Here is a 1,153,433-nt window from a genome sequence, read left to right on the forward strand (position 1 = left end):
TTCACTTTCAAGATCTACTTCATGTTCATCTTCATCATCTCCCAAACACATCTTGCAGGTGGGATCTGTCTGCCTTGTCATACTCTGATGTGTGCACATCACTTTTTGTCCCTTATGCCATGAAGAGATGAGTTTCCTCTTCATCAAAGCTGCAACAACTGACTGATCTGCTATCAATATTTCCACATGTGTCTATATTGTTGTCTTTCATGCTTCCACAATCAGATTCAGTAGTGCATGACTCATTTCCATAAAGCCTCTTTAGTCTAACTTATAGACTCTTTGTTGTTTTGCATCTATCCACCTATGAGGAGACATCGCCGGTGAACCCACTGAATATAGCCTTCATGGCTTCTTCATTACATATACATCTTCTTTCTTCTTCAGTGCCGATGGGGGGACATACATTCCTAGGGATACCATTAGAAACTGCCATCTAGACATCATAACCTAGGGAGGACAGGTAGACTTCCATTCTACAAGTCCAAAAAGCATAGTTTGAACCATCAAACATTGGAGCAAGGATTGACACCAAACAAACCATTATTTCCTTAAGCCAGAATCTACCCAAGCTAGAGAAACCTTGTCTAACTAAGAACCTAGGCTCTGATACCAATTGTTAGACACAATGCACCACTAAGAGGGGGGTGAATCAATGGTTCTCAAACCTTTTCCCTTTAGCTATCCTAGGTGTGTATACCAGTTATGAGACCTAACACAATGCAAAATTATCAGTTAGTGGGGAGGCCAACACAAATGCAAACACACATAGAGGGCATCTCATAACACCAGTATGTACGAGGAACACCCAAGATGGGAAAAACCTCAGTGAGAAATGCTACTGGAGTCTACTGCTCCAATCCAGACTCACAAATAAAAACTTTGTTACAATGTTTAGGGCACCAACCCAAGGAGCACCAACCCCTGATTTAGGGCACTAACCCAAGGACCACCAATCCCTCACTGATTTATGCACAACAACCCAAAGGAGCTACAACTCAGTGATCACAATGATAACTTCAAATAAAAAAGTAGTTGTCTTGTTACAAGTGAATCTTGCAACCATTTCATATACCTTACTCTCCTGGTGAGATACCTTCTCTACTACACTGACTCACTCTTCTGCTACTTAACTGTCGGTAAAATCTATCGGTACACCTCTTTCTCTTCTTCTTCTCTGCTGGATCTTCTCCTCACTTCTCTTCTCTTTACTGGTGCAACTCTTTACCGGTTTTCTGTCTCCCTTCTCTACAGCTTCCTTCACTTTTTCTCTACCAGTATGGACACTACTAGTTCTAATCTACTACCGGTAGAACGCTTCAACCTGATTCTTACTCACTCTCCCTCTCTTCTCAAATACTTGTTGAGCACTTGGCTTATTTTCTCTTACATGCAGAAGTAATACTTAATCACTTCGCAGCAGCACACTCTTCTTCCATTTAGTAACACCTAACAATGTCTTTTTCTTGCACATTTATAGCCCAGACTTCTCGCCAAAATCCTATTCAAAATATAGGCGGTTAGGGTTTCCTCATCATCCTCAAGGCAAACCAAATCCAATCAGATCATGCCCGATCTGATTTCCTTGAAATTCAATTGTACACTTTCACCATTAACGCGCCTTCTTGATCACACCTTCCATCTTTGGTAATCTGCAATCAGTCAGTTGACACACCTCAATCAATCACCATAAATGGCCTAGCTGTTTTCTTTGCCTACTTTGATCTGCACAATCAATCTGTCCTGGATCTCGATCCACACAACTCTACCTCGTGCCTTGCAATCACCATTAATTTCGGATGAATCACAACTACCTCACCGACCTGTGCATGTTTCATCTGCCATTTCATGCACGTTTGCCTCTTCATCTTCATGCAACATCACTGTCGGTATCCACCTCATCACATTGTTCTGTCAGTTCATGCCTAGTCACCGACCACACATATAATCAGTTTCATCTACCGGTTAACAAACCCTACTGGCATATAACACCTTGCCAGTAAACCTTCATGCCTACACCAGCTTAATCTTGTTTATGTAGTACATCAACCAGGCATCAACCATGTCGGTCCTCAGCAGCTATCAAGAGTAACACAACATGTGTAACACCATCAGGTGAAGGTCTTCCACTCTTTCTCATTTTTCTCACTCAGTTGTATGCTGGTATCCTTGTCAAGTGGCAATTACCTAGATGACTCGATGTCATCATCCTCCATTTGATCTGCACTGGTGGTAACTCAACACACCTCCTTCAAATGCTTATCAGGTGTGTATCTCTGATCACACTCTCCTTAACCTTTAGTTTGTTGTACTCCTCTTATTCGAGTGAGAACCTTATCTTCCTTGTTTCTTCTCTAATGATTCACCAGTTGACATAACATGTCAATTAGTGGACAACATACTTTCCTTTTGCCAATGAGACACATTGATGACACCAAGTCATCAAACTCAAACTATGATGTACTATCCTTCATCTGCATTCCGATATCACCATGTATATTCTTGCAAACTCACTAGTATCCTTCTCCATCAGATCGGTTCTCCACTCATCTGGTTTGTCAAGATGACAAACACACCATTTCAACATATTAGTCTTCCTTCAATGTCTCGATGGCACACCTTGTTTTCACTTGCTTATTCAGTGAGCATTCAATGACTTGTGTATCTCAGGGAATCATTCTACTGGTGCAAGTGTGAATTTATGGAGGGGAGGATATATCTTCAACATGACATATGTCCTGGTGATTTTCCATATGTCATCATGCACACAGAGGCAACATACTCTTTCAACCTATCGCCTAGCCTATGATAGCTTCTTCATCCTGTGGGAGTCCTGCTAGTTATACTTACACTAGCAATTTGGTGGCCTGCTCATACTTCTCCTCTGGTGTTGATGTGAACCAAATAGCATTCTGCCACTTCAGCACAATCAATGCCCATCTTGTAATCTCTTCATTTTGGTTGTATGCAACACCATATCAATAACCCTTTTACAAAGTGGTCACTTTACCACCCCTCTAGCATATCGGTACACACCGGTTCTACCTTCTGCATGAACATGGTCACCTGGCTATCAATAATGACAACACAACAACACTTCTCCCATACCGGTCCAACTTCTATTCCGATTGACATGAAACTCTAATGCCAACAACCTCTTGTTTACTAGTTGACATCAATGTCAGTGATACCGCTAACATTCTATACCAGTTGACATCAATGACAACACAATGCCAACATATCATTGCTAGGATAATTAGCTAATCTTATCATCATCTTTGTGCTAGCTAGGATAATTAGCTAATCTTATCATCATCTTTATGCTATCTTAATCACCATAGTTTCAATATCATACATTTCTAGGAATGCATTCATGCATAATAATCAATCACTCGTTCTTGGAGTTGTCATTCCTAAGTCACTTTGCTCAGTGATCTAAGAGAAAAGGCATTGACTTTAGGGATTCTGTGAGATAGAGAACAATGGGACACCCCTTGGGAAGTTGAGCTACTTCAATATAGTTCCTCTAACTTGTACTAAGAGTCTCATTGGTGTGTGGGTCTTTTGAAACTAGACTTTTCCATTTCTGTCGCCCTCATTTCCCACACACACTAAGATTTGGGGCTTAGTTCCTTGAAATTAGCAATGTCTTATACTCCTTGTGATAGTACTCCTAATTTATCCTCACTTTCAACTCTTCATCTACTTTACCATGAATATTTGCATAGGCTCACACTCCTATTAAAGTGGGGGCTAAATGTAGCATTGTAAATTATCATCGGGCCAATTTACACCTCATGTTTGTGCTCCTTCTTTAGAGTGTCCCCTCCTCATCACCTATCTAGGTCCGTTTTGTGCCCAAAATCTAGTTCTGATGTCATGTACACCCACTAATGAACTTCCTAAAGGGGTGTCCTTCTCCCTAGGTCTTAATTATGGTCACTTTCTGAGAAGGACCATAGAACCTAGCACCTTGGTCCTAAACCAAGGTGCCCAACGGCTTGGTCCCTCTTAGTTAGATCCAATTTTGAAATGGGGCAACAATCCTATCTCTGTAGTCGGAATTCAATTTTGCGACTCCACTTGACTGTTGTAGATTAGCCTAATCAGTAAATGACCTAGATACCCCTATATAAAGACATGTAATCAACCTAATTTCATCCATACATCCTAAGACTCCAAACACTTAATTCCTAGCATCCTTGCATTCGTGAAACATTCATTATCAAGCATTTTTCAGAAATCTTTAAGGTGCATATTCTTCATTCAACCATTGTTGAGCAAAATTACATCGTTCCTATGGAAGAATGTGTGTGTGATTAGGGTTTTGTCATGTTCATGCCATTTTATACAACATATGTGATTACATTCAAGAAGCAAAGCATCATCATCAATAATTGGGGATCTGAGATATATCTTTCCATTATTTATTTTAGTATTTGAATTATTTCATTCAAGGTTAATTCCTAAACCAGAGTTTGACTTAGGAAAGCCCCTATTTCCAACAATATCCCCTTTATTTTTGTGTGCAAGAAATAAGTAAAATAAGTATAGAGCTATAATTTTAAGGATTGACATTATTACATCATTCATGTATGGAAGAATGTGTGTGTGATTAGGGTTCTCTTATGTTTATGCCATTTAATACAACATATGTGATTACATTCAAGAAGCAAAGCATCATCATCAATAATTGCGAAACTGAGGTATATCTTTCCATTATTTATTTTAGTATTTGCATTATTTCATTCAAGGTTAATTCCTAAACTAGAGTTTGACTTAGGCAAGCCCCTATTCCCAACAATGTCCCCTTTCTTTTTGTGTGCAGGAAATAGGTATAGAGCTATAATTTTAAGGATTGACATTATTCACAGAGACAAATAGGTTCCTTTTTTGATGGAAAAAAGTTCAAAGGACCAGAGCGACTAGCACTCCAGTCCTGACAATTTAGGTCAACCTTTTGGGAACATATTTGTTCACTCACATATTGCTCAGATCTAGGTTCATGATTCAGTTTGATAATTGTAGCTCACTGTTTATGCAGAATTGCTTCAATTTACACACATCTAACCTAATTTCAACATCTTCAACAAATTTAAAACAAATCAACTCAAGGGAAAGAAGAGGCACACCTAAAACCCCTAGAATTTTATCAAAATATAGATCTATTAGCTTTAGATCGATCAAATTCCTATCTTTCCCTAATGTAATTTGTCCTTAAGAAAAATTAGTGGTTTTACTACATCTAGTGGTGGAAATGATAGTTTTGATACTTGAAGATAAGTAAAGATGCCAAGATAATAAGATGAGAGGGGGGGGGTGAATCATACAAACTTAATCTTTCATAAAACATCAGATTCAACCTCGGTAACATATACTTGAGTAATATAACCAAAACTGCTAAACATGCAAACTCAAAAGCATATAAACATCATAACACTCATAACATCAGATTTAACGTGGAAACCCAAATAGGGAAAAACCACTGTGGGATTTCGGACCCACTAAGAAATATACTCTTCTAGAGTATGCTCGGTTAAAAGCAAATCCTGTTAAAGATTACAAACACATTGCTAGATGTGACCTGGTTAAGGGATTTCCCTCAGATCTGTTAGGATCTTCACCTTGTTAGAAGTGACCTTGTTAAAGGATTTCAAACACTCAATCAGAATGTCACCTTGCTAGAGGGTTTTACAAATAAGACTGTTAAGTCCACTCGGTTAAGAGATTTTCTGTCACTTTACTAAATAATAGTAATAAAAATCTATCTGCAACTTCACATCTAAAATGTTAAAGCAGATTCTTATTTGCTAAATACAATATAGACATAGAACTAATCTTGTCCATCTACTGGGCTCTATACTCTGTTATTCAAAATAGGTCTTCAAGCTTCTGTGCTCGGTAATCACTATGTAGCATCCCTGTGCATACACTTGCCTACATACATTGTTTATCAATAGTTCCCTATTTATAAATAATTCACCAACCACTTAATCTCCTTGATCACATTTCCCATGATCAATCATAGCCATCAGATCTTCAAACTTTGTCTAGGTTCAATGTATCCTTCGATCTGAAAATGTTTTACCCTGCCTTGGAACTTGCATACATTTCTTGGAACTTGTGCTAGGGTATTGCGGTTCAATCTAAGCTGTAGATCTTCCTGCTGATTTTCCTTTGCCATAAGTTCTTTAACAAACCTCATTCACGACATACCAATCATTTAATCATAGCCAACTCATCAACTTCCTTCATTAAATAATGCATGTAATCATTTAATGCATTATGTTATTACTCGGTTGCAACTCGGTAAATACTAAACTTCACTACTTCACTCGGTAGACATTCTACCTTTATTAATTGATAGCGATAACCTTAGGGTTTACCGACTAGGTTCTTTGCTCGATAACATAGTATAGTATTAACCTTTCAATCAATAACATATGTAGGATATCAAAACAATCTAATCATCATGATCTCATCATTGTCTAACTCGGTAATAGTTGCCCATTGAATAACTTATTTCTCCCCTTATTCATCATATTCTTTTTGTGTCTTTTACCAACATCTTTATACTCATCAAATCATACTTCTCAAGATATGGCAACATCATACTGAATTAGAAAATCAATTTCTTGACATCAATGAAAAAATAATAATATTAAGACAGTAAACATCCTTAATCAGTTATATCCATAATCATCAACAACCTTCTCAATATCCTTATTGAAATGCCAACAATCTCCCTTGTCTATTATAATGCCAAATACCAACAGGAAACCCTAATTTTAACCACATTACAAAAATCACCAAAACAAGGGGGTTGACTAAGGAAAACCCCTATATAGCCATAATCCTACCATTTTATTTTCCTAGTACATGTACAGGTATCCGTCAGAGCAAGAAAATTTTGGGAGATCTCAAGAAACAAGTATAGGTTTACTTTTAGAAGTTTAGCCTAGTTTTCTAGGACTAGGGTTCCCAATGCCCTTGTCCTAAGACCAAGGCACCCCCACGTCCTGTTCCTCTCAGTCCAGTCTCAATTTTTTGGGTTTTAGCTCAATCTACCTCAGGATTCAAACCGTCAAATCATAGCTTAGTAGACCTAGGCACCCAATTCCCGGGTCCTATCAATTCTGCTCCATATTTTGATCAAAGGTGCACACTCAATTTCTTCTACCAGTTTTGTGCTTGTTGTCTTAGTTTTGTTATTTGTCAATCTATTGTAGTACCTTTACATTTACTTTTCTTTGTACCTTCATCATAGTTTTACATTCTCTTATACTTTGTAAATCCATTTCCATAGCAAAAAAGGAATAGAAACCCTAGAAGTATCCCTTGAATTTTTTTCACAAGAGTTAGTTAAGAAATATCAATCCTTTAGGTTCTTTTGTATTCCAATGTTTGTATGAAACTAGTTTTAGGTCCAAATTCTACCTGATTCCATTTTCACCATTACAACATATTCCTTTTAAATATCCTATTCTTTCAACCCTTACCATGTTTTGAACAATAGGTTTGATTTTTATTACCAAAGACTTAGCAACAATTTTATAAAAAGTGTTCAAAAAATTAAGTGGCTGCCAAACAACAATCATATCCTCATTTCGTCCTTTAGGAATAAGCTTAATTATGCCTTTATTAATGTCTAAACCTAAGGATCCACTTTGAAAATCCTATGTATAGCATATATGAGTCATCTTTAATATGAATCCACACAATTTAGTATAATTTAGCTAAAAGACCATCAGAGTGAGTACTTTTATAAGATTTCATGGAGAAAAGAGCATATTCAATTTCTTTCAAAGAGAGAACACAATCTAAAAAGATGTTGTAACCTAGATCAATCGTGTTAGGGATTTATTTTTTGATGCCTTCTTCTAGAATTTATTGAATATCAAATCAACTACCTTCTGTTGGCATATGGACACTCCAATGAGACATTGTGTGTGATTGAAGGTTTTGTCATTGATGGCAACCTTGCAATCCTATGGCACCAGCAAGACATTATACCGGTAAAGCATTACTCAAACAAGATAGTGCACCGGCATCAGCAAGATCAATCTACACCGGCACAGAAAAGAACATGTATACCGACACTGAGGCCGATAGGATTTTTGATATGTAATATTTTGTTTATTATTGTAAGCCGACTTGGCAAATTGTAAAATGACTCTTGTATATAAAAGAGATCATTGTAGGCATTTATAGGATATGGATAGGAAGCATAATAAATTATAAGGTAGACCTAATCTGGGAATTATACGTCAAGGGTATATGTAAAGAACAGAGCAAGAACCGGTATTGAATCTAGCATTGAAGATGCTATTGTAAAGCAGTACATAATATTGGATTTGTGTAAATCCTCATTGTAAGTCAGTGTGACTTCTTATTGAGTAGTGAGCTCTAGGCAGTTGGCCTTCCTGCATGTGCAGGCCCCTATTGTAAGTAATATTCTCTTATTGGCCAATAAGTGAATATTGTGGGTCACAAATCCCACCGAGGTTTTTCCCACACCGGGTTTCCTCGTTAAACATCTTGTGTTATGGTGTTCTTTTCATGTGGATGTTTTTGATTCTATTATTTACATTAATTCTTGCATACCAGTATACTGTTACTTTATGTTCTGCATATTCGGTTTCAAGAAAATTTCATTACCGGTCAGATACTGATTCATCCCCCCCTCTCAGTATTTGTGGGAACCCTAACAATTGGTATCAGAGCCTGGTCCTCTATTTTCAGAAGCCTAACAGCTTGAGGAAGATCTTGACACCGGTAAAGATGGAAAATCTGATGAAGCAACTTGAAGGAGCTCTTACTGACTATGATGCAGAGAAGTTGAAAAATATCAAGTTAGAAGATGATTTAAAAGCAGCTCAGGACATTATTCAGGCACTTCAAGAAAATCTTACTGTTACAAGGAATAAGAGAAGAGAACTTTGTGAAAAATTGCAAAATGAGAATGATGAAAAGGAATCACTAAATGATATGATAAGCAAATTGAAACAAGAGATCATGACAACAAAAAATCAAATGCAAGATATGACTATGAGATTTTGCAAAGAGATTGAGGATAGAAAGAAGAATGAAGAAGAATTGACCAGAAGACTAAGTGATGCAGCAAATGAGAACACAAGACTTAGCTATGAAAATGACATGTTGAAGACAGATCTGATGCATACTCAGAATGACTCAAATGAACTAATGAGACAAAAAGAAATCTTGGAAAGGGAATTGGAAACTGCAAATCAACACAAAGAAAAATTCAAAAAAAGCTCAGAAGAACTTGGTACCTTATTGAAGAATCAAAAACCCAAAGGTGAGACTTCTAGAATTGGATTTGAAGTTGGAGAAAGCTCTGGTACTGCAAATACCCAGGATCAAAGAAAACCAGTAAGACCCTCTAATACTTACAAATTCAATGGAAAATGCTTTAACTGTAATAAATATGGTCATAGGGCGAATGAATGTAGATCTAGGAATTATCAAAACATCAATCCTCCCACCGGTCAATGCACCAAATGCAACAAAATTGGTCATAACTCTGAAAATTGCAGAATGAATGTAAGATGTTATGTTTGTGGAAGATTTGGTCATTTATCAAATAAATGCAGAACACAAACCATCATAAGTTATGGGAAAGCTATTCAGAAAAATAATGTAACTTGTTATGCATGTAACAAGATTGGTCATATTGCTAAATTTTGTAGAAGTAAAGGTACACCGGTAGATAACAGAAGTACTAGCTTGAAAGGTAAAGAAAAGGTTGAAGAGGTTAAGCAAGAATTTTCAAAACAATGGATTAGAAAAGGTGATCTAAATATTGGGGTTACTCCTCCACTGGTAGAACCAACAAATGGTTCACTGACTGGACTATATGATGCTCCACTGGCAGGATAGAGCAATGCTCCATCGGCAGGATGTTCTTCATCAAATTGAAGAAAATTATCTTGAGGGTTTGGCAATCAAATGACACATGTGCTATTATTCCCTCGGTTAGAGAAAAGAAGTTGAAAATCTTTCATTACCGGCAAATAAAGTTGAGCTAATACATTATCGGCAAGCAATTAATGTGGTAGGTAGCAGAAAAGACTTTATAAAATAAGGTTTCTGGCTCCATTTCATTTCACCGTGAATTCAAACTTTCAAAGAGCGCGAAGATTTCCAAGCTAAGGCATTCCGAGCAAAGAGGCAAAGCACTTCAGCAATCAATCCATCCAAAGGCAGAAAAAGGTATTTATCATCATGGCATCCTCCTCTGCACCTGAATTCATAGAAAACCCTATAGTAGTCGAGGTTATAAAACACCTAGGCCCATGTTTCAGCTAGTTCCTGAGGTAGCTAAGAAAGATGACAACACAGGTGCTTTTTCAAAAATTCCAAAAGGTGTTGTTTATGCAGAAGACCTTAGAATGTATATTCATTGCAACATAGAGGAATTAGGTGATGAAGAAATCAAAAACATGTATAAGTCTGTTATATGTGACAACTCCGGGAATGTGAAACTTGAACATAAAATTGTTGAAACCCTAGGATTCACTGAAATCCTCTACGTTCCTGAATTTCCCAAGGAAGTGGTTAGGATAGTTCTGAGTAGGGTACATGGTTCATTCTTTTGGCTTGACTTAGTGCATAAAATTACAAAGGAAGCTGTGAAAGCAGTAACAGGGTTACCTTCCACCGGTAACAGACCTGACAAAACCAAGAAGGTCTCCAATGACTTGGTAACAAACTTAACTGGTGCAACATCCGACAAGAGATCATTGAGGGTTAATGATCTGACCGATACAAATGTTAGATTTGTTAGCATGATTCTAGGTTACAAAGCAACTCATGCAAATAGGCTTAACTCTATTTCCAGTTTATGCATAAAGAGTGCTTATGACATGGTTAAGGACAATGTGAAAATTGATATCTGTGAATGGTTAAAAGATGAGTTAATTGACAATTTAGCAAAAATCAAGAAGGATAAAAAGGAACCTTTAGATTTGGAAATTTACTTGTATGCTTAATACTACATATAACCAAACAGGCTCCCGGTATAGGCAACAAGGATTTTGGATTTGACCTACCGGTAGGAAAACAATTGTCTGACTTATTCAGCAACATGGGTGAAAACAGAGAAAAGAATATCAATGAGTATTTTCAAGCACTAAAGGTCAGAATGAATAAAAGAATTAGACTATCACAAGAAATTCTCAACAAATACAAGGATGATATATGGTTTGTGATAAAAAAGGATGAGATCTGGATGGAAGCAATCATCCCAAGGATAGTCTGGGTTACAGAGATGGGGTATGAAACAGATGACCACATAGTGGAAACTTATGCCAAAGCACTTCTGGAAGCCCCCAATGAACCAAAGGAAGAAGTATTTGGTAGTACTGAGACCATTGAAAGTCAAATTCAATCTAAAAAGAGAGTAAAGAAAGTTGAGGCATTTGTGAGGAAAGGAGCCAGACAAGCAAAAGCCATAAAGGAAGATGTATTAAAGAAAACCGGCATAATAGAAGATGAGTTGGCAGCCCAACAACCTAAAACTCATCTATCACCGGTAGATACTTCCTCAGAAGGAGATATGCCAGCAACTTTCAAAAAAGTTGTTAGGAAAAGAGACCCCTCCCCGGTATCCACTCCTTCACCTAGAAGGACAAGACAGAAGCAACAAGCTGTGAGGTCTCCGGTCAAGAAAGCCACACCTAAGAAGAAGCTGACCCCCAAAAAGAAGAAGAAGACAAACACTGACTTTGCCCCTCTTGACATACTACTGAATGAGATCACAGAGGAAGGTAAATTGAAAAACATAGGGAAAATCTATGACACCCTATCAGATGATGAGAAAGGACAAGTCGAGGAGAGTGTTATATTACACATGGACATGTATAAAAAGTTTTTGATGCAAGTCCTAAATGAAATTCCTGATGAACTATATAAAAGACTTGAGGCTGGAATGCAAGGAATAATTGAGTTGGATAAGAAAATAAAAATAGAGAAATTACTTGTAGTATACCCGGTCAACTCACCTAAGGAAATTGATGATCTGATAGCTCAGGCCAACCAGATAGTTTTTTCCACTACACACCGACAAATATCACTAATGGCAGGTAGAGTTATTGAAGTCTCAGAGGAAACAGAAAATGGTTGGGATACATTCTTGGTTGAAAAAGAAAAACAAGAAGAATATAGGAATCCCAAGCCCATTCTGGTATATCAAAAGGACAAAGGGAAAGGTAAAGTTGGTGGACCACCAAGTATCAAGATTAGAGACAACTTACCCCCACCTCCTTTAAATACTCCACAGGTAAAAACAACAACTGCAGAAGATCAATCGATAGTTGAGAGCATAGACACAGAGGATAATAATCCTAATCCTGAAGTCCTATATACTATGAATGTTGATACTTAGAAAATCAACATAGTGGTAGATAAGGATACAACAGATAATTCAGGAAACAAAGAGCAACCGGCAACAGGAAACAAAGAGTAACCGACAACAAATTCAGAGAAAAAGATGGAATCTGGAACACAAATAGAGAAACCAACAGTGCTAAAGGCTCCAGAATAGATGCCATAGGTAAGAAATGATGCAGGAAAACCAGTGCTTAAAGAGATGGAGACACAAACAGACCTACCAGAGGTCAATACTAGCATGGTCACTTCCACCGGCACTCAGTTTGTTGGGTCACCATCAAATGTAACAGAGGTATTGCTGGAATCTATCAAGAAAATAACTGATTATAGCTCACAAGCCTATAAAGCGATAGATGATTCAATTCCAATTTTGAAATCAATAGCTCCCAATTGTAATATAGCCAACAAAGATTCTTTAGGCCAGTTGGATACACTTTGTAAATATATTTCTGGAAATTTTGAGCAAACAAAGGTAGAAACTGTAAAGGAAAGTGTAGAAAAAGAGAAACAAAAATTCTTTGAGGAAGGAATAAAGAAGTGCAATAGGGAATTTGACACACTTCTACTGGAACTGTGCAATTTATTAAAAGAGTACAAAACTCTGTACAAAGACACCTGTAAGATAAACTTTTTAACCATAGATGTAGACAAAAAGATGAGCAAGGTACAAGAAGAGATAAATAAACTTGCTGATAATTTTGTTAACTCACCCGATACATTATCAGTTTTTGAGGAAAAGATAACAAATTTTGAGGAAGAATTGCTCAAATTAGAAAGAGAAAATAATAAACAAGGAAAAATTCTTGAGATCTAAACTAGGTCCAATATTGGACTATTTAGTATCTCTGCGAAAGGAAATCTCAAAGGCACTAACACAGGGTAGCAAAACACTGGCAGAGCACTTGCAGCATCTCATCGGTACAATATACAGAATTGAGATACCAATAAAGGAGAGCAAGAAGTTTATGGATGGCATAAACTTAATTTTGCGAGATATTCTTCAAATAATAACCACCCAACTACAAGGTTGAGGTTATGAGTTGGTACAACTACAAAATCTACTAACCTTTGTCATTGATGCCAAAGGGGGAGTAGTAGATGAGGAAATTCAAAACATAGGGATCACATGCTCAGGGGGAGCTCTCACATTTTTGGTAACATTTTTGGTCTACACATTTTTTGATATCTTTTTGAAATTTCTCATGAGTGTTGCCATCAATGCCAAAGGGGGAGATTGTTGGCATATGGACACTCCAATGAGACATTATGTGTGATTGAAGGTTTTGTCATTGATGGCAACCTTGCAATCCTATGGCACCGGCAAGACATTATACTGGTAAAGAATTACTCAAACAAGACAGTGCACCGACATCAGCAAGATCAATCTACACCGACACCAGCAGAGAAGATGTACACCGGCACAGAAAAGAACATGTATACCGGCACTGAGGCCGACAGGATTTTTGATATGTAATATTTTGTTTATTATTGTAAGCCAACTTGGCAAATTGTAAAATGACTCTTGTATATAAAAGAGATCATTGTAGGCATTTATAGGATATGGATAGGAAGCATAATAAATTATAAGGCAGACCTAATGTGCGAATTATAGGTCAAGGGTATATGTAAAGAACAGAGCAAGAACTGGTACTAAATCTGGCATTGAAGATGCTATTGTAAAGCAGTACAAAATATTAGATTTGTGCAAATCCTCATTGTAAGTCAGTGTGACTTCTTATTGAGCAGTGAGCTCTAGGCAGTTGGCCTTCCTGCATGTGCAGGCCCCTATTGTAAGTAATATTCTCTTATTGGCCAGTAAGTGAATATTGTGGGTCACAAATCCCACCGAGGTTTTTCCCACACTGGGTTTCCTCGTTAAACATCTTGTGTTATGGTGTTCTTTTCATGTGGATGTTTTTTATTCTATTATTTACATTAATTCTTGCATACCGGTATACTGTTACTTTATGTTCTGCATATTCAGTTTCAAGAAAATTTCATTACCGGTCAGATACTGATTCACCGCCCCCTCTCAGTATCATACTTTGTGATCTATTATTAGGATGATGATGGATCATAGAGTGTGATCCAAACTATTGATACAAGAATTATGTACACAATTTAATCCAAAATAATTTTTCTATCTACTATCTTCTTTAAACAACTTTTCATACAAAATTCTGAAACAAACTAATAAGTTTAGTGGGATTTATCTCATAACCGTTTTCATCTACTATAGAGATAGTTCTCTCTTTTTTATTTATATAATTAAGATAATTAAAGAAGAACTTAGTGTAGACGTTTAAAATTAATTAAATTAATATTTAATTAATTTAAGCCTTCCCACATAATTAATTAATTTAATTGTGTTGATCCCCTTCCTCTTAAAGTTAATTAAATTGAATTTAATTAATCTTATCAATATAGTCCTATAATTAATTTATCAAAATTAATTATTCCCCATTCTTCTAAAGTCACCTTCATCATTTTATTTCTTCTAAACCTCTATTAGTCAATTAATTTTAATGAATTAACCCAACTATGTGATTCCTATAAATCACTTTCTCTAATCTTCATCTAGCCTAAATAATTCTTCCTTAATCATGCTTATCATTATTCTCTAAATTTATATTCCTCCACTCATTCTCTCTCCTCATGTCACATCCTCCTAACTTTCCCACATGTATTCTAATCCCCTATTAAGCAACCTAATCAATGTCCTTAATAATTTGCACATTCCTAATCATCGGTCAACACTTTGCCATAAATGGTTTTCCCATATCATCCTCCAACCTTAAATGCTACCCACTTTGGCTCATTCATGGAAATTCCAATTTCCAAGCCTCCTCTTCTGAAGGAATTTTTAATTCCTTTTTCCATTTAGTCTTTCCACACATATCTTATTTTGGAATTTTTAATTCTTCCTCCCTTCTCCCAAGGAATTTTATATTCATTTTTCTCTTCCCAATGTACTTGGGAGCTCTTCCGCATGTACTTGAGAAGTGTGGAGACAATAAATTCCTTCGTGAAAAATCTCTTGGTTCTCCCACTTTGTCCTCTCAATCCTCTCCCACTTTCTTTCAATCCTAGCCCTCCATTTAAAATTGGTCTTGGCCCTTCATTTGGACCTCCTCCAATCTATAAATTGGAGTCTCCTCTCCTCATAAATCATCCACTTCCATCATATTCTTGTGTTGTCCATTTTATCCTATATCCATTTTTCATACAATCTTATGTTGTCCATTTAAGCCCCAAAATCATCCCTCATAATGCCCAGATATTGCCTCATCTAAGAAAATCCATCTCATCCATATTCATCATCAAATCCCATCCAATCTTGTTGTGTAGTGGATACCAATCGATAATCCCTTATTCAAGGAGAAAATCAAGTGCAGCAATAGGGTGCCTCTACTTCATCAAGCTCAATCGGAGGAAGAAGTGAGAAAGGAAGGTATAATGGGTTAAATGTGTATTTGAATGCATTGTTTATGTTTTATTTGGTTTATACATTAACCATTAGGGCCAAATTTTTCCCTTCACTTAGATCCTTTATTTATTTCCTTAATCCACTAGAGTTTGGATTTAATTTTCATATCCTTCTCTTTGTAGTGATCTAATTTTCATAGACGAGTTTCAATAATAGTAATTGAATTATGAAATTTTCGATATGAGGATAAATATTAAAATGTTTTCTATAATGTTTTAGTTGTCCTTGAAGTTCTTTTCTTTTCTTTTGCATATCTAAGCCATTATCTTACCAAAAGATTGAAGAATTTTGATACATAGAGATAAGGTTGAACATCACCATGCAATCCATGATTCACCTTCTTGACGTTTAGGGATAGAATTATAAATTCCTACTTAATAAATAATACTAATTTTTCTTGTGATAATAAATATTGATCTTGAAAGGGAGATGAGAAGGAGAAGCTCCTATTTGAGACAAATAAATATAGAGAAAATAATAGGAAATTGATTAGATAGAGTAGTAGAATAAGCGACCTGAACATAACAACCAGAGGGAGAATTTTCTACATGGATGTTATGAGAAAAATAAATTCAATACAATCTACTCAATTTCCTATCAATACCTTCTCTGGAGTTGGTCCAAGAGAGCAAATTATTGCTATGACTGGAGAATTTGTTATGAATTGGCTCAATATCTCCAATTAAATTTAGGCAATATATCCATCTTGTAAATTTATCATGGTTGAGCTTGAAATAATTAAACTAGTTGTAGTATTCATGATGTTTAACCATATTAAAATCCCCTCTCGACACCCAATCAACATTGGAGATGCTCCTAAACAGTAAGCCCCAAAGAGAAGAACTCTCTTTTGGTATGTTAGGAGCATAAATAGAACATAAACTAATAGGTTGGCCATTAGAAAAAGAGAGGACCTAGACACAATAACGAGAAAGATGCTCTCCTTTATCAATGACATGGTTGGATGTCCAAGGGAATAGAGAAAGTATGACCCCACCACTTCTAGCATCATGAGATGTATTTAAGAGGAAAACATCTTTCCAAAGATTGAATAGAGTTGCATCTAGATATTCCCTATTGATTTAAATGTCTTGTAGGAATAACACATTCACTAAATCCATTTCAATAATGTATCCTTCACATTAATGTTTCTATGAGGGTGAGACAACCCTCTATCATTTCATGATAAAATCTTGAAATTTATGAGGAACCAATAGGGTAACCTCATCTTCTTGTGGTAAGACTCCAAATCAATTAGCAAGGGGCACATCATGTTCATTGTTTCATCTATCATTTGATGCTGAAGGTGGATAAATTGATCTTTGTCAAGGATTAGCACAAGGATATTCATTGCCGCATCTATCATTTGAGACTACAGATGGAGACCTTGATCTTTATTCAGGATTAGGAGGAGAAATAGATTTGTCAAGAGATTTCGCCAAGACTTGAGAGTGAATGTTGGTAGGCTCTTTAGTTGTAGTGTAAATAAAAGAAGAGGAAGAGGGTTTCTTCCTCTTCCTCCATTTTACATTTATAATAGAATATAAATAAGAGGGTTGACCCAAAAGATAAGTCTTAAAAGAAAAAGATCCATTAGAAGATGGAGGATTGTTAGATTGAGAGTGCAACAGAGGAGTTGTATATTTTAAAGGCGATTTATGTGATAGTATAAAGATAGGGTTAACTAGCATAGAGGGAGAGTGAGCAGACATAGACTTATTTTTTCTTACAGGACAATCTCAAATAAAGTAGACTTCTTGTCGTTAGAAGAAGCAAGCATTCAACTTATTCAAATAAGCTATTGACTAGTCTAGTTCAAATCTAGGGCCAAAAAAGTCTAATATTCTCTAACAGGGGTTTGTTCAAATCAACTTGCACACACACTCTTAGGTGGAATCTTAAACTAGAGAATTTATCATAACTCTATTTGCACAAGGTAACCTTCTAAATCTAAGCCACAATCCCTTTACGATAAGGCCTAAAGGCTAGATTTAATAAGGGCAATTCTAGCCACATAGGATAACAGGGCCGAGAAACCCTTTCAAGATGAAAGTCAAAAGTCCAAACTTCCAAATAACAAACCTGGCCACATATAAACCACATGGCATACTATAATATTACTTGTGCATGTTTTAAAATTCTAAACATGTAGGAAACATAACCTATACCCAATCCCTTTACCATTTTAAATTCTCGCCCTTCATTTTACTAATTTATTTCAGCCCATTTAAGAAAAACTCCTTTAGTAGGAACTGTTAGTGTAGGTTTTTTATTTTCCTTATGTTAGGGAGTATTTATTTTTCCTACACATATTATTTAAGCTTGCTTAGGTTATTAAGAGTGGTTAGTATGAGGATACATGGCAAAATACTTCAGCTACATGTGTAACTCTCCACATCACATGGGTAGTTGAGTTACACACCCTCTTTTGGCTTGTTGTGCTACCTCTCATAACCACTATTTTGTCATTTCCTAAGTGGGTTATGGGATAGTTGGGTTTCTCACCCTCTTTGGACTTTATATGCCAACTTTCTCGACTCCTTTCCGGTCTTCATGTAAGGAGGTTATGCCACATGTTTCAACATTTACCAAGAAGGTAAAACCTCCCACTTTTTATTCGGAATGGCAGTTAATGCACCCCTTGGATGTATATGCTATTATTTTTCTATATAATAAGCACTATACTCTCACCTTCACTAGTTCAGTGATAGCTCGATGAGAGTCTTCTCAAAATTCTCTTCTTTGTGATGAGTTAGCATTGAAATGAAGATGAGATCGTGTTTCCACGTCAGCCTTGTGCGCGTGAAGAATATTCTTGAGGATCTTGCATTAAGAAGATTGATTCTATCCATCTCAAAAATGTACAAAATCTCACTAAACGGTGGAGAACGCATGATGGGTTATCAGCTTCTAGAAGCGGTGGAGAACGGATGATGGAGAACGTCTTGAGATCTGTTCAAGACTGTTTTTCTTTATGCAATATGTTTGAATGGTCAAGATTGGACCGACTGTATTGTTAACCTAGATGCTTAGGGTTTTAGGTTTTGGCTACCGACCTAATTGTTGTCTATAAGGTTGATGATGGTTTTCATTTGAAGTTGTTGGCAAATGTTATGTGTGTATCCAAGTGAAGAGATACTTGATTCTTGCCAGACTGGAGCAGTGAAGTAGAGATCTCTAGAATGTGATTGCAGATGTAAAGGAACTGAAGTGGATCTACCTTGGCATTAAGTGTTGTTATCAGATCAGTGTATTACCTATTGACTTCTAACCATTTCAGCAGTTGGAAAATCCCTTTACTAGGTAGCTTTAACAGGCTTTTTGTAAATTCTTTAACAGGGTGACTCAAAATCATTGAGTTCTTCAAATCCTCTTGCGAGGTAACCTTTAACAGCGTTTTAACCTTTAACCGGGTATTTAGCCATCCCTTAACCGGGTGATCCCTAGTAGAACCTGTTGTAAAGTCTTTAACCGAACTAGGCTCTTAACAGAGCAGACTTTAGAAGAGTTCAAGAACAACTTGTGGGTATTCATTCCCACCGTGGTTTTTCCTAGTTGGGTTTCCATGTGAAAAATCACTGTGTCATGTGTGATGCTTTTTCATGTGATGTTTTAGTTTTTTATGTTAAGTGTAATGCATGTTGATCTAGTGGTCATTATATTTCTGATGTATTACTTGTTTAAGCATATGGGTGAAGTGGAAATGAGATATTAGGTTCTAAGAATATGGGTGAAGTGGAAATAAGATATTAGGTTTTGTGAAAATCTAAGTGTTACTGGTTTATGACTTTCACAGTCACTGTGTCTTACCGGTATTGCCTTGATTTAGATCGGTGATGCTGCTCACCGGTTAGTGCAGTCTTTGTTGTTTAAGTTGTTAAAGAAGTTTTTGTCTATAATTATTCACGCCCCCTCTCAGTATTTGTTGAGTATTTACTATTCATCATTATTCATCAATTGGTATCAAAGCAGTCCTCCAGGTCCTCTGTGTTATAAGCTTAACCGTTTAAGGAAAAGATCATATTCTAATGATGAAGAGGGAAGGTCCTAAGTTCCATAGAGATAACTTTAAGATATGGAAGGACACAATGAAGATATACATTAAAAGCATGGGTGCTCAACACTGGAACTATTTTGAGAATATTTATGTTGTCCCTACCAGTACTCTCATTGATGATCAAAGAAGGGAAATTTAGGAGAATGGGCAAGTCATGGAAACTCTTATGGGCAGTCTATCTGATATTGAGTTTATAGATGTTCAAGACAAAGACAATCCCAAAGATGTATGGGATACTCTAGAGTCTATCTATGGTGGTGATGAGCATGTGAAGCAAGCTAAGGAAGAAAGCCTTAGAGGAAAGTTTGAACACATGCAGATGGTTGAAGGAGAGACAATTTAACAATATGGGATAAGGATTAAAACTATTGTTGGAGACATCAAGAGTGTAGGAGGTACAATGGATGATTCCACCATTGTTAGCAAAGTTTTGAGAACCTTATTACCGGTCTATGCAATAAGGGTTGCCGCTATTCAGGAGTTGAGATCTATTGACAAGACAAAGGTATCCATTGATTCTATTATTGCTAAGTTTACCGCATATGAGCTAAACAGTTATGATGGTAGTGTTCAAAAGACTGATTCAACCTTTAGAGCATCTGCTGCACTATCTAGAAAGGGTAAAGAAGCTAGTACCAGTTGTGAACCTAGAAAAAGCAGAGATATGGATGATGAGGAGATCCTGATGGAATTTGAAGCTAATCTGGCCAAGAGACTTCCTAAGGGAATTGGAAAATACAGAGGTAAGCTCCCTTTGAAATTTTTTTCTTGTAATAGGATAGGGCACATTGCTATCAACTGTCCCAATAGTGATAATAAGGACAAACCAGAGAAGTTCAAAAAGTTCAAAGGAGGAAATAGGAGAAATCATCTTGTTGCAGTTGATGAATGTGTCACTGATGATGAATCAGAAAATGAAGAAAGCAAAGACATAGTATTTGTAGCTGTTAAGGAAGATGTGTCAGACAAGAAGGCTCTTGTCTCCCGCTTTGATAATTCTAATGAGTGGATTATTGATAGTGGTTGTTCTTACCACATGACTGGTGATCAGAGAAAGTTTCTGTCTCTGGAAGAGTATGATGGAGGTGTAGTCCGATTTGGTTATGGTAAAAGGAAAAGGGTCCATCTCTCTAAATGGAAAAAGCAGTGTTGATAATGTGTATTGGGTAGAAGGTCTCAGGCATAACCTTTTGATTGTTGCCCAGCTGAATGATAAAGGACTCACTCAGGAATTCAAAGATGGAGTATGCAAAATAAAAGGAAAGAGTGGTGAACTAATGGCCACTAGTATGCAGACCAAAGGTAACTTATTTTAGTTGAATACAAATATCAGTCAATGTTTAATGGCTAAGTTTTATGACAATTGGATATGGCATAGGAGACTCTGCTATGTAAATTTTGATAATATTGTGAAGGCTAGTAAGATCAAGGCAGTTAGAGGATTGCCTATGCTGAACAAACTAGAGAATCCTTTGTGCAGAGAATGTAACTAGGGAAAATGTCTTCCTCGACCTTCAAAGGTAAATCTTTCACAATAGATAATTTACTTGATCTTGTACATACTGATTTGTGTGGTCCTATGAAAATTAGGAGTGTTCAGGGAGACATGTACTTTATGATTCTTACCAATTATTTCTCAAGAATGATGTGGGTCACATTCTTGAAAGACAAGTCTGAAGCTTTTGGAAAGTTTAAATCCTTCAGAGCACTAGTTTAAAAGAAAAGCGGTAAGAGAATCAAATGCCTTAGAACTGACCAAGGAGGTGAGTTCACTTATGGAGAATTCAATAAGTACTATGAAGAGAACAACATCAAGAGGCAACTATCTACCCCCCGGACTCCACAACAGAATGGCCTAGCAAAAAGGAACAACCAGACTGTAGTTGAAGCAGCCAGAATGATGTTGATTCAAGGGAAGGTTGCTCACACTTTTTGGAGAGAAGCGGTGAGCACTGCAGTCTACACTATGAACCGGGTACTCATCAAGAAAGGTAAGGATAAAACTCCTTATGAGTATTGGACTGGTAAAACTCTAGTAGTAAGATACTTTAGAGTGTTTGGTAGCAAGTGTTATATCAAGAGAAGTGAATACCATAGCAAGTTTGATGCAAAATGTGATGAGGGAATATTCCTAGGGTATTCCACCAAGAGCAAAGCTCTCAAGTGTTTTAGCAATAGGACTCAGAAAATTGTTGAAAGTATCAATGTTAGAGTTGATGAAACCTCTGAGAAACCTGAGGAAATCGGCAATGAGTGAGCAGTAGATGAACCGGTTGTAACCTTCTGGGAATCGGTTGCAAAACAACCAAGTACAAGTAACAGTGCAACTACACCAGTAGATGCTGATGTAGATGAAGATGAAGATGAAGATGAGGATGAAGAGGAAAAGAAAGAGGAATCAACCAAGATCATTCCTACGTATGTAAAGTTGCATCATGATCCAAAGAAGATCATAGGGGATAAGGATGCAAGAATACTTACAAGAAGAAAGGTCAGAGAAAATTCTTGCATGATTTTTGAATTTGAGCCCAAAACATTTAAAGAGGCCCACAAAGATGAAGACTGGATTAAGGCTATGGAAGAGGAACTTGACCAGATAGAAAAGAATGGTACATGGTCTTTGCTACCTAGACCCGAGCACAAAAATTTTATTGGCACCAAATAAGTTTTTAGAAACAAGCTGAATGAAGATGGCACAGTGGTAAGAAACAAAGCAAGACTAGTATGTAAGGGATATGCTCAAGAAGAAGGAGAAGACTATGGAGAAACCTTTGTTCTAGTAGCTATATTGGAAGGAGTTCGAATGCTTCTTGCATATGCAACCTTCAAGGGATTTGAAGTGTATTAGATGGATGTAAAATCTACATTCCTGAATGGAATACTTGAAGATGAAGTGCAAATAGAGCAACCAGATGGGTTTGCCCTATCAAAAGACAATGATATGGTGTGTAGGCTACATAAAACCTTGTATGGATTGAAGCAAGCACCTAGAGAATGGTATGAACGTTTACACTCCCATCTTGTGAAGATTGGATTTAAAAGAACAATTGAAGACAACAATATCTATCTGAAGTCAGAAGGAGATCAGATTCTGATCTGTGAAGTGTTTGTTGATGACATAATTTTTGGTGGAAATGACAAGGTGAGCCTTGCGTTTGTAGATGAGATGAAGAAGGAATTTGAGATGTCACTAATCAGAGAGATTAAGTTCTTCATTGGACTACAGATTCAATAGATGAAAGATGGTATCTTTATCACTCAGTCCAAGTATGTCAAAGAGGTGTTGAAGACCTTTGGCATGGAAGATAGCAAACCGGTTGGTACACCTATGATGACCATTTGGACATTGCACATGCAGTGGGCATTGCTACACATTTCTAGTAAAGTCCAAGAGAGTCCCACTTGGTAGCATTCAAGTGGATTCTTAGATACTGAAGGGAACTATAGATTATGGATTGTGGTATCCATACAGTAATGATTTCAATCTCAAAGTGTTTACCGATGCCGATTGGGCTGGTAATGTGGACGAACGGAAGAGCACAACCAGTGGTGCATTCTTCCTTGATGGTAGACTAGTCTCATGGATGAGAAAAAAGTAGAGTTGTATCTCTCAGTCCATAGCAGAAGCAGAATATGTAGCAGCATTTATGAACTGCACTCAGACAATTTGGATGAAGCATGTATTAAGTGGTTTCAAAGTCCCTATATCTGAACCGGTGAGTATATTTTGTGATAACACCAGTGCAATTAATATTTCCAAGAATCCGGTATTGCATGCTAGAACCAAGCACTTCGAGCTCAAGTATCATTTCTTGAGGGAGAAAGTTCAGAACAAAGAGGTTGTATTGGAACATGTTTCTAGTAAAGAGCAGTTAGCATACATATTCACTAAGCCTCTACCAAAGGCTACATTTACCTATTTAAGAGGTGAATTAAGGGTGATTCCCCTTCAACAGGTCAACTAAAGGTATGTGCTCCACATCAGTCAGGTATTGCATTGACGAATCTTTTCAGGATTGACGTGTTGAAGGATGCTACTCCTTAGGGGGAGTAGCATAGTAGATCATGGATGTTTATGCCTCCACTTTGACATTGTTGTCAAAGGGGGAGAAGATGTGAAGCAGAGAAGATATCTGTAGTATTAAAGACATATAGTATGGAAGAGATTGGGGAGAAGATGTGAAGCAGAGAGATATCTTTGTATATTACCATCAATGCCAAAGTGGGAGATTGTTGGCATATGTGCAGAGTTTGATGACATGATGGTGTATGTTGTCACTGATGTCAATATGCTGAAGTATGAACTGGTATATTGAAGTAAGCAAACTGGCAAGTGAATCAGTATGATGGTATGAACTGGTATATATGACAAGGTGAACCGGTATGTTGGAATGTGAATCAGTATATGCAAAGTTTGTATCGAGGTTTCATTTGATATGACTACCGATTGGTAGTCTCAGCTTCAGGGTTCTGGTTGATGCATTTCAAGTCTGTGCAATTGGACCGATGACATCCTATGATGAGTTAGTGTTGAAATGAAGATGAGATCATGTTGCCATGTCAGCCTTGTGCGCATGAAGAATCTTCTTGAAGATCTTGCATGAAGAAGATTGATTCTATCCACCATGGGAATGTGTAAAATCTTAGTAAAAGGTGGAGAGCGCGTGATGGGTTATCAGCTTCCAAAAGCAGTGAAGAATGGACAATGGAGACCGTCTTGAGATCTGTTCAAGACTATTTTTCTCTATGCAATATGTTTGAACAATCAAGATTGGACTGACTGTATTGTTAACCTAGATGCTTAGGGTTTTAGGTTTTGGCTACCGACCTAATTGTTGTCTATAAGGTCAATGATGGTTTTCATTTGAAGTTGCTGGAAAATTTTATGTGTGTATCCAAGTGAAGAGATACTTGATTCTTGCCAGACTAGAGTAGTGAAGTAGAGATATGTAGAATGTGATTGCAGATGTAAAGGAACTGAGGTGGATCTTCCTTAGAATTAAGTGTTGTTATCATATCAGTGTATTACCTATTGACTTCTAACCATTTCAGTAGTTGGAAAATCCCTTTATCGGGTAGCTTTAACAGGGTGACTCAAAATCATTGAGTTCTTCAAATCCTCTTGTGAGGTAACCTTTAACAGGGTATTAACCTTTAATCGGGTATTTAGCCATCCCTTTACCGGGTGAACCCTAGCAGGATCGGTTCCTAGCAGAACCTGTTGTAAAGTCTTTAACCAAACTAGGCTCCTAACAGAGCAAACTTCAGAAGAGTTCAAGAACAACTTGTGGGTATTCATCCCCACCGTGGTTTTTCCCAGTTGGGTTTCCATGTGAAAAATTAGTGTGTCATGTGTGATGCTTTTTCATGTGATGTTTTAGTGTTTTCTGTTAAGTGGTAATGCATGCTGATCCAGTGGTCATAATATTTCTGATGTATTACTAGTTTAAGCATATGGGTGAAGTGGAAATGAGATATTAGGTTCTAAGCATATGGGTGAAGTGGAAATAAGATATTAGGTTTTGTGAAGATCTAAGTGTTACCGGTTTATGACTTTCACAGTCACTGTGTCTTACCAGTATTGCCTTGATTTAGATTGGTGATGTTGTTCACCGGTTAGTGCAGTCTTTGTTGTTTAAGTTGGTAAAGAAGTTTTTGTCTATATTGATTCACCCCCCCTCTTAGTATCTGTTGAGTATTTACTATTCATCATTATTCATCAATATATGCTATTATTTTTCTATATAATAAGCACTATACTCTCACCTTCACTAGTTCAGTGATAGCTCGATGAGAGTCTTCTCAAAATTCTCTTCTTTGTCTTTATATTTCTCTCATAATAGGTTGATCTTCATTCAACTATTTGATCTTCGATCATTCGTAGCTTGGGGGGTTGCATGTGATGTATGACGGACATCAGATCCTGGCTCGGTTCTCGCTTCTTGCAAAATCTAACATGGTATCAAAGTTGTGTTGTCTATTATAGCTCATTGTTTTTCTAATTTATTTGAGATATTTGAGACTATTGGACAGCTAATATTTTCCTTAAAAACCAAGTATGCCCTTCTCATGCATTCTCGTGTGACCTGGAGAATTAGAACAACTTAAAGGAAAATAAGCTTCTAGATTAATCTGGTTTATTATATATATGTTCCTTGAGATCTGGGTGAATGCAGCATTTTGGTAATATTGGAGGCTTCTTTAGCATTTTAAGCGTGTCCAAAAAGCTAGAGAAAGTCAAAAGTGACTTTTATTTCACCAAAATTAGAGTTTGGAGGACACAGTAAAAATATCACAGAAATATTTTTACTAGAGCTATCTTCATTTTGTCTTTAGTGTTCCAACTTCCATTCATTTCCAGGAAAAACAATTTCTGGGTTTTCTTCCCAACATCAAATTCTTTTTGGGTGTTTGATGGTGTTCCCAAAAAATTAACACTTTTTACATAAATCAAGTTTGAACAAGGCCTAAGCCATTTTTCTAGCAAATAAATTCAACAACCTTTCTTAAAAGTTGCATAACTTTTTCCTTGGGTGTTGGATGTTTGCAAACAAATACTTGACGAAAAGATGGAAATGAGAACTTTCCATTATTGTAGGTCTCATTAAAATATTATGCCTTTTTTTATCAGATGTTGTAGGTTGAATCAGATGCATGTTGTTTACTTGAAGAGGTCATATCTTGCACCTCACAACTTGGAAAGGCATTGAGATGAATTGATCAGCTATAAAGTTATTTTTTTCAGACCTTGTATCAAATTTACTTGTATTAAAAAATTCTATTTTTGGCCATTGGAGTCTTAGGGAGCATTATAATTTGATAAAAAGCCTTGTAAACACAGTAACTATAAAGTGCCAACCTTGTAATATTTGGGAGGGTGATTTTTGAGACTAGTGGAAAGGGGGGGTGTCTCTTGTGTCTTTTTTCTTGAACTTTTCCTAATTATTTTCAATCTTCTTTTATGCTATCATGGATGCATCTACAATTCCACTTTTAACACCATATAATCACTTTGAATGGAAATATAAGATGATAATATATCTTAAAAGACATGGATATTATCGTGTTACTATGAGACTTGAAACTGAACATCAAGATGCTACATAAAAGATTAAATGATTTAATAAATGTGATGAAGATTTTGGTACTCTATATATGTCAGTCTATCCTGGCCTTCTTTTTCACATTGAATCTGCCACTATACCGAATATAGTGTGGACCACTTTGGAAAACCTCTTTCGTAAGTAGGATGAGATAAGAGGTCGTTAGTTGGAGAATGAACTCATAGGGTTGAATCCAACCAATTTTGATACTATACAAGACTTCTTCACTAAAATTAAGTCTGTAAGATTGTAGTTGGAAGAGTGTGGAACTAAGAAAGATGATAAGCAATTGATCTTGAGTATTCTTTCTAAGTTTGGTCCTAATTATTCAGTGTATGTTTCTACATTCTATGCTACAAAATGTGCCCTAGGTACTACATTCAAAATGCGTTCTCTAGATGAATTTGTTGCAAAATTCACTAGGGAGCAACACAAATTGGTTCAAATGGGTACAATAAAACCCCCTAAGTCACATGCCTTAGCTATAAATAAAGGCAAAAAAGAAAAGAAAGGGTCTAGCAAGAAAGATAAGAAACAAAAGAACCAAGGAGAGAAGAAGAAAGATAAAAAATTTGCTACTTCAAAAGAAGATAATCAGACCTCTTCATCAAAAGGTGAACAACCTAAGAAGGAGAAGGTCAAGTGTTCTTATCGTAAGAGGCATGTTCATGATGAACATAAGTGTTTAAGGAAATAAATTGATCATCTTTCACATATTCTTGAAAAGAATAATATGAAGATGTTTGATTCATTCAAATAGAGTTCATCGGGAGGATCTTCTAAGGACACATATAAGAGTAAGGGGAAAGGAAAGGGTAAGGGTCTAGTTGATATTGCTTCACAACCCAATTCTTGGATAATTGACTCGGGTGCTTCACACCATATGGCTTCTTCAGAAGATGATTTCACCTCTTTAGAGCCATGTTCTATGCCTACCATACTAATGGGTGATGACACTCTTGTTGAAGTTCATGGGAGAGGGTTTGTTGATGTGGGCAAAGGAAAATTTCAAGATGTCCATTGTGTTCCATCTTTATCAACTAATCTCCTCTTTTTTTATCAAATCACTCACATTAGTTCTAGAAAGAGAGTTGAGTTCACACAAGATACAGTGATAATCAATGAAATGCATAATGGGTCTACTATTGTTGTGAGAAAGAAAATCATCATTCTAGAATATATCAATTTTCTCACTTTGTTCCTGAGTCTCCTTTGATAGTTTTACTCACTCATGCAGATGAGGTGAGTGGTCTGTGGCATCAATGTTTTGACCACTTGAACTACCGTTGCTTGCAACAACTGAGTCAATAGGACATGGTTATAGGGTTCCCTTCTATTTGATTTTCTGATGGATTTTTCTAGGGATACATTCTTGGTAAGAATCCTAAAGAAAGTATGATAAAGGCAAAGCATGTAGAGCTACACAACTATTGGAGTTGGTACATAGTGACTTGGAAGGACCATTTCCACAACCATCTTCCAAAAAGGCTAGATATGTCTTGACATTTATTGATGACTTTCTAGATAAAAATGGGTTTACTCTCTCAAACAGAAGTTAGAAGTCTTTGAGAATTTTCTATATTTCAAAGCTTTCACAGAGAAACAATCTAGGAAGTTCATCAAGATTCTGCATACAAATAATGGGGGTGAATATGTTACTAATCAGTTTGAACAATTTTGTGCTTCAAAAGGTATCAACATGCATCACATAGTTCCATACAATCCTGAGTAGAACGATGTCGTAGAATGCAAGAATAGGTCTTTGAAGGAGATGGCCAATTGTAGGATTCACTCCAAGTCTTTGGCACCTCAATACTGAGTAGAGGCTATCAACTGCGTGTGTTACATCCAAAACCAAGTTCGTCACAAAGGTATGAAGGGGTTAACTCCTTTTCAAGCTTGAACTGGTAAAAAACCCACAATTAAGAATTTTAGAGTGTTTGGTTCTCTTGCTTGGGCCCACATTCCAGTAGAGAATCACAAGGCTATCAATCCACAAAGCCAACCTTGTATATTTGTTGGATATCCAGATGATGTCAACGGGTATAGAATTCTCCATCCCTCTACTCATGAGTTGTTCATTGAAAGGAGTGTTCATTTTGGGGAGAGTTCTTCTAGTTCTTCTCATACCACTTTTTCATCCACTATCACATTGGAGACATTGCATCATGATGACAGTTTTTAGAGGATCTTAATCCTCCTAATCTTGATGAGGAATCTTCTTCCTCCACCTTCGATGGTGACAATGATGATGAGGATTCGTATTCTTCTCATAGTCAACATTTAGAGGTTGATGATTCTCCCCCAGACTCTCCAGCCTCAGTAACTCTTTGGGCTCAACAAACATTTGAGTAAATGGGATATTGGCTTGGTGATCCATCACATACTAGAAGAATAAAGTCAAAATTTTAGTAGGCTCCACATCTCTTCATTTCTTCAGCTTCTGATCCACAATCTTTTCGAAAAGCTTAAGGTGTTCCTGAGTGGGATGCTGCAATGCAAGAAGCATTTAATTCCTTGGAAAGGAATCAGACATGGGATTTAGTTCCTCTTCCTAAGGGAAGTAAACTTGTTCAATGCAAGTGGATCTATCGAACAAAATTTGTAGCAGATGGGTTGGTTGATAAGTATAAGGCTCGCTTGGTAGAAAAATGGTTTTTCCCAAGTTCCAAGGGTTGATTACTTTGAGAAGTTTTTGCCAATTGCTAAGATGAATTCCATCTGACTTGTCCTTTCTATAGTTGCAATCCATCATTGGGAATTTCATCAGATGGATGTGAAGAGTACATTTCTTCATGGCGACCTTCAGGAGGAAATTTACATGGAGCAGCCACAGGGGTTTGTTAAGGATCCTTCACTTGTGTGTCGACTTCGAAAGTCTCTCTATGGCCTCAAACAAGCTTCTCAAGCTTGGTATGCCAAGATGGACTCATTTCTTCTGATAGTTGGTTTCACTCAATTCCATTCTAATCCAAACATATAAATTCTATAGCAGGATGAAACTCCTCACATTTCTAGTTCTCTATGTGGATGACTTGTTGATCACAGGGAGTCACTCATCTACCATCAAGGTAGTGAAAAATGCTCTACATGATAGATTTCTGATGTCAGACTTGAGTCTTTTGTATTTATTCTTAGCGATTGAGATCACTTAGTCTTCTTTCGGTATCTTCCTTGGACAACCCAAGTATGCACTTGATATGCTCTCTGGATTTGGCATGGTTGAATATAAGCCTACACCTACTCCATTTTTGTCAGGGGTCAAACTTGAGGCTAAGTGCTCTTCACCCTTGTTTGATGGCACTTTATACCAACATCTTGTTGGGAGCCTCATCTACTTGACTCATATGAGACTCGACATTTCATATGCAATGGGCATGGTCTATAGATTCATGCAAGAGCCACATGAGTTGCATTGGAAAGAAACTAAGTGAATTCTCCACTACATTCAGGGTACTCACATTTATGGAATTCAGTATGCATTAGTCATGGATATTTATTTGGTAGGATATATAGATTCAGATTGGGCAAGTGATTCTCAATATCACAATTCCACTTCAAGGTATTTCTTCTCACTTGGTTCTGGCCCAGATTGTTGGTTGAGCAAGAAGCAGTCTATAATTTCTCTTTCATCGACAAACGCTGAGTATCGAGGGGCATTCAATGCCATCACTTAGGCTATTTGGCTTCAAAATATCCTCATTGAATTTGGTATTCCCATCATAAAACCTACCATCATCTTTTGTAATAATCAAAGTGCTATACAAATCTCAAGAAATCCAATTCATCACCAGAGGGAAAAACACATTGAGATACATATGCACTACATTTGTGAGTTGATTCAGGAAGGCATCATTTATCTTAAGTATTATGATACATCAGAGCAGTCTGCGGACATCTTCAAAAAACCCTTCACCAAAAGCAAGTCCCTTCATTTGCGAGCTTTGCTTGGGATACATCAGGTGTCTACTTCAGGAGAGGCTTCTTAGTACTTCATTCTTTCTCTCTCTATTTAACGAGGGAGCTATTCCTTTTATGGGGTGGCTTCTTGTTTTGGGGGGGATATCTATGTACATGGGTACCTCACATGGCCTCATTTGTCGAGACCCATCTTTTCACCAACCTAAGCTACGCTTAAGGGGGGTGTTAGTGTAGGTTTTTTATTTTCCTTATGTTAGGGAGTATTTATTTTTCCTACACATATTATTTAAGCTTTCTTAGGTTATTAGGAGTCGTTAGTATGAGGATACATGGCAAAATACTTTAGCTACATGTGTAACTCTCCACCTCACATGAGTAGTTGAGTTACACACCCTCTTTTGGCTTGTTGTACCACCTCACATAACCACTATTTTGTCATTTCCTAAGTGGGTTATGGGGAGTTGGGTTTCTCACCCTCTTTTGGCCTTATGTGCCAACTTTCTCAACTCCTTTCTTTTCTTCATGTAAGGAGGCTATGCCACATGTTTTGGCATTTACCAGGAAGATAAAACCTTCTATTTTTATGGGGAATAGGAGTTAATGCACCACTTGGATGTATATGCTATTATTTTTCTATATAATAAGCACTATACTCTCACCTTTACTAGTTCAGTGATAGCTCGGTGAGAGTCTTCTCAAAATTCTCTTCTTTGTCTCTATTTTTCTCTCATATCAGATTGATCTTCATTCAGCTATTTTGATCTTCGATAATTCATTGCTTCGAGAGTTGTATGTGATCTTTGACAGACATCAGATCCTAGCTCGGTTCTCGCTTCTTGTAGAATCTAACAAGAACCCCTCTCAAAAATACAAAATAACATTTATGGCCTGGTTTTCTAAAATGCATTCTACGATCTCATCAAGAAATTGAAATTCTAATGTTTTACCTTGACAAACTATTGTAAGATCTTCTTTTTTTCCTTCCTTTCCATCATTAGGGATGTGGGTATTCTTCTTTCTCATTGTCTTTTTCAGACATTCCTTCTAGAGTATATTCGTTAGCTATTGTTGCCAATTCTTGATAGGGTTCCACCATCAAATCCTTCTTTTCTATCCTAGCTTCATATTCAAGTTGCATTTCAGGTTGAAAACTTTTTCCTTTGACCGACATGTTTTCAAATTCAACTATGATTTGTGTTTCCTCTAAGAGGGTAGGCCTTGTAAGGGGATTCGTATGTTAGAGAAAAACCTCAATATCCCTAGTTTGTAGCTCTAGATCTAAAGTGAAAACTACCACAACTAGCCACAAGAAGATCTATTGCAACAACCATAGCTAGGGTTTACAACTCTAGAAACTTTGTTTTGTTCACCTCTTTCCACTCCTTCATTTTGTGCACCTCTTTTCTGGACCCTATATATTCTCTTTTTGTACTTCCTCAACATAATTATTACAACTACAACTTCTAACATTGTTTGAGAATTCATTTCATTGCTCCATACACTTAAATAACAACTTTGTTGCTCCATACACTCATATAATAATTTCATTGCATACCATATCTACCTATTTACAATGATTTTGATTGTTGACTAAGGTTTTTAATTTTTATTAGACTTGTGATATAAGTGAAATAATTCCCTTAATATATATATATATATATATATATATATATATATATATATATATATATATATATATATATATATATATATATATATTAAATGATTTATTTACGATGAGTAAGTTAGATTATTATTTTAAAACTAAGTTAATTATTTTTTTAAATATATTTATTTTTTTAAATTATATTAAAAAGCATAGTATAATAATAATAAATGAAAATCAATATATTTAAAAAATTGTAATAAGAAAATTAAACTTTAAAAACTAATATGTAAATTATTATAATATTTACAACACTTTACAAAGTAAAAATAAAATAACTCTTAAGTAACTATTTAACTAAAAACAACTTTAATATAATAAAAAAAAATATATATCTTAAATAAATTTGTTACAAGCCTTAAGAGAACAAAACTAATTATTTAAATAAAAATAAACATTATAAATCAAATTAAATATTTTAAACTATTTTTTAGGTAGATGTATTTAAGTTATCATTTATTATACTTTTCAAAGTAAAAATTAAACATAAACAATACTACTCTAATATGGTTTTTGTCTTGGCTTTGTTAGTGTTAGTTTGTGTTTTCCTTATGCCATACTAAATATTGAACTAAAGTTTGGTATTGCTTTTGTATTTATCGTTACATATTTTAGGGTACCATGCCTATAAGAATTTTTTCCCATTATAAGAAGACTTAACATTTTGTAACTCCATAGTAGTTGTTAAAGTTGAAGGTTTTATATTTCATAACAATGGGTCCTTAACTAAAGCCTTTTTTGAATCTTGTATCTAATTTTTTTGATGAGGTACATCAATTATCACACACAATGGGTTATTCTCATTCTAGACTTTTATCATGCACATTATTGAATAGAAAATTTTACTCTAATAGGGTATTTTTTTTGTGGTGGGGCATATGTACTTCCTAAAAGCATGTTCAATGAATGGGTGGTGAACACTTGCATCATGAATGATATTTTCCTTGATGTCATGCAATACATTAACAACAATTTTTGATTTATTTTTTTGTTCAAGATATCTTTGTATCTAGACTATCCTAAAGCGTGGTATTTGTTATGTCCATACAATTGTTACTCTTCCTAGGTAACATCATTTCAACATGGAAAATTTCTTGGTTCAACCCTAGAAGAGGATCTATGTTGAAATTGACCTCTCCAAGGATGTAAATGGAATTATTGATAAATTGCAAACTTAAATTAAACATGTTGTACTTGGATTTTTTAAAACTTGACTAATAATTACTATCATTATAAATAATTTGAACATAAGATCTGGGAGTTCCCTTTGGTTAGCCTAAGTCGTAACAAAGTTGAAACTCAAATATGTATTGATAACCTACCTCCTAGGAAAGGAGAAAGAGTGGATAATTATGGTTAGTTGCAAAACAAAAACTAATAGTAAAAAAGGGGCTACATGTAAGGTATTCACTTGTATTGTTGGCTAGATAGCATAAAATCAAGAAGGTACGTTTCAAACCCTCAAGACCTAGGAAAATAAATTGTACTCAATATTGCGAGGTGACATCTAAGGAGTTGTATAAGATAAAATAACTAGATAATTACTAGGGTTGTCATCTTTATCATCTCAATAAAATACAACTACCCACTCCCTTCACAATTCTTGATGGTGTAGAAAAGGTTATGCAACCCACCCATGAATTTGGAAGAATGTGAAATGTTGTAAAGAATAGATGGGATTATATTCCTCTCATTTACATACGTAGTTAGTGTGAGTGGGGTGTTTCCCCCAAATGTTTCATTACCTAGGTCATATTTACACTAGTTACTTAAGTTTACTTAAGGTACACATAACATACTTATCACTTTATGTATCAAATGATATGATTAAGACAAATATCAAAATAATATATAAACCTATATATCTCATTTTGGTCTATATAACCAAGAGATTCTTTGTGTATTTTTTATCTATTTTAATGTATCATTTGTATCCTTTACTAGAATAATATTATTCTCTCATATTTGATCTCTCTTATGCTTTCACTGAAGCTTCTAGATCTTGGGTGGCTACATCTTTATCTAAATATTTCATGGTATATAATTTTTTTATATAAACTCCTGTACGGTACAAGAGATTATTGGATAACTTTTTATTAGCCTTGATTGCAAAGATATAGTTTACAAACCTTTAAAAAAATTGGAAAGTTGATTTTGTTGTTCTCTTAATGGAGGAATAGACAATCTTAATAGAAATACTAGATATTGGGGGTTCCTCTTTGGTATTCATATTATATGTTTACATTAGAGCATGTTGGTGTGAATTTGAGCACACCATTAAGTTCAAGGTATTAAAAAAAATTAATTTAGACTTTTCATTTATCCAAATTTGGTATTTGAGGATAGATCTACATGGGATTAAAATAGAGAATTGTTTGTTACACCTAATAGGTAGCTACAAATTAAGAGTATTTTGGGTCAAATTTGACCATACCACTATGTTTAAAAGACCTAATAACCTTTATATTGAGTGTTTATTTATTAAAATGTAAGCACTATAAAAAAAAATCCTTCCCTGACTATATGGATCACAAAGAATATTTCCTATGTAGTTGAAAGATTTATTAGTATTACAAAAGCTCATTAATGAGTATAGGTCGAGTATGGTTTTCTATTTAAAAAATATTTTTTAATTTTTAAAACTAAAAATTAAAATTATAGGATTCCATAGAGACCGTACACAAACTTTCACAATACCCATAATATGATGGGCAACACTAGAGCTATGTAGCTCATGGCTAATACTACTATATCCTTGCTACGCCTTTGGTAGCTTATAAATAGATAGTAGTGGAAACCTCAAAATTAAAAAAATATTCATGTGAAGGTAGTTTGCCACCTCCAAAGAATAGTATTGACAATGAAATAATGATATTTACAAAATCAAGAGCAGTTTCGAGATCAAGGGAATACTTTAGTGAGGGGCATATTTCGTTGTAATGGTAAAGATGTCAACATGATTTTATCAATTTACCTCACCTTTTCATGCAACTCTGATTCTAAAAGTTAATTTTTAGGAACTCATAAACCAATCATCCAACCTTTTTTTTTTGTGTGGATTGATAGAACATTTTTGTGTGGATACAACAAATATTAATTTTCATCCACCTAAACTTCAACCTACAAGTAGCAAAACTCTTTGGTCACTGCTCATAGAGTGCTAATTCCAATCTAAATACCCACTATCTATAAGGAAATGTCTACCTTGGTAAAAATATATATTCCTCATTATTATTAGGTGTAGATCCTTAGTCAAGATAAGCTTTGTGATTAAAGGATTAAAAGATTCACAAATGTTCTACATATCATAGGGTTGGAACATAAATTTTTATGTATGAGAAAGATGTTCATGAAATGTGTTTGTGGGAAGCCTTTAACAAAAAAGGGTGCAAAATATTTCATGGGTTATGGTTCTTATAAAGGGAGACTATATGGAGACTTTTTTACACTTTGATACAAATGCATATATTTAGTGTAGTATTTTTTTATTCCTACAAAAAAGAGATCTACATTAAATTTACCTTTTTAAGAACCTATATCAAAGATAGTTATTTGCATGAATCACCTAGTTAAGTTGTGTGGGTTCTTGAGATTGATCTTAACTCAAAGAAAAATTAAAATATAATGATAAAAATTGATCCTCAGTTCAATGACTAATATAAAAGTGACATGCTTCAATATAATCTTATTTATATAACCTAAACCTCACCTAATTTCACCTACATAAATCCCCAGGATCACCCTAATTCTCATCACATCTATTCATTATCTCAAGTCAAATTTGTGAAAAAAAACTTAAACCAAGTTAGCTCCTGTATGATTTCGAACCAGTTAAACAATGATGATTTTCAACACAGTATTTGTAAAGGTTGTCTACAAATCTACAAGAGTATTCAAGTAATACTCTGATAGTTCTGATACTAATTGTTAAGTAGAGATGCCAAGCTAACAAGATGAGAGGTGGGGGGGGGGGGGGTGGGGTGGATCATACAAACTTAATCTTCAATATATTCAACAGATTCAACCTCGGTAACTTATACTTCAGCAATATCACCAAAAATGCTAAACATGCAAACTTAATAACACATAATCATAACAACACTCATAACACCAGATTTAATGTGGAAACCCAAATAGGGAAAAACCACTGTGGGATTTCGGACCCACTAAGAAATATACTCTTCTAGAGTATGCTCGGTTAAAAGCAAATCTTGTTAAAGATTACAAACACATTGCTAGATGTGACCCAGTTAAGGGATTTCCCTCAGATCTATTAGGATCTTCACCTTGTTAGAAGTGACCTTGTTAAAGGGTTTTAAACACTCAATCAAAATGTCACCTTGCTAGAGGGTTTTACAAATAAGACTGTTATGTCCACTCAGTTAAGAAAATTTCTGTCACTTTACAAAATAATAGTAATAAAATATATTTGCAACTTCACATCAAAAATGCTAAAGCAAATTCTTACTTGCTCAATACAATCTAGTCATAGGACTTATCTTGTCCCTCTGCTGGGCTCTATACTCTGTTAATCAAACAGGTCTTCAAGCTTCTGTGCTCAGTGATCTATATGTAGCATCCCTATGCTTACACTTGCCCACATACATTGTTTAGCAATAGTTCCTTATTTATAAACATTTGCTAAACGCTTAATCTCCTTGATCACATATCCCATGATCAATCATAACCATCAGATCTTTAAACTTGACTAGGTTCAATGTATCCTTCAATCTGAAAACATTTTACCTCGCCTTGGAACTTGCATACATTTTTTTGAACTTGTGCTAAGGTATTGCGGTTCAATCTGAGCTGTAGATCTTTCTGCCGATATTCTATTGCCATAGATTCTTTAACAAACTTCATGCATGGCATACCAATCATTTAATCTATTCTAGCTTATCATCTTCCTTCATTAAATAACGCATTTAATCATTTAATGCATTCTGTTACAGCTCGGTTGCAACTCGGTATATACTAAACTTCACTTGGTAGACCTTTCACCTTCATTAACCAATAGCGATAACTTTAGGGTTTACCGACTAGGTTCTTTGCTCAGTAACATAGTATAGTATTAACCTTACAAAAAATAGCATATGTAGGATATCAAAAAAATCTAAACATCATGATCTCATCATTGTCTAACTCAGTAATAGCTACCCATTGAAGAACTTATTTCTCCCCTTATTCATTACAATCTTTCTATGTCTTTTACCGACATCTTTATACTCATCAAATCATACTTCTTAAGATATGGCAACATCATACTGAATTAGAAAATCAATTTCTTAACATTAATGACAAAATAATAATATTAAGACAGTAAACATCCTTAATCAGTTATATCCATAATCATCAATAACCTTCTCAATATCCTAATTGAAATGCCAACAATCTCTTATTGTCTGTTATAATGCCAACAATCTCCCCCTTTGGCATTGATGGCAAAACCAATTGATTTGATCTAATTTATTTGGATTCAGATTGCTGTGAGATTCTGAAATGCTCTTCCCCTGTCATCAGACTTCTCCCCCATACAATAGTCTTCTCCCCCTTTGACAACAATGCCAAAAAGTAAAAAAGCTAAAATATGATTTCTTCCACTGAGAAGTGAATTCCTTGTTGTTATGTGTCAACTCAGTCTTGGTAGGAGCATTATGTCGTCAATTCATGTTCCCTGTATTTGTTTCCTGCACACCTTTAGAAAACATCCTAAAGTGTGTATATAAGCATCAATCCACACATAATATTTTGTAGATTCATCAAATTGACGCTTTCACCGAACTCGGTCAGTGAGTATAAGATAGGGGTAGGACCCCTAACTTGCTTATGAGATACTCAAAAGTGTCCCTTGGCAATGGCTTTGTGAAGATATCTGTGATTTGTTCCTTTGTGCTAACATACTCCAACACCACTTTCTTCTCTTGAGCTTCTTCTCTAAGATAATGATATTTGATAGAGATGTGCTTTGTCTTAGAGTGCATAACAGGATTCTTTGAAATGTTAATGGCACTAGTATTGTCACAGAATATAGTTACTGGCTCGGTAACTTTCTCATTTATACCTTCCAACAATTGTTTGGTCCATGCTATGTTGGTACAATTCAATGCTGCAGCAACATATTCAGCTTTTGCTATTGACTGTGAAACACATCCTTGTTTCTTGCTAAGCCAACTCACTAGTGTTTCTCCTAAAAAGAAAGCTCCTCCACTTGTGTGTTTTCTGTCATCAATGTTGCCTGCCCAATCAGCATCAGTATAAACTTTTAAATCAAAGTCATTTCCTTTCTGATATACTAAGCCATAATCCTCAGTACCTTTCAAGTATCTGAAAATTCTGTTGATTGCTTTCATGTGTGTTTGCTTGGGATCTACAGAAAATCTTGCAACTATACCTACTGCATGTGCTATGTCTGGTCTGTTGTGAACAACATATTGTAGCTTTCCAATCATGGATTGGTAAAGTGTCTCATCAACAGATGCAGATTCATCATTCTTTGATAATTTACAGTTGGTAGTCATAGGAGTACTTACTGGTTTTGAATCCTCCATTCCAAATTTCTTCAAGATTTCCTTTATGTACTTGGATTGAGTAATGAAAATCTCATCTTTCATTTGCAGTATCTGTAAACCTATAAAATACTAAATCTCACCGATTAATGACATCTCAAATTCTTTGCACATTTCATTACCAAAGTTTTTGCATAAAGAGTCATTTCCACAAAAGATAATATCATCAACAAATATGGCTGAGATCATTATTCCATTTTCATCATTCTTCATGTACATATTGTTGTTTTCACTTGTTCTTATAAAACCAATCTTGATTAAGTAAGAGTGCAATCTCTCATACCATGCTCTAGGTGCTTGTTTCAAACAATATAATGCTTTGTTTAATTTACATACCTGATCTTTATTCTTGTCTTCAACAAATCCTTCAGGTTGTTCAATATAAACTTCTTCTAATATACCATTCAGAAATGCAGATTTGACATCCATTTGATATACCTTGAAATTTTTGTAAGCAGCGTATGCCAACAATGTTCTTACTCCTTCAAGTCTTGCCACAGGTGAAAAAGTCTCACCATAATCAATTCCCTCTTCTTGAGCATATCCTTTGCAAACTAGTCTTGCTTTATTTCGAATGACCTCACCTTTTTCATTCAACTTGTTTCTGAAAATCGACTTTGTACTAATTACATTTTTGTCCTTCGGTCTTGGGACCAGTGTCCATGTGTCATTCTTCTTGATTTGATCAATCTCTTCTGTCATAGCATTTACCCAATCTTCACTATTAAATGCCTCTTTCACTATCCTTGGTTCAAATTCAGATATCAGACATGTGTTTTGTCTCAGTTTGTTTCTTGTCATCACTGGATCATCCGTATCTCCTATAATCTGACTTGATGCATGATTCCTTCTGACATACTTGGCTAATACAGGCTCGGTAGATTCTGTATGATCTTCTTCATCACTCGGTAACTGGACATTATCTTCATTTCCTTCAGTAGCTTTCTCAGTAGGACTTCTCGGTTGAACATATACAAATCCTTCATCATTTCTTTCTACAAATTCATCAATTTTCACATTTGTACTTTCTACTATTTTGTTAGATGATTTGATCAGACATTTAAATGCTTTACTTCTAGAAGAATAACCAAGAAATGTTCCTTCTTCACTTTTCTGATCAAACTTTCCATTTCTATCATCTTTGTGTACATAGCATCTACTTCCAAAGATTTTGAAGTAACTTACTTTAGGTTTCTTGTCATACCAGATTTCATATGGTGTATTCAAAGTTCCTTTCTTCAATTGTACTCGGTTCAAGGTGTAAACTATTGTGCTTATTGGTTCTCTCCAAAATGTTTGTGGCACTTTCTTTTCAATCATCAGGGTTCTAGCACAATCCACAATAGATCTGTTTCTTCTCTTAGCTATCCCATTTTGTTGTGGAGTTCTTGGTGCAGAGACTTGTCTTTTTATACCATGATCATTGCAGAATAAGTTGAACTCATTAGAAGTGAATTCTCCTTCTCTATCAGATCTAAGACATTTCAGTTGTCTTCCTATTTCATTTTCAACTCTTGCCTTGCACCATTTAAACATTTGAAAAGCTTCTGATTTTTCTTTTAAAAACATAATTGACATCATCCTTGAATAATCATCCACAAATAATGTGAAATATTTATCACCATAATAACTTTGAACTTTCATAGGACCACAAAGATCAATGTGCACAAGATCTAAAACTCCCTTAGAAGTGTAGGACTTACTTGTAAATCTTGATCTTGTCATATTACCCATCTAGCATCCTCGGCACATAGCATTCTCAGGTTTTTCTAGACTCGGTAGACCTCTTACTCGGTTCTTCTTACTTATTTTGATCAGATTATCAAAATTTACATGACAAAACCTTTTATGCCATAACTAGGTATCATCTATCTTTGCATAAAGACAATTATTCCAAGTTGATTCAAGGTGAAATGTGTTACCTTTTGTTTGAGTCTCGGTAGTAGCTAACTTTCCATGCTTGTCATGAACTTTGACAATTCCTTTCTGAAATTCTATTTGGTAACCTGTGTTATTTAGCTATGCTACACTCAACAAATTATATTTCAAACCTTCAACCCAATAAACATCATTACATTTAGCATTGTCAAGAAGTGTTATGGATCCTTTACCTTTTACCAGACATGGTGCATCATTACCAAATCTTACATAACCTCCATCATAATCTTCTAACATAAAAAACTTGTGTTTATCACCTGTCATGTGATGTGAGCATCCACTATCTATGATCCATGAATCATTAGTTTTTAAGTGAGATATTAGGGCTTTTTCTTCATACCTTTCTTCATCTGATCCATCTTTGATAGCCACATAAACTAATTCCTCTGTATCAGTTTCATCTGTTTTATCATAATTGGATTCCTCATCAATTATTAGGCTTGACTTTCTATCTCTTCTTCTGAAGTCTCGGTGTCCTCTTTAATGATTATTTTTCTGTCTGTCATCTCGGTAATCTCTCTTTTCACTGGATTCTTTGTTAGGGCAATTAGAAGCCATATGTCCTATTCTATCACAATTAAAACATTTCAAAGGCAACTTTCCTTTGTACTTACCTTTTCCTCTCTGTAGCCTTCTGGCTAATAGTGCTTCAAACTCTTCTTGCTTTCTGATTTCTTCAGAAAGTTTGTGTACCTCCTCCATGTTTTTGCGAAATCTTTCACTTGCTCAACTGTGATTCCCTTCAGAGTACTTATACTTTCTATCATTGTAATTATCAGATTCATCAAGATGAAAAGAACTAAATGCAGACTCAATTTTATTTACCGAAGACCCACTGTTATCAAAGCTACTTAACTCAAATGCATGTAGCTTACCAATAGTAGCATCCAAAGAAACTGGCATATTGGGTAGAGACCTTAATTCATTGATTGTAGAGACTCAGATTGCATAAGCAGGTAGAAGGGTTCTCAATAACTTACTTGTGACATCCTTTTCTTCACTGGTTCCTCCTGCTCCTTTGATTTGATTGACAATCTCCTTTAACCTTGTACTGTATTGGGTTATGTTGTCACCTTCATTCATTCTCATGGATTCAAGTTGTCCTCTTAGACTGTCCACTTTTGCTCTTTGAACATGTTCATCACCACCATACACAAATATGAGCTTGTCCCACATTTCCTTGGCATAATTGCAGCCTTCTAGATCATTAAACTCTGAGTCGGTCAATGCAGATGTTATTTCAATCATTGCTTGAATATGTTCTTGATTTTCCTTTATCTCTTCCATTGTCAATGGATAGGTGCTAGGTGTAACGAAATCATTCTCCAGATAATATACAGCATATTCTCCAACTCTTGATAGGTGCAACTTCATCCTTTTCTTCCATGTAGAGAAACTAGACTTGTTCAGCTTCGGTGCATCCCTCTTATACATCTTTGGATCTTTTCCTCAAGTACCTTTAAACTTTTTCTTCCAGAGTCTAAAGCTCTGATACCAATTGATAGTTTTGATACTAATTGTTAAGTACAGATGCAAAGATAACAAGATCAGAGGGGGGGGTGAAACATACAAACTTAATCTTCAATATATTCAATAGATTCAACCTCGGTAACTTATACTTCAGTAATATAACCAAAACTGCTAAACATGCAACCTTAAGAACACATAATCATAACAACACTCATAACACCAGATTTAATGTGGAAACCCAAATAGGGAAAAATCACTGTGGGATTTCGGACCCACTAAGAAATATACTCTTCTAGAGTATGCTTGGTTAAAATAAAATCATGTTCAAGATTACAAACACATTGCTAGATATGACCTGGTTAAGGGATTTCCCTCAGATCTGTTAGGATCTTCACCTTGTTAGAAGTGACCTTGTTAAAGGGTTTCAAACACTCAATTAGAATGTCACCTTGCTAGAGGGTTTTACAAATAAGATTGTTAAGTCCACTCGGTTAAGATATTTTCTGTCACTTTACAAAATAACAGTAATAAAATATATCTGCAACTTCACATCAAAAATGCTAAAGTAGATTCTTGTTTGCTCAATACAATCTAGTCATGGGAATTATCTTGTCCCTCTGCTGGGCTCTATACTCTGTTAATCAAACAGGTCTTCAAGCTTCTATGCTCGGTAATCACTATGTAGCATCCATGTGCTTACACTTGCCCGCATATATTGTTTATCAACAGTTCCTTTCTTATAAACAATTGCTAACCGCTTAATCTCCTTGATCACATATCCCATGATCAATCATAGCCATCAGATCTTTAAACTTGACCAGGTTCAATGTATCCTTCGATCTGAAAATGTTTTACCTCGCCTTGGAACTTGAATACATTTCTTGGAACTTGTGCTAAGGTATTGTGGTTCAATCTGAGCTGTAGATCTTTCTGCCAATCTTCTATTGCCATAGATTTTTTAACAAACTGCATGCATGGCATACCAATCATTTAATATATTCCAGCTCATCAGCTTCCTTCATTAAATAACACATTTAATCATTTAATGCATTCTATTACAGCTCGATTGCAACTCGGTAAATACTAAACTTCACTCTGTAGACCTTCCACCTTCATTAACCAATAGCGATAACCTTAGGGTTTACCAACTAGGTTCCTTAGGGTTTACCGACTAGGTTCTTTGCTCGGTAACATAGTATAGTATTAACCTTACAAACAATAGCATATGTAGGATATCAAAACAATCTAAACATCATGATCTCATCATTGTCTAACTCGGTAATAGTTGCCCATTGAATAACTTAATTCTCCCCTTATTCATCACAATCTTTCTGTGTCTTTTACCGACATCTTTATACTCATCAAATCATACTTCTTAAGATATGGCAACATCATATTGAATTAGAAAATCAATTTCTTGACATCAATGACAAAATAATAATATTAAGACAGTAAACATCCCTAATATCCTAAATGAAATGCCAACAATCTCTTATTGTCTGTTATAATGCCAACATACTCATGCACTTTGCTTCTACAAATATTACATTTGTGGCTGCTACAAACTTGGAAACATCTATCATCCTCAGCCTCTTGAATTTTGGCACTCAAATTCCATCTTCTACAAATGCAAAATCTTATCGATGATTGCTCCTTTGACAGGCTCTAATCTCCAATCAAGCACGTCATCTCCTCCATTATTTGTTGTCTATTCATTACACAAAACCCCAATCTACCTTTCCCGTGACCATTATTTGTTGTATATTTATTACACAAAACCCGAATTTACCTCACCTTTTCATGCCTCTTTGATTCTAAAAGTTAATTTTTATAAACTCATAAACCAATCATCCAACCCTCTTTTTGCAAAAAAAAATTTATTTGGGATAGAATTTCATGATCTTTGTAATTATGGAAATGTTTCATAATTTTGATGTATAAGTTTTTTTTTTGAAGTATAGATTTTATAGGTGTTTCTAAGAATATCTTATTTTGAGAACTTCTAGAGTCGCAATTAAGCTCATTATAATAACATTTTTTGGTGGCATTTTAAAAAAATAATAATTTTTTTATAATTTATAGTGATGTGATTAAAATTGATCTTATTTTGTCAAAAAAATGTATATCCAATTTTTTTGGCTAAAGGTAGTATTTACATATATGGTCACTTCACAATTTTCTTAAGGTGGTATTTCTAATTGCACTAAGTATATTGTGCCAAGATTATATATATTGTCTTGGTAGTAATCCTTTATTGGTAATTGATATTCATTTTATTTTAATGGAGAAAACTAAAATTGAACTCCTAACTGCATATAATTGTTCTTCATTAAGACAATAAGTATGGAACTAGATAATGGGAAAATGTTATTTGGGATATTTAAGATATTATATTCCATAACCTACTTATACTAGTGCAATGGAAATCTAGGAGATCAATCATGAAAAAATAATTATATATATTTATTCATAGTTATACTCTTTTGATTTATAGTTTTATCTTGAATCAACAAACCGCTATAGGAGTTTCGAAAGACTTTTGAGAAATTACATGATAAAAATTGAAAAATAGGAGACATTAGAATGATAATAATTTGATAAATCTTGATCCTCAATAATTTGACCACGTCTAAGACTACATCTCTAATATTATGTAGCTAATCTAACAAAACTAGAAGATTGTAAGATATTAAGGATGATTTACAATTAATTTTAAATATCTTATACAAGCTTAGTCTTGAGTTTCTTTATTTATGATTGCATCTAATAACCATAGGATTTATATTGGAGTTGCATGCGATTTGTTGGAAATTGTTGGAAGTATGCTGCAAATATGTTCTTGAGAGATATCTGAGAGGTGTGTTTTCATTGATGTCAACATATTTCTTTGTCTATGAAAGTGATGTGGTGAAGTTCAGTGAGTTAGTTTGTTCAGCGTACTCAGCATGATGAAGATCAAAGTCTGTGGATTAAAGGGTTTGTAGAGGATTCTTTATAATTGATTTTAGTTCAGGTTTTAGAGATCCGCATGAAGATTTGACTAAGTTATGAATATTTGTGTTGTGACTAGTTTTTCAATTGTTCAGTGATGACAAAATATCAGTATTTTGATCTGCATTGTAAAATCTTGATCTGTGGATTTGGAGGAATGTTTGGAACATTGATGTGTATCTTCAATTGAAGTGGCTCATGATTTGGAGCTTTGCAAGTGATTTTTCAAGGTTGACAATCAATGAAGTTAGTTTTTTTAAGGTTCGGTATAATGATAATGTAATTCTAGTAATTTGAGTTGGTGCGGATGTTGTTATGGTAATTCATGATGCTTGTGGATGTTTCTAGATCATGTGCCTTTTTTTTGTTGGTGGTCCATGTTGGCATTTGGCATTATAACAAACAATGGGAGATTGTTGGCATTTCAATAGCGACATTGAGAAGGTTGTTGATGATTATGGATATAACTAATTAAGGATGTTTACTGTCTTGATATTATTATTTTGTCATTGATGTCAAGAAATTGATTTTCTAATTCAGTATGATGTTGCCATATCTTGAGAAGTATGATTTTAATAGTATAAAGATGTCGGTAAAAGACACAGAAAGAATATGATGAATAAGGGGATGAATAAGGTATTCAATGGGCAACTATTACCGAGCCAGACAATGATGAGATCATGATATTTAGATTGGTTTAACATCATACATATGTTGTAAATTGTAAGGTTAATACTATACTATGTTACCAAGCACAAAACCTAGTCGGTAAACCCTATGGTTATCACTATCGATTAATGAAGGCAGAATGTCTACTGAGTGAAGTTTAGTATTTACCGAGTTGTTACGGAGTTGTAACTGAGCTGTAATAGAGTACATTAAATGGTTACATGCGCTATTTAATGAAGGAAGCTAATGAGCTGGAACTAATTAAATGATTGGTATGTCGTGCACGAAGTTTGTTAAAGAATCTATGGCAAAGGAAAATCGGCATGAAGATCTACAGCTTAGATTGAACCGCAATACCCTAGCACAAGTTCCAAGAAATGTATGCAAGTTCCTAGGCAGGGTAAAACATTTTCAGATCGAAGGATACATTGAAACTGGTCAAAGTTTGAAGATCTGATGGCTATGATTGATCATGGGAAATGTGATCAAGGATATTAAGCGGTTGGTGAATTGTTTATAAATAGGGAACTATTGATAAACAATGTATGCGAGCAAATGTATGCACAGGGATACTACATAGTGATTACCGAGCATAGAAGCTTGAAGACCTGTTTGAATAATAGAGTATAGAAGCCCAGCAGATGGACAAGATTAGTTCTATGTCTAGATTGTATTGAGCAAATAAGATTCTGCTTTAGCATTTTAGATGTGAAGTTGCAGATAGATTTTTATTACTGTTATTTCGTGAAAGTGACAGAAAATCTCTTAACCGAGTGGACTTAACAATCTTATTTGTAAAACCCTCTAGCAAGGTAACATTCTGATTGAGTGTTTGAAATCCTTTAGCAAGGTCACCTCTAACAAGGTGAAGATCCTAATAGATCTGAGGGAAATCCCTTAACCGGGTCACATCTAGCAATGTGTTTGTAATCTTTAACAGGATTTGCTTTTAACCGAGCATACTCTAGAAGAGTATATTTCTTAGTGGATCTGAAATCCCACAGTGGTTTTTCCCTATTTGGGTTTCCACGTTAAATCTGGTGTTATGACGTTTATGATGTTTATATGCTTTTGAGTTTGCATGTTTAGCATTTTTGGTTATATTACTGAAGTATATGTTACCGAGGTTGAATCTGATGTTTTTATGGAAGATTAAGTTTGTATGATTCACCTGCCCCCCCCTCTCATCTTGTTGGCTATTGGATCTGTACTTACATTAAGTATCGGAACTATCGATTGGTATCAGAGCTTTGGACTCCGGAAGAAAAGTTTAAAGGTACTTGAGGAAAAGATCCAAAGATGTATAAGAGGGATGCACCGAAGCTGAACAAGACAAGTTTCTCTACATGGCAGAAAAGGATGAAGCTGCGCCTATCATGAGTTGGAGAATATGTTGTATATTATCTGGAGAATGATTTCATCACACCGAGCACCTATCCATTGACAATGGAAGAGATAAAGGCAAATCAAGAACATATCCAAGCAATGATTGAAATAACATCTGCATTGACCGATTCAAAGTTTAATGATCTAGAAGGCTGCAATGATGCAAAGGCTATGTGGGATAAGCTCAGATTAGTATATGGAGGAGATGACAATGTCCAAAGAGAAAAAGTAGATAATCTAAGAGGACAAATTTAATCTATGAGGATGAATGAAGGTGAGAACATAACTCAGTACAGTACAAGACTAAAGGAGATTGTCAATCAAATTAAAGGAGCAGGTGGAATTATTGAAGAAAAGGATATAACAAGTAAGTTGTTAGGAACCCTTCTACCGGCTTATGCAATCCGAGTCTCTACAATCAATGAATTGAGGTCTATACCTAATATGCCAGTTTCTTTAGATGCTACTATTGGTAAGCTACATGCATTTGAGTTAAGTAACTTTGATAATAGTGGATCTTCAGTAAATAAAGTTGAATCTGCATTTAGTTCTTTTCATCTTGATGAATCTAATGATTACAATGAAAGAAAGTATAAGTACTCTGAAGGAGATCACAGTGGAGCAAGTGAAAGATTTCATAAGAACATGGAAGAAGTACACAAACTGTATGAGGAAATCAGAAAGTAGGAAGAGTTTGAAGCACTATTAGCCAGAAGGTTACCGAGAGGCAAAGGTAAGTATAAAGGAAAACTACCTTTGAAATGTTTCAATTGTGATAAAATAGGACATATGGCTTCTAACTGTCCTGACAAAGATTCTACTGAAAAGAGAGATTACCGAGATGACTAACAGAAAGACAATCATTACAGAGGACACCGAGACTTCGAAAGAAGAGATAGAAAGACATGCTTAATAGCTTATGAGGAATCCAATGATGATAAATCAGATGAAACTGATACAAAGGAAGTAGTCTATGTGGCTATCAAAGATGGATCAGATGAAGAAAGGTATGAAGAAAAGGCCCTAATATCTCACATAAATACTAATGATTCTTGGATCATAGATAGTGGATGGTCACATCATATGACAGTAGATAAACACAAGTTTGTTATGTTAGAAGATTATGATGGAGGCTATGTAAGATTTGGTAATGATGCACCATGTCCGGTGAAAGGTAAAGGATCTATAACACTTCTTGACAATGCAAGATGCAATGATGTTTATTGGGTTAAAGGTTTTAAATACAATTTGTTGAGTGTAGCACAGCTAAACAATACAGGTTACCGAATAGAATTTCAGAAGGGAATTGTCAAAGTTCATGACAAGAATGGAAAGTTAGCTACTACTGGGACACAAACTAAAGGTAACACATTTCACCTTGACTCAACTCGAAACAAGTGTATGCATGCAAAGATAGATGATACCTAGTTATGGCATAAAATATTTTGTCATGTTAATTTTGATAATCTGATCAAAATAAGTAAGAAGCACCGAGTAAGAGGTCTACCAAGTCTTGAAAAACCTAAGAATGCGATGTGCCGAGGATGCCAGATGGGTTAGATGACAAGATCAAGCTTTACAAGTAATTCTTACACTTCTAAGGGAATTTTAGATCTTGTGCACACCGATCTTTGTGGTCCTATGAAAGTTCAAAGTTATTATGGTGATAAATATTTCATATTATTTGTGGATGACTATTCAAGGATGATGTTAGTAATGTTTTTAAAAGAAAAATTAGAAGCTTTTCAAATGTTTAAATGGTACAAGGTAAGAGTTGAAAATGAAACAAGAAGACAACAGAAATGTCTTAGATCAGATAGAGGAGGAGAGTTCACATCTGATGAGTTCAACTTATTCTGCAATGATCATGGTATTAAAAGAACAGTCTCTGCACCGAGAACTCCACAGCAAAATGGAATCACTGAGAGAAGAAACAGATCTATTGTGGATTGTGCTAGAACCTTGATGATTGAAAAGAAAGTGCCACAAACATTTTGGAGAGAAGCAATAAGCACTGCAGTTTACACCCTGAACCGAGTACAACTGAAGAAAGGTACTTTGAAGACACCATATGAAATCTGGTATGAAAAGAAACCTAATGTAAGTTATTTTAAAATCTTTAGAAGTAAATGCTATGTAGACAAAGATGATAGAAATGGCAAGTTTGATCAGAAAAGTGAAGAAGGAACATTTCTTGGTTATTCTTCTAGAAGCAAAGCATTTAAATGTCTGATCAAATTATCTAACAAAATAGTAGAAAGTGCAAATGTGAAAATTGAAGAATTTGCAGAAAGAAATGATGAAGGAAATTCCAAAGAACCAAAAGATTATGATGAATTTGTCTATGTTCAACCGACAAGTCCTACCGAGAAAACTATTGAAGAAAATGAAGAAAATATCTAGTTACCGAGTGATGAAGAAGATCATACAGAACCTACCAAGCCTGTATTAACTAGGTATGTCAGAAGACACCATGCACCAAGTCAGATTATAGGAGATAAGGATGATCCAGTGATGACAAGGAATAAACTGAGATAGAACACATGTCTGATATCTGAATTGGAACCGAGAATAGTGAAAGAGGTACTTAATAGTGAAGATTGGATAAATGCTATGACAGAAGAGATTGATCAAATCAAGAAGAATGACACATGGATCGAAGGACAAAAATATAATCGGTACAAAGTGGATTTTCAGAAACAAACTAAATGAAAAAGGAGAGGTCATTCGAAATAAAGCAAGACTAGTTTGCAAAGGTTATGCTCAAGAAGAAGGAACTGATTATGGTGAAACTTTTGCACCTGTGGCTAGACTTGAAGGAGTAAGAACATTTTTGGCATATGCTGCTTTCAAAAACTTCAAGGTATATCAAATGGATGTCAAATCTGCATTTCTGAATGGAATATTAGAAGAAGAAGTTTTTATTGAACAACCTGAAGGATTTGTTGAAGACAATAATAAAGATCAGGTATGTAAATTGAACAAAGCATTATATGGTCTGAAACAAGCACCTAGAGCTTGGTATGAAAGATTGCACTCTTATTTGATTATGATTGGTTTTATAAGGACAAGTGAGAACAACAATATGTACATGAAGAATGATGAAAATGGAATACTGATCTCAACCATATTTGTTGATGATATTATATTTTGTGGAAATGACTCTTTATGTAAGAACTTTGGAAATGAAATGAGCAAAGAATTTGAGATGTCATTAATCGATGAGACAAAGTATTTTATAGGTTTACAGATACTGCAAATGAAAAATGAGATTTTCATTACTCAATCCAAGTACATAAAGGAAAATCTTGAAGAAATTTGGAATGGAGGATTCAAAACCAGTAAGTACTCCTATGACTACCAACTGTAAATTATCAAAGAATGAATCTGCATCTGTCGATGAGACAATTTACCGATCCATGGTTGGAAAGTTACAATATGTTGTTCACAGCAAACCAGACATAGCACATGTAGTAGGTATAGTTGCAAGATTCTCTGTAGATCCTAAGGAAACACACATGATAGCAATCAAAAGAATTTTTAGACACTTGAAAGGCACAAAGGATTATGGCTTAGTATATCAGAAAGGAAATGGTTTTTATTTAAAAGTTTATACTGATGCTGATTGGGAAAGCAACATTGATTACAGGAAAAGCACAAGTGGAGGAGCTTTCTTTTTGGGAGAAAGACTAGTGAGTTGGCTTAGCAAGAAACAAGGATGTGTTTCACAGTCAACAACGGAAGCTGAATACGTTGCTACAACATTGAATTATATCAACATTGCATGGATCAAACAACTATTGGAAGGAATAAATGAGAAATTTACCGAGCTAGTAACTATATTCTGTGACAATACTAGTGCCATTAACATTTCAAAGAATCATGTTATTCACTCTAAGACAAAGCACATCTCTATCAAATATCATTATCTTAGAGAAGAAGCTCAAGAGAAGAAAGTGGTGTTAGAATATGCTGGCAGAAAGGAACAAATAGCAGATATCTTTACCAAGCCACTACCAAGGGACACTTTTGAATATCTTAGAAGTAAGTTAGGGGTCCTACTCCTATCTTCTATTCACTGACCGATTTCGGTGAAAGCATCAATTCAATGACTCTATCGAATATCTTTTAGGAGTTGATGCTGATTTACACACTTTAGGATGTTTTCTAAAGGTGTACAAGAAATAATGTAGGATACAATACAGGGAACAGGAATTGAAGACAAATGCTCTGACCGAGACTAAGTTGACACATTATAAAAGGAATTCACTTCATACAGGAAGAAATTATGTTTTAGTTCTTTACTTTTTGGCATTGTTGTCAAAGGGGGAGAAGACTGGAGAAAAGAGGAGAAGTCTAATGTATGGGGGAGAATTCTGATGACAGCAAGAGAGCATTTCATCATTTCAGAATCACAGCAACCTGAATCTTTTTAAGGTCAAATCAATTGGTTTTGCCATCAATGCCAAAGGGGGAGATTGTTGGCATTTGGCATTATAACAAACAATGGGAGATTGTTGGCATTTCAATAAGGATATTGAGAAGGTTGTTGATGATTATGGATATAACTGATTAAGGATGTTTACTATCTTGATATTATTATTTTGTCATTGATGTCAAGAAATTGATTTTCTAATTCAGTATGATGTTGCCATATCTTGAGAAGTATGATTTGAAGAGTATAAAGATGTCGGTAAAAGACACAGAAAGAATATTATGAATAAGGGGATGAATAAGGTATTCAATGGGCAACTATTACCGAGTCAAACAATGATGAGATCATGATGTTTAGATTGTTTTAACATCAAACATATGTTGTAAATTGTAAGGTTAATACTATACTATGTTACCGAGCAAAGAACCTAGTCGGTAAACCCTAAGGAATCTAGTCAGTAAACCCTAAGGTTATTGCTATCGGTTAATGAAGGAAGAATGTCTACCGAGTGAAGTTTAGTATTTACCAAGTTGTTACCAAGTTGTAACCGAGCTATAACAGAATACATTAAATGGTTACATGCGTTATTTAATGAAGGAAGCTGATGAGTTGGAACTGATTAAATCATTGGTATGTCATGCACGAAGTTTGTTAATGAATCTATGGCAAAGGAAAATCGGCATGAAGATCTACAACTTAGATTGAACCACAATACCCTAGCACAAGTTCCAAGAAATGTATGCAAGTTCCTAGGCAAGGTAAAATGTTTTTAGATCGAAGGATACATTGAACTTGGTCAAAGTTTGAAGATCTGATGGCTATGATTGATCATGGGAAATGTGATCAAGGAGATTAAGTGGTTGGCGAATTGTTTATAAATAGGGAACTATTGATAAACAATGTATGCGGGAAAATGTATGCACAAGGATGCTACATAGTGATGACCGAGCACAGAAGCTTGAAGACCTATTTGAATAACAAAGTATAGAAGCCCAGCAGATGGACAAGATTAGTTCTATGTCTAGATTGTATTGAGCAAATAAGAATCTGCTTTAGCATTTTAGATGTGAAGTTGCAGATAGATTTTTATTACTGTTATTTCGTGAAAGTGACAAAAAATCTCTTAACCGAGTGGACTTAACAGTCTTATTTGTAAAACCCTCTAGCAAGGTGACATTCTGATTGAGTGTTTGAAATACTTTAACAAGGTCAGTTCTAACAAGGTGAAGATCCTAACAGATCTGAGGGAAATCCCTTAATCAGGTCACATCTAGCAATGTGTTTGTAATCTTTAATAGGATTTTCTTTTAACCGAGCATACTCTAGAAGAGTATATTTCTTAGTGGGTCTGAAATCCCATAGTGGTTTTTCCCTATTTGGGTTTCCACGTTAAATCTGTTGTTATGAGGTTTATGATATTTATATGCTTTTGAGTTTGCATGTTTAGCAGTTATGGTTATATTACTGAAGCATATGTTACCGAGGTTGAATATGATGTTTTTATGGAAGATTAAGTTTGTATGATTCACCCCCCCCCTCTCATCTTGTTGGCTATTGGATCTGTACTTACATTAAGTATCAGAACTATCAGTCCATATTGATCATTGAGCTTGTGATTGATGATTTTTCTCTGGTGTGTTAGTGTTCTTCATGTTTTTGGCTGACCAAATGCTTGTAGCATGTTGTGGATGTTTGATGCATAATTCTTGAAGGTGTTTCGTATTCGAGGTGGAATATTTGGGGTCATGCTATGTCTTGGCCAACATTTCTTGGTCCGCATGTGATATTGTGTTGTTTTTGGTTATATTTTTGTAATTAGGTGGTTAGTATTGAGCCAACCTTATTGATCTTTCCAAGGTTGATGTCATGTATAAATAGATGTAATATCTTTGTATTTGTATGGTGTTGTGGATGAGAGTTTGTATATGTGCGAATAATGTATTGATCTTTTGGAGGTAGAGAAGATCTGTGAAGAAGGAAATGAAAGTTGTTATGTGCCTAACCATAACTGTAACCAGGCATTAAGGAGATGCTATTTTCTAGTTCATTACTTCTCGATGTCATCTGAATCTGTTTGTAAGGCAGTAAGCCTTCCCTAGGTTGTAGCCCTTTTTGTTTTTGAGTAGTGAGCTCTAGGCAATGTGCCTAAATGCATGTGCATTCTCCATTGTAAGATACTTTTAATAGAGTATACTCATATTGTGGATGTGTTCCCAGCGTCTTTTTTCCCTTGACCAATTTTTCCACATCAAAAATCATGGTGTTATGTTTTTTCTTGATGTGTTTCTAATTTATGCTTAATTATCATATCTAAGAATAAGTTTAAGTTGTATAAGTTTTTTTGAGACAACTGATTAACCCCCCCTCTCAGTTGTCTTCCCTATTTCCATCAATTGGTATCAGAGCAAGTTCCTTCGAAGAAGCTTAACCACTTGAGGTGATATGAGATGGCAACTTACAAGAAGGATAGTTTGAGATTTGATGGTACCAACTACTCTCTTTGGAAGAATCGCATGGAGTGTCCTCTGAGATGCATTTATGAATCTTATTAGACAATTACCAAAAATAAGTATACCATTCCTAAAACTGGTCCTTCTACTCCACATGAGATAAAGGAATGTGAATGCAATATTAGGGCTAAGGAAGCATTGTTGAGTGCTCTGACTGACTCTGAGATGGCAAATATTATGGAATTGCAGATTGCTCATGAGCTCTGGAAGAAGTTAGAAACCTTGTATGAAGGTGACAGCTATGTGAATATTGCTAAGTTGTAGAGCCTAAAAGGAAAGTATGAGATGTTTAGGATGGGCGAAGATGAGAACATCACTTATTTCATGCAGAAGGTGAATCAACTTGTGTGGAATATGAGATGTGTCGATGGAAAGTTGGAAGAATCAAATATTGTTGCTAAGGTGCTCAGATCTTTACCTGCATCCTATTAATATAAAGTTGCTACTATTGAGGAGATCTGAACTGTGACTGATGTAACTAGAGACATGTTGATTGGTAATCTCTCAACCTTTGAGTTGAATGAGTTTTGTGATTCTCTTCCTAAGGTAGAATCTGCATTAAAAACTACTATTTTCAGAAGATACAAGAATAGATATGATCTGGGAGAAAAAATTTCAAGGTGGATGTCCAGATATGAGAAGGAGAGAAAGTAAATTGAAGAAGCAAAGAGAGATTTTGAGGAGCATGAAACACTGATTTCTAAGAGATTACCAAAAGGATTCAGTAAGTATGAAGAAAAAGTACCTCTTAAATGCTTTTCTTGCAATAAGATAGGTCATTTTGCCTCAAGGTGTCCTGAAAGAGTTCCTAGAAAATATTTCAAGCCTAAATTTTAGAAGAGATGTTATTATGTTATTGATGAAGGTGTGGCCGATGATGAATCAAATAAAGGAGGTTCAAGTGATAATGAATGGGTGTTTATTTCTATCAAGGAAGATGATCCAAAGCCTACTGATTCTGCTAGTTGCATGAATGTGGAAAGAGATTTAGCTGCACAAGTTGAAGAGAAAGATGAATGGGTTAATGATAGCAGATGCCCTCATCATATGACTGTTGATAAGAGTAAGTTTGTGATCTTGGAAAAGTATGAAGGTGGAGTTGTGAAGTTTGGTGATGACAAAGCTGATATAATCCATGGTAGAGGTTCCATTTCTCTTGATGGTAAGAACAATACTGATGATGTCTTGTATGTAGAAGGTCTAAAGCATAATCTTTTGAGTGTTGGATAGATGGTTGACAAGGGTTATGATCTTCAATTAAAGAATGGCAAGTGTAAAATATTGGTTAGCTTTGAAATTGAGATTGCATCAGGTACAAAGACTAAAGGAAACATCTTTCACTTAAATAGTGTCAGTAAAAGATGTTTGATTTCTCATGTTGATGAAAGTTGGTTGTGGCATAGAAGAATGTGTCATGTAAACTTTGATAATGTTATTAAGATAAGTTATACTCGGACTATGAGAGATCTTCCTAAGTTTATGAAACCTATTAACCCTATGTGAAAGGAATATCAGTTAGGGAAACAAATCAGAGTTACTTTCAAGAGTAAGAAGCATTTTTCAAATGGATTATTGGATCTTGTGCATACCGATTTGTGTGGACCTTCTAGAGTTAGAAGCTTGCAAGGAGACAAACATTTCATGTTGTTGATTGATGATTATTCTCGGATGATCTAGGTTACTTTCTTAAGGGAGAAATCTGAAGCTCTAGACAAATTCAAGATTTTCAATGCTATGGTTGAGACTATGACAAGTTTGAAGCTAAAGTTTCTGAGATCTGAAAGAGGTGGTGAATTCAATTCTGGTGAGTTTAATGGAATTTATGAAGACCATGGGATAAGAAGACAGTTGTCTGCTCCAAGAAGCCCTCAACAAAATAGAGTTGTGGAAAGGAAGAAAATAACCATTCAAGAAGCTACTAGAACAATGGTGTTGGAAGGAAATGTACTGCATGTCTATTGGAGATAAGTTGTGAGTACTATTGTTTACACTCTTAACCGGGTGCATATCAAAGGTGATATCGGTAAGACTCCTTATGAATTATGGTTTAGTCATGCTCCTACTATTATTTCTTTTTGAATTTTTGGAAGTAAATGTTATATCAAGAGGAATGAAGATCTAGGGAAGTTTGATGCTAGATGTGATGAAGGAATATTTCTTGGTTATTCTACCAAAAGCAAGGCCTACCGGTTCTATAATAAGAGATTGAGAAAGATAGTTGAGAGTGCAAATGTCAGGGTTGATGAAAGCAATGAGAGATAGTACATATCTTGTGGATATGATTCAGATGATCAGAGTGACTGTGCAAACAAAGGAAAGCAACTTCAAACCTAGAATCAAGTTCAAATCATTCCAATGAATCCAGTAACTCGGGTAGAAGGAACTAGTGAAATTGCTGAAGAAATAACACAAGAGTGTGAAACTCAAGAAAATCCTAACACTCCCAGTTATGTAAGATTGAATCATTTTGAAAATCAGATTATAGGAGATAGAAATAAATGTGTTCAAATAAGAAGAAGAATTGTTGAAGATCAAGTTGAGTATTATTTTATTTCAAAGATTGAACCTAACGATGTGAATGAAGCATGTAAGGATGAACATTGGGTAAAAGCAATGGAAGAAGAATTGATGTAGATTGAAAAGAACAATACATGGATTCTTGTTCCCAAACCTAAGAACAAAAATGTAATTACAACTAAATAGGTCTTCCAAAACAAATTGAATGAGAAAGGTGAAGTTGTTAGGAACAAAGCAAGACTTGTTTTCAAAGGATATTCACAAATGGAAGGAATTGATTTTGAAGAAAAATTTTCTCTTGTGGCAAGGATTGGATCTATTAGATTGTTTCTTTCTTATGCTTCTTACAAAAAATTTGAATTCTATCAGATGGATGTCAAGTCAACATTCATAAATGCTGAATTGGAAGAAGAGGTGTACTTTGAGCAACCAGATGGAATTCTATTGGTTGATCAAGGAGATATGATTTGGCAATTGAACAAAGCTTTGTATGGATTGAAGCAAGCACCAAGAGCATGGTATGCCAGATTGGATAAGTATTTGTTGAAGCTAGATTTAACAAAGGTACTGCTGATAGTAATCTCTATTTCAAGATTGATCATGATAACATTGTGATTGTTGAAGTTTTTATTGATGATATTATTTTTGAAGGGAATGATAGTTTGGGCAAAGAGTTTTCTAATGAAATGGAGAATGAATTTTAGATGTCTATGATTGGAGAGATGAAATTCTTTTTGGTTTGGCAAATCACATAGTCAGAAAAATGAATTTTTATATCTCAGTCCAAGTATGTGAAAGAGTTGTTGAAGAGTTTGGTTTGGAAGATTCAAATCCAGTTGGTACTCCTATGGTGATCGAATGTAAGTTGACTAAGGATGATGATTCCCCTAAATAAAATCAGACCAGATACAGATTCATGATTGGTGGATTGCTTTATTTGACCTAGACAAGACCTGATATCATGGATGTCATTTATCTTGTTGCTAGATTTCAAGTTGATCCTAAGGATTCTCATGTTATAACCATTTAAAATAATTTTCAGATATTTGAAAGGAACTATTTATTTTGGTCTATGGTATCCTAAAGATGACTATTTTACGTTTAGTGCTTTTACTGATGCTGATTGGGCATGAGATGTGGATGATAGGAAGAGTACTAGTGGTGGTGCATTTTTCTTGGGAAAAAGATTGGTTTCATGGTTGAGAAAAAAATAGAACTCTATTTGTCTATCTACTACAGAGGCATAACATATTGTTGTTGCTAACAATTGTACTCAGGTGGTATGGATGAAGAAGTTGTTGAAAGATATTAGAGTATTGTATGATAACCCTATTGGTATCTACTATGAAAATTCAAGTGCAATTAACATTTATAATAATCCAGTATTGCATTCAAAGACTAAGCTTATATCAATCAAGTTTCATGTTATGAGAGATAAGGTAAATAAGAAGGAAGTCAAATTGGAGTATGTAACTAGAAAGGAATAGATTGCAGACATTTTTATGAAGCCTTTGCCTAAGGATACTTTTGAGTATCTCAGAGGGAAGTTAGGGGTGATTGCCCCTTCTGATCGAAACTAAGATACATTTGGTAGGCATTAGTCCAATGCATTTCACAGTCATATCTTGTGATCTAGATTGATTCAAGTCGAGCTTGTTATTCAGGGGGAGTAGTTAGTGAATCAATTTTGAGGTTTGATTGCAAATATGTACCTTTATCATTGATGTCAAAGGGAGAGAGATTCATGTGAAAAACTGTGTTGGGAGAGAGTCATTTGAAAGGAAGAGAGAATAGTATGCAAGGTCTAAGAGAGAGAGCTTTGACTTATTTGTCATTGATTATTTTCCACATTGCATGTTGCCATCAATGCCAAAGGGGGAGATTATTGTAAATTGTTGGAAGTATGCTGCAAATATGTGCTTGAGCGATATCTGACAGATATGTTGTCATTGATGTCAATGTATTTCTTTGTATGTGGAAGCAATGCAATGAAGTTCAGTGAGTTAGTTTGTTCAATGTAGTCAACCTGATGAAGATCAGAGTTTGTGGATTAAAGGGTTTGTAGAGGATTGTTTATAGTTGATTTAGTTCAGGTTTCAGAGGTCCGCGTGAAGATTTGAGTAAGTTATTGATATATGTGTTGTGACTGATTTTTTCAATTGTTCAATGGTGACATAATGTTAGTGATTCTCTGCAAAAAGGATGTTAGAATATGTTTAGGAAGACAAAAACAAACACACAAGAAATATTCCAAGTGTTAGTGTTAGAAATCACAAATCAAAGACTATCATAAGCAAAAACTAACAAAACTAAGGAATGCAATAAAACATCTCCAAATACCTTCCACCATGTTTGTAGTTACTCCTCCCTTGTTCCTCTCCTCTCCAAGTTCAAAATGAGTGTAGCTCTCAATAGTTTTCTGCACTATACTGGATGTCTTATGGAGATTCAAGATTGAGATGATTAATTATGCCAATGCAAGTGTAAAACAAACTAAATATGAGATGTTATTTAATTAACTTGTGTTAATTTTAGCCAGAAGACAATATGGATTATGCTAAAATGCTCTCTAAAATTCACTATAACTTAGATGCATACAAGATTTCTGGATCTGGATTATGAAGAAATGAGCTCTATTTATAGGTAAAATGGAGAAATGAAGGGTTGAGATTGAGTAATCTCAACAAGGGTCATGATTGATGGGTTTATGATCCATGTAGGGGATTTCAATCCCAGAATGACAAATGTCATCATGAGATGGGTTGAGAGGAGAGGGAAGAAGCATTAAATGCTTGACATGACTTGAAGGTTAACTTGGGAAGTAAGGTTAATGTTGAGTTGAATGAATAAAGCCATTATCCAATAAATAATGCCTTTATTTAATGGATAAACTCTTGTGCAAGAGTTAGTAAGGATAACCATGGTCAAAGCAATAAATGCTTGAAGAGACCCATGAGTCAAATGGAGGTTGAGTTAAAGGGAAAGTCTCTAACCATGTGGGTGAGTTGATTTAACCATAAATGGTTATGTAAGAGCCATTAATGGTCATGTAAGAGCCTTTAGTGGTTTGGAAGACTTTAGGGGTTAGCTTGTTGAGGCTTTGAGAAGTGACTTCAAGTTTCTTAAAAATGTGACAATATTAAGGAGATGGATTAGGCTAATTAGGAGTGATTAGAATAATTTACAAAGTGGTTAGAAGAGTCTAGAAGGGGATTTAGGATTGCAAGTGGGTTTGGTGGGTGAGGGAAAATAGGATTTTAATTAAAATGAAATTAATTTATTTCAATTGTGATTGCAACTTGCATTTGTAGGAGAATGCAAGTGGGGGAGGTAGTTTAGGGATTTAAATAAATGTTTTAATTATTTATTTAAAAAGAGGAAAGCTGGTTGAATTAAATAAATATTATTTATTCATTTAATTGATTTTGAGTGTGGCTAAATGAATTTATTTAATTAATAGGAGAAGGGTTTGAGGATGAATTAATTAAATATCCATTTAATTAACTGGTTATTGATGGTTAGATAATGAAATAAAAAGTAAATATTCATTTAATTAAGTGGACAAATTTATGTGACTACATTTGTCCCTCTTTGAGACGGTGTGGTTTACCGCGTCGTTTCAAAGAAAAAAAATAGGCGTGAAGAAATATGCCCCATAAATGTCAATTTAATGGGTGGTATGCCCCCTTGAGAGATGGGCCGAAATTTTTAAAAAAATCGGGCAATCTCTTGAAAAAGAAGAAGTGGAGGGGAGGTAGAATAGAAGAAATTAGCAATAATGGTGAAAGAATTGAATAAATTGGAGTTAAAATGGAGAATTGAGAAACATTGGAAGTTCACGGGGACCACGACGGTGAGCGGGGTGAAATTGGTTTAGGGTTGGAGGGGTATATATGGACGGGAAGGGGTAAAACAATCTCATTTGCACCTATCTCCCTTGCAACTCTGAGCTCTGATAGTGACCTTTTGTGAAGGAGTGAGCAACAATCATCATGCTGGTACCCATAGCGAATCATTAGCTAGAGCGCATCCGTCGAATCGAACGGCCAAATGACTATGGACCAACGGTACACAAATCATGAATTTTAAGTTTTGTGCATTTTTTATGTGTTTTTGCAAGCATCAAAGTCCAACCAAGATAATAGCGCTAGGACTATGTTTTAGCACTTTTGTCAGCCTAAACAACGCTTTTGTGCCACTGTGGCGCTATTGGGTAGTAGTTTTAGCATGATTGTTAGGGTTAGCACATTTCCATAGTAGTAATAGCGCAGTCGTTATTTTAGCATAGTGTTAGCATAGTCGTTATAGTGCATGTGTGTCCTAGTTGTAGCATTGTTGGATACATGTTGTAGCGCTATTGTTGTTTTAGTGCTTTTATACACAAATTGTAGCGCTATTGTTAGCTGAATAGTGCGTATTGTGATAAAAATACCCCAGTGTTAGGAAAAATTATCTCTAGATGCCTGTGTTCTGTGGATGGATGGATGAGTTGTTTTGAATCATAGCAGCCTTGTTGAGACTAAGTCATTATGATAAATTCCTATTGTAGTCTAGGTTTGCCATGCTCACTTACCTGTTGAGACCCAAAGATACTTGATCAAAGTATCTGTTGATAGTCTAGGTTTAAACTTAAGAAAGTTTGAAACAAAACAGAAGATGATGATGTTGATGTGTGTATGCGTAGGAGGATCTTCCCATTCTACAGATATAGGAGCGACATCTTGCCACAAAGCAATTGCAAGAGCAGTTGACTGAGGCTGAGATCGATTGTGTCGCAGTGACTGGTTTGTATGACAAGATGTATATGCTCGTGATTCAGACGAATCGCGGACTATTGACAACATTAGCTGAGTGTTGGCATAGCGAGACCTGCACTTTCTATCTGGCTATGGGAGAGATGACCATGACACTGGAGGATTGTGGCGGATAATACACATCCCTATCCAAGGGGATCTGGTGACTTATGACCGAGGTTTGGGGACAACACCTGTGCAGCGGATGTTTGCCAAGGACATATATATTCATGATGGCTCGATCGCATGGGAGGAGATAGCAGCCTTATAAGAGCCATTATTAGCTATATTATCAGGCATTGTTGAGGTTTTTCTTTGCCCCAATCGATGATCACATGGACTGGTCGTGGGTTGGGGCCAAGTTATTGAGCACATGGTGATGGACAGGACCCACTATGCATGGGGACCATGCTTGTTTTCACACTTTTATAGGGAGTTGCATGAGGTGGTATACCGCGAGACGAATTCTCAGGGGGTCAGGATTACTTTGCTACATATCTGGGCATGGGAGTAGCTGCCAGTTAGACGGTCGGTTTGTTTGAGATTTAGGCCAGCAGATCAGCCCTATGTGTACATATATGGAGGTATGATGAGTCACCCCCACTTGGGGAATTTTGAGTGGTGGCGGCGGGCATTGGATGATTTGGATACAGTGATATGGAGGCCATATATTGAGTGTGATCCTTGGGAGGATGATGCAGAGGCCTTGCCGTATGTATTTATTACACGGTTTTTTACTGGTAGGATATCCTACAATGTAGAGAGACAGGTACCAGGTAGAGTGATGAGACAGTTTGGTCAGGGGCAGGGGTTGCCGAGGGGATGAGGGGAGTATGCATGGGCGGTACGGGAGAGATTCCAGTGGGGGCCAGTGTTACTGTATGATTAGGCCCTAGTTGAGTTCCAGACCTTACAGGCGAAACCATGGCATACGAGGCCTAGGATTGTGGATGCAGGGGTGACAGAGGAGTACATGCAGTATCATACTGTGCATCCTATTCCACACATTTTAGATCCAGCCAAGCCGATACCATCTTTTGAGGATGATAGGAGAGAATGATGGAGGAAGAGAGGAGTCTGAGGAGTAGAAAGAGGAGATGGAGGTGTTGGAGGAGGAGGGGGAGGTGGAGGTGATGGAGGGGGTGGAGGAAGTTTTGGAGGAGCGGGAGGAGGTGGAGGGGGTGGGGCTAGTGGATTTGGGGGTGGGGGTGGATTTGGAGGTGGAGGTGGTGGAGGAGGACGGTTTTAGAGGAGAGGGAGAGGTGGCCAGTCGTTGTGACTGTCCTAGGGTCCTTTGACACAGGGAGCAGCCAGAATAGAAGGCAGGGATATCGGGGAGGGAGAGGCACCTATGGAGATGGGAGAGGGAGATATAGGTGGAAGAGAGGATCCTATGGGGATGGGAGGGGGAGACCTCCGGGAGCATATGATAGGATATTTACAGACTTGACTTACAACAGCTGAGGCACGGGTGGAGGATAGTGAGGCAGATATTGCAACTAGAGATGTTCAACTATTTGCACGAGAGTCAATAGTAGTGAGGCGAGAACGGGATGATGTTGTTGATAGGGTGATCCAGCCGCAGGAGAGAGTTCCGGCCTTGGAGGGAGTACACGAACAGGGTCCATCGATTGATTCATTGGTGAGGGAGTTACGATGGGCAGATGGAGAGGTTGAATATTGGCGAGGTTTATATGAGCAGGCGGTGCCATCCAGTCAGCCAGAACTGAGTTATTCGCAGATGCGTCAGGCGAGATCAGAGTAATCTCAGAGGATGCAGAGCAGTGGTGGTGTTATGGGTCCTCCACGATGAGATAGTGCGGGTGGAGCAGGGATTAGCTGTGGAGTAGGTGGTGATGGTGGTGCAACATCTAGCCAGAGTTCTATTTGAGAGAGATTTATGTACTTGTTACATTGTTATTTTGGACTATGACTTGGATGGCTCTTGGTAGCCGATTTTTTGTAGACATCATTGTACTATGATACATTTATGCTTTTGTGAGATGATATATGATATTATATATGAGGAGATCCCATATTTTTGTGATGACATGCATATTGATGATATGTATGGGTGTATGCAGGAGGATAATTATGATTTATGCTTAGATGGATGCTATGGATGATTTTGATTTCTATGTGTATGGTTATGATTTTATGATTTCTATATGCATTTTATGGATGTGGTGCTAACATGTGGATACAGGTTAGTACATGTATGATGCTTTGTTGTAATGCTTTATGAATGTGATGCCATGATGACTATGTATGCATAATGATGAATGAATGATGATGACCATGGGATAAATAAGACTTGTTTTTATGTTGATGATATGATGATATGAGTAAATGATGTATGTTGTTTAGTATGAACCTTAATGAATCGAATGGTTATGCAAATGATTATAGATGGTTCTAAAAATGAATACAAAATGGATAAACAAATGTAAATACGAGTGTTTATGTGATGATTATAAATGAATGCACTTTAAAATGTATAAACAAATGTTGAGATAAATGTTTATGTTTATGATTCTAAATGACTTAAAATAAAATGGGACTAAGTAATAAATGAAAGTGAAATGATAATGCAAATAAATGCAACTAAGGGATAATGAATAAATGCACCTTAATGCAAGTAAAAGGATAATGAATAAATGCACCTTAATGCAATTAAAAGGATAATGAATAACTGCACCTTAATGCAATTAAAAGGATAATGAATAACTACACCTTAATGCAATTAAAAGGATAATGAATAACTACATTGTAATGCAATTAACATGAAAGGAATGCCTAAGGAATGTTGTGAAAATGAATGTACTATATGAATGAATGAATGTTCTTGATAATAAAATGCACTTGAATGAAATGCAAGTAAATGATAATAAATGCATCTGATATGTTAAATGCCTTAATGGGATGAACCAATCAATGTACGTAACTGAATATCTAAATGAATCTAAAATGCAAGTAAATGATAATGAACTAGATGCATTTACATGCAACTAAAATGTAATGGAATGATAATGTCATGTGTTCATGATATATGAATGCAAGTTGGTGAGAAATTGCATGATGCAATGATGATGTATCAGAGAACTTTGTCATGATTGTATCCAAGACAATTCATATTAAAGAACCTCTCATATTTTAACTTGTTTACACTTGCATACAAACCATAAATATGAATAATGAACGATCAAATAGATGGGTGATATGCAACAAAATGCAATATAAATAGATGAGATGAAATGATGGTCCATAGTGATTTATTTTTCATCATTGAGCATGGTAGTATCAATCATGGACGAGGCAGTAGGAGCCAAGTTTGGAGCATTGTACTTGTAAGCAAGCAGTATAGAAAAAATAATATGGACCCTCCATTCTGGATCATGTGTAGATGGTCGAGGTATATGTTATAGTCAGTAAGCCATAGTGATCCATGACTAGATTTTTGCATATGATCATGTAGCCTAGTGAACTATTCACGTCGACACCATTAGTACATGCCCAAGAACTTCATTGGAACAATTCGCAGACAATAAACAAAACGATACCCAAAAACCATCCCGACTACTCTAATCACTTGTGGATATCCCGGAGTAGCATAGGAACCTGATATAAATGAATAAATAAATTTAACAAACCGACCAAGTACTTGATAGCTTAAACAAAATTTTCTTGTCAAAGAAAATGTGGTTATGTCTTTGTTTTGGTAAGGAATGATACATCCTTGTTAAGACAGTTATGTACACTTGTGTTGATTATTTTGGTTGATTTAATAAGTGGTAATTGTTTGAGTAGTTCAAAATGTTTGTTTGATATCTATTTGCAATGTGTATGTACAAAGGATTTTTATGCTTTGCCATGTTTTTGATTGATTTTTTTTGTTTTATGATGTTTTTGATTTTGTGAGTGTTTTTGAATGTTTTTTTTTTTGGATTTTGTGAGTCATTTTTTAATGAAGAACTCAATGAATCACAAGTAATGTATAATCTACTTCCATCAATAGGTTAAGAGCCTTGCCCCCAGTTTAGATATTTACTATGAAAAAGAAGGATGCAACACGCATGAAGTGCTATCCTTGATTGCAGATCAATAATAAGCCATGGTTTGAATGATGAATGGATGGATGCAATGAATGTGATTGCAACAAGTCTGAAAGACAATGGTACCATAGCCTTTACAAATGGCACCTGTTTTCCAGGTTTTCACCATCATACTTACCCAAGGTGCCACCACAGTGGTTGCTCACTATTTGGATGCAAAATATTTCTTTACTATTTTGATTTTTTTGTATTTTCTTCAGGACTTTTATCTGCATGTTTTTGGTATTTTTCTGGTATGTATTGGAGCCTGATGCTCTGTATATATTATGTATGAAACCATTTGAGGTGCATGTTGTTGATCAGATCTGCTAGCAGTTCTCCTTTTGAAGTAGCCAACTGATATGCCCTAGACCCAAATACAACAATGATAATTTGATTTGAAGTTTCCTTGATGTTCTCTATTTGGTTGGTTACGAGGATTCTCCCTGAGAACAAGATCACCTACCTCAAATGTATGAGGTTTAACCCGATGATTATAGCTTTTGCTCATGCGCTGCTGATAGGCCTTGAGGTGGTTGTATGCATCTTGTCGCCTTTCATCAAGTAGTTACAAGTCTTGAAGATGGGAGACTCGGTATGCTTCATCATCTATCAGATTATGCAAAGAAACCCATAGAGATGATATCTCAACCTCAATAGGAAGGATGGCTTCTACGTCATAGACCAGTGAGTATGGAGTTGTGCCTATAGGGGTTTGAATGCTAGTTCGATACGCCCATAGTGCTGGATTTAATTAAACGTGCCAATCATAGCCAACATCATTTACTGTCTTTTTGAGGATTCTCAATATATTTTAATTTGATGCTTCAGCCTAACCATTGCCTTATGGGTAATAGGGAGTGGAAAAGCGGTGCTGGATGTGAAACTTCTCACAGAGCTCACGGACATCCTGATTTTAAAAAGGAAGTTTGTTATCTATGATGATGGACATGTGTACACCATATCGAAAGATGATGTAATTAAGGATGAATGAGGTGATCTGCTTGTCGGTGACTTGGGTAAGTGCAACAAATTTGATCCACTTTGTGAAGTATTTGGTGGCAGTAATGATAAATTTGTGGTTGTTGGATGAATTTTACCCAAAACGTCAAGTCCCCATTGACAAAAGGGCCATGGTGTTGTAATTGGTTGCAATTCCTATGCTTGTGCATGTATCAGGTCTCTGTGAACTTGGCATTTCTTGCATTTTCTGACAAAATAGTAGGAATATTTTTCCATGGACGGCCAATAGTATCCAATGCGTAGGATCTTCTTTGCTAAGAAAGGACCGCTTGAGTGACTCCCACAAATTCCTTCATGTACTTCTTCCAGGGCCTTTGTTATCTCGTCTTGTTCCAGACATCAAAGGAGAGTACCATCAAGATGTCATCGATATAGGGTTTCAGAAATGATGGTGTATTGAGCGGTTTGACGAATGAAGGTTTTACGTTGGTTATTGGATTGGTTAGGAGGGAGTGTGTGATCGCGTAGGTAGGTGTAGAACTCACTATGCCATGAGGATTCTGAACCGGTAAGGCGACATATCATCTTGAATTCAGGGATATCATAAGATGGAATCCAAAGTTGTTCTACAAGAACTTGTAGCCTGTTGAATTATGTGGAAGATCTAGGAGAGATGCAATTATCGGAATTGCGTTAGGAGCTCGATTCTGATCTCTAGGTATCTTCTCGAAGGTGATAGTTGTAAATGATGCTTTTAAACTATCCACCATTTGTTTGTACGGCATAAGCCTATCACCCTTGGTCTGATATTTGTCTATGACTTGTCGGATGACTAGCTGGGAGTCACCATATACCTGTAGCTCTTTTAGTTTCCATTTTATGGCTATTCTGAGTCCTGTGATCAAGGCCTCATATTCTGCTATGTTGTTTGTACATAAAAAAGTTAGCCTATAAGACTTCGGGATGTTGTCAACTTGAGGTGTGATAAATAGAATGCTTGCCCCCGAGCCATGTCTAGTATATGAGCAATCAAAGTAGATCTTCCATGGTTACTCCAAAGACACATTTCTTTGGATTGAGTCGAACATGATATTGTTCTATTTTGTCAAATATTTTATCTAATATGGCAATTTATGTTGATTTTCTGGAGCGATCTTTATCTGGTTGTACCCTGAAAAGCCATCCATAAGAAAAAGCATGGCATGTCCTATTGTTAGGTCCACGATCATGTTGATGTTTGGTAGGGGGAAGTCATCCTTAGGACATGCCTTGTTTAGATCTCTGAAATCTATAAAGATATAGATGCCCCCATTTGGTTTACTGATAGGTACAATGTTGGAGATCCAATCGGCATAATCGATTGGTTGGATGAAACCAACATCTAAGAGATTTTTGAGTTCTGCTTTGACAAGCACAACAATCTGCGGGTGCATCTTGCTGAGCTTTATTTTTATAGGTTTAGCTCCTTCTGCCGCGGTGAGGTGATGCATGACCAAATCAGGATCTAGACCAGACATGTCTGTATAAGACCATGCAAAGTTGATTTCATGCTTCTGGAAGAATTCTACAAATTTTGGTTGTTCCTCTGGAGTGAGTAGAGATGCCAAATGTATTTGGTGAGGAGTCTCAGGGTCCCCACATTGAATTCTTTTGTTTCCACAATTAGGATTGTTAATCTCTCCTGATTTGTACTAGAGGGGAGGATGTCAAACCTTTCATCCTCAGGTGACTCAGAGAGGTTTTCACCATTAGATACGCTCTTTCTTTTTTACTTTTTTGGGATCAAACAGTGCCACAATGTGGTTTTCACTGGAAGATCCATGTTTTATTGTGATATTTTTGCAGCTAAAAGCTTTGGCATCCTCTCCAAAGTATGTTGCGCTATTAAGTTCTATGGTGAATCCATCTTTGTGATATCCCTGCTTGGTATGTTATCCTGTAGTTCCAAAAAGTCAATGATCGCCTCATCATTTTGGAATTGGTCAAGGCATGGGGGATTAGGTTGGTTCCATTCGATGAGTTCAAGATGGATAATGGGCATTACCTCATTGATTAGGTTAAGTTCATGGGATGTGTTAGTGAGGGTTAAGACACCGTGGTGAAGGTTGTTGATGGTACTCTCCTTGTTAGAATCAGGCATAGGATGTGACGTAGGGTGTGTGGAAGGTGTTTCCAGTTCAAAAACCCAAGAGGTTTTAATCTGTGCCTCTCCATAAATAAGGATTTCTTTGTGAGGTGGAGGTGGTGATGCATCTTCCTCGTCTGAAGTATTGATAAGTACGAAATCAAATTCCCAGTCATATGAGTCAGTCTCTGAGTCACTTTCTAGTATCCGATTACTATATGAAACTGAGATATCTTTTGAGTTGAACACTGCAGTTGTGATCGGCTGATGTGTTGTTGGTGATGGAATTGTTGGTACTATGGGTGCCACTAATGTTTCTGATGGGTTTACCAGTTTTGTCGATGGTGCTGGGGGTACAGATACTACTGATGGTTTTGTTGATGCGGTTGTTGCTGCTAATGGGGTTGTTGGTTTGATTGGTGGGATGATTGGTGTTGTAGGTAGGATTATTAGTGTTGTAGGTAATATTATTGGTGCTGCTAGTTGGATTATGGGTTTTGTAGGTATTTTTAGTGGTGTGAGTGGTGTCATGGATGCTACTAATGGGATTCTCAGCCTTGTTGGGAAAGTTGGTGTTGTTCTTGGTGTTGCCAATATAATCAAGGGTGGCCTCTTTAGAGTAACTGTTTGCTACATGGGTTTGTTGGGTTTACCTTTGAATCTGAGCTTGGGAAGAGCTTCTTTTTAAAATCCTAATCCAATGTTATCTTTTGGTTTCAACTCAGGCTGCAATGGCTCATGTTGTCCTTGTTTGCAAGATCCCAAAGTACTCTGACCATCATAGCCTGATCTTTGCATAATGATATGGCCTTTTCCATATTTATCAGTAGGAATCTTAGCATGTGGCATTTTTGTGGTGATAGGGTCTTTATAGATGCATTCTGCTAAGTCCTCATCTCTAGTTTCCTCTTCCTCACTTTTACCAAGGATAAAAGGCACCAAAGTGCATGCTTTCTTAGCCGATAGCATTTGAATCAACTTTTGAGGCTTGCCATGAGTTCTAGGGGAAGTGGGTAATTGTCTAACACAAAAGAGTTGTCTTAGATTATATTCCCTAGGACCTTCCTCTGCCATTTTCATTTTTAGCTTCTCTTTCTTTGGTATAGGGGTGTTTGAGCTGGAAAGAGAGGCTAGACTAACATATGAGGTGGACAGGATAGCTTCTCTGTTGTTAGGAACGACAATCTTTGGCTGATGGTTAATGTTGTTGCAATATGGAAATGGATTTGCATTGCCTAGGATTGTGATTTCTACACCGTTATGGGGAAACTTTATACACCGATGATAGGTGCATGGAACAACTTGCATGGTGTGTATCTAAGGTCTTCCTAACAACAAATTATATCGCAGAGGAAGGTCTAGAACTTGACAGCTGATGTGTTTAACCATTGGGCCCACTCAGATCGGTAACACAACTGCTCCTATTGAAGAACACTCTGCATCATCATAGGGTTTTATGGTTATCTTTTTGCGGGGGTCCATTGATTCTATTGCATATCCCAATGTTGTGACCAACTGTAATGTACATATATTCAGACCGACACCATTTTCAATCAAGAATCCCTTGATCCTGTGTTGGTTCACAAATCCTTCAATATGGAGTGAGGCGGTATGAGGTTGTTGGAAGGATGTGTTGTTATTTTCAAAGAAAGTGAGACATGGTGTTGACCTCAGATTACCAACCATAGGCTGAAATTGATCTGTATTAAGGTTGGTAGGGACTGACACTTCTTGGAGAGCTTGGTCCAAGATATTGTTATGGGATGGAGATAGGCATAAGAGCTCTAGTATGGAGATGAGTGCGAGCATTTTGTCCAATTGTTCCACAAGGTTATATTGTTTGGGGATGGATGTTGTTCCTTGTGGAGTTGCTTTAATAGTGATCTTGCTACGACGTGTAACAACATTGCAGGTAGGGTTTGGATATTTGATGGTGAGGGTTTCAATTTGTTCATTGACATCATAGAGGAGATTCATAGTGTAATTATAGGTAGCTCGCATATAATTAGTTGTATCTTTGTTTCACCTTGAGGTGGAAGGACCCCTTTGATCTTGTGATGGAAGCGGATTCTTGAACATGAGATGATCATTATTTGAGGTTTTTGGGTTGTTTCCTTCAATTTCAATTTCTCCTCGGTCAATAAGATCTTGAACAAGATATTTAAGTCTATGGAAGTTACTTGTTTTATGCCCTTTCCCTTGGTGGAATTCGTAATGTTCATTATCTCTCCACCATGGCAGTTTGACCAGAGGTTCATAGTTAGATGTCTTTGGTAAGGTCACCAGATTTGAAGAGACCAGTTGATGCAATACCATTTCGATGGGTTCTCCTAAGGGCATGTATGTACGTTCTTGTTTATAATTTTGTTGTCGTTGTCTTGGTTCCTCTTGTGGTGCATTGCGACCTTGATTTTGTGGAGGAGCAATGGTGTTGTTTTGAGGAGGGGGATTTTTCCCCTCAAATCCGACCATAGGTTGTGCACTTCTATGGTCCTTGCATCTACGACCCCATCATTGATGATGTTTTTGTTCTTATTCCAGAAGTTAGGTTTATCACTATTAAAACATGGGCAAGGGCCATCTTTTGGTTTATTGTATATCTTGATAAGTCCCTTTTTGATAAGGGCCCGTTCACATTTTAATCCCTTGGTGATCATGTCTTCAAAGGACTCTATACCCTTCATGTCTAGGTGGAATTCCATTTCATCGTTCAAGTTGGAAATAAATATTTCCACTGGCTCTCGTTCAAGTAAATGAAGAGAACGTCTACTAGAAAGTTGCCTCCACCGTTGTAGGAAAGTTAAAAACAGCTCCCCTGACTTTTGTTTGGTATTGCACAAATCTGCCATGGTAACATCACGTTCTTTGTTGCGTGAATAATGCACGGTGAACTTTTAGACTAGTTCTCTGAATGTCCTAATGCAGCCTGGTAATTAGGAAAATCATTGTGTGGTTCTTTCCCCCAAAATTTGAGGAAAAAGGCACATTAGATATGTGTCTTCATATGCAACTTCTAGGAATGCTGAGTGAAATTCCCTGACATGATCTCTATGGTCTCCTTTTCCCCAATACTTTTCAAACTTAGGTGTTTCAAACCCTTGTGGAAAAGGTGGCATATGTAGGTTCCTATCAAAGGGATAGGGACAAATATCATTAAGTGAAAACCAGGTAGTCTTCACACCACTGTGGAGTTGTTGGGTGAGATTATCAACTTGTTGCCTCAACATGTCTATTTCGTTAGGAGGAGGAGGTGGGGGGTTTCCTTGATTAATGTCATATCTAAAGTAATCTCTACCTCTTCCACCCTCGTTACAGCTATGGTTTTATGATGTTTTCCATATTTGTGCAGTGTCAAAATGAGAGGGTAGTTTAGCTCCCTCTTGAGAAAGTCTCAAAAAATGAACATCTGTGTTGTTTTTAAGGATTTTATTGAAAAGTCAATTGAAGAGGGGGTTGTGTTGTGCTCTTTCTATTGCTTCAGGAGTGGGAGTACTAGGACTTTCATCATTTGTACCTCCTCCAATGGCTTCTTGAAAGTCATTGAGATTTTTTCGTCCTCCTCTTATTCGATCTCTATTTGTCTATTTTTTGATCTGGTGTGAGCCATTTTGTTTGAAAGTTGTTTTTGAAGTTTGGTGAAAGTGATTATGAGTTGGTGATGGAATGAGAGATAAATGTTTTGTGAAGTGTTTAGAAGATAGATCTCTTACACTGAAGGTTTGATGTGACCAAATTTCTTTGATGAATTGATATTTGTGTTGTCACCAATGTTGATGTGATAAGGTATAGCAAGGTTTGAGATGTGTTACAAATCAGGCTACCTAGTAATGAGAGGATGCACTCATAGACTAGTTTTAACCTGCGTAGAAATGCTTCTTAGGATGATTTATCTTAGATGTAGAAACACTCTAAAAAGTGATGTGTTGTTTTGATTTAAGCAATATCTAGAAAGAACTTAGGACAATACCTTATTATGTTTAGAGAGTTGAATGGATTGATGATGTATGAATGTGAGAGTGGATAGAATGTGAACCTCAATAAAAACTTTGTGTCACAAATGGTACAAATTCTTCCTCTTCTCTCTCGAGGGTTAGTGGTTCTTCCCGACCTATGTTATATGTAATGCAAATGTTTGGAAAGAAAGTAGGGTTGATTTTGCCTCCTTTGTTTTTATGATAACTCAAAGCTCTATACTGAGTAAAGGCTTTGTTGTTCAAAGGCTCTTTATTGAACTCGTTGGATTTTCCTTGAAGATATAGACGCATATGATGCAAGAAGGCTCTGTGAGATAAAAATTTGTCTATTTAGATAGAAAAATTTCCTTCTTTTGATAAAAGCCTTTGAACTCAATGGTCTTCTCTTCAAATTGACTTGTTGTTGAAGATTCACCTTTCTCAAGATTTGAAGGATGGTCATATAATTTGATATCTTGTTTGCACTTTGTTTGATGTTTGTTGGTCAAATGTTGGATGGAAATTTGTGTTGGATGAATATTTGTTTTGAATTGGTTTTGAATTTCTTCGACAAGAAAATAGAGCAAGCACACAAGCACAAAAAAGTTGCCTAAAAAGGCACAAATAGGTGTGGGTCTAAATCAACCCAATATTTGAACTTTTTGACCCCTTTTCAAATGTTTTTGTATGTTTTTTTCAAAAGCTTGAAGTTGGCTCAATTTACCACTGGTTTGAGACAAAATGAAGACACTTCAAACACACTTTATCCCTAAGGTCAAATGGCTAGTTGTGATAATTTTAGCCCACGTCTTGATATTTCTTCAACTTTGATACTACATACCTTATGAATCCCATCATAGCAGGTAAGGATGTGATATACTAAGTCTTGAACGAGAATAATAGATAGATGATCCCTATGATGGGGGAGTCACCACTTTTATCAAGCTACAAGTAGCCTTTCAAAAAGACCTATTTCTACTCAAGGAAATATGAATGGTGAGTATCTTGGGAGCAAAACCATCTATGCTCTTGCACTGAACTTCTCACAAATATCCTCAATCAATAGAACGGGTGGGTTTCTATATAAAAAGGTGTCTAGTAGATGTTTTTGGACATAAGTTCATTCTGCAGTGACTCACTTAAGAGCCTTGTAACTTGTGGTGGGGCCCATATGTCATTTTGGTAAGTTACACTGTAGGAACAACTATACCCAAGGCTACAACTTTCGTTCACACCTAATTTTTATAGCGGCTCAAAGAATTTACCGCGCAAGGTCGTTCCCAAGAGTGATGTGTCTCTTGGCAGACCTCTCTTAAAAAGATAAAATTTTGAGTGTTACTAACACTTTTCTCTTGCACCTAGGACCACGAAAGCCAAGGGAGAGGATAGTGTGTGTTAGAAGTAGGACCACTCGACAAAATTTTCACAAGTGTGCCAATTACCAAAAACACTTGTTCTTTTTAACCAAATTATAGCAATGTGATCTAACTATTTGGAGATGTTTCTCCAAAAAAAATGGTGTTCTTTTTAACTTCAAGGCAAAATGTTATGTAATCTAGGAACTTAAAATCCTGGTCAACTGAATTTGAAACACATTTTGCTTTGAAGTAAATTGCTTTGAAAACAAAAACTTTGACAAGATGGGGGTTCTTTTTAACTTGCACAAATGAAGTGTTGATTGTGAATTTTAGTTTGATGCAAGAAATAAAATTTCTTTTGTCTTGTTTTAAAACCCAAAATGAAATAAATCCTAACTTACAAAAAAACAAATTTGTTGGGTTTGAGTTTGTGGTTCTTTTTATTTTGACAAGTGAGAATATTTTTCAACCCAAATTTAAAAGATGTGATTCATTTAAGCCAAAATGAAATATGAAGTTAATTTTTTTAAGGCAAAATAGAAAGTGAATTCATTTTAAACCCAACTTTAAAAACAAAGTTAGCAAAAAAAAAACAAATTTACTTCCTAATCTAACTCTTAAAAATCCTGCAAAGGGGGTTAGTCAAAAACCTACACAAAACGTAAACAGTTAGTAAAACAAGAATTTTTGGTGGACTTCTACAAGCCTAATTTTTATTTTTTTTCGGTTACAAATTTTTTTTTACAACTCTCTGTTACAATAGTGCTACTCTGTGTGAAAACAGGAGCACTATTTAACACGAAAGCGCTAAACTAACTACAACCACGCTACAAGAATGACAACCGTGCTAAAAGACTGTGTTAAACAGAATAAATTTTGTCTAACAAAGAGTGCAAAAGCACTAAAAAGGACACAATGGTAATGGTCAATAGCGCTATAAGAAGGATGATAGCGCCAAATGGAAGACAATAGCACTATTATGGTGAACAATAGCGCTAAATCATTAACTTTAGAAGGCGCTAGAGCGTGATCAATGACGCTAAAGCCCGACTTGTGTATCAATTAAAACAAGCAAAAATGTTAGTAGTTTCAAAGATTTGATCAGAAGGCTACGTGTTCGATTCGCATTGGGTTCACCAAATGATGCTCTGCAAAAAGGATGTTAGAATATGTTTAGGAAGAAAAACACAAACACACAAGAAACAATCCAAGTGTTAGTGTTAGAAATCACAAATCAAAGACTATCCTAAGAAAGCATATCAAGAGAGATACCAAACACAAAATAAAAAGCTTAACAAAACTAAGGAATGCAATAAAACATCTCCAAATGCCCTCCACCGTGTTTGTAGTTACTCCTCCCTTGGTCCTCTCCTCTCCAAGTTCCAAATGAGTGTAGCTTTCAGTAGCTTTTTGCACTATTCTGGATGTCTTATGGAGATTCAAGATTGAGATGATTAATTATGCCAATGCAAGTGTAAAACAAACTAAATATGAGATGTTATTTAATTAACTAATGTTAATTTTAGCTAAAAGACAATATGGATTATGCTTAAATGCTCTCTAAAATTCACTATAACTTAGATGCACACAAGATTTTTGGATCTGGATTATGAAGAAATGAGCTCTATTTTTAGGTAAAATGGAGCAATGGAGGGTTGAGATTGAGTAATCTCAACAAGGGTCAAGATTCATGGGTTAATGATCTATGTAGGGGATTTCAACCCAATCCCTGAATAATAAATGTCATCATGAGATGGGTTGAGAGGAGAGGGAAGAAGCATTAAATGCTTGACATGACTTGAAGGTTAACTTGGGAGGTAAGGTTAATGTTGATTTGAATGAATAAAGCCATTATCCAATAAATAATGCCTTTATCTAATGGATAAACTCTTGTGCAAGAGTTAGTGAGGATAACACTAGTCAAAGAAATAAGTGCTTCAAGAGACCCATGAGTCAAATGGAGGTTGAGTTAGAGGCAAAGTCTCTAACGATTTGGGTGAGTTGAGTTAACCATAATGGCTATGTAAGAGCCATTAATGGTCATGTAAGAGCCATTAGTGGTTTGGAAGACTTTAGGGGTTAGCTTGTTGAACACATAAAGCATTAAATGCTTTTCAAAGACTTTGAGGCTTTGAGAAGTGACTTCAAATTGCTTAGGAATGTAACAATATTTAGGAGATGGATTAGGCTAATTAGGAGTGATTAGAAGAATTTAGAAAGTGGTTAGAAGAGTCTAGAAGGGGATTTAGGATTGCAAGTGGGTTTCGTGGGTGAGGGAAAATAGGATTTTAATTAAAATGAAATTAATTTATTTCAATTGTGGTTGCAACTTGCATTTGTACGAGAATGCAAGTGGGGGATAGTTTAGGGATTTAAATAAATGTTTTAATTATTTATTTAAAAAGAGGAAAGGGGGGTTGAATTAAATAAATATGATTTATTCATTTAATTGATTTTGACTGTGGCTAAATGAATTAATTTAAATAAATTAAATAATTTATTTAATTAATAGGAGAAGGGTTTGAGGATGAATTAATTAAATATCAATTTAATTAACTGGTTATTGATGGTTATATAATCAAATAAATAGTAAATATTCATTTAATTAAGTGGACAAATTAATGTGACTACAGTTAGTATTTTGATTTGCATTACTTCACATTGTAATATCTTGATCTGTAGATTTGGAGGAATGTTGGTATTGATGATATGATGAATCAATAATGATCTGATTAACTATTGAGAGTAGGGGTGAATCATTAGATAGAAAACAAACTATACTTTCACCAAACTTAATCACAACTCATAAACAACTTCTTAGACTACCGGTTTAGATATTGTACCATAAACTGTAACTACACTATCAAGTTTACCGGTTGACTAAAATACTAATATAACAGTGTAACATGTCTATAACTTAGATTCCTTTTATCCAAAACATTAAAACACTTTACTAACATTAGTAATAGCTCATTTCAGATCACTTCCAGTCATCTAAACATGTCTTAGTGGTTTTACCAGTTAAGCATATTAACCATATCAAAAATATACACAAAATCATTCACCACTTGACACAATGATTTTTGACGTGTAAACCCAAATGGGAAAAACCACGGTGGGGATGAATACCCACAAGCATTCTGAACTCTTCTAAATTTTGCCCTATTAGGAGCCAAGCCTTGTTAGAAGCTTTACAAAAATGTCCTGTTAAGAACAGATCCGATTAAGGACCACCCAGTTAAGAGATTGACTAAGATACCCTGTTAAGAGAAATATATTGTTAAGAGTAACCTCAGTAGAGGATTTAAAATCCAAGATAATGGATCACCTGGTTAGAGGATTTCGATAGCACCAAGCCTATTAAAGCTTACCGGGTTAGGGGATTTAACTGTTGTAGTTGGTAAAGAACAACAGGGTCTTGTTGATCTGGTAATAGCACTGCTCTTCTTAATCGGTTCCATTTATGCTCCCATCTGCCTTCAAAACATTCTGTAGATACTCCTTCTAGTTCGGCAACAATAACACTACCACACTTAACCAAAATTGCCAGCACTATTACAAAACAACTCATCAACCTTATAAGCAAATACAATAGGTCGATAACCCATAACACATCACAAAACCTAAGATCTCATAGAGATTACAAGATTAGTTCAAACATGACCATTGGATTACATAGTAATCATCTAGACAACCTCAATGGCTCCTGGATCACCGCACATCGAATCTTGTAACTCATCACGCGGTTTACACTTCATGTTATGCACTTGCTCTTTCCCAAGATAAACAGTTATCTTCACGTGCTAAAATCACTTTGAAAATCATCATGTGCAACATGCATACATGGCATAATCATCTTTGATTACCATTCGATCATAGATCATCATAATCGATTCTCCAAGCTCTATTGGTTAGGTTTTTGCTTATCAACGGGTTAGGGTTACCGGTTGATCACTCTGCTTCAAATACTAATATCAGTATCCAACACTGCTTCACTACCGGTTGTAATACAACTCTGTTACCGGTTACTATTGACATTAATGACAATATTATACTCCATCAATGCAATCTTCATGCAATGCCAATAAATATGTATCTTCAATTCAAGTGGTTTGTGGTTTGGAGCTCCGCAAGTTATTTTTCAAGGTTGACAATCATTATAGTTAGTGTTTTTGAGGTTCGGTATAATGATGATGTGATTCTAGCAATTTGAGTTGGTGCGAATATTGCTATGGTAATTCATGATGCTTGTGGATATTTCTAGATCATGTGCCTTTTGTGTTGGTGGTCCGCATTGATTGTTGAGCTTGTGATTGATGATTTTTCTCTAGTGTGTTAGTGTTCTTCATGTTTTTGGCTGACCGGATGCTTGTAGTGTGTTACGGATGTTTGATGCATAATTATTGTTGGTGTTTTGTATTCGAGGCAAAATATTTGGGTCTATCCTATGTCTTGGCTGACATTGCTTGGTCCGCATGTGATATTGTGTTGTGTGGTTATATTTTTGTAATTATGTGGTTAGTGTTGAGCCGACCTTGTTGATCTTTCCAAGGTTGATGTCATGCATAAATAAATGTAATATCTTTGTATTTGTGTGGTGTTGTGGATGTGAGTGAGCATATGTGCAAATAATGTATTGATCTTTCGGAGGCAGAGAAGAAGTGTGAAGAAGTAAATGAAATTTGTTATGTGCTTAACCAAAACTGTAACCAGGCATTAAGGAGATACTATTTTTTATTCATTACTTTCAGATCTGATCTGAATCTGTTTGTAGGGCAGTGCTCCTTCCCTGGGTTGTATCCCTTTTTGTTTTTGACTAGTGAGCTCTAGGAAGTGGGCCTAAATCCATGTGCATTTTCCATTGAAATACTTCTATACTTCTAACAGAGTATACTAATATTATGGGTGTGTTCCCACTGTGGTTTTTCCCTTGATCAGGTTTTCCACATCAAAAATCTTGGTGTTATGTGTGTTCTTGATGTGTTGTTGATTTATGCTTTCATGCTTAATTATCAGATCTGAGAATAAGTCTAAGTTGTATAATTTTTTGAGACAACTGATTCACCAACTCCTCAGAGTTGTCTTCCCTATTTCCATCAGTGTTTATCCTATTTTTTTTTAAATATAAAAAATTCTAATTCGAAAGAAATAAAATTTAATTCAAATAGATCTTTTCAAGTCTTCTAAACCACAATAATTGGTGGCTAGCAAGCCCAAGGTACAAAAAGAAACAAGGAATCATGGAAAGAAACAAAAGAAAAAAGAACAAATTGCATAACGACTTTAAATCGTATTTATTTTAAGAGAAATTATCTAAGAAGATGCATCATTTAAAAAATAATCATATTAATTTACCTTCAACAATTTCATGGGATGCATCTTCTCCTTATTAAAAGTCAAAGAAATAGAAGGTTTAATCAATTTTTATTTTTTTTTGATTAAAAAATATGGATACTTAGTTGTATAGTTTCTCGTCATATGGATTCATCACAGAGTATGTTCTACTTATTTGATAATTAATCATCACCACACATCTTTATGGATATCCATAAATATATGTGTGTTTTTTGGAAAGGATCTAATGAAATAGATGAAGGATATTGTAATGATTTTCTTTGTGTTCCATCATTGTCAACCAATATTCTTTCTATGTGTTAAATTACTCATGGTGGAACGGAAAAGTGTTGAGTTCATAATATATTCTAGCAACATTTGAAATATGCATAGAAAGGATATTTTTACAATCAGGGGGTTGACCATCAATATCAAGTTCACCTTAAATTTAATCACCAGCTTTCCTTTCACTAATGTACATAACTAAAATACATGTTTATGGTTTCTCTTGGGTTCATCCAACTCAAACCAAATTGCATGTTTATGGGTGCTCTTGGGTTCATCCAACTCAAATGAAAGAGAGAAGAGCATTTTCCAGGGTAAATTCGAAGGAGGGATGGACAAAAATTGATGCTCTGCAAAAAGGGAAGGTTAGTCAATGATAACTAAACACAAACAAGAAGAAAAGCCAAATTGTTAGTGTCAGAAATCATAACCAAAATACTTTCCTACACAAGCATATCAAAAGAGATACCAAAAGCATGACAGAATATCTAACTAGGAGGGTAAATATGATGAGGCATCTCCAAATGCCTCCTAACATGCTCTTGGCTTCTTCTCCTTTGTTCCTCTCCTCACCAAGTTCTAAAATAGTGTAGCTCTCAGTAGCTTTTTGCACTATGGATGCTTATGGAGGTTTGAGATTGAAGTATTTGCTCTAAATGTGAATAAAAAGCTAATACTATGCTATTGATACTAAAATGATTTATTTTAACCAAAATGACAAGATATTAGTTGATTATGCTAAAATGCTCTCTCAAAATGCCTATAGCTTAAATGCATACAAGTTTTCAGGATCTGGATTATGAAGAAATGGGCTCTATTTATAGGAAAAATGGAGCAATGGCTGGTTGAGATTGAGTAATCTCAACAAGGGTCAGGATTGAATGATTTGAGATCCATGTGAGGGCTTTCAACCCAATCCCAAGATGACAAGTGTCAATGTGAGATAGGTTGAGAGGAGAGGGAATAAGCATTAAATGCTTGACATGACCTTGGGAGTTAAGGTCAAGGTTAGTTGAATGAATAAACTCTTTATTCAAAGAATAAAGCTTTTATCCAATGGATAAACATGGTCAAAGCAATAAATGCTTGAGAAGACACATGAGTGCAAGTTGAAATAACCATAAATGGTTATGTAAGAGCCATTAATGGTCATGTAAGAGCCATTAGTGGTTTTGGAAGACTTTGAAGGTTAAATTGTTTGAACACACAAAGCATTAAATGCTTTTCAAAGACTTTGAAGTCTTTGAGAAGTGACTCCAAGTTGCTTAGGAATCTGACAATAATTAGAGAATGGATTAGGCTAATTAGGAAGGGTTTAGAAGAATCTAGAAGGGGGCTTAGGAATCAAGTGGATTTGGTGGGTGAGGGAAAATAGGATTTTATTAAAATAAAATTCATTTATTTCAATAAATGTGTGCAAGTTGCATGTGTAGGAAAATACAAGTGGGGGGGATTAATGATTTAAATAAATGTTTGATTTAATTTATTTAAAAGAGGAATAGGGGATTAAGTGAAATAAATATGATTTATTCATTTAATTGATTTGTGAATTTTGGTATAATGAATTAATTAAAATAAATTGAATAATTTATTTAATTAATAGGAGAATATTTGAAGATGAATTAATTAAATGTTTAATTTAATTAACTGATGGCTAGTGGATTTTTAATCAAATAAATAGGAAATATTCATTTAATTAAACTAGACAGATTTATATGACTACATTTGCCCCTCTTTGAGACAGTGCGGTTTATCGCATCGTTTCAAAGAAAGAAAAATGGGTGTGAAGAATATGCCCCATAAATGTTAATTTAGTGGGTTGTATGCCCCCTCGAGAGATGGGCCGAAAAATCGAATGATCTCTCAAAAAAGAATGAGAAGTGGAGGGGAGGTAGAATAGAAGAAATTAGCAATAACAGGGAAAGAATGGGAGTAAATGGAGTGAAACAGAGAAACAACAAGCCAGTGAGTACCTTTAGGTCATGCAAGAGATATAGAGTAGATGTAGTGTGTGGTTTTCGAGTGATGCTATATAAGTGATCAAAATTGGTTGGACAATCTGGTGCAATTGGTTTAATTGCCCTGGGTGAGTCAAAGCATGACAGTTGATGTCAGTTGGTCACTTGGATAGGATAAAGTCTGAGTAAGTGAATCAAAGTGACTTGATGGTGACTTAGACAATTGAAGTAATTGTCCAATGAAGTCAAGGTATATGAAGCAAAATACTCGTTGAGACTTAGACAATTGATGTAATTGTCCGTTGGATTGTGTTTGATTGGTTGATCAATTGTTAGTGTGTGCATGGGATGGATGGTTGTGGAGAATCATGGCAGCCCCGTTGAGACTAGGTCATTATGATAAAGGCCTGATGTAGTCTAGGATTACCCTGATCGATTACCTGTTGAGACCCGAAGATACTTGATCAGAGTATCTATTGAGAGTCTAGGTGTGTGTGAGTTGATGTACCCGTGCAGACAGAGTAACTTGCTTGGCTTATAGGATGTCTTAGGATAGGAAACATAATCCCTCCTATTTAGAGATGGATGGTGAGGAACGTGGCTTGATTGATTTGATGGGGCACGATGTAGGGTATGTGATGTTTGATTATCGAGATGGGGAGGGTGGGGGGGGGGTTCGATGTTAGATAGAAGAAATGGAGGACCTATGACTCATTCCTATGGAAGAAGAGGAAAATAGAGTATGCATTGTTATGACTATGTATGCATGACATGCAGCTATTATGAATGTATGGATGGGTGGAATGCAACGGAATGCAATATATACAAATGAGATGGAATGATGATCCATAGTTCTTTATTTGTCATCATTGAGCTTTAAAATGTTGTAAGAAAATACAAGCAACTTGACATAATGGTTCAAGATGACCTGAGTATTCCTTACATGGATTTTGATATAGCAAGTTAATACAAGCAACTTGATATAATGGATCAAGTTGACCTAAGTATTGCTTGCGGAACAGACAAGGATCACCTCTATTCATGCATGACTTGGATCATCCTCCTTGATCTTGGGCTGATCATATCCAGAGACAAGTTCATACCTTAATAAGAGACAAAAACCTTTATCCAAATTGGATGAGGAGGAACCAAAGAAGGAGCATTGTTCTTGTAAGCAAACAGTATGTACAAATAGAATAAAGAATATGGATCCTTGGTAATGGTTCATGCTCATATGGTTGAGGTATACGCTGTAGTCAGCAAGCCGTAGTGATCTATGACTGCATTTTGTATAAGATCATGTAGCTTAGTGAACTTCCCACGTAGACACCATTAGGACATGCCCCAAAACTTCATCGGAATAATGCGCAGATGATACACAAACAATGTTGTAGGAACCTGATAGATATAAATGAATGAATTTCTCACAAATCAACCAAGTATTTTGATAGCTTAACACATAATTTTCTTGTCAAAGAAAACATCATTTTGTCTTTGTTTTGGTAAGGAAGGATGCATCCTTATTGAAGACAGTTTTTGATTGTTGATGTTGATTGTTTGGTTGATTTTGAGATGGGATCATCGTGTGAGTATTTTTCAATGCTTGTTTGGTATCTGCTCGGATGAGTATGTACAATTTGTTTCGATGTTTTTGTTTTGATTTTTTGATATTTTCTAATGTTTTTGGAGTTTGTGATGATTGTTTTGAATGTTTTTGGATTTTGTGATGATAGTTTTGAATGAAGAACCAATGAATCACAAGACAATGTAGAATCCACTTCCATCAATAGGTTAAGGGAATTTCCCCCAGTTTAGACATGACTTTGATAAAGTGGGATGCAAGATGCATGAAGTACTTTCTTGATTGCAGATTAATAACAAGCCATGGTTTGGATGGATGGATGTGTGTATGTAGTAGCTATGATCGCAACAAACCTGAAAGATAATGGAGCAATAGCTTTTACGAGTGGCACTTGTTTGCCAGGTTTTCACCATTGCACTTACCCAAGGTGCCACCGGAGTGGTTGTTCACCGTTTCGATGCATGATTTTTCTCTTTACTCTTTTGATGTTTTTGTATTTTCTTTAGGACATTTATCTAAATGTTTTTGGATTGATTTTCTGGTATGTATGAGAGCCTGATGCTCTAAATATCTTTTTAGGTGTAAAACTGTTTGTGGTGCATGCTGTTGATCGGATCTGCTAGCAGTTCTCCTTCTGAAGTAGCCAACTGATATGCCCCAGACCCAAATACAGCAGTGACAACATATGGACCCATCCAATTTGATTCAAACTTTCCTTGATGTTCTCGGTTGGGCTGGTTACAAGGATTTTATCGAAGAACAAGATCACCTACCTCGAATGTATGAGGCTTAACTCGATGATTATAACTTCTGCTCATGCGCTGCTGATAGGCCTTAAGGTGATTGTATGCAGCTTGTCACTTTTCATCAAGTAGCTCTAAGTCTTGAAGATGGGATACTCTGTATGCTTCATCATCGATGAGATTGTGTAAGGAAACCCGTAGTGATGGGATCTCTACCTCAATAGGTAAAATAGCTTCTGCACCATAGACCAATGAGTATGGAGTTGTGCCTGTAGGGGTTCGAATGCTAGTTCGATATGCCCATAGTGCTGGATTCAATTGAACATGCCAATCATGACCGACATCATTGACTGTCTTCTTTAGGATCCTCAGTATGTTTTTGTTTGATGCTTCGGCCTGACCATTGCCTTGTGGGTAATAGGGAGTGGAAAAGCGATGTTGGATGTGAAATTTCTCGCAGAGTTCACGCACATCTTGATTCTTGAAAGGAAGACCATTATCTGTGATGATGGACATGGGTACACCATACCGACAAATGATGTAATTAAGGATGAATGAGGCGATCTGCTTGCCGGTAACTTGGGTAAGTGGAAAATCTTGGATCCACTTTGTGAAATATTCGGTGGCGGTAATAATGAATTTATGGCCATTGGATGAAGATGGATGGATTTTACCCACAAGGTCAAGGCCCCATTGACAAAAAGGCCATGGTGGTGTGATTGGTTGCAATTCTTGTGCCGCTGCATGTATTAGGTCTCCATGAATTTGGCATTTTTTGCACTTTTTGACAAAGTAAGAGTCTTTTTCCATAGATGGCCAATAGTATCCATTGCGCAGGAGTTTCTTGAATAGTGACAGATCGCTTGCATGAGTTCCACAAATGCCTTCATGTACTTCTTCAAAGGCCTTTGTTATATCATCTTGTTCTAGTCATCGAAGGAGAGTACCATCAAGACTGCGTTGGTATAGGGTTTCGGCAATAATGGTATATCGAGTAGTTTGGCGAATGAAGGTTTTATGTTGGTTATTCGATTGGTTAGGAGGAAGGGTGTGATCATGGAGATAGGTGTAGAACTCACCATACCATGGGGATTCAGAACCGATAAGGTGACATATCATCTTGGATTCGGGGATATCATAAGCAGGGATCCAAAGTTGTTCTACCAAGAACTCGTAGCGTGTTGAATTCTGTGGAAGATCTAGGAGAGATGCGATGGTAGCCATAGCGTCAGCAGATCAATTCTGATCTCTGGGTATCTTCTCAAAGGTAATTGGAGTAAATAATTCCTTTATACTATCCACCATTTGCATGTATGGCATGAGTTTATCATCCTTGGTCTGATATTCATCTATTGCTTGTTGAATGACCAGTTGTGAGTCACCATATACTTGTAGTTCTTGTAATTTCCATTGTACGGCTAGCCTGAGTCCTGTGATCAAGGCCTCATATTCTGCTATGTTGTTTGTGCATGGAAATGTGAGCCTATAAGACTTCGGGATGCTGTCACCTTGAGTTGTGATAAATAGAATGCCTACCCCCGAGCCATGCCTAGTGTATGAACCATCAAAGTATAGTTTCCATGGTTGTGTTGTTGTGATCATGAATATCTCTTCATCTGGAAAATTGGAAATGAGAGGATGATCGCCTATGAGTAGTGCATCGACCAACTGATCTGCAATAACTTGCCCTTTGATAGCTTTACGGTCCACATACTCGATGTTAAATTCACTTAGAATCATCACCCATTTGGCCAAGCGGCCTGTCAATGCTGCTTTGCTGAGTAAATAGTTGAGTGGATCAATCTTTGCAATGATCTGTACCTTATGTGTTAACAGATAGTGCCTTAGTTTAGTGGCTGTCAGGAAAACTGCTAGGCAAGCTCGCTCAATAGGTGTGTAATTGAGTTCATAGCCCACCAGTGTACGAGAGATGTAGTAAACAGCGCACTCTTTTCGTTCTATATTATGTTGTGCCAATAGTACACCCAATGTTGTACTTGTTGTTGATATATAGAGTAACAGAGCTCTACTTGGATATGGTGGGATCAACAATGGTGTATTCATGAGATAATATTTAAGCATCTGGAATGCTTGTTGGCATCTTGCATCCCTTTGAAAGCAGATGTTTTTGTGTAGCAGATGTGTAAAGGGATGACATTTATCTGCCAGTTGTGCAATGAATCTTCGGATGGATTGTAGTCGTCCTTGTAATATTCTTAGCTGACTGATGTTCTTAGGAGGTGGCATGTCCATGATTGCTTTTACCTTTGCTGGATCGACTTCAATACCTTTTCTTGAGACAATGTATCCTAGAAGCTTCCCGGAGGTTACTCCAAAGACACATTTCTTTGGGTTGAGTCGAACATGATATTGTTCCAGTCTATCAAACATTTTATCTAGTATGTCAAGATGACCTTCTCTGGTGAGTGATTTTGCTAGTAAGTCATCAACATAATCTTCCATCATTGTATGCATCATTTCATGGAAGATGGTGGTCATTGCTCATTGATAGGTCGCTCCTGCATTCTTTAGACTGAAAGGCATTACATTCTAGTAGTATGTGCCCCATGGACATGTGAAGGTTGTCTTATGTTGATCCTCTGGTGCGATCTTTATCTGATTGCATCTTGAAAAGCCATCCATGAGTGAAAGCATGGCATGTACTCCTGTTAGGTCCACTATGATGTCAATATTTGGGAGGGGGAAGTCATCCTTAGGACATGCCTTGTTTAGATCTCTAAAGTCAGTACAAATGCGAATGCCCCCATTTGGTTTGTCGACAGGCACAATATTGGAAATCCACTCTACATAATCAATGGGTCTAATGAAACCAACATCTAGGAGTTTCTTGAGTTTTGTTTTGACTAGTACTGTGATCTGAGGATGCATCTTACGAAGCTTTTGCTTGACAGGCTTGGCTCTATCCACTACAGTGAGGTGATGCATGACTAAATCAGGATCAAGCCTAGGCATGTTTGCATATGACCATGTGAAAGTTATCTGGTGCTTCTGAAAGAACTCTATGAATTTAGGCTATTCCTCTGGAGTTAAAAGAGATGCCAAATGTATGAGGTGAGGAGTTTCAGGAGTCCCAACATTGTATTCTTTGGTTTCCTTGATAAGAATCGTTGATCGTTCTTGTTGTGTGCTGCAGGGAAGGATGTCAAACCTTTCATCCTCAGGCGCCTCAGAGAGGTTTTCACCATTGGATACGCTCTTTCTTTTTACTTTTGTTGAATCAAATAGTGCCACGGTGTGGTTTTCACTGGAAGATCCATGTTTTATTGTTATATTTTTGCAGCTGAAAGGTTTGGCATCTGCCCTGAAGTATGCTGTGCTATTAAGTTCTATGGCGAATCTAGCTTTGTGATCCCCACTTGGCAGGTTATCCCTTAATTCCAAAAAGTCAATGATGGCCTCATCATTTTGGAAGAGGTCAAGACATGGGGGATTTGGTTGGTTCCATTCAATGAGTTCAGGATGGATAATGGGCATTACTTCATCGATTAGGTTAAGTTCGTTAGATGTATCAGTGAGGGTTAAGATTTTATGGTGAAGGTCGTTGATGGTACTCTCCCTGTCAGAATCAGGCGTAGGATGTGACGTAGGGTCTGTGGAAGAAGCTTCCAGTTCAGGAACCCAAGAAGTCTTTATATGTGCTTCTCCGTAAACAGGGATGTCTTTGCGGGGTGGAGGTGGTGAAGTGTCTTCCTCATCTGAAGTGTTAAGCTAGATGGAATCAAATTCCCATTCATGTGAGTCGGTCTCTGAATCAATTTCCAGTATCCGATTACTATACCATACTGAGATGTCCTTTGTGTTAAACACTACAGGTGTGATCAGTTGATGTACCTTCGTAGATGAAATGATCGGTGTTGCAGGAAGGATGATGGGGATCAATGAATCCGATACGGGGAGTATCGGTAGTGTTGACTCAGTTGCTTCTGCTAGAACTTCTGGTGTTGTAGATGTTACTACTAATGGTGCTATTGATGTTATTGCTACTGCTGATGGGTTTACTGGTTTGTTTGGTGGGATGATTGGCATTGTAGATGGTTGTGTTGGGATTTTGAGCCTCGGTGGGGCAGTTGCGATGGTGTTTGATGTTGCTTTGATAATGAAAGGTGTCCTCTTTGCAATAGGCTGATATAGTGGTTTGTTGGGTTTTCCTTTGAATCTGAGCTTAGGAAAGATCGTCTTTTTAAAGCCTAGGCCTGTATTATCTTTGGGCTTTAATTCTGGCAGCAGTGGTTCATGTCTTCCTTGTTTGCAAGATCCCAAAGCACTCTAACCATCATAACCCATTCTTTGCATAATGAGGAGGCCTTTGCCATACTGATCTATGGGAAGTGTAGCTTGTGGCATATTAGTGGTGATGGGATCTTTATAGATCCATTCCGCTAAGTCTTCATATTTGGTTTCTTGACTTTTCCCAAGGATGAAAGGCATCAAAGCACATGTTGGCGTGATCAGTGGCTGCTGAAGTAACTGTTGTGGTTTTCCATGTGTTCTAGGAGAAGTGGGCATTTGTCCCACACAAAAGAGTTGACTTAAGTTTTATTCCCTAGGACCTTCCTCTACTATTTTCATCTTAAGCTTTTCTTGCTTGGGTATAGGGGTGTTTGAACTGGTAAGAGAGGCTGGACTTATATATGATGTGGAGGAAATGGCTTCTCTATTGTTAGGAACGGTAATCTCTGGTTGATGATTGATATTATGACAATATGCAAAGGGATTGGCATCACCCAGGATTGTGATCTCTGCACCGTTATGTGGGAATTTGATACATTGATGGTAGGTAGATGGAACGGCTTGCATGGCATGTATCCAAGGTCTTCCTAACAATAGATTGTATGGTAGAGGAAGGGCCAGAACTTGACAGATGATGTGTTTTACCACAGGGCACACTTAGATTGCTAGTACCACAGCTCCTTTGGATGAACACTCTGCATCATCATAGGCTTTGATTGTGATCTTCTTACGGGGATCCACTGATTCTATTGCATATCCCAATGTTGTGACCAGCTGCAGTGTACAAATATTTAAGCCTGCTCCATTGTTGACCAAGACTTGCTTGATCCTATGTTGTTTGATAAAGCCTTCAATGTGTAGTGAAGTGTTATGAGGTTGCTAGAAGGAAGAGTTGTCACTTTTGGAAAAAGTGAGTCAAGGTGATGACTTTAGATTTCCAACCATGGCTTGAAATTGGTCTGTATTCAGGTTTACAGGGACTGACGCCTCTTGGAGAGCTTGATCCAAGATTGTTTTATGAGATGGAGATAGGCGGAATAGCTCTAAAATGGATATAAGCGCAGGCGTTTTGTCTAATTGTTCCACAAGATTGTACTGCTTTGGTATGGAGGTGGTGCCTTGTGGAGCTGCCTTTATGGTAACCTTGCCGCATCGTGTAACAACATTGCAATTGGGGCTGGGATTTTTGATAGTTATAGTTGCAATTTGTTCACTGGCATCGTACAGGTGATTTACAATATAATTATACGCAGCCTGCGTATAATCAGTGGTACCAGTGCCTCTCCTGGAAGTGGAAGGACCCCTTTGATCTTGTGATGGAAGTGGATTTTTGAACATCAGATGATCATTGTTTGTTGTTTTTGGGTCATGCCCTTTGATTTCAATTTCACCTCGGTCAATAAGATCCTGAATAACATCTTTCAATCTATGACAATTACTCATCTTGTGTCCTCTCCCTTGATGGAAATCACAATGTTCAGTATCCCTCCACCATGCAGGTTTGACTTGAGGTTCATAGTTTGATGTTTTAGGTAGAGTTACCAAATTTTGAGAAACCAGTTGTCGCAACACTGCTTCGATGGGTTCCCCTAAAGGAGTATATGTTCGTTTTTGTTTTTGTTGATGAGGTCTGGAGATGTGATGCGGCTTTGATTTGAAGGAACAATTGTGTTAGTCTGAGGTGGGGGATTCTGTCCTGCAAATCGAACCATAGGTTGTGCACTTTTGATAGTTCTGGCATCCACCACCCCATCATTGACGATATTTTTGTTCTTGTTCCAAAAGCTTCGTTTGTCACTATTGAAGCGTGGGTGAGGACCATCCTTTGGTTCATTATAGATTTGTATAAGTCCTTTCTTGATGAGAGCCTGCTCACATTTTAAACCCTTGGTGATCATGTCATTAAAGGAGTCTGTGTCTTTGACATCTAGGTGAAATTCCATTTCTTCGTTTAAGTTGGAAATAAATATTTCCACTAGTTCTTGTTCAGGTAACTGAAGAGAACATCTGCTAGACATTTGACGCCATCATTGCAGGAATACTGAGAATAGTTCACCTGGTTTTTGTTTAGTGTTACACAGATCAGCCATGGTGATGTCGCATTCAATGTTATGAGAGTAATGTGCCAAGAACTTCTGAATTAGCTCTTCAAAGGTCCTAATGCCACCTGGTAGCCAGGAAAACCATGATGTGCTTGTTCCTCCCAAGCTTTGGGGGAAAAGTCACATTAGGTATGTGTCCTCATATGCCACTTCGAGGCAAGCTGAATGAAATTCTCTGACATGATCGCAAGGATCTCCCTTTCCTCTATATTTTTCAAATTTTGGTGTTTCGAATCCTCATGGAAAAGGTGGCATATAAAGATTCCTATCAAAGGGATAGGGACAGATGTCATTGAGTGAGAATTGGTTAGTTTTTACACCACTATGAAGTTGTTGGGCGAGATTTTCAACTTGTTGCCGCAACATCTCCATTTCATTTGGAGGAGGAGGTGGTGGGTTACCTCGAGGAATGTTATATCTGATGGGATCTCTACCTCTTTCTTCTTCATGGCGACATTGTCGTTCTGATGCTTTTCTTAATTGGGCAAGATCAAAGTCAAAGGGGAGCTTGGCTCCTTCTTGAGCGAGCTTTAAAAAGTGAGCATCTGCATTGCTCCTGAGTATTTCATCAAAAAGTTTGTTAAAGAGAGGGTTTTGCTGGGCCCTTTCTATTGTTGTAGGAGTAGGAGTACTTGGGTTTTCGTCATTCACATTTCCTCCAAGAGCTTCTTGGAATTCATTGATGTTTTCCTCCTCTTCTTCCTCAATTTCCATTTGTCTAGTTCTTAATCTAGTATGAGCCATTTTGTTCACAACTTTTTGTTGAAGTTGAGTGAAAATGATGATGAGTTGTTGATGAAATGAGAGATTGATGATTGGTTAATTGTGTTGCATGTGGATCTCTAGCACTTTTAAAGGTAGATGTAACCAAAATTCCTTTTTTGAATTGCTTGTTTGTTTGATAAGGTTTGATGTGATAAGGTGTAGAGAAATCTGAGATGTATTACAGATTTAACTACCTAGTAATGAGAGGATTCACTCATAAACTATTTTTAACCTGTGTAGATATGTCTCTTAGGATGAGCTTATGCTAGATGTAGAAACAATCTAAAAAGTGATGTGATGTGTTTGATTCAAGCAATATCTAAAAGAAAACTTAGGACAAGAACATCTTAATGTTTTGAGAGTTGGAACGGATTGATGATGAAGAGAGGATGTATGAGTGAGATAATGGATGAAACGTTTTAACTTCAATAAAAGCTTTGTGTCACAAATGGAACAAATTCTACCTCTTCCCTTTCGGACGTTGGTGGCGTTTCTTGAGTTATGTTGTATGTGATACAAACATTTGGGAAGAAGTTGGGATTAATCTTGCCTCCTTGGTTTTTGTGATAACTCAAAGCTCTATATTGCATAAAAGCTCTACAGTTTAATGATTCTGAATCAAATTCGTTTGTTTTGCCTTTGAAGATAGAGACGTATGTGACGTAGAAAAACTCTATGAGAGACAAAGATTTGTCTATTGAGATAGAAGAATTTCCTCCTTTTGATCAAAGCCTTTGAGCTCAATGGTCTTCTTTTCAAGTTGATGTTCTGATGACGATTCTTCTTTCGCAAGATGTGAAGAATGGTCATAAAGTTTGATACTTTTCTTTGTTTTTGATCTTTTTGGTTGTTTTAAAAAATGTTTGGTTGGATGAATACTTGTTTTGGAATTGATTTTTGATTCTTCTTTGACAAGAAAGCAAAGAAAGCACACTAACACAAGAATGTTGCCTTAAAAGGCACAAATGAGTATGGGTCTAGATCAACCCAATCCTTGGACTTTTTATGACCCTTTCCTTTAAGTGTATTTTAGGTGCTTTTCTTTCCAAAGCCTGAAGTCGGCTCAATTTGTACTTGGTCTTGACTAAAATGAAGACACCTCAAACACTTTATATACCTAAGGTCAAATGGCCAGTTGTGATAAATTCAGCCCACATCTTGATATTTCTTCGACTTTGGTACTACATACCTTATGAATCCTGTTGTGGCATGTAAGGATGTGATATACTAAGTCTTGCACGAGTATAACAAATAGATGATCCCTATGATGGGGGAGTCACCACTTTTATCAAGCCACAAGTGACTTTTCAAAAAGCTATGTTTCTACTCAAGGAAATATGTATGGTGAGTATGTTGGGAGCAAAACCATCTATGCTCTTGCACTGAATTATATCTCAAATATTTTCAATCAATAGAACGGGTGGGCTACTACTTAAAGGTATTTAGTCATTTTTTATGTCTTTGGACATAAGTTCATTCTGCAATGACTAACTTAAGAGCCTTGTAACTTGTGGTGGGGCCCATTTGTCCTTTCAGCAAGTTACACTATAAAAACAGCTATACCCAAGGCTACAGCTTTCACTCTCACCTGATTTCTATAGCGGCTCGAAGGATTTACCGCGTGAGGTCGTTCCCAAGAGTGATGTGTCTCTTGGCAGGCCTCTCTTAAAAAGATAAAAATTTTGAGTGTTACTAACACTTTTCTCTTGCACCTAGGACCACGAAAGCCAAGGGAGAGGATAGTGTGTGCTAGAAGTAGGACCACTTGATCAACTTTTTTTTGCACAAGTGTGCCAAACACGGAATGCACTTGTTCTTTTTAACTTGCCATCACAATGTGTTTTAACTATTTGGAGATGTTGCTCCAACAATCATGGTGTTCTTTTTAACTTCAAATGCAAAATTTTGAGTAAACTAGAACTTTGAAAATCCTGGTCAACTTAATTTGAAGCACGTATGAAGGATAAATCGCTTTGCAAAATTTTTGAAAGAAGTTGATTGTGAGTTTTATTTGCACCAAAAATTGAAGTGTGGATTGTAAATTTTTGCTTAAGTTTGATGCTAGAAATAAATTTGTCTTTTGGATTTTAAGCACCAAATGAAAAGTTAAGCCTAAACTTGCAATAAACAAAGTTGTTTTGTTCAATTCTAGAGCACCAAAATACAAAATTTGATCCTAAGCTTGCAAGAAAGCAAATTTTGTTTTGTTCAATTTTAAAACACCAAAAATAAGTTTTTGATTTTTAAGGAGGTTGGTTTTTAGACCTGCACAAGAAACAAATAGTTAGTAAAAACCGAACCTATGGTGGGCTTCTACAAGCCTAAGAATTTTCACTTTTTCGGTTACAGGGTCTTTTTTACAACGTTCTGTTACAATAGCGCTACTCTATGTTTAAACAGAAGCGCTATTTAACACAAATGTGCTAAAAGAAAAAAAAAATGACAGTGACGGCAAAAAGCGCTAAAACATGCTCAATAGCGCCAAAACAAGTTCAAAAGCACTCAAACAAGGTCAATAGCGCTAAACTTGATTCAATAGTGCTATTGTAAGAACAATAGCGCTAGAACAACAAGTTGCAATAACGCTACAATGTGATCAAAAGCGCTGAAGCGCAACCTGTGTGTCAAATTCAACATTCAAACATGTTAGTTGTCAAAAAAGAAATTGTTGTTTAAGTGTTTGGATTCACGTCGGGTTCACCAAATGATGCTCTGCAAAAAAGGAAGGTTAGTCAATGATAACTAAACACAAACAAGAAGAAAAGCCAAATTGTTAGTGTCAGAAATCATAAACAAAATACTTTCCTACACAAGCATATCAAAAGAGATACCAGAAGCATGATAGAATATATAACTAGGAAGGTAAATATGATGAGGCATCTCCAAATGCCTCCTAACATGCTCTTGGCTTCTTCTCCTTTGTTCCTCTCCTCTCCAAGTTCCAAAATAGTGTAGCTTTCAACAGCTTTTTGCACTATGGATGCTTATGGAGGTTTGAGATTGAAGTATTTGCTCTAAATGTGAATAAAAAGCTAATACTATGCTATTGATACTAAAATGATTTATTTTAACCAAAATGACAAGATATTAGTTGATTATGCTAAAATGCTCTCTCAAAATGCCTATAGCTTAAATGCATACAAGTTTTCAGGATCTGGATTATGAAGAAATGGGCTATATTTATAGGAAAAATGGAGCAATGGATGGTTGAGATTGAGTAATCTCAACAAGGGTCAGGATTGAATGATTTGAGATCCATGTGAGGGTTTTCAACACAATCCCAGGATGACAAGTGTCAATGTGAGATAGGTTGAGAGGAGAGGGAATAAACATTAAATACTTGACATGACCTTGGGAGTTAAGGTCAAGGTTAGTTGAATGAATAAACTCTTTATTCAAAGAATAAAGCTTTTATCCAATGGATAAACTCTTGTGCAAAGGCAAAAGGGATAAACATGGTCAAAGCAATAAATGCTTGAGGAGACACATGAGTGCAAGTTGAAATAACCATAAATGGTTATGTAAGAGCCATTAATGGTCATGTAAGAGCCATTAGTGGTTTTGGAAGACTTTGAAGGTTAAATTGTTTGGACACACAAAGCATTAAATGCTTTTCAAAGACTTTGAAGTCCTTGAGAAGTGACTCCAAGTTGCTTAGGAATGTGACAATAATTAGGGAATGGATTAGGCTAATTAGGAAGGGTTTAGAAGAATCTAGAAGGGGGTTTAGGAATGCAAGTGAATTTGGTGGGTGAGGGAAAATAGGATTTTATTAAAATAAAATTCATTTATTTCAATAAATGTGTGCAAGTTGCATGTGTGGGAAAATACAAGTGGGGGGGATTAATGATTTAAATAAATGTTTGATTTAATTTATTTAAAAGAGGAATAGGGGATTAAATGAAATAAATATGATTTATTCATTTAATTGATTTGTAAATTTTGGTATAATAAAAAAATTAAAATAAATTGAATAATTTATTTAATTAATAGGAGAATATTTGAAGATGAATTAATTAAATGTTTAATTTAATTAACTGATGGCTAGTGGATTTTTAATCAAATAAATATGAAATATTCATTTAATTAAACTGGACAGATTTATGTGACTACAAAAATAAACTTCAATGGAGCTTCAAAAGGTAATATGTGTCCCTTTGGAGGTGGATGTGTAGCACACAATTCATCAGGTAATATAACATATGGCTCTAGGTGCATCGAAGCTCGAAGATAGATTGAATAATGAAGTTGGAGTCAAGGTGGCCGTGCTTGTCACAGACTTGGCGAGCAAGTTGACAACAAAGCAACTACAACTAGAAGGCGATTCACAAATTATAATAAATGCAATCACAAATGTGAAAGCTCAAGATTGGAAAATCAATAAGTTATTAAAATTATTAGAAATAAATTAAACACCTTAATTTTTTTTGGAATTACCCACACTTTTTTTGTTGTATTGATAGAATGGAAAAAAATTACATAAATAAGACAACCATAGGACTATCAAAGAGAGAACTGACATAGAAAAAATAGAACAACAACCTTGCATGAGTACACACAAAGACTTGAAGAGAATAGCATCAACTAGACATAAGCCAATACAAAGCAACTGATGTTGATATAAGTAGCAACTAGTGCAATTATAAGCAACAACCAACAATAAATCAAATCTTCTAGTTCATATTTACATACAAAATACAAAGAAACCAGTGGTGATATAAGAACCAACCAACAGTAAATCAAATCTTCTAATACATATTTCCAACAAAGACATTAAACAAGACCAGACGAAGTAACCATCAATTCCCAAAAGAAGAACTTAGACCGTATGGCATGAAAACATTTCTCTTTTTGAGCAGCACCTTAACATGTAATTTGATTTGCTGAATCTAGAAGTCAATCTTTAAATTCTTCTCAGCATTTTCCTATAGTTGAGAGAAAAGGGACGTTAGACAATAAAAAATGTTTGAGTAAAGAACTATAAATGCAATTTCCTGATGAGAATTAAGATTATTAAAAATAGCTTTACACCTGCATCTCCATGTATGAGACAAACTAACATGTTTGACTCCATCAACAATATGATTAAATCATGAAGTCCCAAACCAAGAAGAGCTTCTTTCCAAGATAATTTGTGTTAAAAAATTGTTGGCAAGTCATTAAAAACTAAACTCCACTATTTTTTAACACAATGGCATCCCCAAAAGATATGCTTTATATTTCCTTGCCTGTGGGAGAAAGGGCAATTAACTGGTTGGATCATCATACATTTTAGCTTGTCCACAATGGGCAATTCTCAATGTAAAATCCTCCAAGAAATTAATTATGCATCTGCATTGGATTTAGACTTCCAAATCTGGGCATAGAGATTTGACCAAAAAAATTCATCAAACCTGCATTTTCACTTGGAATTCAAGCGGTGTCTTAAAGGAAAACTTGGAAGAACTTGTAAATAAACCTTCTTTTAGGGACAAAACATAAAAGGATATCTTGAAATCCATAACTAGTCTTTGAAAAAGTTGCAGTGGATAGGAGTTCACAATTTAATAGACAATTCCAAAGGACCCAAAGAATGCACAAAATATAGAAAAACCATGTATTTAATATTTAAATTGAATTGGCCTTTAACAGAATGCCATGGCAGCCAATTCATGGTGTGAAAATCCCAAATATCTCCAACATTATGAACTCCTTTGTTCAAGTGGGCATACAATTGACTGGGAAAACTTAATGCAAGGGGTTGATCTTGATAGAGAATGTGCTTATTCCACCATGTAGATGAAGTGGAGAAGCTGAAGCCATGTTGAAGTGAATTAAATCTCCATTTTAAAATAGAACATTTAAGTTTCCAAGTCTTTCATATGAAATGCAAGGAAGGAGAAGCCTTATTTGAAAAAAAGAGGCATGAAGAATTTTGTCTAACAATCCCACTTGTTTTCATTTACCCTTGGCATTGACAAGATTAATGCGGTTCCGTATGAGAATCTTCCATGGTTCATTCCCATGGACATCTCTAATAATCCATTTGGAGGAAAAATAAATTCCTTGCCTTCTTGGACCAATAAGCCCCAAGCCATGTTTGCAATTAGGTTGGACTCAATGGGTCCATGACATAGAAATAAAACCTCTACTATCATCCCATTTAGCCCAAATAAATTGATGGATGATCTTAATTAAATCCTCATACCCCTTTTTTGAGGGCATCCAACATGAATAATAGTATACATGGGTTGCAAGAAAGACCCTATTAACAACTTGAATCTTCCCAGCTAGGGATAGAAATTTATTTCCCCAATTGAAGAGCTTGTCCCTAATTCTATTAAGATACTAATTCTACATATCTGAGAGAGAGACCCAAAAACCAAATTCAATTCCAAGGTATCTCATAATTTCCCCGTGTTTGATTTGTTTCCACTCTAAAGGAATCCAATGAGGAGAAAGGCCACTTTGAACCATACGAAATTATGTTTTGTTATGTGCAAGTTTGGACACTAAAACAACACAATACAACTCCAAAATATCCATCGCATTTGAAATACACTTGTCAAAATTTTATAAAAATAACAAGCTATCATTAACATAGTGGGAATTCATGACAACCATGTTATCGGGGATAAAAGTTCCTGAGATTAGCTTCATATTATTAGTACTTTGAAATAAATATCCCAAAGCATAAGTTTTAAGAACATATAGATATGGTGCAAAGGGGAAACCTTGTTGAATAGATATTTGTAAAGAAAATGGTTCTATCACCACGTTGTTGATAATAATCCGAGCATTAGCATCCTGAAAAATCATTTGAACATAAGCCTTATACAAATCTCCAACAAATTTTATCATAAGCCTTATCAAAATCAAGTTTGATTAAAATGGTATTTTGACCTATTTGTTGTCCCCATTCACTAGTCTCCCAAGCCAACATTAGATTATCAAGAATAAATATACTAGCAATAAAACATGTTTGTTTAGCTCTGACAATACCTTGCACCATTGGCTTGATCCTAATGGCCAAGGCTTTTTCTATAATTTAATAGCAAGTGTTGAGCAAGGTTATAGGATGCCAACCAAAGATGGAGTCTTCCTGCTTACCTTTAGGAAGAAGTTTTATTATACCACTATTGATGATAGGACCGAATGATCCAATTTTATAAGTCTCCATGTATAAATAATAGAAATCCTCCTTCATGTGTTGCCACATCTCTCGTTAGAATTCCATGGTAAAACCATCATCTCCAAGCCTTTTGTAAGGGCCCAGAGAAAAAAGAGCCTTTTCTAGCTCATCCAAACATGAAATTCTATCCAAATATTGATTGTACTTAGAATATATCCTGTTAGGAATGTAAGTTTCAACCATATCTTCGAGAGATTGTTGAATATCTTGTCATTGATCATCTTTTGATTCTTTCCTTTTTATGTTTGTAATTAAGGTAATTAAAAAAATACTTAGTCCATTTGTTTCCCTCTTAAATATAGTGAAGTCTAGATCTGACTTTAGCCCCTTGTCCTTTATTATTCTTGATTTTACGTAATTGAGCTTCTGTTACAACAATTGAAGTTTGAATTTTAATGTTTTTGATTAAGGAAAAAAACGAGTTTTAGAGGGACCCAAAACCACAGAGTTTACAAGCGAGATAAAATATTCAAATTAAGTTCACTAAGAAAGGAAAACAACAATGAGCTAGATGTCAGAAAAAATACAAAACTAGAAAAACAAAGCTAACCTAAGGACTTTAAGTTATCAGCAATTTCAGCTTCAAGGTTATTCATATTCTGAGCCACCTTCTTCAACTCTTGGATCTCCTGAGGCGCAAAATCCACTTTTATCTTTAGGTTGCCTCTAGTCCTCTTCCAAGGGCTGAAATCCTCTTTCTAGCTTTTGCCTTTCTCATCTTTCAAGTCCACAAAGAGGGTCCCCTATGGGGTTTTTTCTATCTTATCCCCGAAGGTGCTCATTGTAGTAGCAGAATTCTTCACAATTATGTGGCTTTGCTTCATGATGGAGTTCATAGATCCCCGGATTTTTTCAATGTCCCCTTCGAGATGCTTAATCTTTTTCTTGTTTTCCTTCTTCATCTTATCCATAATCTTGACTTTTCTTTGAAGGCATTCGACCATCGACGTCTTTTCTTCCTTAGTCCACAAAGCCCAAAAACCTTCTTATGCACCCCTTTGGCTTCCATTTCATCCATCTTACTAGAGACAACCTTGTTCTTTATGCTAAGGTCCTTTATCTCATGAAAATCCCACTTAATAATCCTGATGTAATCAACCACCCCATTTCTTGCTATTGCTAGAATATCATGAGTAAACTCTCGGTCAAGCTTGAAGTAGTGGTCTTTAGGTTCGAGATCACCAAGGAATCTGCACCTATTTTCTCTGTCAGTGAGAGTGTAAGAGGTATGGGAGCCATCAATGGAATCTGGGGCCACAAAAAAATCCATGCGAGAATACTCAGAATAAGAAACCAACTATTTCTTTGGGGAGCTTTGTCTTTGTTTTTAGTTTTTTGAGAAGTGCTAGTGAGGGTTTTCACAGAGGTGACTTTTTTATCTGAGGGCTTGCTCTGTGAGGTTTTATTCAATACATTCTTGGGGGGGGGGGGGGGGGGGGGGGGGTGCAGGGGGGACTCTTCCTCTTCCTAATAAATATCTTGTTGAAATTTTTACTCATACATACTAATATCAGTATTATATACTTCTGAGGCCAAAGCTGAAATGGGGTTAGACACGGTCGACATATTTTCAAAATGCTCATGGATTAACTGAATAAGGCTACCATGCAGGATATGATACTTCCTAGGGATTTTATGGTGTTTCTTAATACTATGTTTCAAAGAGTAAAATAATTAGTAAGGAAATGAAATCCTCACCTTGTGTCGAAAATGATTGAGGAGGGCAAAATGGTAGTTGTAGACTCTGGTAAATCTGCCATCCACTATGATGTATTCCATGATAACTCTAAGCACCTCCCTCCATAGCTTCTTTACCTTCCCAACATCAGAATAACTGTTAGAAATTTTGACCAGTGCCTCCCTTTCCTCATTAGTTTTGGGAAATTTCATGACCGCTTCATCTGAAAACTTTATGTCACGAAAGAACTTCACCCCCTTTGTGGAGAGCCCAATAATTTCCCCAATGAGATTCTCATCTATCTTTACCTTCCTCCAAGAGATAACAATTCCTTAATCCTTCCAATTTTTAGTAAAATACTCTTTAAGTTTTTGGTTAGCACCATGGAGCTTCTCCAGGAAAGGACTCAGCCCCCCCTCTCAATATGCCTCCAAACATTCAAATTTTTCTTGTGCTTCTCACAATTGTTCGGCTCAACCCCCTTTCTGCTTCCCCCCATTTTCTCATAGATAATTCTTATGTTGATCGCATAGAAAATGAATTGAATAGAGAGCCAAAAACAAAACCAAAGCACCCACAATACATGCCAGCCCTCACCGCCTGTAGAGATAATTATGGCACCACCACCATAATGAATAATGAAACATTACCAATTTCTGCAATTCTTAATCATTATTAAAAATGACAACTTTCCCATGAGTGATATCATAGTCTATTAAGGCTCTAATGTCAACTCCCAAATCACTATAGGCTTTCCACATCCATCAGCCAATGTGCTTGACCCCTTCATTGGCGAAGTAGTCGACCACCTTATTAGATTCCCCAAAAGGAATAGGAAATTCTAACCTTATCGAAGTTGGATAAGATAGATTTATCTTATTCTATCCCACTTTTTATAGTCCATTAAGGGGGCGGATTTTCCAAGAAGGCACTCAATAATGTTATTTGAATCACCTTCAATCAAAATGTTTTTAAAGTTCATTTTATTTGCAAGATCGATTACCTAGAAAGCTCCTATGGCTTTAGCTATGTGATTGGACTGTGAGCCTAGTTTCAATTTTAATGTTAGAAGGATCATCATTAAGAAGTTTTCTAGCATGAACAAGTTTGCCTTGAAGGAATCTATCCTTATGTTTATGTTGCCAAGACATCTTTTTTCCAAATGAATGTAAGAAATTAGTACATTGGGTGATGGCAACACACAACCAATCAATCCAATCCTCCCCTTCCCTTGGATTAGGTAAAGAATTCCAAATCCTCTCAAGAGAAGCTAAACAAGTAGGATTTTTTAAATGGGAAACATTGAGCTTGAATGGAAGAGAGTATTCAGTGCAATGAATTAGGGGTGAGCTTATATTGCAGAAAATAGAGAAAGTGTAGCAAAAAAATCCACTTGAACACACAAGCCTTTTGAATCTTGAACCAGTGATAAAAGAGGGGCAATGTAAAATTTGTCCCGCCTACTCAACTTTCTTTCTACTCCCATTCTATAATTGGACCAAGTAAACCAATATTTTGATTGAATGGTAAATTTGTCATAGATGGGATCCACTACTCCCAAGGAGTTACGACACAATAACCAACTATCAGATTCTTCACAGCTGAGATTATGTTGTTTAGACTAGGTATGAACATGAGAATTCTCAACTATATTGAAATCCCCCCTAGAATCCAATCAACATTGGGGAGGTTACTAGCCATCTAGTTCCATAATTTAGTACAATTCTTAGCAATATTTGGGGCATAAATTGAGAAAAAGCCTATGAGTTAATCATTAATAAGGGTCCAAACACAACTATGAGAAGGGTCCTCACCTTTATTGATGATATTCGTGGAAATCCACAAAGAAAAGACAATAATAGCCCCACATCTACCATCATTGTGAGAAGTATGCAAAAAACTAGCATCCCTTCAAATATTGCATAAAGAAACATCAAGCTTGAAGTTACAAGTTTTAACTTCTTGGAGGAAGAGCACATTTGGCTTCCATTTAATAGCAATGTCTTTAACTGTGTACTTATGAGGATGGAGTGAAATCCCTCGAACATTTTAAGGAAGGACCTGATAGATCATGATGAAGATTGTGAGGGGGTCCTCAACTCCTCAACCTGAGAAAACACACTCAATATAAACTACACATATTCAATTTTGGGTCTTGGGTTTGATGGTCTTTCAAAGAGGAAGGAGGGGATCTAGAGTGATGATGAACACTAGAAGGAGGAGGGGAAGAATCATGAGAACAAGAGTGAGGGGAAGGGGAATGGGGAGAATTAGGATGTGGCTGAGAGGAAGAGGGAAGGGGAAAAGGAGAAGAATATTGAACCTTGGAGGAAGGGGGACAAGGAGAGTCACAAACCTTAGTAGAAGTGGAAGGAAGGGGAGCAAAACAAATGGGTGGCTTTTTCCACTTCCTAATTGGGGTCCACCCTTCTGACATGGAAATAACTTTAAATGAAGGGGAAAAAGTCTCAAGAGCGGTGGGAGAAATGATAGGGGGAGAACAAGAAATAGGAGATTTCTCAAGGATAGGTGAAGGCTAAGAAGAAGAGATAGAACGAGGGGGCTACATGGCCACTGGAAGGGGAAAAATTTGAGGAAGGCTGAGAAGACTTATTCTTCCTAAAAGGACATTCATGGATCAAGTGACCTTCCTTTCAAAAATAAAAACATGTATTTGGCTTATTGAAATAGACCAATGGTTGATTCAATTTGAAACCTGCACGAAAAAGTTTAAAATGAACTCAAAAACTTGATAATTTATCAGCACTACGTTTGCACTAGATAACTCTCCCAAACTAAGCCACAATATCTTTTAGAAATGGTCTGAAAGCTAGGTTGAGGAATGGTAGTTCAATCCACATGGGACAATGTGAATGAGAGTGGCCTTTAAGAAGAAAATTAAAGGTTCAGGCTTGCAAATAACAAATTTGCCAACAAATGACCCAAGTGTCGTATTGCAAGACAACTTGAGGATGAGTTGAACATTTGAACATACATGACACATACCCTTTTTTTAGACCTCAAAGGGTTTCAATCTCCCATCACTTACTTTCCAAGTTTTATTGAGCTCATTTGTAAAAAAACAAATTTCAAAAGGGACTCCTCTTAGAAAAAATAAAATAGCAATTTTTCTTTGATATTCAGAAATGATCTCAACAATATCATCAGGAAGTTCAATTTCTAGGGTTTTACCTGAATGATTAGCCAACATTGTTTCATCTGAATCAACACAAATGACAACATTTTTGGTCTCCATGACTGAATCAGCAGGAGTACTAGGGTCAGGATCAACAGTCTGTCTTACATTCAGAGGCATTTAGATGGGAACCAGTCTTACATCATTGCATATTTAAATCTTATGCATTCTCCCTATGTTATACTACAAGGGCCTATTTTGGTGTGAATGAGGTGTTTACCTTATTAGTTTATTACTAAGGACCTATTAAAACTATTTACTGAAGTTTACTTAGGGTGAACATAAGATACACGTATCACTTCATATTTTAAGTCATAATACTAAGACACGTATTTTAATCTTGTCACACCTTTGCCTATATAATAAAGAAGTGTGTTGGCAACTATTCAACAAACTTAAAGGGGGGGTGAATCAGTTTTCTAACAAACTTTACTTAACTCAAACACAATTTCAGATCTGATAATAAACAGTGAAAGCATAAATCAACATCACATCAATAACACACATAACACCAAGATTCTTGATGTGGAAAACCCAGTTAAGGGAAAAACAATGATGGGAACCTACCCACAATGAGATGATACCCTATTAGAAGTATATGAAATATTACAATGGGGAATGCACATGCATTCAGGTACACTGTCTAGATATCACTGTTCAAAAAACATAACAAGAAGGGCTACAACCCTGAGGAAGACTCACTATCTTACAAAAACATTTGAATTACATCCGAAAGATCATGAACTGATAGAATAGCACCTCGTCATGCCTGGTTACAGTTCTGGTCAAGCACACAATCTGATCTGCTCTGCCATTCTTATTCACACTTTCGAAAGATCAAAACATTTGTTTGCACACTTATCCAATCACACACATTCGGATACACTCGCAAATACCACACAGATACATCTCTCATATGATTATTACATATATTTATACAAATCATCAACCTATCTTTCAAGGTCGGCTCAAAATGTTGTCTTGATGATAATTGTAATCTATTCATCACACACATATGATTACATTGACTACCGACATAACTTCAATTGGTTTTTACTACCAACCGGTACTTTGTGTCAACCGGTATGTGCCTAAAAGATAACCCATGGTAACACTAAGTCAGCATCAAAGTGAAGATGAACTTGAAAGTGAAGATCAAGTGGAAGACTCCTGGACAATGATTCACTAGTTTTATTCAAACCGATATTGACTGCTCTAACCGGTATTTGATTTTGTGATGCATTACCACCACCGTTTGTTTGGAGGACATTTTTGTGATGAGTTATGTTTAAATGTCTAGATACACTGCACCTAGGAAATTGTGTTCCTATGACCAACATAAGGTTTGAATGCCTATTTAAAGACATCTAACTGAAGCATTTCATGCGCGAGATGAAAAAGAGAGAACAGATATAGCTGAGGTGATCTATGCGAATACTTTTGTTGAAGAGTGATAAGTGTTTGGATGGAAAGTAGTGTTCAATGTACTTAGAATGATCTTATCAAGCAATTTTGTGCTACTCAAAACAAATCAAATCTTTCTTGTTGTTTTCTAATCATTACAACAGAACTAAATCCCCTAACTGGGTAAGCTCTAACAAGCTTCATTGTACAAATCCTCTAACAAGGTGATCCATTAGTTTGGATTCTAAAATCCTCCGGCAAGGTTACTCTTAATAGGGTATAAGCTTCTAATCAAGCTTGGGATCTCTAACAAGTTTCGCTCCTAGCAGAGCTCTTTGTAAGACCTTAACCGGTCAGTTTTCTATTACTGTAGATAGTTAACTTGTGAGTTCCATCTCACCATGGTTTTTACCTATTTAGTTTTTCCACGTATAAACACTTGTGTTATGGTGGATGTTATACTCTATGTGGATGTTGTTATTTCATTTTGGATAGCATGTATTTTCTTTAACTGCTTGGTTAAGTCCATCTACCGGTTAGTGTTTAAAGTAGTGTGTGTTTTGGTGTCACTGACTCACCCCCTCTTTTAGTGCTTTTCAAGTCCATCAATTGGTATCAGAGCCTAACATCTTTGAAGCCTAACCACTTAGAAGGGAATCTTGAAACTACCATGGGGGACAAAAGCTACTTCGAGATGGCTAGAGAGATAGAAGCTAGTAGAAATAAAGGTGAATCCCTTAGGGGAAAACTGAAAGCTTCTCAAGTCAAGAGGAGAGAGCTATCTGAAAAACTGTTAGAAATATCTGACAATAGTTCTTCAGATGAAGCTAATATTGATGTTTTATCAGATGAAGTTGAAAAGTTGCAGGGTGAGAAACTAAATTTAAGAAGAGAGCTGGAAGGTCTTACTATCCGCATGAGTCAGGAACTGGAAGCTAGAAGAGCTGCTAAAGATCTTATCAAGGTAAGAGATCAGGAAATCATAAAGATCAAACGGGAAAAAGATACGATGCATGAGGACTTAATTGCTGAAATAGAAGAAAAGGAAAACCTAAAGCTAGATCTTGAGTTGGCATCATCTCTGCAAGAGAAGCTGTCTAAGCATAATGAAGATCTCGTCAAAAAGCTTACTAAAGCCAATGAGAAATTAGAGAAGTTCGTTAAAAGTTCTACCATGCTGGAAGAACAAATTCAATAACAGAGAATGAAGGGTTATATCTCTGGACTTGGTTTTCATACAACTGAAAAAGGTGAATCCTCTAGCACAAAGAGTAACAATCCAAAGAACAAAACTGCTTCTAAAGTCATTAAGACTACTGGCAAGAAGGCTTTTAAACCTGTCTGATTTGTTTTCCACAAGCCTGTTCATGCTGCAAATGTTTGTAGGAACAAACCTAACAAGAATGCAAGTTACAATATTAATGCTAGGTATGTGTCTAGAAATTTTAAAGGACATTGCTACACTTGTGGAATGTATGGACATAAACATATTGAGTGCAGATATGGATAAAACAATCATGTACCACACATGCATCCTAGACCATATGGTGACCGGACAAGGAATTTTGATAACCGGGTAAACAGGAACTGACAAAGATCCTATGGCAACCGGTTTAGTCCATTCGAAATGGAAAAGGGAACAAATGTTGTTTGTAAATTTTGTAATAACCTTGGCCATGTGGCTATGAACTGCACAAAAAGAACCAAGAAGAGGAAATGCAAGACCCTGGAGATCATCTGGTATGGTTTGTTACCACTGCAACAAATTGGGGCACCTGGCAAAGTTTTGCAGATCAAGGAACAATAAACCAGTCAACTCTTTCAAGGATCAGAAAGGCAAACAGAAAATTGATGTTGAGGAAACAAGAGAAGATATGAACTGGAATTGGAAGAAGAAAAGCGAAGAATTTCCTATAGAGGAAATCATTCCTTCACCCAGTGAACAGAATCCAACACCAGTGACTTAAGCCTGTCTAATACAGCTAAGGGGAGCGTAACGGTAAAACATTTCCGAACCCCTTTTGTAAAATAAGCGGGAATTTTTTTATTTATTTTTAATGTTGGTGATTTTTGTTGACATGTTATCAACCGGTATTTCACTTAAGTGGTGAAATTAGGGTTTGTAACCTAAAAGTATGAGCATTTATTGCGGTTGGTAAAAAGGATAAAAACAAGTTTTACCTTATCATTCTTACCCTAACTCCTTCGGAAAAAGAAATTGAAGCGATTGCAGAGAAGAGCAAGATTGTCTTGGTGCGAATTGATGAATTGATTTGTGATTAAGAGAAATTAAGTTGAATCAGAAGATGAAGAGAAGCGAACAGGAGTGCATTTGAACAGTCCAACTAGGAAATGAAGCGACGTGCAAAATTCTAGGTATTTCTTTGTATACTGCCTCAAAAATTGTGTATGTAGAATGGTATCTACTTATAAGTCTGTAGGGAGGTTGATGATCATTGTTGAGCTTCAGGAAGCTCTAAAGGCAAATGAAATTATGTCTTATAATGCATTGTCGCAAGTCTCGAGTGGTGTCATGGTCAAAGGTGATTTGTCCAGCTATTTAGATTGCAAAATTGAAGATTTGGGAACTCTTCACATCTATACTTAGCTGAAATAACTCTGTAATAAGGATGGAAAGATTGAAGCTAAATATGCTAGGGTTTCCTAATGCCGCCTACTTTCTTGAAGACTTTGAGGATGAACACATAAGGATAATTTTGAGTCGAGTCCACGGTGAAAATATGTATCTAGAGAGGACTCACACAATAACCAAGGAGGCTATTAGGGTTGTAACGGGTTATTGCTCAACCAGTAAAGTTCCTGAGTTGAGGAGAATTTCAAAAGATATTGTCTTCAAGTTAACTGGTTCTACATCTGATAGGCGTGCTTTTTCTATCAACAATATTAGGGACCCTGCGGTGAAAATTGCAGCAATGGTGATAGGCTACCGAGTGTTCTACTCCAATAGAGTTAACAGTGTTCCATCCATAGCAATTCATACAGCACATGGAATGATAATTGAAAATACAGACTATGATATTTGTGAAGCTATCAGACTCCAGCTATTTCAAAATTCGAAATCCATTAAGAAGGACAATACTTGGAAGTTTAAATTTGGTCAGCTGTTAGCTGGGTTATTTTTCTACTTTCAAAACTTTCTACCTGGTATAGGTGACATTGAATGGTCCAAAGAACAACCGATCAATGCACAGATCAAAAACAACATTAAGGCTATGAAGAATACCTTTTCAACTGCCACAAATAGGTACTTTAATGAATTCCATAAGAATATGAGCTTCAGAATGAGGTTACCTGAAGATGTGGTAAAACACTTTGAAAAAGACATAATCTTCATGGTTACCACTGAATTTTGCTTGATGCAAGCAATTGAACCAAGGGAGGAAGAGATGGAAGATATGAGCTACGAGGTCAATCATGTCTTATTGGTTGGCTATGCTAATACTCTGTTAGCATCACCCAAAGACAAAAAGAAGGCAAAATTGGACATCTTAGTAGTCCAAGTTGCACCAACTGAAACCGGTACTGCACCTGTAGCAAAAGAAAAAGGAAAGAAAAAGAAATGTGATGAAAAATCTCTTGTGAAGAAGACTACTAGGGTGACTCAAAGTGTCCTAACCAAGAAGGAACCAGGACCTAAAATTTTTGAGAAGAAGGAGAATGTACCAAAGAAGAGGAACAAGAAACTAGTTTTGCAACCAGAGCATGAGGGTACAGATTCTAAAGAAGAACCTAGAAAGGAGAAGGCAACCGGAAGAACACCTAAGAAGGTAAAGATAGTGTTGAAGGCAACTACACTATAGACATTGCCACCTACAAACCTGACATGACATTTGAAAGAACAATGAAGTCATTGGGAAGAAACAGGTTTGACAATGTCAAAGAACATTACGATTCTTTTACTAAAGATGAGCAGAAGCAAGTACTTCAATAGGTATTAACCTACTTGAGTCATTACAGTAGATCTCCACATGATTTGGAGAAAGATATTTCAGTCTCTTTGTATAATACTTTGTTAGATAAATGGGAAGAAGCCATTCAAATAGAAAAGAAGATTTTTGATGAAGTATTTGTACAGTATTTTCCCAATCTATCATCAAATGGAATTAATGCTTTAACTGAGGAATACAAAGCAAATTTTGATTTTAAAGTAAGAAGACTGAAACTTCTAAATGGAAAAAGGTCAGTTGTTGGGTATGAGACACATCAGCTAGCCTGTATAATCAAAAAGAGGGAAGATGTCATCCAATCAAGCAATAAGGATGATACCACAGAAGATGTTCCTCAACCAGAAATGGATGAAGAGGAAATTGTTCAAGCTAACGTTTTCTATCCAACCAAGAAGAAGGATGATTCCATTATTCATGTTGATGAAGATATTCAAGACATAGTAGACCTATCTGGAGACATAACTGCACTAGATATGGATCCTCCTACAATCACAGAAGTACATGTTACATCAGGTGATCAACCAGGAAATCAACTTAAAGAGGTCAGTGAACCGGCAACTGAAGAACTAGAGAAACCCCAATCTCCACCGGTCATTGAGACTACTCAAAAGGAGTCTACTAAGGAAGTTATTACTAAGCAAACAAAAGATGCAATAGAGAAGAACACAGAAAGAGTCATCATTAAGAGTACACCCCCTGAACCGGCAAAGCGAGAACTACTTGATGATGATGATGAAGACTCTTTAAGTATTTCAGGACCTATTGACATGAATACCTTGAGTGCATATGAAATGATGAAGATTGCTAATGTTATGAAATCTCATGCACACAAGAAGAGGTTGAAAGAGCAAATAATTGAGGCAGAGACAATCCAGAATGTTGTAGAAATTTTGTCTGGATTACTACCGGAAACCTCTGTCGCACATCTTCCTACTCCTATTAGCAAACTTGGTCAGTTAGTTGCAAATGCATCTGATCAAATCAAATTGCTTGAAGATGCTGCTCAAATATCTGTTGAGAAGAGCCACAAGAAGGAATATGGAGATAAATTGGCTAAGCACATTGAAAATAGCAAAATGACTTTATCTCATAATGGCAGTCTGTTAAAGAAAGCTATTGAATCTGGAGGAAAGTATCTTTCCTCTATCTCCAATATTACTTTCTTTTATTCTGATATTTCTAAGAATCAAGTTGAGACTAAGCAAGGAATAGAAAGGTTATGCAAGGGATATGTCCCAATCCAAGACTCTATTCATGCCTTTAACTGGTCTATAGATGAACTGCATGACAAACTGAATAGGTATGATAATGAGAGAGCTAGGAGATTCCAATCTCTAAGAGAGCTCAAGAGTCAGGTCAACTCATAGATTGACATTCTTCAGAGAGCCTACTCCAGTGCAGAAGCTATTCTTGCTACTCCTAAAACCTGCATGCTAGATTAAATGGAAGAATTCTATTCTCAACTACTATCTACCTCTGAGTATACGAATAACATATTGGAATCATGGAAGAATGCTCTATCCCAGATGGAGCAGAATTTCAATAATATTTTCATGAGAATATCCAATGCATGAACTTGTTTACAATTGTAATATATGATGAACACTTTGATACAAATTTTCTATATATATGTATATATTTTAATTTATCATTTTGGCATTGTTGTCAAAGGGGGAGTAATAATATGTATGTGTGTTTTTGAAAATTTTGTATTTATGCATGCATTAAGAGGGAGAATTGCATTAAAAGGGGAATATGAGTAAATATGTAAATATGTTGTGTGTGCACACTTAGTGGTATTGTATTACTTTAAAAATTTCTAAGTGTTGCCATCAAAGCCAAAAGGGGGAGATTGTTGGCTTGATGATAATTGTAATGTATTCATCACTTGTTGTCATTGATGAAACACTCTCACACACATATATGATTACATTGACTACCGGTATAACTTCAATTGGTTTTTACTACCAACTGGTATGTTCAAGGTCTATCTCTAACCAGTACTTTATGTCAACCGGTATGTGCCTAAAAGATAACTTGTGGTAACAGTAAGTCAGCTTCAAATTGAAGATGAAGTTGAAGGTGAAGATCAAGTGGAAGACTCCTGGACAACGATTCACTAGTTTTATTCCAACCAGTATTGACTGCTCTAACCGGTATCTGATTTTGTGATGTGTAACCAACACCATTTGTTTGGCGGTCATTTTTGTGATGAGTTATGTTTAAATGTCTAGATACACTGTACCTAGAAAATTGTGTTCCTATGGCCGACATAAGGTTTGAATGCCTATTTAAAGATATCTAAGTGAAGAATTTCATGTACGAGATGAAAAAGAGAGAACATATATAGTACAGGTGATCTATGCGAATACTTTTGTTGAAGAGCGATAATTGTTTGGATGGAAAGAAGTGTTGAATGTACTTAGAATGATTTGATCAAGCAAGTTTCTGCTACTCAGAATAGATCAAATCTTTCTTGTTGGTTTCTAATCATTACAACAGAACTAAATCCCCTAACCGGGTAAGCTCTAACAAGCTTCATTGTACAAATCCTCTAATAAGGTGATCCATTAGTTTGGATTCTAAAATCCTCCAGCAAGGTTACTCTTAACAGGGTATAAGCTTCTAATCAAGCTTGGGATCTCTAACAAGATTCACTTCTAGCAGAGCTCTTTGTAAGACCTTAACCAGTCAGTTTTCTATTACTGCAGATAGTTAACTTGTGAGTTCCATCTCACCGTGGTTTTTACCTATTTGGGTTTTCCACGTATAAACACTTGTGTTATGGTGGATGTTGTTATTTTATTTTGGATAGCATGTATTTTGTTTAACTTCTTGGTTAAGTCCATCTACCGGTTAGTGTTTAAAGTAGTGTGTTTTTGGGTGTCATTGATTCACCCCCCATATCAGTGCTTTTCAAGTCCATCACAACATACATCATAAATTACAAAGCTATAACCATACATGCTACAACATTACATGTGGACCAAAACAATGTCGGCTAAGACATAGTATGGACCTAAATCAACACCTAAAAAAAGAAACAACTCCAAGAATTAAGCCATGAACATCTGCAACATGCTACAATCATCCGGTTGGCCAAGAACATCGCTTGACACAAACATACCAAGGAAATCATCAACAATATGCACAACGATCAATGTGGACCATCAGCACGGATAAAGAACGACCTAGAAACATCCACAAGCATCATGAATTACCACATAAACAACTGCAACATCACTACTTACTATAATCTCCATCACCATTATACGGAACCTCAAGAACACTAAATGAACTGACTGTCAAACTGAAAGATTCACTTGTGAACATCCAAATCATGAACCATCTGAACTGAGGACACATATGAACATCCCAAACACTCTGTGAAATCCACAAACAAAGATATTGCAGCGTGGAGCAATGCATAGAAAAATCCAAAGCACTGATCAACACCAAACAAAAGAGAAACCAACCACTATATCGGATCTCATATCTCAATCAAATCTCCATGTGGATCACTATAACTTTAGCTAAATCAACTAGAGATACTTATCTTAAAACCCTTTAATCCATAACAATTCATCTGCAATACAATAGTCAAACCAACTCATTTAATCTGACTACAACACTAGAACATCGAGGAATATATTGACATCAATGACAACACTCCACTGCAGCAAACTTCTCAACAATATCCAAAAAATATCTCCTTTTGGCATTTATGGAAACATATGAATGTGAAAAACAATCAATGTAAAGAAAGAATTCAACTACCAATAATGTCCCCAGAACTCTCAACAATCTCCTCTTGAGATCTAGCACATGATATGGCAGTTTTTCACATTATTCTCTCTTCCCCTTGACATCAATGCAAAAGGCACATATGCAAATCATGATTGTCTCCCCCTTAGAACTAACTCAAAAATATGAACATCTGAAACACACACTGACTACTCCCCGTGAGTAGAAGCCATCACCATGTTGGTATTTTTTCTTGGTTATCTTATGTATTGGAATATTAATCTTATTTAGTGTCTGAAATTCTAAACAAAATTTCCAAAAGTTGAAAGAAGCATTGCCATCAATGTGAGTGTTGGAAACACTTTTCTTTTTAAAATTGTGCGAGGTTGTTTGACATATTAGAATACTAATATTATTCAAAACTTGAAATTCTAAATAAAGTCTCCAAAAGTTGAAGAAGCATTTTAATCAATGTCATTTCTAAAAGAACTGTACTTTTTAAAACTGTTGTGATTGAGTGTGATTCTTCTAGCTTTAGAGATGGAGTAATTATTACTCAGTAGGCTTAGTAAGTCATAAATAAAAAACCTATGGAAAATTAATGTCCATTCATTATTAAAAAAGGCTTCCCATAATGAGTTTTACAAATGAAAAGTGAAATTGATTCATCTCACACTTGGAACAAGAAAAAGCAATTGCATTTGAGTGTGTTTGGATTATAATAAGAAAAATTAAATTTTCAACAAATAAACTAGCTATATGGATATAAAATATGATAGGACCAAATATGTAATTAGTTAAGGTATAGCCGACACAAAATTACATCTGCACCATAGCCATAGCAAAAATAACAACTACTATGTTAGCAGAGTCATCACTATGTTAAGGTTAGCCATCACTAAGATTAGTTGTCTCACAAGGCCTTGTACCATGGCCATAACAAAAAATAAACAATCTCTTCTATTTTATTCTAAGCTAATAAGAAGGTGATATTCTTAGGACCAAACATTACAAACAATTCTTTTATTTGTAGCTTAATGACCTTTGACATTTTAAAAACTCACAGAAATAATTATAAATAACATGCAACATAATATCTAGCCCAAAACTACAATAGCTTGGTATGTGGTTTCATGACAAACAATAGAAAGTAAATTTCCTAAGAACTACCAAAACCAATGTGCAAATGATACAAAGTGGTGCAGGAGCACCTAGCTATGGAGATGTATCATGAGGTCAAATTGCATTTGTCTTTCTTTGTAATTTTTTATGAATTATTTGTAAGGTCTTAAGGACCATTGGTATCCAAATAATTCACTTTGTAAGGCTTGATGAGCCAATTTGTTCCAAGAGACCTAAAAGGTCCTAATAGGGTCAATTGTGGTCAAAGGGTGAAGAGTATCCAAAAAAGGTTTCAAATATTGTAATTGGTCAAATTTAATCTATTATAACTTGTTAGGGGTGTCCATGAATGCTAAGGTTAAATTTAGTAGTAATTTGTAAAAAAATGCAAAAGTTGCAAAAGTTGCCATATAGCAACTTTGCAAAAAAGTGCAAAATGATGCAAGAATGAGATCCATCGGTTCCAAAGGTGGTTAGGAAGTTGTAGAAGGTTGAAAAAGGTCTATAAAACCTTTTTTGGTTGATATGAAGAGGAGAGAATAGTTTGGAGGGGTTTTGTAAAGGTGTATTCATCAAACCCTCAAACTATCCAATAGTTTTGAGTGGTCTGTAACAGTTACAAGGTTATGAAGGCTCATTTTTTAATGTAATTTTACCATTTAGACATTTGTGAATGATAGTTTAATGAATTTTATTTCCAATGAATCCTTTTGTAGTCAATTCCATGAAGTTTTGTGAGAGTTACAATGGTTTTTCTAAAAACTCTCTGGAACCCTACCAAGGGTTACCCATTTTGGTAAAACCCTCATAACTGTTGTTTTAACTGTTGGATCAGGCTATAAATTGGATAAAAATTTTGTAACTAGGTAATATAATATTTAAGTGGAGTGATTATATTAATGATTGATTTTGTCAGGTTTATGAATGATTATTTTTCTGCATTTCATGGTGAAAATCATACTGTCAATGAATGTGTATGATAGGTTTTAATCAAATAATTCTCACATCGAACCATTAAATTCTGATCTATCAGATAGGGAAGTGATTTGAAATTGTTTCAAAGAGTTTATAGAACTTGTCATAGTGTTTGGATGTATATAAGAGTGAAGTTTTGCATCTTTTATGATCACTATTTTGTCACAGAAGTTTATGACTGTCATCATTAAGGAAATTTGACTAACAAGTGACCTTGTGTTCCAAGTAGTGTCACATGGAAAAACCTTTTGTTATTGTGAACGTGTTGTAATGGACATATATGAATCTTTATTGAAGCCTTAAGAGTTATTAAAAACATCTAATGTTATGGGAAAGAGTGTTGTTGTTGTTGTTGTTGGACATTGTGCATCCTAGTGATCAGGAAATCATGAGTTTCAAATCAGAATATGATCAGTCAACAAATGCAAGGTATGGATAATCCTATTGAGAGTTTGGTGTGAATCAGTTCATGAATATTTCTAACTATGTTGGAAGATACATTGGGAGATAAACAAGTGTTCATTGGATTGAGATTTGTTTGCACTTCGTGGTTGTGATCAAATTTGTTTGGATAAGGGCTAGTTCTTGAAAATCAGAGTTGTTAATCTTGTTTGAAGGCATTGCACAAAACAATAGTTTTCCTTTCATATTATGCTTTTTAAATCAGTATGAGGTGGTCATTATTCCATTTGGCTTGGAGATTTGGTGTGTCTTGAGTTTGTGATCAGACTTGTTAGGCAAGGCTTAATAGTCTTGGGACCCATTTTGTGATTATCCTAAGGTACATTTGAAACTGATTTCTGTATCAAATATAACAGTGAAGGAATTTCTAATTTCTTGGAAGTTGAGGGAGTTGTGTTAAGGTACATTTGTAGTCATTTGGGTCAGATGTGTGTGTTGAACCTTATGAACAAATGAAGTTCCTAGTTATATTGATGGTGATTGTCAAGTCAAGAAGATAAATTAATCGTGTTAGATTTCATATGAATCAAGTTGAAGGTCTTGTATTAGTTTTAGGTCAGTAGTACCCTTGATGATTTCTGGTTAGTGATAGATGCTCTATATCAGAAAGGCAAGTTATGTTGAAGTTGAAATAACTTTACAGCTATATAAAGAGGCCTCTAAAAAGAATCTAAATGCATAGAGCATAATCCATGCATTTAAAGGCACAAAAGCAATCAAGAAAAATAAATAAACCTGCAAGGCAACAAAAATTAGAACTGTATCTGAGCCAGGGATGATTCTTGTAAAAGGAGACACAGTTTGACATTCAATATTACTCAAATTAATTACAATCTTGCAACATGGCATATGAAGAAAAGTTAACAAAAAATTAACAAAAGATGAGAACAGGTCACTATCAACAAAACATGTTTCAAATTCTAATATGCAAGACTTTTTTTAAACAATATAGTTTTTTTAATAACTAGGAATGAAGACTGTGGTTTGTTTTGATTTGGACTCCTTCCTCAACTTGTAACTAACAAAAAAATCTAAAACATGTCAATAACAATAACTAATTGAATTAGATAGTTAAAATATAATTAAACAAATTGGTTGCAGAAAGCAATATTTTGGAATTAAGTTTGACTCGGTCCTTTCTAGAGTGAAAAAAAAAATAGAAAATTGATATTGAGAAACAAACTGAAATCTACAGAGATGTCTAAATCAAATATAGAAGGAAAATGGTGAGTGCCCAAAGAAAAAATAAACACACTATCATTAAGAACTAGGAAATGACAAGAACAACTAAGAATATCTTAATATATAGAGGTTAATTTTTGCTTAACTGGACATTATCAATGAAATCTTAAAACAACAACTATGTTAGCATTTTTTCTTGGTTATCTTATGTATTGGAATATTAATCTTATTCACAGTCTGAAATTCTAAGCTTGCTATAAGGTTTTTGGTTTATCAATTATAATTTAATAATATTCATTTTAAAACTATAATTAACAAAATATAAATATTTATCATATAATATATGAATTTTTTTATGGTGATATTAAACATTGAATCTATGTAATTTAATACATAATATATTTTTTTCTAATGTTTTAAAATTACCAAAATAATCTCAATACTTTTATTAATTAAATAGAAACTTTCATACAAATGCAATTAAGAGTGGTAGTTTAACAAAAAATGAAGGTGTAGAAAAGGGTATAAAAAACATTTGAACAATAACAAATAAGGAGATGTAATACTAGATTACCACGTACACATACAAACATTCATACTAAAGAATAAAAGTTAAAAGGCCTAAATGATTTCTATCAATATTTTTATTCATAAAAGCAATGTGTGAATCATTTTGTTGGATGAGATTAATCTAACATCATCCTAGATCTAACCTATAATTACTTGATTTAGGGTTGTCATTGATAGCAACTCTTCTTGGAGATTTGACCTGGTGGTCATGATTCCTCTTATCTGGAAGCAGGAGTTAACCAGTAAATCAGGGTTATTCCAGTGCAGTTTTGGTCCGGAAAGATTTTTGGTGATTGCGGTGATTGTGGTGACTAAGTTCGAGGTGTAAATGATGAGGCCAACTTTGGTGAAGCATTTCGGAAAATTGTTTTGATCTGGTGCTATGTCTTGTTTGAAGCCAACTTGCAGCTACACATTACACTTTTGATAGACGACTTGGAGGAGATTATTTTTTTTATGACTAGATATATAAGTTTGAATTGGTGATTGGATTTCGGCATGTTACTATTGTGGTCATCCATTTTGGTGCGATTGAGCACAGTTTCACATGTGCATTTGATTCCCAGGTGATTTGGTAGCCGACTGAGATAGAAATAGAGCATATTGCAAAGCGAGTACAGTCAGAGATCTTGTTCTTAACTGGGACTCATTCTTGCATTGTTAGATGCTATTTCAGAGTTCTTTAACTATATTTTCTTATTGTAATTAAATTGTAATTCAGTGAGACTTCCCTGAAGGTTGTAGCCTTCTGATATATGTAATTTAGCAGTGAGCTCTAGGAAGTGAGTCGGAATGCAAGTGCATTCCCCATCTAGGTAATATTCATGTACTCTTGGCCATGGTATATGAATATTGTGGGCTTTATCCCCACCGTAGTTTTTCCCCTTCCGAGTTTCCACGTAAAATTTTTGGTGTTGTGGATCTGTGGTTTATTTATTGCTTGCTCATGGTCTTTATTGTTATAAATTTCTAATCAGTGGATAAAGAATAAGTTTGTGAATTTGATTACTGACAGATCATTAATTTACCCCCTCTATCAGTGATCCCTAATTCTAACAATTGGTATCAGAGCATATTTCCTCTGATGAAGCTTAACTGCTTGAGGAAGATTCAGGAGATTGATTCAAGGGATTCTAGTTTTCAGAGACAAGTCAATGTGGCACTTGAGGATCTTGATGCAACTAGAAATGAGATCTGTACCTTAAAAAAGAACCTGAATGATGTTGATGATTTCATTAATGACATGAAGGATCAAGCTAACATCTCTAGAGAGAAGAGGAATGAATTCATGAACAAGCTAAAGGAGAAACAAGATCAGATCATCGAGTACCAGGATAAAGATGATGAAGTTGACAAGCTTGAGAGAGAGAATGTTTCTTTGAAGAATGAGATGCAATCCATTGTGATGAGGTCGAATAAGGAGATTGAGGACTGGAAGAAGAATGAAGAAAATTTGGCACAATCATTGAAGGAAAGAGCTGATGAATGCTTCAAGATTACCTATGAGAATGATCAGTTGAAGATTGAGTTGACACAGTCAAGGAATAATAGTCAAGAACTTGAGAGACAAATTGCTACCTTGAGGGATGAACTTGCTACTGCTAATGAGTACAAAGAAAAATTCAAAGCTGGCTCAGCAAGGCTTGATGAGATGTTGGAAAGTCAGAGACATGGTAAGGACAGGCGAGGACTTGGATTTTAGAAAGGTGAATCCTCCAAATCTGGACAAGGCAATTCAAAACCTAATCAAAAGAAGAGAAAGAATCCTCCGGTAAGACAACCTAATGCTCACAAATTCAATGGTAAATGCTTTGCTTGCAATAAGTTTGGTTATATGGCAATTCAATGCAGAAGTAGGATGAATAATAGAATGAACAACATGAATAATGTTCCTACCTTTATCGGTCAGTGTTTCCTATGCAATAATTTTGGACACAAGCCAAATATGTGTAGAGCAGTAATGAATAACTTCCAAAACAAAAGATGCTATGCTTGTGGAATGTTTGGACATATCTCTAATTACTGTAGGAAAAGACCAAATCAGATGAACCTCAAACCTATGCAGAATAATGTAGTTTGTCATGCATGTAACAAAACCGGTCACATTGCAAAGTACTACAGAAGAAAGAATAGTGCTTTGATAGACAAGAACAAATTAGATGAGAAGGAAAAAGAGAAAGTAGAAGAGATTAGAGATAAGCATGAGAAGATGTGGGTGAGAAAATATGAATCCAAGGTAGATGGTGGATCTATACCTGAATCCGATGTAGAATCCTCATCCAGTAACTAGGGATTTTAGCCTTAGGGGGAGGAAAATTCATGCAAATCTTGGAATACTCCTTGATGAGATTTGTAGTCAATGGATTACAGATGGCAGGAACTAAATTTCAGTTGATATCCAAAATTCTGATGGCCGATTTTGGCATCCGGAAGCTAAATAGTTCATTGGTATATGTTTGATCCAGTTAAGTCATTGTATGGTTTAACCTATTGAACATATATCTAAGATTCGATAGATCTAATGTGCGTATCTAGCGGTGTAGGCTTGTGTGCAGGAGTGTGGGGTAGGTTGAGTCATGTTCTATACCTGAAAGAGAAATCTCAAGTATGACGCGACTGGTTTGTTAGTTAAGTATTGCCTAAATCAGAATTCATTATATTATAGTGTGTATTACCCTAATATTTTAGTAATGTAGTAATATGTGGTTGTTTAGAAAAAAAAATTGTTGCTACTTCTTAGTGATGTTCACTTGTATTAATGTGGGCACTACACTCACTCTTCATCACACTTGATGTGTAGGTCACTATAGTCATGAGGATGTCCAAGAAAAAGTTTGAAAGGCTCCTAGAGGATGCGACAACTAGAGTCGTTACCTCAAACAATTCCCATGGTTACACGTGAAGCAGATTCAATATGGAGAGAATCCCATTTGTGAATGTCCTGGAGAGTATCAATCTTAGCTCGTAGCTAGTGGAGCAGTTCCAGGCAATAGCAACAAGACAGTTATCTAGATGGAAGGTCGCCTTGGGTGGATGACTTGGGTGGATCAACGAACTTTGGTCGTGCAATATACTCTAAGTAGTAGAAAGTAATTGGAATTATCAGTATATATATCATGTATATGTGTCACTTTAAAGTATGAATACTTGGTGTGTATATGGTCTATTAGTTCAGTATTGATATGTGCAGTTGCTCATAATACACTTTGGCCTTTTATTAGGACTAGTTTGATATTTTGACAATATATCCTTATTCTAATCTTATGTGAAGTTTTTCTCTCTATACTTAATATAAAAAAAAATTACATCAACCCAAAAAATGTGGGATAAATAACACTTAACCTCTATCTCAATCATGTATCCCACATCCTTCCTAATATTGGGATCACCCATGAGGATACCCATAAATAAATTTCCTCCCCTCTATTTTGAGTCTCTCTCACTTCTTGAAACTTGGACGTCATAATGTTATTTTGATATCATTTTGCATACTCAGTTAGCTCTCAAGTTTCAAATTGTTTGTCATTTTAGTTAATTCTCATGTTTCAAATTGTTTGACATTAAATCGACCATATCAATTCTCCATAACTTCTTGTGCATTGTGTTTTTGAGATCACCAAAATATTATTTGCAAGATGCTGGTTGATAAGAGGGCAATGGAGTGAGATTTTCATTTGGATGCATTTGTTTGTTTACTTAATATTTATTTTTACATTTGTGTTCATTGGAAGAACTACTTTGGCATGATGTTGGATTAAATCTTGGATCTTTGGCTTATAGTTGGGCTTTTGAGATTCAAGAAATGGTTTTCCAATTTCAGTATCATCACTCCCAAATTGTTGTTTGGGAGTTGTCTCATGGTTTTGTGGCCTCCTGATCCTTAGCATTTTACAGGGTTCTACTAACTATTTTGGCCTTTATTTGGCTTGGTTGTATTGGGTGTCATATGTTCCTCTTTGCCTTTAGGTTCTTTATGGTGGTATTTCCCCCTTTTGTTGAGGGATTTATTTTCCTTTGCACAAGTTTGATGCGTAGGCTCCCATAGAGTTTCGACAGGGTGCTATGGACTTGGTAGTTTTTGTTGTTTTGTTTCCTTTGCATTGGGGTTAGTTGTCTTTGCTACCCCTGCTCTTTATGGGTGCCATTGTGGTGGGGTTTCTTTTGTCATGATGGGTGATGCTACTACTACATTCCAAGGTAGTTTGGGTTAGAAAGCGGCAAGGGGATCGATGTTTGGGCTGAGAATTTTGTTGTTTCCATTCTTTGTCATCTAGGAGATAGGATTTCATCCCCTGAGCTCTTTGTTTTTGGCGTGTGGGTGTGGGATTTAGTGACTACATATTTATGTGGAAGGCAATATTTCTTTTGGATTCAAATCTTAGTTGGCGGTTGTGAGTTGGTATAGGATGTGTGTACCGGTAACCCTACAAGGATTTAACTAGAGAGGGCTTTGCATCCTTTTTTCCTTCTTCTATGGTGGTCTCTGGCTTCTCTTGTTTATTTTTGTCTTCTTCTTGGATATGTAGGTTTGCCTCTTTCTCCCCCATCCTCTAGGAAGTTCTCTTGTGGGGAAGATCTTTATGTTTTCCCTTTAGTAATAAGAAATTTTTTTTTTAGACCTCAATTTTTGGAGGAGGCTTATTCCCTTGTGTTTTCTCCTATAGATTTTTTGGTTCTTTGTGGTATTCAAGTCAATGGACTTATTGAGGAGGTTCATGATTCTTTGTTTGCAAAGATTGAAAGTTTTCTACCTGTATAAGGTTTAGGGATGCCTTTAAAACCCTTTGGTCTTTTTTGTGCTAATCTATTCCCTGGTAAATTTTTTTAATGATTGTTTGGAATGTCTAGGTGATGCAACCATCACAAGTTTTCTAGGTGCCTCCAAATCTCTGTGGTTTTTTGTAGAGAAATCCCTTCGAGGTGATCCTTTAGGTAAAAGTTTGCGAGAAGCCTCTCAAAATATGTTGTTTATTATTTTCTCCCTTGGCTACTTTGGATCTGATGCAAATATTTTTTTCAAGAAGATGGTTTGAGGTTCTTTCCTAAATTCATCCATTTTGATTATGTGATTTTATAGGGTCAAGACCCTTGTTCCTGTTAGTTTGTTGCTCTTGTAAAAAGATTCTTATCAAAAAAAGGTTTGTCCTTTTTTGGTTTTTGTGGTCTTGGAGGTCTCACTTCTTATTAGTTCATCCCTTTTGCACTCTTGCATGGCAGTTTTGTAATGGTTTGGGCATTCCCTAGTTTTATCTAATCAGAACATTAAAATACAAGTCATTTGAGATTTTGATCAATTTACAACAATTAATTAAATTGATTAAGCTCAAAATATAATAATCTATTTTAGCTAGTAGATAAATAATTGGCTATTATTTGATCTATCTAATCATATTGACACAGTATTAGTTATTGCACTAAGACAAGTTATTTGATAGATAAGAATTATTGTTACTTTTTAGAATACCATATACATGGGGCCTTCACTTAGTGAATGTAGGTTATATCACGTGCATTCATGGCATACTAAATAATCCCCCTATTTTCAAAAAATATTGCTATAAACTGCTTTTTTGTCAACCCCTCCCAATATACAACTCGAATCAAAAGCCCCCCTATTTTCACCAGATATTGAATTTTTTCATAGCTCGAATTTAAAAACCCCCTATTTTTACCTATAGGCAATATATTGTACCCTCATTTTTGGGATAGTAAACCCCCCAATATGAACTCACGTGATATAATATTGCCTAGCTAGTGAAGCCCTAGTGACCATATATAATAAATTTAAAATTATAACCTATAATATTCTTATGTATTGTTTAATCTTTGTAAGAAATGGCTCATATTAACCCTTGTCATAGATTAATACTTGGGATGTCCAATATTAGCACTTAACTAATAAAAGAGGCTTTAAAGTTTTTACTTCCCTAAGCATAAGAGAAAAAGCTACATTGGTATAATTTCAATATGAAGCAATTTAACACACATAGAAATGGGTCTTTTCATCAAATAAGATACAATTCTCATGGTCATACTCATACTTGTCCTTCCAAATGTAACAATAGGTTAGTGGACATTTGAGTCTAGTAGTTCAACCACTTCAAGGTAAATATTCACTCTTTAAATACTTATGGTATTATTTGAAAGCCCCCTCTTATTCAACCTCCCTTGAATTGTATGAGCTACCTAATGGTTAATTGCATTTAATAAATCTTTTTTGTTCCCTCATGCTTTCCTTATTGAAGTAATAAGGGTAACATAAATGTATGCTTGAAATAGTGGTATAAATTTTGAGAAAGGAATAGCTTGTTCCTTGATGGTTATAATTGGGTAACTAGACAAGTGAAAACAATAATCAATAAATTTAAGTCGCGAGCATTAAAAACCACTTGCAATATTGTTTTTTCCTTCTCCTTGCGTCCCCTAATTAAATTATATGTAAAAGGATGTTGAGTACATACTTGTGAGTAGTGTAACCCTTTAAAGTATAGTATATTAAATTAAAAAAATGGTTCAACTATATTTATGCCCATCCACATGTGTCTGCACAAGTGAGCATGACAAGTGGTGTAGATGGCTTCATAACAAAATTTAAGATTAATTTTATTTTGAAAAACAAAAAACATTATAAATATACATTAACAAAGAGTAATATTTGACATATGTAGAGATATATTTCAAATAATAACTATAGTTTTAGTGGTTATATTTGTAGATAGCTATACTCTTACATAACAAGTGAGTTTAATTTGAATTATATATTTTAATACACGTATCGATTTATTTATGCTTTCTACATAAGCTTTATATTTATACTACAAATTATTATAATAAACTATTGAAAGGGTATCATTTCTAAGTAGTGATACTTTGTAATATTGTTTTAGTATATCTTGTTAAAATTTATAGTAAGAAGGAATACATGACACATTATCCCACATTTTTAGATAATTATTCAAGACAACATTTTTTCAATGTAGTAATGTAAAATCCATAAAGAAAACAATATTCAAAATTATTTTATTTTGAGATAGTGATTGTAAATGAGAGCACAATGGAGATAGACTATGTGAGAATAGATATATTTTCATGAAGCAAACTAAAGTTAGTGTACATATATAAGAATATTTATCAATTCACATGTGGTTCTATAAATGCAATATAATTTAAATTATAGAATATTGTGAAAGAAAAAATCTTTTAGATTTATATCAATTAGTTAAAGAATAAAACATGCCATGACACAATTGTGAGATTGATAAATTAATATTTATTTAATATTCACAAGTTATGTTAATTTGCAATATAATTTATCTTATATGATATTGTGAAAGAACAATTTTTTTAGATTTATTACCATGAAACGATTGTAAGATTGATAAATTAATATTTATTTAAGAGTTCACAAGTAAGCACATAGATTATGTGTTAGTTTTGTATTGGAGGCAAGTGATAAAATTGTGGTGAAAAATGATAAAAAAAAAATTTGTTTGGATCAATGTGTTGAGTAAAACATAAATTTTTATATGCTCGAGTGTATGATTATAACTCTTGAATATCTCATAGCTTTTGTGGTTATAATTAGTACTCACTATAAAATATTAACATGAAAGAATGATTTTCACATACTTACATATTATCAAACATATAAAATTATTAGAATTAACTATTAGACTCAAACATTCTTGTGAAATATGATAGTTCATGTTCGAGCACTAATTTTATTTATGACATGTTATAATGTACTAGCTTTAAAATTAGAGTCTTAAAGGGATTGCACTTATTTTATAGATATAAGGAAATAGATAGGAAATAAACATTTTTTAATTTTCTATTTATTTTTCAAGTGGGTTATTTATCTATATTAGATAATTTATATTATGGGACTTTTTCTCGTGGAATAGAGTTATAATAAATAATATTAAATAAATATAATTATGGACATAATAATTGTTATGAAGGGTTATGACTTTTGTTACCACCTTTGAGACATCATTTAAAACCTATGAATCAATAAAGAAGGACACATAGGGAGAAAATAGTAGAGGAAAAAGGAAATTGAAAAAAGAAAAAGAGAGAGGATAGTTAAGGTCTGGTGGTTGGGCATTGGGCATTGGAGAAGGGGCATACAGTGTGTGTCCAACTCGGGGTACAACGTACACCTGGGAGTGGCCTAGCCAAGGCTGTGTTTATTTCATGTCGTGAAGGCATGTGGGGTTCTGTGTAAGAACCGTGTTTATTTCATGTCGTGAAGGCATGTGGGGTTCTGTGTAAGAACCGTATCCTCCTGGAGTGCTCCCTTGCCTGGAAACCCTACACCTATAACTAATCCCTTGCGTGCAGGAAAGCAGCCTCTCTGTGATTTACAGATATGTATTAATCATTTTCATTGCCCTAATGTTTCACCATTGCAAATCATTATCTCAATGTTTTATATATTCTGAGTAATTAGTTTATCATTACTTGAATAAATTACTTTGATACTTAATTAAAATATTGTGTAAACACTTAATAATAAATAGTGAATTTAACACCTTAATATTAAATTATCTATCTTAGGTAAAAGGTTAATCCACTACTGATACTTAATAAATCATAAGGGAAAAAGTATCATTACAATTTAAGACATAAAATAGTTTTTTAGACTCCATCTTCTTCTATCTAAGATATATATTACTATTTACATTTTAATTATTTCAATTTTTATCTTACAATAAATATTTAAGCTACACATTCTTCTACTTAAGAAGTATATTACAATTTATGTTCATATTATTTAATGGAACAATCATATGTTGTAACTAAAGATTAAGACTATATATATAGATAAACTGCAAAATATAGAGGTATTAACATGTTGAAATAAGTAAGAATTGAGATTCAATAATTTGACCTTCTCATGTAACCTTAAATTAATAATGGACAATGAAATCTTGAAAGATGAAAAAAGTTTGAAAAAGTTATGTTGTGAAAAGACATTAAGGGAAGCATACTAATAGCTATTATAGCTAACTTTGGACATGTAATTTAACCGCTTATAGCTATTGTTTTGGGTAGTAATGATGAACATTGTGTGATATATTATGCATGCAAGGGACAAAAAGTACACATTTCAAAAGTGTCATCCGATACCTACTTAAAGATGCCCCAATAATTGTGCACTTAAAATTGCCAATACTTATGCAGAAATGACCTAGTAGTTGTGCATAAATGCCCAATAGTGTACAAATGGACCAATTATGAAAAAAAAAAGTAAGCGGCTATTGATACATGTTAAATTTATTAATGAGATTTTAGTTATTATTATTTTTATTTCTTTAAAGTTAGTAAGTGGAGGGTTGAATTTCCAAGGTGGGAGTGAAGGTTTCATAGGTAAAAGATATCAAAAAAGAGAGTGCAAAAATAAAATAAGATGCAAAAATAAATGTATCCAAAATTCAATGTAATGTATACATGGAATATGCTCCCACTGAAGACAAACTTTGACACAATGCAAACTATTTTTCATTTAATATGGAATAGAAGTAACATATGAGGCCATCTGTATTTCATTTAATCAAGTTGCACTTGATAGTTGTGCAATTTTGAATTTAATAAGTTAGCAAATTAGAGATGCGAGTGTAAGAACGTAGTGGAACGTTCAAAGAAAGTTTTTTAATTCTCTTTTAACATTATTAAACAAAATTAAAATAATTTATCTATATTAGTTTAAGAAAAGAGAGACAGACAGCAGAAATAGTGATAGATATGGGCTGCCTCTTATATGCTGCGGTTTCTTCCATGATCGCCATTATCAGAATCTGATGCAACTCAATACAATTTAATGCACGGGAGGAAAGCTGTAAAGCATTTGGACTCCAATGATATAACCTACGAGAACATGCAACTGTTTCCTTGCTCATTCAATGGCGTCCTTTATAAAGTGCACGACAAGACTTCTGACTAAATACTACTTTTTTTTAAATGTTAAAAATATAATTTCAGCAAACAGGATGCAGGAGTGTACCAGAGGAGAAAAAATATAATTTCGTGGGGAAGCACAAGATTTTGGAGAATTCAATTTTGTACTAATTTCTCCCTAAGATGGGAACCCACTCGGATCAGTACCTTGTTCGTTCAAGGCATTATTTCAGGAAACGTAAGCGTGTGTAACGAGTGTATCTGGATAGAAAAAATAAAATCAGGGGAAACACAAGATTTCGTAGAATCCAATTTCGATCTTGGTATTTGGTGAGATTTTGTAATGAGTATAAAATGGAGATGCAGTAAGCGCATCTCTGCCGTAGGAGAACTGTCAAGTTGATGAGCTATTCGGGGATAGTGAAGGTACATGCATATCAGCGTTAAAATAAGAGGTTGCCAAGGTAGGTACACACCTGCATATAAGATTTAAAATAGGAGTTGCTATATTTAGCTTTGTCTATAAATAGAGCTTATTCCTTCTTCAAACAATCTAACAATCTTGTGCATCCAAATTATAGTTAATTTGCAGGTTAAGGAGCTCATTTTGCCATCTTCAAGCATTCAAGCATTAGCATCAAGCATCCATCTCATAGCATTTAGATTCATTTTAGCTCATCTTTTAGCTTTATTCCACATCTTTTCTAGCATTGCATACTCACATAGCTTAATTAACTCATATAGCATCATCTTAACTTTCAATTTGGAACTCATCTAGCATCTTCTTCATCTCATCTTAGCATTTCACTGGGATCTTAGTTGCATCCATTTTGATCCTAGAATCATTCTCATAAATATCGTTCCCTAGGTTGTCATCCAAGAGATCAAGTGCTCTTCCAAGTGAGGGCCACCTTGAATCTTAAGGATCTTGAGAGATAGAGGAACATGGGACATGCTTAGAGTATAGTTTTTCAAGCTAACTTCTTGGTTTTGAATTTTGATTTCTAACCTCTAACATAATGTTTCATGTGTATGTTTGAGATGTTTTCCCCTCTTGCAGGTTGATACCACATTTTTGGCATACAATAATATTCTAATAAAAAATAATATGTAATAACCCAACAATGTTTCTTTAATAATGATCATCAATTGAGGATAGACACAAAAAAAATCTTCAAATTATAGATCAACACCATTCACATGCAAATAAATGAATGAATGAATGAAATCTCTCTACATATAATTTTTTTTTTTTAAATGTACCTTGATGCTATCAGTGTTATGAACAAAAAATAAAGTAACGTGTGGATTTTTTATGATAAGCTAGAAAAAATCCACTCCTAGATAAATCACTTATAACATTTGTGTAAAATTTCCTACAAATTTGAGGGTTAGCTTTAAAAAAGGTATAACAACAATCATCAACTTGATTAATATGTTAAGGCCAACAAAAAGATAAAACCCTTCACATGACTCATTCTCATTTAATATTCCCCTAGAAAAAATCACCCGAGGATGAATATGTTCATAACTATCAACCCTTCAAAAGGAGGCATCAATAAAAGTTATGGTTTATAATGTAAAATAAAATGACTATATGGATAAGTTGTTACATTTTTTGTCACTTTTTATTTTCTTATGTATTTGGGTTGTAGGATTTGATTTGCCTTATAAGAGATTTACACATGCCAACGGTTCACCAAGCTGAGATTACGCCCCCAGATTATTAAATGCCTTTGATTTGCAAGATAGTAAATATCATGAAAAAATGCAAAGCACCCCCTTGAAGATCCAAATTATGGTCTACAACATCTTATAAATTAAATAAGATCAAATCCAATCTCTACACAACTTGCAACATCACCCTACAATGCACTTTGTTGGTTGTATGGAATCAACCTCCCAAAAAGATCATTTCCCTCAGTCGTGCTTTCTCCCTTTAGATCACCCCTTGAACAACCTTTAATAAAGAACTCACAACAACCCCAAGATTTTCTGAAATAATATTTAAAAATAAAACTCAAGAAGTAATATTGAACTAACAAAATAAAATAAAAAATTGGTTTGATACCTTGTGAGATTAGCAAACATCTTTGAACTAATTACTATTATCAATGATCCATACAAGTCAAGAAAGTGCATGCTCTAGCTGACAAATTAATTAAAGAATGTAAAATAGTGATTGATGAAGAGGATGATGGTCATGATACACACACTCGATATCTATTTCTCTCTCTCTCTCTCCTCCACTCTCTTCCCTATATCCTTTGTGATCGACTGTACCTAGTCTTGACCCTCCTCTCTATTTCTATCCTCATCATCCCCATCCTCCTCTAAGTCACTTATTTGATGAGTATATGACCTAGGATCACCAGTGGGATGATCTATGAGAAATATGAGCACTGGATGAGTAGATCTCCACCATCTATTATATCCTTGAGATGCACCTAAATCATCCTTGTTAGAAACAATAAATGCATCACATTCCTCATCATAAAGATCTGTGAAGAAAACATCCAATGTGGTAGGTCTGGGTTTGGCTTCGAGTCTCATTGTGTTGCAAGATAAGATCATGCATGTAATTTTATGGTGCATGGAAAGCTCAATGTATCTAACTAAACTATCATGTCACTTGATCATTGTACAATGGAATTATGAAGTAATCATATTGATTAATGAATATTTGATAACAGTGCATCTACTCTAAATATTGTGTGATGTTTTCCCACGCTCTCATAGTCTTTTTCAATCTCCATATGATATCTATAGACTGCAGTATATCAAATACAAATCTCTAATATAATAGATCTTCTCTCTTCATGGTCTTAGTGTATAGGCATGTGCTTTTGGTCTCTTTCACTTAATCTCGATCAAATACTCCATTGGCCTCTTTCATAATATGCTCTAATGCCCACACTAGGAGAGGTGTACATGTCATTAAACAATGCTCTTCATAGTAAACATATCGCTCAAGGTCATAATATAGATACACCAACATACTCTATCCCTATGCAAATATGGTCCTATGCTCCTCCATATCCCAAATAGATGTACAAATCCCCCATGTAGGTGTGTTCCTCATCCATCTGATTTTACCACAAGAGAGATATTAGTGATAGGTTATCATTGTAGGATAGTAATGTCCTTGATACTCTATAGAATCCAACTTGTATAAATGCAACATCTATAATCCTCTATATGACTCAACCAATGTAGTACATCTAACCCTCGTTGATGATGCTAAGTGATCATGGTCCAGCTAGACTTATTTTCCTACCTCACACTAGAATCCATAGTATCCTATGTGCGTCCTATAGGATGACATTTATTTCCCCCATTAGAAGATGGAATGTGGAGGTATTTGTGTCTGACTAATCCATGAGAGCCATCACCATCATGCACATCATAAAACCTCATATTTGACATGGTGTAGACCCATCATAAGATGATATATTGAAGATGTATTATGTCCTATAGTGATATAGAATATGAGTAGTCTCGTTGCAGTTGATACATGTGACCTATCGCATACATTCTTGCATCACCAATGGAACTTGTGCAAGCATCAGAGAGGTTTCACAATTATTTTTCATCAAATTGGCATATTGTCATTATATTTACCAAGTTTCAAGAAAAATCCCATGGAAACTTGTTTGAACTATGGCACCCAAGGTAGACCTATGTGCCCAAATAGGACCTAGGTTCCTAGATTGGACTCAAGAACCCAATCTAGACTCTAGCAACCATGATGGACTTTGAAACCAAAAAAGGGTAACAAAGCCCTAAAAAAGGGTTATTTTTCCTACTTAAAGATAAAAATAAAATAAAATTGAAACCAAAGCAAAGTCATTATGGCCTACTTTATGAGTCTATATACACTCAGTGATGTGATCCCTCTACATCTAGAGTCTAGGTAGCTGATACACTCATGTATATGGCATACATGCTCTCACGCTTTTGTGGGCCCCTCTATAGTAATCAAAGAATGAATAAGAAGAAATAAATAGTAGAAAAGTAAACGAAATCACTATTTATGGTAAGATTTCTCTAAACCCTAATTTTACTTGTTTCAATCATTTCATCATTACATGAGCTTGATAACACTAATTTTTGTGTTATTTTTGCAATGAGATTGTGATTCCACTAGTATTCTTTCCATGTGTTCCTTGATGTGATTTTACTCTGATAAATAACCCTACCAAAAACATTTTTCATCATTCCTTTTAATATTTAATAATTTAATGTGGTATACATGATACCTTGTTTCTACATCCATAAGAAGAAAGAAAAAATAATTGGCATATATCTACACTCAAATTTCATCACTCTTAGAAATATTCAAGAGATGAATTTTACTTTTCTAATGTTGTATTGTAATTATCACTACATTAGGAGCTTTATTCAATATCCTTTTGAGTATATTTTTTCATTAATATTTACTTTTATGTAGTTTAGCTGGCATATTCATACTATCATCTTACCGCTACAGTTGGGGTTCAATGTATTGTAATAAATTGTAGTCCTCAATTGTGAGCCCATTTTCACACTCTCCTTAGCACTTGTTTTAGTTTACAATCATGTAGACTATTTTTTCATCATTTCTAGCCTTGAATTTACCCCCCGAAGAAGATGTGTACTATCTGTAGTCACATAAATCTGTCCATTTTAATTAAATGAATATTTCGTATTTTTTTGATTAAAAATCCACTAGCCATCAATTAATTAAATTAATATTTAATTAATTCATCTTCAAACATTCTCCTATTAATTAAATAAATTATTCAATTTATTTTAATTAATTCATTAAAATAAATTCACAATCAATTAAATGAATAAATCATATTTATTTCATTTAAACCCCTTTTCCTTTTTTAAATAAATGAAATAAAACATTTATTTAAATCATTTATCCCTCCACTTGCATTTTCCTACAAATGCAACTTGCACACATTTATTGAAATAAATTAATTTTATTTTAATTAAAAATCCTATTTTCCCTCACCCACCAAATCCACTTGCATTCCTAAACCCCCTTCTAGATTCTTCTAACCCCTTCCTAATTAACCTAATCCATCCCCTAATTATTGTCACATTCCTAAGCAACTTGGAGTCACTTCTCAAAAACTTCAAAGTCTCTGAAAAACATTTAATGCTTTGTGTGTTCAACAATCTAATCTCTAAACTCTTCCAAAACCACTAATGGCTCTTACATGACCATTAATGGATCTTACATAACCATTTATGGTTAATTCAACTTGCATTCGTGTGTCTCCTCAAGCATTTATTGCTTTGACCATGGTTATCCCTTTTGCCTTTGTACAAGAGTTTATCCATTGGATAAAATCTTTATTCTTTGAATAAAGAATTTATTCATTCAACCTAACCTTGACCTTAACTCCTAAGTTAACTCTTAGGTCATGTCAAGCATTTAATGCTTATTCCCTCTCCTCTCAACCTATCTCACATTGACACTTGTCATCCTGGGACTGGGTTGAAAGCCTTCACATGGATTGGATATCATTCAATCCTGACCCTTGTTGAGATTACTCAATCTCAACCATCCATTGCTCCATTTTTCCTATAAATAGAGCCCATTTCTTCATAATCCAGATCCTGAAAACTTGTATGCATCTAAGTTATAGAGAATTTTAGAGAGCATTTAGCATAAATCACTAATATCTTGTTATTTTGGCCTAAAATAAATCATTTTAGCATCATAGCATCCAATATTAGCTTTTATTCAAATTTGCATAGCATTTTAGAGTAAAACATTTCAATCTTGAACCTCCATAAGCATCCATAGTGGAAACAGTTGTTGAGAGCTACACTAGTTTGGAACCTGGAGAGGAGAGGAACAAAGGAGAAAGAGTTAAGAGAATGTTAGGAGGCATTTGGAGATGTCTCATTATATTTACTTTCCTAATTAAAAATTCTTTCATGTTTTTGGTGTCTCTTTTGATATGCCTGCTTAGATTAGTTTTTGGTTGATTAACATTAATAGTTTCTTGGTTTTGTGTGTTATTCCACCATAGGTTCTAGTCATTTGGTGAACCCGACGTGAATCCAAACATCCAAAAACAATTTTTTTTAAAAAAAAGTAACTTGTTTGAATGTTTAGCTTGACACATAGGTCACGCTCTAGTGCTTTTGATCGCATTTTAGCGCTATTGCAATTTGATATTCTAGCGCTATTTTATTCACAATAGTGCTATTGTCTCAAACTTAGCGCTATCGTCTCGAACTTAACGCTATCGCCCATCTTTTAGCGCTTTCAAGGCTTAAGTAGCGCATTTGAACATGTTTTAGTGCTTTTGTTTTTGCTATTAAAATTTTGCTTTTAACGTTTTTGTCTTCTTTTTAGCGCGTTTGTGTTAAATAGCGCTTCTGTTTGCACACAAAGTAGCGCTATTGTAACAGAACGTTGTAAAAAAAGGCCATGTAACTGAAAAAGTAAATTTTCTTAGGCTTGTAGAAGCCCACCATAGGTTTGGATTTTCCTAACTATTTGTTTCTTGTGTAGGTTTAAACTAACTCCTTTTTGTTGTTTAAAAGTTAAAATTTTTCATTGAATGCTCTAAAACTAAACAACAAAATTTTCATTTCTTTCAAGTTAGGATGAATTTTGTTTTGGTGCTCTAAAACTGAACAACACAAATTTTCTTTCATTGCAAGTTAGGATACACTCTCTTTTTGGTGCTTAAAACAAGACAAGACAAATTTCATTTTATTGCATCAAACTTAAGCAAAACTCACAATCAACACTTCAAAATTTTGGTGCAAGTAAAAAGAACAATCAACTTGTCTTATTTTGCAAAATGATTTACTTCATGCATACGTGTTTTAATTTCAGTTGACCGGGATTTCAAATTCTAGTTTGCTCAAACACATTGATTTTGAAGTTAAAAAGAACATCATGGTTGTTGGAGCAACATCTCCAAATAGTTAGATCACACTGCAATAAAAATCAGTTAAAAAGAACAAGTGCTTTTTGTGATTGGCACACTTGTGCAAAGTTTGTCGAGTGGTCCTACTTCTAACACACACTATCCTCTCCCTTGGCTTTCGTGGTCCTAGGTGCAAGAGAAAAGTGTTATTAACACTCATATTTTATATTTTTAAGAGAGGTTACCAAGAGACACATCACTCTTGGGAACGACCTCGTGCGATAAATTCTTCGACCCGCTATAGAAATCAGGTGAGAGTGAAAGCTATAGCCTTGGGTATAATTGTTCCTACAGTGTAACTTGTCGAAAGGACAAATGGGCCCCACCACAAGTTACAAGTCTCTTAATTGAGTCACTGCAGAATGAACTTATGTCCAAAAACATCAAACATTACTAAACACCTTTAAGTAGTAGCCCACCCATTCTATTGATTGAGGATATTTGTGATACAATTCAATGCAAGAGCATAGATGGTTTTGCTCCCAAGATACTCACCATACATATTTCCTTGAGTAGAAACATAGCTTTTTGAAAAGTCACTTGTGGCTTGATGAAAGTGACGATTCCCCCATAATAGGGATCATCTATTTGTTATTCTCGTGCAAGACTTAGTATATCACATCCTTACCTACCACGACGAGATTCATAAGGTATGTAGTACCAAAGTCGAAGAAATATCAAGATGTGGGCTGAATTTATTGCAACTGGCCATTTGACCTTAGGGATAAAGAGTGTTTGAAGTGTTTTCATTTTTGAGTCAAGGCTAGTGCAAATTGAGCCGACTTCAGGGTTTGGAAAACACCTAAAAATAAACTTAAAGGAAAGGGTCATAAAAAGTCTAAGGATTGGGTTGATCTAGACCCATACTTATTGGTGCCTGTTGAGGCAACATTCTTGTGTTTGTGTGCTTGCTTTGTTTTCTAGTCAAAGAAAGAATCAAAAATCAAATTCCAAGAACAAGTATTCATCCACCATAAAAATTTCCAAACACCAACAAAAGATCAAAAACAAAGAGCAAGAGTATCAAACTATATGACCATTCTTCACATCTTGAGAAAGAAGAATCTTCATCAAAACATCAAAATGAAGAAAAGACCATTGAGCTCAAAGACTCTTATCAAAAGGAGGAAATTCATCTATCTTAATAGACAAATCTTCGTCTCTCATAGAGCCTTCTTACGTCACATGCGTCTTTATCTTCAAGGGAAATCAAACGAATTTGATCCAAAGTCATTAAACCACATAGCTTTTACACAATATCAAGCTTTGAGTTATCACAAAAACAAAGGAGGCAAGATCAATCCGGACTTCTTTCTAGACATTTGCATCACATATAACGTAGCTCGGGAAGAACCACCAACTCCCGAAAGAGAAGAGGAAGAATTTGTCCCATACATGACACAAAGATTTTATTGAAGTTAAACATTTCATCCATTATCATATCCATATCTCATCAAATCTATTCCAACTCTCAACACACCCAGAGGTTTTTGTCTGAAGTTCTATTCTAATATTGCTTGAATCAAACACAAAACATCACTTTTTAGAGTGTCTCCACATCTAGGATAAACTTGTCCTAAGAGACATTTCTACGCAGGTTAAAGCTAGTCTATGAGTGAATCCTCTCATTGCTAGGTAGTTGAGTCCGTAACACATCTCAGATTCCTCTAAACTTTATCACGTCAAACCTTATCAAAAACCAACAAGCAAATCAAGAAGAAAACTTTGGTCACATCTACCTTTACAGTGCTAGAGATCCATATGCAACACACCACACCAACCATAAATCTATCATTTGCATCAACAACTCATCATCATTTTCACCCAACTTCAACAAAAACTTATAAACAAAATGGCTCATACCAGATCATGATCTAGACAACAAGAAATTGAAGAAGAAGAGGAAGAAAATATCAATGAGTTCCAAGAAGCCCTTGGAGGAAATGTAAATGATGAAAATCCAGGCACTCCTACTCCTCCGGCAATAGAAAGGGCGCAACACAACCCTCTCTTCAATAGGCTTTTTGATGAGATACTCAACAGTAATGTTGATGCTCACTTTTTAAAACTTGCTCAAGAAGGAGCTAAACTCCCCTCTGACTTTGATCTTGCACAACTAAGACAAGCATCAGAATGCCAAAGCTGTAATGAGGATGAAAGAGGTCGAGAACACATTAGATACAACTTTCACCAAGGTAATCCCCCTCCTCCTCCTCCTCCAAATGAAATAGACATGTTGCGGGAACGAGTCAAAAATATCGCCCAACAACTTCGTAGTGGTGTAAAAACAAATCAATTTTCACTCAATGACATCTGTCCCTATCCCTTTGATAGGAATCTTCATGTGCCACCTTTTTTGCGAGGGTTTGAAACACCCAAGTTCAAAAAGTATAGAGGAAAAGGAGATCCTCGTGCTCATGTTAGAGAATTCCATTCAGCTTGCCTAGAAGTGGCATACGAGGATACATACCTAATGTGCCTTTTTCCCCAAAGCTTGGGAGGAACAACCACATCATGGTTTTCTCAATTACCACGTGGCATTAGGACATTCAAAGAGTTAGTCCATAAATTCTTGGCACATTACTCTCACAACATTGAACGTGATATCACCATGGCTGATCTATGTAACACTAAACAAAAACCGGGTGAGCTATTTTCAGTCTTTCTGCAACGATGGCGTCAAATGTCTAGAAAACGTCCTCTTCAGTTACCTGAACAAGAACTAGTGGAAATATTTATTTCCAGCTTAAATGACGAAATGGAATTTCACCTCGATGTAAAAGACACAGACTCTTTCAATGACATGATCACCAAAGGCTTAAAATGTGAGCGGGCTCTCATCAAAAAAGGGCTTATCAAGATATATAATGAGCCAAAGGACGGCCCTTGCCCACACTTCAATAGTGACAAGCCTAACTTCTGGAACAAAAACAAAAACATCGTCAACAACGAGGTTGTGGATGCAAGAACTATCAGAAGTGCACAACTTGTAGTTCGATTTGCAGGATAGAATCCCCCATCTAAGACTAACACAGTTGCTCCTCCAAATCAAGGTCGCATTACATCTCAAGATGAACCCAGACAGTGTCAACAAAAACAAAAGCGAACATACACTCCCTTAGGGGAACCCATCGAAATAGTATTACGTCAGTTGGTTTCTCAAAATCTGGTAACCTTACCCAAAAGATCAAATTATGAACCTCAAGTCAAACCTTCATGGTGGAGGGATACTGAACATTGCGATTTCCATCAAGGGAAAGGACATAAGACAAGCAATTGTCATAGATTGAAAGATCTTATTCAGGATCTTATTGACCGAGGTGAAATCGAGATCGAAGGACATGACCCAAAGACAACAAACAATGATCATCTCATGTTTAAAAATCCACTTCCATCACAAGATCAAAGGGGTCCTTCCACTTCAGGCAGAAACATAGATACCACCAATTATACGCAAGCCACATATAATTATACTGTGAATCACCTATACGACGCCAGTGAACAAATTGCAACTATAACCATCAAAAATCCCAGCTCCACTTGCAATGTTGTTACACGTCGCAGCAAGATTACCATAAAAGCAACTCCACAAGGCACCCCATCTATCCCAAAGCAGTATAACATTGTGGAACAGTTAGACAAAACGCCTGCACTGATATCTATCTTAGAGCTATTGCGCCTATCTCCATCCCATAAAACAATCTTGGATCAAGCTCTCCAAGAGGCGTCAGTCCCTGCAAACCTAAATACAGATCAATTCCAAGCCATGGTCAGAAATATAAAATCATCACCTTGTCTCACTTTCTCGAAAAGTGACAACTGCTCCTTCCAGCAACCTCATAATGCCTCACTCCATATTGAAGGGTTTATCAACCAGCATAGGATCAAGCGAGTATTGATCGACAATGGAGTAGGCCTGAATATCTATACTCTACAATTAGTCACTGCTTTGGGATATGCAATTGAATCAGTGGATCCCCACAAGAAGATCACAATCAAAGCCTATGATGATGCAAAGTGTTCATCCAAAGGCGTTGTAGTGCTACCAATCTGAGTGGGCCTTGTGGTGAAACACATCATCTGTCAAGTTTCGGACCTTCCTCTGCCATACACTTTACTGTTAGGAAGACCTTGGATACACACCATGCAAGCTGTTCCATCCACCTACCATCAGTGTATCAAGTTCCCGCATAATGGTGTAGAGATCACAATCCTGGGCGATGCAAACCCCTTTGCATATTGTCATAATATTAGTCATCAACCAGGGATTACCATTCCTAACAATAGAGAATCCATCTCCTCTACATCATACATAAGTCCAGCCTCTCTTGCCAGTTCAAACACCACTATACCTAAGCAAGAAAAGCTCAAGATGAAAATAGCAGAGGAAGGTCCTGGGGAATACAATTTGAGCCAACTCTTTTGTGTTGGACAAATGCCTACTTCTCCTAGAATACATGGTAAACCTCAACGGTTACTTCAAACACCACTGATCAAGCCAGCATGTACTTTGACACCTTTCATCCTTGGAAAGAGTCAAGAAGAAGAAACCAGAGATGAGGACTTAGCAAAATGGATCTATAAAGATCCCATCACCACCAATACTCCGCAAGCTAAGCTTCCCACAGATCAGTATGGCAAAGGCCTTCTCATTATGAAAAGAATGGGGTATGATGGTCAGAGTGCTTTGGGACCTTGCAAGCAAGGAAGACATAAACCGCTACAGCCGGAATTAAAACCCAAGGATAATATAGGACTAGGCTTTCAAAAGGAGATCTTTCCTAAGCTCAGATTCAAAGGAAAATCCAACCAACCTCTATACCAGCCTATTACAAAGAGGTCACCTTTGATTATAAAAGCAGCATCAAATACCATCCCAACAAAACCATCTACAACACCCATCATCCGACCAATTAGACCAGCGATCCCATCAGCAGCAGCAATAACATCAATAGCACCATTAGTAGTAGCAACTGTATCAGAACCCACCACAGTATCTACGACACCAGAAATTCTAGCAGAAGCAGCAGAGTCAACGCTACCAATACACCCCGTATCAGATTCATTGATCCCCATAATCCTTCCTGGAGCATCGATTATTTCATCTACAATAATACATCAGCTAATCACATTTGCAGTATTTAACTCAAAGGACATCCTAGTACGGTATAGTAATCAGATAGTAGAAAGCGACTCAGAGACCGACTCACATGAATGGGAATTTGATTCCATCCAGTTCAATACTTCAGATGAGGAAGGCACGTCACTACCTCCACCTCGCAAAGACATCCCTGTTTACGAAGAAGCATAGATAAAGACCTCTTGGGTTCCTAAGCTGGAAACATCTTCCATAGACCCTACGTCACATCCTACACTTGATTCTGACAGGGAGAGTACCATCAATGACCTTCACCACAACGTCTTGACCCTCACTGACACGTCTAACAAACTTAACCTAATCGATGAAGTAATGCCCATTATCCATCCTGAACTCATCGAATGGAACCAACCTAATCCCCCATGTCTTGACCTTTTCCAAGACGATGAGGCGATCATCGACTTTTTGGAACTACGGGATAACATACCAAGCGGGGATCATAAAGTTGGATTCGCCATTGAACTTAATAGTGTAGCATACTTTGGGGCAGATGCCAAACCTTTCAGCTGCAAAAAAAAATATAACAATAAAACATGGATCTTCCAGTGAAAACCACACTGTGGCACTGTTTGATCCCACAAAAGTAAAAAGAAAGAGTGTATCCAATGGTGAAAACCTCTCCGAGGTGCTGGAGGATGAAAGGTTTGGCATTCTCCATGCTAGTACATAGCAGGAATGGTCGACAATTCTCATTGAAGAGATAGAAGAATACAACGTGGGGACTCCTGAAATGCCTCATCACATACATCTGGCATCTGTTTTAACGCCACAGGAACAACCTAAGTTTGTAGAGTTATTCCAGAAGCATCAGATCAACTTCACATGGTCATATGCAGACATGCCTGGGCTTGATCCTGATTTAGTCATACATCACCTCACCATAGCAGAAGGGGCCAAACCTGTCAAGCAGAAGCTTCGCAAGATGCATCCTCAGATTGCAGTACTAGTCAAAGCAGAACTTAAGAAGCTCCTAGATGTTGGTTTTATTAGACCAATTGATTATGCAGATTGGATATCCAATATTGTGCCTATCGGCAAACCAAATGGGGGCATCCACATCTATACTGACTTTAGAGATTTAAACAAAGCATGTCCTAAGGATGACTTCCCCCTAGCAAACATTGACATAATAGTAGACCTAACAACAGGACATGCCATGCTTTCACTCATGGATGGCTTTTCAGGATGCAATCAAATAAAGATCGCACAAGAAGATCAACATAAGACAGCCTTCACATGTCCATGGAGCACATACTGCTGGAATGTAATGCCTTTCGGTCTCAAGAATGCAGGAGGGACCTATCAACAAGCAATGACCACCATCTTCCATGACATGATGCATACCATAATGGAAGATTATGTTGATGACTTACTAGAAAAATCACTCACAAGAGAAGGTCATCTACACATATTGGCAAAAATCTTTGACAGACTAGAACAATATCATGTTCGGCTCAACCCAAAGAAATGTGTCTTTGGAGTAACCTTAGGGAAGCTTCTAGGATACATCGTCTCAAGCAAAGGTATTGAGGTCGATCCAACAAAGGTCAAAGCAATCATGGACATGCCACCTCCAAAGAACATCAGTCAGCTACAGACATTACAAGGACGACTTCAATCTATCCGAAGATTCATTGCACAACTGGCAGATAAGTATCACCCTTTTACACACCTATTACATAAGAACATTCGATTTCAATGGGATACCAGATGCTAGCAAGCATTCCAAATGCTTAAAGACTATCTTATGAATACACCATTCCTAACTGCACTGGATCCAAGTAGGCCTTTACTACTCTATATATCAGCAACAAATACAACATTGGGTGTACTATTGGCACAACACAATGCAGAAGGGAAAGAGTGTGTTGTTTACTACATCTCTTGCACACTAGTTGGCTATGAACTCAATTACACACCTATTGAGCGAGCTTGCTTAGCAGTAATCTTGGCAGCCACTAAACTAAGGCACTATCTGTTAACACACAAAGAATGGCTAATTGCAAAGATTGATCCACTCAAGTACTTACTCAGCAAAGCAGCATTGACAGGCCGCTTGGCCAAATGGGTGATGATTCTAAGTGAATTTGACATTCAGTATGTGGACCGTAAAGCTATCAAAGGTCAAGTTATTGCAGATCAGTTGGTCGATGCACCACTCATAGGCGATCATCCCCTCATTTCCAATTTTCCAGGTGAAGAGATATTCATGATCACAGCATCACAACCATGGAACCTGTACTTTGATGGTTCATACACTAGGCATGGCTTAGGGGCAGGCATTTTGTTTATCACACCTCAAGGTGACAGCATCCCGAAATCTTACAGACTCACATTTGCATGCACCAACAACATAGCAGAGTATGAGGCCTTGATCACAGGACTCAGGCTAGCCATACAATGGAAGTTAAAAGAACTACAAGTATATGGCGACTCCCAACTGGTTATTTGACAAGCAACTGATGAATATCAGACTAAAGATGACAAACTCATGCCATACAAACAAATGGTGGACAAATTAAAAGCATCATTTACTACTATCACCTTTGAGAAGATACCTAGAGATCATAATCGAGCTGTTGACTCTATGTCTACCATTGCATCTCTCCTAGATCTTCGACAGAATTCAACACACTACGAGTTCTTGGTAGAACAGCTTTGGATTCCCGCTTATGATATCCCTGAATCCAAGATGATATGTCGCCTTATCGGTTTTAAATCCCCATGGTACGATGAGTTCTATACCTACCTCCGTGATCACACACTTCCTCCTAACCAATCGAATAACCAACATAAAACCTTCATTCGCCAAACCGCTCGGTATACCATTATTGCTTAAACCCTATACCGATGTAGTCTTGATGGTACTCTCCTTCGATGTCTGGAACATAATGAGATAAAAAAAGGCCTTGGAAGAGGTACATGAAGGAATTTGTGGAACGCATGCAAGTTGCCCGTCACTAGCCAAGAAGATTATGCGCACTTGATACTATTGGCCATCTATGGAAAAAGACTCCTACTACTTTGTCAGAAAGTGCAAGAAATGCCAAGTTCATAGAGACCTTATACATGCACCGGCACAAAAATTGTAACCAATCACAATACCATGGCCTTTTTGTCAATGGGGCCTTGACCTTGTGGGTAAAATTCATCCATCTTCATCCAACGGCCACAAATTCATTATCACTGCCACCGAATACTTCACAAAGTGGATCGAAGTTGTTCCACTTACCCAAGTCACCAGCAAGCAGATCGCCTCATTCATCCTCAATTACATCATCTGCCAGTATGGTGTACCCATGTCCATCATCACAGATAATGGTCTTCCTTTCAAAAATCAGGATGTCCATGAGCACTGTGAGAAATTTCACATCCAACACTGCTTTTCCACACCCTATTACCCACAAGGCAATGGTCAGGCTGAAGCATCAAATAAAAACATATTAAGAATCCTCAAGAAGACAGTCAATGATGCCAGTCGTGATTGGCACATTCAATTGATTCCAGCACTATGGGCATAACGAACTAGCATTCGAACCCCTATAGGAGCAACTCCCTACTCATTAGTTTATGGCGCAGAAGCTATCTTACCTATTGAGGTCGAGATACCATCACTACGGGTTTCCTTGCACAATCTTATCGATGACGAAGCATATAGAGTATCATGTCTTCGGGACTTAGAGCTACTTGATGAGAAGCAACAAGCTACATACAATCACCTCAACACCTATCAACAATGCATGAGGAGAAGCTATAATCATCATGTTAGACCTCGTACATTCAAGGTAGGTGATCTTGTTCTTCAAGAGAATCCTCGTAACCAACCAAACCGCAAACATCAGGGAAAGTTTGAATCAAATTGGCTAGGTCCATATGTTATCACTGCTGCATTTAGGTCTGGGGCATATCAGTTGGCTACTTCCGAAGGAGAACCGCTAGCAGTTCCGATCAATAGCATGCACCTCAAATGGTTGTATACATAAGCTGCACAGAGCATCAGGATCCCATACATACCGACAAAAACATCAAAAAACATTCAGATAAATATCCTGAAGAAAATACAACAAAAAAAATCAAAATAGTAAAGAGTAAAATCATGCATCCAAATGGTGAACAAACCACTCCGGTGGCACCTTAGGTAAGTGCGATGGTAAAAACTTGGCAAATAGGCGCCACTCGTAAAGGCTATGGCTCCATTGTCTTTTAGACTTGTTGTGATCGCATTCATTTCATCCATTCCTCCATCCGTCCAAACCATGGCTCGTTATTGATCTGCAATTCAGGATAGTACTTCATGCATCTTGCATCCCGGCTTTTCATAGTCATATCTAAACCGAGGGCAATGCCCATAACCTATTGATGGAAGTGGATTCTACATTGTTTTGTGATTCACTGAGTTCTTCATTTCAAAACTATCTCACCAAATCCAAACATCAGAAAACATCAAAACAAACAAACACATGGCAAACACCTTGTACATACGTTTTTTAAACACAGATACCAAACAAACACTGTGAAATACTCCAAACGATGACCACTTATCACATTTTACCAAACAATCAACATCAACATGTTCACATTATGTGAACCAGCATGATGACAAAATGATATTGTATGTTGTCATTGATGTCAATATGAGACATGGTGAGAACCGACACATGTGATAGGTGAAGAGAGAGGAACCGATGTATATATGAACCAGTTTATATGCCAAAGTGAAGCGGCATATTTGTTCAAGGTGAACCGGCATGTAGTTATGAGAACTGGCACATGGAACCATTGTATGACTACCAGTTGGTAGGCAGCTTCCACTTCAGGGTTTCTGGTCTGTGTGACTCAATCGGTGATCTTTGTGTGATGAGTTAGCAATATGATGGAGGACAGATCATGTTGCCACATAAGCTCTGTGCGTGTGAAGGATCTTGCATGAAGAAGACTATTCCTATCTACCTCGGGAATGTGTGAAGTCTGTCAAACAGTGATAACGCGTGATGGGTCATCTGCCGCCATGAAAACAGTGGATAATGGATGATGGAGAATGTCTTGAGATCGATTCAAGATTGTTTCATTTAATGCAGTATGATTCAACGGTCAGAATCAAACCATTTGAATTGCTTAACCTAACAGGTTTAGGGTTTAGGGTTTTTGCTACCGACCTGTATGTTTCCTATAAGGTCGTTGTTGTGTTTCTTTCTGAAGTTGTTGGAAAAAGTTGTGAGTGTGTATCCAAGGGAAGTGATACGTGATTCTTGCCAGACCAAAGGAGAGAAGAGATATCTACAAAGTGAATGTGCAAAAGGTGAAGAGGTGCGAAAATGGATCTGCATTAGCATTGAGTGTTGTTAACAGATCATTGTAATACATGTTGATCTCTAACCACTTCAACAGTTGTAAAATCCCCTAACAGTGTAGCCTTAACTGGCTTGATTCAAAATCCCTTAAATCGGGTGGTCTTAACCGGCTTGTTTCAAATCCCTTAATCGGGTAACTCGAGGCTAATGAGTTCTGAGAAGCTAGAGAAGCTTAGGAGATCCTTTCAGCTATTGAGTTCTTAAAATCCTCTAACAAGGTGACCCTACCAGGTTTAACCCTTAACCGGGTATCCCTTAATTGGGTGATCCCTAACTGGATCCATTCCTACCAGAACCAATTGTAATGTCCTTAACCGGATAAGGCTCCTAACAGAGCGGACTTCCAAAGAGTTCAAAAAGTAGCTTGTGGGTATTCATCCCCACCATGGTTTTTCCCACTTGGGTTTCCACGTGAAAATATGTGTGTCATGTGAAATGCTTTTGTCTTGTGATGCTTTATTTTATCTATTAAGCACATGAAGGTTCTATGTTTTATGCCTGTCTATAAAACATATTGAACTCACTGTTGTGAAGATCTGATGGTTAAGGTTTCTTGTTTATGCATGAGAATATAATGATATTGTGGTATTGAGCTAAGATGAAAGCTTATTAAGTGACCGGTTCATGACTAATTGAGCTATACTGGATGTTACCAGTTGCCCTTTGTTTTACCGATATCCCTGTATATCAGTCATTTGGAGTATTTGTTGTCAAACTAGTTTTGGAATAATATTTGTGTTTGTACTGATTCACCCCCCCCTCTCAGTACCGGTCTGGTACTAGTGGTTCATCATTGAGTTATCAATTGGTATCAGAGCTCTCTAGGTCCTCTGTGTTGTAAGCTTAACTGCTTGAGGAAAAGATCCTAGTCAAATGATGAAGAGGGAAGGTCCAAAGTTTAACAGGGAAAATTTTGGTATATGGAAAGACAGCATGAAGATATTCATCAAAAGCATGGGTGTTCAACACTGGAGTTATGTTGAAAACGTATATGTTGTTCCTAAACCGATGACCAAAAGAGAGAGATACAAGAAAATGGGCAAGTCATGGAAGCCCTCATCAGTAGCCTATCTGACATTGAATTTATTAATGTTCAGGACAAGGCAAATCCCAAAGAGGTATCGGATGCTCTTGAAAATATCTATGGTGGTGATGAGCATGTAAAATAGGCCAAGGAAGAGAGCTTGAGAGGAAAGTTTGAAGACATGTGGATGGTTGAAGGAGAGACCATTCAGCAGTATGGAATAAAAGTCAAAATAGTTGTTGGAGAAATAAAGAGTGTAGGTGGCAAAATAGAAGATTCCACTATGGTAAGTAAAGTCCATAGATCCTTGTTGCCAGTCTATGCAATAAGGGTTGCTGCTATTCAGGAGCTGAGATCAATAGACAAGTCTAAGGCGTCCTTGGACTCCATCATAGCCAAGTTGACAGCCTATGAGCTGAATAGTTTTGATGGTAGTGTTCAAAAGACAGAATCAGCTTTTAAAGCCTCTGCTATACCATCCAGAAAAGGAAAAGAGGCTAGCACTAGTGGGGAACTTAATCAGAATAGAGAAATGAAGGATGAAGAGTTTCTGATGGAGTTTGAAGCTCTTCTTGCCAGGAGATTTCCAAAAGGAACCGGTAAATACAAAGGTAAGCTTCCTTTAAAATGTTTCTCCTGTAACCGGATAGAACATATTGCTATGAACTGTCCTAATAGTGACAACAAGGATAAACCGGAAAGGTTCAGGAAATTCAGAGGAAATCAGAGAAATTGTTTTGTGGCAGTTGATGAAGGTGTCATGGATGAGGAATCAGAAGATGAAGAGAATGAAGACATTGTGTTTGTTGTTGTAAAGGAAGATGTGGCAGACAAGAAGGCTCTTGTCTCCCGGTTTGATGATTCCAATGAGTGGATCATTGACAGTGGCTGTTCTCACCATATGACTAGTGACCGGAGCAAGTTTCTATCCTTAGAAGAGTATGATGGTGGTGTGGTTCGCTTTGGCAATGATGCACCATGCATGGTCAAAGGCAAAGGGTCCATCTCTTTGAATGGAAAGAGTAGTGCTGACAATGTGAACTGGGTTGATGGTCTCAGACACAACCTTCTAAGTGTTGCCCAGCTAAATGACAGTGGTCTCGCTCTACAATTCAAGAATGGAATTTGCAGAATCAAAGGTAAAGATGGTAAATTGGTAGCCACCAGCATGCAAACTAAAGGTAACCTATTTCATCTGAATGCAAATATAAGTACATGTCTTATGGCTAAGATTGATGATAGTTGGATATGGCATAGGAGATTCTGCCATGTGAACTTTGACAACATTGTGAAGGCTAGTAAGATCAAGGCAGTTAGAGGGTTGCTGGTGCTGAGCAAACTGGATAATACCTTGTGTAGAGAATGTCAATTGGGGAAAATGTCTTCCTCAACCTTTAAAGGTAAATCTTTTACTGCTGACAACTTGCTTGATCTTGTGCATACTGATTTATGTGGTCCTATGAAAACTAGAAGTGTGCAAGGTGATAGGTACTTCATGATTCTCACTGATGACTACTCAAGAATGATGTGGGTCACATTCTTGAAAGACAAGTCTGAAGCTTTTGGGAAATTCAAAGCTTTTAGAGCATTGGTGGAGAAGGAAAGTGGTAAAAGGATCAAATGTCTCAGAACTGATCAAGGAGGGGAATTCACTTCCAGTGAATTCAACAAGTATTGTGAAGAATTTGGCATCAAGAGACAGCTGTCTGCCCCCCGGACTCCACAGCAGAATGGCCTAGCCGAGAGGAATAACCGGATTGTGGTTGAAGCAGCTAGAACTATGTTGATCCAGGGAAAGGTTGCTCACACCTTTTGGAGAGAAGCGGTGAGCACTACAGTTTACACTATGAACCGGGTACTCATCAAAAAGGGTAAGGACAAAACTCCTTATGAGTATTGGATCGGTAAGACACCTGTGGTAAACTACTTTAAGGTATTTGGTAGCAAATGTTACATCAAGAGGAGTGAACATCAAGGCAAATTTGAAGCTAAATGTGATGAAGGAATATTTCTAGGATATTCCACCAAGAGTAAAGCTTTCAAGTGCTACAACAATAGGACTCAGAGAATTATGGAAAGCATCAATGTAAGAGTTGATGAATCCTCTGAGAAGATTGAGAAAACTGGCAGTGAGCAAGTTGTAAATGAACCGGTTGTTAGTCAACCTAGTACCAATAACAGTGTTCCTGAACCGATGAATGCTAATACTGATGAAGATGAGGATGAAGAAGAAAAGCAAAAAGAACCAGTTAAGACCATTCCTCGGTATGTCAAGTTGAATCATGATCCCAAGCAGATCATAGGTGATAAGGATGCAAGAATCCTTACAAGAAGAAAGATCAGAGAAAACTCATGTATGATCTCTGAATTTGAGCCTAAGTCATTCAAAGAGGCTCATAAAGATGAAGACTGGATCAAGGCAATGGAAGAAGAACTTGACCAGATAGAGAAAAATGGTACATGGTCCTTGGTACCGAGACCAGAGCATAAAAATGTCATTGGCACCAAATGGGTGTTCAGATATAAGCTGAATGAGGATGGCACAGTGATTAGGAATAAAGCCAGACTGGTATGCAAAGGATATGCTCAAGAAGAAGGTGAAGACAATGGGGAAACCTTTTCTCCTGTAGCGAGACTGGAAGGAGTTCGTATGCTTCTTGCATATGCAGCTTTTAAGAGATTCAAGGTATATCAAATGGATGTAAAATCTGCATTTCTAAATGGTGTACTTGAAGAGGAGGTGTATATTGAGCAACTAGATGGGTTTGCACTATTTGAAGACAGTGACATGGTATGTAGGCTACATAAAGAATTATATGGTCTAAAGCAAGCACCTAGGGCATGGTATGAGCACCTACATTCCCATCTTGTGAAGATTGGATTTGAGAGAACAAGTGAAGACAGCAATATCTACTTGAAATCTGAAGGAGATCAGATCCTAATCTGTGAAGTTTTTTTTGATGACATCATCTTTGGTGGAGATGATAAGATGAGTCATGAGTTTGCTGATGAGATGAAGAAAGAGTTTGAGATGTCACTCATAGGGGAGATTAAGTTCTTCATTGGACTGCAGATCCAGCAGATGAAAGATGGAATCTTCATCACTCAGTCCAAATATGTCAAAGAGGTGTTGAAGACTTTTGGCATGGAAGATAGCAAACTGGCTGGTACATTGATGGTGAGTGGTTGCAAATTGACAAAGGAAGATGATTCTGCACTGGTTGATGAGAAGGAATACTGATCAATGATTGGTAAGTTGCATTATGTAGTGCATAGTAGACCGGATATTGCACATGCAGTTGGCATCACTGCAAGGTTCCAGAAGAGTCCAAGAGAATCTCACTTAAGTGCAGTCAAGTGGATTCTTAGGTATCTGAAGGGAACAATTGACTATGGATTGTGGTACCCATACAACAATAATTTCAATCTGAAAGTATTCACAGATGCTGATTGGGCCGGTAATGTGGATGACCGGAAGAGCACAACCGGTGGTGCATTCTTTCTCGGTGGTAGACTGGTCTCATGGATGAGTAAAAAACAGAGTTGCATCTCTTAGTCTACAGCGGAAGCGGAGTATGTTGTAGCTTTCATGAACTGCACTCAGACAATCTGGATGAAGCATGTACTGGAAGGCTTCAAGATCCCTGTATTTGAACTGGTAAGTATATTCTGTGATAACACAAGTGCTATCAATATATCAAAGAATCCGGTTTTACATTCTAGAACCAATAATTTTGAGCTTAAGTATCATTTCTTGAGGGAAAAGGTTCGGAATAAAGAGATTGCACTAGAGCATGTGTCCAGTAAGGAGCAGTTAGCAGACATATTCACCAAGCCTCTCCCAAAAACAACATTTGTGCATTTGAGAGGTGAATTAGGGGTATTGCCCCTTCAAGAGGTGAACTAAAAGTGATTGTTCCACATTAGTCAGGTACTGGAAAGACAAAGTTTTGGTTGATTGGTGCGTTGAAGGATGCTACTCCTTAGGGGGAGCAGCATGATGAAACAGAAATGTTTGTACCTCCACTTTGGCATTGTTGTCAAAGGGGGAGGAGTGAAGCAAAAAGATATCTGCAGCAAATGGGGAGAAGATGTGAAGCAGAGAAGATATCTTTTGTATATTGCCATCAATGCCAAAGGGGGAGATTGTTGGCATTATGTGAATCGGCATGATGACAAAATGATATTGTATGTTGTCATTGATGTCAATATGAGACATGGTGAGAACTGACACATGTGACAGGTGAAGAGAGAGGAACCGACATACATATGAACCGGTTTATATGCCAAAGTGAAGTGGCATATTTGTTCAAGGTGAACCGGCATGTAGTTATGAGAACCGGCACATGGAAGCATTGTATGACTACCAGTTGGTAGGCAGCTTCCACTTCGGAGTTTCTGGTCTATGTGACTCAATCGGTGATCTTTGTGTGATGAGTTAGCAATATGATGGAGGACAGATCATGTTGCCACGTAAGCTCTGTGCGCGTGAAGGATCTTGCATGAAGAAGACTATTACTATCTACCTTGGGAATGTGTGAGGTCTGTCAAACGGTGATAACGTGTGATGGGTCATCTACCGCCATGAAAATAGTGGATAATGGATGATGGAGAATGTCTTGAGATCAATTCAAGATTGTTGCATTTAATGCAGTATGATTCAACAGTCAGAATTGAACCGTTTGAATTGCTTAACCTAACAGGTTTAGGGTTTAGGGTTTTTGCTACCGACCTATATGTTTCCTATAAGGTCGATGTTGTGTTTCTTTCTGAAGTTGCTGGCAAAAGTTGTGAGTGTGTATCCAAGGGAAGTGATATGTGATTCTTGCCAGACCAAAGGAGAAAAGAGATATCTGCAAAGTGAATGTGTAGAAGGTGAAGAGGTGCAAAAACGGATCTGCATTAGCATTGAGTGATGTTAACAGATCATTGTAATACCTATTGATCTCTAACCACTTCAACAGTTGTAAAATCCCCTAACAGGGTAGCCTTAACTGGCTTGATTCAAAATCTCTTAAATCGGCTGGTCTTCACTGGCTTGTTTCAAATCCCTTAACCGGGTAACTCGAGGCTCATGAGTTCTGAGAAGCTAGAGAAGCTTAGGAGATCCTTTCAGATATTGAGTTCTTAAAATCCTCTAACAAGGTGACCCTACCGGGTTTAACCCTTAACTGGGTATCCCTTAATTGGGTGATCCCTAACAGGATCGGTTCCTACCAGAATCAATTGTAATGTCCTTAACCAGATAAGGCTCCTAACATAGCAGACTTCCAAAGAGTTCAAAAAGCAGCTTGTGGGTATTCATCCCCACCATGGTTTTTCCCAGTTGGGTTTCCACGTGAAAAATATGTGTGTCATGTGAAATGCTTTTGTCTTGTGATGCTTTATTTTATCTATTAAGCACATGAAGGTTCTATGTTTTATGCCTGTCTATAAAACATATTGAACTCACTGTTGTGAAGATTTGATGGTTAATTTTTCTTGTTTATGCATGAGAATATAATGATATTGTGGTATTGAGCTAAGAGGAAAGCTTATTGAGTGACCGATTCATGACTGATTGAGCTATACTGGATGTTACCGGCTGCCCTCTGTTTTACTGGTATCCTTGTTTATCAGTCATTTGGAGTATTTGCTATCAAACCGGTTTTGGAGGTTCATCATTGAGTTATCACAACACTCAAACTATCTTTAACAAGGATGCATCCTTACCAAAACAAAGACAAAATGACATTTTCTTTGACAAGAAAATTTTGTTTAAGCTATCAAATACTTGGTTGATTTGTGGGTTATTTATTCATATCAGGTTGCTACAGCATTGTTTGTCTATCTTCGACGCATTATTTCGATGAAGTTCTGGGGCATGTACTAATAGTATCTACGTGGGAAGTTCACTAAGCTACATGATCATAGGCAAAATACAGTCATAGATCACTATGACTTGCTGACTACAACGTATACCTTGACCATATGAGCATGAACCATTACCAAGGATCCATATTCTTTATTCTTTATGTATGTTGTTTACTTACTGGTACAATGCTCTTTCTTTGGTTTCTCCTACCTCATCCAAATTGGATAAAGGTTTTTATCTCTTATTACGGTATGAACTTGTCTCAGGATATGATCAGCCCAAGATCAAGGAGGATGATCCTTGTCTGTTCTGCAAGAAATACTTAGGTCAACTTGACCCATTATATCAAGTTGTTTGTATTAACTTGCTATATAAAAATCCATGCAAGCAATACTCAGGTCAACTTGACCCATTATATCAAGTTGTTTGTATTAACTTGCTATATCAAAATCCATGTAAGGAATACTCAGGTCATCTTGAATCATTATGTCAAGATGCTTGTATTTTCTTACAACATTTTAAAGCTCGATGATGAAAAATAAAGCACTATGGATCGTCCTTTCATCTCATCTATTTATATTGCATTCCGTTGCATACCATCCGTCCATTTACTTATTCATATACATGATTTTGCATGCAAGTGTGAACAAAGTTAAATATGAGTAGTTATGCAAAAATTGAGCCGGTTTTGGATACAATCGCAACAGAGTACTCTGATACATCATCATGTGCATCATGCAAAGTCTAAAACAACCTTGCATTCATCTATCATCATCCCATCATCATTTCATTACATTTTAGTTGCATTTTCATTATTCTTTAGCCATTCATTAGCGTGCATTTAATATCATTTAGTTGCACTTACCACATATAGTTCATTCTCATTTACTTGCATTAGTATCATTATATCATTTCATTATTACACTCATGACATTTAGATTCACTTACATAAATAATTGTGCTTATTTGCATTTCCTACCATGATTACTCATTACTATACATTCATTTTAACATCCATTAGTGATCATCATTTATCATCATTTCTACACTTATGTATCATACATTTGTTTAGGTTTTTATAATTACATACATTCATTTATCTATTCATTAGTTAAAGTGCATTCATTCATCCATTTTATCTCACTTAGCATTCATTAGATTGCATTCATTATCCCTCTTAATTGCATTAAGGTGCAGTTATTCATTAAGCATGGGTTGCATTATAATCACATTATCATTTTACTTCCTCATATTTTGACATTTAGAAATCATCATTTAAACATTTGTACTTTACATTTTGTTTATCCACATATACATTCATTTTTAAACCATCTAGATGCATAAACATAAATAACTCATTCATACAAAAGCATTTGCATTAACATCATTACATATCATTATCCCATCCTTGTGTTAATATAAAGAATAAACTACTATCTATACCATCATAAATTATCATTTTATTATGTATACATAAACATCATGGCATTGCATACATCCGGCATTCTGTCCCAAAACATCATGGCATTGCACACATATATCACCCTGCATCCACATGTTAGCATCCAACATCATACAACAAGCATATAGACATCATGTAAGAATAAATCATCATTAAACATGCATATAGGAATCATCTCATAAACACATACATATAGCAAAGAACAAGTATCCATCTAAGCATAAACTCCATACATATCGAAATGCATATCATCACAAAAATATGGGATCTCCTCATATATATCATCTCATGTATCAGAGTACAATGAAGTCTACAAAATCAGCTACCAAGAGCCATCCAAGACATAGTCCAAAATGATAATATAAATACATGCATGCAAAATGCTCTCTCAGATGCCACTCTGACCAAATGCCGCACCACCATCACCACCTGTTGCCCCACTAGTCCCTGCACCATCCAATCTATCTCTCCGTGGAGGCCCCATCAAACCCCCACTAGCTCCTGCGCCACCTGACCTATCTCTCCGTAGAGGACCCATCACACGCCCATTGCTCTGCATCCTCTAAGACCACTCTGATTTGGCCTGTCGCATCTGTGAATAGCTCAGTGCTTGCTGACTAGCTGGAACCACCTACTCATATAAACCCTGCCAATACTCTATCTCAGCCTGTGCTCATCGGACCTCCCTCACCAAAGCCTCCATAGCTAGCCCCTGTCCTGGTACTCCCTCCAAGTCTCGCACTCTCTCCTGCAACTAAATCACTCTCTCCACCGCACCATCCCTCTCCTGCAGCACTACAGTTAGCTCTAACTCTTGTGCAAATAGATGCACATCTCTAGCTGCAATGTCTGCCTCCAGATCCTCCACCTATGTCTCAGCTGTTGTAAGTCAAGTTTGCAACTATAATATCATTTGGTCTCGAGGATCTCCAGTGACTCCCTCCCTTGTATCCATAGGTGCCTCATTTGTAGCTCCCTCTCCAGTGGCTCCCTCCCCTCTATCCATCAGTACCTCCCTCTCTCCCATACCTCTCCCACCCAATCTAACTCCTCTCTACATCAGAGGTCCCTGTGATATCCGTAATGGAAAACCGCCTCTCCCTCTCTGCTGAACTCGACCACCATCGCCATCTCCACCTCTGAATCCACCACCTCCACCATCCCCCCCTCCTCCTCCTCCATCACCACCATCCCCTCTCCCTCCTCCATCTACTATAGGTCCTCGACCTCCTCTCCTCCTCTGTCTTTGTCCCCTCTCCTCCTCAAAATTCAGAATGAGCTTTGTCAGATTTGATATTCGAGGAATCGGATGAGCCGCCATATACTACGTATACTCCTCCACCACCCCTGCATCTACCATCCTCGGTCGTATATCCCATGGTCTCGCCTGTAGCATCTGAAACTCTGCTAAAGCCTGATCATAAGGTAGTACTGGCCCCCATGCGTACCTCTCCCTGACCACCCTAGAATACTCCCCCGATCCCCTAGGCAACCCCTACCACCGTCCAAACTATCTCAAAACTCTGCCAGGCAACTGTCTCTCCACATGGTAGGTTGTCCTCCCAATGAGGAATCGGGTCATAAATACATACAACAATGCCTCCGCATCATCCTCCCAGGGCTCACACTCAATATAGGGTCTCCAGATCACTGCATCCAGATCATCCAGTGCCCGCCGCCACCACTCTAACTTCCCTAGGTGGGGCTGACTCATCATACCGCTATACATATACATATATGGCTAGTCGACTGCCCGAAATCTCAGACTAACTGGTCAGGTAACTAGTAGGTGCTCCCACGCCAAATATGCAGCAACATAACTCCCACCGCCAATGAGCCCCTCCCTAGGTATACTACCTCATGCAGCTCCTGATATAAGTGCGCTAACACGCACGGTCCCCAAGAAAATCGGGTCCCCTTTGTCATCATCTACTTGATCACCTACCCCAGCCAACCACAAGTCCATGTGATCACCGATCTAGGCACAGTAGTCCCCCCACGATCCCTGACAAAACTGTTGGTAATGGCTCATACAATACAACGATATCTTCCCAGGGTATTGAAACATCATCAATATAAACATCCTCATCAAAGAATCTCTGCACTGATAGGGTTCCCCATGCTCTATCATATGTCACCAGCTCACCTTGAATGGGAATATGCAGGATGCGCCATACATCCTCTAGTGTCAAAGTCATCTCCCCCTGCGCCAAGTGAAACGTGCAGGTCTCATTATGTCAGCGCTCTGTCAATGCTGTCATCAAGTTGTGATTCATCTGAATCACGGGCATATGCATCATATCATACAGCCCAGTTGTTGCAATGGAATCCACCTCGGCCTCTGTTAGCCGATCACACAGCCCCTGTGTGGCAGGATGTCTCTCGCGCAACTGTAAGACGTGCAGATCCTCCTACACAAGCGTATCAACCATCATTATTAGTTGTTTTGTTTCAAACTTTCTTAAGTTTAAACCTAGACTATCAAGAGATACTTTGATCAAGTATCTTCGGGTCTCAATAGGTAAGCAATCATATCACACCTACACTTCAACAAACATTTATCCTAATGACCTAAGTCTCATCAGGGCTGCTATGGTTCGAAAAAACTCTCACTTCACATCTTCATCCATCCATCATTCGCATCCGAAAATTATTTGTTCAAACATTGGGGCATCTATTTTTCTTCACAAAAGTGCTATTTTGCACACAAAAGCGCTATCTCCTAACAATATCGCCACTACCCTAACAAAAGCGCTTAATAAACTCTGCAAAAGTGCACAAACTACAACAGCGCTACAGTAACTATGCAATAGTGCTGCTTCACATCAATAGCACTAAACCAACAATAACGCTCAAACAACTATACAATAGCGCCACTATTTTCAAAAGCACTCAAACGACTACACTATAGCGTCATTGCGACACAAAAGCGCTAATTAAATCGACAAAAGCGCAAAAACACAGTTTCAGTGCTATTGTCTCGATTCAACTTGGACCTAGCTAAAAACACATCACAAATGCGAAAAATTCAAAAACTCAAATTCACATACCGCTAGTTCGTAGTCATCTGGCCGTTGAAATCGTCAGACTCGCTCTAATTGATGTTCTGCTACGGGTACCGGCATCCTGACTGCTCCTTGCTCTTCCAAAAAGTCACTATTAGAGCTATACTTTCACTATGGTGCAGATGCAAATGAGCCTATTTTCACCCCCTTCTCCCCATATAAACCCTTCGTTGTACCCCTAATTTTTCCCCGCTCACCACCGTGGTCCCCGTGAACTTCCCGAGCCTCCTATTTCTCCATTTTATCTCTGATTTCTTCTATTTTTCACTAGCATGACTAACTTCTTCTCTTCTATCACCCTGCCAATTTTCATTCTTTTTCGAGAGATCGCCCGATTTTTCGAAATTCTTCGGTCTATCTCTCGAGGGGGCATACCACCCATTAAATTAACATCTTATGGGGCATTTCTTCACACCTATTTTTCTTTCTTTGAAACGACGCGATAAACCGCACCGTCTCAAAAAGGGGCAAATGTAGTCACATAAATTTGTCCATTTTAATTAAATGAATATTTTGTATTTATTTGATTAAAAATCCACTAGCCATCAGTTAATTAAATTAATATTTAATTAATTCATCTTCAAACATTCTCCTATTAATTAAATAAATTATTCAATTTATTTAATTTAATTCATTAAACCAAATTCACAATCAATTAAATAAATAAATCATATTTATTTCATTTAATCCACTTTTCCTCTTTTAAATAAATTAAATAAAACATTTATTTAAATCATTTTTTTCCCCCACTTGCATTTTCCTACAAATGCAACTTGCACACATTTATTGAAATAAATTAATTTTATTTTAATTTAAAATCCTATTTTCCCTCACCCACCAAATCCACTTGCATTCCTAAACCCCCTTCTAGATTCTTCTAACCCCTTCCTAATTAACCTAATCCATCCCCTAATTATTGTCACATTCCTAAGCAACTTGGAGTCACTTCTCAAAGACTTCAAAGTCTTTGAAAAACATTTAATGTTTTCTGTGTTCAAAAATCTAACCTCTAAAGTCTTCCAAAACCACTAATGGCTCTTACATGACCATTAATGGCTCTTACATAACCATTTATGGTTAATTCAACTTGCACTCATGTGTCTCCTCAAGCATTTATTGCTTTGACCATGGTTATCCCTTTTGCCTTTGTACAAGAGTTTATCCATTGGATAAAATCTTTATTCTTTGAATAAAGAATTGATTCATTCAACCTAACCTTGACCTTAACTCCTAAGTTAATTCTCAGGTCATGTCAAGCATTTAATGGTTATTCCCTCTCCTCTCAACCTATCTCACATTGACACTTGTCATCCTAGGATTGGGTTGAAAGCCTTCACATGGATTGGATATCATTCAATCCCGACCCTTGTTGAGATTACTCAATCTCAACCATCCATTGCTCCATTTTTCCTATAAATAGAGCCCATTTCTTCATAATCCAGATCCTGAAAACTTATGTGCATCTAAGTTATAGAGAATTTTAGAGAGCATTTAGCATAAATCACTAATATCTTGTTATTTTGGCCTAAAATAAATCATTTTAGCATCATAGCATCCAATATTAGCTTTTATTCACATTTGCATAGCATTTTAGAGTAAGAAATTTCAATGTTGAACCTCCATAAGCATCCATAGTGCAAAAAGCTACAGAGAGCTACACTAGTTTGGAACTTGGAGAGGAGAGGAACAAAGGAGAAGGAGCTAAGAGCATGTTAGGAGGCATTTGGAGATGTCTCATTATATTTACTTTCCTAGTTAAAAATTCTTTCATGTTTTTGGTGTCTCTTTTGACTGCTTAGATTAGTTTTTGGTTGATTAACATTAACAGTTTCTTGGTTTTGTGTGTTATTCCACCACAGGTTCTAGTCTAATCTTCCCCCATTTTGCAGAGCATCACTATCCTATTTTAAATCCTAATTATCTTATTCTTCATTTCAATATTGTTAAAAAACCAAAATTATGACTAGATCTAACTTCATAGGAATACATTCTTGCATATCCCTTTTAGATAGCCTATTTTGGTGGTATCTAGGCACCCAACATACGTGTCCCACCAAATTCTTTTAAAATTTAAAATATTTTGAGTGTCAGCATTGATAATTTAGAATCTAATTTCAATTTTTCTTTATGATCATTTTATATCATCTATTTATCAAAAATCAACCTTATGACCCATATAAAAGCTATTAGCTTTCCTCATATATACAATCTTCATGATAGTGAAGGTTTTCCAAGTTGGTCACACAAGCCTTCAAATATGAAGTATAATCTACAACATCAACTTTTCAACATTGTTTACTTACCATTATTGCAAAGATGTTTGAAGCTTCAAGGAATGTTGGAGGGTGATAGATATTACTGAAGTTATTAAGATCATCTTGCACATATCGTCTCAAGTGTTTGGTATGATCTTATGTTGTTCAAGATCACATTTTTGAGTTTGAATCTTAAGATTTGATATTTATCATTTATTTTTTGTTATTTGCATATTTATGCACTCTTGAGTTGGTTTGTATACCACCTTTTGATTGATTCATCTAGGACTCACTCTAACATACTTGTGTAAGGTTTCCTTTTATGTTTATGCATATCATTTCTCACCATAATTTAAGACACACTTAAAGTTTAGAGAGCACACACACACTATTTCAAATCCAATTTGGCTATTTGTGGAGGTAGGAATACTAAAATAGGGGGTTGACTATGGAAAGCTCCTATATATCCATAAGAATTTTTCCTCTCCTTGTGCTTGCGTAAGTGTAGATTCAAAATTTTATGATGGTTTGAAGGTGCAAGAAAATTGAGTTGATAGAGTCAGAGATAGTCAGCATAATATTAGGATAAAATGATTTGATAGGAGCACCCGATACCCTTCTCCTACATGTTTGGGAAATATTTTTATGGAACATGAGTTATATGTCTACTAATGTTAGCTCTAGGTAGTTATTGAAATTTGGAAAACCTCAAGACTAGGGCACCGAACACACTAGGATGACACTTAAATGCTCTAATTTTAGTCACATGTCCACCCCTGTATCTCTATTCCATTTTTGTAGCTTTCAATTATTTTTTACCAATGTATAATTCTATTTTATCAATTTCGTATTATCATTTAGCATGCTTTTAAACCTAATTAGACGAACATTTAGATAAATAAATTTTCATTTTCTATGCAACAAATTAATAAAACTAATGTAGTTTTGTTAGAATCAGGGATCACTGAGAGGGGGGGGTGAATCAGTGATCTTCCGGTAACCTAATTCACAAACTTATTATTTATCCACTGGTTAGCAATGTATAACAGTAAAGAACATAAGCAAGCTATAAATAAACCACAGATCCACAACGCCAATTTTTTTATGTGGAAACCTAGAAAGGGAAAAACCACAGCGGGGATGGAACCCACAATATTCATATACTATGGCCAAGAGTACATAAATATTACATAGATGGGGAATGCACTTGCATTCAGGCTCACTGCTCAATTACAATGACCCGAAAGGCTACAACCTCCAGGGAAGTCTCATTGACTTACAATTTAATTAAAATGAGGAAATACAGTTAAAGAACTCTGAAATAGCATATAATAATGCCAGAATGAGTTCTGGTTAAGCATAAGATCTCTGACTGTACTCATTCTGCAATATTCTCTGCTTCTGTCTCAGGTGACTACTGGATCACCTGTGAATCAACTGCGCATGTGAAACTATGCTCAATCGCACAAAAATGGATCACCACAATAGTAACACGCTAAAAATCAATCACCAATTCAATCTTATATATTCGGTCATATAAAAAATAATCTTCTCCAAGTCTGCTATCAAAAGTGTAACGTGTAGCTTCAAGTCAGCATCAATATCTAACAAGACATAGCACCAGATCAAAAAAAATTCCAAAATGCTTCACCAAAGTTGGCCTCATCATTTACACCTCGAACTTAGTCACCAAAATCACTGTAATCACCAGAAATTCTTCTGGACAAAAACTGCACTGGAATAATCATGATTTAATGATTAATTGGCTACCGATTAACTCCTGCTTCTGGATAAGAGGAATCACGACCACCAGATCGAATCTCCAAGAAGAGTTTCCATCAATGACAACCCTAAATCATGAATCAAGCATTGGAAATCATCAGATGAGTGTCAATTGACAACAATCTTCCCCGTTGGCATTGATGGCAACACCCGTGAAAAATGGCCAAGTGTTGAAACCTGTGAAACCTGTACACCAGATCAAGAAGCAAAGAATTATAAGGCTCCCCCTAAGATCAACAACCAAAACCGTACGCTCCATACATAATCAGCCTATACATTTTTCACCTTATCTCCACGCCTTTGACAACAATGCCAATGATAGGGTGCAAAGAAAAATATATATACACACCAGATGACTAGATCTATACATACTTAAGTACATCTTCATATGTAGAATTAAGAAATCTAATATAGGTATTCCAACATGCCTGCAATTTCTCCAAAATTGAGACAAAACCGTTAAAAACATAAGCATGGAATTCTATTGCATGCAACTCAGTTTGTGTCTCTTGAGTCATATTCTAAATACAGTCCATCTTATGAAATACCAAGGTGTCTAACCCAGGACCAATTAGCTTTTGAAATTCACCTTCCCTTCTCCGCATCTTGTCATTCTCCAGATTACTAATATGTCCCATGAGAGTCAAAATTTGACCTTAAACATTTCCGGTCAAGTTTACCGTGGGATCATATGCTTGAGAAATTTGGGCTAACTGACCTCTGCAATTATCTATCTTGTTGTCTATTTTAGTGGTAAAATTTGTCAAAATTAGACAAGAATTGTAAATATTACCACCTTCCATTAAGGCCTCATCTATTAATTTCAATTCTTTGTCAAGCTAGGCCTTATAATTTCCAATCATTTGCAAAAATGTTTGTCTTTTTGCATCTTTGAATTTCTCCATTTCCTGTCGAGTTGATGCCTTGGTCAAAGAATCAAACTGAGTAGATATATGATCTACCAAGTGCTAGAGCTTACTAGATGAACCAGTATCAGCATCAAGTTGTAATTCTGATACCATCTGTTCTAAAACTTTAACTATTTTATCAATAAGATTCTTCTCTTCGGACTCAGATTGTGCTAACTCCTGACTAGCTTGAGCTTGAAGAGAAGCAACAACTATCATTCTCTCAACCAGAGACATTTGATTAAATGGCTTGTCAAAATTGATGTTAAATTAAGGAAACATCCCTTAGCCTTGAATTTTGGAAGTATCAATTGCCATAAATATTGGAGTTTTTGTCACTTTTATTTTCCCCTTGTCCTTAATATCTTGCTTCTCCTCTTCCTTTTTCTCTGCCTCATCATGAACGGTTTTGCCTTTATCCTCAATGGGTACCTTATGTGCACCGATGACATGGATGGTTGAGATTGAGTAATCTCAACAAGGGCTAGGATTGAAAGTTATCAATCCATGGGAGAGATTCAATCCAATACCAAGTTGACAAATGTCACCTTGAGAGGGCTTGAGAGGATGCTAAACAAGTATTAGATGTTAAGCAAGCAATTAGGGATAACCTCAAAGAGTGATATCATTGGATAATGTCATTAATGAGGAAGGCATGCTATTACCGAAGAGGTAAACTCTTGTGCAACATGGGAAAATGGTTAAAGGGACAACCATCATGGCTAAGGGGTGTGGGCTCATTGGTTTATGTAAGAGCCTTACATGTTTGGAAGACTTAGCAAGTTAACTTGTTGAAATAGATAAAGTCTTAAATGCATTTTGAAGACTTTCTTCCAAATTTGGAGAAGTGACTCACACAAATCTAGGGAAAGGACATGATTAGGATGGGATTAGAGGGCTTCTAGAAGAAATTAGGATGCAAGTTGGAGATGTAGGAGAATGCAAGTGGGGGGACTATTTACAAATAAATAATGATTTATTTATTTTCAAAAGATATTTTTAATTAAATGTGAATTTAATCAAAAGGGGGAAAAGGGATTTTATTCAAGTAAATAAGATTTATTCTATCAAATGGATAAGGGTACTTAATCAAACCTTAGTTTAATTAATAGGTTAGGCTAGAAGAAGGAGATTTAGTCAAAATCTTTAATTTGATTAAAAGGTCAATTAGAAGAATAGGGATATTAATTAAATCTTAATTTAATTAATTGGAAGAATTAGGGATAATTAAATGAATAAGATTCACTTAATTCATTGTGCAACTTTTAGGTGTCTACATTTTGCCCCTCTTTGAGTCAACGTGTGACCATGTGTTGATTCAAAGAAAAATGCTCAATTTGTCGTAGAATTTATTTGATATAATATTGTCGCCATAATTGTCGATATAATTCCCTGGATATGAAAAATTTATTTCGATATGATATGTTGATGTGATTATGTCAATTTGAAGTTGATGTGAGACTGATAGAATTTCGATATGATACGTTGATATGGAATTGATTGGTCGATATCGAGCTGATATGAGACTAATATGGAGATTTGATATGATAATGCCCCCTCGGGAGATCCTTTGTGCACTAAAGGCATGAATGATCTCTCGAAAGAAGAAGAATGTTATTTGAAAGATAGAAGAGTGGATAGTTGATGACAGCATGGGTATGATAAAATGGATCAAATGGATTGGATTAATAAGATTGATCAGATTGAGAAGAATGAGATGAAGTTTGGTTTCAGGAATGACACCTCTGATATATTTTATATAAGACCTGATCAAAATGTCTGGTTTCAGGAACAATATATCCTATGTAAGACCTGATCAAAACGTCTAGTTTCAGGAAAGATACATCCTGTATAAGACATGATAGAATGGATCAGATGAAAAGGATTGATAGAATTGATAAGATTGAAATCAAGTCTCGTTTTAGGAATGAAACCTCCTGTATAAGACAAAGATGATCAAAACATCTGGTTTCAGGAATGATATATCATGTATAAGACCTGATCAAAACATCTGGTTTTAGGAAATATATATCTTGTATAAGACATGATAGAATGGATCAGATGAAATGGATTGATAGAATTGATAGGATTGAGATCAAGTCTGGTTTCAGGAATGACACCTCTTATATAAGACAAAGATGATCAAAACATCTGGTTTAAAGAATGATATATCTTTAATAAGACCTAATCAAAATGTCTGATTTTAGGAAAGATACATCTTGTATAAGTCATGATAGATGAGAGTTGGATGAATGATGAAGATATGAAAGTGAAGAAAGATTTTATGATGATGTGATAGATATGCATGTGATGGATGTAATGATGAATGTGACTAGATGATGATGATGATGATGATGATGATGATGATGATGATGATGATGATGATGATGATGATGATGATGATGATGATGATGATGATGATGATGATGATGATGATATGTAACTAAATTCCATGATATGATAATGAAACTAAATGCACATTTTAATATGATATGGTAATGATAGTGATAATGATAATAATACTAATGCAAGATTAAAATGATATAAAACCTAATGCAAGATTAAGATGATAATGATAATGAAATTATACTAATGCATTCTCATTCCCAAATGTTTCCATCTATGTTGATCAAAGTGCCAGTGCTTCCTTTGTTTTCATCATCGAGCCTTGATTTGTTGAAAGTTGATACAAGCATCATGGTATAATTAAACCATAATGACCTGAGTATAACTTACATGTATTTGGATATTGCAAGATGACACAAGCATCAAGGTATAATTGAACCAAGATGACCTAAGTGTTGCTTGTGTAAAACAGACCAGATTCAACCTTAGTCCCATACAAATTCAAAATGTCTTCAATGATATGTTATCTGATCACGTCGTACGATAAATTTTCATAGTAGAAGGATTTACTCCCAAACAATAGACAAAGAGAACATCACATTCCTTCCTTGCTTCTCTAGTCGTTGAGACATCCTTGAGTCACTTAGGAGATATGATAAGAAAAAATCCACAACCAAAAGTAAGCATGTATGCTCTCTGAAATGTATTCTTGCCAAGTAAAACATCTTGCAAATAGATATTTTGTTCAATTTAATTCCTTGATGTCTAGCCTCTTGTATCATTGTTGTCATTGTTGGTTGTTCTGATACTTGTTGTCTTGCTACATGTTTGGTCTGATGTCTAAAAACCCCAAGGTTAAATGCTCCCAGCGAGGTCAAGATTTTGCCCCTTGTTGTTGATACAACTTCGATATGGATATTTACACTAATTATTGGTCAATCCATGGTGGGATATGAGTCGAATAACTACTTTAGATAATCAAGGACAGTGACTATGCAAAGTATGTCCGGGATAATGTTGTGTGTATGTAAGTGTTTTGTGATGGCTATTGGCTTAGATCAGATGGAACCAAAGATATGATGCGAGTACTGATACATAGAGGAGTTGCTCGGTCACAAATGGCACCCATTGCCAAGTTTTCACCAAATGTTTTTATTGCACTTTTTGATTTGTTTTCAATTTTTGAAAGATGAAACATGTAGTGCCATCAATTTGATAAAGATAAGGCTAACTAGAACAAAATCTAGCAGTCATACTAATCTATGCCATTGTTTTGATTACTCGATGATTGATGGGAGTGTTTGGTTTCAAAGAGTGAGTACCTCGTATAAGACTGATCTGTCTGATTTCGAGTGTACCTATCCATGTATAAGACATGTTGATGTTGATAGATTTCCAGTGATGAACTGATTAACAAGACTCAATGATTGATAGGAATGTCTGGTTTCAAAGAGTGAGTACCCTGTATAAGACTGATCTGTCTAGTTTTGAGTGTACCTATCCATGTATAAGACATGTTGATGTTGATAGATTTTGAGTGATGAATTGATTAGCAAGACATCTGATCAGTTTGATTGAAGACTTCGAGAGTTTTCCTTTTTTTGATCTGATTTGATGGATGATCCATGTTGTCATGCTTTGATTTTTATTTTTTTTATTTTTAGTATTTATTTTAGACATTTATGATTTTTGGAGCTTTTTGGATTAGAAGAAAGATGTATTTGGTTTCCCCAATGTATAGCAAGACAAGGAATATTATGAATGGATGACTGAACCGTTGAGGTGGAAATGGATAGGAGAAAGACAAAGGTATCTTATCAAGAGACATGTCAAGAGCTTTTTGAAATCATGTTTTTCTCTTTAGTTTTGATCAAGATCAAGGATGGAAAAGGGGATATGGATGGAGATAGGATATGGATAGGAGAAACAATATCATAGATAGTGATAGATAATGGAATAAAGGAATAGTTAGGATAGATGGTATGGATAAAAGGTTAGTGCAAGAAGATGAGTCCATTTTTTGGCAAAAAAGTGGAAGTGTTTTCCTTGTTTTTCAAATTTTGTCTCATTTGAGCTTAAATTTTGAAACAGTTAGAGATTGAATCTTGGAAAAAGTCAGTACTATAAAAGATAGCCCTCTGAGTGTACTTTTCAAATATGTAATTTATTTTAATACCCACATAATAAAAAATAACTTTTTTAATGGAGTTCTAAAAACTATGTTTTAAAAATGCCTGTTTCAGGACCATACCATGCATGTGTACGACCCACACTTTTTGACACAATTAAAATTATTTTCTCAAACCATTTTGGGAAATGGTTTGTTACACATTGAATATTGATGAGCATTATTTTTTGTATTTTTTTTTCTAATATTTTTTTTTTAATTAATTTTTTAATGGCCGTCATTATCTTTTAAAAATTTGATGTGTACGACCCACATAATTTGACGTAAACTTAGCATTTTTTGAAAAAAAAAAATTTAAATAGAAAATAATTTTGTGTAGATTGATGACATAATTTTTTTTTCAAAATTCGTTAAAATAAAAAAGTTATTAAATTAAGAAAATTAGTTAATATTTCAAATTTATGAACCTAATTTAGTATAAATTAAATGAAAAATAGTTAAAATAATCAATTTTTAAATAAATTTACATATTTAGAATCTAGACAGTATAATCTGAAATGGGTTTTAATTTCGTATAAAAATTCTTTGATGAGAGGCACGTAAACTATTTCAAAAGTTCATATTTGTGCTTTCATTCATGGAGCTTTGAATTTGTAGGTTCATGTCTCAGGTGTGGCCATCCCAGGCCTATCCCATGCCTAATCCCAAGGCAAGTGGCGGGTTGTGGATTCAAATTTTACAGAACGGGGGCCCGTTATTTAAATAACGGGCTCTCGTTTCTAAAACGGGGACCCATTGTTTAAATAATGGGCCCCCGTTTCTAAATAACAGTTACTGTAAAAAAAAAGATAGATTGCATCGATTTACCACACTATCATTGAAATCCATACTGACAAAGATTTTTTACATCATTTGGCAGTACTTTTTAATATTTTTTACATGATTTTTTGAAGAACTCAGTTAAAATATATTATTTTTTGAAGAGGAGTTTGTAAAGATGGGTTCTAAGCAACATCAAAAGAAAAAAAAGAGGACAATGACAACGGACGAAATTCAAGCACAAAGAGAGAAGGATGCAAAATGCCAAAGAGATCAAAGATCACAACAACAACAATTGAATAACACTTCTGAAGTATCTAGTTCAGTGCCTGTTGTAGATGAGACCATTGAAGACATCATAATGGATGCAAGAAATGTAGAACCACACACGGTTATGACTGTTGATGCAAATGTTCATGTGGATGCGAATCCTGGTATGGTTTTAAATCCCGATGACTATGATGCCAATCAAATTGCTGATTTAAATGAAGTTGGATATAAATTTCATACACCAATATGAAAAGAAATAAAAATTTAAAATATTACACCACCCTCTCTGAAAGAAAATGAATGTAATTAGTTTACTATTGATAGCAATGTGCTAGATAATCTTAATGGATTAGTTTCTTGGAGACAAATCAGAACACATGCGAACAGATTATATAAACAATTTTTCTATAATAAAAAGCTAGGATTTCAATGTCAATTAATGTTACAATTAATAAAAATGTTAAAAATGCGTAAAGTCATGAAAAAAATAGGTATTTATGCAAAACCAAAAAGAAAAGATGAATCATATAAGCAAGTTGTATCTACTGTTGCCAATGCCATTGATTCTATCAGAAAAACAAGTCGATCCAAAGATAAGAATGTAGCACGTAGAGTTATAACGACTGCTATAGTTGACAAAATGATTGTTAGTAAAAGAATGTTAAGTGATATAAGTGGCTATTTGAACTTACATCGTAGAACCTTGTCAAGGGCGGCCAAAAGAAGAGGCGCAATTGAAATTGATCCACTAAACCATTGTTGGAGTTTTAGTGGTAGACTTCAAAGGTCGGACATGAAATTAAATGATGAAACTAAACAATTAATTGCAAAATTTTGGCATGATAACACTAGAGTTTGATCAAATGCTAGAGATGTTTTAAAGTTAAGGGTGGGATCAAAAATTCGTGATCCTCATCCAAAACATCTTCTTGACATGACTCAAACTGAATTCTTAAAAAAATTTAGTGATGAATCTGTGTTAATGAATTTACGAATTAGTCAAAGATCATTTGAAAAATCCAAACCCTAGTATGTTAAAGTCAATAAACAAAGAATATCTTGTTGTTGTAAAACTCATGTTCAGTTTCGTTACTATTATGATGTTTTTCGATATATACGTTGTATGTTGCATGGTAATGATCTTGTGCTGGATTGTGGTGATTATGTTCCGCTTGAAACTATAAAAGATTTTATTGGAAGTTTATTTTGTAAACCACCTAGTGAACAATTATTTCTTTCCAGTTCATGCATTTATGGCCTTTGCAATTTATTTGGGAACTATTCTTCGATAGGTGAATGTTTGCATGAACATGTTTCATCTGAGTTTGGACAAAAAGTGGTTGATGTTAGGAGATTTAAAAATATAGAATACCCTCTAAAGGATGGAAAGATGGGGAAACGTTTAGAATTGATTACAGAACAGAATAGTGTGAATGCATTTATTAGTGAGTTTAAAACTCATATTGTTCCAAAATATGTGAAACATTCCCAACATGCCCGATGGCTTGATGGACAGTTTCGCATATGCAAGAACACATTTCCACTTGGAACAATAGTATCAGTTGTGGATTTTGCAGAAAATTATACCCTAAAACCACAAGAGGAAACTCAATCACAATACTACAACTCAGTGCAAGTGGCCATATTTGTGCACATTATATATAGACATGACCATGACAGTATAGAAGATAACAGAAATTTTTTGAGGGAGTATCATTTCTATGTTAGCGATAATCGATTACACTCTTCAAAGTTTGTTCAACATTGCTTCAAGGTATTTTATGATAATCTTAAGGAAAGAGAAATTGACATGAAACAACATATGATATGGTCAGATAACTGCACTGGACAATTCAAAAATGTAAGAATGTTTTATTGGCTATGCAAAGTTCACAAGATAACCAATGTCCAACATTTATGGAGTTTTTTTGAAGCAGGACATGGTAAAGGGGAACACGATGGAGTCAGTGCCTGTATATAAAGAGCTATTGCTAGAGAACAATTGAAATTCAAGGATGCAGTGAAATTCAGAGATGCTCGTGCAGTTGTAGATTGGTGCAATTCAAATTTGTCAAAAGGATCAACTGAAAACTCTGCAATTCGATATTTCTTATGGTTGATAGAGGAAGATAGTATTCCTATTCGGCATGATTGTAATACCTTCATTGGATCAGATAAATGGCATTCATTTAAGAGTTCTAATTCAAACACATGGACTATATTCACAAGGCAACTTGCTTGCTTTTATCAGTTTTGTGTTTTCGAAGATTGGGAATTTTGTGAGAATAAAGAATGGGTTGAAGAATGGCAACAAAGATCATTGACACCCATAGATGTAAATGATCCGCATGAAATAACTGATGAAGATATGGATCAAATGTTTGCATCAAATGACTATGATCGCATTTCAGATCTTATACAACAAGGTAAAATTGTTTTTGAAATATGTTCTGATTTATTAAATAGTACATATTTATGAAATCTTACAGTGTATATTTTTGTTTTTATTTCTCATTAAATATTTAAATAAAATTGTTTTCTGCACAGGACATGTCTATGTTGTTGTTGCACAAGAGGACAATGAAGAGGGGACAGAGTATTGGTTGGCTCGATGTGTAGAGCCAAAACATAGGCTAACCACTCCTCGAGTAGATGATGATGGTTATGACTATCCAACGGGATCTGTGGTTGTTGTTGGCACTTGGCTACGCAAATATCTAACAAGAAAGAATGGATTGCCCACATTTGAAGATTATGAATTAGAGAAGAATATTATACATTACTCGCATTTGGTAGTGGCAACTAATATAAAATTGGATAGATATAGTGGCAGGCCTGCTAATAAACAATTATGGACTCTCTCTATGGAAGAGCACGAGAAAATTATAGATGCTTTGCAAAAGAGAGAGGATGCAGATGGTATAACAGAATGAATATCAAGTAAGTTATAATTTAAACCCTTAATCCACCTCCCTTTTAAAAGTCATGATGCATATTATATATAGCATTTTAAATCATGCATCATAATTATAAAATCTAATCTAGTAAAATTTTGTTTTAGGTCTACCACAAGTAGAAGGCATCAATGAAAACAAAGTTATTTGTGCATATGTTATGTTTCATTTTGAATAATTACAAGTAAGTTAAATTTTTGTACCCTTAAGGCAAATCCCTTTGTATTTTAAATTCAATGCATCCTGATTATAAAAATTAATCATATGTATTAATTTTTTCCAGGTCTCTCAGAGTAGACTTGGCCTTAATGACTACTATTGTTTGTGCATACTTTATGTTGTATTTTGAGAGATATAAAGAATTATTATTATAATTTAAATAGACTGTTTATTTTATTTTAGATATGTCTTCTTGATTACATTTTGTGTAATATACATAAATGAGAGACTATTGGTCAAATTTATGAATGAGATAATTATTTTTTAATCAAGTTCTATTCATTATATTTGTTTTGATACTTTTTAATTTAGAATATGTTATAATTATAAGATATGTTTCGATACTTAGTTCATGATGTATGTACCTTTAGTTTATCTAATCACAAGAACTATTTAAATGAAATTCCAAAAATAAAATTACAAGTCCACATAATCCCTATAAAGTTGTTTAAGCACAACTTCCATAAATAAAATTTCAAGTTCACATAATATATAAAGTATGCACAAAATATATATGATCTAATGTGCACAAAATATAATTTCACATAATTTCAAGTCCACATAATATCTAATGGGCACAATGCACATAAAGTATGCACATAATATATATGATCTAATCCTATTATGCAACTATCCATATATATAAAGTATGTGTGCACGTGCAAACAAATATGTAAAGTCCATAAAATAGTACATATCAGAGCCAAATAAACAGCAAAATTTCAAGTCCACATAATCCATATAATATCTAATCCATATATATATCTGGATGGTAACATAATGAACTCCACATAATATCTAATGTGCACAAAATATATAAAGTATGTACAAAATATATATGATCTAATCCTATTATGCAACTATCCATATATATAAAGTATGTGCACGTGTAAACAAATGTGTAAAGTCCATAAAAAAGTACATATCGGAGATAAACAGTAAAATCTAAGTGCTATCATCAATAACATCCCGTGGCCTCTTGTCCCCGAGACGTGGTCCAGATCCACCTGTCTCATGTTGTACAAGAAAAAAATAATATTAAAATATTACTTGAAATTAACTATTAAAAGAATCATTTATCAAATATAGTAGAATTCATAAATTAAGTTACAAACTTACCATATGCTCATCAGATCCTGTAGCAGTATCTCTCTTGTCCCTGGGACGTGGTCCAGATCCACCCGTCTCATGTTGTACAATTAAAAAAAAAAATTAAAATATTACTTGAAATTAACTGTTAAAAGAATCATTTATCAAATATAGTAGAATTCATAAATTAAGTTACAAACTTACCATATGCTCATCAGATCCTCTAGCAGTATCTTGTGCAGTATCAACACCAAATGTAGTGCTAGCTAACTCCTGTACAAGGTCAAATTCAAAGTGTCCAATTAAATCTTAAATTAAGAGTCAAAATAAGATCAAATTAAGTATTACATATTAATACCTCAAAGGATGTCGATGTGCATTCAAATTGGCTCTAGTCAAAATTATGAGGATAACCTATCCTAATGGTAGTGTCCACCTGCATACATGCATTTAATGAAATCATATTTAGTGAACATATATATGTGTACTAAATAATTTCAAGTTAAGTTACAATGTTGTAAGAGTTCATATTTAATTTAAGAATTATAAGATACATACCATAGATGGTGTCACAATAGTCAAACCCTCCTCTCGATGTGATGTAGAGGGTCCCTCATGACCTAAATCCTGGAGAAAGAAGCATTCAATGTATCAACATGAAAATTTAGATAGTATACGATGATAACATATTAACTTAAAAAGATAGTACAATGTCTAGATAGAAATTTATACTATACCCCATAACATGTGCCAAGTTGTGTTCCAGTAGATGCAATATTGACTCTAATATTAGGTGTAGTCCTTATCTACATAAACAAAATTTATTTAATGAAGTATTTGTTAGGGTTCCCACAGATACTGAGAGGGGGGGGTGAATCAGTATCTGACCGGTAATGTAATTTTCTTAAAACTGAATATGCAGAACATAAAGTAACAGTATACCGGTATGCAAGAATTAATGCAAATAACAGAATCAAAAACATCCACATGAAAAGAACACCATAACACAAGATGTTTAACGAGGAAACCCGGTGTGGGAAAAACCTCGGTGGGATTTGTGACCCACAATATTCACTTACTGGCCAATCAGAGAATATTACTTACAATAGGGGCCTGCACATGCAAGAAGGCCAACTGCCTAGAGCTCATTACTCAATAAGAAGTCACACTGACTTACAATGAGGATTATGCAAATCCAATAATCTAAACTGCTTTACAATAGCATCTTTAATGCCAGATTCAGTACCGGTTCTTGCTCTGTTCTTTACATATACCCTTGACTTACAATTCGCACATTAGGTCTGCCTTACAATTTATTATGCTTCCTATCCATATCCCACAAATGACTACAATGATCTCTTTTATATACAAGAGTCATTTTACAATTTGCCAAGTTGGCTTACAATAATAAACAAAATATTACATATCAAAAATCCTGTCGGCCTCAGTGTCGGTGTACATCTTTTGTGCTGGTGCCGGTGTAGATTGATCTTGCTGATGCCGGTGCACTATCTTGTTTTGAATAATATTTTGCTAATAGAATGTCTTGTTGGTGCCATAAGATTGCAAGGTTGCCTGTGTTAATGCTTTGCCGGTGCCATATGATTGCAAGGTTGCCATCAATGACAAAACCTTCAATCACACACAATGTCTCATTGGAGTGTCCATATGCCAATAGTATTAGATTGTATAAAAAAAAGAGATGCACTTAGTTTATACCTATATTTAATGAAGTATTAAAAGATTGACATGTACATGTATATATATCTATACCTGGTCAAGATGAACATCCGAGCAAAGAAAATCCATATAAGATGTCATCATACTATCATCTATTGCATCATGCTAAGCTGGAACTGAAGTAGATGCTGCAGCAGCAGTAGGACCTACACATGTCTCATGACAACTCGAACACATATGTGGCATCCATCGAGGAGCAGATGCCATGTGAGTAGATTGTTCACTTAGGTTACCTGTGAGGGAAGTCAAAGCATCTAATGTCGAAATGAATGATGTATTTTGGACATCTGCAGGAATCGATGGAGCAACAAGTGGAACTATGGGTGGATCTAGTAGGGGATTATTACTCCGTGCCCCTAATCTATGTTGTGGCATTCCATGAACAACACCCTGGAATGACTTAATGTCAAAATAATTTGGTTTTTAGTTCATTACAAACTCACAGTATAATTTCTTCAAAAAATAAAAAGGGACCTCATAATTATGATGTGGTGGATAATCAAAAACCATCCACCATCTATTCCAAAAGTATGTAGCCATATCTAGATGCACACACCACCTAATTGAAATTCTTTTCTGGTTAGGTTGCATTGGTTCTCTTGTTTTTTGGGTTAGTAAAATATGGACATAAATGAGCTTTGGTTATTTTCAAATCAGTGATTTGCCTATAAGTTAAACCATTGGCATAAAAATCACGCAACTCTTGTCATCGTCTATGAAATTGATCTAATTGAGAATCAACAGATCTAACTGACTCGACAACAATTTGCATTGATTTTGCAAACTCTACAAGATGGGGTGGCGTGATTGGCTCATTTTGGATAGCAGCAATGTTTTGTTCAATCACTTGTAGGTTTTCATTAATTTGTTCTCTTAAACGAATTTCATCCAATCTAGGGGGTGGAGGTGGAGGTGGTGCTAGTGCTGGTGCTGGTGCTGGTGCTGGTGCTGGTGCTGGTGCTCGTGCTCGTGCTGGTGCTGGTGCTGGTGCTGGAGGTGGAGGAGGAGGAGGAGGAGGAGAGGGTTGTGATGGGGGATTTTCACCTAATAGTTCATCTATGTCAAAGACATCCATGATAACAAAGAGCTCCTGCATATATAAAGATATACATGAATTATATACAACTCTGTGTCAAAGAAGAATCTATTTTACTAAACGAAAAAAAACTTTTATAAATAGTAACATTTCTATGTTGTTGAATGAGATACACATGAAATATATAATATAATATTGAACTTAAAAAAATATACATGTACATACTATTGAATCTTTAAATATAAAATTTGCGCACAAAACTTAATAAAAACTTTCAATGAAACATCATAAATCTAATATATATTCAATTTAATAAATTTATTTCTTGTAAAATGCATCAACTATTAAAATCAATATAAAATATTTCATACATAAGATCAATAAAGAAGTGAGAAATAAGATGATCCTCCTTCTAGTGTAGGAATATATAAGGATTGATGATAAGTGCTTAAAGTAAGATATTGAAATGTAAGATCATTACACTCTATAAACCAAGATATGATCATAAGATCATCATGTGAGGCACAATCATATGATATTAAGATGCAAAAATGCGTGATCAAATAGTGATAATCTATTATATTCTCTATAATAATAGGCCAATGTATGAACATAAGATAATACTTTAAGAAGATAGATTAACCAATATATAAACATAAGATAATGCTTTAATAAGATTAAAAAAACACTATATGAACATGCATGTGAAGCAAATAGTCTTGAAGATCATAAGCTAGAACAAATATTAAAGTATAAGATATCAATCATTATGGGAAATTAGTAGTTACTAATAAAGATTATATTTAATGTAAAAATAGGAGATAAAACACATGAAGTAAAAGTACGATTAAAAAAGGAAATCAAGTGAGAAAATATTAAACATGCCCTACAAGTGAGGTAATGGAATATGAAGTAAACATAAAATATTAAATCATGTGATATCTAGTGGTTTCTCTTTTATGTTATGTGTCACCTCAATGTGTACATTCACTTTGTTGGTGCATCATTATTTTCTTGCATTTACCTAACTATTGTATTGCATATTTGCACCTACAGGATAGGATAAGATTACTTGGGTAGATATCTACCTAGGTAGGCATCGCATGTTCAACTCATAATCCCTACTTTGGTAGAGATGTGGATATATGTTACTCATCTTCTCAATTTTTTTGTAACAGTCTTTGTAAATAGGATTTTATATATTAGAATTTTCCTAAAACATGTCTCAAAATGATTAAAACACTTGAATCAAGGTCAAAAACTAGGAATGTGAGATACATGATATGGATGATGACAAGGATGGTTGAGAATAAAGAGAATTTGAATGGATTATGGTATACTCCTAAGTGTAGGGTACTTTTTAAAAAAATTATACATGATGCCAAGGTACTTGTCCAAGGTGTCATAAGAATGGTTTTCACCCATGAATAAAAAAATTATGTTTACTTTTCTCTCTTTTTTAATTTTTATGCAAAACCAAATCCTTTAGGTGTGGATATGTTAAATGATACACATGATATTTATAAGTTTTTAAAAATCTAATAATAGGACCAACTATGGACCTATTATGCCATCATGGCATAATAGGTCCATAATTGGTCCTATCATACTAAGTAAACATGTCGAATTAGCATAGTTTCAGTGTTGGAGATGAATTAGATGATGAAGTTGGCAATTTTCGAGAAAATCATGTCATGTTTTGGCTTAGTGGGTCCTATTATGGCATAATAGGTGGACTATTATGCAATGTCATGGCATAATAGGACCTATTATGCCATGATGGCATAATAGGTCCTATTATGCCATGACATGACATAATAGGACCAACTATGGATCCATTATGCAATGTCATGGCATAATAGGACATATTATGCCATCATGGCATAATAGGTCCATAATTGGTCCTATCATACTAAGTAAACATGTTGAATTAGCATAGTTTCAGTGTTGGAGATGATTTAGATGATGAAGTTCGCAATTTTTGAGAAAATCGTGTCATGTTGTGGCTTAATAGGTCCTATTATGGACCTGTTATGCCATGATGGCATAATAGGTGGAATATTATGCAATGTCATGGCATAATAGGACCTATTATGCCATGATGGCATAATAGGTCCTATTATGCCATGACATGATATAATAGGACCAACTATGAACCCATTATGCAATGTCATGGTATAATAGGACATATTATGCCATCATGGCATAATGTGTCCTATTATGCCATGACATGACATAATGTGTCCATAATTTATCCTTTTATACCATCACATGACATAATAGGACCAGAATAGGACCTTTATGCCATGACATGGCATAAACCTAAGCCTAAACTTTGATATCTAAAATTTGAAGAGTAATGTTAATTACTTTTAAGGTTATACTAATTTAGTGGTAACTTTTGTATTGCCTAACGAGGATTAAGAACAATCTAGGTACATATATTCGGTTTTATTTTGATTTCCTTTTCGAACAGTTTTTTTTTGTTTCGATTTCATTTTCGTTTTTTTTTTGTTTAGATTTCATTTTCGTTTTTGTTTTTGTTTTGATTTTGTTTTCATTTTTGTTTTTTTTTGTTTTTGTTTTGATTTTGTTTTCATTTTTTTTTTGTTTCGATTTCATTTTCAATTTTGTTTTTGTTTCAATTTTGTTTTCATTTTTGTTTTTGTTTCGATTTCATTTTTGTTTTTGTTTCAATCTCATTTTCATTATGATGTTTCTGAGATATCTAATTTGATATTTTGTTTTGTTAATTATCTAGGTTTGGTTTTGATTTCTAAATTTGTTGATTAGGGTTTAGGGTTAACTGTTGAAGAATATTTCAAATCAAAATCAAGAATTTACAAATATAAAAACTAGTCTATTTATAGGCTACTTTAAAAAAAAACTAAAATAATACAAAAAAACTAAATAATACACAAAAAAACAAGAAAAATATACAAGAAAATTATGAAATGTGAAAATAGATGACTAAATGTGTACCTGGGATAGTGGTGGAGGCTTGAAATGGAAACCACAGCACGGGGGCCCTTTTTTTATCTCCTCTTGTCAATTTACTGTCATGGTGAAAATGAAAAATTCGCCCAAAAAACCGGTAAAAATACAATTTAAAAACAGGCCCTTGTTTTTTTTACAAATGGGGGCCCATTTTGTAACAAAATAGGAGCCCGTTTAATTTAGCTTCGGCCCCCTGTCAGCTTTCGGCTCGGGAGCACGTTTTCCAACGTGCAGACTTCCGCAAATTTGTGACTCATTAGCTTGCACATACCCTAAAGTGAAGCAAGATCATAGATAGCACTGGATGAATTTAGATAGGTAATGGATATTGGAGGAAGGATAATGGGAGATGTGGTATGAAGAATAGAGTGGATGAAATTTGCCCCCAAGAATAGAGGTTTCCATTTGCAAAAAGACAATATGTAATATTGTCACAACATCTAGCACCACCCAAATAAGTGTTCTTTAACTTTTCAAAGATAGAGACCCAACCCACACTTAGAACCTCCGGAAAATTCCCCCAAACATTTATAGCGCCTAGGAAGCATACTCAAAAGGGAAGAAGAATCCCAAACTAGATCAAGGTACTTAGTCTTTGATTACCCATGTGTGTGTAAGTGGGTTCATTTTGGCTCATATGATCATTGTAAACTTTAAAATCCAATGTGGCTAGCTACATGAGTTGCCCTGACTTCAAAAGCATCTTGGATAGAGCCGCGTTGCCAGCGAATGTCCATAGCTCTGACGAGGTTATCATTGTAATCTCACAAATATTGCTCCATTGTCAGCCAGGTGTCCATAACTCTGATGGAGTTATTTGCATGTTCCCATAGCCAAGCATTTAGATATTGCATTTGTTTTCTTTTCTTGATATTTATTTTCTTGATCATGCTTTTGATATTTTGATATTGTCTTTTTGCTCTTTATTTTTCTTGCATTGGCTTGTAAGTGATGAAACTTACATGGGTCTGATAATTACAGTGGTGCTAAAGAAATACTCTAGAATTTTCACTAGCCATGTCTTCGACTAAGAGATCTCAATGATTTAGAGCAATTGATTAAGTGTATGAGATATTGTAATCAAAAGATGTTGGTACCAAGATACGATAAGTGGTTCTTTTTTGGATTGAGTGTGTATCCCAACCAAAAGAAAATGTTAAAGAGGAACAACCTTGGATTCTGAAGTATTTCATGAATTGATATCTAGGAAAAGGACTGAACATGATATTCGAGCATGGGAAAGCATGTGACAAAATGACACAAATGCCTATCTCACAGATGAAGGATTTATGCAAAGGATTGAATGAAATGGATGGAAGGATAGAAAAGGCGTGTTGGATAATAGATAGAATGGTTGAAGATTTGTGCAAGGATAGATGGCAATGTATTCAAGATGATGTTGGTAAACAACTTGAAAAGTGATGAAGACATGGAGGGAAATTTAATTTTTAGACATAAGGACCCAAAATAGATGTTTAGATAGATAGTTGAAAGAAGTTCAAAGATGTGTGCCTTTTTTATCTTTCTAATGGATCATTTGAGGTGATGGATTGGTGGATAGAGGGAGGTAAGGACCCAAGATGGATGGAAGGGATGGAGAGTTTGACTTTGGAATGACAGGACCTTAAATGGATTTGGAGGATGAAGAGTTTGACTTTGGAATGAAAGGACCTAAAATGGATTTGGAGGATGAAAATTTTGACTTTGGAATGAAAGGACCTAAAATGGATTTGGAGGATGAAAGGATTCCTTGATCTTGATCTTGACTTGGAGTAGGATCATGTGACTTTGTGCTTTTCTCATGATTTTGAATTAGATTAGTGAAGGAGATGGAAGGAATATCATGCACTTTCTTAGGAGGTAGATGTTATATGTGAATCTGCTCTTCAAATAAAAGGGGATCATCGGGGATGGAATACCAAAATCTTAGGGGATCATCATAAAATTCTTGATAGGTGGGATCTTGATAAAAAAATGGGATTAAATTGGAGAGCCATGATGTCTTGATCTTGATTTAGGCTAGGACTCATTTCCTTTGAATAAGCCTCATCTTTTTCAAGTGACAAGGGATGATCACATGAGTGATCAAAGTTTCAGTTTGGATAGGTTGATGTTGTTTACTTGATGGATACTTCATTTTGGATACTCAAGCTTACTAAGTCAAATACAGGGTTTGTTTGATAGGCCCCTTACCCCTATGAAAAAGTGCATCAAATGATATGGATAAAGTCTCCCGATATGGAAACTTGATTTGACTAACTTGAATACCTAGCTAGGTATTGTTGTTGAGATAGTTGGATGATAAACTCTTGATCACTTGGTTTGATACTCCCCTAATCTTGTTGGATGAAAGTATTGCCTAAAGATAGTTGAAAAGTTAATAACCACCTCAAAAGGTGCTTTGTTGGATTTGAAATTTTCCTCACTTATGATCTCTCTTTGTTTGAACTTGATTTTTGAGTTTTATTTTTGGATATTTTTGCAAGATAATTTAGCATTTATGACAAATATACATAGCACACATGAAGACAATGGCTATCCTAATGCTAAACATTTAGTGTATGTTATTTTGAGGATGTGTTCAAATACTCGATGTTTTCACTAGTTTGGATACAAATAAGACACGCCAAGTAGACTCTTTATTAATAGGTCATTGACATTATCATTCCCCACTAGTCTCGATACTCCGTCAGCTCAAACAGCCTTGTCACACCCTAGAGGGCGCTCATTTTTTTGACTTTTTCCAGAAATTAACCTAAAGTGAACTACTTCACAATTGGGTAGTTATCATGGGAGATATATGCTGACTAATCTTGGGGGAAGATTCTTCCCCACCCTTGCACTATGATATTGCCAATGTATGGCAATTGACTCGGCTCAAAGCTTCTACTTCTATGGTTCATAATAAGGATTTTGTTCAATGCATCAAATGATAAACTCAATTAAGAGGCTTCCCAACCCTTAGGACACAAGCTTTTTGTATCACAAAGATACTAGGCGAAGGCTATCAAATACACACTTCCATTGGAGGGGATTTGTTTCAACCTCCACATTTGATTATAGTGGGTCGTAAACTTGGTGATAAAGTTGTTGCCCACTTGGGTCGTACCCTTCTCACTAGCCCCCTCAAGGCTTCAAGAAGGCAGACCCTCTAAGGGATTTAATTTCCTTTATAGTAAAGAAATCATGAAAAAGAGTGGGTTTGGCTTTCTGGTCACCCAATTAAGGGGAGAGCATATACCTACCACTTTCGAGACACAAAATACAAGTGTTGTTTTTACCCTTTCATAGCAATGTGATCTATCCTCTATTTGGAGATGTTGCTCCAACAAGCATGGTGTTTATTTTAGTCCCACATGGCAATTCATTTTCTAACTATAAAATGGAAATACTGGTCAACAAAATGAAAGCACGTTGCTTGAAAGTAAACCGCTCTGCAAAAAGGGACAAATTAATTGTTCTTTTTAATCTTGCAAGAAAATGTGGATTGTGTTAGATAGATCTGATACCAGGAGTAAACTAAGAGGGGGGGTGAATCAGTTTACCATAAAAAATTAGAACTAATGCATACCAAAACCATTAAACCAGACCATAAAGAAACCAACACAGTGAAGGATGGAATATGAAATCACAGTACACACAGCACCAATATTTTGATGTGGAAAACCCGGTAAAGGGAAAAGTGAATGATGGAGAGATCAAGAGGAAAGCTTTTCTTCCCTCCGAGGAGAGATGAAAGTTTCATTGTGTATTTCCCTTCAAACACTTTATCCACATTACATTAAAAGAGGGGGAAAATTCACTAGATCCAATCTCTTAGGGAAGAGATTGAATACTAAATGAATTAATAATGAGATAGAAATGACAAGATAACCCCTCTTTTACAATGGAAAATGGTTGAATTATGTGTTGTGAGACTAAGTTTAGAAGTAGAAAATAACTAATTATAACTCGAGATAGAAGCGTTGGATGAAGCTGGGCACCTAGATCTGGCTATAATATGTCGAGACAAAGCCACCCTACAAATTTGAGGAAAAGTTGCGAAGATCGTGTTGAAAGTGCACACGATCCTCCGAAAAATCCGCAAAACAAAAAGGGTTTTTCCCCCTCTACAAATGGAGTCTGAATCTACAAACACAACTGCACACCTGCAACCTACACACATAAAAGAGAGGAAAAGGGGTTTGGATTGGGGATTTGCCTTCAAGTGAAACCCCAGTTTTGAAATTAACCAGATGATGAAGGAAAGTACTTGTAAGTAAATGTAAATGAAAGACTGAAATGTAATTCACCTCAAGGCAGGTTGTAGATAGAATTGCTTGTCTGAAATTGAATGTTGAAAGGGATCTCCTCTTCAATGGTTAAATCCTTGACTTGAATGCAACACCTAGCCTTGAAGAGAGACTTCAGAATACTCAATGCTGGAAACGCATGCTTGAATACTTGAATGCTCTTGAATGCTTGATTGCTTGAACTTATGCCCACTCTTCTCTTACCCAACTTATCACTTATTGAACTTCTGCGAATGAGAGTACAAATACAACTTATATACTCATCAATTAGGGTTAATTGACTAATTTTTTGTCACATGTCAACATAGGGAGAGTTTTCCCGCTATATGTAAAGTCTAATGCAAAGATAGGATAGAGGGGGGCCCAAAATAGGACAGGGACAGGGGCACCACACCCCTGTCCTTCCCTTGTCTCAAGACATGAAGTAGGTCAAAGCAGTGCAGAGGGCATAAAAAGTGCAGTTTCCGGGGATGAGCAAGTCTCGGATCTCCGATCAGGCTTGGGGATTCAAATCGCCAACGTGAAGACCCTAATGTGGTTGCAAATTGCAAGGGTCACAATTTTATGACACTAAATTTATCCCCCACTTTAGCGGGAGTATAAGTGTACGCCAATACTATCGGTAAAGTACAAAGAAACAAGATTGAAGGACTTTTATCACTTCAAAGAGAAAAGATGCACCAAACCCCCAGTGGACTAAGAATCTTACGACATTGATTGACAAACTAAAAGGGATTATCAAGAAGGGAAAACCATGATTGCAAGTAGCAAGGTTCGCCTCACTATGAGTCACAAAAAAGATACCAAAATTATAAAGCAAAGCCGAGTTCACTAAATAACTTTAAGTATCAAGAAGGAAAATATGAGCGGAGTGTATGCTCCCACATTAAAGCGATCATGCACGCCTTATCGGGAGTCATTTGTTTAAGGTAGGATACACCTGTAATACCTTAAAAATGGTCATCTAAACCATGGGCCCCTAATCTCGACAACGTCACCAAGGTCCTAATCAAAGGAAATTAAAGTAAATCTTGAGCACACAATTAATTATTTAATAATCAAATCTCACATGGCAAATTAATCAACCGATATTAATTAAATATTTATTTAATTAATTGATCATTCCAAGTAAATCTAATTTAAAACAATTATTTTATTTATTTTAATTAAATATCCTAGCATATTTAATTAAATAAATCAATTTGCCATCATATCTTCAAAAAAAGGAATTAATTGACCAAAAAAAGAATTAAAATTTTGATAAAAGAAATCAATTGGAGACAACCTTGAAAAACAAATTAAAAATTGATGAATAATCTCAAAGAAAGAAATTAAGACAATTAAATATTAAAATTGAATGAAATAGAGCATAAATCAATTTTTTCTGATTTTATCTTAATTTTAGTTCAATTTCCTTTATAACTGAGAAAAGTATCCAATCACATCAATTCACCTGGATTGTGCTTCCTCTTGGAAAATCTTGACCGCTCATCATCATTTGATCTCAGCCTTTGCTTTCTTTCTGAATTTTCTATAAGTTCAGGCTCTCATCTCTCATTCGAAAATCCTGGAGAATATATTGTTATCATGTTGTTTTTGCTCTAGGTTCATTAATATTTGTGCATTTAGATATTCACATATTAGTTATTTCATATTGTTTAGATCACTTAGCTCATTTATTTCTTAAATCATGTTAGATTAATCTTGCATTCATCTAGCTTAAATCCATGCTCGTATAGATTAAAACTCCTTCGTTTAGGTGTTGTCTAGTCACTGGATAGCTTAGCAATCTGAGAGCAATCTAAAATCGCATCTACTAGAAGGCAATGGGTCACTTTCTAATGGTTTATTATTCATTGATTATTGATTTACTAACCATGCATCTAATGACTTAATTGAAGTGTTGTGTATTCCAAATACAGATACAAGTCCACTTTTCACACACACATTTTTGGCACCCACTGTGGGGCAGGAAACTAATTTTTCGGCCTCAAAATCATTTTTTTCATCCTGCAGGTTTTGTGTGTACAATCTTTGTGAAATATCGTACAAGTAGTATCACTACATTGTACAACATTATATTGAAGTCTGTTATTTGTCGTACAAATCAAAAAATGGTGTCATACGACATACTGTTCTGATTATCTGATTTTATCTTCTGTCATCCCATGCTTAGTTCTGAGTCGTACGATAAAAGCCTTTTGTCATTTCATTCTATACTAATTGTCGTACGACTCTGTATTATGTTGGGTTAAAGCAAGTTTCACTTTTCAGGTCTAATGTCAAATTTTGATGATACTGACACTAACCCTGAATCGTCTTCTAGCTACCTGATATTTTCATAGCTTAACTAGTTTCTTGCAGGACGCTTGTCAAAGAATTTATCAATCAAACATACGCCTGTCAAAAAATAAAAACAACATGACTACGAATACATTGTTTTTGCAGGTTGCCTAAAGACAATCAACCAAACATCGTGTATTCTTTAAATTTTTTTTTTAGGCACCTAACTTGCTATCTAGTTAAAGAACAAATCTGTATTTTGTGTTTTTAAGTAAATTCCAAGAGGTAGGAGAGTATGCTCTTGTCTTTTTAGACAATCAAAAATCCAAACCCTTGAGGCGTTTTCTTTGTTTGAGATTTGTACATCTTTAGCAGGCTTGCCCTCCCAAGGAGCTTAAAAACTCTTAAAGTCATTTTGGCCGGTGTGAGGGGAACGACCTAAGTGGGAATGGCTAAACGCCAAGTACTCCAACCCACTATAAAATAAACGTGATTTGATGAAAATCAAGTCAACGACAGTGCTCGAGAATAGCTCTCCTCAATACCTTTGGGTATATTGAACCTTGGTTTTCAAGGCTAGGAGACCTCTTAATTGAGTTTATATCTCGACGCGTCGAACAAAACCCTTACTAGGTCTAATTAAAATTAGAAGCTACTCGATTCACCTCCGAAAGGTTTATAATCTTTGTGCAAGAGAGATAGTAACTCTCCCAAGACACTTGCCATATCGTGCCCCCATTAGCGTTTGGAGTCGGCTAATACGGCATTGAGAATCCATTGCATGAGACTCAACGGTCATTTTCTGATTAGCTATTGGGTGTGTACCTAAGTCAGCAAGCAAAGGTTTTCTTCTCAAAGCCAACTTCCATAGGGTTTGCATGTTGTGATTGGAATTACTATTCATACTGCATGTTTTCTATGTTTTCATCCCTGAAACTAAAATTGGAATACTAAAACTGGAGAAAACAAATCAAACAACTTAGTGATAAACTCTGTCCATGTCAAAACTAGTCTACCCTAAGTCAAAATTATGTCCAAAACTACTCTATGCTGGTCAAAAATCAGTCCATCTCAGAATTGGTCATACTCAGTTGTCATACTCAACTATTGAAAAACTCAGAATTTTTGTCTCTGTCTTGTTAACAGTCGTACGAACCTGATTATTTATTGTCCTGAACCATATCCTGTGAGGTACGAGTCTGCTAATTTGTCGTCCGAGCTCAATCCTCTATTGTATGAAACCAGAAGTCTGTCGTCCTCAGTTAAATCCTGTGTCATATGAAATAGAACTGCACTGAATCCTTTGTCATTCGGGACATACCCATTTGTCGTATGGTACTAGGCAGCAACTCATACGAAATAGAACTGTTATTTTCCTAAAGTTGTTATATTGTCATACGGTCTTAGAAATCCTATCGTACGAGTCTCTGATTTTGTCAGTCTAGAATAGTCAAACCTGCCCAGATCAGTCTACAATGAACATAAAATTGGTCATCATCCCCCTGAGCATAAACAACCTTGATAGTGTACCCCTGCCATTGTGTTGCAGGATTTTGTCGATCATCTTTTAGCTAGTTCAAACAAACATCTTATCAAACCTAAGTTAACTTAGATAACGTCTTACACAGGATAGATCATTCCTGAAACCAGACTAGATCTTAGTTACTTCACTCAATCACTACGTTAAACGAATAACTCTACAATTTGATCTTGACTTCTACAACACATCTAGCTCTCGGTCCCGTCGGTTGTAAATGCCTGTTCAAACCAGAGGCTCTTCTAAAAAAAATTTGACAAAAGTAAGAATCTCATGGATACCTTAGCTCCAATTCCTATGGCTACCTTGGCTCAAAAGCTTCAAGATATTAAGGAAGAAATATATGACATGAAAATCCAACAAAATAAATCAATGACTCCATTTGAAAAACAAATGCATGATATCAAGAGAGAAACTTCAAGGAATGCTAAAACGATTATGTGATTTGACAACTGAATACCAACAAATAATTGACAATCAAAGACCAAATATCATACAAGATCACAAAACACCTTCACCAAGACAAAAAGACATCTATTCCCTAGATAGACAGTTTACACCTTTGGGGAAATCTATTGAGTCAGCTTTGAAAGAGATTCTTGAGCATAATATTATCATATTGCCTAAAAAGACCACACGGGGATGTGAAGTTTTGAGTAGTTACTGTGCATATCATCGGCATAACAAACATAAGACTTCAATGTGTATGGAATTAGAACATAAGATTCAAGATCTCATTGATAATGGTGTCATTGATATTGAAGATCCTAATGACTCACCTAAAGAAAAAGAAGGAACTACTTCTAATCATGATGAAAATCATGAACCTATGTCTAGCAAGGCTCCATATGTGGCCTCCATCCCTTCCATGATGCTTCCATCTCCTAAAAATTCTCAGAAATAATTCATACCATCTCCTTCAAATAATGAACTTCTCATGTTTACCTTCAAGGGCTATCTCCTATGGAAATCCAAGTTAATGGCAATATTGATACAAGTTCCTCTAAAGATTTAAAAATCCTAGATCCTATGCCATCAAGCACTCCAATTCCAATCATACCCACTCTAGAAGGCCCTTTCCAAAATTCTTCCCCATCATACCAAAATATGAACACCTTCCAAGAATCCTCCATGCATATAAAAAACACTACCTCTTCCTTAGAAATGGCTTTATGTCAAGAAGATAATCTGGAAAATGAAAGAATAAGTCCTACCATAAATCAAGATCAAGACACGAAAACTCCTCAATCCCATCAAATGATTGAAAAAGATCCTATTTCACTAGAATCCAATGATGATCCCCCTATACCTTTCCATTTCTTCCAAGATGAACGCCTTCCATCTCAAGAGAAAAGCATCCTTCCAAATCCCATTTTTAATCTACTTCCTAAGCAACATCATGATGCCTCTTCCACCTTTTCAAACGATTCTATTCAAAATGAAGAGTCAAACACCCTTCCTACTCTATCCAATGGTCCTCTTCCATGTCAAGATCAAAGTATCCCTTCATCTCCTTGTCATAATCCTCCATGTTCACTTCATGATCCTATCATACCTTGCAAGCAACCTTCACCTCAAAATGGACTTGCCTCTAGCATTAAAAGTAAGAAGAAACCCTTTGTTAAAAAGATCTTTCAAAGCATGCATTATCAAAGAAAAGGGTTAGACATTCATGAACAGGGTATATTAGAACCCCCTTCTATAAAACAAAATCTTGATTATAATGGCTACGTTTCTCACTCTCAAAATGTTGGTATCCCTCATAAATCCTACATTTCTCTAGTTAAATCCAAATATACGCTTTCCCCATCATCACTTTGTTGGTATTTTGGTATGGTTTTGTCATTTATGTCAACACCTACTAAAACACTAGCACTTTGGAGATCCAGCAACATTCACCGGCAAGCAAGTAACTATTGCACAGTTTCTGGTATATGGTTCACTGAAAGGATATAATGATCACCGGCACTTGGAATGATATGGAAGACACTCGGTAATATCGAAGACATCGTGTGGACACTTTGTTTTGAAGAATTAATCATTGGTATAATCATATTTGCATATTTGCTTTTATTGGCAAATAGGTCCAGGGTTACCTAGGGTTACATCGGCAGGTTTATCTTTTCCAGATCAGCATGGCATGCTATGGAGATGATTTATTATTGTTCTAAATGCATTAAGCCGACATGTTTAATCGGTTATTGCATTGGATATTATATTGTTTGTAAAATGTTTTTATTGTAATATCTTGTAGAGCTGACCTACTAAAATTGGTCCTAGGTTATGGTATAAATGTAAGATCTTATTTGTAAGATCGAATGTGGAATGCGAAAAAGAATTAAGAGAAGGTATATGCGAGATTAAGCAGAGCTATACACAAAAACATCATTTGAAGGTGAAGCTAGGTTTTTGTGAAAGCATATCAGCATTACACCAGTACTCAATCCATCATATGAAGATGCTATTTTGTGCAGTACACTATTATTGGAATTACCCATCCAATTGTAGTCAGTGTGACTCCCATTTTGTGGTTGAGCAGTGAGCTCTAGGCTGTTGGCCTTTTTGCATGTGCAGACCCCATTTATGTACACTTACTATCTGCAGTAGTATCATCTGATTGTGGGTAAGGTTTCCCACCGTGGTTTTTCCCCTTACAGGGTTTCCACATACAAATATTGGTGTTATGTGTTGTGGATGAGTTTGTGTTTATGTTTCATGCATTAATCTTTACCGGTATAGAAATTAACTATTAACACTGTCTACCTGCATACTTAACTGGTTTACCGATATTAAGCATTAAGTTGGTTGAGTTGTTTTTGGTTTGAATTTATTTGACAACTGATTCACCCCCCCCTCTCAGTTGTCTCCAGGACCTAACAATTGGTATCAGAGCTTAGTCCTCTTTTGCAGAAGTTTAACAACTTGAGGAGATCCAATGACTACTAATTATTTCAGGAAGGACAGTCCTAAACTTGATGGAACCAACTATGGGATATGGAAGATTAGAATGGAGACACATCTAAATTGCATTGGTAAAGACATTTGGGAAGTTACAAAGAATGGCTATACTATTGTTGTAGCTCGTCAGACTACTCCAACTACCTTAGCTAAAGATGAGGAGAATGATTGAAAAGCAAGAGAAGCACTTTTGAGCACTTTATCAAATCAACAAATCATGGGATTATCAAATAGGTCTACTGCTAAAGCTATTTGGGATCATTTAGAAACATTGAATGAAGGAGATTCCACAGTCAAGATTGCAAAACTTGAAAGCTTCCGAGTCAGGTATGAACATCTGAAAATGGAAGAAGATGAAAGGATTTCTGCTTTTATGGAAAGAGTAAATGAAATTGTTTTGGGTATTAAATGTTGTGGAGGTTTAGTAAGATTTGGAGATGACAAAGCCTGTTCAATCAAAGGTAAGGGTACAATATCTCTTGATGGTAAGCATAACACTGACAATGTCTACTATGTTGAAGGATTAAAGCATAATCTTTTAAGTGTTGGTCAATTAGTTGAGAAAGGATTTCAGTTACAATTTAAAAATGGAAAATGCAAAATCATGAATAGAACTGGTTTAGAAATTGCAACCGGTAATCAGACTAGAGGTAATATCTTTCATTAGAATAACAGTGAAAAGGCATGCTTGATTGCACATATAGATGAAAGTTGGTTATGGCATAAGAGACTGTGTCATGTAAACTTTGATTGCATGGTGAGATCAGTACTTCTAAGGTAGTTAGAGATCTACCTAAAATTGTGAAACCTCAGAATACAATATGTGAGGAATGTCAATTTGGAAAACAAGTTAGAGATAGTTTCAAAAGTATTCCAGAAAAATCCAATAATGCTCTTGATTTGATTCACAGTGATTTATGTGGTCCAGCTAGAACTAAAAGCTTACAAGCTGATAGATATTTCATGCTAATTATTGATGATTATTCTAGAATGTGTTGGGTTACTTTTCTCAGAGAAAAATCAGAAGCACTTGGAAAGTTCAAACTATTCAAAGAAATGGTTGAAAAAGAAACCGGTAAGAAAATCAAATGTTTAAGACTAGATCGAGGAGAATTCACATCTAAGGACTTTAATACATTCTGTGAAGTAAATGGAATCAAAAGACAGTTATCAGCACCTCGGTCACCACAGCAGAATGGAGTTGTTGAAAGGAAAAATAGAACTATCTTGGATGCAGCAAGAAGTATGTTATCTGAAGCAAATTTACCACATGTATATTGGAGAGAAGCAGTTAGCACAGCGGTCTATACATTCAACAAAGTTCACATCAAAGGTGAAACCGGTAAGACCCCTCATGAACTATGGTTTGGTAATACTCCTACTCTTAAGTATTTCAAAAATTTTGGAAGTAAATGTTATATTAGAAGAGATGAGTATATTGGCAAATTTGATCCTAGAAGTGATGAAGGAATATTTCCTGGTTATTCATCTAAGAGCAAGGCATATAGAAGTTTTAATAAGAGATTGTAGAAAATTGTTGAGGGTACAAATGTAAAGATTGACGAACAATTCAGAGGAACTTCAAGGTATATAGACTCTGAACCGGCAATAGAAATTGTGACAAATGAACCTACACTAAATCCACCGGTACAGAATGAAGATCCAGTTACCCCGGTACCATCAGAGGATTCCATAGTAATTGAAGAACAACAACAAACTAAGACACCCCGGTATGTAAAATTGAATCATTCTGAAGATCAAATAATTGGAAGCAAATTTAAAGGAGTTATGAGAAGAGGAAGATTACCAAATGAAGAGGTATGTCTTATTTCTCATATTGAACCATCATCTGTTAATGAGGCATGTGAAGATAAATTTTGGATTAAAGCTATGGAAGAAGAATTAGAACAAATTGAGAAAAATAATACTTGGACATTAGTTCCCCGACCTAAAGATAAAAATATAATTGGAATGAAATGGGTATTTAGAAACAAACTTAATGAAGATGGTAAGGTTGTCAGAAATAAAGCAAGACTAGTGTGTAAGGGATATTCTCAGAAAGAAGGAGTTGATTAGAATGAAACCTTTGCACCAGTAGCTAGAATTGAGGAAGTCAGATTATTCTTGGCTTTTGCAGCTCACAAGAACTACAAAGTTTATCAAATGGATATTAAATGTGCATTATTGAATTGAGATCTTGAAGAGGAAGTCTATATTGAACAACCTGATGGATTTTCTTTGACAGATGACAATGATATGGTGTGCAGGTTAAGAAAAGATCTGTATGGATTGAAACAAGCCCCAAGAGCTTGGTATGCAAGATTGGTTTTACTAAAGGAAATGTTGATAGCAATTTATATTACAAAATAACTAATGATGATATCTTGATTATAGAAGTATTCATTGATGATATAATCTTTGGAGGAGAAGATGGATTATGTAAAGAATTTTCTATTAAAATACAGCAAGAATTTGAAATGTCTATGATTGGAGAAATAAAATTATTTTTAGGATTGCAGATTTCACAAACTGACAAAGGTATATTTTTTAGTCAATCCAAGTACTTGAAAGAGTTACTAAAGAAATTTGGGATGGAGAATTCTAAACCGGTAAGCACACCTATGACTACAAATGACAAATTATCTCAAAGGGATGAATCTACACCTGTTAATCCAACTAGATACAAGTCTATGATAGGAGGTTTACTGTATTTGACACAAACCAAACCTGATATTATGAATGCAGTATGTACTATTTCTATATTTCAAAATAATCCTAGAGAAAATCATGAATCAGCAATAAAAAGGATTTTACGGTACTTACAAGGCACTGCAAATCTTGGATTATGGTATCCTAGAGATGAAAATTTTGATCTATATGCATACACAGATGCAAATTGGGCAGGAGATGTGGATGATAGAAAAAGCACCACTGGCGGAGCATTCTTTCTTGGAAAGAGATTAGTTTCTTGGTTGAGTAAGAAACAGAGTTGTACATCTTTATCAACAGCAGAATCAGAATATGTTGCAGCAGTAACTAACTGTACACAGGTACTATGGCTTAAGCAAATGTTGAAAGACATAAAGGTAAAATGCAAGGAATCTATTACTATATATTGTGATAACACTGCAGCAATTGATATATCTAAGAATCCAGTATTACATTCTAAAACAAAACATGTTTCTATCAAACTGAATTTTCTAAGGGTAAAAGTTGAAGAAAAGGAGATAAAACTGGTTTATGTGAACACTAAAGAATAACTTGCAGATATTTTCACAAAACCTTTGCCTAAGGAGACTTTTGAATATCTCAGAGATTAGCTTGGAGTCATACCACCACCGGTAGAGACTTAGATAGTTGATGATTGTCATCAACCGATAGAATTAAAAGACAAATCTTTTACTCCAGTCTTTGATGAGGAAGCTACTTCTCAGGGGGAGTAGTTGGTATATTGAATTGATTGGTATTTTGTATATAAACTTGGTTTTATTATTATAACTTTGGCATTTGATGTCAAAGGGGGAGAGATATCTATGGAAAAAGACATTATCTTTTAAGAGAACTTTGGATAACACATGTTGCTCCCAGGGGGAGAGATTATTGTTTGAGAGAGACTATTACTCTTTGTATTCTAGTTATGATCTTTTTGGAGAGATTGTTGGTTTTTGGTTTTTGGCATTTCTGTTTTGGCACTTTGATGGTTTTTCCATCTTGTGTTGCCATCAATGCCAAAGGGGGAGATTGTTGGTATTTTGGTATGGTTTTGTCATTGATGTCAACACCAACTAAAACACTAGCACTTTGGAGATCCAATAGCATTCACCAGCAAGCAACTATTGCACAGTTACTGGTATATGGTTCACCAACAGGATATAATGATCACCGACACTTGGAATGATATTGAAGACACTTGGTAATGTCGAATACATCATGTGGACACTTTGTTTTGAAGAATTAATCATTGGTATAAAAATATTTGCATATTTGCTTTTACCGGCAAATAGGTCCAGGGTTACCTAGGGTTACATCGACAGGTTTATCTTTTCCAGATCAGCATGGCATGCTATGGAGATGATTTATTATTGTTGTAAATGCATTAAGCCAACATGTTTAATCTGTTATTGCATCGAATATTATATTGTTTGTAAAATATTTTTATTGTAATACCTTGTAGAGTCGACCTACTAAAATTGGTCTTAGGTTATGGTATAAATGTAAGATCTTATTTGTAAGATCGAATGTGGAATGCGAAAAAGAATTAAGAGAAGGTATATGCAAGATTAAGCAGAGCTATACATGAAGACATCATTTGAAGGTGAAGCTAGGTTTTTGTGAGAGCATATCAGCATTACACCGGTATTGAATCCAGCATATGAAGATGCTATTTTGTGCAGTACACTATTATTGGATTTAGCCATCCAACTGTAGTCAGTGTGACTCCCATTTTGTGGTTGAGCAGTGAGCTCTAGGCTCTTGGCCTTTCTGCATGTGTAGACCCCATTTATGTACACTTACTATCTGCAGTAGTATCATCTGATTGTGGGTAAGGTTTCCCACCGTGGTTTTTCCCCTTATAGGGTTTCCATGTACAAATATTGGTGTTATGTGTTGTGGATGAGTTTGTGTTTATGTTTCATACATTAATCTTTACCAGTATAGCAATTAATTGTTAACACTGTCTACCGGCATACTTAACTGGTTCACCGGTATTAACCATTAAGTTGGTTGAGTTGTTTCTGGTTTGAATTTATTTGACAACTTATTCACACCCCGCCCCCCTCTCAGTTGTCTTCAGGACCTAACACACTTCCATCCGTTCTAGGTCCCTATATCCCTCCATCCTTTATGAAGGATCAATAAAGGCACACATCTTTGAGTACCTTCCATCCATCTAAAAGACCTCCATATCATTCCTATCTATCCACGCATCTTCCTCCAAGCAATTTGGATGCCAATCGTAAAAGTCATAAATCACACAATCCACATGTATTCAAGGATCAACATGTCCCATCTAATCGACATGTCAAAACAAAGAAAAATATGATCCAAAAAGAAAAAGAAAAATACAAAACGCCACAGAGGCCCACAAAGAAAGAATAAAATTCAAAAGTTATATGGGTTCCTAAGGCACTTGTACAAGCAATGCGCTCTAAGGAAGTACAAAAGGATGAAAAATCAAAAACCATGTGGATCCCTAAGTGGGTGCTTGAAGCACAACATTCTAAAGAAGAATCAAAATTAGCATCCAAAATTGTTGTTCTTCCATCCAAACCTTCCGAATCTATTCCTCCATCACCTCCTTCATCCATTTTGGGTTCTTATGCCGCAAAATTTGTAACCTTGCCTCCATCCAAATCTCAAAATCTGAGATTCACTTCTCCTCAATATGTCCACCATCCTTGAAGGCGTGTGCCAATGTTGATATTTCCAACATTTCCATCTATCCATAGACAATTCTTCCAGCATACCATCCATTATCCAATACCTCTTTTTCACCCTTCTATCCCTCTTATCCAATCCTTTGCATAAATCCTTGCCCTAGTTTCATTTCATTATCTTGCCAACATCTTTGAGCATACCTTCATAGCCATGGTCTACTGCAACTCATATTCTAAGGGTACCATCCAAAGCAGCAAGACATTGGGGTACTTCTTCCATCCCCTATCATGCCTCCATTATCTTCCAAAAGAAAAAAAAATGATGAAAAAGTGAAAAAAAAAAATCAGAAAAAAAAAGTAAAGAGAAAAATATTCGTCCTTGTGTGAAAAACACTTCATGTGGCACCTTGAGCAAGTACCATTATGAAAACCCGGAAAACATGCATCATGCATAATCCATTATCCTTTTGCACTTTACACTGGAGGCAAGTTCCATCCATGTACATCCATCTATTATCCTTCATCCTCCATTATCACTCATCCGCTCTATCTACGCTCATATCCCTTTTCCACCTTTGATCTTGACAAGGTTAAGGATCTTTATAGGCTTCATGTGTCCTATCTATTACACTTGATCTAGACCCTTTATCTCCTCTCCATTCCTCGCTTATATCCTTCATTACTCCCTTTTGATCTTGCTTATCATATCTGCCTCCTATCCAAATCTATCTAGATCATGATCAGCACTATGGACAAAATGCAAAAACATGTTTTCCACAAACCTCTTGACATGGCCACTTCTTTGGACCATATGGCTTCGTTACGCTATATCCTTGCTTCGTTGCGCTATATCTTTGCTTTACATCGCTAAAATCATTGCTTTACATTGCTATATCTAGACCCCGTGCTTGGATTAATGTTGTGAGATAGTCCTTGAAAGCGTCCACCATCATTCGCTTATCCATTCATGTACTCGAAATCTCTTTTGCCTTGCTAGACACTAGGGGCAAACATTAAAAAATCATAAAAATCATAAAAAGTCCTGAAAAAATCTAAAAATCATAAAAAGTCCTAAAAAAATACTAAAAATAAAAAAAAGTCCTGAAAAAATCCTAAAAATCAGAAAAAGTCCTGAAGAAATCCTAAAAATCAGAAAAAGTCCTCAAAAAATCCTAAAAATCAGAAAAAGTCCTGAAGAAATTCAAAAAAAAAAAAAAAGAAGGAAAAGGAGAGAAAATGCCTTGGTGAAAACCTGGTAAACAAGCACCTTGGTAAAAAAAAATGAACCTCTGCCAAGCAGGTGAAAACTGGGCAAACAAGTGCCTCTTGTACTCAAGCACTCCATCTATCAACGCAACGTTGGCATTCCCGCTTTCATGCATCTTTGCTTTCGCCCGTACATATTTTAGTCACCCTCATGGCTTGAAACCGATCATTGTCCTAGTCTTAGGTTAATCGACAGAGCACTTTACATGTCCTAAGCAGTATCAACCAAGTCATCTTTACGTCAGTGATACCCGGTCATCCACTCTGAGTCAGTCACCTATCTCCTGATTACTGAAGAGTTTTATCACTGAGTAAACAAGCAAAACAACATAACTAATAACAATTACTGAACAGTTTGAGCTATGCATGAAAATTTTCTTTGTGTGATGTATTTTATTAAATTTTGATTATTATCCCTCTGAGTAACTTGAGGAAGTCTATCTTGACTAAGAGGAGAAAGGATTGGGGGCGTAATATTTTTGTTGTTTTCTGCTTGTAGGAATGATTTCGATTATCTAAAAACATCTAATCAGCTGGGTGTCTGTGATAAAGGCCTTCACATTAAGGTGAAATTGAAACACATACCTCAACTCCGCTTATTTGAATGCTACCGGGAGGTTCCCATCATTTCTTTGTTTGTTTTGAGGGAATTTGTTTATTGTGCAATCCGGGTCCATGCGTAATCTGTCCAAGGATATGAACAAAAAAAGGGTCATTGCGGACAAGATAATTAATATTGCACATGAAAAGCAAGGAACTCTAAATCTATCTGTTGTGGTTGTAAAATGCTCAATGATGAAAATTAAGCTTTTCAAAATCCAGTGACTAGGTTTTGGTTACATTTTGAATATCATTTTGCATTTCATTCTGCATTTTGTGAATTTAGAATGATTTCGGTATGGTAACAATGATCTCTTTATCTTCTGCATGAGAGTTGGAAGCATCATCATTTCTTAGCTAAGTGGTCTCTTTTCATCATTTCTCTGATCGAATACTTGTGTATTGAGATGTTAGCTACATACATAAGCATTTTATATAGATTCATACATTTCATTATTACTCATTTGCATTCATCTTATTGGATAGAAAAATGAAAAATTTGCATTACTCATTACTCATTCACATTCATTTATTTGCATATGAAAAGAAAGAAAAATAGATATCCATAATCATTTGTATTACATACATCCATAATAAATCAAAAATGCATACATATAGATTAAAGTATTTAGAAAACATCTCATAATCAAATCAGCACAAGTACAATGAAGTCAAATCGATCTTGTATATATATATATATATAGTATAAAGTCTCAGAGTACAAAATGATGTCAAATGACATATACAAACTCCCATCGGAGCAAGAATCGTATAGGCTACAAAAAATGGGTATGTCTACAAAAAATAGCAGAGCTACAACAAAGACTATTTAGCTCTCAACCTCTCCCTCATCGCCTAGTGGAGGAGGTGGATCCTGCTAATCGTGATCCTGATGAGGTACTCGAGCTCCCTCTGACCGTGCCATATACTGTGAGTAGGGGACAACCTGCTGCGCAACTGGAACTGCTACATTGTACGCGGCAACATAGTATGTTGCCCTACTCGTCTAGTGAAGGACCTCCTGCCGAAAAGCCTCTGTCTCTGCTCTCATCTCTGCGACTTGACGGTCGCGCTCAGACCTAAGCTCTGCTAGCTATCAGTCATGCTCCGCCAACTGCGTCTGAGCCACTATCAACTGTGATTGCACCTCTGCAAGACGTTCTCTCATTGACCGTCTCGTGTCAGTCCCCTGCTCTCTCGCAGGCTCTCCACCCCCATCTCCACCTCCAACTCCACCCTTTTCCTCCCTCCGTTGTTGGACCTATCTCAACATTTCTCTCTCCTCCTCAGCTCTGCCCTGCCTCATGCCTATACTCCCTAGGGATTCGGCCTCACCCCTCTGTTTTCCAACCCTAGCTGGAACCCTGCTACTACTCACACCAGAATTGCCACCTGCCCACCTCGAAGCCTCAACTCATTGTCCCTATCCCTGTGCGGGGGCATCATCCTCAATCTCCTTAATACGAGGAGCCCGCTCAGCTAGATCTGTGAAACTGGGGAATGGATGCTGCTGGAACCAATCCCTATACTGGGGAAATACCCCCGCATCCACAACATCATCCATGTAATCCCATCTAAGATGTTGTAAACCAGTCAGCTCCTGCATAGTCAAGGCATAGGATAACCTCGATGACCATCCCTTCCTCTCCTCATCAGCATATCTTGATGTTGTGTACTCCTGCGAGATCCCCTGAGGCTTGCCATATTGCCTCATCACTTGAGAAACTACAAATCGCTCCACTATAGTCTACGATCTGCCAATAAGTGGGCGCGTAACAAAAAGATCCATGTGTACTAGCCGCCAGTCATCCCATGGTTCTAGGCCCCTATAAGGTCTCTATATCACGGCTATAAGGTCATCTAGCTGTCATCGCCAAAAATCGGTCTTCCCCAGATGGAGCTACGTAGCATAACCTACATACCTATATACAATCGGCTTCCTAGGCTCTCTACTATCATCTACAATCGGCCGACAAACTGGGAGGTGCTCCCAAGCCCAAACCTATAAAATCAACACACCTACAGCCATGCTATTGCCCTCCCTATACACAATCTCATGCATCTTGTGATACATGTGGGCTAATATGCAAGAACCTCAGCCAAGCCTCTGAGGGGTCTCCGTCAATCTCTCTATCATCCTACCCCATCCACACTGGAATGCCTGGTGTCCTCTATCCGGCATCAGAAAACCACTGATAAACCTTGCTAGAACACAAGCCAGAGGAAACTCCTCACTGTACCTTCTCATCATGATGTCCCAACTGATGGAACGTGTCAATATATCAGGATCCCTGAAGACATGTCTGGCCACCTGTAATCCAGGAAGTTGCGCTGCATCATAATCTACCTTACCCCCAACAAAAGGGATACGGAGGATCCTATATACATCCTCGGGAGTGATAGTCATCTCCCCAACTAGCAAATGGAAGGTATTATGCTTTGAATGGAATCACTCAACCAATGTTGTGAGCATTATGTGATTCACATAGATGTCTTGTAAACCAAGAAGGTGTGTCAAGCCGCACAAATACATATGAGCCTGATCAACCTCTGATAACTGTTGCACTAATGTCATGGTAGGAGGATAAACACATCTAAAGAGTACATGAGGCAATCGAACCTGCAAAAATCAAAACAACGAAGCATCAAAAAACATTCCAAATAGGCCTACAAGAGAAGTAAAACATCACATAAATCCAACTACATCAATTGCAAAATCAAAATTTCAAGTTTAGACCTTAAAAATTACTCATTGTTTCCCAAACGACGAAACACATAAGGACAACAACTCGTACAAGTCAGGATTGGGCTTCGTATGACAAAAAAGCCCCATATGACAAACTATTAGACCTTGGACGACAAAATGGTCTTTTATGCATGTTGTCGTATGACATAAGGGTGGGATTAGAACGAAAAATCTAATGGCCTAAAATGACAAAACAAACTTCAACAGTTTGTCGTACGAGACAGGATCCTGTCTCACACGACAAAACGAGAAGGGCCGACTTCAAACGTGCTAAAACTTGAAAATGAACCAAAAAAAATTCAAAATTGAGAACATAAAGAGGCTTAAGATTGATCACTTACTGTTGGCTCATAGTGTCGAGGTCGATTATGTCATCTCTGGTGCTCAAATCGATGCTCACGACTAGGGACCACCATTTTCTTCGCAGAAGGCTTTTTGAATTTTCAAACTTGGACGATTATAATGAATTGAAAATGACACTTTTACCACTTATATAGCCAAAACCCTAATTTTTCAATTTTCTCCAATGGACATGAAAATCGTACCCTTAGCTAATTCGCCCGTTCTGATTCCATTTTCGAGATCGAAATCAAAATTCAAGATCATTTTCCTAGTCAATTTCAAAATTTGGACAACTTAGCGCTTTTCATCAAATGCTCTTTTTTTTTTTCAAATTGTGCTCAATTTCTCATGAATCAATGCTTAATCTCAATTTAATTTCTACAAATCAACTTTGCGCTCAATTTTTTAACAATCAATGCAAAATTTTCAAAAATTCCTCTGAATCAATCTGTGCTCAAACAACTTATCATCGCTCCAAATTGCATATCATCATGTACCCTTGCTATCTTTCAATTTCGCTCTCGAGGGGGCGTACTGATGACCTCATGACCTACATCCTCAAAGTCGAGAATTTCTTTCAAAATCTTCATCGAAAGTCAAGCAAAAGTCTTTTTCAACTAAAGAAAATCAATCAAATTCTTATCACTAGGGGCATCTCAACTTCATCGCTTTATATCAACTTGAGATTTCTCGATCATCTGAATCAAATCAATCTCTAGGGGCATATCAGTTTCATCACTTCATATTAAGCTGATATTTGTCTTCATCTGAATTAATCTCTTAATGTTAATCAATTTCATCACTTTTCATGAAGCTAATTATTCATTTAAACTTAGTCAAGGGTTTAAAGAGTATCTTCGATCACACACTCAACCTAAGTAGGTGTTCAATTTTATCACATAGAATCAAGCTAGATAGTTTATTTTTCACTCATCGTATCTTGATCAATCAAGTTCAAGATCGATTTTTATCTTCACTCACTGTGTCTAGTTCAATCAAGTTCTAGATCAGTAAGATCTGCTTCTTGATCAATCAAGTTCAAGTTTGGCATCTTTGCTCTCTATCATTCCTAGTTCAATCAAGTTCGAGATCGGTATCGCTTTAATCAACTCTGTTCAGTTTCATCACTTCAAAACAAGCTGAATACCTTGCTCTTCATCTAGTTCCTGATCAATCAAGTTCAAAACTGGTATCTCCTAGACATCATATATTCTTTGAACCAACGTGCTACTCGCACATTATTTCAAAGAGGGGCAGATGTAATACCCTAAAAATGGTCATTTAAACCATGGCCCCTAATCTCGACAACATCACCAAGGTCCTAACCAAAGGCAATTAAAATAAATCTTGAGCACACAATTAATTCTTTAATCATCAAATCTCACATGGAAAATTAATCAACCAATATTAATTAAATATTTATTTAATTAATTGATCATTCCAAGTAAATCTATTTGAAAATAATTATCTTATTTTTTTTAATTAAATATCCTCGCATATTTAATTAAATAAATCAATTTGCCATCAAATCTTCAAAAAAGGAAATAAATCAAAAAAAGGAATTAATTGACCAAAAAAAGAATTAAAAATTTGAGAAAAGAAATCAATTGGAGACAATCTTGAAAAACAAATTAAAAATTGATGAATAATCTCAAAGAAGGCAATTAAAACAATTAAATATTCAAATTGAATGAAATAGAGAATAAATCAGTTTTTTTTTATTTTAGTTCAATTTCCTTTAAAACTGAGAAAAGCATCCAATCACATCAATTCACCTTGATTGTGCTTCCTCTTGGAAAATCTTGACCGCTCATCATCATTTGATCTCAGCCTTTGGTTTCTTTCTAAATTTTCTATAAATTCAGGGTCTCATCTCTCATTCAAAAATCCCAAAGAATATATTGTTATCATGTTGTTTTTGCTCTAGGTTCATTGATATTTGTGCATTTAGATATTCACATATTAGTTATTTCATATTGTTTAGATCACTTAGCTCATTTATTTCTTAAATCATGTTAGATTAATCTTGCACTCATCTAGCTTAAATCCATGCTCATATAGATTAAAAATCCTTCGTTTAGGTGTTGTCTAGTCACTGGATAGCTTAGCAATCTGAGAGTAATCTAAACTCGCATCTACTAGAAGGCAATGGGTCGCTTTGTAATGGTTTATTATTTATTGATTATTGATTTACTAACCATGCATCTAATGACTTAATTGAAGTGTTGTGTATTCCAGATACAAATACAGGTCCACTTTTTGCACACAACACCCAAGAGAGAGAAAAGAGAGGGAGCACGTTATCACAAGGATTTAGCCCCCAATCGAGGAATAAACCCAATGATAATGAACACAAAACACAAGGTAGTTTCTCTTTCATCGGGGTCAGTATGTTGTATGATAACTCATGTATATCATATATGTATGTGTGCATATAATGATCGTCGTTCCGCAAGGAAAGGACACTACCTTGGAAGAAAGGGAATAGAGGATGTCATTTGAGTCAACATGAAAAGTGACCAAAGGAAATATCAATGCTTTGCATCGTCCTCAAGTAGATATTAAGGGAAAAATAGAAGAATAGGGATACACATATAATAGTAGTCACAAAGAGCAAGAAAGGAGAGAGGGGGAAATCTATAGTGCTAATAATGCTAATCTATCACAACATCCACCTCCTGATCTTGTTGATCACTATTTCGGGAAGGCGAGAAATACGCCAGAGGAGCGACATCAAGCACAGCAGATGGAGCTAACACAAGATCCAAACAAGGACTATTCTCATGGGCTAAGTCACTTTGTTCGATTCTAGGAGCTAGGATTAGGGTTATAAAAAATTCAGTTGATAAATGCTTGTCCACATAAACATATTCATAGTCACTATTAGAAGCATTAGGAGTTGTATTGCCATCATGAATAACATTTTCACTTATTTCTTCATCAAGATTTATAGAAAGAGGAGCGCAAACACGAATAGGAGTAAAACCATCAAATATTTTTTTGCAATTTATGATTTGGAGATGTAGGCTCAACATTTTCTTAGGAGAAAAGGGAATCATATCAACCATTAGAGTCTTGGGAGATTGAATGGTTTGAGGAACAACTTCATGAGCACGAGCATGACGGCTTCGTTGGCGGTCTCTCGTGCAATGATTTCGTTGAGTCTTAGCGAAAGGCTAGGAAGAAGGAAAAACTATTGTTGAAGGAGGAATAGTCTCCTCTTTGATATTTGAAGGTTTAGGTTGAGGTCTTTTAGGTTGGACAAGAAGAGAGGTAGGTTTCTTCTCTCTATAAGAGAAAGGAGGTGGAATTGTGCCATATAAAGGAGGAATATTAGGTGTAGGAAGGATACCGGGTCCATCATGGGAAGGTGGTACAGGTCTAACTTTAGAAGAAATATTTTTGTTCTTTTGAGGAGAAGGCATAGTCACATCCATAGGAATAGGTTGAGGAAGATTAGTCCTATCCGTTAGGGGAAGGATTTCATCTTCAAGAAGGATGGGAATGTCAATTGTTGGGGATCTAGGTTGACTTACGGACAATATCATATCTTTCTTCCATTTTTTATAAGATTGGAAAAGAGAATCGCTCTTTTGTGGAAGAGATTGAAATTGCTTAGGCCAAAACAAATCAATAGGAACACCTGGGCTTCTTTTGGATGGTCTAAATAAGATATGGTTAACAGTTATGATTTCCCCATTGCTGGGAAATTTTAAAACACTTATGAATTGGAGAAGCAATAACCTTCATGGAAGATAGCCAAGGGTAGCCCAACTTCACATGGAATTTCTCGAAAGAAGGAATGATAACAAAGTTGACATTCATAGATTTAGTGTGAACTTCAACAGGAAGGGTGATAGAACCAATGGTAGGATAAGAGAATCAATTAAATAACTTCACAACCACATTAGTATCATCATAGATCAGTTTATGCAATCGTAAAGTGAAAATATACTCCTCGGTGATTACATTAACCATGAAAGAGGGACCAACAAGAACACCACGGCAAGGTATGTCCTTAACCTTCACAACTATGTATAAAGGGCCATCACGTGCTTTAATGGTCTCACTAGGGTCAAATATAATACAAGGGTCCTTAGGTATCGCTTGTTTCTCTACCATATTCACTAAATTCAGAGCTTTGGTAGTAAGATCAAAAGGAGAGAAAGAGGTATGTTGAGTCTCAATCATATTAGAGGTATGAGAAGGCAAAGGATCAGTAAAAATATTAAGATTTTGATTAGGAAGAGCTACTGGTTTGTTTCCCTTATCATTCACACCTGCCACAGACATAATATTATTATCAATCAAATCTTGAATCTTACTTTTCAATGCAAAACATTTCTCAGTATCATGACCAGGATGACGATGAAATTGACAAAAAGAATTGCTATCAAAATAAGGGGATGCAAGCTTACATGGGTCAACTGGTTTGATAGGAGGCAGTTTGATAACATTCATTTGTAACAACTGAGACATGATACTATGTAAAAAATCATTCAAAGGAGTAAATTGTCTTTGTCTTTTAAAGAATTTAGAAATAGGAGGCACACCAGTTGTAGCATTCACATTGTTGTTGATGATTGTATCATTGAAATTGATGAAGCTTTTTGTTGGTTTGAACTTGGAAAATGGTTGTTGAACACCCTCCCCCTTATCACTCGGAGCCATAGGAGTAGATTGCTCCATTTGACTCACAACCAGTTGATAATTAAGGAGTGTTACGCACAACTGCAGAAAGGAAGTAAACTCAGACAAAAGAAGTTTTTCCCTGATATCTTTTTGTAAATTAGAAATGAAAATTCTTTGAATATCATTATCAAGTATAGGAAAAGAAATTTGAGCACACAAATTCTTATATCTACCAATGAAATTAGTCACTTTTTCTTTAACACCTTGTTTACAATGCATTAAATCAGTCAAAGTGATTGTAGGACCAATGTTGTTTTGAAATTATTGAATGAAAGCATTTGCTAATTGTTGAACAGAAATGATAGAATAAGAAGGCAAAGAACAATACCATTGTAAAGCCTTATCTCTTAGTGTTCTTTTAAATAGTTTTGCAAGCAGTCTTTGATCATAAGCAAAATCAGCACACAAGGTGTGAAAAGTTTTGACATGCATAAGAGGATCACCTTTTCCATTATAGAGTTCCAATTGAGGGACCTCAACATGCTTAGGTTGGATAGCTTTAACATTACCAAGAGAAAGTGGGCTCGCAACATCAAATGTGGGCACACTAAACTTGGATTGACTCATAGAAGCAATTTGTTGTTGCAAGGAAGACATGGTTTGAGATATATTGTTAATGGTCGCTTCGATAGAAGAACTGATGTTAAACATGGTTGATTCAAAAGGTGGTGTGGTGTTATTGAAGGAAGGCATGGATTGAGAATAAGGTGGTGGGATATTATGACAAGTAGGCATAGGTGATGATTGAGTAGGAAAAGGGACACTCAAAGGAGGAATAAAATTGTTAAATGAATTGCCCCATTGTGTCACATTGATCAGTTGAGGGATAATAGGAATACTTAAGGAAGATATAGGTAAAGATGGAGGATTAAATGAAGAAGAGGGATTTCCCACATGACTAATGGTTGTAGGAATGGTATTTTGAGTTGAAGTAGCCATGATGTTTGAGGTAAAAGTAGGAATACTAGCCATTGGAGTGGTCAAAGGAATGGAAGAATTGACTTGATTTGAAGGTTGTGAATAACCTAAGTTCTCAGCACAACTCTTTATAGGCACGACATTAGAATCAACAATATGAGAAATTCCACGCAATATATCAATTCCATTCTTATCACTTTGAATCATGTGTTTCAGGCCTTCAATTAATGGAAGAGCCTCACTATTAAGGTACTCTTGGGACATCCATTGTTGAAAGTTATCAAATTGATTGTCCAATTTTGAAAGTTTATCTATGGAAAATCTAGTCAAAGCTTCTTCATGTTCATCATGGGATTCATCAATGGGATAGATAGGGACACGATGAGGATGGGAATAATTAGCATTATCCTCATTAAAAAAGTCACCCAAACTATGCTCCATCTCCTCGGTAATTAAACCTTGGGAAGACTTAATTCTAATGCTTCATCTAACGAGGATAGTGTAGGTAGGACTAATAGTGGTGAAACTCATGCACTAGAGGGAAAATTTGAAATTTGAAATTTGAATTTTGAATTATACGAACAATGTGCACAAAAATTGAATAATGTAAAATTTGGGAAAATAATGATTAAACAATTTGAACTTTGTTGAAAGAAGAAAATGACACAATTTCCAAAAATAATTTTATGATAAATGAAAGGAAATTGGAATTTAAAATTAGGGCCAATGGGATACCTCTTAATTTTAAAATTGACAAAATCAGAAATTTTAAAATCAGGGCAAATTATAATTAACCACTTAACTTCGAAAATTTTCTTGAAATTTGAAATGTTGAATTTTGAAGGTATTTCTGATTTTAGAGGGATCAAAAATTGACAAAATCAGCCAATTTTATGGATTTAAGCCATTAAATACGGTCATAATAGTTTCCTGAAATTTCAGGAAAAAAGCCAGGGACCATGTTGAAAATGCACATGGTCCGACCAACTTTTTTCAAACTTTTTAGGGATGAAAGTTACGATGATTTTAAAGCTAGCCAGAAAAAATTGGTGGATTTTACGATCTCTAGATAGGCGAAATGAAGGTTTGAATGCAAAAATAGGACCCTATTAGGGTTTTGAAAAAAAATGAGTAATTGAATTGCAATTTTGAAAAGGGTCAAACCTAATGGATAGGGACACCTTAGAAAAATGTTTAGAAAACTGAAATTTATTGAAACTGATTGAAATTTACACAAAATCCAATTAAATTTTAAAATTAGTGTTTAAGGACCTAACCACTTAATTTTTGAAATTTTCAATTTTGAGAAAGGAGGGAAATTGAAAATTTGATTTTTAGGACAGAAGATAAGTTTGAAAACAGTCACAAATCTCAAAATTAAATGGATATTCAATTTTTCCACAATTTCAAGATGATTTCTGAAAATTAGGGTTTTGACAATTAACCTCTTAATTTTGTGAATTTAATTTGCAAATTGATTTGGACAATGAAGAAATTGAATATGACAAACAAAACAATTTTTAGATCCAAGACAATAGCAAGCAAGTTTTACAAAACACATGTTCAATTTTAAAAACTAGGGTTTTGAATGAATTAACCAGTAAGTTTGCAAAAAAAGTAGACTTGTAAATGAAAAATATGCAATGATTTTAAGAAAAAAGCATGTAAGACATCAAGTTCACCAAAATGTGATTTGGGGAAAAGTGAATGATGGAGAGATCAAGTGGAAAACTTTTCTTCCCTTTGAGGAGAGATGAAAGTTTCACTGCAGATTTGTCTTCAAACACTTTATCCACATTACATTAAAAGAGGGGGGAAATTCACTAGATCCAATCTCTTAGGGAAGAGATTGAATACTAAATGAATTGATAATGAGATAGAAATGGCAAGCTAACCCCTCTTTTAGAATGGAAAATGGTCGAATTATGTGTTGTGAGACTAAGTGTAAAAGTAGCAAAGAACTAATTATAACTCGAGATAGAAGTGTGGGATGAAGTCGTGCACCTGGATCTAGCTATAATATGTTGAGAAAAAGCCGCCCTGCGAATTTGAGGATAGTTTGTTGGGACCATGCTGAAAGTGCACATGGTCCTCCGAAAAATCTGCGAAACGAAAAGGGTTTTTCCGCCTCTGCAAATGGAGTTTGAATCTGCAAACACAACTGCACACCTACGGCCTGCACATAGAAAAGAGAGGAAAAGGGGTTGGGATTGGGGGTTTGCCTTCAAGTCAAACTTGAGTTTTGGAATTAACCAAATGATGAAAGAAAGTACTTGCAACTAAATGTAAATGAAAGACTGAAATGTAATTCACCTCAAGGGAGGTTGTAGATAGAATTGCTTGTGTGAAATTGAATGTTGAAAGGGATCTCCTCTTCAATGGTTTAATCCTTGAGTTGAATGCAACACCTAGCCTTGAAGGGAGACTTGAGAATGCTCAATGCTAGAAAGGAATGCTTGAATGCTTGATTTCTTGAACCTATGCCCACTCTTCGCTTATCTAACTTATCGCTTATTGAACTTTTGCAAATGAGATGACAACTGTGACTTATATACTCGTCATTTAGGGTTAATTGACTGATTTTTTGTCACAGGACGACATAGGGAAAATTTTATCGCTATATGAAAAGTCCAATGCAAAGATAGGATAGAGGGGCCCCAAAATAGGGTAGGGACAAGGGCGCCATAACTCTTTCTTGCACTTGTCTCAGGATAGGAAGCAGATCTAGGCAGTGCGGAGGGAAGAAAAATTGCAATTTTCAGGATGAGCAAGTCTCGGGTCTCTAATCAGGCTTGGGGATTCAAATCGGCAACTTGAATACCCTAATGTGGTCACCAATTGTAGGGATCACAATTTTATGACACTAAATGTGGGAAAGCTTACCCACAATCACATAATACTTTTGTAGCAATATGTGAAATTACAATGGGATTGCACTTGCAATCAAGCCAACCGCCTAGAGCTCACTTCTCATCATAAAAATAAGTCTCAATGACTTACAAAAACATCGTACTACAATCCGCAAAGACTGAACTATGAAAGTAGCATCTCCTAATGCTTGATATAGTTCCACTTAAGCATAGATGTCTACCCTAAAATACAAAAACCTTCACCGAATGATATATCACTTGTTCACACATAACCCTTCCTCAAATAATGCAAACATAACCATCAATCCCACCATCCATCGATATTCAAATTACATGAATAAATCACCTATAAATACAAATCATCAACCTTATTGACAAGGTCGGCTAAACCCTAAACACATAAACCTATAATAACAAAAATTACATTACACAGTATTAAAGGACCAATATTATGATTTACATTACTGTAACGTCATAAATTGTACGTACTTGCTAAAGCAGTACAATTTCACGCCTAGTTTAGCACCCGCCTTGGCGCAGTTGCATTTTGCATTGCATTTCCCCTTTAGCACTTAATTAATCAAATTAATTAGGTCTAAAGGTTCTATTTCATCATCTTCCACATCATAAGGTCGGGCCCTTTCATTAAAGCGTGCCCCGTTCATTTTATTCCTCCAATACATCACTTAATCAAAAACCCTAATTAGGCCCTATTCTGAGCTTGGGGGCTTGATTTCGAGGGTCAAAACATCTCAAAATCACCTGTAACTTCGGGATTCACTCTAAAATCATCATATCCGACGGCCCTAAAAATTTGGTGAAAAATTGTCGGGACCGTGGTGCCCGGAGTGCACACGGTCCCGGACATTTTTCCCAAAATTTTAGGAGCGCGATCCAATCATAAAATAAAGCTTAACCCCAAGAAATTGGTGGGATATTCAATCTCTAGCTCGGCCAAAAGTTGGAATTAAGACCTAGGGTTTCATACATAAGAGCTCTCTTTCTTCATTTGAAAGGATCCAAATTTTGTTTTGAGGAACCTCATATGCAGCGAAAGAATAGATCTATGAAGACTTCAACAACTCTCAACATTCATCCTCCAAGCATTCATCAAATCCATTCATTCACTTAGGGCTTTGAAGGCATTGAAGAGCAATAAGGGATCACCGACTGAAGATTGGCTTGTACCCCTCCCTTGGGGTTGGGTATGATTTCATGTTGTTTTCATGTCTTGGCATAAGCCTCATTATATCACTTACATTCATGCTTTAGATCACTTGGCATCTTGATTTGGAGCATTTACATTATCATTTACAAGCAATTAGGGTTTACTTTCTAGGTTGCTCTAGTTTGCTTACTTGCATTTTAGATCTTGCACACACATTACTTTTACAATACAACTTGGCTATTCGTGGAGGTGGAAATCACCGAAGCGGGGGTTTGACTAAGGCAAAACCCTATATAGCCGCCCAAACACCTTTTTCAGATATAAGTGCAAATTTTGGGATTCAGACGACGCTGCAAGTTACAGATCCGAAAGAAGCAGACGGAGACGGAACCACACACCAAGTTTCAGAGCAGAAGACTAGGACAGGGGCATGGGGTGCCCTGGTCCTGCCAGGATAGGGGCGCTAGGTGCCCTGGTCTCTGGGACAGGGGCGCTGGGCGCCCTGGTCCTCCGGACAGACAGCATTTTCGACAGTTTTCCAGAGTGCAAAACAGCAGTTTCAGGTGTAGAATCAGGACAGTGGCGCCCGCGCCCCCGTCTCGAACATTTCCACTCAGATTTTGACTCCGGGTACGCATTTGCATTCTTTTCTTATCTTTGTATTTATAGCTTTCCATAGTTTAAGTTCAATTCTGCAATCTTGTTATTAGTTCATACTTGCACTTTGGGGTTAGGGATTGAACTTGCATCATTTTATCTTTCAATTACAACAAAGGAATAGAAACCCTAATAGGTAGCCCGTGGCTCTCTCTTTCACAAAAAGAAGTAGCCAATTGTGTGATACCTCTAGGCTCTTTCGTATTCCGTAATGTGTGACAAAAGGTAGGATTAGGACATGTTAGCCTAGTCTCGCTTTTTCCCCCACACATTTTGGTGAACCCGACGTGAACTATCATTGCTTCCTCTTGCATTGCATTTGTTAGATCTAGATCTAGATTTAGTGTGTTTCATTTAAGTTTCATTTCATAAAAAGAAAAAGAAAAAAAAAGAAAGGAGTGTGTTTCTTGTTTCTTTGCATTGTGTGTCTAAGTTTTATGCAACTTTTATTTCAAAATGTCATATTTCTATTTGCAAGATGTTCATGTTTATGATGATGTATGCAATTATGTTGATTATGAGTATAGCCAAGATGAATTAGATGAAGCTTTAGATGAGTTTTTGAATCCTAAAGAGGCCAAACCTTCATTTTACCAAAAACTCATAAACCTTGTTACTATGCCATTTCGTTGTGATGAGAAAGATAAGTTGAATGATTCCTCTCAAGGGTACATTCCTATCAACTCTTCCACTGAATCTAGTAACATGGTTGTTTTCAATAATCCCCTCTATGAGCAGATGTCTCCTTTTGAATCAAAAGATAAACCTTTTAATAGATATGATCATGCTTTGTTGGATGATTCTCTTGATGACTTTGTAGCTTTATTGAAATCTCTAAACAAGAACAAAACTTCTAAATTGGTTAACATGATAAACTTGAATGAGCATAATAAGCCTCTCTTTGAAGTCCAAGGTGCTTGTCCTTCTCCCACCTTTCAAGTTCCTAAATCACCTCTCCTTACTGTCCAAGGAGGGTATGATCATGATTCCTTTCATACTCTGAATAAACCTATCATCACTGTGCAAGGAAGAAAACCTATAAGTCCTTATAATTATGCCAAGCAATTAACTAGAGAGAGTTATCATGCGGTTGCTCATACTTATCATACTAGAAATAATAGGCAACCTAATCCTCCTCCGGTTATTCCAGCTCCTCTTCCTAATCCTCAACCAACTCTTCCGCAAGCTCCGCGTATTTCACAAGTTCTTGGCAAGGAATATGATCTCATAGAACAACTTAAGGCTACCCCTGCTAAGATATCCCTTTGGGATTTGATTCAAACTTCTTCTGCTCATCATGGAATGTTACAAGATGCTTTGAAAGATTTGAATGTTCCTCCACCGAATACATCTAGTAATATAGTGTCTTTGGTTAACTCTGTGATGAATCCTAAAGCTCATATTGTGTTTACTCAAGATGAGTTGCCCACTAGTGAAATTCAACATCAATATGATCCTTTGATGATTGTGGTTATCATAAATGATACTGCTATAAGACGAACACTAGTAGATAATGGCTCTGGTCCTAATGTGTGTAGCATTAACCTCTCGCATAAGATGAATGTGGATACATCCTTAATTGAGCCTGACTCTCATCCTATTCGAGGATTTGATAATGTGGCTAAAACTTCATTAGGTATTATCACCTTACCCGTCACACTGGGGCCTATTACTTTGCCTACTCCTATCCATGTTATGTTGGGAAATCTAACATACAACTTGCTATTAGGGAGACCTTGGATTCATAGTATGCAAGCCGTCCCCTCTATGTTGCATAGACAAGTTAAATTTATTTATAGCAATAAGACATATACCTTGATAGGTGATACTAATTTCCAAGCCTGTTTACAAACATCTACTTCCAAAGGGGGTTCTTCTAAGCCGTCCTCGTTTAGTGATGACTCTTTAAACAAAATACCTATCGATGAATCCTCGCTCTCTGATGATCAAAATTCTTTGGATGAGTCTGGAGCTCTTGAAGAAGACTCTTCTCGATTTGAAACTACACATAAGAAGGATTTTGATCCTAGCAAGGTTCTCACAGAAGACGATTGGGGATCTCTTGATTTTAATCCTACCTTTGTAGGTGAATATAAGGTTCCTTCTAGAGAGCTTAAAGCTGAAAAGAAGGAAGAAGCTAAAAATCAATCAACACTACCTGAACCTATGAGTAATAACTTCGTGGCCGCTTCTCAAACTTCTTCTCCTCGCACTTCCAATTCTGAAGGGTTTGATTCTTTGTCTTATGAAAAACCACCTTCTCTTTCTGAAATGGCTGATCGTTATGGTCGTGGTTTTCGCATTTTTGCTAAGCATGGGTATCATGGAAATGGTTGTGGCGCTCACGAACAAGGGATAAAGGTTCCTCTAGAGAATAATCTTCACAATTATGCCTTTGGACTTGGTTATAATCCCTGCAAGCGCACTAAAGCTTCTAGAAGACCATGTATTAGTGTTAATACTATTTCTACATCTCTATCAATGCAACACCCTGAGTATATTGATGAGGATCCTTCGTGTGCCTGTGCTTTGGATGTTTTTCCTACCGATGATGCCTTAGCTGAGTTTTTAGGAGCATATGATACTCTTCCTCGTTATCATCACAATAGGGGACTCCCTTATTGTTTGAACACTGAAGCCTATTTTGGAAAAGAGATTGATAATGATGAGATTGTGAAAGAATTCCCTCAGTTAAAGGATACTCCTCAACAAAGTAATCTTCTCATAAGCGACACCACTGATGTTAAGATGGATCCTTGCAATGAAGAAAAAGTTATTAAAATTGGAAAATGTCTGGATGAAGAGGAACAAAAACAATATGATGATTTATTGCGTGAATTCCCTGAGATCTTTGCTTGGACATATTCTGACATGCCTGGTATAGATCCTAAGATTGTCACTCATAATATTGTCTTAGTTCCTGATGCTAAGCCCGTGAAACAAAAGATTCAAAAAATGAATCCTAAGGTGGCTTTACTTGTTAAGGCTGAGATTGAAAAATTATTGGAGGCTGGATTTATCCGCCCTATTGATTATTCCCCATGGATTTCAAATATTGTCGCTGTGGCTAAACCAGATAACAAAATAAGAATGTGTACCGACTTTCGAGATTTAAATAAAGCTTCTTTAAAAGATGATTTTCCCCTCCCAAACATTGACATGATAGTTGATTCTACAGCAGGACATGCTTTATTATCCTTCATGGATGGTTTTTCAGGATACAATCAAATTTTCATTAACCCTCAAGATCAATTCAAAACCGCTTTCACCACTCCTTGGGGTACGTTTTGTTGGATAATGATGCCTTTCGGACTTAAAAATGCTGGCGCAACTTATCAACGAGCGATGACCCTTATCTTTCACGATTACATGCATAAGATTTTAGAAGATTATGTTGATGATGTTTTAGCCAAATCCATTCTCCGCATAGATCACATTAAGATCCTTCGTCAAATCTTTGAAAGGATTCGTAAATATCACATGCGCTTGAACCCCCGAAAATGTGTTTTTGGTGTGGATAGTGGAAAACTATTAGGATTCATAGTTTCGCATCGTGGGATTGAGGTGGATACTAAGAAAATAGATGTTATTGTCATCATGCCACCTCCTAGAAATGTGTCTCAACTCAAAAGCTTACAAGGAAAGATTCAAGCTATTCATAGGTTTGTATCTCAACTTGCGTATCGTACTTTCCCTTTTACTCAACTTCTCAAAAAGAATATCACTTTTCAATGAAATGAAGATTGTCAGCAAGCATTTGAAGATTTAAAAGTGTATTTGGCTAATCCTCCTATCCTTCGACCGGCCGAACCTTCTAAACCCTTCCTTCTTTATACAGCTGCTTCCTCTCATGCTCTTGCAGCATTATTGGCACAACATGATAAAGATGGTAAGGAGTGTCCGGTTTATTATATAAGTCGTACCTTACTCGATTATGAGACCCGATATTCTGCGATAGAAAGACAATGCTTGGCCTTGGTGTTTGCGACTCAGAAATTGAGACATTATCTCTTAAATTCAGAAGTCCACGTCATGGTAAAGTTTGATCCGTTGAAGCATCTTTTCTCTAAAACTAATTTATCAGGACGCCTAGCTAAGTGGGTTATGATGTTAACTGAATTTGACCTTAAATTTGTTTCACAAAGGGCAATTATTAAATTTGTTTCACAAAGGGCAATTAAAGGGCAAGCGTTGACCGATCACTTGGTTGAGGCCCCTTCACCTTTCTCCTTCCCTAACCCTGAGTCTTTTCCTGACGACTTCATTCTTTGTACAGAGAAAGATGAAACTTGGGAGTTATACTTTGATGGCTCTAAGTGTCGTACGGGATCGGGGGCAGGTGTAGTTCTGATTTCTCCTACAAAGAAATCCATTCCCTTATCTTACCGTCTCAATTTCTTATGTACCAATAACATTGCTGAGTATGAGGCTCTTATAGCAGGAATAAAGGCAGCCTTGGCTTTGAATATAAAACACATACATATTTTTGGAGATTCTCAACTGATTATAAGACAAGTAACAGGACTGTATCAAGCGAAACAAGACAAATTATCACAATATAAAGACCTTGCTATCTCTTTGTTACAAAAATTTGATTCTTACACCATAGAACCTGTTCCTCGAAAAGATAATCGACATGCGGACGCAATGGCATGTGTGGCTTCTCTTGTATCTTTAGAGGACCCTGTGGTTGATCTTAAATTTGTTATTCACAACCTTATTTCTCCAGCTATTGTAGATGATTCCAGCCTGGTGACATGTTGCGACTTCATAGACTCAGATGAATGGTACTCGCATATCGTAAGGTACTTGACCGATGGTACTTTTCCTGATTCCGCCAATAGGAACACCAGGGCTAGAGTTCGCAAGTTGTCTGCTAGATATATCATTCTTTCTAATGTTCTTTACCGAAGGGGTTATAACGGTCTTCTCCTTCGCTGTCTTAACAAATCGGAAATCCCTATTGCTCTTGAAGAGGCGCATTCAGGTGCCTGTGGGGGGCATTTTGGAGGTAAATCCTTGGTTCAAAGGTTGCTCCGTATGGGATATTATTGGCAAACTATGCAGCAGGATTCTTTTTCATTTGTTAAGAAATGTCATCAATGTCAACAACACAATAATTTGATTCATGCTCCTGCCCAAGAACTCCGTTCTCAGGTAGCCTCTTGGCCTTTCTCTGCATGGTGGTTGGATCTCATCGGTAAAATCTCTCCTCCTTCATCTCAAGGACATACTTTCATTATAACCGCAATAGATTACTTTACAAAGTGGGTAGAAGCTGTTCCTCTTCGCTCTACTACTGCTGAAGTGATTTGTCGATTTCTTCTAGAAAACATTATTTCTCGATTCGGGATACCTTCCACTATAATCTCTGATAATGGGACATCATTTAAGAACAAGGATGTGAAGAAATTCCTCGAGAAGTATCATATCAAACATCGATTTTCTACACCATACTATCCTCAATCAAATGGTCAAGCCGAATCATCCAATAAAATAATTGAACAAATTCTTCGCAAAACCGTGAATAAGCATGGTAAGGATTGGAGTACTCAACTAATCTATGCTCTTTGGGCCTACCGAACGAGTGTACAAATTGCTACAGGAACTACCCCTTATAATCTTGTTTATGGTGCTGATGCTATTATGCCTTTAGAATTAGAGATTCCATCACTTAGAGTTTCTCTCAAAGGTATAGTAGATGATGACTCTTATAGAGAACAAAGGCTTCATCAACTTGAGATGCTTGATGAACAGCGTATAAATGCTCTTGAGCATATTCAAGCGTATCACAAAACTCTACAACGAAGCTATAATGATAAGGTTATTCAACATTCCTTCTCAGTAGGTAACTTAGTCCTCTATGAGAATCAGCACAATGTGAATGCCTTACCTGAAGAAAAGGGAAAATTCAGTCCTAATTGGCTTGGACCGTATATTGTTATTGAAGATTATGGATCAGGTGCTTACAAAATAGCGGATGTAGATGGTACGCCTCTTAAAGACCCTATAAACGCTATGCACTTGCATAGATACTATGCTTAATTCCTCATTCCTTATCATTTATCTATTTCCTTCCTCACTTCTTCAAAATTGGATAATATGTTAACATATCTTTGTTAGAGAAAATAGAATTAAATGATGTTTTGTTTAATCTATATTGCTTCATTCCTGAAAAGCATGTTTCTTTACTTTATGGTTTGTCTTGAATTCATTTATGTAAATTGCAAAAGATTTACATTTTTCATTATGTAGACATATTATACAATGTTTTTATGTGTTAAGTTGAATCATGTCATGTTGTGTTTAAATTCAAATTAAATCACATTAGTTATATGATTCGTAGGCTTAATACATACTTTCTTCCCTATCATCAATGTAGTACTTGATCAAATATTTTAATTATGTCACACATGTATCAATTTAATCATGGAGCATTGAGAAATCAATCACATGGAAATTAGATTCAGAACATACATGTACATCTACCAAATGTATTAATTTTAATCAAAATACACATTGTTTTAGACATTAAAGATAACACGTTTGAGACAAAGAAGCATGTATATATATATGTGTGTGTGTGTGTGTGTGTGTGTGTGTGTGTGTGTGTGTGTGTGTGTGTGTGTGTGTGTGGATCAATATACAAAGGTAGGTCACTATACATCCAAAATGTGACCTACCCTACATCATAAGATCATCTCCTATCCCTAGGGCTGGTGGCTGGAGAGTGACGATTAGATGCTCCCTCCTGATCTGGTCGTGCAGGTGGACCCATAGGGGTATACCGTGATATAAATCGTGAATGGCTCCGAGAGGAACTCCTATGATCCCTATCCATAAAGATCGCGCGATACGAGGTAGCCTCGGCCTGAGCTGCTGCTAGATCACGTTGTGCCCGCTGAAGGTCCTCTGATAGAGCCCGCTCTCTCTCCCTCCATATCTCTACCTGTACTCGAAATGGGGAAAACAAATCATCATGCCGACCCGCGTTCCCTTGAGGTCTATAAGCAACCTGTGAGGAACTAGGGATCTGCGCTGTTGTGGAGATATCTGTCACTGCTTGCTGGATCAAGGAATGCCACTCCTGCACATTAGCTATAGCAGTAGAACAAATTTTGTGTTAGTACCATTTTATATCATCAAAACATTAATCAATCAATATATACCTACTATACCTGGATCTCCCTCACGCCAGTAGGGATCGTGATATGGAAGCATCTGTGACTGGGAACTACTAGGCTCCCCACACTCGAACGATCTGTGCGTGATAGGTACAGGTCTCCGTATCGCCTCGTGTTCCCCCTTTTGGGGAATAACAGGAGGATCTAAGGCTATGGTATCATCTCTTGAATGGTCAGGAGCTACATTTGACTCCTCCTCATCATCTCTATCCTCATCCTCATTTGCATCCTCGTTCTCCTCATCATCATCTCTCTCCTCCTCATCGTCATCCTCGTCCTCCTCCTCCTCGACACTAGGCTGATCTCCTATAGGTGGATCAGGACCTCCTGTCTCCTCATGACCCTCTCCCTCCTCTGGCTCCTCCGATCTGGATCCCTGATCCTCATCTCGATCTCCATGCCTCCATGGACCTGGATGGCCTATCGGGTGATCTGGTGTAAAGATAGGCCCTGGGTATGATCTCATAAACCATGAGAGATACCTACGTTGTGCCCCGGGGTCTGCAGCATAATCAGTGACCACATCCTGGTCGGACCCCTCTATATCTGTGATCTCGATATCGTCTATCGTCGGTCTCGCTACTGCTCTGGGTCTGGGAAGGACTCGTGAGTGTCGAGTGTAGATGGGCATATCGGCTGGAACACACTGCTCTAGCCCAAACTGCCTCCGTACTCGGTCAAAGTAGAATGGGACTATGATATGTGGATATCGTCCTCTCAGTAGGTGGTTCCTCTGTAAGCATGCTAACTATCTCTCCATCCCATCCCATCTGTGCATCTGCGGATATGGTCTCCACACAGTCACCTCAGCTGTCAATCTGTCAAAGGTCACTCTCCAATACAATAGATCTCCAAATCTCCACTCGTTGGTAAGTGGATAAGCAAATACCCTAGGTCGCTCGCTAGCCGCACTCATCGGATAGCCGACAGGCCTGGTGCATGTAAAGTGCTCAAATATCCACACTTGCAGAAGTGTGCATGTCATCAAGCTGCAACCCTGTCTGAAAACATACTCCTCAAGGTCGTGATAGAGATGTGCAAGCATACTCCGACCCTAGGCGTATACTCTCCTATGTCTCTCCATAGCCTTGATGCACCATGTGAGACCCCCATGCATGTGTGTACCTCGCCCATTAGGGCAGACAGCTAGTGCAATGATGGCTATCATAAGACGTCTCATGAGGGCACCTCTCCTGTAGGATGTAAGAGCCAGCTGACCATGATACGACCTCTCGTCTCACTCGGCATGACTCTCCCTATGTAATATACCTGCTCCCTCTGATGATCCTCTACTGACCGATCGGTCGCATATGTCACGGTAGCTCCTCTGATCGGTAGGCGAAGAATGTGGTACACATCCTCAAGTGTCACCGTCATCTCTCCTACTGGAAGCTGGAACGTGCATGTGTCAAGATCCCATCTCTCCATGAGTGCCATCAGCATCGTAGGATGAAATCGAATGGCCGGCATAAGAATCATAGACCACAAACCTACTATCGACAATGTGTCTCTCTCTGCCTGAGTCAGTCGGGGAATCTGATCACGCAAACTGCAAAGAATCTGCCCCGCCATGTGCTCTCTCATGTACGGGAGACCCTGCATCACAAAAACATAACTATAATCAGTACTCAATCATCAAAATCATCCATGCAAACTGTCGAACATCGTATGCTAACCCTGACATCTCTCGCCAAGTCCTGATTGGGACCATGGCGCCCTGTCAGGGACCATGGCGCCCTGAAGGGACCATGGCGCCCTGGGTGGGACCCAGGGTCAGGTTTCAGGGCCCGCAAATGATCACAGAAAGTCAAATGCAGAAAATCAAAAGTCAACGTTCAGTCAACTCACCTCGTCCAGTGGCTCGTCATCGATCACGGCCTGTCGCATGATCTCAATCCTCGCGAGACGCTCTAGTCGTCGTGAAGGCATGATGATGGCTATGTGGGCTCCGCTGTAATGAACAGTACTCAGAATCAACAAAGTGACAAATGCAAATGTCACTTTCAAGGTATATACTTTCATTCCTTTACCTTTACTTTCAAAACCCTAATTTTCCTCTATCACTCATTTCATCATAACTTGAGTTTGGGAGATGCGATTTTTGAACCGTTTGTTGCGTAGGAATCGTATTTTCATTCCCCTACTCTCGGGATGTTCCAAAAAGTGCTCTGATGAAGCCTTTTCAGTGAACATCCCTCATCAATACTCTCTTACACAATTTGTCGTAAGTAAACATGTTACCCTGTTTCACCTCCCTAATATGCAAGTCGAAACAGGGGGGGCATATAGCTACTCACAAATTTCATCACCTTCCTTAGTAAGCATTAGGTGATTTTGTGATCTAACATGTGTTTTGTAGGGTGCGGTTCCTAACTGTGTACTGCAAATACCGTTGGGGGCTTCGTTCGACAGACTTATGGATATATCCTTTTTCAAATAATGTTTTCTTTTTTGTACTTTAGCTTGCATATGCACGTAGTACTCATATGACCTCTAAAGTGGGGGCTAAATGTAACGTCATAAATTGTACACACTTGCTAAAGTAGTACAATTTCACGCCTAGTTTAGCACCCGCCTTGGCGCAGTTGCATTTTGCATTGCATTTCCCCTTTAGCACTTAATTAATCAAATTAATTAGGTCTAAAGGTTCTATTTCATCATCTTCCACATCATAAGGTCGGGCCCTTTCATTAAAGCGTGCCCCGTTCATTTTATTCCTCCAATACATCACTTAATCAAAAACCCTAATTAGGCCCTATTCTGAGCTTGGGGGCTTGATTTCGAGGGTCAAAACATCTCAAAATCACCTATAACTTCGGGATTCGCTCTAAAATCATCATATCCGACGGCCCTAAAAATTTGGTGAAAAATTGTCAGGACCGTGGCGCTCGGAGTGCACACGGTCCCGGACATTTTTCCCGAAATTTTAAGAGCACGATCCAATCATAAAATAAATCTTAACCCCAAGAAATTGGCGGGATATTCAATCTCTAGCTCGGCCAAAAGTTGGAATTAAGACCTAGGGTTTCATACATAAGAGCTCTCTTTCTTCATTTGAAAGGATCCGAATTTTGTGTTGAGGAACCTCATATGCAGCGAAAGAACAGATCTTTGAAGACTTCAACAACTCTCAACATTCATCCTCCAAGCATTCATCAAATCCATTCATTCACTTAGGGCTTTGAAGGCATTGAAGAGCAATAAGGGATCACCGACTGAAGATTGGCTTGTACCCCTCCCTTGGGGTTGGGTATGATTTCATGTTGTTTTCATGTCTTGGCATAAGCCTCATTATATCACTTACATTCATGCTTTAGATCACTTGGCATCTTGATTTGGAGCATTTACATTGTCATTTACAAGCAATTAGGGTTTACTTTCTAGGTTGCTCTAGTTTGCTTACTTGCATTTTAGATCTTGCACACACACAAGGTCTGCACACACATTACTTTTACAATACAACTTGGCTATTCGTCGAGGTGGAAATCACCGAAGTGGGGGTTTGACTAAGGCAAAACCCTATATAACCGCCCAAACACCTTTTTCAGATATAAGTGCAGATTTCGGGATTCAGACGATGCTGCAAGTTACAGATCCGAAAGAAGCAGACGGAGACGGAACCACACACCAAGTTTCGGAGCAGAAGACCAGGACAGGGGCGTGGGGCGCCCTGGTCCTGCCAGGACAAGGGCGCTAGGCGCCCTGGTCCCTGGGACAGGGGCGCTGGGCGCCCTGGTCCTCCAGACAGACAGCATTTTCGACAGTTTTCCAGAGTGCAAAACAGCAGTTTCAGGTGCAGAATCAGGACAGTGGCGCCCGCGCCCCCGTCTCGAACATTTCCACTCAGATTTTGACTCTGGGTACGCATTTGCATTCTTGTCTTATCTTTGTATTTACAGCTTTCCATAGTTTAAGTTCAATTCTGCAATCTTGTTATTAGTTCATACTTGCACTTTGGGGTTAGGGATTGAACTTGCATCATTTTATCTTTCAATTACAACAAAGGAATAGAAACCCTAATAGGTAGCCTGTGACTCTCTCTTTCACAAAAAGAAGTAGCCAATTGTGTGATACCTCTAGGCTCTTTCGTATTCCGTAATGTGTGACAAAAGGTAGGATTAGGACATGTTAGCTTAGTCTCGCTTTTTCCCCCACACAATTAGATAGCATGGACCTAAATCAAGTAACCAAACAATTCCATCCACCGAAAATTCACCAACCGGTAGTAACGCTTCACCAATCAGTAGAAACCCTTAGTGAAGTAATAGAGAAAGTCTAACTGGATCCAAATAGGACCACTATAACAGAACGTCGGCCAAATAAAAGTCATCAAACACTCAGAATATGATCAAGAAGCACCTTCAACATGATAGAAACTGATTCCATAAGTTGGACCAAAATCACCTGACCAAAGCACCAAGTATCACTTATCGGTAAAGCTAACCAATATCGGGAAATACCAACCGGGAACATAAGCGATAGTTATCAGAGCACCAAAATATTAACCAACAGAATATGGCAAACAAATAACCATCCAAAAACGATTCCAGAGATCTGATCCTATCGGATCAGAATCGTAGCCAAAACCAAGATGATCACAAAAACTAACCGGGATAGGTCCAACCAGGATAGCCTCCAACCAGATACAATGTTGACATCAATAAAAATACTTAACCAAATCCAACATATTGCCAATAGATTATTCTTTTTACCTTTTGCAAGAAAATTCAAAAATTGTTTGTTCTTTTTAAGCACCAAAATGAGGTGTTTTCCCCTAATCTTGCAAGAAAACAAAGTGTTTGATTTGTTGTTCTTTTTACCATGAAGTGAGATTCTTCTTAAGCCTAAAGGAAAATTTAGTTGATTTTAAGACCAAAAGAAAGATGAAGTTATTTTTAATCTAAACGACAAATGAGTTCTTTGTATCCAACTTTTTAAAACTAGAAAGAAATCACAAATCCTAATTCTAACTCCTCCAACCTGCAAGAAACTGTTAAAACTTGCAAGGAAAAAAGTTAGTGAAAAATCAAAACCTTTTGTGGGCTTACACAAGCCTAAATTCAAAATTTGGTTACAAATTCGCCACTCTGTCTCATATGCGTGAAAATAGAGATCAGATGCACTAAAAGACATGTTAAATGCGCTACAAAATCTAGCATATGCACTAAAAGAGCTACCAGATGCATGACAAAATTGATCAAATGCACTGAAAGAAGTTGCATATGCACCAAAATATTTGTTGTATGCACCACATAATTGGTCATATGCATTGAAAGAGAGGTTAAATGCGCTAAAAAAACTGTTATATGCATTGGAAAAACTGTCAAATGTGCTAAACTGTGGTCAAAATTTATGGGCATGAACCTACAAATAAATGTTATAAATTTTGAGATTTTAGGGGTCAAGCCCCATAGTGGGCGCCAATTAATGTATGCCAGAAACGTGGTATCAACCTGCAAGAGGGGAAAACATCTCAAACATACACATGAAACATTATGTTAGAGGTTAGAAATCACAATTCAAAACCAAGAAGTTAGCTTGAAAAACTAAACTCTAAGCACGTCCCATGTTCCTCTATCTCTAAAGATCCTTAAGATTTAAGGTGGCCCTCACTTGGAAGAACACTTGATCTCTTGGATGAAAACCTAGAGAATGAGATTTATGAGAATAATTCTAGGTTCAAAATGGATGCAACTAAGATCCTAGTGAAATGCTAAGATGAGATAATGAAGATGAAATAAAAAACTAGATGATTAAGATGCTAGATGAGTTCCAAATTGAAAGTTAAGATGTTGCTAGATGAGTTAAATAAGCTATGTGAGTATTCAATGCTAGAAAATATGTAGAATTAAGCTAAAAGATGGGCTAAAATAAATCTAAATGCTATGAGATGGATGCTTGATGCTAATGCTTGGATGCTTGAAGATGACTTGGATGCTTGAATATGGCCAAATGAGCTCCTTAACCTGAAAATTGACTATAATTTGGATGCACAAGATTGTTAGATTATTTGAATAAGGAATGGGCTCTATTTATAGGCAAAATAGAGAAATGGATTGTTAAGATTAAGTAATATCAACAAGGGCTAGCATTGAAAGTTATCAATCCATGGGAAAGATTCAATCTAATCCCAAGTTGACAAATGTCACCTTGAGAGGGCTTGAGAGGATGCTAAACAAGTATTAGATGCTAAGTAATCAATTAGGGATAACCTCAAGGAGTGACATCATTGGATAATGTCATTAACTAGGGAGGCATGTTATTACCCAAAGGTAAACTCTTGTGTAACATGGGAAAATGGTTAAAGGGACAACCATCATGGCTGAGGGGTTTGGGCTTGTAAGAGGCATTAAATTCCTTTTGAAGACATTGGAGGCTAACTTTCTCAAAGAGGAAAACCACTAGTGGTTTATGTAAGAGCCTTACATGTTTGGAAGACTCAAAAGGTTAACTTGTTGAAATAGATAAATTCTTAAATGCATTTTGAAGACTTTCTTCCAAATTTGGAGAAGTGACTCCCCCAAATTTAGGGAAAGGGCGTGATTAGGATTGGATGAGAAGGCTTGTAGAAGAAATTAGGATGCAAGTGGGAGATGTAGGGGAATGCAAGTGGGGGGACTATTCACAAATAAATAATGATTTATTTATTTGCAAAGGGGATTTTTAATTAAATGTGAATTTAATCAAAAGGGGGAAAAGGGATTTTAATCAAGTAAATAAGATTTATTCAATCAAATGGCTAAAGGTACTTAATCAAATGTTAGTTTAATTAATAGGTTAGGCTAGAAGAAGGAGATTTAATCAAATGTTTAATTTGATTAAATGATCAATTAGAAGAATAGGGATATTAATTAAATTTTAATTTTATTAATTGGAAGAATTGGGGATAATTAAATGGATAAGATTCACTTAATTCATTGTGCAACTTTTAGGTGTCTACAATTATAAATAAAGGTTAGTATATATTTAAGTTAATAAATAAATGTGTTTTTTAAAAAGTTATTGCCATAGGTAGTTTGCATGAGAAACCAATAGTTGTAAATAAAAATAAAATTTAATGTAAAGGTTGTCCTAGTGAATCCAATAATCAATATCTCATTGTATGCCTTTTATTCTATTAAGTAGTGGTTTAGTTTTTCTAATATAGTATGTGTTATTTGTTGCAACTGATTGCCCAAGAAATCCTATGAATTAACTATGTTCAGTGTTCAGATTCTTGGGTCAGTGTCCAATGAACAGGATTCAATCAAACGATTGATGTCTTCTACACTTTTGGCTCTACAAGACCAAGGTGGGTTTTTCTTGACAATATCTATGATGTAGCCTATTATGTGTAATTATTGTGAAAATGCAAATATTTTTTTAATAAAAATACAACAAGGAAATCCATTATTTGAATAAGATTGGCTTCATCCTTTGGTACCAAATATTTGTAGCTTGGTGAGATTCCTACTCCTAAAACAATAAAGAAAAGTATATGAAATAACATGATTGTTTAATTTAAGCCTTGGTTCATTCCATGGTTTTTACAAATAACAATCCTAGACTAATGTATTATCCATTCATAGAGTCAAGATGAAATAATCCAAATGACAGTAGCATGAACACAAAACTAGCGACCATTCAATCATTATCACCTTACAAAAATGAGGCCTCTTATGGACATACTAGTAATCTACTTACAAATTGTGGACATAATACAATATATCCAATAATTAAATGAAAGCATATTTAACTTATTCGAACAAGAACCATCAACCAAATATTTACTATAACAAATGTGTAGCAAAAACCATTACAATTCGTAATTGCTTTGATTCAAAAGATACTAGATACATTACAAGGAGACATTATAATATGACATGTTTCATCCTCCATGGGAAATTTATTTTCTTGCCATTATCAAAATCAAAATAAAGACTATAAGACCTAAATTTGAAACTTAAAGAATAGCCTAAAACTTAGCAAATAACCCTATACAAAATTAAATAAAAGATTTGGAAGTTGGGGATACAACCATCAAAAAAAGCATCCCCTTGAGAATGATTCCAAACCCTTATAAATTACCTTGAGATCTCATTTTATAGAATAAGAGTGCAACAAGCATCAAGAAATTTATAAATCAATAGCTAGCAAGCCATTATTTGAAGGTACATAAGAGAAGAAAACCTAGAAGCTAGACATATAAGAGAAGAAAACCTAGAAGTTGGACATATAGGAAAAAACCGCTCCTTGTTTGTACATATCAAGAGGTGGTTGAGGCACTTATCACATTCATTGACTTGTACACTAGATCAAATATGATCTGATTCTCCACAATAGCAACCGCAACACATCAATTTAGAAACCTTTGCTCATCCATTGATTACATATTTATAGGAAGTCTTACCCATTGAATTCTAATTGTGACACCCAAATGAAGACCAGTGCCTTTGGTCAATCAGATAAGATTATAATTTTCTTCACTTTTCACTCCATCACTATCTCATCCATGGAAGCACCATTGTGTCCTCACATCTTCAATCTACATAGCGCAGTGGCTCACACACCTTTCACGCAAGCATCATTATAGCTTAAACATTCAATTGGCATACAAAGAAGCCATGTAGGTTTATTTGCAACAAATTGTAAGTTTAAAATTTTACACTTGAAAACAATGTGCATGTTTGTAAATTCAAAAAAAGGGCCTACTAAGGTTAATCGTGTAAGCCATACAACCATTCAACACTGGGCAGTTGGACATCTACTTGGTTCTGGAAATTTTGTCAAACTCCAAAAAAGGTTTTAGAACCTCTTCTGAACTCCACCATTAAGCCTTTACACCTTTCTCTCTTTGCCTTCAAAAAGTCAATAGATTTCAAAAACCAAGTGAGAACACAACAAGGGTTTCAAAACCAATCACTTGTTTAGCCTTTACTCTATGCCTTCACCCACTCTTTTTCTTGTATTCCTTAGAAATGATGTTAGACTTTGATAAGGTTATGAAAACTTTTTTGGCATTCGAAGCTAGTCTATGAGCCAATTTCTATTGCCCAGACTTTGACTTAAATCTCTTCCTTTCTTCTCTTTTTTTTTTTATAAAATAAACCAATTTTGAGAACCACGATCAGAACTCGACGTTGGTTTCAAAATCAATCTCTAACTCCATCCTTTATCTTTAATTCTTTTTATTCCTCAATGCACTTTCTTTTTGTCCCCAAATAAATTGGTTCTAAGAACTACATAAAAACTAGATGATGATTTTGAAACCACAATTAAATACCAAAACTTGAAGCCATTAAGTGAAAAAGTTGAAATTGAGACCAAGCAAGTTGTGAGAACCTTATTCAAATTCGATGAAAGTTTTGAAACTAACTCAAAAGTCTAGCAAACTAAAGAATGACTAAGTGTTTAAGCCTTTTAGGAACTTTTTAAGGGCGAAGAGAACCTTTTTGATTGTAAGGCTCTAAAAAATGCACAAGGTCAAACCCTAATGGCAATATGGCAAATTTGGAACTAGAGTTGGGAACAAAGGCATATGAAAAACAATTCAAATTTGTAAAATTTATGGTGCTAATAGTATTTTCTCTACCACTTTGTAATATGGTATCAAAGGATGTCTTAAAAGAGGTCTCTCTAAATTGTATTCCACTTGTAATTTATTTATCAAGTTGATTAAGGAAGTGGTTTAGTGGATACTAAGGACATCTACGACCTCGCTGCTTTTTTATTTCCATCTATTTGTTGTAAAGTCAAGCCTTAAAAATGAAAGACTAGTGGATACCACACGACTTGCATAAAATATGGAGTTTATATCATCCACTCTTCTTGCATATTTATCAGTGGTACTAGAAGATACCACATACCTCACACTAAACCCATTAACATTCACTGTTAATGTGCACAATATTTCTCTTCTATTGTGTACATTCTTGCTAAGATCTTTTCTTCCATAATTTTCATTCTCTCCATATTCAAAGTTGTAAAGATCTATGGTATTTGAGAAGAAGTTTATTATCTTTTAGTTATGAGAGTTTGTTTAAATTTTAATATTGGTACATGGATTTATTATCCTTTTCCTTTATGAATATTTAGTTTGTGCAAGGGGGAATCATGTTCTCATTAGGAGCCATTTTATTTTTAATATATTATTTTGATTTTAAAATTATAGTTTAACATAGTCTCCACTAAAACTATGATATATTTATTATATATTAACAACACTCAAAAAAAAAAAAAAATTAAAGCTACCAAGAAATTAAAAAATAAAAATCCATTTGAGAATATTAATCATATTTATTTTGTAGTCTAATAAAATAAATAGGTATTTGAATTATCAATTTTATCTATATTTATGGAGCCATAAGGGTGTAACAGGTTTTGTATTTGCACATTGTAATTGGATACAATCTTTGTAGAAACTAACATCGAAATATTTTTTTCATTAAAGGGAGGTAATTTGAGGCAAGCCAATTGTTGGTATTGCAACACAAAAATAAAGTATCAATGTTAGCACTATAGAGCAATGTTAGGAATTGTAGTACATGACATAGAATAAAAGTGAAAAGTAATAAATTAACATGACAAGATAATTTATTGGATATTAATTTTTAGTTAATTATTAGTTATTGGTTAATTTTTAGTTAAAGGTTTAAGAAGTTGCTAAGTTGAATGTCTTTATAAAGCCATAAAATGAAATCATTTATGTGTTGTTTTTTATAAGGAAAAAACAATGCTGCTCAAAGATACTAACAATTAAACATAGCAGCCAAAATCCAACAAAATGGGCTAACACCAGTAGAACATGAGTGCAACCACTAACAGAAAGAGTCAGCCAAACAATCAACAGGTAATCATTACAAATCAAGATGGAACCACCAACACTACTATAACAACAAACTATAGCACATAAGAGAAGAGATCGAGGGTTTGACAGGCACCTTCAACCAACTAGGAGATATTTTTCGGGTTCCCTTAACCTGAGACAAAATTTTCGAGCTGCTCAAATCTATCCTGGACCTTAACCAAAAACAACCATAGTCCATACCGGGCCCTTGAAAACTGTCAACAACCAGCCAGACAAGAAGCCACAGAGTAAAAATTATAAATATTAAGAATCGAACATAGGCATGGGGTTTTTGAAAGGCTCCCTTAACCTTCAAGTTGGTTTTATAATGGCACCCAAAACCACCAGAAAGAATCCAACCACCTCAAAGCATTTGAAAATCACACCTCTAACAGCATCACACGTCTCCACCTCTATAGGATAGGGACCCACCTCAATAGGGGCTAAAAGGAAGGAGACCTTCAACAGAGAGAACCAAGCTTCTAACCACGAAAAAAAGTTTGACAACTGAGAGATAAAACCACTAAGCTTTACATGACAATTGGGTTTTGAAAAGGCTCCCGAAACCTTGCACTTAGAAAGAGGCCTGATCCAAACACGTACCTTGTAGACAACTCCATCACAGTCTCCATCTCTATAGGAAATAAGAGAAAGAAGACTAGCAACAAGGAGAAAGTATCATTCAATATTTCAACCTCAAGAAATTGGGCATCCAACAACCCCAACAAGATCCATCCCCCCAATCTTAGCCATCAACTCTTCTCCTCTATAGAATAATGGTCCACCTCTATAGGAACAGCTGAGAAAGGATGAATAAAGAGACCCTGAGCAGAACCAGGGTCAAGTAGACCCCTTGAATAGAAAACCCCTACAACAACACGACATGCATTAAGGGTTGAAGATGGTCGTTCGAAGCACAGTCTGAGAGGAGAGATAAACCACCAAAAAACCTAAAGAATGGGGAAGAAAGAACAAGGTTGTCCAAAAAAACCCTTAGATATATCAGTGAAAAGAGCACCCAATTCGGGCTTGAAATGCTTTCACACAACCCTCTAAAAAAAAAGGGACAAGGGAAAATCCAAAATAAGATAACCACAAACCCTTCAAAACCACCCAAAATATAGGTAAAACCACAAACCCATAGAAGATCCAACAAAATCCTCTATCAATCAGCACACCCAAAAACACCAGAGGCCTAGGTGAGTAGCAACAGAAGGCATCTGTCAAATAAAATCCCTACCCAAAATAGGGGCGCAGAACAGCATCACCAAAATAAATGATACAGCGTAGGGCGAAACCATCGTAGCACTCCAAACATCATCTACCACCAACCACCAAAACACTAGCCGACAAGGCACGTATGGAGGGATCCACGACCATGCCACAGAGAGTGAACCATAATGAAGGGAAGCACGGGAAGACAACGCCTCCCCACACACACCCCTGCAAGCCAAGATGCACTGAGCCATGCCAAAACAAGCCCAAACCACCAGCGATGTTCAGTATCTGGAACCAACGAACATCCTTGTCCAACCATCCCCGTCTAGATCATCTTCGTCACCACCATTATTGTCTTTGCCTCCAAAAACCCTAACGCCGCTCCTCGCTCTGTGCTCCATCATTCTTTAGTATTGATGTTATTTTCTTTAATGTTCCTTGTTGATTTATAATCATTTATGTGTTGTTGGTGTATATGGTGAAAATGGATAGCAATAAACAACAATATTGAAAGACTAAAATGGATTCAACCACCAAACCCTAGCCTAACAATGAACAAAGATCCACCATAACATATGAAGATAACCTAAGACAATGCAAATAACTCAAAATCACAAAGATTATACCATCACATGTCCACTAGGGTTTTGATCTCCATTCTTCCTATCTCCATTGATCTTGTTTGATATGCTTGCTCTCAGATTTTTGTATGCACAAGAGCTCAACAAAGAACGGAATGTGGTTGCAAGTAGAATCGTAGTGTAGCCAAGCTGCATGAAAGATCATTAGCATGAGTCATTAGGGTTCTTCCTTAGAATGCTTCATTAGGGTTTGACAATGAAGAAAGCATCTCCTTAAATAGAAGACACAATAAGAAATGGAGGGTTAAGATTGAGAGGTGTAAAAAGAGAGGTCGGCTAGGATTAGAGGGTAGGTATAAGAAATACCAAAATAATGAAAGAGGTAGGTAGTGTAGGAATTAAGAGATGAGTGACATGTGTCATGTGTAGAAAAAGATAATGAACTAATTAAATAAATAAAGATTTATTTAATTAATAGAAGAAGTAGGACAATTAAATAAATAAAGTATTTATTTAATTTAGGAAAGGGAAAATTTAAATAAATAAATGTATTTATTTAAATGAGAAATAAGGCTAGAAGAGGATAAATGAATTAATTAAATAAATAAGGATTTATTTAATTAATAGAAGAATTAGGCTTAGATAATTAAATAAATAAAATATTTATTTAATTAGACATGACAATTTTGGGTGTCTACATTTTGCCCCTCTTTGAGACAATGCGGCTTGTCGCGTTGTTTCAAAGAAGATAAGATGATTTGATACAGAGTTGCCCCAGAATAAGGAATTATATGCCCCCTCGAGAGATTGGATGAAAAAGTCTGGAAAGAGTGCAGACAATCTCTCGATAAGAAAGATGGGATAGAATGGGTTGACTGGATAGAGTGACAAAGTCACAGGACTAAAGAATACTGACTCGGGAAATGAAGGGCAGGGCTAGGGTAGGCTATAAGATAGACCACGGGCAAAAGACATCCTCATTGTCATCCACACCCTTAGAAGATCACAGTGCAGAGCGAGAAAAGAGCAGCAGCAGTCAGCAGCGATGGCATTCGTTCATAGATTCGACCGTGTCCGCCGATTCCAGCGACCAGCCGATGCAGGAGAGCCGGTAAGTACCCGAAAACCTCCTCGTACTTTCACGCATTTCAAGTTTTGTCATTAATGCATGCTAGGTAGCAATAAATGCGCTAGGAATAGGATAGTTAAAAAATGCAAAAACGCGCAACCGCGTCTGTGTCAGTGCCAGGCACGTCTGTGTCCAACAAGCGCGTCTGTGTCGGATCCAGGCGCGTCTGTGCCTGGAACCGCGTTTGTGTTGATTGTGGACGCGTTTGTGAAATGCAGAAGCGTCTGTGATTTGTAGGAGCGTTTATGTCATGCAGGGACGTCTGTGTTCCCTGGCCGCGTTTGTGTCTGGCATAGGCACGTTTGTGTTCATAAAACGCGTCTGTGTTGCAGAGGCACGTTTATGCAGTCTATAAGCGCGTTTAGGAGTTAAAAGCGCGTTTGTGTGGTAAAAGTGCGTTTATGTTTAAATGCATGGTTTTAGTCCTTTAGGTCAAATCGGCAGTTCTGTGATGAACATACGCTGTCGATTGGATAAGCTGCTGAGAGGATACACTCAAGCAGGTCCTCTAGGAAGATTAGGATAGATTAAGGCACTTTGTGATGAACAGGGAGCACCAGGATAGGCAGCACTTTGTGATGAACAGGGAGTGCGAATGTGAGTGACACTTTGTGATGAACAGGGAATGTCATACACGTAGTACTTTGTGATGAACAGGGAGCACTACTAGGATAGATAGCAACACTTTGTGATGAACAGTGAGTGTCACTAGGTTAAATAACCATATGCATTTAGGTAGCAAGTAGCATTTTGTGATAAACAGTGAATGTCACGATAACTGACAAGATTGATTGTGTGACTGCAGGAGTATTTGCCGATGTTGGAGTCACGGGAGAGATTCCCGTCGACTCAGAGACTGCGACCAGAGTTGTCTATCCAGGACATGATTTCCGTTGAGGAGATGGGCCTCACACATATGCTCTATGTGCCCGAGTTTCGGGCAAACATGGGGTTGCTGACTGCGTTGGCCGAGAGATGGCACTCAGAGACATGCACGTTTCACCTGCCGATGGGTGAGATGACAGTGACATTGGAGGATGTATACAGGATATTACATGTTCCCATTGATGGAGAGTTGATCCCTTATGACCGTGACGGTGACAGAGAGGCCTTGAGACGGGTTTTTCAGGATCCTGAGTTGGAGATGCGAGCAGGGCACGTAGCCTGGGACACCATGACTGCCACAGGATTAGCATTGCCGGCAGTTGTTGGGGGAGTCATCAGTGGATATCTGTGTCCAGACAGGGCCACACGAGGATTGGCAGTGGGCTGGGGAGGGGCCTTGGAGACGCTGATGGCAGAGCACACTAGGTATGCATGGGGGCCATGTGTCCTAGCACATTTGTATTATGAGCTGCATCAGTTTGTATACCACGGATCAGTGGGGCTGGGCTGCAGTGTGACTCTATTGCAGGTTTGGGCCTATGAGCACCTTCCAGTGACGAGGCCGATTCATTTCAGAGGCAGAGGACAGGGACAGAGTTTTGTTCATTTGTATGCCATGATTACATCCCAGCCTCGGATTGGGAGATTGGAGCACTGGAGGAGAGTCATTGATGACATTGACATGGTGATCTGGAGGCCGTACCTGGGGTGCGAGGAGTGGGAGGACGATGCATTGGAGCTGCCCTACACCTTCCGGAGCAGGTACCTGATTGGGCGGATGCCCTATATATTAGAGAGACAGCTGGTGGACCGGGTATGCAGGCAGTATGGCAGGATTCAGAGGATGCCACGAGGCTCGGGCATGTATGCCCGTACGGTCAGAGATCAGGTGCAGTTTGGCCCACTGCTATCATATGATCAGGCAGTTATACAGCTAGTGGAGATGATGCCGATGCCATGGGACATGTGGCCAAAGGTAGATGATGCAGGGATGGATGCAAAGTACTCTGCGTACTGGGCAGAGCATCCATTTCCTAGATTGACAGATCCAGCAGAGCCAGTGGATGGAGAGGGTGGAGGAGATGATGATGATGGAGGAGGGGATGGAGGTAGGGGCCGGCGGAGGCGGAGGGGAGTGGTGGGAGAGAGACGGGTAGCACCTCGGAGGGAGGGAGGACAGGAGAGAGCAGCTCCAGTGGTTAGAGGACGGGGTGGACTGCCCCTACAGGTGCCAGCAGCACAGGGTCCCAGAGAGGGACAGAGACAGGTGCAGCCAGAGGGACAGAGACAGGTACAGCCACAGGTACCTATACAGGCACAGGGACAGGTGCAGGCAGAGGCACAGGGACAGGCACCTGTAGAGGAGGAGCCACAGGCAGGGACGGAGAGCGGAGACTCTGAGGAGGATGAGGTGGTGAGGCTGCGGGAGATCTGCCAAGGCCAGGCAGATGAGATTGAGGATTTGGTTCGAGAGAGGAACCACCTCAGGATCAGGGTCCGAGATACAGAGCGGGAGAGGGATCAGGCCATCCAGAGATATACCGAGGCCGAGACAGCTCTGAGGGCAGGTAGGCGGGCAGCAGAGGATGCAGGGGCAGGCTACGCATATGTTTTGCGAGCCGGAGAGGAGATCGCCTATTGGAGGGATCTATATTATGCAGCCGTGCCAGCAGAGCAGCGGGCTAGGAGCTTCCAGAGATCGTCGCGCACAGCGACGGCTACGGGAGGGAGCCGCATGAGACAGGCATCCAGCGGTGGAGTCATGGGGCCTCCACCACCACCAGAGAGACAGGGGGATCCAGGGGCAGGGCCATCTACAGCTCAGACTCCGTCGAGGCGAGGCGGCTCCGAGGGAGGGAGTTCCTCATAGCTATAGTGGGCTCCCATTGTATCAGTAGATGTATCATTGTTGTATTGTAGACACCTGCGGGTGATTCTTTTGTAGCCATATGATTCTTTTGACATCATTGTATCATGACACATTTGATTATATATATGAGATGATTCATCTTTGCGGCAGCTATATGCATGTGTACGTATGTGATGAAATGTTCTTATGTGATGCTTATGATATGGATGCTTATATGATGCAATGCAATATATTTTTGTTCTTTTATGTTGTATATGTGATGCATGATGCAAATGTGAATGTAAGTAATGCAAATGAATATGATAATGCAAATGATCATTTACATAATGAAAATGTGAGATGTGCTAACATGTGTTGTATGCAGGATGCGATGCAATTGTGATATCTATATATGTATGTATGAAATGCTTATATGTGGTGATGTAGGTGTAACTATATGAAATGCAAATGTTTTTGGTGTGTCATTATACTCAGTCATGTGATAGCGGGCTACGCAGACTCGAGAAGGACAATGGAAGTCAATCAAGAAAGGGGGATGGAAGACAGAAGATATGAACGTGAAAGAGCTTCTTGTGCGTTATCATCATTGAGCTTTATTATGGCAGAATAGGTTATGACAATCGAGGCATTTGTTCGGCCGAGAAAGTCAGTGTACCTGTTTTGCATGGAGATAAGACAGTCACAAACAAGGAATGCCCCAGTTCATACTAGACTCACAGTGTCCTCATATCCTTGGACAAGTCATAGCATTACTAAGAGACAATCCACAGACAGCAAATGCAAATAGGTGACGATACCCCATCCTCGCCTTTCTAGTCAAAGACATCCTGGAGATAGAATCTCTAGTCAAAGACATCCTGGAAAAGCTAAAAGACATGTCACCAAAAGATAAAATCAAAAAGAAAACCAAGACTCGACACCAACATCCATTGTAGTCTTCAAGTTTAGTGTCTCTTGTCACTTGTATAAGTCGAATTTTGATTGTGGTCACAATGTTTACTTTCACAAAAAGGATAGATAGCACTGAACCATATGTTGTCTGAGTCTGTTAAAAGATTTGATTTTGTTGAAGCCCATTGTTGCTGCTGTGTCTCATCTGAAACTGACTGAATCCATGAAACTGATACTTTATTGCGGAGAAGATGAAACTTTATTGCGGATTTGTGATGCAAATGTTGCTTTATTGCGGATTGTGTGCGGATAGACTGAAGAAAGCTGAAAGAAACTGTACTCCTCGAAGCATGTGATGTTCTCAGTTCCACACCCATTACTAGACGTAGGATTTGGCCGTAGTCACAGATAGGATCTGATTTATTATGGATGGAAAAGGGGGTGAAAGGGGAGGGTTATGGATGGCTAACCAATCTTAGGTAGATCAATAACAAGCCATGATGGGAATGGGTAATTTTATTGTGAGTGAATAAGTTGTGAGTGTGTGCAAAGTGAAAGGATGAAAGTGAATCCTGAAGGAGGGAGGAGCAAAGTCCCTACGCATGGCGCTGGTGACCCAGTTTTCACCATGGTACTTGCCCAGGGCGCCACCGAAGTGGTTTTCACCATTGGACGAAATTATTTCTCTTTACTTTTCTCGATTTTTCAATTTTTTTGTTGTCACAAGGCACCTGTTTGCCAGGTTTTCACCAAGTAACGATTTTTTGCGTTTTATAATTTTTTTGTATTTTTTGAAATTTTTTGATTTTTTTGTATTTTTTGAAATTTTTTGATTTTTTTGTATTTTTTGAAATTTTTTGATTTTTTTGTATTTTTTGAAATTAGGATACTCAAAAAGAGCTTATGTGTAGAACCTGCGAAGGTGCATGCTGTTGATAGGATCCTCCAAGGGTTCACCTTCTGTAGTTGAGAGCTGATATGCCCCAGATCCATATGCTGCTGTGATAATGTAAGGACCAAGCCAGTTGGGTTCAAATTTGCCCTTCTTTTCTCTATCTTGCTGATTCTTGGGGTTCTCTCTGAGGACTAAGTCACCTACCTCAAATGTGCGAGGCTTGACCTTGTGATTGTAACTGCGACTCATTCGTTGTTGGTAAGCCTTGAGATGATTAAAAGCAGTGTGTCGTCGTTCCTCCAGGAGTTCTAGTTCTTGTAAGCGAGAGACCCTGTAGTCTTCATCGTCGACTATGTTTCTCAAGGAGACCCGTAAAGAAGGTAACTCGACCTCAATAGGCAAGATGGCTTCAGCGCCGTAGACAAGTGAGTAAGGGGTAGCTCCTGTAGGTGTGCGGACACTGGTACGATAGGCCCAAAGTGCGGGATTGAGTTGGACATGCCAGTTACTGCCAGCGTCGTCGACTGTCTTTTTAAGGATTTTGAGAATTGTTTTGTTAGACGCCTCAGCTTGGCCATTACCTTGGGGGTAGTATGGTGTGGAGAAACGATGAAAGATATGGAAGCGCTCACAGAGTTCACGAACATCCTGGTTCTTGAAAGGACGCCCGTTGTCAGTGATAATGGAAGTAGGAATCCCGTATCGGCAAATGATGTAGTTCAGGATTAAAGTAGCGATTTGTTTCCCAGTAACTTGCGTGAGAGGCACGGCTTCAATCCACTTTGTGAAATACTCTGTGGCTGTGATAATGAATTTATGTCCATTGGAAGAAGGAGGGTGAATCTTGCCTATGAGATCGAGTCCCCACTGACAAAAGGGCCAAGGAGATGCAAGTGGCTGTAGTTCTTGTGCTGGTGCATGTATAAGGTCTCCATGAATTTGACACTGCTTACACCTCTTGACAAACTGATATGCATCTTTTTCCATAGTAAGCCAGTAGTATCCAGTCCTGATGAGTTTCTTAGCCAAGGTAGGACCACTAGTATGCGGACCACATATCCCTTCGTGTACTTCTCGTAACGCAATCTGAGCTTCGTCACTCTCTAAACATCTAAGGAGGGTGCCATCTAGACCTCGTCGGTATAGGATATCAGCTAAGATAACGTATCGGGAGGATTGGCGAATGAAAGTGCGGCGTTGGTTGTTCGATAGATCGGGAGGTAAGATATTGTCGCGAAGGTATGTGAATATGGAACCATATAACTGGGATTCAGGACCAACAACACATATCATTTCCGTAGGAGTGATCTCATATGATGGAATCAGCAAGTTGTCAACCAGGAACTCATAACGAGTCTCATTTTGCGGTAAATCAATGAGCGAAGCAATTGTAGCCATGGCATCAGCAGCACGATTCTGTTCTCTTGGTATCTGCTCAAACTCTATCTTTGCAAAGTGCTGTTTCAGATCATCTACCAGTTGTTTGTAAGGCATTAGCTTTTCATCCTTTGTTTGATAATCATCAGTTGCTTGACGGATGACAAGTTGAGAATCGCCAAAAACACGAAGTTCCTAGATCTTCCACTGAACTGCAATTCTTAGCCCCGTTGTTAATGCCTCGTATTCCGCTATATTGTTGGTGCAAGGAAATGATAAGCGGTATGACTTTGGTATAGAATCGCCTTGGGGAGTTATAAAGAGTATACCCGCTCCTGCCCCGTGCTGTGTGTATGAGCCATCAAAGTAGAGTTGCCATGGCTTTGCAGGTGATATTGTTAGAATGGACTCATCTGGAAATTCTGACTGTAGAGGAACATCATCTATCATGGGAGCATCTGCCAATTGATCTGCGATGGCTTGTCCTTTGATTGCTTTTCTGTCCACGTATTCAATGTCGAATTCACTCAAAATCATTACCCACTTGGCCAGCCGCCCGATAAGTGTAGCTTTGTTGAGAAGATATTTTAGTGGATCAATTCTGGCAATCAACTTAGTCTTGTGAGTAAGCATATAATGTCGTAATTTTTGTGAAGCGAAGACCACAGCGAGACATGCACGCTCAATTGGTGTGTAGTTTAGCTCATATCCCACCAATGTGCGACTGATATAGTAGACTGCTTTTTCCTTTCCGTCAGGTATTTGCTGTGCTAGGAGTGCCCCCAGTGCTGTTGGAGTAGCTGATATGTAAAGTAGCAATGGTTGATCTTGAATTGGTGGCATCAAAACTGGCGGGTTCAAAAGATAGTCCTTAAGTGCCTGAAAAGCCTGTTGACAGTTCTCATCCCATTTGAACTTAATGTTTTTGTGTAGCAGGTGCTGGAAAGGGTTACACTTATCTGCAAGTTGTGCTATGAATCTTCGTATGGACTGGAGTCTCCCTTGTAAAGACCGAAGTTGACTGATATTCTTGGGTGGTGGCATGTCCAAGATAGCCTTGACTTTTGCTGGATCAGCTTCTATTCCTCTTTTAGACACAATGAATCCTAGGAGCTTCCCGGAGGTTACTCCAAAGACACATTTCTTTGGGTTTAATCTTACCTTGTATTTTTCCAGCCTATCAAAAGCAACTGAAAGTATGTCCAAGTGTGTATTTCTGTCTATTGATTTAACCAAAAGGTCGTCAACATAATCTTCCACTGTTACATGCATGAGATCATGGAAGATAGTAGTCATGGCTCGTTGATACGTGGCACCTGCATTTTTCAGCCCAAAGGGCATGACATTCCAGCAGAAGGTTCCCCATGGACAAGTGAATGATGTTTTATGTTGGTCTTCAGGTGCAATCCTGATCTGATTATATCCGGAAAATCCGTCCATTAAAGATAACATCTCATGGCCTGCTGTGAGATCAACAATTAAATCAATGTTTGGAAATGGGAAATCGTCCTTCGGACAAGCCTTGTTGATATCCCTGAAGTCTGTACATATTCGGATGCTGCGATCTGGTTTGCTGACAGGTACTAAATTGGAGATCCATTCAGGATAATCAATTGGGCGTATGAATCCGACATCTAGTAATTTCTCCAGCTCTGCCTTGACTAGCAATGCCACCTGTGGATGCATTTTCCTCAATTTCTGCTTTACTGGTTTTGCCCCCGGTTTAACTGTTAAATGATGCATTACTAAATTGGGGTCTAGTCCAGGCATATCAGCATAAGACCATGCGAAGTTGACTTGTCGTTCCTTAAAGAAGCTTATGAATTTTTCTCTCTCGGTCTCTGTCAATGATTGAGCCAAAAATATGTTGTGTGGAACCTCTGCTGTACCAATGTTTGTCTTTATAGTCTCCTCTACCAACATGGATGATTTTTCCTCGTATGATGCTGGGAGAATGTCAAGCCTTCCATCTTCGGGCGCCTCAGAGAGGTTTTCACCCTCAGATACGTCCTTTCTTTTTACTTTTTTAGAGTCAGATAGTGCCACAGTGTGGTTTTCGCCATAAGACCCTTGTTTTGTTTTTATTTTCACATTTTTGCGACTAGAAGGCCCGACACCCTCACCAAAGTATGTCGTGTTATTAAGCTCTATGGCGTATCCTGCTTTATGGTCTCCAAGAGGAAGATCATCGCGAATGCCAAGATAATCAACAATAGCTTCGTCATTTTGAAATGTATCAATCTGTGGTGGTCCATCCTGATCCCAGTCAATGAGTTGGGGGTGAACGAGGGGAAGGTCTTGAGTGTTTTTAGAGTCCGCAAGGCTAATAGTGAAGATGTGGTTATATTCAGGTATGTCAAGATAGTCATCGAGGTCGTCAATGGCACTCTCCTCATCAGTGTCGATCGTGAGTGAGTCCAAATTATCATCACTAGTAGCACCCTCAGGGACAGGTGTCCTCATCCTATGTGATCCTGACCTAGAGCCTTGAAACGAAGCTTGTGCGGGATCCTTATGGGTCAGTTCTTGACCGACTCTGAATTTCTTGTAAAACTCCTCCTCCTCTGTAGGTTCATCTGGCTCTCTAAATGTCTCATTGAGCTCATAGTCGCTGGAGGATTTGTCTGAACCCCATTCCCACTCATTGGAGTCTGTGGAATAATTATCTTCTTGTTGAACTTCAGCCACTTTGACTCGCCATATCTGTTTTGTTCTCTTATTTTGAATCTTGGGATTTAGAAAACCAAGCCCCTTAGAGCGTTCCCTTCTTGTAGTTAGCTCAGGTTGTAGAGGCTCCACGACACCTTCTTTGCGTAGTCCGAGAGGACTCTTTCCATCATACCCAAATCTTTGTAGAATTTTGAAACCTTTGCCATAGTTCTCACAGGGTATTATAATTTGATCATGTGCATCATCTTCAGCGTCCTTGTATAGCATTTTATATAAATTTTCTTCCTCTAGTTCGCCCCATTTTTGAAAGATAGTAGGATCCCATTTGAGTAGCATGATGGAGATTTGCTTATTAGGATGTGGCCTCCCATATTCCTTGGGGGAGTTCATGACTTGTCGTAAGAACATTGTTTGATTCAGAGTGTATTCTCCCATGCCTTTGTCTTGAAACTTGGCTCTAAGTTCACCTTGTTTGGATGTCGAGGGCTTTAATGACTCAGGATCAATATATGCTGAAGAAGGAGTAGCCTCACGATTGCTGGGAATGATAGTCTCACTATGTGATCTCAAGTTATTGCAATATATGAATGGATTTGGATCACCATTGACCGTTACCTCGACTCCATTATGAGGAAACTTTATGCACTGATGGTATGTTGATGGGACTGCCCTCATTTCATGAATCCATGGGCGTCCTAGCAATATGTTATACGTGAGGTCTAGATCCAGGACTTGACAAATCACGTCCTTTGTGACTGGCCCTATTCTGAGTGGTAAGATGACCGTGCCCTTGGACGAACGCTCTTCATCATCATAAGCCTTAATGGTGATTTGGTTTGTAGCATTCACAGCTTTGTCAGAATATCCCAATTGTCTGATGGTGCTCAATGTACAAATATTAAGACCTACTCCTCCATCTATCAGGACTCGTTTTATTCGGTGTTTATGTATGAAGGCCTCAATGTGTAGAGGTGCATTGTGAGGCTGAATTATGGAGGCGTCATCGGCTTCTGTGAATGTGAGGGAGTGTGGAACGGATAAGTATCCCACCATGGCTTGAAACTGGTCCACGTTTAGATCGATAGGGACAGCGGTATCTCTCAAGGTTTTGTCAAGGACAGCTTTATGTGCAGGAGATATACATAAGAGCTCAAGAATAGAGATGAGTGCGGGTGTTTTCCCTAATTGCTCTACAAGATCGTACTCAGGCTTAGTTGACGGAAGATTGGTATTCTTAGTAGCGGTACCTGGCAACGTGATCTTACCTCGACGGGTTGTAACATGACATTCAGAGGTAGATGCGGACGAAGATCCCACACCTTTTAGGACAATTTTGGGTCGCTGAGGAGGATTCTCAGGATTTTTATTTTTGATAGTAATGGTAGAAATATGATTGTCCATTGAGATGTGATTAATAGTGGAATCATAATTGTAAGATGTTCTGGTGTAATTGGCTTGATCATCTGTGACTTTGCCTTTTCCCTTGTCATGTTTTGGGAATGGTTCCTTAAACACCTCATGCTCTTGGTTAGATGAATGTCCCTCAATCTCAATATCTCCTCTGTCAATGAGATCTTGTACAATATTTTTCAATCGATGGCAATTACTTGTCTTGTGACCCTTGCTCTTATGAAACTCGCAATATTCATCATCATTCCACCAATTCGGTTTTACCTTTGGTTCATATGGAGGAAAGTCTGGGACCGTGATCACTTTGTTTGCTACAAGCTTTTTGAATACTGATTCAAGTGGTTCTCCCAATGGAGTATATTTCCTTCGTGGTTTAGCAGCCGTTTGATTGTTCACTTGATTGTTGGTAGAACTTGATCCAGAAAAGACGAACTTTGGTCTCACTGTGTTGGCATCAACAACACCATCATTAACTGTGTTCTTGTTCTTGTTCCAAAATTTTGGTTTGTCCTTTCCCTTAAAGTCCTCTTTGTTTTCTTTGAATAGTTTGATAACTCCTTGTTCAATTAAGACCTTTTCTGTTGCTAGGCCCTTTTCAATGACATCCTTAAATGTAGACAAACAAGCTTTTCTGAGATCATAGCCAATAGCCTTGTTAACATTTTGTGTGAACATTTCCACCATTTGTTTTTGCGGGATCTCACAAGAGCATCTGCTAGCTAAGTTTCTCCATCTTTGCAAAAATGACGCAAAGGATTCTCCTTCTTTTTGTTTCGTATTGCACAAGGTAGTAACTGAGACATCTGTTTCAATGTTGTAAGAGAAATGTTGAATGAATGCCTCTGCCAAGTCGCCCCATGACTTAATACCGGGAGGTAATTGAGAAAACCATTCCATCGCTTGATCTCCTAAGCTCTGTGGGAACAACCTCATTAAGTATGTTTCTTCTGCAGCTACCTCAATGCAAGCTGTGAAGAATTGTCTTATATGTGCCTTGGGGTCTCCTCTCCCTCTATATTTGTCAAATTTTGGCGTTGTAAAGTGCGGAGGAAACGGAGGCATTGGAATGCTCTTATCAAATGGATAAGGGCATATATCTCTCATAGTATATGTGGGTTTTGATGTGCCCATGTCTTCCACTTTCTTTTGTAGATCTCTAATTTGTTGCTCCAAATTATTTTTGGGAGGAGATGGATTTCTTGTAGCATATCCCATGTTTGAAACACCCATTTGAGGAGGAGCTTGTTGCATATATGGATGATACTGATCGTAGACATGTCCATATGGAGGTCTATATTGTTGCGACATGTATGGAGCACTTGGTATAACTTCTTGTTGAGGGACCCCATATCTGTTTTGTGTATATAAACCATATTCAATAGGCCTTTCATTTTCCATTGTGTTGCCCCCAATTTTGGCATGAGGTCTCCTTGTGTCAAAATTTTGAGGAAGTCCTTGAGTATCCATTTGTCTTGGTTGACCCATATCTTGAGCATGTGTTTGAACATAAGGCCTCCATGATGGTCTTTGAGTGTAAGTATCATGCATTTGAGCTTGTGTATGTGGGATTGCTGGTTTCTGAAGCAAAACTGATGGTGACTCCGGCATCATATTATTTAGTCCTCCACCATTTGGTTGAGTTTGTTGTGAAGGTCTACTTTCCATAAGTTGAGATAAGTCAAAATCATGTGGTATTTTAGCTCCACTTTGTGCCATCATGTTTAGGAAATATTGACGATCTCTCCTCATTATCTCTTCAACCAATCTATTGAATTGAGGATCCATTATAGATTCTTGTATGTCTGCTGATAGTATTGAAGAATTGTCCACATTATCATTGTGTGTAGCGTTGTGTATAGCGTTTGCGCTTTCCATATTTGGATTGTGTCTATAAACATTCATGTCTGGTAATGTAGTGTGCTCAGGATTGTAGAAGACATCATTGTCATACTCATAAGAACTCATGTTTACGGACCCTTGAGCTTCTTTAGCTTTTCTCCTAGATTTTTGAAGACGGGTTTCAACCATGAACTAGGTGTTTAGCAATATGTGAGAGACTAGACGAAAATGACAAGAGTATGTAAGACCAAGAGTTGTATGGAATGTAAATGAATCTGAAGTTTACTTGCAATATCCAAAGTGTAAGACCAAATATGTATGTAGTAGAGTAGGTGTGACTTCCAAAGAGAGGATAGTTTCTCTTGATGAGGTAAGCTGACCTTGACTCTAAGTAAGACCAAATGAGACCCAAAGGTAAGAAACCTTGATGAGGGACCACTTAGCAAAGTGTTGTTGTATGTAGTGTGTTGACAAAGTATAGTGAGGACAAGCAAGTGACCTTTTGACTCAAGTTTAGACAAGTATGAATGTAAAATGAGATGTGAAGCAATGATGGACTGTGTAAGACCTTAGAACAGGCTGAATGCTAGATGAAACCTGAAGAAACAACCTAGGAAGCTCAAGTATGCCGAAACTGATTTCTTTGTTTGCTTGGCTGTTAAACTTTTCAAATCCTGACACAGACGCCTCTGTATACTTCACAGACGCGGTTTTAAGACACAGACGCGGTTTTAAGACACAGACGCTATTCTGTTGGACGCAGACGCGAGTCTGAGATATTCTTGTTGATGTTTGCCGGGACTGTAATAGTTTTTTGCAATTGTGGACACAGACGCGCCTGTATACTTCACAGACACGATTTCCAGACACAGACGTGTCTCTGTTCGACACAGACGCTATTCTGTACTTCACAGACGCGTTTATCAGACACAGACGCGGTTTTAACCGACACAGACGCGTTTCTGTAACCTTAGTGCAATCTTTCCTATCTGTGAATTTGTTTTGTTGTGACCAAATCTGATTTTTCGACTGTTTTTCGTGACAAGAGGACACAGTGTTGATGACCCAATGTTTGCAGACTGTTTAGACTCCAAAAAGTATGTTGTTTGATGTAAAAAGTTTTTTGCATACACTTGAAGACACAAAAGACACAATGTTTTGCTGTTTTGTCTTGATTGTTTGAATGTTTATCATAAGTCAAGCACAATTCTTATGGCTGGCCAGGACAATAATTGTTGATCCCACATGGGGTTTTACCCCCGAGGCTACGCTATTCAGAGCGGATACTTAGATGCTTGACCTCACTGGCTCCACCCTCGGCACTCACTTCTCGGGTCAGCCAAGCATCAGTCCCCATGAAAACTCCCCATGGCGAACTTTGTATCTCTACTAAGAACCGTATGTGTGTGGGCCGCTACCAGAGGTCCGACCTCCTGCCTCAACAACTAGAAGGATTTGGGCATCTAAAACAATGAGGTGCTAGTAAGGGCATCCGCTCGTGTGGCCATACATGCGGCACTTTCAGCTCTGTAAATACAGAAGGCTCCCAGCCGGTAGGGGTTACGCCCTACAAATGATCAAATAAATTTGATCAAACGGGTTTATGGGGAGACATAGTGTCGGTATGAACTAATCAGCACACGTTATTCATAGTTTTCACCATGAATACATTTGATTATAGTGGCTTGGAAGAAGATGGCTTTTCTTTTGCTACCACTTGGGTCGTTCTCTTCTCACTAGTAGTCCTAATGACCACACGAGAAGACAGGCCCTCTAAAGAGTAAACAAAAAGAGCCTATTGCTCAAGACACAAAAGACAATGGTTCAATTTTAGTGCACCAATTGAAGTGTTTGCTAAGCTATGAAAACAAGGCACACAAATAAAATTACAAAACCCTAGCCAAGGCCCTGCAACAAAATTGTTAGTAGTTTGGGTTGTTTCAAATGATAACCCCTTCCTGCAAGCACACAAGTTAGGTAAATTTTAGAAAACCCAAAAAGACTTTGTGAAAAGGGGCCTTCAACAAAAACGTATTTGCCTCCAAAGCAAGCTGCACAAACCAGGTTAGCTAGATCTGCAAAGGTTAGCCGAAAATAACCAGATCTGAAACCCTAAGTACAAAAATCCGAAAACCCGAATCGAAAAACTTGAAAAATTTGCAAAACAAAATGCATAGACGCTGTTATACCAGACACAGACGCGTCTGTCCGACACAGACGCGGTTCTGTGAGTCTCAGACGTGATTTAAGAACACAGACGCCTCTTTACTCTGCAGACGCGATCAGATGGTTCACAGACGCGATTCGGAATCACAAACGCGACTTTCGGAAACCTGCAAAAAATAAAAATGACAGAAACACAGACGCGATCCCAGATATCACAGACGCCTCTGAAATACAGAAACGCGATCCGAACACTCGCAGACACGGAAAAACCCTAAAATGTCATCGAAATCGTCCGATCTGCAACTTCAAAAATGCAAAATCTGCAACAAAAATGTTAAATGCAAAGGGACAAGAGTCCCACCGGGCGTGCCAAAATGTATATGGTGAAAATGGATAGCAATAAACAACAATATTGAAAGACTAAAATGGATTCAACCACAAAACCCTAGCCTAACAATGAACAAAGATCCACCATAACATATGAAGATAACCTAAGACAATGCAAATAACTCAAAATCACAAAGATTATACCATCACATGTCCACTAGGGTTTTGATCTCCATTCTTCCTATCTCCATTGATCTTGTTTGATATGCTTGCTCTCAGATTTTTGTATGCACAAGAGCTCAACAAAGAACGGAATGTGGTTGCAAGTAGAATCGTAGTGTAGCCAAGCTGCATGAAAGATCATTAGCATGAGTCATTAGGGTTCTTCCTTAGAATGCTTCATTAGGGTTTGACAATGAAGAAAGCATCTCCTTAAATAGAAGACACAATAAGAAATGGAGGGTTAAGATTGAGAGGTGTAAAAAGAGAGGTCGGCTAGGATTAGAGGGTAGGTATAAGAAATACCAAAATAATGAAAGAGGTAGGTAGTGTAGGAATTAAGAGATGAGTGACATGTGTCATGTGTAGAAAAAGATAATGAACTAATTAAATAAATAAAGATTTATTTAATTAATAGAAGAAGTAGGACAATTAAATAAATAAAGTATTTATTTAATTTAGGAAAGGGAAAATTTAAATAAATAAATGTATTTATTTAAATGAGAAATAAGGCTAGAAGAGGATAAATGAATTAATTAAATAAATAAGGATTTATTTAATTAATAGAAGAATTAGGCTTAGATAATTAAATAAATAAAATATTTATTTAATTAGACATGACAATTTTGGGTGTCTACAGTTGGTTATTAAGAATTTATGGGTTTGTTCCTTCGACTCTCTCTTGTCACCGTTTCAATACCATGAAGGTAACAATATGTGAACAATTCTTCTAATGTTGTATTTTATCACTTTGAAAACCACAAGAACTTTATGTCCAATAATTTTCTCTCAATTTTAATTTAAAATGTCATGCATAGGTCGTTGATGTGATCTTGGTGGGAGACTAGATGCTATTCTCAGTCCTTGAAGAGTCTTTCCTATAGATGTTCCTATTGGAATCCAAGAACACTGAGAGGGGGAGGGGTGTAAATCAATGATCTACCAGTATAAGAATTTTTGAATTTATTGTTGATCAAGCGGATGACAAAATATAAAATTAAAGTGCATAAACAAATCAACACATAAGGCATTACCATAAAACCAGTATTTATACATGGAAAACATTGTAAAGGGAAAAACCACGGTGGGGAAGGTACCCACAATATCTATATACTTGATCAATGTATACAAATATTATATAGAGGGGTATGCACATGCATACAAGCTTACCGCCTAGAGTTCACTACTCAAATACACATATATGGAAGTCTCACTAACTTACAGATAATTATAAAATTATTTATAACAAAATTGAACTTAAATGATGCATCTGACCATGCTGGATAAGTTTTGGTTGTATCTCTAAGATCCTCAACTGAACTAGTGATACTAATACTTTGTTCTACTACCGGTTAGGATTGCGCACGTGCAATTGTGCACATGTACTATCAATCGCTCATCAATTTGCACGCTATCAATCTCTGACTCATTCGCATCTCAAATTAAATCATGTGAATTCATATGATCCATCGCCAAGTGATCTCTCTTAAATACCCTTATAACTTGTAAATTGTTCATCATGTCAGCCTTCACAATAAAAGTAAACCTGTTGGTTTCCTCCAGGATCATAAAGTATATTACAAATTATCCCGATGATCTTATTTGATGTCGTCCTTGCACACTACCTTCAATTCCTCAAATGACATTACTGGATCCCATAATATTAATTACTAGTACCAAGAATAACCAGTTAAGAAATGTAAACCATAGGGTGTATACCGGTTGGCCTTATCTTGACAAAATGATAAAGTGATGAATCCAGATGAATAAATACCATCTCCTGAAGATGAGTTGCCATCAATGACAACCCAAAATGCAATTCACCTCAGAAGGTGACTATTGAATGAGTGTCAATTGCAAACAATTCCTTCCCAAAACCTCAACTGAGAGGATAAATAAGACATGGAAAAGAGGGTCACCCATATGTTAAGACCCTTCAATTTTTTTAAAAACCCTTGAAGCATTAAATTAATGAGAGTGGTAAATTTGGAGGTGGAGACATGTATATGTATATATATGCACACACACACACCTCTGTGTGTGTGTGTGTGTGTGTGTGTGTATAAATATACATATATATGTATATATAAATATATATGTACATATATATATATATATACACACATATATATACACACACACATATATATATGTGTATATATACATATATTTACATGTGTGTGTTTTTATATATATGTATACGTGTGTGCACACACACACACACACACACACACACACACACACATATATATATATACACATACAAACATATATACATACATTTGTTATAAGTATAGTAAACATAATGAATAAAACATATCTCATATAATAATATTACACTTGAGTTAGAAATCATTAATTCATTAAAATAGTGTTGTGTTTACTATATTGCAATTATAGATGTTACTAGGATATGTTACTAGATAAATCAATGTAAGTACAAAATATAAAAATTAATGACTTAGCAACTTTTGTGTAAAATTATTTGTGATAGGTATACTTGTTAGTCTTTCATATAACTCTTACTTACAAAAAGTTAAATGTAAAGTTTAATTTTATAATTTTGAGTACCTTTCTATACATAATCTCTCTACATATTCAATATCTATTTTCAATCATTTAAACCCCTTTTAAATATAAAATAACGTGAAAAATATATTTTTTTATTTATAAAAAAAATAATTAAAGGTAATGCAAACTTAAAATTGTCATTTAATTTTTATTTTAATAAATGATTAATTTCAAATTCCAAATTTACAAGGAATTTAAATAAGATAATATTCTCATATATAAAAATTACAATAAATGAATAGACCAAAAGTCTATATCTCACATTGGGCAAGTGCAAGGTAATGAGTCTCAAATTCACGGAAGTTCGCGCGTTGGAAAATGTACTCTTATAAACGGGGGCCCATTTATGCTTCAGGCTCCCGAACTGAAAGGTAACGGGGGCCCAAAGCAAAAATAAATGAGCCACCATTTTGTTCTAAAACGGGGGCCCACTTTTAAATAAAACGAGGGCCCATTTTTTAAAAATGGGCCCCCGTTTCTAAATCGTATTTTTCTTTTTTTTCCACATGCTACCCTTGTTTGAAAACGAAGGCCCATTCTGTGGAAGTTGATTCCACAACCCACCACTTGGCTCAAGATTAAACACAGGATAGGTCTGAGATGCCCACACCTAACACATGGACCTGCAAATCCAAATCTCCATGAATGAAAGCACAAATATGATCTTCTGAAATAATTTGTGTGTCTATAATTAGAGAATTTTTATACGAAATTAAAACTCATTTCAGATTATACTGTTTAAATTCTAACTATGTAAATTTATTTAAAAATTGATTATTTTAGCTATTTTCATTTAATTTATACTAAATCGAGACCATAAACTTTAAATATTAACTAATTTTGTTAATTTAATAATTTTTTTATTTTAATGAATTTTGAAAAAAAAATTATATTTCGTCAATCTACACAAAATTCTTTTCTATTTAAAAACTGTTAAGTTTACGTCAAATTATATGGACGTACACGTCAAATTTTTAAAACATAGTTTTTAGAACTACATTCCAAAAGTTATTTTTCATTCCAAAAGTTATTTTTTATTATGTAGGTATTAAAATAAATTACATATTTGAAAAGTACACTTAGAGGGCTATCTTTTATAGTACTGACTTTTTCCAAAATTCAATCTCCAAGTGTTTCAAAATTTAAGCTCAAATGAGACAAAATCTGAAAACCAAAAAAAACACTTCCACTTTTTTGACCAAAAAGTGGACTCAAATATTTTAACAAGTTGTAAGAAATTTAACAATTTTAAAAAGAATTATCAATATTCTTGACACATTCATCAACAACCAAAAGAGATTTAAAAGCACCAAGATATGTTATTTTGAGCTCCAACAAAATATGAAGTTTTTATAAAGCCACTTAAACCACGAACAAATTACCAGGTTTCCATAGAGGCACTTCAAACTATAGGATACAATTCTCCTGGAATATCATCCAAATAATTATCATTTTATTGAACTTCAACATGAAGAACCAACATAATCCAAAGCTTCTATAGTTGTCGTTCAAGCTAAAGGATAGACTTTTTTTTGTATTTACTCTTGTAAAATCATCCAAATAACGATTACTTAGAAAAGTATAAACTTGTAATAAAAAATAATATATTGTGTAGAAGAAACATATACCTAATCTAGAATTATATGTTTTTTTGAGCTGCAAAATGAAGCTCCAACATGATTCCAAGCTTCCATAATGATTAGTTAGAAATTTATAATCTTATAATAAAAAAATATCATATTGTGTAAAAGAAACATATGTACCCCATATACGATTATCTTCTTTTTTGTGGTTCAGCATGAAGCACCAACATAATGCCAAGCTTTTACAAAGACAGTTTAAGCTAAAGGATTATTTTTTTCTATAATGACTCATGTAACATCATCCAACAATTAAATTTTTTTTTGAGCTTTAACATTAACCACCAACATAATTACAAATAATGATTATATAGACATGTATAATTTAATATAAAAAAATATTAAGTTGTATACATAAACAAAAAGGAGGGCATTTCAAGCTAAAGGATTTCTTTTTTCAATACCATCCAAATAATGATTACTTAAAAATGTATAATTTTATAATAAAAATGTGTTATGTTGTGTAGAAAGAACATATACCTAATCTACAATTATATGTTTTTTTGAGCTTCAACATGAAGCACCAACATAATATCAAGTTCCCATAAATACATGTGAAACTAAGGGATAAATGTTTCTCTATACAATATCATCCAGCTAATGATTACTTAAAAATGTATAATATTCTTATAAAAAGTACTATAATGTAGAGAAAATATATACCTAATCAATAATTATATGTTTTTTCAAATCCAATATAATACAAAGTTTCTATAGAACCAATTCATATTAAAAAGAACCAATACAATACCAAGTTTCCATGATAACACTTGTTGAAGCTAAATACCACCATAATCAAAATTATAATTCTCTGAAACATAAAAACAAATGCCAACAAAAATTATAATTCTTGAAAACATAAGACTAAATGTCATTAAATATAAGTATTTAAAAATTCAACCAAACACAACTTGTATGTAACTAAATTATAGATCGAGAAATTTTTATAGAATATTAGAGAGAAGCTAACAAATCCCACGATCAATGCACCTCATCAAATATTTGAGAATCAGAAAAGAAAAACTTAAAAAATGAGATACTTGTACTTGTGTTGAAGGCCAAAGAAAAAATCTCATATAATTGATATTTTGATCATATGGATTACACTTAAAATTGATTACATTTGAATTATTTAATCCATTTAAATGTTAGACTATTATTATCAATTGTTTATTTATTACATAAATTACAATAAGATTTCAATCCATTTAAATTTTGACTATATATCAATTTTTCATTTATTAAATAAATTATAGTAAGATTTCAAGTAACCTTAAATTAATTCGAAGCACTTAATTTCTGCATGATATTTGTAAATCTCTTTATAAATTATATTAGAAAATTTTAATAATCTTAACATATTTTTGTAGCATCTCACTAAAGATTATATATAAATTATATTAAAAAATTATAAAAATCTTAAACATATTTTTGTCCATCTTCTTTTAATATTCTTCACTTCCATAATTTTGAAATCTTTTCCACTCTTCATTTGTTATGTCACAAACAATCTCCATGTCTTCATTTTCCTTATATTTCTTTATAATGTCTTTATATTATAAAATATTATCTCAAAACTTTATTCATATTAATTTTGTATACATATAGCCATCTAACAAAAAACAAAATTTATTATTACTTATAAAAAATAAAACATAAATTTTAAATTATATTAAATAATTAATTAAATCAAAAAACATATTATTAAAATGCTAAATGCAGTCATTAATTACTTTTATATCACCCTCAATTTCAGATATAATATTTTTAATAAAACCATAAACTATAGAAAACTTATTTTATTATATAAAATTATATAAATCTTTAGTGTTAGAAATATCTCGGTGCCGTACACCCTGCAATAAAAATACAAAAATACATTTAACCCTAAATCGGCAGAAAACAAAAAGTAATGTCATGCTTTGAAAAAACATGCCGCCTCCATAACAAGCTTGACCTGCTTTCAGCACCTGCCATTTCCTGCCACACAAGGAACACAATGACATATACACAGACAATATAAAGAAACAGCGCAGAACAGATATGCAAATAACAGTAAAGCAAAAAGCTACGATTTATACGAACTTGAAACCTATTTTGTGCAGGATTAAAGGAGAAAACTAGAAGCCTGCCGAATTCTCTACCAAAACAACATTAAAAAGACTCACAACACACAGAACAGAGAGTGTTTTTTTGTTATGAAAAGTAAAGTAATGTAATGCTTAGAACAAACATCAAAAACGGCTGTGAGAAGTAAAATCCATAACAAGCTCCTCCACTTTCACGGCCTGCCATTTCCTGTGCCACAAGGAAAACCTGCACAAAACACAGACAATACAAACAGCTCTTCGAAACACTCTTAAAATGCACACTTCATTAAAGGCCCCTTCGAGGATGCCCAGAAAATGCACAGTAACTTGTAAGCCTACGCAGAATGTGCAGAACATAAACACATGAGATATGCAAATACCAGAATGCAAAGGCTACATTTTATACAAACTTGTAAGCCTATTTTGTGCAGAATCAAAGGAGAATCAACACAAGACACACACAATATGAAGAAACACCGCAGAACAGATGTGCAAATAGAAATATGCAAAGGCTACGCTTTATACATACTTGTAAGCCTATTTTGTTCATAAAAGGGCGGCAGGTGTAATAGCAGTAGCAGTCATGGAAAATAAGGATGAAAGCAGAAAACTAAAACCCTACTTAATACTCTACCAAAACAACATTAAAATACTCACAACACAGAAAGTGTTTTTTTTGTTATGAAAAGTGGAGTGGTGGGAGTGGGTTTATATAGGAAGGAGAGTAGAGTAAACTCTACCTGGGCTGACTGTCACTGGAAGGAACCTCCCCTGGGCTTCACCTTCACTGTTAAGCATGCAAATAATTTCTACTTTCCTAACCTCACTGTACCCACGACTAGATTTTTTAGATATGCAATCTTTTGGTGGTATGTACTTGGGGACAGCAATCTGCATTCAGATTTCATATATCTAAATATTTCGACATGGCATGTCATATGCTGGACAGCACAATTTTATTGCAGTACATACTAAACAATTAAATTAAAATATCTTTAACGATGTTGCTTTCCAATTTTTGGGGGGCACTTCTGATAAAAGGCTTTAAGCCAGCAATCCCGCAGCCGTTGAGAGGCAAGTAAATGAGAGCCCGCGAATGTATAAATTTTCAAATAGAGTTAATTCTTTACATATAATTTTTTTATAATAAATTATATGTTAAAATTTTCTAAATAATAGTAATATGTAAATTTAATTTGTTTTACTTCTTTTAAATAATATAATAAAGATTATTATTTTTAAATTTTTATCATATATGTTATAATATAATAATTATTAAAATAGATAAGAATTAAAATTAAAAATGTATATATAATTTATTATTATAAAATTATATATAATTAAAAAAATAGTTATATTTATTAAAAACTTAGTGTTATTCATTTATATCTATTTTTATTAAAAGTTAAATAACATTTTTTTTTATTATTGATAACAGGTTTAAGTTTTATATTGCTTGAAAGGAAAATATACATCCCTTCAATTGCTCTGCAGCGTTCCACAAAATGGGGTCTCGCCCCTACAATAACAAAAAGAATCCGAAACACAGAAACCACGGCAACAAAGATATTGCTTGAAAGGAAAATATGCATGCCTTCAGCTGCTCTGCAGCATTCCACAAAATGGGGTCTCGCCCCTACAATAACAAAAAGAACCCGAGACAGAAACCACACCAACAAAGCCTACCATTCAGGATACATTCCTTACAACAAGGAATCCCCACCCAAAAAACCGACGACCTACAGGAAACCAACCTACCGGAACTACCCAAGGGCTTCCTCCCTGGAGAAGTTGGGGATGGCCTGATTGGGTCCTGCCTCAGGCAACGCCATCCCAACACATGTCGTGGTTCCCGGTCGTCCGCCTCACAGCTCACTATGTTCCACGACCTTCACACTCTTCCGTGGGATTTGGTGACGCACCAGCGGCCACCCATCTTCACCAATCGGAGCCTGCGACTTCATTGAGGTCTGCTTGCCACACAATTTCGCTCTCTCCATTGATCCCAACATCCGCACAAAGTCTAAAATTTCCCGCCACCCCTTCCTTGCATCCTCCAGCTGGGATTCCATCAAGCGAGAAGACGACCACACCACTAGAGGCTGCACTACATCATTCCCGCCACCTAAACGCCTCCACGACCCTTGCTCCATTCTCAGTCCCATTCCAATCTTCGTGCATGCCGCCACCTTGCCAGGTCGCCCGACCATTTTGGTCTCAGCACTAGGGACGCCACCCACAACACCTCCTCCTTTGAAATTCCCACCATCAAAGCCAAAGCCACGAACAAGGACGAAACATCCAAATTTATTCGCGGGCGATAGTCAGTGTCCAGGAATTCATCCCCAAACATCAGGCGAACAGCCCTAAAAAAATTCTTCAGGCGGTTGCTTGAAATTGTGCGTCGAAATGCAGGCATTTGGCCCTATGTAAGCAGCGAAAAATTTGCTTCCATCCTTCCCCTATCACATACCCAAAACACAACACATCCAAGAGCAAATGCAGTCCTCTGCGTAGTGCCAAAAAGAAAACGAGGACCTAAAATAATCTGCAACCACCCTATCCATTTATTTCATCACACGCACCACCTCATACCACACATCACCAGCAAATCAAAATTTCATACACTGGCATCATTGCACCTGTGTCGCCATTACGCAGCTTGCTGCCATTGCGATGAACACGAACCACGTGAGCCATCCCCACCCCTCAGTCATGCGTATCTAAAACGGTTCATGCAAATCTCAACACCACGTCTTGGGTTCCCCTTTCAAACTCAAAGCACCTTCATCCAAAATCCAAGGGAACAAATCCTTTAAGTCTTCAAAGAAATTAAAATGTTCAGCCAAGGAACCATTTGCACCTACGTTCGATAGCATATCAGCTTCAGCATTCGCTTCCCTTAGAAAATGCGATACTTTAAAATCCTCGAACCCATTCAGAAGGTTATTCATTCTTCTGATATGTTTATCCAGGTGCCAAGCCTCCATCCTACCCCTAGGAATGTCAGTCACCACTAGCTAGGAGTCCCCTTCAAGATGTAGTTTTTTCACCTCCAATTTTTTCGCCAAAAGAATTGCTTCAATTGCCACCTGACACTCAACTTCGTTGTTAGTACCATCCACCAATATCTTTGGTCCAAGAGCAAGAATACTACCTTTCTCATCTCGAGCTATGACCCCTGCACTAGAGATCCCGAGATTCCCCCTTTATGCCCCGTCAAAGTTGATCTTGGTCCATCCCCTGTCTGGTGGAATCCACACATGACTTTTATCACCAACCCTAGGAGGATAAGCCCTCAAAATCCCATTAGCAGGCCAAACTTAAATAACATTATTATTAAAATAATTATATATTATATATCATAAAATCACTTAATTATATATCATGTATGTAATAATATAATTAGTTTTAAATTAAATAAATAAAATAAAAAATTAAACATATAATTGTATTTGATATTTTACTAATATAACTTTAAAGAAAGGAATAAAAATAGCATATAAGAAATTCAAAAGATAGAGCTCAAAATAAATTATTTTATTTTATTATTATAAAGAAAACTAATAAATAAGATTAAATTATATGTTTAAATTTATTCTCTCCTCAATATAATTATAAATAAACTGGTAGAGCCTCTCACAAGTTCAAAAAAAAAAAAAATTGTAAGGGGCGAAAAGAGGGGGCCGAAACTAGAGAGCCTCTCATAAATTCTAGGGATAGATAGCTGAACTTTTTTTTATCTTTTTCTACATTTTAAGGAAAATTTCTAATGTAGTCATTAATGATTACCTCACTCTCGATGCCATTATTAAGCAATCTTGATGAAATTATTGTCATGTTTTTTACTTTTCATGTTAATGACTAAAAATCTAAGGTGGTAAATATTATTCAATCTCTTTAATATTTATGTTTAGTAATTGTGATTTTATCTATGTACATGAATAGGTGTCACCAAACATGGGTAAATAATGTCAACATACAATTGTGTCTCTTAGTCAATTGCATTGCAAAAATATTTATTTATCATTTCAAATGTGACAAAAAATAAACTATTTCAAGTGTCCCATTCAATAACCTAATTTTTGTTTGATTACCAGTTTACTTCAATAGTTAGTTCCACTTTACCTTTGAGTAACTTTTTTATTTATAAATTCATCTATTCAATCACATTTTTGGAATCCCTTTTCTTTCTTTTCTTGAAGTGAAAAGAAGAATAAATGAGGTATAACTTATTTCGAGTGACTTAGATTCAATAATAATTTTCACAAATGCATATAGATCCATAAAAGATAGAAAAGTATAATCTCTTAATAAACATATTTTATAATTTAATACAATATATAAACAGATCAATAATATTACTAAATTACTAATCTCTTATTTGATCACTTTACACTTAATTTAAATAGATCAATAATATTACTAAATTATCTATTAAATTGATAATACTATCCTAAGCATAAATATTGATGAGTTTGAATAAAATTTACCACTTATATTTTTAGTCAAAAACATGTCAATAATTTGATTAAGGTTGCTTCATGAAGGCATTGAGGGTAGATAATCATGAATGACTATATTATAAATATTAAAAAAAAGAAAGAAAAGTTAAGCTATCTTTCCCTAGGGTTTGTGAGAGGCTGTATCAATTTTTGCTTCCTTATAATTAAATTGAGGAAAAAATAAATTTAAGCTTATAATTTAAAGTTATTTATTATTTTTGTTTATTAAAATAATTTATTCAAAACTCTTTCTTTTAAATTTTTTATATACTATTTATATATTTTTTAGAGATTTTATTAGTAAAATATTAAATATAATTATATGTTTAATTTATGAAAATTTTCATTTTTTTTATTTATTTGAAAAATAATTATATTATTACATATATCATATATATTAAATAAAAAGTTTAGCAATACTATTATATAAGTTTTAAAAATACATATAAGCAAAAAAATATTTTTTTAATAAATATAATTATTTTAAAATTATATATATATAATTTTAATAATAGATTATATTTTTTATATTTGTATTCTTATTCTTATTTATTTTAATAATAGTTAAGTTATAACATATGTAACAAATGTTTTGAGCTCTCTTAGGGTTTTAATGGTCCTACTTGTTGCTTCGTTTGTTGCACTATGTTGGATGGGAACAATAGGGGGGGCATTGTGGGAGTCCCCTACTTCACGGGGTTTGCAGTCATGTGACCTTTATGGATTATTGACTGCATAGTTAGAAAGATAACTCTTCAGTCAAGGTTAATATCTTGCCTTCGTCCTCACCCGAATACCATCTTCATTTCTTTTTTGCGGATGAGGAACCTGCCATATTTGTTGATAAATTATTAGGGGTAAGCCCCCCTAAAATGGGCAAAAATCAAGAGCAACTACCTCCTGCAGTGGGTTGTATCATGAAAGACCAACAAGGTGAGGTTTCATAATGTGCTGCTAAATATGGCTATTGTTGAGCTAAATCTCTCTCTTATTGGTAGGTTTTTGGCTTTTCAACCTTCTATTGAATCAGGTCAGGAAATGGACAAACGCTAGGTGGAAACTTAAAGGTAGTGTATCGATTAATGTTATGACAAATGGTTTTCTTGTTCAATTTTGTTAACGAAGAGGATACAGTTTTAAGATTCTCCCTGAAGGCTTGTGGACTTATGGGAGTAATTTCCAAAACTTCTTATCCCTATGAAAATGGAAACCGAGTCTAGACCCTTGGAAATATTTGGGGGCTTTGGCGCCAACTTGGATCCATCTTCCTAGGTTGCCCCTTGAGTATTAGAATCTGGGTGTGTTTAAAGGGATTGTTAAGTCCTTTGGTAAATTCATAGTTGTGGATAGGATCACACAATCAAAATCTAGACTCTTGTTTGCCAGAATCTGTCAATGTGGCTATTAACACTATTTTTTTCAGTCCAGGTCACACTCCTTTCTAGGATTATCTCTTCGGTTCAACCCATAGAATATGAAAAATGCTAAGGTGTCAATTTTGCAAAAGGTATGGTCATTTTAGTTATGAATGTAAAAAACAGTCTGCCAAAAAATAGCTAATGCTAGATGCTCCTCCTACCCAACTAGATTTGCGAGGGGTGAACCAAGTGTCCCAATCGGATGGTGTCTCTAAATCCTTGGCTACTCCCTCGGTGGAGGAGATTGAAAAGTCTAATGGAAGATAAGAAAAAATAGATTGATGACCTGATGACTTCTTCCTCTAGGATAGAGCAGAGTTTGATCTCGAGATTAAAACACCAGTCAAGTTTGGATGATCCTCTACAAATCAGCCAAAAAGATAATATAGAGAAAGAGGTTAATAATGAAGTGGATATGGTAGTGGATTTGAACCATAACTCTATTAAAATACCTTAATAGAGTCCCCCTATGCTCAACTCATGAGACACATAATTGGAGAATGCCATAAGATCCTCAAATCCAAACAACGAGAATATAAACCTTGACGTTGTGGATAGGATTTTGAAGGGGAAACTTGAGGTAGGTTTTGTTAACTTAAAATAAAAATTGCATATCATGGGGTTCTCTTCAACCCCTCCCCCAAGCAAGTCAAGGAAAATATTTCATTAAGAAGAAGACGACGACTTAGATTGGACTCAAGTAGGTGCTAAAAACAAAAAGAAAAAAAAAATGATGCAGGGGTGATAATAAAGTTGGTAGACTGTCTCAGAAAGACACTAGAAGCAGCAATGTAGCAAGAGATATTGCTTGGAGAAAATAGAGGACCTTAGATGATCTCTTGGAACCTAAGAAAAAGAAAAAGTAATTTGTATGTCCCTCTAAGGAGGGTTGTTTGAACTACTTAGGGTTGAGTAGTTCCTTAGTTTTTGGTTTTGATGAAGATCTTATCTTGGAATGTGAGGGGCTTGAATAGCCTTATGAACCAACATATGCTAAAGTATATGATGCTTGAGAAAAAAGGTTGATATTCTCATGTTATAGGAAAAAAAAAAGAGATAGGAAATTTTTTTTAAATCGCCAAGTTTTTCTAGCCCTTCGTTGAGTTCCTTGTTCGCAATGTTGATGGTGCGTCAGGTGGCATCGCTACTCCATGGAATTTGACTTCTTTTATTGGTAGATTGATTCACTCTACCAAAAATTATCTTATTGTTATGTTGAAGAGTGTACAAACTAGCTTTGATTGGATCTTCATAAATATATATGTGCTCCTAATACAAGATCACATCGTGTTGTCTTGTGGTTTTCTCTATCATCCTTTCTTACTATCTCTTTGGGTGACTTGTGGATGTTGGCTGGAGATTTCAACTCCCCCTATATCCTTCTGAGAAGTTTGGGGGCCTTGTCGATTACTTTGACAATATGAATGATCTTGTAGACTTTATTTCCTTAGTGGGTCTTATGGATATTAACTTAAAGGGATCTAAATTCACTTGGTCCAACAGGAGATTAGGTCAAAACCTTACTCAAGTTAGACTAGACAGATTCTTTGTTTCAAGCAATTAGAGAGATATTGACTACATATCCCTTTGCTCCCTCACAAAGTCAAGACCATATCATAATTCTATTGTTCTTTTGTGGGAAGATGGTTTTAGAAAATGGGCCTACCTATTTAGATATGAGATCATGTGGACTCTCAATCCATAATTTAGAGATTTGTTTAAACAATGATGGAATGTTCAGATAAATGGTACTCCCATGTTTCGTGTGGTTCAAAAGCCGAAATTGTTGAGAAATAATTATGGTTCATAACATCTTTGAACAAAAAAATCAATTTAAGCAAATCTAAAGACCATACAAGATAATATTGAATGTAATTTTGCATCCCAAGAGGAATGCTTAGAGGAGATTACGCCGAGGGAGCAATGGTTCAAACTAAACAAAAAAGAAGAGGTCTTCTAGAAACAAAAATTTAGGATTCAATGTTTACGGGAGGAGACAAAAATACCAATTTTTTTCACCAATCGACAATGAAACACAAAAGCACGAATAAGATAAGGTATCTTTAGAAAGAGGACGAATCCATTACAGAAAATGAGGTGGAGATTGCTGAGCTAGTTGTTGCTTTCTTTGAAAATCAAAACCACACTGGTCAAGGGAGTTTTAGGGACTCAGATGGAATGTTGGAGGTTATTGTTGAGGTTATCACAGATGAGGATTTATACTTTCTTAATTTTGTAGTCTCATTTGAGGAGGTGAAGGAGGTTGCTTTCTCCTTTGGAGCTTATAAGGCCCCGAGGCTGGATGGGTTCCCCCTAGCTTTCTTCCAGGAATTCTGGGATATTATTGGTATGGATTTCTTCAATGTAGCTAAGTAACTCTTTAGGTGTGATAAACTCCTTAAACAAGTCATATCTACATTTATTTCTTTGATCCATAAAACTGATAATGCTACTTCTATTAAGGATTTTAGACCTATTAACCTATTTTCTAAAGTCATTGTTAATAGGCTCAAAAAAGTGCTAGATAAAATGATCTTTGTTAATCAGAAGGGATTTGTCAAAGGGAGACATATTATGGATGTTGTTATTACAACCCACGAATTGGTCCATTGCATGGAACATAGCAAAAAATCTAGTATGACTTTTAAATTGGATATTTCAAAAGCCTATGATAGGGTGTCCTAGGACTTCCTATTTCAAGTGCTTAAGAAGTTTGGTTTCAAAGATAAATTCCTAAAGATGATTGTTGAATGCGTTACTACTCTGATGTTCATTTTGCTACTAAATGGCTCGCCTGAAGGTTATTTCTCTTGTGGTCATGGCCTTCATGAAGGGGTGTCAAAGATTATTTTCTCTGGATCTTATCACTCGTCAGCAGTTTATGGATGACACTATAATTTTTGGAGAAACATACATCTTAGAAGCTAAGGATGGAAAGAGATCATTGATAATTATGCCAAGATTACTGGCCAACACATTAACTATGATAAAAGTAAAATCTATTTTCTAAATGTCCATTCTAATTTTCAATCCAAAATCAAAAGTATTATAGCCTGCAATGCTTCTTCCTTTCCAGATTCCTATCTGGGTCTACCTCTTATTTCAAAAAACCCCACGAATCACTTTTGAAATGGAATTATTGAAAGGTTTCAGAAAAAGCTTTCTGGATGGAAAGGGAAACTCCTAAGTCTAGCGAGCAAAGTTCAATTGGTGAAGTCTTGTTTCCAGAGCATCCTATTTCCTACCAATCCCTATTTAAGATGCTTGGATGTGCGGTAGACAAAATTAAAAAAAAATCTTTTGGATAGGTATGGAAGAAAAAAATCACAAGTCTTTGGTTGCCTGGGAGAAAGTTTGCAAATCCAAAAAGGAGGGGGGACGTGGGAATAGAAAACATAGACCTTTCAATAGGGCCTTAATTTCTAAAATTGGATGGTAGTTGATTGAAAATTTGAAAGAGCGGGTAAAAATCTTTGTTGTCACAAAAGTATGCACCCTTGATGAACTCTTCAGCTCATAAACCCTGTGACACATTGAAACAGCCTCCAAGTGTGGGACCTTGATAAATGCAAGGTCGAGTCTTCAAAGAAGGTTGACTTCCTTATCAATCTGATGTAGGTGTTGGACCAAACCAACACATATAATCTATTGGTCTAAGGGTGAAAAGGGGAAGAAGCAATGCTTGAAAGGGGTAATGAGGTTTTCATCTAGATTGAAATGTGATCTTCCCTACCTATAATTGCACAAGACATCAAGAAAACTACCCCAGATATGCAAAAATTTCTATCCCGATTAGCTGATAGTCCTGATACTTAATATAAGTACAGATGCAATAACCAACAAGATGAGAGGGGGGGGGGGGGGGGTGAATCATACAAACTTATTCTTGCATAAAAACATCAGATTCAACCTCGGTAACATATATTTCAGTAATATAACCAAAATTGTTAAACATGCAAACTCAAAAACATATAAACATCATAAACCTCATAACACCAGATTTAACATGGAAACCCAAATAGGGAAAAGCCACTATGGGATTTCGGACCCACTAAGAAATATACTCTTCTAGAGTATGCTCGGTTAAAAGCAAATCCTATTAAAGATTACAAACACATTGCTAGATGTGACCCGGTCAAGGGATTTCCCTCAGATCTGTTAGGATCTTCACCTTGTTAGAAGTGACCTTGTTAAAGGATTTCAAACACTCAATCAGAATGTCACCTTGCTAGAGGGTTTTACAAATAAGACTGTTAAGTCCACTCGGTTAAGAGATTTTTTGTCACTTTCACAAAATAACAATAATAAAAATCTATCTGCAACTTCACATCTAAAATGCTAAAGCAGATTCCTATTTGTTCAATACAATCTAGACATAGAACTAATCTTGTCTATCTGTTGGGCTTCTATACTCTGTTATTCTAACAGGTCTTCAAGCTTCTGTGCTCGATAATCACTATGTAGCATCCCTGTGCTTACACTTGCCCGCATACATTGTTTATCAATAGTTTCCTATTTATAAACAATTAGGTAACTGCATAATCTCCTTGATCACATTTCCCATGATCAATCATAGCCATCAGATCTTCAATCTTGTCCAGGTTCAATGCATCTTTCAATCTAAAAACATTTTACCCCACCTTGTAACTTGCATACATTTCTTGGAACTTGTGCTAGGGTATTGCGGTTCAATCTGTGCTATAGATCTTCATGCCGACTTTCCATTGCCTTAGATTCATTAACAAACTTCATGCACGACATGCCAATCATTTAATCAGTTCCAGCTCATCAGCTTCCTTCATTAAATACCGCATGTAAACATTTAATGCATTCTGTTATAGCTCGATTACAACTCGGTAACAACTCGGTGAATACTAAACTTCACTCAGTAGACATTCCGCCTTCATTAACTGATAGCAATAACCTTAGGGTTTACCAACTAGGTTCCTTAGGGTTTACCGACTAGGTTCTTTGCTTGATAACATAGTATAGTATTAACCTTTACAATTTACAACATATGTATGATGTTAAAACAATCTAAAACATCATGATCTCATCATTGTCTGACTCGGTACTAGTTACCCATTGAATACCTTATTCATCCCCTTATTCATCATGTTCTTTCCTGTGTCTTTTACCGACATCTATATACTCTTCAAATCATACTTCTCAAGATATGGCAATGTCATACTGAATTAGAAAATCAATTTCTTGACATCAATGACAAAATAATAATATCAAGACAATAAACATCCTTAATCAGTTATATCCATAATCATCAACAACCTTCTCAATATCCTTATGAAATGCCAACAATCTTTCATTGTCTGTTATAATGCAATATTTCCAACAATCTCCCCCTTTGGCATTGATGGCAAAACCAATTGATTTGACCTTAAAAGATTTAGATTGTTGTGATTCTGAAATGCTAAAATGCTCTACCCCATACATTAGACTTCTCAGTCTTCTTTTAGTCTTCTCCCCCTTATAGTAGTCTTCTCCCCCTTTGACAACAATGCCAAAAAGTAAAGAACTAAAACATAATTTCTTCCTGTATGAAGTGATTTCCTGTTGTTTGTGTATCAACTGAGTCTTGGTCAAAGCATTTTGCCTTCAATTCTTGTTCCCTGTAATATTTCCTATAATAATTTCTGTACACCTTTAGAAAACATCCTAAAGTGTATAAATCAGCATCAACTCCCAAAAGATATTCGATAGAGTCATCAGATTGATGCTTTCACCGAACTCGGTCAGTGAGTAGAAGATAGGGGTAGGACCCCTAACTTACTTCTGAGATATTCAAAAGTGTCCCTTAGTAGTGGCTTGGTGAAGATATCTACTATTTGTTCCTTTGTGCTAACATACTCCAGCACCACTTTCTTCTCTTGAGCTTCTTCTCTAAGATAATGATATTTGATAGAGATGTGCTTTGTCTTAGAGTTCATAAAAAGATTTTTTGAAATATTAATGGCACTAGTATTGTCACAGAATATAGTTACTGGCTCAGTAACTTTCTTATTTATACCTTCCAACAGTTGTTTGATCCATGCAATGTTGGTACAATTCAATGCTGCAGCAACGTATTCAGCTTCTCCTGTTGACTGTGAAACACATCCTTGTTTCTTGCTAAGCCAACTCACTAGTCTTTCTCCTAAAAAGAAAGCTCCTCCACTTGTGCTTTTTCTGTCATCAATGTTGCCTACCCAATCAACATTAGTATAAACTTTTAAATCAAAATCATTTCCTTTCTGATATACTAAGCCATAATCCTCTATGCCTTTCAAGTATCTAAAAATTCTTTTGATTGTTGTCATGTGTGTTTCCTTAAGATCTGCAGAGAATCTTGCAACAATACCTACTGCATGTGCTATGTCTGGTCTGCTGTGAACAACATATTGTAGCTTTCCAATCATGGATCGGTAAAGTGTCTCATCAACAGATGCAGATTCATCATTCTTTGACAATTTACAGTTGGTAGTCATAGGAGTACTTATTGGTTTTGAATCCTCCATTCCAAATTTCTTCAAGATTTCCTTTATGTACTTGGATTGAGTAATGAAAATCTCATTTTTCATTTGCAGTATCTGTAAACCTATAAAATACTTTATCTCACCGATTAATGACATCTCAAATTCTTTGCTCATTTCATTTCCAAAGTTCTTGCATAAAGAGTCATTGCCACAAAATATAATATCATCAACAAATATGGCTGAGATCAGTATTCCATTTTCATCATTCTTCATGTACATATTGTTGTTCTCACTTGTCCTTATAAAACCAATCTTAATCAAATAAGAGTGCAATCTTTCATACCATGCTCTAGGTGCTTGTTTCAAACCATATAAAGCTTTGTTCAATTTACACACTTGATCTTTATTATTGTCTTCAACAAATCCTTCAAGTTGTTCAATGAAAACTTCTTCTTCTAATATTCCATTTAGAAATGCAGATTTGACATCCATTTGATATACCTTGAAATTTTTGAAAGTAGCATAGGCCAACAATGTTCTTACTCCTTCAAGTCTAGCAACAGGTGCAAAAGTTTCACCATAATCAATTCCTTCTTCTTGAGCATAACCTTTGCAAACTAGTCTTGCCTTGTTTCGAATGACCTCTCCTTTTTCATTTAGTTTGTTTCTGAAAATCCACTTTGTACCGATTACATTTTTGTCCTTCGATCTTGGGATTAGTGTCCATGTGTCATTCTTCTTGACTTGATCAATCTCTTCTGTCATAGCATTTATCCAATCTTCACTGTTAAATGCCTCTTTCACTATTCTAGGTTCAAATTCAGATATCAAACATGTGTTTTGTCTCAGTTTGTTCCTTGTCATCATTGGATCATCCTTATCTCCTATAATCTGACTTGGTGCATGATGTCTTCTGACATACTTGGCTAATACAGGCTCGGTAGGCTCTGTATGATCTTCTTCATCACTCGGTAACTGGATATTTTCTTCATTTTCTTCAATAGTTTTCTTGGTAAGACTTGTCGGTTGAACATAGACAAATTCATCATAGTCTTCTGGTTCCTTGGAATTTCCTTCAACATTTCTTTCTGCAAATTCATCAATTTTCACATTTGCACTTTCTACTATTTTGTTAGATGATTTGATCAGACATTTAAATGCTTTGCTTCTAGAAGAATAACCTAGAAATGTTCCTTCTTCACTTTTCTGATCAAACTTGCCATTTCTATCATCTTTATGAACATAGCATCTACTTCCAAAGATTTTAAAATAGCTGACATTAGGTTTCTTATCATACCAGATTTCATATGGTGTCTTCAAAGTACCTTTCTTCAATTGTACTCGATTCAAGGTGTAAACTGCTATGCTTATTGCTTCTCTCCAAAATGTTTGTGGCACCTTCTTTTCAATCATCAGTGTTCTAGCACAATCCACAATAGATCTGTTTCTTCTTTCAGCTATTCCATTCTGCTATGGAGTTCTCGGTGCAGAGACTTGTCTTTTAATACCATGATCATTGCAAAATAGGTTGAACTCATCAGATGTGAACTCTCCTCCTCTATCTGATCTAAGACATTTCAGTTGTCTTCCTATTTCATTTTCAACTCTTGCCTTGTACCATTTAAATATTTGAAAAGCTTCTGATTTTTCTTTTAAAAACATTATTGACATCATCCTTGAATAGTCATCCACAAATAATATGAAATATTTATCACCATAATAACTTTGAACTTTCATAGGACCACAAAAATCATTGTGCACAAGATCTAAAATTCCCTTAGAAGTGTAAGACTTACTTGTAAATCTTGATCTCGTCATCTTAACCATCTGGCATCCTCAACACATAGCATTCTTAGGTTTTTCAAGACTCGGTAGACCTCTTACTCGGTGCTTCTTACTTATTTTGACTAGATTATCAAAATTTACATGACAAAACCTTTTATGCCATAACCAGGTATCATCTATCTTTGCATACAAACACTTATTATGAGTTGAGTCAAGGTGAAATGTGTTACCTTTTGTTTGTGTCCCTATAGCAGCTAACTTTCCATTCTTGTCATGAACTTTGACAATTCCCTTCTGAAATTCTATTTGGTAACCTATGTTGTTTAGCTATGCTGCACTCAACAAATTGTATTTCAAACCTTCAACCCAATAAACATCATTGCATCTTGCATTATAAGGAAGTGTTATAGATCCTTTACCTTTTACCGGACATGGTGCATCATTACCAAATCTAACATAGCCTCCATCATAATCTTCTAATGTAACAAACTTGTGTTTATCTCCTGTCATATGATGTGAGCATCCACTATCTATAATCCAAGAATCATTAGTGTTTATGTGAGATATTAGGGATTTTTCTTCATACCTTTCTTCATCTGATCCATATTTGATAGCCACATAAACTACTTCCTTTGTATCAGTATCATCTGATTTATCATCATTGGATTCTTCATTAGCTATTAGGCATGTCTTTCTATCTGTTCTTCTGAAGTCTCGGTGTCCTCTGTAATGACTATCTTTCTGTATGTCATCTCGGTAATCTCTCTTTTCAATAGAATCTTTGTCAGGACAGTTAGAAGCCATATGTCCTATCTTATCACAATTGAAACATTTCAAAGGTAGTTTTCCTTTATACTTATCTTTGCCTCTCGGTAACCTTCTGGCTAATAGTGCTTCAAACTCTTCTTGCTTTCTGATTTCCTCATACAGTTTGTGTACTTCTTCCATGTTCTTACGAAATCTTTCACTTGCTCCACTGTGATCTCCTTCAGACTACTTATACTTTCTTTCATTGAAATCATTAGATTCATCAAGATGAAAAGAACTAAATGCAGATTCAACTTTATATACCGAAGATGCACTGTTATCAAAGTTACTTAACTCAAATGCATGTAGCTTACCAACAGTAGCATCTAAAGAAACTGACATATTAGGTACAGACCTCAACTCATTGATTGCAGAGACTCATATTGCATAAGCTGGTAGAAGGGTTGTTAACAACTTACTTGTTATATCCTTTTCTTCAATAGTTCCACCGGCTCCTTTGATTTGATTGAGAATCTCCTTTAGTCTTGTACTATACTGAGTTATGTTCTCAGCTTCATTCATCCTCTTAGACTATCTACTTTTTCTCTTTGAACATGTTCATCTCCTCCATATACTGATATGAGCTTATCCCACATTGCCTTTGCATCATTGCAGCCTTCTAGATCATTAAACTCTAAATCGGTCAATGCAGATGTTATTTCAATCATTGCTTGAATATGTTCTTGCTTTGCCTTTATCTCTTCCATGGTCAATGGATAGGTGCTTGGTGTGACAAAAACATTCTCCAGTTGGTATACAGTATATTCTCCAACTCCTGATAGATGCAGCTTCATTCTTTTCTGCCACGTAGAGAAACTCGACTTGTTCAGCTTCGGTGCATCCCTCTTATACATCTTTGGATCTTTAACTCAAGTGCCTTTAAACTTTTCTTCTGGAGTCCAAAGCTCTGATACCAATTGATAGTTCTGATACTTAATATAAGTACAGATCCAATAATCAACAAGATGAGAGGGGGGCAGTGAATCATACAAACTTATTCTTGCATAAAAACATCAGATTCAACCTCGGTAACATATATTTCAGTAATATAACCAAAACTGCTAAACACGCAAACTCAAAAGCATATAAACATCATAAACCTCATAACACCAGAATTTAATGTGGAAACCCAAATAGGGAAAAACCATTGTGGGATTTTGGACCCACTAAGAAATATACTCTTCTAGAGTATGCTCGGTTAAAAGAAAATCCTATTAAAGATTACAAACACATTGCTAGATGTGACCCGGTTAAGGGATTTTCCTCAGATCTATTAGGATCTTCACCTTGTTAGAAGTGACCTTGTTAAAGGATATCAAGCACTCAATCAGAATGTCACCTTGCTAGAGGGTTTTACAAATAAGGCTGTTAACTCCACTCGGTTAAGAGATTTTCTGTCACTTTCACAAAATAACAGTAATAAAAATCTATCTGCAACTTCACATCTAAAATGCTAAAGCAGATTCCTATTTGTTCAATACAATCTAGACATAGAACTAATCTTGTCTATCTGTTGGGCTTCTATACTCTATTATTCTAACAGGTTTTCAAGCTTCTATGCTTGGTAATCACTATGTAGCATCCCTGTGCATACACTTGCCTGCATACATTGTTTATCAATAGTTTCCTATTTATAAACAATTAGGTAACTGCATAATCTCCTTGATCACATTTCCCATGATTAATCATAGCCATCAGATCTTCAATCTTGTCCAGGTTCAATGCATCTTTTGATCTGAAAATGTTTTACCCCGCCTTGGAACTTGCATACATTTCTTGGAACTTGTGCTAGGGTATTGCGGTTCAATCTGCGTTGTAGATCTTCATGCCGACTTTCCATTGCCTTAGATTCATTAACAAACTTCATGCACTGCATACCAATCATTTAATCAGTTCCAGCTCATCAACTTCCTTCATTAAATACCGCATGTAAATATTTAATGCATTTTGTTATAGCTCGGTTACAACTCGGTGAATACTAAACTTCACTCGGTAGACATTCTGCCTTCATTAACCGATAGCGATAACCTTAGGGTTTACCGACTAGGTTCCTTAGGGTTTACCAACTAGGTTCTTTGCTTGATAACATAGTATAGTATTAACCTTTACAATTTACAACATATGTATGATGTTAAAACAATCTAAAACATCATGATCTCATCATTGTCTGACTCGGTACTAGTTACCCGTTGAATACCTTATTCATCCCCTTATTCATCATATTCTTTCCTGTGTCTTTTACCGACATCTATATACTCTTCAAATCATACTTCTCAAGATATGGCAACATCATACTGAATTAGAAAATCAATTTCTTGACATCAATGACAAAATAATAATATCAAGACAGTAAACATCCTTAATCAGTTATATCCATAATCATCAACAACCTTCTCAATATCCTTATGAAATGCCAACAATCTTTCATTGTCTGTTATATCCATTGTATGAAAAGGGGAAGAAGCAATGCTTGAAAGGGGAAATGAGGTTTTCATCTAGATTGAAATGTGATCTTCCCTACCTATAATTGCACAAGACATCAAGAAAACTACCCTAGATATGCAAAAAATTCTATCCCGATTAGCTTCCTAACTAGAGAGTGAAAGTTGGAATTCTTATACGATGGCAAGAGGGACTGAAATTAGTCCACAGGTGACATCCAAAGAGGGATCAACTCAGTCACTTACACTACAAAAAATAAAAAAGAATACATTCAAACAAAGAGGTAAAAGCATTACAAAAGTTGTAAGAACTAAATGAAGGCAAAAGGTAAATTTTATTCATGCAAAGGAAAAGCAAATTTACAAATATAGAGAAACGTAAGTTTTTTGTAGAAGAAAGAAAGAAGATCCTGAGACAGGCTATAAAATTCCCTTTGTAGTCCAAGCATAACTCTGATTGAATTAGAGTTAAGAAAGCCTAACCCTGCGTAGGGTTAGGTTACAAAAATATCAGAAAATAAGATCAATCAACAAGTTAATTTGATCTTCTTTTATTGTAGTCTAAAAATGTTTCTGCAACTTGGGAAAAGCAAAATATCCCTACAGCTGAAGAGAAATCCCTATGCATGATGCACCTGAGTAAATTTGTAGGGAAAAAAGTCTTCATACCACATTGAATAGTCGTAGGTGGCATTTGGAAATGGTCTAAAGAGTCATTTTGGAGTTATGGAAAAAAATCACTGGTGGTTGGATTAAAAAATTGATTAGATTTGGGGTGATGTCTGCATCAAGAATTGATTTCGACTGACTAATCGGCACTAATCAGCAACCACCTTGTGCGAAGAATTTAAATTTTACCTTTTTGTCAAGTTTGAATCTGGGCCACCAGATCATCCTTATCATGTGTAGATGAACACCTTTGATTTCGCAATGAAGCCCTCCAAAGGACTCAATAAAACTTTAAAACATTGTCGTTCAATCTAGACTTTATGAAAATCTAACAATTGTCATTGTGGCACGTAGTGGGCTTGACCCACTATCTTTATCACTCCTTCACAGTGCTTGAACAGTCCTTGTTTTATAACCCTACGAAATGGGGAAAAGGTTTCACCATTTCACAAGTTGAAGAAACCCTTTGTATCTCATTGTTGTGAAATGATGATGTCATTTCACTAAATCACAGGGTCAAGCGTGATGGACTTGAAAAGCATTGAGAGGGGGGGGTGAATCAATGACACCAAAAATAAAACTCCTTCAAACACTAACCGGTAGATGAACTTAACAAAACTTTTAAACACAATGCATGTAATCCAAAATGATATAACAACATCCACCATAACACAAGTGTTTGTACGTGGAAAACTCAAATAGGTAAAAACCATGATGAGATGTAACTCAAAAGTTAAATATCTGCAGTAATAGATAACTGATCGGTTAAGGTCTACAAAGTGCTCTGCTAGGAGCAAATATTTTTAGAGATCCCAAAGCTTTATTAAAAGCTTATACCCTGTGAAAGGTAGTACCCAGTTAGGAGTAACCTCAGTAGAGGATTTTTGAATCCAAACTAATGGATCACCCTATTAGAGAATTTGAACAATGAAGCTTGTTAGAGCTTGCCCGATTAGGGGATTTGAATTCTGTTGTGATTGTTAGAAAAAAATAGGATTGGTTTGATCTGTCTGAGTAGCACAATACTTGCTTGATCAAAACCTTCTAAACATATTCAACACTGCTCTTCTCTATACTCTACAACTTAACTCTTTTGACTTTCGCACACAACATATCGCTTTTACTCATTTGAAAATAATTCATTGTGATGTCAATATATATACATTTAGATTTCATGTCAGCCTCAAGAAATCATAACACAATTATCTAGGTGTGGTGTATCTGGTCAAGTGATCATAATTCATCACAAAAATACCGCCAATAATTATCGGTGGGATAAATCATCACGATTTGTGATAACTCATCACACAATCAATGAATACTGGTCAGAACAATCAATACTGATTGGAGTTAAATATATGAACCGTTATCCTTGAATCTCCTGATATAATCTTCGCTTGATCTTTATGTTGATGTCGATTAATGTGTATCCACTGGTTGTTTTCTATGCATATACCGGTTGTCACAAAGTACCGGTTAGAGATAAACCTCTTAGTATACTGGTTGTAGTGTAAACAACTTTGAAGTTACACTGGTAGACAATATAGACATATGTGTGTGTATGTGTTTCATCAATGGCAACATATGATGAATTCATGACAATCATCATCAAGCCAACTATCTCCCCCTTTGGCATTGATGGCAACACTTAGAAAATTTCACAGTAATACTGCTAAGTGTGCATACAAAACAAAATTTACACATATACACATGCTCCCCCTTAATGCATACATTATCCAAAATTTTCAAAAACACACATACATATTTCTACTCCTCCTTTGACAACAATGCCAAATTGAAAAAGTAATATATATATATATATATATATATATATATATATATATATATCAAAGTGTTCAGCATATACAACAACAACTTGAAAAACTGAATCGAGATTTATGCAGAAGCTAGTCGCATGAAAATATCATTAAATTTCTTCTTCAACTGTGATATGGTATTTTTCCATGTCTTTAGCACGTTCTCAGTGTACTCAAATGTAGACATAATCTGTGAATTGAACTCTTTCATGGAATCTAGTGAGCAGGTTTCTGGGGTAGACATAAACTTGTGTTGTAAGTTGACCCTTCAATTCCTTTAGTGACCAAAGTAACTTTGCTTTCTCATGATCATAAGTATCCAACATATTGTGCAAATCATATACAGATTTGCTAAAAGCAAATATAGAGTCCTGAAGTGGGACATATGCATTGCATATCATTTCTAGCTCTTGCCTTGTTTCTGTTTGCCTTTTTGTGATATCAGGATAATAGAATGAAACATTAGAGGTAGATGTTAGAGTATTCGGGTATTTACTTGATTAATTAAACAATATCTGTTTAATTATTTAAGTTCCCTTTATCTCTTTTACACTTAAGCTAACTTTAGGTGCATATAATTAATTGTTTTAATTAATTATTATGTGCAAACCTAGGTTTTCCCTTTTAGGGTTTCTTGACCTTTTAAAGGTTGAGTTCTTTCTTTTCATTATATGAAGAAGGATTATTATTGACAATACATTTTGGAGAATATTTTTCCTGTGTATTCTTTCCTTCTGTGATTTGCTTCATTGCTTCTCCTTGTAACAGGTTTTTCAGCTTGCAGAGATTATTTGGGCTCCTATGGTGTTGTATTTTCTCAACTCCTATATGGTATCAGAAAGCTGGTTCCGAGGCCGACCTCATGGTGTTGGTAATTTTTTTCCAATTTTGCTGTTTGACTGTGTTTTTTTGCAGTCAAAGTGAGGTCTCTTTTTTGCACTCCGGGAGACATAGAATGAGCATCCGAACTCCGTTTTTCAAAAACTTTATATTTTCCATATTCTGCTCCATGCATATTTTATTCAGTTTTTTGCTTTTTAGCACTCTGGTGGATATCGTGGTTGTTTTAGGTCCTAGGATCTCTTCTCTGAGTAGGATGTCTCTATTTTGGTTCACGTTTCTATTTCCAGTCTTCTTATCATTGTAGCTTGTAATTATGCAAAAGCACTGAGATAAAGTGCCATCATGCATTGTTTACTTGGAATCTTGCATATCTTGTGTCTTGTTGTACATGCACTATTGATCAAGTGCCATGAGGGGGTTGAGGTTTTCCTGTTGTTTGCCATCTTCCTTTGTCTAGTGAGTGTTCCTTCCATGAAATTCATCTCATGATGATGTGTCTTAGCACCTTTGATATTCTTGGTTCTTCGTCATGCAGTTGTTTTTGGCTGTCCTTTTCAGTGTTACTGTCCCTCTCCCACTTCCGCATTATGGGGAGGTTTATCCTACTGGTTCTACTGCTTCCGTGGTTTGATTGATCAGCTCTTCAGGCTTTGGTTTCTCATGCCATTTGTATCATCGATTTCAGTTGTTTTTGCCTTGTTTGCCTCCTGATTCGAGTAGTGTCATTTGAGGGCACTCATGCAGATTATAGTCTTCTCTACCTCGTCATGTTCTAGTTCAGTGGATTTTCTTCAAATCAGCAGTTATTCTTCGACAGAGTTTGTAGGTTCTTCATGCTTCATTGATATTCTTTTCCATCTCTTTTTGGAGTAGAGTTTTGTTCCCACGTGGTTTTCTCTATTTCTAGAGTTCATAGAAATTTCATTGTATTTGGGTACCTGATCAAGCCTTGTTGCCAGGACCCATCTTTATTGCTTTTAGTAGTTGTTCTAGGTTTTAGCTTCTCCCTAAATCTAGCTTAAGGGGGGGTGTTAGAGTATTCGAGTATTTACTTGATTAATTAAACAATATCTGTTTAATTATTTAAGTTCCCTTTATCTCTTTTACACTTAAGCTAACTTTAGGTGCATATAATTAATTGTTTTAATTAATTATTATGTGCAAACCTAGGTTTTTTCTTTTAGGGTTTCTTGACCTTTTAAAGGTTGAGTTCTTTCTTTTCATTGTATGAAGAAGGATTATTATTGACAATACATTTTGGAGCATATTTTTCTTGTGTATTCTTTCCTTCTGTGATTTGCTTCATTGCTTCTCCTTGTAACAGGTTTTTCAGCTTGCAGAGATTATTTGGGCTCCTGCGGTGTTGTATTTTCTCAACTCCTATAGTACAAGCAAGATATTTTCCTCCCATTTCAATAGCTTTTCCCAATAAAGCTTTATTATATGATAGAGCCAGTTTGTTGGTACCAAGTAATAGCTTTTCTACATATGCATGGGTTGATTCTTCAAGTGATGTGAGTTGGTTAGATGCATCAGTGACTAACTGACCAAGCTTTCTAATAGGCGAAGACGGATGTCCGGTAGAATTTTTCGGTAGCAGATTTGTCAAAATGTCTACTGCTTTCTAAATAGTTTTTGCTTTAATCCTTTGCTCTTTAAGTCTCTTTTTGTGCGCTCTAGATTGCATAACATTTGCAATCTTCATCATTTCAGATGCGCTCATGTTGTCAACATTGATGGGCCCTAAGATGCCTAATGAATCATCATCATCATCAATCTACTGAGTGACTAATGTTTTTGCCAGTTCAGAAGATGTTACCTTCAAGATTTCTTTCTCTTGGTTTTTCTCTAATTCCTGTCCAGAAGTCTGTGTGACAACATTCTCATTAGATTCCTTTTGAGTATCTTGTAAGATCGATGGGGATTGGGGTTTCTCAGATTGATCTTTTGCAGGTGGAATATCTATTTCTTGTTGAGTGGTCGGTTCGTCAACTATAGTAATCTGTAAATCAGTGATTTTAGGTGGCTCCATATCTGGTGCAGTGTTGTCTCTAGATAGATCAACTGTATCCTGAACATCAACAACATGAATAATGATCTCATCCTTCTTCTTGATAGGATAGACCTCATCAGCTTGTACAATCTCTTCTTCATCCATTTAAGGTCAATTAGCAATATCTTTCTCATTTTTAGAGGATTGGATGAGCTCTTCCATCTGTTTGATTTCACATGCTATTTGATGTGTCTTAGTCTCAATAATTGCCCTCTTTCCACTAAGAAGCTTCAATCTCCTTGCTTTGAAGGCAAATTGAATTTTGTACTGATCAACTAAATCACTTATTTCATCCTTAGACAATTTGGAAAAATATTGTATAAATATCTCATCAATAATTTCTTTTTCCAATTTTATAGCTTCCTCCCATTTATTTAATAAAATAGTGTACAAAGAATTTGAGATATACTTTTCAAGATCATGTGGAAATCTATTGTAATGACACAAATGAGTGATTACCTATTGAATAGTTTGATTCTTCTCATCTTCAGTGAAGGAATCAAAATGTTCTTTGACATTGTCAAATATGTTCCTCCCTAATGTCTTCACTGTTCTTTCAAAACGGGTATTAAGCTTGAAAGTTGAGATATCAATAGGCATAGTTGCCTTTGGCACTTCCTTTACTGACTTTGCCACTCTACCAGTAGCTTTCATCTTCTTAGGTTCTTGTTCAGTGTTAGTACCCTCAGATTCTTCTTGGAGAATTAGTTTTCGACTTCTCTTCTTTGACACATTCTCCTTCTTTGTATAGACTTTAGGTGTCAGTTCCTTTTTGGTTTGGATACTCTGAGTCACCCTTGTATTCTTCATCACCGAACGTGCTTCATCAATTTTATTTTTCTTTCCTTTCTCACTTGTGGCAGGCGCAATATTGGTTTTGGCTTGAGCATCTTGGACTACCAAAATATCCAGTTTTACCTTCTTTTTATCTTTAGGAGATGCTAATAGGTTATTAGCATAACCAACCAGTAAGTCATAGTTCACCTCATAACTCATATCTTCCATTTCTTCTTTTCTCGGCTCAATTGCTTGCATCGAACAAAAATCAATGGTAACTGTGAAAACAATGTCTTTTGCAAAATGTCTTACCACATCTTCAGGCAATCTCATTCTCATGCTCATCCTCTTTTGAAACTCATTGAAATACTTATTCATAGGAGCATGAAAAATATTCTTTACAGCCTTGATGTTGTTCTTGATCTGTGCGGATACCGGTAGGTCCTTTGACCATTCAATATCACCTATTCCTGATAGAAAATTTTGAAAATAAAAGAATAAACCGACCAATAGTTGTCCATACTTGAACTTTAGACTGTTGTCCTTCTTGATAGATTGCATATTTAGAAATAATTATCTCCTAATAGCCTCACAAAGATCATAATCTGCATTTTCAGCTATCATCCTGTAAGCTGTGTGTACTGCTGCTGATGGAACACTAATTAGTCTACTAGAGTAAAATACCCAGTAGCCTATAGCCATAGCTGCCAATTTCACTGCTGGGTCCCTGATATTGTTAACAAAAAAAGCACATTTATCAAATGTTGAACCGGTTAGAGAGTATACCGTCTCTTTTGAAATTCGCTTCAACTTAGGTACTTCACAGGTTGAATAATAACTAGTTACCGCCTGAATGGCTTCCTTGGTTATTATGTGATTTCTCTCTAAGTACATGTTCTCACCATGAACTCGACTCAAGATAATTCTAATATGCTCTTCTTCAAAATCTTCAAGGAAGTAAGCGGTGTTATGAAAACCTTTATCGAAAACCCTAGCATAATTTGTTTGAATCTTTTCATTCTCATCACAGAGGGATTTTAACTGAGTGTAGATATACAGTGATCCTAGATCCTCAATCTCGCAATCAATATAGCTCGATAAATCCCCTTTTACTAAAACTCTACTAGGAACTTGGGATAATGCATTATACGATACAATTTGTTCTACCTCTACAACTTCCATTGGCTTAGATGTAATCATTAACCTTTGTACAGAATTTGAAGATGATTCTATTTCATATGAACAAGATTCGAAGAAGGATTTTCAAAGAAATACCTTATTTTACGCACGCTGCCTCATTTACCGGTTGAATTCCCAAGTGCACACCAGTTTGATCTTCTGCAACCTTCAAATCAACTTGATTACAAATCACACTACAACTTTGACAATTATCAGCCAACAATCTTTCTTATCTTAGCAAGCGCTCCAAATTTATTTTTTGAATGCGTTAGGGTAAAAATAACAAAGTAAAAACTCACTTTATCCTTTTTACCTACTGCATTAAATGCTCGCCTATTAGGGTTACAAACCCCAATTTCACCGCTCAAGGAGAAAACCGGTTGATAACATATTGACAAAAGGTTATCAAAATTCCATGCTTCAAAATTATCTTACTGCTCATTCATCTCAAAGGGGTCCATAGGTTGATTTACCATTAAGCTCCCCTTAGCCATATTAAAAAGGCTTAATTCACTGGTGCAGGTTTCTCTTCGCTGGGTGAAGGAACAATTTCTTCTCTAGGTGAGTCATCACTCTTCTTCTTCCATATCCGATTCATTTCCTCTCTAGTTTCTTCAACATTAACTTTTTGCTTTCATTTTTTATCCTTAAAAGAACTGATTGGTTTGATATTTCTGGATCTACAAAAAATTTCTAAGTTCCTCGGTTCGTTACAGTGATAACAAGCCATACCATATGATTTCCAAGCTCCTGCATTTCCTCTCCCAGTTCTTCTTCTGCAGTTCATAGCCACATGACCAAAGTTATTACAGATGGTGCAAATGACATTTGTTACCTTTTCCATCTCAAATGGACTAAACCAGTTGTCATAGGGTCTTTGTCAGTTCATGTTGACCCGGTTGTCAAAATTCCTCATCCGGTTACCATTTAGTCTTGGATGCATATGCAGTACATGATTATTTGCTCCATATCTGCACTCACCTGATCTATGTCCATACATTCCACATGTGAAGCAATGACCTTCAAATTTCTTAGACACATACCTAGCATTAGTATTGTAACTTGCATTTCTGTTAGGTTTGTCTTTACAAACATTTGCAGTGTGATTAGGTTTATGGAAAACAAAACAAATAGGTTTACAAACCTTCTTACCAGTAGGTTTCTTGATCTTAGGAGCAGATTTGTTCTTAAGAGTGATGCTCTTTGTACTGGAGGTTTCACCTTTTTCATATGTGTGAAAACCAAGTCCAGAGGTATCACCTTTTATTCTTTGTGATTGAATTTGTTCTTCCAACAAGATTGAACTTTTGATGAACTTGTCCAATTTCCCATTTACTTCAGTAAGTTGTTTGGTGAGATCTTCATTATGCTTTGATAGGTTCTCTCTCAGAGATGATGCTAATTCAAGATCTAGCTGTAAGTTCTCTTTCTCTTCTCTCTCAGCATTCAAATGCTCATGCAAGGTATCGTTTTCTCGCTTGATCTTAGCAATATCATGATCTATTTCCTTGATAAGATCTTCAACAGCTCTTCTGGATTCCAATTCCTGACTCATGTGGATAGTAATACTTTCCAGCTCTCTCCTCATATTTAGTTTTTCACCATTTAAGTTTTCAACCTCCTTGGCTAAAGCATCAATATTGGCCTCATCTGAAGAACTATTATCAGATATCTCTAACAGTTGTTCAATTAGCTCTCTCCTTTTGACTTGTGAAGCTTTCAGTTTGACCCTAAGGGTTTCAAGCTCATTTCTACTATCTTCAAGCTCTCTAGCCATCTCAAAGTAGCTCATTTCCCCCATGGTGGTTTCAAGGCTCCCTTCTAAGAGATTAGGGTTCAAATAAGTTAGACTCTGATACCAATTGATGGACTTGAAAAGCACTAAGAGGGGGGGGGGGGGTGAATGAGTCACACCAAAAATAAAACTACTTCAAACACTAATCGGTAGATGAACTTAACAAAACATTTAAACACAATGCATGTAATCCAAAATGATATAACAACATCCACAATAAGTAAAAAATCCACCATAACACAAGTGTTTTTACTTGGAAAACCCAAATAGGTAAAAACCAAGGTGAGATGTAACTCACAAGTTAACTATCTGTAGTAATAGATAACTGACCGGTTAAGGTCTACAAAGTGCTCTACTAGGAGCAAATCTTGTTAGAGATCCCAAAGCCTGATTAAAAGCTTATACCCTCTGAAAGGTAGTACCCTGTTAGGAGTAACCTCGGTAGAGGATTTCTGAATCCAAACTAATGGATCACCCTGTTAGAGGATTTGAACAATGAAGCTTGTTAGAGCTTACCCAGTTAGGGGATTGGAATTCTGTTTTGATTTTTAGAAAACAATAGGATTGGTTTGATCTATCTGAGTAGCACAATACTTGCTTGATCAGATCCTTCTAAACATATTCAACACTACTCTTCTACATACTCGGCAACTTAACTCTTTTGAATTTCGCACACAACATATCACTTTTACTCATTTGAAAATAATTCATTATGATGTCAATATATAGAAATTTAGATTTCATGTCGGCCTCAAGAAATCATAAAACAACTACCTAGGTGCAGTGTATCTGGTCAAGTGATCATAACTCATCACAAAAATACCACCAAAAATTGTCAATGGGATAACTCATCACGATTTGTGATAACTCATCACACAATCAACAAATACCGGTTGGAGTTAAGTATATGAACCGTTATCCTTGAATCTCGTGATATAATCTTCGCTTGATCTTTATGTTTATGTCGATTAATGTGTATCCACTCATTGTCTTCTATGCATATACCGGTTGTCACAAAGTACTAGTTAGAGATAAACCTCTTAGTATACCGGTTGTAGTGTAAACAACTTTGAAGTTACACCGATAGACAATATAAACATATGTGTGTGTATGTGTTTCATTAATGACAACATATGATGAATTCATTACAATCATCATCAAGACAACAAAGTGACGGTTTCGTGGGGAGGGACCCACCTTCTTTAATTGTCTTTGTGAAATCACGAAGTTCCTTTAACCCTAGCATTTCCTGCCTTTAGCCCTCGTATCATTGTTACATGAAGGGGGCACCACCATGGGCTTCCCTCGTGGCAAAACAAAAAAATCATTTTATACTTAGTGACCAAGGTCTATGTCGCGGGATCGCGGGGTGGACCCAAAAAAAGGTTTTAACCCTTGCGACCTATCAAAAACGTTTATTCATTTAGTCTTCATTTTGTTGTTTCGCAAGGAAGGGTGGAATATTCCTTGATGCTCTTGGAAAACAGCGAAACGCTTTAGCCTTTTTGCCATTTTCCAGGGGGAACAAAATAATAAGTCCCTCGCTCTACAAAATGGTGAAAGCCATGAAGCCTTTCTTGTTGTTAACAAGAAAGACAGAAATTGGCCTTGCAATGTTTGAAGACCCTCTAATCGCTAATCCTTAAGTGATTTGACTGGTTAGAGCTGGTCAACATAAAATTAGAAATTAAAGCCTAAATAGATTGTAAAGGTGTAAAAGTCTTAGGGTTTAGGGTTTTAGGGATTTTTAGGAGGTTTTTCTTAGGGTTTAAACAATGTTTTCTTAACCAGCTAGGTTTTATGAGATCGGTTATTTTCAGGAAAAAGGTTAACATGAATTTAGTCAACATTTTTGGCAACTTGAAGTGGTGACAAGCCTTCTTGGAAAATAAGACCAAAGCCCTTAAATATTCATTGGGTATAGAGTTGATATGTGGGAAAAATGAAGATTTTTGCCCTTGTTACCTTATAAGATGTCAAAAATTTCTGTTATTCTGGAAAGAACAGCCTGTGCACGTGCACTTATTGAAAGGAAATTGGAAAATATTTATAGATATTTACAAAAAACCTAAAACTAATAAACTTTGTGCCAAAGCACTTGGGGTAATGAAAATCTAATCTATTGTACTCTAACTAATCAATCCTTAAACCTTCAAACAAACCCATTAATTGATCGGTTAAAGTAGCTTCCTTCTCTGAACAAGGAAATGCATTCAATGCATGATCCTGAAACATTGAAAAGAGCTGCAAAACGATCAACAATATTATGAATTGTTGCAATTTCTTTTGTGAATCACATACCCTTAGATTTTGACCAAGCACACTACTAGCTTGGAGTGCATATGTAGGTTGGATCTACTGCTATGCAACTATAACCTCATGCTTGGAGTCCACCTTGGATAGATACCTGATTGGGCATCCTCTTGAAATGACTAAATTTGAACTCTCCCTGCTAGATTGCTCATATCCAACCATATCATTCACCATAATATGACCATGTTGATCAAGAACTCTCTCACTTAATGGCACCAAACTTTCATCAAGTTTGGGACAAGAAATATTAATGATAGTTGAGAACTTATGATCATCTAGACCATCATCAATCTTTTCATCTATGATATGTTCTACCTCAACCTCGTAATCTTGAATATCAGAGATACAGTCTTTTTTACTTTTATCAATAAACTTTGATCCTTGCTCTTGTTTATTCAGACCAACATCCTCCTACAATTCATTACTCTCCTTGGTGAGATTGGGGATAGGGGTGTCTTCTTCATGGATGCAATATCTTCTTCATGGATATAATAGGTCCCAAATCTTGTATCATTTACCTCATCAATTGGGTCAAATTGTTTTCCACTCATCAAGTAGGCAATAAGGATCTTCTTCCAATCGAGTTGCAGGCTCCCTAACTGATACATCCTCATTCTCCTAATAGAAGGAGCAATTCATCTCTATGGGGCTTGGGATGTAGGGATTGCTAGCCTGTTGTCTCTTCATTATAGTCAATTCATTTCCAAATCCCTACATTTGTCCCTCCAAAGGGCTAATCATTTTCTGCATTGAGGTCTCAAGAAAGGTCTACAACTACTTAAACTCTAAGGATAATGGAGTAGGTGCAGGTGTGAGCAATTGACTTGTAGATGTCATTAGTATAGGCACCAAAGTAGGCTGTTGTGCAAGAGCCTCTAGGAATAAGGGCATTGGAGGTCTAGGAGCTAACTTCCCTGCCTATTTTAAACAATTTGTTGCCTTTACAACAATGTCATAGGCCTATGGTAAGTTATCTAATCCCATTGATTGTATCATAGTGGCAATGTCAAAATCAAAAGTATTGAGTTAATATAAGAAAGAACCATTTGAAGATGGCTTGACCAACGCTAGGATCCTATCTTAGGTATTCTGAAACCTATAATTAAAGTTTGGCATGAACTCATGGGGTGCTCTCTTAATGGTTGATAGATGCTCCATAAGTGACAGATTGTCAGTCTTATCTTCGAAGTGTTTGCATAGCTTCTCTCCTAACTCATCCCAATTGTGGATTGAGTTGGAGGCTAACCCTGTATACCATTGTAGGGCTTTTCCTTTAAATGAAGAGGCAAGAATCCTCATTTCTATATTATTGTCTATCACATCAAACACATTGCAGATGCTACTGATATCTTGGATGTGTTCCTTTGGGGTGACAAAGGTTTCTCCAGTAAAGAATGGTATGGCCTTTAGGGATGCAACTGGGATATCATCCTATTGGACTAAAACCAAAGGACTGCCACCATTAAAGGTTGCGAATGTATGTTCTTTAGGGACCGCCATAGAAAACAATGGTCTATTGATATTAATGGCAAGACCTTTAGGCTGCGATAATCTTGTAAATGGAGGGGTAGAAAGGGATCTTAGGGGTGTGGATGCTTCTACTTGAGTTCCCGTAACAGGTGACAAAGAAGGCCTACCTCCTCTTCTTCTAGAATTTGAATATGAAAGACGAATTGTAGAGGTGGAAATTTGTTGCCTCTAAGATGAGAAATCTTAGAGAACAAACTATCTACCGCTACCTCACTTAAACTAGCGCTAAGGGTGAGCCAAGGGATACAAGATATAGAACCAAGCTAATACATGACATACCAACCTTCTAGATAGTTCAGGTAGCTCTCTGTGACTAGGACAAACGTGTAGAACTAAGACTCCAGTGCGATGCACTACTATCCTGTATAGACATAAACAAAGAACCGTAAATAGAAGGGAGTGATGGTCATAAGAAGAAATGAAAGAAGTACGATAATATGAAAATATAGACTAGGAAATAAAGTGAAATAAGAGAAAAGGGAAGAAAATAGATGAACAATAGGTCCATGCTATGAAGCCTCCGGCCAAATAAATCTTCTTTAATGCAACCTGCACACAAGCAAGAAAGGAAAAATGTTTGAGGGTCCTTGGGGATTTGCCTCAATCAAATCCTTGTTTTGGTGTTTTCACCTCCATAGAAAGCTAGATAGATAGATAAATAAATAAAATAAATCCAATATAAGGTAAATGATAAATGATTTGATGTATAAGGGATGTGATGAATCACAAGATGCTCAAAGATAGGATAAATAGATAGATATTACCAAATAGGCTTGACAAAAGCCAAGTTAGATGCAAAGAGATTACTGTGAGATCTTTAGAACGTTGTAACAAATGAAAGATTGTTGTAACTAGTGCATGAGGATAAGAGAAAGTTGTAAGAGACAAGAGAATCAAAGAGATAGTGCTAGAGAGCCATAGAGAGACACAAAGAACTTGTAAGAGAGCCTGAGAGAGAAAGATAGATTGTATGGAAGAACTAGACAAATTGAAAGGATAGAAAAGATAGATTTATAGGAAAGAAGATGAGGGAAAGAGAGGGTCATGAGATGTTTGAAATATTTGGGGGTTTTTCCATCAACATGTGCAGGTGACAAGTGGAAAGGCGTGTTCAAAAATTACATTTGAACTTTGAGATTTTGCAAGACGAATGCGCAACGCGCAGACATCTGTACAATGCACTAATGTCCAAATGAATCATGCTCAAAAACAGCAAGAGACAAGGGAGACACACGACTAACAAGACTTACGCCACAAGGGAGCTACCACAAAGGGGGGTCTCGAGCATCCTCAGAGGGAAAAGGCTGTTGCAAGGGCTGAAGTGGGCCTGCTCAGGTGCTAGGAGAATGGACACTAAAGTGGTTACAAAAGATGTAGGTCAAATTACAAAAGGGTATGCAACTTTTGACACTACATGAAAATATTGGAAATTATTTCCAAAAGATTCTCTGGTTTGAGCTCTTGGCATGAAAGCGACAGCTGGTCATCACCAAGAGATTGAATTTGTTCCTCAGTATTGCCAAGTGTTGAATGTGATTGCTTCGAAAGGCTAGATTGCTAAGAGTAGCACTCAATTCTTTGCATGATTGTTGAAATGTGTGTCCCAACAGGAATGCCAAAAACTATGGTATGATTGGTGGCTTAAAGTGGAACTGTCTGGTGAATGAATATTTCTTAAAATGCTTTACAAACTGGTCCCACTAGGAGTGCTAGAAACGGTTGTCACAAAAATTTGCACCCTTGATTAACTCTTGAGCTCATCAACCCTATGACACATTGAAACAACCTCCAAGTGTGGGACCTTGCTAAATGTGAGGTTGAGTCTCTAGAGAAGGTTGACTTCCTTATCAATCTGATGTAGGTGTTCGACCAACCCAACATATATAAATCCTAATATATTGATCTGAGGGAGAAATGCGGAAGAAGGAATTCTTGAAAGGGGAAATGAGGTTTGCACCTAGATTGAAATGTGATCTTCCTTGTCTATAAGTACATAGAACATCAAGAAAACTACCCCAGATATGCACAAAATTCTGTCTTGATTAGCTTCCTAATTGGAGAGTGAAGGTTGGAATTCTTATAAGATAGCAAGAGGGACTGAAATTAGTCCAAAGGTGACATCCAAAGAGAGATCAACATAATCACTTACACAACTGAAAAAAAAAAAAAGAATGCGTTCAAACAAAGAAGTAAAAGCACTACACAGGTTGTAAGAATTGAATGAAGGCAAAAGGTAAATTCTATTCATGCAAAGGCAAAGAAAATTTAGAAATACAAAGAAATGTAAATTTTTTGTAGAAGAAAGAAAGAAGATCCTAAGATAGGCTACAAAATTTCCTGTGTAGTTCAGGCATAACTTTGATTGAATTACAGTTAAGAAACCCTAATCCTACCTAGGGTTAGGTTACAAAAATATTAGAAAGAGGATCAGTCAACAAGTTGATTTGATCTGTGTTTATTACAGTCTAAAAATGTCTCTATAACTAGGGAAAAGCAAAATATCCCTACAGATGAAGAGAAATCCCTACGCATGATGTGTCTAAATACACTTGCAAGACACAAAAGTCTTCATACTGCATTGAATAGCCATAGGTGGCATCTGGAAATGATTTGTGGAGTCATTATGGGGTTATGGAAAAAAAACCTCGGTGGTTGGATAAAAAATCTAATTGGATTTGGGGTGCCAACTAGGTCAAGAGTTGATTTTGATCAACCATTCGACAACCACCTTGTGTAGAGAATTTAAATTTTACCTCTTTGTCAAGTTTGAATCTCGACCATTGCATCATCTTTATCGCACATAGATGGACACCTCTGATTTCGTGATGAAGCCCTCAAAAGGGCTCAATAAAACTTTAAAACATTGTCATTTGATTTGGACTTTATGAAAATATGACAGCTATCATTGTGCCACATAGTGAGTTGGACTCACTATCTTTATCGCTATTTTAGAGTGCTTCAAAACTCTTTGTTTTATAACCTTGCAAAATGGCGAAAAAGGTTTCGCCATTTTGTAGGCTAAAGAAACCCTTTGTATCTCATTGTTGCGAAAGAGCAATGCCATTTGGCTAAATTGCAGGGTTAAGCAACGATTTTGTGGAGAGGGCCCCACCTTCTTTATTTGTCTTCACAAAACAATGAAGTCCATTTAATCCTAGCATTTCCTGCCTTTAGCCCTCCTATTGTTGTTTCACATAGGGGGGCCCACCATGGGCTTCCCTTTTGGCAAAATAGTGAAATTATTTTATACTTAGCCACTAGGGGCTATTTCACAGGATTGCGAGATGGACCCCACCAAAGGTTTTAACCCCCGCGACCCAACGAAAAATCTTTATTCATTTAGTCTTCGCTTCACTATTTCGCAAGGAAGGGTGGAATATTCCTTTATGCTCTTACAAAACACTGAAATGCTTTAGCCTTTTTTTCATTTCACAGGGGGAACAAAATAATAAGTTCCCCTCCCCACAAAATGGCATAAGTCATGAAGCCTTGCTTTCTGATAACAGGAAAGATAGAAACCGGCCCCGCCATGTCCGAAGACCCTCTAACCAGTAATACTTAAGCGATTTGACCGGTTAGAGATGGTTAACGTAAAATTATAAAGTAAGGCCCAAATATATTGTAAAGGCATAAAAGCCTTAGGGTTTAGGGTTCTACAACTTTTTAGGAGGTTTTTCTTAGAGTTTAAACAAGGTTTTCTTAGCCATCAGGTTTTTCTCATATCGATAATTTTCATGGCTAAGGTAGACTTGAATTTAGTCAACAATCTTCAAAGCCAAATATCTAAATAATGCAAATAGTAGCATTCTTCTTCTGGATAATGAGTTACCATTTGGTTCTTTTATATAAAATAATATTTCCAAAATAAGGACAATTTTATGGAAGGCAGGGGAAAAAATGGTTGAAAATGGAAGACATACTAAGTTCTGGGATGATATATGATTAAAAGATAAAGCTCTTGCTAATCAAAACCAATTCAAATTGGTAAAAAATGTCCTTGTCCAATGTTGTGGCACCCTTGTGCAAGGATACTATTGTGCCAAGAAGACTAGGTCAGATGGAAAAACTTTGTGGATCAAATTAGGAAAAGTAAAAACATCTCTGATTCCAACAAAAGACAAATGATGAAGGAGGCTCAACATTTATGTTCTACCTTGGACGATTGCTTCTTTTTTTCCCCTCATTGAAAGGATGAATTGATATGGTGTCATAACCCCTCTAGAACCTTCTATGTTAAATCTACCTACAATGCAATTGAGGTTGATTCAAGGGAGAAACTCAATTGGAATCTCATACGGGTTAAAGGTTTTATTCCAAAAATTCTTGTTTTTGGTGGGTTACTGCCCATGGTAAAATTTTGACAATTGACAACTTGAACAAAAGAGGCTTCTCTCTAGTTAAAGGGCACACTCTGTGTTGCAAGGATCTTGATAGTATAGATCACATCTTCCTACATTGCTAATTTGGAAAAGAAATCTGGGAGGAGATGCTTGTTGATATTAAAATAATGTGGACCTTCCTGGGTAATATGAGAGAAATGATGGATCAGTGGAATCATAGTCCTTCTACACATCCAATTATAATAAACCTATGGCTACAAATCCCCCCTTTCATTGTGTGGAACATTTGGAAGGAGCGTAACAACAGGATATTTAGAGAGGAGGCTAAAACAATAAGGTATTGTTTCACATCATTATACAACAGATTAAAGAGAACTTGAATTTTGCTTCATTTAGTCCTTCTAAGGTTATACTGAGTTTGATGTATCTAAGAATTAAACAATGCTAGAGCATAACTCATAATCTCCTGAATTTAAATTGGAACAATTTGATATTAAGAAAAGTTTGTCATTGGACCCCTCTTGATGATGGGTGGATTAAATGCAACTTTGACAACTTCTCTAAGGGCAATATGGGGCTACCGGGAGTAGGGGGTATTATAAAAAATAGCAGGGGACACTTGATAGAAGGGTACTATATAAATTTGGGTAGGGGTTCCAATAATAGGACGAAGGTTATTGCTACCTAGCAAGGGCTTAGATGACTTTATCTTTTAAATTTCCAAAATGTTATCTTGGAAGGGGACTCCAAAATTATAGTGGATTGCGTAAATGGAAAGATGAATACTCCTTGGGAAATAACAAATGTGATGGAAGAAAGCAAAAGGTTGATTGCCTTCTTTCCCAAAATCAAAATTTAGGATATTTTCCAGGAGGGTAATAGTGTGCCCAATAAAGTGCCCAATCAAGGATTAAATCACAAAGATTGGATTTTTTTCAATTTTATGCAAAGCCTTACCGGCCTTAAATTTTTTTGGCTAAGGAAAGGAGTAAGTCTTACTTGATGAAATCAATCTCCTATACTGGTATTAACGAGAAGTGATAAAGTGGTTTTTTTTCCTAAAGTTAAGAGAATGGGTGCCAATTTTTTTCAAATTCAAAATACGAAGATGAGCTAGTTGTTGACTTGGCTGTTAATGTGGATGTCATGTTGGTATCATATTAGGACTTATAGAGGCACAAGAGCAATTAATATTATTCATGCTGCAAGTGTTATGCAACAATTTTTTTGCCACTTGGTCTTATTTGCTAAGGATGGGGAAAGAATTAGATGGAAAGTTGACAATTGTATCTCTCATTTTGGTAAGTTTTTACATGATGTGGGATGTCTTTTCACATGTGTGGTAAGCATTGATGATCATTTTAAAAATTGCCTTTTTGGTAGTAGTTCCTTATTTGGTGGGGTTAGTCATACGAATTATGGGTATTCTCTGTCACTTTCAAATCTCTTTCCAAGATACTGTGTTTTAGATTTTTTATATGCATAGCCATTTGAAGAGGTCAAATCCAAAAACTTTCAAAGAAATTAAAAAAATGAAGAAGTGTGGGACCTTTTCCAGAGAGCTGGGATGAAACCATTTTTCTTTGTCAGGAAAGGTTATAATATAGGACTCTGTTAGAGTAATTGGGTCTTTACTTGATTAATTAAACAATATTTATTTAATTCTTTAAGTTCCCTATTATCTTTTTACACTTAAAGCTAACATTAGGTGCATAATAATTAATTCTTTTATTAATTATTATGTGCAAGCCTAGGGTTTCCCTTTTCAGGGTTTCTTGACCTATTAGAGGTTAATTTGCTTTTCATTGTATTGTGATATTTGGTGAATATTGAGCTCTCAACTTTTGAGCATATTTTCCTGTGTTTTTTGTTCTTCAAATTATTTTGCTTCTTTGCTTCTCCTTGTAATAGATTATTCATCTTGCAGAAGATCTTCAGGCTCCCATGGGGTTGTATTTCTCAACTCTCACATGGTATTAGAGCACAGATCTGCAGCTATCTGTTCTTGTTTTTGAGAAATTTTGCATTGGAAGCAGATCTGGGGTTTCGGAAAGTTTTTTTTTGTAATTAGGGATAGGCCTCTTTTTCTGAGCACTTTGGGCTTAAATGGACCTCACCATCGTGCTTCGAAGGCCCAAAAACCCTTATAGTCATATAAAACTTGCCTAGTTTTGACTCCTGAGCATCTGGGGTGATTTTTTCTCCAAAACCAGGCCTCATGACTCTAGCACGCAAATTGAGAAAAAAATAAAAAAATTTGCCTTTTTATGGCATGCAAGCCAAATTTTTTATTTTTATAAAAAAAATCAAAAATAAAAAAAAGGCATAAAAAAAAAGGCAAGGGTTTCAAGAAAAATATTTAGGGATTTGTTTGCGTAGGGTACCGTAGCCCTAACAGTCCGGCCGTCGTACGACAACCAACACTGTCAGTCCGGCCTCATCGGGTCGGCCCTGGTCACCCTTGGCCCCTGGCGGCACACCCTCTGGCTCTTGCCGGCCAGGCCCCCAGCCAGCCCTCCGACCTCCCACCGACCCCTATCGGCCCTCCGATCACCGCCACCGACACAACCCGCAACCACCGCCGCCGCCCGACCCAACAACCTCTGCTATCGCCTGTACACCATTGCCGCCGTTCGGCCACCTCCACCTGGCTCCTCCACCAGACCACCACCCTCTTCCCTTTTTGAGGGGGGGTTTGTTTTTTGGTCATATCTTGGGAAAACGGACTTCGATTTTCGAAAACAAATAGGTGTCGGAAAGTTGATTCTAAGCCGGACCTCGTGGTGTTGGATTTTTTTTTCCATATCTACTATTTGACTATGCTTTTTTCCAGTCAAAGTCGGGACTCTTTTTTGAACCTCCGGGGCCATAGAATGGGCAAACGAACTCCGTTTTTCGAAAATGAATAGGCGTTGGAAAGCTCTCAGAAAGATCTATTCATATTTGTGATCTTTTTTCTTAGAATTTTCATCAGGTACATGAGATATAAGTTTGAATTTTTTTTTCTTATGCACTACTTCCTTCTCATCAGTATGTACTAGGGTTTGAGTTTATCTATTGTGGGGGGGTGTTTTTTTCTCGCTTTCTGTCATTTATATCAAAAATCAAGAACACAAAAACTCTCAAAAACAAACAAACCCTTTTGCATCTTCTGTCTATTCTGAAAGATCACATAATAAAAAAAACCAACAAGCAGGTGCAGCTACAAAGTTTTGTTCTCATGGCAGATCCCTCAATTGAGTTGTTGAATTCACACAACTATCACACCTAGAAGCCCCGCATCACGACGCTTCTCCAGGCATGGGGGTTGTGGTCTTGTTTGGATGAGGTTCAGCCTATATTGCAGCATCCTTATGAGCTTCTTCAACACAGGAACAAGATGGATGAGGCCATGGGTTTGCTCTCCTTGCATGTCTCTGACAGTCTTTTGTTTCGCCTTGATGAGTTTCTGACTCCTCGGGCTGTGTGGTTGAAGTTTGAGACTCTCTTCTGGAGGGTCAATGAAATTCAGGCATTGCAGATTGAGGCAGATTTGGTTTCCTTGTCAGCCGATTCCTTTCCCACCATTGAGGATTTTTTAACAAGTTCAAGACTACCAGATCTGTTCTTCAGGGATGTGGCAAGATCAAGACAGACACAGAGTGTATTCACTTGATTCTTTCGAAGCTTTGGGGTCATTTTCAGTTTTCTGCATCTACTTTCTACTCCACCATGGATGGCTTGGGTGCTCGTTTCAACATGCCTACCTTTGATGTCTTTTGTGAGCGTTTGTCTCGTGAGTAGTCTCATCTTTCTCAGCTGGATAAGCTCTTAGGATCCAAGAACAAACCATTGGTTGCTCAGTCCTCTAAGGAAAAGCAAAAGCAGAAACCAAAGCCCAAGAAGAATTTTGCAGGTAGTGAGTCTTCCTCCAAGCCACCTCATAAGTCTAATTCTAAACCTCCATTTCCTCCAAAACAAGGGAAATCTTCACAGTCTCGTGAGTTTTCCTCCAAGACTAAGAAGAAATCAAGAGACACTTGTAGTTTTTGTGGCAAGGAAGGACATCCAGTTTCCAGGTGTTGGAAATGATTAAAGGCTTTAGAGGAAGCCATGCAGCAGCATCACATCTCCTCACATAGGCGTCTTCTCCTTCCACAGGGAAAGGTCATGCTCTCACTGCTCGAGCTTCGACCTATGGGTCCACATGGATACTAGATTCTGGTGCTTCTCACCATATAACTCACACTCAACAGTTGGTTACTTCTCTTGCCTCTTGTTGTACTTCACAGATTGCAGTGGGTGACTCGGTTAAGCTTTTAGTCTTGGGTTTAGAATCTGTCTCATTAGATGGGGGTACTTTGCAGGATGTTCTGGTTGTCCCTGACATCTCGACGAACCTCCTGTCCATTTATCAGATTTGCCACTCTGGCTCTGGTAAGACAATTGAGTTCTCACCACATGATGTGGTTATTCGGGACCTCCATGACTCTAATTTAGTTATTGCTACTGAGAGTGTTGATACTGAATCTCGTCTATGTAGATTTGATGGATTTCAGCCCTCTGAGAGTGCAGATTCCTCTCTTATAGCACATGTAGATTCTGTGAGTAAGCTTTGGCATGAGCACCTGGGCCATGTCAATTACAGATATCTTCAGCAAATGAGTACGCAGGCACTTGTTCTTGGGCTCCCACAAATTTCCTGCACTGATGGTGTTTGTCATGGTTGTGTGCTTGGCAAGCATCACAGAGATCCCTTTCTGAAGGGAAGAGCCTCTCATGCTTTGGCACCCTTGGAGTTGATTCACAGTGATCTCATGTCATTTTTAGCTCCTTTTTCTGGGGCTAAGTATGTACTCACTTTTATTGATGACTTCTCCAGACGCACATGGGTGTACTTTCTTAAGTACAAGTCTGATGTCTTTGATTCATTTCAAATCTTCAAGACATTTATACAGAAATAGTTTGGCTGTTCTATTTGGCAGATACGTACAGATAATGGGGGGGAGTATGTGAATTAGACTTTCACCAATTTTTGCACTGAGCATGGTTTACAACATCAGTTTACTGTTCCCTACACCCCTCAGCAGAATAGTATCACTAAACGCAAGAACAAAACTTTATGAGAGATGGCAAATTGTATGATTCAGTCCACGTTCATGGATTCATCTTTTTGGGCTGAGGCAGTCAATTGTGCCAACTATATTCAGAATCGGATACCTCACAAGGCTATTCGACATATGACTCCTGAGGAGGCTTGGTCTCATGACAAGCCTGATGTTTCCTTTTTCTGAGTGTTTGGTAGTGAGGCATGGGATTTTATTCCTGATGCTCAGAGGAAATCCATGGAGTGGAAGAGCCAACCACTCATTTTTGTTGGCTATTGTGAGGATGTTAAGGCGTACAGGTTGTTTGATCGTGATTCCAAAAAGGTCCTGTTTCGACGGGATGTTCAATTTGATGAGCGCCTTCCCACAGTGGATACCCCAACTCCAGTGTCTAATCCTCTTCCTACTCCTTTCAGTTTATTGTTCCCTATACCCCTCAGCAGAATGGTGTCATTGAACGCAAGAACAAAACTTTACGGGAGATGGCAAATTGTATGATTCAGTCCAGGTCGATGGATTCGTCTTTTTGGGTTGAGGCAGTCAATTGTGCCAACTATATTCAGAATCGGATGCCTCACAAGGCTATTCGACATATGAATCCTGAGGAGGCTTGGTCTCATGACAAGCCTAATGTTTCCTTTTTCCGAGTGTTTGGTAGGGATGAGCTTTTATTCCTAATTCTCAGAGGAAATCCATGGAGCGTAAGAGCCGACCACTCATTTTTGTTGGCTACTGTGAGGATGTTAAGACATACAGGTTGTTTGATCCTGATTCCAGAAAGGTCCTGTTTTGACAGGATGTTCAGTTTGATGAGCGCCTTCCCACATTGGATACCCTGACTCCAGTGTCTAGTCCTTTGCCTACTCCTTCCACTGCATCTCTTCAAGATCTTTTTGAAGATGATTCTGATGGTGGTTCTGATGATCCGCCATCCCCACCTCCACCTGCTCCACCTCAGATGCCCAAGTGGGCTCGCCTTACTATTGAGGCGGTAGGTCCTATGGCCAGTGATCTTTTAGATACTCATCACACCCGTTCTCATACTGTGGGTTCTAGTCTTTTGAGTCATGCAATTTCAGATGATCCTCAGAAGTTTTTAGAGGCTACAAGACACCCTGAGTGGGATTGTTCTATGGAGGAGGAGTATTTTTCTTTGATGAGGAATCATACTTGGGATCTTTGTCCTCTTCCTAAGGGCAGAAAGATGGTTAGGTGTCGCTAGTTGTATCACACTAAGTATGTTGTTGATGGTTCCATTGACAAGTACAAAGAACGTCTTGTTGCGAAGGGTTTTTCACAGGTTGAGGGTATTGATTACTCTGAGACCTTTGCCCCTGTCGCCAAGATGAACTCCATTCGCTTTGTACTCTCTTGTAGCTTCTTGAGGATGGCCTGTTTTTCAGATGGATGTGAAGAGTGCCTTCTTACATGGAGACCTACAGGAGGAAATCTACATGGAGCAGCCTCAGGGATTTGTGTAGGATAGTTCTTTGGTTTGCAGACTTTGGCGTTCATTGTATGGTCTCAAATAGGCTCCTCAGGCTTGGTATGAGAAGATGGATTCTTTCTTGCTCTCCACTAGTTTCATCCGCAGTCATTCTGATCACACTGTGTATATTCAACTTCTTGAGGGTGACATATTTATTCTTGTGCTATATGTTGATGATATCCTCATCATAGGTATCTCATCCTCTATGATTCGGCATATTCAGCGAGCCTTGATGAACCAGCTTGAGATGACAGATCTCGGTCTTCTGCACTATTTCCTTGGTCTTTAGGTGATTCAGTCTTCTGATGGGATCTATATTTACCAGCAGAAGTATGCTCTTGAAATGCTTCAACGCTTTGGGATGCTTGATTTCAAGCCTACTCCCAGTCCTTTTCAGTCAGGGGTTGTTTTGATTATTGCTTGTCCCACTCCTTTAGTAGATTCTACACTTTACAAGAAGTTGGTTGGTAGTTTGTTGTACCTGACTCACACTCGTCTTGATATTTCCTTTGTGGTTGGCCTTGTCTCTCGATTCTCCCATGATCCTCATGAGAGTCATTGGCAAGCTACCAAACATATTTTGCGGTACATTCAGGGCTCTAGTTCTCATGGCACTTACTACACATCAGGCGACCCTCACATTGTTGGCTACACTGACTCAGATTGGGCTGGTGATGTCACTGATCGAAAGTCTACTTCTGGCTTTGTTTTCTACCTTGGCGCTGGTCCCATCACATGGTCTTGCAAGAAGTAGACTGCTCATGCATTATTATCTACAGAGGCTGAGTACCAAGTTGTTGTGCTCGCCAGTCAGGAGATCTTATGGCTTCGATAGTTGATGACTGAGTTTGGTTTTCCTCCTGATAGTCCCACTATTCTTTGGTGTGACAATTAGAGTGCTATTCATATTTCCCGCAACCCGGTAGAGCATCAACAGACGAAGCACATTGAGCTTCACATGCATTTCATACGCCAGTTGATTTAGGATGGTTCTCTCATTCTGGAGTACATTCCCATTGCCGAGCAGGTTGCAGACATCTTCACAAAACATTTTGCATCGCCGCACTATCTTCAGTTGTGCTCTATGCTTGGGGTGAAGGAAGTTGTCCTTGGGGGGTCTTTATGAGGCCTTCCTTCCTTCTGCTTCTTTCAGCACATTCTTTTATCTCTTTTTGTAGAAGAGTTTTTCCCACTGAGTTTTCTAATTTTTTCTCCGTTTCATAGAGATTCCATTGTATTTGGGTACCTGATCAAGCCTTGTTGCCGGGACCCATCTTTCCTACTTTGAGTAGTTGTTCTAGGTTTTAGCTTCTCCCTAAGTCTAGCTTAAGAGGGGATGTTAGAGTAATTGGGTCTTTACTTGATTAATTAAACAATATTTGTTTAATTCTTAAGGTTCCCTATTATCTTTTTACACTTAAGCTAACATTAGGTGCATAATAATCAATTCTTTTATAAATTATTATGTGCAAGCCTAGGGTTTCCCTTTTTAGGGTTTCTTGACCTATTAGAGGTTAATTTGTTTTTCATTGTATTATTATCACTGATGCTCTGCAAAAAGGATTAGAAAATCTGTTTGATGGCAACACAAACAGGAGCACAAGAAACAAACATTAGTGTTAGCAACAAAAGATTATCCTAAACAGGCATATCAAGAGAGATATTAAGCATGAAATAGAAATCATATAAACATAGAATAGATAAACTATACTCCTCCAAATGCTAATCAAGATACTCATAGTTGCTCCTCCCTTGTTCCTCTCCTCTCCAAGTTCCACATGAGTGTAGCTCTTAGCTTTTAGCACTAGCCATGGATGCCATATGGAGATTCAAGATGGTTGAAAATGATAAATAAATGCTATGCAAGTGTAGATAGTGATGCTATGAAAAAGCTCTATGCTAATACCAGTATAGCAACAATACTCAAATGCTTCCTTCTTTGCTTGAGGAGAAGGGTTCTATTTATAGAAGAAATGGGGAAATGAAGGGTTAATATTGAGTAATCTTAACAAGGGTTAGGATTGAAAGATATTCAATCCATGTGAGACTTTCAACCCAATCCCATATTGACAAGTGTCACCATGAGGAGGCTTGAGAGGAGAGATAAGGAGCATTAAATGCTTGAGGAGACATGATGGTTACCCTAGTCAAATAAATAAATGCTTTGAAGAGACACATGGGTTACATGAGGGTTAAGTTAGGGGTCAAAGTCCTTAACCATGGGTGCAAGTGGAATTAACCATTAATGGTCATGTAAGAGCCATAAGTGGTTTGGAAGACTTTAGAGGTTAATTTGTTGAACACACAAAGCATTAATGGTCTTTGAGAAGTGACTCCAATTTGCTTAGGAATGTGACAATATTTAGGGGATGGATTAGGTTAATTAGGAAGGGTTTAGAAGAATCTAGAAGGGGTTTAGGCATACAAGTGGATTTTGTAGGAAAATGCAAGTGGGAGGAATTTTGGTATTTTCAATTAAAATAAAATCATTTATTTCAATTAAATGGTCTAATTTGCATTTGGGTAAATATTCAAATAAATATTAATTTATTTAAATGAGAAAAAGGAAGATAAATCATTAAATGCTTGAAGACTTTAAGGGAAACCATTAAAGGTTTGAGAAGACTCTAGAAGGAAGCCATTAAATTTGAAGACTTTAAGGGAAACCATTAAAGTCTTAAGAAGACTTTAAAGGAAGCCATTAAGTTTGAAGACTTTAAGGGAAACCATTAAAGGTTTGAGAAGACTCTAGAAGGAAGCTATTAAGTTTGAAGACTTTAAGGGAAACCATTAAAGGTTTGAGAAGACTCTAGAAGGAAGCCATTAAGTTTGAAGACTTTAAGGGAAACCATTAAAGGTTTCAAGTGGGTGAGGATAAATAGGATTTAAATAAATTATTTATTTAAAATAGTTGTGCAACTTGCATTTGTAGAAGTGGGTGGAGGATAAAGGTGATTTAAATAAATGATTTATTTAAAATAGTTGTGCAACTTGCATTTGCAGGAAAATACAAGTGGGTGAAGGATAAAGGTGATTTAAATAAATGTTAATCTATTTAAATGTTGTGCAACTTGCATTTCTAGGAAAATACAAGTGGGTGGAGGATAAAGGTGATTTAAATAAATGTTAATTTATTTAAATGTGAGAGGTGGGATTTTGGGGGATTTAAATAAATATTAATTTATTTAAATGTGAAAGAATATTTAATTAAATAAATATGATTTATTTATTTAATTAATGGTTTGAATTTGTTAAGTGAATTAAATCAAATAAATTGAATAATTTATTTAATTAATAGGAGAAGAGGGTTAAGATGAATTAATTAAATATATTACTTTAACTAATTATTAATTGATGGTTAAATAATCAGATAAATATTAAATATTCATTTAATTAAGTGGACATATTTATGTGACTACAATCACAATACTTTTATTTTGGTGAATATTGAGCTCTCAACTTTTGAGCATATTTTCCTGTGTTTTTTGTTCTTCAGATTATTTTGCTTCCTTGCTTCTCCTTGTAACAAATTATTCAGCTTGCAGAAGATCTTCAGGCTCCTGTGGGGTTGTATTTCTCAACTCTCACACACTCTTGTCGATATTTTGCAACTCTTGGCAAAATGGTGAGGTCTCTATGAGTAGAATTTCCTTTGATGTCTCATAGGAGTTAATTGCGGCGGTGAATGGCTTAAGAAATAAGGAGAAAAAGGTTGAGAAAAGAAGCCTTAGAGACTACAAGAGCTACTTGAAGAAACTTTTTGAGAAAAGCGAATAGTCGGTGGTGGTGCAGACTGGGTATGATCACTCGGTCCTCCCTAAACCCTATGCAATCATTAGTTATTTTGTTATGAAATACTTTACTTTAGAGAGATGCTACACTATTGTGCATAGCCACCATTTCCCTAAACGCGATCACATAAGGCATGGAGATAGAGTTAATCTATCGTATTACCTTTTAACCTCGTTGTCTGCTAGTATTTCAAAGGGTTCTACCTTGCCACTCCACCAAAGGCTTATTTATGCCCTTTACAAATATGCATTTGATCACTGTCCTCATCAAAGCCATTTTCTAACCCTACTTAGAAATTTTGAACCAAGAGATGAGGCCCCTCACTCTTTCGTGAGAATTGAGCTCATTGAAAATAATCCCCTATCATCAAATGAGCATATCCCTATCTCCAAAACTAAATACAAAAAACCCAAGGTTGAGTCATCTTTTGAATCCCTTGAGGTTGCCTTGCTCAAGACTAACCCTGAAAAAAGGAAAGCTACAACCCCTAAAAACAACCCGACTAAGGCTAGAAAGACTAAAAAAGATTTTAATACGAAGCAGATAATAATTGACTTAGACCTGCATGATTCTGAAGTGAAAGATCATGAAGACCTGCATGATAAGGAGTAACTTGAAGTTATGGGGAAAGGAGATATGCCCACCTTCTTGCCCAAAGACAAGAAAGAGAAAATTGAAACCAAAGAGGAATCCCTTGAACTGGTGGATGTTTTTACCCTCGATGATGATGGCTCCTCTAGTGAAGTCTTAGAGGATGAGGAATTCCAAATAGAAGAGGAGGAACAAGGGGATGATAGTAAAGAGGATTCAAAGGTCTTGAGTGATTATTAAGAGGACAAGATTGATTTGGAATAGAACTCCCTGCCTCAAACTAACTTTGGGGATGTGGATATGGTGCCCTACTCTCAAGACTCTCCTACTATTAAGGAAAAATTTAGTGCCAAAAAGAAGGACAACCAGATAATTGACCTTCAGGTTAAGGTCATGAACCTCGAAGAAAAAATGGAGGAATACAAGTAGGGGTATTGGGTGATGGGGGATGTCATAAATACCCTTTGTGCTATCACTAATGGGGTCATGTGGAAAGTATCCATGGGGTTTGTGTCGGGATAGAGCATGATGAAGAAAAAAGCAAAAAAGTTGAAGGGAACAAGAGGAGCAGAAAGAGGATATGTTGTGCCTTGAGGTCTGGCAGGAGCAGATGCAGCATCTTGTGTGGAACTATAATATCATCAAGGATGATTATTTTACTGCTAGGTTGGTGCTTTTTTTGGACTATTTTAAATTCGACTGTTGTTAATGATAGTTTTTGTTATAGTCTCTATAAGTTTTATGTTTTGCCTTATCACTATGGACATATGTCTAATTAGGCCTGCGAACTTTATATTGGATGTTAATTCTCGGACCAAGTATTTTGATACTATTATGAAATCTTTATAGTTATATGCTAATAGTAGTAATATCGATAGAAGGAAGCTGAACAGGGTTATCATGATTAGCTATGTGGTATGGTAGTTTTTTATTACATTTGAGAGTTATTTCTGTGATTTTTGGGTGCCTGACTATTTGATGCTAGTGATTGTTTGGTTGCTCTCTAGTTTTGTTGTTTTGTAAGGGTTCAAGCCCCCCTCCCTGAAAAAATAGCCAAAAATTTAAAGATTACTATTACTTAAAAAATTGAACATATAATTTATGATCAAAAAATTATATTTAAAATGTATACATTAAAATAAAGGACTTTAATCTTACAACCCTACAAACTCTAGTTTTCTTGCATCTCAACGGTTGCGAGATTGTCGACTTAAAGCCTTTTATTTTTAATATAATTCATAATTATCCTTTAAAAACTGGAAATGAACATCGTTAAAGATATTTAATTTAATTTGTTAAATAAGGTTGATTTTGCCAAAATCGGTACTGAATGTTGAAACAAACACCCTGACAAAATTTTGATAGCATGTGTGTATTAGGTACATCAGCATTCTATGCATCTTAGTAGCCACTGGCTATTCTCCACACAAAATGACATGACCATTGCATCATAACATATCATGACATAGCATGGCCCTGTGGCATCGAGAAGGCACGAGTTAACAAGATTGTTGGTAGGTGGTGGGAAGGTGATGCCAGAGGCTAATGAAAATTAAAAATATTGTTTCTAAAAATTCCATAGACTAGAATGAACTATTGAAATGGGAATAATAATTTGGAATCCATGAACGTCCTAAACAAAAGACATAAACAAAAGGGCATGATGAAAAACGTGATGCGTCTTGTTGCATGTTCTCCACCTGTAGGAGCGGTAAGGAAAGCTATATATAGTTGTGGGTTGTTGGAGGTGCCATAGCTTTTTTTAAAGTCATCACGATCTTTTGCAGAGCCTTGGTAATTATTTGTAGAGACACATGATAAGTGGACATAATTTGAAAAAATAAAAATTGTTTCATGGCCATTAACTTAAACGTTTATTAAAAAATATGGTTTTTCTTCGCCATTCGCTTTATGTAATATTATTTTTATTAATTCTACAGAGTAGTTCATGACGTACATAGTTTTATGGCTAGTGAGGTTTTGGAGTTGTGGAGATTTTATGCGCAAGGGTGACATCCTCTTGACATGTATGTTGTTGGAAGTATGTGTTGTTGTGGTTGGCAATGATGTCAAACTTGTTGTTTTGGATTGGCATTGGTCTGGAATGTCTGTGATGCACACATATATTTTTGTGTTGGTGTTGCAGGTGTTCTTTGGTTGTTCTGGAAGTGGTTGGGTCCGAAAAGTGTTGTTGAAGTTCCTTATTATGGCTATCTTTGTTGGATATAATTTTGATATCATGGATATGATTGTTTTGTGGTTTGGAAATATCTTTTTGTTCTCTGAGTGTTGTAGTATTGTTCATTGCTGGTTGTGATATTCTATGCTAGACCTATCCTTAGGACCGAATATTATTTGTGGGAGATTGTTTGATGTGCTATTGGTCTCACCATAACATGTAGAGATCCGGAGTGAGTTGCTTGCATTGGAGAATATGTTTTGACTATTAATTGCTTATATAGATGCTTAGCATGTGGATATATTATTGTTTATGTTTCAGTGATTGTGGTTAGGTGAATTGATCTTTGGGAGATGTGTTTTGGTCCCTCTTTCTCTTAGAGTAGATCAACATGTGTATTTTTGGTCTGGAAAGTATATTTTGGTTTAGGATACCTGGTTCAATCTTTGATGATCTATCTTCTATATAAGGAATGTGTATGATTGAGTTTTGAGTAAGAGAGAAGAGTGTATATGTATGATGCAAAGATAATCAGTGAGGTTTGGTGAAAAGAAAAGAACAAGAGTTGTGTTCGAATATTATGCAAGTTGTGTTGAGACTGTGATAAAGATATGAGATAAAGTGTCGGTAGTTGAGGTCTGAGTTGTGTGTGTTTTTATGTTGGTCGCTTGATACAAAATTCAAGGTTGGCCTCATGATCAAGAGATCCTTCTTTTCATATCATTTTTGTATCTTTCCTTGTTGTAGTTATCTTCAAGTTTTGCAAGTCCCAATTTGTATATTTCCCCATGAGTAGTTAGCCTTGGTCTGCAAGTTCAGAGCAATGAGTTATTTTCTTTGCAATCTGATATACATAGTGGATATATTTTTGTGGGTAGGTTCTCACCGTTCTTTTTCCCTATTTTGGTTTTCCACATAGAAAATCTTGGTGTTCATGTGTATGATGTGTGTTGATGTTTACTTGTTTATGTGCTACATTAATTTTTATTTTGGACTGATTCACCCCTCCCCCCTCTCAGTCTTGCCTTGGGTTCAACAATTGGTATTAGAGGAACATTCCTCTTGAGTAAGATTAATCTCTTGAGTTAGACCTAGTATGGCACAGGACGTGCATTACAAAGTTCTGATCTTTGATGGTACCAATTTTTTATACTAGAAAGAGATAATAGAGTCACATTTGTAGACATTGCAGAATGGAATCTGGGAAATCATTCAGATAAGATATACACCTCCGTTGGGTGGTGCTTAGACTCTGGATGAGATAAAGTTGAGGGAGACTAATGTGAAGGCTAGAGCTATAATTTTCAGTTGTATAAGTGATTCAGTGTTGAGAAAGGTAAAAGGATTGAAGGAAGGAAAAGCTCACAATTATTTTCTTGTATAAGTGATTCAGTGTTTGGACGAGCAATTGCTTTTCTACACAATTATTTTCTTGCTCTAAATATTGAGAAAAAGAAAGCTCACAAAAAATTAGAATCATCAAGGTATAAATTTACAAAAAAAATAGCAAGTGTAACGCTTTTTGGAAAACTACATATACTAAGTTATAATATATCAATTTTCTCATAGGGAGAAGTGTTATGAGGACATAGCCATAAAAAGAGAAAACATTAGCAGCCATAGAGGAGGATGTGTGAAGGAAACTCCCTTAGAGGGGTCATGTTGAATAGTTGCATTTATTGCTCACATAAATAGGGTATGAATCTAGCCAAAACACCTATGTCGGAAAAAGGTGTAAATTTTTCAAAACTTGATGAATTTATCTATGTTTAAATTGGAAGGAAAAAATAATATTGACAATTTGATTTGGAAAAATCTAGGGTTTTGATTACCCATTTTCTTATTGTGGAAGTAACTATATAGTTTATAAAATCTATGTGAATGGATATTGTTGGGGAATGTTAAAGATTTGGATGAAGTTGATATTCCTCTTGTTATTAGAAATAAAGTTTTTGAAGGGACAAGATATAAGGGGTTTGTTTGGAAGTTGGTTGCTAATTTTCCTGAGTTGTCCTGATGGTTTTTATAAGTTCAAATCTTATGATTCTTTTAAAAAAAATGCTACTTCTATTATGGAGGGATGGAGTGTGCTACCAAGTACAAGATGTTGATATACATGACAGATTATAGGTCAATAAAGACTATTATCATTGTCACCATTAGATTTTGTGAAAAATATCATTGGTATTCAAATGAAAAGTTGTTGAAAAATGTCAATCAATTCTCATACATAAATAATGATATAGGAAATATTGTAAAGTATGGTAGAAGATGCTTATTATCTAGTATTAATATTTCCCTTGCCTCAAGGCATCATGAAAATAATGGCATCTAAACAATTACATAGCTTTAGTGGAACCTTTGAATTTGGACCTATTGATGGAGTGATTAATCAAAAGTCTATTGGGCATTTTAACCTCCTCTACCAAATATTTCAACACTTCTTCTACTGCTACTTTTGGAGGGTGAGGACTAACAATTATGATAGTGGGGATTGGTGGAACTAGAGGATGGAGGAATATCCATCATCTCAAGTTAGCTTTTCACTTTGAGATGATGATTTCTAATAAAGATTTAGTGTTGACATGTACATGAGATTTAGATTTAGTTTAATTTTGGGATACATGTATGAGATTTGTGTTGAGCTCAATATTATACCCTTTCAAGGGTCATCAAACAACTTGATGGAGCTCTGTTGTAGCTCTATATTGATTGTTGTCAAATAATTCAGGAAGTAGTGATTTGAGAGTTGAGGACCGAGATCTTGAGAATTTAGATTGAATCAACACCCTTTTGAGGATCATGAGACAACTTGACAAAGCTCTACATAATTCGGTAATTGTTTCTTCAAAGAAAGATCTTCTAATAAATATGTATTTATTTTATGCAATCAACAAGTTTTGTGATGTAATCCTTAAGGGTGTTCCCTTGACAATGTGATTTTAATATTTTGTAAGTACATTTGCAAGAAGAACGTAATAAGGGAGGAACGCTAGTGTATCTTCTATTACATTGCTAATATCAGTATTTATGATGACTTTATACTTAGCAATCGTGGTAGTTAACACTATTGTCTTTCTACTTCTTTTTAAATATGAGATCTTTTATCAAAGAATGGAAATTTAATACATTTTACCTTGTTTCTTGCCTTCAAGACATTCATGAATTTATCTATTTTATTCTCTGACGTGGGTGCGGATCCCTTAATTTTTTCATATTTAACATGGCTAAGGATCTTTATGTCACTTCTTTTGTTTAGTTTTTCTAATGCCATCAAGTTTCTCTTAATATTATTGTAGAAATTTTGTCGGCATCTCTTAAGGTTTGAGGATCTTTATCTCTCAACAGATAACCCATTGTTGCACCATAAGCATTATAATACTACACTAGACACACATATTTATTGGGTCTCACGTATAGATGAATTCTATTAATAGCTTTAGCAAAGTTGACATTGAAATTCAAAAGACACTCATTAGATCTTTTACTAATATTATTGAACTCATTAATAATGAATCTAGGACCAATTGTATCTCCATACTATTCTTTCAAAATCCTTTTGAATTATCACAAGAGCCTATATGTGCATCGAGCAAGCTCTTGTACCAAACTCTTTCTTCATCAATCAATGATTAAAAAGTAAGTTTCAAGAAGATGATTTCATCCTCAATTTCAAAGTTATTTGTTAAATTTACAAAAGAATATAAATTCTCTTCGCTAGACAGTTTTTACTAAGGTAGTTCTTACCTTAATTGCAATGAATGCGGCTAAACTGGCTCCAAAACCGCGATGTCGTACGATGCAAAACCCTTGTGTTATGCTTACAGAAAAAATGTTGAATAGGTTCAAAATGGTTGTGGGGCTCGACAGAGCATTGCGACCGCTTTCCCCCTGTGTATAACATGAAGTTTATTCGCGGTGTACGACAATGTAGTTGGGAACTTTTTGGAGCCAGTTTAGCCGCAACCAAATTGCCTTGAGTAGCCTATAATACTAGTAAAATCCATTTTCTTAAGATTTAGAGGTGGCCTAGTAGGAACATGAGCAAGAGGTTGTTTAGTAGAAACATGAGCATGACCTCCGCAACCCACATGTGTATTATTCATGTGTATTATTCTTCTGTCTAGCAAGAAAAAATCTTATAACATTACCATTCACCCATTTTTGTGGGGTTAATCTTAAAATATTAACAATTGTAAAAATGACGACCTAAAATCTGTATAATTACTAAATCGATCTAGAGCATAAATTCTCTTTTTGAAATCTTCCCTTATTTTCTTAGCTTGGATCATATCCAATTCCCCTTTGATCTCATAGAAAATAAGACCAAGATCGTACTACACCTGTTAAATATGATGGATTAAATAACCTCACTAACACTAATAGCTTGAACCGACCCGAGACACCGACAATTTAAGATTATTTTGCAACTTGTCAACTGAGAAAAGCCTATATATTAGATGGTACGAAAGCTGAGATCAACTGAGAAAAGCCTATATATTTCGGAATAGACATTACTGAGCGAAGCAGAGGCTATCGTACATGTTTTTCTACATATGTTCATATCAATGTACGGTACACATACCAAATGTGAGTTGTTCAAGAATTTAAATTTCTCGTGGTCCCCAATGGGGTACACATGTATCTCATCCATATCGATTTACAGTCAAAAAAGAGATTCGACGTGTCGAGTCATGTACAGCTCTGTGCGACTGGAAAATTGCACACAATTATAGCCTATCCGCCTCTCTGAGTTGCTAAGATTAGCTTAGTAATCTGTTCAATTGAATGAATTTCCAGCTGCGCGATTCCTATTTACCGCCCAAAGTTCTACAAAGCACCGTTCCCACTCGCAAGAATATTTCACTCCTCATAAACTTCTTTTTGCGAGGTCTAATTTGCTTTAGATTTCAAAATCTTACTCTCAATAAGTCAAGATCAGGTAGCATTTTTTTTTCTACTACTTGCCCTAATGCGATTCTAATGCTTGGCATACTGGCTTATGGTTTTCACGCTATCCTTTCTTTTCTAAACTGTGTTGATGGTTTTAACGCTATCCTCCAGTTTAACAGATCTAATGATTGATGGTTCAATAATAGGATGCTTCATTGGTCGACAAGTGCAGGTCACTTGATTTTTTTTTCTTATATATTAGAATTGTATTGCCGTATTGTAACAATTTCCATTAAGTTTTGCTTCCTTTTCTTCTTTGTCTACACCTGATGCATATTTTGCTGCTCTTATAGGTTTGGGGCTGAACTCAAGGACATCAAGGACGTGCAGAGGTTAACTCTACTCCCTCGGTGATAGCTTTATGATATTTTATTATGCAGGTGGTTTGAAGGGATATTCCGTTATGTTGAGTTTTACTTATTTAGCATTATGGCTTGTAAACCCTAATGTTGGTGATGTATAATGTTTAGATTCTATTTCCCTTTTTTCTTTTAATTTTTCTATGGAAACATAGAGGGTATTATAATAAATTAATTATGCCATTGTTGGCACAGACCAAGAGAAGTTTTCAGACATCCATGCAATTCAAGTGTAGCTCACCTTTTGCCGTCCACGCAGCTTCTCAGCTTCTCTCACCTGTCCGCCATAAATAACTGACCTAAGTTTTCGTTTGCTGTGACAAAATCCTTTTGTAGTTTTTGTAAGCTTTTATTTTCCTTTCTCTCTTGTTGCAGGTAGATCAGTGAAGGGAAGATTGGTGAGCACCAGCCGACAAGTGAGTTTTTCAGGGAGCTGTATGCAGTTAGTATTACTGTGTAAACAAGACGGTGGGTTTCGAACGAAGCAAGAAGAAAAGAGTATATGTCAGTCAGTTCTGCTCTATTTTACCGCTCTTGATCAAGGAGATTGTGGAACAAAAGAATCACACAACGTTTGCTGTCTTTCTAAATGAATCATTGTTTCTAGCTGTACAGCGAGTCATAAAGAATAATCATACATTTTGATAACATTTTTTTGAAGTACAAGTTTCACTAGAAGTTAAGTCTTTGTGGCCACCCTAAATACTGAATCAATGTCAATGTTATGAACATTTTCTTTTTTAATTGTTATAAATTTGAGATTATTGTTTATCTCAATAAAAAATGATGGTTAACTTCATAATTCAAATAATATTTGTATTTTGGATATGTATTGTGGTTATGATTGTAATTCAAATAATATTTGTATTTTGGATATGTATTGTGTTTATGATTGTAGTTCTGTAAGTATAGTTCTTAGTATTAAATATCTATAACTCTTTCTTACTTAAAATTTTGTGTTTCAATTTTGAGTTTTGTCATTTGTTGTTTATGTTTATTTTAATATTTTAGCCTAAAGATTATTTATAAAGGCATAGATATTTAGGAAGGTATTAGATTGGTTAATTCAATGATGGGAAAGTGTACATTCATATAGAGATGAATATAGTTACTTGTTTATAGTTGTCATAACAAACAATGATAACCACATGAATAGACAATGCAATAAACATATGGTAGACAAATCTTATGCTTACATTGTTCGCTTATTACATTGTCTCTACAAATATACCCATAAAAGATCAACTTTCATCTAGCCAAAGGATCCACCCTTATCCTCATAAAGGTTTTTCCTCAAGCTAAATTCTAAAGCTCTCTAACCCACCCTTATCCTCATAATTTTTTTTCTTCAAGCTAAATTATTTGACAACAATACACATTGAGCTCCACACATACAAATCCATCATGTTGTCTTTGAACCTCATAAGCTTAATCATTCTTGATCACCATCTTGTTAAATCCTTAGGCAACTATCTATAATGAGTTCAAGACCAAACCCGTTAGTTGCCTTTGAAAATAAAACTTCATAATATATGTATTCTTTATATCTGTCAGCACCAACAATGAAAGATAAAAATAAACCAAGAAAGTAAAACAAAAAACGCTTTCATGTGAAAAACCATCTTAAAGTGAGATGATAGAATGGAGTGAACAAGAGAATGCAACAGACCTAGGGTTTCATCTACCGATGACTCTAGCCAGGGAGATGACGATGGTGAAGTAGACGATGTGGCTGCGGGAGACTTCTCCTTGGGTTGTGGTTATTTTATGTGTGAAGAGCCTTGCGCAGGCGATGATGGGGTTGTCTCCAAATCTCCCTCCCTTGGTCTATGTGCGATGGTCACATCCCCAACGACTGGCTTTCTATGTGATGCTTGGCCGGTTCTGGGTCATGGGATGCTTGGCGAGTGCGGTGGGGTGTGCAGTAGGGTTGGAGGTCTTTCTCTAAGCCCTGCTGGAGATATTGTTGTTGACTGGTTCGATGGTCCTGGCCCTTAGTCTTTGGGGCTTTTGGGTCTTGTCTCAGATGGGTGTGAGAGTCCTCTTTTCAGTTTGGTTGATGGGCGTTTTGCCTTTGGCTGCATCTTTCTCTCAATCTGGAGAATCCGTACCAAGGCTTTCTGCAATGTTGTTGGTGTTGGTGTGGCTAGGGTTTGGTGTTTCTGTTTTGGCCCTTGGCTCGGCCTGATGGTTACCACTCTTGTGGAGATGCTCGTGGTTGAGGTTGAAGGTGTTGTGAAAGGGTTCGCTCTTGCCCTCCTGCTCCTGTTTTTGTCACTTTTTTCTCAACCATTTGGTTTATTTTCAATACTTCCTCTTGAGGTGGCCCCATCTCTTATTGAGGTTGAGATGATGGGTTTTGGAAATACGCAGTTTCCTATTGAGGTGGAGAGGGTGGTTGTGATTCTTTTTGGCAGAAGTTGGAGGAAGACCTTGGAGCTCCAAACTCCTGTTTGGTTTGGATCTGAGTGTGGGATCATTGTTTTCTTCACCCCTTAGCTCCTTATTGAGGTAGTGATGTTGGGGGACAATGATTTCTGAGATCCTAGTGTTCCCTCTTTAGTTTTGGAGGGTCTTTCTCTTGAGGCAGGTGATTTTCTGGTTGTTGGATCTCTGCTTTCAAACTCTTTCATGTCTTCTCCTATAGAGGTGGAGAGCATGGTGATGCTTGTTTGTATGGATACTATCTTATTTAGGCCTTTGTTTCAGCTCTTGAGGTGGTTGAGGGTACCACTTCAAAACCCTTTGATGTGGTTCTGGGAGCCATTTCAAAACCCAGTTTTAAGGTTGGGGAAGCCTTTCAAAATCCCTTTGTGCTTTTGGGAGCCATTGTAAAACCCAATGCGAAGGTTAGGGGAGCCTTTCAAAACCCTCTTCCTTATCTTTGGTTGGATGTTGACAATTTTGAAGGGCCCATCTTAGTTTGTGTTTGTTTTTGGTTAAGGGACGGGCTAGCCTTTTGCTACCTGATCTTTTTTTTATATGGGTAGGGGATCCCGAAAAATCCTTGATGCTTGGACAGGTTGTGGGATCTTGGTTAAAACCCTCTTGTGTGGTTGTGGGTGCCAGTCAAAACCCTTAGTGTGTTTCAGGTTGACGAAGCCTATTTAAAACCCTCTTCTATGGTTGTGGGTGCCAGTCAAAACCCTCAAAGTCTTGTTGTGGACTAGCCTGATTTGTAATGTTCTCTGTTGTCCACTGGTTGGTGTTTCACTGGTGGTTGACGGTATGGATTCATTGTATATCTTTTGATCAGCTGTTTCTTGTTGGGAGATGGATGCTAGTTCATCCAGAAGGTTTCGGGGCCCCTTAAAACTCGTCGTGCGAGGTTTTGGGTCCCCTCAAAACTTGCTTTTCCCTTATTCAAAATATTGAGATGATAGAAAAGTTTTTCATTTGATGGCTTGTGGAGGAGAAGGAGGTGTTAGAGTTTCTAGTGGTGGTGATGAGACAAGAAAGGATGAGGATGCAAAGGCAAATGAAGAGGGGTTTGTGCTTGGTCTCTCGTTCCTCTCTCATGGCCCTTCGGTTGAGAAGTTTGTGGCCTTTTTAGGCTTGTTTGGTTGGATGATATGCTCATTGATGCCATGCCTTTTTGGGGGGGTTTTGGCAAATATCTGGTGTTCTTGCTTGCAAGTTTCACCAGGGGACTAGTTATGTCTTGGGAACTTTCTTCCTTAGTTCATGGGTTTTCCTCTGTTCGCCCTTTTGTAGAGCATACCAGCTATTTTTGGTCCTACCCCTGTTGTGGCTAGTGGACTCTTCTCTGCATCAATGTTTTTCCTAATGTTGGAGTCAGTTTCGATGACCTTGTGGTTTATCCTTTCATGGGTGCCTCTACTTCTCTCCAACTTAGGATCCACTTGGGCCTCCCTATCCCTTACTACTCTATTTGTCATGCTGGTTGTTTTTGTATGGGTACCTTTGGATTTTGTGGTTGTGTTGGTCCATGATGGATGGAATTATTTTAGGGTTTGGTTGGGGGTCACTAGTTGGTTGGGTTTGACCCCCTCACACTTCATGTTTCGTGTGGATGTGATCTGCTTGGTCCTTACTTGGATGGGTTCTGAGTTGGATGCTCTTCTTTAGCAACCTACCTTTGCTTTTGCCTTTGGGGATTTTCTTTCCCAGCCCTCACTTTTTCTCACTCTATTATCTTGGTGGAGGCTGACTGTTCTGAGTGGGAATTTGTGTTACCCCTTGTTTTGCTCTCCTTCTGGGTTGGTCATGCTTCTTTACTTTGGTGGAATGATTTTATGGGTTACTTTGGCTAAGCATGATTTAGGGATTGATGGCACCCTTTCTGGTATGGGCTTTTTTACTATGTTTGTTGATGTTGTCGATTATGGACTAATAGAGGTGGTCAATGATGCTATGTCTACTACTAACAATGAGCCTATTGAGGTTACCTTGGTGCCTGTGTCCGTAGGGATTATTTTGGTTTATAGTTTTGCTACTAGTGGGCCTTTGCCAATGGACCTATGGCGGTAGTTACTAGGTCTATTTCTGATTGGAACTTCTAAGGTGAGTGTCCCTATTCTCTATTTGATGGATCTTGTTTGGTTTATAGGTTTGTGGTGCCATCTCCACCTTCGCTGGACTTCTGGGTGTTTTTACCAATCCTCCCATTGGAGACTCTTTTCGAGGTGGAGGCTCCTCTCTTGGAAGTTGGTTATAACTTTAGAGTTTTAGGGTTTGAGCATTTTCTAGTGGAGGAAGAATTCACTATTAAAGTTTGATATTTGCTACCTATGGTGGGTTGTAGGTGGTTGCGCATTGAGGGATGGTTAACCTACGGGTGATTAATCAGAGAGGGGTTTTCTCACCTCATTCCTGCTCTTGTGATGGGTTCTGACTTCATTTAGTGGATTCCTTTGTCCTATTGGGAATATGCTTGTCTTTATTGCCTCTCATACTTTGGTGTATCCCCTTGAGGGATGCTTTACTGTGTCTTATTTCACAAAAAAATTGGATGTGGCCAACTCATTTCTAGGTGCTACTAAATCATTGTGGTCTTTGTTGAAGAATATCCTTCAGTGTTATCCACCTAGTAAAAGGTTGTAGAGAGCCATTCAAAATCCATTATTTTTTTTGTTCCCTTAGCTACTCTCGTTCTAGTGCAAGGGGTTATTTCAAGAAGATGGTTTGGGATTCCTTCCTAAACCCTTTGTTTGGATTAGGTATTCTTGTTGCGTTGAGACCTTTGTTTCCGCTAGTTATTGTTTTCGTCAAAAGACTATTCAAAAAATGATCTATCCTTTTTGTTTTTTCTGGTTTAGTGGTCCTACGACTTGTGAGTACCTCCCTTGTGTGCGCCTGTATGACAATGTAATAGTTTGGGCCTCTCCCAGTTTTATCTAATCAGAACTTGAGATGATAGAAATTCCTCAATCCTTCGATGTGACCAACCTCCAATTATGACTTTGTTATAGCTTATCCATTTGATATCACATTAATCTCTTTGATAACATAATAATGTGACTCTTTGAAGGCCCATATTATGTGTAACAAATATGGCCCTGAAAGAACAAGTATTGTTTGAGATATATTTAGCTATAAAAATGTTGATTTCAACCAATGATGGACCCATTGATTTGATATCATGGGATCGAAATGGGAGCAAATTGATATCACTAGGACATGTTTTGGGATGAATTGATGTCATAGGATCAGAATGAGGATGAAATGACATCAATGGGATAGATTTTGGGATGAATTGACATCATATAATCGAAATTGGGATGAATTGATATCAATGAGACAGTAAATGGGACAGAAGTGATTGAGATAGGATCAACAAATAGCATGATATGTTAAAAATAGGAGACGTAGGTGTTGACTATTTTTTAGTGTCTATAGTAAGATTTATTTTGGTCTATTGAAAGTGATCACTTGTTGGGAAGATTGTATATTTAAACTTGATCCCTATAGAGGATGGTTATATAACCCCTACTTATTCTAATCCAATTGATTATTTCTCTATTGAGGATGTTGGAAATGCAACTTATGCCGATTATGATCCTTACTAATGCCTTCAAAATCTTTGAGGATATGGAAATTGTTATATTGCATTTTGTTAATTTGATAAGGTAGATTAGGCTCATATTTCATGCACTTGAATTATAAGTTTAAAACTTGAAATGGTAGCTTACACAATCTTTTCATTAAAGTTTAAAATCTAAAATGACGACTCAATGGAGATAGTTGAATTAAAGGAAACTCCTGATAAAATTCCACAAGGGTATTATTGAGTTGGTGCCTAATTGCTTACTTCTTTAAAAAATGTCTTTCCGATTCAAGGATATGGCTTTATTTTGTTTTCTTTCTCTATTAGGGACCCTCGTTGGCGTTCTCTTCCCTTATTTTCCAAGGGGATCATGTGTGTATGATAAATATAAGTGAATACCTTAAAAAGATAAACATAATTATGATTTCCTCCAAGAAAGAGGGGTATGTGTCAAGAAGGTGCTAAGTGGCTCACAAGTTATCCTGAGGGAATAAATAAAGAATAAAATGCTTTGGCCAAAGCTAGAGTCACTTCATGAGTAAAAGGACATTGGATAGAAATTGTTCTAGGAAGAATAAAATAAGTTGCAAGTGTTAATTACTTCATGATAGCACAAATTTCCCACATGTTGTGATGAGATGGACACATGTTTCGAGTCACATGTGAGTAGGAATTAATGATGAGATGAATATATTGTCTAGGGCACGTAATTGATGAGATGAAAATATTTATTCATTGACTCTTCAAGTCACATGTGAGTAGTTATAAAATATTTAGATTTTTGCATACCTTTCACTCACATATTAAATTTTGTCGATGTTTAACTTAAATCAAAATTACCTCTATGCTTGACTTCACCTTTTGAATATTAAATTATAAGAAATTAATTTATAGAATATGCATGTATTTAAATCTATGCTAAAAAATCATTTAAAAATAGATATGAATGTTTCTCTACTAAAACTTGCACTTTAAATTGGACTTCGTTTATTTTTGCATACTATGCCCTGTGTTTTTCACCTACTTTTTAGTATCAATAAGAAATAAAAATAACAATTTTTAAAAAAATGAATGCCTAATTAATTCTTCTTCATACATAATTCCTTCAAACTTCCATCCACACATTCCTTAAAAACACTTTTAACAAGAATGCTTCAACTACTCCAACTTCTACCCAAGTGCTACTAAAATTAGCCTACGACATAGCCACACCTCGGGAGACACCAAACTACCTTGTATAAATCTCCATGTCAGTGTCATTGTCAGTCTATCATGCGAATCCCTTCCTTACAATGGCCATCAGTTTGGTTTTCTTCCTACATAATCCATATGGAATCTCATGCACCCTTTTCCTCTTCAAAAACATTTTAAATATCTCAATTCACACTTTCACATATGCGACATAAAGTTCCTACGTTTCATGTTCATATTTATTTTTATCACAAATAGATGAATAATATGAGTAGAGGTTTGCTTGTTAATTGTTTTACATGGTACATAAATTATGAGTTGGTTTTCTTTCTACTTCATGGAGTATTAATTTTTGTCTATAATTATTGATTAACCAATAAAATGCTCTAAAAAGTGACATGTGTGATAACTAAATGCCTCTAAATCTAAAAAATAACATGTAATAGTAATAGTAATGAAAAGTTGTTGAAAAATGTCAATCAATTCTTATACATAAATAATGATATAGGAAATATTGTAAAGTTGGGTAGAAGATGCTTATTATCTAGTATCAATATTTCTCTTGTCTCAATGCATCATGAAAATAATGGTAGTTGTACAGTTACATATCTTTAGTGGAATCTTTGGAATTTGGGCTTATTGATGGAGTGATTAATCAAGAGTCTATTGGACCTTTTAACCTCCTCTACCAAAGATTTCAACACTTCTTCTAGTGCTACTTTAGGAGGGTGAGGACTAACAACCACGATAGTGGAGATTGGTGGAACTAGAGGATGGAGGAATATCCATCATCTCAAGTTAGCTTTTCACTTTGAGATGATGCTTTGTATGAAAGTCTTAGTGTTGACATGTATGAGATTTAGTGTTCACCTCAATATTATACCCTTTCAAGGACCATCAAATAACTCGATGGAGTTCTATTGTAGCTCTATATTGCTTGTTGTCAAATAATCTGGGAAGTAGTTATTTGAGAGTTGAGGACTGAGGACTTGAGAGTTTAGTTCAAATCAACACCCTTTTGAGGGTCATGAGACAACTTGACAGGGCTATACTTAATTTTATAATTGTTTCTTCAAAGAAAGATCTTCTGAAAAAATATGCATTTATTTTATGCAAACAACAAGTTTTGTGATGTAATCCTTAAGGAGGTGATAGGGTTCACCTAGTTTGCTCACACTTCACCTAGTTGGTGTTGCTCAATTCCACCAACCTCATTAGGTCTAGCTATGCTTCAAGACCTCCAAGTCCTTCTCAACCTCTGCTAGGACTCTCTCTTTGCCAATATTAAGGTGTTTGCAACAAGTGATTTGACTAGGAACTCTACCAATTCAATATGCTTCTCATATACTCAATCTTGCATCCTTGACAACAACTTGTCAACTTCTCACTTTTCACCCCCATACTGTTATGAGACATTGCAGAGGTGTGGAGGTGGTATTTACCATGAAATGAGTTCAACTAGGTCCATTTGGGGTTTTGCAATCTTCAATTCCTCTACTGATTTCATAAAATTACTAGAAATAGGGCTACAAGGATGAGCCCTAATTAGGCCTCTGAAATCCAGTTTCTAAGGTTTTTTGGTCTTACGATCCAAAAGACCCTACAAAGAGTTTTATTTTTCTTCAATCACTCATTGAACCCCAAGAGATTTGGTTGGTTTTAGACCCCCAAGTGTCTGTACCATGCCCTAACCCAAAAATGAGGTTTTGATAGGGTTTCAATGGCTTCTAGGACTGTGACTGTCCAACTTTGTGAAAAGGGCATCAAATGGACTTGTCTAGGCTTCTCCTTACAACTGCAACTCTGCATGGACCTCATGAACAATTCCAAATGATTAGGCTAAGGTTTTGGTTTCACCCCTGCATTCTTTTGTCATTTCTCCACCTTGTCTTCCTAGTCGGGTTGCCACAGGAATTGCCTAGAACAAGGTGGAAACAATGGTAATATTCACTTCCAAAACTCCTCCCTACATATTTACAATGTACATAGGGTTGCCTTCCATGTACCAATAGGCCATGATGGTAGCATGGAGGGATTTTATGGGGCAACCATTTCTCACTAAAAAGCTATTTAAAAGCCAAAACTTTCTATTTGAAAACAAAACAGTAAAAGAACTACCAAAATGTATTTACAAAGCATGAAATGGATTGATTGGCCCTAGAACACACCAAACAACGACTATCCAAGATTGGATCAATGGATTTAATCCATTTGTATTCACTTTTTATGTAAAATAAGACAAAAACAATGATAACAGTACGAAAATGAGTGGTTCAGATTGTCATTCACAAAAATCAATGCTTCCAACCTTGGTATCTGTGCAAGAGAGGGTTTAAATAGTCTTCCCCACGTGTGGAGGCATCTTAGGTCAATATTTTAACCCTAACTCCACCGCCAATCTCTTTTAGGACCAAATTTGTCATGACAGCTTGAAAAGTTGTCATGACAACTTTTACAATTTTCCACATTTTGCCTTTCCCACTTAGGCAACCTATTACAAGTAATCATTCATGTCTTTTTCAACATTCCTAAGACTATTCTAAACCTCTCTAATTCTCTCACCAAGTTATGCCTCTTTTGACCATTAAGAAGGCAATTTTAACTACTCAACCTAGCACCTACTCACAAAGTGCACACCTAGAAAGAAAACTAACTCAACTAGGCCTACACTTGACTCAAACCAAATATTACACACATACTTTGGACCCTCCTGGAGTCCTTATTAGAAACCTGACTTTGCTAAGGTCAGTACAAGCCAAAATTGAAGAAGGATTATGAGCCCAAGTCCTAGGTGCTCCTGCACCAGGAGGGTCCCTTGACAATGTGAGTTTTATAATTTTTAGGTATATTTGCAAGAAGAATGTACTAAGGGCAGAATGTTAGTGTATCTTCTATTACATTGCTAAGATCAATATTCGTAATGACTTTATGCTTAGCATTGGTGGTAGTTCAGACAACTATCTTTCTACTTCTTTTTATATGTAGGCTCTTTTATCAAAGAATAGAAATATAATGCATTTTCCCTTGTCTCATACCTTACAGACATTCATGATTTTATCTATTTTATTCTCTGATGTGGGTGTGGATCCCTTATTTTTTTTCATATTTAACATGGCTAAGGTTCTTTATGTCACTTATTTTGTGTAGTTTTTCTAATGCCCTCAAGTTTCTCTTAATATGATCGTAGCAATTTTGTAGGCATCTCTTAAGGTTTGAGGATCTTTATCTCTCAACAGATAACCCATTATGGCACCATAAGCATTATAATACTATACTAGGGACATAGATTTATTGGGTGTCATGTATAGATGAATTCTATTCATAGCTTTAGCAAATTTGACATTGAAATTTAAAAGACACTCATTATATCCTTTACTAATATTATTGAACTCATTAATAATGAATCTAGGACAAACTCTATCTCCATACTATTATTTCAAGATCCTTTTGAATTTATCACAAGAGCCTATACATGCATCGAGCAAGCTCTTGTACCAGACTCTTTCTTCATGAGTCAATGATTAAAAAATAAGTTTCATGAGGATAAATTTATCCTCAATTTCAAAGCCATTAGTTAAATTTACAAAAGAATTTAAATGCTCTTCACTAGACAGTTTTTACTAAGGTAGTTCTTACCTCAATTGCAATATGGCTCGAGTAGTCTATAATACTAGTAAAATCCACTCTTTGTAAAATCCACTCTTTGTACCTCTTAAGATTTAGAGGTGGTCTACTAGGAACATGAGCATGACCTCCACAATCATTCTTTGTATAGGAAGAAAACATCTTATAATATTACCATTCACTCATTTTCGTGAGGTTAGTCTTAAACCATTAAGAATTGTAGAAATTACCTACAATTTGTAGAATTACTAAATCAATCTATATTTATCAAAGCATAAATTCTCTTTTTGAGATCCTCCCTTATTTTCTTAGCTTGGATCATATCGAATTCCCCTTTAAGATTATTTTGCAACTTGTCAACTAAGAAAAGCCTATATATTAGATGGTACGAAAGCTGAGATCACATGTATATTGTTCGGAAGAGACACTAGTGAGCGAAGCAGAGACTATCGCACATGATTTTCTACATATGTTCATATCAATGCACGGTACACATACCAAATGTGAGTTGTTCAGGAAATTTCAAGCTCTCGTGATCCCCAATGGCGTACATGCACATGTATCTCGTCCATATCTATTTACAGTCAAAAAAAGAGATTCGGCGTGCCGAGTCATGTACGGCTCTGTGCGACTGGAAAATTGCACACAATTATAGCCGATCCGCCTTTCTGAGTTGCTAAGATTAGCTTAGTAATTTGGTCAATTGCATAAATTTTCAGGTCCGTGATTCCTATTTACCGTCAAAAAGTTCTACAAAACACCGTTCCCACCGCAAGAATATTTCACTCATCATCTTCTTTTGGCGAGGTCTAATTTGCTATAGATTTCGCAATCCTACTCTCAATAAGTTAAGATCACGTAGCATTTTTTTTACTACTGCTTGCCCTAAAGCGATCCTAATGCTTGACATACTGGTTTATGTTTTCACGCTATCCTTTCTTTTCTAAACTGTGCTGATGGTTTCAACGCTATCCTCTTTTTTCTTCTTAGATTACTCACCAAGTTTCATGATAGGTGACTGCAGGGGGGTTTAGACGCAGCAGTTTTAAGGAGTGTGGCTTTCGACACAATTATCGTCCTGTTTTCTCTTGTTTCTTCTCCCGTTTAACAGATCTAATGATGGATGGTTCAATAATAGGATGCTTGATTGGTCGACAAGTGCAGGTCACTTGATTTTTTTTCTTATATATTCTATTGCAATGCCGTATTGTAACAGTTTCCATGGAGTTTTGCTTCCATTTCTTCTTTGCCTACACCTGATGCGTATTTTGCCGCACTTATAGGTTTGGGGCTATATGATATTTTATTATGCAGGTGGTTTGAAGGGATATTCCGTTATGTTGAGTTTTACTTATTTTGTATTATGGTTTGTAAACCCTAATGTTGGTTGCTGTGATTAGGTCAGTGAAGGGAAGATTGGTGAGCGCCAGCCTACAAGTGAGTTTGTCAGGGAGCTGTATGCTGTTAGTGTTACTGTGTAAATAAGACTGGGTTCAAATGGCGACCAAAGTTTTTTTTTAAAGATTATTGATTATCTCAAAAAAAAAATTATGGTTGATTTCATAATTCAAATAATAATAATATTTGCATATATATTTCAAATACTTATTGATTCTTACAATGAGACCTAAATTAAAATTTAGTTTTTCAATTTTGAGTAGCTTTTATATATACTCTCCTTACCTATTCAAAAATTTATTTTTATAATATTATATATAAATCTTAATGTTTATCAATTAAATATTTTTTAGTTTTTTATTTTAAAATATAAAAAATAAAATGAAAGATAATGTAAATTTAAAATTATTAATATTAATTATCCAAAAATATGATTAATTCAAAATTTCAGATTTAGAAGAGATTGAAAGAAATTATCATTCTTAAGTACTACAATAAATGAATAGAGCAAAATTCGATATCTCACATCTTAAAATACATGATAAAATTTTAAAAGTTGTAAGATATTTACAATAAATGAATAGAGTAAAATTGTATATCTCCCATTGTTAAATACATGATGAATTTATAAGAAATTGTAAGATATTTACAATTTTAAAAAGAATTATCAATATTCTTCATGTGGTCATCAACAACAACAAGAGCTTTGAAAATATTAAGATATGTTGTTTTGAGCTCCAACATAACATGAAATTTCTATAAATCCACTTCGAGCTAAGAACCATGGACATAATACCAAGTTTTAGTAGATGAACTTCAAGATAAGGGATAAATTTTTTCTTTAATATCATCCAAGAAAAATTTTAGTTGGAGACATACAATATTTAAATTATTATTTTTTATTGTTGTAATATATATAGAAACCATATATGTCAATTATAATACTATGTTCTTTTGATAACCAACTTAATAGAAAGTTTCTATAGATCCACTTCAAGCTAAGAACCATTAACATGATACCAAGTTTTCTTAAGGCACCTCCTATAATATCATCAAAATAATGATCATTAGAAATGCACAATCTTATTAAAAAAAATGATTGTATTGTGTAGAAAAATATATATTTGATGTATAATGATATATTATTGTGAGGTTTAGCATAATACATAATTTCTATAGAGCCATTTTAAACTACGAAACTCTCACATAATACCAAGTTTCTATAGAGATATTTCAAAATGATCGATAAATTTTTTCCTATAATATCATCCATATAATGATCTATTATTTATTATACTGTAATATATATATATATATATATATATATATATATAAAGAATTTGTAAAACAAAATAGATGACCACCATCATAATTCTTGTGCTCATTACCTATATCCTACCATTACAAAAATAGTACTTTTTAATATTGAATCAAAGTGTCAAAATTATGCTTCCAAACATAAGAGTAAATGCCAAAAAAGAATAAGAAAATAATTTATAAAATTAACAAATCCCATTATCAAATGCACCTCTTATCAAATATTAAAAATTACATATCTAATATGCCCCTAAATGATAATAAGTCTACTATGCATGCAAGTACCAAATTTTACAATTAAATATTTAAAGATTTGTTGTGCTATTAAAAATTACATTGTTTGTTCAAATTTTGAGATTAAGATAATGATTTAGTGGAGCAATGGGAGCGGGGTGTAACCTCCCTTGGGCTTAACCTCCATTCTCCACTCTCCAAGTTGGGCTTTATGGACATGAATCTGCACCTTACACATCTCATAGAGTAGATTTTTAGGACTTCATCGTATGTAGATGGGGACAAAAAGGCTGAATATTGCAGGACAGAAATCTGCATTCAGATATCATCTATATATATATAATAGAGTTGATTTTACCTAATATTAAGTTTGTTAATATTATAATAATGGTTGCTATAAGTGTTATTAATTTTTCCACAATTGTTCATATTATTAAGCAAATTCTTTGTGTTTACAATTTGTTTTAGAAGCATTATTGTAAATTTTCTATACTTATTATAAATAGGTAAGAAGAGTTGAGACATTTTTTTGTGTTTCAATAGCATTAGAATTATAAAAATTTATATGAAGACACTTTTGAAGTAGTTAATTGTTTGATAGAAATTGTATTTGACATTGTTTTAAAATTATAAAAATACAAGTTGCTGCATTCAACATAGCATCATTGATTCTATGAATAAGTTTCTTATAAGCATATGTTGATGAAATGAGTAGTTGAAAGAAAGACAAAAAGATAGCTACTTTTATAAGCTTCGTGAATGAAGACTTTTTTTATAGTCCACAATGTAGCGTGATTTGTATTTGGGTCTATAGATGGATTACATCAATATTGGCCCACCTCATACTCCTTGGAAGAGATCCTTAACCATGTTCACCATTGTGGGATAACTATTCAGCATGCTCTGCCCAGTAAATTTCACAACATTTTTATATTGTCTCTACGTTTTTGTTGACATAATTATTTGAATGCATTCAAATGGTGCAAATCAATGATATTATTATTGACATTCTATTAGAAATGTTGAAAAAGAATTAATATGCAACTACTAGCATGTTTTGTGTCATTCTTGTAGCTCATTTAACTATTGACTATAAAATTTATTGTATAGTTATCTACATAATACACATGCATCATGTCTACAACTTGTTGCAATTTATATTTTATTTTATTCTCCATGTTATTCTTATTTAAATTTTTAACTCTTTTTCCCCTTCTTCAAATCAAATGAATATTTTCTATAAATTCAAATAAAATATATATACGAGATATTTGTAACTAATTTTCATATTTATAAAAAATTATTTTGTTTGTAACATCACACCATAACAATAATGTACACATAGATATAAGGTACTTAAATATCTATTTTACTATAACAATATATATAAAGATATATCATACTACAAAATATAATCATAAATTTATATCTAATAATTTTCTTCATATTTATTACCAATTTTATGTGTTTATATGTATAATCTATTTTATATGTTATGATTTTTGGGTTTCTTTAAAGTTAATAATTGGGGTTTGGGTGCACAAGGCATGAATAGTTATTGGATCTATAATGGCTATTGATGTTCTTCCCCTATTTATATTCGTATAAAGATAGATATTCTAGTTTATACATCATCATTATATATAAATGAATGTATTATCAATTTAAATTGAATATTTAACATTTTGTATTCTATATAATTCCTATGGCAATGGGGGAGGAATGAAAAAATGATTAATAAGTGAGGATATAGAAACCCTATAAATGTTAATATCACCCATTATATTCTAGCTTGGTATTTCCTTGACACAATTACTACATCTATGACTTTTCATATAGTTTGAGAATTCATTTCATTGCTTCATACACAAATTTTAATTCAATTGAATACCATACATTGTTGGATGTGAAGTCCAACTGTTCATTTCATATTCCCTTTTGCTTCTCTTCATCTTCTCTTAAAGTCTATTGTATATATATGAGGGAAATGCTTTATGCATGTAATCTCCAATATGTAATACAGTTCCCTATGGATGTAACCAAATTGGTGAATCACATTAATTGGTAAAAGTACAAATTTGTGTCACACTTTTATAAATGAAATGGAGAACACCAATTCAACTTTTTTAATTGAATCAATAGAAAGTGACATATATGTTTTAAATTTTAAAATGATGTAAACTAATAAAATGTATATTTTTTAGTGTATTTTATATTTATATATTTTTTAAAATTTAGAAAATTATTTGAATATAGGTGTTTTTAAAGTAAACGCTAAAATTTGGCTACTGATAAAATGTTGAAATTGAAGTTACACAAGGCCCCATGCTTTGTATAGTAAATTTTATCTTTTTTTTCTTCAATTTTTTTGTGTATTGATAACTTGAAACTTTAATGCATGGATATATTTTTCACTTTTTTTTATAAATATATATATTTTTAAATAAATTTGAAAAGTTGCATGTGCTGAAATAAAACTCTTTCCATTTGGCACCACCTTTTGTCATAATTATTTATCTAGAATAGAAAAGAATTATATCATCTCGATATAGTTTTTTTTTTCGATAAAAGTGGAATAGCCACTAATTTTTTTATTAATAATAATATGAAAATTACAAAGTAGCAACAAAACTCAATCCTGCATAAACAAGAGAGACCAAGACCCAAGTCTGTTTATAAAATCCCCAAGCCAAAAAGACCCATAGATGAGTCACAAAATGGGGGCTCAACATAATATACATTTATAGCCGACGAGGAAGAAAATAAAAATACCCAATTATATGGCCGTCTGATTACAACAATCACTAGTCCCCACATTCGGGGGTTCACAAGGACTAGAATTATCACCACCCATCACAGGAAGGACCACATGCAAGGGCGTGACTGCACTAGGGTCACTTCTAACCGCAGCCAAGGTGTCCAATAGAGAGTGGATTCCATTGAATACATCCAAAGGAACAACCAAAATGCAATGAGCCATGTGATCAATTAGAGCCTCAAAACTAACAAAGTGTCATTGTACTTGTCACCAATAAGACCACCCCTGGCTACACACAATAATTCTCCTTACCAACCATTAGCAAGAAGCTCAGAAAGAGACAAGAAACCACCATAAGGAAACATGCCATTATCAAAGTGGCAATAAGACAAAGCATAATCCACATCAGTAGAAGAATAGAGGGAGGGAAGGAGAAATGTATCTAAAATAGCCTGCACCAAAGAAGAGTCCAAAAGAAGATCCATACACAGTGAGAAAACAAGAAGCAACTTAAAAAATGAATGAATTTGGAATTTCCACCAGCCAAAGCTTACCAACAACCTTTCTAATAGCATATGCAACATCCAGAGTGAGAAAATTCAAAAGCCTTCCAAGCTTCCCATCATCAAATGTATGTGAATCCTGAAAATCCAAAAATGTAGATGACAAAGAAACCTTGTACCACACAATTTCATCTTTCGATGACATGAATAAAGATAATTACCAACTAATAGTTTCAAATACAAATATATAATAAAAAGAAACATCATGAAAAATTCATCATTAATATCAATATCCTCATATGTGTTGGCTCATGTATTCACACAGGGGAATAGAAATGTTAGTTAACCAAAATGGCGGTCAAGCATCAATCTAAATGTAAGTCAAGAAGGATCATTCCTAATCCAATGGCATTATAAATGCAACCTTACAAAGTTGGGTACTTATCTAATAATAACCCTATATTTAACCTCAAGAATGATGCCGCCATAGTCCATTTCAAAAATCAAACATAACTATTAATTATTTATAAATGATTGGAGGTAGAGAAGATCTTGCCACCTATTCATAAGCCGCATTATCATTAATTGCCTTATTGCCAAGAAAATCTGCAATAGAATTGGCTTCCTTTAAACAATAAGTAACATTAAAAGACTTAACATGATTAAGCAACTGCAAGATATTGTCCAAAAGGTACTGAAAATGCCAAGAATGTGACCTTTTATTAAAAAAGGAATAAATAACTAGTATGGAATCACCCTCAATAATAATATTCTCGATTTTAAAAGAGATAGCCAATTCAAGACCAAGGCTCAGAGCTTCAAGTTTTTCCTTATTATTGGTCTAGGGCAAGACCATTTTACATGCAAATAAAAAAATGTCTCCAAAAGGATTAGATAAAACTATTCCAACACCAAACACCCTAGGATTTCCCCTAGAAGTTCCATCATAATTAATTTTAAATCTCCCAATAGGTGGAGAAGACCACCTAGCTTGGGCCCTCGAAACCTTGCTCGATTCAGCTTTAACCGAGCTCGATTGAGGCAAAGGACAAAGAAAATTCCACTTAGAAGAATTTTATCATCCCAAGAAGAGAAATATTTTAGACGAGAGGGATGCTTAAATAGATAGCTCCTAACCATAACAACCTCAACAAAGGAGAATTTATGTTGAAAATTCTGGAATTTATTGCAAGCCACAAATTCCACACCACCAAAGAAGGGCTTGCATCCCATAGGCCTGCCAACATGGAATCAATATATAAAGAAGGCTAAACCATAAATTGTGAGCAAAGAGGCACAAACAAAAGCAAACCATCCCAGCATAGCAAAAAGCCAATACCAACAATCCATTGCAAATGGAAAAAGGGTAAAAAGGGGATTAGAAGATTCCATGAAGTAACCACAAAACACACAAGGGAATACAACAATAATGCCTAATCTATCCAGGCGAGAGCCAGTTAACACTATATCTTTCTATGCCAGCCAAGCAAAGGCTCCCTATTTAGGAAGACAAGTAGCTCCCCAGAAGAACCTAACAGGAAACTTAGGAAGGGAAGAAGTGTCTACTAATGAAGCATAACTATCCTTAACAAAATAATTACCATTCTTAGACTTGATCCAATTCAATTCATCCTCCCTTTTAGTGAGAACAACCACTCTTTTCTAAATCTCTTTATGATAAACATTCTTAACATTTTGGGAACAGGGAAGGAAATCAATTGATTTCCTTTTAACTATAGCAATAGGACCCAAAAAATTCTATCAAGAGATAATCAACGAAAAAAATACCCATGAAGCTTTTAGTCTCTCTTGCAGACCCTCCCAATCCCTAATTCAACCTAAAGGAGAGTGACCATTCTAGGCATCATCCCAAAACTTTTCCTTATGCCCATTATGAATTAATCAAGAAAGATGAGGCAGAATCACATCTTTTCAAGATGTCAAGAAGTTCCAAATCTAAGGATCCTAAGGAAGGGACAAGGTAGTAAAAATCCTCTCCCTATCACGTCCATTTAAATACTTAGCCATCATTAACTTCCCCCATTTAGAATTAGGGTTCGGATATAATTTCCAATAAAGTTTTGCCCCCAAAGATTTGTTTTGTAGATTTATATCTCAAATACCCACTCCCCCCAAAATTTTTGACAAACAGACCTTATTCCAAGCTAAGAGTAGAATCCTATCTTTGCAAGTCATATTGTCATCCCAGAAAAAAGACCTTAAAATATTTAAGAGAGAATTAGAAAATCTCCTTGGAATCTTCAAAACATACATAATATAGGTGGGGATGGAACTAAGTACCGCTTTGATCATCAAAATCTTAATTGTAAAGGACAACAACTTGTGCTTCCAAATCAAAATTTTGTTGCTAATCGTTGATAATATGTTTTCCCCAAAAATATGCTTCTCGAATCCAGAGAAAAAATGAATACCTAAATACTTGCAAGAGAAAGAAATAATGGAAATACACCAAAACCTTACCAACATATGTTGCACAAGAGGGGAAACATTCACGAAGATTATTTTTTTACTTATCCATGTTCACTAATTGACCAAATGCACTTACATAATCATCAATGACCACTTTGATAACTCTCAATTCTCTGATAGAGGCTTAACCAAATAACAATGTATCATTAGCAAATAAGAATTGAGTACGCGGAAAGTCAATATTAGTGATCCTTATCCTTGCCCAATTGCCTGATAAGGAAGCTACCCTAATTGCTTGACTAAGACCCTCAACCATCAGAATAAATAAAAAGGTAGAGAGGGGATCTCCTTGCCTCACACCCCTAGTGGACTAAAAAAAGCCACATGGAGATCCATTAAGAAGAAATGAGAACCAGTTAGTGGAAATACAAGAAAACACCCATTTGACCCATTTTGAAGAGAAACCAAATTTCTTAAGAATGTCAACCAGAAACCCCAATTCATGCTATCGTAAAACTTCATCATATCCAACTTTAAAATAACAGAAGAGGCTCTATGAGTCATAACAAAATACAACACTTCATGAGCAAGGATAGAAGCTTTAGGAGTTTCTCTACCAGGCACAAAGCCTTGTTGCTCATCGAACACTACTTTAGGAATAAGTAATGCTAGCCTTCTCGATAGAGCCCTTGTAAAAATCTTATAAATAGTATTACACAACAAGATTGGCCTAAACTGAGCAAAGGACTAAGGATTAACCACCTTGGGGATGAGAGAAATAGAGGTGTTATTAAATTCCCTAAGGATGGTTCCATTTCTTCTAGATTCCTCTAAGGCTAAAAGAATGTCTCAACCTAAGAAATCCCTTCACTTTTGATAAAATAGGGTCGTAAAACTATCTGGCCTAGGTGCTTTGTTAGGTGCCATAGAGAAAACTACCTCCTTTAACTCATTCATAGTAAATTCCCCCATCAAAAGATTATTATCTTCCTTGGTCTCACAAGACGGAATTGAGTCTAATGCTATTACTTGATACAATGGGCTCAACAAATAAGTGTTTCTTAAAGAAATTAATTGCTTCAAGGCTAATAACATCTTTGCCATCCAAAATTATACCATTAGCATCCTTAATTGAAGTAATCTAATTCATCTGATGCCTCTTTGTAGAAGAAGCATGGAAAAATCTAGTGTTCCTATCACCCTCCTTCAACCAAACCTCCCTAGACTTGAATTTCCAATAAATTAATTCCTAATACAATACGTGTTCAGGTTGGGAAGAAATAATTTTTACCATGTGAAAAGAACTAGAAGCCATGCCCTGCAAAATAATGTTCTCATTTAGAACCACCAAATCATTTTATAATCTAATTTTTTTGTTGAAGATATTCTTAAAATTTAACTTATTCCACTCCTTGATCTTTGATTTCAAAAATTGAAGTTTTTTAGCCAATTGAACCATTCTAGAACCCAAAATGAACGAGGCACTTTCCCACCAAAACTTAAGCATAGGGATGAAAGAGGTTTTGTGAAAACACATTGTCTCAATCCTAAAAGACGTCTTCATAGGGGCCCTATCTTCAAGAATTGTAAGTTGGATAGGAAAGTGGTCTGAGCCTAAGTTAGGAAGAATAGAAGTGAAAAAATCCAGATCCCCAGATGACCAATTATCCGAAAGTAAGAACCTGTCTAAACTTTTAGCAATTTGGTGGAAACCTAATCTCTTATTAGTCCAAGTGAAAGACCCCTATTTTGGAATACAATAAATGAGGCTATTCGATTACACACAAGAAATAAAATCCTCAATCACCTTTTTAGGAGGAATGATACCCCCCATTTCCTAAGACGAATTAAGGATTGCATTAAAATCACGTCCAAAAATCCTCCATTCATATTTCAATGGAAGAGAGACCAAAGACAAAGGATCCCACAATCTCCTTTTATAAAGAGAACTTACTAGACCATACACATTAAAAAGCCAAAACTTACAATCTGAGACCCTTCCTTTAGCAAACACAAGCATCCAATTACTTGCTGATAATATTAAATGAGCATCAATGATTGTATATGCAGTGTCCTATAATTTTACCACTTACAATTTTGACCACATTTTGGGCCATCCCCATGCTTGATCGAGACCTGTTTATGCCTCCCCTATGTAATCAAGATTCATTTTTCTACTTTGCACCTTGCATAGCCCTTTGACCCTGTTCTAAATTAGGGTAGGACTAGGGCACCACGCCTTGGTCCTCCCTAATCATGACCCATTTTGGCCCCTAGGCCCTATCTCAAATTTGATCAGGAATTAAATCGCGCATGTCAGCCTATGTCAGAAAATTAAACAATTAATGATATGCAAGTATATAAGGAGGTATTCCCCTCTCCTTTGGCATAACATGCAAGCAATAAGGTGATAGCATGGCAAGGTGGAGAAGGAAAGGAGACTACACTCAAGGATCAAGCATTCAAACATTCATCATCTAGCATTCATCAAGGCTGCATATTCTTCCTCTATCAATTGGAGCAACATTACATCATTCATTTGCAAGCATGTGTGTCTGTTATGGTTTTATCATGTTCATGCCATTTGATACAACATATGTGATTACATCTAAGAAGCAAAGCATCATCATCATCTATTGCATATATCAACGTATACCTTTCCATCATTTATTTCAAGAATTTAGATTATTTCTTTCAAGGTTGATTCCAACTAGGGTTTGACTCAAGCAAACCCCTATTCACAACCCCCTTTTTCTTCTTTTTGTGTGTAGGAAGTAGGTGTGGAGTTGTACTTCTGGAATTAAGCTTTATTTGCAGAGACAAAAAAACCCTTTTCAATGCGCGAAAAGTTCAGAGGATCGATAGGAGGGCGACTTGGTCCGGACACATGATCCTCGAATTTTTGGCATATTTCATAGAGCAGCTCCGAATTATCTCAAACTTCTCAGATCCAGGTGCACGACGAAATATCGAATCTGTAGCTCACTGTTTCTACTTACTTTGTCTTCAATTTCAACACTTTACTTATTCAACTTACAAAAGAGGGTCAAACACATTTCAAACACAATCAATCTACTTAGTATTCATTCCTTGTATCATTTAGAATTGGATCTAGTAGATTCATCCCCTCTTTTGAATGTAAAGTTCTCTAAGTGAAAATCGGCTTAGTGATTTCCCCCTTCCATGTGGTGAATTTGCTAAGCCCTGAATTTTCCACTTTATATTTTGGTGAACTCGACTCCTTACACCATTAATTTTGATTTTTTGTTTTCAGATCTGAGTGTATGCAATTTAAAATTTAAGTTTCCATTTACCAGTTTGAGTGTATGCAATTTAAAATTCAAATTTCCATTTACAAATTTTAAAAATTTAGAGGTTAATTTCATTAAAACCCTAATTTTTAATTTCAAAATTGAGCTAGTGAATTGCTTGATTTGGATTAATTATCTCAGATCTGAACATTCATTCAATTTTCAAATTTAAATTTTCATCTACAAGTCAAATTTAACAATTAATTTTTAAAATTAATTTGTTAATTTCAAAAACCCTAATTTTTTAATTTTTAAATTGAGCTTGTGGGTTGTTTAAATTTTGAATTTCTCTTTTCAAATTTGGTTTCTAAATTAAATTTAAAATTCAAAATTGCAACCTTGGATCAAATTTCAATTCCAAATTTCAATTTTAAAATTAACTGGTTGATTAAACAAACCCTAATTTCTAAATTTAAATTAGATTTTAAATTAAGTGGTTCTTTCTACAAGACCCTAATTTTAAATTTAATTGTCTTGTTGACCATTTCAAATTTAACTTGTAAAATTAAATGTTATTTAACAAAGACCTAATTTTAAAATTGAGTTTTTATTGGATAAATTTAAATCTTCTAGTGGGTAATTTTAAAATTTCAATTAAGAGGATATTTTCAAGGCCCTAAGTATAAATTTAAATTTCCTAGAAGATTGCATAATTTTTCAAAAATATTGAATTATTTAAATTCCAATTTGCAAATCTCAACTTTCAAATTCTCATTTTCAAATTTTCATTTCAAAATTGTCAAAATAAAAATAAAATAAAAAAATTCATCAATTTAAATAAATTAAGTGGTTTTATTTATAAAATCCTAATTTATTTTCAAATGATTTGCTTGAACTTAAATTTCAGTATTAATCATGGCAATTAATGGACTTGATCTATTTTCTATTTCACATATGATTACATTGCTACTTACATACATTTATTATAATCATGTGTTGGATAATGGCTTCTTTCACTTCATGTTACTTAATTTCATTTATAGCACTTGGACATATTGCATTTTATGGATTTCCAAGTTGATTCCTTTTCATAGATTAGATCTCAAAGCTTTCATTTTTTATATATGTTGTTCTATGGTGATATTTTTGGGCAAATGCATTTCATACGTAGATCACCTAAAATCTTTTGTAGATCATAATCCTAGAGATGACAATGAGTAGGGTATCCAATGTGAATGGAGAAAGATCTAATAGTCCTATAAATGATGTCTCTAATGGAGAGAAAGCATTGAAGAGCAACATGGCCCCATCTTCTTCTCATACACATATCCTTACACAAGGGGGGCAAGAGAAAAATATTGGTGTTTCCATCTCTCTAGATCCTCCTTATTCTCCTAGAACCTATCTTAAACCTCAAAACATTTTTAGAGAAGATGATGTCATGCATTTTATTCCTTATCGCTCTCTCCATATAACATTAAGCAAAGATGAGGCCTTAGATGATAAGTATCTTCCTTCCCAATCTACCAAAGAGGATATGCATGATGAAAGAAATGAAAGTCCTTCTCCACAAGATATTCCTTCTTCATCTACTAATCCTTTCATTCCTTCTCAACATCCTTACACTACAAATTTTAAAGAAATTTATTATAATGTTCCCTCGCCTTCTGAATTAAAGGATTCTTATAGGAGCGGCTTCAAAATAATATCAAAACAAGGTTTTAGAGGACAAGGACTTGGAAAATTTGAACAAGGAATTCGAGTCCCTATAAACTCTCCCAAATGAATCACCACAGAAGGCCTAGGAAATTATAATAAATCTCCTATGGGTGATCCCCTTAGGATTAAATACTTCAAAAACCATCTTTCAAGACAAAGGATGCGTCAAGAGGATAAAAGTGCTTGTTCTTCAAAAACTCCTTTTTGTTCATTTCATCACTCATGATCGTGATACTAGTGATTGTCTAGATTTTCAAGAAGGCATACAAAAGTTAGTTGCTAATGGAACTATAAAACTCATAGATGAAAATCCTTCCTCTTTTAATAACAACTCTTGTCCTCAATCTCAAAAGAGCAAACCTACATCTATTAATGATAAAGAAAAATTAATAACTAGAATCTTTTGGAAATTGAAGTATGATAAGAATGTTGTCTTTCCTTTTGTGAAGTTTAGCAATAAACATAAAGAAGGAAATGGATATTTTATTTTTCATCATGGTGGTTCTCATTCTCTTGGAAAGTGCAAAGCATTTAAGGAATTTGTTCAATAAAAATACTGTTGTGCTCGAATATGTCCTTCAACAAATCTTGCTCTCTTTATAGGTGAAAATGTAGTGCCTTAGCACTCCTTTCATCCTCATGTGCTCCTCATCCTATGGCATAAGAAGTTAACGTAATTGGGGGCTCTTTGTAATTAGTGGTGATGCTTCTTCAATTTCAAATATCTTGGGGTAGCAACATGATTCCCCCTCTTTCTCTCCTTTCTCTAAGGTTTCACTATTTTCTTTGTGATTGCATTATTCATAACTTGATGTCCTTTCTTGCATGGAATTATCCTTCATGCGAGAACATATTTGTTCCTTAGACATGACCCATTCCTTGCTTGAAACAACGCATCTATTATGAATAATCTCTCCTTGGAGAACTTTTGTAAACCTTCTTCTTCCTCTTCCTTTCTCATTAAAAATTACATCTTTTTTTTCTGTAATGTTATTCATTGCAAGCACATGTTTCTTCCGTGGTTAGGACCTATTCTTTGTTTGAAATAGCACATCTCTTATGAATAACATCTCTTTAGAAGATGTGTAATTTTCCTCTTTGTCCTCTTTCTTGGGGGAAAGGATGACTTTTTCTCCCTCTCTCTTTCTATCTAATGTGTCACTATTCCCTTTAGGGGTTGCATTTTTCATGTGTTGATATTATTTTTTCCAATGGTATATCTCATATGAATAATCACTCCTTAGGGGAATATGTGATCTCTCTCTCTCTCTCTTTGAAGGTTACCACTTCTTTTAAGATGTATTTTACATAAACTAATATCTTTTCTTGCATTGGATATTCATTCATGTGAGTTTATTGTTAATTTCCTTATGCCTAATCTCTCCTTAGAAGATTATGTAATTCTTCTCATTGTCCTTACACTTGGGGGAAATGATTGATTTCTCCTCTCTCTCTCTCTCTCTCTCTCTCTCTCTCTCTCTCTCTCTCTCTCTCTCTCTCTCTCTCTCTATGTATCTACTTTTCCTTTGTGGAGTGGTGTTTGTTCATGATTTGGTGTCATTCCTTGTGTGAAGTAATTGTTTGCTCAAGGATTCTCTCTTATACAAGAGGTGTAAGTCCTTAGTTACAACTTTTTCTTCACTTGAAAATGTATATCTGTCATAAAATTACCCCTCACATTGGGTCAAAAGTGTGTCATCCTTCATCAATAATCCCTTTAACCTAGAAATAGGAGGAAGGTATGATTTCTTGTTCTCCTTCCTTTCTATTAGTAGAAGATGTTATGTTTGTTCAAGATAGCTCCTCTTGGAGGTAGATGCATTTTGAGAAAAATCTCTTATCCTCTAAGGATATCCTTTACACATGTTGCAAGATATATCCTTTTGAACTATCTTACCCTTGCTTGAAGAGTATTCCCTCTCTAGCTTGGATTTATGACATTGTTACCTAAAGGATATCTCCTTAGTGTTGAAGGTAAGGTATCCTTGTCTCTATCTTCCTTAAAGACATCAAAAAAAAAATGTTGACATATTAAGGGGGGGGCACCCACATTGGTCCCCTTTTACCATATTGTACTATGCTCTTGCATATCATTTTGCATGTCTTAAATGAGGTGTTCATTCTCGGAACCAGAGTAAAAATTCTTAGAGAGAGATGCTTCAGACTCAAAAATAGATACAACATTTGATATATGTCTTAGACAGGGTTACACATCATCATAAATAAAAAAGTGTTAAACAGGATGGCCTTGAAACCAGGTATGTATCTTCGCCAATTGGCATTTACACATTTGCACACACAATCGACCCTTGGTACTCACATTTAAATTACATGTCTTAAATAGGTTGAAGCACACTAAAAAACAGAGCAACGACTCTTACATGGGGTGCTATACACTTGAAACTAGACATCACTTGCACACACGCACGAGGATGGGTGGAACTAGCTAAAAACAAATAGACTATTCTTAGTCTCCTCCCCACATGGATCACCTAGATAAAAATGTGTAGGGGTGAGTTGTCCATTTCCTTTTCTCAGCATGGATCACCTAGATAAAAAAATCCAGGGGCGAGTAGTCCATTCCCTTTCTCATCATTCTTCTCATGGATCACTTGGATAAACACATCTAGCGTGTATTCATGCTCTCTCTTCTTCCTCTCATGAACTCATAATTTTTTTATTGATAGTTCATTGATGATGCTTTCTTTTCTCTTTTATGTGATCACTTGTGTTAGTGAGATGGCATTTTTTCAAGAATTATATTAGTGTTACCTATTTTCACTACAAGCTCAATTAGGTAGAGCTGTGATGTTTTACAAATGAAAGAAAGGTACATGCATTTTATCTCTGTTTTATCACATTCATGAACATTATAAGAGAAAGAAAAATAATATTTCACGATCATATTTCCTTATGCAAATGCATATGATATATAGAAAAGTACACAATTTTTGAAGAAAATAATCTTTTATTGATTAATGTACAATGTCTCACAGAAGTCGTGAGACTAATTGATATGGTGCGAATAAGGAATATACTATATGTTTGCAGATGCAAAAAAGAGATAAATGTAAATGCACAAAAATAAGGGTGATTCGTCATTTCCTGAATGACCGGTCCTTTCTGATTGGCTCTGAGTTGCCTAGCTTGCATCTAGTGTGTTGCCTCCTCACTGCCCCTGAGTACCTGCATTTGAGAAAATGCATTAGAGAAATGAAAAGTCATCATTCTTTATATGCGCATGCACCTAAAAACATACAATCTACCCCTCATGTGCATCAGAACAACTAGTGTCTCATTAGGCTCAAGAAATAGATATCAGATCAAATCAACAAATAAGAAATCAGATATGCATTGTTTTGTCTAATTTGTTTGCTTCGTGTGCAGATGCAGGAAAGTAACATGGTGGTTTACTATCTGATTATGAGTGGTGTAAAATGTTGCTACCACAAGGGTTGAGCCCAGCTCATAAAGGTTTTTGGTCAGTAATGTCCCAAAGAGGTATCAAGATTTTGTCTTAGAACAAAGAGTTATCTAGAGTAATCATAATGCTCTGATAACCATCATGTTCCAAGCAAAACCTTGATACCTCAATCAAAGAAAACCACTTCTCAGTATGCCTATATTGTAGATATAGTCAACACTACTGGTACACTCAGACAAAAAGGGAAGTGTAAAATAAAGGCTCAAGACAGTGATATGTAAGGTGTGACAGTCTGAATCAAAGGGGCATGAAACAATATTCACTGGATACAAATGCCAGATTTGGTAATGGATGAGTAGATGCTTTTAAAGCAGTTTGACATTATATATGAGTTATATGGGGAGATACAGTTGTTGTGACAAAAGAATCATAAGATATTTGTGAGATAGAGGAATCTTTGTTTGTGCCTTGACAAATCAATTGACATGATTTGATAAAATATTATAGGACAGTCATATTGAGAAATAGTGAGCACTTGAACGAAAGATGAAAACACATAGAACAATCTAATGGATTAGAGAATATTAATCATATTGTGAGGAAAAAACATACACTACGGTAGTTTAAGAACAATTTGATTAATGGAAAGTGACAATCATATAGTGTAGCAGTCCCTTTGATATTCCTAAAAGATATGAATCAACCCTTTAAAGCATAATGATCAGTACAAGGCAACATTACCAAACCATTGATTAAGTTGTCAATTCATTATGAGAACCAACTTTCATGAATACATATAGCTCACAAGATATCCCCAGGAACCAAACAATGACACATAAAAGAAGAATCAAGGAAATCATATGGATATTCAACAGGAAATTTGCTTTGCAAAATTAAGATACAGTGCTTGGTGTTTATGGGCGAGCTTCACAAAGTAGTGAACCAAAAGGGTCCTGAGACTTTTGGCATTCATTACAATGGAAGGATAAAGAGAATGTTGTCATGGACTTAGAAGAAATAAAAGAATAAATTGCAGCTATAAATGGAGGACTGATAGTCCAACTAATATCTTTGCTGAAGTAAAATCATTTACAATCCAGGAATTACAACAGTTAAGGTAGGGATAGCCAAAAACCTCATTAAGACATGATAGAAGTGTTTTAAGACATTGGTAGCACTCCTATTAAAGAATAACAAGTAATCTTGATTATCAAATGTAATCACATTCATAATGAACTTAGACAGTAATCACAAAGAGATAAACTATGGTGAATTAATAGTAACTATAACAAATATGAGGGTTCCCATGCAAAAAGCATCAACTTGAGGGTTTGACTGTTGGATGGCAGAGATAGAAATAAGATCATGGATAGTATCTTTGACAGCCTAGTGGTATACAAAACATCATGAATGAAACCATTGCAAGATCAAGAACCTCACCAAAAGCATGCATCATAATATGTGCAGTGAGCGGCCATATCAATCATAATAGCAACCTTTTCTCAGTCATAGAAAAGCATTAAGAATATGTTTTAGACCTTGAAGCATGATAGAAGTAAAGATCTTAAATGATGGCTATAATCATTTTCATAACATGTTGAGGATAGCCCTCTTACAAAAGTCACATACCTATCAAAACAACAAGATCATGTTATGGGTCAGTGCAAGAAGATGAGTCCACTTTTTGGCCAAAAAGTGGAAGTGTTTTCCCCGTTTTTCAGATTTTGTCTCATTTGAGCTTAAATTTTGAAACACTTAGAGATTGAATCTTGGAAAAAGTCAGGAATATAAAAGACAGCTTTCTGAGTGTACTTTTCAAATATGTAATTTATTTTAATACCCACATAATAAAAAATTACTTTTTGAATGGAGTTCTAAAAACTATGTTTTAAAAATGCCTGTTTCAGGATGATACCATGCATGTGTACGACCCACACTTTTTGACACAATTAAAATTATTTTCTCAAACCATTTTGGGAAATGGTTTGTAACACACTGAAGATTGATGAGCATATTTTTCTATATTTGTTTTTCCAATATTTTTTTTTTTAATTAATTTTTTAATGGCTGTAATTATCTTTTTAAAAATTTGACGTGTATGACCCACATAATTTGACGTAAACTTAGCATTTTTTGATTTTTTTTTTTAAATAGAAAAGAATTTTGTGTAGATTGATGACATATAATTTTTTTTTCAAAATTCATTAAAATAAAAAAGTTATTAAATTAAGAAAATTAGTTAATATTTCAAATTTATGGACCTGATTTAGTATAAATTAAATGAAAAATAGTTAAAATAATCAATTTTTAAATTAATTTACATATTTAGAATCTAGACAGTATAATCTGAAATGGGTTTCAATTTCGTATAAAAATTCTCTGATTAGAGGCACATAAACTATTTCATTTCATCATATTTGTGCTTTCATTCATGGAGCTTTGAATTTGCAGGTTCATGTCTCAAGTGTGGCCATCCCAGGCCTATCCCGGGCCTAATCCCGAGGCAAGTGGCAGGTTGTGAATTGAAATTTTACATAACGGGGGCCCATTCCATTTTTTGCCCATTGGATTTAAATAACGGGCCCTCGTTTCTAAATAACCGTTATTGTAAAAAAAAAGATAGATTGCATAAATTTACCACACTATCATTGAAATCCGTATTGACAAAGATTTTTTACATCATTTGGCAGTACTTTTTAATATTTTTTACACGATTTTTTGAAGAACTCAGTAAAAAGATATTATTTTTTGAAGACGAGTTTGTAAAAATGGGTTCTAAGCAACGTCAAAAGAAAAAAAAGAGGACAATGACAGCGGACAAAATTCAAGCACAAAGAGAGAAGGAGGCAAAACGCCAAAGAGATCGAAGATCACAACAACGATAATTGAATAACACTTCTGAAGCATCTAGTTCAGTGCCCATTGTAGATGAGACCATTGAAGACACCATGATGGATGCAAGAAATGTAGAACCACACACAGGTATGACTGTTGATGCAAATGTTGATGTGGATGCGAATCCTGGTATGTTTTTAAATCCCAATGACTATGATGCCAATCAAATTGCTGATTGAAATGAAGCTGGATATAAATTTCATACACCAATACAAAAAGAAATAAAAATTGAAAATATTACACCACCCTTTTTGAAAGAAAATGAATGTAATTTGTTTACTATTGATAGCAATGTGCTAGATAATCTTAATGGGTTAGTTTCTTGGAGACAAATTAGAACACATGCGAACAAATTATATAAACAATTTTTCTATAATAAAAAGTTAGGATTCCAATGTCAATTAATGCTACGATTAATAAAAATGTTAAAAATGTGTAAAGTCATGAAAAAAATAGGTATTTATGCAAAACCAAAAAGAAAAGATGAATCATATAAGCAAGTTGTATCTACTGTTGCCAGTGCCATCGATTCTATAGGAAAAACAAGTTGATCTAAAGATAAGAATGCAGCACGTAGAGTTATAATGACTGCTATAGTTGACAAAATGATTGTTAGTAAAAGAATGTTAAGTGATAAGTGGCTATTTGAACTTACATCGTAGAACCTTGTCAAGAGCGGCCAAAAGAAGAGACACAATTGAAATTGATCCACTAAACCATTGTTGGAGTTTTAGTGGTAGACTTCAAAGGTCGGACATGAAATTAAATGATGAAACTAAACAATTAATTGCAAAATTTTGGCATGATAACACTAGAGTTTCATCAAATGCTAGAGATGTTTTAAAGTTAAGGGTGGGATCAAATATTTGTGATCCTCATCCAAAACATCTTCTTGACATGACTCAAACTGAATTCTTTAAAAAATTTAGTGATGAATCTGTGTTAGTGAATTTACGAATTAGTCAAAGATCATTTGAAAAATGCAAACCCTGGTATGTTAAAATCAATAAACAAAGAATATCTTGTTGTTTTAAAACTCATGTTCAGTTTCGTTACTATTATGATGTTTTTCGATATATACATTGTATGTTGCATGGTAATGATCTTGTGCAGGATTGTGGTGTTTATGTTCCACCTGAAACTATAAAACATTTTATTTGAAGTTTATTTTGTAAACCACCTAATGAACAATTATTTCTTTCCAGTTCATGCATTTATGGCCTTTGCAATTTATGTGGGAACTATTCTTCGATAGGTGAATGTTTGCATGAACATGTTTCAGCTGAGTTTGGACAAAAAATGGTTGATGTTAGGAGATTTAAAAATATAGATGTAGATGTATAAAAATGACCACATTCCTAAATGAATATTTTATGTTCATTTCTCTATTTGATTAAATCCAATTTAATTAAATTATCCACCTTCCTCTATTTAATTAAGTAAATTACTCAATTTATTTAAATTAAATTCATTATACCATTTAATGAATAAATCATTTTATTCAATTAAATCCCCCCTATCCACTTTTAATTAAATTCAAATTTAATTAAATAGTTATCCTAAAATTGAATAAATCTAATTTATTTAATTTCCCCAAATTGCAACCAAATTGAATTAAATTATTTCAATTAAATCCTATTATCCCTCCATCCACTTGCAAAATCCCAAACCCCTTTCTAATCCCTTCTAGAATCTTCTAATCGCTTCTAATTAACCTAACCCCTCCTCTAAACTTTGTCACATCCCTAAACAAAGGGAAGTCACTTCTCAAAACCTCAAAGTCTTTGATAACCATTAAAGGTTTTCAACCTTCAACCACTAAATGGCTCAAAGTCTTTGAAAACCATTGAAGGCTTCCAACCTTCAACCACTTAATCCTTAAAGTCTCCAATAACCATTAATGGTTAATTCAAACCCTCCTACATGGTTAAAACATTTGTTTTGACTCAACCTCTACCCAACCCAAAGGTCTCATCAGGCCTTTAATGCTTTGACCATGATTATCTCTTAATCATTTGCACAAAGGTTTATCCTTGGATTAACTCCTAATCTAGTGGGTAATCCTAACTTAGACCTGACCCTTAGCCTCTAGATAACCATGAGGTCTTCTCAGGCATTCAATGCCTCGAACCCCTTCTTTCAACCCAACCCTATGTTGACACTTGTCACCATTTCATTGGTGCCAATTGTGCACATGGATCCCCAACTTTCAAACTCAACCCCTGATTAAACCATTCAATCTTGACCATCCATTGCCCTGTTTGTGCTATAAATAGAGCTCTCATTCCTCCATTTTAAACAATCATATTTCAAATTTGAAGCATTACACTTATACTCAAATTCTTTCAAGCTTTCTCATTTCATATATGCTCCTCATTTAGCCTCTTCTAGATCAGGAATTAGACTAATATGCATGTTTAGAATAATTTCTTTATCATTTTAGCTCAATCATAGACTAAATATAGTATGCTAGGATAGTATTCATACTAATCTTGTCATCTTATCATCTAGTTTATTGCATTTCTAAGATCATACATAGCTTAACATCCATTTCATACTAAAATATATCAAACCATCCCTCGTTCTTACATTTGCCATCCCTAAACCATTTTGCTCAGTGATCTGAGAGCAAAAACATTGGTTTGAGGGACATTGTGAGATAGAGAACCATGGGACCCTCCTTGGGAAGCTGAGTAATACGTTATTACTCTATAGCTTGCACCAAGAAGTCCTGTGTGTGTGTGTGGACTAGTTTCTAACAATATTTTCACATATTAGTTTTATTCACCCACTTTTCCCGCATACATTTCTGGCACCCACCGTGGGGCCCGACCCCAAATAACAAATCGGTTTTTCAAATTAATCACTTTTGCAGGTCTGCGGGAAACAGGAATCAGCGCATGGGAAACATTCCCTAGGGCATCTGATTGACAGTCTAGTGCATCCCGCCTACTGTTTAGCGCGTGGGGTCTACACTCTAGCGCGTGAAGTCCTTTCTTCAGCGCATGACCCCTCTAACATTTTCCTGTAGGTCTCAACGCGGGCGAAACACAGAGTAGCGCATTCAATAAACAGAATAGCACATACGATCCACAGTTCAGCGCTTATACTCCATCATCCAGCACGTGCAACTCAAACGTTAGTGCATCGAATTTTTAATTTTCCTGCAGGTCTCAGCGTGGGAAAGAAAAAAAAAACAGAGTAGCGCTTCCAACTCAGAGAGTAGCGCATCCTGGCAACAGTATAGCGCAGAAGAACATCAGTTTAGCGCATCTAGTTTTTATTGTAGCATGTGCAGTCCATTCTGTAGCACATCACAGACAGAGAATTTTTTTATTTTTTTTTATTGTAACCAAACTAAAATTTTAGACTTGTGGAAGTCCCCCAAATTCTTTAACATTTTCCTTTTCTAGTTTTCTTGCAGGACTCTAACAAATTTCTTGCAGGTGGAGCGGACGCCATTTCTTTTAACCGATTTCTTTTGTTGACCGCAAAATCAAAAATTTGCTTTGTTGACCATTTCCTTTTCATAGATCAGAAAATCATTCTTTTAAGGTAAAATGAACACTTTGTTTTTGTGGAGCAACATCTCCACATAGATTTTAGCAAATCACTGATTTGAAAGGATAAAATAAACCCAATTGATTGCTTTGTCTCGAAAGTGGAAGGAATATGCTCTCCCCTTAACTGGGTGATCAAAAATCCAGCCCACTCTTACAGCTTTCTTTAAATTCAAGCATTTACATCCTTTAGCAGACCTGCCTTTCCGAGGAGTTGCAATCAACTTTTAAAGCCATTTATGGCTGGTGTGAAGGGAACGACCTAAGTGGGGAACGACTTTGATGCCAAGAATTCCAACCCACTGTAATCAAATGTGGAAAGTGACGAAAGTCCTTTTCAACGGTTACGCGCAGTGATTAGCCTTCCCCCAGTATCCTCGAGATACGTAAAGCCTTTGTTCTAAAGGTTGGGAAGCCTCCTGAGGGAGTTTATCACTGACCGCCGAACGGGAAGCCTGATTACGAACCATAGAAATAGAAACTTTGAGCCGAGTCAGTAACCAGACATTTATAACATTATAGTGCAAGGGTGGGGAAGAATCCGCCCCCAAGATTACTCACCATATATCTCTCAAGATAACTACTCAATTGTGAAGCAATTCACTTTGGGTTAATTTCTGGCAAAAGGCAAAAAAACGGGCACCCTCTAGGGGGTGACACGGCTGTTTGAGCTGACGGAGTATCGAGACTAGTAGGCTATGATGTTATTTATGACCCTTGACTAAAGAGTCTTTCTGAAGTGTATTACTTGTATCCAAACCTGTTATAACATCGAGGACTTGAACACATCCTCGTAAGAACATACATTTTTTGTTAGATTAGGCAAAATGGTTGTACTTTTTGTGCTGTGCTTGCATTTATTATTTCAGAAAATCATCCATCACACTTGAAAATTTCTCAACAAAATTCAAAATCCTCAAGAAATCAACCAAAAGGAAAAATCAACGCTGTTTAGCGCATAAGAGCAACCTCTTAGCGCGTGGAATACTTCTGTTAGCGCATCCAAACCTCAAATTAGCGTGTAGGGTCAACACAGTAGCGTTTTCATTATAGGACAAAACAGTGTAAAGTCCTTTAGCGCATCCCAACAATAGTCTAGCACGTGGAAGCAACATCTCAGCGCGTAGGAACCAAGAATTAGCGCATAAAGTCTAAAAGTTAGCACGTGACAGGCCCAGTATAGCGCGTAGCTTTTTCAAAAAAATTTGACAATAATTTTCAACATTCCGAACTTTAGCGCGTGGAAGAAACAACTTAGCGCATGGCGTAGAAACATTAGCGCATAAGGTCAAACAGTTAGCGCGTCGAAAACATAGGATAGCGCATAAACTTTTCAACTGTTAGACCGCCATTTTCAGAGAGTCCAAACTTTAGCGCGTGTCTAAGGGCAGCTTAGCGCGTGTGATAATTCTTTTAGCGCATCAAGTAAATTCAGTAGCGCATGTAGACTCTGTTCTAGTGCGTGATCCAAAGCCAAAAAACAGAGAGCAAAACCGAGAAATTTTTTGAAATTTCAAAAACATTTTTAGAAGCCTTTTTCATTAAACATCATTTTTCATCAAAACAGAGTGACAAAAAACAAACCATTAAAACTTTTCTCAAGCTAAATCTGTGTCAAACAAAGTTGTCAGAATCCTAAACGAATCGCACAATAAAGGATGTCTCTCCTATCATAATCCAGAAAATTTCATCATCAGTATCAACAGAATCCTTTACCATCTTACAGATTTTTATCTCAAACACACTTGTTTAAAATTTTCAAATTGTCGAATCCAGTTTCCAGATCAGGAAGCTTTTATCCATATCATTTGACACGCTTTGTCGTGAAGAGGCATCTAAATCTTCACTCTGATAAAGTAAGATTTGAAATTTTCAAAAACAAGAATCAACTAAATCCAAAAAAATCAAAGGAAACCATTGATCACTCATGCATGACTAATCCCCTTATTCTGAGAAGAAAGAACCTCTATCGTAACATCACGTTGAAGAAACAACAACCTAGTTTTTCCAAATTCATCAAGAGAAATAAGTTTTTATACATCAATCGTCAACTCTTCAAATCTCATCGAGTATTCCTTCATCACGTCAAAAAGTATATCCAAAACAAATCTAGCGAATTTGACAAAGAACCCTTGAAGACAAGAGCACACTGTCAAAAGTCTGCTTTTAATCAAACCATAAACCGCAGCGGAAAAATCAATCCAGCATTCTTACCCGACGAGTGCATCACATTTAACATACCTCGACCAGAACCACCAACCCCCCGAGCAACACATCGAAGAGACTTTTGTTCCTTTCATCACTGAAAGTTTCTATTAAAATGCCTGTCACTCGCTCTCAACGAGACAAACAAAGCGAGACACACGCAGAATCAAGTATGAATCGCAGATTATCAAATCCTTTTGAAGTTCCACCCGTAGAAGAAACTGAAATTACTGAAGCACTTCTTCGGGAATGTCAGGAAAACCCTTCCTTCCAAAAACTTGTAGAAAAGCTCATGGAAAATGACAAAGAAAAGTATCTGCTCATGCTTACAAGTAAAGGCGGTAAACTTCCTAAAGATTTCGATACAAACATTTTTCAAAATGGGTGTCGACAATATACATATCAAGAACAACAAAGAGAAGAAGAAACTCACATACCTGAACAACACATTCCAGAACAACGCATACCAGAAATGCGTATACCTGAGCTCGAAACTCCAGAACAAAACATACCGTTTACCACACCTTTTCAGCTAAGAACAAATACGAGAGAAGAACTCTTCCCTCGGCAAGATAATGTGCCTTTGATTTCTCTTACTCAACAAATGCAAATGTTGCAAAGACAAATACAAGATATGCAACAAGGGACAACAGTACGGTACTCTTTAAACGAAATCTGTCCTTATCCATTTGACAGAAGATTGAACATGGTGCCTTTTCCTCCAAACTCGGACGTTCCCAAATTTGATAAATACGATGGGAAAAGTGATCCCCGAGATCATGTGCAAGAATTTTGCACACTGAGCCTTGAATTTGCTCATGATGACACCTATTTAATGAGGTTATTCCCCAGGAGCCTAGGAGGGCAAACCATGGAATGGTTATCCAAAATTTCGCCACCTGTTAGATCATTTGATAAATTGGTTAACAAATTCATCACCCACTATTCCTACAACATCCAACATGCCATAACCATGCTAGATGTTTGCAAAACCAAACAAAAGAACAATGAAACATTCATGGTGTTCCTTCAATGCTGGCGACACATGGTATCCAGATATCCTCGAGATATTCCTGAAAAGGAGAAAATGGAAATCTTCATCGATAACTTGAATGGCGAAATGAGTTACAAACTAAAAATTCAATGCATACCATCTTTCGTTAAATTGATTGAAAATGGCATTCAAGTAGAAGAAGCATGTGTCAAAAAGGGAACACTCAAATTCTACAAGGAAGGAACAAATTCATCAAATTACAATAATCAGAAAAACACCAACCTTGAGAAATCTTGATTTTGGACTCGAAACAAAAACGAAGGCAACAATGAATCATATGATCTCAAATCTAAGCAACCCGTGCTTGCATTATCTGGAAATCCTCAAAATCCTCAAAATCCTAAAAATGCTACCCCCAGTGCTAACACATATGCACCAAACAATGATCATGGACAACTCAACACGAACAACACCAATGATTCTCAAAGCAAAAACATGAATCCAGGACCTAACAACAATCCACGCAACAACACGAACAATTTCCAAAAGCGTATCTTCACACCACTGGGACAATCATTAGAATCCGCATTCAGAGAACTTTTGGCAAATAAGATTTTTTATTTGCCTCCAATCAACAACTATGAACCCCCAATCAAACCACCTTGGTGGAATGATTCGCACTATTGTGATTTCCATCGCAATAAGGGTCATAGAACAAATGAGTGCATGAGATTGAAACACATAGTGCAGGACATGATTGATCGAGGCGACTTAACGGTGGATGGTCTCAAAACAAATGGTGATCACGGAGCCTTCAAAAATCCTCTCCCAAATTACAACAAAGATGGAGCATCAACTTCAGATGATACACGCGAAGCTCGTATTAATCACATCTACAACAACACCATCAACCACATATCAGCTGAAGATCATCAAGTCAATGTCATCACCATTCGAGATCAGCATGATCACGAATCTATCAATGTAACAACCCGAACTCAGAAATATGTCTTGAAGGGACATACTGCACCTACAAATATCGCACCAAAAATCCACTATGACTTGGTTAGCCAACTACGCAAGACTCCAGCTCAGATATCTATCATTGAATTATTGAAACTATCACCAAGGCACAAAGACATATTGGAGCAAGCGCTACTGGAAACAAATGTACCTCAAAATCTGGATACAGACAGATTTCAAGCCATGGTCGCCCATATGACAGGACCTCATAACCTCACCTTCTCAGAGCATGATAATACTTCATTGAGTCATCCACATAATACTCCTCTCCATATTGAAGTCATTGTTTGCAAACATTGAGTAAAAAGAGTCTTAATAGATGGAGGAGCCGGACTTAATATATGTACTTTAAAGCTTATCCGTGCATTAGGCTTCTCAGAAGAATCTATTGATCCTTGCAAGAAAAATACCATAAAGGCATATGATGATGAGGAAAGGTCCTATAAAGGAATAGTGATATTACCTATTCAAGTAGGACCAGTACAAAAGGATACTATATGTCAGGTCTTAGATATTGATCTCACCTACAATATCTTGTTAGGACGACCCTGGATACATGAAATGCAAGCAGTACCTTCTACGTATCACCAGTGTGTCAAGTTCCCTTATCATGGACAAGAAATCTCCATATCAGCTGATCATAGTCCATTTCAACATTGCAACGCAATGGGGGCAGCCCAAGACAGTTTGGTTCCTCATAATAAAGAAAAGCAGGGATCCGTGACATCAGATCTACAAACAGCAAAGCCCAACTCCTTATGGGGAGACTTCAAACAGAAAATACAAATCAAAGACCAAGGCATGGGCGAATATTCTCTGGAGCCTTTATGTTTGGCCAAATTACCAACATCACCTAGATCGCATGGTTTGCCTACTACATCAACACAACTGGCTACTCAGCCCATCACTAAATTTGATGGCACCTTCATCCAATTGGGTACTCTAGCACATGAAACATAAGACAAGGACATTCTTAGCTGGTTATACAAAGATGAGGAAGAAGATCATAGAGCAGCCGCTCTGGACATTGTTCTACCAACACACCTATATGGAAAGGGCTACTTAATCATGAAGCAAATGGGATATGGCAGTAAAGGACCTATTGGGAAATGCAAAGAAGGAGTCACTGAACCTATAGATCTTCCTTCAAAACCTAGTAGAAACAAAGCGGGATTGGGTTCTAAACTCACGTTCCTATTGAAACGGCCGACACACACAACTGCAAAACCTCAATGGAAGGAAAAGAAGAAGTACAAAGAAGAATCCTGGCAGGAAGCACTTTTTGAATCAGCAGAAACAATCCGCAAGGCACGGGAACGTCAAGATCAGAAGTTACATCAGGAAAAGCTTCTAAGTCATAAGAAGGCCCTATCTACAGCAGTAGCTCATATTCAAACACCAATATCTCAAGAACAAATCATGTCATCTCCAGATACCATTATTCCTTCCCGAGGAAGCACAGTCTATGAGCAAATCCAACAAGTAGAAGACGGATCTGATACAGAATCAACAAAAACCATCAAAATGGTATCAATCATCAAAGATTTGTTTTCACCATACAACACACCTGTTTGCAGCACAGATAGAATCTAGGATGATGCCTATGAGACAGATTCCAATGAATATGAATGGGGTACCTGCTCCAATGCTACTACTGATATCCTGGATGATACTGATTCTATATCCCTTTCTCAAGAAGAACATAATGCAGAAGATAGACCTCTTGAATTTGGACCACAAAATATCTATGACACCCAGGAAAGCGAACAGAAACATTATGAACAAGTCTATGTGGAGAATGATACCATCGAGGACCTCGACGAAATCGTGGACTTCTTTAAAACCAAAAGCCAGCACGATGACAACTCTATCCTAACACTTACAGTAGCCGAACTTGATCCACCCAACGATTCCTTACCACTTGTCTTTCCTGACCTCATCGACTGGGATGAACCTGAAATCCATGATATACCAATTTTCCCAGATGATGCATCTATTATCCATTACCTATTTACCGTAAATCCGAAAACAGGCTCTACCAGTGAACAAAATAGCGATATCTGTCAATCAGGGAGTGCCAAGTCTCTCAGTCGCAAAAATACAACAAATAAAGGATCTGATGCTGAAAACCAGTCAATGGCATCTCTAGATCATAAAAAAGTAAAAATAAAGGACGCATTTGAGGGTGAAAACCTTTTTAAGGCACCTAACGATGGGAGACTTGACACTCTTCCTGAGCACTTTCATGAGCGATCACCCATTTTGATTGAGCCCACTCAATCAATTAACATTGGTACCGCAGAAGCAACCAGAAACATACACCTTGCAGAATCTCTAACAGAGGAAGAAAGATCGGCATTCATCATCTTCTTTAAAGAGCAGCAAATTAACTTTGCTTGGTCATATGCTGATATGCCTGGAGTAGATCCACACTTAATCATGCATCACTTGTCCATTTCTACAAGACTTAAGTTAGTCAAGCAAAAGCTACGAAAGATGAATCCATAGGTGGCACTCATGGTCAAAACTGAATTAAAGAAACTATTAGATGTCGGATTCATCCGACCCATTGACTATGCAGAGTGGATTTCCAACATCGTTCCAGTATCAAAACCAGACGGTAGTATCAGAATCTGCACTGAATTCAGAGACGTCAACAAAGCTTGTCCAAAAGATGACTTTCCTTTGCCAAGTATCGACATAATTGTAGATCTCACAGCAGGCCATGCAATGCTCTCATTAATGGATGGTTTCTCAGGCTACAATCAAATCAAAATAGCTCCAGAAGATCAAGATAAAACAACGTTCACCTGTCCTTGGGGAAAGTATTGTTGGAATGTTATGCCTTTTGGCTTAAAGAATGCAAGGGCCACTTATCAAAGAGCAATGACCACAATATTCCATGACATGATGCACACATTTATGGAAGACTATGTGGATGATTTACTAGCTAAATCCTTCACTAGAGCTGAACATCTTGGCATCCTAACAAAATTTTTTTGATCGATTGGAGAAATTCCAAGTCAGGCTTAACCCTAAGAAGTGTGTCTTCGGGGTTACATCAGGCAAGTTACTAGGCTACATTGTCTCAGCTAAAGGTATTGAAGTAGATCCAGCAAAGGTACAAGCCATTATGGACATGCCACCACCAAGGAATATTAGTCAACTCAGATCTCTACAGGGACGACTTCAATCAATCAGATGATTCATCGCTCAGCTAGCAGATAAAAGTCTACCATTTAAGCATTTACTACACAAAAATGTACCATTCAAATGGGAGGCCAAGTGTGCAGAATCTTTTTACCAAATCAAACAGTACCTGATGAACCCACCAGTTCTAGTACCACCAGTCGCAGGAAAGCCACTTATCCTATATATCTCAACAATCAATATATCACTGGGGGCATTATTGGCACAAGAAGATCAACAAGGAAAGGAACGTGCCATATATTACATCAGTAGGACATTGAATGGCTATGAACTCAAGTATACATTCATTGAAAAGGCTTGCCTAACAGTGGTCTTCGCATCTCAGAAGTTCCGACATTACATGCTAGCAAACACTATAAATCTAGTGGCAAAAATTGATCCTCTCAAATATCTACTCAGCAAGGCCGCTCTTATAGGTCGATTGGCTAAATGGGTCATGATTCTCAGTGAATTCGACATCCAATACATAGAAAGACAAGCCATCAAAGGACAAGCAATTGCAAATAAACTGGCTGAAGCACCGCTACCAGGAAAACAAACCATGGAGGTTGAATTTCCAGACAGAGATGTTCTTGCTCTTTCTACCAAACACTGGACCCTATACTTTGATGGATCTTATACACAACATGGTTCAGGGGCCGGCATTCTATTCATCACTCCTGAAGGACACACCATACCAAGATCATATAGGCTTATGTTTCCATGCACAAATAATATGGCTGAATATGAAGCATTGGTCATAGGCATCAAAATGGCCCTCGAATGGAAAATCACAGAGTTAAAAGTCTATGGAGACTCACAACTGGTCATCAATCAAATCAATAACAACTATCAGACAAAGGATGATAAGCTACTACCCTACAAACAAATGGTGGATGACTTCAAACAGTATTTTGTGCACATCACCTTCGAGCAAATACCAAGGTTGAATAACAAAGCAGCCGATGCAATGGCTACAATCGCTTCACTACTACAAATTCTAGAGCAATAGAGTCGTTACGAGTTTCTGGTAGAGCAACTGTTCTCCCCCGCCTATGACCACTCTGAATCCCATGTTATCTATGCCTTGACTAGTTCAGATTCTTCGTTATATGGACCAATATACGACTATCTCAAGCATAATATCTTACCCATTGACCAATCTCGTAACCAAAAACGTAATTGTATCCGACAAGCTGCCCATTATACCCTTACTGCCGATACTTTGTATCGTCGAGGTCTCGATGGTACTCTTCTTCATTGCCTTGATCGTAATGATTCCGATTCTTGTTTACACGAACTTCACGAAGGTATTTGTGGCACACATTCAAGTGGCACTACTCTTGCTAAAAAACTTCTAAGGATGGGATACTACTGGCCTACAATGGAGAAAGACTCATATCATTTCACCAAGAAATATCCTAAATGCCAGATCCATGGTAATTTGATACATGCACCAGCACAAGAACTACAGCCGTTTACAACATCCTGGCCCTTTTGTCAGTGGGGACTGGACCTAGTTGGCAAAATTCATCCTTCATCATCAAATGGACACAAGTTCATTATAACAGCAACATAATACTTTACCAAATGGATAGAAGCAGTTCCCATGACCATAGTGACTGGAAAACAAATTGCCTCTTTTATCCTTAATTATCTGATCTGCAGATATGGTATTCCAAGTTCCATTATCATAGATAATGGACGACCCTTCAAGAATCAAGATGTCCAAGAACTATGTGAGAAATTCAAAATCCAACATAGGTTCTCTACACCATATTACCCGCAGGGAAATGGTCAGGCAGAAGCATCTAACAAGACAATACTGAAAATCCTCAAGAAAACAGTGAAAGATGCAGGCAAAGATTGGCACGTACAACTCAATCCAGCACTTTGGGCATACCGAACTAGCATCCGCACACCTACAGGCACAACACCATACTCATTGGTATATGGATCATAAGCCATTTTGCCCCTGGAGGTAGAGATCCCATCTCTCAGAGTCTCTTTGAAAGGCTTAATCCCAGATGAAGAGTATCAAGTTAACCGACTGCAAGAACTTGAGCTATTAGATGAAAGATGCCAAGATGATTATACTCATCTCAAAGCATATCAACAACGCATGTGCAGGAGCTACAATCACAAGGTTGGTGACCTAGTCCTCAAAGAAAATCCAAGAAATCAGCAAGATCGAGAAAAGAAAGGGAAATTTGAACCTAACTGGTTGGGTCCCTATGTCATCATATCAGTCTATGGATCAGGTGCTTATCAGCTAACAACTTCAGACGAAGATGTGCTCGACAACCCAACTAATAGCATTCATCTGAAGAAGTACTATACTTAAAGTAGCCTAGTGCACGGAAAAAGCCAAAAACAAACAAAAAAATAAAAAATCCAGAAAAAGCAAAAAAAAACAAACACAAAGTACAATAAAAACAAATGATGAAAACTTGGTAAACAGGCGCCCTTGTGAAAGAACGACTTCTCTATCTATCTCCATGCCATTTTATCCATCAAAACACTATCGGCCATTGCCCGATACTTAGCATATATTCATTCAGGATATACTTAACGTAGTCACTATCCTGAGTTATCCATCTATATCTATTCTCTTACCACAGTCCACCATGGCTTGGAAATCACTGTACATGATCATATCAAGAGGCACACTCAGTTAGGGGCATTAGTTGGTTCAAAAACTTGCAAACATTCACGACATCACAAAATATCGCAAAAATCAGAAGCATGACATCCAACAAACAACACTACACTTCATCGCGAAAACCAAAACATAACAATTCACACAAATACCAAGGATGGATGATTTTCTGAAGTACTACATGTTGCATTCTTGCATAAAGTCTTGACTAGTTTTGCATTTTGAACTTTTTGAATTATTGGATTCTCTTCTTTGTCTCACTAAATGCTTCACAGCTAGAGGTCAAGAGGAATTTCCAATATTTTCTTAGTCTTCTGTCTGGGAGGCGATCACTCGTACTATGTGAATGCATGCCTCGAGACGTGATACGTCAAATATCACTAAAGGCTTGATTCCACTTCACGCATACAGATGATCAAATCTTGTCTGTTTACGCAATACGCACTCAGGTCATCCTGGTTCAATTATACCTTGACGCTTGTGCTATCTTGCAAAATCAAAAATCATGTAAATTTTTCTCAGGTCATTATGGTTTAATTATACCATTATGCTTGTATAAATTTTCAACATATCCAAAAATCAATAAATGCTCAATGATGATATCTACAAAGAAAGCAAACAAATGGTTATATCGGATGGCAAATACAGAATGAGGATGCTACCAAAAACATAGTTGCATATCATTTTACAATTAGCTGCATATCATTTTTTTTAGCTACATATCCTATCATTTTACATGTTTGCATATCATTTAAACATCATGGCATATCATATTACATTCAGTTGCATATCAAATCATACATCTCATTTTCAAGATACATCTCACAGCATATAAAAGCATACATCTGCATCATACATTACATCATATATTTAAGCATTACATCATCACATAAAATAAATGCATCCATATCAACACATCACATGATAAAAAATGGTGCCATATATATATATATATATATATATATATATATATCTCAAAATTGATCAAAATCTACAAAATGTGTCCAAACACTGTGTCTAGTACAACGAATAACAAATGCTCAAAAATACAACGGAGACCATGTCTCTCAAGTATGACTATCCCCTGACGGAGATGGTCTCGCTCCAGATGCACCCACCCCTGGATCTCTAGGAGGGTCCTGTCTCAATGGCCCCGTCACACCTCGGCTCTTAGATCGCGACCCGGTAGCTCGAGATCGGCTGGATCTCGACTACGTGAAGCTCTCTACTAGCCGGTCCCTAGGTACTACAGCCTCGTAGTGTCGCCTGTAATACTCTGCCTCCTGGGCTCTTAGTGCCAGCTCTCTCAGGGTGTCTCTCATGGGACCACCCGCCGCTGCTCTCTGCATGATCGCCACCACCTCCTCCGCTCATCCTCGCTGCTCTATCTCGGTATCTCGCTCAGTGGTCAACTGAGAAATCTACCGCTGATAGGTCAAAATCTGTGCTTGCAGTTTTTGCATAGTAATTTGCAAGGTCCGTATCTGCGCATCCTCCATATGACCTGGAACTCGCACTCGTAGCGGTACCTGTGCTGGCGAAACCCCTCCCACTCGGCCTGTCCTCGGTACTGGAGGTGGGAGTACATCTGTCCTCCTCCTCTGTGCTGGTCGACTAGGCTCATCATCACCCCCCACTGCAGCTAGCACCTCCCCCACTGTCCCCTCTCTACCGACTCTGATAGCCAATCCACCTCTCCCCCTCTCTATCCTCACCTGTCTCACTACCCTCTCCACACCTCTCTCTCCCCGCCTCCCTCTACTTCCTCTCCCTTGTTCTCCTCTTCCATCCTCCCCATCATCTCCATCATCTCCCCCATCTCCCTCCTCCTCATCTGAGTCAAATGCTGGCCTCATCTCCTCCGGATCCGAGATCCTAGCCACCGCCCGTGCAGCAAACAATCGAGCGAACTCGTCTGTCATCCCCGCATCCTGGATCTCTGGGGCATAATCCCAGATCTACCTGGCCAACCCCACAAACTCCTCCACTGCCACGACACTATCAATAGTCAGCCCCCAATCGGCCACATCCTGCTGCCGCTGTGCATAAAGGCACGCTCCTTGAGGAATACCCTGCTAGCGCCCGAACTGCCTCAAAAATCGAGTCACCACAAACTGCTCAATCACGAACGAGGTCCTCCCAATCAGGTATCTGGTCATAAAAACAAAGGGCATCTCCAGCCCATCCTCTGCCCATACCTCGCATCTTGTGTACGGTTGCTAGGTGACCATATCTATATCGTCAAAAACCCTCCTCCAATGCTCTAGTTTGCCTAGCTTACGCTGGACAACTAGACCTTTGTATCCGTAGGCATATGCTGCACCTATGGGCCTGTCCCTATCTGCTAATGGCCTCGCTGCTAGAATATGCTCCCAGCACCATACCTGTAACAAAGTCACGCCAGCTGACAAACTGCCGTAACCGAGGTATACTACCTCATGCAGACTCCTGTATAAATGAGCCAGCATAGCTGACCCCCATGTGAATCTCCGCCCCTGTGTAATTATCTCCTCCAACACTAATCCCCATCCCACTGAGAATCCCTTTGACTTGCGATCAGGACAAAGGAATCCCCCAATAAACCCTGCTAGAACGGATGGCAATGGTTCATAGTCCAAGTCCAAAAACTCCTGCCAGGGGATCTCATAGCCGCAGACGGTATCATCATGAAAAATCCGGCGCAGTGCCTCTGTGCTACCCTCCTCCGACTACTCGTATGGTAGTAGTGCACCTACCACAGGAATGCGCAAAATCCGGTAACAGTCCTCAGGTGTGACTGTCATCTCTCCCGTAGCAAAATGGAAGGTGTTGGTGTCACTATGCCACCTCTCTGCCAAAGCTATCAAAAACCCTCGGTTCACAGTGAACCGATGCATATCCAGAAGAGACGTCAATCCACATCTCTCGATAATGTCCAGGTCGGCCTGTCACAACCGCGGTATCAATGTCCACGGTCTGAGAAATCTCTCCCTTGACTGTACCACGCCCAATCGCTCTTGTCAACATGCAAAACAAATCCAATATCAATTTCCACATCAAAACAAAGATATCAAAATCAAACTTACATCAACAACATGAAACAATTTGCTCATCTACATCAAAGTTCACAATCTTATCATTTCATATCAACTTGTAAAACAACTCAAGTTATCAAAAACCATATCAAAACTTGTAAAACAACTCAAGTCTCCACAATCACATAAACTTGTAAAACAACTCAAGTTTTCTACCCATATCAGCTTGTAATACAACTCAAGTTTCCAACCCATATCGACTTGTAATACAACTCAGGCTTCACACACATTGAACTTGAAACAAAACACGCAAATATATCATATTCTGATTAACACAACACGTTGATATCTATACATAACTTGGAAAATCGCAAATTAAAACAAGTTATACAAACACTCATATTGGATAAATTCATCAAAACACGACAGGCAAACAAAACAAATTTTCAAATCGGCCAATTTTGCAAAATTTTTTTTCAGATGTGCTAAAACAGTTATTTAATGTGCTAAAAACCTCCCATGCACTAGGCTGTCTCTCCTACGCGCTAATCTATTTGTCCTATGCGCTAGACTGGATCTACGTGCTAATCTTTTCTCCCCATGCGCCACCTAACCTACCCTATGCGCTAGACTTTGTCTACGCGCTAATCTATCCCCCCTAGGCGCTACCTGTTTGGCCCTATGCTCTAGGTTAGTCCTACGCGCTAAACCCCCTTACCTATGCGAACCCCTGCGACCCTTATGCGCTAGGTCACCCCTACGCGCTAACCTGCTGAATGGACGCGCTACCCGACACTTTCTATGCGCTATTCTACATGCACGTGCTAACCTAATAATTTTATGCGCTAGCCTATCTTTTTCGGACGCGACCCCTAAATTTGAACTCGATGCGCTACTTCACACTTCGTATGCACTACTCTAGACCCTAGACATGCTATAACATTAAACCCAAACTTTGAAAATCAAAAAACGACTAAAAAATGACAAAATAAAAAGTCCAAAAGGGGTCAAAAAACGTTGACTTACTGGTGGTCCACGCGCTATAGGTCTCCGGTACCTCCGAACGCGCTCGAATCGGTGTCTATGATAAGGAATAGGCATTTTCTCTCCAGAGCAAATTCTCTTTCTCCAAGGTCAACAAAGCACAAATGAATCTAAATCAAGCCCTTTTCCCCTTTTATAGGAGGAAAATGAAATTAGGGTTAGCCAAATGGACCTGTAATATGGTCGCGGTCTCCCCTATACCATAACATTTGTAACTTATCGAGAGATGAATCAATTTGCACACTTTTCACATGCACGAAATCATACACATCATACGCAACTCATCAAATTAAATCAATTTTTTTTTTCAAAAATATTGATTCATCTCCCGAGGGGGCATCACCATCAAATATCGAATCTGGGGCATCACACATCAAATCAAATCTTGGGCACGACTGACAAATCAAAAGAGCGACAAAACAAAAATTGAATTTGATCATAAATCATGATAAAGCATCATTTTATTTGAAATAACATGTGCACACACGTCACTTCAAAGAGGGGCAAAATGTAGACGTATAAAAATGACCACATTCCTAAATGAATATTTTATGTTCATTTCTCTATTTGATTAAATCCAATTTAATTAAATTATCCACCTTCCTCTATTTAATTAAGTAAATTACTCAATTTATTTAAATTAAATTCATTATACCATTTAATGAATAAATCATTTTATTCAATTAAATCCCCCTTATCCACTTTTAATTAAATTCAAATTTAATTAAATAGTTATCCTAAAATTGAATAAATCTAATTTATTTAATTTCCCCAAATTGCAACTAAATTGAATTAAATTATTTCAATTAAATCCTATTATCCCTCCATCCACTTGCAAAATCCCAAACCTCTTTCTAATCCCTTCTAGAATCTTCTAATCGCTTCTAATTAACCTAACCCCTCCTCTAAACTTTGTCACATCCCTAAACAAAGGGAAGTCACTTCTCAAAACCTCAAAGTCTTTGATAACCATTAAAGGTTTTCAACCTTCAACCACTAAATGGCTCAAAGTCTTTGAAAACCATTGAAGGCTTCCAACCTTCAACCACTTAATCCCCAAAGTCTCCAATAACCATTAATGGTTAATTCAAACCCTCCTACATGGTTAAAACATTTTTTTTGACTCAACCTCTACCCAACCCAAAGGTCTCATCAGGCCTTTAATGCTTTGACCATGATTATCTCTTAATCATTTGCACAAAGGTTTATCCTTGGATTAACTCCTAATCCAGTGGATAATCCTAACTTAGACTTGACCCTTAGCCTCTAGATAACCATAAGGTCTTCTCAGGCATTCAATGCCTCCAACCCCTTCTTTCAACCCAACCCTATGTTGACACTTGTCACCATTTCATTGGTGCCAATTGTGCACATGGATCCCCAACTTTCAAACTCAACCCCTGATTAAACCATTCAATATTGACCATCCATTGCCCTGTTTGTGCTATAAATAGAGCTCTCATTCCTCCATTTTAAACAATCATCTTTCAAATTTGAAGCATTACACTTATTCTCAAATTCTTTCAAGCTTTCTCATTTCATATATGCTCTTCATTTAGCCTCTTCTAGATCAGGAATTAGACTAATATGCATGTTTAGAATAATTTCTTTATCATTTTAGCTCAATCATAGACTAAATATAGTATGCTAGGATAGTATTCATACCAATCTTTTCATCTTATCATCTAGTTTATTGCATTTCTAAGATCATACATAGCTTAACATCCATTTCATACTAAAATATATCAAAGCATCCCTCGTTCTTACATTTGCCATCCCTAAACAATTTTGCTCAGTGATCTGAGAGCAAAAACATTGGTTTGAGGGACATTGTGAGATAGAGAACCATGGGACCCTCCTTGGGAAGCTGAGTAATACGTTATTACTCTATAGCTTGCACCAAGAAGTCCTCTGTGTGTGTGTGGACTAGTTTCTAACAATATTTTCACATATTAAGTTTTATTCACCCACTTTTCCCGCATACATTTCTGGCGCCCACCGTGGGGCCCGACCCCAAATAACAAATCGATTTTTCAAATTAATCACTTTTGCAGGTCCGCGGGAAAGAGGAATCAGTGTGTGGGAAACATTCCCTAGCGCATCTGATTGACAGTCTAGCGCATCCCGCCTACTGTTTAGCGTGTGGGGTTTACACTCTAGCACGTGAAGTCCTTTCTTCAGCACATGACCCCTCTAACATTTTCCTGTAGGTTTCGACGTGGGCGAAACACAGAGTAGCACATTCAATAAACAGAATAGCGCATATGATCCACAGTTCAGCGCTTATTGTCCATCATCCAGCGCGTGCAACTCAAACGTTAGCACATCGAATTTTTAATTTTCCTGCAGGTCTCAGCGTGGGAAAGAAAAAAAAAACAGAGTAGCGCTTCCAACTCACAGAGTAGCGCATCCTGGCAACAGTATAGCGCAGAAGAACATCAGTTTAGCACATCTAGTTTTTATTGTAGCGCATCACAGACAGAGAAAAAATAAATAAATTTATTGTAACCAAATTGAAATTTTAGACTTGTGGAAGTCCCCCAAATTCTTTAACATTTTCCTTTTCTGGTTTGCTTGCAGGACTCTAACAAATTTCTTGCAGGTGGAGCGGACGCCATTTCTTTTAACCGATTTCTTTTGTTGACCGAAAATCGAAAATTTGCTTTGTTGACCATTTCCTTTTCATAGATCAGAAAATCATTCTTTTAAGGTAAAATGAACACCATGTTTTTGTGGAGCAACATCTCCGCATAGATTTTAGCAAATCACTAATTTGAAAGGATAAAATAAACCCAATTCATTGCTTTGTCTCGAAAGTGGAAGGAATATGCTCTCCCCTTAACTGGATGATCAAAAATCCAGCCCACTCTTACAACTTTCTTTAAATTCAAACATTTACATCCTTTAGCAGACCTGCCTTCCCGAGGAGTTGCAATCAACTCTTAAAGCCGTTTATGGCCGGTGTGAAGGGAATGACCTAAGTGGGGAACGACTTTGATGCCAAGAATTCCAACCCACTCTAATCAAATGTGGAAAGTGATGAAAGTCCTTTTCAACGGTTGCGCACAGTGATTAGCCTTCCCCCAGTATCCTTGAGATATGTAAAGCCTTTGTTCTAAAGGTTGGAAATCCTCCTGAAGGAGTTTATCACTTACGACCGAACGAGAAGCCTGATTACGAACCATAGAAATAGAAACTTTGAGCCGAGTTAGTAACCAGACATTTATAACATCATAGTGCAAGGGTGGGGAAGAATCTGCCCCCAAGATTACTCACCATATATCTCCCAAGATAACTACTCAACTGTGAAGCAATTCACTTTGGGTTAATTTCTGGCAAAAGGCAAAAAAACGGGCGCCCTCTAGGGGGTGACACGACTGTTTGAGCTGATGGAGTATCGAGACTAGTGGGCTATGATGTTATTTATGACCCTTGACTAAAGAGTCTTTCTGAAGTGTATTACTTGTATCCAAACCTGTTATAACATCGAGGATTTGAACACATCCTCGCAAAAACATACACTTTTTGTTAGATTAGGCAAAATGGTTGTACTTTTTGTGTTGTGCTTGCATTTATTATTTCAGAAAATCATCCATCACACTTGAAAATTTCTCAACAAAATTCAAAATCCTCAAGAAATCAACCAAAAGGAAAAATCAGCGTTGTTTAGCGCATAAGAGCAACCTCTTAGGGCATGGAATACTTCTGTTAGCGCATCCAAACCTCAAATTAGCGCGTACGGTCAACACAGTAGCATTTTCATCATAGGACAAAACAGTGTAAAGTCCTTTAGTGCATCCCAACAACAGTCTAGCACGTGGAAGCAACATCTCAGCGCGTAGGAACCAAGAATTAGCGCATAAAGTCTAAAAGTTAGCGCGTGACAGGCCCACTATAGTGCATAGCTTTTTCAAAAAAATTCGACAACAATTTTCAACAGTCTGAACTTTAGCACGTGGCATAGAAACATTAGCGCATAAGGTCAAACAGTTAGCGCGTCGAAAACCCAGGATAGCGCATAAACTTTTCAACTGTTAGACCGCCATTTTCAGAAAGTCCAAACTTTAGCGCGTTTCTAGGGGCAGCTTAGCGCGTGTGATCATTCTTTTAGCGCATCAAGTAAATTCAGAAGCGCATGTAGACTCTGTTCTTGCGCGTGATCCAAAGCCGGAAAACAAAGAGCAAAACCGAGAAAAAATTTGAAATTTCAAAAACATTTTTAGAAGCCTTTTTCATTAAACATCATTTTCCATCAAAACAGAGTGACAAAAAACAAACCATTAAAACTTTTCTCAAGCTAAATCTGTGTCAAACAAAGTTGTCAGAATCCTAAACGAATCGCACAATAAAGGATGTCTCTCCTATCATAATCCGGAAAATTTCATCATCAGTATCAACAGAATCCTTTACCATCTTACAGATTTTTATCTCAAACACACTTGTTTAAAATTTTCAAATTGTCGAATCTAGTTTCCAGATCAGGAAGCTTTTATCCATATCATTTGACATGCTTTGTTGTGAAGGGGCATCTAAACCTTCACTCTGATAAAGTAAGATTTGAAATTTTCAAAAACAAGAATCAACTAAATCCATACAAATCAAAGGAAACCATTGATCACTCATGCATGACTAATCCCCTTATTCTGAGAAGAAAGAACCTCTATCGTAACATCACGTTGAAGAAACAACAACCTAGTTTTTCCAAATTCATCAAGAGAAATAAGTTTTTATACATCAATCGTCAACTCTTCAAATCTCATCGGGTATTCCTTCATCACGTCAAAAAGTATATCCAAAACAAATCTAGCGAATTTGACAAAGAACCCTTGAAGACAAGAGCATACTGTCAAAAGTCTGCTTTTAATCAAACCATAAACCGTGGCGGAAAAATCAATCCAGCATTCTTACCCGACGAGTGCATCACATATAACACACCTCGACCAGAACCACCAACCCCCGAGCAACACATCAAAGAGACTTTTGTTCCTTTCATCACTGAAAGTTTCTACTAAAATGCCTATCACTCACTCTCAACGAGACAAACAAAGCGAGACACACGCAGAATCAAGTATGAATCACAGATTATCAAATCCTTTTGAAGTTCCACCCGTAGAAGAAACTGAAATTACTGAAGCACTTCTTCGGGAATGTCAGGAAAACCTTTCCTTCCAAAAACTTGTAGAAAAGCTCATAGAAAATGACAAAGAAAAGTATCTGCTCATGCTTACAAGTAAAGGCGTTAAACTTCCTAAAGATTTCGATGCAAACATTTTTCAAACTGGGTCTCGACAATATACATATCAAGAACAACAAAGAGAAGAAGAAACTCACATACCTGAACAACACATTCCAGAACAACGCATACCAGAAATGCGTATACCTGAGCTCGAAACTCCAGAACAAAACATACCGTTTACCACACCTTTTCAGCTAAGAACAAATACGAGAGAAGAACTCTTCCCTTGGCAAGATAATGCGCCTTTGATTTCTCTTACTCAACAAATGCAAATGTTGCAAAGACAAATACAAGATATGCAACAAGGGATAACAGTACGGTACTCTTTAAACAAAATTTGTCCTGATCCATTTGATAGAAGATTGAACATGGTTCCTTTTCCTCCAAACTCGGACGTTCCGAAATTTGATAAATACGATGGGAAAAGTGATCCCCGAGATCATGTGTGAGAATTTTGCACACTGAGCCTTGAATTTGCTCATGATGACACCTATTTAATGAGGTTATTCCCCAGGAGCCTGGGAGGGCAAACCATGGATCAAATGTTTGCATCAAATGACTATGATCGCATTTCAGATCTTATACAACAAGGTAAAATTATTTTTGAAATTTGTTTTGATTTAATAAATAGTACATATTTATGAAATCTTACAGTGTATATTTTTGTTTTTATTTCTCATTAAATATTAAAATAAAATTGTTTTGTGCACAGGACATGTCTATGCTGTTGTTGCACCAGAGGACAATGAAGAGGGGACATAGTATTGGTTGGCTCGATGTGTAGAGCCAAAACATAAGCTAACCACTCCTCGAGTAGATGATGATGGTTATGACTATCCAACATGATCTGTGGTTGTTATTGGCACTTGGCTACGTAAGTATCTAACAAGAAAGAATGGATTGCCCGCATTTGAAGATTATGAATTAGAGAAGAAGATTATACATTACTCGCATTTGGTAGTGGCAACTAATATAAAATTGGATAGATATCGTGGCAGGCCTACTAATAAACAATTATGGACTCTCTATGGAAGAGCACGAGACAATTATAGATGCTTTGCAAAAGAGAGAGGATGCAGATGGTATAACGGAATGAATATCAAGTAAGTTATAATTTAAACCCTTAATCCACCTCCCTTTTAAAAGTCATGATGCATATTATATATAGCATTTTATATCATGCATCATAATTATAAAATCTAATCTAGTAAAATTTTGTTTCAGGTCTACCACAAGTAGAAGGCATCAATGAAAACAAAGTTATTTGTGCATACTTTATGTTTCATTTTGAATAATTACAAGTAAGTTAAATTTTGGTAACCTTAAGGCAAATCCCTTTGTATTTTAAATTCAGTGCATCCTGATTATAAAAGTTAATCATATGTATTTATTTTTTCCAGGTCTCTCAGAGTAGACTTGGCCTTAATGACTACTATTGTTTGTGCATACTTTATGTTGTATTTTGAGAGATATAAATACTTATTATTATAAATTAAATAGACTGTTTATTTTATTTTAGATATGTCTTCTTGATTACATTTTGTGTACAATATACATAAATGAGAGACTATTGGTCAAATTTATGAATGAGATAATTATGTTTTAATCAAGTTCTATTCATTATATTTGTTAAATGATACTTTTTAATTTAGAATATGTTATAATTATAAGATATGTTTCGATACTTAGTTCATGATGTATGCACCTTTAGTTTATCTAATCACAATAACTATTTAAATGAAATTCCAAAAATAAAATTACAAGTCCACATAATGCCTATAAAGTTGTTTAAGCACAACTTCCATAATTAAAATTTCAAGTTCACATAATATATAAAGTATGCACATAATTTCAAGTCCACATAATTTCAAGTCAATATATATATGATCTAATGTGCACATAATATCTAATGGGCACAATACACATAAAGTATGCACATAATATATATGATCTAATCCTATTATGAAACTATCCATATATATAAAGTATGTGTGCACATGTAAACAAATATGTAAAGCCCATAAAATAGTACATATCAGAGCCAAATAGAGTAAAATTTCAAGTCCACATAATCCATATAATATCTAATCCATATATATATCTAGATCGTAACATGATGTTCACTCCACATAATATCTAATGTGCACAAAATATATAAAGTATGCACAAAATATATATGATCTAATCCTATTATGCAACTCTCCATATACATAAAGTTTGTGTGCACGTGTAAACAACTATGTAAAGCCCATAAAATAGTACATATCAGAGCCAAATAAACAGTAAAATTTCAAGTCCACATAATCCATATAATATCTAATCCGTATATATATCTAGATGGTAACATGATGTTCACTCCACATAATATCTAGTGTGCACAAAATATATAAAGTATGCACAAAATATATATGATCTAATCCTATTATGCAACTATCCATATATATAAAGTATGTGCACGTGTAAACAAATGTGTAAAGTCCATAAAAAAGTACATATCAAAGCCAAATAAACAGTAAAATCTAAGTGCTATCATCAATAACATCTCATGGTCTCTTGTCCCCGGGACGTGGTCCAGATCCACCTGTCTCATGCTGTACAAGAAAAAAATAATATTAAAATATTACTTGAAATTAACTATTAAAAGAATCATTTATCAAATATAGTAGATTTCATAAATTAAGCTACAAACTTACCATATGCTCATCAGATCCTCTTGTAGTATCTCTCTTGTCCCCAGGACATGGTCTAGATCCACCTATCTCATGCTATACAATAAAAAAATAATATTAAAATATTACTTGAAATTAACTATTAAAAGAATCATTTATCAAATATAGTAGAATTCATAAATTAAGTTACAAACTTACCATATGCTCTTCAGATCCTCTAGCAGTATCTCTTCTAGCAGTATCTTGTGCAATATCAACACCAAATGTAGTGCTAGCTAACTCCTGTACAAGGTCAAATTCAAAGTGTCCAATTAAATCTTAAATTAAGAGTCAAAATAAGATGAAATTAAGTATTACATATTAATACCTCAAAGGATGTCGATGTGCGTTCAAATTGGCTCTGATCAAAATTATGAGGATAACCTATCCTAATGGTAGTGTCCACCTACATACATGCATTTAATGAAATCATATTTAGTGAACATATATATGTGTACTAAATAATTTCAAGTTAAGTTACAATATTGTAAGAGTTCATATTTAATTTAAGAATTATAAGATACATACCATAGATGGTGTCACAGTAGTCAGACCCTCTTCTTGATGTGATGTAGAGGGTCCCTCATGACCTGAATCATGGAGAAAGAAGCATTCAATGTATCAACATGAAAATTTATATAGTATACGATGATAACATATTAACTTAAAAAGATAGTACAATGTCTAGATAGAAATTTATACTATACCCCATAAGGTGTGCCGAGTTGTTTTCCAGTAGATGCAATATTGACTCTAATATTAGGTGTAGTCCTTATCTACATAAACAAAATTTATTTAATGAAGTATTAGATTGTATAAAAAAAATAGATGCACTTAGTTTATACCTATATTTAATGAAGTATAAAAAGATTGACATGTACATGTATATATATATCTATACTTGGTCAAGATGAAAATCCGAGCAAAGAAAATCCATATAAGATGTCATCATACTATCATCTGCTGCATCATGCTCAGCTGGAACTAAAGTAGATCCTGCAGCAGCAGTAGGACCTACACACGTCTCATGACAACTCGAACACATATGTGGCATCCATCAAGGAGCAGATGCCATGTGAGCAGCTTGCTCACTCAGGTTACCTGTGAGGGAAATCAAAGCATCTAATGTCAAAATGAATGATGTATTTTGGACATCTGCAGGAATCGATGGAGCAACAAGTGGAACTATGGGTTGGTAAAATATGGACATAAATGAGCTTTGGTTATTTTCAAATCAGTGATTTGCCTATAAGTTAAACCATCAGCATAAAAATCACGCAACTCTTGTCGTCGTCTATGAAATTGATCTAATTGAGAATCAACAGATCTAACTGACTCGACAACAGTTTGCATTGATTTTGCAAACTCTACAAGATGGGGTGGCGTGATTTGCTCATTTTGGATAGCAGCAATGTTTTGTTCAACCACTTGTAGGTTTTCATTAATTCATTCTCTTAAACAAATTTCATCCAATCTAGGGGGTAGAGGTGGAGGTGGTGGTGGTGGTGGTGGTGGTGGTGGAGGTGGAGGAGGAGGGGGTTGTGGTGGGGGATTTTCACCTAATAGTTCATCTATGTCAAAGACATCCATGATAACAAAGAACTCCTGCATATATAAAGATATACATGAATTATATACAACTCTATGCCAAAGAAGAATCTATTTTACTAAATTAAAAAAAAACATTTATAAATAGTAACATTTCTATGTTGTTGAATGAGATACACATGAAATATATAATATAATATTGAACTTAAAAAAATATACATGTACATACTATTGAATCTTTAAATATAAAATTTGCGCACAAAACTTAATAAAAACTTTCAATGAAACATCATAAATCTATTATATATTCAATTTAATAAATTCATTTCTTGTAAAATGCATCAACTATTAAAATCAATATAAAATATTTCATACATAAGATCAATAAAGAAGTGAGAAATAAGATGATCCTCCTTCTAGTGTAAGAATATATAAGGATTGATGATAAGTGCTTAAAATAAGATATTGAAATGTAAGATCATTACGCTCTATAAACCAAGATATGATCATAAGATCGTCATGTGAGGCACAATCATATGATATTAAGATGCAAAAATGCGTGATCAAATAGTGATAATCTATTATATTCTCTATAATAATAGGCCAATGTATGAACATAAGATAATACTTTAAGAAGATAGATTAACCAATATACAAACATAAGATAATGCTTTAATAAGATTAAAAAAAGACTATATGAACATACATGTGAAGCAAATAGTCTTGAAGATCATAAGCTAGAACAAAGATTAAAGTATAAGACATCAATCATCATGGGAAATTAGTAGTTACTAATAAAGATTAGATTTAATGTAAAAATAGGAGATAAAACACATGAAGTAAACATAAAATATTAAATCATGTGATATCTAGTGGTTTCTCTTTTATGTTATGTGTCACCTCAATGTGTACATTCACTTTGTTTGTGCATCATTATTTTCTTGCATTTACCTAACTATTGTATTGCATATTTGCACCTACAGGATAGGATAAGATTACTTGGGTAGATATCTACCTAGGTAGGCATCACATGTTCAACTCATACTCCCTACTTTGGTAGAGATGTGGATATATGTTACTCATCTTCTCAATTTTTTTGTAACAATTCTCTGTAAATAGGATTCTATATATTAGAATTTTCCTAAAACATGTCTCAAAATGATTAAAAGACTTGAATCAAGGTCAAAAACTAGGAATGTGAGATACATGATATGGATGATGACAAGGATGGTTGAGAATAAAGAGAATTTGAATGGATTGTGGTATGCTCCAAGTGTAGGGTACTTTTAAAAAAAATTATACATGATGCCAAGGTACTTGTCCAAGGTGTCATACGAATGGTTTTCACCCATGAATAAAAAAATTATGTTTACTTTTCTCTCTTTTTTAATTTTTATGCAAAACCAAATCCTTTAGGTGTGGATATGTTAAATGATACATAGGATATTTGTAAGTTTTTAAAAATCTAATAATAGGACCAACTATGGACCTATTATGCAATGTCATGGCATAATAGGACCTATTATGCCATCATGGCATAATAGGCCCATAATTGGTCCTATCATACTAAGTAAACATGTTGAATTAGCATAGTTTCAATGTTGGAGATGAATTAGATGATGAAGTTGGCAATTTTTGAGAAAATCATGTCATGTTGTGGCTTAGTAGGTCCTATTATGGCATAATAGGTGGACTATTATGCAATGTCATGGCATAATAGGACCTATAATGCCATGATGGCATAATAGGTCCTATTATGCCATGACATGACATAATAGGACCAACTATGGATCCATTATGCAATGTCATGGCATAATAGGACATATTATGCCATCATGGCATAATAGGTCCATAATTGGTCCTATCATACTAAGTAAACATGTCGAATTAGCATAGTTTCAGTGTTGGAGATGAATTAAATGATGAAGTTGGCAATTTTTTAGAAAATCATGTCTTGTTGTGGCTTAATAGGTCCTATTATGGACTTGTTATGCCATGATGGCATAATAGGTGGACTATTATGCAATGTCATGGCATAATAGGACCTATTATGCCATGACATGATATAATAGGACCAACTATGAACCCATTATGCAATGTCACGGCATAATAGGACATATTATGCCATCATGTCATAATGTGTCCTATTATGCCATAATAGCATAATGTGTCCTATTATGCCATGACATGACATAATGTGTCCATAATTGATCCTTTCATACTATCACAGGACATAATAGGACCATAATAGGACCTTTATGCCATGACATGGCATAAACCTAAGCCTAAACTTTGATATCTAAAATTTGAAGAGTAATGTTAATTACTTTTAAGGTGAAACTAATTTAGTGGTAACTTTTGTATTGCCTAATGAGGATTAAGAACAATTTAGGTACATATGTTCGGTTTTATTTCAATTTCATTTTCGAACATTTTTTTTTTTGTTTCCATTTCATTTTTCATTTTTTTGTTTGTGTCGATTTCGTTTTGTTAATTCTCTAGGTTTGGTTTTGATTTCTAAATTTGTTGATTATGGTTTAGGGTTAACTGTTCAAAAATATTTTAGATCAAAATCAAGAATTTACAAATATAAAAAATAATTTATTTATAGGCTACTATAAAAAAAAACTAAAATGATACAAAAAAAACTAAATAATACACAAAAAAAAGAGAAAAATATACAAGAAAATTATGAAATGTGAAAATAGATGTGTGAATGTGTACCTGGGATAGTGGTGGAGGCTTGAAATGGAAACCACAGCATGAGGGCCCATTTTTGATCTCCTCTTGTCAATTCACTATCATGGTGAAAATTAAAAATTTGCCCAAAAAAACGGTAAAAATAAAATTTTAAAACGGGCCCCCATTTTGTTTAGAAACACGGGCCCGTTTTATTTAGCTTCGGCCCCCCATCACCTTTCGGCTCGGGAGGCCAAACCATTAACGGGCCCCTGATTTTTTAGAATGGGCCAAAACGGGGGCCCATTTTGTGGAGCGCGTTTTCCAACGCGTAGACTTCCACGAATTTGTTTCTCATTAGCTTGCACATACCCTTATGGTTGACCTTTTGTTAGGCTGTGGGAGCTTTGTTGAACCCTCATTCAAGGTTGAGGGAGCCTAGAAAAACCCTACGTTTTTTGCTTGTTGCAGGGAAAGGTTGGTTGTTAGTAGTTTTCAAGGGCCCACTGGTTGTGAGAGACGCATAAAACCTTTTTCAAGTTGTGGGAGCCTCTTAAAACGCACTCTCTTGGTTAAGGGAACCTAGAAAAACCCTTGGTATTTTGATTTTATCATGGATAGGCTGGATGTTGGTAGTTTTCAAGGGCCCAGTTTGGCCAGTGTGTGTTTTTTGATTGGATATGCTCTTGCTGTTAGTGAGCTGGAGACTCTGTTACTGGTTAAGGGAACCTGAGAAAACCCTATTTTTTGGTTGGGGGTGCCAGATAAATCCTTGTGTTTTGTTTCTCAGATCTATAAGATGGTTTAGATCTGTTGTCATTGCCAGCCTGGTTTGTTTTGTCTCTCTTTTGTGTGTGGCTGGCAGTTTTTTCATTTTGGCAGTTGTGTCTTGCAGCCTCTTGTGCCTCTACACTTTGGTTGATTGTGGCTTTTCTGTTGTTTAGTTTTGTTGTTCCTTTTTGTAATGTCCCTTGTTGGTTTCGGATCCGTGAAAAATCTTAGGGTTTCAGGTCCCTTCAAAACATGTTGTATGGGGTTTCTGGTCCCCTCAAAACCTATTTATCCTAATAAAAAACAAAATCATGCTATGGTTACAACAATACAATGACAAAACATTGATCTTAATGTAACTACAGGAGTCTGAGAACTCAAGTCATGGATGTGTAAAGGAGGCTGGAATGAAATAGTGACAGTCACACTAGGACATATAAATGCTAACAACTTCAATTCAATGAGCAGATTTATAGAGGTTTGTTTCTTAGCTCCATGCGAAGGAACAAAAATGATGAGGGTATCATTAAAAATTGCAATCATAGAAAGAGAAGTGAATACGACTTCAATCTATAACCCCATAACACAAATCCATCAGTAGTAGCACTTCATGCTAGAGCACAGTTATATAATATCAATCCAATGCTTTGTAGAGGTGGGGTGAACTTATACATTGAGGATGTGATAGTCAAAGAAAGCAATATACATACTTTAATATCAGTAAGATGCTGTCACAAGACACATATACAATCAAGCATGTATATCATCAAATCAAAAGATAGATCTTCAATCATTTTGAGCCAATACATCAACAAACTACAAGATAGTTGAGTAAGATCAAGGACAGAACCAGGAAGCTTGAAAGCCTCAAGAATATGAAAGCTATATGAGTCACAGTCTATCAGACAAGCATGAAGAGCATTGTTGTAAAATAAAGGCAATAAATATGTTTCAGATCTATGATCATAGTCATCAATCAAGCTACTGTAGAAATCACAAAGATTTTCACACCTCACAGTAGTCTTATTTATTAACATTTGAATGACAGAGATATAGTATAAGAGTAGACTGTATCAAATGATATAGTTCATATTATAAAGCATGAAAAATATTGTCTAAAGTATGATGGGCTAGAATGAGAAGTCTAGAAAATATACCAGCACATGAACATCTTATCAATGTCAAGCAAAGATCATGACGAGCCAAGGGAGTTGGTCTCAAACCACAGTAAGACAGAGCTCTAGTGTAACAGTGATTTCAAAGGGTGTAGCCACACTATACAGTAGAAATGCATAGTAAAGAGATGCAAGGGAGATCATGACTATGGTTGGTCTAGTGACAATACATTCATAGCAACCTGATTAAGTACCGTGGTTGTAAACAAGGAATAGAAGTAGTGGTAGGAGAACACAGTGCCATCCCAAGATAATCCATCTGTCATGATGGACGGTTTAAGTTGCGGTCATAGGACATTCTGGCAGATCTGTGTAATGAACAATGGTCAAACCAATCCCTAGAACAACATTATCATGACAATAAAAGTTCACAATGCCCAATGTCAAGCCAGAAGGAGAGGCCATAAATTTTGTAGAGTCAATGCTAGGGTATGAAGGAGAAAGTTACCCAGTTCACAATCCATTATTGTAGCAGTATATCGTAGAGAAAAATATCAATACTTGATCATGGTGTGAAAGAGAATATTATATAGAGAAAGTAACCTTTCAAAATATTAGAAAACCACATAATATCCAGTAATATGAACAAATTTGTAGATCAAAAGAAAAGAAAAATGCACAGTATCATCTTACAGACCCTCAACACACATTTGAAGAGATAATGTAAGTATGAATATCTATTTTAAAAAATATGAAAGAATAGTTTCCCAATACACCGTCCATATAGTGTGAAAGAGGTAGAGTCAAGGCATCCATAACCTGTGAGAATACCCATATCGTGAGCAAAAAATCAACACATCTCTTTTGAGAAACCATGTTAAAGGAACAACCCTGGAGTTTAGGGTTTGAATATACTTGTTACATGAAAGATACAGTGAAAGCTACCACACATGAAAACACAATAAGCATTATAATAAGTAATTCTCCAAAGTTTGCAAAGCACACAAAGTAAAGCCCATTCAACGAATGCAAAACCATCAGTAGCAATATGCCCAGAATGTCAAGAATGACCAAAGGAAAAGACCATATCTGCACAGGAAGGGGACATACCTCATCTCTCTGAAGAAATACCCTACCCAATGGGAGCCTTCAGAAAATCTCCATGGGTTCGAAGCTCAAACACTAGTCCTTATTACGACAGTATGTTTAGAAAAGAAAAAGAAGATGCAAATTGTAGACACATAAATTCCTCCATCTGCACAAATAATGAAGAAGATGAAGTTCTTTCATCTTTTTTACTTGTGATTTAGGATTAAAACCCTAAAAGACTCGATAAGAATAAATTTTGCTTTGTTACATTTTCAAAATGAAGTTGTATTTCATTTTTTATGCCGTGGCCTCTCCTTTTTGTGATGCCTCAAGTGTTTAATAACACTTATGTTAATAGGCCTTTTAAGATTTTATAGGGTTTTATGAAGCTCTTCATTTTTCATCTTAGTCTTTAAAATTGTAAAATATTTATTTGAATGATGATTATTAATCATTTTAAATAAATGTTATCTTTCAAATGCAAAATAAAGTGAAAGTGTTGGAGGGTTAGTTATCTAGGAGATTTTTGGGTAATTTGGAGACAAATGGAGATGAAATAGGTGATTTGTCACCAAACTATGAGTCTCGCCTCAGTTACAGAGTCCTAATTGATAAAGGATCAGTCAAGGAGTATTTCGAAACACTTTACTCCTTGATTCTTTCAGTTCCACCCCTAATTTTTAGGGACTTTCATTTGTATTTGCCCAAGCAGATTTTTTTCATTTTGACAACTCCTTGAGCAGTTTGAGGGGAGTTTTCTTTCAGTTAGGTCTTTGATTTGAGGAAGAGACTTGGAGGTTGTTGACAACTTATCAGTTTGGAGCCAAAATTTAAATTCGAATTTTGGGAGGCATTTTTGTATAAGTGACTGTTTGTCACTCATTATTCTTCAGTTCTGGCATTTGTACCTGTTCAGCATCATCAATCTTGGCTCTTGTAACTCATTACTTATGAGTATTTTCATATTTTCATGAGCATTATTCAGATTTTGTAATGAGAAATACTCCTTATTTTCAATTAACAACTGGTTCCTTCTCTTGTTTTCTGTGTTCTAAATGTTGTTGTGAATGTTTTGGATGAATTAGTTGTGATTATTATCAAATAATCCTACATTTTATCTCTTTTCCTTCAATGTCCAATTCATGGTTAAGAATGCTATAGTGCAAATTAGTGATTGAGTTATACCATTTGGTAAATGGAGTTGTGAATACTTTTTTTGTTTTTCCTTCATACAAATATTAGAAAGATTGAACCTTTCATACGAGGTGTTTATGCAAAGTATGCAGTCTTCAGTTGTGAGCATTTAGTTTCATTATTGGATTCATGTGAGTTATTTGTCATAGAAAAGTCATTTTCGTCATTGGTGGATCACCTTTTTTAGGAGTAGTTTCATTTTATGCATATCCTTATTTGCTTTTCTCATAAATTCAATTAAGTTTTAGGTGATCAAATAGGAAGTCGACCTATAATCTGAATATCTGCTCTCATAATAGGATACTCACAGCCTAAGAGTAGTCTAATGTGTCATGGGATTGCAGGAAATTCAAGCTTACGTCAGGTGCAAATCGCAGTGACAACAGTTAGTTGTTGAGACATTTTGTTGTTGAGGCCTCTTCGACTATTTGAATTAGGGTCTTGGTTTTGGTCTTTAGCTTTTGGGTCTTGTGTGCCTTTGTGTCTTTGCCTTTGTTTGTCTTTTTGTCTTTATTTATCTTTTTGTATTTGTCTTGTTTTTTGTTCCCTTGTATATGTTTGAGTGAGTTAAGATCCTGAGATTAGGGGCTTAGTTCCTTGAAATTAGTGATATCTTATACTCCTTGTGATTTTGCTCTGCATTCCTCATCATCTTCTACTTTGCTGTGAGTATTTGCATAAGCTTATACTCTTACTAAAGTGGGGACTAAATGTAGCATCCTAAAATTGAACCCCTTGCAATTTTGATCGCATTTTGGGCCCTCACCTTGCCGATCTCATCCCTATGCTTGATCAGGATCTATTTATGCCTCCCCTATGCAAACAAGCTTCATTTTCCCACTTTTCACCTTGCATAGCCCTTTGTCCATGGCCTAAATTAAGGCAAGACCAAGGCACCACACCCTAGTCCCCACTAGGACTAGGGCACCACACCCTGGTCCTCCCTAATCAGGACATATTTTGGCCCCTAGGCCCTATCTCAAATTTGAGCGAGAATTAAATCTCCCATGTCGACCTATGTTAGAAATTAAACAATTGACGACAAGCAAGTATATAAGGAGGTCTTCCCATCTCATTTGACATAACATACCAGCAATAAGATGATAGCATGACAAGGTAAAGAAGGCAAGAAGACTACATTCAAGCATCAATCAATCTACTCAATATTCAGTCTTTGTATCATTTAGGATTGGATCTTATAGATTCATTCCCTCTTTTGAATATAAAGTTCTCCAAGTTAAATTGTCTTAGTGATTTCCCCCTCCCATGTGGTGAATTTTCTAAGCCCTGAATTTTCCACTTTACACTATCATTCCAAAGAATCGTGAGACCACCAAATGCCCCATCTAAGGGCAAGGAATGAAATTTTCACACCTTCCAAGACACAAACAACTCAATAAACACACTTGAAGACAACATAGTTTTCTCAAGCAAAGCTATATCAAACCCTAACACCTCTAATTTATGCTTAATTAAGCATCGTTTGTTAGTGGCGTTTAAGCCCCTAACATTCCACAATATGACCTTCATTTTCCCCGAGGAGAGGCCTCACATCCTCTCTCTAAATGAGTTTTATTTTGGGATGAAGGACACCCTGTAGTAAACTCCACCTGCAAATCACGCTTTGAAGCAACATATATAGTCAATGGAGTCCACTACACTGAAACTTCTTCTTATTATTAGCAGATCCTCTAGATGAGAATAAAGTAGTTTGTATGCCGACAACAATCTTCTGCTGATTTTTGAATGATTTAGGTTTTCTACCCCTCTTCGAAGGGGAAACCAAAGGAGACAATAGAGACAACGTGGTCTATGAAATAGGACAATCCACCCCCTCTCCCCCTTGAGATCAAGCTTAACATTGTTTGGTTCAGGATCTTCTGAAGATAAAGCAACAAATGAGTTCTTAGAAGGATGAATGGTCATATTATTATCCAATCCTAGATCAACCTGCTCAAAGGTATGAATAACGTTTTCTTGAAAGTCATCCAAGAAAACCCCCTTCAGATCTCCATCCATTTGTTGAACTTTGGTAACCAATTGGGATTTCCTATTACTTCCCAAGAAACCCATCCCAAAAGGAGATTTCTTCTGGACATCCAAAGAGGAATCAAAATCATCCTCAAAATTAGCAAAACCATCACTCAGAGTCTTCTCAGCTAAATTATGAACTAGAGCATATCCAAAAAGAGTAATCAAAGCTTCTATATCTAGAAAAGATTTCTCAATATTCAAAGGAATTGACTTGGACCTCATCACCAGAGAGATCACCTCATGGATTGGGGAGGGAGTTTTATCCTGAGAATCAGGTGAGTTTTGCTTTTGATCAAGAGCCATTTTTTGCACAAGAGAATCCTAGCCACTATGTGAAGTATTAGAGCCCTTATTTTTAAAACAAAAAAACAAATCCGAATCAAGCACAATCTCAATTCGGAAGCCAAATATTTAACAATAGATTGTCTCCAAAGCCCATTCTTAGAAATAATTTTAAAAGAATGTGATAAAGTCTTCCTTGACTCAGCCAAAACACAGATCTTAACAAGAAAAACCCCATCCACAAAAAAACCATCAGAGATCAAGTAGGATCCAAACGAACTACCTAAAAGCTTAAGGATATCCAGATTTAAAAATTCATAAGCCAAATTAGGCAGGGAGAACCAAATTGGTGTTTTTTCCAACAAATTTTACGAGAGGAGAAAAAAAGGATGCTATGGAAAAACAAAGACCAGATTATACTTAAACCAGGAAAAAGAATGCTCTAAAACCTGTAATTTGGCCTCCTTCAAATCAAACACAAGAACAAAAGTATTGGAAGATCGAACCTAATAAAAATGGGAAAGAACCCAATTCGATCAAATTTGTAGATGAAGTTGCGATAATGAGATCGAGTCTCCTCAAATCTGAAAAATAATCGCATGAGATTGTAAATCCCAAGATTTGCGTCCTAAATGCTCTCCTTCAACATTAATCGATAGGATGAAAACCCAAATCTAGGAAGGATTTGCATTTTTCGCTTCGCTCTAAGGCGGGCTAGGGTTTGCATTTTTTTCCAAGGCCTCTTTCAAATCTATATTTTCCCCCTACCTCCCATTCCCTCTAGATTGAGAACCTTGAACCCGTGATCTTTGTTTCCTTTGACACCTCCTTTTTTGAAATAAACTAGATGATCTGCAAAACACATGAAAAAAATTCAAGCGAGGGTCGTCCAAGCCAGGATAATCCAGCCTCCGGAGCACGATCTACCTAACACGCATTTAAAAAAACCCATTGTGGGATGTGATGTGCCAAATGGGTTGATAGGTGGAGGGGGATGTCTCACTACAATTTCACTTGATCTATCACTTCTACGAATGCCAAAATTTTCCATATGCAATGAAATTAGTATAATGAATAACTACCTAATCTTCCTCCATCTTCAAGGATTGGATTAAACCTAGAATTCATACGCTTGTAAGTTTTGTTCCATATTCTATTTCTCCTTCAACCTACACAATATATATATATATATATATATATATATATATATATATATATATATATATATATATATATATCTATATATATATATATATATTAAAAGATATATATTTTAGAAAATTAACTTTTAAATCTACAAAAAAATATTTTAATATTTAATTTTTTCTAAAATTTATAAGAGTAGGAATTGTTCAAACATCGAGTTTTTATAAAAAAAAATGTCTTTGGTAATTGGACTCAAAGTGTTATAAAATATACATTTAGTAGACACTTCCAATTAGAAAAGTTGTGGCCCATATATAATTAAGTTATAATGAATCTATATAGATCATATGTTTGAATAAAATAAAATTTTAGATAGAAATACTTAAATTCATTTGTGTTGATAAGTTGTCTTAAAACGTGCCAGAGTTTTGTACTTCCAAATGTCTATGTATAGCTTATGGGTTCCCAATTTGTCTAATTATTTTAATAGTTGGTATCAGCGCTTGTGAAATCTAGCGAAAACATGAAGGTGAAGGACTAGGGCTTCATAAGTTTCTATCTTTGTCACTTCTCTACACAAAATTCTTATTTTTTCTCTCTATTATAATTTGTTGCGAAAATGCTAGTTTTTTTGTTCTATGAGGAGAACTTGTCATTATTGGAAAAGAAAGTGCCTAAAATGATGACTATTAATGCTTGTTTAATGGAGTCATGTGGGAGAATGGGCATGTAGAAGAATAACTTGGGTTTCTAAATTTAAATGTTTATTGGACGTTTGCATTGAATTTGATGATGTGCACTTATCCTTTTTGGTGATATTAAAAGAATAATGATTTTCATAGAGAAATAAAAAAATGGTGGAGGTCCTAAAAAAAGGTGGGCCTCTTCCAAAGGTAATGGTGGAACTAGAGAAAGTTAATACTATTGATGTCGTAGAAAGAATTGATATGAGATCTCAGTTGGAAGTTGTAAAGAAAGGAGTTCATATTATTATAACCACGCTTGGCCGAATGAAGGATATGCTATCAAAGTAGAAAATGGATCTTGATAGTTGTAGGTAGACTTGGTGCAATAAAATTGGATAATATATAGGAAGTGGATTATGTTAAACAAGAGGCAAAGATTGTTTATCTATCAGAATGTTTGCATATGACTCCATCCCCAATTCTCATCTTCTGTGAAAATAAGGCAAACTATAATAAAACATGTAGAGAATAAATTAAGAGAAGGGCTATAGTATTTTATAGCTATTACAATAGACCAGTCGGAGCTCCTCAAACCCTATGGGGAGATGTTGCATTTGGTCTAATTTTGCAAGGTATGGAGCAATTGTAGTTATAAGTTTTAATCACTAAAAACAGAGTTAGTGGTATTATTTTATAGATTTTTCTTATGATGTCTATGACCATGGAGTAATTGTAGTTATAAGTTTTAATCACTAAACACAGATTTAGTGGTATTATTTTATAGATTTTTCTTATGATGTCTATGAACATGGTTAATCATTGTAGATTGGAAAAGCATATATAAGATGGATTTAGTGTTTGATTCTTTTTGTCTACAAATTATTCAGATGGATAATTAGGGTGTCTTTGTTGGACCTGTAGCATGTGTACCATGATATGATGAACAACCCTATGTCACACTAAAGTGGGAGTTTTTTGTAGTGAGATTTATGTTGTCACAAGATGGTTGTCTTCATGTGATTGGAGATGTTTACAAGATATTTTTTATTATTCAGTGGTGGATTCTTGATTCCAAATTAGAGAATTGGCATGGTACAGTTTCTCCTGATAGGTTATTCTCTCTAGAGCATGTGGTTGTGGTTTGTAGACCTTTATGATTTGATTATTGCTACACCATTTATGTAAGTGTCGATTAGTAGACTCGACTTGTTCAGGTTGGCATTGCTCATGCAACATGTGTATGTTTTTCATTAGATTGCACTATAAGTGTCTTTAGAATTTTTTGCACATCAATGGTTTTTTAGTGTGTTTTGTATCCTAGAAGATGGTATTTTTTAGTAGGATAGTGGATTATACAATGATGAGAGTTATTATATGGGTTGAATATGTTGGGATGAATTTACTTATGTTGTATGGTTACCTGGATATGATTATCAATTAGCTATGGTTGCTACTCCAACTATGATTATTGATTCTTGGCCTATTTATTACCATGTTATTTGGTGATTCTGTTTGAGATAAAGGCCATAGAAAGTAGACTACAAGTGGGAGGTTGTTTTGATGTGAAGTTGCAACATGAATCTAACTTCAAGTGGGAGATTGTTGGATGTGAATTTTAGCTATTCATTTTATATTCCCTTATGTGTCTCTTTGTTTTCTCTTGAATACTATTGTATATATATGAGATAAATACTCTATGCATGTAAGCTACAATAAGTAATTAAGTTTAATGTCATTCTTCCATATGGAAGTAACCAGATTGGTTAGCCATGTAAAATACTTTTGTTTATGTATAATTTATGGGTTCCTAATTTGTCTATTTTTTTAAACATACATAATTATGCATAATAAATGTTACTATTGATTAAGGTTTTCAATTTTTATTCAACTTGTGATATAAGTGAAATATTTGTCTTAAAAGTAATCTTTTGATAATTTTATAAAATATTTTTCTTAGATGAGTAAATTAGATTATTATTTTTAAAATAAATTATTGTTTTATGTTTAAAATTATGTTTATTTTTTACAATTGTGTTTAAAAATTATTATAATTGTAGTAAATACAAATCAAAATATAGTATTAAATATTTAAAAAAAATATAATATTGAAATTAAACTTTTAAAGAACTAATATGTAATTTTCTTAAATTACACGCACACCTACCTTACTCTTAAGAAAATAAAAATAAACAATGTGAAGAAAATAAAATATTTTAAAATATTTTTAAGTAGATGTATTTAATATATTATTTATTATACTTTTCAAAGTAAAAATAAAATAAAAGCAATACTATTTCAATATGGTTTTTGTCTTCCTTTGTTAGTGATAGTTTGTGTTTTCTTTATGTCACACTACATATCAAAATAAGGTTTAGTATTTATTTTGTATTTATGGTTGCATATTGTAGGGTGCCATACATATAAGACTCATTTGTTGTTAGAGTTGAAGGTTTTGTCGTTCATGATAATGACTCCTTCACTCGAGTATTTTTTGAAATTTGTATCTTATTTGTTCCATGTGGTACATCAACTAAGACACTCATGGATGCATTTCTTCTCATTCTAGAATTTGACAATGCATCATTGAATAGAAAATTTTACTCCATCATGGTATTTTTTTGTAGGTGGTACCTCCCAAAAGCATTCCTAATGAATGGGTGATGAGCACTTGTATCATGCATGAGATTTTCCTTGATTTATGCAATAATTTTTTTTTCTTTATTATTTTGTTGAAGATATCCATGTAGATACTATAATAAAGCATGGCATTTGGTATTTCAATGCATCATTGTTACTCTTCCCTAGGTAACATCATTTGTGTTGAACTTGACAAGTTCTTTGTTGAACCCTAGAAGAGGGTCTATGTCGAAATTGACCTCTCCAAGGATGTAAATGGGATTCTTGTATATTGAGCACTTAAGTTAAACATTCTCTACATGCTTTTTTTATTTGTTAGCTAGATAGAAAAAAATAAAGAAGGTATGGTTTTGAACAAACCATAAATACCTATGGAAATATAGTATACTTAGTATCACGTGGAGACATATAAGGTGATGATTAAGACAATGTCACTAGAGAATTTCTATTGGTGTCATATTTATGTTTTCAATAAAATAGAACTACCTAGTCCTCTCCAAAAATATTGCTTGTCTAATAGAAGTTGTGCAACCCACCAAAAAATTTGCAAGCATGTGAATATGTGCTACAGAAGTGAAGGGATAAGAAAGCATTCATTTGCATAGTTAGTTTGTGTGAATGAGACGTTTCACCAAATTTTTTCATCACCTAGGTAATATTCATAGTAGTTACTTAGGGTAACATAGGGTACACATAATATACTTATCACTTTATGAATTGAATCATAGGATTAACACAAACATCATAAGCTTATCTAATCCTATTTCTTGTCTTGGTCTATATAACCAAGGAATTCTTTGTGTATTCTTGTTCTATTTTAAAATATCATTTTTATTCTTTACTAGAATAATATTATTCTCTCATATTTGATCTCTCTAATTCTTTTGTTGAAGCTCCTATATCTCAGGTTGCTACATCTTTATCCAAAGATTGCATGGTATAGAATTTTTTAAACCAACTCTTACATGGTACTAGAGATTATGGGATTGCTTCTTATTAGTATGCATTGAAAGATATAGTTTATAGATCTTAGTAGATCTTGAAAAGTTGAGTATATATTTATATTGCATCAAATGATAACATGGATGATTATTATAACTTAATAGAAATACTAGATTCTAGGGGTTCCTCTTTTGTCTTTGTATTATATGTTCACATTAGTGGATGTTGTTGTAAATTAAATCTCATCATTAATTTCATTGTATTTAAAAAAATTAATTTAGACACTTGATTTATCAAAATTTGGCATTTGAGGATAGATATACAAGGGATTGAAGCTGAGAAATTTTTACTAGATCTAGAAGGTAGCTACAAATTAACAGTATTTTCGATCAAACTTGACCATGCTAGTATATTTAAATATGCCCAAGAACCTACATATTGATTGTTAATTTATCAAAATTGAAGCTTTTTTTCTTCAATTATAAAAAAAATTCCTCCTTTATCATATGAATCATAAAGAATATTTCCAATGTCGATGAAAGAATTAGTAGTATTGTAAAAGCATTAATGAGAATATGTAGAGTATGGTTTTTAATTTACAAAATGATTTTAAATTAATGCTATCAATACGAAGGTAATAATTAGTAAAAGATGATTTATTTAAGGAAGTAAAATCATATGATAGATGTATTTATAAAATAACTATGGTTACGATAACAAGTAATCAAACAAAGAAGAATAAAAAGATCAAATAATTTAAGGTGATCAGTCAAGTCCACAATAAGGTACTCCATAACAAAATTCTCAACAAGATAATTCAAAGACTAGAGAATGCCAAGGAAATTTGAACAAGGTGAATCATTTATCTATGCTCATCCTAACACATAAGAAAGTGATGAATATAATCTTTCACTTGCCTTGTTAACATCAATAATTAAAGGTAAAAAAAAATCTAGAAGTTTGCAAAATATTCATGATTAAGAAAAAATATATATTTACATTCATTTTTTTATAATCCTATATATTCTATGGATAAAATGAAGTAATAATATGAGGTTAAGACCATGCACATGAAGAGATTTATTCTAAAGAAAAGAATAACACATAGGAGTTAGTAAATTTACTTAAAGGTAAAGAAAAAATAGGAGTAAAATATTATAAAATTATGTTTAGGGCAATTGGTGAAGTTGAAAAGCATAAGTCACTATTAGGAGCTGAAGGATTTACACAATATGGACTTGATTCCAATGAAACATTTGCACCTATAAAAAGGATTCAAACATTTAGAACATTCTTAGTGATTATAGCTCAAAATAATAGGAAGGTTTATCAAACGAATTTTAAATTAATAATGTTGAACGGTTTTATAAAATAACGAGTCTATAAATAACAACCACCATGATATCAAGAAAGTAGACATAAGGAAAATCTATGCAAATTAAACAATTCTCTTTTTGGACTCAAATGAGCACCTAGAGAATGGTACAACCAAATAGATTTATACAAGATGATTATTTGATTCACTATAAGTTGTAGTGAATCTAGAATACCCACTTTTTATCCAAGTGGACATAACACAACACTAGCAATTTTTTTGTCAACTTAAAACGCAATTGACATAATATTTCAATTGAAATGAAATGACTAAAGTGTATACACTAAAGAGACATACCAAAATATTAGTAAACTACACCAACTTTATTATTTTGTAATTATTATTTTTTAATCACAGCATAATGCATTTGTAAAATTGCAGGTAGTAGTAAAAAATATCAAGTTTCCATTTCAACCAATTCTAAATGTTAAACCATTAACTTAATACTTTTTTCAGTTTACAACATAATGTACCTCCTTCTGACCCAATTTGACCTCGTAATTCCATCACAATGTATTTACCTTTCCTCCCACACCCGCACTTCAAGATTTCTACATGTCTCTAGATGTTCAATACAAGGTCAAAGAATAATTAGATACATGATAATTATAATAAATCGTATCATTATTTTTACCTAGATCCATCAATACAGTAGTCACCTACTAAATTTGCAAAGATAGACAAGGAATTCTTAAGGTTGGGATGGAGTGGCAAGATCAATCAAAACTCAAAATGAAAATACCTAATGGCCAGACCTAAGGTTTCAGGGGCTCATCACATATAGCTTTGCCTATGTGAAAGCGCATAAACTTCATAGTTTGACTTTTCCATAAAACCATTAGGTATGAGATTATAAGAGTGGGTATGCAACACTTTCTAGGGTCCCTCGGATAGTTTCCTCCTTGGCTACCACCAACATGGGTGATATAGAGATGAAATCATAGAGCTAGCTTGGTTATAGAGATCAATCATACTTAGGTATTTCCACCAAGTTACTCAAAACTACTAGATATGGTTTCCCAATCAAATAGAATCATAATTCTAATATAAAACAAAAAAGTTACTCTTGAACATTTATGTAAAGTGCCAATCCTAAACTAAATCATACACTATGCACTAGATCAATGCAATGGGAGATTTATCTAACTCTACTTAATAACTCTTATAACCATCTCTTATATAAGGTACAAATAGTCAAATAAGGAATGTTGTTGCGAGCTCAACATAACTTTAAAACACAAATATAAAGAAAGTAGAGCCTCCATGACCAATACACATACATAGTTCATGGCTTACGTCATATTATCTTAATCTTATGCTACCATTAGGTACAAGGTAATCAAAAAACTTATCTCATCCAAGTTGTAGTTTCCACACACCTATACTCAAGAAAATTCATCTTTGAGGGTACTCTAGTGTCATAAATTGTAATCGCTTACAACTTTGTCCTCACTTAGACCTCACTTTGGAATTTTGTCCTCCAAGGGTTGATTGCAATAAAGATTCTACTCACACCACTCATCTACCTCACATTTTCACCAATTTTCTACCTTAATCAATAGTTTGAAAACCTGATTTTCAGGATGAGGATGTACCACACCCCGGTTCCAAATTGAAACCAGGACGTCTGATGCCCTATTCCTAGATCAAGACCAATGTGTATACACCCTAGAACTGCTAATTAGGCCCCAAATTGGCCCCCTCTAACAGTCACCTTTGATGAGAGGGAAATCTAGCCCTATGTCGGCCTGTTGTAGAAATTCAATTGGATTGTTGACAAGCAAGTATAAAAGGAGGTCTTCCTCTCTCATTTTAAACCTAACAAAATTCATCCAAGATATCAATTACGCTCTAGTGAATTCAAGTGAGAAAGCAATCAGTCTTCTGTCAAGCATTGGAGAAGAAGTAAAGTCAAGATTCAAGCATTGGAGATGAAATTCATGTTCTATGTTTAATAAAGACAACCTACATGAAACCTTAATTCCTTTGTGGATACAAACAAAACTTCATTAAGGTATATCATTAGTGTTTCATTCATTTTCAGCCTTTCCCTCAAAAGAAAAGTATTTTACTACAGTCTTTCATTTACATTTTTAATTCAATTTCATGGTTAATTCTAGGTCAAACCATAATTTTCAACATATTTCCCCTTTTTACTATGTACAGGAACAAATTCAGAGCTGTAATTAGGAGGATCGATAGGATTTAGAGAGATGAAAATTTTTAGCTTTCAATGGCGACGAATTTGGAGGACCATGGTAAATTGATACTACTTGGTCCCGAAAAATCAAACCAAACTTCTAGGAACAAATTCAAAATATATTATTTTGCTCAGATCAAATTTGGTGACTCCGTATGGCATCTGTAGCTCACTATTTATGTCAGATTGCTTCAATAGTTCATTATCTTGCCCCGATCTTCAACAATTCAATTCAAGGATGAGAAAGCCCTATTCCAAGAGGCTGAAATTTGATTAAAATCATGATCTATCAAGGATAGATCTATTAGATTCCTCTCCTCCCTAATGTGATAGTTAATTAGGTCATTTAGTGGTTTTATTATCTTAATTTAACTCTAACCCTAATTTCCACCATTACATTTCGGTGAACCCGACTTCTTGCACCTTAATTTCTGATTTTTGTTCTCAGATCTGATTTTTAAATATGTATTTTCAAATTAAAATTTGAATTCATAATTATTTTCAATTGAATTACATAAATTTAGTTCACAAAAACCCTAATTTATAATTCTAAATATAAACTTGTGGGTTTCATATTTTTTATTTATTATCTTAGATCTTATTGTTTATGCATGTTAAAATTCAAAATTACGCTCATAGATCTCATTTTCAATTGAATTACATAAATATAGAGGTTAAATTCACAAAAAAAATCCCAATTTATGATTCTAAAATTAACTTGTTGGTTGCATAATTTTTCAAATCGATTTTTAGATTTGATCTTTATGACATGTCATGCTATGATTTAGATGAACTAATCTTTCAAATTCACAATTTAAATTGCTTAGTTAATTGATTAATCAATCATTCTAATAAAATTTTAAAATGTCTAATCATAATTTTCAATTTGTGCATTCGAATGTCCCTCCTTTCTGCATGAGTTTTGTTGCCATTAGTCATACCTACAATATTCTTGTAAGAAGAAGTTGTAGAATTAAGGATTTAGAAGGTTTAATTACTAAGGATATGAAGCCAAATTTGGATAGCTTATTTCATGAGAAAGTCAGTTCTTCCTCCAACCCAACAAATGGTATCATGTATCCCCATTATCTTCATAATTCATATTATGAGGATGACTCACTAACTAGGGTTACCATTGACCAATTGGACAAGATTGACAATGAATTTGAAAATCTTCAACAATCGATGAGTCAAGAATACCCAAAAAGTCAGGCAATCCCATTGATTGACTAATTAAAAAGAATGGTGCAGAGTGATAAAATTGGTGTTGTTTTGTTGTGTGGCCTTGATTGAATATTGCTGACATTAATATCATGCCAATCAAAAGTTGTGCCAAAGTCCTTGGTTACTCTCAATCCACTAGTTAAGTTAATCATTACATTCCTATGCCTACATCCTTACCTAGAGTGCCTACATTTACATCTTCCATCATGACTACTTCCACACAAAATGTTAATCTTACACATATCAGTCATGTGGAAAATCGCGTTAATGAATATTCTTATATACCTCCTTTTGTGAGTCTTCCATTTGTATCCCAAACATCTCTCATACTCACATATCATAGTGTTCCACCTCATTACTCTCAACTTCAACCTACAGACAACAATGTTACTCCTCTATCACAATCCAATATGTTTAATTTCAATCGATCCACTGAAGCAACCATCAATAACTTAGCCCAAACTGTTACATTTGTACAACGACAATTGGCTTCCATTACCCCATCTAAGTTTAATGTGCCCAGATTTGATGTAGCAAGCCCATTATTCGATGATATTGTATATGTTGTCCCTCTTAAACATATGAAAGTCCTTCAATTGTATTGTACAATGGAAAAGGTGATAGCATGACTCATGTGAAAACATTTCAAACTTTGTGTAGTGATTTTGCTCATGACCAAAGACTTATGGCTAATTTTTTTACTCAAACCTTTAGGGATAAAGTTTTACAATGGCATTGTTCTTTGTCTCCTTATTCTATTACATCATTTCAATAATTAGCTAATTCTTTCATTCAACAATTTCACAATAATATTAGTCATAAAATTACTTTGAGTGATTTGATTCATTGTAAGCAAGGATTAAAAAAGAAAGTGATTGATTTTATTGGTAGATATAAACATTTGTATTCTCAAATTGCTTATCGTATGCGTGATCAACATTTGCAAAGAATTTTTATTGCTAATTTACAAAAGACATTAGGGATAAGCTTCTATTTTCCAATTTTACTTCCTTTACATAATTATGTGCATTGCTTCATAATTATTAGCTTCAAGTGATTCAATGTGAATAATCTCCTTCAATGACTATGATTGATAAAAAGGAGAGTGCTCAACAATATTTGGTGAAGTTTAAGACGAACAAAGGATGCATCAAGATAAATGACAACATCAATACTCAAGTGGAAACCACGACATCGAGTGTGGACCCTTTATCTAAATACTTTAGAAAATAATTTACTCCTCTTTTTGAGTCTTTGTTTAGTATAATGCCAAGATTGATATTTTACTAATGTGTTGAAACTGCCTCCCATCAAGCCAATCGATACCTCATAATCTTTTTCATCTTATCATGATCCAAAATCCTTTTCCCTATATCACCATTAACCTAGTCATGATACATATAAGTGTTATACTTTGAGTAAGATTCAAGATTTCATTGATAATAATGCCATATTCATAGCTAGTGTGAATGGCAAGGAAACAAATCCGTAGGTCCTCCTACTCAAAATATCCAAACCTTCACTAATCATTTACCTTCCCACTCTAATAGTTTTGTTGAGTCTAAGTCTCTTTCCTTTTTTCCTGATGACCTTGGTATTGAGTCTAATAATATTGTGAATCTTGTTTTCAAATGTACACCTCCTAAGGACCTATATATTACCTTTGATCCTAGTGAGACTATTGTTGCATCTGATAGCTCATTGTATATCACTGCGAAGATCAAAGATAAACTCTCATCTTGTGTTCTCATTGATCTAGTGTGTACGGTGAACGTGATCGCTAAAGAATCTTTATATTTTACAATTCCATCAAGTAAAATATGATAAATCTAATGTTATGGTATAGGTGTATCATGATTTCTCCTACCCTACTACTGGTTCTATTACTCTCCCTATTGAGGTTGGTACTAAGTTCTTAGATGTGACTTTTACTATCATTCCTACATTGAATCGATTTCGTGTGAAGTTTGGACATCCTTTTATGTCTTCGATGAAAGCTATCCCTTCTCATAAATTTTTGAAATTCCCTCATAATAGAACTATCATAAAAAACAATCATAGCCTTTACCAACCCACGACAAAGAGTGACAATTTCACCCTTGATTACTTCTGGCCTAAACAACTTGTGCTTCTCATGCCTCAAAATGATCTCCTTTTTCTATCTTATCAAAAGTGGAAGAATGAGATGATAATATCATTTAGTAAGCGTAGAGACCTTAGATCTATTTATCATCCTCATGATGGACCTAGTATCCATCCCACACTTTCTATTCCTCCCATATATGTCATAGTCCTGCCTCCTACGTCTTACAAAAGAAAGTGCTTGGCATATTCTATGCCCCAACCTAATGTGTCTTCTCTCATTCCTCCTCCTTTGAAGGAAGAAAAGAAGGCTATGTCCATTGATCTACAACCTTCACGATCTTCAGCTAAAACTTAAAGAAACCATTATGCGAGAGAATGCCAATGAAGACTTCGTGCTAAGGCTCACGAACTTGCTTGTCAAACCATTTCCTCCCCGAAGACACCAAGTGTTGACTTGGTCCCATTTGTCCAGCCTTCACCTAACCCTAAAGAGGAAGTTCAACCTAAATTACCAAGATTAAAAATTGTTAAGAAAAATCATGGTTCATGCTATTTTCATGTTAGAGACCCTATTTTTATTAATCTAGACAATGAAATGGATGATGATGTTGTTCATGCATTGATTCTAATGATTTTGATGATAAGTATGAGCTTGTTGATATTAATCATGATTTATTTTCACAGTTTTTCAAAGCATTAACCATTGCTCCTAGTGACAAACAAAGTGACTCATCATTAGAGTATGGTCTTTGTTTGCAACATAAGTTGTTTTTTTAAAAATCCAATATTATTTGTTTAACATCAGATAGACTTTGTTTTACTTGACACCATTTCTTAATCCCGCAAGCTAGTAGCTTTTTCATTAATAGAAATTCATCACTAAGACCAACAATCATAGGCAAGAGAGCTTGGATGAAACTCTAGAATTTTCTCATCTCTAATATTACTATAAACAAATCCTTAGAGAACTAATATTTTATGAAGTGTCATAGGCAAATTTTACAAACTTAATCGGATGAAAAATTTCAATATTCAGTGGGTGTGCTACTCAAGTAATTTTTAATGGTTATCTCATTGAGCTACTAAATACATATTGAAATCTGGATTAACAAGAACCATTGAAAATGAATGAAAACCATGGGCGCCCACTTTATCTAATTTGGAAGAATACTATGAATGAGATTCAATAATTTGATAGCAAAGAATGTCACTGTAGATTTAGCATGATGCCAACCCCTTTCCATAATTGAATATTTTGATAGTGATCTTAACTAAGGTGGGCTTGTATATAATTTCATACTTAACATCCATGAGCAGTCGAATCTACCACTTTTGATGAAATTCCTCTTTTTTCTTTTATGCATTGTTAGATGTCCAAGCATCTTTCTAACACTTTCCCATTTTGCATGTTAGTTTGGTAGCTCGGACAACTATCATCTTTATTCCCAAGAATTAGTAAATAATTATTTTTCTGGAAATGCTATAAGAGTCCAAACAATTATTTAATTAAATAATTGACTCTTTTAGGGACTTCTAGTTACCAATTAGTTCAGGGTTGTTGGAGTCTAATTAATCTTAACCATTGATTGAAATTAAATCACGACCATTGGTTTTTCAATGAGATTAGTATAAAAGGGGATCAATGGGCATTTAGAGAACACACACTTGAGAAGCATTTGTAGTGATAGCAACTGAATTTGCAGTCTTAGAAAATAGTTTTGTAGTAATAACAAGGGCACAGTGATAGAATTGGAGGCAACATGAGTGGAATTTTAGCAAGAAAAATTGGGAGAAAAATTTCAGGGGGAGAACAGTACCGGAGTTCTACCAGTAAGAGGCAAGCAATTTATGTATCTCTTGATTTGCTGAAGTTTAATAAAATTCCTCATCTGCAGTACTGGCTTTCCCTTCGGGGTTTTTCCAGGGACAATTTGTCCAAAAATATCGTGTTCATTGTGTAGCATATTTTCTTTCTATAATTTTATTTGTGAAGTTGCAATTGTGTTATTTTTCAATATTTGCTATGAATTTATTTTCGGTAGTCAAATAATCCATATAAGATAGGGAATTAATAATCAGTAGTTGTAATAGAATTTTCACATGGTATCAGAGTTGGTCTAAGTGTAGAAAAGACTTAGTATAGGCACATGAAGAAAAATTGAGGGTTTATTAAACCCAGTTCGACCTCTTCAAAATTATTATTATTACTACTTTATTTTTGAGATTGCCTCAATAGGTTTAGGAGATAATGACAGATTAGATGGAGCCTCAAATTTTGGTGTCTGGAAAGCCAAAATTTCTTTATTGCTAGAAGAGAATGGTAACAAGGAATATGTGACCAATGTTGTAGTTGTACGTTCAGATCCAACACATCTCTTAGCATATAAGAAGGAATATGCCAAGGCGAGAAGGGTGATTCTTGACAATTTCAAGGATCATATTTTTCCGCATATTGCAGAGTTAGACACAGTGAAGAAACATGTGGTATGCCATTTTGAATATGTACCAGATTGCTACCACTAACCGAAAGCTAATTCTTAGAGAAAAGTTAAGGAATACTTGGATGAACAAGGGAGAAGACATTACAAGTTACCTCACCAAGCTTAGACTTTTCAAGGGCGAGTTGCAATTGTTGTAGATAAACCTAATGATGACAAACTAGTATGAATAGCCCTAAATGGGTTTACTAAGTAGTGGGATCTCTATGTTCAAGTTATTAATGGATGAGATACCTTGCCGATTTGGGATCGACTATGGAGAGACTTCACTTAGGAGGAGCTTAGACTAAGTCTTGTTAGTGGGACCAGTAGAAAAAGTCAGAAAAGTGAGGCAGAATAGGAAAACATTGCCCTAGAAGGAAAATGGAAAGTGAAGAAGGGGTTTAGCAAAGGATCAAATCCTCAAAGTTAGAAGAAGAAGGACTTATCTAAGATCAAGTGTTATGGCTATCACGAGTTTGGCCACTATGTCATTTATTTCCTGCAAAGGAAGAAGAATGACAAGAAAGGGAAGAAGCAGATGGCAGCTCCAACAAGTGCAAATGAGCTTTCCAGTAGAATGGAGGATGAGCTTGCACTCATAGCTTGTATGGTTATCTCAACCTCACAAACTGTTTAGTATATAGATAATGGGCATCATTTCATATGATAGGAGTTAGAGAGTAATTTTCTAATTATGAGGAGGACATCATAATCCAAATTTCTATGGGGAACACGTCCAGACTCAATCCAATTGGAAAAGAGGTTGTTCAATTTCAGAGGGAGAATAACAAGCCGATTCCCATTCATGATGTGTTGCACGTTCTAAGATTAGGTATGAATCTGATTTCTATATCTGTTCTTCAGGATAAAGGCTACAATGCACTCCTTAGAGGGACACATGTGTCGATCAAGCATAAGGATTGGAAATCACCTATAGCTATTGGAGTTAGGAGCGGTTGACTTTATAGGTTAAAGTTTGATACTCCCAAGGCACTCATGAGAAACTCTAGTCTTAGAGATCGAGGAGTGCTATGGCATAGGAGGATGCGCCATATACATCATGGAGCACTTAAATTGCTTCATGAGACAGTGACAAGTGTTCCAAAGGTGAGCACAGAGCATGATGATGTATGTAAGGGATGTGTGTTGGGGAAGTTTTCGAAAGCAAATTTTCTGAGGAGTGACACCATATCCAAGGGTGTTCTTGATATAGTACATTCAGATATATGTGGACCAATGTCGACGAAGTCCCTCAGAGGATACAAGTACTTTGTTACTTTTATTGATGATTTCTCAAGGAAGACCTAGATATACTTCTTGAAGACCAAGGATGAGGTCTTCAGTCACTTCCAAGAGTTCAAAGGTCTTGTGGAGAATTTGATAGGTAGGAAGATAAAGGTTCTTCGGTCTGACAATGGAGGTGAGTACAAAGGGAAATAGTTCCAAGATTTTTGTACCACAGAAGGAATCAAGAGAGAGGGGACCGTTCCTTACAACCCACAATATAATGGGGTTATTGAGAGGAAGAAGCTTTCTATATTTGAGGCAGTAAGGGATATGCTACATGACCAAGACATGCCACATTAGTTATGGGTAGAGGCATGCAATACGACAATATAAATACATAAGAGGGTTCGACATAAGGTACTGGGGAAGATCACACTAGAGGAAGCTTTCACAAGGAAGAAGCCAGATGTTGGTCACTTCAGGATATTTGGAAGTTTGGCGTATTGTCATATTTCAGGGGCTACATGTTCCAAATTATATCAGACTGTAGAGAGGGGGTACTTTGGGGGGTACAATGAAACCTCAAAGGCATATTGGATATTTATTCCAGGGACCAAGAGGATTATAATTAGACGTGATGTCAAATTCTTGGAGGACAAGGCATTTAGGAGGTCCAGAGATTTGCCAACGGATGAACAGAGTGAGAAGCCAATAGAAGCTCCAAGAATCTCTCAACCAAATCTGGGACAACAAATTTCAAGTACAATTACTAGCACAAGCATAGGCTCAAGTGTTGAGAGTTTGCATAATATGGAGCAACAGATGCGGCAAGTCCAAGAGATACATCAAGAATACATGGAGGTTGATGTTTCATCCTCTATAGTTGGTAGCATGAACCGTGAGGTTCAACAAATACATAGGGATACTCAGGAGTTTGTGGGAGCTCCTAGGGTGAGTAATAGACAACAGAGACAACCAACCAAGTTTAATGACTATGTGGCATTAGTTAGTCAGTCAGTGGATAGCGATATTTCTAGCTATTAGGATTCCGCACAACAATAGGTGTGGCGAGATGCGATGGTTGAGGAGTATACCTCAATAGTGTAGAACGATGTGTGGGAGATTGTGCCTAGACCAACAGATAGGGCAGTGGTTGGATGACATTGGATCTATAAGATTAAACATGGTGCTGATGGTAGCATCAAGAAATACAAGGCAACGTTTGTGGACAAGGGGTTCTCTCAGTAGGAGGGAATAGACTATGAGGAAACATTCGGTCCAATGGATAGGTATACTTCTATACAAGTTGTGATCTTACTTGCAGCACAAATGGGATGGTAGATCCATCAAATGGACGTCGAGGTGTTTCTTAATGGTGAATTGAAAGAGGAGGTATACATAGAATAAACAGAGTGCTTTGTAGTACACAACATCAAAACCCACATGTGCAGATTGAAGAGAGCCTTGTATGGACTCAAGCAGGCTCCCAAAGAATGGCATGAGCGCATTGATAGATACTTTCAAGGAATGGGCTTCGTGAAGAGTGAGGCAGATGCTAACCTCTACTACTTGGTGGTTGGGGGTGAGGTTCTCATTCTTGTTCTATATGTGGACGACTTGTTTCTAACCAGTTCACTGGGGCTTATAGAGGAGTGCAAAAGGGACCTTGCGATAGAGTTTGAGATGAAGGATTTGGGGCTTATGCACTACTTTCTAGGCATGGAGGTAAGACAGACAAATGGAGAGATTTTCCTAGGACAAGGGAAATACTGCATTGAAATCTTGAGGAGGTTCTGGATGGAGGATTGTAGAGCCATGTCTACACCTATGATCATGAATTGGAAGAAAGTAGACTCATCCAAGGAGAAGGATTTATACCCCACCTTATATAAGTAGTAGATTGGATCTCTCATGTATTTGGTCAACACTAGGCCAAATATATCCTTTGTAGTAAACTCTCTTAGTTAGTTCATGGCTGAGCCAGAGAGAGTGTACTGGACAGCATCAAAGCATTTGTTGTAGTATTTGTGTGGTAAAATTGAGTATGGGATTAGATATGCTCGAGGTGATGGTATTAGGTTGATAGGCTATACTGATGCAGATTGGGGAGGCATTACAATGGACAGGAAAAACACTTCAGAGTGTTGATTTAGCTTGGGATTAGGAGTTGTCTCTTGGTATAGTAGAAAGAACAAGTCTGTAGCTATGAGTTCTGTAGAGGTAAAATACATAGAAGCTAGCATGGTGACGTGTGAGGCGATATGGCTTCGAAAGTTGCTAGTAGCCTTGTTTGGTCAGAGGGTTGAGACTACTGTGATACACTGCGACAATTAGAGTTGTATCAAGTTGTCTGAGACTTTGGTATTTCATGATAGGTCTAAGCATATAGACATCAGGTATCATTTCATTAGGGATTGTATACAACAAGTAGCAGACATCTTGACAAAGGAATTGGGGAAGGCAAAATTCATCTTATTCAAAGATAAGTTGGGTGTCATGCAGAACACCTTCCTTGCTAAGAGGGAGTGTTAGTTTGGTAGCTCAGACAACTGTCATCTCCATTCCCAAGAATTAGTAAATAATTATTTTTTTGGAGATGTTGTTAGAGTCCAGACAATTATTTAATTAATTAATTGACTCTTTTAGGGACTTCTAGTTACCGATTAGTTTAGGGTTGTTGGAGTCTAATTAATCTTAGCCATTGATTGAAATTAAATCATGGCCATTGGATTTTCAATGAGAGTAGTATAACAGGGGATGAATGGGCATTGTGAGAACACACACTTGAGAAGCATTTGAAGTGATAGTAAATGAATTTGCAGTCTTAGCAAATAGTTTTGCAGTAATAAAAAGGGCGCAATGATAGCATTGGAGTCCAGCAAGAGTGGAATTTCAGCAAGAGAAATCGGGAGAAGAATTCTCGGAGGAGAACAACACCGAATTCTGCCAGTAAGAGGCAAGCAATTTATATATTGATTTGCTGAAGTTTAATAAATTCCTCATCTGTAGTACTGGTTTTCCCTTTGGGGTTTTTCTAGGACAATTTGTCCAAAAATATCGTGTTCATTGAGTAGCATTATTTTTTTCTCTGATTTTATTTGTGAAGTTGCAATTGTATTATTTTTCAATATTTGTTGTGAACTAATTTTCGACAGTCAAATAATCGATATAAGGTAGGGGATTGATAGTCAGTAGCTGTAATAGAATTTTCACATTGCATAGGCCAAAAGTAAGTGAAAATTTGGATTTTTTTGAGTCCCGTAGAAAGGGCAAGCACAAGGCCAGAGAAGGATATTGACGTATAGTCTTCAGCGGATACACTTATTGTAGCATACAGATGACCTAGGTGCTTTCTCCACCTATCATGGTTGCAAGATTCAAAGAAAATAGATTTGTTTAAAAGACTTTAGAAAGTTTCAAGAAAATGAAAATGGCAATCGTAAAGCTCAAATTCTTTTCTAGTTTTATCTTGGCCTCTGTCAAAATGGAAGTTGAAATGCTTTCATAGAATCCCTCAATAAGATGTCATCGTATAGAATGTAATGATTGCAATTTAATGGAAAAAAAATAAAAATAGATTTGATCAAAAGGTCCTAGAATCTTTTAAGAAAAAATCAAACAGTTGGCGAGTGTAATTCCATAATGCTCCCCCCAACATATGCCCCCCATGGTTTTGTTAAGAAAAACTTTTAAAAACTCTGCAGAAATGTGTTGGGGCCTGTGTAAAGCACAAATAACTCCTCTTCTCCCTTCCGTAAACAACCCCTCCCCCCCAGATCAAGGATGCCATACCTCAATAGATACATTCCAGTCCTATAAATCAGTGATGCCATACCTCAACAAACACATTACAGTCTCATGAATGTGCATTCCCTTACGAGTAACTATGTATTCATTCTGTATCCTTGACTACCTCCTCCAAAGTTTGCAATAATAAATTCTCCCACTAATTTGTTGCATCCCTTCATTAAATGCCCACACGGGTTCATACGTAATCCCGACATTTTCTGATATTTCCTTTTTCTTCTTTTGTTTCCCATGTTCCTATCTCAATATCTTGAATATGACATAGATTTTAAGTTTAATATGTTTTTAATGAAATATAGTTAAATCAATTAAATGCTATCTAATAATTTAATAAACATTATCTACATATTCACTTAAATTTACATTTTACATTTTCATCCCTTAAATTTTAAGAGTTTTCACAAAATATGCCTATCATATTTACAGTTTTTTCTTATAGAGTGAGAATATCATATTATCATTAAAAATGTGTATCTATATGTTTACTTGTAATGATAAATCATAGATATATATATATCACAAACTTTAAATGTCTTATCTAAAATCTATTTTTAAATAATTTTAATATAAATGTATTACTTTTATGACAAATATGGTGGAGACATGTGATCCTTTCTAAATATAATTTAAAAATTTCATTAAAAATTAACCATCATTAATATTAAATTTACAGTTCCCATATAAAAATTAAAATTAAAAGTAGAATATTATAACTTATACTATAACATCATTTATGAATGATAATATTAAAATAATTTAGCTAATCATGCACAGTTGTAATCATCCCTCATTTTATACGCCATGGATCACTAAATGATTGTTCTACTAACTTGTCAGTGATGGCTTCCGAGCTATAAAGCCTATCTAGTTTTGTTGCTAACTAAAGATCTTGTTACGTGAACTAGTAAAGAGAATACACACCTCACTTATAGCTTCCATCCATTGGTCTAACCTTTTGATAAATATATCTCCTTTCCTTATGAGTATTATTTTCTCCCTCATGATTCCTTTAAGATTACGCTTCCATCAAAATCAAGTGCATTAATTAGTACATTGTAGAAAACAAAACTGAAGAAACATGGATTTATTCATACTCCACATACCATAAAATAAATAAATTATTTGAACCGTAATTCATAGAGGACCACTTTTTACATCATTCAATTTATTTAACTCCTATTCAAGATTTATCACTCACATGCATGATTTCACCTATGTAGATGTTCCTAAACTAAAATTCATTTTCTCAAATCAATTGATAATTTAGCCATTAGAATCTTTCACCTTTCCTCTAGCTATGTATGATTTAAAATAATTCACATTATAGGCAATATCACATGATTTTGAATTAACATTGTCATACTCATCTTCGTGTCGATTAACGAAAGGTATAATTTAGATAAAGCGCAACTTGATCAAATCTCATTCACTATAATATCAATTTACCACATTACCTTGTCATAGCTGAAAAGTACTCATCAGTTACTATACCCTTTCATATCATGAAAGCGTGAATCTATGCTTACAAGATCTTTTATCATTATGTAGGTAAAATCTCCATATTTCAGCTATTTAAAAATATTTGTTCGCTCTAGGTTATTATCACATATCCACTAGGATGTATTGCAATTTCAATCTTCCCTTAAATATGTATAACTCTAGAAACATATTAAAACTATTACATCCATGCAACATAATTTTTAATCAAGATCAAATCATAAAATCAATGTCTTTGTCATTAAAATCCAATAAAGTATCTCAAAGTAGCATTAAAATATCAATACTCATGTTTAAACAATATAGGTTGGGCCTCACATAATCTAAATTATTCATGAAGATTAATAAGAAATGTTAAATTTTGAATATTTATTTATATGCCAATGATTTAATTTTTACCAAAGATTTACATGTAGGCATGTTTAAATTACTTAGAATTGATGAGATACTTCCTAGGATTTGGAGTGGTATAATTTGATAGAGGTATTTTTATTTATCAATATAAGTAAGTTAATGATATTTTAAGGATATTTATAATATTTAATTGTAATCCAACGAGGATACTTTAATTGAAAGAGGAACCAAACTTAGAAGACAAGATTAAGGACACAATGTTGATGGAACCATATTCAAAATACTCATTGGAAGTTTGGCATGTCATAGCAACAAACCAAATATTTTATATAGAGTTACTCTAATTTATAGGCTCATGGAGTCACCAAAGGATAAACATTGACAACTTGGGAAATGGATATTGAGATATTATCAAGGACAATAAGCTATGGAAAATTATATTCCACAATTAATGATTTTATTTGATTTTTTGTATTGGCAATGATTTTGCAAGTAGCATGAATGATAGAACGAGTAATTAAAGATACTTATTTCATTTTGGATCAAATGTATTTGTATGGGCATTAAAGAAGCAACCTATAGTAACAACTTTATTAGAAAAATTGCAGTATACAATGGAAACATTTGGAACATGTTAAGCATTTTGGATTAGATAAATATTAACAAGTTCAATGCATGATCAGGAAGATCTAATACCAATCTATTGTGATTAAAAATTAGCAGTTACAATATTAAAGATTCATGTTTCTCATAAAGGAATTAAGTACATTGATATTGTAATAGTAAAAAATTAGGGTTTCCACTCCAAAAATGATGAAAATAACTAATTTTTTGGCTTAGGGACCATTACATTAAAAAGAGGGCTGAATCTAGTAGATTTAGTCACAAACCAGCAAAGATAAGGACTGAAAACACTTATTGCATTCAAGGGGTGAATGTTTTTGCCCTCTTTTGTGAGTTGAATTACTAAAATTATGGTAAAGTGCGGAAATTGAAGGTAAAAACATAGATAGAAAGCTACAGTCATTGGATTGAGTCATACACCTGGATTTGAAAAATATAAATAGATTTAGATCTGGTCCTCGAAAAAGCTACAAAAATGTCAAGACCATGGTGAAATTCGCTCTAGTCCTTCGAACTTTTCGCATATCAAAAGGAGTTGATTTGTCTCTGTAAATAATATTGATGATGAAGATCACAACTCCATACCTGTCTCCTACACACAAAACGAAAGGGAAATATGTTGGGAATAGGGGCTTTCCTAAGTCAAACCCCAGTTTAGGAATTAACCTTGATTGCCATATTACAAATACTAAAATAAATAATGGAAGAATATACTTTAGATCTGCAATGATTGATAATGATGCTTTTCTTCTTGAATGTAATCACATGTTGTATGAAATGGCATGCACATGACAAAATCCTAATCACACACAAATGCTGGCATATGATTGATGTAATATTGCTCCATAATTGATGAATGAAGAATGTAGCCTTAAAGACCTCTAGAAATGCTTGATGATGAATACTTCAATGCTTGATGATTATAGTTTTGCCCTTCTCTGCTTTCCTCATTGTCATCGCATCTCCAAATGAGGGGGAAAAGCCTCCTTATATACTTGCTTGTCAAAAAACATGTTAATATTCCAACATAGGCCGACATAGAGAGGGGTTTACTGCTCAAATTTGATAATTCCAAAGGGTTTAAAATGGGGCCCAAATGAGGAGGACAATAGCATGGTTCCATGGTCCCAATGAGGACCAAAGTGTCATGCCTTGGTCCTACCCTATTTTAGGCCCAAACTAAGGGTGTTGTAGTTGAGAAAATACAACACCACAGGAGCCCAAATGATCTCTGCAATCTGAAAAACTTGTTACAAGGAGAAGCAAGGAAGAAAATCACAAAAGAAAGAAATACATAGAAAATATGCTAAAAAAGAGAGAGCTCAATATTCACAAAATATAATGAAATAATCCTCCTTCTTCATACAAAGAATAGAGAGAACTTAACCTTTAATAGGTCAAGAAGCCCTAAAATGGAAAACCTAGGTTTGTAAATAATAATTAATAAAAGAATTAATTATTATGCACCTAAAGTTAGCTTAAGTGTAAAAGAGATAAAGGGAACTTAAATAATTAAACAAATATTGTTTAATTAATCAATTAAATACCCGAATACTCTAACAAAGGGGCCATGTGGTGTATAAAGTGAAAATAAATCCATATTTGCATGATGCAAGCATAATCAGGTCTTAATTAAGCATTGGGAGACAAAGACTAAGGTGAGGTCCCAAAATATGGACTAAGTTGTAAGGGAGTACAATTTAGGATGCTATAGATATAAAGAATCATTTCATTTAAGAGACGCTGAACTAAGAAAAATAAATTTAGAGTTTTCCAAATATGAAGATCAATTGAGATATATTTACAAAGGTATTAGCAAGCAAACAAATTAAATATCTAAGATAAATTGTGTGTTGTAGATGTTCTTAATTACTTTAGTAGGAAAAGGGCCATGAACCCTCACAAGAATCGACACAAAACAAAAAAAAATAGTAGACATAGTACAACTTCTGGCTTCACATAGTCAGGAACCTAGACAAAACACTAGAAGCTAACTCTCAGAAGTAACCAAAAGCTCAATCATAATGCTATAACTATCCTACCAAATAGACCAATAGATAAAATAACTAGACTAACAATAAACCTAAAATAGTAATTAAAAGCATTAACAAAAATTCTCATTACCAAATTAAAAATAGTCTTAAGCGGCATGCAGAGCATATAAACCAAATTGTTCACAAAAATTAACCCATAACTATTAAAAATAAAAAACCTCTCCTTAAGAAAAAAACTAACACTACTTGAAATATTTAAAATTATAATCATGGGAAAAGAAGCAACAACACCATAACCTAAACAACAGCCTAATTATTGTTGAGCGTGTCACAATTTATGACCAATCTCCTCATCTATTCATGCCAAGCCTCCTGACCAAGCTCTTCCTTGTTTGGCTCACCCTCCTATAGATTATTTGTACCTTGTTGTTTCTTGTCTTGTTTCTTCAATTTTCTTTGAACAGAGACTAATCTCATAGTTGCCTTGTGCATTATTGTGTTAGTGATAACACGGATATAATTGAAGGCCTCGCCCATTTTTCTATAACCCTGTCTATACTCCTCCACTTTGGACTCAAAGTTAATAACTTTAACTGAGAGGTCAATAGTCTGGTCTTTCAAATTAGTGGTGTTGACATCCTCTTTTACCACTAGAGAATCTGGAGAACGCAGCTCCGTCTCATCAACTTCATAATCTTCAGGGGAAGGGGACCTTTGATCATAATTTTCATTTTATTCCTTAAGCTCTTTTGTCCCCTTCGAATCATTCCCAATATCTGCCTCATGTTCCTCTTTGACCTCCTAGAAGTCTTCATCCTTGAAGTCTTCTATATAGGATTCATCATCATCATCACTTGTGTAAAACTTCAACCAATTCAAGGGAGGCCTCCTTCATTTCAAATTTTCCTTTCTTGTCCTTCACAATAAGGCAGGAAGAGTGTCTCTCCCCTGAACTTTACTCATGTTTATCATGCTCCTATTTAGCAGCATCGTCTTATTTAGACTCTTGTACTTCCAAATCAACAGTAATTTTATTTTTTTGGGATTCTTTTTCCATATTTTTTGGCTTTAACAGTATTATTTTTGGGAGTGACCACCTTGCATTTTTTAAGAGTAGTTATCAAAAGAGCCACCTTAATGGCTTTTGTGACTGGCTCACCTTTGAGTTTTTTTCCCTTCATTTTGGAAGCAAAAATGGGCTCATCTATAAGTAAAGGGTTTGACTCAATTAATTCATTAGGAACCCACGAGTGAGGAGCCTCTTCTATTACATCAAGGTTCCCAATGAGGGTAAACAAATGACTACAATGAGGAAATGGTCATTTGAGGCATACTAGTAAAGGGAATAGTTTATCCCTTAGTGAATGGAGAAGAAACCCATTTCAAAATACTTGCAAACAATGAGGTAAACAGGTAGTAGGCTAAATCCAATTTTTTTCTATCTAATGTGGTTTAATATTGAAAAGTGGTCCCTGTGCACAGTGGAGTAGCAACCTTCAAAAGTGAAATATTTCGTCACATAATAAATTACCATGGCATAAGGCATAAGTAGGACAGAGCAGTCATACCTATTTTGCATGATCACCGACTTCTCACCTTTCTTGAAGAATTTTTTAGGTAGCTCTTATAATCAACAAAGCTCTTCTTTTCTTCCTTATTCCCGACATTTTTCAAACTAGACACGTCCATAATGACTTATGGAGTGCCAACAAAGGTAATGCTACCAATAGTAACCTTGCCTTTCTGCCAAGAATTATAGAATCTTAACAAGAGGGCACTATTGTATCCATTCATAGAAAAAAAAGAAAGGTGACATCCCTACCTTATAAAAAAGGTCCCACACCTGGCCATTCTTCTAAATCTCTTTACAATCTCTAGGCTATAACCTTTTCAATGGTCCCCCCATTTCTCAATTTGGCTTAATAGTCATCTGGCAAGGTAAACATGCACAAAATGGAGTAGACCCATAAAGCTTGTTGCGGACCCGACAAAAGGAGAGTCAGTTGTAATTAAGACGCGTATTAATATTAAGAATATATATCTCATTCACACAAGTGAATTGACATTTTCTTGAATGATTTTTTCTTACGAGATAGTGATATGACTCATTTGTATCGTACAATACTTTATAATAATTTATTTCCCCCATGCCAAGAGGATTTGTAAATATCGGCCAACTCAACCTACACCCCAAGGCCCACATCAACATCAAACTCGGCAACCAGTTTTGAATTTGAGTTTTTTTTGTGCCTTTTCGCATTTTCTTTTTAAATTTATATTAATAAGCATTGCAATGATTAATAGTAAAGGAAACATAATCTTTTAAATAATACTTGATCCATTCTAGAGATAAAATTTCTCTAAGTATTGGAGGGCATTGGGTGAAATTAAGGAGTGTCCACTCTTCAAAGTTAAGGCCATAATTGGCCACTTCAGCAGTTGCCCTGTTGCCTTCCCAAAATACATGTTGAACTTTAATATTAGTAAAGTGTCTCATAAAAACTTTTCCTTCTTCCAAAACACTTTTAATCTCTTAAGGGATACCCATTTTGCCATTTAAACAATCTGTGATCAGCTTGGAGTCTCCTTCAAGGATGATCTTTTGATAGTTCATCTGACTTAGTCTTTTAAGTCCTTTCCACTCAGAAGAGCTTTTGTTATGTTATTAGAACCCCTACCCATGTTCACACAGTATCCCTCAATTAAGATTCCCCCGCTATCTCTAATAATTCCTCAAGCACCAGAGATCCCCAGGATGCCTTTAGAACAACCATCAAAATTGTATTTAATACATCCAACCTTCAAAGGGGAGTATTTACACTCCCTTCTTAAAATTAATTTATTCTATTTGATCCTCATAAGATTGTGTTTAGTTCCCCAAATCTGCTTGAGTTTGAGGTCTTGAAAATTAGGCATGGTTTTAGACAAACTATAAGAGACATCATTTACATTTTCCTTAATCTGTTATTTAATGACATGGAATAGCGTCTTACTATTTCTTCCCTCTTCCCTACAAAATTCTATTGTTTCGTTCCTTCCATAGATTCCAGACCACAAAAGGAGGGATTTGAGACCATAATTTTTTATAATAGAATGACCAAAGGGACACTTACTCCACTGCTCCATGAAACCTCTTATATCCTTAGGGAGGGGTTAGGAGATTAGAAAGGAAACAAAAACCTCCAACCACACCTCAAAATAATAATGATATTGCAAGAAGATATGATCAATACTTTCTAGATCATTGCAGCAAAGGATGCATCTATTAATGCAAGAGAATCCCCTTTTATTCAGATTGTCAATGGTCAATATATTATTATGAGTCACTACCCACTAGAAGAAATTAATTTTGGGGATAAGGTTATTTACCTAGATGTTATTCCAGTTGAACTACTAACTAGTTGCATCCTCCATCACCCTATAACATGATTTTCTTGAGAAAGCCCCTAGATTTGAAATTTCCAAATCCAAACATTTTCCATAAAAGGAGAAAAGTAGGAGTGATTCCCTAGAAAGGAATTCAATAATGTAGCCTCCTCTCTCATCTTTATCCTATCAGAAGCTAGAATTGGATCTTTTTCCCCTATCTGGTCCTTAAAGTTTTTCCATCTCCCCTAACCATCTTGCCATGAAAGGTAACCTTGTAACATAATACCATTTTTTTGAATGAGGAAGTTTTTAATCAAATTCAAGTAGTTAGTATCAGACAGGGATTTATCCTTAAACCATAGCTCATCCCAAAATTTGGTGTATCTTCCATCACCAAAAATCTTCTTTCCTTTCTTCTTCAAAACATTACTAATTTGAAGAATATTATTCAAAATCCAAGAACTCAAAGGTAAGTCTCTATCATATAAAAAGTTGTTACTAGGGGCATTATTGAGGTATTTGGCCTGAAAGATTCTAACCCAATCTTTTTCCCCTTCAATTATTTGCCACCTGATTTTGGCTAAAAGGGCTCTTTTGAAAGTTCTAATTTTCCTTATTCCCAACCCACTTGACATTTTGGATTTACACACTCTATCCTTAGGCACCAGAGCTATGTGAGTCTTTTCTTCAGTACTTGTAAACATTAACCTTCTTTGAATTTTTTCATTTTTGTCTGCAACACCACTAGACATTTTGAAAAGGTACAGATAGTAAACTAGTATATTCTACAACCAAGATTTAACCAATTACACTGTACTAGCAAGGCTTAAAAGTTTCCCTTTCCATCCTGAGAGCTTTTTTTGAAACCTCTTAATAATTTCATTCCAGAAGTTGATAGGAGGGTTTTTCAAGATAAAGGAAAGACCTGGTAGATAGGAATCAAAGAAGGAGGTTACACTACAACCTAGAATTTTAGTAATTTTATCTTGTAGGGCAAGGGGAACATTAAAAAATAAAATTTAACTCTTTATGTAATCAATATGTTGACCTAATATCTTAGCATATTTATCCAAGTTCTATTTCCACCCTTTAGCTTTAGAGATAAGATTCCCCAAAAATTATAGTGTCATCAATAAAATATTGGTGGCTAATAGGGGTCAAATCAGAAGCATCTTTAATTATAGTGTCGTTAGTTTATTGACCCAAAAACTATAGTGTGATCCTTGACTTCCCGAAATGGGGCTTTAGATGTGGAATTATGTAGGTCCAAATCTATGATCACCTTAGGTATATCCTCCAGCATATCATCTGATTCTCCATGACTGTTCAATCCATTGCTATGTTGATTCTCAAAAAATGACACTGGGGTGAACTGACAATAGTGGGTTACACTTTTTTGCCAACTTTGACACTGCAATATTCATTTTGAGAAAAAACTTCACATTCAAACACTTATTACTACTAAACCATAAGGAATTTTTAGATGAAGTGAACTAGTGATTTGTGGAATTTTGTGTGAAGATTCTATTATTATTTTTTTCCATTTTTCTATCTCCCTCGAAAACTAGTTTTTTACAAAAAACAACATTATTAAAGAGTGATGCTCATTTGGTATGACAAATTTTTTTTAATAAAATAGATATGAATGTGATTCTTTCGAATTTAGCTTTGTAACCTCCATATCTAATGTTTACAATTGGTTTCATAACATTATCTTTAATATTTCAAATTTTATGAAGTTCTGAATTCGAGTTAACTATAATTTTGACATATGTTCATTTGGTTGCTCATAGCTTGTTGTGTATGTATCGAAATTATTTTTCTTTTTTTTTGTTGGAAAGAGGACTTCAATACCTATTGCATATATATATTTACAAATTTTTTTCACTTGTTAACTATTTTTCCATAAGCATTAAACTCACAAATTAATGTTTGGTGTGAAACCTATGTTTAGTTAATCTAAAAAATCATAATAAACTCAATATATATTAAAATAATAATCATTGGAAATCTCTCTTTGAGTAAGAATATCATGCATTTGGGTTTGTCAAAATTCATCCTTTTCATCCCCCAATTTGAGCTTCGAAGGCCAAAAATTTGCCTTGATATAAATTTTGTATTGAAGTATTTTTTGGATTCGATTGAAAGGTGATTTCGATCGAATGCATTTTTTGCATTCAATCAAAAGGGGGCTATGATAGAACGTGGTAAAAATTGAGTTTTGGACAAAAGAGTCAATTTATTTCGTCCAAAAAAGTGTAAGCCACTATTGTTGGTCCATCCACTGTCATCCTAGCTATCTCAATATCATCCTTAGTAAGGTACCTGTCCTCTTTGAAGGTATCTTATCTTTTTTTTTTCTCCTATACATTTCATAGCTGACTGATGAAAGCATTTAGTGTTCTTTTCACCCTTAGTAAGCCACTGAACCCAATATTTTTGTTTCTAAAAGACTTCTTCTTGTTTATTCAATCTAACCCACTGGTCCCATAGGGATTTCTCTTCCAAGTTGTCTTCATGATAATCTTGATCCATCAATAATCTTTCTTAGATAGATTTAAATTTTAAAGAAATAGTTTTCTTGTTGTCAAAGATATTGCCAAAAGAGAATTTGTTTCAACCTTTCACCCGATCTCTAAATAATTTTAACTTTTGCACCACTCGAAACATAGGGGTCCCATGCACCTAAGCGTTCCACCATTATCCCACCAAATATCTATATTCTAGATGTTGAGTCCACATAATCTCATACTTGAAAGGAAATGGGGCTTTCATTTAACCATATTTTCAAGATAGGACGACAATATTATGGCCTGATCCAATTTTGGGAAAAGAATTGAGAGAGAGATTGTCAACATTCATCAAATTGCAAGAAACCAAAAACCTGTCTAATTTGAGTTTAATTAAATGGTGGTCTTTCCTCCTATTATACATGTTGTCATGAAGAATTGCACCTGAATGTTAAGTGTAAAATCCAACAATCCTGTGAGACATGGGAATACTTTCAAGCTTGTGGGTTACCTATATTGAAAGTAGACCTCCGGAGATCAGGTCGGCTTCTTGTTTGATGAATCTGATAACTCAAATGATGAACGGACAGTACCAAACCAGTACTGAGAGGGGGCGGGGGGGGGGGGGGGGTGGGGGTGAATTAGTATAGACAAAAAACACACTCTTAAACTGGCTTGTCTGCAGACACTATGCATTGACAAACAAATAGTAACATCGATCCTTAGACAAAGTACAACTGGCAAAACCCAGAATAGCTGAGACAAGCATAAACCGGTTGACACTTATCTTCTCATACAATCTAACACTTCATTTCATTTCACCCTAATGCATGAACAGGTAATCTACCATCAAAGATATACATATAAACAACTAGATCAACATGATTCACCGCTTGACAGAAAACAACATAACATCACAAAAAAAATATCACACATGACACACATATTTTTCACGTGGAAACCCAACTGGGAAAAACCATGGTGAGGATGAATACCCACAAGCTTATTTTTGAACTCTTTAGAAGTTCGCTCTGTTAGGAGCCTAGTCCGGTTAAAGACCGATATAATAGGTTCTGTTAGGAACCGATTCTATTAGGGATCACCCGGTTAAAGGATGACTAGAATACCCGGTTAAGAGTTAAACCCTGTTAAAGGTTACCTTGTTAGAGGATTTTAAGAACTCAATGGATTTGAGTCACCCTGTTAAAGGATTTACAGCAAGTTGGTTAAAGCTACCCTGTTAAGGGATTTTCCAATTGTTGAGGTGGTTAGAGATCAACAGGTATTACAATGATATGGTAACAACACTCTATGCCAACACAGATCCTCTTAAGGTCCTCTTCACCTTTTGCACTTACACTCTGCAGGTATCACTTTTCTCCTCTGGTCTGGCAAGAATCACGTATCCCTTCTCATGGATACCCACACACAACATCGACCTTATAGGAAAACAGATAGGTCGGTAGCATAAACCCTAAACCCTAAACCTATTAGCTTAAGGAATTCAAACGGTTCAATCCTGACCATTCAAAATACTGCATTAATCTCCATCATTCGTTTTCTACCAATTTCATGGCGGCTGATAACCCAGCACGCGTTATCACCATTTACAGACTTTGCACATTCCCAAGGTAGATAGGGACAATCTCCTTCATGCAAGATCCTTCACGCGCACAAGGCTGACATGGCAACACGATCCATTCTTCGTTATCATGATAACTCATCACACAAAGTCACCAGTTTAGCCACACAGGCTTGAAGCACTTCAACCGGAAACCTTGAAGTTGAGACTACCAACTGGTAGTCATACAACACTTCTATGTGCTGATTCCTGTAACCATATATCGGTTCACCTTGATCAAACACACCGCTTCACTTTGGAACAAATGCCGGTTCACAGTGTTATATCGGTTCTCACATATGCTGGTTCTCACCTCTTCAACATATTGACATCAATGACAACACACAATGTCATTATGTCCTCATACCGGTTCACATAATGCCAACAATCTCCTTGTTTGGCATTGATGGCAATATTCAAAGATATCTCTCCGCTTCACATCTTCTCCCCCAATTTCTGTAGATATCTTCTCCGCTTCACATCTTCTCGCCCTTTAACAATAATGTGAAATTGGAGGCACAAGCTTCCCTATTCCATTATGCTACTCCCCCTGAGGAGTAGCATCCTTCATCACATCAATCCTGAAGAAAAATTTGACTATGCAATACCTGACTAATGTGGAGCATATACCTTTAGTTTACCTCCTAAAGGGGCAACACCCCTAATTCACCTCTTAAGTACATAAATGTAGCCTTTGGGAGAGGCTTGGTGAATATGTTTGCTAACTACTCCTAACTGGAAACATGTTCCAGTGCAATCTCTTTGTTTTGAACCTTTTCCCTCAAGAAATGATACTTAAGCTCAAAGTGCTTGGTTCTAGAATGTAAAACCAGATTCTTGGAGATGTTAATTGCACTAGTATTGTCACAAAATATACTTACCAGTTCAAATATAGGAACATTGAAGCCATTTAATACATGCTTCATCTAAATAGTCTATGTGCAGTTCATGAAAGCTGCAACATACTCTGCTTCAGCTGTAGACTGAGAGATACAACTCTGCTTCTTACTCATCCATGAGACTAGTCTACCACCGAGAAAGAATGCACCACTAGTTGTGCTTTTCTGGTCATCTATATTGCCTGCCCAATCAGCATCTGTGTAGACTTTCAAGTTGAAATCCTTGTTATATGGATACCACAATCCATAGTCAACAGTTCCCTTCAGATACCTAAGAATCCACCTGACTGCAACCAAGTGGGATTGTCTTGGGCTTTTCTGGAATCTTGTAGTAATGCCAACTGCATGTGAAATATTTGGTCTGCTATGCACTACATAATGCAACTTACCAATCATTGATCGGTATTCCTTCTTATCAACCAATGCTGAGTCATCTTCTTTGGATAGTTTACAACTGGTCACCATCGGAGTACCAATCGGTTTGCTATCTAAGGTCTTCAACACCTCTTTGACATAATTAGACTGAGTGATAAAGATTCCTTCTTTCATCTGCTGGATCTGCTGTGCAATGAAGAATTTAATCTCCCCTATGAGTGACATTTCAAAATCTTTCTTCACCTCATTTGCAAACTCATGACTCATCTTGTCATCTCCACCAAAGATAATTTCATCAACAAATACCTCACAGATCAGGATCTGATCTCCTTCAGACTTCAAGTAGATATTGCTATCTTCACTTGTTCTCTCAAATCTAATCTTCACAAGATGGGAATGCAGACGTTCATACCATGCTCTAGGTGCCTGCTTTAGACCATATAGGGCTTTATGTAGCCTACATACCATGTCTCTGTTTTCAGATAGGGAAAACCCATCTGGTTGCTCAATATACACCTCCTCTTCAAGTAAACCATTTACAAATGCATATTTTACATCCATTTGATATACTTTGAAACCTTTAAAAGCTGCATATGCAAGAAGCATACAGACTCCTTCCAATCTGGCTATAGGAGCAAAGGTTTCTCCACAGTCTTCTCCTTCTTCTTGAGCATATCCTTTGCACACCAATCTAGCTTTGTTCCTAATCACTATGCCATCCTCATTTAGCTTATTTCTGAAAACCCATTTGGTACCAATGACATTTTTATGCTCTGGTCTGGGTACCATGGATCATGTACAATTTTTCTCTATCTGGTCAAGTTCCTCTTCCATTGCCTTGATCTAGTCTTCATCTTTATGGACCTCTTTGAATGATTTAGGCTCAAGTTCAGAGATCATACATGAGTTTTCTCTGACCTTTCTTCTTGTAAGGATTCTTGCATCCTTATCTCCTATGATCTTCTTAGGATCATGATTCAGCTTAACATACTGAGGAATTGTCTTAATGGATTCCTCTTGCTTTTCTTCTTCATCCTCATCTCCATTAGTATCAACATCTACATCTACCAGTGTAGGAACACTATTACTGGTACTTGGCTGACTGACAACCGGTTCCCAAAAGGTTACAACCGGTTCATTTACCGCTTGCACACTATTGGTTTCCTCAGTTTTCTCAGAGGTTTCATCAACTCTTACATTGATTCTTTCCATAATTCTCTGAGTCCTATTGTTGAAACACTTGAGAGCTTTGCTCTTGGTGGAATATACTAGGAATATTCCCTCATCACATTTCATATCAAATTTGCTCTGGTGTTCACTCCTCTTGACGTAACATTTGCTACCAAACACTCTAAAGTAGCTAACCACAGGTGTCTTACCAGTCCAATACTCATAAGGAGTTTTATCCTTACCTTTCTTAATGAGTATCCGGTTCATTGTGTAGACTTCAGTGCTCACCACTTCTCTCCAAAAGGTGTGAGCTACCTTTCCTTGAATCAACATGGTTCTAGCTGCTTCAACCACGGTCCGGTTATTCCTCTCTACTAGGCCATTCTACTGTGGAGTCTGGGGGGCAGATAGTTGCCTCTTGATGCCATGTTCTTTGCAGTACTTTTTGAATTCACTGGAAGTGCATTCCCCTCCTTGATCAATTCTCAAGCACTTGATCATTTTACCGCTTTCCTTCTCCACTAATGCTCTGAAAGCCTTGAATTTTACAAAGGCTTCAGACTTGCCTTTCAAGAATGTGACCCACATCATTCTTGAGCAGTCATCAGTGAGAATCATGAAATACCTATCACCTTGCATACTTAGTTTTCATAGGACCACACAAATCAGCATGCACAAGATAAAGCAAATTGTCAGCAGTGAAATATTTACCTTTAAAGGTTGAGGAAGACATTTTCCCTAATTGACACTCTCTGCACAAGGTATTATCCAGTTTTCTTAGCACCGACAACCCTCTAACTGCCTTGATCTTACTGGCCTTCACAATGTTATCAAAGTTTACATGGCAGAGTCTCTTATGCCATATCCAGCTATCATCAAATTTAGCCATTAGACATGTACTTATACTTGCATTCAGCTGAAATAGGTTACCTTTGGTCTGCATGCCGGTGGCCACCAATTCACCATTCTTTCCTTTGATTCCGCAAACTCCATTCTTGAATTCCAAAGTGAGGCCACTATCACTCAGCTGGGCAACACTCAGAAGGTTGTGTCTGAGACCATCAACCCAATACACATTGTCAGCACTACTCTTTCGATTCAGAGAGATAGACCCTCTGCCTTTGACCATGCATGGTGCATCATTGCCAAAGCGAACCACACCACCATCATACTCTTCCAAGGATAGAAACTTGTTCCGGTCACCAGTCATGTGGTGAGAACAACCACTATCAATGATCTACTTATTGGAATTATCAAACCGGGAGACAAGAGCCTTCTTGTCTGACACATCTTCCTTGACAGCAACAAATACAAAATCTTCATTTTCTTCATCTTCTGATTCCTCATCTGTGACACCTTCATCAACTACCACAAAACAGTTTCTCCGGTTTCCTCCTTTGAATTTCTTGAACCTTTTCGGTTTTTCTTTTTTGTCGCCATTAGGACAGTTTACAACAATATGTCCTATCCGGTTGCAAGAAAAGCATTTCAAAGGTAGCTCACCTTTGTATTTGCCAGTTCCTTTAGGAAGTTTCTTGGCAAGGAGAGCTTCAAATGCCATCAGAATCTCCTCATCATCCATTTCTTTTCTCTATCTTGATTCACCACTAGTGCTAGCTTCTTTTCCTTTTTTGGATGGTACAACAGAAGCTTTAAAAGCTGATTCAGTCCTTTGAACACTGCCATCAAAATAATTTAGCTCATAGGCTGTCAACTTTGCAATGATGGAGTCTAGGAATACCTTAGTCTTGTCTATTGATCTCAGCTCCTGAATAGCAACAACCCTTATTGCATAGACCGGCAATAGGGATCTCAGGACTTTGCTTACCACAGTGGAATCTTCTATTTTACCACCTACACTCTTGATATCTCCAACAACAGTTATGATTCTTATTCCATACTGTTGAATGGTCTCACCTTCAATCATCTGCATATCTTCAAACTTCCTTCTAAGGCTTTCTTCCTTAGCTTGTTTTACATGCTCATCACCGTCATAGATATTTTCAAGAGTATCCCATACCTCTTTGGGATTTACCTTATCTTGGACATCAATAAACTCAATGTCAGATAAACTACTAATTAGGGCTTCCATGACTTGCCCATTCTCCTGCATCTCTGTCTTTTGGTCATCGGTGAGAGTACCGATAGGGGAAATATACGCATTCTCAACATAGCTCCAGTGTTGAGCACCCCTACTTCTGATGTATATCTTCATTCTGTCTTTCCATATACTGAAATTTTCTCTGTTAAACTTTGGACCTTCCCTCTTCACCATTAGACTGGGATCTTTACCTCAAGCGGTTAAGCTTATAGCATAGAGGACATAGAGGATGCTCTGATACCAATTAGTAACTCAAATGATGAATGGATAGTACCAAACCGGTACTGAGAGGGGGGGGTGAATCAGTATAGACAAAAAACACACTCTTAAACCGGTTTGTCTGCAGACACTATGCATTGACAAACAAATAGTAACATCGGTCCTTAAACAGAGTACAACCGGCAAAACCCAGAATAGTTGAGACAAGCATAAACCGGTTGACACTTATCTTCTCATACAATCTAACACTTCATTTCATTTCACCCTAATGCATGAATAGGTAATCTACCATCAAAGATATACATATAAACAACTAGATCAACATGATTCACTGCTTGACAGAAAACAACATAGCATCACAAAAAAAACATCACACATGACACACATATTTTTCACATGGAAAGCCAACTGGGAAAAACCATGGTGGGTATGAATACCCACAAGCTTGTTTTTGAACTCTTTAGAAGTTTGCTCTATTAGGAGCCTAGTCCAGTTAAAGACTGATACAATAGGTTCTGTTAGGAACCGATCCTGTTAGGGATCACCTGGTTAAGGGATGGCTAGAATATCCAGTTAAGAGTTAAACCCTGTTAAAGATTACCTTTTTAGAGGATTTTAAGAACTTAATGGATTTGAGTCACCCTGTTAAAGGATTTACAACAAGTTGGTTAATGCTACCCTTTTAAGGGATTTTCCAACTGTTGAGGTGGTTAGAGATCAACAGGTATTACAATGATTTGGTAACAACACTCTATGCCAATGCAGATCTGCTTAAGCTCCTCTTCACCTTCTGCACTTACACTTCGCAGGTATCACTTCTCTCCTCTGGTCTGGCAAGAATCACGTATCCATTCTCATGGATACCCACACACAACTTTTGCCAACAACTTCAGAAAGAAACACAACATCGACCTTATAGGAAAATAGACAGGTTGGTAGCATAAACCCTAAACCCTAAACCTATTAGCTTAAGGAATTCAAATGGTTCAATCTTGACCATTCAACATACTGCATTAATCTCCATTGTTCATTTTCCACCAATTTCATGGCTGCTGATAACCCATCACACATTATCACCATTTACAAAATTCGCACATTCCCAAGGTAGATAGGGATAATCTCCTTCATGCAAGATCCTTCACGCGGACAAGGCTGACGTGGCAACATGATCCATTCTTTGTTATCATGCTAACTCATCACACAAAGTGACCAGTTGAGCCACACAGGTTTGAAGCACTTCAACCAGAAACCCTGAAGTTGAGACTACCAACCGGTAGTCATACAATGCTTCTATGTGTCGGTTCCCATAACCATATACCGGTTCACCTTGATCAAACACACTGCTTCACTTTGGCACAAATGCTGGTTCACAGTGTTATACCGATTCTCGCATATGTCAGTTCTCACCTCTTTAGTATATTGACATCAATGACAACATACAATGTCATTATGTCCTCATACCGGTTCACATAATGCCAACATAATCTCCTACAATTAACTTCTTCAGAGAAAAGGGATAGAAGGAATGCTAAAGTTAAACCTATCCTGTGAGGTGATGCACCAAATGTTGCTTCTGAGACCTTGCAACTTCTTAACTCTCAAAAAGCTTCACCAAATAACTTCAATTACTTACAACTCAAATAAACATGCAAATGCATCAGTATTTCATAGAAAGGATTGAATTTAGAATTTGGTTGAAGGAGAACAAATTGTTCTAACAACTACAAATCACTGAAAATTAGCTTTCACAATCTACAACCTGCACCTATCACGCAAATACTCACATTAAATTTTGATTGAATGAGACAAATTAAAGGATCATAAGATAAATCACAATAAATCATCATCACACTCATTCATAACACAACATAAGAAGTATTGAGAAGGAAAACACTTCTATTTTAGTAAAAATATAGGAACTTGTTGTTAGAATCTCAGAAAATTGAGCTATAATCTTGTCCTTGAGCATGAAAGGATCTGAAAATAGTCCACAGTCATGCTGAGGAAAGAAAAAGAACTCCTTAAAAATGAAGAAGAGACAAGTATATAGAGAAGATAACTAAAATCTGAACTGAAAGTCTGCATTAAGAAACCCTAGGCAAATTTGCCTAAAATAGCGTGTGAAGCACATGCAAAATTTTGCCAAAAATAGTTCCTGCTGCTAAAAATAGCCCCTCAACTGAAACTGTATGCATGTGAAACTCAAACTATTGTAGAAGGCTAAAAATAGCCCCTATGAAAAACACTATTTCCTTTGTAAAAACTGCATGACCCGGTTGCCAAAAATAGCTAGAAAAGGTAAACCCCCTCCTCTAAAACCTGCATGCAGCAATGCCTAATATAGTAGAAAAAAAAGCACCTCTCCCTTTGAAAGTCTGCCAGGAGGGATATATTTCTTCTATTTGCCTTTTAAATAGTTTTATTTTAATATTAATTTTTTTTTTTATTAAAATATAATACTTACTTTCTTTTAGATATTTCTATTATAAATTAATACAATTCCATTTAAGATTTTAATGAAATAAATCTTAAATGGAATTATATTATTTTATAAATTATGCAAAGTATAAGATAAGAGGGACTTTGTGCATGAGGGCATATTGTATATTGCCTGTATCAAAAATATCCTGAGGCCTTTTACATGTATTACTTTGTTTCTTTAAAATAAAATGAAAGAAAACTCTAATTCTAGGGTCTGCAGACAAAAAGCACACACACACCCTTAGAAGACCATTACTTTGGATTTGTGTATCTTCTTGTCTTTCTCTGAGAGAAACTATCTGTTATGGCCATGTATGAACTCATTTCTTGAACGAGACTTGGGCATCTAAGGCTTTAATTACATTTGAAGGGTTCTCTACATGGAGGCTTCACGGTATGTACATATTTCCCACACTTTTTCCCATGCTTTTTATCTTTGAAAGAAAGGAGAACCACAAGATCCTTGCTTTTTTGCGTGCCTCATATTAGGGTTTCAGTCTGATGAAATCTCTCATATACATCTATTCTGATGCTAATATATTTTGGCAAAGAAATCCATCATTGGAGTTTTCCTTTTATTTATACATGTATTTAAGGTTTTAATTGAAACCCTTTATATATGTATGAATAAAAGCCATAATGCGACTATTTTTTGTGCTTTTTGTGTATGATGATGAATGTTTAAATACTGTTATTTTTGGGTCCATGAAGACTATGATTGTTTGACTGCATTCACTCCTCTGACCACTTGGTTTATTCTCTAATTTGATTGCTCTAGACCTTCATTAATTATTGTTGCTTGCATGAGGATATCTTTGCTTGAGCTATGATTGAAGTGTTCTTTCTCACTAGATTGAGGTATTTGGTCACTTATGAAGTTTGCACATGGAGAATTAATGCTTATACTTTTCTTCTATTCTCTAGTGTTGATATCCCTCATACTGCACACTCTGATTGGAGTGGGTTAAGGATTTTTTTACTGCTATTAGTTATGCTTTTGAGATTGTCATGTTGCATGTCATTGTTCTTTCATGAATAAGGCTGAAAATCTCATTAATTATTCACTGTCTTTTTATCTTGGGAGAGCATGTGATTACTTTCTTCAAGTCCCTAGATGGCCAACTCTTTAACTTCTATTATTGGACTACAAATAATTCCCTAGGGTCGCTTTCTTTTGATGAATTGACTGCTCGTGTAGCATTTGTAGACGTATAAAAATGACCATATTCCTAAATGAATATTTTATGTTCATTCCTCTATTTAGTTAAATCTAATTTAATTAAATTACCTACATTCTTCTATTTTTATTAAGTAAATTATTCAATTTACTTAGTTAAATTCACTTATGTCATTTAATTGAATAAATCATTTTATTCAATTAAACCCCTTCTCTCTATTTTTAATTAAATTTATATTTAATTAATAGTTTACCCCAAATTGAATAAATCTAATTTATTCAATTTCCTAAATTACAACTAAATTGAAATAAAGAATTTTATTTTAATTAAATCCTTTTATTCCTCATCCACTTGCAAAATCCTACATCTCCCACTTGCCTCCTAAACCCCCTTCTAGACTTTTCTAATCACTTCTAAATTAGCCTAACCCATCTCCTAAATATTGTCACATCCCTAAGCAAGGGGAAGTCACTTCTCAAACCCTCAAAGTCTTTGAAAAACATTAAAGGCTTCAACAACTTAACTTTGAAAGTCTCCCAAACCATTAATGGTTAACTCAACCCTCCAACATGATTAGAGACTTTCTCTAAACTCAACCCACATCTAACCCAGGGGTCTCATCAAGAATTCATTGCTTTGACCATGGTTATCCCTTTAACCCTTGCACAAGAGTTTATCCTTTGGGTAAAAGCTTTATCCATTGAATAATCCTAACCTAACCTTAACCCTTAACTCCTAAGGTAACCTTCATGTCTTCTCAAGCATTTAATGCTTCTTACATCTCCTCTCAACCAGTCTTATGTTGACGATTGTCACCATTTCATTGGTGAGAATTGTAAACATGGATTGATAACTTTCAATCCTGACCCTTGATAAGATCATCCAATCTTGACCATCCATTGCCCTATTTTTCCTATAAATAAAGCTCAATTTTGGCACATCTACTCTCTCTTTGAAATAGAAATTAATCTAATAAATATCATAGAATAATTCCTTTATCATTAGCTTAAATCATACAACTAATATAGCATGTTAGGATAGTATTTATACTAATCTTGTCATCTTATAGTCTAGTTTGTTGCATTTATAGAATCATACATAGATAGGATGCATTCTCATGATAAAATCAACCAAATCATCCCTCGTTCTTGCATTTGTCATCCCTAAACCACTTTGCTCTGTAATCTGAGAGAAAAGACATTGATTTGAGGGACCTTGTGAGATAGAGAACCATGGAACCAACCTTGGGAAGTTTAGTCATCCTTCATGACTCCATAGCTTGCACCAAGAAGTCTTGTGGGTGTGTGGATAAGTCCCTTTGAGCTTCATTTTTCACATTTTAAGTTTCATTGAACCACTTTTCCCGCATACATTTCTGGCGCCCACCGTGGGGCTCAACCACATTAATGAAATCGGTTTTCAAAAATATACACTTTTGTAGGTACGCGGGAAAAAGGAATTAGCGCGTGGAGAATATTATTTAGCGCATCTCGCTAATATTATAGCGCATACCGTACACTGTTTAGTGCATTGGGTTTATACTCTAGCACGTGAAGTTCTTAGATTAGCGCATCATCTTTACTAACTTTTCCTGTAGGTCTCAGCGCAGAAGGAAAACAGAGCAGCGCATCCGGAAAACAGAGTTGCGCATCGGGTCTGTCCGATAGCACATCATAGTCATCCTGTAGCATGTACAGTCTATTTTGTAGCACATTACAGACAGAAAACAAAAAGAAAACTGCAACCAAACTTAAATTTAGACTTGTAGAAGTCCACCAAAACCCAAATTTTTCTAACTATTTGATTGGAATTTGTGCAGGACTCTGACAATTTCTTGTAGGTAGAGCTGGATTTTATTTGTAGAATTACAAATAGTTTTAGATTTTTGCTAGCTTAGTTAAGTTAGTTAAATTTTTGAGTCATTTTAATTCTTGTTGGATAAAATTGAACTCACCTTCCTTTGGGCTGTAAAATGAACCACAACAACAATTTTTTCTTGCTTTTCTAGGAGAAAAATTCTCAATTTGGGTTCTAAAAGGAACAAACCAATCTTTATTTTTGCAAGCAAGGGCTAAAAAGAATCTCACCATCCTTTGGTTCTTAAAAGGATCAATTTTACATTTTGTAAGAAAAAGGAACCTCACTTAAAATTTTATTTTACAATCAAAGAGGGAAGTCCTTCCCCTTTTGTCGATTTCTTTTGTTGACCACCAAGATCAAAATTTTGCTTTGTTGACCAAATTATTTTCCTAGATTAGAAAATCATCGCTTTGAAGAAAATAAAAAGAACATGTTTTCATGGAGCAACATCTCCATATAGATCTTAGAAAATCATCGACTTGAAAGGTAGAAAGAACCTTGTTTGCCTTATCTCGAAAGTAGAAGGCATATGCTCTCCCCTTAACTAGGTGATCAAAAAGTAGCCTACTCTTACACTTTTAGTCATACTACATTTACATCCTTTAGCAGGCCTGCCTTCCCGAGGGGTTGAAAAACTCTTAAAGCCATTCGTGGCCGGTGTGAAGGGAGTGACCTAAGTGGGAAACAACTTTGACGCCAAGTGTTCCAACCCACTATAATCAAATGTGGAAAGTCACGAAAGTCCTTTTCAATGGTTGTGCATAGCGATTAGCCTTCCCCCAGTATCCTTGAGATATGTAAAGCCTTTGTTCTAAAGGTTGGGAAGCCTCCTGAGAGATTTTATCACTGACGGTCGAACAAGAAGCTTGATTATGAACTTTGGTATTAGAAACCTTGAGCTAAGTCAGTAACCAGACATTTGTAATATCATAGTGCAAGGGTGAGGATGAATCCGCCCCCAAGATCGCTCACCATATATCTCCCAAGATAACTACTCAATTGTGAAGCAATTCACTTTGAGTTAATATCTGGTAAAAGGCAAAAAAAGGGCACCCTCTAGGGGTTGAGACGACTGTTTGAGCTGACAGAGTATCGAGACTAGTGGGCTATGGTATTACTTATGACCCTTGAATAAAGAGTCTTTTTGAAGTGTATTCTTTGTAACCAAACCTGTTGAAACATTGACGATTTAAATACATCCTCGCAGAAAACACACTTACTGTCTAGATTAGGCAAAAATTGTTATATATTTGGTGTTGTGTCTTCATTTGTTACTTTAGAAAATCATCCATCAGCATTAAAAGCTTAAGGCAAAACACCAAAATCGTAAAAAACAATCAAGTCAGGGTAGTTTAGCGCGTAAGAGCAACATCTTAGCGCGTATCAACCATAACTTAGCGCATCACATCTTATCATTAGCGCTTAAAGTATTCACAATAGCGCTTCACCAAAATTTAAAAACAAGCAGTTACATTTAGCACATTCTGAAAATAGTGTAGCACGTGGAAGCATCAGCTTAGCACGTCGAAGTTAAGCTTTAGCGCGTGGGGTATAAACAGTAGCGCTTCGGTGGCTCATATTAGCGCATGATATTTTGAAATTAGATCTGAAACAAAATTTATTATTAGAAATAGTTAGCACGTAGACCGGGGCAGCGTAGCGCATGGGGTCTTTCCCTTAGCACTTTGAGAAACTTTTGTAGCGCATAGGGTCTCTACTTTAGCGCGTGGTGAAAACCAAAAAAACAAGGGGCAAAACAAAGGTAAATTTAGAAAATTTTGAAAACATTTTTGGCAACCTCTTTTCATCAACTTAAACTTCATCAGATCAAAATATCAAGAATAGACCTAGAAAGCTATTTCTAAAGCAAATTTCGTATCAAACAAAAGTTGTCCAAACATCTAAAATTGGTCGCATGATAAACATATCTATCCTATCAAAATTAGGAGACATCATCACACATAGCAAATAGGTCCTTTTTTATCACACGAATTTTATCCCAAACACACTTGTTTAAAACTCCAAGTTGTCAAATCAAGTTTCCATATCGGGAGACTTTTTCCATATCATTTGACGCACTTTGTCGTGAGGGGGCATCGAAACCTTCACTTGGATAAAGTAAAACTTGAATTTCCAAAACAAGATAAACTGAATCCAAACCAACTCAAAAGGAACTATTGATCTCTTGTGCATGACTCATCCTCATATTCTGAGAAGAAATAATATTTATCGTAATACTAAGTTAAAGAAATAGCAACCAAGTCCTTCGAAATTTGCCAAAAGAAATAAATTTGTATACATCAATCGCCAACTCTTCAAATCTAATCGAACATTTCTTCATCATGTGCGACTCTATATTCAAAACAAATCCAACGAATTTGACAAATAACCTTTGAAGACTAGAGCATTCTACCAAAAATCCGCATTCAGTCAACAAATCAATTGTGGAGGAAAGATCAATCCTACATTCTTTCCCGATGAGTGCATCACTTACAACATACCCTGATTTGAACCACCAACCCCTGAGCAACACATCGAAGAGAATTTTATCCCCTTTCTCACAGAAAGATTCTACTAAATGCTTGTTGTTACTTGCTCAACAAAAAAAACAAAGCAAAATGCAATCAGAATCCAGCATGAATCAGAGATTATCAAATCCTTTCGAGCATCCAAATCTAGAGGACGCTGAAATTTCTGAGGAACTTCTTCAAGAATGTCAAGAAAGTGCTTCATTTCAAAAACTTGTGGAAAGACTCATGGAAAACGACAAAGAAAAATATCTGCTCATGCTCACAACCAAAGGAGTTAAACTTCCTGAGGACTTTGACACTGACATTTTCAGAACAAAGTCCCAACATTATGACTTTCAAGAACGACAATGAGAAGGAGAAGCATGTGACCCTGAGCAAGATATTCCTCAACAAAACATACCTGAACAAAATACCCTAGGGCAAAACATCCCTGACCAACACATCCCCGAGCAAAACATGTCGTTCCATACACCATTTCAACCTAGGATTAATGCAAGGGAATAAATCTTCCCTCGGCAAAATAATGCACCTTTGATTGCCCTTACTCAAAAAATGCAAATTTTACAAAGACAAATGCAAGACATGCAACAAGGGACAATATTACGGTACTAATTAAATGAAATTTGTCCTTATCCGTTTGACAGAAGATTGAATATGGTACCTTTTCCTCTGAACTCAGACGTTCCCAAATTTGATAAGTACGATGGGAAAAGAAATCCCCGTGATCATGTTCGAGAATTCTTCACCATGAGTCTTGAATTTGCTCATGATGACACCTATTTGATGAGGTTATTCCCAAGAAGCTTGGGAGGACAAACAATGGAATGGTTATCCAAAATCACACATCCTGTCAGATCATTTGATGAACTCATCAACAAATTCATAACTCAATATTCCTATAACATTCAACATGCTATCACCATGCTAGATTTCTGTAACACCAAACAAAAAAACAATGAAACACTCATGGTATTCCTTCAATGTTGGTGGCGTATGGTTTCACGATATCCTCGAGATATCCCTGAAAAAGAGAAAATGGAAATCTTCATCAATAACTTGAATGGTGAGATGAGTTACAAGCTCAAACTCCAATGCATACCATCTTTTGCTAAATTGATTGAGAATGGCATTCAAGTAGAAGAAGCATGTGTCAAGAAGGGAACACTAAAATTCTTCAAAGAAGGAACAAGTTCATCAAACTACAACAATCAGAACACCAACAACCTAGACAAATCCAGATTCTAGACCAGAAACAAAAACAATGGAAACAAAGGAGGCAACGAATCACATGATCCAAAATCCAAGCAACCTGTGCTTGAATTATCAGTAAATCCTCAAGCTACAAAGAATCCCAAAGGTGCTAACCCAGACACTAACACTTGCACACCAAGTACCAATCAAGGTCAATCCAACACCAACAATCACACAAATCGAGGACCTAATAACAATTCATGAGGTAACACCAACAATTTTCAAAAACATGTCTACACACCACTGGGACAATCACTAGAGTCAGCATTCAGAGAACTCCTAGCAAACAAAATTATCTCTTTACCAACAATCAGCAACTATGAACCACAAATCAAACCACCTTAGTGGAATGACTCGCACTTTTGTGATTTTCATCGCAACAAAGGTCATCAGACAAATGATTGTATGAGACTGAAAAACATTGTTCAGGACATGATTGATAGAGGTGATTTAACGGTGGATTATCTCAAGATAAATGGTGACCGTGGAGCCTTTAAAAATCCTCTTCCAAACTACAACAAAGATGGAGCTTCAACCTCAAACGATACATGTGAGGCTCATATCAATCACATCTACAATAACACAATCAATCATATATCAGTTGTAGACAGTCAAGTAAACGTCATCACAATCCGAGATAAGCTTTATCATGAATCTGTCAACGTAACAACCTGAGCTCAAAAATATGTCTTGAAGGGACATATGTCAACAACGAACACTGTATCCAAAATTCAATATGACCTAGTCAGCCAACTGCGCAAAAATCATGCTCAAATATCTATACTGGAGTTGCTGAAACTTTCGCCAAAACACAAAGACATATTAGAACACGTGCTATTAGAAACGAATGTACCTCAAGATCTGGATGCTGACAAATTCCAGGCCATGGTCGCTCATATGACAGGGCCTCATAATCTCACTTTTTCAGAGCACGATAATATCTCATTGAGCCATCCACATAATACTCCTCTCCATATTGAAGTCATAGTCTATAAACATTGAGTAAAACGAGTATTAATAGATGGAGGATCTGGACTTAATATATGTACCTTAAAAACTATCTGTGCATTAGGCTTCTCGGAGGAGTCTATTGATCCATGCAAAAATATTACTATAAAGGCATATGATGATGAGGAAAGATCCTCTAAAGGAATAGTGGTGTTGCTGATTCAAGTCGGACCGATACAAAGAGATACTATGTGCCAGGTCTTAGACATAGACCTCACATACAATATCTTATTAGGTCGACCCTGGATACATGAAATGCAAGCAGTGCCTTCTACCTATCACCAGTGTGTCAAATTGCCCTATAATGGGCAGGAGGTTTCTATATCTACTAATCACAATCCATTTCAACATTGTAATGCAATGGGGGCAGCCCAGGATAGTTTGGTTCCACATAATAGAGAGAAACAGAATTCCTCAGCACCAGATCTTCAACAAGTCTAAATCATTACTTAGAGATTTCAAGCAAAAAATGAAAATCAAAGAACAAGGTATGGGGGAATACTCTTTGGAACCCATGTGTTTGGCTAACGGACCCACATCACCTAGATCTCATGGATTACCTACAACATCAACACATCAAGAAACTCAGCCCATCACCAAGTTCAATGGTACATTCATTCAACTCGGCACTTTAGCACACGAATCCGAGGAAAATGATATCCTCAGTTGGTTATACAAGGATGAAGAGGAAAATAACAGAGGAGCTGCTATGGAAGTGGTTATACCAACACACATGTATGGAAAAGGATACTTAATCATGCAACAAATAGGATATAATGGTAACGGACCTATTGGTAAACATCAGGAAGGCGTCACAGAACCATTGGATCCTCCTTCACAATTCAGTAAAGACAAAAAGGGATTGGGATTTGAACTCACTCTACTACCAAAGAAGGTACCACACAAATATCAAAAACATCAGTGGAAAGAAAAGAAGAAGTACAAAGAAGAATCCTGGCAAGAAGCACTATTTGAGTCAGCAGAGACAATCTGTAAGGAATGTGAATATCAAGAAAGGAAACAATATCAAGGGGAGCCCATCATTCACAAGAAGACAACATCTATAGAAGTCTATCATATTCAAGAACCAATATCCAACAAAGCAACATCATTTCCAGATAACATCATTCCTCCCCAAGGAGGGACAATATATGAACAAATACAAAAGGTAGAAGCGGGATCTGACACAGAATCAGAGAAAACTATCAAACTTGTATCAATCATAAAGACCTATTCTCACCATATAACATACCAGTTCATAGCACTATTAGAATATGGGATGATACCTCTGGGACTGATTCCAATGAATATGAATGGGGTAGCTATTCTAATATTACTGAAGATGTTGCTGAAAATAGGAGTCATACACCCATTTCTCAACAAGAACATAGCACATAAATTAGACTACTTGAATTTAGACCACAAAATATCTATGATGCCAAGGACAATGAGCAACGTTATTATGAACAAGTCTATACAGAAGATGATACCATCGAAGACCTTGACAGAATCCTTGACTTCTTTAGCACCCAAACCAATCAGGATGAAACCTCTATCTTGACACTTACAGCAACAAAACTTGATCTGCCAATCGATTCCTTACCACTTATCTTTCCGGACCTCATAGACTGGGGCGAACCTAAAATATGTGATGTACCAATTTTCCCAAATGATGAATCCATTATCCATTACTTGTGTACTGTTAACCTAGAAACAGACTCCACCAGTAAACAAAGTAACGACATCTACAATCCTGGGAGTGCCAGGTTTCTCAGTCGCAAAAATGAATCAAATAACGGATCTATTGCTGAAAACCAGTCAATGGCAGCTATGGATCACAAAAAAGTAAAGATAAAGGACGCATCTGAGGGTGAAAACCTTTTTAAGGTGCCCAAAGATGGGAGACTTGACACTCTTCCATAACATTATCATAAGCCATCACCTATATTGATTGAGCCTACTCAATCAATCATAATTGGTACTACAGAAGCAGCCAAAAACATACACCTGGTAGAATCTCTGACAAAGGAAGAAAGATCAACATTTATCATTTTTTTGAAGAAAAGCAAATCAACTTTTCTTAGTCATACGCAGATATGCCCGGGATTGATCCATAATTAATCATGCATTACTTGTCCATTACTGTAGGAGCTAAGCCAGTTAAGCAAAAACTGCGAAAGATGAATCCCCATGTGGCACTCATGATTAAATTTGAACTAAAGAAACTATTAGATGTCGGATTCATTTGACCTATTGACTATGCAGAATGGATTTCCAACATCATTCCAATATCAAAACTAGATGGTAGTATCAAGATATGCACTGATTTTAGAGATGTCAACAAAACCTGTCCAAAGGATGACTTTCCTTTGCCTAGTATTGACATAATTGTAGACCTCACAGCAGACCATGTAATGTTATCACTAATGGACGGTTTTTCAGGCTATAATCAAATCAATATAGCCCCCGAAGATCAAGATAGAACAACATTTACCTGTCCTTGGGGAACGTACTGTTGGAATGTTATGCCTTTTGGCCTAAAGAATGCAGGCGCAACTTATCAATGAGCAATGACAATAATCTTTCATAACATGATGCATACCTTCATGGAAGACTACGTGGATGATTTACTAGCTAAATCCTTCATAAGAGCATAACACCTAAGCATCTTAGCAAAGATTTTTGATCAATTAGAGAAATTCCAAGTCAGACTCAACCCTAAGAAGTGTGTCTTCGGGGTTACATCAGGAAAATTACTTGGTTACATAGTTTCAGCTAAAGGTATTGAAGTGGATCCAGCAAAGGTACAAGCCATTATGAAGATGCCACCACCAAAGAATATTAGCCAGCTCAGGTCACTACAAGGATGACTCCAATCAATCAGGTGATTCATTGCTCAACTAGTAGATAAAAGTTTCCCATTTAACCATTTACTACATAAAAATGTACCATTCAGATGGGAAGCCAAATGTGCAGAACCTTTCTATCAAATCATACAGTATCTGATGAACCCACCAGTTCTAGTGCCACCAAAAGTAGGGAAGCCACTCCTTCTCTACATTTCCACAATAGATATATCACTAGGGGTATTATTAGCACAAGAAGGTCAACAAGGCAAGGAACGAGCTATATACTACATCAGCATGACTTTGAATGGACATGAATTAAACTATACATTCATTGAGAAGGCTTGTCTAACAATAGTATTTGCCTCTCAAAAATTACGACATTACATGCTAGTGCACACAATTAAGCTAGTTGCAAAAATTGATCCTCTCAAATATCTACTCAGCAAGGTAGCTCTTACAGGTAGATTGGCTAGATGGGTCATGATTCTCAGTGAATTTGATATCCACTACATAGAAAAAAGAGCTATAAAAGGAAAAGCAATTGCAGATCAGTTGGCTGAAGCACCTCTACTAGGAAAACAAACTATAGAGGTTGAATTTCTAGATAGGGATGTTCTTGCCATTTCTACCAAACAATGGACCCTATACTTTGATGGATCCTACACACAACATGGCTCAGGTGCCGACATTCTATTCATCACTCCTGAAGGACACACTATACCAAGATCATAACAGCTCATGTTTCCATGCACAAATAACGTGGCTGAATATGAGGCATTGGTTATAGGCATCAAAATGGCCGTAGAATGGAGAATCACAGAGTTAAAGGTCTACGGAGACTCACAACTAGTCATCAATCAAATCAACAACAACTATCAGACAAAGGATTACAAGCTTCTACCCTACAAGTGAATGGTGGATGACTTCATGCCATATTTTATACACATCACCTTCGAGCAAATACCAAGGTTGGACAACAAAGCAGCCGATGCAATGGCTACTATCACTTCATTACTACAAATTCTAGAGCAACAAAGTCATTATGAGTTTCTGGTAGAGCAATTATTCTCCCCAGCCTATGAGCACTCTAAATCCCATGTTATCTATGCCTTGACCGGATCGGATTCTCTGTTATATGGACCGATATACAACTGCCTTAAGAACAATATCTTACCCATTGACCTATCCCAAAACCAAAAAATTAACTTTATCCGGGAAGCCACCCATTATACCCTCGTTACTGATACTTTATACCATCGAGGTCTAGATGGTACTCTTCTTCATTGCCTTGATCATAGTGAATCTGACTCCGCTTTACACGAGCTTCATGAAGGTATCTGTGGCACACATTCAAGTGGTACTACTCCTGCTAAAAAGCTTCTGAGAATGGGATATTACTAGCCAACAATGGAAAAAGACTCTTATCACTTTGCAAAGAAGTGTCCTAAATGCCAGATCCATGGCAATCTAATACATGCACCAGCACAGGAACTGCAACCATTCACGACATACTGGCTCTTTTGTCAGTAGGGACTAGACTTGGTCGGCAAAATTCATCCCTCATCTTCAAATGGACACAAGTTCATTATAATTGCAACAGAATACTTTACCAAGTGGATAGAAGCAGTCCCCATGACCACAGTGACTAGGAAACAAATTGCCTCTTTTATCCTTAATTATCTGATCTCCAGATATTGTATTCCAAGTTCCATCATCACAGATAATGGACGACCTTTAAAAAACCAAGATGTTCGAGAACTATGTGAAAAATTCAAAATACAACATCGTTTCTCTACACCATACTACCCACAGGGGAATGGTCAAGCAGAAGCATCCAACAAGACAATATTGAAAATCCTAAAGAAAACAGTGAATGATGCAGGCAAAGATTGGCACGTACAACTCAATCCAGCACTTTGGGCATACAGAACTAGCATCTGCACACCTACAGGGGCAACACCATACTCATTGGTATATAGATCAGAAGCTATTTTACCCCTGGAGGTATAAATTCCATCTCTCAGAGTCTCTCTAAAAAGCTTAATCCTAGATGAAGAGTATCGAGTAAACCAACTGCAAGAACTTGAACTATTAGATGAAAGATGCCAGCATGCTTACACTCATCTCAAAGCATATCAACAACACATGTGCCGAAGCTACAACCACAAAGTCATTCCTCGAATTTTTTAAGTTGGTGATCTAGTACTCAAAGAAAATACTAGAAATCAACAGGATCGGGAAAAGAAAGGGAAGATTGAACCTAACTGGTTGGGTCCCTATGTCATTATAGCAACCTATGGATCAAGCTCCTATCAACTAACTACCTTAGAAGGAGATGTGCTCGATGAACCCACCAACAATATCCATTTGAAGAAATACTACACTTGAGTAGTCTAAATGCACGGAAAAGGTAAAAATACAAAAAATTAGAAAAAGCAAAGAAAAGGATGCAATAAAAACAAATGGTGAAAACTTGGCAACAGGCACTATTGTGAGAGAATAGATCCTCTATCTATATCCATACCATTCTATCCATATCCTTAAAAACACTATCGGCCGTCGCCCGATATTTTTATCATCATATCCATTCAGGACATACTTCACGTAGTCACTATCCTGGTTTATCCAGATATTCCTTCATCACATCTTACCATGGCTTGGTAATCACTGTACATATCCACATCAAGAGGCACCCTTAGCTAGGGGTAATATTCGTCAAAACTTGCAACACGTTCAAGCCATCAAAAACTACAAGAAAACTCAGAACATCACATCTAGTAAACAAACCTCACACAATCACAAACCAAACCATTGATCGCAGAGTAAAATTCACAAAGAACTAATGGATGATTTTATGAAGTATCAAATGAAGCATCTTGCATAAAGTTTTGACTATTTTGCACTTGAACTTTTTGAATTATTGGATCTTCTGAAATTTTCTCCACAATGCTTCAAAGCTAGAGAACATCAGGAGACTCCAATATTTTTTTTTAGTTTTTTGTCTATGAGGCGATCATCTGTACTGTGTAAATACTTGTCTCGAGACATGATTCACAACATATCACTGAAGACATGAATCCACTTTACGCATACAAATGGTTTAATCTTGTTTGTTTATACGCAATCCGCACTCGAGTCGTCCTGGTTCAATTATACCTTGACACTTGTGCTATCTTGCAAAATCAAAAACCATGTAAATTTTTCTCAGGTCATTATGGTTCAATTATACCATTATGCTTGTATAAATTTTCAACATATCCCAAAATAAATCAATTCTCAAATGATGATACATATATCGAAAGCAAACAAAATGTGGCTATACAGGGATGACAACTACAGAATGAGGATACTCATTTTACAATTAGTTGCATATCATTTTACGATTAGTTGCATATCATAACATACATCTCATTTTCAAGATACATCTCACAACATATCATATCATACATCTCATTTTTCAAGATATATCTCACAGCATCATGCATTATCATATCATATCCATCACATCACATGCATCTATCTAAGTATTACATCATCATAGAATAACCCAAAGCATATAGAATGCATAATCCATAACACATCACATGAGGATCAAAGAAAATGGTGTCATCTATATATCTCAAATGGTCAATATACAAAATATGTCATACAATACAATGATCAAAATATAATAGAGACAACATCTCTCAGGTATGACTATATCTTGAAGGAGACAGTCTCGCAACAGATGTCCCAGCCCCTGGATCTCCAGGTGGATCATGTCTAGCAGGCCCTGTCATGCCTCTGCTCTCTGACCGCGACCCAATCTCTCGGGATTGACTAGATCTCGATTATGTGAAACTCTACACTCGGCGCTCCCTCGACACCGCCTCCTCAGAATGCCTCCTATAATACTCCACCTCCCTGACTCTCAAAGCCAGCTCTCTAAAGGTGTCTCTCATCAGGCCACCTGTCGCCGCTCTCTCCAAAACCTCAACTCAAGCCTCAACTCAACCCAACCGCTCCAAAGCAGTATCTTGCAATATAGTCAACTGTGTAATCTGACGTTGCTGCGCCAACATCTGGGTCTGCACATGCTGCACTGACAACTGTAGTGATCTAATCTATGCGTCCTCTGCATGTGTAGGAATTCATATCTGCATGGGTACCTGTGAAGGGGTACCCCCTATCCCTCTACCTGTCCTCGGTGCTGGTGGAGGTAACACATATGACCTCCTCCTTTGAGTCGGTCACTACACGTCCTCATACCCTCCAACTGCTGCTATCACCTCCTCAACCTGCTCCTCCTCTCCAACTTTGATCACTAAACCCCCTCTCCCTCTATTCACTACCACCCGCCACACAACTCTCTCTGCCCATATCACTCTCCCACCACCATCTCCACCCCTATCTCCTCTCCTCCTCAACTCCAATCTCCCTCTAACTGCTCGCCGACCTCTCTCACCTCCTCTATCATCTCCTCCATCCCCTCCTCCTCCATCACCCCCCTCTCATCTACCTCCTCATCATCATCGTATGTTGGAAACATCTCAGTTGGATCAGATATCCTAGCTACTACCCGTGTTGCGAAGAGTTCTCCAAACTCATCAGTCATCCCTGTATCCACGATCTCAGGGGCATAATCCTAAATCTGGTCGGCTAACTGAAAGAACTCCTCTACCGTTGTCGTGTTGTAAATTGTAGGACCCCAGTCTGGGATATCCTCTCTTCGTCAAGCATATAGACATACTCCCTGTGGTATGCCCTGTTGTCGCCCATACTGCTGTAGCACCCGACTATGCAAAAATATCTCTATAACAAAGGGCGTCTGCCCTATTAGATACCTGGACATGAAGACATGTGGCATCTCCATCCCATCCTTAGCCCATATCTTGCACCTTGTATATGGTTGCCAAATGACCATATCAATATCATCCAGCACTCTCCTCCAATGCTCTAGTTTGCCCAACTTGCGCTGGACAACTATCCCTCTGTACCCATATGCGTAAGAACATCCAACAGGCCTATCTCTATCTGCCAATGACCTCGATGCGGGGATATGCTCGCATGCCCATACCTGAAGCAATGTCACACCAGCTGATAAACTATCGTAACCCAGGTACACTACCTCATGCAGATCCCTGTATAAATGGGCCAGTATAGTTGATCCCCATGCAAAACGATGACCCTGCATCACCATGTCCTCCAGCACTAATCCCTATCCAGCGGACAGTCCCTACAACCTATGATCGGGATATAGAAAACCACTAATAAAACCTGCTAAAATTGATGACAGAGGAGCGTAATCCAAATCCAAAAACTCCTGCCATGGGATCTCGTACCCACAAATAGTATCATCCTGGAATATCCAGCGCAGTGCCTTGGTCCCACCCTCCTTCGTCTTCTCATAAGGTAGCAGTGCACCTACTACAAGAATCCCCAGAATGCGGTAGCAATCCTCGGGTGTCACTGTCATCTCGCCTGTAGCCAAATGAAAGGTGCTCTTGTCATTATGCCACCTCTCTGCGAACGCTGTCAATAAACCCCAGTTTACGATAAACCAAGGCATCTCTAGCAAAGAGGTCAAACCACACCTATCAATAATATCCCTGTCTCCCCGTGTCAATCATGGTATCAATGACCACGGTCTCGTAAATCGCTCATGTGACTGTGTTGGCAACATAGCTTTATAACAGACAATGAAAGATTGTTGGCATTTCAATAAGGATATTGAGAAGGTTGTTGATGATTATGGATATAAATGATTAAAGATGTTCACTGTCTTGATATTATTATTTTATCATTGATGTCAAGAAATTGATTTTCTAATTCAGTATGATGTTGCCATATCTAGAGAAGTATGATATGAAGATTATAAAGATGTCGGTAAAAGACACAGGAATGAATATGATGAATAAGGGGAAGAATAAGGAATTCAATGGGCAACTAATACTGAGTCAAACAATGATAAGAGCATGATGTTTTAGATTGTTTTAACATCATACATATGTTGTAAAATGTAAAGGTTAATACTATACTATGTTATCAAGCAAAGAACCTAGTCGACAAACCCTAAGGAACCTAGTCAGTAAACCCTAAGGTTATCACTATCGGTTAATGAAGATGAAATGTCTACCGAGTGAAGTTTAGTATTCACCGAGTTGTATTTGAGCTATAACAAAATGCATTAAATGTTTACATGTGGTATTTAATGAAGGAAGTTGATGAGCTGGAACTGATCAATGATTGGTGAGCCCTGAGTGAAGTTTGTTATGGAATCTAAGGCAATGAAAAGTCGGGATGAAGATCTACAACTCAGATTGAACCGCAATACCCTGGCACAAGTTCCAAGACTATTATGCAAGTTCCAAGGTGGGGTAAAACATTTTCAGATCGGAAGATGCATTGAACCTGGACAAGATTCAAGATCTGATGGCTATGCTTTATCATGGGAAATGTGATCAAGGAGATTAAGCAGTTACCTGATTGTTTATAAATAGGAAACTGTTGATAAACAATGTATGTGGGCAAGTGTATGCACAGGGATGTTACATAGTGATTACCGAGCACAGAAGCTTGAAGACCTGTTTGAATAACAGAGTATAGAACCCCAGTAGATAGACAAGATTAGTTCTATGTCTAGATTGTATTAAACAAATAGGAATCTGCTTTAGCATTTTAGATGTGAAGTTGCAGATAGATTTTATTACTGTTATTTTGTGAAAGTGACAGAAAATCTCTTAACCGAGTGGACTTAACAATATTATTTGTAAAACCGTCTAACAAGGTGACATTCTAATTGAGTGTTTGAAATCCTTTAACAAGGTCACTTCTAACAAAGTGAAGATCCTAACAGATCTGAGGGAAATCCCTTAACCGGGTCACATCTAGCAATGTGTTTGTAATCTTTAACAGGATTTGCTTTTAACCGAGCATACTCTAGAAGAGTATATTTCTTAGTGGGTCTGAAATCCCACAGTGGTTTTTCCCTATTTGGGTTTCCATGTTAAATCTGGTGTTATGAGGTTTATGATGTTCATATGCTTTTGAGTTTGCATGTTTAACAGTTTTGGTTATATTACTGATATACATGTTACCGAGGTTGAATCTAATGTTTTTATGGATGATTAAGTTTGTATGATTCACCCCCCCTCTCATCTTGTTGGCTATTGGATCTATACTTATATTAAGTATCAGAACTATCAATTGGTATCAGAGCTTTGGACTTCAGAAGGAAAGTTTAAAGGCACTTGAGTTAAAGATCCAAAATGTACAAGAGGGATGCACCAAAGCTAAACAAGTCAAGTTTCTCTACATGGCAGAAAAGGATGAAGCTACATCTATCAGGAGATGGAGAATATGTTGTATACTATCTGGAGAATGATTTTGTCACTCCGAGCACATATCCATTGACTATGGAAGAGATAAAGACAAAGCAAGAACATATTCAAGCAATGATTGAAATAACATCTGCATTGACCGATTCAAAGTTTAATGATCTAGAAGGCTGCAATGATGCAAAGGCAATGTGGGATAAGCTCATATCAGTATATGGAGGAGATGAACATGTTCAAAGAGCAAAAGTAGATATTATAAGAGGACAACTTGAATCTATGAGGATGAATGAAGGTGAGAACATAACTCAGTACAGTACAAGACTAAAGGAGATTGTCAATCAAATCAAAGGAGCAGGTGGAACTATTGAAGAAAAGGATATAACAAGTAAGTTGTTAAGAACCCTCTACCAGCTTATGCAATTTGAGTATCTGCAATTAATGAATTGAGGTCTGTACCTAATATGCCAGTTTCTTTAGATGCTACTATTGGTAAGCTACATGCATTTGAGTTAAGTAATTTTGATAACAGTGGATCTTCGGTAAATAAAGTTGAATCTGCATTTAGTTCTTTTCATCTTGATGAATCTAATGATTTCAATGAAAGAAAGTATAAGTACTCTAAAGGAGATCACAGTGGAGCAAGTGAAAGATTTCGTAAGAACATGGAGGCAGTACACAAACTGTATGAGGAAATCAGAAAGCAAGAAGAGTTTGAAGCACTATTAGCCAAAAGGTTACCGAGAGGAAAAGGTAAGTATAAAGGAAAACTACCTTTGAAATGTTTCAATTGTGATAAGATAGGACATATGGCTTCTAACTGTCCTGACAAAGATTCTACTGAAAAGAGAGATTACCGAGATGACAGACAGAAAGATAACTATCACAGAGGACACCGAGACTTCAGAAGAAGAGATAGAAAGACATGCCTAATAGCTGATGAGGAATCCAACAATGATAAATCAGGTGATACTGATACAGAGGAAGTAGTTTATGTGGCTATCAAGGATGGATCAGATGAAGAAAAGTATGAAGAAAAAGCCCTAATATCTCACTTAAACACTAATGATTCTTGGATTATAGATAGTGGATGCTCACATCATATGACAAGAGATAAACACAAGTTTGTTATGATAGAGGATTATGATGGAGGCTATGTTAGATTTGGTAATGATGTACCATGTCCAATGAGAGGTAAAGGATCTATAACACTTCTTGATAGTGCAAGATGCAATGATGTTTATTGGGTTGAAGGTTTGAAATACAATTTGTTGAGTGTAGCGCAACTAAACAACACAGGTTACCGAATAGAATTTCAGAAGGGAATTGTCAAAGTTCATGACAAGAATGGAAAGTTAGCTGCTACTGGGACACAAACAAAAGGTAACACATTTCACCTTGACTCAACTCGGAATAAGTGTTTGCATGCAAAGTTAGATGATACCTGGTTATGGCATAAAAGGTTTTGTCATGTCAATTTTGATAATCTGATCAAAATAAGTAAGAAGCACAGAGTAAGAGGTCTATCGAGTCTTGAAAAACCTGAGAATGCTATGTGCCGAGGATGCCAGATGGGTAAGATGAAAAGATCAAGCTTTACAAGTAAGTCTTACACTTCTAAGGGAATTCTAGATCTAGTGCACATTGATCTTTGTGGTCCTATGAAAGTTCAAAGTTATTATGGTGATAAATATTTCATATTATTTGTGGATGACTATTCAAGGATGATGTCAGTAATGTTTTTAAAAGAAAAATCAGAAGCTTTTCAAATGTTTAAATGGTACAAGGCAAGAGTTGAAAATGAAATAGGAAGACAACTGAAATGTCTTAAATCATATAGAGGAGGAGAGTTCACATCAGATGAGTTGAACTTATTTTGCAATGATCATGGTATTAAAAGACAAGTCTCTGCACCGAGAACTCCACAACGGAATGTAATAGCTGAGAGAAGAAACAAATCTATTGTGGATTGTGCTAGAACACTGATGATTGAAAAGAAGGTGCCACAAACATTCTGGAGAGAAGCAATAAGCATAGCAGTTTACACCTTGAACCGAGTTCAATTGAAGAAAGGTACTTTGAAGACACCATATGAAATCTGGTATGATAAGAAACCTAATGTAAGTTATTTTAAAATCTTTGGAAGTAGATGCTATGTTCATAAAGATGATAGAAATGGCAAATTTGATCAGAAAAGTGAAGAAGGAATGTTTCTAGGTTATTCTTCTAGAAGAAAAGCATTTAAATGTCTGATCAAATCATCTAACAAAATAGTAGAAAGTGCAAATGTGAAAATTGATGAATTTGCAGAAAGAAATGATGAAGGAAATTCCAAGGAACCAGAAGACTATGATGAATTTGTCTATGTTCAATAGAGAAGTCCTACCGAGAAGACTATTGAAGAAAATGAAGAGAATATCCAGTTACCGAGTGATGAAGAAGATCATACAGAGCCTACCGAGCCTGTATTAGCCAAGTATGTCAGAAGACATCATGCACCAAGTCAGATTATAGGAGATATGGATGATCCACTGATGACAAGGAACAAACTGAGACAGAAAACATGTTTGATATCTGAATTTGAACCGAGAATAGTGAAAGAGGCATTTAACAGTGAAAATTGGATAAATGCTATGATAGAAGAGATTGATCAAATCAAGAAGAATGACACATGGACACTAATCTCAAGACCAAAGGACAAAAATGTAATCGGTACAAAGTGGATTTTCAAAAACAAGCTAAATGAAAAAGGAGAGGTCATTCAGAACAAAGCAAGACTAGTCTGCAAAGGTTATGCTCAAGAAGAAGGAATTGATTATGGTGAAACTTTTGCACCTGTTGCTAGACTTGAAGGAGTAAGAACATTGTTGGCCTATGCTGCTTTCAAAAATTTCAAGATATATCAAATGGATGTCAAATCTGCATTTCTGAATGGAATATTAGAAGAAGAAGTTTTCATTGAACAACCTGAAGGATTTGTTGAAGACAAGAATAAAGATCGAGTATGTAAATTGACCAAAGCTTTATATGGTTTGAAACAAGCACCAAGAGAATGGTATGAAAGATTGCACTCTTATTTGATTAAGATTGGTTTTATAAGGACAAGTGAGAACAACAACATGTACATGAAGAATGATGAAAATGGAATACTGATCTCAGCCATATTTGTTGATGATATTATATTTTGTGGAAATGACTCTTTATGCAAGAACTTTGGAAATGAAATGAGCAAAGAATTTGAGATGTCATTAATCGGTGAGATAAAGTATTTTATAGGTTTACAAATACTACAACTGAAAAATGACATTTTCATTACTCAATCCAAGTACATAAAGGAAATCTTGAAGAAATTTGGAATGGAGGATTCAAAACCAGTAAGTACTCCTATGACTACCAACTGTAAATTATCAAAGAATGATGAATCTATATCTGTTGAATACACACTTTATCGATCCATGATTAGAAAGCTACAATATGTTGTTCACAACAGACCAGATATAGTACATGCACTAGGTATAGTTGCAAGATTCTCTGCAGATGCTAAGGAAACACACATGACAACAATCAAAAGAATTTTTAGATACTTGAAAGGCACAAAGGATTATGGCTTAGTATATCAGAAAGGAAATGATTTTGATTTAAAAGTTTATACTAATGCTGATTGGGCAGGCAACATTGATGACATAAAAAGCACAAGTGGAGGAACTTTCTTTTTAGGAGAAAGACTAGTGAGTTGGCTTAGCAAGAAACAAGGATGTGTTTCACAGTCAACAGCAGAAGCTGAATACGTTGCTGCAGCATTGAATTGTACCAACATTGCATGGATCAAACAATTGTTGGAAGGTATAAATGAGAAAGTTACCGAGCCAGTAACTATATTCTTTGACAATACTAGTGCCATTATTATTTCAAAGAATCCTGTTATGCACTCTAAGACAAAGCACATATTTATCAAATATCATTATCATAGAGAAGAAGCTCAAGAGAAGAAAGTGGTGTTGGAGTATGTAAGCACTAAGGAACAAATAGTAGATATCTTCACCAAACCACTACCAAGGGACACTTTTGAATATCTCAGAAGTAAGTTAGGGGTCCTACCCCTATCTTCTACTCACTGACCGAGTTCAGTGAAAGTATCAATTCGATGACTCTAATGAATATCTTTTGGGAGTTGATGCTGATTTATACACTTTAAGATGTTTTGTAAAGGTGTACAGGAAATATTACAGGGAACAGGAATTGAAAACAAATGCTCTGACCAAGACTCAGTTGATACACAAGAGCAGGAAATAACTTCTTACAGAAAGAAATTATGTTTTAGTTCTTTACTTTTTGGCATTGTTGTCAAAGGGGGAGAAGACTACTATAGAGGGGAGAAGAATACTATAAAGAGGAAGAACACCTATTAGGGGAAAACACTAAAAGAAAACTGAGTAGACTACAGATTGGAAAGAAGACTGAAAATAGGAGAAGTCTAATGTATGGGGGAGAGCATTTCAACATTTTAGAATCACAGCAATCCGAATCTTTTAAGGTCAAATCAATTTGTTTTGCCATCAATGCCAAAGGGGGAGATTGTTGGCAACATAGCTTTATAACAGACAATGAAAGATTATTGGCATTTCAATAAGGATATTGAGAGGGTTGTTGATGATTATGGATATAACTGATTAAAGATGTTTACTATCTTGATATTATTATTTTGTCATTGATGTCAATAAATTGATTTTCTAATTCAATATGATGTTGCCATATCTTGAGAAGTATGATATGAAGATTATAAAGATGTCGGTAAAAGACACAGGAATGAATATGATGAATAAGGGGAAGAATAAGGTATTCAATGGGCAACTAATACCGAGTCAGACAATGATGAGATCATGATATTTTAGATTGTTTTAACATCATACATATGTTGTAAAATGTAAAGGTTAATACTATACTATGTTATCAAGCAAAGAACCTAGTCGGTAAACCCTAAGGTTATCGCTATCGGTTAATGAAGATGGAATGTCTACCGAGTGAAGTTTAGTACTCACCGAGTTGTTACTGAGTTGTAACCGAGCTATAATAGAATGCATTAAATGTTTACATGCAGTATTTAATGAAGGAAGCTGATGAGCTAGAACTGATCAATGATTGGTGAGCTGTGAGTGAAGTTTGTTATCGAATCTAAGGCAATGAAAAGTCGGCATGAAGATCTACAACTCAGATTGAACCGCAATATCTTGGCACAAGTTCCAAGACTATTATGCAAGTTCCAAGGGGAGGTAAAACATTTTCAGATTGGAAGATGCATTGAACCTGGACAAGATTCAAGATCTGATGGCTATGATTGATCATGGGAAATGTGATCAAGGAGATTAAGCGGTTACCTGATTGTTTATAAATAGGAAACTGTTGATAAATAATGTATGCAGGCAAGTGTATGCACAAGGATGCTACATAGTGATTACCGAGCACAAAAGCTTGAAGACCTGTTTGAATAATAGAGTATAGAAGCCCAACAGATAGACAAGATTAGTTCTATGTCTAGATTGTATTGAACAAATAAGAATCTGCTTTATCATTTTAGATGTGAAGTTTTAGATAGATTTTATTATTGTTATTTTGTGAAAGTGACAGAAAATCTCTTAACCGAGTGGACTTAATAGTCTTATTTGTAAAACCCTCTAGCAAGGTGACATTCTGATTGAGTGTTTGAAATCCTTTAACAAGGTCACTTCTAACAAAGTGAAGATCGTAACAGATCTGAGGGAAATCCCTTAACCGGGTCACATCTAGCAATGTGTTTGTAATCTTTAACAGGATTTTCTTTTAACCGAGCATACTCTAGAAGAGTATATTTCTTAGAGGGTCTGAAATCCCACAGTGGTTTTTCCCTATTTGGGTTTCCATGTTAAATCTGGTGTTATGAGGTTTATGATGTTCATATGATTTTGAGTTTGCATGTTTAACAGTTTTGGTTATATTACTGATATACATGTTACCGAGGTTGAATCTGATGTTTTTTTATGGATGATTAAGTTTGTATGATTCACCCCCCCTCTCATCTTGTTGGCTATTGGATCTATACTTATATTAAGTATCAGAACTATCAGACTGTACTACTCCAAGACGCTCCTGTCAAAAACAACACAAGTCCAATATCAGTTCCCTCATCAAACACATGGATATCAAAATCAAAATCATCTCAAAAACTTGAAAACTTTGAACAAATCTAAATCAAGTTTTACATCATATCACTCCATCAAATCATATCAACTTGTAATACAACTCAAGTTTCACAAACGTATCAACTTGTAACACAACTCAAGTTCCATATCAGCTTGTAACACAACTCAAGTTCCATATCAGCTTGTAACACAACTCAAGCTCCATTAATTCATATCAATCACATTCATATCCAAAAAAAATTGCAAAACTTTGAACAAATTTAAATCACGTTCCACAACATATCCAAAATCACATCCAAATCTATATCAACTTGCAACATTGCAAAACAAATCAAGTTGTATCAAAACTCATATTGGACACACTTATCACATCAATAAAAATAGACACAAAGACTGACAACAATTCACTTATCCCAGCGAACTTGACATCAACCTACAAAATTTTCTCATTCACAAATCCCACTTTCCCATCAAATTTTTTCTATATGCGTTAACCTATCCTATCTAAGCGCCAAACTGCATCTCACACGCTAACCTATTTTGTCTACACGCCACCCGACCAACCCTGTGCGCTAAACAAACGCTATGCGCTATCCTTTTCTTCGAAAGCATCCTCTAAAAAACCCAATGCGCTAAGACCCTCTATGCGCTATTCTATCCCCTCCATGCGCTATGCATTTAACCCTATGCTCTAGGTTACACCTACGAGCTATCTAACCCTACCCGTACGACCTCCTAGAAGCTCTATGCGCTAGGTTTACCCTACACGCTACCCGTTTTACCCTCTGCGCTAGCCTATACAACCAGTGCACTAACTTAACCCGACGCGCTACCCTAACCTAACTATGCACAAGCCTAAAAATTTCGGACGCTACCCTATTCGTTAAAACCCTACGCACTACAAATTTTTTTGTATGCACTACGCTTTCAATGAGACACGCTAAAACGTAAAATCCGCACGAAAAATTCAAAAAAAAGTACCAAAAATGACAAAATCAAATATCCCAAAAGGGTCAAAAGGTTGACTTACCAGTGGTCCATATGCAGCGGGCCTCCGATACCTTCGTACGCGCTTGAATCGATGAGTAGGATACGGAATCGACATGTTGACTCTTCTCCAAATATCACTATCTCCAAAGTCAACTAGCACAAATGAGAAAAAACAATGCACTTTTCCCCTTTTATAGGGTGAATTGAAATTAGGGTTTCGAGATGGGGCATGTATCTTGCTCACGGTCTCCGTCTAACCCCAGCAAACATTATTATCGAGAGATGAATCAACTTTTCACATTCCACATTGACAAAATTTTAAAATGCAAGCAAAATTATCAAATTAAATCAAATTTTCCAAATTTTGATTCATCTCCCGAGGGGGCATTATCAAACATCACTTATCATATCTGGGGCACGACATGAAAATCTTAAAATGACATAAAAATTGATCATAATCAAATTTTAACGACACATAATTTTCTTTGAATTAACATGTGCACACACGTCACTTCAAAGAGGGGCAAAATGTAGACTTATAAAAATGACCATATTCCTAAATGAATATTTTATGTTCATTCCTCTATTTAGTTAAATCTAATTTAATTAAATTACCTACATTCTTCTATTTTTATTAAGTAAATTATTCAATTTACTTAGTTAAATTCACTTATGTCATTTAATTGAATAAATCATTTTATTCAATTAAACCCCTTCTCTCTACTTTTAATTAAATTTATATTTAATTAATAGTTTACCCTAAATTGAATAAATCTAATTTATTCAGTTTCCCAAATTACAACTAAATTGAAATAAATAATTTTATTTTAATTAAATCCTTTTATTCCTCATCCACTTGCAAAATCCTACATCTCCCACTTGCCTCCTAAACCCCCTTCTAGACTCTTCTAATCACTTCTAAATTAGCCTAACCCATCTCCTAAATATTGTCACATCCCTTAGCAAGGGGAAGTCACTTCTCAAACCTTCAAAGTCTTTGAAAACCATTAAAGGCTTCAACAACTTAACTTTGAAAGTCTTCCAAACCATTAATGGTTAACTCAACCCTCCAGCATGATTAAAGACTTTCTCTAAACACAACCCACATCTAACCCAGGGGTCTCATCAAGCATTCATTTATTTGACCATGGTTATCCCTTTAACCCTTGCACAAGAGTTTATCCTTTGGGTAAAAGCTTTATCCATTAGATAATCCTAACCTAACCTTAACCCTTACCTCCTAAGGTAACCTTCATGTCTTCTCAAGCATTTAATGCTTCTTACATCTCCTCTTAACTAGTCTTATGTTGACAATTGTCACCATTTCATTGGTGAGAATTGTAAACATGGATTGATAACTTTCAATCCTGACCCTTGATAAGATCATCCAATCTTGACCATCCATTGCCCTATTTTCCCTATAAATAGAGCTCTCATTCTTCCATTTTGGACACACAAGCTTTTAGTATCATACTTATGCTCAATTTTAGCAAATCTACTCTCTCTTTGCAATAGAAATTAACCTAATAAACATCTTAGAATAATTCCTTTATCATTAGCTTAAATCATACAACTAATATAGCATGTTAGGATAGTATTTATACTAATATTGTCATCTTATAATCTAGTTTGTTGCATTTATAGAATCATACATATATAGGATGCATTCTCATGATAAAATCAAGCAAAGCATCCCTCGTTCTTGCATTTGTCATCCCTAAACCACTTTGCTCAGTAATCTAAGTGCAAAGACATTAGTTTGAGGGACCTTGTGAGATAGATAACCATGGAACGAACCTTGGGAAATTGACTCATCCTTCATGACTCCATAGCTTGCACCAAGAAGTCCTGTGGGTGTATGGATAAGTCCCTTTGAGCTTCATTTTTCACATTTTAAGTTTCATTGACCCGCTTTTCCCACATACAACATTTACTATGGTATAGAACCTTGGATAGCCATGTGCATTCACTGTTGTTTTGCTCTCTATACTGTAAAACATAAGAAGATTAGAATATATTTTCTCTAAAGGATCTATGCATGGGTTCTGGACATTACTTCATAGATTGTCTTGAATCCCTGCCTTTCATGTTGATCCAGTGGTAAATTTGCAAGCAATGGGTGGAAGGGTCTCTTTGAATATTACTATTATCTAGTATCTTTTTTACGTTGTGCACTTCATATAGGGTAGCTTCTTAACTATTGCTTGTCCACTATTTTTACCAGAATCAAGGATGAATGCTTTCATGTTTTCATCAAATTCCTTTGACCGTATACTCTTTCTGATGTGTTCATTGTCAAGGATTGGGCCTTCTAATTTGTAATGTTTGTTATGATGTTATTAGTGCAACCACTTTTATTATATTAACTGATCTTTAAAGGATTCAGGTATTTGATCTATCTTGTCACTATATGCTATCCTTCTATATGACTGCACTTCGATATAACCTATGACTTAGGGCTTCTTCTGTAGAAAATAAAACCAAACAAAGATAAAACTTCCTTATGATTGTGTAGGATGTTCTTTGGTATTGTGCTCTTATTCTCTACTCTATCATCACTCTATTCAACTTGTACATTCCCATCCTCTGCCCTTATTTGGGATTGCATACGATGTGGCTCACAAATCAAACATGATTCTTCTTCAGGGATGTCTTATTGAAGACTCATTTGATTGTTTGTGGTCTTTTATGACTGCTCATATATTTGAATGAATGCAAAATCCATGGTGCATTTTACCTTGATGACTGATATTTTTTCTTTTTGCTAACTATGTTTTGACAATGGCACATGATTGTCAATCTTCTCCATTCACTGCCTATTATGACTTATGGGCTTTGTGACTGATCATGGTTATGAATGGCTGCAATAATGATAAGATATTCTTGAATCTGTGTATCCTTATCAGATTGTGTGCAATGATCATTGGTTGTCCATTGACTATGAAGAACTGATATGCTTTTGGACTATGATTGTTTGGCTTCTTTGTGCTCCTTGTGTGTGAAAGTTCCATTATCCTCATTTCTCTAACATATTTTTTTAAATCTCTTACAGCAACTGATGGGATGGGAGTGAGAGAAATCAAAGATGGACAAGTAGATGAAGATCCAACCACCCCTTCAAGCTCGGGCTCGTCATTCCAAGCAATGACGGGTCACCTTACTGTCATTCTCATTATTTTGTTTGTTTATATAGTTTAGTTATGTAGTTGTATGAGAATATATGTCTATAGCTTACTCAGCTATTCTCACAGGTTGTGTGGGACACCTTACACATTTCTTTTAATACAAAAGTTATTTCTATGCAATCTTTTTGTGTTATTTTCTTGAAATGCTTGCATGTGTGAAATAACTTCAACTTTTAAAACATGATGTGCATAATGAAGAAAATTTTGAAAAAAAATGTGTACCTTTCTTCAAATGCAATGTGTAAGGCCTATAATAGGCCACCAAATTTAGCTGTAGCAAAATTTGGTAACAATACGAAGTGAATTCAGACCCTTGTAGGCTTATATCTATGAGACCAACAACTGAGATAAAGTAAGCTAAATAATTCATTCTTTTAGAATAGTCCTTCGAGCCTCCTAAATTATCTGAAGGATATAAAGGAGAGTTGAATTCACCTCCCAACATCCACATATCAACAAAACATATTTGGATAAGGGAAGCCAGGGAGTTCTAAAGAGAAACCCTTGGAGATCTAACATTAGGGGCATAGATGTTAATAAGGTTCTACCTCTATCACATCTTCAAATTCTGTATTCTAACAATTAGACTATTTTAAGAAAAGTGGATCAGAGTTCCAATGAAATAGGTTGGGTTCTAAAAAGTAGCAATGTCACCCAAATCTCCTTCTGCATCACTAACAAATAACTCAACCAAAGGCTAAAAATGCTTCACGATATTCTTAAAAGCCTCAAAAAAAATTTCGTCTCTTGTAACAAAAGGATATCAATCCTCTACCCAAGTAAGAAGCATTTGAGCATATGATGCTTTACTCACCTATTTAAGCCCCTCATATTCCATGAAAAAATATTCTCCCTAAACTTACAATAGAAGGAACTACTCATCCTTGAGAAGCCCAAAGGAACCACTCATTAGAGCGGTCTGACAACTCACTGCTTCTTCTTCTTTGATTTTGAGAGGCCATCAAGAGTCCTTTTCTTTCCGCTAGCAATCTCTTTAGATGCGTCTCTACTTCTTGTGTCCCTCTGAGAAGGTCTTCCAAGCTTTAATTCACCTCCTACATCTGCCTTCTTTTTCTTCTTCTTTTTCGCTCCAACCTACAACCAATCCATATCAAAGTCTTCTTCATTCAATGTTTTTCTTGATTTTCTTGGGGGCAGGGGTTCAAGAAAACCCCAGAAGGTGCAGGTTATCTTTTAGATTCATGAAACTTGCCTTAAATTTTCCATTAACAACACTTGGAACTTTATCTAGGTCAATATTCTCTTTAAATATGTGGGCTTTAGATCTTCACATTAATCACCTTCTCATTAGGTGTACTAGGAACAAATCCCACCCTCACCTCAAGAATCTTGGTTTGAGGTAACACACAAGGAGTTTGGAAGATTTGACCTTGTTGGTTCGACCCAACAACATGAGGAGCTAGATCAACCACCACGTTTCAGATCCATTCCCATTATCCATAGTAGAAACCATCAAAGCTTGAACAGGAATGCAACCAACACCTATCTAAGACACTTGATGATGGATGGTCTGATCAATAATCGTAGAAGAATATCCTCTTTGTGTTTCTATTTAGCCCCCTTCATCAAAGGGATAACATGGCTTTTTAAACCTTCCATAGTAGAAACCTTTGCATTTAAAGATCCATTGTTCATGTCGTTAGACAAAGAGATAGGATTCTTAGAGGCGTGATGCTTTTTCTTGAGCTGGTTTTTGCATTCATTATTGAAATGCCCTTATTTTTAATAGTTTTGATAGAAAGCCTTTACTTTATCATTTTCAATGGGTTGGACCCAAGAAGCAAAATGAGAGCGAAGAGTAACTTGGGCGGGAAGAACATAGTTGATAACCACATTAACACAAACTATAGCAAAAAAGAGCGTAAATTTGGTTTGGGTTATTTTGTCCATCGTAAAAAATTTACCAAAAGATTCCACACCAAGGTTCCAATATTCTAGAGGTAGCCCAAGAAGGCAGATCCGCGTAGGAGCCACCACCTCAAGATCCTTCCTAGGATCCAACCATGGTTTCCATTTGCACAAGGAAATGAAGTTTTGAAAGGTGCTTCCATAGTTCCAGGGAACTTTCGTAAGAACCTTAACAATATCTTGTTGGTTAACAAAGCTAAAATATAATATCCCATTTGTCATAACACTTATAAAAACACTGCCTTTTAACTTCCAATGAGATTCAACCCATTTCCTAACCTAATCAATATTAGGTCGAAAGGGTAAGAACTTACCAACTAGAGAGAGGCTAAGCTTAGAAATAGTAACATTCCAAAACACATCAGGACTTTGCACGACACCGAAGGGTTAGGTAGTGCATTGCCTTACCCATTTTAGGAAAAATTTCTCCTAGTAGTGTGTCCACAAAGCTTAAATATTCCTCATCAACAAAAAAGGAATCAACATTATATTGAGGTGAGGACGGTTGAGGTGTGTTTTAAACAACTTCGACTCTAGAGTCATCTTTCTAAATCATAGCAACAAAATCAACAGGGGTCACATGGCTATCAATCCTAGAAGGTGGAGACACCTATGGGGGGGTCCCTTAGCCATTTTCATCAAGAAACAACACAAAGTAGGAGAACAAGCAGTCAGATCAGCTCAAACCCTAGCAGAGCAAAAAAACGATATTCAAACCCATAGGAAGAATGGTAACCAAACATGCATGGCTAAAATTTTAATGCCCTAGCAATTAGCGACACAAATTAAGGGGGTACCATTGGAATATTCTAATTTTTTCTCCTACAAACTCAAAATAGTAAATGCTTGAAATTTCATGATAAAGTTTCTAGTTTTGACTAATGAAGTATGTTGGCCTATTTTATAGAAACTATTCTTTTGTTTATATATAATATAATTTGCCAGATTTTTTAATCCATATCAAATTTCACTATTACAAAATTATATAAAAAATAATAATAATTTCAATGATTGAACATAAGTTTTCATCAAATTTTATCTTTGCACACGTTGTAGTCTTACATATGCTAGAATATACAAAATCCAAGCTGCTTCTAATTAAATATAAATTCAAATATATGAAGCTAAACATAGTAACTTTTATTTTAAAGCTAATATGCATATACCTTCACTATCCCCAAATAGCTTGTCAAGTTGACAATCATCCTACGCCTTATATGCACTTACTCATTGCAAATCGCACCAAATTCCAAGATTACCTATCTTAGGGAGACATTAGTACAAAATTGAATTCTAAAAAATCTTGTGCTCCCCCCAAATAATTTACCTCTTTTATTCAGGTACTAGTTTTGTGTACACTCTTGCATCCTACACACACTCACATATCCTGAAATTACACTTTTAACATTAAAAAATAATAGTTTAGTTTCTAAAGGATACTAAGAATAGTGATTTGAATAGCTTCGCAGGTTTGCAATATTTCTATTCCACTCTATTTTGTGCTTAAATGGTCGATGCCTGCACTCACAATGTAAAACAAACATGGAGATTTTTAGGCAACGACACCATGCCTGCAACTCGAAGAAGTCCAAAGTAATTCCTCTTCATAACCCAAAAATAAAATGTTAACATACTCCTATATGAAAATGTTTCTAAAGACATGTGAATCTCTTTAAAGAAGAATAGTGAAGAGTGTGCCATGAATCTATCACTATTTCTACTCTCTATCTTTTCTTTTTTAAATAATATAAAAAAAAAAATTTAGTTTTGTGTAATAACGTTAAAAGAGAATGGAAAACTTTGTTCGAAAGTTCCACTTAACATGTCCTTCAGTAACATTTCTAATTTTTTAACAATTGAATTCAAAATTGCATATAGGGGACGTGTACCAGTAGCCGTTATGGCTAATTTTACGCTATTTCTATTCAACTCTATGTTGTGTTCGAAATGTGAAAGACATAGAGATTTTCAAGCAATAACACAATGCCTACAACTTGATGAAATCCAAAGTAATTATTGTTCATAACCCACAAGGAGAATGCTAAAATACTCCTATATGAAAATATTATTAAAGACATGCGACTCTCTTTAAAAAAGAGTAGTGAAGGGTATACCATGATTCTATCACTATTTCTACTCTCTATCTCTTTGTTTCTAATGAATATAAATAAATTGTTTTCATTTTGTGTAATATAGTTAAAAGAGAACAAAAACTTTGTTTGCAAGTTCCACTTAACATGTACTTTTAGTAACATCTCTAATTTGCTAACTTATTAAATTCAAAATTATACATATGTAAAGTGTAATTTGATTAAATGAAATACATATAGTTGTCAAATGCTATTTCTCTTTCATAATATTGTCAAGCTTCACCAAGATTAATATTCCAATCCAATCACTTTGTTTTTTATTAAGGTAAGCAAGGAAAGGGCCCTAACCCGTACAATGAAAACTAAAAGAGAAAGATTTTTAAAGGGCCCTAAACCCTTGTACAAAGAACAAATGCAATTAGCCCGAAAAGACAGAACACATCCTAGACATGAGTTTTGAGAAGGACCCAAAACATTCATGGGTTTTCAAAACGACCCAAAACCTTCAACTCTAGAAAATAACTATCTAGAAGGAAAAAGAAGGGATATCAAAAGATCATCCATCAAAAAAACCTCCTAGACCACTAGGAGCATAAGGAGGGGGATTTTTTCAAGGTTCCCCTAACCTTCAATCTGTGAATCGCACAACAACATCGAACCTGGGGCCACCACCAATGAATTACCTTCTCTCCAACATAACTCCTCTCAACCTCAATAGAAGAGGATCCCACCTCAATAGCAGCCATAGAGAAGAGGACAAGCAGAGGAGTGAGCTAGACAGGATACAAACTAGCATCCGTGCAATACCCATTAAGAGAAAACCATATAGAGTAGCCTCCAACCTCCTTCAAAGAGAAGATCCCCACCTCAACAAGAGATGTCCCCATCTTAGTAGGGAACAAGAAAGAGAGCCACAAGAGAAAAATATGCCTTTCCAATAATAGAGCCACCAACAAAAACCCCTCAAGGGTATTTTTTATTTCCATAGAAGACATATTGGTATGGACCCATCCAAAAGCAACTTAGGTCCAACTGAAAGAGAAAGGGATAAACATGCCCCTCGCAAAATCATAACTTAGCCAAAGATAGACTAAGGCCAAAACGGGTCGTTGAAAATTGCTAGATACCGTCTGGTCGACACGAAGACTAGCATCAATAGTACACTATAAAATAAAAGGACAAGGAGAACTAGACCTACTGAAACCCACACAAATATAGAAAAATCAATGACAAAAAGAGCATTTTACATCCCTCACAAACATATCAAAGAACAAAAGCAACGCGACCCATAACGGCAAAAAAATATCTCATCTCCACTCCCATTGCAAGGGGAACTACCAAATAGAAGCTTCTTAATATTACACAACCAAACAAGTCCACCTTCCACTCCTACACCACCAAGGCCGACAGGGATAAACCCAAACAAAATCCACCCCACAAACATAGACCTAGTAGGGAACACCTCACTATAAGCACAAGACAACATCCATAAACTCAAAACCAAGAAACAAGGGCATAGAAACTTCCAAACCTCACCATGAAGGATAGGGGAAGCACCAAAAGCAAATGTGCCAAAACACCCTACCCCAACCCAATCCTCTTGGAGGACCAGTTGCCGAAGCAGGGCCATCTCACAACCCAAAGCACGGAGGGAAAACACAGAGTGAAAACAAAGAGGGTAAGAACCACATTGATCTCCCACCAAAAAGAAGAAGGAACCCTGGCGGCTGGCACCAACACCTTTCACAATTCCAAAGAGACTCTACAGTAGCGCCACAACACCCACATCCCCGAATCCAACAAACACCGAGAAGTAGTGAAAAGAGGAGATCCCAATAAGACAAAGATGGCTCAGGGCCATCGAGGAGCCTCTCCTTGTCATCATCTTCATCTTTCGTGCCCTCTACATCACTCCCTTTGCCATAAAACCTATCGCTTATGCTCCCGCTCTCCCATCTCTATTACATGCTTAGGATAATCCAATCACTTCGTTGCATGTATAGGTTATTTTTCCTTTCCACTTATTAATCCCTATAAACATACATTCTTATTCATTAGTTACTTTTGAAATTTCACTATTCAAGTATGAAAATTGAATCTAGAATTCTTGTATAACAAAATCTCCATGACTATTACTAGCCTTAGTAAAATTTATGATCTGGATGAGGAGGAAGACTCAAAGGACAATTCTGAGGACAAAGATGCCCGGGTGGAGGAAGAGGATCTGACTGAAAGCCCCAATGAGGACTCGAAAGAAGAAGAGGAAAGAGGAGAAGAGAACAACAAGTCGAAAAGCAAGCATGAGTCTCCTTTCAAAAACCTCAATAGCCCTAACACCTCTGAGGATGAGGAAATGGTGTCGTGTTCGCCTATGAGGCTGGTCTAGGAGACTAACAACAACTTGGAGGAGCAATTGAATGAAATGAAGAAAAAAGTGGCCATGCTGGAGAAAAACTATGAGGAACGGGATAGGAAGGTGAAACATTTATGCGATGCTTTCAATGCCCTTTGTGCTATCATGGATGGGGTAATGAAGAATGTTGTCCTGGGCATAGTTTCTGGTCAAGGCCGACTGAAGAAAATCAGGAAGAAAAAGGCCAAGAAGGGTGAATGGGAGATGACTGAGTTGGAGGAAGAAGATCAGCAGGAGACTTGGATGCAAAATTTAGGCAAACTTAAGCGGGACTAGAACCTGATCAAGAAGGAGTAATGGTATGTTTGCTTCCTCTGTTTTTTCCCTTTTTGTTATATTTTACAACTGGTGGCATTTTGAAGCCTGCATGCCCACTTTGAAAAACTTAATGTCAGTCAATTCTGAATGTTTAACATTTTTACGTTAAAAAGTCAAAACAATATATGTGATTTAAGCCGTCTAATCATGAATCAACACCAAAACTTCTCCAAAAAAAACTCACACCCTTTCTTTGCCTTCTGCAATGATGGGATATTTGTGATTCTAATGTAGAACAAGTTGGCAAGAATGTGACCTCGTTCATGAACTATAACCTTATTTATATCTTCTCTTCTTGTACCATCACACAACAAAAGTAATCGCCTTCTCTGTGGGGACACCATTTCTGTCGAAACAGTAATCTTCCCCAAAGCTATCTGCTCAAAACCAATAATATCTCCATGGTCTTGCTGTTGTGATAAATATATGAAGGAGAGAAAAAGAAAAAGAAAAGAAAATTTTAATTTTATTCTTTGATGAAAAAGTACATATATAACAGTTTTGGTGAAGTAGTTTCTTCTTACTGCATAATTGCCACTGCTTCTAACCATATCAACAAAATTAATAATGTAATAGAAATTACGCCAACAGTTTTGTTATCATTATTCAACATATTCTATTTTTTCACAAGCTTCCCACTTAGCTCCAATACAAAACTAAAACATAATCCATGTGCTTAGTTGTGAACTCATAAATAAATATCATTTTATCAATTTCAGGCTATCTCACAATCAAGTCACGGTTGCATGTTTTCTTTTTTTTTTTTAAACTCTAAAAAATGTATGCTTTCACATTATCCTACAAATAAAATTGTATTACATCATAGAATAACATATGAATCTATAAATATCCCTACATATACATAAATTTTATTTGTTTCACACATAGTCTAGATGCATCATACTCTCATTTACCATCTCTATCTCAAAAGAAAATCTACATATTGAACACTATTTTCTAACGATTTTGTACAGATTCCATGGAATTCAAAAGAAATTCACTACAAGGTATATGAGGTATATGACACAAGAAGAAAGTGAACATGAAGAAAATGTATGTGTCTTAAAGAAGGCTATTTATGGGCTCAAACAAGTACCTAAAGCATGGTATAGTCAAATAGATTTACACAAGATGAGTACCTATTAAGTATGGAGGGTAGAGGAGAAAACTATGTTCGGCTGACTCTTTTGGTATGGATTGTTCCTTGGTCGCATTTTTGGAATATTATGGGTGTCTTTCTCCTTATCTTCTTTTGGTTTTCGGAGATTGCTAGTTGGTCTTTCTCTATTTTACTTTCTTTAGTTTTTGGTAAGTTGTTGGCCAATTTACGAACGAAAATCCATGTGCAATTATCTTTTTTTGGGGCACAGACATCTTGCTTGGCACTATCTGGTTTCGTGTATGGTTTCATGTATTTATATGTTGTATTTATGGGATATCACCTTGGTTGATGAGTACCTCAGTTTTCATTGGTTTCATTGGGGATCGACTTGGTATCGTATCTCATGCAAATCATTAGTTTTCGTGGATGGTTTCGTTACACTTCATTGATTATGATCTTTTTCTTTTTTGATCATTTTTCTTTGCGGTTGGCTATGGGCATCTTTGCATTGAGCCTTCGCTTCACATTATGTGAATGTGGTCCTTCTGTTGAATCATCACGCCTTGTGCTTGCTCTGTGGAAAGTTACCTTAATGATTGGTTCTATAGGATGGCATGAGGAAATTTCACCTTTTTGTTTAAGATTTCTTGCTCAGCATTTTTTATGATGATAAGGTAATCATGTAGCGGTTATCCTTTCCCTCATTAAATTCAGGGTGGTGAGTAGGTATGATATTCATTCTTGGTTTGTGTTTTTTCTAAATTCATGATGCTCTGCTTTATTTGGAGACTCCTTGGAAAAATTGATAGCTATTGGCTTCTTCTGAGGAATTGGAAGGTGCAGTTAATTTGGTGGTGTCGATGGCTCCTTATCTTGCTGCTATTTCTATGGCTTTTACTATGGACTTTTTTGTGGATCAACCTCATTCTTATTCCTGGGGGTTTTCTGCATCCTTCTCTACTCTTTATATGGATGGGCATTTGTTTGTTAACCATTCTCATGCTAACAAGATTGCTTCTACTTGGTTCCCTTCTGGCTCTATGTTTTGTTATCTGCAAGGCCTTGGTTACATGTGGTACATAGTTAGATTAGTCCTTGGGTGTTGGCATTGTTCTTTTTGGTCAGGATATGACGGTTTCTTTTTTGGGATGTTGTCATCTTCACTGGTTCCTATAAGCTTCTCTCAAGCTTCCTTTATATCTAATGCGATTGATGTATTCTGGGGTTTTTTGTGGACTGTCTTTGGGCTATTGTAATGGGTAGATAGGCTTCTGTTCTTTTGAGCCAAACTGAAGGGTTTTCTTACTGGTTATTTCCCTTCAGTGCTCATTGAACCAAAAAAATGGATTCACTATAAGTTTTAGTAAATCTAAATTATACATGAATATAAATAAGAAAGATTAAATTTTGATAATTTATTTATATGTTAATTTTATTCAATAGTTTTTTATAGACATGTTTAAATTAGTTGTAAATAAAAAAAAAGAAACAATAGACTTACTATTGATGAGATTGTTTCTAGGCATTGGAGTTGTACAATCTGATAGATGCGTATTTTATTTATCAATCTAAATAATTTAAGGATCAATTGAGGAGATTTATAATATTAGATTGTAATCCCACACCTAATTTAATAGCAATAAGAACCAAACTTCGAGGAAAAGATAAAAGACATAATGTTATCATCCAACTATATTCAAGAGAATCATTGGAAGTTTGGTATATTCACATTGACAACTAATGATTTTTATTTGATTGGTTGCATTGACAATGATTTTGCAGCTAGCATGGATGATAGGACATACTTCAAGATACGTATTTTATTTTGCATCTAGCATATTTGAATGGGCACTAAAAAGCAACATATAGTAATAAATTTATTAGAAAGAATGGAGTACACAACAAAAATATTTGCAACATGTTATAAGCATTTTGGATTTGAAAATTATTACCAAATTAAATCAACAATCGAGAGGATAGAACACCTATCTAGTATCCTTCCGTGCAGAAGTTGTATTGGCTTGCATCAGATTGTGATAATGGGGATCTTTACTAAATGATCGGCATCACTGTCCTTAACGAGGCAAAAATGACTAGAGATTTAATAAAGCTTTCCTTTTATACATCACCTAAAGCGGTGACGTTATATCATTAATGTTTCACATTTTGCTTTGTATTTTAGAAACATGTCCTTGAGTTACATCTCTAATTTGCTAACTTATTAGATTCAGAATTACTCGAGGAAACTTGATTAAACGAAATACATATGGTTTTCAATACATGAGAAACTATATTTACAGTCAGAAGTTATACATAAAGATAATTATATAAGGTTATAATTTTTTAAATTTATTAATGTAAGATTCATAAAGAAAACAATGGTCAACATGTTGATTTTGTTTTGAATTAGGAATTATAAATGAGAGTATGATTTTTTATTTAAAAAATTAATTTTTAATTTTTTATTTAAAAGAAATTGAAATAAGATACCATTATTATATATAAAAAACTAAAATAAATGAATGAATAGACTAAAAGTTTATAATTCACTTAGTAAGATAAATGACAATATTCTAACAAGATGTAAGAAAGTTAACAATTTTTTAAAAAATGATAAATATTATTGACATATTCATCAACAACCAAAAAAGCTCTCAAAGCATTAAATCTATGTTCCTTTGAGCTCCAAAAAAATTTGAAGTTTCTATAGAGTCACTTCAAGCTAAAAAGTACTGACATAATGCCATGATGTTTTCATAGAGGCATTTCAAGCTAAGGGTTAAACATCTCCTTCAAGATCATACAAAGAATTATTTATTATTTTAGCTTTAACATAAAGCACCAACATGATTCCAATCTTCCATAGAGGCCGTTCAAGCAAAAGGATAAACCTTTTTGTAATAAGTCCTGTAGGATCATTCAATAATGATTACTTAGAAATGTATAAAATTATAATAAAAAACATTATATTGTGGAGAAGAAACATATACCTGATCTACAATAATATGCACTTTTGAGATTCAACATGAAGCACCAACATAATTCCAAACTTCCATAGAGACAATCCAAGCTAAAGGATAAACTTTTTCTATAATAACTCCTGTAATTTCATAAAAAAATGACTACTTAGAAATGCATAATCTTATAATAAATAATAACTGTTGTGTAGAAAAAATATATACCTCATCTAAAATTATATTATTTTTTGAGCTTCAACAAGAAGCACCAACATAATACGAAGTTTCCATAGGGGCACCAACATAATACAAAGTTTTCGTAGGGGCACTTAAAGTTGAGGGATAAAATTTTCATGTACAAATATATAATCTTCTAAAAAAATAATTAGTGAAGAAAACATACATACTTGATCTTTAATTATACGCTTTTTTAAATTCCAACATAATATGAAGTTTCTATGATGTCAATTCAAACTAAGAAGCACCAACATAATGTCAAGTTTACATAAAGACACTTCAAACTAAGAAACACATTTTTATTCAATAAATATATTTATAAATTACACTGGACAACTGAATTATTATATTAATACAATAATTCTAACACATTTTGTAGTATTTCATTTATATTGTATTTTTTTTTTATCATGATAGCTAATTAAAAGAATATTAATATCAAATGTCAATTATCAACTATAACATATGGTATTTTAGCATGTAATTTACTGTGAAAAAACTAATGAAAATATTGATCATAATTTATCAACTTAAAAATCAAATAAATAAAAATTATTAGTAACAAAAAATATTAAATTTTTGTTAGATAACTATAATGTATACAAAATCAATATAATCAAAATTTCAAGAAAAATATTACATAATATAAAGACATTATGAAAGAAATTAAAAAAAATGTTTATAGAAGATTTAAAAATTCTCATCTTCTTCAATTCTCTTTGCTTCCATAATTTTGAAATCTTTCCATATCTTGGTTCCATCTCTTTGTCATTTATTCTGCCTCAAACAATCTTCTATCTCCATTTTCTTTATGTTTCTTTATAATGTCTTTATATCATATAACATTATCTCAAAACTTGATTCATATTAAGTTTGTATACATATAGCCATCTAACTAAAATTAAAATTTATTATTACTAAATAAAAAATAAAACATAGATTTTAAATTATTTTTAATTTTCATAAATAAAATTCATAATTAAATGTCACTTGTAATAGTAAATTATAAATTTATTAAATATTTAAAAATTAAAACACTAAATTTAGTCAAATCAATTTCTCCTATCCCACCCTCAAAACAACTTTCAAATATAATATTCTCTAATAAGACAACAAACTATAAAAGACAATTTATAATATAAAATCATAAATTGTTAGAAGTATCTGCAGTGCACCCTGCAATAAAAAAACAAAAATACGTTTAACCATAATTGGCCAAACCCTAGAAAACAAAAAGTAATGTAATGAAACCTTAAAAAAAAAGAAAGGGTAATGTTATGCTTTGAACAAACATACGGCATCCATCTACATCAAAACCGATCGAGCTGTTAGAGCAGAGGTAAACAACATAACAAAAAACAGCAAGGATAAACTCCATAACCAGCTCAATCGCCATTTCCTGCTTCACAAGAAAAAATCAACAGAAAACGCAGACAACACACATTATAAATAATCTTATCACAAACAGTAATGTAATGCTTTGAACAAAAATGATGCCTCCCTCACCTACATCAAAAACGGCTGTGAGAGGTAAATTCTATAACATGGAAAATCAACACAATACTCAAACAATATAAACTCCCTGAAAGTGCAGACTGCAACACAAAACTCAGACAATATAAACTCAACAAGACAAGCCCAAAACTAAAAGACTCGAACCAAAAGACTCATAGTAGCATTCATGGAAAATAAAAATGAAGGAAGAAAATTAAAATCCTAACAAGACAAGCCCAAAACCAAAAGACTCGCAACAAACATTGTTGTTTGTTATGAGTTTAGTAGAGCGGTGGGAGAGGGTTTATATAGGAAGGAACGCAGTGTTTAACCTCCCGAGTGTAACCTTCAATGTCAACTCTATCCAACACTAAAACTGCACGACGCCTGCAAAGCATTGCACTGACCGTCTCACAGCTGTCCAAGTTACACGTGTTTGAAGTTGTACACAGGACTAGATTCTTTGACACATCGAAATCTTTTGGTGGGGACACAAGAGGGTGACTAATCTGACAATCAAATTGAAATGCGCGACAGAAATCTGCATTCAGATCTCATCTATCCATATAGCCTATTATTCAAATCACAGTAGATATCTACTAGCAATTGCATCTTGGTAAGTAAAAAAATTGTTCACTATTTTTTTAATGCATGAGATTATTTGGTATGTCCAAGAGATTTAATAAGTAAAAAAATTGTTCACTATTTTTTTAATGCATGAGATTATTTGGTAGATCATTTAACAAATGATGTAGATAGGTGACGGAGGGAAAGAGAAAGGGCTAGATGGAGGCAGGAAAATAGATAGAAAGAGATAGAGCAATAGAGAGGGAGATAAATATATAAATAGTTAAAGAGGGAAAGAAGGGGAGAAAGAGAAATAAAGAGGGGAGAGAGGAGATGTAGAGAGATATGGTAAGAGGGAGTGATAGGGAGAGAGGGGGATATAGAGAAAATGAAATATAGAGAGGGAGGGAGAGATGAGAAGATAGTGATAGAGGGGGCAAGAGCAAGAGATAAAGGAGACACTATAGTTTATGGATAGGGTGTAATATGGTTTAGGTTTAATTTTTGCCTATGATTTAGAAGTGTCTATTTTCTCATCTTGTTTGCTTAATTAAGTTATATTAAGGTTAGAGTTCTTTTATTTTAGTCATAGGATTAATTTTTAATTTTGTTTAATGTTCAATTAAATAAAATTTTAAGTTTCAATTTGGCTTAGTTTTAGGGTTAAGGCTTGGTTTGGTTTAGTTTTAGGGTTAAAGTTCATTTTGGTGAAAGTTTTGGGTTGAATTTAGTATAGGGTTAGTGTTAATGTTAGGGCTATGGTTAAGGTTAGGGTTTGGGTTAAATATGGTATAGGGTTAGAGTTCAATTTGGTTTATGATTTAATTAGGATTATAGTTGGCATTTAATTTGGTTTAGTGTTAGGGTTCAATACGATTTAAAGATAAGATTTATTTTTGTTTAGTATTATGTTTATAGTTCAATTTGGTTAGGGTTAAATTTGGTTCATGATTTGGGTTTAATTTAATTTAGGATTAGGGTTGTGTTTGGTATAGGGTTAAGGTTCAAATTGTCTTAGTGTTAGGGTTAAATTTGATATATCTTTAGGGTTCAATTAGGTTTATAGTTATCATGTAATTTGGTTTACTATTAGGATTAGATTCTAATCATTCAATGTTATTGTTACAATTCATTTTGGGTTGGGGTTAAGGTTTGAAATTTGATTTAGTGTTAGAATTAGAATTCAATATTGTTTAGGTCTTGGGTTAAATTTGCTTTAGGGTTAAGGTTATTAGGGTTAGGGTTAAATTAGGGTGGAGGTTAGTGCTCAATTTGATTTAAAGTTCAATTATGTTAAAAGTTAGGATTCAATTATGTGTAATGTTAGGGTCACAATTCAAGTTGGCTTAGCATTAGGGTTTAATTTGGTTAAGGGTTAGGATTAAGGTTCAACTTGGTTTAATGTTTAGTTAGGTTTAGGGAGAAATTTAATATGGTTTAGGGTTATGGTTGTAACCCTTACACAAATCCGAAAATAACCCTAACCCTAACCATACTTAAACCATTTTATTATAATCATCATTGATCCTTTGTTGTGGCATAAAATCTAACCATTTTGGTACTCCAAGCCTAGTCGCAATTTTATCATAGATTCTTTTTTGCAACCCTAATATAACCCTAACATTAAACATAAACCCTAATTCAATAATAATTAAAGTTGAAGGTTGTGGTTGTAAATTTTGTATAGGGTTGGAATTCAATTTGGTTTACAATAAAATTATTTTTATAGTTGTCATTTAATCAGTTTAGTGGTATGGTTCAATACGATTTAAATTTAGGGTTTATTTTGGATTAATGTATGGATTATAGTTCAATACGGTAAGGGTTAAATTTATTTGAGGATTTGGCTTTAATTTAATTTAGGATTAGGGTTGAGTTTGAGATAAAGTAAATGTTCAAATTGACTTAATTTTAAGGTTAAATTTGATATATCATTAGGGGTCAATGGGGTTTAAGTTTTAATTAGGTTTATAGTTATCATGTAATTTGGTTTAACATTAACATTAAATTTGGTTAAGGGTTATAATTAAGGTTGAGTTTGGTTTAGGAATAAGTTTTAATATGGTTAAGGGTTATGGTTTAGATTTTAATAAAGTTTGTTATTCAATTAGGTTTAGGGATAGGGATTACTTTAGTTTAAGGTTTTCTTTCAATTTTTTTAACATTTGGTTAGGGTTCAATTTGAGCTGCAATAGTAATCCTAACCATAAAAGTAACCCTTACACAAATCCAAAAATAACCCTAACCCTAACCATACTTAAACCCATTATTATAATCCTCAAATGTGATCCTTTGTTGTAGCATAAAATCTAACCATTTTGGTACTGGAACCTAGTCACAATTTTTATGATAGATTATTTTTTGTAACCCTAATATAACCCTAACATAAAACATAAACCCGAATTCAATAATAGTTAAAGTTGAAGTGTATGGTTGTAAATTTTGTATAGGGTTGGAATTCAATTTGGTTTACGATAAAATTATTTTAATAGTTGTCATTTAATCTAGTTCAGTGGTACAATTCAATATGATTTAAAGTTAGGGTTTATTTCGGTTTAATGTACGGTTTATAGTTCAATATGGTAAGGGTTAAATTTACTTCAAGATTTGGCTTTAATTTTAAAATTTAGGATTAGGGTTGAGTTTGATATAAACTTAAGGTTCAAATTTTCTTAGAATTAGGGTTAAATTTAATACACCTTTAGGGGTCAATTGGATTTAAGGTTCAATTAGGTTTATAGTTATCATGTATTTTTTTTTTATCCGTATAGTTATCATGTAATTTGGTTTATTATAAGGGATAGATTTTAATTTCATTCAATATTATTGTTATAGTTCAATTTGGTTTAGTGTTAAAATTATAATTCAATATGGTTTATGCCTTGGGTTAAATTTGGTTTAGGGTTAATTGATTATTAGGGCTAGGGTTAGGATTAGGATTTTATTAGTGTAATGGTTCAATAATTTTTAGAATTTTTCCTATTGTTAAGAGTTCAATTATGATTAGGATTAGGTTTAAATTCAATAGTGATTAATGTAAATAATGGTTAAGTTTAGGCTTCATATAATTAGACTTCAATTTTATATTTAGGTTTATGGTTGAATTTGCTATAGGGTTAGGGTTCAATTGGTTAAGAGTTAATTTAGGTTTATAATTTGCATACAATAAGGTTGACTATAGGGTTAAATCCAGTTTAAGGCTAGTGTTTATTTTATTTTAGTGCTAGTGGTATATTTAAATTTGGTTTATGGTAGAATTAGGTTTAGGGGGTTCAATTTGGTTCAGGGTTCAATTAGGTTTACATTTAGCATTCATTTTGGTTTATTATTGGGGTTCAATTTGGTTTATGATTAGGGTTTATTTTATTTAGGGTTAGATTATAATTTTGTTTACAAGTAGGGTTAGGTTTAGTTGTTAATTTTCTTTATGATTTAGATTCCATTTGGTTTAGGGTTTGGGTTCACTTTGGTTTAGATTTTAGGGTTAGGACTCAATTTGGATTAATTTGTTCCAGGTAGGGGTTCATTTGGTTTAGGGTTAGGGTTTAATTAGGTTTATTATATATATTAGGGTACGATTTAATTTATAATTTTGGTAAAGTTTAAATTTTGTTTAGTATTATGGCTAGGGTTCAATGTGGTTAAAGATTAAGGTTCAGTTAGGTTTAGTTTAGAGTTTAATATAGTTCAGTATTTAATTAGGTTTAGAGTTAGGGATCACTTTGGTTTAAGGTTTGAGTTCAATTGTGTTAAGGGTTAGGGTTCAATCTCATTTACTATTCAATTAGTGTTCATTTGGGTTAGGGCTAGGTTTTAAGTTGCTTTAGGATTTGGGTTTAGCTTGGTTTAGAGAGTTATTATTTTGAATTAATTGATTTGCAATAGCAATCCATAACACTAACCATTACCATCATAACCATACTAAAAACCTATTTTTATAACCTTAATTGATCCTTTGTTGTAGCATAGAATCTAACCATTTTGGTATTCCAAACCTAATCGCAATTTTATCATAGATTCATATTTGTAATTCTAATATAACCCTAACATTAAAGATAAACCATAAAATACTAACCATATAGAATTACATGTAGAATTAGACATAGGGTTGGCATTAGAAGACTAACCATAAAACAATAAGGGTTAGGATTCAATTTGGTTTAGTTTTTTATTAGGTTTAAGATTAGGATTCAATTTGGTTTAATGTTCAAATAGATTTAGGGATAGGGTTCAATTTGGTTTAATGTAGTTATGCTATAAAGTTCAAATTTTTACAATAAATAATGGTAAAAAATTAGTGACTCTTAATGGGAAAAAAATATGGATTTATGAGCTATTTTCACTATTAAGAAGCATTTTTTAACATTATTTTTTATGTGAATAAGCTTTGCACAATTATTTTTTAACATACACATACACATACACATACACATACACATACACATACACATACACATACACATACACATACACATACACATACACATACACATACACATACACATACACATACATACATATACACATACACATACACATACACATACACATACACATACACATACACATACACATACACATACATACATACATACATACATACATACATATATAGATATATGATCCATAATATTTTTGGTTCTAAACAAAGATTTTAAAATATAAGTCAAATTCTTATTTTAAAAATAAGTTTATTATTTTATTTATAAAAAATATAATAATTTTTATAATTATATTAAAATTAAATTATAATAGTAATAAATAAATATCATAAATATTTTTTATTTTTTTATTTTTATTGGTCATGGTGTGGTAAAGGATGGAAAAGTCAAATTTGAAAATAAAATTATAGAAGTAAACTCTAGCACTGAAGACTGTGAGAATGTAGAATTTGATATCGATCTCTCTAAAAAAAAAATATTTTATTAGCGAATCTTTTTCTTTTGCGTGAAATGTTTTCAAAAATTAAGGCGAATATTTCACTATTTTGGGGGGAAAATAATGATTACATTGGCGATTTTGTTCATATTGTATGAAAAATGTGGAAAAATTAAGGCGAATCATTCATTATTTTTTGGGGAAAATAATAATTAAGGCTAATCTTCCATTACTCATTGGAGAAAAAAACTAATATAGCAAACACATCACATCTTAGCTATAAGTGTTTTGCATATCCGTATGAAATCTTGATCGAGGATTCTTTGTTATCCTTTTGCATAGAAAAATTAAAACACTACGTGTGTCAAAGGAAGAAAAATACTGAGGATAACACATTTAATATCCAATGAGAAGCTATTAGAATCTATGTTAAGGTCTGTGAGTCATGTACAGGTGTCAGGACTATTGGAATGAAATCTTTCTTGTGGGATGAGAGAAAAGTACATCCCACATAGATTAATACAGTATGTGGAATAATCCAAAGTATAGACCTAGCAGTCAATTACCGCCACTACTCAAATAGAGAAATAGGTTCATTATTCGTATGTTGCATTTTATAATGTAGAAGATAGACATTTTCTAGAGATAAGTTATTAGGAAGTGTTGTTGCCTTGCATGAAGAGATTTTAAAATGAAGTGCATAGAATGTGCAGCTAAATTTTGGCATAAGGAGATATAGCTGAAGGTTTGCCGATGCCATGAAGTAAAGAAAATTGACGACTTACCTTGTAGCCAGAGGCTTATTCAAATAGCCAAAAGATAACCAGAGGGTTGTTAAAAAGCTTGAGTGCAACTGCACGATTCAGCTACAGTTGCAAATATTCTTGATCTCTCTAGCAATCGCTATGTCCCCCTTATAATGGATAGAATGCAGAGAGAAAGCTGGGTAAAGACATAGGAGATGCAGTTTTGGAGTCAAGCATCCTTGCTTGATCAAAACTCTCAAAGTTATCTCCTACCAGGAAATGCAAAGAGAATCTTGTATCCTGGTATTCTCTGCATCAATAACCACAAATGTGCGATAGTGGCATGAATCATAAGGTACTTCACATTCATGGAAGCTTTCTTTGTCTCTAAACCAAATCTTTCATGAATACTGGCCTTGAAGTTTTACGACATTGAATTGTTGCAATACATGTTACACATTCTTGTAAAAGATCGGTAGCTTGTTGCATTCCTATAATTATAAAAGGAAATCAAGGCCGTAAAGAAGGATTCTGTAATTTTCTCATATCTGGGGAGAGTAGAACTAGAAACGGGGCTTTGTCTTGTCTAGTGTGTAGGATGGTTTCATGGTGAAAAAATGTACACTTTCTTTCAGTAGTTTTTCAATTAGCTCATGAATGAACTACTATATTTACTATTGTTGCTAACATTGTCTTCATTTGTAGCTCATTTGTGAATCTTTCACAATTTTTTTGGAAAATAACCCATATAGAAAGTGTATTACATATCCATTGGAATTAGAAACGTACTTTTTAACACGCATGAAATCTTCATCTCAAATTCTAAGCGATCTTTTCACATAGAAAACACTCCTCCTGTCAGAGGACTTTATGCTTGCCATTTTGATGAAGAGTTGCATGGGTACGGAGGTTAGCTTGTTCTTGAAGGAAATATTGAATTGGCGGTTAAATGATTATATTAGATTGATGAGGTTTGATCCTTTCATTAGGTGGCATGAATATTTGCATGCCATCATGGAGAGTTCTAATTCTTTGGAAAGGCAAAAAAGTGAAAAGGAAATTGGAATATTTAGAACCTCTAAATTTAGAGCTTCGAGGTTTTTCATAAATTGGTAGCAGTTGAGTTGATCAAGGAGTATTATAAATATTTAACTCTACACTTTTTCAAGAATAGTATGAGAAATGGAATGCCCATATGTAGATGTTTCCTGTGTGTTCATAAGCTATAGGTTTAATGACACCGAGTGGAGAATACTTCAGGAAGGCTGTGTTTATAGAAGCACAATAGATTGTTTTGTAGCTAAAGGGACTTTCAAATTAGAGAAGGTATCTAAAGGGATTTTCAAAGGCCATATGTAGTTGCAGATGGCCTTTCCCTGGCTGCCTACATTTTCCCCCTCATCTCCTGAAGCCTAAGAGCGAGAGGGAGCGGGGAGGAGAATAATGAGGACAGGGAAGAGTTAGCTCTAGCAAAGAGCTTGTTTAGTTAAAATTGATAACTAAAGCTGAACCCCTCTTCTAATTACAATACCCATCATTGGAGCTCATCCATTAGGTTTTGTGGAGCTCATCCACTAGTTTTTATAGCTAGAATTTTGCATCTATAAAACAACTCCTCTAGTTTTTATAGTTAGAATCTTGCATCTATAAAGTTATCAACAATGCAATGGTGGTGCGGCTCAAGCAGTTGAATTTCAACAGTATTTTATTCTTCACCGTGGTGAATGATAGTTTCATGATAGTTTTAGTCATATGGTTTGATAAGTTATCCTATTCTATTTTAGGTTTCATATTCGGAATATATCATTTCCATGCGTATAAAAGAAACATATGTCAAATGAGAACATGACAGTTGGAAACAACCTAAAGCTTGTTGCATTCCTTACTCTTATAAAATGGATTCCAAGGTTGTATAATTAAGAGAATTTTTTGGAAGGAATCTTGGTCTCTTTAGAAAAGGGTATAGTAGTAGTGCCTAAGTTAGAATGTGGAGTCTTCCACAGTTAAGAATGTATATACTCCTTCAACAATATTAATTAGTTTATAATCTATCGTGACAATTACTACAGATATAGTATGTAGAATGTACTTCTTGATCTCACATGAATAATAATATCAATGGTTTTGTTATTTGTCTTTGCAAATCTCTTGTGAAAGTGAAATTTTGTTTGTGGGTTTGTGTACTTCTATAAAAAATTAGAAAAAAAGAAGATATATATACTATAAATATATATCGCGCAAGGAAACTTCTGGTAAGTGTGCATTTATTTAGACATTTATGTTGAAGCTGGTCGAATGCCTTTAAACTGGGCATTGGGGTATTACCATATTTTCACATTACATGTTCAAGCTGGAAACATTGAGGTGGGAGTGATGGACATGCTAATTATGTTTAGGGCAACAAAACCACATACAACGTTTGTAGGTGAAGTCACAGATAAACAATTAGGGGGAGTCTTGGTAAATGGCCACCCGTACATAATGCATGCGGTCAAGATAGTGCTAGGGTTGAAGTTTCTGATCACGTATCACAAGCATAGGGTTAGTTCAGACATTTCGGCCTTTTTTCTTTGCCATGTTGTTATATGTCAAGGTTTCCAAGGAGTGGGCGAAAAAACTCACCCATATGGTGTTCGAGCATGCATATTTGCGTGACATTGATGTGGTCATCAACAATGTGGATGAGAACCTCCTCATTCCCCTCCCACAAAAATATTACATTCGAAGGGTTTTTAAATTTTTGTTTGTGCAAACACAAGATGCGTAGTTGTTGCAGGCACAAAGGAGTGATATACTATGCAGTATCAATTTCTTCATGATGTAGCCAAAATCAAGGAACCCGAAGAGGATGATTGGCATTGGGTCTCTCTGACCAATGAAGGGTTGGTAGATGAAGATGAAATTGATGAGAAGGATACGACTGAGATTGTAGGGGCGCTAGAGCTGGGGAGTGGAGAGGAATGGATTGAGGATGACAGACGTGGTGTGGAGGAAATTCCAACTGGTGAAGCTCATGCTAACTGCAAATAGGATTGCCTGCTCATCTTACAAGCCAAGAAAGTCAAGGAGGAATGTGAAGCTGCTAAGGCAACAAGGTGGACTGGGAATGTCCCCTAGCCCTGAAGTATGGTGTAGATGCTTTGTTTTGTTTTGATGCTTGAATTTTGAATTGTGGGTTATGGGTTGTTATGGGTGATCATTGGAAATGCTACCAGGAATATATTTATGGCTACAAGCCAAATACTGTTGTATCTTTTTTTTAAATCTTAATATAATGGGTGTTGGCCCTACCTAGCTATTCACTTATCAAAAAAAATTGTTCAAATGATTTATTTTGGTGAATCTTTCATTATTTTGGGGGAACTGAAATATATTATAATGGGTGTTGGCCTTGCGCAACTATTTACTGTTAGGGTTTACCAGATTGTTTCTTTTCTGGACCTACCGGTATGTAATATGATATTTAATTGATTTAAAGCTTCAAAAAAGATTACAAAAAGATTGGAGTCATCAAATAACCTCCATCCAATCCATCCATCTATACCCGCCACCACCGAAGTCAACTCTGAAACAAACCCTAATACCCACCTCCCATCCTCTTCTTGTGAGCTCTCTACATCTCGCCTTCAAGTCATCCTCTTGCTATTGAACAAAGGATAGTGGGTTTGCAGGCTCCACCGACCCTTCAGAAATGATGAAACCCACTCCTGGAACAACCCACTCCCAAATTGAATCCATCCCTCTTAGGTATTCTGCAGCAATTAAATTTTGCAAGGCCCTCTTCACCTTGTCTGCATCCTCTTCAAATTCTAATCCCCATGCTCTTTTATCAATGTGTTGTCTAAGATTTGTTCTACAATCAATCCGCATGATTCGACATTAATTCCACCTCTATAAGTGCGAATGAGGAACTTTTTGATTTTAAATTTATTCATTACTTGGATTTAAATACTAGATTAATTTATTTACTTGTAATATTAAACTACATTAACTTTTATCTCTAATTTTGTTTCAGTTATCCATACAATGAGCTACAAGTGCTAGTTAACTATAAGTCTGTAATTAATTAATCAGTCAACTTAATGACCATTGGATGATCGTAGATCAACGACATAAGCTCTATTTCGACCCGAAGTTTTGAAGGACAAAGGTTTCTTAAAAAAGTCACCCGAATAGAGATAGGTCTGAGCATTGTCTAATTAACTATTATAAATTATATACTTAATTAACGAGGAGGATAGATTGGGCCAACCCTTTCCGACGTGTCCTTTGACCTCCAGCATGCATAATCTTAATGGTCCACTTAAGAAGAGCTTGACATCAGCAAGGCCCATGTGCCATGTGTGCAGCGAAGCTGCGGAGTTAAGGTGAAAGAGCAACTTGATCTAAATGTGCAGTCGCGCGGAGATCTGGACCGTTGATATCAAAGGAAGTGCACGACGAGGTAATATATGAAAGTCATTAGTTTTGATTTTTATTATATTTATATTGTGAGTGTGATTCTTATCATGGTTTTTCCCACACTAGGTTTTTCAGGTTAAAATTATGGTTTTCATGTGTTTGGTGTTTATTTGTTTCATCTTACATTGATGTTTGATTTTTTAATGATGATTTATAAGTACCTGTGATTAAATAAGTTTAGGATTTGGTTTAGACTAATTCACCCCCCTCTCAATCTTGTGGCGTTTTCAAAATAAAGGTTAGGTCATAATCCATAACATCATATTCACAAGAATATGGATAAAAATTATTACATATAGGCATCATAAATACATCCATAATCATCTATAACATCATAGTATAAAAATGTATATATATATGTAACTATCACATAATAGGTACATACATCTATGTATGCTAAAAATTGACCTATTTGTAAACCCTAAAGATCCAACCACTAACTCTAGATCTACAAACGAATTCAACAATTAATCAATAGAGAACTAAAAATACATGCAAATAAAATGAAATAAACAAAGTATAAATTTATTAATTACTTAGATTTAAATATTAAATTAATCAATCAACTTAATCACCGTTGGATGATCATAGATCAATGACATAAGCTCTATTTCGGCTCGAAGTTCAGAAGGACAAAGGTTTCTTCAAAACATCGCTGAAATAGAGACATGTTTGAGCATTGTCTAATAATTACTTAACTATTATAAATTGTATACTTAATTAACTCTAACTCTATACTTAATTAATTTTAATCGATGGCATAAGCTCTATTCCGGAACGAAGTTGTGAAGGACACATGTTTCTTCAAAAACTAGAAATAAAAAGAAACAAATTTTAACCATGGTTTTTCCCTTTTAGGAAGATATTGAAATCAAGGGAGATAGGTGTCATAGAGGGTGGAAATTTATCTCCACTTCCAAGGCAGGGGATTGGTTAGCATCAACCATCCATAGTTATTTTCCTCGGAGGATATGCTCTGGTTCAGACTTGATATATCATGTGGAAATGAGAGGATAGTCTGGAGAATAGGATTGGTGGAAGTCGGGCAAAGATGATCGAGCATGCATAGGAGTTGGACAGGGGACTTAGTCAGATAAGGAATATTAGTACTACTGTGGCCCTTTTTGGTTTTGACAGTTATATCACAAAGTTGATTATGGGCAATTTGGAAGGGATGAATCTAGATTTTTGGTGCAAGAAAGTCGTTTCAAATTCAAATTTTTGGGTAAGTACCTGAGAGAAATACAAAATGAACTCAACAATGCAAACATATAGAGATGAATTCAGAATAATATTATAACACTTCAAAAATATGATCACTTACCTTTAGGTCACTAGCAGTTGCCAATGCAGTCAACAAGAATGGTTGTTCCGGGTCTGAAACTTCGCTAGTGATCCGAATCGAGAGCTCAAAATAGACCAAATTGTGTAGAGATAAATATGATCTTTGACTATATTTATACCAATCCTTATTTGGTGATTTCGGCATGACTTTTATATGGTATACAAATATTTGGCAAATCACACTTAACAATAACACGTCTTATGTAATTTTCAAGGCAGTTATGGGTCGTCTAATTAATTGGCAATTATAATAGAGTTGGAAAAAATTGGGGTGAATTGAGACACGCTTCCGCAAAATTCTAGGCGAATTGGTTCCTCCTGGCTAATAAATCTTTATATGGATATTGGCGAATTATGGTCATCTATTAAGACAACCTCGGAAAGTGTAGGCAAAAATATTGAATTTAGAGTGTGGAAAACGTAGATTCTATTAGCGAAATCTTGATAGAGATACAATTAATTACATAAAAAAATGGGCAATTGGGTCATGCATTTAATGGATATTTATAAAGTCCAGGCGACATGGCCACCCCCGATCGATACAATATATTCGCCATTTTCAAGGTCACCGACATGAAATATTTGCCATTAAAGTAAACTTTTTTGTTCAGGATGCACTTATACAATCTTCCTTTTGAATTTTGGAGTGAAGATTGTTTGAAGAAGATTACCAATAACTTAGGGAAAACCCTATAATTAGACATGGGAGATGGTGATCAAATCCTATATGTATGAATTAAGATGTTGACAATATTCCCTATCCAAAGTACTTAGATTAAATTGATGACTTTTATGAGTAGTTGGATGCAAAAAGATGTAAAGGAAGATGAAAATTTCTTCTACCCCAGATGTCGAAGAAGCAACCACAATGTTGAGGATTGTAGAATAATGACCAAGAAGGTTTGGAAAAAAAATATAATTGGGGAAGAATACCAAGAACTAAATAATCCCACAATAAAACTAAACATTGCCAAAGAGATAGAGGTTAGCAAGTACAAGGTCAGAAGACCAATTGATCAAAACAAAGAATGAGAGGAAGGAGATGTTGGTAATTGACACTCATCCGGTGATCTTCGATGCTTGATTTATGGTCTAGGGTTGTCATTAATGGGAACTCTTCTTGGAGATTCAATCCAGCGGTCATGATTCATCTTATCTGGAAGCTAGAGTTAACCGGTATAACAAGGTATCTCAGTAATGTTTTGGTTCAAAATAATTTTTGATGATTGCGGTAATTTTGGTGGTTGATTTTTAATGTTCTTGATGAATGGTAAGATCCTTAGGAAGCATGTGAATACACTCTTTTGGTCTGGTGCTATGTTTTGTTTGAGATTGAAGCCGACTTGGAGCTACACATTATACTTCTTGAAGCCGACTTGAAGGAGATTGCTTTTGTGATAAGACTGGATATATAAGATCAAATTGATGATTAATTTTTGGTGTAATAGTGGTGTGGTGATCCATTTTGGTGTGATTGAGCGCAGTTTCACGTGCGCACTTTTCTTTCAAACAATTTGGTAGCTGACTGAGACAGAAACAGAGTATTTAGCAGAGCGAAGACAGTCAGAGATTCAGTGCTTAACCAGAACTCGTTCTTGCATATTAGTCAGATGTTACTTGAGTGTTCATTTCATTGTATTTCCTCATTGTAATCAAATTGTAAGTCAATGAGACTTCCTTGAAGGTTGTAGCCTTCCGGGCAGCTATATTCGAGTAGTGAGCTCTAGGAAGTGATCCTAAATGCAAGTACATTCCCCATCTATGTAATATTTATGTACTCTTGGCCATACTATATAAATATTGTGGGTTCCAGCCCCACCATGGTTTTTCCCTTTTTGGGTTTCCACGTAAAAATTCTGGTGTTGTGGATTTGTGTATTATTTGTTGCATGTGTTATGTTCTTTTCTGCTGTGCATTGCTAACTAGTGGATAAAGAATGAATTTGTGGATTTGATTTTCGGTAGATCATTGATTCAGTGCCCCCCCTCTCAGTGATCTTCGATTCTAACAAGATAATTTTCACATTTGTTTGCTGACATCAGTAATCTGATGCCCAAGGAGAATGAATATTTAGCATTGATCGAATGTCCATTGGAAATCAATACTCCAAAAAGGGAAACATCAACAACGATAAGCAAAGATGATCTAGATATGTACCCAAACCAAGAACTATAAGTCAGACTAGCAGAAACACTAAGGAGGGTCCTATAAGGAGGAAGACAAACAAAAAGAAGAGACCAGAGGATGAGATGCTACCTAACCGGTCATCCATAAAAACATACCTTTTGAGATGTAGGGGAGGAAAATCCTCCCTTGGAGGGCAATGAAAATACTAACATGGAATGTTAGGGGCTTAAACACCCCTAATAGGAGGCTCATGATAAAGCGCCAAATAGAAGGCCAATTGATCGATATTATATTACTACATGAACCCAAATTATCAAAATAAATTGAAGATGCCTTTTATAAAATACTGTTATAGATGGTCAAGCTTTGCCAAAAAAGTGGAACTAGCCTTAGGAGGATTTTGCTTAATGTGGAAACCAAACAAGATATCAATTTCGATTTTGTCCTCTAACCAATTGGATCAAGTGTGAAGTGAAAAGTTCTAGTTCAGATCTCAGTTTCATCCTTCAAAATATATATTTACCATCTAAAATTCCAAACAAATAGGAACTATGAAGAACATTGGGTATTGATTTGCAAAGTCATCAAGATAAACTTATCTTAGCAGGAGATTTCAATGTCATTTTGCACCTGAGCGATAAGATTGGTGTAATGGGGTGAATGGATCAAGCGCAGGTTGAATTCAAACAATTCATAATAACATGGGGGTTGACAAACATTGTCCCTTACAATGGTAAGTACAAATGGATAAATAGGAGGTTGAGTTACTCCAATATAGTCAAAAGACTAGACAGATTCTTCATGTTAGATGAATGGATGGGAGCTCCTCTGATACCAAGTGCTTTGATCAAACAAATCCCAAATTCAGACCATTTTCCAATTGAATAAAAAATCCTTGAAGAAGTAACACCCTCTAGATGTCAATTCAAATTTGAAAAGATTTGGTTTTGTTGGCTAGGTATGATAGAATTAATAGAAAATTGGTGGATTGAGTCAAGACACATTAAAGGTACAAAGATGTTTACTTTCTGTAAACAACTACAATTGTTGAAGGAGAAACTAAATATATGGAACAAAATGGTATTCAAGAATGTTTTTAGGAAAAGAAGAGGATAGATGAAGAAATGGAAGTCTTGAGCGAACATGTCATCCAACATGGAATGTCCCAAAATAAATATCATAACGAAAAGGAACTAATCAAGGAGTACAAAGAAATTTTATATAGAGAAGAATGCTATTGAAGATCAAAACCTAGAGAAAGTTGGCTAAAAGAAGGTGATTGTAATACAAAAGTTTTTCATAGCTCCAAAAAAATGAAGAGGTGTTGGAACAGGATAAATTAGATACATCATATAAGAAAATGTATGCAGCTTAAAGAAGGCTCTTTATGGAATCAAACAAGCACTTAGAGCTTGATATATCCAAATAGATTCGTAAAAGATGAGTAATTGATTCAATACAATCTGTAGTGAATTTAAATTTTATGTGAAGATTAATAGGAAAGGTTAATTTTTATCATTTATTTATATGCTAATCATTTAATTTCTATTGGATATTTATCTATACACATGTTTAAATTAGTTGTATAAAAAAAAACGACAAACTTATGATTAATGAGATGCTATGTAGGCATTGGAGTTGTACAATTTGATGGAGGTATTTTTATTTAACAGTCTAATTTAGTTGAGGATTTGTCGAGGAGATTTAGAATTTAGAATTATAATCCAACACCTACTTTAATTGCAATAGGAACTAGACTCAAAAGAGAAGATAAAGGGCACAATGTTGATCTGACAATATTCAAATGAATCATTAGAAGTTTGGTATATCTCATAGCAACAAAACCAAATATTTTGTATGGAGTTAGCCTTAATTATAAGTTTATGTAGTCACGAAAGGATTGACATTGATAACTCAAGAAAAGGATATTGAGATATATAGCAAGGGCAAAAGGCCATAAAAAATTATATTGAACAACTAATGATTTTGATTTGAGATTTTGCAAGTGGCAAGGATGATAGGACAAGTACTTCAAGATATGTATTTAATTTTGGATCAAGTCTGTTTACAATGACATAAGTGAAGCAACCTATAGTAATAATTTCATTACCAAAATTGATGTGCACAACAAAAGCATTTGCAACATGTTAAGCAATTTGGATTTGACGAATATTGACAAATTTAATTCATCATCAAGAAGATCCAACACCAATGTATTATGATCAAAATTAGAAATTGCATTACCAAAGAATCATGTTCTTCACAAAGCATTAAACACATTGATACAAAATCATTCATTTGAGAACTAACCTGAACAATAAAGAAATCACTTTAGATTTTTCTAGATATGAAGATCAATTTATAGATATATTTAGAAAGAAATTAGCAAGCCAACAATTTGAATATCTATACATGATTTGGGGGTTGTAGATGCTGAAGCAATTAGTGATATAAATTAAAATCCGAGTGTTGGAATGTTCTACTAATTTCTCCTACAAACTCATTATAGTAAATGCTTGAAATTTCTTGATAATGTTTGTTGTTTTTTACTAATGAAATATGATTAAAATTATCAGACTTCCACAATCCATAATGATATCTATTGCTGCTTCTGGATTTGATTGTGTGACCTTTTTTGCATGAGGTTTCGGATCACACTTTGTGATCCATCATTGGGATGATTACAGAGTACTAGAATATGAAAGAAGATAAATTGCCACAATGAAATATGTCTGCCTAACTTCTAAACTTGCCTTACTAATTTCTAAAATCCTCTATCTAACGAGACAATTATAACAAATTTTATTTAAGTAAACAGAAACTATTCTTTTGTTTATAAGTAATGTAATTTCAGCATAATCAAATTTCACCAAATTACAAAATTACATAATAAAAAATAATAATTTGAATTAATCAACAGAAGTCGCCCTCAAATCGCATCTTACCGAGAAATGGCTGTGCAGTAGAAAAACATGTACAAAATCCAAGATACCTCTAATTAAATATAAATTATCACGTACCAAGCTAAACATAGTGCCTCCTATTTTAAGGTTGCTACGCATGCATTTACCTACCTTGGTAACCTCGTATTTCAACCCTGATATGTATGTACCTTCACTATCCCTGAATAGATCGTGAAGTTGACAATTATCCTACGGCTTGGATTTCAAAATCTCACCAAATTCCAAGAATTACCAGTCTTAGGGAGAAATTAGTACATAACTCAATGGAATTGTTCAAAATCTTTTGGTTCCCCCCATAATATGTACACTCCAGTCGTACATCCTTCACGCGTATACGTTTCCTTGAATGATGAAAAAACCAGTTGTCTGTCCTCCTGTCTTCAGTAGTAAGAATGTACATCTGAATTGAATGGCTTCGCAGGTTTCAACGGTTATATCAATGGAGCCCAAACTGCTTTATAACTATCCTTCCGTGCACAAGGTGAATTGGCTTGCCTCAGATTGTGATAATGGGAATCTTTAATAATAGATCGGCATCGCTGTCCTTGACGAGGCAAAAACGACTGTAGATTTATAAAGCTTTCTTTTTATACATCAACTGAGACGGTGGCGTTATATCATGAATGTTTGACATCTTGCTATGTATTTTAGAAAACATGTTTTTTTAGATTTCTACTTAACATGTCCTTGAGTTACAATCTCTAATTTGCTAACTTATTAAATTCAAAATTACATAAGGCAACTTGAATAAATGAAATACATATAGCTCTTAATACATGATAAATTATATTTATAGCAAGAAGGAATCTATATGACACATTATCTCATATGTTTAGACTATCATATTGCATAACAATTTCTTTTTTAAAATTTCTAATGTAAGAAGGAATCTATATGACACATTATCTCATATGTTATAACACATGCGTGACCCCTTAGGACCACATATGACCCCTTATAACATCCTAGTGTACATATGACATTTCCCTTAGGATCACATAGTGTCCTAAGGGGTCATATGTGGTCCCAAGGGGTCACACATGTGTTATAACACATGTGTGACCCCTTAGAACCGCATATAACCCCTCATAAAATCCTAGTGTGAACAACATACCCCTTAGTCCATCGCATAGTGTCCTAAGGGGTCACATGTAGTCCTAAGGGGTTACGCTCCCTTAGGATCACATGGTGTCCTAAGGGGTCATATGTGGTCCTAAGGGGTCACACATGTGTTATAACACATGCGTGACCCCTTAGGACCGCATATAACCCCTTATAAAATCCTAGTGTGAACGACATACCCCTTAGTCCATCGCATAGTGTCCTAAAGGGTCATATGTGGTCCTAAGGGGTCACGCATGCGTGACCCCTTAGGACTACATGTGTGACCCCTTAGGACTACATATGACCCCTTATAACATATGAGGGCTTGGATTCATTTGAGGAGAAGCTGCGAGGTTTAAGCCATACTGGGTTTATGGATATGCTACTACAGTCAGACACTTCATCCACAATGCCTAGTCATCTAGTTAGCCCCTTACACTCCTTAGTCATACGTACAGCCAGAGAGAGATATGCAGGCACGAGTGATGTGGTTGATATGATCACAGGACATGATCAAACTATACAGCCTACTCTTGAGACACAGGTATGTACATACATGTGCATTTAAATTTTTACAAGATATGTATACATGTTGTAATGTACGATAAATCTATATATAGATCATTTAATAAATAATCTAGTTCTAAGTTAATTTGTATCATTTAAATTGATCCCAAACTAATCCTTAAATACATATGTATATACATATATACGTATATACATATATAAATATGTAGATACATATACATATATATATAGATATATATATATACATATATATATATATATATATACATACATATACATAGATACATATACATACATATATACATACACATATATATATATATATATATATATATATATATATATATATATATATATATATATATATATATATATATATATATATATATAAAACAGCTAGCTCATGTCACTCCTAGCTTGAGCTCTGAGCGTGTGCGTAGGAGAGATTTTTTCTATGTTGTTAGTGAACAGGTTAGTTATGGTTTTGGTATATATGTACATGTATGTATACATGTGTTACAATTTATATTTTAATTTTAATTTAACTCTAGTTGGATTTAATGTACATGTATCTAGAGAGATCTATATTTAATATTTAAATAAATTCTACTTTTGCAGGGGTCTATTGGACATCTAGACTCTCACCAAGACTCTCCTTCAGATGGTCGCTTTGTTCGTGGCCGACATGGTCCCTGTTGATTTGCTGGACTTTATAGCTCATTTGTTTATCTTTTTATAGACTTTCATATTATATATATTCATGCATGTATGAAGTTTAGACTATATTATACTTTATACCTGGTTTGTGTTTGATCAGATTCTATATTTCATGCATGTATGAAGTTTAGACTAGATTATACTTTATACCTAATTTGTATTTGATCAGATTATATATTTCATGCATGTATGAAGTTTAGACTAGATTATACTTTATACCTGGTTTGTGTTTGATCAGATTATATATTTCATGCATGTATGAAGTTTAGACTAGATTATACTTTATACAATTCGTGTTTGATCAGATTATATATTTCATGCACATGTACAAGTTAGATTATATGTACTTTATACAGTTTATGTTCGATGGACTGGATTATATATATTATGTGCATGTATGGTTAGATTATGCTTTATATATACATGTATAGTTTTTGCATTTGATCCTGGATTAAATATATCACATCATTTGTATTCAAATAATTATATATATGATTGAATGCACGTGCATGTTAGATTACTTACACACTTTAAATATATATGATCAAGAATGCACATGTTCTCTAAAATTTTCAAATTTATATATATCTGTGACCGAATTTACATGTGTACATGTAGATAGATTAAAAAAAGATTGATATGTTTATAATTTAAGCTCTTCAATTATTACACATGTATGTCCTAATTTAATATATCAATTTTACACATACATACATTCTAATTTAAATATGCATTTTTAATTAAATTTATGTGCGTGTGCATCTTTAATTAAATAAATACACATGTCCTAAATTACTTTACATGTACATGCTTTAAAATTAATTTAACAACTTACAAATTACATGCATTTAGAATTAGATATGTACTATATACATGCATTTAGAATTAGATATCTACTATATACATCCTAATCAACTGCATACATCGCCCGCCTTTTAACATGTTTTCAACTCATCCACATGTCCCAATTTACTTTACATACGTGCATGTAAATATTATTTAACATACATACAAAATAACTTCATGCATCCTAATTTGATATAATTGAAAATTTCATGTATTTAAACTTAAAAAATATATGGTCCACACAAGCCATATATATATAGAGATCAAATATCTATCCAAGTTTCAAAACAAGTTAAGTTCTAATTTATCAAGTATTAATTCAATTCATGGGTTGAACCACATGAACTTTGGATTACTAAATATATAGTTCATACCACATCAAGTGGCTCATAATGCTCTTAAATAACACTTAATATTTTGTCATGATCTTCACTATCTAGTCTCCACTTTTGAAACCGCCCGCGACGTGGAACTATTTGAAGAATTAGGCCAACAACATTGACCAAGTGGCTATACTGATATACCTTGTTGTCAATTTGGTATTCAGTGAAATGAATCTCATGTTGAACAATTTTAACTTGTTTGAAATATGTCCCTTGCACAACAACTGAGCCTGCATGTACATGTACATAAGAAATGTGAGAAATTAAAAATTTGCACATAAGCGATCTATACATACATATTCAAATCAGTTCAAACCTGTGGGAAATGACATTCCATTGCTCATTTCATATTTTGTTACCTTATTTCTCTCTTCTGTGCAACGCAATAAATAATAACTAACACCTTCTATATTTCCATCTTCTACTATAACTGCAAAAATATCTCCTGCAATTTGAAACAAGTTAAATAAATTCTAAACATGTCACTTTTAAAGAAATATTTACATGTACACAACATTTTTTAAGGAAATATATATATATATATATATATATATATATATATATATATATATATATATATATATATATATATATATATATATATATATATATATATATATATATATATATATATATATATATATATATATATATATATATATACTTTAAATACCTTTTTAAAACAATCCTGAAATATGATCACAATCACCAGAAATCAAAGGAATGCCTTCGAAGATTCGATCCTCATTTGAATCCTCATATGTGTCAGAAACATCTAGTGGCACCAATTTCCATTCACTAACATATCCAAGCTCTTGGTTCTTGCAATCAACATAGCTTTCCAAAATGCAATCAAAACAAAAACATGAATAATCCCTAGTGTATAATGTCCATGGGCGATTATCTGTACTCATGACACAATACAAAGATCTTGTCCTCTCCACACTCTTGCATCCATGCATTGATCTTCTATCCACATCTATAAAATATACATGTGTACAGGAACATACATGTAGATCAAGTTGTTAAATTGAAACATTTGAACTAGTAACGTTTTTAAAAAATTTAAATAAAACACTAAAAAAGAACACGTACCGGTTATCTCCCAAAACACTCTATATAGAATGGGTCTATATGTTCTCGATGATGATTCACCGGGATAATTAGGTTGCTCAAAGTGTTTCTTACACCATTCAAAAACATCATGTGCATCATCTATACGATCTCCTGTGTAATTTATTTGATGCTTTCTTAGAGCATGTTTGATACAAGCGCCTACACCATCATGTTCACCCTTTCCATGACCACTCTAAAAAAAACTCCAAACATGTGGTATTTTGTCATTTCAATGATATCTACATAGTGCACAAAATGGCCTCTAAGTTTTGAATTGTGTCGCACATCCATCAGACCAAACAAAATGTTTAACTATTGTTATGCCTCTCTCTTTCAAATATTCAAAAAACTTCTTAAAGCAATGTTGTACAAAAAGTGTGTCATGCTCCTTATCATCACTGATATAGAAGTGGTACTCTTTCTTAATGACATGATTTTAAAATGTACTATCAACACCATCCAAATCCATATGTGCATGTCGATAACACACATGCACCAAAATAGTGATTTGCTTTGAAAAGTAATACTCTGATTGAATCTCTTTTTGATGTGCAAAAAAAAATTTCTGCGAAGTCCACTACGGATAGAATAGTTCCAAGTGGGAAAGTGTCTCTTAATATTTTAAATTGTTCTGCTTGCCACTTGGCAAAAAAACCATGGCATATGTATGGTTTTATCAACTTACGAAATTTTTTCATAAATGTTCCAATAGGTATTTCCTCTTCTACATAATCTAACCTTGTAGATTCCTTTCCAAATATTGTTTCAAATTTTTTGTACTTGTAGCTCTTGCAATTTACCATCTTCCTCATATCAGTATCTTCATCTCACAAAGGCAATTTACTCAAGTCCCCGCATGTTCCACAAATTCCTTTTATGCAATTTATTTGACTGGTTGCAATATCATCTGATTTATCACATAAGATGGATGCTATGAATTGACTTGTTCGTTTAGGAGGAGCATTTTCATAACCATCACTATCTTCTCTAATCTTTCAAAACACCTGATAGTACAGATCAAATTCGATGTGATAACGACAACAAAAAGTTTTGAAAACTTTGTTTACCTTCACATAATATGGCCTTAACCGTTCAAACATGGTTTATCCAATCTTTATATGAGGGTTTGTTTTTGTAAACAACACATACAATTCAGGTTTGGTCGTGTCTATCCAATGTTTTATATGGAAATCATAATGATCAGGACCTCCTTTGTCTGATAACATCTCTACTGTTTGATGAAGGACAAGTATTATCATTCCAAAAACTTGTCACAAAGTTCCTAACAAAATCTTCAATTCTATTAGAACACGGAGCTCTACACATAATTGCCCAGTTCCCTTCTGAGGTAGTATCATCCAAACTCTTTCTCCTTTTAACATATTCTGATATTGTCCTTCTACTAAAACCAAACTCAGATGACAGTGAAGAGATTTGTCTTTTTTGAGGCAATTTTTCATTTACTAAAGATGTCAACATCACTCTTCTTGAAATGGTCTTATCTGCTGTTCGAGATTTTTTACCAATGTTCACCAAACCTTTCTTAACATTATCAACAATAGATTTTTGTAGCTGATAAGTTTTCCTCTTTTGACTTGTTGTATCTATACCCAACAATTTCAGTGGATCTATTAAGTCTTTATGAGTAAGTACAATTGATAACAATTGAGCTTTTTCTAGTGTAGTATGAAGATTGTTGAAATGAGACATTATTTCTTTTGCACTTTTATTCATTGACCTCCTTATAGTATGTCTAGGTTCTTCACTGAGTCATTTCAACTCATCCACATCCATTTCAAGTAAATGATCTAAAGTTTTATAAGAAATATTTCTCTTCACCTGTTTAGCTAGATCCACAATATGCTCATTCATACCAGTGGTAGGAGGTAAGGAGCCTGACCCCTCTCCTTCAACCTCCATTGGTTTAAATTGGACAAGCTCCTCCCTATGTTAATCAACTATATTGTGTTCTTCAATAGGTTCGTTTGCCTCAACTCCCGCTTCAGAACTCCCTTCTTCTTGAGCCCATTCTGCACATAATTTAAGATGACAGAGAATATTTTTAATGCAACGAAATTCCAAGTTTAATTTGAAACCAAATTTTCAAGACATTTAGTAAGACATTTAAAAATTATGTCATAATAGGTGGACTATAATTTCATGTGTATTTAAGACCTATTATTGCATAATAGACCTCCTAATATCACATGTAATACCTGTCCTAATATGATCTGCACAATATACCTATCTTAAGGGGACTCTTGAGTATAATGTGAAATGTTTTTGCATATGTGAAGTCATATAAATAGAAGCTATTATGACATAATAGGTTATAAATTTATGTCACATTTAAGACCTATAATCAATGTAATAAGTCATAATATCAAATAATAGGCCTTATTATTAATTAATATGACCACGTATGAAAAAACATTTCACATTAATATACTTGACTCCCCTTAAGACAAAAATATTATGTGATATTAGAGGACCTATCACACGAAATGAAGTACATGTCTTAAATATGATATAAGTTAGAACCTAAATTATGACATAATAGGTCTTATTAATTTTATGACTTATTAGTATTATAAATGGACTTAATTATATAGGAGAAAAAGTCAATTACACAACAAGCAAGTTAATGGAATTTGAAATTTGCAAATACACATATTATTTCAAATTAATTATGCTTTCCAATTAAAATGAGATTATTTTTAATCCTACTATTTCCAATTAATTTAATAAAAATAACATCACTTAGAGTTAATTAAGATAGAATTATTATATAAATTAAATTAATTTAATTAATATTTTTTAAATTAATTTTCATTAAAAATATTAGATAAAAATATTGAACTAATTAATACTAACAAATAAACACTATTTTTGGTACGTAATACATATAAAATTAAATAGAAATAAAAATAAAAAATACATACTTGCATCATGATATCTTTGTCTTCTTTCTTCTCAATATGTTTGTTCCGTTTCGGGAAAATAATTCCTTGAAGTCTTATTTTGCCTTCTCTTCTTGTTCCCCATGCTTTTAAAAAAACCTTCAAATATCTTCAAATTATTGCCCTCAAAATAATTTTCAAATGTCTTCTTTCATCCAAAAATGTGAATTGTTTTAATCATTTGTGTGTTAAAAAATGAAAAAAATTATGTATATTTATACGACTCTACTTAAATGTTAAAAAAAAAAAAATTGAGTTAGTCAGGGTTCGAACGAACACGGACAGTTAGAAAAGGTCGGGTTCATTCAAACCCGGTCATTACGAAAAAGTGCGTGTCATAATTTAGCATGTGGGTTCTGGGGGGAACTCGTGTTCCTTCGAACCCTCTTGTTAAAGGTTTCTCCCAAAAAATTTTAGAGTTCTGCGGAATTTTTGACTTCAGACCTCTGTTTCAAGGCACAAATGAAATAATCTTGATAACCCCAAAATATTAGATGGTAGTACTTGGAGCAAGCTTTCCAATGAGTATAATTTTATTACATTGTGAATTTATTATGTTCTTGTTTTTTTAATTTTATGAAATATTGGTTTTTCACCGAACATGAACTTCTCTGTTCAATGCATTGGGAAAAATAGGAAACTAATTCAGAAAAATTCTGAAAAATATCTATGCCCTAGGTATTGATGTCTTCTTTCTACCAAAAAAATAAAATTGAATTTCAATACATATAGAACAAGTTATGTGTTCAAACTTAAACCTATGTCTGAATTATGACTAGTCGGACTTCAAAACTTAATAAAATGAAAAATATTCAACATATCACTATGAAATCAATTGCAAGCCCTAGATATTGATGTTAGAAACCAAAATTCAAAATAATTGAGTTTTTATCATTTATAGAAAAAAAATTATGCATTTCGGGAGGCACATTACTCTTAAAAATGTAGTTTGTTGTAAAAAACTACTTTTCAAGGGAGATAGAATTTTTTTAAAAAAACTTCAAAAAATTTTGAAAAAATTATATATAGAATCTACAGACAAAATGCTACAAATTACTAATTTACATCATCTTCAAACTTTTAATAGTTTAAAAGTTATAGTTCTCGGAAGTTGAAGATTATTTTTAAAATGTTCATCTCAGTGTCAAAAGTGGTAAAAAAGTGGGAACCATTATTGTGAGTTCACCCATAATTATATATATATATATATATAAACTTTTAGGAAGAGTTAAATGCTTATAGACATATTTATAATGTCATTAACTTGTCAGCACATTTTCTAGAGCATAGCCTTTCTTCTACTGAAATTAAATCCTCTTTTTTTGGCGGCATACTCAAAGTCGATGATGTGACCTTCCTTGCCACATGCGCCAGCTATAACTAAGTAGATCACTCAACTAACGACAATGGTATTAATAACCTTGATCTTGGAGATCGTCTATCTCCACTTTCCCTGTATCGTGACCCTTCATTCTTGCTCCTCTGACACTCTTAAGCGATCAAATTGGTCCTTTACCGAGATAGTTGAGTTCTATTTTACGGTGCCTTTCAAAACACAATTAATATAAGTAATGGCTCTATTTGTAAAGAAGTTGGTTAACTGAGAAAGTTAAGCTCATTATGGATACTCTGCTAAGGCTTGTAGGGCTTAAGCATCAAATGGATTTTATAGGGGACATCAAAGAAGACAAATTGAAAGGCATTCTAGAGTTCCCAAATGTCCTAGTTATTCGTGCAGTCAAGAAAATTATTGGGGAGGAGTATATTAAGAATGAGGACTGCATTAGGGCCAATTCTGATATAGCGGCAATGTTCTTAGCGGTGGCCTTGCACTGTGAGAGTGGTGCAGGAGCACCTAGGACTTAGATTGTTTAGTTTTTTCAATTTTGGCTTGTACTAACCCTAGCCAAGTCAGTGGTGAATAAGGACTCCAATAGGGTCCAACAGCTAGAGTTTTGAGTCAATATAGGCCTAGGTTGTGTTCATACTTCTTAGGTTTGCATTTTTGTGTAAATAGTGAGTTTGAGTAGGTAATTGACCTTTTTGATGGTCAAAAGTGTCAATATTAGGGAGGGTTAAATTAGTATTAGGCAAGTTTTAAAAGTCATATGTGATGACTTGGAATAGGTCTAATAGGTTGGAAAGACCAAAAGTGTAAAAGTTGCAAAGTTGCAAAAAGTTTTCATGACAACTTTTGTCCTGAAATGGTTAGCGATGGAGTTAGGGATTGTTCAACGCTGTAGGATGGATCCACATGTGGTAAATAAATAAGAACCCTCTCTTGCACAGTTACCAAGGTTGGTGAATGTGTTTTGCAAGCTTAACAATCTAAAACTACTCATTTTTCAGACTAGTTGGCAACGTTTTGGCTTGATTTTACTCATTTTGTAATTAAAGATGGATTGAATCCATTGATCCAGAAATGGACTGAGTTTTAAATGTGTGTTATTGAGTTGTTGGTTCATTTTAGAGCTTTGTAGATACCGTTCATTAGTGTTTTCTTGCTTTAGTTTGCAAGCAGCCAATTTTGGCTTGTATATAGCAGTTTTCTTGTAAATATGGTTGCCCCATGAGTTCCACACGTGATGCCATCATGGCTTGTTGGGATATGATGGGAAACCATATTTATAGTGTACATATGTAGGTACAAGTTTTGGAGAAGAGGTTTGATATGACTGTCACCTTATTCTAGGCGAGTCCCGGAGCAACCCAGTTAGAGGAAATAAGGTGAAACTAAAGTGCCAAGTGCAGGGGTGGATGTCAAATAACTTTCTAAGTTTTTGAAGGGGTCCAAGGATTTGGGATAGAGTTTCCAATTCAAGGAGGATGCCTGAGAAGTTCATCTATTGCACAAACCCAAACTTTACCTATCACTGCCACCTAGAAGTACTAGAAACCCTCCAAAAGCCTCATTTTGGGGTTACCACATTGAATGGTGGAAAAAGAAGCTAAAACCACAAAAATATATTGAGGTTAGATGAACCATTGAAGAAAATACAAGATTGTTTGGGGGTCTTTTAGACCATTTCCACCCAAGCCCAAAAAACCTGGTTTTAGGAGGCCTAATTGGGCTAATTCCTTGTAGCCCTTTTCTAGGCAAGATTTTGGAATTGGTAAGAAACCTATTGATTGCAAACCTCAAATGGACCCTAAATGCATCGAAAACATGAATGAAGACATCTCCACACCTCTGCATCATCTCACAATGGTAGGAGGTCATTTTGACAACTTGAAGCCAAGAAGCCATAATTGAGTACATGGGAAGCACTGTGAATTGGTAGGGTTCCTAGCTAAAACACTTGAAGAAAAACACCTTAGAGAGATCAATAATCAATCACTAGAAGAAATTGAGAAGGAAATGTAGGTCTAGAGAGCAACTAGGCCTAGTGAATTGGTGCAATTGAGCAACACCAGCTAGGTGAAGTGTTGAGAAAACTAGGTGAACCCCATCAAATTGGAATCAGAGCCTATAATATTTGGGCTAGGTGAGTAGATGTCCTTAGTGGAATCTATAGGAGACAACAACATGGTGACCAATGCAGAGTTGCAAAGAAAGTGGATGATCAGGAGGAAGAGAATAGACTCCTGAAGGAGAAGTTGCTAGAATTGGAGAGTAAGCTTGGAGAGGTAGAAACCAAGGAAGAAGAAGTGTTGGTAAAAGTGGAAGGAGCAGGAGGGAAGTGTAAAGAAGTGGCAGAGATAGACAAGATACCTAAACCTGATCCTATCCTAGAGCAAGAACCTTTTTTGAAGGCATTGAAGACCTTGAGTGGCAAATCACTGGAAGGATTGCCATTGTTCACTGGTAAGATGGAGGCAGAAGTTGTCCTAGAGTGGATAGAAAGTATGGAGAACCATTTTGAATGTGAAGGCATAACTGAAGCCCAGAGAGTCAAGGTATCCAAGTCAAGGATGAAAGGCGCTGCTCTCACATGGTGGAAATTTGTGCAAGATGAAAGGAAGAAAATGGGCAAAGCACCCATCTCTTCTTGGAAAGGGATGTTAGTCAAAATCAAAGAAGTCTATCTCCCTAATGACCATGAAGTGCAAATTCATAGGAAGAGGAAAAACTTAAGACAAAAAGATCTTGATGTTAGTAGCTATACAGAGGAGTTTCACAAGCTTATCCTTAGATCTCATGTGGTGGAAGAAGATACTCTCAAGGTTTCTAGGTACCTAAATGGTCTACGGTGGAACATCCAAGAAGAAATCAGTTTAATGAGCCCAAAAACAATCCATCAAACCTATCAACTTGCCCTTAAGGTGGAGGAAAAACTGAAAAGAAGACATGACTCAAGCAACAATAGGGGCAGGGGTAGAGGAAAATACAATAGAGGCCATAGAGGAGGCTTTGGAAGAAGAAGTTCTGAACAAAGAATACAAGGAGAGTCTAAACTCACTGAGCAGCAAGATAGTGGCAGTAGTAAAGGAGGATTCAATAGAGGAAGGGGATCAAATAGTGGTTTTAGAGAAAGATTTAGTGGCCAGGGTAGAGTTTCCTCATACTTTGCAACAATGAAGTGTTACCATTGTAACCAACTTGGTCATCCAGCATATAGGTGTCTAGAGAAGGGATCATCAACACATGGTGGTGAAAGAAAAGTGAGCTATCTTCAAGAAGAGTCTTCAAGGAGAAAGACTTCAAAGGTTGCCTTAAAGTGAGAGGTAGGTGACAAATTGATGATAAGGAGAACATTGATCAAAGAACCGGTCAAGGAAGAGCCAAGCCAAAGAAGGTCCTTATTTAGGATCAAATGCAAGATTATGGACAAATTGTGGAAAGTAATCATTGATTTGGGGTATACGAACAATATTGTGTCAGAAGAGGCAGTGAGTAAGCTCAAATTGCAAAGGATGCCTCACAACAATCCGTATAGAGTCACTTGGTTGAACAAAGGCCAACATGTCCTAGTCAATGAGCAAGCATGGGTGGATTTTTCCATTGGAAGGTATAAGGACAAGGTGTTATGTGATGTCCTACCCATGGATGCATTCCATCTTCTATTAGGAAGACCACGATAATTTGATAGACAAGCTATCCATGATGGAGCCAAGAATGCATACTCATTTAAGAAAGATGGAGTCACATTCAAGATTCAGTATATCGTTGAAGAAGGTGAAAAGAGGGCAGTAGGTCCTAATGTTCTTTTGGTGAGTAAAAAATAGTTCTTAAAGACACTTGAGGAAGGTGAAGGTATAGGGTTTGCACTTGTGATGAAGCCCAAAGAAGAAGACAAGAAAGAGCAGCAAGATTTGCTAGTAGAGGTACAAGATTTGTTGAAGAAATTCAAAGGTATAGTAAGTGAAGGACAACCAGCAACCTTACCTCCTAAAAGAATCATAAGCCATCAAATAGACTTCATTCTCGGAGCATCCTTGCCTAATAAGGCAGCTTATAAGATGACCCCTCAACAAAATGTTGAGATTGCCAAGCAAATCCAAGAGCTCTTAGACCAAGGCCTAACTAGGAAAAGTATTAGCCCTTGTGCTGTCCCTACCATGTTAGCACCAAACAAAGGTGGTACTTGGAGATTGTGTACTGATTCTAGAGCCATAAATAGGATCACCATCAGATATAGGTTCCCTATTCCTATAATAGAAGACTTAATGGATTATTTGGGGGAAGCCAAGTACTTTACCAAGGTTTACCTTAAGAGTGGCTATCATCAAATTAGGATTAAGGAGGGTGATGAATGGAAAACTAAATTTAAGACTACTGAGGGTCTTTATGAGTGGCTTATAATGCCATTTGGCTTATCCAATGCTCCAAGAACCTTCATGAGACTCATGAATGAGGTGATGAAGGACTTCATAGGTAAATTTGTGGTGGTATACCTTGATGATATTCTCATTTTTCAGTAAAGATAGGGCAGATCACATTAATAATTTGCAAGATGTATTACAACGATTGTATGATGAAAAGCTAACAATGAATTTGAATAAGTATGAGTTTGTCAAGCAGAAGTCGGTTTACCTTGGGTTTGTGTTGTCTCAAGGAAACCTCAAGATGGATCCAAGCAAGGTTGAAGCCATTGCAAATTGGCCTACTCCTAAGACAACAACAGGTGTGAGAAGCTTCCATGGACTAGCTCAGTACTATAGGAAGTTTATTAGGCAATTTAGTGCTATATGTGCACCAATGCTAGATACCATTAGAGGTGGAGTAAATACAAAGTTTCAGTGGGGTGAAGCAGAAAACAAAGGTTTTGAAACCTTGAAGGAGAAGATAGCTACCCAACCGGTGCTAGTATTGCCTAGTTTTGAGAAACTTTTCATTGTAGAATGTGATGCAAGCAATGTTGTAGTAGGTGTTGTCCTAAGCCAAGAAGAAAGACCAGTAGCTTTGCATAGTGAAAAGTTAAGTGATGCCAAGAGGAATTACTCCTCTTATGATCTTGAGTTGTATGCTTTAGTACAGGCATTGAGGAAATGGAGACACTATCTTCTCCCTAAAGAGTTTGTGGTCTATACAGACAACCAAGCATTGAGTTTCCTAAACTCACAAGATAAATTCAGTCATAAACACATGAAATGGGTGGAGTATATGCAGGCCTATACATTCACCATTAAGCACAAGAAAGGGTAGTTAAACTGGGTAGCTGATGCATTAAGTAGAAGACTTTTGACAGTCCAAGAAATCCAATTGAGAAGCATAGGTGTGGACAGTTTTAGAGATTTGTACCCAGAAGATGAAGACTTATAAAATGCCTACAAGGTGTGTAAGGAGTATCAAAATCACTTCCATAGTGAGTATTCTAATTGTACCTTGAAAAATGAACTATTGTTCAAAGGTGGGCAGCTTTGTGTGCCTAGAGGCTCAATCAGAGAAAACCTTATTCAAGAGAAGCATAACGGTAGCCTTAGTGGACATTTTGGAGTCAATAAGACTCAAGAGTTGGTTCAAAGATACTATTATTGGCCAAGGATAAATCAAGATGTGAAGAAATAAGTGAAGACTTGCATAGTTTGCCAAAAGACCGAGGGTACTTCTACAAATGTCGGTTTATACCAACCTCTTGCCATACCAAATAGGCCTTGGGAATGCATTAGCATGGTTTTTGTAGTAGGTTTACCAAGGACAAAGCAGGGATATGAGAGCATTTATGTCATTGTGGACAGATTTAGTAAAATGGCTCACTTTGTGCCTTGCAAGACTACTCATGATGTATGCCAAATTGCTCAATTGTTCTTCAAAGAGTTGGTGAGGATACATGGTTTACCCATGAGCATTGTTTCAGATAGGGACTCAAAGTTTGTGAGTCATTTTTGGAGGACACTATGGAAAAATATTGGCACCAACCTTTCTTTTGGATCAACCTACCATCCTCAAATAGATGGGCAGACCGAAGTGGTGAACAGAAGCTTGGGAAACTTGTTAAGGTGCCTTACTAAGGAATATGGTCAAACATGGGATCAAGTAATCTCACAAGGTGAATATGCATATAATGAAACCATAAATAGGACTACCGGCAAGAGCCCTTTTGAAGTGGTCTATGGTGTGCACCCAAGAGGCATTTTGGAGTTGACAAACTTAGGAAGTACAGCAGAAAGAAGTGGATATGCAGAGGACTTTTCTCAATCAATGAAGGAGGTCCATGAATCAGTTAAACAAGAATTGATGGAGAACACAAGCAAACTCAAACAAAAAGTTGATGAAAAGAGGAAGAACCTACAATTTCAAGTGGGGAATCTTGTCATGGTGAACTTAAACAAAGAAAGGCTACAACAAGGAGTGCCAAACAAGTTGCAAATGAGAAGGATAGGTCCATGTGCCATTCTAGCCAAGTATGGATAAAATGCATACAAGGTGGATCTACTTAGTGACATAGGATTGTCACTGGTTTTCAACATAGAAGACTTAGTTGCATACAAGGAACCACTTCAAGGTTTAGATTGTATTCACTCAGAGGTTTCAGATGATGTGAACAACCTTCAGTTACCAGCCAAACCAAATCCAAAGGCCGAGAAGGTGTTGAGTTCAAGGATTGCCAAGATGACAAGGCATCAAACCTATTGGGAGCACCTAATGAAATGGCGGGGTATGGATGACGTTGAAGCTACATGGGTGATGGAGAAAATTTTTAAGAAGCTTGCAATTGATCAGAATCTGATTCCTAAGAAGGTGACATGATCTTCTTTTGTTTGGGAGAATGGTGCAGGAGCACCTAGGACTTAGATTGTTTAGTTTTTTCAATTTTGGCTTGTACTGACCCTAGCCGATTCAGTGGTGAATAAGGACTCTAGGAGGGTCCAAGAGTTATATTTTTGAGTCAATATAGGCCTAGGTTGTGTTCATACTTCTTAGGTTTGCATTTTTGTGTAAATAGTGAGTTTGAGTAGGTAATTGACCTTTTTGATGGTCAAAAGTGTCAAAAATTGGTACATGCATTAGGGAGGGTTAAATTAGTGTTAGGAAAGTTTTAAAAGTCATTTTTGATGACTTGGAATTGGTTTTGATGCCCTCCTAAATGGCACAAGGTTAGCTTAAGATCGAAGAACACAAAACACACAAGAAGTTAGCGTTAGTCAATCAAAAACTAAAACATGAAGGCATTCCAAAGGAGACACTAAAAACATGCTAATGAATCTAACTAAAGAAGTAAGACAATGAGATATCTCCAACTATCTCTTAACATGATATTAGCTCCTTCTCCCTTGTTCCTCTCCTCTCCAAGTTCCAAAATAGTGTAGCTCTCAGCAGCTTTTTGCACTATGGATGCTTATGGAGGATTGAGATTTCTAGAATAGCTCCAAATATGAAATAAAAAGCTATTTTTAATGCTAAAATGATGTGTTTTAACCAAAAGACAATATTTAGTTATGCTATGCTAAATGCTCTCTAAAATGGCTATAGTCTAAATGCTTACAAGTTTTCAGGATCTGGATTATGAAGGAATGGGCTCTATTTATAGGAAAAATGGAGCAATGGATGGTTGAGATTGAGTAATCTCAACAAGGGTCAGGATTGAATGATTTCAAATCCATGTGAGGGCTTTCAACCCAATCCCAGGATGACAAGTGTCAATGTGAGATAGGTTGAGAGGAGAGGGAATAAGCATTAAATGCCTGACATGACTTTGGGATTTTGAGTCAAGGTTGGTTGAATGAATAAACTCTTTATTCAAAGAATAAAGCTTTTATCCAATGGATAAATTCTTGTGCAAATGTGAAATGGATGAATATGGTCAAGACAATAAATGTTTGGGGAGACAAGATTGAAATAACCATAAATGGTTATGTAAGAGCCATAAATGGTCATGTAAGAGCCATTAGTGGTCTTGGAAGACTTTTGGAGGTTAATTTGTTGAACACACAAAGCATTAAATGTTTTTCAAAGACTTTGGAGTCTTTGAGAAGTGACTCCATTTTGCTTAGGAATGTGACAATAATTAGGGGATGGATTAGGCTAATCAGGAAGGGGTTAGAAGAATCTAGAAGGGGATTAGATTTTGCAAGTTGATTTGGTGGGTGAGGGAAAATAGGATTTTATTAAAATAAAAATTCATTTATTTCAATAATGTGTGCAAGTTGCATTTGTAGGAAAATGCAAGTGGGGGGGTTTTAAAATGATTTAAATAAATGTTAATTTATTTAAAAGAGGAAAAGGGGGATTTTAATTAAATAAATTGATTTATTTATTTAATTAATGGGAATTTGATTTTAATGAATTAATTAAAATAAATCGAATAATTTATTTAATTAATAGAAGAATGTTTGGGGATGAATTAATTAAATATTAATTTAATTAATTGATGGCTAGTGGATTTTTAATCAAATAAATACGAAATATTTATTTAATTAAAATGGACAGATTTGTGTGACTACATTTGCCCCTCTTTGAGACGGTGCAGTTTATCGCATCGTTTCAAAGAAAGAAAAACTGGTGTGAAGAAATGCCCCATAAAATGTTAATTTAATGGGTGGTATGCCCCCTCGAGAGATGGGCCGAAATTTTTTGAAAAATCGGGCGATCTCTTGAAAAAGAATGAAAATTGGCAGGGTGATAGAAGAGAAGAAGTTAGGTATACTGGTTAAAAATAGAAGAAATCGGGGGAAACATGGAGAAATGGGGGGCTCGGGAAGTTCACGGGGACCACGGCGATGAGCGGGGCGAAGTTACGGTGATGGCGGGGGGTATAAATGGGGTGAAAGGGGGTAAAATAGGATCATTTGTGACCGCGACCAGTTGAAAACTAGAGCTCTGATAGTGACATTTGGAGGAGCAACGAGGAGCTACGATGCCGTTTCCGATCACCGAGCACCGATTTGAGCGAGTCCGCCGGTACCAGCGCCCAGACGACTATGGACCAGCGGTACGCAAATTCGAAAACTCACTTTTTATGCATGTTTGGTATATTTTTAGCTAAGTCTAAGTCAAGTCGGAGCAAGAGCGCTGGAACTATGTTTTTAGCGCTTTTGCTCCATTAATTAGCGCTATTGTGCCGCAATAGCGCTTTTGTAGGTTAGTTGTAGCGCTTTTGAATGGATTTAGCGCTTTGGTAGGCAAGTTTGAGCGCTGTTGATAAATTAGCGCTACTGTAGGGTCAATTGAGCGCTATTGATGTGTAATAGCGCTATTGTAGAGTGGTTTTAGCGCCTTTGTTTTGGTAGCGCTATTGTGTAGCTAATTGAGCGCTATTGTCTTTTAATAGCGCTATTGTGGAGTGGTTTTAGCGCTTTCGTCTTTGTAGCGCTATTGGAGGGCTGTTTGAGCGCTATTGACATTGTTGTAGCGCTATTGTTCAGAATGAGCGTTGTTGTAGGTTAAATAGCGCTTTTGCTTTAGGGTACAAGATGCCCCAGTGTCGGACAAAACAAATCTCCTGATGCCTTAACGATTGATGGATGACGAGGTGAAGTGGGAGTTGTTTTGAACCATAGCAGCCCGATGAGACTTAGGTCATTTGTTAGGAGAAATGCCTGTTGAAGTCTAGGCGGCCATGATTGCTTACCTGTTGAGACCCGAAGATACTTGATCAAAGTATCTGATGATAGTCTAGGTTTAAACTTAAGAAAGTTTGATAACAAAACAACTGATGGTGGTTTGATGAATGTTTATGTGCAGGAGGACTTACGCGTGTTGCAGTTACGCGAGCGCCACCCCGCGACACAGGGGTTGCGAGATCGTTTGACTCAGATTGAGATAGATTGTATTGCGGCTACTGGGCTCTATGAGGTGATGCATATGCCCGTGATTCGGATGAATCACGGCCTGATTACAGCTTTAGCAGAGCGATGGCACAGTGAGACATGCACGTTCCATCTGGCTCAGGGCGAGATGACAGTGACTTTGGAGGATGTGTGGCGTATTCTTCGGATTCTGATTTGAGGGCAGCTGGTGACATATGATCGATCTTGGGGGACGGTGTCCTGTCAGCGGATATTTGATGAGGATGTATACATCGATGATGGCTCGATCGCTTGGGAGGATATAGCGGCACTATATGAGCCCCTTCCAGCAGTATTGTCAGGGATCGTGGGAGGACTTCTGTGTCCAGACAGGCGGTCACATGGATTGGCGGTCGGATGGGGACAGGTTATTGAGATGATGGTGACAGAGGGGACCCGATATGCCTGGGGGCCGTGCGTGCTAGCGCACATGTACCAGGAGCTGCACGAGGTAGTGTACCGGGGGAGAGGTTCGCTTGCAGTAGGCATGACGCTGCTGCATGTGTGGGCATGGGAGCATCTACCAGTGACTCGACCAGTGAGTCTGAGATTCCGAGCCGTAGACCAGCCCTATATGTTCATGTATAGTGGTATGATGAGCCAGCCCCACTTGGGGAAGCTAGAGTGGTGGAGGCGAGCATTAGATGACCTAGATGCAGTGATCTGGCAGCCATACTTGGAGTGTGAGCCATGGGAGGATGATGCGAAGGCACTACCTTATGTCTTCATGACCCGATTCCTCATTGGGAGGACCTCTTATCACGTAGAGAGACAGGTGCCAGGACGGGTTATGAGGCAGTTTGGACGGCAGCAGGGTCTGCCGAGCGGATCGGGAGAGTATGCTCGAGTGATTCGAGAGCGGTATGCATGGGGTCCAGTGCTACCGTATGATCAGGCACTGGCAGAGTTCCGTACACTGCAGGCGAGGCCATGGGATCTACGACCGAGGGTCGTTGATGCAGGGGTTACAGCAGAGTATACCCAGTATCGGGCGGCGCACCCGATCCGACGGATATCAGATCCAGCGGAGCCGATCCCAGCGTTTGAGGATGAGAGGGGACGAGGACGGAGAGGAGGAGGTCGAGGAGGAGGTGGTGGTGGAGGAGGAGGTGGTGGTGGTGGAGGAGGCGGAGGAGGAGGAGGTGGAGGAGGGATGGGGATGCCGAGACAGCGGAGAGGGAGAGGTGGACTACCTCTGCAGATATCACAGGGACCGTTGATGCAGGGAGGAGTGCAGCTGAGTGGGAGGGGGATGGAGAGAGAGATCCCTATGGATATAGGTGCAGGAGAGGGTGGTGCAGGGGAGTGTGGTGCAGGGGAGGGACCTAGTGGAGGGGGTGATACAGGTGCGGCAGCCATGGACATGGGGGAGGGAGCGACTAGAGATCTGCGGGAGCACATGATAGGTTATTTGCAGGCCCGGGTAGAGAGATTAGAGGCGGAGGTAGCAGTTAGAGATGTGCAGCTATTTGCACGTGAGTCAGAGTTGACAGTGGTGCTGCGGGAGAGAGATACGGTGGTGGAGAGTTTGGCGGAGCTGCAGGAGAGAGTCCGAGCAGGAGCACAGGGTCCATCAGGGGAGACTATGAGGCAGTTTGGGCGAGCGCAGGCCGAGATAGAGTACTGGCGAGGTTTATATGAGCAGGTTGTGCCATTCAGTCAGCGAGCTCTCAGTTATACCCAGATGCGGCAGACGAGATCCGAGCGATCACAGAGGATGCAGAGCAGTGGGGGAGTGATGGGTCCTTTGCGACGGGATAGATCAGGAGATGCAGGAGGGAGTGGGGGTTCGATGAGGCCTCCACGGAGAGATGGATCAGGTGGTGCGGGTACCAGTGGTGGAGCAGGTAGGGGGGGTGCAGGTACAGCATCTGGCCAGAGCGGCATTTGAGAGAGCATTTTTGCATACATGTATTGTATCAGTGTCTATTTTTTGGACTGTATCTTGGATGGCTCTTGGTAGCCGATTTTTGTAGACTTCATTGTACTCTGATATATGAGTTGATATATATGAGGAGATCCCATATTGTGATGATTATGCATGTGATGATGTATGGATGGTTATGCATGATTATGTTTTATCGCTTAGATGGATATGTGTACATGTATGCATTTGATGAGATGTTTCTTTTATGCATGTTTTTATGATGATTTATGATGTGAGATACTGACATATGAATGCAGGATGAAATGTTTATTAATGTATTTGATTTGTGATGTAATGCTTTATTGTATGGAATGCCATGATGATAATATGCGTATGCTGGATTTTATGAACAGGATTTTGATGGGTTCCTATTGGCGATGTATTGATGAGATGATTTATGTAATGATGTCAATGCAATGGTTAGATGAATGATTTTATGTATGGATATGCATCTAGATGTGTTTAGATGAATGTAATATGGATAAACAAAATGTTTTAAGTGCAAATGTTTATATGATAAATGCAGATAAATAAACAAATGTAAGATACAAGTGTGTATATGATGATATTTAAAATGAATGTAGATGAATAAACAAATGTAAAGTACAAGTGTTTAGATGATGATATGAATGTAGATGAATAAACAAATGTCAAGTACAAGTGTTTATATGATGATATGAATGTAGATGAATAAACAAATGTAAAGTACAAGTGTTTATATGATGATATGAATGTAGATGAATAAACAAATGTAAAGTACAAGTGTTTATATGATGATATGAATGTAGATGAATAAACAAATGTAAAGTACAAGTGTTTAGATGATGATATGAATGTAGATGAATAAACAAATGTAAAGTACAAGTGTTTAGATGATGATATGAATGTAGATGAATAAACAAATGTAAAGTACAAGTGTTTATATGATGATTTAAAATGAATGTAGATGAATAAACAAATGTAAAGTACAAGTGTTTATATAATAATGCCTAAATGAATGATTTTAAATGCGTTTTAAATATGTTGGTAAGTGCAAATGATAATGGGATGATACGATAACTAATGAGGATAATAACTGCACCTTTAATGCCATGTGAATGAATCCTAAAAATGAACATTATAAGATACTTAGTAATGAATGAATGCATCTTTTAACTATAAAGAAATGAATGCAAATGATAAATGATGAAAAGTTTAATAAAATGATAATGGATAATTGATATAAGATGAATGCTTATTTAAATGATGCAATACAACCAAAGACAATTTGATCCCATGAATGAATCTAATTTGATGATTGATGCCATGATGAAAATGATTTTACTGCAACTAATGTCAATAATGAACTTATATGCAACGTTTATGTGTAAAAATGACATGAATGGACGTAATGCAAGATGCACCTAAATGCAAGGATGATATGATCATGAGGAATGCAAGGTTTTTAAGACTTTGCATGATGCATTGATGATGTATCAGAGTACTCGGTCGTGATTGTATCCAAGACCAGCGTAATTTTCTCATTTTTGCATATAAAACCTCTATATGAATGAATGAGTGGATGGGGGATATGCAACGGAATGCAATATATAAACAGATGAGGTGAAATGACGATCCATAGTGCTCTTTTTTCATCATTGAGCTTTAAAATGTTGGAAGAGAATACAAGCATCTTGACACAATGATTCAAGATGACCTGAGTATTTCTTTCATGGATTTTAATATAGCAAGTTAATACAAACGACTTGATATAAGGGTCAAGTCGACCAGAGTATTGCTTGCGGAACAGACAAGGATTATCTCCTTTCGTGCATGACTTGGATCGTCCTCCTTGATCTTAGGCTTGATCAGATCCCGAGACAAGTTCATACCGTACTGAGAAAATAAAAACCTTTATCCAATTTGGAGGAAGAGGAACCAAAGGATGAGCATTATACCTGCAACCAAACAGCATATTTACATAAAGAATAAAGAATATGGATCCTTGGTAATGGTTCATGTCCATATGGTCGAGGTATACGCTGTAGTCAGCAAGCCGTAGTGATCTATGATTGCATTTTTGTCTATGATCACATAGCTTAGTGAACTTCCCACGTAGACACCATTAGTACATGCCCCAGAACTTCATCGGAAGTAATGCGCAAACGATATAAAACAATGCTGAAAGATCCCGATACAGATAAACAAACAATTGAACTCACAAATCAACCAAGTATTTGATAGCTTAACAGAATTTTCTTGTCAAAGAAAACGTCATCTTGTCTTTGTTTTGGTAAGGAAGGATGCATCCTTGTTTAAAGACAGGTTTGGATTTCTTGATGTCGATTGTGTTGGGTTGATTGGTAAATGGTCAGTGTGTGAGTAGTTGTCAATGTTTATTTTGTATCTGATCGGATAAATATTTACAAGGTGTTGCCATGTTTTTGTGTGATTTTTGATGGGGTTTTTTCAATGTTTTTGGATTTTGAGTTGTTTTGAATGTTTTTGGATTTTGTGAGTCATTTTTTTGAATGTTTTTGGATTTTGTGAGTCATTTTTTGAATGTTTTTGATATTTTTTGATGATTGCCTGAATGAAGAGCGTAATGATACATAAGACAATGTAGAATCCACTTCCATTACTAGGGTAAGGGTATTGCCCCCAGTTTGTAGACCTGACTATGAAAAGGTGGGATGCTAGATGCATGGAGTACTTTCTTAATTGCAGATCAAATAACAAGCCATGGTTGAGATGGATGGATGTATATGTGCATTAATGTGATCGCAACGAGCCTGAAAGATACTGGAGCTATTGCCTTTACGAGTGGTGCCTGTCTGCCAGGTTTTCACCATCGCACTTACCCAAGGTGCCACCGGAGTGGTTGTTCACCATTTGGATGCATGATTTTTCTTTACTTTTTTGAATGTTTTTATATTTTCTTCAGGACATTTTTCTGAATGTTTTTTGGTATTTTCTGATAGGCAGGGGAGCCTGATGCTCTATACACCTTAGGTATAAAACCGTTTGAGGTGCATGCTATTGATTGGATCTGCGAGCGGTTCTCCATCTGATGTGGCCAACTGATATGCCCCGGACCCGAATACAGCAGTGACAACATATGGGCCCAACCAGTTTGATTCAAACTTGCCTTGATGTTCTCTGTTTGGTTGGTTGCGAGGATTTTCTCGAAGAACAAGATCACCTACCTCAAATGTACGAGATCTAACTCGGTGATTGTAGCTTCTGCTCATGCGCTGCTGATAGGCTTTGAGGTGATTGTATGCAGCTTGTCGTTTCTCATCTAGTAACTCTAAGTCCTGAAGACGGGATACTCTGTATGCTTCATCATCGATGAGATTATGCAAGGAAACTCGTAATGATGGTATCTCAACCTCAATAGGTAGGATAGCTTCTGCACCATAGACCAATGAGTAAGGAGTTGCACCTGTAGGGGTCCGAATGCTAGTTCGATATGCCCATAGCGCTGGATTCAATTGAACATGCCAATCACGACCGGCATCATTGACTGTCTTCTTTAGGATCCTCAATATGTTTTTATTGGATGCTTCGGCCTGGCCATTGCCTTGTGGGTAATAGGGGGTGGAAAAGCGGTGTTGGATATGAAATTTCTCACAAAGTTCACGGACATCCTGATTTTTGAAAGGAAGACCGTTATCTGTGACGATGGACATGGGTACACCATACCGACAGATGATGTAGTTGAGGATGAATGAGGCGATCTGCTTGCCGGTGACTTGGGTAAGTGGGACAGCTTCGATCCACTTTGTGAAATATTCGGTGGCGGTAATAATGAATTTATGGCCATTGGATGAAGATGGATGAATTTTACCCACAAGGTCAAGGCCCCATTGACAGAAAGGCCATGGTGTTGTGATTGGTTGTAGTTCCTGTGCTGGTGCATGTATCAGGTCACCATGAACTTGACATTTCTTGCATTTTCTGACAAAGTAGTAGGAATCCTTTTCCATAGATGGCCAATAGTATCCAGCTCGCATGAGTTTCTTGGCTAGTGACGGACCACTTGAGTGAGTCCCGCAAATTCCATCATGTACCTCTTCCAAAGCCTTTGTTATCTCACCTTGTTCTAGACATCGAAGGAGAGTACCATCAAGACTGCGTCGGTATAGGGTTTCGGCAATAATGGTATATCGAGCAGTTTGGCGAATGAAGGTTTTACGTTGGTTATTTGATTGGTTGGGAGGAAGGGTGTGATCGCGGAGATAGGTGTAGAACTCACCGTACCATGGGGATTCGGAACCGACAAGGTGACATATCATCTCGGATTCGGGGATATTATAAGCGGGGATCCAAAGTTGTTCTACCAAGAACTCGTAGCGTGTTGAATTCTATGGAAGATCTAGTAAAGATGCGATGGTAGCCATGGCGTCAGCAGCTCGATTCTGCTCTCTTGGTATCTGCTCAAAAGTGATAGTAGTAAATGATGTCTTTAGATTGTCCACCATTTGCTTATATGGCATGAGTTTATCATCTTTGGTCTGATACTCATCTGTTGCTTGTCGAATGACCAGTTGTGAGTCGCCATATACTTGTAGTTCTTGTAATTTCCATTGTATGGCTAATCTGAGTCCTGTGATCAAGGCCTCATACTCTGCTATGTTGTTTGTGCATGGAAATGTGAGCCTGTAAGACTTCGGGATGCTATCACCTTGAGGTGTGATAAACAAAATGCCTGCCCCCGAGCCGTGCCTAGTGTATGAACCATCAAAATATAGCTTCCATGGTTGTGCTGTTGTAATCATGAATATCTCTTCATCTGGAAAATTGGAAATGAGAGGATGATCACCTATGAGAGGTGCATCGGCCAACTGATCTGCAATGACCTGCCCTTTGATAGCTTTACGGTCCACATACTCAATGTCAAATTCACTTAGAATCATCACCCATTTGGCCAAGCGACCTGTCAATGCTGCTTTGCTGAGTAAATACTTGAGTGGATCAATCTTTGCAATGAGTTGTACCTTGTGTGTTAACAGATAGTGCCTCAGTTTAGTGGCTGCCAAGATTACTGCTAGGCAAGCTCGCTCAATAGGTGTGTAATTGAGTTCATAGCCCACCAGTGTACGAGAGATGTAGTATATAGCACACTCTTTTCCTCCTGCATTATGTTGTGCCAGTAGTACACCCAATGCCGTACTTGTTGCCGAGATATAGAGTAACAACGGTCTACTTGGATCTGGTGGCATCAACAATGGTGGATTCACGAGATAGTCTTTAAGTGACTGAAATGCTTGCTGGCATCTGTCATCCCACTGAAAGCGGATGTTCTTGTGTAGCAGGTGTGTGAATGGGTGACACTTATCGGCTAATTGTGTAATGAATCTGCGGATAGATTGAAGCCGTCCTTGTAGTGTTCTTAGCTGACTGATATTCTTTGGAGGTGGCATGTCCATGATTGCTTTAACCTTTGCTGGATCGACCTCAATGCCTTTGCTTGAGACAATGTATCCTAGAAGCTTCCCGGAGGTCACTCCGAAGACACATTTCTTTGGGTTGAGTCGAACATGGTATTGTTCCAGTCTATCAAAGATTTTATCTAAGATGTGAAGATGTCCTTCTCTAGTAAGTGATTTTGCTAGTAAATCATCCACATAATCTTCCATTATAGTATGCATCATGTCATGGAAGATGGTGGTCATTGCTCTTTGATAGGTCGCTCCTGCATTCTTTAGACCAAAAGGCATTACATTCCAGCAGTATGTGCCCCATGGACATGTGAAGGCTGTCTTATGTTGGTCCTCTGGTGCGATCTTTATTTGATTGTATCCTGAAAAGCCATCCATGAGTGAAAGCATGGCATGTCCTGCTGTCAAATCTACTATGATGTCAATATTTGGTAGAGGGAAGTCATCCTTAGGACATGCTTTATTTAGATCTCTGAAGTCTGTACAAATGCGGATGCCCCCTTTTGGTTTGCCAACTGGCACAATATTGGAGATCCATTCTGCATAATCAATTGGTCTAATGAAACCAACATCCAGGAGTTTCTTGAGTTCGGTTTTGACTAGCACTGCAATCTGGGGATGCATCTTATGAAGCTTCTGCTTGACAGGTTTGGCTCCTTTTGCTACTGTGAGATGATGCATGACCAAATCAGGATCAAGCCCAGGCATGTCTGCATATGACCATGCGAAGTTGATCTGGCGCTTCTGGAAGAATTCTATGAATTGAGGCTGTTCCTCTGGAGTGAGAAGAGATGCCAGATGTATGATATGAGGGTTTTCAGGAGTCCCCACATTGTATTCTTTAGTCTCCTCAATGAGGATCGTTGATCGTTCCTGTTGTGTACTACCAGGGAGAATGTCAAACCCTTCATCCTCAGGCGCCTCAGAGAGGTTTTCACCGTTGGATACGCTCTTTCTTTTTACTTTTGTTGGATCAAACAGTGCCACAGTGTGGTTTTCACTGGAAGATCCATGTTTTAATGTTATATTTTTGCAGCTGAAGGGTTTGGCATCCGCCCCGAAGTAGGCTGCGCTATTAAGTTGAATGGCGAATCCAGCTTTGTGATCCCCGCTTGGTAGATTATCCCTTAATTCCAAAAAGTCAATGATAGCCTCATCGTTTTGGAAGAGGTCAAGACATGGGGGATTTGGTTGGTTCCATTCGATAAGTTCAGGGTGGATAAGGGGCATTACGTCATCGATTAGGTTAAGTGCGGGAGATGTATCAGTGAGGGTTAAGACAGTGTGGTGAAGGTCGTTGATGGTACTCTCCCTGTCAGAATCAGGCGTAGGATGAGACGTAGGGTCTGTGGAAGATGTTTCCAGCTCAGGTACCCAAGTGGTCTTTATCTGTGCTTCTCCGTAAACAGGAATGTCTTTGCGTGGCGGAGGTGGTGATGTGTCTTCCTCATCTGAAGTGTTAAGTTGCACTGAATCGAATTCCCACTCATGTGAGTCGGTCTCTGAATCACTTTCCAACATCCGATTGCTATACCATACTGGGATGTCTTTGGAGTTGAACACGGCAGGCGTGATTGGTTTATGTACTTTTGTGGTGATCGGTGCTGCAGGAACCGTGATGGGGTTTAAAGGATTTGTTACAGGAAGTATCGGCCGTGTTGCCTCAGTGGCTTCTGCAGGAACTGCTGGGGCCATAGATGCTGCTGCGGATTCTGATACAGTTGCTGCTGCTATTGGTGTTATTGATGGGATTACTGGTGCGATTAGTGGTATGTTTGGCACTGGTGATGGTTGCGGTGGAGTTGTGAGCCTCGATGGGGCAGTGGGGATAGTGTTTGATGGTGCTTTGATTATGAAAGGTGTCCTCTTTACAGTAGGTGGGCAAAATGGTTTGCTAGGTTTTCCTTTAAATCTGAGTTTAGGAAGGATCTCTTTTTCAAAGCCTAGGCCTGTATTACCTTTGGGCTTGAACTCTGGCAGCAGCGGTTCATGTCGTCCTTGTTTGCAGTATCCCAAAGCACTTTGACCATCATACCCCATTCTTTGCATAATGAGGAGGCCTTTGCCATATTGTTCCGTAGGAAGTGTAACTTGCGGTTTATCAGTGGTAACGGGGTCTTTATAGATCCAGTCTGCTAGGTCCTCATCTTGTGTTTCTTCCTCTTGACTCTTTCCAAGGATGAAAGGCGTTAAGGCACATGCTGGCGTGACTATGGATTGTTGGAGTAACTGCTGTGGTTTACCATGTGTTCTAGGAGAAGTGGGCATTTGTCCCACACAAAAGAGCTGACTCAAGTTGTATTCCCCAGGACCTTCTTCTGCGACTTTCATTTTAAGCTTTTCTTGCTTGGGTATAGGGGTGTTCGAACTGGCAAGAGAGGCGGGATTTACATATGATGTGGAGGAAATGGCTTCCCTATTATTAGGAACAGTAATCTCTGGTTGATGGCTGATGTTATGGCAAAACGCAAAGGGATTTGCATCGCCCAGGATTGTGATCTCTGCACCATTATGTGGGAACTTGATACATTGATGGTAGGTAGATGGAACGGCTTTCATGGCATGTATCCAAGGTCTTCCTAACAATAGATTATAGGGCAGAGGAAGGTCCAGAACCTGACAAATGATGTGCTTTACTACAGGGCCCACTCGGATTGGTAGTACCACAGCTCCTTTGGATGAACGCTCTGCATCATCATAGGCCTTGATGGTGATCTTCTTACGAGGATCTACTGATTCTATTGCATAGCCCAATGCTGTGACCAACTGTAGTGTGCAAATGTTTAGGCCTGCTCCATTATCGATCAAGACTCGCTTGATCCTGTGTTGGTTGACAAAGCCTTCAATGTGTAGCGAAGCATTATGAGGTTGTTGGAAAGAAGAGTTGTCACTTTCAGAAAAAGTGAGACAAGGTGATGACTTTAGATTTCCAACCATGGCTTGAAATTGGTCCGTGTTCAGGTTTGCAGGGACTGACGCTTCTTGGAGTGCTTGATCCAAGATTGTTTTATGAGAGGGTGACAGACGCAAAAGCTCCAAAATGGATATAAGTGCAGGGGTTTTGTCTAATTGTTCCACAAGATTGTACTGCTTTGGGACGGAGGTGGTGCCTTGTGGAGCTGCCTTGATGGTAACTTTGCCGCGACGCGTAACAACATTGCAATTGGAGTTGGGATTTTTGAAAGTGATAGTTGCAATTTGTTCACTAGCATCATACAGGTGATTGACAGTGTAATTATACGCAGCCTGCGTATAATCAGTGGTATCAGGACCTCGTCTGGACGTGGAAGGACCCCTTTGATCTTGTGATGGAAGTGGATTCTTGAACATCTGATGATCATTATTGGTCGTTTTCGGATCATGTCCTTCAATCTCAATTTCTCCTCGATCAATAAGATCTTGAATGAGATCTTTCAATCGGTGACAATTACTTGTCTTGTGTCCTCTTCCTTGATGAAACTCACAGTGTTCAGTATCTCGCCACCACGCTGGTTTGACCTAAGGTTCATAGTTGGATAGCTTAGGTAGAGTGATCAAATTCTGAGAAATGAGTTGTCGCATCACTGTTTCAATGGGTTCCCCTAAGGGAGTGTATGTGCGTTTTTGTTTTTGTGGACGAGGTCTTGGTTCATCTTGAGATGTGATGCGACCTTGATTAGGAAGCCCATTTGTGTTATTTTGAGGTGGAGGATTTTGTCCTGCAAATCGAACCACAGGTTGTGCATTTTGGACAGTCCGAGCATCCACAACTCCATCGTTAACGATATTCTTATTCTTGTTCCAGAAGTTCGGTTTATCACTATTGAAACGCGGGCGAGGACCATCTTTGGTTTCATTAAAGATTTTGATGAGTCCTTTTTTGATGAGTGCCCGTTCACATTTTATACCCTTGGTGATCATATCGTTAAAAGAATCGGTGTCTTTGACATCCAGGTGAAATTCCATTTCTTCGTTTAAGTTGGAAATGAAAATTTCCACTAGTTCTCGTTCAGGTAACTGAAGAGAACGTCTGCTAGACATTTGACGCCATCGTTGCAGGAATACTGAGAATAATTCACCTGGTTTTTGTTTGGTGTTGCATAGATCAGCCATGGTGATGTCGCGTTCAATATTATAAGAGTAATGAGATAGGAACTTCTGGATGAGTTCCTCAAATGTTCTTATGCCACCTGGTAGTCGGGAAAACCATGATGTGGTTGTTCCTCCCAAGCTTTGGGGAAAAAGGCGCATTAAGTATGTGTCCTCATAAGCTACTTCAAGACAAGCAGAATGAAATTCTCGGACATGATCGCGGGGATCTCCCTTTCCTCTATATTTTTCGAATTTTGGTGTTTCGAACCCGCGTGGAAATGGTGGCATATAAAGATTCCTATCAAACGGATAGGGACAGATGTCGTTAAGTGAGAATTGATTGGTCTTAACACCACTATGAAGTTGTTGGGCAAGATTCTCGACTTGTTGCCGCAACATCTCTATTTCATTTGGAGGAGGAGGTGGTGGGTTACCTCGAGGGATGTTATATCTGATGGGATCTCTATGCCTTTCCTCCTCATGGCGACTTTGTCTTTCTGATGCTTGTCTTAATTGGGCAAGATCAAAGTCAGAGGGGAGTTTGGCTCCTTCTTGAGCAAGTCTTAAGAAGTGAGCATCCGCGTTGCTCCTTAGTATTTCATCGAATAATCTGTTAAAATGAGGGTTATGCTGAACCCTTTCGATTGTTGAAGGAGTGGGAGTACTTGGGTTTTCATCATTCCCATTTCCTCCAAGTGCTTCTTGAAATTCATTGAGGTTGTCCTCTTCTTCCTCAATTTCCATTTCTCGTTGCCTTGATCGTGATCGGGTTTGAGCCATTTTGTTTACAAGTTTGTTTTTGAAGTTGATTGAAGATGATGATGAGTGGTGATGAAATGAAAGATTGATTGGTTGGTGATTTGTGTTGTATGGGGATCTCTAGCACTTTTAAGGTAGATGTAACCGAAATTCCTTTCTTTGAATTGCTTGTTTGTTTGATAAGTTTGGATGTGATAAGGTGTAGAGAAATCTGAGATGTGTTACAGATTTTGACTACCTAGCAATGAGAGGATTCACTCATGAACTAGTTTTAACCTGCGTAGATATGTCTCTTAGGATGAGCTTATCCTAGATGTAGAAACAATCTAAAAGTGATGTGATGTGTTTGATTTCAAGCAATATCTAAAAAGGAATCTTGGGACAATAACCTCTTAATGTTTTGAGAGTTTTGGGATGGATTGATGATGGAATGATAATGTATGAGTAAGATGATGGATGTTTTGTTTTTAACTTCAATAAAAACTCTGTGTCACAAATGGAACAAACTCTACCTCTTCCCTTTCAGGCGTTGGTGGCACTTCTCGAGCTGTGTTGTAGGTGATACAGACGTTTGGGAAGAAGTTGGGATCAATCTTTCCTCCTTGATTTTTGTGATAACTCAGAGCTCTATATTGCATAAAAGCTCTGCGGTTTAATGATTCAGAATCAAATTCGTTTGTTTTACCTTGAAGGTATAGACGCATGCGATGTAGAAAGACTCTATGTGAGACAAAGATTTGTCTATTGAGATAGAAGAATTTCCTCCTTTTGATTAAAGCCTTTGAGCTTAGTGGTCTCCTTTTCAAGGTGATACTCTGATGACACTTCTTCTTTCGCAAGATGTGAAGAATGGTCATAAATTTTTGACTCTTTGTTTGTTTGCACTTTGTTTTTGGTATTTTTGGTTGTGTTGACAGATATTGGAGGAATACTTTGTTTTTGGGATTGATTTTCTGATTTTTCTTTGACAAGAAAACAAAGCAAGCACACAAACACAAAATTGTAGCCTCAAAGGCACAAATGAGTATGGGTCTAGATCAACCCTAATTCTTGGACTTGTTTTTGACCCTTCCTTTAGATTTATTTTAAGATGTATTTCCAAAGCCTGAAGTCGGCTCAATTTGCTCTAGGTCTGTAAAACGAACACATTTCAAACACTTTTTATCCCTATGGTCAAATGGCCAGTTGTGATAAATTTAGCCCACATCTTGATATTTCTTCGACTTTGGTACTACATACCTTATGAATCCCGCCGTGGCAGGTAAGGATGTGATATACTAAGTCTTGCACGAGCATAACAAATAGATGATCCCTATGATGGGGGAGTCACCACTTTTATCAAGCCACAAGTGACCTTTCAAAAAGCTATGTTTCTACTCAAGGAAATATGTATGGTGAGTATCTTGGGAGCAAAACCATCTATGCTCTTGCACTAAATTATACCTCAAATATCCTCAATCAATAGAACAGGTGGGCTACTACTTAAAAGTGTTTAGTCATGTTCGATGGCTTTGGACATAAGTTCATTCTGCAGTGACTCACTTAAGAGCCTTGTAACTGGTGGTGGGGCCCATTTGTCCTTTCGGCCAGTTACACTGTAGGAACAGCTATACCCAAGGCTACAGCTTTCGCTCTCACCTGATTTCTATAGCGGCTCGAAGGATTTACCGCTCGAGGTCGTTCCCAAGAGTATCGATCCCTTAGCAGGCCTCTCTTAAAAAGATAAAATGTGAGCGTTACTAACACTTTTCTCTTGCACCTAGGACCACGAGAGCCAAGGGAGAGGATAGTGTGTGTTAGAGGTAGGACCACTCGACTGACTTTTGTGCACAAGCGTGCCAGATACGTAAAACACTTGTTCTTTTTAATTCAGCATTTGCAAATGTGATCTAACTATTTGGAGATGTTGTTCCAACAGCCATGGTGTTCATTTTTAGCTTCAAAGCAATATGTTTTGTAATCTAGAAGTTGAAAGTCCTGGTCAACTTAATGAAAAACACGATTGCATGAAGGAAAAATTTTTGCCAAAAATGAAGACAAGTGGATTGTGTATTTTATTTGCACCAAAATTTGAAGTGTGGCTTGTGATTTTTAGATTTGGTGCAAGAAAATGGAATTGTTCGGTTTTAAGCACCAAATAAAGTGTGTTTCCTAACTTGCAAGAAAACAAATGTTTGAATTTTGTTGTTCTTTTTACCTTGCAAATAAAGAAAGATGAATTTTGTTTTAAGCACCAAAAACAAATTTGAGGTTCATTTTATGCACTCCAAAATGAGATGTGAGGTTTATTTTAACTTATGCAATAAGGGAAAATGAATTCTTTTTAGCCAACTTTTTAAAGAAAGTAAAAAGAAAGATTTTTTTAGAGCATCTACTAACTCCTTTCCCTGCACACAAAAAGATTAGAACCTGCACCTGTCAATAGTCAAAGCGTTAGTGTGGGCTTACACAAGCCTAAATGTTGATTTTGGGTTACAAAGCGAATTGGACAACACTCTGTCGCAATAGCGCTATTCTGCTTTTTTTCTTTTTTTTTTACAAAAGCGCTAATTAATACAATAGCGCTAGTCTGCGGTCACAGAAGCGCTATTTTACACAGTAGCGCTAAAATAATAGAAAAATCCGGAAAGTCAAAAGCGCTAAAATAGTTTCAATAGCGCTAGAACTGTGACAAAGGCGCCAGAATGGAATCAATAGCGCTAAAACTTTTTCATTAGCGCTATTATATGGACAATAGCGCTAAAAGAAAATGTTGCAATAGCGCTAGAACGTGTTCAATAGCGCCGAAGCGCGACCTGTGTGGCAGTTTCAACAAGCAAAAATGATAATTTTCAAAAACAACAATCAGAAGGTTGCGTGTTCGATTCACGTCGGGTTCACCAAATGATGCCCTCCTAAATGGCACAAGGTTAGCTTAAGATCGAAGAACACAAAACACACAAGAAGTTAGCGTTAGTCAATCAAAAACTAAAACATGAAGGCATTCCAAAGGAGACACTAAAAACATGCTAATGAATCTAACTAAAGAAGTAAGACAATGAGATATCTCCAACTATCTCTTAACATGATATTAGCTCCTTCTCCCTTGTTCCTCTCCTCTCCAAGTTCCAAAATAGTGTAGCTCTCAGCAGCTTTTTGCACTATGGATGCTTATGGAGGATTGAGATTTCTAGAATAGCTCCAAATATGAAATAAAAAGCTATTTTTAATGCTAAAATGATGTGTTTTAACCAAAAGACAATATTTAGTTATGCTATGCTAAATGCTCTCTAAAATGGCTATAGTCTAAATGCTTACAAGTTTTCAGGATCTGGATTATGAAGGAATGGGCTCTATTTATAGGAAAAATGGAGCAATGGATGGTTGAGATTGAGTAATCTCAACAAGGGTCAGGATTGAATGATTTCAAATCCATGTGAGGGCTTTCAACCCAATCCCAGGATGACAAGTGTCAATGTGAGATAGGTTGAGAGGAGAGGGAATAAGCATTAAATGCCTGACATGACTTTGGGATTTTGAGTCAAGGTTGGTTGAATGAATAAACTCTTTATTCAAAGAATAAAGCTTTTATCCAATGGATAAATTCTTGTGCAAATGTGAAATGGATGAATATGGTCAAGACAATAAATGTTTGGGGAGACAAGATTGAAATAACCATAAATGGTTATGTAAGAGCCATAAATGGTCATGTAAGAGCCATTAGTGGTCTTGGAAGACTTTTGGAGGTTAATTTGTTGAACACACAAAGCATTAAATGTTTTTCAAAGACTTTGGAGTCTTTGAGAAGTGACTCCATTTTGCTTAGGAATGTGACAATAATTAGGGGATGGATTAGGCTAATCAGGAAGGGGTTAGAAGAATCTAGAAGGGGATTAGATTTTGCAAGTTGATTTGGTGGGTGAGGGAAAATAGGATTTTATTAAAATAAAAATTCATTTATTTCAATAATGTGTGCAAGTTGCATTTGTAGGAAAATGCAAGTGGGGGGGTTTTAAAATGATTTAAATAAATGTTAATTTATTTAAAAGAGGAAAAGGGGGATTTTAATTAAATAAATTGATTTATTTATTTAATTAATGGGAATTTGATTTTAATGAATTAATTAAAATAAATCGAATAATTTATTTAATTAATAGAAGAATGTTTGGGGATGAATTAATTAAATATTAATTTAATTAATTGATGGCTAGTGGATTTTTAATCAAATAAATACGAAATATTTATTTAATTAAAATGGACAGATTTGTGTGACTACAGGTTTAATAGGTTGGAAAGACCAAAGTGCAAAAGTTGCAAAGCTGCAAAGTTGCAAAAAGTTGTCATGACAACTTTTGAAAGTTGTCATGACAACTTTTGTCCTGAAATGGTTAGCGATGGAGTTAGGGATTGTTCAACACCATAGGATGGATCCACATATGGGAAATCTATAAGAACCCTCTCTTGCATGGTTACCAAGGTTGGTGAATGTGTTTTGGAAGCTTAACAATTTGAAACTACTCATTTTCAAACTAGTTGGCAATGTTTTGGCCTTATTTTACTCATTTTGTAATTAAAGATGGATTGAATCCATTGATCCAAAATTGGATTGAGTTTCTCTTGTGTTTTATTGAGTTTTTGGTTCAATTTAGATCTTTGTAGATACTATTCATTAGTGTTTTCTTGCTTTAGTTTGCAAGCAACCAGTTTTGGCTTGTATATAGCAGTTTTGTTGTAAATATGGTTGCCCCATGAGTTCCACACATGATTCCATCACATCTTGTTGGGACATGATGGAAAAATATTTATATAGTTTACATATGTAGGTAAAAGTTCTTGAGAAGAGGTTTGATATGACTGTCACCTTATTCTAGACGAGTCTAGGAGCAACCCAGTTAGAGAAAATAAGGTGAAAATGAAGTGCCAAGTGCAGGGGTGGATGTCAAATCACTTTCTAAGTTTTTGAAGGGGTCCAAGGAGTTCGGACAGAGTTTCCAATGCAAGAAGGAGCCTTGAGAATTTCATCTATTGCACAAACCCCAACTTGACCTGTCACTGCCACCTAGAAGACCTAGAAACCCTCCAAAACCCTCATTTTAGGGTTAGCACATTTAATGGTGGAAAAAGAAGCTAAAACCAAAAAAATATATTGAGGTTAGATGAACCATTTAAGGAAATCCAAGATTTTTTGGGGGTCTTTTGGACCGTTTTCACCCAAGCCCTAAAAAACCGGTTTTAGGAGGCCTAATTGGGCTAATTCCTTGTAGCCCTTTTCTAGGCAAGATTTTGGAATCGATAAGAAACCTATTGATTGCAAACCTCAAATGGAACCTAAATACATCCAAAACATGAATGAAGAAACCTCCACACCTATGCATCATCTCACAATGGTAGTAGGCCATTTTGACAACTTGAAGCCAAGAAGCCATAATTGAGTACATGGGAAGCACTGTAAATTGGTAGGTTTCCTAGCCAAAACACTTGAAGCAAAAAACCTTAGAGAGATCAAGAATCAATCCCTAGAATAAATTGAGAAGGACTTGAAGGTATAGAGAGCAACTAGGCCTGGTGAGTTGGTGCAATTGAGCAGCACCTGCTAGGTGAAGTGTTGAGCAAATTAGGTGAACCCCATCAGAGAGGGACAAGGAGGTGGTGATGAAATTATGCAGAAGCATCTTTAAGAAGAAACTCTTGGGTGAACTAGAGAGGGTGGTCGTCAACGTGGACGAGGAGTTAACTGTTCCTAAGCCTCGCAATTATGAAGTTTGTATACATAGAGCAATTTAACAAAAAAATAAATTTATTAATAAAAAATAAAATATAAATTTTAAATTATTTTTTATTTTAATGAGTAAAATTAATAATTAAATATCAATAGTAAAAGTAAAATATAAATTTGTTCAATATTATTTAAATATGAAAATTCTAAATTTAGTGAAATTAAATACTTTTATCCCACCCTCAAAATAACTTTAAAATATAATATTTTTTTAATAAAACCACAAATTATTATATAAAATTATAAATTGTTAATTGTTAGAAATATTCTAGTTCTCCCTTCCATCAGCAGTGCACCATGCAATTAAAAACAAATATATGTTTCACCATAATTTGAGCAAACCGTAGAAAACAAAAATTAATGTAATGCTTTGAACAAACATGCATTCAGATCTAATCCGAAGATTCAAATGGGAGAGAGAGGCGAGAGCACTGTGAAAGGTGGGAGCAGTGCTAGGGCAATTGGAGAGGGTGGAGTTTCTCAGGGCGAATCTGAGGGGGACTCTAATTAAGTGGATGGTTTGGGCTTTAGCTTGCCTTGTTTAGGTTTCTTCGTTTTTGCTCATGTTGTGTTGTTTGGTGTTCTCTTCTTATTGGTTCAAGTTTTGGTTGGTCTTTTTGTTCTATTCCTATTACTCCTTCTGTGCGTGGGATTGGGTGTTGGTGTGGTGCAAAGGATTCTTCTTTTCTTGTGGCACCTTATTACTTCTGTCACTATATGGTATTCTCTATTGGTATTTTTTGTGATAGGGGTATTTTCCCTCTTTGTCTGGTGTTCCCCATGCCTAGTTGTGGGGTTGTGTGGGATATAGGGTGTTCCCCCTCCTTTGTTGCTCCTCGTGCCTATTTCTAGATGCTTCTTTCTAGGATTATGAAAGGCACGAGTTATAGATGCAGTGCTGAGGTTCTTGAAGTGGAGGAAGGTGAAGATGTGGCTTTCAAAGTTGTCGATAGTGGATCTATTAACTTTGGTTGTGGCATGGTAGACTTAATGCTCTTGTTCTTGGCGGAGTTTGGGCTTTGCTAGGTTCTTCATGCTTGTGGTAGTAGGGGGAGCTTTTTTGCTTTGTTCCCTTGTCTCAACAAGGGTTTGGTGATTTTTTATAATGGGATTTGTTGGATGGGGTGCTTTTTATTTTTGGATGCTTCTTTTGATGGTTCAACTTCTTTCTTACCCTTGTATTGGATCTGTGGTGGTTTCTTTTTACCCCTTATCTCCTTGTGCTTCTTTGTTTTTCATGTTCTTATGGGAGAGGTTGTTTTTTTTAGGGTTTCTTATAAACCACTCGTGTTTGAGATATCTATGGTGTTGGGATATGCGTCTTTTTGTTTATACCTTTTGTATCTCGGGTCTCTCCTTATTGGGGGTTTTTTCATCCTCCCCTTTCTTATTTCTTCGGCTATGGCCTTTATGCTTCAGGTTCAACATTTTCGGTTGTCTCTGGTTTTTCCTTTAGAGGTCTTCCTATCTCCTATTGAGGTGGAGATAGATGTTGTTGGAGATGACCTATCTTCTATTGAAGTGGATATGGATGTTGTCAATGATGTCAAGAGATGACCTATCTTCTATTTACCGACTTCTTTCCTTTCTCTCCTATTAAGGTTAAGATATTGAAGGGTAAGGTTAAATCAGTGTTATTCAGTCTAAAGGTTAAGGTTATGGGAGCCTTGCTAAAAGCCATTGTTAAGGTTGAGGGAACTTGGAAAAGCCCTATGCTCATGTTTGTCTAAGTTTCTTGGTGTTTGGCATTGGAATTTCTCTCTTTCAACCGGGTCTTCAATATTTAATAATTTATGTTAGGTTGTGGTTGGTTTGTTTGTTGCCTTTGCTATATCTTATTGTAGTGTTCTTCTTTGAGTTTCAGATCTGTGCAAAATTTGAGGGTTTTAGGTCCCTTCAACTATTGATTATCAATATAGGATTGTTACATACTCATATTTCATCCCTATTTTATCCATCATTTATAGGATTATTGCATCCTCATGTTTAATCCTTGTTTCATTTATCAACATGGGATTTTGTATCCTCATGCTTCATCCTTTATTTTTGTATTGTTTGTCTTATACGAGGTACACATGCTCATAACTAGACAAAACAATGTCTTATATGAGATGCTTATCTCTTGAAACCATACAACAACATATGCAACGGGGTGAGTGGAACTAGCAAAACACAACTAGACTATTTTGATTCTCCTCCCCAACATTGATAACCTAGCTCGATGCAACTTGCTAGCCCATGGAATCCATGTTCCTTCTTTCTCTTCCACAAACCCATAACATAACACACTTTTCTAGTGTTGGATTATGGTTTCTTGAGCTTTGAATTGGTGTACATCCTTGTTCTTTTTATAAGTCCACTTGTGATCTTACAATATGCCAAGAATGATATTTGTAGTTGATACATTTTGATTATCAAGATCTCTTCGACTAGTTGACTTGGAGCTTTTTGTTTTTGAGTACTAACGTTGTTTGCCTTTGTTTATACTTGAAGGTTACTTGCATGGATTAAAAGGAACCTATGCTTCGGGGCTTGGCCATCCCTCAATATTAGCCTATCCCTAGTTTGTCTTGCTCTCAGATGCTCTATCTCTTTATTTCTACTTTACCGAGAGTAATGACTATAAGATCATACTTTGCTAAAGTGGTGGCTAAATGTAGTGTCGTAAATTGTACACCTTTATTGTTGTGTCCATTTTACAGTCTACTAGCACCTATTTTAGTCTTTTAGTTTTCTCTATGCATTATAGGACTTTTATTGATTTGAATTAATATTATGGGTCTTATTCCAATTTATTACATATCACACTCTTATCTGGGCCCTTAATTATAGGTGTTCCCTTTATTATTTAATCTTGATGTAATCATTATCTTGACCTAATTTCAACTCTCAAAGCATATTTTTCATATCTACACATCTTAATTTGTGCCACTATGCTAGATTTAGCATTAGAATCATGATATCTTGCATCCCTAGAAAATTTTTTTTAAAAAGTTGGTTGGACCAAGTAGTACACTACTTATACTACTTGGTCCCAAACTTTTTTCCCCAAATTTGGGAGCTTAAATGGGTAGTCCCACCCTATTGAAATCTAGATCTGTGTAAAAATATATCATTTCTAAGTCATCCTAAAGGTGATTTTAATTATGAAAATCCCTATATAAGGAATTCTTCTCAATTCATTTTCATAACCTAATCATATGCTAACATTATCATCAATTCAAGAGAAAATTCATTCTTCCTCAAGAGCAGATCTGATTCATGGAGCAAAAAAATACATCAAGGAATCTTCATATTATACTTCAATTATGATTTCAAGATGAATTTTATTTAATTTATCATGTTATTGAATCAACATGTGGATGACTTATCCTAGAAACATTGCATCACGTATTAAAGGTATAATGATCTACAATCAAGCATTTCAGCCTTGCCTTCAAAAGGCAAGCTTTTCTAATTTAGTTCAAGTTCAATTATTAGGGTTAATTCCAAACTTGGGGTTTGGCCTAAGGCAAACCCCTATCCACAAGCCCCTCTCTTTCCTCTTGTGTGTAATTATGGGTACTTAGTTGAGTTGAGAAGATTGAAACAATATCAAGACCCAGAAACAGAGCATCTAGCCAAATTTAAGTAGAAAGTGTCTAGACCAAAGCACTTTAGGGCACCTTGGTCTGGACTAGGGCACTTTGGAGGACCATAATCCTCCTTGAATAGTCTCAAATTTGACAAGTGTCTCTCGAAATGCATCAAAATTCAAATTTTATGACCAAGGTATTGGGCACCCTAGTCTTGATACCCTGGTCGTGTTAGTTCAATTTTAAATTTCAATTATAGGTGCACAATCAAATTCTCCTTCCATATCTATACTTGTTGTGAAGTTTATGTTTCATTACCAGTTAGGGTAATCAATCCAATTTTTTAGTTCATACATTTACCTTCTTACCCTAGGTTTGACATTCAATTAACATCTTTTCTATTATATTTTCAACTCGAACAAAAGGAGAATAGGACCTGAATCAATATTCAACCCTCTTCTTAATAGAATTGAGGTTGCATCTATTGAGTTCATTCTCCTTTTAATGTGATGCATGTGATAGTTAGGTCATTTCCTCATTTGCATAACTAAGCTTGTGAAACATTAATTTTGTTTCATTACAACTACAAAATCTTTTCTTCATTGATCGGTAATTGATTCATTATATTGATCTATCAAAAAGTTACAAAATTCAAAATTCACTTATATGACAACAGTTCAAACCAAAAGAAACCAACCATCAAACCAACCACCATACAACTTAGAACAACATAAGTCTGATAAAAACATACAGAGTCTGAAGAGGAAAGAAAAATAACATTAAAAGGAAACTATTGTGGTGCACTGACCACGATCTCCTTGCCTTTACCACTTCCATCCAAGTCGTGCACGCACTGGTCCACTTCATCAATGTGGTCGTCATGAGTTTCTAGGGGGAAGCCAATCCACAGTGACCTGCCACCCATGTTTTTCTTGGAACCTCTAGGCTGCCCTCTCTTCTTTTTTAGTAAAGAGCCCGAGCTAGAATCCTCCCACACTCTCATTGTGGTGGAGGGATTCCATTTATCCAATTCCTTTCTAATATCTGATCTCTCCCATGCTTAGATATACTTCTACACTCCATGCATTCGAATTCGTGTTGAAGCTCTACGTACTTCCTTGTTGCAATTCGCGCTCCACAAAAGAAAAGGGCACAAAGGGGGAAGAAACTCACTGGAATGCAGCCACACTCCATTCGGGCACACAAAGCCTTCCCTGTCTCGCGCCATTCAGATGAAACCCTCCAAACCACCTAGTGAACTCTATCTACCCTAACCAACTCAAAAGCCCATGCAACGAACATAGATGCAATATCCACATTTGTGCGATATTTGAACTCCCCCCGTATACTCATCTCCAATATCAATTTTGACTCTATTAAGAAAGTCTTGGTCTTTAAACTCAAAGATGTTACAGAGGCGCTCATTAGAAATGGCACCCCAAAATGCCACCATAGGACATGACGCCTTGAGGGAAAGGTTGGCTCCATGATTGCACAAAATCATCCACAAAATCATCCACAACATACACTCTTTAAATCACCTTATAAAAGACTCAGTAAGCACCGCCTGATAACCAAGAGCAATCTTAACTTCCTAGACACGATATCAGTCACTATAAATGCATATCTTCATCCAATAATTTTTTAAGTAGGCACCTGCAATATGGCTTAAATGCATGTACCACCTTTCTTACCATCTCCACATTTGGCCTAAGATCAAAACTCTGCCACCTTGCCCAAGAAAGCTAACAACTACGAGGAGGAATAAATATATCCACTGACTGCCACCCCATACCACTGCCAAGATCATACGACAACCTCCATTAAATGCTCATCACCTCAAGGATAACAGATATCTTCGACCAAAAAAGAGCTTAAGGATACCACTCTTATTCATACACAACAATTCTCGTATCACCTACCCTCAATTCCAATGCCTCATTCGCACATCTATCAGCCTTCAGATTGCCACTTCAGAAAACGTGAGATATCTTGAAATCTTCAAAATCAGCCATAATCGATGTAATCTTTTCAATGTCACAGTTGATTCTCCAACTAAGCGAGATGCCACATATGATAGCGTTGAATTTCACTAGGGAATCCCCTTCCAAGTGGAGCTTGGTCACCCCTAACCTTCTTGCGAGATGATTAGCAAGTAAAGTCTCTTTGGCCTCGGCTTTGTTGTTAGGTCCATCTTGAAATCTTTTCCAACCTGCTCCCACTCTAACCCCTAGGGAATCCTTCGCGACACACCCTGCACTCGACGGTCCCATGTTACCACTGGATGCACCATCGAAGTTAATCTTTGTCCATCCATTTTTGGGGAGAACCCACTCTACCTCTCTCTTCCCTTGGTCTACCAGATTAACCTGATCAAGCCCATTAACGGGTGACAACTACAAAATCTTTCATCTACATTGGAAATATTCTTTTTGATTCATATGATCAAGAATTTTTTTTTTTGATAGCTCAAGAAAAAGTGCTTCACTTTTGATCGATAAAAAATTAATTTAAAGGTACCCTTCCCTTGCACCAAGGTCTTATTCTACGCCATTATAATTTTCAAATGGGTTTAGCCCCAATTTGTTTCCCTGTCATTAATCATTTTGGCTTGGCCTTAGTTTTGAGTAAGCGGTCAACCCAATTGATTTTAAAGAAAACCCGAAGACTCAAAATAATCCTATATTAGTTAACCCTTCTAGGGCTTCTAAATCAAAAAACCCCTTGACCCCCCTATTGGTGAATTCTCTTTTCAAAAACCCAAAATTGTTGAGCATGATTCAAAGGAGATATCTTCTTCTTGGTCCACTAGGTTTGGATGGACCCCTGATAACTATGCAAGCAATGTGGCTACCTTACCCACCCTTCCTCCCCCTGGTTCCCCTCATTCTCCTCGAGTAAAATATCTATATAAGGATGAATTTCCCCTCTTTGGGGAAAAAGTGAATGAACTCTATGAGGGGTTCAATAAGCATGAACCTACCATCCATTAGATCCTAAGATGATTTGAGGTGGTGAACAAGAAAATAAATATACTCGAAGCCTTTGCTGAAGCAAATGCCAAAGCATCAAGCTAGGATATGGATGAAAAAGACAAGGGTGTCTGGATGATGATATAAAGTTTGCCAAAATGGTTGAGAAATGGGAAGGCTTGGAGAAGAATGTGAGGGAGCCGAGTGAGAAAATTGGCTAAGGTAATGACACAAAGGATTTAGTGAATGCGGTTGAAGCATTACATATTATTAAGACACCATGAAAAGGAAAATGGAAAATATGTTTTCTCATAACATGGAGATGACCAAGAAATACTTTTCTATTCTTCAATCCATTCAAGATGAAATTGAGAGAAGGTGAACAAAAGAGTGGCACCATTTAATGTCCTCCACTACCACTGGGCTAGAGGCATTGGTGTCAAAAGTTAAGGCACCCCTGGATTCCTTGACCATATCCTTTGGGAAAGGTTCTAATAGAAATCTCTCCTTCTCAAAAAAAGGCAAATAAATTATCTAGGATAAGGAGTTGGTGTTGACCCCCACCAAGTAGGCCATCAATTCATGCCTTCAGTGTGGGTGTGTTTTGTTGTGTTTTGATTTTTTTTTGTTTTACTAGTTCTTCTTGTTAGTTTTCTGATTTTGTCTACAGTGTTGGATGTTTGCTGGTTTTTGTTCCTTTTTGGTAGTAAGAATTCTAGTCTTGGGCCTTCACCCCTCATGAGCCCTTCATTTTTGTCTCTCAGTAGTTTTGTGGTTATGTAAATATTCATGCCTCTTAGTTTAATTTATTTAAAATAATTAACCTATAGGTTCTTAGGCCTTTTAAACATACTAGCTTGGTCTAATTTGACCAAAAATAATGTTAACTTGTAGCTACCTTCTAGATCTAGTAACAATTTCTTAACTTCAAGCTTGTGTATATCTATCCCCGCATGTCAAATTTAGATGAATTAAAAGTATGTTAACCTTTTTAAATACCATAAACTTAATGATGGGCAAAAAACTTACATTAGCATGGTCTAATATAAACATATAACATAAAGACCAAAGAGGAATCCCCAAAATCTAGTATTTCTATTAAATTTTAATAACTCACCGTGTTATCATTTGATGCAAGATAAATGTATAGTAAAATTTTCAACATCTACTAAGATCTATAAGCTATATCTTTAAATATAAACTAATAAGAATCAATCCCATAATCTCTAATACCATGCAAGGGTTGGTATAAAAATTCTATACCAGGCAATATATGGATATTGATGTAGCTACCTAAAATTTAGGAGATTGAATGAAAGCACGAGAGAGATCAAATATGAGAGAATAATATTATTCTAGTGAAGGATAAATATGATATGTTACAACAGATTAAGAATGCATAGAGAATCCCTTGGTTATATAGACCGAGATGAGAAGTAGGATTAGATAATGTTATGATGTTTGTCTTAATCTCATGATTTGATACATAAAGTGATAACTATCTTATGTGTATCCTAAGTAACCTTCAATAACTAACATGAATATGACCTACATGATGAAACTATTGGGTGAAACGCCCCATTCACACCAACTACTTATGTAAATGAATGATTTATTATCCCATCACTTCTTTAGCACATATGCGCATGCTTCCAAATTTATTGGTGGGTTGCACAACATCTACTAGATGATCAATCATTGTGAAGTGGAGTGGATAGTTCTATTTTATTAATAATATAAAGATGACACTCCTAGAAATTCTCTAGTGATATTCACTTAATCACCCACTTAGATATCTCCCCAAAATACTGATTACAATAGATTTCCTATGTCTTGATGGTTTGAAACAATAACTTTTTTAGTTTTTGCAATCTATCTAACTGAAAATAATCATGTAGAGAATGTTTAATTTAAGTGTTCAATATATAATCATCCTATTTACATCCATGGAGAGGTTAATTTACATAGACACTCTTCTAAGGTTGAACAAAGAACTTGTCAAGTTCAACACAAATGAAGTTACTTAGAGAAGAGTAAAAATGATGCATGGACATACCAAACACCATGCTTAAGGATGGAGTCTACATGGATATCTTCAACAAAGTAATAAAGAAAAAAAAAATCTTTTTAATTTCTTGCATGTAATGAAGGAATACAAGTCTTATTATTTCACTAAAGATTTAATTTTTCCCAACGACCATCCCTACTATTGGACCTGGCTCCACTATGGGGCTCTCTCCCATAGCTTTAAAATTATAGTATTAAATGGATTACACTTATTTCATAGATATAAAGAAAGAGAATGAAAATAAGCATTTTTTATTCTTTATTCATTCCTCAAGTGGGATATATATAAATATTTGATAATTTAAGACATAATATAAATTTTCACTAAAGATAACATATAAAAAATATTAGAAACATAAACATATATAATTAGTCTTAATATATAAAGTAAATTATTTGATATTATTTTTATGATTATATTTTGTAATATTGTATTATTTATATATATTATTAGAGTAAAATAGATTAAAAAGTACCTTATATCTATTTATAGATTATTGTTATAGTGTGATGTTACAAAGTAACTTTTATAAATATGAAAATTACTTTCAAATATCTGTAATCTTTGACTGAATTTATAGAAAATATACATTTGATTTAAAGAAGGGAAAAAAGAATGAAAATTATTAATAATAATTATATATATATATATATATATATATATATATATATATATATATATATATATATATATATATATATATATAATCAAAGTTGTGCATACTAATGATATTGTTACTGATATTCTTTTAGAAACGTTGCAAAAGAGTTGATATGCAACTATAGAGATAAAAAAATATAGAGATAAATTAATGTTGTTGTGAAATTTATTGGACAAATTGGGAACCCATAAATTATACATAGACACAATTATTTAATGTGGTTCAGCAATTTGGTTACATCTATAGGGAAGTAGGACATTAAATTTTATTACTTATTGCAAGGGTCAAGGTATGTATGCCTCGTTTGTAGAACAGGTAGACACCTCTAGCAGGGAGTAAGAGGTAGTCCCATATTGATATAAGCCACCTATAGACCCATATACAAATAATCCGACATCGGATTATAAAAAAAAGTTTATTTCTTTCTTTGAAGTGCTCATTTCATCCATGAGCTTATAGGAAACTTACTCATAGAATCAATGATTTTATATTGAAAGGAGCAAGTTGCATTTTCATAATTATCAAACAATACCAAATATAATTTCTACCAAACAATTATTTTGATATATATCATTTATGATAAACATTATTTACTAAAGAATTATATTCATATATATTTTTATATCCCTAATGACGTTGAATCAAAAAAATCATCTCAGTATAGAAAATTCACAATAATGCTTCTAAAAAGAAATTGTAAAGAAAAAACAAACAATTTGCTAAATAATATCAACAATTGTGCAAAACCTAGAACACTTATGTCAACTATTATTATAGATGATATTAACAAACCCAATATTAGGTTAAATCGACTGTATCATATCCAGATAGACGAGATCTGAATGCAGATTTCTGTCGTGCATTACTGAGCCGCGCATACATATTTGTCTCCTCACGTGCATACATATAATTTATCTCTGCAGCAAATCTACTCATTGTAAGGTGCAGAATCCCAGTCCGTAAAGCCAGCTTGCAGTGTCGGTGTGGAAGAGTGGACAGTGCAGGTTAAAACCAGGGGAGTTTATACCCTACTCTCCCTCCTATTTAATCCCCACTTCCACAGCTCCACTTCTCGTTACAAAAAAACATTCTCAGAGTTGTGAGTCTTTTAGTTTTGTTTGAGCATTCCGTAGGTTTTAATTTTCTGTTTTCATCTTTATTTTCCATGGCTGCTACTGCCGCCCTCTATTCACAAAATAGGCTTACATGTTTGTATAAAACATATAAGCCTCTCCTTTCTGCGATTTGCATGTAATCTCAGTTTATGTTCTATGGTAGGAGTTACTGTGCATTTTAAGAACTTGTTATTTTGTGGTGAGTTTCCTTGTGGCGCATGAAATGGAAGGCGGTGAAAGTGGGGGAGCTTGTTATGGGGTTTAACTCTGACAGCTATTTTGTTCAAAGCATTTCGTTACTTTACTTTTTGTTTTCTACGGCTTGCCCGATTTATGTTTTCTACGGCTTGCGCAGCTTCTTTATATTTTCTGTGTATTTGTGTTGATTTTTAATTTTTTTAAAATTGATTTGTTGATTTATTTAATTATTTAATATAATTTAAGTTATTTTCTATTGCAATTTATAAAGAGATTTTTTTGAATTAAAATATCTTTTGAAACTACAATTTATAATATTTATTTAGTTTAAAATATAAAATTAAATATTTTTTTAAAAATATTATTTTATTTATCAGTCATTTGTATAAATATATTATGATAATTTATATTAAATAATTGATGTATTGTAGCCAACATTTAAACAGGTTCAAGAATTCAAATATGGTCAATTTAAGTGTAATATGTACTTATAATTATATTCTAAATAATTGATGTATGATAGCCAATATTTAAATGACATAAAGAATCTCTATATAATCAAAATAATAATTATATTAATTTTTTTTTAAAACAAATTAATTGAAATTGTCCTTCAACACAATATCAACTCAAGCAAGATCTCTTTTTAAAAAAAAATCTTTCTAATTCTTAATATTCCATAAGAGGTGCATGTGATCATGGGATTTGTTAGCTAATACTCTAAGACTAAATTTTCTTAATGAATCTAGAGATCCATAATTTAATTACAAAAATTATAGTTCATCATTTTTTACATTTGGTGGTATGTTTTGTGGGGCACATATATTTAGTGACAAGACTTGTCATGGTGATCATCTATTCTATTATAGAAACTCTTTCAATCATTGTAAATTAGGTATATATTTTTTATTTTATTTTCTAAATGTTTTTATTAAATAGCATGTTTTTAAGTGATTAGTATTTGGATGTTATGTGAAATAGGTTGTCTTGGTGGGAAGTGTCTTTATTGAAACTTGGTATTACACTGTGCTTCTTAGCGTGAAGTGGTACTATAGAATTTTTTATGTTGGAGTTAAAAGAGTATATAATCATAAACTAAGTAATCATTAATTGGATGATATTGTATGGAAAAAATTTATCCTTAGCTTGCAATTCCTCTATGGAAACTTTAAATTATGTTGGTGTACTTGAAATAGTAGTTACGTCTTAGTTTGAAGTGTATAGAAACTTGGTATTATGTTTTGATGCTTCTTAGCTTGAAGTTGCTCTATAGAAAGTTTTATATTGGAGCTAAAAAAAACATATACTATTACATCAGGTAAGTAATCATTAGTTGGATGATATTATGCAGTAAATATGATGTGTTGATCTATTTAATTATTTAATATAATTTAAATTATTTAATAGTCTAATGCAATTTATAAAGAGATTTATTGAATAAAAATGTCTTTAGAAAGTACAATTTATAATATTTAAAAATATTAAATTAAATATTTTTAAAAAATATTATTTTATTTATCATTCATTTGTATAAATATATTATGGTAATTTATGCTAAATAATTGATATATGGTAGTCAACATTTAAATGGGTTTAAAAGTTCAAATATGGTAAATTCAAGTGTATAATATGTACTTGTAAATTTATGCTAAAGAATTGACATATGATAGTCAATATTTAAATGGGATAAAGAGTCTATATAGTCAAAATGATAATTAAACAATTTTTTTTTAATTTTTTTTTAAATTAATTGAAATCGTCCTTCAACACAATATCAAGTAGAAGCAAGATTTTTTTTAATTTCTTTCTAATTCTTAATATTAGATAAGAGGTGCTGATCATGAGGTTTGTTAGCTAATACTCTAAGACTAAAAATTTTCTTAATAAATCTAGAGATCCATAATTTAATAACACAAGTTGTACTTGATTAAAATTTAATAAACTTATTCATTCTTGACATTTAGTCTTATGTTTCAAAGAATTATAATTTTGATGGTGATCATCTATTCTATTTTATAAACTATTCCAATAATTTTAAATTAGGTATGTATTCATGATATAATAAGTGTTTTTTAATAAGAATGTACATTTTTAAGTGATAAGTATTTGGATATTAAGTGAAATAGGTTATGTCTTAGTTTGAAGTGTCTTTATAGAAACTTGGTATTATGTTGGTGCTTTTTAGTTTGAAGAGGCTCTATAGAAATTTTTATGTTGGACGTAAAAAAACATATAATTATACACTAGGTAAGTAATCATTAGGTGGATGATATTGAACAAGAAATTTTTATCCCTAACTTGAAGTTCCTCTATGGAAACTTCAAATTATGTTGGTGTACATGAAATAGGTATGTCTTTATAGTTTGAAGTGTCTTTATAGTGTCTTTATGTTGATGCTTCTTAGCTTGAAGTGGCTCTATAGAAACTTTTATGTTGGAGCTAAATAAATCATATAACTATACATGAGGTAAGCAATCATTAGTTGGATGATAAATTATTCAGTAATTTTTTTTCCTTAACTAGAAGTTCATCCTTAGAAACTTGATATTATGTTGGTTCTTCGTATTGAAGCTTAAAAAACTATATAATTGTAAATTAACTATATATGTTTTCTACACAACATAATATTTTTTATTATAAAATTATACAATTATAAATAATCGTTATTTAGATGTATTCATGATATAATACTACACATTATTATAAGATTATATATTTCTAATTAAACATTATTTGGATCTCACGGACTTTGCATTTTCTGAGCGTTTCTTTTCTGTGTTTCTGTTCTCAGCTAGGAGTTACTATGCATTTTAAGAGTGTTTGAAACAACTTTTTATTTTGTGCTGATTTTCCTTGTGGTGCAGGAAATGGCAGGCGCTGAAAGTGGTGGAGCTTGTTATGGAGTTAACTCTTACAGGTCGTTTTTATTGTTTGTTCAAAGCATTACATTACTTTACTTTTTGTTTTATATAGCTTGCCCGATATATGGTTAAACATATTTCTGTTTTTCATTGCAGGGTGCAGTGCGCAGTGCGCAGGGAAGAGAGAACGGATTATTTTTAACATTTAATTTATATTTTTATTCAGTTTTTTGTTTTATTATTTTTTTATTTTTTTATATTTTAAAGTTTAAATACGTGTATGTTTTTGATTTAGGAAAATCAAGTTTTTAAGGGACCAGAAACCCTTTACAAGACAGGTTTTAGAAGGACCTGTAATCCGAACTGAAAGATAAACTTGAAAGTTCTCTCAAAGAAACAGTACGCAATAAAGACCCGGCATAACCAAACAAAAGAAGGGGAACAACAAAACCCCCACCAAGACCCTACAAGCTGTAAGAAACCAGCAGCCCTAACCCAACCAGGAAGGATCAAGAATTTGTCCTACCCTTGTGGGATCTAAGGGTCATATCAAAAGAGGACTGGGACAATTTAGATTTTTTACTTTTAATAGTAATCCATCCCTCCTCAACCCTAGCAGCAACCTTTTGCCAAGAGGACGGATCCAAAAGAGAGGATCTCCCATAATCAGGAGGAACAGAGCCAGCATCCAGAGAGGCAGGAACAACAGAGGCAGGGACAACAGAAGATCCAGCATCCCGAGATACAGGAACAACAGAGGCAGGGACAGCAGAAGATCCAGCAACAATCTGGGACGCGGGAGGGTCTGAAGCATCCACACATTCCTGAGGAACAGAGGCAGCAACCAGAGGCTCATCAACCTAAGGAACCTTTGCCACCACTTGGGAGAAGCTTTTCTTTTTAACAAAATAGTGTTCAGAGGATGCCCCCTTCCACCAAGTAGCAGATCTTTTTTTCTTTTTACCTATTTCACACCGTGTAGCAATTTGTCCAGTCTGGAAGCACTTTCGACATCTAAAGGGGATACCTTCAAAGTCAAGCGGTTGGACCCAAGATCCCAAAGAGGATTCAATCTCTAACTCAACTGGAAGCCCTTTAGATACATCAATGTTAACCAAAATCCGAGCATAAGTAGAGTGATAAATCTGGAAAGATTCCTTATCAATCGTTAAGAATTCACCTAAAGCATTCCCCACTTCCTCTAGCAGAGAGTCCGTCCATAGATGAAGGGGAAGGTTAGGGAGCCTAACCCAAATAGGAATCTCATTAAATGAATCTGTGGATGGGTTAAAGCCCGGGAACCAGGGTTTAACCATCAAAATAAATTTATCTTCCCAGCTGAAAGGATTAATACCTAATATTTTCGATCTATCCTCTTCATATTCAAATTTGGCAATGAAAAAACCCTTGGCAGAAGGAAAGATATTAACTGAACCTTTTATGATCGGTTCCCAGCTTTGAGAAATCCAAGTGTGCAGCTAAGGAAGGCTTGGCCAGAAACCCTGAAACTTGCAAATCAGACCATGTGCTTCAAACACCGAGGAAGTGTGGATGATCTCCATATCAATATCATCAGACACCTTGAAAACCAAAGGTTTGCATATAGCCACAGGCCTCAAGCCATAGGCATCTCGTTCAGAGGGCGTTAATAGATTTCCATCCTTAGAAGAGACCCTCGTAGAAACAGCACTAGGCAAGACCTTGCAGAGCCCCCATTCACAGCCGCAGAGCCAGACAAAGCAGTCTCACCAGCCGTTATAGGGGCTATAGGGAGCTAGACAGCCGGTTTCGCTGCAACAGACTGCCTTAGGGCAGCGGCGGTGGCATACACAAAGCGGCCCTAGGGCAACGTCGGCAGGCTTCGCGGTGGCGGCATACACAAAAGGCCCTAGGGCAACAGCAGCAGGCTTCATGGAGGCAGGCACCACTGCAGCCTTCGCGTGTGATATCGCAACACTCGTAGGCATCACTCAACTCAAAATACGTGTATGTTTCTTTATTCGATTGTGAGAGTTTTTTTTGCATCAACGTTTCAAAGCACACTCTCATCATGATGATAGTAGAGAGCACAAAGAAAAATGATTAAAAACAATTAATTTGATTAAATTTACCATTATAATTTTTTAGTACTATTTAATAGATATGGTGTGTTGATTTGTTTAATTATTTTTAAATTTTTTAATTGAGAATAAATATAATTTAAAATTTAATTTAAATTTTTATTAGTAATAATAAATTTTAAGTTTTGTTAGATGGCTATATGTATACAAAATTAATATTAATCAAGTTTTGTGATAATGTTATATGATATAAAGACATTATAAAGAAATCAAAGGAAAATGGAGATATGAAGATTGTTTGTGAGAAGAAATGAAGAGAAGGGGAGATTTAAGAGTTATGGAATCTAAGACTATTGAAGAAGATGAAGATGAACATTTTTCAAATCTTCTATACTCATTTCCTTTACCTTTCTTTTATAATGTCTTTGTATTATGTAACATTTTTCTTAAAATCTTGTTTATATTGATTTTGTATACATCATGGTTATCTAACAAAAAATGAATAATTTTTTCTTACTAAAAATTTTCATCTACTTGATTTATAAATTATTATCAATGTTTTTATATAATTATTATCAATGTTTTTATATAATTATTACTAATCTATTAACAAATTCTATAAATTGTTTTACATTCTAGTATATGCTAAGATACTTGAAAATATAAATTGTTTTACATTAGTTTTATTAATTGTCATACTAATCCTATATGGAAAAAATTGTAACCTCAAAAAAAGGTTAAAAAATATATTCTTAAAAATTGATGGGGAATAACTTATATATTTGATTTAATGGTAATATGTATTCCATAAATTCTAAATATGAAGTATAAAAAGATTTTAAAAGAAATGAAATAATTATCTATCTCATACAACCAAAAAAAATTGGAGATAAGAAGAAACAATTTTGAAATGGGAAATTTAATATGTTATTACAACATTGTTGTCTAAATCTCAAAATTTGAACAAACAATGTAACTCTTAATAGTACAACAAATCTTTAGTTGTAGAATTTTGGTACTTGTATGCATAATAGATTGTTTTTCATTTCCACACACATTAGATATGTGATTTTTAACATTTGATAAGAGGAGCATTTGATCATGGGATTTGTTAGCTACTTCCTCTAGGACATTACAAATTATTGTGTTGACAAAACTTGGGTAAGGCTATTCTTTCTTGGCATTTACTCTTATGTTTGCAAGAAGTATAATTTTGATGCTTTGATTCAATATTAAAAAGTACTCTTTTTTTTTTGTAATGGTGGGGTATAGATATTCAGCACAAAAACTATGATGGTGGTCATATATCTTGTTTCACAAGCTCTCCAAATCATTATTGATTAGGGATGTTTTTTCCACATAATATAATAAATATTTTTTTTATAAGATTTTATATTTCTAAAAGATCATTATTTGGATGCTTGAAGTGCTTTTATAGAATCTTGGTATTATGTATTTGCTTCTTAGTTGAAAGTGGCTCTATAGAAATTGTGTATTATGCTAGAATTCAAAAGAATATATCATTATATATTAGGTATATATTTTTCGACACAATACAATAAATATATCTTTTTATATATTATACATTTCTAAATGATCATTATTTTGAATGATATTATAGGGAAAAAATGCATTCCTTATCTTTAAGTGCCTGTGTATATTTTTCTACACAATACTATATATATATGATCATTATTTTGAATGATATTATAGGGAAATTTTGCATTCCTTAGCTTGAAGTGCCTCTATGAAAACTTGGTATTATGTTAATGCTTCTTGGCTTGAAGAATATACAAAGTATGTATTTATATTAAATACAACAATAAATATTTTTTTTTAATAATATTGTATGTATCTGACTCAACATTTTTTGGATGGTATTATAGGAAAAAAATTATCCTCTAGCTTGAAGTGCATTGGTGGTTCTTAGCTTGAAGTGAATTTATAGAAATTTCATATTATGTTGGAGCTCACAAGAACATATCTTCATATTTTTAGAGCTCTTTTGGTTGTTGATGGCCATGTGAAGAATATTGATAATTCTGCATTGGTGATTCTTAGCTTGAAGTGGACTTATAGAAATTCCATATTGTGTTGGAGCTCAAAAGAACATACCTTCATACTTTTAGAGTTGTTGTGGTTGTTGATGGCCATGTGAAGAATATTGATAATTCTGCATTGGTGGTTCTTAGGTTGAAGTAGATTTATAGAAATTTCATATTCTATTGGAGCTCAAAAAACACATCTTCATATTTTTAGAGCTATTGTGATTGCTAATATTTTATCATGTATTTTACAATGATATTACATGAAAAGATTTATCCCCTAGATTGAAGTGGATTTATAGAAATTTCATATTATGTTGGAGCTCAAAAGAACATATCTTCTTATTTTTAGAGCTCTTTTGGTTGTTAATGGGTATGAGAAAAATATTGATAATTCTTTTCAAAATTGTAAATATCTTACAACTTGCTCATCTATTTTACAATGTAGATACAAAATTTTACTCTATTCATTTATTATTGTACTTATATTTAAGAATGATAATTCCTTTCAATCTCTTCTAAATCTGAAATTTTGAATTAATCATATATTTTACATAAAAGTATATGACAATTTTAAATTTACATTACCTTTCATTTTATTTACTATTATTTAAATTTTAAAATAAAATAAAAAATATTTAATTGATAAAAACATAAAGATTTATATATAATATTATGAAAATAGAATTTAAAATATGTAAAGAGAGTATATATATGAAACAAAGGCTTAGATTAAGAGCTCAAAGGAGTTAGTAAAGATAAAGGTAGGAGGTTAAGTGTGGGAAAGGAAACCAATAAGTGTGAATGTGATTGAGAGTTATTTTTAAATGGAGGGATACGATTAAAGAGTAGGTAATTAAAATAGAGAAAGGAGCTTACCCTTGTACCTAGTAGAGGCTAGATCTAGAAATAAATATTGAATTAAAATGTTTTACTCTCATTTACGAATTTCCTTTTCCTTGAAGTCCTCATAAATTTTTTTATCATGGATGCCATCTTGAATGCTTCAAAATCTAAATACTTGTCCTCTCCTTCACTGCCTTAATGATGCTTGATTTGTTAATCACTTTATTTGAATTGGAAACTTATAGAGAGATATTTCAAATGAGGGAATAGACCTACTTTTATACCTATCCTCATGAAACATATTAAAAGTTATGAGGAAGTCTGACGTAGAAGAAGAAAGGATAAGTTGGGAGACAAAGAAGCCAACATTTGGGAAATGATCAATAGTTTGTCTTTGTAGAAATCAAATAGTGTTTGGAACTGATTGACGAAGGAAAGAGGAGTTGAAGGTTGAAAGAAAGAACGTGAGTTTGTAGAGATGGTTTATAAGAGAAAGGGCAGAATTATGACTTGAGTAAGAAGAAAATGAGATCAGTTGAAGTGAGTCAAAAGCGCCAGGGAGAAGATCGATCGAACTAGCTTATGGTCAACATTGTTGTGTAAAGAACCATTCATTTAATCATCAGTGTATATGTTGAGGGAATAAACAAACATTTGGGTATTGTCTGAGTAAATGGTCCATGTTTTCTGTTGATTATCGATTGTTCATTTGAATCACTATAATTCCTATTGCAGAGTTGTGATTATGTATTACTAATCTAAAAAATATCTTTTGATATGTGAGGTTCGTGTCACTATTTTTTATAGTGTTTGTGTGAGAGCATTTTTGCTAACAATTTGGTATCAAAATATGTGTATGTGAGGTTGTTTCCATCAAGTGGTATCAGAGCTAGTTTTTTTAAGTGTGCAGGAAGATTCATCGAAGGGAGGTAGTTTTTGTTGGACATTGTTGCTGCTAGGATATATTGTTGTCATTGATGTCAACATATTCCTGTGATTTATTGCTCTGCTGATTGTAGATTGGTTTATAGGGATCATGGTTTGGTGTATGGAATACTTCTAGTGTTATTATATCTTTTATATTGGTATTGGTGATCCGAGAAGCTTAATTGATCATATCATATGATCCATTTTGTAGTTGTTTTTCTGATCAATGCTTTGCAATATTCAGTATTCCCTCAGGTATATTCCGGTGTGATTAGATCTTGAGCTGAGATTTTGGGAGATTTTTGGGATGATCTTGTGTATCTTAATTTCAGATGGTTCGTGATTTGGTGCTCCACAAGTTATCTTTCTTCATGATAGTTGTTGTTGTTTGAGTGTTCTTGAGTTTCAGATGTTGATCGATGAAGATTTGATAAGTGGTGTTGGTGCAGCTATTGTTGATGATTCTAATGTGCTTGCTAGTGTTTCCTAATTATGTCCTATTTGTTTTGATGATCCGCATTGATTGTTGTGCAAGTTTTATGTGATTTTGTTGAACCGGTGATTTTTTTCGTGTTATGCGGTATTCTTGGTGGAATAGCGTGTTGCAGATGATCTTGGCATGATTTCCTGTGATGTTGCATATTTGGAGATTTGTTTTAGGTCCATGTTATATCATGTATATAATTATATTGGTCTAGTGGTCGATCTTTGTATCGTATGATGTAATTTTTTAATTGTGAGTTGAGGGTTTAGCCAACCTTGTTGTCAAGGTTGATGAATTGTATAAATAGATGATATTTTCATGTAATTTGTGTATCGAGGTTGTTTTTTCATTATCAGAGAGTTGGTGCAGAGCAGACATATGTGTTTAACCATAATTGTCATCAGGCATTAACAAATGCTATTATTGCAATTCATTTCTTCTGGATTGTAGTCTAAATCTTGTTGTAAGTCAGTGAAACTTCCCTGAGGGTTGTAGCCTTCTAGGTTATTGTGTCTTGAGCTATGAGCTCTAGTTAGTGTGCCTGAATATATATGCATTCCATATTGCAATATTTTCATATACTACTGCAGAGTATCATCTTATTGTGGGTAGGTACCCACCGTGGTTTTTCCCTTAATCGAGTTTTCCACTTTAAAATATTGGTATTGTATGTTATGCTTATCTTTGTTGTTGTTGCAGTTTATCAGATCTGTATTTGTAGTTAATTTTTTAGATATGGTGATAACTGATTCACCCCTCTCCTCTCAGTTTTCCTTCATTGTTGATGCCAACAGTTTTCACTGGAACCTGCAGGTGAAGATTGGTGAAGGGATAAGTTACTATTGGAATCAATGTTCTACAATTCACAAATTTAATAAACTGATTCTTAAACGACCTGATGCATAAGAATGAAAGTAAAGTGTAGAAACATAAACCAATCAACAACAAAACCATAACACCAGAATTTTTATGTGCAAACCCGAAAAGGGAAAAACTACAGTGGTATTTGAAACCACAATATTGTTATACTTTGATTAAGAGTGTATACACATAAAAATGGCTATGAGAAATTAAATTAATATTTTATATTTATTTAATAATTTTTCTTCTATTAAATAGTTAATTTGAAAAGATTAATTTATTTAATTCGTACCATATTCTTCTATTAATTAATTTAATTAAAATATTTTATTAATTAATTCATTAATCCTTTTCTTCTAATCAATCAATTAAATATCTAATATTTAATGGTTATTCTTCTATCCTATAGTCTCAAATATTAAATAATTTCTTAATTATTTAATCCCTTTTCCAACTCACCTTTCATCTCCACTTCATCTTTCCTTTGCCAACTCATCCATCATGTGGCTAAATTAATTCAACAGAATTAAAATAAATAAAACATTTATTAGCCACTTATGTCCAACTTCCAAAATAAATGAAATATTGTGTACGTACACATATTTTCTAACCTTCTTCTATATTCTCTCTAACATCCCTATATCTTAGGAAGGACTTGAGTCCACTTTTCCTCTCATGCCTAAATCTTCTCCAACCATCCCTAGATTCCCACAGTCTACAACCCAATCAAGGTGAGATGAGTGACACTTGTCTTCTCCTTCCCCCTTTCTCTCAACCTTCACCTTTTCTCACAGCCATCCAAATTTGTAGATCTGATCATGACCATTGATCTCAGACACATCATCTTATCCTCTAAAAAGTCTATAAAAGTAGGAGTTTGAGTTGAGAAAGAGTTAGTCTTCCAGTTAACAATTTGAGTAAACTTATGCATTTGTGAGTTTTTATCTTGAAGCAATTTAGCAAATTTAGCATTTCTCATTTAGCTTTAAATCATTTGAATTGCATACCATAGTATCAATTAACTATCAGTTATCTGTCCATTCTTCATATGCCATCTTGGAAGCTACTAGTGCTTGTCTAAGAGAAAATTATCTGCAACCAGGAACAGTAGAGTTAGGACACAATGAGACTTAAATCATGAAGGTAATAATATGGTTTTTATTTTAATATTCATTTCATGTAGTTTCATTGGTTGAGTTTTGATTTCTTGTAGCATTTCCTTTGTATTTTATGAAACTAATATGTTGCAGGTAGTATTATGATGATGAAATTCAAGTCAACACAAGGAGTATGATAATATTACAAAAAGGGGAATGCACTTGCATTTAAGCACACTGCCTAGAGCTCACTACTCAAATATAAAGGAGGGCTACAACCTTGGAGGAATCACTACCCTACAAGTGATTAAAAATGATTACGATAGTGAATTAACTAAAGAGTAGCATCTACTAATGCCAATTAGAAATTTTGGTTAAGCTCAATTAGTCTTCTGCAACTATTCTATCTTCCTGCTCTATTCTACTACTCTGTCATAAACGAGAGCACCAAATTTGCATACTAATGCTCATTCACACATCACACATCAATATTCGCACATATACCACACATCTTTCATACCAAAATGATCATACAAGTCGATCTTATATATTCGCACCACCAAAATAGATCAATTCCCATGCCGGCTTCCAAAAACTGCATAACATGCAACATGAAACGTGTAACCAACAAGTCGGCTCAATCCATTCACAAATCCATATGCAAACCTAAAAAAGATGATAACAATATTCACATTTGTTGTCTCAATTACCTCGAACTTGAAACCAACCACCAAAATCAACTCAAAGATTTTGCACCATACGTTACATCAAAATAGCTATGTTCTTCCTAAATTACTAGTTATCGGGCCTTCAATCTTGCTCATGAATCAACACCGAAAACTAGGATTACAAGATAAACTACCTCAAGCCTCGAACCTCAAATCATCTGCCTCTATTATTAAAACCAAAGTTATGCAACCAAAATTAAGATCCACACACTGTACTCACACTTTGTTGGATACTATATTCCACCTTCCACACTTATGCATAATGATAATGCTTCTTCTGGTAAATCAAATCTACTTATACCGGATATGATTTCTGAACTGAGTTTCCATCACTGACAACTCCTAAGTATCCCTCATGCATAAATCCTCACCGGAACAATGTCTTTTGCCAACAATCGCCCCCTTTGGCATTGATGGCAACAATGTGAAAAATGATACTATACACTAAAAACTGCAAAATTCCAAAACTCAAAAAACTCCAAAACTCAACAATACTCAAATAACTCCCCTTAAGAATATACACCATTTTCCACCTTGGTCTCTTCCCCTTTGACAGTAATGCCAAAGATAGGAACCCGCCAAAATTTATATAGAGGGGTATATACAATTACTTACAAAAATTTGAACATATCAGCAAAAATTGTTTTTAGGGACAATAGATGATCATCCCAACCCTTCTTCAAATTCTCCAAAATATTGATCAGGCCACTGAGAAGATAGGTGTTCATCTCAATGATGGTCTGATGAAAGAACAAGGATCTGGTCAACTACAGAGAGGAGGGCGTGAATCAGTAGATAGAAAAACTGATAAACTTCACCAATCTCAAAATCAATCTCTCAAAGTAAACTTAGAACTATCAATGCAATATCACTGTCAAGATAAAATTGTTAAGCTAAAGCGGTTGACTGTTACAACATATTAACAGTAAACAACTTGAAAATCTCAAACATCCAAACAATTTTACTGACATAAGTAAAATTTCATTTCATATTGTTGCAGGTTATCATGATTTATCAAGGTGGATTAAGTAGTTAAGAAAATCAATCATAGAAAACATAACCACAAAAACATTCACCAGTTGACATAATATTTTTGGCTTGGAAACCCAAATGGGAAAAACCATGGTGAGATAAGATTCACAAGATAAAAATCTGAACTCTTCTAAAGTTTGCCCTGTTAGGAGCCAAGCCTGTTAAATCTTTTACAAAAAGTCATGTTAAGAACAGATCCTGTTAGGGACCACTCGATTAAGGGATTGACTATAATGCCTTGTTAGAAGCAATACCTTGTGAGGAGTAACCTTTTTAAAGGATTTAGAATCCAAGCTAATGGATCACCTTGTTAGAGGATTTGGATAGCACCAAGCTTGTTAGAGCTTACCCGATTAGGGGATTTAACTATTGTAATTGTAAGAAAACAATAGGAGTTTGTTGATTTATTTGAATAGCACTACATTTGCTTGTTCAGATCCTTTTCATGCTCCTATCTACCTTTACTCAAACTACAAATACATCATTCGGTTCAAAACCACACACTCAACTAAAAATTTGCCAACTCTGAAACTAAACAACTCACCGACCTTATAAAAAAATCAACTAGGTCGGTAACACAACAAAAACCTAATTCACATAGAGATTACAAACAAGTCAGTTCAATTATGACTATTGGATTACATAACAATCTCTATACATCATTCAAGAAAGCCTCGACTGCTCCTTGATCACCACTTCATCAAAATTAGTAACTCATCATGCACTTTGTATTACATGAAATATACTTTCTCATTCCCAAGAAAAAAATTGTTACCTCAATGCACCAAAATAACTTTGAAAGTCTCTTCATACAATATACATACGTGTCATAATTATTATAGCTCACCATCAGATCATAAACCAATATAACCAATTCACTAGACTTAATCGCTTAGGGTTTATCAAAACAACAGGTAGGGTTTACCGGTTCAACTCTCCAATACTTAGCAATACCAGTTCACTCCACAAACTTACCTACTGGTTACAGTTTCCTTTCACTAGCTCTTCGTACGGATTACAAAACAACATTACAACAATATCATTACCGGTTAATTGACATCAATGACAACATAACATTTCATTAATGCAATCTTCATGCAAATGCCAACAATACCCCCCTTTGGTATTGATGGCAATACAAATATCAATACCATTGATTGCTATGATTGTGAATAGGAATCTTGATTTACATTTTATCATGTACTCTCCTTGTCTTCAACTTGTCACTGGTTCTTCTCCCATAATCACATAATTCTTCTCTCCCTTTGACAACAATTCCAAAGTAAAAGTAAAACTTCAATGTTCAGCATCAACAACCTGCAACTTGATGCTCCTCGTGTGGAATAACTCCACTTCTACATCAATCCTATTGAAAAATTCTGCAAGTAGCTCTGGGACTGATGTAATCTACATAATGCTCAATTCACCTCATGAAGGGGTACAACCCCTAGCTAACTTCTAAGATACTCAAAAGTAGCCTTAGGCAGAGGTTTAGTAAAGACATCTGCAAGCTTCTCCTTGATAGAAAAATGTTCCAAGATCACATCTTTACTCTATACTTTTTCCCTCAAGAAATTATGCTTCAATTCAATATGCTTGGTTTGTGCATGCAAGATAGGGTTCTTTGAAATATTTATGCCACTGGTATTGTCACATAAGATCTTTATAGGTTCTATAAAGTTCATCTTGAAACCCTCTAAAATGTGCCTCATCCAGATAGCCTGGGTACAATTCATATAAGCTGCAACATACTCAACTTCTTCCTACTCCATGAAACAAGTCTTCCTCCCAGAAAGAATGCTCCACCGGTTGTGCTTCTCCTATCATCAACATTACCTGCCCAGTCTGCATCTATGTACACCTTCAAATCAAAGTTTCCTTGATATGGATACCATAATCTATAGTCAACAATACCTTTTAGATATTTGAATATTCTCTTGGTTGCTATCAAATGTGTTTCCTTCGGATTCTTCTGAAACCTAGAAACTAGACCAACTGCATGAGCTATATCTGGTTTGCTACGAACAACATAGTGCAATTTTCCAATCACTGACCTGTACTCCTTCTCATCAATAGATGTGGCCTCATCTTCCTTAGACAACTTATAATTTGTAACCATTGGTGTCCCAACTGGTTTATTGTCACTCATACCAAATGTCTTTAATACCTCTTTCACATACTTAGACTGTGTGATGAAAATGCCACTCTTCTTTTGTTGTATTTGCAAACCTATGAAATTTTTTATCTCTCCCACTAGAGACATTTCAAACTCACTTTTCATTTCATTTGCAAAGTCATTGCTCATATCATCATTCCCTCCAAATATGACATCATCTACAAACAATTCACTAACCAGTATTTTAACTCCTTCAGATTTAAGATATATGTTACTATCTTCACTGGTTCTCTGAAAACCTATCTTCATCAGGTGTGAATAAAGTCTTTCATACCATGCTCTCGGTGCTTGCTTTAATCCATATAATACTTTATGCAACTTACATACCATGTCTTTCTCATCAATCAGAGCATAACCATCTGACTACTCAATGTATACTTCTTCTTCCAGTATTCCATTCAAAAATGTTGACTTTACATCCATCTGGTATACTTTGAATCCCTTATGTGCTGCAAATGCAAGTAAAGTTTTGACACCTTCCAATCTGGCCACTGGTACACAAGTCTCACCATAATCTTCTCCTTCTTATTGTGCATAACCTTTGCAAACCAATCTAGCTTTATTGTGAACTACAACACCATCTTCATTCAACTTGTTCTTGAAAACCCACTTAGTACCTATCACATTTTTATTTACCGGTCGGGGTACTATGGTCAATTTGATATTCTTCTCAATTTGTTCAAGCTCCTCCATAGCTTTAACCCAATCATCATCTCCAAATGCTTCCTTAGTAGTTCTAGGCTCAATAGTGGAGATCATGCAAGAATTCTTCTGATTCTTATTCTGGTTAATACTCCAACATCCTTATCTCCAATAATCTATTCAAGATTGTGATTGAGTCTCACATACCTCAAAATATCATGATCATTATCTTCAGGTTCTTCTTCGTTATTAATATCATCTTCTTCTGAATCTACCTATTCCGATTGAACTAGTACAACAACATTTTCTTTAGCAGTTTTAGGTTTCACAGGTTCTGGTTCCAGAAACAAAATGCAAGGATCTTCATCCTTTTTCTCCACACTAGTTTCTTTTGAGACTTCAGGATACTCATCCACTTGAACATCAACACTCTCAATGATTCTCTGTTTCTGGTTGTTATAACATTTGTAGGCCTTACTCTTGGTGGAATAACTAAGAAATATACCTTCATCACCTTTATCCTAAAACTTTTAACATAGTCACCTCTCTTAATAAAACATTTGCTGCCAAATATCTTGAAAAAACTAACATTAGGGGATCTACCATACCAGTATTCATAAGGAGTCTTGTTCATAGTGTAGACAGTTGTGCTGATAGCTTCTCTCCAAAAAAGTTTCACTACACCTCCTTGTATCAACATCATCCTAGCAACTTCAAAAACTGACTGGTTGTTTCTCTCTACAATACCATTCTGTTGTGGTATTCTCGGTGCAAAAAGCTGTCGTTTGATACCATTTTCTTCACAATATCTACTGAATTCCTCGTAAGTGATTTCTTCGCCTTGATCGGTCCTCAGACACTTTATCTTCTCACCACTCTCCTTTTCAGCTAAGGCCCCGAATGCCTTGAACTTACCAAATGCCTCTGTTTTATCTTTCAAGAATGTGACCCACATCATTCTTGAGCAATCATCAGTGAATTTCATGAAATATCTATCACCTTAAATATTTTTAGTCCTTATTGGTCCACAGAGGTCTGTATGAACTAAATCTAACAGCTGTTTTGCTGAAAATATTTGCTCTTGAAAGTTGAGGATGACATCTTTCCCAACTGACATTCCTTACATAGAGCATTAACTAGTTTGTCCAACTGAGGTAAACCTCTCACTGTATTTGACTTACTCACTTTAACAATGTTATCAAAATTTATATGACAAAATCTCCTATGCCAAATCCAACTGTCATCTACTTTAGCAATTAAACAATTGCTGACTTTAGGATTAAGGTGAAACAGGTTACCTTTAGTCTGCTTGCCGGTTGCAATCAGTTCACCTTTGCTCCCATAGATTTTGCACATACCATTTTCAAACTCCAATGTATATCCTCTGTCATTGAGTTGTGCAACACTCAAAAGATTGTGCTTTAGACCTTCAACCCAGTAGATATCATCTACACTACTCTTTAAATTAAGATAAATAGTTCCTGTATGCGGGAAAAGCGGGTCGATAGAACTCAATATGTGAAAAACGGAGCTCTATGGAGCCTTGCTCACACACCCACATGACTTATTGGTGCAAGCTATAGAGTAATGAAGTATCACTCAGCTTCCCAAGGTGGGTCCCATGGTTTTCTACCTTACACAGTCCCTCAAAACAACGTTTTTGCTCTCAGATCACTGAGAAAAATGGTTTAGGGATGGCAAATGCAAGAACGAGGGATGCTTTTGTTAATTTTAATATGAGATGCATCCTAAACTATGCATGATTCTAGAAGTGCAATAAACTAACTATAAGATGACAAGGTTAGTAAGCAAACTATCCTAGCATACTATATTACTTAATGATTTAAGCTAATGATAAAGAAAGTACTCTAAACATGCATATTTAGACTAATTCCTAGTTAAAAGAGAGGCTAAAATGATGAGCATAAAAATGGTATGAAAGCTTGAATGTGTTTGAGCATAAGTATGATACTACAAACTTGGATCATCTGAAAATGGAGGACTGAGAGCTCTATTTATAGAAAAAATAGGGCAATGGATGGTTAGGATTGAAAGAGGTAATCAAGGGTTGAGTTTGAAAGTTGGGAATCTATGTTTGCAATTTGCACCAATGAAATGATGACAATTGTCAACATAGGGTTGGGTTGAGAGAAGGGGTTGGAGGCATTAAATGCCTGAGAAGACCAAAATGGTTATCTAGAGGGTAAGGGTCAAGCTTAAGCTAAGATTACCCATTGGATTAAGAGTTAATCCAAGGATAAACTCTTGTGCAAATGATTAAGGAATAACCATGGTCAAAGCAATGAATGCTTGAAGAGACCCTTGGGTTGGATGAAGGTTAAGTTAGGCAACAAGTCTCTAACCATGTAAGAGGGTTGAATTAACCATTAATGGTTTGGGAGACTTTGGAAAATTAAGTGGTTGAAGACTTGAAGCCTTTAATGGTTATCAAAGACTTTAAGGGTTTGAGAAGTGACTTCCCTTTGTTTAGGGATGTGACAAAGTTTAGAAGATGGGTTAGGTTAATCTAGAAGTGATTAGAAGGGTCTAGAAGAAATTAGGAATAGGTTTTAGAATGCAAGTGGGAGATGTAGGAAAATGCAAGTGGATGGAGGGATAATAGGATTTAATTGAAATAAAGTTAATTTAATTCAATTTGGTTGCAATTTGGGGAAATTAAATAAATTAGATTTATTTAATTTAGGATAAACTATTTAATTAAATTAAAAGTGGATAGAAGGGATTTAATTGAATAAAATAATTTATTCATTAAATGTTATAGTGAATTTAATTTAAATAAATTGAGTAATTTACTTAATTTAAATAGAAGAATGTGGGAAATTTAATTAAATTAAATTTAATTAAATAGAGAAATGAACATAAAATATTCATTTAGGAATATGGTCATTTTTATACGTCTACATTTTGCCCCTCTTTGAAGTGACGTGTGTGCACATGTTATTTCAAAGAAAATGATGTGTTATCGTGATTTATGATCAAATGGAATTTTTGCTTATATGATTTTCAAGTTGTGCCCCAGATTTGATTTGATGCATGATGCCCCCTTGGGAGATGAATCAATATTTTGAAAATTTTGATTGGATTTGATGATTTGTGTGTGGTGTGTATGATTTTGTCTATGTGAAATGTGTAAATTGATTCATCTCCCGATAATTTACAGGTTTTAGGGTATAAGGGAGACTACGAGCAAATTACATGCCCAGGTCCCTAACCCTAATTTCATTTTCCTCCTATAAAAGGGGAAAAGTGCTTTGATTTGATTCATTTGTGCATTGTTGACTTTGGAGAAAGAGAATTTGGAGAGAAGTCAAAATGCCTATTCCATATTCCAGGCATCGTTTTGAGCGCGCTCGGAGGTATCGGAGACCTGCCGCATATGGGCCACCAGTAAGTTAACACTTTTGACCCTTTTTTGATTTTTGATTTTGTCGTTTTTGGTCAGTTTTTTATTTTTGAAATTCGGTTTTAACGGTTTAGCGCATCAAAGTTGCAATTTAACGCATACGAAAATTTAGGTAGCGCATAAAGTTTGAATTTTAGGGTTGCATCCGAAACAAAATAGTGTAGCGCATAGAAGGTCTAGGTTAGCACATGGAGGGAAAGTAGCGCATGTGAAACATAGGGTAGCACATCAGGTCAATAGGGTAGCGTGTGAACGAGACCTAGGGCATAAGGGTCATAGGGGTTCGCATGGATAAGGGGTTTTAGCACGTAGGGTAGACCTAGCGCATAGGGTCAAATAGGTAGTGTCAACAAGGTATAGGTTAGCGCATAGGATAGGTTGGGTGGCGTATGGGGGAAAAAGACTAGCGCGTAGAGGCATTCTAGCGCATAGGGTAAATAGATTAGCGCTTGGAGAAAACAACATAGTGCATGGGTGTATTTTAGCGCGTAGACAATCAGTTTTAGCGCATCAGAAAAAATTTTGTGGGATGGGGTGATTTGTGAATGAGAAAAATTGATAGGAGAAATCCAGTTTTGTCAGCATAGGTGTAATTGGGGCATTGTTGTGTTTTGCTGTCATGGTTTGTATTGATTTGTCCAATATGAGTGTTGATATAACTTGTTTTGATTTGCGATATTGCAAGTTATGCATAGATATTAATGTGTTGCTTTGATCAAAGCATGATTTGTTTTTGCACGTTGTTTCAAGTTCATTGTGTGAAGCCTGATTTGAGTTACAAGCTGATATGGGTTGGAAACTTGAGTTGTTTTACAAGCTGATATGGGTGGGAAACTTGAGTTGTTTTACAAGTTTATGTGATTTGGAGACTTGAGTTGTTTTACAAGTTTTGATATAGTTTTTGAGAATTTGAGTTGTGTTACAAGCTGATATGAAATGATAGGATGTTGAACTTGATGTAGATGAGCAAATTGTTTCATGTTGTTGATGTGAGTTTGATTTTGATATCTTTGTTTTGATATGGAAACTGATATTGGACTTGTTTTATTGTTTGACAGGAGCGATTGGGCGTGGTTCAGTAGCGTGAGCAATTTCCTAGGCCTTGGACTTTGATACCACGGTTGACATAGGCCGACCTGGATATTATTGAGAGATGCGGTTTGACATCCCTATTGGATATATGTCGGTTCACTATGAACTGGGGGTTACTTACAGTGCTCGCAGAGAGGTGGCACAGTGACATGAACACCTTCCACTTTGCCATGGGTGAGATGACAGTCACGCCAGAGGACTGTTACAGGATTTTGCGCATACCAGTAGTAGGTGCACTACTACCTTATGAGCAGTCGGAGGAGGGTAGCACAGAGGCACTTCGTTGTATATTCCAGGACGAGACAGTATGCGGATATGAGATCCCTTAGTAGGAGTTCCTGGACTTGGATTATGGACCGCTTCCTTCAGTACTGGTAGGGTTTATAGGTGGATTCCTTTGTCCTGATCACAGGTCAAAGGGATTCTCTATTAGATGGGGGCTGGTGTTAGAGGACATGGTTACACAGGGCCGCAGGTTCGCGTGGGGATTGGCTATGCTAGCCCATCTATACAGGGACTTGCACGAGGTGGTATACCTAGGTTACGACAGTTTGTCAGCTGGCGTGACACTCTTACAGGTATAGGGGTCTAGTTGTCTAGCGGAAGCTGAGAAAACTAGAGAATTGGAGGAGAGTGTTGGATGACATTGATACGGTCACATGGCGACCATATACAGGGTGTGAGGTATGGGCGGAGGATGGGCTGGAGATGCCCTATGTGTTTATGATGAGATACCTAATTGGGAGGACCCCATTTGTTATTGAGAGGTTCGTGGTGACCAGATTTTTGCGATAGTTTTTTCGACAGCAGGTATGCCTCAGGGGGCCTGCTTGTATGCACGCCGGATGCAGGACATACCAGATTGGGGCCCGACCATTGATAGTGCGGTGGTAGTGGAGGAGTTTGTCGATTTGGCGGGCCAAATATGGGATTATGCCCCAGAGATTTTGGATGCAAGCATGACAGATGAGTTCGTGAGATTGTTCGCCGCGCGGGCAGTGGCGAGGATATCGGATCCAGAGGAGATGCGGCCGACATTTGATGATGATGATGATGATGAGGGAGGTGGAGATGATGAGGATGATGGAGATGGTGGAGGAGGACGATGAGGGAGAGGAGATCGGGGGAGGAGGGGAGATAGAGGGAGGAGGGGAGTTAGAGGTTTGGAGAGAGCAGTGAGATGGGTGGTGATGGACAGGGGAGAGGCGGATTGGCCATTGGAGCCGGTGGAGAGGGGAGAGTGGGAGAGGTATTAGCTGCAGTGGGGGGATGGACGAGGCGACACGGCCAGCTCAGAGGAGGAGGACAGATGTGCTACCGCCTCCTGCACCGAGGACAGGCAGAGTTAGAGGAGATGCCCCGGCACAGGTACCGCTACGGGTTCGGATCCCCACTCATGTTGAGGATGCACAGATTAGGACTCTACAGGTGACTGTACAGTAGCTGCAGGCACAAGTATTGACATATCAGCGGCAGATTGCGCAGTTGACCACTGAGCAAGACACGAAGATAGAGCGGCGAGGTCGAGCGGAGGAGCTTGCAGCGAGCGTGCAGAGAGCAGCGGCGGGTGGTCTGATGAGAGACACCCTAAGAGAGCTATCTTTGAGATCTCAGGAGGTGGAGTACTACCGTTGGCACTATGAGGCTGCAGTACCCAGGGATCACCGAGTACAGAGCTTCACACAGTCAAGATCTAGTCGATCTTGAGATACTGGGTCGCGATCCGAGAGCCGAGGTGTGACAGGGCCATCAAGACAGGATCCCCCTGGAGATCCAGGGGTGGGGACATCTGGAGCCAGACCATTCTTTGTACTAGACACAGAGATGATAGATTTTGTACATTTTGATCATTTTTGGAGATATATATATATATACGACATCATTATCTTTGATCATGTGGTGTGTTATATGGATGTATGTGCTGATGTGTTCTTTTCTTTACATTATGATGATGCAATGCTTAAATATATGATATAATGTATGATGCAGGATGTATGCTTTGATATGTTTGTGAGATGTATCTTGAAAATGAGATGTATGATAATGATATGCAACTAATTGTGAAATGATATGCAACTAATTGTAAAATGATATGCAACTATGTTTAAAATGATATGCAACTATTTTTAAAATGATATGCAACTAATTGTTTTTTGGTAGCATCCTCATTCTGTATTTGCCATCCAATATAGCCACATGTTGTTTGCTTTCTTTGTAGGTATCATCATTAAGCATTGATTTGTTTAGGATATGTCGAAAATTTATACAAGTACAATGGTATAATTGAACCATAATGACCTGAGAAAAATTTACATGATATTTGATTTTGCAAGATAGCACAAGCATCAAGGTATAATTGAACCAGGACGACCAGAGTGCGGATTGCGTAAAAACAGACAAGATTGAATCATTTGTATGCGTGAAGTGGAATCATGCCTTCAGTGATATTCAATGTATCACGTCTCGAGGCAAGTATTCACACAGTACAAGTGATCGCCTCCTAGACAGAAGACTAAGAAAATATTGGAGTTTCCCCATGATCTCTAGTTGTGAAGCATTTTAGTGAGAAAAGGGAGAGAATCCAATAATTTTAAAAAGTTCAATAATGCAAAAATAGTCAAGATTTTATGGTATAATGCAACATGTAGTACTTCAGAAAATCATCCATCCTTGGTATTTTTGTGTTTTTTTGTTTTGCTTTGCGATGAAGTGTAGTTTTGGTTGTTGGATGCAATGCTTCTGAATTTTGCTTCTAGTTTTGACATCTTGAACGTTTGCAAGTTTTGATGATTTATTGCCCCTAGCTGAGTGTGCCTCTTGATGTGAATATGTACAGTGATTTCCAAGCCATGGTGGAATGTGGTAAGAGGATATATATGGATAAACCAGGATAGTGACTACGCTAAGTATGTCCTGAATGGATATGTGCTAAGTGTCGAGCGATGGTTGATAGTGTTTTAAGGATATGGATAAAATGGTATGGAGATAGATAGAGGAGCCTTTCTTTCACAACAACGCCTGTTTACCAGGTTTTCACCATTTGTTTTTATTGTACTTTTTTAGTTGCTTTTTTTTTTTTTTTTTGCTTGTTTTGGCTTTTTCCGTGCACTAGGCTTCTTAAGTGTAGTACTTCTTCAGATGGATGTTGTTAGTTGGTTCGTTGAGCACATCTCCTTCTAAAGTTGTTAGCTGATAGGCACCTAATCCATAGACTGATATGATGACATAGGGACCCAACCAATTAGGTTCAAACTTCCCTTTCTTTTCTCGATCTTGCTGATTTCTTGGATTTTCTTTGAGGACTAGGTCACCAACTTTGAAGTTGTGAGGGATGACCTTGTGATTGTAGCTCCTGCACATGCATTGTTGATATGCTTTGAGATGAGTGTAAGCATGATGATGTCTTTCATCTAATAGTTCGAGTTCTTGCAGTCGGTTAACTCGATACTCTTCATCTGGGATTAAACCTTTCAAAGAGACTCTGAGAGATGGGATTTCTACCTCTAGGGGTAAAATGGCTTCTGATCTATATACCAATGAGTATGGTGTTGCTCCTGTAGGTGTGCGAATGTTGGTTCGGTATGCCCAAAGTGCTAGACTAAGTTGTATGTGCCAATCTTTTCCTGCATCATTCACTATTTTCTTTAGCATCTTTAGTATTGTCTTGTTAGATGCTTCTGCTTGATCATTTCCCTGTGGGTAGTATGGTGTAGAGAACTGATGTTGGATTTTGAATTTTTCACATAGTTCTTGGACATCTTGGTTTTTGAAAGGTCATCCATTATCTGTGATGATTGAACTTGGGATACCATATCTGCAGATCAGATAATTTAGGATAAAAGAGGCAATTTGTTTCCTAATTACTATGGTCATGGGAACTACTTCTATCCATTTGGTAAAATATTTCATTGCAGTTATAATGAACTTGTGTCCATTTGAAGATGAAGGATGAATTTTGCCAACTAAGTCTAGTCCCCACTGACAAAAGGGCCAGGATGTGGTAAATGGCTGTAGTTCCTATGCTAGTGCATGTATCAAATTGCCATGGATCTGGCATTTAGGACATTTCTTGGCGAAGTGATATGAATCTTTCTCCATTGTAGGTCAGTAGTATCCCATCCTTAGAAGCTTTTTAGCAAGAGTAGTACCACTTGAATGTGTGCCACAAATACCTTCATGAAGCTCGTGAAAAGCAGAATCAGAATCATTACGATCAAGGAAATGAAGAAGAGTACCATCTAAACCTCGACGATACAAAGTATCAGCAGTAAGGGTATAACGGGCAACTTGTCAGATAAAATTATGTTTCTGGTTACAGGATTGGTCAATGGGTAAGATATTGTTCTTAAGGTAGTCGTATATTGGTCCATATAATAGAGAATCTGAACCAGTCAAGGCATAGATAACATGGGATTCAGAGTGGTCATAAGCTGGGGAGAACAATTGCTCTACCAGGAACTCGTAACAACTCTGTTGCTCTGGAATTTGTAGTAATGAAGCGATAGTAGCCATTGCATCGGCTGCTTTGTTGTTCAACCTTGGTATTTGCTCAAAAGTGATGTGCACAAAATACTGTTTGAAGTCATCCACCATTCACTTGTAGGGTAGCAGCTTGTCATCCTTTGTCTAATAGTCATTGTTGATTTGATTTATGACTAGTTGTGAGTCGTTGTAGACCTTTAACTCTGTGATTTTCCATTCGACGGCCATTTTGATGCCTATAACCAATGCCTCATATTCAACCACATTATTTGTGCATGGGAACATAAGCCTATATGATCTTGGTATAGTGTGTCCTTCAGGAGTGATGATCTGCAAATGCTTGTCCTTTGATGGCTCGTCTTTCTATGTATTGGATGTCGAATTCACTGAGAATCATGACCCATTTGGCCAATTGTCCCGTAAGAGCTACCTTGCTGAGTAGATATTTGAGGGGATCAATTTTTGCCACTGGCTTAATTGTGTGGGCTAGCATATAATGTCAGAACTTCTGAGATGCGAAGACCACTGTTAGGCAAGCCTTTTCAATGAATGTATAGTTGAGTTCATAGCCATTCAATGTCCTACTGATATAGTATATGGCTTGTTCTTTTCCTTGTTGATCTTCTTGTGCCAATAGTGCCCCCAGCGATATATCTATTGTTGAAACATAAAGGATAAGTGGCTTTCCTGTGACTGGTGGTACCAGAACTGGTGGATTCATCAGGTACTGTTTGATTTGGTAAAAAGATTCTGCACACTTGGTCTCCCATCTGAATGGTACATTTTTGTGTAGTAAATGGTTAAATGGTAGACTTTTATCTGCTAGTTGAGCGATGAATCGCCTGATTGATTGAAGTCGTCCTTGTAGAGATCTGAGTTGACTAATATTCTTTGGTGGTGGCATTTCCATAATGGCTTGTACTTTTGTTGGATCTACTTCAATACCTTTAGCTGAGACTATGTAGCCTAGTAACTTGCCTGATGTAACCCTGAAGACACACTTCTTAGGGTTGAGCCTGACTTGGAATTTCTCCAATCGATCAAAGATCTTTGTTAAGATGCTTAGATGTTCTACTCTGGTGAATGACTTAGCTAGTAGATCATCGACGTAGTCTTCCATAAATGTGTGCATCATGTCATGAAAGATTGTTGTCATTGCTCTTTGATAAGTGGCCCCTGCATTCTTAAAGCCAAAAGGCATAACATTCCAACAGTACATTCCCCAAGGACAGGTGAATGTGGTTTTATCTTGATCTTTCAGGGCTATTTTGTTTTGATTATAGCCTAAGAAACCGTCCATTAGTGAGAGCATTACATGGCCTACTGTGAGGTCTACAATTATGTCGATACTGGGCAGAGGAAAGTTGTCTTTTGGACAAGCTTTGTTGACATCTCTCAATTCAATGCATATTCTGATACTACCATCTGGTTTTGATACTAGAACGATGTTGGAAATCCATTATGCATAGTCAATGGGTCAGATGAATCCAACATCTAATAGTTTTTTTGTTCAGTTTTGATCATGAGTGCCACCTGTGGATTCATCTTTCGTAGCTTTTGCTTGACTGGTTTAACTCCTGAAGAGATGGACAAGTGATGCATGATCAAGTGTGGATCTACTTCAGGCATATCGGCATATGACCAAGCAAAGTTAATTTGTTGTTCTTTAAAGAAAATGATGAATGTTGATCTTTCCTCCTCTGTCAGAGATTCTGCAAGGTGTATGTTCTGACTGCTTCTGTGGTACCAATGTTGATTGATTGAGTGGGCTCAATCAATATGGGTGATCGCTCATGAAAGTTCTCTGGAAGAGTGTCAAGTCTCCCATCATTAGGTGCCTTAAAAAGGTTTTCACCCTCAGATGCATCCTTTATTTTTAATTTTTTGTGATCTAGAGCTGCCATTGACTGGTTTTCAGCATTAGATCTTTTACTTGGTTCATTTTTGCGATTGAGAGACTTGGCACTCCCTGATTGGCAAAAATCGTTACTTTGTTCACTGGTAGAGCCTGTTTCCGGATTCATCGTACATAGGTAATGGATAATAGATTCATCATCTGGGAAAATGGGTATATCATGGATTTCAGGTTCATCCCAGTCGATGAGGTCAGGAAAAACAAGCGGTAAGGAATCGTTAGGTGGATCAAGTTCTGCTACTGTAAGTGTCAGGACAGAGGTTTCATCGTGTTTGTTCATGGTTTTAAAGAAGTCTAGGATTTCATCAAGGTCTTTGATGGTATTATCTTCTGTATAGACTTGTTCATAATTTTTCTGTTTGCTTTCCTTGGCGTCATAGATGTTCTGTGGTCCAAATTCAAGAGGTCTATCTTCTGCGTTATGCTTTTCCTAAGAAAGGGGTATGGTGTCAGTATCATTAGGGATGTCTGTAGTAGCATTTGAGCAGGTGCCCCATTCATATTCATTTGAATCAGTCTCAGAGGCATCATCCCAGATTCTATCAGTGCTGTAAACTAGTATGTTGTATGGTGAAAACAAATCTTTGATGATAGATACCATTTTGATAGTTTTTGTTGACTCGGTATCAGATCCTGCTTCTACTTTCTTTATTTGTTCATAGACTATGCCTCCTTGGGGAGGAACAATGGTATCAGGAGATGATATCATACGTTCTTGAGATATTGATGTTTGAAGATGAGCTACTACTGTAGATATGGCCTCCTTGTGGTTTAGAAGCTTTTCCTGATGTGACTTCTGTTCTTGACATTCTCGTGCCTTGCGAATTGTTTCCGTAGACTCAAAGAGTGCTTCCTGCCATGATTCTTCTTTGTACTTTTTCTTTACTTTCCATTGAGGTTTTGCAGTTATGTGAGGTGGCTTTCTTAATAGGAAAGTGAGTTCACAACCCAATCCTGTTTTGTCTCTACTGGGCTGCGAAGGAAGATCTATAGGTTCAGTGACTCCTTCTTTGCATTTCCCAATAGGTCCTTTACCATCATATCCCATTTGCTGCATGATTAAGTATCCTTTTCCATATAGGTGTGTAGGTAGAACAATGTCCAGAGCAGCTGCTCTGTTATCTTCTTCCTCATCTTTGTATAACCAGCTAAGAATATCCTTGTCTTCTGATTCATGTGCTAGAGTGCCCAATTGGATGAAGGTACCATCAAATTTGGTGATGGGATGAGTGACCAGATGCGTTGATGTAGTAGGCAATCCATGAGATCTGGGTGATGTAGGTAATTTGGCCAAACATAGGGGCTCCAAAAAGTATTCTCCCATACCTTGGTCTTTGATTTGCGTTTGCTGCTTAAAATCTCCAAATAATGAGTTGGGCTTCGCTATTTGTAGATCTGATGTTGAACATCGATGCTTTTCTCTATTGTGAGGAACCAAACTATCTTGGGCTGCCCCCATTGTGTTGCAATGTTGAAATGGATTGTGATCAGCAGATATGGAGATTTCTTGTCTGTCATAAGGAAATTTGACACATTGGTGATACGTAGAAGGTACTGCTTGCATTTCATGTATCCAGGTCAACCTAACAAAATATTGTAGGTGAGATCTATGTCTAAGACCTGACACATAGTATCCTTTTGCACTGGTCCCACTTGAATAGGTAACATCATGGTTCCTTTAGAGGACCTTTCCTCATCATCATATGCCTTTATGGTAATCTTCTTGCAGGGATCAATAGACTCTTCTGAGAAGCCTAATGCACGGATAAGTTTTAAAGTACATATATTAAGTCCGGCTCCTCCATCTATTAAGACTCTTTTTACTCGGTGTTTGCAAACAATGACTTCAATATGGAGAGGAGTGTTATGCGGATGACTCAAGGAAGCATTGTCATGCTCTGAGAAGGTGAGGTTATGAGGTCCGGTCATATGGGCGACCATGGCTTGAAATCTGTCTATATCCAGATTTTGAGGTACATTGGTTTCCAATAGCGCTTGTTCCAATATGTCTTTGTGCTTCGGTGATAGTTTCAGCAATTCTAGTATAGATATCTGAGCTAGAGTTTTGTGTAGTTGGCTAACGAAGTCATATTGGATTTTTGGTGTAGTAGTTGTAGGTGCAGTATGTCCTTTTAAGATATATTTCTGAGTTCGGGTTGTCATATTAACAGATTCATGATCACACTGATCTCGGATGGTGATGACATTTACTTGATGATCTTCAGTTGATATGTGATTTATGGTGTTGTTGTAGATATGGTTGATATGAGCTCTGCGTGTACCATTCAAGGTTGAAGGTCCATCTTTATTGTAATTTGGAAGAGGATTTTTAAAGGCTCCGTGATCACCATTTGTTTTGAGACCATCTACTATTAAGTCACCTCGATCAATCATGTCTTGCACAATGTGTTTCAATCTCATGCAATCATTCGTCCGATGACCCTTGTTACGATGGAAATCACAATAGTGTGAATCATTCCACCAAGGTGGTTTGATTTGGGGTTCATAGTTGCTGATTGCTGGCAAGGAGAGAATTTTATTTGCCAGAAGTTCTCTGAATGCCGATTCTATTGATTGTCCCAGTGGTGTGAAGACACGCTTTTGGAAATTGTTTGTGTTGTTGCGTGAATTGTTGTTAGGTCCTAGATTCGTGTTTTTGCTTGGGGTATTGTTGGTGTTGTTTGCGTTGAGTTGTCCTTGAACGGTGTTTGGTGCATATGTGTTAGCATTTGGATTAGCATTTTTAGGATTTTTCGTATTTTGAGGATTCCCGAATAATGCAAGCACTGGTTGCTTAGATTTGGGATCATGTGAGTCATTGTTGCCTTTGTTTTTGTTTTGAGTCCCAAATCGAGATTTGTCTAAGTTGTTGTTGTTCTGGTTATTGTAGTTTGATGAGTTTGTTCCTTCCTTTTAGAATTTGAGTGTTCCCTTTTTGACACATGCTTCCTCTACTTGAATGCCATTTTCAATCAATTTAGCGAAAGATGGTATGCATTGAAGTTTTAGCCTGTAACTCATTTCACCATTCAAATTGTCAATGAAGATTTCCATTTTCTCCTTTTCAGGAATATCTCGAGGATATCTGGATACCATACGTCGCCAGCGTTGAAGGAATATCGTGAATGTTTCGTTGTTCTTTTGTTTGGTGTTGCAAACATCTAGCATGGTTATGGCATGTTGGATGTTATAGGAGTATTGGGTTATGAACTTGTTAACCAATTCATCAAACGATCTGACAGGTGGTGTAATTTTGGATAACCATTCCATTGTTTGCCCTCCCAGGCTTCTTGGGAATAACCTCATCAGATAGGTGTCATCATGAGAAAACTCAAGACTCATGGTATAGAATTCTCTGACATGATCACGGGGATCACTTTTTCCATCGTATTTGTCAAATTTAGGCACATCTGAGTTTGGAGGAAAAGGGATCATGTGTAATCTCCTGTCAAAAGGATAAGGACAGATCTCATTTAAAGAGTACCATACTGTTGTCCCTTGTTGTATGTCTTGTATTTGCCTTTGTAAAATTTGCATTTGTTGAGTAAAGGCAGCCAAAGGTACATTGTCTTGTCGAGGGAAAAGTTCTTCCCTTGTATTAGTTCTCAGCTGAAAAGGTGTGTTAAATGGTATATTTTGCTCTGGAGTTTCTATCTCGAGTATACGCATTTCTGGTATATGTTGTTCTGGAATGTGTTGCTCAGGTATGTGTTGTTCAAGGTTACGAGTTTCCTCTTCTCTTTGTTGTTCTTGATATGCATATTGTCGAGATCCGGTTCTAAAGATGTTTGTGTCTAAATCTTCGGGAAGTTTAACGCCTTTACTTGTGAGCATGAGAAAATATTTTTCTTTGTCATTTTCCATAAGCCTTTCTACAAGCTTTTGGAATGAAGGGTTTTCCTGACATTCCTAAAGAAGCACTTCAGAAATTTTAGTCTCTTCTAGGTGTGGACCTTCAAAAGGATTTGACAACCTTCGATTCATACTAGACTCTGTGTGTGTCTCGCTTTGTTGGTTTCTTTGAGAGCGAGTAACAGGCATTTTAGTAGAAATTTTCAATGACGAAGGGGACAAAATCCTCGGTGATATGTTGCTTGGGGGTGGGTGGTTCTAGTCGAGATGTGGTATAAGTGATACACTCGTCGAGCAAGAATGTCGGATTGATCCTTCCTCCACGATTTATGATTTGATTAAAAGAAGACTTTTGACAGTAGGCTCTTGTTTTTAAGGGCTCTTTGTCAAATTCGTTGGATTTGTTTTGGATATAACGTTTGACGTGATAAAGGAATACTCGATGAGATTTGAAGAGTTGACGATTGATGTATAAAATTTATTTCTCTTGATGAACTTGGAAAAACTAGGTTGTTGTTTCTTCAACGTGATGTTACGATAAAGGTTCTTTCTTCTCAGAATATGGGAATTAGTCATGCATGAGTGATCAATGGTTTCCTTTGATTTGTTTGGATTCAGTTGATCTTGTTTGAAAAATTTCAAGTCTTACTCTATCAAAATGAAGGTTTAGATGCCCCTTCACGACAAAGCATATCAAATGATATGGATAAAAGCCTCCCGATATGGAGACTTGATTTGACAACTTGAAATTTTTAAACAAGTGTTTTTGAGATGAAATCCGTAAGATGGCAAAGGATTCTGTTGATACTGATGATGAGGTTTCTAGATTATGATAAGATAGATATGTTTTATCGTGCGATCAGTTTAGGATTTTTACAACGTTTGTTTTGACACAAATTTAGCTCAAAAAATAGTTTTTAACGATTTGTTTTTGCTACTCCGCTTTGATGAAAAATGTTGTTGATAACAAGAGGCTTCTGAAAATGTTTTCAAAAATTTTAAAATTCCTCACTGTTTTGTCCTCTATCTATATGTTTTTGATCACTCGCTAAAACAGGGACGAAATGCGCTACCAAAATTACTCCACGCGCTAAAAGAATGACCACACGCGCTAGTCTGCCCCTAGACACACGCTAAAGAGCTGACTGCTCAAAATTTTGTTTTCTGCTTTTAAAAAGCTACATGCTAACCTGTGTCTGTGACGCGCTAACTTGTAAATCGGATCCGCTAATGTTTGGTTGCTATGTGCTAAGCTGATGCTTCCATGCGCTAGACTGTTTCTCTGATGTGCTAAATGTTTTAACACTGTTTTGATTTTGGGATAAAACGCTACTGTTTGGAACAGATGCACTAACTAGATGGTTTGATACGCTAACTGAAATACCCTACGTGCTAAGGATTTGTCCTCACGCGCTAATCTGCCCTAATTTTTCCTTTTGTTGGTTTTTCTGCAATTTTTGGTTTTGAACGTGAGTTTTTCAGTTTAGATGGATGATTTTCTGAAGTAATAAATATAAGCACAACACAAAAAGTACAACCATTTTGCCTAATCTAACAAAAAGTGTATGTTCTGCGAGGATGTGTTCGAATCCCCAATGTTTCAACAGGTTTGGATACAAATAATACAATTCAGAAAGACTCTTTATTGAAAGGTCATAAATAACATCATAGCCCACTAGTCTTGATACTCCATCAACTCAAACAATCGTGTCACCCCCTAGAGGGCACCCTTTTTTTTGCCTTTTGCCAGAAATTAACTCAAAGTGAATCGCTTCACAGCTGAGTAGTTATCTTGGGAGATATATGGTGAGTAATCTTGGGGGCGGATTCTTCCCCACCCTTGCACTATGATGTTATAAATGTCTGGTTACTGACTCGGTTCAAAGCTTCTATTTCTATGATTCGTAATCAGGCTTCATGTTCGGCCGTCAGTGATAAACTCCCTCAGGAAGCTTCCCAACCTTTAGAAAAAAGGCTTTATGTATCTAGAGGATACTGGGGGAAGGCTAATCACTATGCGCAACCGTTGAAAAAGAATTTTGTCACTTTTTACTTTTGATTATAGTGGGTTGGAATACTTGGCGTCAAAGTCATTCCCTTCACACCGGCCATAAACGGCTTTAAGAGTTGATTTCAACTCCTCGGGAAGGCGGACCTACTAAAGGATGTAAATGCTTTTGAAAGAAAGAAAGTTTTTTAAGAGAGGTCTGGTTTTTTCGATCACCCAGTTAAGGGGAGAGCATATACCTTCCTCTTTCGATTCAAGGCAATCAAAAATTCTTTTTAAACCTTCAATTCAGTGATTTTCTAACCTCTACTGAGAGATATTGCTCCAAGAAAAGCATGTTGTTCCTTTTAGTTCTTCAAAGCAATGATTATTTAATCTAAGGAAATAACCAAGTCAACAAAGCAAAAGGTTTGATTTGGTCAACAAATAAAAATCGGTAAACAAAAGGGGAATAACTTCCCTCTTTAATTGTAACAAAGCTTTTGAGATGAGGTTCTTTCCTTTGCACCAAATTGAATATGAATCCTTTTATACACCAAAGGATGGTGAAGTTCTTTTTATAGCTCTATTTTTGCAAAAAAAAAAATTTGTTTTGTTCTTTTTAGAGCCAAAAAAAATAGGTTTTCTCCTATGAAAGCAAGAAATTTTTTTGATAGTGGTTCTTTTTATAGTCCAAAAACAAGGTGAGTTCAATTTTAAGAAAAGAAAATCAAATTTTAAACTAACCTAGATAAGTTAGTAAAAATCTAATTATCTTAATCCAAAGATGAAGCTTCTGTCTGTAATGAAATTGTTAGAGACCTTCAAAATAACCAGTTAGATACCTCGGTGGACTTCTACAAGTCTAATTTCGAACTTTCGGTTACAATAATTGTTTTTCTTATTTCGGTTTGTGATGCGCTACAAAACAAACTGTACATGCTACATAATAGCCGTAATGCCCTAAAAGAATTCTTCAACGCGCTACACTGTTTTCGGGATGCGCTACTCTATGTGCCGAAAGCGCTGCTCTGTTTTTCTCCCGCGCTGAGATCTACAGGAAAAATCAGTAATCTTATGCACTGATAAATGGACTTTACGCGCTAGGTGGTGGACCATATGCACTGAACAATGAACCGAATGTGCTAGGCTGTTAACCGGATGCACTAAACCGTTAACTTAACGCGCTAATTCATTTTTTCCGCGTACCTACAAAAGTGGATATATTTCAAAACTGATTAGCTATATGGGGTAGGGGCCCACGGTGGGCTCAAGAAATGTATGCAGGAAAAGCGGGTCGATAGAACTCAATATGTGAAAAACAGAGCTCTATGGAGCCTTTCTCACACACCCACAGGACTTCTTGGTGCAAGCTATAGAGTAATGAAGTATCACTCAGCTTCCCAAGGTGGGTCCCATGGTTCTCTATCTTACACGGTCCCTCAAACCAACGTTTTTGCTCTCAGATCACTGAGCAAAATGGTTTAGGGATGGCAAATGCAAGAACAAGGGATGCTTTTGTTGGTTTTAATATGAGATGCATCCTAAACTATGCATGATTCTAGAAGTGCAATAAACTAACTATAAGATGACAAGGTTAGTAAACAAACTATCCTAGCATACTATATTAGTTAATGATTTAAGCTAATGATAAAGAAAGTACTCTAAACATGCATATTTAGACTAATTCCTAGTTAAAAGAGAGGCTAAAATGATGAGCATAAAAATGGTATGAAAGCTTGAATGTATTTGAGCATAAGTATGATACTACAAACTTGGATCATCTGAAAATGGAGGAATGAGAGCTCTATTTATAGCAAAAATAGGACAATGGATGGTCAAGATTGAAAGAGATAATCAAGGGTTGAGTTTCAAAGTTGGGAATCCATGTTTGCAATTTGCACCAATGAAATGATGACAATTGTCAACATAGGGCTGGGTTGAGAGAAGGGGTTAGAGGCATTAAATGCCTGAGAAGACCTTATGGTTATCTAGAGGGTAAGGGTCAAGCTTAAGCTAAGATTACCATTGGATTGAGAGTTAATCCAAGGATAAACTCTTGTGCAAATGATTAAGGAATAACCATGGTCAAAGAAATGAATGCTTGAAGAGACCCTTGGGTTGGATGAAGGTTAAGTAAGGCAAAAAGTCTCTAACCATGTAAGAGGGTTGAATTAACCATTAATGGTTTGGGAGACTTTGGAAAATTAAGTGGTTGAAGACTTGAAGCCTTTAATGGTTATCAAAGACTTTGAGGGTTTGAGAAGTGACTTCCCTTTGTTTAGGGATGTGACAAAGTTTAGAAGATGGGTTAGGTTAATTTAGAAGTGATTAGAAGGGTCTAGAAGAAATTAGGAATAGGTTTTAGAATGCAAGTGGGAGATGTAGGAAAATGCAAGTGGATGGAGGGATAATAGGATTTAATTGAAATAAAGTTAATTTAATTCAATTTGGTTGCAATTTGGGGAAATTAAATAAATTAGATTTATTTAATTTAGGACAAACTATTTAATTAAATTTGAATTTAATTAAAAGTGGATAGAAGGGATTTAATTGAATAAAATGATTTATTCATTAAATGGTATAGTGAATTTAATTTAAATAAATTGAGTAATTTACTTAATTTAAACAGAAGAATGTGGGAAATTTAATTAAATAGAGAAATGAACATAAAATATTCATTTAGGAATATGGTCATTTTTATACGGCTACAATTCCCTTACCTTTAACCATGCAGGGTGAGTTATTACCAAATCTTACAACTCCACCATCAAATTCCTTCAACGAAAGAAATTTGCTTCGGTCGCCGGTCATGTGATGTGAACAACCACTATTAATGATCCAATCATCAAAATTATCCATTCGTGAAACTAAAGTTGTCTGATAAGATGTTTCCTTTTTAATGGCTACAAACACAATGTCTTCATTAGCATCGCCATCAAATTCCCCATCAGTTATACCACCATCAACTACAATAAGATAATCTCTTTTGCCTTTTCCTTTGTAATTCTTGAATTTATCTCGCTTGTGCTCATTATCACCATTAGGATAGTTAGCAGCTATGTGACCAATCTTGTTACATGAAAAATATTTCAAAGGTAATTTACCTCTATATTTACTGGTACCTTTGGGAAACCGCTTGTCCAACAATGCTTAAAGCTCAACCAAACTGTCTTCATCATCAGCTTCTCTGCTGGATCTAGATTCATAATTGTGACTGACATCTATACTTTTTATGATAGATGGGTTATAAATAAAATCTCTAAATGCTGATTCAAATTTCTAAATACTACCATCATAACCATTTAATTCAAAAGCAGTAAGCTTATCAATAATGGAGTCAAGGGTTACCTTGGTTTTTTCAATAGATTTCAATTTGTGAATGCCTGCAACTCAGATAGCATAGACCAGTAGCAGGGTTATCAATACCTTACTTACCACTGTGGCATCTTCCACTTTACCACCTGTCTCACAATAAGATGGTTAGTGCATGATTAGTATTCAATAAACACAAAAATCATTTAAATGAGATATCAAGAAAGATTTGAACAAGAACATCATGAAAATAAAATAAAACATAAATATACTCATGAAGCTCCCATTGCAAGTAGCTCTTCCTTGTCCTCCTTGCCTCCACGAACTTTGCTAGCTCCAAAGTTTGACAAATGGAGAGTTGGAGAGAGATAGAGTGAATGTGGATTGCTCTCCTTGTGCTCAACAAGGTAAGTGGATGGATTATTGGATTGTTGGATTTGAGTGATAGATAGGAGGATTTGAATTAGATTTGAGAGAGGATTTAGAAGAGGATGAGAGGAGAATAGAGCAGCATGAGGATGCATGAGAAGTGGATCCATTTGTGAGGATAATAGGCTCCAATTTATAGATTGGAGAAGGCCAATGGAGGGCCAAGATTGATTTGATTATGAAGGGCTAAGATTGATTTTGGATAGAAGGTATGGATTAAGGGTGCCTTGGAAAAATAAACAGGAATATAAAATTCATTTGGAAAAAGGGGGGAGAAATTTGAATTTCAAACTTGAGGAATTAAAAATTCCAAAATAAGGATGCATTGAGAGATTCAAAGAAATTTGAATTTCTTTGAGAGACTCAATGTTGATGTGATATGAGTGGGACTTAAAAATTGGAGAATAATGATAAGCATGATTATGAGAGATTCTAGAAGAATTAATTGGGTTGAGTGGGATTAGGAAAAAGTGATTTGTAGGAATCACATGACTAGGTTAATTAATTAGAATTAATTAACTGAGTGGGTTTAGAGGAAATAATTATTGAGAGGACTTTAGAAGAATAGGGGAATAATTAATTTATTTGATAAATTAATTATTGGACAATAGTGATAGGATTAATTAAATTAGATTTAATTGATTCTGAGAGGAATAAGGATAACACAATTAAAGTCAATTAATTATGTTGATAGGCTTAAATTAATTAAATATTAATATTATGTGTCTACACCACCAACACTCTTGATCTCACCAACTATCTCTTTTATCCTCTTTCCATACTGTTGGATATTCTCACCTTCAGTCATCCGCATGTCATCAAACTTTCCTATTAGACTCTCTTCCTTGGCAATCTTTACATGTTCATCACCGCTATAAATCTCTTCAAGTTTATTCCATACCTCATGTGCAGTCTCTAGACCATAGACATCTACATACTCTGCATAAGACAAAGAACTGATAATAGCCTCCATTGCTTGATTGTTTTCTTGTTTCTCTTTCTTATGATCATTAGTCATAATCCCACTAGGTGCAATATATTGAGTATTAACATGTACCCAATATTGACTTCCTAGACTCTTAATATATATTTTCATTCTATCACTCCATATCCTATAGTTCTCTCTATTAAAATTCAGACCTTCCTTCTTCATCGTGTTCTACAAGATCTTTACCTCAAGTTGTTAGGCTTAGACCTTAGAGGACCTAAGATGCTCTAATACCACTTGATGGTATGATGAAAGAGTAAGGATCCGGTCAACTTATTGATAGGGGGGGTGAATCAGTAGATAGAAAAATTGATAATAACTTCACCAATCTCATAATCAACCTCTCAAAGTAAACATTAAACTGACAAGTTAAACCACTGAACTACAAATGCAATATCACTGTCAAGATAAACCGGATGGCTATTACAACTGATTAACAGTAAACAACTTGAAGTTCACAAACATTCAAATACTTTTACTGACATAAGTAAAACCTCATTTCATATTGTTGTCGGTTAACATAACTTATCAAAGTGGATTGTAGTTAAGCAAATCAACCATAATAAACATAACCACAAAAACATTCACCACTTGACACAATATTTTTGACATGGAAACCCAAATGGGAAAAACCATGGTGAGATGAGACTCACAACTTAACTATCTGAACTCTTCTAAAGTTTCCCCTGTTAGGAGCCAATCTTGTTAAAGCTTTTACAAAAAGTGTTGTTAAGAAAAAATCCTGTTAGGGACCACCCGGTTAAGGGATTGACATTAATGCCCTATTAGAAGCAATACCCTATGAGGAGTAACCTCGATAGAGGATTTGAAATCCAATCTAATGGACCACTTGGTTAGAGGATTTGAATAACATTAATCTTATTAGAGCTTGCCCGATTAGGGGATTTTACTGCTGTAATTGTTAGAAAACAACAAGAGTTTGCTAATATGTTTGAATAGCACTACACTTGCTTGTTCAAATCCTTTTCATGCTCCTATCTGGCTTTACACAAATTGCAAATACATCATCCGGTTAGGAAACCACACACTCAACTAAAACTTTGCTAACTCTGAAATAAAACAACTCATCGGCCTTATAAACAAATCAATAGGTCGATAACACAACAAAAACCTAATTCTCTCATAGAGATTACAAACAAGTCGCTTCAAGTATGACCGTTGGGTTACATAACAATCTCTGCACATCATTCAAGAAAGCCTCAACTGCTCCTTGATCACCACTTCATCGAACTCAGTAACTCATCACACAGTTTGCATTACATGGAATATACTTGCTCATTCCCAAGATAAAAATTGTTATCTTAATGCGTCGAAAATACTTTGAAACTCTTCTCATCAAACATGCATATGTGTCATAATCATTACCGCTCATCATTAGATCATAAACCAATATAACAAACTTCATCAATTAGGGTTTATCAAATCAACAGGTAGGCTTTACCGGTTCAATTCTCCATTACTTAGCAATACCGGTTCACTCCAAAAACTCACCTACTGGTTACAGTTCCCTTCACTAGCTCTTCCTGCTAGTTACAAAACAATATTATAACAATATCATTACTGGTTAATTGACATCAATGACAACATAACATTTCATTAATGGAATCTTCATGCAAATGCCAACATATGGAGAACGTAGTAAGTCAATATGTTACTTAAAAGGATGACTGCACCACCTTTCCCTTTAGTGTCATTGGTGGAAAACTGGGTTGCCTCTTTCAAGTTAACTTCAAGTGTGAAGCTGATAACTTTAACTTCTTGTAGGAACATTGCAGATTTCCTTATTCTTTTTTTGATTTAGAAATATTTTAACCACATACTTCCTATGAGAGCACTTAAGTCCCCTTACATTCCATGAAGTGCAATTCAAATATATAGAAACCATTAGTTGGTCGTATCCATTGAGGTCCTAAAGCTATTAAAGAATTAAAGAATTTTCTCTTTATGATCCTTCTTTTTTACGAAAAGGTGATGACATGTTCTTAGGTATACCTCTCTTTCTTTGCACCATAATAGAGGTTGGACCATATCTAGTTAGGATGAATTTTTTAGTGCTATTTCTTTTAGATGATTTGGAGCTCTCCTTATTAGTTGTCTTCACTTCCTTAGTGATATAATGGGTCACCATCTCCTTTGTTATAATAGTAGGTTTAGAGTCTATCCAAAGATCTCCATCAAAAAAAACAAGAGATGATTGTTTCCTTGAGGGAACTACAGTAATGTCCATGTAATTGCAAAAAATCTCATTGATCATAATGGGGTTCATGATGTTATCTCCCTTATTGGACAAATTAGGATGTTCTTAGTGCTGAATTTCACCTCCTTAAACATATAGATAGTAGTATATTTCAAAGGAGATATGCCTCCATGAATAATCACGGGGGGTAACTTGTGTGTCCAACAAGTAGGTAAGGGGTTGGACGTCATATGGATTCACATCCATGTTAATAGAAAAGATCACATCATCAGATAGTTCGAACAAGGTGCCAAAACTATTGGAAAGTATAACCTCCTTATCCTTCATCTTGTGGGCACTAAGGTTGCGCATGTTGTGGGGGCCCATTGAGTCATGTTAATTGTTTTCTATATCTCTAACTATATACATCACAAAAGAGTTAGATTTCCTAGGCTAAGAATCAATGTTCACCTCTTTTGGGAGAGAGTCTTTATCTTTGTCCTTATGAGGAATGTCCTTGGAGATATTAGATTGAGTAGGCTAGTAAGTTGATCCCATACTCAACTCCTCTTTGGCTCTCATATTAGCCCGGTTTCTAATTTTCTCTAGAGACAACTATTGGGTATTCTTCCTTATGTTCTTATTAGGCTTGAACGAGGGGAGGAGTTTGAATTAAGTTGAGATAGGGAGATAGAAATGGCTGAATGTGGGGGATCAACATTGAAGGAACCAAACTCAAGAGGGTCACTAAGCAGAAAGAAATTCTCAGGAGCGGGATGGTCAAGGTTGGTGGAGGATGTCGAGCAAACAACTTGATGAAGATCATTCAACTAGGAGATAAGGGACATGGCAAGAGGATCAAAGGGAGAGTGAATAGGGATGGGCGATGTGTTGGGAACCCTCATAGAGATTTTTTAAGGATGGGTCAAGGGGATAGGAGGATTGGAAGGATCGCCCATGCTTCGTGATAAGAGGAAAATTCTTGTGGATATGCCATTCTTTATGGAAAAGAAAATAAGCATTAATACTGCCTAGGATATCAATAGTGAAAGAAAATAATTCTCCATCTATAGGAATGTCCGTAACCCTAGAAATCTCAACACTAGTGTTTATAGATAATAGAACCCAAGCATCCATATGGGAAAGAACAGATTGAGAGGCATTAAACCAAATAACCTTGTTCGATGGTTTGCATGATTAGGCTTGAGAGAAGAGGGGGGGTTTGGATAATAATCCACCTAGGGCATAAGAGTGCCAGTTTCTCATCATTCATAGCCTCATGGGTCCATTTAAGAGCTCTAAAACAACAATTTACAATGGACTAGTATTGCTTAATAACAACATTTTGAATTTCAACATTCTTAAAAAATATTAAAAACAAGCCTCTTTGTATCATTCAACATAATGAAAAGAAGAACCCTATTTTCTATCCAAAATTCTGCAACCATTCATTCATAAAGTTGTGAGTCGACATCTTATTGACATCAACGACTGCTAGAAATATAGAAGTATTTTTTAATCTATGCTTTTTGTTTAAAAATATTTTATCATATCAGAATTAGAGATAATAGTAAGGCTAGGACCACTAGGGCCCTTAGCTTCTCCTCCATTGGCGAATGTGTTACCTTCTTCTTCAACCTCAAAGGAAGCAATGGACTTGGCAATATCTGACACTAGCAAAGAGTCTTGAATTAGAGTGGCTCTAAATGATTTCTTCTCATTTTCATTAACATTAGGTATTACACTATTCTTCAATATGGATGGATTTCATCCATATTTAAGAAGAAAAAGTAGCATTAATGACCAATTATTTTTAATTAAATGTAGAGGACTAGAGTAAACAAGGGATGCCTATCTCCTCCACATTGGATGTCCAACCTAGTTGCTAGGGTTATGGTTGATGATACATAACTTCAACTGCCTTTGAAGCTATATTCATAGCTTTACCAAATTTGGCATTGAAACTTAAAATATTCATTATATCTTTTATTAATATTACTGAACTCATTAATAATGAAATCTAAGACTAGTTCTATCTCCATACTATTCTTCCACAATCCTTTTGAATTTATCACAAGAGCCTATACGTGCATCAAGTAAGCTCTTATACCAGTCTCTTTCTTCATCACTTAGTAATTAAAAAATAAATTTCATGAGAACAAATTCATCAAAAAAGAATTCAAATGCTCTTCACTAGATAACACATTATTCCATTAAAAAAAAATATTATATTGAAGAAGCCAAATGAAAATAGTACAAAAGAATAAGCAGTCCAACAGTAGAATTGCATAAAAGGAAATATAGACTGTTCACTAACAAGACTAATATTTACTAAAACAACTCTTATGTCAATTGAAATAGGGTTTGAGTAGCCTCAAATACTAGTAAAATCTACTATCTTTACCTCTTAAGATTTAGAGGTGATCTAATAGGAACATGAGCATGACCACAACTCGCATGTGGATTATTCTTCTGTCTAGTAGAAACATGAGCATGAGGTTTTCTAATAGGAAAATGAGCATTACCTCCACAACACACATGGATTATTCCATCTAGAAAGAACACGTCCTATAGCATTGTCATTCACCCATTTCAGTGGGTTTAAACTTTCAGCATTAATAATTGCAGAGATGGTTGGCTAGGATTAGTAAAATTGCTAGATCGATCTAGGGGAAGAGTACCAATAGCCGTCATAGTTCCAATACCCGCTAGCTTATTGTCATAGTGACCCCCCAATAGCCATCATAGTGAAAACACCATTAATAAATTTGTTTTATACCAATAGCCGATCATTTTTTGTAACTTTTTGTTCATAATTGGCCCATTTGTGCAAAACTATTGGGACATTTGTCCACAAGTACTGGCGATTTTGAGTGGACGGTTACTGGAACATCTTTAGTTAGGTATCAGGTGACACTTTGAAATGTGTACTTTTTGACCTTTGTGCCCATAACTAATTCCATATTGTGCATCGTTACTACCTAGATGCCAGATCAATAGCTTTAAGCAGTTAAGTTGCATACAAAGACAACCCAAAAAAAATAATTCAAAATCTGATATACCGTTTACGATATGTGGATGTACAAAACTAGCTATGACGACTACTTGTGCTATTCCCTTATGTTTATCAAAGCATCAATTCTCTTTTTAAGCTCATCCCTTATTTTCTTAGTTTAGATCATATTCAATTCCGCTTTAAGCTCATAAAAACTCCGAAACAATTTGAGGTTATTTTGTAGCTTCTCAACTCAGAAAAACTTATTACATGGTACGAAAGTTGAGATCACATGTATCTTGTTTTGAAGACATTGCAGAGACAAGCATAGATTGTCGTACATGATTTTCTACATATGTTCATATCAATGGGAAGCGTCTATTCTGGCTCCAAAAGTGACCTGTCATACCAACGACATGCATCGACATACATGTTTGAGACATGCATAGCCCATGCATACCATGCCAATTTGGCGCAGGCGCCGGACCCAAGGAAAATGACGTGGAGTTGTCCTTGACTCGGCTGTTTCAAACGTCGGGGCCCACACGAAACTACGTGGACATGCCAGAGGATGGCGGATCATGGACCACCGCTCACATCGATGTGTTGTGCCTAACACGCACATTAAAAGCCATAGAAAAAAAACATCCAACGGCAAGTGCTGATGACCACGTTCGGACGCCAAAACGGCGAGAAAAAGAGGGCGCGGGCTTCTAAACCACGGTGGCTCCCTCCAAAACCTCTCGTACATGCTACTGACAGGTGGGTCCTTACTCAGTCAATCCATCAATCACAATCATTCAGTTAACACGCGTGTTATGAAAACCATGGTACGTCGTGTACCGTTTCAGCAGAAAACCGACGGTTAGTCAATCGGGATGCTTCTATTCTAGCTCCAAAACGGCAGTACGGATTTACTAACACGCGTGTTAGTCGCACATTTTACACCGTCGATTTTGCAATTAATGGTTGCGATTGGCCGAAGCTATTTTGGCTCCAAAACAAACCTTTCGTCATGTCATCGGGGATCGATATAACTATTTTTGCACTATCCTGATATGGTCTTTTTCTCCGATATGGCCATTTAAAAAAAAAAATAGGACTAGTCTAATCTACCGGGCCCACCATCCTTTCACTGCTTCGTGAAAGATAAACTCCATGCTATTTCACCCACCGAAATAACACAGACCGTCGGATCCTTTTCAAGATGCACCTTCTTTACTTTCCACGTCATCCTCACGCTGGGCCCACTTCCCTTTCACTGATTTGCGACAGGTTAGTCAATCGCAACCACTAACTGCAGAATTGACGGTGTAAAACGCGTGACTAACACGTGTGTTACTCATTACTGATTGGGTATCAGTATACTAGACCGAGACCGCTCCCGATAGCTGAAACATAGTCCGATATGTCCCATCGGGTATTGACATAGTTCAATTTATGTCCCTCCAATGCCCTGATGATCTCAATATACCAGTCTGCATTGTGAGTAAGTCCCCCAAGTTATCGGCATAAATCACCCCGAAGAAGTCCTAGCAACTCTCCATCCACCTTAATAGTCCTATTGGGATTCGGCATAGCATAAAATTGCTTCTTCCGATGTCCCGATTAGTCCTAATGCATGTTTACTTTATCGGTATAATTTACACCGATATCCCCACATGTGATTTTATCTTCATCGGGGGTCAGAATAGCCTTTTTCTATTCCTCCCAAAGCCCTGATCAGTCTCTGATGCACTTTTATGCTTTATGCTTCCGAGTTTGTTTTATCGGTATAGGTAATACTGATGGTTCCGCCTTCCTGATTCTCCATGTCATCGGGGATTGATATAACTATTTTTGCACTATCCCGATATGGTCTTTTTCTCTGATATGGCCGTTTTTAAAAAAAAGCAGGACTAGTCTAGTCTGTCGGGTCCACCATCCTTTCGCTTCTTCGTGAAAGATAAACTCCATGCTATTTCGCCCACCGAAATAACGTAGACCGTCAGATCCTTTTCAAGATGCACCTTCTTTACTTTCCAAGTCATCCTCATGTTGGGCCCACTTCCCTTTCGCTGCTTTGCGACAAGTTAGTCAATCCCAACCACTAACTACAGAATCAATGGTGAAAAACTTGCGACTAACACGCGTGTTACTCATTATTGACCAGGTATCGATATAGTAGACCAAGACCACTCTCGATAGCCAAAACATAGTCCGATATGCCCCATCGAGTATCGGCATAGTTCAATTTATGTCCCACCAATGCCTCGATGATCTCAATATACTAGTCCGCATTGTGACCAACTCCCCCGCGTTATCAACATAAATCACCCCAAAGAACTCCTAGCAACTCTCCATCTGCCTTAATAGTCCTTTCGGGACTTGGCATAGCATAAAATTTCTTCTTCCGATGTCTCGATGAGTCCTAATGCATGTTTACTTTATCGGTATAATTTACACCGATATCCCCGCAGGTGCTTTTATCTTCATCGGGGGTGGGAATAGCCTTTTTCTATTCCTCCCGAAGTCCCAATCAGTCTCCGATGCACTTTTATGCTTTATGCTTCCGAGTTTTTTTTATATGTATAGGTAATACCGATGGCTATGCCTTCCGATTCTCCTTTTTATACAGTGTCTTAGTGACAAGTTAGTCAATCGCAAGCGCGCGTTACCGACAGGTTAGACAATCGCAGAATGTTGGTCACAATATGGACGGTGTAAAACGAACTACTAACACGCCTTAATAGTCCTATCGAGACTCGGCATAGCATAAAATTGCTTCTTCCGATGTCTTGATGAGTCCTAATGCATGTTTACTTTATCGGTATAATTTACACCGATATCCCCGCTAGTGCTTTTATCTTCATTGGGGGTCGGAATAGCCTTTTTCTATTCCTCTCGAAGTCCTGATCAATCTCCAATGCACTTTTATGCTTTATGCTTCCGAGTTTGTTTTATCGATATACGTAATACCGATGGTTCCGCCTTCCCGATTCTCCATGTCATCGGGGATCGATATAACTATTTTTGCACTATCCTGATATGGTCATTTTCTCCGATATGGCCGTTTTTAAAAAAAAGCAGGACTAGTCTAATCTGTCGGGCCCACCATCCTTTCACTGCTTCGCGAAAGATAAACTCCATGCTATTTTGCCCACCAAAATAATGCAGACCGTCGGATCCTTTTCAAGATGCACCTTCTTTACTTTCCACGTCATCCTCACGCTGGGCCCACTTCCCTTTCGATGCTTTGTGACAGGTTAGTCAATCGCAACCACTAACTATAGAACTGATGGTGTAAAACGTGCTACTAACACACGTGTTACTCATTACTAACCGGGTATCGGTATAGCAGACCGAGACTGCTGTTGATAGCCGAAACATAATCTGATATGTCCCATAGGGTATCGACATAGTTTAATTTATGTCCCTCCAATGCCCTGATGATCTCAATATACCTGTCCGCATTATGAGTAAGCCCCCCGCGTTATCGGCATAAATCACCCCGAATAACTCCTAGCAACTCTCCATCCGCCTTAATAGACCTGTCAGGACTCGGCATAGCATAAAATTTCTTCTTCCGATGTCCCGATGAGTCCTAATGCATGTTTACTTTATTCGTAAAATTTACATCGATATCCCCGCAGGTGCTTTTATCTTCATCGAGGGTCGGAATAACCATTTTCTATTCCTCCTGAAGTCCTGATCAGTCTCCGATGCACTTTTATGCTTTATGCTTCCGATTTTTTTTTATCGGTATAGGTAATATCGATGGTTCCGCCTTCTGATTCTCCTTTTTATACATTATCTTAGCAACATGTTAGTCAATCGCAACTGCGCGTTACCGACAGGTTAGTCAATCGCAAGCGCGCGTTACCGACAAGTTAGATAATCGCAGAATGTTGGTCGCAATATGGACGGTGTAAAACGGACTACTAACACGCCTTAATAGTCCTATCGAGACTCGACATAGCATGAAATTGCTTCTTCCGATGTCCCGATGAGTCCTAATGCATGTTTACTTTATTGGTATAATTTACACCGATATCCCCATAGGTACTTTTATCTTCATCGGGGGTCGGAATAGCCTTATTCTATTCCTCCCAAAGTCCCGATCAGTCTTCAATGCACTTTTATGCTTTATGCTTCCGAGTTTGTTTTATTGGTATAGGTAATACCGATGGTTCCGCCTTCCCGATTCTCCTTTTTATACAGTGTCTTAGTGACAGGTTAGTCAATCGCAACCGCGCGTTACCGACAGGTTAGTCAATCGCAAGCACGCGTTACCGACAAGTTAGACAATCGCAGAATATTGGTCGCCATATGGACGGTGTAAAACGGACTACTAACACGCCTTAATAGTCCTATCGGGACTCGGCATAGCGTAAAATTGCTTCTTCCGATGTCCTGATGAGTCCTAATGCATGTTTACTTTATCGGTATAATTTACACCGATATCCCCACAGGTACTTTTATCTTCATCAGGGGTCGGAATAGCCTTTTTCTATTCCTCCTAAAGTCCTAATCAGTCTTCGATGCACTTTTATGCTTTATGCTTCTGAGTTTGTTTTATTAGTATAGGTAATACCGATGGTTCCGCCTTCCCGATTCTCCATGTCATTGGGGATTGATATAACTATTTTTGCACTATCTGATATGGTCTTTTTCTCTGATATGGCCATTTTTTTTAAAAAGCAGTACTGGGCCCACCATCCTTTCGCTGCTTCGTGAAAGATAAACTCCACGCTATTTCGCCCACCGAAATAACGCAGACCGTCGGATCCTTTTGAAGATGCACCTTCTTTACTTTCCACGTCATCCTCACGCTGGGCCCACTTCCCTTTCGCTGCTTTGTGAAAGATAAACTCCGAGCATCTTTCCTTTATGAAACAATGCGGGCCGTTGGATCAACCGGAAGATATTGTTCGTTAACCTTCATTCTTTAACCCATTAGCCGGGCCCGCCACTCTTTTCGAAGCTTCGCAAAAGGTAAAGTTTGGGCTATTTTTCTTTGCGAATTTACGCACACCGTCGGATCCACCAAATTATCTTCATAGCAGTGACATCGGATTATCGGGAGGTCCCAATTTATGTTACCCCGATACCTAATGCACTAAATGGAGAAAGCGACTCTATCAAAGAGGCTCTCTTCGATAAAGTGATACTAAGAAAGAAGGGGAGTCAGACTCATCGGGATAACATACATTGTTGGGGAGATACATTTTGAGTTATCCCGATGCCCAATGAGGAAGATGAGCTCGACACAAACGAAGTGACTACATCGAGGAAGCCTACATTGATAAGACCGAAACAACCCAAAAGTGACTAACACGCTATGTTAGTCAAATTCGTTGTTTTGCGGTCCAAAAGGAAATGGCCGTCACGTAGTCCACAAATCAGTGAAAGCGACTAACAAGCCATGTTAGTCAAATTCGTACTTTCACGGTCCCAAAGGAAATGGCGGCCACACAGCCCACGAATCAGCGAAAGAGACTAACACGCTATGTTAGTCGAATTTGTTGTTTCGTAGGGCAAAAGGAATTGGCTGCCACCCAGACCGTGAATTAGTGAAAGTGACTAACATACACTATCGGCAATAAGGAAAAAATATCATCCCGATACCCGATGGGGTTATCAGTGGAGCTCTTGTCGATAACCGATGGAGTGATGTCTTCATAGCAATGACATCGGGTTATCGGGAGGTCCCAATTTATGTTACCCTGATACCCAATGCGCTAAATGGAGAAGGCGACTCTATCAGAGAGATTCTCTCTAATAAAGTGATACCAAGAAAGAAGGTGAGTCAGACTTATCGAGATAACATACATTGTTGGGGAGATGTGTTTTGAGTTATCTCGATAGAGCGATAGAGAGATAGAGGCAGAGAGGGAGAGAGACTTAAGAGAGAAATAATGTGAGAGAGAGAGAGAGAGAGAGAGAGAGAGAGAGAGAGAGAGAGAGAGAGAGAGAGAGAGAGAGAGAGAGAGAGGATTGATGGAACATTGTTTAGGCACCTCTCTATGCCCCTGTATGTATGTCTCCCCTCTCTCTCCCATCTAGGTATAGGGTATAGAATACAAGATTGATGGAACATTGTGTTAGTCGCTTTCACTGATTCGTGGACTAAGTGGCCTCCATTTCCTTTTGCCTCGCGAAACAAAAAATTCAACTAACATGGCCAAGAGAGAATGAAGTCAAAAAGTCTTTCATTTTTTACCGTAGCCCAATTTATTCTTTCAATGAATCAGTTCCAACAATATTCTTCCACCGGATAATTGAATAGAAGATGATTTGCCGATTCTTGATCTGCACAACACATAACACAACGATTCTTCATCTACAACAAGCTATTAGCATATTCAATATGCTTACCACCCACCCATCCCTACTCAAACCCCTTGGGAACTTGAATATGGATCATCTTATGAGGTAAAGGTTCGTAAGTTGATATGTATGATGATATAGAGCAATAGGTTAAAGAGCAAGGAAAAAGTGTTGATTCATCAATATTATGTTTTCTCTATCTCGGTCTCCACCCCCCTCTCTCTCTCCATCTCTCTTTCTCTCATTTATCTCTTGTCTCTCCCTCTTAGTATCTATCTCTCTATCTCACTCTCCTCCTCTATTAGGTGTGTCTCTCTCCCATTTCCTCGCTCTCCTACCTCTCTCTCCCTCTCTAGGGTCATATGGTATTCTTAGGGTTCATATGGTATCCCAGGGATCCATGCATGTGTCACATGGGGTCATAGGACACCATATGACTTGTAACGATACATAAGATGCCATATGGAGTCCTAAGGGGTCATAGGTTGTCCTAAGGGGTCATAGGATACTATATGATCCCTTAGCACACAATAGGACCTATAACAACACCAAATAGTGTCCTAAGGGGTATAGATAATGAGATAGAGGTAGAGAGATAGAGGTAGAGAGATGGAGTGAATAAGAGAGAGATAGTGAGATAGAGGTAGAGAGATATGGATAGAAAGAGATAGAGAGAGGAGCAAGAGGGAGATAAAGAGAGTAATAGAGAGATGAAGATATAAAGCAAGAGAGATGGGGCGACTAAGAGAGATGTATAGATAATGAGATATAGATAGAGAGGGATAGGGAGATACAGATAGAGGGAGCAATAAAGAGAGAGAAAGGTGATGAAGACAAGTAACAAAGAGAGGAAAAAAGAGATAGAGAGAGGTGGAAAGGAGATTTATAGAGAGATAGAAACAAGGAGTGTGTGTATGAGTGAGAGAGATAGTGAAGTGTTGTAACTTGTAACCTTGCACAATTTACACAACTTTATGTGCCCCTACTTTCATGTGTCCCATCTTAGCTCTCACCCGAGTCCATTTCAAGCCTTTTTACCTCAAAACCAATGTCATATTTCTGCATGGTAATCTAAACCCTAACATTGAGTTGTTTGCTCTTCATTTCTCATTTATTTTCCCTATTTTTGATGAACAGGTGCACTCGAGGCACTCTTTTCTGTATAGGGGTGCCCAGGGCATCCTTACCTTCCTTAAAAAAGACATATTTAAATATGTTAGTGCACTTCCCCTTCTTGGTGATTTTGAATCTTGGTGTCTCAATTCAACCATTGGAGGTCACCCTAATTGGTGCAAAGAGAGGGAGAGAGTGAGAAAGAGAGGTAATGAGAAAGGGAGAGAGGGAGGGGAGGAGAGAGGGAGAGAATAAGAGAGAGATACACCTGAGAGAAGGGGAGAGTGAGATAGAGAGGATGAGAGAGTGAGACTTTAGAGATAAAGAATGGGAGAGAGAGAGAGAGAGAGAGAGAGAGAGAGAGAGAGAGAGAGAGAGAGAGAGAGAGAGAGAGAGAGAGAGAGACTTAAATGAAAAAGAGAAAGGGAGGGGGGGTAGGGAGAGAGTGGGAAAGAGATACACTTGACAGAGGAGGAGAGTGAGATAGAGAGATAGAGGCAGAGAGGGAGAGAGACTTAAGAAAGAAAGAATGGGAGAGAGAGAGAGAGAGAGAGAGAGAGAGAGAGAGAGAGAGAGAGAGAGAGAGAGAGAGAGAGACTTAAATGAAAAAGAGAAAGGGAGGGGGGAGGTAGGGAGAGAGTGGGAAAGAGATACACTTGACAGAGGAGGAGAGTGAGATAAAGAGATAGAGGCAGAGAGGGAGAGAGACTCAAGAAAGAAAGAATGGGAGAGAGAGAGAGAGAGAGAGAGAGAGAGAGAGAGAAGATTCATGGAACATTGTTTAGGCACATAGCATGTTGATGGAAGATTCAACTAAAATAGCATGTTAGTCGATTTTGCTGATTCGCGGACTGCGTGGCTACCATTTCCTTTTGCCCGGCGAAACAACGAATTCGACTAACATAGCATGTTAGTAACTTTCACTGATTCATGGGCTACGTGGCTGCCATTTTCTTTTGCCCTGTGAAACCTATGAATTCGAGTAACATGGCGTGTTAGTCGCTTTCGCTGATTCGCGGACTGCATGGCCACCATTTATTTTTCCTCGCAAAATAGAGAATTCGACTAACATAGCGTGTTAGTCGCTTTCGCTGATTCACGGGCTACGTGGCACAAACGAAGTGACTACATTGGGGAAGCCTACGCCGATAAGACCGAAACAACTTGAAAGCGACTAACACGCTATGTTAGTCGAATTCGTTGTTTCGCCGTCCAAAAGGAAATAGCGGCCACGTAGTCCGTGAATCAGCAAAATAGACTAACACACTATGTTAGTTGAATTGGCTGTTTCGCGAGGCAAAAGGAAATGGTGGCCACATAGTCCGCAAATGAGCGAAAGCGACTAACACGCCATGTTAGTCGAATTCGCTATTTCGCGGGGCAAAAGGAAATGGTGGCCACACAGCTCGCGAATCAGCGAAAGCCCTTTATTGTCATCAGGATAACATACACTATCGGGAATGAGGAAAAAATGTCATCCCGATACCCGATGGGGCTATTGGTGAAGCTCTTGCCGATAACCGATGGAGTCATGTCTTCATCGCGGTGACATCGGGTTATCGAGAGGTCCCAATTTATGTTACCCCAATACTCGATGCACTGAATGGAGAAGGGGACTCTATCAGAGAGACTCTCTCCGATAAAGTGATACCAAGCAAGAAGGGGAGTCAGACTCATCAGGATAACATACATTGTCGAGGAGATGCGTTTTGAGTTATCCCGATGCCCGATGAGGAAGATGAGATCGACACAAACGAAGTGACTACATCGGGGAAGCCTACACCGATAAGACCGAAACAACCCAAAAGCGACTAACATGCTATGTTAGTCAAATTCGTTGTTTCATGGTCCAAAAGGAAATAGCGGCCACATAGTCCGCGAATCAGCGAAATAGACTAACACGCTATGTTAGTTGAATTTGCTGTTTCGCGAGGCAAAAGGAAATGGTGGCCACATAGTCTGCGAATCAACGAAAGCGACTAACACGCCATGTTAGTCGAATTCGGTGTTTTGCGGGGCAAAAGGAAATGGCGGCCACGCAGCCCGCGAATCAGCAAAAGCCCTTTATTGTCATCGGGATAACATACACTATCGGCAATGAGGAAAAAATATCATCCCGATACTCGATGGGGCTATTGGTGGAGCTCTTGCCGATAACCGATGGAGTCATGTCTTCATCGCGGTGACATCGGGTTATCGGGAGGTCCCAATTTATGTTACCCCAATACTCGATGCACTAAATGGAGAAGGGGACTCTATCAGAGAGACTCTCTCCGATAAAGTGATACCAAGCAAGAAGGGGAATCAGACTCATCAGGATAACATACATTGTCGGGGAGATGCGTTTTGAGTTATCCTGATACCCGATGAGGAAGATGAGCTCGACACAAATGAAAAGACTACATCGGGGAAGCCTACGCCGATAAGACCGAAACAACCCGAAAGCGACTAACACGCTATGTTAGTCGAATTTGATGTTTTGCGGGGGAAAAGGAAATGGCGGCCACGCAGTCCGCAAATCAATGAAAGCAAGTAACACGCCATGTTAGTCGAATTTGCCGTTTCGCAGGGCAAAAGGAAATGGTGGCCATGCAACCCGTGAATCAGCGAAAGCTACTAACATGCTATGTTAGTCGAATTCGCTATTTCGCGGGGCAAAAGGAAATGACGACCACTCAGTCCGCGAATCTACAACATAAACTCTATATCTACAACGACATTGATTTCAATATTTCGGATTCAAAAATGCCACTAGAGAAGCATGACAAAGACTACGAAAGAACCAAGGGAAATTATTCTTCTATAACTCTAGACATCGTTTTAATCATAGCCAGCTACAACAAAAAAACAAGACATAATTTTTCTGTACACTATGTCTTTCATACTTAAGAAAAGATAAAATATCAAGCATTCTATGCTTAGATAATGTTATGATAATCAGACGCTCAAAAATAACATTCACACACTACTTTTTGTCCATACATCCTTCAAATATTGCAATGCAGACTTTGAACAATAAACCCAATTTTATGTTTATCATGGAGACGGAGCAACTGGATGGGTGGTAGGATCATGATAATCGGATTGATGAATCCAAATTTCTGATCTCCCTTCTTTAATACTTTTGGTTTTGTACCCATACCCTTATGGAAAAAATCTGATTTCTTTCTTTCTTTTGGCTTCTCCAAGCTGTTACAGATAAAGAAACAACAATTCAAGCTTGTGCATCACAGATAAAAGAAGCAAAACACTGAATATTCAGTCGGAGGAAAAAATATGTTATGGGTAGTTTAAGTATCAATACCTTATCTCCTAAGATTGGTCTGCCATTGAAATCTTTCCCATGCAAACTGATTTGACCATGGGCAACAAAAATATCTGTAGAAATCATCACTGTTATTAACAACTACAATATAGACTAATAGATTTCATTAATATGTAACTCAAACCTTTGTGATTCAATGCCTCAGCTGAAGTTGCCAAAATGCATATCAACATGAAAGAATAATGCCAGAAATCTCCTAGAAAAGTCTTTGCTCCATCCACGCTAGGAAAATAAAGCAGCTCCTTATAGATCTGAGACAAAACGTCAGGAGCACCACTTCTATAAGACGAACCCTTCATCTCCATGCTTCCCATGATGACAACGACCAGCACCAGTAAGAAAAACCTCTTAACCCCAGTCCGGCTGCGACATCCAAACCTAGCATCAAAAAATGGAAATGAAATTGCAGCATCAGAAAATGAAAATGGAATTCAATAGCAGTAGAATTCAAAACAAGTATGTTTGAAATTATGTTTGGGGGGGAGCGGGAGAGGAGTTTTAAAATTGAAATTCAAAATTTTCGACACACGTGGCTACAAACTGTAGCCGTGCCCGTGAGGCGTGACCGGGAGAGTGGCCGGCAAACCTCCATGTCAGAAGCCCAATAGTGGGTCCCGGAACATGTTGTATGGGGCTGTATGGCATGAAAAGGCATGCGATTTTGGAGAGCCGCATCATGACATGGCATGCCGTTTTGAAGCCAGAATAGCTACAACCATATCAATGTACACGGTACACCCACCAAATGTGAATGGTTTACGAATTTGGATCTCTCGTGGTCCCCACGGCGTACACATAAATCTCACCCCATATCTATTTTACAGTCAGAAAGATTCGATTTGTTCAACAAATCTGGTCATGTACGGCTCTGTGCGCCTGGAAATTTGCTCACAACTATAGCCGATCTGCTTCTCTGAATTCCTAAGATTACCTTAGTAATTTGTTCAGTTGCGCGAATTTTCAGGTGTGTGATCTTATTAACCTTGAAAAGTTCTACATTACACCGTTCCCACTGCAAGAATATTTCACTCCTCAACAAATTCTTTTGGCGAGGTCTAATTTGCTTTAGAATTCAAAACCCTACTCTCAATAAGTCAAGGTCAGGTAACACATTTTATTTTTCTACTGTTTGCCCTAAAGCGATTCTAATGCTTGACATATTGGTTTATGGTTTTCATGCTATCCTACCTTTTCTAAACTGTATTGATGGTTTTCACGCTATCCTCCCTTTTATTCATAGATATGACAGGTGACTGTAGGGGGGTTTAGATGCAACAGTTTGGAGTAGTGTGGCCTTCAGCTAAACAATGTCCTGTTTTCTCTTGTTCCTTATCCAGTTTAACAGATCTAATGATGGATGGTTCAATAATAGGATGCTTGACTGGTAGATAAGTGCAGGTCACTTGATTTTTTTTCTAATATATTTTATTATCTTGTAACAATTTACATGGAGTTTTGCTTCCTTTTCTTCTTTGTCTACACCTGATGCATATCTATCGACATATTTGGCTGCACATATAGGTACGGGGCTGAAGCCAAGGCCATCAACGACCTGCAGAGTTTAACACTACTCCCTCGGTGATAGCTATATGATATTTTACTATGCAGGTGGTTTGAAGGAGTATTCCGTTATGTTGAGTTTTACATATTTAGTATTATGGCTTATAAACCCTAATGTTGGTGATCTATAATGTTTAGATTATATTTCCTGTTTTTTTTTCCAATGGAAACATAGAAGGTGTTAAACTAAATTAGTTATGCCATTGTTGGCACAGACCAGGGGAAGTTTCCAGACATCCCTGCAATTCATGTGCAGCCATCTTTTGGTGTCCACGCAGCTTCTCACCTTCTCTCACTTGTCCGCTATAAATAACTAACCTAATTCTTATTGAAATGCAATTAGCATTTATTGTATATTTTGTCTATAATTACAATGCATTAGCCTAGGATTTTAGCGTTTCAATATGTGAAGTATTCTGCTGTCTTTGGTTTGTCTGTGTTTCTGTCTTTTTTCATGGTATCAGAGCCATGGTAAAATGTTGGTAACTTCAGATTCAAGCAGAATCCTTGAGGTTTAAAGGGTTCGTTTGCTATGATTAAATCCTTTTGTGGTTTTTGTGAGCAGTGTTTTTCCTTCCTCTCTTGTTGCAGCTGTTACGTGGCAGATCAGTGAAGGGAAGATTGGTGAGCACTAGCCTACAAATGAGTTTGTCAGGGAGTTGTATGTTGTTAGTATTACTGTGTAAAGAAGACTGAGTGTCAAACGAAGCAATAAGAAAATAGTTTATATCAGCCAGTTCTGCTCTATTTTACCGCTCTTGATCAAGGAGATTTTCAAATCATAGATTGCAGCATTGATTGCCGAGGAAAGGATGCTGTATGTAGAAACTGTTGCTATTGCAGGGGTTTATTAAGCTGGCAAGAGGAGGTGTCCATGAGTGCCGTATGTGGAAAGGCATCATGGTATGAAGTGTTTAATCAAACTTATGAGGAAAGCGGAAGATGAAATTGTCATGTTTGACAAATTATGAAGAGATTAGAAGATAAAATTGTCATGTTTGGCAAATCTTGTTGAAGAGTGATAAAAACTCTCTTAAATTTGTAATTCACAAAAATTTAAAAGTACTTATTTGGATCATAAGAAGGTCAACGTCAAGGCATAATAATATAAAAAAAATTATTGTGCATGTGTTGGAAAAGGCTTCATTTTCAACCCTCTGTGTTTGTGTCTCTTATAGCCATGGCTGCTTCTGAGATTTCGAATATTGTGGTCAGTGAAAAGTTAGAGGTTTCTAAATATTAGATAGAAATTTATTTCGCAAATGAAAGGTTTAATCTACAGATGAAGTAAACTTGAAAAATGGGATGAATGTGCATGCTACTATCTTATGAAAAATTAGTTCAAGGATGAGGTCTCATGTTCGAAATTTGAAAACAAAAAAGAAAATTTTTGCAAATTTTTATGAAAGAATTAGCAAATCAAAAGTGATGGATATTAAAAGGTAATTAACTCATTTGAAATTAAAGGCAAGAAATAGCATGAATGATCATATTGTCAAATTAATTTTTTTTAAAAATCAACAGTTGTTTGAGTTGTGGAAGCCCCGATTTTTTCCCTTTTTTTTTTGTGTCGATTCAAATCTGATAGTAGAAAGTTTTATAGATGAGTAGGGTAGATAGTGACAAAAAATTCTAGAGTTTGAATAGGCAAAAAACCTTAGACTAGAGCAAGCAACATGTGTTCAACACATTTTGCTATACACACCAAACTAGAACTTTCAAGCACAATTTGTATTTCTAAGTATATTTATGTGTCTTATTTCCAGATTTGTCTTGTTGTGTTGGTTTTTTGTTTCATGATTTATTATTACTGTTGAAAATCGTCATTTTTCCATTATTAAACCTATAACTTATACACACATTTCATAATCTCAATTCTATTGCAGAAATGGAACAAAAACCAAGTGTTCAACTTTCCTATTAGAATTGTAGCTAAACCTATTCATGTTCCAATGTTATGTACTAAAGTTTTAGATCTTGTTTTGCATCCATAGGTCTAGGATATCATTTCCATACATATCATTTTGGTGAGCTTAACTTGCCTTGATTTTTTGTAACTTTTGAAATTAAGACATAGGTTTGATTTACTTGCATAATATTTTATGATTCAATGATTTTTGAAATTTATTTGTTACACAATTGGATTGGTTAATTAATCAAAACATTGTAAAAATTAGAACTATTTCATATTTTTTAATTATATAATTGTTGTCCCATATCATTTGATTGGTTAATTAATTGCATATGTTTTTGATTAAGATAAAACGGGTTCTACAGTGACCCAAAACCCAAATTCAGATTAATTGCATATGTTATAGTTTAGAAAGAAATTTATTTCTTTAAATAACTCACTATATACTTAGTTAGTTGGTTAAATAATTTTAAAAAGGAGTACATTGCATGGATGTGATATTTTCTTAGCTATCATTATGGCACTACATCCCTCGCCTAGAATTTCTCTTACCTATAAGGAACTTTTGGGGAAAGAAGATAATACTAGCACCTTTGTCAATGCTCTCTCTTCTAGAGATGAAGCATTAATGGATCATGCTTGTTCCTTTGTCAAAATTGGTCTTATGCACGAGGTTATTTTAGTGGAGAGGATGATATCATTAAGACTTCCCTTAATAACACTTGAGCTCCTATTCACTTAAATGTAATATCTTATATAGATGAAGCATTGAAGAATCATGCTTGTCCCTATTCCAAATTTGGTTCTACTCATGTGGATATTTTCGTGCTAGAGGATGATATTACTACCACTATTTAAAATTCTCTATCATCTAAAGATGAAGATTTAGTAAACAAAGATCCAAATTGAAGTTTAGTACACAATTAATTTTTTTGGTAATACACACATAAAACTTCTAACTATTGTTTATTTTCATCTTGATCTTCCTCAACCTCAAAATAAAATAGCTAGTACTATTAGAGGAATCCCAAACCCCAACCTAATCTAGTGAGTGTTGTCCAAGGTGTTAAGAACCCCTAAACCTCTCAATTACTACTTAAACTATGCAAAACAACTCACTCAAATTAGTAGGCTTATTCAACAAGTATCACAACAACCCCATTATCATATTCTTGGTCACACATGTGAAACTCAAAATAATATACACGATACAAATGTTCTTCCTCAACTTTTTCTTCCTCCAACCCCATTGTTTTTACAACATGTTGGTAAGGAGTATGATCTTTTTGAGTAGATTTTTGTTACCCTAACTAAGATCATCTCCATTTGGGAATTGATTTGAACATCACCTACATGTCTGATGATGCTCGAAATAGTTGATCCACTTAAGACCAAATTATATAATAATTGTATTTGATTGTATGTTGGAACAAAGGGTATTGTAGTTATACAACTTGAGTGATCTGCTATTTAAAGAATGATTGTTAATCTTGATGAAATTTTTATTTTGCTTTCTAGAGACTTTGTAAGTTTTATGAGAATCCTCGAACTTATCCAACACAAATTCCCCTATAGTGTGGGATGATTTGGACCCACCCACTATATTATAAATCAATGGACTATATTATAAATAATCTGCCATTGGCTTATGTTTTTTGGGTTTAAGAATTGCCCTACACATCTTTCACTTTTGATTAAGATCAGATGCTATCACTCAGTCGATTGGTCAATAATTAATAATGACAAGAATTGGCCCCCCAACCATTGGAATGATCATAAAACTATTATCCAAGTTTCAAATTTAGTTGTCTATTTTTTTGCAGACTAGAGGAAGTTCTCTAATTTTTGTGACTTCTCATTTATCTTGGGTCTCTATAACTCAAGACGATGGACAATTAGATAGAGAGAGAAAGAAAAAAAAAATTTAGGTGGAATTTTATTGTGTGCTTCCCTCCATCTTTACAACAAAGTATAATTTGTATAGATGGAAATAAATTATTATAGCAATAGGATAGGGATGCTTAAAACTATGTAAGCATTGTTATCATGTATTTATTCATATTTTTTATAATTGATTAAAAAAGATAAAATGTTTGATGTTTAAATAAATATTGATCATTATAGTTAAAATCATGAACAAAATTGATGTGAAAGACGTTTTATTTTCATCATCATATTTTTTAATATGTTCAAATTGCATTTGAAATAACCAAATGACTATGGAGTCTCTAAGATGCACCAATGCTTAAGATATAGTGTATGAGCATAAGTTATAAGATAGACATAGATACATGGAAAATAATCTATATCTAAATAAATTCTATAATTGATAATAAAAATCTTAGATAAATATATCTAAAAAAAAATTTAGAACTATTATTTTAAAATTATTTTATTAAATTAAAGAGTTTTAATTTTTTAAATAGTTATTTTGTTTTGTTTTACAATTATATAATAGATTTACTTAAGAATATGTTTATAGTTTTTAAACTTATTTTAGATTTATTTAAGAATTATATTATAATAACAATTTAAAAAAACATATATGTCAATTGTGTTTTAATAGTTTAAATTTTATGTAGTAGTCAAACACAAAGTTATTTTACTTTATTTAAGAACTATTTTTGTTAATTTGAAAACTATTTTATACTTTTAGTTAAGAAAAAAAATGCTTTTTTTTTCATATGATCATGGTTTATCAATTTTTCTTTTTGAAAGAATTTGGTGGTTGGCCTGTTCAAGTCTCCCATCATGCTTCCATTTTTTCATTAATTAAAAAAACAACAAAAAACTTAATAAATTTATGAAAAAATAATCTATTTGAAAATTACAGTTAGATAATTAGAAAGTTATAAATAATGTGCTGAGCATAATTGATACTATTTATAATATTGTAATCAGCTAAATAAGAACATACTAATATCTATATGATTCCATTATGTCTATTTAAAAAAACAAAAACTTTTCAGTCATTTGAATTATTTCTCCATGTTAGAGTCACTTTTTCATGTTCTAACAATAATCATTTCTAGTTTGTTGGTTTCACTCATCCTATCCAAAATGTAAATTTAATAATTCATATTATTTATTAAATATTTTTTATTATAATTATCATATGAATTACTCTTCAAACATTAAAACACGTCTTATTATAAATAAAATCAAATATAAACATTTATTAAATACTTCTTATAGAAATTTTTGATAGTTATTCAAAATCTCTACAATTTTAAAATTGTTAGATATAACCATTGCCATCAAATTTAGACCTTGACTTCATTTCAATTTCCCATACATCATGTTTGTTCCACTACAAGGCAAAATCGTTATCGATTATCATCTAGTGTACTTCACACTAGACGACAATGATTTTCCCCTTGCATTAACATAAACATAGCTGACACAAAATCGATCTGATTTAATGACCTGCAATAGTTTTTATCTATTTTATATCAAGGGGAGAGAACCCAATAGTTGAGCACATTGTAATTGTTGTGATAGTAGTTGTTCATTTAATACCCATACTTTTGATTTAATGTCCATTTTTTTCACAACATTGCACCAATAGTTGTGACTTTATTACCTATAATTGAATAAAATGTACCCTTAGTTGTAAAAAGCAACCAATCATATGATGCCACATCAGTTGCACAAGTATGGGGGGGCCTTATGCAAGACAATTGGTCTCACCATTTATTGGGCTGTTTCGGACACCTTCACAAAAACACATGCTGATGTGGCATCATATTTGACGATGTGGTGCTGAAACCTTAGTTATAAGAAGGGGACTTGCCAAGTAAGTTGTAAAAAATTGAGAGTGATTTGAAATTTTCACATTAGATTTTGAGAAGTGAATCCTCAACTACTGAATCATCTCCCCTACTTTTTTTAATTAGACAAATTACCCTTCTAATTTATTGCTTATATTTGCTCCATGACAACTCCCCAATTCCTATGTACATATGTATACATTGCATTGTAGTCAAGGCAAAACGTGTACTTCGGGATTACTTCACACTAGATGATAATGACCGATTCATGGGAATTATGAGAATACATCTGGCATGTATCTCGCATAGACCAACAAATGTCAAGAGAAAGAGAGTAGCAAATTGTAAGGTGGCTCTGAAATTGACTTCCAAATTTGTAAGAATCCAATTCATTCACATCATCCCACCACCTGTAAGTCAGGGATTTGAGGCTTTCTACTTGCAGTTCCACATCAGAAAGGTCATCAGTTCTTTTTGAATGTAGTCCTTTGGAAAGTTGTACGATTCCATAAAATTTATTATATGCCCTGCAATTCTAAGGTGCTAATATTTTACGATGTTCTTACAGTCCATTTCAATGGAACACATAGCATTAGAAAAATAAATTAAAAAAATGTGTGTTCTGTTTGCATCATCCTTTTGATCAGAACTCCAATGGATCATAATGTAAAACACTGATATAAACAAAATACCGACTTTAAATTTCAATCTATTGTTAGCTTTTTATGCCTTCATAACAATTTTCTTAGGATAAATTGTGTGTGTATAATGCAGTAAGGAGCAAATTACTAGACTGGCTGAGAAATATACTTAATCAAAGTTCAGTGGCCAATTACCAGGATGAAGTCGGATTCCATAAACCCTAAACCTCCAAAAGTCTATACTAAAAGGCTTATCAGTTACAACAACAATCCAATGCTCCGTATGGAACTTCTAATTTTGAACCAGATGCCATTAGACCATTCATTCATAGACCTCAATATCATACTCCCTTCTTCAATAGCATTGAGCTTCTACATTCCATAATACATTCTTCTGCCATACCAGACTCCATTTCTAGCAGCCTAGAACCAATAAACAGACATATCTGCCTAAAACCCATAAAATTAGAGAGTTAACAGAAAAATTGATTGAGTTAATAAAGATTATGTATGTGTTTTAATTATGTTATCTAAGAAGAATCAAATCCTTCTGAATCGAATTTGACCCTTCAATTATTTTCATGGACTAAATGTCCTCCCCAGAGACCCACTTATAAATGAGAAAAATACACCATTCAATTGATTTCATCTATGAGAAAAATACATTAATCCATTCAATTGATTTCATCTAAAAAATTCTACTTAACCATCATTATATGTTCTAAATCACATCCCTTTGGACCTAAGAACCATTCAGTCACCCATATAAGACTAAGAAATCATACTAACATCCATGGAACGAGACCAAATCAGATATCTAAAATCAGTATCAAGACTGAAATTTTCAGCTAAACCTCCATAAGAGATTATGGATCTAGCTAGAAATAAAGGAGAAACTTCTAGAATGAAAACAGAACAAACGCTGAGCATAAAGAAATCTGAATCAAATGAAATTCTTATATTAATTCATTGTTCTTTACAATAGCTGAAAGTATGATTTATACAAAACTTGAACCACCCCATGATCTAACATTACAGTGAAGGCAAGAGAAGACTGAAATTAACAACCTTAATTCAGGCAGAAAGAATGAATCTAAACGTAACAGAGATCGGTGAGTGATCCACAATCTGTGGTAGTGAACTAATAGTTATTTGAAGTTGGAATTAACCACCAACACCCCCCCTTAATTCTAACCAAGGAAAGAGGAAAGAAGAAAGAATTGAGGAAAGAGGAAAGAGGGAAAACCCAGTGGGAATAAAACCCCTTAATGCTACAATGTCTTGCAACCAAATATCTTGCAGAAAATGGCTATTTGTGCCTTCACAAAGAAGAGAAAGAATGTCAATACAAAATGTAGCAAAACGAATGTTGTAGTAGGTTCCCCTGCAACAAATGATGCCTCTTCCTTTTGGAAGATAGAAACCTTGAGTTGTCAAATTGTTGAATTCCCACTCAAGTGAAATGTATGAAGGAATAAAGATGAATGGTTCTGGAAAATACTTATGTTTCTCCAATCCGATGCTGAACTGTGACTTTTCGATACAAGATTCAGGAACACTGACAACTGAAGTGAGAGATTTGTTCGGATGTGAATCGAGATGTGTCAAGATAGTAGCATGGAGTGGCTGAGAGGGAACAAGAGAATCCAAACCAAAAGAAGATGCAACTTGATGTGATCCGACATCAGAGAGAATACATGTGTGCTCAAATTTGTCATCATGATCAAGCAGAGATTCAATAAACAAATGATAAATCTTTGATAGGATGATATCTCTCTCATCAAGTGGACAAGAATGAACCTGTTGAAGAGAATCTGAAGTAGCATTCGGAGAAGCCAAGATCTCTATCAAGCTGGTCGTTGGAGGTGAGTGCACAACTACCAATACTAGAGGTGTGGAAAGAGGAGAAGCAGGAGAAGACGTCTTTGTGTAATCAAGACATTCAAGTCTCTTCAAATAAACAATTTCCTCTTCAGTGCTATTGTCATACATAGGATCATCATCATTATCAAGGAAGAGAAGCATGTCTTCATCTGGAAATGGAGGTTCATTGGGATCTCCATACATTTCCCATAAAGTGGCCCAAAGAGTGTGAGGGCACTCAATGTTTGAGAGAGCCCATGATGTATAGCCCCCAACAGTTAAACCAATTAATCCTAAGACATGGTCATTTCTACTTTCCCATGCAGATTTCAGCCAACAAGTACTTGGTTTGGGAATAAGTCCATATAAATGAGGCAAAAGATGAATCCAGTGACAATGCTTTAGGATTCCATTATGCCCTAACTTGTAATTTCCTTCTTCCAAAGAGATGATATATGGATGATATCTAATTCCAATTTTAGACTAGACTACCCCTTTTGGAACTTTATTTCAGTTCATTTTTAATACAAAAATACAAATAGATTCCCCCAAAGCAATGCGAATTCCATTCTAAAACAACTCAGAATTTCAATACCTGTAGAAAATAAATGTTCTTCTCCTTTCTTCTAGCTCCTAGGCTCTGATACCATGTGAAATTTTGCAGCTATAGCTACATAGCACAAGATAGATCTAGATAAGAAAAAAAAAGACAAACTTGCAGATCCAATGCACAAAAGATAAAATAGAGCAACTAAGAAAGGAATTGTATTAACCATCTCATGATTTACAATATGCAAATACAAATTTATACAATAGTAATCGTAGAAATGGCGGTGAAGTTTTCAGAGATTGTGAAGACTAACTTGTTGTTCACATTAGTTAGCTTATTACAAAGAGTGCATATAAATCATGCAAATAGCATGTAATCATAAGTTTTTCATAAGTCACGGCTTATTGTAAGGAACATGCATCAACAGTTATCCATAAATCACAGAGAGTCGATACCATGTAAAATTTTCTAACCTGCATTGTATGGATCTGTTGAACACAAAATACCACTGAGAGGGGGGTGAATCAGTGGTTCCTAAATCTTTCCTCTTACTGATATAACTTCAGACAATCAACTATTTACTTAACCACTAAATAGTCATACCGGTAATGCAAGAGAGAAAACCAAAGAGATCATTCACACACAAGATATTCACAACACCAGATTTACGAGGAAAACACAATATGGAAAAAACCTCGGTGAGAAGAGCTACTGGAGACTACTGCTCCAATCCAGCCTCCTAGGTAAAACATAGACTTACAAATATTTTGGGCACCAACCCAAGAAGCACAAACCCCTGCACTTTCAGGGCACCAACCCAAGGAGCACCAAGCCTTGCACCAAGCTTCAACTCGGCGATGTATATTGAAATACTATTTGAATACAATTGAGGCTTCTTGTTGCAAAATAATTCTGCAACTCTAGAATCAAATAGCTCTCTGTTATCTTTCTCTCCCTTTCACACAAAGTCTCTCAACATACTGTGTCGCACTAGGATGATGCCTGCTCCGCCACACCTTACCGGTTAGGTTAAACTGCCAGACTATGATACTGCCGGTAGAATCCTCTCACCAGTTTGCTTGCTCACTCACACTGCAACTTGCTCAAAACACCTTCTCCTTGCTCGTTCTCCCTTCTCTTCTCTGCTCGATCTTCATAGCATCAACCCCCACATCTATCCAGAGCTCTCATTTCTTATACTTTGTTTTCCCGCCAAAATGCAATTCAAAAACCTGGGCGGTTAGGGTTTTCTCTTTCCAACACAATCTTCATGAGATCCAATCCCACCTATCTTGGATCAATCATTTGTCCTTGAAGACTACACCTATACACAGTTTCCATTATCCAATACATGTTTTTCTTGGAGTGGCAATCACGAATCGAATTTTCTATCATGAAGTTAGATGACACACAAAGTGTTCTAGAAGTTTCCTTTATGAGAACGTCAAATCGGATTTACTTTACCTTGATTCAGGCGCCAACTACACCCTGATCTTCCTTTGTCATTCCTTCTTCCTCGAGCCACAATCAGTCAGGTGCAATCCCGTGATTTGTGGCTCCTTCATTAATGGTGATTATCTATTTCATCAACCCTGTCGACGAGGCTTCACCAACCACAACACACTTGCCACCTCTGCTCCACATGGCCCACCAACTCATAGTCGGTCTGGCAAACACATATTAGTATATCTCTTTGTCAGTAGAGTGTTCTTCTTCTGTTACTTGGTAGCCTATACCGGTTACACATCTTCACCTCTGGTAGTGTGAGACAACTTTTGACATTCTGCCTCTTCATCATAAACAAGCAACCATCCTTTAGATCGGTTGACCTTCATTCTTTATGCTCACCCTTATGTGGATCACCATCATGCCGGTTGACATCAATGACAACATAGTGCCGAAATTTCAACAATCTCCCCCTTTGGCATTGATGTCAACTTCTCACGATTCACTTCATACTGGTACATTTCTCACCCTTTGACATAATGACAAAGGGTACTTGTGCACTCCCCCTTTGATCCATACTAGGCTCCCCCTTTTACCACCATCAGCTCCCTCTGTGCCACATAAAGATTTCCTAGGAAGATGACACAACTCCCAACTTGTGGTGGAGGTACTCAAAAGTATTGACCGATAATGGTTTGGTGAAAATGTCTGCTACTTGTTCACTAGTGGAGACATAATCCATCATTACCTCCTTTCCTTCAACATTCTCTCAAAGAAAGTGATATTTGATAGCAATGTGTTTTCTTCTGGAATGCATGACCAGATTCTTTTCTATGTTGATTGCACTCGAATTGTCACACCGGATGAGAATAGGTTCAGTGATGTCCACCTGTATATCTTTGAGAGTCTGCTTCATCCAAAGCACCTGAGAGCAACATGTAGCAACAACAATGTACTCAGCTTCAGCAGTAGATAAGGAGACTGAGTCTTGCTTCTTGCTATGCCAAGAGACCAATCGTTCACCTAAAAAGAATGCACCACCACTTGTGCTCTTTCTATCATAAATACATCCTGCCCAATGGGTATTAGTGCATGCTTCCAAGAGAAAATCTCCCTGTTTAGGATACCACAAACCATAGCTGAGAGTTCCTTGTAGGTACCTAAACATTTTGCTAACAACATTCATGTGTGATTGCTTTGGTGTAGCTTGGAATCTGGCTACCATGCATACTGCCTAAACTATATCCAGTCTTGAAGCAGTTAGATACAATAGACTTCCTTTCATGGATATGTACAGAGTCTGATCCACTACCGGTGATTCATCATTCTTACTCAATTTGTTGTCGGTCACCATGGGAGTACTTACTGGTTTGCAATCTACCAGTTGAAATTTCTTCAGCATCTCCTTTGCATACTTGACCTGTGAGATAAAGATTCCTTTATCTTTCTGTAATATATGCAAGCCAAGGAAGTAAGTCAATTCACCAAGCATTGACATCTCAAATTGTGACTGCATCTGATCAGCAAACTCTTTGTAGAGAGTATCCTTGTCGCCTCCAAAGATGATGTCATCTACATACACAACCACAATAATCATGTGATTCCCATATTTTCTTATGTACAAATTATTGTCAGCACTTCCCTTTTTGAATCCTTGCTCCTTTAGATACTGATCTAATCTTGAGTACCATTCTCTAGGAGCTTGGTTCAAACCATACAGAGCCTTCTTTAACTGACACACAAATGTCTCATCATCATGCAACAAAAATCCTTTCGGTTGCTCCATGTATACTTATTCTAAATTTCCATTTAGAAAAACAGATTTTACATCCATTTGGTATACTTTATAGCCCTTGTAGGTAGAGTAAGCTAAAAACATCCTAATTGCTTCTAATCTAGCCACTGGTGCAAATGTTTCTTCAAAGTCAATCCCCTCTACTTGAGAGTGTCCTTTGCACACTAGTCTAGCTTCATGCATTACAATCTTACCTTCTTCATTCATTTTGTTCCAGTAGACCCAATTTGTGCCAATGATATTCTTGTCTTTTGGTCTAGGGACTAATTCCCAAGTCTTGTTCTTCTCAATCTAGTGTAGTTCTTCTTCCATGGCATCCATCCATTCTTGTCTACTTGTTCATCATTTCGGGCAAGTCTTCTTCTAGTCTGCACACCATCACTCTTATTTCCCAAAATTTGTTCTTCTGGGTGATTCAACTATACATACCGGTTGGGAACCTTCTGGGATGCTACCTCTGGTTTAGTTTCTATCTGAGCTTCATAATATTCATCACCGAAGTCATCATACCAGTTAACCAGTGGTTGAGATCCTCTATGCATATCTTCATCAACTTTTACATGCACACTCTCAATGACCCTTCTTAGCCTTTTATTGTAGCATTTGTAAGATTTGTTGTTAGATTAGCAGGCAACAAAGATTCCTTCATCACTCCCAGAGTCAAAACATTCTAAACCATCCATATCTTTCTTGATGAAGCACTTGCTTCCAAATACTTTGAAATATTTGACTGATGGCTTCCGGTCATACCATAACTCATAAGGCATCATCTTGTTGTTTGTTCTTAATTGAACCCGGTTCAAAGTGTATGTAGCAGTATGAACAACTTGTTTCTAATAAGTATCCAACAGACTGGCCTCATTCAATATGGTTCTGGCCATCTCCTTGGCTGTCATGTTCTTCCTTTCTACCACACCATTTTGCCATGATGTTCTAGGAGTAGAGTATTGCCTTCTAATTCCATGTTTTTCACAATAATATTCAAATTCATTTGATGTGAACTCCCCACCCCTGTCTGATCTTAGGCATTTTAATTTGTACCCACTTTCCTTTTCCACCATATTCTGAAAGATCTTCAATCTTTCAAATGCTTGTGATTTATCTTGCAGAAAGGTGACCCATGTCATCCTTGAGTAGTCATCAATGAAGAGCATAAAATATCTTTCACCAACAAGTGCTCTTGTTCTAGTTGGACCACACAGATCTGTATGCACAGTTTCAAGTGGCTTTGAGATGTTGTGCTCCTTTGTCCTAAAACTCACTTTTGTTTGCTTACCTTTTACACATTAATCACAAAATATGTTTACCGGTTTGATGATGAGTGGAATATTCCTCACACACCCCTTTTTGCTTACTGCAACTAAGTTATCAAAATTTATGTGGCCTAATCTTCTGTTCCATAACTAACTTTCATCTACTTGTCCTAACATACATTGGGACTCATAGCATTCCTTCAGATTATAAACATTTCCATCAGTTCTCTTTCCTTCTGCCACAACTTTACCAGTATTATCTTTCTTTATCTGGCAACCGGTTGAGTCAAAGGTGAATTTGTAACCTTTGTCACACATCTGACTCACACTCAGCAGATTATATTTGAGGCCTTCCACATAATAAACATTACGTGCCTTAAATTTTCCATCAATGCTTACTGTTCCTTTTCCCTTTATTTTCATGGAGGAATTGTCTCCAAACCTTACCGATCCACCATTCCAATCTTCAAGTTTAATGAATTTTCTTTTGTCACTAGTCATATGGTTTGAGAAACCACTATCTACCACCCATAGATTTTTCCTTTCAACATGCAAGGCAGTCTACACTATGAGACTTGATTCTTCCTTTTCCTTTTCTTTCTCAACCCAAACTGGTTTGATTTCCTTCTTCTTGTCAGCTACTATATTCAGCTCAGGTTTAGTTACCGGTTCTTGATCCGGATTTTTCTTCATTTGCTTGATCTTCTTGTTTTTGCATAACTTTGCTATGTGTCCAAATTTTTGACAGTTATAGCATTTTATAATTTTCATTAAAGGGAACGTCCTTAAAATTATTGTAGGATACCAATTTGTTCTTCCTACAATCAAAACTCTTATGTCCATATCCATTGCACTGATAGCAGACAACATTCATATCCCAGAGTGCATTAAATAAATTTATACTTTCATAATTCATAGAAGGCTTATTGTTTGACCTACAGTCAACTATTGTGTGCCCAAATTTATTACACCGGTAACAATAACCATGAAAGTCTGATACATACCGGTTTGGTTGTCTTGGTTCTAAATGGAATTGCCTTATTAGGGGTCTTCCCTTCATGTTGTTGAATCTAGTGAATCCTTCTCGGTGAATTCCGGTATTCCTCCTTGGGTCTACAAATTTATGCATGAAATGTGGCCTCCGGTACATTTCTGCATACCGGTTTGGATGTTTATTTCCAACAACATCTACATATGTCTTTTTGTCGGTATCCTTGCCTGCAGTGAATGTCTTCTTTTCTTTACCTTCAATTGAAGAAGTGAAGATTATCTCTTTGTCAAATTTACCTTTGTGGGTTGAACATTGACCAAATTCAAAGCCTAAGCCACCGGTGTCTTTGTATTGCTTTTGTTTGCTCAACATCTTGTCCAAAGCCTCAATGTTGCCTTCATACTTACTTCTTATTCTTATTTCTTCCTTTCTTTCTTCAAGCTCCTTTCTGAGCTTTATTATTTCTACTTCCAGCTCTTGATCTCCTTTTCTTTCTTTATCAGATCAATGGTTGTACCTTCACTGATCCTCTTAGTTTCTTCTAGCTGTAGCTTCAAGTCAGATATGATTTGACCGGACTCTTCCAAAGACTGCTTCAAGAGATCTTGTTCATCTACTGCAACAAATTTAACCCTCTTGAGTTCTCTTGTTGTTTTACTCAATTCTTCAAGTGTATTGATAAGTTCACTCTCTAAATCCACTTCAGCCTCAATATCCTCTTCTTCCTCATCTTCATCACCAAGTCTGTCAAGTGCCATAAAAATATTTACTTTTATGTCATTCTCATGGTCATCATCTTCAGATGGATCTTCATCATCTGTTGTGTCATCCTCAATGGTATATAGGTTGTATTGGTTCCGGTAGCCTCTTCTTCCCTGCCGGTAGTCATTCCTTTCTCTGTCTTTGCCAATAGATCTTCTGAACTCTCTTGACTCATCTCCACTGACTTCTTTGTGAGGACAACTTGCAGAAAAGTGTCCTACCTTCCCGCAGTTGAAGAATTTAAGTGGTAGCTTTCCTTTGCACCGGTCGGATCCTCTTTTGATCTTCCTGACAAAGTTTGCTACTTCAACATCAAAGTCTGCACTGGATTATTTATGTGTAATAACCTCTTTTCCCTTTTTGGTGGTGTTGAATGGTGCTTCTTTCCTTGAGGAAGTCTCACCGATTGTTCTCATCTCATAGGCTGTTAGGGAGCCAAATAGTTCATCCATTGTAAAAGTCTTCAGATCCTTGGCTTCTTCTATGGCTGACACCTTAGTATCATATTTGGGAGTGAGAGATCTAAGTCTCTTTTTGACAAGAATCTCATCTACGATCTCTTCTCCAAGTCCTCTAATAGTATTCACAGTTTCATCAAATCTGTGAAGATAGTCTGCAATCTTTTCATCATCTTTCATTTTGATGCTTTCAAGATGGCTCCTTAGTGGTTGCAGCTTGTCTTCCTTGACCTTTGCATCTCCCTCAAACAACCTCTGCAATTTGTCCCATGTCTCCTTTGCTGAAACACAATGCATGACTTTGACAAATTCATTATCGGATAGTTCACTCAAGATGGCATGTTTTGCATTTGCATTATTCTCATACTCCCTTTTTGCATCCAGATCAATGGGAGGAGTATTAGCAATGACATACCCATTCTTGACCGACATCCACACATCAAAACCAAGAGATGAAATATAGGTCTCCATTCTTCTCCTCCAGAAGGAATAGTTGGATCCATCAAACACGTGGGCTTTTGAGGAAGTAGAATCACTTCTTGCCATTGTTCTCAAAGTCAAGAATATACCCAAGGTTTAAAGATAACTGGGAACCAGGATCTGATACCAATTGTTGAACACAAAATACCACTAAGAGGGGGGTGAATCAATGGTTCCTAAATCTTTCATCTTACTGATCTAACTTTAGACAATCAACTATTTACTTAACCACTAAACAGTCATACCGGTAATGCAAGAGAGAAAACCAAAGAGATCATTCACACACAAAAAATTCACAACACCAGATTTACGAGGAAAACCCAGTATGGGAAAAACCTCGATGAGAAGAGCTGCTAGAGACTACTGCTCCAATCCAGCCTCACAGGTAAAACATAGACTTACAAAGATTTTGGGCACCAACCCAAGGAGAACCAACCCCTGCACCAAGTTTCAACTTGGCAATGCATATTGAAATACTATTTGAATAGAATTGAGGCTTCTTGTTGCAAAAGAATTCTGCAACTCTAGAATCAAATAACTCTCTTATATCTTTCTCTCCCTTTCACGCACAGTCTCTCAACACATTGTGTCACACTAGGATGTTGCCTACTCTACCACACCTTACCGGTTAAGTTAAACTACTAGACTATGATGTTGCTGGTAGAATCCTCTCATTGGTTTGTTTGCTCACTCACACTGCAACTTGCTCATAACACCTTCTAAAGTTTTCTCCTTGCTCGCTCTCCCTTCTCTTCTCTACTCAATCTTCACAGCATCAACCCCCACATCTGTCCAGAGCTCTCATTTATTATATTCTATTTTCCTGCCAGAATGCAATTCAAAAACCTGGGCAGTTAAGTTTTTCTCTTTCTGACACAATCTTCAGGAGATCCAATCCCACCTATCTTAGATCAATCACCTTTCCTTGAAGACTGCACCTGTACATAGTTTTCATTATCCAATACATTTTTTTCTCGGAGTGGAAATCATGAATTGGATTTTTTTCCATGAAGTCAGAGGACACACAAAGTGTTCCAAAAGTTTCCTTTATGAGAACGTCCTGAATTAGATTTTCTTTACCTTGATTCAGGCACCAACTGCACCCTGATCTTCCACTGTAATTCCTTCTTCCTCGAGCTGCAATCAGTTAGGTGCAATCCCATGATTTGTGGCTCCTTCATTAATGGTAATTATCTGTTTCATCAACCATGTCGATGGGGCTTCACCAACCACAACACACTTGCCACCTCTGCTCCACGTACCACCAAATCATAGTTGGTTCGACAAACACATACTAGTATATCTCTTTGCTAGTAGAGTGTTCTTCTTCCTTTACCTGGTAGAGCATCCTGTACCGGTTACACATCTTCACCTTCAGTAGTGTGAGACAACTTTTGACATTCTACCTCTTCATCATAAACAAGCAACCATCCTTCAGACCGGTTGAACTTCTTTCTTTATGCTCACCCTTATGTGGATCGCCATCATACCGGTTGACAACAATGACAACATAGTGCCAAAATTCCAACAGGATCTAGCAAGAAGAGAAGAACAAATGAAAGCAATTGAACCAATTTCATTATCACAAATTTGTATGATTAAAAATGATATATAGATCACAGGAGAAAAAATTATGCATGAGATGCATGAAATTTCTGAATATGTAGATCAGTTAAACTGAAATAATGAGGTAGATTGAGTTTAAAACTCTTTAGTTAGTTTTAACTGATCTCATACACAATTTTTGCTCTTGTGCATGCATCTCACACACAATTTTTGCTCTTGTGCTCTATATATCATTTGTAATCATACAGATTTGTGATAATGAAAATGGTTCAATTGCTTTCATTTGTTCTTCTGATTTTTCTTCTTCAAGTTTTGCTCTTCTCTTCCTTCAATTGACAGTCAAAAATGTTCTTTTGTTCTAAATTCCTATCTACATGAGATTCCAATGTTGTAACTTTGTTTGCTCCTAGAGTTTCTTTCTAGGAGGGTTTCTTACTACATGAGATTCCAGAGTCGCATCCCCGAGTGCTTCCAGAGTTTCTTTCTAGTGAGATATTATTGAGCAATGGATATGCAATGGCATCATCTCAGAGGTCATCTTTGCATTTCTTCAGCTTGGAACATATTTTTGCAGATTCATATCTTCTTTAGATGATCAGTTTTTGTATTCAGAGACCTTGTACCTGTCTGCTCATCCATTTGAGCAATGTAGAATATGTACAACTTCATTTTGAAAGTATCCCAAAGGTACTCATGCAATGGTTTCTATGATTCTGTACAATCCTGTTGCAGTGTGGATGTTAACTTTTAGTTTGCATCTTTCTTCTATAGGTTGAATAATGGTTAGGAGTTTTTCTCAATTGGGTTTTCTTCTTTCTTCTTTGTAATTGGGTTTCATATCAGGCTTTGTTTCCTGGACAAATATCTCTACTTAGTTAGACTTAAAGGGGAGTGTTAGCGGACAGTAAACTCTTTGTCCTGCCTATGATTTATGGAGAACACGCGTTGGATATGCATTGTGAATGTAAGCTAACTAAAGAGTTTTAAACTTAATCTACCTCATTATTTCAGTTTAACTGATCTACATCTTCAAAAATTTCATGCATCTCATGCACAATTTCTGCTCCTATGATCTATATATCATTTGTAATCATACAGATTTATGATAATGAAAATGGTTCAATTACTTTCATTTGCTCTTCTGATTTTTCTTCTGCAAGTTTTGCTCTTTTTCAACATGTGCTTTGAACCTCTTGAATGTAACAAGGGCTTGATCTTTGCCCTTCATAAAATATACCCAACATTTTTCGTTAGTAATCATCAATAAAATGAGAAGGGTGGAGAATCAAATGTTTAAGGACTGGTCCTGCAGGATCTAGCTAGAAATAAAGGAGAAACTTGCATAATGAAAACATAACAAAAACAGAGCATACAAAAATCTGAATCAAATGAAATTCTTATATTAATTCATTTTTATTTACAGTAGCTGAAAGCATGATTTATAAAAAACTTGAACCACCCCATTATCTAACATTACGGTGAAGGCAAGACAAGACTGAAATTAACAACCTTAATTCAGGCAGAAAGAATGAATCTAAACCTAAATAGATCGGTGAGTGATCCACAATCTGTGGTAGTGAGCTAACAATTATTTGAAGTATAAATTAACTACTAATAAAGACCACCGCTCAGAAAAATAATGTAGAAGAAAGAATAGCTAACAGTACAAATAGCTAGAATTACATGGCAAAAGAGTAGAATATAAAGAAATTGCTTCCAACTTGTTGTCTAATAGAAGGCTACCCATTTAACAACTCAAATCTAAGAAGGCATATCAATGGCTATGCTCTCAGGAATATGATCAGAGTTATTGGGTTCTTGTTCTTGATGTTCCTCATGTTTGGGAAGAGCGTTGCACCTACAAACAGGACAGATAGCGTTCTTGGATATCCATGCATCTGTACACTCAAGATGGAAGCAGTGCCTGCATGAGGGCATCAACAAATATTTGTCTCCATCCTTAAACTGCTCCAAACACACAGTACACTCTAAATCCCCACTGCTACATAGTTCATCACAATCCTTCTTCTCATCATCCCCATCGCCATTCTTGTGGGTATTGTTGCAGACTACTGTGGGGATCTTCTGAATATCAGATTTAGATAGCCCATGCCCACCCTTACTGCTACTTGTGTTCCCATCATTTGTATCCCCATGACTGTTTTTGTGGAGAGAGGCATAACAGGCCAACAACATATAAATGAGAACCGGCAGAGCCATTCCTCCACAGAGCATCATTATTTCCAGAAACACATTCAAGATGCTTCTCTTAGCCCGGTTGTGTATGGTAAACGTCATGCTAATTCAAGAGGATATAGGGGAAGAATTGGGGTAAACCTAAATGGCCCTTTTTATTTTTTCTTTTGAGGATTTGCAATAGAAATTATTACTCCTATATAAATATCCCTAGGAATGGAGGGTTAAAAGAGTTGTTCGATTCAGGAGGCGAGGAAACCCAGGATGCGAGTTATGGAATTTGATCTGGGTGATAATTGGGAATGGCAATTAAGGTGTCACAATTTGACCAATCTCGTCGGTGAGTTAATGTCTTGCAATTATTCTGGTTTCAAAATGGTACTGTTGTACCACAAAATGTTAGTAACACGAGCATTACACACAATTGGTCATGCAAACAACCGCTGTGATTCTTTTATAACTCCATTTTGAAGTCAAAAAAGCTACATCTAAATTAATGTGGGTGAAAGGTTGTTGCATGTTATATACTGCCTTGCATTGGATGTGGTGCGTGTTTGGGATTTTTTATATTTTTTTCCCCATCTTTTTCCATTTTCTTGGGGAATGGTTGCTATCACAAAAATGGTTTGGAGGGAAGCTATTAAAAGGTGTTAGCTATTGAGTTGGGTCAAGTTATGAAAATCTTGTGTTTTTCAAGGGAGGTCACAAGTTTATTAGTGCACTATTTCTCACATTTGACTCTTTCAAGTGACGATTGGGAGAAGCAAATATCTAAGAAAGTTTGAGTTGGAAAGATTGGTTTGATAGCATCGTCACTTTAGCTTGTGGAGGGTTTGAAATTTGGGAAGTCAGATGCGAGGAAATGGCATGGATTCTTGGAGAAATAAACACACTTGTTAATCAATGGTAGGACAAGTTGCATAATACGAGGGGATCATTTAAATTTGGAAGAAACAAAGTAATGACCCTTGAATTTAGAAAGTAAACATCATTGATAAAATCCTATTGAGAGACTTGTAAACATGATCAATTTTCAAGAGGGCAAGTTGATGGAGAAGTAACCATAAAGTAAAATCTAGAAGTGGACCTAGATTTATATGAGGGTGAAGGAGTTTTCATAGGGTTCTGGTTATGTGTGTTCGTTGTTTGTCAAATTTCATTGGTTGTTTTCTTGAGTTTTTGGGTTTTTTTGTAAGTGTAGTTTTTAATTTTTTTCAAATTTTACTATTGTAATAATTGTTATTGTTTTGGAAATGTAAGATAACGGCTTCTCAAAGTATATTCAGAATATTGTTTTGAAAGTCTCATGAGATATCTTGTTTAAAATCTTAGTTGATATGATTTTGTCTATTATAGAATTTGATAATGTTTTTAAGGTTCCTTCTTAAAACATGCTCAAAGAAAAGGTCAATAGCATCTATATTTCTAATGGAGTCTACTTGGTTGTACTTCAAAATCTCACTAGGAGTTTTTTCCTTTTCAGATTTGCAAAACCTAGTCAAATAGAAGGCATCCTCAAGTATGGTCCATGGTACACATATAATTATTTGTTAGTATTCATACCCTAAACTCAAGATTTTGTTGTCTTCAAAGGAAGATCCCTAAAAGTCTTTGTTTGGGTTGGTTTTCTTGGACTTCCATTGCCTCATTGGCCTATTGTGACCTCTTTAGACCATGTCATTTGAATTGAGACTAATATATTTTTCCGTACCCACCCATTAAAATATGTCTTTTTTGAGGTTGGTCTCTCTAAAGATTTAAAGGATACCATGGGTGTTTGAATTGGATAAACATGCCATACCCAAAGGGTGACTTTCTTTGACTTGTTGAACAATTGTATAGATGTCAATCCCAAGGAAAAGTTTAATGATGTCCCTTTATTACTTCCAAAATTAAATTTGGGCTTAAGCCTTCAATGGTGCTCCTCCTCCCAAAAAAGATGAGGAATGGTTACCAATAAGAAGATCCAAGGAAAATAACAAAAAATAGGCAACAATCTTATCCCAGTTATCTAGTCATTATATCTTCAAAACCCTTGGTCAAAGGGAAGGAGATTAGCATGGCTTCTCAAGGAAAGTCTTTTAGAAAGGCTAGTAGTCCTAAAATCATTCAAAACCCGTCTATGTACAAAGTATCTTTCATTTTCATTTTAAATAGGTACATAAGAGACTTGATAGGGTTATGATGTCAATGTAAAGCTTTTCTCCTTTTCTAGTTAATTTTCCTTGCAAATGTGTTTTGTCAAATGTTGTCCTTTTAGATCAATTTCGCATAAAATTTTGGATTGAATGGTGATTTGTTGTAGCCAAAATAAAAAAATTATAATTTTTCAGAAAACCTCTTTCCTAAGTCATCAACCTACCCTAGCACATGTTTGATGCACATCTAGAATCTTGACCAATGTCTACATCTTCAAACTAGTAGGATTTATTGGTAGAATGATGCAATTAAACACACCTCTAGATTTTACACCTATATGGGAACCAAATACTTGGGTTTCATCATTGTGATTATAAATTACATCATTTTGTTAATAAAAATAGATTAAATATAACTACTTTGGTAGAGAAGCTCAAATTGAGACTCATACATATTTGCTAAAAATTGGTGATAAGTTTCCAAGGATTTTTTTTTCTTTAAGATCTCACTATTCTTTAAGGTAATCAAATGAATCAAAGAAGGATCTTAATTTGTGAAGAAATTTATTTCCATTACTTAGGAATTTTTAGCATTATTTTTTAAGCCTCAAGATCCATCGTTGGAGTGTTAGATAGCTCAGATAGCCGATGGACAACTGAGAAATGCGCGGGGGGGGGGGGGGGGGGGGGTGAATCGGTTTTTAAATTTATTAATCTAAGATTCATAGAGAAAACAATGCTTAACATGTTGATTTTGTTTTGAAATAGGAATTATAAATGAGAGTATGATTTTTTATTTTAAAAATTAATTTTAAATTTCTAATTTAGAAATAATTGAAATAAGATATCACTATTATATATAAAAACTACAATAAATGAATGAATAGACTAAAAGTCTATAATTCACATAGTAAGATAAATGACAATATTCTAACAAGATGTAATAAATTTAACAATTTTAAAAAGAACGATAAATATTTTTCACACATTCATTAATAACCAAAAAATCTCTCAAAGCATCAAGATATGTTCCTTTGAGCTCCAACAAAATATGAAGTTTCTATAGAGCCACTTCAAGCTAAAAAGTATTGATGTAATGCCATGTTTTCATAGAGGCACTTCAAACTAAGGGTTAAACATCTCCTTTAAGATCATACAAATAATAATTTTATTTTTTTAGCTTTAACATAAAGCATCAACATCATTCCAATCTTCCATAAAGGTCATTGAAGCAAAAGGATAAACTTTTTTGTAGTAAGTCCTGTAGGATAATCCAATAATGATTACTTACAAATGTATAAAATTATAATAAAAAAACATTGTATGGTGTAGAGGAAACATATACCTGATCTACAATAATATGCTCTTTTGAGATTCAAAATGAAGAACCAACATAATTCCAAACTTCCATAGAGACAATCCAAGCTAAACAAGGATAAACGTTTTCTATAATAACTCCTGTAATTTCATCAAAATAATGACTACTTAGAAATGCATAATCTTATAATAAATAATAACTATGTTGTGTAGAAATAATATATACTTGATCTAAAATTATATGCCTTTTTGAGCTTCAACATGAAGGACCAAAGGGCATTTAATTTATTGTGTAGAAGAAACATATACCTGATCTACAATAACATGCTCTTTTGAGATTCAAAATGAAGCACCAACATAATTCCAAACTTCCATAGAGACAATCCAAGATAAATGATAAAAATTTTCTACAATAACTCTTGTAATTTCATCAAAATAATGACTACTTAGAAATGCATAATCTTATAATAAATAATAACTATGCTGTGTAGAAAAAATATTTACCTAATCTAAAATTATATGCTTTTTTGAGCTTCAACATGAAGCACCAACATAATACAAACTTTCCATAAAGGCACTTCAAGCTAAAGGATAATATTTTCATGTACAAATATATAATGTTTTAAAAAAATAATTATAGTGTAGAAAAAATACATACTTATCTTTAATTATATGCTTTTTTAAACTCCAACATGATATGAATTTTCTATGATGCCAATTCAAACTAAGAAGCACCAACATAATACCAAGTTTACATAAAGATACTTCAAACTAAAAAAAATAAAAATTTAATAAATATATTTATAAATTATTATATTAATACAATAATTCTAACACATTTTGTAGTATTTCATTTATATTGTATATTTTTTTATCATGATAGCTAATTAAAATAATGTTAATATCAAATGTAATTTATCAACTATAAAATATAGTATTTTCAGCTAGTTTAGCATATAATTTACTATGAAAAAAATAATGAAAATATTGATCATAATTTATCAATTTAAAAATCAAATACATAAAAAAACTATTAGTAACAAAAAATATTAAATTTTTGTTACATAACCATAATGCATACAAAATCAATATAATCAAAATATTACATAATATAAAGACATTATGAAAGAAATTAAAGAAAATGTTTATAAAAGATTTAAAAATTCTGGTATTCTCCAATTGTCTTTGCTTCCATTATTTTGGAATCTTTCAATATCTTGCTTCCATCTCTTCATTTTTTTGCCTCAAATAATCTCATATCTCCATTTTCTTTATATTTCTTTATAATGTCTTTATATCATATAACATTATCTCAAAACTTGATTTATATTAAGTTTGTATACATATAGCCATCTAACTAAAATTAAAATTTATTATTACTAAATAAAAACTAAAACATAAATTTTAAATTATCTTTTGTTTTCATAAATAAAACTAATAATTAAATATCACTAGTAATAGTGAAATATAAATTTATTAAATATTTGAAAATTAAAATACTAAATTTAATCAAATCAATTTCTCCTATTCCACCCTTAAAACAACTTTCAAATATAATATTCTATAATAAGACAACAAACTATAAAAAATAATTTATAATATAAAATCATAAATTGTTAGAAGTATCTGGTTCTCCAATCCATCTGCAGTGCACCCTGCAATAAAAAAAACAAAAGTACGTTTAACCATAATTGGCCAAACCCTAGAAAACAAACATACGGCATCCATCTACATCAAAACCGATCGAGCTGTTAGAGCAGAGGTAAACAACATAACAAAAAACAGCAAGGGTAAACTCCATAACCAGCTCAATCGCCATTTCCTGCTTCACAAGAAAAAATCAACAGAAAACGCAGACAACACACATTATAAATAATCTTATCACAAACAGTAATGTAATGCTTTGAACAAAAATGATGCCTCCCTCACCTACATCAAAAACGGCTGTGAGAGGTAAATTCTATAACATGGAAAATCAACACAATACTCAAACAATATAAACTCCCTGAAAGTGCAGACTGCAACACAAAACTCAGACAATATAAACTCAACAAGACAAGCCCAAAACTAAAAGACTCGAACCAAAAGACTCATAGTAGCATTCATGGAAAATAAAAATGAAGGAAGAAAATTAAAATCCTAACAAGACAAGCCCAAAACCAAAAGACTCGCAACAAACATTGTTGTTTGTTATGAGTTTAGTAGAGCGGTGGGAGAGGGTTTATATATGAAGGAACGCAGTGTTTAACCTCCCGAGTGTAACCTTCAATGTCAACTCTATCCAACACTAAAACTGCACGACGCCTGCAAAGCATTGCACTGACCGTCTCACAGCTGTCCAAGTTACACGTGTTTGAAGTTGTACACAGGACTAGATTCTTTGACACATCGAAATCTTTTGGTGGGGACACAAGAGGGTGACTAATCTGACAATCAAATTGAAATGCGCGACAGAAATCTGCATTCAGATCTCATCTATCCATATAGCCTATTATTCAAATCACAGTAGATATCTACTAGCAATTGCATCTTGGTAAGTAAAAAAATTGTTCACTATTTTTTTAATGCATGAGATTATTTGGTATGTCCAAGAGATTTAATAAGTAAAAAAATTGTTCACTATTTTTTTAATGCATGAGATTATTTGGTAGATCATTTAACAAATGATGTAGATAGGTGACGGAGGGAAAGAGAAAGGGCTAGATGGAGGCAGGAAAATAGATAGAAAGAGATAGAGCAATAGAGAGGGAGATAAATATATAAATAGTTAAAGAGGGAAAGAAGGGGAGAAAGAGAAATAAAGAGGGGAGAGAGGAGATGTAGAGAGATATGGTAAGAGGGAGTGATAGGGAGAGAGGGGGATATAGAGAAAATGAAATATAGAGAGGGAGGGAGAGATGAGAAGATAGTGATAGAGGGGGCAAGAGCAAGAGATAAAGGAGACACTATAGTTTATGGATAGGGTGTAATATGGTTTAGGTTTAATTTTTGCCTATGATTTAGAAGTGTCTATTTTCTCATCTTGTTTGCTTAATTAAGTTATATTAAGGTTAGAGTTCTTTTATTTTAGTCATAGGATTAATTTTTAATTTTGTTTAATGTTCAATTAAATAAAATTTTAAGTTTCAATTTGGCTTAGTTTTAGGGTTAAGGCTTGGTTTGGTTTAGTTTTAGGGTTAAAGTTCATTTTGGTGAAAGTTTTGGGTTGAATTTAGTATAGGGTTAGTGTTAATGTTAGGGCTATGGTTAAGGTTAGGGTTTGGGTTAAATATGGTATAGGGTTAGAGTTCAATTTGGTTTATGATTTAATTAGGATTATAGTTGGCATTTAATTTGGTTTAGTGTTAGGGTTCAATACGATTTAAAGATAAGATTTATTTTTGTTTAGTATTATGTTTATAGTTCAATTTGGTTAGGGTTAAATTTGGTTCATGATTTGGGTTTAATTTAATTTAGGATTAGGGTTGTGTTTGGTATAGGGTTAAGGTTCAAATTGTCTTAGTGTTAGGGTTAAATTTGATATATCTTTAGGGTTCAATTAGGTTTATAGTTATCATGTAATTTGGTTTACTATTAGGATTAGATTCTAATCATTCAATGTTATTGTTACAATTCATTTTGGGTTGGGGTTAAGGTTTGAAATTTGATTTAGTGTTAGAATTAGAATTCAATATTGTTTAGGTCTTGGGTTAAATTTGCTTTAGGGTTAAGGTTATTAGGGTTAGGGTTAAATTAGGGTGGAGGTTAGTGCTCAATTTGATTTAAAGTTCAATTATGTTAAAAGTTAGGATTCAATTATGTGTAATGTTAGGGTCACAATTCAAGTTGGCTTAGCATTAGGGTTTAATTTGGTTAAGGGTTAGGATTAAGGTTCAACTTGGTTTAATGTTTAGTTAGGTTTAGGGAGAAATTTAATATGGTTTAGGGTTATGGTTGTAACCCTTACACAAATCCGAAAATAACCCTAACCCTAACCATACTTAAACCATTTTATTATAATCATCATTGATCCTTTGTTGTGGCATAAAATCTAACCATTTTGGTACTCCAAGCCTAGTCGCAATTTTATCATAGATTCTTTTTTGCAACCCTAATATAACCCTAACATTAAACATAAACCCTAATTCAATAATAATTAAAGTTGAAGGTTGTGGTTGTAAATTTTGTATAGGGTTGGAATTCAATTTGGTTTACAATAAAATTATTTTTATAGTTGTCATTTAATCCGTTTAGTGGTATGGTTCAATACGATTTAAATTTAGGGTTTATTTTGGATTAATGTATGGATTATAGTTCAATACGGTAAGGGTTAAATTTATTTGAGGATTTGGCTTTAATTTAATTTAGGATTAGGGTTGAGTTTGAGATAAAGTAAATGTTCAAATTGACTTAATTTTAAGGTTAAATTTGATATATCATTAGGGGTCAATGGGGTTTAAGTTTTAATTAGGTTTATAGTTATCATGTAATTTGGTTTAACATTAACATTAAATTTGGTTAAGGGTTATAATTAAGGTTGAGTTTGGTTTAGGAATAAGTTTTAATATGGTTAAGGGTTATGGTTTAGATTTTAATAAAGTTTGTTATTCAATTACGTTTAGGGATAGGGATTACTTTAGTTTAAGGTTTTCTTTCAATTTTTTTAACATTTGGTTAGGGTTCAATTTGAGCTGCAATAGTAATCCTAACCATAAAAGTAACCCTTACACAAATCCAAAAATAACCCTAACCCTAACCATACTTAAACCCATTATTATAATCCTCAAATGTGATCCTTTGTTGTAGCATAAAATCTAACCATTTTGGTACTGGAACCTAGTCACAATTTTTATGATAGATTATTTTTTGTAACCCTAATATAACCCTAACATAAAACATAAACCCCAATTCAATAATAGTTAAAGTTGAAGTGTATGGTTGTAAATTTTGTATAGGGTTGGAATTCAATTTGGTTTATGATAAAATTATTTTAATAGTTGTCATTTAATCTAGTTCAGTGGTACAATTCAATATGATTTAAAGTTAGGGTTTATTTTGGTTTAATGTACGGTTTATAGTTCAATATGGTAAGGGTTAAATTTACTTCAAGATTTGGCTTTAATTTTAAAATTTAGGATTAGGGTTGAGTTTGATATAAACTTAAGGTTCAAATTTTCTTAGAATTAGGGTTAAATTTAATACACCTTTAGGGGTCAATTGGATTTAAGGTTCAATTAGGTTTATAGTTATCATGTATTTTTTTTTATCCGTATAGTTATCATGTAATTTGGTTTATTATAAGGGATAGATTTTAATTTCATTCAATATTATTGTTATAGTTCAATTTGGTTTAGTGTTAAAATTATAATTCAATATGGTTTATGCCTTGGGTTAAATTTGGTTTAGGGTTAATTGATTATTAGGGCTAGGGTTAGGATTAGGATTTTATTAGTGTAATGGTTCAATAATTTTTAGAATTTTTCCTATTGTTAAGAGTTCAATTATGATTAGGATTAGGTTTAAATTCAATAGTGATTAATGTAAATAATGGTTAAGTTTAGGCTTCATATAATTAGACTTCAATTTTATATTTAGGTTTATGGTTGAATTTGCTATAGGGTTAGGGTTCAATTGGTTAAGAGTTAATTTAGGTTTATAATTTGCATACAATAAGGTTGACTATAGGGTTAAATCCAGTTTAAGGCTAGTGTTTATTTTATTTTAGTGCTAGTGGTATATTTAAATTTGGTTTATGGTAGAATTAGGTTTAGGGGGTTCAATTTGGTTCAGGGTTCAATTAGGTTTACATTTAGCATTCATTTTGGTTTATTATTGGGGTTCAATTTGGTTTATGATTAGGGTTTATTTTATTTAGGGTTAGATTATAATTTTGTTTACAAGTAGGGTTAGGTTTAGTTGTTAATTTTCTTTATGATTTAGATTCCATTTGGTTTAGGGTTTGGGTTCACTTTGGTTTAGATTTTAGGGTTAGGACTCAATTTGGATTAATTTGTTCCAGGTAGGGGTTCATTTGGTTTAGGGTTAGGGTTTAATTAGGTTTATTATATATATTAGGGTACGATTTAATTTATAATTTTGGTAAAGTTTAAATTTTGTTTAGTATTATGGCTAGGGTTCAATGTGGTTAAAGATTAAGGTTCAGTTAGGTTTAGTTTAGAGTTTAATATAGTTCAGTATTTAATTAGGTTTAGAGTTAGGGATCACTTTGGTTTAAGGTTTGAGTTCAATTGTGTTAAGGGTTAGGGTTCAATCTCATTTACTATTCAATTAGTGTTCATTTGGGTTAGGGCTAGGTTTTAAGTTGCTTTAGGATTTGGGTTTAGCTTGGTTTAGAGAGTTATTATTTTGAATTAATTGATTTGCAATAGCAATCCATAACACTAACCATTACCATCATAACCGTACTAAAAACCTATTTTTATAACCTTAATTGATCCTTTGTTGTAGCATAGAATCTAACCATTTTGGTATTCCAAACCTAATCGCAATTTTATCATAGATTCATATTTGTAATTCTAATATAACCCTAACATTAAAGATAAACCATAAAATACTAACCATATAGAATTACATGTAGAATTAGACATAGGGTTGGCATTAGAAGACTAACCATAAAACAATAAGGGTTAGGATTCAATTTGGTTTAGTTTTTTATTAGGTTTAAGATTAGGATTCAATTTGGTTTAATGTTCAATTAGATTTAGGGATAGGGTTCAATTTGGTTTAGTGTAGTTATGCTATAAAGTTCAAATTTTTACAATAAATAATGGTAAAAAATTAGTGACTCTTAATGGGAAAAAAATATGGATTTATGAGCTATTTTCACTATTAAGAAGCATTTTTTAACATTATTTTTTATGTGAATAAGCTTTGCACAATTATTTTTTAACATACACATACACATACACATACACATACACATACACATACACATACATACATATACACATACACATACACATACACATACACATACACATACACATACACATACACATACATACATACATACATACATACATACATACATACATACATATATAGATATATGATCCATAATATTTTTGGTTCTAAACAAAGATTTTAAAATATAAGTCAAATTCTTATTTTAAAAATAAGTTTATTATTTTATTTATAAAAAATATAATAATTTTTATAATTATATTAAAATTAAATTATAATAGTAATAAATAAATATCATAAATATTTTTTATTTTTTTATTTTTATTGGTCATGGTGTGGTAAAGGATGGAAAAGTCAAATTTGAAAATAAAATTATAGAAGTAAACTCTAGCACTGAAGACTGTGAGAATGTAGAATTTGATATCGATCTCTCTAAAAAAAAAATATTTTATTAGCGAATCTTTTTCTTTTGCGTGAAATGTTTTCAAAAATTAAGGCGAATATTTCACTATTTTGGGGGGAAAATAATGATTACATTGGCGATTTTGTTCATATTGTATGAAAAATGTGGAAAAATTAAGGCGAATCATTCATTATTTTTTGGGGAAAATAATAATTAAGGCTAATCTTCCATTACTCATTGGAGAAAAAAACTAATATAGCAAACACATCACATCTTAGCTATAAGTGTTTTGCATATCCGTATGAAATCTTGATCGAGGATTCTTTGTTATCCTTTTGCATAGAAAAATTAAAACACTACGTGTGTCAAAGGAAGAAAAATACTGAGGATAACACATTTAATATCCAATGAGAAGCTATTAGAATCTATGTTAAGGTCTGTGAGTCATGTACAGGTGTCAGGACTATTGGAATGAAATCTTTCTTGTGGGATGAGAGAAAAGTACATCCCACATAGATTAATACAGTATGTGGAATAATCCAAAGTATAGACCTAGCAGTCAATTACCGCCACTACTCAAATAGAGAAATAGGTTCATTATTCGTATGTTGCATTTTATAATGTAGAAGATAGACATTTTCTAGAGATAAGTTATTAGGAAGTGTTGTTGCCTTGCATGAAGAGATTTTAAAATGAAGTGCATAGAATGTGCAGCTAAATTTTGGCATAAGGAGATATAGCTGAAGGTTTGCCGATGCCATGAAGTAAAGAAAATTGACGACTTACCTTGTAGCCAGAGGCTTATTCAAATAGCCAAAAGATAACCAGAGGGTTGTTAAAAAGCTTGAGTGCAACTGCACGATTCAGCTACAGTTGCAAATATTCTTGATCTCTCTAGCAATCGCTATGTCCCCCTTATAATGGATAGAATGCAGAGAGAAAGCTGGGTAAAGACATAGGAGATGCAGTTTTGGAGTCAAGCATCCTTGCTTGATCAAAACTCTCAAAGTTATCTCCTACCAGGAAATGCAAAGAGAATCTTGTATCCTGGTATTCTCTGCATCAATAACCACAAATGTGCGATAGTGGCATGAATCATAAGGTACTTCACATTCATGGAAGCTTTCTTTGTCTCTAAACCAAATCTTTCATGAATACTGGCCTTGAAGTTTTACGACATTGAATTGTTGCAATACATGTTACACATTCTTGTAAAAGATCGGTAGCTTGTTGCATTCCTATAATTATAAAAGGAAATCAAGGCCGTAAAGAAGGATTCTGTAATTTTCTCATATCTGGGGAGAGTAGAACTAGAAACGGGGCTTTGTCTTGTCTAGTGTGTAGGATGGTTTCATGGTGAAAAAATGTACACTTTCTTTCAGTAGTTTTTCAATTAGCTCATGAATGAACTACTATATTTACTATTGTTGCTAACATTGTCTTCATTTGTAGCTCATTTGTGAATCTTTCACAATTTTTTTGGAAAATAACCCATATAGAAAGTGTATTACATATCCATTGGAATTAGAAACGTACTTTTTAACACGCATGAAATCTTCATCTCAAATTCTAAGCGATCTTTTCACATAGAAAACACTCCTCCTGTCAGAGGACTTTATGCTTGCCATTTTGATGAAGAGTTGCATGGGTACGGAGGTTAGCTTGTTCTTGAAGGAAATATTGAATTGGTGGTTAAATGATTATATTAGATTGATGAGGTTTGATCCTTTCATTAGGTGGCATGAATATTTGCATGCCATCATGGAGAGTTCTAATTCTTTGGAAAGGCAAAAAAGTGAAAAGGAAATTGGAATATTTAGAACCTCTAAATTTAGAGCTTCAAGGTTTTTCATAAATTGGTAGCAGTTGAGTTGATCAAGGAGTATTATAAATATTTAACTCTACACTTTTTCAAGAATAGTATGAGAAATGGAATGCCCATATGTAGATGTTTCCTGTGTGTTCATAAGCTATAGGTTTAATGACACCGAGTGGAGAATATTTCAGGAAGGCTGTGTTTATAGAAGCACAATAGATTGCTTTGTAGCTAAAGGGACTTTCAAATTAGAGAAGGTATCTAAAGGGATTTTCAAAGGCCATATGTAGTTGCAGATGGCCTTTCCCTGGCTGCCTACATTTTCCCCCTCATCTCCTGAAGCCTAAGAGTGAGAGGGAGCGGGGAGGAGAATAATGAGGACAGGGAAGAGTTAGCTCTAGCAAAGAGCTTGTTTAGTTAAAATTGATAACTAAAGCTGAAGCCCTCTTCTAATTACAATACCCATCATTGGAGCTCATCCATTAGGTTTTGTGGAGCTCATCCACTAGTTTTTATAGCTAGAATTTTGCATCTATAAAACAACTCCTCTAGTTTTTATAGTTAGAATCTTGCATCTATAAAGTTATCAACAATGCAATGGTGGTGCGGCTCAAGCAGTTGAATTTCAACAGTATTTTATTCTTCACCGTGGTGAATGATAGTTTCATGATAGTTTTAGTCATATGGTTTGATAAGTTATCCTATTCTATTTTAGGTTTCATATTCGGAATATATCATTTCCATGCGTATAAAAGAAACATATGTCAAATGAGAACATGACAGTTGGAAACAACCTAAAGCTTGTTGCATTCCTTACTCTTATAAAATGGATTCCAAGGTTGTATAATTAAGAGAATTTTTTGGAAGGAATCTTGGTCTCTTTAGAAAAGGGTATAGTAGTAGTGCCTAAGTTAGAATGTGGAGTCTTCCACAGTTAAGAATGTATATACTCCTTCAACAATATTAATTAGTTTATAATCTATCGTGACAATTACTACAGATATAGTATGTAGAATGTACTTCTTGATCTCACATGAATAATAATATCAATGGTTTTGTTATTTGTCTTTGCAAATCTCTTGTGAAAGTGAAATTTTGTTTGTGGGTTTGTGTACTTCTATAAAAAATTAGAAAAAAAGAAGATATATATACTATAAATATATATCGCGCAAGGAAACTTCTGGTAAGTGTGCATTTATTTAGACATTTATGTTGAAGCTGGTTGAATGCCTTTAAACTGGGCATTGGGGTATTACCATATTTTCACATTACATGTTCAAGCTGGAAACATTGAGGTGGGAGTGATGGACATGCTAATTATGTTTAGGGCAACAAAACCACATACAACGTTTGTAGGTGAAGTCACAGATAAACAATTAGGGGGAGTCTTGGTAAATGGCCACCCGTACATAATGCATGCGGTCAAGATAGTGCTAGGGTTGAAGTTTCTGATCACGTATCACAAGCATAGGGTTAGTTCAGACATTTCGGCCTTTTTTCTTTGCCATGTTGTTATATGTCAAGGTTTCCAAGGAGTGGGCGAAAAAACTCACCCATATGGTGTTCGAGCATGCATATTTGCGTGACATTGATGTGGTCATCAACAATGTGGATGAGAACCTCCTCATTCCCCTCCCACAAAAATATTACATTCGAAGGGTTTTTAAATTTTTGTTTGTGCAAACACAAGATGCGTAGTTGTTGCAGGCACAAAGGAGTGATATACTATGCAGTATCAATTTCTTCATGATGTAGCCAAAATCAAGGAACCCGAAGAGGATGATTGGCATTGGGTCTCTCTGACCAATGAAGGGTTGGTAGATGAAGATGAAATTGATGAGAAGGATACGACTGAGATTGTAGGGGCGCTAGAGCTGGGGAGTGGAGAGGAATGGATTGAGGATGACAGACGTGGTGTGGAGGAAATTCCAACTGGTGAAGCTCATGCTAACTGCAAATAGGATTGCCTGCTCATCTTACAAGCCAAGAAAGTCAAGGAGGAATGTGAAGCTGCTAAGGCAACAAGGTGGACTGGGAATGTCCCCTAGCCCTGAAGTATGGTGTAGATGCTTTGTTTTGTTTTGATGCTTGAATTTTGAATTGTGGGTTATGGGTTGTTATGGGTGATCATTGGAAATGCTACCAGGAATATATTTATGGCAACAAGCCAAATACTGTTGTATCTTTTTTTTAAATCTTAATATAATGGGTGTTGGCCCTACCTAGCTATTCACTTATCAAAAAAAATTGTTCAAATGATTTATTTTGGTGAATCTTTCATTATTTTGGGGGAACTGAAATATATTATAATGGGTGTTGGCCTTGCGCAACTATTTACTGTTAGGGTTTACCAGATTGTTTCTTTTCTGGACCTACCGGTATGTAATATGATATTTAATTGATTTAAAGCTTCAAAAAAGATTACAAAAAGATTGGAGTCATCAAATAACCTCCATCCAATCCATCCATCTATACCCGCCACCACCGAAGTCAACTCTGAAACAAACCCTAATACCCACCTCCCATCCTCTTCTTGTGAGCTCTCTACATCTCGCCTTCAAGTCATCCTCTTGCTATTGAACAAAGGATAGTGGGTTTGCAGGCTCCACCGACCCTTCAGAAATGATGAAACCCACTCCTGGAACAACCCACTCCCAAATTGAATCCATCCCTCTTAGGTATTCTGCAGCAATTAAATTTTGCAAGGCCCTCTTCACCTTGTCTGCATCCTCTTCAAATTCTAATCCCCATGCTCTTTTATCAATGTGTTGTCTAAGATTTGTTCTACAATCAATCCGCATGATTCGACATTAATTCCACCTCTATAAGTGCGAATGAGGAACTTTTTGATTTTAAATTTATTCATTACTTGAATTTAAATACTAGATTAATTTATTTACTTGTAATATTAAACTACATTAACTTTTATCTCTAATTTTGTTTCAGTTATCCATACAATGAGCTACAAGTGCTAGTTAACTATAAGTCTGTAATTAATTAATCAGTCAACTTAATGACCATTGGATGATCGTAGATCAACGACATAAGCTCTATTTCGACCCGAAGTTTTGAAGGACAAAGGTTTCTTAAAAAAGTCACCCGAATAGAGATAGGTTTGAGCATTGTCTAATTAACTATTATAAATTATATACTTAATTAACGAGGAGGATAGATTGGGCCAACCCTTTCCGACGTGTCCTTTGACCTCCAGCATGCATAATCTTAATGGTCCACTTAAGAAGAGCTTGACATCAGCAAGGCCCATGTGCCATGTGTGTAGCGAAGCTGCGGAGTTAAGGTGAAAGAGCAACTTGATCTAAATGTGCAGTCGCGCGGAGATCTGGACCGTTGATATCAAAGGAAGTGCACGACGAGGTAATATATGAAAGTCATTAGTTTTGATTTTTATTATATTTATATTGTGAGTGTGATTCTTATTATGGTTTTTCCCACACTAGGTTTTTCAGGTTAAAATTATGGTTTTCATGTGTTTGGTGTTTATTTGTTTCATCTTACATTGATGTTTGATTTTTTAATGATGATTTATAAGTACCTGTGATTAAATAAGTTTAGGATTTGGTTTAGACTAATTCACCCCCCTCTCAATCTTGTGGCGTTTTCAAAATAAAGGTTAGGTCATAATCCATAACATCATATTCACAAGAATATGGATAAAAATTATTACATATAGGCATCATAAATACATCCATAATCATCTATAACATCATAGTATAAAAATGTATATATATATATATGTAACTATCACATAATAGGTACATACATCTATGTATGCTAAAAATTGACCTATTTGTAAACCCTAAAGATCCAACCACTAACTCTAGATCTACAAACGAATTCAACAATTAATCAATAGAGAACTAAAAATACATGCAAATAAAATGAAATAAACAAAGTATAAATTTATTAATTACTTAGATTTAAATATTAAATTAATCAATCAACTTAATCACCGTTGGATGATCATAGATCAATGACATAAGCTCTATTTCGGCTCGAAGTTCAGAAGGACAAAGGTTTCTTCAAAACATCGCTGAAATAGAGACATGTTTGAGCATTGTCTAATAATTACTTAACTATTATAAATTGTATACTTAATTAACTCTAACTCTATACTTAATTAATTTTAATCGATGGCATAAGCTCTATTCCGGAACGAAGTTGTGAAGGACACATGTTTCTTCAAAAACTAGAAATAAAAAGAAACAAATTTTAACCATGGTTTTTCCCTTTTAGGAAGATATTGAAATCAAGGGAGATAGGTGTCATAGAGGGTGTAAATTTATCTCCACTTCCAAGGCAGGGGATTGGTTAGCATCAACCATCCATAGTTATTTTCCCCGGAGGATATGCTCTGGTTCAGACTTGATATATCATGTGGAAATGAGAGGATAGTCTGGAGAATAGGATTGGTGGAAGTCGGGCAAAGATGATCGAGCATGCATAGGAGTTGGACAGGGGACTTAGTCAGATAAGGAATATTAGTACTACTGTGGCCCTTTTTGGTTTTGACAGTTATATCACGAAGTTGATTATGGGCAATTTGGAAGGGATGAATCTAGATTTTTGGTGCAAGAAAGTCGTTTCAAATTCAAATTTTTGGGTAAGTACCTGAGAGAAATACAAAATGAACTCAACAATGCAAACATATAGAGATGAATTCAGAATAATATTATAACACTTCAAAAATATGATCACTTACCTTTAGGTCACTAGCAGTTGCCAATGCAGTCAACAAGAATGGTTGTTCCGGGTCTGAAACTTCGCTAGTGATCCGAATCGAGAGCTCAAAATAGACCAAATTGTGTAGAGATAAATATGATCTTTGACTATATTTATACCAATCCTTATTTGGTGATTTCGGCATGACTTTTATATGGTATACAAATATTTGGCAAATCACACTTAACAATAACACATCTTATGTAATTTTCTAGGCAATTATGGGTCGTCTAATTAATTGGCAATTATAATAGAGTTGGAAAAAATTGGGGTGAATTGAGACACACTTCCGCAAAATTCTAGGCGAATTGGTTCCTCCTGGCTAATAAATCTTTATATGGATATTGGCGAATTATGGTCATCTATTAAGACAACCTCGGAAAGTGTAGGCAAAAATATTGAATTTAGAGTGTGGAAAACGTAGATTCTATTAGCGAAATCTTGATAGAGATACAATTAATTACATAAAAAAATGGGCGATTGGGTCATGCATTTAATGGATATTTATAAAGTCCAGGCGACATGGCCACCCCCGATCGATACAATATATTCGCCATTTTCAAGGTCACCGACATGAAATATTTGCCATTAAAGTAAACTTTTTTGTTTAGGATGCACTTATACAATCTTCCTTTTGAATTTTGGAGTGAAGATTGTTTGAAGAAGATTACCAATAACTTAGGGAAAACCCTATAATTAGACATGGGAGATGGTGATCAAATCCTATATGTATGAATTAAGATGTTGACAATATTCCCTATCCAAAGTACTTAGATTAAATTGATGACTTTTATGAGTAGTTGGATGCAAAAAGATGTAAAGGAAGATGAAAATTTCTTCTACCCCAGATGTCGAAGAAGCAACCACAATGTTGAGGATTGTAGAATAATGACCAAGAAGGTTTGGAAAAAAAATATAATTGGGGAAGAATACCAAGAACTAAATAATCCCACAATAAAACTAAACATTGCCAAAGAGATAGAGGTTAGCAAGTACAAGGTCAGAAGACCAATTGATCAAAACAAAGAATGAGAGGAAGGAGATGTTGGTAATTGACACTCATCCAGTGATCTTCGATGCTTGATTTATGGTCTAGGGTTGTCATTAATGGGAACTCTTCTTGGAGATTCAATCCAGCGGTCATGATTCATTTTATCTGGAAGCTAGAGTTAACCGGTATAACAAGGTATCTCGGTAATGTTTTGGTTCAAAATAATTTTTGATGATTGCGGTAATTTTGGTGGTTGATTTTTAATGTTCTTGATGAATGGTAAGATCCTTAGGAAGCATGTGAATACACTCTTTTGGTCTGGTGCTATGTTTTGTTTGAGATTGAAGCCGACTTGGAGCTACACATTATACTTCTTGAAGCCGACTTGAAGGAGATTGCTTTTGTGATAAGACTGGATATATAAGATCAAATTGATGATTAATTTTTGGTGTAATAGTGGTGTGGTGATCCATTTTGGTGTGATTGAGCGCAGTTTCACGTGCGCACTTTTCTTTTAGACAATTTGGTAGCTGACTGAGACAGAAACAGAGTATTTAGCAGAGCGAAGACAGTCAGAGATTCAGTGCTTAACCAGAACTCGTTCTTGCATATTAGTCAGATGTTACTTGAGTGTTCATTTCATTGTATTTCCTCATTGTAATCAAATTGTAAGTCAATGAGACTTCCTTGAAGGTTGTAGCCTTCCGGGCAGCTATATTTGAGTAGTGAGCTCTAGGAAGTGATCCTAAATGCAAGTACATTCCCCATCTATGTAATATTTATGTACTCTTGGCCATACTATATAAATATTGTGGGTTCCAGCCCCACCATGGTTTTTCCCTTTTTGGGTTTCCACGTAAAAATTCTGGTGTTGTAGATTTGTGTATTATTTGTTGCATGTGTTATGTTCTTTTCTGCTGTGCATTGCTAACTAGTGGATAAAGAATGAATTTGTGGATTTGATTTTCGGTAGATCATTGATTCAGTGCCCCCCCTCTCAGTGATCTTCGATTCTAACAAGATAATTTTCACATTTGTTTGTTGACATCAGTAATCTGATGCCCAAGGAGAATGAATATTTAGCATTGATCGAATGTCCATTGGAAATCAATACTCCAAAAAGGGAAACATCAACAACGATAAGCAAAGATGATCTAGATATGTACCCAAACCAAGAACTATAAGTCAGACTAGCAGAAACACTAAGGAGGGTCCTATAAGGAGGAAGACAAACAAAAAGAAGAGACCAGAGGATGAGATGCTACCTAACCGGTCATCCATAAAAACATACCTTTTGAGATCTAGGGGAGGAAAATCCTCCCTTGGAGGGCAATGAAAATACTAACATGGAATGTTAGGGGCTTAAACACCCCTAATAGGAGGCTCATGATAAAGCGCCAAATAGAAGGCCAATTGATCGATATTATATTACTACATGAACCCAAATTATCAAAATAAATTGAAGATGCCTTTTATAAAATACTGTTATAGATGGTCAAGCTTTGCCAAAAAAGTGGAACTAGCCTTAGGAGGATTTTGCTTAATGTGGAAACCAAACAAGATATCAATTTCGATTTTGTCCTCTAACCAATTGGATCAAGTGTGAAGTGAAAAGTTCTAGTTTAGATCTCAGTTTCATCCTTCAAAATATATATTTACCATCTAAAATTCCAAACAAATAGGAACTATGAAGAACATTGGGTATTGATTTGCAAAGTCATCAAGATAAACTTATCTTAGCAGGAGATTTCAATGTCATTTTGCACCTGAGCGATAAGATTGGTGTAATGGGGTGAATGGATCAAGCGCAGGTTGAATTCAAACAATTCATAATAACATGGGGGTTGACAAACATTGTCCCTTACAATGGTAAGTACAAATGGATAAATAGGAGGTTGAGTTACTCCAATATAGTCGAAAGACTAGACAGATTCTTCATGTTAGATGAATGGATGGGAGCTCCTCTGATACCAAGTGCTTTGATCAAACAAATCACAAATTCAGACCATTTTCCAATTGAATAAAAAATCCTTGAAGAAGTAACACCCTCTAGATGTCAATTCAAATTTGAAAAGATTTGGTTTTGTTGGCTAGGTATGATAGAATTAATAGAAAATTGGTGGATTGAGTCAAGACACATTAAAGGTACAAAGATGTTTACTTTCTGTAAACAACTACAATTGTTGAAGGAGAAACTAAATATATGGAACAAAATGGTATTCAAGAATGTTTTTAGGAAAAGAAGAGGATAGATGAAGAAATGGAAGTCTTGAGCGAACATGTCATCCAACATGGAATGTCCCAAAATAAATATCATAACGAAAAGGAACTAATCAAGGAGTACAAAGAAATTTTATATAGAGAAGAATGCTATTGAAGATCAAAACCTAGAGAAAGTTGGCTAAAAGAAGGTGATTGTAATACAAAAGTTTTTCATAGCTCCAAAAAAATGAAGAGGTGTTGGAACAGGATAAATTAGATACATCATATAAGAAAATGTATGCAGCTTAAAGAAGGCTCTTTATGGAATCAAACAAGCACTTAGAGCTTGATATATCCAAATAGATTCGTAAAAGATGAGTAATTGATTCAATACAATCTGTAGTGAATTTAAATTTTATGTGAAGATTAATAGGAAAGGTTAATTTTTATCATTTATTTATATGCTAATCATTTAATTTCTATTGGATATTTATCTATACACATGTTTAAATTAGTTGTATAAAAAAAAACGACAAACTTAAGATTAATGAGATGCTATGTAGGCATTGGAGTTGTACAATTTGATGGAGGTATTTTTATTTAACAGTCTAATTTAGTTGAGGATTTGTCGAGGAGATTTAGAATTTAGAATTATAATCCAACACCTACTTTAATTGCAATAGGAACTAGACTCAAAAGAGAAGATAAAGGGCACAATGTTGATCTGACAATATTCAAATGAATCATTAGAAGTTTGGTATATCTCATAGCAACAAAACCAAATATTTTGTATGGAGTTAGCCTTAATTATAAGTTTATGTAGTCACGAAAGGATTGACATTGATAACTCAAGAAAAGGATATTGAGATATATAGCAAGGGCAAAAGGCCATAAAAAATTATATTGAACAACTAATGATTTTGATTTGAGATTTTGCAAGTGGCAAGGATGATAGGACAAGTACTTCAAGATATGTATTTAATTTTGGATCAAGTCTGTTTACAATGACATAAGTGAAGCAACCTATAGTAATAATTTCATTACCAAAATTGATGTGCACAACAAAAGCATTTGCAACATGTTAAGCAATTTGGATTTGACGAATATTGACAAATTTAATTCATCATCAAGAAGATCCAACACCAATGTATTATGATCAAAATTAGAAATTGCATTACCAAAGAATCATGTTCTTCACAAAGCATTAAACACATTGATACAAAATCATTCATTTGAGAACTAACCTGAACAATAAAGAAATCACTTTAGATTTTTCTAGATATGAAGATCAATTTATAGATATATTTAGAAAGAAATTAGCAAGCCAACAATTTGAATATCTATACATGATTTGGGGGTTGTAGATGCTGAAGCAATTAGTGATATAAATTAAAATCCGAGTGTTGGAATGTTCTACTAATTTCTCCTACAAACTCATTATAGTAAATGCTTGAAATTTCTTGATAATGTTTGTTGTTTTTTACTAATGAAATATGATTAAAATTATCAGACTTCCACAATCCATAATGATATCTATTGCTGCTTCTGGATTTGATTGTGTGACCTTTTTTGCATGAGGTTTCGGATCACACTTTGTGATCCATCATTGGGATGATTACAGAGTACTAGAATATGAAAGAAGATAAATTGCCACAATGAAATATGTCTGCCTAACTTCTAAACTTGCCTTACTAATTTCTAAAATCCTCTATCTAACGAGACAATTATAACAAATTTTATTTAAGTAAACAGAAACTATTCTTTTGTTTATAAGTAATGTAATTTCAGCATAATCAAATTTCACCAAATTACAAAATTACATAATAAAAAATAATAATTTGAATTAATCAACAGAAGTCGCCCTCAAATCGCATCTTACCGAGAAATGGCTGTGCAGTAGAAAAACATGTACAAAATCCAAGATACCTCTAATTAAATATAAATTATCACGTACCAAGCTAAACATAGTGCCTCCTATTTTAAGGTTGCTACGCATGCATTTACCTACCTTGGTAACCTCGTATTTCAACCCTGATATGTATGTACCTTCACTATCCCTGAATAGATCGTGAAGTTGACAATTATCCTACGGCTTGGATTTCAAAATCTCACCAAATTCCAAGAATTACCAGTCTTAGGGAGAAATTAGTACATAACTCAATGGAATTGTTCAAAATCTTTTGGTTCCCCCCATAATATGTACACTCCAGTCGTACATCCTTCACGCGTATACGTTTCCTTGAATGATGAAAAAACCAGTTGTCTGTCCTCCTGTCTTCAGTAGTAAGAATGTACATCTGAATTGAATGGCTTCGCAGGTTTCAACGGTTATATCAATGGAGCCCAAACTGCTTTATAACTATCCTTCCGTGCACAAGGTGAATTGGCTTGCCTCAGATTGTGATAATGGGAATCTTTAATAATAGATCGGCATCGCTGTCCTTGACGAGGCAAAAACGACTGTAGATTTATAAAGCTTTCTTTTTATACATCAACTGAGACGGTGGCGTTATATCATGAATGTTTGACATCTTGCTATGTATTTTAGAAAACATGTTTTTTTAGATTTCTACTTAACATGTCCTTGAGTTACAATCTCTAATTTGCTAACTTATTAAATTCAAAATTACATAAGGCAACTTGAATAAATGAAATACATATAGCTCTTAATACATGATAAATTATATTTATAGCAAGAAGGAATCTATATGACACATTATCTCATATGTTTAGACTATCATATTGCATAACAATTTCTTTTTTAAAATTTCTAATGTAAGAAGGAATCTATATGACACATTATCTCATATGTTATAACACATGCGTGACCCCTTAGGACCACATATGACCCCTTATAACATCCTAGTGTACATATGACATTTCCCTTAGGATCACATAGTGTCCTAAGGGGTCATATGTGGTCCCAAGGGGTCACACATGTGTTATAACACATGTGTGACCCCTTAGAACCGCATATAACCCCTCATAAAATCCTAGTGTGAACAACATACCCCTTAGTCCATCGCATAGTGTCCTAAGGGGTCACATGTAGTCCTAAGGGGTTACGCTCCCTTAGGATCACATGGTGTCCTAAGGGGTCATATGTGGTCCTAAGGGGTCACACATGTGTTATAACACATGCGTGACCCCTTAGGACCGCATATAACCCCTTATAAAATCCTAGGAAGAAAATTAAAATCCTAACAAGACAAGCCCAAAACCAAAAGACTCGCAACAAACATTGTTGTTTGTTATGAGTTTAGTAGAGCGGTGGGAGAGGGTTTATATAGGAAGGAACGCAGGGTTTAACCTCCCCTGAGTGTAACCTTCACTGTCAACTCTATCCAACACTAAAACTGCACGATGCCTGACACTGACCGTCTCAGAGCTGTGCAATTGAACCTACAAGTTACACGCCTTTGAAGTTGTACACAGGACTAGATTCTTTGACACATCGAAATCTTTTGGTGGGGACACAAGAGGGTGACTAATCTGACAATCAAATTGAAATGCGCGACAGAAATCTGCATTCAGATCTTATCTATCCATATAGCCTCAAATCACAGTAGATATCTACTAGCAATTGCATCTTGGTGTGTAATGGGTATGTCCAAGAGATTTAATAAGTAAAAAAATTGTTCACTATTTTTTTAATGCATGAGATTATTTGGTATGTCCAAGAGATTTAATAAGTAAAAAAATTGTTCACTATTTTTTTAATGCATGAGATTATTTGGTAGATCATTTAACAAATGATGTAGATAGGTGACGGAGGGAAAGAGAAAGGGCTAGATGGAGGCAGGAAAATAGAGTTAAGAGTGATATGGATAGAAAGAGATAGAGCAATAGAGAGGGAGATAAATATATAAATAGTTAAAGAGGGAAAGAAGGGGAGAAAGAGAAATAAAGAGGGGAGAGAGGAGATGTAGAGAGATATGGTAAGAGGGAGTGATAGGGAGAGAGGGGGATATAGAGAAAATGAAATATAGAGAGGGAGGGAGAGATGAGAAGATAGTGATAGAGGGGGCAAGAGCAAGAGATAAAGGAGACACTATAGATAAGTAATACAGAGAGTAGGAGTTAGAGAAATAGAGATAGATAGATAGATAGGGAAAGAGAAATAGTGTATATGTGTGATAGTGAGTGATGTATGTATGTATGTAGAGAGAGAGAGAGAGAGAGAGAGAGAGAGAGAGAGAGAGAGAGAGAGAGAGAGAGAGAGAGAGAGAGAGAGAGAGAGAGAGAGAGAGAGAGAGAGATAAAATAAAGTCCCCATAAATAATAAAAAAATTGCATGTGTGGAAATGATTAGTCTTTCATATATGTGGATAGAGAAAGTTCCAAAGCTAGAAACTTTTTATTTGTTTCTATTGAATCTTAAAATTGTTACATTTCTCAAATACAAAATGGACTTTGACAATAAGTACAATAATTTACATTACATAAAATATAGTATAGAATAATAATTGTATATATTATACTTAATATTTTTTCAATAAACACAACTCATTCACATCTATTTTATCTCATCTTTGGCTCTATTTAATCTCCATAATTTAATAAATATATATAAAACTTATCCCACTTGACCAAAAAAATACAGGTCCATGACAAGTGTATGTTAGCTTAAGATTTGTGATAAAAATACATAAGCAAGTATTATTGTAGTGTCTATTTATTTGTATTGTCTGATGTTTAATAAGAATCTTTGTTTATTATTTTGTATGTAATTATTTTATCATATTATTTGAGTGAATAACAAATACAGTTTAATTAATTGAACATATAAATTTATTTTATTTTATTTTATTTATTTAATTTAATATATAAAAAATTTATTCTATTTTTCATCCCTATCTACCTATTTGCAAATATCTCCTCATTCGTGCTTATTAATATAACTAGCTTATATATATTATATTATGTATATAAAGAAAGCCAATGGGTATTGAGGCTTTCATTTTTTTAATTTAAAATAGATATATTATTTAAGTAGAATTAAAAAAATGAAAGCCTCTACATATGTGAGCTTTCTTTATATATATAATATAATATATATAAACACCACAATGAAAAGAAATTAAATAAAGAAACATTTATTAATCTATAAGTCCAATAATTTATTTCTAATTTGGTTAAGATTTAGGATTAGGGTTCAATTTGGTTTAATGTTTAATTAGGTTTAGGAATAAGATTTTATATGGTTTAGGTTCATGCTTCAACTTTAGGATTCAATTTTATTTATAGTTTATGGATAGGGTGTAATATGGTTTAGGTTTAATTTTTGCCAATGATTATTTTCTCATCTTATTTACTTAAATAAGTTATGTTAAGGTTAGAGTACTTTTATGTTAGTGTTTAATTTTCTTTAATGTTCAATTAGATAAAATGTTAAGTTTCAATTTGGCTTAGTTTAAGGGTTAAGGCTTGGTTTAGTTTAGATTTAGGGTTAATGTTCATTTTGGTGAATGTTTTGGGTTGAATTTAATATAGGTTAGTGTTAATGTTAGGTCTATGGTTAAAGTTAGGGTTTGGGATAGGTTTAAATATGGTATAGGGTTAGCGGTCAATTTGGTTTATGATTTAATTAGTTTTATAGTTGGCATTTAATTTGGTTTAGTGGTAGGGTTCAATATGATTAAAGATAGGGTTTATTTTATTTTAGTATTAGTTTTATAGTTCAATTTGGCTAGGGTTAAACTTGGTTCATGATTTGGGTTTAATTTAATTCAAGATTAGGGTTAAAGTTCAAATTGTCTTAGTGTTAGGGTTAAATTTGATATATCTTTGAAGTTTGAATTAGGTGTATAGTTAGCATGTACTTTGGTTTAGTATTAGGATTAGATTTTAATTGCATTTAATGTTATTGTTACAATTCAATTTGGGTTGGGGTTAAGGTTTGAAATTTGATTTAGTGTTAGAATTAGAATTCAATATTGTTTAGGTCTTGGGTTAAATTTATTTTAGGGCTAGGGTCATTAGGGTTAGGGTTAAATTAGGTTGGAGGTTAGTGCTCAGTTTGATTTAAAGTTCAATTATGTTAAAAGTTAGGATTTAATTAAGTGTAATGTTAGGGTCACAATTCAAGTTGGCTTAGCATTAGGGTTTAATTTGTTAAGAGTCAGGATTAAGGTTCAATTTGGTTTAATGTTTAGTTAGGTTTAGGGAGAAGTTTAATATTGTTTAGAGGTATGGTTGTAACCCTTACACAAATTCAAAAATAACTCTAACCCTAACCATACTTAAACCATTTTATTATAATCCTCATTGATCCTTTAACCATTTTGGTACTCCAAGCCTAGTCATAATTTTATCATACATTATTTTTTGCCACCCTAATATAACCCTAACATTAAACATAAACCCTAATTCAATAATAATGAAAGTTAAAAGTTCTGGTTGTAAATTTTGTATAGGGTTGGAATTCAATTTGGTTTACGATAAAATTATTTTTATAGTTGTCATTTAATCCGGTTTAGTGGTACCGTTCAATACGATTTAAATTTAGGGTTTATTTTGGATTAATGTATGGATTATAGTTCAATATGGTAAGGGTTAAATTTATTTCAGTATTTGGATTTAATTTAATTTAGGATTAGGGTTGAGTTTGAGATAAAGTAAACGTTCAAATTGGCTTAATTTTAGGGTTACATTTGATATATCATTAGGGGTCAATTGGGTTTAAGGTTCAATTAGGTTTATAGTTATCATGTAATTTGGTTTAACATTAACATTAAATTTGGTTAAGGGTTATAATTAAGGTTGAGTTTGGTTTAATGTTTAGTTAGATTTAGCAATAACTTTTAATATGGTTAAGGGTTATGGTTTAGATTTTAATATAGCTTGGTATTCAATTAGGTTTAAGGATAGGGATTACTTTGGTTTAAGGCTTTCTTTCAATATTTTTAACATTTGGTTAGGGTTCAATCTCATTTACTATTCAATTAGCTTTCATTTAGATTAGGGTTAGGGTTAGGTTTTAAGTTGCTTTAGGATTTGGGTTTACCTTAGTTTAGAATTAGTGTTATTATTTTGAATTAATTGAACTGCAGTAGTAATATTAACCATAAAAGTAACCCTTACACAAATCCAAATATAACCCTAACCCTAACCATACTTAAACCCTATTATTATAATCCTCAAATGTGATCCTTTGTTGTAGCATAAAATCTAACCATTTTGGTACTGGAACCTTAGTCACAATTTTTATGATAGATTATTTTATGTAACCCTAATATAACCCTAACATTAAACATAAACCCTAATTCAATAATAATTAAAGTTGAAGCGTATGATTGTAAATCTTGTATAGGGTTGGAATTCAATTTGGTTTACGATAAAATTGTTTTAATAGTTGTCATTTAATCTAGTTTAGTGGTACGGCTCAATATAATTTAAAGTTAGGGTTTATTTTGGTTTAATGTATGGTTTATAGTTCAATATGGTAAGGGTTAAATTTACTTCAAGATATGGCTTTAATTTTAAAATTCAAGATTAGGGTTGAGTTTGATATAAAGTTAAGGTTCAAATTTGCTTAGTGTTAGGGTTAAATTTGATACATCTTTAGGGGTCAATTGGGTTTAAGGTTCAATTAGGCTTATAGTTATCATGTAATTTGGTTTAGTAAAAGGGATAGATTTTAATTTCATTCAATATTATTGTTATAGTTCAATTTGGTTTAGTGTTAGAATTATAATTCAATATGGTTGATGCCTTGGGTTAAATTTGGTTTAGAGTTAATTGATTATTAGGGTTAGGGTTAGGATTAGGATTTTATTAATGTAATGGTTCAATAATTTTTAGCATTTTTCCTATTGTTAAGAGTTCAATTATGATTAGGGTTAGGTTTAAATTTAATAGTGATTAATGTAAATAATGGTTAAGTTTAGGCTTCATATAATTAGAGTTCAATTTTATATTTAGGTTTATGGTTGAATTTTCTATAGGGTTAGGGTTCAATTGGTTTAGAGTTAATTTAGGTTTATAATTTGCATACAATAAGGTTTACTATAGGGTTAAATCTAGTTTAAGACTAGTGTTTATTTTATTTTAGTTCTAGTGGAATATTTAAATTTGGTTTATGGTAGAATTAGGTTTAGGGGGTTCAATTTTGTATAGAGTTAGGATTATGATTCAATTTGGTTAAGGTTTCAATTAGGTTTACATTTAGCATTCATTTTGGTCTATTATTGGGGTTCGATTTGGTTTATGATTAGGGTTTATTTTATTTAGGGCTAGATTATAATTTTCTTTATAAGTAGGATTAGGTTTCTAGAATTTGGTTTAGTGTTAGGTTTAGTTGTTAATTTTCTTTATGATTTGGATTCCATTTAGTTTAGGGTTTGGGTTTACTTTGGTTTATATTTTAGGGTTAGGACTCAATTTGGATTAATTTGTTCCAAGATGGGGGTTCATTTCATTTAGGCTTAGGGTTTAATTAGGTTTATTATATATATTAGGGTACGATTTGATTTATAATTTTGGTAAATTTTAAGTTTGGTTTAGTATTATGGCTAAGGTTCAATGTGGTTAAAGATTAAGGTTCAGTTAGATTTAGTTTAGAGTTTAATATTGTTCGGTATTTAATTAGGTTTAGAGTTAGGGATCACTTTGGTTTAAGGTTTGAGTTCAATTGTGTTAAGGGTTAGGGTTCAATCTCATTTACTATTCAATTAGTGTTCATTTGGATTAGGGTTAGGTTTTAAGTTTCTTTAGGATTTGGGTTTAGCCTGGTTTAGAATTAGAGTTATTATTTTGAATTAATTGAACTGCAATAGTAATCCATAACACTAACTCTAATATAACCCTAACATTAAACATAAACCATAAAATACCAACCATATAGAATTACATATAGAATTAGACATAGGGTTGGCATTAAAAGACTAACCATAAAATAATAAGGGTTAGGATAAAATTTGGTTTAGTTTTTAATGAGGTTTAAGATTAGGATTCAATTTGGTTTAATGTTCAATTAGATTCACGGTTTAATGTAGTTATTCTATAAAGTTCAAATTTTGGCAATAAATAATGGTAAAAAATTAATGACTATTAATGGGAAGAAAATATGGATTTATGAGATATTTTCACTAGTAAGAAGCCTTTTTTAAGGCGAATCATTCATTATTTTTTGGGGAAAATAATAATTAAGGCTAATCTTCCATTACTAATTGGAGAAAAAAACTAATATAGCAAACACATCACATCTTAGCTGTAAGTGTTTTGCATATCTGTATGAAATCTTGATCGAGGATTCTTTGCTATCCTTTTACATAGAAAACTCAAAACACTACATGTGTCAGAGGAAGAAAGTACATAGGATAGCACATATTTAATATTCAATAAGAAGCTATCAGAACCTGTGTTGAGGTCTATGAGTCATGTACAGGTGTCAAGACTATTGAAATGAAAGATTTCTTGTTCAATGAGAGAAAAGTACATCCCACATAGATTAATACAGTATGTGAAATAATCCAAAGTATAGATCTGACAGTCAATTACCACCACTTCGCAAATTGAGAAATAGGGTCATTATTCATATGTTGCATTTCAGAATGTAGAAGATAAACATTTTCTAGAGATAACTTTTTAGGAAGTGTTGTTGCCTTGCTTGCAGAGGTTTTAAAATGAAGTGCATAGAAGGTGCAGCTAAATTTTGAAATAAGGAGATATCGCGAAAGGTTTGCAGATGTCATAAAGTGACAACTTACCTTGTAGCCAGAGGATTATTAAAATAGCCAAAGATAACCAAAGGGTTGTTAAAAGGCTTGAGTACAACTGTAGGCTTCGACTGCAATTGGAAATAATTTCGATCTCTTTGGCAATCGCCATGTCCCCCTTATAATGGGTAGAATGTAGAGAGAAAGCTGGGTGAAGACACAGGAGATGCAATTTTGGAGTCAAGCATCCTTGCTTGATCAAAACTCTCAAAGTTCTCCCCTACCAGGAAATGCAAAGAGAATCTTCTATCCTGGTATTCTCTACATCAATAACCACAAATGTGCGATAGTGGCATGGATCATAAGGTAGTTCACATTCATGAAAGCTTTTTGTGTCTCTTAATCAAAGCTTTCATGAATATTGGCTTGGAAGTTTTACGATATTGCATTGTTGCAATTCATGTTACACATTCTTGTAAAAGGTCGGTAGCTTGTTGTATCTCTTATTATTATAAAAGAAATATCAAGGCCGTAAAGAAGGATTCTATAATTTTCTCATCTCTGATGAGAGTAGAACTAGAAAGGGGGCTTTGTCTTGTCTAGTGTGTAGGATGGTTTCATGGTGAAAGAATGTACACTTTCTTTCAGTAGTTTTTCAATTAGTTCATGAATGAACTACTATATTTATTATTGTTGCTAACATTGTCTTCATTTGTAGTTCATTTGTGAATCTTTCACAGTTTTTTTGGAAAATAACCCATATAGACAGTGTACCGCATATCCATTGGAATTAGAAACATACTTTTTAGTACACATGAAATCTTCATCTCAAATTCTTAGTGACCTTTTTGCATAGAAAACACTCCTCCTGTTGGAAGACTTTATACTTGTCATTTTGATGAAGATTTGCATGGGTACAAAGTTTAGCTTTTTCTTGAATAAAATATTGAATTGGAGATTAAATGATTATATTAGACTGATGAGGTTTGATCCTTTCATTAGGTGGCATGAAGATTTGCATGTTAGCAGAGAGAGTTCTAATTCTTTGGAAAGGCAAAAAGGTGAAAAGGAATATTTAGAGCTTCGAGGTTTTTCATAAATTGGTAGCAGTTGAGTTGATCAAGGAGCATTATAAATATTTCCCTCTACACTTGTTCAAGAATAGTATGAGAAATGGAACTCCCTTATGTAGATGTTTCCTGTGTGTTCATAAGATATAGGTTTAATGACATCGAGTGGAGAATATTTCAGGAAGGTTGTGTTTATAGCAGCACAATATATTGTTTTGTAGCTAAAGGGACTTTCAAATCGGAGGAGGTATCTAAATGGATTTTCAAAGGCCATTTGTAGCTGCAAATGGCCTTTCCTTGGTGTCTCACAATGAAATGGTTAGTGCACGATTAATATTCAATAAACACAAAAACCATTTAAGTGAGATATCAAGAAAGATTTGAACAAGAACATCATGAAAAATAAATAAAACATAAATATACTCATGAAGCTCCCATTGCAAGTAGCTCTTCTTTGTCCTCCTTGCCTCCACGAACTTTGCTAGCTCCAAAGTTTGACAAATGGAGAGTTGGAGAGAGATAGAGTGAATGTGGATTGGTCTCCTTGTGCTCAACAAGGTAAGATTGATGGATTATTGGATTGTTGGATTTGAGTGATGGATTATGAATTTGATAGATCTGAGATAGGATATAGAAGAGGATGAGAGGAGAATAGAGTAGCATGAGGATGCATGAGAAGTGGATATCTTTTGAGGAGAATAAGCTCCAATTTATAGATTGGAGAAGGCCAATGGAGGGCGAAGATTGATTTTATTATGAAGGGTTGAGATTGATTTTAGATAGAAGGCATGGATCAAGGGTTCCTTGGGAAAATAAACATGAATATAAAATTCCTTTGGAAAAAGGGGGGAGAAATTTGAATTTCAAACTTGAGGAATTAAAAATTTCAAAATAAGGATGCATTGAGGGATTCAAAGAAATTTGAATTTCTTTGAGAGACTCAATGTTGATGTGACATGAGTGGGAATTAAAAAATTGGAGAATAATGATAAGCATGATTATGAGAGATTCTAGAGGGATTAATTAGGCTAAGTGGGATTAGGAAAATTCATTTGTAGGAATCACATGACTAGGTTAATTAACTAGAATTAATTAACTGAGTGGGTTTAGAGGAAATAATTATTGAGAGGACTTTAGAAGAATAGGGGAATAATTAATTTATTAATAAATTAATTATTGGACAATAGTGACAGGATTAATTAAATTAGATTTAATTGATTCTGAGAGGAATAAGGATAACACAATTAAGTTATGTTGACAGGCTTAAATTAATCAAATGTTAATTTTAGGTGTCTACACTTGGCTTCCTACATTTTCCCCCTCATCTCCTGAAGCCTAAGAGTGAGAAGGAGCGAGGAGGAGAACAATGAGGACAGGGAAGAGTTAGCTCTAGCAAAGAGCCTGTTTAGTTAAAATTGATAACTAAAGTCGGACCCCTGTTCTGATTACAATACCCATCTCTGGAGCTCATCTAGTAGGTTTTGTGGAGCTCATCCACTAGGTTTTATAGCTAGAATTTTGCATCTGTAAAACTACTCCTCTAGTTTTTTTAGTTAGAATCTTGCATCCATAAATTTATCAGCAATGTGATGGTGGCACGACTCAAGCAGTTGAATTTCAACAATATTTTATTCTTCACTGTGGTCCATGATAGTTTCATGATAGTTTTAGTCATATGGTTTGATAAGTTATCCTGTTCTATTTTAGGTTTCATATTGGGAATATATCATTTCCATGCATATAAATGAAACATATGTCAAATGAGAACATGACAGTTGTATGCAGCTTGAAGCTTGTTGCTCTCCTTACTCTTATAAAAGGGATTCCAAGGCTGTATAATTAAGAGAATTTTTTGGAAGGAATCTTGGTCTCTTTTGAAAAGGGTATAGTAGTAGTGTCTAAGTTAGAATGTGGAGTCTTCCACAGTTAAGAATGTATATACTCCTTCAACAATATTAATTAGTTTATGATCTGTCATGACAATTACTAGATATATAGTCTATAGAATGTACTTCTTGATCTCACCTGAATGATAATATCAATGGTTTTGTTATTTGTCTTTTCAAATCTCTTGTGAAAGTGAAATTTTATTTGTGGGTTTATGTACTTGTATCAAAAATTATAAAAAAAGAAGAAGATATATATACTATTAATATGTATCGCACAAGGCAACTTATGGCAAGTGTGCATTTAATGAGAGATTTATGCTGAAGCTGATCGAATGCCTTTAAATTGGGCATTGACATATTACCATATTTTCACATTACATGTTCAAGTTGGAAACACTGAGGTGGGAATGTTGGACATGCCAATTTTGCTTAGGGCAACAAAACCATAGACAACGTTTCTAGGTGAAGTCACAGATAAACGATTAGGGGGGTCTTGGTAAATGGCCACCTGTACATAATGCATACGATCAAGATAGTGCTAGGGTTGGAGTTTCTGATGGTGTATCACAAACATAGGGTCAGTTCAGACATTCCGGCCTTTTTTCTTGCCATGTTGTTATATGTTAGGTTTTCCAAGGAATGGGCGAAAAAAACTCACCCAGATGGTGTTCGAGCATGCATATTTGTGTGACATTGATGCGGTCATCGACAATGTGGATGAGAACCTCCTCATTCCCTTCCCACAAAAATATTACATTGGAAGGGTTTTTAAATTTTTGATTGTGCAAACACAAGATGTGTAGTTTTTGTAGGCACGAAGGAGTGATATACTATGCAGTATCAATTTCCTCATGTATGTAGCCAAAATCAAGGAACCCGAGGAGGACGATTGGCATTAGGTCTACCTAACCACTAAAGAGTTGGTAGATGAAGATGAAATTGATGAGGAGGATACGACTAAAATTGTAGGGGTGTTGGAGCTGGGGAGTGGAGAGGAATGGAATGAGGATTACAAATGTGGTGTGGAGGAAATTGCAGCAGGTGAAGCTCATGCTAATTGTAGACAACATTGCCTACTCATCTTACAAGCCAAGAAAGTCAAGCAAGAATGTGAAGTTGTGGAGGCAGCAAGGTGGACTGTGAATGTTTCCTAGCCTAGAAGTATGGTGCAGATGGTTCATTCTGTTTTGATGCTTGAATTTTGTATTGTGGGTTATGGGTTGTTATGGGTGGTCATTGGAAATGCTATCGAGAATGTATTTTTGGCTGCAAGCCAAATACTGTTGTATCTATTTTTAAAATCTTAATATAATGGGTGTTGGCCCTACCTAGCTATTCACTTATCAAAAAAAAATGTTGAAATAATTTATTTTAGTGAATCTTTCATTATTTTGAGGGAAAAGAAATATATTATAATGGGTGTTGGCCTTGCATAACTATTTACTGTTAGAGTTTATCAAATTGTTTCTTTTTTGGACCTACCAGTACGTAATATGATATTTTATTGATTTAAAGCTTCAAAAAAGATTACAAAAAGATTGGAGTCATACCTATCTCTATTCCGAGGACTTAAGATTGGAATTGGGCCAACCCTTTCCGACATGTCCTTTGACCTCCAGCATGCATAATCTTATTGGTCCACTTAAGAAGATCCTGACGTCAGCAGGGCCCATGTGCCATGTGTGTAGCCGAGCTACGGAGTTAAGGTGAAAGAGCATCTTGATCTAAATGTGCAGTCGTGTGGACATCTGGACCGTTGATATCAAAGGAAGTGCATAGTGGGGTAATATATGAAAGTGATTAATTTTAATTTTTATTATATTTATATTGTGAGTGTGATTCTCACTGTTGTTTTTCCCACACTGGGTTTTCGAGGTAAAAATTATGGTTTTCATGTGTTTGGTGTTTTTTTGTTTCATCTTACATTTATGTTTAATTTGTTAATGATGAATTATAAGTACTTATGATTAAATAAGTTTAGGATTTGTTTTAGACTAATTCATGCCCCTCTCAATCTTGTGGCGTTTTCAACATAAAGGTTAGGTCATAATCCATAGCATCATATTCACAAGAATATGGATTAACATTATTACATATAGGCATCATAAGTACATCCATAATCATCTGTAACATCATAATATAAAAATGTATATATATGTAACTATCACATAATAGGTACATACATCTATGTATGTTAAATATTGACCTATTTGTAAACCCTAAAGATCCAACCAGTAACCCTAGATCTACAAACTAATTCAACAAATAGTCAATAGAGAACTAAAAATACATGCAAATAAAATGAAATAAACAAAGTATAAATTTATTCATTACTCAGATTTAAATATTAAATTAATCAATCTACTTAATGACCGTTGGATGATCGCACATCAATGACATAAGCTCTATTTCGGCTCGAAGTTCAGAAGGAAAAAAGTTTCTTCAAAACGTCGCCGAAATAGAGACAGGTTTGAGCATTGTCTAATAATTCCTTAATTATTATAAATTGTATGCTTAATTAACTCTAAGTCTATACTTAATTAATTTTAATCAACGACATAAGCTCTATTCCGGGCCAAAGTTGTGAAGGACACAAGTTTCTTCAAAAAATAGAAATAAAAAGAAATAAATGTTAACCATGGTTTTTCCCTTTTAGGAAGATATTGAAATTAAGGGAGATACGTGTCATGGAGGGTGGAGATTCATCTCTGCTTCCAAGGCAGGGGATTAGTTAGCATCAACCATCCATAGTTGTTTTCCCCAGAGGACATGCTTTGGTTTAGACTTGAGATATCATGTGGAAATGGGAGGATCGTTCAGAGAATAGGACTGGTGGAAGTCGGGCAAAGATGATCGAACATGCGTAGGAGTTGAATTGGGGATTTAGTCAGATAAGTAATATTAGTACCACTGTGGCCCTTGTTGGTTTTGACAGTTATATCACAAAGTTGATAATGGACAATTTGGAAGGGATGAATCTAGATTCAGGGGTGCAAGAAAGTCGTTTCAAATTCAAATTTTTGGGTAAGTTCTTGAGAGAAATACAAAATGAACTCAACAATGCAAACAAATAGAGGTGAATTTAGCATAATATTATAACACTTCAAAAATATAATCACTTACCTTTAGGTCACTAGCAGTCACCAATGCAGTCAGCAACAATGGTTGTTCCTTGTTTGAAACTTTGCTAGTGATTTGAATCGAGAGCTCAAAACAGACTAAATTGTGTAGAGATAAATCTGATCTTTGACTATATTTATACCAATCCTTATTTGGTGATTTTGGCAGGAAATTTATATGGTATACAAATATTTGGCGAATCACACTTAATTATAACACGTCTTATGTAATTTTCAAGGCAATTATGGGTTGTCTAATTAATTGGCAATTATAATAGAGTTGACCAAATTTCGGGAGAATTGAGAAATGCTTCCGCAAAATTCTAGGCGAATTGGGTCCTCCTAGCCAATAAATCTTTATATGGCTATTGGTGAATTATGGCCATCTATTAAGACAACCTCGAAAAGTGCAGGCAAAAATATTGAATTTAGCGTGTGGAAAACGTGGATTATATTAACTAAATCTTGATAGAGATACAATTAATTACATAAGATAATGGGCGATTAGGTCATGAATTTAATGGATATTTATAAAGTCCGGGCAACATGGCCAGCCCTGATCGATACAATTTATTCGCCATTTTCCAGGTCACCGATGTGAAATATTCGCCATTGGCAAATATATGCCACTAAAGTAAACTTTGTTGTTCAGGGTGCACTTATACAATCTTCCTTTTGAATTTTGGAGTGAAAATCGTTTTAATAAGACTACCAATAACTTAGGGCAAACCCTAGAATTAGACATGGGAGATGGTGATCAGATCCTATATGTATGAATTAAGATGTTGACAATATTCCCTATCCCAAGTACTTAGATTAAAGTTATGACTTTTATGAGTAGTTGGATGCAAAAAAGTGAAAAGGAAGATGAAAAGTTCTTCTACAACAGATGTTGAAGAAGCAACCACAATGTGGAGGATTATAGAATAATGACCAAGAAGGTTTGGAAAAAAAATATAATTGGGGAGGAATACCAAGAACTAAATAATCCCATAATAAAACTAAACATTGCCAAAGAGATAGAGGTTAGCAAGTACAAGGTCAAAACACCAATTGATCAAAACAAAGAATAAGAGGAAGGAAATGTTGGTAATTAACACTCATTTGGTGATCTTCGATACTTGATTTATGGTCTAGGGTTGTCATTAATAGCAACTCTTGTTGGAGATTCAATCCAGCGGCCGTGATTCATCTTATCTGGAAGCTAGAGTTAATCGGTAGCCAGTTAACCGGTATAACAAGGTATCTCAGTAATGTTTTGGTTCGGAATAATTTTCGATGATTGCGGTAATTTTGGTGGTTGATTTAATGTTCTTGATGAATGGTAAGATCCTTAGGAAGCATGTGAATACACTCTTTTTTCTAGTGCTATGTTTTGTTCGAGATTGAAGCCGACTTGGATCTACACATTATACTACTTGAAGCCGAATTGAAGGAGATTGCTTTTGTGATAAGACTGGATATATAAGATCAAATTGGCGATTGATTTACTCCATGGATGGCCAATAGTATCCAGTGCACAGGAGTTTCATAAAGAGAAAATTCTTTAATTCTTTAATAGCTTTAGGACCTCAATGGATACCACCAACTAATGGTTTCTATATAATTGAACTGCACTTCATGGAATGGAAGGGGACTTGAGTGCTCTGATAGGAAGTATGTGGTTAAAAGATTCCTAAATCAAAAAAAGAATAAGGACATCTGCAGTGTTCCTACAAGAAGTTAAAGTTATGGATATGATTGTGAGGAGTTTGAAGTGAACCTAGGTAGGCATCTCCATGTGACTACCTTCCATTAAATTGGGACAGTCACCCTAAAATATTATAGCGGCATATTCTAGGAATGAAACCCTGGAATTAGAAGTTATTCAAGGTCCCCCACATGCTCATGAAGTTATTTTTTCATTTGGATATCTAGAAATGGGTGTTGCTTTGTAAATTAGGCCTAATTTTCCTAATTAGGTCTCTAGGCTTCTAAAGGGTTCAAACCCTTAGGTTGTAGATCTTTCCAATCTATTTTTGGGATGAGTGTAGCTCCATAAAGGATATTTGGAATGGTAAACAATTTACTAGGGTGTGTGCAACATTTTGGAGTTAAGGACAAAATAATCGCCAAATAGGGCTACTAGCCAGAGGGGTAGGTTTACAAAGGAAGTATAAGGGATTGATGCCAAAACCAAAAACCAATGCTTGGAACAATTTTTAGATGTCTTGAGTGGACCAAATCCAAGGCGTGTAAGAGCAAGAGTCATGGTGAGGCATGTTGGGAATGTTGAGGTCATTTACTCATCTTGAGTAGGTGCTAGGTTAGAGGAGTGTGAGTAGTTCAAAGCTTAAGGTGTGGAGTCCTTCTTTTGCAGGATCCTTGTTATTAATTGGGTTCAACCTAAACCTTTTGGACCTATCCTTTGGGTGTGTGAAGGGCTCTGCATCAGTTCTGTTGATATAATTCAAAGGGACGTATTTTTATGGTATATAATCCCACCTTTTCATTTATTATCGTGCATTTCAATTGAAGTGATTATCATAAAGCCTTTATGTTCATCCATGCATTTTATGTGTAGACTAAATATTCTTAAAAATAGGTAGGTTCATGCTAGATCATTCGTCGTTGACAATACCCTCTCTTGGTGATGGTACATATTCCTTTGTGCATTAATGAGATTAAATTTTGTGCATAAACACTAAGTCAAGTGAATGTATTGCTATTTATAAATGACCATATCTACCATCGTCTTCAACCATGCAGAGAAATGCAGTGAGAAGGGATTTAATCAAAATGCATCTTTCTTCAAAGTTATGCTTGTATACTTTGGAGAGAAACTAGTAAGTTTCGTAATTATACAATCTTGTACGTCTTAAAATTTTTTCAAATGATCTATTTATAATTTGACAAAATAATTTGTATTAAGTGTTATAATTTGTTTCTTGTAGCACATTCATTCCGCATAAAAAGGTTACTTATTTTGGTCTTCATTTATATGCAGACATTGCTGTACGTAAGCTTTTCTCTTAGGACATGAGGACGTCTGATGTAGATGAAGTGGGATGTTGTATTTGTAGATGGATGTGAATTTATGTAGCTTTGTTATGATGATATACAATGTCCATGAGCAAATTGGTTTAGCTATATTGATAATATACAATTTATCTATACATGAGTACATTGGTGTAGTTGTATTGATAATGAAAAAAACTATGTTTGCATATCCCTTCATGGATGTCACATGCAAGTGTAATGGTAATTATGTGTATAAAATACATGGAAATATTGACCCTGAGCGTTCGACTGAGTGGGGGAGCAAAATAGGAGCATGCATAGTGTAATAATGCCTAATTGGACATGTTGGAGCCAACGGTTCATTATCACGACAAGCAGAATGAGAAACTGGCCATGTGACAACATTCAATTGAATAAGGCTAACGATTTTTTTGCCAACCAAAAAAATGCTGCCCTAATAAAACCGTAGGGAAACCTGAAATACCGAGATAGGGTTTTGTAGGGGCCCCTCTCATGTAATCGGTGATACTCATACTCTATTTTGCTACCAGTTAGGATTGTGCACATGCAACTACACACATATACAATCAATCTCTCATCAATTCACACACTATCAATCTCTGACTCTTTCGCATCTCAAATCATATCATGTGAATGTATATGATCCATCGCTAAGTGATCTCTCTTAAATACCCTTATAACTTGTAACTTGTTCATCATGTCGACCTTCACAATAAAATTAAACTTGTCGGCTTCCTCCTGGATCATAAAGTATATTAAAAATTATCCTGATGATCTTATTTGATATCAGCCTGGCACACTACCTATAATTTCTCAAATGACTTTATCAGGTCCCATTATATGAATTACTAGTACCAAAAATAATCGGTTAAAAAATTTAAACCATAGGGTGTATATCGATTGGCCTTATCTAGACAAAATGATAAAGTGATGAATCTGGATGAAGAAATACCATCTCCTGAAGATGAGCTGCCATAAATGACAACCCAAAATGTAATTCACCTCAAAATATGACTACTGGATGAGTGTCAATTGCCAAAAGTTCCTTCCCAAAACCTCAACTAAGAGGATAAATAAGACATGGAAAATAGGGTCACCCATATCTTAAGACCCTTCAAAGTTTGTAAGAACCCTTGAGGCATTCGATTAATGAGAGTGGTGAATTTGGAGGTGCAAACATGCATATGCATATATATGTATGCATATTTATAAATATATACATACATACATACATACATACATACATACATACATATACATGCATATACATACATATGTATGTATATGTATACACATATATATGTATATATTTATATGAATATACATATATATACACATCTATATACACATATATACATACATTTGCTATAATTATAGTAAACATAATGAATAAAACGTATCTCATATAATAATATTAAACTTTAGTTAGAAATTATTAATTCATTAAAATAGTGTTGTGTTTAGATATTGCAATTATAGATGCTACTAGTATATGTTATTAGATAAATCAATGTAAGTACAAAATATTAAAAATAATATGACTTAGCAACTTTTGTGTAAAATTATTTGTGAAAGCTATACTTGTTAGTAGTTCATATAACTCTTACTTACAAAGAGTTAAATTTAAAGTTAAATTTTATAATTTTGAGTACCTTTCTATATATAATCTCTCTACATATTCAATATCTATTTTCAATCTTAATGTTTTATCATTTAAACCCCTTTTAAATATCGTCATTTATCTTGCAATGTGAGATATAGACTCTTGGTCTTCCATTGGTTGTATTTGTCTCATTGTTTAAAGTGGATTTTCTAAGTTGTGACCCTTGGTCTTAAAGCACCAAGATATGTTATTTTGAGCTCCAACAAAATATGAAGTTTTTATAGAGCCACTTAAATCATGAGTTATCAGGTTTCCATAGAGGCACTTCAAACTAAGGGATACAATTCTCTTGGAATATCATCAAAATAATTATCATTTTATTGAACTTCAACATGAAGCACCAACATAATTTTAAGCTTCCATAGAGGCGGTTCAAGCTAAAGGATAAACTTTTTTTGTAATATCATCCAAATAATGGTTAGTTAGAAATTCATAATCTTATAATAAAAAAAATATCATATTGTGTACAAGAAACATATGTACCCGATCTACAATTATATTCTTTTTTTGTGGTTCACCATGAAGCACTAACATAATTCCAAGCTTTAATAGAGGTAGTTTAAGCTAAAGGATATTTTTTTCTATAATGCCTCATGTAACATCATCCAACAATTATATGCTTTTTTGAGCGTTAACATTAAGCACCAAAATAATTACAAATAATGATTACTTAGACATGTATAATTTCATAATAATAAAAGGAGGGGCATTTCAAGATAAAGGAATTTTTTTTTGCCATATCATCCAAATAATGATTACTTAAAAATGTATAATTTTATAATAAAAATGTGTTATGTTGTGTAGAAAAAACATATACCTGATCTACAATTATATGTTTTTTTGAGCTTCAACATGAAGCACCAACACAATATCAAGTTCCCATAAATACATGTGAAACTAAGGGATATTTTTTTTTCTATACAATATCATCCAACTAGTGATTACTTAGAAATGTATAATATTCTAAAAAAAGTATTATAATGTAGAAAAAATACATACCTAATCAGTAATTATAAGTTTTTTCAACTCCAACATAATACAAAGTTTCTATAGAACCAATTCATATTAGAAAGCACCACTACAATACCAAGTTTCCATAAAGACACTTCAAACTAAGACATAAGCTATTTTTTTTGTATTGAAAATCGAGAGTAACAGTGTTTACAAAAAATTAAAAAGAGGCAATTCCTCAACCACCAAAGTCACCGAGGAAGATATCACCAAGACATAGAAAATCTTATCTATCTATGGAGACTATACAAGTAGAGTCGGTATACAAAAAACATAAGAAAACAGTGATCTAGTGTAAAATGTCATCGAAGGAGTCCACCTAGGTGGTCCATCCTTGGGCCCCTTCCATCCAAATCACCTTCTTTTTGTCCTGAATTGGAGAAAGCATCACAGTGTGATCAACATCAGGTATCTTATTGTTGCAAATTTCGGTGTGCAACTTCTTCAAAGCTTCTTCGAAGGAAGATAGGTTGTTCATGAGCCGCCTCCATTCATAGCCATTCTTCATGTCATATATGAACATGGTGGAGTGCCCATCTCTGAGAAATCGAAGGAGCTTATGTTTTTCCACGTTCATAAGAAAACAGACCCGAGAAGCAATTTTAAAGAAGGTGAGTCTACGAAAAGACTCAGTAAGACATTTGGTGTCACTATTGTACCTATCTTCATTTCTAATTTTCCATATAAACCAAAGGATATAAGAGGATAAAATAAACTAGAACAGATTAGCATCTTTTTTTAACCCAGCAATATGACCAGGAATAATGTTAAAAACATTCACATGAATAGGAGCAGCAAAACCAAACATTAACCAAACCTCCCTGGCGAAAGAACAATCAAAGAATATGTGCCTACAAGTGTCAAGAAGACTGCAAATGGAACACATGTCAGTATTAAATGAATCTTTTCTCAAGGAAAGTCTATCAATAATAAGCGGCCACTTAAAGCACTGTATTTTAGGAGGGATCAGGCTTTTCTAGATCTGAAGAAAGCATTTTTGCTAAAGATTAACAAACAGTTCCAAGTACCACATTACATTAGTATATTCAATAATAGAATCATCCTTAGAAATCAAATCATAAATACTATGTCTCTTGACCTTGGATAGGGGGGAGCCATCTTTCCACTTGAAGGTCAGAAATATGTGGGAATCTAGGTCAGTAGTGGAGGGCAAAGCAAGGGTTTCCCAGGCTCTTTTAACCATGAGGTAGGTTCTTCTCTGGGTAGGTGATAGGTTAAAGGAGGAGGTTAATTCTTCCCAGCTGATCAGAGTATCATTTTCAAAAAAATCCATGAAGTTATTAATACTAGTTCTAGCCCATAGTTTGGCCGAGCAACCTTGGGTAAGGGCAAGAGGTTTATTAGCATGGTAGAGATTCCACCATATGGATCTTTCACCATGAAGAACACCATTACTGCTAACATAAGGGTTGTCAACAAGACATCTAACATGTTCATAGGCTTTCCAGATGGATCTAAAAACACATGAGCCTTGCACAGAGATAGGAAACCTGCCCGCAACAAGATAGGCAAGAGGGAGGGACTTCCAGAATTTAACATTTTTAGGAATACCCCTTTCAATATTATTTCTAATGAATACCTTCCAAGGTTACATCCCATCCAGTGCATGGAAGATCCATTTCACTGTGAGAGCAATGCCTTTAGTCTTGAGGTCTTTCAGCCCAAGGCCACCAAACTTTTTGGCCATGTGGCACCATTTCCAGTTAACATCAGACATCTTGTTACCACCTCTACCATCAGACCACATGTATTGCCTAATAGTCTTCTGGATGTCAAGTATTTGATAATCATTAAACATACAAGCTGAAGAATAATACACACTATAAGATGAGAGAATTTTCTGACAGACTTTAACTCTACCCGCCAGAGAGAGGAATCTATTATTCCATTTATGCAATTTCTTATCAATCTTACACCTAACCCACTGCCACATCTCTTTGAGAGAGGGTGAAACAGAAAAGGGGATACCGAGGTATCAAACAATCTTATTGGGGCCTCCCCACTGAAACTCATAGGAAGTAAGCCAGTCAGGGGTTCATCTTTCTAGCCCAGGAGAGTAGATTTAGCATGTGAAATTCTAGCACCAGACATTGAGCCAAATATTTTAAGCTTTTGAACAAGGGAATTTATATTCTGGGGTGAGCGCTCAAGAAACAGGGTAGTGTCGTCTGCAAACTGGATGTTAAGAAGACTGGAGTCATCCAGGAGTCTAACCCCTCTAACACTAGGGGAGAGAGAGTCATCCCTAAGGAGGTAGAATAGAGCATCCGAGGCAATGACAAATAGGGCGAGGGCAAGCGGACAACCTTGTCTGTTTGATCTACTAAGTTTAATACTATTAGAGAGGGAGTCATTGATCTCAAGTTGAGCCGAGGCGTCTTGAAGAAGGACTTTAACACATCTACAAAAATTATCCGAGAATCCAAAATCCTGCAGCATCATAATAATAAATTCCCATTCAACACAATCATAGGCTTTTTCAAAATCAAGTAAAAACATAGCAGATTCTTTGTTAGAGACCTTAGCCCAATCCATGGTTTCCCAACTTGTGATGAGGTTCTCGAGGATATATCTACCCTTTATGAATCTAGTATGTGTAGAGCAGATAAACTTAGGTAAGATCTTAACAAGGTGAAGGGCCATAGTTTTGGCAAGAATATTATAGGAGACATTAAGGAGAGCAATGGGTCTCCAATTTCTAATCAAGGCCTTATCCCCATCCTTGGGAATAAGTTTGATGATCCCTTTATTAATGTCAGCACCAAGGGAACCATTGTCAAATGCTTCAGTATAGACATCATGAAGGTCTTTAGCAATCCAATCCACATTGGCCTTATAGAATTTGATAGGGAGACCATTCGGCCCCGAGGCTTTATCGGGTTTTAAAGAATTAATAGCACTAGTGATCTCTTGAATAGTAACCATTTGATTGAGGAGGAGGGAGTCTTCATTAGATATCCTATTTGGGATAAGGGATCTGCATTTTTCTCTAGTGTCTTTAGCACTGTGACTATCCTCAGAGGTGAAGAGGTTTGTATAGAACAATTCAAAAGAATCTCTGATACTAGGAAAGTTTATAATTTCTTTATTATCAATTACCAGCCTATCAATCTTCTCCTTAGACTTTTTATGCTTCAAGAGGTTGAAAAAGAACTTCGAGCCTTTCTCCCCAAATTGGAGCCGATGAGTGCAGGCTCTAATCATAGCTCCGTGGATCCTAACTTGTTGGTGATTCCTAATGGCTTCCCTAGCTTGTGCAACTTGGGTAGCAAGGTGAGTGTAGCTAGGGTTATTTTGGATGTCTTCCTCAAGGGTATGCAACCAATTGGAAAGTGATAGTCATTTAGAAATATACAATCGTATAAAAAAATAAAATTATTGTATTATGTAGAAAAAACACATACCTGATCTGCAATAATTGGAAGATTTTTTAAAATAGAATAAATGATCACCATAACACTTCTTGAAGCTAAATATCATTGCCCCACCTTAATCAAAATTATAATTCTTAAACATAAGAGCAAATGCCATAAGACTAAATGTCATTAAATATAACTCTTTAAAAATTCAACCAACCACAACTTGTATGTAACTAAATTATAGATCTCTAGATTCATCCAGAAATTTTTATAGAATATTAGAGCAGAAGCTAACAAAACCCACGATCAGATGTACCTCATCAATTATTGAGAATCGGAAAGAAAAACAAAAAAATGAGATACTTGTACTTGTGTTGAAGGCCAATTTTAATTAGAGAAAAAATCTTATATAATTGGCATTTTGATCATACAGATTATATATTACAATTAAAATTGATTACATTTGAATTCTTTAATCCATTTAAATGTTGACTATCATTATCAATTGTTTATTTATTACATAAATTACAATAAGATTTCAATCCATTTAAATTTTGACTATCATATACCATTTTTTTATTTATTAAATAAATTATAGCAAGATTTCAAGCAACTTTAAATTAATTTGAATCACTTAATTTTTGCATGATATTTGTAAATCTATTTATAAATTATATTAGAAAATTATAATAATCTTAACATATTTTTGTAGCACCTCATTAAGATTAATTTTTTTATATTATATACAATTATCATACTCGTTAATTAATAAATATTAGCATCAAATGTAAATTATCAACTATTAAATATGGTATATAATTTACTATGAAAAATTATAAAAATATGGTAGAATTATAATATATAAACTAGTAGTAAAGATTGTATGAGATAGAGCATAATTTATCAATTTAGAAATCAACATCCATAAAAAATATTAGTAATAAAAAAATATTAATTTTTTGTTAGGTAATCATAATGTATACAATATAAATATAAACAAAATTTCAAGAAAAATATTACATAATACAAAGACATTATGAAAGAAGATCAAAGAAAATGAGGTATAGAAGATTTTAAAATGTACATCTTCTTTCAATAGTCTTCACTTCCATAATTTTCAAAATCTCTTCCACTCTTCATTTGCTGTCACAAACAATTTCCATATCTTCATTTTCTTTATATTTCTTTATAATGTCTTTACATTATAAAATATTATCTCGAAATTTGATTCATATTAATTTTGTATACATATAACCATCTAACAAAAATCAAAATTTACTATTCCTAATAAAAAATAAAATAAATTTTTTTAAATTATATCAAATAATTAATTAAATCAACAAACACATCATCAAAATGTTAAATGGAGTCATTAATTACTTTTATATCACTCTCAATTTAAGATATAATATTTTTAATAAAAGCATAAACTATAGAAAACTTATTTTATTAAATAAAATTATATAAATCCTGAGTACTGTTAGAAATATCTGGTAGCCGTGCACCCTGCAATAAAAAACAAAAATACATTTAACCCTAAATCGGCAGAAAACAAAAAGACATGGAATGCTTTGAAAAACATGCCGCCTCCATAACATGCTTGACCTGCTTTCAGCACCTGCCATTTCCTGCCACACAAGGAAAATCAACACAAGAACAAATACACAGACAATATAAAGAAACAGCGGAGACAGATATTCAAATAACAGTAAAGGAAAAAGCTACGTTTTATACAAACTTGAAACCTATTTTGTGCAGGATTAAAGGAGAAAACTAGAAGCCTACCGAATTCTCTACCAAAAAAACATTAAAAAGACTCACAACACACAGAGAGTGTTTTTTTGTTATGAAAAGTAAAGTAATGTATTGCTTTAAACAAACATCGAAAACGGCTGTGAAAGGTAAAATCCATAACAAGCTCCTCCACTTTCACGGCCTGCCATTTCCTGTGCCACAAAGAAAACCTGCACAAAACACAGACAATACAAACAGCTCTTCGAAACACTCTTAAAATGCACACTTCATTAAAGGTCCCTTCGAGGATGCCCAGAAAATGCACAGTAACTCCTAGTGCAGAACATAAACACATGAGATACGCAAATTGCAGGATGCAAAGGCTACGCTTTATACATACTTGTAAGCCTATTTTGGGCATAAAAGGGCGGCAGGAGTAATGGCAGTAGCAGTCATGGAAAATAAGGATGAAAGCAGAAAACTAAACTCCATTAAAAGACTCACAACACAGAAAGTGTTTTTTTTCTTATGAAAAGTGGACTGGTGGGAGTGGGTTTATATAGGAAGGAGAGTAGGGTATAAACTCCCCTGGGCTTAACCTCCAAGACTGACTGTCACTGGAAGGAACCTCTTCTGGGCTTCACCTTCACTGTCAAGCATGAAAATAATTTCTACTTTCCTGCGCTCACTGTACCCAGGACTAGATTTTTTAGATGTGCAATCTTTTGGTGGTATGTACGTGGGACAGCAATCTGCATTCAGATTTCATATATCTAAATATTTCGACATGGCATGTCATAGGCTGGACATCACAATTTTGTTACAGTACATGCTACAGTATTCAGTCCACCGAATTTAACAATTAAATTAAAATATCTTTAACGATGTTGCTTTCCAGTTTTTTGGGGGCATTTCTCATAAAAGCCTTTAAGCCAGTGATCCCGTAGCCGTTGAAAGGCAAGTAAATGAGAGCCCGCGAATGTATAAATTTTTAAATAGAGTTAATTCCTTAAATATAATTTTTTATATGTTTAAATTTTCTAAATAATAGTAATCTGTAAATTTTATTTGATTTACTTCTTTTAAAGAATAAAATAAAAATATGAAACTAAAAAATATAATTTATTATTAAAAATATTATATATAATTTAAAAAATACTTATATTTATTAAAAACTCAGTGTTATTCATTTATATGTATTTTTATTAAAAGTAAAATAACAATATTATTAAAAAAATTATATAATATATATCATAAAATCACTTAATTGTATATCATGTATGTAATAATATAACTAGCATATATGTTGATGATTTATAGCTACGGTTAAGTAATATGCCTTGCATTATTATCGTGAGGGGGCACGATCAAGTGATGTCTTGATCGACCATGTCCAAAAGACATGGCCGGTCAAGGCATCGCTTGACCGTACCCAGCCCACTACATATACCAAATGAAATGTGTGAGAATAGACATTGAAATTAATAAATGCTCCTCCTCTCCTGCAACATAAAAGAAGACAATCAGATTTATACAACAATTCAATGATAGATAATACATAGAACAAGATAAATTTTAATTCTGATCCATAAATTTAACATGGTATCACAGCCAGGTTTCCTTCTATAAAGTCTAACCACCTGAATGAAGATCCGATTAAGATCAGATTGATATCTCCTTGAAAGTCTGTATTTTAAAATGATGAATGGAATCAGATTCGAAGACAAACTTGAAGGTGCCTCAAACTATGATTCATGGAAACTACGAACGATGTTGGTACTAAGGAAGAATGAGTTAAAAACAATAATAGAGAATCCTTCTAAACTTGATGGAGAAGACGAACAAAGTCAGTGGGAAAAGAACAATATTAAAGAAATGGAGTTATTAGTAGATGGAGTAAAAAGTCATCTACTACCTATCATTACAAAGTTAGATTATGCATATGACATGTTCAAAGCCTTGAAAGACATGTTTGAGATTAACAACACGAGCAAAATCCTCACACTTAAAAATCAACTTTCTAATATTAAAATGAGTAAAGAAGAGACTATCACTTCATATTTTATGAGGATAACAGAATTAAGGAACCAACTCTCATCAATTGGTCACATTTATGCTAATAAGGAGCTAACTATGATAACTCTAAATGGGCTCCCTATCTCATGGGAAAACTTTAGATAGGGAGTTAGTGCTCGATCCAAAGTTCTCAAATTTGATAAACTAAAAGCTTACTGCATTCAAGAAGAGTGTAACCTAATATCAAGAGGAATCATGAAACCCGTTGATGAAGATGTTCAAGTTCTAGTCTCTAGCTTGAAAAGGAAAAATGACAAAAAGACATATGGTAATCGATCATTCAAGAAGCCTAGAGATTCCTCTAAAGTACAATGTTTCATATGTGACGACTATGGCCACATTGCAAGAACTTGTCCTCTAAAACTTAAACTACAAGCATCCCTTGCTGAAGTTAGAAATTCAGACGTATGTTCAGAAAAATATGTTCTCTAGAAGAAACTCAAGATACCTTGTGATTGAGAAGGAGCTTACTAATAAAGATTGAGCACTTCTGAGGTAAAATTGTAAATATTGATTAATACTAATAATTATTTTATGGGCCCTGTGTAAATCATAAGGAAGTGACGACTTCCAAATGATTTCCACTTGTATTTTTTGAGTTTATTGGAAGGTGGTGATCTTACAATAACTCAAGATTGTGGATAGAATCGCCGACTGAGGCAATCCACACAAGATCTTGTGGATAGAATCACCGACATAGGCAATCCACACAAGAGGTCATGGATAGAATCGCTGACTGAGGCAATCCACGTAAGAGCTTGTGGATAGAATCGCCGACTGAGGCAATCCACACAAGAGCCCATGGATAGAATTGCCGACTGAGGCAATCCACGTGAGAGCTTATGTATAGAATCGCTGACTAAGGCAATCCACACAAGAGCTCATGGATAGAATCACCGACTGAGGCAATCCACGTGAGAGCTCATGGATAGAATCACCGTCCGAGGCATTCCACACAAGAGCTTGTGGATAGAATCACCGACTGAGGCAATCCACAAAAGAGCTTATGGATAAATCACCGACAGAGGCAATCCACTCAAGAGTTTGTGAATAGAATCGCCGACAGAGGCAATTCACATCTTAAAACTATGGTCCCAAGATAAGCATCATACGATTTATGAATATTGCTCCCAATATCTTTTATCCTCCCTAGCTAAGAGGGAGTGTTGATGATTTATAGCTACGGCCGGAATCATCTGATAAACCATGCTCCACCGATAATTATATCGGGTGGTACGATAACTATACACCACCGATAATTATCGAGTGTCTTAATATATGCACTGGTTGGTACGTAATATGCCTTGCATTATTATCGTGAGGGGGCACGATAAAGTAATGTCTTGATCGGCCATGTCCAAAAGACATGGCTGGTCAAGGCATCGCTTGACCGTACCCAACCCACTGCATATACCAAATGAAATGTTTGAGAATGGACATTGAAATTAATAAATGCTCCTCCTCTCCTGGAACATAAAAGAAGACAATCAAATTTATACAACAATTCAGTGATAGATAATACATAGAACAAGATAAATTTTAATTTTGATCCATAAATTTAACAATATATACCTTAAATTTTAATTTAATCTATATAAAGTATGCCGAGAGATATCCTTCTCGAGGCACCTATTTTTACTCAATTTTAGACCCAAAAGTCAAATAAAATAGGCACCTCGAGAAGGATATCTCTCGGCGTACTTTATATAGATTAAATTAAAATTTAAGGTATATATGTTGCCACGTCGGCAACATGGAAAACATAAAATAAATCAATATATAATTATATAGTATCATTTTATTAAAATAAATTATATTATAATATTATTATATTATTATGTAGAGATATATGAAATTTTATATATCTATTTAGACTATTTTTAATAATATATGTGTTGCAAGATCAAAGTAAATACTAAAATCTAAGATATATTAAATTTTATTTAATGGCAAGTATTATGGTTATGGTTAACGTTAGGGTTAAGGTTAGTGTTATTATTGGGGATAACAGTTACATCATGGTTGAGGTTAGGGTGTATATCATGGTCATGGTTAGCATCAAGGTTACGATTTGGTTTTGGTTTAGGATTATGGTTAGGGTTAGGGTTTACAATTATGATCAGGATTATGGTTTGGGTTAGGGTTTAGTGTTAAGGTTAGGTTTATGGCTAGGGTATAGTGTTGTGGTTATAATTACGTTTAGGGTTTACATCAAAGTTAGGGCTAGAATTAGAGTTATGGTTCAATTACATTAAGGTTAAGGTTAAATTAGTATAAAAGTTCAATTAGGATTAGGGTTTAGGATAGATTAAGGTTAGGAATAGATTAGGATTAAATTTCAATTTAGGTTAGGGTTAAGGTTATAGTTAAATAGGGTTAGGGTTTGATTATGGTAAGGGCTATATTAAGATTAGAGTTTAATTAGGTTTAGCATTAAGTTTAGGCTAGGATTTAGTTATGGTTAGATTAGGGTTGAAGTTGTAGTTAGGGCTTAATTGTAGGGTTATATTTAAATTTAGGGTTAGGTTATGGTTAGGTTTTAATTATGGCTAGATTAAGGTTGAAGTTTAGGATTAGGTTATGGTTTAGCGGCCAATTAGGTTTAGATTAGGGATATTGTCAAGGTTAGGGTTTCATTGTGGTAAGGTTTTAATTATAGTTCAGGTTTTTATAAGAGTTCAATTAGAGATAAAATTAGCTTTGTGATTCAATTGCATTAGAGTTACAATTAAATTAGGATTAAATTTTATTTAGGGTTAGGGTTTGGGCTAGAATTCTCTTAGGATTAGGGATTCAATAAGTGTTAGGGTTTGAATTATGTTAGGGTTTAATTAGCGTTAGATTAAGGTTGAAGTTTAAGGTAGGGTTTAATTATATAGTTAGAGTTATGTTTAGGGTTAGGTAATGGTTGGAATTCAATTACGGTTATATTTAATTTTAGGGTTAGGTTATGGTTTAGGGTTATGGTTTGGGTTACGGGTTACTGTAAGGATTAGGATTATGGTTTGGGTTTACATCATGTTTAGGGTTTGGGTTACGAACAAGTTTAGGGTTAGAATTATGTTTAGGTTAGGGTTAGGGTTTAGTTTTATGACATAAGGGTTAGGTTAGGGTTAGGGTTTAGTTTTATGACATAAGGGTTAGGGTTTAAATAATAGTTATGTTTACATTAGGGTTAGGGTTAGAGTTAGGGTGTAGGGTTAGCGTTAGGATTATAGTTAGGGATACAATCGACATCATTGTTAAGGTTAGGATTAGGGTTAGGGTTAGAGATATGTTTTGAGTTATGGTTAGGGTTAGGTATTAGGGTTAGGACTAAGGATTATTATTAGGGTTAGAGTTTAGGGTTATGGTTAAGTAAGAGTTAGGTTTAGGGTTAAGAGTCAAGGTTATAGTTAATTAGAGTTAGTGTTCAATTACGCTTAGAGTTTGATTATGCTAAGTGCTTAATTAGGATCAAGGTTTGGGGTAGATTAGGTTTAGGATTGAATAAGGATTAGTATCTAATTATGATTAAAATTCAATTAGGGTTAGGGTTAAGTAGGGCTTGAGTTCAATTAGGGTTAGAGTTAAATCTAGGGATATAATTCAATTATTACATTAGATTATAGTTTAACTTGTAATTAGGGCTTAATTATATGGTTCTAGCTAAGTTTAGGGTTATTTTATGGTTAGGGTTCAATTAGGTCGAGATTAGGGATATTGTCAAGGATAGGGTTTAATTATCCCTAACTACAGTTAGGGATATGGTCGACATCTTGGTTAAGATTAGGAATAGAGTTATGGTTGAAGGTACATTTTGAGTTATGGTTAGGGTTAGGTATTAGAGTTAGGGCTAAGGATTATTATTAGGGTTAGGGTTTTGGGTTATGGTTAAGTAAGAGTTAGGTTTAGGGTTACGGGTCAAGGTTATAATTAATTGTAGTTAGGGTTTTATTATAGTAAGGGCTTAGTTAGGATCAAGGTATGGGGTAGATTAGGGTTAGGACTTGATAAGGATTAATGTTCAATTATGATTAAAGTTCAATTAGGGTTAGGGTTAAGTTTAGAATTAGATTTTAATTAGGGTTAGAATTAAACCTAGGGCTATGATTAAATTATTGTTTTATTATAGTTTAACTTGTAATTATGGATTAATTATAGGTTTGTAGCTAAGTTTAGGGTTAGGGTTCATTTGGGTCTAGATTAAGGATATTGTCAAGGTTAGGGTTTGATTATGATAAGTGGTTGATAATAGTTATGATTATTATTAGATTTCAATTAGGGTTATAATTACGAATATGATTCAATTACTTTAGGCTTAGGGTTAAATTAGGGTAATATTAAATTTAAGGTTAAGATTAAGCTACAATTAGGGTTAATCTTGTAGGATTATGCATTCATAAAACTTATTATCTTCATTATTATGTACATTTTTTCAATACTTCTATAAAATGTATAACTTTAAACTTTGTTCTAATAAAATTAAGGCATTTTAAAATAGCTTAATTTTTTTTAATTAAAATTATTTTCTTTTAACCTTTTAAAATTTTTATAATTAACATAAAAGTTCTTTTTGACCATTTTTAATTAATCATCATATGTTATTTTTGAACTTTTTATAACTCAACTAAAATAGAAAAATCACAGCTATATGATAAATTATAAACTTTTAATAATAAATATTTTTATATCTTAAATATTATATAGCATTTAAAAAAAAATTGTATATGTAAGTTTGAATTTACAAAAATTCTATTTTTATGATAAAAATTTAGAAACATAGAAATTTATCTTTCCAAATTGAAAATTAAGATTCTCTATAAACTAACTGAATAGAATATCTTTTTAATTGTGAAATTGAGAAAAATTAGAATTTAATCTAACATTCCTATTCTATTGTTCATTTGTTTTTTTTTGCAAATCACTTGAAGAAAAATAGAAATATATTTCATTTCTATTCTACTATTCCTTTTTTTTTGCATGCAAATCAATTGAATTGTAAAATTAAAATACATTCTATTTATTTAAATCTTTGAATGCTAAATTTAAAATTAAAATTTAGATAATACAATCTTTCTAAAAAAAATTAGATATTATATTTTTCCTTTTCAATGCAAATCATTTCTAAGTTCCCAAATTAAATTATTTTTTATTTTTATTTTAAATTAAATGAATCATCAATTAATTTTACAATAAACTCCCTGATTATGCCCATGGATTAAGCACCAAATAAATGAAATCCAATGAAGCCAGGTAACAAATGTTTATATAAATAATATAATCTAATTATATTCATCATGAATGTTATATTTTATTCTATTTTCATTTTTGGGCAGAAACAGAAATGGCCTACGGAAATAATAATATGCACAAAGGCAGTAGCAAAATAATACGAAGCCAATCTTATCAATGTAGTTGTATTTCGATCTGCATCAGAATGCAAACAAATTACTCTTAGAATACATATAATGCAATGAAAATAAATTACTCTCAGAATACATAGGAATTGGTTTCAGAATATATTATGTTAAAAAAACTTTAGTCTTCCTTAGCAAGATGCTCACCTATTTTGGATCTACTCTCTAGAGTTTTGGACAACAAATCTTAATACAAGGAAGAAATGGGGTGAAGCATTTTACTCACCTTAACCCACACTTGAAATGACTATTGTAGATATGGTCAAATTTCAATATATCAAAATGCAATGAATAAGATGGCCTCAAATTGCGTGTATGCTCTCTTTGAATACACTGCAAATGTTGCTAATAAACTTTCAAATAATCCACATGTAAAATCTAAAATTCGAGTACGAACAACTTTAAACAATAAATTAAATTAAAGACTTTCAAATAATCCACATGTAAAATCTAAAATTCGAGTACGAACAACTTTAAACAATAAATTAAATTAAAGATCTGGAGAGTTGCAAATTACTGAATTTTAGACCAGTTTGTGGGCCTGCGAACAAATCAATGGCAAAATACAGGTAAGAATGTTTCACAATTAAAATGGCTGTAGCGAAAGTGAGTGGAATGGGTCCTCAGGCCAAGCCGAAATAGAATTTATCATATATTCACCACGTCGCTTCCTCTCCCATTATTATCAGTTTCATATAGCCAGATGATTTGTTTTGTAACTGACATTTGCACGACCACTTTGCATTTGTAGCTGTCACTAAAGAAACTGCTCAGGACAACTCAGCTTAATCTTCACTTCTTCAAGAATACAAAGCACTTTTTTTTTCTTACACCATTACTGGTGATGATCCCTATATGATGCCATTGTAGGTTACTAGGCGTAATTAGTTTTAAAATAAATAAATATAATAAAAAATTAAACATATAATTGTATTTGATATTTAACTAATATCAATTTAAAGAAGGGAATTAAAATAGCATATAAGAAATTCAAAAGATAGAGCTCAAAATAAATTATTTTATTTTCTTATTATAAAGAAAAATAATAAATAGGATTAAATTATATGTTTAAATTAAATGTATAATATATAATAAAATATAAATCTCATTATTTAGATCACTTTACACATAATTTAAAAAGATCAATAATATTACTAAATTATCTATTAAATTGATATTACAATCCAAAGCATAAATATTGATGAGTTTGAATAAAATTTACCACCTTATATTTTTAGTCAAAAGCATGTCAATAATTTGATTAAGGTTGCTTCATGAAGGCATTGAGGATAAAATCATGAATGACTATATTAGAAATATTAAAAAAAAAGAAAGAAAAGTTAAGCTATCTTTCCTTAGGACTTGTGAGAGGCTCTATCAATTTTTGCTTCCTTATAATTAAATTGAGGAAAAAATAAATTTAAGCCTATTCATTATTTTTGTTTATTAAAATTATTTATTCCAAACTCTTTCTTTTGAATTTTTTATATACTATTTATATTTTTTTAAGGATTTTATTAGTAAAATATTAAATATAATTATATTATTACATATATCATATATATTAAATAAAAAGTTTAGCAATACTATTATATAACTTTTAAAAATACATATAAGTAAAAAATTATTTTTTTAATAATAAATTATATTTTTTATATTTTTATTCTTATTCTTATTTATTTTAATATTAGTTAAGTTATAACATATGTAACAAATTTTTGAGCTCTATTAGGGTTTGAATGGTACTACTTGTTGCTTCCTTTGTTGAACTATGTTGGATGGGAACAACAGGGGGGGCACTGTGGGAGTCTCATACTTCACAAGGTTCGTACTCATGTGACCTTTGTGGATTCTTCAATGCATAGTTAGAAAGCTAACTCTTCAGTCGAGGTTAATATCTTTCCTTCATCCTCACTTGAATACCATCTTCATTTCTTTTTTATGGATGAGGAACTTGCGATATTTGTTGATAAATTGTTAGGGGGAAGACCCCTAAAATGGGCAAAAATCAAGAGCAACTAGCTCCTACGGTGGGTTGTATCATGAAAGACCAACAAGTTGAGGTTTTGTAATGTGCTACTAAATATGGCTATTGCTGAGCTCAACCTCTCTCTTATTGGTTATTTTTTGGCTTTTCAACCTTCTATTGAATCAGGTCAAGAAATGGGTAAATGCTAGGTGGAAACTTAAAGGTAGTGTATCGATTAATGTTATGACAAATAGTTTTTATGTTCAATTTTGTTAACTAAGAGGATAAGGTTTTAAGATTCTCATGGAAGGCTTGTGGACTTATGGGAGTAATTTCCAAAACTTGTTATCCCTATGCAAATGGAAACTGGGTCTAGACACTTAGAAATATTTGGGGGCTCTGGCGCCAACTTGGATCCATCTTCCTAGGTTGCCCCTTGAGTACTATAATCTGGGTGTGTTTAAAGGGATTGCTAAGTCTTTTGGTAAATTCATAGTTGTGGATAGGATCACAGAATAAAAAACTAGACTCTTGTTTTCCAGAATCAATGTCAATGTGGCTATTAACACTATTTTTTTCTATCCAAGTCACACCCGTTTCTAGGATTGTCTCTTCGGTTCAACCCATAGAATATGAAAAATGCTAAGGTGTTTTATCAATTTTGCAGAAGCTATGGTCATTTTTGTTCTGAATGTAAAAAATAGCCTACCAAAAAATAGCTTATGCTAGATGCTCCTCCTACCCAGCTAGATTTGAGAGGGGTGAACCAGGTGTCCCAATCGGATGGTGTCTCTAAATACTTGGCTACTCCCTTGGTGGAGGATATTGAAAAGTCTTATGGAAGATAAGAAAAAATAGATTGATTACCTTATGAATTCTTCCTCTAGGATAGAGAAGAGTTTGATCTCGAGATTAAAACACCAGTCAAGTTTGGATGATCCTCTACAGATTAGCCAGAAGGATAATATGGAGAAAGAGGTTAATAATGAAGTGGATATGGTAGTGGATTTGAACCATAACTCTATTAAAATTCCCGAATAGACTCCCCCTATGCTCAACTCATGAGACACGGAATTGGAGAATTCCATAACATCCTCAAATCCAAACAAGGAGAATATAAACCTTGATGTTGCGGATGAGATTTCAAAGGAGAAACTTGAGGTAGGTTTTGTTAACTTTAAAAAAAATTACATATCATGGGGTTCTCTTTGACCCCTCCCCCAATAAAGCCAAGGAAAATATTTCATGAAGAAGAAGACGACGACTTAGATTGAACTCAACTAGGTGCTAAAAATAGAAAGAAGAAAAAAGTTGATGTGGGGGGTGATAGTAAAGTTAGTAGACTGTCTGAGAAAGACAATAAAAGAAGTAATGTAGAAATAGCTATTTCTTGCATAAAATAAAGGACCTTAGATGGTCTCTTGGAACCTAGGAAAAAGAAAAAGTAATTTGTACGTCCCTCTAAGGAGGGTTGTTTGAGCTACTTAGGGTTGAGTAGTTCCTTAGTTTCGGGTTTTGATGAAGATCTTATCTTGGAATGTGAGGAGCTTGAATAGACCTGTGAACCAACATATGCTAAAGTATATGCTGCTTGAGAAAAAGGTTGATATTGTCATGTTATAGGAAAATACAATGAGATTGGAAATTTTTTTAAAAATTGCCAAGTTTTTCTAGCCTTTTGTCGAGTTCCTTGTTCCCAATTTTGATGGTGTGTCGGGTGGCATTGCTATTCTGTGGAATATGACTTCTTTTATTGGTAGATTGATTCTCTCTACCAAAAATTATCTTATTTTTATGTTGAAGAGTGTGCAGACTAGCTTTGATTGGATCCTCATAAATATATATATGCTCCTAATACAAGATCACATCATGTTGTCTTGTGGTCTTGTATGGCATCCTTTATTACTAGCTCTTCGGATGACTTGTGGATTTTGAATGGAGATTTCAACTCCCCCTATATCCTTTTGAGAAGTTTGGGGGCCTTGTCGATTACTCTGACAGTATGAATGACCTTGCAGACTTTATTTCCTTAGTGGGTCTTATGGATATTAACTTAAAGGGATCTAAATTCACTCGGTACAGTGGGAGATTAGGTTAAACCCTTATTCAAGTTAGATGACACAAATTCTTTGTTTGAAGCAATTAGACAAATATTGACTACATATCCCTTTGCTCCCTCATAAAGTCAAGATTAGATCATAATGCTATTGTTACTTTGTGGGATGATGGTTTTAGAAAAGGGGCCTACCTATTTAGATATGAGATCTTGTGGACTCTGCATCCATAATTTAGATCTTTGCTTAAACAATGGTGGAATTTTCAGATAAATGGTACTCCCATGTTTCATGTGGTTCAAAAGCTGAAATTGTTGAGAAATAATTGTGATTCGTAACATCCTTGAACAAAAAAAATCAATTTAGGCAAAGCTAAAGACCATACAAGATAAGATTGAATGTAATTTTGCATCTTAGGAGGAATGCTTAGAGGAGATTACACTGAGGGAGCAATGGCTCAAACTAAATAAAAAAGAAGAGGTCTTTTGAAAAAAAAAACCAGGATTCACCAATTTTTTTCACCAATCGACAATGAAACACAAAAGCAGGAATAAGATAAGGTAGCTTTAGAAAGAGGATGGATCCATTATAGAAAATGAGGTGGAGATTGCTGTGCTAGTTGTTGCTTTCTTTGAAAATCAAAACCACACTGGTCAGGGTGGTTTTTAGGGAATTGGGTGGAATGTTGGAGGCTATTCTTGAGGTTCACATATGAGGATTTATAATTTCTTAATTCCGGAGTCTCCTTTGAGGAGGTGAAGGAGGTTGTTTTTTCCTTTGGATCTTATAAGGCCCCAAGGCTGGATGGGTTCCCCTGGCTTTCTTCCTAGAATTCTAGGATATTGTTGGTATGGATGTCATCAATGCAGTTAAGGAATTCTTCAGGTGTGATAAACTCCTTAAACAAGTCAGATCTACATTTATTGCTTTGATCCCTTAAAATGATAATGCTACTTTTATTAAGTATTTCATAACTATTAGCCTATTTTCTAAAGTCATTGTTAATAGGCTAGAAAAAGTGCTAGATAAAATGGTCTTTGTTAATCAAAAGGGATTTGTCAAAGGGATTATGCCAAGATTACTAGCCAACACATTAACTATGAGAAGAGTAAAATCTATTTTCTAAATGTCCATTCTAATTTTCAATCCAAAGTCACAAGTATTATACCCTACGGTGTTGCTTCCTTTCCAGATTCCTATATGGGTCTACCTCTTATTTCAAAAAACCCCACGAATCACTTTTGAAATAGAATTATTGAAAGGTTTTAGAAAAAGATTTCTAGATGGAAAGGGAAAATCCTAAGTCTAGTGGGCAAAGTCCAATTGGTGAAGTCTTGTTTCCTGAACATCCTGATCTGCTACCTAACCCTTTTTAAGATGCTTGGATGTGTGATACAAAAAAATTAAAGAATCCAAAATATTTCTTTTGGACAGGTATGGAAGAAAAAACTCACATGTCCTTGGTTGCCTGGGAGAAATTTTGCAAATCCAAAAAGGAGGGGAGACTTCGGATTAAAAAACATAGACATTTCAACATGGCCTTAATTTCTAAAATTGGATGGTAGTTGATTGAAAATTTAAAAGACTGGGCAAAAATCTTTGTTGTCACAAAAGTATGCACCCTTGATGAACTCTTGAGCTCATCAATCCTGTGACACATTGAAACAACCTCCAAGTGTGGGAACTTGATAAATACAAGCTTGAGTCTTCGAAGAAGGTTGACTTCCTTATAAATATGATGTAGGTGTTGGACCAACCCAACACATATAAATCCTAATCTATTGGTCTGAGGGGGAAAAGGGGAAGAAGCGATGCTTAAAAGGGGAAATGAGGTTTGCATCTATATTGAAATGTGATCTTCCCTACCTATAAATCCACAAGACATCAAGTAAACTACCCTAAATATGCAAAAATTTATATCCTGATTAGCTTCCTAACTGGAGAGTGAAAGTTGGAATTCTTATACGATGGCAAGAGGGACTGAAATTAGTCCATGGGTGACATCCAAAGAGGGATCAACACAGTCACTTACACTACAAAAAATAAAAAAAGAATGCATTCAAACAAAGAGGTAAAAGCATTACAAAAGTTGTAAGAACTGAATGAAGGCAAAAGGTAAATTTTATTCATGCAAAGGCAAAGCAAATTTACAAATACAAAGAAATGTAAGTTTATAAAAGAAAGAAAGAAGATCTTGAGACAGGCTACAAAATTATCTTTGTAGTCCAAGAATAACTCTGATTGAATTATAGTTAAGAAACCCTAACCCTACGTAGGGTTATGTTACAAAAATATCAGAAAAGAAGATCAGTCAACAAGTTAATTTGATCTTCTTTTATTGCAGTCTAAAAATGTCTTTGCAACTAAGGAAAAGAAAAATATCCCTGGGTAAGTGCACCAAGATGGTGAACAGAAAAGTGGCCACGTGCCAAAAAAACACTAAATTTTTCATAACCCGTGCAGGTTCTAAAAATTCAAAAACATGCTAGGCTTGGTAACACCAAGCCTAGCCAAAAACAATTTAAAAAACAAAAAGTTCCTCAAAACCCATTATTTTTTTTGGTAGCCCATGGATTTTGGCCATTTTCAACGCCAAAACCCATGGAATAGAAGCAAAAGGAAGACAAAAAACCACAGAACTCGCACAGGTTTGTAATCATTTTGGATTTTTCCAACATTAAGAGCAATTTTCAACAATGGCACCCTGTCGAACAACTAAGATTTGATTGGTTTGATTATTTTTGTTTGCATTTTAATTGAAGTATATTTTTTTAATTGATTTAAGTTTTATTTTTATTAATTTGATGTTAGATTCTTCAAGAAATCCCCAAAAATGAAATAGACAACAAAGACCTCCTCTTGCATAAGCAACACAAGCTAACCCTATAAACATTGCACATGAGCAACAAGAAAACCCTCAAGATGTTGCTCCACAACCACAAAATCCTCAAAATGTTTCTCCTTAACAACCACCGCCACCTTGAAACCCTCCATGTCCTCCATTAGATCATGTAGATGCCACACAAGAGGATCTCATCAATCGCCTTACACAAAATAATGCTCAAATTTCTATACTAGTGAATAGGTTGAGGTCCTCTAGGCTTGAGCACCACTCAACCCTCATCACAATGCTAGACACAATGACCAATAGGGCAAAAGAGGTATCTAGGGAGGTTACGAAATGGGGTTCATGGAGGGATAGATGTCGAACATTTTATGTGGATGGGTTATCATATGATCAAGTGAAAAAAAGGGCATACTTAAAGTTGACATATGTGCTCTTTTCATCGATCCTATTACTAGTAAGAACCTAGAACTAAATACGACTCAGTTTCCTATACAATTGTGTGTTCATGCTAGACTGAAAGAAGCTTTTTGGGATAGGTGGTATATGGTCTTTGACCAACCACCTTCTAATAATTGGGAGGTGCCTCTATATTTTTTGAGAAAGTTGTATTGTGAGTTTATCCTCTTCAAGAAGCCTAATTACTTTGATATCCAACAATTTCAGGGTAGAGGGAGAGGCTCTGCACAAGATAGACCTAGGGCCCATCAGGTGGTACAACAAAAACATACGAGGTGTACAAATCCTAAATCCATGGTTCATGTCACTGTCCCTATATTCTTGAAGGAGCCTATGGAATTACAGACTCTTCAAGCGGCTGCATAATTGACCGATGTCATTGTTCAGCATGGCAAATAGTTGGTCAGAGTAGAGTATGTACCAACACCTATGGAACCTCCTTCATCAGTGACACCTCCTTCATTAGCATCACATCATGCATCATTTGGCACGGGCCAGCCCATTCAGCATATGTGCGCCACCTGCCATGGTGTATGTTCTGGTATAGACACTGATGCAGATGAAGATGGTTCCACATCTCATTTGTGTACATGTTGCGGGAGTAGATGCCATGCTTCCACTACAGAGGATGTCACCCTCACCGATGACCTAATCAGTATGTTTTTCTCTCGCTATCAGACACAGGTGCATTTAATTCTGTTTATGACATGTTATCAATTAAGTGACTAAATCTTATAAAAAGAAATGAATTTTTATTTTTTGAATAATTTAAAGTGACATATAAATAAAATGCATTGCAAGGTGCAGCAAGTGGTGTGAGTACATCACATACTTTTGAGTCTACTCCATGGTCACGAGTAGTTTCGCAACCAGAGGTAAAGATTTGTAAATTTGTTAAAAAAATAATAATACATTGATTTCAAAATATCTTTTGTTAATTATATGTATCATTACTTGGTGTTTTATAGGGCTTATCAGGGGCTGAAATTTCCCAACTTGATGATATAACGCTTTCGGCCATTGTCGTTGGCCAAGATAGCTATGCGGTACCATTTAGATTTATATACTTTTGACTTATGTGATATATTAAATACATGCTCTTTTCCCTTATATTAATTTTTTTATGTTAGTTTACCCCACCTGGCTCGAGGACATCTTTTGTGAGAAAGCCATCCTCTAGCACTTTGAGGCAGAAAAAGATAACCTCTCGGACACCCAAACGATAGAAGGTAATTTAGTACAATTTAAATTCATTTGTTGAAATGTATTATGATTAAACATGTATATGTACATATTGATAAATGCACATAATTTATTTTTTCTATATACAAAAATATATGGGGTTTATAGAATTAATGAATGCACCTGATGTCGATGAGGTTCAGCAGAGGGAAGAGGTGATATCTTCATATTCACTTTGGATTGCATTCTTGCTTGTTCGAAATAACTAAATCCTTTTATGTCTATATCATATTTTATCATTTTTTATATATGAAATGGTAATAGTTGCATCAGATTCGACTAGGCCTCCTAAAGTTACAAGAGAACTATACGAGGCTTTGGTGTGCATTTGTTCTACATATGTTAAAAATATTTGTTCTATCTAGTTTGTCAACAGCGTTAGGTTATTAACTTGTATAATTGTCTTTAACCTATTGCAGCCCCGTTCCAAACTTCCTATTGATGTTCTACCATTCCATTTCATGAGAAGTCATACACATATACTATGGGATCCAACACGACAAAGGGAAAAGGTATGTGTGTCTTAGATCAACTCCTTTTCACTAAGTGCACAATGGAGTTGAAATCCTCTTGTTAACTCCTTTTGGATACTTACCATAGATATAGGAAATGCTTGTAAAAGATTCATCTGTGGCTTTGCCTCCTACGACCACAACACGTCCATCTGAGGCTCCAGTATGCTTTAGTTTTTTAGTCTATTCATTTTTAGTTATTATGTGTTATTTGACATATACTTTATTAACTTGTATTAATGTTGTTTTACCAGTTACAACCCCCTACAGGACATCCCATGAATCCTCAGCATCACCCAATTGAAGAAGACAAAGATGAGGTAATCAACATTTCAACTTCAAACAATTTAGAGTTCAGTATTTAGTTATTTTGATGTTATATTGAGAAAATATATCTAATTTGATGTTTGAATTGTCCTTGTGTAGCCACCTATAGAGCCACGCACTACTTCGAAGAGGATCGATTTTGATGATCCGCCACAGTCTTAGATATAGATAGAGACATATAGTTGTAGTTGTGGTCATTGAAGGACTAATTTTTTTATATATTCGACATTTCTATATGTATATATCGACTTTGACAGACATGGCACATGCCACATTTTTGTAACTATTATTGATTTGGCATCTATGCCATTTTTTCATATGTACATGATTATTGTTCATTTTGATATATATGGAACTTTATATTTGATCCAATTTGTTCATTGGTATATATGAAACATGATATTCTTGAAACTTAGTTATTTGCTATTGAAATGTGATCAAACTTGTTCATTGTGTATATGTCTTGACATGTGATCCAATTTGTTCATTACATGTAACTCATATGGCGTATACTTTTAAACTATCTATTTCTCATATTGTGTATACCCACGTACCCAAGTACCCACACCGCTAATGCTGATATTATGTATTTTGATTGAGTGAATTTGCTTTGAGTCCTTTTGAGGATTGATGAAAGTAAGTTGCATGAGTTTGAACATTTGAATGTGCAATGAAGTAATCTTTATCTGTTTCATAATTTGCCTCACCTCTGTGTATGTCTTCGATTTCAAATTTTTACTTCATGGCTTCACCTTTGGAGAGAACTTGAAGTATGAGAGTTTAGGAGTGAACTTTGACTTCAAGCAACTAGGAGCGAAATGCATATTTCAAGTATGAAAAGAGTTGAGGGAAGTTGCTTGCTTCATGAATCAGTGTTTTTGAGTGAAGTTGATAACTTTAAGAGATGCAAACTTCAAATGAAATTCTTTAATTCATGTTTGACCTAAGAGGAGCGAAAGCATTCACTTCAAGGGTTGCTAAGGAGGAACGAAATCGTTACTTCATGTCTTTGAGATAAGGAGCTAACTTCATGCATGATGAGATTGGAGTGAAGTTATTATTTCATAAACTCATGCTTCAGAGCGAAGTTTTCATATATTGAACAAGGAGAGCGAAGTTTTATTACTTCATGAGTTGAGAAAAAACAAGATAACTTCAAGATTTGATATTATGGAGCGAAGTTCATCATTTCAATAATCAATTAAGACAATATTTGAGCACCCAAAGCAGATTTGAAATTTATCTAAGGATGAGTCAGCTTAGGTAAGTTTTTTATTTAAATTTTATTCCACAACAAGTCGGCCTTAGGGTAAGAGGCAGACCTATTCATCAAAAGCACCTATAAAATAAGAGTTGAAGAAATCATTTTAACATCAAATCAAACCAATTGTCTCTTCTTTCATCAAAAACCGTATAAAACTATCAGTGAGAGGTGGCAAAATAGTGCATCTTTCATTCTGCTCATCTTGAGAATGAACCATCAGTGCGAGCATGTCTGGGTGGTTGGGTTTATGCTAGGTGTACCCTTGTCTTTCTCCCCAAGATGTCTGGTCGATCTGAGCCACCTCATAGAGATGCTTTCCCTTGAGTGTTCAAAGTGGAAAACACACTCATACTTTGATGTCGCGTAACTCATAGACCATGGCACTTATAGATGATTTGTTTGAACCTATGGGGTCATTGTGTCACTTCCTAAAAAATCCTCTCTCGGTTTCAGACAACTTGATTCTGTTTTCTTGTGGTGAGATTTTTTCCGTCGCATCAAAAACTGTTAGTGAGAGGTGGCAAAATAGTGCATCTTTTCTTTTTCTCATCATGGGAACAAACAGTCAGCGCAAGTGCATCTGGGTGGCCAGGTTTACATTAGGTGTGCCCTTGTCTTTCTCCCTTATACATTTGATCATTCCGAGCCACCTCGTAGCGAGGCTTTCCCTTGAGCGCTCAAAGTGGAAAAAAGGGTCAAAATTTGATGTCACATAACTCGGAGATCGTGCCAGTTATGGACAAGCCATTCAAACCTATAGGGTCAAGTTTTTTCTACCTAAAAAAGCCTCTCTTGGTTTTGGACAACTTGATTCCATTTTCTTGTGGTGATATTTTTTCTGTCGCATCAAAAACCGTCAGTGAGAGAGGTGGCAAAATAGTGCATCTTTCATTTTTCTCATCGTGGGAACGAACTGTTAGTGCGAGAGTGTCCAAGTGGTCAATTTTATTTTAGGTGTTCCCTTTTCTCTCTCCCCAAGATGTTTGATCATTCTGAGCTACCTCGTAGTGACGCTTTCCCTTGAGCGCTCAAAGTGGAAAAAATGGTCAAATTTTGATGTCGCGTAACTCAGAGACCGTGGCACTTATGGAAAATCTATTCAAACCTATGGGGTAATTTTTTTTTTCCTAAAAAATTCCCTCTCAATTTTGGACAACTCGATTCCATTTTCTTGTGGTGAGATTTCTTTTGTCGCATAAAAAACAGTCAGTGAGAGGTGGCAAAATAGTGCATCTTTCATTTTGCTCGTCATGGGAATGAACCATCAATACAAGCATGTCTGGGTGGCCAGGTTTACACATGGTGTGCCCTTTTCTCTCTCCCCAAGACATCTGATCATTTTGAGCCACCTCGTAGCGACGCTTTCCCTTGAGTGCTCAAAGTGGAAAAAATGGTCAAACTTTGATGTCGCGTAACTCAGAGACCATGACATTTATAAATGAGTCATTCAAATCTATGAGGTCATTTTGTCACTTCCTAAAAAATCCTCTCTCGGTTTTGGACAACTTGATTCCGTTTTCATGTAGTGATATTTTTTCTATCGCATCAAAAACCGTCAATGAGAGGTGACAAAATAGTGTGTCTTTCATTCTTCTCGTCATGGGAATGAACCTTCAGCGCGAGCGCATCCAGGTGGTCATTTTTACGCTATGTGTTCCCCTGTATCTCTCCCCAATACGTCTGATTGTTTTGAGCCACCTTGTAGCGATGCTTTCCCTTGAGCGCTCAAAGTGGAAAAAATGGTCAAAATTTGACGTCGCGTAACTCAAGGACCGTGGTAGTTATTGATGTTCCATTAAAACCGATGAGGTCATTTTGTCTCTATCTAAAAAATTCTCTCTCTATTTTGGACAACTCGATTCCATTTTCTTATGGTGATATTTTTTCTGTCGCATAAAAAACCGTCAGTGAAAGGTGGCAAAATAGCGCATCTTCTGTTCTGCTCGTCATGGGAACGAACCGTCTACACGAGCGCATCTAGATGGCTAGGTTTACACTACGTGTGCTCTTGTATTTCTCCCCAAGATTTTTGATCATTCTGAGCCACCTCGTAGCGACACTTTCCCTTGAGTGCTCAAAGTGGAAAAAATGGTCAAAATTTGACATTGCGTAATTCGGAGACCATGGCACTTATTGATGCAGAGCCTTGTGCCTTCTTCTAATCACACTCAATTGACCTGAAGATAATCAAACTTCAATCATCCAATACTAGGTTTCTTACCCTTTCACACCTTGTCTCAATGCACTCTTAATGCATCACCCAACCACTCAAATGGGGTTTTCCATTAATCAATTGGTCTAGGTTATGGACCAACATGCATTATCTATTCCAGATCAGCACAACACGTTATGGAGATAGTTTAATCAATTAACATAATTGTTGAGCCGACATGTTGCATCGCATCTTGACTTGTTGTAATTGATTTTTATTGTAATATTCTTAGTGAGCCGACCTACACATTTGGTCTTAGGTTTTGGTATATATGTAAGATCTCAATTGTGAGATTTATAGAGAGGTGGTAAGCAATAAGGTAATATAAGGTTGTGATATTCGGTATATGCGAATATAAGCTGAGCTACTCACACAGTCATCAGTTGAAGGTTCAAGGAAGGTTTGAAGAAGACAATCAGAGCTTAACCGGTACCGAATCTAGCATTAAAGATGCCACTTTGAGCAGTACATTATCATTGGATTTAATCATCCATTTTGTAGTCAGTGTGACTCCCATTGTGTGATTGAGCAGTGAACTCTAGGCAGCTGGCCTTTTTGCATGTGCAGACTCCATTTGTAAACACATACTATCTGTAGTAGTATCATTTGATTGTGGGTAAGGTTTCCCACCATGGTTTTTCCCCTTACAGGGTTTCCACGTACAATTCTCTGTGTTATGTATTTTGGATATTGTCTCTCTTTTTGTTTCATGCATTAAGCTTCACTGGTACTATTATTAACTGTTAATCTATTTATCGACATTTAGTTTGGTTTACCGGTATTATGTTTCAAGTTTGGTTAAAGTTGTATTTGAGATAAAATTATTAGACAACTGATTCGTCCCCCCTCCTCTCAGTTGCCTTTAGGTCCTAACAATTGGTATCAGAGAACAATCCTCTTTTTGCAGAAGTTTAACAACTTGAGGAGATTCTATGGCAACTAACTATTTCAGGAAGGACAGTCCGAAACTTGATGGAACTAATTATGGTATATGGAAGATCAAAATGGAGACACATTTGAATTGCATTGGAAAAGACATATGGGATGTTACACATAATGGTTATCTTGGTCCTACACAAGGTCAACCTAATCCACCTACATTATCTAAGGATCAAGAGAATGATTGCAAAGCAAGAGAAGCACTTTTGAGCGCCTTGTCAGATCAGCAAATCATGGGATTATCAGATCGATCTACTACTAAAGATATTTGGGATAAGTTGGAGACATTGAATGAAGGTGATACCACTGTCAGATTTGCAAAGTTGGAATGCTTCTAGGTTAGGTATGAAAATTTGAAAATGGAAGAAGATGAAAGAATTTTTGCTTTTATGGAAAGGGTTAATGAAATTGTTTTGGGAATACAATGTTATGGAGGTTCCTTAAGTGAAGAGGAAATTATTTCTAAAGTTTTAAGAGCATTGCCACTGGCATACAAAATGAAAGTAACTGCTATTAATGAGTTGAGAACTATGCCTAATACATCAGTATCTAGAGATACCTTGGTTGGAAAACTTTCAGCATTTGAGCTTGAGGAGTTTGGTCTTGTTGCTACAATTAAGACAGATTTGGCTTTCAAAGCATCATCAACTGATAAATTTGATTGGAAAGCACTCTATGCAAAAGAACTTGAAGACATCAGAAAAGAAAATGAAGAACTTGAAGAGCTTGAAGCACTATTTGCAAGAAAAATGCCTAAAGGTCCTATTGGAAGTAAGTATGAAGGTAAAGCACCTTTTAAATGTTTTAATTGTAATAAAGTTGGTCATATGGCATCTAGATGTCTGGACAGACATGTAATATTGAGAGAAGAAGCTAAAAGAACATATAAACCTAATCCTGAATATCAAAGATACAAATTTAAGAAGATTAGAGACAACTCATGTTACTATGTTGATGAAGGAGTTATTGATGATTCTTATGAAGAACCAGGAGACAATGGATGGGATTTTGTTGCAATAATTGAAGATCAACCAACACCTACTATTCGACAAGTAGAATAGGCCCTGACAGCTAAAATTGAAGAAAATGATGAATGGATTATAGATTCGGGATGTTTACATCACATGACTGGTGATAAAAGTAAATTCTTATATTTCTAGGAATACAATGGAAGTCTAGTAAGATTTGGAGATGACAAAGCTTGTTTGATCAGAGGAAAAGGCACTATATCTTTTGATGGGAAGCACAATACTGACAATGTTTATTATGTTAAAGGTTTGAAGCACAATCTTTTAAGTGTTGGTCAATTAGTTGAAAAAGGATTTTAGTTACAATTCAAGAATGGTAAATGCAAAATCATGAATAGAACTAGTTTGGAAGTTGCAACCGGTAATTAGACTAGAGGTAATATCTTTCATTTGAATAACATTGAAAAGACATGCTTGATTGCACATATTGATGAAAGTTGGTTATGGCATAAAAGACTCTGTCATGTTGCATTGTGAAGATTAGTTCATCTAAGCTAGTAAGGGATTTAACTAATATTGTAAAACCTTAGAATCCAATATGTAAGGAATGTCAATTGGGAAAGAAAGCTAGAACAACTTTCAAAAGCATTTATGAGAAAACCAATAATATTCTTAATTTAATTCATACTGAATGATGTGGTCCGACAAGAAGAAGAAGTCTACAGGGAGATAGATACTTTATGCTAATGATTGATTATTATTCCAGAATGTGTTGGGTTACCTTTCTCAGGGAGAAATCAGAAGCTTTTGGGAAATTCAAACTATTCAAGGCACTTGTAAATAATGAAACCGACAAGAAAATCAAATGTTTAAGATCAAATCAAGGAGGTGAATTTACATCCAAGGAGTTCAATACATTTTGTGAAGTGAATGGAACTAGAAGCCAACTATCAGCACCTCAGACACCTCAGCAAAATGGAGTTGTGGAAAGGAAGAATAGAACTATTCTAGATGCAGCTAGAAGCATGATATCAGAACCAAATCTACCTCATGTATATTGGAGAGAAGCAGTGAATACAACAGTTTACACTTTCAACAGAGTTCACATCAAAGCTGAAACCGGTAAGACACCCTATGAATTATGGTTTGGTGATATTCCTACTCTTAAGTACTTCAAAATATTTCGAAGCAAATGTTACATTAGGAGAGATGAGCATATTGGCAAATCTGATCCTAGAAGTGATGAAGGAATATTTCTTGGGTATTCATCTAAAAGCAAAGCATATAGATGTTTTAATAAGAGATTGCAGAAAATCATTGAAAGTGCAAATGTGAAGATTGATGAACACTTCAGAAGAAAATCAAGGTCTATGGATTCTGAACCGGCAGTTGATAATCACAAATGAACCTATACAAAATGCACCGGTACAAAATGTTGATCCAGTCACACCGACATCATCAGAGAATTCCACAGTGATTGAATAACAACAGCAAGTGAACACACTTAGGTATGTTAGATTGAATCACTCTAAAATTCAGATAAAGGTATGTGCAAAATCATGGTGTGCCAAAATAGGCCCTTAAGTGGTAATGAAATTTCAAAAAATCAGAGTTATGCAACTTGAAATGAAAATTTGAATAAGTTGTGAACATTATTTTTAAAATATGTAAGAAGAGAATATATAAAAAATTGAATGTAGTTTCTAAGCTACTAGTTGTTTTTTGGAAAAAAAAAATCCTATTTGATGAAAATTTTAAATTTCAATGCAGTGGTACTAAAATTTCAGGAAAAAAATAAGAAGTAGATGTATGTCAGACCACCCTAATCACAATAAAATCATAATATTTTTTTATAATATTTATAATATAAGTATTAGACTCATGTCCAGATGTGACACATTTTTAAAAAAAAAAATTTATAAAGTAAATAATTATTTATGAATTTTTACTACAGCTTTTCAGAAATTCAGAAACTCCTATGTCTGACCACCTTAACTTGGTCAAAACCTTATGAAATTTAATTTAATTTTTAATTTTCCCTATAGTAGACGGAGCATAGGATGTGATGCATGTTTCGGATTCAAAAAATGTTATATCGTTTGAAAGTTATGAGTGTTTTTCAATCAGGACTATTGTCAGAATTCAATTAGAAAATAAATAATAATTATTTATTAAAGTCAAAATAAGACAAGCCTTATATTTCTGGAAAGCTGGGAATGTCCTTAAAAAACCCTTTTCATTTTATCAATTTTGGCTACAAAAAAAGTCATTAGCCACCAGTGTAAATTCTGGAAAATCAAGGAATACTGAAAAACACGTTTATTCAGTTGACTTTCCAAGCTTGTCACTTCCAAGCCAAATATCGAAGCATTCCCAAGCCGAAATTTGAAATTTGAAAATTTGACTACAAAAATCAGATATCCGATTTTAATAAGTAATTTCTCTAACTAAATTTGCCCATAATTAATCTAATGTTTATTAATATATTAATTTATAAATAAATTCGTATATGAAGAGAGAGAGAGAGAGAGAGAGAGAGAGAGAGAGAGAGAGAGAGAGAGAGAGAGAGAGAGAGAGAGAGAGAGAGAGAGAGAGAGAGAGAGAGAGATTACGAGAGAGAGAGAGAGAGAGAGAGATTAGGGGAGAGAGAGAGAGGGAGAGGGAGAGAGAGATTAAGAGAGAGAGAGAGATATTAGGGAGAGGGGGAGAGAGAGAGATTAAGACACCATAGGAACCAAAGTGACCCAATATGGTGTCATAATGGGTCGTATGGTGTCCTAAGGGGTCATAAGTGTTCATGGGACACAATATGACCCCTAAGGACAACATACGACCCTTTATGACACCATATGGTGTTATTAGGCGTCATATGGTGTCCATAGGGGTCATATGGTGTCCTAAGGGGTCGTAGGATACAATATGACCCCTTAGGACACAATATGACCCAAAGTGACCCAATATGGTGTCTTTAGGGGTCATATGGTGTCCTAAGGGGTCATATGATGTCTTAAAGGGGTCATATGATGTCTTAAAGGGCTCATATGACATAATATGACCCACTAGGACATGATATGACCCATAACGACAACATATTGTGTCTTAAGGGGTCATATGGTGTTCTAAGGGGTCATAGGACACCATATGACCCCTATGGACACCATAGGATCCCTTATGACACCATATGGTGTCGTTAGATGTCATATCATATCATAAGGGGTTGTAGGACATAATATGACCCCTTAGGACACCATAGGACCCAAAGCGACCCAATATGGTGTCATAACGGGTCATATGGTGTCCTAAGGGATCATAAGGGTTCATGGGACACTATATGATCCCTAAGGACAATATACGACCCCTTATGACACCATATGGTGTCGTTAGGGGTCAAATGGTGTCCATAGGGGTCATATGGTATCCTAGGACACCATATGACCCCTTAAGACACCAAATTGTGTCATTATGGGTCATATGGTGTCCTAAGGGGTCGTAGGACACAATATAACCCCTTAGGACACCATATGAACCTAAGCGACCCAATATGGTGTCATTAGGGGTCATATGGTGTCTTAAGGGTTCATATGATGTCTTAAAGGGGTCATTTGACATAATATGACCCACTAGGACACAATATGACTCATAACGACAAAATATAGTGTCTTAAGGGGTCATATGGTCTCCTAAGGGGTCGTAGGATACCATATGACCCCTATGGACACCATAGGACCCCTTATGACACCATATGGTGTCGTTAGGGGTTATATGGTGTACTAAGGGGTTGTAGCACATAATATGACCCCTTAGGACACTATAGGAACCAAAACGCCCAATATGGTGTCATAACGGGTCGTATGGTGTCCTAAGGGGTCATAAGGGTTCATGGGACACCATATGATCCCTAAGTACAAGATACGACCCCTTATGACATCATATGGTGTCATTAGGGGTCATATGGTGTCCATAGGGGTCATATGGTGTCCATAGGGTTCATATAGTGTCCTAAGACATCATATGACCCCTTAAGATACCTAATTGTGTTGTTATGGGTCATATGGTGTCCTAAGGTGTCGTAGGACACAATATGACCCTTTAGGACACCATATGACCCAAAGCGACCCAATATGGTGTCATTAGGGGTCATATGTTATCCTAAGGGGTCATATGATGTCTTAAAGAGGTCATATGACACGATATGACCCACTAGGACACAATATGACCCATAACGACCAAATATGGTGTCTTAAGGGGTCATATGGTGTCCTAAGGGGTCATAGGACTCCATATGACCCCTATGGAAACCATAGGACCCCTTATGAAACCATATGGTGTCGTTAGGGGTCATATGGTGTCCTAAGGGGTCGTAGGACATAATATGACCCCTCAGAACACCATAAGACCCAAAGCGACCCAATATGGTGTCATAGTGGGTCGTATGGTGTTCTAAGGGGTCATAAGGATTCATGGGACACCATATGACCCCTAAGGACAACATACGACCCCTTATGATACCATATGGTGTCGTTAGGGGTCATATGGTGTCCTAAGACATCATATGACCCCTTAAGGCACCAAATTATGTTGTGATGGGTCATATGGTGTCATAAGGGGTCATAGGACACAATATGACCCCTTAGGACACCATATGACCCAAAGCAACCTAATATGGTGTCATTAGGGGTCATATGGTGTCCTAAGGGGTCATATGATGTCTTAAAGGGGTCATATAACACAATATGACCCACCAGGACATAATATAAACCATAACGACCAAATATAGTGTCTTAAGGGGTCATATGGTGTCCTAAGGGGTTGTAGGACATCATATGACCCCTATGGACACCATAGGACCACTTATTAAACCATATGGTGTCGTTAGTGGTCATATGGTGTCCTAAGGGGTCGTAGGACATAATATGACCCCTTAGGACACCATAGGACCCAAAGTGACCCAATATGGTGTCATAATGGGTTGTATGGTGTCCTAAGGGATCATAAGGGTTCATGGGAAACCATATGACCCCTAAGGACAACATACAACCCCTTATGAAACCATATAGTGTCGTTAGGGGTCATATGGTGTCCTTAGGGGTTGTAGGACATAATATGACCCCTTAGGACACCATAGGACCCAAAGTGACCTAATATGGTGTCATAACGGGTCGTATGGTGTCCTAAAGGGTCATAAGGGTTCATGGGACAACATATGACCCCTAAGGACAAGATATGACCCCTTATGACACCATATGGTGTCGTTAGGGGTCATATGGTGTCCATAGGGGTCATATGGTGTCCTAGGACACCATATGACCCTTTAAGACACCAAATTATGTCATTATGTGTCATATGGTGTTCTAAGGGGTTGTAGGATACAATATGACCCCTTAGGATACCATATGACTCAAAGCGACCCAATATGGTGTCATTAGGGGTCATATGATGTCCTAAGGGGTCATATGATGTCTTAAAGGGGTCATATGACATAATATGACCTACTAGGACACAATATGACCCATAATGACCAAATAAGGTGTCTTAATGGGTGATATGGTGCCCTAAGGGGTCGTAGGACACCATATGACCCCTATGGACATGATAAGACCCCTTATGACACCATATGGTGTCATTAGGGGTCATTTGGTTTCCTAAGGGGTCATAGGACATAATATGACCCCTTAGGATACCATAGGACCCAAAGCAACCCAATATGGTGTCATAGCGGGCCGTATGGTGTCCTAAGGAGTCATAAGGGTTCATGGGACACCATATAACCCCTAAGGACAACATACGACCCCTTATAACACCATATGTTGTCGTTAGGGGTCATATCCAGTGTCCTAGGAGATTAGGGGAGAGAGAGAGAGAGAGAGAGAGAGAGAGAGAGAGAGAGAGAGAGAGAGAGAGAGAGAGAGAGAGAGAGAGAGAGAGGGATATAGAGAGATGGAGGGAGAGAGAGGAGGAGAGGAAGAGAGAGAGAGAGAGAGAGAGAGATTTATTTATTTATTTATATATATTGTGTGTGTGTGTGAGAGAGAGAGAGATATTGTGCTGTTATGGGTCATATGGTGTCCTAAGGGGTCGTAGGACACAATATCTCTCTCTCTCTCTCTCTCTCTCTCTCCCTCTCTCTCTCTCTCTCTCTCTCCCTCTCTCTCTCTCTCTCTCTCTCTCTCTCCTCCTACATAAAAAAGAGCCTTGTGGGCCATTTTATGGATTCCAATGGCCCACAGTCTGCATATTCTATTTTCTGTCGACGATCACGGGTTTTCAGATAGGTTGAGACAAATTTGTGCTTTTGGGAGATTCTTAAAGTCAAATCTTACATTGTCAAGCATGTAGGAGCATCTGTGTGGAGGGAAATGGGGAGTAGTAGTTGTCGAAAGTCGAAATGCAAAAGAAAACTTTCAAATGACCAAATTGAAGTGTATAGAGAAAGAGATAGAATGTCATAGGAGGAGAAGACAAGGTATGTTAAATATTGCTAATGTTACTTCAAGTGAAGAGGAAATTGAATTTGAAAATGTGCCACAAGTTATTGAAAATGAAAATGTAGCTTTTGAAAGTGAAAATTTTGAAAATGTTGAAAGTGACAATGAAAATGCTCAACATGTGGAAAATTTTGACATAGGAGGTGAAAATGTGGAAAAATTTGACATTGAAGGTGGAATTGCTCAACCAAGTGAACCATATGTAACACCTAATTACTTTAGAAATGAAGACCCTCTCATGGTTGGATCAAAAGTTCAGGATCATTCCTAATCCTTTTGCATGATAAAGGAAATCTTACAAAGCTGGGAACTTCTCTAATAATAATCATGTATTTAACCTCAAGAATGATGTCGCCATAGTCTATTTCATATATCAAACATAACTATTAATTATTTATGAATGATTGGGGGCAAAGAAGATCCTGCTACCTATTGATAAGCCACATTATCATTAGTCGCCTTATTGGCAAGAAAATATGCAAGAGAATTGGTTTCCTGAAAATAATGAGTAACATTAAAAGACTTAAAATGATTAACTAGTTGTAAGATATTGTCCAAAAGGTACTGCGAATGCTATTAATGTGACCTTTTATTAAGAAAAGAATAATAAACCAGCATGGAATCACGCTCAATAATAATATTCTTGATTTTCAAAGAGATAGCCAATTCAAGACCAAGGATCAGAGCTTCAAGTTTTGCCTTATTATTTGTCTAGGGTGAGACCATTTTACATGCAGCTAAAACAATGTCTCCAAAAGGATTAGATAAAACTATTCCAACACCAAACACCCCAGAATTTCCCCTAGAAGTGCCATCATAATTAATTTTAAATTTCCCAATAGGTGGAGGAGACCACCTGGCTTGGGCCCTCGAAACCTTGCTCTATTCAGCTTTAACCAAGCTCAATTGAGGCAAAGGACAAATAAAATTCCACTTAGAAGAATTTTATCATCCCAAGAAGAGAAATAATTTAGACGAGAGGGATGCTTAAATAGATAGCTCTTAACCACCTCAGAAATAAACTTCTCAATATTTGCAATAACAACCTTAACAAAGGAGAATTTATGTTAAAAATTATGGAATTTATTTAGCCACAAAATCCACACTACCAAAAAAGGGCTTACATCCCACAAGCTTTCCAACATGGAATAGAAATATAAAGAAGGCCAAATAATAAATTGTGACTGCAAAGAGGCACAAACAGAAGCAGACCATCCCAACATAGCAAAGGGCCAATACCAGCAATCCATTATAAATGGTCAAAGGAGAAAAAGGTGATAAACAAATTCCATGAAGTAACCACATAACACATAAGGAAATACAACAATAATGCCTAATCTATCAAGTCGAGAGCCAGTTAACAATATATCTTGCTATGCCAGCCAAACAAAGGATCTCGATTTAGGAAGATAAGTAGCTCCCTAGAACATCCTAATAGGAAACTTAGGAAGGGAAGAAGTGTCTACTAATGAAGCATAACTATCCTTAACCGAATAATTACCATTATTAGACTTGATCCAATTCAATTCATCCTCCCTTTTAGTGAGAACAACCACTCTTTTCTGAAGCTCTTGATGATAAGAATTCTTAACATTTTGGGAACAGGGAAGGAAATCAATTGATTTCCACTTAACTTTAGCAATAGGACCCGAAGAGTCTATCAAGAGATAATCAACAAAAAAAATACCCCATGAAGCTTTCAGTCTCTCTTGTAGACCCTCCCAATCCCTACTTTGACCCAAACGAGACTGACCATTCTAGACATCATCCCAAAACGTTTCCTTGTGCCCATTAGGAATTAATCAAGAAAGATGAGGTAGAATCACATATTTGCAAGATGTCAAGAAGTTCCAAAACTAAGGACCCTGAGGAAGGGATGAGGCAGTAGAAATCCTCTCCCTGTCATGTCCATTTAAATACTTAGCCATCATTAACTTCCCCCATTTAGAATTAGGATTCTGATATAATTTCCAAACAATTTTTCCCCCCAAAGTTTTTTTTGTAGATCTATATCTCAAATACCCACTCCCCCAATTTTTTTTGGTAAATAGACCTTATTCGAAGCTAAGAGTAGAATCCTAGCTTTGCAAGTCATATTGTCATCCCAAAGAAAAGACCTTAAAATCTTTAAGATAGAATTAGAAAATCTCCTTGGAATCTTCAAAACAGATATAATATAGGTAGGGATGGAACTAAGGACCACTTTGATCATTAAAATATTACCCCTAAAGGACAACCACTTGTGCTTCCAAACCGAATTCCTGTTTCTAATAATTGATAATATGTTTTCCCTAAAAATATGCTTCTAGATAAAAAAGGAATACCTAAATACTTGCAAGGGAAAGAACCAATGGAAAAACACCAAAACCTACCCAACCTATGTTGCACAAGAGGGGAAACATTCATGAAGATTATTTTTTACTTATCCATGTTCACTAATTGACCAAATGCACTTACATAATCATCAATGACCACTTTGATAACTGTCAATTCTCTGATAGAGGCTTGACCAAATAATAATGTATCATTAGAAAATAAGAATTGAGTAAGCGGAAAGTCAATAGTAGTGATCCTTACCCCTTCCCAATTTCCTGGTGAGGAAGCAACCCTAATGGTTCGACTAAGACCCTCGACCATCAAAATAAATAAAAAGGTAAAGAGGGGATCTCCTTTCCACAGACCCCTAGTGGACTCAAAAAAGCCACATGGAGACTCATTAAGAAGAACTAAGAACCACATAGTGGAAATACAAGCAAACACCCATTTGACCCATTTAGAAGAGAAACCAAATTTCTTAAGAATGTCAACCAGAAAACCCCAATTCACACTATTGTAAAACTTTATCATATCCAACTTTAAAACCATAGAAGAGACTCTATCAGTCATAATAGAATACAACACTTCGTGAGCAAGAATAGCACCTTTGGGAGTTTCTCTACCAGGCACGAAGCCTCGTTGTTCGTCAGACACTATTGTAGGAATAAGTAATGCTATCCTTATCGATATAGCCTTTGTAAAAATCTTATAAATAGTATTACACAATAAGATTGGCCTAAACTGAGCAAAGGACTGAGGATTAACCACCTTGGGGATGAGAGAAATAAAGGTGTTATTAAATTCCCTAAGGATTGTTCGATTTCTTTTACATTTCTCTAAGGCTACAAGAATATCTTGACCTAAGAAATCTCGCCACTTCTGATAAAATAGGGCCATAGAGAAAACTACCTCCTTTAACTCATGCATAGTAAATTCTCCCATCAAAATATTATTATCTTACTTGGTCTCACAAGAAGGAATTGAGTCCAAAATGCTATTACATGATACAATGGGCTCAACAAATAAGAGTTTCTTAAAGAAATTAATTGCTTCAAGGCTAATAGCATCTTTATCGTCCAAAATTCTACCATTAGCATCCTTAATTGAAGCAATCCAATTCATCTGATGCCTCTTCTTAGTAGAAGCGTGGAAAAATATAGTGTTCCTATCACTCTACTTCAACCAAACCTCTTTAGACTTGGATTTCCAATAAATTTCTTCATGATGCAAACTTCTTCGAGTTGGGAAGAAAGACTCTTTAGCATTTGAAAAGAATCAGAATCCATGCCCTGCAAAATAATGTTCTCATTTAGAACCACCAACTCATTTTCTAATCTAAATTTTCATCGAAGATATTCTTAAAATTAAACTTATTCCACTCCTTGATCTTTGAATTCAAAAATTGAAGTTTTTTAGCCAATTGAACCATTCTAGAACCCAAAATGAAGGAGGCATTTTCCCACCAAAACTTAAGCATAGGGATGAAAGAGGTTTCGTGAAATCACATTGGCTCAATCCTAAAGAAGGTCTTCATAGGGGCCCTATATTCAAGAATTGTAAGTTGGATGGGAAGTGGTCTAAGCCCAAGTTAGGAAGAATAGAAGTGAAAAAATCCAGATCCCCAAATAACCAATTATCAGAAAGTAAGAACCTGTCTAACCTTTTGGTAATTTGGTGGAAACCTAATCTATTATTAGTCCAAGTGAAAGACCCCTATTTTGGAATACAATCAATGAGGGTATTCGATTGCACACAAAAAAAAAAATCCTTAATCACCTTTTTAGGAGGAATGATACCCCCCATTTTCTAAGACAAATTAAGGATTGCATTAAAATCACCTCCAAAAATACTCCATTCATCTTTCAATGGGCGAGAGACCAAAGAAAAAGGATCCAACAATCTCCTTTTATAAAGAGAACTTACGTGACCATACACAATAAAAACCCAAAACTTACAATCTGAGACCCTTCCTTTAGCAAAGACAAGCATCCAATTACTTGTTGATGATATTAAACGAGCATCATTGATTCTATCTGTAGCGTCCTAGAATTGTACCCCTTGCAATTTTGACCATATTTTGATCCATCACCTTTCCGGTCTCATCTCCATACTTGATCAGGACCTGTTTATGCCTCCCATATGCAACTAAGCTTCATTTTTCCACTTTTCACCTTGCATAGACCTTTGTCCTTGGCCTAAATTAGGGCATGACTAGGGTGCCATGCCTTGGTCCTCCCTAATCAGGACCTATTTTGGCCCCTAGGACCTATCTCAGATTTGATCGGGAATTAAATCCCCCATGTCGGCCTATGTCAGAAAATTAAACAATTGACGATATGCAAGTATATAAGGAGGTATTCCCCTCTCCTTTGGCATAACATACAAGCAATAAGGTGATAACATGACAAGGTAGAGAAGGAAAGGAGACTACATTCAAGCATCAAGCATTCAAGCATTCATCATCTAGCATTCATCGAGGTTGCATATTCTTCCTCTATCCATTGGAGCAATATTACATCATTCATTTACAAGCATGTGTGTGTGTTATGGTTTTATCATATTCATGCCATTTCATACAACATATGTGATTACATCTAAGAAGAAAGGCATCATCATCATCTATTGCAGATATGAAGGTATACCTTTCCATAATTTATTTCAAGCATTTACATTATTTTTTTCAAGGTTGATTCTAACTGGGGTTTGACTCAGGCAAACCCCTTTTCCCTTCTTTCTATGTGTAGGAAGTAGGTGTGCAGTTGTACTTTTGGAATGAATCTTTATTTGCAGAGACAAAAAAACCCTTTACGACGCGTAAAAAGTTTGGAGGATCGATAGGATGGCGACCTAGTTTGAACACACGATCCTCACAACTTTTGGTAGATTTCACAGAGCAGATCCTAATCATCTCAAACTTCTTAGATCTAGGTGCACGATGAAATCCTCAATATGTAGCTCACTGTTTTTGCTTACTTTGTCTTGAATTTCAACACTTTACTTATTCAGCTTACAAAAGAGGGTCAAACACATTTCAAACACAATCAATCTACTCAGTATTCAGTCCTTGTATCATTTAGAATTGGATCTAGTAGATTCATCCCCTCTTTTGAATGTAATTTTCTCCAAGTGAAAATCGACTTAGTGATTTCCCCCTTCCATGTGGTGAATTTGCTAAGCCCCAAATTTTCCACTTTAAATTTTGGTGAACCCGACTCTTTACAACATTAATTCTGTTTTTTAGTTTTTATATCTGAGTGTATGCAATTTAAAATTCAAATTTCCATTTACAGGTTTGATTTCGTAGCAAAGTTTAAAGATTTAGAGGTTAATTTCATTAAAACCCTAATTTTTAATTTCAAAATTCAGCTTGTAAATTGCTTGATTTGGATTAATTATTTCAAATATGAACATTCCTTAAATTTGCAAATTCAAATTTTCATCTACAAGTCAAAGTTCACAAATAATTTTTAAAATTAAGTGGTTAATTTCCAAAACCCTAATTTTTAAATTTTTAAATTGAGCTTGTGGGTTGTTTAAATTTTGAATTTCTCTCTTCAAATTTGGTTGTTGAGTTAAATTTAAAATTTAAAATTGCAACCTTGGATCAAATTTTAATTTAAATTTTAAATTTTAAAATTAAGTGGCTGATTAAACAAACCCTAATTTCTAAATTAAAATTAGGTTTTAAATTAAGTGATTCTTTCTACAAGACCCTAATTTCAAATTTAATTCTCTTGTGGACCATCTCAAATTTAAAGTTTAAAATTAAAGGTTATTTAACAAACCCCTAATTTTAAAATTGAATTTTTATTGGATAAATTCAAATCTTCTAGTGGGTAATTTTAAAATTTAAATTAAGAGGTTATTTTCAAGGTCCTAAGTATAAATTTAAATTTCCTAGAAGGTTGCATAATTTTTCAAAAATTGAATAATCTTTTTTCTAAAATTTTAAATTATTCAAATTTCAATTTGCAAATCTCAACTTTCAAATTCTCATTTTCTAATTTTCATTTAAAATTCTTCCAAATTAAAAAAAAATAAAAATTCATCAATTTAAATAAATTAAGTGGTTTTATTTATAAAATCCTAATTTATTTTCAAAAAATTTGCTTACTTAAATTTCAATATTCATCATGACAATTAATGAAATTGATCTATTTTCTATTTCGCATATGATTACATTGCTACTTACGTACATTTATTATAATCATGTGCTGGATAATGACTTTTTTCACTTCATGTTACTTCTTTTCATTCATAGTACTTGGACAGATTGCATTTTTCGGATTTCCAAGTTGATTCCTTTTCATAGATTAGATCTCAAAGCTTTCATTTTTCATATATGTTCTGATATGGTGATTTTTTTGGGAAAATGCATTTCATACATAGATCACCTAAAAGCTTTTGTTGATGCAGGAGCACCGGAGTAGTCCAAACCGGTTGGAGCAGTTAATTGTGGAATTGCTTGGATATCGTTGCATTTCTTCATGTTTGAGAATTTAGCATTATGGATTTGGATTTATCACCTTGAGTTTGTTGTCTTTATCATATTCGATATTCATGGCATTTGGATTTGATTCCGGTGAGATATCGATTCCGGTATTGGCCTGGTGTTGATCTTGCAGTATGTGGAGCAAAGCCGAATTGGGTTGTGGTTGATTCATGTGACATGCAGATCATTGATCGATGTTTCTTGAGCCTTTTCCGATGTTCCCGGAGGACCGCGTAAATTTCTAAGCATTTTGGTGATGTTCTTGGTGATTTGGGCTGACGTGTTATTGTTTACACATTTCATCATGAACCGATTAGTCATCGGCCAACTTGATCGAGTTTTTATTGCTTGTGAATGGTGTAAAGGGATGTTTTGTGAATCATTTTAGAAGACAAAGATCAAAGAAAATAGAGATAAAGCGAAGATGTAGATTCCAGCGAGTCCCGTAGGACTTAAGTCAAGATGGCTGAGGTCTGGATCAGTGTAGTGGAAGCTATTAATGGATGATGATTTGTTGAGAGGATTATCTGCAGATCATTGATCTATGTTGTAAGATTTGTTATTTAATCCTGGGATGCGGTCCATCATGTGGCATATGTAATTCATTAAACTATTATAAGAATTGTTTATACTGTTTACCAATTATGTATTCTATGGTATTATCGGTTTCTCTTTCTGCTTTATCTATGTTGTGTTACCAATTACTGGTATATCTTGCATGGTGTTTGTCTTTAGGCTGCAAGGCGGGGATTTCCTTCATTGGATCTCCCTACCTTGACTACATCAAGTGGCATCAGAGCTGGTTTGTGAACTTGTTGTTGGAGAGAGTGCTGATTGTGAACCGGTTTGTTGGAAAGGAAGTTGAGGCATCTTGTGGACTTGTTTAGATCACAAACATGAGGCAGAGAAAGGCTTGTAGGTAGACCGTGGAACCTAGAGCTTGAGTTTGAGGCAGTTAGTGGGTGGAGACTTGAACAGATCGTCGAACTGAGGCAGGTTGTAGAGTGGACCGGTAGGTCGCTGTGGAGAGGCAACAAAATTTTTTAGTCAGATCGTCGAATCCTTGAGGCAGTTGCAAGTACCTACTGATCGATTTCTAAACCAAATCAAGTGATTGGGACTCACTTTTCAATTAACCCCAAGAGTCTGATGCAGGAGCAACGGAGTAGTCCAAATCAATTAGAGCAGTTAATTGTGGAATTGCTTGGATATCATGGCATTTATTCAAGTTTGAGAATTTAGCATTATGAATTTGGATTTATCACCTTTAGTTCATTGTCTTTATCATATTCAAGATTCATGGCATTTGGATTTGATTCTCGTATTGGCCCGATGTTGATGTGTTCTTACCGGTTAGTCTTACAGTATGTGGAGCGAAGATAAATTGGGTTGCGGTTGATTCCCGTGACTTATGGATTGTTGATCAATTTTCCTGGAATACTACATGAAGTTATAAGCTTTTTAGTGATGTTCTTGGTGATTTATGCTGACGTGTTATTGTTTACACGTTTCATCATGAATCGGTTGGTCTTTGGTTGACTTGATCGAGTTGATATTGCTTGTGGATGGTATAAAGGGAAGTTTTGTGAATCATTTTAGAAGACAAAGATTAGAGAAAATAGAGATCGAGTGAAGATGTAGATTTCAATGAGATTATGGTCCTATAGGATTGAAGCCGGGATGGCTGAGGTCCGAATTAGTGTAGTGGAAGTTGTTACCGGATGATGATTTGTTGAGAGGATGATCTGCGGATCATAGATCTAAGTTGTAAGAGTTGTTTTGTAATCGTGGGCTGCGGTTCAACATGTGGCGTATGTAATTCATTAAACTATTATAAGAATTATTCATATTATTTACTTGTTATGTATTTTGTCGTGTTAGCGGTTGTTCTTTCTGCTTTATATATGTTGTGTTACCAGTTACTAGTTACCGGCATATCATGCATGGTGTTTGTATCTCCCTACCTTGACTACATCATTTGTAGATCCTAATCCTAGAGATAACAATTAGAAATATAATACTTGTACCTATCCTAGGGTATCCAATGTGAATGAAGAAATAGCTAATACTCCTATCAATGATCTCTCTAATGATGATCAAGAATTGAAGAGCAACATGGCCCCATCTTCTTCTCATACAGATATCCTTACACAAGGGGGGAAAGAGAAAAATATTGGTATTTCCATCTCTCTAGATCCTCCTTATTCTCCCAGAGGCTATCTTAAGAATCAAAACATTTGTAGAGAAGATGATGTCACACATTTTATTCATGATCTCTCTTCCCATATAACATTAAGAAAATATGAGACCTTAGATGATAAGGATCTTCCTTACCAATCTACCAAAGAGGATATGCATGATGAAAGAAATGAAAGTCCTTCTCCACAAGAAATTCCTTCTTCATCTACTAATCCTTTCATTCCTTCTAAAAATTCTTACACTACAAATTTCAAAGAAATTTATTATAATGTTCCCCCGCCTTCTCAATTAAAGGATTATTATAGGAGTTGCTTCAACATAATATCAAAATAAGGTTTTTGAGGACAAGGACTTGGAAAATTTGAACAAGGAATTCGAGTCCCTATAAACCCTCCCAAACAATTCACCACAAAAGGCCTAGGAAATGATAATAAATCTCCTATCAGCGATACCCTTAGGATTCAATACTTCAAAAACCATCTTGCAAGACAAAGGATGTGTCAAGAGGATAAAAGAGCTTCTTCTTCAAAAATTCCTTTTTGTTCATTTCATCATACTCATGATCGTGATGGTAGTGATTGTCTATATTTTCAATAAGGCATACAAAATTAGTTGCTAATGGAATTATCAAACTCATAGATGACAATTCTTCCTCTTCTAATAACAACTCTTGTCCTCAATGTCAAAAGAATAAACCTACATCTATTAATGATCAAGAAAAATTAGTAACTAGAATCTTTTGGATATTGAAGTATGATAAGGATGCTATCTTTCCTTTTGTGAAGTTTAGTAATAAACATAAAGAAGGAAATGGATATTGTTTTTTTCATCATGGTGGTTCTCATTCTCTTGGAAAGTGTAAAGCATTTAAGGAATTTTGTTCAAGAATAATACGATTGTGCTCGAATATGTCTTTCAACAGATCTTCCTCTCTTTATAGGTGAAAAGGTAGTGCCTTAACACTCCTTTCATCCTCATGTTTCTCCTCACCCTATGGCATAAGAAGTTAACTTAGTTGGGGGCTCTTTGTCATTAATAGTGATGCTTCTTCAATTTCAAATATCTTGGTGTAACAACATGATTTCCCCTCTATCTCTCATTTCTCTAAAGTTTCACTATTTTCTTTGTGATTGCATTATTCATAACTTGAAGTCCTTTCTTGCATGGAGTTATCCTTCATGCGGGAACATATTTGTTCCTTAGACGGGACCTATTCCTTGCTTGAAATGGTGCATCTATTATGAATAATCTCTCCTTGGAGAACTTTTGTAAAACTTCTTCCTCTTTCTTTCTCATTGAAAATTACATCTTTTTTAGCACAGTGTTATTCATCACTTGACATCCTTTTTATTGGCATTGTGTTGTCATTGATGTCAACCGACATGTTCCTTAGTAAATAAGTTGTGGTTAACTGGTGAGTAAGTGTTGGAGACCGGTATGGAATGCCAACTGGTGAGTAAGTATTAGAGACCAATATGGAATACCAATCGGTAAGTAATGAGTTGGCATTGTGTTGTTGTATGAACTGGTAAACATGTCCACCAATAAGCTTGCAAGGGACAAGCATAACATAGAGGAACAAGGCATCAGGTCATATGCAGACCGGTAAGAATGTAACCAATAAGCCATCAAGGTTCATCTAATAAATAATGTGCAGGCAACCTATATGTAGTTTGATGTCATACAATAGGACTCCCACTTGATAAAGATGCTATCACAAGATGAAGAGAAGACTGATAGAGAGTGTGCTCAACTAGGTTATATGTCTGGTTGAAGTTGTGTTTTCTCAAATAAGGAACTCATATTGGGGCACTACCAGAAGCAAAGAGCATAATGTAATGACAAGCAATTCCCACCAGTTATTGGCTAGTAGGTGACAAGGATCCACTCCCACCAGGTGTTTGGTAGATTGAGTGCAACGGTCTATCTACTCCTACCGATGGTTCAAGGCTTATACCAGATGACCCAAGTCAAACATGAGGAAGCCTCCTATACATGAAATCAAAGATATGCACTAGATCAAGACAAGAAGGCATGATGAGATACCGGGACAAAAGAGGAAGAGTAAGTTGTGATGAGTTTATCACTTTGATAGATCGGTTGAGATGAGAACCTGGCTAATGAAGGAGAAGGAAAGGTTTTGCATCTGCAGACATGGACCTACTCAAGATTGTTGATATCAACATGGATGCTCATGTTAACCGAAATATAGATTTAGATTGGTCCATAACAGTTGGAGATTGATGGCATGGAGTCATCATGGATGTTACCGGTATGCAGACAGATGTATTATTAACTAGTAAGTAAGTCAAACGGTAAGCGAGCAAAGGGGCAAAGCAAAAATATATCATTAGATGGAGATGCGAGTATAGAAGTGCATGGCATGAAGGCTGATCAATTACTATATAACTGGTAGTGCAAGAAGACCGACAGTATAAGGTGTATGCCAGTAGAGTGTTTCTGGTCGGTGACTCATCCTGAAATGACACAGTGAACTAAGGTGGATGCTGATAGAGATAAGACATTCTTTCCAGGTGGCAAATGTGCAGTGGTGGTTGCCGAATAAGTGTGTATTTAATGCAGATTGCAAAAATCACGGGTCACTTACAGAGGTTTGCGGCTCAATGTAGACTCAAAGGTGAAGATTTGTGATGCAATGATTGATGAAGGACATCTAGTTGCAGATCTAATTTGGAGTAGAAAAAAATGAGAGCATTTAATGTGATTGATAGAATCAGAGCCCGTGTTTGCCAAGTTTTGTAAATGTGTATTGTAAGGAAGGGATTTGGTGGTGTCATTTGATGTGTTGCAGATTGTCAATCTTAGAGATGAGATCCGATCTGATTTGATATGGATTGGGCTGGTGAAGAAAACCCTAGGATGCAAGGTTTAATTTTTTGTTTTGGCAGGAAATCTTGATTATAAATATGTAGATCAAAGATAAAATTTGATGATGTCAGATGCAGGAGAACAGAGCATGAGGGTACAAGAAGAATTAGTCAAAGTGTAATCTACAGAAGATCATAGTGACTGAATTTCGATAGAAGAATCGATAAGAGGGGTTCAACCGGTAAGAGGTGTATAACTAGAAAGAAATAGAGTAACCGGTAAGCTGTTGATTGAGGACAAAGAAGAGAAGGTTATTTTTGAAAAAAAAAAGAGTGATCAATCTGAGTGTGAGAGAGAGGTTTAACTGGTATGTCACAAAGTAACCGGTAACCAGTTACACACTTTGATAGTTCATCTATTGGGGGATGGATGAACTGTAAGGTAGCAACAGAAAGTGAAGGAAAGCAGAGAGAGTGTGAGTGGATATCCGGCAAGGCAGACATAGAGTAGATGAGAAATAAGACAAAGAGGACTGAGATCTGATAGAGAAGGGTTGAACCGAAAGAGGAGAGTTGAATCGGTAGAGAGAAGCTGAGTAGGTGTTAGAAAACTCATTCGTAACAAGATGTTTTCATTGTAATAAGTTTTTTTTTCATTATAATCACTGATTTGGTGCTCGGTGCAGGGGTTGGTGCTCCTTGGGTTTGTGCCCTAAATTAGTAGGGGTTGATGCTCCTTGGGTTGGTGCCCTAAATCATTATAATACAGTTATTTTTTGTGAGGATGGATTGGAGCAATAGACTCTAGCAGCATTTCTCACCAAGGTTTTTCCAATATTGGGTCTTCCTCGTATATTTGGTGTTATGTGATGTGTCTTTGTGTGCTTTCTCTTGATCTCTTAACTTATCTCATCGGTATATTCACTTAGTGTTTGAACTGCTAACTGGTACACATAGTCAGGTTTAAAAGGTTAAAAATATTTATAACCATTGATTCACCCCCCCTCTCAGTTGTATCCTATGTTCTACAATTGGAATCAGAGCCTAGGTTCCCGGTTAGATAGGATTTCTCCTTCTTGGGTGGATTCTAGTGTGTGAACACGATGGTTAAATTTGAGTCAATCCCTACTCCAGTGTTTGATGGTTTAAACTATTATGTTTGGAGTTGTAGAATGGAAGTCTACATGTCCTCTTTAGGCTGTGATGTCTGGATGTCAATTCTAAATGGCTACTGTAGTCCTGCTAGTTCTACCGATCCTGAAGCAAAAAGAAGATATGAATACAATGTTGAATCCATGAAGACTATTCTTAGTGGGCTTTTTGATGATGTATCTTAAAAGGTGGATAGATGCAAATCTACAAAGAGTATATGGGATAGATTGAAGAAGCTCTATAGAAATGAACCTAGCACTGCAAAACTAGATGGTGTGAGCAAGAAGAGAAATAGAACACATGAATATACATATGATAAGTCTAGATCAGACAGCTATTGCAGCAATGATGAAGAGGAAACTCATCTCCTCATGGCTCAAGAGACATAAAGTAAGATGCACACATCAAAAAATGATAAAAGAGATCAATCCTATCGGCAATATGTGTTTGGGAATGATTAAGAAGATGAAAGTGAAGCTGAAGTTGTTGTTGATCTTGAAGGAGAACTTGTAAGTGCACTGGAGGAGCTTAGCAGAGTAAGAAAAGAGTACAAGATGTATAAGAATGCTGCCACTATGGAATAAGAGAGATTGATCAAAAAACTTAAAGACTCAGAGTTAACTATTGCAAATCTGAAAGCACAAGTGGATGATGTTCAAAGGATGAATGAAGGATCGAAATCAGATTTGAATACCAAGAAGTGCAAGTATAAAGAATTAGATTCAGAGCTAGAGGTCAAGGACAAATAATGTCAGAAGCTAAGAGTTGAAATGGAGAATCTCATAAAAGACCTCGACAATTGTTAAGATGAGCTCAAGGTGAGGATCCCGTATGATGGAAGCACTGAATCCTTGGATAAAATGTTAAATAAATAAAAACACTCCAAGGATACCAGAGGACTAGGATTTGATATTGGCAAGTGGTCCACAAGCAGGGCATTCTCCAATAGAGAAATTATGTTTGTCTCCTCAAGTAAAAATGACAAGGGATAGACCTTCATAGTCAGAAATGATCCTAAGAATAAGGTTGACCTAACTACAACCGATGAACACATGGGGATGAAGACAGGTGCTACAAGTAGGAATAATATTGATCCAAAAGGGAAAGGAAAGTTGAGAGAAGATGGCTTCATTAGACATAAGAACATGAGAAAACAATCAAGAAGATCTCTTGTCAGTGGAAGAAAAAGAAATGTTGCCACCCACAAGACAAGACAAGTGTGGAAAAGGAAGGGATCAGATGAAAGGAATATGAAAACTAGACAACTCAAGAACAATCCCCAGAGAAGTAGAAATGGAGAAGCCAAATCGGCAAGATCACGTCATGTTTGGAAAAACAAATTTGTAAGTTATAAGCCCTCTTTCTCTAGTTACGGTTTCTCATGTAAAGGATATGGTCATAGAGAAGATGATTGTAAAACGAGGTCTAGGAATAGACAAATTATTTTTCCTAGGAATAGCAATTTAGTTTGTCAAAGATGTAATGCATATGGGCATAATATGTCAAAATTTAGAAACATGCATATTCCCTCTCCCGATTATGTTAAAAAGAATTCTTCAGCTATTCCAAGAAATGAAAATGTCATATGTTATCAATGTAATGAACTTGTCCATAGAAGTCATCAATGTAGAAAAAAGAAGTCTCAGACATATGGCAGCCCTTCCACTTTCTCTTCCAACAAAATTGTAAGATATAACAATTATGGTCAGCATGGAAGAGATGACAGAAAGTATAGGAGACAAAGACTTGCATGGAATAAAGGGAGAAGCATCTCTACAAGATCAAGAAATTCATTGGTTCCTATAGTTGGTTACAACAACATGGTCAGGAGAAGAGGAACGAGTCAGATTAATAGAAGATCCCATGAACATCAAGTTGGCATGAACATAGTATGTTACTACAATAATAATTTTCATGATAATGTAAATTTTTGTAGAGCAAGGATGTTTCAGAAAAAGAAAATCAATCCTACTCCAAAGACTGCAAGTGAGAAAAGGAGAGAAATCAAGGAGGTATGGAGAAAGAAGAAAGAGTATATGACTATGGGAAAGCACTGCACATTCAATGCACAGGTGATGTCTCCTAAGGCTTAAAGGAGATGCAACACTTTAGGGGGAGCTAGAAAATGACCACATTATTCACCCCCAAATTTAAAAAGGAGAAATGTAAGAATAGGTTGCTATCGGTATAAGGGTGAAGTGAGATGGCAGTGTGTGTAGTTAGTGCCTTGGCTACACATCTACATATGTGAGATGGATTACTTCTATAAGTGTCAATGGATGGTTCAAACTGCAATATTATAGCAGTACCATTTGACTCAACAAGATGGAAAATAGGGGAGAAAGTGTCTCGGTGGAGATATTGGTCCAGTATAGTAAGCCGGTATGTATAGTACGTTACCGGTATGGATATTAACTGATATTGGAGATTTTGTGAGCCAATGTATTCTGGGATCATTGCAGTGACTCCTATGGCTTGGATTGAGGAAATTATGCTTTGGGCCATTTTGGAGAAGTATTGTGTGAGAATGTGTTGGTCCGGTAGCCGACCTTATATGCATACATATTTTTTAATTTAACCGGTTTGATAGCTGACATGATGGTGATGTGGTTTGGCATTGTGGTCATGTAAGATCATGTCTCAAGTTGTGATGGATATCATGGAAGTAGAAGACCATAAGTAGATCGCATATGCTCAGCTCTATTGGTACAAGGTGCAAATTGGAGCTCTGGTTTAACATGAGATGGGCAAAGAAGATCTAATATCTATTATTTCAGGGGGGTTCATAGCCATATCTTCTGGCTCTTGAACCATATGTTGTACACATGGGCAAATCCGGTATTTATGTAACTATACTAGTTTGTTAGTGACTTTGGGAAGGTTCCCATTCAACTTGTACTGATAGAAGTCACAATTGGACCACCAGATGAAAGGAACACTGGTCTGGTGTATTAGGAGAGTTGCTTTCAACAAGGGAGAAAAAGTACTCAACTAGTAGTGAAATTTACTGGCACCCTCATTCAAAGGGGGAGAGTTACCTGCACAGGGGGAGAATATACAATTGATATTAGTGTTAGTATCATGAAATTGGTGTTAGAATAACTTTGTGCATACCAAAGGGGGAGAAGATGCAGTTTGACCAATAACTAAGTCAAATTCACTGACACACCTTTAACAATTCTATCAAAGGTATTAGTTCGGTATCATATTTGTATATTTAAGTGGTATCAATTGGCATCTGAGCCCTCTATCTCAAGTGTTGCTAGATGAGAGGATGTAGAGTATAATAGTCAAAGGGGGAGAAAGTTTTGTCAACTCCCTTTGTCATTGTTGTCAAAGGGGGAGAGCAAACCAGTAGTACCAAATACTACTTTTGTTGACATCAATGCCAAAGGGGGAGATTGTCGGTATTGTGTTGTCATTGATCTCAACTAGTATGGGATGTCAACCGGTATGTTCCTCAGTATACAAGTTGGGGTTAACCGGTGAGTAAGTATTGGAGACCAATATGGAATGTCAACCGGTGAGTAATTATTGGAGACCGATATGGAATGTCAACCAATAAGTAATGAGTTTGCATTATGTTTTTGTATCAATCGGTAAACATGTCCATCAGTAAGCTTGCAAGAGACAAGAAGAACATAGAGGAACAAGGCATCAGGTCATATATAGACTGGTAAGCATGTAATGGGTAAGCGAGCAAGGTTGGTCCAATAAAGAATGTGCAGGGAACCGGTATTTAGTTTGATGTCATACAACATGACTCCCATCAGATAAAGATTTTGTCACATGATGAAGAGAAGAATAACAAAGAATGTGCTCAACAGGGTAATATGTCTAGTTGAAGTTGTGTTTGCTCAAACAGGAAAGTCATATTGGGGCAATACTGGAAAAAGAGATCACAATGTAGTGACAACCGATTCCCACCAGTTATTGTCCAGGCGGTGACAAGGATCCACTCCCACCGGGTGTTTGGCAGATTGAGTGTAGCAGTCTATCTACTCCTACCAATGGTTGAAGGGTTGTACCAGAAGACCCAAGTGGAACATGAGGAACCTTCCTATATATGAAATCAGAGATATGCACTGGATCAACAAGGGAAGGAATGATGAGATACCGGAACAGAAGAGGAAGAGTAAGTTGTGATTAGTTTGTCACTTTGACAAACTGATTGAGATGAGAACCTAGATGATAAAGGAGAAAGAAAGGTTTTGCATTTGAAAACATGGACCTACTCCTGATTGTTGATATCAACAGGGATGCGGATGTCAACCAGAATGTAGATGTTCATTAGTGATTAACAGTTGGAGATTGATGGCAAGGATTCATCATGGACGTTACTGGTATGCAGGCAGATAAAACTAAAACACAAGAATAGAGTGCAAATCATTTTTTTAAAATTAAACACAACATGATGACACAATGAGTTATCAAAGTTCAGATTACATAGCGGAAGACTTCAATTAACACGTAAAGAGTTTCCCAACATGATTACTTAATTCAACAATTAACTCAACTCATGCTAATTAATCTAATTAAGCTGATTAATTTAATGACAAGATAATACTTTAAACAAGGATAAATTTCTTTCGATAAGATAAAAATATAGATAACATGATAAGGTTCATCCATTGAGGTTAAAAGTATAGATAACATGATTAAGGTTCATCTAATAAAATTTAACCATACATTATGTTCAAACTTTCATTAAAACTTAAGTCATGCATCTAATTTCATAACGTACTTAAATTTCATCCTAACTAATGATTACTTTCCATGCATACTTAATTGCATTATCAATAACTATATACATTCCATTATTCTAATCTACATTCTTTCATGATCCAAATTAGTGCATTTCATAAGATGACTACATCCATGCCTTTAACATTAACTTCATCTAATCCAGATTATACATTCTAACATAATGCCATCTATACATGCTACACTAGAAAGGAAACATAAGAACATAAGCATCACATAACACCAAATTGATATCAGAGTTCACCCCTAGTGGGCTGCATCTCTGGGTCTGCTCAACTACAAGACCCTTCTGATAATTAAATAATAGAAAAAATACATAAGGTTCACATCATTTACAATCCTGGCATCAAGGTGAACATAACCAATAATACATACGACCCTATTGGTCAAATAAATACATGAATGATCCCTCAATAGGAAAGGATCCAACTGGAGCATCAGGGAAACTAAATCTTCCCAGCCCAAGGTCTAACATGATATCAGGTTCACACGAGGGCATAAACATTAGGACGACTCCTCAACAATACTCCTATCAAGATAACAAAATAACACACTAGCAAACATAAGGGACAAGTGTCATAACATAACCTGGTATGGTTACCATGGTAGGTCTTCATAGGTTTTGGCCCCATCCAATGGTTTACCCTAACAAACTATTCCAAACCTCCGACCCATCCGAGCCTCATGTGGACCCAACACAACCTTTTGTAAAGACAAGGTTGATGGTTTGTCATTTCAGGCCTTCTCACTGCATGTCGAGTTTGTGCCGCTAGCACTCATCCCATGCGTGAGGCACAAATATCTTATTTAGTGATTCATTAACTAACTCTCTAATATGCTATTAGATAATCACTTATTTAGATACACTTTAGATGGGTTACCCAGCAACCACTTTGGGCGCGACACCCAATCGAAAGCCACTTTACCAAATGACACTAGACTATACTCAAACGAACTCCTAAACCAAGGAATACACAAGGTCAAGTAAACAAAGTTCAACATGGTAGGATTACCTACTTGGTCAAACAAGACATCATACGAGGTGTACTGGTTGATGGTACTCTAACTAGAGACCTGGCCAGCTATGGTCAACCACAAACTAACATTCAACACCCGCATTAGGGACATGACCAGTTACACCACCACCGCAAGATAATAGTCAAAACTCGAGATCGAGGACAGAAACAGGTACCCAATTCAAATTTGCGATGGGATCCAACAAACAAAATCAAAGACTTTCCATTTCTTAAGCAAATGCAAATACTAAAATAATTAAACATGCATAGGCATAGATTGAAAAAGATAATCTTCTTTCCTATTGTTTTCACACAACAATTGATCGAGTTTTCTAAAGGATCTAAGTTTTCAAAAAAAATAAAAATAGAAAAGCAGCATATAAGATAAATTCAATACCACAATTGGAACAGTATAATTTTGCCTATTTCCCAATACAGAGAGAAATATAAATTAAACAATTTATTTTACTAAATGAAAGTATCATTTACTTGCCAATTTTCCAAATGATACATTACTAAATTTCCAATGTTTCCAAATAATATATTATTTTATCCTTTTCCTAAAAAGATACTCCCTGCATACATAAAGACAAGTACCAAAATTAAATATTAATTAAATATTTATTAATTCATGATTAATAAAATATAAACAATTAATAATTAATAATTAAAATGTACCAATTAAATATTAAATAATATATATGTTAATTCTCATTAATAAAATATATATTAAATAATAATTAATAAATAAATAAAAATTGTCCGAGAGGTTGAACTTAACTTGTTGCATTTGTAGGAAAATGCAAGTGGGGGGGGATAATGATTTAAATAAATGTTTTATTTAATTTATTTAAAAGAGGAAAAGGAGATTTTATTAAATAAATAGATTTTATTTATTTAATTGATTTGAATTTGATTTAATGAATTAATTAAAATAAATTGAATAATTTATTTAATTAATAGAAGAATGTTTGGGGATGAATTAATTAAATATTAATTTAATTAATTGATGGCTAGTCGATTTTTAATCAAATAAATAGCGAATATTTATTTAATTAAGCCGGACAGATTTGTGTGACTACATTTGCCCCTCTTTGAGACGGTGCGGTTTATCGCGTCGTTTCAAAGAAAGAAAAACTGGTGTGAAGAAAATGCCCCATAAAATGTTAATTTAATGGGTGGTATGCCCCCTCGAGAGATGGACCAAAAAATTTAGAAAAATCGGGCGATCTCTCGAAAAAGAATGAAAATTGGCAGGGTGGTAGAAGAGAAGAAGTTAGCCATACGGGTGAAAAATAGAAGAAAATGGGGGAAACATGGAGAAATGGGGGGCTTGGGAAGTTCACGGGGACCACGGCGGTGAGCGGGGAGAAGTTACGGTGACCACGAAGGGTATAAATGGGGTGAAAGGGGTGAAAACAGGATCATTTGTGACTGCGACCAGTTGAAAACGAGAGCTCTGATAGTGACGTTTGGAGGAGCGAGCAGCAGCTACGATGCCGATTCCGATCACTGAGCATAGATTCGAGCGAGTCCGACGGTTCCAGCGCCCAGATGACTATGGACCAGCGGTACGCAAATTCGAAAACTCAATTTTTGTGCATTTTTGCTAGGTTTTTAGTTGAGTCCAAGTCAAGTCGGAGCAAGAGCACTGGAACTTTAGTTTTGGCGCTTTTGCTCCATGAATGAGCGCTATTGTGCCGCAATGGCGCTATTGTGCCCTTGTTTGAACGCTTTTGCCATTCATTAGCGCTATTGGTTAAGTAGCGCCATTGTTGGGTTAATTGAGCGCTATTGAGTTAAAAGAGCGCTATTGTAGTGGGTTTTTAGCGTTGTTGTAGTTGTAGCGCTATGGTACAGTTGTTTGAGCGTCATTGATATAGTTGTAGCGCTATTGTTGAAAACTAGCGCTTTTGTTGGTGAAATAGCGCTTTTGTCTTAAGATAAAAAGATGCCCCAGTTTGGATAAAGAAAATCTCCTGATGTCAATGATTGATGGATGGCGAGGTGAAGTGGGAGTTGTTTTGAACCATAGCGGCCTGATGAGACTTAGGTCATTTGTTTAAGATAAATGCCTGTTGAAGTCTAGGGGGCCATGATTGCTTACCTGTTGAGACCTGAAGATACTTGATCAAAGTATCTGTTGATAGTCTAGGTTTAAACTTAAGAAAGTTTGAAAACAAAACAACTGATAGTGATTGATGAATGTCCATGTGCAGGAGGATCTGCGCGTGTTGCAGTTACGTGAGCGTCATCCTGCGACACAGGGGTTGCGGGACCGATTGTCACAGGCGGAGATTGATTGTATTGCAGCGACTGGTCTTTATGAGGTGATGCATATGCCCGTTATTCGTATGAATCATGGATTGATCACAGCACTGGCGGAGCGGTGGCACAGCGAGACGTGCACCTTTCATTTGGCATAGGGGGAGATGACCGTGACTTTGGAGGATGTGTGGCGCATCCTACGGATTCCGATTCGAGGAGAGCTGGTCACATATGATAGATCCTGAGGGACTGTGGCAGTGCAGAGGATATTTGATGAGGATGTATTTATTGATGATGGCTCCATTTCTTGGGAGGATATAGCGGCACTATATGAGCCACTTCCAGCAGTGTTGTCAGGGATTGTGGGAGGACTGCTGTGTCCAGACAGGCGGTCACATGGGTTGGCGGTGGGATGGGGACAGGTTATCGAGATGATGATGACCGAGGGGACCCGATTTGCATGGGGGTCGTGCGTGTTGGCGCACATGTATCAGGAGCTCCATGAGGTACTGTACCGAGGGAGAGGTTCCTTAGCAGTGGGCATGACGCTACTACACATTTGGGTGTGGGAGCACCTACCAGTGACTCGACCGGTGAATCTGAGATTCCATGCGGTGGATCAGCCGTACATGTTTATGTACAGTGGTATGATGAGTCAGCCCCACTTGGGGAAGTTAGAGTGGTGGCGGCGGGCGCTGGATGATCTGGATGCAGTGATATGGCAGCCATACTTGGAGTGTGAGCCATGGGAGGATGACACAGAGGCACTACCTTATGTGTTCATGACTCGATTCCTCATTGGGAGGACTGCATATCATGTGGAGAGACAGGTGCCTAGGAGAGTGATGAGGCAGTTCGGGCGGCAGCAGGGACTGCCTAGCGGATCTGGAGAGTATGCTCGAGTGATTCGAGAGAGGTATGCATGGGGTCTAGTGCTACCTTATGATCAGGCACTGGAAGAGTTTCGGACACTACAGGCGAGGCCATGGGACCTACGACCGAGGGTTGTTGATGCAGGGGTTACAGATGAGTACACGCAGTATCGGGCGGCGCACCCGATTCTACGGATGTCGGACCCAGCAAAGCCGATCCCAGCATTTGAGGATGAGAGGGGACGGAGACGGGGGAGGGCAGGAGGTCAAGGAGATGGAGGAGGAGGAGGTGGAGGTGGAGGAGGTGGTGGAGGAGATGGAGGAGGTGGTGGTGGAGGAGATGGAGGAGGTGGAGGAGGATTGGGGATGCGGAGTCAGCGGAGAGGGAGAGGTGGACTGCCTCTACATATCTCACAAGGACCATTGATTTCGAGAGGAGTGCAGCTGAGTGGGAGGGGGATGGAGAGGGAGATCTCGATGGACAGAGGGGAGGGGACTTCAGGAGAGGGAGGTATAGGGGAGGCAGCTATGGACACCGGGGAGGGAGCCACTGGAGATCTGCGAGATCACATTATAGTGCGCTTGCAGATGAGGATAGAGGATTTGGAGGCAGAGGTAGCAGCTAGGGATGTGTAGCTATTTTCACGAGAGTCAGAGCTAACGGTGGTGCTGCGGGAGAGAGATGGTGTAGTGGAGAGATTAGCGGAGCTACAGGAGAGAGTCCGGGTTGGAGTAGGAGCACAAGGGCCTTCAGTGGAGGTGATGAGGGAGATGCGGCGAGCTCAGGCGGAGATAGATTACTGGCGGGGGTTATATGAGCAGGTGGTGCCAGTGAGTCAGCGAGCGCTCAGTTATTCACAGATGCGGTAGGCGAGATCAGAGCGATCATAGAGGATCAGAGCGATCACAGAGGATGCAGAGCAGTGGGGGTGTGATGGGTCCTTTGAGGAGGGAGAGATCAGGAGATGCAGGAAAGAGTGGTGGGTCGATGAGGCCTCCACGGAGAGATGGAGCAGGGGGTGCAGGCACTAGTGGTGGAGCAAGTGGAGGTGTTGGGACAGCATCGGGCCAGAGCGGCATTTGAGAGAGCATTTTTGCATCTATGTATTTGTATCATTATTTTTTTTTTGGACTGTATCTTGGATGGCTCTTGGTAGCCGATTTTGGAGACTTCATTATACTCTGATATATGAGATGAGATATATGAGGAGATCCCATATTTGGATGATATGCTGTTGATTTATGTATGGATGTTGATGCAGGTTGATGAGTTTATTGTTTTTAGATGGATATGTGTATATGTATGCACTTGATGAGATGTTTCTTTTATGCATGTTTTTATGATGATTTATGATGTTGGATACTGACATATGAATGCAGTTTTATATATGTATGATGTATTTGATCTTTGATGTAATGCTTTATGTATGTAATGCCATGATGATGATGTATTCTTATGATGATTTAGGAACAGGATTTTGGTGTTTCCTATTGCAATGATGAGATGATTTATGTGATGATGTTAATGTAATGGTTGAATGAATGATTTTATGTATGGATATGCATCTAGATGTGTTTTAGATGAATGTAATATGGATAAACCAAATGTAAAGTACAAATGTTTATATGATAATGTGTTAAATGAATGCAATATGGATAAACAAAATGTAAAGTACAAATGTTTATAGGATAATGTGTTAAAAGAATGCAATATGTGTAATGGATATAAAATGTTATGAACCAATGTTTATGTAAACAAATGGATTTATGATTCTAAATGCTTAAATATGATTTTAAGTACAAATGATAATGGGATGATACTATAACTTATGTTTTAATAACTGTACCTGAATGCAATTAAAAAGAGGAGAATGGATGCAACGTGAATGAATCCTAAAATGAGCGTAATAAGATACGTAGTTAATGGATGAACGAATGCACTTTTTCACTAAATGGATAAATGAATGTATGCAATAATAAATGATAAAAGATGACAAGATGATAATGGATATTTTGACACTAAATGAATGCCTAATAAATGATTTAAAACAATCAAAGACAATTTGATCCCATGAATGAATCGAATTATTGATGATTGATGCAATGATGCAAATGATTTAATGAAAACTAATGTTTAAAATGAACTATATGTAATGTGAAGTTAAAAATGACGTGAATGTACTGAATGCAAGATGCAACTAAGTGTTTAATGCAAGATGCAACTAAATGTTTAATGCTAGATGCAACTAAATGTAAGGATGATATGAGCATGAGGAATGCAAGGTTTGTAAGACTTTGCATGATGCATTGATGATGTATCAGAGTACTCGGTCGTGATTGTATCCAAGACCAGCTTAATTTTCCCATTTTGCATATAAAAGCCTATATATGAATGAGTGAATGGATGGGTGATATGCAACGGAATGCAATATATGAACAGATGAGATGAAATGACGATCCATAGTGCTCTATTTTCATCATTGAGCTTTAAAATGTTGGAAGAGAATACAAGCATCTTGACATAATGATTCAAGATGACCTAAGTATTCCTTTCATGGATTTTAATATAGCAAGTTAATACAAACGACTTGATATAAGGGTCAAGTCGACCAGAGTATTGCTTGCGGAACAGACAAGGATTATCTCCGTTCATGTATGACTTGGATCGTCCTCCTTGATCTTAGGCTAATCATATCCTGAGACAAGTGCATACCGTACTAAGAGATAAAACCTTTATCCAAATTGGATGAGGAGGAACCAAAGAATGAGCATTGTACCTTCAAACAAACAATATATACATAAAGAATAAAGAATAAAGATCCTTGGTAATGGTTCATGCCCATATGGTCGAGGTATACGTTGTAGTCAGCAAGCCGTAATGATTTATGACTGCATTTGGCATAAGATCACGTAGCTTGGTGAACTTCCCACGTAGACACCATTAGTACATGCCCCAGTACTTCATCGAAAATAATGCGCAAACGATACAAAACAATGCTGCAAGATCCTGATACAGATAAATGAACGATTGTACTCACAAATCAACCAAGTATTTTGATAGCTTAACATAATTTTCTTGTCAAAGAAAACGTCACTTTTGTCTTTGTTTTTGGTAAGGAAGGATGCATCCTTATTGAAGACAGTTGAAATGTTGATGTTGATTGTGTGGTGGATTGGTTAAATGGTCATCGTGTGAGTAGTTTGTTTTGGTATCTGCATGGATGAGTATGTACAAAGTGTTGTCATGTTTTCGTGTGATTTTCGAGGCGTTTTCGATGTTTTTGGATTTTGAATTCTTTTTGAATGTTTTTGGAGTTTTTGCGAGATATTTTCCAATGTTTTTGGTATTTGGTTGAGACATTTTCCAATGTTTTTGGTATTTTTGATGATTGCTTGAATGAAGAACTTAATGAATCATAAGTCAATGTAGAATCCACTTCCATCAATAGGTTAAGGGCATTGCCCCTAGTTTTGAGACATGACTATGAAAAAGCGGGATGCAAGATGCATGAGGTACTATTATAATTGCAGATAAATAACAAGCCATGGTTTTTGAATGGATGGATGTATGTATGAAGTAGATGTGATCGCAACAAGTCTGAAAGACAATGGAGCCATAGTCGTTACGAGTGGCACCTATTTGCCAGGTTTTCACCATCACACTTACCCAAGGTGCCACCGGAGTGGTTGTTCACCGTTTGGATGCATGATTTTTCTTTACTTTTTTTTTGAATGTTTTTGTATTTCTTCAGGACATTTTTCTGAATGTTTTTTGGTATTTTCTGGTACGTAGGGGAGCCTGATGCTCTATACAGCTTAGGTATAAAACCGTTTTAGGTGCATGCTGTTGATTGGATCTGCGAGCGGTTCTCCTTCTGATGTAGCCAACTGATATGCCCCGGACCCGAACACAGCAGTGACAACATATGGGCCCAGCCAATTTGATTCAAACTTGCCCCCATGTTCTCTGTTTGGTTGGTTGCGAGGATTCTCTCGTAGAACAAGATCACCTACCTCAAATGTACGAGATCTAACTCGGTGATTGTAGCTTCTGCTCATGCGCTGCTGATAGGCTTTGAGGTGATTATATGCAGCTTGTCGTTTCTCATCAAGTAATTCTAAGTCTTGGAGGCGTGAGACTCTGTATGCTTCATCATCAATGAGATTGTGCAAGGAAACCCGTAATGATGGTATCTCAACCTCAATAGGTAAGATAGCTTCTGCACCATAAACCAATGAATAAGGAGTTGCACCTGTAGGGGTTCGAATGCTAGTTCGATATGCCCATAGTGCTGGATTCAGTTGAACATGCCAATCACGGCCGGCATCATTGACTGTCTTCTTTAGGATTTTCAATATGTTTTTATTGGATGCTTCGGCCTGACCATTGCCTTGTGGGTAATAGGGAGTGGAAAAGCGGTGTTGGATATGAAATTTCTCACAAATTTCACGGACATCCTGATTTTTGAAAGGAAGACCGTTATCTGTGATGATGGACATGGGTACACCATACCGACAGATGATGTAGTTGAGGATGAATGAGGTGATCTGCTTGCCGGTGACTTGGGTAAGTGGAACAGCTTCGATCCACTTTGTGAAATATTCGGTGGCGGTAATAATGAATTTATGGCCATTGGATGAAGATGGATGGATTTTACCCACAAGGTCAAGACCCCATTGACAGAAAGGCCATGGTGTTGTGATTGGTTGCAGTTCCCGGGCTGGTGCATGTATCAGGTCGCCATGAACTTGACATTTCTTGCATTTTCTGACAAAGTAGTAGGAATCCTTTTCCATAGATGGCCAATAGTATCCATTGCGCAGGAGTTTCTTGGCTAGTGACGGACCACTTGAGTGAGTCCCGCAAATTCATTCATGGACTTCTTCCAAAGCCTTTACTATCTCATCCTGTTCTAGACATCGAAGGAGAGTACCATCAAGACCGCGTCGGTATAGGGTTTCGGCGATAATGGTATATCGAGCAGTTTGGCGAATGAAGGTTTTTCGTTGGTTATTCGATTGGTTGGGAGGAAGGGTGTGATCGCGGAGATAGGTGTAGAATTCACCATACCATGGGGATTCAGAACCGACAAGGCGACATATCATTTCAGATTCGGTGATATCATAAGCGGGGATCCAAAGCTGTTCTACCAAGAACTCATAGCGTGTTGAATTCTGTGGAAGATCTAGTAGAGATGCGATGGTAGCCATGGCGTCAGCAGCTCGATTCTGATCTCTTGGTATTTGCTCAAAAGTGATAGTAGTAAATGATGTCTTTAGAGTGTCCACCATTTGCTTATAGGGCATGAGTTTTTCATCCTTGGTCTGATATTCATCGGTTGCTTGCCGAATGACCAGTTGTGAGTTGCCATATACTTGTAGCTCTTGTAATTTCCATTGTACGACAAGCTTGAGTCCTGTGATCAAGGCCTCATATTCTGCTATGTTGTTTATGCATGGAAATGTAAGCCTATAAGACTTTGGGATGTTGTCACCTTGGGGTGTGATAAACAGAATGCCTGCCCCCGAGCCATGCCTAGTGTATGAACCATCAAAGTATAGTTTCCATGGTTGTGTTGTTGTGATCATGAATATCTCTTCATCTGGAAAATTGGAAATGAGAGGATGATCACCTATGAGAGGTGCATCGGCCAACTGATCTACAATAACTTGACCTTTGATAGCTTTACGGTCCACGTACTCAATGTCAAATTCACTTAGAATCATTACCCATTTGGCCAAGCGACCTGTCAATGCTGCCTTGCTGAGTAAATACTTGAGTGGATCAATATTTGCGATGAGTTGTACCTTGTGTGTCAACATATAGTGCCTCAATTTTGTGGCTGCTAAGATCACTGCTAGGCAAGCTCACTCAATAGGTGTGTAATTGAGTTCATAGCCCACCAGTGTGCGAGAGATGTAATATACAACACACTCTTTTCCTTCTGCATTATGTTGTGCCAGTAGTACACCCAATGCTGTACTTGTTGCTGAGATATAGAGTAACAACAGTCTATTTGGATCTAGTGGCATCAGCAATGGTGGATTCATGAGATAGTCTTTAAGCGTCTGAAATGCTTGTTGGCATCGGGCATCCCACTGAAAGCGGATGTTCTTGTGTAGCAGGTGAGTAAATGGGTGACACTTATCAGCCAATTGTGCAATGAATCTTCGGATGGATTGAAGTCGTCCTTGTAATGTCCTTAGTTGACTGATATTCTTTGGTGGTGGCATATCCATGATTGCCTTAACCTTTGCTGGATCGACCTCAATGCCTTTGCTTGAGACAATGTATCCTAGAAGTTTCCCAGAGGTTACTCCAAAGACACATTTCTTTGGGTTGAGCCGAACATGGTATTTTTCCAGTCTACCAAAGATTTTATCTAAGATGTGGAGATGCCCATCTCTGGTGAGTGATTTTGCTAGTAAGTCATCAACATAATCTTCCATCATGGTATGCATCATGTCATGGAAGATGGTGGTCATTGCTCTTTGATAGGTTGCTCCTGCATTCTTTAGACCGAAAGGCATTACATTCCAGCAATATGTGCCCCATGGACAACTGAAGGCTATCTTATGTTGATCTTCTAGTGCGATCTTTATCTGATTGTACCCTGAAAAGCCATCCATGAGTGAAAGCATGGCATGTCCTGCTGTCAGATCCACTATGATGTCGATATTTGGAAGGGGGAAGTCATCCTTAGGATAGGCCTTATTCAGATCTCTGAAGTCAGTACAAATGCGGATGCCCCCTTTTGGTTTGCCGACAGGCACAATATTGGAGATCCATTCTGCATAATCAATTGGTCTAATGAAACCAACATCTAGGAGTTTCTTGAGTTCTGTTTTGACTAGCACTGCAATTTGAGGATGCATTTTACGAAGCTTTTGCTTGACAGGTTTGGCTCCTTCTACGATGGTGAGATGATGCATGACTAAATCAGGATCAAGCCCAGGCATGTCTGCATATGACCATGCAAAGTTGATCTGATGCTGTTGGAAGAACTCTATAAACGTAGGCTGTTCCTCTGGAGTAAGAAGAGATGCCAGATGTATGATATGAGGATTTTCAGGAGTCCCCACATTGTATTCTTTGGTTTCCTCGATGAGAATCGTTGATCGTTCCTGTTGTGTACTATCAGGGAGAATGTCAAACCCTTCATCGTCAGGCGCCTCAGAGAGGTTTTCACCATTGGATACGCTCTTTCTTTTTACTTTTGTTGGATCAAACAGTGCCACGGTGTGGTTTTCACTAGAAGATCCATGTTTTATTGTTATATTTTTGCAGCTGAAAGGTTTGGCATCCGCCCCGAAGTATGCTGTGCTATTAAGTTCAATGGAAAATCCAGCTTTGTGATCCCCGCTTGGTAAGTTATCCCTTAATTCCAAAAAGTCAATGATAGCCTCATCATTTTGGAAGAAGTCAAGACATGGGGGATGTGGTTGGTTCCATTCGATGAGTTCAGGGTGGATTATGGGCATTACTTCATCGATTAAGTTAAGTGCATTAGATGTATCAGTGAGGGTTAAGATGTTATGGTGAAGGTCGTTGATGGTACTCTCCTTGTCAGAATCAAGCGTAGGATGAGACGTAGGGTCTGTGGAAGATGTATCCAGTTCAGGAACCCAAGTGGTCTTTATCTGTGCTTCTCCATAAACAGGGATATCTTTGCATGGTGGAGGTGGTGATGTGTCTTCCTCATCTGAAGTGTTAAGTTGCACGGAATCAAATTCCCACTCATGTGAGTCGGTCTCTGAGTCACTTTCCAGCATCCGATTACTATACCATACTGGGATGTCTTTTGAGTTAAATACTGCAGGTGTGGTTGGTCAATGTACCTTTGTAGTGATCAGTGGAAGTTTGATGGGGATCAAAGAATCCAATACGGGGAGCATCGGTAGTGTTGACTCAGTGGTTTCTGCTGGAACTGCTGGTGCCATAGATGTTGATGCGGATTCTGATACAGTGGCTACTGCTAATGGTACTACTGGTGGTATTACGGGTTCATTTGGTGGAATAAATGGCTTTGGTGATGGTTGCGTTAGGTTAGTAAGCCTCGATGGGGCAGATGGGATGGTGCTTGATGGTGCTTTGATGATGAAAGGTGTCCTTTTTGCAGTAGGTTGACATAGTTGTTTGCTAGGTTTTCCTTTGAATTTGAGTTTAGGAAAGACCTCTTTTTCAAAGCCTAAGCCTGTATTACCTTTGGGCTTTAATTCTGGCAGCAGGGGTTCATGTCGTCCTTGTTTGCAATATCCCAAAGCACTCTGGCCATCATACCCCATTCGCTGTATAATGAGGAGACCTTTGCCATACTGATCCGTAGGAAGTGTGACTCACGGTATATCAGTGGTGATGGGATCTTTGTAGATCCATTCTGCAAGGTCCTCATCTTGTGTCTCTTCTTCTTGACTCTTTCCAAGAACGAAAGGCATCAAAACACATGCTGGCATGATTAGTGGTTGCTGGAGTACCTGTTGTGGTTTACCATGTGTTCTAGGAGAAGTGGGCATTTGTCCCACACAAAAGAGTTGACTCAAGTTGTATTCCCCAGGACCTTCCTCTGCTACCTTCATCTTAAGCTTTTCTTGTTTGGGCATAGTGGTGTTTGAACTGGCAAGAGAGGCGGGACTTATATATGATGTGGAGGAGATGGCTTCTCTATTATTAGGAACAGTAATCTCTGGTTGATGGTTGATATTACGACAGTATGCAAAGGGATTTGCATCACCCAAGATTGTGATCTCTACACCGTTATGTGGGAACTTGATACATTGATGGTAGGTAGATGGAACGGTTTGCATGGCGTGTATCCAAGGTCGCCCTAACAATAGATTATACGATAGAGGAAGGTCCAGAACCTGACAAATGATGTGCTTTACCACAGGGCCCACTCGGATTGGTAGTACCACTGCTCCTTTGGATGACCGCTCCGCATCGTCATAGGCTTTGCTTGTGATCTTCTGACGAGGATCCACTGATTCTACTGCATAGCCCAATGTCGTGACCAACTGCAGTGTGCAAATATTTAGGCCTGCTCCATTATTGATCAAGACTCGCTTGATCCTATGCTGGTTAATAAATCCTTCAATGTGGAGTGAAGCATTATGTGGTTGCTGGAAGGAAGAGTTGTCACTTTCAGAAAAAGTGAGACAAGGTGATGACTTTAGACTTCCAACCATGGCTTGAAATTGGTCTGTATTCAGATTTGCAGGGACTGACGCCTCTTGGAGTGCTTGATCCAAGATAGTTTTATGAGAGGGCGATAGGCGCAAAAGCTCTAAAATGGATATAAGCGCAGGGGTTTTGTCTAATTGTTCCACAAGATTGTACTGCTTTGGGATGGAGGTGGTGCCTTGTGGAGCTGCCTTTATGGTAACTTTGCCGCGACGCGTAACAACATTGCAATTTGAGTTGGGATTTTTGAATGTTATAGTTGCAACTTGTTCATTGGCATCATACAGATGATTTACAGTGTAGTTATACGCAGCCTGTGTATAATCTGTGGTATCAGGGCCTCGCTTGGAAGTGGAAGGACCCCTTTGATCTTGTGATGGAAGTGGATTTTTAAACATCAGATGATCATTATTTGTTGTTTTTGGGTCATGTCCTTCAATTTCAATTTCTCCTCGATCAATAAGATCTTGAATAAGATCTTTTAATCGGTGACAATTACTTGTCTTGTGTCCTCTTCCTTGATGGAATTCACAGTGTTCAGTATCTCTCCACCATGCTGGTTTGACCTGAGGCTCATAGTTTGAAAGCTTAGGTAGAGTGACCAAATTTTGAGAAATGAGTTGTCGCAACACTGTTTCGATGGGTTCCCCTAAGGGAGTGTATGTGCGTTTTTGTTTTTGCTAACGAGGTCTAGGTTCATCATGAGATGTGATGCGACCTTGATTGGAAGGAATATTTGTGTTATTCTGAGGTGGAGGATTTTGTCCTGCAAACCGAACCACAGGTTGTGCATTTTGGATAGTCCAGGCATCCACAACCCCATCATTAACGATATTCTTGTTTTTATTCCAGAAGTTCGGTTTATCGCTATTGAAGCGTGGGCGAGGACCATCTTTTGGTTCATTAAAGATCTTGATGAGTCCTTTCTTGATGAGTGCCCGTTCACATTTTAAACCCTTGGTGATCATATCATTAAAAGAGTCTGTGTCTTTGACATCCAGGTGAAATTCCATTTCTTCGTTTAAGTTGGAAATGAATATTTCCACTAGTTCTCTTTCAGGTAACTGAAGAGAACGTCTGCTAGACATTTGGCGCCATCGTTGCAGGAATATTGAGAATAACTCACCTGGTTTTTGTTTAGTGTTGCACAGATCAGCCATGGTGATGTCGCGTTCAATATTATGGGAGTAATGAGCTAGGAACTTCTGGATGAGTTCCTCAAATGTTCTAATGCCACCTGTTAGTCGGGAGAACCATGATGTGGTTGGTCCTCCCAAGCTTTGGGGAAAAAGGCGCATTAGGTAGGTGTCTTCATATGCCACTTCGAGACAAGCGGAATGAAATTCTCTGACATGATCACGAGGATCTCCCTTTCCTCTATATTTTTCAAATTTAGGTCTTTTGAATCCTCGTGGAAAGGGTGGCATATAAAGAGTTCTATCAAAAGGATAGGGACAGATGTCATTGAGTGAGAATTGGTTAGTTTTGACACCACTATGAAGTTGTTGGGCGAGATTCTCGACTTGTTGCCGCAACATCTCCATTTAATTTGGAGGAGGAGGTGGTGGGTTACCTCGAGGAATGTTATATCTGATGGGATCTCTACCTCTTTCTTCTTCATGGCGACTTTGTCTTTCTGATGCTTGTCTTAATTGGGCAAGATCAAAGTCAGAGGGGAGTTTGGCTCCTTCTTGAGCGAGTTTTAAGAAGTGAGCATCCGCATTGCTCCTGAGTATTTTGTCAAACAATCTGTTAAAGAGAGGGTTATGCTGAGCCCTTTCTATTGTTGCAGGAGTAGGAGTACTTGGGTTTTCGTCATTCTCATTTCCTCCAAGTGCTTCTTGGAATTCATTGAGATTTTCCTCTTCTTCTTCTTCTATTTCGATTTCTTGTTGCCTTGACTGTGATCGGGTTTGAGCCATTTTGTTTATGAGTCTTTGTTGAAATTGCATGAAAATGATGATGAGTTTTGGATGAAATGAGAGATTTTGATGATTGGTGAATTGTGTGGTATGCAGATCTCTAGCACTTTTAAGGTAGATGTAACCGAAATTCCTTCTTTGAATTGCTTGTTTTTGTGATAAGGTTGGATGTGATAAGGTGTAGAGAAATCTGAGATGTGTTACAGATTGGACTACCTAGCAATGAGAGGATGCACTCATGAACTAGTTTTAACCTACGTAGATGTGTCTCTTAGGATGAGCTTATCCTAGATGTAGAAACAATCTAAAAAGTGATGTGATGTGTTTGATTCAAGCAATATCTAAAAGAAAACTCGGGACAAGAACCTCTTTAATGTTTTGAGAGTTGGAACAGACTGATGATGAAGTGATGATGTATGAGTAAGATGATGGATGAAATGTTTTCAACTTCAATAAAAAATTTGTGTTACAAATGGGACAAACTCTATCTCTTCCCTTTCGGGTGTTGGTGGTATTTCTTGAGCTGTGTTGTATGTGATACAAACGTTTGGGAAGAAGTTGGGATTAATCTTTCCTCCTTGGTTTTTGTGATAACTCAGAGCTCTATATTGCATAAAAGCTCTGCGGTTCAATGATTCTGAATTGAATTCGTTTGTTTTGCCTTGAAGGTATAGACGCATGCGATGTAGAAAGACTCTATGGGAGACAAAGATTTGTCAATTGATATAGAAGAATTTCCTCTTTTTGATCAAAGCCTTTGAGCTCAATGGTCTTCTTTTCAAGTTGATATTCTGATGACACTTCTTCTTTTGCAAGATGTGAAGAATGGTCATAAAGTTTTTGCTCCTTTGTTTGCACTTTGTTTTTGATGTTTGGGGTTGTTTTGACAGATGTTTGGTTGGATGAATACTTTGTTTTTGGGAGTGATTTTCTGATTTTTTCTTTGACAAGAAAACAAAGCAAGCACACAAACACAAGAATGTTTCCTAAAAGGCACAAATGAGTATGGGTCTAGATTAACCCAATCCTTGGACTTGTATATGACCTTTCCTTTAGATGTATTTTAAGGTGTATTTCCAAGGCTTGAAGTCGGCTCAATTTGCACTTGGTCTTTAAAACGAACACACTTCAAACACTTTTTATCCCTAAGGTCAAATGGCTAGTTGTGATAAATTTAGCCCACATCTTGATATTTCTTCGACTTTGGTACTACATACCTTATGAATCCCGCCGTGGCAGGTAAGGATGTGATATACTAAGTCTTGCACGAGCATAACAAATAGATGATCCCTATGATGGGGGAGTCATCACTTTCATCAAGCCACAAGTGACTTTTCAAAAAGCTATGTTTCTACTCAAGGAAATATGTATGGTGAGTATCTTGGGAGCAAAACCATCTATGCTCTTGCACTAAATTATATCGCAAATATTCTCAATCAATAGAACAGGTGGGATACTACTTAAAGGTGTTTAGTCATGTTCGATGTTTTTGGACATAAGTTCATTTTGCAGTGACTCACTTAAGAGCCTTGTAACTGGTGGTGGGGCCCATTTGTCCTTTCGGCCAATTACACTGTAGGAACAGCTATACCCAAGGCTACAACTTTCGCTCTCACCTAATTTCTATAGCGGCTCGAAGGATTTACCGCTCGAGGTCATTCCCAAGAGTATTGATCCCTTGGCAGGCCTCTCTTAAAAAGATAAAATTTTGAGTGTTACTAACACTTTTCTCTTGCACCTAGGACCACGAGAGCCAAGGGAGAGGATAGTGTGTGTTAGAGGTAGGACCACTCGACTGACCTTTGTGCACAAGTGTGCCAAACACGTAAAACACTTATTCTTTTTAATCCATCATTGCAATGTGATCTAACTATTTGGAGATGTTGCTCCAACAGTCATGGTGTTCTTTTTAACTTCAAAAACAAGGTGTTTTGTAATCTAGAATTTGGAAATCCTGGTCAACTTAATAAAAAACACGTTTTGCTTGAAGTAAAATTTGTTTTGCAAAAATCTAAACAAGTGGATTATTCTTTTTATTTGCCCAAAATTGAAGTGTGGCTTGTGATTTTTAAGTTTGATGCAAGGAAAGCAAATTTGTTTGTTGATTTTAAGCACCAAAACAAAGATGAATCCTAACTAGAAAGCAATACAATTTTTTTTGTGTTTTTCAAGTTTTTTTAAGCACCAAAGGACAAAGTTGTGATTTTTATGGTGAGTTTTTAACCTGCATGAACAAAAACGAGTTAGTAAAATCAATGTTCAAGGGGGGCTTCCACAAACCTAAGAATTTCCCTTTTTATGGTTACAAGGTGATTTGGACGACATTCTGTTGCAATAGCGCTATTCTGCGTTTTAACAGAAGCGCTATTTCACACAGAAACACTGAAATAACAAAACTGACAGAGAGTCAAAAGCGCTAAAAGCTCTTCAGTAGCGCTAGAAGAAGAACATAAGTGCTAGAATAGTGACAAAAGCGCTGAAACTTTTACAATAGCGCTATTGTAAGAGCAATAGCGTTAAAAGAAAAAGTGTCAATAGCGCCAGAACGTGTTCAATAGCGCTAAAGCGCAACCTGTGTGACACTTTCAACAATAAAACATGTTAGTTAAAAAAAAAATGAGATGTTTTTGGTGGTCGATTCACGTCGGGTTCACCAAATGATGCCCTCCTAAATGGCACAAGGTTAGCAAATGATAAGCAACACCAAAGACACGAAAACCGTTAGTGTTAGTCAATCAAAAACTAATCTAAAAAGGCATACCAAGAGAGACACTAAAAGCATGCTAATGTATCTAATAAACGAAACAAAGATTATGAGGCATCTCCAACTGCCTCTTAGCATGGCCTTAGCTCCTTCTCCCTTGTTCCTCTCCTCTCCAAGTTCCAAAATAGTGTAGCTCTCAGCAGCTTTTTGCACTATGGATGCTTATGGAGGATTGAGATTGTAGTATAGCTCTAAATGTGAAATGAAAAGCTACTACTATGCTTATTGATGCTAAAATGATTTATTTTAACCAAAATAACTATACATGAGTTAATTATGCTAAATGCTCTCTTAAAATGCCTATAGCTTAAATGCATACAAGTTTTCAGGATCTAGATTATGAAGAAATGGGCTCTATTTATAGGAAAAATGGAGCAATGGATGGTTGAGATTGAGCAATCTCAACAAGGGTTAGGATTGAATGATTTCAAATCCATGTGATGGCTTTCAACCCAATCCCAGGATGACAAGTGTCAATGTGAGATAGGTTGAGAGGAGAGGGAATAAGCATTAAATGCCTGATATGACCTTGGGATTTTGAGTCAAGGTTGGTTGAAAGAATAAACTCTTTATTCACAGAATAAAGCTTTTATCCAATGGATAAACTCTTGTGCAAATGTGAAATGGATGAATATGGTCAAAACAATAAATGTTTGGGGGGACAAGTTTGAAATAACCATAAATGGTTATGTAAGAGCCATAAATGGTCATGTAAGAGCCATTAGTGGTCTTGGAAGACTTTGGGGGTTAATTTGTTGAACACACAAAGCATTAAATGCTTTTCAAAGACTTTTGGAGTCTTTGAGAAGTGACTCCATTTTGCTTAGGAATGTGACAATAATTAGGGGATGGATTAGGCTAATTAGGAAGGGGTTAGAAGAATCTAGAAGGGGATTTAGGAATGCAATTGGATTTGGTGGGTGAGGGAAAATAGGATTTTATTGAAATAAAAATTCATTTGTTTCAATAAATGTGTGCAAGTTGCATTTGTAGGAAAATGCAAGTGGGGGGGGATAATGATTTAAATAAATGTTTTATTTAATTTATTTAAAAGAGGAAAAGGGGATTTTATTAAATAAATAGATTTTATTTATTTAATTGATTTGAATTTGATTTAATGAATTAATTAAAATAAATTGAATAATTTATTTAATTAATAGAAGAATGTTTGGGGATGAATTAATTAAATATTAATTTAATTAACTGATGGCTAGTGGATTTTTAATCAAATAAATAGCGAATATTTATTTAATTAAGCCGGATAGATTTGTGTGACTACAAAAGTGTTAGCCCGAGATTAATAACATGAATTAGGAGAACTAATAAGATTACATACAAATTGATACCAAAACCACATTAACCGGTATGCACAATAATCAAAACATCTGACTATAACATTATAACATGATAAACTAACCAAAGTCAAACCGAAATTAGAATCTGATTAGGGCAGGGGTACTACATTCTCCCCCCTCGGTTGTGACTTACTCCTAGAAGTCATAAGGCTAGACGGAGAACATGTCGCACGCATTAGCCATGAAACTCATTTAACAAATATCAAATTGCACATAGGAATCTTTCCACAAATAAATGAAACATTATTGCTAAATCCTCTATGAATGCCATTATCCATTGGCAAGATACATCTAAATTCATACTTTTCTTAAAATATTCTAAGAACTATCTATAATAATAGCAGAGAAACAAGAATTTTCTCCCTTTCATCATACCAAATTAAAGCATAAAAAGAGGTAACCAACAATTACCATACTCAATTACTAATATGACAAGAAAACATGCCATCATGATCAATTTCCTTTACCAATCCATCTTTTCATAAAACTTTATCGCATAGAACTAGCTTCAAAATTCAAATACTGCAACCAAGTTAGCTTTCATGGAATGAGAGCAACATATAGAACACAATTGCTTACACTTGCTAGGCATATAAGAACCTTTCCAATGACTATGTCCCATTACATAGTGACAAGATAACACAATTTTACTCCATGATTAGACATAATAACCGTCCACATAACTGGAATGCACAAGTCAAAAGGCCACATGTGAGCATGTCTAATGCTCGGTAAAAGATAACATGCACAATCAACATCTCTATGCCTGATCTCAAAACAATAACATGATCATAAATATCCAACATCTCACTCAAGGGCTTGATGGTGCTAGGGCACACCATAGCAGTGCTACCTTCCATACAAGACCTTCGTGAACATCCCTTGTTGAGTAAGGTGGTTATCCTCCAAGAGATAGTCACCACACATAGGTAGGTAGTGAATCCTAGCTGCATCACAACCTCACATACCCCCATCCTCAAGGTTCCCTACGTCTACTTCCTCGTACACACTCAACCAAGACCATCTCATACGTCCTTGGAGATGATTTCACATTTCAACACAATACCAGAATACGAAAACAATTAGGATAAACCAATTTAGCCACCAAAGTACAGATGAATAAAGATAATAAATCATCAATTCTAACAATAAGGAAATAAAATAATCCGGAATTTGCAATACCAAATCAAGAGGCAAAAGATCACAAGATCGTGGGTAAACCTTCAAAGTCAAAGTAGAATAAATTGCTGGTCCACAAAGAAATAAATAAGAATATCACAACTGCACATAACATCACTATGTGACTAGCATCTATCCACCAACGAGGAAGGAGGGAACAATCGTATAGCTATCGCAGTAGCTCATCATGTGGTGCGGCCTAGTCACACATCAACACAACATGGTAGTGTGCACCTTGACATAACCCTGCATCATGTCGTCATGTAGCATGGCAATGCTCCAAGAGGAGAAGACACGCAATGGACGTATCTCGTATGGTAGTGTACCTCGCAGAAAAAAAACACGTGCAGGTCACATCCTGCATAGAGATGTACCTCATAGGATACTCGCCATAAGCCAAAGGTATACATGGCTAAGGTCCACCCACATGTCTACCAACACCTACTAACTGGCAGCTCATGTGGACAAAACCTACCTTTCATGAAGATAAGGCATATTATCCTCCAAAATACACCATCACAATGCTCAAGAATTGCCATCAATATGCTCAAATAAAGGAGAGGAATAGGTTGGCACACATAAACCTTATAAATTGGTTCATAAAAAAGGGAAAGTATTCAGTACACCTTTAATATAGTTTCATTAAATAACTATATTTTTCCTCAAAATAGAGAAGCTAAATTCGCTTCACGCTGACATTAATCGTACGCCGATCCATACTATTCAAGGAATGGTGACTTCTAATACTAGCCCTTAACATACTGAATCAGCAACAACCCGAGGTTTGGTACTCAGTAGGGTAACAAATAAGCAACATCTCATAAACAGTATGGTTTTCTCATACTCATAAGTAAACATATCCTCCATGGTTGATTACTTCTCCATCCCATGGACACATAAACCAAGAACAAGTTTCTTACATTACACAAAGAAAGAACCAGTACTGGTTTAGTCACATTTATGGGGAGTACTTTTCCATACGCTATCATCTACTCAAGAAGGTGTTAATTATGCTTTTCACATGAATAACTGAAGAAATTTTATTCTAGATACAAGTACTAAAATTCTAAACAATTCAAAATTACTTAAGGAAGTAACTTCATTCCTATATCATTCACTAATTCCACTAAGCATTCATATTCATATTACTAGACATGCAAGTTTTCTTTCTGAAGCTTAAGACTTCCATCTTTCAATAAGAAGTCAAAATGCAAAAATACAATTTTATATGCTCTATAAACATTCTATTTAAATCAATGCATCCTTTCTTTGAAAACCTAAGGTATGATAAGAAGGTAACGAGGAACTATCCACTAAATAATATATATTAATGCATTCACATCAATCAAGCTTTTTCATTTTGCACTCTCTAGTCAAGCTAAGTTATTATATATATCCAAAAGAAAGTTCAATGTAGCAATGTTAAAATAGGTCCTCAATCAAATCGGTATAATGAAACACATAAAACAATCTTTCATGGGACACATTAATACACTCTTATCCACTATAACATGTTCCCTTTTTATACCTCTTTTACCCACAAGGAAGTTTCACATAACAACTATTCACACATTAATGCACATTACTTAAGATATAATTTAATTATGTTACTCCTACAATACACATGGAGAATCCACTTACAAAAACATAAAAAAATTCCTCCCAATAACCATTATGATCTTTTAAACCCATAGCCCTCTTATTATCTAGAAGCACAAAAGCATCATAAGGTTCACACAAGGGTTCAAGAAGTCGCAACCTTTCTCTTGCAATAAGAAAAATCACATAAGAGATAAATACACATATAACAAACATTTTAATTTCTAGAGAGAAAGAGGAGGAAGGGTGATAATCGTTCAATTTGCTACAAAATAAGCCTTCAATATCCACCATATAAGTCCTTCAAGTGGAAAACACTAAGCTAGATCATAATCTTAATACAAGCACATTTTGTACTTTTAGATTCAAGACAAGCACATATAATCACTCAAAAAGCACCAACATCAAGAAGGTGAAAGCAAGGTGTGAACACACACGTTACACACAATTAAGGTTTGCTCAAAAGAATATGCAAAAGAATAGAACACGAGTCCTTAAAATCTTCAAGATCCTATGCCTCAATCACACACATACAAAAGGAGGACAAGCATACAACATAAGATCAATAAATCTCACACCAACTAAGGGCACAAGAGACACCAGAGATCCCAGTGTTTGCAACATTGGATCTAATACCAAATGTAATGCCACACTAGGAAACCCTGAAGGGATAAAGCTAAAACACAAGAATAGAGTGCAAACAATTTTTTTTATAAATTAAACACAACATGATGATACAATGAGTTATCAAAGTTCAGATTACATAGCGGAAGACTTCAATTAACACCTAAAGAGTTTCCCAACGTGATTACTTAATTCAACAATTAACTCAACTCATGCTAATTAATCCAATTAAGCTGATTAACTTAATGACAAGATAATACTTTAAACAAGGATACATTTATTTCGGTAAGATAAAAATATAGATAACATGATAAGGTTCATCCATTGATGTTAAAAGTATACATAACATTATTAAGGTTCATCCAATAAAATTTAACCATACATTACGTTCAAACTTTCATTAAAACTTAAGTCATGCATCTAATTTTATAACATACTTAAATTTTATCCTAACTAATGATTACTTACCATGCATACTTAATTGCATTATCAATAACTGAATACATTCGATTATTCTAATCTACATTCTTTGATGATCCAAATTACTGCATTTAATAACATGACTACATCCATGCTTTTAAGATTAACTTCATCTAATTTAGATTATACATTCTAACATAATGCCATCCATACATGCTACACTAAAAAGGAAACATAAGAAAATAAGCATCACATAACACCAAATTGATATCGTAGTTCACCCCTAGTGGGCTACATCTCTGGGTCTGCTCAACAACAAGATCCCTTTGATAATTAAATAATAGAGAAGAATACATAAGGTTCACATCAATTACATATGACCCAATAATACATATGACCCTATTGGTCAAATAAATACATGAATGATCCCTCAATAGGAAAGGATCCAACTAAACATAATAAGAAGCAATAACAAAAGATCAACTGGAGCATCAACGAAACTAAATCTTCACAACCCAAGGTCTAACATGATATTAGGTTCACACGAGGGCATAAACATCAGGACGACTCCTCAACAATGCTCCTATCAAGACAACAAAACAACACACTAGCAAACATAAGGGACAAGTGTCATAACATAACTTGGTATGGTTACCATGGCAGGTCTTCATAGGTTCTGGCGCCATCCACTGGTTTACCCTGACAACCTATTTCGAACGTCCGGCCCATCCAAGCCTCATGTGGACCCAACACAACCTTTCGTGAAGACAAGGTTGATGGTTTGCCATTTCAGGCCTTCTCACAACATGTCGAGTCTATTCTAGCACTCATCCCATGTGTGAGGCACAATTATCTTACTTAGTGATTCATTGACTATCTCTCTAATATGCTATTAGATTATCACTTATTTAGACACAGTTTTGATGGGTTACCCAATAACCACTTTGGGCACGGCCCCCAATCGAAAGCCACTTTACAAAATGACACTAGACTATACTCAAATGAACTCCTAAACCAAGGAATACACAAGCTCAAGTAAGCGTAGTTGAACAGGGTAGGAATACCTACTTGGTCAAACAAGACTTCATACGAGGTGTACTGGTTGATGGTACTCTAACTAGAGACCTAACCAGCTATGGTCAACCACAAACCAACATTCAACACCTGCATAAGGGACATGACCGGTTACAACACCACCACAAGATAATAGTCAAAACTCGAGATTGAGGACAGAAACAGGTACCCAATTCAAACTTATGACAGGATCCAACAAACAAAATCAAAGACTTGTCATTTCTTAAGAAAATGTGAATACAAAAAATTAAACATGCATAGGCATAGATTGGAAAAGATAATCTTCTTTCCTATTGTTTTCACACACTAATTGATGCAGTTTTCTAAAGGATCTAAGTTTTAAAAAAAAAAAATAACAGAAAATCAGCATACAAGATAAATTCAATACCACAATTGGAATAGTACAATTTTGCCTATTTCCCAATACAGAGAGAAATATAAATTACACAATTTATTTTACTAAATGAAAATATCATTTACTTGCCAATTTTCCAAATGATACATTACTAAATTTCCAATGTTTCCAAATTATACCTTATTTTATCCTTTTCCTAAAAAAGATACTTCCTATGTACATAAAGACAAATACCAAAATTAAATATTAATTAATAAATATTTATTAATCCGCGATTAATAAAATATAAAAATTTACCAATTAAATATTAAGTAATATATATATATATATTCTCATTAATAAATTATATATTAAATAATTATTAATAAATAAATAAAAACTATCCAAGAGGTTGAGCTTAACTGGTTAAAACACTAGGTTCTCACTGCCACCTAATCCAATTTCTAAGGGTCAATGAGGAACACTCAAACCTGCAAATCCAGGTGGAGATGAACCTCGTACCCATGCGGTATTGTACCTGCAATCTCCTACAACCATGAATCACACATGCATACATATATTTATTTAATAAAAGTGTTAGCCCGAGATTAATAACACGAATCAGGAGAACTAATAAGCTTACATACAAATTGATGTGAAAACCACATTAACCGGTACGCACAATAATCAAAACATCTAACTATAACATTATAACATGATAAAATAACCAAGGTCAAACCAAAATTAGAATCTGATTAGGGGTACTACATTTAAATAATAATTAATAAATAAATAAAAATTGTCCAAGAGGTTGAGCTTAACTAGTTAAAACATTGGGTTCTCACTGCCACCTAATACAATTTCTAAGGGTCAATGAGGAACACTCAAACCTACGAATCTAGGTGGAGACGAACCTCACACCTATGCAATACTGTACCTGTAATCTCGTGCAACTATGAAGCACGCACACACACACACACACACACACACACACACACACACACACACACACACACACACACACACACACACACACACACACACATATATATATAATAAAAGTGTTAGCCCGAGATTAATAACATGAATCAGGAGAACTAATAAGCTTACATACAAATTGATGTGAAAACCACATTAACCGGTACGCACAATAATCAAAACATCTTACTATAACATTATAACATGATAAACTAACCAAGGTCAAACCGAAATTAGAATCTGATTAGGGCAGGGGTACTACAAGATGTATTATCAATCGGTAAGCAAGCAAAGAGGCAAAGGAAAAATCTCTCAGGAGATGGAGATTTGAATAGTGAAGTGCATGGAATGAAGGCTAACCGGTTACTGTATAACTAGTAGGACAAGAAGAGCAATAGCATAAGGTGTATATCGATAGAGTGTTTTTGGTCGGTGACTCATCCTAAACCGACATAATGAACTGAGGTGGATGTCAATAGAGATGACACATGGTTTCTAGGTGGCAAATGTGCAGTGGTAGATGAAGAGTGCATCAGTGAGGTGGTTGCTGACTAAGTCTATATTTAATGTAGACTGCAAAAATCATGGGTCGATTGCAAAGGTTTACAGCTCGATGTAGACTAAAAGGCGCATATTTGTGATGCAATGATCGATGAAGGACGTCCAGTTGCAGATCTGATTCAGAGTAGAAAACAATGAGAGCATTTAATGTGATTGACAAAAGCATAGCCCATGTTTGCCAAGTTTAGTAAACATGTATTGAAAGGAAGGAATTTGGTGGTGTCATCTGATGTGTTGCAGACTGTCAATCTCATAGATGAAATCTAATCTGATTTGATACAGATTGGGTTGGTGAAGAAAAACCTAGGACACAAGGTTTGATTTTCCATTTTGGCAAGAAAGCTTGATTATAAATATGCAGATCAAAGATCAATGTTGATGAAGTTGGATGCAGGAGAACAAAGTGTGAGGGTGCGAGAAGAATAAGTCAAAGTGTAATCTGCAGAAGATCATAGTGACTAAATGTTGATAGAAGAACCGATAAGAGGGGTTCAACCAGTAAGATTTGTTTAACTAGCAAGAAACAGAGTAACCGATAAGTTGTTGATTAAGGATGGAGAAGAGAAGGTGATTGTTGAAAATCAAAAGAGTGATCAATCTGAGTGTAAGAAAGGGGTTTAATTGGTAAGGAATAAAGTAACTAGTAACCAGTTACACAGTTTGACAGTTCATCTAATCGGTAGTGGATGAACCATAAGGTAGTAGCAGAAAGTGTAGGAAAGTAGAGAGAGTGTGAGTCGAGATCCGGCAAGGCAGAAGCAGAGCAGAAGAGAAATCAGACAAAGAGGATTGATATCCGACAAAGAAGGGTTGAACTAGGAGAGGAGAGTTGAATCGGTAGAGATAAGTTGAATAGGTGTTACAAAACTCATTTGTAACAAGATGCTTTCATTGTAATATGTTTTTATTTCATTGTAATCACTAAGTTGGTGCTCGGTGCAGGGGATGGTGCTCCTTGGGTTGGTGCCCTAACTCAGTAGGGGTTGGTTCCCTAAATTAGTAGGGGTTGATACTCCTTGGGTTGGTGCCCTAAATCATTGTAATATAGTTTATTGTGAGGCTGGATTGGAGCAATAGACTCCAACAACATTTCTCACCAAGGTTTTTCTAATATTGGGTTTTCCTCGTATATCCGGTGTTATGTGATGTGTCTTTGTGTGCTTGCATCTTGATCTCTTCCCTTATCTCACGGGTATATTCACATAGTGTTTGAACTATTAACCGATAGACATAGTTAGGTTTAAGAGGGTAAAAATATTGATAACCACTGATTCACCCCCCCCCCCCTTTTAGTTGTATCTTGTGTTCTACACTTTTTGGTGTAGAGTTATCCTTCATGCGAGAAAATGTTTGTTCCTTGGTTAGGACCTATTCATTGTTTGAAATGACACATCTCTTATGAATAACCTCTCTTTAGAAGATGTGTAATTTTCCTCTTTGTCCTCTTTCTTGGGGGGAAAGGGTAGATTTTTCTCCCTCTCTCTTTCTATCTAATGTGTTACTATTACCTTTAGGGGTTGCATTTTTCTTGCGTTGATATTCTTTCTTCCAATAGTATGTCTCCTATGAATAATCTCTCCTTAGGGGAATATGTGATCTCTCTCTCTCTCTCTCTCTCTCTCTCTCTCTCTCTCTCTCTCTCTTTGAAGGTTAACACTTCTTTGAGATGCATTTTACATAAACTAATTTATTTTCTTGCATATGATATTCATTCATGTGAGTTTATTATAAATTTCCTTATGCATAATCTCTCCTTTGAAGATTGTTTAATTATTCTCATTGTTCTTACACTTGGGGGAAATAATTGATTTCTCCTCCTCTCTCTCTCCTATCTAAAGATCTAATTTTCCTTTGTGGAGTGGTGTTTGTTCATGATTTGGTATCATTCCTTGTGTGAAGTAATTGCTTGCTCAGGGATTATATCTTATATAAGAGGTATAAGTCCCTGGCTACAACCTCTTCTTCACTTGGAAATGCATATCTATCATAAACTTACCCCTCACATTCGTTCAAAATTGTGTCATCCTTCATCAAGAATCCCTTTAACCTAGCAATAGGAGGAAGGTATGATTTCTTATTCTCCTTCCTTTCTTTTGGTAGATGATGTTATGTTTGTTCAAGATAGCTCCTCTTGGAAGTAGATTTTTTTGATAAAATATATTTAATCCTCTAAGGATATCCTTTACACATGTTGCAAGATATCTCCTTTTCAACTATCTTACCCTCGCTTGAAGAGTATCCCCTCTCTATCTTGGATTTATGATATTGTTTCCTAAAGGATATCTCCTTGGTGTTGAAGGTAAGGTATCCTTATCTCTAGCTTCCTTGCAGACATCAACATAAAACTATGTTGACATCTTAAGGGGGGGCACCCACATCACTCTTCTTTTATCATATTGCACTATGCTCTTGCATATCATTTTTGCATGTCTTAAATGGGGTGTTCATTCTCGGAACCAAAGTAAAAAAAATTAGAGTGATATGATTCACACTCAAAACCATATGCAACATTTGATATATGTCTTAGATAGGGTTACACATCACCGAAAACAACAAAGTCTTAAATAGGATGGCCTTGAAACCAAGCATGTATCTTCACCACTTGGCATTTACACATTTGCACACACAATCACCCCTTGTTATTCACATTTATATGGCATGTCTTAAATAGGTTTAAGCACACTAAAAAATAGTGTAAAGACTCTTACATGGGATTCTATACACTTGAAACTAGACATCACTTACACACATGCATGAGGATGCATGGAACTAGCTAAAAATAGCTAGACTATTCTTACTCTCCTCCCCACATGGATCACCTAGATAAAAACATATAGGGGTGAGTTGGCCATGTCCTTTTCTCACCATGGATCACCTAGAAGAAAACATCTAGGGGCGAGTAGTCCATGCCCTTTCTCATCATTCTTCTCATGGATCACCTAGATAAACACATCTAGCATATATTCATGCTCTCATGAACTCATAGTTTTCTTATTGATAGTTCATCGATGATGCTTTCTTTTCTCTTTTATGTGATCACTTGTGTTCGTGAGATGGTATTTTTCAAGAATGACATTAGTTGTTGAGACGTTTTGCTGTTGAGGTCTCTTCGGCTAGTTGACTTAAGGTCTTGTATTTGGTCTTTAGCTTTTGGGTCATCTGTGCCTTTTGTGTCTTTTCCTTTGCTTGTCTTTTTGTATTTATTTGTCTTGTTTTGTGTTCCCTTGCGTACGTTTGAGTGAGTTAAGATCCTAAGATTGGGGGCTTAATTCCTCGAAATTAGTGATATCTTATACTCCTTGTGATTTTTCTCTACAATTCTCATCTTCTTGTACTTTACTGAGTATTTGTGTAAGCTCATACTCTTGCTAAAGTGGGGGCTAAATGTAGCATCCTAAAATTACACCCCTTGCAATTTTGATTGCATTTTAGGCCCTCACCTTGCCAGTCTCATCCCAATGCTTGATCAGGACCTGTTTATGCCTCCCCTATGCAACCAAGCTTAATTTTCCTACTTTCCACCTTGCATAGTCCTTTGTTCCTGGCCTAAATTAAGGCAGGACCAAGGTGCCACACCTTGGTCCCCACCAGGACCAGGGCACCATGCCCTGGTCTTCCCTAATCATGACCTATTTTGGCCCCTATGCCCTATCTCAAATTTGAGCGAGAATTAAATCCCCCATGTCGGCCTATGTTGGAAAATAAAGCAATTGATGATAGACAAGTATATAAGGAGGTATTCCCCTCTCCTTTGACATAACATAAAAACAATAAGGTGATAGCATGACAAGGTGTAGAAGGCAAGGAGACTACATTCAAGCATCAATCAATCTACTTAGTATTTAGCCCTTGTATCATTTAGGATTGGATCTAGTAGATTCATCCCCTCTTTGGAATGTAAAGTTCTCCAAGTGAAAATCGGCTTAGTGATTTCCCCCTTTCATGTGGTGAATTTTCAAAGCCCCAAATTTTCCACTTTACACTATCATTCCAAATAATTGTGACACCACCAAATTCCCCATCTGAGGGCAATGAATGAAATTTCACACCTTCCAAGACCCAAAGAACTCAGCAAACACACTTGAAGACAACATAGTTTCCTCAAGAAAATTTATATCAAACCCTAAAACCTCTAATTGATGCTTAATTAAGCATCGTTTGTTAGAGGTGTTTAATCCTTTAACATTCCATAATATGACCTTCATTTTCCCCGAGGAGGGGCCTCACCTCCTCTCTCTAACTGAGTTTTATTTTGGGATGAAGGACACCCTGCAGTAAAATCCACCTACAAATCACGTTTTGAAGCATCAAATCTACTCAATGGAGGACTACATTGAAACTTCTTATTATTATCAAGAGATCCTCTAGACGAGAACAAAGTAGTTTGTATGCCGACAACAATCTCATGCTGATTTTTGAACGATTTAGGTTTTCTACCCCTCTTTCAAGGGGAAACCAAAGGAGACACTAGAGATAATGAGGTCTATGAAATAGGACAATCCACCCCCCAAGATCAACCTTAACACTATTTGGTTCCAGATCTTCTAAAGATAAAACAACAAATGGGTTCTTAGAAGGATGAATGGTCATATTATTATCTAATCCTTGATCAACCTACTCAAAAGTATGAATTACTTTTTCTTGAAAGTCATCCAAGAAAACCCCCTTCATAGCTCCAACCATTTGTTGAACTTTAGTAACCAATTGGGATTCCCTATTACTTCCCAAGAAACCCATCCCAAGAGGAGATTGCTTCTGGACATCCAAAGAGGAATCTGAATCATCCTCATTAGCAAAACCCTCACTCAAAGTCTTCTAATCTAAATCATGAACTAGAGCCTATCCAAAAAGAATAATCAAAGCTTTTGTATTCAACAAAGATTCCTCAATGTTCAAAGGAACTGACTTGGACCTCATCATCAAGAGATCACCTCATAGATTGGGGAGGGAGTTGTATCCTGAGAATCGGGTAAGTTTTGCTTTTGATCAAGAGCCATTTTTTGCACAAGAGGATCCTGACCACTATGTGAGGTATTAGAGCCCTTATTTTTAAAACAGCAAAAACAAATCCAAATCAAGCACAATCTCAGTTCGTTTGAAGGAAGCCAAATATTTAACAATAGATTGTCGCGAAGGCCCATTATAACAAATAATTTTAAAGGAATGTGATAAAGTCTTCCTTGACTCAACCAAAACATAGATCTTAACAAGAAAAACCCCATCCACAAAAAAACCATCAGATATCAAGTACGATCCAAAAAAATTACCTAAAACCTTGAGGATATCCAGATCTAAAAATTCATAAGGCAAATTAGGCAGGGAGAACCAAATTGGTGTTTTTTCCAACAAATTTTACGAGAGGAGAAAAAACGGACTCCATAGAAAAACGAAGACCAGATTATACTTAAACTAGTAAAATGAATGCTCTAAAACCTTTAATTTAGCCTGCTTTGAATCAAACACAAGAACAAATGTATTTGAAGATAGCACCTAACAAAAATGGGCAAGAACCCAATTCGATCAAATTTATAGATGAAGTTGCGATAATGAGATCGACTCTCCCTGAATTTGAAAAATAATCGCGTGAGATTGTAAATCTTGAGCTATACGTCCTAAATTCTCTCCTTCAACATTATTCAGTGGTATCAGAACCTAAATCTGGGAAGGAATTGCATTTTTCGCTTCGCTCTGAGGCGGGCTAGGGTTTGCATTTTTGTCTGAGACCTCTTTCGAATCTATATTTTCCCCCTACCTCCCATTCCTTCTAGATTGAGAGCCTTTAACCCATAATCTATGTTTCCTCAGACACCTCTTTTTTTGAAATGAACTAGATGAGCTGCGAAACACATGGAAAAAATTCCAGCGAGGGTCGTCCAGGCCACAATCCGAGGATAATCCAACCTACGGAGCCCGATCTACCCAACACGCATTTAAAAAAACCCTTTGTGAGATGTGATGTGCTAAACGGATTAACACGTGGAGGGAGATCTGTCACTATAATGTTACTTAATCTATCACTTCTGTGAATGCCAAAATTTCCCATATGCATTAAGTTTTGCTCCATATTCTATTTCCCTTTCAACCTACACAACATATATATATATATAATTAAAATATTAAAAGATATATATTTTAGAAAATTAACTTTTAGATCTACAAAATAATATTTTAATATTTAATTGTTTTTTAAATTTATAAGAGTAGGAGTTGTTCAAACATCGAGTTTTTATAAAAAAAAATACTTCTTTGGTAATTGGACTCAAAATGCTATAAAATATACATTTAGTAGACACTTCTAATTGGAAAAGTTGTGGCCCATATATAATTAAGCTATAATGAATCTATATAGATCATATGTGTGAATAAAATTAATTTTTACTTAGAAATACTTAGATTCACCTGTGTTGATAAGTTGGCTTAAAACTTGACAGAGTTTTGTACTTTCAAGTATTTGTGTATAATTTATGGGTTCCCAGTTTGTCTAATTATTTTAACAATTGATACTAGAGCTTATTGTGATCTAGCAAAAACATGAAGGTGAAGGACTAGGGCTTCATAAGTTTATATCTTTATCACTTCTCTACAAAATAAAAATAAAAAAATTCTTACTTTTTCTTTCTATTATAATTTGTTGCGAAAATGCTAGTTTTTTTTGTTCTATAAGAAGAACTTGTCATAATTGGATGCCTAAAATGATGACTATTTATGCTTGTTGAATGGAGTCACGTGGGAGAATAGGTGTGCACAAGAATAACTTTGGTTTCTAAATTTAAATGTTTATTGGGCGTTGACATTGAATTTGATGATGTGGGCTTATCCTTTTTGGTGATATTAAAAGAATGTGATTTTGATAGAGAAATACAAAAATGGTGGAGGTCCTAACAAAAGGTGGGCCTCTTCCAAAGGTAGTGGTGGAACTAGAGAAAGTTAATACTATTGATGTTCGCCTGGCCAAATTTGGGTGAGATTGGAGAAAATATGTGGCCTTCAATATTTCAAAAAAGTTTGATAGCAAGATGAAATATATTATTAATAAATTCTCAGCTAAGGTTTATGACGGGCTTGGGAAGATCAAAGGTTTGTTTCAATGGGAGTGAGGACTGTGATCAAAGACGAGAATTTTTTTTGGACATGATCAAATTTTTTGGGCATGGGAGTATTGTCCGTGGTACACAAATATAATATAAAGATTGATTTGATTTTGTAGATACGGTCACTTGATCTTTTAGGGGTTTCTAGAGGTTTTTACATAAAAAGTGGTGGATCTCTATCAAAGAGGTAGAAGCCTAGATTTTGGAAGCAAGTTTCATGGCATCTCAACAGGCCCAAGAGCGGATGGGTATTTAGTAGTTTCTAGTTGGTAACCAGAATGAAGTTGAAGTAGAATAGGGGAAAATGATTTCTAGGATGGGGTTTATTGATTTGGTGACACGAAGGTGAGGCATTAGTGGGATAGGGTTGGATATGGTTAGAGTAATGGCTTTTTATGCTCTTTATTTTTTTCCATTAAAGACGATTCGATGAGGCGTAACACATGTCATAGAAAAAATGATATGAGAAATCAGTTGGAAGTTGTAAAGAAAGAAGTTCATATTATTATAGCCATGCTTGGCCAAATGAAGGATATGCTATCAAAGTAGAAAATAGATCTAGAAAATAGATCTTGATAGTTGTAGGTAGAGTTGGTGCAGCAAAATTGGATAATATATAGGAAGTGGATTATGTTAAACAAGAGGAAAAGATTGTTTATCTATCAGACTGTTTGTAGAAGACTCCATCCCCAATTCTCATCTTCTGTGAAAATAAGGCAAACTATAATAAAATATGCAGAGAATAAATTAAGAGAAGGGCTATAGTAATTTATAGTTATTACAATGGACCAGTCGGAGCTCCTTGAACCCTATGGGGAGATGTTGTATTTGGTCTAATTTTGCAAGGTATGGAGCAATTGTAGTTATAAGTTTTAGTCACTGAACGCAGAGTTAGTGGTATTATTTAATAGATTTTTCTTATGATGTCTATGAACATGGTTAATCATTGTAGATTGGCAAATCAGATATAAGATGGATTTAGTGTTTGATTCTTTTTGTCTACAAATTATTCAGATGGATAATTAGGTGTCTTTGGTAGACTTGTAGCATGCTTATCATGATACCATGAACAACCCTATGTCACACTGAAGTGGGAGTTTTTTTGTAGTGAGAGTTATGTTGTCACAAGATGGTTGTCTTCATGTGATTGGAGATGTTTACAAGATGTTTGTTATTATTTTGTGGTGGATTCTTGATTCCAAGTTAGAGAATTGGCATGGTACAGTTTCTCCTGATAGGTTATTCTCTTTGGAGCATGTGGTTTTCATTTGTGAATATGTTAGAACTTGTTGTCATGTTGTGCAAGTTATGTAGACATGCAATGGGAGATTTGACATTGGTATTGCTAGTGCTCTTGGTATTAGTTATATTGGTATGTTTATTAGGAGAGCTTCATGATGGTGCAATATTATTTTTGAAGCTTAACGTGAATTGATCATGATAGTGCTCTTCAATATTAAGAGACTTGGGTGAGGCTAGATTTCCTTTAAGAAATGATAACATTTGTTGAAATGGTTTCTCTTTGGAGGTTTCAATAAGAATATTAAGGAGCCTACACCTGATGATAGATGTGAGTTCATTATGGATGTAGAGGAGATTCTTCTCAAAGAGAGCCATTATGACTTGGTGTATCCTAGAGGATATTTCTCACTCCCTAATCTTGGCCTACTCAAAAAATTTATCTTCTAATAGTGTAGGAGATGTTGGTTGGGTTGGTTCCTAGTTTTGGAATGATATTGAGTTTGATCTTCCTTGGTTAGAGAGGCTTACATCCATGTAGATTGGGTGTTGATAATGTTTTTATTTGGGGAGGCAAAGGATATCACACCTAGCATAGTTGAGCACTTGGCGGTGTTGGTGGGAGGATGAGATATGGTTTGCAACTTCTCTTTTGACATTATATTCCTTCCTATAGTCTCTTATTCTTTGGTTTGTGGTCATCTATTGTTATTATACTTCTTCTTTTTTTAACAATAGTATGAGGTCTTTTAATGAAGACTTGGAAGAAGTGAAAGGTGAGAGAATCGAGCTCCAAACAAGCTCTTTTTCATAGCATGTTGGTTGTAGTTTGTAGACCTTTATGATTTTATTATTGCCACACCATTTATGTAAGTGCCAATTAATAGACTTGACTTGTTCAGGTTGACATTGGTCATGCAACATGTGTATGTTTTCATTAGATTGCACTATAAGTCTCTTTAGAATTTTTTGCACATCAATGGTTTTTTAGTGTGTTTTGTATCCTAGAAGATGGTATTTTTTAAGTAGGACAGTGGATTATACAATGATGAGAGTTATTATATGGGTTGCATATGTTGGGAAGAATTTACTAACGTTGTATGGTTACCTGGATATGATTATCAATTAGCTATGGTTGCTACTCCAACTATGATTATTGATTCTTAGCTTATTTATAAGGTTCTGAGATTTGGTGATTCTCTTTGAGACAAAGGCCATTGAAAGTAGACTACAAGTGGGAGGTTGTTTTGATGTGAAGTTGCAACATGAATCTAAATTCAAGTGGGAGATTGTTGGATGTGAAGTTTGACTATTCATTTTATATTCCCTTCTATGCCTCTTTGTCTTCTCTTGAAGACTATTGTATATATATCAAAGAAATACTCTATGCATGTAAGCTACAATAAGTAATTAAGTTTAATGCCATGCTTCCCTATGGATGTAACCAAATTTGTTAACCACGCAAAATACTTGTGTCTATGTATAATTTATGGGTTGCCAATTTGTCTATTTTTTTAAACATACATAGGTATTCATAATAAATGTTACTATTGATTAAGGTTTTCAATTTTTATTCGACTTGTGATATAAGTGAATTATTTGTCTTAAAAGTAATCTTTCGATAATTTTATAAAATATTTTTTTAAGATAAGTAAATTGGATTATTATTTTGTATTAAGTATCATAGAATCACAAAGCTCATTTTTGCTCAATCGAGCATCCATATTACAAAATTATTAGAAATACCAGCTCCTTTCGAGCAAACTTACTACAAATACTAGCTCCTTTAGAGAAACAAACTAGAAACAACAATTGGGAGACCAAGGGTCACAACTTAGAAATCCACTTTAAACAATGAGACAAATATAACCAATGGAAGACCAAGAGTCACAACTTAGAATTCTACACAAAGGTGTCCCTCATGGCAGTTGAACTTGGGTCTCCACATTGAGAACTCAATTCTTTAACCAGCTAGCTCAACCCATTGGACAAATTATTATTTTTAAAATAAATTATTGTTTTATTTTTAAAATTATGTTTATTTTTTATAATTGTGTTTAAAAATTATTATAATAGTAATAAATACAAATCAATATATAGTATTGAATTTTTAAAAAAATATAATATCAAAATTAAGCTTTTAAAGAACTAATATGTAATTTTATTAAACTACACACACCTACCTTACTATTAAGAAAATAAAAATAAACGATGTGAAGAAAATATTTTTTTTTTTTTTTTTTTGGTAGGTAATAGGCCGAAGCCGCAGTATTTTGAATTATTATTATTATTATTATGTTTGATTAGATTGACCCTAGACCTTCCCCATTTTTATGGAAGGCCAAGAGTCACAACTTAGAATTCATTTTAGATGTCCCTATTGGGAATTGAACTTGGGTCTCCATAGTGAGAACCCAGTGTTTTAACAAATTAAGCTCAACCCTTTGGACATATTTTAAAATATTATTAAGTAGATGTATTTAATAATTTTTTTATTATACTTTTCAAAGTAAAAATAAAATAAAAGCAATACTATTTCAATATGGTTTTTGTCTTCCTTTGTTAGTGATAGTTTGTGTTTTCTTTATGTCATACTACATATCAAAATAAAGTTTAGTATTTATTTTGTATTTATGGTTGCATATTGTAGGGTACCATACATATAAGAATTTTTCGATTATAAATGGCCTCATTCTTTTGTAACTCCATAGTTGTTGTTAGAGTTGAAGGTTTTGTAGTTCATGATAATGACTCCTTCACTCGAGTATTTTTTGAAATTTGTATCTTATTTGTTCCATGTGGTACATCAACTAAGACACTCATGGATGAATTTCCTCTTTCTAGAATTTGATAATGCATCATTGAATAGAAAATTTTACTCCAACATGTTTTTTTTTTGTGGGTGGTACTTCCCAAAAGCATTCTTAATGAATGGGTGATGAACACTTGTATTGTGCATGAGATTTTCCTTGATTTATGCAAGAAATTAATTGTTTTTACTTTATTATTTTATTAAATATATCCATGGAGATACTATCATAAAGAATGGTATTTGTTATTTCCATGAATGATTGTTACTCTTCCCTAGGTAACATCATTTGTGTTGAACTTGACAAGTTCTTTGTTGAACCCTAGAAGAGGGTCTATGTCGAAATTGACCTCTCCAAGGATGTAAATGGGATTCTTGTATATTGAACACTTAATTTAAACATTCTCTACAATGATTTTTTTATTTGTTAGCTAGATAGAAAAAAATAAAGAAGGTACCGTTTTGAACAAACCATAAAGACCTAGGGAAATATATTATACTTAGTATCATGGAGAGACATATAAGGTGGCGATTAAGACAATGTCACTAGAGAATTTATATTGGTGTCATATTTATATTTTCAATAAAATAGAACTACCTAGTCCTCTCCAAAATTCTTGATGGTCTAATATAAGTTGTGCAACCCACCAAAAAAATTGCAAGAATGTGAATATCTGCTAGAGAAGTGATGGGATAAGAAACCATTCATTTACTTAGTTAGTTGGTGTGAATGAGATGCTACACCAAAAAATTTAATCACCTAGGTAATATTCACAATAGTTACTTAAGGTTACATAGGGTACACATAAGATACTTATCTTTTTATGTATTAAATCATAAGATTAACACAAACATCATAACCTTATATAATCCTATTTCTCATCTTGGTCTATATAACTAAGGAATTATTTGTGTACTCTTGATCTATTTTAATATATAATTTTTATCCTTTACTAGAATAATATTTTTCTCTCATATTTGATCTCTCTTATGCTTTCGTTGAAGCTCCTAGATCTCAGGTTTCTACATCTTTATCCAAATATTGCATGGTATATAATTTTTAAACCAAATCTTACATGGTACTAGGGATTATGGGATTGCTTCTTATTAGTATGTATTGAAAGATATAGTTTATAGATATTAGTAGATCTTGAAAAGTTGAGTATACATTTATATTGCATCAAAGGATAACATGGACGATTATTATAACTTAATATAAATACTAGATTTTGGGGGTTCCTCTTTTGTCTTTGTATTATATGTTCACATTAGTGGATGTTATTGTAAATTCAATCTCATCATTAATTTCTTGGCATTAAAAAAGTTTAATTTAGGTACTTGATTTATCAAAATTTGGCATTTGAGGATATATATACAAGGGCTTGAAGCTGAGAAAGTTTTACTAGATCTAGAAGGTAGCTACAAATTAAGAGTATTTTCGATCAAACTTGACCATGCTAGTATGTTTAAATAAGCCCAAGAAACTATAGATTGATTGTTAATTTATCAAAATTGAAGCACTTTTTCTTCAACTATAAAAAAAAAAAATCCTCCTTGATCGTATGAATCATAAATAATATTTCAAATGTCGATGAAAGATTTAGTAGTATTGTACAAGAATTAATGAGAATATGTAGAGTATGGTTTTTTATTTATAAAATATTTTTAAATAAATTCTATCAATATGAAGGTAATAATTAGTATAGATGATTTATTTAAGTAAGTAAAAGCATATGATGGATGTATTTATAAAATAACTATGGTTACGATAACAAGTAATCAAACAAAGAAGAATCAAAAGATCAAATAATTTAAGGTGATCAATCAAGTCCACAATAAGGTACTCCATAACAAAATTCTCAACAAGATAATTCAAATAATAGAGAATGCCAAGGAAATTTGAACAAGGTGAATCGTTTATCTATGCTCCTCCTGACACATAAGGAAGTGATGAATATAATCTTGCACTTGCCTTGTTAATATCAATAGTTAAAGGTAAAAAAATCTAGAAGTTTGCAAAATATTCATGATTAAGAAAAAATATATATTCACATTCATTTTTTTATAATCTATATATTCTAAGGATAAAATGAAGTAATAATACGAGGTTAAGACCATGCACATGAAGAGATTGATTCTATTGAAAATAATTACAAATAGGAGTTAGTAAATTTACTTAAAGGTAAAGAAAGAATAGGAGTAAAATACTATTAAATTATGTTTAGGGCAATTGGTGAAGTTGAAAAGCATAAGTCAAGGTTAGGAGCTAAAGGATTTACAAAATATGGAGTTGATTCCAATGAAACATTTGCACCTATAAAAAGGCTTCAAAAATTTAGAACATTCTTAGTGATTATAGCTCAAAATAGTAGGAAGGTTTATCAAATGAATTTTAAATTAATAATGTTGAGTGGTTTTCTAGAATAACGGGTCTATAAATAACAACCACCATGATATCAAGAAAGTAGACATAAGGAAAAACTATGCAAAATAAATAATTCTCTTTATGGAATCAAATGAGCACCTAGAGGATGGTATAGCCAAATAGATTTATACAAGATGATTAATTGATTCACTAGAAGTTGTAGTGAATCTGTAATGCCCACTTTTTATCCAAGTGAACATTACACAACACTAGCAATTTTTTTGTCAACTTCAAACACAATTGACATAATATTTCAATTGAAATGAAATGCCTAAAATGTATACACTAAAGAGACATATCAAAGTATTAGTAAACTACACCAAATTTACTATTGTGTAATTATTATTTTTTAATCACAACATAATGCATTTGCAAAATTACAGGTAGTAGTAAATAATACCAAGTTTCTATTTCAACCAATTCTAAATATTAAACCATTAACTTAATGCTTCTTTTAGTTTACAACATAACGTACCTCCTTCTAACCCAAGTTGACCTCGTAATTCCATCATAATGTATCTGCCTTTCCTCCCACACCTACACTTGCAATATTTCTACATGTCTCTAGATGTTCAGCACAAGGTAAGAGGATAAATAGATACATGATAATCATGATAAATTGTATCATTATTTTTAACTGGATCCATCAATAGAGTAGTCACCTACTAAATTTACAAACACAGACAAGGAATTCTTAAGGTTGTGATGGAGTGGCAAGATCAATCAAAACTCGGAAGGGAAATACCTAATGGCCAAACCTAATGTCTCAAGGGCTCATCACATATAGCCTTGCCCATGTGAAAGCGCATAGACTTCATAGTTTGACTTTTCCATAAAACCATTAGATATGAGATTATAAGAGTGGGTACATGCAACAATTTCTAGGGTCTAATTCCCCAGACATTTTCCTCATCGTCTACCACCGACATAGGTGAGATAGAGACGAAATACTAGAGATAGATTGGTTATAAAGATCAATCATACATAGGTATATCCACCAAGTTACTCAAAACTACTAGATATGGTTGCCAAATGAAATAGAATCACAATTCTAATATAAAACAGAAATGTTACTCTTGAACATTTATGTAAAGTACCAATCCTAAATTAAATCACACACTATGCACTAGATCATTGTAATGGGAGATTTATCTAACCCTAATTAATATTTCATATAACGATCTCTTATATAAGGTACAAATAGTCAAATAAGGAACGTTAATGTGAGATCAACATAACCATAACACATATATATAAAGAAAGTAGAGCCTCTATGGCCAATACACATACATAGTTTATGGATTGCATCATATTATCTTACTATTATGCTACCATTAGGTACAAGGTCATCAACAACTTATCTCATCCAAGTTGTAATTTGCATACACCTATACTCAATAAAATTCATCTTTGAGGTTACTCTAGTATCCTAAATTGTAATCGTCTACAACTTTTTCCTCACTTAGACCCCACTTTGGAATTTTTTCCTCCAAGGGCTGATTGCAATAAAGATTCTACTCACACCACTCATCTACCTCACATTTTCACCAATTTTCTACCTTAATCACTAGTTTGAAGTCCTGATTTGCAGGACTAGAATGTACCACACCCTGGTCCCAAATTGGGACAAGAACATACCATGCCCTAGTCCTAGATCAATACCAAGGAGCATACACCTTGGGCCTCTTAATTAGGGGGCCTCTTAATTAGGCCCCAAATTGGCCCCCTCTAACAATCACCTTTGATGAGAGGGAAATCTAGCCCTGTGTCGGCATGTTGCGAAAGTTGAATTGGATTTTCGACAAGGAAGTATAAAAGGAGGTTTAAACCTAACAAGACTCATTCAAGATATCAATTACACTCTAGTGAATTCAAGTGAGAAAACAATCAGTCTGCTATCAAGCATTGGAGAAGAAGTAAAGTCGAGATTCAAGCATTGGAGATGAAATTCATGTTCTATGTTTTATAATGACAACCTACATGAAACCCTAATTGCTTTGTGGATACAAACAAAACTTCATTAAGGTATATCATTAGTGTTTCATTCATTTTCAGTCTTTCCCTCAAAAGGAAAGTATTTTACTACAATCTTTCATTTACATTTTCAATTCAATTTCACTGTTAATTCTAGGTCAAACCCTAATTTTCAACATATTTCCCCTTTTTACTGTGTGTAGGAACAAATACAGAGCTGTAATGAGGAGGATCGGTAGGATTCAGAGAGATGAACAAGTTCATCTTTTGATGGCGAGGAATTTGGAGGACCATGGAAAATTGATACTACTTGGTCCCGAAAATCAAACCAAACTTTAGGAACAAATTTAAAATATATTATTTTGCTCAGATCCAAGTTGGTGAATCCATACAACATCTGTAGTTGATGATTATTGTCAGATTGCTTCAATAGTTCACTATCTTGCCCTGATCTTCAATAATTCAATTCAAGGAGGAGAAAGCCCTATTCCAAGAGGCTGATATTTGATCAAAATAATGGCCTATCAAGGCTAGATATATTATAAACCCACACAAATATACCAAAAGAAGTGGCAAAAAGAGCCTTTTACAACCCTCACAAACATATCAAAGAACAAAAGCAGCACGACCCGTAACGACAAAAAAATACCACATCTCCACCCCCATTGCAAGGGGAACTACCAAATAGAAGTTTCTGAAGACTACACAACCAAAAACCATAGAAGGAAAATGAGTCCAAACAAGGCTACCTTCCACTCCTGCACCACCAAGGCCGACAGGGAGAAACCCAAAAAATTCCTCCCCAAAAATATAGAACCAATAGGGAACACCTCACTAGAAGCACAAGACAACATCCATAAACTCAAAACCAAGAAACAAGGGCATAGAAACCTCCCAACATAACTATAAAGGAGAGGGGAAGCACCAAAAGCAGATGTACCAAAACACCCTACCCCCTGCAACACACTCCACCCCAAACAAATCCTTCCGGAGGACCAATGGCTGAAGCAGGGCCATCTCACAACCCAAAGCACACAAGGCAAACATAGAGTGAAAGGAAAGAGGGGAAGATCCAAATAGATTTCCTACCAAAAGGAAGAAGGAACCTCAACGACTGGCACCAACACCTTTCACAATCCCAAAGAGACTCTATAGTAGCCCTGCAACACCCACATCCCCGAATCCAACAACCACCAAGCAGTGGTGAAAAGACGAGAGACTAGTAAGGGAAAGATGGCCCAGGGCCATCCAGGAGCCTCTCCTTGTCATCATTTTCATCTTTTGTGTCCTCTGCATTGCTCCCTTTTCCATAAAACCTACCACTTATGCTCCCGCTCTCCCATCTCTATTACATGCTTAGGATAATCCAATCACTTTGTTGCATGTATAGGTTCTTTTTCCTTTACACTTATTAATCCTTACAAACAAAAATTCATATTCATTAGTTACATTTGAAATTTCACTGTTCAAGTATGAAAATTGAATCTAGAATACTTGTCTAACAAAATCTCCATGACTATTACTTGCCTTAATGAAATTTATGATCTAGATGAGGAGGAAAACTCAAAGGAAAATTTTGAAGACAAAGATGCTTGGGTGGAGGAAGAGGATCTAACTGAAAGCCCAATGAGGACCTTGAATAAGAAGAGGAAGGAAAAGAAGATAACAAGTTGGAAAGTGAGCATGAATATCCTTTCAAAAACCTCAATATCCCTGACACCTCTGAGGACAAGGAAATGGTGTCGTGTTCACCTACGAGGCCGGTCTAGGAGACTAACAACAACTTTGAGGAGCAATTTAATGAAATGAAGGAAAAAGTGGCCATGCTGGAGAAAAACTATGAGGAACAGGACAAGAAGGTGAAACATTTGTGTGATGCTTTCAATGCCCTTTGCACTATCACAGATGGGGTAATGATGAATGTTGTCCTAGGCACGGTTTATGCCCAAGTTCAACTAAAGAAAATTAGGAAGAAAAAGGTCAAGAAGGGTGAATGGGAGATGACTGAAGAGGAAGAAGAAGATCAGTAGGAGACTTGGATGCAAAATTTAGGCAAAATTAAGCGGGACTGGAACCTAATCAAGATGGAGTAATGGTCTGTTTGCTTCCTCTTTTTCTTCTCTTTTTGTTATGTTTACAACTGGTGGTATTTTGAGGCATGCGTGCCCATTTTGAAAAACTTAATGTTAATTAAGTATACTAAGACTGGTTTATTAAAGGCTGATAAGGATAATGCTGGTAACATAATTAGAAGTTTGTTTTATGGCAACTGCTACTATGATACTTTTGTAATTAATAATAGGAATGATACTAGTATCCATAGAAATAGTTTCAGGGGCATGAAATGTTTTTATCATTTTTTATTAGAATTGGTTTCTTACTCCTAGCTATCCTACAGTTGGTGTATGGTTATTGATGTAATGTTGTTTCTCTCTTTTTGGTCAGGGTCATCTCCTTGGTAATCTAATCAAAAATAAAATATCCATTAAAGAATGCAAAAACTCTACAATCCCTATCACTCCAAAAATAGAATGAGAAGAAATACTAAAACCTTTAGAAGTCCAATAAAAATTATGTTTTCATTACACCACTCTTGCCAGCAACAATGATGACACCAGTTAAAATATGCTCCACATATCTTCAAATTTGTGATTATTAATTTAGATGAATACATAGATAATTAAAAAATGAATTCCATCCACTTAGTCTCATACATCAAATAGAAAACAATTATATATTACAAATAAAAAAATTGCACCTGATCATGAATGCTTGTAGATGTTTTCAAGAAAATAAATTTAGTCCCAATTGTCTTGTCTTCTCCTTACAACTTTTTCGCTCTTGTTCTTTTAAATTATCTTCACAGACATGTATATTAACTCCTTCCATACACCAATTTATATCTTCCTTAGAATAAAATCTTGTTTTATGTATGAACTGTTGGAAGTGAAGTTCAATGGACTCCTTCCCTTTACTGCCAAAAACTCTTGGCTCTTCAACTTCTATTTGTAAGCTCTTTAAGAGATGGCTGCATATCATTTTTTTGAGTGAAATGTGGAGCTTCTTGCAGCTGTGTGTGTACAAACCAAACTTTGTTATTAATACATTAATTCCCCTACTTTAAGTGTGGACGTAGGCAATTGCCGAACCATGATAAATTTGTGTGTCTCATTTGTCTATGTTGTGAATTCATAATTATGTTTTCTCTGCTCTTCTAATTCGTTCCTAAATCCTAACAATTGGTATCAGAGCGAGGTTAGATCATTGTTAAGATTTCAGTGGTTGAAATTCCAAAATCATGGAAGAAGTGAAGATAGAGAAGTTCTCAGGTCAGAGCTTCGGGTTATGGAAGGTGCAAATGGAGTCTTTGCTAATAAAGAAAGATATTTCACTTGCACTTGAAGGGAAAGCAAAGAAGCCAACTATAATGGCTAATGAAGAATGGGACAAATTAGACAAGAAGGCAAGAGCAATAGTTTTTCTCTCGTTGTCCAACAATGTTCTCTTAAATGTCACGGGTGATGCAACAACAAAAGATGTACAAGATAGACTCACAACCATGTATGAAATGGCATCGACTGCCAATAAAGTGTTTATCATGAAGTACTTGTACAAGCTTAAGATGAAGGAAGGTTGTGCTATGGCAAACCACATCAATGCATTTAATACATTGATTAGTCAAGAAACTTCGGTGGGGATGACACAAGATGATGATAGCAAGGCCGTTATTCTGTTATGCTCTTTGCCAAGTAACTAGTATGGCATTGTAACAATAGTTAGCACATCAATATCCGGTAAAAATAAGTTAGCTTTTAATGATGTAGAAGCTACTCTTCTCAGTGAGGATTTGAGAAGAAAGAATGATGAATGTTCATTCGGTGAAGCCTTAATGGTGCTAAGCACCGAAAATAGAGGTAGAAGTCATAATAGAGGTAGAAATAATTATCATAGACGATCAAAATCAGCAAGGAGATCAAAGTCTAGAAACAAAAATGGTGATTGTTGGTTTTGTGGCAAAGCTAGTCATGTAAAGAAGGATTGTAGAAACTTCAAAAGGGCCCAAGAGAGGGTGCAGGACAACAAAGCAAATGCATTCTACGATAAAGATGATAGTGTACTAATCCTTTCAACAACCGTCACTACTCTGGATTCATGAGTGCTTGATTTTGATGCCTCCCATCATGCTACCTCATGTCTTGAAGCATTCATTAACTACCATGAAGGTCATTTTGGAAATGTTGTCTTAGGAGATAACAAAGCTTGTGAAATTACAGGCAAAGGTGATGTGTTGCTGCCATTAGAAGGTGGTAAAATATGGCTTCTCAAAGATGTTTGCCATGTCCCAAAATTGAAGAGGAATTTGATATCCTTTGAACAACTCTTTGATCAAGGTCTTAATGTAAATTTTATTCTAGATACAAGGAAGGTAACTCATGGTACCATGCTAATTGCAAATGGTAATAAAGTGGGTAGTCTAGACATATTTAAGACTAATGGTGAAGTGGGAGCTGCAATGGTGATTGAGGACAGCAAAGCGGATCTTTGGCATCAAAGGCTTGGGCATATTAGCAAGAAAGGACTCCATGTTATACACACAAGAAATCAGCTTCTGGGCCTCAAACTTGCTGACTTAACCTTTTGTGAACATTGTCTTTATGGAAAACAAAAGAGAGTCAGTTTTTTGAAAGGTGGGCGTGACACAAAGACAACACCACTGGAGCTTGCATACTCAGATGTTTTTGGGCCTACTGAGGTAACCTCCGTTGGAGGAGCTAAATATTTTGTCACCTTTCTTGATGATTGTACAAGAAAAGTATGGATTTATATGCTTTCTAAGAAATCTAAAGTCTATTCAAAATTTAAAATTTTCAAAGCTTTAGTTGAAAATCACATTGGGTATAAGATTAAGTGTTTACAAATAGATAATGATGGAGAATTTTGTTCACATGAATTTGATGATTTTTGTGTTGATTATGGGATTAGAAGAATTAAGGTTGTTCCTTTCACTCCTCAGGAAAACGGTGCAACCGAGAGGATGAATAGGACAATTCTTGAAAAGGTATGATGTATGCTATCAAATGTAGGTTTTGGCAAGGAATTTTGGGCAGAAGCTTGTAACACGACAGTGTATTTGATCAATCGAAGTCCCTCATCTAAATTGGATTTTGGTATTTCGGAAGAGGAATGGCAAGGGAAGAGAACTTCATACTCGCATCTTCATGTGTTTGGATGTGAAGCCTTCTCCCATATACCCAAGGAGAAATGAACCAAATTGGATCCAAATTCCCTGAAATGTATTTTTGTGGGGTATGTCGACGAGCAATTTGGTTTCAGATCCTGGGATTCGGCTCACAGAAAAATTGTTCACAGCAGGGATGTAATTTTTCATGAGACTTCCTTCCCTATGCTACAAGATTCTAATAAACCAAAAAAAGAATATGTCGCTATGTCTCTATTTCAAAATTCTACTACCAGCGCTCTGCCTCATCAAATGGGAGCCCCTATGTCGTCTACCATGGTTGAATACAATTCTCAAACTAAGAATGATGAAGACAGTGCTTACAATGGCTGCTCTCTGTTTAATTCTAAAATACGGTGGGACACCCATACGGTAAGCACTTTAGCTCACATTATCCCCAATTTGTTGGGCACCCCTCTCAGTGGTCTGCATCTCCATCGGTTCCTCCACAAAACCCACCCTCCCCACCGCTCGCTGGGCTTCCACACTCACCCGCTGGGCACACAACGTAGCCAACGATGCAGTCTTCATGTGGGCTCCCTGCAGGTTCCTCCTCCGCAATCAAACAACAGCAGAGAAATCCTCCCGTGCAGGCTATGGAGGATGCTCCCACGACTACTAGCTCCCCGCACACTTGCCAAATGCAGGCCGTGGAAAATGTTGCTGCAGGTTCATCCTCTCGCAATCTGCCTGCACTCAACATGGATAAAAATCCACAGGCCATTGATGGCCCTGCAGACAAAGAAATTAACAGGGAAATTAATAGGCAAATTAATAGTGGGAATCACTCATTAAATAGGAGTGATATCGATTTACAGAGAACACATAAATCAAATATTTCCACTACTCCACCAGAGAGTCAATTGAGAAAATCCACCAGACAGAGGCAACCTCCTGCAAAGTTCTCCGACTATAACTTATTGTTTTGTGAAGAAGTTGAGCCTACTTTACTAATTTCTGATTAAACAGATCCTGAAACATACAGAGAGGCTAGTAAAATTGCAAATTGTGATAACTGGCACGCTACAATGTGCAAAGAAATGGATGCACTATTGCGAAATCAGACATGGGATTTGGTGCCACTTTCACCTGACAAAAAGGCATTAAGAAATAAGTGGGTGTATAAATTAAAAGATGAAGCTGTTGGTCGCAAAAGATTTTGAGAAAGACTAGTTGTCAAGGGATATGCTCAATAGCAAGACCTCGATTTGGAAGAAATTTTCTCACCAGTAGTCAAAATGACTACCATCCAAGCTGTATTGGGATTGGTTGTAGCTTGGGATCTTAAGCTTGAACAACTGGATGTGAAGATGACATCTCTCCATGGCGATCTTGATGAGGAACTATTTATGCATTAGCTTGAAGGATTTATTAAAAAAGCTCAGGAACACCTCTACTGCAGATTGAAATACAGTTTGTATGGGCTTAAGCAAGCCCCCCGCCAGTGGTATCTTAAATTTGACAAATTCATGATTGATCACAAGTTTACTCGCAGCGAGTCTAATCCTTGTATCTATTTTAAAAAGCTTCCCAATGGCGAATTTGTCATACTTCTTCTTTATGTGGATGATATGCTAGTGGCCGACACAAGCATGAAGATTATGAGTGAGATTAAAACTCACTTAGAAAATGAATTTGCCATGAAATATTTAGGGGAAGTAAAGAAAATTCTAGGGATGATTATTTTTTAGGATAGGAAAAAGAGAGAACTCAAACTATCTCAGCAAGAGTACATTAAAAAATTATTAGACAGATTTGGTATGGCGGATGCTAAGTCTGTTTGCATACCCTTAGCCTCTCATTTTTAGTTGTCCTCTCAACTGTGTCCAAAAATACAGGATGATAAGGAGTTTATGGACAAACTTCCATACAAATCTGTAGTTGGAAGTCTTATGTATGCTATGGTGTCTACTCGTCCAGACATTGCTCATGTCGTGGTAGTAGTGAGTAGATTTATGGCTAATCTGAGAAAATCACATTGAGAGGCGGTCAAGTATATTTTGCGGTATCTCAAGGGTACTTCTTATTTTTGTTTATGGTTTGGGAAGGGCAAGGTTATTTTGCAAGGGTTTACTGATTCTGATTTTGCCAGAGATTTAGACAAAAGAAAGTCTATTTTAGGTTATGCTTTCCCATTTGTTGGGGCAGCGATTAGTTGGGCTTGAAAATTACAACATACAGTTGCTCAATCGACTGCGGAGGCTGAATACATAGCTCTTTCTAAGGGAGAAAACGAGATGGTATGGTTGCAACTCTTGTTCAGCGAGTTGGGTTTGAAGCAATCAGATTTTTCTTTGTTTTGTGATAATAGCAATGCCATCTTTATGACTAAACATCAAACATCTCAGCCTCAGTCAAAACATGTTGATGTTTGTAGTCATTATGTTTGCCATATGGTCGAAGAAGGCAAGTTTCATGTAGATAAAATTCATACCGACAAGAATCTGGCTGATGTGCTCACTAAAGTTGTTAAGTGGGAGAAATTCTATTTTTGTCAAGCTTCTCTCGACCTTTCCAATAACTAATAGCAGGACTGAGAGGGGGAATCTACTTGTTGCAACAATTCAAGAAGAAGGAGGATATGATGAAAATATTTATAAAAAAAACTATGTTTACAATTGTAATAAATTTAAACGATTAAAAATTTAAAAAATCAAAGAAAGGTGATAAATCAAGTCCACAATAAAGTACTCCATCAATAAATTCTCAAATAAATAATTCAAAAGAATTGAGAACTCAAAGGAACATCGAACGAGGTGAATCATTGAGTTATCCTCCTCTCAACTCACAAAAAGATGACGAATCTAATATTTGTGCTTGTTTCATTAAGACAACAATTAGAGGTAAGAAACTAGTAGTTTTCAAGATATTTATGATCAAGAAAAATATAGATTTACATTCATTTTTTTATTCATTTATGATACTTTATGTATGCAGAAAGAGATTCTATTGAAAATAATGACACATTTGTATTTCTAACAAAGATTGATACGTTTAGAATTTTTTACTGATTATAGGGCAAAATAATTGAAGTATTTATCAAATGAATGTCAAATTAACATTCTTGAATGATTTTGTAGAAGAAGAAGTCCATCAACAAAAATTACTAGGATATAAAGAAAGTGGACATGAAGAAAATGTACGTGTCTTAAAGAAGGTTATTTATGGGTTCAAACAAGTACCTAGAGCATGGTATAGCCAAATAAATTTATACAAGATGAGTAACTGATTTACTAAAAGTTTTAGTAAATCTAAATTATTTTTTTAATATTTAATATAGATAATGCAATGAATATTAATAAGAAAAATTAAATTTTGATAATTTATTTATATGTTAATTTTATTCAATGGTTTTATATAGACATCTTTAAATTAGTTGTAAGTAAATTAAAAAAAAAGAAATAATAGACTTGAGATTGATGAGATTGTTTCTAGGCATGGGAGTTGTACAATTTGATAGATGCATTTTTTATTTATCAATCTAAATAATTTAAGAATCAATTGACCTAATATAATAGCAATAAGAACCAAACTTAGAAGAGAAGATAAAAGACATAATGTTATCATCCAACTATATTCAAGAGAATGATTGGAAGTTTGGCATATCTCATAATAACAAAACCAAATATTTTCTATGGAGTTAACCTTATTTATTGGCTAATGGAGTCACCAAAGGATTCACATTAACAGCTTCCTAAAATGATATTGAGATAAATATAGCATTGGAAAATAGGCTACAGAACATTTTATTCCACAACCAATGATTTTTATTTGATTGGTTGCACTGACAATGATTTTGCAGATGGCATGGATGATAGGACATACTTCAAGATAGGTATTTTATTTATCATCTAGCATATTTGAATGGGCACTAAAGAAGCAACATATAGTAATAAATTTATTAGAAACAATGGAGTACACAACAAAAACATTTGCAACATGTTATAAGCATTTTGGATTTGAAAATAATTACCAAATTCAATCAACAATCGAGAAGATGGAACACCAATCTAGTCTGTCCTCCTATCTATATTACTAAGAATGGAGATCTGAGATGAATGGATTGACAGGTTTCATTGGAGTCCAAACTGCTTTTTAATAATCCTTCCGTGCACAAGTTGTATTGGCAATGCGGATTTTTACTAATAGATCTGAGATTGTGATAATGCGGATTTTTACTATATAATTAGATAGTACATATGGTTTTCAATACATGAGAAACTATATTTACAGTCAGAAGTTATACATTAGATAATCTAGATAATTATATAAGGTTATAATTATTTTTAAATTTATTATAAAAATTAATAAATTTTTATTAATATCATTCTTATGAGAGCATGAATTTTTATTTTAAAAATTAATTTTAAATTTCTAATTTAGAAGGTATTGAAATAAGATATCATTCTTATATATAAAAACTACAACAAACTAATGAATAGACTAAAAGTCTATAATTCACATAGTAAGATAAATGACAATATTCTAACAAGATGTAAGAATGTTAACAATTTTACAAAGAATGATAAATATTCTTGACACATTCATCAACAACCAAAAAAGCTCTCAAAGCATCATGATATGTTCCTTTGAGCTTCAACAAAATATGAAGTTTCTATAGATGCACTTCAAGCTAAAAAGTATTGACATAATGCCATGTTTTCATAGAGGCACTTCAAACTAAGGGTTAAACATCTCCTTTAAGATCATACAAATAATAATTTGTTTTTTTAGCTTTAACGTAAAGCACCAACATCATTCCAATCTTCCATAGAGGTCGTTCAAGCAAAAGGATAAACTTTTTTGTAATAAGTCCAGTAGGATCATCCAATAATGATTACTTACAAATGTATAAAATTATAATAAAAAACATTATATTATATAGAAGAAACATATACCTGATCTACAATAATATGCTCTTTTGAGATTCAACATGAAGCACCAACATAGTTCCAAACTTCCATAGAGACAATCCAAGCTAAAGGATAAACTTTTTCTATAATAACTCCTGTAATTTCATCAAAATAATGACTACTTAGAAATGCAAAATCTTATAATAAATAATAACTATGTTGTGTAGAAAACATATATACCTGATCTAAAATTATATGCTTTTCTATGTTGTGTAGAAAAAATATATACCTAATCTAAAATTATATGCTTTTTTGAGCTTCAACATGAAGCACCAACATAATACAAAGTTTCCATAGAGGCACTTCAAGCTAAGGGATAAAATTTTCATGTAGAAATATATAATCTTCTAAAAAAATAATTAGTGTAGAAAAAAATACATACTTGATGTTTAATTATATGCCTTTTTAAACTCCAACATAATATGAAGTTTCTATGATGCAAATTCAAACTACGAAGCACCAACATAATACCAAGTTTACATAAAGACACTTCAAACCAAGAAACAAATTTTTATTCAATAAATATATTTATAAATTGCACTGGAAAATTAAATTATTATATTAATACAATAATTCTAACACATTTTGTAGTATTTCATTTATATTGTATTTTTTTTTTTTATCATGATAGCTAATTAAAAGAATATTAATATCAAATGTAAATTATCGACTATTTATGTTATTTTCAACTAGTTTAGCATGTAATTTACTATGAAAAAACTAATGAAAATTTTGATCTTAATTTATCAATTTAAAAATCAAATACATAAAAAATTATTAGTAACGAAAAATATTAAATTTTTGTTAGATAACCATAATGTATACAATTTCAATATAATCAAAACTTCAAGAAAAATATTACATAATATAAAGACATTATGAAAAAAATTAAAGAAAATATTTATAGAAGATTTAAAAATTCTCATCTTCTTCAATTGTCTTTGCTTCCATAATTTTGAAATCTTTCCATATCTTGGTTCCATCTTTTCTTCATTTATTCTACCTCAAACAATCTTCTTCTCATCTTTTTCAATTGTCTTTGCTTCCATAATTTTGAAATCTTTCCATATCTTGGTTCCATCTTTTCTTCATTTATTCTCCTCAAACAATCTTCTATCTCCATTTTCTTTATATTTCTTTATAATGTCTTTATATCATATAACATTATCTCAAAACTTGATTCATATTAAGTTTGTATACATATAGCCATCTAATTAAAATTAAAATTTATTATTACTAAATAAAAAATAAAACATAGATTTTAATTTTTTTTTTATTTTCATAAATAAAACTCATAATTAAATATCACTTGTAATAGTAAAATATAAATTTGTTAAATATTTAAAAATCAATACACTAAATTTAGTCAAATCAATTTCTCCTATCCCACCCTCAAAACAACTTTCAAATATATTATAATAAAACAAACTATTAAAGACAATTTATAATTTATAATATAAAATCATAAATTGTTAGGAGTATCTGGTTCTCCATTCCACATGCGGTGCACCCTGCAATAAAAAAATAAAAAATACGTTTAACCATAAATTGGCCAAACCCTAGAAAACAAAAAGTAATGTAATGAAACCCTAAAAAACAAAAAGTAATGTTATGCTTTGAACAAACATACGGCAGAGGTAAACAACATAACAAAAAACAACAAGGGTAAACTCCATAACCAGCTTCACGAGAAAAAATTAACAGAAAACGCAGACAACAAACATTATAAATAATCATATCACATTATAAAACAAACAGTAATGTAATGCTTTGAACAAAAATGATGCCTCCCTCACCTACATCAAAAACGGCTGTGAGAGGTAAATTCTATAACATGGAAAATCAACACAAAACTCAGACAATATAAACTCCCTGAAAGTGCAGACTGTAACACAAAACTCAGACAATATAAACTCAACATAAACTCCCTGAAAGTGCAGACTGTAACTCTAAACGCAACGGAGAAACACGTTTTAGAAAATATTGTATGCCAATTTTTTTTTAAAGGGCGAGTGAAATGATATAGTAGCAGAGCAACAGTCATGGAAAATAAAGATGAAAGCAGAAAAGCAAAATCCTAACAAGACAAGCCCAAAACCAAAAGACTCACAACAGACGTTGTTGTTTGTTATGAGTTTAGTAGAGCGGTGGGAGAGGGTTTATATAGGAAGGAACGCAGGGTTTAACCTCCCCTGAGTGTAACCTTCACTCAACTCTATCCAACACTAAAACTGCACGATGCCTGCAAAGCATTGCACTGACCGTCTCAGAGCTGTCCAATTGAACCTACAAGTTACACGTGTTTGAAGTTGTACACAGGAGTAATTCTTTGACACATCGAAATCTTTTGGTGGGGACACAAGAGGGTGACTAATCTGACAATCTGCATTCAGATCTCATGTATCCATATATTATTCAAATCACAGTAGATATTTATCTACTAGAGGAGGGACAAATAGTCGTTAGGGCTAACTTTGTCAACATGTAGCCGTCACATGGAATATCGTAAGATCTCCTTTTTTTTTTTTTTTTTTTTTTTTCAGAAATGCAATATGGTCACTTAACTATCTACAACTAAGGTTTGAAGTCGTGACTCATTAGGCAAGTCGTCAAAATAACACGTCTAGTGCGAAGGGTCAAAAAAATGACTTTTTAAAGATTCGACCAAAACTTAATCTAAAAATCCCTAGTTGTTGAATTAAAAAATATCATTTGTAATTAATATAATATCGTATTTTTGTGTTAGAATTATTGTATTAATATAATAATTTAATTTACTTTATCTTTTGAAGAGAGATAGATGGATGGATAGGGAGGGAGAGATGAGAAGATAGTGATAGAGGGGGCAAGAGCAAGAGATAAAGGAGGCAATATAGATAAGTAATATAGAGAGTAGGAGTGAGAGAAATAGAGATAGATGGATGGATAGTTGTGCACCCTAACTTCACGTTTCTCAAAATCTTACGTGGAAATTTCAAATCACTATGATTTTTTTACAGCAGCTTACTTGGCAAGTCCCCTGCTTATAACTAAGGTTTCAGGGCCACATTATCAAATGTGATGCCACATCAACATGCTTTTTGCCAAGGTGTCCAAAATAGCCCCCCAAAAAAGTGAGACCAATAGGTGTGCAAAAGGGCCCCAATACTTGTGCAGTTGATGTGGCATCACATGATTGGTTACTTTTCACAACAAATGGTAAATGGTATATTTTATACAACTTTTGGTGCGATGTTATACAAAGGTTGGACATTAAATCAACAAGATTGGGGTATTAAATCAACAACTTCTATCACAAGAATTGGAACGCGCTCAACTACTGGGTCCTTTCCCCTAGTGTATATGTGTGATAGTGAGTGATGTATGTATGTATGGAGAGAGAGAGAGTAATTAAAATTGATAAAATAAAGTCCCCATCAATAATAAAAAAAAATGTATGTGTGGAAATGATTAGTCTTTCATAAGTTCCAAAGCTAGAAACTTTTTGTTTGTTCCTATTAGATCTTAAAATTGTTACATTTCTCAAATACAAAATGGACTTTGACAATAAGTACAATAATTTACATTACATAAAATATATTATAGTATAATAATTGTATATATTATACTTAATATTTTTTCAATAAACACAACTCATTCACATCTGATTTTTTTTCATCTTTCGCTCTATTTAATCTCCATAATTTAATAAATATATATAAAACTTACCCCACTTTGACCAAAAAAAATATAGGCCCATGATGAGTGTATGTTAGCTTAAGTTCGAGTGTATGTTAGCTTAAGTTTTGTTTTCTAATTATGTGATAAAAATACATTAGCAAGTATTATTGTAGTGTCTATTTATTTGTATTGTTTGATTTTTAATAAGAATCTTTGTTTATTATTTCGTACGTAATTGTTTTATCATATTATTTGAGTGAATAACAAATACAATTTGATTAATTAAACATATAAATTATTTTTTTTTTTTTGATCGATAAAAGGCCGTAGCCAACATTTTATTATTTTTATGAAAATATTACATCTCCATTCAGTGTGGGCACCGGTAGGAAAGAATGGAGATAAGAAAACCTCCGGTCTCGCCCAGATCCCTTCTGGAATCAGAAATTATAAATAACTGTACATTTTTACAAATCCTCATCTGAGGATGTAGGCAGACATAATAAGACATTTAAGATTCTATCCGTACATAATATCATTCAGCACTTTCCGGCTGGATCCATCTTCTCATATATGGCTAATCCACAAATGCTTTGATCATAAACTTTGTCCTGTTTCCCGAATCTGCAAAATCTTAGCGACATACTTTGCCAGATTGTTAGTAGCATAGTAAACTTAATAAATTGCATCGATCATTCAAAGAATAATAACATCTTTTAAATAATGTAAGAGGATTATAGCCTGGATACCCCTTAGCTTGAAACCATCCTACCCCTTTGGGTTTCAAATTAAGAGATTATCCAGGCTACAATTATGCCTACAGCTGGAAAGAATCAATTTCTATCAGATTCTTAAATACATTAAATTCTGCAAAAATCAGTTCTCCAAAACTTGATCATAAAAAATAAATATTTTCTTATGCATATGTCTGTGTCTTTAAATGCCAATATGGACAATAATCTATCATTGAAACTGCCATGATCCTGAGAATATACAGATGCACATAGAAAAAAATAGGCCTGGGAAAAGAAGTGAAACCACAGAAGAACCGAGAAATGGACCTGAGATTTATTGTAAATAAAACCAACTAAAATCTGAATCCATATCTAAATCTTGGATTACCTCTACTGCCCTCCTCAAAACCTCACCATAAATCTGTCACCCATACCTCAATCATTTGAAAGAACCCGAAAGAACCCCTCACGAAGGATCCAGGATACCTCAAAATCAAGTTGTGTTGGATGCTAAGCAATTCTGAAACAACCTCTACTGACATGCAAACATCGAGACAGAAACCATCATTAACTGTCCCACTTTAAAACAAGGTTGATAACCTCAGTTAGAGTTGTTACCAGCTCTAACCGATATGTAGGAACTAGAGAACCAAGTGTTAAAAAACCAGTAACCATGGCTCAAGGACATAACGCCTGGCAGACCCAGCTTATCATTACAAGAAGAGATTTAATTTGCATTGAATTCTATCCCTTCGCTGTCCAGGGCAGACTTATCACCGTTTACATGCATTGGAGGAATAACCTGCAGGAGTCAGAACAGAGAAACCAGACATTTACCAATCACCTCTTAACACGACTGAAACACCCCTGGCACCTACCCACCGAATGGTAGTCAAGGACTCAGAAATTAGAAATCAAGCATATATTAAGGTTCAGATATATATATATATATATATATATATATATATATATATATATATATATATATATATATATATATATATATATATATATATATACACATACTCATATATATATAGATTCTGTATATATATATGTATATATGCGTGTGTGTGATTATGAGGTTTTCTAATTACACCCACACATACACACACATATACATATATATATGAGGAAATATATATGTATATATATACACATATCTATATATATGGACATATATATATATGTATATATCTATAAATATAAGAACCATCCGATGAGAATGGGACTGTCTATGAATATACACACACACACACACACACACACATATATATATATATATATATATATATATCCATGTGAGAACATATATATATATATATATATATGTATATATATATATATATATATATATATGTATATATATATATGTATATATGTATATATATATATATGTATATATGTATATATATATATATATCGGAATCTTAGTATACCAAAATGTTGAAGTAAGGAGACTGTGGCCACCCTTCCTAGAGTTTATAAATGAGGAACAAGGAGAGGATTTGGAGAGGAGTGATATGAAGGGGTATTGCGGACATCACCTAAAATATCCATGGGGCAATCCATTCTAAAGACATACGAATTACCATCTGCCCCTAAATTGGCTAACTTGTCTGCAATAGTGTTGCCTTCCCTATAAATATGATTGACCGAAGTTTCCTCAAAGTATTTGATCAAGTCCAAAATACTTTTTAGTTCCGCTTGCAATTTCCAGTTTGACACTACCCTAGTCCTGACTGCATTTATAGTTAACGATGAATCCCCCTCAATTTCCAGATATTTTATCCCAAGTGATTTGGCTAAAATCAATCCCTCCCGTAACGCTGAGAACTCAGCCATGTTATTCGAGGCCCAGCCAATAGGCTTGTTAATGCTAGCAATTAGTACATCGTTATCTTGGTGAATTGCACACCCTATACCTGCTATACCAGGATTTCCACGAGAGGCACCATCGAAATTAAGCTTAGCCCAGCCCTTTCAAGGGGGAGTCCACTTTGTTAGCTTCCTTTCTATCTCAACCTGTTCACCTCCACTTGCCATAAACGGGGGAATTATCAAACCCATCCATTTAGATCGAAGAACCTCATCCCATCTGGTTAAATTATTAGTCTTTCCCTGGGTATGTCTTAGTTTATTATTGATTTTTTCCACAATTGTTGCCTCGATCTTATTTAGAAGGGATTCTACCCTCAATTTTGATTCTTTTAAGATCCGCCTGTTTCTCTCCTTCCATATTTCCCATATGAGGATTGTCGGTGCTATTTGCCATACTAAGTGGTATATATCCTTTGTGAAGGGAGGTTGCCAGCTAATCAGCCACTCTGAAATATCCCTCGGTCTCGGAGTCGACCAATCGAGGCTTGAGCAAAGCCAATCCCAACATCTCTGACTGAAACTACAACTAAGAAGCAGGTGGTCCACATTTTCTTCCTCGGATTCGCATAGAGGGCATCTCGATGGTCCCATGAATCCTAATTTCAAGAACCAATCTGATGTAAGAATCCTCTTCTGGGAAGCTGCCCATGAGAAGATGCCAGCTTTGGGAAGACCCACGTTATTCCAGCAAAGGCTAATCGGAATATTAGGATTGGTTACAGCTCTTCTGAGTTTTAAAAGTGAGTAACCTTCTTTGGCTTTATAAATGCCCGAAGAACTACCAACCCAAATTATCCTGTCTTTCCCATTATGTAATGAAAAATGCCTATTCCTCAAATTATTCCAGAGGGTTTCCTTGTCTGCATTTGTCAAGTTCATCTCATCAAGGGGTTTCCATTCCCAACCCAATGCGAGGTCATTGGAAACCAGCTTGATATAATCCTTGACATACCTGCCCCTGTTTGATTTACAATGTTCAATACCTTCTACGCTTATTCCAGTTTTGTCAAGGGCAGAATAACCCCCCCACGAGTCTTCCCAGAACAATGCCTCAGAACCATCCGCAATATCCCAAGTCAAATAGTCTCTGATCACCTCTCTACATTCTAACATAAAATTCCAGACTTTGGATCCCTTCGGAAGAAACTCCGTCCTTAGTATACTATCAAGATTGGAATTAGTGAGATATTTATCTTTGAGGATCCTTACCCATTTAAGATCCGGATCCGAGTACATTTTCCAGACTAACTTCGCCCCCAGAGCCATGTTTTGAACCCCCAAGTCTTTGATGCCAACACCCCCTATACTGATAGGCTGGCTAATTTTATCCCAAGATATTAAAGCATATTTCTTTTTGTCTGAGTTCATATTCCAAAAGAACTTCCTCATCTTTTTTATCATTTCTAATCGAGCACCTTTAGGTAATTACTGGCAGGTCATCTGGAATATCGGAATAGCCGCCATTACAGCTTTTAGTAATGTTAATCTCCCAGCCGAAGATAGGCATTTGTTCTTCCAAGAATTCAACCTGAGATCCATCTTTTCAAGGATTTCTTTCCATAATGAATTTATATTGTTTCCCTTATCCATCGAAATCCTTAGATATTTACAAGGGAGTTTCCCTTTATCAAACCCTAAGATATTACAAATATCTGACTCTATGTTTTGCGAAGTGTTAAAGAAGAAGATTTCCGATTTATTCCTGTTCACTTCCTGACCAGAAGCTAATGCATAGATGTCAAGAATCCTTTTGAAAGCCATGGCTTCAGACCTATTCGCACATCCCATCAACATTGTGTCATCAGCAAACTGCTGGTGGGTAATGGCCTCCATTCCATTAGTAATTTTAATACCTTTGACAATCTGATTCATTCGAGCACATGAAATGATTCTCCCAAGGCCCTCTGCCATTATGATAAATAAAAAAGGGGATAAAGGATCTCCTTGTCTAATCCCTCTAGATATCTGGAAGAAGCCTGCTGGGGAACCATTTATAAGCAATGATATCCTGGGAGATGAAATGCATTCGAAGATTAAATTGATCCATTGTTTAGAAAAGCCAAAGGATTCTAAACATTTACACAGAAATCTCCAATCGACCTTGTCATATGCCTTCTTAATGTCTAACTTGATCATCATCGCAGCTGATCGATTCTGTTGTATCGAGTGCATGACTTCTTGAGCAATAATAATGCCATCAAAGATAGATCTACCTGGTACGAAACCGGATTGTTCCTCAGAAATAATGCACGGAAGGATGCCTTTCAATCTGTTTGCTAAAATTTTAGTAAAAAGTTTGTAAATTGTGTTACATAAAGAAATAGGGCGAAAGTCTTCAAAATTTCTTGATTCCTCCTTTTTTGGGATCAAAGTAATGAAAGTGTTATTGATCTCCCTTAAAATACTCCCAGAGTTTCTAACAGCTTCCAAAGCTTCCACAACCTCTTTACCAATAATGTGCCAACATTTTTGAAAAAAGCAAGCAGGAAATCCATCCGGGCCGGGAGCTTTATCAGGGTTAAGCTGCCCCAATGCAACTTTTACTTTTGATTCTGTAAATTTGTTGCAAAGTGCTTTATTTTGATTTTCAGTTATGATCGTAGGAATATTCCTAAGAATAGTTAAATTGGCATCTTTAAGAGAATATTCAGAGCTGAACAGGGTTTTAAAATGGTTAACCGCTTCTGTAGTTATGTCAATTTGATCTTCCAGTAGTATACCATTATTACTCATGATCTTGTGAATACCGTTAGTGTTCCTCCTTAATTTTGTACTATTGTGGAAGAACTTAGTATTCCTATCCCCATTTTGAAGCCAATTCTCTCTAGACTTCTGTTTCCAAAATATTTCTTCTTTTGATAACGCATCCTCGTATTTCCCGAGGAGCTCCTTTTCTTTGAGGAAGCTATCCTGATCCATTCCTAGTCTAAACACTTTTTCATTAAGGTCTGCGATTTCTTTTTCTAATGACATTTTGGTTTCAAAAATGTTACCGAAAACTTCACTATTCCATTTCAGTAACTTGCACTTGAGATGTTTTAATTTATTTACAAGGCAAAACATCTTTGATCCCTGAAAACTTACCTCAGACCACCACCTGGAGACCAGGTCATAGAAGTCTGGATTTTGCATCCACATTTTTTCAAACTTAAAGGGGCAACACCGCGGTGTAGCCTCTCCCTCAATATTGAGGATGACAGGATAATGATCAGATCCTGATGATGGGAGTAGTGAAGCAGAGAGGTTAACCGCTAGATCGGTCAAGTTCCCTCTAAAAAGGAATCTATCTAGTCTCTCAGCGATTTGTGTAAAGCCTGATCTTCTATTATACCAGGTATACACACCATTATTGGTTTCTATATCTATAAGATTGTTATAAGCTACCCACTCTTTAAAGTCTTTTAAGGATTGCGGTTCCCTACGAATACCACCCTTTTTTTCTGATAAATTCAGAATAGCATTGAAGTCCCCTTCGAGAATAACAGGGGAAGAGGTATCTAGCCCCATCATAATCGAGAGTTCTGACCAAACTCTGCGCTTTCCAGCATCCGGGATCGAGCCATAAATGTTTATAAGGGTGAAAGTGAATTTGCTGTGTTTGCTTATAACCTTTCCTAATAGCCAATTTCTATTACCTGCTATAGGATGAAAAATAATACTACGCGGATTCCAAATAATTCCAATACCACCAGAAGCGCCCCTGGCTTCCACAAATTCACCGCAAAGAATACCTAATTTCCTTTTAAAAGCCTCAGCTTCTACCTGGGCTAATTTAGTTTCTTGTATGAGAACGATATCATGTTTCCATTTAATAATGTTGCTTCTAATTAGACGCTGTTTGTTAGGGGCGTTCATGCCCCTAACATTCCATGAAGAGATTTTCATGGGGCCGTGGGAAGGCCCTTCCCCTTCCCAGCATCAAAGAAGGCTGTCAATTTGCCTTGGTCTTTAGCATTTCCATCCTGCAATCTTAACTCGCTCAAAGATTTTCTGCCTCTACTTTTGGCTTCTCTAGCGCAGTCAGGAAAGTTTTTCCCGTCATATATGTTTTTTATTCCTAAGGTTTGCTGGGGCACTATCACTCCCTCTCCATTATCCTCTCCCAGTTGGGGCTGAGCTACTGATAAGTCATTGACAGGAGTAGTTATTATATCTCCAGCCCTATTCTCATTATTTTCTTCCTCATCCATAGAAGCCAAGAGTTCCTGAATTAGGAACCTCTTCTCAGCTTCCTCTTCCGGAGAAAGATTTTCAACTACCTTATTATCGAATACCTCAAGAACAACAGCCATTCTAGAAGATATTTCTTCTAGATCTGCCTCATTTTCTTGTTCCAAATTTTCGTCTGATTTTGTGTCAGATGGAAGTTTCAATGAGTCCACCGAATTTGAGATTCTTTTTGTCATCTCCACTAAGGCATCTTCTTTTATAGAGTTTGCCTCATCTATAATCTTATCAAGGTCATTAATGTTGCTGTAGGTGTTGTTTCTATTTTCATCTGGGTAAGCCACAGGAAGGCTATTGTCGTGAACAGGGGATGCATTTATTGTAGGTTTTTTATGCTGATCTGAGAGAGAGTTATCCATTTGTTCGATACTATTAACCAGCGCTGAGCATGTTTTCAACCTAATATCAGATTCATTTATAGCCCCATCATAGAAGGTGGGTTGGATGTTCCACTCCCCCCTGTTCGATACTATCGTGATGGGATCTAAGTCTAGTGAGTTAATGTCAGATTCAACTAAGATTTTGATATTCTTTTTTACAACCCCATTTTCTAGACCTTCACATCCCAAAAAAGAACCGAATTGTTCCCCAATATATTCTAGGATTTCAAAATTCAGATATTCAACTGGTAATGTACCCAGATTAATCCATCTAGGGTAATTGATTAAATTCTGTGAGTGAGGATCAAAGTTCGGTTTCCAATCACAATGAAAAAAACCATAACCTTTATATAATTTAACCGAACCATGGAGAATATCATTTTTTGTATTTTGATTATCACACAAAATTGCAAGAAAATTATTATCCAAGATAGTTATACTTACTTGTCCCGGGTATAGGGCCATCCACCACTCAATAATTTTTCCTGTATCTTCTCCAATTCCCGCCCACTTTGCAAAAACCCCACATTTGCTAAACAAATTGAATTGGGGTTCCGTCAATTTTGCCGGAATTTTACAAATTCGCCTCTATCTTGTTCTGGATTTTGGCTCAAAATTTCTAACTTTCCCGAGCGGCACTGTGTTTGCCCCAGTAGCCAGATAAAGATTTGAGGCTGAGGACTTGTGCCAATCGAAGTTGAAAGATATGTTTCTACTTTCGCCCATCTTCTTCCTGGCCTTTTTCGAGCGAACGATATGCCAGTTTCCGTCGGAGGGTAGTGACAAGGCATCATCCATTTTTGCCCTAATTACTGCATTTTCCCCAAACTTGCCCGCTTTGCCAACTGAAAACCGACCTTCATTTGTAACAGGGTTTTTCTTACCTTGCGGGCTGAAGATTGAAATGCTCCTCGGACAAGAGGCGAAGACTTGTCTGCACCCCCCCGCCGAAAACCTTGGCAATCTCGCATGACAGAGATTTCGCATTTCGCCAGATATCAGAGCAGAACTAATGTAACATATTTATTTAGTTATTGATTTTTTAACAAAGTAAGGTTACATATAAATTAATATTTAATTGAACATATATAAATTAATATTTTTTTATTTTTTTTTAAATTTAAGAAGGTTTGGTGCTTCAATATTTCAAAATGCTTAAGTTCTTTCAGGTGATTCTTTTGAATATTCTATTACAATAAATTTTGTTTTCAACATTTAATAAATTTACTTTCTTCTATGAAAAAATAGACTTGTAAATTAATGCTTTAAAATATTACAAAAAAAAAATAGAACTCGTCTCAAATTAAATCTATTTCTAAATTATTAAAAACAACATTTAAAATTTGATTTAATTTAATATATAAAAAAATTCTTCTATTTTTCATCCCTATCTATCTATTTGAAAATATCCCTTCACTTGTGCTTATAAATATAACTAGCTTATATATATTATATTATATATATAAAGAAAGCCAATAGATATAGAGGCTTTCATTTTTTTTAATTTAAAATAGATATATTATTTAAGTAGAAGAATTAAAAAAAATAAAGCCTCCACATATGTCGGCTTTCTTTATATATATAATATAATATATATAAACTCCACAATGAAAAGAAATTAAATAAAGAAACATTTATTAATCTATAAGTCCCATAATTTATTTCTAATTTGGTTAAGCTTTAGGATTAGGGTTCAGTTTGGTTTAATGTTTAATTAGGTTTAGGAATAAGATTTAATATGGTTTAGGGTCATGCTTCAACTTTAGGATTCAATTTTATGTATAGTTTATGGATAGGGTGTAATATGGTTTAGGTTTAATTTTTACCTATGATTTAGAAGTGTCTATTTTCTCATCTTGTTTGCTTAATTAAGCTATGTTAAGGTTAGAGTTCTTTTATTTTAGTCATAGGATTGGTGTTTAATTTTGTTTAATGTTCAATTAGATAAAATGTTAAGTTTCAATTTGGCTTAATTTTAGGTTTAAGGCTTGGTTTGGTTTAGTTTTAGGGTTAAAGTTCATTTTGGTGAAAGTTTTGGGTTGAATTTAGTATAGGGTTAGTGTTAATGTTAGGGCTATGGTTAAGGTTAGGGTTTGGGTTAGGGTTAAATATGGTATAGGGTTAGAGTTCAATTTGGTTTATGATTTAATTAGTTTTATAGTTGGAATTTAATTTGGTTTAGTGCTAGGGTTCAATATGATTTAAAGATAGGGTTTATTTTTGTTTAGTATTAAGTTTATAGTTCAATTTGGTTAGGGTTAAATTTGGTTCATGACTTGGGTTTAATTTAATTTAGGATTAAGGTTGTGTTTGGTATAGGGTTAAGGTTCAAATTGTCTTAGTGTTAGGGTTAAATTTGATATATCTCTAGGGTTCAATTAGGTTTATGGTTAGCATGTAATTTGGTTTAGTATTAGGATTAGATTTTAATTTCATTCAATGTTATTGTTGCAATTTAATTTGGGTTGGGGTTAAGGTTTGAAATTTGATTTAGTGTTAGAATTAGAATTCGATATTGTTTAGGTCTTGGGTTAAATTTGCTTTAGGGTTAGGGTTATTAGGGTTAGGGTTAAATTAGGTTGGAGGTTAGTGCTCAGTTTGATTTAAAGTTCAATTATGTTAAAAGTTAGGATTCAATTATGTGTAATGTTAGGGTCACAATTCAATTTGGCTTAGCATTAGGGTTTAATTTGGTTAAGGGTTAGGATTAAGCTTCAATTTGGTTTAATGTTTAGTTAGGTTTAGGGAGAAGTTTAATATGGTTAAGGGTTATAATTAAGGTTGAGTTTGGTTTAATGTTTAGTTAGGTTTAGGAATAAGTTTTAATATGGTTAAGGGTTATGGTTTAGATTTTAATATAGTTTGGTATTTAATTAGATTTAGGGATAGGGATTACTTTGGTTTAAGGTTTTATTTCAATTTTTTTAACATTTGATTAGGGTTCAATCTCATTTACTATTCAATTAGTTTTCATTTAGATTAGGGTTAGGGTTAGGTTTTAAGTTGTTTTAGGATTTGGGTTTACCTTGGTTTAGAATTAGTGTTATTATTTTGAATTAATTGAATTGCAATAGTAATCCTAACCATAAAAGTAACCCTTACAAAAATTGAAAAATAAAACTAACCCTAACCATAAAAGTAACCCTTACAAAAATCCAAAAATAAACCTAACCCTAACCATACTTAACCCTATTATTATAATCCTCAAATGTGATCCTTTGTTGTAGCATAAAATCTAACCATTTTGGTACTGGAACTCTACTCACAATTTTTATGATAGATTCTTTTTTGTAACCCTAATATAACCCTTGGATTAAACATAAACCCTAATTCAATAATAATTAAAGTTGAAGTCTATGGTTGTAAATTTTGTATAGGGTTGGAATTCAATTTGGTTTACGATAAAATTATGTTAATAGTTGTCATTTAATCTAGTTTAGTGGTACGGTTCAATATGATTTAAAGTTAGGGTTTATTTTGGTTTAATGTATGGTTTATAGCTCAATATGGTAAGGGTTAAATTTACTTCAAGATTTGGCTTTAATTTTAAAATTTAGGATTAGGGTTGAGTTTGATATAAAGTTAAGGTTCAAATTTGCTTAGTGTTAGGGTTAAATTTGATACATCTTTAGGGGTCAATTGGGTTTAAGGTTCAATTAGGTTTATAGTTATCATGTTTTTTTTTATCCGTATAGTTATCATGTATTTTTTTTTTATCGGTATAGTTATCATGTAATTTGGTTTAGTATAAGGGATAGATTTTAATTCCATTCAATATTATTGTTATAGTTCAATTTGGTTTAGTGTTAGAATTATAATTCAATATGGTTTATGCCTTGGGTTAAATTTGGTTTAGGGTTAATTGATTATTAGGGTTAGGGTTAGGATTAGGATTTTATTAGTGTAATGGTTCAATAATTTTTAGCATTTTTCCTATTGTTAAGAGTTCAATTATGATTAGGGTTAGGTTTCAATTAAATAGTGATTAATGTAAATAATGGTTCAGTTTTGGCTTCATATAATTAGAGTTCAATTTTATATTTAGGTTTATGGTTGAATTTGCTATAGGGTTAGGGTTCAATTGGTTTAGAGTTAATTTAGGTTTATAATTTGCATACAATAAGGTTTACTATAGGGTTAAATCCAGTTTACGACTAAGGTTTATTTTATTTTAGTGGTAGTGGTATATTTAAATTTGGTTTATCTGGCATGGAGGTGTTTTGTTCAAGATCCACTATCTTTCACCAGCAGTCATTGATGTAAATAAAAGATTAGGGTTTTTCTTGGAGGTTAAAAGGTTGATTTCACTTTATTTTTTATTACCTTGCATTCATAGCAATTTAGTGTGATTAAGAGTGACTAAGGGAGATGAAAGAAATTTCAAAGTAATCACATTTCTTCTTGAACAATTTCACCAGTGACTGGAAGAGTTTGTTAGGGTTTTTCACCAAAAGCGATCATTGTTAGCTTGATGATGATTGTAATAGATGGATTCATGTGTTGTCATTGATGGAACATGTATACACACACATATGTTCACATTGTCTACTGGTATTACTTCAAAGTTACTTGTATTATATCACAACCAGTATTGGAAGTTTAGTTTATGATGGTTTAGAGAGTGTCAAAGTAGTATATGTTGACAACTGGTATAGGCAGGAATAACTTGACACCAACTCAAAGATACAGTGGAGACCATCAAAGAAGAAATGGAGGACAATCAGTGCACATGTTGAATTGGTTAACTCTAACCGATATCAGTGCTTCAACCGGTATTCATTGATTATGTGATCAGTTATCACCAGTGGTGATGAGTTATCCTTAACCGACATTTTTGTGGTAAATTGTGATGAGTTATGTTTTGATTGTCTAGATACACTATACCTAGGAAATTGTGATGCAATTTCTAAGCCGACATGAAATCTAGTGTCTATATAATGACATTATGATTCAAGAACTGAGATATATGAAGAGAGCGATATGATACAAAGTAGAAGTTGAAGGTATTGTTGAATATGTTGGTGATGTAGTTGTGAATGTGCAGAAGAGGATCTATTCAAGCAAGTTGTGCTACTATTAGATCACACACTTGTTATTTTCTAATCACTACAATAGTCAAATACCCTAACTAAGTAAGCTCTAACAAGCTTCATTGTACAAATCCTCTAACCAAGTGATCCATTAGTTTGGATTCAGAAATCCTCTACCGAGGTTACTCATCATAGGGTACTACCTTTAACAAGGTATAGCTCCTAGTAGAGCTTTGGGATCTTGAATAGGATTCACTCCTAGCAGAGAAAAAATTTGTAGACCTCAACTGGTCAGTTATCTATTTCTGGTAGATAGTTAGCTTGTGAGTCCCATCTCACCGTGGTTTTTACCATTTGGGTTTTCCACGTATAAACATGTGTTATGGTGGATGTTTTACTTATTGTGGATTCTTTAATATCATTTTGGATTGCATGCATAGTATTTGGCAAACTTATTAAGTATCTCAACCGATCAGTATTTAAAGTAGTGCTTTTGAAGTCTATCAATCATCAGGTATTTATGTTTAAACATGGAAGTGATATCATCATCTATTCCTATATTTGTTGCAAATCCAATTGTTGTAGAGGTCAAAGACAGTCCCAGGCCAACTTTCAAGTGGTATCCACATGTGGCTACCTTGGATGATTCGGTTGGAGAATTTTCTCGTGTTCTAGAGGGAGTTGTTTATGTCTAAGATGTTAGGGAATACATCCATTGTCATATTGAGGATTTGAGGACATTTGATATAAAGAGCATGTACATGAGCGAGCTTATCAGAGATTCTAGAAAGATTAAACCGACATACAAGTATATTGAAGACTTAGGGTTTACCGACATTCTGGACATTTTTGAATTTAAAGATGAAATCATTAGTTATGTTTTAAGTAGAGTACATGGGGAGTTTATCTAGATAGACCTTACAAGATCACCAAGGAAGCCATAAGGGCAATAACTGGTTTACCTCAAGTTGGGCAACGTCCAGATAAGAAGGTTTCTAATGATTATGTCAATAAAATCATCGACGCGACATCAGATAGGAGATCGATGAGAATAAACACTATTACCGACACAAACATCAGATTCGGTAGCATGATCATCGGTTATAAGGTAACTCAGTCAAGATGACTAAATTCTATTTCCAATTCCTCAATTTTTCATAGCTTACAAAATGATGAGAGTAAATGAGAAATTGGATCTATGTGGTTGGATGTTGGATGAACTGTTAATAAACCTAGGAAAGATTAAAGGTGAAAAGAAAGGAACTTTCCGGTATGGAAACTTGATTGTCTGCTTAATGTTATTTTTCATGAATGACAATCCCGATTTTTGGAAGAGGCAATGGGCATTTGATATCCTAGTAGGGAGACAATTGAAATAGTTAATTGGTACTTTAGGCAGTTAGAGAGATGATAAGGTATGGGGATATTTTAAGGAATTCTAGAAGTCTATGAAGTCCAGGGAAAGGCTTCCTAAGCATATTGTTAAAATATACTCAACTAACATATGCTTCATGGTGAAGAAAGATGAAACACTTAATGGAAGAGGTTAAGCCCCGAAAGATTTTGATTGAGGAAATGGGATATGAAGTTGATGCACAGATCCTTGATGCTTATTCAATAATATTGATTGATGCACCTGTTGATGAGGCTGAGAAGCCCTGTGGTACTCCAAAGCAAAATACACAAGAGGTCGAAACAATGTTCAACCGAAAGAAAAGTGAGAAGCAGGAAGTAAAGGCAAGCAAATTTATTGAGAAGGTTTCACAGGACATCAAAGCATTGATTGATACTGTCCCAGAGAAAGGAAGGAAGAGGAAGGACCTAGAATTATACATTGAGCCTGTTATAGCAGAATCTGAATCTGAGGATGATGCACCCTTGGCTTTTCAAGATGGTTACAAGGAAGAAAATAGAGGAAAATAAGGTAGAAGCTAAAAAGAAACCAGTTAGGAGGGTTACATTCAAGTTACTGGCACAAAAGAAATCACCAAAAGTAACACCTTAAGCTCCATCTAGTACTGTAAGAAGGAAGAAGAAGAATGACATTGACATGGCAATTCAATCTGGTAATGTAACTATCATTCCACCAAAAAATTATGCAGTGTTAGTAGATGAAATCACTAAGGATGGCATGTTAAAGAATGTACAGTTTTACTATGATTGTTTAGATAATGTTGAACAAAGAGAGATAGAGTAGACAGTTTTGTTATATTTGGGTATTTATAAGAAAGCCTTGATAGAAATTGAAAACCAAATACTGGCAAAATTGTATGATATGTTATATGCTAGGAGGCTATTAGCAATACAAGAAGACAAGCATATTAAAATTCAAGATTTGTTATCTGTTTGTGTTTCTATTACTCTAGAGAAAATGGATAAGACACTTGAGGTTGCAGATAGAAAAGTCTTTAACATCAAACATAGAATAACCAACCTTATGCTAGGAGTGGTAAATGAGATAATAAAGGAGACCCAAAAGGCATGGGCTAAGTTCTTTAATGAGAACAGAGGTTTATTTACTTCACCGAAATCAAAGATAGACACTACAGACACCCCGGTTGAAGGGAAATGAAAGTGTATTATGGGTACTTCACCCTCAATTTTGAAGAACATTAAGATAGTGGAAATTAAGGCCCTGGTAGATACAAATGTTGAGATACCGACAAATACCGAGAGTGAAAAGGTTAATATTGCATAGGGTACTTATGTTAAGGACAACAATCCTCCAGATACAAATGTACAGGTTGAGGTTACAATTCCTAGAGAGGAACCTGCAGTTATAGAGACTGCACCAAGTGGCAAAGCCACTAGTGTAGATGAGGAAGCTACTAAGGATAAATAATTAGAGAAGAAGAAAGGGGAATCTGATAGAGAACCGGTAGTTGGTACATCATTATTGTCAATTGACACCTCGCAGGTTGTAAATAAAAACATAACTGAGATGAGTCATACTAAACTTATGATGATGGCTGCACAAAAAATGATAAAGGAGGAATCTACAAATAAAGGGATTATTGATCAGTCAATCACTGTTTTACATAGACTAGTATCAGAGTGCAAGATTGATAGGGAAGCGAGCCCATGCAACAAGCTTAAGATAATTACTGAGCACATTTCAAAGGATTTCCAATCCTTGCAGTAGATTTCAAACTAGCAAGCACTGGAGAGGTTCACACAGGCTAAAAGGGATACATTTGATCAAGTAATTGAATTTGAGAAGAATAAGATTGATGAGAAATTGAACCTAATAGATAATTCTTTCAAGTAGTGTACAAATATTTATAGGGTATGTTGTAACACAGATATACTTATAGTTAATGTGGATAAGAAGATTAAGGAATTTCACGAGAAAATTGTAGGTATAGCTGATTCTTTTGATGGATTGAATTCATTAACTGCATCCATTGATGGTCAAATTTTGGTTTTTTTAGCTCAAATTTCTGTTCTCGAGAAAAAAAAAAGACAAGATCATAAGAAGAGCTAGAAGTCTAAGAGGCTTGTCGAGTCCTCGATTGGATTCACTCTGTGTACATAAGAAGAAATGTATGGATATGGTTGGAAATCCCACACTAGCAGAGCTAAATAAGAAAGAGTCCTTTACACATATTCTAAATGGACATGTATCTATTTTTGGTACTTTCAAATCTAGTTGGGATACTTATCGTGAGCTATTGGAGAAAGCATGTCCAAAAAATTTCAAATTTGTATCTATTTTTGGTATGGTAGTTTTTTATTACATTTGAGAGTTGTTTTTGTTCTTTTTGGGCGCCTGACTATTTGATGCTAGTGGTTTTTTGGTTGCACTCTAGTCCCTTCCCTGCAAAACTAACCAAAAACATATATGATATAAATTAAAAATATTAATCTTTGTTATATTATTGAAAAGAAGTAAAACATATAAAATTTAAAGATTACTAAATTATTTAAAAAATTGAACATATAATTTACTATCAAAAAATTATATTAAAATGGATACATTAAAACAAAGGACTTCAAGCATACAACCCTACAGACTTTGATTTTCTTGCATCTCAATGGTTGTGAGATTGTGGGCTTAAAGCCTTTAATTTTGTATGTATATCATTATTATCGTTTAAAACTGGAAATTAACATCATTGAAAATATTTTATTTAATTTGTTAAATTAGGTTGATTTTGCCAAAATCGGTACTGAATGCTAAAACAAGTACCCTGACAAAATTGTGATAGCATGTGCGTATTAGGTATAGTGGCATGCTATGCATCTTAGTAGCCACTGACTATTCTCCACACAAAACAACATGACCATTGTATTATAACATTTCATGACATAGCATGGCCTTATGGCATTGGGAAGGCACGAGTTGACAAGATTGTTGGTTGGTGGTGGGAAGGTGATGTTAGAGGCTAACGAAAATTAAAAATATTGTTTCTAAGAATTCCATAGATGAGAATGAACTATTGAAATGGGAAGAATAATTTGGAATCCATGAACATCCTAAACAAAAGACACAAACAAAAGGGCATGATGAAAAACGTGATGCGTCTTGTTGCATGTTGTCCACATGTAGGAGTGGTGAGGGAAGCTATATACAGTTGTGGGTTGTTGGACATGCCATAGGTTTTTTCTCAGTCTTCATGATCTTTTGCAAAGCCTTCGTAATCATTTGTAGAGACACATGATCTAAGTGGACCTAATTTGAAAAAAAAAAATTGTTTCATGGCCATTAACTTAAACGTTTGTTAAAAAATATATTTTTTCTTCGCCATTTGCTTTATGTAATATTTTTTTTAGTAATTCTACAAAGTAGTTCATGACATACATAGTTTTATGGTTGGTGGGGTTTTGGAGTTGTGGATATTTTATGTGCAAGGGTGGCATCCTCTTGACATGTATGTTGTTGGAAGTATCTGTTGTTGTGGTTGTCATTGATGTCAAACTTGTTCTCCGAGTGTTGTAGTATTGTTCATTGTTGGTTGTGATATTCTATGCTAGACCTATCCTTAGGTCCGAATGTGATTGGTGGGAGATTGTTTGATGTTTTATGGGTCTCACTATAGCACATAGAGATCCGGATTTGAGTTGCTTGCATTGGAGAATATATTTTGACTATTAATTGCTTATATAGATGCTTAGCGTGTGGATATGTTGTTGGTTATGTTTCAGTGATTATGGTTCAGTGAATAGCTTTAGCAAATTTGACTTAAAATTCAAAAAACACTCGTTAGATCCTTTACTAATATTATTGAACTCATTAATAATGAATCAAGGACAAATTGTATCTCCATACTATTCTTTCAAAATCCTTTTGAATTTATCACAAGAGCCTATATGTGCATCAAGCAAGCTCTTGTACCAAACTCTTTCTTCATTAATCAATGATTAAAAAGTAAGTTTCAAGAAGATAAATTTATCTTCAATTTCAAAGTCATTTGCTAAATTTACAATAGAATTTAAATTCTCTTCACTAGACAATTTTTACTAAGGTAGTTCTTACCTCAATTGCAATGGAAATGTCTAAGCTAGCTCCAAAACCGTGATGTCGTACCATGCAAAACACTTGTGTTATGCTTATAGAAGAAATGTTGAATAGGTTCAAAATGGTTGTGGGGCTCGACACAGCGTTGCGACCGCTTCCCCCTATGGATAACATGAAGGTTATTTGCGGTGTACAACAATGCAGTTGGGGACTTTTTGGAGCTAGTTCAACTGCAACCAAATTGCCTTGAGTAGCCTATAATATTAGTAAAATCCATTGTGTGTACCTCTTAAGATTTAGAGGTGGCCTAGTAGGAACATGAGCAAGAGGTTGTTTAGTAGGAACACGAGCATGACCTCCGCAACCCACATATGTATTATTCTTTTGTCTAGCAAGAAAAAATCTTATAATATTGCCATTCACCCATTTTTGTGGGGTTAGTCTTAAAACATAAACAACTCTAAAAATGAGGACCTAAAATATCTTCAAACATGTAGTGTCGCGGTTAAAACACTTTGTTGGAGAAGCAAACACCAAGGTTCAAAGAACTGAAAGGCATGTCATGCTAACGTCGATCCAGCTTGGATCATATCCAATTCCCCTTTGATCTCATTGAAAATAAGACCAATATCGTATACCTGTTAAATTTGATGGATTAAATAACCTCACTAACACTAATAGCTTGAACCCACCCGAGACGCCAACAATTTCTCTAAAACAACTGAAAATTATTTTGCAACTTGCCAACTGAGAAGAACCTATTACATGGTACGAAAGCTGAGATAACAGGCATATTATTCCGAAGAGACATTACTGAGCAAAGCAGAGGCTATTGTACATGTTTTTCTACATATGTTCATATCAATGTACGGTACACATACAAAATGTGAGTTGTTCAAGAATTTAAATTTCTCGTTGTCCCCAATGGGGTACACATGTATCTCGTCCATATCTATTTACAGTCAAAAAAGAGATTCGACGTGTCGAGTCATGTACGGCTCTGTGCGACTGGAAAATTGCACCCAATTATAGCGGATCCGCCTCTCTGAGTTGCTAAGATTAGCTTAGTAATTTGTTCAATTGCATGAATTTCCAGGTGCGTGATTCCTATTTACCGCCAAAAGTTCTACAAAGCACCGTTCCCACCGCAAGAATATTTCACTGCTCATAAACTTCTTTTTGCGAGGTCTAATTTGCTTTAAATTTCAAAATCTTACTCTCAATAAGTCAAGATCAGGTAGCATTTTTTTTTCTATTACTTGCCCTAAAGCGATTCTAATGCTTGACATATTGGCTTATGGTTTTCACGCTATCCTCCAGTTTAACAGATTCAAAGATGGATGGTTCAATAATAGGATGCTTGATTGGTCGACAAGTGCAGGTCACTTGATATTTTTTCTTATATACCTATTAGAACTGTATTGCCGTATTGTAACAATTTCCATGAAGTTTTGCTTCATTTTCTTCTTTGTCTACACCTGATGCATATTTTGCTGCTCTTATAGGTTTGGGGCTGAAGCCAAGGCCATCAACGACCTACAGAGTTTGACTCTACTCCCTCTGTGATAGCTATATGATATTTTATTATGTAGGTGGTCTGAAGGGATATTCCGTTATGTTGGGTTTTACTTATTATGGCTTGTAAACCCTAATGTTGGTGATGTATAATGTTTAGATTCTATTTCCTTTTTTTCTCTTAATTTTTCTATGGAAACATAGAGGGTGTTATAATAAATTAATTATGCCATTGTTGGCACAGACCAAGAGAAGTTTCGAGACATCCATGCAATTCAAGTCCACGCAGCTTCTCAGCTTCTCTCACCTGTCCGCTATAAATAACTGACCTAATTGTTGTTACAATGCAAGTAGCATTTTCTATATATTTTGTCTATAAATACATTGCATTAGCCTGGGATTTTAATGTTCCAATTTGTGACGTTTTCTGCTGTCTTTGGTTTGTCTCTATATGTCTTTTTTCATGGTGTCAGAGCCATGGTAAAAGGTTGGTAGCTGCAGACTCAAGCGGAGTCCTTGATGTTGAAAGGATTCGTTTGCTGTGATTAAATCCTTTTGTAGTTTTTGTAAGCTGTTATTTTCCTTTCTCTCTTGTTGCAGGTAGATCAGTGAAGGGAAGATTGGTGAGCACCAGCCTACAAGTGAATTTTTCAGGGAGCTGTATGCTGTTAGTGTTACTGTGTAAACAAGACGGTGGGTTCAAACGAAGCAGGAAGAAAAGAGTTCATATCAGTCAGTTCTGCTCTATTTTACCGCTCTTGATCAAGGAGATTTTGGAACAAAATAATCACACAATGTTGTCTTTCTAAATGAATCATTGTTTCTAGCTGTACAGCTAGTCATAAAGAATAATTATACATTTTGATAATTTTTTTTGTGAAATACAACTTTCACCAGAAGGTAAATTCTTAGTGGCCACGCTAAATGTTGAATTATGATAAAAAAACAGTCAAAACTAGGGGGTTGACCCAGAGTACAAAGCAAGTTTCAAAGAGACCATTATCAGCACATTAACATCAAACAAACGGCAGAGTATCAGCCAATCCCTATCTTACCTATCAAAAACATATTCTACCTATTATAGAACATCACAAGATTGGTGACAATTCTGTCCATGTAAAATCTGAAAATGCAGATATCTAGAAAGAAACCAACACTAAACCAACTAGCCTTAGTAATAAGCATATTGTTCTTACGGCAGTATTTGGAAATAAAAAGAGTCTTAGAAAGCCACGGGAAATTAAACAAAACCAGGATCCAGTAGATCCAACAACGAAACGATAAGAAAAAATGAAGAAAGGCACCCATTATTCATTTTTTCTAGTCTCTAATAGTCCGGTCCAATCATCCGCAAGGAACTCAAACAGGTCCTTCGTGACGTCACCTTCAGGGCAAATTTTGCAATTCTGTTGAAATGCTTGTCCAGAGTTTCAAGCTTCTTTTTAACATTGTTCAGATCCTCAGAAATGGTTTTATGACCCGCACATTGGATAGCCTTCACCTTTTCACCTCCACCAACAACAATCTGAACGCCCTCAGACTTCCTCCCATCTTCCTGACAAATCTATTTACCTTTAGCATGGGGGGAGTAGGAGATAAAGGGGAGGTGTTCTTACTATCTTCCTGCAAAGTCCTAGAATCAAGAGCATTAGTGTCCAACTAAGAAGACTTCGAAACATCAGTGGCCTCCATGTCATGCTTGGTGTTATCATTGTCCTCCTTCGGGTCTTCCATATTATCTTTGACGTAGTTCTTTTTAACTACAAGTTGTTTGAAGTGGGGTTTCACAACAATTCTATGGGACCTATCAGGAGTCTCTCCTTCCTCCACGTCCGACTCAACTAAATGGACTTTGGGATCTTTTTTGGATTTTTTGGAGACGACTTTAGCAGCAAATGGGTTACATTTTTTTTTTTCCCCAATTTTAGCAGGGGAAATGTGGGGGGGTGTGGCAAGGGGATTAACAGGGGGTATTACGTTTTTTTGAGATCTTGTTTTTGCCCTTTTAACACCAACAGGGTCACCAGAGGGGCATGGGAAGGGGGCAGGCTAGACAGAGATTGGTTTGGGTAGACAGAGGGCCTGGTGGAAATTGTAAAGGTGAAACATGAAGCCCCCGTGAAGGATAATGATAAAAAACCCCATATCTACCTTCAAGGGTAAAATCTATTCATGCTGGTTTCGTCAGTGACCCTGCTAGTCTTCTTCCATTTCCTTCCCTTGGTAGACAGACCCGTAGCCTCGGCTATGACATCTTCACTAATTTCAAAATAGATATCACCTATTATGACTCTCCTGTTGTTCCAACTATTAACAAACTGCATGGAAAGATTTTCATCGAACCTTGTCATAGCTCCCATGAACGGAAAAATGAATTAATGTCAATGTTATGAACATGTTCTTTTTTGATTATTTTTAATTATTTTTTTAGTCATTTAATATGGCGACCAAAGTATTATTGTAAGATTATTGATTATCTAAAAAAAAAATTGTGGTTGATTTAATAATTCAAATAATAATATTTGTATATATATTTCAAATACGTATTGCATTAAATATGTATAACTCTTTCTTACAATGAGTTAAATTAAAATAAAAAATTCAATTCTGAGTAGCTTTTATATATACACTCTCTTTACATATTCAAAATTTTATTTTTATAATATTATATATAGATCTTAATGTTTTATCAATTAAATATTTTTTAGTTTTTATTTTAAAATATAAAAAATAAAATGAAAGATAATGTAAATTTAAAATTATTAATATTCATTATCCAAAAATATGATTAATTCAAAATTTCAGATTTAGAAGAGATTGAAAGATATTATCATTCTTAAGTACTACAATAAATGAATAGAGAAAAATTCTATATCTCACAGCCTAAAATACATGACAAAATTTTAAAAGTTGCAAGATATTTACAAATAAATGAATAGAGTAAAATTGTATATCTCCCATTGTAAAATACATGATGAAATTTTAAGAAATTGTAAGATATTTACAATTTTAAAAAGAATTATCAATATTCTTCACGTGGTCATCAACAACAACAAGAGCTTTGAAAATATTAAGATATGTTCTTTTGAGCTCCAAACATAACATGAAATTTCTCTAAATCCACTCCAAGCTAAGAACCATGGACATAATACCAAGCTTTAGTAGATACACTTCAAGGTAGGGGATAATTTTTTTTCTTTAATATCATCTAAAAAAAAAATTTGTTGGAGACGGACAATATTTTAAAAAAGAATATTAATTGTTGTATTATATATAGAAACCACATATGTCAACTATAATGTTATGTTCTTTTGATATCCAACTTAATACAAAGTTTCTATAGATCCACTTCAAGCTAAGAACCACTAACATGATACCGAGTTTTCCTAAGGAACCTCCTATAATATCATCAAAATAATGATCATTAGAAATGTACAATATTATTAAAAAAAAATTATTGTATTGTTTAGAAAAATGTATATTTGGTGTAGAATGATATATTATTGTGAGGTTTAGCATAATACATAATTCCTGTGCTCATCACCTATATTCTACCATTACAAAAATAGTACTTTTTAATATTGAATCAAAGTGTCAAAATTATACTTCCAAACATAAGAGTAAATGGTAAAAAAGAATAAGTGTTGAAAAACTTACCCAAATTTTATTAAGAAAATAATTTATAAAGTTTCAGAGAAGTAGCTAACAAATCCCATTATCAAATGCACCTCTTATAAAATGTTAAAAATTACATATCTAATATGTTCCTAAATGATAATAAGTCTACTATGCATGCAAGTACCAAATTTTACAATTAAAGATTTGTTGTGCTATTAACAATTACATTGTTTGTTCAAATTTTGAGATTAAGATAATGATTTAGTGGAGCAATGGGAGCGGGGTGTAACCTCCCTTGGGCTTAACCTCCACTCTCCACTCTCCAACACTGCAAGTTGGGCTTTACGGACATGAATCTGCACCTTACACATCTCATAGAGTAGATTTTTAGGATTTCATCGTATGTAGATGGGGACAAAAATGCTGAATATTGCACAACAGAAATCTGCGTTCAGATCTCATCTATCTATAGATATAATAGAGTTGATTTTACCTAATATTAAGTTTGTTAATATTATCTATAATAATGGTGGTATAAGTTTTATTAAGTTTTCCACAATTGTTGATATTATTAAGCACATTGTTTGTGTGTACAATTTATTTTAGAAGCATTATCGTAAATTTTTTATACTGATTATAAATATAAAAATACAATTTGCTCCATTCAACATAGCATCATTGATTCTATGAATAAATTTCTTATAAGTGCATGTTGATGAAATGAGTACTTGAAAGAAAGACAAAAAGATAGGTACTTTTATAAGATTTGTGAATGAAGATTTCTTTTATAGTCCATGATGTTGCATTATTTGTATTTGGGTCTATAGATGGCTTACATCAATATTGAACCACCTCATACTCTTTGGAAGAGACCCTTAACCATGCTCACCATTGTGTGATAACTATCCAGCATGCTTTGCCTAATAAATTTCACAACATTTTTATATTGTCTCTGATTTGAATGCATTCACTATCTCAAAATTAAGTACACAACTATTTGTAAATCATTATAATACTATCTTGAAATGTATTCCTAATTGGAAATATAAAAAATAAATAAAAGAAATCAAAGAAAAATAATTTTTAATTAACAAATTTAATTTTTTTTATAATTAAAAATGACTAGAACAACCACCAAATATATTCAAATGGTGCAAATCGATGATATTATTGACATTCTTTTAAAAATGTTGAAAAAGAATTAATATACAACTACTAGCATGTTTTGTGTCATTCTTGTAGCTCATTTAATTATCAATTTACTATAAAATGTATTGTATAATTATCTACATAATACACATGCATCATGTCTACAACTTGTTGCAGTTTATATTTTATTTTTATTCTCCCTGTTATTCTTTTTTAAAATTTTAACTCTTTTTCCCCTCTTCAAATCAAATGAATATTTTCTATAAATTCAAACAAAATATATAAACAAGATATTTGTAAAGTTAATTTTCATATTTATATAAAAAATATTTTGTTTGTAACATCACACCATAATAATAATATACACATATATATAAGGTACTTCAATATCTATTTTAATACCATACTACAAAATCTAACGATAAAATTAATATCTAATATCAATTTTATGATGTTTATATTTCTAATTTATTTTATATGTTATGATTTTTGGGTTTCTTTAAAGTTAATAATTGGGGTTTGGGTGCACAAGGGATGAATAGTTATTGGAACTATAATAGTTATTAGTGTTCTTCCCCTATTTATATTCGTGTAAAGATAGATTTGCTAGTTTATACATAATCATTATATATAAATGAATGTATTATCAATTTAAATTGAATATTGAATATTTTGTATTCTATATAATTACAATGGTAATGGGGGAAGAATGAAAAACATGATTAATATTTGAGGATATAGAAACCCTATAAATGTTAATATCATCCTTTATATTCTACCTTGGTATTTCCTAGACACAATTATTACATCTACGACTTTTCATATAGTTTGAGAATTCATTTCATTGCTTCATACACATATTTTAATTCAATTTCATACCATGCATTGTTGGATGTGAAGTCCAACTGTTCATTTCATATTCCCTTTTGCGTTTCTTCATCTTCTCTTAAAGTCTATATATATATATATGAGGGAAATGCTCTATGTATGTAAGCTACAATATGTAATAAACTTGAATGTCCTTCTTCCCTATGGATGCAACCATAAACTTGAATGTCCTTCTTCCCTATAGAGATAACCAAATTGGTGAATCACATTAATTGGTAAAAGTACAAAGTTGTGTCACACAATGGACAACACCAATTCAATTTTTTTAATTGAATCAACAGAAAGTGACATATATGTTTTAAATTTTAAAATGATGTAAACTAGTAAAATGTATACTTTTTAGTGTATTTCATATTTATATATTTTTTAAAATTTAAAAAATTATTTGAATATAAGTTATTTTAAAGTAAACACTAAAATTTAGCTACTTATAAAAAGTTGAAATTGAAGTTACACAAGGCCCCATGCTTTGTATAGTAAATTTTATCTTTTTTTCCTTCAATTTTTTGGTGTATTGATAACTTGAAACTTTAATGCATGGATATATTTTTCACTGTTTTTTATTAATATATATATTTTTAAATAAATTTGAAAATTTACATGTGCTGAAATAAAACTCTTTCCATTTGGCATCACCTTTTGTCATAATTATTTATCTAAAATAGAAAAGAATTATATCATCTTGACATAGATTTTTTTTAGATAAAAGTGGCATAGCCACTAAGTTTTTTATTAATAATAATACGAAAAAATTATAAAGTAGCAACAAAACTCAATCCTGCATAAACACGAGAGACCAAGACCCAAGTCTATTTACAAAATCCCCAAGCCTATTTACAAAATCCCCAAGCCAAAAAGACCCATAGATGAGTCACAAAATGGGGGCTCAACATAATATACATTTATAGTTGACAAGGAAGAAAAGAAAACAACCCAATTATATGGCCATCTGATTAGAACAATCGCTAGTCCCCACCTCTGGGGGTTCACAAGCACCAAAATTATCACCACCCACTAAAGGAGGAACCACATGCAAGGGCGTGACTGCACAAGGGTCACTTCTAACCACAACTAAGGTGTCCAATAGAGAGTGGATTCTAGTGAATACATCCAGAGGAACAAACAAAATGCAAGGAGCCATGTGATCAATTAGAGCCTCAAAACCTAATAGAGTGTCATTGTACTTGTTACCTATAAGACCACCCCTATCTACACACAATAATTCTCCTTGGCAACCATTAGCAAGAAGCTCAGAAAGAGACAAGAAACCACCATAAGAAAACATGCCATTATCAAAGCGGTAATAAGACAAAGCATAATCCACACCATCAGAAGAATAGAGGGAGGGAAGGAGAAATGTATCTAAAATAGCTTGCACCAAAGAAGAGTGCAAAAGAAGATCCATGCACATAATGAGGAAATGAGAATCAACTTCAGAAATGAAAGAATTAGGATTTTCCACTAGCCAAATCTTCCCAACAACCTTTCGAATAGCATAAGAAACATCAAGAACAAGAAAATTCAAAAGCATGCCAAGCTTCTCGTCATCAAATGTATGCAAATCTCGAAAATACAAAAATTTAGAAGGCACAGAAACCTTGTACCACATAATATTAGCTTTCGATGACATGAATGGAGATAATTACCAAAATAATAGTTTCAAATACCAATATATAATAAAAAGAAACATCATAAAAAATTTGTCATTAATATCAATATCCTCATATGCGTTGGCTCGTGTACTCACACAAGGGAATAGTAATGTTAGTTCACCAAAATGGCAGCCAAGCATCAATCTCAATATTAAACATGAGCTGAAGTACACAAAAACCATAAAACTTCAACAATAGTGATGTAAGTCAAGAAGGATCATTTGTAATCCAATGGCATGATAAAGGCAACCTTACAAAGCTGGGTACTTCTCCAATAATAATCATGTATTTAACCTCAAGAATGATGCTACCATAGTTCATTTCCAATATAAAACAGAACTATTAATTATTTATGAATGATTGGGGGTAGAGAAGATCCTACCACCTATTGATATGCCACATTATCATTAATCGCCTTATTGGCAAGAAAATCTACAAGAGAATTGGCTTCCGAAAAACAATGAGTAACATTAAAAGACTTAAAATTATTAAGAAACTGTAAGATATTGTCCAAACGGTACTGCAAATGGAAGAAATGTGACCTTTTATTAAGAAAATAATAATAAACCAGCATGGAATCACCCTAAATAATAATATTCTCGATTTTCAAAGAATAGCCAATTCAAGACCAAGGCTCAAAGCTTCAAGTTTTTCCTTATTATTGGTCTAGGGCAAGACCATTTTACATGCAACTAAAACAATGTCTCCAAAAGGATTAGATAAAACTATTCCAACACTAAACATCCCTGGATTTCCCCTAGAAATGCCATCATAATTAAGTTTAAATTTCCCAATAGGTGGAGGAGACCACCTAGCTTGGGCCCTTGAAACCTTGCTCAATTCAGCTTTAACCAAGCTTGATTGAGGCAAAGGACAAAGAAACTTCCACTTAGAAGAATTTTATCATCCCAAGAAGAGAAATATTTTAGACAAGAGGGATGCTTAAATAGATAGCTCCTAACCACCTCATAAATATACTTCTCAATATTTACAATAACAACCTCAGAAAAGGAGAATTTATGTTGAAAATTTTGGAATTTATTTCAAGCCACAAATTCCACACCACCAAAGAAGGGCTTACATCCGATAGGCTTATCAACATGGAATCAAAATATAAAGAAGGCCAAATCATAAATTATGATTGCAAAGAGGCACAAACAGAAGCAGACAATCCCAACATAGCAAAATGCTAATACTAGCAATCCATTGCAAATGGACAAAGGAGAAAAAGGTGATCAGAAGATTCCATGAAGTAAGCACAAAACACACAAGGGAATACAACAATAATGCCTAATCTATCTAGGTGAGAGCCAGTTAACACTCTATCTTACTATTCCAACCAAGCAAAGGCTCCCCGATTTAGGAAGACAAGTAGCTCCCCAAAACAACCTAATAGAAAACTTAGGAAGGGAAGAAGTGTCTACTAATGAAGCATAACTATCCTTAACCGAATAATTAACATTCTTAGACTTAATCCAATTCAATTCATCCTCCCTTTTAGTGAGAACAACCACTCTTTTCTAAAGCTCTTGATGATAAGCATTCTTAACATTTTGGGAACAGGGAAGGAAATCAATTCATTTCCACTTAACATTAGCAATAGGACCCGAAGAGTCTATCAAGAGATAATCAACAAAAAAAATACCCCATGAAGCTTTCAATCTCTCTTGGAGACCCTCCCAATCCGTAATTTGACCCAAAAGAGAGTGACCATTCTAGGCATCATCCCAAAACTTTTCCTTGCGCCCATTATGAATTAATCAAGAAAGATGAGGTAGAATCACATATTTGCAAGATTTGAAGAATTTTCAAATCTAAGGACCCTAAGGAAGGGACGAGGGAGTAAAAATCCTCTCCCTATCATGTCCATTTAAATACTTAGCCATCATTAACTTCCCCCATTTAGAATTAGGGTTTTGATATAATTTCCAAACAAGTTTTGCCCCCAAAGCTTTGTTTTGTAGATATATATCTTGAATACCCACTCCCCCAAAAAGTCTTTTCAAACATACCTTATTCCAAGCTAAGAGTAGAATCCTAGCTTTGGAAGTCATATTGTCATCCTAAAGAAAAGACATTAAAATATTTAAGAGACAATTCGAAAATCTCCTTGGAATATTCAAAACAAACATAATATAGGTGGGGATGGAACTAAGGACCGCTTTGATGATCAAAATCTTACCCACAAAGGACAACCACTTGTGCTTCCAAACCGAAATCGTGTTGCTAATTGTTGATAATATGTTCTTCCAAAAAAGATGCTTCTCGTATCTAGAGAAAAAAGGAATACCTAAATACTTGCAAGGGAAAGAACCAATGGAAAAACACCAAAACCTGACCAACCTATGTTGCACAAGAGGGGAAACATTCATGAATATTATTTTTGACTTATCTACGTTCACTAATTGACTAGATGCACTTACATAATCATCAATGAATACTTTGATAACTCTCAATTCTCTGATAGAGGCTTGTACAAACGACAACGTATCATTAGCAAATAAGCAATGAGTAAGAGGAAAGTCAATATTAGTGATCCTTACACTTGCTCAATTGCCTGATGAGGAAGCAGCCCTAATGGCTTGACTAAGACCCTCGACCATCAGAATAAATAAATAGGTAGAGAGGGGATCTCCTTGCATCACACCCCTAGTGGACTCAAAAAAGCCACATGGAGACCCATTTAGGAGAAATGAGAACCACATTATGGAAATACAAGAAAACACCCATTTGACGCATTTCGAAGAGAAACCAAATTTATTAAGAACATCAACAAGAAAACCCCAATTCACGTTATCGTAAAACTTCATCATATCCAACTTTAAAACCATAGAAGAGACTCTATCAGTCATAACGTACTGCAACACTTTGTGACCAAGAATAGCACCTTCGAGAGTTTTTCTATGAGGCACGAAGCCTCGTTGCTCGTTGGACACTACTTTAGGAACAAGTAATGCTAGCCTTCTCGATATAGCCTTTGTAAAAATTACATGAGGTGCCTTGGGTGCGCGCTCGATGTCCCCCTAGCATACTTAGGTGCGCGGTTTCAGCGTGCATTAGTGTGCGCATCGCGCCTTGGTCCACCCCTGATGAGAACACAAACAGGCAATTTATCTTATAAATAGTATTATGTAGTACCCCTTCCTGATCAGACTCTTTTTGTTATTATGTTTGACTTCAGTAGACTATTCAGTGGAACATTTTTATATATTAATTCAGAATTTATGCGATGTTATTTTATGCTTTAACTGGATATGTAGTGTATTCTTTCATGTAGTATTTCATTACTTATGTTTAATGAGATTTTTATGGATTACTGACATGGACTGACACATTTACTTCATATGTGCGATGTACTATTTATATGTTTCATGTTTGCAAGTGTACGGGATGCGAGGGGATGCTTCTCCTTCACTCACTCCAGTGAGACAGGGAACGCCACGATTCTCCTTCATCAGTGTGTGTGTCGTGTATGTTTATATATTTTTCTATATGCATTTGTGGTTCATTGATGCAGGACATTGTAGGTACAAGTACCAAGTAGGTACGGGGTATCGACTCCACTTGGTTTCATAGGTCTGAGCATACCTTATTTGTCCGATGGGAGTCGAGGAGATAGTTGTGGGACCCTAACTTGACCCACAATCACACTCATGTGAGTGTTGTCAGTCAGTCGTTTTTTCCATTTGACCGGTATGCGAGTCAGAGTGCTTTAGTGTTATCTTTTTGCGATTTGACGTTTGAGCATTCCTCGTTTTGCGTACTTCCATTTATTTGAATAGTTATTTAATTTAGTAAATGATGCTATTTTTGTGTTGGTATAATTAGTTAATTATTATGCTCTTGAGTTATTGGTTTAATTCAATAAATGAGTTGCTAGAATTCAATGGTTAAATTGGCTTATTTTATTGTGTTAAAGTTGTATTATTATATTGGGAAAGGAAATTTTAAATGCCTATGTTGAAATAAAGTATCATGGAAAATAGAAAATGAAATAAATAAAGGCTTTTTCCTTTTTACCTTTTTATGAGTTTTAGATTTTATTTTGTTGAAAAAATTGTTTATGAAAAAGGTAATCTGATTGCTTTTACTTTTTAAATAGTTTATTTTGATTGGTGGAGCAAACTTTTAACCTAGAAAGTTTAGGTTGAAAATATATTTTTCCCATATATTCCTGGAAGTTCATGGGAAGAGGACGCAGATTTTTTTGAATGCAAAATTTGGAAAACCGATTTGGAAGGAGGAACTTGGAGTTGGATTTGGTTTGAAAGATTGGAACTCTTCCACAGATTTGCTTGCTGGATTGCTTTGAAGGTTGGATAGTCTTCTTCTTGTTTTGCAATTTAATTTTTAATGTTTGAGTTTTCTTCCTTTGTGTTTGAAAAATTGTAAAATCTCTTTGAAGATTCTTGTTGAATGTTGGAATTAAAAGGAAGAGTAGTTTTTGTTGTATTTTGTTGAATTTAAATCAAACGTGTGCATATTGAAAGGAAATGGTTCAATTTTCTTTTTGTTGTTTGTTATTGTTCTTGCAAAATCTAGTTCTTGGTTTATTTCCTCTATTTTGGTATAGAAAGAAATAGATTTAGTTTTCTGTGTGAATACTAGTTTCTATTTTCCCAAGATTCGAGGCTTATGTTGGCAAAAAATGTTCATTTGCCTCTTACATGATGCAAGGATTCTTCTTATGTAAAAGAAGTGAAGAAATTTATCAAATCCTTCTTATCTCTTTTAAATTCTTCTAATTTTGCCCAAAATATTTATATAATTGGGGTTCTTGTGTGTTGTTATTTGCAAATTTTTCTCATTGAAGAATATCCTTTCATATTTTGAATTGTGGCATTGTATGTGTGCCCCGTGAAAATGTATATGGAATGATTTAATTTTATATTAAATTGTTTTAAAATATATATATAATAAAATAAATTAAACCTTGCCCACGTGGCGGGCTAGCCCCACAAGTGGGGCGGTAGTGTCTTGCTACCACAGTAGCAGCAGTACCGGTCGGTAGTGACTGCTATGTGGGGTAGCAGCACTACCGGTCGGTAGTGACTGCTACGTGGGGTAGCAACACTACCGGTTGGTAGGACTACTACCAATAGGTAGCAGCACTACCCACGGTAGGGATTAGCCCACCGTCGTGCTTTATTCCTTCGCGCTACATGTTTAATGTGACCGCAACTTCATTAATATGCGATGAAATTTATAAGTTAGTTTTAATGTTCATTTTAATATGAAAGTTTATAAGTTAATTTTTTATGTTAATTTTAATATTAATTTATTAGATTTTTTTTATCTTCCTTGTCAATCAAGGCTTTGGTAATTAAATCAAATTGTTGAAATTTAGATTTAACTTTGGAAATAGATAATATGTTTAATATAATTCATATTTTTATTGATATAAATATTTAATATTGACTTTATTACTTGTTGGAATATTGAATTGAAAATTATATAGAAATGAATGACGTTTTTGAATGATGCATTAAATGTAGGGTGTTTTAATTTAATTTTTCATTCAATGAAATTTGCAAGTGTTATAATGCTGATTTTCTCAAAAATTGTCTAAGTGCAAAATTAGTGAAATTAGCTTTTCTTGCAGAGAGTTTTATTGGTAGTTATTTTTCGTCTATGATTCGGTCGTCTTGTTGTGGAGTATTTGGTATCTTTTGACCAAGTGATGTATGATGACTTTGTTGTCTTAACCATGTAGTGTTTTCCTTATGGTTAACCAGCAGTTAGTATGTCGTTGTTTTGGCCACTTGTATTTGGATAGTGGTGTTATGGTTGTCTACTTTGCCATAGGGTCCTCGTGGAGTGACAATGTTTGTTAGTGTCCTATGAGAGAGTGGCTTTCGAGTGGGGGTTGTGCCCGAAGTGGATGGTAGGATAACCCCTTGAAAGTCAGATAATAAGTGATAACCTAATAATTGATTAGGGGGTGGGTAGCTTTAATATTATTTAAGATATTGTACCCTTTGCATGGTTGAGTGCTCGTATAGGCTCAAGATGTAATGGGAAGGCATGGAATGGAAAACCGATCACCTTGTCTTCACGAAGGGTTGGTAGGGTCCGTATGAGACTGAGATGGAGCTGGAGGTTTGGGAAAGGTTACCAGGATAACCCAGGATGGGGGTCAAGACCTATGGAGGCCTACCTAGGGTAACCATCATAAGCTATGTGATATGACACTCTCTCTTTAGGGTCACTAGTGTATTGTGATGTCGAGTCACTTGAGTATGGTGATGTTGAGTCACCTGGAATATTGTGGAGTCGTATTGTACTATCATGGAGTCATATTGTTTTGTCGTCCATGTCTTGCTTATGCTTGCTTGAGGGTCCTCTTCTATCTCCTGGCACAGTGAGGTGATTCCATATTCGGATTACATGGTCAAGTGGTAGTCCCACTTCCCATTGGATATTCTTGTTTGTACCTTCATGCGAGGATTGGCTTTGTAGGTGTTCCTATGGTTCGTGACTCATACTCAATCTCATGTTGGAGATTATTGTCCTTTGGAGACCTATGTGGTCAATTGTATCAATGAATTTATGTAACCTTGTAATTTGGTTAAGTTGTTAACTTTGAATGTATTATTGGAAGCCATGTATTTTATGGTCAATGTGATCCTAAGTATTGGATGTTATTTATTCAACTATCTATATGATTTGGGTAAATGTGTAATTGAAGAGAAAATTATATTGTATCCTTTCAATCTTTCAATGGTGTAATTTGTTATTGCATATGGCTTATTATGTGCTATGAGAATTTGATGGTTAATTGGATTAATCTTAATTGTGGAATTTAACTTTTAGTTTGATTCTTCGTTGGTAACCCTTTAGGAATTCTGGTGTTAGTCTTCCGCTTGTGTTATTATTGTGCAATGTAGTAATTAATGCAATTTTTGTTATTTATACTTTAAAAAATAAATTATTTCACCCTTAGTTGCCCAGATGTGTGGTTTTTCCTTTGGGGTTCCTGGCAGGGCACTACATATTACACAACAAGATTGGCCTAAAGTGCGAAAAGGACTGAGGATTAACCCCCTTGGGGATGAGAGAAAGATAGGTGTTATTAAATTCCCTAAGGATGGTTCCATTTCTTCTAGACTCCTCTAAGGCTAAAAGAATGTCTCGACCTAAGCTATCCCATCACTTCTTATAAAACATGGCCGTAAAATTATCTAGCCTTGGGGCTTTGTCAAGTGCCATAGAGAGAACTACCTCCTTTAACACGTGCATAGTAAATTCTCTCATCAAAAGATTATTATCTTCCTTGGTCTCACAAGAAGGAATTGAGTCCAAAATGCTATTACTTGATACAATGAGCTCAACAAACAAGAGTTTCTTAAAGAAATTAATTTCTTCAAGGCTAATAGCATCTTTGTCTTCCGAAATTCTACAATTAGCATTCTTGATTGAAGTAATCCAATTTATCTAATGCCTCTTCTTAGCAGAAGCATGGAAAAATCTAGTGTTCCTATCACCCTCCTTCAACCAAAACTCCCTAGACTTGGATTTCCAATAAATTTCTTCCTGATACAATAGTTCTTCAAGTTGGGAAGAAGGACTCTTTAGCATATGAAAAGAATTAGAATCCATGCCCTGTAAAATAATGTTCTCATTTAGAACCACCAACTCATATTCTAATCTAAAATTTTGATCAGATATTCTTAAAATATAACTTATTCTAGTCCTTGATCTTTGATTTCAAAAATTGAATCAAAAATTGAAGTTTTTTAGCCAGTTGAACCATTCTAGAACCCAAAATGAATGGGGTACTTTCCAAACAAAACTTAAGCATAGGGATGAAAGAGGTATCATGAAACCACATTGTCTCAATCCTAAAAGAGGTCTTCATAGGGGCACTATCTTCAAAAAAATTAAGTTGGATAGGAAAGTGGCCTGAGCCCGAGTTACGAAGAATAGAAGTGAAAAAATTCAGATCCCTAGATAACCAATTATCCAAAAGTAAGAACCTGTCTAACCTTTTAGCAATTTGGTGGAAACCTAATCTCTTATTAGACCAAGTAAAAGACCCATGTTTTATAATACAATCAATGAGGCTATTCGATTGCACAAAAAAATTAAAATCCTCAATTACATTTTCAGGAGGAATGATACCCCCATTTTCTAAGATGAACTAAGGATTGCATTAAAATCACCTCCAAAAATCCTCCATTCATCTTGCAATGGGAGAGAGACCAAAGACAAAGGATCCCACAAACTCCTTTTATAAAAAGAACTTACAAGACCATACACATTAAAAATCCAAAAATTACAATCTGAGACCCTTCCTTTAGCAAACACAAGCATCCAATTACTTACTGATGATATTAAATGACCATCAATGATTCTATCTGTAGCGCCCTAGAATTTCACCCCTTGCAATTTTGACCACATTTTGGGCCATCACCTTGCCAGTCTCATCCCCATGCTTGATTGAGACCTGTTTATGCCTCCTCTATGCAACCAAGCTTCATTTTTCCACTTTGCACCTTGCATAGACCTTTGTCCCTGGCCTAAATTAGGGTAGGACCAGGGCTCCATGCCCTGGTGCTCCCTAATTAGGACCTATTTTGGCCCCTAGGCCCTATCTCAAATTTGAAGAGGAATTAAATCCCCCATGTCAACTTATGCCAAAAAATTAAACAATTGACGATATGCAAGTATATAAGGAGGTATTCTGCTTTCCTTTGGCATAACATACAAGCAATAAGGTGATAGCATGACAAGGTGAAGAAGGAAAGGAGACTACATTCAATCATCAAGCATTCAAGGATTCATCATCTAGCATTCATCAAGGCTGCATATTCTTCCTCTATCGATTGGAGCAACATTACATCATTCATTTTCAAGCATGTGTGTGTGTTATGGTTTCATCATGTTCATGCCATTTCATACAACATATATGATTACATCTTAGAAGAAAATAATCATCATCATCTACTGCAGATATGAAGGTATACCTTTCCATCATTTATTTCAGGCATTTACATTATTTCTTTCAAGGTTGATTCCAACTAGGGTTTGACTCAGGCAAACCCCTATTCCCAACCCCTTTTTTCTTCTATCTGTGTGCAAGGATAGGTGTGAAATTATACTTCTGGAATTAAGCTTTATTTACAGAGATGGAAAACCTATTTTTTGACATGCAGAAAGTTAGGAGGATCAATAGGAGGGCGACCCGGTCAGGACACACGATCCTCACAACTTTTAGTAGATTTCACAGACCAGCTCTGAATCATCTAAAACTTCTCAGATCCAGGTGCATGATGAAATCCCAAATCTGTAGCTCATTGTTTCTGTTTACTTTGTCTTCAATTCCAACACTTTACTTATTCAACTTACAAAAGAGGGTCAAACACATTTCAAACACAATCAATCTACTGAGTATTCACTCCTTGTATAATTTAGAATTGGATATAGTATATTCATCCCCTCTTTTGAATGTAAATTTCTCCAAGTGAAAATCGAATTAGTGATTTGCCCCTTCCATGTTGTGAATTTGCTAAGCCCCAAATTTTCCACTTTACATTTTGGTGAACCCAACTCCTTACACTATTAATCCCGATTTTTTGTTTTCAGATTTGAGTGTATGCAATTTAAAATTCAAATTTCCATTTATAAGTTTGATTTCGTCACAAATTTTAAAAATTTAGAGGTTAATCTCATTAAAACCCTAATTTTGAATTTCAAAATTGAGCTTGTGAATTGCTCATTTTGGATTAATCATTTCAGATCTGAAAATTCATTCAATTTGCAAATTCAAATTTTAATCTACAAGTCAAAGTTCACAATTAATTTTTAAAATTAAGTGGTTGATTTAAAAAACTCTCATTTTTTAATTTTTAAATTGAGCTTGTGGGTTGTTTAAATTTTGAATTTCTCTCTTCAAAGTTAGTTGCTAAATTAAATTTAAAATTCAAAATTCCAACCCTGGATCAAATTTCAATTTTAAAATTAAGTGGTTGATTAAACAAACCCTAATTTCTAAATTTAAATTAGGTTTTAAATTAAGTGGTTCTTTCTACAAGACCCTAAGTTTAAATTTAATTCTCGTGTGGAGCATTTCAAATTTAAATTTTAAAATTAAAGGTTATTTAACAAAACCCTATTTTTGAAATTGATTTTTTATTGGATAAATTCAAACATTCTAGTGGGTAATTTTAAAATTTAAATTAAGAGGTTATTTTCAAGGCCCTAAGTATAAATTTTAATTTCCTAGAAGGTTGCATAATTTTTAATTTCCTAGAAGGTTGCATAATTTTTCAACAATTGAATATCCATTTTTCTAAAATTTTGAATTATTCAAATTCCAATTTGCAAATCTCAACTTTCAAATTCTTATTTTCAAATTTTCATTTCACATTTTTCAAAATTAGAAAAAAAAACAAAAATTCATCAATTTAAATAAATTAAGTGGTTTTATTTATAAAATCCTAATTTATTTTCAAATAATTTGCTGAACTTGAATTTCAATATTCATCATGGCAATTAATGGACTTGATCTATTTTCTATTTCACATATGATTACATTGCCACTTACGCACATTTATTATAATTATATATTGGATAAAGGCTTTTTTCATTTTAATTTTTATTTTTATTATATTTATATTGTGAGTGTGATTCTCACTGTTGTTTTTCCCACACTGGGTTTTCGAGGTAAAAATTATGATTTTCATGTGTTTGGTGTTTTTTTGTTTCATCTTGCATTTATGTTTAATTTGTTAATGATGAATTATAAGTACTTATGATTAAATAAGTTTAGGATTTGTTTTAGACTAATTCACCCCCCTCTCAATCTTGTGGCGTTTTCAACATAAAGGTTAGGTCATAATCCATAGCATCATATTCACAAGAATATGGATTAAAATTATTACATATAGGCATCATAAGTACATCCATAATCATCTATAACATCATAATATAAAAATGTATATATATGTAACTATCACATAATAGGTACATACATCTATGTATGCTAAATATTGACCTATTTGTAAACCCTAAAGATCCAACCACTAACCCTAGATCTACAAACTAATTCAACAAATAGTCAATAGAGAACTAAAAATACATGCAAATAAAATGAAATAAACAAAGTATAAATTTATTCATTACTGAGATTTAAATATTAAATTAATCAATCTACTTAATGACCGTTGGATGATCGCAGATCAATGACATAAGCTCTATTTCGGCTTGAAGTTCAGAAGGAAAAAAGTTTCTTCAAAACGTTGCCGAAATAGAGACAGGTTTGAGCATTGTCTAATAATTCCTTAACTATTATAAATTGTATACTTAATTAACTCTAAGTCTATACTTAATTAATTTTAATCAATGACATAAGCTCTATTCCAGGCCAAAGTTGTGAAGGACACAAGTTTCTTCAAAAAATAGAAATAAAAAGAAATAAATGTTAACCATGGTTTTTCCCTTTTAGGAATATATTGAAATTAAGGGAGATACGTGTCATGGAGGGTGGAGATTCATCTCTGCTTCCAAGGCAAGGGATTAGTTAGCATCAACCATCCATAGTTGTTTTCCCTAGAGGACATGCTCTGGTTTAGACTTGAGATATCATGTGGAAATGGGAGGATCGTTCAAAGAATAGGACTGGTGGAAGTCGGGCAAAGATGATCGAACATGCGTAGGAGTTGAATTCGGGATTTAGTCAGATAAGTAATATTAGTACCACTGTGGCCTTTGTTGGTTTTGACAGTTATATCACAAAGTTGATAATGGACAATTTGGAAGGGATGAATCTAGATTCAGGGGTGCAAGAAAGTCGTTTCAAATTCAAATTTTTGGGTAAGTTCCTAAGAGAAATACAAAATGAACTCAACAATGCAAACAAATAGAGGTGAATTTAGAATAATATTATAACACTTCAAAAATATAATCACTTACCTTTAGGTCACTAGCAGTCGCCAATGCAGTCAGCAACAATGGTTGTTCCTTGTTTGAAACTTTGCTAGTGATCTGAATCGAGAGCTCAAAACAGACTAAATTGTGTAGAGATAAATCTGATCTTTGACTATATTTATACCAATCTTTATTTGGTGATTTCGGCAGGAAATTTATGTGGTATACAAATATTTGGTGAATCACACTTAACTATAACACGTCTTATGTAATTTTCAAGGCAATTATGGGTCATCTAATTAATTGGCAATTATAATAGAGTTGTCCAAATTTCGGGAGAATTGAGACATGCTTCTGCAAAATTCTAGGTGAATTGGGTCCTCCTGGCCAATAAATCTTTATATGGCTATTGGTGAATTATGGCCATCTATTAAGACAACCTCGAAAAGTGCAAGCAAAAATATTGAATTTAGCGTGTGGAAAACGTGGATTATATTAACTAAATCTTGATAGAGATACAATTAATTACATAAGACAATGGGCGATTAGGTCATGCATTTAATGGATATTTATAAAGTCCGGCGACATGGCCACCCCTAATCGATACAATATATTCGCCATTTTCCAGGTCACCGATGTGAAATATTCGCCATTGGCAAATATTCACCACTAAAGTAAACTTTGTTGTTCAGGGTGCACTTATACAATCTTCCTTTTGAATTTTGGAGTGAAAATCGTTTGAATAAGATTACCAATAACTTAGGGCAAACCCTAGAATTAGATATGGGAGATGGTGATCAGATCCTATATGTATGAATTAAGATGTTGACAATATTCCCTATCCCAAGTACTTAGATTAAAGTTATGACTTTTATGAGTAGTTGGATGCCAAAAAATGAAAAGGAAGATGAAAAGTTCTTCTACACCAGATGTTGAAGAAGCAACCACAATGTGGAGGATTATAGAATAATGACCAAGAAGGTTTGGAAAAAAAATATAATTGGGGAGGAATACCAAGAACTAAATAATCCCATAATAAAACTAAACATTGCCAAAGAGATAGAGGTTAGCAAGTACAAGGTCAAAACACCAATTGATCAAAACAAAGAATAAGAGGAAGGAAATGTTGGTAATTAACACTCATTTGGTGATCTTCGATACTTGATTTATGGTCTAGGGTTGTCATTAATAGAAACTCTTGTTGGAGATTCAATCCAGCGGTCGTGATTCATCTTATCTGGAAGCTAGAGTTAACTGGTAGCCAGTTAACCAGTATAACAGGGTATCTTGGTAATGTTTTGGTTCAGAATAATTTCTGATGATTGCGGTAATTTTGGTGATTGATTTAATTTTCTTGATGGATGGTAAGATCCTTAGGAAGCGTTTGAATACACTCTTTTGGTCCGGTACTATGTTTTGCTCGAGATTGAAGCCAACTTGGAGCTACACATTATACTTCTTGAAGCCAACTTGAAGGAGATTGCTTTTGTGATAAGACTAGATATATAAGATCAAATCGGTGATTGATTTTTGGTGTAATAATGGTATGGTGATCCATTTTGGTGCGATTGAGTGCAGTTTCACGTGCGCACTTTTCTTTTAGACAATTTGGTAGTTGACTGAGATAGAAACAGAGTATTTAGCAAAGCAAAGACAATCAAAGATTCAGTGCTTAACCAGATCTCATTCTTGCATATCAGTCAGATACTACATGAGTGTTCATTTTATTGTATTTTCTCATTGTAATCAAATTGTAAGTCAGTGAGACTTCCTTGAAGGTTGTAGCCTTTCGGGCAACTACATTCGAGCAGTGAGCTCAAGGCAGTGATCCTAAATGAAAGTGCATTCCCCATCTATGTAATATTTATGGACCCCTGGCCATACTATATGAATATTGTGGGTTCCAGCCCCGCCGTGGTTTTTCCCTTTCTAGGTTTTCACATAAAAATTCTGGTGTTGTGGATTTGTATATTCTTTGTTGCATGTTTATGTTCTTTTCTTCTATGCATTGCTAACTAGTGGATAAAGAATGAGTTTGTGGATTTAATTTCTAGTAGATCACTTATTCACCCCCCCCCCCCCCACTCTCAGTGATCTCTGATTCTAACAAGATAATGTTCACATTCATTTGTTGACATTAGTAATCTGATGCCCAATGAGAATGAATATTTAGCATTGATTGAATATCCATTGGAAATCAATACTCCAAAAAGGGAAACATCAACAATGGTAAGCAAAGATGAATTATATATGTACCCAAACCAAGAGCTATAAGTCAGACTCTAGCAAAAACACTAAGGAGGGTCCTATAAAGCCTAGAACATGTAGAAAGACAAACAAAAAGAAGAGAGCAGAGGATGAGATGCTACCTTACCGGTCATCCATAAAAAACATACCTTTTGAGATATAGGGGAGGAAAATCCTCCCATGAAGGGCAATGAAAATATTAACATGGAATGTTAGGGGATTAAACACCCCTAATAGGAGGCGCATGATCAAGCGCCAAATAGAAGGCCAATTGATCGATATTCTATAACTACATCAACCCAAATTATCAAAATAAATTGAAGATGCCTTTTATAAAATACTATTATAGATGGTCAGCCTTTGTCCAAAAAGTGGAACTGGCCTTAGGAGGATTTTGTATAATGTCGAAACCAAATAGGATATCAATTTCGATTTTGTCCTCTAATCAATTGGATCAAGTGTGAAGTGAAAATTTCTAGTTCAGATCTCAGTTTCATCATTTACAATATATATTTACCATCTAAAATTCCAGAGAAATGGGAACTATGGAGAACATTGGGTATTGATTTGCAAAGTCATCAAAATCAAGTTATCTGAGCAAGAGATTTCAATGCCATTTTGCACCCGAGCGATAAGATTGGTGCAATGGGGTGAATGGATCAAGCGCAGGTTGAATTCAACCAATTCATAATAACATAGGGGTTGACGAACATTCTCCCTTACAATGGTAAGTACACATGGATAAATAGGAGGTTGAGTTACTCCAATATAGTCGAAAGACTAGATAGATTCTTCATGTTAGATGAATGGATGGGAGCTCCTCTGATACCAAGTGCTTTGATCAAACCAATCTCAATTTCAGACCATTTTCCAATTGAATAAAAAAACCTTGAAGAAGTAACACCCTCAAGATGTCAATTCAAATTTGAAAAGATTTGGTTCCGTTGGCGAGGTATGATAGAATTAATAAAAAATTGGTGGATTGAGTCAAGACACATTAAAGGTACAAAGATGTTTACTTTCTGTAAACAACTACAATTGTTGAAGGAGAAACTAAATATATGGAACAAAATGGTATTCAAGAATGTTTTTAGGAAAAGAAGAGGATAGATGAAGAAATGGAAGTCTTGAGCGAACATTTCATTCAACATGGAATATCCCAATATGAATATCATAAGGAAAAGGAACTAATCAAGGAATACGAAAAATTTTCATATAGAGAAGAATGCTATTGAAGATCAAAACCTAGAGAAAGTTGGCTAAAACAAGGTGATTGTAATACAAAAGTTTTTCATAGCTCCAAATAAATGAAGAGTTGTTGGAACAGGATAACTTAGATACATCGTATAAGAAAATGTATGCAGCTTAAAGAAGGCTCTTTATGGAATCAAACAAGCACCTAGAGCTTGATATATCCAAATAGATTCGTAAAAGATGAGTAGTTGATTCACTAGAACCTGTAGTGAATTTAAATTTTATGTGAAGATTAATAGGAAAGATTAATTTTTATCATTTATTTATATGCTAATGATTTAATTTCTATTGGATATTTATCTATACACATGTTTAAATTAGTTGTACAGAAAAAAATGACAAACTTATGATTAATGAGATGCTTTGTAGGCATTGGAGTTGTACAATTTGATGGAGGTATTTTTATTTAATAGTCTAATTTAGTTAAGGATTTGTCGAGGAGATTTTGAATTTTCAATTATAATCTAACACCTACTTTAATTGCAATAGGAACTAGATTCAAAAGAGAAGATAAAGGGCACAATGTTGATTTGACAATATTCAAATGAATCATTAGAAGTTTGGTATACCTCATAGCAACAAAATCAAATATTTTGTATGGAGTTAGCCTCGATTATAAGTTTATGTAGTCACCAAAGGATTCACATTGATAACTCAAGAAAATGATATTGAGATATATAACAAGGACAAAAGGCCATAAAAAATTATATTGAACAACTAATGATTTTGCAAGTGGTAGGGATGATAGGACAATTACTTCAAGATATGTGTTTCATTTTGGATCGAGTCTATTTATATGGACATAAGTGAAGCAACCTATAGTAATAATTTCATTACCAAAATTGATGTGCACAACAAAAGCATTTGCAACAAGTTAAGCAATTTGGATTTGGCGAATATTGACAAATTTAATTCATGATCAAGAAGATCCAACACCAATGTATTATGATAAAAAAAATAGAAATTGCATTACCAAAGAATCACGTTCTTCACAAAGCATTAAACACATTGATACAACACCATTCATTTGAGAACTAACCTGAACAAAAAAGAAATCACTTTAGATTTTTCTAGATATGAAGATCAATTTATAGATATATTTAGAAAGAAATTAGCAAGCCAACAATTTGAATATCTATGCATGATTCGGGGGTTGTAGATGCTGAAGCAATTAGTGATATAAATTAAAATCGAGTGTTGGAATATTCTACTAATTTCTAGTACAAATTCATTATAGTAAATGCTTGAAATGTCTTGATAATTTTTGTTGTTTTTTACTAATGAAATATTATTAAAATTATCAGACTTCCACAATCCATAATGATATCTATTGCTGCTTCTGGATTTGATTGTGTGACTTTTTTTGCATCGAGGTTTCGGAACACACTCTGTGATCCATCATTAGGATGTTTAGAGAATGCCAGAATGCCAGAATATGAAAGAAGATAAATTGCCATAATAAAATATGTCTGCCTAGCTTCTAAACTTGCATTCCTAATTTCTAAAATCCTCTATTTAACGGGACAATTATAATAAATTTTATTTAAGTAGGGAAAGGACCCAATAGTTGTGCACCCTAACTTCGCGTTTGTCAAAATCGTACTTGAAAATTTCAAATCACTTTGATTTTTTTACAGCAGCTTACTTGGCAAGTCCCCTGCTTATAACTAAGGTTTCAAGGCCACATCATCAAATATGATGCCACATCAGCATGCTTTTTGCCAAGGTGTCCAAAACAGCCCCCCAAAAAAGTGAGACCAATAGGCGTGCAAAAAAGACCCCAATACTTGTGCAGCTGACATTGCATCACCTGATTGGTTACTTTTTACAATATTAGTACATTTCTTAACAACTATTGGTACATTTTTTAACAACTATTGGTATATTTCATAACAAAAATTGATATTTTTTGTTTCAAACGATAGGTTTTATTTGTTCAATTTTTGGAACAAAAGGTATCAACAACCCTCACAACAATTGGTACATGCTCAACTACTGGATCCTTTCCCGAGAAACTATTCTTTTGTTTACAAGTAATGTAATTTGTAATATTTATTTATCCATCAGCATAATCAAATTTCACCAAATTACAAAATTACATAATAAAAAATAATAATTTGAATTAATCAACAAAAGTCGCCCTCAAATCACATCTTTCCGAGATATGGCTCTGCAGAAAAAAACACGTACAAAATCCAAGATACTTCTACTTATATATAAAATATCACGTACTAAGCTAAACATAGTGCCTCCTATTTTAAGTCTGATACGCATGCATTTACTTACCTTGGTAAACTCGTATTTTACCGTCATATGTATGTACCTTCTCTATCCCTGAATAGCTCGTCAAGTTGACAATTATCCTACGGCTTGGATCTCAGAATCTCACCAAATCCCAAGACTTACCATCTTAGGGAGAAATTAGTACATAATTCAATGGAATTGTTCAAAATTTTTGCTTCCCCCCAAAATATTTACACTCCACTCGTGCATCCTTCACGCGCATACCTTTCCTTGAATGATGAAAAAACCAGTTGTCCGTCCTCCTATCTTCAGTAGTAAGAATGGACATCTGAATTTAATGGCTTCGCAGGTTTCAACGGTTATATCAATCGAGCCCAAACTGCTTTATAACTATCCTTCCGTGCACAAGTTGTATTGGCTTGCATCAGATTGTGATAATGGGGATCTTTACTAATAGATCGGCATGGCATCAGATTTAATAAAGCTCCATTATACAGTGATGTTATATCATGAATGTTTGACATTTTAGAAATATAGGATGTTATTTCTCTTGTAATGGTCACGGTTATTCTGGCTTCAAAATGGATATTTCGTACAGCATGATAGCGAAGTGTTAGTCAATCGTAACTGTTTATTGCAAAATCAACAGTCCATCCGTACTGCCCGTTTTGGAGCTAGAATAGATGCATCCTCTTGTAATATCATCTAAATAATGATTACTTAGAAATGTATAGTTTTATAATAAAAAAATTATGTTGTGTAGATAAAATAGGAGCACTTCAAGCTAAAGGATAATTTTTTTTTATTATATCACTCAAATAATGATTACTTAGAAATATATAATATTATAATAAAAAATTATAATGTTGTGTAGAAGAAACATATACCTAATCTATAATTATATGCTTTTTGGAGCTTCAACATGAAGCACCAACATAATATCAAGTTTCCATAAAGGCACTTCCAACTAAGAAATGAAAATTTCCTATAGAATATCATCCAATTAATGATTTATTAGAAAAGTATAATATTCTAAAACAAATTATTACATTGTGTCAAAAAAAAAAAAAAAACATTTATGATCTATAATTATATGATTTTTTTACTCCAACATAATACAAAGTCTCTATAGAGCCAATTCAAACTAAGAAGCACCATCACAATATCAATTTTTCATTAAGAAACTTCAAATTAAGACATAACTTATTTCACATAATATCCAAATAATGACCACTTAGATATATACAATCTTATGAGTTTTTTTTTATTATTATATTATGCAAAAAAAAACAAAAAAAACACATGTAATCTGTAATGATTTAAAAATATTATAAAATAGGATAGATGATCACCATGACACTTTATGTTGCTAAATATATTTGTGCCCCATCATAATCAAAATTATAATCTTGAAACATAAATCTAAATGTCAAGAAACAATAAGTGTTTTTAAAATTTAGCCAAGCACAAGCTAAATTTTAAAAAATTAAGAAAATAAATTATATTAAATATATGTTACATTTTAAATTTATCATATTTTTACTCTTTAACCTATTTAAATTTTTATTATCACAAATCAATTATTTAGTATAAATTTATTACATCAATTATAGTAACACTTCAAGTAATTATAAGAAAATTTGAATCACTTAATATTTTAATGATATTTGTAAATATTATTACATTAAACAAAATATATCTTGTAGAATTAATCAAAACATTCCAAAAATAAAAAATTAAAAATAAATATATCTTTTAGTTTAATATAATTTTTTAAAATATTTTTACTTTCAACAATATATATTGAACAAAAATATATTAAAAATTAAATACATCTTATATTTAAATAATTGAAATTAAAAATAAACATAATTATAATATTAGCATAATATGTTTATAAAAATGAATTAAATTTCATAAGTAAGAATAATTTATAAATAAAATATCAAATTTTTAAAAATATTTATATTTATAATAAATAATAAATAAAAAATAAAAAATTATGGTTTAAAAACACTTATTTATTTTATAAATCGCTTTATAAATTACATTAGACTATTAAATCGTTATATTATTATAATAATTTAAAGATATTTGGAAGCATTTCATTAAGTTTATAGTTTTTCATATTATGCACAATTACCATGCTAACTAATTAAAATAATATTAATATCAAATATAAATTACCAACTATAAAATAGGGTATTTTCAAATAGTTTAGCATATAATTTACTATGAAAAAAATGATTAGAATTATAATTTATAAATTTAAAACTAAAATACATAAATTTAATTAGTAAAAAAATTATTCAAGTTTTTTTAGATAATCATAATGTATACAAAATCAATATAAACAAAATTTAAAGGAATTTAAATATTACATAATACAAAGACAATATGAATATTTTTTTTAAAATGAGTATAGAATATTTAAAAAAGTTCATCTTCTTCAATGGTCTTTGCTTGCATAATTTTGAAATTGTTCCATCTCTTCATTTCTTCTACCACAAACAATCTTCATATCTCTATTTTCTTTATATTTCTTTATAATGTCTTTATATCATATAACATTATCTTAAAACTTGATTCATATTAAGTTTGTATATATAGAGCAATTTAACAAAAAATTAAATTTATTATTACTAATAAAAAATTAAATATAAATTTAAAATTATTTTTATTTTAATGAATAAAATTAATAACTAAATATCAATAGTAAAAGTAAAATATAAATTTGTTATATATTATTTATATATTAAAATTCTAAATTTAGTGAAATTAAATACTTTTATCCCACCATCAAAACAACTTTAAAATATAATATTTTTAAATAAAACCACAAATTATTATATAATTGTTAGAAATATCTAGTTCTCCCTTCCATCAACAATTAAAAACAAAAATATGTTTCACCACAATTTGAGCAAGTCATACAAAACAAAAAGTAATATAATGTTTTGAACAAACATGCATTCAGATCTAATCCGGAGATTCGAATGGGAGGGAGAGGCGAGAGAACTGTGAGAGGTGGGAGCAATGCTAGGGCATTTGGAGAGGGTAGAGTTTCTCAAGGCGAATCTGAGGGGTTCTTGAATGAAGAGGATGGTTTGGGCTTTAGCTTCCCTTGTTTAGGTTTCTTCGTTTTTTCTCGTGTTGGGTTGTTTGGTGTGCTCTTCTTCTTGGTTACAATTTTTGGTTTGGCTTTTTGCTCTATTCCTATTACTCCTTCTATGCATGCGCTTGGGTGTTGGTGTGGTGCAAAGGATTCTTCTTTTCCTGTGGTGCCTTCTTGCCTGTGTCACTCTGTGGTATTCTCTATTGGTATTTTTCGTGATAGGGGTATTTTCCCTCTTTTCTTGGTGCTCCCCATGCCCAATTGTGGGGTTGTGTGGGATGTAGGTTTTTCCCCCTCCTTTGTTGCTCCTCGTGCTTGTTTCTAGATGCTTTTTTCTGGGATTGTGAAAGGCACAAGTGATGGATGCAGTGTTAGGGTTCCTAAAGTGGAGGAAGGTGAAGATGTGTCTTTCAAGGTTGTCGATAGTAGATTTGTTACCTTTTGTTGTGGTGTGGTTGACTTGATGCTCTCGTTCTTGGTGGACTTTGGGCTTTGTTGGGTTCTTCATGCATGTGGTGGGAGGGGGAGAATTTTATCTTTGTTCCCTTGTCTCAGCAAGGGTTTGGTGATTTTTTATAATGGGAGTTATTGGATGGGGTGCTTGCTATTTTTGGAGGCTTATTTTGATGGTTCAACTTCTTTCCTACCCTTGCATTGGATCTGTGGTGGTGTCCTTTTTCCCCTTATCTCCTTGTGCTTCTTTGTTTTTCAAGTTCTTATGGGAGAGGTTATTTTGTTGAGGGTTTCTTATAAACCACTTGTGTTTGAGATCTCTATGGAATTGGGGTATGCATCTTTATTTTTATACCTTTTGTATCTCAGAGTCTCTCTTTATTGGGGGTTTTGTCATCCTCCCCTTTTTTATTTCTTTGACTCTTGCCTTTATGCTTCAGGTTCAACATCTTCGGTTGTCTCTAGTTTTTCCTTTAGAGGTGTTCCTATCTGTTGGTGTAAATAATTATTCATCTTGGATATTATTACACCTTACTTAAGTTTACTTAGGTACATGCATTTCATAGTAGTTTGGGTATGAGACACTTGGGTGTTTGTGCCACATTGGGATAGTGTGTGTAGGAGAATTTCCACCTTTTATGGTGTGATCTTGTTGTTACACTCCACATTCAGTGGGTGATCCACCTCATGTGGAATATTATATTGTTTCTCCTACCTACCCACACCTATTTTCTACCTACCCTTGTTTCTTATTGAGCCACATGTCATGTTTGTGTGCTCACATATCCATATAGCCTTGCCTATATAAGAAGGCTCATATTCATTGTAATTATTGAATGCTTAATGATCCAGCTGATCAGATTTTTCATCTTGATAGAATACAATTTATTTCTATCATCTATTTTGTTCTCTCTTATTTGTGCTTTCTATTGCCTCTTGATCTTGGCAAAATCTCACACTATCTTCGATTGAGGTAGAGCTAGATGTTGTTGGAGATGACCTATCTTCTCTTGAGGTGGATTTGGATGTTGTTGGTGATGTTAGGAGGTGCTATTCGAGGACTGATGACACCCTATTTCTTGGTTGTAAGGGACGTGTTGCTGCCCTTTCTCTTATTAAGGTGGAGATCTTGAAGGGTAAGGTTAAATCAATGTTATTCAATCTCAAGGTTAAGATTATGGGAGCCTTGGTAAAACCCATTGTTAAGGTTGACGAAACTTGGAAAAACCCTATGCTCATGTTTGTGTGAGTTTCCTGGTGCTTGGCTTTGGCCTTTCTCTCTTTCAATTGGGTCTTGAATGTTTAATAACTGATGTTAGGTTGTGCTTGGGTTGTTTGTTTCCTGTGTTGTATCTTATTGCAGTGTTCTTCTTTGGGTTCTGGATCCATGCAAAATTTGAGGGTTTTAGGTGCCTTCAACTATTGATTATCAATTTGGGATTGTTACATACTCATGTTTCATCCCTATTTTATCCATCATTTATGGGATTATTGCGTCCTCATTTTTAATCCCTATTTCATTTATCAACATGGGATTTTTGTATCCTCAAGCTTCATCCTTAATTTTTGCATCATTTGTCTTATACGGCGTACACATGCTCAAAACTAGACAAAACAATATCTTATATGAGATGCTTAACTCCTAAAACTAGACAACATATGCAACAGGGTGAGTGGTGTTGGTATTTTGGTATGGTTTTGTCATTGATGTCAACACCTACTAAAACTCTAGCACTTTGGAGATCTAGCAACATTCACCGACAAGCAAGTGACTTTTGCATAGTCACCGGTATCTGGTACACCAATAGGAAATAATGATCACCGGCACCTGGTATAGCATGGAAAACATCTGGTAATGTCGAAGACATTGTTTGGACATCTTATCTTGGCGAATTATTTATTAACATATTCCTATTTGCATATTTATTGTTACCAGCAAATAGGCCCAGGGTTACACCGGCAGGTTTATCTTTTCCAAATCAGTACGACATGCTATGGAGATGATTAATTATTATTGTAAATGCATTAAGTCGACATGTTCAATCAGTTATTACATTGAATAATGTATTGTTTGTAAAATGAAAATATTGTAATATCTTGTTTAGCCGACCTACTAAAATTTGTCTTAGATTTTGGTATAAATGTAAGATCTTATTTGTAAGATCAAGTGAGGAATGTGAAAAAAAAGGTTAATTGTGAAGGTTTATGCGAGACTAAGCAGAGCTATACACGAAGACATCATTTGAAGGTGAAGCAAGGTTTTTATGAAAGCATAATAGAACTGCATCGGTACTAAATCCAGCATATGAAGATGCTATTTTGTGCAGTACATTTTATTGGATTTAACCATCCAATTGTAGTCAGTGTGACTCCTATTTGTGATTGAGTAGTGAGCTCTAGGCGCTTGGCCTTTCTGCATGTGCAGACCCCATTTATTAACACTTACTATCTGCAGATGTATCATCTGATTGTGGGTAAGGTTTCCCACTGTGGTTTTTCCCCTTACAAGGTTTCCACATACAAATATTGGTGTTATGTGTTGTGGATGACTTTGTCTTTTTGTCTCATGCTTTAATCTTTGCCGGTATTGCATTTATCTGTTAAAATTGTCCACCGGTATAACATACTGGTTCACCAGTATTATGTGGTAATTTGATTAAGTTGTTTTGGTTTATTATTATTGGGCAACTGATTCACCCCCCCTCTCAGTTGCCTCTGGGATCTAACAATTGGTATCAGAGCTTAGTCCTCTTTTTGCAGAAGTTTAACAGCTTGAGGAGATCCAATGTCTACTAACTATTTTAGGAAGGACAGTCCTAAGCTTGATGGAACCAACTATGGAATATGGAAGATCAGAATGGAGACACATCTGAATTGCATTGGAAAGGACATCTAGGAAGTTACAAAGAATGGTTATACTGCTCCTACTCCTAGTCAGCCTAATCCACCTAACTTGACTAAAGATGAGGAAAATGATTGCAAAGCAAGGGAAGCACTCTTGAGCACATTAACAAATCAGCAAATCATGGGATTATCAGACAGATCAACTGCTAAAGCTATTTGGGATCATTTGGAAACACTGAATAGAGGAGAATCCACAGTCAAGATTGCAAAACTTGAAAGCTTCCGAGTAAGGTATGAAAATCTAAAAATGGAAGAAGATGAAAGGATTTCTGCTTTTATGGAAAGAGTAAACGAAATTATTTTGGGTATTAAATGTTGTGGAGGAACCTGAAGTGAAGATGAAATTGTTTCAAAAGTTTTAAGAGGATTGCCACCGACATATAAAATGAAGGTTACTGCAATAAATGAGCTAAGAACAATGCCTAATATATCAATAACTAGGGATACATTGATTGGGAAACTGTCAGCCTTTGAAATTGAGGAATTTGGTCATGTTGCTACTATAAAAATAGATTTAACCTTTAAAGCATCAACTTCATCTACATCATCATTTGACAAATCTGATTGGAAAGCCTTTTATGCTAGAGAACTTGAGGAAAGGAGGAAAGAAAATGAAGAACTTGAAGCACTATTTGCAAGAAAAATGCCTAAAGGTCCAGTTGGAAGTAAGTATGAAGGTAAAGCACCCTTTAAATGTTTTAACTGTAATAAGATTGGTCGTATGGCTTCAAGATGCCCTGATAGGCATGCTAGACTAAGAGAAAAAGCTAGAAGGACATACAAACCTAACCCTCAATATCATAGATACAAATTTAAGAAGAATACGGACAAATCCTGTTATGCAGCTGATGAAGGAGTGATTGATGATTCTGATGATGATCCAACAGACAATGGATGGGTTTTTGTTGCTATAACAGAAGATAAACCGGCACCTACAGTCCAACTAGTAGAGCAGGTCTTTGCAGCTAAGATTGAGGTAAAAGATGAATGGATTATTGCTTCTGGATGCGCACATCATATGACAGGTGATAAAGGTAAATTCTTAAACTTTCAAGAATACAATGGAGGCTTAGTAAGATTTGGAGATGACAAAGCTTGTCAAATCAGAGGTAAGGGTTCAATATCTCTTGATGGTAAGCATAACACTGACAATGTCTACTATGTTGAAGGTTCAAAGCATAATCTGTCGAGTGTTGGTCAATTAGTTGAGAAAGGATTTCAATTACAATTCAAAAATGGGAAATGCAAAATCATGAATAGAACTGGTTTAGAAATTGCAACCGGTAATCATACTAGAGGTAATATCTTTCATTTGAATAACAGTGAAAAGACATGCTTGATTGCACACATTGATGAAAGTTGGTTATGGCATAAGAGACTCTGTCATGTAAACTTTGATTGCATGATAAAGATCAGTACTACTAAGGCAGTTAGAGATTTACCTAAAATTGTCAAACCTCACAATACAATATGTAAGGAATGCCAATTTGGAAAACAAGCTAGAGCTAGTTTCAAAAGTATTCCAGAAAAATCCAATAATGCTCTTGATTTAATTCATACTGATTTATGTGGTCCAGCTAGAACTAAAAGCTTACAAGGTGATAGATATTTCATGCTAATCATTGATGATTACTCTAGAATGTGTTGGGTTACTTTTCTCAGAGAAAAATCAGAAGCACTTGGAAAGTTTAAATTATTCAAAGCAATGGTTGAAAATGAAACCGGTAAGAAAATCAAATGCTTAAGATCAGATCAAGGAGGAGAATTTACATCTAAGGAATTTAATGCATTTTGTGAAGTGAATGGGATCAGAAGACAGCTATTAGCACCGCGAACACCATAGCAAAATGGAGTTGTTGAAAGGAAAAACAAAACTATCTTGGATGCTACCAGAAGTCAGAAGCAAACTTACCACATGTATATTGGAGAGAGGCAATAAGCACAACGGTCTATACATTCAACAACGTTCACATCAAAGGTGAAACTAGTAAGACCCCTCATAAACTATGGTTTGGTATTACTCCCACTCTTAAATATTTCAGAATATTTGGAAGTAAATGTTACATGAGAAGAGATGAGTACATTGGAAAATTTGATCCTAGAAGTGATGAAGGAATATTTCTTGGTTATTCATCTAAGAGTAAAGCATATAGATGTTTTAACAAGAGATTGCAGAAAATTGTTGAGAGCACAAATGTAAAGATTGATGAACAATTCAAAGGAACTTCAAGGTATATAGATTCTGAACCTGCAACAGAAATTATAAATGAACCTACACTGAATCCAGTGGTACAGAGTGAAGATCCAGTTACATCGATGTCATCTGAAAACTCCACTGTGACTGAAGAACAACAGCAAACAAAGACACCCCGGTATGTAAGACTGAATCATTCTGAAGATCAGATAATTGGAAACAAGCATAAAGGAGTTATGACTAGAGGAAGACTAGCAAATGAAGATGTATGTCTTATTTCTCATATTGAACCATCATCAGTTAATGAGGCATGTGAAGATAAGTATTGGACTAAAGCTATGGAAGAAGAATTAGAACAAATTATGAAAAACAATATTTGGACATTAGTTCCTCGGCCTAAAGATAAAAATGTAATTGGAACCAAATGGGTATTCAGAAACAAACTTAATGAAGATGGTAAGGTTATCAGAAATAAAGCAAGACTAGTGTGTAAGGGATATTCTCAAAAAGAAGGAATTGATTATAATGAAACCTTTGCATTGGTAGCTAGAATTGAGGCAGTTAGATTATTTTTGGCTTTTGCAGAGAACTACAAAGTATATCAGATGGATATTAAATGTGCATTTCTGAATGGAGATCTTGAAGAGGAAGTTTACATTGAACAACCTGATGGATTTTCTTTGACAGTTGTCAAAGATATGGTTTGCAGGTTAAGGAAAGCTCTATATGGATTGAAGCAAGCTCCAAGACCTTGGTATGAAAGATTAGATAAGTATCTTTTGAAGATTGGCTTTTCCAAAGGTAATGCTGACTATAAAGTGACTAATGATGACATCTTGGCTATAGAAGTTTTTGTTGATGATATAGTTTTTGGAGGAGAAGATGGATTGTGTAAAGACTTTTCTATTAAAATGTAGCAAGAATTTGAAATGTCCATGATTGGTGAAATAAGATTCTTTTTAGGATTGCAGATATCACAGATTGGTAAAGGTATATTCTTAAGTCAATCAAAATACTTAAAGGAGTTACTTAAGAAATTTGGGATGGAAAACTCTAAACCGGTAAGCACACCTATGACTACAAATGACAAACTATCCTTAAGGGATGAATCTACACCTGTGAATCCAACTAGGTACAAATCTATGATAGGAGGTTTACTGTATTTGACACAAACCAGACCTGATATCATGAATGCAGTATGTATTGTTTCAAGATTTCAGAGTAATCCTAGAGAAAATCATGAATCAATAGTAAAAAGGATTTTCCGGTACTTACAAGGCACTAAAAATCGTGGATTATGGTATCCTAGAGATGAAAATTTTAACCTATGTGCATACACAGATGCAAATTGGGCAGGAGACATTGATGATAGAAAAAGCACGACCAGTGGAGCATTTTTTCTTGGAAGCAGATTAGTTTCTTGGTTAAGTAAGAAACAGAGTTGTACATCTTTATCAACAGCTAAATCAAAATATGTTGCAGCAGCAACTAACTGTACACAAGTACTATGGCTTAAACAAATGTTGAAAGACTTAAAGGTAAAATGCAAGGAACCCATAACTATCTATTGTGACAACACAATAGCAATTGATATATCTAAGAATCTGGTATTATATTCTAAAACAAAACATGTTTCAATCAAATTGAATTTTCTAAGAGAAAATGTTGAAGCAAAATAAATAAAATTGGTTTATGTGAATACTAAAGAACAACTTGCAGATATTTTTACCAAACCTCTACCTAAGGAAACTTTTGAATATCTTAGAGAACAACTTGGGGTCATATCCCCACCAGTAGACACTTAGAGAATTGATGTTTGTCATCAACCGACAGAATTAATAGAGAAATATTTTACTCCGACTTTGATGAGGAAGCTACTTCTAAGGGGGAGTAGTTGGTATATTGAAATTGATTGGTATTTTTGTATCTGAACTTGGTTTTGTTATAAATTTGGCATTTGATGTCAAAGGGGGAGAGATATCTATTGAAAAACATTATCTTTTGGGAAGAGATTTCTTTTGGTAAGAGATTGGTACAGAAAATTTTAAAGAAACTCATGTTACTCTCAGGGGGAGAGATTGTTACTTTAGGGAGATTGTTGGTTTTGTACTTGGCATTTCTTTTTTGGCACTTTGATGGTTTTTCCATCTTGTGTTGCCATCAATGCCAAAGGGGGAGATTGTTGGTATTTTGGTATCCAGCAACATTCACCGACAAGCAAGTGACTTTTGCACAGTCACCGGTATCTGGTACATCGGCAGGAAATAATGATCACCGACACCTAGTATAGCATGGAAGACATCTGGTAATGTCGAAGACATTGTTTGGACATCTTATCTGGGTGAATTATTTATTAACATATTCGTATTTTCATATTTGTTGTTACCAACAAATAGGTCCAGGGTTACACCGACAGGTTTATCTTTTCCAGATCAGCACGGCACGCTATGGAGATGATTAATTATTATTGTAAATGCATTAAGCCGACATGTTCAACCGGTTATTGCATCGAATAATGTATTGTTTGTAAAATGAATTTATTGTAATATCTTGTAGAGCCGACCTACTAAAATTGGTCTTAGATTTTGGTATAAATGTAAGATCTTATTTATAAGATCAAGTGAGGAATGTGAAAAAAAGGTTAAGTGTGAAGGTTTATGCGAGATTAAGCAGAGCTATACACGAAGACATCATTTGAAGGTGAAGCAAGGTTTTTATGAAAGCATAACAGAACTACACCGGTACTGAATCCAGCATATGAAGATGTTATTTTGTGCAGTACATTTTATTGGATTTAACCATCCAATTGTAGTTAGTGTGACTCCTATTTGTGATTGAGCAGTAAGCTCTAGGCGCTTGGCCTTTCTGCATGTGCAAACCCCATTTATGAACACTTAGTATCTACAGTAGTATCATCTGATTGTGGGTAAGGTTTCCCACCGTGGTTTTTCCCCTTACAGGGTTTCCACGTACAAATATTGGTGTTATGTGTTGTGGATGACTTTGTCTTTTTGTCTCATGCTTTAATCTGTGTCGGTATTGTATTTATCTGTTAAAACTATCCACCGGTATAACAAACTGGTTCACCAGTATTAAGTGGTAATTTGATTAAGTTGTTTTGGTTTATTATTATTGGGCAACTGATTCACCCCCTCCTCTCAGTTGCCTCCGGGACCTAACAAGTGGAACTAGCAAAACACAACTACACTATTTCGACTCTCCTCCCTTACATGGATCACCTAGCTTGATGCAACTTGCTAGCCCATAGAATCCGTGTTCCTTCTTTCTCTTCCATGAACCCATAGCATAACACACTCTTCTAGTGTTCGATTATAGTTTCTTGAGCTTTCAATTGGTGTACGTCCTTGTTCTTATTATAATTCCATGAGTGTGATATTACAATATGTTGAGAATGATATTTGCAATTGAGACATTTTGATTATTAAGGTCTCTTCAACTAGTTCACTTGGAGCTTTTTGTTTTTAATAGTAATGTTGTTTACCTTTGTTTATACTTGAAGGTTACTTGCATAGATTGATAGGATCCTATGCTTGGGGGCTTTCCCATCCCTAGTTTATCTTGCTCTGAAATGCTCTATCTCTTTATTTCTACTTTACCGAGAGTATTGACTGTAAGATCATACTCTAATAAAGTGGTGGCTAAATTTAGTGTCGTAAACTGTACACTTTTATTAGTGTGTCCATTTTTACACTCTCCTAGCACCTATTTTAGTCTTTTTGTTTTCTATGTGCATTATAGGACCTTTATTGATTTGAATTAATAGTATGGGTTTTATTCCAATTTATTACATCATCACACTCTTATCTAGGCCCTTAATTCTAGGTGTTCCCTTTATTATTTAATCTTGATGTAATCCTAATCTTGACCTAATTTCAACTCTCAAAGCATATTTCGCATATCTGTACATCTTAATTTGTGCCACTATGCTAGATTTAGCATTAGAATCATGATAGCTTGCATCCCTAGAAAATCGAAAAAAAAAGTTGGTTGGACCAGGTAGTATACTACTTGGTCCTAAAAAAAATTCCCTAATTTTGAGAGCTTAATTGGGTAGTCCTAGCCTATTGAAATCTAGATTTGTGTAAAAATATATCATTTCTAAGTCATCCTAAAGGTGATTTTAATTATGAAAATCCATATATAAGGCAATCTTCTCAATTCATTTTCATAATCTAATCATATGCTAACATTATCATCAATTCAAGAGAAAATTAATTCTTCCTCAAGAGCAGATCTAATTCATGGAGCAACAAACTACATCGAGGAATCTTCATGATATTATGCTTCAATTATAATTTCAAGATGGATTTTATGTGATTTATCATGTTATTGCATCAACATATGGATGACTTATCCTAGAAACATTGCATCACCTATTAAAGGTATAATGATCTACATTCAAGCATTTCATCCTTGCCTTCTGTAAAGTGGAAAATTGGATCCTAGTGGTTCCCCACCTAGGAGAGAGAAAGGAAACCACTAGGAGGATTTTCACTTGGGAGATACTTTACATTCAAAAGAGGGGCTTGAATCCACTAGATCCAAATCCAAGGAGAATAAGGATGTGAATACCAAGTGGATTGCAAGGTTTGAAATTTTATTTATCCTATTTTGTAAATGGAAGGGTTGACTTGTTGACTATGTAGAAAAATGAGACAAAAATAGATGAAATAGGGAGCTACCGGTTTAGGATCGCGCTATAAAGTTGGATCTAAGATATTTAGACTAATACGGATCTGCCCTGCAAATATTGAGAAAAATCATCGGGACCAAGTTGAAAGTGTACTTGGTCCTCTGAAAAATTTGCGTGTCGTAAAGGGTATTTTTGTCTCTGCAAATGAAGTCCAAACCTGCAATTACAATTGCGCACCTGCAACCTACACATAGAAAAGAAGGGAAGAAGGGTTTTGGATAGGGGTTTGCCTCAGTCAAACCTCGGTTGATGAATCAACCTTGAAAGAAGGTAATTGCAAATGCTTAAATGTAAATAAAGGAAATGTATACCTTGTAGATCTGCAATTGATTGATGATTATTGCTTTGCTTCTTGAATGTAATCATAAGCTTTGTATGAAATGGCATGTAACATGAAAAAACCCTAACACACACACATTCTTGTAAATGAATTTTGTAATTTTGCTCCAATGGATGAATGAAGAAGACACATGAAGATGAGAACTTGATGTATGCTTGAAGACTTGAATGCTTGATGACAATAATGGAGACCTTCTGCTTGAATTTCGTTTATTCTTCTTATATATTCTTGTATATCAAATGATGGAATTGAATCTTCTTTTATACATGCCCAAGAGGATTACTTTTCATCCCACCGAAGGCCAACAAAGAAGATTTTAAGTCCCCAAAAAGTAAATTATGTTCAAGAGCCGGATAGAATTATCTTAGGGCCACCCTAAGAGGGAGGATAGGGGCGCCATGCCCCTGTCTTGCCCTATCTTGGGGCCTGGACAGGATCTTGAGGTGTCATCAAGGCTGAGATGGGAGAAGTTCAAAATGAACATGTAGAGAGGGGTCCCAATGGAGTAGAGTGATGCATTCGCATAGGTGAGGGACTAAGATGTGGTTGAAATTGTGTGGGTCACAATTTTATGATGCTACATTTAGGCCCCACTTTATCGGGAGTATGGCTTACGCCAATACAGTCAATAAAGTAGAAGAGAAAGAGATGAAGATAAGAGAGGCAGAGCAATACCACAAGGAGTATAAGACATCACTAATCTTGAGGAACAAAAGCCCCCAATCTTAGGATCTTAACTCACTCAAACATATGCAAGAGCACACAAACCAAAAAGGCCAAGGCAAACAAAAAAAGACAAAGCACAAAAGACACGACAAAAAAAAACACAAGACCACTCTAACTGAAACACAAAGACAAATGTTATCACATAAACACCAATAATCACATATAAGAGAAAAGCTGACATCATCCAGGAACCATCAATAATAAAACTATGAGCTCATGAGAGGAAGGAGAGAGAGGACATGAATACACACTTGGGTGATCCATGAGAAGAAAGGTGAATGAAGGGAACCATGGACATCTCACCACTAGAATTAGGTGATCCATGGAGAAAAGAGGACATGGAAAACTAGCCCCTAGATTTTTTCTAGGTGATCCATGTAAGGGAGGAGAGTAAGACCATCATTAGTTCCACTCAACCTCGTGCACGTGTGTGAAAGTGAGGTTCGAAGCACCTCATAGGAGTCTATGCCAGAGTATGCTACAACCTGTATAAGATGTATAGTAAAAATGTCAAGAAAGTGGTGACATCTTTCTCTAAGAGGCTGCCCTCTGGTTCTGAGAATATCCCATTGTATAAAAGAAAAAGTGGCAACATGTTGCTCTAAGAGGCTATCCTTTGGTTCCAATAATATCCCACTGTATAAAAGAAAAGTGGCGACATATTTCTCTAAGAGGTTGTCCTCTATTTCCAAGAATATCCCACTATAAAAGAGGAAAAGTGGCGACATCTTGCTCTAAGAGACTACCCTCTAGTTCCGAGAATGACCCACTGTACAAAAGAAAAGTGGCGACATCTTTCTCTAAGAGGCTATCCTTTGTTTCCAAGAATGACCCACTGTATAAGAGATACAATGTGTGAGAGAAAATATAGTACAAAAGAAGCAGTGTGGGTGCCCCCCCTTAAGATGTCAACATAGTTTAATGTTGGTATCTTAAGGAAAATAGAACAAGGATACCTTCCTTTGACATCAAGAAGATATCCATCATGCAACAATGTCATAAATCCAAGCAAGAGAGGGAATACTCTTCAAGCAAGGATAAGATAGTTGAAAAGAGATATCTTGTTATAAGTGTAGAGGAGATCCTTGGAGGAGAAGAGATCCTTGCTCAAAAGGCGTCTACCTCCAAGAGGAGTTGTCTTAGACAAGTATAACATCTTCTAGAATGAAGCATAGAAGAGAAAAATAATTCAATCCTTCCTCTTATTGATAGGTGAAAGGGATTCTTGATGAAGGATGAATCACTTTTATCCCAATGGGGATGGGTGAATTTATTATAAATGTACATTACCAAGTGTGAAAGAGGTTGTAGTCAAGGAGTTACACCTCTTGTATAAGAGATGACCCTTGAACAAATAACAACAATTTCACACAAGGAATGACATCAGGTAATGAAACTCACACCCTCCACAACATAGGAAAGAGTGGATCCTTAGAGAAAGAGGGAGAAATCATTGCCCCCCAAGTGTAGAGACAATGAGAAGAGATTACACAATCTTCCAGAGAGGGATTTAAACATAAACAAATGCGCAATGAGCTTACATGCACACAAAGATAGCAGTACGTGTAAAATACACATCTCAAGAAGTGGTAATCTTCTAAGAGAAGAGATAAAAAACATCATGTATTCCCCAAGAGGGATTAGTCATAAGAACACACCATTGTGAGAAATGATAATCATGTTGACTCTAAATTTTACTTTGAAAGCAGACAGCCTAATAGGAAATTCAGTGATGGCAGACCTATTATGTGTAACTCACTGAATGACCTCCGGATTTAAGAAGCCGACTCTTCCTTGTGGTTGGGGAAAAGGGAAAGAAGGAACTTAATGAAAAATGATCTAAACTACTGAGGCGATGTGCCAGAGCATTTTGTAAAAGCATTAACAACATATAAAACCCAAAAATAGATGGATGTAAAGCCCATTCAATAATCTATATACTTGAACATAACCATAATTAAGACACAATCAATATCCCTTTGAAACATAAAGAAATATAAATCACGCATCCACTAGATAGCAAGTGCAAAACATAGTTTAATCGGTAGAGTATTAGATATATATCTCTAAAGTCATCAGAATTGCAGGAAAGCACATAGAACTATCAAAGCATACTGAAAAAGAGGCATCACAAAGGCTATAGGCACAGTTTGAGTATCCTTTCCTCAGAATAAAAACAACAGTTGAAAGGAAAAAATTCTATCAAAGATACTTAATTGTTATTTTAAAAGTATAGAGCCCTAAGCTTCACTAACAGCTCAAAGCATCCGCCAGCCATGCACAACCACTTCTGAAACAAAAAACACTACCGTGGCATCTCGCAAGAAAACACCCAATAAAACCACTTCCGAGGTTGTTACTTCCACCCTACCATGGTGCTCTCCATTCCTACTTGAGTAAAAAATATTTTGTGCAAGTCGCAACCTGGTAGACAACTCACCATAGAAAACATGCAGCAGCTCTAGGGACATCTACAAAAGGGCATACAAATGGAAATAATACAGGCAGCACAGAGATGCCATGTGTCCCTATCTTTTTCAAGACATAGGGTTGGGTCCAACAGAAAGCCGAGTCATCAAAACTGAGCCACTTGGCAGCCACGTGTTCCTTCAAACCTCAAACATAAAAAGCAGGTCGTCGGGAGCAACACCGAGATAACACTTGGCATGTACGCTGAGCGCAATTGAAAAGACAAAAGGAAAAAGGATCCCCTCGATCAAAATTTATCCCATGGACTTCAACTTGAAATAATGTTAACATTTCCTAGCAACTAAAAAGGGGGAATTCAGCCCGCGAAATGCGAGAACCCAAAATTGTTGGTTCGAAGACCAGACTTCATGTCAGGATAGGGCAGAGCAGATCAAAAACCTGCTGCAATGAGGACTAATCTTCCTCAGAGGGCAATATCTCTGCCTCCAGACTAATGTTGATCCAAACAGATTATTTCATCCAAAAGGAAATCCTACCGGTTCATCATGGACCAATTTCAGGACCGTGTAGAGATGAGCTAGGGGGTGCTGGAGATGTTCAACCTCTTCCACCAAGATAGGGTCATTTAGGCGTTGGATGAAAGTCTTGTCCTGCTGCAAATGCTTGACCTGATTTAATACTTTTCTCAACTCCCAATACAGAACCATCAGCGGGGAACAGAGAAGGCAAGCCTCTACACGTTGCTTGATATCTAGGATGAAGATCTGCGATGGATCAAGCGCCGCTGATACGTGCATAATCACTCTATGGTGGTTGATGAAAACATTCATCTTCTTGATCATTTGTCGATGGTCTGCTATCCGTTTCTTACTCAATTCTTCATCTTGGGCTGCCTACAACATTTGGATTAGGTCCTGAGCCATGGGGATCTTGGGACCAAGGATGACCATAGAGTTGTTAACGAGGGCTCCCACCTTGGTGCAGAGACATTGCGCTTCTCGAACGAACCTCATCATGGGTTGCAATGAGGGGTTGTATTGCTTATTTTTTCCTAATGGGAAATGTACAATTCCACCAGAATTATTTAAAAGTCTTGAGAAACTTGCACGGGGGGAGGAATACTTAGCAACTGTGAGACTTCCTCACTCTTTGTTGTTACTTCTTGTTGCAGCTTCTTGCACCTGTCTTGCTCAATGATCACCTAGCTTTCTAGAGAAAGGATCATGGCGCTTCCATCTTACATAGCTAGTTGGAGCTATGATATATGCTCCCATGCTTGTTGCAACAAAACCTCTACATCTAGAAATTTCCTCTTCACCTGCTCTAGATTGTCCCCCCTTTTACGCAACTCTTCTTCAAATCTCAACTTCTCCTCTGAAAGCATAACCTGCGGGTCACTCGGCTGTCGGGCGTACTCTTCCTTTAGACGGACTTTTGCGCACAGTTGTTCTTGCACTTGGGTGGCATCTCTAGAAGCTTCTCTTAGTTGCTGGATCTCCAGGTCTTTCTCCTGCACTTCTTTTAAGGCTACATTTCTCGTTGTCTCCTGGCCCTTCAACTAAGAACTCATATTATAAAGGGCAGACTGCAAGTTTCCTTTCTTTGAATTAGCCTATGTCAACAAACATTGCAAGCGATTGATCTTCGTGCTCCAAGCTTTGTCTTCTTTTCTCTGTTGGGTCACGAATTCTCGAAGATTCGCATTTTCTTCTTGAATTTTCTCTAGGCGATGACTCTTTTTGATGAAGTCTAAAGACACGACCTTTGAAGTTTCTTCCATCATTTCAACCTAGTCAGATGTCGTAGCATTGATCAGGTTGACACTAATAGCATGCAAAGTGTAATCATTGGGTCTCATTTGATATTTAGGCTTATCAACCTTGGAGAATAGGTTTGCAAAGAAGAAGCAATCTTTCTCTTCACCGAAATGTGTCTACAGGTGTGGTCGGGTTGGCTGGGCACAATCCTTTCTTTTTGTTTCCCCGTTCTACCAATGCGGGCAGTCTTGGAATAGGCAACTTGCTGCTAGAAATCATTTGGGTTGGTATTAACCTGGCCTGCAAACGTTACACCAGGGGGAACTGCAAAGGGGAACTGGGAAATGGGGCCACCAAAAGTCGTCTGAATAGGATGGGAAAGGTTTGTTGGAGAAAACAGTTGGACGAAGGGAGAAGCTCTTGAAGGAAAAGGATCAGTGGATGCTACCCCAATAACTGGGGGAAGAGTGGACTCTCCAAAACCAAGTCTACGCGAGACAGAGGTTGCTTCAGACATCCGGATGGAAAAAACTGCAGGGATAAAAGTGGGGGTCAGGAATGGAATGGAGGCTTTCAAAAATGTACCTTAGGGTTCAACTGGCATCCTAGTGGGTGCTAATGTGAGGGTAGTGGGAATCTGAGTTTGCATTGTGACAAGACGGACAACAGAGGAAAAAACTTGAGCAGAAGAAATAGACAAAGAAGGGCGTACCTGAACCATGGAAGTCACCAACCGCTGAGGATCCGAGGGGACTACTGGGGCTTGAGGACATGAACTCTTCTTTGCAGAACTCAGATACTGCTTTTTCCTAGGAGGGGAGTCACACACCTGCTTCTCAACTTGTCTTTTACATGTCGTGGAATGGGGCCGACGAGCGGAATCGGCTAGAGCCAGGAGAATATGGGTCTCTCAATCTTTCTCTTCAATACTTATAACCTCGATGTCTTGCCAATGAACCACCTTGAGAGATGAGTCCCCACATGGGAAACTCTCACCTGTCTCTTCATCAGATTTATTGTGTTGATGCCATTCTAGCTCGAAGTGCTCGTCCAAGGGGGCATTCCTGATATTAGCTCTAAGCTGACTCACCTCTTGTCAATAGATCCAAAAATCATCCCTCTTCTTTCTGGGCTAGGAATTTGATGTCATGACTTCTAGCATCGCCCGAGGAATAGGCTTCGTGAGATTATACCTCTGCATGACTAAATAAAAGCTCAACCATGGGGGACATTTGAGGAAAGGAAAATCATTGAGACCCACATACAAAGTTGGGTCATCAGCCTCAGGATTTGTGCACCCCTCCCATGAGCTCCATGACTTGTACTTTACTACATTTTTTCTCCTATTGAGGCAACCATATGGGTCATAGCTCCAGGAATTGTCAATCACTACAAACTTGAGCTTCTTATGCGATGTTCCTCCAGACCAGAGTGATTAGACCAATTGCCTTGTGATCCTCGGTGATAGAGGTATCATGTTTTCTCGACCCGATGGCCCTCTCAATCCTCACCAACTATCGCGTGATCTCTAGAGAAAGGGTTCTCTCAGTCACATAGACGGGTAAGCAAAATGGTTCTTCAGAGATACCATGCACTCAGACGATAGAAAAATCACTGCCTATGAACCAGTCGGAGGGAGGGCGCTCATTTTGCATCCAATTCATCTGGATTTGAGAGAAATGGTCCAGTGGTTCATTAGGGATTGAACCAAAATCTTTAAGAATGGGAGTCAAAAAACTAGTATGCATCAAAAGAAGCTAGTAACAGGGGTGTCCAAGCCGACATCGACATCTTGTTTCCTGACTCGTCGCAAGTAGCCAACCACATGTGTTGGCTGAAAAGGGCTTCATTCTGTTGCAAGAGCAGATGGACCAAGACCGAGGTAAATATGAACCGCCACAACTACTGAAACTCTAAAAATTGCTTCACCATGGCTTTAGCTATAAAAACCCAAAAGTCAAAATGAAAAGACTCCCTTTGCTTTCTACATTTGAAAAGACCCATCATCATGACTGTGATGTCCCAATCATTCTCATGACCGCATAACCAGGCAAGAGTAGAGGAGATATCTTTGAGGTCCTTGTGTTTCAGGTCATTGTAGGGCAAGGGGAACCTCGGGACCTCGGAAGACAGACTCTGGTTGAGGGTACTCTAGAAAAAACAAGGTATCCCTTGTGGTACCCCATAATTCTTCCATAGCGGTCTCAGAGAACACTTCTATGCCTTCAAAAATGGCACAACACATCATAGCCCTTATGGCTTCTGGGGAGATCACTACTCTAAAAAATGAGCCGCTAATTGAACATGAGGTGGGGTCAAACTTGTCGGTGCAAAATGCTACGAGCTCTAGATAGTGTTGAACCAAAGGGACCACAAATTGAGGCATGCCACTGCTCCATAACTGAGTCGCCATTGATTGTGGTTTCGCCCTGTGGTGGAGCATTTTATTGTATGCAGCCTCCCTGAGGTTCTTGGGTTGCTTGCGGATTTCAGGCTCGAAGACGTTCTCAAAAGAATCTAGCACAACGGAAGTATTGCGGGTGGCCGTCTTCATCTTTACTTTGGTTCTTGGATATTCAGCCTTGGGGGGAATAGGATGCGATGAGTAGGAGAGCTCCCCAAAAGCATCCACCCATAGTTCCCCTTGAGTAGAGCCTAAGGATGTGCCTTTGGCTTCCATTTTTTGCTTGAGAGCCTTTCTTCGCCAATCTTTCAAAATTTGAAAGAACACTAAACACTTAGGTTACAAAAGAGCAATAAGATGGAAAAAGGGCAGCCTCATTCCTTTAATGCACTGCGTGCCTAGATTTTTGCAAATTGGGACACTTAATGGAAAGCGTCCGTTTACACGTATGCCAACTCACTTTGTAGTTGTAATTAACTCTGACGAGGATGAGCACTGCCATTTTTGCTTTCCAAGAGAGCACTTATTTAGCCCACCACTGATTGAAGCCACTTGAGACGGAAAAACTCATCCAGGCGGATCTCCCCCTTAAGAAAATCGGCAGACAGCGAGGCTCGCACAAGCTAAGACAGTCCTGTGGAAGTCGATTTCAAAACGTGATGTACTTACACATATGCATGGCGTTTGTTTACATCAACTCCTACTTCAAGGTACCGGGTAGGATATCACCAACTTTGAATCAAATCTCATCTTCTTATGTAAATTAATGAAGAGTGACAAGAGCATTGGAATTCAGGAGCATTGGCATCTCAACCACTTGCCACCTTGAGTTGCAATTCATTATAAATACATCTCAGACATTCTTTTTCATAGTGTTAGTGTCAATGACGAAGTTTCTTCAGAAGATGGACACTCTTGTTAGACTCGTCACCAGCAAAGCGTAGGTCGCTTTCCTTGGGAACATTTCTGACCAGAGGCTGCAGATGATGACAAGGTGAAAGAACCCCCTGATAATTGTCATTGTCAAATGGGTGATCTATGAAGATTGTATTGACAATGTAGACCGGTACCGTGTAAACACAAACATTTGTTCACACTTCATGGCCTCATTGTTGGATTCCAGGCTGACTGGTTTGTTGGCCTCGAAGCTTACCAAGCAGCTCTTTTCCCAGGATTATCTGGGCGGGCTAGAAGATGTGGTGGCATACCACATCCCCTTTAAGGGCCTTCCCTTAGCGTCTGATCTGAGGCACTTTATTACTTCTGGTGATGAAGTAACTTGGCACATGCTTATTACTAGTCTGAGGATGATGATGTTGTCCTCCCATCGGTTTTGCGCGGAGCTTGCTACAGAATTCCTCCTATGAGTCCACATGATAATCCTTGTTCTGGATGGTACTTAATGGTACTCTAATTTTAGGGACTACATCTTTCCACGGGTCTTGATGCCGTACATACAAACAAATCTGGTTGTTATCTCCATGGCTGGGGTGCTTGGTGATGATCATGGCCATGAGTGGTAAGAGGGAGAGGACACTCCAGATGATAGTGAGGACCTGGATTTTCTGATGGAGGGCGATGAAGACGGGGAGGACCAGTGAGGAAGTGGCAGCTCATCTTGGAGTGCTTCATCTCATTTCTTTTGTAAAATAAATGAGGCACACAAAAGCACTATTTACATTATATACACTAAGAGAGGAAAAAGTTTAATGAAATGGTTTGAGGTGGAACCCAATTAACGGGATCCAGATAGAGTCTCCCTACATATCCTTGAGGTCGAATGAATTGAAACCCTTGCAATCTATGATGCAGAAAGGTCCCTCCCACAGGTCATTGAATTTAGTGTGTTGATCGGGCTTGGCCTCTCTTTCATTATATTTCAGCACAAGGTCGCCTGGCCTGAAAACCGGATTAGAACTTTTTTTTCTATTGAACCGCCTCTTGATGGTTTGCTGCCGATTCTGGAGAGATGCGAAAGTTGTTTCTCTAGCTTCTTCTAGTTCCATAATCTCTACCAACCTTATGTACATGGGACCATTTTCTGCTACTTCAATAGACTTGAGTAACTGTAGGGCTGGAATTTCTAAGGAGATGGGAAACAATGCATCATTACTGTAGACCAGCTTATATGGGGAGTTTTTCAAGACTTGCTTGGGCGTTATCCGATCAGCCCACAACGCACTCCTCAAGTGGTGGTGCCATTCCCTCTTGTACTCTGAGCCTATCCTCTTGATGAGTCTAATGAGATTCTTATTAGTGGACTTGGCGAGCCCATTTCCTTGTGGGTAGTAGTTAGAGGAGGTTTTGAGATAAACACCCTTGCTGAGGGCAAATTGAGTGATTCACGAACCGATGAATGCACATGCATTGTCTAATATAATGGTCTTCGATGGACCATATCGGCACACTAGATCTTCCAAGAATGTCAACACTTCATTTTCTGATGAATTCTTTAAGGAGACGACTTCAGACCATCTGGTGAAGTAATTAGTAGTGGTCAGGATCCACTTGTGTCTGACTAAGCTCAGGGGATTGATCATTCCTATAAATTCGAGTCCCCATTGGGCAAAAGGATCTTCCACCATTAAGGGTCTGAGCAGCATTGTTGCCCTTTTACCCCTGCTAGTGTAATACTAGCAGTCCTTGCATTCTCTCACCAAAGCGTGCACGTCTTTGAACATGGAAGGCCAAAAATATCTGGCATGAGTGACTTTGATGGTAGTTTTTTGTGCCAAGAAGTGACCTCCCGATGAGCCATAGTGGAATTCATGTAGGATCTTATTAGCTTAGCATTGATTCAGGCAGTGGAGTAGGACGCCATCAAAATTCCTTTTGAAAAGTACACCATCCACCAAGCGGAAGCCGCTATTCTGAAGTCTATAGAACCTCTTCTTTTCTAGAGGGAGGCCTTCGGGAAGATTTACCATCTTTATGAAGTACTTTTGAGCCTCCTTCCAACATGTCTTTGGGGGCTCAGAGGAAACCATCACGACTTCTTCTGTGGCCACCTAGCCTTCTCGAGGTTCATACTCCTGAAGTATATATTCGCACAAACCTTTGCCATGAATTATTTTGGTTGGTCTGACATCAACATCATATTCCAGGATCTTTGTGATCCAATTAGCCCTCTTTTCGGTGATGTCACCTTCCATGATATATTCTCAGATCGCAGGATGAGCCACATACATGATAGTCTTGTTGTAGGCAATGAAGTGCCTAAATATTTTTAGGCCCTTGACTATGGCCAGAGCTTTCTTTTCGACAAAGTTATATTTAGCCTCGTATTCCTTGAGAGTTTTCAAATGGAAGGCTATAGGATGCTCACTCCCCTTTTCCACGTCTTTTTGGGTCAGGATCATAGCAATACTATAATGACCAAAAAAAACATACATTATGAAGTCTTTTGACATATCTGGGTTAGATAACATGAGGGCTAAACAGATGGCATCTTTGATTTTGTCGAAAGCTTCTTTAGCTTCAGGAGTCCATTTGAAATGTGTCTGCTTCTTGAGCATCAAGGTGATGGGCCTTATCATTCTGGTAAAATCAGAAATAAAACAGCTAACAAAGTTGACCTTCCCTAGGAAAGACTAAACTCCCTTTTTATTGACTGGAAGGGGAAGCTCTTTTATTTCTTTGACTTGGTCAGGGTCAATGGAGATGCCTTCTTTGGACACAATATGTCCTAGTAGCTTACCTTGAGGAATGTCAAAGATACACTTCTTTGGGTAAGAGATCCCAAATTCGAGGCACTTTTGGAAAACTAGCTCGATGTGATCAAAATGATCTTCTCAGTGTTTAGAAAACAATGTTAAATCATCTAAGTATATCAGGATGATTTTTTTGATAAGCTCTTTAAAAGCCAAGTCCATAGCTCTTTGGAAGGTTGCGCCAACATTTGACAACCCATAAGGCATTTTTTGGTAGGCGAATGTTCCCCACTTGGTGGTGAAAGTCATCTTCTGTTGGTCCTCAGGCTTCACCAAGACTTGATTATAACCTGAGAAGCCATCGAGCATTGAGAACATTTTAGATCCCGCCACCGTGCTCAACAATTATTCCATTGGTGGCAAGGGGTAGTGATCTTGGAGAGACGCTTGATTTAAGTCTCTGAAATCCACATAAAGTTGAATGTCTCCATTCTTTTTCCTCACAGGAACCAAATTAGACACCCACGTATGGTGCTCAATGGGATAGATGATCTTTGATTCAATCAGCTTCCTCATCTCTTGGGCCATGAGGGACTCAATTTTTGGGTTGACCGGTCTTTCCTTCTGTTGGATTGGCTTAGCTCCATCAGTGAGTTTGATGGTATGCTGAATGACGTTGGGGTCATAACCTTTCAATTATTCATAGGACCATGCCACGACACCCATGTATTCATCACAATACCGAGTCAAGAACCTTCTATCTTTCAGAGAAACATCTTTTCCTACTTTGAACACTCTCTCATCTCCTACCGACATTTTGGTATAATCTCCTTTATCGGTCGTAAGCTTTCGCTTATCTTTTCTGGTCTCATCATGGTCAAACAAATTCTCCAAGGTGATCATACCATTAGGAAGTTTGTTGGATCTCAGCTAGAGGATTTGGTCTCTGTAAGCCTCCTTCACCTTAGGTTGTAGCTGATTTGCAAGCTCCCCTGAGTTATGAATGAATACTGTAACATGCTCATCAATTTCAAAGACTTTCCAGTGGGTATCATTATCAGGGATAATCGACTAGAAGACCATACAAACCACTTGGAAATTGGTGAGCAAATCCGTGGCAGGGTCGAAATGTGATCTGATTGTAACCATCTGATCAACAACAACATCTATTTTTTGAGGTATGCTCTGGATATTGAAAGCATCGAAGATTTGAATTAAATCCCATGTTATGGCATGGTAGGATCTCATGCAGACATGTTTGGTGCTGGAAGCTCCTCAAACTTGGTGTACCACTAGTTTAGAGTCACCCAAGACTCTCAATTGCTTAATACCCATCCTCTCTGCCAAGGTCAGACCTTGGATCAGTCCTTCGTACTCTACTTCATTATTCAAACATGCAAATTGTAGATGGAAAAGCTTCAATATTCATTTGCTCGAAGGTGAAGTGAGGCAAATCATAGCTCCAAAACCTACTTTGCATCTAGCACTATCAAAGTGCAAGGTCCAGAGTGCAAATGACAATTCTTCTTTAGAAAATGGTTCTTTGGTAAGCTTTGGGATGACCTGGTTTTCATCAAAAATGCAGTAAGTACCTAGGTTGGTGGCATTGTAGTTGGAGAATGGATAAGAGTCTATGAATTCATTTAGGAAAACCTCTTGATTTGGTGGGCTCTCCTTGATCTCTTCTTCATCCTCTAGGGGCTCTATGACTTTCCTTTCTTCATTCGAGATGGAAGTATGAGCGGGCTCAAAATTAATCATGGCCTAGTCTGCTACGTGCTCAATATGAAGGGGCTCTGAAAGGATTCTGAGTTTTGCACCATGTTGAGTGTAGAGGATAAGGTGGGACCAATCTAGAGATAGGTAGCCTCCTATCTTGGTAGTAAAATCCCGGGAAAGGCATAGCCCAAAAACAGGTGAATGTCAATGACCATTACTTCTTGGAACACAGTAATACTAGGACATACGAACAATGTTGTTGAGAGACTTTTGATAAGGCCTATGGTCTGGACTTTATTCTTGTCTAATTGCATGAATCCTTTACTTAAAGGCTCATACTTGATATTCAAGACTTCAGTGATCTGTCTAGGCATGACAATGGTGCTAGCTCTAGAATCTATCATAGAATTATGCAAGAGTTTATCTCTGACTATAAGGGTCAAATAGAATGTGTTCGGTTTGAGCTCACCTTCCATTTGAGACTTGGGAGGTGTGTTCTTGTATGTTAAGATAGTCGAAGAGAATGATTTATATTTAGAGGGCTGGAACTCCCTATTGTTGATCTGTAGAGCTTTGGCGGCATTTCTGTTTGTACTTCTCCCAACGTCGGATAGGGCATCTTTCAGTCGATTCTTTTGCTCTAGGATGCTAAGGAGATCCCATAAAGATACATTGGTTGGAGCCTTCTTTAGCTGCTCCACCACGTTCAATATTGTAGGCACTGATGCTTTGGACTCTCTTGGCTTATAGGGGATGAATTCTTTCCTTGGGTATGTAGGGACAACTGCAAGATGCTCAGGAGATTTGTCTGTGAGCGCTCTCCCTGATGTGTTTGTATTCTCCCTAGTGAAACGCCTTTGAAACTACATCTTTGTTCTCCATCTAAGAGAATAATGTGTGATCCAAGACTATCTTTGTTTCTTGTTGCATCGACATACCCTGCATTTGGGTGATGAGAGATGCGTTATCCATACCAGGGGATGCATAAACAGACTCATCCATCATCACACCTAGACTCCGTTGCTCTACAATCTTTTGTTGTATATTTCCTCTCGGACAATTTCTTAGAGTGTGAGTGTTATTGCAGGGAAAACACCAAGAGTTAGTATAATCCGCTAGATTATTTTAACCCACTACCAACTTGTTGCCGGTATTGGGGTAAACGATCTGCAAAGGATTGGGGACTGGGACTGTTTGGCTATTCGACGGGGTAGATTTATTTGCACGGTGGTTTGCATGCTGATTATGCTGGTATGGGGGTTTGTTTCCTTGGAAATTTTGCTGAAAAGGGGGTCTAGCGGGTGAGATTTGGGCTCTTTTCAGATTAACAATTTTGTTCGAGAAGGATCTTAACAAGTCCTTCATGCTGTGACCTCTACAACTAGAGACGATTGCGGAGGGACATATGTTCGCTGAGGGTCGGGTACATATACATAGATTGCAGGGTAGATGTGCTAGGGATGACCTCTTCAGAAGTTTGGTGAAATATCTCAAGAAAGACTGGCATGATGGGGTGAGGAGAAAGCTTCCCGATGTTGATTAAATTATTTTATTCTTGGACTGCTATGTTGAATGCTTGCGAGAGGGTATTTCCTCCTAGAGATTGGATCATCACCGATATGTCAAAATTGAAATCCTTCAAGTAAAAGTCAAACTCCATATCCGCAGGAGGGTGGGTGGATAGAGGTATTCTTTGCCAGGTTCTCTAGAATCTTAAATTGAATTTCATCACTGCTTCCTGAGGGGCCCTCTTTATTGTGATCAACTAGTGCTTCAATGATGATCTATTGGCATTGTCAGAGAATCCCTGGAAGAAATGGTCACCCAGCTGATCCCAATCCCCTATAGTATTAGCGCCCAAGGATCTGAACCAATCTAAAGCTCTTCCTTTGAAAGAGGCCATGAGAAATATTAGGGCTACATGTTGCTCAGTAATACCATGGATAATGCAGACATTGGATATGTCTTGTAAATATTCCCTGGGAGTCTTATGACATTCTCCAATAAACTTAGGTACAGATTTTAGCGTGGCTGTGTGGATTGGTCCCCAGACTATAGGTGGAGTAGGGGGAATGAGAGGGATTTCATTATCCCAGGTCACAAAATTTCTAGGGGGATTAGGTGCCATTTATGTAAGGGCGATTGTAGGGAAGACAAGTAAGCTCTAAGAGGATACAATCAAATGAACGTTTACCAGGGGTGGTAAGAGTAAACTGGGATTTGGGGTTGTTTGACTCTTGGTAATGGGCCTGTGACTCATAAACTAGCTTAGGGCATATTCAAAATATGGTCCCATTGGGCGTGGCATAAAAACATCTATTGACTCTAAATTTTAATTTGAAAGTATAAAACCTTATGGAAAATTCAGTGATGGGGGACCTATTGCGCGTAGCTCACTAAATGACCTCCGGATTTAAGAAGCCAACTCTTCCTTGTGGTTGGGGAAAATGGAAAGAAGGAACTTAAAGAAAAATTATCTAAACAACTGAGGTGATGTGCCAGAGCATTTTCTAAAATCATTAACAACATATAAAACCCAAAAAATATGGTTTTAAAGTCAATTCAATAATCTATATACTTGAACAGAACCATAATTAAGACATGATCAATATCCCTTTGAAACATAAAGAAATATAAATCACGCATCCACTAGATAACAAGTGCAAAACATAGTTTAATCAACAGAGTATTAGATATATATCTCTAAAGTCATCAGAATTGCAAGAAAGCACATAAAACTATCAAAACATACTGAAAAGAGGCATCACAAAGGTTGTAAGCACAGTTTGACTATCCTTTCCTCATAAAACAACAACAACTGAAAGGCTAAAATTCTATCAAAGATACTTAATTGTTCTTTTAAAAGTTTTGAACCCCTAAAATAGGGAAAACCAAAGCATAAATAGAGCCCTCAGCTTTGCTAACAGCTCAAAGCATCCGCCAGCCATGCACAATCGTTCCAAAATAGAAAACACTATTGTGGCATCTCGCAAGAACACACCCAACAAAACTACTTTTGGGGTTGTTACTTTCACCCTACCATGGCGCTCTCCATTCTTGCCCGAACATAAAATATTTTGTGCGAACCACAGCCTAATAGAAAGCTCACCATAGAAAACATGCGGCAACTCTGGGGACATGTACAAAAGGGCATACACACGGAAATAATACAGGCAACGTGAAGAAGCTATGTGTCCCTATCTTTCTCAAGATGCAAGGTGGGTCCAACAAAAAGTCGAGTCATCAAAACTGAGCCCCTTGGCAGCCCCGCGTTCCTTCAAACCTTGAACATAAAAAGCAGGTCGTCAGTAGCAACACTGAGATGACACTTGACCCATACGCAGAGCGCAGCTGAAAAGCGAAAAGGAAAAAGGATCCCCTAGATCAAAATTTTGCCCATGGACTTCAACCCAAAATAATGTTAACAAATCACATATGAAAAATATAGTCCCTAAAGGAAATAATGATAAATGAGATAAAAGGAAAGAGAAAGGAGCAAAATCCTTGCCCCCCAAGTAAAAAGAACAAGGAAGAGTATTATGCATCTTCTAATGGTGAATATTTTCAAGCGATATGCCTTCCTAATGGAACGAATCCTCTCAAGGAAGGGAAACATACTTTATAGGAGATCATTCCATACCAGGGGGCATATCATACTTGTAAATAATCGAAGCCAAAGAAGAGGCAAGTTTTCCAATAGAATTAAGAAAAGAAGAAGAAGTGTATTACTCATTAAAGATGCTCCTCTTCAAGAAAAGTGAAAAAAAACCAAAGAACAATTATATGCTCAGATGAGAATAACTGTATGCAAGAAAAGAGATCTAATAATTAATGATGCATAAAGATAGAGATAGATCCATTGAAAAAAGAAGGGAAGTGAATTTGATGTTGCTACCCCAAAGTATTTAATTTTTAAACAATACCACCACAAATAATAGAGAGCGCCTAGTTAAGTTGGCTAGTTATGTCATAAGGCAAAGAGCAACATGAAAATAAAAATAAGTGCTAAGGCACTATGTTTAGTTCAAGGAAGACAACTAGATCTATTGTAATAGAAATTTGTGCACAGTCATATTGCTTTTGAACAAATTTCTTAAATGCATGACATTTTCCAAGAGAATGTGAATATGTATCATGAAAAATACAATATTCCTCACCTTTCACTTGGTTAAGATTTTTGTTTGGGTTTTTAGGAGGAAAGGAAATGTTATAATATTTCAATCTCCAATAGATTCTTGTAGCTAGTCTATCAGGATGATAAATGTGCTTTAGCTCATTGTCTTGACATGAGGCTGAAAAATTATTAGAAAAAGAAGGATCCATGATCCTAGTTTTGCCACTATCCCATCTTGAATAGATTTTTTAAAATCAGGACAACCATCAGCATTATGATCATGGGTTTGATGAAATGAGCAAAAAAGACGTTTTGAAGAAGAAACATTCTTGCGAGCTCTTTTGATTTGTTTCCTTTGGAGATAGTTTTTGAAGTTTTGGAGCTTAAGGAGTTCATCCATAGAGAGAGGATTCTCATTTCCTAGGCCTTCTATAGTAGCTTGTGTAGGAGGGACACAAATTCCTTGCTCAACTTTCCAAAGTCCTTGTCCTTGAAAACTGTGTTTTGTTATTATATGAAAGCCACAATTATAATAATATTGGAAATGAATAGTGATGCTCTGCGAAATGGAAAAGTGTTAGATTAAAACCTGTAGTCGTATAACACACAAAAACGCAAGAAACAAGGATCAAAAGGTTAGTGTTATTCAACCTAAGACTAATCTAAGCAAGCATATCAAAAGAGACACCAAAAACAAAGTAAAGCATTTAACTACGAATGTAAATGCAAGAAGACATCTCCAAATGGCTTCTACCATGCTCTTAGCTCCTTCTCCCTTGTTCCTCTCCTCTCCAAGTTCCAAATTAGTGTAGCTCTCAGCAGCTTTTTGCACTATGGATGCTTATGGAGATTCAAGATTGTAGATGATTACTCCAAATGCTATGCAAATATGAACAAATGAGGAATGAGATTATTATTTAGTCTAGTGTTGATTTTAATCCAAAAGAGTAAATGTAAATGCTAAATACTCTTTAGAAATCACTATAACTTAGATGCATACAAGTTTTTAGGATCTGGATTATAAAGAAATGAGTTCTATTTATAGGAAAAATGGAGCAATGGATGGTTGAGATTGAGTAATCTCAACAAGGGTAAGGATTGAATGATATTCAATCCATGTGATGGCTTTCAACCCAATCCCAGGATGACAAGTGTCAATGTGAGATAGGTTGAGATGAGAGGGAATAATCATTAAATGTTTGACATGACCTGAGAGTTAACTTGGGAGTTAAGGTCAAGGTTGAGTTGAGTGAATAAATTCTTTCTTGAAAGAATAAAGTTTTTATCCAATGGATAAACTCTTGTGCAAAGGTAAAAGAGATAACCATGGTCAAAGCAATAAATGCTTGAGGAGACACATGAGTCACATGAGGGTTGAGTTAGGGGTTAACCATAAATGGTCATGTAAGAGCCATTAATGGTTTGGAAGACTTTAGAGGTTAAATTGTTGAACACAAAACATTAATTGCTTTTCAAAGACTTTGAAGTCTTTGAGAAGTGACTCCAAGTTGCTTAGGAGTAAGACAATAATTAGGGGATGGATTAGGTTAATTAGGAAGGGTTTAGAAGAATCTAGAAGGGGGTTTAGGAGTGCAAGTGGATTTGGTGGGTGAGAGAAAATAGGATTTTAATTAAAATAAAATTAATTTATTTCAACTTGTGGTTGCAACTTGCATTTGTAGGAAAATGCATGTGGGGGGGGGGATTTATGATTTAAATAAATCTTTTATTTAATTTATTTAAAAGAGGAAAGGGGATTAAATTGAATAAATAGTATTTATTCATTTATTTGATTGTGAGTTTGGTTTAATGAATGAATTAAAATTAATTGAATAATTTATATAATTAATAGAAGAATGTTTGAAGATGAATTAATTAAATATTAATTTAATTAACTGATGGCTAGTGGATTTTTAATCAAATAAATACAAAATATTTATTTAATTAAAAATGACAGATTTATGTGACTACATTTGCCCCTCTTTTGAGATGGTGCGGTTTATCGCGTTGTTTCAAAGAAAGAAAAATAGGTGTGAAGAAATGCCCCATAAAATGTTAATTTAGTGGGTGGTATGCCCCCTTGAGAGATGGGCTGAGAAATTTCAAAAAATCGGGCGATTTCTCGAAAAAAAATGAAAATTGGGAGGGTGGTAGAATAGAAGAAGTTAGCAATACTGGTGAAAAATAGAAGCAAGCGGAGATAAAATGAACAAATGGGAGGCTCGAGAAGTTCACGAGGACCATGGCGGTGAGCAAGGGAAAATTAGGGTTACGTCGAAGGGTTTATATGGGGAGAAAGGGGTGAAAATCTTAGCTTTGGTTTTGACTTTTTGGAGGAGCAAACAGCAGTTAGGATGTCAGTTCCCATAATAGAGCACTGATTAGAGTGAGTCTGTCAATTCCAGTAGTGAGACAACTACGGACCAGCGGTATGCAAATTTGAAATTTTGATTTTTGTGCATTTTTTATATGTTTTTAGCTAGGTCCAAATTGAGTCAAGACAATTGCACTAAAACTGTGTTTTGGCGCTTTTGTTAAATGAATTAGTGCTATTGTGCCGCTATGACGCTATTGCGTAGTGATTTTAGTGCTTTTATGAATAGTTTCGCTATTGTATAGTGGTTTTAGTGTTGTTGGGTTTTTAGCGCTATTGCTCGGTCAATTGAGCACTTTTGTTGTGAGGTAGCGTTTGTGTATAGTTAGAATAACGCTTTTGCTTTGTTAGCACTATTGAGTAGTTGAATTAGCATTGTTGAGGTGAAATAGCGCTATGGTAGAGTCAGTATAGCACTATTGTTGTTTGAGTACTTTTGCCTAGTTGATTGAGTGCTTTTGTGTAGGAAAATAGATGCCCCAGTGTGTTTGAACAAGAATCTCTGAATGCCAGTGATGGATGGATGGAGATGTGAGGTGAGAGTTGTTTTGAACCATAGCAGCCTTGATGAGACTTAGGTCATTAGGATAAATGTTTGTTTGAAGTCTAGGTGTGCCATGATTGCTTACTTGTTGAGACTCGAAGATACTTGATCAAAGTATCTGTTGATAGTCTAGGTTTAAACTTAAGAAAGTTTGAAACAAAACAACTGATGATGATGGTTGATGCACTTGTGTAGGAGGATCTTCGCATCTTACAGTTGCGCGAGAGGCATCCCACCAAATAGGTGTTGCGCGATTGGTTGATAGAGGCCAAGGTGGATTGCATTGCAGCGACAGACCTGTACGATGTGATGTATATGCCCATGATTCAGATGAATCACGGTTTGATTACAACATTGGCAAAGCGGTGGCATAGTGAGACATGTACATTTCACTTAGCGCAGAGAGAGATGACATTTACAATGGAGGATGTATGGCGCATCTTGCACATTCCCATCCGAGGAGAGCTGGTGAGCTATGATCGAGCGTGGGGGACCCTAGCAGTGCAGAGGTTTTTTGAGGTGGATGTGTATATTGATGATGGATCAATAGCCTGGGAGGACATAGCCGCGTTGTATGAGTCGTTACCAGCAGTGCTATGAGGTATTGTTGGGGGACTACTGTGTCCAGACAGACGATCGCATGGACTGGCCGTTGGTTGGGGTCAGATGATCGAGCAGATGATGACAGAGGGGACCCGGTTTGCATGGGGACCGTGTGTGCTATCACACTTATATCTGGAGCTACATGAGGTAGCATATCGAGGGTGTGTAGGGGAAAAAGCGAGACTAGGTTAACATGTCCTAGTCCTACCTTTTGACACACATTGCGGAATACAAAAGAGCCTAGAGGTATCACACAATTGGCTACTTCTTTTTGTGAAAGAGAGAGCCACGGGCTACCTATTAGGGTTTCTATTCCTTTGTTGTAATTGAAAGGTAAAATTATGCAAGTTCAATTCCTAACCCCAAAATGCAAGTATGGACTAATAACAAGATTGCAGAATTGAACTTAAACTATGGAAAGCTGTAAACACAAAGATAAGACAAGAATGCAAATGCGTACCCGGAGTCAAAATCTGAGGGGAAATGTTCGGGACGGGGGCGCGAGCGCCACTGTCCTGATTCTGTTCCTGAAACTACACCTGAAACTGTTGTTTTGCAACTTGGAAAACTGTCCGAACTGCCAAAACTTGTTGTCTGACAGGGGGACCAGGGCGCCCAGCGCCCCTGTCCCAGGGACTAGGGTGCCTAGCGCCCCTTTCATGGTAGGACCAGGGCGCCCCACGCCCCTGTCCTAGTCTTTTGCTCTGAAACTTGGTGTAGGGTTCGGTCTCTGTATGCTTCTTTCGGATCTCCAACTTGCGGTGTCATCTGAATCCCGAAATCTGCACTTTATATCTGAAAAGGTGTTTTGGGCGGCTATATAGGGTTTTGCCTTAGTCAAACCCCCGCTTTGGTGATTTCCACCTCCACGAATAGCCAAGTTGTATTGTAAAAGTAATGTGTGTGTAGACCTTGTGTGTGTGCAAGATCTAAAATGCAAGTAAGCAAACTAGAGCAACCTAGAAAGTAAACCCTAATTGCTTGTAAATGACAATGTAAATGCTCCAAATCAAGATGCAAAGTGATCTAGAGCATAAATGCAAGTGACATAATGAGGCTTATGCAAAGACATGAAATCAACATGAAATCATACCCAACCCCAAGGGAGGGGTACAAGCCAATCTTCAGTCGGTGATCCCTTATTGCTCTTCAATGCCTTCAAAGCCCTAAATGGATGAATGAAATTGATGGATGCTTGATGGATGGATGTTGAATGTTCCTGAAGTCTTCAAAGATCTGCTCTTTCGCTGCATATGAGGTTCCTGAAAACAAAATTCGGATCCTTTCAAATGAAGAAAGAGAGCTCTTATGTATGAAACCCTAGGTCTTAATTCCAACTTTTGGCCGACCTAGAGATTGAATATCCCGCCAATTTCTTGGGGTTAAGCCTTATTTTATGATTGGATCGTTCTCTTAAAATTTCAGGAAAAATGTCCGGGACCGTGTGCACTCCGGGTACCACGGTCCCGACAAATTTTCACCAAATTTTCAGGGCCGTCGGATATGATGATTTTAGAGCGAATCCCGAAGTTACAGGTGATTTCGAGATGTTTTGACCCCCGAAATCAAGCCCCCAAGCTCAGAATAGGGCCTAATTAGGGTTCTTGATTAAGTGATGTATTGGAGGAATAAAATGAAAGGGGCACGCTTTAATGAAAGGGCCTGACTTTATGATGTGGAAGATGATGAAATGGAACCTTTAGACCTAATTAATTTGATTAATTAAGCGCTAAAGTTGAAATGCAATGCAAAATGCAAACTGCGCCAAGGTGGGTGCTAAACTAGGTGTGAAATTGTACTGCTTTAGCAAGTGCGTACAATTTATGACGTTACATTTGGCCCCCACTTTAGCGGTCATATGATTACTACGTGCATATGCAAGCTAAAGTACAGGAAAGTAAACATTATTTGAAAAAGGATATATCCATAAGTCCGTCGAACGAAGCCCCCAGCGGTATCTGCAGTACACAGTTAGGAACCGCAACCTACAAAACACACGTTAGATCACAAAATCACCTAATTCTTACTAAGGAAAGTGATGAAATTTGCGAGTAGCTATATGCCCCCCCCCTGTTTCGGCTTGCTTATTAGGGAGGTGAAACAGGGTAGCATATTTACTTACAACAAATTGTGTGAGCGATTATTGATGAGAGATGTTCACTAAGAAGGCTTCATCAGAGCACATTTTGGAACATCCAGGGAGTAAGGGAACAAAAATAAGATTCCTATGCAACAAACGGTTCGAAAATCGCATCTCCCAAACTCAAGTTATGATGAAATGAAAGATAGAGGAAAATTAGGGTTTTGAAAGTAAAGGTAAAGGAATGAAAGTATATACCTTGAAAGTGACTATTGCTTTTGTCACTTTGTTGATTTCTGATTATTGTTCATTGCAGCGGAGCCCACATAGCCATCATCATGCCTTCATGACGACCGGAGCGTCCCACGAGGATTGAGATCATGCGACAGGCCGTGATCGACGACGAGCCACTGGACGAGGTGAGTTGACTGAACTTTGACTTTGACTTTCTGCATTTTCATTGACTCTGATATTCTGTGATCGAATGCAGGCCCTGGAATCTGACCCTGGGCCCCACCAAGGGTGCCATGGTCCCCACAGGGCGCCATGGTCCCTGCAGGGCGCCATGGTCCCTTCAGGGCGCCATGGTCCTTTCAGGGCGCCATGGTCCCTGTGGGGCGCCATGGTCCCTGGAGGGTGCCATGGTCCCCTTAGGGTGCCATGGTCCCAATCAGGACTTGGCAAGGGTTAGCTTTCGATATTTGTCAGTTTGCGTATTTGGCATAGATGATTTTGATAATTGATTACTGATTACACTAATGTTTTTGTAATGCAGGGTCTCCCATACATGAGAGAGCACACGGCGGGGCAGATTCTTCACAGTTTGCGACATCAGATTCCCCGACTGACTCAGGCAGAGAGAGACACATTGTCTATAGTAGGTTTGTGGTCTATGATTCTTATGCTGGCCATTCGATTTCATCCTGCGATGCTGATGGCACTCATGGAGCGATGGGATCCTGACACATGCACATTCCAACTTCCAGTAGGGGAGATGATAGTGACACTTGAGGATGTGTACCGCATACTTCGCCTACCGATCAGAGGAGCTATCGTGACATATACGACCGATCGGTCAGTAGAGGATCATCAGAGGGAGCAGGTATACTGCATAGGGAGAGTCATGCCGAGTGAGATGAGAGGTCGCATCATGGTCAGCTGGCTCTTACATCCTACAGGAGAGGTGCCCCTCATGAGACGTCTTATGATTGCCATCATTGCACTAGCTGTTTGCCCTAACGGGCGAGGTACGCACATGCATGGGGGTCTCACATGGTGCATCAGGGCTATGGAGAGACATAGGAGAGTATACGCCTGGGGTCGGAGTATGCTTGCACATCTCTATCACGACCTCAAGGAGTATGTTTTTGGACAGGGTTGCAACTTGATGACATGCACACTTCTGCAGGTGTGGATATTTGAGCACTTTACATGCACCAGGCCTGTCGACTATCCGATGAGTGCGGCTAACGAGCGACCTAGGGTATTTGCTTATCCACTTACCAGCGAGTGGAGATTTGGGGATTTACTGTATTGGAGAGTGATGGTTGATAGGTTGACAGCTGAGGTGACTATATGGAGACCATATCTGCAGATGCACAGATGGGATGGGATGGAGAGACAGCTAGCATGCTTACAGAGGAACCACCTACTGAGAGGACGATATCCACACATCATAGTCCCATTCTACTTTGACCGAGTACGGAGGCAGTTTGGGCTAGAGCAGTGTGTTCCAGCCGATGTACCCATCTACACTCGACACTCACGAGTCCTTCCCAGACCTAGAGCAGTAGCGAGACCGACGATAGATGATATCGAGATCACCGATATAGAGGGGTCCGACCAGGATGTGGTCACTGATTATGCCGCAGATCCCGGAGCACAACGCAGGTATCTTTCCTGGTTTGTGAGGACATACTCGGGGCCTATCTTTCCACCAGATCACCCGACAGACCATCCAGGTCCTTGGAGGCATGGAGACCGAGATGAGGATCAGGGATCCAGATCAGAGGAGCCAGAGGAGGGAGAGGGTCATGAGGAGGCAGGAGGTCCTGATCCGCCTATAGGAGATCAGCCTAGTGCCGAGGAGGAGGAGGAAGTAGAGGAGGATGACACAGATAGAGATGATGACGAGGAGGACGAGGATGGAGATGATGAGGAGGACGATAGAGATGATGAGGAGGAGTCAGATGCAGCTCCTCACCATTCGGGAGATGATACCATAGCCCTAGATCCTCCTGTTATTCCCCAAAAGGGGGAACACGAGGCGATACGGAGACCTATACCTATCGCGCACAGATCATTCGAGCGTGGGGAGCCTAGTAGTTCCCAGTCACAGATGCTACCATATCACGATCCCTACTGGCGTGAGGGAGATCCAGGTATAGTAGGTGTATATTAATTGATTAATGTTTTGATGATATAAAATGGTACTAACACAAAATCTGTTCTACTGCTACAGCTAATGTGCAGGAGTGGTGTTCCTTGATCCAGCAAGCAGTGACAGATATCTCCACGACGGCGCAGATCCCTAGTTCCTCACAGGTTGCTTATAGACCTCAAGGGAACGCGGGTCGGCATGATGATTTGTTTTCCCCATTTCGAGTACAGGTAGAAATATGGAGGGAGAGATAGCGAGCACTATCAGAGGACCTTTAGCGGGCACAACGTGATCTAGCAGCAGCTCAGGCCGAGGCTACCTCGTATCGCGCGATCCTTATGGATAGGGATCGTAGGAGTTCCTCTCGGAGTCACTCACGATCTATATCACGCTATACACCTATGGGTCCACTTGCACGGTCGGATCAGGAGGGAGCATCTAGTCGTCACTCTCCAGCCACCAGCCCTAGGGATAGGAGATGATCTTATGATGTAGGGTAGGTCACATTTTGGATGTATAGTGACCTACCTTTGTATATTGATCCACACACACACACACACACACACACACACACACACACACACACACACACACACATATATATATATACATGCTTCTTTGTCTTCAAATGTGTTATCTTAAATGCCTAAAACAATGTATATTTTGGTTTGATTAATGCTAACACATTTGGTAGATGTACATGTATGATTTGAATTTAATTTCCATGTGATTGATTTCTCAATGCTTCATGATTAAATTGATACATGTGTTACTTAATTAAAATATTTGATCAAGTACTACATTGATGATAGGGAAGAAATATGTGTTAAGCCTAAGAATCATATAACTAATGTGATTTAATTTGAATTTAAACACAACATGACACGATTCAACTTAACACATCAAGACATTGTATAATATGCTCACATAATGAAAAATGTAAATCTTTTGCAATTTACATAAATGAATTCAAGACAAACCATGAAGTAAAGAAACATGCTTGTCAGGAACGAAGCAATATAGATTAAACAAAACATCATTTAATTCTATTTGCTCTAACAACGATATGTTAACATATTATCCAATTTTGAAGAAGTGAGAAAGGAAATAGATGAATGATAAGGAATGAGGAATTAAGCATAGTATCTACGCAAGTGCATAGCGTTTATAGGGTCTTTAAGAGGCGTACCGTCTACATCCGCTATTTTGTAAGCACCTGATCCATAATCTTCAATAACAATATACGGTCCAAGCCAATTAGGACTAAATTTTCCCTTTTCTTCAGGTAAGGCATTCACATTGCACTGATTCTCATAGAGAACTAAGTCACCTATTGAGAAGGAACGTTGAATAACCTTATCATTATAGCTTCGTTGTAGAGTTTTGTGATACACCTGAATATGCTCAAGAGCATTTATACGCTGTTCATCAAGCATCTCAAGCTGTTGAAGTCTTTGTTCTCTATAAGAGTCATCATCTACTATACCTTTGAGAGAAACTCTAAGTGATGGAATCTCTAATTCTAAAGGCATAATAGCATCAGCACCATAAACAAGATTATAAGGGGTAGTTCCTGTAGCAATTCGTACACTCGTTCGGTAGGCCCAAAGAGCATAGATTAGCTGAGTGCTTCAATCCTTACCATGCTTATTCACGGTTTTGCGAAGAATTTGTTCAATTATTTTATTGGATGATTCGGCTTGACCATTTGATTGAGGATAGTATGGTGTAGAAAATCGATGTTTGATATGATATTTCTCGAGGAATTTCTTCACGTCTTTATTTTTAAATGATGTCCCATTATCTGAGATTATAGTGGAAGGTATCCCGAATCGAGAAATAATGTTTTCTAGAAGAAATCGACAAATCACTTCAGCAGTAGTAGAGCGAAGAGGAACAGCTTCTACCCACTTTGTGAAGTAATCTATTGCGGTTATAATGAAAGTATGTCCTTGAGATGAAGGAGGAGAGATTTTACCGATGAGATCCAACCCCCATGCAGGGAAAGGCCAAGAGGCTACCTGAGAACGGAGTTCTTGGGCAGGAGCATGAATCAGGGTATTGTGTTGTTGACATTGATGACATTTCTTAACAAATGAAAAAGAATCCTGCTGCATAGTTTGCCAATAATATCCCATACGAAGCAATCTTTGAACCAAGGATTTGCCTCCAAAATGCCCCCCACAGGCACCTGAATGCGCCTCTTCAAGGGCAATAGGGATTTCCGATTTGTTAAGACACCGAAGGAGAAGACCGTTATAACCCCTTTGGTAAAGAACATTAGAAAGAATAATATATCTAGCAGACAACTTGCGAACTCTAGCCCTGGTGTTCCTATTGGAGGAATCAGGAAAGGTACCATCGGTCAAGTATCTTACGATATGCAAATACCATTCATCTGAGTCTATAAAGTTGCAACATGTCACCAAGCTAGAATCATCCACAATAGCTGGTGAAATAAGGTTGTGAATAACGAATTTAAGATCAACCATGGGGTCCTCTAAAGATACAAGAGAAGCCACACATGCCATTGCGTCCGCATGTCGATTATCTTTTTGAGGAATAGGTTCCATGGTGTAAGAATCAAAATTTTGTAACAAAGAGATAGCAAGGTCTTTATATCGTGATAATTTGTCTTGTTTCGCTTGATACAGTCCTGTTACTTGTCTTATAATCAGTTGAGAATCTCCAAAAATATGTATGTGTTTTATATTCAAAGCCAAGGCTGCCTTTATTCCTGCTATAAGAGCCTCATACTCAGCAATTTTATTGGTACATAGGAACTTGAGACGGTAAGATAAGGGAATGGACTTCTTTGTAGGAGAAATCAGAACAACACCTGCCCCCAATCTCGTACGACACTTAGAGCCATCAAAGTATAACTCCCAAGTTTCATCTTTCTCTGTACAAAGAATGAAGTTGTCAGGAAAAGACTCGGGGTTAGGGAAGGAGAAAGGTGATGGGGCCTCAACTAAGTGATCGGTCAATGCTTGCCCTTTATTTGCTCTTTGTGAAACAAATTTAAGGTCAAATTCGGTTAACATCATAACCCACTTAGCTAGGCGCCCTGATAAATCAGTTTTAGAGAAAAGATGCTTCAAAGGATCAAACTTTACCATGACGTGGACTTCTGAATTCAAAAGATAATGTCTCAACTTCTAAGTCGCAAACACCAAGGCCAAGCATTGTCTTTCTATCGCAGAATATCGGGTCTCATAATCGAGTAAGGTACGACTTATATAATAAACCAGACACTCCTTACCATCTTTATCATGTTGTGCCAGTAATGCTGCGAGAGCATGAGAGGAAGCAACTATATAAAGAAGAAAGGGCTTAGAAGATTCGACGGGTTGAAGGATAGGGGGATTAGCCAAATATACTTTTAAATCTTCAAATGCTTGCTGACAATCCTCATTCCATTGAAAGGTGATATTATTTTTGAGAAGTTGAGTAAAAGGAAAAGTACGATCCGCAAGTTGAGATACGAACCTACGAATAGCCTGAATATTTCCTTGTAAGCTTTTGAGTTGAGATACATTTCTAGGAGGTGGCATGTTGACAATAGCATCTATTTTCTTAGTGTCCACCTCAATCCCACGATGCGACACTATGAATCCTAATAGTTTTCCACTATCCACACCAAAGACACATTTTCGGGGATTCAAGCACATGTGATATTTACGAATCCTTTCAAAGATTTGACGGAGAATCTTAATATGATCTATACAAAGAATGGATTTGGCTAAAATATCATCAACATAATCTTCTAAAATCTTATGCATGTAATCATGAAAGATAAGGGTCATCGCTCGTTGATAAGTTGCGCCGGCATTTTTAAGTCCAAAAGGCATCATTATCCAACAAAACGTACCCCAAGGAGTGGTGAAAGCAGTTTTGAATTGATCTTGAGGATTAATGAAAATTTGATTGTATCCTGAAAAACCATCCATGAAAGATAACAAAGCATGTCCTGCTATAGAATCAACTATCATGTCAATGTTTGGGAGGGGAAAATCATCTTTCAAAGAAGCTTTATTTAAATCTCGAAAGTCAGTACACATCCTTTTATTATCTGATTTAGCCACAGCGACAAAATTTGAAATCCATGGGGAATAATCAATAGGGCGGATAAATCCAGCCTCTAATAATTTTTCAATCTCAGCCTTAACAAGAAAAGCTACCTTAGGATTCATTTTTTGAATCTTTTGTTTCACAGGTTTAGCATCGGGAACTAAGACAATATTATGAGTAACGATCTTAGGATCTATACCAGGCATGTCAGAATATGTCCAAGCAAAGATCTCGGGGAATTCCTACAATAAATCTGCATATTGTTTTTGTTCCTCTTCATCCAAACATTTTCCAATTCTAATAGCTTTTTCTTCATTGCAAGGATCCATCTTAACATCAATGGTATCACTTATAAGAAGTTTACTTTGTTGAGGAGTATCCTTTAACTGAGGGAATTCTTTCACGATCTCATCGTTATCAGTCTCTTTTCCAAAATAGGCTTCAGTGTTCAAACAATAAGGGAATACCCTATTGTGATGATAACGAGGAAGAGTATCATATGCTCCTAAAAACTCAGCTAAAGCATCATCGGTAGGAAAAAGATCCAAAGAACAGGCACACGAAGGATCAATATACTCAGGGTGTCTCATTGGTAGAGATGTAGAAATAACATTAACACTAATGCATGGTCTTTTAGAAGCTTTAGTGCGCTTGCAGGGATTTTAACCAAGTCCGAAGGCATAATCATAAAGATTATTCTCTAGAGGAACCTTTATTCCTTGTTCGTGAGTGCCACAGCCATTTCCATTATACCCATGCTTAGCTAGAATATGAAAACCACGACCATAACGATCAGCCATTTCAGAAAGAGAAGGTGGTTTTTCATAAGACAAAGAATCAAACCCTTCAGAATTAGAAGTGTGAGGAGAAGAAGTTTGAGAGGCGGCCACGAAATTATTGCTCATAGGTTCATGTAAGATTGATTGATTTTTAGCTTCCCCCTTCTTTTCAACTTTAAGCTCTCTAGAAGGAACCTTATATTCACCTACAAAGGTGGGATTGAAATCAAGAGATCCCCAATCGTCTTCTGCGAGAACCTTCTCAGGATCAAAATCCTTCTCATGTGTAGATTCAAGTCGAGAAGAATCCTCTTCAGGAGCTCCAGACTCATCCAAAGAATTTTGATCATCAGAGGGTGAGGATTCATCGATAGGTGTCTTGTTTAAAGAGTCATCACTAGACGAGGAAGGCTTAGAAGAACCCCCTTTGGAACTAGATGTTTGTAAACAAGCTTGGAAGTTAGTATCACCTATCAAGGTATATGTCTTATTGTTATAAATAAATTTAACTTGTCTATGCAATGTAGAGGGGACAGCTTGCATACTATGAATCCAAGGTCTCCCTAATAGCAAGTTGTATGTTAGATTTCCCGACATAACATGGATAGAAGTAGGCAAAGTAACAGGCCCCACTGTGAGGGGTAAGGTGATAATACCTAATGAAGTCTTAGCCACATTGTCAAAGCCTCGAATAGGATGAGAGTCAGGCTCAATTAGGGATGTATCCACATTCATCTTATGCAAGAGATTAATGCTACACACATTAAGACCGAAGCCATTATCTACTAGTGTTCGTCTTATAGCAGTGTCATTTATGATAACCACAATCATCAAGGGATCATATTGATGTTGAATTTCACTAGTAGGCAACTCATCTTGAGTAAACACAATATGAGCTTTAGGATTCATTACAGAGTTAACCAAAGACACTATATTACTAGATGTATTCGGTGGAGGAACATTCAAATCTTTCAAGGCATCTTGTAACATTCCGTGATGAGCAGAAGAAGTTTGAATCAAATCCCAAAGGGATATCTTAGCAGGGGTAGCTTTAAGTTGTTCTATGAGATCATATTCCTTGCCAAGAACTTGTGAAATACACGGAGCTTGTGGAAGAGTTGGTTGAGGATTAGGAAGAGAAACCGGAGTCACAGGAGGAGGATTAGGCTGCCTATTATTTCTAGTATGATAAGTATGGGCAACCGCATGATAACTCTCTCTAGTTAATTGCTTGGCATAACTATAAGGACTTATAGGTTTTCTTCCTTGCACAGTGATGATAGGTTTATTCGGAGTAAGAAAGGAATCATGACCATACCCTCCTCGGACAGTAAGGAGAGGTGATTTAGGAACTTGAAAGGTGGGAGAAGGACAAGCACCTTGGACTTCAAAGAGAGGCTTGTTATGCTCATTCAGGTTTATCATGTTAACCAATTTGGAAGTTTTGTTCTTGTTTAGAGATTTCGATAAAGCCACAAAGTCATCAAGAGCATCATCCAACAAAGCATGATCATATCTATCAAAAGGTTGATCTCTTGACTCAAAAGGAGATATTTCCTCATAAAGGGGATTATTGAAAACAACCATGTTACTAGATTCAATGGAAGAGTTGATAGGAATGTACCCTTGAGAGGAATCATTCAACTTATCTTTCTCATCACAACGAAATGGCATAGTAACAAGGTTTATGAGTTTTTGGTAAAATGAAGGTTTGGCCTCTTTAGGATTCAAAAACTCATCTAAAGCTTCATCTAATTTGTCTTGGCTATACTCATAATCAACATACTTGCACACATCATCATAAACATGAACATCTTGCAAATAGAAATCTGACATTTTGAAATAAAAGTTGCATAAAACTTAGACACACAATGCAAAGAAACAAAGAAACACACTCTTTTTTTCTTTTCCTTTTATGAAAATGAAACTTAAATGAAACACACTAAATCTAGATCTAGATCTAACAAATGCAATGCAAGAGAAAGCAATAATAAGATTCACGTCGGGTTCACCAAAATGTGTAGGAGAAAAAGCGAGACTAGGTTAACATGTCCTAATCCTACCTTTTGACACACATTGCGGAATACGAAAGAGCCTAGAGTTATCACACAATTGGCTACTTCTTTTTGTGAAAGAGAGAGCCACGGGCTACCTATTAGGGTTTCTATTCCTTTGTTGTAATTGAAAGGTAAAATTATGCAAGTTCAATTCCTAACCCCAAAATGCAAGTATGGACTAATAACAAGATTGCAGAATTGAACTTAAACTATGGAAAGCTGTAAACACAAAGATAAGACAAGAATGCAAATGCGTACCCGGAGTAAAAATCTAAGGGGAAATGTTCAGGACGGGGGCGCGGGCGCCACTGTCCTGATTCTGTTCCTGAAACTGCTGTTTTGCAACCTGGAAAACTGTCCGAACTGCCAAAACTTGTTGTCTGACAGGGGGACCAGGGCGCCCAGCGCCCCTGTCCGAGGGACCAGGGCGCCTAGCACCCCTGTCCTGGCAGGACCAGGGCGCCCCACGTCCCTGTCCTAGTCTTCTGCTCTAAAACTTGGTGTAGGGTTCGGTCTCCGTCTGCTTCTTTCGGATATGCAACTTGCGGCGTCGTCTGAATCCCGAAATCTGCACTTTATATCTGAAAAGGTGTTTTGGGCGGCTATATAGGGTTTTGCCTTAGTCAAACCCCCGCTTTGGTGATTTCAACCTCCACGAATAGCCAAGTTGTATTGTAAAAGTAATGTGTGTGCAGACCTTGTGTGTGTGCAAGATCTAAAATGCAAGTAAGCAAACTAGAGCAACCTAGAAAGTAAACCCTAATTGCTTGTAAATGACAATGTAAATGCTCCAAATCAAGATGCAAAGTGATCTAAAGCATAAATGCAAGTGACATAATGAGGCTTATGCAAAGACATGAAATCAACATGAAATCATACCCAACCCCAAGGGAGGGGTACAAGCCAATCTTCAGTGGGTGATCCCTTATTGCTCTTCAATGCCTTCAAAGCCCTAAATGGATGAATGAAATTGATGGATGCTTGATGGATGGATGTTGAATGTTGCTGAAGTCTTCAAAGATCTGCTCTTTCGCTGCATATGAGGTTCCTGAAAACAAAATTTGGATCCTTTCAAATGAAGAAAGAGAGCTCTTATGTATGAAACCCTAGGTCTTAATTCCAACTTTTGGCCGACCTAGAGATTGAATATCCCACCAATTTCTTGGGGTTAAGCCTTATTTTATGATTGGATCGCGCTCCTAAAATTTCGAGAAAAATGTCCAGGACCGTGTGCACTCCGGGCGCCACGGTCCCGACAACTTTTCACCAAATTTTCAGGGCCGTCGGATATGATGATTTTAGAGCGAATCCCGAAGTTACAGGTGATTTTGAGATGTTTTGACCCCCGAAATCAAGCCCCCAAGCTCAGAATAGGGCCTAATTAGGGTTTTTGATTAAGTGATGTATTGGAGGAATAAAATGAAAGGGGCACGCTTTAATGAAAGGGCCCGACTTTATGATGTGGAAGATGATGAAATGGAACCTTTAGACCTAATTAATTTGATTAATTAAGTGCTAAAGGGGAAATGCAATGGAAAATGCAAACTGTGCCAAGGCGGGTGCTAAACTAGGTGTGAAATTGTACTGCTTTAGCAAGTGCGTACAATTTATGACGTTACAGAGGGATGGGCTCCTTGGGAGTTGGGATCACACTACTACATATTTGGGCATGGGAGCATCTACCAATTACTTGACCAGTCAGTTTGAGATTCAGTGCAGTGGATCAACCCTACATATACATGTATGGAGGGATGATGAGTCAGCCCCACTTGGGGTATTTAGAGTGGTGGCGACGGGCACTGGATGACTTGGATACAGTGATCTGGAGACTGTACAATGAGTGTGAGCCATGGGAGGATGATGCGGAGGCATTTCCATATGTTTTCATGACTCGATTCCTCATTGGTAGGACAACATACAATGTGGAGAGACAGCTTTTGGGCCGGGTGTTGAGACAGTTTGGGCGGAGGCCAGGAGAGTATGCTTGGGTGGTCTGAGAGAGGTACTTATGGGGGCCAGTATTACCGTATGATCAGGCATTAGTAGAGTTTCGCACACTACAGGCAAGACCATGGCATATGAGGTCGGGGATGGTGGATGCTCGGGTGTCAGAGGAGTATATGCAGTATATTGTGGCTCATCTGATTCCTCGGATATCAGATCCGGTAGAGCCGATTCCAGATTTTGAGGAGGAGAGGGGACAGAGATGGAGGAGGAGAGGAGGTCATAGAGTAGTAGGTGTTCGGCGGAGAGGGGATGGTGGTGATGGAGATGGTGGAGATGGTGGAGATGGTGGTGGTGGGGATGGATGAGGAGGAGGAGGGGGTGGTGGTTTTGGAGGAGGTGGTAGATTTAATGGTGGGCGATTATAGCGGAGAGGGAGAGGTGGGAAGCCATTGTGGCTAACTAAGGGACCACTGATGTAGGGAGGTATGAGATTAGGTGGTAGGGATGCAGGTGAGGAACAGGCACCGATGGAGATAGAGGAGGGAGCTACGAGTGAGGGAGCCACTAGGGAGGCACCTATGGATATGGGGGAGGGAGCTACAGGTGGAAATCTGTGGGATCATATGATAGGATATTTACAGACTCGTGTAGAGGATTTGGAGGCAGAGGTAGAAGCTAGAGATATGCAACTATTTGCATGAGAGTCATAGCTTACTATGGTGTTGCAGGAGAGGGATGAGGCCGTGGAGAGATTTGCAACATTGCAAGAGAGAGTATAGGTGGGAGCAGGAATAGGAGCATAGGGTCCTACTAGGGATGCGATGAGGGAGATGCGACGAGCACAAGAGGAGATAAACTATTGGCGGGGGTTATATGAGCAGACATTGCCAGCTAGTTAGCGAGTACTTAGCTATTCACAGATGCGGCGGGCGAGATCAGAGCGGTCTCAGAGGATGCAGAGCAGTGATGGTGTGATGGGTCCTCCACGGAGAGGTAGATCAAGTGGTGCAGGGGCTAGTGGGGGAGCAGGTAGAGATGGGTTTGTAGCATCTAGTCAGAGTGGTATCTGAGAGATCATTTTGTATGCATGTATTTATATTGTCATTTTGGACAGTGTCTTGGATGGCTCTTGGTAGCTGATGTTTTGGACTTCATTGTACTCTGATACATGTATATTTTTGGTGATATGATATGATATATGAGGAGATCCCATTTTTGTGAGGATATGTATTTTGATGACATGTATGGATGTTTATGCAGGATGATGATTTTATGATTTTATGCTCAGATGGATACTTTATACTTGTTATATGTATGTGTTTTTATGAGACGATTCCTATATGCATGTTGTTATGATGATTTATGCCTATATGTTGTCTATATGAATATTGTATGACGTGATGCTAACATGTATATGAAGGTTTATATATATGTGCATGATGTGTTGGTTATGTAATGCCTTATGTATGTAATGCCATGATGATTATGTATGCATAATAAAATGATGATTATGATGTTTTTTTTTTTTGATTTTTGATGAGACAAATGATATGCAATGTTTTTAGGATTTTTAATGTGGTGAATGAATGATTTTTATATGTAAATGCATCTAGATGTTGAATGTAAGAAATGTAAAGTACAAAATTTTGAAATGATGATATCTAAATGAACGTATATGGATAATGTATATGAACCTATGTGGAAACAAATGGTTTTGTTATGATTCTAAATGGTAGAAAAAAAATGATGAAGTGAAATAATAATGCAATGATAATGTAACTCATGAATAACTGCATCTTAATGCAATTAAAAAATGAATGTATGTATGTAATGAATCTGAAATGAAAAACATTGAATGAGTATAGAAATATACTAAATGGATAAATGAATTCACTTAACTAATGGATAGATAAATAGATGTATGCAACGATAAATGATGATTGGTAACTTTACACTAAATGAATGCATAGTAATGGCTAATACAATTAAGGAAATTTGTACCATATGAATGAATCTAAATGTCATGATTTATGCAATGATGAAAATGATATAATAAGACTAATGTCAATAAATGATAATGAACTATATGTAACATTATGCATTTAAATGAGATGAAATGTACTTGATGTAAATGCAACTAAATGTAATGATGATGATATGATCATGATAGATGAATGCAAGGTTGGTTAGACTTTTGCATGATGCACTAATGATATATCAGAGTACTCTGTCGTGATTGTATCCAAGGCCTACTCAATTTTCACATAACTGCTTATATTAACTTTGTTCGCACTTGCATATAAAACCATGTATATGAATAATGAATGAGAAAATGGATGGGCGAGATGGAATGAAATGCAATATAAATAAATGAGATGGAATGACGATCCATAGTGCTTTATTTTCATCATTGAGCTTAAAAATGTTGTAATAAAATACAAGCAACTTGACATAATGATTCAAGATGACCTAAGTAGTTCTTACATGAATTTTGATAGAGCAAGTTAATACAAGCAATTTGATATAATGGATCAAGTTGACCTGAGTATTGCTTGCGGAACAAACAAGGATTATCTACTTTCATGCATGACTTGGACCGTACTCCTTGATCTTTTGCCGATCATATCCTGAGACAAGTTCATACCGTTATCAGAGATAAACCATCATCGAGTTTGGATGAGGTAGTAGGAACCAAAGATGGAGCATCGTACATGTGAACAAACAACATATATAATGAATAAAGAATATGTATCTTCAATAATGGTTCATGCTCATATGGTCGAGGTATACGCTGTAGTCAGCAAGCCATAGTGATCTATGACTGCATTTTGCCTATGATCACGTAGCTTAGTGAACTTCCCACGTAGACACCATTAGGACATGCCCCAGTACTTCATCGGAATAATTTGTAGAAGATACACAAACAATGTTGTAGGCACCTGATATATATAAATGAATGAATAACCTACAAATCAACCAAGTACTTGATAGCTTAAACAAAATTTTCTTGCCAAAGAAAATGTCATCTTGTCTTTGTTTTGGTAAGGAAGGATGCATCCTTGTTTAAAACAGTTTGGTTTGATTGTTGATTGTTTGGTTGATCGGATACGTGATCATCATTTGGAGTTTTTCATAATATTTGGTTGGTATCTTCTTTTGAAAAAAGTATGTACAGGGTGTTGCCATGTTTTTGGTTGATTTTTGATGTTTTTGGATTTTGTGAGATAGTTTCGAATGTTTTTGTATTTTCAGAGACAATTTTTTCAATGTTTTTGGTATTGTGATGATTGTTTTCAATGAAGAACTCAGTGAATCACAAAAAAATGTAGTATCCACTTCCATCAAACTAGATTAAGGGTATTGCCCCCAGTTAGACATGACTTCGAAAAAGCGGGATGCAGGACACATGAAGTACTATCCTTGATTGTAGATCAATAACAAGCCATGGTTTGGACGGATGGATGAGTGGATACAATGAATGTGATCGCCACAAGTTTGAAATATAATGGAGCCATAGCCTTTACGAGTGGCACCTCTTTGCCAATTTTTCACCATCGCACTTACCCAAGGTGCCACCGGAATGGTTGTTCACTGTTTGGATGTATGATTTTTTCTTTACTATTTTTGATGTTTTTGTATTTTCTTCGGGACATTTATTTGAATGTTTTTGTTATTTTGCTGGTATGTATGGGAGCCTGATGCTCTGTGCAGCTTATCTATAAAACTATTTGAGGTGCATGTTGTTGATCGAATCTACTAGCAGTTCTCCTTCAGAAGTAGCCAATTGGTATGCCCCGGACCCAAATGCAACAGTGATAACATATGGACCCAGCCAATTTGATTCAAAATTTCCCTGATGTTCTTGGTTGGGTTGCTTACGAGGATTTTATCGAAGAACAAGATCACCTACCTTGAATGTACAAGGTCTAACCCGATGATTATAGCTTCTGCTCATGCGCTGCTGATAGGCTTTGAGGTGATTGTATGCAGTTTGTCATTTTTCATCAAGTAGCTCTAAGTCATGAAGACGTGATACTCAGTATGTTTCATCATCAATGAGATTATGCAAGGAAACTTGAAGTGATGGTATTTCAACTTTGATAGGTAAGATAGCTTCTGCTCCATACAACAGTGAGTAGGGAGTTGCGCCTATAGGGGTTCAAATGCTAGTTCGATATGCCCATAGTGATGGATTCAATTCAACGTGCTAATCACGATCGACATCATTGACTGTCTTCTTGAGGATTCTTAATGTGTTCTTGTTTGATGCTTCGGCCTGACCATTTCCTTGTGGGTAATAGGGAGTGGAAAAATAGTGTTGGATGTGAAATTTCTCACAGAGTTCACGAACATCCTGATTCTTGAATAGAAGTTCATTATCTGTGATGATAGACATGGGTACACCATACTAGCAGATGATGTAATTAAGGATGAATGAGGCGATCTACTTGCCGGTGACTTGGGTAAGTGGAACAACTTCGATCCATTTTGTGAAGTATTCGGTGGCGGTAATAATGAATTTGTGGCCATTGGTTGAAGATGGATGGATTTTACCCACAAGGTCAAGGTCCCATTGACAAAAAGGCCATGGTGTTGTGATTGGTTGCAATTCCTGTGCTGGTGCATGTATCAGGTCTCCATGAACTTGGCATTTTTTGCACTTTCTGACAAAGTAGTAGGAGTCTTTTTCCATGGATGGCCAATAGTATCCAGTGCGCAGGAGTTTCTTGGCTAGTGAGGGACCGCTTGCGTGAGTTCCACAAATTCCTTCATGTACCTCTTCCAAGGCCTTTGTTATCTCATCCTGTTCTAGACATCAAAGGAGAGTACCATCAAGATTGCGTCGGTATAGGGTTTCAGCAATAATGGTATGTCAAGTGGTTTGGCGAATGAAAGTTTTACATTGGTTATTCGATTGGTTAGGAGGAAGTGTGTGATCACGGAGGTAGGTGTAGAACTCACCGTACCATGGGGATTCAGAACCGATAAGGCGACATCATCTCAAATTTGGGGATATCATAAGCAGGAATCCAAAGATGTTCGACCAAGAACTCGTAGCGTGTTGAATTTTGTGGAAGATCTAGGAGAGATGTGATAGTAGCCATAGCGTCAGCAGCTTGATTCTAATCTCTGAGTATTTACTCAAAGGTTTTAGTAGTGAATGATGCCTTTAATTTGTCCACCATTTGTTTATATGGCATGAGTTTGTCATCCTTGGTCTGATATTCATCTGTTGCTTGTCGAATGACTAGTCGCCATATACTTGTAGTTCTTGTAACTTCCATTATATGTCTAGCCTGAGTCCTGTGATCAAAGCCTCATACTCTCCTATGTTGTTTGTGCATGGAAATATGACCCTGTAAGACTTTGGGATGCTGTCACCTTGAGGTGTGATAAACAAAATACCTGCCCCCAAGCCATGCCTACTGTATGAACCATCAAAGTATAGTTTCCATGGTTATGTTGTGGTGATCATGAATATCTCTTCATCTGGAAAATTGGAAATGAGAGGATGATCACCTATGAGTGGTGCATTGACCAACTGATCTGCAATGACTTGTTCTTTAGTATCCTTACAGTCCACATACTTGATGTCAAATTCACTTAGAATCATCACCCATTTGACCAAGCGGCCTGTCAATGCTGCTTTGCTGAGTAAGTATTTGAGTGGATCAATCTTTGCAATTAACTGTACTTTATGTGTCAACAAATAGTACCTCAGTTTAGTGGTTGCTAGGATTACTACTAGGCAAGCTCGCTCAATAGGTGTGTAATTGAGTTCATAGCCCACCAGTGTACAAGAGATGTAGTAAACAACACATTATTTCCCTTCTACATTATGTTGTGCCAATAGTACACCCAATGATGTACTTGTTGCTGATATATAGAGTAACAAAGGCCTACTTGGATCTAGTAGAACCGGCAATGGTGTATTCATGAGATAGTCTTTAAGCATTTGGAATGCTTGTTGGCATCTGGTATCCCATTGAAAGCGGATGTTCTTGTGTAACAGGTGTGTAAATGGGTGACACTTATCTGCCAGTTTTGCAATGAATCTTTGAATAGATTGTAGCCGTCCTTGTAATGTCCTTAGCTTACTGATGTTCTTTTATGGTGGCATGTCCATGATTGCCTTGACTTTTGTTGGGTCGACCTCAATACCTTTTATTGAGACAATGTATCCTAGAAGTTTCCCTGAGGTTACTCCAAAGACACATTTCTTTGGGTTGAGTTGAACATGATATTGTTCCAGTATATCAAAGATTTTCTCTAATATGTCTAGATGACCTTCTCTTGTGAGTGATTTCGCCAGTAAGTCATCAACATAATCTTCCATTATGGTATGCATCATGTCACAGAAGATGGTAGTCATTGATCATTGATAGGTTGCTCCTGCATTCTTTAGACCAAAAGGCATTACATTCCAGCAGTATGTTCTCCATGGACATGTGAAGGTCATCTTATGCTGGTCCTCTGGTGCGATCTTTTTCTGATTTTACCCTGAAAAGCCATCCATGAGTGAAAGTATGGCATGTCATGCTATTAGGTCCACTATTATGTCGATGTTTGGTAGGAGGAATTCATCTTTAGGACATGCTTTGTTCAGATCTCTGAAGTCAGTACATATACAGCTACCCCCATTTGGTTTGCCGACAGGCACAATATTGGATATCCAATCTGCATAATCAATTGGTCTAATGAAACCAACATCTAGGAGTTTCTTAAGTTCTGCTTTGACTAGTACAACAATCTGAGGATGCATCTTGCGAAGCTTCTGCTTGACAGGTTTGGCTCCTTCTACTACGGTGAGGTGATGCATGACTAAATCAGGATCAAGCCCAGGCATGTCTGCGTATGACCATGCGAAGTTGATCTAATGCTTCTAGAAGAATTCTACAAACTTAAGTTGTTCCTTTGGAGTTAAAAGAGATGCCAGATGTATGTGATGAGGTGTTTAAGGAGTCACCACGTTGTATTCTTTTATCTATTCGATGAGAATTATTGATCATTCTTGCTGTGTACTAGAGGGGAGAATTTCAAACCTTTCATCCTTAGGCACCTCAAAGAGATTTTCACCATTGGATATGTTCTTTCTTTTTACTTTTGTGGGATCAAACAATGCCACAGTGTGGTTTTCACTAGAAGATCCATGTTTTATTGTTATATTTTTGCAACTGAAAGGTTTGGCATCCGTCCCAAAGTATGTTGCGCTATTAAGTTCAATAGTGAATCCAACTTTGTGATCCCCTCTTGGTATGTTATCCCGTAGTTCCAAAAAGTTAATGATCGCCTCATCATTTTGGAAATGGTCAAGACATGGGGGATTAGGTTGGTTCCATTCGATGAGTGTAGGATGGATAATGGACATTACTTCATCGATTAGGTTAAGTTCATTAGATGTGTCAATGAGGCTTAAGACATTATCATGAAGGTTGCTGATGGTACTCTCCCTATTAGAATCAGGCGTAGGATGTGACGTAGGGTCTATGGAAGATGTTTCCACCTCAGGAACCCAAGAGGTCTTTATCTGTGCTTCTCAGGGATGTCTTTGCAGGGTGGAGGTGGTGATGTGTCTTCCTCATCTGAAGTATTAAGCTGTATGGAATCAAATTCCCACTCATGTGAGTTAGTTTCTAGGTCACTTTCCAGTAATCGGTTATTGTACCATACTGGGATATCCTTTGAGTTAAATACTGCAGGTGTGATCGGTTGATGTACCTTTGTAGATGAAATGATCGGTGCTGCAAGAAGGATTATGGGGATCAACGAATCCGATACGAGGAGTATTGGTAGTGTTGAATCTGCTACTTTTGCTGGAACTGCTGGTGTCGTATATACTATTGTGGGTTCTGATATAGTTGTTGCTGGTAATGGTGCTATTGATGTTATTGTTGCTGGTGATGGGGTTATTGGTTTGATTGGTGGGATAGTGGGTATTGTAGATGGTTTTGCTAGGATTTTTAGCCTCAATGGGGCAGTTGCTATGGTGTTTGATGTTGCTTTTATAATCAAAGGTGACCTCTTTTTATTAGGCTAATATAGAGGTTGGGTGGGTTTTCCTTTGAATCTGAGCTTAGGAAGGATCTCCTTTTGAAAGCCTAGGCCAGTGTTATCTTTGGGCTTTAATTCTGGCTGCAGCGGTTCATGTTGTCCTTGCTTGCAAGGTCCTAAAGCACTCTAACCATCATAACCCATTCTTTGCATAATGAGAAGGCCCGTGCCATATTGATCTATGGGAAGTTTAGCTTGTGGGATGTCTGCGGTGATGGGATCTTTATAGATCCATCCTGATAAGTCTTCATCTCTGGTCTCTTCTTCTTGACTCTTTCCAAGGATGAACGACATCAAAGTACATGTTGGCTTGATCAGTGGTTGTTGAAGTAACCATTGAGGTTTACCATGTGTTCTAGGAGAAGTGGGCATTTGTCCAACATAAAAGAGTTGGCTGAGATTGTATTCCCCAGGACCTTCCTTTGATATTTTCATCTTGAGCTTCTCTTGCTTGGGTATAGTGGTGTTTCAACTTGAAAGAGAGGCTGGACTTACGTATGAGGTGGAGGAGATAGCTTCTCTATTTTTGGGAATGGTAATCTCTGGTTGATGACTGATATTATGACAATATGCAAAGGGGTTTGCATCGCCTAGGATTGTGATTTCTACATCATTATGTGGGAACTTGATACACTGATGGTAGGTCGATGGAACGGCTTGCATGGCGTGTAATCCAAGGTCTTCCTAACAATAAATTATATGGTAGAGGAAGGTCCAAAACTTGACAGATGATGTGTTTTACCACAGGGCCCACTCGGATTGGCAACACCACAACTCCTTTGGAGGAACGCTCTGCATCATCATAGCCTTTGATTGTGATCTTCTTGCGGGGATCCACTGATTCATTTGCATATCCCAAAGTTGTGACTAATTATAGAGTACAGAATTCAGGCTTGCTCCATTATTGATCAAGACTCACTTGATCCTATGTTGGTTGATAAACCCTTCAATGTGGAGTGAGGCGTTATGAGGTTGCTGGAAGGATGTGTTGTCACTTTCAAAAAAAGTGAGACAAGGTGATGACCTGAGATTTCCAACCATGGATTGAAACTGATCTGTATTTAGGTTTGCAGGGACTGACGCCTCTTGGAGAGCTTGATCCAAGATTATTTTATGGGGTGGAGATAGGTGAAATAGCTCTAAGATAGATATCAGTGCAGGTGTTTTGTCTAACTGTTCCACAGGGTTATACTACTTTGGGATAGATGGGGTGCCTTATGGAGCTTCTTTTATGGTAATCTTGCCACGACGTGTAACAACATTGCAAGTGGAGGTGGGATTTTTGATGGTTATAGTTACAATTTTTTCACTGGCATCATATAGGTGATTCACAGTGTAATTATATGCAGCTTGCGTATAATTGGTGGTATATGTGTTTCTCCTTGAAGTGGAAGGACCCCTTTGATCTTGTGATGGAAGCAGATTTTTAAACATGAGATGATCATTGTTTGTTGTATTTGGGTCATGTCCTTTGATTTTGACTTCACCTCGGTCAATAAGATCCTGAATAAGATCTTTCAATCTATGATAATTGCTTGTCTTATGCCCTTTCCCTTGATGGAAATCGCAATGTTTAGTATCCCTCCACCATGAAGGTTTGACTTGAGGTTCATAATTTGATGTTTTGGGTAAGGTCACTAGATTTTGAGAAACCAACTGACATAAAACCGTTTCAATGGGTTCCCCTAAGGGAGTGTATGTTCATTTTGGTTTAAAATTTTGTTGACGTTGTCTGGGTTCCTCTTGAGATGTATTGCGTCCTTGATTTGGAGGAGCAACGATGTTAGTCTTGGGTGGGGGGTTCTGTACTGCAAATCGAACCATAGGTTGTGCACTTTTGATAGTTCTTGCATCTACAACCCCGTCGTTGACGACATTTTTGTTTTTGTTCCAGAAGTTAGATTTGTCACTATTGAAGCATGGGCGAGGACCATCTTTTGGCTCATTATATATCTTGATAAGCCCTTTTTTGATGGGAGCCCACTCACATTATAAGCCTTTGGTGATCATGTCATTGAAAGAGTCTGTGTCTTTGACGTCTAGGTGAAGTTTCATTTCGTCATTTAAGTTGGAAATAACTATTTCCACTAGTTCTTGTTCAGGTAACTGAAGAGAACGTCTGCTAGACATTTGATGCCATCATTGCAGAAAGACTGAAAATAGCTCACCTGGTTTTTGTTTAGTGTTACATAGATCCGCCATTGTGATATCACGTTCAATGTTGTGTGAATAATGTGCCAGGAACTTCTAGACTAACTCTTTGAAGGTCCTAATGCCACCTGGTAATTGAGAAAACCATGATGTGGTTGTTCCTCCCAAGCTTTGGGGAAAAAGTTGCATTAAGTACGTATCCTCATACGCCACTTCGAGGCAAGCTGAATGGAATTCTTGAACATGATCACAAGGATCTCCTTTTCCTCTATACTTTTGAAATTTGGGTGTTTCAAACCCTCATGGAAAAGGTGGCATATGAAGATTCCTATCAAAGGGATAGGGACAAATGTCATTGAGTGAAAATTGATTTGTTTTTACACTACTATGAAGTTGTTGGGCAAGATATTCGACTTGTTGCCGCAACATGTCTATTTCATTTGGAGGAGGAGGAGGGGGATTACCTTGAGGAAGGTTATATCTGATATTATCTCAACCTCTTTCATCCTCATTATGACTTTGATGTTCTGATGCTTGTCTTAGTTGTGCAACATCAAAGTCAGAGGGTAGTTTAGACCCTTCTTGAGCAAGTCTTAAAAAGTGAGCATCAACATTGCTCCTGAGTATTTCATCAAAAAGTCTATTAAAGAGAGGGTTGTGTTGTGCCCTTTCTATTGCTGCTGGAGTAGGAGTGTTTGGATTTTCATCATTTATATTTCCTCCAATGGCTTCTTGGAACTCATTGATATTTTCCTCCTCTTCGTCTTTAATTTCTGGTTGTCTAGATCGTGATCTGGTATGAGCCATTTTGTTTACAATTTTTTGTTGAAGTTTGATGAAAATGATCATGAGTTGGTGATGGAATGACAGATTGATATTTGGTGAAGTGCTTTACATATAGATCCCTAGCACTAAAGGTAGATGCTACCAAAGTTATTTCTTGAATTGCTTGTTGTGTTTGATTGACAAAGTTTGATGTGATAAGGTTTAGAGAAATTTGAGATGTGTTACAGACTTAACTACCTATTAATGAGAGGATGCACTCATAGACTAGTTTTAACCTGCACAGAAATGTCTCATAGGATGAGTTTATCCTATATGTAGAGACACTCTAAAAAGTGATGTTTTTGTGTTTGATTCAAGCAATATTAAAATAGAACTTAGGACAAAAACCTTTTGATGTTTTGAGAGTTGGAATGGAGTGATGATATGTGAATGTGAGAATGGATGAAATGTTAACTTCAATAGAAACTTTGTGTTACATATGGAACAAATTCTTCCTCTTCTCTTTCAAGAGTTGGTGGTTCTTCCTGAGCTACGTTATATGTGATGCAAATGTCGGGAAAGAAGTTAGGATTGATTTTGCCTCCTTTGTTTTTGTGATAACTTAAAGCTCTATATTGCATAAAAGCTTTGTGATTCAATGACTCTTGATCAAATTTGTTTGATTTCCCTTGAAGATAGAGACCCGTGTGACATAGAAAAGCTCTGTTAGAGACAAAGATTTGTCTATTAAGATAGAAGAATTTTCTCCTTTTGATTAAATCCTTTGAGCTTAATGGTCTTTTCTTCAAGTTGATGTGTTGATGAAGATTCTTCTTTCTCTAGATGTGAAGAATGGTCATATAGTTGATACTCTTTGTTGTTTGCTCTTGGTTTTTTATCTTTTGTGTTTTGAAAATGTGTATGTTGGATGAATACTTGTGTTGGATTTTGGTTTTTATGATGTTTCTTTGACAAGAAAACAAATCAAGCACACAAACACAAGAATGTCGCCTCAAAAGGCACAAATAGGTGTGGGTCTAGATCAACCCAATCCTTTGAACTTTTTATGACCCTTTCCTTCAAATGTATTTTAGGTGTTTTTCCAAAGCCTGAAGTCAACTCAATTTGCACTTGGTCTTTGACTAAAATGAAAACACTTCAAACACTATTTATCCCTAAGGTCAAATGGCCAATTGTGATAATTTCAGCCCACATCATGATATTTCTTCAACTTTGGTACTACATACCTTATGAATCCCGTCGTGGTAGGTAAGGATGTGATATACTAAGTCTTGCATGAGCATAACAAATAGATGATCCCTATGATGGGGGAGTCACCACTTTCATTAAGCCACGAGTGATTTTTTAAAAAGCTATGTTTCTACTCAAGGAAATATGTATGGTGATTATCTTGGGAGCAAAACCATCTATGCTCTTGCACTTGAATTTATCACAAATATCTTCAATCAATAGAATGGGTGGGATTCTACTTAAAGGTGTTTAGTAATCTTCGATGTTTTTGGACATAAGTTCAGTTTGCAGTGACTCACTTAAGAGCCTTGTAACTTGTGGTGGGGCCCATTTGTCCTTTCGGCAAGTTACACTGTAGGAATAGCTATACCCAAGGCTACAGCTCTCACTCTCACCTGATTTCGATAGCGGCTTGAAGGATTTACCGCGCGAGGTCGTTCCCAAGAGTGATGTGTCTTTTGGCAGGCATCTCTTAAAAAGATAAAACTTGAGTGTTACTAACACTTTTCTCTTACACCTAGGACCACGAAAGCCAAGGGAGAGGAGTGTGTGTTAGAAGTAGGACTACTCGACCAACTCTTTTGCACAAGGGTGCCAAACACAAAAGACACTTGTTCTTTTTAACTTGTCATTGCAATGATGTTCTATCTAATTGGAGATGTTGCTCCAATTGTTGGTATTTTGGTATGGTTTTATCATTGATGTCAACACCTACTAAAACTCTAGCACTTTGGAGATCCAACAACATTCACCGACAAGCAAGTGACTTTTGCGCAGTCACTGATATATGGTACACCAACAGGAAATAATGATCACCGGCACTTGGAATGATAGGGAAAACACTTGATAAAGTCGAAGACATTGTTTGGACATCTTATCTTAGAGAATTGCTTATTGACATATTTGTATTTGCATATTTGCTGTTACCGGCAAATAAGTCCAGGTTATGCACCGACAGGTTTATCTTTTCCAGATCAGCACGGTACACTATGGAGATGATTAATTATTGTTATAAATGCATTAAGCCAACATATTAAATCTGTTATTGCATTGGATAATGTATTGTTTGTAAAATGATTTTATTGTAATATCTTGTAGAGCCAACCTACTAAAATTAGTCTTAGGTTATGGTATAAATGTAAGATCTTATTTGTAAGATCATGTGAGGAATGCGAAAAAGATTTATGTGAAGGTATATGCGAGATTAAGAAGAGTTATACATGAAGATATCATTTAAAGGTGAAGCTAGGTTTTTGTGAAAGCATATCAGAACTACACCGGTACTGAATCCAGCATATGAAGATGTTATTTTGTGTAGTACATTCTTATTGAATTTAACCATCCAATTGTAGTCAGTGTGACTCCCATTTGTGATTGAGCAGTGAGCTCTAGGCACTTGGCCTTTCTGCATGTGCAAACCCCATTTATGTACACTTACTATCTGCAGTAGTATCATCTAATTGTGGGTAAGGTTTCCCACCGTGGTTTTTCCCCTTATAGGGTTTCCACATACAAATATTGGTGTTATGTGTTGTGGATGACTTTATCCTTTTGTTTCATGCATTAATCTTTGTTGGTATTACATTTATCTGTTAAATCTATCCACTGGTATAACAGACTGGTTCACCGATATTAAGTAATAATTTGGTTAAGTTGTTTTCGGTAACATAGTATAGTATTAACCTTCAATCAACAACATATGTAGGATATCAAAACAATCTAAACATCGTGATCTCATCATTGTCTAACTCGGTAATAGTTGCCCAATGAATAACTTATTCTTCCCCTCATTCATCATATTCATTCTGTGTCTTTTACCGACATCTTAATTCTCTTCAAAACATACTTCTTAAGATATGGCAACATCATACTGAATTAGAAAATCAATTTCTTGACATCAATGAAAAAATAATAATATTAAGACAGTAAAACATCCTTAATCAGTTATATCCATAATCATCAACAACCTTCTCAATATCCTTATTGAAATGCCAACAATCTCTGATTGTAATTGGAATCCCAATAATCTCCCTTGTCTGTTATAATGCAAACATCAGTTGCCTCCGAGACCTAACACCAACAACCATGATGTTCTTTTTAACTTCAAGGCAAAATGTTTTGTAATCTAGGAACTTGAAATCCTGGTCAACTAAATTGAGAACACGTTTTTGCTTAAAGTGAAATCATTTTGCAAAATTTGAAACAAGTTGATTGTTCTTTTTACTTGCACAAAAATTGAAGTGTGGATTGTGATTTTTAAGTTTGATGCAAGAAATAAAAATTGTAAGAACCAAATTCAAATTGTCCCTAACTTGCAAAAAAAAAAAAACTGTTTGGTTTGGAGTTTTGTGGTTCTTTTTACCTTGACAAATGAGGTTCTTTTTTTACAAGCCCAAACAAAAATGTGTGATTATTTTTAAGAGCCCAAAATGGAAATGAAGTTTATTTTAACCAAGAAAAGAAAGTGAATTCATTTTATCCTAACTTTAAAGACAAAGTTAGCAACATAAATAAATTTACTTCCTAAGCTTAATTTCTAAAATCTTACAAAAACTGGGTTAGTCTAAACCTGCACAAAAGATAACAAGTTAGTAAAATTCGCATGTTTGGTGGGCTTATACAAGCCTAATATTTTTGGTTTTTAGGTTACAAGGAATTTTTTTACAACATTCTGTTACAATAGCGCTACTTTGTGTGAAAACAGAAGCGCTACTTAACACAAACACGCTACAATATAGACAAAAGCGCTAAAAGAAAAGATTTTTACAACAAAACAAAAGCGCTAATAAAGAAACAAAAGTGCTAGTTAAGACTCAAAAGCGCTAATATATTGACAATAGCACTAAATTTGAGACAATAACGCTATTCTAAAGACAATGCGCTAAAATACCAAATTATAATAGTGCTAAAGCGAGAACAAAAGCACCAAAGCGTGACCTGTGTGTCAAGTTAAACAATCAAAAGTTAGTTTTGAAAAAAAATAGAAATATTGTTGCGTGTTCGATTCACATCGGGTTCACCAAATGATGCTCTGCAAAATGGACAAGTGTTAGATTAAAACCTGTAGTCGTATAACACACAAAAACACAAGAAACAAGGATCAAAAGGTTAGTGTTATTCAACCAAAGACTAATCTATGTAGGCATATCAAAAGAGACATCAAAAACAAAGTAAAGCATTTAACTACAAATGTAAATGCAAGAAGACATCTCCAAATGCCTTCTACCATGCTCTTAGCTCCTTCTCCCTTGTTCCTCTCCTCTCCAAGTTCCAAATTAGTGTAGCTCTCAACAACTTTTTGCACTATGTATGCTTATGGAGGTTCAAGATTGTGGATGATTACTCCAAATGCTATGCAAATATGAATAAACTAGGAATGAGATTGTAATTTAGTCTAGTGTTGATTTTAATCCAAAAGAGTAAATGTAAATGCTAAATGCTCTCTAGAAACCACTATAACTTAGATGCATACAAGTTTTCAGTATCTGGATTATGAATAAATGGTCTCTATTTATAGGGAAAATGGAGAAATGGATGGTTGATATTGAGTAATCTCAACAAGGGTTAGGATTGAATGATATTCAATCCATGTGATGGCTTTCAACCCAATTCCAAGACGACAAGTGTCAATGTGAGATAGGTTGAGAGGAGAGGGAATAAGCATTAAATGCTTGACATGACCTGAGAGTTAACTTGGGAGTTAAGGTCAAGGTTGGGTTGAGTGAATAAATTATTTATTCAAAGAATAAAGTATTTATCCAATGGATAAACTCTTGTGCAAAGGTAAAAGAGATAACCATGGTCAAAGCAATAAATGTTTGAGGAGACACATGAGTCACATGAGGGTTGAGTTAGGGGTTAACCATAAATGGTCATGTAAGAGCCATTAATGGTTTGGAAGACTTTAGAGGTTAAATTGTTGAACACACAAAGCATTAATTACTTTTCAAAGACTTTGAAGTCTTTGAGAAGTGACTCCAAGTTGCTTAGGAATGTGACAATAATTAGGGGATGGATTAGGTTAATTAGGAAGGGTTTAGAAGAATCTAGAAGGGGGTTTAGGAGTGCAAGTGGATTTGGTGGGTGAGAGAAAATAAGATTTTAATTAAAATAAAATTAATTTATTTCAACTTGTGGTTGCAACTTGCATTTGTAGGAAAATGCAAGTGGGGGGTGGGGGGGGGGATTTATGATTTAAATAAATCTTTTATTTAATTTAATTAAAAGAGGAAAGGGGATTAAATTGAATAAATAGTATTTATTCATTTATTTGATTGTGAGTTTGGTTTAATGAATGAATTAAAATAAATTGAATAATTTATTTAATTAATAGAAGAATGTTTGAAGATGAATTAATTAAATATTAATTTAATTAACTGATGGCTAGTGGATTTTTAATCAAATAAATACGAAATATTCATTTAATTAAAATTGACAGATTTATGTGACTACAAATAGTTTGGGAAATAAGACCATGAATTTCTTTGAAATCTGATGTGTAAGGGTGAATAAAAGGATTTGTAGATGGAGAAGGAATATCATGTGAAAGGATAATCTCCTTTTATTTATCATGCTTATCCTTTTTGGGACATTGGGAATGAACATGTTCATCATCTAAGGGTTCATCTTTACTTAGTTCTTTGTGAGGGGAAAGATCATGAATAAAATGCATAACATCATCCTCTCTACATATATTTTGATGTTGAAGATAAGTCCTAGGAGAATAAGGACGGTCTAAAGATGTAAGAATGTTAATATTTTGATTTTGCCCCCCTTGCTCAAGGGTATGTGTATAAGAAGAAGATGGGCCCATATTGTTTTCCAATGCTTGTGATTTTCAAAAAGATCATTGGTTGAAGTATTATCTCTCATCCCATTCACACAAGATAACCTAGGAGAGGTACAAGGATTAGGAACTCTAATATTGTAATCTACAAAAGCCTTAAGCTGATTAACATATGAAATGCATTTTGTTAATAAAATCACCATAATGCAACAAAAATGATACATGAAATCTTTGAGATCAATTTGAAAAGGAAATGACTTTGAAATCCTAGCAGCACAATATGACCAAGTGCTATTAATGAAAAGAAGCAACATGAAATGAAAGAAGCCATTATCAAACACAAGATTGTAATAAATATATGTTAAAAATAATGTAATCATGTGTGAAATAAATCTAATCTATTAATTGCCATTGAAAGTCTCTTAATTAAAATCTTAATTTACTTGGAAATAAGATCTAAAATTAGGACCTTTTATGAAAATTAAAAGTTAAGAGTGTTGAAATTTGAATTTGTTTTTGACCTTAAGAGGTGTAAAAATTGATAAAGTATGCCAATTTTCTAGATTTAAGCAGAAAAATACAATCAATTCCGTCTCTCAAAATTTTGGGAAAAAAGCTAGGGACTGAGTGGAAAGTGTACCTAGTCTGACCATCTTTTTCTAAAAGTTTTAGAGATTATAGAAATTATGATTTTATTGTAGAATCCAAAAAAAAAGCTAATTTAGAAATGTCTAGATTGGTCAAATTAGTAGGCAAAGGTCGAAAATAGGAGATTCTTAAAAATTAGGGTTTCTCTTTTTAACCACTTAATTTTCAGAATGAAAAGACAGATTTGAATTCGAATTTTGAAATAGAAATCAAATCTAAAATAAGCAACTAAAATGCTACATTTTACAAGCTCAATTTTCTCAAAATGCAAAACCAGGGTTTTTTATGCAATTAATATCTAAAATTCGCAAAAAGATCAAAATTGGAAATGAAAATTTGAAATTCAAATTGCAATTATTCATATCTAATAATAAGAAATTAGAATTAAGATGTAAGATGTCGGGTTCACCAAAATGTAAAGGGGAAAATTGAATCCTAGTGGTTCCCCACCTAGGAGAGAGAAAGGAAACCACTAGGACGATTTTCACTTGGGAGATACTTTACATTCAAAAGAGGGGCTTAAATCCACTAGATCCAAATCCAAGGAGAATAAGGATGGGAATACCAAGTGGATTGCAAGGGTTGGAATATGATTTACCCTCTTTTGTAAATGGAAGGGTTGACTTGTTGACTATGTAGAAAAAGGAGACAAAAATGGATGAAATAGGGAGCTACCAATTTTTGGATCGCGTTGTAACTTTGGATCTGTGATATTTAGACTGATATGGATTTGTCCTACAGATTTTGAAAAAAAGTCGTTGGGACCAGGTTGAAAGTGTACTTGGTAGATTCCAAAAAATTCGCATGCCGAAAAGGGTTTTTCCGTCTCTACAAATGAAGTCCAAACCTACAATTATAGTTGCGCACCTACAACCTAGACATAAAAAAGAGGGGAAGAAGGGTTGTGGATAGGGGTTTACCTCAGTCAAACCTCGGTTGAGGAATCATCCTTCAAAGAAAGTAATTGCAAATGCTTAAATGTAAATAATGGAAATGTATACCTTGTAGATCTTCAATTGATTGATGATTGTTGCTTTGCTTCTTGAATGTAATCATAAGTGTTTTCTGAAATTGCATGTAACATGACAAAACCCTAACACATACACACACACATGCTTGTAAATGAATGTTATAATATTGCTCCAATGGATGAATGAAGAAGACACATGAAGAAGAGAACTTGATGGATGCTTGAAGACTTGAATGCTTGATGACGATAATGGAGACCTTCCGCTTGAACTTCGCTTATTATTCTTCTATATTCTTGTATATCGAATGAGGGAATTGAATCTCCTTTTATACATGCCCAAGAGGATTAATTTTTATCCCATCGAAGATCGACAAAGGATAGTTTAAGTCCCCAAAGAGTAAATTATGTTCAAGAGCCATATAGACCTATTTTAGGGCCACCCTAAGAGGGAGGACAGGGACGCCACGCCCCTGTCCTACCCTATCTTGGGGCCTAGACAAGGTCCTAAGGTGTCATCGGGGATGAGATGGGAGAAGTTCAAAATGAAGGTGCAGAGAGGCATCTCAATCAAGTAGAGAGATGCAGTTGCATAGGTGAGGGCCTAAGATGGGAGGTCGAAATTGCGAGGGTCGCAATTTTATGACTCTACAACTTCAAAAGGCAAGATTTTCTAATTTAGTTAGTTCAATTATTAGGGTTAATTTCAAACTTGGGGTTTGCCTATCCACAAGCCCCTTTCTTTCCTCTTGTGTGCAATTACAGGTACTTATTTGAGCCGAGAAGACCATAACAACATCAAGACCTAGAAATAGAGCATCCAACCAAATTTCAGTAGAAAGTGTCTAGACCAAAGCACTTTAGGGCACCATGGTCTGAACTAGGGCACTTTGGAGCACCATAATCCTCCCTGAATAGTACCAAATTTGACAAGTGTCTCCCAAAATGCATCAAAATTCAGATTTTATGACCAAGGTATTAGGCGCCTTGGTTTAGATACCTTGGTCATGTTAATTCAATTAAAAATTTCAATTAGAGGGGCATAATCAAATTCTCCTTCCATATCTATACTTGTTGTGAAGTTTATGTTTCATTACTAATTATGGTAATCAGTCCAATTTGCTAGTTCATGCATTTACCTTCTTACCCTAGGTTTGACATTCAATTAACATCTTTTCTATTATATTTTCAACTTGAATAAAAGGAGAATAGGACCTGAATCAATATTCAATCCTCTTCTTAATAGAATGTAGGTTGTATCTATTGAGTTCATTCTCCTTTTAATGTGATGCACATTAAACTTAGGTCATTTCCTCATTTACATAACTATGCTTGTGAAACCTTAATTCTTGTTTCATTGCAACTACAAAATCTTTTTTTCTTCGTTCAGAAATTGATTCATTATATTGATCTATCAAAAAGTTACAAACTTCAAAATTCTCTTATATGACAACAGTTCAAACCAAAAGAAACCAACCATCCAACCACCCACCATACAACTCAGAACAACATAAGTTTGATAAAAACATACAGAGTCTGACGAAGAAAGCAAAAACATCATTAAAAGGAAACTATTGTGGTGCACTGACCACCACGATCTCCTTGCCATTACCACTTCCATCCAATTTGCACATGTACTAGTCCACTTCATCAACATGATCATCATGAGCTTCCAAGGGGAAGCCAATCCACAGTGACCAACCACCTATGTTTTTCTTGGAACCTAGGCCGCTCTCTCTTCTTTTCGGGTGAAGAGCCTGAGCTAGAATCCTCCCCCACTCGCATTGCAGTGGAGGGATTCCATTTCTCCAATTCCTTTTGAATATATGATCTTTCCCACACTCAGATATACTCCTGCACTCTATACATTCCAATTTGGGCCGAAGCTTTACGTACTTCCTTGCTGCAATTTGCACTCCATAGAAAAGAAAAAAAAAGGCGTAAAGGGGGAAGAAACTCGCTGGAATTCAACCACACTCCATCCAGGAACACAAAGCCTTCTCCATCTCATTCCATCTAGATGAAACCCTCCCAACCACCCCTCCTTCACACTGTTGGAAACCACCGAGTGAACTCTATCTACCCCAACCAGCTCAAAAATCCATGTAGTGAACATAGACACAATATACTCATCTCTAAGAACAATTTTGATTCTATTAAAAAAGGCTTGGTCTTCAAACCTGAAGACGTTAGAGAGACGCTCATCATAAATAGAACCCCAAAATGCCACCATAGGACGTGAACCCTTACAGAAAAAATTTGGCTCCATGACTGCACAAAATAATCTACAACATACACTCCCCGAATCACCTTACAAAAGACTCACTAAGAACCGCTCGATAACCAAGAGCAATCTTAACTTCCCAGACATGATATTTGTATGCGGGAAAAGCAGGTCGATGAAACTCAAAATGTGAAAAATGAAGCTCAAAGAGGCTTGCTCACACACCCACTGGACTTCTTGGTGCAAGTTATGGAGTCATGAAGAATGACTCAACTTCCCAAGGTTGGTTCCATGCTTCTCTATCTCACAAGGTCCCTCAAGCCAATACCTTTCCTCTCAGATCATTGAGCAAAGTGGCTTAGGGATGACAAATCCAAGAACGAGGGATGCTTTTGATTGATTTTAACATGAATGCATCCTATCTATGCATGATTCTACAAATGAGTTAAACTAGATTATAAGATGACAAGGTTAGTATAAATACTATCCTAACATGATATACTAGTTAATAATTTAAGCTAATGATAAAGGAAATAGCCTAAAATGTTTATTAGATTAATTCCTATTGCAAAGAGAGAAGCTAGATGTATTGATAAAATTGAGCATAAATGAGATACTAAAAGCTTGCATGGATGGGATCTCTAAAATGGAGGAATGGGAGCTCTATTTATAGTGAAAATAGGGCAATGGATGGTCAGGATTGAGAGAGTTAATCAAGGGTCAAGATTGAAAGTTGTCAATCCATGTTTTCAATTTTCACCAATGAAATGGTGACAATTGTCAACATAAGGCTAGTTGAGAGGAGAGGTAAGAAGCATTAAATGCTTGAGAAGACATGAAGGTTACCCTAGGAGGTAAGGGTTAAGGTTAGGTTAGGGTTATTCAATGGATAAAGCTTTTACCCAAGGGGTAAACTCTTGTGCAAAGGTTAAAGGAATAAGCATGGTCAAAGCAATAAATGCTTGATGAGACCCTTGGGTTAGATGGAGGTTAAGTTAGGCAAAAATTATCTAACCATGCCACTAAGGGTTAGTTAACCATTAATGGTTTGAAGACTTTGGGGACAAATTTGTAAGTGTCCTTCCAAATTTGGGGGAATTCAACAAGTTAGCTTGTTGAATGGATAAAGGCTTTAATGCTTTTTGAAAACTTTACTTTAAATTTGAGAAGTGACCTCCTCAAATTTAGGGAAAGGGGATAATGAATAGGTTTGGGCTAATTGATTAGGATTGGAAGAATCTAGAAGAATTTAGGAATATGGTTTAGGATGCAAGTGGGAGATGTAGGAAAATGCAAGTGGGTGAGGGAAAATAGAATTAATTAAATTAATTTATTTATTTCAATTGGGGTACAATTTGGGAATTTGAATAAATTAGATTTATTCATTTTCGGGTAGACTATTAATTAAATGTAAATTTAATTAAAAGTAGAGAGAAGGGGTTTAATTAAATAAAATGATTTATTCAATTAAATGATGCAAAAGGATCTAGTAAATTTAACTAAATAAATTGAATAATTTACTTAATTAAATAGATGAATGTGGGTGATTTAGTTAAATTTGTTTTAACTAAAATAGAAGAATGAACATAAAATATTCATTTAGGAATATGGTCATTTTTATATGTCTACATTTTGCCCCTCTTTGAAGTGACGTGTGTGCACATGTTGATTCAAAGAAAATGATGTGTTGTCATGATTTAGTTATGATCAATTTTTATGTCGTTTTGAGATTTTCATGTCATGCCCCAGATTTGATAAATGATGCCCCATATTTGATAAACGATGTTGATAATGCCCCCTCAGGAGATGAATCAAATTTTTTGAAAATTTGATTTGATTTAGGTAAATTTAAAGGCATTTTAAATTTTGGTCTATGTCGAATGTGATAAATTGATTCATCTCCCAATAATGATGTTTATATGGGACACCACGAGAAATGTTCACGTTCCTCCACATAACCCTAATTTTGATTTACCCTATAAAAGGGAAAAAGTGATTCCTTTTTGTCTCATTTATGCTTGTTGACTTTGGAGAAAATGACACGTGGAGAAAAGTCAACATGTCGATTCCGTATTCTTCTCATCGATTCGAGTGTGTGCAGAGGTATTGGAGGCCCGTTGCGTATGGACCACCGGTAAGTCAACCTTTTTGACCCCTTTTTTATTTTTGATTTTGTCATTTTTAGTCAGTTTTTGCAATTTGTCATGCGGATTTTACGTTTTCGTTTGTCAAGTCCAAGAAATAGCGCATATGATAAATTTCGTAGCGCGTAGGATTTATTGAATTTAGGTAACATCCGAAAGAATTAGGGTAGCGCATAGGTAGACTAGGTTAGCACGTAGAATTAAGTTAGCGCACTAGGGGCACAGGGTAGCGCATAGGATAAAATAGGTAGCACATAGGATTAGGCTAGTGCATAGGGTGTCCAGGAGGTCGCATGGGTAGGTCCAGATAGCGCATAGGTGTGACTTAGCGCATAGGGTTAGACAGGTAGCGCAAGAGTAGGATAGGTTAGTGCATGGGGTAGTTTAGCGCTTAAGGTAAATTGGATGGCACAATGGAAGAAAAGGGTAGCACGTACGTGCTGGCTAGCGCGTAGGGTGAATTGGGTGGCGTGTTGGAAACAAATGTTAGCACATGGTACGCAGTTTAGTGCATAGGGAAAATTTTTTGGTATAGTGTGATTTTGTGAATGAAGAAAATTGGTAGGTTGATGCTGGTTTTGCTGGGATAAGTGCAATTTGTCAGTTGGCATGTCTGCTGTCGTTGTTTTGATAAGTTGTCCAATATGAGTTTCGATATAACTTGATTTGATTTGCCATGTTTCAAGTTGATATAGATTTGATGTGATTTTTATATGATGTGGTTGATATGAATTGTGGAGCTTGAGTTGTTTTACAAGCTGCATTGATTGTGGAACTTGAGTTGTTTTACAAGTTGATATGGATGTGAAACTTGAGTTGTGTTACAAGTTGATATGATTGTGAAACTTGAGTTGTGTTACAAGTTGATATGATTTGATGGAGTGGTATGATGTGGAACTCAATTTAAATTTTCAAAGTTTTCAAGTTTTTGAGATGAATTTGAATTTGATATCTATGTGTTTGATGAGGAAACTGATATTGTACTTGCTTTGCTTTTTGATAGGAGCGTCTGGGAGTAATTTAGTCGTGTGAGCAATTTTTGAGACCGTGGTCCTTTATACCATGATTGACACAGGCAGATAAAGACATTATTGAGGTGTGGCTTGACCTCGTTATTAGATATGCCTCATTTTATTGTAAACCGAGGTTTATTGACAGCATTGGCAGAGAGGTGGCACAATGATACGAACACCTTCCATATGGCAACAGGCGAGATGACAGTGACGCCTGAGGATTGTTATTGGATTCTATGGATTCTTGTGGTAGGTGCATTGATACCATATGAGGAGACTGAGGAGGGTGGGACTGAGGCACTTCGCCAGATCTTTCAGGATGATATTGTTTGTGGGTATGAGATCCCTTGGCAGGAGTTCTTGGATTTGGATTATGCTCCTCTACCATCAGTTTTCGCAGGTTTTATAGGTGGGTTCTTATGTCCCGACTGTAGGTCGAAGGGACTAGCAGTGGGGTGGGGATTGGTTCTGGAGGACATGGTGACACAAGGTCGCCGATTTGCATGGGGGTTGGCTATGCTGGCCCACTTATACAGGGATTTACATGATGTGGTATACTTGGGATATGGAAGTTTATCAGTTGGAGTGACACTGCTACACGTATGAGTGTGGGAGCATATTTCCGCAGCGAGGCCATTGGTGGACAAAGATAGGCCTGTTGGGTGTGTGTATGCATATGGATATAGAGGGATAGTTGTCCAACGTAAGCTGGGAAAACTAGAGCACTGGAGGAGAGTTTTGGATGACATTGATACGGTCGTCTGGTGACCATATATAGGTTGCGAGGTATGGGCAGAGGATGGGATGGAGATGCCCTATGTTTATATGACCAGATATTTGATAGGGCGAATTCCCTTTGTTATTGAGAGGTTTTTGCATAGCCGGGCGCTGTAGTAGTATGGTCGACAATAGGGGATTCCACAACGAGCATGCTTTTATGCTCGACGAAGATAGGACATTCTGGATTGGGGACCGACGATTGACAGTGGTTTGGCTATCAGAGTTGGAGGGGAGAAGAGGGTTGGGGAGGTGATAGCAGCGGTGGGAGGGCATGACGAGTTCAGTTGACCAGCCCAAAGGAGGAGATTTAATGTATTACCTCCACCAGCACCGAGGACAGGTAGAGGGATATGGGGTACCCCTTCATAGGTACCCCTGCAGATGCAGATTATGATGCATACGGAGGATGCATAGATTAGATCATTGTAGTTGTCAGTGCAGCATTTGTAGACACTATTGTTGGCACATCAGCATCAGATTACTCAGCTAACCATAGAGCATGATACGGAGATAGAGCGGCGGGCTCCAGCTGAGGAGCTTGCGATGAGTGTGCAGAGAGCGGCAGTAGGTGGTCCGATGAGAGACACCTTGAGAGAGCTAGCTTCGAGAGCCAAGGAGGTGGAGTATTACCGACGCCATTATGAGGATGCAGTGCCTAGGGAGCACCGAGTGTAGAGTTTTACACAGTCGAGATATAGTCGATCCCGTGAGACTGGGTCGGGGACGGAGAGCAAAGGCGTGACAGGACCTCCTAGACATGATCCACCTAGAGATCCAGGTGTTGGGACATCTGCAAGGAGACCTTCTCCCACAAGAGATAGTCATACTTGAGAGACGTTGTCTCCATTGTATTTTGATCATTTTGTTGTATTTGGCATAGACATGAGATATTTTGTACATTGATCATTTTTTGATATATATATATATGACACAATTTTCTTTGATCCTCATGTGATGTCTTTATGGATTATGCTTTCTATATGCTTTTGATTTTTCTATGATAGTGCAATGCTTAGTTAAAAGTATGTGAAATTTGATGAATATGATGTGATGATGCATGATGTTGTGAGATGTATGATATGATATGTTGTGAGATATATCTTGAAAATGAGATATATGATATGATATGATGTGAGATATGTCTTGAAAATGAGATGTATGATATGATATGTTGTGAGATATATCTTGAAAATGAGATGATATGCAACGTAATTGATTTGATATGAAACTATTGTAAAATGATATGTAACTATTTGTAAAATGATATGCAACTAAATTTAAAATGATATGCAACTAATTGTAAAATGAGCATCCTCATTTTGCATTTTTCATCCTTGTATAGCCACATGTTGTTTGCTTTCTTTGTATCTATCATCATTGAGCATTGATTTGTTTTGAGATATGTTGAAAATTTATACAAGCATAATGGTATAATTGAACCATAATGACCTGAGAAAAAATTACATGATATTTGATTTTGCAAGATAGCACAAGCGTTAAGGTATAATTGAACCCAGATGACCTGAGTGCGGATTGTGTAGAAACAGACAAGATTAAACCATTTGTATGCATAAAGTGGAATCATGTCTTCAGTGATATGAATCACGTCTTGAGACAAGTATTTACACAGTATAGATGATCGCCTCACAGACAGAAAACTAAGAAAATATTGGAGTCCCCGCGACGTTCTCTAGCTTTGAAGCATTGTGGAGAAAATATAGAGGATCCAACAATTCAAAAAGTTCAAGTGCAAACATAGTCAAAACTTTATGCAAGATGCAACATTTGATACTTCAAAAAATCATCCATCATGTTTTGTGAATCTTGTTAAGTGATCAATGTTTTGTTTTTTGTCATTGTGTTGTTTTGCTGGATATGATGTTCTGAGTTTGCAACTAGTTTTGACAACATGAATATGCTGCAAGTTTTGATTACTGCCCCTAGCCAAGTGTACTTCTTGATGTGGATATGTACAGTGATTACCAAACCATGGTGAGATGTGGTGAAAGGATATGCAAATAAACCAGGATAGTGACTACGCTAAGTATGTCCTGGATGGATAGCGTGCTAAAAATGTCGAGCGATGGCCGATAGTGCTTAACAGTGGATAATGGTATGGATATAGATAGAGGAGTCGTCCTCTCACAAATAGTGCCTGTTGCCAGGTTTTCACTAGTTGCTTTTATTGTACCTTTTTATTTGCTTTTTCTTGATTTTTTTATTTTTTTTTATTTTTTGACTTCTCCATGCATTTAGACTACTCAAGTGTAGTATTTCTTCAAATGGATGATGTTAGTTGGTTTGTCGAGCACATCTCCTTCTGAATTCGTTAGCTGATAGGCGCTTGAGCCATAAGCTGATATGATAACATAGGGACCTAACCAGTTAGGTTCAAATTTCCTTTTCTTTTCCCGATCTTGCTGATTTCTAGGATTTTGTTTGAGTACTAGGTCTCCAATTTGAAAATTTTTGGGAATGACCTTGTGGTTGTAGCTCCTGCACATGCATTGCTGATATACTTTGAGATGAGTGTAGGCACGTTGGCATCATTCATCTAGAAGTTCAAGTTCTTGTAGTCGGTTAACTCGATACTCTTCATCTAGGATTAAGCCTTTCAAAGAGACTGTGAGAGATGGGATTTCTACCTCCAAGGGTAAGATTGCTTCTGATCCATATACCAATGAATATGGTGTAGCTCCTGTAGGTGTGTGGATGCTAGTTCTGTATGCCCAAAGTGCTGGATTGAGTTGTATATGCCAATATTTGCCTGCATCATTCACTATTTTCTTTAGGATTTTCAATATTGTTTTGTTGGATGCTTCTGCCTGACCATTCCCCTGTGGGTAGTAAGGTGTAGAAAAACGATGTTGGATTTTGAAATTTTCACATAGTTCTCATACATCTTGGTTTTTGAAAGGTCATCCATTATCTGTGATGATGGAACTTGGAATACCATATCTGCAGATCAGATAGTTAAGGATAAAAGAGGTAATTTGTTTCCCAGTCACTGTGGTCATGGGGACTGCTTCAATCCATTTGGTAAAGTATTCCATTGCAGTTATAATGAACCTATGTCCATTTGAAGATGAAGGATGAATTTTTTCGACTAAGTCTAGTCCCCATTGATAAAAGGGCCAGGATGTTGTGAATGGCTACAGTTCTTGTGATGGTGCATGTATAAGATTGCCATGGATTTGGCATTTAGGACACTTCTTGGCAAAATGGTAAGAGTCTTTTTCTATTGTCGGCCAATAATATCCCATTCTTAGAGGCTTTTTAGCAAGAGTAGTACCACTGTAATGTGTGCCACAAATACCTTCATGAAGCTCGTGTAAAGCAGAGTCGGATTCATTATGATCAAGGCAATGAATAAGAGTACCATCAAGACCTCGACGGTATAGAGTATTAGCAGCAAGAGTATAACGGGCGACTTGTCAGATAAAGTTATGTTTTTGGTTTCAGGATAGGTCAATGGGTAGGATGTTGTTCTTAAGATAGTCATATATCAGTCCATATAATGGAGAGTCGGAACTGATGAAGGCATAGATAACATGGGATTAAGAGTGGTCATAGGCTTGGGAGAACAGTTGCTCTACCAGAAACTCATAACGACTCTGTTGCTCTGGGATTTACAATAGTGAAGAGATAGTAGCCATTGCATTAGTTGCTTTGTTATCCAACCTTGGTATTTGTTCGAAGGTGATGTGTACAAAATATTGCTTGAAATCATCCACTATACGCTTATATGGTAGCAGCTTGTCATCCTTTGTCTAATAGTCATTGTTGATTCGATTGACAACCAGTTGTGAATCCCCATAGACTTTGAGTTCTATGATTTTCCATTCTACAGCCATTTTGATGCCTATAACTAGTGCCTCATATTCAGCAACGTTATTTGTGCATGGAAACATAAGCCTATATGATCTTGGTATAGTGTATCCTTCAGGAGTGATGAACAAAATGCCAACACCTGAGCCATGTTGTGTGTAGGATCCATCAAAATACAAGGTCCATTATTGTGTGGAAATAGTAAGAACATCCCTATCTGGAAATTCAATCTCCATTGATTGTTTTCCTGGTAGTGGTGCTTCTGCCAGTTGATCTACAATTGCTTGTCCTTTGATAGCTCATCGCTCTGTGTAGTGGATATCGAATTCACTGAGGATCATGACCCATTTAGACAACCTTCATGTAAGAGCTTCTTTATTGAGTAAATATTTAAGACGATCAATTTTTGCAACCAGCTTTATTGTGTGAGCTAGCATGTAGTGCCAAAAATTTTGAGAGGCAAATACCACTGTGAGACAAGCTTTCTCAATGAAGGTATAGTTGAGTTCATATCCATTTAATGTCCTACTAATGTAGTATATAGCTCATTCCTTTCCTTGTTGATCTTCTTGTGCTAACAATGCCCCCAGTGATATGTCCATTGTTAAAATATAGAGAATGAGTGGCTTCCCTGCTATGGGTGGTACTAGAATTGGTGGGTTCATCAGGTATTGCTTGATTTGATAGAATGATTCTGCACATTTGGCTTCCCATCCAAACGGTACACTTTTATGTAACAAATGATTGAATGGGAGGATTTTATCTACTAATTGAGCGATGAATCGCCTGATTGATTGGAGTCTTCCTTGTAGAGATCTAAGTTGGCTGATGTTCTTTGGTGGTGGCATCTCCATAATGGCTTGTACCTTTGCTGGATCCACTTCAATGCCTTTAGCTGAAACTATGTAGCCTAGTAACTTGCCTGACTTGGAATTTCTCTAATCTATCAAAAATCTTTTCTAAGATGCTCAAATGTTCCACTCTAGTGAAGGATTTAGCTAGTAAATCATCCACATAGTCTTCCATGAAGGTATGCATCATATCATGAAAGGTTGTCGTCATTGCTCATTGATAAGTTGCTCCTGCATTCTTTAAGACAAAAGGTATAACATTCCAACAGTATTTTCCCCATGGACAGGTAAACATTGTTCTATCTTGATCCTCTGGGGCTATCTTGATTTGATTGTAGCCTAGACAACCCTCCATTAGTGATAACATTGCATGACCTGCCGTGAGGTCTACAATTATGTCGATACTGGGCAAAGGAAAGTCATTCTTCGGACAGGATTTGTTGACATCTCTAAAATTAGTGCATATTCTAATACTACCATCTAGTTTTGAGACTCGTACAATGTTGGAGATCCATTCAGCATAGTCGATGGGTCGAATAAATCCGATATCTAGTAGTTTCTTCAGTTCAGCTTTCACCATGAGTTCTACATGTGGATTCATCTTTCTTAGTTTTTTCTTGACTGGTTTAGCTCCTTGAGCAATGGATAAATGATGCAGGATTAATTGTGGATCAATCCCGGGCATATCTACATATGACCAAGCAAAGTTGATTTGCTTTTATTCAAAAAATTTGATAAATTCTTATCTTTCTTCCTCTGTCAGAGATTCGACAAGGTGTATAGTTTTGGCTGCTTCTATAGTACCAATGTTGATTGATTGAGTGAGATCAATCAATATGGGTGATTGCTCATGATAATACTCAGGAAGAGTGTCAAGTCTCTCATCTTTAGGTACCTTAAAAAGGTTTTCACCCTCAGATGCGTCCTTTATTTTTATTTTTGTGTGATCTATTGCTGCCATTGACTGGTTTTCAGCAGTACATCCTTTATTTTGCTCATTTTTGTGACTGAGAGACTTGGCACTCCCTTGATTGTAGACATCATTACTTTGTTCACTGGTAGAGTTTGTTTCTGGGTTAACGGTACATAAGTAATGGATAATGGATTCTTCATTTGGAAAAGTTGGTATATCTTGAGTTTCAGGTTCGTCCCAGTCTATTAGGTTTGGAAAGACAAGTGGTAGAGAGTCATTAGGTGGATCAAGTTCGACTGTTGTAAGTGTCAGGATGGAGGTTTCATCATGATTGGCTAAGGTTTTAAAGAAGTTAAAGATTTTTGTCGAGATCTTTGATGGTATCATCTTCCCTATAGACTTGCTCATAATATCGCTGCTCATTTTCCTTGGCGTCATAGATATTTTGTGGACCAAATTCAAGCAGTCTAGATTCTGTGTTGTGTGCTTCTTGAGAGATGGGTGTATGACTATCCTTTACACAAATTTCTTCAGTAATGTTAGAATAGATGCCCCATTCATATTCATTTGAATTAGTCTCAGAGGTATCATCCCAGATTCTATCAGTGTTGTGAACTGGTATGTTGTAGGGTGAGAATAGGTCTTCGAAGATTGATACAAGTTTGATATTTTTCTCTGATTCTGTATCAAATCCTGCTTCCACTTTTTGCATTTGTTCATATAATGTCGCTGCTCGAGGAGGAAAAATATAATCAGAAGGTGACTCCTCCTTACCAGATATTAGTTCTTGAATATGATTTACTTCTGTAGATGCTACCTTCTTTTGAATGATGTACTGCTCTTGATGTTGCTTCCTTTCTTGATATTCATGTTCCTTACGTATTGTCTCTACTGACTCATATAGTGCCTCCTGCAAGGAGTCTTCCTTGTACTTCTTCTTTTCTTTCCACTAAGGTTTTTGGTAGTAGAGTGTGTTCAAAGCCCAAGCCCTTTTTGTCTGTACTAAATTGTGAAGGAGGATCCAATGGTTCTGTGATGCCTTCTTGACGCTTACCAATAGGTCCTTTGCCATTCTATCCCATTTGTTGCATGATTAAGTAGCCTTTTCCATACAAGTGTGTTGGTATAGCTACTTCCATAGTAGTTGCTATGTCTTCTTCCTCATCTTTGTATAACCAACTAAGGATGTCCTTTTCTTCGGATTCATGTGCTAGAGTGCCGAGTTGGATAAAGGTGCCATCAAACTTGGTGATGGGCTGAGTTGCTTGATGTGTTGATGGAGTAGTTAATCCATGAGATCTAGGTGATGTTGGCAAGTTGGCTAAACACATGGGTTCTAAAGAGTATTCTCCCATGCCTTTTTCTTTGATTTTCATTTTCTGCTTGAAATCCATAGACAGTGATGTAGACTATTCTTGTTGAAGATCGGATGCTGAGGAATTTTTTTACTCTCTATTTTGCGGAATCAAGATATGTTGGGCTGCCCCCATAGCATTACAATGTTGAAATGGATTATAATCAGCTGATATAGAAACCTCCCGCCCATTGTAGGGGAATTTAACACATTGGTGATAAGTGTAGGGTACTACTTGCATTTTATGTATCCAGGGTCGACCTAATAAGATATTGTATGTGAGGTCTATGTCTAAGACCTGGCACATAGTATTCTTTTGTATCGGTCCTACCTGAATTGGCAACACCACTGTTCCTTTAGATGATCTTTCTTCATCATCATATGCCTTTATAGTGATCTTTTTGTGTGGATCAATAGACTCCTCAGAGAAGCCTAATGCATGGATAATTTTTAAGGTACAAATATTAAGGCCAGCTCCTCCATCTATTAATACTTGTTTAACTCGGTGTTTATAGACCATGACTTCAATATAGAGTGGAGTATTGTGTGGATGGCTCAATGAGATATTATCATGCTCAAAAAAAGTAAGGTTATGAGGCCCTATCATATGAGCCACCATGGTTTGGAATTTGTCAGCATCCAGATCTTGAGGTACATTTGTTTCTAGTAATGCTTGTTCCAATATGTCTTTGTGTTTTGGCAAAAGTTTTAGCAACTCAATTATAGATATTTGAGCAGGAGTTTTGCGCAGCCGACTAACTAGATCATATTGAATTTTGGGTATGGTGTTTGTTGTTGACATATGTCCCTTCAAGACATATTTTTGAGCTCTGGTTGTTACTGTAGACATATAAAAATGACCATATTCCTAAATGAATATTTAATGTTCATTCCACTATTTTAGTTAAAACTAATTTAACTAAATCACCCACATTCATCTATTTAATTAAGTAAATTATTCAATTTATTTAGTTAAATTCACTAGAGCCTTTTGCATCATTTAATTAAATAAATCATTTTATTTAATTAAACCCCTTATCTCTACTTTTAATTAAATTTACATTTAATTAAATAGTTTACCCCAAAATGAATAAATCTAATTTATTCAATTTCCCAAATTGCAACCAATCGAAATAAATTAATTTTATTTTAATTTATTCTATTATTCCTCACCCCCTTGCATTTTCCTACATCTCCCACTTGCCTCCTAAACCCTATTCCTAAATTCTTCTAGATTCTTCTAATCCTAATCAATTAGCCCAAACCTATTCACTATCCCCTTTCCCTAAATTTGAGGAGGTCACTTCTCAAAACTGGAGTAAAGTCTTCCAAAGGCATTAAAGCCTTTATCCATTCAACTTGTTGAATGGCCCCAAATTTAGAAGGACTTACAAATTTGTCCCCAAAATCTTCAAACCATTAATGGTTAACTAACCCTTAGTGGCATGGTTAAAGACTTTTTGCCTAACTTAACCTCCATCTAACCCAAGGGTTTCATCAAGCATTTATTGCTTTGACCATGGTTATTCCTTTAACCTTTGCATAAGAGTTTACCCCTTGTGTAAAAGCTTTATCCATTGGATAACCCTAACCTAACCTAACCTTAACCCTTACCTCCTAGGGTAACCTTCATGTCTTCTAAAGCATTTAATGTTTCTTACATCTCCTCTCAACCAACCTTATGTTGACAATTGTCACCATTTCATTAGTGAAAATTGAAAACATGGATTGACAACTTTCAATCTTAACCCTTGATTAACTCTTTCAATCCTGACCATCCATTGCCCTATTTTCACTATAAATAGAGCTCCTATTCCTCCATTTTGGTAATCCATGAATCCATGCAAGCTTTTGGTGTCTCATTTATGCTCAATTTTATCAATACATTTAGTCTCCCTCTGCAATAGGAATTAATCTAATAAGCATTTTAGACTATTTCCTTTATCATTAGCTTAAATCAATAACTAGTATATCATGTTAGGATAGTATTTATACTAACCTTGTCATCTTATAATCTAGTTTAACTCATTTGTAGAATCATGCATAGATAGGATGCATTCATGTTAAAATCAATCAAAAGCATCCCTCGTTCTTGCATTTGTCATCCCTAAGTCACTTTTCTCAATGATTTGAGAGCAAAGGTATTGGCTTGAGGGACCTTGTGAGATAGAGAACCATGGAACCAACCTTGGGAAGTTGAGTCATTCCTCATGACTCCATAGCTTGCACCAAGAAGTTTTGTGGGTGTGTGAGCAAGCCTCTTTGAGCTTTATTTTTCACATTTCAAGTTTCATCGACTCGCTTTCTCCATATACATTTCTGGTGCCCACCTTGGGGCTCAGCCCCATTAATCAAATCGGTTTTTAAAAATAATAACTTTTGCAGGTACGCGGGAAACAGGAATCAACACGTAGGGTACATCCCTTAGCGCATCTGGTTAATCTTTCAGCACATCTGGCTCTTTGTTTAGCGCATGGGACTCATTCCCCAGCGCGTGCAGACCATATTTTAGCGCATCATATTTCTAACAGTTTCCTGTAGGTCTCAGCGTGAGATAAAAATAGAATAGCGCATCAAGAGATCAACTTAGCGTGTCAGGTCTGTCCGATAGCGCATCCAGATTATATTGTAGTGCGTACAGTCTGTTTTGTTGCACTTCACAGATAGAGGAAAAAACTAAAATTGTAACTGAGCCTAAAAAATAGACTTGTTGAAGTCCACAAGAGCCTGTATTTTGCTAACTATTTTGGTTGGAATTTTGTAGGGTCTTAAACATTTTTCTTGCAGGGAGGAGTATAGTTTTACTTTTAGAGTTACAATAATTTAAGTTTTTACTAACTTAGTTAAGTTAGTTAAAATTTAAGGTCATTTAATTCTTATGGGGTAAAAATGAACTCACTTTTATTTTGGGCTTTAAAAGGAACCACAAAACAATTTATTTTTTTTGCTTTTCCAGGAGAGAAATTTTTTACATTGGGTTTTAAAAAGAACAAGTCAATTTTCAAAGTTTTGCAAACAAAATGGATTAAAAATAACTTCACCATCATTTGGTGTATAAAAGGATCCATTTTAGATTTTAGCAAAGTAAAGAATCACACCAAGTTTCAAAAGTCTTTTTCAACTAAAGAGGGAAGATCTTCCCCTTTCAGTTGATTTCTTTTGTTGACCAAGCATCACATTTATTTTGTTGACCAGGTTCCTTTTCAATAGATCAAAAAATCATTGCCTTGAAAAGTCAAAAAGACCAACATGTTTTCATGGAGCAACATCTCCATATAGTGTTAGCAAATCACTGCTTTGAAGGGCTAAAAAGAACAACTTGATTGCCTTGTCTCGAAAGTGGAAGGTATATGGTCTCCCCTTAACTGGGTGACCAATAAGCCAAATCACTCTTAAGCTTTATGTACTTCAAGCATTTACATCTTTTAGCAAGCTTGCCTTCCCGAGGGGTTGAAAAACTCTTAAAGCCATTCTTTGGCCAGTGTGAAGGGAATGACCTAAGTGGGAAACGACTTTGAAGCCAAGTGTTCCAACCCACTATAATCAAAAGTGGAAAGTGATAAAAGTCCTTTTCAACGGTTGCGCGTAGCTGTAGTCACATAAATCTGTCTAGTTTAATTAAATAAATATTTCTTATTTATTTGATTAAAAATCCACTAGCCATTAGTTAATTAAATTAATATTTAATTAATTCACTTTCAAACATTCTTCTATTAATTAAATAAATTATTCAATTTATTTTAATTAATTCATTATACCAAATTCACAAATCAATTAGATGAATAAATCATATTTATTTCATTTAATCCCCTTTTCCTCTTTTAAATAAATTAAATAAAACATTTATTTAAATCATAAATCCCCCCCACTTGCATTTTCCTACAAATACAACTTGCACACATTTATTGAAATAAATTAATTTTATTTTAAATAAAATCCCATTTTCCCTCACCCACCAAATCCACTTACACTCCTAAACCCCCTTCTAGATTCTTCTTAACCCTTCCTAATTAGCCTAATCCATCCCCTAATTATTATCACATTCCTAAGCAACTTGGAGTCACTTCTCAAAGACTTCAAAATCTTTGAAAAGCATTTAATGCTTTGTGTGTCCAACAAACTAACCCCTAAAGTCTTCCAAAACCACTAATGGCTCTTACATGACCATTAATGACTCTTACATAACCATTTATGGTTATTTCAACTTGCACTCGTGTGTCTCCTCAAGCATTTATTGCTTTGACCATGGTTATCCCTTTTGTCTTTGCATAAGAGTTTATACATTGGATAAAAGCTTTATTCTTTGAATAAAGATTTTATTCATTCAACCTAACCTTGACCTTAACCCCCAAGTTAACTCTCAGGTCATGTCAAGCATTTAATGCTTATTCCCTCTCCTCTCAACCTATCTCATATGGACACTTGTCATCCTGAGATTGGGTTGAAAGCTCTCACATAGATTGAATATCATTCAATCCTGACCCTTGTTGAGATTACTCAATCTCAACCATCCGTTGCTCCATTTTTCCTATAAATAGAGCTCATTTCTTCATAATCCAGATCTTGAAAACTTGTATGCATCTAAGTTATAGAGAATTTTAGAGAGCATTTAACATAAATCACTAATATCTTGTCATTTTGGTCTAACATAAACCATTTTAGCTTCATAGCATCTAGTATTAGCTTTTATTCACATTTAGAGTAAATATTTCATTCTCAAACCTCCATAAGCATCCATAGTACAAAAAGTTGTTGAGAGCTACACTAGTTTGGAAATTGGAGAGGAGAGGAACAAAGGAGAAGGAGCTAAGAGCATGTTAGGAGGCAGTTGGAGATGTCTCATTATATTTATTTTCCTAGTTAAATATTCTCTCATGTTTTTGGTATCTTTTTTGATATGCCTGTTTAGGATAATCTTTTATTGCTAACACTAACATTTGTTTTTTGTGCTCTTGTGTGTGTTGCCATCAAACAGATTTTCTAATCCTTTTCCTAGAGAATCAGCAGCAATTAGCCTTCCCCCAGTATCCTTGAGATACATAAAGCCTTTGTTCTAAAGGTTGGGAAGTCTCCTGAGGGAGTTTATCACTGACAGTCGAACAAGAAGCTTGATTATGAACCTTAGCATAGAAAGCCAAGTCAGTAACAAGACATTTGTAATATCATAGTACAAGTGTGGGAAAGAATCCGCCCCCAAGATCGCTCACCATATATCTCCCAAGATAACTACTCAATTGTGAAGCAATTCACTTTGGGTTAATTTCTGGCAAAAGACAAAAAAATGGGCGCCCCCTAGGGGGTGACACGGCTATTTGAGTTGACGGAGTATCAAGACTAGTGGGCTATGATATTACTTATGACCCTTGAATAAAGAGTCTGATTTAAGTGCATGTTGTATCTAAACCTGTCAAAACTTAAGGATTTGAACACATCCTCGCAGAACATACACCTATTTGTTTAGATTAAGAAAAATGGTTGTCTTTTTGGTGTCGTGCTTTCATTTGTTACTTCAGAAAATCATCTATCAGCACTAGAAACTCAAGGGAAAAATTCCAAAATTGCAGAAAAACAACTAAGTCAATATATTTCAGGGCAGTTTAGCGTGTAAGAGCAACTTCTTAGCGTGTGAGAACCATCTTTTTAGCGCATCAAGTCTTAACAGTAGTGCTTCACCCAGATCTAAAAACCAACAATTGCAATTGGCGCATTTTGAAAATAGTTTAGCGCGTGGGAGCCAAACTATAGCGTGTAGGGTCTACCTGTTAGCGCACAGGCAACCCATATTAGCATGTGACCATTTAAACCAAGGCTGAAGCAAAGTTAAACCAGATTAACCAGTTAGTGTGTGGAAGCATCAACATAGCACATGGGGTCTTTTTGCTAGCGCTTTGAGAACTTTTTGTAGCGCATCGAGTCTATGTTTTAGCGCATAGCCAAAACCAGAAAAACAGGAGACAAAACAGAGGTCAATTTTGAAAATTTTGAGAACAATTTTGGAAACTTTCCTTCATCAGCCTGAACTTCATCAAATAGAAAAACCAAAAATAGAGTATAAAAAGCTATTTCTACAAGCAAATTTCCTTCAAGCAAGGTTGTCTCAAATCTCAAACTAGTCGCAAGATAAACATATCTATCATATCAAAATCAAGAACCATCATCACAAGTGGCAAACAGGTCCTTCAAATCAAACGGATTTCTATCTCAACACACACTTGTTTAAAACTCTAAGTTGTCAAATCGAGTTTCCATATCAGGAAAGCTCGTATTCCATATCATTTGACACACTTTGTCGTGAGGGGGCATCTAAACCTTCACTTTGATAAAGTAAAACTTGAGTTTCCAAAACAAGCTAAATTAAATTCAAAACAAATCAAAGGAAACCATTGATCGCTTGTGCATGACTAATCCTCATATTCTGAGAAGAAAGAATATTTATCATAACACTAAGTTGAAGAAACAACAACTGACTTCTTTGAAACTTGCCAAAAGAAATAAATTTTTATACATCAATCGTCAGCCCTTCAAATCCCATCGATCATTCCTTCATCATATACGATTATATCTTCAAAACAAAACAAACGAATTTGACAAGGAACCATTAAGGAGTAGAGCATTCTATCAGAAGTCCGCATTCAACCAGCAAATAAATCGCGGAGGAAATATCAATCCGGCATTTTTTCTGGATAAGTGCATCACTTACAACAAACCCCAATTCGAACCACCAACCCCTAAACAAAACATTGAAGGAGAGTTCATTCCTTTTGTCACAAAGAACTTCTACTAGATTCCCACTGTCACTCGCTCTCAGCGAAATAAACAAAGTGAAATGCAATGAAAATCTAGCATGAATCAGAGATTATCAAATCCTTTCGAGCATCCAAATCTAGAGGATGCCAAAATTTCTGAAGAACTCCTTCAAGAATGTCAAGAGAGCGCTTTGTTTCAAAAACTTGTGGAAAGACTCATGGAACATGACAAGGAAAAATATTTACTCGTGCTCACAAGCAAAGGAGTTAAACTTTCGGAGGACTTAGACACAGATATTCTTAGAACTGGATCTCAACATTACGAATATCAAGAAAGACAAAGAGAAGAAGAATCCTGTGATCCTGAACAAAACATACCTGAACAGAACTTAACTGAGCAAGGCATCCCTGAGCAAAACATCCCTGAACAAAACATACCATTTCAACCTAGAACTAATTCAAGGGAAGAATTCTTCCCTCGGAAAAATAATGCACTTTTGATTACTCTTACTCAACAAATGCAAATGTTACAAAGACAAATGCAAGACATGCAACAAGGGACAACAATACGGTATTCATTAAATGAAATTTGTCCTTATCCATTTGACAGAAGATTGAACATGGTACCTTTTCCTCCAAACTCTGATGTTCCCAAATTTGACAAATATGATGGGAAAAGTGATCCCCAAGATCATGTTCAAGAATTCTAAACAATGAGTCTTGAATTTGCCCATAATGATACCTATTTGATGAGGTTATTCCCAAGAAGCTTGGGAGGACAAACAATGGAATGGTTATCCAAAATCACACCTCCCGTCAGATCATTCGATGAACTAGTCAACAAATTCATAACTCAATATTCCTATAACATTCAACACGTTATCACCATGTTAGATATCTGTAACACCAAATAGAAGAACAATGAAATATTCATGGTATTCCTTCAATGTTGGCGACGTATGGTTTCAAGATATCCTCGAGATGTGCCTAAAAAGGAAAAGATGGAAATTTTCATCGATAACTTAAATAGTGAGATGAGTTACAGACTCAAAATCCAATGCATACCATCTTTTGCTAAATTGATTGAGAATGGCATCCAAGTAGAAGAAGCATGTGTCAAGAAAGGAACGTTGAAATTTTTCAAAGAAGGAACAAGTTCATCCAATTACAACTTGGACAAATCTAGATTCTGGACTAGAAACAAAAACAATGGAAATGAAGGAGGAAATGAGTCAAATGATCCAAAATATAAGCATCCCGTGCTCGCATTATCAGGTAATCCTCAAGCTACAAAGAATCCCAAAAGTGCTAACCCATGCCCTAACACCTATACACCGAATGCCAATCAAGATCAACTAAACACCAACAACACCATCAATACCCAAAACAATAACACCAATTGGGGACCTAATCCAAACTCACGTGGTAACACAAACAGCTTTCCAAAACGCATCTACACACCATTGGGGCAATCATTGGAGTCAGCATTCAAAGAACTTCTGGCAAACAAAATTATCTATTTACCCACAATCAACAACTATGAACCACAAATCAAACCACCCTGGTGGAATAACTCACACTTTTGTGATTTTCATCGCAACAAAGGTCATCAAACAAATGATTGCATGAGGCTGAAAAAAATTGTCTAGGACATGATCGATAGAGGTGATTTAACGGTCGATGGTCTCAAGACAAACAGTGACCATGAAGCTTTCAAGAATCCTCTTCAAAACTACAATGAAGATGGAGCTTCCACCTCAAACAATACACATGGAGCTCATATCAATCACATCTACAATAACACCATCAATCACATATCAGCTGAGGACAATCAAGTCAATGTTATCACAATCAAAGATAGATATGAACATGAATCCGTCAACGTAACAACCAAAGCTCAAAAATATGTCTTGAAGGGACATATGTCAACAACAAACACCATACCCAAAATTCAATATGATCTAGTCAGTCAACTGCACAAAACTCCTGCTCAAATATCTATACTTGAGTTGCTAAAACTTTCGCCAAAACACAAAGACATATTGGAACAAGTGTTACTAGAAACAAATGTACCTCAAGATCTTGATGCTGACAAATTCCAAACCATGGTGGCTCATATGACAGGGCCTCATAACCTCACTTTTTCTGAGCATGATAATATCTCATTGAGCCATCCACACAATACTCCACTCCATATTGAAGTCATGGTCTATAAACACCGAGTTAAACGAGTATTAATAGATGGAGGAGCTGGCCTTAATATTTGTACCTTAAAACTTATCTGCGCATTAGGCTTCTTTGAGGAGTTTATTGATCCATGCAAAAAGATCACTATAAAGGCATATGATGATGAAGAAAGATCATCTAAAGGAACAGTGGTGTTGCCAATTCAGGTAGGACCGATACAAAAGGATACTATGTGCCAGGTCTTAGACATAGACCTCACATACAATATCTTATTGGGTTGACCCTGGATACATGAAATGCAAGCAGTACCCTCCACTTATAACCAATGTGTTAAATTCCCCTACAATGGGCAGGAGATTTCTATATCAGCTGATCACAATCGATTTTAGCATTGTAATGCTATAGGGGTAGCCCAAGATAGCTTGGTTCCACATAATAGAGAGAAACAAAATTTCTCAGCATCTGATCTTCAACAAGAACAATCTACATCACTATCTATGGATTTCAAGCAGAAAATGAAAATCAAAGAAAAAGGCATGGGAGAATACTCTTTAGAACCCATGTGTTTAGCCAACTTGCCAACATCACCTAGATCTCATGGATTAACTACTCCATCAACACATCAAGCAAGTCAGCCCATCACCAAGTTTGATGGCACCTTTATCCAACTCGGCACTCTAGCACATGAATCCGAAGAAAAGGACATCCTTAGTTGGTTATACAAAGATGAGGAAGAAGACATAGCAACTACTGTGGAAGTAGCTATACCAACACACTTGTATGGAAAAGGCTACTTAATCATGCAGCAAATGGGATGCAATAGCAAAGGACCTATTAGTAAGTGTTAGGAAGGCATCACAGAACCATTGGATCCTCATTCACAATTCAGTATAGACAAAAAGGGATTGGGCTTTGAACACTCTCTACTACCAAAAAGGGGACCACACAAATACCAAAAACCTTAGTGGAAAGAAAAGAAGAAGTACAAGGAAGACTCCTTGCAGGAGGCACTATTTGAGTCAGCAGAGACAATACGTAAGGAACATGAATATCAAGAAAGGAAGCAACATCAAGAGCAGTACATCATTCAAAAGAAGGCAGCATCTATAGAAGTACATCATATTCAAGAACTAATATCCAGCAAGAAGGAGTCACCTCCTAATTATATTATTCCTCCTCGAGCAGAGATAGTATATGAACAAATGCAAAAAGTGGAAGCAGGATCTAATACAGAATTAGAGAAAAATATCAAACTTGTATCAATCATCGAAGACCTGTTCTCATCCTACAACATACCAGTTCACAACATTGATATAATCTAGGATGATACCTATGAGACTGATTCAATTGAATATGAATGGGGTAGTTGCTCTAACATTACTGAAGAAATTTGTGCAAAGGATAGTCATACATGCATCTCTCAAGAAGAATGCAGCATAGAATCTAGACTGCTTGAATCTGGTCCACAAAATATCTATGATGCCCAAGAAAATGAGCAACAACTTTATGAGCAAGCCTATAGAGATGATGATACCATCGAAGACCTCAACAAAATATTTAACTTCTTTAACACCCAGACCAATCACGATGAAACCTCCATCCTGACACTTACAACAGACGAACTTGATCCGCCTAACGACTCTCTACCACTTGTCTTTCTAGACCTCATAGACTGGGACAAACCTGAAACTCAAGATATACCAACTTTTCCAAATGATGAATCCATTATCCATTACTTATGTACCGTTAACCCAGAAACATACTCTACCAGTGAACAAAGTAACGATGTCTACAATCAAGGGAGTGCCAAGTCTCTCAGTCACAAATATGAGCAAAATAAAGGATCTACTACTGAAAACCAATCAATGGCAGCAATAGATCAGACAAAAGTAAAAATAAAGGACGCATCTGAGGGTGAAAACCTTTTTAAGGAACCTAAAGATGAGAGACTTGACACTCTTCCTGAGCATTATCATGAGTGATCACCCATATTGATTGAGCCCACTCAATCAATCAACATTGGTACTACAGATGTAGCCAAAACTATACACCTTGCTGAATCTCTGACAGAGGCAGAAAGATCAAAATTTATCAAATTTTTTGAAGAAAAGCAAATCAATTTTGCTTGGTCATATGCAGACATGCCCGGGATTGGTCCACAATTAATCATGCATCATTTATCCATTGCTCAAGGAGCTAAACCAGTCAAGCAAAGACTGAGAAAGATGAATCCACATGTAGCACTCATGGTGAAAGCTAAACTGAAGAAACTACTAGATGTCGGATTTATCCGACCCATCGACTATGTTGAATGGATCTCCAACATTGTACCATTCTCAAAACCAAATGGCAGTATCAGAATATCTACTGATTTTAGAGATGTCAACAAAGCCTGTCTAAAGGATGACTTTCCTTTTCCCAGTATCGACATAATTGTAAACCTCACAGCAAGCCATGCAATGCTATCACCAATGGACGGTTTTTCAAGCTATAATTAAATCAAGATCGCCCCAAAGGATCAAGATAGAACAACATTTACCTGTCCATGGGGAATGTACTATTGGAATGTCATGCCTTTTGGCTTAAAGAATGCAGGAGCAACTTATCAACGAGAAATGATGACAATCTTTCATAAAATGATGCATACCTTCATGGAAGACTATGTGTATGATTTACTAGCTAAATCCTTCACCAGAGCGAAACATTTGAGCACCCTAGAAAATATTTTTGATAGATTAGAGAACTTTCAAGTAAAGCTTAACCCTAAGAAATGTGTCTTTGGGGTTACATTAGGAAAGTTACTAGGCTACATAGTTTCAGCTAAAGGTATTCAAGTGGATCCAGCAAAGGTACAAGCCATTATGGAGATGCCACCACCAAAGAACATCAGCTAGCTTAGATCTCTACAAGGACGACTCCAATCAATCAGGCGATTCATCGCCCAATTAGCAGATAAAAGCCTCCAATTCAATCATTTGTTACATAAAAAATGTACCATTCAGATGGGAAGCCAAATGTGCAGAATCATTCTATCAAATCAAGCAATACCTGATGAACCCACCAGTTCTAGTACCACCAATAGTAGGGAAGCCACTCATTCTCTACATTTCAATAATAGACATATCACTAGGGGCATTGTTAGCACAAGAAGATCAACAAGGCAAGGAACGAGCCATATACTACATTAGCAGGATATTGAACGAATATGAACTCAACTATACATTCATTTAGAAAGCTTGTCTAACAGTAGTATTTGCTTCTCAAAAAATTTGGCACTACATGCTAGCTCACACAATAAAGTTGGTTGCAAAAATTGATCCTCTCAAATATTTACTTAGTAAAGCAGCGCTTATAGGCAGATTGGCTAAATTGGTCATGATTCTCAGTGAATTTGATATCAACTACACAGAGTGACGAGCTATCAAAGGACAAGAAATTGCAGATCAACTGGCAGAGGTACCACTACCTGGAAAACAATCAATTGAGATCGAATTTCCAGACAAGGATGTTCTTACTATCTCCACACAACAATGGCCCTTATATTGTGATGGATCATACACACAACATGGCTCAGGTGTTGGCATTCTATTCATCACTCCTGAAGGATACACTATACCAAGATCATATAGGCTTATGTTTCCATGCACAAATAATGTTGTTGAATATGAAGCACTGGTTATAGGCATCAAAATGGTCGTAGAATGGAGAATCACCAAACTCAAAGTCTATGGAGATTCGCAACTAGTCATCAATCAAATCAACAATGACTATCAAACAAAGGACAACAAGTTGCTACCATATAAGGGAATGGTGGATGATTTCAAGCAATATTATGTACACATCATATTCGAACAAATACCAAGGTTGGATAACAAAGCACTTGATGCAATGGCTACTATCGCTTCACTACTGCAAATCCGAGAGCAACAGAGTCGTTACTAGTTTTTGGTAGAGCAACTATTCTCCCCAGCCTATGACCACTCTAAATCCCATGTTATCTATGCCTTGACCGGTTCCAACTCTCCATTATATGGACCGATATATGACTATCTTAAGAACAACATCCTACCCATTGACCTATCCCGAATGCAAAAATGTAACTTTATCTGACAAGTCACCCATTATACTCTTACTGTTGATACTTTGTACCATCGAGGTCTAGATGATACTCTTCTTTGTTGCCTTGATTATAATGAATCCGACTCTGCTTTACATGAGCTTCACGAAGGTATCTGTGGCACACATTCAAGTGGTACAACTCTTGCTAAAAAGCTTCTAAGAATGGGATATTATTGGTCGACAATGGAAAAAGACTCTTACCATTTTGCCAAGAAGTGTCCTAAATGCCAAATCCATGGCAATCTTATACATGCACCAGCACAAGAACTATAGCCATTCACAACATCCTAGCCCTTTTGTCAGTGGGCACTAGACTTAGTTGGAAAAATTCATCCTTCATCTTCAAATGGACACAAGTTCATTATAACTGCAATGGAATACTTTACCAAATGGATTGAAGCAATCCCCATGACCACAGTAACTGGGAAAAAAATTGCCTCTTTTATCCTTAACTATCTAATCTGCAGATATGGTATTCCAAGTTCCATCATCACAGATAATGGATGACCTTTCAAAAATGAAGATGTACGAGAACTATGTGAAAATTTCAAAATCCAATATCATTTTTCTACACCTTACTACCCACAGGGGAATGGTCAGGCAGAAGCATCCAACAAAACAATATTAAAAATCCTAAAGAAAATAGTGAATGATGCAGGCAAAGATTGGCATATATAACTCAATCCAACACTTTGGGCATACAGAACTAGCATCCGCACACCTATAGGAGCTACACCATATTCATTGGTATATGAATCATAAGCAATCTTACCCTTGGAGGTAGAAATCCGATCTCTCAAAGTCTCTTTGAAAGGCTTAATCCCAGATGAAGAGTATTGAGTTAACCGACTACAAGAACTTGAACTTCTAGATGAACGACCCCAACGTGCCTACACTCATCTCAAAGCATATCAGCAATGCATGTGTAGGAGCTACAACCACAAGGTCATTCCCAAAAAAATTAAAATTGGAGACCTAGCACTCAAAGAAAATCCTAGAAATCAGCAATATCGGGAAAAGAAAGGGAAATTTGAACCTAACTGGTTAAGTCCCTATGTCATCATATCAGCTTATGGATTAGGCGCCTATCATCTAACAATTTCAGAAGGAGATGTACTTGATGAACCAACTAACAACATCCATCTGAAGAAATACTACACTTGAGTAGTCTAAATGCATGGAAAAGTCAAAAAATCAAAAAAATCAAAAAAAGCAAGAAAAAGCAAATAAAAAGGGACAATAAAAGCAACTAGTGAAAACTTGGCAATAGACGCTATTTGTGAGAGGACAGATCCTCTATCTATATCCATACTATTATATCCATAATCAAACACTATCCATCCAAGACATACTTAGCGTAGTCACTATCCTGGTCTATCCGCATATCCTTTCACCGCATCTCACAATGGTTTGGTAATCATTGTACATATCCACATCAAGATGTACACTTGGCTAGGGGCAGTAATCAAAACTTGCAGCACATTCATGCCGTCAAAACTAGTCGCAAACTCAGAACATCATATCCAACAAAACAACACAATCACAAAAACAAAACATTGATCGCTTAACAAGATTTACAAAACATGATGGATGATTTTTTGAAGTATCAAATGTTGCATCTTGCATAAAGTTTTGACTATGTTTGCACTTGAAATTTTTGAATTGTTGGATCCTCTATATTTTCTCCACAATACTTCAAAGCTAGAGAACATCGTGGGGACTCCAATATTTTCTTATTTTTTTGTCTGTGAGGCGATCATCTGTACTATGTAAATACTTGTCTCAAGACGTGATTCACATCACTGAAGACATGATTCCACTTTACGCATACAAATGGTTTAATCTTGTCAGTTTCTATGCAATCCGCACTCAGGTCGTCCTGGTTCAATTATACCTTGACGCTTGTGCTATCTTGCAAAATCAAAAATCATGTAAATTTTTCTTAGGTCATTATGGTTCAATTATACCATATGCTTGTATAAATTTTCAACATATCCCAAAATAAATCCATGCTCAAATGATGATACATACAAAGAAAGCAAACAACATGTGGCTATACAGGGATGACAAATGCAGAATGAGGATACTCAAAAACAATAAGTTGCATATCATATTACAAATAGTTGCATATCATTTTATAATTAGTTGCATATCAAATCAATTACGTTGCATATCATCTCATTTTCAAGCTATATCTCACATTAATATCATATCAGACATCACATTTTCAAGATATATCTCACAACATATCATATCATACATCTCATTTTGAAGATACATCTCACAACATCATGCATCCTCACATCATATTCATCAAATTTCACATCACTTACATCTAAGCATTGCATCATCATAGACAAATCAAAAGCATATAGAAAGCATCATCCATAGCATATCACATGAGGATCAAAGAAACTAGTGTCATATATATATATATATATATATATGTGTGTGTGTGTGTGTGTGTGTGTGTGTGTGTGTGTGTGTGTGTGTGTGTGTGTGTGTGTCTCAAAAAATGATCAATGTACAAAATATGTCATGTTTGTGCCAAATATAACAAAATGATCACAATACAATGGAGACAACGTCTCTCAAGTATGATTATCTCTTGAGGAAGATGGTCTCACTATAGATATCCCAGCACCTGGATCTCTAGGTGGATCATGTCTAGGAGGCTCTATCATGCCTCTGCTCTCCGTCCCCGACCCAGTCTCACAGGATCGCCTCGATCTCGACTCTGTAAAACTCTACACTCGATGCTCCCTAGGCCATGCATCCTCATAATGGCGTCGATAATACTTCACCTACTTGGCTCTCTAAGCCAGCTCTCTCAAGGTGTCTCTCATCAAACCACCTACTACTGCTCTCTACAAACTTGTCGCAAGCTCCTCCGCTCAACCCCGCTACTCTATCACTGTATCACGCCCTGTGGTCAGCTGAGTAATCTGACGTTGATGTGCCAACAACTATGTCTGCAAATGTTGCATTGACAACTGCAGTGATCTAATCTGTGCATCCTCCGCATACGTCAGAATCTGCATCTGTCGGGGTACCTGTGAAGGGGTACCCCCTTTTCCTCTACCTGTCCATGGTGATGGTGGAGGTAATACACCAGATCTCCTCCTCTAGGTTGGTCATCTGAAGTCATCATGCCCTCCCACTACCACTATCACCTCCTCAACCCTCTCCTCCCCTCCAGCTCTGATAGACAAACCTCCTCTCTCTCTATCCACCACCACCCGCCACCCTATCCTCTCACCCCATACCCCTCTGGAACCACCATCTCCACCTCTCTCTCCTCTCCTCCCCTGATCAAGTCTCCCTTGCACCAATCTCCCCCTCTCCTCTCGCTGACCTCGACCACCTCCTCTATCATCACCTCCTCCATCATCCCCCCCTCTGCCACCACCTCCATCCTCTATCTCCTAACCAGCCTCTCCTCACTGATCATCCTCATCGTCATCAAAAGAGGGAATCATCTCCGCTGAATCTGAAATCCGAGCCACTCCACGCACTGCGAAGAGTGCTGCAAACTTGTCTGTCATCTGTGCAACAAACTCGTCCGTCATCCCTGCATCCACTATCTCAGGGGCATAATCCCAAATCTGGCTAGCTAAATGAAATAACCCCTCCATTGTCACCGTTCTGTCAATCGTAGGTCCCCAATCTGGAATGTCTTGTCTCCATCGAACATAAAAGCATGCTCCCTGTGGAATCCCTTGCTATCGACCAGACTGCCTAGTGCAGGAGCACCTAGCTTCATTCTCAACTTCATTTTCATCTTAGGTTTGATTTTTGTTGTTTTAAGTTGGAAAGTTGTTTAGGATGTTTTTGAAGTTGTTCTAGGTTGTTTTGATGAGTTTTGAACTCATTATGGGATTTTGGTTTCTTGTTTTCATCTTTTTGCTCAAAGTTGCCAGTTTGGTGTTGCCTGGCAAAATGATGGAAAAATGAGTTTTTTTTGTGTTTTTTGTTTTGAAAAGGTTTTAGACATGTTTCTTGTTTGGTTTTTAGGTTTGAGAAGTATTTTTAGGTGATGATGAGTTTTGGAGGTCAATCTTGCATTTTCTAGGCACCAAAAGTTGTCATTTAGGCATCAAAATGTCAAAATTAAGTGCCCTTGGACATGTACCTATCCGTACAGGAGGTTAACCAACTTGCAGAGTTATTTAATCTCATGTTTTAACTATTGTAAGGGTTGATCATTTGAAGTAAAGAAGCATTTTGCAAATTTACACTAGTTTTGTTTGGTTTTCTCTAGTTTTTGGCTCCATGTGAACAGCAGTCCGTACACCAACTGTACTTGGCTGTACTATTCTTGCATTTTCTATTTCTAATATGTTTCCTTAAACTTTTCCCTTTGGTGGCATTTTATTTTATCAAGTTTTGAGTTTGTGGCAAAATTAGTTTGATTTGACAGTTTCACTGCCTTGTCTAAGAATTGGCAAGGATGCTTGACCAACTTGGCTTCTTGGAGTCCTAAAATGCTCATGGCTTCCCAAGAACCAGTTGGTCAACTTGTAGACTATTTAAATACATGTTTTGTTTTCAAGAATGCAGGTGTAAGGAGTTTGGTGGCCATTAAGCCCTAGGCAAGTGTGCCATTTGGCTAGGGTCTTGAAGAAATTTAATGCTTTGCTCTTCTATAGAAAGTGCATTTAAATGTTGAATAGACTTGCCTTGATGTTGAAGTTTGTATGCCAATGAAAAGAGGCTTTCTAAGCCATGAGGAGATTGTTTGCAAGTTTAGTTTGTGAAAATAATGTAAAAAATAGCGAGTCACTGTTTTAAAGGCAATTTTCTTTCATTAGCCTACTCTGAGCTTGTAAGGTTGTTGTACCTCCTTCTAATGGCTTGCAAAAAAGCACATAGAGTGTTATTTATTTCATCTATGAGTTTGAAGTTTCCAAGATCAATCAATGATCTTTGAGGCAAGAATTTTGAATGCCTATTCGCTGTCACAGTCAACTAGGACTGAGTTTTACATTTTCTTGAAGTTATATTTGTAATCTCCTTCTTCTAAATGGCAGGTATGAAGGTTAAAGAGCCATTGAAGACTGAGCCTTATTAAGGAGCACAAAAATAGACTTTTGTGAAAGTGTTCTAACAGTGAAAGTGCAGGTCATAGTGAACTACAAAAAAAAACAGTGAAAGACAAAAGGGCAGCAACAGTCAGTTTGACAATGAAATAAACCATTTTTTTTTGTAATTGACTAATGCTTGTATGCAGGGCTAACAAGATTCCTTTTTTTTCTAAATGATAGGCATGCTTACATGTTGAATGTAATTGGTTTTGTTTGCAAATGATGTGTTTGAAAGAGGCAAAATTGGAAAAGTTGTAAAATGTTGCATTTTCCTCATAAGCAACTTTTTGTAAAATCTTGTTCTTCAAACTTTGAAGTGTAAATTTTCTTGTTTGTCGCTTAATTAATTAGTACTATGATGGCACTAAGGTCTCTTTGCCATATTGGAGGTTTATAGGTTGATTCTTGGTTTTTCACCATCAAAACCCTTCAAAACCCTCCTTTTTCACCCATTTTTGGGACAGTCATGGAGAAGGCCTGAGAGACCCTAAAACTTTATGAATCTTAAATTTTTCCCAAAAGGGTATCCATAAATGTGAATATTTTGTTCTCAAAGTCCATCGTTTGAACAGGGTGAGCACAAAACCCCTAATGGAGGGCTAATTCCTTGTAGCCTTTTTAGGCCTCAAAAATTAAGTTTTTGTCAAATCGGGTACAAACATGAAGGATGTAAGGCATAAAGCTCAACAAAAATAGTTGAAAAAAGTTGTCCATTTGTGAATTTAACCCTTTTGGTGGGGAAGACTCCAAAATTTAGGTTGCAGCACTTGTGAAGGCTTCTACACTCCAAAACGTAGAAGACCCACAAACATCCAAGGAAACAAAACTTGTCCCAAACTCATAATCCACTAAGAGAAGTCTTTGTGCAGTTGGAGAGCAGATCTGGAATAGAGGATAGAATTCCATTTGGGTGAGTAAGGAGTTGGATTACCAAATGAGAGAGATTATGGAGTTGGAGCTTTTGAGTAGCCAAGGAGAGCTTGACATAGGGAGGTGGAGCAAGGTGAGTTGTTAGACTGCCTTTGAGCTATTTGCACTCTGACCTTGGTGTTTACACCTTGAAAACAGTAAGGAACTATTACCTAGCAAACATACTAAACGCCTAGCAACCACCTAGCACTATCCTCCCTATCATAGTGGTATTAGAGCACAGCTACACTTGGGAAGAAGTAGCAATTTGGCAACCATGGTGACGAATGCAGAATTAGCAAAGAAAGTGGAAGACCAGGAAGAAGAAAATAGGTTACTCAGAGTGAAGCTAGACCTCTTAGAATAGAAGTTGGTTGAAGTAGAAGTGAAGGCAGATGAAGCCAACAATAAGATAGAGGGAACAAAAGGTAAGGGTAAGCTATTAGCTATAAAGGATGAGACCCCTATACCAGACCCTGTGATAGAGAATGAACCCTTTTTGAAAGCCTTGAAGGTTATGAGTGGGAGAACACTAGAAGGAGTCCCACTATTTAGTGGTAAAATGGAGCTAGAAGTGGTCATGGAGTGGATTGAGGGGCTTGAGAACCATTTTGAGTGTGATGGTGTGACAGAGGCCCAGAAAGTGAAGGTGGCTAAGTCCAGGTTGAGAGGAGCTGCCTTAACATGGTGGAAGTTCATTCAAGATGAACATGAGAAAGAGGGCAAAAGGCCCATAGCAACTTGGAAGGGAATGTTGTCCAAGATCAGAGAGGCTTACATTCCAGAGGACTATGAAATACAACTCCATAGGAGAAGGCAAAACCTTAGGAAAAAAGAATTAGATGTCAACACCTACACTGAGGAGTTTCAAAAGCTATGCCTTAGGTCAAAGATCCAAGAGGATGAGAATGTCAAGGTTTCTAGGTATCTCAATGGTTTGAGATGGAACATATAGGAAGAGTTAAGTTTGTTGTGCCCTACAACAGTCCAGAAGTGCTATCAACTTGCAATCAAGGTAGAGGAAAGGAGTAGGAAGAAGCAAGAGCAGCATAACAGAGGCAAAGGAAGAGGTAAAGATGGTCAAGGCCATCGAGGTAGTTTTGGGGGAAGACACATAGACCAAAGGTCCTAGGAGGAATCTAAGCTTATAGAACAAACCGGGGATTCTCAGAGCAAACCTAATTATAGGGGAAGGGGATCAAGCAACCCAGGAAGGGGTAGGTCTAGTGGCCCAGGTAGAGGGTCTTATTTCTCCATAATGAAATGCTACAACTGTCAGAAATTGGGTCATCCTACTTATAGGTGTCCTTAAAAGCCTAGTTCTTCCCATGGAGGTGAAAAAAAAGTGAACTATGTGCAGGAGGAAGGGGGTAGTACAAGAACTCCAGCAATGCACTTAGCACCCGAAGATGGTGAAAGTCTAATGATGAGGAGAGTATTGATGCAAGAACCTCATAAGTGTGAAGTGTCTCAGAGAAGAGCATTGTTCAGGATCAAGTGCAAAATCTTTGGCAAGGTATGTAAGGTGGTTATTGATTCAGGCTCCATAGATAATATTATCTCAAAAGAGGCAGTTAGCAAATTGAACCTACCTAGAATGAAGAACAGTGAACCCTACAAGGTAACCTGGTTAAACAAGCATGTGTAGACTTCAATATAGGTGAATACAAGGATAGGATACTACGTGACATCCTTCCCATGGATGGTTGCCATCTACTATTTGGTAGACCTTGGCTGACAGAAGGGCACACCATGATGGTGAAAAAAACACATATTCCTTTCAAAAGAATGGAATTGTCTACAAAATTCAGTTCCTTAGTGAAGAGACAGAGAACAGAAAACCATAGGCACCTAAAGTGCTATTAGTCAATGAAAAAGATTTCATCCAAACCAAGAAAGAGGGAGATGGGATTGGTTATGCACTTGTAGTAAAACCTAAGGAGGATAAGAAAGAAAAACAAGTTGAGATCCCACAAGAAGTGCAGCAACTTCTTGATAACTTTAAGGGCATCATCAGTGATGGACAACCAGCAACATTACCTCCTCCTAGAGCCATTAGTCATCAAATTGACTTTATACCAGGAGCTTCTTTGCCAAACAAAGCAGCATACAAGATGACTCCTGAGCAGAACAAAGAGGTAGCTAGATAGATTCAAGAGTTATTTGATCAAGGATTAATAAGAAAGAGTATAAGTCCTTGTGCAGTACCCACTGTGTTAGCACCTAAGAAAGGGGGCACATGGAGACTATGCACAGACTCTAAAGCTATCAAGAAGATCACAATAAGATACAGATTCCCTATTCCAAGGATAGAAGATTTGATGGATTGTTTAGGGGGTGTGAGGTATTTCTCCAAAATAGACTTAAAAAGTGGTTACCATCAAATAAGAATAAAAGAGGGTGATGAGTGGAAAACTGCTTTCAAAACAAATGAGGGTCTTTATGAATGGTTGGTTATGCCTTTTGGACTCTCTAATGCTCCCAATACCTTTATGACGTTAATGAATGAAGTATTGCAGGATTTTCTCAGTAAGTTTGTGGTAGTCTACATAGATGATATACTCATTTTTAGTAAGACTAAAGAGGAGCATTTGAAACACTTAGCTATTGTTTTGCAAAGATTATCTGATGAGAAGTTAACCATAAATCTTGAAAAATGTGATTTTATGCAGCAAGAGATAGTATATCTTGGTTTTGTTGTGTCCAGTGGAGATCTTAAGATGGATCAATCTAAAGTTGTAGCCATAGCAAGTTGGCCAACCCCACAATCAGCCAATGAAGTTACAAGTATTCATGGTCTAGCCCAATTTTACAAGAAGTTTATCAGAGGTTTCAGCAAAATTTGTGCACCCATGTTAGATACAATAAAAGGTGGTCATAAAGTCAAGTTTCAATGGACAGAAGTAGCCAATAAGGGGGTTGAGTTACTCAAAACTAGAGTTGCTACACAGCCAGTGCTAATCCTTCCTACTTTTGATAAACTCTTTACAATAGAATGTGATGCTAGTCATCTTGCAGTAGGTGCAGTCTTGAGTCAAGATAATAGACCAATTGCTTTCTTTAGTGAAAAACTGAATGATGCAAAGAAAAAGTATTCATCTTATGATTTAGAGTTATATGCATTGGTATAGGCACTCAGGAAGTGGAGGCATTATTTGCTTCCTAAGGAATTTGTTGTGTATACAGACAACCAAGCAGTCAGTTTCTTGAATTCTCAGGATAAACTCAACCATGGACATGTGAAATGGGTAGAGTACCTACAAGCATATACATTTACTCTTAAGCACAAGAAAGGCCAATGTAACAAAGTAGTTGATGCTTTAAGTAGGAGATTGTTAACTATTCAGGAGATCCAAGTAAAGAGTATTGGGATTTGATTGCTTTCAAGATTTATATCCTAATGATGATGATTTTGTTGCTGCTTATAAAGTTTGTCTTGCTTTTGAGAATCATTTTCATAGTGAGTGTGTTGACTATACATTGTAGAATGGTTTTTTATTCAGGGGAGGACAACTATGTGTTCCTAAAGGTTCCATGAGAGAAAATCTCATTCAAGAGAAACACAATGGGTGTTTGAGTGGCCATTTTGGTCTCAACAAGACCTTAGAGTTGGTTCAACGCTTTTATTATTGGCCTAAGATGCAAAGAGATGTCCGAAGGTATGTTGAACAGTGCATGGTATGTCAGAAGACAAGAGGTCATAGCACTAATGCTGGTTTATATCAGCCACTTCCCATTCCTTCTAGGCCATGGGAGTGCATCAATATGGATTTTGTTGTAGGTTTACCAAGGACAAAAACAGGGCATGACAGTATCTTTGTGGTTGTTGACAGATTTAGTAAAATAGCTCACTTTATACCTTGCAAAACTACTAATGATGCTATTCATATTGCTTTCCTTTTCTTTAAAGAAGTTGTTAGAATACATGGTTTGCCATCTAGCATTGTATCAGATAGAGATGTTAAGTTTTTGGGTCATTTTTGGAAGACTTTGTGGAAGAAATTGGGTACTAACTTATCTTTTGGCTTAGCTTACCATCCATAGACAGATGACCAAACAGAGGTGGTGAATAGAATATTGGGTAATCTACTCAGATGTCTCACCAAGGAGTATGGACAAAGGTGGGATCAGCTCATCCCATAGGCAGAGTTTTCCTAAAATGACAGTGTAAATAGATCCACTGGTAAGAGTCCATTTCGGGTTGTTTATGGTATGCATCCAAGAGGTGTTTTTGAGTTACATGATGTGACTACCTTGCAACATGTTAGTGGGACAACAGAAGATATGGCTCAATCTCTGAAAGAGATACATGAACAGGTTTAGCAGTCTTTGTAGGACACTACAACAAGAGTCAAGGCAAGGGTGGATGCTTCAAAGAGGGATGTCCAATTCTCGGTTGGAGATTTTGTGATGGTACATCTCAACAAGTCTAGATTGCAAAAGGGAGTTCCTACCAAGTTACAAATGAGAAGAATTGGACCTTGCAGGATTTTGGCTAAGTATGGTCCAAATGCTTATAAAATTTATTTACCTGCTGATGTTTCTTTGTCTCCTATCTTTAATGTTTCAGATTTGGTACCTTTCAAGGGGCAGCTTCCAGAAGAGACTCAGAGAACATCAGACATTTCAGCTTCCCTTTCTGATCTATCTATCCCCTCTTCTTCTTTTCCCATTCTTGAACATGTACTTGATTCCAGGATCATCAACAAGACTAGAAGACATGACTACCTTGAGCATTTGATCAAGTGGAAAGATCAAATAGGTTCTGAAGCCACTTGGATACCAAAAAGTGACTTCACCAAGGCTGGTATTCCTCTCTCTATTCTTCCCAAAGGAGTCACATGACTTCTTTGTCACCGGGGGAGTATGGTGCAGGAGCACCTAGCTTCATTCTCAGCTTCATTTTCATCTCAGGTTTGATTTTTGTTGTTTTAAGTTGGAAAGTTGTTTAGGATGGTTTTGAATTTTTTCTAGGTTGTTTTGATGAGTTTTGAACTCATTATGGGGTTTTGGTTTCTTGTTTTCATCTTTTTGCTCAAAGTTGCCAGTTTGGTGTTGCCTGGCAAAATGATGGAAAAATGAGTTTTTGTTTTTGTTTTTGTTTTGAAAAGGTTTTAGACATGTTTCTTGTTTGGGTTTTAGGTTTGAGAAGTATTTTTAGGTGATGATGAGTTTTGGAGGTCAATCTTGCATTTTCTAGGCACTAAAAGTTGTCATTTAGGCATCAAAATGTCAAAATTAAGTGCCCTTGGACATGTACCTATCCGTACAGGAGGTTAACCAACTTGGAGAGGTATTTAATCTCCTATTTTAACTATTGCAAGGGTTTATCATTCGAAGTAAAGAAGCATTTTGCAAATTTACACTAGTTTTGTTTTGTTTTCTCTAGTTTTTGGCTCCATGTGAACAGCAGTCCGTACACCATCTGTACTTGGCCATACTGTTCTTGCATTTTCTGTTTCTAATATGTTTCCTTAAACTTTTCCCTTTGGTGGCATTTCATTTTATCAAGTTTTGAGTTTGTGGCAAAATTAGTTTGATTTGACAGTTTCACTACCTTGTCTAAGAATTGGCAAGGATGCTTGACCAACTTGGCTTCTTGGAGTCCTAAAATGCTCATGGCTTCCCAAGAACCAATTGGTCAACTTTTAGACTATGTAAATACATGTTTTGTTTTCAAGAATGCGAGTGTAAGGAGTTTGGTGGCCATTAAGCCCTAGGCAAGTGTGCCATTTGGCTAGGGTCTTGAAGAAATTTAATGCTTTGCTCTTCTATAGCAAGTGCATTTAAATGTTGAATAGACTTGCCTTGATGTTGAAGTTTGTATGCCAAGGCAAAGAGGCTTTCTAAGCCGTGAGGAGATTGTTTGAAAGTTTAGTTTGTGAAAATAATGTAAAAAACAGTGAGTCACTGTTTTAAAGGCAATTTCCTTTCATTAGCCTACTCTCCATCATGCATTGGAGCTTGTAAGGTTGTTGTACCTCTTTATAATGGCTTGAAAACAAGCACAATGATTTTTCTTTATGTCATCTATGAGTTTGAAGTTGCCAAGATCAATCAATGATCTTTGAGCCAATAATTTGGAATGCCTATTCGCTATCACAGTCAACTAGGACTAAGTTTTACATTTTCTTGAAGTTATATTTGTAATCTCCTTCTTCTAAAAGGCAGGTATGAAGGACAAAGAGCCATTGAAAACTGAGCCTTATTAAGGAGCACAAAAATAGACTTTTGTGAAAGTGTTCTAACAGTGAAAGTGCAGGTCACAGTGAACTACAAAAAAAAACAGTGAAAGACAAAAGGGCAGCAATAGTCAGTTTGACAGTGAAATAAACCATTTCTTTTGTAATTTCCTAATGCTTGTATGCAGGGCTAACAAGATTACCTTTGTTTCTAAATTATAGGCATGCTTACATGTTGAATGTAATTGGTTTTGTTTGCAAATGATGTGTTTGAAAGAGGCAAAATTGGAAAAGTTGTAAAATGTTGCATTTTTCTCATAAGCAACTTTTTGTAAAAACTTGTTCTTCAAACTTTGAAGTGTAAATATTCTTTTTTGTGGCTTAATTAATCAGTACTATGATGGCACTAATTTCTCTTGTCCATATTGGAGGTTTATAGGTTGATTCTTGGTTTTTCACCATCAAAACACTTCAAAACCCTCCTTTTTCACCCATTTTTGGGACGGTCATTGAGAAGGCTTGAGAGACCCTGAAACTTTATGAATATTCAATTTTTCCCAAAAGGGTATCCATAAATGTGAAGATTTTGTTCTGGAAGTCCATCGTTTGAACAGGGTGAGCACAAAACCCCTAATAGAGGGCTAATTCCGTGTAGCCTTTTTAGGCCTCAAAAATTAAGTTTTTGTCAAATCAGGTACAAACATGAAGGATGTAAGGCATAAAGCTCAAAAAAAATAGTTGAATAAAGTTGTCCATTTGTGAATTTAACCCTTTTGGTGGGGAAGACTCCAAAATTTAGGTTGCAGCACTTGTGAAGGCTTCTACACTCCAAAACGTAGAAGACCCACAAACATCCAAGGAAACAAAACTTGTCCCAAACTCATAATCCACTAAGACGAGTCTTTGTGCAATTGGAGAGAAGATCTAGAATAGAGGATAGAATTCCATTTGGGTGAGTAAAGAGTTGGATTACCAAACCAGAGAGATTATGGAGTTGGAGCTTTTGAGTAGCCAAGGAGAGCTTGACATAGGGAGGTGGAGCAAGGTGAGTTATTAGACTGCCTTTGAGCTATTTGCACTCTGACCTTGGTGTTTACACCTTGAAAATAGTAAGGAACTGTTACCTAGCAAACATACTAAACACCTAACAACCACTTAACACTATCCTCCCTATCACTGCCGCAACACCCGGCTATGCAGAAACCTCTCAATAACATAGGGTGTCTGCCCTATCAAATATCTTGTCATATAAATGTAGGGCATCTCCATACCATCCTCTACCCATACCTCGCAACCTGTAAATGGTTGCTAGACGACCGTATCAATATCATCCAAAACTCTCCTCCAGTGCTCTAGTTTGCCCAACTTACGCTAGACAACTATCCCTCTATATCCGTATGCATACGCCCACCCAACAGGCCTATCTATGTTCACCAATGGCCTAGCTACGGGAATATGCTCCCATGCCCATACCTGTAGTAGTGTCACTCCAGCTGATAAACTGCCATATCCCAAGTATACCACATCATATAAATCCTTGTATAAGTGGGCCAGCATAGCCGACCCCCATACAAATCGGTGACCTTGTGTCACCATGTCCTCCAGAACCAATCCCCACCCAACTGCTACTCCTTTCGACCTACGGTCGGGACATAAGAACCCACCTTATAAACCTGCCAAAACTGATGGTAGAGGAGCGTAATCCAAATCCAAAAATTCTTGTTAAAGGATCTCATACCCACAAATAGTATCATCTTGAAAGATCTGGCGAAGTGCCTCGGCCGCACCCTCCTGAGTCTACTCATATGGTAGCAATGCACCTACCACATGAATCTGTAGAATCCGGTAACAATCCTCAAGTTTTACTATCATCTCGCCTGTCGCCATATGGAAGGTTTTCGTATCACTGTGCCACCTCTCCGCCAATGCTGTCAATAAACCCTAGTTTATGATAAACCGAGGCATATCTAATAATGAGGATAGGCCACACCTCTCAATAATGTCTCTATCTACCTGTGTCAATCGTGGTATCAAGTACCACAGTCTCAGAAATCACTCACGCGACTGAATCACTTCCAGACACTCCTGTCAAAAGCAAAGCAAGTCCAATATCAGTTTCCTCATCAACACATAGATATCAACATCAAATTCATCTCAAAAACTTGAAAACTTTGAACAAATTTAAATCAAGTTTCACATCATACCAGTCCATCAAATCATATCAACTTGTAACACAACTCAAGTTTCACAATCATATCAACTTGTAACACAACTCAAGTTTCATATCAACTTGTAACACAACTCAAGTTTCGCATCCATATCAACTTGTAAAACAACTCAAGTTCCACAATCAATGCAACTTGTAAAACAACTCAAGCTCCACAATCATATCAAACACATCATATCAAAATCACATCAAATATATATTAACTTGAAACATCGCATATCAAATCAAGTTATATCGAAACTCATATTGGACAACTTATCCAAACAACGACAGCAGACATGAAGACTAGGAAAATTGCACTTATCCAGGCAAAACCAGAATCAACCTACCATTTTCTTCATTCACAAATCACACTATACCAAAAAAAAATTCCCTATGCGCTAAACAATCTTGTCTATGCACTAAATGCGTACCATGCGCTAACTTGTCTTCTCTACGCGCCACCCAATCATCCCTATGCGCTAGCCAGCACCTACACGCTACCCTTTTCTTCCATTGCGCCATCCAATTTACCCTAAGCGCTAAAACTGTCCCATGCACTAACCTATCCCGCTCTTGCGCTACCTGTCTAACCCTATGCGCTATCTGGACCTACCCATGTGACCTCCTGGACATCCTATGCGCTAGCCTAATCCTATGCGCTACCCTATGCACCTGGTGTGCTAACCTAATTCGATGCGCTAACCTAGTCTACCTATGCGCTACCCTAATTCTTTCGGACGCTACCTAAATTCACTAAACCCTATGCGCTATGGAATTTTTCGTATGCGCTATTTCTTGGACCCGACATGCTAAAATGTAAAATCTACATCACAAATTGAAAAAACTGTCTAAAAACGACAAAATAAAAAATCAACAGGGTTCAAAAAGGTTGACTTACTGGTGGTCCATACGCGGCGGGCCTCCGATACCTCCGCACGCGCTCGAATCGATGAGAAGAATATAGAATCGACATGTTGACTTTTATCCACGTGTCACTTTCTCCAAAGTCAACAAGCACAAATGAGACAAAAAGGAATCACTTTTTCCCTTTTATAGGGTAAATTGAAATTAGGGTTACGTGGCAGAATGCGAAAATTGCTTGTGGTGTTGCATATAATTATACCAAACATCATTATCGGGAGATGAATCAATTTATCGCATTCAACATAGACCAAAATTTAAAATGCCTTTAAATTTATCCAAATCCAATCAAATTTTCAAAAAATTTGATTCATCTCCCAAGGGGGCATTATCAACATCGTTTATCAAATCTGGGGCACGACATGAAAATCTCAAAACGACATAAAAATTGATCATAACTAAATCAAAACGACACATCATTTTCTTTGAATCAACATGTGCACACACGTCACTTCAAAGAGGGGCAAAATGTAGAGATATAAAAATGACCATATTCCTAAATGAATATTTTATGTTCATTCCTCTATTTTAGTTAAAACTAATTTAACTAAATCACCCACATTCATCTATTTAATTAAGTAAATTATTCAATTTATTTAGTTAAATTCACTAGAGCCTTTTGCATCATTTAATTAAATAAATCAATTTATTTAATTAAACCCCTTCTCTCTACTTTTAATTAAATTTACATTTAATTAAATAGTTTACCCCAAAATGAATAAATCTAATTTATTCAATTTCCCAAATTGCAACCAAATGAAATAAATTAATTTTATTTTAATTAATTCTATTATTCCTCACCCACTTGCATTTTCCTACATCTCCCACTTGCATCCTAAACCCTATTCCTAAATTCTTCTAGATTCTTCTAATCCTAATCAATTAGCCCAAACCTATTCATTATCCCCTTTCCCTAAATTTGAGGAGGTCAATTCTCAAAATTGGAGTAAAGTCTTCAAAAGGCATTAAAGCCTTTATCCATTCAACAAGCTAACTTGTTGAATGCCCCCAAATTTGGAAGGACTCTTACAAATTTGTCTCCAAAGTCTTCAAACCATTAATGGTTAACTAACCCTTAGTGGCATGGTTAAAGACTTTTTGCCTAACTTAACCTCCATCTAACCCAAGGGTCTCATCAAGAATTTATTTCTTTGACCATGGTTATTCCTTTAACCTTTGCACAAGAGTTTACCCCTTGAGTAAAAGCTTTATCCATTGGATAACCCTAACCTAACCTTAACCCTTACCTCCTAGGGTAACCTTCATGTCTTCTCAAGCATTTAATGCTTCTTACATCTCCTCTCAACCAGCCTTATGTTGACAATTGTCACCATTTCATTGGTGAAAATTGAAAACATGGATTGACAACTTTCAATCTTAACCCTTGATTAACTCTTTCAATCCTAACCATCCATTGCCCTGTTTTCACTATAAATAGAGCTCCCATTCCTCCATTTTGGTAATCCATGAATCCATGCAAGCTTTTAGTGTTTCATTTATGCTCAATTTTATTAATACATTTAGTCTCTCTTTGCAATAGGAATTAATCTAATAAGCATTTTAGACTATTTCCTTTATCATTAGCTTAAATCAATAATTGGTATATCATGTTAGGATAGTATTTATACTAACCTTGTCATCTTATAATCTTGTTTAACTCATTTGTAGAATCATGCATAGATAGGATGCATTCATGTTAAAATCAATCAAAAGAATCCCTCGTTCTTGCATTTGTCATCCCTAAGTCACTTTGCTCAATGATCTGAGAGCAAAGGCATTGGCTTGAGGGACCTTGTGAGATAGAGAACCATGGAACCAACCTTGGGAAGTTGAGTCATTCCTTATGACTCCATAACTTGCACCAAGAAGTCCTGTGGGTCTGTGAGCAAGCCTCTTTGACCTTTATTTTTCACATTTCAAGTTTTATCGACCCACTTTCCCCGCATACAGTTACGTTGACGGATTCATGTTCACATCTGTCTTTGATTGTGATAACATTGACTTGATTGTCCTCAGCTGATATGTGATTGATAGTGTTATTATAGATATGATTGATATGAGCCCGACATATATCGTTTGAGGTTGAAGCTCCATCTTTGTTATAGTTTGGAAGAGGATTTTTGAAAGCTCCGTGGTCACCATTTGTCTTGAGACCATCGATCGTTAAATCACCTCTATTGATCATGTCCTGGACAATGTTTTTCAGCCTCATGCAATCATTTGTTTGATGACCTTTGTTGCAATGAAAATCACAAAAGTGTGAGTCATTCCACTAGGGTGGTTTGATTTGTGGTTCATAGTTGCTGATTGTGGGTAAAGAGATAATTTTGTTTGCTAGAAGTTCTCTAAATGCTGACTCCAGTGATTGCCCCAATGGTGTGTAAATGCATTTTGGAAAGTTGTTTGTGTTACCTCATGAATTTTTTGACTAGTTCATCGAATGATCTGATGGGAGGTGTGATTTTGGATAACCATTCCATTGTTTGTCCTCCCAAGCTTCTTGGAAATTATCTCATCAAATAGGTATCATCATGGGCAAATTCAAGACTCATTGTATAGAATTCTCCATCTTGATCATGGGGATCGCTTTTTCCATCATACTTATCAAATTTGGGAACGTCTGAGTTTGGAGGGAAAGGCACCATGTTCAATCTTTTGTCAAACGGATAAGGACAAATTTCATTTAATGAATACTGTACTATTGTCCCTTGTTGCATGTCTTGCATTTGTCTTTGTAACATTTGCATTTGTTGAGTAAGAGAAATCAATGGTGCATTATTTTGCTGAGGGAAGAATTCTTCCCTTGCATTAGTTCTCGGTTGAAATGGTATGTTTTGTTCGGGGATGTTTTTCTCAGGGATGCCTTGCTCAGACAAGTTTTGTTCTGGTATATTTTGTTCAGGTATGTTTTGTTCAGGGTCATGGGCTTCTTCTTCTCTTTGTCATTCTTGGTATTCGTAATGTCAAGATCCAGTTCTAAAAATGTCTGTGTCTAAGTCCTCCGGAAGTTTAACTCCTTTTCTTGTGAGCATGAGTAAGTATTTTTCCTTGTCATTTTCCATGAGTCTTTCCACAAGTTTTTGAAACAAAGCGCTCTCTTGATAGTCTTGAAGAAGTTCTTAAGAAATTTCAGTGTCCTCTAGATTTGGACGCTCGTAAGGGTTCGATAATCTTTGATTAATGCCAGATTCTGATTGCATTTCATTTTGTTTGTTTCGTTGAAAGCGAGTGACAGTGGGCATCTAGTAGAAGCTCTTTGTGACAAAAGGAATGAAATCTTCTTTAATGTTTTGTTCAGGGGTTGGTGGTTCGATTTGGGGTGTGTTGTAAGTGATACACTCGTCCAGAAAAAATGTCGGATTGATCTTTCATCCGCGATTTATTTGTTGGCTGAATGTGGACTTCTGACAGAATGCTCTACTCCTTAATGTTTCCTTGTCAAATTCATTTGTTTTGTTTTGAAGATATAATCGTATATGACGAAGGAATGTTCGATGGGATTTGAAGAATTGACGATTGATGTATAAAAATTTATTTCTTTTGGCATGTTTAAAAGAACTCGGTTGTTGTTTCTTCAACTTAGTGTTATGATAAATATTCTTTCTTCTCAGAATATGAGGATTAGTCATGCACAAGCGGTCAATGGTTTCTTTTGATTTGTTTTGGATTTAGTTTAGCTTGTTTTAGGAAACTCAAGTTCTACTTTATCAAAGTGAAGGTTTAGATGCCCCCTCATGACAAAGTGTGTCAAATGATATGGAATACGAGCTTTCCCAATATGGAAACTCGATTTGACAACTTGGAGTTTTAAACAAGTGTGTTTTGGGATAGAAATCCATTTGATTTTAAGGACATGTTTGCCACTTGTGATGATGGTTCCTGATTTTGATAGGAGAGGTATGTTTATCTTGTGACTAGTTTCAAATTTGAGACAACCTTACTTGATGGAAATTTGCTTGTAGAAATAGCTTTTGATACTTTGTTCTTGGTTTTTCTATTTGATGAAGTTCGAGCTGATGAAGGAAAGTTTTCAAAATTGTTTTCAAATTTTTCAAAATTGACCTCTGTTTTGTCCCCTGTTTTTCTGGTTTTGGCTATGTGCTAAGACAGAGATGCGATGCACTACAGAAAGTTCTCAAAGCGCTAGCAAAAAGACCCCACGTGATATGCTGATGCTTCCACGCACTAACTGGTTAATATGGTTTAGCTTTGTTTCAGCCTTGGTTTAAATGGTCATGCGCTAATATGGATCACCTATGCGCTAACAGTTAGACCCTACACGCTAAAGTTTGGCTCCCGTGCGCTAAGCTGATGCTTCCACATGCTAAATTCTTTTCAAAACACACCAATTGCAACTGTTGGTTTTTAGATCTGGGTGAAGCACCACTGTTAAGACTTGACACGCTAAAGAGAAGGTTTAATGCGCTAAAAGATGGTTCCCACGTGCTATGAAGTTGCTCTTACCCGCTAAACTGCCTTGAAATATATTGACTTGGTTGTTTTTTTACAATTTTGAAATTTTTGCCTTGAGTTTCTAGTGTTGATAGATGATTTTCTGAAGTAACAAATGAAAGCACGACACCAAAGAGACAACCATTTTGCTTAATCTAAACAATAAGTGTATGTTTTGCGAGGATGTGTTCAAATCCTCAATGTTTTGACAGGTTTAGATATAACATGCCCTTCAATCAGACTCCTTATTCAAGGGTCATAAGTAATATCATAGCCCACTAGTCTCGATACTCCATCAGCTCAAACAACCGTGTCACCCCCTAGGGGGCGCCCGTTTTTTTGCCTTTTGCTAGAAATTAACCCAAAGTGAATTGCTTCACAATTGAGTAGTTATCTTGGGAGATATATGGTGAGCGATCTTGGGGGCGGATTCTTCCCCACCCTTGCACTATGATATTACAAATGTCTAGTTACTGACTCGGCTCAAATTTTCTATGCTAAGGTTCATAATCAAGCTTCTTGTTCAGCTGTCAGTGATAAACTCCCTCAGGAGGCTTCCCAACCTTTAGAACAAAGGCTTTACATATCTCAAGGATACCGGGGGAAGGCTAATCGCTGCGCGCAACCATTGAAAAGAACTTTCATCACTTTCCACTTTTGATTATAGTGGGTTGGAACACTTGGCTTCAAATTCGTTCCCCACTTAGGTCGTTCCCTTCACACCGGCCATAAATGGCTTTAAGAGTTTTTCAATCCCTCGGGAAGGCAAGTCTGCTAAAGGATTTATTGCTTGAAATACTGAAAGCGTAAGAGTGGTTTGGCTTTTTGATCACCCAATTAAGGGTAGAGAATATAACTTCCACTTTCGAGTCAAGGCAATCAAGTTGTTCATTTTAGCCTTCAAAGCAATGATTTGTTAAATCCTATATGGAGATGTTGCTCCATGAAAACATGATGTTCTTTTTATCTTTATAAGACAATGATTTTCTGATCTATTGAAAAGGAACCTGGTCAACAAAATAAATGTGATGCTTGGTAAACAAAAGAAATCGATTGAAAGGGGAAGATCTTCCCTCTTTAGCTGAAAAGGACTTTTGAGACTTGGTGTGATTCTTTACTTTGCTAAAATATAAACTGGATCCTTTTATACACCAAAGGATGGTGAAGTTATTTTTAATCTATTTTGTTTGCAAAACTTTGAAAATTGACTTGTTCTTTTTAAAACCCAATGTAAAAAATTTCTCTCCTAGAAAAGCAAAAAAAAATTGTTTTGTGGTTCTTTTTAAAGCCCAAAATAAAAGTGAGTTCAGTTTTACCCCATAAGAATTAAATAACCTTAAATTTTAACTAACTTAACTAAGCTAGTAAAAACTTAAATTATTGTAACTCTAAAAGTAAAACTATGCTCCTCCCTACAAGAAAAATGTTAAAGACTGTGCAAAATACCAACCAAAACAGTTAGCAAAATACAAGCTCTTGTGGACTTCAACAAGTCTTATTTTTAGGCTCAGTTATAATTTTAGTTTTTGCCTATGTTTATGATGCGCTATAGAATAGACTATACGCACTATAAAATAGCCCGGATGCGCTATCGGACAAGCCTGACGCACTAAGTTGTTTTCCCGATGAGCTATTATGTTTTTCTCCCGTGCCGAGACCTACAGGAAATTGTTAGAAATATGATGCGCTAAGATATGGTCCGCACGCGTTGGGGAATGAGTCCCATGCGCTAAACAGTGAGCCAGATGCGCTGGAAGATAAACCAGATGCGCTAAGGGATGTCCCCTACGCACTGATTCTTATTTCTCGCATACCTGCAAAAGTGATTATTTTTAAAAACTAATTTGATTAATGGGGTAGTGCCCCACAGTGGGCATTAGAAATGTATGCGGGAAAAGTGGGTCGATGAAACTCAAAATGTGAAAAATGAAGCTCAAAGAGGCTTGCTCACACATGCACAGGACTTCTTGGTGCAAGTTATCAAGTCATGAAGAATGACCCAACTTCCCAAGGTTGGTTCCATGGTTCTCTATCTCACAAGGTCCCTCAAGCCAATGCCTTTCCTCTTAGATCATTGAGCAAAGTGGCTTAGGGATGACAAATGCAAGAATGAGGGATGCGTTTGATTGATTTTAACATGAATGCATCCTATCTATGCATGATTCTATAAATGAGTTAAACTAGATTATAAGATGACAAGGTTAGTATAAATACTATCCTAACATGATATACTAGTTAATGATTTAAGCTAGTGATAAAGGAAATAGCCTAAAATGCTTATTAGATTAATTCCTATTGCAAAGAGAGAAGCTAGATGTATTGATAAAATTGAGCATAAATGAGATACTAAAAGCTTGCATGGATGGGATCTCTAAAATGGAGGAATGCGAGCTCTATTTATAGTGAAAATAGGGCAATGGATGGACACGATTGAAAGAGTTAATCAAGGGTCAAGATTGAAAGTTGTCAATCCATACTTTCAATTTGCACCAATGAAATGGTGACAATTGTCAACATAAGGCTAGTTGAGAGGAGATGTAAGAAGCATTAAATGCTTGAGAAGACATGAAGGTTACCCTAGGAGGTAAGGGTTAAGGTTAGGTTAGGGTTATCCAATGGATAAAGCTTTTACCCAAGGGGTAAACTCTTGTGCAAAGGTTAAAGGAATAACCATGGTCAAAGAAATAAATGCTTGATGAGACCCTTGGGCTAGATGGAGGTTAAGTTAGGCAAAAAGTCTTTAACCATGCCACTAAGGGTTAGTTAACCATTAATGGTTTGAAGACTTTGGGGACAAATTTGTAAGAGTCCTTCCAAATTTGGGGGCATTCAACAAATTTGAGAAGTGACCTCCTCAAATTTAGGGAAAGGGGATAATGAATAGGTTTGGGCTAATTGATTAGGATTAGAAGAATCTAGAAGAATTTAGGAATAGGGTTTAGGATGCAAGTGGGAGATGCAGAAAAATGCAAGTGGGTGAGGGAAAATAGAATTAATTAAAGAAATTAATTTATTTCAATTGGGGTGCAATTTGGGAATTTGAATAGATTAGATTTATTCATTTTGGGGTAGACTATTAATTAAATGTAAATTTAATTAAAAGTAGAGAGAAGGGGTTTAATTAAATAAAATGATTTATTCAATTAAATGATGCAAAAGGATCTAGTAAATTTAACTAAATAAATTGAATAATTTACTTAATTAAATAGATGAATGTGGGTGATTTAGTTAAATTAGTTTTAACTAAAATAGAGGAATGAACATAAAATATTCATTTAGGAATATGGTCATTTTTATATGTCTACAATATCAATCACTATAAATGCATATCTTTGTCATATAATTTTTGAAGCATGCACCTGCAACATGGCTTAAACGCATGTACCACCTTTCTTACCATCTCCACATTTGGCCTAAGATCAAAAATCTATCACCATGCCCAAGAAAGCTAACAGTTATGCGGAGGAATAAAGATATCCACTAACTACCACCTCGTACCGTCGCCAAGATCATACAACCACCTCCATTAAATTCTTATCACCTCAAGGATAACATATATCTTCAGCCAAAAATGAGCTCAAGGATACCAGTCTTATTCATACACAACAATTCTCGTATCACCTACCCTCAATTCCAACGCCTCATTCTCACATCTATCAGCCTCTGCATTGCCACTTCAAAAAATGTGAGATATCTTGAAATCTTCAAAATGCACCATAATCGACGTGATCTTCTCAATGTCACAGTTGATTCTCCAACTAAGCGAGATGCCATGGATGATAGCATTGACTATCACTTGGGAATCCCCTTCCAAGTGGATCTTGGTCACCCCTAACCTTCTTGCGAGATGAATAGAAAGTACAACAACTTTGGCCTCGACTTCGTTGTTAGGTCCATCTGGAAATATTTGCCAACCTGTTCCCACTCTAACCCCTAGGGAATCCTTCACCACACACCCTGCACTCAATGGGCCCAGGTTACCCCTAGATGCACCGTCGGAGTTAATCTTTATCCACCCATTTTTTGGGGGAACTCACTCTACCTCTCTCTTCCCTTGGTATACCAATTTAACTAGATCAAGAACATTAACGGGTGACAATTACCAAATCTTTCATCTACATTGGAAATATTCTTTTTGATTCATATGATCAAGATGAATTTTTTTCATAGCTCAAGAAAAAGTGCTTCAATTTTTATCAATTAACAATTAGTCTAAAAGCACCCTTCCCTTGCACCAAGGTCTTATTTTACACCATTACAATTTTCAAATGGGTTTAGCCCCAATTTATTGCCCTGTCATTAATCATATTGGCTTGGCCTTGTGTTTTGAGTTAGCGGTCAACCAAATCAATTTTAAAGCAACCCCGAAGCCTCAAAATAATCCTATATGAGTTAACCCTTCCAGGACTACTAAATCAAATAACCCCTTGACCCCCCCTATTGGTGAATGCTCTATTCAAAAACCTGAAATTATTGAGCACGATTCAAAGGAGACATCTTCTTCTTGGTCCACAAGGTTTGGATGGACCCCTGATAAGTGTGCAAGCAATGTGGCTACCTTACCCACCCCTCCTCCCCATGGTTCCCCTCATTCTCCTCAAGTGAAATCTCTATTTAAGGATGAATTTCCCCTCTTTGGGGCAAGTCAATGAACTCTACAAGGGGTTCAACAAGCATAAACCTCCCATCCATTGGCTCCTAAGATAATTTGAGGTGGTGAAGAAAAAAATAAATAGACTCAAAGCCCTTGCTGAAGCAAATGCCAATGCATCGAGTTTGGATATGGATGAAAAAGACAAGGGTTTATGGATGACGATGATAAAATTTACCAAAATGGTTGAGAAATGGGAAGACTTGGAGAAGAATGTGAAGGAGCTAAGTGAGAAAGTTGGCTAAGGTAATGACACAAAGGATTTAGCGAATATGGTTGAGGCGTTACATATTATCAAGACTCCAAGAAAAGGAAAATGGAAAATATGTTTTCTCATAACATGGAGATGACCAAGAAAAACTTTGCTACTCTTCAAGCCATTCAAGATGAAATTGAGAGTAGGTGAACAAAAGAGTGGCACCATTTAATGTCCTCCACTAAAAATGGGTTGGAGGCATTAGTGTCGAAGTTTAAGGCAACCCCAAATTCCTTGACCATATCCTTTGGGAAAAGTTATAATAGAAATCTCTCCTTCTCAAAAAAAGGCAAAGAAATTATCTAGGATAAGGAGTTGTGTTGACCCCCACCAAGTAGGCCATCAACTCATGCCTTCGGTGTGGGTATGTTTTGATTTGTTTTTGGTTTACTAGTTCTTCTTGTTAGTTTTCTGAGTTTGTATATGGTGTTGGATGTTTGTTGGTTTTTGTTCATTTTTGGTAGTAAGAATTCTAGTCTTGGGCCTTCACCCCTCACAAGCCCTTCATTTTTGTCTCTCACTAGTTTTGTGGTTATGTAAAGATATAAGCCTCTCTAAGTTTAATTTATTTAAAACAATTAATCTATAGGTTCTTAGGCCTTTTAAACACACTGGCATGGTCTAATTTGACCAAAAATAATATTAACTTGTACCTACCTTCTAGATCTAGTAACAATTTATTAACGTCAAGCTCGGGTATGTCTATCCTCACATGTCAAATTTGGATGAATTAAAAGTATGTTAACCTTTTTAAATACCATAAACTTAATGATGGTCTTAAACTTACATAAAGATATAATATGAAGACCAAAGAGGAATCCCCAAAATCTAGTATTTCTATTAAATTTTAATAACTCATCGTGTCATCATTTGATACAAGATAAATGTATACTAAAATTTTCAACATATTCTAAGATCTATAAGCTATATCTTTCAATACAAACTAATAAGAAGCAATCCCATAATCTCTAGTACCATGCAAGGGTTGGTATAAATATTCTATACCATGCAATATATTGATATTGATGTAGCTACCTAAAATTTTAGGAGATTGAATGAAAGCATGAGAGAGATCAAATATGAGAGAATAATATTATTCTAGTGAAGGATAAATATGAAATGTTAAAATATATTAAGAATGCATAGAGAATCCCTTGGTTATATAGACCAAGATGAGAAGCAAGATTAGATAAGGTTATGATGTTTGTCTTAATCTCATGATTTGATGCATAAAGTGACAAGTATATTATGTGTATCCTAAGTAACCTTAAGTAACTAACATGAATATGACCTACGTGACAAAACTATTGGGTGAAACACCCCATTCATACCAACTACTTATGTAAATGAATGGTTTATTATCCCATCACTTCTTTAGCAAATATTCGCATGCTTTCCAAATTTATTGGTGGGTTGCACAACTTCTACTAGATCATCAATCATTGTGAAGTGGAGTGGATAGTTCTATTTTATATATAATATAAAGATGACACTCCTATAAATTCTCTAGTGATATTGACTTAATAACCTACTTAGATATCTCCCCAAAATACTGAGTACAATAGATTTCCTATGTCTTGATGGTTTGAAACCATACCTTTTTTAGTTTTTGCTAGCTATCTAACAAAAAATAATCATATAGAGAATGTTTAATTTAAGTGTTCAGTATATAATCATCCTATTTACATCCATGGAGAGGTTAATTTTAACATAGACCATCTTCTAGGGTTGAACAAAGAACTTGTCAAGTTCAACACAAATGAAGTTACTTAGAGAAGAGTAAAAATGATGCATGTACATACCAAACACCATGCTTAGGATGGAGTGTACATGCATATCTTCAACAAAGTAATTGTGAATTTTAATTTCTTGCACGTAATGAAGGAAAATCAAATGGGCGATACAAGTGTTATTATTTCACTAAAGAACTAATTTTTCTCAACTACCATCCCTACTATTGGACCTTGCTCCACTATAGGGCCCTCTCCCATAGCTTTAAAAGTATCTAGTCTTAAATGGATTACACTTATTTCATAGATATAAAGAAAGAGAATGAAAATAAGAATTTTTTATTATTTATTGATTCCTCAAGTGGGATAAATATAAATATTTGATAATTTAAGACATAATATAAATGTTCACTAAAGATAACATATAAAAAAGATTAGAAACATAAACATATAAAATTAGTCTTAAATATAAAGTAAATTATTTGATATTATTTTTATGATTATATTTTATTTTATATTGGATATCGAGAGACCAAAAAAGGTTTTATATAACTGAGTTTAGGGGAGGCAGGGCCTCAACCGTTGAGCAGTGAAGTCATTCAAAAAACTGAAACGAATATCATATAATGTGCACTACAAAAAGAGTCAGAATGCTTGCTGCTAGTAGAGGAATTCATCCTGGTCCTCCAACCATGTGGTCCAGCCCTGTGGTCCTTCCATCCAGACCACCTTCTTCCTTTCCATGATCTATAGGCACATGTCTATCCTATTGAAGGGGGGGACTTTGGTATCTTGAAGCTCCTTAATCAGTTTCTTTACAACACTCTTAAAGGCGGTTTGATTCTCTGCGATCCTAGCCCATTCATACCCATCTTGCATTTCATAGACGAACATGGTGGCTCGGCCTTCTTTGAGGAACCGCAAGAGTTTGTTTCGTTCAACATTCATCAGGAAGCAAACCTGTACAACAATTTTGTAATGTGTGAGTTTTTTAGAAAAACCAGTAAGTTCCCTAGCATTACTTGTAATTTCTCCCCATTTCTGAGTTTCCAAATAAACCACAGGATAAAGGAATTTTTTTTTTCCAAATTAAGTTAGCATCCTTTTTAAGATTATGGATGAAACCAGTAACTATATCATAAGTAAAAACATGTTCAGTAATAGATATTCCAAATGTTAACTAGATCTCCCTAGCGAAAGGGCAGTCAAGAAAGATGTGCCGAGCAGACTCAGGCTTATTGTAAACAGAGCAGAGATCATATGCAACCACGTTATTCCTAATAGGCAATCTATCCAGTAAGAGCTACCATCTGAAATACTTAATCTTAGGGGGGATGGGCGATTTCTAGAACTTCTCAAAGATTTTATGCCAGGCAGTGGGGCTATGGTTAACATTCCACAAGGTATTAATATGATCAATTACTGAGGTGTCTTGGTTAAGAAGGTTGTAGATAGCCTTGGCTTTAACTTTGGGGAGGGGGAGCCATCCATCCATAGGAATGAGAGGTACCTGTGGGTGTCGACATGAGTGTGTCTAGGCAGGTTGAGGTTCTGACAAGCATTCCTAATCATATTGTATGTTTGCTTATGCAAAGCAGGGAGATTATACTTTCTACTAAGGTCATCCCAGGTGATGAGGTTGTCATTTTTCAGGATATCCATAAGATAATTGATCCCTTTAATATGCCAGAATCTAGCAGAGCAGCCTTGGGTTAAGGCCAAAGGCTTAGAGTTATGGTAGAGATTCCACCATATTGACCTTTCACCATGGAGAGTGTTATCAAAATCAATGCTAGAATTGCCAATAAGTCTACGCACATGCTCCCAGGCTTTCAGATGGACTTAAAGACCCAGGTGCCTTAGACAGACACAGAGAAACTACCAGTAACTATATCACTAAATGGGGGGGCTTTCCATGATTTGGCAACCTTGGGGAAGCTATTTAGAATGTTGTTTCTGACAAGAATCTTCCAAGGTTCTTTCCCTTCTAGTGCATGAAATATCCACTTGGTGGCGAGGGAGATTCCTTGCATCTTTATATCCTTAAGGCCCAAGCCTCCAAGGTTTTTGTCTAGGTGGCACTAGGGCCATTTCACCACATGGGGCTTTCTTTTGCCTTTACCATCAGACCAGAGGAAGCGTCTGATAGCCTTTTGGACTTCAATTTTTTTTTAATTATTAAACATCCACACTGAAGAGTTTTAGATATTGTGCGAGGAGAGGATTTTTTGACATACTTGAATCTTACTGGCTAGGGAGAGGATCCTATTATTCCATTTGTTAAGTTTTTTACCTATTTTCCCTTTGACCCAGGTCCACATGTCTCGAAGAGAGGGAGATATAGAGAAGGGGATACCGAGATACCTGACTATTGTGTTGGGTCCTCCCCATGAGTATCTGAATTGTTGAAGCCAACTTGGTGGTTCATATTTCTATCCAAGTAGGATAGATTTGGAGCTGGAGATCTGGGCTCCAGAGACTTTACCGAAGGCATAAAGTTTTAGATTGAGGGAATCAATGTTATGCCTAGAGAGCTCCACGAAGAGAGAGGTATCATTGGCAAACTGGATATTGAGCAATTCAAACTCATCCAGCAACCTGATACCATGGACTCTAGGGGATAAAGTGTCATCTCTAAGGAGATAAAAAAAGGCATCTGAGGCAATAACAAACAGAGCAGGGGCAAGAGGGCAGCCCTGCCTAATGGATCTAGAGAGAGGAATAGGTTGGGACAGGGTTCCATTAACTTCAATTAGGGCGGAAGCATCTTTGAGGAGAATACGAACATAGTCGCAAAATTCATTAGGGAAGCCAAAGGCTTGGAGAATCATGAGGATGAAGACCTACTCGACTCTGTCATATGATTTTTCAAAGTCAACAAGGAACATAGCAGAGTCCTGGTTAGATGTTTTGGCCCATTCCATGGATTCCCAGCTAGTGACAAGGTTTTCCAATTTATACCTGCCTTTAATGATTCCAGTTTGGATAGAGCAAATGAATTTTGGAAGAATCTTCTCGAGGTGGGAAGCTAGGGCTTTGGCTAGTATTTTATAAGGTACGTTGAGGAGGGTGATTGGTCTCCAGTTTTTAATGAGTTCTTTGTCCCCTTCTTTAGGGATGAGTTTAACAATACCTTTATTTATGAATTCCCCTAGGGTACCATTGTCAAGAGCTTCATTGTATATGTCATAGAGGTCATGTGTGACCCATTCAAGATTGGCCTTGTAGAATTCCATAGGGAGTCCATGGGGGCTTGGGGCCTTATTATCCTTGAGAGCCTTAATCGCATCAACAATTTTCTGTATAGAGATCTTGACTCTGAGGAGGAGAGCATCATCCTTTGAGATTCTTTTAGGGATAATGGTACTACATTTATGCCAAGCCTCTTTCAAGGCATCATTGTCTTATGAGGTAAAGAGAGTCCTATAGAACATTTCAAAGGCTTCTTTGATATCATTAAGATCCAGGAGTTCCTTGTTGTCTACAGTTATTCTATCAATTTTTTCTCTATTCTGCTTCTGCTTAAGAAGGTTAAAGAAGATTTTGGAGCCTTTCTCTCCAAATTAGAGCCAGTGGTTACGGGCTCTAATGAAGGCTCCCCTGATTTTGATCTGCTGATGTTTTCTGAGGATATCTCTGGCTTTAGAGACAAGCTTAGCTAAGGTAGGGGAGGAGGGTTGAGCTTGGATATCTTTCTCTAAGGACTGGAGATGATGGGTGAGAGTTTTTTCAATGGCTCTGGCGTCCTTGGCTTTCTTTTGGCCAATGGTTTGGAGAATTTTCTGCCAAGAGAAAACATTCCTAGTCCATCGAAGGGTGCAGGATTGGGGGAGCTGAGGCTGAAGGTTGAAAAGCCTGACCACCTTAATGGCCCCAAGGACATCCTTGTCCTTAAGCAGGGAAGTGTTGAGAATAAATTTCTTACTACAGGCGTTGTTGTTAGGGATGGCATTTTTGGTGTTAATGACCACTAGGATAGGACAATGGTCAGAAAGGGTAACAGGCAAAACATCAACAACATTCCCCAAGTGGTTAGGGGAGAAGGAGAAGAAGTCATTATTAACATAAAATCTATCTAGTCTGGAGAAGATGTGATTGGGGCCTTGCTGAAAGTTGCACCAGGTGTACCATAGGTTAGAGGCATCAGATTTAGTGCCCTCAAGGGGGTCGAATAGCTATAATTTTTATTTAAATCTGTCCCAGTGAGGTTTTTTTGAGCTCTTCCATTCAAAAGGAAGTCCCCCAGCCTTGTCATCTTGATGCTCAGTCATATTGAAGTTTCCAGCCACAATCCAGGGGATATTTGGGAGGGATGCCAACCAATTCCAAAGGGACACTCTTTACTTGTAGTCATTAGGTGCATATATGGAGCATATGCCAAAGCAGGAGCTCCTAATATCTAGGGTAACCCAGGCTACTATATTTTGTAATATTGTATATATTTATATATATTATTATAGTAAAATAGATTAAAAAGCACCTTATATCTATTATAGATTATTGTTATAATGTGAAGTTACAAAGTAACTTTTATAAATATGAAAATTATTTTCAAATATCTATAATCTTTGGTTGAATTTATAGAAAATATAAATTTGATTTAAAGAAGGGAAAAAAGAACGAAAATTATTAATAAGAATTATATATATAATGTACATAATTATATAAAATATTTTATAGTTAATTATAAACAACGATGACACAAATATGCTAGTAGTTGCGTATCAACTCTTTTTCAACATTTCTAAAAGAATATCAGTAACAATATCATTAGTATGCACAACTTTGATTATATTTGGTGATTGTAGTAGTCATTTTTAATTATGAAAAAAGATTGAATTTGCTAATTAAAATTTATTTTTCTCTTCTCTTTTTTTTTTTTTTTTTCTTATTATTTTTATATTCTCTTTTAGGAATACATTATAATGATCTATAAATAGTTGTGTATTGAATTTTGAGATAGTGAATGCATTGAAATAAATATCTTATAAAAAATATAGAGATAATATAATGTTGTTGTGAGATTTATTGGACAAATTGGGAACCCATAAACTATACATAGACACAATTATTTAATGTGGTTCAAGAATTTGGTTACATCTATAGGGCAGTAGGACATTAAATTTTATTACTTATTGCAAGGGTCAAGGTATGTATGTCTAGTTTGTAGAACAGGTAGATGCCTTTAGCAAGGAGTAAGGGGTAGTCCTATATTGATATAAGCCATCTATAGACCCATATACAAATCATTCGGACTATAACAAAAAGTTTCTTTCTTTCTTTGAAGTGCTCATTTCATCAACATGAGCTTAAAGGAAACTTACTCATAGAATCATTGAATTTATGTTGAAAGGAGCAAGTTGCATTTTCATAATTGTCAAACAATAGCAAATTTAATTTCTACCAAACAATTATTTTGATATATATCATTTATGATAAACATTTTTTAGCTAGAAAATTATATTCATATATTTTTTTATAGTCCTAATGACGTTGAATCAAAAAAATCATCTTAGTATAGAAAATTCACAATAATACTTCTAAAAAGAAATTGTAAAGAAAACACAAACAATTTGCTTAATAATATCAACAATTGTGCAAAACCTAGAACACTTATGTCAACTGTTATTATAGGTAAAATCAACTGTATTAGGTATATTCAGATATGTGAAATCTGAATGCAGATTTCTGTCGTGTAGTACTGAGCCGCGCATACATATTTGTCTCCTCACGTGCATACATATAATTTATCTCTGCAGCAAATCTACTCATTGTAAGGTGCAGAATCCCAGTCCGTAAAGCCAGCTTGCAGTGTCGGTGTTGAAGAGTGGACAGTGCAGGTTAAAACCAGGGGAGTTTATACCCTACTCTCCCTCCTATTTAATCCCCACTTCCACAGCTCTACTTCTCATTGTAAGGTGCAGAATCCCAGTCCGTAAAGCCAACTTGCAGTGTCGGTGTTGAAGAGTGGGCAGTGCAGGTGAAGGCCAGGGGAGTTTATACCCTACTCTCCCTCCTATTTAATCCCTACTCCCACCGCTCCACTTCTCATAACAAAAAACTTTCTCAGAGTTTTGGTAGAGCATTCCGTAGGCTTTTAATTTTCTGTTTTCATCTTTATTTTTCATGGCTGCTACTACCGCCCTTTATGCACAAAATAGGCTTACATGTTTGTATAAAACATAGTTTCTCCTTTCTGCGATTTGCATGTAATCTCAGTTTATGTTCCTTGTGGCGCATGAATTGGTAGGAGTTACTGTGCATTTTAAGAACTTTTTATTTTGTGTTGATTTTCCTTGTGGCGCATGAATTGGAAGGCAGTGAAAGTGGGGGAGCTTGTTATGGAGTTTAACTCTCACAGGCCAGTTTTAATGTGGATGGAGACGGCTATTTTGTTCAAAGCATTTCATTACTTTACTTTTTGTTTTCTACGGCTTGCGCTGTTTCTTTATATTTTCTGTGTATTTGTGTTGATTTTTCTTGTGGCGCAGGGAATGGCTGGTACTGAAAGCAGGTCAAGCTTGTTATGGAGGCGGCATGTTTGTTTAAAGCATTAAATCATTACTCTTTGTTTTCTATGCCTTGGCCGATTTAGGGTTAAATTATGTATTTTTATTTTTTTATTGCAGGTTGCACGGCTCCCAATATTTCAAAACTTAGGATTTATATAAGTTTTATATAATAAAATATGTTTTTCTATAGTTTACAGTTTTATTTAAAATTATTGTATTTTGAGTTGAGGTTGGGATAAAAGTAATTAATGACTACATTTAACATTTTAATCTTTAAATGATATTTTAAAAATGATGTGTTGATTTATTTAATTATTTAATATAATTTTAATAATTTAGCAGTCTAATGCAATTTGCAAAGAGATTGATGGAATAAAAATATCTTTCCAAAGTACAGTTTATAATATTTATTTATTTTTAAATATAAAATTAATTATTTTTTAAAAATATTATTTTATTTATCATTCATTTGCTTAAATATATTATGGTAATTTATATTAAATAATTGATATATGGTAGCCAACATTTAAACTGGTTCAAGAATTCAAATATGGTCAATTTAAGTGTAATATATACTTATAAATCTATGCTAAATAATTGATATAAGATAGCCAATATTTAAATGGCATAAAGAGTCTCCATATAATCTAAATAATTATTATATTAAGTTTTTTTTTGTTAAAAACAAATTAATTGAAATTGTCCTCCAACACAATATTTAGTAGAAGCAAGATCGCTTTATAAAAAATATTCTTTCAAATTGGTAATATTCCATAAGAGGTGCATGTGATCTTGTCAGCTAATATTCTAAGACTAAATTTTCTTAATGAATCTAGAGATCCATAATTTAATTACACAAATTGTACTTGATTAAAAATTTAAACACTTAATTCATTTTTTAACATTTAGTCTTATGTTTCAAAGAATTATAATATTGCTTATGGTGGGGCACATATATTTAGTGACAAGACATGTGATGGTGGTCATCTATTCTATTTTAGAAACTCTTCCAATCATTCTAAATTAGGTATATATTTTTTATTTTATTTTCTAAATGTTTTTATTAAATTGTATGTTTTTAAGTGATCAATATTTGGGTGATGGTGATCATCCATTCTATTTTAGAAACTCTTCCAATCATTGTAAATTAGGTATATATTTTTAATTTTATTTTCTAAATGTTTTTATTAAATTGTATGTTTTTAAGTGATTAGTATTTGGATATTATGTTAAATAGATTATGTCTTGGTGTGAAGTGTCTTTATAGAAACTTGGTCTTATGCTTGTGCTTCTTAGCGTAAAGTGGCACTATAGAATTTTTTTTGTTGGAGTTAAAAGAGTATATAATCATACACCAAGTAATCATTAGTTGGATGATATTTTATACAAAAAATTTATCCTTAGCTCGAAGTTCCTCTATGAAAACTTTAAATTATGTTGGTGTACTTGAAATAGTAGTTATGTCTTAGTTTGAAGTGTATAGAAGCTTGGTATTATGTTGATGCTTCTTAGCTAGAAGTTGCTCTATAGAAAGTTTTATATTGGAGCTAAAAAAAGCATATAATTATACATCAGGTATATGTATTTAGTGACAAGAAGTGTGATGGTGATCATCTATTCTATTTTATAAACTATTCCAATAATTATAAATTAGGGGAAAGGACCCAGTAGTTGAGCATGTTCCAATTGTTGTGAGGGTTGTTGATACCTTTTGTTCCAAAAATTGAACAAATAAAACTTATTGTTTGAAACAAAAAATATCAATTTTTGTTAGGAAATGTACCAACAGTTGTTAGGAAATGTACCAATAGTTGTTAAGAAATTTACTAATATTGTAAAAAGTAACCAATCAGGTGATGCCACATCGGCTGCACAACTATTGGGGTCTCTTTTGCACGCCTATTGGTCTCACTTTTTTTTGGGGCTGTTTTGGACACCTTGGCAAAAAGCATGCTGATGTGGCATCATATTTGATGATGTGGCCCTGAAACCTTAGTTATAAGCAGGGGACTTGCCAAGTAAGCTGCTGTAAAAAAATCGGAGTGATTCGAAATTTCCAAGTAGGATTTTGAGAAGCGTGAAGTTAGGGTGCACGACTACTGGGTCCTTTCCCCTAGGTATGTATTCATGATATAATAAGTGTTTTTTAAAAGATTGTACATTTTTAAGTGATAAGTATTTGGATATTAAGTGAAATAGGTTATGTCTTAGTTTGAAGTGTCTTTATAGAAACTTGGTATTATGTTGGTGCTTCTTATTTTGAAGAGGCTCTATAGAAATTTTTATGTTGGACTTAATAAAACATATAATTATAGACTAGGTAAGTAATCATTAGTTGGATGATATTAGACAAGAAATTTTTATCCCTAACTTGAACTTCCTCTATGGAAACTTAAAATTATGTTGGTGTACATGAAATAGTTATGTCTTAGTTTGAAGTGTCTTTATAGAAACTTGGTATTATGTTTATGCTTCTTAGCTTGAAGTGGCTCTGTACATCAGGTAAGCAATCATTAGTTGGATGATAAATTATTCAGTACTTTTTTTTCCTGAGCTTGAAGTTCATCTATAGAAACTTGATATTATGTTGGTTCTTCATGTCGAATCTCAAAAAACTATATAATTGAAAATTAACTATATATGTTTTCTACACAACATAATATTTTTTATTATAAAATTATACAATTATAATTAATCGTTATTTAGATATATTTGTGATATAATATATGTTTCTTCTACACATTATTATAAGATTATACATTTCTAATTAAACATTATTTTGATCTCAGAGGACTTTGCATTTTCGGAGCGTTTCTTTTCTGTGTTTCTGTTCTGCGCTGATTTTCCTTGTGTGTATTTTAAGAGTGTTTGGAACAACTTTTAATTTTGTGCTGATTTTCCTTGTGGTGCAGGAAATGGCAGGCGCTGAAAGTGGTGGAGCTTGTTATGGAGTTAACTCTCACGGGCCGTTTTTAATGTTTGTTCATAGCATTACATTACTTTACTTTTTGTTTTCTATAGCTTGCCCGATTTATGGTGAAACGCATTTCTGTTTTTTATTGCAGGGTGCAGTGCGCAGGGAAGAGAGAACGGATTATTTTTGACACTTAATTTATATTTTTATAAATATAAACATGTCTTTTACAGTTTTTTGTTTTATTAGTTTTTTTTTTTCTAATATTTTAAATTTTAAATACATGTATGCGTCTGGATTAGATTGTGAGTTTTTTTGCATCAACGTTTTAGATCACAAAGAAAAATAGGTAAAAACAAATAATTTGATTAAATTTATTTTTTTAAAAGTTGTTTTGAGAGTGGGTAAAAACGATTAATTTGATTACATTTACCATCATAATTTTTAAGTAGTATTTAACAGATTTGGTGTGTTGATTTGTTTAATTATTATTACATTTTTAATTGAAATTGATTAAAGTTTAAAATTTATTTTTTATTTTTATTAGTAATAATAAATTTTAGTTTTTGTTAGATGGCTATATGTATACAAAGTTAATATTAATCAAGTTTTGAGATAATGTTATATGATATGAAGACATTATAAAGAAATCTAAGGAAAATGAAGATATGAAGATTGTTTGTGATAGAAGAAATGAAGAGATGGGGAGCCTTGGAAATTATGGAAGCTAAGACTATTGAAGAAGATAAAGATGAACATTTTTCAAATCTTCTATACTCATTTCCTTTACCTTTATTTTATAATGTCTTTGTATTATGTAATATTTTTCTTGAAATCTTGTTTATATTGATTTTGTATACATCATGGTTATCTAACAAAAAATGAATTATTATTTTTTGTTACTAAAAATTTTCATCTAATTGATTTATAAATTATTATCAATGTTTTTATATAATTATTACTAATCTATTAACAAATTTTATAAATTGTTTTACATTTGTTTTATTAATTGTCATACTAACCTTATATGGAAAAAATTGTAACCTCAAAAAAATGTTAAAAAATATATTCTTAAAAATTGATGGGGGATCATTTATATATTCGATTTAATGGTAATATTTATTCCATAAAGTCTAAATATCAAGTATACAAATGATTTTAAAAGAAATGAAATAATTATCTATCTCATAAAACCAAAAAAAAATTGGAGATAAGAAGAAAACAATTTTGAAGTGGGAAATTTAATATCTTATTACAACATTGTTGTCTTAATTTCAAAATTAATGTAACTGTTAATAGCACAACAAATCTTTATTTGTAGAATTTTGGTACTTGTATGCATAATAGAATTTTTTTCATTTCAACACACATTAGATATGTGATTTTTAACATTTTATAAGAGGAGCATTTGATCATGGGATTTGTTAGCTACTTCCTCTAGGACTTTACAAATTATTGTGTTGATAAAACTTGGGTAAGTTTTTTAAACAGTTATTCTCTCTTGGCATTTACTCTTATGTTTGCTAGAAGTATAATTTTAATGCTTTGATTCAATATTAAAAAGTATTTTTTTTTTTGTAATGGTGGGCTATAGATGTTGAGCACAAGAACTATGCTGGTGGTCATCTATCTTGTTTCACAAGCTCTCCAAATCATTATTGATTAGGTATATGTTTTTCCCACATAATCTAATAAATATTTTTTTTAATAAGATTTTACATTTCTAAAAGATCATTATTTGGATGCTTGAAGTGCTTTTATAGAAATTGTGTATTATGCTAAACTTCAAAAGAATATGTCATTGTATACTAGGTATATATTTTTCTACACAATACAATAAATATATATTTTTATATATTATAAATTTCTAAATGATCATTATTTTGAATGATATTATAGGAAAAAATTGCATTCCCTAGCTTGAAGTGCCTCTATATATTTTTCTACACAATACAAATAATATATATTTTTATATATTATACATTTCTAAATGATCATTATTTTGAATGATATTATAGGGAGAAATTGCATTCCTTAACTTGCAGTGCCTCTATGAAAACTTGGATTTATGTTAATGGTTCTTGGCTTGAAGTATATACAAAGTATGTATTTATATTAAATACAACAATAAAAAAATTTCTCTAATAATATTGTATATATCTAACTCAACATTTTTTGGATGATATTACAGGAAAAAAATTATGTGAATTGTGGTTCTTAGCTTGAAGTGGATTTATAGAAATTTCATATTATGTTGGAGCTCAAAAGAATATATCTTCGTATTTTTAGAGCTCTTGTGGTTGTTGATGGCCATGTGAAGGATATTGAGAATTCTGCATTGGTGATTCTTAGCTTGAAGTGGATTTATAGAAATTTCATATTATGTTGGAGCTCAAAAGAACATACCTTCATACTTTTAGAGTTGTTGTGGTTGTTGATGGCCATGTGAAGAATATTGATAATTTTGCATTGGTGGTTCTTAGTTTGAAGTAGATTTATAGAAATTTCATATTATGTTGGAGCTCAAAAAATATATCTTTATATTTTTAGAGATCTTGTGATTGTTAAAATTTTGTCATGTATTTTACAATGATATTAAGGAAAAGTTTTATCCCCTAGCTTGAAGTGGAGTTTTAGAAATTCTATATTATGTTGGAGCTCAAAAGAACATACCTTCTTGTTTTTAGAGCTCTTCTGGTTGTTGATGGCTATGTGAAGAATATTATTAATTTTTTTTAAAATAGTAAATTTCTTACAACTTGCTCATCTATTTTACAATGTAGATACAAAATTTTACTCTATTCATTTATTATTGTACTTATATTTAAGAATGATAATTCCTTTCAATATCTTCTACATCTAAAATTTTGAATTAATCATATATTTTACATAAAAATATATAACAATTTTAATATTACATTACCTTTCATTTTATTTATTATTATTTAAATTTTAAAATAAAATAAAAAATATTTAATTGATAAAAACATAAAGATTTATATATAATATTATGAAAATAGAATTTTAAATATCTAAAGAGAGTATATATATGAAAAAAAGGCTTAGATTAAGAGATCAAAGGAGTTAGTAAAGATAAAGGTAGGAGGTTAAGAGGGGGAAAGCAAAAAAATAAGGGTGAATGTGATTGAGAGTTATTTTTAAATGAAGGGCTAAGATTAAAGAGCGGGTAATTGAAATAGAGAAAGTACCTTACCCTTGTACCTAGTAGAGGCTAGATCTAGAAATAAATGTTGAATTAAAATGTTTTACTTTCATTTACGAATTTCCTTTTACTTGAAGTCCTCATAAAAAGTTTGATCATGGATGCCATCTTGAATGCTTCAAAATCTGAATACTTCTCCTCTCCTTCACTGCCTTAATGATGCTTGATTTGTTAATCACTTTATTTGAATTGGAAACTTATAGAGAGATATTTCAAACGAGGGAATAGACCTACTTTTATACCTATCCTCATGAAAAATATTAAAAATTATGAAGAAGTCTGACATAAAAAATAATCTTTCTCAACATTCTATGAACATTAGATGATTTAAAATGGTCTATTTTGGCTTGGACTATGGTTCTTAGTGGTCCATTCTAAGAGGACAAAGGTTCTAGCATCCTAGTTGATGCAAGGGCATCGAGTTATTATTTTATTTCAATCTTATTGGTAGGAATCAATTTGGGTAAAGGAAAACCCTGATGCCACATGGGTAGGAAATTGGATAGTTGATATAGTTGCCTTTGGTAGGAGGAAGTGAATGCTTGAGGACGGTTGGAAGATTGACAATTAGAGTAGATAAAGTGGAATAGATTGGAGGAAATGAGCCAGGTTAAAAGGATCAATTATGATTGATTGTGAAATGCTCAAAAAAGGAAGAGAGAAGATGAAAGGCCAAGGGGAGAATAAGAGGAGGTTGCAAGTAGGAACTTTAGATGTGTGGCTGATGAGAGTAATGGGAAGAGGTCAGATAGGCTAAACATAAGAAAGTTCGGGCCAAGGAGGAGCTTCGAGTGTGGGACTTTATATTGAGGGTGTCGACCAAAAGAGGTGAAGGGGCTACATAGAGGAAGAAAGGATAAGTTGGGAGACAAAGAAGACAATATTTGGGAAATGATCAATCGTTTGTCTTTGTAGAAATCAAACAGTGTTTGGAACTGATTGACGAAGGAAAGAGGAGTTGAAGGTTGAGAGAAAGAACGCGAGTTTGTAGAGATGCTTTATAAGAGAAAGGGGAGAATTATGACTTGAGTAAGAAGAAAATGAGATCAGTTGAAGTGAGTCAAAAGCGCCAAGGAGAATATCGATTGAACTAGCTTATGGTCAACATTGTTGTGTAAAGATCCATTCATTTAATCATCAGTGTATATGTTGAGGGAATAAACAAACATTTGGGTATTGTCTGAGTAAATGGTCCATGTTTTCTGTTGATTATCGATTGTTTAGTTGAATCACTATAATTCCTATTGCAGAGTTGTGACTATGTATTCCTAATCTAAAAACTATCTTTTGATATGTGATGTTTGTGTCACTATTTTTTAAAGTGTCTGTGTGAGAGCATTTTTGCTAATATTTTGGTATCAAAATATGTGTATGTGAGGTTGTTTCCATCAAGTGGTATCAAATCTTTTTGCTAACATTTTGGTATCAAAATATGTGTATGTGAGGTTGTTTCCATCAAGTGGTATCAAATCTAGTTTGTTTGAATGTGCAGGAAGATTCCTCGAAGGGTCATAGTTTTTGTTGGACATTGTTGCTGCTAGGATATGTTGTTGTCATTGATGTCAACATATTCCTGTGATTTATTGCTCCACCGATTGCAGATTGGTTTATTGGGATCATGGTTTGGTGTATTGATTACTTCTAGTGTTATTATATCTTTTATATTGGTTTTGTTGATTCGGGAAGCTTAATTGATTATATCATATGATCCACTTTACAGTTGTCTTTTTGATCAATGCTTTGCAGTATTCAGTATTTCCGCGGGTATATTCCGGTGTGATCAAATCTTGAGCTGAGATTTTGGGAGATTTTTTTGGGATGGTCTTGTGTATCTTCATTTCAGATGGTTCGTGATTTGGTGCTCCGTAAGCTATCTTTCTTCATGATAGTTGTTGTTGTTTGAGTGTTCTTGAGTTTCAAATGTTGATCGATGAAGATTTGATAAGTGGTGTTGGTGCAGGTATTGTTGATTATTCTAATGTGCTTGTTGGTGTAGCTATTGTTGATTATTCTAATGTGCTTGTTGGTGTTTCCTAATTATGTCCTATTTGTTTTCATGATCTGCATTGATCGTTGTGCGAGTTTTTGGTGATTTTGTTGAATCGGTGATGTTCTTCTTATTATGCGATATTCCTGGTGGTGTAGCATGTTGTGGCTGATCTTGGCATGATTTCCTATGGTGTTGTGTATTTGGAGATTTGATTTAGGTCCTTGTTATATCATGCATATCATTATATTGGCCTGGTGGTTGATCTTTGTATCACATGATGTACTTTTTGAATTGTGAGTTGAGGGTTTAGCCGACCTTCTTGTCAAGGTTAATGAATTGTATAAATAGATGATATTGTTATGTAATTTGTGTATCAATGTTGTGTCTGCATTATCAGAGAGTGGTGTATGTGTGAACAAGGATTCATCTTTTGGTGTGGTGCATTGAGCAGAGATTGGTGCAGAGCAGACATATGTGCTTAACCATAATTGTCATCAGGCATTAGCAGATGCTATTATTGCAATTCATTTCTTCCGGATTGTAGTCTAAATCTTGTTGTAAGCCAATGAGACTTCCTTGAGGGTTGTAGCCTTCCAGGTTATTATGTCTTGAGCTATGAGCTCTAGGCAGTGAGCCTGAATGTATATGCATTCCATATTGTAATATTTTCACATACTAATGCAGACTATCATCTTATTGTGGGTAGGTACCCACCGTGGTTTTTCTCTTAATCGGGTTTTTCACTTTAAAATCTTGGTATTGTATTTGTGCTTATCTTTTTTGTTGCTACAATTTATCAGATTTGTATTTGTGGTTAATTTTGTAGATCTGGTGATAACTGATTCAACCCCCCCCCCCCCTCTCTCAATTTTCCTTCATTGTTGTTGCCAACAGTTTTCACTGGAACCTGCAGGTGAAGATTGGTGAAGGGATGCATAAGAATGAAAGTAAAGTGCAGAAACATAAACCAATCAACAATAAAACCATAACACCAGAATTTTTACGTGGAAACCCGAAAAGGGAAAAACCACACTGGTATTTGAACCCACAATATTATTATACTATGATTAAGAGTGTATACACATAAAAATGGCTATGAGCAATTAAATTAATATTTTATATTTATTTAATAATTGTTCTTCTATTAAATAGTTAATTTGAAAAGGTCAATCTATTTAATTCATACCGTATTCTTCTATTACTTAATTTAATTAAAATATTTAATTAATTAATTAATTAATTCTTTTCTTCTAATCAATCAATTAAATATCTAATATTTAATGGTTATTCTTCTATCATATAGTCTCAAATATTAGATAATTTCTTAATTATTTAATCCCTTTTCCAACTCACCTTTCATCTCCACTTCATCTTTCATTTGCCAACTCATCCATATCGTGGCTAAATTAATTCAACAAAATTAAAATAAATAAAACATTTACTGGCCACTTATCTCAAACTTCTAAAATAAATGAAATATTGTGTACGTACACATATTTCCTAACCTTCTTCTATATTCTCTCTAACATCCCTATATCTTAGGAAGGACTTGAGTCCAATTTTCCTCTCATGCCTAACACTTCTCCAACCATCCCTAGATTCCCTTAGTCTACAACCCAATCAAGGTGAGATGAGTGACACTTGTTTTCTCCTTCCCCCTTTCTCTCAACCTTAACATTTTCTCACAACCATCCAAATTTGCAGATCTGATCATGACCATTGATCTTAGACACATCATCTTATCCTTTAAAAAGTCTATAAAAGTAGGAGTTTGAGTTGAGAAAAAGTTAGTCTTCCTATTAACAATTTGAGTAAACTTATGCATCCGTGAGTTTTTTATCTTGAAGAAATTTAATAAATTTAGCATTTCTCATTTAGCATAATCATTTAGCTTTAAATCATTTGAATTGCATATCATAGTATCAGTTAACTATCAGTTATCAGTCCATTCTTCATATGCCATCTTGGAAGCTACCATTGCTTGTCTGAGAGAAAATTATTTGCAACCAAGAACAGTGGAGTTAGGACACAATGAGACTTAAATCATGAAGGTAATAATATGGTTTTTATTTTAATATTCATTTATGTAGTTTCATTGGTTGAGTTTGGATTTCTTGTAGCATTTCCTATGTACTTTGTGAAACTAATATGCCACAGGTAGTATTCTGATGATGAAATTCAAGTCGACACAAGGAGTATGATAGTATTACAAAAAGGGGAATGCAAAAAGGGGAATACACTTGCATTTAAGCACACTGCCTAGAGCTCACTACTCAAATACAAAGGAGGGATACAACCTTGGAGGAATCACTATCATACAAGTGATTACAAATGATTATGATAGTGAATTAACTAAAGAGTAACGTCTACTAATGCCAAATAGAAGTTTCGGTTAAGCTCAATTAGTCTTCTGCAACTGTTTTATCTTCCTGCTTTGTTCTGCTACTCTGTCATAAATGAGAGCACCAAATTTGCATACTGATGCTCATTCGCACATCACACATCAATATTTGTACATATACCACACATCTTTCATACCGAAATGATCATACAAGTCGATCTTATATATTCACACTGCCAAAATAGATCAATTCCCATGTCGGCTTCCAAAAACCACATAACACGCAACATGAAACATGTAACCAACAAGTCGGCTCAATCCATCCACAAAGCCATATACGGACCTAAAAAATATGATAACAAGCTTCACATTTGTTGGCTCAATTACCTTGAACTCGAAACCAACCACCAAAATCAACTTAAAGATTTTGCACCACACGTTACATCAAAATAGATATGTTCTTCCTGAATTACTAGTTACCGAGCCTTCAATCTTTCTCATGAATCAACACTGGAAACTAGGATTACAAGATACGATTCCTCAAGGCTCGAACCTCAAATCATCTGCCTCTATTACCACAACAAAAGTTATGCAACCAAAATCGAGATCTATTCATTGTACTCATACTCTGTTGGATACTGTATTCCACCTTCCACACGCATACATACTGATAATTCTTCTTCCGATAAATCAAATCTATTTATATCGGATATGATTTCTAAACTAAGTTGTCATCAATGACAACTCCTAAGCATCCCTCATGCATAAATCCTTACTGGAACAGTGTCTCTTGCCAACAAACTCCCCATTTGGCATTGATGGCAACACTGTGAAAAATGATACTATACACTCAAAACTATAAAATTCCAAAACTCAAAAAACTCCAAAACTCAACAAGACTCAAATAACTCTCCTTAAGAATATACACCATTTTTCACCTCTCTCTCTCCCCCTTTGATAGTAATGTCAAAGTTAGGAACCTGCCAAAATTTATATAGAGGGGTATATACAATTACTTACAAAAATTTGAAGATATTAGCAAAAATTGTTTTTAGAGACAATAGATGATCATCCCAACCCTTCTTCAAATTCTCCAAAATATTGATTAGACCACTAAGAAGATAGGTGTTCATCTCAATGATGGTATGATGAAATAACAAGGATCTGATCAACTATTGAGAGGGAGGGATGAATCAGTAGATAGAAAAACTGATAATATTCACCAATCTCAAAATCAATCTCTCAAAGTAAACTTAGAACTATCAATGCAATATCACTATCAAGATAAAATTGTCAAGCTAAACCGGTTGACTGTTACAACAGATTAATAGTAAACAACTTATAACTCTCAAACATCCAAACAATTTTACTGACATAAGTAAAACTTCATTTCATATTGTTGTCGGTTATCATGATTTATCAAAGTGGATTAAGTAGTTAAGAAAATCAACCATAGAAAGCATAACCACAAAAACATTCACCACTTGACACAATATTTTTGACATGGGAACCCAAATGGGAAAAATCATGGTGAGATGAGACTCACAAGATAACTATCTGAACTCTTCTGAAGTTCACCTTGTTAGGAGCCAAGCTTGTTAAAGCTTTTACAAAAAGTCCTGTTAAGAATAGATCCTGTTAGGGACCACCCGGTTAAGGGATTGACTATAATGCCTTGTTAGAAGCAACACCCTGTGAGGTGTAACCTTTGTAAAGGATTTAGAATCCAAGCTAATGGATCACCTTGTTAGAGGATTTGAATAGCACCAAGCTTGTTAGAGCTTACCCGGATAGGGAAATTCTAAATCCTTTACAAAGGTTACACCTCACAGGGTATTGCTTCTAACAAGGCATTATAGTCAATCCCTTAACCGGGTAGTCCCTAACAGGATCTGTTCTTAATAGGACTTTTTGTAAAAACTTTAATAGGCTTGGCTCCTAATAGGGTGAACTTCAGAAGAGTTCAGATAGTTATCTTGTGAGTCTCATCTGACCATTGTTTTTCCCATTTTGGTTCCCACGTCAAAAATATTGTGTCCAGTGGTGAATGTTTTTGTGGTTATATTTTCTATGGTTGGTTTGCTTGTAATTGTTAGAAACCAACATGAGTTTGCTGATTTGTTTGAATAGCACTACACTTCCTTGTTCAGATCCTTTTCATGCTCCTATCTGCCTTTACTCAAACTGCAGATACATCATCCAGTTCGGCAATCACACACTCAACTGAAACTTTGCCAACTCTAAAACTAAACAACTCATCGACCTTATAAACAAATCAACTAGGTTGGTAACACAACAAAAACCTGGTTCACATAGAGATTACAAACAAGTCGGTTTAAGTATGATCATTGGATTACATAACAATCTTTACACATCATTCAAGAAATCTTTGACCGCTCCTTGATCACCGCTTCATCGAACTTAGTGACTCATCACGCGCTTTGCATTACATTAAATATACTTTCTCATTCCTAAGACAGAAACCGTTACCTCAACGCGCCAAAATCACTTTGAAACTCTCTTCATACAATATGCATAGGTGTCATAATCATTACTGCTCACCATCAGATCATAAACCAATATAACCAATTCACCATACTTAATTGGTTAGGGTTTATCAAAACAATAGGTAGGGTTTACTAATTCAACTCTCTAATACTTAGCAATACCGGTTTACTCCACAAACTTACCTACCGGTTATAGTTTCCTTTCACTAGCTCTTCCTACCGGTTACAAAACAACATTACAACAATATCATTACCGGTTAATTAATATCAATGACAACATAACATTTCATTAATGCAATCTTCATGCAAATGCCAAAAATCTCCCCCTTTGGCATTGATGGCAATGAAAATATCAATACCATTGATTGTTGTGATTGTGAATAGGAATCCTGGTTTACATTTTATCATGTACTCTCCTTGTCTTCAGCTTGTCACTGGTTCTTCTCTCATAATCACATTGTTCTTCTCCCCCTTTAACAACAATTCCAAAGTGAAAGTAAAACATGCAATGTAAAACTTCAATGTTCAACATCAACAACCTGCAACTTGATGCTCCCCCTCTAGAACAACTCCACTTCTACATCAATCCTGCTGAAAAATTATGCAAGTAGATCCGGGACTGATGTAATCTACATCATGCTCAATTCACCTCATGAAGGGATACAACCGCTAGCTAACTTCTAAGATACTCAAAAGTAGTCTTAGGAAGAGGTTTAGTAATAATATGTGCGAGTTGCTCCTTGGTAGAAACATGCTCCAAGATCACATCTTTACTCTGTACTTTTTCCCTCAAGAAATTATACTTCAATTCAATATGCTTGGTTCATGCATGCAAGATATGGTTTTTTGAAATATTTATGACACTGGTATTGTCACATAAGATCTTTATAGGTTCTGTAAACTTCATCTTGAAACCTTCTAAAATGTGCCTCATCCAGATAGCCTGGGTACAATTCATATAAGCTATAACATACTCAGTTTTAGTAGCAGACTGTGAAATACAACTCTGTTTCTTGCTACTCTATGAAACAAGTCTTCCTCCCAGAAAGAATGCTCCACCGGTTGTGCTTTTCCTATCATCAACATTACCTGCCCAATCTGCATCTGTGTACACCTTCAAGTCAAAGTTTCCTTCATATGGATACCATAATCCATAGTCAGCAGTACCTTTCAAATATTTGAATATCCTCTTGGTTGCTATCAAATGTGTTCCCTTCGGATTCTTCTGAAATCTAGCAACTAGACCAAATACATGAGCTATATACGATCTACTATGAACAACATAGTGCAATTTTCCAATAATTGACCTGTACTCCTTCTCATCAACAGATGTGGCCTCATCTTCCTTAGACAACTTACAATCTGTAACCATTGGTGTCCTAGCTAGTTTACAGTCACTCAAACCAAATGTCTTTAATACCTCTTTCACATACTTAGACTGTGTGATGAAAATACCACTCTTCATTTGCTGTATTTGCAAACCTACGAAAATTTTTATCTCTCCCACTAGAGACATTTCAAAATCACTTTTTATTTCATTTGCAAAGTCATTTCTCATGTCATCATTCCCTCCATATATGATATCATCTACAAACACTTCACTAACCAATATTTTATCTCCTTCAGATTTAAGATATATGTTACTATCTTCACTGGTTCTCTAAAAACCTATCTTCATCAAGTGTGAATGAAGCCTTTCATACCATGCTCTCGGTGCTTGCTTTAATCCATATAATGCTTTATGCAACTTACATACCATGTCTTTTTCGTCAATCAGAGCATAACCTCTAGCTGCTCAATGTATACTTCTTCTTCGAGTATTCCATTAAAAAATGCTGACTTTACATCCATCTGGTATACTTTGAATCCCTTATGTGCTACAAATGCAAGTAAAGTTCTGATACCTTCCAATCTAGCCACTATAGCAAAAGTCTCACCATAATCTTCTCCTTCTTATTGTGCATAACCTTTGAAAACCAATCTAGCTTTATTGCAAACTACAACACCATCTTCATTCAACTTGTTCTTGAAAACCCACTTAGTACCTATCACATTTTTATTTACCGGTCGGGGTACTAGGGTCCATGTGTTATTCTTCTCGATTTGTTCAAGCTCCTCCTTCATAGCTTTAACCCAATGATCATCTCCAATTGCTTCCTTAGCAGTTCTAGGCTCAATAGTGGAGATCATGCAAGAATTCTCTCTGATTATTCTTGTGGTTAATACTCCAACATCCTTATCTCCAATAATCTGTTCAGGATTGTGATTAAGTCTCACATACCTCAGAATAACATGATCATTATCTTCAGGTTCTTCTTCATTTTAACATCATCTTCTTCTGAATCTACCTATTCCAATTGAATTGGTACAACAACATTTTCTTTACCAGTTTCAGGTTTCAGAGGTTCTGGTTCCAGAAACAAAATGCAAGGATCTTCATCCTTTTTCTCCACAATGGTTTCTTTTGATACTTCAGGATACTCATCCACTCTAACATAAACACTCTCAATGATTCTCAGTGTTCAATTGTTATAACATTTGTAGGCCTTACTCTTGGTGGAATAACCAAGAAATATACCTTCATCACTTTTAGCCTCAAACTTGCTAACATAGTCACCTCTCTTAATAAAACATTTGCTGCCAAATATCTTGAAATAACTAACATTAGGTGATCTACCATATTGGTATTCATAAGGAGTCTTGTCCTTACCTCTTTTTACCAAAATCTTGTTCATAGTGTAGACAGTTGTGCTGACAGCTTCTCTCAAAAACGTTTTCGCTACACCTTCTTGTATCAACATCATCCTAGCAGCTTCAACAACTGACCGGTTGTTTCTCTTTGCAATACCATTCTGCTAGGGTGTCCTCGGTGCAGAAAGTTGCCGTTTGATACCATTTTTTTCACAATATCTAGTGAATTCCTCAAAAGTGATTTCTCCACCTTGATCAGTCCTAAGACACTTTATCTTCTTACCACTCTCCTTTTCAGCTAAGGCCCTGAATGCCTTGAACTTACCAAATGCCTTTGTTTTATCTTTCAAGAATGTGACCCACATCATTCTTGAGCAATCATCAGTGAAGATCATGAAATATCTGTCACCTTGAATACTTTTAGTCCTTATTGGTCCACAGAGGTCTGTATGAACCAAATCTAACAAATGTTCTGCTAAAAAAGATTTGCTCTTGAAAGTTGAGGATGTCATCTTTCCCAACTGATAATCCTTACATAGAGCATTAACTGGTTTGTCCAATTGAGGCAAACCTCTCACTGTCTTTGACTTACTCACTTTAACAATGTTATCAAAATTTATATGACAAAATCTCCTACGCCAAAGTCAACTATCATCTACTTTAGCGATTAAATAGTTGTTGACTTTAGGATTCAAGTGAAATAGGTTACCTTTAGTCTGCTTGCTGATTGCAATACGTTCACCTTTGCTCCCATAGATTTTGCACATACCATTTTTAAACTCCAATGGGTATCCTCTATCATTGAGTTGTGCAACACTAAAAAGATTGTGCTTTAGACCTTCAACCCAGTAGACATCATCTGCACTGCTCTTTCCATTAAGGGTTAGTGCAGGATCATGGGGGGCCAAAAAGTGGCGATGTGAAAAAAATAGCCTTCTCCACTCGCCTTAAAACACAAAAATCCATGTTGAATTTTTGCTTGGCCTGGGTGTCAGTACACCTTGGCATGGTAAACGCCTAGGCAAATCGGATATCGAATAAAATTGGATGTCCGATTATCCGATTTTAATAGGTAATTTTAAATAAAAAAAGGAAATTAAATAATATATAATGTAATATAATATTGTATTATATATTACATATTATATAATATATAATATATTATTATATTATATAATACATAATACATAATATAATATTAGATTATAAAATATTATATTATATTACATAATACAATAATATATTATATAATATATTATAATATAATAATATATTATATAATATATTATAATATAATAATATATTATATAATATATTATAATATAATAATATATTATATTATTATATTATATAATATGTTATTATATTTTATATTATATATTATTATATTATATTATATTATATAATATATTATTATATTTTATATTATATATTATATTATTATATTATATAATATAATATTATATATTATATAATATAATATTATATATTATATAATATAATATTATATATTATATAATATAATATTATATATTATATAATATAATATTATATATTATATAATACGTATTATTATATAATATATTATTATATTATATAATATATTATTATATTATATAATATAATGTTATTTTAAAATAATTTAAGTATAAAAATCAGATATCTGATTTTTTTAGATAATATAATTAGACTGTGACAGCCTGTGAGTTATTTTTAACCCACGAGGTACGCGATATTTTTGGAATCCGATATCCGATTGGACCCAATATCCGGTTATTGGACCCAAATTTGTTAAAAAATACATTAAAAGGTAGGATTTTTATTGTTTTCAATCATTTTCATTCAATTTTTGTATTTTTTTTAATGTTTATTTTTTTTTCCATTGAAAATATGGTTTTTTTAAATCAAATATAAAATTGTTCAAATTTGTTAACTATATTCAATTGTTTACTTTCAATTAGGTTAAAAATGGGGGATGACAGTGAAAACATTTATCAACCACAACCACAACAACCAAACCCTCCTTTGCCAAACCCCCCCTCAATTCAGGATTTAATTGCATAAAATTTGAACCAATTGAGGGGGATTGCAGATGTTTATCATTTGATCCCTCGTCTAAACCCAATGTTTGATCCCCTCACGTTCATCATAAAGAGTATGGAAACCATCACTGAGGAGCACAATGCCGCTCTTTTGTGGCGAGATTCTATGAGGGAACAATATGCGGATGGCTTGTCCTAAAACGAGATCAAGGATCTCAAGATAGCCAAAGCCGCTATCATTGCATTGTTTGTTAATCCCCGCGTTGGTCAACCCGTGGACCCCCAAAAAATAAAACTTTCAATTAAATGGTGCACAAATGATGGTATTGTGAAAAACATTTGGGATCGTTGGTGGATGGTCTTTAATAAACCACCCACCTATGAATGATCTGTTTGAACCTACAAGTCCATGAGAGGAGTCCCTACAAAATCCTATCTTGTTTTTTTAAGTTTCCCTATGGTTTTATTAGGGCAACATTTTTTCAGTTGGCGAAAAAATCATCAGTCTCATTCAATCAAATGTTGTCGCATGGCCAATTTCTTGTTCTGCTCATCGTGATAACAAACTGTCGGCTCTGACATGTGCACTTAGGCATTATTACCCTATGCATGCTCCCTTTTTTCGCCCCCACTTGGTCAAACTCTCGGGGTCATACCCTACTGGCGTCGTCCATTGAGCACCCTAAGCGCTAAAAATTGTCAAACTTTGATGGGCCCTAACTCAGAATCCATGGCACTTGCAAATGATCTGTTTGAACCTACAGGTCCACGAGAGGGGTCCCTACAAAAGCCTATCTCAGTTTTTCAATTTTTCTTACGGTTTTATTAGGGCAACATTTTTTTAGTTGGCAAAAAAATCGCTAGTCTCATTCAATGAAAAATATAGATAAACAAGCATTGCATTGTAGACACATAATGATCATCAATATTTCCATGTATTGTATACACATAATTACCATTACACTTGCATGTGACATCCATGAAGGGATATGCAAACATGATTTTTTTCATTATCAATACAACTACACCAATGTACTCATGTACAGATACATTGTATATCATCAATATAACGAAACCAATTTGCTCATGGACATTGTATATCATCATAACAAAGTTACATCAATTCACATCCATATACAAATACAACATCCCAATTCGTCTACATTAGACATCCTCATGTCCTAAGAGAAAAGCTTACGTACAACAATGCCTGCATATAAATGGAGACCAAAATAAGCAACCTTTCTTTGCGGATTGAATGTGCTACAAGAAACAAATTATAACACTTAATACAAATTATTTTGTCAAATTATAAATAGATCATTTGAATTTTTTTTAAGATGTACAAGATTGTATAATTATGAAACTTACCAATTTCTTTGCAAAGTATACAGGCATAACTTTGAAGAAAGACGCATGTTGATTAAAGCCCTTCTCACTACATTTCTTTGCATGGTTGAAGATGATGGTAGATATGGTCATTTATAAATAACAATACATTCACTTGACTTGGTGTTTATGCACAAAATTTAATCTCATTAATGCACAAAGGAATATGTACCATCACCAAGAGTAAACTAGTCAACGGAGAATGATCTAGCATCAACCTGTATTTTTAAGAATTGTTAGTCTACACATAAAATGCATGGATGAACATAAAGGCTTTATGATAATCACTTCAACTGAAATGCATGATAATAAATGAAAAGGTGGGATTATATACCATAAAAATATGTCCCTTCGAATTATATCAAGAGAACCCTCTATGTTGACGCAAAAATCATAATGAGATACTGTTGTATTTCATCAAAAAAGGCTTGCATGAGCATAAAGGTTTTGCGATAATTATATCATAAAAAAATGTCAAATAATGTTGTCTAATAACAAAAATTGTAAAGCTCATCAAATGCATGATAATAAGTTGTGTTGCAAAAATACGTCCCTTCCAATTATATCGAGTGTACCCGCTATGTGCATGCAAAAACCGTGTTGCCAAAAAAAACATTCATCAATAAACTTGCATTTTGAACACATCCTTAATATACACGTAACAAACTTCAACATTAAGATTTAATGATCATTGTTTGAAATAAAATGCATGATAAAAAAAATAAGGCACCATTAAAGACCTACTACTCAAGTATGCCTGAAGGGTCATCTCTTTGCTTAAGAGTATCCTGTATTGCTTCATGATCAGCAGTAGTCACTGTCCATACCTCTTTGGTCTTCAGTTTTGCTTGATGCTTCCATAACTTCACATTTTTAGCTATAATAAGGTGTGAATACATTAGAATGGTTTTGTGTCTCTCATTCTCTTCAAATGTAGGTATGCCATTCTTTCTAATCATGTATGATCGCAACCTATTTGAAAACCCGTGATCATTGACAGAAAACAAAATGTGAAGACTGTGGGTCGTTGGAATTTACAAAATGGCCCACAAGGCTCTTTTTCATTTACAAAAATCGGATATCCGATAAAATTAGATATCAGATATCCGATTTTAATGTATAAATTTGTGGTCCCAAAAAATTTTCACATTGCCGCCAATTTTTTTACTATTGCCACATTAATGGCAGTGACAGAAATCAGATATATGATTTTATTACTTATATTTTAGAGAGAGAGAGAGAGAGAGAGAGAGAGAGAGAGAGAGAGAGAGAGAGAGAGAGAGAGAGAGGAGAGGGAGGAAAGGGAGAGAGGGGGAAGAGAGAGAGACAAACATTAGGGGAGGGGGAGAGAGAGAGATTAGGTGAGAGAGAGATTAGGGGAGAGAGAGAGAGAGAGAGAGAGAGAGAGAGAGACACCATGACCCCTTAGGACACCATATGACCCATAACGACACAATTTGGTGTCTTAAGGGGTCATATGGTATCCTAAGGGGTCGTAAGACACAATATGCCCCTTAGGACACCATAAGACCCATAACGACCCAATATGGTGTCTTAAGCGGTCATATGGCGTTCTAAGGGGTCGTAGGACACAATATGATCCCTTAAGACACCATAGGATCCATAATGACCCAATATGGTGTCTAAAGGGGTCATATGGTGTCCTAAGGGGTCGTAGGACACAATATGACCCCTTAGGACACCATAGGACCCATAACGACTCAATATGGTGTCTTAAGGGGTCATATGGTGTCCTATGACCCCTTAGGACACAATATGACCCATAACGACAGAATTTGGTGTCTTAAGGGGTCATATGGTGTCTTAAGAGGTCGTAACACACAATATGACTCAGGGTCACCATATGACTCATAACGATCCAATATGGTGTCATAAGGGGTTGTATGTTGTCCTTAGGGGTTATATGGTATCTAATGACCCCTTAGGACACCATATAACCCATAATGACACAATTTGGTGTCTTAAGGGGTCATATAGTGTCCTAAGGTGTCGTAGGACATAATATGACCCCTTAGGAAACCATATGACCCATAACGACCCAATATAGTGTCTTAAGGAGTCATATGGTGTCCTAAGGGGTTGTAGGACACAATATGACCCCTTAGGACACCATAAGACCCATAACGACCCAATATGATGTCAAAAGGGGTCATATGTTGTCCTTAGGGTTCATATGGTGTCCCATGATCCCTTAGGACACAATATGAACCATAACGACATAATTTGGTGTCTTAAGGGGTCATATAGTGTCCTAAGGTGTCGTAGGACACAATATGAACCCTTAGGACATCATAGGACCCATAACGACCCAATATGGTGTCTAAAGGGGTCATATGGTGTCCTAAGGGGTCGTAGGACACAATATGACCCCTTAGGAAACCATAGGACCCATAACGACCCAATATGTTGCCTTAAGGGGTCATATGGTGTCTTAAAGGGTCACAAGGTGTCCCATGACCCCTTAAGACATAATATGTCCCATAATGATAGAATTTCGTGTCTTAAAGGGTCATATGGTGTCCTAAGGGGTCGTAGGACATAGTATGACCCCTATGGACACCATATGACTCATAACGACCCAATATGGTGTCATAAGGGGTCGTATGTTGTCCATAGGGGTCATATGGTGTCCCATGACCCCTTGGGACACCATATGACCCATAACGACACACTTTGGTGTCTTAAGTAGTCGTATGGTGTCCTAAGGGGTCGTAGGACACAATATGACCCCTTAGGACAACATATGACCCATAATGACCCAATATGGTCTCTTAAGGGGTCATATGGTGTCCTAAGGGGTCGTACGACATAATATGACCCCTTAGGACACCATAGGACCCATAAAAACCCAATATGGTGTCATAAGGGGTCGTATTTTTTCCTTAGGGGTCATATGGTGTCCCATGATCCCTTAGGACATAATATGACCCAATAACGATACAGTTTGGTGTCTTAAGAGGTCATATGGTGTCCTAAGGGGTCGTAGGACACAATATGACCCCTATGGACACCATATGACTTATAATGACCCAATATGGTGTCATAAGGGGTTGTATGTTGCCCTTAGGAATCATATGGTATCCCATGACCCCTTAGGACACCATATGACCTATAACGCCACAATTTGGTGTCTTAAGGGGTCATATAGTGTCCTAAGGGGTCGTAGGACACAATATGACCCCTTAGGACACCTTAGGACCCATAACGATCCTATATAGTGTCTCAAGGGGTCATATGGTGTCCTAAAGGGTCATAGAACACAATATGACCCCTTAGGACACCATAGGACCCATAACGACCAAATATGGTGTCATAAGGGGTTGTATGTTGTCCTTAGGGGTCATATGGTGTCACATGACCCATTAGGACACCATATGACCCCTAACGACACAATTTGGTGTCTTAAGGGGTCATATGGTGTCCTAAGAGGTCGTAGGACACAATATGACCCCTTAGGACACCATAGGACCCATAACGACCCAATATAATGTCATAAGGGGTTGTATGTTGTCCTTAGGGATCATATGGTGTCCCATGACCCCTTAGAACACAATATGACCGATAATGACACTATTTAGTGTTTTAAGGGGTCATATGGTGTCCTAAGGGGTTGTCGGACACAATATAACCCCTTAGAACACCATAGGACCCATAACAACCCAATATGGTGTCTTAAGGGGTCATATGGTGCCCTAAGGGGTCGTAGGACACAATATGACCCCTTAGGACACCATATGACCCCTAAAGACACCATATGAGTCATAAGGGGTCATATGACCCATAACGACACCGTATAGAGTCGTAAAGGGTCATATTGTGTCCTAAGGGGTCATATGGTGTCTTAAAGGGGTCGTATGACACAATATGACCCCTTAAAATACAATATGATCCATAATGATACAATTTTGTGTCTTAAGGGGTTATATGGTGTCCTAAGGGGTTGTAGGACACAATATGACCCCTTAGGACACCGTACAACCCATAATCTCTCTCTACCTCTCCCCTAATCTCTCTATCTCTCTCTCCTTTCCCTCTCACCATCTCTCTCTCCCTTCACTCTCCCCATCTCTCTCTCTCTCTCTCTCTCTCTCTCTCTCTTTATCTGTCTCTCCCTTCCCCCTCTCTCTCTCCCTCTCCCCTAATATATCTATCTCTCTGTCCTCTCTCTCTCTCTCTCTCTCTCCCCCCCAATTCCCCCTCTCCCTCTCCCTAATATCATATACTAATTTATTTATAAATTAATATATTAAAATATTATATATTAATATATTAATAAACAATAGATTAATTATGTGTAAATTTAGTTAGTTAATTTACTTATTAAAATTGGATATCCGATTTTTGTTATACAAATTTCAAATTTTGGCTCGGGAATGCTTTGGGATTTGGCTTGGAAGTGACAAGCCTGGAAAGTCAACTGAAAAAACGTGTTTTTCAGTATTCCTTGATTTTCCAAACTTTACACTGGTGGCTGACGACTTTTTTTGTAGCCAAAATTGATAAAACAATTTTATTTTTTTAAGGACGTTCTCAGCTTTCCAAAAATATAAGGCTTGTCTTATTTCGACTTTAATAAATAATTATTAATTATTTTCTAATTGAATTCTGACAATAGTCCTGATTGATAAACTGATTGAAAAACAATCATAACTTTCAAACGGTATAACATTTTTTGAATCCGAAACATGAATCACATCCTATTCTTTGTCTACTATAGGAAAAAATAAAATCAAATTAAATTTCATAAGGTTTTGACCAAGTTAAGGTTTAAGGTGGTCAGATGTAGGAGTTTCTGAATTTCTGAAAAGCTGTAGTAAAAAATTCATAAATAATTATTTACTTTATAAAAAAATATAAAAAAATATGTGTCACATCCGGACATGATTCTAATACTTATATTATAAATATTATAAAAAATAATTATGATTTGATTGTGATTAGGGTGGTCAGACATACATCTACTTCTTATCTTTTTCTTGAAATTTTAGTACCACTACATTGAAATTTGAAATTTTTATCAAATAATTTTTTTTTTTTCAAAAAACAGCTGATATCTTAGAAACTACATTCAATTTCTTATAGATTCTCTTCTTACATATTTTAAAAATAATGTTCACAACTTATTCAAATTTTCATGTCAAGTTGCATAACTTTAATTTTCTAAAATTTCATTGCCACTTAAGGGCTTGTTTTGGGACACCATGATCCTACACATACCCTTAAGAGAAATAGTTCCCTTACCTTTAATCATGCAGGGTGAGTCATTACTAGATCTTACAACTCCACCATCAAATTCCTTCAAGGAAAGAAATTTTCTTCGGTCACCTGTCATGTGATGTGAGCAACCACTATCAATGATCCAATCATCAGAATTATCCATTCGTGAAACTAAAGCATTCTGATCAGATGCTTCCTCTTTAATGGCTATAAACACAATGTCTTCATTAGCATCACCATCAGAATCCTCATCAGTGATACCACCATCAACTGCAATAAGACAATCTCTTTTGCCTTTTTCTTTGTACTTCTTGAATTTCTCTTGCTTGTGCTCATTATCACCATTAGGATAGTTAGCAGCTATGTCACCAATCTTGTTACATGCAAAATATTTCAAAGGTAATTTACCTCTATATTTACTGGTACCTTTGGGCAACCGATTGGCTAATAATGCTTCAAGTTCAACCAAACTGTCTTCATCATTAGCTTCTCTGCTGGATCTAGATTCATAACTATGACTGACATCTCTACTTTTCCTCATAGATGGGTTAGAAACAAAAGCTCTAAATGCTGATTTAGATTTCAGAATACTACCATCATAACCATTTAATTCAAAAGCAGTAAGCTTACCGATGATGGAGTCAAGGGTTACCTTGGTTTTGTCAATAGATTTCAATTCCTGAATGGCTGAAACTTGGATAGCGTAGACCTATAGCAGGGTTATCAATACCTTACTAACATCTATGGCATCTTCCACTTTACCACCAACACTTTTGATCTCACCAACTATCTCTTTTATCCTCTGACCATACTGTTGAATATTCTCACCTTCAGCCATTTGCATGTCATCAAACTTTCCTCTTAGACTCTCTTCCTTGGCAATCTTTACATGTTCATCATCGCTATAAATCTCTTCAATTTTATTCCATACCTCATATACAGTCTCTAGACCATGGACATCTACATACTCTGCATCAGACAAAGAACGGATAATAGCCTCCACTACTTGATTGTTTTCTTGTTGCTCTTTCTTCTAATCATTAGTCATAATCCCACTAGGTGCAACATATTGAGTATTAACATGTTCCCAGTATTGACTTCCTAGACTCTTAATATATATTTCCATTCTATCACTCCATATCTTGTACTTCTCTCTATTAAACTTCGAACCTTCCTTCATGCTCTACAAGATCTTTACCTCAAGTTGTTAGGCTTAGACCTTAGAGGACTTGAGACGCCCTGATACCAATTGATGGTATGATGAAAGAGTAAGGACCCGGTCAACTTACTTAGAGGGGGGGTGAATCAGTAGATAGAAAAACTAATAATAACTTCACCAATCTCAGAATCAACCTCTCAAAGTAAACTTAAAACTGACAAGTTAAACCACTGAATTGTAAATGCAATATCACTTTCAAGATAAACCGGTTGACTGTTACAACAGATTAACAGTAAACAACTTCAAACTCACAAACATCCAAATACTTTTACTGACATAAGTAAAATATCATTTCATATTGTTGTCGGTTAACATAAATTATCAAAGTGGATTGTAGTTAAGCAAATCAACCATAATAAACATAACCACAAAAACATTGACTGCTTGACATAATATTTTTGACGTGGAAACCCAAATGGAAAACACCATGGTGAGATGAGACTCACAAGTTAACTATCTAAACTCTTCTGAAGTTTTCCCTGTTAGGAGCCAATCCTGTTAAAGCTTTTACAAAAAGTCCTATTAAGAACAGATCCTGTTAGGGACCACCTAGTTAGGGGATTGACTATAATGCCCTATTAGAAGCAATACCCTATGAGGAGTAACCTTGATAGAGGATTTGAAATCCAAGCTAATGGACCACCAGGTTAGAGGATTTGAATAACACTAAGCTCGTTAGAGCTTACCCGGTTAGGGGATTTTATTGCTGTAATTGTTAGAAAATAACAAGGGTTTGCTGATCTGTTTGAATAGCACTGCACTTGCTTGTTAAGATCCTTTTCATGCTCCTATCCGTGTTTACACAAACTGCAGCTACATCATCCGGTTTGGCAACCACACACTCAACTAAAACTTTGACAACTTTGAAACAAAACAACTCATCGACCTTATAAACAAATCAATAGGTCGGTAACACAACAAAAACCTAATTCTCTCATAGAGATTACAAACAAGTCGGTTCAAATATGACCGTTGGATTACGTAACAATCTCTGCACATCATTCAAGAAAACCTTGACTGCTCCTTGATCACTGCTTCATCGAACTCAGTAACTCATCAAGCAATTTGCATTACATGCAATATATTTGCTCATTCCCAAGATAAAAACCATTATCTTAATGTGCCAAAAACACTTTGAAACTCTTCTCATCAAACATGCATACGTGTCATAATCATTACCACTCATCATCATATCATAAACCAATACAACAAACTTCATCGGTTAGGGTTTATCAAATCAATAGGTAGGGTTTACTGGTTCAACTCTCCATTACTTAATATTACCGGTTCACTCCACAAACTCACCTATTGGTTACAGTTCCCTTTAATAGCTCTTCCTACTAGTTACAAAACAATATTATAACAATATCATTATTGATTAATTGACATCAATGACAACATAACATTTCATTAATGCAATCTTCATGCAAATGCCAACATATTGAGAACATAGTAAGTCAATATGTTACTTAAAAGGATGACTGCACCACCTTTCCCTTTAGTGTGATTGGTGGAAAACTGGGTTGCCTCTTTCAAGTTAACTTCAAGTGTGAAGCTGACAACTTTAACTTCTTGTAGGAACACTGCAGATGTCCTTATTCTTTTCTTGATTTAGGAATCTTTTAACCACATACCTCCTATCAGAGCACTCAAGTCCCCTTACATTCCATGAAGTGCAATTCATTTACATAGAAATCATTAGTTGGTGGTATCCATTGAGGTCGTAAAGCTATTAAAGCATTAAAGAATTTTCTCTTTATGATCCTTCTTTTTTAGGAAGAGGTGATGACATGCTCTTAGGGTTACCTCTCTTTCTTTGCAGCTCAACAGAGGTTTGACCATATCCAGTTAGGATGATTTTTTTAGTGCTATTTCTTTTAGATGATTTGGAGCTCTCCTTCTTAGTTGTCTTCACTTCCTTAGTGATATAATGGGTGGTCATCTCCTTTGTTATACTAGTAGGTTTAAAGTCTATCCAAAGATCTCCATCAAAAAAATAAGATATGATTGTTTCCTTGAGGGAACTATAGTATGGTCCATGGAATTGCCAAAAATATCATTGATCATAATGGGGTTCATGATGTTATCTCCCTTATTGGACAAATTACGATGTTCTTAGTGCTGAATTCTACCTCCTTAGACATATAGATAGTGGTATATTTCAAAGGAGATATGCCTCCATGAATAATCATGGGGAGTAACTTGTGTGTCCAACAAGCAGGTAAGGGGTTGGATGTCATATGGATTCACATCCAAGTTAATAGCAAAGATCACATCATCAGATAGTTCGAACAAGGTGCCAAAACTATTAGAAAGTATAACCTCCTTATCCTTTAGCTTGTGGGCACTAAGGTTGCACATGTTGTGGGGGCTCATTGAGTCATGTTTATTGTTTTCTATATATCTAACTATATACATCACAAAAGAGTTAGATTTCCTAGGCTAAGAATCAACATCCACCTCTTTTGGGAGAGAATCTTTATCTTTGGCCTTATGAGGAATGTCCTTGGAGATATCAGATCGAGTAGGTTGGTAAGTGGATCCCATACTCAACTCCTCTTTGGCCCTCATATTAGCCTTGTTTCTAATTTTCTCTAGAGCCAACTATTGGGTATTCTTCCTTCTGTTCTTATTAGGCTTGAACGAGGGAAGGAGTTCGCATTAAGTTAAGATAGGGAGATAGAAATGGCTGAATGTGGGGGATCAACATTGAAGGAACCAAACTCAAGAGAGTCACTAAGCACAAAGAAATTCTCAGGAGCGGGATGGTCAAGGTTCGTGGAGGATGTTGAGCAAACAACTTGATGAAGATCATTCAACTAGGAGAAAAGGGACATGGCAAGAGGATCAAGGGGAGAGTGAATAGGGATGGGTGATGGGTTGGGAACCCTCATAGATATTTTTTAAGGGCGGGTCAAGGGGAGAGGAGGGTTGGAAGGAATGGGGGGATCGGGGGATTGCCCAGGCTTCGTGATAAGAGGAAAATTCTTGTGGATATGCCCTTCTTTATGGAAAAGAAAACAAGCATTAATACTGCCTAGGATATCAATAGGGAAAGAAAATAATTCTCCATCTATAGGAATGTCCATAACCCTAGAAATCTCAACACTAGTGTTTATAGATAATAGAACCCAAGCATCCATATGGGGAAGAATGGAGTGGGAGGCATTAAACCAAATAACCTTGTTCGATGGTTTGCATGATTACGCTCGAGAGAAGAGGGGGGAGGTTTTGAATAATAATCCACCTAGGGCATAAGAGTGCTAGTTTCTCATCATTCACAACCTCAGGGGTCCAGTTAAGAGCTCTAAAACAACAATTTACAATAGACTAGTATTGCTTAATAACAACATTTTGAATTTCAACATTCTTAAAAAATATTAAAAACAAGCCTCTTTGTATCATTCGACATAATGAAAAGAAGAACCCTATTGTTTATCCAAAATTCTGCAACCATTCATTCATAAACTTGCGAGTCGACATCTTATTGACATCTACAACTACTAGAAATATAGAAGTATTTTTTAATCTATGCTTTTCATTCGAAAATGTTTTATCATATCATAATTAGGGATAATAGTAAGGCTAGGACCACTAGGGTCCTTAGCTTCTCCTCCATTGGCGAATGTGTTACCTTCTTCTTCAACCTTGAAGGAAGCAATGAACTTGGCAAAATCTGACACTAGCAGAGAATCTTGAATTAGAGTGGCTCTAAATGATTTCTTCTCATTTTCATTAACATTAGGTAATACACTATTCTTATTGGATGGATTTCCATCCATATTGAAGAAGAAAAAGTAGCATTAATGACCAACAATTCTTAATTAAATGTAGAGGACTAGAGTAAACAAGGGATGCTTACATGGGTGGAGGAGGATGCCTACCTCCTTCACATTGGATGTCCAGCCCAGTTGCTAGGGTTATGGTTGATGACACATAACTTCGATTGCCTTTGAAGCTATATTCATAGCTTTACCAAATTTGGCATTGAAACTTAAAATACTCATTAGATCTTTTATTAATATTACTGAACTCATTAATAATGAATCTAAGACTAGTTCTATCTCCATACTATTCCTCCACAATCCTTTTCAATTTATCACAAGAGCCTATACGTTCATCAAGTAAGCTCTTATACCAGTCTCTTTCTTCATCACTTAGTAATTAAAAAATAAATTTCATGAGAACAAATTCATCAAAAAAGAATTCAAATGCTCTTCACTAGATAGTACATTATTCAATTTTTAAATTTTTTTTTACATTGAAGAAGCCAAATGAAAACAGTACAAAAGAATAAATAGTCCAACAATAGAACTGCATAAAAGGAAATATAGACTGTTCACTAACAAGACTAATACTTACTAAAACAACTCTTATCTCAATTGAAATAGGGTTTGAGTAGCCTCAAATACTAGTAAAATCTACTATCTTTACCTCTTAAGATTTAGAGGTGATCTAATAGGAACATGAGCATGACCACAACTCGCATGTGGATTATTCTTTTGTCTAGTAGAAACATGAGCACGAGGTTGTCTAATAGGAAAATGCGCATTACCTCCACAACCCACATGGATTATTCCGTCTAGAAAGAACATGTCCTATAGCATTGTCATTCACCCATTTCAGTGGGGTTAAAATTTCAACATTAACAATTGCAGAGATGATTGGCTAGGATTAGTACAATTACTAGATCGATCTAGGGGAAGAGTACCAATAGCCATCATAGTTCCAATACCTACCATCTTATTGTCATAGTGACCCCCCAATAGCCATCATAGTGAAAAAACCATCAATAAACTTGTTTTGTACCAATAGCCGATCATTTTTTGTAATTTTTTGTTCATAATTGGCCCATTTGTGCACCACTATCTGAACATTTGTGCAAAACTATTGGGACATTTATCCACAAAGACTGGCGATTTTGAGTGGAAGGTTATTGAAACATCTTTAGTTAGGTATCAGGTGACACTTTGAAATGTGTACTTTTTGACCTTTGTGCGCATAACTAATTTCATATTGTGCATCGTTACTACCCAGAAGCTAGATCAATAACTTTAAGCAGTTAACTCCATACCTAGACAACCCAAAAAAAATTCAAAATCTGATATACCATTTACGATCTGTGGATGCATGAAATTAACTATGACAGCTACTCGTGCTCTTCCCCTATGTTTGTCAAAGCATCAATTCTCTTTTTAAGATCATCCCTTATTTTCTAGTTTGGATCATATTCAATTCCGCTTTAAGCTCATAAAAAATAAGAACGTATTTCTCCGAAACAATTTAAGGTTACTTTGTAGCTTCTCAACCCAGAAAAACTTATTACATGGTACGAAAGTTGAGATCACATGTATCTTGTTTTGAAGACATTGCAGAGACAGGCAGAGATTGTCGTACATGATTTTCTACATATGGTCATATCAATGTACACGGTAGACCGACCAAATGTGAATGGTTTACGAATTTGGATCTCTCGTGGTCCCAATGGCGTACACATAAATCTCACCCCATATCTATTTACAGTCAGAAAGATTCGACTTGTTCAACAAATCTGGTCATGTACGGCTTTGTCCACCTGGAAATTTGCTCACAACTGTAGCCGATCTGCTTCTCTGAATTTCTAAGATTAGCCGATCCGCTTCTCTGAATTTCTAAGATTAGCTTAGTAATTTGTTCAACTGCGCGAATTTTCAGGTGTGTGATCTCTATTAACCATCAAAAGTTCTACATTACACCCTTCCCACTGCAAGAACCCTAGTCTCAGAAAGTCAAGATCAGGTAGCATATTTTATTCTTCTACTGTTTGCCCTAGGGGAAGAGCATCAGTAGCCGTCATAGCTAACTTCGCGCACTCACAGATCCTAAATGGTACATCGGATTTTGATTTTGATTTTTTAGTTGTCTTCGTATGTGACTTAATTGCTTATAGCTATTGATCTGGCTTCTTCTGGGTAGTAACGATACACGCTGTAGAATCAATTATGCGCACACAGGTCAAAAAATACACATTTCAAAGTGTCGCTTAATACCTAACTAAAGATGTTCCAGTAACTGTCAACTCAAAATCGCTAGTACTTGTTAACAGATGTCCCAATAGTGGTGCACAAATGTCCCAATAGTGGTACACAAATGGGACAAATGTTCCAATAGTTGTGCACAAATGGGCCAATTAATTACAAAAATGATTGGCTATTGGTACAAAACACATTTATTAATGGTGTTTTCACTATGACGGCTATTGGGGGATCAACATGGCAATAAAGTGATGGTTATTGGAACTATGTTATTTATTGGTCCTCTTCCCCTAAAACGATTCTAATGCTTGACATATTGGTTTATGGTTTTCATGCTATCCTAACTTTTCTAAACTGTGCTGATGGTTTTCACGCTATCCTCTCTTTTATTCATAGATTACTCATCAAGTTTGATGACAGGTGACTGTAGGGGGGTTTATATGCAGCAGTTTGGAGGAGTGTGGCCTTCAACTAAACAATGTCTTGTTTTCTCTTGTTCCTTCTCCAGTTTAACAGATCTAATGATGGATGGTTCAATAATAGGATGCTTGATTGGTAGATAAGTGCAGGTCACTTGATTTTTTTTCTAATATATTTTATTAACTTGTAACAATTTACATGGAGTTTTGCTTCCTTCTCTTCTTTGTCTACACCTGATGCATACCTATCTGCATATTTGGCTGCACTTATAGGTATGGGGCTGAAGCCAAGGTCATCAAAGACCTGCAGAGTTTAACTCTATTCCCTCGGTGATAGCTATATGATATTTTACTATGCAGGTGGTTTGAAGGAGTATTCCGTTATGCTGAATTTTACTTATTTAGTATTATGGCTTATAAACCCTAATGTTGGTGATCTATAATGTTTAGATTATATTTCCTTTTTTTTTTTTCAATGGAAACATAGAAGGCGTTAAAATAAATTAGTTATGCCATTGTTGGCACAGACCAGGAGAAGTTTCCAGACATCCCTGCAATTCACGTGCAGCCATCTTTTGGTGTCCACGCAGATTCTCACCTTCTGTCACTTGTCTGCTATAAATAACTAGCCTAATTCTTATTGAAATGCAATTAGCATTTTTTGTATATTTTATCTATAATTACAATGCATTAGCCTCTGTGTTTCTGTCTTTGGTTTGTCTCTGATTTTATGTGAAGTATTCTGCTGTCTTTGGTTTGTCTCTGTGTTTCTGTCTTTTTTCATGGTATCAGAACCATGGTAAAAAGTTGGTAACTTCAGATTCAAGCAGAATCCTTGAGGTTCAAAGGGTTCGTTTGCTATGATTAAATCCTTTTGTAGTTTTTGTGAGCAGTTTTTTTCCTTCCTCTCTTGTTGCAGTTGTTACGTGGCAGATCAGTGAAGGGAAGATTGGTGAGCACCAGCCTACAAGTGAGTTTGTCAGGGAGCTGTATGTTGTTAGTATTACTGTGTAAAGAAGACCGAGTTTCAAACGAAGCAATAAGAAAAGAGTTCATATCAGCCAGTTCTGCTCTATTTTACCGCTCTTGATCAAGCAGATTTTCAAATCATAGATTGCAGAGGAAAATCTGCAGGTAAGCCTTGCTATTGCTGTATGAAGAAATTGTTGCTATTGCAGGGGTTTATTAAGCTCCCAAGAGGTGTCCATGAGTGCCGTATGTCGAAAGGCATCATGGTATGAAGTGTTTACTCAAATTTATGAGGAAAGTGGAAGATGAAATTGTCATGTTTGACAGATTATGAAGAGAGTAGAAGATAAAATTGTCATGTTTGGCAAATCTTGTTGAAGAGTGATAAAAACTCTCTTAAATTTGTAATTCACAAAAATTGAAAAGTACTAGTTTGTTTGGATCATAAGAAGGTCAACGTCAAGGCATAATAATATAAAAAAATTTATTGTGCATGGGATGGAAGAGGCTTCATCTTAAACCCTCTGTGTTTGTGTCTCTTCTAGCCATGGCTGCTTCTGAGATTTCAAATATTGTGGTCAGTGAAAATTTAGAGGGTTCTAATTATGCCAGTTGGAAGTATGAGATAGAAATTTATTTTGCAAATGAAAGGTTTAATCTACAGATGAAGTAAACTTGAAAAATGGGATGAATGTGCATGCTACTATCTTATGGAAAATTAGTTCAAGGATTAGGTCTCATGTTCGAAATTTGAAAACAACAAAGAAAAAAATTGCAAATAATGTATGAAAGAATTAGCAAATCAAAAGTGATGGATATTAAAAGGTAATTAACTCATTTGAAATTGAAGGCAAGAAATAGCATGAATGATCATATTGTCAAATTTAAAAACTATTCTTCCCCCCCTTTTTTTTTGTGTCGATTCAAATCTGATAGTAGAAAGTTTTATAGATGAGTAGGGTAGATAGTGACACAAACAATTCTAGAGTTTGAATAGGCAAAAAACCTTAGACTAGAGCAAGCAACACGTGTTCAACACATTTTGCTATACACACCAAACTAGAACTTTCAAGCACAATTTGTATTTCTAAGTATATTTATGTGTCTTATTTCCAGATTTGTCTTGTTGTGTTGGTTTTTTGTTTCATGATTTATTATTACTGTTGAAAATCATCATTTTTCCATTATTAAACCTATAACTTATACACACATTTCATAATCTCAATTCTATTGCAAGAATGGAACAAAAACCAAGTGTTGAACTTTCCTATTAGGATTGTAGCTAAACCTATTCATGTTCCAATGTTATGTAATAAAGTTTTAGATCTTGTTTTGCGTCCATAGGCCTAGGATATCATTTCCATACATATCATTTTGGTGAGCTCAACTTGCCTTGATTTTTCGTAACTTTTGAAATTAAGACATAGATTTGATTTACTTGCATAATAATTTATGATTCCATGATTTTTGAAATTTATTTGTTACAAACTTGGATTGGTTAATTAATCAAAACATTGTAAAACTTAGAACTATTTCATATTTTTTAATCATATAATTGTTGTCCCATATCATTTGATTGGTTGATTAATTGCATATGTTTTTGGAGAAAGAAGATAACACTAGCACCTTTGTCAATGCTCTCTCTTCTAGAGATGAAGCATTAATGAATCATGCTTGTTCCTCTATCAAAATTGGTCTTATCCACGAGGTTATTTTAGTGCAGAGGATGATACCATTAAGACTTCCCTTAATAACACTTTACCTCCTATTCACTTAAATGAAATATCTTCTATAGATGAAGCATTGAAGAATCATGCTTGTCCCTATTCCAAATTTGGTTCTACTCATGTGGATATTTTGGTGCTAGAGGATGATATTACTACCACTGTTTAAAATTATCTAACATCTAAAGATGAAGATTTAGTAAACAAAGATCCAAATTGAAGTTTAGTACACAATTAATTTTTTTGGTAATACGCACATAAAACTTCTAACTATTGTTGATCTTCATCAAGTGATCTTCCTCAACCTCAAAATAAATTGGCTATTACTATTAGAGGAATCCCAAACCCCAACCTAATCTAGTGAGCGTTGTCCAAGGTGTTAAGAACCCACCTAAACCTCTCAATTACTACTTAAACTATGCAAAACAACTCACTCAAATTAGTAGGCTTATTCAACAAGTATCACAACAACCCCATTATCATATTGTTGGTCACACATGTGAAACTCAAAATAATATACACGATACAAATGTTCTTCCTCCACCCCCATTGTCTTTCACAACACGCTGGTAAGGAGTATGATCTTTTTGAGTAGATTTTTGTTACCCTAACTAAGATCTCCATTTGGGAATTGATTTGAACATCACCTACATGTCGGATGATGCTCGAAATAGTTGTTCCACTTAAGACCAAATTATATAATAATTGTATTTGACTGTATGTTGGAACAAAACGTATTGTAGTTATACAACTTGAGTGATCTTCTATTTAAAGAATGATTGATAATCTTGATGAGATATTTATTTTGCTTTCTAGAGCCTTTGTAAGTTTTATGAGAATCCTCAAACTTATCCGACACAAATTCCCCTATAGTGTGGGATGATTTGGACCCACCCATTATATTAAAAAGTCATCTGCCATTGGCTTATGTTTTTTGGGGTTTAAGAAATGCCCTACACATCTTTCACCTTTGATTAAGATCAGATGCTATCACTCAGTCGATTGGTCAATAATTAATAATGACAAGAATTGGCTCCCCAACCATTGGAATGATCATAAAACTATTATCCAACTTTCAAATTTAGTTGTCTATTTTTTGCAGACTAGAGGAAGTTCTCTAATTTTTGTGACTTCTCACTTATCTTGGGTCTCTTTAACTCAAGACGATGGACAATTAGATAGAGAGATGGACAATTAGATAGAGAGAGAAAAAAAAAAAAAATTTAAGTGGAATTTTGTTGTGTGCTTCCCTCCATATTTACAACAACCATTTAAGTATAATTTGTATAGATGGAAATAAATTATTATAGCAATAGGATAGGGATGCTTAAAACTATATAAGCATTGTTATCATGTATTTATTCACATTTTTTATAATTGATTAAAAAAGATAAAATGTTTGATGTTTAAATAAATATTGATCATTATAGTTAAAATCATGAACACAATTGATGTGAAGGACACTTTATTTTCATCATCATATTATTTAATATGCTCAAATTACATTTGAAATAACGAAATGACTATGGAGTCTCTAAGATGCACCAATGCTTAAGATATAGTGTATGAGCATAAGTTATAAGATAGACATAGATACATGGAAAATAATCTATATCTAAATAAATTCTATAATTGATAATAAAAATCTTAGATAAATATATCTAAAAAAATATTTAGAACTATTATTTTAAAATTATTTTATTGAATTAAAGAGTTTTTATTTTTTAAAGAGTTATTTTGTTTTGTTTTAGAATTATATAATAAATTTACTTAAGAAATGTTTATAGTTTTTAAACTTATTTTAGATTTATTTAAGAATTGTATTATAATAACGATTTAAAAATATATATATGTCAATTGTGTTTTAATAGTTTAAATTTTATGGAGTAGTCAAACACAAAGTTATTTTACTTTATTTAAAACTATTTTAGTTAATTTGAAAACTATTTTATACTTTTAGTTAAGAAAAAGAAAATGCTTTTTTCCATATGATCATGGTTTATCAATTTTTCTTTTTGAAATAATTTAGTGGTTGGCTTGTTCAAGTCTCCTATCATGCTTCCATTTTTTCATTAATTAAAACAAACAACAAAAAACTTAATAAATTTATGAAAAAATAATCTATTTGAAAATTATAGTTAGACAATTAGAAAGTTATAAATAATGTGCTGAGCATAATTGATACTATTGATAGTATATGTTGGACTAAATGATTAACCAAGGTCAACTTCTAATTTGAATATAAACTGATTGATAATATTGTAATGAGCTAAATAAGAACATACTAATATCTATATGATTCCATTATGTCTATTTAAAAAAACAAAAAACTTTTCAGTCATTTGAGTTATTTCTCTATGTTAGAGTCACTTTTTCATGTTCTAACAATAATCATTTCTAGTTTGTTGGTTTTGCTCATTCTATCCAAAATGTAAATTTAATAATCCATATTATCTATTAAATATTTTTTATTATACTTATCATATGAATTACTCTTCAAACATTAAAACACGTCTTCTTATAAATAAAATCAAATATAAACATTTATTAAATACTTCTTATAGAAATTTTTGATAGTTATTAAAAATCTCTACAATTTTAAAATTGTTAGATATAATCATTGCCATCAAAGTTAGACCTTGACTTCATTTCAATTTCCCAAACATCATGTTTATTCCACTACAAGGCAAAATCATTATCGCTTATCGTCTAGTGTATTTCACACTAGACGATAATGATTTTCCCCTTGCATTAACATAAACATAGCTGACACAAAATCGATCTGATTCAATGACCTGCAATAGTTTTTAAGGGGAGAGAACCCAATAGTTGAGCACACTGCAATTGTTGTGATAGTAGTTGTTGATTTAATACCCATACTTTTGATTTAATGTCCATTTTTTTTCACAACATTGCACCAATAGTTGTCACTTTATTATCCATAATTGAATAAAATGTACCCTTTGTTGTAAAAAGCAACCAATCATATGATGCCATGTCAGCTGCACAAGTATGGGGGGGCCTTATGCACGGCAATTGGTCTCACCTTTTATTGGGCTGTTTCGGACACCTTCACAAAAACACATGCTGATGTGGCATCATATTTGACGATGTGGCACTGAAACCTTAGTTATAAGAAGGGGACTTGCCAAGTAAGTTGTAAAAAATTGAGAGTGATTTGAAATTTTCACATAAGATTTTGAGGAGTGCGAAGTTAAGGTGTTCAACTACTGAATCCTCTCCCCTCCTTTTTTTAATTAGACAAATTACCCTTCTAATTTATTGCTTATATTTGCTCCATACCAACTCCCCAATTCCTATGTACATATGTATACATTGCATTTGCATTGTAGTCAAGGCAAAACGTGTACTTCGGGAATACTTCACACTAGATGATAATTACCGATTCATGGGAATTATGAGAATACATCTGGCATGTATCTCGCATAGACCAACGAATGTCAAGAGAAAGAGAGAGTAGCAAACTGTAAGGTGGCTCTGAAATTGACTTCCAAATTTGTAAGAATCCAATTCATTCACATCATCCCACCATCTGTAAGCCAGGGATTTGAGGCTTTCTACTTGTCGCTCCACGTCAGAAAGGTCATCAGTTCTTTTTGAATGTAGTCCTTTGGAAAGTTGTGCGATTCCATGAAATTTATTATATGCCCTGCAATTCTAAGTTGCTAATATTTTATGACGTTTTTACAGTCCATTTCAATGGAACACATAGCTTTTGAAAAAAAACAAAAAAATGTGTGTTCTGTTTACATCAGCCTTTTGATCAGAAGTCCAATGGATCATAATGTAAAACACTGATATAAACAAAATACCGACTTTACATTTCAATCTGCTGTTAGCTTTTTATGCCTTCTTAACAATTTTCTTGTGTGTGTATAATGCAGTAAGGAGCAAATTACTAGACTAGCTGAGAAATATACTTAATCAAAGTTCAGTGGCGAATTACCAAGATGAAGTCGGATTCCATAAACCCTAAACCTCCAAAAGTCTATACTAAAAGGCTTATCAGTTACAACAACAATCCAATGCTCTGTATGGAACTTCTAATTTTGAACCAGATGCCATTAGACCATTCATTCATAGACCTCAATATCATACTCCCTTCTTCAATAGCATTGAGCTTCTACATTCCATAATACATTCTTCTGCCATACCAGACTCCAGACCTAGCAGCCTAAAACCAATAAACAGACATATCTGCCTAAAACCCATAAAATTAGAGAGTTGACAGAAAAATTGATTGAGTTAATAAAGATTATGGCATGTGTTTTAATTATGTTATCTAAGAAGAATCAAATCCTTCTGAATCGAATTTGACCCTAGACTAAATGTCCTCCACAGAGACCCACTTATAAATGAGAAAAATACAGTAATCCATTCAATTGATTTCATCTAAAAAAATTGCTCTACTTAACCATCATTATATGTTCTAAATCACATCCCTTTGGACCTAAGAACCATTCAGTCACCCATATAAGGCTAAGAAATCATACTCACATCCATGGAATAAGACCAAATCAGATATCTAAAATCAGTATCAAGACTGTGAAATTTTCAGCTAAACCTGCTTAAGAGATTATGGATCTAGCTAGAAAGGAAATTTTCAGCTAAACCTGCTTAAGAGATTATGGATCTAGCTAGAAATAAAGGAGAAACTTGCAGAATGAAAACATAACAAAAACAGAGCATAAAGAAATCTGAATCAAATGAAATTCTTAAATTAATTCATTGTTCTTTACAGTAGCTGAAAGCATGATTTATACAAAACTTGAACTACCCCATGATCTAACATTACGGTGAAGGCAAGAGAAGACTGAAATTAACAACCTTAATTCAGGCAGAAAGAATGAATCTAAACCTAACAGAGATCGGTGAGTGATCCACAATCTGCGGTAGTGAACTAATAGTTATTTGAAGTTGGAATTAACCACCAACACCCCCCCTTAATTCTAACCAAGGAAAGAGGAAACAAGAAAGAATTGAGGAAAGAGGAAAGAGGAAAAACCCAGTGGGAATAAAACCCCTCCTCAAAATTAACACTAACTCTGCTCGATACCTAATATGCTACAATGTCTTGCAACCAAATATCATGTAGAAAGTGGCTATTTGTGCCTTCACAAAGAAGAGAAAGAATGTCAATACAGAATGTAGCAAAACAAATGCTGTAGTAGGTTCCCCTGAAACAAATGATGCCTCTTCCTTTTGGAAGATAGAAACCTCAAGCTGTCAAACCGCTGGATTCCCACTCAAGTGAAATGTATGAAGGAATAAGCTGAATGGTTCTAGAAAATACTCATGTTTCTCCAATCCGATGCTCAACTGTGACTTTTCTATACAAGATTCAGGAACACTGACAACTGAAGTGAGAGATTTGTTCAGATGTGAATCAAGATGTGTCAAGATAGTAGCATGGAGTGGCTGAGAGGGAACAAGAGAATCCAAACCAAAAGAAGACGCAACTTGATGTGAGACGACATCAAAGAGAAGACATGTGTGCTCAAAATTGTCATCATCATCAAGGAGAGATTCAACAAACAAATGATAAATGTCTGATAGGATGATATCTCTCTCATCAAGTGGACAAGAATGAACCTGCTGAAGAGAAGCTGAAGTAGCATTTAGAGAAACCAAGATCTCTATCAAAATGGTAGTTGGAAGTGACTGGACATCTACCAATACTGGAGGTGTGGAAAGAAGAGAAGTAGGAGGAGATGTCTTTGTGTAATCAAGACAATCAAGTCTCTTCTAATAAGCAATTTCCTCTTCAGCGCTATCGTCATACATAGGATCATCATCATTATCAAGGGAGAGAAGCATGTCTTCATCTAGAAATGGAGGCTCATTGGGATCTCCATACATTTCCCTTAAAGTGGCCCAAAGAGTGTGAGGGCACTCAATGTCTAATAGAGCCCATGATGTATAGTCCCCAACAGTTAAACCAATTAATCCTAAGACATGATCATTTCTACTTTCCCATGTAGATTTCTGCCAACAAGTACTTGGTTTGGGAATAAGTCCACATAAATGAGGCAAAAGATGAATCTAGCGACAATGCTTTAGGATTCCATTACGCCAGGACTTGTAATTTCCTTCTCCCAAAAAGATGATAGATGGATGATATCTAATTCCAATTTTAGACTAGACTACCCCTTTAGGAACTTTATTTCAGTTCATTTTTAATACAAAAATACCAATAAATTCCCCCAAAGCAATGATAATTTCATTCTAAAACAGCTCAAAATTTCAATACTTGCAAAAAACAAATGTTCTTCTCCTTTCTTCTAGCTCCTAGGCTCTGATACCATGTGAAATTTTGCAACTATAGCTACATAGTACAAGATAGATCTAGCTAAGAAAAAAAAGACAAACTTGCAAATCCAATGCACAGAAGATAAAACAGAGCAGCTGAGAAAGGAATTGTATTAACCATCTTATGATTTATAATATGCAAATATAGATTTATACAATAGTAATCGTAGAAATGGCAGTGAAGTTTTCAGAGATTGTGAAAAATAACTTGTTGTTCGCATTAGTTAGCTTATGACAAAGAGCGCATAAATCATGCAAACAACATGCAATCACAAGTTTTTCATAAGTCACAGCTTATTGTAAGGAGCATGCATCAACAGTTATCTGTAAATCACTGAGAGTTGATACCATGTAAAATTTTCTAACCTGCACAATATGGATCTAGCAAGAAGAGAAGAGCAAAACTTGTAGAAGAAAAATCAGAAGAACAAATGAAAGCAATTGAACCATTTTCATTATCACAAATTTGTATGAGTACACATGAAATATAGATCACATGAGCAAAAATTGTGCATGAGATGCATGAAATTTCTGAAGATGTAGATCAGTTAAACTGAAATAATGAGGTAGATTGAGTTTAAAACTCTTTAGTTAGCTTTAACTGATCTACATCTTCAGAAATTTCATGCATCTCATGCACAATTTCTACTCCTGTGATCTATATATCATTTGTAATCATACAAATTTGTGATAATGAAAATGGTTCAATTGCTTTCATTTGTTCTTCTGATTTTTCTTCTGCAAGTTTTGCTCTTCTCTTCCTCCAATTGACAGTAAAAAATGATCTTTTGTTCTAAATTCCTATCTATATGAGATTCCAATATTGCAACTTTGTTTGCTCTTAGAGATTCTTTCTACTAGGGTTCCTGACTACATGAGATTCCAGAGTCGCATCCTTGAGTGCTTCTAGAGTTTCTTTCTAGTGGGACATTATTGAGCATTGGATATGCAATGGCATCATCCTAGAGGCCATCTTTGCATTTCTTCAGCTTGGAACACATTTTTGCAGATTCATATCTTCTACAAATGATCAGTTTTTGTATTCAGAGACCTTGTACCTGTCTGCTCATCCATTTGAGCAATGCAGAATATGTACAGCTGCATTTTGAAAGTATCCCAAAGGTACTCATGCAGTGGTTTCTATGATTCCGTACAATCCTATTACAGTGTAGATGCAAACTTGCAGTTTGCAGCTTTCTTCTATAGTTTGAATAATGGTTAGGAGTTTTTCTCAATTGGGTTTTCTTCTTTCTTCTTTGTAATTGGGTTTCTGATTAGGCTTTGTTGCTTGGACCCATATCTCTACTTAGTTAGACTTAAGGGGCAGTATTAGCGCACAGTAAACTCTTTGTTTTGCCCATGATTTACGGAGAACACGCGTTGGATATGCGTTGCGAATGTAAGCTAACTAAAGAGTTTTAAACTCAATCTACCTCATTATTTCAGTTTAACTGATCTACATCTTCAGAAATTTCATGCACCTCATGCACAATTTATGCTCCTGTGATCTATATATCATTTGTAATCATACAGATTTGTGATAATGAAAATGGTTCAATTGCTTTCATTTGTTCTTCTGATTTTTCTTCTGCAAGTTTTGCTCTTTTTCAACACGTTCTTTAAACCTCTTGAATGTAACAAGGGCTTCATCTTTGGCCTTTAGAAAATATACCCAACATTTTCATGAGTAATCATCAATAAAATGAGAAGGGGTGCAGAATCAAATGTTTAAGGACTGGTCCTGCAGGATCTAGCTAGAAATAAAGGAGAAACTTGCAGAATGAAGACAAAACAAAAACAAAGGATAAAGAAATCTGAATCAAATGAAATTCTTATATTAATTCTGGCAGAAAGAATGAATCTAAACCTAACAGAGATCTATGAGTGATCCACAATCTGCGGTAGTGAACTAACAGTTATTTGAAGTTCGAATTAACCACCAACAAAGACCACCACTCAGAAAAACAATGCAGAAGAAAGAATAGCTAATAGTACAAATAACTAGAATTACATGGCAGAAGAGTAGAATATAAATAATCTGCTTCCAACTTGTTGTCTAACATAAGGCTACCCATTTAACAACTCAAATCTAAGAATGCATATCAATGACTATTCTCTCAGGAATATGATTAGAGTTATTGGGTTCTTGTTCTTGATGTTCCTCATGTTTGGGAAGGGCATTGCGCCTACAAACAGGATAGATGGGGTGCTTGGACAACCATGCATCTGCACAGTCAAGATGGAAGCAGTGCCTGCAGGAGGGCATCAACAAACATTTGTCTCCATCCTTAAACTTCTCCAAACACACAGTACACTCCAAATCCCCATTGCTACACAGTTCATCACAATCCTTCTTCTCATCATCCCCATCCCCATTCTTGTGGGTATTGCTGCAGACTACTGTGGGGAGCTTCTGAATATCAGATTTAGACAACCCATGCCCACCCTTACTACTACTTGTGTTCCCAACATTTGTATGCCCATGACTGTTTTCGTGGAGAGAGGCATAACAGGCCAACAACATATACACAAGAACCAGCAAAGTCATTCCTCCACAGAGCATCAGTATTGCCAGAAGCACATTCCAGATGCTTCTCTTAGCCAAGTTGTGTATTGTAAATGCCATGCTAATTCAATAGGATACAGGGGAAGAATTGGGGTAAACCTAAATGGCCCTTTTTATTTTTTTTTTTGAGGAATTTCAATAGAAATTATTACTCCTATATAAATATCCCTAGGCATGGAGGGTTAAAAGAGTTGTTCGATTTAGGAGGCGAGGAATCCCAAGATGCCAGTCATGGAATTTGATCTGGGTGATAATTGGGAATGGGAATTGAGGTGTCACAATTTGACCAATCTCGAGGGTGAGTTAATGTCCTACAGTTTTTTTTTATAATCCCATTTTGAAGTCAGAATAGCTACATCTAAATTAATGTGGGTGAAAGGTTGTTGCGTGTTATATACTACTCTACATTGGATGTGGTGCCTGTTTGGGATTTTTAATATGTTTTTCCCCATCTTTTTCCATTTTCTTGGGGAATGGCTGCTATCACAGAAATGGTTTGGAGGGAAGCTATTAAAAGGTGTTAGCTATTGAGTTGAGTCAAGTTATGAAAGGCCTGTGTTTTTCAAGGGAGGTCTCAAGTTTATTGATGCACTATTTCTCACATTTGACTCTTTCAAGTGACGGTTGGGACATGCAAATATTTGAGAAAGTTTGAGTTGGAAAGATTGGTTTGATAGCATCGTCACTTCAGCTTGTGGAGGGTTTGAAACTTGGGAAGTCAGATGCGAGGAAATGGCATGGATTCTTGGAGAAATAAACACACTTATTAGTCAATGGTAGGACAGGTTGCATAATACGAGGGGATCATTCAAATTTGGAATAAACAAAGTAATGACCCTTGAATTTAGAAAGTAAACATCATTGATAAAATCCTATTGAGAGACTTGTCAACATGATCAATTTTCAAGAGGGAAAGTTGATGGAGAAGTAACCAGAAAGTAAAATCTAGAAGTGAAGCTAGATTTAGATGAGGGTGAAGGAGTTTTCATAGGGTGAAGGAGTTTTCATAGGGCTCTGGTTATGTGTGTTTGTTGTTTGTCAAATTTTATTGGTTGTTTTCTTGAGTTTTGGGGTTTTTTGGTAAGTGTAGTTTTTATTTTTTTTTAAATTTTAATATTGTAGTAATTGTTATTGTTTTGGAAATGTAAGATAATGTCTTCTCAAAGTATATTCAAAATATTGTTTTGAAAGTCTCTCATGAGATATCTTGTTTAAAATATTAGTTGATATGATTTAGCCTATTATATAATTTGATAATGTTTTTAAGGTTCCTTCTTAAATTATGCTCAAAGAATAGGTCAATAGGATCTAGATTTCTAATGGAGTCTTCTTGGTTGTACTTCAAAATCTGACTAGGATTTTTTTGCTTTTCAGATTTGCAAAACCTAGTCAAATAGAAGGTATCCTCAAGTATGGTCCATGGTAAACATATAATTATTTGTTAGTATTCATACTGTAAACTCAAGATTTTGTTGTCTTCAAAGGAAGATCCCTAAAAGTCCTTGTTTGGGTTGGTTTTCTTGGACTTCCATTACCTCATTGGCCTATTGTGACCTCTTTAGACCATGTCATTTGAATTGAGCCTAACATATTTTTATGTACCCAACCATCAAAATATGTCTATTTTGAGGTTGGTTTCTCTAAATATTTAAAGGATACCATGGTTGTTTGAATTGGATAAACATGCCCTACCCAAAGGGTGACTTTCTTTGACTTGTTGAACATTTGTATAGATGTCAATCTCGAGGAAAAGTTTAAGGATGTCCCTTTATTACTTCCAAAATTAAATTTGGGCTTAAGCCTTTAATGGTGTTCCTCCTCCCAAAAAAGATGAGGAATGGTTACCAATTAAAAGATCCAAGGAAAATAACAAAAAATAGGCAACAATCTTAGCCCAGTTATCTAGTTGTTATATCTTCAAAACCCTTGGTCAAAGGGAAGGAGATTAGCATGGCTTCTCAAGAAAAGTCTTTTAAAAAGGCTAGTAGTCCTAAATTCATTCAAAACCTGTCTATGTAAAAAGTAGCTTTCATTTTCATTTTAAATAGGTACATAAGAGACTTGATAGGGTTATGATGTCAATGTAAAGCTTTTCTCTTTTTCTAGTTAATTTTTCTTGCAAATGTGTTTTATCAAATGTTGTCCTTTTAGATCAATTTCACATAAGATTTTGGATTGAATGGTGATTTTTTGTAGCCAAAATAAAAAAATTATAATTTTTTAGAAAACCTCTTTCCTAGGTCATCAACCTACCCTAGCACATGTTTGATGCACATCTATAATCTTGACCAATGTCTACATCTTCAAACTAGTAGGATTTATTGGTGGAATGATGCAATTAAACACACCTCTAGATTTTACACCTATATGGGAACCAACTACTTGGGTTTCATCATTGCGATTATAAATTCCATCATTTTGTTAATAAAAATAGATTAAATATAACTACTTTGGTAGAGAAGCTCAAATTGAGACTCATACATATTGGCTAAAAATTGGTGATAAGTTTCCAAGGATTTTTTTTCTTTAAGATCTCACTATTGTTTAAGGCAATCAAATGAATCAAAGAAGGATCTTAATTTGTGAAGAAATTTATTTCCATTACTTAGGATTTTTTAGCATTATTTTTTAAGCCTTAAGATCCATCCTTGGACTGTTAGATAGCTCAGATAGCCGGTGGACAACTGAGAAGTGGGGGGGGGGGGTGAATCGGTTGTCAATAGATTATAAAATTTTGAGCATTACAACCTTATTACTAGAATACATAAACCAAATATCCAAATAGCAGATATAACAGTTCAGCACAAATATAAGACACATAACATTTATCAACCATCCACAAAAGATAACACCAATATTTGTACTTGGAAAACCCGGTAAAGGGAAAAACCACAGTGGGAAGCTTACCCACAGTCAGATAATACTTCTACAGTAAGTATGTAATTACAAAAAGAGGGGGTTGCACATGCATGAAGGCCAACAGCCTAGAGCTCCCTACTCATCAAAAAAGGAGCCTCACCGACTACAAGATAAATCTAGACTACAATCCAGAAAGAAGAGTGAACTACAAGAATAGCATATCCTATGCTTGAGTACAGTTCCGGTTAAGCTCAGTACCAGATGTCTTAAACATCTTTCACCAATCCAATTCGATCACCTATGATCGACCAAAACCTTTGCATATGATTACAACCTTATTCGCACATAGATAATCACATAAACCATAAACCCATCACCATAACCATGACATGATCTACAAAGAGATCTTACATCATATTTATACCAATCTGAGACCTAAACAATTAGGTCGGCCACCTACAAGATAATATAATAAATTCAAAACATAAACCCGCAATCCAATGATTGACCAAGTCGTCCTAAGACCTAAAAAACATAATCCAATCAATAAATCGAACCGATAACGCATCAGGATCATCCACCAACTTGTTACATAAACCAGTCCATAAGCTAGTAGAATAAGATAGCATTAGGTCCGGTCCTAAATGCAACACCACCGATCAACAGGAACATGAACAAGATAACCAACAACATCCCAAAAGCCATCTAGAAGTCGCACCAACACCCCTTATCAAGTGCATCAAAAGATCTTCAACAAATTTCTGCCGATAAAACCCTTGCCAATGACCAAAAGGCTTACTAGAACAAATGATAGCTTCTGAGTCATCAAATCCCAAACCAACTGATCGTGATATGCATCTGAATAACATGAATGACAGATCCAAACCAATTCCACAAACCAAAGCATACTAGAGAATACCAGATTAATATCATAATCCAACCGCTCTACCAGAACCTACCAGAAACCAGTAAACAACCAAAACAGTTCGTGTTGCCATCAATGATAAAAAATCAATGTAGCACATAATGAATTCCTCCAATTTTCCAACAATCTCCCCCTTTGGCATTGATGACAACACTAGATGTGAAAAAAATCCAAGTGCTAAGAAATGCCAAACAAGTCTCCCCCAAAGGAAGACAACCAACAATCTCCCATAAAGTGATATTACAATGAAGTTAACAAACTCCCCCTATGAATGATATCCCTATTAAGCTTTGATATGTCCCCGTTAACTGATATTCTGTTAAGCTCTGTTTTTCACATATATCTCTCCCCCTTTGACATCAATGCCAAAAATCTGACATAAACGTCAAAGAAAAATCATAAATACACTGAACCACATAACTGACTACTACCCCTGAGTAGTAGCACTGACACATGAATCCCGAATGAATGGTAGCTCTATAAATACATACCAGACTGATGCCAAACATCATCACTCAAGTTGGAGCACAAGTCTCATCATAATCAATTCCTTCTTTCTGAGAATATCATTTACAAACCAATCTAGCTTTATTCCTCACAACTTGTCCATCTTCATTCAATTTGTTCCTAAAAACCCATTTAGTCCCAATAACATTCTTATTTTTAGACTGGGGCACTAAAGTCCATGCATTATTCTTTTCTATTTGATCTAATTCCTCTTCCATAGCTCTCATCCAACATTCATCTTTACATGCTTCAATTACTGATGTCAGTTCAACTTGAGCAATTAAACATACCTCATTAGCTGCCAACCTTCTTCTTGTCATCACTCCTTTATTCTTGTCTCCAATGATCTGATCTTCTTAATGGTTTAACCTAACATACTTAGGAGTCTTCTGATTTTCTGTTCCTCTGCTCTGATCTTCAGTTACTATTGAATTTTCTGATATTGCCGGAGTAACTAGTTCAACATTTTGTTTCGGTGTAGGTGCTACCAGTTTAGTTATGATCATTTCCACTACCGGTTCTCTCTCATAAGTTCTGATTTGACTTCTATTCAGCTCATCAACTTTGACATTAGTGCTCTCCACAATTCTTTGCAATCTTTTGTTATAACATCTATATTCTTTGCTTTCATTAGAATAACCAATAAATACCCCTTCATCACATCTAGGATCAAACTTTCCAATGAAATCATCTCTTTTGATATAACATTTACTAACAAAGATTCTAAAATACTTAACTATAGGTGTATGACCAAACCATAACTCATAAGGTGTCTTATCGGTGTCTCCTTTGATATGAACTTTGTTGAATATGTATACCGCTGTGCTCACAACTTCTCTCCAATAGATATGAGGCATATTATCTTCCATCATCATAGTTCTAGCCACATCCAAGATAGTTATGTTCTTCCTTTCCATAATACCATTTTGCTGAGGTGTACAGGGTGCAGATAATTATCTTTTTATCCCATTCTTTTCACAATAATTGTTAAATTCACCAGATGTGAATTCTCCACCGTGATCAGACCTTAAGAGTTTAATATTTAATCCTGTCTCTATCTCAACTTTAGCTTTAAATATTTTAAACTTTTCAAAATTTTCAGATTTCTCCCTTAGAAAAGTAACCCACATCATTCTAGAATTATCACCAATGATTAGCATAAAATATCTATCACCCTGAATTTTTTTTATTCTAGCAGGACAACACAAATCAGTATGAATAAGATCTAGAACATCCTTAGATTTGTCTTGTATACTCTTAAAATAATTTTTGACTTTCTTTCCCATTTGACATTCCTTACATATCAAATTACAGGGCTTCACAATCTTAGGTATATCTCTAACTGCCTTAGTAGAATTGATCTTTACAATGCAATCAAAATTCACATGATACAATCTCTTATGCCATAGCCAACTTTCATCAATTTGTGCAATCAAACATGTCTTCTCACTGGAGTTCAAATGAAACATGTTACCTTTAGTCTGAGTACCAGTTGCAATCTCCAATCCAGATCTATTGATAATCTTGCATTTTCCATGAACTATAACTGAAATCCCTTATCCACCAATTGTCCTACACTCAAAATACTATGCCTTAAACCTTCAATATAATAAACATTATCAGTATCATGCTTACCATCCAATGATATAGTTCCTCTTCCCTTGATCATGCATGCTTTGTCATCTCCAAATCTAACCAGACCGCATTCTTGCAAAGATAGAAACTTCTTTTTATCTCCAGTCATATGATGTGAACATCCACTGTCTATCACCCATTCATCCTTGTCTTCAACTTTAGCAGCAAGGGCCTTATCTTCAGCTACCAGATCATCTTCTTTGATATCCAATAATACCCATTCCTTTCCATTATCGGATCCACTAGTTGAATCTTGTGTCAGTTCATCATTAGAATCAGTCACACCTTCCTCATCTGCATAGTAGCATGATTTGTCTTTGTTCCTCCTATACTTATGCTTGTTCTGATAATCATGGTTAGGCCTAAAAGATCTTCTAGCTCTTTCCTCAAACCTTGAATTCCTTTCAGGATATCTAGATGCAAAATGACCTATCTTATTACATGCAAAACATTTAAAAGGTGATTTTCCTTTATACTTACTTCTTGTCGGACCTTTAGGTACTCTTCTAGAAAATAGGGCTTCAAGTTTCTCAAACTCTTCATCTTCTTTCTTCATTGAGTCTAGTTCCTTAGCATATAAGGCTTTCCAATCAGTCTTGCTGGTAGATGATGTAGATGCATGAAAAGAAGGTTCAAATTTAGCAATTCCAGAAGGACCAAATTCCTCAAGCTCAAAAGCAGATAACTTCCCAACCAAGGTATCCCTATTAATAGAGGTGTTTTCCATTATTCTCAACTCATTAATTGTAGTAGCCTTCATCTTGTAAGCCGGTGGCAAAACTCTCAATACTTTAGAAACTATTTCATCTTCACTCAAAGATCCACCACAACACTGAATTCCCAGAACAATTTCATTTACTCTCTCCATAAAAGCAAAAATCCTTTCATCTTCTTCCATCTTCAGGTTTTCATATCTCACCTGGTAACCATCAAGTTTAGTAATTTGAACAGTAGGTTCACATTCATTCAGAGTCTCCAATTTATCCCATATAGCCTTTGTAGTTGATTTGTGAGTTAGTCCCATAACTAGCTGATTAGAAAGTGCACACAAAAGGGCTTCTCTAGCTCTACAATCATTTTCAATATCCTTATCCAATCCTTTTGAAGGAGGATTTCCAAATTTTGGATTATGAGGTGCATATCCTTTCTCAATGATCTCCCAAATATCCTTACCAAGACATCTTAGATGAGTTTCCATCTGAATCTTCCATACTCTGTAATTTGTTCCATCAAGCCTAGGAATTTCTCTCCGGAAAACTGCTACAGATAAAATTGATGAACTTGAACTATTAGATGCCATAGGATCTTCCTCAAGCAGTAAAGCTTCTGCAGAGATGAGCAAGCTCTGATACCAATTGTTAGATAGAACAAATAACTGGTGGACAACTGAGAGGGGGGGGTGAATTAGTTGTCAATAGATTATAGAACTTTAAGCATTAAAACCTTATTACCAGAATACATAAAATGAATATAAGAATAGCAGATATAACAGTTAAGCACAAATATAAGCCACAAAACATTTACCAACCATCCACAAAATATAACACCAATATTTGTACGCGAAAAATCCGGTAAAGGGAAAAGCCACAGTGGGAAGCCTACCCATAGTCAGATAATACTTCTGCAGTAAGTATTGTTGGCATATGCACACTCCAATGAGACATTGTAGGTGATTGAAGGTTTTGTCATTGATGGAAACCTTACAATCCCATGACACCGGCAAGACATTCCACCGGCACCAGCAAAACAGACTCTACACCGACATTCAGACTAACGACACCGATAGTGAAAGGAAGCATACCGACACAGAGGCCGACAGGATTTTTGTTGTAATATATTTTGTTTAATATTGTAAAATCATTGTAAGCCGACTTGGCATGATGTAAAATGACTCCTCTATAAAGATAGATCATTATAGAACATTGTTAAGGAGATGTAAGCGAGATATGGAATGTAATTAGGCAGACCTATTATGCGAATTATAGGTAAAGGGTTTATGTAAGAAGCAAAGTAGAAACCGGTATTGGATCTGACATCATAGATGCTATTTTGAAGCAGTGCAAGACACTAGATTTATACAATCCATTTTGTAAGTCAGTGAGACTTCTATTTTGAGCAGTGTGCTCTAGGCACTTGGCCTTCCTACATGTGCAGGCTCGTCTTGTAGCAGTAATATTCTCTTATTGGCCAGTAAGTGAATATTGTGGGTCACAAATCCCACTGAGGTTTTTCCCACACTGGGTTTCCTCGTTAAATCATTGTGTTATGGTGTGTCTTTCATGTGGTTTCTTTTATTTCTGTTTATTGAATTATTTTCTGCTTACCGGTACACAGTTTTAATATGCTCTACATGTTTTAAGTTAAGAAAATCTAAATACTGGTTAGATACTGATTCACCCCCCCCTCTTAGTATCTATGGGAATCCTAACAATTGGTATCAGAGCATGGTCCTCTATTTTCAGAAGCCTAAATCTTGAGGAAGATCTTGACACTGGTAGACATGGAAAATTTGATGAAGCAATTGGAAGCAGCTCTCTCAGATTTTGATACAGAAAAGTTGAAAAATATCAAACTTGAAGATGATCTAAAGGCAGCTCAGGAAATTATTCAAGCACTTCAAGAAAATCTTACCATTGCAAGAAACAAGAGAAAATAACTCTGTGAAAAGATGCAAATTGAGGATGATGAAAAAGAAACTCTTAATGAGCAGATATGCAGGCTAAAACAAGAGAACATGACAACAAAGAATGAGATGCAGGATATGACTATGAGATTTTGTAAAGAAATTGAAGATAGAAAGAAGAATGAAGAAGATTTGACCAGAAGACTAAGTGATGCAGCAAATGAGAACACCAGACTTAGCTATGAAAATGATTTGTTAAAAACAGTTCTGATGCATACACAGAATGAATCCAATGAACTGATGAGGCAGAAAGAGATCTTAGAAAGAGAACTGGATATTGCAAATCAACACAAATAAAAATTCAAAAAAAGCTCAGAAGAACTTGGTAACTTGGTGAAGAATCAGAAACCCAAAGGTGACACTTGTGGAATTGGCTTTGAAGTAGGAGAAAGCTCCAGTACTACAAACACACATGATCACACTAAACTGGTAAGACAACCTACTGCTTACAAATTTAATGGAAAATTCTTTAACTGTAATAAGTATGGTCATAGAGAAAATCAATGTAGATCTAGAAGTTATTAGAACAACAATGCACCCACCGGTCAATGTTCAAAATGCAACAAAATTGGTCATAACTTTGAAAATTGCAGAATGAATGTTAGATGTTATGTTTGTGGAAGATTTAGACACCTATCTAATCAATGTAGAACACAAACCGACATAGGTTATGGGAAAGCTATTTAGAAGAATAATGTGACTTGTTATGCATGTAACAAAATTGGGCATATTGCTAAATTTTGTAGAAGCAAGTCCTCACCGGTAAACAACAATTGTCCTAGCTTGAAAGGAAAAGAAAAAGTTGAAGAAGTTAAGCATGAATTTTCAAAAAAATGGATTAGAAAATCAGACTTAAATAATGTTGGAAATGCTCCTCCATTGGTAGAACCAATCAACACTCCACCGACAGAATAGAGTAGTACTCCACCGACAGGAAGCTCTTCATCAAATTGAAGAAAGTTTCCTTGAGGGTTTGGCAATCAAATGAGACATATGCTCTTATTCCCTCGGTTGATGGTAAATAGAAGAAATTACTTCTATATTGGCATGCATTAAATGTGGTAGTTGGTGGATTGACATTATAAATCAGTGGTTTTGGCTCCATTTCACTTCACCGTGAATTCAAACACTCGAAGACCGTGAAATCTCTAGAGCTAAGGCATTTCGAGTGAAGAAGCAAAGGATTTCAGCATTCAATCTTTCCAAAGGTAGAAAAAGGTATTTATAATCATGGCATCCTCCTCTACATCTGAATTTATAGTAAACCCTACTGTAGTCAAGGTTATCAATCGCCCTAGGCTAATATTTTAGCTAGTTCCCGAGATAGCTAAAAAGGATGACAATATTGGTGCATTCTCCCAAATTCCCAAAGGAGTTGTTTATGTAGAAGACCCTATAATTTATATCCATTGCCACATAGAAGAACTAGGAGATGAAGAAATCAAGGACATGTATAAAACTATTATCTGTGATGATTCCGGAAATGTGAAGCCTGAACATAAAATTGTTGAAACCCTAGGATTCACTGAGATCCTTAGCATTCCGGACTTTCCTAAGGATGTTATTAGGATAGTATTGAGCAGGGTACATGGTGCCTTCTTTTGGCTAGATTCGGTCCACAAAATCACAAAGGAAGCTGTGAAAGCTATAACAGGGTTACCTTCCACCAATAACAGGCCAGACAAAACAAAGAAGGTCTCAAATGACCTAGTAACAAAACTAACAGGTGCAACATTCGACAAGAGATCATTAAGGGTTAATGATGTAACTGATACAAATGTGAGATTCATTAGCATGATTCTAGGTTACAAAGCAACTCATGCAAACTGGCTCAATTCAGTTTCAAGTTTATGCATTAAGAGTGCTTATGACATGGTTAAGGACAATGTAAAAATTGATGTATGTGAATGGCCAAAGGATGAGTTGATTGATAATTTAGGAAAAATCAAGAAAGATAAGAAAGGAACTTTTAGATTTGGTAATTTACTTGTATGCTTAATGCTACACATAACCAAACAGTTTCCCAATATAGGCAACAAAAGCCTTGGATTTGACATACTAGTAGGGAAATAGTTCTCAGAACTATTCAACAACATGGGTGAAAACAAGGAAAAGAACATTGGTGAGTATTTTCAAGCACTTAAGGCCAGAATGAACAAAAGAATCAGATTGTCACAAAAAATTGTTGACAAGTATAAGGATGATATATGCTTTGTGATTAAAAAGGATGAGATTTGGATGGAAGCAGTGATCCCAAGAACAATTTGGGTTACTGAGATGGGATATGAGACTGATGATCATATCATTGAGACTTATGCAAAAGCCCTTCTGGAAGCACCTAAGGAACCCAAGGAAGAAGTATTCGGTAGTGCAGAAATGATTGAAAGAAAAATTCAATCTAAGAAAAGAGTAAATAAAGTTGAAGCAGTTGTGAGAAGAGGCTCAAGACAGGCAAAGGCCATCAAAGAAGATGTACTGAAACAAACCGGTATCACTGAAGATGAGTTGGAGGCATTACAACCTGAAACTCACCTATCACCGGTAGCCACTTCTTCTGAAAGTGATATGCCTACAACATTCAAAAGAGTTGTAAGGAAAAGGGATCCTTCATCGGCATCCACACCTTTGTCTAGAAGAACTAGACAAAAACAACAGGCAGTGAGGTCACCGGTAAAGAAGACAACACCAAAGAAAAATCTAACACCTAAGAAGAAAAGGACTCAAAAAAATATTGCTCCGATTGACAGACTATTAGATGAGATCATTGAAGAGGGAAATATCAAAAACATCAATAGACTATATGACTCACTATTGGTTGATGAGAAAGAGCAAGTTGAAAATAGTGTTATTTTATACTTGGATATGTATAAGAAGTTCTTAATGGAAGTTGTAGATGAAATACCAAGTAAACTATATAAGAGACTGGAAACAAGGAGACAAGCTGTTGTAGAGCTTGATAAAAAGATAAAAATTGAAAAATTACTTGTTGTTTACCTAGTAAACTCACCGAAGGAGATAGATGACTTAATTGCAGAAGCCAACCGGTTAGTATTCTCTACTACACACTGACATATTGCACTAATGGTAGGAAGAGTAAATGAGGTAATAGAAGAAATAGAAAATGTATGGGATATATTCCTTGTGGAGAAGGAAAAGCAGGAAGAGTACAGGAACCCCAAGCCTATCAAAGTCTATCAAAAGGACAAAGATAAAGGTAAAGGCAAGGTTGGTGGTCCTCCAAGTTTAAAAATAAAAGTAACTTATCCCCACTACTTCTGATTACTCCATCGATAACGACATTTGAGGATAAATCGATAGATGAAAGGATGGGTATAGAGGATACCAATCCTAATCCTGAGGTACTTTACACAGTTAATGTTGATACTCAAAAGATCAACATTGTGGTAGATAAAGACACAAATGGTAAGACAGAAATGGCTAGTGAGCCACTGGTAACTGACAGAACTGATGACATAGAGAAACAAACAGAGACTCAGACATAGAAAGAGATAGATCAACAAACAGAGTGTCAAGTAGAGCAACAAGCTCCGAAACAGGAATAGGTTCATATGGAAACAGTTCCACCGGCAATAGGAGAGAAACAAAAACGCTTGCTTAAGGAAATGGAAACACAGACTGACCTACCAGAGGTCACTACAAGCATGGTTACTTCCTCCACTGGTGGAATTCAGAATGTTGGTTCCTCCTTAGCAGGTTATAAATCAACCAATGTAACTGAAGTTCTTCTAGATTCTTTAAAGAAAATAACAGATTGTAGTTCACAAGCTTATAAAGCTATAGATGACACAATCCCAGTTTTGAAGATGATAGCTCCTAAATGCAATATAGATAACAAGGATTCTTTAAGTCAGCTTGACACCTTGTCAAAGTACATTACTGACAACACAGTAACAATTAAGAAAATAAAGGAAGATGTACTCAAAGAGAAGTTGGAAAAAGAAAAATAGAAATTCTTTGATGATCAAATAAAGAAGTGTACTAGGGAATTTGACACACTTCTACTGGAACTTTGCAGCACACTAAAGGAAATTAAAACTCTATACAGAGACATGTGCAAGACAAACTTTCTAACAGTTGACATAGATAAGAAAATGAGCAAGGCACAGGATGAAATCAATAAACTTGCCGACAATTTTGTAAACTCAACTGATATATTATCAGTTTTTGAGCAAAAGGTAACAGGTTTTGAAGAAGAATTATTTAAGTTAGGAAGAGAAAAGGAGATAATAATAAACAAAGCTAAGAATCTGAGACTAAGACTAAGTCCAAGACTGGATTATCTAGCATCCTTAAGGAAGGAAATATCTGAGGCATTAGTACAAGGTCAGAGAACACCGACAGAGCATATGCAGCAACTCACCAGTATAGTTCAAAGAATAGAGACAGAATTGAAAGACAATAAGAAATTTATGGAAATCATAAATTTGGTTTTGGTGAATATTTTTCAAATTGTAACCACCCAGTTACAAGGTTGACACATGAAACCATACTCTATTGACACCTTGACAACCTTTGTCATTGATGCCAAAGGGGGAGTAGTGGTATGAGAAAATAATCAGGTAAAGACTCATCTGCTCAGGGGGAGTTCACACATTTTTGGTTCACATATTTTTGGACACACAATTTTTTGGATGACACATTTTCTCATGAGTGTTGCCATCAATGCCAAAGGGGGAGATTGTTGGCATATGCACACTCCAATGAGACATTATAGGTGATTGAAGGTTTTGTCATTGATGGAAACCTTACAATCCTATGACACCGGCAAGACATTCCACCGACACCAGCAAAACAGACTCTACACCCACACTCAGACTACCGACACCGGCAGTGAAAGGAAGCATACCGACACAAAGGCCGATAGGATTTTTGTTGTAATATATTTTGTTTAATATTGTAAAATCATTGTAAGCCGACTTGGAATGATGTAAAATGACTCCTATATAAAGAGAGATCATTATAGAACATTGTTAAGGAGATGCAAGCAAGATATGGAATGTAATTAGGCAGACCTTGATCAGGATTAAATTGGGAAAATATTGAAATCTAATTTTTTCAAAATTTTCTATGTTTTAGTAAATTGCAATTTTGAGGGTCTTCGGTGCATTTTTGGACAAATATGCTGCGCGGAAACATGACGAGACATCATCGATGTTTCCAAAATTTGGTTCTAGATTATTTGAATACCTTTCCAACGCATCAAACGGTTTGTAATTCGGAGCTAGGATGAGAAAGTTATGCCTTCTTAAAGTGGACTAAAATTTTATATTTAGTTTTTTTGATAATTTTGATAGTTTTAGTAGTTTAATTGTAATAAACATTATGGTGACTCTTCGTTTCAATTCCAAGGGATTTGTGTGACCCTTGGGATACATTCGACTTGTATAAACTCCAATTTTGAATAGAATGGAGACAGTTTTTGGTTTGCAATCTTCTTGTTGTCAATTTTTGTGTTGAAATCTACAATACCGCAGGTATCACACCAAGTATTGTAATCTGATTTTCATAAATCAGATCAGTGGTATCAGAGCGGGAACGCTCCTTTATGCCAATTTACACAAGGTCTTCCTACCAAAGATTAGGATTGGATACACAAGATTTGTCAAAATACCCACCTTTGAGATGCACACAATCGAAGATGTCAGACAATGATGTTAAGAAGTTGGTCGAGGAAGCTTTAAATAAGCAACGAGAGGAGATGATGAGTCAATTTTCAAACCTCCTACAGAAGCAAAAATCCTCTGAATCTGAAACACCATTTCGTGGAAATACCCCTTTCAAAGTGCAGGTCAATTTCGACATCCCAAATTTTGAAGGAAAGGTCGATGCTGAAGCTGTTGATAACTGGTTATCAAAGTTGGATAGGTACTTTTCTGTAAATAATTTCTCAGATGCTGAAAAGATAACATTTGCTCTCCTCAAAGCTGAAACCCATGTGAAATTAGCATGGGAAACCAAAGTAGCAAACAAAGAACAAGAATCAGTTGCTGAAGATGATTTTATACTATCTCTTGATAAGAAGCCCACATGGGGAGAATTTGTGGAATATATAAAAGAAGCTTACCTCCCGGAGGATGTATATGAACAAAAATACATAGAATGGCAGCTTCTTCGCCAAAGGAGGGATCAGTCTGTGCAAGATTACACCAATACATTCCATTCACTTTCAGCAAAACTCGGTATTAATGATTCAGAGAAGCATAGAATTTTAAAATATCGGAGTGGACTTCATAGGTATATTCAAACAGAGATGGATTTTTTAAATATTGAGACATTGGCAACTGCCTATAAATATGCTACAAAAATTGAAGAAAAATCCAAGCAAAGATGGAAGAGGGACTACTTTGCAAACAACAAGCCAAGGGCTGAAGGTGGCAATAAATTTGCAGGGAAACAGGTGACCAAGGAACCTCATTCAAATTCACCCAAGAACACATGGTGGTCTACTAAAAAGACAGACACAGGCATGTGATGTGAGCTGCATAGGTCCCCAACCCATAATACAAAGGATTGTCGAAGTATTAAAAATTTGATGACAGAAATACGAGGGGAGGAAGCTGAACCTGAATCGCCACCAATAGATAATTCTAAGAAAGAGGAGAATGATTCCATCATAGAAGCAAACCCATATGCCATAGTTGGAACTGCTAAAGTATTTCCCCGTGAAGATGAAGAGAGACTTTTTCATTCACAGATGTGGGTTGATGGAAAGCCTCTACATTTTATTGTTGACAGTGGGAGTCAAAAGAATTTGATCTCTAGGGAGACAGTCAAAAGATTAAATTTGAAAGTGACAAGACACCCACAACCATACTCTATGGGATGGGTGAATGAGGGACAAGATATTCAAATCAATCAACAATGTCGTTTGCCATATTCAATCAAGCCTTTCAAGGATGAAGTGATATGTGATGTAGCACCATTGGATGTATGCGATGTCTTGCTGGGGCAGCCATACATGTATCAGAGGCATGGGGTGTATGAGTCAAGGCCACGTAGTGTTACAATCAAGCTTGGTGAGAAGAGGTACCGAATACCAGAGGTATGTCCAACAAAAACTGCATCTTTAATTAGTGCTAAACAATGTAAACGCTTGATTGCTCAAACTGGAGCTTTTATTGTACTCATGATTCGCCCTGAACAAACAAAGTCAGTTGTTCTTAATACACATGCTAAGGTAACAGAGAATCAACAAAATCAAATAGATAAAATTTTGAAAGAATATCACAATGTGTTTACACCACCAGTGGGAGTACCAACACACTGTCAAGTCAAGCACTCTATTGATTTAATTCCAGGCACACCGCTACCACATGAGCCAATATATAGGAGGTCAGTTTTGGAAAATAATGAGATTAAGAGACAAATTCAGGAGTTGATTCAGAAAGGACACATTCGTCCAAGTGCTTCACCTTGTGGAAGTCCAATTGTCCTTGCTAAAAAGAAAGATGGGACATGGAGGCTTTGTATTGATTATAGAGCATTAAACAAAATCTCTGTTAAAAATAGATATCCAATCCCTCGAATTGATGATTTGTTGGACCAACTTAGGGGGGCTAAATTCTTTACAAAAGTTGACTTGAAGTCTGGATACCACCAAGTACCAATTGATCCAGCAGATGTGTGGAAAACTGCATTTAAATCTAAGGAAGGTTTGTTTGAATGGTTGGTCATGCCTTTTGGCCTAACAAATGCCCCAGCCACATTTATGAGATTGATAAATGATGTGCTTAGACCATTCATTGATTCCTTTGTAGTTGTTTATTTGGATGACATACTCATCTTTAGCAGAACTTGGTCTGAGCATTTGCAACATGTTGAACAAGTTCTTTCAACTCTGCAAAAACACAAACTTTATGCCAACATTGAGAAGTGTTCTTTTGGTACGCAGAGTATTCAATACTTAGGGTATATCATTGACATTGAGGGTGTTCATGTTGATCCAGCAAAGATTCAAATAATTCAAGATTGGCCATCTCCTAAAAATTTCACAGAGCTTCGCAGCTTCTTGGGCTTAGCCAACTTCTATCGTAGATTTGTGTTTGGTTTCTCACACATATCATGGCCTCTTAATCAATCACTCAGGGGTGGAGCACAAGCAAAATTTCAATGGACAGAGGCACAACAACAAGCATTTGAGGAGTTAAAGAAAAGACTATGTTCAGCACCAGTATTGGTCCTTCCAGATCTACACCAAGCATTTGAGATAGAAACAGATGCATCAGATTATGCTCTTGGTGCGGTACTCACACAAAATGGGCATCCTGTTGCCTATCACAGTGAAACTTTTTCTGATACAGTACGTAAGTATCCCACCTATGATAAGGAGTTGTATGCCATTGTTCAGGCTTGCAAACAATGGAAACACTATATACTGGGAAAAGAAACTGTTATACATACAGACCATAAACCACTCCAATTCTTGCAAACACAAGGAAAGCTACAGAATGATAGACATCAACGGTGGTTAGTCTATTTACAACAATTTCACCTCAACATTCGTCATAAAAAAGGAAGCAGTAACAAGGTGGCAGATTGTTTGAGTAGGCCTCCAATTGCAGGTTTGACAATAGTGTTGGATTCATGCGGTCATCAATCATCCACTTGGGAACAACTATATAGTACTGACCCTGATTTTGCTAACATCTATAGTAATTTGGTAGAAGGAAAATCTGTCTCTGATTTTCACTTGCAGGATGGGTTTCTTTGCCATAATGGTCACATATGTGTACCCACCGAAGAACGGAAGAAAATGATATGGGAAGCTCACTACAGTCGTGTTGCAGGACATTTTGGTATTGCCTGTGCGATTGCAAAACCAGCAAACCGTAAGTTGGGTCTATACTTACCATTACCTATTCCTGATAAGCCATGGCAATCTATTTCAATGGATTTTATGTCCGGGCTTCCAACTACCAGGCGGGGGCATGATTGTGTATATGTTGTGGTAGATAGGTTTTCTAAAATGGCTATCATGGTGGCATGTAAAAAGATGATTTCTGCAGAAGATACTGCCAAGCTATTTTTTGAACATGTGTGGGTTCATTTTGGTTTGCCAAAAACCATTATTTCTGATAGGGATAGCAGGTTCATCAGCAAATTTTGGTCTGCACTATGGGCTAAAATGGACACGAAACTGACAAAGTCCACAACATTCCATCCTCAAACAGATGGGCAGACAGAAGTGGTGAATCGAATGATTATTCATATTTTACGGATGTATCATTCAAAACATCCTCGCACGTGGGATGAAAGCTTACCCTATGTGCAACACAGCTACAACCGTGCACTCCATAGTACTACAGGGCACAGTCCATTTGAGGTTTCTCTTGGGTACCAGCCATTGGCACCTATGGATGTAGCAATACCATCTCTACAGTCTAGTAGTCCATTGAATGGTGACAAGGAGGTAGATAAAGCAGAAAAATTCATTGATAACATTAGACACCTACAACAACAAGTTTATGAGATATTGGAGCAGAGTAATCAGAAATATAAGGAAAGACATGATAAACATAGAACTCCCCATCAGTTTCAGGTTGGTGACAAGGTATGGTTACATTTTCAGAAAGAGTGTCTGCATGGACCAAATAGGAAGCTTCGACCTCTTCGTTATGGACCATACACTATTGTGAAACAAGTTGGTGAGAATGCTTTTGAACTTAATTTGCCATCCTTTTTGGGACTGCATCCAGTTTTCAATGTGGAGTTGTTGAGACCCTATTTTCCTCCTTTATTGGATATCTCCCAAGCTACTGAATACATTCAAGCTGCAGAGTTAAACCCCTCTACTACTGCTCCAGTCCAGTGTGACCATGTTACTGAAGCCATTTTAAAGACTTTGAGAAATCAGAAAATCCCTTTGTATTGGGTGGTTCGAGCTGGTCAGCATTCTCATCAAGGCAAGTGGCTTACTAAGGAACAAATTGAAGAACAATTTCCTCATCTGTTGCAGCAGATTAGTGCAATGGGGCCCATTGCCTCTTAAGGGGGGAGGAATGATCAGGATTAAATTGGGAAAATATTGAAATCTAATTTTTTCAAAATTTTCTATGTTTTAGTAAATTGCAATTTTGAGGGTCTTCGATGCATTTTTGGACAAATATGCTACATGATGAAACATCATCGATGTTTCCAAAATTTGGTTCTAGATTATTTGAATACCTTTCCAACGCATCAAACGGTTTGTAATTCGGAGCTAGGATGAGAAAGTTATGCCTTCTCAAAGTGGACTAAAATTTTATATTTAGTTTTTTGATAATTTTGATAGTTTTAGTAGTTTAATTGTAATAAACATTATGGTGACTCTTCGTTTCAATTCCAAGGGATTTGTGTGACCCTTGGGATACATTCGACTTGTATAAACTCCAATTTTGAATAGAATGGAGACAGTTTTTGGTTTGCAATCTTCTTGTTGTCAATTTTTGTGTTGAAATCTACAATACCGCAGGTATCACACCAGGTATTGTAATCTGATTTTCATAAATCAAATCAGACCTATTATTCGAATTATAGGTTAAGGGTTTATGTAAGAAGCAGAGCAGAAATCGGTACTAGATCTAGCATTATAGATGCTATTTTGAAGCAGTACAAGACACTGGATTTATACAATCCATTTTGTAAGTCAGTGAGACTTCTATTTTGAGTAGTGTGATCTAGGCACTTGGCCTTCCTGCATGTGCAAGCCCCTCTTGTAGCAGCAATATTGTCTTATTGGCCAATAAGTGAATATTGTGGGTCACAAATCCCATCGAGGTTTTTCCCACACCGGGTTTCCTCATTAAATCATTGTGTTATGGTGTGTCTTTCAGGTGGTTTCTTTTATTTATGTTTATTGCATTATTTTCTGCTTACCGGTACACAATTTTAATATGCTCTACATGTTTTAAGTTAAGAAAATCTAAATACCGGTTAGATACCGATTCACCCCCCTCTCAGTATCTGTGGGAATCCTAACAAGTATGTGATTACAAAAAGAGGGGCTGACACATGCAGGAAGTCCAATATCCTAGAGCGAACTGCTCATCACAAAAGGAGCCTCATTATCTACAAGATAAATCTAGTTTACAATTCAGAAAGAAGAGTGAACTGCAAGAATAACATCTCCTATGCCTGAGTACAGTCCCAGTTAAGCTCAGTACCAGAGGTCTTAAACCTCTTTCACCAACCGAATTCGATCAGCTATGATTTTCCAAAACATCTGCATATGATTACAACCTTATTCGCACACATATATTCACATAACCCATTAACCCATCACCATAACCATGACATGATCTACAAAGAGATCTTACATCATATTTATACCATCCCAAGACCTAAACAATTAGATCGACCACCTAAAAGATAATACAATAAATTCATAACATAAACCCACAATCCAATGATCGACCAAGTCATCCTAAGACCAAAACAACATAATCCAATCAATAAATCCAACCGGTAATGCATCGGGATCAACCACCAACACGTTACATAAACCGGTCCATAACCTAGCAAAGTAAGATAGGATTAGGTCTGGTCCTAAATGCACCACCACTGATCAATAGGAACATGAAGAAGATAACCAACAATATCCTGAAATCCATCTAGAAGACGCACCAACACCACTTATCAAGTGCATCAAGAGATCTTCAACAAAGCTCTGTCGGTAAAACCCTTACCGGTGACCAAAAGGCTTACTAGAATAAATGATAGCTTCTAAGTCATCAAATCCCGAACCAACTGATCGTGATACGCATCTGAATAGCATGAATGACATATCCAAAGTAGTTCCACAAACCAAAGCATACTGGAGCATACCAGATCAATATCATAATCCAACTGCTCTACTGAAACCTATAGGAAACCGGTAAACAACCAAAATAGTCGGTGTTGCCATCAATGAAAAAATATCAATGGAACACATAATCAATTCCTCCAATTTTCCAACATGGAGTAGTCTAATGCTTCAACAACGCATTCAAGTAGTCCCTTGTAGGTTGCCACCTTCTCAAAGGAATCGACCAACACAAACAAATTTCTTTTGCTTCCACCATATATAAGTGGTCTTTATGTTTGAAGTTTTAAAATGATGTTCACTAATGAAATGTAGGAATCTTGATGAAGTTTATGCAAAATTTAAAAAAAATTGTTTGATATTTTTTTATAAGTTTAAAGTAGGGAATTTGAATTGCTAAAAATTTTAGAGCAAAGTGAGGATGAGTTAACATCACAAAAAGGAAAATGAGAAAACAATTTAATTTTTTCCTATTTATTTGCTTCAAATAGATAAATTCATTATATAGTGCATGCAAATAAAATTTATGTTTTTATGAATATTTATTCCATAATAACATTTTAAAGTCAAACTAACTAAAATAGCATAGTTTTCATATAATGTCAAATTTTGTCTTATTTCTTAATAATTTTCAAAAAATAAATTATACCCTTTTGGAGATGATTCTCTCCTCTAATACATTCTATATTATTTATTTATTTATTAATATGTTTATGTGTGTGTGTATACATACATACATACATACATACATAGATACATAGATACATATATAATTTCTAATTACCCTCATATTTGATTATAAAATCCTACTTGCAATATTTAAAAAAAATAAATATTAAGAGTAATGAAAATATGGAAAAAAATTGGATTCTAGACTTTGCCCTCTACAAAAGGGTATTTTCAAAAATTTCATGAATTTTTCCCTAGTTATATAGAAATTTAGATTTTTTGATCTAATAAGCAAGGAGAGGGCCCTCGTCCCATATAAAAAAAAAAAGTTCTGAAAATCCACCCAAAGAAAAAAAAACTAGCTCAGAAATAGATAGAAGTAGTTGAACTATCAATAACCCCAAACAAAACCCTCATTTATGCAACCAAAACCATTATAAATATAACTAACATTTATAGAGAGCATCAAGATAGATAACTTGGTACTTAAACTAGAAATATACCTACTAACCATTAACAAAATTAGGCACTTAGGCTTGAATAAAGTATTAGGAGTTAAATTTTTCATATCTAAACTAATAACATCAACTAAACTATTACTACTAAAATGGCATAGAAGCCACCACCATATAAAGAGAAAAAATGAAAAAAAAAACTATGAAAGTCTTAATTCTTCGAGCTAAATTGACTCTCCCATTCTTTGCCAATACCTAGGGGTTGTCCTTCCTATCTCCCTGTGAAGAAATATGGCCTTTAGTGTCTCATCCAACTTGTCCTTGCTATTCCTTGTATTTTTCTTGAGATTTTTATTTATCTTGGTTTAACTAAAACCATGCCCACTATCACTTTGCACGTTATACTATTAGTGATAATGGTAAGGTTTTTTTTATAGTAGTTTCAAAATGTTTTTTACTAGCTCTAGAGTACTTCACCTTTTCTTCCACATCCTTCATTTTGCATGTAGATCCGCCACTTGGGCTTTCAGGTTAGCAACCAATTCAATGTCCATATTATTATCATTTGCTATCTCCTTAAAATCCTCAATTTTTTTTTTCATAACTTCTTCCTTTCCATCTAAGATCTCAATATCTTGTTCCACCTAATCCTCTTAAGCTTCATCCTCATCTTCCAAAACAACATTGTCCCTACTTATATCTTTGGTCTCCTCCTCTTCCTCACAACAATCCTCAAATTCTAACTCCTCACTATTATTCTTTTTTTTAGGTAAAAATTCCTCATTGGAAGGAATTTCATTTGCAACATCTTTTTCTTCTTTTGTATGTCATTTTTTTTTTATATCCTTCTTCTTAAGCCTAGCAGAGAAATGACTACCAAGTTTGGTCTCTTGTTTAACCATCTGTTATTTACTATTCTCCTCTTCTCTCTTATCCATAACTATGAGAATAACTAGTTGATTTATAGGGAGAGATTAGGGGGAGAAACAGAGATAGAGAGTGGTAAGGAGAAAGAGATAGGAGATAGAGATGGAGATGGAGAGGGATATAGAGAGGAGAGGGAGAGAAATATAGGATATAAAGGGATAGATAAAGATGAAAGATAAATATTTATATATAGAAAGGGGAAGAGGGAGGGAGAGATAAAAAAGATAGAGATAGGAAGTGATGTATGGAGAGAGGTGGAATGAGGGAGATATGTAGGGGTAGAGAGAGATGGATCTAGATAATGAGATAGTGATATAGGGGGATATGGAAGAATAAATATGGGGACATATAGAAAGAAAGTCGAAGGGATATAGGTATCTGGAAGTCTAGCAAGAGGAAGAGGGGTGAAATTGATGGATAGAGAGAGGGAGGGGGAGAAAAATAGACAGAGAGAGTTGGGGGGAGAGATAGAGAGAGAGAAAGATGAGGAAATAGAGAGGATGAGATAGAGAGATATAGAGAAAGAGGAGACAAAGAGTGAAAGGGATATATATATATATATATATATATATATATATATATATATATATATATATATATATATATATATATATATATATAGAGAGAGAGAGAGAGAGAGAGAGAGAGAGAGAGAGAGAGAGAGAGAGAGAGAGAGAGAGAGAGAGAGAGAGAGAGAAGTGTTGGAATCAATTATCACTAAGAGGGGGGAGGTGAATTAGTGTTATGCAATTTTAAGCATTCATTAACTGATTCTTAATCTGTTTGCAGCAACTAGATGAAAGATAGATGCATAACATAAAGAAAACAATCATAAACACAATAACACCAAGATTTTTACGTGGAAAACCGGTTAAGGAAAAAACCACAGTGTGATTCAAACACACAATATTATTATATACTCTGTTAGTAGTATAAAAATATTACATAAGGGAACGCACATGCATTCAGGCACACTGCCTAGAGCTCACTCCTCAATTACAGGTAAGGGCTACAACCATGGAACACTTGCTGCATTAGAAATGTTTTTAAGAGATTACAATGAAGTTTGAACTATGAATTAGCATCACCAAATGCTTGTATATAGCTTTGGTTAAGCATAAAGTACTATATCTTACTCAACTCTGCAATACTGTTGTGTTTTGATATTCTACTTCAATCTAGAGCATAATTTTAACACTTGCACACGTGAAACTCCACAGAATCGGTCACACCCATCACTAATTAAGAACCCTTTCATGTCGGCTTCAAGACCACATCACAAAAGATGAAGCTTGTAAATAAGTCGGCTCAAATATATCTCCAATGCATATGCGGACCAAAATAAAATGTCCACATGCTTCCCTTATGTTGGCCCAATATCCTCAAACATACAAATAATCGTCAAAATCAATCCGCAAAATCTGTAAGATGAATTTGCACATGTTACCGCTGATATGCATTGTTCTTATCAATAACTAGTCTACCAAATCTTCCAATTATCACCAAACTCATCATCGGAGGCCACAAGCCAGGAATAAGACATATTACACATCTATAAGTCATCTCCGAAATCCGCAAAGAAAACTACTTAACCAAAATAATCTGCCAACCAAAACTTGAACACTCTACCAGATGCACTATTTCTACCAGACCTCACTAATCTTCTAACATTTTTTTAGAATGATCACATCATGAACTGTGGATACAAAATCTGATATGAGTTGCCATCAATTACAATATCTCATCATTCCTATAGTGTCTCTTGCCAACAAGAAGATGAGGAAGAGATACAAATATGTGGGAAAAGAAAGAGATACATATAGAAAGATGGGAAGAGAAAGACATGGATAGAAAGAGATACAGAGAGGAGTGAGAGCAGAGGAAAGATGGAGGTAGAGATGGAATGAATGAGAGAGAGAGGTCTTAGAGGGAGAGATAATTCAATTAATAGAGATGGGTAGAGGGAATGATATAGATAGAGTAAGATATAAAGAGAGAGAAGGGATATAGAAAGAGATAGGTAAATACAGAGATAAAAAAAGGTAGATATGGATAGAAAGAGATGTTTGGATTAAGGTTTCTCAAAATTTGTAAATCCTAACATTGATTTTGTTATAATTATTTATTATTTTAATTTATTAATTGCCTACAAATATTTAGTCATACAGTGCGACCCACAGGCTTGGTGATATCCTACTCAGTGATGACTCTAGGACACATATGTTGCACATGTGGTAGCAGGCATCCCACATTGAGGATCTTGATAAGTGTCATGTTATGACAACCTATGGTAAATTCTATAAAAAATTGGACAAGTAGTAGGGGATACCTTTGATTGGAGAAGGTGGGTGCCCAAGTTGGGCTATGATAGGTTGGAGGAGAATCAACTCATAATAGTTAGTTATCATGGATTCTCTTATAGTTGTAAGTGTTGTAAGTTATAATATTTGTAAAATGCATAAAAGCATCTGTCATACATCAAAATTGTAAATTTTGTGTGCCCAACTTAGGACACTTTAATGGGAAGTCATTTGGAGATGTGCATGTGTCATTTGCATGTTTTTTTATGGCTAAAAAATAGAGCCAAATATTTTGCATGACCCCATTTTCTATCTTCATCTAGCAACTACCTCTTGGATTGTGTTTCTCTCTATATATAAGGTGTATTTGGAGAGTATTAGTTATGTTATTTTTTGCAAGTGAAGAGTTATGCTGTCAAAATTGATCCAGATTGTGAGTTGTTAGTTGTAGACTATTGTTGAAGAAGCTAAGTGTTGAAATTGTATTGTAATAATTAGTTTACTGGAATACAAATTTATGTGCTTTTGGAGTGTAGTGTTTTTCTCCCAAAAGGGTTTTTCCCATAGTATATATTGTGTTCATTATTTGTAGTGTCCTAAAATTGCACCCTTCGCAATTTTGACCATATTTTGGGCCCTCACCTTAGTGTTCTTATCCTTATGCTTGATCGAGATTTATTTATGTCTCTACCATGCAATAAATGTCATATTTTCATCTTGTACCTTGTTGGGACCCCTTAACCCTGGCCCAATTTGGGGTAGGACTAGGGCGTGGCACCTTGGTCCTCAATGGGACCATGGCACCATGCCATGGTCCTCCCTAATTGGGGCCCAATTTGAATGCTAGGCCCTATCAAAAATTTGATTGGGAATTACCTCTCCATATCGGCCTATGTTGGAAAATTAATATATTTGATGACAATTTAGTATATAAGGAGGTCTTTCCCTCTCATTTGGGCATAAAGGCGAATAAAAAGAGAAGGCAAGGAGAACTACATTCAAGCATCGAATAATTCATCATCAGACATTTCTAGAGGTCTTCAAGGCTACATATTCTTCATATATCCATTATGGAGCAACATTACATCATTCATTTACAAGCATGTGTGTGTGATTAGGGTTTTGTCATGTTTATGCCATTTCATACAATATATGTGATTACATTCAAGAAGAAAAGCATTATTAGTTATTGCAGATATGAGGTATATCCTTCCATCATTTTATTTCAGTATTTACAATATTCCATTCAAGGTTATTCCAAACTAGGGTTTGACCTAGGAAAACCTCTATTCCCAACCTTTTTCCCCTTTCTTTTTGTGTGCAGGAAACAAGTGTGCTACTATACTTCTCAGAATAAGCTTTAGACACAAAGACAAATCAACCATTTTTGGTTTGCAAAAAACTCGGAGGACCATGTTGCCACATCACGATCTCTTCTTTTTGGGGGCATTTTTGTAGGGAAGATCCAAATCAACTTATATTAATCAGATCCAGGTGCATGACAAAATCCTAGACTTGTAGCTCATTATTTTCTCAATTTTGTCTTCAATTTCAACACTTTACCCTAAATCAGTGTTTCAACTTACAAAAGAGGGAAAAACACATCATAATTAGTCAATCCACTTAGTACTCAGTCCTTATCTTATTTGTGATTGAATCTAGTGAATTCCTCCCCCAAAGCGAAAAGTGATTTGGTGGTTTCTCCTTCTATGTTACAAATTGCCAAATCAAAATTTCCCCTTTACATTATTGTATACCTGTTGGAAACTTGGGTTATGTTAAGATATGTTGTTATTTATCTCAACCTATCTAGTGTTGTCATTGATGTCACTATGTGTTTTAGATGGTTCATAAGTGAGTATCTTGATGTTGATGTGTGGTTTGGTGGGGATGTTGAGGTGTTTTGGAAGGCTAGGGTAGTAGAATTTTGAATAATGTAGGAAACAATATCTATATGTAGGAAATAGTATTTAATGATTCCAGTGGAAGAATTCTTTGCATTACTCTGGATTGTGAATATATTATCGATTATGGTTTTGGATGTAATATCTATGATCTATGTATATTGCGCTATCAAGCTTTCAGGTCCTCTATTGCTCACATGGTAGAGTTTGTTATTGTTGTTTCTGACAGTGAGGTTGTCTATCAGAACTAGTCTAGAGAATGCTTGGTGGTTCTCTGGTCTATGTGGATTCAAGTGTTGTGTCTTGGAGTATATGTTCATTTAGTTTGTGTAGTGCTCCAGTTCCTTTTTCTAGTGCTAGTTTGATAAGAAAGTAGATTTATGTTGTTCTGTGTTTCATGTTGTCAGCTGGTTTGTCTTCTGCCTAATTGAGGTGGTGTATCTTATTTAGATAATGCTCCCTTGGTCTGAATACGCATTGAAGGTTGAGTTTGTATGTTGATATGGGTCTCACCATGGTACGTTTTTATCCACATTGTGTATTTTACATAGGAGGATGTCTTTGGGTTGACTAGTTAACATGTTTTATTGTTTATCCATGCATTTCATTTGATGCCAACTTTGGAGGTCATGTTGGTGTGTGTGGATCATTGGAATCACTTTAGAAGGATGTGTTTTGATGTGTTAGGGACCCCTCTATCTCCTTGAGTGGATTGCATTACGTATTATTAGTTTGGCTGGCTTAATTTATGTAATCTTGTATATTTTTTCTATGGCTGACATAGTCACGAGGTGATCCCACAATGGTGGGTTACACTTTCACCCACGAAGGAAAAACATAGGTGGGGAAATTGTTTTGTGAAGTGCATTCAATAGAACACCCACCCATGTTCGATCAAGCAGGGGGCGTTCAATCAAACACCATGTTTGATCATACGGTTGACGTTAGGGGGTTTAATCAAATGGGATATTTTATTATGCAGGAGAATCCCCAGTCGATGAGAAATCTTGCATCAACCAAAAACATTTCCTTTCAGTTTTGTTCTTGTTTAGTTCTTTGTGCAGTCTTAGTATTCTTACCGGTATGTACCGGTAGTTGCTTGTTCTTCATGACATACCTTGTTTGTAGTTTCCTAGTGGTTTCATGTGGTTGATTCCATATTTATTGTTCATTTGGGTTCTTCTCCGATCAGTTATCACTTCCGGTTGGCTGTTTTTGGGTTCTCGGGACAATTCTTGTGCTTACCAGTTTTTTTTCCTTCATTACTGGCATGATTCTTGGAGTGTGGATCCATCTTGGGTCTTATCTAATGTTTTTTGGTGTGTGGTCGGCCTTCCTACTGAACCGCATCACTTGGTTGTTATTTTTTGAAAATATTTCTTAAATATTAGGGCCGACCTAATTACAAGTTTCATTTTCCTGCATTGGTGAATGTAATCTTTTGAGGCTGACTTGGATATGTTCCAGTGGGTATAAATATGATGTTATGCAACCATTTGTGGGGAAAAAGGAGGTAGAACTGAGAATAAGGATTGAGATTTGCATGTTGTGATCTAGTTGATTCTTAGAGTCTCGGTTGGATTGTATCTGGCTTGAAGCCTACATGTAACCGATAAAGTTACTGGATGTTCTTTGATGATAATATGAAGATTGTCGAATGATTTCCAAAAGTTCTAAGGTTGTAATATGATCTATTTATGTGAATTTGTTATGTTTTCTTACTACTTCCATTGTGTCTCTCTTGCTACATAAGCCAGTTGCTTTTTGAGGGTTTTTACCGGTTATGGCTGCATCATTTTATTAATATTTTAAGGAGTTTGATCGAACACCCCCTTTGATCAAACCCCCTTTAAACCATTTTTTTTTAACAAACAGTATATGAACCCAAGGTGACAATTATTTTATCAATTTCAACTGTCTCTCTATGCTCCGTAGGGCATTAGATCGAACCCCCTATCCTATTTTTGGCCACCAGGGCTCCTCAACACTTGACACCACCCACTATTCTAGCTTTATTATACCAAGTGCACCAAATTCTTTTTTTTCTTGTTTAAAATTGCTCAAGTACATTGTTTTTTTTGTTTTTTTATTATTTTTTGTTAGATTTATACAAAAAAAATTAGTAAGTACAAATGTTTATTGTTGTATTTTTGTATTTTTAGATAAATAATTACATATTTAAATCACATATAATTCATTAAAAGAACTTAGAATTTAAAAAATAAAACCTAGATAACCTAAAATGTTTTTAGAAAACCTTAGAAAAATCTTATAAGACCATACAAGTTTATAAGAAAACCTTAGAAAATGTCTTGTATTACATTATAAAACCATATTAAAATCTTTAAAAACCTTAAAACATTTTCATTAAAGCCTTCCTCTCTCCGTTTTCAATTCTTTTTCTAAGCATATTTTGCTTTCTCCCTTTGCCACCTTTAAGTCTTTTTACTTTGCCTCTCTCTCTCTCTCTCTCTCTCTCTCTCTCTCTCTCTCTCTCTCTCTCTCTCTCTCTCTCTCTCTCTCTCTCTCTCTCTCTCTCTCTCTCTCTCTCTCTCTCTCTCTCTCTCTCTCTCTCTCTCTCTCTCTCTCTCTCTCTCTCTCCCCCCTTTAAGTCTCTTTATACACTCTCTTTCAAAATCTATCTCCCTCTATGGACTTTAAGTATTTCTAAAAACTCTCTCTAGATATATATCTCCCTCTCTCCTCTTAAGCCATCTCTCTCTCTCTCTCTCTCTCTCTCTCTCTCTCTCTCTCTCTCTCTCTCTCTCTCTCCCTCTCTCTCTCCTTAAGTGTTTTTACTCTCTCTCTTTGTCTCTCTCTCTTCCCCCCTTAATTATTTTTACTCTCTTTCTCTCTCCCCCTTAAGTATTTTTACACACACTCTCTCTACTTTTCTCTCTCCCTCTAGTTAGCTCCATTCACATGGAGAGACTATTAGCAATGCAACAAACTCCACCAAAATAAGGAGGGTATTCTGAGATCTAGACCTGTATACTTGATAACTCTATGACAAACAATAATCTATAGGTTCAGAAAAGGTGGATATGTCTCAAATATATAGAAATTCCTCACATAAACTCATATTAAATCTTAATCCAATTGGCCTCAAATTTAATTGATAATAATAAACTATGCATCTCTTAAAATATATGAGGGAATGATGGAAATACACTTTTAGATTTATACTCTAAGACCTTTAATGTCTGTGGAGATGCAACATTTGAAACAAATTAAATAAGAAAGTAGAGAACATGAAAGGAAATGAGATGTTGATTTTTTGATGTGTTTCCAAAGCAAACCCTGGACAACTTCACAGACAAGTGTCTACTCCCCGGGCAAGGAGTCAAATCCTAGATTATGAATGCAAACCCAAACAATAGATTACTTTAAATTAGTGAGCCCTTTGGGCATTAATACCTAACATTAACACAACTCCTCCTATTGTTCCATAAACCATTCTTGTGAATCCATAATATATTTCCAGATTCACTGTAACCTGCAGATAGACTTTAATTCCTTCCTTGAAGGAAACCCATATAAATAGTTACACGTTAACAGGGAAATTGTCTAGACAAATCAAAATACCCTTAACATTATGATTCATATGAAAACTGAAAATACAAATGGAGACAACCTTTGCAACAATTTAATAATCTGGTCACATCAACTAATTGAAACTACTGGGAGAAATTTGTACATTCATCCACTATGAAATTATCCAAACACTAGATTATACACAACTCTATCCTACTTGCCCAGAAGATGAGAAAATTCAGAACCCTTTACAATTTGAAAGAAGGAGAATTTAAAGAAAAGAAAGAAAGCCCTAAAGTGCATCTGGAGAATACACTTAAGAATATCCTTTGCACCCGATTTGGAATTTGAATCTAATTTTATTTTCCTTTCCTTCTCTTATTCTTTGCCTCCAGAAAATATCTGATCCTTAGTTAATTTAATCTACACCTTTCCCTTTTGGTTTCAAGTATTTACTCATTTTACTTAGCTTTTTCTGATGAAGACACTATGCACTTGATGAGAATATTAGTGGGAAAAAGCATGGATTTGTGTCACACTTTGGGCCAACTGAGGGTAGTTCGACCGGACTACCCCCGAGTTGTGTGGTGCCCCGTGGTGCCAAAGTGGCACAAGGAGTCTGACCTAGACTGTCGGTTTTATAAACCAATTTTTCGTTGACCGACCCTCATTTGCACTCTGAAGAGCTTTTGGAGTTTGGCTAGACTCATAAGTAGCTTATTTCTAGCCCCCATTTTTCTAGGTAGGTTCATTTTTTTTCCTATTTTTGGGTTTTGTATTTGTAATTTAAAAAAATATATTTATTGTTATAATTTTTTTTATTCTATAATTTATTAATTTTTTGAATAGTTTTAGAATTAAAACATTAGAAAAATGTTAAAAAAATTAAACCTAGTAAAATTTGAAAACTGACACTATGAAACTTTTAGAAAAATATGCACATATACCTATTAAATAATTAAAAAAAATATTATTTTCTCACCCTTACATATAAACCATAAAAAATTATAATTAATATACTACACATAAAAAATAAAATCCTCGCACTCATACAAAGACATAGACACATACACCTACACCCACACCCACACCCACACCCAGACTCACGTGCACATACACTCAAATACACATACACACACATACTATACATACATAGATGTACATGTGTGTGCATGTGTATGTGCGTGTATGTATGTGTGTATGTACATGTTTATGTATGTATGTATGTGTATATGTATGTGAGTATATGTATGTATATGCACATATGTGTGTATTGATAGATTTGATACTAAATGTTTAGTACATACGCCAAGCTAACAAGATGAGAGGGGGGGGGGGTGAATCATACAAACTTAGTCTTCCATAAAATCAACTGATTTAACCTCGGTAACATATACTTCAGTAATATAACCAAAACTGCTAAACATGCAAACTCAAAAGCATATAAACATCATAACACTTATAACACCAGATTTAATGTGGAAACCCAAATAGGGAAAAACCACTATGGGATTTCGGACCCACTAAGAAATATACTCTTCTAGAGTATGCTCGGTTAAAAGCAAATCCTGTTAAAGATTACAAACACATTGCTAAATGTGACCCAGTTAAGGGATTTCCCTCAGATCTGTTAGGATCTTCACTTTATTAGAAGTGACCTTGTTAGAGCATTTCAAACACTCAATAAGAATGTCACCTTGCTAGAGGATTTTACAAATAAGACTGTTAAGTCCACTCGGTTAAGAGATTTTCTGTTACTCCACAAAATAACAGTAATAAAAATATATCTGCAACTTCACATCTAAAAATGCTAAAGAAGATTCTTATTTGCTCAATACAATCTAGTCATAGAACTTGTCTTGACCTTTGTTGGGCTCTATACACTGTTAATCAAACAATTCTTCAAGCTTATGTGCTCAGTGATCACTATGTAGCATCCCTGTGCTTACATTTGCCCGCATACATTGTTTATCAACAGTTCCCTATTTATAAACAATATCTAACCGCTTAATCTCCTTGATCACATATCCCATGATCAATCATAGCCATTAGATCTTCAAACTTGACTAGGTTCAATGTATCCTTCGATCTAAAAAACATTTTACCTTGCCTTGGAACTTGCATACATTTCTTAGAACTTGTGCTAAGGTATTGCGGTTCAATCTGAGATGTAGATCTTTTTGCTGATCTTTCATTGCCATAGATTCTTAACAAACTTCATACACGTTGTATCAATCATTTAATCATAAAATAGCTCATCAGCTTCCATCATTAAATAACACTTTTATTCATTCAATGCATTCTGTTATTACTCGGTTGCAGCTCGGTGAATACTAAACTTTACTCGGTAGACATTCTGCCTTCATTAACCGATAGCGATAACCTTAGGGTTTACCGATTAGGTTCCTTAGCATTTATCGACTAGGTTCTTTGCTCGGTAACATAGTACAGTATTAACCTTTCAATCAACAACATATGTAAGATATCAAAACAATCTAAACATCATGATCTCATCATTGTCTAACTCGATAATAGTTGCCCAGTGAATAACTTATTACTCCCCTTTATCATCATATTCTTTCGGTGTCATTTACCGACTTCCTAAATCTTCTCAAAACATACTTCTTAAGATATGGCAACATCATACTGAATTAGAAAATTAATTTCTTGACATCAATGACAAAATAATAATATTAAGACAGTAAAACATCCTTAATCAGTTATATCCATAATCATCAACAACCTTCTCAATATCCTTATTGAAATGTCAACAATCTCTGATTGTAATTGGAATGCCAATAATCTCCCTTGTCTGTTATAATGCCAACAATATCCCCCTTTGACATTGATGGCAAAACCAATTGATTTGACCTAATTGATTCAGATTCAGATTGCTGTGAAATTCTGAAATGCTGAAATGCTCTCCCCCATACATTGGTCTTCTCCCCCTTTGACAACAATGCCAAAAAGTAAAGAACTAAAACATGATTTCTTCCCCTGAGAAGTGAATTCCTTGCTATTCAGTATCTACTCAGTCTCGGTCAGAGCATTTTGTCTTCAATGCCTGTTCCCTATATTGTTTCCTATATTATTTCCTGTACACCTTTAGAAAACCTCCTTAAGTGTGTAAATAAGCATCAACTCTAAAAGATATTCTATAGAGTCATCAAATTGATGCTTTCACCGAACTCGGTTAGTGAATGGAAGATAGGGGTAGGACCCCTAACTTGCTTCTGAGATACTTAAAAGTGTTCTTAGGTAGTGGCTTGGTGAAGATATCTGCTATTTGTTCCTTTGTGCTAACATACTCCAACACCACTTTCTTGTCTTGAACTTCTTCTCTAAGATAATGATATTTGATAGAGATGTGCTTTGTCTTAGAGTGCATAACAGGGTTCTTTGAAATGTTAATAGCACTAGTATTATCATAGAATATAGTTACTGGCTCGGTAACTTTCTCATTTATACCTTCCAACAGTTGTTTGATCCATGCTATATTAGTGCAATTTAATGCTGCAACAACATATTCAGCTTCTGCTATTGACTGTGAAACACATCCTTGTTTCTTGCTAAGCCAACTCACTAGTCTTTCTCCCAAAAAGAAAGCTCCTCCACTTGTTCTTTTCCTGTCATCAATGTTGCCTGCCCAATCAACATCAGTATAAACTTTTAAATAAAAATCATTTCCTTTCTAATATACTAAGCCATAATCCTCAGTGCCTCTCAAGTATCTGAAAATTCTTTTGATTGCTGTCATGTGTGTTTCCTTGGGATCTACAGAAAATCTTGCAACTATACCTACTGCATGTGCTATATCTAGTCTACTGTGAACAACATATTGCAACTTTCCAATCATAGATCGGTAAAGTGTCTCATCAATAGATGCAGATTCATCATTCTTTGATAGTTTACAATTGGTAGTCATAGGAGTGCTTATAGGTTTTGAATCCTCCATTCCAAATTTCTTCAAGATTTCCTTTATGTACTTGGATTGGGTAATGAAAATCTCATCTTTCATTTGCAGTATCTGTAAACCTATAAAATACTTCATTTCACCGATCAGTGACATCTCAAATTCTTTGCTCATTTCATTTCCAAAGTTCTTGCATAAAGAGTCATTTCCACAAAAGATAATATCATCAACAAATATGGTTGAGATCCGTATTCCATTTTCATCATTCTTCATGTACATGTTACTGTTTTCACTTGTTCTTATAAAACCAATTTTGATTAAATATGAGTGCAATCTCTCATACCATGCTCTAGGTGCTTGTTTCCAACCATATTAAACTTTGTTCAATCTACATACCTGATCATTATTCTTGTCTTCAACAAATCCTTTAGGTTGTTCAATAAAAACTTCTTCTTCTAATATACCATTCAAAAATGTAGATTTGACATCCATTTCATATACCTTGAAATTCTTAAAAGCAGCATATGCCAACAATGTTCTTACTGCTTCAAGTCTAGCCACAGGTGCAAAAGTCTCACCATAATCAATTCCTTCTTCCTGAGCATAACCTTTGCAAACTAGTCTTGCTTTATTTCGAATGACCTCACCTTTTTCATTTAACTTGTTTCTGAAAATCCACTTAGTACTGATTACATTTTTGTCCTTCAGTCTTGGGACCAGTGTCCATGTGTCATTCTTTTTGATTTGATCAATCTCTTCTGTCATAGCATTTATCCAATCTTCATTGTTGAATGCGTCTTTCACTATTCTCGGTTCAAATTTAGATATCAAACATGTGTTCTGTCTCAGTTTATTCCTTGTCATCACTGGATCATCCTTATCTCCTATAATCTGACTTGATGCATGATGTCTTCTGACATACTTGGCTAATACAGGCTCGGCAGGCTCTGTATGATCTTCTTCGTCACTCAATAATTGGATATCCTCTTCATTTCCTTCTGCAGTCTTCTTGGTAGAACTTTTCGGTTGAACATATACAAATCCTTCATAATCTTCTGGTTCTTTGGAGTTCCCTTCATCATTTCTTTCTGCAAATTCATCAATTTTCATATTTGCACTTTCTACTATTTTGTTAGATGATTTGATCAGACATTTAAATGCTTTGCTTCTAGAAGAATATCCTAGAAATGTTCCTTCTTCACTTTTCTGATCAAACTTACCATATTTGTAATCTTTGTGAACATAGCATCTACTCCCAAAGATTTTAAAATAACTTACATTAGGTTTCTTGTCATACCAAATTTCATAAGGTGTCTTCAAAGTTCCTTTCTTCAGTTGTACTCGGTTCAGGGTGTAAACTGTTGTGCTTATTGCTTCTCTCCAAAATGTTTGTGGCACTTTCTTTTCAATCATCAGGGTTCTGGCACAATCCACAATAGATCTGTTTTTTCTCTCAGCTATTCCATTTTGTTGTGGAGTTCTAGGTGCAGAGACTTGTCTTTTAATACCATGATCATTGTAGTATAAGTTAAACTCATCAGATGTGAACTCTCCTCCTCTATCTGATCTAAGACATTTCAGTTGTCTTCCTGTTTCATTTTCAACTCTTGCCTTGTACCATTTAAACATTTGAAAAGTTTCTGATTTTTCTTTTAAAAACATTACTGACATCATCCTTGAATAATCATCCACAAATAATATGAAATATTTATCACCATAATAACTTTGAACTTTCATAGGACCACAAAGATCAGTATGCACAAGATCTAAAATTCCCTTAGAAGTGTAAGACTTACTTGTAAAGCTTGATCTTGTCATCTTACCCATTTGGCATCCTTGGCACATAGCATTCTCAGGTTTCTCAAGACTCCGTAGACCTCTTACTCAGTGCTTCTTGCTTATTTTGATCAGATTATCAAAATTTACATGACAAAACCTTTTATGCCATAACCAGGTATCATCTATCTTTGCATATAGACAATTCTTCTGAGTTGAGTCAAGGTGAAATGTGTTACCTTTTGTTTGTGTCTTGGTAGCAGCAACTTTTCATGCTTGTCATGAACTTTGACAATTCCTTTTGGAAACTCTATTCGGTCGCATGTGTTGTTTAGCTGTGCTACACTCAACAAATTGTATTTCAAACCTTCAACCCAATAAACATCATTGGATTTTGCATTGTAAAGAAGTGTTATAGATCCTTTACCTCTTACCGGATATGGTGCATCATTACCAACTCTTACATAGCCTCCATCATAATCTTCTAATATAACAAACTTGTGTTTATCACCTGTCATGTGATGTGAGCATCCACTATCTATGATCCAAGAGTCATTAGTATTTATATGAGATACTAAAGCTTTTTCTTCATACCTTTCTTCATCTGATCCATCTTTAATAGCCACATAAACAAATTCCTCTGTATCAGTTTCATCTAATTTATCATCATTAGATTCCTCATCAGCTATTAGACATGTCTTTTTATCTCTTCTCCTGAAGTCTCGGTGTCCTCTATAATGATTATCTTTCTGTCTGTCATCTCGATAATCTCTCTTTTCACTAGATTCTTTGTTAGGACAATTAGAAGCCATATGTCCAATTCTATCATAGTTAAAACATTTCAAAGGTAACTTTTCTTTATACTTATCTTTTCTTCTCGGTAGCCTTCTAGCTAGTAATGCTTCAAATTCTTCTTGCTTTCTGATTTCCTCATACAGTTTGTGCACTGTTTCCATATTCTTACGAATCTTTCAATTGCTCCACTATGATTTCTTTCAGAGTATTTACTCATTCTATCATTTTAATCATCAGATTCATCGATATGAAAAGAACTGAATGCAGACTTTACTTTGTTTACCGAAGACCCACTGTTATCAAAGTTACTTAACTCAAATGCATGTAGCTTAGCAATAGTAGCATCTAAAGAAACTGGCATATTGGGTATAGACCTCAATTCATTGATTGCAGAGACTTGGATTTCATAAGCTGGTACAAGGGTTCTTAACAACTTACTTGTTATATTCTTATCTTCAATAGTTCCACCTACTCCTTTGATTTGATTGACAATCTCCTTTAATCTTGTACTATACTGGGTTATGTTCTCACCTTCATTCATCCTCATAGATTCTAGTTGTCCTCTTAGACTATCCACTTTTGCTCTTTGTACATGTTCATCTCCACCATACATAGATATGAGCTTGTCCCACATTGCCTTTGCATCATTGCAACCTTCTAGATAATTAAACTCTGAGTTGGTCAATGCAGATGTTATTTCAATCATAGCTTGAATATGTTCTTGGTTTTCCTTTATCTCTTCCATTGTCAATGGATAGGTGCTTGGTGTGATGAAATCATTCTCCAGATAATATACATCATATTCTCTAATTCCTGATAAGTGCAGCTTCATCCTTTTCTACCATGTAGAGAAACTTGTCTTGTTCAACTTTGGTGCATCCCTCTTATACATCTTCCGATCTTTGCCTCAAGTGCCTTTAAACTTTTTCTTCCGGAGTCCAAAGCTCTGATACCAATTGATAGATCTGATACTAAATGTTTAGTACAGATGCCAAGCTAACAAGATGAGAGGGGGGGGTGAATCATACAAACGTAGTCTTCCATAAAATCAACTAATTCAACCTCGGTAACATATACTTCAGTAATATAACCAAAACTGCTAAACATGCAAACTCAAAAGCATATAAACATCATAACACTCATAACACCAGATTTAACGTGGAAACCTAAATAGGGAAAAACCATTGTGGGATTTTGGACCCACTAAGAAATATACTCTTCTAGAGTATGCTCGGTTAAAAGCAAATCCTGTTAAATATTACAAACACATTGCTAAATGTGACCCGGTTAAGGGATTTCCCTCAGATTTTTTAGGATCTTCACTTTGTTAGAAGTGACCTTGTTAGAGGATTTCAAACACTCAATAAGAATGTCACCTTGCTAGAGGATTTTACAAATAAGACTGTTAAGTCCACTCGGTTAAGAGATTTTCTGTTACTCCACAAAATAACAGTAATAATAATATATCTGCAACTTCACATCTAAAAATGCTAAAGCAAATTCTTATTTGCTAAATAAAATCTAGTCATAGAACTTGTCTTGACCTCTGCTGGGCTCTATACACTATTAATCAAATAGTTCTTCAAGCTTCTGTGCTCGGTTATCACTATGTAGCATCCCTATGCTTACATTTGCCCACATATATTGTTTATCAACAATTCCCTATTTATAAACAATATCTAACCGCTTAATCTCCTTGATCACATATCCCATGATCAATCATAGCCATCAGATCTTCAAACTTGACTAGGTTCAATGTATCCTTCGATCTGAAAAATGTTTTACCTTGCCTTGGAACTTGTGCTTAGGTATTGCGGTTCAATCTGAGCTGTAGATCTTCCTGCCAATCTTTCATTGCCATAGATTCTTAACAAACTTCATACACGTTGTATCAATCATTTAATCATAAACAGCTCATCAGCTTCCATCATTAAATAACGCTTTTATTCATTCAATGTATTCTGTTATTACTCGGTTGTAGCTCAGTGAATACTAAACTTTACTCGGTAGACATTTTGCCTTCATTAACCGATAGCGATAACCTTAGGGTTTACCGACTAGGTTCTTTGCTTGGTAACATAGTATAGTATTAACCTTTCAATCAACAACATATGTAGGATATCAAAACAATATAAACATCATGATCTCATCATTGTCTAACTCGGTAATAGTTTCCCAGTCAATAACTTATTACTCCCCTTTATCATCATATTCTTTCGGTGTCATTTACCTTCTTAACTCTTCTCAAAACATACTTCTTAAGATATGGCAACATCATACTAAATTAGAAAATCAATTTCTTGACATCAATGATAAATTAATAATATTAAGACAGTAAAACATCCTTAATCAGTTATATCCATAATCATCAACAACCTTCTCAATATCCTTATTGAAATGCCAACAATCTCTGATTGTAATTGGAATGCCAATAATCTCCCTTGTCTGTTATAATGCCAACATGTATGTGTGTGTATTCACGTATGCATTCATTGGTATGTGTATGTGTGTGTGTGTGGGTGTATGTGTGCTTACATGTATGTATAGATGTGTATATGCATGTATGTGTGTTTATGTGTATACACATACACATACACATACACATACACATACACATACACATACACATACACATACACATACACATACACATACACATACACACACATACATACATATTGATACACATACACATATAAACATACACACACACACATGCATACATACATACCCACAGATATACATACATACATACATGCATCGATATGCATATATATTGATATACATACACTCATACACACATACACACACATACATGCACATACACATACACACATGCATTACAGACACATACACCTACATACATACATACACACATAAACACATAAACACACATACATACATATAGACATGCACCCACATAAATACATACACATGCATGCATGCATATATATACACATATACACATACACACATACATGCACATACACACACATACATGCATATGTACACACATACATGTTGGAATACAAGGAATACAAGAGCACTGATAGGGGGGGTGAATCAGTGTTCTACTGGTATTATAAGATTATACCTTATTACAACATACACATATAAACTGGTAAATGAAGAAACATATAAAATGAAGTAAATAAATCAGCCACATGAATGAACACCATAACACATTGAATTTTATACGTAGAAAACCTCAAAGAGGAAAAACCACAGTCGGATTTGTGATCCACAATATCAATTCACTAGCCATATGAAAGATATTACATAGCATGGGGGCCTGCACATGTAGGAGGCACACTGCATAGAGCACACTACTCAACACAAAAGAGTCTCACTGACTACAAGCTTTTGCTAAGATAAACACTAATGGTGAACTCACAAAATGCATCTGCAATGCCAAAAAGAGTTTCGGTTATAGCTTTGTTCTGTACTGGTTCATAAACCCTAAAACTTTTTACCAGTATCTCCTTTCTTCCAAGAATGCTTTAGAAAATATCTACTGATTATTGCATGATATAAATTTTGCATACAGATGACGTACATACATATCCTTCACAGCACACTATTCTACTTCCTTGTCATATATCAAAATGACCTAATAAACTGACTTATATACCCTTCACAAACAATATGCCTTATTTTGACTTACAATACATTACAAAAAGGTATTCAATGTCGGTCCTATACAATAATTAAAAAATGATTTTACAAATAAAACCTATTGGATCCCAAATAGATGTCAGCTCCACTAAAGTGTTGGATGTCGGTGCCAGTGCCGGTGCCAGTGGTGACCTTGAATACTCCAATGTCGGTATATGTCAGTGTCTGCCTCCAATGCTAGTATCTACCAGTATATGCCTTCTAGAGAATCTTGTTGCCATCAATGACAACATATGAATCCAATGAGTGTCAATTGCCAACAATCTCCCCCTTTGGCATTGATGACAACACTCATGTGAAAAATGGATTCCTTGCCGGTTCAACTGAAATATCAACTAAACCATGCTCCCCCTGAGCTGATTGACTATGTTTGCAATATATTATCGGTTTGATATCCTCCCCCTAGGATTATATCCATATACATATTTTTCACATACATATACTCCCCCTTTGGCATCAATGCCAAAGACCGGTGAAAGAATTATTACAGATTACTTTACTAGAGCTTGACCAATTTCAAGATTTCCGGAAAAAATTTCTCTAGAAACTGTATATAGGTATCCCAACTAGTTTTGAATGTTTTAGATATGGATACAATTCCACTCAGTAAATGTGCAACTGTTTCTTTCTTAGTGATTTCTGCCTGTGTGGGCTTTGCAAGCATATCCATGCATTCCCTCTTATGTACACCAAGTGAATCCAATCTTGGACTCACCAAACCTCTGAGACTCCTTGATCTCCGAATAATCTTGTTTCTTTCATTTTCAAAAGAAAAAATTTGGTTCTCCAAAGTCCAAATTTGTCCATAATAGATGTTGTAAGTGAAGTTAGTACATCAAAAGAATTTGCAATATTAGCAATCTTTTCTTGTAACTCCTTTATCCTCTTATCTACATTTGTTGTAAGAATATCTATATTACAATAGACCCTATAGATGTTAGTACATTATTTCAAAGATTTTCAATAAGTATAAGTTTCTCTCCAATCTTCCTCTTTTCTGTCTCAATAGTCTAGTCAAAAGTGGCTTTCTTAGCCAAAGTAAATCTTTCAAGTGCTTGCTGGTCGGAAATTTGTTGTAATGATTGAAAGTTTTTAGATATGTGCTTTGTCAATGCCTTAAGCTTGCCATAAGGGCTTGCTTCATTTTCAATCATACATTTTGGAATCAATCTATGCAAAATTGTTATTGACTAATCTATTATTCCTTTGTCTGTAGATCCCTCCTTCATTAGTTTTTGAGCAACCATCATCATTAGCTCTGTGGGACTCATCTCTGTGATTGATTTCTTCTCAACTTGAGTAGTGTCAATTGCCAAAAGTTTTGTTGAGGAATCAACTGTCGATTCAATCTCCTTTTCCTTTTCTTCCTTCTCCTTATCCTCTCCCGGTGTATTCCTTTTCTCATTTTCTTTTGCACTGGTGGCTTCGCCACTTTGAGCAACATCTGTTACTATCGATGGATCATTATCCACAATATTATTTGTATCATGTACATTACCTTTCTCATACTGTACAAATATTGTCTCTGTCTATATAATCTATACACTCTCATCAATTTTAGGTTTATCTGTTGGTTCATTCAAAATTTGATCTGAGCTTTCCAAAATTTCTTTTCCTTTAGATCTGTCCAGAATGGTGGGAGTTGTTGCCTTAGAAAATTCTTCTTGAGAAGTAAGGAAATTAGGATTCTTTTGGAAGAATTTAGCCCAACTATCTCTGGTCTCACTTATTATTTCGTTGACTCTGCCCATCATTAAGCTTATTTGTCGGGGTTTGCTGCTAAAGATTGTTCTATTTGCAACTTCTATACATCTTTTCATTTCCTCATTATTTATAGTACGACAAATGCCTAAAAGTTCATCTTCTTTGATCTCTCTGTCCCTCTTGATTGCATCTAATCTCCTTGCATCTAACTTATTATATAATGATAAAGGAATTTCCTTCAAAATTTCTACCAAAGCCTTCTTATATATGTCTAAATGTAACAAAATTGCTTCTATTTCATTTTGTTCATTGTCATCTAAATGCTCATATAAATTTGACACATTCTTCAAAATTCCATCTTTTGTTACCTCGTCAATTAACTTTGCACAAGTCATTGGGGGGATGATGGTAACGTTACCAGATTCAATTGCTTCATCTATCACACTCTTACTATTTTTCTTGCTGGGGGGTTGTAGGAGCAGATGGAGCAGGCTTCCTCTTCTGAGTAGGTTTCCTTGCCGGAGGTGTGGATGTTGTTGTTACCTTTCTTACTATCTTCCTCCTTGGCTCCACCTTCTTCTTTTCTACCAGAGGCTTGTCAGCTTTCTTCCTTTGTACCCTTCTGAATACAAGAGGTTGATTATCCTCTGCATCAGAGTCAGAAGTGATAGAAGATATGAAAGTTGTTGGCCTCTTTACCATAGGAGCACTTTTCACTTCCGTTGTTGTAGCTGCCATTGTCGGTTGATCTACTAGTTTAGATCCAGAACCTAGTTCTGTATCTATCCTATGAATTACATTCTGAATGAAGGTAGACATTTTGTCTATTTTCTTTTCCCTCCTTTTCTTATTGAAGCCAATTTTAACTTCAAGAACCTTCTCCTCTGCAATACCAAAGTGTTTAGCCTTATCATCCAAATGAGCATCAATCAACATTTTAGCATATAGTTCCATAATTCTATCATCAACTTCATACCCCAATTCAGTGACCCATATTGTTCTAGGTTCCACTACTTCCCGGAGAGTCTTATCTGTTTTTACTATGAAGCAAATTTCAGTGGAGTATTTCTCCACAACGTGTTTGGAGATTCTCTTCCTCAGTCTCATGTTCTCTTCAAAAGTTCTAAAGAAGCCCCAAAGCTTCTCATCCCTGTTGCTACCAAGATCTATGATTGCATCTTTAATCTGCATGCCTACTGGTATGTCATGAGCCCATTGTTTCTTTCCCAAACTTGGTAGCTCATTCATGAAACACATCATTAAGAAGACAATAAGATTTCCAAACCAGAATGTTCTTTTCTTAATACCTTTGATTTTTCCAAGATTTATCATTAATTCACTTCTTAACCATTCACAAATCATACTTTTCATTATTCTTTCTCATTTGAAATGCAACATGGATCATACATGAACTAGCAACAAAGTTCAATCGACTTGATTGTGTTACCTTGTAGCCGATGATCATGCTGGAAAATTTTACATCTATATCTTTAATGGTGCTGACCCTCATCGATCTTCCATCATAGGTTGCGTCGGTGAGCTTTTCAACCTCAGTGGTGCAGATCTTCTTCACTGGTTCCTGCCTAAATTTGGGTAAGCTGGTGGCCACCATAATTTCTTCTTTGGTGATCATGTGAGGTCGGTCCATCCAGATGAATTCATTATGGACCCTGCTCAGAACATATCTAATTATTCTATCCTTGAATTCCGGTATATACAGGATTCCGGTTAACCCTAAGTCTTCAATGATTTGATATTCTGGCTTGATTGTTCCAGAGCTGCCTAGTATCACAGATTGATACATTCCCTTGATTTCATTAGTGCCTAAATCCTCCAAAGTGCATTGAATATAAGCTATGATATCTTCCACATAAACTACGTCATCGAGAACCCTCGAAAATGCACCAGTAGAGTCTTCCTTCATTAATGTTTGAGGAACTTTTTTGAAAACGGGTCCAAGTCGTTCCTTAACCTCAACAACAGTGGGATTCACAATGAAAGTAGGGGCAGATGATGATCCAGATGCCATTTCAAAGAAATACCTAGATAACGATCGTCGGTTTAAAGATCTTGATTACTGTGTGTGTGAAAAGTGAACCTGTATCTATATTTGTATCTGGAATACACAACACTTCAATTAAGTCATTAGATGCATGGTTAGTAAATCAATAATTAATGAATAATAAACCATTAAAAATTGACCCATTGCCTTCTAGTAGATGCGAGTTAGATTGCTCTCAGAGCTAAGCTATCTAGTGACTAGACAACACCTAAACAAAGGATTTTTAAATCTATATGAGCATGAATATGAGCTAAATGGATGCAAGATTTAAGTTAGATATGCAAAATTAATCTAACATGATTTAAGTAATATATGAGATAAATGATCTAAATATGTATGAAATAACTAATATGCAATATCTCAATGCAAATTATCAATGAACCTAGAGCAAAAACAACATAATAACAATATATTCAACAAGATTTTTGAATGAGAGATGAGATCCTGAATTTATAGAAAATTCAGAAAGAAACCAACGGTTGAGATCAAATGATGATGAGCGGTCAAGATTTTCCAAGAGGAAGCACAATCCAGGTGAAATGATGTAATTGGATGCTTTTCTCAGTTTTAAAGGAAATTGAACTAAAATTAAGATAAAATCAAGAAAAACTGATTTATTCTCTATTTCATTCAATTTTGAGATTTAATTGTTTTAATTGCTTTTCTCTGAGATTACTTATCAATTTTTAATTTTTTTTTCAAGATTATCTCCAATTGATTTCTTTTCTCAATTTTTAATTCTTTTTTGCCAATTAATTTTTTTTTTTGATTTGTTTCCTTTTTTGAAGATTTATGGCAATTTTTATTTATTTTCAAATTAATTCCTCTTTTTCGATGATTTAATGGCAAATTGATTTATTTAATTAAATATGCAAAAGATATTTAATTAAAATAAATAAGATAATTGTTTAAAATGATTTACTTGGAATGATTTAATTAATTAAATAAATATTTAATTAATATTGGTTGATTAATTTTGCCATGTGACATTTGATGATTAAGAATTAATTATGTGCTCAAGATTGATTTTAATTGCCTTTGGTTAGGACCTTGGCGACGTTGTCGAGATTAGGGGCCCATGGTTTAGATGACCATTTTTAGGGTATTAAATTTTCCCCTCTTTGAAATAATGTGCGAGCAGCGCATTGGTTCGAAGAATAGTTGATGTCTAGAAGATGCTAGTTCTAAACTTGATTGATCACGAACCAGATGAAGAGTGAGGTATTCAACTTGTTTTGAAGTGATGAAACTGAATGGAGTTGATTAAAGAGAAAACGATCCCGAACTTGATTGAACTAGGATCGATAGAGAGGAAAGATACTGAACTTAGACTTGATTGATCAAGAAGTGGATCTTATTGATCTAGTACTTGATTGAACTAGATACAGTGAGCGAGGATAAAATCAATCTCGAACTTGATGGATCAAGATACGATGAGTGAAGATAAACTATCCAGCTTGATTCGATGCGATGAAACTGAACACCTGCTTAGATTGATTAAAGCAAAATCAATTCTAAACTTGATTGAACTAGGAATGATAGAGAGAAAAGATACCAAACTTGAACTTGATTGATCAAGAATTGAATCTTACTGATCTAGAACTTGATTGAACTAGACACAGTGAGTGAAGATAAAATTGATCTTGAACTTGATGGATGAAGACATGATGAGTGAAGATAAATTGTCTAGCTTGATTCGATGAGAGGAAACTGAACACCTGCTTAGATTGAGTGTGATCAAAGATACTCTTTAAACCCTTGATTGAGTTTAAATAAATAATCAGCTTCATGAAAAGCTATGAAACTGATAAACATTAAGAGACTGATTCAGACAAAGACAATATCAACTTGATATGAAGCGATAAAAATGATATTCCCCTAATGATTGATTCAATTCAGATGGTCGAGAAATCTCAACTTGATATAAAGCGATGAAGTTGAGATGCCCCTAGCAATGAGGTCTTGTTTAGTTTTTAGAAAAGATTAGTTGCTCGACTTACAACGAAGATTTTTGAAATAAATTCTCAACTTTGAGGTCATGAGTATGCCCCCTCGGGAGCGAAATCGAAAGATAGCAAGGGTTGTGCAGTGATTGTATGCATTTTTTTTTTGTAGCGATGATAAGTTATTTGAGCACAAAGATTAAAATCAGAGTTAATGTGAGAATGCAATTGAGATTTAGTGTTGATTAAGGATAAATTGAGCGCAAATTGAATTAGAGAATGAGAAGTTCATGAAAGCACTAAGTGGTCAACATCATGAAATTTCGATGAGAGAATTGATGTCAGATTTCGATTTCAATCCCGAAAATGGACTCTGGACAGCCGATTTACGAGTTCTTGATTTGATTTCATCGTACTTGTGTTGATTGATTATGAGATGTTGTTCTATATGCTTTATTCTATATGTATGCATATCTTTTTAGTATAGATGAATGAATGCAAATGGAATATGGGTGTTTATTTTTGTTTCTTTTTATGCAAATAAATGATGATGCAAATAAATGAGGAGAATGAGTAACTAGTAATGCAAATGCTTATTTTTCTTCATGCAATAATATGAATGCAAATAAGTTTAAAATGAAATGTATGGGTCTATAGAAGATTCTCATGTATGCAACTAATATCTCAATACACAAGTACTCGACCGGAGAAATGATGATGAAAAAGAGACCACTTAGATGAGAAATGATGATGCTTCCAACTTCTCATTCAGAAGATCAAGAAATCAGTGTTACCATACCGAGATGCAAAATGAAATGAAAAATGAGATGCAAAATGAGATGCACAATGAAATGCAACCTAAACCTAGTCACTGGATTTGAAATGCTTAAGTTTCATCAATGAGCATTTTACAACCACAACAGACAGATTAGAGTTCCTTGCTTTTCATGTGCAGCATTAATTATCTTGTCCGCAATGACCCTTTTTTTCGTTGATATCCTTGGACAAATTTCGCAGGGACCTGGATTGCAATTCCCTCAAAACAGACAAAGAAATGATGGGAACATCCCTATAGCATTCAAATAAGTGGAGTCGAGGTATGTGTGGCGATTTCACCTTAATGTGAAGGCACTTATCACATACACCCAACTGATTAGATGTTTTCAGATCATCAGAATCATTCCTACAAACATAAAACAAAGAAAATATTATGCCCCCAATCCTTGCTCCTCTTAGTCAAGATAGACTGCCTCGAGTTACTTAGAGGGAATAATAAGTGAAAGCCAATGTCAAAGACAACACACAAAGAAAATGCTCCTCAAGATAGACTTCCTCAAGTTACTTAGAGGGAATAATAAGTGAAAGCCAATGTAAAAGACAACACACAAAGAAAATTTTATGCATATCTCAAACAATTTAGTGATTGTTTTCAATAGTCTTGTTTTGCTTGTGTACTCAGTGATAAAACTCTTCAGTAGTCAGGAGATATGTGACTGACTCGAAGTGGATGACCGGGTACCACTAACTAAAAGATGACCTGGGTTATACTTCTTAGGATATGTAAGTTTCTCAATTGATTACCCTAAGACTGGGACAATATTCGGTTTCAAGCCATGAGGGTTCTAAAAGAACCAGGATGTCACAAAAGTGACTAAAAGATATGTACAAGCGAAAGCAAAGATACAACATTTCAGTACAAGAGATAAGACTACCCTGGACAAAATTCAGCAGCCATACTGATCTATGTCATTGTTTTGATTTGTGTGATCATTGATAGGAATGTTTGGTTTCAATGAGTAAGTACCTCGTATAAGACCGATCTATTTGGTTTCGAGTGTACCCTTCCTTGTATAAGACATGTTGATGCTTGATAGAGTTTGATAGATTGATTAACAAGACATGGGATAATTTTGATTGTAGACCTTGAGAGTTTGTCTGATGTTGATTTAGTTTGATGGATAGTCTATGCTTTTCTTGCTTTGATTTTTTCAGTTTTTTTTATTTAGTGAATTTTTTTATTTTTAGGATTTTGTTCAGGACATTTTATGATTTTTAGGAGTTTGTTCAGGATATTTTATGATTTTTCTAGGATTTTGATGTTTGCCCCTAGTGTCTAGCAAGGCAAAAGGTATTTTGAGTACATGAATGGATAAGTGAATGATGGTGGACGCTTTCAAGGACTATCTCACAATGTTAATCCAAGCACAGGGTCCAGATATAGAAATGTAAAGCAAGGATTTTAGCGATGTAAAGCAAGGATTTTAGCAATGTAAAGAAAGGATATAGCGTAATGAAACCATATGGTCCAAATAAGTAGCCATGTCAAGAGGTTTGTGGAAAGCATGTTTTTGCATTTTTTCCATAGTGTTGATCAAGATCAAGGAATAGATTTGGATAGGAGGCATATTTGATAAGCAAGATCAAAAGGGAGTAATGAAGGATGTAAGAGAGCAATGGAGAGGAGCTAAAGGGTCTAGATCAAGTGTAATAGATAGGACACATGAAGCCTAAAAAGATCCTTAACCTTTTCAAGGTCAAAAGGCGGAAAAGGAATATGAATGTAGATATTGCGAATGAGGGATAATGGAGGAAGAAGGATAATAGAGGATGTACATGGATGGAACTTTCCCCCAATGTAAAGTGAAAAAGGATAGTGGATTATGCATGACGTCTTTTTTCCAGGTTTTTATCATGGTACATGCCCAAGGCGCCACAAGAAGTGGTTTTCACTCGTGGACGAAATTATTTCTCTTTACTTTTTTTTTTGTGAATTTTTTTTTCATTTTTTCATCATTTTTTTTTCTTTTTTGGAAGATAATAGAGGCTTGACAAGGGATGGGAGAAGGACCCCAATGTCTCACTTCTTTGGATGGTACCCTTGGAATATCAGTTGCAATAGACCATGGCTATGAAGGTATGCTCAAGATGTTGGCAGGATAATGAAATGAAACTAGGGCAAGGATTTATGCAAAGGATTGGATAAGAGGGATGGAAGGATGAAAAAGAGGTGTTAGATAATAAATGGTATGTTGTAAGAATTGTGTATGGATCGATGGAAATGTTGGAAAGATTAACATTGGCACACATCTTGAGGGATGGTGGACATATGGAAGAGAAGTGAATCTTAGATTTTGAGATTTGGATGGAGGAAAGGTTACAAATTTTGGGGCATAACAACCCAAAATGGATGAAGGAGGTGATGGAGGAATAGACTCGGAAGGTTTGGATGGAGGAACAACAAATTTGGATGTCAATTTTGATTTTTCTTTAGACTGTTGTGCTTCAAGGAGTCGCTTAGGGATCCACATGGTTTTTGATTTTTCATGCTTTTGTAGTTCCTTAGAGCACATTGCTTGTATAAGTGCCTTAGGAACCCATATAACTTTTGAATTTTCTTCTTTCTTTGTGGGCCTTTGTGGAGTTTTGTGTTTTTCTTTTTCTTTTTGGATCATATTTTGCTTTGTTTTGACATGTCGATTAGATGGGACATGTTGATCCTTGAATACATGCGGATTGCTTGATTTATGACTTTTATGCTTGGCATCCAAATTGCTTGGAGGGAGAAAAGAATGTGTGGATAGATAGGAGTGATATGGAGGTCTTTTAGATGGATGGAAGGTACTCAAATATGTGTGCCTTTATTGATCCTGCATAAGGGATGGAGGGATATAGGGACCTAGAATGGATGGAAGTGACGAAGGAGAAGGCATGTATTTAGATTTGACTGGAGAAATGTAGGATTTATCAGAGATACCAACATCTTGAGAGTGAGAAATGTACCCAATATAATCAAGATTTTCTTTTATAGCAGGGGTTTCTAATATACCATATTCATGAATGTCTAACCCTTTTCTTTGATAATGCATGCTTTGAAAGATCTTTTTAACAAAGGGTTTCTTCTTACTTTTAATGCTAGAGGCAAGTCCATTTTGAGGTGGAGGTGGCTTGCAAGGTATGATAGGATCATGAAGTGAACATGAAGGATTATGACAAGGAGACGAAGGGATACTTTGATCTTGACATGGAAGATGACCATTGGATAGAGTAGGAAGGGTGTTTGACTCTTCATTTTGAATAGGATCGTTTGAAAAGGCAGAAGAGGCATCATGATATTCCTTAGGAAGTGGATTAGGAATGGGATATGGAAGGATGCTTTTCTCTTGAGATGGAAACAGATCTTCCTGGAAGAAATGGAAAGGTAAAAGGGGATCATCATGGGATTCTATAGAGGTAGGATCTTTTTCAACCATTGGATGGGATTGAAGAGTTTTGGTGTCTTGATCTTGATATATGATAGGACTTGTTTCTTCATTTTTCAGATTATCCTCTGGACATTGAGTCACTTTTAAGGAAGGGGTAGGATCGTGCATAGGCGTAGGGGATTCTTGGAAGGTCTTCATATTTTGGTATGATAGGGAAGCATTTTGAGTGGGACTCTCTAGAGTGGGTATGTTTGGAATTGGAGTGCATGATGGCATAGGATTTGGAATTTTTAAATATTTAGAGTAACTTGTATCAATATTGGCATTAACTTGGATTTCCATAGGAGATAGCCCTTGAAGGTAAACATGAGAAGTTTTATTGTTTGAAGGAGATGGTATGGATTGTTGCTGAGAAGTTTTAGTAGATGAAGGCATCATGGAAGGGATGGAGGCCACATATGGATCCTTGCTAGACATAGGTCAATGATTCTGATCATGCTTAGAAATAGTTACTTCTTTTTCTTTAGGTGAGTCATTAGGATCTTCAATTTTAATGACACCATTATCAATGAGATCTTGAATCTTATGTTTTAATTCCATGCGTTTCAAAGTCTTATGTTAATTTTTTCTATGATATGCATAATAATTACTCACAAATTCACATCCCCATGTGGTCTTTTTAGGCAGCATGATAAGATTATGCTCAAGAAGCTCTTTCAAAGTCAACTCAATAGATTGCCCCAAAGGTGTAAACTATCTATCTAGAGGATATTTAGAGGAAATGTCTTTATGTCTTGGTGAAGGTGTCTTGTGAGCTTGTTTGAGATTTGGCTTTTGATTGTCAATTATTTGTTGGCTTTTGATTGTCAAATCATATAATCATTTTAGCATTCCTTTAAGTTTCTCACTCTTGATATCATGGATTTGTTTTTCTAATGGAGTCATTGATTTATTTTGTTGGGTTTTCATGTCATATATTTCCTTCTTGATATCTTGAAGCATTTGAGCCAAGGTAGCCATGGGAATTGGAGCTAAGGTAGCCATGGGATTCTTACTTTTGTCAAAAATTTTAGAAGAGCTTCTAGTTTGAATAGGCATTTACAACGACGGGATCGAGAGTTAGATGTGTTGCAGAAGTCAAGATCAAATTGGAGCTAGTTGTTCGTTTAACATAGTGATTTGAGAGAAGTAACTAAGATCTAGTCTGGTTTTAGGAATGATCTATCCTGTGTAAGACGTTATCTAAGTTAACTTAGGTTTGATAAGATGTTGTTTGAACTAGTTGAGAGATGATTGACAAAATTGTGCAACGCAACGACAGGGGTACACTATCAAGATTGTTTATGCTCAGGAGGATGATGTCTAGTTTTATGCTCGCTGTAGATTGGTTTAGGTAAGTTTGATTGCTTAGGACTGATAAAATCAGGAATTCATATGACAGAGGATTGGACAGAGACGATATTGTGACAGACAGAGTTTCAATGACTGACAAAGACCAGTTTTTGATAAGGTCTAAGTTTTTCATATTTGATAGAGACTAGTTTTGGACATGAATAGTTTATCACTAAGTTGTTGATTTTTTTCTCCAGTTTTAGTATTTCAGTTTCAGTTTCAGGGATGAAAATATAGAAAACACACAAGATATATAATAATTCAATCACAACACGCTAACCCTACAAAAGTTGTCTTACAGAAGAAAATCTTTTCTTGTTGACTTAGATACACACCCAATAGCTAATTAGAATACGACCACTGAGTCTCACACAATGGATTCTCAATGCCATATTAGCTGACTCCAAATGCTAATGGGGGCACGATATGGAAAGTGTCCTGGGAGAGTTACTATCTCTCTTGCACAAAGATTATCCCCCTTTTAGAGGTGAATCAGGTAGCTTCTATCTTATAGTTCTTAGTCAGGAATACCATTTGAAATTACCCCTTGAAGTCATGCAAGAATGATTGAGGCTTATAGCCCAACAAGGTTCCGAAACAAGTTGTAGTCACGTAAACATGATTGAGACCGTGAGGCCCTAAAAATGCTCGATATGAGAGATCTCAAAGAGAAAAATCAAATAATCCCATCCTTTGAGCCTTTAATCACCAGAGGCCTATTTATTATAGTGGGTTGGAATGCTCAGGTCTAGCTATACTCACTTGGGTTGTTCTCATAGGATGATTACTTTTTCCCACTGTGACAGGCTCGCTAAAGGTACACAAATCTCAAAACTTAGAAAAAAGCTTTGAGGGTCTAGATTTCTGATTTTCTGTAAAAGACAAGAGCATACTCTCCTACCTCTCAGATTTTTCTGAAAACACAAAAGACAGATTTGTTATTTAACCAGATAGTAATTTAAGTGCCTAAAAATTAATTTAAAGAATACACGATGTTTGGTCGATTCTCTTTAGGCAACCTGCAAAACCAATGCATTAGTAGTCATGTTGTTTTTTATTCTTTGACAAGCGTATGTTTTCTTGATAAATTATTTGTCAAGCGAACCTGCAAACATTAAAAGCCCAAAATTATTTGCCAAAATAACATAAAAAAAATCATCAAAAGAAAATTCTAGCATGCAAACTATAAATTAAACTAATCTAACATGAATTTCCATTTTTTATGACTATCCTAGTTATGACAGTTTTGATAGTACTGCACTTTGTCGTTTATAACTTTTCAACCAGAGCTAATTCAGAAAATTACTTCAGTGTAAATGTGGACAACTTGGTTTTACAAAACATATTAAAATTTTGTTTAGATCCAATGGTTCAATAGAAAGTTATACCCTAGTTCAAACAAAGACCATTTTTGACTGTCACAGAAGAATAAGTAAAATGATAGTATTGCACTCTGTCATTCTTAACTTTCAAATCCAAAATTCTTAGGAAAATCACTTCAGTGAAACTGTAGAAAACTTGGTTTTCAACAACATATCAAAAATTGGTTTAGATCTAACGGTTCAATAAAACGTTATTCCCTCCAAAAAGAGACCATTTGTGACTGTCATAGAAGAACAAGCAAAAAGAAAGATTTTTATTTGCAAATTTAACACCTGTTTATTAGTTATAAAAACCAAACATTAAATTTGTTCAAGAAATATTAGAAATATTATAGTCATGGGTTCGAGCCCCATGGTGGGCGCCAAAAATGTGTGTGTGAAAAGTGGACCTGTATCTGTATTTGGAATACACAACACTTCAATTAAGTCATTAGATGTATGGTTAGTAAATCAACAATCAATGAATAATGAACCATTACAAATCGACCCATTGCCTTCTAGTAGATGCAAATTTAGATTTCTCCTAGATTGCTAAGTTATCGAGTGACTAGACAACACCTAAACGAAAGATTTTTAAATCTATATGAGCATGAATATGAGCTAAATGGATGCAGTATTTAAGCTAGATATGCAAAATTAATCTAACATGATTTAAGTAATATATGAGATAAATGATCTAAACATGTATGAAATAACTAATATGCAATATCTCAATGCAAATTCTCAATGAACCTAGAGCAAAAATAGCATAATAACAATATATTCTCCAGGATTTTTGAATGAGAGATGAGAGCCTGAATTTATAGAAAATTCAGAAAGAAACCAACGATTGAGATCAAATGATGATGAGCGGTCAAGATTTTCCAAGAGGAAGGACAATCGAGGTGAATTGATGTAATTGGATGCTTTTCTCAATTTTAAAGAAAATTGAACTAAAATTAAGATAAAATTAGGAAAAAACTGATGTATTCTCTATTTCATTCAATTTTGAGATTTAATTGTTTTAATTGCTTTTCTCTGAGATTATTTATCAATTTTTAATTTGTTTTTCAAGATTATCTCCAATTGATTTCTTTTCTCAAATTTTAATTCTTTTTTGCCAATTAATTTCTTTTTTTGATTTGTTTCCTTTTTTTAAATTTGTGCTCATAATTTCCAATTACTCTTTCTTGATTTGTTTCCTTTTTTGAATATTTATGGCAATTTTTATTTATTTTTTAAATTAATTCCTCTTTTTTGATGATTTAATGGAAAATTGATTTATTTAATTAAATATACAAAAGATATTTAATTAAAATAAATAAGATAATTGTTTAAAATGATTTACTTGGAATAATTTAATTAATTAAATAAATATTTAATTAATATTGGTTGATTAATTTTGCCATGTGACATTTGATGATCAAAGAATTAATTGTGTGCTCAAGATTTATTTTAATTGCCTTTCGTTAGGACCTTGGTGACGTTGTTGAGATTAGGGGCCCATGGTTTAGATGACCATTTTTAGGGTATTACAATTACTTCTCAGATAACTGCTAGAAATCCTTTAGAATGCCTTTGCTCGCTCTTGATCGCCTGTGATTCGCCTTTGCTTTGCTCTGGTTTTCTCAAGTGCTAGGTGAGTGAAAATGAGTCCATTTTCCCTTTTTATCAGCGAGTAAACCATAATTCATCATTGTCATAAATGCTTAGTGGTGCACCCTACCGGATGACAGTTTCACAGTTTTATGTCGGATAAACCTCCATCAATGATCAATACAATTCTCCAGATCTCTTCTGGGGAATATGCAATATTTGCAATGAATTTTCCAACCCCTAAGGCGTATGCCTCAGTTACCAGTTGAACTTCCTGCTGATGCAGGAATGCTATGTTCTACCGGTGGAGTTATTGGTGCAGTTACCGATGTAGTTGTATCTCTACTTGGTTCTTCAAACTTTCTAACCCATCTCTTGGTGTGATCTTGTTGTATTTCATCTACCTTCTGCTTTCCTTTCTCATTTGCTTTGTCATTGCTAACCAATTTAGTCTTGCTTCTACAGTACTTAGCAATATGACCTATTTTGTTGCATGCATAACATGTAACATTATTCTTTTGAATTGATTTGTCATATCCAGTGTCATTCCTTGATCTGCATTTATTAGCCAAATTTCCAAACTTTCCACATGCATCACACTTAACATTCATTCTGCAATCTTCTGACTTATGACCATATTTCTTGCAATTTGTGCATTGTCCAGGAATTGAATTGTAGTTTTGATTTTCTCTATATCTACATTGTTTAGCCATATGCCCAAATTTATTACAAACAAAGAATGTACCATTGAATTTGTAAGCATTAGATTGTCTTACCAGTTTCCTTTGTTCTGATGAGTTTTACATACCGGTTGTCTGATCTTCATTCGCAGTACCAGAGCTTTCAGCTTGTACAAATCCAAGTCCTCTAGAATATTCACTCTGCCTTTGTGTTTTCAATAAATCATCCAACTGTGCAACACTAATCCTGAATTTTTCTTTATACTCACTTGCAGTATTCAAATCATCTCTCAGAGTTATTATTTGTCTTTCAAGGTCTTGTTCATTATTCCAGGATTGTACCAAATCAGTTCTCAACATATGATTCGCATGAGCCAATTTGCCACATTCTTCAGATTTGTTCTTCAGAGATACAACAAGATTTTCTTCCTTCTTCTTTTAGTCCTTAATATCTCTTGAGATCCTCATACTCGGTCTTGCATTTCATTCTTCATTAGCATGTTTTGTTGACCCAACTTCTGACATTGTTCCTTAAGTGCATTTTTCTCTTCATCATCCTGGTTTTGCAAAAGTTCCTTCCTTCTAGCTCGAGTTGATGATAACCTTTCTTGCAGAACAAGAATGAATTCATTAAAAGAATTCAATTCATCTTGCAGTTTAAAGTTCTTCATCATTTCAACATCATAATCCTCAAGTGTCATCTCAATTTTCTTCTCCATAGCCATGTTCAATGATTTCGATTTCAGGATCTTCCTCAAGCTGTTAAACTTCCTCCAAAGTACCGAGCTCTAATACCAATTGTTGGAATAGAAGGAATCCAAGAACACTGAGAGGGGGGGTGAATCAGTGTTTTGCCAGTACCATAGGATTTTACCTTATTACTGTTGGGATCCAAGAACACTGAGAGGGGAGGGGGGGGGGGGGGGGTGAATCAGTGTTCTGCCGGTAAGACAAGATTTTATCCTTTTATACCATACATATATAAAATGGTAAACATATAACATGAAGCAGGTAAATCATCCACATAAATGAACACCATAACACACAAAATTTATACATGAAAAAACTCAAAGAGGAAAAACCATGATAGGATTTGTGACCCATAATATCAGATTACTGGCCATATGAAAGGATGTTACATATAATGGGGGCCTACACATGCAGGAAGGAACACTGCCTAGAGAATACTGCTCATCACTAAAGAGTCTCACTGACTACAAATTTCTACTGAAGTAAAACAATAAAATTGAACTTAAAAATGCATCTGCTATGCCATATAGAGTTCTAGTTCTAGCTCTGCTCTATACCGGTTCATAAACCCTGAACACTACTACCAATATCTCTTCTCCTCCAAGAATGCTATCCAAACTATCTACAGATAATTGCATGATATAACATTTGCATACAAATGATCTACATACATATACTTCGCATTATGTAGTTCTGTTATATTCTATTTCACCTATGTTGCATCCTCTATCATATTTTTTGTATCATGTTCAAAATGACCTAGCAGGCTGGCCTATATACCCATTACAAACAATATGCCTTATGTCGACTTACAATTGATTAAAAAAGATATTCAATGTTGGCCTCAACAATAATTATAAAATGATTTACTAAATAAATCTCCCTTGATGTCGGCTTCCATGAAGTACTGATGCCGGTGTCGGTGTAGCTCTGAATGCTCCAAAGTCGGTGTCTGCCGGTATATGCCTCCTAATGCAGGTAAATTATTTCTATCTAAACTTATTTCCATCAATGGCAACAAAATGAATCCGATGAGTGTCAATTGCCAACAATCTCCCCCTTTGGCATTGATGGCAACACTCATGTGAAAAATGGATTCCCTGTCGATTCAACTGAATTATGCTCTCCTTGAGAAATTCACTCCTTCTGATATCCTGATATCCTTCCCATGTGATCCTGTCTGATTTTTCTGATATTTTTCACATATATACATACTCCCCCTTTGGCATCAATGCCAAAGACCAGTGAATTTTTTTTGAAAGAATTCAGAACAAAAGAATAAATGAATACTGTTAATTTCACTGGAGTTTAACAACTTCAAAATTTCTAGGTAAGCCTTATTCAACAATTGAAGATATGTATCCCAACCGGTTTTGAAGGTGTGAGAAGTAGATTGTAGTCCACTTAGTAAGTGGGCAAGTGTTTCCTCCTCCTTTACTTATGTTGGTGTGGGTTTAGCAATCATGTCCATGCACTCTCTTTTATGAACACCCAGTGAATCCAATCTGGGACTCACCAATCCTCTAAGACTTCTTTCTCTCCTAATGACTTTATCTCTTTCCTTCTCAAAAGAAAATATTTGGTTCTCCAAGGACAAAATTTATCCATCAACAAATGTGGTTAGTGTGGTTAATCCATCAAAAGAGTTTGCAATGCTAGCTACCTTATCATGTAACTCCTTTTGTAGTCACATAAATCTGTCCACTTAATTAAATGAATATTTACTATTTATTTGATTAATTTAACCATCAGTCATCAGTTAACTAAATTAATATTTAATTAATTTCACCCTCAACCCCTTCTCCTATTAATTAAAAAAATTATTCAATTTATCTAAATTAATTAATTAAGCCACACTCAAAATCAATTAAATGAATAAAACATATTTATTTAATTTAACCCCCTTTCCTCCTTTAAATAAATAATAAAATATTTATTTAAATCCATAAAATACCCCCCACTTGCATTCTCCTAAAAATGCAACTTGCACCCATTTTGTTGAAATAATGAATTTTATTTTAATTAAAATCCTATTTTCTCTCACCCACCAAACCCACTTGCAATCCTAAATCCCCTTCTAGACTCTTCTAACAACTTTCTAAATTCTTCTAAACCATTCCTAATTATCCTAATCCATTTCCTAAATATTGTCACATTCCTAAGCAACTTGAAGTCACTTCTCAAAGCCTCAAAGTCTTTGAAAAAGAATTAAATGCTTTATGTCTCCAACAAGTTAACCCCTAAAGTCTTCCAAACCATTAATGTCTCTTACATGACCATTTACGGCTCTCACATAACCATTAATGGTTAACTCAACTCACCCACATGGTTAGAGGCTTTTCGTCTATCTCAACCCTCATTTGACTCATGGGTCTCTTCAAGCATTTATTACTTTGACCATGGTTATCCCCACTAACTCTTACACAAGTGTTTATCCATTGGATAAAGGCATTAGTCATTAGATAATAGTTAGATAATAGTTTTATTCATTCAACTCAAGCCTAATATTACCTCCTAAAGTAACCTTCAAGTCATGTCAAGCATTTAATGCTTCTTTCCTCTCCTCTCAAACCATCTCATGTTGATATTTGTCATCCTAGGATTAGGTTGAAAGCCCTCACATGGATCATAAACCCATCAATCCTGGCCCTTGTTGAGATTACTCAATCTCAACCGTCCATTTCTCTATTTTCCCTATAAATAGAGCCCATTACTTCATAATCTAGATTTAGAAATCTTGTATGCATCTAATCTATAGTGAATTTAAGAGAGCATTTTAGGAACATAGTTACTTTGTTATTTTGGTTAAAAATTAACATAGTTTAATTAACTCATTATTCTCTCATTCCTATCTGGTTTACATTTGCATACTCATTAATCATTTTCATAATCTTGAACCTCCATAAGACTTCCATAGTAGTGCAAAAATTTGCTTAGAGCTACACTCATGTGGACCTTGGAGAGGAGAGGAACAAGGGAGGAGCATTTATAAATATATTGGCTAGCATTTGGAAGAGTGTAGTGTATCTCTTTGGTCTTTGTATGCTTTTCATTACATGTTTGATATCTCTCTTGATATGCTTGCTTAGGATAGTCTTTCATTTCTGACACTAACACTAACATTTGAAATGCTCTTGTGTGTGTGTTCCCTAACATCTATCCTATTTTGCAGTGCATCATTTGGTGAACCCGACGTGAATCGAACATGCAACCTTCTGATTATCAAACTACTATATTTTTTGAAAATTGTTGAAATTGACACACAAGTTGCGCTTTACGCTATTGAACACATTTTAGCTCCTTTGAAAGTTGGAGATTTAGTGCTTCTATTGGTGAATTAGCGCTTTTTCTGCAAATTAGCGCCTCTATCCTTGTTTTAGAGCTATTGCTCTCTAAATAGTGCTATTGTTACTAGTTTAGTGCTTTTGCGCTCTTTGTTCAACATAATTTTTATTCCGTTTGACAGATTAATTTAGCGCTTTTGTCCATTTCATAGTGCCTTTGGCATTCTTTTAGCACTTTTGTTAGTCATTTAGCGCATTTGTATTAAAGTAGTGCTTCTGTGTTTACACAGAGTATCGCTATTGTAACAGAGAGTAGCAAAAAAATATTATGTAACCGAAAAATCAAAATTTTAGGCTTGTAGAAGCCCACCAAGACCTTCATTTCACTAACAAATTGTTTTTACTGTGCATTTTTTTTTTGCTAACTTCTTTGTAGGATTAGAGGAGTTAAGTTAAGAATTTTAATTTCTTTTTGCTTTCTAACTTTGTTTTAAAGTTTGATTAAAAAGAATTCATTTCCCTTTTGGATTAAAAACAACTTCACTTTTCATTTTCGGTTATAAAAATCAATCAAATTTTCAATTTGGAGCTTAAAAAGAACTTCATCCTGCAAGTTAAAAGGAACCACAAACTCAAACAAACAAACTTTGTTTTCTTGCAAGTTAGGAACAAATTTTCATTTTGGTCTTAAAACAAACAAGCAAATTTCATTTCTTGCAAAGGCTAAAACTCACAATCAACATTTCATTTTGCAAGTTAAAAAGAACAAACAACTTCACAATTTTTATTTCCAAAAACAATTTTACTTCAAGCAAAAACGCGCTTGAATTTGGTTGACCAGGATTTCCATTTTCCTAGTTAGACAACATATTGCTTTGAGGGATTAAAAAGAACACCATGGTTGTTGGAGCAACATCTCCAAATAGCATCTAAATCACATTGCAATAAATCAGTTAAAAAGAACAAGTATTTTCAGTGTTTGGCACACTTGTGCAAAAATCTATAGAGTGGTCCTACTTCTAACACACACTATCCTCTCCCTTGACTCTCATGGTCCTAGGTGCAAGAGAAAAGTGTTAGTAACACTCAAAATTTTATATTTTTAAGAGAGGCCTACCAAGAGACACATCACTCTTGGGAATGACCTTGTGCGGTAAATCTTTTGAGCCGCTATAGAAATCAGGTGAGAGCGAAAACTATAGCTTTGGGTATAGTTGTTCCTATAGTGTAACTTGCTGAAAGGACATATGGGCCCCACCACAAGTTAAAAGGCTCTTAAGTGAGTCACTGCAGAATGAACTTATGTCTAAAAACATTGAACATTACTAGACACCTTTTATTATAGAAGCCCACCCATTCTATTGATTGAGGATATTTGTGAAAAGTTCAGTGCAAGAGCATAGATGGTTTTGCTCCCAAGATACTCACCATACATATTTCCTTGAGTAGAAACAAGGCTTTTTTGAAATGCTACTTGTAGCTTGATAAAAGTGGTGACTCCCCTATCATAGGGATCATCTATCTATTATGCTCGCGCAAGACTTAGTATATCACATCCTTACTTGCCACGACGAGATTCAAAAGGTATGTAGTACCAAAGTCAAAGAAATATGAAGATGTGGGTTGAAAATATCGCAACTGGCCATTGACCTTAGGGATAAAGTATGTTTGAGTTGTATTCGTCTTGTGTCAGACCAATAACAATTTGAGCCAACTTTAGGCTTTTGGAAAAAACATACATAACATTTGAAAAGGATCAAAAAAAGTTCATGATTGGGTTGATTAAGACCCACACCTATTGTGCCTTTTGAGGCAAGATTATTGTGCTTGTGTGCTTACTCTATTTCCTTGTCAAAGAAATTCAAAACAAATTTAAACCAAGTATTCATCCAACACAATTTTACATCAACCTTGACCAGCAAAACAAACTTCAAAAAGTGAAACGAAGTATCAATTTGAATGACCATCACTCACATTTTGAGAAAAAAGAGTCTTCATCAAAAGACTACATTGAAAGAGAGACAATTGAGTTCAAAATCTCTTATCAAAAGAAGGAAGTTTTTCTTAATAAATAGATAATTTTTTCTCACACAGAGCCTTCTTGCGTTGTATGCAATTGTATCTTCAAGGAAAATCCAACAAATTCGACAAAGAGCCTTTGAAAAATAGAGCGTTTACTTAGTATAGAGCCTTGAATTATCACAAAAACAAAGGGGGCAAGATCAACCCTGCTTTCTTTCCAAAAATATGTATCACGTACAACGTAGCTTGAGGGGAACCACCAACTCCTGAGAGAGAGGAAGAAGTAGAAAGCCCCTTTGTGACAAATTTTTTTTATTGAGGTTCATATTCTATCCACTTTCACCTTCACACATCACAAAAACCATTCAACTCTCAAAACACAAAAAGGTCTTGTCCTAAGTTCTTTCAAATATTGCTTAAATCAAACCAACAAAAACACTTTTAGGGTGTCTCTACATCTAGGATCAATCATCCTAAGAGGCATTTCTACGTAGCTTAAAACTAGTTTATGAGTGCATCCTCTCATTGCTAGGTAGCTTGGTCTGTAACACATCTCAAACCTTGCTATACCTTATCACATCAAAATTGTTGAAAACAAAAGAGCAATTCACAAAGAGCTTTGTTAACATCCAACCTTAAGTGTTAGAGACCCATCTTCTAAACATTTCATAAAACACTTATCTCTTGTCAAAACATTTCATCACCATCCCTCATAAATCACCAAAATCTCAAAACTTTCAAACAAAATGGCTCACACCTGATAAAAAACTAGACAACTAGAGATTGAAGAGGAGGAAGAAAACCTCAATGATTTTCAAGAAGCCATTAGAGGAGGCACAAATGATGAAGATCCTAGCACTCCAACCCCTGAAGATATAGAATGAGCACAACACAATCCTAAGTTCATCGGACTCTTTGACGAAATCCTTAGAAACAATGCAAATGCTCATTTTCTAAGACTTACTTAAGAGGGTGCTAAACTACCCTCTGACTTTGATACCGCACAGATACGAAAAATACCTAAACAATATAGCTATAAAAATAGTGGAAGAGGTAGAGATTACTTCTGACATGACCTTAATGATCAAGGGAATCCCCCACTTCCTCCTCCTACAGAAATAGATATGTTGAGACAACAAGTCGAGAATCTCGCTCAACAACTCAATAGTGTTGTGAAGACTACCTGGTTTTCACTTTAGGATATGTGTCCCTATCCTTTTGATAGGAACATGCATATGACACCTTTTCCACGAGGGTTTGAAACACCTAAGTTTGAAAAGTATAGGGGTAAAGGAGACCCTAGAGATCATGTCCAAGAATTTTAGTCAACTTGTTTAGAGGTGGCTTATGCGGACACCTATCTAATGCGCCTTTTCCTTAGAGTTTGGGAGGCACAACCACGCAATGGTTTTCCCGATTACTAGGTGGCATTACAACATTCAAGGAATTAGTCCAAAATTTCAGCACTCATTACTCATATAACATAGAACAAGATATTACCATGGCAGATCTATGCAACACCAAACAAAAACTAGGGGAGTTGTTTTCAGCTTTCCTACAACTGTGGAGGCAACTGTCTAGCAGACTTTCTCTTCATTTGCCTAAACAAGAACTAGTGGAAATATTCATTTCCAACTTGAATGATGAGATGGAATTCCATTTAGACATGAAGGGTACTGAATCTTTTGAAGAAATGATCACTCATGGATTAAAATGTGAACGAGCCCTTATCAGAAAGGGACTTATCAAGATCTACAATGAACCAAAAGATGGCCCTCGCCCACATTTTAATAGTGATAAACTCAATTTTTGTAACAAGAACATCATGAATGACGGGGTTGTAGATGCAAGGACCGTAAAAAGTGCACAACATGTGGTTAGATTCGCAGGGCAGAATCCCTCTCCTAAAAACAAAACCATCACTAACCCACAAAATCAAGGTTGCAATGCGCCACAAGAGGAACCAAGACAATGACAACAACACTATAAACCAAAAAGCATGTGCATACCCTTAGGGGAACTCATCAAAAAAATATTAGGCCAATTGGTCTCTTCCAATCTTGTGACCTTACTGAAAACATCTAACTATGAAGCTCAGGTCAAACCTCCATGGTGGAGAGATAATGAACATTGTGAATTCCACCAGGGAAAAGGGCATAAAATGAGTAATTGCAATCAACTGAAAGATCTTGTTCAAGATCTCATTAACAGATGAGAAATTGAAGTCGAAGGACATGATCCTAAAACATCAAATGATGATCATCTAATGTTCAAGAATCTGCTTCCATCACATGATCAAAGGGGTCCTTCCACCTCCGAGCAAAACACAAATACTACAATTAATTATACATAAGTTGGCTATAATTATACTCTAAATCACCTCTATGATGCTGACGAACAAGTTGCAACCCTCAACATCAAAGATCCAAATCTTACATGCAATGTTGTTACGCATCATAGAAAAAAAACCATTCAAGTTTCACCACAAGGAATGAAACCCTTTCCCAAGCAATATAATCTTGTGAAACAATTGGAGAAAACACCCACACTCATATCCATATTAGTGATTTTGCGCTTATCCCCTTCACACAAAACAATCTTGGATAAAGCTCTCTAAGAAGCGTTAGTCTCCACCAACCTTAACACAGATCAATTTCAAGCCATGGTTGGCAGTCTCAGGTCATCACCATGCCTTGCTTTTTCCGAAAGTGACAATGCTTCATTCCAACAACCACATAACGCATCCCTTCACATTGAAGGTTTTGTAAACCAACACAAAATCAAGCGAGTCTTGATTGACAATGGAGCCGAACTTAAGATATGCACCTTCCAGTTGGTCACAACATTGGGATATGTGGTCGCATCAGTGGATCCTAGTAAAAAGATAACCATTAAGGCCTATGATGATGCAAAGCATTCTTCCAAAGGAGTTGTTGTATTACCTATCAGAGTGGGCCCAGTGGTAAAGCATATCATCTTCCAAGTTCTGGACATTCCTTTGCCATATAATTTGTTGTTAGGAAGACCTTGGATACATGTCATGCAAGCTGTTCCATCCACCTATCATTAGTGTATCAAGTTTCCCCATAACGGTGTAGAAATCACAATCCTTGGTGATGCAAATCCATTTACATATTGTAATAATATTAACCATCATCCAGAGATCACCGTTCCTAACAATAGAGAAGTGATCTCGTCCACATCATATGTTAGTCCAACCTCTCTTTCTAGCTCAATCACCCCTATACCAAAGAAAGAGAAGTTGAAAATGAAAATGGAAGAGGAAGGTCTTGGGGAATATAATCTAAGCCAACTCTTTTGTGATGAGCAATTACCCATTTCCCCTAGAACTTATGGAAAGCCTCAAAAGTTGCTTCAACCACCACTGGCCAAGCCAGCATGCACTTTGGTGCAGTTCATCCCTGGTAAAAGTACGGAAGAAGAAACCAGAGATGAGGACCGAGCAGAATGGATCTACAAAGACCCTATCACCACAGATATCCCACCAGCTAAGCTTCCTACTGATAAATATGGCAAAGGACTCACTATCATGCAAAGAATGGGCTATGATAGTCAGAGTGCTTTGGGACATTGCAAACAAGGATGACATGAGCCCTTGTAGCCTGAGTTGAAAGCCTAAGATAACACTAGATTAGGTTTTCAAAAGGAATCTCTTCCTAAGCTCAAATTCAAAGGTAAGCCCAACAACTCCATTTACCAAACAATTACTCCAAGGAGGCCATCCTTGGTTATATTTGCAGCACCAACCACACCATCCGCACCAACAAAACTAATCATCAAATCAGCAACACCAATCACACTAGCAGCATCAACATCACTTATAATTCCATCAGCAACGTTAGTAGCACCAACTCCACCAACAACACTGATACACCCAGTAGTTGTACCAACCGCACCTACCAAACTAAGAATAGCAGCAGTGGCACCAACAACATCAATGACTCCTATAATCCTACCAGTAGTACCATCAGCATCAATGACTCCTATAATCCTACTAGCAGCATCAAAAACTTTTATAATCCTACCAACAATGCCCACAACAATAATAATCTCATCAATAGAAACAGTGGCACCAACAGCATCAACAACTCCTATAATCCCGCTAGCTGCTAGCAACAACAACAATCCCACCTATAAAAGTGCACAAACCCATGACAAATACACTCTTCAATACAAAAGACACCCCAGATTGGTACAGTAATAGGATATTAGAGAGTGATTCAGAGACTAACTCGCATGAGTGGGAATTTGATACAATGAATCTAAATACTTTAGATGAGGAAGACACATCACCTCCCCCACCTTGTAAAGATATTCCAATTTATGGAGAGGCCTGGATTAAAACATTTTGGGGTTGTGAGCAAGAAACACCTTCCACAGACCCTACATAAAATCTAACACCAAAACCTGACAAGGAGAGTACCATTGATGAACTTCACTCATCTATGTTAACCCTCACTAGTGCCTCCTTTAAACTCAAGTTAATTGATAAGGTCATGCCCATCATCCACCCCGAACTCATTGATTGGAACCAGCCAAGTCTGTCATATCTTGATCACTTCCAAAATGATGAGGCGCTCATCAACTTTTTAGAAATACGGGATCACATACCAAGTAAGGATCATAAAACTAGATTTGCCATCGAACTTAATAGCACAACGTACTTTGGGGCAGATGCCAAACCTTTCAGTTGCAAAAACATCACAATAAAACATGGACCTTCTAGTGAAAACCACACTGTGGCACTTTTTGATCCCCAAAAAGTAAAAATAAAGATCATATCCAAAGGTGAAATCCTCTCTGAGGCACCTAAGGAAGAAAGGTTTGACATCCTCTCTTCTAGTAATCAGGAGAGATCGACGATCCTAATCGAAGAAACAAAAGAATTCAATGTGGGGACCCCTAAGACTCCTCACCTAATACATTTGGCATCTCTACTAACTCCAAAGGAACAACCAAAATTTGTGGAATTCTTCCAGAAGCGTCAAATCAACTTCACATGATGTTATACAGACATGCCTAGCTTAGATCCTGATTTAGTCATGCATCACCTCACCATAGCAAAAGGATCTAAACTGGCAAAATAAAAGCTCAGAAAGATGCACCCAAAGATTGATGTGCTTGTCAAGGCAGAACTCAAAAAGCTCTTAGATGTTGGTTTCATCCGACCAATCGATTATGTCGATTAGATCTCCAACATTGTACCTGTTAGCAATCCTAATGGGGGCATCTGTATATGTACATAATTTAAAGATTTGAACAAGGCATGCCCTATGGATGACTTCCCCTTACCAAACATCGACATGATCGCCGATATCACAGCGGGCCATGCAATGTTGTCTCTTATGGATGGCTTTTCAGGGTACAACCAGATCAAGATTTCTCCAGAGGATTGACATAAAATTGCTTTTAGATACCCATGGGGAACCTACTATTGGAACATGATGCCATTTGGTCTGAAAATTCAAGGGCAACCTATCAAAGAGCTATGACTACCCTCTTTCATGACCTGATGCACACTATAATGGAAGATTATGTCGATGATTTACTAGATAAATCATTAACAAGAGAAGGTCATCTGGAAATATCGGGTCAAATCTTTGATAGATTAGAGAAATATCATGTACGTCTTAATCAGAAGAAATGTGTCTTTGGAGTGACCTCTGGGAATCTCCTAGGATACATTTTCTCAAGAAAAGACATTGAAGTAGATCTGGCAAAAGTCAAAGCAATTATGGACATGCCACCTCCCAAGAATATCAGTCAGTTAAGGACACTAAAAGGGCGGCTACAATCAATTTGGAGATTCATTGCACAATTGGCTGATAAGTGTCATCCCTTAATGCATATATTACACAAGAATATTTGATTTCAATGGGATACAAAGTGCCAGCATGCATTCCAAATGCTTAAAGACTACCTGATGAATACACTGTTGCTGATCGCACCAGATCCAAGTAGACCTCTATTGCTATATATTTTAGCTACAAATATGAGATTAGGAGTACTGTTGACACAACACAATGTAGAAGGAAAAGAATATGTTGTATACTATATCTCTCGCACATTGGTAGGCTATGAGCTCAATTACACACCTATTGAGCGATCTTGCCTAGCAGTTATCTTGGCAACCACCAAAATGAGGCACTACATGTTGACACACAACATACAACTCATTTGTAAAATTGATCAACTCAAGTACCTAATTAGCAAGGCAACATTAACAGGTCGCTTGGCCAAATGGGTTATGATTATGAGTGAATTCAACATTGAGTACGTGGACCACATGACTATCAAGGGGTAAGTTATTGCAAATCAATTGGCTGATGCACCCCTCGCAGGTGACCATCCTCTTGTTTCCAATTTTCTAGATGAAGAGATCTTCATGATTACAACACCACAACCATGGAAGCTTTACTTTGATGACTCATATACTAGACATGGCTCAGGGGAAGGTATTCTTTTCATTACACCTCAAGGTGACAACATCCTGAAGTCATATAGGCTCACTTTCCCATGCACCAATAATATAGCAGAATATGAGGCCTTGACCATAGGGCTCAGATTGGCTATACAATGGCATCTCAAAGAGCTACAGGTATATGGAGATTCCCAGCTAGTCATCCGATAAGTCACTAATGAATATTAGACAAAGGATGGTGGATAGTTTCAAAGACTCATTTACAACTATCACATTTGAGCAAGTACCTAGAGATCAAAATCGAGCAGCCGCCACAATGGCTACAATTGCATCTCTCCTCAATCTTCCGCAAAATTCAACACACTATGAGTTCTTGGTAGAACAACTTTGGATCCCCGCGTATGATATCCATGAAACTAAAATAATATGTCTCCTAGTCAGTTCTGAATCCCCATGGTATGTTGAGTTCTTCACTTACCTTCGTGATCACACACTTCCTCCCAACCAATCCAATAACCAATGCAAAACCTTCATCCGCCAAACCATGTGATACACCATTATTGTCGAAACCCTATACCGACAAAGTCTTGATGGTACTCTCCTTTGATGTCTAGAATAAGACAAGATAGAAAAGGCCTTGGAAGAGGTAAATGAAGTCATTTGTGGGTCTCACTCAGGTAGTCCTTGCTTAGAAAAGAAGATCATGCACGCTGGATACTATTGGCCATCCATGGAAAAAGACTCCTACTATTTTGTCAGAAAAAGCAAGAAGTGCCAAGTTCACAAAGACCCGATATATGCACCAGCATAGGAATTGGAACCAATCACAACACCATGGCCCTTTTGTCAATGGGGACTTGGCCTTGTGGGTAAAATTCATCCATCTTCATCAAATGGCAACAAATTTATCATTACCGCCACCGAATACTTCACAAAGTGGATTGAAGCTGTTCCACTTACCCAAGTCACCGACAAGCAGATCGCCTCATTCATCCTTAATTACATCATCTTCCAGTATGGTGTACCCATGTCCATCATCATAGATAACGAGCTTCCTTTCAAAAATCAGGATATTTGTGAGCTTTGTGAGAAGATTCACATCCAACACCACTTTTCAACACCCTATTACCCACAAGGCAATGGTCAGGCCGAACCATCAAACAAGAACATTTTGAGGATCCTCAAGAAGATGGTCAATGATGTTGGTCGTGATTGGCACATTCAATTAAATCCATCACTATGGGCGTATCGAACTAGCATTCAAACCCCAAATGGAGTAACCCCCTACTCAGTGGTCTATGGAGCGGAAGCCATCCTTCCTATTGAGGTTGAGTTACCATCTCTATGGGTTTCCTTCCATAATTTGATAGATGATGAAGCATACCGAGTCTCACGTCTTCAAGACTTAGAACTACTTGATGAAAGGCGACAAGTTGCATACAACCACTTCAAAGCCTATCAGTAGCGAATGAGAAGAAGTTATAATCATCGGGTTAAACCTCATACATTTGAGCTAGGTGATCTTGTTCTCAAAGAGAATCCTTGTAACCAACCACATAGAGAACATGAGGGAAAATTTGAATCAAATTGGTTTTGTTTGTATGTTATCACTGCTATATTTGGGTCTAGGGCATATCAGGTGGCAACTTTAGAAGGAGAATCGCTATCTGATCCAATCAACAACATGCACCTCAAACGGTTTCATACATAAGCTATATAGAGCATCAGGCTCCATCACATACCAGAAAAACACAAAAAACATTAAGTAAAATATCCTGAAGAAATTACAAAAAATCAAGAAAATAGTAAAGAAAAGTCATGCATCCAAACGGTGAAAACCACTTCGGTGACACCTTGGGTAAATATGATTGTGAAAACCTAGCAAATAGGCACCATTCGTAAAGGCTATGGCTCCATTTTCTTTCAGACTTTTTGTGATCACATCCATTGCATCCATTATTCAAACCATGGCTTGTCATTGATCTGCAATCAAGGTTAGTACTTCATGTGTTCTCCATCCCGCTTTCATAGTGACATCTAACTAGGGGAAATACTCTTAAACCTACTGATGGATGTGGATTGTACATTACTTATGATTCATTGAGTTCTTCATTCAAAACTGTTTGGAAATATACCAAAAACATTCGTAAAAAATCAGAAAATACCAAAAACATAACAAAAATGCATAAAAAGCAAAATTTCAAATTTGCGTACTGCTGGTCCATAGTCATTTGGCCACTGGAATCAACGGATCTTCTCTAGCTAGTGATCTGCTATGGGTACAAGCATGATGATCGCTACTCACTCCACCAAAGTTCACTATTAGAGCTCCAAACTGCCAGGGAGATAGATGCAAATGAGCTTATTTTTATCCCTTCCCCCCATATATACCCTCCATCCCTAACCCTAATTCACCCCGCTCACCACCGTGGTCCATGTGAACTTCCAACGGCTCTTATTTCTCCATTTTTCCTCTGATTTCTTTCATTTTTTTTTTCCCATTATTGCTAATTTCTTCTATTCTACCTCCCCTCCACTTCTCGTACTTTTTTGAGAGATTGCCTGATTTTTCAAATAAAATTGGCCCATCTCTCGAGGGGGCATAGTACCCATTTAATTAACATTTCTCGGGCATATTTCTTTGCACCTATTTTCTTTCTTTGAAATGACGCGATAAACCACACCATCTCAAAGAGGGGCAAATGTAGTCACATAAATCTGTCCACTTAATTAAATGAATATATACTATTTATTTGATTAATTTAACCATTTGTCATCAGTTAACTAAATTAATATTTAATTAATTTCATCCTCAACCCCTTCTCATATTAGTTTTTTTAAATTATTCAATTTATTTAAATTAATTCATTAAGCCACACTCAAAATCAATTAAATGAATAAAACATATTTATTTAATTTAACCCCCTTTCCTCCTTTAAATAAATAATAAAACATTTATTTTAATCCCTCAACTACCCCCCCCACTTGCATTCTCCTACAAATGCAAGTTGCACCTATTTTGTTGAAATAATGAATTTTATTTTAATTAAAATCCTATTTTCCCTCACCCACCAAACCCACTTGCAATCCTAAATCTCCTTCTAGAGTCTTCTAACCACTTTTTAAATTCTTCTAAACCATTCCTAATTAGCCTAATCCATTTCCTAAATATTGTCATTCTTAAGCAACTTGAAGTCACTTCTCAAAGCCTCAAAGTCTTTGAAAACCATTAAATGCTTTATGTCTCCAACAATTTAGCCCCTAAAGTCTTCCAAACCATTAATGGCTCTTACATAACCATTAATGGTTAAATCAACTCACCCACATGGTTAGAGACTTTCCCTCTAACTCAACCCTCATTTGACCCATGGGTCTCTTCAAGCATTTATTGCTTTGACCATGGTTATCCCCACTAACTCTTGCACAATATTTTATCCATTGGATAAATGCATTATTCATTGGATAATACTTTTATTCATTCAACTCAAGCCTAACCTTACCTCCTAAGGTAAACTTCAAGTCATGTCAAGCATTTAATGCTTCTTCCCTCTCCTCTCAAGCCATCTCATGATGACATTTGTCATCCTGGGATTGGGTTGAAAGCCTTCTCATGGATCATAAACCCATCAATCCTAGCCCTTGTTGAGATTACTCAATCTCAACCATCCATTTCTTTATTTTCCCTATAAATAGAGCCCATTCCTTTATAATCTTGATCCAGATATCTTGTATGCATCTAATCTATAGTGAATCTAAGAGAGCATTTTAGGAACATAGTTACTTTGTTATTTTGGTTAAAAATTAACATAGTTTAATTAACTCATTATTCTCTCATTCCTATCTGGTTTACATTTGCATACTCATTAATCATTTTTATAATCTTGAACCTCCATAAGACTTCCATATTAGTGCAAAAGTTGCTGAGAGTTGCACTCATGTGGAATTTGGAGAGGAGAGGAATAAGGGAGGAGCAGTTATGAACATATTGGCTAGCATTTGGAAGAGTGTAGTGTATCTCTTTGGTCTTTGTATGCTTTTCATTACATGTTTGATATCTCTCTTGATATACTTGCTTAGGATAGTCTTTTGTTTCTGACACTAGCACTAACATTTGAAGTGCTCTTGTGTGTGTTCCCTAACATCTATCCTATTTTGCAGTGCATCACCTTTAATCTACTATCTACATCAACTGTAAGAATTCCTATGTTACAAAAAACCCAGTAGATATTTGTACCTTGTTTCAAACAATTCTTAATAAGAATGAGTTTGGCCTCAATTTTCTTTTTATTTGTATCTATGATCTGGTCAAAGGCTACTCTTTTAGCTGTAGTGAATCTTTCTAGAGCCCGTCGATCTGGAATATGCCTCAGAGATTGAAAATTGTTAGAAATATGTTTTATTAGAGTCTTGAGCTTGCCAGAAGGGCTTGCTCCATCTTCAATTTTATAATCAGATGTCAATCTGTGCAATATTGTAACCAATTGATCAATTATTCCTTTGTCTGCAGTACCCTCCTTTAATACTTTCTGAGTTGCCATCATCATCAACTTAGTTGGACTCATCTTAGTGACGGATTTCTTCTCAACTTGAGAAGTGTCAATTGCCAAAACCTTTGCCAAGGAATTAGTTTTAACTACCAGTATAGATTCATTTTCCTTTACCTTATCCTCCACAACCTCTTTTGCATCGGTGGCTTTGCCACTTGGTGCACTATAAATTACTGTCGGTGGATTATTATCCACAGTATTTATAGTATCATGTACATTTCCTTTCTCATAAATAGTTTCAGTCGGTATGGATTGTACACTATCCTTTACTGTTGGTTGTGTTTGTATGTCTATAGTTATTGCCGGTGTGGTCAAAATTGGAGTTGAACTACCCAAAATACCTTTCCCTTTTGATTTATCTGGAATGGTGGAAGATGTAGCCTTTGTAAATTCTTCTTGAGATGTAAGAAAATCTGGATTATTTTGGAAGAATTTGGTTCAACCCTTACTGATCTCATTCATTACCTCATTTACTCTACCCATCATAAGACTTATCTGCCGAGGTTTAATACTGAAAACTATCCTATTTGCAACATCTATGCATCTTTTCATTTCCTCATTGTTTATAGAACCACACATTTCCAAAAGTGATACTTTCTTAATCTCCCTATCCCTCTTGACAACGTTAAGTCTTCTAGCATCAAGTTTATTATACAAAGATAGAGATATCTCCTTCAAAATTTCTATTAATGATTTCTTATAAATGTCTTTATGTAACAAAATAGCCTCTTCTATTTCATTTTTCTCATCATCCTCTAAATCTTCATAATACATAGATACATTTTTCAAAATTCCATCTTTTGTTATTTCATCAGTTAGCTTAGCATGGGTCATTTTAGTCTTACCAGACCCAGTGTCATCACTCTTCTTCTTTTTGCTTGTGGTTGCCGATGTAGATGTGGTTGTTTTCCTCTTCTGTACAGGCTTCCTTGTTGAAGGTGGTGGTGCAGTAGGTTTAGTTGCCTTTCTAACAAGTCTCCTCCTAGGCTCTGCCTTCTTCTGCTCACTGTCCTCAAGGTCAGAATCAGAAGTGATGGTATAAATGTAAGCTTCAGGCTTCTTCACCTCTGCAGTGCTAGCCATTATCGGTTTTGCAAATGGTTTGGATCCAAAACCCAGTTGAGTGTCTATCTTATGAATTACACCCTATATATATGCATGCACCTTTTCTATTTTATTATCTCTTCTCTTCCTATTAAAACTAGTTTTGAATTCAATGGCCTTCTCTTCTGTTGTACCAAAATGCTCTGTTTTGTCATCCAATGGGGCATCTAGCAGCATTTTTGCATAGAGTTCAAAAATGCTATCATCCACCTCATATCCAAGCTCAGTAATCCAGATTGCCCTAGGTTCAACTGCCTCCACAAGGGTTTCATTGGTTTTCACCATAAAACAGATATCAGTGGAGTACTTCTCTACAATTTTCTTTGATATTCTCTCCCTATGTCTCTTTTTTTCTTAGAATGTTTTGAAATACCCCCAAAGTTTCTCATCTTTGTCAGTACCAAGACCAGTGATTGCTTCCTTGATCTGCATACCTACCAGTATGCCATGAGCCCAACGCTTCTTGCCAAGACCAGGTAGCTCATTAAGGAAGTAAATCATTAAACAAACAATCAAATTTCTGTATCTGAAAGTTCCTTTCTTAACTCCCTTGATATTTGAAAGTTTCAACATCAATTCACTCCTCATCCATTAACATAAATCATATTTTGCATTATTCCTTAGCATCTGATATGCAGCATGAATGCATGAAATAGCAACAAAATTCAATTAGTTAGATAGAGTTACCTTATAACCTATTATCATGCTTGCAAAATTCACATCAGTGTTGGTGATTGTGTTGATCCTCATTGATCTGTTATCAGGAGTTGCATCGATGAGTTTCTCGACTTCAGTGTTGGAAATTTTCTTGCCAGGTTCTTGTCTGACTTTGGGTAAGCTGGTGACTACTTGAATATCCTCCTTCGTGATCATGTAAGGCTGATCCAGCCAGATAAATGCGTTGTTAATCCTTCTTAGAACGTATCTCCTTGAATTCCGGTATGTAGAGAATACCAGTTAACCCTAAATCCTAAATTGCTTTGTATTCTGGTTTGATTGTTCTGGAGTCTCCCAGTATCACAGATTGATACATGCTTTTGATGTCCTCTGTGCCTAGATCCTCTAGGGTGCAGTGAATGTATGCCCTTATGTCTTCAACATACATCACACCATCAGGAACCCTAGAAAATGCTCTCGGAGAGTCTTCCTTCTTAGCAATTTTGGGAACCTCCTTGAATACGGGCCTTAACCTATCCTTTGAATTCGACAATGGTGGGATTTAAAATGAAAGTAGGAGCTAAAGATCTAGATGCCATTTCAAAGAATACCTAAAAGTGAATGCCCATAGAAGATTGAGTGTTTCTTCTTGAAATCCTTTCATAATGCCTTTGTTTGCTCTTAATTTGCCTTTTCTTCGCTCTAAATGCTTGAATGCTCGGTGAGTGAAAATGAATTCACTTACCCTTTTTATTAGTGAATAAAACCCTAATCTTTCTCTGTAATAAATGCTTCACGAACAACCCTACAGATGTCAGTTTCACAGTCTTGTGTCGGGTGAACCTTCATCAATGATGAGCACAACTCTCTAGATCTCTTCCAGATCTCTTTAGATCTCCTTCAGGGTAATATGCAGGATTTTGCAATGACTTTTCCAACCCCTAAGTCTTATGCCTCAGTTACTGGTGGAATTTTCTGCTAGTGGAGGAATACCTTGTTCTACTGGTGGAGTTATCGGCGTAGATCCATCTTGACTTGGTTCTTCAGATTTTCTAACCCATCTCTTGGTGTGATCTTGTTGTATTTCATCTACCTTCTGCTTTCCTTTCTCATTATTTTTATCATTGCTAACCAATTGAGTCTTTCTTCTACATTATTTAGCATTATGACCTATTTTGTTGCATGCATAACATGTAACATTGTTCTTCTGAATTGCTTTGACAAATCCAGTGTCATTCCTTGACCTACAATGATTAGAAAAATGTCCAAACTTTTCACATGCATGACATTTAACATTTATTCTGCAATCTTCTGATCTATGACCATATTTCTTCTAATTTGTGCATTGATCGGGAACATAATTATAGTTTTGATTTGTTTTATTTCGACATTGTTTAGCCATATGCCCAAATTTATTGCAAACAAAACATCTACCATTAAATTTATAAGTATTAGATTGTCTTACCGGTTTCCTCTGTTCTGACGAGTTTTGCATACCGGTTGTCTGATCTTCATTTGTAGTACCAGAGCTTTCACCTTGTACAAATCCAAGTCTCTAGAATCATCAATCTGCCTTTGTCTTTTCAATAAGTCATCCAACTGTGCAGCACTAATCCTGAATTTTTCTTTATACTCACTTGCAGTAGTCAGATCATCTTTCAGAGTAGTTATTTGCCTTTCAAGTTCTTGTTCATTGTTCCGGGAGTGTGCCAAATCACTTCTCAAAAATTAATCTCATGAGTCAATCTGCCACATTCATCAAATTTGTTCTTCAGAGATATAACAAGATTATCTTCCTTCCTTCTGTCCTCAATATCTTTTGATAACCTTATAGTCAGATCTTGCATTTCATTCTTCATGAGCATGTTTACTTGACTTAGTTTCTGACATTGTTCCTTAAGTGCATTCTTCTCCTCATCATCCGGGTTTTGCAAAAGTTCTTTTCTCTTGGCTTGAGTTGATGATAACCTTTCTTGCAGGATAAAAATGAAGTCATTTGCAAAATTCAATTCTTCTTGCAATTTCAAGTTCTTCACCCTTTCAGCATCATAATCCTCACGAGCCACCTCAAGTTGCTTCTCTATAGCCACGTTCAAAGATTTTGGTTTAAGGATCTTCCTCAAGCTATTAAAATTCTTTTGAGATACGAGGCTTTGATACCAATTGTATGGATCCAAGAACACTGAGAGGGGGGGTGAATCGGTGTTCTATTGGTAAGACAAGATTTTATCCTTTTATACCATACACATATAAACTGGTAAACATATAAACATATAACATGAAGAAAGTAAATCATCCACATAAATGAAAACCATAACACTCAAAATTTATACATGGAAAACCTCAAACAGGAAAAACCACGGTGGGATTTGTAACCCACAATACCAGTTCACTAGCCATATGAAAGAATATTACATATAATGGGGGCCTGCACATGTAGGAAGGCACACTACCTAGAGCATACTTCTCATCACTAAAGAGTCTCATTGACTACAAGTTTTTGCTGAAGTAAAAAAATAAAATTGATCTAAAAAATGCATCTACTATGCCAAATAGAGTTTCGGTTCTAGCTCTTCTCTCTACTGGTTCATAAACCCTGAACACTACTACCGGTATCTCTTCTCCTCCAAGAATGCTATCCAAACTATCTATAGATCATTGCATGATATAACATTCATATACAAATGATCTACATACATATACTTTACATTATGCAGTTCTGCTATATTTTATTTCACTTATGTCACATCCTCTGTCATATTTTTTTTATCATCTTCAAAATGACCTAGCAGATTGACCTATATACCCATTACAAACAATATGCCTTATGTTGGCTTACAATGCATTACAAAATATATTCAATGTCGGCCTAAACAATAATTACAAAATTATTTACTAAATAAATCTCCCTTGATGTCGGCTTCCATGAAGTACTGATGGCGGTGTCGGTGTCGGTACCGGTACTGGTGTAGCCTTGAATGCTCCAAAGTTGGTGTCTGTCGGTATATGCCTCCTAATGTTGGTAAATGATTCCCATCTAAACTTGTTTCCATCAATCACAAGAAAATGAATCCGATGAGTCTCAATTTCCAACAATTACAACATACACATAAACCGATAAATGAAGAAACATATAACATGAAGTAAATAAATCAGCCACATGAATGAACATCATAACACATTGAATTTTTTATGTGGAAAAACTCAAAGAGGAAAAACTATGGTGGGATTTGTGACCCACAATATCAATACACTAGCCATATGAAAGATATTACATAGCATGGGGGCCTGCACATGCAGGAAGGCACACTACCTAGAGCACACTACTCAACACAAAAGAGTCTCACTGACTACAAGCTTCTGCTGAGATAAACAGTAATGGTGAACTCACAAAATGCATCTACAATGCCAAAAAGAGTTCTAGTTATAGCTCTGTTATGTACCTGTTCATAAAACCTAAACCTTTTTACCGGTATCTCCTTTCTTCCAAGAATGCTTTACAAACCATCTACTAATCATTACATGATATAAATTTTGCATATAGATAACCTACATACATATCCTTCGCATCACATTGTTCTACTTCCTTGTCATATATCAAAATGACCTAATAAACTGACTTATATATCCTTCAAAAATATTATGCCTTATGTCGGCTTACAATACATTACAAAAAGATATTCAATGTCCACCCTATACAATAATTACAAAATAATTTTACAAATAAAACCTATTGGATCGCAAACGGATGTCGGTTCCATTGAAGTGCTAGATGTCGGTGCCAATGCCAGTGCCGGTGGTGACCTGAATACTCCAATACCAATATCTGCCGGTGTATGCCTTTAATGTCGATATCTGCCGGTATATGCCTTCTAGAGAATCTTGTTTCCATCAATGACAACATATGAATCTAATGAGTGTCAATTGCCAACAATACATGTATGTATGTGTGTGTATACATAGACACATACATACACATATACACACATGCATACATATTGATACACATACACATATAAAGATACATACACACATAAACACATACATACATACATACATACCCACATATATACATACATACATACACTGATATACATATATACAAACACACATACACTCATACACACGTACACATACATACATGTACAAACACATACACACATACATACATACACATGCACATACACCTACATACATACATACACACATGCACACTTAAACACACATACATACATATACACACATACAATGACATACACCAACATACACACATACACATGCATGCATACATACATACACGTACACATACACACATACATAACTTACTTATGTGTGTACATATGCATTTGTATGTGTAGTTATGTATGCATTCATATGTATGTGTATATGTGGGTATATGTGTGTGTGTATGTATGTATGTATGCACATATGTCTATGTGTATATACATGTATTTAATTTAATGTTTCTTTAAAGTAATTTGTATCAAATGTTTCAATTACTTTGAATTGTACTTTAAATTACAATTGTATCATTTTAAAATATGTTTGAATTAGTTTAAAATAGTTTTCAGAATTAGTTTGAATTATTTTTAAATTTTTTTTCTTTAATAACTACACATATAGATGTTTTCCACATGGTCGATCATACATCAGATGGTAGTGTTCATCATGAGGGAACTGACTAGACATCTAGATAGTCTAATTGAATGCCCTCCAGTGATAGTGATGCCAAGGCTCGATTTTTTTTTTGAAACCATTGAGGCCCTACAACATGCATTAGACCATCTTGAGTCTACATTAGATTATACCATTTCCCAGTCAAATAAGGAAACAAAACAAACTATTCGGGATGAGTTGCTATGTATAATTGACACTGCTTAGACATATAATCCTTGTGATGATATGTCTACTGATTCTTTCTATACCTCCCTTTCTCATAGTTTGAGTGGAACGATGAAATGGGAAATCGTGAACAGGAATGTGTCTTCCACACGAGTCCTTATGGTGTTCCCCATTATCAGGGTCCAAGGCAGTGTAAGGTTAGAGGTTATTTAGTTACCAAATGAACTGATGCAATTGTGGAACCATTCATATATCCTAGATGGTTGGCAACTCATCATATGTGGCCATAGAAGAACGATTTGCCACTTTATTTTTGTAAACAATTGTTTGCAAAGTGTCATATGGGCTTACAGGTTGATTATACATCTATACCAGCGAATGTTGGGCAAGGGAGAGGGAGGCTTAGTGATGAATATAGATGAATTGATGCACCAATGCTCATTAATAAATGAACATTAGTTGGTCCAAACCTTTTGGTTCTAAGAAAATGTTTGGGGTTATCACAGGCAGCAAATGCAATAGTTGATGGTGCTAGGTGACATATCTACTCTAGCATTGCATAGATTGCCACTTAGGTTGACTAGATGACATTTGATCATCTTGGGAGATATTTTTTGAAGTCACAAACTACTATTTTGAAGGCTACATATGCAACATCCAGTAGTGGCATTGATTCTTATGCCCGTGTAGACATACCATCTCCACTTGAAGCTGCATAGTTGACAAAGGTTCATCCTTTGCAATGGATGAGTGCATTGTTGTCTAGTGATTTATTGGATTCCTATACACTTATTTCTTAGATTCTTAGGATCCCACTCAAGGATGTACCAGCACATGTGAGATGAAATGTACACAAAGGTGGATCTTTTGGAATCAATGAACATTGAGAGGGGGGTGAATCAGTGTTTTACAATTTGTAAACTTAATAAGCTGATCCTTAAACCACCAGAGGCATATGAAAGAAAGAAAAATGTAGAAACACAAAGTAAACAACCACACAACCATAAACACTATTATTAATGAGTTAAGAACACTAGCTAATACATTTGTCAACAAATATAGTTTGGTTAGGAAACTATCTGCTTTTGAGCTTGAAGAATTTGAACCTTCTGGAGCTATGAAGTTTGAACCCGCTTTTCATGCATCTACATCTGCAATGGATAATAAAGACTAGAAAGATTTGTATGTAAAGGAATTGGAAGATATGAAAAGAGAAGATGAAGAGTTTGATAAACTTGAAGCACTATTTGCTAGAAGAGTACCTACAGGACCAATAGAAAGTAAGAATGAAGGAAAAGAACCTTTTAAATGTTTTGCATGTAATAAGATTGGTCATTTTGCATCTAAATGTCCCAAAAGGAAATCAAGATTTGAAGAAAGAGTTAGAAGATCATTTAAGCCTAACCCTGGATATCAGAACAAATATAAATACAATAAAAACAGAGAAAATCATGCTACATAGCGAATGAGGAAGGCATTAATGATTCTCATGATGAACCGGCATAAGACTCTGCTAGTGGATCCGACAATGAGAAGGAATGGGTATTTATGGCTATCAAGGAAGATGATCCAGCACTGGAAGAGCATGTACTTGAAGAGAAGGCACTTGCTACTAAAATTGAAGACAAGGATGAATGGGTAATTGACAGTGGTTGTTCACATCATATGACTGGAGATAGAGGGAAGTTTTTGTCTTTGCAAGAATTTGATGGTGGTCTACTTAGATTTGGAGATGACAAAGCATGTATAATCAAAGGAAAAGGAACTATATCATCGGCTAACAATGTTTATTATGTTGAAGATTTAAGGCATAATCTTTTGAGTGTAGGACAATTGGTAGATAAGGGATTTCAATTACAATTCAAGGATGGAAAATGCAAAATCATTAATAGATCTGGTTTTTAGATTGCAACCAGTACACAGACAAAAGGTAATATATTTCATTTGAACTCTGGTGAGAAGACATGTTTGATTACACAGATTGATGATAGTTGGCTATGGCATAAAAGGCTGTGTCATCTGAATTTTGATTGTATTGTGAAGATCAGTTCAACTAAGGCAGTTAGGGATATACCTAAGATTATGAAGCACTATAATCCAGTATGTAAAGAATGTCAAATGTGTAAATAGGTCAAAACCTCTTTTAGAAGTATACAAGACAAATCAAATGATGTTCTTGATCTTATTCATACTGATTTGTGTGGCCTTCCTAGAGTTAAAATTTTTCAAGGTGATAGATATTTCATGCTAATCATTGATTATTTTTCTAGAATGATGTGGGTTACTTTTCTAACTAGAAAAATCTGAAGCATTTGAAAAGTCTAAAATATTTTAAGGCTAAAGTGGAAACTGAGACAGGATTGAAGATTAAATGTTTGAGGTCAGATCATGGTGGAGAATTCACATCTGGTGACTTTAATAACTTTTATGAGAAGCATGGTATAAGAAGACAATTTTCCTCTTCCTGCACACCTCAGCAAAATGGAGTTGTGGAATGGAAGAACAAAAATATCTTGGATGCTGCTAGAACAATGATGATGGAAGCTAGTCTACCTCATATCTACTGGAGAGAAGAAGTGAGCACAATGGTTTATACATTCAATAGAGTACATATCAAAGGAGAAACCGGTAAGACACCTTATGAATTATGGTTTGGCAATACATGTATAGTTAAGTATTTCAGAATTTTTGGTAGTAAATGTTATATCTTGAGAGATGATATCATTGGGAAATTTGATCTTAGATGTGATGAAGGCATATTTATTGGTTGTTCTAATGAAATCAAAGCATATAGATGTTATAACAAGAGATTGTAGAGAATTTTGGAAAGGGATAATATCAAAGTAGATGAGCTAAACAGAAGTCAAATAAGAGTTTATGAGAAGGAATCGACAGTGGAAATGATTATATCTGAACTAGTAGCACCTTTACCGGAACAAAGTGTTGAACCAGTTACTACGATAATATCAGAGAATTCTATAGTAACTAAAGAATAGGGAAGAGCAATAGAAAGTCATAAGACTCCTAGGTAGGTGAGATTCAATTGTTCAAAAGATCATATCATTGGGGATAAGAGAAATTGAGTGATAACAAGAAGAAGACTGGAAACTAATGAGGTATGTTTAATTTCACAGGTTGAACCCGTATCAGTAATTGAGGCATGTAAAGATGAATATTGGTTGAAAGATATGGAAGAAGAATTAGATCAGATTGAGAAAAACAACACATGGACCTTGTGTTAGGATTCCCAAAGATACTGAGAGGGGGGGGGGGGGTGAATCAGTATCTAACTGGTGGGTTAGTTTACTTGATTTAAAATATGTAAAGCATATCAATACTGTATATCGATAAACCAAAAATAATGTAGTAAACACGAATAACAACAACCACATGAAAAGCACACTATATACCGATAAACCAAAAATAATGTAGTAAACAAGAATAACAACAACCACATGAAAATCACACCATAACACAGTAGTTTAACAAGGAAACCCAGTGTGGGAAAAACCTCAGTGGGATTTGTGACCCACAATATTCGCTTACTAGCCAATAAGTGAATATTACTCTTACAATAGGGGCCTGTACATGCAGGAAGGCCAAGTGCCTAGAGCTTACTGCTCAATTATAAAATAAGAAGTCACACTGACTTACAAAATGGATTATACAAATCCAATGTCTTGTACTACTTCAAATTAGCATCTGCTATGCCAGATCCAGTACCGGTTTTAGCTCCACTTCATACATGAACCCTTGACTTATAGTTCACATATTAGGTCTACCTTATTTCGCCTATCATATTCTTTTTAAAATTTTCTACAATGATCTCATACATATATGAGTCATATTACAACTCGCCATGTCGACTTACAATGATTTTACAATTAATTACAAAATACATTATAAACAAAATTCCTGTCGGCCAGGGTGTCGGTATCTATCCTTTCTCTGCTGGTGTTTTGTGTGCCAGTGTACAGTTTGTCATTGCCAGTGCTGGTATATTGTCTTGCCAATATCATATGATTGCAAGGTTGCCATCAATGACAAAACCTTCAATCACCTAAAATTTCTCATTAGAGTGTGCATTTGCCAACAATCTCCCCCTTTGGCATTGATGACAACACTCATGAGAAAAATCCAAAAAGTGTCATCCAAAAATGAGTCTGCCAGAATTGTCTTACCAAAAAGAATATGAGCTCCCCCTAAGTTGATGAGCCATTTGCTGATCAATTTTCTCATAGCCTCTACTCCCCCTTTGACATCAATGACAAAGGTTGTCATTCGCTGTCAGTGGAGTCCTGCCTGGTTTCTTGTAACTGGTGGGTTACACTCTGAATAATATCTGTCAAAATTAAATTAATGTCGTTGTTGAATGTTTTATTGTCTTTTATAGCCTCACAGGTTCTCTGCATTGTACCGGTGAGTATGTACATTTTCTCTTCCAGTGTCTTTAGTCCAGGAACCAAGGCCTGAGATATTTCTTTTCTCAAAGAAATAAGATACTCTAGTCTCGGACCAAGTCTGCATTTTAAGTCCTTTGCTTTGTCCTTTATTCTTTGTTTTTCATTTTCTAGTTTCCTGATTTTCTCTTACTTTTGCATCTGTAGCTAGGATTGAAGTTGTAAGATTATTTCTTGCCTATGTTGCTTATAAAAACTACAAGGTTTAACACATGGATGTTAAATGTGCATTTTTGAATGGGGATCTTGATGAGGAAGTTTATATTGTGCAACCTGATGGTTTTTCACTATCAGATGATACAGTGGTTTGTAGGTGAAGGAAAAGTTTATATGGATTGAAACAAGCACCTAGAGCTTGGTATGCAAGGTTGGATAAATATCTTTTGAAGCTTGGTTTTACTAAGGGCAGTGCTAACAATAATTTATATTATAAGATCATTGATGATGATATACTAATTATTGAAGTATTTGTTGATGACATTATTTTTGGAGATGAAGATAAGTTATGCATAGAATTTTCTAAGAATATGGAAAAAGAATTTGAGATGTCTATGATTGATGAGATGAAATTTTTCTTAGGTTTGCAGATTACTCAGACTGACAAAAGTATTTTTACCTGTCAAACTAAATCTGCTAAGGAATTGTTGAAGAAATTTTGTATGGGATATTCTAAACCGCTAAGTACTCCAATGGTTACAAGTGAGAAATTGACAAGAAAAGATGTTTCTGCATCGGTAAATCCTACAAGATAAAAATCTACGATTGGAGGTCTACTTTATTTGACTCAAACTAGGCCTAACATTTTGAATGATGTTTGTATTGTTTCAAGATTTCAGAGTGATCCTAGAGAAAATCATGAGATTGTGGTGAAAAGGATTTTTAGATACTTGCAAGATACATCATAATATGGCTTGTGGCACCCTAAGGATGATAACTTTACTTTATATGCATATATAGATGCTGATTGGGCTGGAGATGTTGATGACCAGAAAAGTACTTCTGGTGGAGCTTTATTTCTTGGAAAGAAGTTGGTTTCATGGATCAGAAAGAAACAATCATGTACTTCTTTATCTACTATTGAAGATGAGTATGTTGTTGCTGCTACTAACTGTACACAAGTTTTATGAATGAAGCAAATGTTGAAGGATTGTGATGCACCAGTAGTTATTCACTATGATAACTCTGCCGCTATTGATATATCAAAGAATTTGGTATTTCTTTCTAAAACAAAGAACATATCTATTAAGTATAACTTTTTCAAGGAAAAGGTGGAAGAAAATGAAGTTAGACTGGTTTATGTGAACATTAAAGAGTAAATTGCAGATATTTTCACTCAACCTTTGCCCAAGGAATCATTTGTGTACCTGAGAGACAGATTGGGAGTTTCTACCCCTCCGGTAGAGACTTCATTGATGTTGTTTGGCATTAGTCTGACATGCATTATCAGAGATACTATTCATTTCGACACTGATGTGGGATGCTACTTCTCAGGGGGAGTAGTTAGCTTTGTGAGTCAGTGGTTTATGTTTTTTCTTTGAAATTTTTTGTCATATTTCTGGCATTGATGTCAAAGGGGGAGAGATATTGATGTGAAAAAGACAAAGAAAGAAAAAGAAAAAGTCAAAGTCAAAGGGGGAGAGATATTGACATTCAGAGCTGTATGTGGGAGATTATTGGTTGTCTTCCATTGGGGAGAGTTGTTTGACATTTCTTGGTACTTAGATGTTTTTCACATCTAGTGTTTCCATTAATGCCAAAGACGAAGATTGTTGGCCATTTGGTGGAATTGATTATGTGTTGCATTGATGTTTTGTCATTGATGCCAACACTAGCTATTTGGATGCTTTACCAACACCCTTCAGGTCCTGATAGGTTGAGTGGTTTCTGGTTGATTTGGATCCAACATGATCTGGTAGGCTCTGGTATAGTTTGGTGATGGAATTGACTTGTTCATGATACTCATGCTCATATTTGGTCAGCTGGTTTTGGTCTGGTGATCACATGCTATCTTCTTTCTTAGAAGCTTGGCTTCTGGTTCCGACGAGGGTTTCATTGGTAGAGATTATAATGAGATCTTTGATGAATTGAATAAGTGGTGTTGGTGCAACTTCTGGTGAAGTTTGAGGATGTTGTTGGTGATCATGTTCGAGACTTGGTGGATGGAGATCATTGCTATAGCGTGTGGACCTATACTAGGTCCCGGTTGATCTAGGTTATGGACGGGTTTAATGTAACGTTTGGATTGGACCTCTCGATGTAATTTTGAGATGTCTTATGTGTTGGATATTATTTGTTTGGTCTAAGGCTGACATGGTTTGTAATTATGTAATTGGTTTATCATCTAGTGGCTGACCTAATTGTTTATGGTTGAGGGTTTGTATATATAGATGTAAGATCTCATTATAGATGATCATGGTTATGGTTAGAGATCATGGTCAAAGAATATAATGTGTGAATAATGTAATATCATTCAGGTAGAGGATTTGGTCGATCATTGGAGATCGAATTATGAGAGTTGAGAAATACAACACCACAGGAGCCTAAAGATCTCTGCAAGCTGAATAACCTGTTACAAGGAGAAGCAAGGAAGCAAATAACATAAAAAGAAATACACAGAAAATATGCTCAAAAACATGAGAGCTCAATATACACAAAAATGTGTAATGTGATAATGGAATCATACAAAGGAAAACAATCCAACCTCTAATAGGTCAAGAAACCCTAAAAAGGAAAGCCTAGGCTTGCACATAATAATTAATACAAGAATTAATTATTATGCACCTAAAGTTAGCTTAAGTGTAAAAGAGATAAAAAAACTTAAATAATTAAACAAATATTGTTTAATTAATCAAGTAAATACCTGGATACTCTAACACCCCCCTTAAGCTAGACTTAGGGAGAAGCTAAAACCTAGAACAACTACTGAAAGCAGGAAAGACAGGTCCCGACAACAAAGCCTGATCAGGTACCCAAGTACAAAAAAATATTTGTAAAGTGGAGAAAAAGGAGAAAACCCTATGGGAACAAAACTCCTCTCCAAGAAGAGTTGAAATCTCAAGAAGAAGGACTGAAAAAGCCTCCAAACAAGAATGTTCCAAAAGATAGGAACAAGAGAAGATCAGAAAAATCACTAAAGCATGAAGAACCTGCAAACACTATCGAAGAATAACTGCTGATCTAAAGAACCTCCACTGAAATAGAACATGACCAGGTAGAGAAGACTATGATCTATATGAGTTCCCTCAAATGACACTGCTCGAATCAGAAGGCAAACAAAGGCAAACAACTGAACTTGAAGATACAGATGATATGAGAAACCAAAGCCTGAAGAGCTGATCAATCGAACAACATAAGCATTAGAACCAACAGGACAAACCTCCCCATTATGCTAAAAAAAGGGAGAGGGACAGGTACACTGAAAAGAACGGCCAACAAGAACTGCATGATGAAGAATCAGGAACATCGAAGGTGTAGAGAAAGTACATAGTGTCATGGAAGGAACACTCACTTGACACACAACATGAGGTGAATGTTGTGGAAGAAACACTCACTGGACAAAGGTAGATGGTAAACAAAAGGAAAACATCAACCCCTTCATGGCACTTGAAAAGTAGTGCATGTACAATAAGGCACAAGATGCGCAAGATCCCAAGTAAACAATGCATGATGGCACTTTATCTTAGTGTGTTTTCATAAAATAATCTACAATGATAATAAGGTTGGAAACAAAAAGAAGAACAAAAAATGAGACATCTGACTCAGAGAAAGAGATCCCAGGACCTAAAACATCCAAGATATTTACTAGAGTGCTAAAAAGAAAAAAAATGAATAAAATATACCTGGAGCAAAATCTGGAAAGAAAAATCATGACTGGAAAGTACACAAAACAAGCTCTCCAACAATATAAAGTGTTTGAAAAACAGAGATCGGATGCTCAAGTTATCTCTCCTAGACTGCAAAAAAAAACCTCTGGCTTTGCAGATGCTGATCTGAACCAGTACAAGACATTGGATTTATATAATCCATTTTTGTAAGTCAGTGTGACTTCCTTTGTAATTGAGCAATGAGCTCTAGGCACTTGGCCTTCCTTCTTGTGCAGGCCCCTACTGTAGTAGTAATATTCCCTTATTGGCCAGTAAGTGAATATTGTGGGTCACAAATCCCACCGAGGTTTTTCCCACACCGAGTTTCCTTGTTAAAATATTGTGTTATGGCATGCTTTTCATGTTGTGGTTGTTATTCTTATTTGATGCATTATTTCTTGTTTACCGGTACACATTTTTGATATTCTTTTCATGTTATAAGTTAAGAAATTTCATTTATCGGTCAAATACTGATTCACCCCCCCCTCTCAGTATCTCTGGGAATCCTAACAATTGGTATCAGAGCCTAGTCCTCTATTTTCAAAATTCTAACAACTTGAGGAAGATCTTGACACCGGTAGAGATGGAAAACTTGAGCAAGCAACTGGAAACAACTCTTTCCGACTATGATGCAGAAAAAGTAAATAATATTAAACTTGAAGATGATCTAAAGGCTGCACAAGATATTATTCAAGCACTTCAAGAAAATCTTACTATTGCAAGAATCAAGAGAAGAGAGCTTTGTAAAAAGATGCAAAATAATGAAGATGAACAAGAAACTCTTAATGATCTTGTGAACAAGTTGAGATAAGAAAACACTTCAATGAAGAATGAGATGCAAGATATGACTATGAGATTTTGTAAAGAAAATGAAAATCAGAAGAAGAATGAAGAAGACTTGGTTAGCAAACTAAATGATGCTGGAAATGAAAACACACGACTCAGTCATAAAAATGATATGTTGAAGACATATTTGATGCATACACAAAATGACAGGACTAAACTCATGAGATAGAAAGAAATGTTGGAGAATGAACTGACTGCTACAAATCAACACAAGGAGAAATTCAAGAAAAGTTCAGAAGAACTTGGTGACGTGTTGAAGAATCAGAAACCTAATGGTGATACAAATGGCCTTGGCTTTGAAGTTGGTGAAAGCTCCGGTACTGCAAACAATCATGATCATAGCAAACCGGTAAGACAACCTAATGCTTACAAATTCAATGGGAAATGCTTTAACTGTAACAAGTATGGTCATAGAGAAAATCAATGTAGAACTAGAAATCATCGGAACACTAATACACCCACCGGTCAATGTTCTAGGTGCAATAAAATTGGTCATAATTTAGAAAATTATAGAATGAATGTAAGATGTTATGTTTGTGGAAGATTTGGACACTTATCTAATCAATGCAGAGCACATACCAGCATAGGTTATGGGAAAGCTATTCAGAAAAACAATATGACTTGTTATTCTTGTAACAAGATTGGACATATTGCAAAAATTTTTAGAAGTAAGGCACCTCCGACAAATAACAAAGGTCCTAGCTTGAAAGGTAAAGAAAAGGTTGAAGAGGTAAAGCAAGAATTCTCAAAACGATGGATCAGAAAATCAGATCAGAATGTTAAAGGGAATACCCCTCCACTGACAGAATAGAGTAACACTCCACCAGTAGGAGACTCTTCATCTAACTGAAGGAAAATCCTTGAGGGTTTAGCAACAAAATGAAAAACATGCTATTATTCCCTCGGTTGATGGTGAGAAGTTAAAATTACTTCTATACCGATAGATGAGTTAAGTTGTGGCTTAATCGATGAGCATTAAATGTGGTAGTTGGAGAAAATAACAATATAAAGTGAATGTTTTGGCTCCTTTTTCATTCACCGAGCATTCAAATCCTCGAGAGCACGAAAATTCCCAAGTGAAGGCATTCTAAGCGAAGAAGTGAAGCAATCCATCAAAGAATTCATCCTTAAGGCAGATTGAGGTATTTATAGCTATGGCATCTTCATCCACTCCTGAATTTATTGCAAACCATACTATTGTTGAGGTTATTAAGTGCCCTAGATCCGTATTCCAAATGGTTCTAGAAATTGCAAAGAAAGATGATAGCATAGGTGCATTTTCTCAAATTCCTAAGGGAGTAGTAAATGATGAAGACCCTAGGATATGAAGACCCTAGGATGTATATACATAGTCATATTGAGGAATTAGGTGTTGATGAGATTAAGAATATGTATAGGACTATGATTTGTGATGAGTTTGGTAATGTCAAGCCAGAACATAAAATAGTGGAAACCCTAGGTTTTACTGAAATCCTTAGTGTCTCGGATTTTCCCAAGGATATCATAAGGATTGTGTTAAGTAGAGTACATGGTGATTTTTTCTGGTTAGATTCAATTCATAAAATCACAAAAGAAGCGGTAAAAGCTGTGATAGGGGTACCTTCTACCGGTAATAGACCTGACAAAACTAACAAGGTCTCAAATGACATAGTGATAAACCTAACTGGTGCAACATCTGATAAAAGGTCTTTAATGGTAAATGATGTAAAAGACATAAATGCTAGATTTATCAATATGATCTTAGGTTATAAGGCTACACATGCAAATAGGTTGAACTCAATTTCTAGCCTATGTATCAAAAGTGCCTATGATATGGTTAATGGTAATGCAAGGATAGATGTATGTGAATGGCTCAAAGATGAGTTAATAGACAATCTGGGAAAGATTAAAAGAGATAAGAAAGGAACATTTAGATTTGGAAATTTGCTTGTTTGTCTGATGATGTACATAACAAAACAAGTACCTGGTATTGGTCCAAGAGACTTTGGTTTTGACATTCCGATAGGAAAACAACTGTTGGATCTATTGAGCAACATGGGAGAAAACTGAGAGAAAAACCTAAATGAACATTTTCAAGCATTGAAGACTCGAATGAAAACTAGAGTAAGACTGTCACAAGCTATTGTGGATAAATATCAGAAGGAAATCTATTTTGTGATCAAGAAAGATGAAATCTGGATGGAGGAAGTTATCCCTAGAACTATCTGGGTAACTAAAATGGGCTATGAGACAAATGACAAAATTATTGAAACTTATGCAAAATCCCTCCTTGAAACACCTAAGGAACCTACTGAGGAAGTTTTTGGAAATGTTGAAACAATAGAAAGTGGAATTCAATCAAGGAAAAGGGTTAAGAAAGTGGAAGCAACTGTAAGGAATGGAACCCGGCAGTCTAAAGCAATCAAGGAAGATGTTTTGAGACAAACTAGTATAAGTGAAAGTGAGTTGGGAGCACCTCAACCGGAAACTCACCTTTCACCGGTTGGAAATTCTTCTTACAGTGATATACCGACAGTATTCAAAAGGATAGAAAGGAAGAGAAAACCCACACTGATACCCTCTCCTACACCTAAAAGAAATAGACAAAAACAATAGACAGTAAGGCCTCCTGCAAAGAAAATGACTCCTAAGAAAAAGAAGGTAAAAAAGGATATTGCTCCATTGGATAAACTCTTGAGTGAAATTACAAAGGATGGTAAGCTGAAGAACATCAACAAAATATATAATACACTATCAACTGATGATAAGGAAAGCATAGAGAATAGTGTAATCTTACACTTAGATATCTATAAGAAATTTTTGATGCAAATTGTTGATGAAATTCCAAATGATCTGTATAGGAGACTTGAAGCTAAAAGGTTAGCCATTGTTGAGTTGGACAAGAAAATTAAGATTGAGAAATTACTTGCAGTACATCTAGTCAACTCAACTGATGAAATAGATAAACTAATTAGTGAAGCAAACCGGATAGTGTTCTCCACTGCTCACTGACATGTAGCACTAATGGCTGGCAGAGTGAAAGAAGTCATAGAAGATACAATAGATGGATGGGATATATTCTTTGTAGAAAAAGAAAAAGAAGAAGAATTAAAAAGACCTAAAACCATAAGGGTATATCAAAAGGACAGAGATAATGGAAAAAGTAAGGTAGGCAGTCCTCCAAGCATTAAAATAACCGACAATATGCCCCCACCTCTTTCAGATACTCCACTGGTAGATACCACTGATAGTCAACCGGCCACAGAGAGTATGGAGACTCCACTAGAGGATACTAATCCTGAGTTTGAAATTTTGTATACTGTGAATGTAGACACCTAGGAAGTAAATGTTGTGGTTGATAGAGAAACCACTAAGGAAAAGAGGACAAATGTGACTAATGAGTCACTGGCTATAGAGGTTAAGATAAGCATAGAAAAACCTACAGAGCAACTGACAGAGGATACCACTGAGAAACCTGTAGATATAATTGAAAAAACATCAGATGAACTGGCAAAGGTAAGTTTAGAGGTACAAACTGAGACTACATTTGAAAAACCGGTAGTTGAAAGCTCAAAGAAACCTTCTAAGAAACAGATAGAGAAACCAGAATAGGTACAGGTTGAAGCACAGGTTCAGACAGAGACAGTGCCACCGGTCCAAACTGAAAAGCCTAAACCTTTGTTTATAAAAATGCAAACATGGGCTGACCTACCAGAGGTTGAATCAAGCAAAGAAATTACCACAACTAGTAATAAGGCTATTGTGAAGACAGTTGGACAATCATCTGGTACTTCTATGGCAGAACTCAGACCTACAAATATAACAGAGGTCTTATTGGATTCAATAAAGAAGATCACAAAATGTAATACACAAGCCTATAAGTCTATTGATGATACAATTCCAATTCTTAAACTAATAGCACCAAAATGCATTGTTGATAATAAGGATTCTTTAGGTCAACTAGACACATTGTCTAAGCTCATCACCCGTAACATGTTGACTATTGATCAAATAAATGAGGATACATTTAAAGAAAGAATGGTTAAAGAAAAAGAGAAATTCTTTGAGGAAATTGTGAAGTAGAACAAGGAGAAAATAGATACCCTATTACCGGAACTTGGAGAAATAATTTTTGACTTCAAGAAACTGTACAGGGACACTTGTAAGACAAATGTCTTAACAGAAGACCTTGACAAAGAAATCAGCAAAGCAAAAGACAAGATTAACAATATTGCTGACAATCTGATAGGATCATCAGATTCATTTTTGGAAATATAAAAGAAGATTGCAGAGCTAGAAGAGAAAATCATGAAGTTAGAAAATGACAAACAAAGAATAAAGGATAAAGAAAAGGACTTGAAATGCAGACTTGGTCCAAGACTAGAATACCTCATTTCTTTGAGAAAAGAAATATCTGAGGCTCTGGTTCCTGGATTGAAGACACCGGAAGAGAAAATGCACATACTCACCAGTACAATGTAGAGAACACAAGAGGCAATAAAAGACAACAAAACATTCAGTAATGGTATAAATTTGATTTTGTCAGATATCTTTCAGATTGTAACCAAATGGTTACAAGAATTCACGCAGGATTCCACTCACAGCAAATGACAACCTTTGTCATTGATGTCAAAGGGAGAGTAGTGTGATGATGAGAAAAATGGTCAAAGCAAGTAGAGATTATCTATTCAGGGGGAGCATACATTTTTGCCATACATTTTTGATAACATAGTTTTTGGCAAACCTTTTTGGACTTCAGTTTTCGGATGCATTCTTGGATTTTTCTCATGAGTGTTGCCATCAATGCCAAAGGGGGAGATTCTTGGCAAATGCACACTCCAATGAGAAATTGTAGGTGATTGAAGGTATAGTCATTGATGAAAACCTTGCAATCATGTGATAATGGTAGCCACTAGCACCTGCAAACTCTACAATGACATACAGTACACCGACACCGAAAAGAAGAATATCGACACCCTGGCCGACAACAATTTTGTGTTAATGCATTTTGTAATTAATCGTAAAAACTTTTGTAAAGACGACATGACAGATTGTAACATGACTCATATATGTATGAGAACATTTTTGTAGTAGATAAAATAGGATGCGAAGTAAGGAAAAGTAATAGTAGACCTAATATGCAAATTATTGGTTAAAGGTTTTATGTTGTAGCAGAGCTTAAACCGGTACTGAATCTGGCATAGCAAATGTTGATCTAAAGTAGTACAAGAGATTGGATTTATATAATCCATTTTTGTAAGTCAGTGTGACTTCCTTTGTAATTGAGCAATGAGCTCTAGGCACTTGGCCTTCCTGCATGTGCTGACCCCTATTATAGTAGTAATATTCCCTTATTGGCCAGTAAGCGAATATTGTGGGTCACAAATCCCAGCGAGGTTTTTCCCACACCGGGTTTCCTCATTAAAATATTGTGTTATGGTGTGCTTTTCATGTTGTGGTTGTTATTCCTATTTGCTACATTATTTCTTGTTTACCCGTACACAATTTTGATATTATTTTCATGTTATAAGTTAAGAAATTTCATATACCAGTCAGATACTGATTCACCCCCCTCTCAGTATCTCTGGGAATCCTAACATAGCTCAATATTCATAGAAATGTGTAATGTGATAATGGAATTATACAAAGGAAAAGAATCCAACCTCTAATAGGTCAAGAAACGCTAAAAAGGAAAACCTAGGCTTGCACATAATAATTAGTAAAAGAATTAATTATTATGCACCTAAAGTTAGCTTAAGTGTAAAAGAGATAAAACAAACTTAAATAATTAAATAAATATTGTTTAATTAATCAAGTAAATACCTGAATACTCTAACACAAATTAGGTATATGTAAGAGGATTTAGTCCTCTAGTATTGAGCTTAACCGGAATTGTATTTGGTGGAATTGATTATGTGTTGCATTGATATTTTATCATTGATGCCAACACTAGTTATTTAGATGCTTTACCAACACCCTTTTGGTCCCAGTAGGTTGCATTGTTTCTGGTTAACCTGGATCTGACATGATCCGGTAGGGTCTGGTATAGTCTGGTGATGGAATTGGCTTGTTCATGATACTCAAGCTCATATTTGGTCAGTTGGTTTTGGTCTGGAGATCAGATACTATCCTCCTTACTTAAAAGATTGGTTTCTTGTTCCAGTGAGGGTTTCATCGACAAAGCTTTTGGTGGAGATCTATGATGAATTACATAAGTGGTGTTGGTGCAGCTTCTGGTAGAGTTTCTGGATGCTGTTGGTGATCATGTTCAAGACTTGGCGGATGGAGATCATTGCTGAAGCATATGGACCTATATTGGGTCCTGGTTGATCTAGGTTATGGACCGACTATAATGTAACATGTGGATAGGACCTATAGGTGTATTTCTGAGATGTCTTATGTGTTGACATTATTTTTTTGGCGTAAGGTCGACATGGTTTATAATTATGTAATCAGTTTATTGTCTGGTGGCCAACCTAATTGTTTATGGTTGAGGGTTTGCATATATAGATGTAAGATCTCATTGTAGATCATCATGGTTAATGTTAGAGGTCATGGTCAAGGAATGTAATGTGTGAATAATGTAATATCATTTAGGAAGAGGAGTTGGTTGATCATTGGAGATTGAATAATCTAATCCTCCAGTATTGAGCTTAACCAGAACCATACTCAGGCATAGGAGATGCTATCTTTTGCAGTTCAACACTTCTCCAGATTGTAGTCTGGATTTTTGTGTAGTCAGTGAGGATCCTTTTGTGATGAGCAATGCACTCTAGGCTGTTGTCCTTCTTGCAAGTGCAGACCCCTCAATTGTAATTCACATACTACAGAAGTATTATCTGACTATGGGTAGGCTTCCCACCATGGTTTTTCACTTTACCAGGTTTTCCACGTACAAATCTTGGTGTTATGTGGATGGTATTTATTCTATGATTATTGTTTATGCTTAATTAGTTTATCTTCTATTTCGGTATTAATGTTTTGTGTTCGAGTATTAAAGTTTAAATTGTTGAAGGTTCTGGTAATTTGTGACAACTGATTCACACCTCCCCCCCTTTTAGTTGTCTTGTGGTTATTTGAACTATCTAGCAATTGGTATCAGAGCTTTGGTCCTCTCTATAGAAAGCTTAACTGCTTGAGGAAGATCCTATGGCGACTAAAAGCTCAATTTCATCTAGTTCTTTTGGAGCTATCTTTCGAAGGGATATTCAGAGGCTTGATGGAACAAATTACATAGTATGGAAGATTCAGATGGAGACTCATCTGAGATGTCTTGGCAAGGAAATTTTGGAGATCACACAGAATGGTGTCACACCCTATAATCCAGGATCTAGCAATCCTCCTCTGATAAACCTGGACAAGGAGCTTGAGAATGATTGTAGAGCAAGAGAAGCCCTCTTGTGTGCACTTTAGGATCGACAAATAATGGGAATAACCGACAACTCATCTAGAAAGGCTATATGGGATAAGTGGGAGACTCTTAATGAAGGTGACCCTACAGTAAAGATTTCTAAACTTGATGGTTACCGGGTGAGATATGAAAACCTGAAGATGGAAGAAGATGAAAGGATTAGTGCATTCATGGAAAGGGTAAATGAGATTGTTATGAGAATTCAATGTTGTGGTGGAACTCTAAGCAAAGATGAAATTATTTCTAAATCCTCAGAGCCCTACCAGCGGCTTAGAAAATGAAGGCTACTGCTATTAATGAGTTAAGAAAAATGGCTAATACATCTGTTAATATAGATACTTTTGTTGGGAAACTATCTTCTTTTCAACTTGAATAATTTGGACCTTCTAGAGCTGTGAAGTCTGAGCCTACTTTTAATGCATCTACATCTACAACTGGTAAGCAAGACTGGAAAGCCTCGTATGTAAAAGAATTAGAAGATATGAAAAGAGAATATGATGAGTTTGAGCAACTTGAAGCACTATTTTCTAGAAGAGTATTTAAAGGAAGTAAGAATGAAGGAAAAACACCTTTTAATTTTTTTGCATGTAATAAGATTGGTCATTTTGCATCTAAATGTACTGAAAGGAATTCAATATTTGAAGAAAGAGTTAGAAGATCATTTAAGCCTAACCCTATATATCAGAACAAATATAAATACAAGAAAAACAAGGACAAATCATGCTACATAGTGGATGAGGAAAGCAATACTGATTCTAATGATGAACCAGTAGAAGACTCTACTAGTGGATCTGACAATGGGAAGGAATGGGTATTCCTAGATATCAAGGAAGATGATCCGGAACTGGAAGAGAATGTACCTGAGGAGAAGGCACTTACTACTAAAATTGAAGACAAGGATGAATTGGTAATTGACAGTGGTTGTTCACATCATATGGCTGGAGATAAAGAGAAGTTTCTAGCTTTGCAAGAATTTGATGGTGGTCTAGTTATATTTGGAGATGACAAGGCATGTATGATCTCATTGGATGGTAAGAACAATACTGAAAATATTTATTATGTTGAAGGTTTGAGGCATAATATTTCTTGTAGGACAATTGGTAGATAAGGGATTTCAATTACAGTTTAAGGATGGAAAATGCAAAATCATTAAGAGGTCTAGCTTGGAGATTGTAGCCAGTACACAAACAAAAGGTAATCTATTTCATTTGAACTCTAGTGAGAAGAAATGTTTGATTACACATATTGATGAGAGCTGGATATAGCATAAAAGGTTGTGTCATGTGAATTTTGATTGCATTGTGAAGATCAGTTCAACTAAGCCAGTTAGGGATATACCTAAGATTACGAAGCCTTATAATCCGGTATATAAAGAATGTCAAATGGGTAAACAGGTCAGAACCTCTTGATCTTATTCATACTGATTTGTGTGGCCCTACTAGAGTTAAAAGTTTTCAAGGTGATAGATATTTCATGCTAATCATTGATGATTATTCTAGAATAACGTGGGTTACTTTTCTTAAAGAAAAATCTGAAGCATTTGAAAAGTTTAAAATCTTTAAGGTTAAAGTGGAAATTGAGACAATATTTAAGATTAACTATTTTTTATCAGATCATGGTGGAGAATTCACATTCGGTGAGTTTAATAACTTTTGTGACAAGCATAGTATAAGATGATAATTTTCTGCTCCCTGAACACCTCAACATAATGGAGTTGTGGAAAGGAAGAATAAAATTATCTTGGATGCAGCTAGAACGATGATGATGGAAGCTAGTCTACCTCATATCTACTAGAAAGAAGCAGTTAGTACAATGGTTTATACATTCAACAGAGTACATATCAAAGGAGAATCTGGTAAGGCACCTTATGAATTATGGTTTGGCAATACATGTATAGTTAAGTATTTCATAATTTTTGGTAGTAAATGTTATATCAGGAGAGATTATATTATTGAAAAATTTGATCCTAGATGTGATGAAGGCATATTTATTAGTTTTTCTAATGAAAGCAAAGCAAATAGATGTTGTAACAAGAGATTGCAGAGAATTGTGGGGAGTGCTAATGTCAAAGTAGATGAGCTAAAAAGAAGTCAAATCATAGTTTATGAGAAGGAACCGACAATGGAAATGATTATATCTAAACTGGTAGCACATTTACTAGAACAAAGAGTTGAACCAGTAACTCTAGCAGTATCAGAGATTTCTACAGTAACTAAAGAACGGGGAAGAGGAATAGAAAGTTTGAAGACTCCTAGGTATGTGAGATTGAATCATTTAGAAGATCAAATCATCAGGGATAAGAGCAATGGAGTGATGCCAAGAAGAAGATTGGTAACTAATGAGGTATGTTTAATTTCACAAGTTGAACCATTATCACTATTTGAGGCATGTAAAGATGAATATTGGTTGAAAGCTATGGAAGAAGAATTAGATTAGATTGAAAAAAATAACACATGGACCTTGGTTCCCTAGCCTAAAAATAAAAAATGTTATTGGAACTAAATGGGTTCTTAGGAATAAATTGAATGAGGATGGTCAAGTTATAAGGAATAAGGCTAGATTGGTTTTTAAAGGATATTCTCAGAAGGAAGGAATTGATTATGGAGAGACTTTTGCACTTGTAGCTAGGATTGAAGCTATAAGATTATTTCTTGCCTATGTTGCTTATAAAAACTACAAGGTTTATCAGATGGATGTTAAATGTGCATTTTTGAATAAGGATTTTGATGAGAAATTTAATATTGAGCAACTAGATGGTTTTTCACTATCAGATGATATAGATATGGTTTGGAGGTTAAGCAAAGCTTTATATGGATTGAAACAAGCACCTAGAGCTTGGTATGTAAGGTTGGATAAATATCTTTGGAAGCTTGGTTTTACTAAGGGAAGTGCTGACAGTAATTTATATTATAAAATCACTGATGATGATATACTAGTTATTGAAGTATTTATTGATGACATTATTTTTGGAGGTGAAGATAAGTTATGCATAGAATTTTCTAAGAATATGGAGAAAGAATTTGAGATGTCTATGATTGGTGAGATGAAATTTTTCTTAGGTTTGCAGATTACTCAGACTAACAAAGATATTTTCATTTGTCAAACTAAATATGCTAGGGAATTGTTGGAGAAATTTGGTACAGGAGATTCTAAACTGGTAAGTACTCCTATGGGTACGAGTGAGAATTTGAGAAGAAAAGATGTTTCTACACCAATAAATCCTACAAGATATAAATCTATGATTAGAGGTCTGATTTATTTGACTCACACTAGGCCTGACATTATGAATGTTGTTTGTATTATTTCAAGATTTCAAAGTGATCCCAGAGAAAATCATGAGATGGAGATGAAAAGGATTTTTAGATACTTGCAAGGTACATCAGAATATGGTTTGTGGTACCCTAAGGATGATAAATTTACTTTATGTGCATATACATATGCTGATTGGGTTGGAGAAGTTTATGACCAGAAAATTACTTCCAGTGGAGCTTTCTTTCTTGGAAAGAGGTTGGTTTCATGGATCAGCAAGAAACACTCATGTACTTCTTTATCTATTGCTAAAGCTGAGTATGTTGCTGTTTCTACTAATTGTACACAAGTTTTATGGATGAAGCAAATGTTGAAGGATATAAAGGTGGATTGTGATGCACCGATAGTTATTCACAGTGATAACTCTACTACTATTGATATATCAAAGAATCCCATATTTCATTCTAAAACAAAGAACATATCTATCAAGTACAAATTTTTGAAGGATAAGGTTGAAGCAAATGAAGTTAGACTTGTTTATGTGAACACTAAAGAGAATATTGTAGATATTTTCACTAAACCTTTGTCCAAGGAATCATTTGAGTACCTGAGAGACAAATTAAGAGTTTCTGGCCCTCCGGTAGAGACTTGATTGATGCGGTTTGACATCAGTCCAACATGCATGATCAAAGATACTATTCATTCTGGCACTGATGTGGGATGCTACTGCTTAGGGAGAGAAGTCAACTTTGTGATTCAGTAGTTTATGTTCTTTCTTTGATATTTCTATCATATTTCTGGTATTGATGTCAAAGGGGGAGAGATATGGATGTGAAAAAGAAAAAAGAGAAAGAAAGAGAAACTCAGAGCTTTATAGAGATATTATTCACAGGGGGAGATATTGATATTCAGAGCTATATGTGGGAGTGTGTTGGTTGTGTTCCATTGGGGGAGACTTGTTTGACACTTCTTGGTACTTAAATATTTTTTCCATGTCTAGTGTTGCCATCAATGCCAAAGGGGGAGATTGTTGGCCATTTGGTGGAATCGATTATGTGTTGCATTGATGCCAACACTAGCTATTTAGATGCTTTACCGACACCCTTCTGGTCTAGGTAGGTTGAGCGGTTTTTGGTTAACTTGGATCCGACATGATTCGGTAGGCTCCGATATAGTTTGGTGATGGAATTGGCTTGTTCATGATACTCATGCTCATATTTGGTCAGTTGGTTTTGGTTTGGGGATCGAATGTTATCCTGCTTACTTAGAAGATTGGTTTTTGGTTCCAGGGAGGGTTTCACCAGTAGAGATTTTGATGGAGATCTTTGATGAATTACATAAGTGGTGTCAGTGCATCTTCTGGTGGAGTTTCTAGATGCTAATGGTTATCATGTTCGAGACTTGGCAGATGGAGATCATTGCTGAAGCGTATGGAGATCATTGCTGAAGCGTATGGACCTATACTGGTTCCCAGTTGATCTAGGTTATGGACTGACTTTAATGTAACGCGTGGATATGACCTATTGATGTATCTGTAGACACCTAAAATTGTCATGTCTAATTAAATAAATATTTTATTTATTTAATTATCTAAGCCTAATTCTTCTATTAATTAAATAAATCTTTATTTATTTAATTAATTCATTTATCCTCTTCTAGCCTTATTTCTCATTTAAATAAATACATTTATTTATTTAAATTATCCCTTTTCTTAAATTAAATAAATATCTTATTTATTTAATTGATCCCATTTCTACTATTAATTAAATAAATCTTTATTTATTTAATTAATTCATTAGCCTTTTCTACCCATGACACATGTCATTCATCTCTTAATTCCTATACTACCTACCCCTTTCATTATTTTATTATTTTATCTACCTACCCTCTAATCATAGCCAACCTCCTTTTACACCTCTCAATCTTATCCCTCCATTTCTTACAGTGTCTTCTATAGAAGGAGATGCTTCCTTCATTATCAAACCCTAACTACCTCGCTAATTCAATTATGCACTTAACTACACTACGCTTTGCACCTTCATATGTGATCCTACTTGCAACCACATTTCGTTCTTTGTTGAGCTCTTGTGCACATATAAAATTTGAGAGCAAATATATTAAACAAGATCAATGGAGATAGGAAGAATGGAGATCCAAAACCCTATTGGACATGTGATGGTATAATCTTTGTGATTTCATTTTGATTTGCATTGTCTTAGGTAATCTTCATATGTTATGGTGGATCTTTGTTGTTGTTAGGCTAGGGTTTTGTGGTTGAATCCATTTAGTCTTTCAATATTATCATTGTTGTTATCCATTTTTACCGTATACATTTTCGCACGCCCGGTGGGACCCTTGTCCCTTTTGCATTTAACCTCCTTGTTGCAGATTTGGTGTTTTGAAGTTGTAGATCTGACATTTCCGACAACATTTTGATATTTTCGCGTCTGCATATTTTCAGATCACATTTTTGGTTTTCTGCCGCATCTGTGACATCTGGGATCGCGTCTACATCCTCGACAATATTTTATTTTTGCAGATTCCAGAAATCGTGTCTATGTTCCTTAGTCGCGTCTGTGGGGTTTTTAGCCGCGTTTGTGTCCAGAAGCTGCGTCTGCGTTCTGGAACCACGTTTGTGTTTCACAGAAGTGTGTCTACGTCAAAGAACCGTGTCTTTGTTTGTGGTAATCACGTCTGTGTGCATGGATTTCATTTTTTGGGGGTTTTTGATTCAATTTTTAATCATTTGGTTTTATTTTTAGATCTGGTTTATTTTAAGCTAACATTTGCAGATCTAGCTAACGAAATTGGTGCAGATTGCCTTGAAATCAAAATCGTTTTGTTGAAGGCCCCTATTTTTTACAAAGTCTTTTGGATTTAAAAATTTACCTAACTTGTGTTCTTGCAGGAAGGGGTGATCATTTGAAACCATCCAAACTACTAACAAATCTTTGTTGCAGGACCTTGGCAAGGGTTTTTGGACTTTTTTTTTATTATTGTGTGCCTTGTTTTCATAGACTAGAAAACACTTCAATTGGTGCACTAAAAATTGAATCATTGTCTTTTGTGTCTTGAGCAATAGGCTCTTTTTGTTTAATCTTTAGAGGGCTTGTCTCCCCGTGTGGTCATTAGGACTACTAGTGAGGAGAGAACGACACAAGTGGTAGCAAAAGAAAAGCCATCTTCTTCCAAACCACTATAAATAACTATATTCATGGTGAAAACTATCTATAACATGTGTTGATTAGTTCATACCGACACTACGTCTCCCTATAAACCCACATGATCAAATTTATTTGATCATTTGTAGGGCGTAACCCCTACCGGCTGGGAGCCTTCTGTATTTATAGATCTGAAAGTGCTGCATGTATGGCCACACGAGCGGATGCCCTTACTAGCACCTTTTTGTTTTAGAAGCCCAAATCCTTCTAGATGTTGGGGCAGGAGGTTGGACCTCTGGTAGCAGCCCACACACATACGGTTCTTAGTAGAGATACAAAGTTTGCCACGGGGAGTTTTCATGGGGACTAATGCTTGGCTACCCCGAGAAGTGAGTGCCGAGGGTAGAGCCAGTGGGATCAAGCATCTAAGTATCCACTCTGAATAGGATAGCCTTAGGGGTAAAACCCCATGTGGGATCAACAACTATTGTCTTGGCCAGCCATAAGAATTGTGCTTGACTTATTTTGAACAATCAAACATTCAAGACCAAATAGGAAAACATTGTGTCTTTTGTGTCTTCAAGTGTATGCAAAACAATTTTACATCAAACAACACACTTTTCTTTGAGTCTTTTTTGTCTAGACACTTGCAAACATTGATTCCTCATCAACATTGTGTCATCTTGTCACGAAAAAATAGTCAAACATTCAGATTTGGTCACAACAAAGCAACTTCACAGATTGGAAAAAATTGCACAAATTTTGTAGAAATGCCTCTATGTCTAACATAATAGTGTTTGTGTCATATAACGACATCTGTGAAGGGCAGAAACGTGTTTGTGTTCTCAGAATCAACATTGTATTGACAAAATCTCATAAACACATTTGTGTTAAACAGAACCACATCTGTGTTCAGAATTGAAAAACTTTTACAGTCTAGCAAACAAACACAGTCAGTTTCAGAATTCTTGAGCTTCCTAGGTAATTTCTCCAGGGTTTCATCTAGCATTCAACCTGTCTTTGGGTCTCACACAATCCATCATTGCTTTACACCTTACATTACATTCACATTTGTCTAAACTTGAGTCAAAAGGTCACTTGCTTGTCCTCATCATACTTTGTCAACACACTACATACAACAACATTTTGCTAAGTGGTCCCTCATCAAGGTCTATCACCTCTGGGTCTCATTTGGTCTTACTTAGAGTCAAGGTCAACTTACCTCATCAAAAGACACTATCCTCTCTTTGGAAGCCACACCTACTCTACTACATACATACTTAGTCTTACACTTTGGACATTGCAAGTATACCTCAGATTCATTTACATTTCATCCAACTCTTGGTCTTCCATACTCTTTCCATTTTTCATCTAGTCGCACACATCTTGGTCAATACCTAGTTCATGGTTGAAACCCATTCCCAAAAATCTAGGAGAGAAGCTAAAGAGGCTCAAGAGTCTGCAAACATGAGCTCCTATGAGTATGACAATGATATCTTTTTCAATTCTGATCATACTACATTACCTGACATGGATGCCTATAGAAACATTCCAAATGTTGAGCACATGGACACTACAAACAACAATGATACACACAATGACAATATGGACAACATTTCAGTACATTCAGCAGAAGTGGAAGACACCATTATGAATCCCCATTTCAATCGATTGGTTGAGGAAATAATGAGGAGAGATAGACAATACTTTCTACAAGTGATGGCACAAAGTGGAGCCAAGATCCCTCATGATTTTGACATGTCTCAAATAATGGAAAATTGACCTTTGCAACAAACTCATTCCAACATGGATCAAAGGAGGCCTAATAGTGGAGGCAATAGAGGACCACATATGGTGCCTGAATCACCATCATCTTTGTTTCAAAAACTAGAGGTCCCACACACACATGGTCAAGCATATGATACTCACCTTCCCAGACCATTATGGAAGTCTTATGCAGAGAAATATGCTCAACCACATACCAATGCTAAGGATCAATCACCAAAGCAATTGGATATTCAAAGGCATGCTCAAAATTTGGACACAAGGAAACCCCGCGTCAAATTTGGGGGCAACACACTAGAACAAACTCATGACATTCCTATAGAGTATGGTATACATGGACAAAGCAGATATTTCGTTCCTCAACATGAATCTATACCAAGTGGTCCATATACATAGCATCATTATAGACCTCCTCCATATGAACATTTGTATGATCAATATCATCCATATATGCAACATGCTCCTCCTCCAATTGGTGCCTCAAGCATGGGGTATGGTCCAAGAAGTCGATCTCCACCTCAGAGCAATTTGGAACAACAAATCAGGGACTTACAAAAGAAAATGGAGGACATAAATACACTGAAGCCAATATACACAGTGAGAGACATATGTCCTTATCCATTTGACAAGAGCATTCCAATGCCTCCTTTTCCTACACACTTTGTGACACCTAAGTTTGATAAGTATAGAGGAAAAGGGCATCCTAAGGCACACATAAGACAGTTTTTCACAGCCTGCATTGAGGTAGCAACAGAAGAGACATATTTGATGAGATTATTCCCACAAAGCTTAGGTGATCAAGCTATGGAATGGTTCTCCCAACTTCCACCTAGTATTAAGTCATGGGGTGACTTAGCAGAGGCATTTATTCAATATTTCTCCTACAACATAGAGATAGACATATCAGTCACTACTTTGTGCAACATCAAGCAAAAGGATGGAGAACCTTTTTCATCATTTTTACAAAGATGGAGAAATCTAGCCAGCAGATGCTCTTGTGAAATTCCACAAAAACAAATGGTAGAGATGTTCACTCAGAATGTTAACAAAGACATTGGTTATGACCTAAGAAAATCTTGTTTGTCCACCTTCAAAGATGTCATTGAATAAGGCTTAGCGACGGAGAAGGTCCTAATTGAACAAGGAGTCATTAAGATATTCAAGGAAAACAAAGATGACTTTAAAGGAAAAGATAAGCCAAGATTTTGGAATAGAAACAAGAACACAGTCAATGATGGTGTTGTGGATGCCAATATAGTATGACCTAAAATCTTTTTTTCTGGATCAAGCTCTACAAACAATCAAGTGAATACTCAAACAACTTCTAGATCACGAAGGAAGGATACCCCATTGGGAGAACCACTTGAGTCAGTTTTCAAAAAGCTAGTGGCAAACAAAGTAATCACTATTCCATATTTTCCTCCGTATGAGCCAAAGGTCAAACCAAATTGGTGGAATGATGATGAATATTGTGAATTCCATAAAAGCAAGGGTCGTAAAATAGGAAATTGTCATCAACTGAAGAGCATCATACAAGATCTTATTGATAGAGGTGACATTGAGATTGAAGGGTACTCATCCAATCAAGAACATGAGATGTTTAAGGAACCATTCCCAAAACATGACAAGGGAAAAGCTGCAGCCACAGATGATCAAACCAACTATACAAGAGCATCCTACAACTATGATTCAACTATCAATCACATCTCGATGGACAATTACATCTCTACCATTATCATCAAGGACAAAAACCCTGAGAATTCTACCCAGAGATCTAAGATTGTCCTAAACGACATTGGATCTTCTTCCGAACCTACCTTTGAATGCCATGTTACAACCCGTTGAGGTAAATTCACTTTGCAAGGTGCTCCAGCCAAGAACACCACTTCCTCATCAACCAAACTTGAGTATGACCTTGTAGAATAGTTAGGGAAGACACCCGCGCTCATCTCCATTCTTGAGCTTTTATGCATATCCCCCGCACATAAATCCATTCTTGACAAAATCTTGAGAGAAACTGCCATTCCTACTGATCTGAACGTGGACCAGTTTCAAGCCATGGTGGGATACCTTTCCATTCCACACTCCCTTACATTCACAGAAGCCGATGATGCCTCCATAAGTCAGCCACATAATGCACCATTACACATTGAAGCCTTCATACACAAACATAGAATCAAACAAGTCCTGATAGATGGAGGAGAGGTCTAAACATTTGTACATTGAGCACTATTAAACAATTGGGATATTCTAACAAGGCTGTGAATTCTACAAACAAAATCACCATAAAAGCATATGATGATGAAGAACGTTCATCCAAGGGCACAGTCACCTTACCTCTCAGAGTAGGGCCAATTACGAAGGATGTGGTTTGTCAAGTCCTTGATCTAGATCTCACATACAACATACTCTTGGGATGCCCATGGATTCATGAGATGAACGCAGTCCCATCTACATATCATCGATGTATCAAGTTTCCACACAATGGAGTTGAAGTGGCCGTCAAAGATGACCCAAATCCATTCATATATTGCAACAATCTCCAACCTAGATCAGAAATAATAATTCCAGTTAATAGAGAATATATTCCTTCATCAGCATATGTGGATCCAGAATCATTGAAAGATTCTACATCAAAACAAGCAGAGATCAAATAAAAGTTCAATATTAAAGACATGGGATGTGGTGAGTATATATTTCATGTTGATCAACTCCCACTATCTCCTAAGGTATTCAGCCAACATGAACAACCTACAAAAAATTTGCAATGTCAAGAAATTGGGTGTGAACCATCTAGTGTTGTGGCTACTAAGTCTGAATGCAAATCTCCTCTAGTGGTGCAAGCATCACTTGATATCAACAGTCCTAAGAGTGGTTCCAACAAAGAATCTATTGAGAATATCACCAACCCTCTTGAGAACTCACATAGCCTTACCATTTCATCCACTCATTCCATTTCCAGTCCGCTCCTACACTTGGATCAACAGCAATTAGAAAAGCCCTTACTAATTGGGGATAAAAAATCAAGCTTTGAAAAGAAAAAACTAACAGTCAAAACTAAAGAAAAGTCCTTTAGTCCAAAACAAAATCTAAAGCTATTGGACTCTGCAAAAATCAAAGTTAAGGATAAAAATCCTATTAGAGAAAATGAACAAGAGTTGATCTCCCCTAATACCAAAATAACTGGGGGCAAAAGTTCTAAAACTTCAAGTCAAAATGGATACTTGTTGATCCTAAGTCTCCATCATGCTATCCTACTTTCACTTCTTTTCACAATCATAAGCCTTCATCATTCATCCACTTGTTCCTCACATCCATTCCCTTCTGGCGATACATCATGGACCTTTAATGGAGCTTCCTCAAGGGACTTTGTTATCAGGGATGCCAAAAATTCTTTAGGTGACACGCATATGGGCCTACGTAGTCTACACACTAGTAATTCTATCTTAGTTCCTTTATCAAGGAAGACAGTCACTCGAGAAACATATCATTTAGTCAAGGAACAATGCAGCTACAATCATAAGGTTAAGCCTCATACATTTGAGGTGGGTGACTTAGTTCTCAGAGAAAATCCTAAAAATCAGCAAGACAAAGAGAAGAAGGGCAATTTTGAACCAAATTGGCTTGGTCCTTACATCATCACAGTGGCCTATGGATCTGGTGCATATCAGCTCTCAACTACAGAAGGTGAACCTTTGGAGGATCCTATCAACAACATGCACCTTCGCAGACTTTACACATAGCTCTTCAAAGTATCCTAATTCAAAAATACAAAAAAAGTCAAAAAAAAATTCAAAAATACAAAAAAATTATAAAACAAAAAATCATTACTTACTGAAAACCTGGCAAATAGGCGCCTTGTGACACAAAAAAACATTGAAAAATTGAAAAAAGTAAAGAGAAATAATTTCGTCCAATGGTGAAAACCACTTCGGTGGCGCCCTGGGCAAGTACCATGGTGAAAACTAGGTCACCAACGCCATGCGTAGAGACATTGCTCCTCCCTCCTCCAGGATTCACTTTCATCCTTTCACTTTACACACACTCATGACCTATCCATTCATAACAAACTTACCCATTCCCATCATGGCTTTTTATTGATCTACCTAAGATTGGTTAGCCATTCATAATAAACCTCCCTTTTCACCCCTTTCCATCCATAATAAATCAGATCGTATCTATGGCTAAGGCAAATCCTACGTCTAGTGATGGGTGTGGAACTAAGAACATCACAAGTTTCGAGGAGTACAGTTTCTTCTAGCTTCCTTTAGTCTATCCACGCACAATCCACAATAAAGAAACACTTGCATCACAATCCGCAATAAAGTTTCACTTTTTCCGTAATAAAGTATCCATTTCATGGATTCAGTTAGTTTTAGATGAGACAGCAACAACAATGGACTTCAACAAATCAAATCCTTCGACAGACTCAGACAACATTATGGTTCAGTGCGATCTATCCTTTTTGTGAAAGTAAACATTGTGACCACAATCAAATAAGACTTATACAAGTGACAAGAGACACTAAACTTAAGGACTATAGTGGATGTTGGTGTCGAGTCTTGATTTTCTTTTGATTTTATCTTTCTGGTGACATGTCTTTTAGCTTTTCCAGGATGTCTCTGACTAGAGATTCTATTTTCAGGATGTCTTTGACTAGAAAGGCGAGGATGGGATATCATCACCTATTCTTCTTTTGCTGTCTGTGGATTGTCTCTTAGTAATTCTATGACTTGTCCAAGGATATGAGGACACTGTGAGTCTAGTGTGAACTGGGGCATTCTTTGTTTGCAATTGTCTGATCTCCATGCAAACAGGTACAATGACTTTCTGGGTCAAACATATGCCTCGATTGTCATAACCTATTTTTCCATAATAAAGCTCAATGATGATAACACACAAGAAGCTCTTTCACTTTGATATCTTCTCTCTTCCATCCCAATTTCTTGATTGACTTCCATCATCCTTCTTGAGCCCATGTAACCTGCTATCATATGACTGAGTATAATGACACGCCAAACATATCTGCATTTCATGTAGTTGCACCTGCATTACCTCATATAATTATTTCATACATACATATAGATATCACAATTGCATTACATCCTGCACACAACACATATTAGCACATTTTACATTCTCATCATGTAAATAATCATTTGCCTTATCATATTCATTAGCATTTCATACATTCACATTTGCATATGCATAACATATTAAAAATATAAAAGAACAAAAATATTGCATTGCATCATATATATATTTGCATCCATATCATAACCATCACATAGAAACATACTTTATGGAACATCTCATCACATAGGTACACATGCATATAGCTGCCACAAAGATGAATCATCTCATATATATATATATATATATAAAAAGTGTCATGATACAATGATGTCAAAATCATATGACTACAATCACCCGCAGGTGTCTACATCATCATACAAAAATGGTACAATACTGATAGGGAGCCCTCTACGACTATGATGAACTCCCTCCCTCGGAGCCATCTGGCCTGGATGGAATCAGAGCCCTTGAAGGACCCACCCCAGGATCATCCCTCCTGTCCCCCCTGTCTGGTGGTGGTGGAGGACCCATAACCCCACCACTAGATGCCTATCTCCTCTGGCTCCCTCTTGTAGTTATTGCTGTCCATAATGGTCTACGAAAGCTCCTCGCCTGCTGATCTGGTGGCACTACCCCATAGTATAGGTCACACCAGTAACCTATCTCCTCCCCTGCCCATAGAACATAGGCATATCCAGCCCCTGTGTCCTCTACCACTTTCCTCCCAGCCCTCAGTGTTGTCTCAGCCTCAGTGTAGCACTGTATAGCCTGGTTTCACTCCCGCTCAGTATCTCTGAACTGCCTCCTGAGTCTATCTCTCTCCCTCTCCATGTCCTGAATCTCAATTTCCTGTCCTTGGCAGATCTCCCTCAGCTCAACCAGCTCATCCTCCTCCACCTCAGCCCCCTGTGGCTTCCCTTGTATGGGTGCCTGTGCCTATCCTTGTACTAGTGGCTATACCTGTACCTGCCTCTGTCCCTGTCCCTGCACCTGTCTGGGACCCTGTGCTACTGACACCTGTAGCGGCAATCCATCGCGACCCCTCACAATCTGAACCTGTCTGTCCTCTTCACCCTCCCTCCGCGGTGCCACCCTCCTCTCTCCAACTGCACCCTGCCTCCTCCATCGGCCTCTATCCCCATCATCTCCATCATCATCACCATCCCCACCACCATCTCCGTCTAGCAGCTCTCTTGGATCTATCAGGCATGGGAATGGATGCTCGGCCCAATATGATGTGTACTCTGCATCCATGTTGGCATCCTTGACCTTTGGCCACATATCCTAGGGTAAGGGCATCATCTCCACTAGCTGTGTAACAACTTGATCATATGATAGCAACGGCCCAAAGTGCGCCTGATCCGTGTTCATCTACATATACATACCAGAACCCCGTGGCATCCATTGGATATTGCCAAACTGTTTGCCAACCCTATCAACCAGCTGTCTCTCCAATACATAGGGTGTTCGCCCAATTAGATACCTGCTCTGGAAGGTGTATGGTAGCTCTACTGCATCATCCTCCCACTGCTCACATCCCAGGTATGGCCTCCATATCACCATATCAATCTCATCAATAACATGCCGCCAGTACTCCAACCTGCCAATCCGTGGCTGCGAGGTAATCATATCGTACAAATGCACGAAACTATGTCTGTGACCTCTACCCCTAAAATGTTTCGGTCATGTAACCGGTAGATGCTCATAGGCCCACACCTGTAACAATGTGACTCTGCAGCCCAATCCCACGGATCCATGGTAAACAAACTGATGCAGCTCATAGTATAAGTGTGCCAACACACATGGTCCCTAGGCATATCTGGTGTGCTGAGTCACCAGCATCTCCAATGTGCTCCCCCAGCCCACAACCAACCCTCGTGTTGCTCTATCCAGACATAGGAACCCACTGATCACTCCTCCTACCACTACTGGTAGTGTTAATCCTATCATGGTCATGGTATCCCATGTCACGTGTCTTGCCCTCATCTCCAGTCCTGGATCCTAGAACACTCATCTCAAGGAATCCCTGTCTCCCTCTCAATCATACAGAATCAACTCCCCATCGATCGGTATCCTCAGTACCCTATATACATCCTCCAGGGTGACTGTCATCTCCCCCATCAGCAAATGAAAAGTGCAAGTCTCAGAGTGCCACCTCTCCGCCAGTGTAGTTAGCAATCCCATGTTCACCTGAAACTCAGGCATGTATAGAATATATCTCAAACCCATAGCCTCTATAGTAGCTCGGTCCTTGGCTGTCAGCTCAGGTCGCAATCTCTATGTCGACGGGAATCTCTCTCGCGACTCCAACATAGGCAAATACTCCTGCAGTCCAGCAAATCAATCATATTAGTCATAGTGACATTCACTGTTCATCACAAAATGCTACTTGTTTATCTAAGTGCATATGGTACTTTATCCTAGTAACACTCCTTGTTCATCACAAAGTGTTGCTTCTATCCTAGTGGTACTCCCTGTTCATCACAAAGTGCTACTCACATTTGCACTCACTATTCATCACAAAGTGCTGCTCCTATTGTACTCCCTGTTCATCACAAAGTACTCTCTATGTCTTGGTACTCAGTGTTCATCACAAAGTGCCTGACCTATCCTAGTCTTCCCTAGAGGACCTACTTGAGTGTATCCTCTCAGTAGCTTATCCAATCGGTAGCGTATGTTCATCACAGAACTGCCGATTTGACCTAGATGACACCATATTCACTTTTTTTGACACAAATGCGCTTTCATGACACAAACACACTTATAGACTGCATAGACGTGCTTGCTCTACATAGACGCACCTGAAAAAACATAGACATGCCTATGCTATACACAAACACACCTCCCTTCCATAGACGTGCTTGAATTTCATAGACACGCTTGCATGACAAAGATGTGATCGCATCCTATGCAGACGCCTTTTTTGGCATAGATGCGCCTGGCACAAACGCAGACGTGCCTAGCTAGCACAGACGTGCCTACAGGTTTTTGACATTTTTTGGACCCTATTCTAAGCACATTTATTGCACTACCTAGCATGCATTAATGACAACAATTAATACAACAAAGTACAAGGAGGTTTTGCGGTACTTACCGACTCTTTTGCTTCTACTGGCCTCTGAAATCGGTGAACGCGATTGAATCTATGAACCATTGCCATTGCTGCTGATTGCTATTGCTCTATCTCACTCTACACTCTGATCTCTTAGATGTGTGGATGACAATGAGGATGTATTTCCCTCATGGTCTATCTTATAGCCTGCCCTAGCCCTCGTTTCCCGAGTCTGTCTTCATTATCCCGTGACTCTGTCACTCTATCTGCTCAGTCCATTCTCGCCATTCTTTCTTATCGAGAGATTGTCTGTGATCTTTTTAGACATTTTCACCCAATCTCTCGAGGGGGCATATCATTCTTATCTTGGGGCAACTTTGTATCAGTTCATATTATCTTCTTTGAAACAACGCGACAAGCCGCATTGTCTCAAAGAGGGGCAAAATGTAGACACCTAAAATTGTCATGTCTAATTAAATAAATATTTTATTTATTTAATTATCTAAGCCTAATTCTTCTATTAATTAAATAAATCTTTATTTATTTAATTAATTCATTTATCCTCTTCTAGCCTTATTTCTCATTTAAATAAATACATTTATTTATTTACATTATCCCTTTTCTTAAATTAAATAAATATCTTATTTATTTAATTGATCCCATTTCTACTATTAATTAAATAAATCTTTATTTATTTAATTAATTCATTAGCCTTTTCTACCCATGACACATGTCATTCATCTCTTAATTCCTATACTACCTACCCCTTTCATTATTTTATTATTTTATCTACCTACCCTCTAATCATAGCCGACCTCCTTTTACACCTCTCAATCTTATCCCTCCATTTCTTATAGTGTCTTCTATATAAGGAGATGCTTCCTTCATTATCAAACCCTAACTACCTAGCTAATTCAATTATGCACTTGACTACACTACGCTTTGCACCTTCATATGTGATCCTACTTGCAACCACATTCCATTCTTTGTTGAGCTCTTGTGCACATATAAAATTTGAGAGCAAATATATCAAGCAAGATCAATAGAGATAGGAAGAATGGAGATCCAAAACCCTATTGGACATGTGATGGTATAATCTTTGTGATTTCATTTTGATTTTCATTGTCTTAGGTAATCTTCATATGTTATGGTGGATCTTTGTTGTTGTTAGGCTAGGGTTTTGTGGTTGAATCCATTTAGTCTTTCAATATTATCATTGTTGTTATCCATTTTCACCGTAAATAGTATTTATGGGATGTCTTATGTGGTAACATTATTTTTTTGTCCTAAGACCGACATGGTTTGTAATTATGTAATCGGTTTATTGTCTAGTGGCTGACCTGATTGTTTATGGTCAAGGGTTTGTATATATAGATACAAGATCACATTGTAGATCATCATGGTTAATGTCAGAGGTCATGGTTAATGAATGTAATGTGCAAATAATGTAATATCATTCAGGCAGAGGAGTTAGTCTATCATTAGAGATTGAATTGGGTTTGTGTAAGAGGATTTAGTCCTCCAATATTGAGCTTAACCGTAACTGTACTCATGCATAGGAGATGCTATCCTTTGTAGTTCAACACTTCTCCGGATTGTAGTCTATATTTCTATGAAGTCAGTGAGGCTCCTTTTGTGATGAGTAATGCGCTCTAGGCTGTTATCCTTCCTGCAAGTATAGGCCCCTCAATTATAATTCACATACTTACTACATAAGTATTATCTAACTATGGGTAGGCTTCCCACCTTGGTTTTTCCCTTTATCGAGTTTTCCATGTTCAAATCTTGGTGTTATGTGGATGGTATTTATTCTATGATTATTGTTTATGCTTAATTGGTTTATCTTCTATTCCGGTATTAAAGTTTTGGGTTCTGGTATTAAAGTTTAGATTGCTGGAGGTTCTAGTAATTTGTGACAACTGATTGACCCCCCCTCTCAGTTGTCTTCTAATTATTTGAATAGTCTAACAATATACTCTTAAGCTTACCAGAGGGATCATATGTGTCCGGTTTGAAAGATGGCATAATTTTCTCCAGGACATCTCCTGCTAGTGTTATCAATTCTTTATCAATGGAATGGGACTTAAGTAAGTCCTCACTAGCTTTGGCTTGGGCAAGAGTTATTAACTTCAACACTTGAATAAGAGATAAAGAGCTTAGGTCAATAGGTCCTTGACCAAAGTCATCAGAATCGGTAGCAACTTGTTTCCCTTTAAGAGTTACAGTGTCTCTTGCCACTATCACATGGGCTTGATATGCCTTCTCCTCTCATTTCTCCTTTTGTGTAACCTCTGCACTCTCATCCTTTTCACCTTTCTCACCATCATTCTTATCCTTATCTGCATCATCTATCTCCTCTGCTTCCTTTTCTGAAACAACTTCAATTATTGGAGGTTCCCGTTCAGCTTCACCAGAGATATCATTAGCTACATCAACATCATCAACTGTGGTCTGATCATTTGAGTGACCTTCTGGAATGGCCATCTCAGATGATTGATCCTTTTTATTTTCAGTCACAACTTTATGCACTTTTACAATAGATTTTTCAAGAGATTTCTCTCCCGAATGAGTGTCATGATGTGCCGGTTCACATCAATCTCGTGATCTATCAAAAATTGTCTCAAGATTGTCTCTGTTTCCTTAGTGACCTCATCTATTTTCCCAAACATAAGATTATTAACTCTCTTCTTACTTCGGAATCTTTCCTTTGCAAGCTTTAAAAATCTAATAACTTCATCTTTAGAAATGACAGAGGATAGATTTACTAATACATACTATTTTATCCTTTCATCCTCTAGACTTTTTGTATGCCTCCTATCATCCAAAATGTCATATAGGCTCTTGGGGATCATGGATGATAGTTCTATTAATGCCTTACTATAAATATCCATGTATTGAACAACTATTAGAATAACTAGTGGACAACTGAGACGGGGGGGGGGGGGGGGTGAATCGGTTGTCAACAGTTTATATTAATCAAACCAGTTTATAACCTTTAATCGGAGCACATAAACATTAAATATTGGAATAGCAGAAATAGATACCAGTAAGCAATAAAACTTAATAATGAAATAGAGAATCAACATAATGCAACCATTCCACATAACACCATGATTTGTACGTGGAAAACATGGTAAAAGGGAAAAACCATGGTGGGTAGTCTACCCACAGTTAGATGATACTTCTGCAGAAAGTATGTGATACACTAAGGGGCCTGCACATGCAGGGAGGAACATCGCCTAGAGCGTACTGCTCATTACAAAGGAGTCTCACTGACTATAGAGAGGTTATAACCACCTCAATATAATTTAACAACAATCCAGAAGAATGAACTGCTAATGATAGCATCTATCATGCCTGATTACAATCTCGGTTAAGCTCAATATCAGAGGCCTTTTACTTCTTACATAAATCCAATTCGATCACCTATGATCGACCAAATCTCCTTCGCATATTATATTTAATTTCATGACCATTGACACCACCACTATGATCTACAAAGAGATATAACATCAATTTATACAAACCCTAAGGCCTAAACTAATTAGGTTGGGCACCTAAAAGATATTACAATAAGATCATTACATACATCCACATTACAATGATATACCATGTCAGTTTTAGACCAAAACAACATTAACCAATCCATAAATAATCCTAGTAACATGTAGAGAACATGTAACATGATACCTGTCCATAACCTGGACCCAAATAGATTCACCATGTTGGCATTGTGTTATCATTGATGTCAATTGGTATGGGATAGCTAGGGGGAGATTGTTGGAATTTTGTTGTCATTGATGTCAACCGGTATGGGATAGCCACCGATAGCTAAGATGTGTGTGCAACACTGATATGAAGGAGTATAGGATGTGATAGCTTGGATATCACCTAGTGTTGCTGAACATCAGTAATGGTAAAGAAGATAATCTCAGAAGTCATCTGTACACAAGTTAGTGCCTAACTTGTGTGATGAGATGGAGAAGTGTTTTGAGCGGTTGCTTGTGATGAAGAGGCAGAATGTTACCTGAATCACATCAGACCACATGAAGAGCATTGCAGGATGCAGAAGACAATGTGCTACCTCATCTAGCAAGTGGAGCTTATCTCCTATTATGCTTTGAGTGCATCTTATTTTGGAGAGATAAGAATGAAGAGGTAAAGGCAAGCACTAGAAGGATCACACCAGATCTACTGGTGAATTGAAGGAATGCCCTAAGTGCATGAGATTAGGGTTATGCACTAGACCAGAAAAAGAGGAAGTGTGAAGTGTGTGTGTGTCACCATGACAAACTGGTAGAGGAAGGAACAACATCAATCAGAGTGGTACAGTCAGAAGTAGAAAGATCTGATTGAAGATGGAGCCTTGGGAAGATTGATGACATGGTGTCATCAGGAGTGGTAAATGGTATATGAGTCCATCGGTTGTATAAGCAAGATGAAGTAGCAAAAGATATCTTGGACTTATTTGTCTGGAAACCGGGTTGAGAGTTTCCATCGACTATTCAAGACAAGCGCAGATATGACAAGGTAACTGGTAAAATGGTTGAGACCAAAAGGGTTAGCAAACTGACCAAAGTAAGGAACCGGTAGGGTGGTTGGTTGATGATTCTACTTGGACCGCCTTGAATTGCCAAGCTGGAAGATAGTTGACATGGAGTAAACATGGAAAGCCCATGGTTGGATAAAGATAGAATGTACAATGATAGGTTTGTTACAGGGTTGGTCAACATTAATGAAAAGTCACCCAAATCATGGGACATGTCGTAGAGTTATTGCAGGGGTTTGAGGCTCGAGGTTAGGAAGACAACTATGAGCCAGCTAAGAGAAATTGAGAAGTTCGAGGTGATGAAGAAAACAACCCGACATATCTTTAGTGATTGACCGAAGGATTACCTATGAGGATAAAATGCAAATCGCTAGGAAAGAAAGGCATGATCGAGGAGATGCGACTATGGCGGAGATATGCATTTAGATTTCAGGAAGATCAAATCATGCAAGATCTGAATGGATTTGATTTGCCTCGAGGATGGTGAGAAAACCCTAACTGCCTAGATTTTGAATTGGCTTTTGGCAGTAAATCTGATCTATAAGTAAAGAGGCCAAAAAGATTATTTGTTGCTGCTGAAGAGGTGAATATTGTGTTATTGTGAAGTGGAAGACTTCTGCAAGTAATAACAAGATCAGCTGAGTGCTCAACAAGCATTTAAAAGAGGAGAGTGAACCTAGTTGAAGCTTTCAACTGATTGAAGAGAAGAACTGGTAACTCTTATACAAGCAGAGTGTGATATCGGTGATGTGCAGAGAGTGAGTTGTAGATCCAATAGAGAAGCAGAAGGAAGAAGAGTGAGTCGGTAAAGGAGAGAAGGTACTTCACTGACAGAGTAAGATATTTGTTGAGGTTGCAAGATTCACTTGTAACATGATAACAACTTATGTATTTAAAGTTTGCATTGTGAATACTGAGTTGTAGCTCGGTGAAGGGGTTGGTGCTCCTTTGGGTTGTAGCTCCTTGGGTTGGTGCCCTAAAGTCAGGGGTTGTAGCTCCTTGGGTTGGTGCCCTAAAGTTAGTGATTAGTGCTCGTTGGGTTAGTGCCCTAAACTTTGTAACTGTGTTTTACTGTAAGGTTGGATTGGAGCAGTAGACTCCAGCAACATTGCTCACAGAGGATTTTCCCATATTGGGTTTTCCTCGTATATACTGGTGTTATGTGATATCCTCTTGTGAGTATGTTTTGTATTTAAGTTAATCTCATCCCCAATTGGTAAGTTTTCTTTAAGTTAGATCCCTCAACCGATGTGCTCACAAAGGAGAGATAAAAATAAAAGTTTTGAGAACCATTGATTCACCCCCTACAACTCTCAGTGGTACATTGTGTCTAACACACCATGCCAAAGAGATGTCTCCAATCAGTCAAGGCATGAACAAAGATCACCTTCTGTTGGCATTTTGAGTTTGTTGGCACTTTACATAGAGATTGCATTAATGATATGTTGTCATTGATGTAAATTGAACTAATAATGGTATTCATGTTATTGTTGATATTGTTGTTTTTAATATTGGTTAGTAACTGGTAAGAAGATCTTTGTGGAAGATGTTGTAAACTGATATGTAAAGTTTGTAAGTTGAATCGGTAAACTAGTGTAAAGGGTTAAACCTTTCTATGCAATGTAACTGATAAACCCTATCAATTGTTAAACCCTAATTGATCAAGTTTGTTGGTTTATTATCTGATGAGCAGTACTGATGGAGACACATGTGATCATTATATGAGGATAAGTTCAAATTGTTTTGGTGCATTTGTTTTTGTCTAGGGAAGGAGCAAAGTGGATTGCATCTAGTGCACAACGTGTGATGATTTACAAAGTCTAATGAAGTGGTGATCATGGAGTGGTTGGAATTTTCTTGAAGAATGTGAAGAGATTGTCATGATTTCTAACTGTCAAGATTGTACTGACTTGTTTATAATCTCGATGATGAGAATTAGGTTGTTGTTGTGTTACCAACCTAATTGATTTGTATTTAAGGTCGATGAAGTTGTTTGTAAAGGTTGTTGGCAAGATTGATAGAAACTTGTTGAGTGTGTAGTTGCCTAACCAGTGAATGGATCTGCACTTTGAGTGAAGGTAGATTGAAGCTTAAAAGGATTTGATCAAGAAAATGTAGTTCTAATAAAACAAATCAAGAAAACCTGTTGTTTTCTAACAATTATAGCAGAAGTGAAATCCCTTAACTGGGTAAGCTCTAACAAGCTTGGTTAACTCATTAAATCCTCTAACAAGGTGGTCCATTAGCTAGGCTTCTTAAATCCTCCAGCGAGGTTACTCCTAACAGGGTATTGTACTTTTCATCAAGGCATATTTGTAAATCCCTTAACCGGGTGATTCCTAACCGGAATTAGTTCTTAACAGGACTTATTGTAATGCTTTAACAAGCTGGCTTCTAACAGGGCAAACTTCAGAAGAGTTCAAATAGCTATCCTTGTGAGTCTCATCTCACCGTGGTTTTTACCTATTTGGGTTTTCCACGTATAAACATTTGTGTTAAGTGGTGAATGTTTTTGTGATTATGATCTTATTTGTTGATTTGGTTAACTTCTGTTAAGGCATGATAACTAGAAGCATTGAGAGATGAATATGTTGAGTTATGATTAAACATTGTTGATGTTTACAAGATTAAAGTTTTTTACTATTAAGTTGTCATAACAGTTAAACCGCTCCGTGTCAAGTATTCTTATGAATATTGATCTTAACTAAGAAATGTTTACTTTGTGTGACTGAGTTTGAGTTTGGGAAGTTTGTATCAATTTTTCAATATACTGATTCACCCCCCCCTCTCAGTATTTTACCAGATACTTATTCTTTCATCATACCATCAATTGGTATCAGAGAATCTAAGGTCCTCTTAATCTAAAAGCCTAACAACTTGAGGAAAATATCTTGTAGATCATGATGAAGAAAAAAGGTCCGAAGTTCAACAAAGATAACTATAGAATATGGAGTGATAGAATGAAGATTTACAATAAGAGTCTTGGTAGTTAGTATTGGGATCATATAGGAACTAAGTATATTACACCTACTAGAATCCTGACTGATGATCAAAAGAAAGAACAACAAGAAAATCACCAAGCATTAGAGGCTATTATCAGTTCTTTGTCTGATGTTGAATATGTAGATGTTCATGGTCTTGAAACTGCACATGAAGTGTGTCAAAAACTTGAAGAGATTTATAGCGGCGATGAACATGTTAAGATTGCCAAAGAGGAGAGTTTAAGAGAAAAGTTTGATGACATGAGAATTTCTAAAGGTGAGAATATCTAGAAGTATGGTCAAAGGATTAAAGAGATAGTTGGTGAGATAAAGAGGGCAGGAGGGAAATTGGAAGATGCCACAATAATTGGTAAGGTACTGAGAACCTTGCTACAAGTCTATGCTATCCGAGTTGCAGTTATTCAAGAGCTGAAATCCATTGACAAGACAAAGGTAACTCTTGACTCTATTATTGGAAAACTTACTGCTTTTGAACTAAATGGCTATGATGGTAGTGTACAGAAACCAAAATATGCATTCAGAGCTTATGTCTCTAACCCATCTATGAGAAGAAGTAGAGATACAGGCCATAGCTATGAATCTAGATCCAGCAGAGATGATAATGATGAAGACAACTTAGTGGAACTTAAATAATTGTTGGCAAAATAACTACTTAGAGGCACTAGTAAATATAGATGTAAGCTACCTTTAAAATGTTTTTGCATGCAACAAGATTGGTCATATAGTAGCTAATTGCCCTAATGGTGAAAATGAATACAAGAGAGACAAATTTAAGAAGTATAAGGGTAAAGGCAAGAGATATTGTATTGTAGTTATTGATACTGGTATTACTAATGATGAATCTGATGATGATGCTAGTGAAGATATTGTGTTTGTAGCTATTAAGGAAGAAATATCAGATCAAAAGGCACTAGTATCCAGAATGGATAACTCTAATTATTGGATCATTGATAGTGGTTGTTTACATCACATGACCAATGATCAGAGCAAATTTCTTTCCCTGAAGGAATTTGATGGCGGTGTTGTCTTATTTGGCAATGACTCACCCTATATGGTTAAAGGTAAGGGAGTTATTTATCTTAATGAGAAGAGTTGTGCTGACAATGTCTATTGGGTTGAAGGCCTAAAGCACAATCTTTTAAGTGTGGCACAACTTAATGATAGAGGATACCCACTCGAGTTTAGAAATGGAATGTGCAAAATGTTTGACAACAAAGGTGAATTGATTGCAATCTCGAAACAGACCAAAGGTAATATTTTTTATCTCAATCCTAAAGTTAGCAACTGTTTGATTGCAAAAGTAGATGGTAGCTGGCTTTGGCATAGGAGATTTTGTCATATAAATTTTGACAATATTGTTAAAGTAAGAAAGTCAAAGATTTTACAATTAAATACAAAATATATATATACACAAAATTCATGTCGACGATGGTGCCGGTAATCTTCCTTTTTGGTGCCGATGATCTGTATGCCGGTGTAGAGTCTACTGGTGCCGGTACCTGTGTCTGCCTGCTGGTATCACATGATTGTTAGGTTACCATCAATAAAAATACCTTCAATCATCTACAATTTCTCATTGGAGTGTGCATTTTCCAACAATCTCCGCCTCTGGCATTGATGGCAACACTCATGAGAAAAATCCAAAAATGATTTGCCAAAATTGTCTTACCAAAACTGTGTGCTCAAAATGTTGTTTCAAAATTGAGTGCTCCCCCTGAGCAGATGATGTCCTTTCTTCTGATTATTTTTCTCATCTCCACTACTCCCCCTTTGACATCAATGGTAAAGGTTGTCATTCACTGTCAGTGGAGTGTGGTTCCTGCATAGATCCTTGTAACTGCTGGGTTACAATCTGGAAAAGGTCTGCCAGTACCAAGTTTAGACTATCGTTGAACCTTATGCTATCCTTTAATGCCGCTTCTGTTCTTTGAACTGTACCAGTGAGTACATGCATTTTCTCTTCCAGTGTCTTAAGTCTAGGAACTAGAGCCTCATAAATTTCTTTTCTCAAAGAAATGAGGTAATCTAGTTTAGGACCAAGTTTGCATTTTAAGTTCTTTGCCTTAATCTTTATCTCTTCTTTATCTTTTTCTAACTTCTCAATTTTCTCTTCAAGATCTGCAATATTCTTTTCAACTTCCAAAAATTAATCTGATGATCCTATTAAGTTGTCATCAATATTATTGATTTCTTCTTGAGCTTTGCTAATCTCTGAATCTATGTTCTCTATCAGAATGTTAGTTTTGCAGGTGTCTCTATATAGTTTCTTAAAATCTGAAATTGCTTCTCCTAGTTCCGGTAATAAGGTTTCCATTTTCTCCTTATTTTCCTTCACTATTTCCTTAGAGAATTTTTCCTTTACCTTATTCATTCTCTCTTTGAATGTGTCTTCATTTATTTGATCAACTGTCAAAATGTTGCCAGTGATGAATTTAGACAATGTGTCTAGTTGACCTAAAGAATCTTTATTATCCACAATACACTTCGGTGTTATCAATTTGAGAATAGGAATTGTGTCATCGATAGCCTTATAGGCTTGTGCATTACACTCTGTAATTTTATTTATTGAGTCTAGTAAGACCTCTATTACATTTGTAGGTTGGAATTCTGACATTGAAGTACCATATTTCTTCCCAATTGTTTTCACAATTTCCTTGTTGCCGGTTGTAGTAATAACCTTGCTTGTTTTGACCTCTGGTAGGTCAATTTGTGTTTGCATTTCTATTAGCAAAGGTTTAGGCTTTTCAGTTTTTGTCAGGGGCACTATCTCGGTCTGAACCTGTGTCTCAACCTGTTTCTGTTTTGGTTTCTCCATCTGTGTCTCAGAAGGTTTCTCTGTGCTCTCAACTATCGGTTTCTCTAATGTAGTCTTTGTATGCACTTCCGGTTTATCTGTATTTACCTCTAATTGTTTTTTAGTTTCATTTACCGATGCTTTAGATGATTTCTCAGTGGTGTCCTCTGTCGATTTCTCTGTATCTGTGCTAACATTAATCACCACATCTGCAACTGGTGGCTCAGTAGCCACATCTTCCTTCTTATCCTTAGTGGTTTCTTTATCTACCATAATATTCACCTCATGGGTGTCTATATTCATAGTATATAATATCTCTAACTCAGGATTTGTATCCTCTTGAGGAGTCTCTATACTCTCAGTAGCTAGTTGATTATCAGCAGTATGTGCTAGTGGACTATCAGAAAGAGGTGGGGGTAAGTTGTCAGTTATTTTTAGGCTTGGAGGTCCACCTACCTTACCTTTCCCCTTATCCTTGTCCTTTTGATAGACTCTGACAGTCTTAGGTCTTTTGAGTTCTTCCTGTTTCTCCTTTTCAACAAAGAATATGTCCCATTAGTGCACAGTCTCTTCTGAAATTTCATTCATTCTTCCTGCCATCAGTGCTACATGTCGGTGAGTGGTTGAGAATACTGTTTGGTTAGCTTCACTGATTAATTGGTCAATCTCTTCAGGTGAGTTCACTGGGTGAACTGCAAGTAATTTCTCAATTTTTATTTTCTTATCCAGCTCAACAATAGCTACCCTTCTAGCTTCAAGTCTTCTGTAGAGATCAGCGGGTATTTCATCAACAATTTCCATCAAAAATTTCTTGTAAATATCCAAGTGTAAGATTACACTATTTTCTATGCTTTCTTTGTCATCAGCGGAAAGTGTGTTATATAGTTTGCTAATGTTTTTCAACTTTCCATCCTCTGTTATTTCATTAAGGAGTTTGTCCAGTGGAGCAATATCTTGTTTTACCTCCTTCTTCTTCGGAGTCATCTTCTTAACTAGAGGCCTAACTGCCTGTTGCTTTTGTCTTGTTTTCCTGGGTGTAGGTGAGGGTGTCATTGAGGGTTTTCTTTTCCTTTCTACCCTTTTGAATACTATCAGTATATCACTCTCAGAAGAAGTTCCAACTGGTGAAAGATGAGCTTCTAGTTGAAGTCCTTCCAACTCACTTTCCTTGATACCAGTTTGTTTTAATACATCTTTAATTGCTTTAGCTTGTCTAGTTCCCTTCCTCACCATTTCCTCAACTTTCTTAACTCTTTTCCTAGACTAAATTCCACTTTCAATTGTTTATGCATTTCCAAAGACTTTCTCAGATGGTTCCTTCGGTGCTTCAAGGAGGGCTTTTGCATAAGTTTCAATGATGTTGTCATCTGTTTCATATCCCATTTTAGTTACCCAAATAGTCCTAGGGACAACTACCTCCATCCATATTTCATCTTTCTTAATTACAAAACATATTTCCTTTTGATATTTATCTACAATTTCCTGTGACAACTTTATTCTAGTCTTCATTCAAGCCTTCAGTGCTTGAAAATGTTCATTTAAGTTTTCTCTCTGTCTTCTCCCATGTTGTTTAATAAATCCAATAATTATTTTCCTACCGGTATATCAAAGCCAAAATCTTTCCTACCAATATCGAGTACTTGCTTAGTAATATACAACATCAAACATACAAGTGAATTTCCAAATCTAAAGGTTCCTTTCTTATCCCCTTTGATCTTCTTCAAATTGTCTATTAATTCATCTTTGAGCCATTCACATACATCTATTCTAGCATTATCATTAACCATGTCATATGCACTTTTAATACATAGGCTAGAAACTGAGTTTAACCTATTTGCATGTGTAGCCTTGTAGCCTAAAATCATACTGGTAAATCTAACATTGATGTCCTTCACATCATTTACCCTTAGAGACCTTTTGTCAAATGTTGCACTGGTTAGGTCCATCACTGTGTCATTTGAGACCCTTTTAGTTCTGTCAGGTCTGCTACCGGTGGAAGGTAACCCTGTTACTGCCTTAACTACTTCTTTGGTGATCATATGGATGGAATCCAACCAAAATAATTCGCCATGGAATCTGCTTAGGACTATTCTTATCACATCTTTAGGAAAATCAGGGATGCTAAGAATATCCACAAAACCTAGGGTTTCTACTACCTTGTGTTCTGGTTTGATATTGCCATTTTCATCACAAATCACAGTCCTATACATGTTTTTGATTTCATCATCTCCTAATTCCTTTATATGACAATGTATGTATATCCTAGGATCCTCTACATAAACTACTCCCTTAGGTATTTTTGAAAATGCACCTATGGTATCATCCTTCTTCGCTATTTTGGAAACAAGTTTGAATATGGGTCTAGGGCACTTGATAACTTCAATCATAGTAGGGTTTGCAATAAATTCAGGTGTGGATGAGGAAGCCATAGTTATAAATACCTCAATCTGCCTTAAGGATGAGTGCTTGGATGAACTGCTTCACTTTTCCGCTAAGGATGCCTTTGCTAGGGAATTTTCGCACTCTTGAAGAATTGAATGCTCGATGAATGAAAAAGGAGCTAAAACACTTGCTTTATAATGTTATTTTCTCCAACTACTACATTTAATGCTTGTTGATTAAGTCACAACTTAACTCATCTGCCAGTATAGAAGTAATTCAACTTCTCACCATCAACCAAGGGTATAATAGCATGTTTTACAATTTGTTACTAAACCCTCAAAGGGTTTTCCTTCAGCTAGATGAAGAGTCTCCTGCTAGTGGAGTGTTACTCTGTTCTGCCGGTGAAGGAGTGTTCCCATCAACATTATGATCTGACTTTCTAATCCATTTCTTTGAGAATTCTTGCTTTACCTCTTCAACTTTTTCTTTACCTTTCAAGCTAGGTCCTTTGTTATTTGTCGGTGATGCCTTACTTCTACAAAATTTTGCAAGATGCCCAATCTTGTTACAAACATAACAAGTCACATTGTTTTCCTGAATAACTTTCCCATAACCTATGCTGGTTTGCATTTTGCATTGATTAGATAAGTGTCCAAATCTTCTACAAACATAACATCTTACATTCATTCTACAATTTTCCGAATTATGACCAACTTTCTTGCACTTAGAGCATTGACCGGTGGGTATACTAGTGTTTTGATAATTTCTAGATCTACACTGATTTTATCTATGACCATACTTGTTACAGTTAAAGTATTTCCCATTAAATTTATAAGCATTAGGTTGTCTTACCTATTTACTATGATCATGATTGTTTGTAGTACCAGAGCTTTCACCAACTTCAAATCCAAGGCCATTTGTATCACCATTAGGTTTTTGATTCTCCAGTATGCCAACAAGTTCTTCTGAACTTTTCTTGAATTTTTCTTTGTGTTGATTTGCAGTAGCCAATTCTCTCTCCAAGATTCCTTTCTGTCTCATGAGTTCATTTGTGTCATTTTGTGTATGCATCAAATCTATCTTTAACATATCATTTTCATGACCGAGTCTTGTGTTTTCATTTCCAACATCATTCAATCTTCTAACTAAGTCTTCTTCATTCTTCTTCCGATTTTCAGTTCCTTTACAAAATCTCATAGTCATATCTTGCATCTCATTCTTCATTGTACTATTTTCTTGTCTTAACTTGTTTACCAAATCATTAAGAGTTTCATTTTCATCTTCATCATTCTACATCTTTTCTAAAAGTTCTCTTCATTTGTTTCTTTCTATAGTGATATTTTCTTGAAGTCCTCGAATAATATCCTGTGTAGCCTTCAGATCATCTTCAAGTTTGATATTCTTTACTTTTTCTATATCATAGTCTGAAAGAGTTGTTTCCAATTGCTTTCTCAAGTTTTCCATCTCTACCGGTATCAAGATCTTCCTCAAGTTGTTAGGCTTTTGAAAATAGAGGACCAAGCTCTAATACCAATTGTTAGGATTCCCAAAGATATTGAGAGGGGGGGGGGGAGAATCAGTATTTGACCGGTATAATAATTTACTTGAATTATAACATGAGAAGCATATTAAAACTGTGTACCGGTAAACCATAAATAATGCAACAAATAAGAATAACAACCACAACATAAGAGACACACCATAACACAATATTTTTAACGAGGAAACCCAGTCTGGAAAAACCTCGGTGGGATTTGTGACCCACAATATTCGCTTACTGGCCAATAAGAGAATATTACTATTTACAATAGGGGCCTGCACATGCACGAAGGCCAAGTGCCTAGAGCTCACTGCTTAGTTACAAAATAAGTCACACTGACTTACAAAAATGGATTATACAAATCCAATGTCTTGTACTACTTCAGATTAGCATCTACTATGCCAGATTCAATACCGGTTTAAGCTCTGCAATATACATAAACATTTATCCCAATAATTCGCACATTAAAACTATTATTATATTTCCATACTTCACATTCTAAATGATCTATATTGATCTCATACTTATATGAGTCATATTACAATCCGCCAAGTTGGCTTACAAAAGATTTTACAATTAAATACAAAATATATATACGCAAAATTCATGTCGGCCATGGTGCTGGTAATCTTCCTTTTCAATGTCGATGATCTATATGTCGATGTAGAGTCTATCGGTGTCGATGCTTGTGTCTGCCTGCCAATATCACATGATTGTAAGGTTGCCATCAATGACAATACCTTCAATCACCTACAATTTCTCATTGGAGTGTGCATTTGCCAACAGATACAAGGAGGTGTAGAAAAAACATTTTGGAAAGAAGTTGTAAGTATAGCTATCTACACAATGAACCGAGTTCTGGTGAAAAGAGGTAAGGACAAGACCCCATATGAATACTGGTATGGGAGATCACCTGATGTTAGCTATTTTAAGATATTTGGAAGTATATATTTTATTAAAAGAGGTGATTACATAAGCAAGTTTGAAGCTAAGAGTGATGAAGGCATATTTATTGGCTATTCCACCAAGAGTAAGGCCTATAAATGCTTCAACAACCCGACATAGAAAGTTATTGAGAGTGTTGATGTTCGTGTAGATGAATGTCCTGAAGTTTTAGATGCAACCGGTTCTGAGAAGAAGGATGAAGATCCTTGCATTTTTCTTTTGGAACCCGAAACTGTTAAATCAAAAACTGGTATAGAAAATCCCCATGTACTTGTTCAATCAAAACAAACAAATTCAAAAGAAGATGATAATGAAGAAGATAAACCTGAAGAGAATGATCATGTTATTCCTAGGTATGTGAGACTGAATCATAGTCCTAAATAGATAATTAGAGATAAGGATGCTAGTGTACTAACTAGAAGGAGAATAAGAGAGAACTCTTGCATGATCTCCACCTTTGAACCTAGAAGTGCTAAGGAGGCATTTGGTGATGATCATTGGGTGAAAGCTATGGAGGAGGAGTTGGATCAAATTTATAACAACAACACTTGGACCCTGATACCCCGACTGGAAAACAAGAATGTTATAGGTACTAAATGGGTGTTTAGAAACAAGTTAAAAGAAGATGGTTTTGTAGTTTGCAACAAGGAAAGATTAGTATGCAAAGGTTATGCACAAGAAGAAGGAGAAGATTATAGAGAAAATTTTGCACCAGTAGCAAGACTGGAAGGTGTTAGAACATTACTTGCATTTGTAGCTCATAAGAAGTTCAAGGTATACCAGATGGATGTTAAGTCTGCATTATTGAATGGGATATCGGAATAAGAGGTTTATATAGAGCAACCTAATGGTTATGCATTGACAAATAAGGAAGACATGGTATAAAAATTGCATAAAGCTTTGTATGGATTAAATCAGGCACCCAGAGCATGGTATGAATGAATTAATACTCATCTAATAAAGATAGGATTTGCTAGAACCAGTGATGACATCAACATTTATCATAACTTTGAAGGAGATGAAATACTGGTCAGTGATCTATTTGTGGATGATATTATATTTGGAGGTAATGATGACATGAGTAATTGTTTTGTAGACGAAGTGAAGAATGAATTTGAGATTGCATTAGTAGAGGAAATACAAAATTTCATAGGCTTACATATACAATAGATGAAGAATGGTATTTTCATTACTCAATCCAGGTATGTGAAAGAGGTTTTGAAGACTTTTGGTATGAGTGACTGTAAATTAGTTGGAACCCCAATGGTTACAGGTTGTAAATTGTCCAAAGAAGATACATCTAAGTCTATAGATGAAAAGGAATACAGGTCAATGATTGGTAAATTACACTATGTTGTTCATAGTCGATAAGATATTTCCCATGCAGTTGCTATTGTTGCTAGATTTCAGAAGAATCCAAAGGACCACATCTGATGGCAACCAAGAGAATTTTTAGATATCTGAAAGGTACTATTGACTATGGGTTATGGTATCCATATGGTGGAAATTTTCATTTGAAAGAATACACAGATGCTGATTGGGTAGGAAATATTGACGACCAGAAGAGTACTACCGGTGGAGCATTCTTTCTAGGAGGAAGGCTAGTTTCATTGAGTAGTAAAAAGTAGAGTTGTACTTCACAATCTACTGTTGAAGCTGAGTATGTAGTAGCTTATATGAATTGCACACAAGCTATGTGGATGAGGCACATTTTGGAAGGTTTAAAGATGGAAATCTTAGAACCAATAAAGATTTTGTGTTATAATACAAGTGCAATAAACATTTCAAAAAATCTTGTTTTGCATGCAAGGACTAAGCACATTGAATTGAAATATCACTTCTTGAGGGAAAAAGTTCAAAGTAAAGATGTTGTCTTGGAGCATGTTTCTACCAAGGAGCAGCTTGCAAATATCTTTACCAAACCTCTACCTAAGACATCTTTCGAGTATCTTAGAAGTCAATTGGGGGTTGTCCCTCTTCATGAAGTTAGTTGAGCATGATGCTGATTACATCAGTCCCTGAACCACTCGAAATTTTTTGCATGGATTGATGAAGAAGTGGATGTATTCCACAGGGAGAGCATCAAGTTGCAGAATGATGTTGATGCACAGTGAGAGAAAAATTACATTTTTTTACTTTCACTTTGGCATTGTTGTCAAAGGGGGAGAGGAATTATGTGATTAAGGAGAAGAATTATGTGTCTGATTAGGTGAACCAGCGGAAGGCTAAAGACAAATAGAGCAAGGTGAATACTTGGTAATGTAAACCAAGATTCCTATTCACCAATCTCAGTAGCAATCAGAGGCATTGATATTTGTATTGTCATCAATGCCAAAGGGGGAGATTGTTGGAATTTTGAGTTTGTTGGAACTTTGCATAGAGATTGCATTAATGATATGTTGTCATTGATGTCAATTGAACCGGTAATGGTATTCATGTTATTGCTAATATTGTTGTTTTTGATATTGGCTAGTAACCGGTAAGAAGAGATTTGTGGAAGATGTTGTAAACCGGTATGTAAAGTTTGTAAGTTGAACCGGTTAACTGGTGTAGAGGGTTAAACCTTTCTATGCAATGTAACTAGTAAACCCTGTTAGTTGTTAAACCCTGATCGATCAAGTTTGTTGGTTTATTATCTGATGAGCAGTAATGATGGAGACATGTGTGATCATTGTATGAGGATAAGTTCAAATTGTTTTAGTGCGTTTATTTTTGTCTAGGGAAGGAGCAAAGTGGATTGCATCTAATGCACAATGCGTGATGAGTTACAAAGTCCAATGAAGCAGTGATCATGGAGAGGTTGGAATTTTCTTGAAGAATGTGAAGAGATTGTCATGATTTCTAATGGTAAAGATTGTACTAACTTGTTTGTAATATCGATGATGAGAATTAGGTTTTTCTTGTGTTACTGACCTAATTGATTTGTATTTAGGGTCGATGAAGTTGTTTGTAAAGGTTGTTGGCAATATTGATAGAAACCTGTTGAGTGTGTAGTTGCCTAACCAGTGAATGGATCTGCACTTTGAGAGAAGGTAGATTGAAGCTTAAAAGGATCCGATCAAGCAAATGTAGTGCTACTCAGACAAATCAAGAAAACCTATTGTTTTCTAACAATTATAGTAGAAGTGAAATCCCTTAATCGGGTAAGATCTAACAAGCTTGGTTAACTCATTAAATCCTCTAACAAGGCGATCCATTAGCTTGGATTCTTAAATCCTCTAGCGAGGTTACTCCTAATAGGGTATTGTGCTTTTCATCAAGGCATATTTGTAAATCCCTTAACCGGGTGATTCCTAACCAGAATAAGTTCTTAACATGACTTATTGTAAAGCTTTAACAGGCTTGTCTCCTAATAGGGCGAACTTTAGAAGAGTTCAGATAGTTATCCTTGTCAGTCTCATCTCACCTTGGTTTTTACCTATTTGGGTTTTCCACGTATAAACATTTGTGTTAAGTGGTGAATGTTTTTGTGATTATGATCTTATTTTTTGATTTGGTTAACTTCTGATAAGGCATGATAACTAGAAGCATTGAGAGATGAATATGTTGAGTTATGATTAAACATTGTTGATGTTTACAAGATTAAAGTTGTTTACTGTTAAGTTGTCATAATAGTTAAACTGTTTGATGTCAAGTGTTCTTATGAATATTGATCTTGACTGAGATATATTTACTTTGTGTGACTAAGTTTGAGTTTGGGAACTTTGTATCATTTTTTCAATATATTGATTAACCCCCCTGCCCTCTCAGTATTCTACCAGATACTTATTCTTTCAACATACCATCACCTTTTGCATCCTGAATTCCTTCTAGAAGCCACACCAACATCACTTATGCATCCTATCAAATATCCTCAGTAAAAGCTCTGCCAGTAAAACCTTAAACCCTTTCTGGTATAGGCTTACTAGAGTGTATGATTGTATCCGATCACCAAGTCAATACCAATTGACCAAAACATAATCCAGAAACATCAAACCAAATGTTGGTATTATGGATGTGTTGCATTAGTTTTGTCATTGATGTCAACACTTATCCTTCTGGAGATCTACATTGTTGATTTAGCATTATGTTTTTACTAGTTTACTGTTGAATCGACACATTAGGTTCACTGGCAAGGTCAGTGTCTTAAGCACAGTCACCGGTATATGCTCACCGATAGGATATATGGTTCACCGACACTAATCGGGTAGACATATTTTTTGTTACTGACAGATTGGTCTAGGTTATGGACCGGTATGCGTTATCTATTCTAGATCAGTACGACACATTATGGAGATGATTTATTTATTAAATATTGTTGTAAATGTATTGAGTCGACATGATGCACCACATCAAGACTTAATTGTAATATTTTAGTAAGCCGACCTACACATTTGGTCTTAGGTTTTGTATATATGTAAGATCTCATATGTGAGATGATAGATACGATATGGTTATGGTATGGTATTATAACATGGTATGTGCAAATATTAAAGATCATATGAGCATACCATAGAGAAGGTGTTGGTATTTTGGTATGGTTTTGTCATTGATGTCAACACCTACTAAATACACCTACTTTGGAAATCCAACAACATTCACCGGCAATCAGTAAACTGTTCAAAACAGTCACCGGTATATGGTTAACCAACAGGATATAATGTTCACCAGTACCTGCATTGACATGGAAGACACCTCGTAATGTTGAAGACATCATGTGGATACCTTTCTTTGAAGTAATAATCATTGACATATTCTTATTTGCATATTTGCTTTTACCGGCAAATAGGTCCAGGTTATCTAGGGTTACACCGATAGGTTTATCTTTTCCAGATCAGCATGGCATGCTATGGAGATGATTTATTATTGTTGTAAATGCATTAAGCCGACATGTTCAATTGGTTATTGCATCAGATATTGTCTTATTTGTAAAATATTTTATTGTAATATCTTGTAGAGCCGACCTACTAAAATTGGTCTTAGGGTATGGTATAAATGTAAGATCTTATTTGTAAGATCAAGTGTGGAATGCGAAAAAGATATAAGGAAGGATATATGCAAAATCAAGTAGAGATACACATGAAGACATCATTTGAAGGTGAAGTTAGGTTTTTGTAGAAGCATATCAGCATTACACCAGTACTAAATCCAACATATGAGGATGCTATTTTGTGCAGTACATTCTCATTGGATTTAACCATCCAACTGTAGTCAGTGTGACTCCCATTTGTGATTGAGCAGTGAGCTCTAGGTTGTTGGCCTTTTTGCATGTGTTGACCCCTCTTGTACACTTACTATCTGCAGTAGTATCATCTGATTGTGGGTAAGGTTTCCCACCATGGTTTTTCCCCTTACAGGGTTTCCACATCCAAATATTTGTGTCATGTGTTGTGGATGACTTTATGTTTATGTTTCATGCATTAATTCTTACCAGTATAGCAATTTTCTGTTAACACTATTTATTGGCATACTTAACTGTCTTACCGGTACTAAGCATTGAGTTGGTTAATAAGATTTTGGTTTGAATTTATTGGACAACTGATTCACCCCCCCCTCTAAGTTGTTCCCGGGACCTACAATTGGTATCAGAGCCTAGTCCTCTTTTTGCAGAAGTTTAACAACTTGAGGAGATCCAATGTCTACTAATTATTTTAGAAAGGATAGTCCTAAACTTGATGGAACTAACTATGGAATGTGGAAAATCAGAATGGAGACACATCTAAATTGCATTGGTAAAGACATCTGGGAGGTTACTAAGAATGGTTATACTGCTGCTGTAGCTGGTCAACCTGCTCCTATTACTTTAGCTAAAGATGAAGAAAATGATTGCAAAGCAAGAGAAGCACTTTTGAGCGCATTATCAGATCAACAAATCATGGGGTTATCAGATAGATCTACTACAAAAGCTATTTGGGATCATTTGGAAACACTGAATGAAGGGGATTCCATAGTCAAAATTACAAAACTTGAAAGCTTCCGAGTCAGGTATGAACATCTGAAAATGGAAGAAGATGAAAGAATTTCTGCTTTTATGGAAAGAGTAAATGAAATTGTTTTAGGTATCAAATGTTGTGGAGGAACCTTGAGTGAAGATGAGATTGTTTCAAAAATATTAAGAGGTTTGCCACCAGCATATAAAATGAAGGTTACTGCTATTAATGAGTTAAGAACAATGCTTAATACATCAGTAACTAGGGATAAATTGATTGGAAAACTTTCAGCTTTTGAAATTGAGGAATTTGGTCTTGTTGCTACTATAAAAACTGATTTGGCCTTCAAAGCATCAACATCATCTGCTCCATCTTTTGATAAATCAGACTGGAGAGCCTTTTATGCAAGAGAACTTGAAGAAACCAGGAAGGAGAATGAAGAGCTTGAAGAACTTGAAGCACTATTTGCAAGAAAAATGCCAAAAGGTCCAATTGGAAGTAAGTATGAAGGTAAAGCACCCTTTAAATGTTTTAACTGCAATAAGATTGGTCATATGGCTTCAAGATGCCCTGATAGACATGCTAGACTAAGAGAAGAAGCTAGAAGGACATACAAACCTAATCCTGAATATTAGAGATATAGATTTAAGAAAAACAAAGATAAATCTTGTTACATTGCTGATGAAGGTGTGACTGATGATTCTGATGAAGATTCAGTAGACAACGGATGGGTCTTTGTTTCTATAACAGAAGATCAACCGGTACCTATTGCTCAACCGGTAGAACAAGCCCTAGTAGCTAAAGTGGAATCAAAGGATGAATGGAGTATTGACTCAGGATGCTCACATCACATGACTGGAGACAAAGGTAAATTCTTGAACTTTCAAGAATACAATGGAGGTTTAGTAAGATTTAGAGATGACAAAGCCTGTTCAATCAAAGGTAAGGGTTCAATATCTCTTGATGGTAAACATAATACTGACAATGTTTACTATGTTTAAGGATTAAAACATAATCTTTTAAGTGTTGGTCAATTAGTTGAGAAAGGTTTTCAGTTACAATTTAAAAATGGAAAATGCAAAATCATGAATAGAACTGGTTTGGAAATTGCAACCGGTAATCAGACTAGAGGTAATATCTTTCATTTGAATAACAATGAAAAGGCATGCTTAATTGCTCATATAGATGAAAGTTGGCTATGGCATAAAAGACTATGTCATGTAAATTTTGATTGCATGGTAAAAATCAGTACTTCTAAGGCAGTTAGAGATCTACCTAAAATTGTGAAACCTCAGAATACAATTTGCAAGGAATGTCAATTTGGAAAACAAGTTAGAGCTAGTTTCAAAAGTATTCTAGAAAAATCCAATAATGCTCTTGATTTAATTCACACTGACTTATGTGGTCCGGCTAGAACTAAAAGCTTACAAGGTGATAGATATTTTATTCTAACTATTGATGATTATTCTAGAATGTTATGGGTTACTTTTTTAAGAGAAAAATAAGAAGCACTTGGGAAGTTCAAACTATTCAAAGCAATGGTTGAAAATGAAACCGGTAAGAAAATTAAATGTTTAAGATTAGATCAAGGAGGAGAATTCACATCTAGAGATTTTAATACATTCTGTGAAGTAAATGGAATCAAAAGATAGTTATCAGCACCTTGGACACCACAACAGAATGGAGTTGTTGAAAGAAAAAATAGAACTATTTTGGATGCAGCAAGAAGTATGTTATCAGAAGCAAATCTACCACATGTGTACTGGAGAGAGGCAGTAAGCACTACTGTCTATACACTCAACAAAGTTCACATCAAAGGTGAAACCGGTAAGACCCCTCATGAACTATGGTTTGGTAATACTCCTACTCTTAAATATTTCAGAATTTTTGGAAGTAAATGCTATATTAGAAGAGATGAGTATATTGGCAAGTTTGATCCTAGAAGTGATGAAGGAATATTTCTTGTTTATTCATCTAAGAGTAAAGCTTATAGATGTTTTAATAAAATACTACAAAAAATTGTTGAGAGTACAAATGTAAAGATTGATGAACAATTCAGAGGAACTTTAAGGTATATAGACTCTGAACCAGTAACAGAAATTATGACAAATGAACCAACAACAAATCCACCAGTACAGAATGATGATCCAGTTACTCCGGTATCATCAGAGGATACCATAGTAATTGAAGAACAACAACAGACTAAGACACCCTGGTATGTAAGATTGAATCATTCTGAAGATCAGATAATTGGAAGCAAATTTAAAGGAGTCATGACAAGAGGAAGATTGGCAAATGAAGAGGTATGTCTTATTTCTCAAATTGAACCATTATCTATCAATGAGGCATGTGAAGATAAATTCTGGATTAAAGCTATGGAAGAAGAATTAGGACAAATTGAGAAAAATAATACTTGGACATTAGTTCCCCGACCTGAAAATAAAAATGTAATTCGAACCAAATGGGTATTTAGAAACAAACTCAATGAAGATGGTAAGGTTGTCAGGAATAAAGCAAGACTGGTGTGTAAGGGATATTCTTAGAAAGAAGGAGTTGATTACAATGAAACCTTTGCACCGATAGCCAGAATTGAGGTAGTTAGATAATTCTTGGCCTTTGCAGCTCACAAGGATTACAAAGTTTATCAAATGGATATTAAATGTGCATTTTTGAATGGAGATCTTGAAGAAGAAGTTTATATTGAACAACCTGATGGATTTTCTTTGACAGATAACAATGATATGGTTTGCAGATTAAGAAAAGCTCTGTATGGACTAAAACAAGCTCCAAGAGCCTGGTATGCAAGATTGGATAAGTATCTCTTAAAAATTGGTTTTACTAAAGGAAATGCAGATAGCAATTTATATTACAAAGTAACTAATGATGACATCTTGATTATGGAAGTATTTGTTGATGATATAATCTTTGGAGGAGAAGATGGATTATGCAAAGAATTTTCTCTTAAAATGCAGCATGAATTTGAAATGTCTATGATTGGAGAAATAAAATTCTTTTTAAGATTGCAGATTTTACAGACTGATAAAAGCATATTTTTGAGTCAATCTAAGTATTTGAAAGAACTACTTAAGAAATTTGGGATGGAAAACTCTAAACCGGTAAGCACACCTATGACTACAAATGACAAATTATCTCAAAGGGATGAATCTACACTTGTCAATCCAACTAGATACAAATCTATGATAGGAGGTTTACTGTATTTGACACAAACCAGACCTAATATTATGAATGCAGTATGTATAGTTTCTAGATTTCAGAGTAATCCTAAGGAAAATCATGAATCAGCAGTAAAAAGGATTTTTCGGTACTTACAAGGCACAACAAATCTTGGATTATGGTATCCTAAAGATGAAAATTTTGATCTATATGCATACACAAATGCAAATTGGGCAGGAGATGTGGATGATAGAAAAAGCACCACTGGAGGAGCATTCTTTCTTGGAAAGAGATTAGTTTCTTGGTTAAGTAAGAAACAGAGTTGTACATCTTTATCAACAGCAGAATCAGAATATGTTGCAGTAGCAACAAACTGTACACAGGTACTTTGGCTTAAGCAAATGTTGAAAGACATAAAGGTAAAATGCAAGGAACCTATTACTATATATTGTGATAACACTGCAGCAATTGATATATCTAAGAATCCAGTATTACACTCTAAAACAAAACATGTCTCTATCAAACTAAATTTTCTAAGGGAAAAAGTTGAAGAAAAGGAAATAAAACTAGTTTATGTGAATACTAAAGAACAACTTGCAGATATTTTTACAAAACCTTTGCCTAAGGAAACTTTTGAGTATATCAGAGATCAGCTTGGAGTCTTACCTCCACCGATAGAGACTTAGACAATTGATGACTGTCATCAACCGGCAGAATTAAATGGACAAATCTTTTATTCCGGTATTTGATAAGGAAGCTACTTCTCAGGGGGAGTAGTCGGTATATTGAATTGGTTGGTATTTTGTGACTTTGGCATTTGATGTCAAAGGGGGAGAGATATATGGAAAAACATTGGGGAGAGATATATGAAAAACATTGAGGAGAGATTGCTATTGAAAATAAATCTTTGAATAAACACATGTTACTCCCAGGGGGAGAAATGAAGATTGTTGGTTTTTGTATTTGGCATTTCTGTCTTGGCACTTTGATGGTTTTTCCATCTTGTGTTGCCATCAATGCCAAAGGGGGAGATTGTTGGTATTTTGGTATGGTTTTGTCATTGATGTCAACACCTACTAAATACACCTACTTTGGAGATCCAGCAACATTCACCGGCAATCAGTAAACTGTTCAAAATAGTCACCGGTATATGGTTAACCAGCAGGATATAATGTTCACCAGTACTTGCATTGACATGGAAGACACCTCGTAATGTCAAAGACATCATGTGGACACCTTTCTTTGAAGTAATAATCATTGACATATTCTTATTTGCATATTTGCTTTTACTGACAAATAGGTCCAGGTTATCTAGGGTTACACCAGCAAGTTTATCTTTTCCAGATCAGCATGGCACGCTATGGAGATGATTTATTATTGTTGTAAAAGCATTAAGCCGACATGTTCAATCGGTTATTGCATCAGATATTGTATTATTTGTAAAATATTTTATTGTAATATCTTGTAGAGCCGACCTACTAAAATTGGTCTTAGGGTATGGTATAAATGTAAGATCTTATTTGTAAGATCAAGTGTGGAATGCGAAAAAGATATAAGGAAGGATATATGAAAAATCAAGTAGAGATACACATGAAGACATCATTTGAAGGTGAAGTTAGGTTTTTGTAGAAGCATATCAGCATTACACTGGTACTGAATCTAGCATATGAAGATGCTATTTTGTGTAGTACATTCTCATTGGATTTAACCATCCAACTGTAGTCAATGTGACTCCCATTTGTGATTGAGCAGTGAGCTCTAGGCTATTGGCCTTTCTGCATGTGCAGACCCCTCTTGTACACTTACTATCTGTAGTAGTATCATCTGATTGTGGGTAAGGTTTCCCACTGTGGTTTTTCCCCTTACAGGGTTTCCACGTCCGAATATTTGTGTCATGTGTTGTGGATGACTTTATGTTTATGTTTCATGCATTAATTCTTACTGGTATAGCAATTTTCTGTTAACACTGTTTACCAGCATACTTAGCTGTCTTACCGGTACTAAGCATTGAGTTGGTTAATAAGATTTTGGTTTGAATTTATTGGACAACTGGTATCAAAGATAATTTCTCTTTTTGTAGAAGCCTAACAACTTGAGGAGATCCTATGGCAACAAACATTTTCAGGAAGGACGGTCCTAAACTTGATGGAACTAACTATGGTATATGGAAAATTAGAATGGAGACACATCAGAATTGCATTAGAAGAGACATATGGGAAGTTACAAAGAATGGGTATGTTGGTCCTACTCCAAATCAACCTAATCCACCAACACTAGGTAAAGATCAAGAAAATGATTGCAAAGCAAGAGAAGCACTTTTGAGTGCATTATCAGATCAACAAATTATGGGATTATCAGACTGATCTACTGCTAAAGCTATTTGGGATAAATTGGAAACATTGAATGAAGGAGATACCATTGTCAAAATTGCAAAACTGGAATGTTACTGGGTCAGGTATGAAAATTTGAAAATGGAAGAAGATGAAAGAATTTCTGCTTTTATGGAAAAAGTTAATGAAATTGTTTTAGGAATACAATGTTGTGGAGGATCCTTAAGTGAACATGAAATCATTTCTAAAGTTTTAAGAGTTTTTCCAACAACATACAAAATGAAAGTAACTGCTACTAATGAGTTGAGAACAATACCTAATATATCAGTATCTAGAGATACCTTCGTTGGAAAACTTTTAGCATTTGAGCTTGAGGAACTTGGTCATGTTGCTACAATTAAGATAGATTTGACCTTCAGAGCATCATCATCTAGCAAATCTGATTGGAAAACACTTTATGCAAAAGAACTTGAAGATATCAGAAGGGAAAATGAAGAACTGGAAGAACTTGAAGCACTAATTGCAAGGAAAATGCCTAAAGGTCTAGTTGGAAGTATGAAGGTAAAGCACTGTTTAAATGTTTTAATTGAAATAAAGTTGGTCATATAGCATCTAGATGTCCTGATAGACATACAAGATTGAGAGAGGAAGCTAAAAGAACATATAAGACTAACCTTGAATATCAGAGATATAGATTTAAGAAGAACAAAGATAAATCATGGTACTATGCTGATAAATGAGTTACATATGATTCTGATGAAGAACCGACAGACAATGGATGGGAATTTGTTGCAATAAAATAAAATCAACCGACACCTATTGTTCCACCAGTAGAGCATGCCCTGGCAGCTAAAATTGAAGAAAAAGATGAATAGATCATTGATAGTGGATGTTCACATCATATGACTGGTGATAAAAGTAAATTCTTATCTTTTCAGGAATATAATGGAGGTCTAGTAAGATTTGGTGATGATAAAGCTTGTTTAATCAAAGGAATAGAGATTGTATCTTTGGATGGTAAGAACAATACTGACAATGTTTATTATGTTGAAGGTTTGAAGCATAATCTTTTTAGTGTTGGTCAATTAGTTGAAAAGGGATTTCGGTTACAATTTAAGAATGGTAAATGCAAAATCATGAATAGAACTAGATTCGAGATTGCAACCAGTAATCAAACTAAAGGTAATATCTTTCATTTGAACAACAGTGATAAGACATGTTTGATTGCACATATTGATGAAAGCTGGTTATGGCATAAGAGACTCTATCATGTGAATTTTGATTGAATTGTAAAGATCAGTTCAACTAAGGCAGTAAGTGCTTTACCGAAGATTGTGAAACCTCATAATCCAGTATGTAAGGATTGTCAAATGGGAAAGCAAGTTAGAACAACCTTTAAGAGTATTTTTGAGAAATCCAATAATGTTCTTGATTTAATTCATACTGAATTGTGTGGTCCGACAAGAACAAGAAGTTTACCGGGAGATATATATTTTATGCTAATTATTGATGATTATTCTAGAATGTGTTGGGTTACTTTTCGCAGGGAGAAATCAGAAGCTTTTGGAAAATTCAAGCTATACAAGGCAATGGTAGAGAATGAAACTGGTAAGAAAATCAAATGTTTGAGATCTGATCAAGGAGGAGAATTTACATCTAAGGAATTTAATACATTTTGTGAAGTGAATGGAATCAAAAGACAGCTTTAAGCACCCTAGACACCTCAGTAGAATGGAATTGTGGAAAGGAAGAACAAAACTATTCTGGAAGCAGCTAGAAGCATGATATTGGAAGCAAATCTACCTCATGTGTACTAGAGAGAAGCAATGAATACAACGGTTTACACTTTCAACAATGTTCACATCAAAGGTGAAACTAGAGAGACCCCTTATGAACTATGGTTTGGTAATACACATTAGAACATTTGGAAGCGAATGCTATATTAGGAGAGATGAGTATATTGGTAAATTTGATCCTAGAAGTGATGAAGAAATATTTCTTGGTTATTCATCTAAGAGCAAGGCATATAGATGTTTTAATAAAATATTACAGAAGTTCATTGAAAGTGCTAATGTGAAGATAGATAAACACTTTAGAGGAAATTCAAGGTCTGTAGATTCTGAACCGGCAATTGAGATGATCATAAATGAACCAATACAGAGTGCACCAGTACAAAATATGAATCCAATCACACTGACATCATCATAGAATTCCGCAGTGACTGAAGAACAACAACATGTGAATAAACCCAGGTATGTAAGACTGAATCACATAGAAAATCAGATAATTGGGAATAAGTATCAAGGTGTTATGACAAGAGGGAGACTGACAAATGAAGAGGTATGCTTAATTTCTCAAATTGAACCAACATCTATTATTGAAGCATGTCAAGATGAACATTGGATAAAAGCAATGGAATATGAATTAGAACAAATTGAAAAGAACAATACATGGACATTAGTTCTCTGACCTAAAGACAAAAATGTAATTGGAACTAAATGGGTATTCAAAAATAAACTTAATGAAGATGGTAAGGTAATCAAGAAAAAAGAAAGATTAGTTTGCAAAGGATATTCACAGAAAGAGGGAATTGATTATAATCAAACCTTTGCACCAGTAGCTAGAAATGAGGAAGTTAGATTATTTCTTGCATTTGCCACTCATAAGAACTATAAAGTGTATCAGATGGATGTAAAATGTGCATTTTTGAATGGTGATCTTGAAGAAGAAGTTTATATTGAACAACCTGATGGATTTTTATTGACAGATGTTAAAGATATGGTCTGCAAATTAAGTAAAGCTTTGTATGGATTGAAGAAATCTCCTAGAGCTTGGTATGCTAGATTGGGCAAATATCTTTTGAAACTTGGTTACACTAAAGGTAATTCTGACAGTAACTTATATTTCAAAGTGACTAATGATGACATCTTGGTTATTGAAGTTTTTGTTCATGATATCATTTTTGGAGGAGAAGATGGATTACGTAAGGACTTTGCTAACAAGATGCAGGAAGAATTTGAAATGTCTATGATTGGGGAGATAAAATTATTTTTAGGATTGCAGATTTCACAAACTAATAGAGGTATATTCATATGTCAAACACAATACTTGAAGGAACTATTGAAGAAATTTGGTATGGAAAACTCTAAACTGGTAAGTACTCCTATGACTACAACTGATAAATTGACATTGAAGGATGATTCAGCTCCTGTTAATCCAACAAGACACAAATCTATGATTGGAGGTTTATTGTATTTGACACAAAACAGACCTGATATAATGAATGCAATATATATTGTTTCAAGATTTTAGAGTAATCCTAAAGAAAATCATGAATCAACAGTAAAAATGATTTTCCAGTATCTACAAGGCACAACAAATATTGGTTTATGGTATCCTAAACATGAAAATTTTGATTTATGTGTATACACCGATGCAAATTGGGCTGGAGATGTAGATGATAAAAAGAGTACCATTGGCGGAGAATTATTTCTTGGTAGCAGGTTGATTTCATGGATAATCAAGAAGCAAAGTTGTAAATCATTATCAACAATAAAATCAGAATATGTTGCAGCACAACTAATTGTACTCAGGTATTATGGATTAAGAAAATGTTGAAGGACATAAAGGTAAAATGCAAATAACCTATAATCATTTATTGTGATAATTCAACAATAATTGATATATCAAAGAATCTGGTATTTCACTCTAAGACTAAGCATGTTTCTATCAAATATAATCTTCTAAAAGAGAATGTTGAAGAAAAAGAAGTAAGATTGGTTTATGTGAATACTAAAGAGTAGATTGCAGATATCTTTACAAAGCCTTTACCTAAAGAAACCTTTGAATATATCAAAGAGAAGCTTGGGGTGATACCCTCACCAATAGAGACTTATATGATTTAAGATTGGCATCAAACTGATAGAAACTAATAGAGAAATCTTTTTCTGGCTTTGATGGAGGAGATCTACTTCTCAAGGGGAGTAGTTGGTTGTACATTCTAGTATTTTTTAATTACACTGCCATTTGATGTCAAAGGGGGAGAGAAATCTATGGAAAAAAAATCTTTGGAATTCTTGGGAGAAAGATCTATGGAAAAACATTTGGAGATATTATTCATTGGAAGAGAGATATATACTCTTTGTATTTTGATTTTGATTTTTCGTATTGATCTATTCTTGAGATTGTTGGTTTTTGGTTTTTGGTATTCTGTTTTGGCACTTAGAAGTTTTTCCATCTAGTGTTGCCATCAATGCCAAAGGGGGAGATTGTTGGTATTATGGATGTGTTGCATTAGTTTTGTCATTGATGTCAACACTTATCCTTCTAGAGATCTACATTGTTGATTTAGCATTATGGTTGTATTGGTTTACTGTTGAACCGACACATTGTGTTTACTGATGAGGTAAGTGACTTATGCAGAGTCACTGGTATATGCTCACCGACAGGTTATATGGTTCACCGACACTGATGACAACTTATTATCATCTAGAGATCACTTGATTATGTCGAAGACATGGTTTGGATACTTGGTTTTGGTGTTTTGGTTATTGGTCTAATCGGGTTGACATATTTGGTGTTACCGGCAGATTGGTCTAGGTTATGGACTGGTATGCGTTATGTATTCTAGATCAGCTTGACACATTATGGAGATGATTTATTTATTGAATATTATTGTAAATTTATTGAGCCAACATGATGCATTGCATCACGACTTATTTGTAATTGATTTAATTGTAATATTCTTAGTAAGCCGATCTACATATTTGGTCTTAGGTTTTGTATATTTGTAAGATCTCATTTGTGAGATGATAGATAGGATATGGTTATGGTATGGTATTGTAACATGGTATGTGCAAATATTGAAGATGATATGAGCAGACCATAGAGAAGGTTCAAGGAAGGTTTGAAGGTGTTTATCAGAGTTTAACTGGTATTGAAACCAAAATTAGAGATCCTATTTTGAGTAGTACATTATTTTAGGATTTAACCATCCTACTATAGTCATTGCGACTCCCATTTGAGAAGTGTGCTCTAGGTGGTTGGCCTTTCTGCATGTGCAGACCCCATTTGTATATACATACTATTTGCAGTAGTATCATCTAATTGTGGGCAAGGTTTCGATCGTGGTTTTTTCCCTTATAGGGTTTCCACGTCAAAATATCTATGTTATGTGTTGTGGATGTTGTTTCTTTTTCTGTTTTATGCATTAAGTTTCACCAATATTGATATTAACTACTAATATGTTAACCGACAATAAGTTTGGTTTACCGGTATTAAGTATCAAGTTTGATTAAGTTATAATTGGGTTAAAATTCATTGACAATTGATTTAACCCCCCCTCTGAGTTGTCCTTCTGGTTCCTAACACCAAACATATTCCATTGATCCAAACATGTCAGTATTATCCAACTAATAGTCCCTTCTGCCGGTACCGGTAACACTAGTTCTTCTACCAGTAATCAAAATTTGTCTGTCGGTAACCAATCATAACAGCTAGTGTTGACATCAATGACAAAAAATCAATGCAACACATAATCAATTCCTTCATATTGCCAACAATCTCCCCCTTTGGCATTGATGGCAACACTAGATGTGAAAAATAAAACATCTAAGTGCCAAGAAATGCCAAAAATTTATCATAGAAGATATAACAATGAAAAACTAAAAAATCCCAGCAACTCCCCCTGAGAAGGGCAGTCCAATCTAAAAATGATCTGAATCTCTCTCCCATATGTCATATTATGACATTATTTTTCACATATAACTCTCCCCTTTTGACATCAATGCCAAAGATATGCCATAGATATCAAAATCTTGTGAATCTCAAAGCTGACTACTCACCCCGAGTAGTAGCACCACTATATCAATCTGGAGCAAAGGATAAAGCTGATGATGCATATTGGACTGATGCTCTGCTCCAGCAGTTAAGTTTCTACCAAAGGGATAGATACCCCTAACTTGTCTCTTAAATATTCAAATGATTCCTTAGACAACGGTTTAGTGAATATATCTTCAATCTGCTCTTTAGGCTTCACATAAACCAATTTGACTTTCTTTTCCTCCACCTTTTCTTTCAGAAAGTTATATTTTATTGAAATGTGCTTAGTCTCAGAGTTAAGTACCGGATTCTTAGATATGTCAATAGCTACAAAGTCATCACAATAGATAACTATCAGTTCACTACAATTTACCTTGATATCCTTCAACATTTGCTTCATCCACAAGACTTGAATGCAGTTAGTTATTGCTGCAACATATTCAGCTTCTGCAGTAGATAAAGAAATGCATGACTATTTTTTCCTTATCCATGAAACCAATTTCTTTCCAAGAAAGAAAGCGCCACCAGAAGTGCTCTTTCTATCATCAGTATCTCCTACCCAATCTACATCTGTAAATGTGCATAAAGTAAAGTTATCATCTCTATAGTACCATAAGCCATATTTTGTTGTTCCTTGCAAATAGTAGAATATCCTCTTTACTGCACATCCATGATTTTCTTTAGGATTGCTCTGACATCTTGAAACAATACTTACTGCATTCATAATATCCAGTCTATTCTGAGTTAGATATAACAAGCCACCAATCATAGACTTATACCTTGTCAAATTTACCAGTGCAGATGTGTCTTTGATAGATAATTTCTCACTTGTCACCATAGGAGTACTTACCGGTTTGGAATTATCCATACAAAACTACTTCAACAATTATCTTAGATACTTAGTTTGATAGATAAAAATGCCTTTGTTCGTTCAAGTAATTTGCAAACCTAAGAAAAATTTCATCTCACCAATCATAGACATTTCAAATTCATTCTTTATATTATTAGAGAATTCCATGCACAATTTATGTTCACCTCCAAAAATGATATCATCAACAAATAGTTCAATAATCAGAATATCATCATCAATGATCTTGTAATGTAAATTATTGTCAGCACTGCCCTAGTAAAACCAATCTTCAAAATATATTTATCCAACCTTGCATACCAAGCTCTAGGAGCTTGTTTCAATCCATATAATGCTTTCCTTAACCTACAAACCATATCTTTGTCATCTATCAGTGAAAATCCATCACACTGCTCAATGTATACTTCTTCCTCAAGTTCACCATTCAAAAATTCAGTTTTAATATCCATTTGATAGACCTTATAGTTCTTGTATGTTGCATGGGCAAGAAATAGTTTAACAACTTCAATTCTAGCTACTGGTGCAAATGTCTCACCATAATCAATTCCTTCAATTTGAGAATATCCTTTACAAACCATTCTAGCCTTGTTTCTCATAATTTGACCATCCCCATTTAGCTTATTTCTAAGAACCCATTTAGTTCCAATAACATTCTTATTTTTAGGCTGGGGAACTAAAGTCCAAGTCTTATTCTTCTCTACCTAATCTAATTCATCTTCCATAGCCTTTAACCAATGTTTATCTTTACAAGCTTCAATAACAGATGCCGGTTCAATTTGAGAAATAAGACATACCTCTTCATTTGCCAGTCTTCTTCTTGTCATAACTCCCTTGTTCCTATCTCCAATGATTTGATCTTCAGAATGATTTAATCTTATATACCTTGGTGTCTGCTGAACTTCAAGTTCTCTGTTCCGATCATCAGTCACAGTTGAATTTTCAGATTGTACCAGTGTAACTGTCTTAGTGTCTTGTACCGATTGAGGCATTAGTGGATCAGTTATGATCACTTCCACTGTCGGTTATATGTCATATGATATAGATTGATTTCTGTATTGCTCATCCACTTTCACATTTGTGCTCTCCATAATTTTTTGCAATCTTTTGTTATAACATCTATATACTTTTCTCTGAATTGAATATCCAAGAAATATCCCTTCATCGCATCTAGGATAAAACTTCCCAATAGAATCATCCCTTTTGATATAACATTTACTTCCAAAAATTCTGAAATATTTAAGAGTAGGTGTATGTCCAAACCATAATTCATAAGCAGTCTTACCGGTTTCACCTTTGATATGAACTTTGTTGAATGTGTCAACTCCTATACTCACTGCTTCTCTCCAGGTAGATGTGAGGAAATTTGGCTTCCATCATCATGGATCTTGTTGCATCCAAAATGGTTCTATTTTTCCTTTCCACTACTCTATTTTGCTAAGGAGTCCGAGGTGCAGATAATTATCTCCTAATTCCATTTATCTCACAATAACTATTAAATTCTTGAGATGTGAACTCACCCCCTTGATCTGATCTCAGACATTTGATTTTCAATCTAGTTTTTGTTTCCTCCTTTTCTTTAAAGATCTTGAATTTCTCAAAAGCTTCAGACTTCTCCCTTAGAAAATTCACCCACATCATTCTAGAATAGTCATCAATTACTAGCATGAAGTACCTATCACCTTGAAATCTTCTGGTCCTTGTTGGACCACATAAGTCAGTATGAATCAAATCAAGAACATTATTAGATTTATCATGTATGCTCTTAAAAGAAGTTCTAACTTGCTTTCCCAATTGACATTCCTTACATCCTGGATTGTGAGGCTTTATAATCTTAGGTATATCTCTAACGACTTTTGTTGAACCGATCTTAACAATACAATCAACATTAACATGACACAACCTCTTATGCCATAACCAACTTTCATCAATATGAGCAATCAAACATGTCTTATCACTGGTGTAAAATTGAAATATATTACCTCTAGTTTGAGTACTGGTTGCAATCTCCAAACTAGTTCTATTAATGATTTTGCATTTTCCATCTTTGAACTGAAGTTGGAATCCTTTATCCACCAATTGACCAACACTTAAAAGACTATGCTTTAAACCTTCTACATAGTAAACATTATCAGTATTATGCTTGCCATTTAGAGAAATATTACCTTTACCTTTGATCATACATGTTTTATCATCCCCAAATCTGACTTGACCACCATTGTAATCTTGTAGGGACATACATTTTCTTTTATCTCTAGTCATATGATGTGGGCATCCACTATCAATTACCCATTCATCCTTGTCTTCAACTTTTTCTACCAGGGCCTTTTCTTCATTCTTGATAACCGATTTTGGTTCATTTTCCTTTAAAGCATAGAACACCCATTCCTTTCCACTACCAGATCCACTAGCAGAGTCTCCTGCTGGATCATCCTCTGAGTCATCACTTACTCCTTCCTCATCTTCTATGTAGCATATTTTGTTTTCCTTGAATCTATATTTGTTCTGATTAGGCTTAAATAATTTCTTAACTCTTTCTTCAAATCCTGCATTCCTTTCAGGACATCTAGATGCAAAATGACCAATCTTATTACATGCAAAACATTTAAAAGGTGCTTTTTCTTCATACTTACTTCATGTTGGTCCTTTAGGTACTATTATAGCAAATAGGGCTTCAATTTGCTCAAATTCTTTATCCTCTTTCCTCATATCTTCCAATTCTTTTGCATATAGGGCTTTGCAATCACTTTTTCTAGTAGAAGATGATGCATGAAAAGAAGGTTCAGATTTTGCAGCTCCAGAGGGTCCAAATTCTTCAAGCTCAAAAGCGGATAATTTCCCAATCAGAATGTCTTTGTTAACTAAAGTGTTTTCCATTATTCTCAATTAATTGTAGTAGCCTTCATCTTGTAAGCCAGTGGTAGGGCTCTCAAAACTTTAGAAACTATTTCATGTCCACTTAGAGATCCTCCACAACATTGAATTCCCATGACAATCTCATTTACTCTTTGCATAAATGTAACAATTCTTTCATTATCTTCCATCTTCAAGTTCTCATATCTTACCCAATAACCATCAAGCTTAGTAATTTTGATAGTAGGGTCACCTTCATTCAGAGTTTGCAATTTAGCCAACATGACCTTTGTAGATGATTTATCAGTCAATCCCATGATTTGCTGATCAATGAGTGCACACAAGAGGGCTTCTCTTGCTCTGCAATCATAGGATGCAATCCTCTAGAGATTGTGGGATAGCATTTCAATATTTTATCCAAGTCTGCTAGAGAAGGATTCCCAGATGCCGGATGATAAGGTGTATATCCTTTCTCAACAATCTCCCAAATATCCTTGCCAAGACATCTAAGATGAGTCTCCATTCAGATTTTCCATATCCCATAGTTTGTTCCATCAAGCTTAAGGATTTCTCTTTTGAAAATAGTTGCCGGTGGATTTGAATTATTAGTTGCCATACAATCTACTTCAATCAGTCAAGCTTATCCAAAAGAGGACCAAAGCTCTGATACCAATTGTTAGAATAATTGATGGACAACTGAGAGGGGGGGGGTGAATAAATTGTCAATAGATTATATTAATCAAACCACTTTATAACCTTTAACCGGAGCACATAAACATTAAATACCAGAATAGCAGAAATAGATACCGGTAAGCAATAAAACTTAAGAATGAAATAGAGAATCAACATAATGAAACCATACCACATAACACCATGATTTTTACATGGAAAACCTGGTAAAGGGAAAAACCACGGTGGGAAGCCTACCCACAGTCAGATGATACTTCTATAGAAAGTATGTGATATAATAAGGGGCCTGCACATGCAGGGAGGCACACTACCTAGAACGTACTGCTCATTAAAAAGGAGTCTCACTAACTACAAAGAGGTTATAACCACCTCAATATAATTGGACAACAATCCAGAAGAATGAACTGTCAATGATAGCCTCTACCATGCCTGATTACAGTCCCAATTAAGCTCAATACTGCAGGCCTTTGATGTCTTACATAAACCCAATTCAATCACCTATGATCGACCAAATCTCCTTCACATATGATATTTCATTCGATGACCATTGACACCACCACTAGGATCTACAAAGAGATCTCACATTAATTTATACAAACCCTAAGGCCTCAACCAATTAGGTCGGCCACCTAAAAGATATTACAATAAGATCATTACATACATCCACATTACAATGATATACCATGTTGGCTTTAGACCAAATCAATATTAACCAATCCAGAAATCATCACAATAATATGTAGAGAATATGTAACATGATACCATTCCATAACTTGGACCCAAATAGATTCACCATGCCAAATCCATGTCTCCAATTAGTTGAGGCATGAACAAAGATCACCTTCTGCATCCTGAATTCCATCTAGAAGCCACACCAGCACCACTTATGCATCCTATCAAAGATTCTCAGTAAAAGATCTGCCAGTAAAATCTTAAAACCTTACCGGTATAGGCTTACTAGAGTGTATGATAGCATCCAATCACCAAGTCAATACCAACTGACCAAAACATACTCTAGAAACATCAAACCTAACATAATCCATTGATCCAAACATGTCGGTAGTATCCAACTGATAGTAACTTCTGTCGGTAACACTAATTCTTCTACCGATAACCAAAATCTGTCTGCCAGTAACCAATCATAACAGCTAGTGTTGACATCAATGACAAAACATCAATGCAACACATAATCAATTCCTTCATATTGCCAACAATAACTACTTCTTCAATTACTCTCTGATCTTTATCATCAAAATTTTCATAGTATATAGGCACATTCTTCAAATTTCCATCCTTAAAAATTTCATCAATTATTTGTTTCTGGGTCATTGGGGGCACAAATTCATATGTACCTTGAGCTTTTCCAAATTTGAGAGCTTCATCCAATTCTAACCTCTTCTTTCTTTCTCTAGATTTTCTGGATGATTTAGCTTTGGCTCTTGGCTTCTTGGTTGGTTGGGAACCACCTGTTTGAGCCTTCTTCACCACTCTGGTATAAGTGGTTGTCTTCTTTACCTCTCTGAATTCATTAGATTTGGTTTCTTCCTTTGCAACTACATAGTTTCTTGCTGGTTTCTCTTTCTTTCTCTTCTCTACTACACCGGTTGATGTTGTTTGAGGCTTGGGTGGAGGAACGAAGTTCTGCACACTAGAGGTAGGTGTAGACTGAGGGTGTCTAGGATTTGATTGCTTGGGAGGAGAGGAGATAGGTTTTTAATAGTTGGGTTTTGTTATGTCCTCCTCTTCCATTATATTTTTCTCTCTAGGTCTTTACACAACCTCCTTGGATATACCCATTTGCTCTGCTAGCTCCTCAACTTCCTTTCTTACTTTTCTCTTCTTTGTTAGTCTAGTAAATTTCTTGTGTAAGTCAAGATCCTTTTCTTTGCAGGCACTGAACGTTTCCTCCTTATCATCCACTAGTGGACTCAACAAGTGTTGCCCATGGGCATGATCCAAACAATCCTTGACTCAACTACGCCCATATGACATTGATCTTTATCAACCATAAATCATATTGTTTTCTCACATTTCTCAACAATATCCTTATGGATCCTTTTTCTTCTTTGCATAGTTGCTTGAAAGGATTTGAAGTATCCCCACAAAGCATATTTTTGTGTTACAGTATCACCTAAACCCTATAATCCTTCCTTGATTTCGACTACGACTGGTTTATCATAAGCCCATTGAACCTTTCCAATTCCAGGGATCTCATTCAAGAAATATAGTTCCAAACAAACATTTAGGGAACCAAATTTGAAAACACGTTTCTTTTCTTGCTTTATATTCTTCAAGTTGCTCAGTAGCTCACCTAGAAGTGCTCCACAAAGATGATACCTCTTATCTTCCTTAAGTATCTCATAGGCTACAAATATAGTAGTACCAGATATTGAGTTCTTCCTACTGGATTAATACACCTTGTATACCATCACCATTTAAGCAAATCTCACATCATGCTCTATGATATCATTGATAGTCATCAACTGACTGTCATGCGAGGGTCCAGTAACCTTTGTCACCATTATGTTCTAAACTTTCCTCAGACTGGAGATCTCAGTGGTTGCATTCAAATAGGTAGCTTCTTGAATGGCTTACTTCGTGATCTTATGAGGTCGGTCCAGCCATACAAACTCATTGTGAATTCGACTCTAGATATATCAGACCCATTTAGGTTCATCGAACACCAAAAAATGAATAAATTGAATAAAACCATTATCCTGCAATGGCTTGAATTCAGGATTCAGATTACCCATTCCATCCATCATATGCTTGGTTTAGAGTGATAGAATATTCACATTTCCAGTCTCTTCGATGTCATAGTGGATGTATACCCTAATATCTTCATTATGTAGCACACCATATAGAACAAAAAAAAAACACCTTTCAGATCATCTTCAATAGATTTAAATGGATGTCCTTTGAACATGAGCCTTTCTCTATTAGTAATCTCAATCACCAATGGAGTTGCAACATCAAATGCAGATGCCATTTATAAATTAGGGTATGAAAAGATAGCTCGCAAATGGATAAATAACTTTTCAATATCAATTGGATACCAAGAATCTCTGACTAATCATTTCAAACTCAGTTATCACTGCTTAATCTCATTTGCCTTTCTTTGTTGCACTTACTCTTCATTCACAATGTGAGGAATGAGTGATCGAAATGCCTTTTTATCCACTAAAAACCTAATATTAAGTTGTAATAAATGCACAACCCTAAAAGCTTCTAAATACTTTGTATCTTCAAGAATTCATGATCAGATACTCAGATAGGGATGAAATCTTCTAAATATTAATTGCACATCTAATCTCCATCCTTTGCAACCATCCCCAACTGATTACAAATTTTCGAAAGGAGGTTCTAAATATCTGCATGAAAAGCTTCCCCCTAAGGCATTAGGCCTTAGTTACCGGACGAGGTTCCAACACCAGAATCAGGTGCAAAGCTATTTTGCATATTTGAATTTTCCTTCTTAACCTACATCTTCTTATGTTGATCTCTGATCTCTTCCACTTTAGCTTTTCCCTTTTCATCTGATTTGTTCTTGTTTACCGCACCATTATTGTTCATGTTCTTTCTTCTACAATATTTTGTAGTATGACTAGATTTGTTGCATGCATAGAAAACAACATTTCTCTGCATAGACCTGAAATTAATTTGATTTGATCTCATCCTGATTTGGTTAGCAATGTGTCCAAACATTCCACAAGCATAACATCTCTTATTCTAAAAATTATTCACCATTTTGCACATATTTGATATATGACCAAAGTTTTTGCATATGAAATATTGACCGGTAAAGGTAGGAATCATACCATTATTTATCTTATTTCTGCATTGACTTTCCATATGGCCTAATTTACCACAAACAAAACATTTACCATTGTATTTGTAGGCATTAGATTGTCTTACTACAGTTTTCTTATTCTTCTAATGATTGCTTTGTCCAGAACTAGAGGATTCTCCTTTCTCATAGCCTAGTCCACACATGTCTTTCCCATGTCTCTAACTTTCTAGCATCTCATCCAACTGGGTTGAGCCAGCTTTGAATTTTTCTTTGTACTCATTAGCAGTAGAGAGCTCATCTCTTAGAATTATGAGTTGTCTTTCAAGTTCTTGTCCAACATTCTTGCATTGCTTCAATTCAAGCTTCAACTAATCATTCTCAAAGTTTAATCTGCAACATTCATTATATCTATCCTTCAATGAATGAGTAAGGGTTTCTTCATTGTTTTTCCAATCTTCAAACTCCTTTGTCAACTTCATTACAATGGATTGCATTTCATTCTTTAAGACTGCATTTTCTCTATCCAACTTCTCACATTCATCTATCTTGTCTTGTAGGGCTTGATTGTCAATGCTTTGTTCTTTTTTCTCCTTGATTTTTTCCATCAGCTCCTTTCTCTTTTCTCTAGAAGTTCTCACATGATCTTTCCATGTCTAAATAAAGTATTCAACTGCATTCAAATTTATTTTGATGGAACTTACTTCTTTTCTGGCTGCATCAAGATCTTCAAGTGCCACACAAAGGTGACTTTGAAAATCAGAGTCCATTGATTCAATGTTCTGGATCTTCCTCAAGCTGTTAGGTTTCTTCTGAGGAACTAAGCTCTGATACCAATTGTTTGAATCAATGAATATTGAGAGGGGGGGTGAATTAGTGTTTTACAATTTGCAAACTTAATAAGATGATCCTTAAACCACCATATGCATATGAATGAAAGAAAAGTGCAGAAACACAAAGTAAACAACCACACAACCATAACACCAAGATTTTTATGTGGAAAGCCAGACAAGGAAAAACCATGGTGGGATTTGAACCCACACTATTATTATACTATGGCTAGGATTATGATAATATTACATAAGGGGAATGTACTTGCATTTAGGCACACTACCTAGAGCTCACTGCTTAATTACAAAAGAACTAAAACCTAGAGGAAGACTCATTGCGTCACAAGCTATTACAAATGATTACAATAATGAATGAACTAAAGTATAACAACTACATATGCCAAAAGATAGTTCTGGTTAGGCTCAAATCAACCTCTACAACTATTTTGTCTTTTTGCTATGTTTTCCTTCTCTGTCATACACTAGAGTACCAAAATCTTCAATCACATTCACCAAGCTTGCAAATTTGCTCATACGTACTTCCCTTCCTCATAAAATGCATCAAAGTGTTCAATCCATCCATAGATTCAAATGCCGATGAAAACAAGATGATAATAATCTTCCCATAAGTTGGTCCAAACACCTCAAACATGGAAATCAACCCAATAAATCTGCAACATACGTTATACCAAAATAGCTCTTCTTTAACTAAATTACCATATACCAGACCTCTAAACTTTCTCACGAATCAACACTAGATATCAGGATTACAAAATAATTTACCTCGAACCTTGAATCAACTGCCTTAATCACCACAACTAAAATTACATCATCGAAATCAAGATATGCACAATGATTTCATGCTCTAGTAATTACTGTGTTCCACCTTCCAGACTAATTCCTTATGAACGATATGACTTTAGGTAAGTCAAATATATGTACATCGGATGTGATATTTGAACTAGGTTTCCATCAATGACAACTCCTAAGCATCAATCATGCACCAATCTTTGCTGGAACAATATCTCTTGCCAACAGGATCTACGAGCCATGGTGGTAGAGAATCTCAGGGTGATATGGGGAGAGAGGAGAGAATTCCAGTGCATCTTATATCCCCTCCACCACATGCATCAGTTGATTTGATACCTCCTCCTCAGCCTACACCAACCGATCTGAAACCTAAGCCACCGTGACCTACACTGGTGCTCCTTGTTACTTTTACACCTCCTACTCAAGCTCATGGTCACTATAAAAGTATTCTCGATCATGGTTTAGAGGAGGCATCACTGGATATAGACGTTGAACATGTGTTCTTCTATTCATCTGAGGTTAGCAGGATCGGGAGAGCCTTCGAGTCTCGTGAGGTACACATTGTTTTTTCTGTGGTCATATTATTTATTTGTTTTTAAATAGTGGATTTCAACTTCAAAATTGTTAACACAATTTGAATTTTGAATTATATATAACCGCTTATTACATTGGATACATTAGGAGATTTGCAGCCTCCTTCTACTCCTGTATATGGTCACAGTTAGGTACACATTGTTTGTTTCTATAAGGTCATATTATTTAATTGATTTTAAATATGGATTTCAACTTCAAAATTGATAACACAATTTTAATTTTGAATTATATACAGTGTCCTATTCCATTGGAGACATTAGGATATTTTCAGCCTCCTTTTGCTCCTACACATGGTCACAGTAAGGTATTTTAAGATGAACCTATTTTGAGAGCTCATTCCAATTCAAGGACATGCATGTGAATGGATTTTTAATATATATATATATATATATATATATATATATATATATATATATATATATATATATATATATATATATATATATATATATATATATATATATATATATATATATATGATCCAAGTTTGTGGACCATGTTTGAGTTCTTCATCTCGGATACCTATGGCCTATGCATGCTCTGGTGGTGTAGATGGTGAATCAGACGAGGTAAAATTTGCATGTACTTATGTTGAAGTAAAATTTGCATAATTATAGTTAGATAATATTTGCATGTGCTTATATATACGCGTGCTTACATGTACATGTACTTTCTTATGCATGGACAACATTCAAGACATGGATTAGTGGAGGGCCCACCGACTTAGTTTATACATGATCATTGTTTGATGAGATTATATGTATAGTGCACATGTGCTTGTTTTTTACATATACATATTTGATACTTGTTTGATGAGATTACTTGTTTGTTTATTAAGTGTGTTTATGAGCTCATGTTATATTTTTATAATTAGTTCAAGTTACATAGAATTGATCATGTTATTTTAGAAGATAAATCTTGATATTTAGTTAGTTAAACTTTTGATTTAATAAATTTAATTATTAAATCAATTAGTTAGTTGAATTCTTAATTTTTGATTTGATTTTGTTAGTTGAATTGTTGATTTAATTATTAAATTAGTCAAATCAATTCAAATCAAAAAGTGATTCAAATCAATTAATTAATTGAAATCAATTAATCAAATCAATTCAATTCAATTCAATGAATTTATCAAATTAATTCAAATCAATTAATCAAATCAATTCAAACCAATTCAATGAATTAATCAAATTAATTCAAATTAATTAATCAAATCAATTTAAATCAATCCAATGAATTAATCCAATTAAATGAATTTAATTAGTTAGTCGAATTGTTAACTGTTGATTTAATTATTAAATTAATAAAATCAATTCAAATCAAAAAGTGATTCAAATCAATTCAATGAATTTATCATATTAATTCAAATCAATTCAAACCAATTCAGTGAATTAATCAAACTAATTCAAATCAATTTAAATCAATCCAATGAATTAATCAAATTAAATCAAATCAATCCAATTAATTATTAAATCAAATTAAGTGATTCTAATCAATCTAATGAATTAACTAAATCGATTCAATTAAGTGATTCAAATCAATCCAATGAATTAATCAAATTAAATCAAATCAATTAATGATAGCATGCAACGAATTAACTCAAATGCACATGTGTACATATGTATATATTGCAAAAAAAAACATGAATGTACATACATATATATACATATGTACATATATGTATATGTATATACATATATGCATATGTATATACATATATGCATATGTATATACATATATGCATATGTATATACATATATGCATATGTATATACATACATATATGTATATACATATACATATACATATACATATATTTATATGTATATACATATATATACATACATGTATATATATATATATATATACATATATAAATATGTATATATATATATATATATATATATATATATTGTTGGCATTGTGTTGTCATTGATGTCAACTAGTGAACAAGAGGTTATTGGCATCAGAGTTTGATATCAACCAGAATAGAAGATGGACCAGTATGGGAGAAGAGTTGATGTGTTGTCATTGGCGATAACTAGGTGACCATCTTCATGCAGAAGGAAGAACCAGTGTGTACCGGTATGCTAGAGGTGCAGTAAAGTGGCCACTCAGTAAAAGGGTTGTTGATATGGTGTTGCATACAACCAAAATAAAGAAACTACATGATGGGTTGTTGACTGTGATGAAGAGGTGGAATGTTATTTGAATCACATCAACACCGTAGGTGAAGTATAAGAAGGCCACAATATTTTTAGTGTAAGGTTAACTAGCATGACTCCCACCGGATGAAGAATCTATCACAGGCTAGGTGATAGGTTGTAGAGTGTACTGTCTCTATGTGCAGGTTGACTTATGGAAAACCACCAGGTCATATGTCAAGATGGAGATACACCTGCATAATGATAGTTATGTCATGTTTGAGCAATATCAGATGCAGAAGGCAGGTAAGTGACTAAACAAACCAGATGATCAAGTGAAAGATGAGAATGCTTCTAGAGTCTAAGATTAATTAAGCCTCTAGAGAGTGTGATTAGAGATACACACCAGATAAGAATGTGAAGACAAGATATGTTACGAGGATAGTGAAGGAATATTTGAAGTAAAGGGTTTTGCCACTATGGCAAACGGCTATGAGTTGAACTGGATAAATGATGCTATGTCTATAGCTACACACAAAATAGAGTTATTGGAATGAATAAGGTGTGTTGTGTTGCCACCAGAGCAGATCTAATGGAGGATGATGAAATTGTCATCTAGGTAGTTACCAATAAACAAGGATATCAGTATGTAGCTAAGTGAGCTGAATGCAAAGAAGTTGAAGACCTTCATTAGATGATGTTACACATCATGAGTTACTCTTGATGGCTACTGAGGACAAGCTTGATTGATGCCTAGTTAACATGTTACACTAGAAAGATTAAGTTTGTGTTCGTATGAAGGTTTACGAGTGAACTCACAATACTGGTTCCCACTTTTTGACCAACTTTGACACTTAGATGAATATTTTGAAAAAAACCTTCACTTTATGACACCTATAACTTTTAAACCGTTAAGAATTTGAAGATGATATAAACTAGTGATTTTTAACATCTTGTTTGTAGATTCTAAATATATTTTTTGCAAATTTGTTTGAATAAATTTTTATTGATTTTTCCATCTCCCTCACAAAGTAGTTGTTTATAGCAAATAACATTTTTAAAGAGTGATGTGTATCCCGAAATGCATAATTTTTTTTCTATAAATGATAAAAACTTAATTCTTTTGAATTTTGGTTTGTAACATCAATACCCAAGGCATGGACTTGGTTTGATAGTGATATGTTGAATATTTTTTAATTTATTAAGTTTTGAAGTTCAACTAATTATAATTTGGATATAGGTGTACGTTTGAACACATAACTTGTTCTATATATATGAAAATCCAATTTTCTTTTTTTTTGTTAGAAAGAAAACACCAATACCTAGTGCATAGATATTTTTCAGATTTTTTTTGAATTAGATTACTATTTTTCCCAATGCATTGAAGAAAGAAGTTCATGTTCGGTGAAAAACCTACATTCATAAGAAATAAAATAAAAATATATTAATGAAATTAAATATATTAAAAGTTATACTATTTGGAAAGCTTATAATAAGGACTAAATACTTAAAAAAGAAAAACTTTTAAATGAATTAATTTGACCCCCCAAAAGCTAATGTAAAATTGGTTTTTTATCAGCATTTGATAGATGCAAAGGAGACTCCATTGCAAGTATGATTTAGAAGTAGAGAGGTTCTATCCAAGAAATTTTGATCTAAGAGACTTTCATTTAACTCTCTTCAATTAATTACTTCAAATGGGACCTCTTAAAGCTTAAATCATTATATTTTAAATTTTTTTTATGATTTCAACAAAAATCAGGACGTACCAAAAAGTGGGAACCAGCTTTGTGAGTTCACCCTTATCGGCAAGGGTTGTGCCGGTATAAGAAAACCGATAAGGATTGGTTCCGGTAAGGATTTGTCGGATGTGCAACTATGAACCGACTCTATGTCGGTGAGATTGGATGCATGAGAATGTGATGCCACATGGAGCTAAGGTGGTGAATATGTAGAGGTTGGTGATGTCTTGTGTCAAAGAGGTAGTTGTGATTGGTCGACATTAAATGTTAATTAAGGCAATCACGGAGGAGTTGAAGAGTGTGCGACTTAATGAAAAATGAATGAAAAAGGAATATCAGAGATCTGTTGGAGCCATGATAAATGCTTGATATCCGACTGCAGATTGACCTTGAGAAGGAAACAACTGGATCATAAATGTGTCGACTGATTTCGAGGCTAAAGAATAGGGTTATATTTGCTATTTTTAGCAAATATGCATTGGATGATGGAAAACGTGTACAGGTGCATTCCTCCAATGCAGGTGGTTGATCCAAGATAGATTGGATCAAATCTGATGATGATTTGGTTGGTGGAAGAAACCCTAACCGACTGAAGTTTGAATTGGTTTTTGGCGGGAAAACTTGTTTATATATATGCAAGCCAAAATCAATGAGGGTGTTGGTTGAATGACATTGCATGAGAAGACTATGCCAGACATAGTGTTGGTATACCACTGTGAGTAATGAAATCATTCTGAGTTTGTTTGGCGAAGATCTTAAGTGTCTAAGTATCAAAAGGAGAACCGGTAAGAGGGTTTAACTGGTAAGGTCAAGGCTACCGGTGAGAAGATAGTAGAGAGTGAATGCAAGTTGAATGAAGAAATAGAGGAACCCAGTCAAGTAAGAAGGAATGGTAGAGAACCGACAGTGACAAATAGTTGTGGACAAGACATGGGTAAACCAGAAGAGAAGAGGCAGTATGTTGAGTGAAGAAGTTTTCGGTAAGCAGCAACAGTGTGAGGAAGAGAGCAGAGAGTGATAGAGGAGATCCAACAAGATAGTGGTTGAGTTGTTGAAGATTTAGTCAGAGTGAGCAAAGAACTAGTAAGGCAGAGGAGACACCTTACCAACAGGGAGGATTGTATTGAGAGGTTACAAGGTTCACTTGTAACTAGATTACTATCTTTGTATTTGAATATAATGTATTGTGTTCACTGAGTTGTAGCTCAATTCAGGGGTTGTAGCTCCTTTGAGTTGGTGCCCATAAACTAGCAGGGGTTGTAGCTCCTTTGGGTTGTAGACCATAAATAAGTTAGGGGTTAGTGCTCCTTGGGTTGGTACCCTAAATTAGGGGTTGGTGCTCCTTGGTTTTGTGCCCTAAAACATTGTAACTGAGATTCATTGTGAGGCTGGATTGGAGCAAAAGTAATTTTGGTGCTCGTGACACCTACACATTAACTTATTTTAGCAATTTAACTCTGACCCATAAGATATATACTCAAGTAAATAGAAAAATTGTTGAACGAAGTACACAATTATACGTTGAACATGTACCTTCAAGTTTATGTTGGTGAAGTGCACGCTTCACACAGGATCCTACTCCATCATGCTCTCCTTTTCCATGTCCACTCTAAAAAAATTTCCACAAAAACTTTAGACCACATTTCGCAGTTTATTGTGACAACCAATTGAATGCTTTTGCAGATTTAAATTGTCTTGTGAAGTTACAATCAAATATAATATATTAGTTTAGGAAAAATTAATTATACTAGATAATTAAAAGACTACAGGAAATTTAATCAGTTTTTATGCTTACCAGCACATGCTGTTGGATATTGTTGCTACTAGGATATGTTGTTTCCATTGATGTCAACATAATCCTATGTTGCAAAAAGTTGTTTGGTGATCTGGTGTTTACAATGAGTTGATTTGGCTGGTTTATTTGTTTGGGATGCTACATCAAATAGAGAAACTTCATTCTTAATTGATTCAATGATGCTATGTGTTGTTCTGATCGAGTTGTGGATTTTGGTATGAAGACTATTCTTTTGTGTTCCGTATTGCAGTATTTTGGTGATTGATCCATTGTGCTCCGATATGATCATATCTTTGGTTGCAGATTTGGGACAATTATTTGGATGTTCATGTGTATGTACAGTTCAGATGGTTCATGATTTGGTTCTCTACAATTTATCTTTCTATCTCGAATCATTGTTGTTAAGTGTTCTTGAGTATTAGCATGTTGATCGATGAAGATTTGATTAAGTGGTGTTGGTGCAACTATTGCAGATGGTTCTAATGTGCTTGTTGGTGTTTCTTAGTCGTGTCCTATTTATTTTGGTGGCCTACATTGATCCTTGTGTGTGATATTGGTGATTTTGATGATCCTCTGATATTCTTCGTGTTATGCAGTATTTATGTTGGTGTAACGTGTTGCAGTTGATTGTGGCGAGATTTCTGGTGGCGATGCATGTTTGAAGATTCGATTTAGGTCCATGATATGTCATCTATGTCATTGTATTGGTCTAGTGGTTAGTTTATTTACCGTCCAATGTAATTTTATAATTGAGGGTTGAGGGTTTGGCCGAACTTGTAGTCAAGGTTGATTAATTGTATAAATAGGTGTTATACTCATGTAATCTGGGTGTTGATGTAGTGTTTGGATTATCAGAGTGTTGTGTATGTGTGCATAAGAAAATTTATCCTTCAGTATGGTGTATTGAGAAGAGAATGTTGTACGGTAGACATGTGAGCTTAACCGAAACTATCATCAGATATTAGCAGATGCTATCTTTGCATTTCATGCAATCCAGATTGTATTCTGAATATTATTGTAAGGTAGTGAACCTTCCTTGAGGATTGGAGTTGTCTAGGTCATTATATTTTGAGCAGTGAGCTCTAGATAGTGTGCCTAAATACATGTACATTCCCCATTGTAATATTTATACATACTACTGCAAAGTATCATCTTATTGTGGGTAGGTTCCCACCATGGTTTTTTCCTTAACCGGGTTTTCCACATCAAAAATCTTATTGTTGTGTGGTGTTGTTGTTGTCTTTATCTTTATTCTTGCTGCGGTTGATTGAAATCTAATATTGTGCTTAAACTGTTTGATCTAGTGAAAACCAATTCACCCTCCCTCTCAGTTTTCCTTCTTTGTTGTTGCCAACAATCAGTATCAGAGCTAGATCCTCCAGGAGAAGCTTGACTGCTTGAGGAGATCTAGGATGGCAACTTATGTTTTCAAGAAGGAGAGTCTGAGATTTGATGGAAGCATTACACTATGTGGAGGGACCATATGAAAGTTCATATCTAGTGTCTTGGAGATGAAAATTGGAATATTACAAAGAATGTCTATAATGTTCCTCAAAATAGATCGGTTACTGTTGTTCAGATCAAGGATGCTCAACATAACATAAGAGCTAAGTAAGCATTGTTGAGTGCCTTGACTGATTTAGATTTGACAAATGTGATGGGTTTGAAGATTGTACATGAGATCTGGAAGAATTTAGAGACCTTGTATGAAGGAGATTCACAAGTCAAAGTATCTAAGTTGTAGTTTTTGAAAGGGAAGCATGAGGCATTGAAGATGGGAGAAGATGAAAACATAACATATTTTATGGCTAAGGTGAATGAGATTGTTATGAACATTAGATGTGTCGGTGGAACTCTTGAGGAAGATGAGTTTTTTGCTAGAGTTATGAGATCATTGCCTACTACTTACAAGCATAAAGTAGCTGTCATTGATGAAATCTAGAGCTTGACTACTATGACCAGAGACATGTTGGCTGGTAAGCTTGTTCCATTTGAGTTGAGTGAATTTGGAGAATCATATGGTAAATCTGAGAGTACATTCAAAGCCTTTGTATTCGGGAAGCAAAAGTATTATCTGGGAGAAATTTCTTGTTGTGTATCTAGATATGAAAGAGAGAAGAGAGAGATGGAAGAGCGAGAAAGAGAATTGGATGAGCTTGAAGCACTTATTGCTTGGAGATTGTCTAAGGGATCCAGCAAGTATGATGAAAAGTTACCTTTGAAATGTTTCTCTTGTAATAAGATAGGGCATTTTTCTTCTAGTTGCCCCAAGGGATTGTTTAGATATGATAAGCATGATAAATTTCAAAGGCATGCTAGATTTGATAAGTATGATAGATATGAGAAGCATGAAAAGAATGATAACCCCTATAAGCCTAACCGGAAGTTCAGATATCATAAGAGGTGTTATTACTCTACCTATGAAGGTGCAATAGATGAAGAATCAGAGAATGGGAATTCAGAAGATGAGTTTGTATTTATTGCTATCAAGGAAGATGATCCGGTATAAGTGAATCCTACAGGCTACATTGTTGCAGAGTGATGAGGTTAGGATGTGTTATTTATCCTGCCCTTAATATGCCATTATTTTCCATTCCTATAGTATTCATGTCATTCCTATCACCATTTGGTAAGGAGAAAAAGAGGGAATTCGATAAATATGAAAGAAAAGTCAAAACCAAAACTATGAACGAAAACTGTGGTTATTTGCTGACTAGATTGTTTAATTGCCATAACAGGGGATCTATAGGTGGACAGGTACTTGGAAGGAAGGATTGCTTGGCACATGGACTATATGAATGAGAGAACGGTATGGAGGTGATCTATTTTTGACTGATGGTTTCAGCATAGTCTTGAAATAGCCTCATTGTTGAGGCTGTTATATTGTTTTGATTCGATGGCTTGCGGCCCTAGACTAGTTGATGGTTATTATTTTGTTTTGTAGAAAATAAGTTTCATGGTTACAAACTCATAATCAGTTAGAGACAATATTAGTGCGTAGTGTTATACATATATGTATGGAATTGTTCAAGAAGTTAAACTTGGTAGTATATGAAAAACATTGTTGTTCCAATTATTATTCTCTTGTTCTGAATGCATGGTTTGAAGTAGCAAGTGTTCACATTTTCACCACTTGGTGACTGAGAAGGCAAGGGCCCCTTGCTTGTGTTATCAAGTGATTTCTTTATAAGTGTGGAGTGAGTAATTTTATGTTTTGTTTGCATGATTTATGCTTATTATTTATAATAACAATAGTGTGATTCAATAAACAGTTTGTTTTATATTTTAACTTAGTATCACTTTGAAGGAATTGTGAGTTTGCCGAACATTTAATAATCCATATAGTAGAATATCTTTTGTTTAAATTGTAATATTGTTTCTATATTCGCAAGTCTAATCAGAAATTGCAGGACAAGGAAAATACCTCGGTTCAGAAATTATATTATATTCATATGAAGTTATGTTTGATCTGACTAAATGAGTCATCTTTCAGAATTCTGATATTCAGACAAATACATGTTTAGACTGATAGGTTGTGATTCATAATTTTGACAGTCTTACACATTTTTCCACTGCCTTTCACTACTGTGATAGGAAGCAAAACCATTTTGTCTTCACTCTTGAAGTGCTAAGTGAAAATCATTTGGAGGAAAGTAGTTTCATAAATAAAGTACTAATAGATCAAGTGGATGTTATAAGTTGGTGTTCATAAAGAAGGTGTTTAATTAAAGACTTGATTGAAAGTGTGTGATTTAAGTTTGAATCTTTTAATTATGAGATTTAATTTGTTAGTTAAAGTGTATGACTCTTAGATTTGTTCTTAGAATAAGAGTGTAAATTAAAAGTGCATTCATAATCACTTAACATACTATCTTCATGCCTTGAGCAAATAGTCGTTATACCTCTCATCAGCTTATGAATCCCGAATTAACACTTTAAGGTACAACTAAGGATATCTGCATAATTTCCAATTCCAAATCAATCAAAGAAAGAAATTAGACTGCAATTTCACCCTACACGGAGAAAGCTTTGGCTCCCAAGATTAAAGAGAAAGATGAATGAGTAATTTACAGTGGTTGTTCACATCATATGATAGGTAATAAAAATAAATTTGTGAGTATGGAGAGGTATGATGGTGGTATAGTATGATTCAAAGATGATAAAGCTTGTGTGATTCGAGGTAGAGGTTCTATATATTTTAATGGTAAGTATAATATTGATGGTGTCTTGTATGTTGAAGCATAATATTTTGAGTGTTCGATAGATGGTTGACAAGGGATATGATTTACAATTCAAGAATGGTAAATGTAAGATCCTAAATGCCTCTGGTATAGAGATTGCATTAGGAACTAATACTAAAAGTAATATCTTTCACTTGAATTTTGGTGAGAAATTTTTTTTGATTGCTTAGATTGATAGGGATAAGTTCTACTCAAGGAAGGATGTGTCATGTTAATTTTGACTACATGATAGGGATAAGTTCTACTCAAGCTATTAGAAAATTAACCTAAAATTATGAAGCCATCTAATCCAGTATGTAAGGAATGTCAGTTGGGAAAACAAAAAAGAACTACATTCAAGAGTAAGTTGTATTCATCTAATGGAATCCTATATCTAGTGCATACTAACTTTTGTGGTCCAACAAGAGTGAGAAGAACACAAGGTGACAAATAATTCATGTTGCTAATTGATGATTATTCTAGGGTGATGTGGGTTACCTTTCTAAGGGAGTAATTAGAAGCGTTGGAGAAATTCAAGATATTCAAAGATAAGGTGGAGATTGAGACAGGGTTGAAGCTGAAGTGCCTGAGATCTAACAAAGGAGGAGAATTTACATCAGGAGAGTTTGATACATTTTGTGAGAGGAATGGAATTAGTAAACAATTATATGCTCCTAGACTGCTTAGCAAAATGGAGTTGTTGAAAGGAAAAACAAAACCAATTTGAATGCTACCAGGACTATGTTGATTGAAAGAAATATTGCAAAAACCTTTTGGAGAGAATCTTTTAGCATTGTTATTTACACATTCAACTAGGTACATATAGAAGGTGATTCATATAAGACTCCTTATGAGCTATGGTTTGCTTGTGTTCCTATAGTTAGATATTTCAAAGTTTTTGGAAGTAAATGTTATATCAAAAGAGATGAGGATATAGGAAAGTTTGATGCAAGATGTTGATGAAGGAATATTTTTGGGTTATTTTACTAAGAGCAAGGCCTACCGGTGTTACAACAAGAGTATGAAAAAGATAGTGGAAAGTGCAAATGTGAAGGTTGATGAATGTCTTTAAAACCAGATCAGAGCATGTGGATATGAATTTGATGATGAAGATGTTATTTCAAAGCCTGTGTAGACTGAGATCTTAAAGTAGAAAGATCCGATAGAGGCAATTAATCTAGATATTGATCTTGCAGATGAAGAAGTTAAAGAGCCAAACAATCATAATAATCAAAAGACTTTGAGGTACGTAAGATTGAATCATTCATAAAATCAGATTATTGGTGATAAGAATAAAGGGATGATGACTAGAAGAAGGATTGTTGCTGAAGAGATATGTTTGATTTCAAAGATTGAGCCTAAAGATCTTGCAAAAGCATGTAAAAATAAGAATTGGATAAAAACAATAGAAGAAGATCTAAATGAAATTGACAAAAATAACACTTGGGAGCTTGTTCTGAGACCTAAAGACAAGAATGTGATTGGCACTAAATGGGTATTTCAGAATAAATTGAATGAAGCTGGTGAAGTTGTTAGAATGGGGGCTTAAATTAGTGAGCGTGGGTTATATCATGTGTTTTCAAAAAATATTGCCCTAAACTCCTTTTTTGTTAGCCCCTCCCAATACATAGCTTGCACTAAAAGCCCCCAATTTCTGCAAAATATTGTATTTTTTTCGTAGCCTCAATTAAAAACCCCCCTATTTTCACCAATAGGAAATATATTGTACCCTCATTTTTAGGATATTAAACCCCCTGATATGAATACACATGATATAATATTTCCTAGCTAGTGAATCCCGTATGGTTGTTAGAAACAAAGAAAGATTGGTATGTAAAGGGTGTTCTCAGATGGAAAGAATTGACTATGAAGAAACCTTTTCTCCGGTAGCTAGAATTGAAGCTTTTAGATTGCTACTTGCATATGATTCCTACAAGAATTTCAAGGTGTATCAGATGGATGTCAAGTCAACCTTTTTGAAGGGTGATTTGTGAGGCCCTACCCCGACTTATTCTAGCAGTTCAGTGATTTTTTATGTTGAGACTATTTCAGATACTTTATTTTATGCATTTTGATTTTAGAAATTATATGATTCCATGATTTGGGATAACATTGATGTATGTTGATGCTTCAATTATATGCATTATGATATAGATCTCTATATGATTCTAGAATAGGATAGATTTGCGATGATGTATGTCATTATTGGATTTGCAGGACTTTATTATGATGATAGAATTAGGATGTATGTTTTATGTTTGGATCAAAATTATGAGAATTATGATAATTGCTTATGTGGAATTATTTGGATATAAGATATATTGAATTGTTCAAACGCAAATTGTATGCAGAGTGTTTGGTGTGTATTCTAATTCATGTGTTTAATATTATATGAGGTTATTTGAAATTACTAATGTGTAATTAAGTTGCGTAGGAAAAGTTATCCATGTGACCATGGAAATATTATGGAGGACCAAACCTAGCCCTATGTATGTTCGTAAAACCAGGGTTTGTCTATTTGGAGAGATAGCACCCCGTTTGTATAGTATTTAATTTGTAAAAGTGGATGTTGCATGTGTGTTAGATTGAAATTATTTATTTGTGTAAATCCAACAAGAGACAAGATTTCATGTATAATTTTGTAAAAGTATTTTTATTGTGTCACTTGACACATGTGTTGATTTATGTTTTGGTTTTTAAAATTGTCTCTTGGAGGGAGTTGTTTAAACATAGCTTTTTCAACTAATTTAATGTGATTCCATAATTACCTTGGGAAGAGAATCTTTGGGGTGATCAACTTAAGTTTGACCCGAAAATTAACTTCAGAGGGGTTTAAAAGGGGTTAAATGGACACCTAGGGGTAGTTTAAAAGTGTTTCCTAAAGCCCATAAGGTATACCTAAGGGTTAGGAGTAATTTTAGGCATGTTTCAACTCCCATGTGATCATTTAGACACCCTAAAAAGTGAGTTTTCTAAGTTGTGCGAAAATTGAATTTAGAAGGCATCATCTAGGCTAGTTAATTTTCTATTTTTTGAGAGATCCCTTTAGATCTTTTTCTTCTTTTTCCTTTTTCAATTTTAGAAATGTGTGAGAATTGTCACTGAGGTCTTCTTAGGCAAGAATGAGAGAGTTTGTGGGTAATCACCCACTCTCCATTTTTGTAGGCAATAATTTTTGAAAGAAAAGATAGAATTGGTTCTAGGAATTTGGCTAAGTGTAGATAAGCAAGGGGTTGTGGATAGGGCTGTGCATCTTCAACCAATCTAGCATACCTTTGGGTAGTTGAAGGTTGGTCAAAGTTTCTCCTTGTATTGTTTTATATTGCATGTTGTGTTGAAAGGAATTGCTTGTGTAAAAAGGCTAGTTTCTTGCATGTTCTTCCTTGGAAAACTATTGTGTTTTATGTTTTACTTTTTGTATGCATTTATGTGCTTTGGGAGTAATCAAGGCCTCCTACCCATGGGAGAGAGGATGGTCTTGTGGGTGGTAGAAGTGACACCCCTCGAGTGAGAAGCTCTCGTTATGAGAGTGATCACAAGGGATTTTATGTGACCCTTGCTGCATGGCTTGTTTATGCATTGGGGGTTATAAGGAGGGAAATAAGGCATGAATGCCTTGGGGGGCATAAGGATGTGGGGTTGTTTTACTCATGATGTATATGGTTTTCCGTGAGGTGGCTTTGTGGTTTACCATACTTGCAGCCTCCTCAGGGTACTTGGTCCACTACCACCCTTGAAAAGACATCACAATGTATGGTGAAGTGTAATCTTGGTTGGGATTGTGTTTGAAATTGTTTTTCCCTTGTCTTTTGTGTTTGCATGTGTGTTACCTGTCTAGGGTTTGGTTCTCCAAGCTTGGGGGTGGCTACTAGTTAGAGGCTGGGAGGTGAGCACTCCATGGTCATATCCTTTATTTTATTTGCAGGTTTTTGGAAGGAAAGGATTAGGACAAGTGGAAAATTCGATGGAGTTATTTGTTGCAGAAATCCATTTGGAAATATTTTTATTATTTTATTTTAAAAGTCCTCATTATTAATAATGAGAGACCTATTTGTAAAATGACGATAGTGTCTTTTAAATGTAATTTAAAGAAATGTAATATTTTATTTGCTATATTGCAAAAAAATGACATGAATAAATCTGGATTTAGTTCCTAAAATTTTTCTGAATTTAATATTTGTTGAGTATATAATATTTTGGAAAAGCAATAAATTTATTTTATCCCTTTATGCATATGAAATAAATCAAGGAAATAAAGAAATGATTTAATGATTGCATGCATGATGCTTTGAATATAAATGTTTCAGTTTAATTCCTAATTGCATGGTTAAAGTTAAAGGATTCTAGATAAATAAAGTGCTATTGGAATTTTATTTTTAATCTGTCATTTTATTAACTTGCAGAAAATAAAAATCTAACGTTTATTATAGTCATCTCTAAAGATAAATTTTAAATTTTTAGATTTAAATAGGTGCTGTGTTAAGTTTGTTTAATTTGATTAATTACTTTATTTTTGCGGAAAGAAAAGCCATAATTAGATAGCCTAACTATTTCTACTTGGCAACTAGGATATTATTAAAAAGGAAATAATTAAAACGATTAAATTTTCAGAAAATATCTAATCTGTTTTATTTGTTGAGAATAAAAATAATTGCATGGAAAGAAAATTGCCCTAGATTCAATATATATATATATATAGACATTCAACTAATTTTATATGCATACATAAATGCATAAATGAATTCATTTCTTAAAGTTAAATAAATAAACGTGTTGTTTAAAATGTATATATACAAATACTTATATATTTATATATAATTTACTTCATTTAGATAAACAATAAAAACAAAAAAAAAATTTAAATAAAACAATTTAAAAAAAAAAAAAAAAACATTAGAGGGTGGGTCGGCTCGAGCCGGACCACTATGCAATGCACAGTGGATGGCGGGGGCCGAACATTATGCATGGCATAGTGGGCGGCCTTGGCCGGCGCCACTGTGGGCGTCCACAGTGGATGGCCCAAGGGCCGCCACTGTGGGTGACTGCAGTGGTCGTTGCCACTGTGGTAACCCATAGTGAGCGGAGCTGCCCCAGGGTCGCCGCCTGCAGCCTTCACAACCTCCACCCTCGCCCTTTTGCCATGGCCGCCGCCCGACCCTGTTCGGCCCTGTGTAGGGAAGAAAAAGAAACAAAAAAAAAATGAAGAATAGAACCCTAGCCCGGTTAGGGCTAGGGTAAAATGTGGACAATACAAAAAATAAAATGAGGAGCGGCTTATTTTATAATATAAAGAAGGGTTAGGGTTTGCATGGTAATAATATTTTAATTTCATATATATATATATATGTATATATCTATATGTATATATATGTATATGTCTATTATATATATAGGGTTATGAATATAGCTTGGACAAAATTGTAGAGTTTCTATATTATGAGCAAATTTGAGCAAGATGTATAATCTTTGTTTAAGGAAAATTATTTATATAATTTATATATATTAAAGATATTTTATAATTTATTAAATATATTAATGTTATTTTAAACATTAATAATGTTGTTGTTAAAGGGCAACTCGTAGGTCAAATAATTTTATTAGAAATTTGTTGTTAAATATAAGGATATAAAAGAAAAGGGATGTTTTCAGATGATATTAATAATAAACTTGTGGAAGATATTCCTTTGAAATTAATTCTCATTAGTCGATTTATTTTAATAATAATTGATTAAAATGTATTTTAGGCAATTTAGACTTAATAGAGATTAATAATATCTCTGCCAAATATTTTGGGAAGTTTGATTTAATTAACTAATGACTATCTTTGATGAGTCAATAAATTTATTTCTTATAGGTAATCTGCATTTAATTTTTATATTATTCTCGTCTGCTTGAGTTAATGTTGTAAGTTACTCAAACATAGTTAAGACAAAACTCGCTAGTGTTTTCATATTGACGGAAGTTAAATGTTTTAAGTTGTGATTTAAAAAAAAAAATTATTCCGTTCTTGCTCTAAATTTTGGGCATGACATTTTGGTATCAGAGCAAGGTTTCCAACACTAGGAACCTTTCTCCATTATGTTTCACTTTAAATGTTTAATTAATTTTATTATATTAATTTTCTAGGATATTTAAATTTAATTAATTAAATATTTTTTTCAAGAAATTAGTTATTTAATTTAATTTATTTTATTTTCCTCTTAGGATGTCTCCGACTACGCGACAAGCTCGCAAGCGCGGAAGGGGTCCCAGGCATGTACGCATAGCACGTGGAGAGGTAGATAGGGAGGAATCGGGTCCGGAAGCAAACCTAGAGGCTCCTCCCAAACAACTAGTCGACCCAAACCGAAACCTCTTAGAAGCAATCCAAAACCTAATTGGTGTAGTCCAGGAAACGCTTCCAACCGGGGATCATCATGTTGAAAATCAAAACTCAGGGAGTCATAGATCGACAGATAGGGAACTAAGCAGGAGTACACCTCCTATTCCCGTAGAGAGTCAGGGTGGGAATGAGCCAGAGTCTGTGCACCTACCAGGACCACGTCCAATGGTAGAGCCAGTGTATTATGAGAGAGCACATCGAGGTCCAGGGGACCTAATCAGAGAGGTTATGTGCCTCCAGCCACCATCTTTTGGGGGATCTACCGACGGAGTAGAAGCTGAGGCATGGCTTTTGAGCCTTGAGAGGTGCTTTGCATTGCACTCTTACGAGAGAAATCTAAAGGCACATTTTGCATTGCACTCTTACGAGAGCAATCTAAAGGCACGTGTAGCAGTTCATCTGTTGAGAGGAACGGCTTCCACATGGTGGAGACGGGAGGAATGCAAGTGTGGTTTAGTTCCTGATACTCTTACATGGGAGATTTTTATAGAGAGGTTCAGGGAGAGGTACTTGTCAGAGCATTACAGACAGCGTAGGATAGATGAATTCCATGACCTCCAACAAAAGGGTCTGTTAGTAACCCAGTACGAGAGAAAATTATTTGAGCTCTTGCCATACGTGGACTATCTAAAGGATGAGAAACTTCTCGTCAACCATTTCATTAGAGGGCTGAATGCCGACACAGTAGGACCAGTGAGGATATCCGCTCCGGGGATTCTTCGGGTTGCCATGGAAAAGGCACTGATAGCAGAGGAGATTGAGGTTAGACCATAGGATACTAGGGATTGGTTCCAGAAAAGAAACCCTACACCCCAGACATATGGTTTTCAGAAACCCCATTGGAAGGGTAATAACAAAAACTCACAGGGGTTCTCGAAACCCCCTCCTTCGCAACAGTCACAACAGAACTAGAGGCAGAAGCCTCCACAGTATCAGCAGGGCGCAAAGCCCAAGCAATGGCAGTCTCAGGGTCAGAGGCGAGATCAGAGAGCTCAGGTTCCTTACACACCTCCGGCGAGGACTCAACAGTCCTCCACGGGTGGGTACAGTGGATCTAGTAGGACAGGCTTTCTCTAGGCCTCAAGGCGCTCAGTTTTAGGCACGCGGTGCTTGCTTTACATGTGGAGACATGGGGCATATGGCGAGGGATTGTCCTCAGGGTCAGATGGCAGGGAGTCAGCGGATGGCCGCATCAGAGCCTACAGTTGGGGATATGGGCAAGTCCCATAGAGTCTTCACAACGGTGGACAACCGCTAGGCTGAGCACCAGGCCATGGTCATTGAGGGTGCAGGTATGATTATAGGTAACAGTGTATCTATATGATTTAATTTAGGAGCTACTGACTCCTTTATATCTCCATTGGTTGTGGAGCATTGCGGGCTAGTGGCAACTAGATAGGGTGTCAGTTGGGAAGTGGAGTTAGCTTCAGGGGCTAGAGTGTTAGTGGAATTAGAGGTTAGGGCATGTGAGCTTCAGATTTGCAATACCACCACAGTAGTAGACCTTAGAGTTACTCCACTTGGATCTTATGGTATCATACTTGGCATGGATTGGCTTTATGCCTACATAGCCAAGATGGATTGCCGCCTGAAAAAGATCAAGTGTGAGGATGATCATGGTTCACCCATAGTTATCGTCAGGATTCAGAGACCTGTGTCTCTCTGTATGATTTCCACAATGCAGCTTAAGCGGAGCATGCAGAAGGGATGTCAACTTTTTGCCATCACCATCAGTGATGGGGAGGAATAGGATGAAAAAGAAACATCTATTGACAACCATCCTATCCTTAAGGGATATTCAGATGTGTTTCCTTCAGAGTTACCTGGAATGCCGCCCCGTAGAGAGATTGACTTTCATAAAGACCTTGTACCAGGAGTTGAGCCAGTTTCAAGAGCACCTTATAGGATGACCACAAATGAGCTTAATGAGCTCAAGATGCAGCTTGAGGAACTACTAGAGAAGGGTCACATTCTTCCTAGCGTATCCCCTTGGGGTGCACCAGTTATCTTCGTAAAGAAGGACAGATCTCTTCGATTGTGCATGGATTATCGTTAGTTGAACAAAGTAACTATCAAGAACCAATATCCTTTGCCCAAAATTGGTGACTTATTTGACCAACTTCAGGGTGCCAAAGTATTTTCAAAAATTAATCTGAAGTCAGGTTACCATCAGCTGAGAATAGTGAAGAGCGATATCCACAAGACCACATTTCACACTAGATATGGCCACTATGAGTTCACTGTGGTTCCATTTGGTCTTATGAATGCTCCAGCTATTTTCATGAGCCTCATGAATGGGGTATTCCGTACATTTCTAGACTACTTTGTGATTGTGTTCCTCGATGATATATTGATATATTCTCGGAATGAGAAAGAGAATGAGGAACACCTATGACAAGTTTTACAGTGTTTGAGGGACAATCAGTTGTTTGGCAGTCTGTCAAAGTGTGGTTTCTTTCGATCATAAGTCAAGTACCTTGGGCACGTTATTTTCGGTGATGGGATCTCAATAGACCCATCCAAGATCAGAGCTATTATGGATTGGCTAGTGCCAACCAGTGTGACAGAGGTCAAGAGCTTCATGGGTTTAGCAGGTTATTACCGACGCTTTGTTGAGGGATTCTCTAAAGTCGCACATCCTATTACTTCTCTTCAGCGTAAAGGGAAGAAATTTGAGTGGATAGAGAAGTGCGAGAGGGCCTTTCAGGAACTCAAAAAGGCACTTACTAGCACACCTATCCTTGTAGTGCCAGATCCCTTAGTAGACTTCATGGTTTGTACAGATGCTTCACTAGATGGTTTAGGAGCAGTTCTTATGCAGGATGGTAGGGCAATAGCTTTTGCGTCTAGGAAACTTAAGACTCATGAACTTAATTATCCTACTCATGACCTTGAGCTTGTAGCAGTAGTGCATGCACTTGTGAGGTGGAGACACTTCCTTTTGGGTCACCATTTTGAGCTTCATTCAGACCATCAGAGTCTTCAGTACATTTTCACTCAGCCGAACCTTAATGCATGACAAAGGAGATGGATGGAGTTCTTATGCGAATATGATTTTGATGTTCACTACATCAAAGGGAAGGAAAATGTAGTTATAGATGCTTTGAGTAGGAGACATCACGAGGTATACACCATATCTATGGGCACAGATTTGAGAGATCATATACTACAACAGTTGCTAGAGGATGGATGGTATTCAGAGGTTTGTCAGGTGATACGATCTCAGGATACTATAGAGGGGAAATATGTGGATTATTCTTTGGAGTCCGATGCATTATTACGCCATAGAGGGCGCATCTATGTACCTTCTTCTAGGTGATTGCGAGAGTTCATTATCACGAAGGCTCATAGAGCTCCTTATAAAGTGCATCCCAGAGTTAAGAAGATGCATGTTGACCTGAGGCAGTTATATCATTGGCCAAGAATGCGGCAGCTCATTGTTGAGTTAGTAGCCCGATGCCTCGAGTGTCAGAGTGTCAATACGGAGAACCACCATCCTGGTGGGTTGCTCCAGTCTCATGCTATACCAAAGTGGAAGTGGGATACTATATCCATGGATTTCATCATTGGTCTTCCTATGTCATCTCGTCGCCATGATGCTATCTTGGTGACAGTTGACAAGTTGACCAAAGTGGCCCACTTTTCACCAGTTCGGACTACGTTCACAACACCAGTAGTGGCATAAGTGTTCTTACGAGACATTGTTAGACTTCATGGCATTCCACGCAAGATTATTTCTGATAGGGATTCCCTCTTCACTTCTTCCTTTTGGAAGGTATTACAGGCAGCTATGGGCACTAAGCTCAATTTCAGTATAGCCTATCATCCAGAAACGGATGGTCAGACAGAGAGGGTTAACCAGGTGTTAGAGGATATGCTTCGCATGTATGTCATGGATCATCAGACCAGATGGCAAGAGTACCTTCCCTTAGTGGAATTTTTCTATAACAATGGGCATCACACTTCTTTGGGGATGCCACCCTCTCAGGCATTATACGGCAGGCCTTGCAGGACACCGTTGAGTTGGAACCGCATAGAGGACAAAGTTGCTATTGGTCCTAAGATAGTTCAGGATATGGAACAGGAGGTGGATTTGATTAGGCAACATTTTAGAGAAGCACAGGATAGATAGAAGAAGTATGCAGATGCGAAGAGGATAGACCGTAGCTACTTGGTTGGAGACAAAGTCTTCTTGAGAGTGCGACCGCATAAGAGTCCAATCTGTTACGGAAAGGGTTCTAAGCTTGCACCTTGCTTTGTAGGACCATTTGAGATCCTTGAGATGATAGGACCAGTTGCCTAACATTTAGCATTGCCACCTAGCCTGTCACACATCCACGATGTGTTTCATGTATCGGTTTTGAGAAAATATGTCTATGATGAGTCTCACATTCTAGATTGGGATGCCTTGCAGGTGGAGTCGGATGAGCAGCTAGCTTTGGAGCCCATTCGCATTTTGGCTCTCCAGACACTGGCCCTTCTAGGTCGAGAGCTGGACCAGGTTAGGGTCCAGTGGGATTGCTATAAAGAGGTTACGACATCATGGGAGGACGCAGCACGTATGACATCAGAGTATCCACATCTTCTTGATGAACTCTAAGAGCAAGTTCATGCCTAGAGGGGGAGGGTGTGAGACCCTACTCCGACTCATTCTAGCAGTTCAATGATTTTTTTACGTTGAGACTATTTCAGATACTTTATTTTATGCATTTTGATTTTAGAACTTATATGATTCCATGATTTGGGATAACATTGATGTATGTTGATGCTTCAATTATATGCATTATGATATAGATCTCTATATGATTCTAGAATAGGATAGATTTGTGATGATATATGTCATTATTGGATTTGTAGGACTTTATTATGATGATAGAATTAGGATGTATGTTTTATGTGTGGATCAAAATTATGAGAATTATGATAATTGCTTATGTGGAATTATTTGGATATAAGATATATTGAATTGTTCAAATGTAAATTGTATGCAGAGTGTTTGGTGTGCATTCTAATTCATGTGTTTAATATTATATGAGGTTATTTGATATTACTAATGTGTAATTGAGTTGTGCAGGAAAAGTTATCCATGTGACCATGGAAATATTATGGAGAACCAAACCTAGACCTATGTACGTTTGTAAAACTAGGGTTTGTCTATTTGGAGAGACAACACCCCATTTGTATAGTATTTTATTTGTAAAAGTGGATGTTGCATGTGTGTTAGATTGAATTTATTTATTTGTGTAAATCCAACAAGAGAAAGGATTTCATGTATAATTTTGTAAAAGTATTTTTATTGTGTCACTTGACACGTGTTGATTTATGTTTTGGTTTTTAAAATTGTCTCTTGGAGGGAGTTGTTTAACCATAGCTTTTCCAATTAATTTAATGTGATTCCATAATTGCCTGGGGAAGAGAATTTTTGGGGTGGTCAACTTAAGTTTGACCCGAAAATTAACTTCAGAGGGGTTTAAAAGGGGTTAAATGGACACCTAGGGGTAGTTTAAAAGTGTTTCCTAAAGCCCATAAGGTATACCTAAGGGTTAGGAGTAATTTTAGGCATGTTTCAACTCCCATGTGACCATTTAGACACCCTAGAAAGTGAGTTTTCTAAGTTGTACGAAAATTGAATTTAGAAGGCATCATCTAGGTTAGTTAACTTTCTATTTTGTTAGAGATCCCTTTTGATCTTTTTCTTCTTTTTCCTTTTTCAATTTTAGAAACCCGTGAGAACTGTCACTAAGGTCTTCTTAGGCAAGAATGAGAGTTTGCAGGTAATCACCCACTCTCCATTTTTTGAGACAACAATTTTTGAAAGAAAAGATAGAATTGGTTTTAGGAATTTGGCTAAGTGTACAGAAGCAAGGGATTGTGGATAGGGCTGCGCATCTTCAACCAATCTAGCATACCTTTGGGTAGTTGAAGGTTGGTCAAAGTTTCTCCTTGTATTGTTTTATATTGCATGTTGTGTTGAAAGGATTTGCTTGTGTAAAAGGCTCGTTTCTTGCATGTTCTTCCTTGGAAAATTATTGTGTTCTATGTTTTACTTTTTGTATGCATTTATGTGCTTTGGGAGTAATCAAGGCCTCCTACCCATGGGAGAGAGGATGGTCTTGTGGGTGGTAGAAGTGACACCCCTCGAGTGAGAAGCTCTCGTTATGAGAGTGATCACAAGGGATTTTATGTGACCCTTGTTGCATGACTTGTTTATGCATTGGGGGTCATAAGGAGGGAAATAAGGCATGAATGCCTTGGGGGGCACAAGGATGTGGGGTTGTTATACTTATGATGTATATGGTTTTCCATGAGGTGGCTTTGTGTTTTACCATACTTGCAGCCTCCTCAGGGTACTTGGTCCACTACCACCCTTGAAAAGACATCACAATGTATGGTGAAGTGTAATCTTGGTTGGGATTGTGTTTGAAATTGTTTTTCCCTTGTCTTTTGTGTTTGCATGTGTGTTACCTGTCTAGGGCTTGGTTCTCCAAGCTTGGGGGTGGCTACTAGTTAGCCTAGGCTAGGAGGTGAGCACTCCATGGTCATATCCTTTATTTTATTTGCAGGTTTTTGGAAGGAAAGGATTAGGACAAGTGGAAAATTCGATGGAGTTATTTGTTGCAGAAATCCATTTGGAAATATTTTTATTATTTTATTTTAAAAGTCCTCATTATTAATAATGAGAGACCTATTTGTAAAATGACGATAGTGTCTTTTAAATGTAATTTAAAGAAATGTAATATTTTATTTGCTATATTGCGAAAAAATGACATGAATAAATGTAGATTTAGTTCCTAAAATTTTTCTGAATTTAATATTTGTTGAGTATATAATGTTTTGGAAAAGCAATAAATTTATTTTATCACTTTATGCATATGAAATAAATCAAGGAAATAAAGAAATGATTTAATGATTGCATGCATGATGGTTTGAATATAAATGTTTCAGTTTAATTCCTAATTGCATGGTTAAAGTTAAAGGATTCTAGATAAATAAAGTGTTGTTGGAATTTTATTTTTAATCTGTCATTTTATTAACTTGCGGAAAATAAAAATCTAACGTTTATTATAGTCATCTCTAAAGATAAATTTTAGATTTCGAGGTTTAAATAGGTGTTGTGTTAAGTTTGTTTAATTCGATTAATTACATTATTTTTGCTGAAAGAAAAGCCATATTTAGATAGCCTAACTATTTCTACTTGGCAACTAGGATATTATTAAAAAAGAAATAATTAAAACGATTAAATTTGCAAAAAATATCTAATCTATTTTATTTGTTCAGAATAAAAATAATTGCATGAAAAGAAAATTGTCCTAGATTTTATATATATATATATGAATTCATTTCTTAAAGTTAAATAAATAAACTTGTTGTTTAAAATGTATATATGCAAATACTTATATATTTATATATAATTTACTTCATTTAAATTTAAAAAAAAAAAATTTAAATAAAACAATTTTTTTTTTAAAAAAAAACATTATAGGGGGGGGTTGGCTCAGGCCGAACCACTGTGGATGGCGGGGGCCAAACACTATGCATGGCATAGTGGGCGGCCTTGGCTGGGGCCACTGTGGGCGTCCACAGTGGCGGCCGGCCCAAGGGTCGCCACTATGGTAACCCACAGTGAGCGGAGCCGCCCCGGGGTCGCCGCTTGCAGCCTTCACAACCTCCGCCCCCGCCCTTTTGCCATGGCCACCGCCCGACCCTGTGCAGGGAAGAAAAAGAAACAAAAAAAAAATGAAGAATAGAACCCTAGCCCGGTTAGGGCTAGGGTAAAATGTGGACAATAAAAAAAATAAAATGAGGAGGGGCTTATTTTATAATATAAAGAAGGGTTAACTGGGCTAGGGTAAAATGTGGACAATAAAAAAAATAAAATGAGGAGGGGCTTATTTTATAATATAAAGAAGGGTTAGGGTTTGCATGGTAATAACACTTTAGTTTCACACACACACACACACACACACACACACACACACACACACACACACATATATATATATGTCTATTATATATATAGGGTTATGAATATAGCTTGGACAAAATTGTAGAGTTTCTATATTATGAGCAAATTTGAGTAAGATGTATAATCTTTGTTTAAGGAAAATTATTTATATAATTTATATATATTAAAGATATTTTATAATTTATTAAATATATTAATGTTATTTTAAACATTAATAATGTTGTTGTTAAAGGGCAACTGGTAGGTCAAATAATTTTATTAAAAATTTGTTGTTAAATATAAGGATATAAAAGAAAAGGGATGTTTTTAGATGACATTAATAATAAACTTGTGGAAGATATTCTTTTGAAATTAATTGTCTCATTAGTCGATTTATTTTAATAATAATTGATTAAAAATGTATTTTAGGCAATTTAGACTTAATAGAGATTAATAATATCTTTGCCAAATATTTTGGGAAGTTTGATTTAATTAACTAATGACCATCTTTGATGAGTCAATAAATTTTTTTCTTATAGGTAATCCGCATTTAATATTTAAATTATTCTCGTTTGCTTGAGTTAATGTTGTAAGTTACTCAAATATAGTTAAGACAAAACTCGCTAGTGTTTTCATATTGACGGAAGTTAAATGTTTTAAGTTGTGATTTAAAAAAAAAATTATTCCGTTCTTGCTCTAAATTTTTGGCATGACATGATTTGGAAGAGGAAGTGTACATTGAGCAACCAGATGTATTTTCTTTATCAGATGAAGGAGATATGGTATGGAAATTGAAGAAAGCATTGTATGGACTGAAAAAATCCCCTAGATCTTGGTATGCTAAATTAGATAAGTATTTATTGAAGTTGGGATTCTATAAAGGTACTGCTAATAGTAATTTATACTTTAAGGTTGATAATGATAACATTTTGATTGTTGAAGTCTTTCTTGATGATATCATTTTTGGAGGAGATGATGATTTGAGTATGAATTTTGTTGATGATATGCAAAATGAATTTGAGATGTCTATGATAGGTGAGATGAAATTCTTTTTAGGATTGCAGATTACACGAATTGACAAAGGCATTTTGATTTCTCAATCTAAGTATGTGAAGGAATTATTGAAGAAATTTGGGTTAGATGATTCTAAACTTGTTGGAACTCCTATGGTGACTGGATGCAAGTTATCCAAGAATGATTAATCTTAGAAATTTAATCAAACTTTGTATAGATCTATGGATGGTAGATTGTTCTACTTAACTTAGACTAGACTAGACATTATGCATGTTGTTTTCCTTTGTGCTATAATTCAAGTTGATCCTAAAGAGACATGCTACTATTGTGAAGAGGATTGCCAAATACTTGAAGGGGGTTGTTGATTATGGTTTATGGTATCTGAAGATTAGCGATTTCTTGTTATGTGCCTATATTGATGATGATTGGGCAAGTGATGTCAAAGATCAGAAGAGCACCTCCGATGGAGCTTTCTTTTGGGGAAAGAAGTTAGTTTCATGTTCCAGTAAGAAGCAAGATGGTGTATCTCTATCTACTGTTGAAGTTGAATGCATTGCTGCTGCTAGTAACTGTACTTAGGTAGTTTGAATGAAGAAAATGTTAAAGGATATTAGAGTTGTTTATGATAAGCTTACTATTATTTATTGTGATAATTCAAGTGCTATCAATATTTCAAATAATCCGGTACTGCATTCTAAAACAAATATGTGTCAATTAAGTATCATTTCTTGAGGGAGAAAGCCAGTGATGAAGAAGTCAGATTGGAATATCTATCTACAAAGGATTAGATTGTAGATATTTTCATTAAGCCTTTGCCTGTAGATACATTTGTCTATTTGAGAGACAAGTTAGGGGTCTCTTCCCCTTCTGATAAGAACTACATGCATTGACTTTCATTAATCTGGTGGATTTCAGAGCCTTATATTTTTATCTGGGTTGATGAGTTGGTACTACTACTCAGCCAAAGTAGTCAGTGAGTAGTTCAAATGATTAGTTGTGAGTTTATCCTAAGGGGGAGTGATTGTCCTTCTTAGAGGATGAGTTTTGGAGAGAAGCATGATATGTATTCTGTCTTTAGTGTTATTGTCAAAGGGGGAGAGATGTATGTCAAAAACTGTCTTATTCTTGAAGCTTTATGTGCATGATCTTAGGGGGATTTTATTGAAGATTGCTGGTGTTGATTCATTCCTATGCATTAATTATTTTTTCACATTCATATGTTGCCATCAATGCCAAAGGGGGAGATTGTTGGATATTGTTGCTGCTAGGATATGTCATTATCATTGATGTTAACATATTCTTGTGTTGCAGAAAGTTGTTTGGTGATCTGGTGTTTGCATTGAGTTGATTTGGCTGGTTTATCTATTTGGGATATTGAATCAACTAGAGAAACTTCATTATTTATTGATTCCATGATGCTATGTGGTGTTTTGATCGAGTTGTGGATCCCAATATGAAGACTGTTCTTTTGTGTTTAGTATTATAGTGTTCTGGTGATTGATCCATTGATCCGGTGTGCTCCAATATGAACATATATTTGGTTGTAGATTTGGGAGAATGTTTTGGATGTTCATGTGTATCTACAGTTCAGATAGTTTGTAATTTGGTCCTTCACAAGTTATTTTTGTAGTCTGAATTGCTACTGTTAAGTGTTCTTGAGTATTAGCACGTTGATTGATGAAGATTTGATTAAGTTGTGTTGGTGCTGTTAGAGTAAAGTAATTAATTAACTTTTCTCTCCTCTTAAGATTTCCCTTTATGCACATATTAGTCATTTAATAATTAATATTTAATTATTAAATGCACACACCTTAGGGTTAGGTTTTCTTTTTGGTGTTGATCTCCTTTATAAAGATTGATCTCTTGTATTATTCATATTCTTGATTCATTTTTTCTCTGATAATACATCTTTTCTCTTTGTCAGAGCCCAAACCCTTGTATTCGTTCTCTCTCTTTTTCTGTGACAGGTTTCTTTGGGTTCTGTGGATTTGTATTTCTCAAATCCTACATGGTATCAGAGCTGGATCTGCTGCAGCTTGTTTAGACTTTTGAAATATTTTGAGATCCAGGTTTTGGTTGCATCAGATCTGTGTTTGTCTTCTGTTTTTTATTTTGGAATAGGGGTATTTTTTTTCGGTGCACTTTAAGCCCAAACGGACCTCACCGTTGAGCTCGTAGCGCCCAAAAACCCTTATTTCCATATAAAATTCATCCGATTTGAACACAGTTGCTCCAGAAGGCAAAGTTTTTTATGCCCCAAGGCCGTACGACCCTAGGGCATGCAGAACGAGGTGAAAATTCAAAAAAATAAAAAAAAATATTAAAAAATGCAGTTTTTTTAATTAAAAAAGGCGCAACCAGCTTTACCACTGCGCGCCACCGGTGCGCAGCCCGGCGGTAACCCGCCCACACGCCGCCCGCGCACCGCCCACCGCCTACACGCCGTCCGCCTCCCCCCGCAGCCTGCGCGCCGCCCGTGCCCAGCCCCCGCGCCGCCCGCGCCCCGCCCGTGCACCGCCAGTCCGCCGCCACTGCCCTTGCGCCGCCACCGCGCCGCTAGCCACCAGCGCTAGCCCCTGGTCGCCCAACGGACCAGGGACTTATTTTTTTTAGCCCTTGAAGGCTGTAAGGGCCTAATTGAGCTTTTTGGAGCTCTTTTACAAAATCGGGCATAACTTGGGCGTCCGATCTCCGTTTTTCAAAAACAAATAGGCGTTGGAAAGATGACTCCAAGCCTATTCTGATGGTACAAATTTTTTTTCAAATTTCTCCAGTTTGATTTCATTTTTTTGCAGTCAAAGTCTAAAGAGCCTTTTTGCACTCCGAGGGGCATAACTTGCTCATTTTTGCTCCGTTTTTTGAAAGAGAATAGGTGTCGAAAAGGTGGTTTTGTGCTCTTTCTAGATCTATAGTCTATTTCATCAGTAAATTCTTCAGGTGCTCATAATTTTGTCTCAACCAGTTCTTGCTTTCTATCATTTTCTGGCTTTCAGTTTGTACTGGGGATTATTTTTTTGCATTGTGGGGGGGTGTTTTTCTTGCTTTCTGTTATTTACATCAGAAAACCAGAATATAAAAACACCAATACAAAAAAACCAAACCCCCTTCTGCATCTTTTGTCTAGTTCTGAAAGACCACTTAATAATAATTAAAAAAATTCAGAGCAGTTGAGGCACAGTTCACAGGATGGCCAACAAACCTATTGACTCTCTCACACCGCATAATTACCACACTTGGAAGGGTCGCATGATGACTCGTCTCCAGTCTAGAGGGTTATGGTCCTGTTTGGATGAGATTCAACCTCAGTTGACATGTCCCTTTGAGGTTATGCAACACAAGAACAATATGGATCAGGCTATGGGATTGATGGCTTTACACATTTTCGACAGTCTCCAGTTTCATCTTGAGGGTTGTCTCACTCCTCGAGCCATTTGGACCAAGTTTGAAGGACTTTTTGGTACTGTCAACGAGTTCAGAGCTTTACAGCTTGAGGCAGAGTTAACTTCCTTGGTACCTGATTCGTTTCCTTCTATTGAGGACTTTCTGATAAAGTTCAAATAGCAAAGATCTCTCTTGTAGGGTTGTGGTAAGACTAAGATTGATACAGAGTGCATTTTCCTGATCCTTTCCAAGCTTCGGGGTCCATTTTAGATCTTCTTTTCGACCTTCTATTCCACCATGGATGCCTTGGGTGCTCGACATGTCATGCCTTCTTTTGAGGTCTTTTGTGATCGTCTGACTCATGAGCAAGCTAAGCTTAAGCAGTTGGATTCACTTTTAGGTTCACAGAACCAAGCATTGCTAGCACAGTCCTCCAAAGGAAAACAAAAGCAGAAACTGAAGCCTAAGAAAGATTCAGAGGCTAGTGAGAATCCCTCCAAGCCACCACCTAATTTTGATTCAAAACCACTGTCCAATTCTAAACAGGGAAAATCTTCAAAGTCTGGTGAGTCTTCCTCCAAGACTAAGAAGAAATCAGGTGATCCTTGCAGTTTTTTTGGCAAGGAAGGACATCCCATTTCCAGGTGTTGGAAACGTTTAGAGGCTTTGGAGGAAGCCATGAAGCAACATAATATCAGTGCACCACAACCTCCTTCACAGCCCACAGGGAAAGGTCATGCTCTTTCTGCACGAGCATTGTCCTCCGCATCCACTTGGATTCTAGATTTTGGTGCCTCTTACCATATGACACACACAGAGGATTTGGTCACCGCTCTTGCCCCTACCGGCACTAGACATATTGCAGTTGGTGACTCAGCACAACTTTCCGTTCAGGGTTCTGGTACTGTTTCATTGGATGGTGGTTGTCTTCAAGATGTGCTTTTGGTTCTTGACATTTTGACAAACCTTCTATCCGTTTATCAGATTTGCCACTCTGGCTCTAGTAAGACAGTTGATTTCTCACCTCATGATGTGGTTATTCGAGATCTTCATGATCCTGACTTGGTTGTGGCTACTGGGCGTGTGGATTCTGCATCTCACTTATATAGTTTTGATGGCTTTGAGAGTTCAGACACTATTGGTTCCTCTCTTAAAGCACATGCAGATTCAGTGAGCAGGCTTTGGCATGAGCGTTTTGGCCATGTCAATTACAGATATCTACAGTAGATGAGTACACAGGCACTTGTGATTGGGCTTCCACAGATTTCTTGTACGGATGGTGTATGTCGTGGTTGTGTCCTTGGCAAACATCATCGAGATCCTTTTCCAAAGGGTCGCGCCTCTCGTGCTAGGGCAGCCCTAGAAATGGTACACAGTGATCTTATGTCCTTTCCGACTCCTTCCTTTTCAGGGGCCCGTTATGTGCTCACTTTTATTGATGACTTCTCCAGACGTACATGGGTGTACTTTCTTAAGTACAAGTCTGATGTCTTTGACTCATTCAGGATTTTTAATACATTTGTGGAGAAGCAATTTGGACTTTCTATTAGGCGGATACGCACAGATAATGGGGGGGAGTATGTAAATCAGGCTTTCAGAGATTTTTGCACTGAGCATGGTTTACAACATCAGTTTACAGTTCCTTACACCCCTCAGCAGAATGGTGTTGCTGAGCGAAAGAATAGAACCTTTCGGGAGATGGCAAATTGTATGATACAGTCTCGAGCTATGAGTTCTTCATTTTGGGCTGAGGCAGTCAATTGTGCCAATTATATTCAAAATCGGATGCCTCATAAGGCATTGCGACATATGATTCCTGAGGAGGCTTGGACCCATGTCAAGCCCGATGTTTCTACATTCCGAGTTTTTGGTAGTGAGGCTTGGGCATTTATTCCTGATGCTCAACGAAACGCCATGGAGAGGAAGAGCCGACCACTCATATTTGTTGGCTACTATGAGGATGTTAAGGCATACAAGTTGTTTGATCCTGATTCTAGAGAGGTCTTGTTTCGACGGGATGTCCAGTTTGATGAGTGCTATCCTCAGATGGATTCTCCATCACCAGCTTCTCCCTCATTGCCTACTCCTTCCTCTTCATCTATTGAGGATTACTTATCTCTTGAGGATAATGTAGATAATGATCCACCATCTCCACCACCACCAGTTGCTACGTCTTTGCTGAGGTGGGCCCATGATACTGTTGAGGCAGCTGGTTCTTTGGCAGGTGATCCTTTTGATACTCGTCGCACTCGTGCTCAGACATCTGGTTCCAGTCTTTTGAGTCATGCCATTTCAGATGATCCTCAAAAGTTTTCAGAGGCGACAGGACACCTTGAGTGGGATAGGGCCATGGATGAGGAGTATTCTTCTTTGATGAAGAATCATACTTGGGATCTTTGTCCTCTTCCTAAGTGAAGAAAGTTGGTTCGGTGCAAGTGGGTGTATCATACCAAGTATGCTGCAGATGGTTCTATTGATAAGTATAAGGCCCGTCTTGTTGCGAAGGGGTTTTCTCAGGTAGAGGGTATTGACTACTCTGAGACGTTTTCTCCTGTCGCCAAGATGAATTCTATATGCCTGGTACTTTCACTTGCAGCTTCACAGGGATGGACAGTGTTTCAGATGGATGTGAAGAGTGCCTTCTTGCATGGAGACCTACATGAGGAGATCTATATGGAGCAGCCTCAGGGTTTTGTGCAGGACACTTCTTTGGTTTGTAGACTTCGACGTTCATTGTATGGTCTCAAACAAGCCCCCAGGGCTTGGTATGAGAAAATGGACTCTTTCCTGCTTTCCTCTCACTTCACACACTATCATTCCGATCACACAGTGTATATTCAGCGTCAGGAGGGTGATCTTTTGATTCTTGTGCTATATGTAGATGATCTCATTCTTACAGGTAGCTCATCCTCCATGATTCAGAGTGTTCAGAGAGCTTTGATGGAGCAGTTTGAGATGACAGATCTTGGTCTCTTGTACTTCTTTCTGGGTCTATAGGTTATTCAGTCTTCAGATGGGATTTCCATATTTCAGGAGAAGTATGCTCTTGATATGCTTTAGCGATGTGGCATGCTTGATTGCAAGTCTTCCCCCACTCCATTTCAGTCAGATGTTGTTTTGTCTTCCACTTGCTCTACTCCTTCAGTAGACCCCACTTTATATAGGCAGTTGGCTGGCAGTTTGTTGTACCTAACACATTCTCATCCTGATCTTTCCTTTGCGGTTGGCCTTGTCTCTCGATTCTCCCATGATCCTCATGAGAGCCATTGGCAAGCAGCCAAACGTATTTTGAGGTACATACGGGGCACCACACATTATGGCATTCACTACACTTAAGGATCCCCTCACATCAATGGCTTCACTGACTCCGATTGGGTTGGTGATGTCAATGATCGGAAGTCTACTTCTGGCTTTGTTTTTTGCCTTGGTTCTGGTCCTATTACATGGTCTCGCAAGAAGGAGTCTGCTATTGCATTATCATCTACAGAGGCTAAGTACCGTGCAGCAGTGTTAGCCAGTCAGGAGGTTTTATGGCTTCGGCAGTCGATGAAAGAGTTTGGGTTTCCTCCAGATTGTCCCACTACTCTTTGGTGCGACAATCAGAGTGCCATTCATATTTCTCGCAACCCAGTGGAGCATCAGTGGACAAAGCATATTGAAATCCACATGCACTTCATTAGGCAGTTGATTCAGGATGGTTCTCTCATCTTGGAGTACATTCCTACAGAAGAGCAGGTTGCTGACATCTTCACTAAACCTTTGGCCTCTCCGCGCTATCTTCAGTTGCGCTCCATGCTTGGGGTGAAGGAAGTTGTCCTTGGGGGGTCTCAGTGAGGCCTTCCTTCCTTCATGTTTTCTTTTCAGCATGTTTCAGTATCTCTTTTTGGAGAGGAGTTTTTTCCCACTGGGTTTTCTCCTTTACTCTACTTTATAGAGATTCTCTTGTATTAGGGTACCTGATCAGGCCTTGTTGTCGGGACCCTCTTTTGCATTGTAGTTCATTTGCTTTCTTCTGCATTGTTTGTAGCTACATTGTAGCTCATCTTAAGGGGGGGTGTTAGAGTAAAGTAATTAATTAACTTTACTCTCCTCTTAAGATTTCCCTTTATGCACATATTAGTCATTTAATAATTAATATTTAATTATTAAATGCACACACCTTAGGGTTAGGTTTTCCTTTTGGTGTTGATCTTCTTTATAAGGATTGATCTCTTGTATTATTCATATTCTTGATTCATTTTTTCTCTGATAATACATCTTTTCTCTTTGTCAGAGCCAAAACCCTTGTATTCGTTCTCTCTCTTTCTCTGTGACAGGTTTCTTGCATGCAAGTTTCTTTGGGTTCTGTGGATTTGTATTTCTCAAATCCTACAGGTGCAACTATCGTGGATGGTTATAATGTTCTTGTTGGTGTTTTCTAATCATTTCCTATTTGTTTTAGTGGTTTGCATTGATCCTTGTATGTGATATTGGTGATTTTGTTGATCTAGTGATATTTTTCGTGTTATGCAGTATTTTTGGCAGTGTAATGTTTTGCAGTTGATTGTGGCAAGAATTCTAGTGATGATGCGTGTTTGGAGATTTGATTTAGGTCCATTCTATGTCATCTATGACATTGTATTGGTCCAGTGGCTGATTTATATACCAGTGATGTAATTTTGTAATTGAGAGTTGAGGGTTTGGCCGCCCTTGTAGTCAAGGTTGATTAGTTGTATAAATATGTGTTATAATCACGTAATTTGGGTGTCAATGTGGTGTCTATATTATCAGAGAGTGGTGTATGTGTGCATAATATATTTTTTCCTTCAGTATAATGTATCGAGCAGAGAATGTTGTGAGACATACAAATGAGCTTAACTGAAACTATCATCAAGCATTAACAGATGCTATCTTTGCAGTTCATATAATCCAGATTATAGTTCAAACATTATTGTAAGGTAGTGAACCTTCTGTGAGGTTTGGAGCCTTTTGGGTCATTATATTTTGAGCAGTGAGCTCTAGGTAGTGCACCTTAATGCATGTGCATTTTCCATTGTAATATTTACACATATTACTACATAGTGTCATCTTATTGTGGGTAGGTTCCCACCATGGTTTTTCCCTTAACCGGGTTTTCCATGTCAAAAATCTTGGTGTTAAGTGTGTTGTTGTTGTCTTTATCTTTATCCTTGCTACAGTTGATTGAAATATGAGATTGTGCTTAAACTATTTGATCCAGTAAAAACTAATTCACCCCCCTCTCATTTTTCCTTCATTATTGTTGCCAACACATCCATCAGACCAAATCCAATGTTGTGAAGCATTTATACAATGATGTATGATATTTTCAAAAAAAAACTCAATACAATGTGCTACATGACTCTTGTCATGACAAGTATCATCATTGATATAAAAATGAGCTTCCTTAATGATAATATGTTCATCTTCATCAGATTCTACACCATCCATAGGAAACTTTGCATGTCTATACAAAACTTGTACAAAAATTACAACCTGCTCAGAATGATAGTATTGACTTTGAATCTTTGTGCGAGGAATGAATGTATATTTCTCAAAAAAGTCTACTATTAAAAGAATACATCTTGGAGGAAAGCAATTTTTTGAGATACAAAACTATTTTGCTTGCCATCTTGCACCATGATAATGTAGGATATGTGTGTTGGTATATGCACACTCCAATGAGACATTGAAGGTGATTGAAGGTTTTGTCATTGATGGCAACCTTACAATCCTATGGCACTGACATCAATAGATCACACTCTACATTGACACTTAGACCATCAACACCGACAGAGAAAGGAAGCATACTGGCACAGAGGCCAACAGGATTTTTGATATATTATATTTTCTTTATTATTGTAAAAACTTTGAAAGCCAACTTGATATCATTGTAAAATGACTTATATATATAAGAAGTCATTGTAAGACATTTTGTAAGGAGATGGAATGAGTAAGGAAAATAATTAGGCAGACCTATTATGCAAAATATAGGTTAAGGGGTATATGTAAAGAACAGAGCAGAAACCGGTACTGAATCTGGCATTGAAGATGCTATTGTAAAGTAGTATAAGTTATTGGATTTGTATAATCCACATTGTAAGTCAATGAGAATTCCCATTGAGCAGTGAGCTCTAGGCACTTGGCCTTCCTGCATGTGCAGGCCCCTCTTGTAAGTAATATTCTCTTATTGGCCAGTAAGTGAATATTATGGGTCACAAATCCCATCGAGGTTTTTCCCACACCGGTTTTCCTCGTTAAATCAATGTGTTATGGTGTGTTTTTTATGTGGTTACTTTCATTTCTGTTTATTGCATTATTTCTTGCATACTGGTAGACTGTTATAATATGCTCTACATGTTTTAAGTTAAGAAATTCTAATTACCGGTCAGATACTGATTCACCCCCCCCTCTCAGTATCTGTGGGAATCCTAACAATGTGGATATATCATATTTTAAAATCTACACATAAACTCTTTGTAAGGCAATTCACTCTCTTTTAACATAATTTTTTTTGATTCAGCTCCTGACTATGTTTGATATTTTTCATATTCAAATCTCTTCCACAAAAATTTCTTTGAAAGATAAATGTTCTCAATTTGTACAAATTTCTTTGAATCTCCACAGTTAGCACATGTATTTTTATATATTGTACTTTGTACTTATCTGAACCTTCTAATTTGTCACATAAAATGGACTTCACAAACTGTGTTGTACTTGTAGGGATGACTACATTTGGATTAGTTTCTGGTATTACCTTTTTATATGATTGGAGGTGCAGCTGAAATTCAACGCAATTTCAATAACAACAAATTTCACTTATCTTATTGATATGCACAAAACATGGTCGCAATCCCTCAAAAATTATTTGACATATCTTGACATCTGAAAATTCTTGTTTGAATGCTTCAAACAGTTCGCTTTGTGTTGTGTCTATAATCTATTTAGGATGTGCAAATTTTGTACCATCTTCATCTCTAATCTATATAGTTTCTCTTCTATTGGAAGAAACGCGAGAGTGACTAGTCCAGTATTCAATAATAAGTCTTTTTACATCTTCAAAAATTCTATCTTTTTGACGAACCCTGCATATATTGACCCAATTATTTTCAATATTTTCATCCAACTTGTTTCTTTTCTTAATATATCTCTGGAGATTTCTTCTAGAGACATCCAATAACTGGGTAATTGCTTGTGTTGGCAGCAGGGCAACAACAATGCAAGAAAACTGAGAGGGGTGGGGGTGAATCAATTTTCACCAAACTCAAATAAATTAACCTCAACTTTAGATCTGATTAGGAAAAACAATAGTAAAGATAAACACCATGTCAACAACACACATAATAAATAGATTTTTGACATGGAAAACCCGGTTAAGAGAGAAACCATGGTGGGAACCTACCCACAATATGATGATACTTTGTAGTAGTATGTGTAAATATTACAATGGGGAATGCACATGCATTCAGACACACTACCTAGATCTCACTACTCAAAAATAAGAAGGGAAAAAACTGTAGGAAGGCTCATTGCCTTACAAAGATCAAACAACAATCCAGATTACATGAACTGAAAGAATAACATCTCCAAATTCCTGATCACAGTTCCAATTAAGCACACTGTCTGCACAACAACACTTCTCTTCTCTTCTTCACTATCGAAGGATAATTCACTTTTTTGCACATATGATACTCTCATAGATCATATATAACCACAAACACTCACAAAAACTCAACTTACATGATTACAACCCTTATTTATACAATTCATCAACCTTAACCTTAAAGCCGACTCAACACATAAGACCCAATTATAAAATTATATCGTGCACGATACATAAATCCATAATGGGACCAATAAAATTTTGCTTAAGACATAACATGGACCTAAATAAAATCCTCAAACACAAAACACTACCGATTATCTCGCCAAGATCATCTGCAACATGTAGTGTCCACCCTTGACTTGACTTGATTTGACTAGACATGACTTTTATTTCATGCATTTGACTAGACATGACTTTTATTTCATGCATGATAGACTTATCTACACTATTTATGATGATTTGGATGATGATTATATATGCATTTCAATACTCATTATGATGCTATACATTATTAGACATATGCTATTTGGATGATTTATATGATGATGACTCTATGATTATTAATCATGTGATTTGATAGATTCTATATGCTTACTAAGTGATGGATTATTGATAGATTACATTGATCATAGATTTGATGGTAGTTTATCGTTGCACTAACCCTATTTCATGATTACATATGAGGAGTTGTATGTCATATCACTCATTGCATGTCATATCACTCATTGCATGTGGGATGTGTCGTTCCGATTCCCTATCGCTTGTCTGTTATGAGATATATGCATATGTTGTATTGTTGTTTTGTGGTTGTAGGATTTTGCAGGTACAAGATATCGACTTCACCTAGCTTCATAGGTCTGAGCATGTCTTTAATCCCAATGGTTTATGTGGTTCGGAGATGACATGAGTTTCCTTCACATACTCTAGGTCTAAGTTGTTCATTGTGAGTTGTTAGCATCTTGGCGTAATTCGCCATGTCAGTTAGTAAGCTTGGTATTCTCGGTGTTGTGAATATGTTAGTAATTGTGAATTTATTTAATTATGTGGTTATGTCATGCCCAGACTTTTGGGCAAAAACGAAACAACAAATTTTTTTTAAAACAACAGAAATACATTAAATAATCTACATTTAAGATATGTCATGCCCAAACTTTTGGGCAAAACACAACCGAATTTTTTTTTTAATTTATTTTAAAGCACTTAATTGCATGCATTCAATTACTTAAATAGTTGTGACAACTTAACAGTTTGTTCTAAACAAAATCTTAATTGATATTAAATACTAACATAACAATTATGATAACTTCTATTATCAAGCGGAGCAAATAATTTTCATGAGGGTGTTATTAAGTTCTCTTGAAAGTTCCTTTCATTTCAGTTGCGCTTTTTAGTACTTATTTGTATCCATTTCTACTAAATAGACATTAATATAATTACCGGGTTTGATATCAATTATTTACTAAATGTTAACACTATTGCTATTTCATTTCACTAATATTGCCTAATTGAGTAGATACAATTAAGGTGCCAAACATCATTAAGTTAATTAAATTGTCTGATGAAAGACTCCACTTGGGATAATAAGGTACGCCTGGCTTAGTCCCTTAATTTTATTATAGAGAAATTTTATTACAATATCCTCTTAAATTATTTATTTTACTATATTTAATCATTCCGTTTAATTATAAAAATAAAACCATTTTGATCTCTAAAATGAATTAAAATAATTTAAATCAAGTTTATATATTTCATTATATTTTCCATTAAAAATCCCTTAAAAGGTTAACCTCCAAAATTAATTAGAATTTTAAGCATTTTAAAATAAAATAAAAAAATGCCCGCTTGACTATTTAAACATTTAAAAAATATAAACACCTAATAAAATAATTAACTCTTCAATTAGTCCTATACATTGTATATAAATGAACATTTAACATTGATAAAAAGAAATTAAGGATGGTAAATAAACTAATTAAATTCAGAACAATTTTTTTTTTTTTTTACTTCCATAATTTTAAACCATATATATATATATATATATATATATATATATATATGATTATATATATATTTTTATATATATATATATTTATCTAATATACACTTATATATTTAAAGTGAGGTTTATCCCCCTTTTAGTTAAACATACATAAATTTACCATGATACCCATAAACCCCAATTCTGTTTTAATCATTACAAAAAGTCTCTTTTATTTTTTTATATTTTTTTATAGATTTGTTTTTAAAAAAGATTTTGTTTTGTAACAATATTTTTTTTTTATAAAATAAAGTTTTAAATAGTATTTGTTTTTTTGCTTTTTTGTTTATTTAAAAAGTGCAAATATATATTTTGATATATGAATATGTTGGTTTAAGTTTATATATATATATATTGGACAATAAATTTATTTATGTTTATATCCAAGAAATGAATGCTTTTAAATATTCAATATAGGCATGAAAAGCTATTTATGTGTGTGTGTGTGTGTGTGTGTGGTGTCCAGGACAAAAGCTTTCTATGAAAAATATAAAATCTGAAACATATTTAGCAGATTGGATAATTTCTACAGATTTGAATCATTGAATTTATTTCCTTTTTATCAAAATCCTAGTTGCTAAAAGAAATAGATAGGTTATTTAAATATTGATTTACTATCGACAAAATATAGTAAAAAGCATAATTAAGTCAGTTAGAATAGCAATTCTAGATTTTTTATTTATTTCATTTAATCTGTTTAACTATAGATTTTATTCTCTATAACTAAACAAATGACAATATTTAATAATTCTAACATCAACTATATAAATGACCAATTTAATAAATTTAACACCAACTAGATAGATCTAGACTAAAATAAAACTTTAGAAATGACTATAATAAATCTGTTTTTATTTTATTTTCTGCCATAAACAAAATGACAGCTTTAAATAAAACTAAATATGACATTTCCATGTATAGATATAAATTTTAGATTTTATTTTATTTCCCAACCTACTACATGCAGGTAGATCTATTTCATTTCTTTTCTAATATCTTGATTTTAAATGCATAAAGGGAATGAATACATTTCTTTCTTTTCAAAACATCCTATATGCAACAAATATTTATTTCAAAACTTTAGGAACTAAAACCATAAATAATCATTTCTTTTCTGCAATATAACATAAATAAATATTGCAAATCTTTAAAACACATTCCCAAGTCTTTATTGTCACTTTACAAATGGATCTCTCATTATTAATAAATGAGGACTTTTAAACAAAATAATAAATATTTTTCCCAATAGATTTTTGCAACAAATAACTCCATCGAATTTCCACTTGTCCTAATTCTTTCCTTCCAACAACCTGCAAATAATCAAAGGATATGACCATGGAGTGCTCACCTCCCAGCCTAGGCTAACTAGTAGCCACCCCCGAGCTCGGAGAACCAAGCCCTAGACAGGTAACACACATGCAAACTCAAATAAACAAGGGGAAAACAAATGCAATCACATTCCCAACCCAGGTTACACTGCACCACACAATGTGATGTCTTTTCAAGGGTGGTAGTGGACCAAGTACCCTGAGGAGACTGCAAGTATGGTAAAACAAATAGCCACCTCATGGCAAACCAAAACATATAGCCACCTCATGGCAAACCAAATACATCAAGTATAACATAATCAACCTTTTATTCCTTATGCCCCCCCCAAGGCATTCATGCCTTATTTCCCTCCTTATGACCCCCAATGCATAAACAAGCCATGTAGCAAGGGTCACATAAATTCCCTTGTGATCGCTCTCATAATGAGAGTCTCTCACTTGAGGGTTGTCACTTCTACCACCCACAAGATCCTCCTCTCTCCCAAGAGTAGGAGGTCTTGATTACTCCCCAAAACACATAAAAAGTATAAACATAAAATACTCAATAAGTCTCAAAGAGAACATGCACGTATACTAGTCTTTTACACAAACATTACTTTCAACACACATGCAATAAGAAATCATTATAAGAAAAATACAACCAACCTTAAATTGCCCCAAAGGTATGCTAGTTTTGTTGAGGATGAGCAGCCCAATTCCACGGTTCTTCTCTTTCTACCCTTAGCTAAAATCCTCAAACCAAATTCTATCTGTTTCTTTTCAAAATTCTTTTGTCTCCAAAAATGGAGAGTGGGTGATTACCCCCAAAATCTCTCTTTCTTGCTTAAGAAGACACTAGTGTGAGTTCTCTCAAGTTTCTAAAACTGAAAAGGAAAGTAAAGTAAAATGGGAAAAGGGAACTTTCATTCAAAAAGGAAGGTTAACCACTTAGCTCAAGCCTTCTAATTTCAATTTTCGCACAACTTAGAAAACCTACTTTTTAGGGTGTCTAAAAGGTCACATGGGAGTAGAAACTTGCCTAAAATTACCCCTAACCCTTAGGTATACCTAATGGGCTTTAGGAAACCCTATTAAACTACCCCTAGGTGTTCATTTAACCCATTTTAAACCCCTCTGAAGTTTATTTTCGGGTCAAACATATGTTGACCTCTCCAAAGATTCTTTTCCCAAGGTATTTATGACATCATGTTACACTAAATGAAAAAAAGCTATAGTTGAACACTTCCCCACCAAGAGACAAAAATAAAACATTTGAACTTAAATCCACACATGTGTCAAGTGACACAAATAAAACACTTTTACAATTTAAAACATGAAATCGTCTCTTGTGGATTTTACACAATAAATTTAAATAACACTTAACACACATGCATCATATACTGTTACGAATAAAATACAACACAAATGGGGTGTTGTCTCTCCAATTAGACAACCCCTAGCTTACAAACATACATAGGTCTAGGTTTGGTTCTCCGTAATATTTCCATGGTCACATGGATAATTCCTATGCAACTCGATTTACACATTAGTACTTCCAAATAATCTCATAATATAAAACACTTGAATAATAATGCACTTCAAACACTCTGCATACAATGTACATTTATCAATCAATATATCTTTCATCCAAATAACTCCACATAACAATTATCGTAATTCACATAATTTTGATCCATACATTAAAACATGCATTCCTATTTTTATCATCATAGTAAACTCCTGCAAATCCAATAATGACATACCTCCTCTCAAATTAATCCTATTCTAGAATCATATAGAGTTTTGTATCTATAAAGCATATAAATGAAGCATCAACATTCATCAGTGTTACCCAATCACAGAATTATATAAGTTCTACATCCAGACATAGCTGACATACGTTAAATCAAGATTATCAAATCAATGGATCTTTTTAGGATTTAAAATTCATAACACATCAAAATGTACACCACCAGGTGCAATAACTCTATAACTTGGTTCAATTACTTTTCTCACCAATCTATCTGTCTAACACAGCCTATTCTATTAAATTATAAAGCATTTATTAATAGGTCAAACATGGTCAACTAAGTTAATCAAGGCTTGGTTTGGGGAAGGCCTTACAAGATAGAATTAATAAGTTTTGTCTTAACTAAAGGGTTAACTCAGGGTTAAATAGAATGGTTTCCTAAGTTGATTTAATCAACTCTGTCATTAATGCATCAATAATTAGAGTAGACTAACTATTCCTTAAAAAGGGTTGTCCCAGCTTAAATAATTAATTAAACTAAATGAAATAATTTCCCCTAATTAAAATTTTTCCAATAATAAATCAAGAGACATGAATTATCTCAAAAGTATTAATATACTCAAGGCTAAATAAAATAATGTTAACTCATATTAAAAATAATTAATGGAGCAAACACGGATACGCTTTAAAATTAAACTAATAGAGTTAACCAAATCAAATATAATATTAGACCAATAAATTCATTTAATATTAAAGTCGAATTTAAATCCCCTTAGATATTTAAATTTCAACTATTAAATATTTGGCCAACAATGCCCTCATAGATTAAAATGTTACATTATACATTTAATAAATTCCATTAATAAATTTCCTAAAAGAATTTTAACCCAAACAACCATATTTAATTAAATATGAAAACTAGCTTATATATATATGCGTGTGTGTGTATACTTACACACATTCTCCTAAATAAAATCTATATTAAGAACTAATTTTACCCTAGTCAATAATAGAAATTATTTATTTCTACATATTGTCTATAGATAGATGAGGGGGTAATTCTTTTTAAACTTCCCCCTCATTTCATTTTATTTATTATTTTAATGTGAACCCTAACTAGGGTTTCATTATTAACATCCTTATGAATCACTTCCACCATTCTTTTTGTTAATCATTCTACCCTAGCCCGAAATTGGGTTAGGGTTCCATTTTACCATACATTCCTCTCCTTTTTTTTTGTGTTGAACAGGGCAGCAACATGAGCAAAGGGAGGTTGAAGGAGGCAGACATGGTAGAGGATGGGAGGGGGAGTTGTCATGACGCAGGGTGGGGGGGACCCGGGCACCACTGTGGATACCCACAGTGGCGGTCGTCTGCAACTCACTGTGGATACCCACAGTGGTGGCCCAATGCCACCCACTGTGGTTTCCCACGGTGGTTATCCTAGGTTATTTATTATTATTATTATTATTATTATTTTAAACATATATATATATATATATATATATATATATATATATATATATATGAGTATTTTTTTTTTTTTGCAAACCTTTCTCAGGATTTTAATATGGCATAACCAGAATACTTAGAATAAATAAACATTTCCTTTATTTTCAAATTGCTCATAGTTTATTAAATCTATATATTTTAACTTTGAAGCATAATATGCATTATTCAATTTATCTTAGAATAAATACAACAGTTAGATGCAGTTTTTTTTTTTGAACATTAGGCATAGTCATTACAATATATGTATATATATAAATATATTTTTTTTCTTGTTTTAAATCTATTTCTTTTCATATCTTCATAAATAACAGAATAGAATTGCTTCTGTTTTCTTTTAAATAACATATAGTTTCTTTTTGCTTTAAGTTAACTATAACTAGATTTACAAAAATACTTTCCATTTCTACATGTATTTTTCAGATTTGAGAGAAAAGAAATATAATAGCAATAAATGTATTTACATAATAGAAAAATTAGCAAAAATGATTTTATTTACAACTACAATACAAACTTTTCTAAAATCCATTGGTTTAATAACAAGAACATGCAAGATGCATTGTAAGATTAAAAAACCATTTCTAAGTTGCTTAATAATTTTTGGGGTTTAACTATAGACAAAAACAAATATTTCTCTTCTTTTATTAAAAACTGCACTACTAACATTTAAATGATTTCATTTCTTTTTCAGTAGCAATAAGAACAAACTACAAATTTCATGCTTAATCTTTTCTAGAAACAAATCATTAAAGTAATAATTTCAACAATGCATTCTTCACTTTGCAAGAATATATACTTCAAATAAAAATACACCTTTATTACATGGTTAAAAAAAATGAATCCATCAGTTACATTTTCTTTTCTGCAACTAAATACAATAAGAAATTCTTTTTCTTTTTGCAACTAAATACAATAAGGCTTTTTTTTTCTTTTCTGCAACTAAAATACAATAAACAATAGGACCATTTCAACTTCCCTTCCAATGTCTTCCCAAGCAAACCTGCAAATAAAAGTTGTAGGTTGTGACCATGGAGGCTCACCTCCCAACCTAGGCTTAAACGAAGCCACCCCCGAGCTAGGAGAACCAAGGCTAAATGGGAGACACACAAATAATAAACATACAAGCAAGACAATTCACAACATACACACTCCCAACCCAAGGATAGACAACATCATTTTGTGACTTTTCAAGTGGGTGAAGGTGGACCATATACCTAGAGGAGAATTCTGCAAGTAGGAGAACATAGTGCCATTGCAAGGCTACCAAAAATCACATCCACAAGTTCCAAACTTGTCCCAACAATTCCTTATGTCCCCTAAGGCATACAAGCCAACAAACTCCCCTTATGACCCCCATTGCATAAACAAAATACTATGAAGCAAAGGTCCCATAACCCCTTGTAAATCACTCTCTTCCAAAGAGAGTCTCTACACTCATAGGCTGTCAAACAACCCTTCACCCCAAGGCCACTATACCCTCCCAAGGGTGAGTTTGGCCTTGAAAACTCCCAAAAACAAAACTGAAATATCACAATAACAAAATAAAAAAACACATAGGGAAGAACTCAACATCTTCCTAACACACTAAGATATCAACAATGAAAACAAGTATAACAAGCAATCTTTTCAAATATACAACATACAAGAGCTAGAAAAACAACCAACCTTAAATCTACCAAAAGGATGATGAATCTTGTAGAAGAGCTGCCCAAATCCACTATCTTTTCCCCTCAAGCCTTAGCCAAAAATATTCCAAAAACTAATCAAGAATCTAAGTCTCTAAAAATAGAGAGTGGGTGATCAAACTTTTCCCTCCCAAACTATTCCCTAAGAAGACAATCCTCACTCTTTCCAACCCTCTTGGGAAGGGTGAAGGATGTTCATAGGTTGGTCTTCCCAACACCTTACAAACTCTCTAGCCAAGGCACCTCGAAAAGGTAAAAAGGAATGGAGAAGAGCAATGTCACTCATGAGGAGGGTTGTCTAACCTAGGAAGGCTCCTCTAAAGTTGAAATTCGGCCAATTTGGGATACTCAACTTTTAGGGTGATTAAACGGTCCCTAGGGAGTGGACACATGGCTAAATTTGGCCTTCATCCATAGGTACATCATATTGCCCACTAAAAATGCCCCTAACTTGACCCTAGGAGTTAGTTTAACCCTCTAGAAACTTACCTAAAGTTTACCTATGGGTTAACCCTGAGTTGACCTTTCAAATGGCTCCTTACCCAAGACTTTCTTGGGACCAAACTAAGATAATTGAAAAAATGCATTGATAAAACAAATTTCCTCCCAAGGGACATGTCATTGCCAACTCATTTTACAACACGTGTCAAGTGACACCACAAAAGAATTACACATCACTAAAATACACATGGCAAATGTCTATTTTTTGAAATTTATAAATTAAATAATTTCCAAATTAAACACACATTCAAGCATAACATTTACAAATTAAAACACATTTACAAACGAGGTATTTTCTCTCCAAATAGACAACCTTTGGCTTCACAAATGCACATAGGTCTAGGCTTGATTCTCTGAATAGTTTCCATGGTCTCATGGAATGATTTTCCTACACATCTCACTTTGCACATTAGTAATTCCAAAAATCACATATAATATTATCATATGGAAAGAATACAATTCAGACATTGCATATAATTTCATTTATAATAATTAAATTTCCAATTATCTAATAGCATTCACATAAAATAATCTACTAAATGGCATCATCATAATCATCATGGAATTAAATCGTTTATAGAGAATGCATCCATAATTTTCTAGCATCAAAACAAAGTATTGAAAATCAAAGTAAATGGCATAATCATATCAATGTTATCCAAACACCGGATCATATAAAATCTATGACCATAATGCATGAAAATGTAGTATCGATAGTAGGTCCAACATGAAAATAACTGAAATGCTATGATGGCTCGGGGTAGGGCCTCATAGGTTAATTGTGTTAATTATTTGGTCCTTAATGTGTGATCCTATAGTTAATAATATTTAATTTAATATATTTAATTTATTGGCTTTGGGTATTTAATTATTTGATATTTAATGTTTATTTATTTACTTATTTAATTACCTATGGTTTTTAATCTATTTGGTATTTAATATTTTATTTGGTTCATTAATTTATTTATGAGCCTTTTGTCATTTATTATTAATTTCCCCATTTGATTATTTATTTATAACTTATGTTTTATTTATATAGTTTGACTTTTATTTAAGTGGGGTGTATAAACACATATGAATAAAATAATAAAATTCCCACTTAGATTGTATAAACGTTATTCATATTTATTCTACCTACCCTTTACTCTCATTGGCTAAATTCGAAATGGGAGAATAAAATATAATATATGGTCGGCTGGTAAAATAAATTCTAAAATTGAATATTCTAATTGGTCCTTGTGGAGGTTAGGGTTTCGGTTAATTGCAAGCTTTTTAATTTCATTGTCGAGATTTTTTTTGGGTTGGCTTCTTCTGGAAAATTTTTCTTGTCTCTTGGTTTTGGCTTTGCCTTGGGATTTTGCTGGAGCTTGTGGTTTGCATTTTGGATTTGGATTAGGAGCTCTTTGTCAATTTTCTTCTATAGCATGGGTTGCAGGTTGGAGATCTTTACCTTTGTTTATTCTAATCTCTTTTTGTGTATGCGTTGTATATGTAGAAATGTTTGTGTGTGAATATTGGGGAGAAATAATTTATCGTATAGTTTATACTATAGTCTATATACAATATTTATATGCATAGAATTTATTATAAAGTTGAACTATAGGCTTTGGGAAAAATACTTCATTCTTATTGGCTGGGCTTGGTTTTTCCATGAACGTACGACTCTGCAATATCCCTCTCAGAGAAAATCCCTTCTGTGAGAGCCGTTTTGATTGTCTGAGACTGTGTTTAGTTTCCTTTGTGAATATTAAGGCCTGTGATGTTTATTATTTGTTGCATTGGAGTCTTCTTGACTTTCTAGAGTTGTTTCTAGTGCTTTGCTGTGAATACGGATTTTCTCGATTCTTGGTCCATGATTCATGTAGAATCATTTCATTTATATTTGTGTATTCCTAAGGACCAGGTGACCTTATTACTTTTGTTTCGAAGTATTCTATTTAGACTTTGAGTTTTAATCCTTATCGCAAGTTTCTGAGTTTTTTGTTAGCTCTGTGTAAATGCACCAAAAGGATGAATGCACTATTTTATGTTGTATATGTGTTGTTTTCAATGGCAAATGTGCTATTTGTTGTTGCATACATACTTTCTATTTCTGTGAATGCACTATTTCTCATTGAATGTGCTATTTCACTATGTGTATGCACTGTTTTGATTTGTAAATGAGTTGAAGAATAGGTCATAAGCGCTGCAAAAGTTAACAAAAGTGATGTACTACTTAACATAAGTGTTGTTTTTCCCATTTTTGGTATTTTGATCAGTTTGTTCAGTTCAATTCAGATTCTAGGATTTGGATTTTTACCAGAGGCTTGATTTGGGTTTGTTGATATTTTCCAGATTTGTCCTTGATTGGATTTGATTATTTCTTATGGCTTTTATGCTTATTTGTCTTCTTACGTTATTGTAGATGTATTTGCACTCTCTCCAGGTTGATAAGCCATGGTTGATGAGTTGGTTATATTGCTGTTTTGGACCAGCAAGTGGATTGGCCTTGTTGTGATAATATTTTCCTAGTTGATGACATATTTGATGGCTTGTTGTGGCCTTTATTATATTGTTGGCCAAGAGGCTCATTTTATTATACTTGTTGTGATTGTAGCCATGTGTATATTGGGTGGAATTCGTATGCATTTTTTTGGCTGCATTTGGATGTTTATGTTTCCATGTTGGATTAGAGCCTCTTGTGATTTATTTTTTGGGCCATGATAGGGGGAGTGGGATTCCTTGTGGTGACTAGGGTCACAAGAGATAGGATTGCATGAAGTTCCTTGCAAGGATGCATGAATTCTAGAACACTAGGGCACATTGGGAGTTTACCATGATGTTAAATAAGTGATAACCTAATGATTAATGGGCTGGGTAGTTATATTCATTAATAAAGATAATAATTGATGTGAACTCTATGACTTGATCCTAGGGAGGATGCTTTAGTATAAGCATGGGAAGGCCATTGCTATGGTAAGTCAATCTTCCTTGATCTCTCATAGGGTGAGATGGCTCCACATGTCCCTCGGGTTAGTGCCTTATGTTGTTATACTTGTGTTTGAGGATGGCATGCGATGACACTCCACCCCTACATGTGTTCCCTTGATGACTTATGTTTATGCCTTATCGGTTGCATTTATATCTTATTAAGTTGTACGCCTCTGGGAGTTTATTCT

General features: G+C 35.8%; 3 protein-coding genes and 1 long non-coding RNA gene across 7 annotated transcripts; 1 reads left to right on the top strand and 3 right to left on the bottom strand.

Moving 5' to 3' along the window:
- The first annotated feature begins 302,361 nt into the window (after window positions 1-302,361).
- LOC131037874 (uncharacterized) lies at window positions 302,362-303,599 on the top strand. 4 transcript variants are annotated; one of them, XR_009372423.1, is made up of 3 exons: window positions 302,362-302,702; window positions 302,824-302,862; window positions 303,265-303,599. XR_009372423.1 is itself a non-coding variant. In XM_057970107.2 (3 exons), the coding sequence occupies exons 1-3, from the start codon at window positions 302,366-302,368 to the stop codon at window positions 303,480-303,482; spliced, it is 411 nt and encodes a 136-aa protein (XP_057826090.2). In that variant the 5' UTR covers window positions 302,362-302,365; the 3' UTR covers window positions 303,483-303,599. The 4 variants fall into 4 exon arrangements, 1 of the variants encoding a protein (XP_057826090.2); XR_009104319.2 differs by having other exon boundaries at window positions 302,362-302,519; window positions 302,642-302,702; window positions 302,824-303,599; XM_057970107.2 differs by having other exon boundaries at window positions 302,362-302,519.
- A 284,712-nt stretch (window positions 303,600-588,311) lies between these two features.
- On the bottom strand, window positions 588,312-588,848 carry LOC131037873 (RING-H2 finger protein ATL39-like). The gene has a single exon (XM_057970106.2). It carries the CDS (start codon window positions 588,846-588,848, stop codon window positions 588,312-588,314), a length of 537 nt encoding a protein of 178 aa, XP_057826089.2.
- A 3,001-nt stretch (window positions 588,849-591,849) lies between these two features.
- On the bottom strand, window positions 591,850-593,074 carry LOC131037871 (uncharacterized). Its single transcript, XR_009104317.2, has 2 exons — window positions 592,230-593,074; window positions 591,850-592,145 (listed from the first exon to the last, which is right to left on the bottom strand). It is a non-coding gene; the product is annotated as an uncharacterized LOC131037871 (long non-coding RNA).
- Window positions 593,075-950,082: 357,008 nt separating this feature from the next.
- LOC131036215 (E3 ubiquitin-protein ligase ATL23-like) lies at window positions 950,083-950,619 on the bottom strand. The gene has a single exon (XM_057968061.2). The coding sequence runs from the start codon at window positions 950,617-950,619 to the stop codon at window positions 950,083-950,085; it is 537 nt and encodes a 178-aa protein (XP_057824044.2).
- Between the last annotated feature and the right edge of the window lie 202,814 nt (window positions 950,620-1,153,433).

The sequence above is a fragment of the Cryptomeria japonica genome, chromosome 5 (assembly GCF_030272615.1).
Source record: "Cryptomeria japonica chromosome 5, Sugi_1.0, whole genome shotgun sequence".
Taxonomy (NCBI): domain Eukaryota; kingdom Viridiplantae; phylum Streptophyta; class Pinopsida; order Cupressales; family Cupressaceae; genus Cryptomeria; species Cryptomeria japonica.

Bases quoted from the DNA above. Each gene is read 5' to 3' on its own strand.
- LOC131037874 (XM_057970107.2), top strand. From the start codon at position 302,366: ATGAATTTCCAGCTGCGCGATTCCTATTTACCGCCCAAAGTTCTACAA. The intron at 302,520-302,823 runs GTAGCATTTTTT...CTGCTCTTATAG, and splicing joins TCTCAATAAGTCAAGATCAG to GTTTGGGGCTGAACTCAAGG. The intron at 302,863-303,264 runs GTTAACTCTACT...CTCTTGTTGCAG, and splicing joins GACATCAAGGACGTGCAGAG to GTAGATCAGTGAAGGGAAGA.
- LOC131037873 (XM_057970106.2), bottom strand. From the start codon at position 588,848: ATGACGTTTACCATACACAACCGGGCTAAGAGAAGCATCTTGAATGTG.
- LOC131036215 (XM_057968061.2), bottom strand. From the start codon at position 950,619: ATGGCATTTACAATACACAACTTGGCTAAGAGAAGCATCTGGAATGTG.